This window comes from Bacillus rossius (genome assembly GCF_032445375.1).
Source record: "Bacillus rossius redtenbacheri isolate Brsri chromosome 9 unlocalized genomic scaffold, Brsri_v3 Brsri_v3_scf9_2, whole genome shotgun sequence".
NCBI lineage: Eukaryota > Metazoa > Arthropoda > Insecta > Phasmatodea > Bacillidae > Bacillus > Bacillus rossius.
Window position 1 is genome coordinate 9,902,297 of NW_026962013.1, and position 1,153,433 is coordinate 11,055,729.

General features: G+C 40.2%; 15 protein-coding genes and 13 non-coding genes across 40 annotated transcripts in view; 13 read left to right on the forward strand and 15 right to left on the reverse strand.

Annotated features, from left to right (window-relative positions):
- The window catches only part of LOC134543252 (growth/differentiation factor 2-like), a 16,181-nt gene extending 15,251 nt beyond the window's left edge, over nucleotides 1–930 (reverse strand). Inside the window, exon 1 of the mRNA XM_063388159.1 lies at nucleotides 765–930. Within this exon, the coding sequence (XP_063244229.1) occupies nucleotides 765–930 (166 nt within the window). The remainder of the gene's footprint in view (nucleotides 1–764) is intronic.
- Nucleotides 931–11,599: 10,669 nt separating this feature from the next.
- On the reverse strand, nucleotides 11,600–57,728 carry LOC134543341 (microsomal triacylglycerol transfer protein). 2 transcript variants are annotated; one of them, XM_063388302.1, is made up of 16 exons: nucleotides 57,582–57,728; nucleotides 45,379–45,402; nucleotides 35,423–35,610; nucleotides 31,965–32,168; nucleotides 27,948–28,097; nucleotides 27,045–27,210; nucleotides 26,456–26,601; nucleotides 25,196–25,356; nucleotides 23,668–23,828; nucleotides 22,766–22,911; nucleotides 19,891–20,136; nucleotides 17,499–17,909; nucleotides 16,550–16,762; nucleotides 15,655–15,809; nucleotides 13,760–13,927; nucleotides 11,600–12,564 (listed from the first exon to the last, which is right to left on the reverse strand). In XM_063388302.1, exons 1-16 carry the CDS (start codon nucleotides 57,631–57,633, stop codon nucleotides 12,420–12,422), a joined length of 2,736 nt encoding a protein of 911 aa, XP_063244372.1. In that variant the 5' UTR covers nucleotides 57,634–57,728; the 3' UTR covers nucleotides 11,600–12,419. The 2 variants fall into 2 exon arrangements, with proteins under 2 accessions (XP_063244372.1, XP_063244373.1); XM_063388303.1 differs by lacking the exon at nucleotides 45,379–45,402.
- Nucleotides 57,729–58,217: 489 nt separating this feature from the next.
- Nucleotides 58,218–146,986, forward strand: LOC134542998 (chromosome transmission fidelity protein 18 homolog). Of its 4 annotated transcripts, none has more exons than XM_063387653.1 (21): nucleotides 58,218–58,266; nucleotides 60,530–60,662; nucleotides 61,187–61,317; nucleotides 63,287–63,500; nucleotides 65,091–65,223; nucleotides 66,616–66,733; nucleotides 68,075–68,158; nucleotides 69,600–69,761; nucleotides 70,721–70,826; nucleotides 72,024–72,167; nucleotides 74,129–74,280; nucleotides 76,273–76,466; nucleotides 80,491–80,739; nucleotides 81,584–81,685; nucleotides 81,828–81,939; nucleotides 82,636–82,806; nucleotides 95,194–95,343; nucleotides 97,461–97,591; nucleotides 98,812–99,073; nucleotides 138,626–138,683; nucleotides 144,890–146,986. In XM_063387653.1, the coding sequence occupies exons 2-21, from the start codon at nucleotides 60,584–60,586 to the stop codon at nucleotides 145,180–145,182; spliced, it is 3,045 nt and encodes a 1,014-aa protein (XP_063243723.1). In that variant the 5' UTR covers nucleotides 58,218–58,266; nucleotides 60,530–60,583; the 3' UTR covers nucleotides 145,183–146,986. The 4 variants fall into 4 exon arrangements, with proteins under 4 accessions (XP_063243723.1, XP_063243724.1, XP_063243726.1 ...); XM_063387654.1 differs by lacking the exon at nucleotides 58,218–58,266 and adding an exon at nucleotides 58,363–58,444; XM_063387656.1 differs by lacking the exon at nucleotides 58,218–58,266 and adding an exon at nucleotides 58,366–58,502 and having other exon boundaries at nucleotides 138,629–138,683; nucleotides 144,843–145,041.
- Trnaa-agc (transfer RNA alanine (anticodon AGC)) lies at nucleotides 89,389–89,461 on the forward strand. Its single transcript has one exon. It is a non-coding gene; the product is annotated as a tRNA-Ala (tRNA).
- Nucleotides 90,632–90,704, reverse strand: Trnaa-agc (transfer RNA alanine (anticodon AGC)). The gene has a single exon. It is a non-coding gene; the product is annotated as a tRNA-Ala (tRNA).
- On the reverse strand, nucleotides 109,558–109,630 carry Trnaa-agc (transfer RNA alanine (anticodon AGC)). The gene has a single exon. It is a non-coding gene; the product is annotated as a tRNA-Ala (tRNA).
- Trnaa-agc (transfer RNA alanine (anticodon AGC)) lies at nucleotides 115,709–115,781 on the forward strand. The gene has a single exon. It is a non-coding gene; the product is annotated as a tRNA-Ala (tRNA).
- Trnaa-agc (transfer RNA alanine (anticodon AGC)) lies at nucleotides 136,154–136,226 on the forward strand. Its single transcript has one exon. It is a non-coding gene; the product is annotated as a tRNA-Ala (tRNA).
- Nucleotides 146,987–164,662: 17,676 nt separating the features above from the next.
- Trnaa-agc (transfer RNA alanine (anticodon AGC)) lies at nucleotides 164,663–164,735 on the reverse strand. Its single transcript has one exon. It is a non-coding gene; the product is annotated as a tRNA-Ala (tRNA).
- Nucleotides 164,736–172,213: 7,478 nt separating this feature from the next.
- Trnaa-agc (transfer RNA alanine (anticodon AGC)) lies at nucleotides 172,214–172,286 on the reverse strand. The gene has a single exon. It is a non-coding gene; the product is annotated as a tRNA-Ala (tRNA).
- A 15,838-nt stretch (nucleotides 172,287–188,124) lies between these two features.
- Nucleotides 188,125–188,197, forward strand: Trnaa-agc (transfer RNA alanine (anticodon AGC)). Its single transcript has one exon. It is a non-coding gene; the product is annotated as a tRNA-Ala (tRNA).
- Nucleotides 188,198–353,907: 165,710 nt separating this feature from the next.
- Trnat-agu (transfer RNA threonine (anticodon AGU)) lies at nucleotides 353,908–353,981 on the forward strand. Its single transcript has one exon. It is a non-coding gene; the product is annotated as a tRNA-Thr (tRNA).
- A 57,670-nt stretch (nucleotides 353,982–411,651) lies between these two features.
- Nucleotides 411,652–411,723, forward strand: Trnac-gca (transfer RNA cysteine (anticodon GCA)). The gene has a single exon. It is a non-coding gene; the product is annotated as a tRNA-Cys (tRNA).
- A 4,783-nt stretch (nucleotides 411,724–416,506) lies between these two features.
- Trnae-cuc (transfer RNA glutamic acid (anticodon CUC)) lies at nucleotides 416,507–416,578 on the forward strand. Its single transcript has one exon. It is a non-coding gene; the product is annotated as a tRNA-Glu (tRNA).
- A 6,428-nt stretch (nucleotides 416,579–423,006) lies between these two features.
- Nucleotides 423,007–696,919, forward strand: LOC134543019 (cGMP-dependent protein kinase 1-like). Its single transcript, XM_063387698.1, has 2 exons — nucleotides 423,007–423,704; nucleotides 694,114–696,919. Exons 1-2 carry the CDS (start codon nucleotides 423,244–423,246, stop codon nucleotides 694,115–694,117), a joined length of 465 nt encoding a protein of 154 aa, XP_063243768.1. The 5' UTR covers nucleotides 423,007–423,243; the 3' UTR covers nucleotides 694,118–696,919.
- On the forward strand, nucleotides 520,677–523,514 carry LOC134542875 (uncharacterized). Its single transcript, XM_063387455.1, has 3 exons — nucleotides 520,677–520,856; nucleotides 521,223–521,385; nucleotides 521,578–523,514. Exons 2-3 carry the CDS (start codon nucleotides 521,223–521,225, stop codon nucleotides 523,200–523,202), a joined length of 1,788 nt encoding a protein of 595 aa, XP_063243525.1. The 5' UTR covers nucleotides 520,677–520,856; the 3' UTR covers nucleotides 523,203–523,514.
- Nucleotides 642,127–907,343, forward strand: LOC134543014 (cGMP-dependent protein kinase, isozyme 2 forms cD4/T1/T3A/T3B). Of its 2 annotated transcripts, XM_063387688.1 has the most exons (16): nucleotides 642,127–642,268; nucleotides 673,403–673,835; nucleotides 760,895–761,061; nucleotides 853,847–853,960; nucleotides 867,817–867,922; nucleotides 870,044–870,107; nucleotides 871,650–871,727; nucleotides 872,400–872,494; nucleotides 873,294–873,440; nucleotides 877,657–877,807; nucleotides 880,599–880,762; nucleotides 893,632–893,809; nucleotides 894,175–894,304; nucleotides 899,634–899,760; nucleotides 901,897–901,959; nucleotides 904,920–907,343. In XM_063387688.1, exons 2-16 carry the CDS (start codon nucleotides 673,525–673,527, stop codon nucleotides 905,083–905,085), a joined length of 2,061 nt encoding a protein of 686 aa, XP_063243758.1. In that variant the 5' UTR covers nucleotides 642,127–642,268; nucleotides 673,403–673,524; the 3' UTR covers nucleotides 905,086–907,343. The 2 variants fall into 2 exon arrangements, with proteins under 2 accessions (XP_063243758.1, XP_063243757.1); XM_063387687.1 differs by lacking the exons at nucleotides 642,127–642,268; nucleotides 673,403–673,835; nucleotides 760,895–761,061 and adding an exon at nucleotides 782,949–784,455.
- Nucleotides 696,981–699,647, reverse strand: LOC134543018 (uncharacterized). The gene is made up of 2 exons (XM_063387697.1): nucleotides 699,310–699,647; nucleotides 696,981–697,819 (listed from the first exon to the last, which is right to left on the reverse strand). Exons 1-2 carry the CDS (start codon nucleotides 699,452–699,454, stop codon nucleotides 696,981–696,983), a joined length of 984 nt encoding a protein of 327 aa, XP_063243767.1. The 5' UTR covers nucleotides 699,455–699,647.
- On the reverse strand, nucleotides 721,754–721,826 carry Trnar-ucu (transfer RNA arginine (anticodon UCU)). The gene has a single exon. It is a non-coding gene; the product is annotated as a tRNA-Arg (tRNA).
- LOC134543017 (uncharacterized) lies at nucleotides 722,747–724,745 on the reverse strand. Its single transcript, XM_063387696.1, has one exon. The coding sequence runs from the start codon at nucleotides 723,918–723,920 to the stop codon at nucleotides 722,784–722,786; it is 1,137 nt and encodes a 378-aa protein (XP_063243766.1). The 5' UTR covers nucleotides 723,921–724,745; the 3' UTR covers nucleotides 722,747–722,783.
- On the reverse strand, nucleotides 727,947–728,019 carry Trnar-ucu (transfer RNA arginine (anticodon UCU)). The gene has a single exon. It is a non-coding gene; the product is annotated as a tRNA-Arg (tRNA).
- On the forward strand, nucleotides 887,719–893,625 carry LOC134543016 (uncharacterized). The gene is made up of 2 exons (XM_063387695.1): nucleotides 887,719–889,335; nucleotides 889,851–893,625. The coding sequence occupies exon 2, from the start codon at nucleotides 889,857–889,859 to the stop codon at nucleotides 891,378–891,380; it is 1,524 nt and encodes a 507-aa protein (XP_063243765.1). The 5' UTR covers nucleotides 887,719–889,335; nucleotides 889,851–889,856; the 3' UTR covers nucleotides 891,381–893,625.
- Nucleotides 907,344–908,852: 1,509 nt separating the features above from the next.
- Nucleotides 908,853–944,330, reverse strand: LOC134543015 (uncharacterized). Of its 5 annotated transcripts, XM_063387689.1 has the most exons (7): nucleotides 943,812–944,330; nucleotides 940,938–941,451; nucleotides 940,645–940,815; nucleotides 923,272–923,418; nucleotides 921,331–921,558; nucleotides 914,682–915,628; nucleotides 908,853–911,814 (listed from the first exon to the last, which is right to left on the reverse strand). In XM_063387689.1, the coding sequence occupies exons 1-7, from the start codon at nucleotides 944,054–944,056 to the stop codon at nucleotides 911,511–911,513; spliced, it is 2,556 nt and encodes an 851-aa protein (XP_063243759.1). In that variant the 5' UTR covers nucleotides 944,057–944,330; the 3' UTR covers nucleotides 908,853–911,510. The 5 variants fall into 5 exon arrangements, with proteins under 5 accessions (XP_063243759.1, XP_063243762.1, XP_063243763.1 ...); XM_063387692.1 differs by having other exon boundaries at nucleotides 940,645–941,451; XM_063387693.1 differs by lacking the exons at nucleotides 940,645–940,815; nucleotides 940,938–941,451; nucleotides 943,812–944,330 and adding an exon at nucleotides 928,383–928,616.
- Nucleotides 944,331–954,682: 10,352 nt separating this feature from the next.
- LOC134542853 (frizzled-4-like) lies at nucleotides 954,683–1,043,026 on the reverse strand. Its single transcript, XM_063387423.1, has 3 exons — nucleotides 1,042,040–1,043,026; nucleotides 989,353–989,519; nucleotides 954,683–959,052 (listed from the first exon to the last, which is right to left on the reverse strand). Exons 1-3 carry the CDS (start codon nucleotides 1,042,954–1,042,956, stop codon nucleotides 958,535–958,537), a joined length of 1,602 nt encoding a protein of 533 aa, XP_063243493.1. The 5' UTR covers nucleotides 1,042,957–1,043,026; the 3' UTR covers nucleotides 954,683–958,534.
- Nucleotides 1,043,027–1,057,238: 14,212 nt separating this feature from the next.
- Nucleotides 1,057,239–1,083,390, reverse strand: LOC134542911 (ralBP1-associated Eps domain-containing protein 1). Its single transcript, XM_063387497.1, has 15 exons — nucleotides 1,083,000–1,083,390; nucleotides 1,079,382–1,079,553; nucleotides 1,076,857–1,076,939; nucleotides 1,076,604–1,076,775; nucleotides 1,074,460–1,074,688; nucleotides 1,073,328–1,073,568; nucleotides 1,071,238–1,071,330; nucleotides 1,070,645–1,070,888; nucleotides 1,069,802–1,069,883; nucleotides 1,066,071–1,066,189; nucleotides 1,065,912–1,065,976; nucleotides 1,063,003–1,063,180; nucleotides 1,061,288–1,061,366; nucleotides 1,060,675–1,060,813; nucleotides 1,057,239–1,059,328 (listed from the first exon to the last, which is right to left on the reverse strand). Exons 1-15 carry the CDS (start codon nucleotides 1,083,147–1,083,149, stop codon nucleotides 1,059,296–1,059,298), a joined length of 2,079 nt encoding a protein of 692 aa, XP_063243567.1. The 5' UTR covers nucleotides 1,083,150–1,083,390; the 3' UTR covers nucleotides 1,057,239–1,059,295.
- A 2,975-nt stretch (nucleotides 1,083,391–1,086,365) lies between these two features.
- On the forward strand, nucleotides 1,086,366–1,100,193 carry LOC134542942 (pre-mRNA-splicing regulator female-lethal(2)D). Of its 2 annotated transcripts, XM_063387556.1 has the most exons (7): nucleotides 1,086,385–1,086,472; nucleotides 1,088,551–1,088,701; nucleotides 1,090,270–1,090,470; nucleotides 1,093,307–1,093,431; nucleotides 1,095,580–1,095,758; nucleotides 1,098,617–1,098,771; nucleotides 1,099,288–1,100,193. In XM_063387556.1, the coding sequence occupies exons 3-7, from the start codon at nucleotides 1,090,284–1,090,286 to the stop codon at nucleotides 1,099,782–1,099,784; spliced, it is 1,143 nt and encodes a 380-aa protein (XP_063243626.1). In that variant the 5' UTR covers nucleotides 1,086,385–1,086,472; nucleotides 1,088,551–1,088,701; nucleotides 1,090,270–1,090,283; the 3' UTR covers nucleotides 1,099,785–1,100,193. The 2 variants fall into 2 exon arrangements, with proteins under 2 accessions (XP_063243625.1, XP_063243626.1); XM_063387555.1 differs by lacking the exon at nucleotides 1,088,551–1,088,701 and having other exon boundaries at nucleotides 1,086,366–1,086,472.
- Nucleotides 1,100,194–1,100,654: 461 nt separating this feature from the next.
- Nucleotides 1,100,655–1,130,459, reverse strand: LOC134542941 (SET domain-containing protein SmydA-8-like). The gene is made up of 7 exons (XM_063387554.1): nucleotides 1,130,347–1,130,459; nucleotides 1,127,321–1,127,509; nucleotides 1,118,944–1,119,169; nucleotides 1,113,776–1,114,057; nucleotides 1,111,963–1,112,236; nucleotides 1,108,078–1,108,290; nucleotides 1,100,655–1,102,672 (listed from the first exon to the last, which is right to left on the reverse strand). The coding sequence occupies exons 1-7, from the start codon at nucleotides 1,130,400–1,130,402 to the stop codon at nucleotides 1,102,362–1,102,364; spliced, it is 1,551 nt and encodes a 516-aa protein (XP_063243624.1). The 5' UTR covers nucleotides 1,130,403–1,130,459; the 3' UTR covers nucleotides 1,100,655–1,102,361.
- Nucleotides 1,130,460–1,132,822: 2,363 nt separating this feature from the next.
- Nucleotides 1,132,823–1,149,841, reverse strand: LOC134543095 (SET domain-containing protein SmydA-8). Of its 3 annotated transcripts, none has more exons than XM_063387883.1 (8): nucleotides 1,149,751–1,149,841; nucleotides 1,146,073–1,146,212; nucleotides 1,145,378–1,145,624; nucleotides 1,144,324–1,144,526; nucleotides 1,142,216–1,142,362; nucleotides 1,141,297–1,141,523; nucleotides 1,137,785–1,138,061; nucleotides 1,132,823–1,135,805 (listed from the first exon to the last, which is right to left on the reverse strand). In XM_063387883.1, the coding sequence occupies exons 1-8, from the start codon at nucleotides 1,149,811–1,149,813 to the stop codon at nucleotides 1,135,328–1,135,330; spliced, it is 1,782 nt and encodes a 593-aa protein (XP_063243953.1). In that variant the 5' UTR covers nucleotides 1,149,814–1,149,841; the 3' UTR covers nucleotides 1,132,823–1,135,327. The 3 variants fall into 3 exon arrangements, with proteins under 3 accessions (XP_063243953.1, XP_063243952.1, XP_063243954.1); XM_063387882.1 differs by having other exon boundaries at nucleotides 1,142,216–1,142,386; XM_063387884.1 differs by having other exon boundaries at nucleotides 1,135,454–1,135,805; nucleotides 1,137,785–1,138,135; nucleotides 1,142,216–1,142,386.
- Between the last annotated feature and the right edge of the window lie 3,592 nt (nucleotides 1,149,842–1,153,433).

Genomic DNA, 1,153,433 nt, shown 5'->3' on the forward strand with positions numbered 1-1,153,433 from the left:
GTATAGCGCAACATCAGGGAGTGGTGAATTCGATTCCAAGAGGAAACAAAATGGGCAGCCGGGGTTCGAGGTCGTCCAAGATGGCCACCGGGGTCCTAGGTAGTCCAAGATGGCCGCCAGGGTCCTAGGTCGTCCAAGATGGCCGCCGGGGTCCGAGGTCGTCCAAGATGGCCGCCGGGGTCCAAGGTCGTCCAAGATGGCCGCCAGGGTCCGAGGTCGTCCAAGATGGCCGCCGGGGTCCGAGGTCGTCCAAGATGGCCGCCAGGGTCCGAGGTCGTCCAAGATGGCCGCCAGGGTCCGAGGTCGTCCAAGATGGCCGCCGGGGTCCGATATCGTCCAAGATGGCCGCCAGGGTCCGAGGTCGTCCAAGATGGCCGCCGGGGTCCTAGGTCGTCCAAGATGACCGCCAGGGTCCGAGGTCGTCCAAGATGGCCGCCGGGGTCCGAGGTCGTCCAAGATGGCCGCCAGGGTCCGAGGTCGTCCAAGATGGCCGCCGGGGTCCGAGGTCGTCCAAGATGGCCGCCGGGGTCCGAGGTCGTCCAAGATGGCCGCCGGGGTCCTAGGTCGTCCAAGATGGCCGCCAGGGTCCGAGGTCGTCCAAGATGGCCGCCGGGGTCCTAGGTCGTCCAAGATGGCCGCCGGGGTCCGAGGTCGTCCAAGATGGCCGCCAGGGTCCGAGGTCGTCCAAGATGGCCGCCAGGGTCCGAGGTCGTCCAAGATGGCCGCCGGGGTGCGAGGTGGTCCAAGATGGCGGACACACGTACCGGAGGTGTTGCTGGGGTGGAGGCTCCTGACGACGTCCCCCGGGGCGCGCGCCGCCCGCCGGTACAGGTCCATCATGTGGCGCGGCACGTGGTGGCTCCACGGACACGCCCGGCCCCAGCACAGCAGCAGCGCCGCCAGCAGCGGCCAGCAGCGGGCCGCCCACATGCCGCGACTCCCGCGACCCGGCGGACACTCATCGCCCGTCCCGGGGGCTCGCCTTTCCGCGCACGACTTCACTCCGACCGCGTGCAAGCCGCGACGACGAGCACGACTACCGGTGCATCGGCGATGTGGCGGCGTGTTCCGGGGAGCACTCGAGGCGTTCCAAAACCCTCCTGCCCCCTCCGTTGGCCGGCGGGCGGGGGGGGGGGGCTCCCGGAATACCTGCCGTATCGGCGGGCAATAACTAGCACTCTCCTCTTCAGACTGAAGGCACGGCTCGCCTCTGTTAAGGCCCCCCGACACACGCAACCAGTCGCTAGACTGATCGTGTGTGTGTGGGGGGGGGGGGGGGGGGCCTTAACACTCGTGGGCGTGGAATCGCGACGCAGTCCACCGACATGGGGCAGGGGAGCTGAAAACCAGGGTCGGTACGCGGAACAAATAATATCTCCCAACACATTTTCTCAGGAATTCCAGAACTAAGGAGGTAAAATGGGTGCGCTCGCTTTCACGAAGAAAGGTTTCCTTCGAATCTTAATAGAGCGAGACAGGTATCTAACAGTGGGATGATTTTGGTTAGGTTACAAAAACAAACCCATACCTCTGAAGGAGATAATGTGAGAGTTAATAAACGCAACTAAAATAACGTTGACAGTAGCATAATTTTATTTTTACATTTTTTTTTTGTAATTTAAATACTAAGGGTGAGAATTGAGGTAGGTTTAGTTTCAAAGTGAAGACACACACACACACACACACACACACACACACACACACACACACACATATATATATATATATATATATATATATATATATATTCGAAGAGAAGGGTTGTAAAGGGCTTTGTTTGGATTTATAAAAACAAAATTCTTTCGTCCAGTCTTTTTAAACGAGAGGTAAGAAAATGTGTAAGACTAACATAACATATACCATTTCTCTATCTCATTCTTTTTTTTTATTTAAAATCTTAGTGAGGTTTTAAACAAATGAAACATTTATAAAATTAGTTAAAACAATTATTTTATGCATAGGTATATATTGTCTCTGGTCGGATGCACACCGGCTTACGGTGCGAAGAGTCCTGGGTTCGAGTTCCGGTAAGGCATGGGTGTACACAGGGCCGCAACTAGGGGGGCGCAAGTGGGGCATACGCCCCGGGCGCAAAGCTGTGGGGGCGCCGAAATCGCCGGCTTGCATTGTAATTCCTACTACAACTGATAGTGGGTTCATACATGGAAGTTACAGTAGCACAGAAACTGTTACATGTAGGTATGGAAAATGCTTAAATAACACAATTTTTCCGTGGGAGGGCCCCCGTACCCCCCGCTTTATTGGTGTGGTATGTGCAAAAAAATAGGGGGGGGGGGGGGGGCGCATGAATCCATTCATGCCCCGGGTGCCAGAGACTCTAGTTGCGGCCCTGGGTGTACACTTTGAATGCAGATATTTGATTGATAACGATATGGATATTAGATTCGAATAAGGAAAAATCGATATATGGACGTTGGCGCTAGCTGTAGGTCACAACGCGCATAAAAAGGAGGGGGGGGGGGGGGGTGTGTGGCTGTGTCATGGACACGGCCGTGTGTTGTTCATGAACAAATGTACGTAACAGGTAAAATTTTCTTTACAAAATATAAAATGAACTATTTTTTTTTAACACCATATATATTCACTGTAAATATTTTACACAAATATTTAATACATGCAATCGATAGATTTTGACGAGAGCTGACGATTGAAACCCAAACGAACCTCGTAGCTTTTCCGAGTCAAAAGTCATACTAATTGGAAATCTCGAAACGCAGCAAAATGACCTCAAAATGGCGGCGCTTCCCCCTCCACCGCGCGCGATGCGTCACAGTACTCACTTAGCGTAACGAATTCTTTGAACCGTTAGCTATCCAGTGGTGTAATTAAATTTTGGATGGAGATGATAGATATGTAGCTGCAACACCAAACTGTATCCCCCGATTTGGTTATCATTCGTTTTTTGAATTGCCTTCCACTATGGAAGTAATTTTAAAGACGTATTCACGTCAAAAATTATAGTTTACTGACAATAGTTTAACGTGACGTCATAACAAAACATTGATGAAATGATTGCATACTTTTATGAATAAAATTGAATCATTTTTATTGAATTATCACTATTTTGTATGGATATAAAGGAGGAGTGAAATGAAATCTACAATTTAATTGATAAATTTACTTTTATTTGAACTCATTCATTCAAATATGTTGATTACTTTAACGAAGAGATTATTTTAACTATAACTTTAATACATGTTTGCTATTTAACTTCTTCCAATCTGTGTTATTCTGTTAAGGATATGACGATGATAGGAAAAGTAGGAAACCAATGGGAGTGTTTCAAGGATGATGTGAAGGAAAATGGCTTACCCAATACCAAGATGCAGTCAAAAATAATATATTTGCGCCACGGACTCTGCAGCAATGGTAGGAGGAACGGGTTAGCAAAGAGCAATGAAAATGTTACATTGAAATGCATGAAAACAGAATAATTACGCCACGGACTCGGTCGCAATGCTAGGAGGTTCAGGTTAGCAAAGAGCAATATAAAATGAGCGTAACGGGACACAGCGAAACGGGACAATGTGCGTAACGGCACACTTTTTCGTGCGTGTAGCCGGCTTTCATCGATTTATTAGACATTGTCACGTCAAAAATTGTAAATTGCTCGGCGGCCTGACGGGCTATTGTAATTATCCCTGTTTAGCACGAACCATTTTACACGCACTTGTCTGCCTCTCCTCACTAGCCAATGTTAACAAGAAGCAAGCCTACGGACTGACAAGTCTCCACGGGCCCGTATACTACACTCTTGCACCGACTGCTTGTTCCTGTATCTATTTTACTGCCTCAACAGCCCGCCCTATCGCGCGCATTCCAGCCGCCAGACCTTACCCCAGCTGATTCACAGTTCCTATTCTTGTTTCACGTTCGGCTGGGTTTGTAAACACTCCAGGCTATTTCCACGCGGCATCAACATGATGCCATGTAGCTGAACAAACGGTCGGGGAAGTCTTAAATAAATCCACAATGTCTACGACAGAATGATATTTACAAAATTCGTTTAAAGATTTTGTGATGATATTTTTTTTAGCCTGCAAAACACGTTTGTAATCCAGAATGCCAAGATCAAATTTCTCTGACATTTCCAGGTTTTTCACAAAAAAATAAAAATTTTGAAACAAAATCAGCAACGTAATCACTATTTTTGAATACAAAATTGTCATAATGTTTGTTTACTCATCTGCAGTTAGTCACAAACAAAAGTATTCATCCACTGACCATTGACAATGAATTCCGTGAATGCTACAACGAAGGCCTTTTGGTATAACGCTTGGAAATACAGGAGTGGTACAGTTTTACTAAACATTTCTATCCTGGAAATTCTGTTTTGTGATTACTGTGTGCGAAACAAAAAAATTGAGCAATTAGTTATTAATATACTTAATTGCTAAAAATGTAATTACAAAAGGTTTTCTTTAAATGTTTAAACATTTTAGTTCTCTGCATACGGAATTTGGTAGGAGTAATATCATGAAAATAAAAAAAAAGAAGTCGATGAAAGGAAATGTGTTACAAATAAATTACGTAAATACTGACTGAGCCATTGTAATGTATGCCAGGCATTAGCTAGATAACTAAAAAAAAATTGGATGTCTGTAAAGTCGGTTTACGGACGATAGTTTAACGTGATGTCATTACAAAACATTGATGAAATGATTGCATACTTTTATGAATAAAATTGAATCATTTTTATTGAATGATTATCACTATTTTGTATGGATAAAAAGGAGGAGTGAAATGAAATCTACAATTTAATTAAAAATATACTTTTATATGGATTCATTAATTCAAATATGTTTATTACTTGAACGAACATATTATTTTAACTATAATTTTTATACATGTTTGCTATTTAACTTCTTCCAATCAATGTGCCTCGAAAAAGTAAAATCGATTGTTGTTCCAATCGAGTGGAAGAGAGATTGATGCGGCGCAAGCGTACAAGGAGCGTAACGGGACACAGCGTAACGGGGCAATGTGCGTAATGGGACACTTTTTTGTGCGTGCAGCCGGCGTTCATCGATTTATTAGACGTTGTCACGTCAAAATAATTATTACAATAGAGTATATAGTTAAATATTGTTTTTAAAATATTTTTTTAAAGAACATAAAAATATATTTAAATGAATTTGTAAACCAGAGATTTGATACTATAAAGTGTTATTCTCAGTGGTTTCAGTTTAAACAAATAAGTACCCTTTTCTTTTTATATTCACACTTCCATAATGGAAATGACAAAATGATCACTGCACTAATTATTATTAATTGCAAAAATATATTTGCATTAAAAATTAACACACCTAAAATATTTTGGTATACATGGGAACACCACGATTTAAATCACCCAAATCTTTGATCCGACCGATTCACATGTGTAACGTTTCAATTCTTACAAGTATATTATGTGCCCAATGTCTCCGAGCAACGTCACAAGGGGGAGGGGTGTGACCAGCGACCTTGCCTGGGAAGGGCGAAATGTCACACCCGAGGGACTGACAGCATGTCCGTCTGTTTGAATAACGGGGAAACATCCACGTAACTGGTTTACGTTTATTCTTGTGCACACATTCTTAGTTACTTTTTTCAAGACAGTATTTAGATGTTTTAGTGTTGACAAATCAATTTAATGAAAGATGGACTGTGTTTCCTTTGCCCCATACTGGGCTTACTACTTGGGTTATAAACATTTTTTAAATAATCATAATAATAAGTGACAGAAAATCATGAGTGCATTAAAAATATTAGACCACTATGGTTTTACAAACTACCTTTGTACGACAACAATAGGCGTTCTTTGGTTCTACTTGTGTATGTGTTGTAGTGTAGTCATGAAGTTGGTGCCACTGTAAGACAGTTGTGATGATGGTGTCATGGAGCTAGGATAAACACGGAGTGGTAACAGATAATAAATAGAATAGAAGCAGTGTATGTGATATTATTATATGTCTGCCCTTACCCTGAATGGGCACTAAAACATGGCGCAGTCGGTAGGATCAATAGTAAAAGACCATTGTATCAAGAAGAATAAATAACACAGTGCCGAATAAATGGAAAGTGCGGGAGGAAACAAAATAAATGAACTCGTGAACCTAAAGTAACAGCACGGATTAATATGTCGATAAGACAAGAACAAGAAAAAAACAATCCATAAAAAGTGAACACCAGGCTACTGCAAACGTCACATAACCTCAACATGGCGGGAACTGTTAATTTGCCAGCTGCATTGATACTTTCAGGAAACGTGGCAGCACACTGGAAAACCTTCAAACAAAACTTTGAGATTTATATTATTGCCAGTGGAAACGATAACAAACCTGATAATATCAAAATAGCTCTGTTGCTAAACATTATAGGTCAAGAAGGTGTTGATCTGTACAACACATTCAATCTTAACAATGAAGAGAAAACAAAGTATGATAAGGTGATACAAGCATTTGAACAACACACAACCCCCAAAAAAAATGAAGCATTTGAACGATACATTTTTAATCAGCGGTGCCAAGCTGAAGGTGAAACTATTGACCATTTTGTCACTGATCTGAAAAGACTGGCTAAATCATGTTCATTTGGGGACCTCGAAGAATCCCTGATTCGTGACAGAATTATTGTGGGAATAAGTAGTACCACGCTGAGGGAGAGTCTCCTGAGAATAGAAGATTCAACACTTCAGCAAGTAGTCAACCATTGTCAGGCATCAGAGAGAAGTCGGGAACAAGCAACACAGATGCAACAGGGCCAAGGTAGGACCAAACAAACTGGTGGAGAAGAAACAACCTCAATTCCAGTTGATGCCGTTGCTCGAGGAAAATATAACCCTAAAAGAACAATTAGGACAACTATGCAACAAGACAGTCAAAAACAACACGTACATGAACGTGCGAGATACTATGAACAACCAAAACATCTTCAAAGCATTTCAAATTGCTCATATTGTGGCAGAAAACATCCTCCAAGACAATGTCCAGCTTATGGCAAAAAATGCTCTGCATGCCAGAAATATAATCATTTTGCGGCTATGTGCCGAACAGAACAACAAATCCACGAAATTAGTACAAATGAACATTATAGTGAGAAAAATAATGACAGTGAAGAAGACGTTGCATTTATGTATGGAATTGTGGCTAAACAAGAAAAAGAAATTGACTCATTGAGGGCGAAACCAACAAAAGAATGGAGACAGGATGTATGGGTAGAAAACAGAAAAATCAATTTTAAACTGGACACAGGAGCAGCTGTTAACACTATACCAAGCGAGATATTAGATCAAATAAGACCAGAAGTGAAAATTAAGCAGACAAACATAACACTGGAAGCATTTGGTGGATCTACAATTAAACCAGAAGGAACTGTCACACTCAAATGTGAAGTGAAGGGAAGAAAGGTAGATTTGAAATTTGTTGTGGTAAATTTACAGACAACGCCACTACTAGGTTTAGAAGGATGTGAACAGCTTGAACTAGTGAAGAAGGTACAGTCAATTGTGGCAGAGCCTACAGACAGCATTACGAGAGAGTTTGTGAAAAACAATTCTAAAATATTTCAAGGCTTAGGTAAGTTTCCTGGCACATACACAATTAAGATAAGAAAAGAGGCTAAACTAATTAATGAGCCCCCGCACAGGATTCCAAGTTCAATGAAGCCAACTTTCAAAAGAACTCTTGAAACAATGGAAAAGAGAAAAGTGATTGAAAGAGTAGAAAATCCAACACTGGAACATTGCATTAATCAGTTAGTAACTGTAGAGAAACCAAATGGGGAACTAAGGTTCTGCCTAGATCCACAAGAGCTAAACAAAATCATTGTCACAGAACATCATCTAATTCCAACCGTGTCAGAAGTTGCTGAAACATTGGCTTTTAATGAGTATTTTACGGTGTTGGACTTAAAAGATGGGTATCATCAAATTGAGCTGGATGAAAAATCAAGTAATTTGTGTAGCTTCTCAACTCCGTATGGAGTATACAAGTTCAAAAGACTTCCTTTCGGCCTTATCTGTGCTAGCGAAACTTTTCAAAAACAAATGGAAGGCAACTTCAATGATATTCCCAATGTGATGGCATATCAGGATGATCTCATTGTGTATGCAAAATCAGCAGAAGAGCATGATAAAGCCTTGCAACAAGTACTTCTTAGGGCTGAAGAGAGAAATATCAAGTTTAACGCAAGGAAAGTGCAGTATAGAAAAAATGAAGTTACATATATAGGCTTCAAATTTAGCAAGCAAGGAATGAGTATGGACCAAGATCGAGTAAGAGCATTAGTCGACCTCAAAGCTCCAGCTTCGAAAAAAGAGCTCCAACGATGTATGGGAATGTTTAACTATGTTCGACAATTCATTCCGCATATGTCTACCATAACAGCACCCTTGCGGCAACTTTTATCAGACAATGTATGCTATCAGTGGCTACCTACACATGAAAATGCTTTTAATGAAATTAAAACGTTGATATCCAATGCACCAGTATTGGCAAACTTTACACCATGCAAAAAGATAGTGATTCAATGTGATGCCAGCAAGGATGGATTAGGGTGTGTGTTACTGCAGGACCAACAACCTGTAGCCTTTGCATCGTCAAGCATGACACAAGCCGAACAAAACTATTCACAGTCAGAGAAAGAGATGAGAGCCATTGAGTTTAGCCTGAAAAAATTTCACAATTATGTGTATGGGTATAAGGTCACAATCATGACGGAACACAAACCACTTGTTGCCACAATGAACAAGCCTGTACACAAAATAGGTTCATCAGTTCTACGCAGACTGAGGCTAAAAATACTAAAATACAACATAGAGGTAAAATACTTACCTGGACCTCAAATGTACATTGCAGATCTACTGTCCCGGTCATATCTCTTAGGTCCTACTGAAGAGGACCCAGAAATGAAAGAACTAGTTCATGAACTAGTTAGGCACTTACCCATGTCTGAGTCAAAGAAAGAACTCTTTATCAAGACCACAGAAACAGATAATGAACTTTCAGCTCTCAAGGACATGTATGGCAAGGGTTGGCCTGAACATAAAAAACAAGTGCCAGAGTGCATTAGGTGGGCATGGCCTATGAGAAATGACATTTATGTGGACAATCAGTTGCTCTTTTACAATGACAAACTCATTGTACCTCAAGCACTGAAGAATCTTATTTTGAACCTGTTGCATGAAGGTCACAATGGAAGGGACAAGACTATAGCCAAAGCCAAAACTGTGTACTACTGGAAAAATATGTATTCAGACATTACAAGATGGGTGAGTGGATGCCATATATGTGAGAAATATCAATCAATGAAGAAGAAATCACCAATGATTGCACAAGAGATTCCACAACTCCCTTTTGAGCAGGTTTCAGTGGACATTCTGGATAATGCAGGCAAGAACTACTTGATTGTTGTTGACATATTCTCAAAGTGGCTGGAAATAATACCAATAAATCATAAGACAGCAGAAAATGTTTGTGATAAACTGAGGGATGTGTTCTGCACGCATGGCATTCCAAGAGTAATTAGAGCAGACAATATGCCCTTTCTATCGCAAACGTTTGCGAGGTTTGCACGGACCTATGACATTGAATTGAGAACATGTAGTCCGCACTATCACAGAAGTAATAGCCTGGCAGAAAAGGGATGTCACACAGCAAGGAAAATACTAAAGAAAAGTATGGAGCAGCAAAAAGATTTTAGAGATCTGCTAAGAGAGTACAGAAACACGCCACTGTCAAGCTTAAACATTTCACCGTGCCAACTACTAATGAGCCGCCAGATAAGAACATTACTACCAGTGACAAGTCAAATGCTTCAACCCAAAGTTGAAAAAGACGCACATAAAAAAATGATATTAAATCAAGAACGGTGCAAACAACAGTATGATAAGACAGCCTTGAAACAGGCTAGCGAGTTTAGAGAAGGAGACAAGGTGGTGATAAAAACAAATAAGAATGCACAGTGGGAACCTGCTACAGTTGTAAGGATACACGACGCTCCACGATCCTACGTTGTAAGGAACCAGAATGGAAGAGAAGTGAGAAGAAATGAAACACACATAAAAGCGTCTTCAAAAACAGAAGAAAGTGAAAGACATCAAGAAGTCATATTGCCAATAAACAGCGAAGAAAAGGAAGGAAGAAGTAAAGAACATCACAGGAGAGCTCAGGAAACATCAGACGGTGTAACAAATGGTTTTGCAGGCTTCGAAGTGAATACTTATAAAGACCATGTAGTGAATGATGAAAATGGTAGTGCAAATAGACAATCATATAAATTTAGTTTAATGGAAGCTGACAGGAGTGTAGGGTGCACTAGAATGCAAGATACTTCTATCAAACCAGCTGGTGTTAACAGAACAACAGTAACAAGATCAGGGAGAGTTATAAATCCTCCCAAGAGGTTGAACATGTAATGTATGTACAGTGTATTTGACAAACAACTTTGAAAGGGGAGATGTTGTAGTGTAGTCATGAAGTTGGTGCCACTGTAAGACAGTTGTGATGATGGTGTCATGGAGCTAGGATAAACACGGAGTGGTAACAGATAATAAATAGAATAGAAGCAGTGTATGTGATATTATTATATGTCTGCCCTTACCCTGAATGGGCACTAAAACAGTATGCATGGTAATTTACTGGGATAACTTCATTGTATAAACACATATTGATTTTTCTAGCTTACCTGAGGAGAATCAGATACTTTTTTTTCTTCTTTTCTTCCACGTCAATTTGATGTTTGCAATAAGTGCGACAGACTGAGGAAGTCTGCCTGCACACGTATAGACTACTTGGAAACAAATATAACAGTTGTTTTTGAGTATAAGCAATATTGGGAAGAAATATTCACATTATAGTAGACCAGTAAGGATGACAATAATCCTTTGAAACTAATCTCTTTGAAATCTTAAGTAATCAAAGTTACAGTTTATTATTATATCTGTATAAAAATAGCTTATTCACAAGAAAAATATTGATACCTACATAAAGTTGGAGGTATAGTATTCCACGCCAATAAAGTTGGGAAAGGGGGGGGACATTCCCTCCCCCCCTAGATTCTAAGCCCATGGATGTATGGACTTAAAATTATTGTAACATTAACTAGCATTTCAAAGGGTTGAGTCAGAAGTGATTGGTCTACTTCAACGTAGCAAAGGCCAGTATGTAAGTACTAGTGTGAGTGGTTTGGTCATAAATACTCTAAATAATTTGCCAAAAACTCCTCGGGACAAAACATCCGCGAAAGCGATAGTATCGGCCACTACATTGTCGGCTCCTCGAACATTTGCAACATTCTACTATTATTGTACTGTAATTGATGAGTATGTTGTGACAACCCAAGATTACAGTCTTCCACATGCAATCCAGTAAGAATAATTAGTCATATTTCAGGTTAGATGTAAAGTTTTTCCTTTTAGAATGTTTGCACATGATCACATTTCAGTTAATTATAATTACTACGCCTACAGAGCTGATCTTCACAAAATTTCATCAATATAACACAATTTTTAAAAATGCTAAGAACTATGAAAGTATGGCCCCAAAAGTATCCTATAGTAACATTTACCACACTGCAACCGAGTGTTTATTTGTACCAGCTGAAAGAGAGGCCTTACCATCAATGGTGACAGGGTACCTACTGTGATATAAAACACAAGGGTTATAAAATATATGCTTTGAGATGTGGATGTGGAAGCAAGTAAAATAATAAACGACACTGTACGGAAATTAAAAATTAATATTATACATTTTTTTTTTTCACTTTCAACAAAGCTACAATCCATCTATGTTTTGATTGAAAAAAGTTTGCTACTCAGTCAAAAATATATCAGATTCATATAATATGTAACAATTGACATTAGGAACAATATGCGGTACAAGTTTCTTCCATATTTACACTCGATACACATGCGTACTAAACATACCTATTTAAAATAAAATAATATGCTGTTTCTGACACAGAAAATTATAGAAATGAATACAAACTTGATGATAGCTGATTGCAATAAACAAATCTAAATTTTACTAGCTAACCACTTATAAGACAAAACAATTTTGATACATTGCAGCATCTTTCTAATTTCAACCAAGTAATTCTATTTGTTAAAATTTTAATTTTAAAATAAAGCATACAGTTCTTTAATAAAGTAATTATTATAACATTTTTTTGCATATATCATGTCTTTCTTTCAATTACTTGATAGGAGATTATATCCACACACTGTTTTTATTAATGATCACAGGCACACTGGAATGACTTATATGTATTTTTAAAATTTAAGATTCATCTGCTGCCATTAATTCCGAAAACATCCTCATGGTAACAATGGATCAGTTTGCACGGTTTGCACGGACAAAATCCACGAACGTGCAGCTGCGACCAAGGACCCTCTGCGGGCACACGCGCGGTCGCCCTCCTCACGTCGAGTGTATCACGCCGCACATCTCGTTGTTCTTCTGGTTCAGGGCGTAAGTCCTGCCGGCCACCTGGATCACTTTGTACTTGGACTTGCGCAGCCTGTGCTTGCTGCCCGGGATGCGCTCCACCTTGTACACGTTGTGCCTGCGCAGACAAACAGATTCCTTCACTCTGCGTCCGCACGGGCGAACAGGAAAACAAGGCCCCTTGCCCCCAACCCCTTCCCTCGAATCAATTCACTAAACACTAGCTAAATGAAAGTTAGTTGAAGAAAGGCTTTACACAAAAGGTCCGTCGTCATACTGCCTTCTCTGAGCAGAGCCTGTTTCCAGAGTACCGCTCACTAGCCGGTCGGCATACCGGAACGAACCCCATGCAGCGAAAACACTCCTGTGCATCTTGTCCTATCCCAGTTACATAAAAAAAAAAAAAAGCTCAAGTGATATGAATGTAGACTAAATGAATAATACCTTCAAAATTTTGGAGTTACTCCCATTTGTGTTTTATTTCTGACATAAAAGTGCACCCTTACCATGTCCTCATATTTAAATCATCTAACTAAACAGGTACGACAAAAAAATCCGGTCGGCATACGGGAACGAACCCCGTGCAGCGAAAACGTGCATCTTGTCCTATCCCAGTTACATAAAAAAAAAAAAAAAATCTCAAGTGATATGAATGTAGACTACATGAATAATACCTTCAAGATTTTGGAGTTACTCCCAAATGTGATTTATTTCGGACATTAAAGTGCACCCTTACCATGTTCTCATATTTAAATCGTCCAACTGAACAGGTACGACAAAAAACCTAGCGGCCTTCTGGCTAGATTTTCTGTGCGCTGTTCGTGTGAACGGGTAGGAGGGGCCCTTAAAAGAAGCGACAGAGGGATAGTGAAACGTAAATATCTCGCGATCCAGATCCGTTATTCGTTAGCATATTCACGTTTCCATGTCACTCAGGGGCGCAACAACAGGGGGGGAGGGGGGGGGGGGGGCAAGGGTATTTTACTCCCCCTCTGAAACCTTGAAGTGGGGGCAAACGGGGGTAAAGAAAGTGCTGTGTAATCAATTTTTAGATGATAAAACTGCTTAAATAGCACCATTTTCCACCTTGAAATACAAATTTTCCCGGGGGAACCCAGACCCCCCCCCCCCCCCCCCCCCCGCTAAAAATAGGGGGGGGGGGGGGATCGACGATTCTTTATAAAAAGGTATACTGCCCCCCCTTCCTCTTGGGAAATTTAGTTGTTGCGCCCCTGATGTCACTGTGAAGTGGGCCCGCCCTTGACGACGGCAACAGGGAGGGGGCAGGCCGGACGAAAATGTGCACAGCTCACCTGATGACGGAGTCGGGCTGCTTCAGCTGCATGCACATGGCGACCTTGTCGGAGAAGGACACGTCCGACTCAAGGTTCAGCTTCGCCTCCGTGGCGAGCGTGAACTCAGCCTGGCTGCGCACGAACGACGAGTCCACCTTCGCCAGGCCTTGCAGGAAGATGCCCGCGCTGCACACGCGCAAACCACCAGGTAATTAAGAAAGACGTACAAACATGTTTCTGCATGAATTTCAAAAATTGTCAACAGGACACACGTAAGAGTCGACTTAAAAAAAATAAAGGCTTCAACGGAACCTGCGAGTATGCAGTTGCATTAGAATCAATTACGTGGTGACTGTGCTTGCAAAAAAAATACAAGTATCGTTCCTCAGCATCACAAACATGAATTGCTGACACTATTTTATCCTAAAGCTAACATTCAACAGTGCAGTAAAGCATTATTCCTATGCAGTAACATGCTTATTAGAGGGGTACAGGCATGGATTTGACACATAACAATTCCTAAAGTGGAACTCAAACCAATGAAGTCCCAAATGGTGGTAGACATTTCTTGGAAACCATGAGCTAATGTAACTTACCCGACTTAAAAGTGAAACAGTTTTCCTCTCATAAAGGCAAGTCAAGTTCTGAGTGGATGTGATCGCTATCACGTCATAATCAAGTAGCAAACAATTTAAAGTCCTGAGTTGGCAATGTATATAGTTCAGAGACCTCTAAAATCTTAGAAGACCTAAATACTTCCACCTTTGTACATGACCATTAGCAATAAACTCCCTAAATTTATTTTTATTAAGAGGAGTTGGGGAAGTATTCAATTTAATTCTGCAGTTATGAAATGTGGTGGATGTTGCAATGCGCTGGTTGATTTTCCTCAGGGTACTCCTATATTCCCACCTCATGCTCTCGTTCTCATGGCTAGCTGGAAGCTACAGGCTATACTTTTCATCAACCTTTTCTCATATCATCAACATGCTGAACTCTCGCTTCATGGTCAATGCATGGTTTCTTTTCAAGGAGAAGAGAGAGGAACCAAAATACACGCATATTGGATGCAACAGCTTTTATGCCATAACAATTTTTTTTTTAAACATTTAATATTGAGAATTTTCCTTAATTAAGGCAGAGATCACACATATAAAGATTTTCAAAGACCATAACAATGACAGTGTTATTACACTTGTCATTTCTAAAAACTGAATCCAATACTGAACACTGATGATTTCATGGGGAAAATTACTTCTAACAGCCTGTCACTATTGACTTCGAGCATACCACAAAAAAAGTAAAGAGGTAAAAAGTAAAAAGGAAGCTTGGCTTGTATGTTTGTATTAGAAAATTTTGAATCTTATCACGTTTGTAACAAGTTTGATCTGTGTACTGACAATCAAGAGTTGAGCTGGTTGTTTAACCACCCACATCAGCTAGGTAAGTCGGGAAGATGGATTCTTCATCTTTCTCGTTTTCGTTTCAAGATGCATCACGTGAAGGGAAGCGCGATCTCAGAGTCGAAACACCTGATCGGCATGGTGACAACCTCCACTGCCACAACTGCGGCCATCACCGCGCCAATCTCCGCTCCACTCGCCTCTACTCCCAGTTAACCACTCACTCTCTTCATCGTCGCCATCCTCAAATAAAATTTCTACAATCCCTTCACCTGACTTTCGCCACCCGTATTTTCATCTTGGAACTAAGAGCCCCACTCCTGAACGTTGCACTTTTCGTTATGGTTGCATTCTGACCTTTGACACTGACCTTTTACCTTGACGTTATGGGCCAGATTTAAAAAAAATTAAGCAGCAGTGAACTGTTATGGCCCAAAAACTGTCGGAATCAAGACGGCATATTTCGGTTCCAATCTGTCGCCCTCAACCCTCCAGAGTAACCGTCCTTACTTCTTCTCGACCAGGGAGTGGGCGGTCTTGTACCACAGGCTGAGCTGTATCTGGCCGGACAGGTCGAACGAGACGGCCCCCACGAGACTCAGCTCCGCCACGAAGCCCGTCTGCAGGGGGATGTACTCCAGGTGGTCCTGGAGCAGGGCTATCATCTGCAAGCACGACCACGCCTCGCTGAGACGACGCTGTCCCTTACACATTCCCCTGCCCGAGGCACACCAGCTCCGAAATTAATTACTTTGTGTTCAGAACGTAACTCTTAATCGTTAGGGGACAAGGTTTTATGGTTTTATTTTTAGGTCAATTTTGTTTTTAGAACAGAAGATTTCAGTGTTATTGTTTTTATTTTTTTTATGAACTCTCTTTTTTCATAAATAAAGCTTATTACTAAAAAAAATATGATTTTTAAAAGTTTTATAATACATAATGCTTTTTTACTATATAACATATGACATTTCCCCCTTAAATTACTACCACTCAGGAATTTGCGTGACTTTTCCAGATTTTAAAATAAATTCCCTGTCTTTCCCCAACCAACTTTCAACTTCCCTGACTTTCCAGAATGTGGTCACCCGAAACATGCACACTTCAATGATGAAAACAGAAAGCTCAGTGAATTGCGTGCATAATGTATAATGTCGCAGTCTGTGTTGGGCTGCCCGTTCTTATTTTCAGGGTATTTAGCGCCGGGTTCGGACCCACTCGTGTGTTTCTGCGTGCAGTGGTAAATGAATGTTTGGTGACCTAGATCTGGTCCTCCAGCATCGCGTAACGAATCACCTCTCTCCCCAACACTGTTTCGAGCGCTTGTCGCCAAGGCAAGGCTTGTTTCCGCGCCAGGAACCGATCCCGGGAGTCAAAGCGTGAGCGTCGCGAAGCGCGGCTCGCCCACCTGGAACGCCGGGGTCTTCTCCGACGCCGTGCCGGACCACACGTGCCCCATGAGGTCGCCCTGCCCGCTGAAGAACACGAACGGCCGCACCTGGACGCCCAGGGCCACCACCTCCATGCCCGCGTTGGCGGGCTCCTCCGGCTCGTCGTCCCCCGCGGGCTCGTCGTCGTCCGACGAGATGAACGACCCCATGCCGCCGGCAAACAGCCCCAGCTGCGACAATCACCACCAACCTCAAACACTCGCGTATCAGAAAAATTCTGTGTTACAATTGAACGGTATCAGGGGCGCAACAACAGGAGGGGGGGGGGGGGGGGGAAAGGTATTTTGCCCCCCCCCCCCCTCTGAAACCTTGAAGTGGGGGCAAACGGGGGCAAAGAAAGTGCTGTGTAATCAATTTTAAGATGATAAAACTGCTTAAATAGCACCATTTTCCACCTTGAAATCCAAATTTTCCGGGAGAACCCCCCGGACCCCTCCGCTTCAATAGGGGGGGGATCGATGATTCTTTATGAAAAGGTAAATTGCCCCCCCCCCCCCCCCCCCCAAAACGGAAATTTAGTTGTTGCGTCCTTGAACGGTATTATTCTAGTATGCATCTCATAGCATGTAAATTAAATTGTGAAAGACTTTTTAAGTATGTTGTATTGTCTTGTCTTGTCTTGTCTTTGTTTTGTCCTACTATTTTTGTGTTCTTATAATTGTTTTGTTCTAGTTTTTGGTTCTGTTACTGTATTTGTTTTGTACTTGTCCTACATGTTGTGCCCACCATTGGAGCCTTGTGCTGTTGGTGTGGCATGTTACAAATAAATAAATAAATAAATAAATAAATAAATAAAATAATTACAGGAATTTCATTGGTGGATAGAAATCTTTCTTAACTCAAATTGAATGTAAGTGACCAGCTTGTGGGAGAGAGCGAACCAGCCACTGCTGCAGTTTGGCTCACCGAGAACATCTCCTGGGCCGTGCCGTGTCGCTCCAGGACGATGTCGACGACTCCCCTCTTGAGCAGGCCTCCGGACACCTCCTGGACGGTGAGGAGGCTGCCGTTGGCGCTGGGGTGGCGGAGGAAGGGGCGGGTGAACGCCGTGGACAGCCCCCGCTGGGCCAGCGCGTGGTAGTTGCGCAGCAGCGCCCCCTCGTCTCGCTCCAGCTCGCGGAGGGCGTCGGCCAGGCCGCCTCCTCGCTCCCCGAGCTGCCTCAGCCGCTGGAGCAAGTACTGCTTCACCTCGTAGGCCGGCTCCCGGTGCTGCGTCAGCCAGCGCAGGAGGTCCCTCAGCAGCTCCTTGCGGGGCTCAGACTCCAGCAGGACGTCCAAGGACAGCGTCCTGGAACTGGAGTCATACTTCCGACCCACCTGCAAGTAGAGCGCACACACCGCTGCACGTTTTGCGGCATTCCCAACGGCCAGCATGCTTGGCAAGCCTGATCCCAGTATCAGTTATCACCAATTCAACAACTATTTACGCACTAAATATATCCAAGAAAGATATCCTGAGTTTCTGAAGCACTCATTTTTCATTTTGGTATTCTATGGTTGTTACAAAATCTAGTTGGAAATCCTGACAATTTTTTTTATGAATAGTAAATCAATCAAATGTGCATTTATATTTGTTTGACCACTCTAAATTAATTTCAACAAAAAAACTTACTTTTACTGCAAACAAGAAAAAAATATTTTCCCAGTAAACCATTGCTGCATATAAGGACTCCGGAGGTAAAGGACACATGTCACCAAATTGTAATTTTTCAGGAGAGCAAGTTTCAATTTATTTCAACTTTATTTCCAGGTTCCTTCGCTAGGATGTGAAAGTGAGTTATGACACTCAATAAAATTATTCTTGTTTTTTTTTATTTTACTATAATACTTTTTTTTTTAAGACAATGGTTAGATGTTTTAATTGTAATAACTCAACTTCATAAAATAATGGATTTGGTGTCCTTTACGTTTGTGGTCGAGATATATTCTTAATGAGTACCGGTACTTAAAATCTTTCGTGTAACTACTTAAGTCTCTGTGCCAGTTACTTTTAACATAATTCGTTGAGACAAGATTTAATCAATTAATTTTTTGCTCTTTTTTGTTTTTAAAATGAATTATTTTGGTGTCATTGTGATCATTTTTATAAAGGCTGTTATTGAAAATTTAATAATATACTAAATTAAAGATGATAAAATTTTGTTTAATACTATTTTCGTTTAAGTAGCATCATTTTAAATCAGGTGTTTTTTTTTACAATAATGTTTAATACAATGAAAGATCTTAAATCCAGTATGTTCTGAACCATAGTCATGCCAGAATAGCAGTTTTGTCAAATTACTGAACATCCATTTAATTAATGTCAGAATGTTAAATGTGAAATGTAACATTAGTGAACAGAAAACACTGTAGAAAAATGAAAAGTAACAGTAAATATAAACTAAGAGAACTAAAAACTCATGCGGGTATCTACCTGAAGAAATCTGAACTAAAATGGCTCACTTGGTGCAAGAGTTCAGAACGTGATGAACCATAGAAAGCCAGATTGAAGATCTTTCACTTTATGAATGTAGAATGAAGATTTAACAGAACAGTATTTAACTAACCAGAATCAATAAAATTAAAAATTATTAAATAATAACTAGACACACATGATCAATATGATAACAATAAAGTTATTATTTACACCACATTCTTCATCCATATGGTTTTAAACTGCAAACTAAAAAATAATTATATTCATTAATTTTGTTTTAATGGTTTTAATTTAATGAATTATTTGTATTATGTTGGTACACATTCAACCAGCTCACTTTTCGGTGTGGTTTTGTTTTATGGCAGAAATCACACCATAAAATCTTGCTCCTAATAATCTACAATAGAATACGTTACTTTAGCGCCATTTAGATCATTATTTTTTTTACATATGCCATTGCTAGTTTGCACTGTATGTTAAAGAGAAAATCCCAAAAAAAAAAAAATGGACAAAGAAAGATGAATGCTACTGTGTTCATCTGGGCTGTTGTGTTGTCAGAATACTTGCTTATTTTCATCGCTAGGTTTGTCTTTGTTGTGATATTGTTCCGACAAATTCCTTACACGTAATTCTCTGTGCTGTCTCATACATTTAACATTTAACATCGGCTGATTTTCGCTCATTTTCGGAGTGTTTGTGTATTCACTTCCGTTGCTTGTTCTTCAGGTTTTCTCTACGCCGCAGACAGTAAACCAGCAATGCCGTATGTACGAAATAATGACGTGCATCAACCTTCCAAACTGCAAGAATCATTCAAAGTCCCATCAGTGCAGCACTGCCAAAAGCCAACAGGCATGTGGAAAAAAAAAAAAAGGCACAAACCTGGAAGAATATCTGCTCGGCCGCCTTCTTGACGTGGTCGCTCCAGCTGGCCGGCGGGAACGACCGGACGGCCTTCATGGCCGCGACGCTGGTCTTCTGGGCGCCGTCGAGGGCGTGGCGGAGCAGGGTCGGGATGGTGGCCTCGTGCCGGAGGTTCCTGAGGGCGCGGAGGTGCCTCTGCCTGCACGCTTGGCCCTTGCAGTCCGCCAGCCCCGCCTCCAGGAAGCTCTTCACGTCTCCCACGAGCTGCGGGGAAACAACCAGCTGGGAACTGCCTCAATCGTTTGCATCACATTTACAATTTTAATACAGGAATTCTCATTATTGAAGTAGCTGGCTTCTGGGTTGAAGCCGTGTTAACTGCTCCCTGGTGGCTACTGCAATGTCGACCGAAACGTCGGTGAATTATTCGCCAAGGACATACGGCTACAACTCAGAAGTCGAGCTACACCAGACAATGGCCGTGAAAGCCTGCGAACATTATTAATTCTCATTTTTACATGTAAGTATGCTGCATGGTTGGACATTAGAATTTATTTTTTATTAGTCATTATTTACAAAATACATCTCAGGTTTAGTCTGCAATCTTATTCGATGCGAGCAAACATATTTAAGAAAAAAGGAAAAGTTGTTTGCCCGTATTGCCCACAAATTGCCAACTGACAAAACTAAAATGCTGTGCTCGTACCACGTACAAGAATAAAACCCAAAAGTACTAAGACTGCTCTTTCAGCTACCCAGACCCATCCAGCCAGGAGGAAATCATTTTACATCTTGCAGTGTTAACATCTCGCCACGGAAGGCAGAGTTAACGAGAAAGGGACTGTGAGTTGATCAGGCACACTCTTAAGTTGGCGGGAGAAGAGGTAAAGTACAAGTACAAAACCGATTCTGAATATAAAAAATATAGTCATAATGCAATGTAATTTTCTAACGGACAAAAATTTCCTTCCGCATTGCCATCGAGCTTGAAAACCTCCCCTCGCCATTCGCTCAACTTTAGATAGGTATTCTGGGTGTAGCTTGGCCTCATATGATTGCAGAAATTTTTATCAGGTAGTTAGGATCACAAAGGGCAAATGCAAAGTTTTGTTGACTTATGAAGCAAATTGAGTCAATGAAACACAAATTTTTTACAATCAATAATTCTTAAATTGCTTAACGTTCACAACCACTAAATATTTTAATTGTTAATATTGTAATCTGGCAGAATAACATGTTGGAAAAAAAAATTGGTGTGTGAATTAAATATTATTGAAATCAGCTTTAAAAAGATAATTCTACTGCATTTTATGCTATTATGGATGCTAAATTTAAAAATATGTTAAATTTATGAGCCAGTGCAACACAGTGCTAAAAAAAAAAAGAAAAAAAGAAACAAACCACTAAGCATAATAAATCGAACAAATGATAAGAATTTTGATTTTGTTTGTTTTTTTATTCTAGAATTTTAATGTATTTAATTAATACAATAGTTTCTCAAGAGAAAAAAGTGTATAGGGTGCGAATTCTTAACAGAATCTTGGAACTTCAGATTGAAAATTCACTCACTAGTACTACCTATTTCCCAATGGTTACTAAAAAAAAATAGGCGAGATGTGGCGAAGTTAAATTGAAACAGTAGGGCCAGTCCCTACAAATGAAAATCAGCCCCAGGATGCCTGGGGAAATAAGTTTAAGGAAAGGGTTTGGAGAGACTAATCGATACACCAAAGTTGAAGTTTTCCTACGGCACGATGTGTCTGCCTCGGACCTGCACTAGACTGCTGTTAGGGTCTGATGTGCAAGAGAGTATACTCGCAAGCCAAAAGCAACTCAGAAAAAATAAAAGTTAAATGTAAATATGTTAATTTTAAAAAATAAATACATGGCACTTCCTTAAATAAAACAGGGTTTCTGTAAAAAATGGCTAAAGGTCCAAATCATGTCATGAAGATAAAATAATACCTAATTAAAAAAAAAAAAACATGAATCAAGTGAATGACTGTTTGTTAATTTTATATTTATTCAATTTTGTAGAAACTTGATTGTATTTTAAATTGGTAACATGATTGGCACTGTGAATTAATTAAGGCTCATTACCCGCAAAGAAAATTAACAGGGTTCATTAAAACATGGTGCCCTTAGAGAGCCAACACAAATGTTCCAAGATGCAAATTTTCTTGTGAGAAAAACTCTGGCGATATTAAATAACTGGGTGTCCACGTGAATACTTAAGAACTGACTCCTGACTCTACAGAGTGGTCGCACAAAACACAGCGGTATGTTGCTTGCATGTCACAATGGGTTTTGCTTTTGACTCGGGTCGCCTTGCGAGCGGGTGCGTTACGCCAGCCGGGATCGCTACTGATGGGGTGGCGACAGGGCTTTACTGTCATGGGAGGTACATCATCACGTCATCAGTTGAATTTAGGTGATACAAGGTGAGCTGTAACAACACCTGTAACTGTCCAAACCCTTCATTGTTGACTTTTTTTGAATAAAAAAATTTCTTTTTTTAACCCCCTCTTGAAATAAATTTTTGTGAATTCCTCACTGTTATCTCCATTAAAAAAATAATAAAAAATCTCAAAAGAGTTTTGGATAACTTTTTTTAAGTTCATTTTTTAAGATAAATTAATTTTAAAGTCTTGTTATTTCAAGTGAAACTTGATATGGTTATCATGTGAAAACTTCATTAAATTATTTACTTTAATAGTTTTGCACCTTTAAAGCCTAATTTACAGAGAAATTACAATTTTCATGATAAAGTTATAGATTATAGTACAAAAATACTGAGAAAAAAACATTAAAATATTTGTTAAAAAGAAATTTCTTATGATGGGTACAAAAGTTAAATCTCAGTTTTCCGTTCGCCTGAAGTTCTCAATCTGACCTTGTGGTCCTCGTTCCCCGGCAGCCGGGCGAATCTGTTTGCCATCGCGGCCACCGTGAGCAGCAGCGTCTCTGCCAGCTTAGAGCCCGGGCCATCATCCGCTGCTTCCAGCGCTTCCGAGTGCTTCCTGCACGCAGTCAGCACGTCTGAAATAAAAAAAAAACAACCCAATTTTAATATGCAAATACATATTCACGAAGACGCACGTGATTGGAGAGACCCGGGCACGTTTTGCGAGTCCGATCATCTGCCCTGCTTAGCCTAATTTTTTTTTTTTTAACAGTAGTTACAATATTTATCTAACTACAGCTCCTTACTCCTTAATTTGTTTTATTTCCACATCCGAAGAGGAAATTGTCACATTTAGCCAATGCATACTAAAAAATGCAAATTTGATAAAATTTATGCCAAACACTAAACTCTAAAAAATAATTTTTACACTTATACAGTGATGAGTTGATCCTACTATTAAATAGTTTGAAAATTACACAGGGTTGAAAAGAACTTAACATTTGAAATATATGTATATAAGTATAATGATTTATATTCTATGTTAAGTACTTCAAATAAGATCTACCATCTAAGCACTGCATGCTTGGATTCTTTAATCTCTTTGGGTGAAAATCTGTTTTTATAGCACACTTAATAGATTGGACTGCGTCCAACCAAACTGAATTTCGCCAAAATTATCACATCATATACACACAGCCGACTTGCAATATGCGAGAGATCGACGTGGTCAAGTTTCTCTGTCTCTGTAACCACTCCGTCATTCAGAAAATAAACGCATGGAACCAGGGGCGCAACAACTAAATTTCGAAAAGGTGGGGGGGGGGGGGGGGGGGAAGCAATATAACAGCAACGCTCGGCAGCATCGCGGCACCGGCGGGAGCGAGGCCTACCCCTGATGACGTCCTGGTGCGGGTGGGAGCCGAGCGACAGCGACCACAGGTACCGCTCGCTCCTGTCCAGAGAGTCGTCCGAGCCGAGCTGCAGGGTGCTCATCGCCGCCTGGTGAGCGGCGGCCGTCTGCGTCGCGCCCACCAGGTCGCTCAGTTGCTGTCTGCGGGCAGGCACGCTGAGAGTTGGCGACCCTGCGCCGGCACATGCCTCTTGCACTCAGGCGAGTTCTCACTACAAGGGGGACCAGTGGCGTAGCCAGGATTTGTGTATGGGGAGTGTTAAGAAGCATGGGGTACCCCCCCCCCCCCCCCCCCGTATTAAAGCGGCGGGGGGTCCGGGGGTCCTGCCCTGGGAAAATTTTGGATTTTAAGGTGTAAAATAGTGCTATTTTAGTAGTTTTCGGTACTTAAATTTAAATATTGTAATGGTAAAAATTTTATTAATTTTAATTTGAAATTTGTTTGAGTGATGAATAAGAAATTAACTAAAGATTTGGTGCTAAGGGGGGGGGGGGGGGGTTTGAACCCCTAACCCACCCCCCCCCCTCCTCCCCTGGCTACGCCCCTGAGGCGGACCACACCCCCCGCTTAGAATCTTGGGAGAGTGTTGGGTGGCGTGGAATACCTTACAATTTAACAATGTATGCAGGCTTTCAACGGCCATTGTCTGAAGTAGCTCGGCTTCTGGGTTGCAGCCGCGTCCCTAGGGTGAATAATTCACCGACGTTTCGGTCGACACTGCAGTCGTCGTCATCAGGGAGCAGTTACCTTAGTAGGTCAGTAGGTAGTAGTCAGTAGGTAACTGCTCCCTGATGATGGCGACTGAAATGTCGACCGAAACGTCGGTGAATTATTCGCCTAGGATGCGGCTACAACCCAGAAGCCAAGCTACTTCATACTTTACAGTTTGGTCAAAATTTTGAAAACCAGCCTCATCAAAAAGCATTTCTCACCTCTTTAAAATTCATAATCAGAGATTTTAAGTAGATTATCTGAAAAATCCCATAGTTTTAGTTCTTAAAAATGAAAGTACTTTTTTACTGAACTGCTATTAAACATAAAACATCTTGTAGGGAGTCTAAAGTATATATTTTCAAAGAGAGATACTTGCATCATGAAGTTTCACTGTAGTAACAGTAGGCTCAGCTCCCGATAAATTTTTTCAGGGGAGAGTGGGATTGAAAGGGGGGCTATATTCCCCTCCGAAATCCTATCATTCCCACCAACAAAATGAAAGAATTTGAAAGCAAACAGTGACCAAAGTGGTTCTGCGTATGCTCTTACCCAAACTTCATTACGATTAAAAAAAAAACAAGATTATTTAAGTCTTTAAAAATAAATTACTTTCATCATAATGTAACTCTCTAATTCAAATCGACGGAAAGTGCTGCATTACAGGGCTGGAAGGTAGATGTTCCAACTATAAAACTACAAAGAAATAATAATCCTTAAGTTTTTACTCCCCAGCAGCCAACAAACGAACACAAACACTCAAGTTCAGACCGCCCACTAATAATTTGTGTCTTACACAATCTCTCCATTTTTGGAGCTCTTCAAGACCTTTTTAATTTCCTCCTTGGTCGCCTGGCGCGCGACCCCCAATAGCCTGATGAACGCAGCGGCCGAGCGAGACGTGCCCAGGTGGTCGGCAAGGAGGTGCCCGCGATTCTCCTTCACCAGTTTCGCCAACTGCAACCACGTTACGTTCAAACAAACCTGCACGCAGTCAAACACGCGCTCAGTTTTAATTATTCAAAAGAATGGCGCTAAACGCACAAAGCAATAAGTAATTCTTCATATTTTGAGTCACAAGACTATTTTTTAGTTAAGTTCAAAGCAATCAGCAAACATTTTTCTCATAAAGAGTTTTGTTTTCCAAGACTTTTAGCAAAAAATATTAAACTACAGTGCTTTAATTCTAAAATATATGACAAATATTTATCTAGATATATAAAGCCTTTAAATTTTTATATTTGTTTTAATTAATAGATCTATTAAGTTTATTGTAATTTAGTACACAACATAATCACTACAAGTTGTTTAACACATTGCAGACATCCCCTTTATCGTCATTAAACAAATGTCCACAAAAGAATGTCCGAATTTCAATGGTATATTTTATAAGTTTAATTTAGACTACCGGTATTTACAACAAATCATACCTCAAACTGAAGGTAAACTAACCTAGTTTTTTTTTAATCGGCAGAATGTAGACACACAGTTTTATAAAGCCTCAAAATAAAAAAAAATTGCATGGTGAACGTGGAGGCCAGCGAAAAAGGAGCTCTGTCGTCTCAAACAATACGACCAAACCAATGATCAGGGACTTTGATGTTCAACCACTCCCGTAAAAAGAGATTACAATGGGGAGGGGCCTCCATCCTGTTGCCAAACAAAATGTAGAGGGTTCACCCTCTACTAATTGGGGAAAGAGCCATTTTTTCGCGCTACAAGCAAGGGAAAAAAACAACACAGTACTCATGCAGGCACTTATTTAACACGGTTTAAGTTACTCATTAATTGTGATCTTGAACCAACAACACTCTACAACGCTTACTTACAGTTGATACTATTAAAATTTATAACTGGGACATTCTTTTATGAACATACTGTATTTATCTGTTATGAGACTACATAAAGGCATTATATGAATAGTGTGCCTTACTAAATTGGAAATTTGGATGCGGTTGAAACTAAGTAATACTATTTGTCACGAGAAGGGGTGAATATGGAATGCCTCCACAAATAAGTAATCAAAAAGGGGAACAGACGGTGAGCAGCGACGCACCGAGGGGCAGTCTTCCTGACACGTCGCTGCCTCCCTGTCCAGGACCAGCGACTGCTTCTGGTACGTCCTCCCCGAGGTGGCCTCCAGCTCTCTGACCGCCTCGTCCACCGTGTCGCCAGACACCGGCAGCATCGTCACTGCGCTGTCTGCGAGACAAGAGATCCACCCGGCGTCAATATTGTAGAGTTCAGACATTAGCAGTCCTAGATTTTGCAGGGGCCTCATATTTTTGGAAAAGGGCTTCCCCCTGGTGCTTGAGGGGAAATGATTAGCCATCCTCCTCCAAAAGGTTAGAAAATTCAACTCTTAAAACAACCATTCTAAGCAAACGTGGAACTTATAAATTCTGAGAATGGCTTTACTAATTCATCTCAAGAATTTGTTATAATTTTTTCAAGTAGTTTATTCTTGGGTTGGTTTAATTAATTATAATGATCAAATTCCAGTCAAAACTTGTCATTTTAAGAGGCAACAGCAATTTTGAAATTTTTTTTAGTAAGAAATCATGAAAATTGAATTTTAAAGGGTATTGACCAGCAGTTTACATTAAATGCTAAAAACAAGTCACCTGTGATGTTCCATGCCTCACCTGTGAGCACAATCTCCTGCCTCGCCCACACCACGTTCCCCGCCTCCTCCCTCAGCACGGCTGTCATCTCGTGGCTCTCCTCCATGACCGCCGACTGGAGCGCGGACATGTCTGGGGTCAGCACGTACCGCGCCTCCCGCCTCGACCTCACCGCGGCGCCCATCAGCTGTAATGTCCCGCGGCTGCTAGTCCCGTGGCCAGTTCAACACAACTTGCCACAACATGCTCCAGTCATCCCAGAGCAATCCAGGCTTCTGATCATCATACGACACTTTTATTCAACTTCCATGCAAAATCATCTCATTTCCATTTAGAATGAAGATCCGTTGCCACTATTTAAGCCTTCTAACAGACCTAACTGCGAAGACATACCCTCATAGATCCAACCATGAGCATAGTCAGAATTTGTAGAAGAGGGGAGCCAAAAGAAGCTATGAGAATTAATATTCTAGGGGGGAGGGGGATTGTCTGGAAAGATGGGTATTAAAGAGTACAAAATCTTTTCCAGGATAGTTTCGCTATCATAAAGTTTCATTTTCCACACCAACATGCTTGGTACGTCCTTCGATGATCACAAAAATGACTATATATGAGTTAATAGTGCCAGACGTGGGTCTGACATCTGGACGAAATCAACAAAATAGTGAGCTCTGCGCATGCGTGGAATTTGGGCAACGAACAGAAAACCAAAATCTGCTCCCAAAAATAAGGGGCTGGCCATAAAATATCGTGCACTAGGAGTACAGTTAGAGCACAGGTGTAGCATATTAAACCCTTAATTTTATGTCTTGGAATACTGGCCTACAGTCCGAAAGTATAACTACAGCAAGGCTCAAAAAAAGTGTGAAGCCTCTGTGGACAGGTTGGTTGATACACTACACACACAGCAGTTACATATCTTACCTGGTCAGGGTGAAGAATGTACGGCATTTTCTTCCCAGAGACACAGCTGGTTTTGGTTTTCTCAAACGTGTACTTGTCTATAGTCTTGTAGGTCACCTCACACTTGCCGGACGCATCTTTCTCCGTCAACTCGGTGTCCTGAGTCTGAAACTAGGAACAGGAAGCGTATGTCCTCATGTCATCTTGAAAACCACCACAGACCAAAATTTAATGAAAAAAAAAAATGGAATGGAACTACCAAGACTTCCGAAATGATTATTTGGACCTTGTTGCAAGCATGCGTAGATAATGGATGGTTAAGTGGTTGGGAGTGCCGGGTTCGATTGCCTTCCAAAATTTGGATCATATAAACATTATAAAAACATTTATTCATCATTACCAAAAGTAAAGCTTTTCATACTAAAAAAAAAAAAGTATAAAATGTTGCATCTCGGTTGGATGAAGAAGAAAGCACAAATAATGTGAAAGAATTTTTTGTGTCAAGTCTGAAGCAAATTATTTATGTTAATTATACACATTCACAGAATATAAATGTGATGTGTTTTGTCTGATATTTTAAACGGCTACACTCACAACAGAGACTGTAGCTGTATTACATATTGAGGAAGACAATAATAAATATTTGATTTGTTTAATTCATTGTCGGTGTAACGTATCACTGCAGTTTTTTACAACACCGCTCACACAATGAGCAAACGTGTACGGGATGAAAATATTCAGCGGAGATGCAATGAACTGAACTAAAGGCACGATGCACCGCGCGCCCTGAGGCCTGTCTTCGTCGCCGAAGGCCGTCATGTGCTGACACGCGCCCGGGCTGGATCCACCACGTGCGGAGACTCGTCAGCGCCCTGCTTGCGTCAGCACCACGGGCGAAGGTGAACTGGCCGGAGCTGATTCTCTCTCTCACTTCCCCACCCCCCAAACCCACAAGCTGACGCAGTTGAATGACGCAGTCAAGTCTCGCAGTTTGTATCCACGCGCCTGAAGCCAATCAACTTATTCAGAACCTAGCCACACCTTACACCCCTGTTCGTTTCAGTCACGTAGAATTCCGGGTGTAGTTAACATTCACAACCACCGGCAATAGTCTGAAAGCCTTACAAAAAAAATATGTTTATGCTTAAACCTGACATTTCAGTATCCTTCCACCACGTGTCTTAATAACATTGCCAAAGGTCTACAGAATTAAATTCCTGCTACAGGTTTGGATAAATAAATTCCTGCTACAGGTTTGAAGAAATAAATTCCTGTTACGGGGTTGGAGAAATAAATTTTCTGCTACAGGTTTGGATAAATAAATTCCTGCTACGGGTTTGGAGACTTGAATTCCTGCTACGGGTTTGGAGACTTGAAATCCTGCTACGGGTTTGGAGACTTGAAATCCTGCTACGGGCTTGAAGAATTGAAAGCTTGCCACGGACTTGGAGACTTTAATGCTTGACACCAAACAAGGTGAAAAACTTTAACGAACCAATTTTGGTGGCTAACAGTTTATTGCCACTCCTGTTTAAATAACACGCTAAGTTATCGTAATCACACGGGCTGCTAACTTAACTAAGTCAAAGTATCAAGGACTCAATCAGAGACGGACTCGTACAAGGAACACATTGCATGAAAATCGCGGAAGGATTCTGCCGTCGCCTGAAGTTAAAAACCATTCAAGCATTTCCATGGGTGTGATTTCGGGAAGCCGTGGATAACCAGGATGCCTAGGCCAGGACTCGAACCCGGATCCCCTAGAAAGCGTGTCCACTGTCCTGTATCATCGCAGCGACCTCTCGAATGGTTTGAGCTGTTACTGGAAGAGGGGGAGAGGAAGTTAGCAGGCCAAGAGTATTAACTAACTAGCTGTGAGACGTCGTACAGTTGGAGCAGTCTCAGAGCGAGGCGGGCTAACAATAAGGTGTGCAACCTGAAGTAACCATGTACCTTTTCAGTAGTGGCATGTCTTTTTTTTTTTTTTTTTTTTTTGCGAAACAATCTGATCGCTAAGTTATGCCCGCACTAGAGATTGTTACTTTGTAATTGGCAGCCGTCTGCAAGAAAAGTCATTATCCTAATTTTGCCGCGGGCCATCCAGGACGCGTTTGTTTCAGCACTGGATGGCTAGGGCTAAGACATGTAGAAATGAGCCTGAAATAAACGCAGTCAACCACGAAACACAGACAATTCTAACAAATTTTAACACATATCTGGCCTAGAAATTTTTTTCACGAAAAGTACATGGCCCTACTTATTAAAATAAGAATATATTTCTTTATAACTATCAAGCTAAATTTCATCTAAATCATTTATGATAGTTAAGCGTAATTCTGCAGTAAATTAACACAAGCACACACACAAAAATGTTCAAAAATAGTTGTTTTGGGATCCGTATCACTTATTATTAACTAACCTGACCATAAACTCTATGTACAGACTGTTTTTACATTTTTACCGTAGTTTCCATTAGTTCAAAAAAAATTTTTTGAAGGGAAACTTCTTCACTACCTGTAAAGAGCGATGTCATCAGAACATAAAGGAATGCGTAAAGCTCAGAGGGGAACGCAAAGCGTAACGAACAGGGATGGGGTGCTCCACGGCAGAGGGGAAGTGGAAGTGGCTCAGTAGTTGGGCACTTGATGGCATGCTTTCATTATAGCACACTCGCTCAATCGCCTAGCTGCTCACTCGCATAACTACACGCTTTCTTACACAATCTCATGGCTGTATCTTTGAAGTGGCGGCCACGCACTACGAATGCGTGATGCCACGCACGGAACACAACTGCTGCGATCGAGAAGCAAGGTGCGGCTCCAGCGTGACTTCTCGGGAGGGGCTGGCAGTACGAAGGAAGGAAGGACGCGCAGTTGCAACACACGGCGTCGAACAAGACAGAGCCTGGTCACGGAATATTTTACAAATTCGTGGTCAAGTTCTAAACCTTAAAGTAGTTTCATTTAACTTTCGATGAAAGAAAAGTTTAAATACATAAAAGCCAGGGCGAAAATCTGCAGGATTCCCGAGGAGGGGGAAAAAAAGGGGGTAAAGGGAGCACCTCATTCTCATTTCACAGTTACGATTTTGCAAACTCCGTTGCCCCCCCCCCCCCCTTTTTTTCCATCCCCTGGGATCTACGCCAAATAATGTCAGTGTTTAAGTAAACATAAATGCAGAGTTGCTTGGCCTCTGGGTTGTAGCCGCGTCGAGGGCGAAGATATATCACCGACGTTTCGGTCGCCATCGTCATGACACTCGCCCTTCGACGCGGCTACAGCCCATAAGCCTGCGACCTCTATGGTGGCGGGGTCCAAACTGAAGACCCGGGGCTCGGGGCCGAGAATGGGGAGAGGGGAGAGGGGAGAGGGGAGAGGGGAGAGGGGAGAGGGGAGAGGGGAGAGGGGAGACGGGAGAGGGAAGAGGGAAGAGGGAAGAGGGGAGAATGGGGAGAATGGGGAGAGAGGGGAGAGAAGGGGGAGAAAGAGAGGAGAGGAGAGAGAGAGGGGAGAGGGAGGGGAGAGAGGGGAGAGAGGGGGAGAGGGGGGAGAAAGAGAGGAGAGAGAGAGGGGAGAGAGAGAAGAGAGAGGAGAGAGAGGGGAGAGAGGGAAGAGATTAGAACTGTCATAACTTAGAAAACTTGGAAAAATCCATGTAACTTAGAAACACACAACTTAGAAACACAACTTAGAAAGATCATAACTTAGAAACACACAACTTAGAAACACACAACTTAGAAACACACAACTTAGAAACACACAACTTAGAAACACACAACTTAGAAACACACAACGTAGAAACGTCGTAACGTAGAACTGCCGTAACTTAGAACTGCCGTAACTTAGAACTGCCGTAACTTAGAACTGCCGTAACTTAGAACTGCCGTAACATAGAACTGCCGTAACATAGAAACACGCAACTTAGAAACACGCAACGCAGAACCACACAACTTAGAAACGTCGTAACGTAGAAAGTCATAACTTATAAAATTCTAAGTTGTGTGTTTGTAAGTTATGACGGCACCCCGGGACAGCCCACCTGGAAGAGGCCGGCGACGCCCTTCTTGAGGTTGGCGAGCGAGGGCGGCTCGCCCTGCGCCAGGTACACGTGCTCCAGGCGGCCGCCGCGCCAGTGCGCGAGGAAGACCCCGCCGTCCAGGCCGTCCAGCGCCGAGGAGTGCGCCACGAAGCCCTCGGGCGCCGGCGCCTTGCGCGACTTGATGTGCAGCTGCGGCTCCGTCAGCTGCCGCCCATAAACACACTTGTTTTTTTTTTTGTTTTTTTTCCTAACCTAAGTTAAAACTATGTGTGTAAGCTTTGAATATATATACTGTATAGAAGTCGCCAGCCCAGGTTAAAATTTCTAATACGGTTTTGAGGTAGTTGGTTAATTCACCGCTGCAATCGCCACCATCTCTAGGGCATCGACTTGTGGTGGTCCCTAACGGACAAGTGTCGAACTCTTCAAACACCCCTTCCCCCTCATGTTGAACGACCTTGAGCTGCAGTGAATGATGGGTGGGGGGTGCGGGGAATGACAGCGGGCGACAGCGCTGCGCTCTAACGTGTAAATAACAACTAAGACGATACAGGGCGTTACGACAGCGCACTGCAGCGGTGAAGTTCCCCAGCTGCTCATCATACGCTTCTGAAAAACGTAGAGTAAATCCTATCCACTCGCGACTTCTATACAGTATATATATTCAAAGGTGTAAGGGAGGGGTCTAGGTAGGGAAGACTCTTAAGTTAGTCTCAGGGCAAGCCCTATACGCTCTAAACATGCGGGTTTTTAACCATGCTGAGAAGGTCACGTGCATCATGTGCTAGGAGGGGGATTGGCCAGCCATGGCAGACGTTTTCGCCATGACTAACTCCCCTCACTCTTAATTCTAGGCTAAAACTAGATAAGTTGGGCCCAGGTAAAACCTCCATAGACAGAGGGAAAACCCTGGGCACATACATGCTACACCCTCCGGGAAGCCTTTATTTCACAGACGAGACAGCCACGCCCGGAAGTTCCCCGAAGTTCATGCTCGCCTTTTTTTTTCTTTCCCCCGTTCTATCTCATTGTAAAAAACAGGCGTGGCATTAAATTTTGCGGTCGATCAGGATATAGGTTAGCTACATTATAAATACTTTAAAACATTGTGGATGGTTTGTTATATTAGATAAGTATAGCTAGGCCTACATTAAACATGCTGTAAAATCATTTTATGGTTGCTTAGCAAATAACTTTTTTAATATGTAGCTATCCAGGGCTAGGAAACCGTTTTACATGATTTCACAGTATCTTTAATGTAGCCATCCTAACCAAATCAAACGTCCACAATGTTTTAAAGTATTTATAATGTAGCTAACCTAACCTAATTGACCATTAGTTATCATGAGTTACAATGAACAAAAAAAACTAAACGAAGATGCACGATCGGAGGTTTGGCTCTCTCGTCTGTGAAAAGAAGAATTCCCTTCACCCTCCACGTCCGACATTTGCATTACGAAACTCACTGAGGACATTTTTTTTTATGTGATAACGTCTTATAAATAGGGAACCGGAAAAATTCGCGGATTCAATGACCTCTAGGATAGCCTCCATTATCCTCTGCACTTCTCAAGTAAACACGCGTGTTCATTGGTTACTAAACTGTGAGGCGTCTCCACTGGGTAGCTTGTGATTCGACGCTTCTTTGGTCGATAGTCTCTCGTTGGCCCAGAGAGCTCCAGTTAAACCGCGAGCCAATAGCAGAACCAGCAGAATTATACACATATTTGAATTTCAGCCTACCACGAAATGAATCCGCGAATTTTTCCGGTCTCTACTTATAAATCGATGAACGCCGGTTGCACACACGAAAAATTGTCACGTTCCGCCTGAGCCGAGCGTGCAAGAACCGGCCAACCACCGCGCGAGAAAATCATCTATTAATATCAAACAGGTTAAGGCGGTCTTTTCAACTAATTGTTCGTGATTATATGTAAACAAATTATTTAAATTAAATTTACAAAAAACTGTAAATAATATTTGAAAATTAAAAAGTATGCTATTTTTTATCAATGTTTTCTTGTGACGTTATCACCTAAAATTATCGTCCGTAAACCGACTTTACAGACAAACCCACCCCCTTTTTTTATTTATTAAAAATTATGGCGTGCCCACCGACAGTCGATAGACTTGGATGGTGGGCACAATAATTATACATGGACAATCATAAAGTTATCACCGCAAATATATGGACTCCCTCCTCGGCAGTGCCGTAGCAGGTAAGTACAACACATGGCCAACACACGAAGGAAGAGTACCACATATTGGCGGTGATAAACACACAAACACAACCACAGACACGACAAATACAACACTACAATAAACACATTATGGATATGTTATTTTTGTTGATACGTAATATTAGTTTATTAGTTACATATAATATTGTTAGTTTACTTAAAATTTAAGAAGGTCTCGTTGATTTTTATGGAAAAAATAAACTATCGTGCAAGTGTGATTACTCGCAAATGACTATTGTGTGACATCATATAATTACTTTGTTACATTGTTCCGACCTACGGCCGGCATTCTCACGTTCCCCTCCCACACATGAGCCCTAATAGATAGGGACACCTGTATTTCGCGAATACATTTCGTGTCAAGGTATTTCACAAAATACTGCAGCTTTTCTCCTACTGTGGTTATTGGCTGAGGTCGGTGAGAGGTGTCGTCCCGCTCTTGACGGGGCCAATGAGAATGTGGTCACCGTACTGCTGCACCCTCACAATTTGCCATGACTCTTAGGAAAAGCTACAGATATTTTGTGAAATACCTTGACACGAAATGTATTCGCGAAATACAGGTGTCCCTACTAATAGGGTAGGGTGGGAGAAGCATTCCAGTTCGCTTTTCATAAATATTCCAGAGCTTTTATTATTATTTTTTTGTTAAAAACAGAACTGTTAGGGATCGCTCCCGGTTGTTTGATTGGGAGGGAGGGTGTTAGAGCTTGTGCGATGACCAGCGGCTAGGGCCACCGTCCCAGCACAGATTATTCCGACCTCACGGCCGGCATTCTCACGTTCCCCTCCCACATATGCGCCCTAATAGGGTAGGGTGGGAGTAGCATTCCAGTTCGCTTTTTCATAAACATTCCAGAGATTTTATTTTTGTTTAAAAACAGAACTGTTAGGGACAGGGGCGCAACAACTGAATTTCCAAAAAAAAGGGGGGGGGGCAATATACCTTTTTATAAAGAATCATCGATCCCCCCTCCCCCCCCCCCTAATTGAAGCGAGGGGGGGTCCGGGTGTCTTCCCCCGGGAAAATTTGTATTTCAAGGTGGAAAATGGTGCTATTCGAGCAGTATTTTTTTAAATCTAAAAATTGATTACGCAGCACTTTCTTTGCCCCCGTTTGTCCCCACTTCAAGGTTTCAGAGGGTGGGGTGGAGTGGGGTGGGGGGAAATACCCTTGATGGTTAGGGATCGCTCCAGGAGGGTGTGCCCGGGACTGACCTCGAGGCGCAGCAACTTGTCCCCTGCGCCCTGCCACACGCAGCCCGCCGTCACCACGCCAGTCACCCGGAAGCCCACGTCCCTGCCGCCGCGGGCGTCGTTCAGCAGCACGGTGGTCTCCAGGCGGTAGGCGCGGCCCTCGCCCGCCTCCCACAGCTGGCCGCGTCCGGAGCCGCCGCCCGCCGCCGCTGCATGGGGGGGACACACGCACACACCTTTGAATATATATACTGTATAGAAGTCGCGAGTGGATAGGATTTACCCTACGTTTTTCAGGAGCGTATGATGAGCAGCTTGGGAACCTCACCGCTGCAGTGCGCTGTCCGTAACGCCCTGTATCGTCTTGGGTTGTTATTTACACGTTAGAGCGCAGCACTGTCGCCCGCTGTCATTCCCCGCACCCCCCATCAATCATTCACTGCAGCTCAAGGTCGTTCAACAGGAGGGGGAAGGGGTGTTTGAAGAGTTCGACACTTGTCCGCTAGGGACCACCACAAGTCGATGCCCTAGAGATGGTGGCGATTGCGGCGGTGAATTAACCAACTACCTCAAAACCGCATTAGAAATTTTTAACCTGGGCTGGCGACTTCTATACAGTATATTTATTCAAAGCACACACGCTAGGGCCGGGCGTCACGGCCTGTATCCTTGCGCGCTCGTCGCGCACCTCGGAATGTGACGGATAACGACAATCAATCTAATATAAGGTACGCGCACACTAGGGCGTCGCGGCAATGACGGACGGACGGACGGACGGACGGACGGTCGGTACGGACGGAAATTGTTTCGGGCGGTACAGTGTCGCCCGAGCCGCTGCAATGGACAGTGACGAAGAACTTGTAGTTGTTAGTACAATATAAATGGAAGTGGAAGAGAAACGTAAACGGCGAAGAAAGCGTAAATTCTGGATCCATAACATAAACATTCATGATGGAACCTATTTCTTCCCAGCAGTTATCTCGCCTAGTAATGTTAAAATATTGTGCATGCCGCATGTTATATAGCTCTTCATAATTTTCAACCAACATCATTAACTTTGAGACATCCATTTCGCACAATGTGTATAACAACTCAAATGGCGGTACCGGCCGCCCTGTCCTGTCCTGCATGTGCGACTGCTAAGAATTGCCGATGCCTCATCGGGACGGACGGTACGGCACGCACCGCACTGACTTTTAATTCCCTCTCGTGAACTTTCTGTCGGACGGCCGAAGCTACCGATCGTCCGTTCCCGGCCGTCCCGCCGTGGTGCGCGCACTTCTGTTACTCTACACGTTATACATTTTTGTATTTTTCTGTGACGGCCGTCTGTCCTTGCCGTGACGCCCTAGTGCGCGCGTACCTATAGGTGGAGACCCGGAAAATTCGCGGGTTCAATGACCTCCGAGGATAGACTCCAATATCCTCTACACACTCGGGCAAATGCCAACCGTTCATTGGCTGCTGACTTGTGAGTCGTTCTCGACTGGGTGGCCCTGTGATTCGACACTTCTATGAGTGAGGGTCTCTAATTGGCCCTCAGTCCTCCAGATTAACAGTGAACCAATGACAGAAGCAGCACTGAGGTATAATTATTTTTGAATTTTAGCATAGCACGAAATGAACCCGCGAATTTTCCGGGTCTCTAGTCTACACAACATTTTTATTAAATGTTCAATCTATTTCAATATTGTGCAAATGAAAATTATTTCATATACATATACATATAAATAAGCATCTGTTGCTAAAATTAAAAAAAAAACTTTCTGGCAAAAATACCAACGGCTTTTTTTTTACATAAAATTATGACTCAAAGATATCAGCATATTAAAAAAAAGATTTTTTCAAAGGGCATAAGTACAAAATTCAAAGTATCATCAAAATATACCCAGTGACGCTAACTTCGATTTACAAAAAAAGGAGAAAAAATTTCACGGTTTTTCGTTTGAAGCTAAACTTTATGAGTAACTCAGTAATTATAAGCATAGTTACTCGCGAGGTGCCTATTTATGAATACTTTTTCCACTTAACGTAGCTGTATTTCAAATGTTACTTATTTTGTGTTACTCTTTCACTATCTATTTTATACACTTCTCTATGGAGTAGGCTAATTAATATTTGTGCTTCATGATACGCCTATCTCCAAGGTATACATATCTCTTTGGCGTTACAGAATCAGTGAGTCAGTGATGAGCGAACTGTATGTAGGAATTAATTAAGGCAGGGAAGTAGTGAGGTCCAGACACCTCCCTTCCAGGTTTTTTTTTTTTTAAAAGAAGAAGCAAAGACAGAATAAGAAAATTACAACAACTTAGCTACATGAATTTACAGAGAAACTGTTTTTGAAGGATTATTGTAATTTTTAGTGGACTACAATAAATGTATTTTCTCCCCAATACAACCAGACATGCCTCATACTCATACATGAAAGCAGCAGTAGGAATTGTGTTTCCAAGACAAGTGGTCTATATTTAATGCCAGATATATATTATGTATTAATGCCTTGTTTTAACTAAATCATCAAATAATTGACTTATAAAACAAATTAAATCAATGTTCAGTTTTCTTTTCTCAAGTGAAATCGTTACTTCTATTTCGATGTGTGAACTTTGGAGTCCTACTAGTACATCAGATTTTAGTGTGACAAAAAAAACTTTAATAATTCAGTCATGAAGAAAACTTACACACAAAAAAGATATAGTGGTTACAATTTACCCCCTCCTTCACAATATCCTTGGTACGGCTATTTCTACCCGGCGATAGGTGTGCAGAACTTCAGGAAAAACAACGCGATTTTAAAACTACTGAATATATCCGAGTGGAGTGTTTGCGAAGAGCATTTAAGAATTCACCGAGCGCCGAAAGTAGTTTTGTCTCCGGATTAAGTTTTAAAACTGTATTTTTAGAAGGATTAAAAATGGCTAAAAGGCATGTTTTCAGAGTAATATTTTTTAAGCATAAAACAACCGGTACAAATTCTTGAAAGCACTTAAAGGGACTTGCATTACACCTTTATCTTCATTTCTCCGCCATGTAATGTTACGGTCACCGCTCAAATTTCATAGTTGTGTCTACGCACAACAAGAAGACTGCGCTAGAGGCGACACCGCGCTAGAAGCACCAGCGAGCGTCGCACTTATCATCCCGCCTCACCCCTGAGAAGGCGGGCCCCTTGAGTACTTAAATCCGTGTTGAAACTTTTCTTTCACAAAAAATTGCATGAAACCAGTAAGGTAGAGTATTACGAAGGCAGAGTTTTTGAAACCACCAATTTGTTAGTTATTCCAAGGCCAATCCCTGACTTATTTAACGTCGTGTTTTCCAGCTTCATCTTTACTTTGTACGACAGCCCGTATTGTTAAGTCTTCGTGGAACCGCCCCTGTAGGACCATTCTTCAGGACACGTTCTGCTCGCTGACCTTCTAGCGCTACAAGGGACAATGTTCAGGGAAGATCAACGAAGCGGCAAAGCCGTGGACATCCCTGGCGGAGATGCACGACTTACTATACGATGGAAATCTTAATTTGGTAACCAAAACTTTGGACTGGATAATAATAGAAAGTCGACGACGCATTGCTTGGCGTTCGGCGAGCAACAGCAGGGTGCGTGTATTTATGTACGCGCGTTAGAAGTTATGCTTACTTGGCGTAATAAAAAAAACCTTTTAATATTGCGTGCAAAAAATTAATAGTAATAAAATAATAAAGACTAGAGTGATATTATACTTAGGTTGGTAAAGAATAAATTCAAACAATTGAAAAAAATTACTCGGTTTTCAATATTAAAATAAGTACGTGTATAAAATTTACTATTTAATTTATTATTATTTAGTATTTAATTTAGTATTATTTAATAAATAATAATGTAATAACTTCTAATTTACAATGCAAATAAATTATACATACAGGTACATAACCTCACTTATATAAATAAACTCGAAAAAGTTTAAAAACATAATTTTTATTACCAATATTCACGAAAAAATTAAAAAATATTATATTGGCCAGTATTCAATATCAATTACTGAAGTATAAAATTAAAAGCGCATATATAATTTTTATTTGTATGTAGCCTTCTTGTCATCCTGTGTAAATTTCATTGCAAGGTGCGCGCGGATCGTAAAAATTAGCTCTCGTCATTTTTCATGAAGCGCCTAAAGAAGTATAGCTTCAAAAGCTCCCGGTCCGGAAATCCTGATCTCAGTTTCCTAAAGTTTCCAAAGACACTCCCGGTTCCTTACGTGTAACCGCCTCCAATGACCTTGCAGTAGTGCAGACATTAACCACAAGTAAAACAAACAAGAGTGAATGCTGAGGAATGGCCTAGGAACCTATTACTGCAGCTGCAAAACAAATTGTACACTGGTGAATGAACTGATCACTGTCAATGAAACGGTTCTTTACGTGTTCCTGAAAGTGGCGGATACAGAACTTTTTTTCTCAGGAGAAAAGGGGGGGGGGGGGGGGGGTTATAGTTGCAGGTGATAAAAATGTCACCTTGCATCACCTAGATAGGCTTTCGAGTGAGATGGGCCAAATATTAAATGAACAGATTCTCTCTCTCTCTCTCTTTTTTTTTTTTTTTAGAGCCGCAACATGTAGTTTCTCTTGTATCTACATGGGATTCCAAGACGATAAAACACGGACACACAAGTCATGCAGACAATGATGCGAAGTTCTAACACACGTATCAGTTGTGGAAATGTTTTCGCTCAAACTGCATGGCCCTTGCCTATAATGAACACGAATGCTGAACAAATTATGCCTCGTACGTTGGGTGTTGGGTGACGCCAATCGCAAGTGTCCAAGTGTCCTCCCCGGGCGAAGGAAGCAGGGATCAGACCACGTGACCAGGGAGGACTCGGCGGAGTGCGGGCAGCCGGAGCGCAACAATGAAGTCAGGTCGCGGGTTCGAAGGGAAGGCGGTCAACGGTACTCGGCGCGCCCCGCTATCCGCTTCCGCGGCGGCCCCGTGGCGTCGCTTCCAGCGACCTTCGAGCCACAGGGCAGTCGCTCAACGGAGCATTCCCTGGGCTCATGGCCCCCCACGTTCGATTACGGCCTCTGGACCCAGGATCGAAGACGCCCTCCCCTCCTCATAATTTTACAGTCACGTGCTACATCATAATTGCATGGTTATTTCTTACCTACACTCTTTTCAGAATGTTATTTTAACCTGAAAATACACAGGGTAAAATTAAAGTTACTATTTTATAAGTCCAAACTAAGCTTCATTTATAAAATTATTTGACTTTAAAATAACCACAGCGAGTATGTATGTTTAATTTCGCACACTGAGATAAAAATAAACGGGCCTGGACCCAGGGGTCCACCCAGCCCCACCCTTGCGGGGGCCATGCCTGGGCTACCACCACAGCTGCTGCGGCTCCAGATGCCATGCCAGGCTGGGGCATCGAAACGCGCGGAGTTCCCCATTAAAGCTGGCTTTTTGATGGTTTCGTGCTGAAGGATAGTCGGGCCGCTAATTTTTATTTTCCGACGTCTCAGCCCCGTGGCACGAGCCTATGAGGCTTTACGTATATAGAGAGTGAGGGAGTTTTATCATCTTGTATTTGCCAGCCGACACCGCAGAATACTCGGCCGTGAAAATGGAATGTCGCGTTCCTTTGACGCACGCGTAACCGGTCGTCCTATTTGGCAGGGGTGTGGCCGCGGGAACGGCCTCTGCGTGCTGATTGGTCGCTCCCCGCCGGGGAAGAGCTAGCACTGGCCCGGGCCGCCTCGCTCCCAGGGGAATTTTGTTTTTCTCTCTCTCTTCTTTGTTGGCCTACGGCGTTAACCAGCAGTCATGGTTCAAAGCAGCGTTAACTACTATATTATAATAAGGTATCTACATGAAGGATAACGGTACGGAGGCCTAGTCTTCTCGGCAGAGGCCTATCTACCACAGGATTTGAAGGCCATGGATGAGAATTACGTGGCACCTCATTTCATGTCATATCCCGCTACCCCCCATTCACCACATCGCAATCGGGCTGTACTCTCTTTTCGTCTTCGCACAGACAATCATAATAGTTCACCAGCCCATCTTTAAAAACTGGGGATTGTTGACACAACTTGTTTGTGCTTGTTGGAGAACCTAATGGCGACATGAAACATATACTACTCGAATGTATGTACTCAGTACGTAGGTAGACAACAGATGTTACAAGAATTGATGAAATTAGGATTGTCGTTCCCCTTGTCGTACCTTCCGATGTTATACGAACACACACACACGAAGTACGCAAGATATTAGTAGATTTCATCATACATAATAATATTCTGATACAACCCATGTTTAGTAAATATTCCGTGGTGGCCGGTTACTAATCCCATCCTAATACTCCCAGGGGGGATGACTGGCGGATTCGCGTTCCGCCGCATTGCTATAGCCAGGCGCACCATTTCTGGCGGCGCGCGCATTTCGTTGTTCGCGACGAACACGGTGCATTGTCAGCAAAATTTTCACCTCAAATTTATGAAGAACGCTGGTTCCCCCCCCCCCCCCCCCCCCCCCACACACATACACACACAATTTTTATCTGTTGAGTTTCATCGTTGGGTTATTCTGTTTGCCGTTGTGCACCGTAAATTTTATTTGTGAATGGAACAGAAATATTCATATAAACTTAAGATATTTGTTAATTTGTACATTTACATTTAAATTACTGCATCACTACAAAATAATGTTTCCATTTTTTATGTTTTGTGATGCCACAGTACCTCCAATATTTAAAAGTTATATGTAAACCATTGTTTGAATAGCTTTCCAGTATTAACTGCGCATAATAAGCACGGTAAAACTAAAGAAAGCCAATTTTTTTTTTAATATTTGATCGAATATCTTTTCCATGGTTAAAAAAAAATTGCCGAATGTACACCTCAATTGAAGTATAATATAATTAGCCAAATTTATGTAAGACATACTCAGTTATAACTCGATAAACCGTATTTCAGATGTGCAAAAATAACCGAAGCTATGTGGTGTACAAAGTTATAATATATTTCTTTTAGTATTGCAAACTATTCCTTGTCAACTGTTTTCCAATATAATATTTTGTAAAAGTACTGAAAAATCAATTCTGTGAGTTGTCCAAAGTATTTGTCGTCTTTATTTGCTGTTCTTGTTGCTAGTGTCCCATCGTTGTTAGGCCACTGTGTCCGTCTCTGCTGAAATAATGTTTTTTACCAATTCTTTCTACGTCATTTTCTATCTATTAATTTAATGTTTTGATGTTCCCTGAGTTTCGCTTGTTTTCTGTATAAATATACATCTTACATATATATCTTTCTTGTCTATTGAGGTTTCTTATGACATACTTTATAATCATCAATGGTGTATGTCCTAAATTATATATATATATAATCAATCTCCCCAATTGCAAGAACCATTAAAAAATTAAAGTATTATTTTGGCATACGTTTGCAAAAAAAATGTATTTAAAATAAAATTATATATTATTTCGTAATAATCTCAATATCAAGTGTAGTAAGTATGGAGAATTTAATTTCATAACGAAATTATTTTATCCGTTTAAGATGTTGAACTGAAGGAAAGGTTCTAACATAATAATTTAAAACAACAAAATTGTAAGAAAAATGAAATCTCTTGTTGCAGGATATTTTTTTTTACAACATATATTTTTTGGACGAAAATAAACACACACAACCATTAAATGAACTTTTGATACTGTAACAGTTAAATCACCATACATGTTTTATACTATTACACATAGAAATATTACGCATCCGAAATAATAACACCGAATTCCAATTTTTGTTACAATTAAAATTACAAATAATTAAATAGCGATGTCACTGCGATGTGCACAAATATTAAATAAAAACTTTCTGTAGTTGTGTACTCAAAGAAGTTCATGTTTAATAATCCCGATGATAAATTAAGTTTGAGGGTTTCATTATATGAAATAAATCATTTATGCTCCTGCTTAACCCTGGAGTACTGTAAGTTCCAATAAAATATAGTTGTATTCAAATAATGTGAATAAGTAAGCAAATCTCAAAAAACTAGTGTCATCTAAATTCTTAGACTTCAGAAACTGATCGATTAAGGTCAGTACTATCATTACCTAAAATTCCGGCAATGTCAGTATGAAATTTATCTTTTAATTTAACATCTCCAACACTATCATTGATTTAGTACTTAATTTAAGATTTTGAAAATGCCTATTTGCAAACAGTTGTTTGAATAGCTTTCCAGTATTAGCTGCGCATATTAAGCACGGTAAAACAAAAAAAAAAAAAAAAAAAAAAAGAAGCCAAAAGTGAAATAACAAGGTTAACTTTTCTGTGGTTTTAAAACCAAATAAATAAAATGTTATACAATAAATTCATGCTTGTAATCTTGTAAGCACACACATATTTTAAGTAAACACACTTTTAATATATAACATTTATTTCAAAATAACTTTACCATCGACATATATATTTAATAGTCTATAGTTCTATATAATTATTGTACAGCGGGACTGTCAGTTTTTTTTGCAGAAAATCAACTAAAAAATTGCCAGACTAGTTATACAAATTAAATTTCACTTTTATGAAATTACATAATTCTTGCTGAACGAACAACATAAGAATACACAAATTTGTTCGTTACCGAGGTTAGATGTTACTACACGTACTGCACGTGTTATTGACACACGAAACTACAGTAAACTCGTGGAATAACGTCTTGTCAGTGTTAAGAAGACTGCAGATCGTCGCTCTACCACTCTGGTTCTGGGGTAGAGCGCCTGCCTTGTGACTTGTAGGACCCGGGTTCGCGCCCCGGCTCCTCCAAGGCGGATTGCCCAGAGAGAATGGAGGCATTTTCTCTGGTAGGAATACAATCCCTTGTAACAAGTCAGGCTACCAAAGAAACGGTGGGTGGAACAGAAAAAAACCTTCCAGGTGGCTTCCAAATGGGGAGCCCGTTTCTTTTCTTAGGGCTCCCCATGCGGTAGCCATTCCGGGGGTTTCTCCGGGGGAACGGAGTTTTGCAAAAATATATTCTAGCCTATCGCGAAATTTCTCCGTGAATTTTCCCGGTTCCTACTTATGATACTTATGATATCTGCCGGATGGTCACAAATAAACAGGTGCACATTAACGCCCTGGAAGGCTTTGAATCCAAGTCAAACCTGCAAAACATTATCCCGCTATGCCTCTCGGTCAAATTCAAGAATCCGAACATAGCATGAATGACTTTGTTGCAACACTCGACCTTACTAATTTACATGAGAAACAAATGTTCAAACATTTATTCGAGGTCGAGGGAAATTTGCAGCTCCTACATGGCATAGCAAAGTCACGACACCCACAGATACCAAACGTTTTTTTTTTTTTTACAACGAACATGTTAATCACGGATGTGATACAGAAGTAAAATTCGTCAGGACTTCAAACTCAAATAGGTTGAAACCATTGATGCGTTAATAGATTATTATGTGTGAATTTATTTGAAAAATCACCTCGGCTTTTAAGAAACTATTTTCAGTCCACAATACATTTACAAGAACTTTGTTTCAATAAAACAAAATGTATTTACAGTATTACTTTGTAGTTCGCAATCCTCCGAAATTTTTAGAGTACTTATCTGGATTTGTACGAGCGCGGATCATGTTTATTTGTAAAACCTTAAATGCTCGTATTTCGTATAGGCAACATTCATGCACAATGCTTATTTGTGATTAAAAGCACACGCTTTTTTTTGCAATAAAACTAAAAGTATTACTACACTAAATTGTTTTTACAACTGAACATGCACGTAATATTTTAAGTCTAGGAAACCATTATAAAATGCAATTAGCAGACTAATAATAATATTAAAAGCCAAGAAAGTAAAGCAATTATCACAACACAAGTGGAAAGAAAAGTGGTATTAGCGTAAGCAAAAATAAAAGAACCCCGTGCCAAAGCGCAATAAGCAGTTAGTTTGCAGTTAGAAGTTTAGTGCTAAATAAATTCCTTACCTGGTGCCATTTGACAATATGAACCTAAAAAGAAAAGAGAAAGGAAGCATAAGATTTGTGCATTACTTTTGCTTTATAGAAACAGAAGCCAAACACCTTGCACCAAAAGATACTACACTACAGAAAACCTTGCCATATTAAGGGAGATTTTTAATTTGCATTGTTCGAAAAATATGTCACATGAGACTATAACAGATAAGTTAAAATCTTCTCTTATTCACAAAAAATTCCTAAACCATTTTTAGGCCTACAAACTGAAGTTATTCTACGTGTGTAATGTACTATAAATCATTGGCTTAGAACTTCAGGTGAAATAAATGGCAAGGTTTCGCTACATGAGCGAAAGTCCAAGTTAGGCGTAAGCATTAAAAAAACATGTACATAAATAATATAAAGTATAATACCTTCCCTGGATTATTCGGTCGAAAAAGAGTATAAAATGGTCTAAATTAAGGAAAACTTTAAATAATTTTCAAAGTTGAAGATTCTTAGAAACTTCCAAATCGGAAGATATAGAATAAAAAAAGTCAATTGATATAATTTTAAATTAATAGGTTTACACGTGAGTGTCATACAATATAAAATGTACAGAGGAATTTCTTGATCATCTATCCAGTCATGTCAAAAATTTGAAATAATAATAAACAACACAAAGAAAGTTATTTAAAAATTCAAATTTCTTAGCCTCATACATAACATAATTTTCTTTGATACCCGTGAAAAAACTACACGTCATGACTGTTATCTTGTAAAAGACAAAGACCAAAAACCAGCTATTGCATAAAAGAAACAGTCCGGTCTATAAAAAAAAAATTAAATTAAATTAAAACTACCCCAAAAATATTCCAGATAGATATTTTTTTTTTCAAAAAAAAAAAAGAAAGAAACACACATAGCAAAATAAAATAAAAAGCTAACTCCAAAAGTACGACTAAAAACACCATACATTAAGACAATAACTATTAAGTAATTATCAGCGCTTGTGCATCTTAGTTGTTACGATGGAAAAAAAAGACAAATGGTTATGAAATATTAAAATCACAATCCTAAAACGATAAAAAAAAAGTGATAAAGTTACTCAAAGAAATCTTCAATAAGATGACTTTGTAATGCAAGCATTTACTTCCTAGGACTTTGAGAGAAGTTTAATCAAACGCAGAGTTATAACTGAAAACAAATTTTTTTGATTTATCGATTCCTTCTCGCTGCTTTCTGTCGCACAAGAAGGTAATGGTTTTTTTTTATACCTATTTTGAACAATTGGAGAATTTCTCTCCCATCGTGCCATTACCGTAAGACTAAGTTTCATGACATATCACTTTGTAATTTGAAAACTGACTTGCGAAATTATTCACGTAGGACCAACTTGAAGAACGCGGTGTCCGAACAATATATACTAAAAATTAGAATGGAAACTACCTCCTGAGAATTAAATCTTTGAATGATTTTCACAATGGAGGAGATTTATTTAAATCATTATTTTAGAAGTACGACTTTGCTAGTTTGCAACATAAGAGTCATAAAGAAAACCTAAAGAACGGAAAAAAAGAAGAATGAACACACAAATTCACAGAACGCGAGCCAAACCAGGCTGATGTCAAATGTTAAAACGTATACACAGGTACAGAGAATTTCGTTGAAAGAATTAGTCAGAACAATATCAGAGTACACAAAAACACATTAGCTGACAACGATGAGACAGTTGCAACAAAAATAGTTAAGTACAGACAAACAACAACCTTAGACAACAGAGCGACAGACAGAAGAACCCAACGATGACACTAAACATATATTCTGGACAATACACCGACAATACAGCGACGCACATGCGAATCCAGCTTTGAAATTAAAAAAAGGTATACTGACAAAACGACAGCACAGATGAACACAGAAAGCTTCATAAGACAAAAACAGTTGCGACGTTACGGGAACGGGAGATCTCTTCCAAGTCATCAGGCTCAAACAGACTGCGAAACAAAAATCGTTTCTTTGTCCGCTCTTCGGGTATTCTCTATGACATGCTGCAAACTAGCAACTGTGGGGAAGCCTTCTTTTCACAGACGAGAGAGCCAAAACCCGAAGTTCCCCGAAGTTCATGCTTTATTTTCCGTATCTTTAATGTAGCTATCCTAACCAAATCAACCGTTCACAATGTTTTAAAGTATTTATAATGTAGCTAACCTAACCTAATTGACCATTAGTATCCTTTTATCATCAACACCGCCATATTTATTTACAATGAACCAAAAAAAAAACCGAAGATGCACGATCGAGCGTTTGGATCTCTCGTCTGTGACAAGAAGGCTTCCCTGGGGTAGTCTTGTAAGGTGCCACAAGCCTTACAGCGGCGCTCGCGAACGAGGTCCTAGGTTCGACCTCTAAGGGCAGAGTAGAGACTGCAGCACGCGGAGACGACGAATAAACAGGGAAGGTCCTTGGAAATACCTTTCCGTGTATTAATTGAAGGACCTACTGACTAACTCCTGAGAAACCTTACAAGCAGGGGGACAAGTGCGAAGATCGCGAACCCAGCGCCCTCCTCTCTCCCCCTCACCCATCCGTACAACCCACTATAGTCCAGTTTAACACTGGTGGTATGAGAACTTTCGTTACTCTACACTTGGACGTAAGAACATTGCGACCCTTTACATTTTGTGCTAACTAATGGAATGCCTGAAGTAATGACAAATAGTTTATCCAGTGAAGTTATGGGATTTTTTTATTTTAATTCATTTTTGAGAAGGACTACAACTGTAATAGCGTCAATAGACAATTTGTTCAGGTCTTTAAAAACCTTTTAATGTGTGATGTATGTCGTAACGACGGGAGATTGTATATACTAAACATTAAAAAAAGTTGTTATGGCATAAAAACTGTTGAAACCAATATGGTGTCTTTAGGTTTCCAACTCTACCCCATTCCAGCCCATTGTAATTTTACCTTACTGCAGTGTAAAGGTGGGTCTACACTATATAACAAAAACATGTTATATTTGTAACATGTTATATAACAAGTTACAAAACAAGTTAAATAATAAGTTATATAACAAGTAATACAACTTGTTTCATAACATGTTACATGTTTTTAAACATGCATACCAGTGTGGACAAACGGCCAACATGTTATAAAACAAGTTATTTAACTTCCTTTGATCTTTACCGACACTGCATGGGAAACATATAACTTGTTTTATAACACTTATTTTGCTATAAAACATGGTGTTATATAACATTTTTCTTCATGTTTTCATAACAAGTTATATAACTTTGTTGTATAACTTGTAATATAATTTTCATTCTTTTCATTTTGTAACATGTTGTATAACTTTGTGATATAACATTTTATAACTTGTTTTGTTATACAGTGTAGACCCACCTTAACAATTCAATACTAGCCGTAATAATAGTAACATTCGTAATTCAGAACAAAAAATATGAACGAGTCTTTCAGTACTCGCCAGAGATGTGCAACATCTATAACCTCGGTAACAAGCAAATTCACGTGTTCTCGAGTTGTAAACACACTTATAATTCGAAACTCGGAAACGAATTAGAAAGTCGAATTCTTTAAAATAATGTCAAGCGTGATAAATATACCCAAAACGTCTTTTCAACTACATTTCCTGTCGCGGATCTCACGCTGTTTCCGCAACTGCCACTAGAATTCGCTGCCTGAGCAGCTACGTCAACTATTGCATCATTTTATTGGCAGACCCGAAATTTTTAAACTATATAATGAAACGGCTCCGATGATAGCGAAACAGACTTGAAAAAAAAAACCCGCCTTTGGACCTGATTTTCGACAGTAAACTTTATTGAATCATTGCCCATCTTGTTAAAATTAAATAAACCGTTAATATATTTTAATTTTTTATTTATTCTGTTTTTTATCTGTAGATCCCATATGGAGGTAAGGACTCCGGGATATAGAACAAGTCAATTAATACAAATATATACATATATACAATCCTACTGTACAAAATATTACAGAGTACGTTTACATTTAAAAAGTAAGAAAGAGAGAAGAAAAAAAACATGGGTACATAAGAAATGGTATAATCTCAAGTCTATACTATAAAGTTTAACTTGGGCTTCGTGAACTTTGGTTCGCACCATCCGCCACAGATGGCAGCACTGTGGTCACGCATTTCCGTTCCATGCGACTTCGGTCGCATTCCACGAAATTACTCACACCAAAAATTGCCGTATTCCGAGAGCTGAGACGTTACACATTTAAAAATGTTACATAGGTGATTTATATGTGACGGGCCGAAAGTTTCGTCAACTCCAGTTGAACTGCAGGAAAGCAGGGCGGACGCTGGGGGTATCCGGGGACCACGGCCGCACAATGGCCCCCGACAACGGGAGCAAGGATCGGCGCGCTATCAGCTCTGCCCAGAGGTCAGACAGGCTCGGCAAACACAGGCCCGCGGCCCTCCTCGGCGACTGCTGCCCGGGCCCAGGACTGCAGGTCCACGTGCGAGAAGCCTGAGATGTACATCGAGTTCTGTCCCTGCCCGAACACGCCCGAATATTCACCTTCGGCCAACCTCGGGTTTATTTATATATATTTATATTTCTCTGTTTATTTTAATGTAGCTATACTAACCTAACCAACCGTCCATAGTGTTTTAAAGTGTTTTTTAATGTAGCTAACCTAACTGACCACTTTTAATATTTGAATTCATTTTTCCCTGCGCAAAAATAAAACAAATCCCGAGGTTGGCCGAAGGTGAATATTCGGGCGTGTTCGGGCAGGGACGGAACTTGATGTACATCTTAGGCTTCTCACCACTACAGATCCGTGATTGCTTCGCGGATCCCACTCGCTCCGGGAGAGACTTCACTCGTCTATAAGCACTGGGTCTATAAAGACCGCTAGGGGCTTACAAGTACTGTAGATAGCTGCAGATACTGCTAGATAGCTTTGGTAGAAAGATCGAAGTATAGATCTTGAACTCTAGGAGTTTTTGAAGTTATACTTCTGTAGACGCGTTATGAAAAACAAAACAAAAAAAATATATTAGAATGAACTTTATAATGCGCACGCAGCATGCAGCAAAAAATATATTTTAAAACATTTACTATGAATATTAGTTATAGAAATGGTGTATTTATATAACTGAGGTTGTTCCCGTATGTATAATTTATTTGCATTAGAAACAATTACATTAAAATTTAATAAATTATTAAAACTGATAAACAAGAACAAATATTCAGCATATTTATCAAATTAAAATTTATGTATAATATTTTACTAAATTTAATAATTAATTTTATAAACGTGTTTATATTAATACTGAATAATGAGTATTTAATACATTTTTGATTTGATTGAATTTATACTTTATCAACCGTATTTATAATATCACTCCAGTACTTTTATTATTTTATTTATATTAATCATTTAAGTTAGTTTTTTTTTTAATCAAGCCACAGAACATGCGGTGGTTTTCATCAAAGGTTTTCGGTCGGAGCTCGAACCGACTTTCATAACATGACATCTCGAAGGGACTCGGTAGGTACCAAAATTCCAAGTTACGAACAGTTTTAAAATCACAACATAACGAAGTAAACAACGCTCGGAACTTGCAACATCCGGGCTCGCGATGCTTGCTCAGTTGTCCCTCAGCCAAGACGTCACTGGTGGACCAGAAATAGCCAGCTGGACTCGGGCCAGCAGAGATGAAAGTGTCGGCGCAAATCATCTCGCCGAGTTATCTCAGCAGACCGCGATCTCTTCCGGTAGCTACACTGCGTCCCCCGCGAACTGCGCGCTTCGAACAGAGTCTTGGCGGTCAGCGCAGTCCGCGACTGTCTTGTCTCTCAGCAGTTCCAACTGTGTTAGCATTAAACTACTCAAGTTTTCAAGGATTTAATAAACATTTAAAGACACGCCGGAATGCGTCATAACGCTGTCGACGGCAGCGTCAGGCCGCCCTAAGCACGAAGAAAATTATTCATTCCTCTTTTCATTTCCGGCAATAGAAAAGAAAGCGACCTGTATCACAATATTTATATTTACGTATGTTCTGGATCGTTCATCTTGGAAAAAAAAAAAAAAAAAAAAGACTTTTTGTTTGAAAATTTTCAAGACTAAAATTGCGTTGTTCCCCCCCCCCCCCCACCCTTTTTTTTAAAGTATTCATCCAAGTTTTATTGATGATATTTTGAGGACCTAGCTACAAGAAAAACAAAACTGACCATCTAAATGAATTTTTACAATTTAAAAGTTAGTGGTACTGCATGCTTTATCACATATATAAATTCATTTATATATTACTGTATCAAATTTCTTTTAAAAAAAAAGTACATTAAAATAAATTTAGTCCAATTTGTGGCAATACTCAGTGAACACCCAGCCGGCTGACAAGTGGTTTTAAGTCCATCACCATCTTGATCGATATGTACGTCGTAATCGGTATTTATCATGCCTTTTCGTGGTGCGTACAAACCGCGTTCAACCTTCCTGGCAACATGACAGCCCCGGGGGCGCAAATATGTAGGATTCGCAAAATGGGGGGGGGGGGAGGCCAAACGTGGGCGTGGGTTTCAACTGACAAGTCAACCTCTGGATACCGTGCTCGCATGTTGTACACTGCCTATATTTGTAAGCCCACATGCGTGCAATAAGCAGAAAACTTCAAAACTTACTGAAAGTTTTCCATAAAACATAAGTTTTGACTTATACGTTTATCAACCCAGTTTCACAGTCACGATTTAGGAAGCGTAAGTAGACCCCCTCAGTGCAGTGGCGGATCCAGAGGTTCACCTCGGAGGGGGCACTCTAGGATTTCAGAATAGCCAGAGAAAAAATGTCTTAAAATTACTAAATTTGTATTTAATCTACTCACACTACACATAACATCCAACCACCAGATTTTATGATTCTACAAGAAATTCATCAATTACTTATCTCAAAATATTTTATTGGTTTCATAAACAATCATTTTTGTCGGCAATATTAATGTACTTAGCAGACAACTGGTTTTTGGAGGGGGAGGGGGGGGAGGAGGAATTGTCCCTGGTGCCCCCCCCCCCCCTTGGATCCGCCACTGCCTCAGTGAGAGGCTTCTTAATTCCTGTGCAGCCCCCTCCCCCCCACGGATCTACGCTCATGTAGAGCCCCCCCCCCCTACCAACCCACCCCTTTTTTTTCAAACCCTTCCACACCCTGTTGCGTGCACAGATGTAGCTAATAATATAATCAACCGGACGTAACGCTTTCTGACGGGAACCTCCAGCTGAAGGACAACGTATTATTTGAATGTTTTAGAACATAGTGGCTGTGCGCGTTTTACACGGCTCCTGAACACAATGCCCGACTTCAAACAAACGAAGGACGAACGAAGGACGAATGGACAGAAGAACGGTAGGCTGATTGCAACATATTCCGACTATAAAAATTGAAGTCAGTTCGAAAAGAAAAATAAGCCTTTATTTTATCAACTGTTTTTTTTTTTCCACGCTTTTAACTACGCGAACTCAAGAGGCACTTTTGCAACAAACAAGAGACGCTCGAAGTGCTTCTGTAGCCTTAACGTAAAATTCAACTCGCAAATGCAAACGACGGAAACAACCAACCACTTGGAACCAGGGTGTCCACAAGGAAAAAATATTTCGTACCAACTTTGGTGAGAAAAAAGTACTAGATTTGAAAAAAAAAGTAGGTACTAAATTATAATTTGTTATGGTTTTAACAATTTAGGAAGTTATTATGAAATTGCAATGCTCCAACTTAAATATCACACCACACACACATACAATTCCATAATTTTTAAAATTAATTATGCTTAATAATAAAACATATTGGAGTTACTGTAATATTATTATATTAAAGAAAAAAGTACTTTATCTGAGCGTAAATGTACTAGACCACTAAAAAAACTTATAAAATACTAGATCTAGTATGAAAGTAGTAACTGCGGACACCTTGCTTGGAACACGGTCACAGTATTTCACTCCAAGACTACTTCCAATAATAAAATAAAAGTAGCACATAAAACCCGCCGAACAAACACCCTGTTTGCCAGTCAGCCATTATGGCGGTGCAGGGGTCGCCGGGTTATCAGCCACGGTCGTAAGCAAGGCGGGCTGCGACGGACGAGATAACCGACAGGACAGTTCAAGGCTCACGATCGGTCAAGATGTCTGCTCGTTTCACGCTGACGATGGTGAAGTGTCGCACAAAAATCACTAAAAAATAAAATAATTACCAACTTAGAAGTACTTACGTCGACGCAATTCAGAGATTTATCAAGAGTGTTGGCAATGGTTACAGTGAATACGGTGGATTTCTAAAAATACCTTTATCACTCACTCAAAACAATCCCCCCCCCCCCCCTTTTTTTTTCGCTTAGGATAGACACTTCAGTGGATACTTAGTATGACAATGTTTACAAAGTGGCTGTACTTCTTCAGTAGAAATGTTGCAAGATAGCGGATTTTAAATTAGATAGGTATTTATTGTCCTACATCGCTCGATCAAAGTAAAAGTACATAGGCCTATTGTTGGAACACGAAGTTCCTGGCCTGGCCTGCTGGGCAGTAAACGATAAGTTGGTATCGTAGTCTCTTATTTTATTCCCTACGCCAGTGATGGAGACGTCACTCTTTTAGAGAGCCAGATATTATTATTATTGAAACTTATTTGAAGGCCTGGCACATATGAAAGATATGAACTTTCTTATAATAATACATACAAAGTGTCCATAAATGAATGTCCCAGTTTCAGTGGTATATTATACCAGTTTCATTTAGACTATTTATAAGAAATCATACATAAAATTGACGGTCACCTATCCAAATATGTCTTTCAAATGTGCACATTTAGTTATACGGCACACATTCATCCTTAAGTCCAATTCTTCCCACACTTTGGTTAAAAAAAATCCGGAGTAATGGAAGCAATAGCCTCTTCATTTCTATGTCTCAACTCTGGCAAATCATTAGGTAGCGGCGGAACGTAGACACGATCTTTTATAAAGCTACAAAAAGAAAAGAAAAAAAAACCGCTTTGTGTTATGTCAGATGAACGCGTAGGTCAGCGAAAAAGAGCTTTTTCGTCTCGAACATTACAACCAATCCAAACAGTCAGGGACCTTGACAATAAACCTATAAACGAAACGCACGTTGAACTGAAATTACAGATTCACCCTTAGCAAATTGCAGAACACAAAAAAAAAACGCTTTACTCTCAGGATTCACACAATTTTGCGTAGGTGGCGCAGCAAGCGAGAAAACAACAAAGCATCAGTACTCGCGATCGGTTTTTTTTTGTCATTCCCGAAATTAAATTCTGCGTTTTCTCCGGACGGCAGCAACAAGTTTTTCAATGGTTGTAGAATATGTTTAATTTTATAAAAAATCCAGGAAAAAAAAAGAGTGTTCAGCTCCATCTTCAAAAGCGTATACTAGCCTTAAGAAGGACTTTTATACCATAAGTAGGTATGTGTATGTTTTCAATTTTTTTTTTTTACGTGATGAGGAACCTGCAGCCGAAGAATGGCGGTCGAATTCAGGCCCACCAGTACGGGAAGCCTTCTTTTCACAGGCGAGAGAGCCAAACGAACGATCGTGCATCTACGGTTGTTTATTTTTTATTTTGGACAATTCATGATAACTAATGGTCAATTAGGTTAGGTTAGCTACATTACAAATACTTTAAAACATTGTGGGCGGTTGATTTGGTTAGGATAGCTACATTAAAGATACTGTGAAATCATGTAAACGGTTTCCTAGCCCTGGATAACTACACATTAAAAAGTTATTTGCTAAGCAACCTTCGGGGAACTTCGGGCGTGGCTCTCTCGTCCGTGAAATGAAGGCTTCCCCACCTGTACAGCACCTCGCACCTTCGTCATCGCGATCAAAACTTGTTGGCGAGTCGCGCGGGCGCCTCCGACGGCGGAGACTCCAATGCAGCGCAATTGGTTCCAATTGAGGCGTCCCTCCGTCGGTCCCTTCCTGCCCTGCGCGCGGCCCTTGACCCGCGCCTTTCGGAGGTCGGAGGTATGCCCTCGCGGCGTCGAGCAGAGCTCCGGGACACCGCCCCACGTCTACAGACCGCTCAGCATTACTAGGAACAGCAAATTAGTGCCAATGCACTTGCCCATACAAGTTACGTTCCACGGTTTATTCTTTTAAAGTGTTATTTTGTAAAGGAGAAAAAGGCAAAAAAAAAAAAAGAATTATTAATTCAGCCCATTATAAAACATGAAAAATATAGTTCAAAGTATTGTATGATAGGTATAACCGGCAGGGGCGCAACAACAGAGGGGGAGGGGCAAGGGTATTTTGCCCCCCCCCCCCTTCTAAAACCTTGAAGTGGGGGCAAACGGGGGCAAAGAAAGTGCTGTGTAATCAATTTTTAGATAATAAAACTGCTTAAATAGCACCATTTTCCACCTTGAAATACAAATTTTCCCGAGGGAGGACCCCTGGACCCCCCGCTTCAATGGGGGGGATCGGTTTTTTTTTTTATAAAAAGGTATATTGCCTCCCCCTTGGAAATTTAGTTGTTGCGCTCCTGTATGCAGGGAGACTTTGTCTTCAATATTTCACCTTGAAATAATTGAGTTAACGATTGAAAGTTCCATAGGGTGCGTTATCGACGCCGAGGTCTGCATACCAGTTCGACGCCTAGGGCGTGGAACCGTGCAATGCGCGATCCAGTGTCGCACTTAGAGCCTGTTTATAAACTCCACGCAGTTCGCAACGTCTCAACAACTCAACATGCAACCAACACAAGGTTTTTTAATTTTTCTTTATTAATTTCTGGTGGCTTACAGCAGTGCGCCAACGGCCATAGGGTCACTTTTGTTCTTATTCGAAGCCTTTTTTATAATCATATCATCGATCAAATTGCCGTACGTATACTACCACCCATGCCTTACCCGGGACTCGAACCCTGAACCTCTCGCACCGTACGCCGGTGTCCATCCGACTACGCTACGGAGGTCGGCTAACGCAAGTAAATAAATCATGGTAGTACATAATTACGGAAATAGCAAGACGTCACCAATCCTACAACACTTGAAATTGTATAACACTGGAAAATAAATATCTTCTTTTTTATTTGCTACTTCAAATTTTATTATGAAAAAAAAAATGAAATGGTCAACAATTTGATTTAAAAATATTACTTATTTTCATCCACTGTGCGAAATTTAAAAAGTGAAACATGATGTATGAAGTAAAAAAAAAACACAGGTCCCTTCTATACACATAACGTCTGCGTCTTGAAAAGTTTTCGGAACACACACACAAAATGAAAGACAAGAAGATGTAAATTGACCGTTGCTTGCGTGGTGTTTTTTCGCCGCATGCACTTTATAAACTGGTATTAGAAAACGTTAAACTTTTTTGCGTTCTTGCGTAAACCCTGCATTAGCACTGCACTGGTGGGGAAAGCTGGTTTACTCCGAGAAAACTCACTGCACCACTTTTCCCACTTGCAGATAATACCGGTCTGACACTGCAGGGAGTTGAACCAGAATGCCTAGTTGGGAAATTAATTTGGAGACACTCATTTAAGCTACTTTCAACCGTTCACTCTCTCGCTCTCTCTCGGAAGAACAGAACTAGGTACTCTTCTGACATTACATTATTTTCGATGACAGAAATCATGCAGATGAAAAATATTTTTATTTTGCAGTTTTTAAATCGCACGCGTTCTGAAGCTCTGCACATCGTCGGCTACTGAACATCTCTCAAAACTCATGCAGCTTCACAAAAAAAAAAGTTAAATAACACGTGTAATAGTCAATGCAGACCTTAATACATTGAATTGTGTTACTGATAGGTACATTATATATATCTTTTTAAGATGAAATACGTTTCATTATAAAAAAGAAGAAAATCTGACCATAATTGCTTTAATATAAAATTATATAATATTAGTATTACGAGTTCAATTCGTGTTTTCAATCTAATATTCGAATGGGTTTAAACTGTAAATTGGTAGACTTAAAATATTTTTATTTCAAATGCATTGGTAAATTATGCCAAAATCAAATGAGGAATTTTAAACGTTCCTTAAAGCATTGTTATTAAGCATTTATTTATAAGTGAAACATGAAAGTAAAGACCGTTACCTGACAGGAAAAGAAAAAAAAATATTAACTTGACGGCGTATAATAGTTTCGTTTAAACGAGCACAGCCTTACAGCAAAACATGCAGCCAAGAGTGAAGAGTGATCTCACCGAAAAGTGCAAGCAGCCAGAAAATGCTGACGATCCCAGCCCTGTCCAGCATTGTTGCTTGAATCACTTGAATGGACTAACGAATTCTTCCTTGCAGTTACACGCCTGACAACCACTGCCACACACTGTCACAAACTGGCGGGTTAGTCTGGCTTCTACGCAAGCAAAGAGTATGGAGAAAAATGTAGTCTCACAAGATTTGAAGCAGCGATACGAACTTATCGATTATTAAGGTCTCGACTTTTCAAGGCCTCTATTTTATTATATTTATTTATTTATTTTTTGCTATCTGAAGTTTACTCATGAGAGGTTTTTACATCCCGTGTTAAGGGCCCACTGATAAATAAAGCTTTAGGTGTCTGGAATAGAAGTTATCACTTCCTACTGGAGTGCGAAGTATCTGACAGTCTTAGTAGAAATAAACGAAATTCCTAACACAGTTATAATGGCGAGCATAAATAGTTCTTGATATTTTTCTGGTTATTAAAACTTTCATATCATACAATAGAATTAACTTTTATTTGAAATTATTCTTAAACAAGTAGACGATGTGGTAAAATATGTTTCGGAACAGACTTTATAAAAAAACATTAACACCAACGTAACAGAGTAAATTTAATGTTTGTAAATAAAGTTTTTATTTTGTTTTATTGTTTTAGTGGCGGGAAAAGGAATTTACACATTGGTAATTTCTTCATTCATGTAAATGTAATACATAATGAAATGATTTTTGAATGAGTGATTTCATCAATCACAGTAGTGTGTTCATACGTTAACAATGATACTGTTGATGTGATGTATTTTGCATTACCAAATTCTTTGTTGGGTTTTGGGATATTTGATTAAATATTGATGTAAAACGGGTAAAAAAAATCTTTTGAATTTTTTGTTTAATTAAAGGTTATCTATCATCATTGCACGGTAATATTCTTGATTATGTGATGATCTAAAAAAAAAATTAATAAAATTCTGAAAATGGTTTTTGAGTTCCTCTCATATTTTATGATTATCTAAATAACAGTTAGTTTACTGGTATATTACCGTTTTGAACAGTTGGTTAGGTTATTGTAGATACGTTAAAAAAAAAAAACTCTAAAATTATTTTAACAGCTGGTTAGGACAGTTTAGCTACATTTTAATTACTGTTGTTAAACAAATGTGGATAGGAGACATTTTTCAGGATTCAACATCCTTCCTGGCGAAAGAAGATCTTTTAACTTCTCACAGTTCATACAGTGTACCCATTTCGAAATTAATCTTCAATTTATTTTTTTAAATACCAACAATCACACATTTAATAAATTTTGCAGCTGCCCACATTTTCCTCCTCCTTTACCCTTGAGTTACCTTCATTTAAAATACTGTAAAATGATGTGAATGGCTGGTTAAGTTACTTACATTTAAAACACTGTACTTTTGTGAGATAGGTTGAATAAGTTAGGTAAGTTGTGTTTAAAATACTTAATTACATTTTACAGGGTAAATAGTACTCAAATGTAGCATTCTCAATTTATTTTTCAGAAGAGCACCTTTTCTAGGAAATTACCCATTATAATTAATCTCAGACTGCTTGACACAAAATGCATAACATTTTTTAGGGTGGTGAAAGCACTGAAAGATGACTGAAAAGATAAGTTGATCAAGAACAATAATTTAATGTATAATCAGTGGTGGATTTACAAATTTTCAAGGTATAGGCTGTAAAGTTTTTGCTGCCCTTGCCTCTTCAATTTTCATGGCCTAGATTATTTTTACAATCCAACAATTTTTGCGTATATTTTTGAGCTAATCAAAACTCAATAATGTACGATTAATAAGGTGGGGTAATACATGCTACTTACACAATAATGTACATTTTGTAAACGTGAATAAATAATCTTTATTGCGGTTATAAACAGTTAAAAAAATAATCAACTCAGTTGAGTTATAAAAGTTCATTACAATACCTTTTTGCGCGATTTTTTGTTGGCAAAATCATTGATGATATCGCAGTAAGTAATCTTGTTCATTGTATACAAACCATCCAGTTCACAGACTCCAACCAGCAGTAGGACTGGCATGTTTAATGGTTGATAGTGGGAAGAGAGAAATACATTTTCTATAATTTCGCTCTTTACTTTCATTCTAAGTGTGGGCAGATGGCGCAGAGGCCGGTTACAGGTTGGGGGGGGGGGAAGGGGGGGACGGCAAACTAGCTGTTTTACTCTAGAATATGGAAGTTTGCTACACGTATTCACGGAACGTACAATGACAAGGGAGAGGGGAAAGTCATCAGCAAAATTTGTTGCAACTTCTATCTGTAAAACATCTGTAACAGAAAACAGTCATGCAGAATTCTTTTTGATTTATATGAGGTAGCAAAAAAAAAAAAATCTGTCCCCAAATTTGCCGCCCCAAAAATCTGCCGCCCTAGGCTCAAGCCTACTCAGCCTGCTGGTAAATCCGCCACTGTGTGTAATGCCAGCTAGAATTAAGATATTCTCTCATGAAAAAGATCCCAGCAAAAGTCACGTAGGTCTATATTTTGTGTAGGTACATAACATATTTTCATTTGATGACTGTTTAGAAAGTGTTTTGAGTAAAAATCTGTAATTTCTCACAGTTATAAAAGACCTGCTTGGCATGATTCATTGGTTTTTTGATCTACACTTTTGTAATTTTAGTTGTAAGTATACAGTTTTGATTCAAAGGAGAAAGTGATTCAGGAAAATAAGCTACATTCCAGGTAAATTAGTCTTTAGTTATTGTTTTTTTACAAGGATTTACATTAATTTATCAGTTATCTTAATTAATTTGGCACACTTTTTATATATTGCCATTCATTGACCAATGGGAACAAAGTCTCTATACGTACAGTGATATATTTTTCCTTATGTATGTTAATATCATTCTGTTAATATTGTAAATAATGTTGGTGTAATTCATTATTATCTGTTTTATTGTTGTAGACACTTGAGCAGAAGGTACCATTACTACTTCTGTCGCCCAGTAAAATTGCCATCATGGGCGACTTTCCAGATCCGGATGAAGAGTTTGAAATGATGTATGCTGAAGAGATGGAAGTGATGCAGGAAATGGAAGGTACTCGAAGTTAATTACATTAGATTTTATAATAGCTTTTGTCAAGGGTCAATATGCCTTTTTAACAACCATTAGGGTAGAATGTTTGGTCTGGACTGCTCACATTTTGAGCCTAACAAATTTTTTTGCATCCAAATGCCACACTAAAATGTATTATCATTTTTAGCTTCTTTGTAGGCATTATTTTTATCAAATTTTTATTATCGACCTGAAGAATAAAATCCTTAGAATAAATTAAGTTGCGCAATTTGTCTGTTGTATTATTGCAACTATTAATTTTAATAATTTTATGAAGGAACTATAAAGTTTCAAGTTGCATATCAAACATTTTAATTTGTAGTTTTCTTGTTGATAAAATGTAAGAATGTTACATACTTAAATTTAAAAAACAAGTAATAAAAAATTTGCAGCCGTATGTAGATTTATTTTTTGAGGGGGGAAAAAAAGAGGTGATTTTGAGAATGAGATGAAATAACGAAGTTAATGTATCTGAGCACTGCTTTAATATTTTTGTATTTTTGCAGATCATTATGAACCACCTCGATCATCTAAAAGAAGCTTGGATTTCTTCAGCGAGAACTCGGTAACAGCCACTGAACTGGTGGCTCCGGAAACGGCCAGAGCTTCCGGTCTGAATGACAGCCTGCAGGAGGAGGTGAGACTGCCGGACAGTGCTGACTCTTCCATCAAACTAAACTTTATATCCTCAGACCTGTCCTATAACTAGGGACCGGAAAAATTCGCGGTTTCAACAGCCTTCAGGATAGACTGCACATTCCCCTGTACACTCGGGGCAAATAACACCAGTTCATTGGCTGCCGACTGATGAGTCGTCTCAGCTGGTTTGTCTGCGATTCGATCCTTCTTTGGTTGAGGGTTTATAATTGGTTGAGATTCGTACAGATGAACAGTAAGCCAATAGCAAAATCATCTAGCCTAGCCTATCGCCGAATGAATCTGCGAATTTTTCCGGTCTCTACCCATAACTAAAGATTACCATAAATTTGGATATTGTGTTTTTTTTTCCCCTCATCACGCATTATGTAGTATCCTAGTTTTTTATTTGCTCTGCAGTACCTGTATTCTTGGACCTAAACAAACTGTGTCCAGGGCATACACAATGTAGGATAGGAAGGGGTGGGATATCTCTCCCCCTTTTTTTTCTCAAATCTTAAAAAAATTTATTATTCCCTCCAACAAATGGAAAGAATGTGAAACAAACAGCAAGGAAAGTGATTCTAGCCCCCCCCCCCCCCCCCCCCCCCCCCACCCTTGAAAATAAAACTCTGCGTATTCTCGTGACTGTATTGTCTTATTCATCCCTGAAGTGACTGGTTTTGAAAACAGCTCTGAACATTTACGAAATTTTGAAGCTAGTCGATGCTAGCAACATTATGTAAGTAATCAATTTTTAATTTTGTGGGTAACTTTTTCAAAGAAAAAGTACCAGTATTATTTTTAAGGTTATTGGCTCAAAAATTGATAAAACCATAGCCATATTGCCACTAAATACTATTTTTCAGAAACAATTTGTTGTGTTTTTTTTTTCCCCCTCTGTATAAAGGAGGTGTCCATTTTCATGATTGCAAGTCATGTTAATTCTTGTACAAAAATAGGGTTGGTATAAGTTTAAACTTTTGGTATCTTCCTTTTCTTGAAGTACATCTGTTCGATATTAATGAAAAAATAGAAGGACCTAAATTAAAATAAAATGTTGCTAAATCAACAAGCATTCAAATGGGTGCATACAATTCATTAAATAATTATTATTTGGCATTATTGTATTGTAATAGAAGGCAAGGCAACAAAATGAAAATATCATTTTAACTTTTCAACTTTATGGCGTTCACAAAATATTGTAAAAGTTCTGTATCACGCATCCAAATCCATCCCTTGATCCTGATTGGATAATCCTGTATTATATACATTGATCCTGTGGTACACGAGGCTTACCATTTTAATTCAGTATGTCGAAGGATTCTGGACATAAAAACTTGTTGTGATATAACAATGAATTATGATTGTAAGTTGAATACAAAAGAAAAAATTTATTTCTGTTGTGATACAAGTTTTGGTATGTCCAAGATCTTTCGACGCACAAAATTATAACAGCCAGCATTGTGTCCCACAGGACTAATATATACACGATCATGTCATCAGGATCAAAGCAAAAAAAAAAAAAAAAAAAAAAAAAAAGGAACAGTTACCAAAAATAATGTAGGCGTCAGATACAAACACACATTTTAATTTACTATAAAGTATTTATTTTACAAACAAATTAATGAATGAAAGTGATGTGTTGAAATGATGAATATGTTTCACTAATTTCATTAGTGATGATGGTACGTATTACCATTTTACCTATTAACTCAAAAACTTTGTAGATGTTTCTAAAATCTGACACTGGCACGTAGGACTCTAGTATTTTTTTTCCATTGGTTTGAATTGCTATGTAAATGCTAATACCTGCAGACCTTCCTTGCTCTTTCCTTTCAATTTGACTTGAAAATTATATACAAATTTTGAGTACGCCTAGTTATTGTAAAGTCACAAAATTTTGTTGTCATCAGGTTTGTATATTATTGAGGTTTGACGTAACCTGTATTGTGTTTGAAATGTGCTAGCAGGCCCTGGTGAGGATAGACTCTCTAGTGGATGGCGTGACGCCCTTGGGATCGCGCAGTGGGGTTGGCAGCAGTGCCGCGGTTCCTCCGGCCGCAGCGAGCCCACCCCAGGCTGTCCCCGGCGAGTGCGAGCCAGACAGCAGGAAGAGGACCGTGGAGGACTTGTTCGGCGACATCACAGACTTGGATGCAGAGGAGATTGATGCTGTTTTTGGTGAGGATGATTTACCTATTATTAGTTAATTATATAGGGTCGGCTGAATTAAACCACAATGGTTTAAACCATGTTTTAAATGGATTGGTTTTTTATAAAACAAACAATTTTTTTTTAATAATGTAATTTTAAATATTACCTTATTTTTGTTTTTTAATGAAAGCTCTGATTCCACTCTTAATAAAAACAAAAGTTCGCTCATTTATGTTTCTTGTGATGTACAGGAACAAAAAATTATATATTATTCAATATCTTATCATTTAAATTATCTGAATAAGTTGTAAATTTTACTCAGCTAAACACTCCTCTAAAATAAAATAAAAATATTAAATAATTAAATAGTTAATTCCTATTCTGTGGAAAATTCCAGACTTCATACTGAAAAATTCCCATTCTTTGAGAAACACTCACTCTGTGGAGAATCCTTCTCCTGTGGGGAAATAACCTTTCTGTGGTTATGTCCCAGTCAGATGAGCAGATTTGCGGGACTTCAGTTCTTTGATGTTTTAACTTTTCTGGTTCAACATGAGTGGCATAAAGCGGGATGTTGAATGGCTTTCATTTGAACATGCTGAGAACCAAAATGTGTAACTAATGTAATAATTATGCTTGTTTTAACAAAAAAAAAAAATATTTTATCCAAAAAACCCTGGGTTTTCCTCCTAAAAAAAGTTTTTTTTTTTTCAACCCTGTCTTTTACCCTCCATCCTATTCCTTGGAGGGTCCTGCCAAACACCATCTACCTTTCCTCCCCTTGCTTACCATCCATTGCAACTATTTTGCCCATTCCAGGTGGTTCTGCCATTCTACCCCCAGGTACTTGGAGTCCTCTTGCCCCCCGTGATAAACAACCTTCGAAAACTTCCTCTTCTTCGCGAACCTGACCACCTTCATTTGTTGAAGTGTTCTGTCCAGCTAATGAGGTCTCTGCTTTGAGTCCTGGGAAGATTAAATTGCCATTTTTTAGTTGTTTATAGGTTACCTTATCATGTAACCTTTCCTTTTTCACATAAAGCAGGGGAATTAAAATAAACCTAATAAAAATAATATCGAAACAGACATAAAAAGAGATTGAACATAAAAAATAATATTCTTGAAAAAAAAGAAACCTTCAACATTATACAGCAGTACTAACGCATTCTCCTGTCTGGAAAAACTTAGATTGATGTGCTCTGTGAAAAGACATTTTTGACAACTCTTCTTCAGTTGTTTTAATTTCTAATCCAGAAGATGAAGAATTATGTTTGTATGTATATGATTTTTTATACTTTGGAGACAAATGCAAACCAAAATAGAACATACTTCTGCATTGGCTTTGCTTCGGCATCACCTTCAAACTGCTGGATTTTGGATTCAAACACTTTGTAAACTTGTGCACTTGATTGCTGGATTTAGATGTAGGTTATTTGAGTGAGAAACCATCTCTTGATTAGCCTTCTGGCATAAAACAAAAAAAAATATTAGTAATTCTTACTTTTAAGTCGATTTGGAACATTTAGATTTCAACCCTGACAAACACTAAGCCCACGCTACATAGGTATGTGCATTGCTTAATGATTTTACTTTATTTTTTTTTTATTTTTTTACCAGTGAAGAGAAGGAAGCCTTGTCCAGAAAAAGACACGGACGAAGACCTAATAAATAAAATAGTTGCTGGCAGAAAAGAGGCACATGACAGGATGAATGCTAAAAGAATTTTCAGTAACTCCCAACCTGTGAGCAGGTAAGAATTTTTTTCTTTACGTTCCCAGTACAGTACTTATTGTATGTCTATGTTTAGTGTTAACTACCCGCTACAGAATTTTTCGTATCAGTAAAGCTGCTTATAACTAGTGCATTAATGTTGGCTTATTGGATGGAGCCGTTCTTTGTTTCAACTGTATATTCAAAGTTTTAAATGTATATGTTTGATTCGTAAATTAAATTTTCTTGAATCTACATTAGAAAGAGACTGTATTTTTGTCTGTAACCTGCTAGGAAACAGGAATTATTGTACTCAAACGAAAACTGACAGTAATGATAAACTCTCAGGGAACTAAAACGTTCTGCAGCACCACCATCTGCACTGGCAGGCAAGGTTAACTGTTGGAATACACCCAAATAAATCTGAATGCGAGCAGCTCTATTGGTGATAGAGTCAGGGTGTCCACAAGGAAAAAATATTTCGTACCAACTTAGGCGAGAAAAAAGTACTAGATTTAAAAAAAAAGTACTAAATCATAATTTGTTATGGTTTTTAACAATTTAGGAAGTTATTATGACATTGCAATGCTCGAACTTAAATATCACACCACACAAACAAACATTCCATAGTTTTTAAAAATAATTACGCTTAATAATAAAACATATTGGAGTTACTATAATATTATATTAAATAAAAATGTACTAGATCTGTACTAGACCACTAAAAAAGTTATAAAAGTACTAGATATAGTATGAAAGTACTAACTGTGGACACTCTGGATAGAGTGCAGAATGTGTAAGACCATAGAAGGCCAGCTGAAAGACCTTGAGGGGCTCACTTATTTAGGAGTGTATTAGTGTTAGTGAGGCTGGATGATAAGTGTGATGCTCGCTGGTGCTTCTAGCGGGGTGTCGCCTCTAAGTGCAAGGCTGTGGACTGAGGCGCTGTGGTTTCGTCGTGCACAAGGCAGTTATGTGATTCGAGCAGTAACCTTAACATTTTATGGTCGAGAAATGACGGTAATGGTGTAGTGGAACCCCCTGGAGTGCTTCCAAGAATCTATACCGGGTCTTTCATGCCTAAAAAAAAAAAAAGTAATTTTCACTCTCCTAAAAGTACAGTTTGAAAATGAAATACGGAAATAGAATTACTCATTCACCTTCAGTGTATTCCAGAATGCTTTTGGTGAACAGACACCCCACTCGGATATCTTGAGCAGTTTTCAAATTGCGTGTTTTTTTTTTGTTTTTTTTCTGAAGCTAGGCACACCATACGTGTGCTCAGGTAGGCTCGAACTGTAGTTCGGGCAAATAAAACATTTTGTAATTGGTTGCTGATGTAATTTTAAAATATGGAGTGCCAAACCCAAAATTATTGTCACTCCAAGGTTTTCGTCGGTGGTTGTTTTACTTGACTGTGCATTCTTCTCAGCGCGGCGGGCTGTGGCATCTCGCGCAGAGTTCCCGCTTGGCCGTTCGTGGCCATCGTGGGTGGCGATGGCGACCGCTGGTACGCGCGGCTGCGTTCCGAGGAGCAAGTGGACAAGGAGGTGACAGTTCTACCTGTTGTTGATCCGATCCTGTAAAATAAACCAGAAACCCTCCCACATTTTGCAATAAACTGTATGTGTCGCCCCCCGATCATCTCCAAAATATTTTTGGACTATTTTAAAATGTTTTTCTTCATCAACAGTTAAAACTGAACTTTGTACTAACATTACATCCAAGCGAAAACTGCCTTGCACCACGCAGTTACCTTCCTCTACAAAGTTAGAAACAAAGGAGGTGACAATTCTACCTGTTGTTGATCCGATCCTGTAAAATAAACCAAAAACCCTCCCACATTTTGCAATGAACTGTATAGGTGTCGTCCTCCGATCATCTCCAAAATATTTTGGGACTATTTTAAAATGTAATTACTTCATCAACAGTTAAAACTGAACTTTGTATGTTACTACTAACATTACATCCGAGCGACACAACTGCCTTGCACCACGCAGTTACCTTCCTTTTCAAAGTTAGAAACAAAGGGAGGCAACCCCGTGGGCCGACTGACCAACCACAGGACAGTATTCAGTACCTGACCATCTAGGGAAATTGCATTGCTGAAAATTATTCTCTGAAAGTCTGGGGATTCACGTCACCCTACATTGTGGTTCCTCCCGATTGGCTGGCTGAAAAAGTACCCAGCGAACCTTCTGGGCTATTGCTGCGCAGTCATGCGCCCACGTGATGGGTTTCCCAGTGACTCATTACGTAGATACAAAAAAAAAAATTACTTCAGGGTGCCATGTGTTCCATTACTGTCTTTCTTTCTTTCAAACCTTCTGGAATGTTCTAGAATGTTACAGTCTTACTGTCCTGAGTGTGCTTTATAATTGTAAAAATGTAAATAATAGACATATTAATTTTAGCTGAGTGAAAGAGTGAAAGAATAGTAATAATAATAAAATATTACATTCAGCTTTATGTAAAACCTAACCTGAAATAATAATATTTATCTTAGCACAATCAAAATACTTGAAATGCCTTTGCAAAATAAAAGAAACATAACTATGAATTGTGAACAACCAAAAAAAAAAAATTATTATGCAAATTAGTAGATGGCATAAGTTGTGCTATGTTCCACGTTTGAGAAATACTTCATGAAACATAATGGATTATGTAGCAACAAGCAATTTTTTTTTTCTATTTTTGACTGACGTGTGTTATAAATGTACAAGTGAAGTTTTACCCCATCGTTCCTTAGCTCTGGGCAGGTCATAGGTCTCTATAATTTTGGTTTTGTGTTTTAAATGTGTTTTTTTGTGTGTGTGGAAGGTATTATTATTATTATTATTATTATTATTATTATTATTATTATTATTATTATTATTATTTGTGTTTTTCAGATAAAAGAAGTTGGGGTTCAGGGTAAAACGATAGGTCTGCTCACCGTCTCCTACGAGACAATCTGGAATGCAGCTCAGCAGATTGTAAGTTAATGAGTTAGTAAGTTTATGATTTGTGAGTTCATCCAGCTTATCAGTGTATCACAGTTTACGCCTTGGTGTGCAAATTATGCAGTTTTATGAGATGAAGTTGTAAACTAAGAAACTTTTTATGTCAGTTACACAGAGGATTATTTATTAAATGATTAAAAATCATTATAATTTAAATTTTGGAAAGTTCCATTTAAAACTGTGTGTGATTTATTTCTGTATGATTTGATTATTTTTTTTTCCTTTACATTAATTTTTGAACTTGAGTCAAATAAATAAAAAAAAATATCAATAAAACTGTAAAACATGTAAAGTATCTCACTTCATCATATTCAGATAACCACAACATTGTGTGAAACACTGGTCCCTTATCTACAGAATGAGAGAGCTCCACAGACTACTGTGACTGTTCTGCACTGTTTATCTTAACCCCTGGAAATTGTGCCTATATGTAGCTAAGACTTTCTGCCAAGTGGTAATTACTGTGATTGCGTGGTCACCACCCACTGAGGTGATTGCAGACTTGACAGTACCCGGATTTTTTTCGTATGTGTGAAACATGATTTCTTGGGGTACTCTCGTTTCCCCTACCCATTCAGTTTGTTAATGTTCCATTCACATCTCATCAGTTCATCAGTCTTCATCAGCTCCAACTGGCCTTGATTTCATTGAGACCTTAAGCCCATTCGTTTTATTTACTCTGCCAAGTAGGACATGGCATATAGAATGCTATGTTACGTACCTATCCCTCCCCCTTTTTGTCATCTTCCCATTCGACTGCTAGTGCATGCCTTGGGAGTGACGTTGCCGCTGATGCACTCTCCTCTACCGGTTCCCCACCACGTACCTAACTGTTCCCCTCATGCGATCGTAATTTTCGTAACGCTTGAAAATTGTAACCCCCTCAGCAAAGAAGTTTCTTTTCAAAAAAATATTAGATACTAGCTGCAGTACCCATCGTTGCCCGGGCTAAACACATGGAGCTTTATTGTCTGCGAGTTAAAGCAAACTGGATAGCGCTATATGACAGTGTGTTGGACATAGAGAAATGTCACACAATTACTGTTTGTATGTCTGTCACCTATGATTTTTTTGTTTACCCATTGCGATCGGTTATTTATTATTTATTAATATTAATTATAAATTATTAAGACCATTAATCGAAATGAAAACTATCCTATCTCTCAGGTTGGAAAAAATTACACATAAATGCCAATTTTCATCGAAATTGGTTGACTTGGTGAAGAGTTCACTGGAAACAAACATCAGGACACTGGATTTATATATATTAAAGATTTGTGAGTAATTTGATATCCAATTGAAATTTTTGAAACAGGTTTTGCAGAAGCACAGAACAGTGCTAAGCTGGTTCGGAACACGTATGCTGTGGTCGGTAGACGCACTGAGCGTGACGGTAGGCGTGTGTTGACGGCAGCTGGAGAAGAGACTGGACCGGGAGCAGGTGGAAGCGGACGCCCGGCTGGCCCGGGACTCGGGCCGCGAGGCGGCGAGCGGGGCGGAGGCCCAGGAGGAGACGGCCGACCTGTGGGTGGTCAAGTACAAGCCCCGCAGCTACGTGGACCTGCTCAGCGAAGAGGTCGGTCGCGCGGCGACGCGGACATTTTTTTGGTCCGATGGCTCACCAAAGTCACCCAGTCCCCAGAAATACCAGTTTTAGAACACATCACACGAAAGTGACTGAAAGCTCAAGAATTTTTAACATATTTTTTTTTTTTTTGGCCAAATCACCAAAATGTTCTCCTGGTTGAAATTTCTTGATCATCTCACAATAACAAATGGTTCGAACGTTAAATTGTTTATACTACACTACACATTTTAAAATAGGCTTAGGGTAAGAGACCCGATAATTTTTCTCAAGGGGACAAGATAAAAATCAGTTGTAGATACTTTTTTTTTTTTTTCCAGTTTACAGAGATAATGGAAAATTCTGATAAGTTTGAAAAATAAATTTTACAAATTTTTATTTTGTCAGCTCAGGTGAATTGCAGGATCGGCTGGCATTGCACATATTTTGAGTCATATTATGTACCAATGTATTTTTTTGCTTGTATTTTCAAAATAACAGATATGTACATACCAGTTTAAAATAAACATAGCATCATTATTCAAAGGAAATGCAGTAGGTAATTCATAATTGGTAGGTTAAATTTAAAAACAATTGTAAAATAGTTACAAAATTTGTAAAAAAATTTGTTATTAGAAAGGGTACAGTTTTGGTATGGTTATTGCATTGGGTACTGTTTGATATTTAGCGTTCCATTTGTATAAAGTATTAACGTGAATAGAAACTAGCTTAAGAAATCAGGATGTTTTAGTGTGTTTATTTCATAGAATTTTAAGTTTGCTAGATGCAGTTTCTTTGATGATAATCTTATCAGTCATAGGATTTCAATTTTTTTTCTGTTACTTCCTACCTTTACTTCACAGCTATAATTTATTCAACTTTAAACTTCATATATTTAACAGTAAATATATATAATTTTTTTATGTTGTTGCATCTATGGTTTCTTAATTGAAGCTTACTTACTTCCTCAGGTAACGAATCGAACACTCTTGCACTGGTTGAAACTATGGGACAAAGTGGTGTTCAACCGTGAGAGGAAAGTGAAGCAGAAACACAAAGAGGAGCCTGTGAAGCGAGGTCAGTGATTGTTATAAGTTGTAAGGATTGGGATCACATTCTGTGCACTTTTTTCCTTGACCTATTTTTTGATGCTGCATTGGCCTAAGTCTCCTTTTGAAAAATATAATATAGCCCTTTTAGAATGTTTCTAAGAGAAAAAGAGAAAACAATGTAAGCAAGAACAAAATTTTCTGGTTATCCTATGTTTTTCAATTTTTCAGCATTTCTCTCAATTTTCAATAGTCTTCATGTAAAGCTTGTAAATAGATACCTGCATCTATTAGAGCATAATTTCTAGGGTATAATAAAAAATTATATTTTTAAAATCCCTTCTTGAATTAATTTTTCTGTTTTGATACAAATCAGTATGTAACTACTTAGTTTGATGACAATCACTAAGCAAAAGTAACAAATACATTAGAGCTTTGATTGACCGAGGTTTCACATTATCCAAGCCAACCTAAAGCACAAATACCAGCAAAGACTGTTGAAACATTTGCCCGAGGCCTAGAAAATGATCTAACTGTCGTAGTCAAAAGCCTAAAGAAAATTAACCTCAAAGATGACATTTACTGGTTGGGCAAATCATGGGGTGACGTGAGAGAATCTACACAGAAGAAAAGTTGGAAAAAAAGATACCATCGGGCCAACCGAAAACCCAGGCTGTTTTCTTATTCTGTCAGTGTTAGCCGAGATTTAGCTTTTTCGAGGAGTGCCGCTGTCTACATTATCATTTTAGAGCTTGAAGTATGAAATATTGAAAAATGAAATGGCGTTCACTACAGGGTGTCCACAGTTAGTACTTTTGTACTAGATCTAGTACTTTTATAAGTTTTTTAGTGGTCAAGTACAGATCTAGTACTTTTTTCTTTAATATAATATTATTACAGTAACTCCAATGTGTTTTATTTTTAAGTGTAATTATTTTTAAAAACTATGGAATGTATGTGTGTGTTTGGTGTGATATATTTAAGTTAGAGCATTGCAATGTCATAATAACTTCCTAAATTGTTAAAACCATAACAAATTATAATTTAGTACATTTTTTTTTCTTTCAAATCTAGTACTTTTTTCTCGCCTAAGTCGGTACGAAATATTGTTTCCTTGTGGACACCCTGGTTCGGTAAAGGGAATTCTGGGACTGTGAAACGACGACGTGGTCGCGGAGGGTTGCGCGTGTGTGGGGTGACCCGGCGAGGGCTGTTTGCCGTGCAGATGGGCGGTTCCAGCGGAAGCCCCAGGCGGTGGTCAACGAGGAGCTGGACGAGCACGGCTGCCCCCAGCAGAAGATGGCCCTGCTGTGCGGCCCGCCCGGGCTCGGCAAGACCACGCTGGCCCACATGATCGCCACCGTCGCAGGTGACGTGTCTTAGTCGGGGCGTGTGTGTGTGTGTGTGTGTCAGCAAGGGCGCAACAACACCCCACGTCTACGGACCACTCAACATTACTAGGAACAGCAAATTAGTGCCAATACACTTGCCTATACAAGTTACGTTCCACGGTTTAGTCTTTTAAAGTGTTATTTTGTAACGGAGAAAAAGGCAAAAAAAAAAGTATTAATTCAGCCCTTTATAAAACATGAAAAATATAGTTCAAAGTATTGTATGATAGGTATATGCAGGCAGGGGCGCAACAACAGGGGGGGGAAGGGTATTTTGCCCCCCCTCTGAAACCTTGAAGTGGGGGCAAACAGGGGCAAAGAAAGTGCTGTGTAATCAAATTTTAGATAACAAAACTGCTTAAATAGCACCATTTTCCACTTTGAAATACAAATTTTCCCGGTGGAGGACCCCCGGACCCCCCGCTTCAATTGGGGGGGATCGATGATTCTTTATAAAAAGGTATATTTTCCCCCCTCTTTGGAAGTTTAGTTGTTGCGCCCCTGTGTGTCAGCGAGGCGCTGTTGCTTCTAGCGCAGTGTCGCCCCTAAAGCGCAAAACTGTGAACTGGCGCGCAGTCTTCTCGTCGACCATAGGACAATCGTGCAAATTTTGAGCGGTGATGTAACATTCTATGGCATAGAAATGAAGGTAAAGGTGTAATGCAAGTCTCTTTATGTGCTTTCAAGAATCTGTACCGGTTTTTTATGCCTAAAAAATTATTCTGAAAACAAGCCATTTTAACCAACCTAAAAATACTGTTTAAAAACTTAATCTGAGATCTAAAGTACTTTTTGGCCCTCAGCAAATTCTTGAATAATTTTTTTTTTGTAAACAGACCCCACTCGGATATCTTGAGTAGTTTTAAAATCACGTTTTTCCAGAAGCTCTGCGCACCATGTGTGTGCCTAGGAAGATGGGGCCCTTAAATATTAAATTAATCATTTTTTTTTGTATATTGTTCAGTGTTGTTATATTGTCTAGTATCATGTCCTTGTTTTGTATTTGCCTCTGCATAATTCGTATTATTGCTGTTTATTAGTGTTTGTGTATGGTGTGTACCATTTGAGACATTTCAGCTGTTGGTAGACCTCTAAATTCAATTCCTACACATATTGTTCAGAGTGTCCACATTCAGCAAAGGGAAAATCAGGAAAAAGTCAGAGAAGGTAAAGGAATTTACTTGAAATCCTGGGAAAGTCATTTAAATTCCCCAGTAGTAATTAGAGGGGGAAATGTCAGCTCCAATCTGCAGTCAACCAGACTGTGAAAGCATGCAAGGTTTTTTATAAAGAAAGTGGAGAGAGAAGTAAGCCGGCTGTAGGGATGGTGGAGGCTATGCCTGTGCTAATACTAGTTTTTTTGTATGAGAAGCAAATATCCAAAAAAATGTTTAAAATGTTTTCGAAGTCGAAATGAATTGCGAATATTGTTCTCGGCAACGGTGTATTACACTTTGTTATTTATTTATTTATTTATTTTATAAAATGACTGGCTTGAAGTAAAAAAAAGAAATTATCATTTAAAATTGTTATATTTGATCTGATTGAGTGATTAACCAATTGGGCAATACATATAAACTCATTCAGTACAAAGTTTAACATAACCATGCATAATATTAATATTGAGCATTCACAAAAGAAAAAAGAGAGTCTTTTTTTTTTTTTTAATTAAACACCTTTATTCAAGCAAATTTTCTTAGTCGAACTTTCGCACGTGCCTAGTGGAGGCTGGATTTTCTTTATTTATTTATTTATTTAATTTTTTCGTAACATTGCAAAACAGGTAAATTGTTTAATAAAAATAATTAGTTCAGGAAGTTTCAAATTTTGTTCACGGAGAGTCGGGGAAAAGTCACATATTTGTGTGGATGCCCTTCTGTTTCTCATCTCACGGATGTCCTCGCCCAGCCTCCTGCACTGTGTTTTTCTGTCTCGCCAGGATACAAGCCGGTGGAGATGAACGCGAGCGACGACCGCAGCCCGGAGGCGTTCCGCCTGCAGCTGGAGTCGGCCACGCAGATGCGCTCGGTGATGGGGGAGCAGCCGAGGCCCAACTGCCTCATACTGGACGAGATCGACGGCACTCCGGCGGTGAGGCCAGCGGCGCAGGAACCGGGGTTGATGGGGGGCTGGGGGGGGCAGGGGGAACTTTCTAGACCGTGATATTTTTATTTTATAATATTATTCCGGCCCAACTTTATTTGTAATTTCTTCACTCATCAAATTTTATCTTAAGGAAACAATAATAATTTTAACATCGATGTATCCAATGGTTAGATACAAAAACTGCTCAAAAAGTGCTATTTTGCACTTTTAAAATCAAAATTTTCCGGTGGAGGACCCCCGGAAACCCCCGTCTTAGTAGGAGGGGAATGGGTTTACATGACATCAAAATCATTATTTGTCCCCCCCCCAACTTTATGAACACAGCTACGCCAATGGGTGAGGCGTCTGGGTCATGTCATTTCAGGTCATGATTTTATCTTATATCTTTAAACGAGCAATCCTTGTATATACATATAATCTGAATCTCGGAAACGGCTCCAACGATTTTCATGAAATTTAGTATGCAAGGGGTTTCGGGGGCGATAAATTGATTTAGCTAGGATTCATTTCTAGAAAATGACGTTTTATCCGTGTTTTCAATAATCAACTTAAACATAAATGACTCTTCCTGACATCTATTGGCAATTAATAATACCATTTTTTTTTTTAATCGGGAGCAACTAACTGCTTTAACAACACAACAACACTAAAGCTACTCCAGTAGATGGCGTTTTTAAGCAACACTAAGCCAATGAGTGTTTGGTTTGAGGTTAAACCAAGAAAATCATTTGTTCACTTACATTATTTGTGTCTTTTTAACTCATTTGTTCACTTTAAAATGCCTAAATGATCTTTGAAAAAAAAAAACGCTTATTATTATGTCGGTAAGATCTAAAAATATTATTCATATTTCATCACTATGTAATTTGTATTTCAATATAATTTCTAAAAAAACACAATTTACCAAAAAAAAATATAGAGCAAAGCTCGGTCATCCAGGTACTGTTTATATTTATTACAGATTAACTTTAAGACTTTTTCAATTGTTTAACTTTCACGAAATGAAAAAAATATATATACAGCGCATACTTTTTGCATAATTAGCTGCCAAAGTTACATTTTTAACGTTTTTGGGTTGTACAAATAAGGAGAATTTAATTTACTGCAGAAACTGAAACTTTTTTATGTTTAACTGCAGTGCAACTGGCTACTTTATGATATGGTTTCATTTCTATCACAAAAACTCATTTCATGTTTCTTGGCTGTCAAAATCTTAACATATTTAAGAATTTTGAAATGCCAGGTAAAACTAATTAATAGTTTCTGAAAGAAATTCAAACCATTTTGTGAAAGTTAAACAATTGAAAAAGTCTACAAGTTTAACTGTAATTACTGTAAATATAAAATCTTGACCTGAAATGGGGAGGCACCCTCTTACGGGAGAGGGATAGGAAATGAACGACGCCAAGTTGGTTTCACCAGCATTTATTAGTGGTATGGTGATATGGCAAATGTTCACAAAGCCAAAAGTAAACTGTATATCATTGACTGTTTAATGAATTTTAACAAGTTGGGCAGTACATATTTAATCAAATTCCTTGCAGAAAATCAGGTCCGAAGTGAGAATTTAGTAATTTTTTCAAGTCTTTTTTCGCTTTTATCGGAGCTGTTTCATTAGATTGTTTTACCTTTCGCTCTGCAGATCGAATGATATGATAGTTAACATAGCCTCTCCGGCAGCGAATTACAGCGGTGGTTGCGTGAAACCACGTGTGATTCGCGTCAATAAATGAAGTTGAAAACACAATTTTTGTATATTTATCATGGTGTGCGTTATTTTAAAGAATTCTAAGTTAAATTTCATGCCTGAGTTTCGTATCATAAGAGTATTTGCAACGTGAGAACGCATGAATTTGCTCGCTACCGAGGTTAGATGCTGCACATCTCTGTCGAGTACTGAAAGACTGGCTCACATGTTTTTTTTTTCTTCTTCTTTGTTCTTGCAGCGAGTACACTTGTGACCTTGTCGTTCCCCAGGCTGCGATCGAGGTGCTGGTGAAGTTCGCCACGGGCAAGGACGTGGGGAAGGGCCGCGGGAAGAAGAAGGCCGCAGGCGCAGGCGTCCTGAAACGCCCCATCATCTGCATCTGCAACGACGTGTACGTGCCGGCCCTGCGACCGCTGAGGCAGCTGGCGTTGGTCGTCAACTTCCCCCCAACTGCGTCTGCCAGGTGAGGACTTGAAAGTCGGCCGGCAGACGCAGTTTTCAAACTACCTTTTGCAATGACTCGGTACAAAATATACTGTTAGAAGGTAACACCACAGTGTTTTACTACTAGGTAGTGGCCGAAAAAAATGTACATTTTGCAATAGATACAATTTTTGTTCTGAATACATCAAATTTGATACTAAGTTTCTGCTCGTTTTTATTACTTGAATGCTAATTTTCAAAATAAATTGTTATTATTGGCAAAAATATGTTAAAATGAAGTTCATTTTAAAAATAAATATTCATGAATTACCACAAAAAAGGCTTCCAGAACGTTTCCAAATATTCCCTTTTCCATCCTCCAGGTTTTTTCAACTTGTGACCACGGCACACCAATACGCCATTATCATTATTCTCTAGAGGTGTAAAAGTAACGAAAAAAAGCATCCCCGTATGTAATCGTTACTATTAACAATTAGTACTCGTTACTATCGTATCACGTTACATTACTCGTTACTTCTGATACCACATAACATGCTATGTTATGTTGCAGCAACGAATCGAGTCGTTATGCGTACGCGTACAGTATGACGTCGCGTAAATAATAATAAATAGAATATAAACAATTAACAATATTTGATAATTAACAGTTTTTGTTAACCAAGAAACAATTAAATCTCATTAGAGCGGCTTTTTTATACTATCTCTTTTAAGATAAGAACAAAAAAACGTGAAAATACGCGATAATAAAAAACATATTTCTAATTTGTAAACAATACTTTCTTACGTTGTATCTGTTCCAATCTCAAACTTTGTCTACACACACAATACCTTTAATAAACAGTAAAAAACTTTGACGACGAATTTCCAAATTATACTTTACTTAATAAACAAACATCGTTCTTTGTAACGCAAATTCATCGAATATGGGCGCACATGCGTAAAACATACGAAAAATGCGAGTAACGAGATGCAGCCGTGTGTAACGTTTCGTTACTCGTTACTAGATGGCGCACCTGTTACTCAGTACCGAATACATACGGTTTGCTACAGCTCTTTTATTCTCAGTAAGAGCTTTGTGCGCGGTGTTTTAGTTTTTGGAATACGTTTTTTATAAGTGCTGCGCAGCTCAGCGAACAAAGAGAGTCAGCCGGCGGCTACGCCGCGCTGTAACAGCAGCTGACCGAGTACAATGACCTTTCTCCGCGTACGGCGCGCTATTGACGGAAATTTTCCATGAATTTGCGGCCATTTTTTTATTTTTTATTTTTTACTGTGACGCAATGTGTATGTAGCTCGTATTTGTTATAAACGCTGCAGGTTGCGACTGTATTTTAATAAACTTTAACGTATTTCTTACACTTTACATATTTTTAAACTTTTTTTTATTTTATGCCTCATTTTTCACGGTTTCTGAAAATCTGTATGTACGACCGAGGTGTACTTACGAACCGGGGGCCGTACGAGCGAGATTAAAAGACGTTGAAGATGTAAAGTTGACGAAGTCTGAGATAGCACGGCAGCACAAGATATCAGCGTCGACCCTGTCTACGATATGGAAACGTAGGGACGCGATTATGAGTGCGGGGGTCATTGAAAATCGGTAAATCAGATTTAACGAAACATCGATTTAGAGTAAACATTTTCGGTAACCATAGCACTTCGTTAAATCGGGGTTCTACTGTATAGTATGCAGTACAGAGCACATGCCCGCCACTGATTCCAGATTGTAACTACCCTGCTGGTTAAAATTAATTTTTTTTTTGATAATATCTTTAATTAGAATATAGAAAAAAACTAACCTTTTTACACATTGAAGGTGTAAACTATTGGTTTTATTTATAACAGGGTCTGTAGGCTATATTCAGTTAGCGTTTTGATAGTGATTCAAAAATTATCATGAAATACTATGTACAGTGTGTACTTTAGTGTCACTATTTCCTGTTAGTCGAGCTTAATAGGGGAAATCCGCAAGAAAAAAGTTATGCTGGCTACTTGACTCGAAAAAAACTAAGTTTTTTGATCTATTGGACTCAACATTAAAACATGCTACTCATGCACCTCTAGCCAAACGAGAATCAACAAGTGTTAAAAAATGAAAAAAATACAGCAAAACCCCTTATTTGCACTTTTCATGGGGACAAAGTAAAAAAGTGTAAAAAGCGGGAAAGTGTAAATAAAGGGAAAAGTAAGAAATACTTTAAAGTTAATTAAAATACAGTCGCATCTTGCAGCTTTCATAACAAATACGGGCGACATTACACATACGCATTGCACCACAGTAAAAAAGTTTAAAAAAAGGGCCGCAAATTGTAAATTTACCGTCAATAGCGCGCAGTGCGCGAATAAAGGTCATTGTACTCAATCAGCTGTTGTTATGGCACGGCGTAGCCGCCGGCTGGCTCTCTGTTCTCTGAGCTGCGCATGCGCAGTATAACTCACTCAACGCTCCGCCCAGACTCGTGACCTTCCATCAGCAGCCAGCCAATAAAAGCGAGCGTAGCGGAAAAAAATATAAGCTCCACCTCCCGTGTACCAGTTTTTTCCAGTTATAATACCAGTTTATTGGTATACGCACCAGTTTTCTCGCTGCCTTGATGTGTTCAAGTTTACGTTCATCTTGATGTCTTGATACCAATAATTAATTATTTACAATTCCCAGATATAAATGGTTAGTTCAAAAAATATGCGTCAACTGTACTATACTTCCGAAATTATAAAATACGTATAAAAGAGTTACCAAGACTCCGCTCATTTTATCTTGTTTAGTTTATGTCTCGTACCAGTACTTCAGCTAAGTTGTGACATAAATACAGTATCGGCAGCCATGTAATATTCCCGACAATCCCGGTACGTTTATACATTCATGAGTTACATTTTAGATTGTCTCCTGCTATAATTACTCGGACTTTTAAGGCCCGTCTACAATAGCAATGTCCTAAACTGTGTCCGAAGGACACTCGTCGCTGATTGGTCCATGTGACCCTCTGAGGTCATGCGTCAAGTGGGCGAAGGTCCGAACCTACCTGGTCCGAAGACATTCGTCAATTTGAACTTTTTGTCCCAACCTGTGTACTTCGGACACAGAAAAAAGAACAGAACACTCACGATATTTGAATTTCCGGTTCCCGTTTGAAACGTGGTGTTTGTTTTTTTTTATTGAAGGAAAGGGAAGGTGTTGTAATTCAAGAAGGGCAAGACGACATTTAAATTAGTGCTGTTCGATTGCTGTGATATGAGTTCATTTTTTAGCATTTACATTTGCCACTTTGCCTTACTGAATAAATATATAAAATTGAACTCCCACAACTTTCAAAAGTTCAGTCTCAAACTACACAGCATCAAAACAATAAACAAAAACATTTGGTTCGGCACATTTACTGCGCTCTGGTAACAACTTTAGATATCAATACATTCGGACATCGGACATCGCATCGGACAGGGCAGTTTTCGGTGAGACAATGTGACATCACTCACATTCGGATAAGGACACGGACCACTCACAGGTTCGGACTATTGTAGACGGGCCTTTACACGCCTAGGCTTAAATTGTTATATGTTTAGAAATAAAAGCAACTTTTCATGTTATAAAATATGTATATTTTGCTATTTAAAATGTTCATTGCCGACTATAAACGTTACGTTTTTCACTATGTTTTTAGGCCTACTATGGTTGTTACATGACGTAAATAGCGGTATGGTTTCGATTTTTGAGACGTAATTCGCGTGAAAGTATTGTATTGGACTAAACGGGAACTAAACGGGACCTGAAGAATATAGTGTAAATAACGGGAAAACGTAAATAACAGTAACGTAAATAAGGGGTTTCACTGTATATATATTTAAGTTGTAATTATTAATTGTATATAAAATAATTTTATTTATTTATTTATTTATTTATTTATTTATTTATATATTGTTATATGCTTACCTGCGGCAGGAACGCCTTAGATGGTAGGCCCAAAACAGATATACAAATGAATGTCAAGAATCTGGCAACAGCGCACTGCGACCGCAGGCACGTGAATGAAGACTGACCCCTGCAGGCTGGCGCAGCGCCTCATGGAGATAGCGCGGAGCGAGCGCGTCCGGACGGACCTCACCGCGCTGCTGGCGCTCGCGGACAAGGCCCACAACGACATCCGCACCTGCTTGGGCGTGCTGCAGTTCTTCAAGACGCGCGGCGGGGAGATGAAGGCGTGCGACGTGCGACGCTCGGCCGTCGGCCAGAAGGACATGCAGAAGGGCCTGTTCGCCGTGTGGCAGGAGATCTTCCAGATACAGCAGCCCAGGCAGTGAGTATCGCTGTGTCAGCACTCCTGTGGAGATGCTCTGATCTGATTGTCACTCGTCGAGGTTTTACCTCTAAGGTCGGGCACACGCAGAATTTAACAGCACGACACAACACAACAGTTTTTATCTGGTAGTAGTTGACTTCCATGTATTTATATACGAGCAATGCGCACACGATCAGACACGGCGTGACGCTACAAAAATATCGCAAAGTGATTGGCCAGAATTGTCTCGGAAGAGTGTTTGACACGTACAGAAGTTTTGTGCATATTCCGAAATCAATTATAATTTGGACATGGTCAATCTAACACTTTTGAAACCTAGGTTATATCTTTGGCCTAGTTTCTTTCAGGCATGTGCCAAAATAAACTCACTAAAAATAAATTATTTTGGAGGCAAATACTCTATATATATGGTATTATATTACTATATATATATATATTATATATATATATTTTTAAATTTTACTGTCCCAAAATTTTGAAATTAGTTGTTGAACGAAAGAAAATTTTGAAAGTAATGTGTTGGCTGGAATAATATATATTATTATTTATTTGTGACTCATCATATAGTGATTAGTATTAGTAATTTTTAATAATTAGTTTCACATATAAAAGTATTCATCAGAAGTGCTACATTGAGAAGATATCACTGTTTGATGGTAAACCAGCTATTAATTACTGCTGCTTCAACTCAATATTCAGTAGGTAACCTGACTAGGAAACTTAGCTCACACTCCTATACACCGAATTTGTATTGTTTATTTATTATTTTGTCTGTTACCGGCGGGTGCTCATTGTTGTCACAGCATCTCAGTTCAATGATTGCAATATTGTTTATTTCCAGGAAGCCGTCAGGAAGACAACTCCCCAGCATTGGTGCGTTGCAGCAAATGGCAGGCCACGATTACGCGGATGTGATGCATGGCGACCTATCATTCGCTTCGAGGTAGGCACTCTGGTTTTTATGATCAGTTTTTAATATTGTAAATTTACTGGAAAAAAATAATTCATGACTGTGTAGGTAATGGAATGAATTTTAATGATTGCTGTTTGTTTGTTACATGGTAATTTTTTTTTTTTTCCCCCAGAATGAACAACATACTCAAGACTGTGCAGGGTTACGGTGACTACGAGCGTTTGATGCAGGGTGTGTACGAAAACTTCTTGTCGTTGAACGTTAAGGACAGCACTTTGAGATCTGTGAGTTTAAACAAGAACGTGGTTGCTTAAACACATACTACTTGACTCCTTTTCTTTGTCAGATCATGACTTCTGTAGCATCTGTAGCACAGTTGGGATGATAAGAAAGATTTTAAGATAAATTTGTCTTGGTTTTTGTCAAATGGGTTATTTTGATGAATTGATTAAAAAGAGAAGAATTGAGTTCAAAAAATATATATGTACTCAAAATAAATATCCATAGTTCACTTAAACACATGTTCAGTGGACAGCAGAATGACTTAAGTTCAGGTAACAGAACAATCAGCAATTTGTAAACTTTATGACAAATTGCAAACAAGTTGACAATAATTATTTTGGTAACACTACAAACAAAAAAAAAAAAAAACCTTAAAGCCCAAAATATTTTTTTTCGTAGATATCATGAGTAATTTAAAACCATTTACATGCATGACATATTCAATGTCATACAAGTTATTGTCAAAAATTTGACTTTTTTTTTATGGCATTCTAGTATTTTCGGTCTTAGCTATTTGATATTCAGATTCAAAAATATTTTGGTATTAGTAATTGAATGTGATTCAAACTTAAAGTTAAAATCTTATATTTGCACATGCCTAGTTTTCATACACCAGCATTAAAGAACAAATATCCTGTGATTAGTGTATCTAATGTATGCATACCGGCAATTTATGTTTGTGACTTTTTTTCTCTCAGGTGTGCATAGCTCTGGATTGGTTCCAATACTTTGACGAACTGAACAGGCAAATAAACACCTCACAGAGCTACTTCCTAATGCCGTACATTCCCTTCTGCTTCGTCGCGTGGCACTTACTGTTTGCCAGTTTTGCGTGGCCGAAAATTACGTACCCGAGCGTTGGCTATGAGGTGAGTCAGTCTGCATGTTGCGTTTACCGTAGTTATTGTTTGGTGCTCGTGTGATGAGCACATGTTTTGGAATTATATAGAATAGCCGAACCATATAGTAAACTTTTTTTTTTAATCACAGTAAAATAAATGCTGTGCTGAAAAGTTTTTGATTAATGTTCATGCTCTATATGAATTTCAAGGTAGACTTTGTTTGAAATTTAATTAGTACTGTAATATTCAATATTCAGCAAATTATGTGATTTTGCATGCCTTCGATTTAAGTTTGTCGTGGTTGTGGCGTACATGTGTCTCCTCTATTTTTGTATGAAAAAAAAATTAGGGTGCATGACTGCATGGTAGTATATATATGCATATGAGAAAATGTTTCACATCACTATATGTATATGTGTTGTAATCAAGTAATTTGTCCAGTCTTACAAAATCCTCACATCTACATTCTTCCCAACTTCTATTTTAACATTTTTATAAAATGTTTTAATTTATTTTATTTAACACTTGTGACATGCCTATGTACAGTTTATAACCTCAGTTGTTGGCACAACAATAATTGTTAGCAACACAACAACAATATACACAGACTATACATCTAGTATTGCAAATCTACTATCATCTAATTTTCTAATTTTCTCTGTTTATTATAGTTTTGTAAGTTTTAAAATGTACAGAAATGTTAGCTATTTATATTATATTGTACTACAAATACCTATACATTGCTACTATAACAAAAATCTGCAAATAAATGCAGTGGTGTTTCCAAAAGGTTGGATTTCCCCTTCCCCTCACTCCCCATCCCAGAAACATAGCAAATTATATAGATAAAATGGCTTTTTTTTTTTTTAACTGGAAAAATAAACATTAAGTCCTGACACAAATAAGCTGCACAAATATGAATTTTGCAAACCTAGAGCTCTTATACAAATATTTAACTTAAGTTTGAGGAAAATTCCTGAGTGGATAAAGGAAGTGTTTGTTATACCCTTGTGGGAAAAGGGGGGGGGGGGGGGGGGGTGAAACTATCTCAATATTAGTAACATCTCCAAAATTTTAGCAAAATGTGTTAAAAAAATATTTACATCACTTAAAGATGACAACAAAATTCTGTCTGTAAATTTATATGGGTTTAGAAAAGGTTTCAGTAAAATTTATGCTTTAATAAAAATAACAAACTTTGAGCACAAAGCCATATAACAAGATAAAAAATAGGTTGGTGTAATGTTGGATCTTGCTAAGGCTTTTGATACAATCTAATATACAAAACTTCTAGATAAATTTGATAAATTTGTAATAATATGAAATTTGGGAAACACTTGGTTTAAAAGTTATTTGGAGGTTAGTTCTCAGAGAGTGAAAGTAAACAATAAATTTAAATATAAATGTAAATATAAATATAGGAGTTCCACAGGGCATTATTTTTTGGCCAGTTTTGTTTTTGATATATATATATATGTGTGTGTGTGTGTGTGTGTGTGTGTGTATATATACACACACATATATATATATATATATATATATAAATATATATATATATATATATATATATATATATATATATATATATATATATATATATATATATATATATATATAAGTTGTAGTAGGAATTACAATGCAAGCGATTTCGGCGCCCCCACAGCTTTGCGCCCGGGGCGTATGCCCCGCTTGCCCCCCCTTAGTTGCGGCCCTGTATATATTTATATACATATAGCGCCGAAATCGCTTGCATTGTAATTCCTACTACAACTGGTAACTGGTAAAAAGTTTTTTAACTTGCATGCCAGGAATGTCTAATCTGATATTTACAATATAACGTCTCAACATATTTAATGAACAAGTCAAGTGATTATACGGACTACTTTATGGACATAGTGGGTTCATGCATGGAAGTTACAGTAGCACAGAAACTGTTACATGTAGGTGTGGAAAATGCTTAAATAGCTCCATTTTTCCGGGGGAGGGCCCCCGGACTCCCCGCTTTATTGGTGTGGTATGTGCAAAAAAAGAGGGGGGGGGGGGGGCGCATGAATCCATTCATGCCCCGGGCGCCAGAGACTCTAGTTGTGGCCCTGTGTATGTATATATATATATATATATATATATATATATATATATATTTATATATATATATATATATATATATATATATATATATAAATTATTTATGTAACATCGACATAGAGGGGCAGATAGTTTATTTTGCAGATGATACTGCAATTTTATTTTTTAAAATTGGCCTTCTGTATTTGAAACTGTTTTTAATGAACTTAAAAAAAATTAAGATGTATTAGATGATAGCTTCCTTTCTCTGAATGTAAATAAAACCAAATACCGGTATATTACTTTCACTACTGACATTTCTGGTCAGCCTAGCAAACATGAACTTAAATTCCATGCATGTAATGAAACAAGCGTTAACTGCGAAAAATATAGTGTCATAGAATGAGTACAGGATATAAAATTCTTGTGTATAGTGCTCGACTCTCCTCTAAAATGTGACAAATATGTTTCTCATTGTACAAACAAAAATTCGAAAAATTGTGTATACATTTGTTGAACCAAGTTGTATATTATATCTTGAAGGAATTAGAATTGTTTACTGTTCTGCAGTATGGCAGGGAGGAATGATTATAACTTCAATGAAACCACTTTTTACACGCTTAATATTAGCTTCACCTGTATGTTTGTTTGTATGTTTGTTTGTATGTTTGTAACCGACTCCTTTGGGTGCGATTTTGACCCACTTTAAAAGGCCAGATTTCATTCAAACTTTGTAGATTTATCGAGGACCGGTGACAATACACTAATGTGATAAGATTATTCCAATATTAAATTTGCAAAATAAGATTTTTGTCAATTTATATAATTTCACAAGAAAAGAGTTCGCACGTGACCGAAATGGTTTTCTTTACATTGTGCGAACTGTTTTCTTTCAGTTTGTCTTTGGCGCGATACAGACAAAGCCTACTAAATATTGTGACATTGAATTAAATGAAAAGTGAGAGTGGGTTATGATTATTGTGAACAATATACTTTCTTGAAGAGAATATTATCTATATTTGTAAAAATATGAAGAAAAAAAAACCTGAAATAAGGGCTTTAAATGTTGTTTCTTTCGTTAAATAGAGAAATACAATTACGTCTTTGTTTCATTTTACCAATTAACCAAGAGTGAAACATTATTATAAAACAACATTTTCTGCAAATATTTTACAAAACATGGAAAAATTGAGGTTTGATTTTGCTGTGAAACCAACAGCAGATGGGAAATCAAACACCATATGCATAACCTTATTAGCTACACCTGATGGGCAGATTTTTGAAATTCCACTCGAACACCAACCTGCAAATCTACACCAAGCAGTTACAAATACTCCAAACTATGCCAAGGTCAGTAAATCATTAAATAAAAGACATCAAACATGGAAAATATGGATAAGTTTGACAGATGATATATCAAAAACATATTTGGATAGAGAGCAAAACTTACAGTTTAAGGATTTTTACCTGGAAGAAATTGAGGAAAAAAAAGTGCTGAATCTATAGCTAGTGGATAAAATAAAAAATTGGAAAAACTGTTAGAAAAATTTCTTGAAAAAAAAAACTATATCTGAAACTCAAAAGTTAGGCAAAATTGCAAAAGATTTCATGATTGAGAAATTCACGGGCAGAAACTCAAATTCTAACCAGTGGATTAAAGATTTCAACAAAGAATGTGAACGTTTCCTAATCAAAGAAGACAAAAAGAAAATAGAAATTTTAAAACATTTCTTAGAATACTCCAGTGTAGTTTGGTACAACTGCATGCAAATGAAACTTACAGTGGAATCGGACTGGAACAAATGGGAGAAAATATTTAGTGAGACATTTGCAAACAAAGGATGGTCACCCATCAGATATGCTGAATTAGAATAAACATCAATCACTTTCCGAATATATTGATTTTCATAGCAGGATATTGAAATTATTGAGTACTGTAGTTCTTCAACACGCTATATTGGATATAGGTATATTTTAGAAGCAGCCAATATCTACTCAAATTCACTTTAATAGCAAAGTCATGTAATAAATAAAAAAATTGAGCCACATCTAGAGACACTTCTGAGATAAAACAATATTTATTGATTTTATTTTAACTGCAGCCAATATCTATTCAAAACCTACTTTAGTAGTAAATTGATGTAATAACTATAAAGTTTTTTTACATTGTTATAAAATTTCTTCATACGTTGATAAAGAAGTATCACTTTAAATTATAAATAAACCAAACTAAAAAGTAGAAAATAAATAATAGTTTAAAAAACTAAAAAAAACATGCTTTATATAGAAAACCAAACTAAAAAATAGAAAATAAATTTTAATAAATTTGAATTAAGAATAGTGTAAAAATTTTTAATAAACATAAATTAATAATAGTGTATATAAGAAAAAAAATATTTTATTTAAAAAAAAGCATGGGGTGCATGGTGTCAATAGTTATAAATATTTCATTGGCATATATGAGTAGAAGGATTATCATTTCGATAATATCTTAAGAACTAATTTTGTGGTTGGGCCTTATTATTTTAAAGTTCACAATTCATGCCCTAAAAACACCGTTTATGTTGGTGTTCCTTCCACGTCACCGCATGTTGAGGTACAGTCCACTCAAGGTCTTCACTCTCGACTGAGGTGGTGGTAGTTTCTGTTTCCGCCGCCAGGAGCGTCGCGTACCCTCAAGGAAATGAGCGGTGAATTAGTGAAGTCTGATATTCCTTCCCCGGCGCTGCTCGCAGGGCGGAAATTAGCTCCCATTTAAACCTTCGCGTTCTCTCTGCCTAGCCTCGCCTTCCTGTCGGTTTTCAAGTTTTAATAACGCTCGTTGACCTCTCTTAGGCGCTTTGTTATCATGTTATTTTGGCCGCGTCGGGGGAAAGGGGGTGGGGGGAAAGCAGGCCTCGCGCCATTAAAAGGATGAAGCTGTTATTACTATTTTCGGCCTCGCCGGCAGCGGAAATTGTTTTAGCGTCGTATCCAGGTATTACGCGGTATCTTCTCCCCCCCCCCCCCCCCCTCTACCACCCCTCCCTCCTGCTGTACGCCGTCCGTTGCTTCTCGTTAGCTATAGGGCGTACCGCGTAAAAAGGTCGTTACTTCGTGTGCTTAATGCATGGAGAGGCGCAGGTGGTTCGGTACCAACCTTTCAAAATCTTGCTACAGATATCACCGTTATAACATCTCTCTCTCTCCCCCTCCCCTTGTCACCCCCCATTCGCGCCTAACTGAACACTTAACAAATCATCCTTATAAATAAAATGTAAGCGAGGCTTTCAGTATTCGCCTTCTAACCTCGGTGATTAGCAAATTAATGTGTTATCATGTTGCAAATACACTTAAAATATGAAAGTCGATCATGAAATCGAACGTGGAGTTCTTTAAAATAATGCCGAGCGTGATACATATACGAAAATTGTGTTTTTCAACTTCATTTATTGACGCGAATCACACGTAGTTTCCGCACCCGCCGCTGTAATTCGCTGCCGGAGCAGTTACGTCGAATATTGTATAATTTCGATTTGCAGAGCGGAAGGTTAAACAATATGATGAAACTGCTCCGATGAAAGCGAAAAAGACTTGAGGAAAAAAAACAACTAAACCTCGGCTTTTGAACTGATATTCTACAAGTAATTTTATTGAAATACTGCCTTTCTTGTTAAAATTCATTAAAAAGTTGAGACTATAAAGTTTCCGTTTGTCTTTGTGAAATTTGGTTCGCGCCATTCGCCACAGATGGCAGCACCGTGGTTACGCATTCCCGTTCCATGCGACTTCCGTTGCTGTGAATTTATTGTTCCTGCGAGCTGTTGCAATAGTTTTGTTCGATGTTTCTACCTCGAACATTCGAGAATTCGAAGTAGTTGAATGGCACTCTCATCAACTCAATGTTCTTCAGCAGTCAACTGGAATGTTCGGCGCTGTTGGGAAACGCATACAACGCTTTGCCCTGAGCTAATACTATACCATTTATATTGCGTCCAGTATATGGGCAGAAAACAAAAAAAATAAAATAAAATTTTGGAAATAAAAAAAATTTGAGAAAAAAAAAAATCTCCATTATTGTCAATACCAAACTGCTCGGTTCTTGTAATTTAAAATTATAACTCTGATTGGCGTAAGGAGCTTTCTTGTCTCATCGGTAGGGACCGGAAAAATTCGCGGGTTCAATTACCTCTAGGATGAACTTTATAGTTCTACGTACACTCGGTCAAATGTCACCCTCTCATTGGCTGCTGTCTTGTGAAGGTGTCACAAATGTAGCGGCCTGTGATTCGACACAGCTTCGGTTGAGTGTTTCCCACCGGCCCAGAGTCGTCCAGGTGAGTTGTGAGCCAATAGCAGAGGCACCACTGAGGTATAACTATATGAATTTTAGGCTGTCGTGAAATGAATCCGCGATTTTTTTTTTTCCGGTCTCTGCTCATCGGCGAATCGATTGAAACCATGTGAACCGGTTCCGGCTGTTTGATCGCTGGACCCCCCACTGGCGCTGAAGAGAAAGCGCCGAAGGAAAGAAACTACGAGAGGCATGAGTTAATGTGTAACAATGGGGGCGTAGCTCAGATGGTAGAGCGCCCGCTTAGCATGTGAGAGGTACCGGGATCGATACCCGGCGCCTCCAGCCCATATTTTATGTTTACAGCACGATATCTTATTAAGTATGGGTATGAATGAGAGCATAGTGTAGATTTTGAAAATATTTTTACAAGTAGACTATAAATTCTTACAATCTCTGCTAGTGAGATACTTGGGCGAACCTCATATTTTAAATGATGGCTTACATATCATGTGTGCTGATAACCTTGACGTCAAGAGCAATTTCAAGTTTAATCAATTTAAGAATAGTTACATAAGATTATTATCAGTGCCAGTTACATAATCCCCGATAGTAGTATAGGAATAGCTGTCTTGCTACAGGATGCCATCTTGGACTAAAAATTCCTCAAAAAAAAAACTTAATATTCCTAGAAATGTTTTTATTTTCTAGGGAAATATTCCCGAAAAAACGGGAATTTTTCCCTAGAAAATAAAAACATTTCTAGGAATATTGAGTTTTTTTTGGAGGAATTTTTAGTATAAAAAAATTTTTACTTCAAATGTTTAGTTACTCAATTAATTCCGGTTCTCGGTTAGATTCCCAGCGAGAATAAACATGTAATTTATTAATAAAAAATTTCTAAATTACAATTTAAATAAAGTTTTAATAAAAAGTCCTTAAGTCACACCCACCATCTTGAATTCTAGAAATGTTGCCTTTTCGTTACGCCGCCATCTTGAAAATCCGTAAATTTTATACTAGAAATTCGGGAAAATTTTTAAAATTCATAAAAAAAATTAATTCAACAAAATTGTAATAATGACTTCCGCTGGGTATCAACTACTGTCATATATAATATATAGTCTTAGATGTAAACATTGCGTACTTGCAACTTGTAAAGATCACAATTTACTTAATAATTGTAAATTTTATTTTCCTACTATCAGCTTAAACACAAGCATAAAAAAAGTATCGAAACTCAAACCCACCCACCCCTTTTTTTTTTGTTCTCAGACCCCGGGATTTTGCTCTCTCTGGTCTCCCCTTCCCCCCCCCCCCCTTTGTTTTTGTTCTCGGACCACGGGATTTTGCTCTCTCTGCCCCCCCCCCCCCCCCCCTCCGCGGTATTTTCAACGGCCCTGATAATTTTATACATTGATAAAAAAATTAAATAAAATTACAAATACTCTATGCAGTCATTCTATGGCCGGTTTCCCATGCCAGTGTGTAAATGGTAAAAAAATTAAAAAGGACTGGAGGCGCCGGGTATCGATCCCGGTACCTCTCACATGCTAAGCGAGCGCTCTACCATCTGAGCTACGCCCCCCTGCGGTACTCGAGTGGCTGACCGGCCGTGTGATCCAGTTACCGCCCGCTTTCTCTTGGCGCTGGCGGGTCGAGCGGCCTCCCCCTTCCACACACCCCCCCCCCCCCCCCCCCCCGCCATGGACTCTTCGCGGCTGCGGTCCGCGTGTCGTCGCCTGGCAGTGGTGCCCGCAAGGGGTCGTGGAGGGGGGAATTAAGGAAGATTCGTAACCCCCCTCCCCCTCCCCCAACCTCAACCACAATCCCAACCATAGGTTATGTAAAAAAAAAATTGTGGTATTTCGGAAATTGACTTCTGGAAGGGGCTAGCTCCGGAAGTCTTAATACTCAGTAAAATCGGGGAAACGAGAATTAATATCTGTTTTATAATAACTTAGTCTATATATTATCAGATCCAGACTAAGTTATTAATAATGATACATGTGAATTGGTAAGTATAAATATAAAACAAGCCCCCGAATTTTCTTTTACCATTCTCAGGAGTGGTGCTTCTTTCATTTACCCCGCCCCTCCCCCCTCTTTTTTTTTCTTTATCTGGATCCGCCTTTGTATTTCGGTGAAGGCGTTATGTTATTTTTTTTTTTTTTGTGATGCGGAGTGTGTTGTCACTACAAGCTATAAATTGATAGTGCAACGTCATTGGTAATGTTCGGTCAACAATGTTAGTAAACAAACATCGTATTTTGATCCCCTCACACCGAGGTGTTTCTTTGGATTTTTAATGCCAGTAATGAAAACTGTAAATAATTATGAAAGTCGCTGCTTATTGCAACTAAGTGGGATAAATTAACGAAATAAATTTTATCATTATCCAGGCCTAATGCCGGTTTATTTTTCTCAAGTGGGGCAGTAAAAGTTTTTTTTTTTTCAGAGATCTTCTTTAAAGACGCGGGTTATGGGAATTAAGGCGAATAGTAACTGAAGTGAAAGGTTGGTGGTTTTTTTATATATATATTTTTTTTACATATTTTTGGCCAAAAAGGTTTATGGGAACACTGGTAGAAAATAGAAACTCGACCTTACATGCACGAGGAATAGCGAGACTAACGTACTTCAGGAACCAACACCAGAAACAAAGATGGCGACATCCATCGGATGAAATCAAGATGACTGTCTCCGCTAAACAAAAACCAGATAGCTTCATCCAGCAGATGCTGGTGGTGCCGGCATAACGAAAAGTGCAACGAACGTATTGGTATTGAATATATATAATGTATATATTCAATGGTATTGGTGTACTGGATGATGATGTCATCATAACGATGACTTTGTAACTGACATAACCTAACCAACCTTTCACTTTAGTTATCTACTAGTCGTTTGGGACCATCAAACTGCAAACTGCCCTCTGTTTCGACCTAATAAGTAGAGGCATTTATTATTGGCTGGAAAAAAAAAATATCTGTCCTCTCATTAAACTGCAATAGGGTATGTTTCCTTGTAATTATTTTGGCGTCTGCTGGAGAAGCAATTGCTCTGTTTGGCCGGGCCATTCAGGACGCGTTTGCTTCCGAGCCGAATGGCTGTGATTGGTGTGCTGACGGCAGCATGTTTCCGAAATAAACCTAGTAAAGGCAGACAACGCTACGAAGTTTTAACGCACAGATGGTCTGGAATTCTTTTTCGCGAAAAACGCATGGCCCTACCACTTAGCATACCTCCACACTTGTCATCCTGTATGCCAGCACGTGAGCTGTTTGCTGTTGACGTTTGCAGGCAGAACTTTTATCGCTACCTCGCATTCCGAGCTTGTATTGACCAATCACAAAAAAATTATTTGAGTAAACAAAGCACAAGTGTACGCAAGTATTACTGCCATTTCATGATGAATAGGTAGGGACAATATTGATTATATATGGTGAATTGCGATAAAGCCGAAATAACACTGAAATTCAAGCTAATAAACACAAAGCACCCAAATGCAATAAAAATCATGAAACTGGCCAGCATTTTAAATCAAAACTTAACTGTAATGACAAATATGTAATCTTTTAAATAGTAAATTCAATGAAATTAATTTATTTTTATGAAGTTCGTACCACATTTTATGCAAAATAAATTGAATTTTTTTTTTACTTCTTTTTAATCTTGCAACTGTTAATAGTTACTAATTTTTACATTACGACTTTACATTACATTTTTCAAACACAAAAATACTTACTGATTTAATATTTTGTTCCAATTTGTTAAGACGTGCTAATTTATTACAAATAATTCTATTGTTGAAGTGCATCATGTATCAGTCAAAATGACACTGTTTTAGAAAAATTAGTATTACGTAACATTTAAATGTCATATTGTTCAGTAATTTGCTATCTCTTTTAATAAACATATTAAAAAAAATAAAACCAATAGCTAACACCGAATTTTATTTTAAAAAAATAATTATATCACTGAAAATAAAACCATAAAATCTTGTATCTATTAATAGGTTATGTCTTCTGGTTATTTTTTATTTATTATATAAGCAAATTATTTATGTATTTTAAGATTGGTTTCAATTAAATGCATAATACCTACGACAGTAAATCAGAACATTCAGTTACGGTTTTACAGTAGGCCTACTAGCCATCAACCAAGTGACAATAATTACGAACACACTCGCGACTTTTTACACCCATTATATTACACTTGGTGACTATCTGTTGAAAACGTGAGTAACATAGCAACAAATGCAAATGTGATATCGTGTTAAAAATTTTAGAACTTCGCCCCTAAATAATAGTAAAGGAAAAAGAATCAAAATGGCGTAGGATACGAGCCTTAATGCGGGAATGTAAACGACTTCGTGAAAGCCCGAAAAGTTTTTTAGCGTGGTCTGTGATGTATTTTATCATCGCGGGAAGTTTCTGTGATGAACGTTTTGCTTTCGTTGCCGTTGCTCTCCACGTAAATCTTAGAGAATTTTTTTTTTGTTTTGTTAGCGTCTTTTATGATTCAGTAGTTGGTACCCGTCCTGCGGAACGTGCGCGGTGTTCCGACCGGCTGCCGTGAGGCGTCGCGGCGGATGTGCAAACCGCGTTAGAAATGATGCACTCCGATTCCTCGGGCAAACTTTCTGCTGCGCTCCCGCGGTTAGCGGCAACTTTCAAGTTCCCCCCGCTACCGTCCTCTTTATAATTCCCGTGCTTGCCTCCCCGTCCCAAGGCAGCCAACTTCTCGCCGCCACGGTAAAATAACAGTTGAACGATGACGTTCACCCCCCCCCCCCCCCTCAACACCACCAGACGCCGCGCCTCTTGTTTTCCCAAGCAGGACGGGATGCAATTATTTGCGTACTTTTGTCGTTGCAGTAATTATAGGAAAGCCTTTTAAGAAATGAAGACTTTTTTTCTTCCCCCCCCCCCCCCCCTCCTTCCCGGTTCGTCCGCCGCCGAGCTTTGGAAATGAGATGCTTGAGTGCGAAACTCTTCTTTGCCCGCGCGCGCTTCTTTTTTTACCCCCTTCTTTCTTCCTCCGTCTTCCTATTTAACGGATGTGTTTGTTTCTAGTTAATGAGGCGATGAATTATGTAGCCCTCATCTGCGCACGCGGCATAACTCCTTGAAAGAGAAGGATGGGTGGAGGGAGGGGAGAGGGGTTAACTGCCCCCGAGGTAGCGGAGGTATTTTATTTCCTCCTGCAGGGGTTGGAGGAGTGGTTCGCTCGGAGGATCCTGGTGCCCGTGGTGTTGCAAGGGGCGCGCTCAGAAATGGTCCTCGTAGGGTATCTGGAGTGAAGAATTCACAAGTTATTTCACTTGTCGTCTGGTGCACCACGTATTCTACCGTTCGCCCTAGTGATCAGAATGCGTGTCTGGTTTGTGATTTCATATATGGGTGGAGGACAACAATTTTACAATTTAAAACTTTTTATTGGTCACAATATTTGCACTTTACATCGTTTGGTACATGGTGTAGGAGACACTCCAGCACACTGTGCTCTTTTGTCTAGTTATAAAATTATTTAAAGGTTTACATGTTATTTACATTATTCATATGTTTGAATTTATTTACAGAAGGAAAAAATTTAAAAACCTCCAGTCTTGGACAAAGTATTATATTTTGTATTTCTCTTTCTCCTTCATATAGCCGTGGACTTCCATAAATATTAATTTATTAATTTATTTATTTTTTGGACGGAACTAGTTGGTATGACATCACATAGTTATTATTTATTTTTAAAAAAAACTATACGAATTTCCAAAAATCCTGAGTAATTTGACAGCAAAATAAAATTATACAAATTTAGGTAAGTCGTGAAGTAGACAGGGGTATGGTCATTAAACTTGGAAAATTTGTTCGCATCCTTTAATCCATAGATATTTGTGCTTATTTGGGTCGGCAAGCAGGTCTTTAAAAATGAAATTTTAAAAAGCTAACTACGCAAAAAGAAAATTGCAACAATTAACTTCTCGGAGAAGTGGAGCAGTATATCGCGTGGACACGGAACGAGCGAGCGTGGCGGACACAGGCAGGTACGGCAGGAGGTGAGTCGCCGCCGTGTTGCAGATGTCGGTGAAGGACGGCCGCAGGAGGCAGTCCCTGGCCGAGCTCATGCGCGGCATGTGCCCCTCCATCAGGTCCTGCTTGCAGGGGGACCAACTGCTGCTCGACACGCTGCCCATGATGCTGCACGTGCTGGTGCCGAACCTCAGGCCGGTGCGTACCATCATCGCCACTGGATAGCTCTGATTTGTTGCGCTGACATCGGACATGTTTCCGAAATAGACCCACGAAAGACAGACAATGCCACGAAGTTTGAAACGCATAGCTGGTCTGGAATTCTTTTTCGCGAAAAAAAAAAACGCATGGCCCTACCTCTAAGCATACCTCCACACTTGTCGCCCTCTCTGCCAGCACGTGAGCTGTTTGCTGTTGACGTTTGCTTTGCATGTGTGAAGGTTCTTTAGGCAGAACTTCTATCGCCACCTTGCATTACGAGCTTGTGTTGACCAATCACAAAAAAATGTATATATATATATTCGAGTAAACGAAGCACAAGTGTACAAGTATTCCTGCCGTTTCATAATTAATAGGTAGGGACAAGATTATATTGTCAATTGCGATAAAGCCGAAATAACACAGAAATTCAAGTTAATAAACCACAAAGCACCGAAATGCAATCAAAATCATGAAATTGACCAGCATTTTCAATCAAAACTTATCTTTAATGTCAAATACGTAATCTTTTAAATAGTAAATTCAATGAAAATTTTTTTTTTGGAAGTTTGTACCACATTTTATGCACCGCACCATAATTCAGGGACCGCGTGCTATGATAATCGGATGTACCATAAAAGTTGGAGGGGTGAGACCCTCTTGATCCACTTATTTGTACACTGAGAGGAATGAAGAGAAAAAAATAATTATGGTACAGCAAAGTGTATGTCAACAATAATAAGGTGTAAATAAATGCGGCATGTTATCATTTCTCCTCTCTCTCCTGCTGATAACGCATTTGATAGATGTCCCCTCCACCACTCTTCCGTTCTCTGCAGGAGTTGGTGTCTGCGTAAGTCATTAAGGGGATGTGACATCACCGCTTGCATGACCCTGGTTACCCAACCCAGGCCTCATGGTCCAAGCTCCATGACCCTTGCATGGTGAATCTCTTCTGCCTGTCCAGCTCTTCTATTGGACCATCCTCTTGTCCTGTATTTATCCTGCTTGCTTTGATGCATGTCATACTGCAGCCCGTATCACAAGCTCAGTTTTACCCTGTGTCTAAAAACGTTTTACGTGTGTCCTGTGTCCATTCTAGCTAGCATAAGTATAGAATTAATATATGTTAGTTGATCATGGCGGGAATGGCTGCTCAAGACAAAAATAAAACAGAATTGCTTGAGAACCATCGAATGGATGAAACCCAGAATTTTTAAGGGAATAGGTTTAGATATGAGACACACTAAGGTCTCTCCCTAACCTGGACCACTCCTAAACATGTTACATTTTATCTTTCAGTTTGGTAAAATAAAATTAAATTTTAAATTTTGGGAAGCCCTGCTGAAGATATTTTTTTTTCTATCCTTCCACCATTCACCTAAATAGTATTTCCATGAACCTAACTGTCTATATGCTAATGTGGAGCGAGGTGAATTTGATACACTGATGGACATAAAAATTATTTTATCACTGAATCTTATTTTAGTGTATACATAAACAAAAAGAAAAACAATTCAGAGCTAGCAATTTAAAATGTAGAATATTTTACAATATTTTTTAGTAAAGGAACTACGTTTCTTGATACACTGCTACCATAAGTTGGTGTATACCAGAGCATGAACACATTCTTCCTTTCCCAGTTTATAAGCAGTGATTTATTTAAATGGTTGATTTTAAAGTGTTCAGATAAGCGTCTGTGTGGTGTCTGAGAAGTTTCACGAAGTAGACCAGTGGTGGAATTCACCGTGCGTCCAGTGGCAAATTTCGCGTAGGCCTGAAAGCATATTCCTTGGATTTTGAGCACACGATTGACCATAACCAAACAACTGTAGCACAACAGTCAACTAGTGCAGAGTTTTTTGTGAATCTCAAAGGTTCCTGTTAACCTTTGGTGCAGGATTTTTCAGACATGAATAACACTACAGAGTTCACTGTCGTGCTGCCGAAGCTGTTTTACCTAAGGGCCTGTAATATTTTGCATAGTTCATACAACTATACAACACACAACATACTGACAAGCGAATACAGACTTTTTGGTGGTGAAAAAATTAAAAAGTTGGAAACTGAAGAATAAGGTAGAAGCATATTTCTGGAACGTTTATTTTTAATTGCAGGTGAACATCCAGCTATACAGTGCCCGCGAGAAGGCAGAGCTGAGCCAGGTGGTGGGCATTATGGTTGAGTACAACCTCAGCTACATACAGGAGAAGACACCAGAAGGCAGCTATGTCTACAAACTGGAACCGTAAGTACATATCAAGCAATTAATTAATTCCTAAAAAATTTTTTTACCATAGCTTCATTCACAATGAAATACTTTCTGCTCCTCAAAATGATAATTTGACTACCAGATGGAGATTGACCTTGAACTTAGCCTCATTCTAGTGGCCAAATCTTCCTGATTTAATGTCTGAGTCAGGATTTCTTGTTGGTTTAATAATTGCGCAGTAACCTCAAACATAGCCTCTCTCTCATTAATCTAACCCATTGCCTAACTGGGATTCAGCCCCCATCTCAACGATCTTGTTACGTGAGTGTCGTGAATTGATGATTAGCATCCACCCAGTGGTGCCTAGGAAGGAGGCAGGCCCTACATGGAGAAGTGATCGAATTGGAAATGCAAGAATGTTCATGGCCTTCACAGTGCGAAACAGGATTGCAGCGAGTTTTCCCACATAGTCTATATTTAATGCCGATTTGCACAGGTGTTAACGTAAGCATGTCTTTCATACAAACCGGACATTTGTGTTTTATGTTTTTTTAATAACATTAATAATATATGTACCTATTTATTATTTGTTTCAACACAACAATCAGATATGTAACTGGAGAAACAAATATTGAGAATAATTAAATATAAAATGTTTTGTTTTCCTTTTTTTTTTTTTTTTTTTCAAGAAAAATCATTACTTAAATTTCTATGTGTGAACATTGGAGTTCTAAAAGGATACTATTCCCTGTGATTTTACTATATAGTCAATGTTCCTTTACAATTCAATTATGAAAAAGAAATTATATGATGGCTATATTGGACCACCTCCTTCCAGTGGCGTAGCCAGGATTTGTGTATTGGGGGGGGGGGGTGTTAAGAATGGTGCCCCCCCTTCCCCCCCCGTATTTATCGGAGGGTCCGGGGGGTCCTCCCCCGGGAAAAATTGGATTTTAAGGTGTAAGATAGTGCTATTCTACCAGTTTTCGGTTCTTAAATTTAAATGTTGTAATGGTAAAAATTTTTTATTAATTTTTAATATGAAATTTGTTTGAGTGATGAATAAGAAATTGATTAAAGGTTTTGGTGCTAAGGGGTTGGGGGGGGGGGGGTTTTGAACCCCTAACACCCCCCCCCCCCCCCCCCCTGCTCGCTCCTGCGGCTCCTTCACGAAACCCTGGCTACGGCACTGCATGGGGGAGTCAGGCATGGGACATCAGCAAGTGTGGTGACTGCCCGGGTGTGTGTGCGTCCAGGAACGTCGAGGAGCTGTGCTCGTTCCCGGGGCTCCGGCCGGGCCGCGCGCTCTCCTACGCCAACAAGCAGATGCTGTCCCGCGAGGCGGAGCTGGAGAGGATGAGGCGAGCCGAGGAGAAGCTGGCGGCCATGAGCATCCGCGAGGGCCCCGCAGAGGGGGCCCAATCTGGACCCACCACCCGCCTAGGCGAGGAGGGCCGGCGGCTCCCGAACCACCTGCAGTGCCTCGTGCCCAAGTCGGTGGCCCCGCCCAGGACCGTGGTGAGTGGGCATGCGGTGACGCGCGGCGCACTCCCCGGCAACCACGGGAAACAATAGTTCAGTATGGCCAGCCCAGGATTCGAATCGGGATCTCAGGAATGTGAATCTAGTTGTGTTATTACCAGGGGCGCAACAACTAAATTTCCAAAGGGGGGACAATATACCTTTTTATAAAGAATCATTGATCCCCCTATTGAAACGGGGGGTCCGGGGGTCCTCCCCCGGGAAAATTTGTATTTCAATGTGGAAAATGGTGCTATTTAAGCAGTTTTATTATCTAAAAATTGATTACACGGCACTTTTTTTGCCCCCGTTTGCCCCCACTTCAAGGTTTCAGAGGGGGGGAGGGGGGGGGGGGAAATACCCTTTCCCCCCTCCCCCCCCCCCCCCGTTGTTGCGCCCCTGGTTATTACCACTGTACTACCTCGTTCCCAAAAGAAAAGTTAAGGTGGGATTGAGTGTTGCATGATTATGCACGAAATTCTTCATATTAACTATCGAATATCTTATGCGCTCCCCCCTGATTTTACATTTTCCTTTATTTTACACCTTGGTTGTGTCAAAGGCGACTGCTGCAGGAAGAATTCTCGGAAGGGGCTGTCGTACAAAAAAATAAGGCATTTGCAAAAAAACGATACGTTAAATAATTCAGAGGTTTGCCGTGGAATATTAATAAAATCCACTGCCTCAAATACTCAACTTTAACAGTCCCACACAACTTTTGATGGAAAATAAAAGGTTTAACACAAGAATTTGAGTATTTAAGTAAACATAAATATTTATAATGCGTGGTTTCTGTAGTAGTTATATTAGTTTGTTATAAATTTTTTCTTCTTTTCACTCATTTTGTAAGTATCTTTTTCCTGGTCTTTTGAAAAGTACAAATAAGGGGTATCATTGTTTGGGTTTCGGAACAGCGCTATGGATTGGGATTAAACCATAGACACGCTTTGCTTCTTAACATGCTTGAGTTGATTTGCTACTTGTACTTGTTGCCTCAATCGACAGACTAATGACTAATGCAAGACAGCGATTTCAGGTAATGATTACTTGATGTTCAAAATGTAAGAAATGAAACAAGTTCAGTTTTTTTAGGATACGGTTACGATCACTATTAATAGAACAGACTAATAAAATTTTTTCTGATTTTTTAAAGTTTTGTATAAAATTTTGTAACAGTTATTCAATAGTAAATATGTCAGTAAAGAATTATAGAAAAACAGTCTTACAATATTCAATAAATTTATTTATTTTTCTTAGCAAAAAATTTTATTTTAAGTTGGTGATACATATTGCAATATTTAAAAATTGTATTATTGAGGATTATATTCTATTGTAATGGTACAATTGTTATAGATGTAATTTTTTTGCATTGCAAAATGCTTTTAAAAAAATATGTGTTGCAACCATTTAAAATGCCAACCAATAGAAAGTTTGTTTATCTTTAAGTTTGATTTTTATAACAGTTACAAAAATTATGATATGCAATATAACACTGTTTTTAGCTGTTATGATAGCTAAAAAAAAAATGTTTTGAATAGATATCTTTAACAGAATTTGTTTTAATAAAGTGTTTGAAAATAACTTTTGATTTGGTCTCCCTAATATTCATGTTATTGATACTCCAATCATCCATCATTAGAAAATTTAATTTTTTGTCAGTGTCAGAATTTTTTAAATTCTTTCATTCATAAAAGGCAACCTGTCATAATTCTAGAAATTTATATAGCAAATGCTAAATACTAGGAACATAACTTATTACACAAAAAAAAATTATTTATATAGTTACGGCATTTGATTTTTTTGCTCTCTGTGTCTTAATTTGATTAAAGGAGGTTGGCTGTAATTTTAATTAAAAAAGGGTAAAATACAAAAATTGTTGTTGATATTTTTTTTATAAAACTCTGGAGTTTTTATCCTAAGTGTTTTTGTTGTGTTGTGAACATGGAATAATCTTATAATATTAGCAGAAGCATATTTCTTGTACAAATATGTGTAAATCAACATTTATTGTATTTTTTAAATTTTTTATAAATGCATATCAGCCCAGCAAAACATCTTCTGTGCTGCAGTAACTTTAGAGTTTTTGTGTTGCTAAACAGCAAGCCATGCACGCAAATTGTGTTTTCTTCACCGGAGCAACTTGAGATGGAAGTAATTCCGTACTCTGATAATCCCTGCATGGGACATAGCATGCTGTGAAAAGAACCTAATAAATAATTGCTTCTTTTTTTCCCCCCAAGTAAGAGCCGACAAGGAGGCCATGCATATCATAGCATGGTTGTTCAACACTTGAGTTTCAGTTTCGGAAGCAATTAAGGCAGAGAATATGCCAAACATGATCTTTTATACTGATGTTACATCTTTTCTTGTGGAAATGAGTACTCATCTCTGGCTTCCTTGTTGTGAACCTCATCAAAGCCTGACAGAAATTTTTTTTTTTGTGCATTGAACATTCATCATCATTAAAATTAATGGCATAATATTATAGATGTGTGTACATGACCACTCAAAAGGAACTGTATAGTTACTCAGTTTTATTTTTCAAAATTTTCTACAGCATTTATTTAAAAGAATTTTCAAAAATACTGTTTTCCTACTTATTCTCTACTTAATTGCAAACCACTGCACTCTCATGATTTTAATGTATATATAAGGTCTTTGGTTTTTTTTATGCCCAATAGTTTGACAGGAACAGACTTCAGGTTTCATCTGTCATCATGAAACATAAGCATATGCAAGTGAAATTTTATAAATAATTATTTGTATTTGATTTAAAAAAAGTACATGGGTGAATATTGTTCTTAATGGTAAAACTATATTGTTTATTATTTAAAGAACAATTATATCTTATTTATCTAAATACTATTCAGACATTGATCTAAAACCCTACAAAGTCTAATTCCTTTTAGTCGTGAGTTTACCTTGGCTGGTTTGTATTAGAACTTGGCAGCATTCATACATTGTAACTTTCAATACAGCAATAGTATGAATAACACTTTTAATTTTTAGTTTTTCTATTTGGAACTGTTTTGGTAAAGTTTTAACTATTGAAGTTATATATAAGTCATTAAAGTCTGGGTGATAGTAAACACTTTTTGAGAGAACCATAAAAAAAAGTGAATCTAATGTGTTGCTTCCATAAAATATTTTTCCTCGTAAAATCCGTAGAAGCAACATAAGACTGCTATAACTCTTTACGTGAAAGAAGATACAGGGATGGACATCACCATAAATTGTTTTTCCGATACCCCGGAATTCTCTTTTCAGGAACGTGGATACATTTTCCTCGGTTGCGCGAACCCTGAGTGGGCTGCAGAGATTTATAACTTAAGTTGAAGGCAAGAGGGTACTTAAAGCTTTTATGTATTTTTTTCATGTGTTAAAAGGGAATCACTCTATTATGCGGATGATGAGGGAGGGAGAGAGGGGGTGGTGGTTAAGAGATTCTTTTCTGGCGAGGCTAACAGACCGAATCCAAGGATGAGATTGTATAAAAGATGCAAGTGTGTGTGTGGGTAGGGAGCTGAAGTAGAGATTCATTTATCACTGAGTGGAGGAAGGGGTGTTGTTGTAACTGATCCATTGTTTGGTGGGAAAGGGGGGGATGCTACCCACAAGTGGGTAATAAGCAAGAACAAAGGGAAATGGGCAAGATGAGTGAATTTCTCGAGTACATCCTTTCAGCAGCCTGGTGTTTGCTTTTTTTTTTGCACCCGTTTATTGATACGGGAGGAGGGGCTGATGCAATTTTGTCATTTTGTCCCATGTGGTTAGAATGAAAGTGATTCATGTCACAACTTTAGGATTCCTGGTAGTTTTCAGGGTGTTATGAAGACTTCTTCGATCTTCTCCTTTTTGATTTTTTAAGTGGTTATCCTCTACATGAATTTGTTTTTGCTTTTATAGTTTTCATTATACATACTATAGTGCTGACCATTTTTCACAAAAATGTTGTATAGGAAAAAGTATTTATTCATTAAAATTTCAGACCTCTAATTTGCAGTTGGTTTGAAGCACCAGGGTATGAGAGGTTTTGAGTAATAATCCTGGATAATGCATGGATGCATGTAGCTTTTTTTAACAGTTATGTTAGGGGTAGTTTTTAAGCTACACTCTATATACTCTGTGGAATAAAACCACGAGTGTTAATGGGCCTATTAAGATTAATTAATGATTTTTTTTTAAAATATAAATCATACATTACAATTTTTTTAAAGTGGTTTATAATTATTTAATTGTAATTTTATAATGCTGTGGGCTCAGCCCACGAAGTATGGTTGACGTATATTTTCATAGTTGGTGGAGGGGGGGGGGGGTGAATACCTAGGAAGTGTTTTACACAACACTCGGTGCTTGACTTGGCGCGGTTGCGACAGAGATGCGCCCTGTTTCCTTTCGGTATTATAAATGGGATTTTTTTTTTTTCATCGGGTCTTGAGAAATAAGACAAGCCCTGGAGCGTTCGACGTTTTCCTTCCTTGTCGTCGGCGGGACAGCGGCGTGGACGGAAGCGGTTATGGAAGCAGGGGTTTGGGGAGGGTGCGAGCCACCCCGGGCCTCGTGACGTCACGAAGCCAGCATGGTTGCCATTGGTATGGTAATGTTCCTCGTGGCAAGGGAGGGGGGGAGGAGAGGGGATAAATGCACATCCTCCTTGAAGAAATGGCGCAAGATGATGCGAGTGCTTGAACGTCGTCCGCGCGCGCGAGCGGGCTGTTCGCCCTTTTGGAAGGGGGGGGAGGAGGAGGTATATTCGTGACCCCCCCCCTCTTTTCCCCTCCTCACCCGGGGTTAGGGAGAACGAACGCAAAGCTTACAAAGCATTATTTTTGATGTTTCTCACCCGCCCGCCCACCCACTAAATTTGCCTGCATGTGCCGAAAGTTAAACTGGAGGGGCCCTGACGTGAATTTTGAGTATTTTTTTGCGATGGGGAGCATTTTGTTTGTTGCAAAAAAAATTCTTCGAGCATGCAATCATTCTGTTTATATGATTTTTGGTCCTCGTTTGTCCGTTCATTTTTTTTTTTTTTTTTTATGCCAGTTGGCGTGATTCCTTCTGCAGAATTTTCTTTTTGAGTAGTTGTACTTTTTTTCTTCTCAGCAGCTAATCTCTGTTTAGACCATGAGAGATTCCTCCTCCCCGATGAGAGATTAAGCCCAGCTTAAAAAAAAAAAAAAAAAAAAAAAAAAAACTAATCAAAGAAGAGATTTTCAATGAGAATTTTGTTTTATGTTGCTGAATGCATTGATTTGTTAAGAAATCGAGTTCTAACTCAGCGACGGCAGGCACAACAGCTTGTGTAAAAATACTTTTAATTGTGTGCTTTTACATTTTTCACCACGCTTTTATTAGCTTCACTTGTAACTAACGGACTGTATAAACAAATCTTATAATTATAACTGTCGTATCGATTTGCAAGTAAGTGTAATCCGGATGACAATACAATTATTTGGTACCAAACTGATCTGATGGAGTCAGGAGGTGGATAGTGGAACTCTTCAATGGCTACTAGAAAAAAAAAACTTACATTTTAGTTCGTTACTGACAAAAGCGCGTATTTTAAAATTATAATTTATGAAATTTTTATTGCGTTACTGATAAAATATTTTTTTTTAATATAGTACTTTTATTTAAATATGTATTGATAATAATTGATAAGCAGTTCACGTTCACCAACCGTAAATTCTTTCACATTGAAAATAAATAGTCATACTAAGTGCTGTGCAATCCATCACTCAAAACCACGTCGGCAAGCAAGCCGCTGCCCCCCCCCCCCCCCTCGCTTGTAGAAGCCTGTCCGACATGCGAGCAGCTATCTATAGTCAACTGCAGCTAGTCTGGCCTGCATCAGCGCAGTCATCAACATCCACGCATCTTGTATACGCCTGCTCTTGCTTACAACATATTAGATCAGTTATTATTTCTGAGTAATTTTAATTCCTCCTAGACTGAAAGGCAACACGTAATAAGTAGGAACCGGAAAAATTCACGGGTTCTATGACCTCTAGGATAAACTCCATAGTTATACGTACACTCGGTTAAATGTCACCCATTCATTGGCTGCTGCCTTGTGAGACGTCCCAGCGTAGCAGCCTGTGATTCGATAAAGCTTTGGTCTTGTGTTTCTCATTGGCCCAGGGTCATAAAGGTGCGTTGTGAGCCAATAGCAGAGGCAGCGCTGAGGTATAACTATTTGTATTTTAGCCTATCGCGAAATGAATTCGCGAATTTTTCCGGTCTCTAGTAATAAGCATTAAAAACTGTTCAATTTAGCTTTTATGCATTACATAGCTTTGTTCTGTTGGCTGTATGCCTCCGTGTAACAACCGGTCAAAAACCCTTAGAAGGAAACGCCTTGCTTTTCGGAAGGGAAAAACAGATAAAAAAAGGAGTGGAATCTCTAACTTCCCCACCCCTTCCTTCCCCCCCCCCCCCCCCCCCGCTTCTGGAAATGTCTTCCTGCGTGAGGACTTAGGTGGAGGAGGGGGGACATCTTCCCCCACACATCTCGACGGGGCGCCAACTGCGTTTTCATGCGATTACGGGCGTTAAACTCGGTGGCAGTAAGTTCCGAAACGCCTTGCTTCAATTGTAGTCGCCGGTAGTTTTTGTCGCGTGTTGAGAATAGAAGGGGGATGGGGGGGGGAGGCATTCGGTGCTCTTGGAAGTTCGTGCGAGCGGAATGGAAGAGGGGGGGGGGGGGTGTTGGAAGCGAGAGGCGAGAGCTCGGTGTACGGAAAAGGACCACAATAAAAAAAAGAAATAGCCGAATGGAGGGTGAATAAAAAGGAATGATTTCTATTCTACACGCGCGCGCGAGCGGGTGCGAAAGTTATTTTAAAAACGGGGAATTGCGGAAGTAATTTGGCGCTGTGTGAGTTTTATCTTGCCGTTCCCTCCCCCCTATTTTTCACCCCTCCTACAATATATATCCCTTCTTCCTCTCAATTACCCCTTATTGGCCGAGAGGAGAGAAACTCGTGAAGTTTTTTTTTTTTTTATTCGTTCGGCGGACCCGTGCACCCTACGCGACAGAAGCGAAGGGTTATGTGTTGCCAGCTCGGTGCTCAGTTGACTGAAGCCCTGTCGAATAATATCTGTAGCCCTTTGTCTTCATATGTAGTATTAAAGGTTCTGATAGTCCCACTAATCGACTAATTCGTAAATCAACACCGACGAGAATCCTGTTACACGCGCCGATCGCGCAAAACTGTTTAATATTGTTGGAAACACAACAATTGTGTAATTGTGAGGTCCTGTTATTATTTTGATAAATTATAAAACCAGGTCACGAAGAGTTTGAGTGAACTTCAGATCAAAATTTTCTCCCAACGGGGATTATTCTTTACAATTTACTATTTAACATTGTAGAGGTATTTTGTGATATTGCAGATTTGTACCTCTTGATAGTGGTGAAGGCGGTGAAGTTAAGAACTCTTTAATTTTTGATTGCACGAGAGGGCGCGGAACATGCTTCAAACATCGTGCCCCCCTAGCGACGGACAAATGAGTAGAGACCGGAAAAATTCGCGGTTTCGATGGCCTTCAGGATAGACTGCACATTCCCCTGTACACTCGGGCAAATAACGCAAGTTCATTGGCTGCCGACTTGTAAGTCGTCTCAGCTGGTTCGTCTGTGTTTCGATCCTTCTTTGGTTGAGGGTTTTTAATTGGTTGTGATTCGTCCAGATGAACAGTAAGCCAATATCAAAATCATCTAAGAGGTACATGTATTTGAATTCTAGCCTATCGCCGAATGAATCCGCGGAATTTTCCGGTCTCTACAAATGAGTGTTCGGAAGGACAGCGGGACGTGTGTCGTGTTCCCCGGTCGGCGCTGAGTGGTCGAGGGACAGCATCATCGGTAATGGTCAATCGTTAGGGCCGCGGATGGTTCTTGCGACGACGCGAGGCCTTAATGTTTCCTGATTGCTCTCCCCTCCTCCTCCCCCCTGTCGCCGGCGTGATGGATGACTGGCCGGGAGTCTTCCCTCTCGTGGGGCGTCGTCGTGGCCGTCCTTCCTGCCGCCGCGACGACCGCCCTCTGGAGCTGGACTCGCGTCGATCCGTCTCGTGCTAGCCCGCCATCTGTCCGACACTAGCCCCGTCACTGGTCCGTCCGTCACTCGTGAAAACCAGTAAAAGAATAAAGAATAAAAGGGAAAAGAATAAGAGGACAATAGAAATAAAGAAAATAATAATAAAGGGAAAAAATAAAAGGGGAAAACGGAAGAATAAAAGGGGGGGAAACATAAGAATAAAAGGGGGGAAAACAGAAGAATAAAAAAGGGGAAAACAGAAGAATAAAAAGGGGGGGAAATGAATAAAAGGGGGGGAAACATATGAATAAAAGGGGGTGGGGGAAACATGAATAAAAGGGGGGAAACATATGAATAAAAGGGGGGAAACATATGAATAAAAGGGGGGAAACATATGAATAAAAGGGGGAAACATATGAATAAAAGGGGGAAACATATGAATAAAAGGGGGAAACATATGAATTAAAGGGGGGGGGAACATATGAATTAAAGGGGGGGAAACATATGAATTAAAGGGGGAAAACATATGAATAAAGGGGGGGAACATATGAATAAAGGGGGGGAACATATGAATTAAAGGGGGGGGGACATATGAATTAAAGGGGGGGGAACATATGAATTAAAGGGGGGGAAACATATTAATAAAAAGGGGGGAAACATATTAATAAAAAGGGGGGAAACATATGAATAAAAAGGGGGGAAACATATGAATAAAAGGGGGGAAACATATGAATAAAAGGGGGGAAACATATGAATTAAAGGGGGGGAAACATATGAATTAAAGGGGGAAAACATATGAATAAAGGGGGGGAACATATGAATTAAAGGGGGGGGGACATATGAATTAAAGGGGGGGGAACATATGAATTAAAGGGGGGGAAACATATTAATAAAAAGGGGGGAAACATATTAATAAAAAGGGGGGAAACATATGAATAAAAAGGGGGGAAACATATGAATAAAAGGGGGGAAACATATGAATAAAAGGGGGGAAACATATGAATAAAAGGGGGGAAACATATGAATAAAAGGGGGAAACATATGAATAAAAGGGGGAAACATATGAATAAATGGGAAACATATGAATTAAAGGGGGGGGAACATATGAATTAAAGGGGGGGAAACATATGAATTAAAGGGGGAAAACATATGAATAAAGGGGGGGAACATATGAATTAAAGGGGGGGGATATGAATAAAGGGGGGGAACATATGAATTAAAGGGGGGGAACATATGAATTAAAGGGGGGAAACATATGAATTAAAGGGGGGAAACATATTAATAAAAAGGGGGGAAACATATTAATAAAAAGGGGGGAAACATATTAATAAAAAGGGGGGAAACATATTAATAAAAAGGGGGGAAACATATTAATAAAAAGGGGGGAAACATATGAATAAAAGGAGGGAAACATATGAATAAAAGGAGGGGAAACATATGAATAAAAGGGGGGGAAACATATGAATAAAAGGGGGGGAAACATATGAATAAAAGGGGGGGAAACATATGAATAAAAGGGGGGGAAACATATGAATAAAAGGGGGGGAAACATATGAATAAAAGGGGGGGAAACATATGAATAAAAGGGGGGGGAACATATGAATAAAAGGGGGGGAACATATGAATAAAAGGGGGGGAAACATATGAATAAAAGGGGGGGAAACATATGAATAAAAGGGGGGGAAACATATGAATAAAAGGGGGGGAAACATATGAATAAAAGGGGGGGAAACATATGAATAAAAGGGGGGGAAACATATGAATAAAAGGGGGGGAAACATATGAATAAAAGGGGGGGAAACATATGAATAAAAGGGGGGGAAACATATGAATAAAAGGGGGGGAAACATATGAATAAAAGGGGGGGAAACATATGAATAAAAGGGGGGAAACATATGAATAAAAGGGGGGGAAACATATGAATAAAGGGGGGGGGAAACATATGAATAAAAGGGGGGGAAACATATGAATAAAAGGGGGGGAAACATATGAATAAAAGGGGGGGGGAAACATATGAATAAAAAGGGGGGGAAACATATGAATAAAAAGGGGGGGGGAAACATATGAATAAAAGGGGGGGAAACATATGAAAAAAGGGGGGGAAACATATGAAAAAAGGGGGGGGGAAACATATGAATAAAAGGGGGGGGAAACATATGAATAAAAGGGGGGGGGAAACATATGAATAAAAGGGGGGGGGAAACATATGAATAAAAGGGGGGGGGAAAATAGAACAAGACTAGGAAGGAACAATACTTAAAAAAAGAAAAATTATAAAGGAAGAAGAAGAAGAAGAAGAAGAAGAAGAAGAAGAAGAAGAAGAAGAAGAAGAAATAATAATAATAATAATAATAATAATAATGTCGGTATGTTTTGTTACTGATAATTCTGCTATTACACACAATTCAGTGCGTTCGAATTTTCATAAAAATATCTCTTTGGAGGCGCCGGGTATCGATCCCGGTACCTCTCACATGCTAAGCGAGCGCTCTACCATCTGAGCTACGCCCCCTGAGATATCTAGAGTGCGGTCAATGTGCGCTCTTACTATTATACACTTTCTCTACCGGTCAAACTGGGTGGCGTGGAAGAACGAGGAAGCCTGCGATTCACTGACCCCCGATCAGTGTCGAACATATCTGAAATTTTCCGCTCACTTGGGCAACTTCGCGGTTGGAATAGCGAATTCGCACATTTTCAGTATTTTAAATTTCGCTGACCGAACATAACGTACCTTCAATTTCAGTTACCATCACCTAAATGGGCGAAAACCTAACCTCACGGGGAAAACACAGCTATTTTTCTCTAATAATTTTATTTATGTAACAGGTCTGTCCAACCACTTACTTTGCTACGATGTTTTAACTCTCAGCTATGCATGTCCCTAATCATTGAAACACCATAGTATTTGCCTGGAAGTATTTCCAGGAAGCCACAGCCGCACTGGGATTAGAACTCTGGAATGCGAGTCCAGTATGTTACAACTGCGCCACTACACTCAAGTTTATAGGTATGCTTAAAAGTTCCATTTCGGACCAGCAGATCACTACCAATAAAAAAATTATTTTATCTTAACGAGATCATGCATTTGGTTTTAGTTATCGTCTCCCTGCAAATAAATATGTGTATGTATGTATGTTTCTTTAATTTTATTTGGTTTTTTTTTTCCTTTTATACTTTTTTCCCTTTTATTCTTTTTTCCCTTCTACTTAAAAAAATAAATAATCCTTAACAGTGCAAATAAACTATAATAAAAAAATTAATACTACAAATAAAAATAAAACCAAATTAAAAATAACAAAAATAAATAAATATGATAAAAAACTAATGATTGCTGTATATATTTCCCCTAGAAACAAACAATTACACTCCCGACCGTGTCAACAATAAATTTTTTGACGTATTCACAGGCCTGCGTGTCCACATAATCAGAGCTGGCCGCCCGTGCATTGTGTTTGCATGCCTACCGAGTCATTTCCGATTCCAATTAACGTACCGCACACTGAGATCACGCTTCGAGCTCGGGATCGCCATTTGAAGTTGGTTTGTTCAGGGTAACGGCGCGTCGCTCGCTCACTGAACTTCGCGGTCGTGCGATTTAGTGTCTATAGAACACTATTTTTAAATAAATTTTGCCGTTTGTCGAAACGAGGAAACAGTATACGGTCGCCGGGACCTGTATTTACCTAGCTTGTGCACACTGAACTTCATAGTGCTGTATTGTCGTGTTTTAATGTCAAGGCACGATGCCCCTTCCTTTTTTTTCCCCCCTACTGTCCATCTGTTTCTTTTTACAGTATACCTACGTGTATTTGCAAATGTTGTGTTGTGGGCGTCTTTGTTTGTCAGCTCGAGTGTCGCAGGTAAAGGTAAAAGGAATGGCTATTGATGATAGTTCCACAGTTGTGGTCTTTCTTCGAAATGAATTTACTCCAATGAGTTGTTTGCAGACGATCGCTGTCAACTTTAGACATTCCTTAAAATCACAAAATAGTATACATTAATGAGGCCAAACTTTTAATATTTTCATGCCGTAAATCAATTTTTAAAAAAAAATTGAATCCAAGATGTCCTCATTCTCACATGGGGGATCACAATTAAACGTTAAACGAAACACACGTTGAACTGAAATTACAGATTCACTCTTAGCAAATTGCAGAAAATAAAAGGCTTTACGCTCAGGAGTCGCCATTTTGCGTAGGTGGCGCTGCAAGCGAGAAAACAATTCAGTACTTGCGCATGCGCTTTTCCAAAACAGTTTGAGTTACTCCATAATTATGACCTTGAACCATACCTCTACAACGCCTACAGTTTGATACTAAAAAATTTATAACTGGGATATTCTTTTATGGACATCTTGTATTTCTTCATAAAAATTCTGCAGTTAGGGAAAGAAACAAAAATTCGACAAGACGTCACTAGTCGAGTTGGTTATTTCATTGTCTTGGAATCACTATTAATTAAAATGTTTTTTTCTTCTGAAAATTAATTTGGACAGCCCTCTTGCCTGTCCAAGCACGGGAAGCCTTCTTTTCACAGACGAGAGAGCCATAACCCGAAGTTCCCCGAAGTTCATGTTTTTTTTCCGTATCTTTTATGTAGCTATCCTAACCAAATCAACCGTCCACAATGTTTTAAAGTATTTATAATGTAGCTAACCTAACCTTTTACAATGAACAAAAAAAGAAACCGAAGATGCACGATCGGGCGTTTGGCTCTCTCGTCTGTGAAAAGAAGGCTTCCCGACCAGGGGTGCTGACGGGGGGGGGGGGGGGGGGGGGGTTAGGGGTCAACCCCCCCCCCCCCCCCCTAGCACCAAATCTTTTATTAATTTCTTATTCATCACTCAAACAAATTTCATATTAAAATTAATAAATTTAAATATTGTAATGGTAAAAATTTTAAGTACCGAAAACTGCTAAAATAGCACTGTTTTACACCTTAAAATCCAAATTTTCCCGGGGGAGGACCACCGGACCCCCCGCTTTAATACGTGGGAGGGGGGCCATGCTTCTTAACACCCCCCCATACACAAATCCTGGCTACGCCACTGTTCCCGACGTGAACCGACTGTCGGGTCGGCTCGTGGCGACGACCTGGAATCGACACTGCGCCAGAAGACGTGCCCGGCATCTTCACGGACTTTATGCCTGGGAATTTTAATCAGACGTAAATATTACAGAATTATTTCAAACAAATTGCACGCATCAACACTATTACTTAATCTAGTAGTACAATCTCTTCTCGCGCGAAATACCAATATTTTGAATGTATAAAATGCTTGTTATTTTAATTTTAATGTTGAAATATTTTATTTCTCATGATAAAGTTCATGTCAAATAAAAGTTTTTTTTTTGTTTTTTAAGTCAAAACATATTCATATTTCCGACTTTCGTTTTGTATTAAATTTTAAATACCAGTATGGGTTTTCAGTTATTAAAATTCAAAAGATAAGGTAGCGACCATGTGTGCTGTTATCTTGTGGCAATCGCATCAACCATTTTTTTTTTTTTTTCGCCGAGTCACAATCAATTGTGGCGACTATTGTTCGAACTCACCATCAGAAATGCACCTGATAATTCTTAAACACTGCTGCTACCTGTTGTCGTATATTGGAAATGTACGAATCATAGTTCACGCAAGTCCCGCTGTGTCGGCGCAACGTTTATAAAAATGATCTTTTATAGCGTTCTTGGCAAGCGCGGCTCCAGAGGAAGGGCGCAGGGGGCGATAGCCCCTTCCGAGCCCAAATTTTACTTCTTATCTCTTTGTAGGGAATATTAATGTTAACTTAAATACTTTCGTTAATGTGCTAAACTCTTCTTTCAATCAAAATTTGTACGAAAATACTAAATTTCAGTTTTTGAGACCATATATTTTGTGAATATCCCCTCTGGCAATGTCATGATTATTAACTGCATCCTCCTGTGTGTGAGAGCCCTGCCCGAGAGGTCTTTCTGGAGCCGCCATTGGTTCTTGGGCTGACATCGTCAGATCGCAGATCGAAGAGGAGAATGGTGCAACTGGCCAATAGCGACTCGGTGCGCGCGCGAGTGAGTAGCGGGGACATCGGTGTGCGGACAAGAAGGACTAGAAGCGTCTGCAGTGAGACAAATTAATTGTTACAAGTCTGCAGGGAGGAATAGCTGTAAATTATTTTAGTATAATAAATAATCATAACCCACTCTCACTTTTCATTTAAGTAAATGTCACAATATTTAGTAGGCTTTGTTTATATCGCGCCAAAGACAAACTGAAAGAAAAGAGTTCGCACATGAGCGAAATGGTTTTCTTTACAATGTGCGAACTCTTTTCTTTCAGTTTTTCTTTGGCGCGGTATAAACAAAGCCTACCTACTAAATGTGAAATTATATAAATTGACAAAAATCTTATTTTGCAAATTGAATAATGGAATAATATTATCAAATTAGTATAATTGTCATCGGTCCTCGATAAATCTACAAAGTTTGAATGAAATCTGGCCGTTTAAAGTGGGTCAAAATCGCACCCAAAGGAGTCGGTTACAAACATACAAAAAAACAAACATACAGGTGAAGCTAATATAAAGCGTGTAATAAAGAGAGATATCCTTTCGAATCTCGTTTCCCCCAGTTCGTAACAGCATGAACGCTTTACCGCTGTCTGACAACATAGAAACTTTGAGACGAAACATGAAATGCAAGGAAGCTATCGTGGTGGATCTGCAGGAAGAGCTCCCGGTAGTAGTAGAGAAGTAGCCAATCAGCACGGCGTGTGTCAGCAGGGAGTGGCGGCTCGGAAGTGGGGTGGAGGGGGAACCGGAAACAAAAGACGAACCGTCTCGTGGAAATGACGTGTAGATGGTCGCGGAGAGCGCAGGAGGACGCAGCGGACCGCGGGGTGTCGGGCGAAGCCCACGGCGCAATAAGGGCGCAAATGGCACGATCGGGCTTGCGTCTTCTCAAAGGACGTATCAAGCAATAAAATTCTGGGTTCGACTCTAATTTAATTCTCAACGAATCCAAGCCCTTGACCAATGACCGCATTTTACCTAATTGTGATCATCATGTTCCGATTCCTATCAAAGATTTTAATTTTGTGCGAGTGTATCGATGGGTTATTTGAAAACTTTTTTTCTTGAAAATAACCTGGAACAGAAATTTTTTTTCACAAGTTTAGATATTAAAACAATACCCGCTTGAACAGTACTTGCCAACTTTTCCCGATAACCCCTGCGATATTTTCTTTGAGTTTAAATTTATAGTCATGGCGCTTTCATGCAGTTGTGGATTCAGCTAAAGGATTAGCTTACACTGAATAAATTTACATTCTGTATGGAAAAAAAGTTATGTTAGTTTCTAAACACTTCCCTTTCCACCCCCTTACCCAACCTGTTTTGACATGAATACGTCTTTAAAATTGCTTCAATAGTGGGAGGGAATTAAAAAAAACGAAAGATAACAATATCGGGGGGATACAGTTTGGTTTCTCAGCTAGATATCTATCATCTCCATCCAAAATTTAACTACACCACTGGATAGCTAAATGATCAAAGAATTCGTTACGCTAAGTGAGGAATATGACGCATCGCGCGTGGTGGAGGGGGAAGCGTAGCCATTTTGAGGTCATTTTGTTGCGGTTCGAGATTTCTATTTAGTATAACTTTTGTCTCGGAGAAGCTACGACGTTCGTTTGAGTTTCAATCGTCAGCTCTCGTCAAAATCTATCGATTGCATGTATGAAACATTAGTGTAAAATAGTTACAGTGAATATATATATATATGGTGCTAAAATTAAAAAAAAAAAAAAAACATGTGTATTTTATATTTTGTGTAGAAATATATTTCATGTTACGTGCGTGTATTCACGTACAAAACACGGCCGTGTCCATGACACAGCCACACCTCTTTTTCGTTTTTTTTCGTGCGCTTATAGATGCTCCTCTTCTAACGTGACTTAGCTCTTCAGCTGATTGGTGGGACGGGGCGACTGAAATGCTGCCCCTTGGAAGGGCAGCCGTTCAGGATTTTTCTGGCAATGGTTTGTTTGTACAGCGACTGGAAGGGCAGCCCATCCAATTTCTAAAAACATGTTTCTTTAAGTGTTTAAATAATCCTGAAAAAAACTTGCCCCTTGGAAGGGCAGTCCATCATGATTTTTTCTGACAGTAGTGTTTTTTAAAGGTTGTCTGAATTGTTGTCCCTTGGATGGGCAGCCCTTCAGGATTTTTCTGACAGTGGTTATTTTGTAAAGCGACTGGAAGGGGGCAACAATTCAGACAACCTTTCAAAAACACGACTGTCAGAAAAATCCTGATGGGCTGCCCTTCCAAGGGGCAAGTTTTTTTCAGGATTATTTAAACACTTAAAGAAACATGTTTTTAGAAATTGGATGGGCTGCCCTTCCAGTCGCTGTACAAACAAACCATTGCCAGAAAAATCCTGAAGGGCTGTCCTTCCAAGGGGCAACAATTCAGCTCCCCCGGTGGGGCGGGCGGCGTGCGTGCTCAGGCCGGCTTGCGCAACCAGACCCGGGGAGAGAGCTAGAAGCCGGGCAACCGCCGCGTGCCCTACTAACTTAGTTGCAGAGACTGCCGTGGTCTTTCGTGTCTGGGGGCGTAGCTCAGATGGTAGAGCGCTCGCTTAGCATGTGAGAGGTACCGGGATCGATACCCGGCGCCTCCAGTCCTTTTTTTTTTAATTTTTTCTTCTATTTATTACTTAAATTTTTCATTAGTTTTTTTTTTTTTCCTCGTTGAGACTATAGGAAGCACAACAGAACGTTAACTTAACCATGATCATCATCATCCCTGGGGGGGAACAAATATATTTGCTTTTCGCTGCTTGTAAAGTCTCTCGTTCCCAAGTGTCAAATTTTGAGAGTTCTTAGTTGTAGCACCGGCGGTCTACATATCCTGATGCATGTTATGTTATGTTAACGGTGTATATTAAGAATGAATTTTTTATTTGACGTGGCATCGTCTAATTAATCGATGAACGCCGGCTGCACGCACGAAGAATTGTCCCGTTACGCTCATTGTACGCTTGCGCCGCATCTATCTCTCTTCCACTCGATTGGAACAACCATCGATTTGACTTTTTCGAGGCACATTAAACTTGAAACACTCCCATTCGTTTCCTACTTTTCCTATCATCGTCCTATCCTTAACAGAATAACACAGATTGTAAGAAGTTAAATAGCAAGCATGTATAAAAGTTGCAGTTAAAATCATCTCTTCGTTAAAGTAATAAACATATTTGAATTAATGAGTGCAAATAAGAGTAAATTTATCAATTAAATTGTAGATTTCATTTCACTCATTTGTATCCATACAAAAATAGTGATAATTCAATAAAAATTATTCAATTTTATTCATGAAAGTATGCAATCGTGTCATCAATGTTTTGTTATGACGTTGTCACGTTAAACTATCGTCCGTGAACCGACTTTGCAGACAACCAATTTTTTTTTTTTTTTAATGTGCAGTAACACGAAATATGATAATTTAGTTCACTATACCGCCGCTGGGTCGGAACGTCTCTGCTTTGCTGTCGCCGTCGACGTGCCGGCCCTCGCCGAGTCCTGTCTGCGTCCCCCCCCCCCCCCCCCACCGGCGACTCCGTGGGGTCCGAGCTCCCCTGCGGCAGTGTTGGCAGCCCTGCGCCGCCCCGCAGCGGCAGGATGGCCATCACGCGCGCCTTATCGCTTCCGGCTTTTCGCGCGCCATTTGCCGTCCGCCCCCACGACTCACCCTTAATTCAGAGGGCCGTATGTTGTCCCCTCACCCCCTCCCCCTCTCCCTGCGACAGCTCAGGGTCCGCTGCCTCCCGCGCTATTATCTCGCCACCCCGCCGCGAAGCGCTTTGTTTGTCGTGGCGTTGGGTCGGGCGGAGACCAGCCCACGGAGGCATCTGGCAACACATACTTAGTTCTTCTTCGTCGTTTCTATTAATAAACATTCTACCTTATTATCGCACACCTCAGTAATTGAATGGCATGCGTAAGGTATTGCGTGCTTTCAAGCGAAAATTTTTATCTTGCGTGGATAACATAAGTTTTTAAATAGTGTTCGCAGGCTTTCACGGCCGTTGTCTGAAGTAAGCTTGGCTTCTGCAATGTCGACCGAAACGTCGGTGAATTATTCGCCAAGGACGCGGTTACAACCCAGAAGCCAAGCTATTTCCAACGTAAGCCGTAAGTCTACAGTTTGGACGTTAGGATGCCCAATTTAATGTCCGTTTCATCGCACAGTATGGGTATTGCTTTCACTTTCCATTATTTAACCCTCAGATAAATGTACTGTTGTGTAAAGAGTTTATATGTACACGCACGACACTTCCACCCCTATACCCCCCTTATATTTTCTTGCCTTTCTTTTGGATTGTAGTTGCTTTGTCGCAGATCCGCGAGAGAAAGAAAATAATAGTCCCGGGAAAAAAAAAAATAAGGTTGAGAACATCTCGAATGATGCTCTCAATTTCTCTTTGCTACATCTCACTTTCCCCCTTTTCCCCTTCGTCCTACCTATCTATTGACCTTTGCCAATGACCCACGTACAGGTAGGTGACATGCAATTACATTCCTTTTTCCACTTTCCGACTTCACGAAGATCTCGCGTGACAACACACAGATAGAGAGAGAGGGAGAACCGAGTTAAAAAAAAAAAAAAATCGTTCTTGATATCGGCACGGGCTGTATGCGAAAGGAAGGGTCAAAAAACCAAAGCAGTTGGCAGGCGTGTTTTTTTTTTTTAATTTTTTTTTTGAGAGGCTTTGTCGTTCGTTGTATCGGAAAGCTCTCCGCCCCACTGAGCCGGTGGGCTCGGGGGGGGGGGGGGGGTGTGGCGCTGATACGGAAGGCGGGGTAGAGAGACGTCACCGCTGGTTAAGGCTCATCTCCAGCGCGGGACTGATCCTTCGAGACGCGACCGGCTGTATCCTCCGTCAGGACCTGTTGCCGAGAGGCGCTGCGTCCTCCGTCCTCCCTCAAGTCCGAGCAGGAGGACGTTCGAGCCTGTGCCCTGGATAATACCCCCTCACCCCTCTAACCTTTGCCGTGCCGGCGCAGCCTTCATCGTCGACGCTTCGTCCCTGCAGGTGAGCATTAAAAAAAAAAAAAAAAAAAAAAGGAAAGGTCGGCACAAACAGTTTACCTCTCGCCTTTTTTTTTTCCAGCGCGGAGGTGAAAATAATAAAAAAAAAAGAAGGAAAAACTCCGTAGTTTTTAATGATTCACACGCGGGCACTCTGTTTTATGAAGTGGCCCCCCGCTTCTACCTAATCAGCTAATCGCTAATCGCGTTTATTTCTTCCGTTCTTCCTCTGCGTCCTTCCTCCCTCCCCTTTCCTGCTCTTCACGCAGTTTCCTCTGTCCCGGATTAGCACGCCGTGTCATCTTCATCGCGTCCGGACCCACCTGTCCCCTCCCCCCCTTTTTCAACCTCTTCCCCCCCCCCCCCCCGTCCGAATGTTTTATAACCTCGCACACTCGCCTTCCAGCCCCCAAACACGCACGTAACAAAATCTGAAATGACGTTTTAAAAGGGTCGCACTTCCCATTTGAAGGGAAGGAAAAAAAAAAAAGCTGACGGTGATAAAACACAAAGGCAAATTCGATGAAAGAGAATTAACGAATAATTAGTTGATGGACATCCAATGCGATAACAAGGGAAAGAGTTGTCCAGTGAAAAAAAAGAAAAAATAACACGAGCTCGCGCCGTGTGTGTATAGTGATAGGTACGTGTGCAGCCTTTACTTTTGTGCGTTTTTTTTTCCCGACGTGAGTATTATGAAATATTAAGTATGCGTACGGTTATGTAATACATGTTCCACGCGCACCTCGGTGTGGAGGGGGTATTTCATTTGGCGACGACGTCGGGGGCGTAAATGACGGGAAGTGTCTTTTGTCGCCTCGCGTCCCGACGCAGTTGTGCTCATCGATACGGCAGTCGCCGTCGCCGCTACTGACCGCAGCGTTTGGGACGATGCGAACAGCAGAAAATTTCCGTGGGATGTCAACGGAAATTCCTGCGCAAATTATGTCGCCGAATTTACAAATACCCCGGGGGTGCAAGAACGTGAACAGAACGCCTAAAGACACCAAAAGCGCGCCAAGTATGGACAGAATGATGATTTAAAAAAATTGGTTGTCTGTAAAGTCGGTTTACGGACGATAGTTTAACGTGAAAACGTCATAACAAAACATTGATGAAATGATTGCATACTTTTATGAATAAAATTGATTAATTTTTTATTGAATTATCACTATTTCGTATGGATACAAAGAAGGAGTGAAATGAAATCTACAATTTAATTGATTAATTTACTTGTATTTGCACTCATTAATTCAAATATGTTTATTACTTTAACGAAGAGATTAATTTAACTATAACTTTTATACATGTTTGCTATTTAACTTCTTCCAATCTGTGTTATTCTGTTAAGGATAGGACGTTGATAGGAAAAGTAGGAAACGAATGGGAGTGTTTCAAGTTTAATGTGCCTCGAATAAGTCAAATCGATGCTTGTTCCAATCGAGTGGAAGAGAGATAGATGCGGCGCAAGCGTACAATGAGCGTAACGTGACACATCGTAACGGACAATGTGCGTTACGGGACACTTTTTCGTGCGTGCAGCCGGCGTTCATCGATTTATTAGACGTTGTCACGTCAAAAATAAAAACCTATATTCTGGCGGTTCATAGGGAACAGAGTTGTGAGCAATATGAGTTTGATATAAAATTAATTTTTTCGAGGGCTCTATTTATGTCCTTTCGAAAGATGACTCTAAATGCGGCCAATAAGTAACTGGCACGGACATTGGAGTGATAATGTTAATAAATATATTAAATATCAAAAGGAAATACAGCTATTACTTTGACTAAAATTCCGCGAAGAAATCTAAAATCATCATGCTTTTTACGTAAACCCCTACAGCTCGGGGACAACTGAGCTTCTCCAATGTTTGGTCATAATTTCTATTTTAAATCTAGATCATAAATGGCATAAGCCTGAAATATCATTGGAAGAATTATAATTTGATTCTACATTTATTTATCCAAATAATTTGAATAACATAGTGAAAATAAAATATTGCAAATCTAATTTAAGTATTTTATAGTCCGGTATTGATTCATTCGTTATTGAGAGGTCACAGCATGAAAACGCCGGGAGCAAATAACGAATTATGACATACAATGCATAAAACCAAAATATAATTTGTTTGCATATTTTTGCTCGCATAATTAACTATCTAAGCAAAAAATGTAAGATTTTGGGGACCTATTCTTTACGCGATCTGAAAAATGTCCACAATTGAAAATGCTACTGGCTACATTCAAGACTTAATTAAAAGGTATTTAAGATAAACGCATTTAACTTCAGCGTTGTTTCAAAATTGTTGCGACTGCAGTTTAAGTGTAGGTGCCAATAATGTTGACTTCGACAAGTGTCCATATAGCTAGGTCATGTGATATTTTGAGCTAACTGACGAATGATATTTTAAAAAAAAATGGCGGGATATAGCTACTTTTTGAGCGACCTGACTTTTTTTTTTTCCTTCGTTCGTGTAACATTTTCTTTTTGTGGAATCTATATTTTTTCGACGAAAAAACCATTTCAAATTTTCCAATTTATCATTTCATGACATTAAGTTTAGCTCGCACATTTAGCCTATATATCAAAGTTTTTTTCTAATAATAAAAGAATTTTGGCACAATAATAAAGTTACAGGCGTTTATCTTGAGCAAATCTTAATAAGTCTTGAACGTAGCCAGCAGCATTGACTTTTATATTTGGCTTTTTTTTTTTTCAGTTGCAGAATTTTCCATCTCTCGTAATGGATAGGTCACCAAAATCTTGAACCTTATACATTTGACATTTAGACATCTAGACATCTAGACAGTTTTGTTCATTTCGCGTGCTTTCTTCTTTGATCAGGCTGTTAATTTACTATAAATTTCTAGCAGTGTGGTAGAGGTTTGGGAAATACTTCGTCCCGATCGGCTTCCAACCGTTGATTATTCTACCTCTACAAACTGTGCTCCGTCCAAGTGTTGCCTGCAAGCTGCGAGGTGTGTCGATGTGAACCTGCCCTGATCCACGCCGGGATTCCAAACGCGGGGGTTGCGTGACGCAGCAAGTGGGAGACTTCAACGTACAATGAAGCGAGGAACCTCTGGGGATTTCACCTCTCTTCCCTCCTCACGAGGAAGACTTGCCAGAATCAGTGGGGGGGGGGGGGGGGGGGGAAACAAAAAAAACCTGGAAAACCTAGATTTTCAAGCGAACATATGAATTTCTGGAGAGAAAAAACCGACAAAATTCAGGGAAATATATACGTCATATCAGAGAATTTAATTGATAAATAAAGATAAAGCCAATCCTGTGCCCCTAATCCATTGGCTGTCATTTGATATGGTAGATATTTTGGGACTTGCTGTAACGCTGGTGTGATTTTTTTTTTTTTTTTTTTTTTTTTGCAAATGAGACTGAAGTCCGTCTGAGGTGGGCTGGGAGAGAGACGTAAGAAACATCATTTTGTGCATAGTCACTAGGATATTATTGTTACTGTGTAAGCAATTTTTGTCACGACGTTGAAGAATCCGTAATTAGGCCTACGTTTTGAATAAGTCTATGTTAAAAAAAAAAATTACTGGGGTTGTTTTCCATGGAAATATTTCGTTATTTTGGTCAGTGAAAAATCATGTCAGGGAATTTTCAGGAAATTCCCGTTCGTGTTCGTTTTTTTTTTTCTGAACGTCCTACGTACGCCCGAAGCACGGATCCGCTCTCGGTTATTTTAATGACATCGGGGGAGAAGGCAGAAAAAAAATGGGGGGGGGGGGGGTGGACCGAGCACGTGCGGGGTGGAAAACAAAACCGAATTGAGATTGGAACCACCCGCAACCCCTCCTCTTCCCCCCTCCATGGTCCTTCTCTCCTCGTCTCCGGCAATTACGCCGGTCGCACGGTTCGCGTCATTTTTCCCGAATCACGTTCCGCCGAGTGGGCGGGCGCTGGCTTCGTCGGAAGAGGGGTGGTGGGGGTTGGGGTATGTGTATTTAAATAAAACTTGCCATCTACATCCACGTACCTCGTTTGAACCGCCTGCGGCAACCGCGGCGAACAATGGAAGTTCGTACGCCTACTCTCTTTTATTTTTTTTAAATATTTTTTTTTTGCTCCGTCGTATTCAAGAGACGCGAAACAAAATAACCCTTGAAGTTGGTGGGAATAGGTGGGGGGGGGGGGGGGAATGTTGTAGGTGTACGCGTGTGCAGGCATTTTTTCCCCCTTCTTTCCTTGCGCAAAACCCGCGAAATTTCTTTCGGTGGGGGCTCCCCCATACCTGCTGCGCGTACCACTGAACAAACCCCATTTTCGTGTCGGCTCGGGCGGATTCCCGAGATCCGCGGGAACGGCCTGCGTCTGTGTGACTATGTCGACCCCGGTGGGTAGAGGAGGGGGGGGGGAGGGAGGGGCCGGGTGGAGGAGCAGCGCGGGAGGGACGGATGCCAATTTCCCGAGCGCCTGCCCCCCGCTGCTGTGGGCCGAGCGCGGTCTGTGGGGTAGCGCCTTTGAATATATATACTGTACAGAAGTCGCCAGCCCAGGTTAAAATTTCTAATACGGTTCTGAGGTAGTTGGTTAATTCACCGCCGCAATCGCCACCATCTCTAGGGCATCGACTTGTGGTGGTCCCTAGCGGACAAGTGTCAAACTCTTCAAACACCCCTTCCCCCTCCTGTTGAACGACATTGAGCTGCAGTGAATGATAGCTGGGGGGTGCGGGGAATGACAGCGGGCGACAGTGCTGCGCTCTAACGTGTAAATAACAACTAAGACGATACAGGGCGTTACGGCAGCGCACTGCAGCGGTGAAGTTCCCAAGCTGCTCATCCTACGCTTCTGAAAAACGTAGAGTAAATCCTATCCACTCGCGACTTCTATACAGTATATATATTCAAAGGTAGCGCCCAACGTCTCGCTCGCGGAATACACTCCCCCTACCCCTTCCCCCTGCACGACCTGTCCTGGGCGCCGGGCCTCGCCATCTTGCGGTCACAAACATTCGGACACCGCTTCCGTGCTCAAATATGTTTGGTTTGATACGGCACAGAAATTAATTATAAGTATCTTTGGCTACTTGTTTGAAGTCAACACTTGTGAACTGGTGTTTTACCGTGATAGTTGTAGTCATGGGCCTAGATCCCCCTCCCCCCCCCCCCCGTCTAGAATTAAGAAGCCCCTCGCTGAGGGAGCCCGCTTGAAAATGCAAAATCGTGACTGTGAATCGGGATTGATAAACAACTATGTTTTATGGGAAACTTTTTTTTTTTTTTGCTTATTGCATGCATATATGCAGTATACAACATTCAAGCACTCTATCCAGAGATGCCTTGTATCTATTAAACCCCACGCGCAAAGTTTTCGAACTTCTCCCCCCCCCTCCCACCCAGTACTTTAAAAAGTCTTTGTGTTTTGGAGTACTGCCGTCTTTTAAGACCCCCCCCCCCCCCCCGCCTACCTGGACAACCTAGGTGTGCAGGGCTTCACAAAAAAATAAAAACGTTTTATTTGAAAACTACTCGTGTATCAGAATTGTGTCTGTTTTCGAAAAGCACTTGAAAATGCGCCGAGAGCGGTGTTGCCGTATTTCGTTTTAAATTGCATTCGTAAGAGATATGAAAATGGCAAAAAAAAAAAAAAAAAAGTGTTAGTTTTCACGTTTACAGATTCTTGGAAGCATTCAAGGGACTTGCTTTACACTTTCATCTCCATTTCTCCGCCATATAATGGTTATAGTCACCGCTCGAATCTCATAGTTTCTCTGTGCACGACGAGGAAAATGCGCGGTAGTTTCAGAGCCTTGCGCTTAGAGGCGATACCGCGCTAGAAACCGCGCCTCACTAACAACAAACTCCTGACTAGGCGGGCCCCTAAATGTCCTCGCTTTTGTAACTAGTCGACTGAAAATAAGACATAAATATATTCCATGTTTTAAAACTTGAGATAATTACTAACAATTGACTTAAAGTGCATCGTAAAGGCTGTAAAATGGTAAAAAAAAAAGTTTTAACCTTCTTTTTTTTTAAGCATCAAGCACTCTGCCAAAAAGTTTATCTAATACGAAATATAGCTCCAGCTAGAATGTTCCTTGAAACCAACAGAACGTCATTAAAATATATTTTCGAGATTAGACCTTATTTGCCTGTAATTAGAGTTTAAGACTTAAAAAACGTTGAAAACTATATAATGGATTTTAGTAAGACGGAATTCTTTCTAAATTGTGAACATCTGTTTTTTTTTTATATAGTTAAATTTTACGAGAGAGTAGATGTGAATGAATGAAGTATGGGGTTAAATTCCCCTTCTATTATATAGTTTGTTCAGTGCTGTTAACTAATATCTGAATTGTAACATCCATTACATCACCGAAACACAAACTTCGCCCTAATATGGAGAAAATTGTTTGGACACAACTGCGACCCAGATATTTATCATAAGCTTACATCCTGCCGTCGTATTATATATCTCCATTGCAGGAGATGACTGTAGTGCTGCCCTTCTGCGTAAGTTGTCGTATCAGTCCACTCCAGATAATCTGAGCACACCTTTTTTACTTTATGGTAATTTTTTTTAGCTCGTATTCTTTGAAATTACTTTTAATATGCATGTTATATTTGTAATAATTTTTGTTCTATATTTCTGTACTCTGTAAACATTTGTGTGGTTAATTGGTTACGTCTTAACTTCACCACATGAACTAAGTCTTTAATATAAATCGGGGATGTAAGACACGCTACGGTTTAGTTTGATGTTGAGCCGTTTCAAGCTCTAGTATGTTCAGGTTAACGTCTTGGTTCGTCGGGAAAGGGTTTGAGGTCCTGAGACCTTCACTCCTTCCCCGAGAGAGATAGAGAGAGATAGATAAGTGGTAGGGGAGGGGGAAGTTTGATCCGACGCGCGTCACAGGAACCCTCGTGATTGGTCGGCACGCCACGGGACTTGGAGTGGAAGTGGGGGAGGGGGGGTGGAATTGGTGTGGTGGGGAGGGGAGAAGGTAGTTTAAGGTGTCAGGCTCTCGCACACAGTGTTTTAATTACCTTAATGGCCTCCCAAATCTGTGCGGCTGACGCCTGCGCGCGTCCCACAAACGGAATCCTCTCTCTTCCCCCCCCCCCCCCCCGACTCCACACACACACACACCATCCTCCTGCTCCTCTCTTACGGCTGCGAGTAATAACAATTAGCAGCCCAGCCATCTTCATCGCGAAGGAGGGAGGGAGGGGGTGGAAAGGAAAGGGAGGGAGGGGGGTTGTTAATGAATTACCATCGCGCTGTCTGCTCTCCCAGGCGCAGCAGCTGTAGCGCTCCCTCGCGGATTATTCCGTGGGGAGGAGGGGGGAGGGTACGTCTTCCAGCCTCCGGGGACAAACAGCTAACCGCGACTTCTCGGCGGGTCTTCGATCCTGATGTTCCCTTCGCGGTCCTGCGCCCCGACTGCAGTAGCTGCGCCGTCTCTTGTCGGGAGGCAGGGCCGGCGCGTCCACACAGGCGAACTAGGCGACCGCCCAGGGCGCCAAGTAGCTGGGGGCGGCGCAGCACGACACACAACAGCTCATATAACATGTTTAACGATCATTGAAACTAGATGAAAATGGATTTTTTTTGTAACAGTTTGGAATGTTTATATTGGATATAAGTAATTATTTAAAGTCCACGGTGACCTGTTCATGATTTGTAATAAGTAAAGAAGTAAGAAAAAAAACACAAGCCTGCTTACATTTGATTGTTGACAAAAATCTTAGGCTTACGTGATGTATTTTGAGGCAAGCTAAAAAAAATTTTTTTGTGGTGTCCGGGGGGGGGGGGGGGGAGGGGGGCGGGCATTAAGGTTTTTCGCCTAGGGCGCAAATTTACCTTGCACCGGCCCTGGTCTGGAGCGAGCACGGGTAGGGTCTGCGAGACCTCCCCGCGTCACACGGGCCACCGGGGTCGGCGACCCGAGCACGTGGCATTGACCCAATACATAGGGATAGGAAAAATTCGCGGGTTCAATGACCTGCAGGATGAACTCCATAGTTCTACGTACACTCGGTCAAATGCCACCCACCCATTGGCTGCCGTCTTGTGAAACGTCCCAACGTAGCAGCCTGTGATTCGATAAAGCTTTGTTCGGGCGTTTCTAATTGGCCCAGAGTCATCCAGGTGAGTTGTGAGCCAATAGCAGAGGCAGCACTGAGGTGTAACTATTTGTATTTTAGCCTGTCGCGAAATGAACCCGCGAATTTTTCCTATCCCTACCAATACAACTTCAGCATCGTGCTTGAAATCTGTGCTGGGTTGGTGGCCCCCAGCCGCTGGTCAACGCCGGAGCTATAATACTCTCCCGATCACTAGCAGTTCTGCTTAACATTTATTGCTCTGGAATGTATAAGCGAACTGAAAAATTTCTCCCCCACCCTTCCCTGATAAAGGGCGCATACGTGGGAGGCAAGCGCGGCTACAGAAGGGGGGGGGGGGGGCGGTGGGGGCGATAGCCCCTCCCGAGACCAATTTTATTGACTAGTGTATATTTATGTTTACTGAAATATTTAATTTCATATGTTGAACTATTATCTCATCAAAAGTTGCATGGAGTTACTTAGGTTCTGTATTTGAAACCTGTAATCTGTAATATTCCAAGGCCAATATCTGACCACTTTCATTTATTTTTTTTGCAACTACGACCTTTCTTTGTGCGATAGCCCCTCCCGAAAAGTCATCCTGAAGCCGCCATTGGTTGGAGGGGACCGTGAGAATGCCGGCCGTAAGGTCTGAATAATCTGCTTTAAATCAAAATAGGGACATATATCTGTACCCTGGAGGCAATAGTCATTCCTATATTTTTAAAAATATAATTGGAGAGCACTATTAACATTTGAAACTATAACCGAGAAAATATTTATTTTTTTCTAATATATAATACTAAGAATAATTTGTTTTAAGTTTCACTAAGCACACCCTATTACTAGTGGAGAAACGTGAAAATTAAATTAAAACTCATCCAATACTGTTCTTATTAAGAAAAAATAAACAATACATGTTGTGACTACGTGTTATTTATATCCAGAGTACAGATTTGGCTTACAAATGAGATCTAAGGATAGAAGTAGATATATGAAGTGAGTAAAAAAAATGCATGGATGTTTCGGGTTTCGAAAGATTTAAATACGTATCATGAAAAAATTTTTTTTTTGTTGTTTATGGTAGTCCTCGGTGGCCATTCACGTTGAGGCATCACACTCGAGTGCGAGAGCATAAACATATTCTGGAAAGTCAGTGAAAGTGAGGGAAGTAATAATTGGTCAGGGAATGTCAGGAGATTTACTTGAAATCTGGAAAGGTCATGGAAAAACCACAGTGATAATTTGAGGGATAAATGTCACGCTCCAGTCTGCCATCACCCGGGGTGAAAGCTTTTTTTTTTTCAGAGGGTGTTTTATTGCATAGTACACACTATAAAATGGTATTTGCGTGGTTTGGTTTGAAATAGGCCAGCTTTGGGGAAAATGAAGGATGGATGTACTTTAATTAGTTCAGAAAATTTCAAAATAGGTTAATTGGTTTAAAAAATAAAGTATGGCAGGGAAATTTTAAATTTTGGTCAGTGAAAAGGAAGGGTGAGTTCATAAATTTAGAAATAATAGGCGAGTACACAGCAGGCCATCCTTACGACTGTGCACACGACGTGTGCGAAATCGGTCCACAATTATAATATCACTGTTAATTTTAGCCAACAAATTTTTTCGACGTTTCCGACATATGTTGGTACTATTAGTTAAATAACTATATTAACTACCAAATTAGTATTCCGTGCGTGACATATGACCAGCAGTTTGTGAAAACAGTGTTTCAACATATAATTTTTCTCATGTTATATTTCTAGCTAACATATCTAATCACGATACTTGTATTAATTTTTAATCTATCGCTAGTGACTTTTTCTAAGAAATTGCAATAACTTATTTTGTAGATAAGGAATTACCTTATAATTGTAATATCCAGACAATTTGTTTTGCCACGATATGATTGATAAATATAAACATTTCTGAAGTCCGGCCAAAATGGCACCCTACTTTTCTCTCATTGGCTCTTGCGCCATGCGTCCGAAACATAAATAAAATATAGGTATTCATTTCCCTCCCATGCACACGACCGACCTATACGCTGTTGTGAAGCAGTGGGTTGGAAACACGGTGGTCAGATAGTGTACAAACTACCTACTGATACAGTTCTTAAGCCGGTATTCCAAGACACAAAAATAAGAGTTTAGGTGTTGAATATGCTACATGCTACACCTGTGCCCTAACCGTATTCCTAGTGCACGATAGGACACGGCTAGTCTCTTATTTTTAGGGAAAGGATTTCGGCGTCATATCCGTTGCCCAAATTACGCGCATGCGCAGAACTCACTTTTTCTTTGATATCGTCCAGATGGCGGATCCGCGTCTGGCGCCATTAACTCGAATGTAATTCGTTGTATTGGAGTGTCAAATGAAACTTCGTGTCAGTGAAACTATTATGGAATACATTTAGCACACTTTAATGGTCATAACAAGAAATAATCGCAACATAAAAAAGTACTATTTTTTGAGAAAATTAGAATAACAACATTAAATTCGTGCGACGGTGCTGCTATCACTAGAATTTTTGCCGTGACAAGTCCATCGACGGTTGCCGAACGTCCGCTAAAATGCGGTGGAGACAAGTTTCTTGCCCCGCGCAGGGCGCCGTTTATTTAAACGGTTGTCGGATTTTTTTTTCCGTTCCTCGCTGCGATTCTGTCTGGATGGACTCGTTCCGGAATACGGCCGTGCGAGTTAGGTTACGGTTGTGCCCCGAACGTGGATTGTGAACCCGGGCCCAAGACGGTGTGTTCGCCGTGACTGCTGTTCTGGGGCGGACTGTACGCTCCCGCAGGAGCTGATAAACTGGCCGGGGCGGGCCCGGAAGGCGGGAATGGCCGGCCGCCTTCGAGTGGGCTTCCCCCCCCCCCCCCCCCTCAGCACCTCCTCCCGGCGCAATTCTCAATCTTCATGTCTCGAGGGGTATCACCCCCCCTCCCCCCTCCCCTCTCCCCCGACCGTCTTCGCCGCGGCGAGATGTCGGGGGAGCAAAGCGATGGCCATTTCCTTCCGACCACTGGAAGAGAGGGATAAAAAAAAAAGAGCGGAGGGGGGCGTGGCCTGTCCGTACACTCCGCGCCGCAAGTGGCTTCCCACCTGATGAATCCCCGCCGCCCGCTGTTCTGTTTAACTGCGTTTGCGTGCTCTTCGTCTCTCTCTCACTCTCTCTTTCTCTCCCTCCCCCTTCTCTTTCTCCTTCCCCCTACCGCTACCCGGATGACAGTTCCGCTTCACCCGTGGCTCTGCATCGAGCGGAGATGACTGTACGAAATAACGATATGTTGTAGACAATTCACTAAGTGTTCACTTTAATGTAGTTAGCCAAGACTGTACAACTAACAGAATTGTTTCAAATGCTGCTATGTCAGTGGTTGAATTCTGGAGATATTATTTTGGACATACGCAGTTGCTATGTCATAAGAAAAAAAAACCAAGAGAAGTACAAAGAAAGATGAATACACAAACGTACAGAAAACAAGTCAAAATCAGCCGGTGTCAAATGTATAGACAGCACAGATAATTCCGTGAAGGGAAATAGCCAGAATGATATCACAGCATAGACGAACACAGCGGGTTGACGACGACGAGAATTGCAACAACAACAGTAAATACAGAAAGATAACTACCGTGGACAACACAGCGACAGACAGAGGAATCCCGCAGCGGCACTGAACATATATTTTGGCAACATGACGGCGCAGTTACGACGTTTCATGGACAGAAATTGATTCCCGTCATCAGGCACAAGCAGACTGATATGTCTTGATTTTTTTTTGACGTGGCAACGTCTAATAAATCGATGAACGCCGGCTGCACGCACGAAAAAGTGTCCCGTTACGCTCGTTGTACGCTTGCGCCGCATCTATCTCTCTTCCACTCGATTGGATCAACCATCGATTTGACTTTTTCGAGGCACATTAAACTTGAAACACTCCAATTCGTTTCCTACTTTTCCTATCATCGTCCTATCCTTAACAGAATAACACAGATTGAAAGAAGTTAAATAGCGAACATGTATAAAAGTTATAGTTCAAATAATCTCTTCGTTAAAGTAATAAAACATATTTGAATTAATGAGTGCAAATAAAAGTAAATTTATCAATTAAATTGCAGAATTCATTTTACTCCTTCTTTGTATCCATACAAAATAGTGGTAATTCAATAAAAATGATTCAATTTTATTCATAAAAGTATGTAATCATTTCATTAATGTGTTGTTAGGATGTTGTCACGTTAAACTATCGTCCGTAAACCGACTTTACAGACAACCAATTTTTTTTAAAAGCTCATCTGTGTTCAATTGTTCGATTGCAAATATAAGTAACTGAGTTTTGTATTTTTTTTTTTTAGAGGGGGAGGAGTCTTCCTTGAAGTTTGTACAATTGACTAAGTTTCACTGCTGCAATACGCCTTGGCTCGTAGTAATAAATGTCGAGGTAATTCCTGCAGGTATCCTTAGTATGTTCATTGACGATAATGCTACATATTAAAATGATAAGTTTCTCTATAGCCTAGGTTTGGGCCCAATATCCAAACTAGACATTTCTCGATCGTCCTCTCCGAATTTTAACGTACGTTGCAGCATAGTTCAAAAGCTTGCCAGTTTCTAGCTTTAATAGACATTTGTTCAGTCAGAGATAAAATAACCCTCTGTGGTGTTGCTTAATTCCGTGGAAAATTGTTTTGAGTACTGCTTGTTTTCTGCACTATGTCCATCCAAGTTGTCTTCTTTTTTTATTGGTATAGAAGTATTCAGTGGGTGTTTTATTATTTTTTTATACTGGAACATCTGTACCATCCTTTTTTTCTCTTCTATTAATTATCGTCACACCCACAAAAGAAAAAACAGTCCCGTCTCATGTCACACTTGACACATATCATTAAGTTAGTTTTCAGTGTCCAGGTGTAATGTAACTTATTTAACAGACATTAAGTTGGGATACATGAGGTGGGTAGACAACCGGTGTAGGATAGTTACCGGCAGGGCTGCGTACAACACAGGAGTAGCTACGGTTTCAAACAAAACGTGATACATTGTGGATGTATTTTACTGTCTACTACCCCCTCTCTTTTCTGTTCCCACGTCTCAATATTGTAAGATCTTCATGATAATGTAATGATTGTCACAAAATTTAGGTTCGTTAAAACTTAATCTGAACTGATGTATACTACCGTAATGTAAATTATTATTTTCTTTGAGCTGGAATCGCCCGATAGTTTCAAATCAATTTTTTTTTAATTGTGTGTTGCATTTCAATGCTTTAAAATGTATTTAATTCAAGACCGCGCCTTTGGCTAAATGCTGAGAGAAACCAACGTTCGTAATGTAAAGTTTTACGTTAATCAACATTTCGTCTTTCTGGAGGGCGAAGCACATGTGGAAAGTTACAATTCACCCAAATCCATTGAATCGATATTTTTAGCTGTATAAAAATCCTACAAACTGTTTTGTTCCCAAAAAAAAGTGCATGTACATAAAATAAAGAAAAACTAGCAAGAGGAATGTGATCTTTTCGTAAGTGGAAAATTGGTTCTCGTTAATTAAGCTTGCAGAGGTTAAAGAAGCATTTCTTTAACAATAACGTAGAGTCACCTTAGTGCTGTAAGAGAAGAATACTGAGCTAGGCGCGTATGACGCTGGCCTCACTGCTCGAACTGGAAGTCATGACATTATTTCAGAGCCGGTATTTTGAGTCTTCGCCTGCAGCATTCTTAAGTTTGCTTCTTTTCAAATTTTATTTTTCATGACAGAAGAGTGTTTTCGCATGTACCATTTTTTTTTTTCTTTTGGTGTAGTTAACATAGGATATTTCATGTTTCCTATATCATACTTAATCCCTATAGATAGTCCTGGAAGATGACATAACCTACTTGAATATCTGAGAGTAGATTGAACGTATGTCGGTAAGATGTTTATATTTCGACAGCTCACTATTTGAAACAGCTCGTGAAATTATCGGGAAAGGCTCAGTGCAACGCCTGGCGTATATGCAACTTGGTAACTTGCCTAGTCTGTTCATCGCTGGAGCACAATTTTAACCAAGTAACCTGGTGAACAAACTACGTTAAAGAAACCGTGGTCTAAAATAACAATATTTCCTTGACGTATTTCTTAAGAAGTGTGGAATCATATCGTTATGATACATCATCGGTGTTTTTAGTTTTTTAAATTTGTGGTTTTGTTAGAACATTTAAATATGAATGATAAAATATCAACTCGTAAAAGATGTATTTTATAAATAGTGCGTTGAGGATTTTTTTAACCTTGAGTTGCGTGTAAAGTTGCTGCGCCATGCCTTGCCTAAGGTTCGGGCCCGGGACATTCTCCCTGTTAGCCGCACGATCGGCCGACGGCAGAAGGCGGCCGCACTTTTGCGTGCGACTGTACCGCCGTGCAGTCGGTTTGTTTTCGGAAGGGCCGCCGCGACCTCGCTGCTCGGTGCCATTACATCAGCAAATCCCGTGGTCGGCGGACGTTAAGGGCACGAAATAAACCCTACTTAGATAGAAGTTAACGATGTTGCGAGGACCCTGGAAATAAAAGAAGTTCTTTTTTTTTCCTCCCCGGGCTAAATGGAATCGCACGAGCTCAGGAAGAGCAGAAGGAGGAAGAAAAATACGAAGCTTCTTATTTTTCTCTTTGCCCCCACACCCTTCTCTTCACGGATTGGGTCTCTCGCGGGCCGGGAAGAGTTGAGCGAGGGTGGAAGTGGAGGAGAGAGAGAGAGAGAGAGAGACGGAGAGATACCGGAACGTGAAAGTGGGAGGAATCAGGGGAACAAAAGATAAAGCTTGTTGCTCCGGGAAGCGGAGTGGAATGGATGGGAGACCGTCTCCGCTTTCTCTTTCTCTCTCTCTCTCTCTGGCCCCATTTATCCTCGCGTGTTTTTCCACATCTTGAAGACCAGTTCCTGATCTCTATTGCATTTCTGTATCAAGAGTCGGTGATCTCGGGACGAGCCAGGACTGCCGGCTTCTGCCCAGCCTCCGATCACCTCCGAGATCTTGAAAGCTTTGGCCGGCCTGTCGTGTGCCCGATGACCTCCCCTCGCCCCCTTCTCCTCATGCGCTCCCTGCGACAGTCGACCAGACCGACACGCGTCGTTTCCTAACGGACACTTGAACACGAAAAAAATAAACTCTTGTGAGATGCTCCCCCCCCCCCCCCCCAGGCATGGCCCCCGCAAGGGGCCCTGGGTCTAGGACCAGGGCTCAGCCTAATTTAATTTTTCTTTAACTATTTTCATTCTTATATCAGTGTGAAATAAATATACATACTCGCTGTGGTTATTTTAAAGTAAAATGATTTTATAAATAAAGCTTAGTTTGGACTTATAAAATAGTAACCATAATTATAACCTGCATTTTCATGTTAAATAACATTCTGAAAAGAGTGTAGGTAAGAAATAACCATCTATAATATAAAAATGAATCGCAAAATGTGTTGGTAAGCGCATAACTCAACAACGCCTGGACCAATTTGGCCAATTTTTTTTTAAATGTTCGTTGAAGTTCAAAGATGGTTTTTACGGCGAGAAAAATTCGAATAATTGCCGGAAAAACCTTAAAACCAGCCCTTTTCTTTTCCCCATACAAACTTTTTCTAACTAAAACGAGCATTCGTTCTTTAAACAATGTAGGTATGTTCCTAACGTCAAAGAGTCAATTTGCACTTTATTACCTCTGTACAAAGTTCAATCATATCTATCAAAACAATGTGCGTTGGAGCACAGATAAAAAAAAAAACCGAAATCGAATAGTTCAATTTGGTCGGCTTCGCAATATTATTTCATTTGTTTTACTTTAAAATGCATCAGTTTTCAAGTCATTACATCAGTCAAACAAAACCAGCGTTACCAAAAGTATTTCATAAGTTTAAGTTTTTATTATTTCATTTCCCTATTTTAAATACGGCTTGAAGGATTTGACTCCAAATCATATCAAATTTAAAAAAAGTTGAAACAACAACAAACTGTCAATGTCAGTGCGTGTTTTTTTTATTATTATTATTTTTAGGTTACCTACCCTAATGAGTTTGCTTTTGTCAACTTATACACGAAACAAATTCTTACCTATATAGTGTTTTGTGCAGTGTTTATTTACCTATGAGCGCTAATTATTGCATGTGACAAAATAATCTATAATATAGATATGCCTCCTATTAGACGAATCAATTTAGGTAGAAGAACCCGAAATGCTACAAACCAAGCTAATTACCGATCTAATCATGCACTACAATGAAAATAAAAATTATGTTTCACATGATTAACAATAAAGAGATAACTTATTTTTTTATTTATCTTTTTATTTATATGTTTTATTTAATTATATTTCTTACTCACAACACCCTATCACCAGGGTGACGGTTCTGTTCAGGAGAATTTTTTGCCCCGACTATAAAATGTGTAGGAACAAAAAAATGTCACATTACAAATCATTTTGACAGGACTTTATTGCAATTTAATTAGGCAGTACGAAGTCTGCCGGGTCAGCTAGTGTAATTATAAATTAGCACGTGACTGTAAAATTGTGTTTGGGGGGGGGGGGGGGGCGCGTCTCCGATCCTGGGTCCAGGGCCCGTAATCGAATGTGGGGGCCATGCCCCTGAGTATTGAAATTCACTCCTTCCATATGTGTACATGAATGTCGTGTGCGAAAAAAAAATGTGTAAAAAGGAAAAGTTATGTTTCTATAACTTAAAAAAAAAATCACTCAACATTTATTTCCTTATGTAGCGAATATTATTGTGAGTATAATTAATAAATATTTTTGCATGAATAGCTTAAGTAAAATAAAATTTAATCCAGCACTGTGCTGAACTATTTAATTTCAAAATTGAATTTAAAATCAGAAAGTTTGGAATACCTCTGACCAAAAATAAACTTTGATAGTGTGACATGTTTTAAAAACATATTTGATTTTATCTGTCAAATACATTTTATGGAGAAGATTGGAACCAATTTTGCGACCAATACCATCCCTCTAAATCTGTTGTCAAATGTTTGGATACAGATATGTGACAAATTATTAAGGTCTACAACCTTGCACACACATACTCCTTCGGCGTCTAATCCCGTGAGGGCATAGTCCGAAAAAAAGAAGATAAGTGGATCTTTTACATGTCCGGATTCGGAGAACCAAATACATTGGGAATGGGGTTCCGGGAACCGGGAAATAGATACCTACGCCTTTTTCAATCGCGGCGTGGATTCCAACAGCTGAACAGCTGAGGTGGAGAGGTTGAGGAGACCCCTCCCAACTTCGGCGCCTCCGAACAGCTGTTAGCCCGCCGTCAGCACTGTCGGGGTAACCTGAGGTAGACAGGGTCGTTACCACAACGCCGAAATACCATAACGCCGAATGTCAAAATTGACCACAACGCCGACAGCTAGAAAACTGCTGTGTACCGCAACGCCGAAATAACAACTGAACGGATTTGTGCGTTTTTCTTAAATGTAACTTAACGCCGAAATACCACAATCAAACCTAACCTAGCGTAATCTAACCTAACTTAACCTAGCCTAACCTAGTCTAACCTAACCTAGTCTAACCTAACCTAACCTTTGTGGCAGTCCTGCAATGGCATTTTTCGGCGTTGTGGTACACAGCAGTTTTCTAGCTGTCGGCGTTGTGGTCAATTTGGCATTTCGGCGTTGTGGTGCGTCTGCAGGTAGATATTCGACGGTGTGACGGGGGCTTGAGGAATCCCCAGTGAGGACCGTGCACTGGGCCACTCGGAGGTCGACCCTGAGTTCTGCCAGTGGTACTGCCGAGCGATACGAGGTGGTTGCACACGCCTAGTCGCTTTCACCGCGCCGCGCAGGTCTGCCCCGAGGCAGGTCGGCAGGCGGCTGAACTAGATCGTGACCCGCTACACTAACCACCAGGGGGCGTAGCTCAGATGGTAGAGCGCTCGCTTAGCATGTGAGAGGCACCGGGATCGATACCCGGCGCCTCCAGTCCTTTTTAATTTTTTTCTTTTAGCCTATAAGACTTGTTTTAACTACATCCCGTGAACAACCAAATTAATTATTTTTTAAACTTTTTTTTCCCTTTAAATATATTCAATATATTATTTGACGTGATAGCGTCTTATAAATCGATGAACGCCGGCTGCACGCACGAAAAAGCATGACTCATTGTCACGTTCCGTCTGAGCCGAGCGTGCGAGAACCGGCCAACCACCGTGCGAGAAAATCTTCTATTATATCAGACAGGTTAAGGCGGGCTTTTTAAAAGCAGCAATTAGAAAAAAATTTGATTTATTTGTCCGATTTCATTTCAAATTAACAATATAATTGACATGGATTTGATTTCAGTTTATTTATGTAACTAATTGTTCGTGATTATATTTAAAGAATTTATTTAAATTATATTTGCAAAAACTGTAAATAATATTTGAAAATTAAAAAGTATGCAAATTTTCATCAATGTTTTCTTATGACGGACGTTATCACGTAAAATTATCTTCCGTAAGCCGACATTACAGACAACCCTCTTTTTTTTTTTTTTTAATTAGTTCAAATGAGTGGTGTGCTTGAAAATGGATCCCTTTGAGGTAAGAGAGAGAGAGAGAGAGAGAGAGAAAAAACAAGTGTCTTAAACTTTAAAAAACACCTATCCGAAAAAGGCATTTTCTACAGTCATTAAATTGGGCAGTTAAGACGTTGCTTTTAGGGAAGTGCAAGGAAATTAATCTGTAATATTCCTCCAGGGCCACCGATCACGGTCCTTTAGAGGCTGTGAGGCGTGCGCCGCGCGAGCCAGTGTCGCCCTTAGCGACCCCGCGCTTCTAGAGCTCGTGCGGGGGTTAGTATCCTTAATTACAATACTGCTATTAATACGTTAGTACTTTAACCACTTTTATTTGTTCATAAAAAAAAGCTTTTTCTAGTAAACAACCCCTTATTGAAGGTTTTTATGAATTAAAGGAGATCAAATTTCTATGTCAGTCCTAGCATGTACTGAAAGCATGACATCATTTGGTAAACAGTTATGGATTAACTTTTCGTAAGTAACCTTCGTCTTGAAATTCTTTATTTTTAGTATATTATTCATTAATCAACAAAAATTAGGTTATCCCAAAACCCTGAAAAAAAAATTACAGCTTTTGTACTGTTTTGCTTAAACCTTATTGTCATTGACTTAATGATTGATGTACTAAAAAATAATTAGTTTAGGAACGATCAATTCAAAACTGTGTAATACCTACATGGAATCATGCTTTCAAGTACATGATAAGTCCGACATAAAAAAAATTGGCATTAAATTTTGTAATGGCTTGTTTGGTTTGAAAAAAAAACCTTCTATAAATAATTTTAAAAAAAAGTTTATATTGTGAATTCATTACTACCCTCTTAACTTTAGGTTATCGGCTGCAATTGGGTAGGATTCGACTTCCCCCCCCCCCCCCCCCCCTACCAAATCAACCAATTTCTCTACAAGGTGCACCTCCGTCGCGCCCGAGAGTGGGAGGGGCTGTTCGCTGCTCGGGCCAATCACCAGCCTCTTCCGGACGACGGGCCGCCGTACGTAAGGAGGTTGCGGACGGGCGCTGCTGCCCGCGCTGGGCTGTTGTAACCCCTTCCCAAGCCTCCACGCCCGCAGCGCAAACAGCCGGTCGGAAAGTATCAATCCGCGGGGTTTGTTTTGCGCCCGGGACTCGCCAAATATTTATCGGCCGGGATAATAGGCTGCGACGCGCGGCAAATATTTGCGAGGTCGTGATTGTGGCCGCGTCGCCCGCCGGAGGTTTTCCTGCTCGTTTCTGGCGCCGTTGTTTGTTGTCGCCACCGCCTTTCACTCTTAGGCCCCTGTTTCACGCGCCATGGTTGTCGTTTATTTCCCTTGTCGTTCTTCTTACACAATATAATATCTTCTTGCGTTTGTATTGGACCACAAACTTTCTCACCACATATCCTACTTACCGAAAGTTATTTTCGAGCTGTATTAAATCCGCGAAAGTGATCATAATTTAATACGAACAATCATGTGACTTTTTTTTACCGTTATCAGATAATATTTTTTTACGAAGGAGGGAAGTTATAGGCCCGGAAAGGATAGCCCAAATTTAACTAACCATGGTTTATTTACTAACTAATGATTGCAATATTTCCTAAATGAATTGCAATGATCTGAATGACAGTCCACAAACTAATCGCAATCTTAATGAGTCCACTGGAGTTTGGCTCGACATTGGCTCTCTCTCTCTCTCTACTGGTCATCATTGCCATTACCTAAGTACCAACACACTGCTTCGCACTACTCACGAAGGTGGTGCTCGCAAGTGGTGCCGGTGTGCCAGGTGGTGCTCACAAGTGGTGCCAGGTGGCTCGACGCCGATGTTCTTTTGTTGCAGCAGTGCACGGACTTCTTCGGCCGCGTGGTGGAGCGCGCCGGCGCCGGCGACTCTGCGGGTGAGTGGTCTCGGCCCTGGCTGTCTCCAGGGTTGCCAGCGATGTATCGATATTTCATGTTCAATATGTCGAGAATTCGATATCGATATTTTTTCTATCGAATTTTCTTTCAATAAAATCGAGTTTGAATGAAATACTATTTTTCAAGCAAAATAATATTTGTAAATAAATATGGGCAGAAATAATAATAAAATGGTGGACAGAAGACTTCGGGGAGAACAAAATATTATTTAAAAGGAAAGGAAAAAAGGGGAAATATTGAAGTACACTAAAATAATAATTTTATAATACGTAAAACATGGTTAAAAGTGTTTATGTAATAGTAGACCGAAATATCGAATACATCGATATTAGCAGGCCAATATTTTATCGGTATAGATATATCGAAGAACCGATACATCGATGTGTTGAGAAGTTTTGCCATCCCAAGCTGTGTCCCGCCGGTCCTGGGATACGTTCCCGCGTCTTTTCATCTGCTCCCAGCACAGCGCGGGTTCGAGCCCCGACTGCACCCAGTCTCTGGACATGCTTTGTTCTGGGCGGTCGGACCACGGCTGATACGACGGCGATACATTTTGCGCACCCACCCTCAGTCGCAGTGTTTTGTCGACTAACCAAAATTGCCTGGCCAGCGACTTTGTGCACTAGAACCCTGTTAAAACTACTACAGTGCAATCGCTGAAATGGTGTCACTAAATTCCGCTTATTCAAGGCTCGGTATAACTTACGATGTTGGTTATTTATTTTTTATATTTAAGGGCTGTTCCTGTGAATTTATTAGGGTAGCATATTGTATTTTATGTTTCGTTTCAAGATTATTCACTGGATATTTTTCACTAAGTATTGCTTAATAGCGATAAAATGTTACGTAAATCTTTATCGTGTGACGTTTTACAGCTCTCTAACAAAATTTCCAACCAAACATCAAATACAAAAGAGCTATAATGTTAAATTAACAGGAATGGTCCTTAAAAAAACATTTAAGACAAATAAATTAAATTACCACCATTTTGTGTGATATTGAGTCTGTTAAGAGTGAGAATCGCGTGCTAGTCAATTTACAGTTTGAACCAGTTTTATTAGATGATGGTGATGCTGTATTAGGGCTTAGCGTCTCGTGAGAATCTATGTATGTGTTTTAAAACGATGAGGGGTGACGAGATATGAATGGAGCATTGATGGAATTAATGTACGGATTAAAGGGAAGTACGCCGAGAAAACTCACAGGCCACGGCAACGTCCGCCACGTTTCCCGCTTGAGGGAAATTGCGGATTTGACCCCGCAGGCAATAAAACCTCCTTGGTGCGAGGCGACTGAACTGATCTTCCAACCACTGTGGCCCCTTAAAAAAACAGTTATAAATTGTAATGTTACAGTTAGTCTATTGCATGTGGAATGAGATTTAAGGAATATTAGGCCCCGCCATCTTGGGATTTTTCGATATTTATGCTATAATTCTAATTTATAACCATTGATCCCAATTTTTGGCATATCAAGGCATGAATAATATCTCCCAGACCTTCAACACCAACTGTTGTGGTGATCACAGCAGGTCACAAGTGACCTGGTTCAAGCCAAAACATTAATCACGGAAACTTCATTGTAAGCAGTATCAAAATATTTGAAACTGCAAGATGGGGAGGCCTAATACCCCTTTAATAAAGCTTTCTAAGGTGTACATTCTCAAAAATATTGTCTGTCTTGGCTTTCGAGTGTAAATGTTGTTACGGCGTTGTTGTGATTCGCCGACGTTTTCGCTGCACGAAAGCTTTCGTCAAAGAAGACGAGTAATTTTTATTGATAAAAATTACATTGGACAGTTTCCCTTGTATGAACACTCCAGCAACTATCTTACATAATTATAAAAAATGGTGATTACCTTGGCCTCTATAATGCTATAAAAAAATCATGATTGGTCCAAATTTTATCAATCGTCTGATGTGAACTACCTAGTTGAACAGTTAACTTCTTGTTTATGTGACAATATCGTGGGCTTAGTGGAAAAAGTCGGTAAGTCCAATTTCTGGAAAAAGACTGTTAGTTCACTTACCAAGTTTTGCTTGCCTAGAATAGCGTTATAATGGACTTGCCGTAAAAAAGCTAGAAGAAAACTTCCACAATCATTCATTATTTGGACTTCCAAACGTTTTCTTGGCGAAGATATTGCCCTTACAACTTAATCTGTGAAGTTAACTCATTTTCACAAAAAAAGTGGACTTACCAACTTTTTCCACTAAGCCCACGATATCGATGTTTTCATTCCAGTTATTACTGAGTAAATCGGAGGACGGAGTTGGAGGTGGCACCTTCTTTTCAGCTGATCAGAGCAGGCTTTGTTCGTTTCAGTGGCCCTTGTGACGGCCGAGTGCTCTCGTGTTCGTTGTGTACTTGGCTGTCCCCAGCGTACGGCCTCTGGTTTTGGCCTTTTTGAAAGTTCCTTGATCCAGCTGTGTGTTGCTCTTGCATTGACTGATCGGAAAAAAATTTCCAAATGTTGCATCACTTCGAGCAAGCTGACCGTGAGACATGGCGAGATTCGGAGACCAAGAAATCATCTTTCTTAAAATAACTATTATCAGTTGTCGTAAACTTTATAAAAAGGGCTTTTTTTTTCATGCCAGACACAGAAATCAGGATAATATATCCTGAAATGGACGATGGCGTGCTTTGGACCATATCAATTCAGTTTTGTAAGTTGATGAAAGCCCGTACACTGTCAAAGTTTTGTCTCCGACTATATTTGACAATAGAGTGGAAAGGTAAAAATAGACTAAAAGTGGCTTCTTACTGCTCCATCAAATAAAATTGTACAGATAACCTCAAATACTATTAAAGTTTTTTTTTGTCAGCTATCTCAAAATTTTCACTATTAATTTTTTTTTAATTTAATAATCTATCACAGTGCTGAATCTAATTTTTGAACCTTTTATTATTTTTGGCAATTATTTTAACTTTTAAAGAATTATGAAGTCAACTCACAATAATAATGGTTTCATAACATTAATTTTCGGTTTTGAAGGATACCTACCTCATTTGCTTTTTACATATAAAATTATTTTGCATACTACATTAACTATATGGCCATTATTTTAGTTAGTTATTTCACTTTTATAACTTCTTTAATCGCCCCTGTGTTGCTCGCCATTTTGAAGATTCGTTGTGACGGAAACGTACGCCATTTCCGTTTTTTTTTGCAGTGAACGATTTTGATTAACTGATAACACCCGACATATTTTATTACTAGTCCTACCTACAAAATACAAGTCATCCAACTAACCTTACTGCGCTAGTGACGTCACTTCACTCTACGTCATGTGACCAAACTCTGCCTGGAGGTGTTGGAAGCGAAAGTTTGGCAGCGTTGCAGGGGGCCTTGGTTCCACTCAGGATATACGACACACGAGACTTTGGCGACTAGTTTACCCACAGTTAAGGTGTTATATTTTTTTTTATAAAACTATTGTGTTTTAACGAGTGTGAAATGACCTGTTATCCATTCCTCGGAGCTGACTTCGCAAGTCTGTGACCTTCCCCTGACGACCCTCGACCCCCCACCCCTCCCGCGCCGAGACTCGCTATGACGACTGTTTGCTCCCGGTTGTTTGCGCACGTGATGAGCTCCCCAAGTGGGCCCCCGGTGGAGGGGGGGAGGGGGGCTACCTCCCCCCCCCCCCCCCACTCCGCATGTCGTACTGCGCGCCCCGCTGATGGGATTGTCACGGAGAATCGCACAAGCTAATTACTCTGTTAGCCGCCCGCTCGCCGCCGAAGGGGTAGCTCCTCCCCCCGGGGGGTGGGGGTTACCCCCTCTCTCGTCCTACCCTACCCCTCTTCCCGGCCAACCTGGAAGAGCGTCAAGACGTCTCGTTGCTTCTGTCGAGCGCCGATAGCACCACCGGTCCGTCAAACAAACCAGCAAAAAAAATCTTAATTTTTTTTCAATTTTCAGGTGTGCCAAAATCAGATGCTCTAAACTTTCTGGTTTAGTTGTGGTGATCATTGCAAACAATTTTAAAATATAAATTAGTGTGCATCCTAATCGATGACACTAGCACAGTTCGGAAGCAACCTATAACTTAAATATTTCAAATTTAATACTATGAAGTGAATCTTCCTTGGAAATTCAAACTTCGACTCGTAAGTATATTGTAAGGGGTAAAAAGGCAGAGAGAGCGAAAGAGAGAGAGAGAGAGAGAGAGAGAGAGAGAGAGAAATTAAAAATAAAAAACAGGGCTTTTTTTTTTAACTTTATTTTTTCAAGAAAACTTTGCATTAAAATTCGGCCTTGAAATTTGTACTCCCATCGCGCCCATTAAAGTTTCACTTGAAAAAAAAAGCATTGAAACGAGTTATCGGTTACGAGTGAGTGCTCGATGCAGTAATTGTTAACGACCTTCACCAGCGTCAGTACAATACTTGGTGCATAACGCGATAATGAAGTTAAAGGACTTGATGTGTATGTGTATACATCCGTAGATATTGACTTTGTTGTCTTTAAATGTTTGTTAGCACTGGTACCAACCCAGACGCGCACAAGCACCAATAGCTCCCGACCCCAGCATGGTTGGAACGGGTCGTTACCACAACGCCGAAATACCACAACGCCGAATGTCAAAATTGAACACAACGCCGACAGCTAGAAAACTGCTGTGTACCACAACGCCGAAATAACAACTGAATGAATTTGTGTGTGTTTCTTAAATGTACCTTAACGCCGAAATACCACAATCAAACCTAACCTTACCTTACCTATCCTAGCCTAGTCTAACCTAACCTAGTCTAACCTAACCTAACCTTTGTGGCAGTCCTGCAATGACATTTTTCGGCTTTAGTGTATTTCGGCGTTGTGGTACACAGCAGTTTTCTAGCTGTCGGCGTTGTGGTCAATTTGGTATTTCGGTGTTGTGGTGCATCCCCGGTTGGAACTCTCTGCCCCGACCGACTCTTCTTCCTGGACCATCCTCCTTGCCCTGAACTGGACCTGCCTGCTTGATGCTTGCAATACTTCACCCCGCATGCACGAGCCCAGGGTTTTACCTGGGCCCAACAATACTAGTTATAGTCTAGAGTTTAAGATAGGGGAGTTGGTCACGGCATCAATTGCTGCCATGGCTGGCCAATCCCCGAATATTTAACATTATGCATGCTACCCTTTCTGCGTGGCTGAAACCCATCATGATTTGGCGTATAGCCATCATCCCTAACCCTTTCTGCGTCTTCCCTAACCCAGACTTCTTCCAAACAAATACACTTAGTTTAAGTTAGGTTAGGAAAAACATTTATTAGAGATAGATATGTTCGTACTGTTGTACCTTTACCTCTCCCACACACACTTTTGTTTTATTTTGTTGTTGTTAATCGTACCTCTTAAGGGAAGCCTTCTTTTCACAGACGAGAGAGCCACACCCGAAGTTCCCCGAAGTTCATGCTCGCTTTTTTCCCCCCCGTTCTATCTCATTGTATAAACCGGTGTGGGATTAAATTTTGCGGTCGATTAGGATAGGTTAGCTGCATTATAAATACTTTATAACATTGTGGATGGTTGGTTGTATTAGGTAGGTAAGTATAACTACATTAAAAATACTGTAAAATCATTTTGTGGTTGCTTAGCAAATAACTTCTTAATTTGTAGCTATCCAGGGCTAGGAAACCGTTTACATGATTTCACAGTATCTTTAATGTAGCTATCCTAACCAAATCAACCGTCCACAATGTTTTAAAGTATTTATAATGTAGCTAACCTAACCTTTTACAATGAACAAAAAAAAAAACCGAAGATGGACGATCGTTCGTTTGGCTCTCTCGTCTGTCAAAAGGCTTCCCACCTCTTAAAATAGTTTTGGGTTAGTTACATTCCTAGACTTGCATTGCATGTTTACGAATGTTAGCAGTAAATGTGTTCTGAAGTAGCTTGGCTTCCGGGTTGTAGCCGTGTCCTTGGCGGATGATTCACCGACGTTTCAGTCGACATCGCAGTCGCCATCATCAGGGGGAGCAGTCACCTATACCTGATGACGGCGACCGAAACTTCGGTGAATTATTCTCGCCAAAGGACGCGGCTGCAACCCCAGAAGCCAAGCTACTTGAGACAATGGCCGTGAAAGCCTGCGAACGCTACTTGGAAATGTGTTTGTTCTGTTTTGATTTGTGGTGGGCAGCGCACTTGGACGAGATAGTGAAGAGCGACGTGTGGTTCCACTTCAAGGAGGGCTTCAGCAACGCCGTGCGTCGGACCGTCAAGATGCGGGACCTGGTGTGAGAGACCTGCGCGGAGTGATACTTGCTCGGAGCCCTCCTCGCCCTACTTCCTGGCACGACTGGCGCCAGGCCCGGGCCTTCTTTATCACCGACACACACCTGCAGCCCCCAGTGTTAAATATTTGTTTTGAAATTGTAATCTCTTTGCTCTTTATATATCAAATTAACGTAATTTATTATAATTTTAATAACGTTGAAATCATATTTATTGTTCCTGTCATTCATTTGTTATATGTTTAAAGTATAGATAAAATAGAAAAAAAAAATTTTTTTTTTTTCCAAATATTAGTTCCTGGTTGTCGGCAAGGATCTTCTCCAAAATGTTAGGTCTTCTCAAAAGTCAAGGACGCCACTGTTTTCAAGAAACGTTTAGCGGGCTTGACCGATGAACACAATGTTAGTTTATCTCAATAGCTGCATAGCACTTATCTTTAGAGGTTTTTTTTTTTTTTCGCGAAAAGATTTTGAGACTAGCTGAGAGCTGAAAAAACTGTAGCGTCGTCTGCGTTTTGTGAATGGTTGAGTTTTTCTTTCAGCCATTTAGTAGGCAAGCAAACGCATTCTGAATGGCCAACCGAGTGGTTTTTATAAAATACCAATTTTTTTAAATAATGTATTTTTTAATAGAATCTCGTAATTGTTTTAATGAAAGGTCTAATTCCTTTCTAAAAGGCACAAAAGTTTGGTAATTAATGTTCCTTGTGATTTACAGGATTAATAAGTTATATCTACACTAATCAAGATATTGTAATTTAAATTATCTGAATAAGTTGTAAATAATGCCCAGCTAAATACTCCTCAAAAATTAAAAATATAAATAGTTGATTCCTATTCTGTGGGCAATCCTAGACTTTACTGTAAATACCCTTTCTGGGTTTAAGTCCCAGTCAGATGAGCAGATTTATGGGACTTCAGATCTTTGATGTTATAACTTCTCTGGTTCAACATGAGTGGCAGAAAGCGAGATGTTGAATGGCTTTCATTTGAACATGCTGATAACTAAAATAATAAAAAAAGAATTATGGTTTGAACCAAAAAAAACCCTGATTAAACAAAAAATATATAGTTTTTTTTTTAAACCTGGTTTTTCTTCAACCCTGGTTTACGGCCAAAGGCCTCTGGGAAAGTTCCACTGTTTGCAATGCTCTTTGGTTTCTCGTCTCTTGGAGTATTTGCCCCCCCCCCCCCCCCCCCCACCCCTCACCCTCTCGTCACTCCGCGTCACTTTGCGTCACTCTGCGTCACTCTGCGTCAAGTCAAACGCAGTCTCGTGTTCGTGCAGCGCTGGTGTTCAGGTCACTCACTCTCAGTGCGACCCGACCTCCAGGACTGAACAAGACCCACATTCGAACTCCGTGAGTCCTCGGCTTGCTGGGAAAGAAACCTTGAGGCAGGCAGGCCTCTATAAACGATTTCCGTAGTTTTTTTTAATATATAAAAGAGGAATGCTGCTATAGGAAACTAGTTCCCATACCCATAAGTAAAATTTGTTCGTATTAACAACACATTACTGTTAAAATTATAAAAGTCAGTTCTGTACCCTCATGTTTATGTCACTTATTCGAAACAAGCTTTTCTTTTTTTAAATATATTTCAAAGAAAATTGCTGCTGTAAGTGATTCGGTGGCTAGTTTCTGAAGAATTAATAATTTATTGTAAAAGAGCTAATAAAGGTTTGTTGTGTGTACAGAAATATTCAGAAACAGTACAAGAGTGATTTTAGAGATTGTTAAAGAAGAGGGCACACACGCACACTGAATAGACACATGTACTCTTGTTTTGCTGGGTCTACCAATACTTACTATACTACTACTGTTCATGTTTGTACCTGCTTGTATACACAATTTTGACCTGTAAACGAATTGATTTGGCGTGGAGCTTTGTTATACCAAAATTAATTTGGAACTCTGTGTTTTATTTCCTGTTGCATATATTTTGGTGAAAACTGTTACACTGTGATTTTAAACACATTTTTAAAATTTGTAAATCAGCTTTTGTATGTTATATATTGTACATTCATAAATATACATTTTTTTTTACTTTATTTTTGCTTCGAGTGTCTTATTTTTAGCAAAGGAACCGATGTTGTGTTTATTGCTAGACTTATAAATGTAGAATTTCCCGATTCATATTTGAATACATAGTGCAAATTATCGCTTTAGAAATTAATAATGCCAATTTTTTATGAATACCGTTTTGTGGAAACTATTCTTATATGACAATTGAAAAGCGACCAAGTCGCAGTGATTATGTCAGCAAAATCTTATTGTCTTGTCATGAATCCTTAAAATTTATGTAAATAATGAAATATTTTTTACTAGCGCAGTGTAATTTGTTACATTTTTGTAGTCTTTGTTGAAGAGAGCTTTGTTTTTAAATCTTTAATAAGATTTTAGTCTTATTTTTTAACTAACCTTTTTTTTTTATTTGAAGAATGTTGCAATTGGACACAAGTTAATCATGTTTGTTGGTTCATTATTTTTTTTTCGTTACGTATTGTTGACAGCTAACTCATCAGAGGAACAGGACACAAGTCAATAATTCAGGAAATAGGGGTGAAGGTAGAAACACTACATGAAGAAGTCGTCAACCTTGTCGTTTGGTAAAGACCCAAATCACTGTCAAACTTTCACTCCCAACACCTTCCATTAAAATTGGTCAAACAATGTTGGAGGCCTATGTCGACACTGAAAAAACTACTAGTTTGACCAAGTTGGATTGCTTCAGTTTCTAGAAAAGATTTTGTGTATAGGATTGGTTCTAAAATGATGGTTATTTGACGAATCAGCCAATCAGAATCGTGGCCAGCAAAAACAGAACTGGTTTGCGTTTCCATCTCAGTGAATTTTTAAAATGACAAGACACCCGCTGCAGATTAAAGAGGTTATGAAAGTGAGATAACTAAAATAATGTTAATATTAATGTTGTATCTAAAGTAATTTATGTGCAAATAGCAATTGATTTGTCTATAACTTTTAAAAGTTGCAGAACCTTTCCTTTTTATCGAGCAGATGATATTTATGTGAATACAAATGACATATTTAAAAGGAGAAATGCATTAAAATTGCAGCAATTTAAAATGTTGTAGTTTAGTATTTTAATTTTAAAATGAGATAAAAATTGAAAATTCGGAGCGATCTCATTCCAATAACAAACTGTGACAGTGAGTCAGGATGTAAAAGATGTTCAAATTTATCCGTCCAACTTCTTTTCTTGGGTTAGATTAAAAACTTTATTTTGTATGAGTTCACCCCACATACTTTGTTGTCATATAAAATTGGAGACGACATTTTTGACAGGGTAGCAGGGCCTCAAGGAATCCAGCTTTTCAGTAGTAGCCATTTTTAGTTTTCATGCTGGTATCTTATAATTTATAACCCACGTAAAATTCGTACTCGTATACTTTTAAACAACTAATTTAAAGTTACAAAATTTTCACTGCTACCGCTTCTCGAGGCAAATTGTGTTTTTTTTTTTAATTCCTTGTCCCCTTGACGAATGGCTCTTCCCCGGTCGTGTTTCGCCCCGGTGTTTTCAAATAACGCTAATTCGCCTTCGGCGGACGAATAGTTGGCGTAACTCGCGAGACGATATATCGGGCTAACTCAATAACGCCGCCGGCAGCGCAAACCCGGTTTCGTCGGCAGGAAGTTATCATTTTATTACGGAATTTAGCGACGATGCCCGAGTGCCTGCCCGCTGGGCTCCCCCCACCCACCTACCTTTTTCCGACCCGACATCAACCAGCAAGTTTATAATTCGCTTCCCTTCAACTTCCAGAGGACGCTAACTACGTTCCATGGGTTTCTTTTCGCGGACGCCGGTGACTCGTTTCCCCTCCCTCACCCCTCCCTCACGCTCTTTTCATCCCCTCCGTTCCTTCGAAATGTTTTCCGCCGTGCTATAATGCCGGCGACGCAGGGTAAATATTCGTCTTTATTAACCCGCCGGGTACGGAGCGGGGGGGGAGGGGGTGGTTGAAGCTCGTGATGGCGTCCCTCGCCGCGGGGAAACAAGATGGCGGCCGGACATACAGCGCGCCTGGCGGCCGGGAAGTGAGTTAGGCCCCGGCCCGCCTTGTGCACACGTGTTTTCTCGGGACGAGAAATCCGCGGCCCGTAGCTACCGACCGACCAAACCCAGTTATAAAGAGGGATCGGTGCGGCGAGTGTTGCCGAAGTTTTCCAGCGGCGGGAGGGGGGGTGGAGGTGGTAACTTCGGCCCCTACGAGCTTGGTCATGTTTCGCATCTAATTCTCTTTCCCCTCCTCTGTCCAGGTCTTGCATAAGTACATAGCCCGTGCTGGCAGTCTAGTCCGAAACATCGCCCTTTTTCTGGGCACACGTTACGGAGAATTATATTTGGAAAAGTATTTATGTACTTCCCATGGAGTAGAATTAACTTTTTAAGATTAATGATGAAATGAAAAAAATGTGTACGTTTTGTTCAAATGCTGGATTATATAATCAGGGCTTCTCTGTGTACGACTGTACATGTTATCAGACCATGCGGTTGGCATTACTTAGAGCCTATTTGTAATGTGCAGAATGGAGTTGGTATCTCTTATCTAAGGCAAAACACAACTACCAATTTCCTTCTCCCCCAATGCCTCCTTATGTTACAAATGGCAGTAAATATTAACGCTTAGGCAATCATAATAATAATAATTGATAGTTCAGTTAATAATTTAGGAAAAAATTAATAAGTTTATTACAGTGGTGTTTGCTAATCAGTTTGTTAAAGGTCATATAGAGGTATTTGAGAAGCCCTCAATAGAAATGAATTTTATGTTTATTATTTTACTTCTTACCTCTATGACTTTGTCTTAGTCCTGTTATGAATTATATTTACCAGTATTGTATCTCTATGGTCAGGTCAATTTGGTTTTACTCTTTAAGTATTTTCATGTTTTATCTAAGTAATAATTTTATGAAATGTCTTTGCAAACATTTGTTAAACGGCGACGAATAGGAAATAAGCTTACACCTTTTAATATTGTTTTTGGGTCATTACTGAGGAAAGAGTATATGTGATTGGACGCTCGACTGCGCATATATTTTATTTAAAGAATTTAGTATTTCCAGTGTGATTTCGGAGAGTGTTCAATAGAGAAAGCTTTGACTGTTTGAAACAAATTGGAACTTGAGTTTCTGTTCTACTATCATGGGAGAAGGATTAGAGAGAAAGAGCTCCGTGATTTAGTCATAAATGAATGTAAGAATATCACGTAAAACATTGGTACGACGACTGAATAGCTAGAATCTACGTGAAATTGATGATTTTATAATAAATACCGGAACTACACAATGAAGAAGAGGTAGTTACCGATGTTCGAGGCTCTACTAAAGAATCGACGACGACGATAAGTTTTGACTAACAGCATAAATAGAACTGGATCAACGACGAATTAAGAAGAAAAGAAGAAAAGGACTATCAATCTTCGAGATGGAAGGAGTTCGACAGCGGTAGACGGCATCGTAGACGGTGTACCGGAGGACATCATCCTTCTAGACGACTCCAGGTGACCGACGCCAGTCCTGCTGGAGTACCAGCAGCACGAGAGGAGGTGCATCGATACGGAGACCCAACCAGCGACATCGGAGGAGAGTGAGATCTAACCAGCAACATCGGAGGAGAGACAGGGGTTTGGAGAGGTTTTCCACAGCCTCTTGGTATTGTAACGACGCGACGAGGTTTGTTTGCCCCATCCCCGAATTAACAAGAACAGCGAGAAGTTACCTGTCCTATTTTAATGGCAAGATATCTTAAACTATGATGTTTACGATCAAGACCTAATTTGAAACTCGCAAAAACAACTTAATACTACTTAACTACGTAAAGACTTGTAGCTTGTACATACTGGACCTGGTTAACTGACATTGATCAGTAATATGTACGATATCAAAGTTAAAATCTGTTAAAGTCATTAATTGTCTTGAATGTTTAAAGAATAGCCCCAGGTCCAGAAGTCTTGAGACAGTTTGATCTACCGAAAGAGACTGAGCTAGTAAAAACAAAGAAAAGACTAATTTGCCAGTTAAAATGTGTTTCAATAATATTTAAAATATTGACTGATAACCAAACTATTATTCAGTGATACAATTACGTAAAACGTAATTAGTTCTGAAAGACATTTAAGTATAACGGATATTGAAATTTTGTTTAATGAAAAACCTATTTAAACATGAATAATTGTCTCAAAGGTATTTGTATGTTGCTTGCTAATCATTGACTCTGTCACTTTTCATGTTACAGTTGGATATGTTGCAAAAGAGTATTGTCACCCATACAACCATGATTTTGACCCTAGTAAAAAGTTAAATTTTCATTATATTTTATTTTTCCGATTGATAACCATACTTACATATCATGTGTATGTTAAACCAGATAGACAGAAATATTTAGCTTGGATTGTCTTGAAAGAATAATTAGTTTTTATTACACTGAGATCAGCAGTCATAGAGAAGTTAATGCTTTTAAACACACTACTTATATTTGTTGATTTTAAGGTCAGAATAATTACACCAAAGAGAAGGAGACATACTGCTAAGGAATTATACGACATTTTATTGTTTGGTATTCACACTGAGTCAAACTACACCAGTAAATACAACTTGAGAATAATTTATTTTCACTATCAACATAACAAGACATATTTTAGTTAATATTCTGTAGAGGTTAGTAGTTGTGCTACATACACAATCACAGCACTAGTACTTTATAGAGTTTTCACGGCGCCCAACTAGACCACATTTTACATTATAGATATTGGCATTTTAGGAAATATACTCCATAGAGTAATTCTGAAAATACTTATAGAATTTTTGATCACCCAACGGTGGCACACCCTTTTTAAATTTTGGTCGCTCATCCTTGGAGCTGTCTGAAAAATAACAGAAGAAAAGGGAAAATTCTGAAAACACTTCAGAATTTTTGGCGCACAACGTGTAAGCCAACGTTAGGGACTATTTTATGATTTTTTTTTGAACAACTCAAGACACTTTGAAAAATACAGACAGTAATTTTATTTTGTCAAGATGACAGACACAGGTAGGAAGTCATATTTTTTGAGAGGTAGCAATGACACTTCTGACTCTAGTCCTGAACGAGAACCTAGAGAAGTAGTACCAGAACAGCACATCGAGACTACTGGTATGGAGTCACAGCAGGAAATGGAGTTGGGTCATTCGCCGCCGACACCAACTGTTACCCTAGATGCACTGTTCCAGTTCATGAATAAGGAGAAATTAGAACGGGAGCGTAAAGAACAGGAGGAGAAACTAGAACGGGAGCGTAAAGAACAGGAGGAGAAACTAGAACGGGAACGGGAGAAACAAGAACGGGAGCGTAAAGAACAGGAGGAGAAACTAGAACGGGAACGGGAGAAACAAGAACGGGAGCGTATAGAACAGGAGGAGAAGTTAGAAAGGGAACAAAAGGAGCGAGAAAACGCCGAAAGACTAGACAATTTAGTGCAAGTCTTAAATAACACTTTAGGCAGGATTGCAGATGAAACAGCAGAAATCAGGCATGACTTAACTGAAACACAGCACGAGATGCAACAGAAGTTTTCCAGTGTACACACTCGTATTGAAGGTGTAGAAATATTCAGTAAACGCACTGACGATAAAGTAGTACACTTAAGCGAGCGTCTAACAGGAAGGTTAGATATGGTAGAGGCGAAAATAGGGGAAATAGAAAGAGAATCCAGACACATCGCAACATTCTCGCCCCAACTAACGACTCACCACACTAGCGAATGTAATACCGACAAGGAAGACACGCCGGTAAACAAATCGATAACGATAGAAGCCGAGCGAAATCCCGCGAATATTAGTACTGCAATTATGTCAGCAGATCCGGTACTTACACTACACCACCCTTCTAAGAAATGGTTGGATGACGTTCCAACATATTCAGGGAAAAGTAATGAAAACCCTCGAAGATTCTTAAATCAGTTTGGAGAATATTGCCACACATTTAAGTTAACAGACGCAGAAAAATTGAAATGCGTTAGCCACTGCTTGAAAAACACGGCATATTATTGGTGGGAGTTGGCGAAAGATTCGGTACACGCATACGAATCGTTTCAGAAAGCTTTCATATCCCAATTTTGGAATACTCGTATCCAAAGCAATTTGCGAATACAGTTGCATTCTGAAAAATTCGAAAATCGTAAATTTCAAAATTTAGAGGCGCATATCAGCGATATGTACGAGAGAACTCGTTATCTTGATTGCCGTATGGAAGACGAAGAGTTTATTGCCATGATAATTTCGCAATTACCACTCAATTATCAATTACAACTTAGTGGACGGCAATACAGTAATATTGTAGATTTCAAGGAACAACTGTTAACGTATGAACGACTCGTTAAGCTCGATAAAACGGTAACGCACAAAGAAACTAACGAGCGCAAGAACACGAACCAACAGACACCGTTATACAATAACTGGCGTAACCGAAATGAAGGGCAGAACAGCGGACACAAACAACCTCAAATTCACACACTGAACGTTGAAAACTGCGGAAGTAATTGGTATCACAATAGATATCGAGGTCAGCGATATGGTAACGGATTTTATAAACCACAGTACTATCGTCGTAGAAACGAGAAGCGACAAGACAGACGCGAAAATGAATCACAGTGGGAGAATAAACGTCAGGAGGGGACAGTTAATTTCAGAGAGAATTCAGGCGAAAATCGAACAACGAAAGAACGATCGGCAAATTACAATAATCATTCCGGAGGTCAGTACAGCATAAATGCACAAACGTTTGTACCGTCTGAAAAAGGGAACAGCTTTAGCACCACCATTCACGACGCGCGACAAGGAGAAAGAAATTCATATTCTATAGCGCCAAGTCACGAGCAAAGCAACACGGAATGGCCGCGCATGCAATCTAGCAGAAGCTCAGATACAAACCAAGGAGGTAATAACACATTTTTGATTTCACCGAATGCAAATAATGGATTTGCTAATTTGTCACAAGAGCAAATTAGAGGATTTAAGGACAGTGCGGTAAACTAATTAGGGATGGCGAAAACCCGCTCCGCACGTCAGTCCCTAATTGTAAGTTAGACGGGGCTAGTATAAAATTGGATCCCGACGCAAATGACAAGAATAATTGTCGAAGCATACACACCATTATGTTCAAAGAAAACGAGCGTGAATTTTTACTCAGCGAGCCCACAGAAACCGAAGTTCAAGCGAAACAAGCACTATGTCCGGAGATATCGTTAACTTTAAACGGAGTTAAAGTGCCTGTACTATTAGACAGCGGCGCAGAGATATCCTGCATCAGCGAAGACTGCGTAGCCATGATAGAGAGCACCGGAATATCATTACCGAGAATGCCAGTACCGAGTTTAAAGATTCTAGGGGTTACATCAAGGGCTAGTCCCATCATTAATCGTCAGACCTTATTGGAAGTAGAAGGTTTAGGTAGCACCAAGTACATTAATGTATTAATCGTAAAAGGATTGGCTAAACCAGTAATTTTCGGTGTAGACTTTCTAACTAGCCATAAAATAATTTTGAATTTTGCAGGTTGGATGGTAACTGCTATGGATGACACAGAAAATACGAAAACTACTGAAAATTGGGAAGTTTCGGAAAAATGCATTGCAATCATTCATAAGGAAACTTCGTGTATTAATAGTGACATAAATTTGATGGCGACCGGAGCTGATTTAATAGAAGCTGTAAAGGGAATTACCATGGTAAACGAAACCGGTAGAAATAATCTTCTTCGTGTCTTAAGAAATTTTCAAAATATATTTTCCGAAAAACCTGGGTTAAACAAATTATATACAGCTAGTATTCAGGTCATACCCGGTGAACCATTCCATAAAAAGTCGTATCCCATCCCGGCGAAATATTTGAAAGAGGCTGAAGAATATCTAGACTTAATGTTGGAATGGAATGTAATAAAGCGAGCGCCTAGCCCATTCACGAATGCGATACTCTGTGTGCGAAAGAAAGACGGAACAGTACGTTTATGCCTTGACGCGAGGGAGATCAACAAAATTACTGTTCGAGATCGGGAAAGTCCGAGACCAACGAATGATATTCTGCGATTATATCAGGGTGTCAAGTTTCTAACCACACTTGATTTGTCGGCAGGGTACTGGCAAATACCCTTAGAAGAAAGATCTAGACAGTACACATCATTCCTATTCAAGAACTCGCAGTATGTGTTCCAAGTCATGCCGTTCGGCTTATGTAATGCTGTAGCCGAGTTTACTCGTTGTCTGGACGAAACGCTAGGATCTGAGTGCAAAGGATTCGCGCGAGCATATGTCGACGACATTTTGATTACATCGTCATCATTTGAAGAACACCTGGAGCATATCGGCATTGTCCTAACGAAACTACGTGACGCAGGAATGACGGTGAAGCTGCGAAAATCCGTATTTTGCCGACAAGAGTTACCATTTCTAGGGCATATTCTGACACCGACCGGAATTCATACCGAGCCTGAAAAATTGAACAGTATTACCAACTTCCCTACACCGAAGAATGTTAAACAACTACGTACATTCCTGGGAGTTATCGGGTTTTACCGAAATTACAGCGACAAGATAGCCAAAATCGCAGTCCCATTGTTTGATCTACTCAAGAAGGACAAGCTGTGGAAATGGGAAGCAGAACAGCGGGAAGCTTTTGAAGAACTCAAGAAGGTCTTTCTCGAAGAACGAGTCATCTATCATCCCATGTTAGGTCGGGAATTTCTACTATACACAGACGCATCTGATTATGCCTTAGGGGCGAAGCTAGCGCAAATGGACGATGAGGGAGTAGAACGTACCGTAGCGATGGCGAGTAGAACATTGAATTCGGCAGAGCGAAATTACACGGTCACGGAGAAAGAGACACTAGCAATAATATGGGCTCTGCAGAAGTTTCGAGACCTGCTTCTGGGAGAACATATAAAGCTAATGACTGACCATCAAGCCCTGATGTGTCTAAAAGCAGGCAAAATTTTTGGTAGCAGGCTGACACGATGGTGCTTGCTGATGCAAGAGTTTGACTTGGAAATATGCCACATTAAAGGGAAAGAGAATGTAGTCGCCGATTACCTAAGTCGAATACCCGATGTATTGAATGATGAATTGACACCGAGGAAGAACTCCAAGGAATTTTTGGTAGCTAATCTTGTGACACAACAACTTAAAGATAACGCAACAATCAAGAATGTTTTTGACCAGATAGCTCAACTGCAACAGGAAGATGAATTCTGCAAGGTCATAATAGATAAATTGAAGGGTTCAGAGGTTCCAACTAGGTTAGAGGAGAGATACTGCATGTCGGAGGGAGTATTGTTCAATCATAGCAAGGGAAAAGCCAGATTTGAAGAGCCATGGAAGCCGGTAATACCGAAGCGAAACATCAACTCGATTATTTGGGAGGTTCATAGGAATTGCGGGCATATTGGTTCAAAGAAGCTGACACAGTCATTGATTAGGCAGCTATACTCTCCGAATCTGCACAAGTCAGTCGCCGCCATTACTCGATCGTGCGACTTGTGTCAGAAAGCGAAACATGCCCAACAAAATCTCGAAGGTGAGTTTAAACCTATCCTTCCGGAGAGACCACTGCAGTTGGTATCAGTGGATGTATTGGGACCATTACCTAGATCAACCGCCGGGGTGAAATATGTGTTCGTGATGGTAGATTTATTTACAAAATACACCAAATTGTATCCCATAGTCAATGCCACCAGCAAGATAGTATTCCAGAAAGTTAAACAGTTTATCGCGGAAGTGGGTCGACCGGAGAAAATTATTTCAGATCATGCCACACAATTCATGAGTCAAGTTTGGCAAGAAGGACTCAGAAAACTGCAAATCGTACCCACCACGTCTTCGGTGAGACACCCGCAGAGTAATCCTGTGGAGAGACAAATGCGCACACTTGGTAATATGTTGCGGACATTCTGCCACGATACACAGCAGAACTGGATGAGTAAATTAACGTTCATTGAATGCATTTTGAATAATACTGTACACAGTTCTACCAGTGTTACTCCATATGAAGCGTTAACAGGAAAAAGATCATTGATAATACCGTCATCGTTACTACCGAGACATCACGATGAAGCTCTGGCCGCAGAAGATAAAGAATTAGTCGAGATACAGAAGGAAACTGAAGAGTTGGTCGCAGCCAAGTTGACATCCACGGCGGATCTTCGGAGAAAATACCAGAAAGATTCCAGCAAGATGAGTTTTAATTGTGGAGATTTAGTACTCAAGAGAACGAATCCAGTAAGCCAATTTTGGAAGTACGTTACTAAGAAGCTATTTCTACTCTTCGATGGACCATATATGATCACGAAGATTATTAGAAGTAACTGTTACGAACTGTCTGACATTAAAACGAAACAAGTAATAGGACACTATAATATAACGCAGTTGAGGAAATATTACACTCCTGTAGAATAGTATACACTGTTACACATATGTCCGTTTGAAGACATATATCGGTGACAATACTCTATGTTTGCAAGTAAGTATGTAAATAAGGTCAATAATATGAAATGTAAATTTTCTGCAAATAATTAGAATATAGATGAGATGTTTGTATGATGAGAAATGGTCCTAAGACCTATATCAGAGTATAGTTCGTTAGTCACATTTCTGAAGGGGACTATTCTATAGAGGTATTTGAGAAGCCCTCAATAGAAATGAATTTTATGTTTATTATTTTACTTCTTACCTCTATGACTTTGTCTTAGTCCTGTTATGAATTATATTTACCAGTATTGTATCTCTATGGTCAGGTCAATTTGGTTTTACTCTTTAAGTATTTTCATGTTTTATCTAAGTAATAATTTTATGAAATGTCTTTGCAAACATTTGTTAAACGGCGACGAATAGGAAATAAGCTTACACCTTTTAATATTGTTTTTGGGTCATTACTGAGGAAAGAGTATATGTGATTGGACGCTCGACTGCGCATATATTTTATTTAAAGAATTTAGTATTTCCAGTGTGATTTCGGAGAGTGTTCAATAGAGAAAGCTTTGACTGTTTGAAACAAATTGGAACGGGAGTTTCTGTTCTACTATCATGGGAGAATGATTAGAGAGAGAGAGCTCCGTGATTTAGTCATAAATGAATGTAAGAATATCACGTAAAACATTGGTACGACGACTGAATAGCTAGAATCTACGTGAAATTGATGATTTTATAATAAATACCGGAACTACACAATGAAGAAGAGGTAGTTACCGATGTTCGAAGCTCTACTAAAGAATCGACGACGACGATAAGTTTTGACTAACAGCATAAATAGAACTGGATCAACGACGAATTAAGAAGAAAAGAAGAAAAGGACTATCAATCTTCGAGATGGAAGGAGTTCGACAGCGGTAGACGGCATCGTAGACGGTGTACCGGAGGACATCATCCTTCTAGACGACTCCAGGTGACCGACGCCAGTCCTGCTGGAGTACAAGCAGCACGAGAGGAGGTGCATCGAGACGGAGACCCAACCAGCGACATCGGAGGAGAGTGAGATCTAACCAGCAACATCGGAGGAGAGACAGGGGTTTGGAGAGGTTTTCCACAGCCTCTTGGTATTGTAACGACGCGACGAGGTTTGTTTGCCCCATCCCCGAATTAACAAGAACAGCGAGAAGTTACCTGTCCTATTTTAATGGCAAGATATCTTAAACTATGATGTTTACGATCAAGACCTAATTTGAAACTCGCAAAAACAACTTAATACTACTTAACTACGTAAAGACTTGTAGCTTGTACATACTGGACCTGGTTAACTGACATTGATCAGTAATATGTACGATATCAAAGTTAAAATCTGTTAAAGTCATTAATTGTCTTGAATGTTTAAAGAATAGCCCCAGGTCCAGAAGTCTTGAGACAGTTTGATCTACCGAAAGAGACTGAGCTAGTAAAAACAAAGAAAAGACTAATTTGCCAGTTAAAATGTGTTTCAATAATATTTAAAATATTGACTGATAACCAAACTATTATTCAGTGATACAATTACGTAAAACGTAATTAGTTCTGAAAGACATTTAAGTATAACGGATATTGAAATTTTGTTTAATGAAAAACCTATTTAAACATGAATAATTGTCTCAAAGGTATTTGTATGTTGCTTGCTAATCATTGACTCTGTCACTTTTCATGTTACAGTTGGATATGTTGCAAAAGAGTATTGTCACCCATACAACCATGATTTTGACCCTAGTAAAAAGTTAAATTTTCATTATATTTTATTTTTCCGATTGATAACCATACTTACATATCATGTGTATGTTAAACCAGATAGACAGAAATATTTAGCTTGGATTGTCTTGAAAGAATAATTAGTTTTTATTACACTGAGATCAGCAGTCATAGAGAAGTTAATGCTTTTAAACACACTACTTATATTTGTTGATTTTAAGGTCAGAATAATTACACCAAAGAGAAGGAGACATACTGCTAAGGAATTATACGACATTTTATTGTTTGGTATTCACACTGAGTCAAACTACACCAGTAAATACAACTTGAGAATAATTTATTTTCACTATCAACATAACAAGACATATTTTAGTTAATATTCTGTAGAGGTTAGTAGTTGTGCTACATACACAATCACAGCACTAGTACTTTATAGAGTTTTCACGGCGCCCAACTAGACCACATTTTACATTATAGATATTGGCATTTTAGGAAATATACTCCATAGAGTAATTCTGAAAATACTTATAGAATTTTTGATCACCCAACGGTGGCACACCCTTTTTAAATTTTGGTCGCTCATCCTTGGAGCTGTCTGAAAAATAACAGAAGAAAAGGGAAAATTCTGAAAACACTTCAGTCATATTGGTTTTTGTGGATGAAAAAGGGAAAATAACTATTGAAATTACTCTCTTTCAAATATTGGTAGTGATACACTCTTTTATATCTCGTTACTCCAGTAATTTAAATGTAATTAACGTTTATGTTAGACTGTTTGAACAACTAAATGACTTGAACTAATAATCATAATACATTTTTGGTGTGACAAATATATCTCCACACACACACACTGTGACTCACAGTGGCACTTGGCAATAGATAAATGGATCCTGCATATCATTATTGCCCCACGACCAACTAAATATCTTACAGCACGTCTCACATTCCTTATTAACACGCCATGTATCTTCATGACGGTTCCCGCTATACTTCTCGTGGAAACTTTTTTTTTACGTAGTTAATGTCGTTCCGCACCCGAAAAAGATAAAAGAAAAAACCAACGCGCCAGACCTGCTGTCACTGCCCTTTCGTTAAACCTCCTCTGCGACCAGTTGCCACGAACACATACAAGTTAAACAAACAAACAAACAAACAAACATCGCCCTCACTTCCGTAACTCGGCCGAAGTAGAAGGATTACATGCGCCCACGACTCAGAGCGACCCTTACCCCCTCTCCTTCCCAAATACACCCCTCCATCCCTCTATCTTGTTTTGTAAAACGGGGGGGGGGGGGGGGGGGGGAGGGGCATTCAGGAAATTCCATTGGGAACCCTGCATAGTGTAACGTATTCGCGGAAAGTGTTGCTATTTGTGCAGCACCTTACATTGTACAGTCCGTCCACAGTATATACGTACCATTTTTTTTTATATATATATAAAACCTTAGGAAAATCACGCTGTCCGTTACTTACCATAGTTTCCTAAATTTAATTATTTTTTACTGGCTTATTTTATATGGCGAAGCTAACCTTAATAAAAACTAAAGTCAAGTAAAACTAAATGTACTTACAAACACAATAAAATACAAACTAAATTAACAAATCACTATCAAGAATAAAATAATAGCACATAAGATACTTGACATTATTTAACTTAAAGTATATTTAAAAATGGAATTCCAAAAGGTTGTTAAAAAATATGCCCAAAGCTATAACTTTAAAGATGGTAAAAATATTTTGTGACTTACTCATTCGTTGCGTACATCAATATTTATATTATATGCAGTTTAGGAAAGGTTGTTAGAAACAGTTTAGTTGCAAAACATTAAACTGAGGTCTGGCACATTGTTTTTATATTTTTTATGTATTCATAACAGTCGTTTGAGCCTTTTTTTATGGTAGATACCATGAGGCTATGGAACAAGTCAGTTTAACATTGAACCATAGTGGTATTACAAAATAAAATAGAAAAAAAACCTTAGTTAAGAGTGAGATATTAAGAAACTAAGATAAACATTTGAAGCAAAAATATTAAGGCCTACATGCAATTTTTTACATTATTTTTGTTCAATTTTGTTAAATATTTTGTGATATACGTTGTAGCCTATGTTTATAATTTACTGTTTGGGTGGTTTATAATACAAAGTAGATAGTCATAAAACTAAAACAATTGAGATATCCTAACAACTACGTTAGGAATTAGGACTTTGTTTCTATGGTTCCTTACAATGTATAATAGCGGAATCCCTGACGTGTACGTATAGTGTTCGTACGGCTCTGATGACCTCGTTGCCTTCGCGTGAACAAATTATATAAATAATATTTAAGACTCGGTCTCACACGCATAATTGAGGTTTTTTTCCTGTCTTATGATTCCTATTAATATAAAGGATAGGTAATCCTGTAACTTTATCACCTTCAGAAGCGTTCTCAGAGTTTCATTTGGGGGGGGGGGGGGAGCGGAATAGAACCTGTTTGCGTGCTGTTTGATTTCAAAATCTTTCCTTTTGTTGATGGGAATGATAGGTTTATTCGTAAGATTTCGAAAGGGGGAGTGTTTTTTAACTTCCCTCCCCCATCTCCCCCCCCCCCCCTTTTGTGCGCCCGCTGATCACGATAGCTTTCTTGCATTTGATGTTGCGTCACTAATATTCTCGCCAGATATTTACTAAAATATATTTCAGTTACTACTGTAAAATGTCACGTTAGTGATCGTAAATATGTGTGATTTTTGGCCACTATTAGATTATATTGTTACAATACACAATACAAGTGGAAAACAGTTCCGAAAGGATAGCCCAATTAATTAGATACATTTTTTATTTAATTAAGAATACTTACACTATTAATTAGATTATAAATACTTGACTGTCTGTCCGCAATTTAGTATGTCTTCCGTTAAGTACACAGTTCACTCTCCCCACTGGAGCTAGGCTCCACAGTGGCTCTCCCTACTGCTCGTCTATTACCGCTCACCTCCGTCCCAGCAGACCGCCTCGCGCCGCTCACTCGTCGCCCGCTATCGCTCGCCAACGGGTCATCTCGCTGCCCTCGCAGGTCAACCACGCCGTTTGTACGCCTCTCAGCGTTCGTTTGTCATTTTGTGTGGTGGCCTAATATTAAGTATTACATGTTTATTACTAGAAATTATCGTGTTTACCGCTATAAGATATATAAGAATAAGCTGTTAAGACCGTCGAGACTTTAAAATACATGTTCACATGCCTATTTTCACGATCATTCTTAATAGGTTTCTAACTGGAAATCTGGTTTACTTCTTGCAGAGAATAGATTAGGCAGGAATTTCTTAGTTTTAATTTGTGAGTTATGAATAATTATTAACAATACTATTAAATGTAATAATTATTAGGACAATCTATAATAATGTTAAAAGTGCAATTTATTTTACAGTGTCAAGAACTTCAAGAAAAAGTTCCGAAAGGAGGTCAAGGTCTCGCGGTCCTTGGGAGTGTCGCGTCATCAGGTTCGACTCGACACCCGAAGCTCCGAGAACGATGGCGTCCTAGTTACGCCACTCCGAGTAGACGGGGCTCTGGGACCGTGTCGTGGTTGACGGGCGCCGAGCCTCGGTGCCTCGCTTCCAGGATCCTCGTAAACACTATTTTTGTGAATACCTGTTGAGGAAAATTGGATACGAAACGTAAAATCCGAGACAGCTACCATGATTAAATGTACAGGAGGAACTCCTCAATAGTAACGACAACCTAGCGTGCGTGAGCGAGCTAGCCTCAACTGTGGCGTAACAACGCGTGGAGGGAACCAGGACTTCCGCGGTTGTTTTCAGGAAAAGTGTGAAGATACCGCGAGTGAACTGTATGTAGCAAGCCAAGGTAAGGGGCTCCGAGTGCCTCCAAACCCCCAACCCCCTCACTTTTTCATGAAACCCCTCCACGGGAAAGGGGGTTACCTCTCCCCCTCCCCTTCTCGCCCACGCGACTGCCACGCGCGATGCGATTGTGACAAGAAAGAGAATGCCTAATGACGGGGGGGGAGCCCCCTAGCCGCCGGCAGGTCTTGATGTCGCGTCACTTGATGTGAGGATCGCTTCGGGTTCGTAAGGGTTTGGCCCGGGGGGGGGGGGGGGTAAATTTTATTTTTTTTTTCCCCTCGCGTTGGGGTAGAAGGGGGAATCTCATTTTCCGAACACCCATCCTTCTGCTCCCTACCAGCCCGTTACATCCACTCATCCCCCCCCCCCTCCACACACTCCCGTGTCTCCCCTCCCGCGACGCACGCCGCGGCGGGTCTGCAACAGCGAAGCTGCGAGACGCGGCAACTTGTTTTTCTCCCCAGTTTGCGTTAGCTCTCATTTTCGGGTCTCAGCGTGACGCCGTGAAAGTATTTGCATATCGGAGTTGGTTTCAGCGGAGGCTGTTTGTTGGATTTGGGTTGAGGAGGATGGGTAGGGGGGGAGCACGGCGAAACGACTTTATCGTGTGGACGAGCGTTTTCGTGCGTTGGGGGTTGGGGAGAGGCTTGTCGCGTTAGCGCGCCGTTTCTCTGAAGTGAACAGGGGTGTTGCTACCGTAGCAAGCATGGATCTGTTTTCTGGGATTATTTAATTTGTTTATACTTATACATATATGCATATATAGAACATCTCTCTGTCACCAGTCACCAGAAAACTATGGAATAATTATAAAGATAAAAATAACTATGTTCCCGGTTCGCCAAGTCAAGCTCTAGTCATGCAGAAATAAAGAAGTTTGCCAATTATAATCATAGCAACTTACTGGTGCATCTACCCTATTCGACATGTTGCTGGCCAATATTTTTCGAAGAACTAAATTTTTATTTTTGAGATAAATATTAATATAATAACTTTCATCGTGTCGTATTCGTTATTGAGTGTAATGAAATCTAAGATACTGTATTTGCGCTCATTGAGTTATGACGTTCAAAGAAATTTCTGCGGAATAGAATTTGTGTATGTTTTCGGTGTGTGCTGTGAAGATAAATATAAATTATATATTAATGTACCGCGGAGAAGTTAAAAGAACTTTAAGTAGTTCCTCACTTATATACTCAACTACTTTCTACCCAAAATAATTACAATTTTTTTTTACATATCTAATATCTTAGTATTGCATGCCACTAGGAAGAAAGTAAGTAAGTAAGTAAGTAAGTAAGTAAGTAAGTCAGTCAGTCAGTCAGTCAGTCAGTCAGTCAGTCAGTCAGTCAGTCAGTCAGTCAGTCAGTCAGTCAGTCAGTCAGTCAGTCAGTCAGTCAGTCAGTCAGTCAGTCAGTCAGTCAGTCAGTCAGTCAGTCAAGACGGTGGTCACGTATGTGGTTAAGAATGCATTTTACCCAAAAGTAGACTTAATGTCTTAGGCCTCAAAGGTATGGATATAAACACTATTTTTTAATGATATATTTAAAGAATTTAATAAAACTTGTGATGTCAAAAGATAATCTTTGAAAAAAAAAACAAAAAAAAAACACGTATTGCAAAATTTAAACGGTGCAAGTCGAGTCCCTGAAAATCGCAGTCGACAAAAATAATGGAGGCGCCGGGTATCGATCCCGGTACCTCTCACATGCTAAGCGAGCGCTCTACCATCTGAGCTACGCCCCCTGGTGCCGTAGTGTCGGGGAAGTGGAGCGTGTTGCTGTTGCGTCGTGACGTGATCCCCCCCCCTCCCCGCGGTAACCGGAGCAGTGGGGACCGGTCCTGTTGCGGAGCCCCCCGGAGGCGGGTGAACCCTGGCGCCCCGCCCCGTCGGCGCACCAGAGTGCGTGGTCCGGCCGCCAGGTAGCGACACTAGCCGAGGTGATACCCTGCAACGAGAAGCCTGAGATGTACATCAAGTCCTGTCCCTGTCCGAACACGCCCGGATATTCACCTTCGGCCAACCTCGGGATTTTTTTTTTATTTTTGCGCAGTAATAAGTCCTAGATACTTAGTAATAGATTTGAATATATATACTGTATAGAAGTCGCCAGCCCAGGTTAAAATTTCTAATACGGTTTTGAGGTAGTTGGTTAATTCACCGCCGCAATCGCCACCATCTCTAGGGCATCGACTTGTGGTGGTCCCTAGCGGACAAGTCTCGAACTCTTCAAACACCCCTTCCCCCTCCTGTTGAACGACGTTGAGCTGCAGTGATGATGGATGAGGGGAGCGGGGAATGACAGCGGGCGACAGTTCTGCGCTCTAACGTGTAAATAACAACTAAGACGATACAGGGCGTTACGGCAGCGCACTGCAGCGGTGAAGTTCCCAAGCTGCTCATCATACGCTCCTGAAAAACGTAGAGTAAATCCTATCCACTCGCGACTTCTATACAGTATATATATTCAAAGGTAATAGTCATCAAAAATATATATTTCTAAAATAATAATAAAAAATCTAAAAAAAAATAAAAAAAAATATTTTTAGTTCTTATTTTAGTTTTATCTTAAGCACTGCACGTCCATCCCTGAGTTGGGTGTTTGCAAATTTCGTAACGAAATGCCTAGTTTGCAAGTCATTTATCTTTTTTCTGTTTTAGTTTCTTAGTTTTTTAGGTGCTGACTGGCGGCGGAGTGAGTGGTCAGTGCAACCACTCACCACCAGGGGCGCTTGCGTCCCTGGTCACTAAATCCAGTACTGGACAACTGGAAAAGCGGACCACGAGTCCAAGTGCCCAACCCCCGCATGGTAAACTCTTTTCTACTCTGTCCAACACTTCATCCAGACCATCCTCTGTCTCCTGTAAATGCCTACACGTAATGCATGCCAATTTGCATCCCGCATGAATGTGCCCAGGGTTTTCCCTGTGTCTATCCAGGTTTTACCTGGGCCCAACCTATCTCTAGTTATAGTCTAGATTTAAGAGTGAGAGGAGTTAGTCATGGCGCCAATCGCTGCCATGGCTGGCCAATCCCCTCCTAGCACATGATGCATGCGACCCTCTCCTTGCATGGCTAATCCCAGCATGACTAGGCGTATAGGCTTCGGCCTGAGACGCACCTAGGTCCCTCCCTAACCCGGACCCCTCCAAAATACACTTAGTTTTAGTTAGGTTAGGAAAAAATAATAAAAAAAAATCGCGCAGGAAAAATTAATTCAAATATTAAAAGTGGTCGGTTATGTTAGTTACATTAAAACACTTTTAAAAAAAACACCATGGACGGTTAGTTAGGTTAGTGTAGCTACATTAAAATAAGCAGAGAAATATAAATATATATAAATAAACCCGAGGTTGTCCGATGGTGAATATTCGGGCGTGTTCAGGCAGGGACAGAACTTGATGGACATCTTAGGCTTCCCCCCCTGCAACGAAGCAACATGCACATTACATTTCTACAGTCTTCTCAGCAGCGAAGCGAGTCCTTTGCACGCGAGAACGAATCCAGAATGATGGTCCTCACCAGGGACGTCGGAACAGGGGGGGGGGGGCAGCAGGGGCGAGTCGCCCCCGTGCTGTTATGCATGGGGGGGGGGGGCGAGAGTAGCATTTCGCCCCCCTCCTTTTCCCAGAATAAATGTTTGGTCCTAGTAGTATTTTTCTCAACCAGTAGTTACAAAAGTTGCATTGGTGATCACATTGATTAGAAAATCATATTTATGATTGTCAATATACTGTAAAATGATTGCAATTTCCTAGATGGTATTTTATTTAAATTGTACTACATCTACTGTCAGAGTAGTATTTAATACATACTAAGTCATCAAATTCTTGGAATGGTATATTTAATATTTTGGTTCGGAAACACATTAAATAGCACAATTTTGCATCTAAAATCACAAATTTTTTCGGGGAAGGGTCCCCGATCCCCCCGCTCTAGGACTGAGGTAAGTGTGATACATCTTTTCGCCCCCCCCCCCCCCCCCCACTCATGAAAACGTTCCGACGTCCCTGGTCCTCACCCAGCACCCAGCCGCAGGACAGACATTTATATACTACTGAGGCAGATAATTGGACACGCCGGATATCGATCCAGGCACCTCTCGCATGCTAAACGAGCACTCTACCATCATGCCTCTTTTTTTTTTTTTTAATTATTTCCTCGTAATTTTTTTTTCATTACCAACCAGCCAGCCATCCGCCTATGACGACCAATCACTGTCAAGTTAATTTTTTTTCCCCCTTCCATTTCAACAATTTGAGTGAAGGTGACAAGGTGACCAATGTACGCCCATGCCTTCCTCGGGACTCGAGGCTACGACCCCTCGGCTCCGTCTGAGTTTACGCCCCCCTGATTGCAATGTATAGTAGTTCTTTGCGCGCGGACTACTTTGACATTGAAAAAGGTAGGCGCGTTGCGATCGTCGACGGATAGTTAAAGGGCACTGTAGCCTAGATCTTTAGAAATAATGTCCGTCTGTTAGTAGAAAACTTGGTAAACATTCTGGTGTCGAGTCTGGCTTCTAAAAACATTTAAGAAATGGTGCATGTAGATATATTTTGTACGCGTTATTCCATTTATTTGTCTCTTCGTTTAGATTGCTGAAACTGGTTATATGTTGCATGTTTTTGGGTAAGAAAATCCAGATTGTTTTAGCGAATTGATATTGCAAACCTTTATCGTTAGAAGACTACGCGCCAGTCGGTGCCTTAGGTGTAGAGGCGATGTGCTGTCTGATGCACGGGCCAGTGTCGTCCTTATGGATCCCTGGCTCCTAGGCTTCAAACAGTTCCAGGTTTAATGAAAATGGGATTATCTGTACTTCGTATTTCGTGCACCAATTGGAGAGCGATCTACCCCTTGTATTGTAAATTTGCGTCACGTTCGGTTTATATATATATATATATATATATATTTGCGTTATGTCCGCACACTGTAAAGTTACATTTCCTGTTTTTTTTTTTTTTTAATAAATGGATACAGACGACTAAAGTCCACTGTCTTAAATACAACATATAAAATATTTTAAAAATTTAAAAATTGTGTTTAATGTCGGCCTTGACCGCATGACCAAACACATTCAGTGTGGTGGGAGTATGAAATTTCACCCTTTACTCTTTAATGTTAAATTAATTTGCGTGTAACAAGTTTCGTACCCGAGTGCAGATTTTTTTTACTAGTACATTCTCACATAAAAACAATCATGCGTAGCGACAGTACGTCCTTCTATTTATTTTTTCCATATGCGTTAGTTTCTCTTTTTTTTTTTTTTCGTAATTAAGTTTGATGGGGGAAAAAAGTAATTTGAAAACAAACACATTTTCCAGATTCAGTCGCAAACCCGGGTAAATCTTTTGATCTGTTTTATTTCGGCCGAATATATATATATTTTTTTTCTCCCATCTCTCTCGTCATAACTGATTTTGTTGTCGGTGGCTGCAGCCTCTCTGCCCCCTCCTCTCGTAGCTTTTTTTCGGCTAACTCGTTACCGGTAACGTCGTTACGGGACGCTGCAGCGACGCCATTTAGCGCGCGCGCAACAAAAACGCGAGGTCGTGGTGGTGGGGGGGGGGGGGGGGGAACTCGGTTAGCCGCGCGCGCGCGCCAAATGAAGTGCGTGTTACGTCTGCGAGGTTGGCACCGGCAGTGCGGGGCAGCGCCGGCAGCGCTAGCAGCGGCGCGTCATCTAATTACAAACTTCGCCCGTGCACCGCGCATGCGCGTGGTCGTGTGTTGCGTGCTCGCTCCCGGGCCGCTCGGATGGAGGGGGGGAGGTCCGCGGCTTCCCTTCCCCCCTTCCAGTCCGTTCGCCACCCTCTTCAACCACTCTGTATAAAGTGATATTTCGCGAATAAAGCGTAATGATAATTTATGGAGTTGGCGCGGGAAACCCCTGTGTGTTGGCGGCGGATGAAGAGCGTGGGGGGGAGAGGGGAGGATGTATCCACTGCGGCGTGATGGTTAACTTTGTGTGCGCGCGCCTCTCGGTATTGTACGCATTCATGTTCCTACTGCACCAACTGCGCAGCGGCCGTGCGCATGTCATCCCCTCCCCCCAACACCACCCCCACTACTCCTACCTCCCTCCCTCCTTTCAACCATCAGTTCACGCACCTCCCGCGACGACGGGGTAGCAGAGAACCAACCAAACACGGCAAGAGCCAAAAATGTTATTTGAAAGTGAAACTTCTTCACAGCCGGTGGGGTGAGTACGAAGCGATGACATCATCACAGCGTAACGAAAAAAAGGTGTTACATTTAGAGGGTAACGAAAAGGGCAACGCTAGATCATGCATCATATTATGCTATCAAATTATTCACAGTTAGAGGCATTATAATGTGTGCAAGTATGCAAGTTTGAAACTGCGCACACGTGCGAGTGTGCTATACAGCAAATAAATATTCGCCATCGAGGATCCCATTTCTAAAGTTTGCGTTTCCCCCCCCCCCCCCCCCCCCGCCCACGCTCTGATGGCATCATCGCTTTTACGTACCCTACCAGCTGTGAAAAAGTTACACTTCAATAATTTTTTTTTTTTTCGTTTTATTTTTCGATATGTATCGATTGACCACGCGTTAATGCTAATGTTACCAGCTCGTTGGGCACTCCGCGCAAACACCGCGACGCCGACTGCCAGCCACACGACGGGGACCCCCCCCCCCCCATCCCCTCCTTCCCATTCCGGAGGCAGGGAAAACTAAAGTGGCGATTATTCCACGTAATGCGCCGGCGTCTGCCTTTTCCTCCCGCAGTTCCGCGAGCACTCGCGTCGCGGCGCTAGCGTCGCCGCGCTGCCGTCACGTGTCGCCGAACGCTTTGACGCTAATTAATTTCGCCTCGCGGAGAAATTCCCCTCCCTCCCTCCCCCCCCCCCCCCCATCCCCTCCCTCCCCCACCACCGCGCGTCACCGGCGGGCCGCCAGCTCCACCTGCCCTCATTATTCAACAACGCGGTTAAGTAAAAGCTCGTCTTCGGAAAGCCATTTGCTTAATTTGCGCGTCTTCTGAGGCGGGAGAAGTTTCCCGAGCGCGCTGAATGAGTTCGTGGGCTTGTTGGCAGGGGGAGGGGAGGTTAACGAGCGTCGTCTTCGACCCTCCAACCCCCCCCCCCCCCTACTCCCCCTCCACAGACGCGAGTCCATCGTCCCGGCGTGAACTTCGCTCCCGCGACAGCCGCGACAGCCGCGACAGCCGCGCTACAAGGGTGTCTGGCTGCCGCGCGCTATAGTCTACTGGGACCCTACCTCGCAGCTAACTCCTTCTAATTACATCAGCGTTCCAGGTCAATGCCTGCAAGTTAGCATTCACGAGTGGGCAAACACTTGCAGCAGTTGTACCACACGCACCTCTCTGAACAGGGGCGCAACAACAGGGGGGGGGAAGGGTATTTTACCCCCCCCCCCTTCTGAAACCTTGAAGTGGGGGCAAACGGGGGCAAAGAAAGTACTGTGTAATCAATTTTTAGATAATAAAACTGCTTAAATAGCACCATTTTCCACCTTGAAATACAAATTTTCCCGGGGGAGGGACCCCCGGACCCCCCACTTCAATAGGGGGGATCGATGATTCTTTATAAATAGGTATATTGCCCCCCCCTTTGGAAATTTAGTTGTTGCGCCCCTGTCTCTGAAGACGGCTAGTCTTTGCGGGGGCCCCGATATCTTGGAGAGTGAGTTGCTTTACCAGGGGAGCCTGTGATAAGGCGGGGGTTATGGGATAGCGTTATGGGATAGAAAGGAGGTTTCAAAGGCCTTCCTCCGTAATATCTGAACAAAACAACTCTTTAAAACAACGTTTTCAAGCCAACTGGAACCTGAATTTCGACGGTGGTTTTGCTAATTTATCTCAGTAATTTTGATATTCTTTCTTGATTAAAAAGCCTACTATATATATATATATATATATATATATATATATATATATATATGTGTGTGTGTGTGTGTGTGTGTGTGTGTGTGTGTGTGTATAAAATAAAAGATAGGAAGTGTAACAATAGAGTAACATTTGAAAGACAGCTACATAAGTGGAACACGCCTGAGTTATTAAATAAAAGTGTTTTTGTTATATTAATAATTTTTTCAATGGGCACTATGCTTATAATTAATAAAAAAGGCTTATATCTCAGAAAATTCAGCTCTAAACAAAAAAAAATGATGAAATTTGTTTTTCCTTTCTGAAAATGTAAATTTGCATCAATGGGAATCTTTTGATGATATTTTGAATTTTGTACGTATGCCCTTTCGGAAATCTTTGTTTATATTTTTTTTTAATATGCTTATATCTTTGAAGTTTGTAAATCTATTAAAATTCCGTTAGAATATTTTGTATTTTATGTATAAATGTTTGTATGCCCGAAAGTTTTTTGGCAGATTTTTTTTTACGCCCTTTTGAATTTTTGTATTATATTTTTCTTTTGTGGTAACTTTATTTCTTGCTGCTAAATTTATAGGTAAATAACACAGATGCACTTTATATTCCCTGAGATTTTAGTGGGACGAACAATTTCTTTATAAAATTTAAAAAAAAAAATACATTATAAAGTATACTTACTCCTAAAAAATTATACAATGATTATACTCCCCCCCCCTCCCCACTCCTTTCCAAGACCCTGTCCGCCTGCAGCGGCTTGAGTGATAATTGTTGATGTAGTGTCTGGTAAATAATGTCCTTCATCCATCTCCATGTACAATAAACTGTTCATTGGAATAGGACCCACATTTAGCCTATGTTAACATATCTGCTCCAAATGATGTCAGGAAAAATCTGTTTGAGTGGCGGTAATGTAGGAACGCAGGAATGTATTGCAAAATATACGCTGTTTCATTTATTTGTATGTACAAGAAAATTATTTGGAATCTTTATTCTAAATAATTTCTTGTATAAACACGTCAACAAAAAAAAAAACATTAGTGTGTTGAACACATGAATTGAACAGAGTGGCCCTCTGCTTCAACCTCATTGATTGTGTTTTTTTTTTCAACATGACTATGACTAGTTACAGAAAAGGTTTAGTTAGTGACGCATGACGTCATCCCCAAGTTCCTCAGATTATGTTACAGTAAAACCTTAATAAAATTTATAGTTGCAGTTGTTCAATTGTGCTAATGTCCAGTAAGTGTGATTTAATGCAATTGATATCATTATAAAACTCTGAAATGAACAGTTAAGTATGTAAAAAAAAAAACAAGCATTTCGACTTTATTTTTATTTTTTAAAAATTCTGGAGGCGCCGGGTATCGATCCCGGTACCTCTCACATGCTAAGCGAGCGCTCTACCATCTGAGCTACGCCCCCTGGTGGTTGTGTTTCGCAATGAACTGTGTTTGTCGCAGATTCGACCAGCACAGCTGCTTTCACCAGCGACGCACGTGTCGGGTCAGCGCCGACTACATACAGGTCGTGCCACGCAGCTTTGCCGCGGGTCCTACATGTACAGCTCGTCAGGACCAACAAGTGGCACCGGCCGTAGCTGGAGGCACGATCGTGTCTCGGAATCGTTCGTTGGCAAAGTTGAACTTCAAGCAAATCCGCTCTGCTTTGACGATCGGACCACAGATGTCTCTACACGCCCCTGGAAGACCCAGTCATCTGCAACGAGGTCCACAGCCTTAAGGGACCCGCCTAGTCAGGGGGGTGTCTGTGTCAGCTTTGAATATATATACTGTATAGAAGTCGCCAGCCCAGGTTAAAATTTCTAATACGGTTTTGAGGTAGTTGGTTAATTCACCGCCGCAATCGCCACCATCTCTAGGGCATCGACTTGTGGTGGTCCCTAGCGGATAAGTGTCGAACTCTTCAAACACCCCTTCCCCCTCCTGTGGAACGACGTTGAGCTGCAGTGAATGATGGATGAGGGGTGCGGGGAATGACAGCGGGCGACAGCGCTGCGCTCTAACGTGTAAATAACAACTAAGACGATACAGGGCATTACGGCAGCGCACTGCAGCGGTGAAGTTCCCAAGCTGCTCATCATACGCTTCTGAAAGACGTAGAGTAAATCCTATCCACTCGCGACTTCTATACAGTATATATATTCAAAGGTGTCAGTGAGGCGGGATGATAAGTGCGACGCTCGCTGGTGCTTCTAGCGCGGTATCGCCTCTCTGGACCGGCGCGCGGTCTTCTCGTCTTGCATAGAGTAACAACGAGATGGGTGTTAACGTTAACATTATATGGCGGAGAAATGAAGATAATGGTGTAATGCAAGTTCCTTTAAGTACTTTCAAGAATCCGTACCGGTTGTTTTATGTCAAAGAAGTACGTACTCTGAAAACACGTCTTTATAAACCATTTTAACAGTTGTAAAAACACAGCTTAAAAAAAATTAGTCCTAAAACAAAACTAATGCGTCTGAGCCCTCGACGGATATAATCATGACTGTACTTGTTTGTCGTGCAGTATTTCTTTTTGCCTGTGACGTCATCGTACCAGTGTTGGCGCGTGCGCTTGCTTGTTACGAATTAGCTTCGTGTGAAGTTATAAATTGGTGTAGCGTGGAAACGAGTTTGGCTAGGAAATTGACTCGGGTGACCACTGAGAAGAGTTTGCGCAGTACTACCTTTGAACATATATACTGTATAGAAGTCGCCAGCCCAGGTTAACATTTATAATACGGTTTGAGGTAGTTGGTTAATTCACCGCCGCAATCGCCACCACCTCTAGGGCATCGACTTGTGGTGGTCCCTAGCTGATGACAAGTGTCGAACTCTTCAAACACCCCTTCCCCCTCCCCTTGAACGACCTTGAGCTGCAGTGAATGATATATGGGGGGTGCGGGAATGACAGCGGGCGACAGTGCTGCGCTCTAACGTGTAAATAACAACCTAAGACGATACAGGGCGTTACGGCAGCGCCCTGCAGCGGTGAAGTTCCCAAGCTGCTCATCATACGCTCTTGAAAAACGTAGAGTAAATCCTATCCACTCGCGACTTTTATACAGTATATATATTCAAAGGTACTACTAGGACTTAAAGTGGGACACTATAAATATTCGCAGGAATACAAGTGAAAATTGGTATTAAATTGGAAATTACAATATAATCGAAGATGTCGTCTTGTAAATATGCACCGGAATTATAGAGAACACAAGTCAGTGGAAAGCTCGCGTCGAAAGGAATAAAAAAAAAACCCTAAAAAGTCCAGTGCCGAGCGAATGCGAGAGCTAAAGCAGCGTCGAAAATGAAATGATAAAACGACGCAAACGATTACGTAGCTGGCCCATCGGGCATACAACGTCTACGTATCATGAAACCATTGTAAAGTATTAAATATTTTGATAATTAAATCACATATTAATAAGAAACACTTGTTATGATTTTATCCCGACGTTTTCTGTTTGTTTGTTGTTTTCTTTGTCAGTCAGAGAACTTGAAAAAAAAATTTTTTCATACAATATCAGTTGTCTATGTTAGATGTCGTTTCCAAGAACCTAAGCAGGACGAGTGACGACATTCAATATACAAAATAGTGTGTCACAATCATTAATATACCCACATTAATATACGTGCCGATCATGCCAAAGAGCCACTGGAATAATCGCTCGGGCACTTGTGTGTTATGCCGTTTCAACCGCGGAAGAATCTCAATTTGTTTCTATTTTATGATGTGTAACTACGGAGCTAGGCGGTGCGGTGACGGCCTCCGTAGCACACTGCGGGGGCTCTGGGTTTGAATCCCGGGTAAGACATGGATATAATGTGTGTTGTCTCAATACACCAACAATCACAACTACAATTTCACAATGACTCGGGGTGACATAAAAAAAATACAACATTAAGGGGGTGAGATGATTGGCACACTGGTGACTGTTAAAACTTGCCAGTGTACCACCCATCTTTAAAAAAAAAAAATCTAAAAAGTGGCAAAACACTGGATTCACATTTGATTTCACCCAGGTTCGAATTAACTTACAACCAGGCCGTTTTGATTTATTTTTTCCATGGTTTCCCTTGATTAATCCAGACGAGTGACGACTTGGTCTGTTACCAAAGATCCTGGTTCGCGTTTTATTGTATTTTTATTTAAAATAACTTGTGAAGCATCTTTGTGCAACTTGTTTACCAGCACACAAAATGGCCTAATGGATGCAATAACCTAATTTCCTATGTTTTAAGGATGTCCATGTTCTGAAAAGTCAGGGAACTTGAAATTTTTCAGAAAAAGTTAGGGAATTTACTTGAAGACCTTGAAAAAGTCATTGAATTTCCGCAGTGATAGTAATTTGAGGGGGAAATGTCACGCTCCAATCTGCCCTCATACATACTATTTTTAGATTGTGTTTCAGTGAGATAATTAGGCCAGCTATGGGGATGATGGATGCTGGAATTTCTTTACTTCTTTCAGAAAGTTGCAAAATAGGTATTTTATTTTGTTAAAAATAGGCAGGAAAGCTTGAATTTTTGGTCAGGGAAAAATTCGAGGTAATTTCATGACAGATGTGTGTGGACTCCTGGAGTTGAATTTCTCCGTATATAATGACGCAATGTACACACAAAGTAAATAAATAGTGTGTGTGCTTGGTTGGAGATCAGGGGTAGAAGGAGATACTAATCAACACTTTTCAAATTTTGACGTATATACTTTTATTCATCTTTATGCAAATCAACGTAAACATTAAATCGTGGTGATCTTAATATTACTAATCATGCAGTTTGATTTTCATAATTTTATTTAAATGTTTACACAATATAGTGAACTTAAATACGCTTCTAAACATTCAATATCTTACAGACGTAATCGCTGGATTCTACAACAAAGTTAAGTCAATGTTAAAAATATCACATTGTGCTCACAAACATCTCCTAATAATAATAATAATAATAATGTTCACTAAAAATTTTTCTTCTGTAGCTTTTGCAAATACATCTAGCTATATAGAGTCGATAATAAATAACATAAGTAGCTGTCAAGGTGGATGGCACTCTACTTTACAGCTGAAAGTTTTGTGCCGTCTTCATGTTGGCTATAAATATGCTAGCCCTTCCTCATTACCTCCACTTGTTTGGATTACTAGCTTCAAATGGCAACTCCCCCACAAGGTAACAACTATTATTATTGTCTGCAGTGGTCAGCGTTAGCCGATATATGATAACTTATGTACACGTAATGACTATTCTGTAAAGCAATACGAGTATAGTATATGTAATAATGAAGTACATGCGAAGGTAACACAGAGGAGAAAAATCTAGTATTTTTTAAATCGCATATTCGTTAAAAATGGTATGTTCACCGAGAAGTATCAGGAACTATTTATACTTATTTATCTCCCATTTTTGTGCCATTCATAAGTGCCATATACTGTGTAAGGATGGGTTGTATATTTTATGTAAGCTACATTTAATCGGTAACAACAATATTACAGTACATAAAAATATTAAAAACCATGATATTTATGTAGTTATAAATGGTGTCGTTACGAGCTCCAGTTATGCCTTGCAGATATTCTGAACACTTTTAAATAGTTTTAGAGTTTTTTTAAGTTAAAACACGTTAGAATAATAAACTAATATTCATATAATGTTGTCCGTTGGAAAGTATTAAATACAGTCCATGATGAAATTTGAATTTGTGTAAGTAGTTGAAATGAATGACATAGCCTAGTAGTTGAATTCAAAATGTTCGTTTTACCTGGAACGCATAATATTTCACATTCACATTATGTGCTAACGTAAAATAAATTACTTTCCTCAAACTGAGTAAGAATTAACACCATTACATACTTTTTTCAAATAGGTACATTACGTAATAGTTTTATTACAGCCATTGAAATTAATGAACTTCACATGTTGAAAACTTTAAGTAGCATAATTCTAATCTAACATGTAATCATACTCTCTTATATTATTGCCAAAGTATTTTTTGTTCATTCATTAACAACTTTTCTGAGTGTGTTTCGCTATGTCTGTCTTTTTTGGTTACATGGAGGTAAAATCTAATAAATTATCAAGTAAAACAATACACAAATTTGAAGCAGTTAGTCTCATCAGAAAAAAGTTATACTTTATATATGTCAGTGTTCTATAGTTAGTCATGAATTTATATTTAGCTTTTTTTCAACATGACCAACCACTGGAAACGTATTTATTACATACATATATAAGCATGCGAAGGAAATAAACATACTTACACATTTGTATTTTGAGGCAGCGATATATTCTCAATTTCATTATTTAGCATGAATACTTTAAACGTTAAAAAAATCCGAACCCATAAAACAAAAACAGAAGTCTTCTTTTTTTGCATTTATTTGTTTTTATTTATGTTTCTGAGCCTGTAAATGTAATATATAAACAAAAGCATTTAAATCAATGTTTAGCTTAGTATGTATAATTAATTGTATTATAAAATATAATCATGTGCATTTGAATTATTTAATTAAAACAAATAAATATTTTGCATATTTAAATAAAACGTTCAACTTGTGTGAATAATAATGAGTTATTTTTAATGTACTGTACAGCAAAATCTCTTATGTAATAGTAAGTTTGGATTCAATACGTTTTTTTTTTCATTTCGTAGAGGCATCTGATTTGATTTTATAGTTCATCTCTTAATTCCGAATGCAACATTTATGTAGTTACGATTTTTCACGATGTATGAATTCATTATCCTTAATTATGTTACATGAAATAATTATAATAATACGATAGATTAAATTTTCTTAGTGCATAAAACACAATCAGGAGAATTTAATGAAGAATAAATTCCGAAATCTTTGCACTCGAACTCAGAGGATTATGTTATACGAAGTAGTACTTTAACCCTACTACGAAGTTATGGGCACGATTAATTAATCTTTCAAAACATATTCGCGTTACTGTTTATGAGTATTTTAACTAGCCAATCGGCATCAAAGCCGTTATTCTGATCTACTTACTTACCGCAGGAAAATTAATCTGGTGTATTAAAAAAAATTGGTTAATCAAAAATACAGAATCTTTTAGAAATTATGCACAATTTAAACGTCATTCAGTCTGATAAAATTATGTAGTTTCCTGGCTACATGCTTTCTTAGTGTGGCGATAAGTTTAATTTTCACAAATAACGATAACCAAAGAAAAAGACGTGCTATGTTGTCGGACTTTCTAATGTACACAAATAATAACCACAGCAGTAGCAGCGGCGGCTGCAGCGGAAATGGTCATGTCGGTCTTCCTTCCTCTGCAGTGTTACCAGGTTCCTTCTGCAGTGTTGCCATGTTTCTTCTATGGCAGCGTTGCTGATACCAGGGCAATGCACAGCACAGCTGACGAGCAAGCAGGCGTGCAAGGTAAGAGTTTTAAGTCCCTTAAAAATTTGCAGAGTGATAAAATTGACTGGTTGGGAGGTCGGTTCAGAACAATCGACGTCCACTCCTCGCTGAATTGGTAGGTTTTTTATTCACGCCATCGCTACTGGAGACTGCTGAGTTGTTGGATCAGACGTCAAAATATCTATAGAGTTTTGCCAGATCTTTCTCGCAGTTGCAGCACTCCCGTAGGTCGCAGAGCAGCCGAACTCAGTCGGCAGGTAGTGGGTTTGCAGGAGAACGCAGCACGTATCGAAAGAGGCGGGAGTTCGCTCTCAGAAGTTTTGTCGCTTTTTTTTTTTTTTTTTTTTAGTATATTTGCAACACTACATAACGCTGCAGAGTGGCTAACGACCTAGCTGGCAGAGAAGATGGGTCGACTTCCTGGAATACATGTCCAGCACGAGTAGGGCTGGCACGATCATCCCTCGCGACGTGGCCATGATCCCTTCCGGGCTGGACAGTGTTGCCAAGTCTCCCTACCGTCGGCCCAGGGTCTCGGGCGGGAGAGGTACCAGGCGGCGGCGAAGCGGGCGCGGCGTTGTCGGACTTCTTGGTGAACAGCTGCAGGATCGTCCCTTCGCGACGTTGCCACGCTTCCCTGCTGGGCTGGACAGTGTTGCCAAGTCTCTCTACGACTGTCCTGAGTCCCAGGCGGGGCGGGGAACCAGGCGGTAGCGATGCGGGCGCGGTGTTGTCGGACTTCTTGGTGAACAGCTGCAGGATCGTCCCTTCGCGACGTTGCCACGCTTCCCTGCTGGGCTGGACAGTGTTGCCAAGTCTCTCTACGACTGTCCTGAGTCCCAGGCGGGGCGGGGAACCAGGCGGTAGCGATGCGGGCGCGGTGTTGTCGGACTTCTTGGTGAACAGCTGCAGGATCGTCCCTTCGCGACGTTGCCACGCTTCCCTGCCGGGCCGGACAGTGTTGCCAAGTCTCTCTACGACTGTCCTGAGTCCCAGGCGGGGCGGGGAACCAGGCGGTAGCGATGCGGGCGCGGTGTTGTCGGACTTCTTGGTGAACAGCTGCAGGATCGTCCCTTCGCGACGTTGCCACGCTTCCCTGCCGGGCCGGACAGCGTTGCCCGAACCTCCCTACGACTGCCCCGGCTCGCGGGCGGGCGGGGAACCGGGCGGCGGCGGCGGCGGCGGCGACGCGGGCGCGGTGTTGTCGGACTTCCTGGCGAAGGCGTGCAGGGTGGAGAGCGGCGGCAGGCTGAGGCCCAGGCTGACGGGCAGCTGCAGCGCCGCGGCGTGCTGCTGGAAGCTGGCCACGTGCTGCAGCGACTGCAGCAGCGCCGCGGAGTGCTCCTGGGCCTTGCGGCGCAGCTCGGCAACGCTGGAGGAACGCTGGTCGGCGCCCGGCGGCTCCCACGAGCCCAGGCTCGCCATCGGCTTGATGGGGCAGCACGAGCACAGCCCGGGGAAGGCTGCAACACCGCCATTCACGGGATCATTCACCTCGCGGTATCCGCTGTTTGCAGGGGCGCAACAACAAGGGCGGGCAAGGGTATTTTGCCCCCCCCCCCCCCCCCTTCTCTGAAACTTTGAAGTGGGGGCAATCGGAGGCATTGAAAGTGCTGTGTAATCAATTTTTAGATAATAAAACTGCTTAAATAGCACCATTTTCCACCTTGAAATACAAATTTTCCCGGGTCCTGCTTCAATAGGGGGGATAGATGATTCTTTATAAATAGGTATATTTAGAATATTAGTTGTTGCGCCCCTGGCTGTAACTATGTGTATCAGAGACAGTGAGTGAGGTAGAGACCTGAAAAATTCGCGGTTTCGATGGCCTTCAGGATAGACTGCACATACCCCTGTACACTTGGGGCAAATAACGCAAGTTCATTAGGTTGCCGACTTGTAAGTCGTCTCAGCTGGTCTGTCTGTGATTCGATCCTTCTTTGGTTGAGGGTTTATAACTGGTTGAAGATTCGTCCAGATGAACAGTAAGCCAATATCAAAATTATCTAAGAGGTATATGTGTGTTTGAATTCTAGCCTATAACCGAATGAATCCGCGAATTTTGCAGGTCTCTTAGAGTGAGGGCATGTATTTTTCACGAAAACTTTTTCGTGACTAGCTGAGAGTCAAAACACAGAAGTTTCGTTCTGTGTGTCTTGAGTTTATTTCAGGTGAATGTTAACTGTTGGTACACGAATTACAGCCATTTAGCGTCAAAGCAAACGCTTCCTAAATGGCCCGGTCAAAAAAGACAATTGCTGCTCTTGCATACGGTCGCCAATCACAAGGAAGAAACCGCTGTTGCAGGCATACCTTATTGCAGTCTAACGAGTGTTCGGTTTTTTTATCGTGATAAATACATGCCTCTAGTAATGAGTGTTTTATTAATTAGTTTACGCTCAGATAAGTGGGTAATAAGTTTTGTTAATTTAATTTCGTGATGTTTTTTATAGAGATAACTTATTGCGTAAGGTTTTTGCAACAAGTTTGTTTGTAATACAAGGTAACTTCTTCATACTCTATAATCGGATTTTTTTTCGTTAACTTCATTAGTCATATTCAGGCGAATCACATGCGTTTTATTACACGACAGCTGCGTTCTCATTGGCCAGATAAGTGCGGAACGAGTTACTGTCACTGATAAGAACCAGTACCTACGGAATGAAAAGCTTCGAACTTTAACGTAGTGTTTTGAAATCTAACAAATAGTTTAATTTTTCCAAGTCCCCATATCGACTTAGTTGAAGTAATTTCTTTTTATTTGTCTATTTAAATTTATGTTTTATTTTATACTAACCACAATCATAAATAGCACTGGCTACTACCAACATTATAAATTATATATGATGAATAAAAATGTTCATAGAAATAAAATACAATAATCAAAAGTTATCAATAGTTTTTTTAAATTTTATTTCGTTTACGTTGCTTAAATTACACGGAGACTCAATAGCTGTTATTCTGTAGGCACTTCTAAAAATCCCGAACACACAAAATAAATTGATCAGGTATGCTTATTCATACCGTGTTAAGGGAATAGTACCCTAAATTATCATGCTTCTATAAATTCGATTTTTTGCTCATGATTTTAAATAAATTCTCAAAATTACTATTTACAAATAGGTAGACATTTCGTAAATTAATAAAACTTACATCTCCCAAAAATCTTAGGAACTTTAAATTTTTAAGATCTTGGGGAAACAGAAATTTTAGTTATTCGAGAGTGGTACCCTAGAAATTAAGAAAATTTTTTTTGAAGTGATAAAATCATGTATGAAATATAAACCAAAGTTATATTAATGAATCTATATAGCCTAAAGTAATTATGTGTGAAAAATAATTATATATTATATGCTAGAAGAAGTAAACCTAGGTTTACCTGGGTTAATTTGGAATGATAAATTAAATTTCAATTCGGCGTGTACCCGTGTACACCTGGGTCTACACAAAGCTGACTGGGCAATGTTAGAAAAAACCAAACGATTTATAACTTTAGCTTCATTGATATCCTAACTAACTAGCTAACTTAACCTATAACATGCTCAAAAATTACGCATCACCTAACATTACCCAGCCAGCGTTGGGTCGAACTACGTGTACACGGGTGGTCGCCAATGATTATCCGGGAGTTTATCCCTTCAAGGTTGGACAATGCTGAGTTGACCAGGGTAAGCCTGATGGGTTTCACTTCTTCTAGCGTCGCCCGTGTAGCGTGCACGGGAGATCTGCTGGTGCTGCTAGTGCTGCTAGTGCTGCTAGTGTTGAGCTGAGCTGGACTCACCCTTGAGGCCGGGGAAGAGCGGCGGCGCGAACTGCGACGTGAGGTGGCTGGTGAGGTGCGGCGGGAAGAAGAGGGGCGGGCCCGTCCTGGGGGCGGCGGAGGCGGCGTCCAGCACCGGCCGGAACCCGCCGCTGCAACCACAACCCCGCCCCCGCCGAGCTACAGCGACAGTGCTGCGCTCTGCCGCCACGCTTGGGACTACAAGGGGCGAGCACGGTTCCAGAGGAAGGGCCGCAGGGGGCGATAGCCCCTTCCGAACCCCAAATTTTACTTCTTATTTCTTTGCAGGGAATATTAATGTTAACTTAAATACTTTCGTTAATGTGCCAAACTCTTCTTTCAATCAAAATTTGCACGAAAATACTAGATTTCAGTACCTATTTGAGACCATATATTTTGTGAATATCCCCTCTGGCAATGTCATGATTACTAACTGCATCCTCCTGTGTGTGAGAGCCCTGCCCGAGAGGTCTTCCTGGTGCCGCCATTGACAAGGGGGGGGGGGGGGGGGGGCTGAATTGTGTCCCCTCGGAAAGGGCACCTTTCATACTTTTGGTGGCGGTTTAGTGCAGCTGGGAAGACACTGTAAATGTACCCTTTCCCATTTCTTAAAATGCTTCGGTTTTAATGAAAATACGCACTGGAAAGGTATCCCCTTCGGAAAAAGGTACCTTTCAGGAATTTGCTCTTTCATAGTTCCAATCAAAGTCATAACTTAAGACTTAAGAATTTTTTTTTTTTTTACATTTCATTTGAAGTAGTTTTGAATCATGTCGTTAGTAACGATTCATAGGTAGAGATCGGAAAAATTCGCGGATTCATTTCGTAATAGGCTGAAATTCAAACATGTGTATAATTCTGCTGGTTCTGCTATTGGCTCGCGGTTAAACTGGAGCTCTCTGGGCCAATGAGAGACTGTCGACCAAAGAAGCGTCGAATCACAAGCTACCCAGTGGAGACAACTCACAATTTAGTAACCAATGAACACGCGTGTTTACTTGAAAAGTGCAGAGGCTAATGGAGGCTATCCTAGAGGTCATTGAATCCGCGAATTTTTCCGGTCCCTATTCATAGGTTAAGATGATAAGCAATATATAAAAAAATTACTTTAAAACATTGTGGACGGTTGGTTGGTATTAGTATAGCTACATGAAAAATACTATGAAATCATGTTATACCTTTCCAGTGCACATTTGCATTTAAAACCGAAACATTTTAAGAAATCGGAAAGGGTACCTTTCCAGTTTCCACCCAGCTACACTACCCCCACCAAAAGCATGAAAAGTACCCTTTCAAAGGGTATACAATTCCATCGTCCCGACGCCAGGCTCCATTTACTAACCGCTCCAGATTCGCGGAAGCTGTCTCACTAAGAATAGCATTTATTACACTTTCCAAGGACATTTTCATGGTTTCGTTTTTAATTTGTAATTTTTTTGGACAGCGAAAAAGGATAAATTTTTTTTTCACTGAAGTTTGTAGGTAAGGAAGAATTGGTATAAATTATTGTAAACGGTATAAGAACTTGCAATGAGCCTTCACCACAAAATGGGGTCACCGCCTAAAGTCCCTAAGGCCGGTATTCCAAAACAAAACTAAGGGTGTAGGTGTTGAATATGCTACGGCTGTGCCCTAACCGCATTCCTAGCGCACGATAGGACACCGGACAGTCCCTTATTTTTAGGGAACGGATTGGTTAAATCATCTTCTTGGCATTACTATCACTAAAGAATATTTCTGTAAATTTATTCCAATTGATTTCGCTCACCAGATACTTATGTACTAAACGTAATTTTTTGAAGAGATCACGATTATGAAAACTCGCGTGACTTTTTTTTCTTCCGCTATTTAATAATTTTAAGTAAATATCTGTCAAGAAAAATTTTTGACGAAATATAACATGCGAGAGAGTTATCACTCGTCAACATCACTAAATTCCTGTGCCTCCGACTATATCTGCTGTTAGTGTATGGGTAGGGACCGGAAAAATTCGCGGATTCAGTGACCTCTAGGATAGCCTTCATTATCCTCTGCACTTCTCAAGTAAACACGCGTGTTCATTGGTTACTAAATTGTGAGTCGTCTCCACTGGGTAGCTTGTGATTCGACGCTTCTTTGGTCGATAGTCTCTCATTGGCCCAGAGAGCTCAAGTTAAACCGCGAGCCAATAGCAGAACCAGCAAAATTATACAAATGTTTGAATTTTAGCCTATCACGAAATGAATCCGTGAACTTTTCCGGTATCTATGTATGGGGAAAATTTTGTTCTATTAATTCATTGCTAGAGACCTGCAAAATTCGCGGATTCATTCGGTGATAGGCTAGAATTCAAACTCATATACCTCTTAGATAATTTTGCTTTTGGCTTACTGTTCATCTGGACGAATCTCAACCAGTTATAAACCCTCAACCAAAGAAGGATCGAATCACAGACAAACCAGCTGAGACGACTTACAAGTAAGGCAGCCAATGAACTTGCGTTATTTGCCCGAGTGTACAGGGGTATGTGCAGTCTATCCCGAAGGCCATCGAAACCGCGAATTTTTGCAGGTCCCTAGTCTTTGCACTCTATCATCGTGTGCACACAACATCTGACCAAGGACACCCTTCCTCCGCCCAGGCCGAAGAAGGTTTGTCTCGCAAACTGGCTTATCGGTCGTGGAAGGACCCTGTTACGTGGTGGCTGCTGGTTTTGGAAAAGTAATAGTTGTGGATTGGGGGAGGGGGGGGTTAAGGATGTAAACCACCTTGACGCGTCGTTTTTGCTTTCATTCGATTTCCTCCTGCCGGCCAGCGAAGCCCGAAGTCCCCCCTCCCTCGCCGAAAGACCCCCCCCTCCCCCCAGGGTTGGTGGTGGGGGTGGAAACGGGGCAAGAACACTCTCGCTCGTTCTTGTTCCCAGAAGACACGCCGCCATGTTATCAGCTTACTGCCAAGACGCGCGGTAGGGGGGTGGCGGTCAGAGGGTGGGGAGCTCGAGTCGTTTCTTTTTTCAACTCCCTACTCCCCCTTCCCCCCTTCGAGACAACCCCCATCCACCTCCGGCTTTGATAAGTTTAGGCCCGCAATTTACTTGACTTTCGCCATACTTTACAATCCCTGCCGGAGTACGAACCCGTCCGTGAAGGAGGGAGTTAGGGGGGGGGGGAGAAGAGAGACACTTTTTTTTTGTTTTTACTTTCGCCCCCCCCCCCCCCCTTAACTCACGACCCTGCATAGCTACTCACCGCAGAGAAAACATTAGCTTCGTTGGCAAGGATTGCGCGATTCATAACGGCTCAGTTTTTTGATGGTGGTGGCGTGTTTCTCGAACACTCGGATTCATTTCCAGTCGCGTGACTTCGGCGAATGCGTGAATTTAATCCAAACCCAACAAAGCCACGGGAAAGGCCAGGGGCGCAACAACTAAATTTCTAAAGGGGGGACAATATACCTTTTTATAAAGAATCATCGATCCCCCCCTATTGAAGCGGGTGGTCCGGGGGTCCTCCCCCGGGAAAATTTGTATTTCAAGGTGGAAAATGGTGCTATTTAAGCAGTTTTATTATCTAAAAATTGATTACACAGGACTTTCTTTGCCCCCGTTTGCCCCCACTTCAAGGTTTCAGAAGGGGGGGGGGGCAAAATACCCTTGCCCCCCCTCTGAAACCTTGAAGTGGGGGCAAACGGGGGCAAAGACCCTTGCCCCTCCCCCCCCCCTGTTGATGCGCCCCTGGGAAAGGCAATCATCGCAGATGCAACAGTATTTGCAGTCCTGTTTTTATTTATTTATTAATTTTACTTTCAGCAGAGTTAAGGCTGTGTTCTCAATGAAATGACATAAGCGAGTGCACAGCAGGCCGTGCGCCCGACCTGTGCAAACTCGGTTTACAGTTAAATTCTTATGCGTTAATTTTAGCCAATGAAATTAAAAGTACGGTACTTTATTTGTAATTATCTTGCGACAGCTCACCATAAACCTATAAACACTGATTTTCGCATCACCTAAATTATATTTGTTTATGATAGGCTTGGCTTAAGTTTTATGAACAATGTTTAATGAACCTAAAACACTTACCTAAATAAACTATGGTTTATTTTCAAAGAAAGAAATTTCCTGATCAAATTTTTTATTTCGATAAATTTATACCATAATAGGATGAATACATATAATGTTTAACGTATTCAACTACTTAAATATATTAATGCGAAAAGATAAAAATTTTCGGAAAAAAATATATGGTTATATTTTTTGAGAAAATCTTCTGGAAACATATATATATATATATATATATATATATATATATATATATATATATATTCGCCCTCACTTCTTTAAAAGTTGCCCAGCTCGTGTGTCGCAGTTCCGTCGACGCGTGAAAAGCCTTCGCAGACGCCGCACAGACCTCGCGCCATGGCGGTGGTACGAGGGTGTGGGGGGGGGGGGGGGGAGGGGGGTTGTCGTGTCCGACTGCGAGTCTACGAGTTTCCTCCAGCGTCGAGAAGCGACAGAAAAATAAAAAATACTCCGGTGCGTAAAAGGAGGTTGGAAATGTTTTCGGGCCGGGTAATGCAATCCATTTAACCTGGCCGCGCAAAGAGGGATGAACGTCAGTCAGCCGCCTCAATCCCCCTGCGAACCTCTTCCTGCTTCTCCTTCCGCGGCGTCTCAAAAACATGTTCCTTCGCTTATTACATTTTTCATGGCGAGTTCTGCGCCGTGTTTTTTTTTTCCCTCCTCCTTCACCCTACCGCTTCTCCCGGCGAACGGAGTTTGACATGCGTGCATCAAATTATATCAGAAGGGAGTGAAGGGCGGGGAAGAGGAACGGGGTGGCCGTGTGAGGGGAAGGGGAAAGCGGCATTAAGGGTTTGGGGGGGGGGGATTACGGAGGAGGGATCAGAAATCTTTTAAAATGGTTTACATAATTCCGAGTCCCTCGGGCGAATGGGAAGTCCGAAAACCGGAGACTGCGACCCTGCTTTTCCTAACCCCATCTGGTGCCGAGCGCAGGGATATGTCCCCCCCCCCCCCTTCCTTTTCTCTCTCTCCCCCCCCTCGCTCGCCCTCAAAAATCGAGAACACGCGAGACTTGATGCTGGGACGACGTAGATCAATACTGAAGAGCAAAATAAATAAACAGAAGTACAACCACAACCAACTCTCTGATTTTTACGATTCAATCTAGAAAATTTTCCAATCTGGAATATTATTATTATTATTATTATTTTAATCAGTGGTTTTTTTTTTTTTTTTTCGCATAGTGTTTCTCCCGCGAGGCAATAGGAAACGTCTATTTCAAGGGCTTATGTGATACCTTTCTGCTCATTGCTCTACATTACATTGTTCACTTCGATGAAATATTGCAATTGATAAACATTGCCATTAACACACAGCTCATGTGTGGTTCGAATGTTTCATTGAACTCTTTCGTCAAGCTTACTAAATTAAAGCACTTGATAGGATAAAGTAGAGACATCTAAACGCAATTTTCTGTCCTCAATTGATAACAGTTATTCACAAACTACAAAATGTTAACGTATCATGCCGGTACTTTCATTCCAGTAAGTGCTTAGAATTTCACTTGTTTCAGTTTTTTTTTTTTTGCCCCGCATAAATTAAAGATAGCTAGTGGGATAGGTTGAATTCAGAAAAGATCAGATTAGAACTGAAAACGTTCTATTTAGGGCCATTTCGGGGCAGAAATTCGCAGTGCACGTGGCAGCTGTTCTCTCGTCTTGACTGTCCATTTATGAATACGAGCGTGGTTCATTGCCGTCCGCGTTATACGCCGCCGATTCATCACATTACCATCCGGGGCAGTAAGCGTGGGCGAGGGCAGAAACCGAAGTTTCTATAACTCGCCAAGTGCACAGTAGTTCAGGTGCACCCCACACTGGTGAAGAATCATTTGAATCGACGTCGGGGGTGCGTGTCTTGTGGGATAGGTTTGGCACACGGGCCTGTGTGTGCGCTGGTAGGTTGTGTGATCGCGTTATACTTTCTCTCTCTCCCCCCCCCCCCTGTATCCCCCTCCCATCCACCAACCACATACTCGGAGAAAGCGCGTTCCTTAACTCTGGTACTCTTTTTACATAACGTGTACCAGTGTCTACCACCAGGGGGCGTAGCTCAGATGGTAGAGCGCTCGCTTAGCATGTGAGAGGTACCGGGATCGATACCCGGCGCCTCCAGTTATTTTTAATTTTATTTTTCATTCTAATAAAGGAAAAAATAACTACTTAAAACTGCAGGCTGTTGGTGGAACGTAAAATAGATTCGCGGTTAAATTATCACGTACTTATTGATAGGGACCGGAAAAATTCGCGAGTTCAAAGACCTGTAGGATGAACTCCATAGTTCTACGTATACTCGGTCAAATGCCACCCACTCATTGGCTGCTGTCTTGTGAGACGTTCCAGCGTAGCAGCCCGTGATTCGATAAAGCTTTGGTTGGGTGTTTCTCATTGGCCCAAAGTCATCCAGGTGAGTTTTGAACCAATAGCAGAGGCAGCACTGAGGTATAACGATTTGTATCTTAGCCTATCGCGAAATGAATTCGCAAATTTTTCCGGTCTCTACTTATTGATGTCGACATTCGTAGACTGGTGTAACATTTGTGGAAGTTGTAGCTGTTCCCGTGAGATGACTTTTCCCCATGCGGTTATTAACTATCAGGGAGCACGTGTTTGGGAATGAACTGTTTATACCCTGCCGTGGTATAAATTTGGATGTATGAGTAATAATCAAAATATAAAGCAAAACATAATAATAATGCAGGGCCTTAAAGTGCGTTTTTCATTTTAAATTTATATATATTATATTTAGCTTATTTTATTTCTTTAATTTCTTGTTTTTGAGTAACTTCATAAAAAAACCATAATTAATTGGGTAAAGCAGGTTTTGTCCATTAATAAGTCTTTACTTTAAGTTTTTTTTAGGAAAATTATAGGCTAATTAATATTTCAATACTAGCGTGTTTTACATTTTTAAACTAATTGTTCGTATGTGCCCTTTGTCGTAAGTATAATAATTTTTGTATATTATAATTGAAAAAATGAAACTGAACATTTATATTTCTGTTTTTATTTAATTGTTTTCAATAAATTTTTCTTAAGCCGATTGGTTGATGTTTTCGTTAAAACAAGTCATATTAGTCAATGTTATTTAATACATGAAACACATATCTCAAGTTTGTATGAAGACATGCTTACAACTAACACACGTGCAAACCGGCATTAAATGTAGACTTATTGCAAACACAATTCCTGTTGCTTCTGTGTATGAGGCATGTTGGGCTAGATGTGGGATAATGTGCATTTATTGTAGGCCCCTATAAGGATTGCAATAATCCTTCCAAATAAAGCTCTCTGCAACCTTATGTAGCAAGTTGCTGTAATTTTCGTATTCTGTCTTCACTTAGTTTTTTTTTTCATTTTAAATCCTGGAAGAGACAGCTCCGGACCTACCCCCCCCCCCTCCCTCCTTTTAACCCGGTCTACGTAACTGTTGTGGAAATGTTTTAAAACGTAAAATCTTCAAACATCAGTATTGCCAGACTTAAAAGAAAAAAAATAAATAACGTAAATAAGTATATCCATTAGGGGGTTTTGCAGCCACTGTTTTCATTCCTTGCGATGGTGCTAAATTTGCTGAAATCTGTGCCGCCGCGAGTGAAGAACCGGGGGGTAAAAAGTAATCCTCTTTGAAAAATGCTCGGATTACAGGAACAGGTGGAAAAGCAAACATTGAACGTACTAAACAGTTTTTAACCAGCTTAGACCCCGCCACTGCGTTAATTAACAGAGCCAATGTTGAACACAAACACGTAATTCCATTTGCCAAGAGAATTCCTCTTTTTTTAAATATCTTTTATGAAAGTTGTTTGTTTGTGTGGCGTCCGGTGGGAGGAATGATTATTCTTCCTTTTTTTTTTTTGTTTTAGCTTTGACGGGTAAATATTTAGCACCAAAATGAATAAGAGCGTGATTTGCTTTAGAGGATTTCAGCGTTTTTACTCCTGGCCTTAGCCTATGAGCTTTTAGAATCCGCCACTATATGCCACTCCGGATTTGGTTTTCGATTAAATTCTTTAGACAACCTCCAGCACAATATTCAGATTTATTTTCACGAAATTGTAATTTTAACAAGAAAAAAAACTGTCACGTTGCGTTGGGGAAAACGAAAGCCACACAGCACATTGGGGGGAAAAAATGCACGAATGTTTACAGTTTACGCTTTCATCTCGAAAATTACGAGTTTAGTCATTATAAATAATTTTGTGGACGTTACGTACATTTCCAATCTCCTTTTCCAAGTGCAATTTTCTGAAAGAAGTAAAGAAATTCCAGAATCCCTCATCCCCATAGTTGGCCTAGTTACCTCACTGAAACACAATATAAAAATATTATGTGTGAGGGCAGATCGGAGCGTGACATTTTCCCCTCAGATTACTATAATTGCGGAATTTCCATGACTTTTTCAAGGTCTTCAAGTAAATTCCCTAACTTTTTCTGAAAATTTTCAAGTTCCTCGACTTTTCAGAACGTGGACACCCTTAAAACAGAAAATTATTGAGATTGCGAGATGAAAACTCGAATGCTGCGACTATAGGTGTTGTCCACGAGATAAGTTCGTGTGAAAACACGTCACACTTTAGGAAGTGCTATCTTGAATTAACGTTCCTATCGAGAAAGTATTGTGAAAAAAAAAAAAGTTTCTGTGGCGATGCGAGTGCGTACATTTTGAGAGCTAAGAAGAAGAAATTTAAAAAAAAGAGGAGCATTTCAAGTGATTACCGCAAGTGCGTTTACAAACAGAGTTACATTTTGGAACGCTGGTAAGCTTCTAATATTTTTTAGTCTCTTTTTTTTTTTTCCAACTCTTCCCATGTTTCTCCCTCTCATTTGTCGTCTTGTACTTTTTTAAACTCATCAGGCAAATCGCTATAATTAGCATAATGTTAAAACCGGAGTTAAGTCGAGGAGGAAGTGAGTAAATTTGTACACCAGTCGGCGGAATAAAAGAATCATAATGGAACGCGAAGTTTTTTTTTTTCAGCGGCGTTTCTGTGTCATTAAAAATGGAAGAAGTTGGGGAGGTCCCCCAGCGATCTCCACTCGCACCTTCTCTCTCGCGCAGTTTTGCATTTAATAGCCTTAAAAAAACAAGAGAAGGCTTTCCGAAAACATTAATTTGTTAAGAGGATCTCGTTTTCTTTTCTACCCACAAGCATTTTCATTTCTTTGTCCGAGATGTGACTTCAGCTTGCGGATTAAAATATAAACATTTGTGAAAATACAAAAAAAAAAATATTAAGATTTTTATTATTAAAACAGTATTTTCTTCAGCAGTATGGATTTTATTAATAGAAAAGCATTAGTTCTTTATTTTATAGGATACATCTAACAGGTGTGCGAGCAATAGAAATGAGAAGCTCGTATTGGTTAGAAGTCAAGGCAGTACTCGTCACATTATACTAAGCTGCTGCATTTCTGACTCGAGACCTGTTGTTCCCTACTTACAGTATTTTAAAATAATTTACCATTGGAAATCTGCTATAAATACTGTATTTGAATCTTTAAAGCTTATACGGATTATTTTGGTGATAGATATTTACTGATCTACCAGTCAGAGAAAAATTTCTAACTCCACTGATTCAAATCAGTTGTTCAGGTATGGCTTGGTGATAAGTTTCTGAGCAGCTTACAGGAGGTGCTTCGTTTAGAGACGTATATGCTATACACAAGTTGTTTATTGGCAAAATAAAATTTTATCTTCATATGTCGTAATAAGCGTTCGTTTTATTATTTTCCGGTCGATCCGAACTTTAAAATTCAAATGCTAGTCAAACAAAGCCAAATTAATAAAGCTTTGGTAAATATTAATTACATCTCCTGACAAATAAGGAATGAATTTATTCAGTAGACTATTTTTCAGTCTATGTTTATGTTCCGTTTTGTTTTATTTAGGCTATTTATCGCAATGTTAATGGATTGAATCTGTAATTTCATTTCAACGAGCATTCTCCGTTGGAATATCTTTGTACGAGAGTGGTTGGACGTCAAAGTCCCTGACCGTTGGATTGGTCGTAATGGTCGAAACGACAGAGCTCTTTTTCGCTGGCCTCCACGTTCACTTGACATAACGCCATGCGATTTTTTCTTTGGGGCTTTAACACGCGCGACAAACCAAGGGACACACACACGTCGTAGCACCCTGTCAAGGCAGAATCATGCAGGTGAACTGGCAGAGGGAGCTACCCCAGCCCTCGCTGGGGATCCGGGCCGAGAGGCATGCATGCCTGTCAGGGCAGGGCTCTGGGGGCATGTACAGTAGTTTTAAGTCTATATTTAATTAATATATATATAAACAAAAAAGTCTGGACGAGGGCATTTCTCCGCCCAAATAATAAAACAGGACGACCTTCAATTGAAAATAAAATTCACTAACCCCACTCTCTATTTTTCAAGTTTTAGAAGACAACAGCCTGGGTGTTAGCTACAGCAATACTGGCTTAGCCTAACTTTGACCGAGCTATGTCGGAACGCAATGAACTACCTGTTACATGCACTAATGGGCTAATTACCCTTGCATGTTATGTGTTCCCAGGGGTTCGCTGGAGCGGCTCGCACAGCTTTACACTACACGCCACACCCGAGTTTAACTAGGTCACTTGAAATTACAGCACACTGACAAGCCTCTATTGCACACCAACATGACACTACATCACGCCAGTTAGCCGATCTAACTGGTGGGGAGCTTCACTCCCCCGCCGAATTAGGTACACGTAACTTCTCTAGCATTACACAACCTACCAGCGCACACACAGGCCCGTGTGCCAAACCTATCCCACAAGACACGCACCCCCGCCGTCGATTCAAATGATTCTTCACCAGTGTGGGGTGCACCTGAATTACTATGCACTTAGCGAACTATAGAAACTTCGGTTTCTGGCCTCGCCCACGCTTACTGCCCCGGGTGGCAATGTGATGAATCGGCGGTTTGGGGCTTTATAAAGGATCGTGTCTGCATTCAGCCGCTACCTAATGATTTGTCAGAGTTGAGACACAGAATTGAAGGGAGGAAGCCAGTACTGCCCGCAAGGGGGGGAAACCAGTACTGCATGAAGGGTGTTGCCGTGGGCCAGTGTGTTTCCTCGGGGTACTCCACCGCCCCCCCCCCCCCCCTCAATTGATTCCACTGATGCTCCATCCTCGTCCTTATTTCAAGTTCGGAGTGCAGGTATCCGAAGAGCAGAGGCGTGGTCATCACTGAGGGAGTAACAAAATAAAAGATAATTAAGAAAATTGGGCTTACGCTCTTTTCCAAATGGTTTTATTTAAAACTTGATCACTAAACAATTTTGACGATTAACTAAAAAGTAGTTTTTTATTTAGCTTTTTAGAGTTTTTTTTTTTGGTTGAATATGAATGAACCTTCTGATATTTTACCAAATCTGTCTTCAGCCTTAAGATTCTTGTTAACGCTGTGAGTTTTACTAGCATCGCGTGAGAGAAGGGTTTTTTTTTTTTTCAAAATAAAATTAAGAATTATCTTTGGTTCATTATGAGTCAAGCTCGACTCTCTGGCTTGGCCATCTTGTAAAATTGAAAATGAATTAGCGAAAGGAATTGAATTCGATGATGCGATTACCAATTCGCAGAGAACAAAAAAAAAAATATTTGGAGGGGAGGGGGGGACGGAAAGGGGCGGAGTTTTAAAATTTTCATGTCCTTACAGTGTTGAATAATAATTAAAACCAGAAAATAACACATGTCACTGTACGTGGGTTATTTTTAATTTTTTTTTTAATAACTTAATTTCGGCGAAAAAGGGGCGGTGGTGCCACTGCCGAAGACGACCTGATTCGATTCCAAAGTTGTTCTGGTCCCGACGGTGATTCGCGAACATTCCCCGCCCACCGCGCGGCTACCCCGCAGCCAATTACGGTCCTCGATGGCCGTGATGAAGGGTAGGAGGGGGGGGGGGTGAGTGTTGAAGGAGCGGGAAGGGGGAGGGGGGCCACAAAGTGGAATACGTAATACGCCGCATCGAAATTAGCACTCAGGTTCCCGGGACACTTTATTTGCCCGCGTAAGCCCGCTTTATGACTGACCGTCGTCGGGGAAACTGTTAAGTACTTAATGGCCGCCGCGGCGGGAGGCGGGCCGTGAACAGATGATGACGTGGCAGCAGGACTCCGCGGGGGGGCGGGAGGCAGCAGGACTCCGCGGGGGGGCGGGAGGCGGCGCGGGAAAGAAGGCTTGTTTTCGCGCCGAGGGGCGGAGGGGGGGGGGGGGGGGGGGGGGGCGTGTTCTTACCGCTTGGACATCCCTCGTCAAATATTCACCACTCCCGAGGGCGTAACTGGCAAACTGTCGGTTCGTCGCGGCACTGAGCCGGCCTCGTCCCAGTACAGAGCTGGTCTTGGACTGTTTTTTTTTTTCAAGGCATCCGCTAAATAAAAAGTTTAAAAATAATTTATACTGCAGACGCCAAGGTGACCTTAAATCTGGTAAAAAAAAAACAAAAAAAAAAAATGTGGGTTTTCTTTAGATGCAAATCTCCAAAATTTTCTTCGATACATGTGCTCTTTTTTATTTGAAACATAGTCCTTTAATATATCGTCCCCATCTGAAAATAAGCTGGAATCGCTTTGCAAAATTCCTACTTCCTGAGGAAGTAGCAAAACTAGTATATAAAGGTACCTATGTCCGGGTACTGGGTTCTGGGCGAGGAGCCGGGAGACAACCGCCATCTTGGATTGCGACGTCACGGTGCCATCTTGGATGACCTTGACCTTCAAAATTGTCCTAATATTGCCAAAAAAAATTACCTGAAATTTGCCAAACATTTGCAAAAACTCGCCAAAAATTCCAGGTTAAAAAAATTTGGCCAAAAATTTCAAAAAAAATCGGAAAAATACAAATTTCCCTATTCAGAAGGAAAAAAAATTCTCGTTTTAGTCCTCAAAACTACCAGTGGCTTGAAATGTCCTAAAAACAGCTTAGGAATCCTAAAACCCAGTGATCATCGTAAGCTTTATCAGAATATTTTTTTTTGTCTCGATGTTTCCATCGTTTTGGTCTCAGGGCTTTATCACAGTCTTCAATATTGTCAGCTGTAGGTGTTTTATTACAGTGTTTAGTCTCGTCACCAGCTTCAGAGTCACTGTCGTCATTATCTAAGAAGCCAGCGTCTTCACCTGGATTACTGTAAGAATTTGAAATAATTGATGTCGAAGCTTCGTCATCGTCTAAAAGCTTCCTTTTTAAGTGCCCACCATTTCCCCAAAGTATGTAGGATCTACTTGAGATGAGCTTGAACGTATTCCAACTGTTCACAGTGATGATACTTTCCATTGGTTTCATTCTCCTTTAAACCATCAGCATTTATCAATTTAAGTTCTTTGTCGAAATCAGGAGAGCCATGAACATATTCACATTCAAGACCAGTAAAATTATTTACATCATGTGGCACACATCTTCCTTAGTGTAGTGGCTTTATCGATGTCATCTATCTCGTGAGTGGACAAAGAACTTAAATGATGGATGCTAACGGTTTGAACGAAAATTAGAAAGGCGGTTCATTATTTGTGCGTTGGTGCTGCCATCCCTAGCCTCGCGCAGGGCGCGGTTTATTAAAACGGGTTGCCGATCTGTTACCTCACTGGGATTCGGTTTTGGTCACGTTCTGGAATACGGTCCACGACTTTAGGTTACGTTTTTATCCCAACAAGACAGTGCTCATTCGCAACCTTACCCGAACGTCTTGGAATATCGCCCTAAGTACATATAATAAACAGATTGATTGTCCTTCGGAATTCAGGTGAGTATGTAAACAGCAGCTTGCCACGCGCTGATCCGACGGAGAGCGAAGCGGGTTTTATTGTCTCCGATCAGAAACGCGGCTAGACGTCGATAAAGATCGCTGAACACCAACAAGCAGTTGCGAGCGAGCTTACCTACTGAGCATCCAGAACATGTCGCGGCAAAGAGTATTCAGCGACGTGCGACATTCCTCCTCCCCCTTTTCAACCCACGAAAGGATGATGAAGAAGGGCGCGAAACAAACAAAACAACCCCCTGAAGCCCTGCGAAACTTCACCCTCCCCCCCCCCCCCCCCCCCACTCTCCGTCTTCAACTGCTCCATCCTGCACCTCCGCGCCGTCTGCACACAGCGATGGTGGCCAATGAATAAATGATGGACGTATTTATGACGTTGAAGGGGCTGTTTTAAATAAATTACCCTCGATGTCGCGCCGAGAAAGGAATTGGCGAGGGGGGGGGGGGGGGGTTCGCGCTGAGACACAGTCTCTCTCCCCACGCCTGGAACATGGCGGTCTCGAAGGGCCACCCAGTCAGAGGTGTATTTGGAATAGCGCGACGCTCGCTGGTGCTTCTAGCGCGGTGTCGCCTCTGAACTAGCGCGCAGTCTTCTCGTACAGGACACAACTATGAGATTTTGGGCGGTAACCACAAAGCCACATGGCGGATGAAATGAAGATAAAGGTGTGATGCAAGTCCCTTGAGTGCTTTCGAGAATCTTTACCGGACGTTTCATGCCTAAAAATTACTCTGAAACAAAAACACGCGTTTGGGCCATTTTAACTTTTCTAAAAGTACAGTTGAAAAGCAAAATAAGGAAACAGAGTGCTACTCATCCGGCATCACCGTATTCTTGAGTGCTAGTTTCGTAAACAGACACCACTTTGACATATTGATCAGTTTTCCAATCGCTGGTTTCTTATGAAGCTCTGCGCACCGTGTGGACAGGTAGGCGGGCCTCTTAAGGTGGTTTCTGTCCAAGGTTAGTGGTTGTTCAACACGTTGTCACGTTGTACTGACCTACAACCACGGATAGGAGCGGACAGGGAGGTGTGCCGAGCCGGGGCTGCAAGTGACGTCATGCGCAGAACGATGCGCAGGCCCTCCCCCAGGAAAAAAAAAGTAGCCAAGTAAACTTTTTCAACAACATTTTCAAAAATTCTTAATCTTCAATTTCAACAATGGTTTCTGTAACTTATCTTCAAAATTATTGAACACTTATTAATTTCCGGTTCTTTTTTTATGAATTCTTCCGATAAAATAAATGGTAAATTCGCGTTTATAGGAGGCAATATATATATATTTTTTTTTTAAATTTTCCTAATGCGATAAAATGAATTTAAATAATTATTGATCAGCTCTTTAAATGATACATGCTAATAACAATTTAATTTTTTTGTTCCCATTTATGTCTAGTTTTTTTTTTTTAACAGAACAGTAGAAAAACAGGGGATTTAAAAATGAAATTGGCCGACTTTGCCGGCCCTGGGGGCGAGTATATCAGCCAATGGCAGAGAGATGCTCGCGCCAGAAGACTGACTCCAGACAGTCACTGTGAAGATCTCGTCTCAAGTTAGTCCCCGTGCTATCACCAACCTTGAAACAAAGCATTAACCCGTATTAATCAAAGGTATGCTTTGTATTCGAGTGATAATAATTGTTTTCCGATAGCCCTAAAAATCTTTCTTCTGCATCTTTCAATATTTAACTGTTATAAAGCTATTTAATTTTACTGTATAAGAATCATCAGCTATTCGAAAGTGCGGTCAAACTGTTACACTTGATTTTTGGTTTGGTGACAATTTTTTTTATCGTCTTGATCGTGTGTATCTTTTCGTGTCTTTTTTTTTTTGTAGATAACTTAAAAATTCTACTTTAATTCGTTTTGAAAATCTAAAATGGAACGGTACAGATTTTGGGTGCGAGTTATAAACAAATGTCTAATTGCTTAGTAGAAGGCATTTACCGTGCAAAAAAAACTCAATACTGGTTTGTAATAAAAAAAAGTATGTTGTGGCTACCGAAACTAAACGAATTCATTTTTCACTGGTTTGTTTGCCTAATAAAAACTTATGCATTTTTTTCCTTCACACGATCACTGCAACCATGTTAGTAATATATTATGACAGCTACTATCTAGCGGACAGGCTCGGAACTACTTGAAAAAAAAAAGGGGGGGTTTGTCTGTGAAGTCGATTTACGGACAATAATTTTACGTGATAACGTCATAAGAAAACATTGATGAGAAATTTCATACTTTTTTTAATTTTCAAATATTATTTACAGTTTTTTTTTTTCAAATTTAATTTAAATAATTTGTTTGAATATAATCACGAATAAATTAGTTAAAAAGCCCGCCTTAACCCGTTTGATATTATTATATAGAAGATTTTCTCGCACGGTGGTCGGCCGGTTCTTGAACGCTCGGCTCATACGCGGAACGTGACGATGAGTCATGCTTTTTTCGTGCGTGCAAGCCGGCGTTCATCGATTTATAAGACGTTATCACGTCTGGGTGTCAAGTCTCGGCAATTTAGAGTTTCTCCCCCCTTTGCAGTTGTCTTACTCCACTGACGGGTGACGTCAGCCTGCCGACGCGACTAACGCCCCTGCGGGGAGATACGGAACAGGTCCCACGCTGCACGGTGTGCCGCGAGGTGGTGTCGGAACAGGCCCCGTCAGGCCGCCTCTCAGGGACTCCCGGTCTGCCCGGATGCGATGCCTAATCATTTCTCGCCCGCGCCACCGCCGCAGTGCAAATATTTTAAGTGCGGTCGGGACGGTGTTGGGTTGGCCCGGGGAGGGGTGTAAACCATGTGGGGGAGGGGGGGGGGGAGGCAAGTTGGTTGATCTCTCTCTCTCTCTCTCTCTCTCTCGTGGAAAGGGTTGGCGGTCTAATAAGGGGAAGGAGGGGGGTCCGGATGAATTATTAGTCGGGGCCCTCTCCCAGTTGTGCTACTTCTATTAGCATCATTAATGCACACACCACCACCACCACCCCTTCTCCCCCCTCCACTCCTTACCCCGTCTCCCTCTCGTGCCCGCGCTGATATTTAGAGCTAATAGGCTTACCGCCGGGCCGGTCGCGCGACACTACAAAGCAAGCGCTGCGAGCAAAGCATCGGCCAATAGCTCGCAAATTAGATTGGAAACTTGCTGGCGTGTCAGACGGTCGCGAGGGGCGTGGCGTTCGGTTTTATGGGGGGGGGGGGGGGGGGAGGAGGTTTCAGGAATTGGAAACAGGAGCACGTTATTAGAAAACCTAAAATAAAATTAAAAATTAAAAAAAAGATGATGAATTCCTGAAGCAGCCGATGGTGATAGGGCCCGAGAAAAAAAAAACAATAAACGGTAGCGAGAAGAAGGAAGTAGAAGAAATTAATGAAACCAATATCTTCAGTTGTTTTTCACAAACTTTATATATTTGAGAAACTATTAACATATATATACTATATATGTTAATGTTGTTTTATTTATATACATATGTTACGCTTTAATAACATTCAAGCTTTTTTTTAAAAAAAATACTATAATTTTATACAAGCTAATTTAATCAAAATAAACATAATTGAAAACAAATTTTGTTTGTTTTGTTTAATGTAATGTAATGCACATATAAACATATTTCGAATGATTATATAAAATCCCAGTAATTTCACTCTGAATTGCCGAAGTATTGTGCGACGTGTCAAGCAAATCATGTTGTAGACGGATAGACAAGCTAATATTTTCCCGAGACACGACAGCCTCTCTTCGTTCCAACTTCGAAGCAGTATTCAGGGAGAACGCGGACATGACAGGCACGATACCCGTCGCGACTCTTGTCAGGACCACAGTAGTGTCTCTCGGAGCTCGGCCGTCAGACCCGGACACGCGGCCTCGTCGGGGACGCACCACAACGCCGAAATACCACAACGCCGAATTACCACAACGCCGAAACATGTAATGGCACAAGGGTTAGGTTAGGTAAGGTTAGCACAAAAAATTCATTTAGTTGTTTTTCATTTTGCTCCTGTGTCCCCCCCACCCCCCCCCCCCCCCCCCCCACCCCGCAGCAACATTTTTCGGCGTTACTGTGTTTCGGCGTTGTGGTAACGACCCGCCTCGTCGAGTGGCGCGCGACACAGGATCGGAGCAGCAGCGCCCAGGAACACACGGGGCTGGGCGAACGGGAGCGAGCGCTCCGAAAGAGCTTCCCCTGCAATGGGCCTCCGGGGTCGCGGGTTCGAGTCCAACCTCTCTGACGGCTTGTGTCCGACGGTCGGTTGGGCGACATGCTGTTTAGGCATGTTTACCTGGTAACTCTACGTAGAGTAGTTGCCCGGGACGTAGGAATTTATTTCTAATAGATCGACGCGGCTAAAAGAAGAAGGGGGGGGGGGGGGGGGGACAGAAATCCAAGTGAGTTCAGTAAAACGCCGCAAAACCCTGACAGATTCTACTCACCTACAAGATATTTTGTGGCGGTCGTAATAATGATTTTTTTCTCTCTCTCTTCATGGTCGGTTGGAGACCTGGGGGTCGGGCAATCGCCGCTCTAGACGTGCTTCGCGTGGCTAGTGCCACCACTCTACGCTAGAGGCGCAGGCGTCGCGGCTGTTCCAGGGCCATCCACGCTGGATAAGATGACGTTTCCTCGGGGATAACAACTGTAAACATGTGGGTAAGGCGGGGGGGGGGGAGGATGTTAGTCCCCGAAACCGATGCCTTAGGGACCGGAAAAATTCGCGGGTTCAATTAACTTTAATATGAACTCCGTACTTCTACGTACACTCGGTAAAATGCCACCCACTCATTGGCTGCTGTCTTGTGAAGGTGTCCCAACGTAGCAGCCTGTGATTCTATAAAGTTTTGGTCGGGCGTTTCTCATTGGCCCAGAGTCATCCAGGTGAGTTTTGAGCCAATGGCAGAGGCAGCACTGAGGTGTGTATATATATATATATATATATATATATATATATATGTATTTTAGCCTATAGCGAAATGAATTCGCGAATTTTTTCCCGGTCACTACCGATGCCCCTTCCTCCAGAAGGCCCGCGCCGCTGCGCCACACGCCGCGTCTAACCCGCGCGTCGCGTGTTCCGAGGCCGCCGGGCGAAATCGCGGTTCGCTAAACTGTGCAATCTAATTAGTACGTCCCTTCCTGCGAAGGCGAGAGCGCGCGCGCATCCGGGCTTCACACCTCCGCGCGCGGGGGACAAACCCCTTCCCTCCCCCCTCACCTTCCAGGCGCCATCTTCTCTCCGAGAGCCGGGAGGGCGGTTTATCCACGAGACTTGTCTCCTGCTTTGAGCATCTCTTTCCTCCCTTGGGATCCCCCCCTCCCTTGCTGTAGGCTCCCGCAGGGGTAAACTTGGACGGTTAAAGAGGGGGGGGGGGGGGGGGTAGGAAGCGGCCTGAAACTCCATGTAACCAATTAGCTAGTAGTGGCTTTAATCGTCCTTCCGTACCTACACACAGCGCCAAGAGCCAGCCGCAGCGGCGTCCTGGGACGACAAGGGCTCAAGTCCACTCCAGGAGTGGCAGACCCTCTCCGTATGTAGTCACGACCCGTTTCCAAATACCAAATCAATAAACGATTATTATTATTTTTAAATTGAGGCCACCACCATGTAGATTTTTTTTGTCAATACAGGCTGGACGTTCGCAAAATTGCTGGGCGTAAATTTAATGTGCGGCAGGGAATACTGTAAAGAGAGTATTAATTTTTTTTAAGGATCACGCGAAGGGAAACAAAACCCTGCACTATCACGGGCGCGAACAGCGGTGCAATGTTGTGTGGCGTTCCAATGTTCCGCGGGCAGCAGGCCACGACCCGGTCGTGAGACGACTGCCGATGACGTATGTAGCTGTTACACCAGGGCGAGATTGTTTGGCTTCAACAAGAGCCGAGCCCCCGAAAAAAAAAAAAAAAATTGGTTGTCTGTAAAGTCGGTTTACGGAAGATAGTTTAACGTGACAACAAAACATTGATGAAATGATTGCATGCTTTTATGAATAAAATTGAATCATTTTTATTGAATTATCACTATTTTGTATGGATACAAAGAAGGAGTGAAATTAAATCTACAATTTAATTGATAAATTTACTTGTATTTGCACTCATTAATTCAAATATGTTTATTACTTTAACGAAGAGATTATTTTAACTATAACTATTATACATGTTTGCTAAATAACTTCTTCCAATCTGTGTTATTCTGTTTAAGATAAGGACGATGACAGGAAAAGTAGGAAACTAATGGGAGTGTTTCAAGTTTAATGTGTCTCGAAAAAGTCAAATCGATGGTTGTTCCAATCGAGTGGAAGAGAGATAGATTCGGCGCAAGCGTACAATGAGCGTAACGGGACACCGCGTAACGGGACGAGGTCGATTCCAGCGCCACCGTCTTCAGCGCCACCAACTAGCGATGCTTAGAGACTGGAAAAATTCGCGGATTCATTCGTGACTGGCTGAAATTTAAACTTGTGTACATTTCTGCTGGTTCTGCTATTGGCTCGCAGTTTAACTGGAGCTCTCTGGGCCAATGAGAGACTATCGACCAAAGAAGCGTCGAATCACTAGCTACCCCAGTGGAGACGAGTCACAATTTAGTAACCAAATGAACACGCGTGTTTACTTGAGATGTGCAGAGGATAATGGAGGCTATCCTAGAGGTCATTGAATCCGCGAATTTGTCCGGTCCCTAGCGATGCTGGACTCGCTCCTGTCACCACTGGGGCCCGCCTAGCCATGGGCATCACCAACAATGCATCATAAAACAGCACTGTAAGTACTAATGTAGGAAGTTTTTTATTTACGTTACGTTAGCGTCCTCAGCGGCAGTAGTTGCTGTCACGTCGCGCTCATTTGCCATTCGTCTTGGGCTTTGATTCCAACACCTCGGCGAGTATCAAATCTATGGGTACCGGAGTTTCGGAACACAGACGAAGTGTGACGTAAAAATCTAGAATCAGTTTAAATTCAAGACCAACATTTTTTAAAAAATATAGTGTATTTATATGTATTGGTTAAAATCTCAAACAGGGGATGAAAAAGTGTGTTTTTATGATCTAGATGTGCACAGACACTAAAATAATGTTCTTTATTATAAAATGTAATAAAATATTTGTTTTATGTTACGTATTATAAAATGAAGAAAAAAAAGTAAGTGCACATTGCGGCTACATGTTATAATCCAGCATGTCAAAGATTGATCTATCTCGATAGATGCCGCGAAAGCTCGAGTTGAGTGTTCGCTCGCGCCGGTGTCTGCGACTTGTGCCCTCCTAGCACGGAACCCCGCATTCTCGCTCCTCGAGCATCACACACATTAAATAAACAAGACGGTAAGCGCGACTAATTACAGGCAATTACAATGTTAATGAAATTACAAGCTGTAATAATTAATCAGCCGACGGCGGAGAGGAGCGACGCCCGCCTGCCCGCCCGCCCCTGCTGCGTAAGACGTCAAACGTCACACTTGCGCGCTATCGACTTGGCTCCGCCTCTTCCTCCCCCTTATGCAAAACCCTCCTCCTTCCTTCATGGTTCCCATCTCGCTCTTCCAGCGGTGCCTTGGCGTGCGTGGACTGTGCCACGTCTAGCCTCCAGCCGTGGTGCAAGAACACGAGGGTGTGGGAGTGTGCCTAGCCTCCAGCCGTGGTGCAAGAACACGAGGGTGTGGGAGTGTGCCTAGCCTCCAGCCGTGGTGCAAGAACACGAGGGTGTGGGAGTGTGCCTAGCCTCCAGCCGTGGTGCAAGAACACGAGGGTGTGGGAGTGTGCCTAGCCTCCAGCCGTGGTGCAAGAACACGAGGGTGTGGGAGTGTGCCTAGCCCCCAGCCGTGGTGCAAGAACACGAGGGTGTGGCAGTGTGTCTAGCCCCCAGCCGTGGTGCAAGAACACGAGGGTGTGGGAGTGTGCCTAGCCCCCAGCCGTGGTGCAAGAACACGAGGGTGTGGCAGTGTGTCTAGCCCCCAGCCGTGGTGCAAGAACACGAGGGTGTGGGAGTTTGCCTAGCCTCCAGCCGTGGTGCAAGAACACGAGGGTGTGGGAGTGTGCCTAGCCTCCAGCCGTGGTGCAAGAACACGAGGGTGTGGGAGTGTGCCTAGCCTCCAGCCGTGGTGCAAGAACACGAGGGTGTGGCAGTGTGTCTAGCCCCCAGCCGTGGTGCAAGAACACGAGGGTGTGGGAGTTTGCCTAGCCTCCAGCCGTGGTGCAAGAACACGAGGGTGTGGGAGTGTGCCTAGCCTCCAGCCGTGGTGCAAGAACACGAGGGTGTGGGAGTGTGCCTAGCCCCCAGCCGTGGTGCAAGAACACGAGGGTGTGGGAGTGTGCCTAGCCCCCAGCCGTGGTGCAAGAACACGAGGATGTGGGAGTGTGCCTAGCCTCCAGCCGTGGTGCAAGAACACGAGGGTGTGGGAGTGTGCCTAGCCTCCAGCCGTGGTGCAAGAAAACGAGGGTGTGGGAGTGTGCCTAGCCCCCAGCCGTGGTGCAAGAACACGAGGGTGTGGCAGTATGTCTAGCCCCCAGCCGTGGTGCAAGAACACGAGGGTGTGGGTGTGTGCCTAGCCTCCAGCCGTGGTGCAAGAACACGAGGGTGTGGGAGTGTGCCTAGCCTCCAGCCGTGGTGCAAGAACACGAGGTTGTGGGAGTGTGCCTAGCCTCCAGCCGTGGTGCAAGAACACGAGGGTGTGGCAGTATGTCTAGCCCCCAGCCGTGGTGCAAGAACACGAGGGTGTGGGTGTGTGCCTAGCCTCCAGCCGTGGTGCAAGAACACGAGGGTGTGGGAGTGTGCCTAGCCCCCAGCCGTGGTGCAAGAACACGAGGGTGTGGCAGTATGTCTAGCCCCCAGCCGTGGTGCAAGAACACGAGGGTGTGGGTGTGTGCCTAGCCTCCAGCCGTGGTGCAAGAACACGAGGGTGTGGGTGTGTGCCTAGCCTCCAGCCGTGGTGCAAGAACACGAGGGTGTGGGAGTGTGCCTAGCCTCCAGCCGTGGTGCAAGAACACGAGGGTGTGGGAGTGTGCCTAGCCCCCAGCCGTGGTGCAAGAACACGAGGGTGTGGCAGTATGTCTAGCCCCCAGCCGTGGTGCAAGAAAACGAGGGTGTGGGAGTGTGCCTAGCCCCCAGCCGTGGTGCAAGAACACGAGGGTGTGGCAGTATGTCTAGCCCCCAGCCGTGGTGCAAGAACACGAGGGTGTGGGTGTGTGCCTAGCCTCCAGCCGTGGTGCAAGAACACGAGGGTGTGGGAGTGTGCCTAGCCTCCAGCCATGGTGCAAGAACATGAGGGTGTGGGAGTGTGCCTAGCCTCCAGCCGTGGTGCAAGAACACGAGGTTGTGGGAGTGTGCCTAGCCTCCAGCCGTGGTGCAAGAACACGAGGGTGTGGGAGTGTGCCTAGCCTCCAGCCGTGGTGCAAGAACAAGAGGGTGTGGGAGTGTGCCTAGCCGTCAGCCGTGGTGCAAGAACACGGGGGTGTGGGAGTTTGCCTAGCCTCCAGCCGTGGTGCAAGAACACGAGTGTGTGGGAGTGTGCCTAGCCTCCAGCCGTGGTGCAAGAACACGAGAGTGTGGGAGTGTGTCGAGCCCCCAGCCGTGGTGCAAGAACACGGTGGCGTGGTAGTGTGCAAAACCACCAGTCTATAGAAGTAGCTGTTACAATACAATAACTGTGGACGAGAGGGTGGAGAATTCATTGGACGAAATTGCAAGTTTAAAAAATAAAGTTAACGTTTTCTAAACCTTTTTAGTATTAAAATTTTGGTACATAATTCCTGCTAAATACTCGTAAATTACATTTAGGAATTTACTGTATTAAAATATTAGTCTTTTTTTTGTGATTTTAGTTATTTTTTGGTTGTAAATGCTGATAAATTTCATGATTTTAGTTTCATTTCGGTTTTTCGTGGTGTATTAACTTGCATTTCGTTGTTTATATGGTGCATTACACTCTTTTCAGTGTTATTTCGGTTTTATTGCAATTCACCATGTAATCTTTTGCTTACTAATAACGTGTGTATTAAAATAATGACTCTCTTCACGATTAAAAGAGGGTGAACCTGTAAACTTTACTGGGCAACAGGATGGAGCCCCTCCCCATTGGAATCTCTTCGTACGAGAGTGGTTGAACGTCGAAGTCTCTGACCGTTGGATTGGTCGTAATGGTCGAGACGACAGTGCTCTTTTTCGCTGGCCTCCACGTTCACCTGAAATATCGCCATGCTATTTTTTTTTTTCCTTTGGGACTTTATAAGAGATCGTGTCTACGTTCCGCTGCCACCTAATGTGATTTGCCAGAGTTGAGACACAGAACTGAAGAGGCTATTTCTTCCAATACTCCGGACTTGTTAACCAAAGTGTGGGACGAATTGGACTTTAGGTTGGATGTGTGCCGTATAACTAAAGCTGCACATATTGAACATACGTAAGGAAAAACTAGGTTAGTTTATCTTAAATTTGATGAATGAATTGTTGTAAATACCTAGTCTAAATTAAAATGTTATAGTATACCATTGAAACTGAAACATTCTTTTTTGGTGTGTATATATACATATGTATATATATTTATATATGTATATACGTATGTATGTATATATGTATATATACATACACGCTTTTTTCACGAGTAGGTTATCACTTATTTAAGGTTAAGGTCACCCTCGCCTGAATGAGGATGGCATATTTGATGTAAAAATACTAATATAGCAACCGAAAGAGGCCATATTGACAAAAGTGTTCACGCCATAACAATATTTTATCTGTTGATGGGATATTTTCCCTCGTTAAAGCAGATATCACACATTACGAGACCGATACAACCATCTACACCTTGTATATTGTCAGTATTATTACACTTGCTGTCATTCTCACAAATGAACTAAAAATTCAGTGACTGCACAGGATAAACTGTTTGTAGCAACTAGTCACTATTAACTTATTTCCTTCCATATATACATATAAAAAGTTTTAAACTTAATGCTCTTTTTTCATTACTATTAGTCAAGGTTTATTTCTGTAAATTTACACTCTACCTCTCTTACATTTGTGATTGTCATAAAAATGTTAAAATGATATACACTTAGTATAATATAATTGTTATAAAATATTGCGCAAGTGGTTGTAATTATTATCACTTGCACGACCTTTTTATACCCAACATATTTGGAGTAGTTAGTAGTACAAAATCCTTAGAAAATATCAGTTACAGAACTGTAAAAGCAAGAGAGGTAGAGAGTCAAATTGCCAGAAATAACCTCATAATAATATAAATCACAAGAAAACGGAACAAAAAATAAAATTTGGCGTGTGAAAACAACCCCTATCAAGCCGAATCTATAATGCGGAACTAAAGGAGGTGGTCGTTGCGAAAAAAATATCGGAAAACAAGATGGCGTGTCTCGGCAGGGAAGCCTTATTTTCACAGACGAGAGAGCCAAACTCCCGATCGTGCATCTTCGGTTTCTTTTGTTCATTGTAAAAGGTTAGGTTAGCTACATTATAAATGCTTTAAAACATTGTGTACGGTTTTTTTTGGTTAGGATAGCTACATTAAAGATACTGTGAAATCATGTAAACGGTTTCCTAGCCCTGGATAGCTACATACTAAAAAGTTATTTGCTAAGTAACCATAAAATGATTTTACAGTATTTTTAATGTAGCTATACTTACCTAATATAACCAACCATCCACAATGTTTTAAAGTATTTATAATGTAGCTAACCTATCCTAATCGACCGCAAAATTTAATGCCACACCGGTTTATACAATGAGATAGAACCTTGGGGGGGGGGGGGGGGGGAAACGAGCGTGTACTTCGGGGAACTTCGGGTGTGGCTCTCTCGTCTGTGAAACGAAGGCTTCCCGTCTTCGGCAGCCTCTGCGGTCCTCGCGTCGCGGGAGGCGACTGTACCGCGCGTGACGCAGCGGGCAAAGTGATTGCGCCTCCGCGCCGTCGCGTGATGATTATGACGTTGTTAATTACCCGCGCAGCGCCGACAGCCGCCCTGGGGAGGGGGGCCTTTGTGCGGGACCCGGGATTCCCGGGGCTTTCCGGTTCCTGTCGCCACCCCCCTCCCACCTCCCCTCAGGAGGGACAGCGGCGCGACAGCCGACGAGGGCTTCCGGTACGCTCCGTGCCACTCGCCGGCTGATCGCGAGCACGCGCCTTGCCCACGGGACTGGAAGTCAGCAGGAACCACTCTCGCGCCGACAAAGAACTTCACGAAAATAAGAGATAGTGTGGTAAACTCTTAGATTATGGGACAAAATAGGTATGTTTTCTTCATTGGGGTTTCACTAGCAGCACATCACAGAACCTTAAAGACTAGGCGATAATTGTGTTATAATAAAGGATGCTACAGAGTTTAGTAGCTTGTGCGAAATTAATGTTTTAAAAAAAAGTTATATTTAAGAATTGGAAATGTGGTAGTTGGCGCGTGTGGTTTGTTTGCTACGTAGTCGCGCTGCGGGAAGGCAAGGCTGGTCAACCAGCTGCCCCGCTTCTTCTCGCTTCTTCACGCTTCTTCTCGCTTCTTCCCGCTTCCTCCCGCCGGCCGCGGCGGCGCCACTTCAAACGGCAAGATTTCAATTACGGACTAATTAATGGTAATGGATTTAAATGATGACGCAGGAGCGGCTGGTTAATCATCCCCCCCTTCGAGGGTAAAAAGAAAAAAGGGGGGGGGGGGTCGGTCAGTCGGTCGATTAGCCGCCGTCATCTCGGGGGACAATTGCCGGGGTCCGACCGCTGGAATGTCTGTCCTCTTCGCGACGGCTTCCGGTTCTCGCCGTGGCTTGTCTTCGCGAGTCTTCTGAAGACGAGACCCCGTGGCACGTGCGTGGAAGCGATGTCCGCATTACAGTGCGAAAAAACAACCTACCTACATCTTTAACGAAAGATTCCTTTGGAAACCAGTTGCCAAAAAAAAGTAATACTACAAGAAAACTACTGTGAATTTTTACAACACATTGCTAGGGGCATGCATATTTCGCGAACAGATTCCGAGACTAGATGAAAGTTAAAACACTGTAGCATTGTCTGTGTTTAGTGATTGGGTGAGTTTCTTTCAGGTGCATGTCTGCTGTTAGAACACTAATCACAGTAATTCAGTTCGGAAGTAAACGCGTCCTGAGTGGCTCGGTCAAATAAGGCAACGTCTTCTCTCGCAGACGACCGCCAATCAAAAGAAAGAAACACCTGACGTGGATATACATTGTTGCAGTCTAATAGGTATTCAGTTTTTTTCGCGAAAAATGCCTGCCCCTACACATTGCTAAGGTTATATTTGCATAAATGACATTTTTTGGAAACATTAGTGCATATTTCTTGTCGTGGTGCATAATTTTACATTTTTATAATGTCTTGTCAAAGCATTTATTATTTTTTAAACCACGGAAAATGCAATCGAATATTTAGGTTTTGGACTTTGTTTTGTTTGATCATTCCTATGTATTTGTGCCGTTCATACTGGAAAGCTATTCAGGGAACAGTTTAGAAATAATTTTTTAACTAATGTAGACAAGGCATAAATGCCTGGGCAAGATTCCGAACCCAGTAGTGATGCGAAAATTTTTTTCTTCCTGTAGCGATCAAGTTGATTTCATGTAAAAGGACAAATTTACAAATATCTATAATTTTTACGTGATAATTTCGGTTACGTCTACAAAAAAAACTTTTAAACAGTACCGCATTCACCCAATTGCAATCACTCATTCACATGTATCACGGGGGCCCACTTTCAAAACACTCATTCTGCATCGTGTGTCACGACAAAACAAAACTGCGTTACTCTTCATTGAGCACCACCATCAAGCAATATATATTATTATTATTTTTTACAATGACATCTTACATATTTGTGTCTCACGCAACATCGCACAACTAAAAACTACATAGAGAAAAAGTTTTTTTTTGAATCAAACAAATATTTGTTTATATATGGCGAAACAAATATTTACTTGGTGGAACAAAATATTTTGTTAGTTTAACCAAACTCGGTAAGTAACAAAAATAATTTGTTACACCTTAACCAAATATACATTTGAGTTGACAAAATCATTTTGTTGGGTCAACAGAACCTCTCCTACTACAAAACATTTGTTTGAATTAACAAAATATATTTATTTCGAGATATATAAACAAATATTTTGTTGAGGCAAACAAACCTTTCTCTCAGTGTAGGTCTGTGCGTAAGGACAAATATTTTTAAGTGCACTTCACTGGCGCTAAAGGCCCCCGCCCACCCAGGGCACACACGCGATGTGTGCACAGCTTCAGAGAGAGAGAGAGAGAAAAGTCACGTGATTAAAAAATCTGTTTACGATACACGTTTAGGAATACGCCGGCTGGTGAGGGGGGGGGGGGGAGCGAAATGTGCAGTTCTACTTCCGTGTTTCGTTTGCGCAAGCTGTATTGTATTGTTGGAAGAGTGAAAATGGCTATTAGAACGCGTGTTAGGCCGCGGACACCCGGTAAAGAGGTTCTTGAAAGCGCCCCAAGGGTACGTACGACGTCCCCCACAGTTGCGCATGCGCGCGCCGGGAAGTCTGCGCGCCGGTCCAGACTGGAAGCAGCGCAGACGCGCCCCTCCAGGCGGCCTGGCCACGGGATTGGCGGGTTGCCGTCGGGCTGTAATTGTTAACAATTTGCTGGCGCGCGATGTGGGTAATTACCAGTCAGCGCAGCTGCTGCTTCTACTGTGGACTATTGGATAAGAGGGGGGGGGGGGGGGGGACAGGGACATAGCGACAGCCTCTGTACGCGGGAACACCATATTTATTGCTAGGGACCGGAAAAAAATTCGCGGGTTCAATGACCTCCAGGATGAACTCCACAGTTCTACGTACACTCGGTCAAAAGTCACCCACTCATTGGCTGCTGTCTTGTGAGACTTCCCAACGTAGCAGCCTGTGATTCGATAAAGCTTTGGTCGGGTGTTTCTCATTGGCCAAGAGTCATCCAGGTGAGTTGTGAGCCAATAGCAGAGGCAACACTGAGGTATGACTATTTGTATTTTTAGCCTATCGCGAGATGAATTCGCGAATTTTTCCGGTCTCTATATTATTGCCTTTGCCTTCACCTGAATATGTGCGCCACACCCTTCCCCCTTCCCCCTTCACACCCTCAATATAAACACCTCCCAACCTCCACCCCGGCTCAGAGAATAATTGTCCGGTTTTTTCCCCCCACGCGAACGCCTACACTTGTAAACCAATATCGTTGGTGACGACGAGTCCCGATAGCTCAATTCTGAGCAATGTTTTTACGCTTATGTTGATGGCTTACCGCAGCATTTCGCGTTTATGGAGGCTGGGGAACTACACGTCACTCAGTCCTGAACTCGGGAACGAATGATATCTAGGGACACCTGTATTTCGCGAATACATTTCGTGTCTAGGTACATTGCTAAACACCGTAGTTTTTTTCTTGCTGTTATTGGCTGTGGTCGGCGAGAGGTGTTTTCCCGCACTTGACGGGGCCAATGGGAATGTGGATACCGTACTGCTGCACGCACACGATTCGCCATTACTCTAAGAAAAAGCTACAGTGTTTTGTGACATACCTTGACACGAAATGTATTCGCGAAATACAGGTGTCCCTAAAGATATCCGAAAGAATTGTCCCTGTCAATGTTTTTTACGGTAAAAAAAACCCTGCATATTTGTAAGTAACAATTTGTATCCACTAACTATTTGCGGAAAGCACGGCACAGTTTTTTGTGTTTGAATATATATATATATATATATATATATATATATATATATATATATTTACATACGACATTGCTGGTTCAGAGGATAGGAAAAGTCACATCGTGCATGAATGACCGAAATATACAAGACAATAATAAATATTTTCATTACGGATACCTGAATTTACAGAAAAATTCAATACAGTACCTATTTATTTTTAAAAAAATTGTAAACGGGTTTTTATTAAATAAATACTTGAAACAAAAAAAAATATGAAAAAAGTTGCTGTAAATTATTATAATTTCCTTAAAAAACCTCTATAGTAACAAAATCTTAGAGTGAAATGATTTCAATGATTTTTCATTTAATATTGCATAGTAAAATGTTAAAATATGTTACAATTACCTAAAAATTGTAATTTTTCGTTCTAAAAATTTATTATTGAGGTATTTCTTATGTGATTTTAATAATTTTACAGTTAAATATTTTTCATATTTTTTCATTTTATTTTGGTTTCAAACCCTTATTTTATGAAATATTGTTTTTTTTTTTTTTTTTTTTTTTTTACTTTACACTGTATTGACTATTTCTGTACATTCATGTCTCCGTAATGAAAATATCCAGCCGATAAAACCAACCCCATCGAAGTCATTAAGATTCCATTATTGTTTTATATTCTCGCCATTCATGCACGGTGCGACCATTCATATCCTTTTACACGGTATGTCATAAGAAACCTAAATAACGGACTAATTTGCATTTTTAACTTATTTGTCCGTTTTTTTTTTTTTTAGTCTTTTATATGACACACAGTTAATCAGCAATGGTGTTTGTAACTTATTGTTAGGGGTATGCATATTTCGCGAAAAGATTTCGAGACTAGCTGAAAGTTAAAACAATGTAGCATCGTTTGTGTGTCATGATTGTGGTTGGGTATCTTTAAAGGTACGTGTCGATTGCTAAACCACCAATCACAGCTATTCAGTGCGGAAGCAAACGCGTCATGAGTGGCTCGGCCAAACGAGGCAACGACTTCTCTCGCCGACGGCCGCCAATCACAATGAGGAAACAGCTGGTGCGGGTACACCTTGTTGCAGTCTAACAGGCGTTCAGATTTATTCGTGAAAAATGCCTGCCCCCTACTTATCGTGCTAGTGTAAACTGTCGGGCTGCTATCTGGAAGACGCTGCGAGGACATCGCATCCACGAGTAATTGTGTGGGCGAGTTTGCATCAGGTGCGCACCCAAAACCTTGTAAGTCCGTATTCGGACACCATCCAGTTGATTTATGGCCCGTCTACAATAGCGATGTCCTAAACTGTGTCCGAAGGACACTCGTCGCTGATCGGTCCACGTGACCCTCTGACGTCATGCGTCAAGTGGGCGAAGGTCCTGAACCTACCTGGTCCGAAGACATTCGTCAATTTGAACTTTTTGTCCCAACCTGTGTACTTCGGACACAGAAAAAGAACAGAACACTCACGATATTTGAACTAACGGTTCCCGTTTGAAAACCTGGTGTTTGTTTTTGTTAAATATCTGAATAAATATATAATATTGAACTCCCACAACTTTCATTAAGTTCAATCTCAAACCACAAAGCATCAAAACAATAAACAAAAACATTTGATTTGGCACATTTACTGCGCTCTGGTGACAACTTTAGAAATCAATAAATACATTCGGACATCGGACATCGCAATTGTGGACAGGGCAGTTTTCGGTGAGACAATGTGACGTCACTCACATTCGGATAAGGACACGGACCACGCACAGGTCCGGACTATTGTAGACGGGCTCTTGCAGTCGTCGCCTTGCTTGTTTCGACAGGTCTGTACGTCTCGGAACGAGTAGTTGTGTTTGCTTCTTCGCGCTGCGTCGCGGCTTCCAGGAACGCGAACTGCGGAGCGCACGCGCGGGTTCCCCCGGAGGCGGGGCCCGGGGGCGGCTGGCCGGCCCCTCACCCCCCCCCCCCCCTCTACAAGAGGCGGCGGCGGCGGCGGCGGCGCGCAGCCAGTCAAAATACCACGCGCTAACGAGGCGAAACGAGCCGGCCGTTTAAGACCGCAATTACACTCGAAATTGCCACTTAGCGAGTTAGCCGAGTTGAAGGCGACCAGCGCCGTCTTCCTCCGCGTTCCCGGAAAGCACGGAGAGGCGGCGGTCCTGAGACGTCGTCGGACCCGGCGGGTCGCGGGTAGGAACACACCACTCTCCCGTCGACTCCGACTGTCGGTGACATGTTCCCCGGGTCGCTTGGAGCAGGCTCCGAGGGTTCCCCAGCTCCGACGCGGAGTCGACGCGGTGTGAGCGACGACACAGGTCGTTACCACAACGCCGGACGTACAATAACGCCGAATGCCAAATCGACCGCAACGCCGACAGCTAGAAAACTGCTGTGTACCACAACGCCGAAATACAGTAACGCCCGAAAAATGTTGCTTTGGTGAGGGGGGGAGGGGGCGGCACAGGAGCAAAATGAAAAACAACTGAATGAATCTGTGTACCTAACCTAACCTAGGCTAACCTAACCTAGCCTAACCTAACCTAACCTTACCTAACCTAACCTTTGTGGCAGTCCTGAAATGACATTTTTCGGCGTTAATGTATTTCGGCGTTGTGGTGCGTCCCCCTCCGGTACTAGCCCGGACAGCTACCGGACCACGGGTTCACTGGGTGTTTTGAGGGGTTCCGGTGTGATATGGGAGATCGGGGTATAGGTGCCAGCAGTGCTGATGAAGTCTTAGGGCTCAGGACACAGCCAACTGTCTGGTCAGCTGAGTGTGGTGCAGTGCTGAGGTGGTGAACTATGCTGGGTTGGTGGCCCCAGCCGCTTGTCATTGCCGAAGCTCTAATACCTTCCCGATCAAACAAGAGGGTGCGATCCCTAACAGTTATGTTTTAATTATGCTCTGGAATAACTGGAAGTTTCTCCCAACCTGATAGGGCGCATATGTGAGAATGCCGGCCGTAAGTCGGAATAATCTGTTGATGACGTTCTGATCACGGAGATATTAGTCTGAAGTTGACAGAATAGAAAAAAAAATGCTGTATGAAGACTTGGCCGCTATAAACTTTAGTGAAGCGACGCTTCAGAGCTAATTTTTTTTTTTTCGTTACGCTATTTCGTTGCGACACAGCCCGCTGGGAACACGACGACAACCACTCTCAGGCCGTCTTCCAGCTAAATATGTTGTAGACATGATTTCTTTTTTACGTAAACAGTATTGAATATAAGTACATGATGAGTCAGAACTAGACCACAAACTACTTTCTGCAGGTTCATCATGAAAAATAAAATAATTTGAAAAATTGTTATGACTTATGGTTTCATGTGTTTCTAAAAAAAAAAATAACTTTTAAGTTGGAGCTGATCAATTTATTGAAGTGAAACTTCTTTGGACGCGATGGGATTAATATTTCAAGGCCTAATTTTAATGCAACTTTTTCGTGAAACATTGATTTTTTTTCCATGCCTAAGTTCATCTAAATGTGTGCGGGAGTGTTCCAGGATTGGGGAGGTGTTAAGTATGTGATTTTTATTTTTTTCCTAACCTAACTAAAAACTAAATGTGTTTGGGAGGGGTCTGGGTTAGGGAGGGACCTAGGTGTGTCTCAGGCCGAAGCCTATACGCCTGGTCATGATGGGTTAAAGCCATACAGGACAGGTAGCATGCATCATGTGCTAGGAGGGGATTGGCATGCCATGGCTGCGATTGGCGCCACGACTAACTCTTCTCACTTCTTAATTCTGCACTAAAAAATAGATAAGTTGGACACGGGTAAAACCTGCACAGACACAGGGAAAACCCTGGGCACTTACATGCGGGATGCAAAATTTCATGCATTAATTACAAGCAGGTTGGTTATGGGAAACAGTAGGATGGTTCAGGAAGAAGAGTTGGACAGAGTAGAAAGAGTCTACCATGCGGGGGTTGGGCGCTTGGACTTAATGTCCGTATTGATTTTGGGGGACGACTTTATGTCGTTTCCCACCAGGCCGCCAGACAACCTATACTAAATTAGAAAGGGAAAGGTATCTGTGCACGCCTATACATTAGTTTATATAAATATAAATAAAAATTCAAATTAAAAAAAATGTATTTGGTTTCATTAATAAATCGCGAGCCACGAGTTATTTAATTAATATATTTGTCGTGAGTGCGTCGGGCTACACATGTTTGTGGAAAGAGCTTCAGGTTGACCGAGGTCGGTTAGAGAAATTATCCAGTCCGTCGCGTAAGTGTATTTTTTTTTCCTAGCCTAAGTTAATTTAAATGTGTAAAAGGGGGGGGGGGATCCAGGTTAGGGGAGGACCTAAGTGTGCCTCAGGCCGAAGCCTATACACTCTACCATGCGGGGTATTAACCATGCAGAAAAAGGGCGCGTGCATAATGTGCTTATTGGTGGGCAGCCATGTTGAGAAACTTATTTCCAACGCTGAAAGGTTGCGGACGGAGCAGAGAACTTTGGCGGACCCAGGGCTCCACGTGGTGGCGTACTGCTCAGGTTTCAACCCGCCATGCTACAGGGATAGGCGGGTAGCGCCGGTTGGAGCCCGCCTGCGCCGGTCGCCACACGTCTTGGGCAGAAGGCAGCACAGCGGGGTTGTGAGGTTATTGTAGTGCACAGTGCCACTGGACATCTTCGCAAGAAGATGGTGTTATTTTACGTACGTATTATTTTAACTACTTGTGGAAATCAGTATTGTTAAACAGTGTTACATGAGTATTGTTTTAGCCGTGTAACTAAATATTTTTTGCTGGTATAATTCTTTTCACGCGTTAGTTTGACAGGGTAATTATTTGTCACGTATTATTATTTGACTAACTAAATCACACACCGCGTTATTATTATGAGCCCACGAGCATGTAAATTTGTAGAGTCCAACTAAGAATAAGCTAGTTTTAAAAACGTTTAACAAATCCCGTGCGTAGAATATTAATTGTTTTTATTTTCACTTGTGGCAATATGGTTATAATGTAAATATTTACCGTGAGGAAGGTCCGTGCCGTTTAGTTTTCGCGTCGCGGAGCGGCGGACATTGTTGTCATTGTTCATTCATTCGACGGCAGAACATTATCAATGCCTATGAATACATTGCAGTATGTCTACGTATGTAGCTTACTGGTAAAATCTGTTGCACTATCACTCATTGATAAGGTAGTACCTATTTGCAGAACAATAAAATCAGTCTAGAAAAATGCTCGATCTAATCTAATCTATACATAATATTAAAATTAAATTAAATAACTAAATTATTATAATCAATTCCTGCTTTGATATTTACTAAAAAAAATTATGGTTTTAGTATTTTAACACTGAAAATTATTTTTGTTAATTAATAATATTGATCAATAATTATTAATATTATGACCTGTTAATTTTGAAGTGGTTAATAATTTTGTGAATTAGTGTTTATTCATTTCTATTTGAAACAAATTAATAATAATTACAGAAAAGTTATTATTCTTAAATACTTGAAAAAGAAATGAAAGCCAAAATTCCCGCGCTGTGTTATCTTGTTATTAAAATGGTTTTGCTGAGTAACACTAAGTTATATTATAAATTTGGTTGAGAATACTATTTATCGAAGTTGAGTTAGGTACTTCTTAAAATGTGTATAAATTGTAGTTAGAATTGTTTTCTTACTATACTTGGGGTCCTGAAAAAAATTAATATAACATTTTATGATGTGATTATTTTAACAATAAGTAATATTTATTGTTAGTTAATCAATGTTGTTTAATCGATAATTATTGATATCCTGTGCAGTTATTTTGAAATGAGTAATAATTTTGTTAATTCATGTTTGTTTAGCAAAATTTTCATTCTCTCTCTTTCTCTCGCTGCCGTTTTACCCCTTACGATGTACTTAGGCCTTCTAGCACGTGTACTGAGTTACATGCGCTGTTTTTTTAATTGAAAACAATAAAGTATTTCAGTTCGACCACTAAGCATTTGGATAGTGTTTAATTAAATAAAGTTCTACAAAACCACAGGAAAATTATCGCTTCTGTGACAGGATTCCATTGTAATAGTTGCGGGTATCGCTATTATATTACATATATCACTATTATATTCCACACGTCACTATTATATTTCACACGTCACTATTATATTTCACACATCACTACTACATTCATAAATTTTTCTGATGTGTTGCTACCCTTAATTATTTAATATACATCATTTTACAACAGCGACAGGTTTTGCGATGGTTGTAGAAATGTATTCAATTAAACATTATCCAGACAGTCAGTGTTCCATCTGAAATATTTTCGATATTATTTTCAATAAAAATGTTGCCCAGCTTCACATTCAAAGTCGCATAGCAAGCTTGGAATGCACTTAAGTTCACAATGGTTTCAAATTACTTTTACGTGATGAACTTACAGACAACGTTTGACGGGCGTTTTCTCTTAACTCAGCCTGTATTTACTAAGGATAGTGAATAAGCGGGAAAAAAAAGTATATTTAATCGGTAATAAAAATATTACCTGATTTATTCAAACTAAAAAATAAAATACTGACAATTACTCGAAGTATTATTATACATATTTAGAGCACACGTCCACATATTTTTTGGGATTTCCTCTAAACATACAATACATTGTTAGGCAATTGACGAAATTAAAAAGTTAAATGGTATGCAAGGACGACTTTATGGTACACTGCAAATAAAATGGCAGTACAAGTACCGTAATTATGGTAGAACGCTTCATCATGCTCTAGATTACTCTCGTTTGTTCCCCTCATCTTCTCACCCCTCCCTCTCCTCTTGCAAAAAAAAAACAGCACCTCGCAGCTGCTAACTGATCTGTCGTCCGCTAGGCGTGCTGCCGTCGCCTTCGTAAAACAAAACTGCGTGTCTTAAACGAGCGCGCTGTAGCACGCCCTTTGCTTCCCGTGCGTGACGTCACCTGCAATTCTTTTTTCTTGTTCCTCCCTCTCTCTTCCTCTTCCTCCTTCTTCTGATGCGTGGGTTGAGATCTCGTGTATTTCCGCGACCGTTGCTTGCCAACGTACTGAACCTACTCCTAGTTGTTGATGTGTGCTTACGTCGTCGTTTCTTTCTCGCGTCTCTCTGGGCTACTTTTCAGTAGTTTTTATCTCCCGGATAAAAATGAGCGAGATTTAGATTTCTTTACCGACAACCGATCAAGACTGTTAGCGTGTGTACAATGATCAGCCGAGTTGGAATTTGCGTTAATAGGGGCAGGTATTTTTCGCGAATAAATCAGAACGCCTGTTAGACTGCAACAAGGTGTACCCTCACCAGCTGTTTATTCCTTGTGATTGGCCGGCCGTCGGCGAGAGAAGTCGTTGCCTTATTTGGCCGAGCCGCTCAGGACGTGTTTGCTTCCGCACTGAATAGCTGTGATTGGTGGTTTAACAATCGACATGTACCTGAAAGAAACTCATCCAGTCATGGCACACAAACGATGATACATGGTTTTAACTTTCAGCTAGTCTCTGAATCTTTTCGCGAAATATGCATGTCCGTAATCCATGGCTCTAGAGATAAAATGACATCGTCTCGTTTTGAAAGCGTTCAGAAGTATTGTCGGGCACGTTCGAATATCGGACTGCTGTTTCGTTTCGTTTTACATTTGCTCTTGTTACCCTAGCAAATGTTCTTTTTTTTAATTTGAATACGTGACTGTCTCATGCTTTCTGCCGGATATTCTTGTAATTGCGATTTACGACCGTGGCCGGGTGGTCTCGCAGTGACGTCAGAACTGCCGCAGCCTTCTAATCAAGATAATCGCTTCGACCACCACCGTCGCCAGCCAGTTTTATAATAAATATTTTTTTTTGTGGGATAAAAAAACGCATTAGGAGGCTCTTAGCAGGTTTGGAATAAACTCCGGGACGTTAAACGGCAATAGGCGTGGTCGAAATGTGGGAGGTGGAGACTCCTCTTTGCTGAAGGAGGGGGGGGGGGAGGGGGGGTTCGGTCGCGAAATGTCCACGAGTAGGAGAAATGCGAAGCCTCGAATTGGCGAGACACGGGTCCATGATTTGTATAGCTATTTCAATCGACTCCCCGTATAACTCGCTGAAGGAGGCCGAGAAGGGGAGGGGGGGGGGGGGGGGAAGGGTTGAAATTGTATTTGAGAATGGACTTCCTCCATTACAGGAATGAATACTTCTGGAACGCTGATAATCCGCTGTTCTGTTATCTAGATTACAAAGCGCGCGTGGTTTATTTTTTTTCCCCCTCCTCCGTGAAAAGTGTATTGCCGTAGATCAATGTTAATTTACCCCCCCCCCCCCTCAAACAAAAGTTGATTTTACCGTAGAACGCGAAAAACGTCGTTGTGTGTAGCTCATAAACATTAACACCGCTATTCGCAGGAACAGGGGCCATTAATTTCGTATGGTTACAGCCTCACACTCCACACCAAGAAATATAAAAGTAAAACCTCCCAAGTTCTGTCCTAAAAAATAAATTCAGTTACTATACATCATTACCAATGTGTAGCACTAATTTTACGTGGCATTTACTTGCAAGATTATAAATACCGGTTAGCTTACTTCAGTAACAAAACTTAATATTTTATTTGTTTTACTCGGTGCAACGAAATAATAGGGACTAGAATTTACTTATCATTTTTTATTATTTTTCACACTTATAGACTTATTTTATATTACGTTATCCATAGCTGGAAGGGGGGCTAAAATCTTCGCGTTGGTAAATTAAAATATCATCACCTGTACCACCTCTATAATTACACAGAACGGACACAAAAATGGACAAGGCTTAATTAGTAGCCGAAAACAGTGTAGTCTGACAGCTCCACAGTGAGAAAAGGGTGTTTTACTAACTTACATCGAAATTACGAATTTTAAAGATATTTGTTCCATTTGTTTATAAGAAAAATGTGCTGTATTTGTGTAGTATATTTTACAAACAAAATTTAGGTTAATAACTTCCATTTAATGTTAAGGACGTTTTTTGTACAGTGGTGCTTTGTTGAAGGGGGTGAACCTTATTCCATAAAGCTAATTTCATTGCTTTTTTTTTTTTTGGAGCAGGTGCTTTTCATTTCAGGATTCCCGTTATCCTCTCTGTAATAATATCGGTTGTATTATTAGTTGACGAGAATAACCTTAACGGGTGCGATGAGAATACGACATACGAGCCACCCTCGTAAGGTGGGGTATGCGCATGCGCCGTGAAGGCGAACAGTTGCTCGATGCCAAAGGTGTTGAAAGTAAGGAGGAAAAAAAATACATTTTTTTTCTTAACGTAACTAAAACTAGGTGTATATATACAACCAACATAGATTTACATAATATAAGATTAGGTTTATAAAAGTTACACAATAATGTATTCTCTGCAGATGGGTAGGTACTGCGTTAACAAAAATTTATTTATTTTTTGTTCCTATCAGTTGGTAGAGGGTAGCATGGGTACTACCCAACTGATGTCAAATGAGCCATTACGTTATAAATAAATACCAAATGCTTGTTTTATTTGGCTCTGTTTGTGTATATATATATATATATATATATATATATATATATATATTTATTTATTTATTTCTTGTGTGCGTGTGTATGCCACTGAACTCCTCCTAGACGGCTGGACCGATTTTGATGCAATTTTTTGTGCGAGTTCACGGGGATTCGAGGATGGTTTAGATTCACAATTGGATATTTTATCTCGATTCTGAGTTAAGAAAAAACTAAAAAAACACGCTTTAAAAGCAAAAAAACTAAGCATTGTTGATAATTAGCCTCCATGGCAACGGGCTTTTGCATTGTTGTTGCCTTCTGCGTAACCATGGGAAAGGTTTTTGGTAACGGCAGTGGCGTGCCCAAGAGGAGGGGTATGTATAATGAGAAGATACAAAATGTCCAGCGTAGAAATACTTACCGCCATATCCATATCTCACAAAAAGTACATTTGGGCAGGACAATGTCTGTAGGGTCCGCTAGAAAGATATATAGAGATATATATGTAGCAAGATATATAAAGAGATAGAGATATAAATAGAAAGATAGAGAGAGTTATAGAGACATACATAGAGAGATAGAGAATTAGAGAGATAAAGAGAGATGCTTAGTATAAGTTTAAAAAATTATTTATTTATATATATATTTATATATAAATGTTGATTGTTCCTGTGAAAGTGTAGCTCGATGGAAAAAAATTTACTGTAAATTACCGGAAAATTTTTCCCAAGTAGGTCTATACTTTTTTTCTTCCGCAAGACGAGTGCCGAAGCCAGCAACACGACGTCCTGGGCTCGGCACCCGGCGAGAGCGCCAGTGCGCATGCGCAGTGAGGGACTGAGTGTCCTGGGGAGGGGGAGGGGGAAGGTAGGCGTGGTTCGCGGCCCGGCCGCAGCGCTGCAGTCGTGCCCGCGGCTTTGATTCCGTCGCGAACACACGGCTTGATCAGGCGAGGTCTCATGGCGGGCGTCGTCCTCCCCCCCATCCTGTTTCAACCCCTCTCCGAGTGACGCGCGGGGGGGGAGGGAGGGCATCATATAATAATAGTTAGCTCAATTGGCCGGGAATTCAGCAGCGCTTCATTACTATTAAATTGGCGGCACAAAATGGAATTAATGGCCGCCGTGAATCAACCCTCCCTCCTACCCTCCCTTTTCCTGCCCCTCTTCTCTCTCTCTCTTGCTCCCGTCCGCCACCCACTCGCTCTGCCCGCCTGCGCTCAATTACATCACCGGAGGGTGCGTGTGTGCGATATGTGGAGCGGTACAGTCCGTGGCAGAACCTCGCACCGCGGCCACCGAGGGCGCTGCGGCGGGTGGTTGGGGGGGGGGGGGGGGGGCAGACGGGGCTTGTGCCCCGGGCGCCGCACTTGGGGAGGCGCTGAACTGGTGGAGAATCCTTTATTTACTTGAACGAGTTAGAACACACAAAAAAAAAAATTGGAGGGCAGATGAATTGAAATATTTGCATTGAACGATACAAACATATGCTATAGAGACTGGAAAAATTCGCGCTTTCAATGACCTCTAGGATATACTGCGCAACCCCTTACATACTCAGGCAAATGCCGCCTGCTCATTGGCTGTCGACTCGTGACACCTGTCAACTGAGACGCTTGCGATTTCGATACTTTTTTTTGGTTGGAGGTTTTCCATTGGCTCAAAGTCCTTCAGGCAAACTGTAAACCAATCACAGAAGCAATATGAAGGTACAGTTGTTTGGATTCTTGCATAACGCAAAATGAATCCGCGTATTTTTCCGGTCTCTACGATATGCGTCTTCAGATATTTTAAAAAACACGTGTTTTCCATTTGCTATTAAAAAAAATGAAATGACTGCAAATAAATATATTTATTTACCATCTAAGTTGAATTTAAAAAAAAAATATTTGTAATTGTGGAATTAATATATGTGGTGGCGATATGAGGCGATGTCGGGAAAGTTATTTTTTTTTGTTTGGAGGGGGAAAAATGGAAAAGGGGGGAGCCAAGATGAGTTCTTGCCCCGGGTGGGAAACTAGTTCCAGTCGCGTCCCTGGTCTGACGTCACGTTCCAAACCGGAACCGGAACCGGAAACACTCGCCCCTGCCGCGGCTGTACTCTCGGTCGAGTTTTCAGGCGGTTGTGATCACAGTGCGATTGAATGGACGGACATATGGATGAATTAATTAATCAACCACAGCCAAACGTCTCTTCGACGTCGGGGGTTGTCAGGGGGACGAGAAGGCTGACGAGGTTGGAGCATTGACGTCACGATCCTGGTTGGGGGGTGTTGGGGGGGTTGAACGGGAGCACCCCGATTAAACCCCCACGTTTACATGGCACCACCCGGGGAACGAAGCCCGACCCGGCGAATAGACCACCCTACCACGCTGTAGGAGTAGACCAAGGACAACGTCAGTTGTACGAACGATAGAACGTAAATATGCAAATATGTGCATAGCCGATAGAAGCGGAAAATGAAACTTTAAGCAGTGTCACAACATCCAATTCAGCATAATATTGAATTTGAATCATGAGCTTACAACCAGATTCCCCCTCTTCTCCCCCCCCAAATTTGGACTGAAAACATTTTTGGGCTAAACAATAAAACCGCAGTATCGCTTTAGTGAAAATTACGTACGAACCACCATAATATATGCATTTTCTTGTGAAAAAAAAAATTGTTTTCAGGCCTTTCGCTCTCGGAAAACTTTACGGCTGTGGTCTTAAAAAACAAAGCCGATAACTGTATTTGTCAAGTATTTGATTTGCGTCTCACGAACTACTAGTCAAATGTCGGAAATGGGTTTTTCCTCGACACGTTGTAACACGTTTAAAAAAGCGGCGACTGTTGCGATGGCCCGAACGGCGGTGTCAAGTGTCCAGCCGGCGGGAGTGGACTGCTGTGACTTACGAACACACCCTCGACCACCAGCGCGAGTGACGGGAGTGCTCGCAGGGAAGTGTTGCGTCCGGCGAGGAGCACCTCTGGACTGAGTCCGTGACCTTGCAGAGACGCACGGACAAACGCGCACCCCTCTATGCACATAACATTTTTTTTTATTATTCAAATGCCGTGGGTTTGTTACCAAAAGACGCATTGACTAAGAACAAAGCTTTTTTTTTTTTACCCTCCGCCACAAAATATGTTTGCCCAACTAAATAAGTATTTTGTGTTGACTAAACAAATATATATATATATTTTTCAATATCTAAGTGCGTACGCAAAATATCCTTCCAAAAAAAATTTTTTTTGGGGGGGGGGGGCCTTATAGAACCACTTTTCTCACCGTTTGCTTATAAATTCTTTCCATTTGTGGTTAGGAATGAAAGATTTTTTTTTCCGGATCTCTGTATTGGGGTGGGTACAAGTCCCCCCCTCCCCCCCCTCTTCAAAACTTACGCCACAGTTAACGACGTTTCTTAAAAGTGGCATTAAGTAAAACCTTGTTTCTTGAGACTATTTTTTTTCCTCATAAAATATTCGGTAGTCTATATTGACAAAAAATAACTTTTTTTTTTGCTGCCATAATTTTTTTTTTCAGTGTATAGGTCTATTATTTATTTATTTTTAACTTACAGACGGTTCTTTTTTTTTTATTGTATTCCCTCCCTCCTTCCTTTTTAATTCCCCCCTCTCCCGCGACTGCGTAACTTTTCGTTGTGACTTCCGCGCGCGCGGTTTCGGGACATCAGAGTCGATATCACAAACGCCGATCGCCGTAATTACCGCTGTCCCCGCTAATCGGGCGCGAGGGATAATTGCCGCCGCTGCCAAACATTGATTCGTTGCGGCTATCAGATCCCCCCCTCCCCTCTACCCCCCTTGCGCAATACCCTTCTCTCTCTCTTTCTCTCTCTCCCCCCCCCCCCCCCCCCCCCCGCATCATTCACGGCTCTGCAGAGCGAACGTCCAGCCGTGTCGAGCCGGAAGCAAACCGAATCAGCGGTCCGACGGGCCTGAAAAACGCGCGCCGCTCACTCGTTTAGCGTGATGACGCCATGATTCCTGCGAGGTTAGTATGTGAGGGGTGGACACAATATATGTATATAAATAAATATGCAAATGTTCGTTCGCTCGAAATCTTACATCTCCGGAAGTTCTTCACCGTTTTGCTTTGAAATTTTGACACGACTTTACATTATAATACGCGCGTGTTATTATATACCTGTGTCACACCTGTGACAGGTAAAAAGATAGGTAAAAATATATATATTTCTGTATATACATATAAATGTTTGTGTGTTCGTCTTCTGTTTTGTAAAGATTAAGATATAGATAGGAATATATATATATAGGTATACAGAGATAGAGAAAATGAGATATACAGATGTAGAGAGAGATAGAGCGAGGGATATATAGACATATATATAGGCATATATATATAAGGAAATAGGTTGAGGTATAAATAGAAACCTAGATACATAGATATATATAGAGAGAGAGAGTTATATGGAGAGATATGTATATACATAGAGAGAGATATATAGGTTTATATATAATGGGATTTATAGAGGGGGTATATTAATATATATGGAGAGAGAGAGATAGAGAGAGATATTGAGAGATGCTTTGTCTATGTGGACTTATGTCAAACAAATTACAAAGAAATTGAAAGAGGCATAGTCACGCATTCCGGGCATTAGCTATTAATATGTATGAGTTACCGCTTGTTAAATTATTTATTTTTAATACACCTACAGTTTGGTAGTTCTTGATGAAAACTTTCACTAATGCAGAGTTGATGCTTTATTCATCTCCAAGCAACGGCTAATGCATTGTTAATGCTTTATTCCCTTTCGGATCTTAATGTTGTGATATATATAATATGCTATATATGTATTATAATATATGATATACCAAAAGTAACCTTCTCACTATGCGTTAAGACCGGGTACTTCAGCTAGTGTATATGCTACACTGAAATACAATGTCCGAAATCTTACCGTATGAACGTGATTTAGATATTACATGTGATACATAATTTATGAAGGTTTAAAATTTACCGAAATCCTGCTTTAAGGTGATGGGGAAGGAGGACGGGGATGTTTTTGCATTCTTGAATCTCTTTCCATGACAAACAGTGCCAAGCTGGTGTGGCGTATGTCCAAATAATTGTATTAAATCAAAATTCCTCATTGCATAAATCACTTAAAGAACGTACTTTTCTTGTGTTGCTGTAAATGAGGAACAATATTTGCTGTCAATCAGTGTTATAACCTGTAAAATAAATTAGGCACCATTTTTCTTGATGAGCTGAAGTTTCAGGTGAGAAAACCAGGTCGTAATAAGCAATTTAAATATATGTCATAGGTTCTTAGTAACAGAATTAAAAATTATTCGGACATCTGTAAGTGCTTAAAAATTGAATGTGAAAATTCCATTACATACATACATAGATACATAGGCTACATACAGGTTGAGCTAATGAAATTGCGTTAAAAAAGTCGTCAATCTGAAGTGACATTCTCATACATAATAAGATTTTATTTTTGTCTGAAGCCATGGATTTCAGTAAAATTACTGCTTTCGCAATAATCTAGTAATTTTTATGATAGGTTAAATGTAAACGAAACGTATTTCCTACAGTTTAATTTTTACTTATACAAAACTTGGTTTGAACTCAGTAAAGTTGACAAAAATGACAATAAAGAAGTTTAAGTACAAAGGGTGTATTGATTGGTTGGCAAATTAATTCAGCAGCTACTTCTGGTAAATTAATTAACTTGGTTGGTGTAGCCTAGAAATTTTAAAATTTTTACAACTTCACACTTTTTAGCAATCGACAAACGGAAACAAGTCAATAATGCCTGTGAATTCTAATTTGGTTGAATGATTCAAAATACGCAGGAAAAGGAACACTGTAATATCTGTATGTGATTTCAAATGTAAATTTAAAATAACATAAACTACAGCTTTTACGTCGCATTATCACGTATGACTATAATAGCCACATAAAGACCATTGTGAGAAAATTAACAGTGCAAAATGCCCAAACAAATTTATTTGAAAAAATATCGATAATTTTACTGTAGAATATAAATAAACAGTACACTCACATGTGAGAGAAATATTCATCAAATTGAAAAAAGGGATAAACATTTTTAAAAAAATTAATAATTCAGTCAATTTTCTTGTGTGATAATTTTTTTGTTCTGAAACTAGTGCAATTTGCTCCTCATTTGAGTTTATTTCTTATTTTATATATATTATGAAATAAAAAATTTAACTAGTTTTACAACACATTTACGCCAAGGAAAACCTAAAGCACCAGGACAGTTGAAGAAAGCCTTAATACGCAACGCACTGGATTCTAAATACTTGCCATTTATATTCCGTAAAATTAATGGCAAAAATTGTAAAACTCACCTCAAAAAATAAAAGTAAATAAAATGTAATGAAAAGCTGGCAAAAAATTAAAAAAAAAAAAAAGAAATCACTATATGGGGACGCTGTTTTGCTAATTAAATTTCTTTCTCGCAAGGATAATATTTCCCTAAGTGGCAGGAATTTTTTTTTCCTAGCTGCGAGCGTAATGGGTTGCTAAAGGCATTTGGGGAGAAAAATTTTCTCATGTTCCGAGCGCGTGTAAAAAATTTATGGAAACGTTATTTTCCATCAACTCGCGGAAAAAGAGGCTTAAGTTAATTAAACATCAGCGTACTGCGAGGGACTGAAAAAAATTGCTCGGTAAAGAAATCCACAAGAAATTCTTAATTTTTTTTTTCCTTCCTTGGCGTGTAGATATGAAAGAGAAAAATTCTGGAAGAAGGGGAGAAAAAAGTTTAAATGCTGTTCGGCCGGCAGGGGAGAGGGGGCAGGCAAGAAAAATTCATAAAACGAGTTTTGGAAAAAAAAAGAAAGTATTGCGTTGAACTTTTGAAAGTCTTTCCGTCGTCTCGTCTCGTAACGCTGTAATGGCATAGTATGGAGGGCTGGATCAGACTTCTCGGCGGAAGAGTCGTCCAAGCGCCGGTTACATCGCCGCTGCGGTTCCACGCGAGATTCCGGAACACATCATCCACCCTGCTTGCTTTCACCGATTGAAATATCACTACTTTTTAAATAAGATAAATTTTTAATAAATAATTTTATTTATTTGTTACCTGTTGTTTGTTGGCTATTAAGAATATATAAGCCTTTATCGTTAGCGACCACATAAATGTTTTTTTGGTCTAGGATTTTTTTTTCTGTAAGGATTAACAATATTTACGTTGCAGTCACTATAATCACATATAAATATATATATATATATATGTCAAAATAATAAAAAAATATATATGAAATACTTTGTTGTTAATAAAATTCGTTTTTATTATAGTAATTTTTTTTTATGTGGGTAAAAATTACACAGCACATAGCAAAACTGAAAATAATAAAAATACTTACAGGGATTACCTACACTTTAATCAGTCTCATTCTGATTAAAGCATGATTGAAAAATTACATCAGAAAGACTGGGAAATTCTTCTTGCAAGCAATTTCATGCAAAACAGGTGCATTTGCGAAACAGGTGCATTTTATATTTAGATTATTAATATTGGGAACGTGCAAATGTTTTTTTTTTCAATGAAATGAGTACTAAAAAAAATCATAGATACCAAGTATAATGTTTGATTGGAATTTTTTTTACGTCATGAAATTTACTAAATAATAATTGCCACACTTGGTTTTTGAAAACCCCCCACTGTTTTATAAACTTTTAATCTTAAAAAAAAAAAAAAAAAAAAAGCAGGCTGTTTTGCAATTTTGGCATATTCGCCCGAATTAACGTGTTCGTTTCCAAAGTGAAACTTCTCCACAAGCCGGTGCGGTATGTCGTGGCGATGACTTATCATAGCGTAACAATAAGTGCGATGCTCAGAAGTGAGGCGTCGATGGCATGTGAAGGGACGTTACCCCCCCCCCCCCCCGCCCCCCCCCTCTCCTTGTGACGGCCGTTTCTCGCGGACACAGCCCCCGTATATTCCAGCTGCTCAGTCTCCATACATGTTGGTGTTTAGTATGTGCCTGAAAGACCCGTTGAAAAATTTTAAATTTAAAATACACTAAATTTTTAATTAAAAATTCAATTTATTTTAATATTGTGCAAATTAAAATTATTTCTCATATAATTATGTATGTATATAAAATTGTAAAAAAATATTTGACGGAAATTATAATTATATATAGTTGTATACTGATAATTATAGCAAAAAATAAATTAAGTGATCACAAAAGAAGACTACAACAAAAAAAATTCAAAAGGGCGTAACTACAAAAAAAGCATATCTGCCAAAACGAAATTCGGGCATACAAAATGTATACACAAAAGACAAAAATGCCCACGGTTTTTCTTAATAAAATTATAAACTTAAAAAAAATAAGCATATGAAATAACCGTGATTTATGTACAGAATTCAAAATATCACCTAAAGATTCCCATTGATGCAAACTTACATTTCCAGAAAGGGGAAAAAAAATCACAGGTTTTTCGTTTCGAGCTGAACTTTCTGAGATATAAACCTTTTTAGTAGGCTAATTATAAGCATAGTTATTCGTAAGGCGTCTAAGGCGCCCATTGAAAAATTATGAATAAGTACAACAAACACTTTTATTTAATAACTAAGGCGTGTTTGACTCATGTAGCTGTCTTTCAAATGTTACTCTCTATTTACACAACTCCATTTTATATGTTATACACATCTCTATGGAGTAGGCTAATATTTGTGCTTCATGATAAGCCTGTCTCCAAGGTATACATATCTCTCTGACGTTACAGAATCAGTGAGTCAGTGATGAGAGTAACTATATGTAGGATTATTATATAGTTTTATCGTTCAAGCGGATTATCAAAGTTTGAAGTTCCACCTTACAACCACGAGCGTACGAAGAATATATATATTTTTTTTGCTTTCAATTTATTCCTCTTTGTTGGTGGGGATGATCAACATTTTTATTTTTTATTTTTCCTATGTCTTCGGGGGGAGGGGGGTTACATATGTTCCACCTTTCCCCTCCACCCGCGTACGTCACTGCTTATAACGCGTGAGATGGCCGCACACTCAATATATATATTTTTTCATCATGCGATTTTCGGGTACGAAATAAGTTTCGTGACGGTTTCGGGAACGAAGTAAGGTACATAGTTGGCGAACGCGGTTTTTTGGACTTGGCCGATTCTCGCACGCAGTCCGCGGGCCCCAGGCACCCGCGCCATTGGGCGAAATTTAATTTGATATTCTTGGACGCGGGGCGTTTGTGCCGCCCCTTTCCCGCCACGGTGTGCGGAGTTGTAGGAGAGGGGAGGGGAAATAGAGCCCGGAGTTTTCAGAAAGTTGGTTGAGGGAGGGGCGCGGAAAAGCGGGCGAAAATGAAAAAAAAAAAAATTAATAATCATTTGAGGAAATAATTCGCAAAAATTACATTTCTCCGTTTCCCAACTTCCTTAATTTGCCAAAAGCCATCTCCCCCCCCTCCCCCCTTTTCGCTTCCCTCGAAGGAACGCGAGCCAGGGCTGAGCGAGAGAGAGAGAGAGAGAGAGAGAAAGATAGAGAGCAAGTGATAGAAAAGGGGCACCGGCGTAATTAATTTATGAAATATTCCTTAACTAGCGACTCGCCCGCGCTGCCAATTTGTGCGCCGTCCCTTCTTTTTTTTTTCCCCCCACTCCGCAGCGTATCGGCTTGCGTCCGACGCCGAACGACAAAGACATCCTTTGACGACCGTTCAGAGGACTTAGCCGTCTCACGTCACAGCCACGTCGCGATGATGAACCTTCGAGAGACAACGTGGATGAGAATGCAAACGAGCGAACAGTAATTAAAATAAAAAAAATAAAAAAAAATGAAACATCTGTCGTTTTCAGTTTTCCAGGCAGGGCGGGGGAGCGTACGGAGAAAAAGGTCTCTGCGTGTAGTTCAGTCGAAATGTTCTTTCACGTTCGCCATCTTGTTTGTTGCGAGCAGTTAGGAAATGTGACCGCGTGCAGTCTGCCCTCAAGTTTCCACGCTCCTGTGGTCGGTCGATAGTTTTGTAGTCGATCTTGGCCGCGACACGGAAGTCACGCACACCAAGTTTACCTTCACTGTGCAGTGGGGAGGGATATAAATCAAAATACACCATCTTGGTTTCAGATTTTTTGACGTGACAACGTCTAATTAATCGATGAACGCCGGCTGCACGCACGAAAAAGTGTCCCGTTACGCTCATTGTTCCGTTACGCTGTGTTCCGTTACGCTGTCGGCGAGTGCAGTAATAAAAGGTTATTTTACAATTGACTAAAAAATTATGGTGATTCATATAATTGATGATAGATATTTGATTACAGTTTATTTATATGAAAACTTGTTCATAATTTTATTTAAACTTTATAGCTAAACGACAGTTTTTAAAATTAATTACAAGTCATCTACACGTGAACTGTTTCGTCGACTGTTTATAAAGTGAAGTGAAAAGTTAATGTGGTTTTCATTGCTTATGACAACAACAATTTCGGAAATAAAGGTTAATTATTCTTGCATTTGAAAAATCTGTTTACTAGTATAATTTCTAGTAAGGTAAAAGCACCTATTATGAGACCTTTCCTAATATGGGACCCTAGACTTTCTCAGCCGGGAGCTCCTCAACTCTAGCGGACAATACACTAACTCGGTGTAGGGAACGTTTTCTTGCGTGTGTATTGTTTTCATTAGCGAGCGAATGTGCAGACAAGCGTGGTTACCGATTTTGTGTTTTACGAGCTATCGAGTTTTCCACCGAGATAACAGAAACGGCTTACATATAAATCAAGGTAAGGTTACTTGTTATAACATTCATACATGCTGATTGCTATATAGTTGAGTGGTTATGTGCATGCTAGTTAGATTGTGTTTCGTGCACTTTTTGTATCTGCAACACAATCACTTTTGTTCCGTATTGATGGCTCCTATTATGAGACCTACAGAGTACCCTTTTATGGGATACTATCTCATATTAGGAACCGGGTCTCATATTAAGAGCTTCCTGCTAAATAAAGTGTTATGCATTTAAACATGAGAGTATCAATTAACTATCGCCTTGTTACAACACAATGATGATTTATTATGTTATAATGTACTTAAATTGCTTTATATCTAATGTATAGCAATATAATTCTCGTTATTAACAAACTGTAATGACATATTTCATAAGTAATGCTGGACTTAGGATATTAATTCATAGGCATAGATTAACAGTTTTATTTGCCTAAAATGACATTGATTTGAACTTTATTATTACCTTTCATATTAATGTTTTGCTTTTAGAGGGATCCTAGCCGAAATCCGAAAAGGAAGAAATGGACAAGGAGCAGATGATCCTAGCTGTCAAAGCTGTACAAACAGGTACTATGGGTTACAAGTCAGCAGCGAAACATTTTGGTGTATCAAAAAGCACAGTGGAAAGTTATATGAAAAATACTGAATTGCGTACTGATGATTTGGTAAATGTGCCATTAGGAAGAAGGCCTACATTAAGCTGTAAACTAGAAAATGAACTCGTACCGTACTGCATTGAGATGGATAAAAGGTTTTATGGGTTGAGGAAATGTGATATTAAAAGGATGGCCTTCCAACTAGCCATTGCTAATGGTATCAAACACCCATTCTCAGAAAAAATAAATCAGCTGGTAAGAAGTGAATGGGGTCTTTCTTAAAGCGTCATCCACAGTTGTCATTAAGAGTTCCCCAAGGCATTTCTCACGCCAGAGTAAAAGGTTTCAGTTCTGAAAATGTGAAAACATTTTTTGGGCTCTATGTAACTGAATTTGACAAAATTAAAGGCCGTCCTCACAGGTTGTACAATGTTGACGCGACTGGGGTAACTGTGGTACAGCACAGAGCTGAGAAGGTAATATCCCTGAAAGGAAAACGAGAAGTAGCTGCACTGACATCAGCTGAGAGAGGGTCACTCATAACAGTCGTTACTTGCATGAATGCAGTTGGTTCTTTTGTCCCTCCATTGATAGTGTGGCCAAGGAAAAATATGAAAATAGAACTCATGGATGGGGCACCAGCTGGTTCTATTTGGGGGTGCCACCCTTCTGGATGGATTCAGGGGGATTTGTTCACAAAGTGGTTTGATCATTTTTTGAATATACATAGCCATCACTTGAAGACCCTGTTCTTCTTGTTCTCGATGGCCACTACTCACACACCAGAAATGTTGATGTGATACGATTGGCTAGAGAGAACCACGTATCATTCATTTTTATCCCTCCTCACAGTTCACACAAAATGCAGCCACTGGATGTAGGCTTCATGAAACCACTGAAAACCTATTATGCCTCAGAAATACAGGCTTCTTTAAGAAACAACCCTAACCGTATTGTAACACCACTCTTGGTTGCAAAGTTGTTCAGTTCAGCATATCAACGAGCTGCAACAATGGAAATAGCAGTCAATGCATTCCGCTAAACAGGATTTTACCCATTCAACAGTGATGCGTTTCGTGATTGTGACTTTGTAATTCACAGTTGTCACGAAATTCCTGATAGAGATGTTCATACCAGAGCAACTATCATCGCCACTTCAAATGACACATCAACTGGTGCAGGACCATCTAATTCTCAGCCTGTTCTGCCTATGGATTGCCCACATTTTTCTGGCACAGGGCCTTCTGATGCTAGTCCTGCTTAAACTATGGACATCACACCTATCTCTCCTAAAGACATTAAGCCACTTCCTAGTCTTTCAGCAAATTTATAAACCCGAAGATGTGGCAAAGCATCTGTAATAACCTCATCGCCTTACAAATCCGATCTCCTGAAGAGTTTGGAAAGAGCTACAACAGCAAAAAATAAAAAAAGAAGCTGCAGGGAAATGTCATAAAACCCTGACAAAAACCTTCTGCCAACACACAAAAGTCAAGATCACGATGTTGTACAAGAAAAATAATGGAACAATCCAGCAACGACGAGTCGGATGATGATTTCGACATCTTATCAGATAGCTCTGGTGAAGAAGACAACGATGCTGAATGCCTCTTTTGTGGATGCATATTTTCAGATGAAATACATGGCGAACAGTGGATACAGTGTACTGTCTGCTGTCGTTGGGCTCATGAACATTGTGGTGCCACTGACAGTCACTTTGTGTGTCCTCATTGCCAAAAGAGGATAAAGAAATAATGTGTCCCATATTAGGAAACCTTTTTTTTCCTTTGGAAAAGTGCAGTGTCTTCCGTTTTTTGCAGAGGACATAAATTTATTATTTTAAAACAATATGTATGTATTGCATTTTATAGTTAAACATATCAAGTGATTTATTATGCGTGAAATGTTAATTTATGTTCACTTAATAAAAATATATGAATTTTATTTAAAAGGGGTCCCATAATAGGTGCCTTTACCTTACTTATTCTTTTATTATTAAAATAAAAATGATTCAATTTTATTCATAAAAGTATGCAATCAGTTCATCAATGTTTTGTTATGACGTCACGTTAAAATATCGTCCGTAAACCGACTTTACGACAACCAATTTTTTTTAAATAACAATCATTTTACACAATGCCTCGGAAACACGCCAAATCGATAAGAGAATGATTTTCGAAATTGCCGAAATTTTGAGGGTTTACCGCTAGAGGGGGAGAAAGGGCAGTCGACTCCCGGGAAAAATTTCCCACCATGCCCCGGCCTCATGAACAGACAAAAAGCATAGTTATTGCCCACAGCTGAAAATTGTGGATTTTTGCCCAACCATAGATCGAAAGTAGTGTTTTTTTTTTTGCCCATGTGAACCTCCCCCCTCTATATTCAGGTCATTTTTATGAAATTATTGTATTGTCATTCGTATTCCACATAGTTGCAAAACCAAAAACTTTTCAAATGTACTCTTCTTTCGTTCACGCGTGTGTTCATCTTGTTTTAAATGAAATGTATAACAAGTAAGATCTTTAAATGATTTATGCAATTGGGAATTTATATCTTTTTTGAACTTACACCATACAAGTTTTTCACTGTTTGTCATGGGAATAAAATTCAAGAACACAAATTAAGAATTAAAAACGAAAACATAAAACCACATATATATTTGCCGCCTTGTCCAGGTTTTGTTATCTACCTGCATTTACTTTTATTGTTGAAACTGTCTCCTCGTTGTTATCCCATTGTGTTCGTCTGTGCTGTTTCTATTTTCATGACCAAATTCCTTCCAAGGAATTCTTGTGCTGTTTGATGTTTAATTTTTAATGTCTTCGTCTGTTCTGTCGTCATTGTGTTGGCCATAATAACGGTTCAGGTCCATCGTTGGGTGTTCATCTGTTTGACGTCAGCTGATTTAAACTTGTTCTCTGTGAGTTTATGTTTTCATTTTTATTTCTTTATTTGCGATTTTGTAAAAAAAAAAAATTCCCGTGAAGAACAGTGCAAAACTGCAATGGCGTATGTCCAAGAAGCTGTGTTATTAAACATGGCTAGTAAGTCCGAATACGGAAAAAGTTTCTACGGAGGTCCAGATATATTCAAGGTTAGTTCTTCGTTGAGAAGTAGGGGCAGGCCTTTTTTTCGCGAATAAATCAGAATGCCGTTTAGACTTCAACGAGGTATATCCGCACCGACGGTTCCTTCCTTGTGATTGGCGGCCGTCAGGCGAGAGAAGTCGTTACCTCATTTGGCCGAGCCACTCAGGACGTGTTTGCTTACGCCCTGAACTTCTGTGATTTGGTGGTTTAACAATCGACATGCACCTGAAAGAAACTCATGCAATCATGACATACAAACAATGATTAGAGACCCGTGAATTTCGCGGATTCATTTCGTGTTATACTAAAATTCAAATAATTATACCTTAGTGCTGCTTCTGTCATTGGTTCTCTGTTAATCTGGAGGACTGAGGGCCAATTAGAGACCCTCACTCATAGAAATGTCGAATCACAGGCCACCCAGTCGAGACGACTCACAAGTCAACAGCCAATGAACAGTTGGCATTTGCCCGAGTGTGTAGAGGATATTGGAGTCTATCCTGGAGGTCACTGAATCCGCGAAATTCACGGGTCTCTAACGATGATACATTGTTTTAACTTTCAGCTAGTCTCAAAATCTTTTCGCGAAATATGCATGCCCCTATTGAGAAGTCCGTAAAATTGGCTGTGATTTCCAAAAGGCGCGCACCTCCGGCAAGCTGGCCGCAGCCGAGCACGACTTGGCCGCGTGGCCGCGTGGCCGCGTGGCCGCGACGCCGCTGCGTCCAATCAGCTCTCATTGGGAATCGTTGCCGGGGTCGGGCGCCGGTCGCGCGTCTCTGTTTAGACTCCCCCCCCCCCCCCCCCCTTCTCTTTCCTCAACACGCGCTATGCAGGCCGACATGTAACAGAGATCAGTAAAGGATACAGATGGAACACTAGCCGTCAGACGTGAAGCCGTTTTGTTCCCCCCCACCACCACCACCACCACCAAAAAAAAAAAAAAAAAACAATTTTTGACAATTTTCAATTTTCTCGTGCCAATATGGCGGACGTTTTATTTTTTTTTAATATTTGTAACTGCTGTTCTAGCCTGCTTTTATTGACTGTAGTTTAGTTCTTCGGAAAAGAAATAAAAAAAATAGATCAAAATATTGCTGGTTGAAATGTTTTTACATTTACATTAAAAGCCCGAAACGAATCTTCACAGTGTAATAAGTTGACGATTTTTTTTTGTTTCTACAATTTAACCTCCAATGCAGGTACAGCTGATATACATATTTGTAAACAAACATGCCGCCATATTGGTACCCGAACATTTCCGAAGTTTACCGAAGTTCGCCGTTCTCTCGGAGAAGACGTCGAGGTCGTATCTCATACACTACAGTCACGGAGGGGTTAGATAATTGTCAGGCTGCATTAAAAATACTTGAAAATAGCTTGGACGGTTGGTTAGGTTAGGATAGATAAAATAAAAATATACTGTGAAATCGTCTGAACAATTGGCTAGGTTACATTTGCTACATTACAAATACTATAAAATAGGCAATTTATTACGTTAAGTTAGCTAAATTGCAAATGGCAATTTCTAACCACAGTATTTTTAATGTAACTAACCTAACATAACCAACCGTCTACTCTTTCAAAGTGTGAACAATATTGAACTACATTTATTAGAAAGAATAACAAATTAGGGTGGAAAATAATTCTTGGCCCCGGCCTTAACATACTGACATTAAACATCCCTGTATTTTTGAAAACAGTATTTAAAATGTGGCTACCCTAACATATCCACCCGTCCACAATATTAAATGTATTTATAATGTAAGTAACTTGACCTAACCTACCATTCTCACGATATCACAAATTTGTAATATTTACACATAGCTTCGCCACTCATTAAAATTTAAGTAGAATGTAAAATAATAATTTAAAATAAACCCAAGCGTGATGAATACACGCAAATACTGTTTTCAAATACATTTCTGGACGCGAATCACACGTAGTTTCTGCACCCGCCGCTAGAATTCGCTGCCGGAGTAGCTACGTCAATAATTTAATAATGTGATTAGCACACCGAAGACAATCTGCTATATAATGAAACGGCTCCGATAAAAGGGAAAAAAACCTTGAAAAAAGTACTTCATCCCGTCTTTGGACCTGATCATCGACAATGAATTTTGCTAATATACTGCCCATATTGTTAAAAATTCACTGAAAAGTTAATACTACAACGTTTCTCTCTTTGTCTTTGTGAACTTGGTTCACGTCATCCGCCACGTATCACAGCCCCGTGGCTACTCATTTCCGTTCCGTACTCTCGAAATGACTCCTACCAAACGTCGTATACCGAGAGCTAAGCATCAATAAAACGCGTATAGGTATTTATTGCAGCAAGGTGTTTGCAAGTATGTACAGTGGGGGACACGTAAAAGGAACCCGAAGCCAGGGCCGGATTTAGGGGAGGGCAACTGGGGCGAAAGCCCCGGGGCCTCCACAAACGGAGGGCCCCCACAATAGAGACTTCGGAAAAAAAAATCTTTCAAATTCCGACAAGTAAACACTAGTAAACATATTTTCCTTTGATATTCTTTTTTCGCTGTTTTACCTTTACCTACAGTACTTTGTACATACATGATTATATTATTGTTAAATATTAACAGAAATATTTATTAACACTAAAATTTAATTTTATATAATTTAATTCTTGTCTCCGATTATATTTATTTTTTTTACCACTCGGCTCTTATTACTTTCGAGGTTCTGTTAACGTTATTTTATTTCCCTAATTGTTAAATTCATGATAGGTTTTTTTTCTTCCCCATTGTTGGTTAGGTTAGGTCATAGCCATTTGAAGGCTAAAAATTTTTAAAAAATGATTTCGCGAAAATAAAATCCCAGTACTTACCTATTGATCGCGCGGGTAATCGAACACGGGTCGCCTTTGGTGGGAGTTTAGTTTTCGAGAAATGCCAAATATTCACGGGCAGGTGTTTGTGTGTATCTTTATATTTTCTAATCTTGATTTCAAAATCACAAAAGATAACCGCTGAACGTTGTCTTCGCGCACCGGAAGTGCTTGCCTTCCGCGGCACAACAAACAGAAAAGCTTTGGGAAGACGGCGCGGCAGGAGCAGGCGGAAGCCTTGGCGACCAATCAGCTTCCGACCTCCTCGAGACGCTGTTGCCACGTCTCGCGCACGCGGGAAGGGGGGGGGGGGCGGCGCAAGACCCGGCAACGCCGCTGAACCCTACCGCCGCCCCAGTAACTCGGTTACGAACTACGTCCAATGGAAAGTGTTAACAATGACTTTATCCATTTGACCCTATTCATTACGTAAATAACTCCCAGTTTTTTTTTGTTTGACCCTGTTTAACACGCGGCATTCTCGGCACCGGGGACCCCAACGAGGCTCCGACCCGGAGTCAGGGACGAGTCTGATTGGCCGCGGCTCGCCGCCGGGTTCATGAGTCACGGCAGCCACACATTCCAGTTCGTGGACGGTGATCGGCGCAGATGCCGCGACAGAGCCGGGAGGAAGACAAACAAGTGTCGACTCTTACAGGGGGGAATTGAAACCATGCTTTTACACGACAAACGACGCTATCTGTTGGGGTGGGCCCATAACTACTAGCAACAAAACTCCGATGGGAGTTTCAAATCTAAAGTTTTAGGTTTATAATGTTCAATTAACTACTTGAGTACTAATTGCTTAGTAACAGAGATTTAAACTGTGCAAGAAATTCTAAATGCTATTTTGTGAAAAAAAAAAAAAGCTTTTTCTATATAAACTAGTAGGAGATGCAAAAATTTTGGTATGCCACACCTAAAAAAAAAAAAAAAAAAAAAAAAAAAGTGGTTACCAAAATAAAGTGAATTAATTTTCACTGGTTTGTTTGCGTGATAAAAGCTGGTGCATTACTTCTCACAATCAATGTAGCTATGCTAGTAATATATTTTGAAAGCTACGATCTGCGGTTGGGCCCAAAACTACTTCAAAAAAGTAGGCCTCAGTCTCTATACTTAAGAGCTTCTCCCCCGTGGATGCCACGAGGTCACAGAGCAAACAGAAGCTGGTACAGAGGTGGGCAGGGCAGGCTGTGGAGGGACTGTTCCAGAGGTGGGCCGGAGATGCTGTGGAGGGGCTGATCCAGAGGTGGGCCGGAGATGCTGTGGGACTGGTCCAGAGGTGGGTCGGGGAAGCTGTGGAGGGGCTGATCCAGAGGTGGGCCGGAGATGCTGTGGAGGGACTGGTCCAGAGGTGGGCCGGAGATGCTGTGGGACTGGTCCAGAGGTGGGTCGGGGAAGCTGTGGAGGGCTGATCCAGAGATGGGCCGGAGATGCTGTGGAGGGACTGGTCCAGAGGTGGGCCGGAGATGCTGTGGGACTGGTCCAGAGGTGGGTCGGGGAAGCTGTGGAGGGACTGGTCCAGAGGTGGGCCGGAGATGCTGTGGAGGGGCTGATCCAGAGGTGGGCCGGAGATGCTGTGGGACTGGTCCAGAGGTGGGTCGGGGAAGCTGTGGAGGGACTGGTCCAGAGGTTGGCTAGAGATGCTGTGGAGGGGCTGATCCAGAGGTGGGCCGGAGATGCTGTGGAGGGGCTGATCCAGAGGTGGGCCGGAGATGCTGTGGGACTGGTCCAGAGGTGGGTCGGGGAAGCTGTGGAGGGGCTGATCCAGAGGTGGGCCGGAGATGCTGTGGAGGGACTGGTCCAGAGGTGGGCCGGAGATGCTGTGGGACTGGTCCAGAGGTGGGTCGGGGAAGCTGTGGAGGGCTGATCCAGAGGTGGGCCGGAGATGCTGTGGAGGGACTGGTCCAGAGGTGGGCCGGAGATGCTGTGGGACTGGTCCAGAGGTGGGTCGGGGAAGCTGTGGAGGGACTGGTCCAGAGGTGGGCCGGAGATGCTGTGGAGGGGCTGATCCAGAGGTGGGCCGGAGATGCTGTGGAGGGGCTGATCCAGAGGTGGGCCGCAGATGCTGTGGGACTGGTCCAGAGGTGGGTCGGGGAAGCTGTGGAGGGACTGGTCCAGAGGTGGGCCGGAGATGCTGTGGAGGGGCTGATCCAGAGGTGGGCCGGAGATGCTGTGGAGGGGCTGATCCAGAGGTGGGCCGGAGATGCTGTGGGACTGGTCCAGAGGTGGGTCGGGGAAGCTGTGGAGGGGCTGATCCAGAGGTGGGCCGGAGATGCTGTGGGACTGGTCCAGAGGTGGGTCGGGGAAGCTGTGGAGGGGCTGATCCAGAGGTGGGCCGGAGTTGCTGTGGAGGGACTGGTCCAGAGGTGGGCCGGAGATGCTGTGGGACTGGTCCAGAGGTGGGTCGGGGAAGCTGTGGAGGGGCTGATCCAGAGGTAGGCCGGAGATGCTGTGGAGGGACTGGTCCAGAGGTGGGCCGGAGATGCTGTGGGACTGGTCCAGAGGTGGGTCGGGGAAGCTGTGGAGGGACTGGTCCAGAGGTTGGCTAGAGATGCTGTGGAGGGGCTGATCCAGAGGTGGGCCGGAGATGCTGTGGAGGGACTGGTCCAGAGGTGGGCCGGAGATGCTGTGGGACTGGTCCAGAGGTGGGTCGGGGAAGCTGTGGAGGGGCTGATCCAGAGGTGGGCCGGAGATGCTGTGGAGGGACTGGTCCAGAGGTGGGCCGGAGATGCTGTGGGACTGGTCCAGAGGTGGGTCGGGGAAGCTGTGGAGGGACTGGTCCAGAGGTGGGTCGGGGAAGCTGTGGAGGGGCTGATCCAGAGGTGGGCCGGAGATGCTGTGGGACTGGTCCAGAGGTGGGTCGGGGAAGCTGTGGAGGGGCTGATCCAGAGGTGGGCCGGAGATGCTGTGGAGGGGCTGATCCAGAGGTGGGCCGGAGATGTTGTGGAGGGGCTGATCCAGAGGTGGGCCGGAGATGCTGTGGAGGGGCTGATCCAGAGGTGGGCCGGAGATGCTGTGGGACTGGTCCAGAGGTGGGTCGGGGAAGCTGTGGAGGGGCTGATCCAGAGGTGGGCCGGAGATGCTGTGGAGGGACTGGTCCAGAGGTGGGCCGGAGATGCTGTGGAGGGGCTGATCCAGAGGTGGGCCGGAGATGCTGTGGGACTGGTCCAGAGGTGGGTCGGGGAAGCTGTGGAGGGGCTGATCCAGAGGTGGGCCGGAGATGCTGTGGAGGGACTGGTCCAGAGGTGGGCCGGAGATGCTGTGGAGGGGCTGATCCAGAGGTGGGCCGGAGATGCTGTGGAGGGGCTGATCCAGAGGTGGGCCGGAGATGTTGTGGAGGGGCTGATCCAGAGGTGGGCCGGAGATGCTGTGGAGGGGCTGATCCAGAGGTGGGCCGGAGATGCTGTGGGACTGGTCCAGAGGTGGGTCGGGGAAGCTGTGGAGGGGCTGATCCAGAGGTGGGCCGGAGATGCTGTGGAGGGAAAGTCCAGAGGTGGGCCGGAGATGCTGTGGAGGGGCTGATCCAGAGGTGGGCCGGAGATGCTGTGGGACTGGTCCAGAGGTGGGTCGGGGAAGCTGTGGAGGGGCTGATCCAGAGGTGGGCCGGAGATGCTGTGGAGGGACTGGTCCAGAGGTGGGCCGGAGATGCTGTGGAGGGGCTGATCCAGAGGTGGGCCGGAGATGCTGTGGGACTGGTCCAGAGGTGGGTCGGGGAAGCTGTGGAGGGGCTGATCCAGAGGTGGGCCGGAGATGCTGTGGAGGGGCTGATCCAGAGGTGGGCCGGAGATGCTGTGGGACTGGTCCAGAGGTGGGTCGGGGAAGCTGTGGAGGGGCTGATCCAGAGGTGGGCCGGAGATGCTGTGGAGGGACTGGTCCAGAGGTGGGCCGGAGATGCTGTGGGACTGGTCCAGAGGTGGGTCGGGGAAGCTGTGGAGGGACTGGTCCAGAGGTTGGCTAGAGATGCTGTGGAGGGGCTGATCCAGAGGTGGGCCGGAGATGCTGTGGAGGGGCTGATCCAGAGGTGGGCCGGAGATGCTGTGGGACTGGTTCAGAGGTGGGTCAGGGAAGCTGTGGAGGGACTGGTCCAGAGGTTGGCTAGAGATGCTGTGGAGGGACTGGTCCAGAGGTGGGCCGGAGATGCTGTGGGACTGGTCCAGAGGTGGGTCGGGGAAGCTGTGGAGGGACTGGTCCAGAGGTTGGCTAGAGATGCTGTGGAGGGGCTGATCCAGAGGTGGGCCGGAGATGCTGTGGGACTGGTCCAGAGGTGGGTCGGGGAAGCTGTGGAGGGACTGGTCCAGAGGTGGGTCGGGGAAGCTGTGGAGGGGCTGATCCAGAGGTGGGCCGGAGATGCTGTGGGACTGGTCCAGAGGTGGGTCGGGGAAGCTGTGGAGGGACTGGTCCAGAGGTTGGCTAGAGATGCTGTGGAGGGGCTGATCCAGAGGTGGGCCGGAGATGCTGTGGAGGGGCAGATCCAGAGGTGGGCCGGAGATGCTGTGGAGGGGCTGATCCAGAGGTGGGCCGGAGATGCTGTGGGACTGGTCCAGAGGTAGGTCGGGGAAGCTGTGGAGGGACTGGTCCAGAGGTTGGCTAGAGATGCTGTGGAGGGGCTGATCCAGAGGTGGGCCGGAGATGCTGAGGGACTGGTCCAGAGGTGGGTCGGGGAAGCTGTGGAGGGACTGGTCCAGAGGTTGGCTAGAGATGCTGTGGAGGGGCTGATCCAGAGGTGGGCCGGAGATGCTGTGGAGGGGCTGATCCAGACGTGGGCCGGAGATGCTGTGGGACTGGTCCAGAGGTGGGTCGGGGAAGCTGTGGAGGGACTGGTCCAGAGGTTGGCTAGAGATGCTGTGGAGGTGCTGATCCAGAGGTGGGCCGGAGATGCTGTGGAGGGGCTGATCCAGAGGTGGGCCGGAGATGCTGTGGGACTGGTCCAGAGGTGGGTCGGGGAAGCTGTGGAGGGACTGGTCCAGAGGTGGGCCGGAGATGCTGTGGAGGGGCTGATCCAGAGGTGGGCCGGAGATGCTGTGGGACTGGTCCAGAGGTGGGTCGGGGAAGCTGTGGAGGGACTGGTCCAGAGGTTGGCTAGAGATGCTGTGGAGGGGCTGATCCAGAGGTGGGCCGGAGATGCTGTGGAGGGGCTGATCCAGAGGTGGGCCGGAGATGCTGTGGGACTGGTCCAGAGGTGGGTCGGGGAAGCTTTGGAGGGACTGGTCCAGAGGTTGGCTAGAGATGCTGTGGAGGGGCTGATCCAGAGGTGGGCCGGAGATGCTGTGGGACTGGTCCAGAGGTGGGTCGGGGAAGCTGTGGAGGGACTGGTCCAGAGGTTGGCTAGAGATGCTGTGGAGGGGCTGATCCAGAGGTGGGCCGGAGATGCTGTGGGACTGGTCCAGAGGTGGGTCGGGGAAGCTGTGGAGGGACTGGTCCAGAGGTTGGCTAGAGATGCTGTGGAGGGGCTGATCCAGAGGTGGGCCGGAGATGCTGTGGAGGGGCTGATCCAGAGGTGGGCCGGAGATGCTGTGGGACTGGTCCAGAGGTGGGTCGGGGAAGCTGTGGAGGGACTGGTCCAGAGGTTGGCTAGAGATGCTGTGGAGGGGCTGATCCAGAGGTGGGCCGGAGATGCTGTGGGACTGGTCCAGAGGTGGGTCGGGGAAACTGTGGAGGGACTGGTCCAGAGGTTGGCTAGAGATGCTGTGGAGGGGCTGATCCAGAGGTGGGCCGGAGATGCTGTGGAGGGGCTGATCCAGAGGTGGGCCGGAGATGCTGTGGGACTTGTCCAGAGGTGGGTCGGGGAAGCTGTGGAGGGACTGGTCCAGAGGTTGGCTAGAGATGCTGTGGAGGGGCTGATCCAGAGGTGGGCCGGAGATGCTGTGGAGGGGCTGATCCAGAGGTGGGCCGGAGATGCTGTGGGACTGGTCCAGAGGTGGGTCGTGGAAGCTGTGGAGGGACTGGTCCAGAGGTTGGCTAGAGATGCTGTGGAGGGGCTTATCCAGAGGTGGGCCGGAGATGCTGTGGGACTGGTCCAGAGGTGGGTCGGGGAAGCTGTGGAGGGACTGGTCCAGAGGTTGGCTAGAGATGCTGTGGAGGGGCTGATCCAGAGGTGGGCCGGAGATGCTGTGGAGGGGCTGATCCAGAGGTGGGCCGGAGATGCTGTGGGACTGGTCCAGAGGTGGGTCGGGGAAGCTGTGGAGGGACTGGTCCAGAGGTGGGCTGGAGATGCTGTGGAGGGACTGATCCAGAGGTGGGCCGGGGATGCTGTGCAGTTACTGTTCACCACTCACCCCTCGGCGAAGCTGGGGAACAGCGGGTGCGGGAAGGGCGCGGGGGCGGCGCGCAGGGGCGCCGGGGGCTCCGCCGCCAGCGAGGACGGCGTCGACGAGGCCGACGAGGTGGCGGGCGTGGCGGGGGCGGCTCCGGCGGCGGCCGGGGGCGGCGAGGCGGGCCCAGACGCGCTGCCACAGAGCGAGCACACACACACTTACCTCAGCTTCCCAGTGTTACCTGGACGCCGTGCAGCTTAGACACAACCAACATTTTTTTATAATACATCTGAAACATTATAACTTGTCAAGTAAAATTTGGAATGATAATTTTGGTCAATACGTTTTCTTGTTGTTTTTCATCAAGTGTATCATCCGATAATATTCAATTAGGTATAAGTATTACGAAGATAGACTACCTGTTGTAACCGGAATATTTTTACACAGTTTTTCGTTTCTTGGTTCATAGACCCCAAAACCATCGTCAAATATGCATACATAATTAATAGGATTTTTTTTTGTTAATTTTGATTTAACTCATATTTTAACACCAACGCAGTCGACTTGTATTTACGAATAATCATGTGAATAAATTGCGTTCCGTTTGCCACAAGTAGGTGGAGTGTGCCACTGACAATTATGGCATGCCGTACTGTAATTTCCTCCCGATCCTCATTTGACCCAACATAAATTAGCCACGTGCGTACCATAGTTATGGTACTGCGTACCATAATTACCGCACGTATCCGAAAAAAACACCCCCTCTCGCCACACAATGTTCCAGTCTGCACATTCTGAACCGCAGGGTTGAGTGATTGAAGCACTGACGTCGCGATGGGGGGGGGGGGGGGCGCTCACCTGGGGCTGTAGGGCGCGCGCGGTCCCGCGCCGTGTCCGTCGCCGGCGTCCGTGTCCATGTCCGGCTCTGTGTCCGTGGTGGCCGGGCAGCTGGCTGGAGTGCTGCTCGCCTCGCGCCCCGCCCCCGGCGGCGGCTCGGCCGCCTCCAGCTCCGCCTCCTCGGGCCCGCTGGCCCCCGCCGCCTCGCCGCCCTGCGACACAGGGCAGGTCCCACCCTGAGGCGCGCGCGACTGAATGGCCACCGAACCTTTCAAAGAGTCCGGTATGTTACATACCGGATCATTGGCGTAGCTGTGTTCATAAAGTTGGGGGGGGGGGGGGGGGGACAAATAATGATTTTGATGTCATGTAAACCGATTCCCCTCTTACTAAGACGGGGGGGTCAGGGGGTCCTCCACCGGAAAATTTTGATTTTAAAAGTGCAAAATAGCGCTTTTTAAGCAGTTTCTGTATCTAACCATTGGATACATCGATGTTAAAATTATTATTGTTTCCTTAAGTTAAATTTGAGCGTAAAGAAATTACAAATAAAGTTGGGCAGAATAATATTATAAAATAAAAATATCACGGTCTAGAAAAGTTGGCGGGGGGGGGGGAAGGGGACAGTCCCCTCCACCCAAAAAGTTCAGGGGGAGACGTCCCCCCTGTCCCCCCCCCCCCCGGTTCCTACGCCCCTGGCGTATGTTACTAGTTTCCTGGGGAGTTTCTGCGTGTGGAATCCGCACAAATGTTTATAGAAATAGGCCCTCCGAAATCTACCTACGCCTGTAGGCTGTGCCGAAAGGGACATTTTATTTTATGTAGTTATAGCAGCGTCTGTAAATTATCGAGCACATGCAGGGAACCATTATAAATTTTCGTGTTGGCAGTGACTGGAGTAATATGAGCGATGGCTTAACACGTAGACATAGACAAACAAAATGCAAAAAAACCCAAATCATGTGAAAGTACATATGTGTGTAATATAAATATAGCCAACTGTTACTTTTTTTGTTTTTGTAATCACATGATTTTGCGTATTTTTTGTTTTATAAATTTATTATTTGTGTTTAAATCTGTGCTTTTTATCATTAAATCACACAAAAATAAAAAGAATGTTTTTTTAAACTCTCTTTTTAGCAAACACCTGGACAATCTGAAACAAAACAGGGAAAATCTAGAAAAAAAAATCTGGAAATATGTATCTCGAATCGAGTTTCCAACCTACATGTGGCGTTTATAATCGATATGATTTAGCCAGGAAAAATTAAACTTTGCCAATATAGACCCTTTAAAACATTTTAAGTCCAACTACCAAATTAATTTGACTTGTGGATATTATCCGCGACGAATGTTAAGGATTCACTAACTTTTCGGTCAACATTGTGGTCGCCATTTTGTACGAAACTACTACCCTGAACATGGCGACTGTAATGTCGACCGAAACGTCAACGAATCCTTCTTCCGTCGACGCGACTAGAACCCTTTAAACCAAGCACCTTCAAACAATGGCCACGAAAGTCTACGATTCTTCGTCAAAAAAAAAAAAATCATTTTTTTGGTTACTTTGGTTGGCTTTACAAGTTTTCTGATTATTTTGTTGTCAGCACAAGATACATATATTGGGCAAGGCATTATTGACAAAAATATTTTCTCGTTGCCTTAAAAGTTTGTTTTTTTTCCGGTGAAGTTGCAGTTTATTTTGTAAGCTACCCCCTGATCCCTTACCTCTGTATTATCAGGAGGCTGTGTTAATCCTAATAGGTAATGCTAATACAATCATCAACTGCCAGCGATTAACGTTTTATCTACGTCTGCGCCTTACACCGGGTGGTAACTGATATGTTAACTGATTAGTAGCTATTTTCCAGTTAACTGAAAAAAGTGCAAATATGTGTGTGTTTATTTTTGATTTTCAACTGCACTTTTATAATAAATCGATTATTTATAGAGTAATACTATTTTTTACTTGTCTTCAGATGATGGTATGAACAAAAAGGCATTAGAGCTTTTTCCCTCTCGCGAGTGTGCTAAAGGAACTCCGGTAACGTACACTGTGGCAGATACGTTAGATAAACAGCTTCATGTAGTAGCTTGTCGTCGTGAATAAAACAAAAGGCGTATTTTTCGAGCAAGAACTGAGGATTCTAGTTGTGTTCCTCAAGCGCCCGGGCCGTACATCAAAACCCACGTCTGCTTCTTAACTTTCCTGCGAGAGAAAGTTTTTCCCTCCCTCCCCTTTCCCCCTAACCAGACTGGAGGGGTGTACTCGCGGGGGTGGTGGGTTATCGTTGGAAGGGTGGGAGAGAAAGGGGTTGGAAGGGGGGTGCGCATGACGGACGAGGCATCAGGTGCGTCGCCGATACAACATGCCTTACCCCCTCTCCCACTCGATTTCCCCCCCGCGCGGCCCGACCATAAGTTATCGCATTAGCGACGGCTGTTCTTGCCGGGAGATTTGTGCGCGCACGATAAATACCTATTATCATCGCGAGATAACCACGCGCGCGCGATTGTCGCCGGTGGAAAGGGGGGGGGGGGGTGAGGGGCGGTGCGTCTCCCGGGCTCTCCAATTACCCCACCCCTGCCTTTCCCGCACCACGAAGTTTGGCCACGGGGGGGGGTTAGCGGCGTGGGGGGAAGGGGGTTGTGGCGTCGCGACGCACACCTGCCTGGCGCCACAAATCAGGCGCGCGGCCGACGGATTTATGTCCGCTCCTCTCTCTCACGGAAGTTCGCGTTTGTTGTCGCCGGCGGGGAAGGGGGGGAGGGAGGATGTAGAACTGAGTCTCCCCTCGTCCTTCACAGGCACCTACTTAGGCCCTTGTGCGCGAAACTAGATAACATTGCATTTCCCGTTATTCTTGTGTGTCGAAACATGAAATGGGGGAAAAACATTTTTCGAATGTCCAACTTTGGGTCAATTTTGTACTCTTTGGTAGAATTAAAGAAAAAATAAAGTATGCTTACAGGCAAACTGATAATTTTCTTCTTGAAGAGATTGGTGTGTTAAAAACCTGTAGTCATCGCTTCCAATTTCATAACTCAACTATGTATGTGTGTCGACTTCCAGACTGAGGGGTTCATACTTTAAATGACTACGTTATCTGCTGTTCTCCACCTTTTTCACACAGATGAATGCTCAGTTGCGTTCTCATTGGCCAAGACAAGCGCGGAGCGGACTTCATTGACCTATCAGAGTCCGTGAGGAAAGAAATGCTGCAGAGAGTGTTGAGGACTAACCAAAAGTTATATTTATCCGCGATGTTATTTCGTAACTGTAGCGTGGCAGATTTGGGGAAGGGAAGGGGGGGTAAATAGCGCGTGTAACTCAGTACACCTGATAGAAGTGACGCTTCTTTGGAAATTAAAACCTTTACTCGTAAGTATACCGTAAGGGGTAAAAAGGCAGAGAGAGAGAGAGAGAGAGAGAGAGAGAGAGAGAGAGAGAGAGAGAAAATCACAATTATCTATATAAATATTATACCCTCCTTTATAAATACACCATAAAGAAAACCTGTGTGTTTTACTGTTTCTTCAAACATTAAGCCTTTTGGAACACGTCAAAACTCTGAACTAAATATGAAATTCATAACAGGTAGCGCTATCTATTTGGGAAATGCAGGGACTGTCTCAGAAGTGCTTTATGCGCTGCTGGTTGAATGAAGAGAAACGCGAGCGCGCTGGTTGCAACTGTATAGGACTGTATAGTATACCTATATCTATTTTCTGAAACAAGTGCACGCGCACACTTTTTTTTGGTCTTATTCTGTCATTCATCTATCCATCTCGGTTTTTTTTTAATTTTAGTTGGGGGACGAATTATTGGTCAAAGATGAGAACGAAAACGAGCCCAGAAACGTATTTATATATCTTTGGCCAAGTACCTATTCTCTGTCATTTTCGCGTTAGATACATTTCACAAAATGTTTATCGAAAATTCGGCCTTGAAATGTTACTCTTGTCACGCCCAAAGAAGTTTCACTTCAAAAACACCGTGCCTTCACACACTCGTTACGTGGCCGAGAGCTTATTAAGGGCAGGCATATTAAGCGGGGGGAAAAAAAAAATCTGAACGCCCATTAGACTGCAATATGGTATTTCCGCTCCAGCTGCTTCTTCCTCGTGATTGGCGGCCGTCTGCGAGAGAAGCCGTCGCCCTCATTGGCCGGGGCATTCAGGACGCGTTTTGCTTGATGACTGATTAGCGTGCTTGGTAGTAGACGTGAGCCTGAAGTAATCCCAGTCAAACCACGAGAAACACAGACAGTCTGCGAACACTCTAAAAATTTTTTTTTGTACTTTTAGAAGGGAAATTCTTGGAAACCCTGTTGCCAAGGATATTTCTTGCAAAACTACAATGCAGAGCCTTGCGAAATCGCACGTGGTACAAAGCTCTGCCTTGTAGTTTTACAAGTAATATCCTTGGCAAACAGGGTTTCCAAGGATTTTCCTTGTAAAATATACAAAAATTTCTTTCAGTGAAGTTTCAACACACAGTCCGGTCTGGAAATATTTTCGCGGAAAGGTACAATACCCCCCCTACCTAGAGCTCGGAAACGGGGGAAAATATTCAAGGAAACAGCAAACACCGTGTGAGGACCTACTTAGTTTTCGTGACGACGCGACGGTCTGGACGTATGAAAACTGGATCGTAAATATCGCATGCAGTACGGCTCATTGCACGACGCTGCCTCGTGAAGACGTCCGGCTAGCGCTGCACGCCTCGCAACTGCTGTGTCTCCTTGTCGTTTTACGAGCGTTTTACGAGCTGTGAAGTGGCACCTACTGCTCTGTGCCGACGCGGGGAGAGGGTCGGGGTGCAAGTGCCGCCATTGTGATTTCCAGCAGTCGAATGGGCAGTGCCTCGCGCGAAGCCAAGTGGACACTAACCACACTGTACATTTTCTGTTTTGTTAATGGGGATAAAGAAATATCCGTGTAAAAAATTACAGAATTTGTACATAAAAAGATACAACTGGATCACTACAAATACAGTGTTCGCAATAATATTGTGTTCGGATTCTAACCCAGGCATTTATGCTGAGTGTTGTTCCAGTACCTCGAACAGTTAAAGTTATTTTCATACCGTTCCCTGAATAGACATTTTAGCATTAACTGAGCACATTAATAAGCGTGATAAAACAAGGTTAAATAAAATGACTGAATATTCGGATATCCTTTTTATGGTTTAAAAAAAAATTTTATTGAATGAAAAATCTATTAAAATATATAATTATGTGCCAATATAATCGAATATTCAGTAATTGGGCTTTATTTGGTTTTACGTTGCTTATTTATGTACGCAGTTAATACTGGAAAGTTATTCCGGGAACGGTTTACAAACAACTGAAACTATTAGAGGTACTGAAACAAAATAATGCATAAATGCCCGGGTAGGAATCCGTAAACGCAGTATTACTGCGGACGCAATTTTGTAGTGGCACAGTTGTTTTTCATGTAAACGTAATTACATATTCACGAATATATGTAATTTTACATGAATACTTTTGTTCCATTTACAAAAAAAATACAGTGTATGGCGGAGTAATGAAGATAAAGGTGTGCTGCAAGGCCATTGGGTTGCTATGTAACATATGTATTTATTGAAACATGAATAACAAGAGTAATAATTATAGTATTATTAATAATAACAGCTTTTATAGGATATGTACTACCATGAGGTCCAATATCATTCTGAGGTGATAAATAAATTATTGATTTACTATCAGCAATACCATGTTTAAGACAATATTCGGTACAATGAGTATGAGGCGGTTTTGCAGTAGATAACGCAAATAATCTTAACCGGGCGTTTCATGTCTAGAAATGATTCTGAAAACACCCTTTTCACTCGCCTAGCTGTACAGTTTCGAAACGAAACACGGAAAAAGAAGCACTATTGAATGTTATTTTTCGCGAACCAGACCCGACTGTGATATTCTCGAGGAGCTCAGCGCTCTGTGTGTTTGTCACTCTGGCCGTGAAGAGCGCGTGTCGGCCGGAGGGTAGCAGCGCGGCCAGGGGTCGCCGATGGGTCGTTACCACAACGCCGAAATACCACAACACCGAACGTACAATAACGCAGAATACCATAACGCCGAATGCCAAGTTGACCGCAACGCCGACAGCTAGAAAACTGCTGTGTACCACAACGCCGAAATACACTAACGCCGAAAAATGTTGCTGCGGAGGTTGGGGGGGGGGGGGGGGGGGGCGCACAGGAGCAAAATGAAAAACAACTGAATGAATTTGTGTGTGTTTCTTAAATGTATCTTAACGCCGAAATACCACAACCTAACCTAACCTAACCTAACCTAACCTAACCTTACCTAACCTAACCTTTGTGGCAGTCCTGCAATGACATTTTTCGGCGTTAATGTATTTCGGCGTTGTGGTATTTCGGCGTTGTGGTGCGTCCCCGTCGCCGATGACTTCGTGTCCTCTGCTGCTCGCACTGTGTTGTTCGGTGCTTCCGCCCTCCTACATCTCCTTCCTTCCTTCCCTCCCTTCTCGCTCGCTAAGTGACATTACTCCTCCTTTTATCGGCGCGAATACGGCTGCGCTCGTCATCGCAAGACATAACCTTTACGGCCGGGCTCTGAGACGGTGCGCACGCGAGTATAAATAAATTCCTCTTCTCTATAACTTACATGGAAACTCGTTTTTTTCCTTCATAAATCATAAAAATAGAAAAATAATAAAAAAAAAGCAGGAGCCGCCGTGGCGCAAAGGGAAAGAGAGGAGAAAGGGACGAGGAAAATAAGGAAGGGGAGAGACTGGCGCTGCGTGTATCCAAATAATCCGCCCCCCCCCCCTCCCCGCCCGGGAAGTCGGGGCCCAGCATGGAAATGCGGAAGAGAGTTGGGGGTGTACGTATGTATGTTTCGGACGTGAGTTCCTCGGGTCTCGGGCCCGAGGCATCCATTATGCGGAAACACAACTGGAGTGTCCGACTCGCGTGATAAACACGGCGCTCCTTGATTTATCCGGCGGGCAAAACTCGCAACAACGCGCGCCCCTGGAAACGGAACAAGACGACGAACGTTCTGCAGCATTTCAAATTGCTGGCGGTGACTCCAGAGTCACCCACGCACACGGCGTATCACGGCCAGTAGTTGAAATAAGAGAATAAGAGACGTGTGCAGCGATTTGTCTGAAGTGACTTTCCATGACTTTATACGTAGAAAATTTTTTATAAATACGTAAAAATAATTATACGTTCCAATTTTTTTTTCTTCTCGAGAAGTAACGCTGAACGTTAATTCTCTCTTTTTTTTTCTCTCTCGCCTTGAGGAATTTCACTCTTAGATTGCTCACGCGGAACTAAAAACACGTTTATGCTGTACGTAAGCTCAAAATCGTCTAACGCGCGCAAAATTTTGAGTGTGAGACTCTGTGTTTCATTATTTTAATTATATGCTAAGAAATGCACCGAGAGTAGCGTAAAATTAGGTTCCTTTACTTCTCAGGGAATCGCTTTACATCTGCTCTCAGTGAAATGGAAGGAAAGCAGTCCTATGGACGAGTGCCACTTTCGACCCTGCCTGAGGAAGCGAATCCAATGCCGGAAAACCAATTTCTCCGAGAGAAAAAAAAAAGAGCACCATAGCGAAATGCCACCAAAAAAACTATCATCAATAAAATGTGTAGGCCTTTTTGTTGCCCTCGAAGCTTTTTTTTTTTAACGCAGTGCACAACATAAATAAATAAACTAAAACTTGAAATGACAAAACGAAGTTGACTTACCATCGGTGGCAACTATTTTGTTTCTAAGTTTTGTTTCTAAGCTGTTTTGGGACTCATTTCCTGTCATGCTCTCTAACCAACGAAGTTTGACTGAATTGCTGTTAAAATTGCTCCGTTTTTACACAGTTTGGAGCAGTTTTCACATTTTGCATTTCATCCGCCCTAGTTTAAATAGTGTAGTTTTTAACAGATTGAAGACAAATTTTAAAACGCTTATTTTTAACGTTGCGACTTGAGAAAGTCATTCATAAACCATTTTTCATAGTAATGTAACACCCGAAACATTTCAATTATTTTTATTTGCTTATAATGTAGGTGTTGTAGCGGAATTCGTCTGTGCCGTACACACTAGATTTTTTATAGACTAAACTGCTCCAAATTAGTTCAGTTTGATTGGAAATCTTTTGAACTGCTTTACTGAATCTTCGAATTTCTAAGATAATTATAGTGACTAAAGTATCGGTGATCAGCACTGATTTCACAATGGATTTGCCCTAGCTTAAACGCGGATTTCCAGTGAATTTCACTGATCTGCCAGTCAGCGTCAGTTCGTTATCAGAATGTTCAGTTACTGTAACTCTACTGATCCAAATCACGCATTCGGGTTACGAGCATACTCTTAAAAAAACAGTGTTTTGGCCACCACAGAATATTTCGAATATAGATCCTAACAGAAAAAATTTTTTATGCAGACAAGCAAAATAATTTTGAAGTCTCAACGGAAAACTATATTTGAAGTAGCTTGGCTTCAGATTTGTAGCCGTGTCTTTGACGTTTCAGTCGACATTGCAGTCGCCATCATCAGGGAGCAGGGAGCAGTAGGTAACTGCTCCCTGATGATGGGGACTGCAATGTCGACCGAAACGTCGGTGATTTTATTCGCCAAAGACACGGCTACAACCCAGAAGCCAAGTTACTCCAGACAATGGCCGCGAAAGCCTTGCGGAACATTGAAAAAACTACATTTGTCAGCGAAAACCAATTTTTTTTTTTATCCGTCGCTGATGAATTTAATCCAGTGCAGGGCACGCAGACGGGTTGTCATAAGGGCACCTGATGGATTCAACTCTTGGTGTCGGTTGTTCGGGTCTCTCACCTTGTCCGTGTCTCCGGGCTTGCTGCAGTCGGCGTCCCTCTTGCCCCTGTCCTGCTCCTCCCTCTTCCTCTGCTCCTCCTTCAGTCTCTCCGCCTTGCGCCACTTGGCCCGGCGGTTCTGGAACCACACCTGCGGAGGGAGACAACAACCCCGCTGTAACGTCTCGCCGGCTCGGCGCTTGTCCGTCCTGTGGCCTCGGGGCGCCGCGAGTGGGGGACGCACCACTGCGCCGAAATACCACAACGCCGGAAACCATAACGCCGAAATGCCAAATTGACCACAACGCCGACAGCTAGAAAACTTCTGTGTACCACAACGCCGAATTACCACAACGCCGAAAACCATAACGCCGAAATGCCAAATTGACCACAACGCCGACAGCTAGAAAACTGCTGTGTACCACAACGCCGAAATACATTAACCCCGAAAAATTGTCATTGCAGGACTGCCACAAAGGTTCATTCAGATGTTTTTCATTTTGCTCCTGTGCCTCCCCACCCCCCTCCTTCCCCGCAGCAACATTTTTCGGCTTTACTGTATTTCGGCGTTGTGGTAACGACCCCACGAGTGTAAGCGACTCCATGGTTTTCACAAGTGACTCAAGTAAAAGACTGTCATACTATGTTTACGAACTCGCATTAACACGGAATAAATGTATTTTTTTTTTAAATCAATAGCCATGTTCATTTATTCTGTTACTGAAATTTGCCCTGTTTATATATTTTTAAAAAATTTTAAGGTTTCGGATAAATGATTAAAATGTCATTACTGTGACAGTTACTTATTGGCACTGTTTGTATGTTATTAATTTCATTATCATATTGTAAACAAGCCACCCGTTTATGCTGTTTTTTTCCAACGCAAGTGATTATCAATTATTAGTGGTTTTACAAAAATAATCAAGGCATAAATAAATCTCTCTCTCTCCCTCCCCTCTTTATCACCAAAATTTATTTTCATCTATACAGGTTCACTTCAGTAAGGGCACATTTTTTTTTATTTGTGGTACATATTGCTCTATATTTCTCTAAAAAAAAAAACTTTATTTTCAATCTAAATGAATTTTAAGAGTGCTTATACTTTTTAAAATAAATTGAAAATTAATTTTCGTGAGAGAAGTGACCATAAAGTACATGAGATGAGGTGAAAGATGGCCCTGAAACCAGGCGATCAACATACAGGACTCGGGCGCTACGGGCAGTAGGATCAGAGGAAGTCAAGCATAGCAGTTGAGTTGTGTGATTGGTCAACCAGGCACCGGCCAGCAAGCGGCAGCGCCTGACAGTGGACAGGCAGGCAGGCGGCGTGTGTGTATGACGGGAGGTCGACGACCCGTGAAGGTTGCCCGGAACCCCCACGAGCAAGTGTACTTCTCCGAGAGCGCGCGCCGTAGCCGCAGCGACCGAGGGTACTCGGCGGCAGCTCGTTAGCGCCGGGACGTCTAATGACGTTGTTCGCGACCTCGCGAGCTCGTTCACGGGCCGAAGGCGGACACCTAGTGACGGCGCCGACGAGGTTTTACCCTGGGGCGGCTCCCTGAAGAGGCCTGTTCAGTCTCGGCTTCATCCCATTTCAGTTTTTTTTTTAAAACTAATTCCCGGTTTTCATGATGAAATATTTCGAACATGTGACCACAGAATTTTTTTTTTGGACGCTCTTTGTCCCTGGTTACACTTTATGTCATAAGAAACCTCAAATACGAACAGAAAGGACGAGTATGAAAACGCACAGAAAACAAATCAAATTTATGCGATATCAAAAGTTAAAACATAGCAATTAAAATGCCGTGGAATGAATTAGAAAAAAACATCACAGCACAGACAGGCACAGTGGCCTGACGATGACGAGACAGTTGCAGCAAGAACATTAAATAAAGACAAAAAAAAAAGACCTTTGACAACGCAGCAACTAACCCGACGAACCCAAAGATTATAAGTAGAGACCGGAAAAATTCGCTGATTCATTTCGTGATAGGCATAAATTCAAACGTGTGTATAATCCTGCTGGTTCTGCTTTTGGATCGCGGTTTAACTGGAGCTCTCTGGGCCAATGAGAGACTATCGACCAGAGAAGCGTCGTATTAATAAGCTACCCAGTGGAGACGACTCACGCGTGTTCACTTGAGAAGTGCAGAGGATAATGGAGGCTATCCTAGAGTTCATTGAATCCGCGAATTTTTCCGGTCCCTAATTATAAGTATTGAACAGATTAGTATGGGCGTCACAAAGAAAACACAGACACGCACAGGCATAAAACAAGAGGCTTCCTCAGACAAAACAGTCACGGCGTTTCGGGAACTGGGGATCTGCTCCCGTCCTCAGGTTGTTTGCGCCGGCCAGCTGTTGAGACGCAGGAAGTGGATTTTTAATGTTTGACCCCGAGGGCCTGCTTAATGATTTGTTTTGAAAAAAAAATGGCGTTTCTGATAGCCAATACTATAGAGACCTGCGAAATTCGCGGATTCATTGACCTCTAGGATAGACTCCACAGTCCTTTAAATACTCGCGGAAATGACACCAGTTCATTGGCTGCTGACGCGTGAGACGTCTCAACTAGGCTGTCCGTAATTCGGCACTTTCTTGGTTTAGTTTTTCCCATTGGCTCACAGTTCCCCAGATAAAATGTGGGCCAATCGCAGAAGCGGTACGAAGGTATAGTTGTTTTGATGCTAGCGTATCGCGAAATGAATCCGCGAATTTTGCATGTGTCTACGCAATACATTTAAAACACTACGCAAATCGGTCCCTTAATAAAGACCAATAAGGCTTAAGTTTCGAAAGCCTACGAAAGATATTTCGTTTCATAACAAAAAGGTTTTTTTTATAATTTATAACTGTAATAAGTAAGAACATTAATAATTTAGTAGCACTATTTAGAACTATAATAAAGTAGAAACATTGTAACTTGGAAAAATCCAACTTTGAACCGGCAAAAATGTGAAAATATCTCTAGTAAGAGCTTCATAACTTAGAAAATTTGTAGTGTGTATTTCTAAGTTAATATTTATTAGTTATGTGTTTCTAAGCTATTTGTTTATAAGTATCATGTTTCTATGTTGTGGATTTCTAAGTCTGTGTGATTATGAGATTTTCTAAGTTTTTTCCATAATAGGTGTTCTAAGTTAGGTATACACCGACGAAAGTTATTTCGTTTCGTAACTAAGCACTTCTTTGTTTCCTCTCCTCGCGTCGGTATTTCTGGAAGGAAAAAAATGAAACGAGAAAAAAGGCATAGGATGTAGCAAATCTGCCCTTCTCTCTCTCTCTTTTTTTTTTACATCCAGCGATCTCCGCGCCATTGTGTAATACACTGGACCGCGCCGAAGACGCTTTCACTTAAGAAAGACGGCAGAAACAGCGAACAAAAGCAGATAAGTGCATAAAACGGCTCTATTCTTTCAGACTATTTTTTTTTGTAGCCGCAAGTGATGCCATCGCAAACAAAGAAATTCTGTTTTGCTTGAAAAAAAAAAAAAACCTTCCCTTTATTCTGCAGAACGTATTACGGAGACGGTATTTATTTTTCCTCTCGGTGCTTAATCCTCTCTGAAAGCCAACAAGCTCGGCAAATATTGGGGTTGGAATATTGCTTGTTACGTTGTGGCTGAGCCCGGAGACCTCAGTCGGTTAAATATTGGACCTTGACTCCGGCGACAAGGAGGGGTGTGTGCTGAGACGCACCCCTCTCTGCTTTCTCCTTCAACCCCTTCCCCCCAACCCCACTTTCCACCCCCTCTCCAACCCTACCCCAGACCGCGGACGAACCCCCGCGAGCAAACACGGCAGCCTGCTCGGGCGACAGGCTGTTGTTGCCGGCCATAATGGCAGTTATTACCCTCCGCAAACAGCCGGGTATTTAACCAGGGATTACGAGCTTTATATTTTTTACCCCTAAGCCAATTTGTTATGAAAAGATGGGTTCGGGCTCTTTCGTTGGGGAGGGGAGGGGGGCGAAGAAGAGGGGGAGGATTTTATCATGCGCTAGAAGTCCGTTCGAATTTCACGGCGACTCTTCAGTACGTCGATTTTAAATTTTTCATGCTTGCTTGAGGGATGGTGTAAGGGGGTGGGGGGATATGGACTTCGCATGGGGAAATTAAAGGGGCATCTCTCTCCTGCCTAATCCTTCGCTTTTAAGCTAATGGCTTTACGCCACTGATTTCTCCGTGTAACAAATTATGTAAGTGGGTTAATTTTTACCTCGAGTACCTACGCACACAAAGAATAACGTTTAATAATAATTACAGCATGGAAAGAAAAAATTTTGGCTTTAATCGGCGAAAATGATTTAAAATCTGCTCATCGAATTATTTATCATATATTTTGCTTGAAAAATCTAACAAAATATTGTGTAATTTATTGATTCACACCTTCATTTCAAATGATTTGTTTTTTCTACCATGTAACGAAATTACTCATTACCAAATCACTTCTGAAGTAGAATCAGCAAAGGAATGCGCACCGGAAACTGTCTTTTTTTTTCTGGCGAACAAATGTAGGGTCTTAGTGATTTCTATGTGTTTACTTGTTTTGAAATTAATACCGCTGATAAAAAAAATTCTACAGTAGGTACTATTGAAGTAAATTACAAATGATAATTATAGTTAAATTATCAATATTGCTATGTATACACCTTAGTTTTTCGACTTGTATGTATGCTCGTTCTGTGAATGTTTATTGTGATTTCCGAGTTGTGTAAATGCTGTAGTTTGTTTATTCCTGTGTGTTGTATTTTTTTTTGTTGGACATTCTTAGCATTCAATTTAAACTCAACCAGTACGATGTAGAATGATAGTTTCGCGTTGTGAAATTAAAAACCTCTCCAGGCAAACCTTCGGCTGTGCGGCCTGCCACATTGTTCGCAAGCAAGCGACATAATCGGTTCGCCGTATAGGGGGTCGCGCCGCTAGTGAGGCGCAGGGCCGCGGACCGAGTATAGGCGAGCTGCGCTGACGAAGGTCGGTTTTGGTGAGTGGTAGAGGGGGGTGGGGCATGTATGCACTACCCCCCCCTCCCTTCCCACACACACACACACAGCCCCGAGGGGGCTGGAACCCGCGCGGTGTGGAGACGGGGTGTGTATTTCACCCCTCGCTGCACTCGTTACACGCGCCATTGGCCGCCGTCGGTACTCAAGGGGTTGTGTCGCGGCCCACACGCACGTACACACACACGACGCACCGCTGAACCGCACCCCCTCCAACCCCTCCCCCCTCCACCCCCCCCCCCCCCAGGGCTGTGTCCACATGCAAATGAGCGCCTGTACACAGCCTCGCGGTCCGACCACATGTTTTAGGTCCGGTTCGCCCCGCGGCGAAATCAGCGGGGCCCACTCGATAATCACTTGTTTGCTGCGGTTAAAAAAAAAATTATATTTTTCGCGATCAAACCATCCCCTGAGATGGGGTCGAACCAGATGCTTGATTGAAACCGAACAGATTGCGCTGTAAATTTAACAAGTATAGGTCCTCGGAAACTCGGTTGCAAACGACGTCACTTGTAAAATTGCAAGGCTAAACTTTGTACCATTTTAAATTTTCACTTTTACTAGTGATATTCTTGGCATCTTAGTTTCTAAAGATTCCTCTGTAAAATGTACAAATATTTTTTTTTACAGTGTATTGTTTAAATGACCGAACAACATATTTTTGTGCTGACGAAGTATGAACCGATAAAAAAAAATATCCGGTAAGTTCATTAATTTTTTTAGCAAATATTTTCACACCGGGACACTTATGTAGTTACTGAGACAATCACTGAGCTATTTATTTTTTGTATATCAAAAGGACTTTTTTTTTATGTAAATCGAGAGTCACTTTACGCTGTTTTGGAAGAAGAAATTCCGAGACGCATTGATGGATCCGCCCAGCCATAAGTGCGTTTGTGTAGTTGAGGCGGGATATAAGTGCGACGCTCGCTGGTTCTTCTAGTGCGGTGTTGCCTCTAAGAACAAGGCTATGAAAACTCTGGCACGCAGTCTTGTTGTCGTGTGCAGTGAACAACTATTTTGGTGTGAAAATCAGCATAGAGGAGTAAATATTACATCAATACAATAAACAGGATTTAAGCTACTTTAACGACACCAAAAATAACTGTTTACAAACAAAATTCTAAAACAGAACTACCATTTAGACTTCAATATTTTCTTAAGTTCTCTTCGCGAAGAACACAATTATTAAATCGCGTGGTTTTTCAGAAGCTCTGCACACGTGTTGGATGACCCAAGTACACGTGGCCATTAATTTATATTACACATATCTGTACCTCGGCGGCATAACACACTATATCCACTTTTGGAAAAAAATCCACTCTCAACTGCAAACTTCACCGCCGTTTTTATTGACAGTTTTAGTTTACTACATATCTACTTCACATTTTAACATAATCGCCATTCTGATAAACTTTTCGCAACACTCTGCCAGTTTCTTTAACCTCTTCTGCATAGAAGTTCGCCGACTAGGGGGTGGATCGGATGCCTTCGCCATAGACATCATGCACTTAGAATGCGCATGGCGTGTAGCCTAAGTGCAGGCCCCTAATAAACATCTTGCAAAAACGTTTGAGCAATCTCCGTACTCGAGTCGAAAAAAATGATGACTACAGTTGTATTTTTTTAGGACCAATAGGGCATCATTTTGGTTGATTTACTGAAACCTGGGGTCAACAAATGCAGCAAAAAAAAAATTACGATTGTCAACTGGTTTTAATTTCCAGGCGGCAAAATTACATGCAGAGGGGTTAAAGAAACCGGTACAGCAGCGTCGAGAAAAAAAGTGCTTGGGAACTGAATGGCAATTATGCGAAAATTTTGGAGGTAGCTCTGTAGTGAACTAAAGGATGCAAATTAAAAAAAAAAAGTTTACTCTCGCGAGTTTATTTTTGAGTGACCAAGTGGAGTTTACGTTACGAATTCCCCTCTCACAACTCCAGCGACATTGCCACTCATTGGCTTCCCTGCCACTCACTCGTGCGCGCGCGCAGACTCCATACGTCTCTGACGTGAGACGTCTGATGGCGGCCTCCGGGCTCGCTCCTTTCCTCCCCCGCCCGCCCCCACCCACCACCATCACAGTGGTTTTTAAGAAGCCCGCGCTCGAAGGGGCGGTTCACCAATCCCTCACCTCACCTCTCCCCTAGCTCCCCTAAAGCACACAGTCCATGTTTCAGTGTTGCGGATAACCAGCTTATAAACCACCCTCCCCTGCTCCCTGCCTCTGATCCGACCCCTCTGGGAGCCCAGCACCGAACATCCCCCCCCCCCTTATCCCCGGGGTTCACCGCGCTTCAAGGAGCCGGGCTGAAAAATTATTGACATTATTTGAGATTAAATTGCGATTGAAAAAAAAAAATTGGAGAGTGTGTGGCCGCGGGCGGAGACGAGGGGTGTGCGCCCTCTGTTAGGCCCCCGCTGCGGTCCCATGGGAGCATCCCGCCAATCCGCGCGGCCCTTCCTACCGAGACGGTGCCTGGGCTGGGGTCGGTACCACAACGCCGAAATACCACAACGCCGAACGTACAACAACGCCAAATACCATAACGCCGGATGCCAAATTGACTGCAACGCCGACAGCTAGAAAACTTCTGTGTACCACAAGCCTACATCAAGACAACGCCGAAATACAGTAACGCCGAAAAATGTTGCTGCGGGGAGGGGAGGCCACAGGAGCAAAATTAAAAACAACTGAATGAATTTATGTGTGTGTTTCTTAAATGTATCTTAACGCCGAAATACCACAAACTAACCTAACCTAGGCTAGCCTAACCTAGCATAACCTAACCTAACCTAACCTAACCTAACCTTTGTGGCAGTCCTGCAATGACATTTTTCGGCGTTAATGTATTTCGGCGTTGTGGTAATTCGGCGTTGTGGTACACAGCAGTTTTCTAGCTGTCGGCGTTGTAGTCAATTTGGCATTTCGGCGTTATGGTTTTCGGCGTTATTGTACGTTCGGCGTTGTGGTGCGTCCCCCCCCCCCCCCCCCCCCTGGGCTGGCCGTCTCCTGCACGTGTGTGTCCTAGCTTCAAGCGGCAAGACATTTCTTTTTCGCGTCAATTCAGATCTATGTTTCACGTAGAATATTTTCCGTCTTTGCCTAAAATGTTTGGTCCACTAAGCTTAACATTTTGTCGTTACAAATAATAATTAAATAAAGAATATTCTATTTAAAAACCATCGTGTTTAAAATGTATTAAATATTAAAAAAAAAGTTTTTCCCTGGCCCAGTAAAGATTGTCCTGAAAATTTGTGATTGGTGATTTTCAACAACCACGAATTAACTAGTAAGATTTGAAAACGAAAAAAAAAAAAGTGGTGCGCATGCGGTCGATAGTAGCAAGAAATGTAGGGAGTAGCTGACGCTGAGAAAACTCAACACAACAGTGCATATCATTTGAGTTGCGATAAAACTGTTAGTGAACTATAAATGTATGAAATGTCTATTTCATGCGCTACAATTTTTTTTGTTTGTTTTAAATCTTACAAGTTATTAAAAAAAAACTTTTTAAAAAAGTTCTATTTTTATTGTTGAACACATTTTTGATCAGCGACACATTTTTTTTTCTATATTAACTGTACGTTGTTAACATGAAACTGTTACAAACTACTGCATTTCAAAGTAATTCCACTGAAGAAAATAAAACTTGTTAAAATTGCTCCATACAGATTCTAAATGAAGCAGTTTCAACAGTTTCCCAGTTCAATTCCACTGATTTTCAATGGTTTTTAACAGTTCATATCTAGAGTGTACACAGTATGTTTTTTTTTGTTGGAAAAATACAGTAAAATATTTTTAGAGACATGATGTCAAACAATTTGCTGGGTCATTACGTGTAAATTGTTGTTTTACTAAAGTACAGGATTTGTGATATTAAACAATCGTTTTTTATGTTTTATATGTACTGCCGCAGCTTTGGTAAAGAATACTTGAAAAACTTGTTCAATGCAGTCATTAAATTACCCCTTGGAAATCATTGACTTAGGTCACAGCAGTAGAAAAATATGTCAGCTCCATTCTCAACTTTGCTTCCGAGGATTCATAACACCTTTATTCTCCACACATGTTGACCCCTCCACCCCCACCACCATTTACTTCAATGAAATAATTTCGCGAAAATGACAAAATTCACGGTGGTTGTAGGACTTCATTCAATTAATACTCTTAAGAACTTTCTCTATGATTTACAATAAAAAAATGTATTTCAGCTCCAAAATCCAAAGTTCTCGGAAAGCACTTCAAGACCACAAGTTGTACGGATGATTCCAACTTATTTTGTCGTGACGAAACTGCAGTCGAAGTTTTGACGGTCGCATTCAGACTCATCCTGTATAGGCAATTGTACATATTGTAATCCAGCCTGGAGTAAAATGGATCTGCGAAATAACCCTATAGTATGGGCCAAAATTTCGTATAAGAAAATAACTTGAGTACCATCTCGGAAAAAACGTATTTTATTTATGCAAAATTTAGCCGTGTGTTGCACAAAGTAAATGTGTACTACCAAAGGAATCTTTTGTAAAATAAGAGAATTTTTTTTCCCGCCTGTGTGCGGAGGGAGTTAGCGGAGTGTGGACTCGAGGCCCCTCAGGGTTGTGAAGGGGCGGGGGTAAGGGAGGAGTGTTGGGGGGGAGGGGGGGTCGCGCGAGTTCCGCACGTGACTAAACCCGCGGCCGGGGCGCCAATTACAGCGAGCCTCGCGGCGGGGCGGGGCTGAAGAGCCTAACATGTACATCAAGTTCTGTCCCTGCCCGAACACGCCCCGAATATTCACCTTCGGCCAACCTCGGGATTTGTATTTTTTATTTTTTTTTTTTGCGCAGGAGAAATGAATCCAAATATTAAAACTGGTCGGTTAGGTTAACTACATTAGTAACACTTTAAAACACTATGGACGGTTAGTTAGGTTAGTAAGTATAGCTACATTAAAATAAACAGAGAAATATAAATATATATAAATTAACCCGAGGTTGGCCGAAGATGAATATTCGGGCGTGTTCGGGCAGGGACAGAACTTGATGCCTACATCTTAGGCTTCCCGGCGGGGCTAGACTCTGGGGGGGGGGGGGGGATCCGCCGCCGCTTGAGACCAGGACGTGATTCGAGTAACCAAAACCCCCCCCCACCCCTCGTGGGGTATATATATATATATATATATATATATATATATATGCTTGAATGATACATCAATTAATATAAAAAAAATTTGCTCCAATTTTTCGTAGGAAGTGCTCAGTGTTATCTCTATAAACCTACTTAATATGTGTTAAAAAAAATTACCCTTAGCTATTTATTGGCAATGGGTTTCCAAAGGCGTTCATTCTCGACGGAGCCTCTGTTAGCTATATGGAGACGGTGCTCGACCGCTCCGACCATGAGCGTGGTGTCGCCTCTAGAACTGGCGCGCACGTCTCCTCGTTGTTCACGGGACAGCTGCGAGCTTTCAGATAAAAAGGCGTACAGTTCAAGAATCTGCACCTCCTGTTCTGCGCCTTGGAAATTATTCTAGAAATACAGTTTAAACACGAAGTCTGACCTCAGCGTAGGTATCCCTGAATTCTTTTTTTTTTTTTTTTTTTTTTCGCAAGCAGACATCAGGCGGGACGGTTTCTCATCGAGCCGTTTCCGAAATCGCGCGGTGGTTTTTTTTTTCTTTCTGAAGCTCTGCACGCCGTTTGTGTGTGCCCGGGTAGACGGCTGGGCTTAAAACAGTCACCGCCACATGAAATTCAGCCCTGTAAAACTTCCATGGTAGCTCCTTCGTGTCAAAAAAAAATCATATACTTAGTGTTATAATATGTGTTTTAAAATGTTTCATGTTAATTTTGTTTTAATGCATGTATTGGACTGCAGCTCTTTAGTTTGAAAACTACTGAAATGACAGCGCCGCGTTCGTAATACTTTAGAGAATAAGCAAAATGTTAAATATATTTGACGCCATGTTTGCTCCAACACAATTTTCCTTTACTAATAAAATATAGGTATTTTCAAATTTGGGTTGTATCTTGTTATGACTATTCCAGTTTACAAAATGTATTCCAGGATAGTTTTACTACCAATAACGTTTATTTTGGCACACCAGTACGCTTAGTACCTACATCCCCCAATGTTCACGAAAGTTAATATGTACGGGTGCATGTTGCCACATCTTGACTTCTTCGGCTCGTGGCTATAGCAGTTTCTGCAAGCACATTGAACTTTTAAACCTGTTTAATTTTCGTTGTGTAATGCACGCTTATTTCGTTGCATTTCTGGTGCATCCTAAAATTTCACCCTCAGCGCGCCTAATGAAGTATAACTTCAAAAACGCAGACAATGATACCTAATTCTGCTCTAGATGGAAATAGCACGGGTGAGGAATTTATATGTGACGCGTTTGGTACTCCTTTAGTTCGGCTAGCCCTGAGGAATCAATAGTACAATCCTGTTAAACAGAATTATAGCTAGGGTTTTAAAAACGGGATAATGTTTTACCGTTTTTCCCTAAATTGATTATTGTTCGTATAGTTATCACGCTCGGCATTATTTTTAAAAATGCTACGTTATATTTTGTATTCATGTTTCGTATTGAACATGTAGGCTAGACATTACCGAGGTTAGATATTTACACATCACTGGCGACTACTGAAATAATCACCCACATGTTTGTTGTCCTTCGACCCTTGTTATTTTGCAACTCTTGCAGTAATAGTTGGTTGCATTAAAAAATTTTTTAGAAATTAATTGTTTTACCTATATCGTATGTATAATTTTTTAAAATAAATAAGAACGGATTCGGCAGTGTACATGCACAGAATTTATGTATTTTTTTTTATTTCAACCCCTGTTTTTTTTTTGCAGTGTTCATCTTATCAAGAATTGTGTCAGATTAAAAGCTTTAGAAAGTATGTAGAAGATTTAACAGTAAATTGTAGCAGATTCTACAGTGTATCTAATAAGTGGGTTGTGAACTTTTTTTTTGTCATCTTAACCCTTTTTTTTTTTGCCACTCTTTTTCAGCAATGATTGGTAGTATCGAAATATTTTTCACATGCCTAACTTTAGGGAAAGAAAACTATCATCTTATATATATATATAAAGTTTTTTTATTTGTCGTTTTAAATGCAGAATGCCAAGTGGATTATTATTGGAGAGTGAAGATTCACTTAAAAAAAAAAAAAACACGAGTGAAAGAAATATCCCCCAACCCCCTCCCCCCTTCGGCAAACAGCAAAAACGAACAAGTAGTGACGGACGCAGAAGTCGCCCCGGCTCGACAGCTGTCAGGTCCCCACAAGAGGCGACACGCGCGGAAGTCGACGTCGACGTCGACGCCGCTGTGACGCGGAGGCAGCGCGTGTGGCCCGTCGCCCGCGCGACAGGAGAGACCGCCGTCCTTCTGTCTCCGCGACGACGACGTCGGCGTCCTAATGACCCTCTCCGCGGGGACGCGCTCCTAATTAAAAATTAATCCCTCCCGTCCGCGCGTCGCAAGGTTTTTTTTTTTTTTTTTTTTTTTGTGGTGAGGGGTTGGGGGAGACGCGACAGCCTCCGGATGTTAGCGGTAAACAACGGCTGGGGCTAGGGCGGGCGCGCCTGCTTTTCCGCCACCCTCGTCGGCGTATCTCTTCCCTTTTCTTATTGTGTTTCCCTAATTGGGAGTCGTAATTCAAGTGGCTGCCGCGGAGAAAGACGTAGTTACGTTTCGGTGCGTCCCCGCCCTGTAGACTGCGTTCGCTGTAGACGTTCCTCTCCCCCCCCCCCCTTCCACTCCTCCTTCACCTACCCCTGCTGCGTCGCCCGTTTGTGAATCTGTGCGCGCGCCAGGGGTGGTTGGGGGGATGGCGGGTTGCGCCCCCTCCCCTCCTCACGGGTAATTGCGTTTCCTTCAGCTTCGTTTCGCGTTCGCTCGCTGCTGTTTGTCACTTTTTTTTTATATATACACACACACTCACACATACACAAACGCGCGCGCGCTGCCTCCCCCCCCCGCCCCCTTCTTCAACGATGCATTGTGAAGGCCACTCACGTCGAGTGGAGGGGTGGCTGTGCAAGAGGACCTCTGTGCTCTTCTGTTCCCCTCGCAGCCGCCCCCAATTGTGCCGGGCTGATTGTCGACGGGTGTGGGGGCGACAACAACATCTAACCTCTCTCCTCTCCTCCCCAATCCGGTCCTGCCCCTCCCACACTCTCCTTCCACACCTACCGAGGTTGACACAACATCGTCGACGACGGCACTCCAAGGGCTCGCCCGGCTCAGGAATTAAATCCTCCAATTAGAAAACATGTGACAAGCACCTTCTACCTCTTCCCCTCTCCCCCCTCTTTACACCTCTTCACGGAGAGCCTGCTTGTTTCGTATCGCGACGCGGGATGAATTAACAATGCGACGTGCTTTGCAGTCCCTGGAGGCTTGAGAGAAAAAAAAAAATGAAATAATGATAAAATGGCGGATTTTCTTTGTGACGTGTTTGACGCCGCCACAGGACACGTGGAATGACTTTGTATGCGATGCGCAGTGCACGGTTCACATTGCCAGCTCAAGTGGTCGTCTTTTGTAATGGATAAAAATTCATAATCATTTGCATTCCCGGTTTTAGGTAGATTATTAAAAAAAAAAAATACCTATTGTAGCCGTTACCATGGTGTGACGTGAAACAATTTTTTTTTGATATTACAAACCATTACTGCAAGGGGTTGAAAAAACCTGGGGTTTAATAATAAAATAAATAATATAACCATATCTTGTAGGTACTCTATCGAATTAATGTTTATGTTTGTTTAACCTTTTATATATTGTTGAAATATCATTATTTTAAATAAATATACACAATAACTATATTATAATTTGATATTATAACGATATTTAATAGTCTATAAAAGGTTTTCTATGTTCAAAAAAGCCTTTTTTTTTGAACTTAAAAGTAAATGTTAATGTAATTCCAAGTAATAACTGAAAACTAGGGCCAACTATTTTTCGCTTAAACTTTTCGAGACAAGCTGTGTGTTAAAACACTGTTATCATCGCATGTGTTTGGTGATTGGTTCAGTTTATTTCGGGTGCATTCCCATTGTCAGCACACGAATGACAGCAATTCAGTACGTAAGCAAACATGTTCTAAATGGCCTGGCCCGAATAAGGCAATGGCTTCTCTGGCAAACGGCAACCAACCGAAAAGCTGATGTTACTGACGCAGAAATATTGTATTGCAGTCTAATGAGCGAACAGAATGTTTCGCGAAAAATCACTGTCTCTACTGAAAGCATGCAATCATGTGGTATAACAGTTTTGGATTAAACTTTCGTATGTTGCCTTCGTCTCAAAATTGTCTATCTTTAGTGTAAATAAAAATTGGGTTTTCCCAAAACCATAGTAACCCGAGTTATTCAGAATTTTATTGAAACATAGTTTTTTTTAAATCCATTTCTTAATATTATACTAAACAAAATAGTTTTAAAACAAAACTATACACGAACAGTTAATCCATAAATGTAGGTATACCAATTTTTTTCATCCCATTAAATAAGATGTTAATAATGTTCGCAAGCTTTCACGGCCATTGTCTGAAGTAGCTTGGCTTCTGGGTTGTAGCCGTGTCCTTGGCGAATAATTCACCGACGTTTCGATCGACGTTGCAATCGCCATCATCAAGGAGAAGTTACCTACTGTTACCTACATTAGGTAACTGCTCCCTGATGATGGCGACTGCGTTGTCGACCGAATCGTCGGTGAATTATTCGCCTAGGACACGGCTACAACCCAGAAGCCAAGCTACTTTAAATAAGATGTTTATTATATTTAAAAAAAAAACACTTTTATAAACAATTAAATATTATTTTGTTTTAAGTTTATTTGTAAACACGTGCATAAATAAGTGATAGTACCAGAGTAGTAAGATGGCCGCCGTGACGTCACAATCCAAGATGGCAGCTCGGCACCAGGCAACACATCCTGAATCCTGTTTCAGGACCGTCATTCACATACTACTTACCAGGCGCAGGATAATGAAACTCGTGTCTCCCGGTGCTGCAGAACCGCGACACAGACACCGCTCCAACGCATCAGGAGGGAGTCACACAACATGACGAGCGACTAGCGGAGGGCCCGCTCCCCTCTACGTCGAATTGTCACGTGAGTGAAAAACGTCTCGGGGAGATCTCCGCCCGGTGCTTCATTTTTTAAAGCTTATTGCCGGTGGCAGGTTCGGCGGAGGGGTATTAAGTCCGCCCCCACCCACCCACACCCCGTGTTGGGGAGGGGGGTAGGGGTGTGTCTCGCGAGACACCCCGGTTGAAGGGACTAGCAACCCCCCGCAACCGAGCAGACTCCCCTGCGGTCTTTTTCCGCCCCTTTTCCTCGAGGGTTTGAAAAGTGGAAAGTGACCTTAATGTGACGCGGGATAAGAAAACGATAGCCTCCCGGGAGGGACCTGCTAGCGTCGCTTCAGGGTCGGAGGGCGGAGCCAATCAGGGCCTCACATTCCCGCGTTGTGGAGTGGGGAGTTGGGGCTGGCCGAGGGGGGGGGGGGGAGGGGCTGGAGCCTTATCGACTCCTGCGTCGACCGGACTACCGCATGAGGCGCGCGGCGCGGCCACCAGTTTAAACACGGACGTGATCTGCCGGAGGGGACCACTGGGGGCTCCGCGCTTTTCCGTCAAAGTTTCTTTCCCTTCAGGAGGGTTCTCGGGAAAACTCTCTATAGACTGCAGCAAGGCACGCCTGCTCTCTAACGATCGTTTCCTCGCGTCTGGCGGCCGTCTGCATGACGAGCCATCGCTCGGCGTGGTTCTAGATCATTCAAGACGCGTTCGCTTCTTCGCTGGATGACTGTGACTGGTGCGCCGACAGCAGACGTGCACTTGAAGTAAACCCAGCCAACCACGAAATACGGACAATGCTATAATTAGGGGCAGGTGTTTTTCGCGAATAAATCTGATCGCTCCTTAGACTGCGAAAAGTTATGTCCGCGTTAGCGATTGTTTCCTTGCGATTGGCTGCCGTCTGCGAGAGAAGCCATCGCCCTGTTTGGCCGGGCCAGTCAGAACGTGTTGGCTTCCGCAATGAACGACTGTGATTTGTGGGCCGACAGTAAACATGCAACGGAAAGAAACACAACCAATCACGGAACACAGACGATGTTACAGTGTTTTAACACAAAGCTGGTCTATAAATCCTTTCGCGAAAACTACATGGCCCTAGCTATAAGGTTTTTAACAGACAAATGGTCTGAAGGTTTTTTTTTTCACGACAAACAAATGACCCTAGTAATTATTTAATTTTTAATCTGCAGGAAATAAACGATTAAATTTTCACAATAGGCCCCAATTTTCACTTGCGAAGATAAACAGAAAAGAAAATCCTAATTATAAATATTACAAGCAAAATAAAATATTTAAGGAAGCATACCTAAATTATTAACTTATATTAAGTTATATGTTTAACTTCATGAATGAATTATTCAATTAACTGAAAAAACAAGAACATTGTTAACAAACTTATCAAGATAAAAAAAATTGGTTGTCTGTAAAGTGGGTTTACGGATTGATAGTTCAACGTGACAACGTCATAACAAAACATTGATGAAATGATTGCATACTTTTATGATTACAATTGAATCATTTTTATTGAATTATCACTATTTTGTATGGATACAAAGAAGGAGTAAAATTAAATCTACAATTTAATTGATAAATTTACTTTTATTTGCACTCATTAATTCAAATATGTTTATTACTTTAACGAAGAGATTATTTTAACTATAACTATTATACATGTTTGCTATTTAACTTCTTCCAATCTGTGTTATTCTGTTAAGGATAGGACAATGATAGGAAAAGTAGGAAACGAATGGGAGTGTTTCAAGTTTAATGTGCCTCGAAAAAGTCAAATCGATGGTTGTTCCAATCGAGTGGAAGAGAGATAGATGCGGCGCAAGCGTACAAAGAGCGTAACGGGACACAGCGTAACGGGACAATGTGCGTAACGGGACACTTTTTCGTGCGTTCAGCCTGCATTCATCTATTTATTAGACGTTGTCACGTCAAAATATAATTAATGAACTAATATTGAACGTTGATCAAGACGTAGGTTTCGGCCGTTTCTGGTATAGATATGGTCCTCGCATATTCTCATAACCACCAGTCTGTACGCATTGCATACGTCAAAGCTGCTCAACTTATAAAAAATACTTACATGAATTATGAATTGTAACCTGAGTTGCCAACTCAGCGATTTTTTTTTTCACTTTAATCTAGTAGCTTTTCAATGCGTTTTGCGACAAAACGTGTCGTTTAGAGATTTAAATAATTTGGATTGTCTAATTTCAAAGGAAAAAAAATATATTTTTCGATTAAACTGAGTTAATTTTTTTAAGGATTGGTTTTATGTTTAATGTTGTATGAAGTTCATACGAGCTCCCAGAAAATGTGTAAGAATTATTGAAATTTCATCGTATTATTCCTTCAAACCTTCAACGGTTGCACAGGTATTAAGAATAATGTTTTACGATGTATATGAATCATGTTTATGACTACAATAATTAGGATAAATCATTAGAAAAAAATTACGTCAATCGTTTTGTAAATGTGATGTGTGATGTACACGAACAATTCATAGCTATTTAAATAAATATCACTTTGTTTTGGTTGGTGAAATTTTTTAACGCATTTAAAAACGAATTTTTCGGAATGCGCCTAGTGACTTTTTGGCAGTCTCTGTAGTATACAACCCTGACTGCAACACGTGTAGCCTATTCTTTTCTCGTGGATATGAGTTACATTGGCCTTCACCGATACACACACACACACATATATATATATTCCAAATTGATATCCAGTGTTGGACGCGGCCAGTGCGTCTCGTGTCATTGCCCCAGGATCAGCCTGCGTGCGTAGGTACCGCTGTTGAATTCGGGGGGGGGGGGGGGGGGCTGAACACCCACGCGGGGACCCTTGGAGGCGAGGCAGCACTCGTCGGCGGGTCAGGTGGCCCTAATTGGCCCCGCTTCACGCATCCCCTTCCCCTTCCCCAGCCAATTCCTTTTCCTGACCAACGAGTGCGAGCCGCGGAGGAACAACGTCAAGGAAGAGTCGGCGAGGGGCAGAGGGGGGTTAGGTATTTGATTACCCTCCGCCGTAGTCGTAACTCCATTTGCCCCGACGCCGAGACTTTGCGAGAGGGGGGGAGGCTCTTGGCTCCTGAGGCGGGAGGCTGCGGGGGTGATCTCGCTCGCTTTGTACCCGGGCATCTACCCCCCCCCCCCCCCCACACTCCCCCCTCCCTCTCCAGCGCACCGCGGAACATCACACGAGCCAGTGCTCGATTCGATTCAAGACAAGAGGAGATTCGTAATTGGGTTTACCTTCGTTTCGTCCCCCATTCCGTCTCTCTCTCTCTCTCTCTCTCTCTGTCTGCAGGTTCGCCGCGGTCGCGGTATTTTTTTTTGCCCCCCCCCCCCTTTTTTTCCCCTTTTTTCCCTCCCACCCGGAACTTTCTTTTCGTATTTCCGTCTGGAGCACTACGGTAGCTTTTTTGATTATGTTTGCTCGCCGGTGTATTTTTTTTCTGGAACCTGGCAAGTTAACCCTTCTTTTTTTTACCATGCCATTGCAGAGCTGTTGGCGTAGTGCGTAAAAAAAAAAGCTTTCTCTTGATTGTGTTATGAATTCCGCACAGAATGGTTTAATTTAATGTAAATGCTCGTTAGCTCCTGTGAATTGGAAAAAAAAAAAATTAAGTAGCCTACTAAGAGGTGTTGGGGACATATCTTTATCACAACACGTTACAAATGCGTACAGTGGTCTGATAACCTCAGTAATAATCAGGGGTGGTTTTTTTTTCAGCCAGTTTTTTTTCTTCCCATATTCATGCGGTTATTAAGTAGCAATAATTGTATCATTAGGGGCAGGCATTTTTCGCGAATAAATCTGAACGCCTGTTAGACTGCAACAAGGTATACCCGCACCAGCTGTTTCCTCATTGTGATTGGCGGCCGTCGGCGAGAGAAGTCGTTGCCTTACTTGGCCGAGCCTCTCAGGACGCGTTTGCTTCCGCACTGAACAGCTGTGAATTGGTGGTTTAATAATCGACATGTACCTGAAAGAAACCCACCCAATCATGACGTACAAAACGATGGTACATTGTTTTAACTTTCAGCTAGTCTCAGAATCTTTTCGCGAAATGTGCATGCCCCTATGTAGGCCCATCATGTGTGACTCTAGCTTCTCATTACTTATGCAACCCGGTGATCACAGAAGCGCGGCGGGGTGGTATACACACGCCCAAGGCAAACTCCTTGGCACCAAAGAGTTCCGGGGTTTATTTATTCACTAACTTCTTAAGGTGACTTTACTAAAGTTGAGGTCAGTAGCCATGCTACTGTTGTTCAGTATTTTTGTAATTATTTCAATTTTTTTTTAGTACACCCATGTTATTTTTTATTGTATCACATGCGAAATATCAATAATATATTTATTATATTAATATTTTTTTAGTTTTAAGATATGTATGTGTAAGTAATATAATTTATTTTAACAATAATTACTTTCATAGCTTATGAACAGAAAGGTGCCTTTGAAGTAAACGCAAAAATATTTATTAAGTTTTGCACATAACCTATGTACTAGCATGTGTAAAAAAAATTTAATATTTGAATTGCAGTGTTTCAAAACAGTAATAGTTTTTATTAAGTGAAAAAAAACAATAAAGGAAAAATTGTGGCACAGAATAAAGAAAATAATCTGTTACTTCGTTGATAAATGAATTTTTAATAATATTAATGCTGTTTTGATACAAACTTTAGGTGTCAGTGAAGCCAAAATTCTGTGTTGCTAACTTTTATTTCTTTAACAACCGCGCTAAGAAAATACCAAGTTATGGGTAGTGTTTTAAAGAAAACATGAAGTTAAGCCGTCTCCATAGCGCAGTCTAAGTTTATAATGCTTGATTTTAGTGTATGCATACCCTAAAAATTACGCAATAAGGGTGTTCTATTGAAAATTAAGGCAAGCTTGAGTGTCGTTTCATATGATACTCCCTCTCGGTTGGCTAAGAAGTGCTGAAACAGTAACATTCAAACATAATTATTATAAACACATAACACCAGTCAGCTGCTCACTTATCGATTGCCATGGGATTAGCAAAGAGTTTCTAAAATGTTGTGCGATGGATTTCACTAAACAAGTAAAGCGAATTTCCAGGGCGTTGCACACGAACAGTAGACTTCAGTGATGTCTGGCGGGGAAATGAAGGAACCAGGTCGATGTTTTCAATAGGAAAAAGCGTTTCGATCTATCTTAACATGCAGGAGGGATTAAAAGGGAGACTTTTTTTTAAAAAATTCCGCTATAAATTGTTTACATTCGCCATTAGATGGGCATTTGCACGTCGCAGAAAAACGACAGACAAATAAAATATATATGAAACGCGGAAAACATGCCAAAGTTAGTTGTTTTGGAGAAAAAAAAAAGTAAACGCAATGGAAACCTAAAGAAAGACGTGTACAAAAATTACAAACAAAGAAAACTTAGAAATAAAAAATAAAATTGTTTATAAGTATAAAATTTCCGATGACCACGGTGGGGGTGTAATCCAAGACAAGAGAAAGAGAGAGAGCGAGAGAGAGAGAGAGAGAGAGAGAGAGAGCTGTTCTATCCTGGCCACTACACCACCGATCTCAATTGGCTGGAAGCTCTAAGACGCTAACGCGCGGTATCTGCCGGGCAAACAGCAAAGCTCCTGTTCTTTTCAAACCGCCAACCATCTCTCCACCACACACACTTCTTCCTTCTCTTGTTTCCTCTCGCCGCGCGGGCGCGCGCCGGGAACGCGCCGGGAACGCACTTACATAACCCTCCCCTCTCCCCCTCCTCCGCCACACTCAACGACACAGTTTATCGCTACGCGGTGTGTCCGAGCGGAATCTCCCCTCCCCTTCCTTTTTTTTCCCCCTCCCTTTTGCTGTTCCACCTTCCCCTCCTCACCCCCCTCTTCGAACGCGGCGCGCGCCATCACGGCCAATCGCGTCGCGGCTTGGCGCCGCGTTGCCAGGGCGACGCGCGGCGCCCAATGGCGCCGTCGTCGGTCGCGCGCGACGCGTAGTCGAGGAAGAGGGAGGTGTGACGTGGTGGCGGGGGGGGGGGGGGGGCGGTCGCGAAGATAACTGCCCGGAAGGGGAGATGTGCCACTGTTGCCACAGTGCCGAGAGTCGTCACGGAGTACTTTTGTACGTTTACAAGGAAAATTATTGAAAACTCAGATTTCAACGCTATCACTTGTAGAACTATAAGATTTTCTTTGTAAAGGTACAAAAACCTTTTTCTTTTTACAATGTAGGGGAAGGTATTTTTCTCGTAAAAAAACTTGATAGTTCATTAGATTGCAATAAGGTATGCCTTGTAATTGTCGGCCGTCTGCAAGAGAAGTCATTGCTAGAGACCGGAAAAATTCTTGAATTCATTACGCGATATGCTGAAATGCAAATAATTGTACCTTTATGCAACTTCTGCTATTGGTTCACTGTTAACATGGAGGACTGTGGGCCAATTATAGACCCTCAGTCAAAGCAGTATCGAATCACGAGTCTCCCAATTGAGACGCCTCACGAGTCAGCAGCCAATGAACAGGTGACGTTTGCCCGAGTATGCACAGGATCGTGGAGTCTATCCTGGATGCCATTGAATACGCGAATTTGTCCGGTCCCTAGTCATTGCCCTCCTGTTTGGACGTGCCAGTCAGGACGTGTTTGCTTCCTCACTGTGTGACGTCAGTAGACATGTACCTGAAATAAACTCGACCAATTAGGAAACACAGAAAATGCTACAGTGATTTAACACACAGCTGGTCACGAGATCTTTTCGTGAAAAATTCATGGTCCTTCTGACAGCTGAATACTCCGGAAAAATTACGCGAATGGCTCCTGCAACATTATAAACCCCAATTATTTGTATTTTGTGAACGACTTCTCCGAGTGTACCACGTGTGTCACACGTCCTTTTGAAGTCAGAGCCATTTGCAAACCTGCTACGAGATTCGGGGCCGTATCACTAGAGACCGGAAAAATTTGCCCTTTGGATGACCTCTAGGATACACTCCACAATCCCCTACACACTCAGGCAAATTCCACCTGCTCATTGGCTATTGACTCGCGACATCTGTCAACTGGGACGCTTGCGATTTCGATACTTTTTTGGTTGAAGGTTTTTCATTGGCTCAAAGTCCTTCAGATAAACTGTGAGCCAATCAGAGAAGCAATATAAAGGTACAGTTGTTTGGATTATAGCATATCATGAAATGAATCCGCGAATTTTTCCGGTCTCTACGTATATCATGCATAACTATTAGTAGGGGCATGCATATTTCGCGAAAAGATTCTGAGACTAGCTGAGAGTTAAAACAATGTAGCATCATTTTGTGTGTCATGATTGGGTGGGTATCTTTAAAAGTAGCCTACATGTCGATTGCTAAACCACCAATCACAGCTATTCAGTGCGGAAGCAAACGCGTCCTGAGTGGCTCGGCCAAACGAGGCAACGACATCTCTCGCCGACGGCCGCCAATCACAATGAGGAAACAGCTGGTGCGGGTATACCTTGTTGCAGTCTAACAGGCGTTCAGATTTATTCGCGAAAAATGCCTGCCCCTACGCATAACTTAGGGACTAGAAAATTTGCGTTTTCAATTACCTCTAGGATATACTCCACAGTCCTCTACATATTGGGGCAAATGTTACGTGTGTATTGGCTGCCTAATGGTGCTACATCACGCCCGAGTAGGCTTTGATTCGACTCCTCTTCTGTTCAGTGTTTCTCATTGGCCCAGAGATCTCCTTACAAACTGTGAGCTAATAGAAGAAACACCACAAAGGTATAGATAGGTAGCCTGTTTCGAAATGAATACACGAAATTTTATCATCCCTACGTATAAGTTCTTCAAATAGGGGAGACCGGGGCACGTTGGCCATAGTTTCAATTTTTGATTTTTGTAAATTTTTTAAACACATTTAAATCTATGAAATTATTATTAAATTTTAGAACAGTTCTCCTGAATTTGAATGACAAAAATTAAACTTAACAATATAACCCTAAAATTAATATATAAATATATTACTGGATATATGCCAAGTGGGCCAACCTACCCCTACACCGGGGTAAGTTGGCCCAGAGACTGGGGCACGTTGACCCATATGTTATATTTTGAAAAGTTGAACTAGTATAAATTTGGAAATTCTAAATAAAACAAATATTTATGAAGAAACACACACTTTATTGTACATAAAAGCAAGTTTTAGGTTAATCACTGTCCAATTCCAAAGGATCAGCACAATTGCAGCATTCATAAAAGAGTCCATGAATTTCATTTTTTACACATGTCTGATGAGCCCAATGCTTACAGCTTGTGCACTGGATCCACTCTACCCCAGGTTGACTTTTTGAAAAAGGCTTCAGATACCGCAAGCATAGTGAGTCTTCATCTTCTTCTTCGTCATCATCGTCATCGGCATCGTCATATTGCCATGGTTTCTTCTTGCGTTTCAGGCCTGCTGCAGTTGATTTTGATTATTTTGTGCTTAAAGTCCTCTATTTCGGTCCATAAAAGCGTAAAATGTCACAAATATTACCAAATAAATATTTTTTGTATGTTTGTGTGTGTAGTGAACGGGAGAAAGAGGGACACAAAATCAGTACAGTGCACTACACGACATAGAGATGGGATAACAATGGCAGGGATAAAGAAAACTATTATAAATTCAAAAATAGCTTTGAAAACGTAAAAATTGATAAAAATATAATTCATACCTGAAATCTCTTATCATAGCCGAACTTATACCAAGGCTTCTTGCCAGTATTACATATTTTTGGGACACCTCCAGGCTGAGGGATTTCGTCCAATGCAATGGGTTGAGGACTTTGAGGTTCAGTTTCAGTTTGCTGAGTGTGCCGACATGAGGTCTTGAACTTAGCACATTACCTCCCCAACGTTTTTCTCGAAATCCCAAATTCTTCGCTAACAGCCCTTACGGATCTTTCCTTTTCTTTCACCTCCAAAACTGCTTTTAGCATCGTTTCTTCAGAAACCATCCCTCTTTCACTTATTATTTTATAGTTTCGGACCATTTTTATGTTCCTGCAAATAAAATAAAGGTTTAAACAAAGGCTGTAACACAGATGTTCAAAAAATAAGAACTGGACCACTCAGATCTCTATACAAGATTATAAACAATTAATTTTGGAAGCTCGTCTATTCTTTTGAATCGCTTTTCATCTCGTGATTATAATCAAACTAGTTTTTCTTCGAAAATTATTTTAATAATTAAATAAAGTGATTGAATTATAAATAGTATTAGCATTACAATCGACAAACCTTTCATCGAATTTCAAAAAATAAATACGATGGGGCATGTTGGCCCGGGTGGTCAACTTGCCCCGTCGTCTCTGGGCCAACCTGCCCCATCGCCATGTTTAAAATAAATTATATCCGTTACCAAACCCAATGAAGCAATTTAGATTGTATGCCATATAGAAATAATCCTCAAACTACAGCCTTTAATTATATTACTCACCTGTTGCGCCTGAAGAAAGCAGAAATTAGATAATACACTTTTAATCGACACGTAGAATTTTACTTAAACACGCACAAAAATGATTAATCACTAAAACCTTTCCAAAACTCCTCCGGCAGCCATATTGGTTCTGTGAAAGAAGGAGGACAGTGTTACCAACCTGTGTATTGACTCATAGAACGATCTAGTGTTTATTGTATTAACTAACTCGACTGGGAATCCTGCCCCTATGGCCAACGTGCCCCGGTCTCCCCTACTCCTCAGCAAGTTTTATTTTACGTAATAAACATGGTAAACACACACATGGAAGAAACAAGTAGTTTTTTTTTGCAAAAGGATTAACATGTTTTTGTATGTATTGCTTATAAATTAATATTGTTCTTGTGGATTCATGTTCGAAGTAAGTTTACGAAGACGACGTAACGTAGGTACATATACTAATATCTCTGGATAATTTGAAACCAGAGTTCCTCGTAAATTTAATTTGAAAACTTTTTTTTCTCGGGGTTATGAATAGGAGCAGGCATTTTTCGCGAATAAATCTGAATGCCTGTTAGACTGCAACGAGGTATACCCGCACCAGCGGTTTCCTCATTGTGATTGGCGGCCGTCGGCGAGAGAAATCGTTGCCTCGTTTGGCCGAGCCGCTCAGGACGCGTTTGCTTACGCACTGAACAGCTGTGATTGGTGGTTTAACAATCGACAAGTATACCTGAAAGAAACCCACCCAATCATGACACACAAACGATAGTAGGCCTACATTGTTTTAACTTCAGCTAGTCTCGGAATCTTTTCGCGAAATGTGCATGCCCCTAGTTATGAGTACCGAAATTGGGTTCCCACAACCGTAACTCTGCCTCCCCCCCCCCCTCACCGTCGGCCCACGTGACGTAGATCCCCCGGGAAAGTCCGGCCTAGCGCCGAGACGCGCGGACGCCTGGGCTGGGAAGGCGTCCGTTAATGGCCGAGTCGCGACTTCTGTAGGCGTCTGCGCAGGGGTTTTTGGGGAGGGAGGGGATTTTGGGAGGGTGGGAAGCAGAAAGTTCCGCCGGGGTCCCCGCGGGTATTCCCGGGGTAAGTTGTTTCCCGTCGAGTGATGGGATTACGCGCGCGGTCGAGTCCTCGGGCGCGGCGACCTTCAGGAACCCTCCCGACGACTACGACGACGAAGACGACGTTCGATGACGACGCCGCGTTACGCGATTACTGACGCCAAGTGCGCGTGGTCCTCCGTGGCGGAGTCCCCCTCCAGGTACACGGGTTCGCTGGGTTGTGTTGAGTAGGGACCGGAAAAATTCGCGGATTCAATGACCTCTAGGATAGCCTCCGTTATCCTCTGCACTTCTCAAGTAAACACGCGTGTTCATTGGGTTACTAAATTGTGAGGCGTCTCCACTGGGTAGCTTGTGATTCGAACGCTTCTTTGATCGATAGTCTCTCATCGGCCCATGAGAGCTCCAGTTAAACTGCGAGCCAACAGCAGAACCAGCAGAATTGTACACCATGTTTGAATCTCAGCCCATCACGAAATGAATCCGCGAATTTTTCCGGTCTCTAGCTGTTGAGTGGTCCCAACGTGATGTGGGAGAACGTGGTAGGCGCCAACAGTGCTGATGAAGGACACAGCCAACTGTCTGGTCAGCCTAGTGGGGCAGGAGGGGGCTGAGGTGATGACTTCGGTGAAGATGGGACCCCAACACCTTCCTGGTCATATGGGGGAGTAATCCCTTTGACAGCTCTGTCGTAATTTTGCCTTGCTCTGGAATCAATAAAAGGATCTCTGAGCCACTCGCCATTCTACCCGTAAGGACGCAGATATGTGAGGACTGGTAGGGGATGCCGACCTAAAGGTTGGAACAAAGCTTCAGGAGGCCCGCGGCGAGGTGAGTCCGGCGCCGACGTCACTCTCACAACGCGTGCCTGACGAGGAGTCACACGTCTTCAGGTACGCTGTGGAAAAAATTATGAGAGTGCATTTTTACTATGCAACGAAAATTGACAGAATGAGATAAAAATGCTACATAAAAATGAAAATTACATTATTGCTTTTAAATCATATAAGTTCTTTAGTGATTGATATTGAATACCGGTCCATACAATTAAAAAAAAAAACATTTATTTATTTGTATAGATTTTGACATGTAAATTGGCAAATCTATTGTCCAAAAATTTAAGTTCCTGGTTGACTTAAAAAAAAGTTGTTTTAATGAGTGAACTTTTGAAATATCCCCCGTGTTAAGGCTACTCTACAAAATATTAGGGCCCCGTGAAGTCTACAACCGCCACTGAGAGACGTAAATATTAGAGAATGATTTTATAAATTACAGATACAACATCATACACGTAATAAAAATTCTGCTTCATCAAGTTTCACAATCTCAATTTCACGTGAAATAGGTAACCATTTTTTAAGCGTTTTAAATGCTGGTTATTTTAGTTTTATGCTTTAATAAGGCATATTAGTTGTCATAATTACATTTCATATTAAATAAAAGCATTTTCGAGGACAAAACATATTCATATATTAGACTGTTTTTTTTTGTAATAACTTTTAGGTACCATTATGTGTTTTTTATTCGTTATAAAAAAACAAGAGAAATAGGGCAGCGGCTGTATGAGCTGCTATCTCGTGGCGACCGCATCAATCATTTACTCACTGAGTCACAATCGACTGTAGCAATTTCATATCATTCCAGCTCACCAGTGTAAATGCGCGTAACGTTTATTCGACACTGTTGCCGCCTGTTGCCGTAGATTTTAAAATGTATGAAATTCGATTCATTAGCGAAGATAGTCTAGTCCCAGAATGTGTTGGCGCAACGGTTAGAGGAATGATCCCTAGATCAATCTAGGGTAAAGATCATGGGATAGTGGATCGAATAAGAATAATGGCACGACTGGCCACAATATATCGTAATTCTTAACACCATAATTCTTCTTAAATTTACTGTAACAATTTTTCAAACCTTACTTTTGTTGAGCTGGGAAAGTTCACTGAGAAACATTTTTTGGTGTTGGGAACCGAATTTCGGTACCCACAATCCTTGCAGGCGTTTAAGAAGTAGTTTCTAGCTTATCCAACATGAACAGGCTGGCAGAACTTCGGATAAGCGAAATGTCGGATAATAAGGAGGTGTTACGAAATTTAAAAAAAAAGCCTATTGAACATCAAACTACGTTAAGATTTTTACACATTATGAATCTAATAAGCATGCTTTAACAGAAAAAAATAGTCTGGGTAACTAATTAGCTGCGGTAGAGACGGGAGAAAACAAGAAAATTGGCAGCACTTACGTTCGCAGTTTTCAGTTCCTGTTGCCAATTAATGTGGTTTATTTTTTTTTTTTTTTTTTAGGTGGGACGTCGATTAATATGGAATGTCGGCTAAGCGAAGGTCGGATGGCTATCTGGGTGGGTTGTGAGGGGGTGCAGAAGTTTGGTCACGGGTAGATTGTGAACGTGTCACAGAGCTGGTCTGCTGTTCTTATTTCGCGGAGCGACGCTTCGACCGCGCAGCGAGCGAGCCAACCACGCCAGTCGGGCAGGAGGACGCGGGAGCTCCTTCTTGACGGAGGGTTAAGCCCTCCTCCCAGCCTCCCTGGTCCACTCTCTCCGCTAGGCGACAGATGCTGCTTACCGCTCGCCTCGGCGCGGGAGGACGGGAGTGTGTTGTCCCATTGATTTCCTGCAGTCCCTCGCGACGGCCCTCCTACCAGCTTCTTCCGTCTCCACTGCACGGAACTGTTGTTTGTATCATCATTAGAGTCCCGGAAATTTCGCGGATTCCTCTGGCCTCAGGATAGAATTCAAAGTTATAGGTGTGCTCGACCCATGTTTACTTTCCCATCGGTTGATTTCTTAGCGAGAACATTTTTATCCTTGTTATTTGGCACTACCTGACTCGCTTACTTCTCTCCTAGCTGGGGCATCGTTGGCTCACGGTCGTAGAGGGGCGTGTCCAAACAACTGCAGTCCAATCATGAACACAGTGCGACAGTGTGGAGGTTTGCATTCTAGCTTGCGACTAAATGAATCCGCGAAAATTCCGTGGCTCTAATCATCATCATCATCATCGTCACCATCATTCGCCGAGGAAAGCACCAAGTGGTTCCTTGGAGATCTCGTCAACCTTTGGACCTTCACACATCACTTCGGTTATTTCGTTTTCTCGTCATCACTAGAGACCGGAACAATTTCGCAGATTCATTTCGTGATAGTCTATAATCAAAAAAATGTTTGCCCTTTTGCTGCATCAGTGATTGGGCCACAGTTTATCTGAATGATACTCGGTCAATGAAAAACCTTTAACGAAAGAAGTATCGAATCACTAGCGTCCCAATTAACAGGTGTCACGAGTCAGTAGCCAAAATGTGCAAATGTAATTTTCCCGCGTGCATAGAGGATCATGCAGTATATCCTACAGGTAATTGAAATCGCGAATTTTTTCCGGTCTCTAGTCATCACTAAGTACTTTTCCTGTGATTTCATCACGATAGCTTTCTTGCATATTATGGTTCCGTCTCCATTTTTTTTTTTTTCTATTTTTGCGCATGCGCGAGGACTATGAGGAGGCGGCAAACATTCTTGTGTCGCTGTGAGCAGATGTCCGGAAGGCACCAGGAGTCGAATCACGGTAGTAAATGAACGCTGACACGGAACCACCCCCCCCCCCCCCCTTGTCAATTTTTGAATTGCCCTGTTTTTTTATGCACCGAGTGATTACGGCCTTTCTCCAGACACCTGATACACGGTGTCTCGCTGACGCAATTGGTTCGACGATGACAATGCAATTCTTTCATTCCCAAGCGGCATTTTTTTTCAGGACTAACACTGACGAGCCCGTTGCAACAAGGACAGTCGTTGCAGTTGCAACAAGGACAGTCGTTGCAGTTGCAACAAGGACAGTCGTTGCAGTTGCAACAAGGACAGTCGTTGCAGTTGCAACAAGGACAGTCGTTGCAGTTGCAACAAGGACAGTCGTTGCAGTTGCAACAAGGACAGTCGTTGCAGTTGCAACACGGACAGTCGTTGCAGTTGCAACAAGGACAGTCGTTGCAGTTGCAACAAGGACAGTCGTTGCAGTTGCAACAAGGACGGTCGTTGCAGTTGCAACACGGACAGTCGTTGCAGTTGCAACAAGGACAGTCGTTGCAGTTGCAACAAGGACAGTCGTTGCAGTTGCAACAAGGACAGTCGTTGCAGTTGCAACACGGACAGTCGTTGCAGTTGCAACAAGGACAGTCGTTGCAGTTGCAACAAGGACAGTCGTTGCAGTTGCAACACGGACAGTCGTTGCAGTTGCAACAAGGACAGTCGTTGCAGTTGCAACACGGACAGTCGTTGCAGTTGCAACAAGGACAGTCGTTGCAGTTGCAACAAGGACAGTCGTTGCAGTTGCAACACGGACAGTCGTTGCAGTTGCAACAAGGACAGTCGTTGCAGTTGCAACACGGACAGTCGTTGCAGTTGCAACAAGGACAGTCGTTGCAGTTGCAACACGGACAGTCGTTGCAGTTGCAACAAGGACAGTCGTTGCAGTTGCAACACGGACAGTCGTTGCAGTTGCAACAAGGACAGTCGTTGCAGTTGCAACACGGACAGTCGTTGCAGTTGCAACAAGGACAGTCGTTGCAGTTGCAACACGGACAGTCGTTGCAGTTGCAACAAGGACAGTCGTTGCAGTTGCAACAAGGACAGTCGTTGCAGTTGCAACAAGGATAGTCGTTGCAGTTGCAACAAGGACAGTCGTTGCAGTTGCAACAAGGACAGTCGTTGCAGTTGCAACAAGGACAGTAAGTTGAAAGTCCACTGTTTCCGTCTGCGCTGCGATACCTTTTCTAATTCCTTCCAAAGGAATTTTATGTGCTGTCAATGTTTCTAATTTTTCAAAATAGGCTGATTTTTAAATTGTTTTCTGTGTGTTTGCAGATTAATCTGTTTTGTATGTTATGAGGTTTGTTAAGACATGCCGTGCAACCAGCAATGGCGTTACGACCGAAAAAAAAAATCCTTAAATTTAAGCAGTGTAGGCTATAGTAACATTTATGTAAGTACAATTGTTAATCGATCTCCTTCGTATTCAAAGGCGGGTGGAGAACCAGGCCGAGAGGAAGGTTTAAGAAAAAAAAAATGTCGAGCCTGATAAATATAAGTACACGCAAATTGTGTTTTCAACTACATTTCTTGACGTGATTAACACGTAGTTTCCGCACCCACCGCTAGAATTCGCTGTCGGAGATGCTACGTCAACTATCGAATCATTTGATTAGCAGACCTAAATGTTAAACAATGTAATAAAACGGATCCGGTAAAAAAAAATCTGAAAAAAAAATATTATACCACGTCTTTGGACTTGATTTTCGACAAGAAATTTTTATTAAAATACGGCTCATCTTGTTATAAACTGCATTCAACAGTTAATGCAATAAAGTTTCCCTTTGGCTTTGTGAACTTTGGCTCGCGTCATCCGCCACAGATGGCAGCACCGTGGTCACCCATTTCCGTTCCACGCGACTTCCGTTCATTCACGAAATTACTCCTACCAAATGCCGTTTACCGAGAGCTGGGGTGTTACACACTAAAAAAAAAAATACGATGGCAGAAATACGTTGCTAGTCCTCCGACCGGGCCACTGCCGCAACCGCTTCAGACTCGTACCTTTATGGTCGGAACCTCCACATCATTTAGAAACACACAACTTAGATTTCTCGAGGAAAAAATCCACACAGCTTAGAACTGTCATAAGTTAGAACGATCATCACTTAGAAACACACAACTTAATAATACATAACGCAGAAAACACACTTATTATAAACTTATTAATTTAGAAACCCATAACTTAGAACTATCATAATTTAGAAACGCTCGACTTAGATATGTCGCAACTTAGAAACACGTAACTTAGAACAGATATATAGAAAATACTATATCGTGTGTTTCTTAGTTGCGTGCTTCCAAGTTATGACAGCTACCCCCTCTGGTGGATGTCGAGGAGGATTCTGGTGGTCAGGAGGAGTGGGGGCTGCTCCGCGGACCTGAGCCCCGCCTGACTGTACAGCACCCATCAAAAGTTTGCGACCACCACGAAACTACAGAATCGTACGAAACGTTCCTGTCCTTAAAAATTTGGTGCAATCTTTTAAACACATTTTTTCCAACGTCGTTTTCATAAAAAATTGTTCTTGTTTTTGACGTGACAACGTCTAATAAATAGATGAACGCCGGCTGAACGCACGAAAAAGTATCCCGTTACGCACGTTGTTCCGTTACGCTGTGTCCCGTTACGCTCATTGTACACTTGCGCCGCATCTATCTCTCTTCCACTCGACTGTTTATTAAGTGAAGTGATATGTTAATGTGGTTTTCATTGCTTATTACAACAACAATTTCGGCAATAAAGGTTAATTATTCTTGCATTTTAAAAATCTGATTACTAGTATAATTTCGAAGTATTTATTCATTTATTATTAAAATAAAAATGATTCAATTTTATTCATAAAAGTATGCAATCATTTCATCAATGTATTGTTATGACGTTCTCACGTTAAACTATCGTCCGTAAACCGACTTTACAGACAACCAATTTTTTTTATTTTAAAAATCGGTTTATTAGAGTACCTACATGTTATGAAATTTAAAAAGTTTTATAAGAGTCAAGTTCGATGGCAAGTTGTGGGCACTCGGCGGTTGGGTCCGACGTGGCTGGGGCGACAGCCCAGGGGCAGCCGTGAAGACTCACCTGCACGCGCGCCTCCGTCAGGTTGATCTTCATGGCCAGGTCCTCCCTCGTGAAGACGTCCGGGTAGTGCGTCTGCGCGAAGGCGCTCTCCAGCTCCTCCAGCTGCGGGCATGAGCACACCCTCGGGTTCTTGCACTCGGCCGGCCCGCCCGCCTAACACGGTGCTTTTACTAGTTTCCCAGTGCTTCTGCTCATCATATCTAGATAAATGGACATGTAAATGTTCGTCCGTTCTAAACCTAAAGTCTCAGACAGTTCTTCTAGATTGCTTTGGAATTTTAACACAACGTTGCATTCGAATACATGCGTGTTTTTATATATGTACCCATGTCACACTTTTGACAGGTAAAAAGATAGATTAAAATTATAGATAGGTAAAATTATGAATATTTGTGTGTTCGTATTCTGTTTCATAAAGATAAATATATAGATAGGAAGACGTAGATGTATAGATAGATATGATGACATAGATATATAGAGATAAAGATATATAGAGAGATAGAGAGGGAGATAAACAGATATATAGAAATACAGAGCGAGAGATATATAGATATTTAGATGTAGAGAGATAAAGATAGGGAGATAGACTGAGATATAGATAGAAACATAGAGAGATATAGAGATATAGAGTGATATGGAGATATATGGATACCTATATATATGTAGGTATAGAGATAAAGTTATAGAGAGATATAGAAAGATTTATATACATAGCAAAATATAGTGAGATTTATAGGGGGACATGTATGAAGATATAGAGAGATGCTTAGATGCTTTGTATATGTGTACCTACTTCAAACAAATTACAAAAAAAATGATATAGGCATAAACGTATACCGGGAATGATCTAGTTTTATATAAATTCACAAATTAACAATTGTTAAATGTTTATAAAGTGTTTTATATTGTTATGATATAAATATTAATAGTGTTTCAAACTTAAAGACTAACGTTCATGTCAACACTAGCATGAACTCGAGTTGCATACAGTTTTTAATTAATCGTTTGCGTGTATCTTTGACATGCATTACTTTTTTTTATAAATTTTTAATTATTCAATACAAAATTTTGGATTTTCCAAAACCCTGAAAAACTCAGGTTGCCAGGGGTGTGAGTCAGTGAGGCGGGATGGTAAGTGCGACGTTCGCTCGTGCTTCTAGCGTGGTATCGCCTCTAAGCGCAAGGATCTGGACTGCCGCGCAGTCTTCTCATCGCGCATAGGGCAACTATGGGATTTGAGCGGTCACAATAACATCATATGGCAGAGAAATGAAGATGAAGGGTACAATGAAAGTCCTCTGGGTGCTTTCAAGAATCTGTACCGGCTGTTTCATGCCATTTTCACTCTTCTAATAATACAGTTTATAAACGAAATACGGAAACATTTGTACTCATACGCCCACAGCGTGTTCTTAAATGATTTTATTAACAGACCACAGTCAGATATCTCAAGCAGTTTTCAAATATCTTGGTTTCTTATGAAGCTCTGCGCACCGTGTGTGTGCCGAAGTAGGCGGGGACCTTAACACCTACTTTGTTCCAAATATTTGTCGGCAAAAACAATTCTGTTGTCCTGTTTTGAAATTTGGCTTCGTTAAAGCGTAGTATAAGTATAGGCTAATCAAACGGAATGCACGAAGTTAATAACTGGCTGTTTGTTTGATCCTGTGACGCCAAGAGCGTTTAAAAACTTCTTTTTTTAAATGTCTACAACGGTAATAATACAGTCATTCATTATTTTATGCCATTTGACAATATCTTTAAGTACGGTCTTTTCTTTAATGAAGGTAAATTTTTAGTATTAAATTACAAAAAAAAATTATGGCATAAAAACTGTTGAAACCAAAAATATAGCAGCCTTTGGTTTTAATCTATTCCTCTTAAAAATTCTTTCAACAAAGAAATATTAGCAGGTATAGGCTATTGTGTATTATCCTTCTCTGTTTGCGTTCATAGCCTATAGAATAATTTATCAGCAGAGGGTGTTCCTACAAATATTAAAAAAAAAAAATTATTAGGCCTATTTGTACAATGTATATATTGTATCATTGTAATCATTCTTAAATTTAAAATTTTTTATTATTTTTTTACAAATACTCTTTTTAAAGATTATTATTTATCTTTAATTCATCACAAGCCTCATACCTAGGGGCAAGAAGAAAAATGCGCGGATTCATTTCGCGATATGATACCGTTCGAATATGTAGGTATACCTCTGAGCTAACTCTGCTATTAGCGCGCGGTTTATACGGAAATCCCCTCAACTAGAAAATTACCGAATCACAGGCTACCAAGTTGAGACATCTCACCTGTCGGTAGCCAATGAACGGGTGACGTTTGCCAGAGCATTCAGAGGAGTGTAATTTTTTTATTTTAATTTTTGTGTTTTTGTCCTAAACAACACGACAGTGGACTCTTGGGCGTCGGGACTTAACGCCCGACGAATACTTAGCGTCTGACCCGCGCACTAAATCCTCCCCGATTTCCGCATCGGATGTGAGGGGGGAAAAAATGGGCGGAAAAAGGGAATATTTTTCATGTTTTTAGCATGATTCCCCGGTCCTGCGTCAACCCTGATCATTTACCGCGGTTTTGACCGGGCCGCGCGACACCAAACGGAATTTAAAAATAAATCCTAGTTGTTATTGTATTGGTCGGGATAACGTGTGGCCGCACTTTTTCCCTCCACCCCTTTTTTTTAATATTTTTTTTTTTCAGGGCACCGCAATGCCTATTTTTACCAACCCCTCCCGGTTCATAGTGAATTAGGTACCAGTTCGGCGCGCGGGTCGCTAGCTGGATGGGCAGAGGGCGTGCGTGCGCTCACACAGAATACTTGATAAAACAAACAAAAAAATGTTATATATCGCAATCATTTCAATCATTCGCGTGTTTTTTTTAGTTTTCCTAATGGCGTCGCCCGAGCCGAGGATTTCAGCGTTTTGCGTGTTTTTTTTTTTTTTTTTTTTTAGGTAATCATCGTGAGTTGGCAGGCCTGTGCTGACTTAATAATTTACGTGCCTACTTGGGAAACAAAAAAAATATATAGGCCTTTAGCACAATACCGTCATCAACCCATTAAAATGCATTTTAAAAAAAATGAGCAAGCGTTTGACCGGCGAAATAAGTTTAATCACTTTATGTGTCCTTTTTTTTTGTAGCCAATTTTTTTAACTGTAAAAAATATCGAGAGTTAAGACTTTTATAACTAAACCGATATAAGTAGTAATGTGCTCTCGATGCTGCCCCAATTACGTGCTGCTTTTTGAAGAACGAAAATGGAGGATAACGCCAGTAAATTTCTGAAGGTCCCTTATGTAGGAATAGCCTTGTTAACTCTGTACCTCGGATCTTCTCCGAAAGGAAACGAAGGATTTTGTTGATGTCCGTACAATTCAAAATTGTCCGTTCAAAATCATCTATGTTCCGTTATTTGTTTGAGTTTCTTTCACATGCATTTCTACTGTTGGCAGATGAATCACATAAATTTTGGCCTGGCCAAATAAGGAAACGGCTTCTGTTGCAGAAGAAGAAAAACCGCCGGCTAGGTTATACTTTATTGCAGTCTAACAAGCGGTCTTCACGCATCTTGGGGCAGACATCAGAACTGCTGGCCAATAAAGACGTTTACCGTCTTCGCCAGGGTGGCAGATTGCTCGCGAGATTTCTCTGTGCAAATTTACTGCACGCCATTCATGATCTATCGCTGGACCAGTGTACACTCTCCGTTAAGGGGTGTGCTGAATCGGCGTGATCAGCTGGCAATGTGACATGGATACGCCAACTATCGCGACACGGAGGTGCTAGGCGAAGAGCTACAACGAGAGGCTGGAGCAACCCATCCCTATAGACGGGAAAGACTCGCGATTTCAGTGACCTATATAGCATATACTCCATGATCCTCTATTCACTCGGGCAAATTGCATCTGCTCATTGGCTACTGAATCGTGACTGAGATGCTCGTGATCCGGTACTTCTTTTTGTTGAAGGTTTTTCACTGCCACAGAGTCATCCAGATAAACTGTGGCCCAATCACTGAAGCAGCTTATAGAGGATCATGGAGTATAGGTATCCTATAGTTCACTGAGAGCGCGAATTTTTCCCATATCTATGGGTACACAGTTTTCACAGGTTTCAATGGTTCTGGGAAAAACTTTATCTATTTATCTAATGAATGCTGGACTAATAATAAAGTATTTGAAAACGAAGTCTACAAACGATCGGTTAACCGATATTGTATATCACATGATTTAATTTTTTTTAAGTCCAAGCTAGGACTGACAAAAAGTTTGCCATAAAGTTCGTAAAAACCATTAAATAAGGGACTGTATAGTAAAAAAAAAACCTTTTGTGAACAATTAAATAAGGTTGTCTTGTGAAATATCTTTAAAATCCTGTGCAGAAACTCGATGTATCAGAAGCAAAGTAATTTAATATTCCACCTATACTCGCTTTAAACGTCCCGCCTTACCCGGGCACACACACATACGTAGGGGCAGGTATTTTTCGCAAAAAAGATCTGAACCGCTTATTAGACTGCAACAAGTTATACCCGCACCTGTGGTTTCTTCCTCGAGATTGGCGGCCGTCTGCGAGAGAAGTCGTTGCCTTATCTGACCGAGCCGCCACTCAGGACGCGTTTGCTTCCGCACTGAATCGCTGTGAATTTGGTGTTGTTACAACCGATACCTGTGTACCTGGGAGAAACTCACCCAATCACGAAATACAGACGATGCCGTAGTGTTTTTAACCTTCATCTAGTCTCGAAATCTTTTCGCGAAATCTGGATTCCCCCTACGACATGCGGTGTGCGGAGCTGAAGCAACCGGTACAGATTCATGGAAGCACTGAAGGGACTCGCATTACACCTGCATCGTCGTTTCCCAACCACACGATGTCACGTATCTTCGTTTCCCAACCACACGACGTCACGATCACCCGCTCAGACGTCGCAGTCGTGCCGCGCGCCGACTAGGAGGAGACGCCCCGCCGACGCCGGGCGTCGCGGCGCCGCGCTCTCACCTGCTGCAGCGTGAAGGTGGTCCTGTTGCGCCGCTGCTTGCGCCTGACGAACGTGTCGTCATGGATGGCCGGGTGGTAGGAGTAGCTGGTGTCTGCGGGGCAAATCAGCGAACAACCCTGTGTCACACTCCCGGTCACACTCCGAGTAGCGCTCGCCACGTGTCCCGTCACAGGTCGTCAGCTCACATCTACGTTCAACACAGTTAAGCTCGTTGAATTAACGAGTGGCCGAACTTTTTTTTTTTTTTTTTAAAAAAAAGGGTAAAGTCGGTTTACGGACGATAATTTTACGTGATCTTAATATATATAAATCCAGTGTCCTGATGTTTGTTTCCAGTGAACTCTTCACCAAGTCAACCGATTTCGATGAAAAATGGGCATTTATGTGTAATTTTTTTTAAAACTTGAGAGATAGGATGGTTTTTATTTCGATTAACAGTCTTAATAATTTATAATTAATAATAAACTGATTATCAATGTTGATTGGTGTTTAAGCCCGGGAAACAGTGGGTACTTCGTCTCCATGACAACGTTGCGTGCTCGAGAGTCGGGAAACCATCGGTGCTATTCGTTTTTTCTTCGGTACATTACAAAGCATTGTATAAAGTTTTTGTCAAAATTAATTAATTTTCATTTTATTTCATTTATTATAACTGGTCTCATTCCCCCCCCCCCCCCCCCCCCCAATTAATACAACCGTGCGAAGCCGGGTCGGGCAGCTAGTAACGTCATAAGAAAACATGATGAAAAACTGCATACTTTTTAATTTTCAAATATTATTTACAGTTTTTTTGCAAATTTAATTTAAATAATTTGTTTGAATATAATCACGAACAATTAGTTGAAACCCGCCTTAACCTGCTTGATATTACAGGTAGAAGATTTTCTCGCACTGTGGTTGGCCAGTGACAATTTTTCGTGCGTGCAGCCGGCGTTCATCGATTTATAAGACGTTATCAAGTCAAAAAAAATGAAAAATAATATATATATGTAGTGCATACTTTTTGCATAATCAGCTGGAAAAATTGAATTTTAACATTTTTGGGCAGTATGGATAAGGAAAACCAAATTAAATAAATAACTGAAAATTTTTGTTTAAGGGCTCTCTATGCATGTTATGATTTAAATTAATTTTAAAAAAATATTTCATTTTATCTAGCCTTTTAATTCATAAAAATTCTGAGAATTCTAAAAATGTAGGGGAAATTAAATATATTTTTTTTACGAAATCAAACCATATCACATAGCAGCCAGTAAAATTAATTTTAAACCTAAAAAGGTCCAGTTTTATCCCATTCAATTTTCAAATTTTCACCATCAATTCTGCATTAAAAATGCTACAAATCCAATTTTGCTAACTAATTATGCGAAAAGTATGCGATATATATATTTTTTCATCTTGTGAAAGATCAGCCACTCAAAAAGTCAGCAAAAGTTTAACCGTGTGGAAAATAAATATAAAATAATTACCTGGAATGGGACATACAACCTTAAGATAAGCAAACATGTATTTACATATTGCTAGAGCCACACAATTATCCAGCGGCTTTCCTATCTCCCTAGGCTAGACTCTAGCTTGCATACATATTACATACATAATCAACCACTATCAAGAGCGCCGACGTCCAATCATCAACGTGAAGCGGTCTGTATGCTTCAAATGTTTCCCCCCCCCCCCTCCCCAAATGAATCTGCGAAATATTAGTGTCGCTGAATATTGCTTATATTTAAGTAAGTGTTTTATTTCACTGTCATTACGAGCGTTTTCAAACCACGTGATGTGAAGCAAGAACCTGTAGTTGAAAGTCAATTATGGGGGGGGGGGGGAAGGAAATATATACATTATAATATCTAAAAACTTTAATGTACCAATACTAATTTAAACATAATAATTATTGAATAATATAGTAAAATAATATTATTTTAATTCTATTATAGTGTGCCCAATTGTCACATACGGAGCAAAGACTTTAAACTGTAGATAAGATAGATGCTGGGTAGATCAGAGCAATAGGTGTGACGTTTATACGGAGTACATATGTTGGTAATATTACGAGGCGAGACAGGATCAGGAATGATATGGTGCATTTCAAGAGCAGGAGTACAGGACTTGAATGTGATCATGGAAAAATAATTTGATGGTATTTCCAGAGAACGGGAAAAGAGAGGCCTCCTAGGAAAGTGAAGATGGCCCCAAGGAAGACTAAGGAGAAGGTGGGAAGAGTGCAGGGGAGAGGAGAAAAAATGGAACAAAGCGAAGAATGAGGGTTGGTTGAGGGTCAGAGGAAGATAAAGGTATTTTACTTGGAAGAAAAATACATAATAAGGATGTGTAAAAAAATGTGTTAAAATAAATAAAATTCGAACAAATGTTTAAAATAAATTATTACAGTAATTTATGGTCTAAGTGCAGTATTAAATTTTTTTTTGGGAAAACCTAATTTTTAATTGATTTATGAATGCGTTAGGTACTAAAAATTTAATAGTTTTAAAACTAAGTCTTTAAACAAACTGTTAATTCAGAACTGTATACCATATTATCTCATGCTTTCTGTACGTGCTGGAAGTGACGTGAAAATTTGCCTTTTAAGTACGCAATAACCAATAAATGAGGACTTGTTTCGTAGAAGGGGGAAGAAACATTTTTAATAAACACATAATGCGGTTAAATTTCGAATTTATTCGCAAGAATGTGCAGTTACAAGAAATATTAGGTACACGTGAAATAATTGAGGATTGCACGGCCTTACGTGTGTGTTCGCGAACCAGTCCTCGGGGAAGCTGGAGTCCCGGTAGCCGACACCTCCCGCCGGGGGTTGGGTCGCTGGAGGGGTGGGGGTAGTGTAAGGGGTGGGGGTAGTGTAAGGGGAGGGGGGATGTTTTGAATGCACAAGCGGCAAGGGTGGCTGGTTCAGTGCCTGAGAGGGTAGGGGCAGCAGGACAGGTGGGGGGGCTGCCGGCCGGATTACGTATCAAGGCCAGGGACCCCAAAGGGTTGAAGAGGGACCGGGGCCCGTAACAACATTAACAGTCGCGTGCGAGGAAGGAGGAGGGGGGGTTGTGTGTGTTTGCACTCGATACGTGCTGTCTGTGACGCCACTATGGGTGTAGAGGCGGGAAGGGAGGGGGGGGGGGGGGTTGAGTGGAAAGGCAGAGCGTTCATACTGAGCCAAGCACTTTTTGAAATCAACTTAAAAAATAACTAACCCATCTCTGACCGAATTTGCATAGGAGTTAATTAACTCAAGGATCGGTCTGACGCGCCATGTTGGCTCAGTGGCGGAAACAGCTTCGAAATTAAGGCGAGGGGATTGTCCACCAGGGGGTTTCTGGTGTTACGGAATACTGTCCAGTTAAGTGGGAAGTCCGAAAATAAAAAAGAAGTAGTTCTTAAATTGTTATTTTAACGCGTTGCTGATACATTGAATGTCTTTGTCAAAACTTCGGTTTTATCTTATTTTTTTTAATAATAATTTTTTTTAATTATACCAGTTCATTAAAACCAACAAATATAAAATAACACATTTTTTTAAATCAACCGTTCTGCAGTAAATTATTATTTTCTTGCTAACGCTATTTTTTTTAATTTAATTAGGATTATAGGTTGGGCTATCACAACCATCGCTCTCCCATTGAGACAGCTCTCTTCTGCCATTTACGTTTCATTCCAAATTTCAACTCCAGAAATTTACTTAGTGTTATGTAATTATGGTTAAAAGTCACGCTATTGTTTATGGTCATACATTCTCGTGGAATTTTACTCTCGCAAAACAGCGTTTACTAAGTAGGAGCTGACCCTCCCTTGTTTCGCACGGATGCGATATACTAATGTGGCGTAATTTAGATTTAATAAGTAAGTACTTACAAGTGTAAAGTTCTCGTAGGTGTCTGGTGTATTCAACATTATGTACCTTCTGACACGTACAGCCCATAACTGAAGAATTACTTTGTAAACAATGTTGACAGTTTTTTTTCTCATGATACAGCATAATATATACTTTTTTTAGAAGTCACATGCAACGAAGTTGACTAATGTCAATCTGGACGCTACAGATAAACCAACAAAAGTAATTAGGTAGCTACCTATTAAATAATATCGCACTAAAAGCACGGTTTGATGGATTGCATAAGATATGGTGTAAATGTAAATTTTATCCAAATTAAATGTCTAAGATACATTACAAATTTAATTGGATAAGGATTAATACTATGTTGGTCAAAATAGCTTCGAAAATAACTCATTATTTTTCAACCAACTTTAAAAGATAAACATTTGCTATCGCAGACTTTTCTGTAGGCCTTTTTTTCTGTAGTACAATAAATATATGCATCAGTGTTAAGTCATAATGTAAGCCCCCTAAAGGTTGTTTACAAAACATCGAGATTTCTCCTATATCTTTATATTTATTTCAAACTATTTTGTCGGGTTAGCCAAATTTTTCATACAGCAAAATATTTTAATCAACCGTATACATTTATGTGGCCATATAGCAAACAAATATTTGGTTGAGACAAACACGCCTTTTTTTTTCAGTGTTGTTAAGGAAATTAGAAATATTTATTACCTGATATTGTAACACAAGCTAATAAATAGGAGCAGGCATTTTCGAAAAACAACTGAACACCCATTATACTGCAAAAAGGTATGCCCATACCAGTGATGATTTCCTTGTGATTGGCGGCCGTCTGCGAGAGAGGCCTTTGCCTTCTTTTGACCGAGCAACTCATGACGCTTTTGCTTCCGCGCTGGATTAATGTGATTGGTGTTATAACAGCGTACAATGCAGCTGAAAGAAACACAGCCAAATCGCGAAACACAGAGGAGGATGCTGCAGTTTTTTTTTTTTTTTTTAACTTCCAGACTGTCTCGAAATCTTTTCGCGCGAAATGCGTGTCCCCACGTCAGGGGTGTATGTGTGTTGGTGAGGCGGGACGATAAGCTCGACGCTCGATGGTATTTCTAGCGCGGTATAGCCTCTAAGCGCAAGGCTCTGAACTGGCGCGCAGTCTTCTCGTCGTGCACAGGACAACTGTGAAAATTTGAGCGGCGACCGTAACATTATATGGCCGAGAAATGAAGATAAAGGTGTAATGCACGTCCCTTAAGTGCTTTCAAGAATCTGTACTGGTTTTTTTTACGCCTAAAAAAATTACTCTGAAAAATGCGTTTTAGCCATTTTTAACTCTCCTTAAAATACAGTTTTTAAAACTTAATCCGAAATCAGAAGCACTTTACGGCCCTAAGTGAATCTTAAATGCTTTTCGTAAGCAGACCCCACTCGGATATCTTGAGTAGTTTTGAAATCGCGTTGTTTTTCCTGAAGCTCTGCGCACCGTGTGTGTGCCCGGGTAGGCGGGGGCCTTAATAGCCTGGCGCTCTGCAAGCGCCTAGGCGCTGCGTCTCGGCTCCAAGGGTCGGAGTAAGCGCGCAGTGCTGCTAATTGCGGATAGGCACGTTTTAATTACCGGTGTTTGAGGAACGGCAGGAAGCCAGCGGTGGCTTTTTTTTAATCGCCACTTCTTTTTTTTTCTTTTTTTCAAAACCCCAGACGCTTAATTTTTCATGACGAGGAAATTAATTTGGCGGCGTCGCGTCGGGATTTACCGCACGTTGTTTCTGTTTTTTTTTTTTTTTTTTTTTCCACTCACGTGAGCGAGGTTTTTTTTATATGTATTTTTATACGATATTTTGCGGGATCCTATCACTCCCCTACCCCTACATTTTTTTTTTCTCCCAACCAATCCCAACCTCCACAAACTCCTATCGCCTCTACCAACCTCCGCGCATATCCGCCCTTCTGGCCCATTTAAAAATAAAACCCGCTGTTCGTCCTCTATCCTCTCCCAACTCCAGCGCTTCGCCATTTTTATTTTTAAAAACAATTCGCAAAAAAAAAACGAGGAATCGAATTTTATGTTCCGCCTTTTAATGAACGAATTAAGTTATAATATTTTGTGTTATTTTTTAAACAGTAACCGCTGCGCGAACGGGGATATAAAAAAATGTTTCGGAGCCGGCAATTAAAAAACAGGAAATTTAAAAACTCCGCTGGCGGAAAGCAATCAAGTATGTAATTACGGAATACGTTTTGATCCCGAGTTGAGTACCGAGAGCTTTATTTTGTTGTTTTTTTTTACGTTAGGTTTCGCGGTCATAGTTTTTATCAATGTTTCCGATGAATCAGAACTTTGCATCGAGGAATTTCTCCTTTTGCGAATGTTCATGTCTCTTACGTGAGTTCTGTGTATGTAACGTTTTTAAGAGGGGTAGAGGGTGTGAAGAGATATGTTTTAACGAACCTTCCATCAAGTCCATAAAGTTAAGTATACTTTTTCAAAAAAATCAATTCAGATAATACAGTTCTCTTTGTTTGACGATGTTTAGTTCATTTGTATTCCCTAAAATGGTGTTAAGTTAACGTCAGAAAATGCCGTCTATAAAGTTCACAGTTTTCCGTTGCTGCTGCTGCCTGAATAATTTCGGTCAGTGTTTGGGGTTTAGCCGCATCGACGTTGAAGAACATTTATCCGGCGTTGAGGTGGACATTGCAGTCGCCATCTTCAAGGCAGCAGTAACCAACAACGAGGGTAGTTGTTGTGACTGGACGGAGCGTCATGAGTAGAGACACGAAAAATTCGCGGGTTCAATGACCTCCAGGATAGACTCCAATACTACACACTCGGGCAAATTCCAACTGTTCATTGGCTGCTGACTTGTGAGTCGTCTCGACTGGGTGGCCTGTGATTCGACAATTCTATGAGTGAGGGTCTCTAATTGGCCCTCAGTCCTCTAGATTAACAGTGAACCAATGACAGAAGCAGCACTAAGGTATTATTATTTGAATTTTAGCATAACACGAAATGAACCCGCGAATTTCCCGGGTCTCTAGCCATGAGTAGAGACCTGCAAAATTCGTGGTTTCGATGGCCTTCATGATAGACTGCACATACCCCTGTACACTCGGGCAAATAACGCAAGTTCATTGGCTGCCGACTTGTAAGTTGTCTCAGCTGGTTTGTCTGTGACTCGATCCTTCTTTGGTTGGGGGTTTATAACTGGTTGAGATTCGTCCAGATGAACATTAAGCCAATAGCAACATTATCTAAGAGGTATGTGTGTTTGAATTCTAGCCTATCACCTAATGAATCCGCGAATTTTGCAGGTATCTAGTCATGACATACTACTTCGCCATTTTTTTTAAAGTTGTGATTTTTTTAAAAAAAATTGTATCTGGCCTGAAGTTTAGTTGAAATCGAGGTCGTCAGAAGCGGGAAATACAAAACGACTCAGACAAGGGATATTTAGACACGAATCAGCCGTGCAGTATAGAGAGGAACATCTCAGCCATTAGGCTAGGGTCAGTAGCGGTTTCGAATGTTTACGGGTGGGGGAGGGGGGGGAGGGCTTGAAGGGTTGAAGCTACCACTTTTATTTTGTTTTATTTTACGCTCATTTGACTTTTGGCATTCAGACGACGTTACCGAATTTGCAACGCGTGCGCCTTGCGCGGGGCTCGAACCCGGGGACCTTCTGCAACCGCGGGGCCAGAGCTGCGGAAGTCGGCAGGCCGGCGGAGTCAACAGAACACATACCTTGTCGTGCTCGTCTGTGCCGGTCGCAGAGATCTCCCGTGGCTTGTCGCCAGTACCGGAGAACAAGCACCACGACACGCGCCGCGGACAGGGGGAACCCGACAACACTCGCGCCTGCCTCCTGCTCTCTCAGTGCGCGCTCAGGCGCAACCACGCTACGACGAGTGGCGTCGTTCGTTCGTCTCGTTCTTCTCGACTTTCCCGTTCGGCTCGTTCGAATCGTCATAAAGACCACACAGTATCGTAGTGTGAACGAATCGAAAAGTTTGAAAGAGATTTTTTTCAAGAAATAGCTGTTTGAATCCCAATAAAACGGCAATTTCCGTTAAAGTATCGCGTTTTTTTGACGTGACAACGTCTAATAAATCGATTAACGCCGGCTGCACGCACGAAAAAGTGTCCCATTGTTCCGTTACGTTGTGTCCCGTTACGCTTATTGTTCCGTTACGCTGTGTCCCGTTGCGCTCATTGTTCCGTTACGCTGTTGACGAGTGCAGTAATAATAGGTTATGTTACAATTGAGTAAAAAATTATGGTGATTCATATAATTGATGATAGATATTTGATTACAGTTTATTTTTATGAAAACTTGTTCATAATTATATTTAAACTTTATATCTAAATGCCTGTTTTTAAAATTAATTACAAGTCATCTACACGTGAACTGTTTCGTCGACTGTTTATAAAGTGAAGTGAAAAGTTAATGTGGTTTTCATTGCTTATTACAACAACAATTTCGGCAATAAAGGTTAATTATTCTTGCGTTTTAAAAATCTGGCTACTAGTATAATTTCAAGTATTTATTCTTTTATTATTAAAATAAAAATGATTCAGTTTTATTCATAAAAGTATGCAATCATTTCATCAATGTTTTGTTATGACGTTGTCACGTTTAACTATCGTCCGTAAACCTACTTAACAGACAACCAATTTTTTAGCTTGTTTTTATAAGCACTGTCCCTCGAAATCCCACAACGATATCCGGGCGTGGTACATTTCTATGAGCTTGAAAGTGTTTTCGTCACTCCACCGCATTATTTAATTCGGAACAACCACTTGAAACGGAGCACTGCACTGCGCGATTTTCAGGCGCGGACCGAGAGAATAAAACGTGACTGGACAGGAGTCAAACACGCCCCAGACGAGGCAAAAAAAAACCCAATTCGATTTCGTCTTTCAACCCCCGGAATCCATTCCATTCGGCTCGGATTCGTCTCCGTTCGATTCGACTTTTATCCTTGCGAGCGACTCGTTCGTCATGTGTCCGGACTGGGGCGACTTTCTATTCGACGACTCGAGTCGGACGACGCGATTCGCTTTCGATTCGTCACGGTGTTGGCTGCGCCCTTTTGGGAATCGGGGGCCCTGGACGGACACCGCGCCGGGGCAGAGTGTCAGAGCCTTTGGAGGGGGGGGGGGGTTAGGTGGTAGGGGGAGGGAGCAGCCCGCCGGATAACGCAATTACGCCAAGGCGGCCGCGCGACACCTGGTGTCCTGAAGAGTGTTCGCCCGCTTCCCGGCAGTCCTGATTCATTATTCACGCGCGCGCCTCCGAGAGGGTCGCGAAAGAAGGAGAGAGAAAGAGAGGGAGACATACACGCAACAGACAGAGAGAGAGAGAGAGAGAGAGATAAAGGGAGAAAAAAAAATTAATGTTGATAAATGAAGCGCCGTAACCTCATCAATAAGGCGCGTTACGCGAAGGAGGCGGCTGATTTCGTGAGCGGATTACGTTAGCGAAGGCGTCTCCCGAGTGCAGGCATCTTGTCGTCTCTGTAGCGCGGATGCAGGAAACATCCTGGCTTCTGTTCGGTTTTCTTTTAGAGCTTCATAAAGCAGCCCCCACCCTTTCCAAACCACAATAATCAGCAAACCCTCCTTACGCCACTTCTAAATCCTGCCCAACATAGAAGACATCGCGGATTCCCGTCGACTTTAATGTAATTTTTTTAATGGAACATAAAAAATCATGTAAAATTACAGATATCTGTAAAATTGTACGTTCACATTAAAACAACTGCATCACTACAAAATAGTGTGCGCAGTAATACTGGGTTTTAAAAAAATTAAGCCTTCTAGTCAGTTGGCAGCATCGAGTGGAAAAATATGATAGCGGACATGGGGAATTGTTGTGAATCACTCAGCTTGATCACGAACTGACGAAATCATTGAGAGTCCATCGTGTTCGTTCGAGGTACGTTCTTCGTTGAGTTATCTGCGAGCTGATTTGTAATTTGTAACAGCGTAGAGCTGGGAGGAGTGGAGAAGGGGTTTGTGCGCGTGTAGGGGGAAAGGGGTGATGAGACCAGGGATTGAAGGGGGGGAGGGAGGCGGGCGGGCCGAGGGACCGCAGATGCATGCACATGCCCGAGCATGGAGGCCGGGTAACGAACTCAATTACATAATTACTGTTTACTTTCCGCAGCTGCCGCTCGGCGGGCGATGTCGCCGGAGCGCCGACTCTTGCTAGCTCGCTGCGCGCACTCACTAGCCGCCTCTGGGGACTCACCACAACGCCGAAATGCCAAATTGACCACAACGCCGACAGCTAGAAAACTGCTGTGTACCACAACGCCGAATTACCACAACGCCGAAATACACTAACGCCGAAAATTGTCATTGCAGGACTGCCACAAAGGTTAGGCTAGGTTAGACTAGGTTAGGTTAGACTAGGTTAGGTTAGACTAGGTTAGGTTAGGCTAGGCTAGGATAGGCTAGGTTAAGTTAGGTTAGGTTATATTACGCTAGGATAGGTTAGGTTTGATTGTGGTATTTCGGCGTTAAGGTACATTTAAGAAACACACTCAAATTCATTCAGTTGTTATTTCGGCGTTGTGGTACACAGCAGTTTTCTAGCCGTCTGCGTTGTGGTCAATTTTGACATTCGGCGTTATGGTATTTCGGCGTTGTGGTAACGACCCGGCGCCTCTCCGACACATTTCCGCTAGTGTAGGCTCTAGGAACTCTTTACACTTTTAGTGACTTACATCACACTGTTTAACCAACGCATGCCTTTTTTTTCCTTATTCAACATTGAATTCACACAGTAGATTCTTAATGATTTGGATTTTTTCTAAGTTAACAAAAAACATTAAAACAAGATTCGTTCTTTAAATTAATTTTTTTAATTGGGAAGATTCATCTACGTCATCGCTATTTTACACCGTATGTCATAGAGAAGACATAAAGAACGGACAAACAAAGATAAATATAAAAACACTTGAAGAAGAAAAGCCAAAATCAGCCAATTTTAAATGGCCCAGAGAATGCCATGGAAGGAATTATTTCAATTCTTTCCATAGAATTATCTGTGATGTCGGGGTGTTTTTGTGTTCGTTTCTGTTTCTCCGTTCTTCAGGATTTCTCTAGAAATGGCATGTGTTCAAAATAATGTTTTCAATACAACAAGATTCACTATAAAAAGGACAAAGCATTAAAAAAAAATAAGAGAATTTTTTTTTCAGTACATGCCAGTGATGTGTAACATCCAACATCGGTAACGAGCATATTCTTGTGTTCTCGTGTTGTAATACACTCAAGATACGAATCTCGGGTACGAAATTTAACGTAAAATTCTTTAAAATAAAGCCGAGTGTGATAAATAAATATATATGTATGCAAATTGTGTTTTCAACTAAATTTCTGGACGCTAACCACAAGTATTTACCGTACCCTCCGCTAGGATTTACTGCCGGAGCAGTTACTTCGACTATTTCATTCCATTTTCAGACAGAAAATTACAAAAAAAAATATATATAATATTAAATTAAACGGCTCCGATAAAAGCGGGAAGAGACTTGAAAAAAAAATTCTAAACCCCGGCTTCGGACCTGATTTTCGGTGAATAAATTTTGCAAACTTTGATTCGTGGCTTCAGCCACAGCGGACTGTTACACGCTTCCGTTCCTCGACTTCCATCGCGGTCACGAAATTACTTCTACCAAACGCCGTGTGCCGAGAGATAAGATGTCAAACGTCAAACGCAGAAAATTTTCTTATAATTAACTATCTTGGCTTCCGTGTTTTGAAGTGCGTCGAAGTGATGGATGGAACCGACGTTTCGGTCTTGTTACTGCAGCGAGAATCTTCAGTGTTGGGAAATCAACGGGTGGCCGCGAAAGACGTGCATTATAATTAGAGAGACAGAATTTTCGCGCATTCATTTAGTCGCAAGCTAGAATGCAAACCTCCACACTCTCGCACTGTGTTCATGATTGGACCGCAGTTATCTGGACACGCCCCTCCACGACCGTGAGCCAACGATGTTCAGCTAGGAGAGAAGTAAGCGAATCAGGTAGTGCCAAATAACAAGAATAAAAATGTTCTCGCTAAGAAATTATCACCCAATGGGAAAGTAAACATGGGTTCGAGCACACCTATAACTTTGAATTCTATCCTGAGGCCAGAGGAATCCGCCAAATTTCCGGGTCTCTAATTATTAGGGACCGGAAATATGCGCGGATTCAATTACCTCTAGGACAGCCTTAATTATCCTCTGCACTTCTCAAGTATACACGCGTGTTCATTGGTTGCTAAGTTGTGAGTCGTCTCCTCTGGGGTAGCTTGTGATTCGACGCTTCTTTGGTCGATGGTCTCTCATTGGCCCAGAGAGCTCCAGTTAAACCGCGAGCCAATAGCAGAACCAGCAGAATTATACACATGTTTGAATTTCAGCCGATCATGAAGTGAATCGGCGAATTTTTCCGGGTCTCTACTAATTATAATTCACGTGGTGGTGAACGCGTGACCGCAGATTTTTTTTTTCTTCCCCCGTCGGTGATTGATCGCGGGATATTCGCGAGAGGTGCGCCGCGGGGTGTGGTGTGTCCGTCGGCGGGATCGAGTCCAGACGTGTCCGGACACGAGAGAGACACGGACACGGCCGGCAGATGCGCGCCCGTCACGCCCCGCCTAACCCAATAACGCCGCGCTGCGATGACATCACGACCGTAATCCCACCAGCTAGGGCCCTCGCGGAGCAGGGGGGGAGGGTTAACATGTTTTAATGTAGCCTCATAACGTCTGCAGGGACGGGGAGGTGGGAGGGTGTCTGAAGTGGGGGAGACGGGCCCCCCGTAATAAGCCTAGGAGGGAGTCTCTGGGGGCCCGCTGCCCCCCCCCCTAACAACCCCCCCCCCCCCACCGCTCCTCCGACACCACCACACTTCGCCGGCACGCCCGGAGGTGGACCGAGTCACAACTTCCACAGAATATTCCTCTGGGAACCAGTTGCCAAGAAGTATGTTCCAACTTAGTACGACACGTGGCTATTCTTGCACGTTTTTGAAGTGGAACATTTTTTGGGCGCGATGAGAGTAACATTATCAAGGCCGAATTTTATTGCAACGTCTTCGGGAAGCATTGAAAGGACAGAGAATAGGTTCTTGGCCAAAGATATACAAAGAGAGCACTATGATATGTACGTCGCTGGGCACGTATTAATTATCCTCTTTGTATAATGAATCGTCCACCACGCAAAAAAAAAAATATTATATAACCGAGAGAGATAGATGTGCGAAAGAATTAGACACAGGGAGTGTTTCAGAAAAATATTCAGCTGTGAATGCCTTGAATTTTATATTTGTTACCAACCAGCGGGCTCACGTTCCTCCTTGCTCGACCAGCAGCGTAGAGAGCGCTGTTGAGACAGTACCTGCATTTCCCGCATAGATAGCGCTACCTGTTATTGATTTCATGTTTCGTTCAGAGATTTGGCGTGTTTTTAAATTAATCATTATTGTTTGATCAATAATTTATTATTGATATCCTGAGCAGTTATTTTGAAGTGAGTAATAATTGTATTAATTAATTGTAATTAATTATTTATTTTAATCAAATTTCTAATAAATGAAAAAATATAAGAATGCTTAAATTCTTGAAAACGAAATGAAAGCCAAAAAAATTCCGCGTTGTGTTGTTTTTAGAATACAGATTTTTATAATACTGTGTATATCTTACGAAAATTGGCGTAAAATGTTATATTTTAATTGATCGGTCCGGTACTCACAGGGGTGTGTGGGCGTGAAGGGGTAGTCCAGCGACGGCAGCCGCGGCGCGCTGGACGGGTGGAGGGACGGGGGGCAGTGGTAGCAGAACATCCCCCGGTGGCCCGATATCTGCAACAACAAACACACACTCTCCTCACGTTCCCTGTTCAGCCCGCCGAAATCCGCGGACTTTCAATACTTTTAGCATCCCTACTAACATTGTAAATGCGAAAGTGTGTTTGCCTGTTTTCCTTCTTTCACGCAGCAACGAGCAACGGATTGACGTGATTTTTTGACGTGAATACGTCTTTAAAATTGCTTCCATAGCGGGAGGCAATTCAAAAAAACGAATGATAACCAAATCCGGGGGGATAGAGTTTGGTGTTGCAACTACACATCTATCATCTCCATCCAAAATTTAATTACACCACTGGATAGCTGAAGGATCAAAGAATTCGTTACGCTAAGTGAGGACTGTGACGCATCCCGCGCGGTGGAGGGGGAAGCGCCGCCATTTTGATGTAATTTTGCTGCGTTTCGAGATTTCCATTTAGTAAAACTTTTGACACGGAGAAGCTACGACGTTCGTTTGGGTTTCAATCGTCAGCTCTCGTCAAAATCTATCGATTTCATATATAAAACATTAGTGTAAACTAGTTACAGTGTATATACCTATGGTGTTAAAATAAATAAAATAGCGTATTTTATATTTTGTACAGAAAATATTACCTGTTACGTACAAGTATTCACGTACATTCCATGACACAGCCACACCACATTTATTTTGAATATAGATAGTTAAGGGGCCTGAGAGTGACATAGACTAAATATAATTAGCAAATTTCATCCCTAAGGGAGTGAAAAGGGGGTAAATTCAGTTTTATAATAGAAAATCATAGGATGTAGGTCGTAGACACACAAACAGAGAGTTTGTGTCATTTCTCTATGTCCGCCACACGGTCATATAGTAAGGTCTGGCAACTTCCTATCATTCTCCTTGGCGAAACCCATCCGCTTAGTTAAGCTGGCGGTTGCTAGCGAACTAAAGGCGCTAACAACAGTTTAGTTTAGGACTTCGTTTAAAGATGGCGTTGCATTGAATTTGTAACGCGCTATCGTTTGGTGCGTCCGTCACGTCTTGCCTAGGAGTTGTCTGTCTTCCTACAAAATGAAGCTGAAGATCGGCGTCTCGGTTTTTCTGATGCGTATCCTTGATGCACCGAGATTGTGGAATTAATGCGACTTTAAAATTAAAATTTCCCGTTTTTCTAAGTGTAACTCGGTAGTGATGTTCCTTATAGTATGATGTGTTTAGCGCGGGCAACAACGGATACTTCAGCTAGTCTTAATATATTATATAAATCCAGTGTACTGATGTTTGTTTCCAGTGAACTCTTCACCAAGTCAACCGATTTCTATGAAAATTGGCATTTATGTGTAATTTTTTCCAACTTGAGAGACAGGATAGTTTTTATTTCGATTAATGGTCTTAATAATTTATAGTAAATAATAAACTGATTATCAATGTTGATTGGTGTTTAAGCCCGGGAAACAGTGGGTACTTCGTCTCCATGACAACGTTGCGTGCTCGAAAGTCGGAAAACCATCGGTGCTATTCGTTTTTTCTTCGGTACATTACAAAGCATTGTATTAATTTTTTGTCAAAATTAATTAATTTTAATTTTATTTCATTTATTATAACTGTAAATAAGAGATTTGGTCTCATTCCCCCCCCCCCCCTCCCTAATTAATACAACCGTGCGAAGCCGGGTCGGGCAGCTAGTAAACCATATAAAATTATGTACTAAACATAATTATATCAAAATATAACGTAACACTAACCTAAAACATATTAATAAGTTATTTAATAAAAAAATTTAAACTTTAATTAAAATTTAGTATTATACTGTCTTTTTCTCACACATATTCAATTAAACGTGCACGCATGCTTACTTATACTTGTTAATACACTTTAATAAGTTCATTTCATGAAGTAAAAGTGTGAACTTTAAAGAAAATTAAGTGGTTTTTATTTTTAAAGTGAAAGTACTGGTTTTCCGGTCATCCTGTGTTGCACTCTCTCATTAAGTAACGGAACAACATTCGTGGGGGGTGCGGATCCCTTCCACGCGCTGGGGGAAAACATCGCAGATGAGTTTTTTTTTAAATTTTTATTTAATTTTGCCAGCCAAATTTCGAAATTGTTATTCTGAACACAGTATTTCGTTTGCTCAGCTATTTGGATCGGATAGTTTTCAGAACAGTAACAAACAGTGTTTCAGAGAGATAATTGAGAAGATTGGGTGAGGGGGAGGTGGGTGTTCAGTGCTAAAACACTGGACTCAAATTCCGAAAGTTCTAGGTTGTCATCCCGGTGTAGCCATCTTGATTCCTTGCTTCTCGCCTTTTGCCTAAGTCGCTCAAGACAAATTCCATGGAGGTACCTTTGTCAAATATCCTGGCAGATTCCTACAGCTTTGGCCTTAATTCTTTGGTTTGCATAACCGTCTCTGAGCACTTGTTGACGTCGGTGAGTTTAAACACGTATATATAAAAATATAAATTGAATAGTATGACAATTTATTTTCAATGGTCAGGTTTTGTTCAGGTTTTTTTAAAAAAAATATATTGTTTTGTGTCAGTTCAAGCAAGCGTTTTATTGGTTCAGTCGTTTCTGTGAGAGGTTGTTTTGGTTGGTGCGCCGTAAAGGATAAACTAGTGGCAGGACGGTGGTTGCAATCGCCCAACGCAAATACGTCCAGTTTCCATCGACGCCGAAGGGGGCAAGGCGTGTGTATATCTATGTATTTTCTACATGCTGGAGCGGAAGCCGAATTAATATTTTAATTTCGTACGATCCAATCAGGCCCGCGACGTTATGGCGTCATATTTACCAGTATTTAATTAATTTTTTTTTCAACAACCCCCAACTCTCTCCTCCTGGTCGTCAACCCGAAAAGGGATAAAATATGAGTGGGTACGGAGGGGGGGGAGGGGGGGATACAAAATCGCCATATAGACCCAGCGTGTGTTACCGATCACGGACGCAAATGAAGTTGTCATATGAAGGGCCTTGTACCGGTGTGATCCCTCAAACAAACCTTCTCTCTCTCTCTCTCTCTCTCTCTCTCTCTCTCTCTCTGCGCTACGCCTCGAACCAAATCATAGCCCACGCAACTCACCTCCTACCCACCCCTACCGCGAGTAGTGTACGTAATCAATTCGTTTAATTCGACCCCCGGGCCGCGCTATTTACTTGCCTCGATGATCAGTTGCGGTGATTCGATTTGCCACCGCGGGATTCGCCACCCCCGCTTCTGACCCGCGCTGCCCGCGCTTCCCCTTTCCCCCCTCACCCCTTCTTGACGCGCCCAGCAGGTGATCCCTTTGATGTGCCGCCACGTGTGAGAGGGACTGCAAACCACCCCCCCCCCCCCATCCGGCTTGCCCACCCTCCCCTATCACGCTCCAGGGTGGACTCTACCGTTGAATACATGCAACAATGTATGGAAGTCGCGAGGGGATACGATTTATTCTGCCCGTTTTCTTGACTTTACAACGTCTAATAAATCGATGAACGCCTGCTGCACGTACAAAAAAATGTGTCCCGTTACGCACATTGTCCCGTTGCGCTGTGTCCCGTTACGCTCATTGTACGCTAGCGCCGCATCTGTCTCTCATCCACTCGATTGGAACAACCATCGATTTGACTTTTTCGAGGCACATTAAACTTCAAACACTCCCATTCGTTTCCTACTTTTCCTATCATCGTCCCATCCTTAACAGAATAACGCAGATTGGAAGAAGTTAAATAGCAAACATGTATAAAAGTTATAGTTAAAATGATCTCTTCGTTAAAGTAATAAACATATTTGAATTAATGAGTGCAAATAAAAGTAAATTTATCAATTAAATTGTAAGATTTCATTTCACTCCTTTGTATCCATACAAAATAGTAATAATTGAATAAAAAATGATTCAATTTTATTCATAAAAGTATGCAATCATTTCACATCAAAGTTTTGTTATGACGTTGTCACGTTGTTCTATCGTCCGTAAACCGACTTCACAGACAACCAATATTTTTTTTTTTGGAACCAAAACTTGAGGTAATTGCAAGCTCTCCCCCGGTTGGACGGCTCTTCTTTAGAAAAGAAAGAAGGTACTAGTGGTTCCATGGGCTGGGGGGGGGGGGGGGGTTGATTTTGAAACACCTGGAGAGAGAGAGAGAGAGCGAGAAAGAGAAAGAGAGAGAGAGCGAAATTGTTGGCAGCAGCAAATTAACACACACGACGTCGACTCCATTGTGCACACTCTCGCGAGGTCTGACCCGGCAGCGGGACAATACGGAAGCTTCGCAGGTCCGTGTGGGTCGACGTTCCGTGGGTGGGGGGGGGGGGGGGGGTCAGCTCCCGCGCGCGTGACGTCACCACTCCTCGCGACGAGGCCATGCGCATGCGCGCGTTGACGGATGTGCTCGCATCCCCTTCCTTCCTCCCCGGCGACCCTCGACACTGCGACCCTCTCGACGACCCACTGGTCGTGAACCAGGGGGAGGGGAGGTTGTTGTTTGGGTGGTTGATGAGGGGGGGGGGAAAAGCAGGGTCGTCGACGACATACAAACAGCTCTGCCTGGTGTTCGAAGCCGGCGCCCCGTGCTCCAGGAAGACCGCCACGCGGCGCGCGGTCAAACGGCGCGTCGCTGATCGCGTTTCACGGCGCCGCGGGCCCCAATGCTGCCTCCCCCCCCCCCACCCCCCCCCCCGACGAGGCTGCCTTTCCCGCGCGTTTCCCCGGACGCATTCGCCGCCGCAGCGGACCGCACACCCGGAGGATTCTCGTTCACTCCCGGAGGCGTGCGACTCCAGCGGGGAAACAAGGTTTCGAGACACACGTTATATATAGACCGGAAAAAGTTCGTGGGTTCAATGACCTCCAGGATATACTCCACTACACTCTACACACTCGGGCAAATGCGCACCTGATCATTGGTTACTAAATTGTGAGTCGTCTCCACTGGGTAGCTTATGATTCGACGCTTCTTTGGTCGATAGTCTCTCATTGGCCCAGAGAGCTCCAGTTAAACTGCAAGCCAATAGCAGAACCAGCAGAATTGTACACATGTTTGAATTTCCGCCTATCACGAAATGAATCCGCGAATTTTTCCGGTCTCTATGAGTGAGGGTCTCTAATTGGCCCTCATTGCTCCAGACTAACAGTGAACCAGTGGTAGAAGCAGCACTAAGGTGTAATTATTTGAATTGTAGCATATCACGAAAAGAATCCGCGAATTATTCAGGTCTCTAGTTATGTAACACTACACTGTTTCTTGACTGGTTGAGTTCCGTTCTGGTGGTGACACCTCTGCAGTCAAGAAGCCTGGAAGTGCAAGGCATATTCCTCATATTTGTTTTAGTCGTTAAACATTCTTGTGGCAAGGATAAGTTCATCTCGTCGTTGACGGAGAAATTCGTGTACATTTTTATTTTTTTGAATGATTGTTTTAACTGGGAAGTTTAAATTTACTCCAGTTTTAGTTTATACACTGTACGGCACAGAGAAACCTCAATAACAGACAAACAGACAAAAAAAACTAACCAAATTCAGCGGATCTTTGAATATATATACTGTATAGAAGTCGCGAGTGGATAGGATTTACTCTACGTTTTTCAGATGCGTATGATGAGCAGCTTGGGAACTTCGCCGCTGCAGTGCGCTGCCGTAACGCCCTGTATCGTCTTAGTTGTTATTTACACGTTAGAGCGCAGCTCTGTTGCCCGCTGTCATTCCCCGCACCCCTCATCCATCATTCACTGCAGCTCACGGTCGTTCAACGGGAGGGGGAAGGGGTGTTTGAAGAGTTCGAGACTTGTCCGCTAGGGACCACCACAAGTCGATGCCCTAGAGATGGTGGCGATTGCGGCGGTGAATTAACCAACTACCTCAAAACCATATTAGAAATTTTAACCTGGGCTGGCGACTTCTATACAGTATACATATTCAAAGGCGGATGTCAAAAGTTTAAATGCATAGCTTGCACAGAGCATCAATCACAACCATTCTGCTCATCTATTTCTAACAATTTGCGAATATTGCTGTAGTTTGATTTTCCCATAATCAGTATTTACTGTGATGGAGGCGCCGTACTATATAGTACACACAACAAAACAAACGTAATTATATCGGGACCGTATTAAACTTGTTGTCTATTTTTTTATCGTCTGGGGAGGGGGGGGGTAACATATGCCCCCGTGACCCCCACCCCCCTCCAAATTCGCCGCTTTACTATTCCATAAATTCTGAACTAAGACTGTTTGAAAAAATTACTTTTTTTTTTTTAATTTAAGGTACCTACCTACTGTGTTTGAGAAAATTCAATGTTGTCCTAATTTTTTAAATTTAATTTTTGATGTTGGTATTGGTCAACCGCACCGCCACATTGCGCCTATGCAGTTGCACCCCATGCATCGCTGGATTGCCGGCCAGGGGTTCTCTCGCCCAGGCTGCGATGTGTTCGCGTAGTCGCGGGGTGGTGGGGTGAAGGTGGGGGAGACGCACCGATCTCGACTCGGGGCCGCTCGGGTGTTCCCGTGACCCGGGGCGAAGGGGGAGGGGAAGGGCGGTGCGCGCGCACGCGCCCGAGAGCAGGCGTCGCGACGCTGCGCCGACGTCTGTCCGCCATGGAGGCGCGCCGTGCGACCCGCAGGCTAGGGAAGCATTTAGCCGTCCGAGGTCAGAACCACTCACTTCTGTCGTTCGCACACGTTAATATGGCCGTTGTTTGTCTGCCTCTGCTTCAGCTATTCTTGCCTGTTTTTATCAACTAACGTGGTTTTATGTTCCTCGCAGGTCAATTGGAACATCGTGGTGTTACAGGTAAAATTTGATAACAAACATAAACAGTTGATTGATTTATTTTTATTTTGGCATACACCATTATTTTTTGCACTTGGTATCACAGAGAAACCCCAGTAACGGACCAAAAAAACAAACAAAAAAACATGGATACTCAAATACACAGAATGTAATTTCATTGCACGGAATTCTCTGTGCGATCTATGCATTTAAATTTTGACGTCCGCTGATTTTGGTTAGTTTTCCGTCTGTCTGTCCATTATTGACGTTTCTCTATGCCATACATTGTAAACTAACATTGGGGTGAATAATTCTTCCCAGTTACAACAGTCATCCCAAGAACTAAAAAAAAAAAAAAAAAAAAAAAAAGTACAAGAATTTCGCTGTCAACGATGAGATGAACTTGCCTCAAAAATTTTCAAGACTTCTTGCTTACACAGGAACCGTTTCGACTGGTACTTGAAAAAAACCACCAGATTTCAGGAACTGGGATTTCCAATAACCTCACGATTTCTTTTTTTTTTTTTTCTTCTTTTCAAAATCTTATTTTCACGATGACGCTCGTGGGTTTCCGTCGTGGGACCCGGAGCACGCGGACGTCTCTGCAGACGCGAGCCGCCATGACCGTCGGCGCTAGGGCTCCCACTCGCCGAGTGTTGCTGGCGCGCGCCGCTCTTGCCCGCCGCTGTACACTGTCGGCACGCGCCGCTCTTGCCCGCGACTGTACACTGTCGGCGCGCGCCCCAGGTCCCCGGTCGCCGCTCCAGAGTCACGCACGTCGAGACCGTCCAGGAGACAGTCAGCAGAGACCGGAAAAATTCCGCGGATTCATTTCGCGACAGGCTGAAATTCAAACATGTGTACAATTCTGATGGTTCTGCTATTGGCTCGCGGTTTAACTGGAGCTCTCTGGGCCAATGAGAGACTATCGACCAAAGAAGCGTTTCGAATCACAAGCTACCCAGTGGAGACGACTCACAATTTAGTAACCAATGAACACGCGTGTTTACTTGAGAAGTGCAGAGGATAATGGAGGCTATCCTAGAGGTCATTGAATCCGCGAATTTTTCCGGTCCCTAACAGTCAGTGAACCGGATTCATTTCTACGCGCTCTGAAACACCAACAGCTGCCTAACAACCAGAGAACGTTAACCTTATTAATAAACTGTATAAAAATGAATTACGGTCCACGAGGACGAAAGGTGTACGTAGATAAAGCCTAAAATATTTAATAATGAACTTACTCTCAAAACCAATATTTTTTTAATATTATTTGATGGACGGAGTCGCGGGCGAATGGTAGTGTTTTAATAAAACTCAAACTCTTTGTGCCATTTAATAACTTTGTCCGTTATAGTCTGAGCGGTTAAATTTCTTCATGCGTCCAAGAATATTCTGTCTGGGTTCTACGGACGAGAAAATAGTTTTGTGCAGAGGGGGGTGTTTTTTTTTTTAGACTGAGTTAAAATTGAAAAATCATCCACTTAATGGATAGGGGCGCGTTAACAAGCCATAATTTGTAAATTACTCAGTTAAGAGAGTGTGTCCTGCGCGAATTGAGCCCTCGGTATATGGGTACGTGTTTTTTTTGACTATAGGTAATAGAAAACTCATTTATTTTATAACAGTTTTAATGTGAATTAGCCTGAAGAGAGCTTACCAACCATGACGCTAGGGATCCGAGCTTCGAAACAACCAACACAAAATACGGATCATTAATTATCTGAATAAAACAACAAACATAATTATCTCAAAATAGCACCTGAAGACTCTGTGTAGTGTCTTTCCACATATATGATTGTCAGTATGTTGAAAGTTGAACAATAGTACAGCGATATTTTTCACTGACTTAAAAAACCTATCATCCATCAAGAACTAACGTGGACAGTAAAAAAAAAATTATTTACCCTCTAACGACTGGCTAATATATTTATTTTGAGCATCAGCGGTGAGTGCCTTGAATTTTGTGTATGCTACCTGCGCACTCGCGTTCGTCCTTGTTCGACCAGCAGCGTAGAGAGCGCTGTTGAGACAGTCCCTGCATTTACCGTATAGATAGCGCTACTTGTTCTGAATGTCACATTTCGTTCAGAGATTTGGCTTCTTACAAATTGCAGAAATGTTTGAAGAAACAGGAACAAGCACATATTTTTTTTTTCCTTTATGGTGTGAGTATTTTAACAGTGGGTAGTATTTATTGTTAATTAATCATTATTGATTGTGATTGATCGATAATTATTGATATCGTGAGCAGTCATTTCGGATTGAGTAATGATTTTGTTGATTCGTGTTTATTTAGAAAATTATCTTCTTTTCTCTCTCTCTCTCTCTCTCTCTCTCTCTCTCTCTCTCTCTCTCTCTGCCGTTTTACCCCTTACGATATACTTGCGAATCGAGGTTTGAATTGCCAAAGAAGTTCAACTGCTATCGAGTGTGCTTGAGTTACACGCGCTCTTTTTTTTCTTGTGTTTTCCATCCTCCATGAAGCCGGTAAGAAGGCAAGGTTCGCTTCGCCTCTGCCAATCAGCGAGCGACAGCCACAGGCGGACGGCCAATCATCGCCAGTCCGGCATCAGCGACGAGTTCCCTCCCCCCCTTCCATAACCGACGGTCGTCGCGCGGAAATCAAAAATTCTCGGGATTGGTCGAAACACATTTCGGGGTAATAAAAGCTGGGTGTGGGGGAGTGGGGAGCGTGGGGATCGACCGCCGAACATGTACGTCGTTTCGTGTGACGTGTTGGCTCACTCCAATCCGTCCTTCACGGGAGTGCTCGAGGTGTACAGGGGTTTTGGGAGGGGATTTCAGGTTGGATCAGCTCCGTTCCTTGGCAAATTACATTTGATTGAAAGAACGACACGATTCCCCCCCCCCATCACCATTTCCCCCCGAGGGGGGGATGCCCTATCATTCCCAGTCCCTCCCCTCCCGCCACCTACCCCTCAACCAACCAACCAACCCCTTCCCTATCCGGCCTCATCAGGCATGCATGAAGTCTGTTTTCGTTCCCCTACCCCCCGCTGATTAAAACTGCGGAATCCTTCATCCACCCCCCTCTCTCTCTCTCTCTCTCTCTCTCTCCAACAGCCCCTGCCGGGATCTCTTACGGGACTTTATTGTGGATGTCCGGAGGTAATTACCGCGCGGAACACGGGACACTCGCGGTTAAGAGTGCGGCGTGGTCGACCTAACCGCGGGCTTAACGCCGCCGGACAACTACCCCCCGCGGAAACACCACGCGTAATGAATTCGCTTACGAGAGGTCATTGTCCCCCTTCCCCCCTCCAGGAGGATGGGGGTAGTGAGGGGTATCGTATAATCAGCGTTGCGCCGAGAGTAATCCGACCAGGCATTTTGATTTGCGAGTGGTTGGACGTATGTACAGAGCCTCCGTCCGGTGCAGTGTTCTGGATTTGCTGCGCGTCGCGGCGCCCGCTGTCTATATGATGTCGCCGTGTCAGAGCAGACTGCTCCGGCGGCCGTTGGGAATACCTCGTCAAACGTTGGCGTGAAATTACGTCTTTTACTTCGAGTTGCGTTATTTCGAAAGGATGGTTATCGCGGTGTCTTCTCTTGTTTTAAAATGCAGCACGTTATATATTTTTTTTAAATAATCGGTAGGTTAATGTCGTTGCAAAAGCGTATTTTGTTGATCAGAAAAATATATATATATACTAGCTGCCCGACCCGGCTTCGCACGGCTATACTAATGGAAAAAGAATTATGCCACATCTCCCATTTACAGTAATGGTAAATAATAAAAAATTCCGTGAAAATTTATTACAATGCTGTATAATGTACCGGAGAGAAAATGAATAGCACCGATGGTTACCCGACTCGTGCACGCAACGTACAACTGATGTACCCGTACTTCGCTACGGCAGTCTACAGGCAGATCACTCTTGCGCCGCTCATAATACATGCCCCTCGTTGTGGGTACGCCACTGCCGCGCGATGCCTGTTGCCATGGAGACGCAGAAGGCATGAACAATGCAAAATACTGTTCTCATGCAGACAAAGTACCCACTGTTGCCTGGTTTTAACCACCTATGCTATGGGATCTAATTTTCGGAAAATGTCATCCTGCGTAACATAAGGAACATTACTGTGAAGTTTCAAGTCTGTAAAATATATATACCTGAAAAAAAAAAGGGCAATTTTTGATATTTAAAGTACTTGCAAAATTTCAACGGTGATGAGGACTGCACTAACAATGAAATAGCCGTTGCCATAGAGACGAATGAAGCATCAACAAAGCAACAGCCGTTGCCATGGTGATTTCCTACCAAAAACTGGAAATAAAAAAAAAAATTAGGGGTGGACTACCCCTAACATTTAGGGGGATGAAAAATGCCGATTCTCATAGATACCGGATAAGCACAAAAAATTTCATCAAAATCGGTCAAGCCGTTTCGGAGGAGTATGGCAACGAAAACTGTGACACGAGAATTTTATATATTAGATATATATTTTTTGCAAAACCTTAAGCGTAAATGTCACCGTCAACAACAGCTAGTGAGTTTAGCGTACAGAACGAATACAAATGGTGAAAGCGATGATTAACGTTTACGTTTATCGTACACAAATGGTATCATTCATACGAGCTACAGTCGCAGGATATGTTCCTCGCGTCTATACCGTCCGTGTCGAAACGCAATGAAAATCGCTCTAACCAAGTTTTGCGATCGATTGACAATCCGCTCCCACCATTTGTATGGATACTTGTAACTCACTTGTATACAGAATGTCCCAAAACTCAACCTCAAGCCGAGAAACAGTTGATTGGCCAATTAATCACGGTTCTGAATTTAAAAAAATAAAACCAAAATTCAAAAAGTGTCTCATTTTTCGAGTTATAGACATTTTTTTTCAATCGTTTTTAAATCCTCACCCCTCACCAATTTTTTTTTTTTTTAGATCCTGTGTGACTAAACATATTCGCTACGCAATCATAAATAACTGTAGTCTACTAATGATAACCATTCTAAATAAAATCAAACGTATACTTTTAGGCGCAAAATTATTTGGAAGACTTATGGGGCAAATGTTTTTTTTTTAATCGGGTAAATTAGATATCACTAGATAAAAAAACGTAATTATACTCGTGGTGCCTATCATTGGCAAATAATGCTGATAAATTCTACTAGCGTTACAGATAAAAGTATCTGATATATATATATATATATATATATATATATATATATATATATATACATACATACATTTCTGATACATACTAAAGAATTAATCGAAAATAAGGAAAGTAACTTAACAAATGAGCCAAGCCTTAACACAGTATTGAAATCAATCAATCATCAAAGAAACTGTAAGCACAAAGATTAATACATTAACACGCTCATGCATATGAATAGATATATAAATAAACTGTACGTCCGACCTGGGAATAGTACATAGTTTCCTAAACTATAACTCGAAAAGGGCGGACACTTTGAATTTTGATTTTTTTTTTTTTAATTCAGAACCGTGATTAATTGGTCCTGTCGACTGTTCTCGGCTTGACGTGGAATTACGGGGCACCCTGCACGTATAATAAATGTATGTATCTTGATCACGAGCTCGGCGCACGGAAAAAAATTGCTAGCCGCGTGTATTTTTCTTTTCTCTCGTCAGGTCGTGCGCTCCCTGCAAGAGCGGCACAAGGCGCGCCGCCTGGGCGACGGCGGCGGCGTGCAAATTGGCTGCGAGCTGGAAAATTAGAATTTTCGCGGCGTGGCCCGCGGGGGTGGAATTATTTCATCAGGGCGGCGGCAGCGGCTGAGCTGGCTTCGAGCGGCGAACAGCGGAGGGAAGTGGGGGGTGGTGTTGCTGAATAAAGTTACTTACACGCGGCGCGGCGGGGGGAAGTAATCTACCACCGGGGCGAAGAGATGGCAGCTCTGGGGAGGAATGATCGAGCAGTAATTCGGTTCCGTTCCCGGTATGAATTCATCTGCGAAGAACTGACTGCTAATTCAGGTGAGGGACAGAGCGGAGGACGTCGCAGCATCGGTTTAAAAGTGGCTCAAGTTGCCTGGACTGAGCAGCGTGCAGGGGTCGTTACCACAACGCCGAAGTACGATAACGCCGAATGCCAAATTGACCGCAACGACGACAGCTAGAAAACTGCTGTGTATACCACAACGCTGAAATACAGTAACGCCGAAAAATGTTGTTGCGGGGGGGGGGGGGGGGGGGGGAGGCACAGGAGTAAAATGAAAAACCAACTGAATGAATTTTTTGTGCTAACCTTACCTAACCTAACCTTTGTGGCAGTCCTGCAATGACATTTTTTCGGCGTTAATGTATTTCGGCGTTGTGGTACACAGCAGTTTTCTAGCTGTCGGCGTTGTAGTCAATTTGGCATTCGGCGTTATGGTTTTCGGCGTTATTGTACGTTCGGCGTTGTGGTGCGTCCCCAGCGTGCAATATTTTCAACTACTTTTAAACTTACAGTTTGGTTATCTCATTATTTTATTTTGCTGTTGATGAGGGTATAATAATGGATGTAAATAATAATGTGATTTTGCTACACATTTTGCGATTTGTTTTTCGAATGTCGCGTCAGGCATGCATGTACACACAAAGCTTAATCTCAAATATATCTAGCAAATCAGTTCGTTTGTCTGAAGCTGGGCCTTATATTCTAATACACTCAAATTATTTTTAATATGATTAATTTAATTTTTATTCTTGAGTATAAAGCGAACTCTTTTAATTGTTTTTTTCCCTTTTAAATAAAGTTTTTTTTTGGCACTAGTTGAAGAGATTTTAATACTATAAAAAACTTTTGAAATTGTATGAGTATATAGCATATATATAGTATGTAGTATTTTAGTGTGACGAAATACTTTTACGGTGTGATTCCAAAAGTTTTTAAATTTTGTATGTGTGCATTTTTCTGCAAAACAAGTTGCCAAAGTGTGGTGTGTTGGGCGCATAAATGCCAGCGTTTCGACTTTCTTCAGCCGGAAGTTAGTCAAAGTTGTTAGTTTGTGAAGTTGTGTCGTCGCCGCACGTCGCGTGGAAACGTAGCGAATGAGAATTGCCAGAGCGTGTTAAGATAAAGAGTGAGCTCTTTCGAAAGTAATGGCCGGTGTACTGCAACTCCTGCGACTGCAAGCCATAAATATTTTATATCGTTTGCCGAATCCTGCTGTTTCCCTCGAGCTCATTCGTGCAACTTCGACTACAGAAAATCCCTCCGCGTCGAGAATAATAAGTTAACGTAAGGAAGTGGCTAGGTACGTGAAACTCCCCCCCCCCCCCCCCCCTACTTTTATATAAATGTATACGTCACGTCTTCTGGTTATATTCGTTTTTCTAACAAAGATAGCTGAATCTCAATATACGTATTCCAAATGAGTATTATCAACCTAATAAATCTTGAAGTTCAAGTAAGTAGCAACATCTGCATTTTAAAACTTTATACGGTAAACAACATGTGTCCTTGCAGAAAAGTAAGGAGAATAGTTGCCAAAACGTGTGAGTGTGAGTTTACAAACTGAAAATTTATATGGTGGCAGTTAATGTTATATTACAGCAGTAATAACGAACTAAAAATATAAAAACTGGCATTTTCAAGTCCGATAATATTCTTGGTGCTTTATAAATTAAGTAAAAAAAAAAATATTTGTATCTAATCAGATTCTGGCATGAGTTTACTGAAGTTGGGATTTTCTGCGGCGTTCTTTTTGTATCCATAGCAATACAACTACTTCTTGGCTTTTGGCAACGTCCAAGAAAATGATGTGTCCGTTTCGGTATGCCTTGTTGCAAGCATCCTCAAGGGTGAGTAACAACTGGAGGTCTGGTGTTCTGGCGCGTTCGAGGTCACAGCAATACAGTTCTGCTCTCACATGTGTACAAACGTGAAATGTTTAATGCAATATTTTTGTTAGTTCATTACATTCAATTAACCCAAAAAAACTGCTGGCAAACGGTATTTATTTGATTTTTATCTATATAAGTTACTGTTGAATCAGAAAAAATTATTTTAAAAATGTTTTTTTAAACAATGTATGAATTGAAATAAAGTAACCTGGACTGATTCGCAGTCAATGTTCGCTGGATTGGAACTTGTTTTTTTCTTTACGAACAGAATCAGATAACTGCCTGACGAACATGTGCGATGTGTAGTGGAAGTATGGTATTGGAGGGGGAACTCATTCTGACTATGCATCAATGTAATTATATCAACTGATAATTATGCTAACTATGTGCTAGTGACTGATTCATCAGTGGCCTTCAATGATAATTCGTTCTTCAGAAGAAAAAAAAAGATAATAAGCCAAATTATTAGCGAACCTTATTGAAACATCGTGCTGAACTCACTGATAAACTTCAGTGAGCGCCAGTCATTTTAATAAACTTTAGACATTCATCCATTTTAATGGAATGGTTCTGACTGATCTGTAATAAGAAATTCGCTGTTTTGGAGCAGCGTTGAATATTTAATGTCTAGCGTGGACGGCCAGAGCGACCAATAGGTAGGGACAGGCATTTTTCGTGAAAACAAAATCTGAACGCCTATTAAACTGCGCCAGCTGTTTTTTTCCCTGTGATTGGCTGCAGTCTGCAAGAGAAGCCATCGCTTTATTTTGATGGGCCATTCAGGACGCGTATTTTTTTCCCGCACCGAATTACTGTGAGTGTTGTTCAAGCAGTAGACATGTGCCTGAAATCAACTCACGAAACATAGCCGATGCTGCGGTGTTCTAACTCTTAGCTAGCCTCGAAATCTTTTTCGCGAAAAAAAAAAAAATTGGTTGTCTGTAAAGTCGGTTTACGGACGATAGTTTAACGTGACAACGTCATAACAAAACATTGATGAAATGATTGCATACTTTTATGAATAAAATTGAATCATTTTTATTGAATTATCACTATTTTGTATGGATACAAAGAAGGAGTGAAAATACATCTACCATTTATTTGATAAATTTACTTTTATTTGCACTCATTAATTCAAATATGTTTATTACTTTAACGAAGAGATTATTTTAACTATAACTTTTATACATGTTTGCTGTTTAACTTCTTCCAATCTGTGTTATTCTGCTAAGGATATGACGATGATAGGAAAAGTAGGAAACGAATGGGAGTGTTTCAAGTTTGATGTGCCTCGAAAAAGTCAAATCGATGGTTGTTCCAATCGAGTGGAAGAGAGATAGATGCGGCGCAAGCGTACAATGAGCGTAACGGGACAATGTGCGTAACGGGACAATGATTCATCCTTTTTCGCGCGTGCAGCCGGCGTTCATCTATTTATTAGACGTTGTCACGTCAATATGTCCCTGCCAATAGAGAAGCCCAAAAGAGCCCGCGAGCAAACAAACATCCAGCGTGTGATTCCGCAAAGGAAGGCCGACGAGAAGTGACGTCATCCGAGGTTACCGTTGGACGGAGGCACAAACACCCGACGATCTCAAAAAATAAAAACTCAATTTCCGGCGCCTGTGTTGTTGGGCTCTCATGTCAGAACAGACTTCTGAAATGTGTTTTATTGGAATAACGTCCAAACTTTATACCTAACTATGTAAACCAGCCTGAGACAATTCAAATTACTGTAAATTATTCCAAATTAAACTTTACTAGATACATTTTTTAATAATTTTCACCTTAAATTCACCAATAACATTGGTTCCAAAATATCCCAGGATCTTCCGTGAATTTTCGGATGTAATATTCGGATGCTCGGGTTACTTTATTTGGACACAAACTTAAAACAATCACATTGGAGAATGAGAAAAAAAATCTTTAAAAATAGTATGTTAAATATAAAACAAAAAAATTCTACTTCTTTCGCGAGCGTGTTACCCGGTCACAGCGAAACAGAACTAGCAATTCGAAACTGTGTATTTTTTGTGGAGATTTGGTTATCAGGGACCAAGAACCCTTCTCGTATATTTCCCGTGCATCCATCGTTGTAATTTACATAAAGTTAATAATTTCAAATAATGTAGAGTTCTAAAATTAAAACTTTTATAATTTTCTGCGTATCGTTTGCTAGCGTTAGGCGTGTACTTATAGAAAAATATTTTCTGTACTTATACAAAAACCTTTGCAAACCAGCTGCCAAGAAAAAGTTTGTAACACTACAAAAAAGATATTGTAACTTTGTACAACACATGAATATAGTTATTTTTGAATTTATGAAATACTTTTTATATTTTTTCGAAATAATTAATACTAATTATTTCTTACGAAAATTGGCGCATAATTTTATATTTTATTTTAATTTTCATTCGAGCATTTTGTTTTTTTAAAAGCACAGAAATGATAATCGAATATTACAATTGGACATTATTTTGTTGTATCGTGCTTATTAATGTGCGCAACTAATGAATTTTTTTTTCAAATAACTTTAACTATTGGAGGTACTGGGACAACACAAAGCATAAATGCCCGGGTAAGAATCCGAACCCAGTATAACTGCTGACACTAATTTGTAGTGATACGGTTGTTTTCATGTAATGTACAAATTTAAAAATATCTGTAATTTTGCTATATATATATATATATATATATATATATATATATATATATATATATTACAGTTTGATATTTTATCACGATGCTGTACCTGGGGAGTTTCGTAACTCGTCCTTCCTATGTCACTAGATTAATTCCTTCTGTCAGACAGTTCACGGACTGAATGAATGGACGTCAAGCAGCATAACAACGGGGGAACCACACATAACTTAGAAACACACAACTTATAACAGTCACAACTTAGAAACCTCGAAAAAATCCACGTAACTTAGAACTGTCATAAGTTAAAGGATCATAACTTAGAAACACGCAACTTAGAAACACGCAACTTAGAAACACGCAACGCAGACCCACACAACTTAGAAACGTCGTAACGTAGAAATTCATAACTTAGAACTATCACAACATAGAAACTCACAACTTATAACTGTCATTACTTAGAAACACGCAAGTTAGAAACATACAACGCCGAACCACATAACTGTCATTAATTAGAAACACACAACTTAGAACAGGCATAACTTAGAAGATTCTATCTTGTGTGTTTCTAAGTTATGACAGCACCCCCCAACAACGGCACTCCCATTGAACGGCTGTCGCCGCGTCCGCGGCTTAAATCGTTGTTGGGCCGACGAGCCCGTTGTTCGTGAATCAGCGGGGCCGCTTTCAACGACGCACATCTCGTCTCGTCCCCTTTTTTTGTTTGGTCGGTTGGCTGTCCTGGGCTGCGCCCGTCCGCTCGCTTTCGAGAGCACTGCTAAGTCTGCTTCCGACGCCCATGGTTTGCCGTACAGCGCCATTTTGTGTGCAAAATGTGATTTTACATTAAACATAAGATAAAATCTCTGCAACATAACGCGTCTAAAATTTTTGACGAGATAACGTCTTATAAAATCGATGAACGCCGGCTGCACGCAACGAAAAATTGTCACGTTCCGCCTGAGCCGAGCGTGCAAGAACCGGCCAACCACCGTGCGAGAAAATCTTCTATAATATCAAACAGGTTAAGGCGGGCTTTTCAACTAATTGTTCGTGGTTGTATTTAAACAAATTATTTCAATTAAATTAGCAAAAACTTTAAATAATATTTGAAAATTAAAAAGTATGCAATTTTTCATCAATGTTTTTCTTATGACGTTATCACGTAACATTATCGTCCGTAAACCCCCTTTTTTTTACATTTATAATAATTATTGCCACTGGTAGATATTTACCAAATGTCACTTGCAAAAAAAAAATACATGATGTGTTTTTTTACGAACGCAATCACAAGGGAAAAAAAAGCTGGTGTGGGTGTACCTTGTTGAAGTCTAACAGGCGTTCTGATTTATTCGCGAAAAAAATGCGCCTGCCCCTAGCTATCACTGTCGAAATGATGATCGAAATGAGAGGTATGTGATGTGTGCAGGAGTGCAGTTGGAATAGCATCGCGCGGTGAGGAGGCGATACATCCTCCCGATGCTGGGGTCTGATCAAATATGACAATCTGACATTTGCATCCGTCAACGTTCCCTACCGTGCTCGTGCTGAGTGTTTGCAACAGGATGGGCCAAAAAAAAAAAAATCTTAATTTTGACGAGACAACGTCTAATAAATCAATGAACGCCGGCTGCACGCACGAAAAAGTGTCCCGTTACGCACATTGTTCCATTACGCTGTGTCCCGTTACGCTCATTGTTCCGTTACGCTGTGTTCCGTTACACTGTCGGCGAGTGCATTAATAATAGGTTATGTTACAATTGACGAAACAATTATGGTGATTCATATAATTGATGATAGATATTTGATTACAGTTTATTTACATGAAAACTTGTACATAATTATATTTAAACTTTATAGCTAAACGCCAGTTATTAAAATTAATTACAAGTCATCTACACGTGAACTGTTTCGTCGACTGTTTATAAAGTGAAGTGAAAAGTTAATGTGGATTTCATTGCTTATTACAACAACAATTACGGCAATAAAGGTTAATTATTCTTGCATTTTAAAAATCTGATTACTAGTATAATTCAAGTATTTATTATTTTATTATTAGAATAAAAATGATTCAATTTTATTCATAAATGTATTCAATCATTTCATCAATGTTTTGTTATGACGTTGTCACGTTAAACTATCGTCCGTAAACCGACTTTACAGACAACAAATTTTTTTAGAACCACTAAAAAGCGTAAACATTGAATCTTATAATTATAAGAAAACCGAAAAATATTAATGATTGGTCAACAGCTTACGTTCGCGGATTGTAAAACTTTTTTTTTTTTTTAAATTTACGAGTTAAATTATTTTTTTTTATATAGAGTGTGCTCATGCGCTTGTTTCAGAATATAGATACAGTAATCCTATACAGTCAGCTGTGAATGCCTTGTTCAACCAGCAGCGTAGAGAGCGCTGTTGTGACAGCACCTGCTTTTTCCCGCGCGCTATTCATTTGATATTTCTGTTCAGAGATTTGGCGTGTTCCAAAATATTGTTTGAAGAACAGTAAATGCGCACGTTTTTTTCCCCCTTTATGGTGTATTTCAACAGTGAGTAATATTTTTTTAGAAAATTGTCTTCTTTCTCTCTTTCTCTCACTATCTCTCTCTTTCGTTTTACCCTTTACGATATACTTACGAGTCGAGGTTTGAATTGCCAAAGAAGTTTCACTTATGTCACGTGTACTGAGTTACACGAGCTCTTTTTTTTCTTCTTCGCGCTTCACCAATGCTAATTGGCCAGTGTTTCCAATATTGTCCTATCACGATAATTGCTTTTATTCCTAGAGCCCGCAATCCGCAAGCAGGGTTGCCAACACTTGTTTTATCAAATACACTAGAACACCGGACAACTCTATACTAACAACACTAGCATGTCGGTGACGCGAACCCATAAGTTTTGCCCCTACCAAAAATCGCTCAACGGGGCTAAAGAAGTTTTAATTTTAAAAAAAACAGCAGCAGTAGGTCGTGCACACAAGATTTGGCCACGATAATGTTCGTGGTTTGTTTGTGTTTTTTTTCCCTCGAAAAGGAATTATTCTCAGTGACCGCAGCTCTTTGGTCTCAGCTGCAGCGCCGGAGAAGCTGCGCGCATCTGCAGCTGTGCTGCATCTGCTGCTGGACGCGAGGCCGACCCGGGCCGGGACTGGCCGGGCGTGGTCGGGTGTAATGGCCCGCATCCTGCCGCGAGGCATCGCGGCATAATTGTGTTAACAGCGTCGTTCCCCCCCTCCCTCCGCCCCACATACACACCCCCCCTTGCCACGACATCCGTCCTGCGCGCGAGCGAACCGCGCCTTTGATTTTACGAGGCCGTCGCGGAGGGGGAAGCCTTCTTTTCACAGACGAGAGAGACAAACCCGAAGTTAGTTCCCCGAAGTTCATGCTCGCTTCTTTTTTCCAGTTCTATCTCATTGTATAAACAGGCGTGGCATTAAATTTTGCGGTCGATTAGGATAGGTTAGCTACATTATAAATATTTTAAAACATTGTGGAAGGTTGGTTATATTAGGTAAGTATAGCTACATTAAAAATACTGCAAAATCATTTTATGGTTGCTTAGCAAATAACTTTTTTTAATATGTAGCTATCCAGGGCTAGGAAACCGTTTACATGATTTCACATCAGTAACTTTTAATGTAGGTATCCTAGCCAAATCAACCGTCCAAAAAATGTTTTAAAGTATTTATAATGTAGCTAACCTAACCTAATTGACCATTAGTTATCATGAGTTACAATGAACAAAAAAAAAAAAAAACCGAAGATGCACGATCGGGAGTTTGGCTCTCTCGTCTGTGAAAAGAAGTATTCCCGTTGCAGAGCGCGTCCAAAGTCCTCCACCCCCCCCCCCCTGCTCACCCCCACCCGCCCCCTTCGGACAGCGCCTCACCATGATCTCGGACATTCTCTACCAGCTGTGGTGTCAGGCCTGGTCTACAATTTTTTTAAATAATAATAAATTTTAAAAAAAAATTGGTTGTCTGTAAAGTCGGTTTACGGACGATAGTTTAACGTGACAACGTCATAACAAAACATCGATGAAATTATTGCATACTTTTATGAATAAAATTGAATCATTTTTATTTTAATATTAAAAGAATAAATACTTCAAATTAATCTAGTAATCAGATTTTTAAAATGCAAGAATAATTAACCTTTATTGCCGAAATTGTTGTTGTAATAAGCAATGAAAACCACATTAACTTTTCACTTCACTTTATAAACAGTCGACGAAACAGTTCACGTGTAGATGACTTGTAATTAATTTTAAAAACTGGTGTTTTTATCTATAAAGTTTAAATATAATTATGAACAAGAGTTCATATAAATAAACTGTAATCAAATATCTATCATCAATTATATGATTCACCATATTTTTTTAGTCAATTGTAACATAACCTATTATTACTGCACTCGCCGACAGCGTAACGGAACACAGCGTAACGGAACAATGAGCGTAACGGGACACAGCGTAACGGGACACCTTTTCGTGCGTGCAGCCGGCGTTCATCGATTTATTAGACGTCACGTCAAAAAGTGCGTGGCAAGCCATGCGCACACGATCTGTGCGAAGCCGGTTCACAATTGAAATCTTACTTGCTAGTTTCAGCCCATGTAATTTCACGATATATCCGAAATTTGTTGGCATGTGTTAGTAAGCAACTGATTATATTATCTACCAAATGGTTATCCCGTGACATCTGGCCAGCAGTTTGTGAGCACCGTTTTCCAAACATATAAATAAATAAGGGTTACGTAAAAAATTGTTAGCTAACCTTATAACCACGACACATTTTTTTACTATTTTTTTGTTAGTAACTCGTAAGTAATAGCATTAATGATTTTTTAAAAGCAGGAATTAAGCCCGAGCATTGTAACATCTCGACAAATTATTGCTACAGTATGACTGAAAAATATTAACAGTTCTCTTCCTACTCTGTTCTCATTGGTTGTTGCACCATGCGTCCGTTACGAAAATAAAATAAATTTTAATTTCCGTTATATTCGCACGACCGTCCTATGCGCTGTTACTGTTTTTTTTTTAAGTGAAAACTTCTTTAGCCGTCTTGACTAACACCGGACAGCTCTATACTAACACAGGCGAGAGAGTGAGAAATAACCTAGCGGCAATAGATGAAACCACACAATATTTTATAGATAAATAGTTAAATTATACCTATATTATATTATCTGGTGTCAAACGATAAATAAAAACATCTGTATCATATTTAAATAAGTTTTTATAAGAGATAAGACAGTTATTTTCGTTGTCATAATGTTGGTATTACATGTATTAAACAGCTACATTGTTCAAACTGGGCATACCGTCGGTCACGTTGTCTCGTCAAAAAGTGCCATTCAACACTGTGGTATCCGGAAGCGCTCAAACGCTGCACATCTTTAACTGCCAGCGGATTCCGGTTCACAAAACTGCAGCGTTTGTATCGTTTGAGTCAACCACTGGTTACCTGAACGGGTTAAGGGAGCATGGGTGGCAAAGATGCTGAGATGGTAACCTCAGCCTCCACTGTAGCTCTTCCCTAGACACCTCGGAGTCACAATGGAATGGCGTATCTACTGCCCCGATGTCTTCAGGAGGCCACGCCAAAACAGTTATGCCCTTGCAAAGGGAGTGTGTGCTGGTCCCGCAAGGGATTAATTGGCGTTTAATAAATTAGCTCGTTGTGTGTGAATTATCAGTCTGGCAGTTGTTAAGATGGCCTAGCAAGTTTTAAAAATATTTTAGGGTATTTTTATAAAATATATAAGCATGTTGGTTCTCCTTGCTCACAGCTCAAGAAGGGCTTTGAATTATTTATTTGTAATAATTTTAAATATAGATATTCACCACCGAAAAAAAAAATTCACCGAGCGATCCTACATCGTGTAGTTTGCGAGGGGCATTATCTATGTTTAATATGTGACAGTTATAGATTTATATATTCTAAAAATAGGCTACCAATGGACTTAAAAAAATAACTCACTAGGCAATACGCCACTTTGTCTTGCAATTAAATGTAAATCGAAGAACTCACCGAAAGCTGTTTCGAATTCAATTAATTTATAAAATAAGCTAGCTTTATTATCAGATCTCGTTTTCCTTACAAAGTATTCTTGTGCAGTCAGGTACTTATTAGTTTAATACTTAAGGTGTACATTTATCATAGTATAATTATTTACAGTGACATGGCATAGTTTTAGGCAAAAATTAAACATTTAAAATTTTTCACGAGCCTTGATAATTTCATTTTACTAAATATAATTTATTACATTGAATATTTTTATGAAAAGTCAGGCTCTAAACTTTATGTTTACACGCACAACATTTATTTAACTACCACAAAACTGTTGGTTAGTGACAACAACATTTTTACATCGTACCGCAAATTTATATCGTCTTCACGTAGCCTTTAGTACGTCCATAGAATTGTTAAACTGGTCAACAGTTATTTCAGGAATAATTTAAACAAAATAAACTTAAGTTTCAACGTGCATGTGTGTAGGCCAACCAGTAGGCCTACATCTTACTTTTTTTTAAGCAAAATTATTGTGAGCATGCGCTATGTGTTGCCATTAAGTATTAATATTTTTCTTCTAAACTTTAAGTATTAACGCCTGCAATCTGTAAATAGTTTTATTTTAAATACACTGTATGCTTATTCTTTGATTATTTTTTTATGTTCAAGAATTTGTTCACGTGTGAACTATTTCTGAGGGTTTAGCGAACGACAATGTTGTGTCCTCAACTTCGTCACGATACAAAAAAAAAGTAGTTTTACAAGATGGTCCCGTGCCGAAGAAAAAAGTTGAAAAATAAGTTGGAGTCTGGCACTTAAACTAGTTTTCCAGAGCCTCCGGAAATGTTATTATTCCCTACGCGCGTTTCCAGGAATTCGCTGTTGCTAAATGTTGCTGTCTCGGCACTGGCTTGCTCTACAGCCGCCGGAAATAACCAGCCCTGGAGCAAGATTGCAGAGGTTTCCTCACAAACAAGCAAGCACTCTCTGAGACTTAAATTAGCAACGCACTGTCAACTGATGAATCAGTGGAAACCACCAAGAACCAGTTGTGGTGAAGTTAACGCTTTCGTCTTCTCGTGAGTATGGTTCAAGTTTAAATTAGTTTGATTCAGCTCATAATCGATAAAATATTGTGATTGAAATTATTCTGAATAAAGTAAAACAATTCAATTGTTCTAAAAAAATGTTTCTTTCTCAAGGAGCCCCTAACTAGTAGGCCTAACTGATTTTTTTCACCGACCGCCAAGTTAATGTTTTACTTATTTTATCTCATTCGCAAGTTAGGCCACAGATCGGTGGTGCATAAAGGGAAGGACGTTGGACTTAAATTCGGAAGGAATCGTATTCGAATCCTGGTAAAACCATGTTGATATCGGTTTATCGAGCTAGCCCGAACTTACAGCCATGGTTTTCTTCTGCAAATCCAAATGGTCCACAACATTAACTTACCTCATTTTTACTAGGAATATGTTAGGTTGTGAAATTAAATTTGAGTGTGAATTTGTCATTTTTTTTTAAGTGTACATGTTTAACTTTATATTCGTGAAATGTACCTAATGTAAATTATTAAATCTGTTAATTATATCCAATTTTTTGTATGTAATTTTTTTCTCATTGAAAAATTAATAATTGCGTAACTCTGAAACGTTTTTATCTATTATATACCAATGACCAAAGTGTAAAAATCATTAGTACAAGTTAGTTTCCGAAACATTATTTTAAACATTAGCCTGTGGTTTCCTAGAAATTTCAAGAACTGAAAGCCGGAAAATGTACTTTCTTCTCAGGATATTGCTCAGAGAGCTACTAGAAATATGTTGAAAAAATATATTTCTAAGACCAACTAAATGACTCAAACCCATATAGTAACACAGAAAAATCTTCTTTTTTTTCAGTAAAAAATTTACAAATTGCATTTTTATTGTTATTTCAAAAGTAAAAATATTTATTATGGATTAATTACAGAAATATCAACACTTAATTAATTTTTTGAGTTGCTTTTTAAAGTGAAGAATAAAAACATGTCAATTATATTTTCAATAATATATTTTTTTTCATAAATCAAGTATTTTTTTGCAAAAAATTGGGATTGTGTATTTATATCCTTGAGATGCATGCCTTAAGGACGCTAAAATTACTTAAGTGTAGTTAAATTCACCATACTTATGATAGGATGATGTTTTACTTTTTAATAGTCCACAAAGTTTTAAGTTGGTTTTCTATACACTATGCATTATTTCCACAATGGTTATAAGAATTCTGCTGGAAATTATGTAGCTAAATTGTATTTCAAAACTAATGAAGAAGTAGATCATTGCATAAGTTGGCTTTAAAAATTAATGAAAATAGATTACGGCTGAAACAATAAATTTATTATTCGCAAAACTTAATAAAAATAAGCGAAATATTTGTTTCATTAGTCTTATTTTTTCATGTTTATTGTAAACCTATTCATGTATGTGTATTTTTTTTTTCATTTTATATGACTGATTTTCTCACCTATAAACAAGCTTTTTTAAAACAACGTAAGCTGTTTTTAGTCAGAAATTTTCGTTTTAGATTTGTTTACCTTTCTATTTCTAATTTAATGTGGACTTTCGTTATATATTTTGTAGTATTTCCAAAAAAAAATATGTGCTTAGTATTAAACTTCGAATTTATTTAATTTTACTGAATTATTCAGCATCTTGTTTCTTCTCTCTTTCAAATTATGTTACTCAAAGGAATTTCTTCAGTTCTAAAGTGCTTCGGTCACTATTATATGACAATTTGACAGGGTTAAGTTCAAGTTCACAAATTTTTCTTTTCATTAATCCATTGATTAACAATACATTTTTTAATCTCAATCATGAATTTATATTTAAATTATTGACAAAATTTACAAAAAGGATATCTTTCTTGCTTGGTATTTTTTCAAGGTAACCTTATAATTATTTGAATTAATTGTGAATTAGATACAATAATATAAATTTAACTTTGACATTTACTTAAACGCAACATGGTAGTCAAAAAAGTTTAAATTAAGAAGTTCTTGTTTACTTTCAGGCCTAAAGTTTCCGTACTGATTGTAAAGATTACCAAACCTAAATTTTTCTTTGTTTGTTTCATATTATGAAATAATTGGTGATTAACCTCAACTTTAAAAATTATATCTTCAAGTTCAAAAAACTATGTTTGCCTAGCTTTTGAAAACTATTTAGTTTGCTAAAGCCATGTCTCAAGTTATCACTGTTAGAAAGTACCTACAGTAAATTTACGGAATTTTTTTAAACGAAGAATCAACCTCAAATAAACGAAAAGTTCTTCGTAATTTCAAATAACTGAATCTTCTTAGAAACTAGGCCCTATTTTGATTTCAGAGTTGCGTGTTTCGTTCTAAACAAAGATAAACATGTCCACCAGAAAAAGAGTGTTCTTAATAATTAATTATTTTTGAAAATTTTGTTAATATACCAAGAATATTCTTATGGATTCATGTTCAAGAAAGTGAACTCAGTGTACGTAAATTTACGAAGATAGCCGTAAATTTACGAAGATCCCTGGATAACATGTAACCAGCGTTTTTTCGTAAATTGAAGGTGAAAATGTTAATAGCGCAGTTCATATCCAAATACTGGGGAGTTAAAAAAAATTATTCTCAATTTGGTTTTTGCCGAACAAAGTTAGATGGGTATCAACATTGTGTAACTTTTTATTTGTATTTTGTGTAACTATTTACACATTCAAAGAACCGAAACCAATAGAGTATATATTATTAAAAATTATGTAATTTTTGAAATGCGTATAAACTTCCGCAATTTACAATTAAATGTATTGACCGCAACAAAATTTAATTAGACTCTTCCCGTCTTTCAGCTGCATGCGATTTGTAATTGAACCAACGAAATTTTTTTCATACATGTAAATTATATCTTTCCGTTGTTTTTTTAATTTAATAAACGAAATTTTTTGTTACATATAAATTATATCTTGCCTTGTTGGTAATGAAATATTTTTATAGATGAAAAGAAATTCGTTTAGATCTCATTGAATTAATTTATTTTTAATCACTGAAGTAGAACACTTTACAAAATGTAAATAGACTCTGTTAATTGACGGAGTTATAACCAATTTAATCAGAGTGAATATTTTAATGTTTCTGTTTACACAAAATATAAGACATTTTGGCAATAAATTTTAACTCCTTTTCCCGTATATTTTCGTAATAACAGCGAATTTGCGTTGAAATGTAGCAAAAACTCTTCTGAAATAACAGGCCTACGGTATGTATACATAGATATCGAATATGTACTTATCCATGTTATTTGCAGATTAAAATTATTTCTAACAACCAAATGTATAACCAAATATTGTTTTCAAGTACTTAAATAAAGAGCGCGTGTTTTTTAGGGTTTTAAGCTCAATATATTAATAAACAGCAAAATTGTTTTGATTTCTGTGATGCAATTATGCTTTCGTTTCCTCTGTCACATAACCATGCATGTGATTCACACAAAATATATCTTACAGTATATAAGCTAATTAAATATAAATATTTAACTAAGAAAAATACATTTAACCTAAAATGTAAATAAACTAAAAATAACAACTAACCTACGTAAGGAAATTTTATAAATTATATATACCTAAAACATGAGAGCGTAAAATTAATAACAGTGGTGCGTATGTTTTATTTAATAAAACATAAAGACATTGGAATATTTGTATAAAGTTATTCGTCAGTTAGGTTTTCTTTTTAGTTTTAACTTTCATTCCAATCATTTACTACCTATTTACATCCATTAACTTGATTGGTATTCACGTTACTGTCTCGAAATATGATATATATTTATAATATGATGCGTCCGATTGTTTTGGCAAAATTTTACCCTCGTTAAAGTTTTCATTAAAAAATTATTTTCGTAGAAAACTAAATTCCAAAAAAAAAAAAACATGCAAGATAAATTATGTAAGACCCAATAAAAAATATTTTTTGAATAATCAATGTGTAGTTAAAAACTATTAAAATTATTATTTTGATGTCATTTAGTCTGAAAATCTGTAAGTTATATTTAAACTGTAAAAACATTCGTACACAAATACAATTCTTATTTTCTAAAGAGATTGTATTTAAGATAAACGTTTTTGCGAGTCGCAAGTGTGCACAAACAGCAATCCAATGAAAATATACCATATTCATTTAAAATTGATTCATATTTTGTATTCATAAACAAGGAATTCAAACGTTCAAAAACATATCGTTGATATTTAGCCTATGTAAAATGTAAAATTCCAGTTGGATTAGAAATTTCATTTGTTGTTTTTTCCTGAATAAGTTTTTCAAGACTCTTTTTTATTAGCAGATGTTAATTAATTATTTTATCAATAAACCTATATTCCCAATAATGCTATCGGAAAATGTTAAACAGTGTTAGGTAGTTAAGTCACTTTATCTGCAACGTATTTAGTTTTATTAATATTAATTATAATTTTATTGAAACACAATAATGTAAGCTTATTACACTAACATTTATATAAAAAATTAATCACTTTGAGAATAAACATTTTAAGTAAAATTTTTGGTTAAAAATGACTGGAAATGTGATCTGTTTTTATATATGTACATTAGATTAACATTTAGCAACGCCAAAGGGCATAATGTAGTTTCAAGATTTTGTTATGTTGTTATTAGTGGAGAGTTTTGTTACTTTTTACAAATACTGGTAGATATTACACAAAATTTAAGTCAAAATAGCGAGATCAACTTGCTATCAAAGGCGTAATTTATTTTTTTTAGATTATGAGATTGTTTCGGATTATTAGGTTTCACATAAAATTCCTATACAAAGTAATAAAAGGTGGGTCCATTCGAAACATTACTCCAAAACCAATAAACTCTACGCCGTAAGTAAAGTAAGTTTTCTCTTGCGTGAAACATAAGAACATGACTTGAAATTTTAAATTATACATTTTGGACCTACTCAGTAATTTCACCACATTGAGCTGCACTACAGCACTAAATTTTAATTTGTTTGATCTTTTTTTTTATTATGTGCTCATGAGATAATTCCCTTGAAAATTTTAATTAGATATCTATGATATTTGGTAATTAATTTTAGTATAAATTTTGACTCATTCGGTGAATTTGACACTCGTTAATAATCTTGTTTTAATATGGAACGAAGACTTGTGTTACAACTGCAAGTAACGATGGGGAGGAGGGGGTAACCTTGTATACATATTAGTTTTAGACCACATTTTAATACACTCGGTCGAATAAGACATTGATAGGGACCGGAAAAATTCGCGGGTTCAATGACCTGCACAGGATGAACTCCACAGTTCTACGTACACTCGGTCAAATGTCACCCACTCATTGGCTGCTGTCTTGCGAGACATCCCAACGTAGTAGCCTGTGATTCGACAAAGCTTTGGTCGGGCGTATCTCATTGGCCCAGAGTCATCCAGGTGAGTTGTGAGCCAATAGCAGAGGCAGCACTGAGGTATAACTATAGTTGTATTTTAGCCTATCGCGAAATTAATTCGCGAATTTTTCCGGTCTCTAAGTCATTGAGAATGCTGAGAAAAATTACTTCCTATATTTACCACAGCTCCGAAAGCTTCCTGCCCTAGAGTCGGTTGATTATACGCATTATTAGACTTGGACTCGGGTTTTTTTTTATTGTTTGCAATTCTTTTGAGTTGTCGGAACAGCGGTAGGTGTTGGTTAATGCGTGAGTTGCCACGTGCTCACCTTGAGGCCGTGTGTTTGACAGCGCACCGCGGTGGAGGACCACCACTGCAGGACTCCCCCGCCCTTTACGCTCCCGCGGACGACGCCACCCGGCGAGGAGAGAGTGGAGGGTGGTCGCGACGCCGGGCGTCGGTCGCTGCGTGCACGAGTGTCGCCCTGACTGAGCGGGGAAGGCACGGCGCGCCGCCTCTCCTCCACCCCCCTGCGCGAGCTCTCTGCTGCGCATGCGCGTGACGTCACCCTCTCGACCCTCCCCTCCACCTCCTCCGGCGCCCTGTAGGGGAGGGGCCAAGCGCCGTGGAGCCCCTTGCTGATTATGCCAGCCTTTTGGCGTGCGCGGCGGGCTGCGTCTCTCCGGGAAGTGGAGGGGTAAATGGAGGGAGGGTGGTTGCCTGCACGCGGCGGGGAGAGGGGGGGTAACGTCGTAAACCACGTGGTTATCGCGGCCAGATAGAGCGAGATGGTCTCAAGGAAAAGAACGGGCCGGTGTAGGGGGGATAAGACGTGGACCGAGGAATGAGATCAAACGAAACAGCGGTGCAACGGCCGTGTTTACTGCGGAAGTGGTCTGAGAAATCGACGTCTTGCGGGACAAAACAAGTTGCACGACCTTTTTTTTTGATGAGATGAGAGTGAAATTTTAAGATGCACGCGCATCACTATAACAAAATTAACAGGTTGAAGCTGCGCGCGCACCATGTGACGACGAAGATGGCGGAATCACGTGTATGAACATAAACCCACATTAGGGGACATACCAAACGTATTGGTGTGCCAAATGAAACTTTATGATACTGAAATTACCATGGAATTTATTTTGGTAAACTAAAATAGTCATAGTAAAGAGTAAATTCCAAGGTTTAAAAAAATACACATTATTTTGGTAACACGTCAAATATAATACACATTTTCCTCGTAACCTTCTGTCAGTGATATACCCTTCTGCCTAACATTGTCTGTTATGTGACTGTACCAGCACCAAACTTGTCAATAAACAATAATAAAGAAAGTGCAGTGGTTATACTGCGCGGTCAATATGCTGAAGGGCCGTGGTTCAAAACTTGGCGGTAGGTTTTTTTTACTTTTTTTGAAGTTTTACTTCTTTAGGCGCGTTATGAAAAAATGATGAGAGTGAAATTTTAAGATACGCGCGCATCACTGTAACACAAAATTAACAGGTTGAAGCTGCCCACTAAACCGCTCATTAAGTCTCGAAAAAAAGCTATCAACAAAATAGAAATAGAACCTCTATTAATCGCGCATGTTGGCACGCTCGTCGCCTCTGATCACTGTTTTCATATTTATAATATTTATTCACATGTTTCTAGTTTCTACATTAACAACACGTGTTTTAGTTTCATACAAGTGCGAATTATATATGTGCTAATAAATTTTATTCAGTAGTGATTTAAATTGAATATTTTGATTAATATTATTTAGGTACTATTCGTAAATATTATTGAAAAATAATTGTGCCTTTATACTTTTTCAAGTGCTACAATATAATTGAGGTTAACTATCGTATGTATTATTTATTGATATAAATGAAAATATTATTATTTAATACTAGCTGCAGTACCCGGCTTTGCCCGGGCTGAACACCGGGTGATATATTGTCCGCGAGATACAGCAAAATGGATAGCGATATGTCCAGTGTGGTGGGCATTAAGAAATGACACATAATTACTGTTTGTGTATCTGTGACCTATGGTTTTCTGTTTACCCATGGCGATCGGTTGAAAGGTTAAGAAGGTGATGCGCTACAGCGCTATCTAGCGGCGAGTTACAAAAAAATGGTTAGTATAAAAATCTTCTCCATGATAAAAACACTTCGATGTGCCAACTTTCACGGCGATCGGTCAAACGGTGTAAGAGTTTATCGACGTCATACATGTCAACATCCAATTATATATATTCTTATATTTCGAAATTTTGGGGCTTTCACTTTCGCGGAAAGTGGATGTTCAGGACCTCGAATGGTTTGCAACACTCCATCTCGAAAGAATAGATATTTGAAATTCCTGAAATTGTCGAAATTTTGGGGCTTTGTTCCCAGAGGGGGGCGGGGGGGTTCGAGGACCCTGAATGGCTCGAAAACACTTAAAATCGAAAGAGAGAGATTTTTAAAAATTTTTAAACTTTCGAAATTTTGGGGCTTTAACCACCTGGGGGGGGGGGGGGGGTGATGTTGAGGACCCCGAATGGCTCGGAAACACTCCAAATCGAAAGAGATATAAAGGAATATAAGAATGTAGGCATTTACTGTACTCCTATCTACCATAATAACAATATTGACAAATAGAAAGCTTATTACCTACCTATGAATAATTATCTAAATAAATTAATAAATAACTGTTGGTTAAGAATTTACGTACATACATAATATTAAACTTCAAACTATACACACCAAAAAAAAAACTAAGGATGTTTGTGAAACTATTTTTTATTTGTCATAATGTTTAAAACATTTGTAGGATTTGTTTATATGTAAAACTGTGGTGGCAATATTCCGCTTATCCAAAGGAGTATAGAAATTAATAGAGATATAACTCCCTGTACACACCACAAATCTTTTAATTAAGTAAAAAAAAAAAAACATAGTCCAAAATGAAACAAAAAGTATAAATAACAACTAATTTGACAAAAAAATTTATAAAACTGGAATGACAATGTTAACATCCGCCTGAAATGTAATAGAAGTAGGTAGGTAAGAATATATATAAGAAATTAAATGAAATTAAAGCATACATAAATAAAATTATCTCACACTCAACCAAACATAATGTTTAATATGAAATAAAGGAAGATGGCAATTACACGTAACTATTCTAATTAATAAAAAAAATCAACTTTACTGAAATAGTAAAATTCAAATTTTTCAACAATACATTACATAATTGATAAATATTTCTGGTCTTCGGTCTCAGCAGCCCTAAGACTCTTGACGCTCAGCAGATAAATTATAAACACTAAACCAAACTCCTTGCAAATAAGTAGGTACTGTAAAAAAAATAACAATATTGACAAATATAATGAATAAATTTCGAAGAAATTTATAAGTTTAAGAATTTATGTACCTACATTATATTAAACTTGAAACTATCAACACAATAAAAACCTAAGAATGTTAGTGAAACTATTTTTTTTATTTGTCATAATACCTAAAATACGTATGTTTCCAAAATGAAACAAAGTATAAATAATGACCAATTTGACCAAAAAAAATTGTACAACTCGAATGACATTGAAAACATACACGTGAAATTTAAAAGAATTATGAGTGCCCTAGGTAGGGAGAAAATATATATATAGAAGAAATTAAATAAAAAAAATGGGTGCGTGTACTTAGGTACGCGCATGAGAAGTTATACTTCTTTGGCATCATTAAAAAATAGTTTTTAATTGCATGCAAAAATATTGCGTGGAGTCCCTCCGCGTGGAAGAAGTGAAACTTCGTAATGTGGAAATGAAAATAGGAATGGGTAGAAATTGATTTTTAGTGAAATCATATTGTATCAAATCAAACTAAAAAAATAAAGGAAATAAATTTGTAACGATTCATAGATTGATCTTCAGAGAGAGCGAGACACCTATTGAATGTCTGTAAAACTAACTTTTTTATGAGAGCAGATTTTCATGAAATAAATCATGAAACCATTCAACGATAAAAGCTGTTTATTTAATTAAGCGGACGGGTTCGCCCCAAGGAGAAAATTGACGCGGCGAGTCCTCGTGGACATAGAGAAATGACACACACTCACTATTTATGTGTCTATGAAACATTATTTTTTTCTGCAATTCAAATTGTAATATACAAAAACGGTATTGAAAATGGAAACAAATATGGCGACACTACAAACTGTCAAGATCTTTATTTTTTTCTTACTCTCTACTTAGTTCCTTACAATAGCAAAACGTAACGCAATGGCTTGAAAGCTATTGCTTGGCAGACATAGAGGAATGACACTTACAGTTTGTATATCTATGACACACATTACATAAAATTAAGATATAATTTTTTTAACCCGTTTAAAATTTATAATTTTAGACAAAATATAGCCTATGTCCATCCCCAGGATATAATCTATCTCCTTACCAAATTTCATTACGATCAGTTCAGCCGTTCAGTCGGGAAAAGGTAACAAACAGACAGACAGACAGAGTTACTTTCGCATTTATAATATTAGTAAGGTTAATTAATTCTTTACATGATTAAATTATTAATATTAAATATTTATTTTTGGTTATTTAATATTTACTAAATAAATAAATTTAATAAAACATTTAATAAAAAATTGTGATAAAAATTAAAATCGAACATCACATTAAAATATTTTTATTTTTGATATTTATGATTAAATTGAATAAATAATGAACAAATTTAATGAAAACTTTTTGATAAAAATTAAAAGTGAATATTAAATTAAGAAAACAATAAATATTTAAAAAATGAATAAACATAAATTAAATTTTTGAATTTATTATTAAATGTATTTATTTTCTATTTAAATATTAGATAATCAATAATAAATATTTAAAATTAAGAATCTTATAATATTTAGTACAAATTGTCATATATATTTATTATTCTCTAAATTTTATTTATTTAATTTTTCAAATTTATACTGAACTGTATTGACTGTGTTGACTATCTTTTTCCAGACCATTTATTATTTTATTGTAATTAATTATTTGCATGCAATTAGAAAGTATTTTCTAATGATGCCAAAGAAGTATAACTTCTCACGCGCGTACATAAGTACACGCATCCATTTTTTTTTGTACAGGAAGGGGCGAAATTTGTTTAAATTATTTCTTAATTAATATTTTATTATCTTGTATGAGAATATTTTCACATACAGTGATTAATAATTTCTCTTTTTTTCTAAAAAAAAAAAAAAAAAAAGGAACCGAAGAACTTACTACGAATTTTTCGAATTTTGGCTGACGTATTCAATGTAAATATACTCATAAATATTTTATTTTAAAACCACGTAATACAATTTTTATATCCATCCAGCTCATATGCTGCAGAAATTTGAGGGTCATTTACTCACTTATTCGTGCATTTTCTTAGCTTTCTCGGAATTTCTTTAGTTGAAATGTTTGCTAAAGTTATATAACCAGACCCTTTTAAGCCAATTTGCCATTCGCGAAGACAGTAATGTCAGTCAATCCTTTACACAACTGTTTATTTTTCTTAACGCTTTTAAAACTAAAAACGAGTCGGCTAGTGATCATGTGTAAGATGCAAGAAACAACGTACGAAACTCAAATATCCAACATTTCTAAAATTCCCTCGATTCTCCTAAGATTAACACTTCTAAATATTGAATAATATTTTTTGCACACCTAATTTATGTTTTAAGTGTTTCGTGGTGAAATTAGTTCGTGGAGAACTTTCCTGCTCAACCTTGCAACGAAATTTCTAACTGTAACTTTCCTAACTGGTTATGAACATGCCGACAAACCTTGGTGGTTGCTAGATCCTTTTGAGAGAAAAAAATCCACCGCGTAGCGGTTCGTAAGTATAATTTTCGGTCCAACGTATGCCAAACGTTTGGAAGTGGCCAGAATATGTCAAATTTTAATATGTTTAACACGCAGTCCTGAGAAAATCGGTTACATTCATTTTTTTTTTTAGATAATATTTAGAAACGTATGACATGTTGGTTTCAAAAAAATTTCCCGCCTCTAAAATCTTAAGAATTATGGCAGCTGAAACATTTTAGTTGAATTGAGTCACTATAATTAAATACGGCTTTTAAATACTGAAAAAATGGTCTATTTCTTATAATTGGTGAGTAGCTTACATTAAAAAATTAAACTGTATTAATTGCAATTTTGAAACCAAAACCTCCTTCATGTCCTGAAACCTCATTCGCGGTTTTTTTTTTTTTTTTTTATAATTCTGCCTTGGTTGCTTTATCTGGCATTCTTTATCCTCCACATGAAAAATGTATGACTGTATGGGACAAAATCGCAAACTAACGAGGCTGAAAATGCCCTTGCCTACGGTGTGACTCAAGCCCATGAACCCATTCACGTGTGGCATCTAAACCACCGCAGCCGTCTCCCTAGTAGATTAATTAGAAGCAAACAGACATACAAAGGAGGCTTCAACTGCTGTAAATGCGATTTACGAACCACACACGATCACCTTGTAAGGCATTATGTGGTAATAAAACACACCGTACTCTAATCCTCCGCCTTAAGGCCCCTACAAACGATCACTCCAAACAGTCAGTTCGGACTTACCAGTTGGAATTTAACAGTAAGAACTGCCGTGTGTGTAAACAGCGTCTCGCCAGTCCGTCAGCTGAGTGTTGTGGCAGACATATTTGTTTATACTCTTTGGTCGCTTTTCTATTCTGTTTTTTTCCCTTTTTTCTAACCAAAAGTGAAACTGCAATTGCAACATCCATAGTTTCTTCCATGTTCTACGATGAAACGATGCGTCCAAACGCAACCGCACGCAACCACAAGACTGATCGTGTGTGTGTGTGGGGGGGGGGGGGACGACTTCAGTTCAGTCCAAACTGTCAGTTCGGACTGCTCGGTCCGAACTGAACACCTGACTGATCGTGCGTGCACAGGGCCTCAGTTCAGTCCAAACTGTAGCTGGACTGATCGTGTGTTGGGCCCTTAAGGGGCCCGACTCGTCAGGGATGTATGAGTGTTAGTGAGGCGGGATGATAAGCGCGACGCTCGCTGGTGCTTCTAGCGCGGTGTCGCCTCTAGCGCAGTCGTCTTGTTGTGCGTAGATACAACTATGAAATCTGAGCGGTGACCGTAACATTATATGGCGGAGAAATGAAGATAAAGGTGTAATGCAAGTCCCTTAAGTGCTTTTAATGATCTGTACTGGTTGTTTTACGCCAAAAAAATACTCTGAAAACATGTGTTTTAGCCATTTTAACTCTTCTAAAAATACGGTTTAAAAACTTAATCCGAAATCAAAAGTACTTTTCGGCCCTCAGTGAACTCTTAAATGCTTTTCGTAAGCAGACCCCACTCGGATATCTTGAGTAGTTTTGAAATCGCGTTGTTTTTCCTGAGGCTCTGCGCACCGTATGAGTGTCCGGGTAGGCGGGGGCCTTAAGTGGGTCGTTGTCGTGATTCAGTTTGCTCTACCGTGCTCTACCACGCTCCATCACAAGGACAATATATGTATGTAGGCTGGCCAGTTGCTAACTGCTGTTGCGGGTGGTTTCGGCTGTGTAGAGGAATATAAGGCGAGCGAACCGCGTTCACGAGAGCTCCCCCCCCCCTCCCCCCGACCGCTTAACACTGACGCTGCTTCCGAATACCTCCTTACGATGGGGATCTCACACGCCGAGTTAATTTTTTTTCCCCTTAATTTTCTCGTCATTGCCATTAGTCAAGGTATATTTCTGTAAATTTAACACGATACCTCTTTGTTGTTCTACCACAAATATTTTCAACCGATATTTACTTAGTGTGATATAATTGCTGCAAAAATTCGCGCAAATGATAATATTTACAAACACATACGCGACTTCTTACACCCATTATATAACCATATCTGTTGTAAATATTTGTGATAGAACAACAGAAGCGAGAAATGTTTATCGTTAAATTTACATAAATAACCCTTAATTAATAGCACAGACGTGTAAATTAAAAAAAACAATCAAAATGGCGAGTAAGATCCCACCTCAAGACATCTCTTTAGCTAAAATATCCTCAAAAAAGGAATATAAGACAATTTTGGCCTTGTTTTTACCTTCGGAATAGTTGGGAGGATGCTTAAGGCGATTGGTGCATGGAAAATATTACGACAAAACTAATTTAACTGTACATATTTATTTTTGATGCTTCTTTTTAAGACATAATATACCTAGAATATTTTTAATAAACTTTTTTTTACTGAGTTATGTCATTTTAAATGCATTAATTTTTATTCCAAGCCAGAATTATTTAGAAAACACATAATTATGTTAAACTTAAGTATAGTTCAAGAAACGAGTGTACGAATAGGTTTCTGCACATATAAAAGTAAGAAAAAAAAATTTCATCATCAAAATTACAGTTTAATATTGACAATTTCCATTGATCACTGTTGGACTACTTCAGGAGCGATTTAAAGAATAAATTTAAATGATAATGAAAACATAATTGGCAGAACACTATTGAGTTATGTATATATTTTCATATCCTTTTGTTTTTGATACGATCCGACTCAAAACACGCCCTCTGGAGTGACAGTTCTAGTGCTGCGTGTAAAACTCTCTCCGCCGTGAAGAATGTCCCCGCGACGTGGCGCTGAGGGGCGGCGCTTGTCGGAACCAGGTAGTCAGGCGGAGCTCCGGCCGGCTGGCCCTGCCTGCGGGAGGGGAGGGGGAAGAATGGGGTGTAGAGGGAGGACGAGAGAGGAGGCCGAAAAAACAAAGGGTCTGTCAAGGTCGCGCTTCATAGTGGAGTCTATCTTCGCTCAAGCAAGGGAATTGTCTCTGTACAGAAAAATTTGTACAGCGAAATTCTTTTTAGCGGTTATTTTTGACTTGAAGTTGAATATTGACACTGTGATTATTCTTTGTGGTGGTTGTTTACACATATGAATAAATTTTTACCCTCCAGATTAATATGTTTTGACAGCATAGAACATCAGTTGTGTATTCCGGTTAGTTAGGGTATGCTATATGCACACTAGAATGACAGATCTAAATTTAACCAAAAAAATAGATTTTATATTTATTAAAATTTATTTAGAACATCAAATCAACACTAGGCTATTCCAGTTATATGAAATAAAAAAAAAATGTAAATGTTAGCTAGCGATGCCAGAATGTCGGGCACACTAATTACAAATGTCCTTTTGTAATATTACATTGCACAGAACACTGAAACCCTAACACTTCAAGTTTTTGTTTACAGTTTTATTATTCTGTGCTACGTTATTTAAATTTATATGTTTAATTTATTTTGGGTTTTGAACTAAATTTCTGACATTGTTACAGACGTTTGGGCTTTTCTCTATGTAATTATTAAGTAATTGCGGCTTTTGGAATTACGTTTTTCACGGCCAGAAATTGCCCGAGGTTTCGGCGGAACTTTCAAAAAGTGCCTCGAGCCTATTGTTGTAAAAGTTACGCTACTAAAAAGAAGCTTGGTTTTGGGCCGTTTTGGTGCGTGCAGCTCCGCGTCAGGATGTTCCTGACGCGGGCCTACCATAAGTTATGTTACGTGTGCGGTAATAATAGTATGTATAAAAAGGTTATCATCAGACTGCTGATTGTATGTTAAGTTGCGAACGGGAATACGCGATTTTAAAGTTATTAACGTCAGAAGATATCATTAGTCCAGGTATGGCCATTTTGTTATTACTCTATCACTAACACTGTACTGACGCCCTGCAACTTTTTAACATTGCCGATTGATATTATGACTTTGTTGATGTTGCTGGGATAAACTAAAACCAGCCGCTATTAAATATTATATTTACTAAATTAGTATTATTAATGGCACGATCATATGAACATACAAAGCACAACTATCTTAGTGGTCTTGAGTCTATAGGTCTTATGTTTTATCGGACAATTGATTTAATTTATGAGTTAGTGAATTTTTCGAACCGTAAATCCATTTTTTAACTCTACGTGAAACATTGACATTTGCGAAGTCTTGCCCATGTACCTGGCAACGATAGTTAAAAAAAGTCGGAGTGATATTTTGGTCAAATGGAATTACTGTATTGAGGGATACGTGGTATTTGTTTATTCGTGTGTAAGTAATAAATCAGTCTTAAAATCAGTTAATTATTTTGTCTTCCTATTACGTATTCTAATTGAGATAAATATCAGATAAGCATGTGTTACTTGTATCACGACATCAAGGTATTAGTTATCAGTAATTAATATTTTATTTTATTTTATTGTTAACTAATGTGCATATGGCAGTGCACTAGACATCACTACCTGTGTGTAGTGTTGCGTTACACTTTTTAACGCATTAGAGTTCACATAAAATGATAAATCCAAAATTTCGTTTAAAAGTATAAATATCAGCGATCAATTTAATTAATGTCCAGTATAACTCAGTCAGTAAAACACTCGGAAATATGTATAGGACCTGTTAACCTAAATATTTGTTAACAGTTAAACTGAACTAAGATGTGTTAGAGTGGTTTTTTTCCCCCGTATATTAGAGGTATGGGACATCAAAATAAGCATCTGTCGCCCATTTACTTTAAATACAGAATTATAAACTACATATTGTGAAAACATTCTGCAGCAGTTTTTGCTGAACGGAAAAACACGGATGAGAAGACAGAGGAAATGTGTTTGGTAAGTGGTTTTTCGTCAAATGAAATGGAACAGGACAGTGCTTATCAGAATGAAAGTACAGAACTACTTTTGTGCAAGGAAATGTATTTTACAAAGACATTTCAAGAGAAATCACCTTTAAATGAAATAGATCTTGCTGACATGGAAGAAATAGACTTAGATTTAGAGGCCAGGCCCCTTTCAAGTGACGAAATTTCTCTTGAAGGGCTGAAATATGTTTCTGGCTATATAGCTCACCGTTTCAGAAATAAATATCCTGACCTTGGCACTACGGATTTCAATTCGGAGGACGATAGCTGGATACATGTACAATCAAAGGGTAACTTAAAATGTCCCACTAATAAATTTTTTGAATTAATAAAGATCGCTGAAATGTGTTTTGATAATGTTCATGGCAACAATTTGTGCAAAAAAGAGCGGATTTTTGAATCACTGACTAAAATTATTTGCGGAACTACTGAAAATAAATATCCAGAAGAAGTTATATACTGTTTTGTCAGGACAAGAACGTATATGCGTATCAAGTATTTGAACATGAAATATTTTAACGAACAAGACCAAAAACGCAAAGAAAGAAATAATATGAGGAAAACTGCCCTCTAAGATTTTTCAGTATGATAGTGTCCACTTATTTTCACCATAATATGTATGTTCATAGTTTATTTACGATGTTTTTTAACTACTATATTTAAGAAAAGCATTTATTATGAATATCGCAGCAATTATGTAGGGCTTAAGGTATTTATTGTATTCCAAATATTGAGTATGTCATTTTTATTGCCTTTATTAAAAATAATATATACGTTAACAATGTAACAAAATTGCGATATTTTTGTATTGCTATTGCAATTTCGTTTCTTGTAAACATTATTGTAGACTTTTTCATATTGAAATTAAATTTGCTATAGGGTTGATTGTATTTTAATTTTACAGTTATAAGATTTTTTATATGTTGTTTACTGTTTACAAACATTTGAAAAATATTTCCTTAACCATATTTCCATTTTCATGGCAATAGTTTTGTTAGCTTTTCGGGTAACTCTTCTACATGGATGATAAGATGGTGCGACATCTAAAACATATCACACCACCTTTACACAACTATTAAACTAAGATGTGTTTTCTTTACATAATATTAAAGCACAATGTTTCCTTGTGGCGTAGGTGATTTAGAATTTCCATTTATCTAGAAAAAATCGCTTTCAGAATGTTTTTTAACACACAGTGTTTCGGAAGGTTTTTGAAGAAAAAAATTGACTTCACATTTTATTTTTTTGCAGCTGAATTCGGGCATGTGCACGAAATATAATTAATCCGTAGGAAGCGCAATGGTTTAAAGTATTGATGTTGAAGATTTGAAAAGATTTATTGAAATAGTGTGAGAGAACGAGCGAGTTGAGTGAGAAGATGTGTGGGAGTGGCAGAGGTTAGCTCTCAGCCACATGTGCGCAGTTACGGACATAAAAATAATCCATTCCGCCTCTCCATGGCGAAGGATGAGTGAAAGAGAAACCTGCTAAACCTTCCCCTTCTCCGGGCACGATAGAACCGTATTTGCTGTGTGTTAGAGGGAGAGTGAGATACAATTTCGAGGTTCTGTTAGTTACCGCTAGATGGCAGGCCGCAGAGCGACCACCAACAACACCCTTCCCGTCTGAAGGCCATCTCGCCACTGACGAGCTGGAACTAAGCTCCTGACCTCCCTACATAGTAACTGTCACCCAAATAGGCATCTAGACTCTTTAGTGGTCATATGATACAAAATTCATTGTTTTCGGGCCTGTGACCGTTTTTTACCGTGCACCAATCGCCTTAAAGAATCGCCGATGCAATCTTATGTGAAAGGATGAGTTGCTCTCGTCCTTTCGTGATTCCTTGTGTTCTTCGAGGGGTTTGTGGCGCTATTTTTTTTTAGAAAAATATGATGCAAATGTCTATTGGTTAGCCAGCCAACTGCTGTCTCCTCCATTTTATGTTTATTTATTTCTGTCAAATTTTAGATTGCAAATTGCTTGAAAATAGAGCGCGCACACAACAGGCTGTTGTTGGCGACGACACAAATAATGTTATTATATTAGTTTTCTAAACATATTTTTATTTAATTTTCTCTCCAGTGAAGTAACAGTGAGTATTATAATTTTTTCACATCTATTTATCACCTATTTATTTATTCTGTTCGTTAATAATACTAGCTGATGCATCGAGCTTCGCGTCAGAAGTCTACAATCTGAGAAATCATAACGAAACAGTCAAAATATGATTTCAAAAAAGCAATTAATGAGAAATAGTGCATCGTTGGTAGAACAACTAAAGAATAGAGAATTTATTTTATAATAAGTAGCAGAGTCAAAAGGACTGCCATGAGAATGGAAATACAATGAGAAAAATGGGGGGAGGGGGACCGGGGGACCCCTGCCCCAACAGCCCAGGGGCCCATTAATTCTCTACTTCCCTTCCTTGGATGGACTCCTACGCCGCGCGGCGAAATTGGAACTCAGACGCCGGTTGAAGAAACCGACGTCGGCCAATCCCCGAGCCTGATGTCTCCTCCCGAACACGGCATTCAGATTTTCCTTGCTTCTCTCCCCGCGGCGCCTTCTTCTGTTTAATCTAGTTCCATGGCCTCCCCCCTCCCCTCCATCGGTCGCAGGAGCGCGTAATGACGTCCTCGCGCGGATCCCATAGTTCCCCCCCCCCCCCCCCCCCACCTGGAGCGAGCGTAATCGTGTTTTCTTTCCAGGATTCCATCTCTGGTTCGTTACCGCGAGGAGGCAGGCCTTGGTCCGCCGCGGCGTGAAGCGCTTTAAGTTTCCGCGTAATTATCTGCTCTCGGATCTCGTTTGCGAGCTCGGTTCCCCAGGAATTGGAGAGACGCTGATCCCTCTTGGCAGTGTTTTCCTTCCGACTGGCGAAACTGAACAACGGACGAAGCAATCATCATTCGTCGGACGTGAGAAACAACGTGTTAAGTTATTTTCCAAAAAAAGGAGCGGGATTAGCTGTTTTGCAGTCAAGTTCAACTGATGATGCAGCAAGTTTTACTTTAATTTTTTATTTTTAATATTTCTAGTTCACGTAACTTAACAATGAGCAATTTTTGTTTTATCACGCCAAGTAACTTTTTTTTTTCCCCCTGGTAGTGGTGTTTTCAATGAACGAAGGCTACAGTTTTTTTTTTTTATTTAAGTGAAAACTTCTTTAGCCGCGTTGAGCGAATTTTTGGTAGGGGCCAAACTTATGGGTTCGCGTCACCGACATGCTAGTGACGTGTTGAGCCAGACTGGCGAATCACAGCGGCCTGTGTACATGTCTACGCATATATACACTAATACATTGTATATACTCGACTGTATCATGTGCGTGTTGGACTCTTTTTTGGATGGGTAAAAACTTGTGAGTTAGCATCACCGACATCCTGTAGTAGCAGTAAGTGAAGTTAATTTGACAACGTGAATACATGACCTAGGTCTACATCAATGGTAAGTCATATGTAGGTAATGAATTTTTACGTAATTTTTACATACCACTGACATCTGTTGTGAGTGACTAAAAAATGATGCAAGGATAAATTATATCATGCTGACATCGTACTTATATAATACCAAAATAAATTTCTTACGTACATTTGACGTATGTAGAAATGATGTAATATTACACATTTAAAAACAAAGTTTTAAGTTTTCACTTCTGTTGACAGTCCCCATGGCTGACTTTTTTTTTTTTTACAATTTACTTATATCATTGTTTTATATATATACACATACAAATATGGAATAATTAGAATGAAATAAGGTACACAATATTAGTGAAGGATATATAAGGAGTTATGGTGAAGGTGTGTGGTCCCCGGGTGGCGGGTGGTGAGGGGGGGGGGGGGGTTTGTTATGGAGAGGCATGTCGTGTGGGTTTTATATATAAATCTGGATCCTATTATAACGCGTGGTTAATTTATGTAACATCGATTTTAGTGATAATATTCGAAATTGGTATTGAATCTTATATATTGTCGGATTTTAAGGTTCAGTCTACGTTTCTAATAAAATACATTTTATGTTTTAGTCGAAATTCGGCATTTATTTGTTATATTTCTTAAATATTAATATTTTATTATTTGACTAAAATTAAACCTTTTTTCTGGCGCCCAGAAAATAAATACTCATAGGTAACTACTATAAGAATTATTTTAAAGCTTAGTATTATCTGAGAATACGTATTCAAAGAATTGCACGCCCATATTGGGTTTCACATGATTAACATAAAGAATCTATCGCCATTCAATGCTATCATTGAATATATATATATATATATATGTAGATGTGTATATTCAATGCTATCGCCGAAACGTGGCGCATAAACACACATTTCTTTAAAGAACAGTTGGAAGAAATCTTTAACTCGCAAAACCTTTAACACTTATTTTAATACAGATATGCTAAATAACAGTTCAGTACAAATCATTGGTAAGATGTTCTGTTTAAATGTATCATATGGTCCATCAAATATGAGCAAGACTTAAAACACACATCGTGAAAGTGCCTCTTACAATTTACCAAACTGTTTGTGACTTAACAGGGAAAGTTATATATATATATATATATATATATATATATATATATATGTGTGGGGGGGGGAAGCCTACAAGAATAAAAGGCTACGAGGCTACGACTCTATAAGGCTCCAACTGGTTACGAGGCTAAAAGGCTACGAGTCTACAAGACTCCAACTGGCTACAAGGCCACAAGTCATAAACTGGCTACAAAGCTACAAGGCTATGAGGCTACAAGTCTTCAACTGGCTATGAAGCTACAAGGCTACGATCTGCAATGCTCCAACTGGCTATGAGTCTATATGGCTACGAGTCTATAAGGCTCCAACTGGCTACGAGGCTAAAAGGCTACGAGTCTACAAGACTCCAACTGGCTATAAGGCTACAAGTCATGAACTGGCTACAAGGCTACAAGGCTAAGAGGCTAAAAGTCTTCAACTGGCTATGAAGCTACAAGGCTACGATCTGCAATGCTCCAACTGGCTATGAGTCTATATGGCTACGAGGCTACAAGGCTCCAACTGGCTACGAGACTGCATGGCTACAAGGCTACTTGGCTACGAAGCTACATGGCTATGAGGCTACATGGCTACGAGGCTACGAGGCTACGAGTCTACAATACTCCAACACGGTAAAATAGCTCCATTCAGCAGCGAGAGTTAATTTATCTCATGCAAAAAAAAATTTGTTGCAAGTAGTTACGATTCTTGCCAACAGTTGGCACCACATGCTGTGTTGTACAGGCAGTCGCTCTTTAATGTAGGATGCGCGATGGTTACTCAGGATCGCAAGAGAAGGAGGGATTCGCTAGACTTCAAGGTATTAGTGGTGGGAGATCAATCTGTCAGTGGCCTCCGTAGAGGAATAATCCGTCGTCATTTTTATTTTCTCCTCGCCGGGTTCGAACCGAGGACTCCATGACGTAAGTGCGTTTGTTAGTTAAAATTTTATGAAAGATTTTTAATAAAGTTTTTAACAAATTTAAAATCTTTCCATGTTCTAGCATAATGATAACGGATTTTCAAGATGGTGAACGTGACGTCAAAAATTCAAAATGGGGGGATGTTTTATTATTTTTACTATATATGATTTTTTTATAAATTTTAAATTTTTCCTGAATTTCTAGCTTAATATTTGCGGATTTTCAAGATGGCGGCCGTAACAAAAATTGCAACGATGTCATCACAATTCAAAATCGTGATCCCCAACAGACTACAAGATGGCAGACATGACCTCGGCTGCTCAGGGCGGCTAAAAGACGGGAAATTTAAGCCGCTATGAGGAATTTTCGTTTATTCAAGGCAAAAAGGTTTTTCGAAGCATTCCGAATTCCGAATTTTTGAATTTTTTTACGGGTTTCTTCCCTCTAAAAAATAATTTTTTTGAATTATCAATTATATTTTTAAAGATTTTTATGTGGAATTTTGTTTGTAAAATGGAAATTTTGAAGGTCAAGGTCATCCAATATGTCCTCCGTGACGCCACAATCCAAGATGGTGTACACACAATCCCAATCCTCACTCCGACTCCAGTAGCAGGAAATACTTTTTTATTCTACTGTACTCCATAAAACTTAATTGAATAAAAAATCATGATGTACAAAGAAACAAAGGAAAATCAAATACATGGGTGTATGGCCTTCGGTGTGACAGAGTTTATTCGCATACCAGCTAATGCTCCTGCGTTTCGTTATGGCAGTCTACAGGCATAACACTCTCGCACTACTCGTTAGGTCCTATACATTCCCCATCTCGTGGGGAAATTGTGTTTCTGGACGCGAATCGCACTTAGTTTCCGCACTCGCCGCTGGAATTCGCTGCCGCAGCAACTTCGTCCACTATCAAATCATTTTATTTGCAGAACGAAAGGACTTGAAAAAAAATTCTAAACCCCTGCTTTGGGCCTAATTTTAAAGTTTCCCCTATGTCTTTGTGCGAAATTTTGTTCTTGCTATCCGCCACAGTTGGCAGCACCGTGTTAAGACATATCCGTTTCATGTGACTTCCGTCACGGAATCACTCCTACCAAATGCCGTATACCGAGAGCTTAGATGTTACAACATCAAGAAATAAAAAAAACATGCTGTTTCAGTGTTGATTCACAAGGCAGAAAAAACAATGGTTCCTTTACGTACCATGACTGTTTCATCCTGGTGCTCAAGGCTGAATAAAGTTACACACTTAACCATGATGATGGCATGCCTAATAAACGCGGTGCCGTAACGTAAAAAATACACAAGACGGAATGTACCTAAGTTGTGACCATTCTAAGGTATGTGGTTCGTCGTGTGATTCTAAGTTGTGACAAATTTTGTTAGCAACAAACGCCGCTCAACATATTATGCTAAACGCGTGCACCTGGTACACGGTAAAGGCAACCCCTTCGCCTACGCCCGTTCATGCAGTGACACGGAAACGAAGTCGGTTCACGTAAGCGGGGACGGATCTAACGTTCTTGAATCTAATACATCGTAAATAAATATATCACCAGCACGGTAAAGTTATATAAGAAAAAAAAAACTTGATTTATTTAGAGAATGGCTGCCACTACAAATAGCAGAAATCACAAACTGGTTTACCTGCAACGAAATGTTCATAATAATTGTTTTAAAATAAAAGTTTTCTAATAATAATCTAGGAACTGTGTAATTTTTAGTTTATTTAAATGAGTCAATGTGTGGCTATGTAAATTGGGTTGAATTGTTTATAATCCAAAATCTTAATATATATAAATCCAGTGTCCTGATGTTTGTTTCCAGTGAACTCTTCACCAAGTCAACCGATTTCGATGAAAATTGTCATTTAAGTGTAATTGTTTCCAACTTGAGAGATAGGATAGTTTTTATTTCGATTAATGGTCTTAATAATTTATAATTAATAATAAACTGATTATCAATGTTGATTGGTGTTTAAGCCCGGGAAACAGTGGGTACTTCGTCTCCATGACAACGTTGCGTGCTCGAGAGTCGGGAAACCATCGGTGCTATTCGTTTTTTCTTCGGTACATTACAAAGCATTGTATTAAGTTTTTGTCAAAATTTATTAATTTTAATTTTATTTCATTTATTATAACTGTAAATAAGAGATGTGGTCTTTTTTTTTCCCCCATTAATACAACCGTGCGAAGCCGGGTCGGGCAGCTAGTAAATTATATTTTGTACAGTGGCACGCATGCGGACACGAATCAGTACGGATCAGCTCGGCTATGCTCGGCTCTTCCGTTTGCGATAGGCTGAGTTAGATAAGTTACCAGTAACAGTAACAGCAGGTTTTCCCGCAAGATTTGGCCAGCGTGTTCTCGAACCAACTGCTCAAGAATATCTAGTATTATATCATTATTTTTGACTGATTGTAAATATATACATGTGTGAGATATATTTTGATTATTATATTCGTTTTGTTCCAACCTCTCATTTTTTTTAAATCAATTGATTTTTCGTATCCATTAAGTTAAATCTCATTGTTCGCCGTTTGTTACGTTCCCGTGCATCGTTTCCGTGTCAATGTAAAACGGGTCTTACGAAATCGCACGAAGCGACCACGTTGACAAAAAAAGTCTGCTAATTTGGAGTGCTGCCTCGACCCTTTTGATTTCCGTATTGTTCGTGCGCGCATAACGGAACGGAACGCCAAGAAAAATTTTTTTTTCAATGCGTGCCACTGCCACACGTGCAGAGAAGTGAAGTACGATTTGAGATAACATTTTTGTTTTATATCAACTCAGATACCATCATTTAAGCACTCATTAGAACTTTGGTGGTGACGTACGTGTAAAAGTGTCTGTAATTTGGGGCTAATTAATTTTATTGACTAAGTATTATAAAAAGTTAATTACAATAAAAATATAGAATCCGTGAAAGTATACCTAATATACCTCTTTAAAGGCATTGCATCTTCGTCGGCGCCGTGGCTTAGTTGGTTAAAGCGCCTGTCTAGTAAACAGGAGATCGAGGGTTCGAATCCCTCCGGTGCCTTGGGTGGTAAAATTTTACATGGTGTCAAAATAATCTTCGTGTAATACATTTTAAATAACTTTACTTTAAAATTTGAAATTCGATATCGTTTCCTTAAAATTAATAGATTCATACCAGATATTTTTTAATATCAGATTACGTTTAAGATACCAAACATCTCTGCATGTCTTAGTGTTGTTTTAAAAAAATAAACTGCCATCTTAAATGTATTGTAACGATGTTTTTTTCCCCCCACCCTTATTTAAAAGAATTTTCGGAACGGCTGATTTAATAACAGCCGTGATTCAAGAGAGATATGTACGTCGAACTAACTAGTTACAGACCTTTGGTTTGTGGGCTTTTTTTTTTAGCATGTAGTAAGGATTGGGTTTTTCACCGTTATAAACTTATAGTTAAAAAAGAAAAAACAATTTTATCGTTGAATTACCTAAAAATTAAAAAAAAAAAAAACATTTAAAAAACGTTTTGGTCCAACATCCAAATAATGCACAATTCTGTATAACTAAAAACGTGGGGTCCTTGATATCATTTGTCTTGAATTTTCTATCAGTAATAACAATATGATTTGTAATAGATGTTCTATCAATACGCTTAAGATGTAGTCAATACCAAATTTTATGATCTAGTCATTACGAAAATGAATATTTAAAATTAATAACAATTATGAACTTAAAAAAAATTATTAATGGTTTTCTTCAGGGCCGCAAATCGCAATGGGTCCCGCGGGGGGGGGGGGGGGCTGCCTCCACTTGCAAAAAATCGTGACAGTGAAACGGGTTTGATGTCAAAATTGTGTCTGGAAAACTTTCTATGTATATTTAAGTTTTCTGCTTATTCCAAGCATGTAGGCCAAAGTATGGGCAGTATACAACATAAAGGCACGGTATCCGGAGGTGACTTGTGTCGGGTAACCCCCCTACCTTCCCCCCCCCCCTTGAAAATTACGCGGGCCCACCCTTGCGAATCCTACAGATTTTAGCCCCTGCCTATACGATGATCACACACCTCCAGTAGACACTAAATTTTAAAATTAAGTCCTCATGTCTGTAGCATTACTGGTTTGTGTTAGCCTCGACTCGTTCCCCCCGTGTATTGCCTCTCTGGAGTTGGGGAGGGGGGGGGGAGGAGGAGTTTGGAGAGCGAAGGGCGACTCTTAATCGACGCTCTTGTGTCTGAACCAGGGTAATTCTAGGGTAAATTTTTTTTTGTCTGGTAGCCATCCCTCTGAGCGACTGAAAAAAAAAAAAAGCTGTGGTCGGGAGACAGGAGGTTCGAAGGGAGAGAAAAAAAAAGCCAGAGCGAAAATTGGGCCGGTGGGTCGTAGCCCGGGGCAGGACAAGGAAGGGGGGGGGGGAGGTTTGTTCAACTCCCGGAGTCGGATTTCAAGTCGACGTGCGGCCAAAGAAGGTAAGCTGGTGGGAAAGGTAGCAAGGGGCGAACCTTTGGTGGGAAGGGGGGGGGGGATTGGAGGGGGTTCGGTAGGACCGCCCCAACATAACTGCGTTAAGACCACACTGACTCAATTAAAAGCTACTCATAATGCTAGTGTAAATTGTGTTAGATCGTAATTGGGCCGGAGGAGGGATAATGGCGTTATGCCGAGTCCGTCGAGTTCCATCAACTTGAAGCAGTTCCACCGGTGGGGGGTGTGTGGGGGATGGATTGGGGGGGGGAGGAGAGGAGGTGTAACGGCAACTGTTGACCTCGCGGGGTGACCGGCTACCAGCAGCAAAAGGGCACAAGTGCCCTCACATTTAGAAAGGGCGAGTTGGTTCGCTCTTGAAGATTGTCCTGGGTGGTTCTCGTTCCATGTATAGCTTTCCACAATACAGAATGCGTTTACACAGAGCAATTCTCGCATTCCGGCCTGTGGTTATCCAGCCTCGCCTATTTGGGGAGGGTGGGGGGGGGGGGGGGTTTCCCGTTTTATCGACATTACTTTTATTTAAGGGCTATTTCAAAAATTTTAACTCGTCATATCTTCCTTGCGTTTGTTGTTTCAAAACATATTCACATAGTATAATATCATTTGTTGTTAAAAGATGCCCAAGTCTTCGTAATCATCATAACTTGTGCGACATTGAACACCCATAATGTTACAAAACGTTAACACGTGTTGAAAATATTTGTGGAATACAACAAATGAAAGGGAAGTATCGAGTTGTAATTATTGAAATAACCCTTTAAAAAAATAATGACGAAAAAACGAGAGCGAAAAAAAACACGGCACGATAGGGTAGGTGCCTCCCTCCTATACTGTCAACAATTAGCGTCAAGCTCTGGGCAAACAGTTACTTACTGTCTTCCACCTTCACATTGAAACTTTGTGTGTGAACCCGCATGCTACGCATAAGGGTCCCGTCTACCCGGGCAAATACGGCGTACAAAGCTTTGGGGAAAAAAAACTATTTGAAAACGGTTCCAGATATCCGAGTGGAGTCTGTTTACGAAAAGCATCTAAGAATACGCCGAAGCCTATGTTGTATTTTTTAAAGAGTTAAAATGACTAAAAAAAAACCTTGTTTTCAAAGTAATTTTTAGACATGAAACATCAGTACTGATTTTTGAAAGCACTCAACGGACATCTTTATTTTCATTTCGCTATGGTCACCGCTGAAATATCACAATATAGATAATGAATGATAGAATGGAACACTCTATCACACCAATGGAGAAGTGTCAGGTTTACAATACAGAAAATAATTAACAGGATTTTTTTCTGTAATTTTTTAATCGTACCAAAATAAATTATGGTTAATTTATTACAACCGAAAAAGATAAAAATATATAATTTTTGAAATCATACCTGTCTGACGGCAATACAAATTAATAACTCGAAAGCTAACGCAGATATTTCGACGGTGTAGGCTCCGATAATGTTCACTCTGACACGAATACAACACCAATAAAAAAAAAAAATGTAAACTCACTACTATGCAACACTAAAGATGCTCAGGTTAAGGTTTTTCATATATTTCACGGAAGAACCATCCAGAAAATTAAAGAACTCATTGAAATTAATATTTTTTTCTGATTTACCACATTTATTGAGTATATTAAATATTTTCTATTTTGTAACTGAATTAACGAACAGCCATGAAAACAAATATTGGATTGCTGATGTGCCGTAACAGGTAAATACAATATTGTAACATGCACTACGGATTAATTTTAACATTTACAAAAATTAATTGACATAAAAGTAAAAATGTTCGAAACAGTTGTTTTTTTTTTTTTCGCCTAGTTAGGTGCGTCCCATGTCGCGCGTGTGGAAACGGAGTAAATACTTTATATTTCCAGCTGTGTTTGCGTAAAGAGATTGTCGTCTAGTCAGGGGTGTGTCTGGGTTAGTGAAGCGAGATGATAAGGGCGACGCTCGCTGGTGCTTCTAGTGCGGTGTCGCCTCTAAGTACAAGGCTCTGAAATTGCGAGCAGTCTTCTCGACGTGGCCGGGTAAACTATGAGATTTGAGCGGTAACTATTACATTATATGGGGGAGGGGGGGGAAACGTTTTAGTCAGGGGGTGCGGAAGACTGTCATACTGGAAAACTACCATAATGATAGTAGGAAAAGTACCATAAACGGAAACTGCCATAACGAAACGGAATTCTGCCATATTTTCTTAGACACTCCATGGAACGAGTACAGTAGCATTGCTCTCTAAGTAGTGTATAGAATACTCGGTAAATAGCGCTGTCAACCCTCTAGATGTTTCTCAAGTTGACTTTAAAGCCTACAGATAATGCTTATGACTGTCATAGTGGCAATCACAAATCACCGCATAGATCGCGCAATCCAAAAATGTGTTAGGCCTATAGGGAGCAGCACTGTATTCTTTTTATAATGATTTTAAAAAAAATGTAGTTTTCCATTATGGCACTTTTCCTCCTGTTTTGTCGGAAAACTGCCATAACAAAAATGCACGAAGCAGAATTCTGCCAAAATTTATTATACATTCTACGGAATGAGGAAAACGGCCTTACTCGTAAAATTTATATTTGTGCACACTGGAATAATTTACGTAATTGTTGATCATTATTTAACGAGTGCAATTCCAACGCAAATATTCAAAGGTTTTCCTATGTAATGTTTTCATTATTACGGTGATAGAACACACAAAATACTTAGATATTAAGGTTTTTAATGTCTATATTAAATTATTTAAAGTCTACAAAATGTATTTTTAAGATGCTGACATTCCATTTTTGTGTAGTGTAGTTTTTTTGGCACAGATCAAGCAGCATAGGCGCTCTAGAGGAGACATAGGCTCGTACATTTCGAATGTTGATGGGCTTTGCACAGGCTTGCAGTCTTTCAAAAATAAACTCTGCTGAAATTGGAGTATTTTTTTATATTATAAAATAAAAAATAAAAATATTACTATGCGTAGCATATTATCCTGCTTCATTAAAACTGTCAGATCCAATTGAAATTCAGTTTTTGTGCCTTACAGCACCTATAAACGAATTATGACATAAAATGACACAACATCAATGTGACAAAACACGAAACAACACAACACACAGATAGATAAAGATTGATAAAGTTCATGTTAACTAATTTGTTACTTTGGTTTTCACAAAAATCTTAAACAGAAACTAATATGGTGTATACAAAATAAATATGTAGATTACAGAAGTTAAAAATTACTTTTTGTTTACGTTTTTCACCAATGAATGTTTTTAGATTATTCAAAATGGTTATAATTTTTTTTACACATTTTATAGTTACTAATAGTTTTGAAGGTGTCACTAATTCTGTAATTGCAAGTTGTAATTCTTAATACGAACCGAGATATTACGCGTGAACCAACAAAAATTGTAATAAAAAGTTCGTCACTGATTGAACGTCTAATAAATAGAAAATGCAAATATTTTAAAAGCCTGTTTCTGCATACTTTCAATTCTAATTCTAATTAAAATTAGTTGTTCCAGAGAAGGTTATAAATTTAATAATACCTAAAGATATTAATGTGTTGCCAATAGTATTATCTACATGTTGGTGAAAAAAATCTTGGCATCCAATATAACTCGAATGTCTTAAAAGAGGACACCGCGTTACTATGTGATAATTCTGATTAATTTAATTATTTTTTTACTAAATGTTATACAATAAAAGCTATTGTAATTCAGAGACGTTAGTTAACTTGAAAATCACATCTGGACAGCTGAAATATCTTGCTGAATAGTTTCACAAACATATTTCCCAATTATTTTTTTTTTCATCGGCATCTTTTCTTGATCAATTCTGATTACAGTTGGAATATCATTTATTAAATATTAAAGATTATTTGAGATGAACTACTACTTTGCGGAACACCTAATACCATGAAATTGCATTTGCAAATTTGATTGAAAAGCGTCTATTTGTAAGATAACTAAAACATGTATACACCACGCATTGCTTGACGAGGCCTAAAATTGAATTGAAAATTCATATTGTTTTTTAATCATAAGATTGTGTTGGAAAGTATGAAAAGCTTGGCTCATTTCGAAAAAAAAATATTTTATTTATATCTGGATATATATATATATATATATTTATATATATATATATATATATATATATATAACGTTAAAACGATCTTCCTGATTGAAAACTATGTTTTTTTTGGAAATAATATTATAAGTAAATATGCCTATAAATATTTTTTCGTAGAAAACTTCTAAAATACTACATAACAAAGGTATTGGTTAATAGTTTGCGAATAAAATTTAACTATCAATAATCCTTCAAGAAAATATATATCGATAAATAGTTGAACATCGGTATACAACCACTCACTGACTGATACACACTTAATTCAAATATTTTATGTACAAAAGCAAAAATGTTTAAAATGTTTTTTTGATAATGCTACAGTTACTTAAAACTAAAAAGCTACAAAACTAAAAAAAATTGTTTTTGCAAAACTCCGTTCCCCCGGAGAAACCCCCGGAATGGCCACCGCATGGGGAGCCCAATAAAAGAAACGGGCTCCCCATTTGGAAGCCACCTGGAAGGTTTTTTTCTGTTCCACCCACCGTTTCTTTGGTAGCCTGACTTGTTACAAGGGATTGTATTCCTACCAGAGAAAATGCCACCATTTTGTCTGGGCAATCCGCCTTGGAGGAGCCGGGGCGCGAACCCGGGTCCTACAAGTCACAAGGCAGGCGCTCTACCCCAGAACCAGAGTGGTAGAGCGGATACTGGCAGTCTTCTTAACACTGACATGATGTTATTCCACGAGTTTACTGTAGTTTCGTGTGTCCTTAACACGTGCAGTACGTGCTGTAAAATCTAACCTCGGTAACATGTGTTCTTATGTTGTTCGTTCAACATGAATTATGTGATTTCATAACAGTGAATTTGTATAACTAGTCGCAATGTTTTAGTTGATTTCCTGCAAACCAACTTACAGTCCCACTGTACAATAATTATATAGAAACTAGCAAACCCGGCGAACTCCGTTTCGCCACCAGATGGGTTCGTTTTATGTAACATTTCGTTTGGTGATTAAAAGATGAAGAAAAATTTTTTTTTGTTTTATATTTGAAAAGGAAAATTTTTTATTTCATTTCACAACAGTAATGAATTCATTTCGATTACAAAAATGAAGTGTTATTCAGTTGAACTTCTCTAAGTAAATGAAAGTGAATCCAAACTAAATACTGAATCGAAGCGTTATACGTGTCCGCAAATTATCCGTTTCATTGAAGTGCTCTTTTGTAAACCACATTTTTTGTTTTTTGGTCTGACGTTAACACAAACAAAGCGGATGGTTTCCCAACTCGTGAACACGCAACGTATAACTGCCCATGTGAAAAACGACTTTGACATACATGTCGACAGCGAATTGCTGGAATAGCCGACGGCACTTCAGAATGACATTCTCCTCATGTGTACGAATCATCATACGATACGCATAGTAATTCATTGCGCTTAGATTTTTATTCGTTGATACGCCTGAAAATGCAAAATTAAATGAATTGTTAATGGAAACCAATAATAGCAATATTATATAATATGTAATGTGTGAATATTGTACCTGTAATTGGATCGACCATCTTCAACGTGATGTCGTATCCGTCTTGCCCTTGCCAATAAATGATTGGATATTGTAACGCATCGTACAAACGATGTGTCTCGTTTACACGATGCATGATATTGCTTCTTCGCTGAACGACAATGTCTCGTGATTTAGTTGGATCGCCAACAATAATTGCAGCAACATCATTAACGGTGGGTGCATTGAATCTTCGCACATGTTCACCTGTTGGGGTACAATCCGCTCTTATGACAAATTTGTGCGTATCCGATGGCATTCGTTCCAATGCTGTTTTGAACATATTAACCACAGCATTATTAGCGTGAAAAAATGCTTGCAACTGTTCAATATTTCGTCTCTTTAACTGTTGTGTTCCCTGTATATTGCACCGCACATTCAGCTGATCCACCATCGACGAAATGAAATATATTTGCAGAAATTGATGCGGTTCATCTGGTGTTGGCACCATTGAACCATGCAAATGATATATTTGTCCTTGTATCTGTAATTGAAAACAATCATTTGTTTAAGAATACGGTGTAACTTCTGATCGTGTGATGGTGTAGTGTGTGGTGTATATGTAGTTGTTATGTATTGCAATTCATTGTGTTGGTGTGAGTGATACTTTACCTTGCAAGTCGGCATGAAACCGCCTTCTCGAATGATATTAGCTCCAAAGGAATTCATGCGAAAGCAGTTATTGTATTCAAGGATGTGTTGAATAAAATGGCTGGAATCGGGATCACTTCCATCGAACAATGGTTTCAGTGGCTGTGGTGGTGTAAGTAATGGATCCAGTTTGACTTTTACACTTGCGCAGCACAATCCAGCCGTTTCTCTTTTGAACTTTAACGCATTGCAATATCGGCATATAGTCGTCATTGGTCCAATATCTAAATTTTCATCATCACTGTAGTTCGCAGTGGGATCATATTGGAATGCCAAGCGATTGTATGATGCCAATGATCTTCGTGTGCTCACGCGTTGTCTCAATCGGGCATTTTCTCTTATTATATTTTGTCTTTCTTCGCTTAAGTTCTGTGAATACACTTGTTGCTGGCTTGCATGTCTTGTGCGGCGGCCGATGTTGGCACGTCGTCCTCTAGGCATTTTGGGCTATGGACAGTGGTGAATTTAACCTCAAATGCACGATCCACATAATTTACACAGTTCAACTTACGACCTTAAAGACAAATGCCTGCTGTTTAAATTGAATAAAAAATTGCACAATATACGTTATATGTTTTTTTTAAATTTTTTTTCACAATTTCTCAGTAAACACAATACCGGTTTGTCACATGAAATTAACTGAGCAGAGAACAATGAGTAGTTGATTTGATGGTTTCCAATTGAAATGTTAGGAAACGAATACTTTTTTTTTTCTTTTTTTTCACAATTTCACAGTAAACACAATACCGGTTTGTCACATGAAATTAACTGAGCAGAGAACAATGAGTAGTTGATTTGATGGTTTCCAATTGAAATGTTAGGAAACGAATAACTTATTTTTTTAAATTTTTTTTTTTCACAATTTCACAGTGAACACAATACCGGTTTGTCACATGAAATTAACTGAGCAGAGAACAATGAGTAGCTGTCAAACAATGTATCACGCACCGGCGCCATCTACTTAAAATGTTGGTTTGTCCTGAATTTTTCCTGAATTTTCTTTGCTATAAACCTCACGGAGCCCGAGACCTTTCCAACGACTGCAAAACCGTGGAAATCGGTTCGTGCGTTCTGGAGTTATAGCGTCAGGAAGGAAAACCCGACTTATTTTTATATAGTAGATATAGGCTAGTAAATAAATATGTAAGAGCTTGCACTGTCGATAGTAAAGTTATTTTGAAATAAATGTTAGATATTAAAAGAGTGTGCTTAGTTTAAAATATGTGTGTGCTTACAAGCATGAAGTTATTGTATAAACATTTTATTTATTTGGCTTTATTTTATGTTACCGTGCTTTATATGCGCAGATAATACTGGAAATCTATTCAAACAACTGTTTGCAAATAGGTGTTTTCAAAATCTTAGATTAAGTACTAAATCTATGATAGTGTTGGAGATGTCAAATTAAAAGATACATTTTCATACTGACATCGCCGGAATTTCAGGTAATGATAGTACTAACTATAAATCGATCAGTTTGTGAAGACTAAGAATTTAGATGTCACTAGTTTTGAGAGATTTGCTTACTTATTTAGAAATATTCACATTATTTAAATACAGCTATATTTTATTGTAACTTGCAGTACTCCTGAGTACAGAATTCTTGGTAATAGCTTACCTCAGGGTTAAGCAGGAGCATAAATAAGAGTTTAGCGGGAGCATAAATGTTTTATTTCATACACTGAAACCCTCATAAACTTAATCATATTATCGTGATTATTAAACATGAACTTCTTTGCGTACAAAACCACAGAATTTTTTTTAAATATTTGTGCACATTTGTAATTATAATGGTAAAAAAGGTTGGAATACGGTGTTTTAAATGTTTTGTTTTAAATTTACAGTATGAAAAGTTCATTTAATGATTGTGTATGTTTATTTTTGTCCAAAAAAATATTTAAACTTTTTTTTAATTAATCGCGAAAAGTTTTTATATTGAAGAGAAAAAAAGGAGTGAACTCTGAGAGACTGGATTATATAACCATTATTTGTTTATATTGTTCAAAACTTATCACAAACTGTTATCTCACGCAGATATTTGGTTTCATATTGAATTTAATGCACGAACAAAAATTAAGTTAATAACTTAACTCTTTATTTAATGTGCTAAACAAAATTAATTTTTCTGATCAGATATAGTTCAGTTATTATTAAAACATTTGCTAACCTAAAAAAATGCATTTTTTGGCGATTTTTTATACACAAACATTTAGTTGACTCAAAAATTATTTTCTCTTAGTGCGAAACATAGCATATAATATGTACTTATTTGCCTATTAAAAAAGGGGGTTGTCTGTAAAGTCGGTTTACGGACGATATTTTTACGTGCTAACGTCATAAGAAATCATTGATGAAAAATTGCATACTTTTTATTTTTCAAATATATTATTTACAATTTTTGCTAATTTAATTTAAATAATTTGTTTAAATATAATCACGAACAATTAGTTTAAAAGCTCGCCTTAACCTGTTTGATATTATAGAAGATTTTCTCGCACGGTGGTTGGCCGGTTCTTGCAAGCTCGGCTCAGACGGAATGTGACAATTTTTCGTGCGTGCAGCTGGCGTTCATAGATTTATAAGACGTTCCCACGTCAAAAATTTTAGATGAGTTTTCAGCGACCGCTCTATAGGTTATAACAAAAATTGGTTCCATTTTTTTTGTGTAACAGGGTGAATGTTTTGTCCAAAACCATCATTTCAATCAGTGAAACGCCGTGCTTGCTTAAAGTTCATTTGAAAAGTCGCCATTCACAAGTGAGCCAAGGAACTTTCTACGAAACAAAACTCAGACAAAAGTATTAAGAACAGAGAGAAATTCTGTGACTGATTTAATCAGCAAGCTTTAATCGTTTCAAAATGTACCTGTTGCTGTTGTTTGCCAGTCCAACTTGTGAAATAATCAATTTTTAAATTTATGACTTAAACAAAAACTAAATCCAAAATTAGCCAAAGCTTTAACAAGAAGCCTTAAAAAAATAATAATAATTAAAGGCGCGTGGTATTTTATGGTTTCGCACATCTCAAGCAGTTGAAATGGAAAATGAAACGCTCGTGTGCATTTTGCTTTCCAAAAAAAAAAAACAGTCCGAATTTCTTACGTATTCTGGTTTCGGCTTTCGGCTTCCGGGTCCGAAGTGTTAAAATTACAACTCGTGCGCTGTTCTTGTCGAATTGTAAAAGCACCCTTATAAAAAATTTATTTTCTTTTTCTTTCTCTCTAACTCGATAAAATAAGAGATCATTTAAACAGCACGGGTAGTATAGAAAGAACGACGATGGTTGGGGGGTGGGGGTGGGGGAGGGGTGGTAAAAGTGAGGGTGAAAAGGGACGGAAGAAAAGGACGAGCGGCCGCTGATAAGCGAAAATTGGCAAAGTATACCAGTGAAGATGCTTATTTCATTACGCTCGGAGCCTTTTGATTTAAAATGCAGCTGCATGATTGCGTTAGGTATTGACGGCAAGGATCGCTGGAGCTCTCTGGAGGAGGGGGGGGGGGGGGTTCGCCAGTAAGGGGTGGGGGGTGGTGGGAGTGAGTGGTAAGGGGTGTCGAGGGAGGGAGGGGTGCAGAGGGTGGAGTGGGAAAGGGTTTGCCATGGAAGCATCGCAGCTCCTCTTTGCGCATGTTCGCGCGATTTCATGCGATTTTGTCAAGTATTTTATTTTTCTTTCTCTGCAGTGGCGTATGCCAAAAAGGAAACAACATTTAATTCAGTTGCCCCTATTTTAAAAAAAATCGTTTAGAAAATTTAAGTGTACACATAATCAGTAGTAAATTAAAAAAAAAACAACCTAAATTTCAATGTACGGCCTGTATAAATATGTATATGTGTGTATGTTTTTTTTTAAAAACATAATAATACAATTTTGTTTCAAGCTTAATGAAATTTTGCACGTGAGATTTCAAAAAAAACAACCTCCAGCCTCTTAAAGCATAACTTTGGTACTTATTCATGAAATTTCGCACACTGGGCGTTAAAAATAAGAGTAAAATTATTGTCTACAGCTGTGTGCACTCCGAATATACAAACGGAAAACATCGTTTGCCCCTCAAGCTTTGTGATAAATATGTTGTGTATGTGTGTGTGTTTGTGTATGAATTTTTAGTTGTTTTCTATCAAAATAAAATCTACATTTTTTTTCCTCGAATTAAAATAAGAAAAATGAAATGTCCACCTGGGTTTTTTTAAACCCCCACATCCCAGCCCACTGAATGAGACCTCTTCAGTCTTCGCCCTGCATGAAGCCAGGGCAACTCCGGGTCCTTCCTCTAGCATTTAATACTCAAGGCTCGGCATCGCCCACCTTCTATATCATTGCATTTTCATTTCAATGACTTGATGTGAGCTTTTGGACATGCGCCATTGCTAAGCACATGTATGTCTGTAGAAGAAAAACCAAAAGACAAAAAACACAAATTAAGCAAAAATTGCTGTTGTCAACAGGATATATACACCACATAATATTCCATAACAGGAATATGCTCAAAAAAACAAGAAAAGTGGACTAAGAGAACGATAAAAAAACCCACAAATTATGAATTGAACAAAGAAAAACAGTTGAAACGAGCCAAAAACACAACAAAACGAAAAGATGAAACAAACACAATAGTTTTCCAAAACAGAAACAAGCCAGCACAACAGTTGAAACGGGTTTTTTTTCGTTCTCTTAGTCCATTTTTCTTTATTTTTCTTTGTTTGTTGACCATATTCCTGTTATGGAATATTATGTGGTGTATATATCCTGTTGACAACAGCAATTTTTGCTTAATTTGTGTTTTTTGTCTTTTGGTTTTTTTTTGTAGTTTTATTCTACAGACATACATGTCTTAGCAATGGCGTATGTCCAAAAGCTTACATCAAGTCATGCACTCCCATTGCACAAATCTTTCAAAGATAATTTCATTTCAATGTTTTCTTTTTAAGGCAATTTTGTGAGTGTTTGATTTGTGGTCCCAGACTAGAAGTTCCCTCAGCTTGACGGATGCATTTAACTTACGCGAGGCTTTGCGAATTTTTAAGGGTGCGAACTCGCGAAGTACAATTTTTTAGAGTCAGCAGTTTAACTTTTCACTTTTGTCGCAACCCTGGGCGCACTCTTCAACTCTGAAACAAATTTCCCTGTGTATAAGAGGTGAAGTCGACTCCTGTAAGTTACAGGATACGTAACTACAGTTTATATACCATGTTTAAAGAAAATCTATCAAGTTTTTTTCCTTAACGTTCTTAACTCCTAATATTATATAGCCTCTTACAAAATATTTCTTTATGAAAAACCAGAATTAGAGAATATTTAAATCCAACGTGGCACTTAAAAAGAGTCAAAAAATGTTCGACAATGCCTGGAACTGCAAAAATACTAACGAAACTTCAACTTAAACCTGCATTTTATATGTAATCTAAAACTTTAAGCAAATTTTGTGATCTAAATCATAAGACGCATACAACAGTTTTTTTTCCACAATATCTCGAGAAACACATACCAGGGTGCCAACACAAATCTGTGATAAAATTTTCCTGTCTTTTCCCTGACTTTCTCTGGCCGAATTTACAAATTTCCATGGCCATGTTTCTTAAAATATTTTGCCCATTTTACGATTTTATGAAAGAAATAAAGAAAGTATAGCCTCCAGAATTCTGATATCCAATCTAGAATTATATAAAAAAAATCTGAAGCACCAACTGGGATTTTCCATGCCTTTTTCAGGATTGCAAGTAAATCCGCTGACTTCTCTTGACCCATTATAACTTCCCTGACTTTCCAGGATGTGGACAACCTGCGTACTTAGACTTCTAGGGCATAAACAACCCTTGCAGCAGGCGGCTGGGACAGCCCACGACCTTTTTCGGAATGAAAGTCAAAGTATCGTACGTCTCGCATGGATATGATAGTTTGGTGTTTTTGCACTGTTGCGTGCAAACGTTGTCTCCCAGGACGATCAGATCAAAGTCTCCTATTGCTTAAAACGAACCTATCTTGAAAATAGTTGCAGCGATTCTCACTCCTGAGCTCCGAGGCTTCCTGACTCCACACTCGGTCGTCGCCGTAGCGTGTGATCCGATCACCGAATTCCTTCTCTTTCCATCTTCCCCATCGACAAACAAATTTATTTTCTCTCCTTCCTGTCAGCTCTGATATAGATGTGTTTTCCTCGGCCCGCGAATACTTTTCCCTTCGCTTTTATTTCCCCTCCTCTTTTTTTTTCCTTCCTGGTTTCCGTAGACACGGAAAGTTGGCCGATCACCTCCCCCCCATAGCCCCATCTCTCCCTTCACCCCTCTTCCTTCCCAATCCATCTTCTCTTGCCGTGTTTCCGTCCGGGATTTCATATTGATGGATGCAGCAGCGCGCGGCGGACGAGATATTCTTCTCTGTGATCAAAATCAATTTCTTTTCTTTGATTCCATTTCTACTCTGAATCACCCTACTCCTCTCTGTCGTTCCACAACTCCCCACCCCCTTCCCCCTTTCCTCCTCCTTCCGTGTCATCACACCGACAACAGCCGGTTACAATGCATGAGCTGCGAAATTGGGTTTCGGGTCGCAGATCTTTCCTCCTCCTCTCCGGCGAGATCGGCCGAGTGGACCGTCCGTTGCCTTCTGTCTGCTTCTGTCTGCTTCTGTCTGCTTCTGTCTGCTTCTGGGCGTCTTCGGTCGTCCGCTCGCCCGGCGACGGACACTGACTTGCGATGGTTCACAGACCCCGGGTCGGTGTGGCAGGCAGGAGATCGGAAGACCGCCGAAAGAAGCTACACAGATTACTAATAAGTAGATACCTGCATAATTCGCGATTTCAATTACCCATAGGATAGACTTCATAATATTCTATGCACTCGGGCAAATTACGCCTTCTCATTGGCTACTGACGTGTAAGTCCTGTTAACTGGGATGTTCCGTGATTCGATACTTCTCTATCGGTGAAGGTTTTTCATTGGCTCAGAGTCCTTCAGGTAAACCGTGGCCCAATCGCTGGAACAGCAAAAGGTGCAAACGTATTTGGATTCTAGTCTATCGCAAAATGAATCCGCGAATTTTGCAGGTGTCTACTAATAAGATACCAAAGAAAAAAATAATATTTTTTATTGAAGTATTGATAGAGACCTGTAAAATTCGCTATTTCAAATCCCTAAAGGATAGACTCCATGATCCTCTACGCACTCGTGCAAATTACATCTGCTGATTGGTTACCGACTCGTAACACCTGTTGACTGGAATGATCGTGATTCGCTAATTCTTCTGTTAAAGATTTTTCATTGGCCCAGAGTCCTTCAGATAAACTGTGGCCCAATCACTGAAGCAAAATAATGTCAAAAGTATTTGGACTCTATCCTATCGCGAAATGAATCCGCGAATTTTACAGGTCTCTAAGTATTGAATGTGACCGGAGTATCTTGTCCATAGCTTAGTGCCTTACTTATCATTACACTGTAAACATAGTTTGTACTTTTACGAGGAAAGTCCTTGGAAACTCAGTTGCCAATGATAAGAACTTGTAAAACTGCAAGGCAGAGAGCTTAGTAAATAGCTCAGCCTGGCAGTGATGTATTTGGCAACCTCCAAGGACTTTCCTCGTAAAAGTACAATAATATTTTAACAGTATAAGATTCGTTTGTAGAAAATCTCTTTTGTAGGTAAGTATAGGCTTATATTACACAATGAGAAGTCACATGAAGTTTGAGAGTAGTTATAAAGGATGTTTCAGTTATGTGTGGCCAAACTTTGGAAATCAATCTCAAAGTTCAAAAGCAACAAAATATGTCCTTAAGTAACTTTTTTGAAAATACTTCATTAAGGAGATATTTCACACTTTGTATTTTTCCAACTTTTCACTGCCTTAACGTATAAAAACGCTAGTAATTACATAAATATTTAAGATACAACAAATATAGTTCATCTATTTGAAAGAGCGTTAAATTTCTCGTCGTTTAAAATGGTTAACAAATTTCAGAGTTAATTTAAAAGTTGGCCTACATAACATTAAATCGGTTATACGTAGCATAGTTAATCGATAAAGACTTAAACCTATTTTTATAGTGGCATTTAAAGCAAATATACGGAAGAGTGTAAATATAGACCACTGTGTCAACACAATTAGCAGACTTAGCTCTGAGTAGGTCATGATCTTATTTGATGAACGACCTGTGTAAACGAACACACTCTTGAGATTATTTCATGACATAGGTAGTCTACTGTGATATTTAGCAATTAGCAGCACGATTCTTTAATGACTTCGACATAAAGATTTTCGGGATTTATTTCTTGACATGGCTGTACAAATCACCTGAGAATACAGTTTTGGAACAAAATACTTGAACGTATATTTCTATATAAATGAAAACTTTTTCTGTTTCCTACTTTACATGAGTCGATTTTCTAACCTCCAACATCTAGATTTTATTAATTTTTAATGTATTAATGTTTCCTGATATTAGTTTTGTTTCTCCTATCATTTCCATTTTTGTAGTTTTGAGGATGTTTGTTTTTGAAAAGTCTAAAATGAGAACCGTCACTGTTCGAAACCCGGTGCGTTTGATATATAGGTATGTAAAAAGTTTTCCAGTGCTGCATAGTCCATTTTTTCATTTATCTAGCTGACTTAGTTGACTGTCGTAGGGACAAACGTTATGCTTTTTTCTCATGCATTACGTACGATATGTATCCAGTTAAGTAAACATCTGTCATTCGCTGAGCGATCATTGACAAATGGATTTATTTAGAGTTACATTTAATCCAAAATAATGCAAAAAAAAAAAAAGAACAGTTTTGCTCTTATCTGTGATAAAGTGATTAATATTTTTTTTTTTCATTCAATCGCAAGGAACTTTTCCGAAATTTTGCGCACGGAGTATCTATGCGCGTTAATGTGGAAAGGCACTTTGGGGCAGGTAGAGAAGAAGAAAAAGAAGAAAAAAAGTGTGTGACTCTCACGTCCTTATTTAAAAGTTAACCCTGCCATCTAGCGGAGCGAAGCAAAAAAGAAAAAACATCTGCTAATCTGCATTATCGGATTAGACGCAACACTCGGGCGCACGTGTGATTCCGGAAAGCAGCCCCCGGCGGCCGGCAGGTAGCCTGGCTCCGCGCTAAGTGCCCGGGGCATGCATAATGCAGCGCCGGGCCGAGCGGGCCGTGTGATTCCCGCGACGGACGCCGGCGGATCCGGGTCCTCGTTGGGCGGATAAGGACATGCCCTCGCGCGGGAGGACGCAAAAAAAAAAAAAAAAAGCTAACCGTTTGCCAGCGGCAATTATTTTTCTCTGCGTTTTGGAAGCGAGGCGGGTGCCGCAGCCACGTAAAGTTGGAAGGTCGTGTTGCGAGGTGCAAATGGAATCCCCCGCAGTTCCCATGCACCGCAAGTCCTCATGCACCACACGTCTTCATGCACAGTTCCCATGCACCACACGTCCTCATGCATACTTCGAGAAACTGAGTGATGTCATCTCGCAAAAAAAAAAAAAAAAAAAAAAAAAAAAGGAAAAAAAAATAAAGTATACCTAATTTTGGTGAAGTTAACTTTGAACGTAAAGGACCCACCAGTCAGGGGCGTATATCTGTGTTAGTCGAGGCGGAATACGTGTAATAGGACATTTAATGCAGTTTTTTTTGGACACACGCCATAGTTCGAAATTAGATTTTTTTTGACCCTCTGAACTCCCCCCCCCCCCCCCCCTCAACTTTCCCTTAACACTAAGGTCTTAAGTTATAAATAATATTGTATTGTCAGAGGCTCTTTATATGTATGCAAAATTTCAACACATTCGGACGTCTAAAAGTGAGTGAAAATTGAATGAAAGATTAGTGTATTTGGGGTAAATTCAATGATTGTTTGTATTTGTAAATTCCTTTAATTCTGTCACTGACGTAAACTTACGAAAATACTTATGTCACTGATGTAGAAAAAAAATAACAGCTCTATCTATTGGTCCTTTGGTGTACTACGCCGTGATGATCGTGTCACTGAGGTAAACATCCGAAAACTTCTGAAAGCCGCTTCTAAAAATCTACGAACTGTACTAAGCTGTAAAGACTCCCAAAACTTATTAAGATATATTTTTTTACTTGAGCCGATTTTTATCAAACAAAGCCCGAAGGTAGCTCAAGTTACCTGCGAAAACCCCACGAAAATTCGTCTAGTAGTTTTTGGAGATTAGCGTGTTCAAACAGACAGACAGACGGACAACGTTTTTAAAGATTTAGTTTTAATGTATTCTGTTTTCGGCAATTTTTTTTTTCAATGTACAGACACGATGGTTTTTTTAGTTACACTATAGTAACAGAAGATGTGCATCTTCACTTCACTGAAGCTTGCCAGAGAGTGAGAAGTGGGGAGCCCTGGCCATCGAGTGCCCCACTCCTGAGAGTCGCGCTGTTCGCAGTGCTGTGGTGAGTCAGCCGTCGCCTCGGCTCCACTGCAGGGGCGCATGCGCGCTCGGAGGCGACTCCCAGCGGGTGTCCCCCCCCCCCTCCCCCCCCTCCCCCCCCCCCCTCGCTGGGCGCCGGATATATGCCCCTGCTTCCCGGCGCCCGACACCCGCATCCATCCTTATGCAAAATGCGGGTGACTCGGGGCTCCGCCGAGCGGGGGAGGGGCATACGGGAGGAGGGGGGAAATAAAAGAGGTGGTTTTTATTTCATCTGCCTTTGCCCGTCCAACCCCCTTCCTTCCAACGAAATACCACGCCATTTCTTTTTTTTTTTTTTTCCACCTCCTTCCGCCAAAGAGCGATGGCCTTGGTCGGCATGCATTATTCCCGCCGGTCTGTTTAATTGATGGTATTATTCCCGTCGGATGGTTTTATTTGATGGCATTATTCCCGCCAGATTGTTTAATTGATGGTATTATTCCCGCCGGGTTGTTTAATTGATGGCATTATTCCTGCCAGGTTGTTTAATTGATGGCACTATTCCCGCCAGATTGTTTATTGAAGGCATTAGTCCCGCCAGGCTGGTTAATTGATGGCATTATTCTTGCCAGATTGTTTAATTGATGGCATTATTATCGCTAGATTGTTTAATTGATGTAATTATTTCCGCCAGATTGCTTAATTGATGACAGTATTCCCACTAGATTGTTTAATTAATGGCATTATTTCGGCCAGATTGCTTAATTGATGGCAGTATTCACGCTAGATTGTTTAATTGATGGCATTGCCCGCAGCGGTTTGGAAGACTAAGTGAGTTTACTTGGCTCGGGAAGAACTCCTTGTGGATCAGACATTCGAGCATTATCCCTGTTAGTTGAGAAAAAAACTCAATTCCAATGTGCGTATATTGCTTACAGGATATAGTACCTCATTTCATGATTCACACACTTACACCTTTACACACTGAGGAAAGCATCAATATCCTTACCTTTCTTGATTTACAGTAAGAAATATATGCATTTATTTGTGTTTTTATCTACCAGGATATTTAAGTTCCTGCCTCATGGTAGGGCTTACCTTCCGAATCACTTAATCCTAATTACACCTGTGCTTGAGTTGGGAACTCGATTTAACCACCGCCTGAGCCTGCCTGCCTTCACGATGTTTTAACTATTTACCAAACACGAAATAGCCTATTTTTATCTGATATTAAATCAATAGCGTATGACTAGGGGCATGCAGATTTTGAGAAAAGATTCCGAGACCAGCTGAAAGTTAAAACACTGTAGCACCGTCTGTGTTTCGTGATTGGGCGAGTTTCTCCCAGGTACACATCGATTGTAACAACACCAATTTACAGTGATTCATTGCGGAAGCAAACGCGTCCTGAGTGGCTCGGTCAAATAAGGCATCGACTTTCCTCGCAGACGGCTGCCAATCACAAGGAAGAAACAGCTGGTGCGGATATACCTTTTTGCAGTCTAATAAGTGTTCAGATCTTTTCGCGAAAAATGCCTGCCCCTACGTATGACTCGTGTTCCTTCACGGACTCCAAACGTGTCCTGGGTGTACTTTATTCTTGAAGTCGTCGTCGTCGTCGTTGTGTTAAAATGGCTCCGCGCACGGCCTGCCGGGGTGGAAACACCTTCGCCTCGAAGGCCACCCTAGGACTCCACACCAGGGGGACGCACCACAACGCCGAACGTACAATAACGCCGAAAACCATAACGCCGAATGCCAAATTGACTATAATGCCGACAGCTAGAAAACTGCTGTGTACCAAAACGCCGAATTACCACAACGCCGAAATACATTAACGCCGCTAAAATGTCATTGCAGGACTGCCACAATTCGTTCAGTTGTTTTTCATTTTGCTCCCGTGCCCCCCCCCCCCCCCTCTTCCGCGCAGCAACATTTTTCGGCGTTACTGTAATTCGGCGTTGTGGTACACATCAGTTTTTCTAGCTGTCGGCGTTGCGGTCAATTTGGCATTCGGCGTTATGGTATGTACGTTCGGCGTTGTGGTAACGACCCCTCCACCAGGTCCGCAGGTCCGTCTTGCGGCGTGAGCGTAGCCCCCAAATCCCTCGCTACCCCCAGCAGCCTGAAATGTAGCGGGGGAAAGATGGAGACGAAGCGGGTAGAATTGGGGGGGGGGGGGAGTAACAAGTCCCCCCCGAATCCAATTTTTATAAAGATTAAACTTAACATTTTTATTCCCCCATTTTATCTCGGAGGCCGCTCCCATGCGCCGCAAGGTAGGAAGGGGAGGGAGGTATCGCACACGCACGCACACACACACCCCTCCTCCGGGAACCTTCTTACTCAACCAGCACGCCCTCCATATTTTATGAATCCCCCAGCGCCGGCAAGAAAAATAACGCGCTTCGTCTCCATCCTACAAGTAAAATAACTCCCCCCCCCCCCACCCCCCCCTTCCCAGCGAGGCCAGGCCCCGGGTAAACAACATTTCACGCAGCCCCTGGCACCGCCGCAACCCCGCGTACCTGCGCGCCGGATACCGTTTTTTATTATTAATTCATTATTACCTTCCCCGGGTACGTCTTCCCACGCGGCGCTGCGAATAACGAGGCCCGTTTATTAGATGTAAGCCCCCGGAATGTGATGAGGTATTTTTTTTTGTGAGTAAAGAAAAAAAAATATTTTTTTTCGCTCTCCTTTCCGCGATGTGCGGCGTTGAGTTGGAAAAGGAGGGGGGGGAGGGAATTTCAAGTTCGAGACATGGCGACGAACAGTCGATTGGGGTACGAAATATCGAAATCCTTGTATCGACTCAGAATTACTAAAGGAAAAAGAAAAAAAAAATTATTTTTATAATTTTTTTCTGCAGATTATATAAGTATCAAACTAGTTAGTGGTCAGACGTAAAAAATTATATTTTACCCTATGACCGGGTTTTAAAAATACGCAAGAAATGCAAGACGCGAAAAAAAAAGTTCGACAACGACGTTTACGAACTACGCAAGACGCGAAAAAAAATTTGAAAGAAATACTTGGGCAACTTTAAACTTCTTGCTTTTCTACTTGCGGTTTTTGAGTTCCATTCTTGAAGGGAAGTGTTCAGAAAACTTTTAAACACGCAGAACGTTGTGTGCGTAGAAGTCTTACGGTATATATATATTTTTTTTTACTATATTCAACACGTTTTAACACAGTGAAAGAAAATAACAATTATAAATCAAATTATTGACAATTCCATACAGTTTCATAAAAAAAACATGAATTATCAGACGAATACCGGGGAAGAATTTTTTAAATGTAAACATCTTAGCTCTCGGTATTCGGCATTTGGTAAAAAAGAAAATGGAACGGAAATTGATGAACGGAAATGTGTCGCAAAGATGGCGGACTCAACGTGTAGAAACATAAACCCGTATATAGTCACTTCCGTAGAGGACATAGGTACCAAACGTACTGGTGTGCCAAATGGAACTTCATAACAGTGAAACTATCCTGTGATATATTTGGTAAACTAAAATAGTCAGAGTAAAAAGGCATCACAAGTTTTAAAATATCTAAGGAAAACGGGCAATACATTCATTATGATACATTTTTTTTCCTCCTAATTTCCCATGGGATTATGTATGTAGTCACAGCGCCAGAGCGCGCGCTTTTTGAACTCAAGGAGCGAGTCTGAAAACTCGTCACTCAATTTGCTTATAATTTATTTAAATAGTCACTGGGAATTTTTATTACTATTTATAATAATATTATAATGCTTTTGAATCCACTCAATAAGTTGAAGGTTTGTTTGTGGTAAATATTTTTACTGACTAATTTCAGTCGTTTAATCATAAAAAACACTAACATACACTTACCTATTGTTATAATATGTGTTTTAAAATGTTTCGGGTTAATATTTTAGTATTTCCATACAATTATACCATCTAATGTGTGTGGAATATTTATAGTATTAACTGTTTAGAGAATTTTAACAAGTTGGGGAGTATTTTAATAAAATTTCTTTTCGAACATCATCCAAAGCCCGAATTTTATCGCAGCCGTTTCTAATATTTTAAAATTTCCGAGTATTTCATACTGCTAATTGATATCTTCTTTTGATGGTGGCAAGCAACGTATGTGTGTGATTCACATACAAAAATGTTATCATTTTAAAAACGACTAATTTTTATTTATCACGCTCGGCATTATTTTAAAGTATTCTACGTTAAATTTTGTGCCCGAGTTTCGTATTCTGCGTATGGCCGGAACAAACAAACAATAGAAACTGACCAATATTTTAAAACATGTGGTTTATGAATATTGTAAATAACAGTCTTATTTTTTTTTTAGTTCGTAATATTTGACCTTGCACTATTTTAGCATTAGTATAGATTAGTTTTTTTTATTTTATTTTGTATCTGGTTTTCAAGTTCATGTGTGTACATCTTTAAACCTGGTCTCGATTGTGATATAATGACTATTTAACTTATTGGCACGTAACGGCACTTTGCAGCCGCACAGAATGGGTTGCTTAGTTATTATTAATTTTAATTCAGTCCAAAATTTAATACTTTGGGGGGGGGGGGGGGGGGCTTTGCCTCGGAACGAATGAAGCTTCCCTAGTCAGAGGAGCGTTATCGAGTTAGTGCTGATAAAGCTGATTAGAAACTCGATACCGCGGAGAACAGGCCGCTGCAGCGATGATTGCGAGCCGGAATATCTTAACTAGGTAACGTCGGTAATCGAATATCGTGACGTATATTGGCAAAGTGGGGCGGGCGGGCCGGAGGAGTGGGGCGTCCTCTGTGTTGTACTACACAATAAACTGACGGCCATGGTTTTATGTACCTCAAGAATAATGCCGTCACGTGCACGTCAATTCAAAATTTAAGGGGTGGTAGCCTGTTGTGGGGGGGGGGGGAGGTTGGGCGCGGTAAAGGAGGGAGGGGGGGGGGTCGACCGTTTTGGTGTCAAGTTACACTTGCAGCATACTGGGGGGGAAAAACTTCTTAAGTGCCATCGGTTCATATTTTTCGACTGTAGGCATCGACGAAAAAAACATTAAACACGCTTTAGCAACATTTGTGTAATTAATGAGATGTGTATTTCAGTAATATGCTACCCCCCAGAGTATTTTACTTATTATCTACAAAATCAATGTCGTATCAGTGATTTTCTCTGTGAATAAGAACCCAGAGTGGTGAAGTTCACCACCGTAGATTAGTGTGAAAATATGTGTTGAATCTGCGATTGTGATGATGAGCGGTGTGTAATTACAGCTGAGTAATTTTCATTGGATGCAGCACAATTTAAACTAAATTTAATGGTTCAATTTTTAAAAAATAAAGTTAAAAATACAGCTGACAACTGCATACCATTGGAAGATGTGTGATCATGAGTGTTCGAAAACTCCAGTGTTCCCAAAATATTTATATCACTTCCCGAATAATTATTATCTACAACTTTCGTCTGAAATAATTGTTTATACGACCAACCATTACTGCAAGGGGTGGAATAAACAGGGATTGACTGGAAAATTCATTCCCCCTTTAATAGGCACACTATCAAATCCGTTCAAATTGTTTGTAAACCTTACAAATATAATCTAAAAATTTTGTCTGAAACAATTTTACATACAACTAACCAATTCTGCAAAGGGTGGATATATAAGGGTAAAAAAATATAAATTTATTAATAATTACCTCGGGCCGCACACCATCGAATCCATTCGCATTGTGTGTAAATTTTATAATTGTTATTTAAAGTTTTTCTGAAAACAATATTTTGATAATACAAACCAACACTGCAAGGAGTTCAAAACCCCTGGGGTTGAAATAAGAAAATGAATAAAAATACCCTACCATGTACTATTTCAAATCAATTTTTTTTTTGTTTTACTTTGTCTAAAGTTTTATGTAACAAACCATTACTGCAAGGGGTGTAAATGACAAGAGTAGAAAGACAATAAAATCATAAATTTTTTAATAGATGTACTATCAAATCCGTTATAATTTATTGTAAATCTTCTAAACTGTGGCTAAAACTTTTATCGCTAATATTTACAGTAAATAAATGTTTTTAATGATATGGGCCAATATTCAATACCAATCACTAAAGTATAAGATCTAGAAGCACATATATATAATTTTTATTTGTATAGAGCTTTTTTTATACGTGACATTTTTTTTTCATATAGTGAATATATCGTTGCATGGTGCGCGCGCATCTTGAAAATTCACTCTCATTTTTCATAACGCGCCTAAAGAAGTATAACTTTAAAAAAAGTATGCAGTCTCCTTAAAAATTATTACGTAAGACTCAGAAGTGACGCACTTCGTTCGGAGATTTTAATGGGCTTGGATATCCCGTAGCTCCATTCGTATCTTCGCTCAACTGCGAAAACTTGCCGTAAGCTAACAATTATAAATATGTAGGTCTTGTGTCGCGTTGTTACGGCACGGGAACTCGAGAGCATGTGGACCGCTCGTGAAGGGATGTCGTCCCTGCCCGCCCTCCCCCCGCCCTTCGGAGGTCCCTCAGGGGACGTCGTGTCGACTGGTGGCTCGTCAAGGGCTCGCCCCCTCCCCTACACTGGCCCTTTGGCTCGTCAACACGCGCGCCCCTATCCCGGGCGCCACACGGCTACTTACATAATCCAATCCAGGGGGTGCGACCCGCCTCCTCCCCCCCACCCCCCCCCCCTAACACACCCCACCATCCTTCCTTCCGTTCCCAAGCCTTCCTCGTGTCGCTCGCGAGAGACCACAAGTGCGAAAAATTTAAAGAACTCTACAGCTCAGACTTGTTGCTTAATCAGGCAACACCGCCGCAGGGTCAGCTGCAACTGTGCTGTCATCACAGCCATTGCGGGCCTCGAGGTCCGAGTGCAAGATCCGGGCATCGAACCACAGACCCCCGGGTGGAGTTCCAGACCACCCACTACCTCTAGTTGTGAAAATAGATATTAGGTTTTTAATGGTGATGTAGATAACGGATGTTTGGTGACCCTGAGAACTCTACAGGACGACCAGTTACCAGGAAAACTTCAAAAGCGACTTGAAAAAAAAAACTCGGCCCATCGTTCACAGACGCTGGCTCAACTGACTCTCCATATCTCAACAACAGATTCATCAGAGAGCCATATCATCCTCGTCCATCACCAAAACAATTTTCTGCAATTTCCCCGTCGGGCGATTCCTCTTGTATTATCTTTCTTTTCCTACAACACAACCTGTTTTTCGCTTGGGCATTTTGCGATTAATTGGCTCCCTAAACGAAAGTTGTTAACTTTATAGTTATTCCACTCAACTAAGCACAACTAAAGTGCTCACTCACGAGCAACTTCGAAAGTTTAAATCAAGCAAATCGGTCTACTACTTTCGGAGTTGCATCTGTCGCTGACTTCCAATTCGACGCTTCCCACCAACGCTCAATTTCGCCATCAGCCGCAAATAACCGGATGAGTGTTACGTAACAACCACGAGCTAAGTCTGCTCTACTTCATATAATATACCATATGTACTTCAACTCTGTAGCTTTCGTAGTTTACGCTGAGGTGCCCACCCCCCCAAACACTTTGACTCACCCCCCCCCCCCCCCAACCTAATGTTGCACCCCCACCCCCGGAAATTTTTTATGCCATTTTCTCAATGATTTACTCAATTATTTTATAATATTATACTTTTTTAGTATTATATTTTATCACATTTTGCATTAATTAAAACTGATTTTCTAATAATAATTTTGGTCATATCCGGTAATATTTCCATCCTGAACCGACAGATGCCAAACTGCTTTTGTTGAGGAAAGTGCGGGGTTGCCAATTTGATTTACAAGATCTCTTTCAATTATAAAAGCACCAGAAACGTATTTTCACATTAGAAGCTATAATTATGTAAATAATATATACATTTTTCTCGTCTTTTAACCACCCCCCCCCCCTGAAATTTTAATGACGCAGTCTGCGTCGTTACCCCCCCTTGTGGGCACCCCTGCCTTTGCGAGTTTTAAGCGGTGTATAATCCTCAGCTGAAGTGACACCTAACACAATATTATGGACATTAATATTCCTGTGGGAAATTCATGTCAAAAAAAATATATTTTGACGTGAAAACGTCTATTCGGTCGTTGCAGTAAAAGTCGGCGCTAAGCTTGTTATGGTAGGAAATTCCTACCTAATGAGAATTCCCTAAAAAGCAGGACAACAGCAATAAACGGGAGTCTAAGAGGTCGCATAACTCCTAGGCCCCAGGAAACCCGGGATTCACAGGCAGAGGCGACCCGAGTCTGTGAAATGAAGACTTCCCCGTCGTGTCCGTCTCGAGTTCGGCCAACGTCGGGCAATTCCGCGCGAGACCGCTGCCTTCCCCCCCCCCCCCCCCCCCACCTTCCCGGGTCACCCGCGAGGAAAGAAAGACGGAAACGGAACGGGGCCGTCGGCCGAAGCGGGGAAGAAGGTAAGAGGGGGGAGAGTAGGGGAAGGATCTCCCGTGGGGCGCCAGGCGGGACGCGTTTTTCAATTATTGAGTAAAACAGCGGACGAAAAGCGAACCGGAAAGGGAAGAGCTCCGCCGAGGGGGGGGGGGGGGAGAAGGGAGTGTCGGATACAATCGGCGCGAGTCCTGTAAACGATACCTGAAGTCTCGCGACGGAGTCCATGAAGGGTGAAGAGGAGGGGGGTGTGGTTAAGAGGTGACAGACGGGATAACCCCGGGAATTGAGCCAGGCCGCGAGGAGGTGAAGATGAAGAGACGGCGGAAGAAGAAATGGATTCTCTCTTCCTTCCTTCACACCCCTTTCCCAACCTCTTCCCTTATTCCACCCCTATGGACCCTAGGCGCCGCGAGATCCCCAGATCAGGGACAAAGATTTGCCAGATAAATGAGAAATATTAACGCGGCGAAATGAGACGACGCGGAGAGAGGTCCTGCGAGGAAGGAGAAGGGTCGTTATCGACGCCAGGGGTGGCCAGGCCGCGACAGTGGCGCGCTCATGAGCTACTGCGCGGGAAGCCTAAGATGCACATAAAGTTCTGCCATTCCCGATTACACCCGAACAATTCACCTTCGGCCAACCTCGGGTTTATTTATATATATATATGTTTATTTTAATGTAGCTATACTAACCTAACTAACCGTCCATAGTGTTTTTAAAGTGTTTTAATGTAGCTAACCTAACCGACCACTTTTACGTAATATTTGAATTCATTTTTCCTGCGCAAAAATAAAAATAAAAAAATCCCGAAGTTGGCCGAAGGTGAATTGTACGGATGTAATCGGAAATGGCAGAACTTCATGTGCATCTTAGGTCTCCCCTATACTGCGCGGGAGGGGCTGGCATCCACGTGTGTCCGCTCAACGACCAACAATCAATAAGCACTAACGAATTAAACTCAGGGATTATTTTCACCAGCTGAACTAACTCCAACTAACACTGTTAAAAAATACAGTAAATTTACTATTTTTTTAAACGAAGAAATTACCTGAAATAAGCGGAGAGTTCTTTGTAATTTCAGATGACTGAATCCGTAAAAAAAAAACTACTGCGCATTCAATATTAGAAGTTACGTGTTCCGTTGTAAACAGGGTAAACAGGCGAGTGTGAGGAAGAAGGGCGTTCTTGTTGTTGAATTAACAAGTTTCTGAAGGTTTTTTTGTTGGTATCATACCAAGTTTTATTCTCGTGGATTCATGCGTGATGCAAGTGAAATAATTACCAGTTATTTTTCGAAAATTAAGACGAATTTTTTTTTAACAGTGTTCATTACTAATGCGCCTGAAATTATAGTAATGTAAATACACTAACTACCTTAATCATTGTTCAATTTTCAGTAGAAAGATTTCAGAAATTATCTAGCCAAGACTTTCAGGTTTCGAATGAATTTTTCGTTTGATGATATTTATATTGTTAGACCCCTTTCACACTGCACACACTGTTAGAAATTACAGTAAATTTACTGACATTTCAACGAAGAATTTAACTTCAATAAACTAAGAGTTCTTCGTAATTTAAGATAACTGAATCTTCGTAGAAACCACGGCATATTAAGACTTCCGATTTGTGTGTTTCTTTAAAAAAATTATTACAAAATAACCCTTCTTTTATATTCTAACAAATCCTATTTTCACCACTTCAAAAAGTTTAACTACCCGAAGTAGGCCTATACAAACATTTCCTATTTCCAACCAGAATCCGTAGAATTATATTGCGCAAATCATTCTTCAGGCGCCTTGTTTGATGCAACTCTCTTTGCGTTCTTATGTTGTGATAATCTTTCCATTTCTGCGCAAATAGCACGTCATTCACACTTTCTAGCCTGTTTTAGGCCTGTAATTATTAGGCTACCTTTCATCCACTGCTTGTTTAACTAGATCCATGGATCTTTGTCTTTCTATCATCAAACAGACTCCTGCCTTCGCTGACACGTCCTAGTAGTACTTTCTTTTTTCGTTCGTCACCTGGTTGATTTCCAGACTGTGCCAGCCTGGACTTCTTTGGCGCGTAGCGGTGGATGTTTCGCCCTGCAGCTACACCAAGGGCGGTATTCCAAGAATTCCCGTTAAGTTAGCGAACACGCACTGCCTTGTTGATACACAGCCTTAACCTAACACGCGGGCCGTAATCCAGAACGTGTCCGGAACGAATCGCAGTAGGGAAACAGATCGGCAACCGTCTTAATAAACGGCGCCCTGCGCGAGGCTATAATATGGTTCCAACGCATTCTAGCGGACGTTTCGCAATCATCAATATAATTGTTACGATAAAAAAAATTGTTGTCTGTAAAGTCGGTTTACGGACGATAGTTTAACGTGACAACGTCATAACAAAACATTGATGAAATGATTGCATACTTTTATGAATAAAATTGAATCATTTTGATTGAATTGTCACTATTTTGTATGGATACAAAGGAGTGAAATGAAATCTACAATTTCATTGATAAATTTACTTTTATTTGCACTCATGAATTCAAATATGTTTATTACTTTAACGAAGATATTATTTTAACTATAACTTTTATACATGTTTGCTATTTAACTTCTTCCAATCTGTGTTATTCTGTTAAGGATAGGACGATGATAGGAAAAGTAGGAAACGAATGGGAGTGTTTCAAGTTTAATGTGCCTCGAAAAAATCAAATCGATGGTTGTTCCAATCGAGTGGAAGAGAGATAGATGCGGCGCAAGCGTACAATGAGCATAACGGGACACAGCGTAACGGGACAATGTGCGTAACGGGACCCTTTTTCGTGCGTGTAGCCAGCGTTCATCGATTTATTAGACGTTATCACGTCAAAAATCCTAGAAATAGCAGCACCGCGTTAATCTTTCTCATGTACTTTTTATGTTGCGATGTTTAATTTTAATGACCATTAAAGTGTACAAAATGTATTCCAGGATAGATCCGCTATTATAAAGTTTCATTTGGCACACCAATACGTCCAGCGTGTTCCTCCATGCTCATGAAATTGAATTTATGCGAGTTAATAGCGCCAGACATGCGCCCGACGAAATCCACGAAAAAATGAGCTCTGCGCATGCGCGAAATTATCGCAACAGATATAGGTCATGAATAGGAGACCGAAATATCTTCCCTATAAACAAGGGACTGGCCGTGATCTATCGTGCTCTAGGCATACATTTAGATTACATGTGTAGCATATTCAACAGCTAATTTTTTTTTTTTTGTGTCTTGCAATACCGGCCCGAATATCAACATTTGCTCTATCAGTCTCCATGTTCTCTCTTACCGTGGATCGCATCTTAAGTTTTCTGCATCCTTTACAACTTAAATCACCAATCCCTCAATCAGCTACCCTGAATATGTACCAATTTTTTTTTTTTAACTTTAAGCTAAGACAGAACTGGAAGAAATGTAAGAACTGTCTTATGTCTATTTTCTAAAACACTTAAGCATGCGTATTTATTAGCTACTCGATTTTTAATGTAGAGAGATAAATAAATTCAGTTCTTTTTAGGAAAGTCTCAAGTCTATAATTTCTTTACTGATTGGCTGTAACAGGAATTTTTGTGTATTAAATATCGTAGGCACAACTGCACAAGCCTTCAATTTCAAAGTGTAATTACAATTTATTATGATGTAATATGTACTACTATTTGTAAATTTAAATAGACTTTTCCATTGCTGACATTAATCAATAAAAAATAACATACTAAATGACAATACATTGCAATTTTTAAAAAAAAAACTTGTTTATTTCGGTGTGTTTTCTTGATTTTTATTGTGATCCGTTTGCTATTTAATTTTTCCTGTTTTTTAATTTGTTTGTCAATCGTTTATTATTATTATTATTATTATTATTACCATGAGAATCATTTGCTGGGTAGCTATTTGTCTTCTTTCATTGCTATTTCATTGACAAGGAATTATTGTCCTAATTCATATTTATAATTAAGTTGGTTTTTGTGATTTGATGTTCGTTTCAGCCGTTTGTTACGCGTTTTTTTTGTCTACTGGAGTATCTGTCGAAATTATAGGTTCCTGTTGTTTTTTTATTGTCCCGTGTGCTTTTAATTCAATTGTGTTGTCCTGTCGTTTGTTTGAATTGTTGACTCATGTTGAATCAATTTAAAATTCGAACAGCAGATGCGCAAGTATTGGAGAGACCACAAGTGATGTAATATTTCCCGTATCATGTTATTACAATTTTCGTGATGTGTATTTACGGAACAATTATAAAGTTTTAAGGCATATATTCCTATTGTAAACTATGAGGGTCAATGCTAGGAGATTTAACCGTGGGAGCGACTCCCTGTGACTTAAAAAATTACAAAACTATTTTTTGTAACTCTGCAAAATATTTCCTGCAGACATTTCACCTAGCGGCGAACTGGACAGTTCATTTCGAATTACATGTTCCACTTTCCCCAGTTCCTAAGTGATAACCGTTTCTGAAACCATGTAAACAGCCTTTGTGGATATGCGACATTTTCTTTGTATTTTCCCATTAAGAATGGTGTAAAATTTAAAGCTTTTATTTTGTGCTTTTACAAAAAAAAATATTTTTTTTCGCGAGTCTTTCACTTCTCGTCAGAGATGTGTAACAACTAACCTCAGTAACAAGCAAACCCACGTGTTCTCATGTTGCAAATACACTTATAATACTATATTAACGCAGAATTCTTTAAAGTGTTGCCGAGCGTGAAAAAAATACGTACGAAAATTGCGTTTTCAACTTCATTTCCTAACGCGAATCACACGTAGTTTCCGCACTCGCCGCTGGAGCAGCTACGCCGACTATCGAATCGTTCTATTTGCAAAGCGAAATTTTTAAACTATGTAATGAAACGGCTCCGATAAAAACGAAAAAAAGACTTTTAAAAAAATATACCAATCCCTGGATTTGGACCTGATTTTTGACCAGGAAATTTATTTATTTTTTAAAAAAAAAAAAAAATCCTGTTCAATTACATCAAAAATGTAATACTTTAAAGTTTGTTTTTGTCTTTACGAACTTCGGTTCGCCCCATCCGCCACAGACGGCAGCACCGTGGTTGTTACACGTGTCCGTTCCTTGACTTCCGTCGCATTCGCGGAATTTTACTCCCACCAAATAATGCCGTATAACCGAGAACTAAGATGTTACTCATCAGAAAGAAAAAGAAGAAGAAAAAAGAATTGTAACGTTGTAATTTTTTCTTATTATTATTATTTGTAGTGCTGTACCCGCCCAGATCACGTGACGGACTAATTCAGAGGATCCGCATGTCACGAGCAATGTCCTGCGTCCCCTGACTGGAGCAATCCCCTCCCCCTGCCCTGCCACCCCCCCCCCCCCCCAAGCCTCTTGGAGTCCCCCCGGGAGTCCGGGAGGAGGCGTAATCATGTGACGATCTGCTCAATCAAGGTGCGGCCGTCGCGTCGGGCCGTGGATGTGGAGGGGGGGGGGAGGTGTGGGGTGGAAGGGGAGAATAAGACAGGGAAGGGAAGAGGAGTGGCTGGCTGATGACAACCACCTCCTTCTTTCCCCCCTTCGCTAATACGTGGTTGCTGCTGGCGTGAATTAAGGGCGGTGGGCATAGCCGGGGCTGACCAGACAGGGTAAGTCTTCGCCCCGAGAACTCTCTTGGGCTGCCGGGGAAACAAGCTTTTTTTTTATTTTTTATTTATTTTATTTTTAGGAGCGTCGCGCTTATCATCCCGCCTCGCAAACACACGTACTCCCCGATCAGATGGCGCAAAACCTTTTGGACGGCATGTCCCCCGCCCCCCCACACACACACACATTTTTTTACCCTGTGAATCTACAGTATGAGACACACGGTCTCTCTCCCAGAACTGGAAGTCAGTGAACACAGAAGTCTCTTCTTATATGGTAGTTTCAAATGTCGTTTTTTCTCTGTGATTGGTTCTCCATTATGGTAAAGCACAATGAAATTTTTTTTTTCCTGTGGCATGCCAATCGCAATGAATCTCGCCTTATTGTTTGTTAAGGGGGAGGTTTTCCCCTACAATTTTTTATGTTGCTGTATCCTTTCGTAAATCGCTTAACACGTAAAAAAAAATAGTTTATGCTTGATAGTGAATAATACACAGGAACTGCAATAATCCAATATGAAAGGTGAAGCCATGCCTTAAGAGCATTCTCTCTCTCTCTCTCTCTCTCTCTCATTCTGACTCTTTCTCTCCCTCTCTCGCTCAAGTTTAACCAACCGTCTTGAAACGAAAGGCTTTAGAAAACACGAAACTGGGTAGACTTACTGCAGAAAAAACTGCAGAAACCATGATGTCCGATATGTTTTCTGCAGAGGTGTGCCACATGCACTTGTCCTATCCATCTGGTTCACGTGATACTTCACAGAGGGCAGCTCGGTGGATTGCTTGGCTTAACTCGGGAGCTTTATACACTATAAATATTAATGAAACGTATATTAATGGAATCTAGATACTGTTTTTTTTTATTTTTAATTAAGAGTTTAATTATATTTGAGCCAAATCGTTTTTTATGCCTGCACACGTTTATCATATCATTTAAATTGTCGGGTACTTCGTTTTTTTTTTCTTGTTTCTAAGCAACTTAACGAAAAACAACAAAAAAAAATACAACCTTATGGTGCCCAAGATGAAAAATGTATAAATACCAACAACTAAAACTTTTTATTTCGAAATTATTATTTTCCGGCGATTTCAAATTTTGTCTGTACACGTCACGCTTGTAACATAATATCTATTGTTCATGACGTCAGATGCAGATGGCGCGGTCTGACCTCGGAAGTTGGAGTTGGCCAGCTCCGGTCGGACAGATCCGCCCCTCACGACCGCGCGGGAGAAAATAAGATGCACATCAAGTTATGCCATTCCCGATAACAACCGAACAATTCACCTTCGGCCAACTTCGGGATTTGTTTTATTTTTGCGCAGGAAAAAATGAATTCGAATATTAAAAGTGGTCGTTTAGGTTAGCTACATTAAAACACTTTTAAACATTAAAATAAACAGAGAAATATAAACCCGAGGTTGGCCGAAGGTGAACTGTTCGGGTGTAATCGGGCAGGGACAGAACTTGATGGACATCTTAGGCTTCCCCGACCGCTTCGTCAAACACCTCTGACGTCACGGGGCACGCGAGCCAATCAAACGCCACACCCGCATCTGCACCACCAGGCAGGAGACGGGACTGCTGGCACGTGGCAGTGCCTTTAAGGGTGCAGTTCTGATCTCCAGGTATGCATCGGCCGCCCTAAAGGTGCGCGATTGGGGGAACTGCCCGAGCAAGAGGTGTCTCTCGATACAGAAAGGAGCATGCAGCAGTAACAGAAAGAATACTTCTACTACTAACCCCCCCTCCCCCTTTCCTTCCCAAACCCTCCAACTCCAACACCGAAGCTACAACTCCAGGAAGCTCGCACTGTATCTCCACATCCAAATGCTTTTGATCTCTGGACCGCTCTTCTCTTACTGATGCAAATTGCATTTCGTCTACCCCTCTCCCTCTCTCTACACCCCTCCCCTTCCCCCTTCTCGTTTCCCACCAGCGACGTTCCTCGTGCCTTCAAAAATATGAACTAAACGATAACTTTATTTATTATTCATAGACCGCGCATCGGGCAACATTAGATTTGAAGACGAGGCATGCACAAAGCACTTTAAGGTTCCCACAGACAACTTTTTTTCCACCTCCTCCTCCTCTCTCATTCTCTCTCTCTCTCTCTCTCTCTCTGTCCTTCGACGCTACTTCTACTCGCGCTCTGGCCCGCTAGTTGGAGAGAGCGGGAGAGAGAAAGAGAGAGAGAGAGAGAGAGAGAGAGAGAGGTGGAGATGGCGTGGAAGAGGCACCAGCAACGACGGAGAGTCGCGGAAAGCTTTTCGTGGTCGGCCTGGATTCCACCCGCGCTCTTCACTTGTTTTAATTATCACTTCTTTTTTTTTCCTAAACGAAAGATTAAAATGCTGTAGAGTGTGGAGTAATTGAAGTAAAGTAGGTACCTTAATGAGCAAAAAGGATTTATATTTTTTTAAAGTCCCGGGTATTACTTTCAGAGCTTTTTAGATGCAAATTGGTATTCATAATGTGGTATTAAATATTTTGATTGCGTCCCTCGCAAAAAAAAACTTTTAACGGAAAAGTTACCGTGGAGGCAAAATATGTAACTACGTCTAAAGTACGCACAATTTAATGAGTTTTAAACACGAAATACAATGCAAATTTTGGTATCTTATATATTTTTATAATTAAAAAAACATATAACCAAAACGTAAACAAAGAAACGAAAACGCTACTAATTTATAAGTATAATACGTAGTAAAGGTAAGAACTCTGAACAATTATTGCTCCAAGTAAATATTTTAAGCATTTATGTTGTATTTACTATAAAGGCAAGCACTGCGATGTTAATTAATAAAAAAAACACTAATTCATAAACAATAATATTCGCTTCTATGTATAAATTACTTTTCTTGAAGCAATAATCATTTATAAATATACATAGTAACAATAACCGATAAATATATTTATCAATAATATCATTAATTTTCAACAATATCTCAAATATTGACCAAAAATGTTCCCTGTGAAAGGAAGTATAGATTTTTTTCACACATATTTTCTTGGGCCCTAAAGTATTCACACCCTTCAAGATCATGTATTGTGTTAGAAATAATGTGCCAATCTGTACTGACCAAATCTTATCGTTGTACTTGTGCCACATAATGGCCAATAAATTTAAATCCAAAAACGTATTTGACATGAATACACATAGCACGAAGAATTGGTACTTACGGACAAGGATTGAAATCATGGGCTTGAAGAAGAAGAAGAAGAAGAAGAAGAAGAAGAAGAAGAGAAGACACAATATGAAAAGACACAGAACATAAACTTACAAAAAAAATACATAAACACGTTTCTCATTTCGTAACTGTGTTTTTGGCGTAGAATCGAATTTACGATCCTCGTCTGTTTGAAAAGCCTTCTTCTGCGTTTTTTTGTTAGGCTTAAGAATTATTTTGATTTATATGTCCACGGTGTTTTATTGAAAAATAAAGTTTTTAAAAACTGTAAGTATTCTGAAATTAGTTTCTATGATTTTGCAGCAACATTTGAAAATATTATCACTTAGCTAGGTTCTCCGTTGGATTTGATGGTGAATAGCCTTCCAATAAGTAAAAAAAAAAAAAAAAAAAACTAAGCGGAGTTGGGATTTACGGAGGGAGTATGGTTGTGAAAATTGTTAATTTTCGGTGGTCGCCCAACCTTCCATGCAGGGCCGGATTTAGGGGAGGGCAACCGGGGCGAAAGCCCCGAGGCCCCCACAAACGGAGGGCCCCCACAATAGAGACTTCAAAAAAAATCTTTCAAATTCCGACAAGTAAACACTAGTAAACATATTTTCCTTTGATATTCTTTTTTCTCTTTTTACCTTTACCTACAGTACTTTGTACATACATGATTATATTATTGTTAAATATTAACAGAAATATTCATTAACACTAAAATTTAATTTCATATAATTCTTGTCTCCGATTATATTTATGTATGTTTTTTAAATACTAAGAGAATCTACTTGATTTCACAATAAATTATTTATTGGAAAACTCGACTGAAAAAAATTGTTCATTTTATTTGTAAAATAATTTGTGGCCAGGGGGCCTCCGCTCCTCTGTTGCCCCGAGGCCTCCAGACCTCTACATCCGGCCCTGCTTCCATGGCGCGACGAGGAGAAACCGTAACGTAGTTAGCGATGTGTCCCGTGGCCGAGGTATTGTCGGGCTCCATTTTGATCCGTTGTTTCGAAACGCTTCATTACGGTCGTCCTGCAGGAAAAAAAAAAGGGGGGGGGGGGCAGGGGAAGGAACCAGGGTGACGTAAGTAATGCGGCAGGAGGGCTAAAGAGAATTTCAAATAAAGAGCGTAAAAGCTGTTGAAATATGTGAAGCGTGGAAGACGGTAGCAAGGGGAAATATTTAAAAAAGACGGGAGGTGGGTGGGAGCCCGGGCCGGCAAAAGAGTGTGAAAGAATTCCTTTTACAAAGTTGGGACTGCAGAAACAAGCGAAATGTAGTTTGCATGTCACAGTGAAGGTGTTAGGTGTTCCTGGGCCTTTTTCGCGCCTTTTCCTTCGGAAACCATGGCGGATTCCCTCCCCCCCCCCCCCCCCCCCACTCCCCCTCCTGCTGACGCGCGCCCTTCGGCGTCCCTAGTCCTGACGCGAGGACAAAGAGCGCGCCACTTACGTCTCGCACCACGGCACCACTCACATCCGCAAGTGTTTTTTTTTTGTTATTATGATCCTAACCCAACTAAAACTGAGTGCATATGTGTGGGAGTGGTGTGGGATTTTTAATATTAAAGCTCGTCTTGGGGCCGAAGCCTTTACGCCTAATCACGCTGGGTTTCAGCCATGCAGGAAGGGTAGCATGCATCGGGTGCTTTGTTCGGGGATTGGCCAGGAATGACAGCCATTGATGCCCCATCTTAACTCTAGACCAGTGGTTCCCAAACTTTCAGCTGGCGACCCACCTTTCCTTATAGGAATAACTCCACGGTCTATCGGTCCATGGTGGAGTAAAAAACCTTATTTGTATCGTATTTCTTCCTTATATATATATATATATATAATTTCCCATCAAATATATGTGTTTTTTTTAAGATACCGATTGATTATTGATGAACAGTTTGTGTTCTGATTTGAAAGTGGTTGACAAAATATAAGCACTTTGTAGCAAAACAGTTATTTATTTAACAATAGATATGTGTTTGTACACAATTCGATTTGCATCGATTTTTCTTATTTTTTTCTGATGCTTTATTCGATGGTTTCTGGTAGTTTTAGGATCGAGTCGCGACCCACCGTTTGGGAACCGCTGCTCTAGACTATTACTAGTATTGTTGGGCCCAGGTAAAAACCTGCGTGGACACTGGGAAAAACCCTGGGCTCGTTCATGCGGGGTTGAATATTGCAAGCCTCAAGCAGGCAGGTTCACTGCAGGACAAGGAGGATGGTCCAGGAAGAAGAGTCGGTCGGGGCGGGAAGCCTTCTGTTCACAGACGAGAGAGCCAAAACCCGAAGTTCCCCGAAGTTCATGTTTTTTTTTTTTCCGTATCTTTAATGTAGCTATCCTAACCAAATCAACCGTCCACAATGTTTTAAAGTATTTATAATGTCGCTAACCTTACCTAATTGACCATTATTATCCTTTTATCAACACCGCCATATTTATTTACAATGAACCAAAAAAAAGAAAAACCCGAAGATGCACGATCGGTCGTTTGGATCTCTCGTCTGTGAAAAGAAGGCTTCCCGGTCGGGACAGATAGTTCCAACCATGCTGGGGTCGGGAGCCTATTGTTGCTTGCGCGCGCCTGGCGGTGAGCGACCTCATTCGTCACCCAACGGCTGCCGGTCAGCGCGTGCGCTTATGCTATGGAAAGGAAGACGGCGTTGAGCACATACTAATAATAATTATTGTAAGTTAAATTGCATAAATCGATCGCGAACTGGCGCGCTTAGCTCTCGGCATGCGATATTTTTTGGTAGGAGCAATTTCGTGAATGGAACTGAAGTCGCGGTGGAACGGAAATGTGCAAACCGCGGTGCTGCCATCTTTGGCGGATGGCACGAACCAAAGTTCTTATAGACTAAGGTAAACGTTACGGTATCAACTTTTTAGTGAATTTTAACACGATGGGCAGTATTTTAATAAAAATTTAGTGTCGAAAAATCAACCCCAAAGCCGGGGTTTCGTATTTTTTTCAAGACGTTTTCGCTTTTATCGGTGCCGTTTCCATAATATGGTTTAACCTTTCTCTCTGCAAATCGAATGATTCTGTAGGCGATGTAGCTGCTCCGGCAGCGAATTCTAGTGGTGCGTGAAGGAACTACGTGTGATTCGCGTCAAGAACTGTAGCTGAAAACACAATTTGCGCGCGTTTGTGTGTGGTGTGTATGTGTGTATGTTGTTGTGTGTATATATATACATACATACGCACACACTATTGCGCAGTATAAGTCTCTCGTCTGGCCAAATATTTAATCACTTGCAGGCACTCTGAGATGACATTCCGGAATACCACGTCGCATTTATTTAAAGTGAATTTTTTTTCGTATTTCTTCTACTTTTTTATACCTATTTATTATACCAATTTCCTGTAAAGCTGCAAAAAAGGAAATATTGGCTAATTGACAATGCAGAGTATAAAATGTCCACGGTCCCCCCCTTTTTGGACACAGTTACAGGAAGTTTTTCGAATTTCGAGTGGGACCACACGAATCGTGAGTCGATTATTGATGATCGATCATTCGAATCGCGCGGTCTGGACCGTCAACCGAGTGAAGTCCTACAATCCGGCAGAGATCTTCGGAAACGCCGACGGAAACCCCGCAGTGCGACACGCGCGACGGTCAGAAACCATCAGACACGATTGTCCGACGCGGCGCGGAAGGATTCCCTTTCACCCTTTGCGCTCTTTTTTATCCCCCACAACGCTCCGTGTGTGTGTGTGCGCGCGCGCTTATGGTTTCGCGTTTCGTACACCCTTCGTTCTCTCTCCAGGGAACCCTTCTTCCGTTCTGCCGCGTTTACCACCCGATATTCTCCGGCCGAACAAAAAAATATATCGTACGTATATATATAGCACTAACGTATATAACAGTTTACTCCCTCTGTATTATTTTTCATCCGGACGGCATCCGGGGTGTAAAAACTTTCTCCGAGTGGGATGTGGAAATTGTTTCCTGTGTTCGGTGGCTAAGCGCGGAGAAAAGGCACTGAGGGTTGACTGTTACAAAGGGGGTGGTTTTCGAGACCCAACCCTCTCTACGTTGACGTCGCTTTGTGGTACCGGCAGCAACTCCTAATACTAAAAAAAAAAAAAAAAAAAAAAAAAAAAGCCTTTTTAAGCACGTACATTTTAACTCATTAAGACATCTTAAACCTAGCAAAAATGTTCACGGTATTAATGAACATAACTTCTGCCTGTTAATAGTATTAATTCTTTAGGCCTGGATTTCTTTTAGCGGGAAGCTCTGGGCATAAAAAAACAGGGAGCTAATCTTATGTTTTTTTGTTTTGTTTTTTACAAATTCCAGGCTAAGTTTGCCATGCTTCAAAATCCAGTTCGCATGACCACAGTTTCTAATTTAAATTTACAACTAATTGATGAGAGTAAAATTTTTTAATTTGTTTTAATTTGTTACTTATTTACGGCCATATTTGTGAGATAGTTTGAATATGCTTCGATGGATGGATGGTTGTTGAATGTCATTCTGTGGCTTAATGCGAACCCATGCTTTTTTATAAAAATAAAATAAAAAGGCGTTGATTAAGTGAGTGGTTGGAGCACACTTAACTTTAAACGGTCTTTACGTGTCGTCAGCACCCTGCCTTTCATTGAGTGGCTCTTGCAACGAGAAAGGTTGCTTTCAGAATTTTTGTTTTGGATGTACGCCATTTATGGTTACATTGTGGGCAGCCTCTTCTTTTCACAGACGAGAGAGCCGAAACCCGAAGTTCCCCGAAGTTCATGTTTTTTTTCCCCCGTATCTTTAATGTAGCTATCCTAACCAAATCAACCGTCCACAATGTTTTTTAAAATATTTATAATGTAGCTAACCTAACCTAATTGACAATTAGTAGAGTATCATTTTATCAACACCGCCATATTTATTTACAATGAAACAAAAAAAAACGAAGATGCACGATCGGGCTTTTTAGCTCTCTCGTCTGTGAAAAGAAGGCTGCCCCTACATTGTAGGCCTATGTCATAGGAAACATCAAAACTGACAAAAAAAAAGACAGATGAATGTGGAAACGCAGGGGGAAAACAAGCAAGAAAATCAGCGCGGAAAAAAAAAGCCGCGGAAGGAATGCTCGGCGGCCTGTGGCCTATTGATTGCATCAAGGCCGGCGGGGGCCCCTCCCCATCGCTCGCTCGCGTCACGCCACTGCGCGCCTCTCCTGCCCCCGGAAGCCGGCGGGAACGGCGGGCCGCGGAGAGAGAAGCGTGCACGGGGGGGGGGGGGGGGGGGTAGAGGGAGGATGCCACTACCCCCCCCCCCCCTGCGCGTGCCGCCTTATTGTGGCGGCACAATGACCCCTCCGGCTGATCGCGGTGACCTCTGAACCCGCCACCGGCGTGACTCAGTGCGCGATAACGCCGGCTCTTCATCGCTGCCCGGGGCGGGGTGCCCCCGACGCGTGTCAAGTTGGCGACCACACATTGGAATATCAAGGTCAAAATTTTGTCAAAAATTAGTGCCCAATTTGTGCTAATTTGTGCCGTAGAAAACAGAATTTGTGCTGCATTACGTAAAAAGTTATAGCATATAGTAAGTAAATATCAATTTTTTGAACTGAATTTCATGTCACGAATTAGTGCTCAATTTGTGCTGCTTTCTTGTTATTTAAAAAAAAAAAAAAAAAAAACGTGGGGTGCTTTTTAAGATATTATCAAAATGATAATCCTTCTACTCATATATGTCAATAAAATAAATATAACTATTGACAGCATGCACCCCACGCTTGTTTTAAATAATATACATTTTTTTTATTTTACACTATTTTTAATTCAAATTTATTAAAATTTATTTTCTATTTTTTAGTTGAATTTTCTATAAAAGAGTGTTTTTTTTAGTTTTTTAACTATTATTTATTTTTTATTTATAGTGTTGATTCTGCAGTAAAACGCAAGAATTTTGTTAATACTACCCAATAAACATACCGCGAGGTTATATGAGAAGAAAAAAAAGCTGTTAAGTTCAGTTTATTTCAGTCTGGTATTTTAAAATATCTTAAAGTGAATGTAATTTTTTTTTGCCTGGACACATTTCTTATGGATATTTAAAATCAGTATAAAAAAATTTTTCATGTGCAATTGTGTCTCATTGTTGGTAAAAAAAAAAATTATTGTGCCTAATTATGCATCTTTATTTCGGTAACCCCACGATGCATTAGAAATAAAATTGCCTCTCTAGGAACCCTTATTAACCGCAGTCTAAGTCCTTCCCTCTTCTCCCCCCTCCCTAAGAGACGGCCGTTCAGTTAAGCGAAAAGGGAAGGGGGGTGAGATGCTCGGCCCTTGCTTTTATTACAAACTTTAAAATTACCAGGCAGCAATAACACAGGGGCAGGCAAGTCGCACGCCAAAGAAGAATCCCGGTGTAGATCACGTCTGAATAGGAACTGTATTGATATCTTAGTTGCGAGTTAGGCGGGAATCACAATGGCCCATCGCCTCTGTACGTCCGTCATCAGTCTTTCGATCACGCGAACTGCACCCGATCGGATATCCCGGGGAAAAAAATTGGTTGTCTGTAAAGTCGGTTTACGGACGATAGTTTAACGTGACAACGTCATAACAAAACATTGATGAAATAATTGCATACTTTATGAATAAATTTGAATCATTTTTATTTTAATAATAAAAGAATAGATACTTGAAATTATACTGGTAATCAGATTTTTAAAATGCAAGAATAATTAACCTTTATTGCCGAAATTGTTGTTGTAATAAGCAATGAAAACCACATTAACTTTTCACTTCACTTTATAAACAGTCGAGTGGAAGAGAGATAGATGCGGCGCAAACGTGCAATGAGCGTAACGGGACACAGCGTAACGGAACAATGTGCGTAACGGGACACATTTTCGTGCGTGCAGCCGGCGTTCATCGATTTATTAGACGTTGTCACGTCAAAAAAAATCCGTCCTTTCGTCAAAAGCTCGGCGAGCTCATATTTTCCACGGACGGACGGATTATATCTGTGGGTTTGTCGCGCCAGTCAATTGTCTTAAGAATACAAGTCTGTGGACAGGTCGTTAAGATGTTCTGCATAATAGCATTGCAGTTGTTAAAACACTCCATGGTAAAAAAATTCACGTCCAAACAATTCAACCACGACTCTGAATTTTTCCGAGGATATATTGCTAGTACAATACGTACAGGAACACTACATAAACAGCAAACACATCCGATATAAATCTCTGAGAGAGAGAAAAAAAAATTGATTGTTGGCACACTTAATCGGGAAAATATTCTGACGGACGACTTCTTGTAGTCATGTGTGATCGCTTGGCCAGCTGTAGTGGCGTTGACGGACCAAATAAGTGACGGACAGACTCTCTATTGTAATTCCGGCTTTAGGTATATGTGTGTGATGCATAGCGAGTTGAGTGACTCTTCTTCTTGCTCTTTTTTTTTTGGGGAGCTAATAACTCATGAAAATACGCAGTTCATCATCACTTGCCGTTTACATTAAGAAACCAAACCGGGAACCAGGCAATAACTCAAAATGTTTATGGGCGTTTGATGATAATCACAAGACCCGCGAGAAAGGCTTCCGCTGAGTCAATCGTAGGGAGCACGTCATCACTAGAGTGCATAGGCGTACCCGGGGGGGGGGGGGGTGTTTTGGGGTTTCAACCCCCCCCCCCCCCCCCAAATAAAGGCAAGAATATTATGAACACTCATGTCATTCGAAACTCATTTTCTGAAGTTTCACACCGAGCGACGAGAGAGAACGTCACCAAGCAGTTAACGTAAACAAAATTTGAATTACAGTGGTTGGTTCATGAATGTCCACTACAACATCCACATCGACCCGGAGAATGTGGCTACTGAATTTGCCAAAATACATAGAAGAATTCTTCTATAAAAAGTTTGTAAGCTTAAAAAGTGTATTAATAAACAATTATTTTCTGGTGTTTATGTAATTTTTCTTAAAAATCAGAAGGGCCGCCCCCCCCCCCCGCCCCCCTGAAAAATATCTGGAAGAACCCCTTCCCTCCCTCCCCCCGAAAAAAATCCTGGGTACGCATATGCTAGAGTGGCTTGTGTTTGCCATGGATCGCTTACCCCATGACATGAAGGCGTGGAGTTAGGAATTTGTCAGGACACGGCATACTGTGACGTACTTGAAGTCACCATTTTTTTTTACCTCACCTTCGCCATATTGTAGTGCCCCAAAACATTTGATAGTTGATAACGTCTGATGATGGTTATTAAGTATGAATTAGAATATCCCTTCGTTAAACACGGTCACATCCATAAAACACTGTCATTTTAAACTGTGTCCGCGATGCAAAACACTACACTTCAGCCATTGTTTTTGGGCGTCTAAACAACATAGCGTAGACCATGAGGTGAAAAAAAAAAAAACTTCACCCTTTTACCATGTAATATGCAGACTTGGCCAGCCCCTGCATACAGGATAAAACATATTCCATTATCGTTGCCTGTGATGAGCTAGTGTGTTTTTTTTATACCATAGATTCAACAAGAACATTGCTAACAATTTAATATTTGTTTAATTGGTAGGCCACTCTCCTCACAAAAAAAGCAATGACGCTACCCACGTTTGTGATTTGCACAGGAATGGTTTATGTGGTTAGTAGTAAAAGATAATTTGACACTAGTAAAATAATCAAATACTCTTTTTTATATATTCCAAATCTCTTTAATTATTCAGCTGTTCGGAATTACTTTTGTCAGTATTTTTCTTCATCAAATTTCAAATTGAACTAACTGTTTTTTTTTTTTTGCGTGTACGTAATAGAAAAGGAATGATTCTGGGGGAATGGAAATCTTGGAAGTCACGCGTATGGGAGGAGAAAAAAAATATATATATGCATGCATGTACACAACAATTCCACATCATACGAGCACATGGTCCGGGCATATTCCCTCGCCAGACCATTCTTCAGCATGTCGTCCCGTTGATAAACTGTTATGTTCTCGGCACAGAAAGCGAAACAAGCGTGAGACTGCGTGACACATTTATTCTTGCAGCGTAATGCGTTTTTCATGAACCCGCCTATGCAAATCTCCTAGGTTCCCCCCCCCCCTCCTCCTCCCCGAGTACATTTTCACGTCTGTTAGGGGCGCGGCCCTAGCACACCCCGCAGCCCCGCGCCGGGCGATTTGTTCCGAGCCATTATGCGACTCGAGGGGCTATTTGAATAACACTGGCTGGTTGCCGGCGCACGGGAGGGGGGGGAGGGTGTGTGAGGGGTGGGTTGGGGGAGGAGGGTAACAGCTTTGTTTGCCACCCGCGGCGCTGCGCTGCCGTCGCCCGAACAACCACTGCGTGCCTCGGAGGGCGTCGGGAGGGACAGATCAATTACGGCGAATTTTCCATACATCAGACAGTCCGCTGCACCCCCCATTCCCTCCCCACAATCAACCTTATCGCGGGGTGAACCCGAGAAAAAAAAAATATATATATATATATATCGTCTTCTGCCGGGTTGTTTCGACAGCTCTGCACTCCGAATTTAAAAAAAAAAAAAATCTTTGAGCGCAAACATCGTTTGTCAATTCCTAATATGTGCTTAATTTTAAGTTTTTTTTTCTGACAGTAACTTAACCTTTTTTATAATTTTTTTGTGTGGTTAAAATGTTATACTATAATTATAATATTAATGTATGATTATTTTATAATATAATTAATGAAAGTTAAATTTATTTATTTCATAGCCATTATATTAAGTATGGTGTTCACTAGAATATAGGTTCATCTAACACACAATCACTGAGATGCAAATGGTCCACTTCAGTGGACGAATACACTGAAAGGGTTTTAAAAAAAAAAGTGGCCGCCTGGGACCTTCCCCCTCCCCCCCCCCCCTTTTTTTTAGGTTTATTGGGTTGACAAGAGTAAAGGGGGTAGCACGGTGGTGGTGTGGTCATAACAATCTGTGTCCGATTACCAGTGGGGTAACGTGGCGAAAAGTGTTGGACATTGCCGTGAGCCGGTGTTTTTGACGTGACAACGTCTAATAAATCGATGAACGCCGGCTGCACGCACGGAAAAGTGTCCCGTTACGCTGTGTCCCGTTATGCACATTGTTCCGTTACGCTGTGTCCCGTTACGCTCATTGTACGCTTGCGCCACATCTATCTCTCTTCCACTCGACTGTTTATAAAGTAAGTGAAAAGTTAATGTGGTTTTCATTGTTTATTACAACAATAATTTCGGCAATAAAGGTTAATTATTCTTGCATTTTAAAAATCTGATTACTAGTACAATTTCAAGTATTTATTCTTTTATTATTAAAATAAAAATGATTCAGTTTTATTCATAAAGTATGCAATCATTTCATCAATGTTTTGTTATGACGTTGTCACGTTAAACTATCGTCCGTAAATCGACTTACAGACAACCAATTTTTTTTCAAACAACCCCTTTCTTCCCTCCTCGAAAAAATCCCCGTGTCCGCCACTGTATATTTCTGTGTGTATACTTATGATGGTGGTATAACCTCGGGGGCTGGATTGCACGCCTGCGAGGAATCGAACCCAGGACAGTTCGAACGTATATTTCGCAGTGTTGGAGACTGAATGTGAATCTTCGATCACAGACACATGGGTACTTAGGGCAGCGCACAAAACGTCAGGTGACTGAGTGATAACAAAATCGTCTATGAACCGCAGAAGATCGCGTGGGTGCTATTTGGGAGTGTATCACTTCGTGATTAAATAAACATTTAAATGGATACGCAGTTTAACAGATCCTCGGTGTCTAATGATACGGAATAGTTGAAAACGGAAACGGATCATGGAACCGCAAGATATTTACATGTCACTGTCAATCTGGTACTTCCACGATGCTCGGAAATGTAACAAATGGCAACCAATGAAATCTAATATCACGGTCGTTTACGAAATGGTAATTTAATTTTAAAAATTTTTAGATACGTTAACATGAGCTTGTTTGGTATTTACATATAATAATAATAAACCACAAAGTAATAATAGAACACTAGATATTCTTGTACCCGAAACAATATTTTACGTATTTAAACATGAGTGCCATTGTAGACACGAGATCCGTCTACGTTTACATGATTCAGTGTTACTGTAGAACTGGCCCAAACAGGTAGATACATAGGTATAATAAATATATTGGCAATCCGTTTTCGCGCGAAAAGAAGAAAAAAAATCTTGCAACTTTTCGGGATGCCTGCTTTCAAGACACTTGTCGTATCGTATATATTTATTCTAAGCACTACGGCGTGGCCAGAATGGGTGTTTTCTCCTCTGTTGTGTCTTGAAATCTCCCAACTGTTCCCAGTATGGATGTTGGTTAGTATTTGGGATTTTACATGGGCTGAAAGTCAGGGGCGCAACAACTAAATTTCCAAAGGGGGGGGGGCAATATACCTTTCTATTAAGAATCATCGATCCCCCCTATTGAAGCGGGCGGTCGGGGGGTCCTCCCCCGGGAAAATTTGTATTTCAAGGTGGAAAATGGTGCTATTTAAGCAGTTTTATTATCTAAAAATTGATTACACAGCACTGTCTTTGCCCCCGTTTGCCCCCACTTCAAGGTTTCAGAGGGGGGGCAACAAAATACCCTTGCCCCCCCCCCCTGTTGTTGCGCCCCTGCTGAAAGTTACTGTCGCGCAAGCGTAAAGACGTGGAAGTAAAGGCTCCTGCTTATACGCGGCCTATGTCTCTGCCTCCTGTTACGAGTCGACGGGTAGGTAGCACTGCCAGAAAAGCCCTTCAATTGTGTAAATTACTGATTAGGTTGGTGATAACGTGCGAGATAACAGCAGTGAACACACACTTAATTCGAAAATAAAAGTTGGCGGATCGCGGAAAGACGCCGCAGTTTGATTGTGCGCTGAACTTTGCTGTACACTTGTTACCGATAGATAACATTTATAGGGGGGTCCGTAGGGGTGACTAGGCGCTTGATGAGCACGCAGGAATCGCCCTACGCGCTTCCTTGTTTCTGCCCGAATAAAAATTATTTAAGGGCAGACATAAACTGTGCAGAGATTCAGAAGAAACCGCGCCATTTTAAAACTGTTCTAGATGTCCGCGTGAGGTCTGCTTACAAAAAAAAATTGGTTGTCTGTAAAGTCGGTTTACGGACGATAGTTTAACGTGACAACGTCATAACAAAACATTGATGAAATGATCGCATACTTTATGAATAAAATTGAATCATTTTTATTGAATTATCACTATTTTGTATGGATACAAAGGAGTGAAATGAAATCTACAATTTCATTGATAAATTTACTTTTATTTGCACTCATTAATTCAAATATGTTTATTACTTTAACTAAGAGGTTATTTTAACTGTGATTTTTATACATGTTTGCTATTTAACTTCTTCCAATCTGTGTTATTCTGTTAAGGATAGGACGATGATAGGAAAAGTAGGAAACGAAAGGGAGTGTTTCAAGTTGAATGTGCCTCGAAAAAGTAAAATCGATGGTTGTTCCAGTCGAGTGGAAGAGAGATAGATGCGGCGCAAGCGTACAATGAGCGTAACGGGACACAGCATAGGGGGAAATGTGCGTAACGGTTCAATGAGTCATCCTTTTTCGTGCGTGCAGCCGACGTTCATCGATTTAGCAGACGTTGTCACGTCAATAACATTTAAGAATACGCAGAGGGTGGCTGAGTAGTTCTGATTCCGTGTTTCGTTTACAAGCTGTATTTTTAAGAGAGTCAAAATGGCTAAAATGCTTATTTTCAGAATCAGTTTCTTGAAAGCACTCAGTATAGCTTGCCTTACACCTTTCTCTTCATTCCTCCGTCATATAATGGTATGGTCACCGCTAATATCTCCTGGTTGTCACGACGAGAAGACTGCGCGCCAGAAGCGCTATAAGCACTTATCATCCCGCCTCACCGACACAGATACGCCCCTGACTAGGCGTGCCCCTTAAAACGACAAGATACCCAACGTTGCAGAGGATCCCAAACGCACTACATAACGAAGGCGCGGATAGGAAGGAAAGCGGACCATGTTATCTACACGCGGGTTGTAACATGGCATAAATCAGCGGCGAATCCGTCCCTTTTGTGGTGAGGTGGCGTGGTGGGGTGGGGGAGTGGGGGAGTGGGTGGTTCTGTTCGCCATCTGGCGGCAGCGCCAAGCAATTAAGGGTAATGCGATTCCCACTGCCGGCGACCGGCAAATTGGGCGCTTCGGGGCGGGTTACAAATACTCGCTACCTTTGTAGCCGGCCAGCGGATGGGAGCTTGGTTTTCCGGGAAGAGAAAACGGGGAAGGGGAGGGGTCGATAGTGGTATTTGGGAATTAACAGTGTTGAAATTACTTTTAAGCATAATATGCGTATCCGCGGTAATCCCATAACACCCCTCCCTCCACCCCCCCCCTTGCTGCGCGGGGAGGAGGGAGTGGATCACGGTAACTTTTGTTATTTTCCACTGGACACGTAATTTTCTCCTCCCACCCTTAACTTTTTTTTTTTTTTTTTTTCGCAATCTCATCGCAGTCCATTAACGGTGCACAGATTCGATAGCTGCACCGCATCTCTTTGATCGCGTGAGGTAAAGTCGTTAACATGGCCGCCGCTTCTGTGTTTGATGTTATGTTTTTTTCCTTTTTTTTCCCCCCCCTCGGTGTGGCAACAGTAATGGGGAGACCGAGAGCGGCCAATCAGTGCGCTCCGTCCGGCTTGCGGGGTTGAGGGGAGGGGGGAAGTGCAAAGAGGGAGGGGAATTTACTCTCCACCCCCCACCCCCTACAACAGTTGCTCCGCCCACAATTCCGTTTGATGAGATTATCGCACAGTAATGATCTCGGTCGCCAGGCCGACTGTGCTAATGCCATCATTGAAATTTGTCCAAATGAATAGCTGGACGGCGCTGGGTGAAAGGGGGAAGGGAGGGAGGCAGCATGATGCCTCGAGCAAAGCTATCGACAGGCTCATGAATACGTTTGTGGGCGCTCATACTCAGTCGGGAGCGCTGCTTAGTAACGTATGCGCTGCGTGTAGCGAAGCACACTCGCACGGGATAGGCTGGAAGATTTCTGATCCATTGCTCCTTCGTTCCACTTTGATGACAGCCATTTTTTATTATTAATTTATTTACCCATGTCGAACCCATCAGCACGTAGCTACACCAGTGCACCTTCCGACACGACCTAAAGCAACGTTCTTCATTTCCAGCGGAAGAAATGTGGACAACTATTTTTTAGCCGAACGAACTTCTTTTAAAAGCCCAGTTCTGAAGTCACTGTCCACTGATTCAAGCCCCGTCATTGCGTTGCGTGAGTGTGGCTGTTTTTTGGTTTTGATATTTTTTTTTTCAATGCCAACTCATTGCTATAATATTCGTTCCATACTCCCGAGGATTTCAACTTTTCTCTTCTTCACAGATGATCTTCATTCTGACACGTAATTATTTTAACATGTTTTCTTTCATCATGGCTGTCTACCTCTGTTGACAGACTGATTAATTAATTAGGAATCCATTTAAAGATGTTCAAAAAAAGACTTGATAGACTTTGTATTATCTTTGAAAGATTTGTGCAATGGGAGTGCATGACTTGATGTATGTAAGCTTTTGGACATACGCCATTGCTAAGTCGCACCTGTGTTTTTGTACCATGTGCGTCTCTGCCTGAGGACGAGAGCAGATAGCAGTTCCCGAAACGTCGCTTGTTTCTGTTTTGGAAAACTATTGTGTTTGTTTTCGTATTTTCGTTTTGTTGTGTTTTTGTCTCGTTTCAACTGTTGTGCTGAATTTTTTTGGGGTTCAATTCATAATTTTTGGTTTTTTTTTCTTCTCTTAGTCCATTTTTTTTTGTTTTTCTTTGTTTGTTGACCATATTCCTGTTATGGAATATTATGTGGTGTATATATCCTTTTTACAACAGCAATTTTTGCTTAATTGGTGTTTTTTGTCTTTTGGTTTTTTGTAGTTTTCTTCTACAGACATACATGCTTATCAATGGCGTATGTCCAAAAGCTTACATCAAGTCATAGATTTTGTACACTCACTTTGGTGGCCTGGATCTATATTTTGATTACGTGCCGCAAAACTTTTATTCTGTTTGTTTTTATTTTACGTTAATTCTCATGTACCACTGCAATGTATGTAAAAAAATCTTATGTTTTACTGAACCACGTGCCTTTATGTACCAACACGTGGTATCAGTACCAGCTAAGGTGTACGGGATGCCTGGGAGAGCTCTAATAGTGTATTTCAATTAAAATCTAATAGTGTGCCCGACATTCGGAGCAGGCCGGAGCTTTTGTGGTGGTGCAGAAAAGGTTTTTGACGTGACGTCTAATAAATCGATGAATACCGGCTGCACGCACGAAAAAGTGTCCCGTTACTCATATTGTCCCGTTACGCTCATTGTACGCTTGCGCCGCATTTATCTCTCTTCCACTCGATTTGAACAACCATATATTTGACTTTTTCGAGGCACATTAAACTTGAAACACTCCCATTCGTTTCCTACTTTTCCTATCATCGTCCTATCCTTAACAGAATAACACAGTTTGGAAGAAGTTAAATAGCAAACATGTATAAAAGTTATAGTTAAAATAATCTGTTCGTTAAAGTAATAAACATATTTGAATTAATGAGTGCAAATAAAAGTAAATTTATCAATCAAATTGTAGATTTCATTTCACTCCTTCTTTGTATCCATACAAAATAGTGATAATTCAATAAAAATGATTCAATTTTATTCATGAAAGTATGCAATCATTTCATTAATGTTTTGTTATGACGTTGTCACGTTAAACTATCGTCCGTAAACCGACTTTACAGACAACCAATTTTTTTCGGGCATCATCCCCAAAAAAAAGGCGATGTTGTGTTGCCCCGAGCGATAATCTCCGCCGGATCCAGGTGGCCTGTCACGTGGCGGTGCCCTTTGCATTGATACTGACGTCACTTGGAACAGAATTTACTAAATACTTCTGTCAATCAAACGGATTTTAAATAACACTCCAAGTGCAATTTTAAAAAAAAATATTGTTTTATATTATATAGTGATAAAATAATTATTCATTTAAATAGGGCATCCGAGGTGTTTCATGGAAGCTAGCGTTATAATTTATTCATATGCCTGCCACAAAACAAAACAAAAAAAAAATTACAAAGTACTGAGGATGTTATGAATACGTTAGTTCTATATGGCATTGTAGAGACAGAAAAAAAGAGAGTGAGATGAGGTTAAGTTATTCACAGTAACTGTATGAAAAAAGAAATGTAATGTTTATAACAACCAATATGTACCAGAAAATCCATACTTCAATTAATACTGCATATATATATATATATATATATATATATATATACTTTTATTATGTTAAATATTTCTAGTAAATACTCTTTTATATTACTTCAATGTACATTTTTATTTAACATTAAATTAAGCAAAAAATAATGAAAAATGCATCACAAAGAGTGTGTGGTGTTTCAATAATATTGCACCTTCATAAATTAATTCTCAAAAATATATTTAATATTACAAGAAGTAACAAAATAACTATAACAATGATGTTTAAAAAGAAACCTTATTGCAGAGTTTATGAACTTTTGAAAATTGTTATTTTAAAAATTGAGAAAACAGTACTTTGGGATTCTATTAATTTTGGTTTATTATTCAGGAAATGCATGTTCATGTAATGTGGTTTCCCAAGTTATTTTATTTCATACCTGCTCATCTCTGCTTCCCCGGAGCGGACACAAAGGGCACACTACCTGCCTGCAACATTTTATCTATTAACAACAAACACTACAGATGGATAGACTGTTTTCTAGCAAAAGTGATTTAATTGCTATAAATGTAACTATGAAAATGTTGTTAAGTCCACTTACCTTAATAATTTATCTCTGGCATCTCTAAATTTTAAATATTCTGACTCGAATGCACTCATTTGCTACCACACCCTCCAAAAACCTGTCTTTAAGAATTCTGTAAGCTGTGCTATCACGAACATGTGTCAGATCTTCACAAACAATATAAAATAATCACAATATAGATATATAGCTTTCAATAACTTTTGTGTATGTGAGAATGAGAATACCCACGTTCTTAGGTACAATGATTGCAGTCCATCCTGACAGACCACTTACTTGGGACTAGAAACTCCACACCTTCGGAACAAAATTACACATATATTCTTTTAATAGTGATCGTACAACTTTTTTTTATCTACTTTTTTACTTGAGTCTGCATGCTGTGTATTTGTTTACCTTATACTAGATAAATTTGGGTGTTTAACGCTATTTAGTAGGGACCGGAAAAATTCGCGGATTCAATGACCTCTAGGATAGCCTCCATTATCCTCTGCACTTCTCAAGTAAACACGCGTGTTCATTGGTTGCTAAATTGTGAGTCGTCTCCACTGGGTAGCTTGTGATACGACGCTTCTTTGGTCGATAGTCACTCATTGGCCCAGAGAGCTCCAGTTAAACCGCAAGCCAATAGCATAACCAGCAGAATTATACACATGTTTGAATTTCAGCCTATCACGAAATGAATTCGCGAATTTTTCCGGTCTCTACTAATTAGCTGGTTTTTCGGCATAAATATTTTTTTTTTTGCTGTTAATTAAGGACATTTAAATTAACCCGGGATATACATTTCTCAAGGGCTACATTTAAAGAATGTTGTTTTTGAAGTGGACTTTAAATTATTGTGTTCACTGCTGATGGTGCCTAGGCCACGGCTCGCTTTCCAGCGCTGGCCTGACCTGGCTTCCCTCTCGGCGCCTTAACCAGGCTGAGCTGGCAGCGCCTCGCATCGCAGAGTCCGGCAAACTTGCGCCCGTCGTCACGCAACTGGTGACACCGCCGCTGCATTCCGAGACGTTTACGTGACGTGCGCTGCGCCGACGCACACGCAGTCACCTCCGTTCCCAGTGAATGCATGCATGCCCCACACCTTTTTACATGTTTTTCTAAGAACTTGGTGCTGTGCTTTTTTTAGGCAAGCATCCTGCTGCTTAAACCCACCCCCCTCCCCACCCACCCTCCTTCTTCCTAGGGATGTCCCAAGATTAAACGCATACTCGTCGCACTTCCTCTGCGCGACATCTGGTGGTCATTTTTGAACTAGCTTCTCCAGCCCTATGCCTACTGGGCGCCATCTACTGGCTACTTTCTCGACAACTAAATTTTTTTGAGCCCCCTCTAGTTCCTGCGTTCGCCATGCAGCACCGCTTTACCGGCTGTTTGCAAACTTTATCCCTTCCCCCTCCTTTTCAGGTTCACCCAGGGCACCCCCAATTTCAGCTTTAGTGTCTCCATCTTGTTTATTTTTTTCGTACAGCCCCGAAGTGCCCCATTTAACTGTGCGTGGAGACAATCCCTCCGAGATCTTTGTCTTCTGGTGTGCTAGCTCGAACTGATCTGACTCTCCTTTGTCTCGTGGCTTCTTTCGTCGAACGTCTGGCCAGGAACGGTCTGTGCGGCATGTAGTCGCGTCATACTCTTTCTCTCTCTCTCTCTCTCCTTGTTTTTAAACATATAGTGTGTTAGATAATTCTGTTCTTCAAGTTTGTCTGGTTTTGTTTCAGGTGTTGGTGTTCAACGCAGCCTCGTTTTTTACGTTGAAGTCAGTGCTACTCACCGCAAATGGTGAGTCATTCCAGTTTCCTTATTTTGCCATTTTTGAACCTTTGTCTTCTTTTTATTCACTACGCATGATTATTTTCTGCGCGTAATGTGGGTTCAACTTTATACCCCCTTTCCACCTTCTCGAATGTACCTGCTACAATATTCTCCGCTTTGGATGTGGGTTCCTGTAGCCCATACTTTCTAGGACTTTTTTTTCTTTGGGTTCGCTTTCCATGTCCCATCACAGCATAATGGTCTTCTCCTCAGAACTGGCGGGGAAATAAGTCTCTACTAGCATGTAACACAATTTGCAAAGTCATAACTTTCTCGTGCTCGCAATTACCTAATGTGAGTCAACCTAGTGCTTCAAAATAATCATCAAGAAAATCACTGAGTACAAGTTAAGTTTGTACGATTTCTATTTGTTTATGTATCAATTTAATTTTATAAGCTGAGTCAATTCAAAGTAAGAAAGTAACTGTACCACGGCTGGCCGGCTGTTTTTTTTAAATATCTTTAATGGATTTCAGCTAGTAAGCCTAATTTATTTAAAAAATATATTTTAAAATGTACTTATGCCACTCGTTTATCTTGAAAATGAATCACCAGTAATAAACAACAGACAAACTGGAAATTCCTGTATGCACTTATTTATTTGTTTTCAATGGGGTGGCTCTTTCATAAAGCCAAATCTAAAATCAATACTTTTTTTATATAAAAAGGAAATTTTTTTATGGTTTTGGATGTTACTAATCCTCTTAACTACGATCCACATTAACAATACAACATAAGTTTCTGTTTAGCTAAATTTAATTAAAAGGTGTGTTGCTAGCAACAAAACAGCCCGGATCACACTGATTAGGAGCTGGTACGGCCGTAACAATACCAAGTCCTGAGGTACTGATATCCTTTGATTAAGAACCTGCACGGAATAAAATATACCATTGACATTATCAAGAGGCCCATGTCATAAAGGGACATGATCTTTAAAATAAAATTATAAAAAAATTAGTTCAGTGATAAACAAAATGAATTTCGCATCTATTGTTGACCAACAAAAACCAGCCAAAAAATGAATTTTTAGTCAATTGTTCATCAGGACTATACAAATATATTGGTTTTTATAAATAGAATGGAAGAGAACCAACATAGTTGCTAACATTCACACCAATAATATACTATACTGCTTATTTATTTTATTGTGTATTTATTATTATAGCACAGCACACCAAAAAACAATATTTTATATGCAGAAATATCAGTAAAAAATAGATGTGTGTACTTCCCCCCCCCCCCCTATATTTCCATCCATGCATGCTAATTTAATTAAATTTGCACACACACTTTGCACTAGCAAGCATCTCTCTGCCGAGTTGAGCCTGCTCAAAATGTGTAATCATTAGGGGCAAGATTATATGGTAAATTATGACAAAACCAAAATAACACTGCAAAGCATGTCACTAAAATATATAACACAGTCCTCCAAGTTAATACACCCATTTAGCACCAAAATAAAGATATTAAATCAATAAGCAATTGGACTAACTTTAACTCAAAAAATAAATAAAAAATTCATCTTTTATTATGGTAAATTCACTGCACCTACCAAAATTAATTGTAAAAAATAATTATATAGTGTGATATTGCAGCTCTTATTACTAAATGTTTTTTACATTTTTTTCAAACACACAAAAATTTGCCAATCCTGTTCTAGACATGCTTATTTCCAATGGTTTAAATGCATAAGTGCATCATGCATCAGTCTAAGTGAGACTATTTTGGTGAAATAAGTATTAAGAAATATTTTAGTTTTATATTTGTTAAATAATAAACTACTTTTATGAAGAAAAAAAAAACAATATACAATAATAATACCACTGAAATCTCCTGTTTTAGAAATGAAATTGACCTAAAATATAAAACCATTAAAAACCTTGTCCCAAGTTAGGTATCTCCAAACATATGAGTGCTGCGGTTTGATCAACATACATTTCTTGTGGCATGGCTCCAGGGGGGCTTCAAAGTTTGTCTAGTTTTCTGTGAAAAATATGGACATTACCCAGAAAAGGATAATAATTAATTCCTTATTTGAATGTAATTTTAATTGAGTTTATCATGATTTTGTATTAATTTTTTTTCTTCAGAGAATTGATTGTCCAATAGTGTAATGCGATTTCACTGGAATAATTTATTTGGAAAGCATATCAAAATGTCCTAAGATAAATTAGCAAAACCTCGTCGAGATTATGAGTTCCAGGTTGGCTTTAAAACATGTTTTGAAAATTATTTTTTTCTTTTTCCAAAATTTTTGGAGGCCCCGAACCCCTTTTTTTTCTGGTGGTTATTCCATACTCCCTTCCAACAGTCCACTTGGTAAGACCCCTATCCAAAATATTAGTGCCCTGCAAAGTCAAGACGGTCGCTGCATGGCCAGATAGTACAACCACTTCTTACTCTAAGAATCACTTACTTTCACACACAATCACTAGTTTGCTGCAAGAAGGTGTGGCCTATAGTCAGATTATAGCACATATTCTATCATTCTGAGGATTTTCTCTCAGATATCCCAAGTGACATAGGCAGGCTGCAAGGGTAAATAAAGCATGAATATTGCAACCTGTGATAACGGCTTGAAATGTTCTTGCAGTCTTTAAAACATTAAATTTGGACAGTATTTATTAAATAACAGACAAATTAACCTTTTTTTAAAGTGCCTATCATTTAGTTTGAGACTTTAAATACTCTTGCATTTGTGGACACAATAACTGTTGCAATTTTTCTGAAATCACTTCCATACTGATACATAAAATATAGTTGTAGAAAATCTCGGTCGAATTAGTTAATTAGTTCAGTAGTTATAGGTTCAAAAAAGGTGGGTCCTTCGATTAAATGCCGAGTTAATGAAACTTGGGATGGTGGTTTGGTATGGTACAGTAGTCCCCCACCCAATTTATCCAACAAAAAATCCTTGTGGAAACTTTTGGGGGGGCCGAAAACCCCCAATTTTTGGGCACTTTTTTCAGTTTTTTGCCTGTAACATTTTCTTTTGCCTCATACGACTTAGACTATTCTATTCGATTTTGTAGAGCGTTACATTTCCTACAATTTTCACTATTCAAACATATTTTTTGACTTCATACTTCCCGAGATACAGGATTTCAAAAATGTGCGAAGTATCCCAAATTGGCAAAATATGGCAAAAAAAACTGGTTTTTGCTGTATATGTTTCATATTACAACATATCCAATGGTATCATCCACTACTAATTAGTTGAAATACCTACCTATCACAACGCTCTCTTCAGAGAATAGTTGTAAAATATGTCAAAAATACTAAACAGCGTTTTTCGGGACAAGTGGTACTGCATAACTACTATTCCGACACATAAATGTTATTTTACGAAAAACAATTTTATTAATTGCCATACAAACTGTACTCTACTGCAACTCCTATCTGTTTCACTCTTTCAACGACCAGATCCAAACCAAACCATTTTTTAGAACAACAATCTGGGGAAAATTAACTTTTTCCTACTTAATTTTCGTATTGCAAATTTGAAGTGCTATTCAGAAACAGAACATTTATAACGTAACTGTAGGCAAATTCTGTTAACTCATTTTTAACAGCCTACACATTTCAAATACTCGTACCAAGGTCGCTCGTACAACCTGAAACACAGCAGCCCAAACACTTTAGGCACACAAAACACAAAAAATAAGTTCGGATTCGCATACATTTGTCACGTTTAATTTCCAACTATTTTACGGTTTCAATTCTCTACTCGTTATAAGTATATACAATACATATATATAATGTATTTTACTTATTTCTATCAATTGGGGGTATAGCTCAGTGGTAGAGCATTCGACTGCAGATCGAGAGGTCCCCGGTTCAAACCCGGGTGCCCCCTCATTTTACAATTTTTAGAAAAACTCTTTTTTTAATTTTTTTTAAAACTCCTCTTTTTATTATTTCTTAAAACTGCTATCTAATTAACTGAACATTAACTTTTTAATTCGTGGATGCAACTTGCAATTTTAACTACGCAATCCAAATTATTATTATTCTTTTACTCCTTTATTCAGTTATTTTATAATTTATGATCACGCCTTTTTCATTACTAAAAAAAAAAAAAAAACATTTAAACTAATTGAATTTTATAATTATTTTTGTTGACTGTTGATGAAATGCTATTTATGTTGGAATTTTTTTTAAGTTGTTGTTGTTGTTTAATAGTTGCAAATGTTATTATGTATTGTAACAGAGAACTGAGGTAATAACAGAGAGAAGCAAGAAATCCTGTTTTAGCTGGCAAGATAATCGATGCAAAATTAACCGTTCGTAACCTTATTTGAAGCCAACGCTCTCAGTTTATATGGTTGAATAACTATGTAATAGGTAGCGCATAAATCGTTTCATATATTTTCTATGCAAATTGTTAGATGGTTAGATGGAATTGCAATTTCTGCGTCATTCAATTGTACGATCTGTTAATATTTTAAATAGTGGTGCTGTTGTCAGCATAAACGGATATAATAACAGAAGCGAAAAATATACGATTATAAACACGTTTTTCTGTCCAATGCAACTGCAAACATAAAATCAAGAAACAGAAAGGGTACGTTAGCGCTATCTAGTAACTGAAAACAAACTACGATTCTTCGCTACTCCCTTTCGATACATCGATCGTGCGAGTATAATCGATATGAGCGAATACGACGGTGCAATGATACAGATATATATCCACTCTACGAACAGGGAATCGTATCATAACACGTTTGGCTACGTAATTGGACGCATATAAATTATAGAAACGATCACGTACGGATGCACGCATTCGTATGTAGTAATAGTATTAAAATTTAAATATTAAAATATTAATATTAATAGTATTAATAAATTTTTAGATTGCAAAAAAAAAGCCATACGTATTATTTGTTTAGCTGATACAAGAGCCTCATGTAAACCTTTATCTACTGAGTTGAATATATTCCCTTTTTTTTTCGGAATATATTTATAGGTTGCTCGTATTTGTAAAAGTTAATATAAATAATTTTGTAGAATCTGAACATACTGGACCATAAATCACAAGATATAACTATAAACTGAAACCAAAATTCCTCAACACAACTTTATTTTCAAAATGAGTACAACATAGAGGTATAACACTATTTAATAAACTACCTAAAGAAATTATATTACTACAAAATTTTAATGAATTCATAAAAGTTGTTAGAGAATACATCAAAGGAAAAAACTATTTATTTAGCTGGTGAAATAAACTCATTGTAATGACTATGTAAACAATATGTAATTTGCTATATAATTAATAGGACACCCTATAAATGATTCAGAGTATATTAAATGATAAATATGTACTGTTTGTTGAATTGTGTAAATTGTGAAAATTGTAGAATTTGTAAATTTTGTGATTATTTGTTGAGAGTGTAAATTAGCAAAATTAATTATAATTGTAAACTTGTTTTTTTTTATCGCAATTTTAATTATGTTTAATTTTTGTTTATAATGTGACAAGGCCTATATCCCTTGAGCTGTTGGCTCATGTGGGGATCTGCAGGTGGATTAAAAAAATAAAAATAAATAAAAAATACTCAAATACGTGTGACCAACATGAGCTCAGTAGGCGTATTATTTGGCTGTGGCGTTAGCCACGTATGTTTATCTATATTTGTAATACATAAAAATGTGTTAAAAACAGTAAAAAAGTTACTTGTGTTATATCAGTATGTTGTAGATTAATTTTTTTATGGTACTTATCAAATTTAGGTAAGTTTTTCGTTTCTCAAAAAATTACGATTATATTCACGTCATAATGTATTCGCGAATTACACACGCAATTATCTTGGTTATGGTTGCGTTCATTACAAAGATTGTATTTGGTCTCCGTCAGGAAATAATGCTACCAAATCCTAAACCAAAAAAAAATTCATTCCCACCAACAAAAAAGATAGAATTTGAAAGCAAACAGTGGCCTATTTCATAAAACTACAAGTCTACAAGTTACAAGTAACTTTGCTAGTAACTTGTAAAAAAAAGCTGGCAAAGTTGTTCTGTGCCCCACCCCTCAACTGAAATTTTGCGTACGCTCTTGGTCTCCATTAATTACGTTTTCGTACATTGTAAATTACGGATGGACGGCGAAACTTGAAAAGCTTGTGATTCTGTAATGCGTGTCCGTGTGAAATTTATTTATTTCCTAGCCTAACTAAAACTAAGTGTATTTGTTTTGGAGAGGTCTGAATTAAGGAAGACTCCCAGGCCCAAAGCCTTTACGCCTAATCATGCTGGGTTTCAGCCATGCAGAAAGAGTAGCATGCATCGGGCGCTTTGTTCGGGGATTGGCCAGCAATTGATACCATGGCTAACTCCCCTATCTTAGATCTAGACTCTAACTAGTAGTTGGTAGTTAAATATTGCATGAATTAAGCAGACAGGTTCAGTACAGCTCAAGATTAGCGTATTGCGTCATTGGAGAACCTGCCTAGTCATTACTGCAAATCTTAATATTAGCAGTTTTCTGTCGCGTGGGTTACTTTAAGCACATTCGTGTATGAGCGGTGGTTAGTACCATGTTTTTATGGCGAATTCACGATCATAGTGTACGTACATGCCTGTGTGTGCATAGCTTCTTTGGCGCATTCGTGCAATATCGAGGCTTTGTTTGCGTGGGCTGTACATATGCAACTACTGCACCCAAAAGGTGTACTGGGTGTAACTACTGTAACTACTACCCGAACGCATTTTGGGTGATCAAGGTGACCTGCATTTTCAACTGTGTAGGAAGCTGCGTTCCCTACGGTTACTACTTGTCAGTGTGATAGTTCAGCAGCCATGTAATTTTTTTCAAAAATTGAAGTTTTCTCTCTACCTTTTTTTTTTTCAATTCCCCACCCCCAAAACAATTCCTGGATCCACCATTGGTTTGAAACATATGAATACCAAATTTTTTTTTTCTCTACGTTACGGAAGGTATTTGTGGACTTACTGCACATTTACGTAACGTTAAGCATTGCCAACGGTATAATTCAAGCCCAGCCTTCACCATGAACAATAGCCATAATTATAACCACCGAGTCGATAACCAGGTGGTTTGGAGACAACCGCGCGACCTTAGCCCCGCGCTTTTACTTTCTACCTTCAACTGTTGTTGCCTGGGTATCGGAAATGTGTACCTATATCTGGCGCGATTGCATCGCTGAACAACGGGACGAATGTCAGTGCCAGGCGTTTAGATTTATTTACTTTTTATTGGCCGATTTTCCAGGTCACGACTGTTGATACGGGTGGGAGGAATAAAAAATGGAAATGATTTAGAGGTGAATGACGCCATAAGACATTTCAGAAGAGGAAAATAAATGCCGCAATCTCGCGCGGTATCGCCGACACGCAGCAAGGTAACCCGCGCGGCTGAAGTGGGGCGCTGGTTACAGTTCACAGGGATGAAATACACAACCCGAACAGTTCCGAAGATTACCGAAGTAAAAGGTTAGGTAAGGTTAGGTCATTGAAATAAATAATAGTTTTTTCCCGGGAGGGTTGCTTAGGTTAGGTTGCTGAAACTAAAATGAAATTTTGGTTAGGTTAGCGTTATTTAAAATACTCTATGACTGTAAAATATATACATTCTTGCAATATGCATTTTTTTTTCAATGAGCGATCGGCAAACTTCGGATATCTTCGGAACTGTTCGGGTGTGGTGGCCCTCATCCGTGCCCTTGTCCTGCATGGTTAAAAACCCGCATGGTAGAGTGTATAGGCTTCGGCCTGAGACACACTTAGGTCCTCCCCTAACCTGGACCCTCCCCTACACACTTAGAATTAACTTAGGCTAGGAAAAAAAAAATCCGTGTGAACTGTAGGCTTCCCGATGCGATCACGTGTGTCGGGCTGAGGGTCGCGACCAAGGAGGTTATAAACCGCAAGCCTGTATCATATCTCCTTGGTAGTGACGGCTTCTCTCTCTCTCTCTCTCTCTCTCTCTCCCTCACGGACAAAGTCCTCCAGGGTCAGATCGACCGCCCGCGTCAGCTGGTCAGCAGTCACCACTAGAAGAACATTCCTAATGGCTTACGCCCCTAGTGGGTTTCACCCACAAACTTTAAAGTTTTGGGACCTTTTGGAATTTTCGCCCTCAAAATTCACCTCGAAAGGACTAAGTGGTGGCTCCGCCTCCGTTGGGGGCTTCACCTGCCGATGGGGGCTTCACCCCTAAACCTCTAAACTGACACATAGATGAATAAGTTTCTTTGAAGGAATTGGGGTTCCGCCAAAAGAAAAGGCGATTATATGGTTCCCTGGCTGAAAAAAATATTTGGGAACCGCTGCTCTAAGCAACTCTGTAGTCCTATCCTTTATGGCATTTCTCCACTTTGGAGGTGGGTCGCAATTAAGATTTTTTTTTCTGGGGCAGAAAATGATAAATTTTATTATTTTTTTTTTTTTAATTTGCCGTCCTTTCGGGCCGAGAGCTAAGAGCTGTCCCAAATTTCACATATATAGCTCGCGTAATGCGCCTCGAAAGAAAATGGACCAGGTGCAGTGTACCAAGATCGAACCCGCGACCTCATTTATGAGAGACGTGGAGGCCACCACTGACAATAATAATTGATTTGTGGGAAGCTAACAGCAGAGACAAAATATACTTAAGCGTATAGTAATTGTAGATCCTCAACTCCGGTATGGTCTAGTGGTTAGGATACCTGGCTCTCACCCAGGAGGCTCGGGTTCGATTCCCGGTACCGGAAGAAGTTTTTTTTTGCCCCGATTAAATGTTCCTGATTCTTCTTTTACTCTACTGAATTTTATTTTTTTTTGTGATGGAACGGAAATATTCATATAAAATTACCAATATTTGTAAATTATTTTACACGAAAACAACCGTATCACTACTGGATTTGGATTCGTACCCGAGCATTTATGCTTTGTGTTGTCCCAGTACCTCCAATAGTTAAAGTTATTTTTAAAACATTCCCTGAATAGCTCTCCAGTAATAACTGCGCACATTAATAAGCGTAATAACACAAAATATAATTATTGAATATTCGATTATCTTTCAATGGTTTTAAAAAAAAATTATTCTTGAATGAAACAGCAATTAAAATATAAAATCACGCGCCGGATTTTCGTAAGAAATACTCAGCATTATTTCGAAAAACGTATTTAATTTATACAAAAATAACCATAGCCATGTGTTGTACAAAGTTACAATATCTTTCTTGTGGTGCTCAAAGTACTAAGTAACAGTCATATCACCTTCCTGTCTTTTTATGAAAAGCCTTCTAGTTGATTGTTGGTTCTAATCATCTGAAGGAATCAGTTGTCCGTGGCGGAGTTTCTACCACTTGTAAAACTGAGTGTTTTTGGGTGGAAAGGCTAACTCATAGCAAAACAGGTAATTTACACCAGTCTTTTATTAGGTTTAATTTTCCTTCGTATCGAATGAAAATTCAGAGAATCAAAGATACCTTTAAAAAAACACTTAAATTCATAATGTTCAGTTAGACAATGGATAGAGGTTCAGAACTTTTCGATTTGCCTTACGTAAATAACTACTGCAACCATATCCAACAGAAAAATTTTCCCTGTAATCACCTGATTACTACTACATCCTTTTTCCTGTAGTTGACCCCATAAACATCGTCCTCGCACCGTTTGTCACATCCTGTGTGGCAATGATATTCTATAAATAGATTTCTCCCTCCATTAAGCGTCCGGTTGTATCCCAGAGTGTTTTAAAATGAGTGTTCTTTTTTTTTTTTTTTTTAATAATACCATCGTGTAATCACGTGACCATCATTTCAAAGCACAATAAATTAAAGTACTAAGACATCTTGCTCATCCCATACATGATTATGAAGCCTAACGTAATAGCGAGACTTTTGTTTTCAGTCGTACTGTATGTTTTAACCGTAAGCACACGTGTTTGAAAGTCCGTTAACGGTTAGTTAAGCAAATTCGAATCTGCTGTTGTCTAAACACCTTTTCCGAACCAAACAGCTTGGAGGATATCCGCTTAGAGCCTGCGTTCTGCATGTCCGAACGCACGATAGTTATTCAAAATCGACACCCTCTTATGGGATACGCAGGAAGCCAACTCCGAAGAGAAAATGACAATACCATTGAATATAATTACTTTATTATTTTTTAAATTGTATATTTTATATAACACTAGCTCAAGTACCTAGCTTTGCCGGGCTGAACATATGGTGAATGTGATATATGTATATTATTTTAATTTGATGTAAGTATACAGTAATTGTTATTTTGAACGTCAAATGTGCAAACTTTAATCTAGTAGTAACATTTTTTTTTTCCTTTAAGGCATGACAAAAGCGGATAAGCTGATTTGTCTAAATCTCACGTAACAGTTAGGCCTACCAACATTTTCTAAATAAGATGTAGACAGTAATTTTCCTCATAAAGTTTTAACGTTGCGTTCAAAATTTCATTATATGGTACCAAAATTATTCTTTGCATCTTGTAAAAGGGGAATGGCATAGTTTTATTAAAATCAGGTGTAGACAATCATTTGTAAATTATTTTTAATTTTAATGTTACGTGTGCACAATTTTATCAAAAACTGCTTTAAGGATTGCTAAAGTGATGAGTGTGGTTTTTTTTTTTTTAATGTCATGTAGATTGAAGTTTGGTGACATATATATTTTAAATACGATATAGACAGTAATTTTCCTTTTATTTTGAATGTAAAGTTTGTAAATATCAAGAAGTACCAACATTCTACTATAAGGGTCGGTCAAGAAAAATGGGCGTTTTTTTAATATCATTTAGACAGAACAAAGGATTTCCCCCCCCCCCCCCCCAGTTTTTTCCCCCCGAAATAAGATTGAAACCGTAGATGTACAAAATTGCACCGAAAATTTGTACCAGAATTCTACATGATGAGGTGGGAAAAGCCAGTGAGGGGGTTGGAATATTATTATTTAATTTCCAAATAAACCATATGTAGACAGAAAATGTATTTTAGTTTGAAACGTCAAATAGGCAAAATTTCATCAAGAAGTGCCTAAATTCTGATTTAAGAGGTAAAAAGGGAGTTTGGGGGAGATGAAATAGTTGTTTATAAATCTCTTTTATTCAATTTTTTTTTTAAAAAATAAGATCTACTTAGCAGTGGTCTTATTTTCAGGGTTGTTCTTTTTTTTTTAATTTCGTTGTATAATATAAGTTCTTTGTTAATTTAATCAGCTGGCAAAGCTGTGACCTTGTTAACTTACATGGCCAGAGGCAGAGAATGTACTTTTTGCCTTGACTGCGCCCATGGTAAAAAAAAAGAGACCTTAAATAAATCAACAGACTAAAACCGCCGAGCCGGGAACGTTAACGAGACACAACTGAACGATGACTCGCGCAGCAAACACGCTGGCCCCTCCCCAGACCACGTGACCCAGATCAGTCGGCCAATGGGCGGCCGGCGGCAGGCCCCGCGGGGGTCAGAGGCCGCGTCGACCAGAGCCATTGATAAACACTCAACAGGGCGCTAACGCCGACCTTCATCGTTACCACAACGCCGAAGTACCATAACGCCGAATGTCAAAATTGACCACAACGCCGACAGCTAGAAAACTGCTGTGTACCACAACGCCGAAATAACAACTGAATGAATTTGTGTGTGTTTCTTAAATGTACCTTAACGCCGAAATACCACAATCAAACCTAACCTTACCTAACCTAAGCTAACCTAGCGTAATATAACCTAACTTAACCTAGCCTAGCCTATCCTAAACTAACCTATTCTAACCTAACCTAGTCTAACCTAACCTAGTCTAACCTAACCTAACCTAACCTAACCTTTGTGGCAGTCCTGCAATGACATTTTTCGGCGTTAGTGTATTTCGGCGTTGTGGTACACAGCAGTTTTCCAGCTGCCGGCGTTGTGGTCAATTCGGCATTTCGGTGTTGTGGTATTTCGGCGTTTGTGGTGCGTCCCCTGAGGTAACTACTCGGGTCGGTATTCACAGTCGCGACTTGAGGCAGAGCAGAAGAGGTACCTACTTCACACGTGCTTCCTGGTTCTTCACTTGACTCAGAAGCCGTCCTCTGGCCGTTTCGGAGTCAGCCTGAAGCACGGGATGTGATGATCCCTGAAGAGGGGTTGGGGGGGGGGTCTCCCCCCTTCTGGAATTAAGAAGCCCCTCACTGAAAGGCTTGCGCTCGCGCTTGCAAAATCGTGACCGTCAAACGGGGTTGATAAAAGTAAAAGTTGAAACTGTGTTTCATGCAAAACTTTCTGTCTATGTTAAAAGTTTTCAGCTTATTGCATGCAACATAATGGGTAGTATACATCAGAGACGACTCGAGTCGGTTAAAACCCGAGCGCAAATGCACCCCTGGCCTGAAGCACATACTTACCCCGTACTTGTGCCCCGAAGTGAAGTCACCATGGCTGTCCGAAACGGGAGAGGCACTGTGCACCTCTCGAGTGCTTCCAGGTGAAAAAAAGTCACCATTTTGAAAAGCGTTTTGTGGTTACATTTGACAGAACATTAAAGTAATTCAAAGACTGGGATTAACAATCAAACATGCTTATAAGGAAGTTTCAACAAATTCATCAAATTCGTAGATACTGATAGTAACTTACGAAACAAAGGCAGAATCTCAAATAGTAGGTCACCGTGAATTCGTGTTTCACTAAATAAGAGTGCAAAATTACTAATTTCAGCTTAAAGTTTTTATTGGAATGAAATTGGTCTATCGGCAAAAAAAATTAATGGAAATAACTTGTTTGATTGGCACATACAAATATTATATATATATATATATATATATATATATATATGGATTTCTCCAGTACATCACAGAAGCAATAAAGCATGCGGTGTCGCAAGCATATGGCTGTGTGCTTGAATTCAAACACGGCAAAATGTTCAGCAAACTACATTATAGTGTACCTGTTTATAAACTAAACGAGGCGCAATAACGCAAAGCAAGTATTGTTCAACTTCCAACTTTTTTTTTTGCGTTTTCTGATTGCGTTTCCGACGGCCATATTGGAAAATAATTTCTCCAGAACACGTCGTCCGCGAATGGCATAGGACCCGCCCAAGCTGACTGGCACGTGACATTCTGACAGGTAGAGGAACCACCACCTAGCTAGGCATGTTGTGTGTGTTTGTGAGGTGAGACGGAAAGTGTGACGCTACGAGGCGCAAATCTAAGCTAAAACGCTCTGAACTGGCAACGCGCAAATATGGGGTACTAAGAGGTGACGTCACATCGCTCGCCTACCATCCGGTTTGTCCACCAAAAAAAAATGTTTTTAATAAATCTTCCACATTGCAAGAATCATTCAAAGAACGCGTAGAAAGATAATCAATATTTCAAAGAATATTTACTAGTTTTTATTATTTTTTTAATGCGAAAACAAAATTTCTTCACTACATTTACAACATACGAGTATTTCTATAAAAAAGGACCATTTTGTCTTTAACTTAAAATGGCACTAGGCTTCGAGTCCGTCCCAGGAGAAACTTCAAGTACATGGTGAGTCTACTGAAAAAAAAGTGAACTAGTGTGTGTGTGACGCGAAGTGAACTAGTGTATTAGCCGTGAACAGGGGGGGGGGGGGGGGGAGGCATGGATGGGGGAGATGGGAGGATATATCCCCCCCCCCCTCCAGAAGTTATGAAAACTTTTTCAAAATATCAGTGAAGTCAGTATGTTACTGTATGAAGCCACCTAAAATATATACATCTAATTACATCTAATAAAATGTTGTACTAGCGTAGAGAGATAAATTAAACATCTAACCAACCTACACTAGTACAATCACGCACTAAACTTCTATTAATATAAGAATCGTTATAAAATATTTTACATGATGTGGGTTCGAACCATCAAAATACCCGAACAGTGTTACTTATCAGTGGTGGTTTTCGCTGAATACATTGCGTGAATATTTATAGCTCGAATAAATGGTATTAAATCACAAGAAAGTTATTTCCATTTGCGTAAATTAAAATTATTTGTTTTTCAGACTTAAGATATACTCGTGTTTGAACGATCAGTTACTCTATAATGTAAGTATAAAACGAGATACTAACACGGAGCGAAGAGGCACAGTGGTAAGACACTGTACACGCATATCGAGTTTGATTCGGTTCGGCCATCTTGATTTCGATTTTCCTTTGTTTTCATTAAATCACTATCCATGCAAATGTTGTGATTGTTCTTCAGTCGGCCATAGCCGAATCCTTTCCCCAGTATCCCTGGAGTGGCATTTGTCAATAATAGCCTCGTATTTGAGACGTTAATCCACATTTGGATATTATAAAAATTCCAAAAGATACAATCATTATAAAAATTACATTCGGAAAGAAATAGTGTTTGTTTTCAAATGACTGATTGTTAAATTTTTAACTTCGTTCCATTCGTCGTTTGGCGCATCAGTGGTTATATTTTGAAATGCCTCAACATTCAAGAGTGTACGCGTCATAAAAATTCTCAGCGTTGGCTCGCCTGGTTCACAAAACAATGAAGAAAAAAAAAGTATGCGCTATAAATAGACTGGTATTATGGCCGTTCTTTTTATCTGAACCCTGCTGTACTTCCAAGGTCGTCGGGTTCTTTTTTATTTCCGTGCCGCGTTTTATTGCCTCGTAGTTCGGCCTGCGCGCCGCTAGATGGCTCTGGCGGCGCTGTCGTTCGGCCGGTTCTGCGCATGCGCTCGCCGTGTTTTTTTCCGTCCCGTCCCCGTGCCACCGGACGGCAAGGCTAAACCGAGCACGAGGCTGAATAGTGTAGTTGTATTACTGTGTTTGTGTGTGTTCGTGTGAGTCGTTTCGGTACGGATATCGTTATTTTTAAAATCTAAAAAAACAAGCGGACGGCAGGAGTGTGTGGGCGCGGAACGATCGTCGTGAAGAGTTGCCAACCGTAGCAGTCGGCGGCCGAGCGCGAAGCGAGGAGAAGTAAACTGTCGTTTGGCAGGTTGGCACTTGTTTCCGCGTCGCGCCGTCAACCTTGCGTTTTTTTTTTCCTTCTCTTCTCGAGGTTAGTAGAATTGGAAAACAAAACAGTATCGCTTCGCGGTAAAGGCCCCCACGTGTAGTTGGGCGCGGGAGTAGGGGAAAACGTTCGTTGGAATGAAGAGTGGGGGGGTGGGGGGAGAATGAATTCTCGTTGATAGGTCAGAAGAAGATCGGTGGTGGGGAATTTTAGGGGGGAGGGAAAGGACGAAGCTTAGTGTGTTTGTGGGATCGCGCGCATGTGTGTGTGTGTTCGTCGGTGAAGTGAGCGACATTGCCAAAGATAGCGGGGCCCGTCGCAGTCGGCGTCAGTCGCGTTACCTGGTCGGTCGAAGGCGGTTTGTCACATCGGTTCGTCCGGGCGAGGGACTATCTTCCACCTCGGTGCTCGATGCTCGTTTCCCTCGTCGTCCCGGCCTGCTTAAATGCGCGTGTGCTTCGAGAACCTGTGCTTCTCGTCGCAGCGTCTCGCTGAGGACGAGGGCGGGTCGTCGCTGCGCCTGGCGACCGCCGAGGCGACGACGACGGCGGCTACGACGACGACGACGCACCACCTCAACAACAACGCCGCCGTCGCCGTGGTCGTCGAGAAGATGGGCAGCCTGCAGGAGCTGCAGGGCCTGCTCGAGTCCAAGGACTCGCGCATCCGGCAGCTGGAGGACCTGCTGAGGTCCCGCGAGCAGGAGATCCTGGAGCTGAGGTCGCACCTCGACAAGTTCCAGAGCGTGTTCGTGTCTCCGGTGCACAAGAACCACGCGACCAACCACCGGCGGCAGCTGCGGCCGCGCAAGCAGAGGGCGCAGGGCATATCTGCGGAGCCGCAGACCCTGCAGACAATCCAGGAGCTGAGTCAGCAGACCTTCCCGACCTACCCCAAGAACGACAGGTGAGCAACCCCTCAACAATTGCTTCAACAATGTCGTTGTGATGAGCTCAGTGGCGTAGCCAGGATTTGTGTATGGGGGGGGGGGGGGGTGTTAAGAAGCATGGGCCCCCCGATATTAAAGCGGGGGGTTTGGGGGTCCTCCCCCGGTAAAACTTGGATTTTAAGGTGTAGAATAGTGCTGTTTTAGCAGTTTTCGGTTCTTAAATTTAAATATTGTAATGGTAAAAATTTTATTAATTTTAATATGAAATTTGTTTGAGTGATGAATAAGAAATTAATTAAAGATTTGGTGTTAAGGAGGGGGGGGGGTTGAACTCCTAACCCCCCCCCCCCCCCTCCTCTTGGCTTCGCCCATGGATGAGCTTCAGCCGGTCAGATCTTTGGCACATGTGATTTCAGTTTAGTTGACAAATGCATGTCACTATCACTTTCCAAATATACCTAATTTATATATATTTAAAAAAAAAGTTACGCGAGTCTTGTAGTGTCGTATTTTTGTGAAAACTTTCAAGGTTTCAGCGAGAAAATAGACGGTTTTCTCGTCGACACTTTAGCGTACCGTTATGGAAGCACGCAAAAAAAAAAAAAAAAAAATTGCATACGATAGCATGCGTCAAACACACACTTTTCATTGTGTTAGTCATAAATCTAGGTTGCGTAATGCAAGTCCTTTGTTTGCGGTACGTGTTGTGTAGTTAGTCGGCTTTATGTTTAATTATTTACTTGTTTTATCATACGAGTGTTTCAATTGTTAGTAACAGTGACGCCGCGCCGTTCTTGGGTAATTGTTCCATATCACGTGTCCAAGTTCATCCGTTTGATCCCGGTGGTACATGATGCTTGTTGTTTTAGTTTAGTACGTGGAATGATTGTGGCCAAACAAAAACTTGAATATCACAATACAATCAAATTATGTCAGATGTTATGGAATATTATTTCTTCGTATTCGTAACTCATTGTTGTATCACTAGTTGGTGTGTCAAGCATCTTTCGACGTAGTAAATTAAAACAGCTATCATCATGTACCACAGAATCAATGTATACAGGATCAATGGATACGTGATATGGAACTTTTACCGCGTAGAAATGTTGATTTGGCTTCAGGTGGCTGGCAAACGAATGTTTCAGAGAACATTTTTCCGTCGCGATAAGCCGGTATTCGCGCGCAGTGTTTTGAGTTTCAGTTTTGAGATCGACAGAAAAGAGAGAATCGTGTCTGTATTCGAAAAAAAAAGATTATTTGACAATTTGGTAATTAGGTAGCCGTGACAATGGTTTCGTGCATAATAAATGTAGTAGGTACTTTTACAATTTGTGTATAGTTCTTAACTCACGCACAGGAAAGAAGAAAAAAACGCACACATTTTTTATGATCATACTTAAAGATTTTTTTAAATAAAAAAAAATATTTGTATAAGTCGACACTCGGGAGTGGAGCCTCCATGTTGGGCGAGAGGAAAAAGGAATAACGAATAAAGTAGTCATATAACTGTAAGTTGTCAGATATCTCTTTGCAAGTTTTATTCGTCGCAATGATTGTTACAATTGTGAACCTTCAGTGTACATTTTATCGAAGAACGAATTTATTTATCATCATTTTCAGCCATCAAATTACTGGCAGAAAAAAAATAGATGGCATGTTTGCGTTATAGCACACTTTACGCTTGTATCAGGGCTATGGCCAGGATCTTGCGAAGGAGGGGGAACAAGTAAAACCATTATATCTTATTTTACGAGTAAATATTCTTTATAATGGGATTTTAAAAGGAAATTGTTTGTCACACTAAAATTTCAGGGATTAGTAGACTTTTAGCACTCCAACATTTACTCATAAAATTTTTTATAAGTGATGATTTTGCTCGAGAAAAGAAAACTGGATGGACATCTTATATTTTATTTTTATGTTTTTTAAAACTTTGTTAGTTCATTTTTTTTTCATGATTTAGTTAAGACAAAAGTATAAATACAATAAGTATATTAATATTAATAAATACATGGCATGAAATATAGTCTGTAATCGGAGACACAAAGCCTACCGCTTTTGTGTGGGAGGGCTGTACTGTGTGGAGGAAATATACCATTGTTGCCCACCGTGGATTACAATAATATTTACAAAGTTGTATCTTTGTAACAGCTAAATTGCTTTTTTTAACGTTCGCAGGCTTTGTCTGAAGTAGCTTGGGCTTCTGGGTTGTAGCCGCGTCCTTTACGAATAATTCACCGACGTTTCGGTCGGCATTGCAGTCGCCATCATCAGGGAACAGTTAACTACAATTTTTTTTTTTTTTAAATCCCCGAAGGGAGTATGGTTCCGGGCCCCAGGACCCTCCTGTGTACTTGCACACTCGTGTACGCCGCAAGCAGGTTTCACTTGTTGACGCGCGTGTGAAGCCGTGGCGGTCACGCACGGCTCCCCCTCTCCTGGGAACCCGACAGGTCGGTGCGTGCAGATGTCAGCGCTGTTGCCGGGTCCAAGGTCTGCGTGCGGCTGACCGCGGCGGCCAGAGTCGCCAGATCGTCGCCTGAGAATTGGAGTGTTCTATGTCCATTGAAGTCGGAACTGAGATATAAGCATTTGAAAGTTCAAACAACTATGAATATCATGACACAGAACAAAATAATATTGGTCTTAAATTAAGAACAAACATTTTTATGTGCGTAGACGTGTGTGGATATAGTACAAATGAATACTAATATTAATATTGTGTCCATATCCATAGCATAAAAAACCTAAAAAGTGGACATAGAACACTGCAATACTCAGGCGGCGAGATGTGGGCGAGCGACCTCTGCGGCCGGCGCCGTCCTGAAACCAGAGGTAACACCCGGTGTGCTCAGTGGCGGATTCAGAATTTTTTTTTTTTTCGGAGGGGAAGGGGATTTCGAAAAGGAATAAAAAAAACACACGTAGATAAAAAAAAAAACTTGATGTAAGCTTTCGGACATACGCCATTGCCAAGCAAATGTATGTCCGTAGAAGAAAAAACTACAAAATATTATGGAACATTATGTGGCGTTTATATCCTGTTGACAACAGCAATTTATTTTTTTGCTTAATTTGTGTTTTTGTCTTTTGTGTTTTTTTTTTTTTTTAGTTTTCTTCTACAGACATAATACATTTGCTTTGCAATGGCGCACGTCCGAAAGCTTACATCTAGTCATGCACTCCCATCGCACAAATCTTTCAAAGATAATAGATTTAAAAAAAAAAATCTTACATTACTATTAACGCTAACACACTTGCGTGTAGTAAGTAGTAGCCGTAGGCTATTTCAGATCGCGTTACCGCAACAATACCTGATGTCAACAATATGGCGTCGCATACGTCATTACCACCCCTACTTTCTCTCTATATGGCGTTACCGTAACAATACCGATGTCACCAATATGGCGTCGCATACGTCATTACCACCCCCTGCTTTCTTTATAGATCGCGTTACCATAGCAATACATGATGTCAACAATATGGCGTCGCATACGTCATTACCACACTTACTTTCTCACGGTACAAGGGCGGGAATATGGAGGTTTTGAGCGACGAACAAAAAACATGCTCTTTTTTCACGCATTTCATTTTTAAAATATATTTTTCCAGTCTCGTAAACTAGAATATAATCCCCTCCCCGCGGTTCTATTATATTATCAATAAAATTCTGAGTGTAGACATTATGGCGTTATCGGGAAAATTAGCATCTTGCCTTGTTCATTATAAAAATTAATTTTACTGGAAAATAAAAGTTGCGTGAAATGTGGTAAATTATGAGGAATACAATAAAGGTATCGCAAAATAGAGTTTACCGGATGGGACTGTATTCTACTTCACAATACTGATTAAAATACAATCTATCATTTTAATTTAGGTAATTATTTAAATCTAGGTATCGCAAAATAGACTTGACCGGGTGGGACTATTTTATATTTCACGATACCACAAAATTTTAATCACGAAAATTCTTATTTTACACAAATGAAACCCCGCTGTCGCAAAACAAACTAGACCTTGTATAATATTAGTCGCCTTTACGATACCTTCCACCTATAATTGTTAGTTTACTAAAAATAAAATACACTAAAGTTTTTTTTTTTTTTTACTAGCCGACATACTCTTACCAAACCTTTCGCTTTGTTTTTATCACTGCAACTATTGCACAACTATCCTACAGGAAAACGAGCCATTTTTTCATTACCTAATAACTTTTATGATTCACCTAACCAAAGCAACTATTTCACCTAACATCGCAAATTAAACACACAAAACACCTCTCACGTAACTCATCAAACGAAATACACATAAAACTACAAATCACAAACATTTAAAAGCCATAAACACATTTACATTTCTTAGCACTATAGCAATAATCGTTTTCTGTCAATGTTTCTCTTGTAGATAATAAATTTGAATAAAAAAAATTTGTTTTTGAAATCCCACCTTTTAATTTATTTAATATCGTAAAACACGAACCGTCACTTTTCTAGTCACTACTGCAATTACAAGCACACATATTCTCTCTACAGTGTACCGTTATAGTGATTCAATATAAATAAACACAACCTTCCTATTCTCTCGGCACTATTAAACTCATGACCCCATATAGCCAACAAATTTCTTATTACTTACTCAATGCTTATTTCGTACTTATGGTTTTTTTTTTCAATTTATAATGATATTCAAATCAACGTATTAATTCACTCTTCGTAAAAATAAAATAAAAAATACTGCAACTATCGTTCCAAAACTCGCACTTTCATTAGTTTTTTTTTTTTTTTTTCACGGTGATATTTTGTCTTTCACTATTGCCAATACTACATCAATATTTCCCTTCGTTCCACCATTCAATTTATTATCATTGGCCAACGTCCCATGACGTCATTCTTTTTCCCTACTATTTTTTTGCCGGCGTAATAAGGCTTCCGTACTTGGCCGGTATCGCGATATAGAGCTACTAAAATATATATTTCACTATTTAAAAAAAAAAACTTTGTAATACTGAAAAGCCTATAAGTGTCTCAATCATTTCAGATACAATTAATATTCAGTTTAAAACAATTTAAAAATCATGTTAAAACATATCTGTAAAACCAAATCACCTCCTGGGAAGATTTTCATTTGTAAACTAACCTTAGGGTCCAATTATGAGCACAAAAATTGTTCTACTTTATTTAACAATGCTTCCTTGACTTAAACTCTATAAAATTGCAAGATTTTTACACGGATATCTCACACAAACTTGTGTTAACTTTAATGCAAGTTTTCTTTTGTAACTACAGTAGGCTATATTTCACTAAGAGTCTCTCACCATGCTGCAGTAATACTTGCAGTCAAACAGCTCACAAAAAACATTGTTTTTCCGAAACAAAACTCACTACCTCAGCCCTGCTGCTTGTTTACTTTTACAGCGCGCGAAACTATCTAGAACACTACAGTTACCAAGCAGTGTTGCCAACTTCATATTGAGAAATTCCTCGAAAAAAAGTATAAATTTCTCATTAATGATACAAAACTTATTTCCGGTCTATCATTTGACAACTCTATTCGTGTTGATATGAATAAACAGCGTTCCATTTTTTTTCCTGCAAGGTTCGGCTCTTTGGGGTGGGGAATTTCCCCCCCCCCCCCCCCCGGGCTCCTTTTTACCTCCTTTTAAACCCGTCCCTGATGCGTACTAGGTACACGGCGTAGAAACTAATATTTATTATGCTTACAGCATTTATTTGTTTGGTTATTTGATTCTAGACCATTTGAATACACTATTGTCATCGCAATGTGGTATCTTACACGTCAAAACGTCAGTTACGGCATTTGTTACCAAAACGAATATACAGACGTAGGGGCTTAAGGGCCCCCGTCTGCCCGGGCACACACACGGTGCGCAGAGCTCCAGGAAAAACAACGCGATTTCAAAACTACTCAAGATATCCGAGTGGGGTCTGCTTACGGAAAACATTTAAGAATTCTCTGAGGGTTGTAAAGTACTTTTGATTTCGGATTAAGTTTTTAAACTGTATTTTTACAAATGTTAAAATAGCTAAAAAAGTATGTTTTCAGGGTAATTTTAAGGCGTAAAACAACCGGTACAGATTCTTAAAGGCACTTAAGGGACTTGCATTACACCTTTATCTTCATTTCTCCGCCATATAATGTTACATCATCGCTCAAATTTCGTATTTGTCCTGTGACGACGAGAAGACTGCGCGCCAGTTCAGAGCCTTGTGCTTAGAGGCGGTATCGTAATGGTCTTCAACCTTTTGACGGGTTCTGTACATGGAAACTCCATGAAACCACATTTATCCATCGAATGGTTACCGGATACCCAAAACATGAGTAAAAATTGTAAGAAAATACTGTATTTTATTAAAGTGACTTTATTTGACGACGGAAATGGAAATTCCAATTAATCTTGTAAACCTTGATCAGGCTTGGTCAGCATCATTTACGCGATGTTTTGGGCGTTGCAATATAGCGATGGTTTGGTAGGAAGTGACTTCAACTACGCCACAGCATGTCATCTGACAGTTCCTTACTCCATGCTACACACTGTACGAAGTTGGGAAATATTGTATGTTGTGAAATACCAAAGCGCTTATTCGGTGCACATAAAACAACTTGGGCGATGTGTGGTTCGCGAATACCTCATAAAGTTGTTCACCGCGTCCAATTATAATCCAAGATTTAAAACTGTAACCTATTTTCAGAGAAATAATTATAATTGGATAACTACTGCGGTAAATATATATACCACAAAATTACTTTCTTTAGAATACACTGATTTTAAATGGGTGAACACATGTATCAAAATCATATATATTCTATGTACATCATTCTTTATTTTATCACACGATCGAAAGTCTTTTTCTAGCTGGTAGTTAAACTGGAATTGCAGGCGTTTGTTTGTATTTTATCATGAATGTTACTTTATTCGCCAGTGCATTCTTTGAATCTTTTATGAAACCAGAGAGAATAAAAACATTTTTTTTTCTTCATAAATTTTTTTTTCCCGATGCATCCTACTTAGTCTCGAGACGAAACTTTGTATGACAGGGCCACAAAAAATGTTTTTGCCTGCAGAAAAATTTCACTAAAAATGCTTGCGAATTTGAAAACGTTTTTAATTGGTCTTTTAAATCACCTTTTGAAATTTGGAAAATAGTTTTATATGTTCGTGGCTTAATGGATTCCAAATGCTAGCACACGAACCCTACAAATTACGAAAAAGAAATTCCATGTAATGTCATATACAGATAGTAATTTTTTTTTGTAGGCCTATACGAGATTGCTTTGCCCTTGGAGCAAAACAAAAAGACTTTAGAAGCTTTTAAAACTTTAATCAATCCCCATTTATTTTTGTAGAATAATGTAAGTTCGAGTTTATAAATGTTGAATTGTGTTTAAAACTAGACGGCACTCGGTAAATTGAGGTTAGAGAAAAGTCAGTCTGCTCAAACCTGTTCAAGGTATGCGACTAAAAATACGAATTTGGCAAGGGGGAAATTAAACATTTTAAAAAGCTGCAATTATTAACAGCTTTTTTTTTTCCACTTTGTCTCGTCGACAGCAAGGTCAAGCCAATGTCATTTTAGAATGAATCGGCCACGGTAAGCAACATTGAAGTATTACACCCACCATTTTCCTGGAGTGATTTCTCGGTAATCTTTACCATTGAACACCGTAATGTGTATGGCTAAGCCGGGATGTGCCATTGCGTTCCTTTTTTTGTGCAGCATCACTACAGCCCGTAGGCTAATTCGATGTTATGACATCAGAGAGTAACGAAAAATGCAACGATCAGGAGTGGCGCACGATATGACTTGAATACTATCACCATTGCATACTTACACCCTCGCATACTTACACCCTCGCATACTTACACCCTCGCATACTTACACCCTCGCATACTTACACCATCGCATATTTACACCCTCGCATACTTAACCCTTCGCATATTTACACCCTCGCATACTTACATCCTCGTATACTTACATCCTCGCATACTTACACCCTCGCATATTTACACCCTCGCATACTTACACCCTCGCATATTTACACCCTCGCATACTTACATCCTCGTATACTTACATCCTCGCATACTTACACCCTCGCATAATTACACCCTCGCATACTTACATCCTCGCATACTTACACCCTCGCATACTTACACACTCGCATTCTTACGCACTCGCATACTTGCACATTTTCATTCTTTCACACATTCTTAAACATCTATCTGTAAAGTTACACCTCAAACGCTGTTTTTATTTTATCTTTCCTCAACATAACAAATTGATTATTCTGCGTGCTTGTGTATTGATTCTTTGAGTAGTGGAAACTTAAAAATGGTTAGGGAATAAGTGTTGGTGTGAATGGAATATCTTTTGAATGTGACGGGCTTATCCTTGAGGGAAACTAGTTCGACAGCAGTTGGTACGAGGGTTATTATTATTTTTTATTCTATCGTGGCGCCAGTGAAGGTTATCGTAGCAATTTGTGCCTAGTTTAGATTCGCCGCAGGATCGAAAGGCGTACAGCTTAAGTGTTCGGCGCGCGGATAAAACAAAACCGGACAGAGTTATTCGAAACTGACCACTCCTTACTCTTTTTTTAAATGCGAGAGATAGGAACAGAGAAAAGCCATATTGATTTCAATGTTTTTTAGGCCATAACTAATTTACATCGTTTAGTTATCAAAATGTCTTTGCCAAAACATAGCATATAATTTAGTGGAATGCCTGAAGTTTATAGAAACTGGTTGCTACGAATAGTTTATTTTTGCTATGAAGTCCTTTGTGTTAGAATTGAATTAATGTTTGGGAATGACTACAACTGTGATATTGTCGTCAATATACAGTATATGTTATAGCCATCGACGATCACTTTGTGTGTGACATTTGGCATAATTGAAACAAAAATGCAATATTAAACAATATAGAAATGTTATGGCATAAAATCTGTTGAAAACAATGTTACGTTTTTCTGTTCCTGTATCTCCCTCACCCCCCCTAATTGTGAGGGTTTTATGAGATTTTTAGTAGTAGACGCGCACTTGCAGAGCTATAATATTGTGAGATAATTTAGTATAAGTTTAAATGTCGTTCAGCTATGTATATATTGTATTTATGAAGTGAAGTGATAGGATCTACCTATTCTGTCACACACAGAGACACACAGACACACACAGACATTCACACACATACACATACATACACACACACCCCTTATGACTCAATGATGGTGACGTCATAAATAATTCCTACCTTTGCATAGTTTTCACAAATTAAGCCACATCTTGAAATGTGTAACCCTTGTATTACATACAATTTACGTCTCTCCAATTGTAGAAGTTAGGGTTTTTGGGCAGTTAAAAACTATTATTAGACCTTTCTTGCAGCAACAATAATAAAGTATAGAGTAACATGAGGAAATATCTAGGGGAGATATTATAATACAATGACATGTCAATTATCTGGATAAATAAGTGTAATATTCAAATACACGCAAAATCGCGAGAAGTTAGGCGTCGTTTAGATATTTAACTTTTCCTGAAATGAATGAACGTGGCGAACAAATCATGTCTAAACATTTTGATTTTAACTTTCTTTCTTGTTTTTTTTTTTTTTTTTTTCAACGTGTATTTTGGATGTGGCATGCCGAATTTAATTTAAATTGTTTAACGAGCATTTATCGGGGGAAATATTTCCTTGCATATATCCGTCACACTTATTTCCCATTCACTCAAGCACAGTTATAAAATTGGCAACTCCCTAGATTTACGGAATTTAACTCGTATCATCCTCTACGTTCTTTGAATTAGCCTTGCGATGGGGAAGCTTGTTTCACAAGATTTTCGTGAACATACGCCATTACAATGGCGTAATTGTACCTTTGTAAATGTTGTAAATCGTGCATGATCCTGTCTTGCGGGGGTTTTAACCCCTCCTGGGAAATAAACGTTGCTGGCGAACAAGGTGCTATTGCCAGCATAACAGCTTGGCAGTCTGGCCGAGTGCAGGAGCAGATGAAATGAAACGCTACTCGGGGGGCAACGTAAATATGTGGACCGGCGGCTAAAATTAAAACAGCTGTTTGGTGGCGCCCACCTCGCATTCCGCGGCGCCGCCAAGTGCCGAGATTAGAGAGCTTCGTCCCGTCGTCCCAGTTGAGCAACGGGGACTTGAACCCAGCCCTTCCCTCCCCCCCTCCTGCTCCTCTCAAGAGCCAGAGTCCCACGGAGCAGGAGCGAAGCCAGCGGGGAGGTCCTGACCTCTTCCTTCCAGGTTAAAAAAAAAAATTAAAAAAAAAAAAAATTGGTTGTCTGTAAAGTCGGTTTACGGACGATATTGTTTAACTTGACAACGTCATGACAAAACATTGATGAAATGATTGCATACTATTATGAATAAAATTGAATCGTTTTTTATTGAATTATCACTATTTTGCATGGATACAAAGAAGGAGTGAAATGAAATCTACAATTTAATTGATGAATTTACTTTTATTTGCACTCATTAATTCAAATATGTTTATTACTTTAACGAAGAGATTATTTTAATATGACTTTTATACATGTTTGCTATTTAACTTCTTCCAATCTGTGTTATTCTGTTTAGGATAGGACGATGGTAGGAAAAGAATGGGAGTGTTTCATGTTTAATGTGCCTCGAAAAAGTCAAAACGATGGTTGTTCCAATCGAGTGGAAGAGAGATGCGGCGCAAGCGTACAATGAGCGTAACGGGACACATCGTAACGGGACAATGTGCGTAAAGGGACACTTTTTCGTGCGTGCAGCCGGCGTTCATCGATTTATTAGGCGTTGTCACGTCAAAAAAACTAACAAACGAAGACATCAGTAATAAAAATTACAGCAACTCAGCTACGCAAGGTTACAAAGGGATTATTTTGGAAGGAATTATGGAATCATTCGTGGGCTGCAGAAATGTGGTTCCTCCGCATCATAGCCCGATATGCCTCGTACATACAGAAGCGGCAAGAATTGTATTTCCAGGTAGTCTGCATTCAATGCTGCTTTGCATATATACTTTAGACCTGTTGAAGCGATATCATCAAGAAAGTATGGAAGATAATCAAATAAAGACCAGAATATAAAATGTTCAGTTTTCTTTTATCAGGCAAAACCTTTACTTTAATTTCTACGTGTAAACGTTCGTGTACTGAAAGACTACTGGTCTCAGAGATTTTAGTTTAAAAATTAATTTTCAACTAGTAAGAAAATTTATACTAAATCCCCGACCTCACAATATCCTAGCTACGGCCCTGCATGGAGGCAAGTTGAAATTGGTTCTCAGTCCAGAGAACTTCCGAAAGTAGTGTAACCATGCTGATACGAGTCAAATTTATTTCTCACGCGACAATAGTTTGATGACTTGCGCTCGTGGATACAACCACAGCATTTTTAATGCTTACAAGAGAGTGTGCTATCGTATGACAGTGCACCAGATTAGGCTATGTTTAAGTTGATTATTGATTAGTTGTTGACAGTTTTTCATAATTTGATTTCAAAACGTTCAGTTCAACTTGAACGAAGCTACTATACTAGCGAGGTAGAAGGCGATGGATCGATCTCTTCATTCGAGTACGACAAATTATATGAGTAAAATGGCCCTGTAAGTACCGTACAATCATGGAGATACCGTCTTTTCTCATGCGTAACTGTTCGAAGTAAAATCGTGCCTTTACGTTTTTCGTAGCGTACGTGTTCAGGTCTTCGACTTGTGTATATTTAATACGCTTGTATGTGTTCTTGTCGGACTGCTATCATTTTTTTTTTTTTTTAAACACGACTCAAGGTTGTCTGACCGAAATCGCGATGGTTATGTAACACTTGACGACCAGAAAGAATTTATAGCGTCGATTAGTCGACCCTACCTGTAGTTGAACTGAACTGTTTTGTTACCAACTTGATTAATTTGCATCAAAGTATTGCCCCAAATAAGTAATAATTGTGATTACGCTTGAAACTAATACGAATTCGCCATGTTGGATTTAACAGCTATAGTAAAAAAAAATCTTGTTTACGTTGTTCATTCATTTTTATTTAATTAATTAGGCGTGGTGTTCAAAATAAATATTATAAATTGCTGTTAGCCTCAGTACTTGGATAATTTATTCTTACGAATATTTAAATGAAAATTATTACTCAAACATTTTTTTTGCGAAAAACCAGTGAATAATAAATTAATACGAATTGAAATGTATCAAATCACAGAATTACGAATAGATCAATTCGAACATGGCCTAAACAAAAACATTGCAGGTTCAATCACATGGAGTAATAATACCATTCTTCTGCTCCTAGTCACGATGTGCTAGTCGACCTGAAGTTCACCTTACCTCCCCTTGTGATACAATCACAAATTGATAATGCACACAGCAATTATGTGCGTGAATTGCGTTCGTGTTTGGAAGATTAATGGAAGTTTTATGCGGTAAGACGGCTGACAAAGGAGATAGCAGTGTTTATCTGTAGGCTACATACAGCCTTTCTAAATTTGGCAACAAAAAAAAACCTACAGTTTCACTGCAGCTTTCAGTTTGATTTTATAATACACTCAAATAATATAGGTAGGCCTATAAGTTGTAATTAATAAATATTGTTTTTTTTATCAATTTTGTTCGTTTGATTAGCGTCTTGAAAGAGTAATAGTTTCGTAAAAACGGAGATGGATTTGTTGGGGAGGGGAGTGGAAGGGTGGCCTATAACTTTTATTTGCAAGTAACCAAGGACTCTTTAATCCGGCAATTTCGGTTATATAAATTTTGTAATCCGGCACCGATCTCGATCCTCTTGAATTCGTGTTTTTTTTTAAATGTAATATCGGGCTTTTTTTTTCACTAACGAGGGATCCAAATCACGGACTCAAGGTGTTATCAGAGCCTTTTTCAAACAGAAACGCTCATTTGTATTTTTCTCTTGCCATATAGCATGGGGAGGCGGAATGGATTATTTTTTCGTCCGCAACTGCGCACGACGTCATGTGGCTGAGAGCTAACCTGTGCCACGCCCGCAGCCAGACAGCACTCCCGCACAACTTCTCACTCAACTCGCTCGTTCTCTCACACTATTTCAATCAATCTTTTCAAATCTTCAACATCAATACTTTAAACCATTGCGCTTCCTACGGATTAATTATATTTCATGCACGTGCCCTAATTCAGCTGCAAAAAAAATAAAACGCGTAGACAATTTTTTTCTTCAAAAACCTTCCGAAACACTGTGTGTTAAAAAACATTCTGAAAGCGCATTTTTCTAAATAAATGGAAATTATAAATCACCTACGCCACAAGGAAACATACTTTAATATTATGCAAATAAAACACCTCTTAGTTTAATAGTTATGTAAAGGTGGTGTGTTATGTTTTATATGTCGCACCGTCTTATCATCCATGTAGAAGAGTTACCCGAAAAGCTAACAAGACTATTGCCATGGAAATGGAAATATGGTTAAGGAAATATTTTTCAAATGTTTGTAAACAGTAAACAAAATATATAAACATCTTATAACTGTATAATTAAAATACAAACAACCCTATAGCAAATTTAATTTCAATATGAAAAAGTCTACAATAATGTTTACAAGAAACGAAATTGCAATAGCAATACAAAAATTTCGCAATTTTGTTACATTGTTAACATATATATTATTTTTAATAAAGGCAATAAAATGACATACTCAATATCTGGAATACAATAAATACCTTAAGCCCTACATAATTGCTGGAATATTCACAATAAATGCTTTTCTTAAATATAGTAGTTAAAAAACATCGTAAATAAATTATGAACATGTATATTATGGTGAAGGAAAGTGGACACTATCACACTGAAAAATCTTAGAGGGTAGTTTTCCTCATCTTATTTCTTTCTTTGCATTTTTCGTCTTGTTCGTTAACATATTTCATGTTCAAATACCTGATACGCATATACGTTCTTGTCCTGACAAAACAGTTTATAACTTCTTCTGGATATTTATTTTCAGTAGTTCCGCAAATCATTTTAGTCAGTCATTAAAAAAATCCGCTCTTTTTTGCACAAATTGTTGCCATGAACATTATCAAAACACATTTCAGCGATCTTTATTAATTCAAAAAATTCATTAGTGGGACATTTTAAGTTACCCTTTATGTATCCTGCTATCGTCCTCCGAATTGAAATCAGTAGTGCCCAGGTCAGGATATTTATTTCTGAAACGGTGAGCTATATAGCCAGCAACATATTTCAGCCCTTCAAGAAAAATTTCCTCACTTGAAAGGGGCCTGTCCTCTAAATCTAAGTCTATTTCTTCTATGTCAGCAGGATCTATTTCATTTAAAGGTGATTTCTCCTGAAATGTCTTTGTAAAATGCATTTCCTTGCACAAAAGTAGTTCTGTACTTTCATTCTGATAAGCACTGCCCTGTTCCATTTAATTTGACGAAAAATCACTTACCAAACACATTTCGCCTGTCTTCTCATCCGTGTTTTTCCGTTCAGAAAAAAACTGCTGCAGAATGTTTTCTTTTTAAGGACTATGTGTTTAATGTAAACCTACACATTTGATTGGTACAGAATGATATAGGCTACTTACCATTTTTTACATTAATTTTGTCGCTTCTACGGCAGCAATGTATCTATTCTTGTTGAAGATCCTCATGTTTTGGAAAGCGGAAAAACTTTATCCCATCACTGTTTCTGCTACTGTTTTTACAACTGTAAACAGCACAGTATGACATTTGAACGAAATTCGTACACCGTAGACAGCTTCACTGCGAACGAAAGAATGACAAGACGTACAGAGCTACTGTAGCGCAACAACCATGGCAAGAAGCACAGTAGGTGGTGGTGAGTCAACGCTCTGTAGTTGCTGGTGTTGGGTGAGCTATCAGCCACGTGACGTCAGCAGCTGCGTGGCGAGGGGAGGCGATGCGCGCGCGCGTACCTGTAGTCTTAGTACCATGGCCATATAGCAGCAGATTATTATAACTTGTTTTAAACATCACTACTCGTATGTATTAACTTTTATTTATTACCGTTAAAACTACATTGCCGTTCGCAGATCCGGAAAAATTCCAAATACAGCATGACCGTGATACACATAGAAACACACAACTTAAAATAGTCATAACTTGGCAACAGGTAGCGTAGAAACACACAACCACGAATCACATAACTTAGAAAATCGTAACTTATAACTACCACAACTTAGGTCTAGTACAACTTAGAACTAAAACAGTTTAAAACTAACACAGTTTAGAACTAACACAATTCAGAACTGTCATAACTGAGAAAAACACAACTTATAACAGTCATAACTTAGAAACAGGTAACTTATAAACACATAACTTAGATAAACACAACGCCGAACCACACAACTCAGAAGTTAGAAACACGTATCTTAGAAACACGTAACACCGAACCACACAAATTAGAATTGCCATAACTTACAACAGGCATGACTTTGAAAATTCTATCTTGTGTTATTCTAAGTTTTGACAGCGACCCACCGTGGTCCAGAAACGTGCCGGATTAAAGACCTTTCGCGTTGAGCAGCGGCTGTTGGCCACCTTATCGTGGCAGGTGGGCGCGCTATCTAGCTTATCTACCCACGTGGTAGAGAGAGAGAGTCATGGTCGAGCTGCGCCAGAGCCGGCCGGGCTCATGAGCGCGACAAGCACAAGACAGACAGCTCAGGATTCACATTGTAGAGTACCGGTTTACAAACTGCACAAGGCGTAATAGCGTAACGCAATTATTGTGAAACTTGCTACTTACGTGCGTTTTCTACGGCCATATCTGAAGAGAAGTGTTTCGAAAACTTTTAAAGACGCTGACGATATTAGTCACAGATGCTCACGATGTTCGTTTTACATCGTGTTTACACTTGTTAAACGTTCACAAAGTAAAATAAAAAATATATATATATATAAAATAGCCTGACATGGGGACCGTCAACAGAAGTGAAAACTGAAAACTTTGTTTTTAAATGTGTAATATGACATCATTTCTACGTCAAATGTACGTAAGAAAATGAGTTTGGTATTATATCAGTACGATGTCAGCATGATATCATTTATCCTTACATCATTTTTTAGTCACAACAGATGTAAGTGGTATGTCAAAATTACGTAAAAATTCATTACCTATCTATGACTTACCAGTGATTTCAGACCTAGGTCATGTATTCACGTGGTCAAATTAACTTCACTTACTGCTGCTACAGCATGTCGGTGATGCGAACTCACAAGATTTTACCCATCCAAAAAAGAGTCCAACACGCACATGATACAGTCAAGTATATACAATGTACACAGGCCGCTGCGATTCGCCAGTCTGGCGCAACACGTCACTAGCATAAGTTTTGCCCCTACCAAAAATCGCTCAACGCGGCTAAAGAAGTTTTCACTTCAAAAACACTTAAAATTCAAATTACTGACATTTTCTTTTGTTTTCGTGATAATACGAATTATCAAAGGTATCCAGGGGTGAAATATGTTTATATGGTTGTACATTTTAAGTTGTAGGTTTGGTGACTTCTTGCTACTCGCGTGCTTTATAAACGACAGGTAAATTTTAACTTTGTTTAAGTGAATGGAAAATTAGTGGGACTGGATATATTGAAAGTTAACGTAAAACCAGTATAGTTTCAAAATGCTAAAATTCCACGCTCATCGTGACTAAATAAGCACAACTTCAAAATATTTTGCGATATTTCGGCGAGGACAGTATGTTGGTGATTTCAATGTGAGTTATTCCAATACCTGTATCTGCAAACTAAAACAGGAAGTGGCGCATGTTGTTTAATGTAACCGTCTGAGCCCTGTCTCCCTATCTTTTAAACCCCAGATCCTTCCGGGGGAAAAAAAAATTCCCGTGGTCACCACTGAACTCAACTGATTCGCGGGCACAGCGAGTCCAGAATAAACTGCGGAGATAATTTTTACCCGCCCGAGCGTGTTAATTAGCCCGCTAATCGATTCAGTGCAACTTCAGCTCAAGGATTAAAAAAAAAACTAACCTAAACAAGTAAAGAATCAGGACAGTGTGGCCACAAACTTGTCGCAGCCTGTGGGACATGGAACCTATAGACATCGAGGGCAGTAATGTTACTGATTTATCGCCAGGAATTGCCTCTGTGGTTATTACTTTCCATGGAAAATAAGTCTTGTGCAAGTCAAACTCTGTATAAGGCTGAGAGGCCGTGTGAACAGGTTTTAAAAGCACACGAGCAAAATTCACGTTTTAATGATGTAAAAAATATACGTTTATGCGGTTTAAAACGGTCAATTTTTTAAAAATATTTTTTGGAGTATTGGAGATTATAAAATTAATTGGTCAGTTATTTCCGTCGTCGTATTTAGCAAGTTGGTGAGCGCTTTATCAGGCTTCAAAATGTAAACATGCGCACTTGAATTATGAGGAAAGTAAACCATTACCATTTGTAATCCAGAGCATTCCATCCCAATGGTAACGCACCTTAGAAATTATTGGGAGACCCACGTGGCGGTAAGCGCAGACTTCAGCGCAGGTTTTAGACCTCGAATTTACGTTGGAGCAGGGCACTGAAGGGTTGTGTCGTTAACTCTTAAAAGTGTTTTTTTCCCCCTTGTAATAGTTGATTCGCCAAATTAGATTTAAAAAAAATTGGTTGTCTGTAAAGTCGGTTTACGGACGATAGTTTAACGTGACAAAGTCATAACAAAACATTGATGAAATGATTGCATACTTTATGAATAAAATTGAATCATTTTTATTTTAATAATAAAAGAATAAATACTTGAAATGATTCTAGTAATCAGATTTTAAAAATGCAAGAATAATTAACCTTTATTGCCGAAATTGTTGTTGTAATAAGCAATGAAAACCACATTAACTTTTCACTTCACTTTATAAACAGTCGAGTGGAAGAGAGATAGATGCGGCGCAAGCGTACAATGAGCGCAACGGGACACAGCGCAACGGAACAATGTGCGTAACGGGACACAGCGTTACGGAACAATGTGCGTAACGGGACAATTTTTCGTGCGTGCAGCCGGGTTTCATCGATTTATTAGACGTTGTCACGTCAAAAATAACTTATACAGTGTTAGAGACATTCTTTTGGTGTTTATACACATCAGTATAATTCGATACGTGCATCAAGTAAATTCTAAGGTTCGGGTGGTGATTCTCCATGACAGTTGTGTGTTCGCGCGTTGCCTGTCTCTGGCTACACGCTGCAGGCAAGCCCGTGATAAGTCTCGGTCGACTGGTGCTGCTTATCGATAGCTCGAAACTTGGCAACAAGCGGAGAGCAGTGCCGGGCTGTAGTTCTGCATGCGCCCGATATGCGACCTTGGGAAGGGCACTCAGTTCTGGGTAGGGTTGCTGCGATATCGCTATAGTTCCGGTATTCGTAATCGATACCATTATCAATTTTTTGGTATCGCGATAATCCAATAAATTCGATATCCTAAATGTTGAACGATATCGGTATTTTAAGGAAATGGGTCATCAAATATAAATGTTAAAATATATTTTATACTCTTTCAAAGTATTCTTTAGCTCTAATAAATACTTCAGAGACAGGAGAAATTAAGTTGAGCTCGGTTTGGGAACTTCGCGTAACAATGTTTACATTAGTACAGCTAGCTGTATTTGACGATGTAGACGGATATAGCAACTTTAATATTATTTTTTTCCTTTCAGATTTGCGCTGGTAAATGTTTCATAAACTGAAAGACGTTTTCTTTTCCCTTCCCAAGTGTAAGGCTAAATTAGTGGTGTTCCCACTATACTTCACATCCTTCAAACAATGTTTGCAAGTAGCGATTATCCGATCTTGTTTTTCCTAAAAAGGTTCCAAAGCTTGTTTACTGTTGGAGCTATTGCTTTGTTGGTCGTTGATTAATGGAGCGTTTCATTGCACTAAAAGTAAACATATTTGGCATAACGAACTTCATTAAAACATCAAAACTAACCACATTACACATAACCTTCTTCACAGAAGTTAGTTTGTTATCGTTTGTTCCAAGGAGGTTCAACAGTATACCACTATGCAACCTCCTTGGTTGGTTGTACGACTCAGTACAGCAGCGTGGCGATTTTTTACTTTACAAGTAGTAAGAACAAGATGATAATAATGTAACTTTTCGAAACCCGATATTTGTATGTTTCTCCCGATATCACTATAATATCGTATCCCGTGAATTACATATAAAATAGCAAATATCTGAACTAAAATATCGTCGCAGTGTCCCTAGTTCTGGGGAACACCCGACAGTGCACAGACATTCTTTCCAGTTCACGTCCTTAAAAGTTTTATCGGAAGAGTGACGGCGTGATGAAACCGGCGGGGTTAAATATAGCCCCAAGGAAAACAGACTCGAGTTCAAGGTCAGGCGGGACAACTGATAAACACGGCGTCGTCGCGTCGTTGTCGGCCCGTTCCGGACGACGAAGCTCCTGGGCCGAAGCGACGAGCCGTCCTGACAGACAGGCCGTGGGTTCGAGCCATCGACACTGCAGACCGTCGACCTCGCCAGTCACCGAACACACGCCCGCTTCCGGACTTCAGTTGTATTAACATGAACTCAGGCCGATATTTCAAGACAAAAAAATAAGGGGTTTAGGTGTTGTACATGCTACACAACATGTAGCGTGTACCGTAACCGTATTCCTAGTGCACGATAGGACACGGCCAGTCCTCTCTCTCTCTCTCCTCTCTCTCTCTCTCTCTCTCTCTCTCTATATATATATATATATATATATATATATATATATATATTAGGGAACGGATTTTGGTTTTCATAACCATGGCCCGTTTCTGTTGTCCAAATTCCGCGCATGCTCAGAGCTCACTTTTTCGTTGATTTGGTCCATATGGCGGAACCGCGTCTGGCGCCATCAACTCGTACATAGTCACCGGAAGGCGTTCCAAGCTTGTTGGTGTGCCAAATGAAACTTTGTGATAGCGAAACTATCCTGGAATACATTCTTAAAATGGTCGCAACAAGAAATAACCGCTTGAAGAGTACTTGGAGATTTTAGAAAGGCCGTTCTATTTTTGTGCGATGATGATGTTATCTCTAGTTTTTTTTTTTTGCCCGTAACAATTGTCTCGATGGTTGCGAAACATCCGATAGAAGGCGTTGGAACCAGTTTCTAGCCTTTCTGTTCCCTTAATGGAATTCTGTTTGGACCCGTTTTGGAATACGGCCTGCGAGTTAGGTTACGGTTTATCCCAACTAGGCAGTGCTTATACGCTACCTTACCCGAACGTCTTGGAATACCGCCATAAACACGCTGCGGCAGAGAGATATGAACATAATACGCCATCTTGGTTTCAACAGTTTTCAGGCCCGTACAAATATTTTTCGTCGTTTAATGTTCAAATTTTGGCTTCGTTAAAGCGTAGTATAAAATGTTATGAAATGCATGAAGTTAATAGTGACCAGCTGCAATAAAATATTTTTTTTCCTGTAACTTATTGGAATTTATCTTTGGGGATGACAAAGGGAACTTATCATTATTAAAAGTTAAAAAATATTTTAGAATAGGTGAATAATTTATTTGTTTTATACATAATTTTTTTATACCTGTATATGCACCGTGGTAATTTTATACGCGTGTTTCAATGTTTTAAAACGGGGAATAGTGTAATTCATACGTTCTGAAGCACTTTTTATATAATCTCGGCGCAGTTATAACTTTTTTAGCTACGCCGTAAATTATACTCGGTCCGTCAAAGTTTCTTTAGCCACGCCTTTGGAAGTTCGATTAAATGTGTGTATATATATATATATATATATATATATATATATAATATGTTTGTATACGCGGTTTGTACACCTGGTTGAAAAAAAAGTGATTTTCAATAAATAATTACCATTCTAAAACTAAACTAATATAAAAAAATAACTTTACGTTATGAGGGACGTAGAACTGCTTGGATTGACCCATGTATTACGGCATTGCTGCTCGTGTAAGACGGACTCTAAACGCACAGTTTAGGCCGGACACCCCCTCCTGCCAGTGAGTCGAGAGGGGAAGGCGGTTGATAACGCAAAGTGGAATCCGAGAAGGCTCTCTTACTTCTAATCAGATTACCCGCCTCGTCTACCAACCACGATGTTTCTGTTTTACTTCTGTGGTTTCGAACCTGGATTGTCACATAAGGGAAATGCGCCTATTATTTTGGCCTCACGTGGAAAGGTTTTTTTTTTTTTTTTGGGGGGGGGGGGGGGGGTTGGGGAGAAGGGAGGCAGGCTGCTGATGGTCAGATAGGTGGTTTACTTTAATTTTTGTATTGATTTTACAGATGAACTGTGACAGTTGTTTTAGCAGTCGTACGAGGGTGATTTATGAAAATGCGAATGAAGTACCTTACGTTTCTGCAGATTTTTTCTTCAACAGAAATACATTTTCTCCGTCGGATAGGAAGCTTTTTTTTTATCACTTCATGAAAAATACATGAGATGGTTGGCCGCAGTAGCCAGTCGCGCGCGCACACTGTTCGACCTCAGCGTCGCGTCTGCTTCACATCTTTCCTCGCCTTACATGCCTCCTTCAGTTGAACCTCCCACTAGCTCACGTCACGGCCTGGATGTTGTCTTCACTGTCGCCGGTCGCCGGATGCCGTTCATGGCTTTGATTTCCCACTTTCTATTACGACCATGTCGAAATTTCTGGGCCCCTATAGAACACTTGGGGTCTACCCAGAGTAGCATCGCCCAACTGTGCTTGGAGTCTCCCTTTTAAACATTTCTCTCTATTCCGCAGCTTCGTTGGCGAGGAAACGATTAGTAACGCCGCGCCGGTGCCGTCACAGCGACACCTTAGGGTAGAAACACACATACAGCGGCGCGGCGCGGCGCGACGCGGCGCGACGCGGGGCGGGGCGGGGCGCAGCGACGGCGCTACACACAGACAGCGTTCCGCAGCGAAGCGGCAAGCAGCGCTAGTGTTCCAGACAGAACAGACCACAGCGGAGTGCAATCACACACCTATTCATTGGTATCATAATGTCGCTGTCGAAGGTGCGTCGCCGTATGTTTCTCGTTGAAAATACTGTTTTGAAGTACAATGTATTAACACAAAAAAGGAGACGATTGTGGATACATGAAATATGTGAAAGTAGATGTTATAATGGTGAATATCATCACCTTTTCGCGGTAGTGAAAAGACATCCGGACAGATTTTTCCAGTACATGAGAATGTCGCTGGAAACTTTTATGTACATACTTGATCAAGTCGGTTCCACTATTACGAAACAAGAAACAAACTGGAGGAGACCTATATGTGCTGAAGAAAGATTGGTGGTAACTATAAGGTGATTAAGACGTTATTTTTACTTTAACTATTAAGTGTTATCTCACAAATTTTCAATAGGTTCAAATTATTCGTATGGCACAGTTCTTGCTTTTCTTTGTTAAATAAATGTTATTTGAAACAATTAACGTTGTTACTCATGTGGAGTGACAAGAAATGAATCATTATGTAGGGACAGAACGACAAAAAAAAAATTATATGCCTTAACAAAGTAAATCAAGTTTTACTACTTACGTTTAAAAGAAAATCAAACGTGAAATACCATTACATAGATACCTACATACCACAATTGCGTTGTCATATTATAACCAGGAATTCACAAAGAAATATTAAATATAGTCATTAGTTATAAATATAAAAACACTGCTTGATATTTAAAACAAATAAAAAATTGTTGTACACTGCAACCATGCTAAAAACTTCAACAACTTAAATATGAGAAGGTCCTGGGAGGTATGACTGGTTGTTGTGAATTGGTAATTGTGTATAGTGACCGTCCTCCCCGTACACGTATCCTGTTAGCCCACCTTGATTAGTCTGTGTGCCTTCTATTTTATCTAACTCTTCAATAATCACACTTTGAATTCTGTTACGCACACGCAATTTTTGTCGCGAGGTGAAGTTATTCATATGTGGAATAATGCTCATACAAAAATGGTAGTCATCATTTTTCTCTTGCTCGTTTTCCTTTCGTAGGAATTCCAGTTTTTTCTCCTCTATTTGTAAGAGCTTCTGCGTGGCCACGTCCTGTGAATTGTCTCTTTTCCTTTTTCGAACAAGCTCATGAGTATCTGGTGTCCGAACTAACGTGTTTGGAGGTGTTTGCGGTCGATCTACTGTTCTTTCACTTGCAAACCGTACTTGTGTCTCCTGTCCTCCCTCATCATCACTGTTTCCTGCTGTATCATGGATTTCAGAAGCTGTCATTTCTTGCAAATTACCGCTCATCTGTGCTGGAGTCATCTGATCCCGTAAGAAGTGCAACAATGGAAAAAATGGCCAGTCACTTTCCTGTTGGGTAGCCCCATCAGCACCTGACTTCTTATCTCTTATTTTTCTCAGCTCCTTCCTGAATCGGTCTTTCAAATTCTTCCATTTCTTACGCAATTCTTCTGCTGTAACCAAAAAAAAAGAAAGTATGAGACGAATAAATATATTTCTGTTGCAATAATTTTCACATTTACATTACATGCAGCCAAAACATATAGTTGAGATAATTTATTTTTCAATGGCAGTGCATATGATAAGCATAATCTGTAACAATGTAAAATGTCAAAATTGTCTAAAATGGTTGATTTCTTACAGGTTCTTAGCAACCGGCGCTTCTTTCAGATCACTCGGATTTTCATTTCGAATGGGAGCCTCAACAGTAAGATGTATAGTTATAGACACATGCAAAGCTATCTGGCTTCAGTTGTTTCCGATTCACATGCCTGTACCCACACAAGAACGATTGAATGCCAGCAAAAGAGCTTTTTGGAACCGCTGGAATTTTCCTAATTGTGTAGCTGCAATTGACGGTAAGCATTGTATGGTGAAATGTCCACCACATAGTGGTTCACTTTATTACAACTACAAACATTTTTTTTCAATTGTACTGCAAGGATTAGCTGATGCAGACTACAGATTCATATCTATTGAAGTAGGAGGAAGAGGAAATCAAAGCGACGGGGGTACATTTTCAGGATCAGCATTGTACCAGCGCCTGGAAAGCAATACATTCAACATGCCTCCCGATGAAGAACTTCCAAACTCAAATGTGAAACTGCCTGTGGTTTTGATTGGAGATGAAGCGTACCCTCTAAAACCCTACCTTTTACGCCCATTTCCCCGAACTCATCTTGGCCCTGCTGAAAATATGTTTAATTATCGTCTGTCTCGAGCGAGAAGATGTGTTGAGTGTGCGTTTGGCTTATTGTATGCCAAATGGAGAGTGTTAAGTAAGGCAATCGAAACGAACGTAGAAACAGCTATTGACATTATTAAGTGTATTTGTGTACTTCACAATGTTGTGAGAGAAAGAGACGGCGAAAATGATCCTACTTTCAAGGAAGTTAGTCAATTTTCAATCCAGGAAGAAGATAACGGAAGAGAGAGAAGAAACAGAAGAAATAACAGAGCAACCCGACGTTCACTTTACATTCGCGAAGTGTTTAAAGATTACATCATGTCACATAGGCTCTTATAAAATAATTCAACAAAGTACAATGTACAGTGCACGAATCATTCGTTATATTTATCTGGAATGTCATAAAATGCCCTGTATACTCGAGGTATCTATATACAATATATAATACGTAGGTTGACTATAGGTAGCCTACATACACCTAGATTAATATTTGTGTCGAAATATGCTAGGCAATTACAAAAAATATGCTGTTAACAAACAATGTTAAAAAGTGTTGTAAACAATCTACATAGGGGTATGCTAACTAATAACTCATTGAATAACATTTAATGTTTTTTTATTAACATATTTTTTTCCACTTGGAAAACTTTTCATGTACGTTTACGCAGCCATTAGTACATAAATAAGAAGGAATTGCTGTCTTGCCTACAACTAAATGTATGCAACCATGTATCTTATATGTTAACTCAGTGTAATGCTTAAAGGCAAACATTTAGAATATATTCAGTCAAAAAAGGCAAAAATACTTTTAATTTACTCGTGGAAAATGGCAATGGTTTGCACACAAACGTATGCGTTTCACTCACTGCACAATAATGAATTGTTGCGGAAGAGTAAAATCTTTTTGACATAATTTTTATCTAAGCAGTGCATTTATAATGTGAACGTACTTACATATGCCTAATATTAACTAATTACAAAGAAACCGTTTATTTATTATGTAATGTTTAGTGCAGATAGGTATACATAAAAAATTATTCAAATATTACGACTTTCAAGCTTACACAAAATATGATTGCAGTGTACTTACTATCAGACTCCAAAGCTGATGCAACTTCTCCCCACAATTTATCTATCACACCTCGATTGTGATGCTGGCAATTTTTCACTTGCCACAAAGGCTTTCTGGCGAACACTTCAACAATTAGCTGCTCTACATCCATCGCTCTGCCGCTCCTGCCGCTCGCAAGAAACAAAATGATTTGTTTCTTCAACTGCCGCTACGCACCGCTCCGCTCCGCGCCGCCACGCTCCGCTGCCTGTATGATAATACTCATGCTAATACGACAGTTTGTTTTCAAAGCGGCAGTCGCTCCGCGTCGCGCCGCGCCGCGCCGCTGTATGTGTGTTTCTACCCTTACACTGACATGGTCGCGAGTGTGAGGGCCGTGTGCATGTCTGTCCCATCTCCATTCTCCATCCGCCAATTCCCCCGCTCATCTCACTACTTGAGTCGAGGAAACAAAATTTCTGTTTACGTTAACGGGTCGTTACCACAACGCCGAAATACCATAACGCCGAATGTCAAAATTGTCCACAACGCCGACAGCTAGAAAACTGCTGTGTACCACAACGCCGAAATCACAACTGAATGAATTTGTGTGTGTTTCTTAAATGTACTTTAACGCCGAAATACCACAATCAAACCTAACCTTGCCTAACTTAACCTAACCTAACCTAGCGTAATATAACCTAACCTAACTTACCCTAGCCTATCCTAGCCTAGCCTAACCCAACCTAGCCTACCTAACCTAGCCTACCTAACCAGCCTACCTAACCTAGTCCAACCTAACCTAGTCTAACCTAACCTAACCTAACCTTTGTGGCAGTCCTGCAATGACATATTAGTGTATTTCGGCGTTGTGGTAATTCGGCGTTGTGGTACACAGCAGTTTTCTAGCTGTCGGCGTTGTGGTCAATTTTGACATTCGGCTTTATGGTATTTCGGCGTTGTGGTGCGTCCCCTACGTCGTTTAACGACCCTCGCATCACCCAATGACACTTGTTTACCAAATGTTATTTTTAAAAGCATAACGTGCTGTTTGTTTAATGACACTGGCAACCACATGAAGTTGTTGTTTACAAGCACTGTTGACACAGCAACAGTGCCAGAAGGAGACACAGACCACTCGTACTGTTTCTGAGAACTGTCAATTTGAGGCACCCCCCGGTTGTACAAATCATTCCTCAGGCCTCTTGAGAACGCAACATTTTTAAAGCGGCGCGGAAGGAATGCAATCCTTCGCGGAAAGACGAACCCTGGAATTTTTTTTTTTTTTTACTTACTAGCCCCGCCTACCTAAGCTTGTCTGGCAAGTAATCAAGGAAGCGACTATGACAAACACCGGCATGAGCTTCCGGTCTCCTGTGGTGCGCTGGGGATGATTTAGTGTGTGTCCTTAAGCATAAGTCACTCAGGTTAGCATTTGGTAAGCGTTAAACTTCATAATAACAAAACAAAACACAAAGGTTTAATTGTCAATATAGGAAAGAGGTGTTCTGGGTCGTGCTCAATTTGACTTCAATTATTAAAGTGACAAAGATTGCCCACTCGCCCTGACTTCTTACCTCCATTGTCCTAACTTCGTACTGCTTGAAGCTGTACATGTTGCTGAGCCGTGACTATGATTTCACTCTGCGGCGAACAGACGAACATAGGTTTTGCTTGCTGTACGTGTAATACATCTCTTAATGTTTTAAATTTTAATTTTTAATCTAGAATTTTTTTTTAATTTCTGCTCTTTAACTTATACAAAAAATACATTTCGACGAGCTGTGTAGAAGCTAAAATATGCGTACCTATTTGTTAAGTGGAAAAGGCCCCCCCCCCCCCCCCCGGGGGGGGGGGGGGGAATCCCCGGGATTTTTTAAATTTTGAATTAACCCCGATAGGACGAAAATTATGAATCTATTGTAGATACAGTTTTGAGTTATGGCTACAGAAAGTTTTACAAACAATTGAGGGGGAGTTTAAAGGTTGTACATTAAATAATGAGGAGGGGTGCCGACAATTTATTTATTTTTGCTCCCTGTCCCTTTCTTTCTCTCGAAGGCTCTGCGTGTAATGCTTTTAATATGCTGTTTGGAAGACAAACTCCACAGACGAATGATTTGTACCCTCAGCAATGGACGGTTATTTACATCCCCCCACTCACATTTTCCGCGCGAAGAATTCACAGTCGACCTGTGCCAAAACGGGCAGCTTCAGTGCTAACTTGCATGTCCGTGCCGGCGTGTGTCAGTACAGAAACAAGAGGCTTGCTTTTTCAAGGCCGTCGACTCTTGTAAGTCACGACAATGTTCGCCTTGTCGTGGCTGCCATCATTGTTCCCGAGATTAATCTGTAACTCTGAGTCAAACGAGCCTAAGTGTAATTTGGCGATTTTTTGACCGATATTTTTCTAATATACAACCATAACAGAAAATAGCTTAAACACTTACCGAAATTTTTAGAGATTAAGTCTGGAGCTTTATTTCAGCTAAGCAAAAGTCAGTAAAGCTACAATATTATGTACCTATGGCTGTTGCAGTAGATTAATCACAAGTTCTTTACTCTCTTGTAAAACCAGCCAAATTAGCATAGTACATTTTTTCCCGGAATGAGTGGTCAATGTTATCAGATTAAAAAAAATATGCTTAATAAGTAGTTCATAGATGTAAAGCGTGTTGGATTTTATTTTGAATTATCACTATTAATGTTATTCAAGATTCTATAGAAAATATAATAGTATAATTTGGATGCTTGTAGTCACTGTGTCCAGTAGTTCGGTTCTGGATGAGGTTTTTTTTTATTTTTGAAAAAAAAACTGTAACTTGAACGACGACATTTTTTTAAAACTGAAACCTTCATTTATTGGCCTATCAGCAGTTCTCGGCTTGACATTGAGTTCTAGGGCAACCTGTGTATTTAAAGATCGTGAGCCAGAAGCGTCCTGCGTAGAAGCAGAAAAACCGCCTGCCCTTGTCTTCAGTCCATAGTTGCGTCGGTAAGAGGCTGCGTCGTTTGTCATCGTCGGACACGGATGTTTTCTGTCACTGGGAACCATGTCGCTACATCCTACTCTCCCCACACCTAGCTCATCTTTGGAGTCCCTCGTTGCCTCATTCGACCAATCTGTCCGCGTGACCTTTCTTTTTCGGAACCGTTCTGGTTTTTTGAAGCGGATTTCCCCCCCGCTGCATCTGTTGCATTGCGTCACGTTGTGCGACCTTACATGCCAAGGCGCCAAGATAACTTGGCTTCTTCGTCTCGGCGTTACAGTACTTGTATTACCCTTTGTATTTTGTGTTTAAAACATTATTACTATAATTATTATTATAGAATCAGTATTATCAAAATCAATTTAATGAAATATGGCAGTTTGAGAATGACCGCGCACAAAACCTGATGGTAAGATAATCAAGAACCTATGGAAGAAAGAGAACAAAAAAAAAAAATCTGGAACCCCCAAATCCCTGCAGGGTGTCAACATTTTTGAAAGTCAGGGATAAATCAGGGAAATTGGACTTTGTCAAGGAAAATCAGGAAATTTTTATGAAATCCTGGAAAAAACATGGAAATACCCCATCGATAGAAATTTGAGGGGGGAATTTTGTGCTCCAGCTTCGGTATGCCATCACCCATACGGTGATTTAAGTGTGTAGTCATACAGTCTGTAAAATGGCATATGCAACGTTCTGTTTAAATTAGGCCAGTCGTGGTGATAGAGGAGGCTGGATTTTATTTCTTTTTTAAAATTGCAAATTTAGGTGAATTATTTTAATAAAATAAGTCAGGTAAGATTATAATTTTTTGTCAAGGAAAGTCAGGGAAATTATAAAGGTTGTCCAACAATAATGTCCCAGTTTCAATGGTATATAATAACAGTTTAATTTTGACTATTTACAACAAATAATACATCAAATTGAAGGTAAACTAACCTAGTTTTTCCTACAAATGTTCAATATGTGCACCTTTGTTCCACGGCACACATCCAACCGTAAGTTCAATTCTCCCCGCACTTTGGTTAACAAGTCAGGAGTAATGGAAGCAATAGCCTCTTCAAGTTGGTGTCTCAACTCTGGTAGTAAATCATTAGGTAGCGACGGAAGGTAGACACCTTTTATAAAGGCCCAAAGGAAAAACATAGCATGGCGTTATGTCAGGTGATCGCGGAGGCCAGCGAAAAAAAAAAAAAAAAAAAAAGCTCTTTTGTTATCGCGACCATCAACTGATGTTTTGGCCACATGGGGGAAGGATCACAATTAAAATTTGAACGAAACGAACATTGAACTGAAAATACAGATTCACTCTTAGCAAATAGGGTGAACATCTAGGAGAAGTTGATACACATTTCAAGAGATTGGAACTATCGGGAAGGATGGCGGTCCCGTCCGTGCAAAGTCGCGAGAAGTGAAAGTCTGTCAAAACAATACAAACAAATTTTCGTGTCTGGTTACTCTGAACATTTTCTTTCTTTCATTCTTTCTTTCTTTCTTTCATTCTTTAGTTATGCTAATTACGTTTTCTTCGTAAAGCTATCCATTGGATAAATGGTTGGCTTAATTGGAAGGGTGCTCTGTTTGCAGTTCATCCGAGGACGTTGGAGTGCGTTTGGTTTCATGTATCTCGCGCATGTGCTCCTGATTCACATTACAGACTGAATCAACCAGCCATCACGTCACTTCCTTTAGTGACCGTGCAAAGTATAACAACTCGACAACGGCATGTGTGTGGTCTCGCGATTTCTTATTGTTATTTTCCTTTCTTTTCATATTCACATTAAGTTTTTTCAGGAAAATTAACACTCACAAAAGCAAGCCTGTGTGTGACGGCTACTATAGAGTGTCTCACTGGCAGTTCGCAGTGCAGAATAAATGACGACCACTGTTACCAGATTGATGCTATCCTGCTTGTTAACATTAAAAATATTGTTTTGTCGTTAATTATAATAGGTTTATATTTTTTTCTTCTAATTGTTGGTTTTTCTAAGACCCCAAAAATGTGTCTGTCGACAGTATTAAGTATTAGATTGTAGTAATTCTGAAAGAAAAAAAATGCTAAACACCAATTATTAGTTTACAGGAGAAACATTATTAAACTATGTGAGTCAAAATGTTTAATTTTTAAGGATATAAATGATTTGTTGAAAAAACTTGTATAAACCAAGATTTCAGTTGTCTTATAAAAAATAAAAATTTAATATAAAATAATTCTTATGATGAAATAATACAAGAAAATGTATTTCTGAAATTGTCATCCCAAATTTTCTCGTACAAAATAGGTACAACTGTCTGATATATCGAAAAAAAAAAATTCATTACATTATAAAGTTCTATCTATAACTTGAGCGCTCTATGGCTTATATCTGGCTGCAGAGCAAATCGAAACAAGGACAGCACTAATATGGAAGAAGAAATCGTGGTCTGAGATGAGACACACTATAGTCTCTTCGTGCCAAGAGCGGTATTTTAACTTTACCAACTATATTATCAAGGAAAAAGTGACAAAAACACAAAACAAAGTTTTTTGAAGCTGAGAATAAAAAAAAAGAGAGGAGGAATGTTTGTGGTGGGTTCAAATAATTTTTTTTGGGGGGGGGGGGGGAGAGAGAGAGAGAGAGAAAGTAGTGACTTACCTGTAGTGGAACTGTGCAAAGATTCTAACAAAGCATATACTCGACAACTCGATTACATAAACCCTTCAGCGCTGAAGGAATTGCAGAAAGTTAATTTGGGATTTTTCAATTTAAAACGCTCCCTTTTCACCAAAGGCTTCAAGCGACCTGGAGCAACATAAAAAAATTAAATACTGGTTATGATTATCTGAAGAGGTTCGTACGTTCGTTCGTTCGTTCATTCATTCAGCTTGCTCGAGGTCGCGGAAATGCTTTAATAGGCCCTGACCTCGGACTGCTCGCCGGCCAATTAGTTCCGCCAGAGGAGCGCTCGGGACGCTCAGCGGAGTCGCTTTTTTCCGCGGGACCCCTCGCCCTGGAGTCCAGATGCTAATGATACTGGTCGATACAATCCAGTCGTACTGGAAGTGCTTGTCGAGATGAAAGCTCGAAAACGGCTAAACCTTGTTTTCATTTATTTTTATTTATTCTGGATTTAAAAAAAAAAAAAAAAATATTACGCCTTGCTTCACTATGGACGTTCATCAGACTGTGAAATGAGAGTTGAAGAATTTCGGCCTCGCCACGCGAATAATTCTGTTTTGCCTTTTTTTGTTCGCGCGTGAAGAATAAATTGGCGGAGATACGTTCTCGTCAACGCACTCAAACTTGGGAGCCGATCGATGAAGAGCCAGTGTGGTCGAAAGCCCCGGGGGCGCTAAGGGCGACACCGGCCCTCTTATCTCATGCCTCATCGCCTCTACGCGCCAGGCGCCTAACTGCCGTGCAGTCCTCGCGGCAGCCCACGGGACTTCAAGCCGTGACCTATAGTTTTATACCGGAATTATAAAATTAAAGTTCCCTACACTTCCCTACACCATATTCTTATATCTGCAAAGTTTATAAATTTATTAAAAAAAAATGGTTGTCTGTAAAGTTGGGTTACAGACGATAGTTTAACGTGACAACGTCATAACAAAACATTGATGAAATGATTGCATACTTTATGAATAAAATTGAATCATTTTTATTTTAATAATAAAAGAATAAATACTTGAAATTATACTAGTTATCATATTTTTAAAATGCAAGAATAATTAACATTTATTGCCGAAATTGTTGTAATAAGCAATGAAAACCACATTAACTTTTCACTTCACTTTATAAACAGTCGAGTGGAAGAGAGATAGATGCGGCGCAAGCGTACAATGAGCGTAACGGGACACAGCGTAACGGAACAATGTGCGTAAAGGGACACTTTTTCGTGCGTGCATCCGGCGTTCATCGATTTATTAGACATTGTCACGTCAAAAGTGTTTGTTAAATCATAATTTTTCAATGGTCACCTTACAGTCTTTTTAGTTTACAATTCTGTGTTTATAAATGTTAATAACTAAAAACTTCCGTGAAAACAACCCTTTTTTTCTCATATTTCACTGTCCAAGACGAACCCATGAACAAAACTTACAAGTGCAATTGTTCTTGAACGCTATTCGCAATGAGACAGTTCCAGGAAATCTTGAGCAGTTTTGTAAACGAGGGTAGCTCCGCTCGCCGCTTGCGCGACACAGCCAGTCGGTCAAGTGATCCTCGTCCCCCAGAGGACGCGGGTTCGAATCCTCGGGTCCTGCCCATCCTCGACTTCAGGTTTCCCCACGATGCCCTTCGAAATCACCCCAGGCGAATGCCGGGTGTGGTTCGTCACTGAATGCAAGTGGATGGATTCCCCTTCCCCTGTTTCAGACTTGTTGCTTAAGCCCGCCGCACACGGTACAATATTCCTTACAATATTGTAAGCTAGGAGTCGTACTGGCTCTACTACTAGTTTCTTCACTCGAATTCAAGCTGGATACTAGTAGCTGTACTAGCTGGGCTACTGGTTTTGCGTAATAGACTGCGTCCTATTTTCGTTGCTTGCTGTGTTCCAATATTTAAGGAGTGGCCAATCAGAACTCACGAAAACAGCACGAGGGGTTGTTTACACTTTTAAGCGCGCATGTCGTGATAAACATGGACGGAAAGAAGTGGAATAGTGACCAACTCCTCGTTTTAATAAATGCATACAAAGAAGAGCCTTGTTTGTATGCAGTAAAAAATGTGAATTATCAGAATAAAAATTTGTTGTGGAGAATATTCTCTTAACAAAACTAGTAAGGCAGCTAGAATCGTGTGCAGCAGAAACTTGTAGCGCACCTAGTGTTTCAGCTTGTAGCCTACACAGTACAGAAACCAGTAAGCATTCTAGTAAGCAAACTAGTAGAAAATATTGTACCGTGTGCGGTGGGCTTTAGTCAGGCTTCGACTGTACTGTCCGTGACCGATGCGAAGATCCATGCCAGGAATGCGGCCGCGAAGAGGAAGCACTGACGTCACGAGGGGAGTGTGTGATACTGTGCAAAGTGAAAACATTGACGACTCGACTCGACGAATACAACACAATGTTGTTGCTTTAGCTCCAGATGTATAGAATAAATCCGAAAAAGTATTCACTACGTGTGTTCACCTAACAAATGACTTGATGTAAGTTTTTGGACATACGCCATTGCTAAGAACTTTTTCTGTTGAAGAAAAACTAAAAACTAAAAATAAAGAAATAAATAAAAAAAAACCAAAAAAAAAGAAGAAAAAACACAAAATTAAGCAAAAAAATTGCTGTAGTCAGCAAGGATATAAACACCACAAAATATTCCTTAACAGGAATATGGTCAACAAACAAAGAAAAACAAAGAAAATGTACTAAGAGAACTAACAGTCGCACCTGTGTTTCCGTACCATGTGCGTCTCTGCCTGAGGACGGGAGCAGATAGCAGTTCCCGAAACGTCGCTTGTTTCTGTTTTGGTAAAACTATTGTGTTCGTTTCGTCTTTTCGTTTTGTCGTGTTTTTGGTTCGTTTCAACTGTTGTGCTGAATTATTTTGGATTCAATATTTTTGTGTTGTCATCATTTGTGAGGTTTTTTATTGTTATATTCTGTTTTGGAAAACTATTGTGTTTGTTTCGTCTTTTCGTTTTGTCGTGTTTTTGTTTCTTTTCAACCGTTGTGCTGAATTTTTTGGTTCAATATTTCTGTGTGTCATCATTTGTGTTTTTTTTTTTCGTTCTCTTAGTACATTTTCTTTGTTTTTCTTTGTTTGTTGACCATATTCCTGTTACGGAATATTTTGAGGGGTTTATATCCTTGTTGACTACAGCAATTTTTTGCTTAATTTTGTGTTTTTTTTGTCTTCTTTTGGGTATTTTCATTTATTTATATTTAGTTTTTAGTTTTTCTTCAACAGAAAAAGTTCTTAGCAATGGCGTATGTCCAAAAACTTACATCAAGTCATGCACTCCCATTGCACAAATATTTCAAAGATAACACCTAACAAATAATTCCTAGTCACTTCCACAAAGCGATAACACAAAAAATAAGGCATGCTTCGATACTTTTCACCGTCACCACAGCCATTGCGGGCCTTGAGGTCCTACTGCGAGACCCGGGCATCGAACGGCGGGCCCGCGGATTGACGCCCGCTGCCTCTGGTTGTCGAAATAAGCTATTAGGTTCCAATGGCGGTGTGAATAACGGATGCTTGTTGACCCCTGAGGCGTGTGAGAGTTGGATACTTGGAAGGGGTTTGCAATCAGGACTCAAACCCGCGCTGTGCTGAGGGTAATTGGACGGTGTTATGTAAAATGGTTCAACCCACAATAATTTTCAACTGAGTAAATTGAGCTCAAAGTTGAACACACAATAACCGGTATTGTGGCAGTGCATTGATTGTTTGGTCGCAAGATGGCTTAGTAGCAAGGAATGTCGGTTAAAATTTTTTAGCTCAATTAAAAGTATCATTTTACCTACACAATAATTTCAATAACTTTTTTTCCCTTTTGTTGGTTAACTCATTTGTGCATAACACCATCCATATTACAAAAGCATGATGGGGGGATATATGTGACTGTGATTCGGGTTTTTCGTGTTCGAATCCCAGTGGAAGCAGTTTAAGCGGAGCCGACCAGCCCTGCGCTCTTGTGTGCCAGATGCGTGGGTTTTTCTCTGGCTGCGGTATCTAGTCTGCTTCGCGTGTCTCAAATGTGCTGGCGTGAATGACCTGTTGGGTGAGTCGTCAGATGACGGAGATTGATGGTGACTGCGAAATTTGTAGAACATGTGAGATGTTGTATGAGATGACACACACACATCTTTCCTAACATCCGGGGTATGTTTTGTTTTTTGTCATCTCGTCTCCAATGACTCGCAGTGCGACGAGGCCGGAGTGACGCGTGATCCTTGCATAGTACATTTTTTCCAGGAATGAGTGGTCAAAGTTATCAGATTAAAAAAAAATTATGCTGAATAAGTAGTTCATAGATATAAAGCGTGTTGGATTTTATTTTGAATTATCACTATTAATGTTATTCAGGATTTCATAGAAAAAATATTAGTATAATTTGGATGCTTGTAGTCACTGCTTGTAGTCCAATAGTTCGGTTCTGGATGAGGATTTTTTTTTGAGAAAAAAAAACAAACTAACTAACTTGAACGACGACACTTTTTTTTTAAAAACTGAAACCTTCATTGCATTACTTGCAGCGGATAGGATGACTATAAGGTCGACTTTATATCTTTCACTGAGCGCACCTTCGCCGTTGGTGACTGGCGCGCGCGGACCTGCAAGCCCTTTCGCGAAAACTTTTGAAAACGATCTCTGTAGATAGAATTTTTCATGCGTGCATTTCATTGCAATAAAGTAAATCAAGGGCTGTGTCGGTTAAGATTTAATAGTTAATGCTTTTCTTTTTCCGCGATGTTCTGAAGTTATTTTTTAAAACCCCACATTTTAAATGTTTTAAATGAAAAAAAAAATGTATTTCTTTTGAATGTGGACCAACCACCAGGCATTAGGTCGGTAGCGCCGTATCATGGTTCGGGGCGATAGTAATAATATTGTACTGGCACAAAATAATGAAGGAAAAAAATGGTTTTATTACTATGCTGGGTCTATAGCCTTGTTAATTACGATTCCCAAACAAACTAGTTTACACAGTCAACATTAAGTTTTAATTTCATCTTATTCGCTGCTTAAGCGATGTCAAAACAATTAAAATTTTGCAAAAAAATTTACAATGAACCATTTCCCATGGTTTACAATTATTTAGTCATTCATTTTTTTTTCGTTGACTTCAAGTAATGATACCCACAAGGGTTTCATCGTGGCTCATGGCACAAAATGCACGTTATATGGTAATTAAAAGTACATGATAATGGTGCATGGGCCATGATAATGGTACATGTTACAACCCTGGAAATCACGCTCGTGTGGCTTTAACTATAGTCTGTCTCACGCTTAGATTGCAGAGCAGTTGTCAGATTGCAACCACTCAGCTTGTTAACATTAAATTTTCTGTTTATAATCTTTATTAAGTCAGTTTGACAAAAAATAACTCAATGCTGAACATCATTATTATACTGGATAAACCATCTGTAGCATAACAAAGCATTCCATAAAATCATGTGAATCGCTCAAAAAATAAGACATTTTAATATTAATGTTAGGAAAAAAAAATTGTTGACAAATACAATCAAACCAAGATGACGTCTTTAAATTACGACTCCTTAGAAATTAAAATTATATATATATATAATCAGATAGTTCTGTTGATAAAATACAAAAGGAAAATGTACTTGAAAAATTTTCATTACAAATATTATTTTACAAAATGCGACGTTGTATCTAAAATTTTTTTTGCTCACTGGTGTAATATCTGGCAACAGGGCACACCGGGACGCGGTATGTGCTAATGGCATAAATCGTGCATTGGAAAGAGAAGGTGAATGCGCCCTGCAATCCGATGAGAAGATGCGCAGCGACGGAACAGAGTCCTCCGGGGCCCGAGATAAGGCCGCAGTTATCCGTATCTGTGTCCGGCTCCCGGAATAGTTGCATGCAGCCCCCCCCCCCCCCCCCCCCGGGTGGTCGGGTTGTCGACCCCTTCTACCATTGGTTTGCTTCACTGAGTGCTCGGGTGGCCGGTCTCTAAATGGCAGTTACAACGGGCCATTGTGCATATTTTATAATAAACCCCTCCCCTTTCCTTCCCCGTACACACACACACACACCTACACAAACTCCTAAACACACCTACACAAACACCTAAACACACATACACACACACACCTAAACATCACCTACACTCACATACGCGCACACACCTACACACAACATACTGCACACACACACACACGCATACACCTACGCACACCTACACAAACAGGAACATCAGGAATTTTACGTAAGTGCGGGATAATCGTGTTTTTTTTCTTAGACAAAAGAGTTCAAAATTAACGCATATTTTAAAAAGGTGAATTGTTTTATCATTTTAATGTATCCTACCCTAAAGCTAAAAATGTGTTAAAACAGAATGTAATTTCTAATTATTTAAAGTAAAACATTTTAGTCACACTAAAGGCAAGTTTTTAAAAACCGAAATAAAAATAGTCAATTATGACTAAAATATTAAAATTTATATGCCTGTAGAAATATGTAGAAATACATTACAATTTTGATTTTTTTGCCAGGCTGAATTCCATGCAGTGAGTTTTGTCGAAAAAAGGGGGTGAGGCGAAATTTTAGTTAATGGATCTACCGCTGTTGGGCTGTCGCTGGCCCCTTTTCCACTCCCTTAACATCGTGTACGTAAAATTAAAACTCTCATTTAGAGCAGTGTAATTTACAAATGTTAATATGTTTATTTTTTTTTCTGGGAGGGTGGTTAATTGGTATGTGTTTGAGTTTATTTCGCAGTTGACCATTTATTTTCTGTTAGTGTGATGGGCCACTTTCCAAACATTGGCGGGCCCGAAAAAAAAGGCAACTGATAAGCATGTTGTCTAGTGGCGGAAAAACATGGAAATCCAAAATCAGGGTGTTCCGGATCACGATTAGAACCGGGACGTCGCGTTGTCTGAATCTTCCCTGTGCTGGTCATCACCACGTGACCTGCGACGCCCTTTGCAGACTCAGCAGTGGAGTCTCAAGATCCGGGAACACCACATATTCACATAACTTAGAAAGTCACAACTTAGAACAGTCATAACTTTATAAAACTTGGAAAAATCCACGTAACTTAGAAACACACAACTTAGAACTGTCATAACTTAGAAACACGTAACTTAGAAACACGCAACGCAGAACCACACAACTTAGAAACGTCATAACTTAGAACTGTCATAACTTAGAAAATTCTAAGTTATGTGTTTCTAAGTTGTGTGTTTCTAAGTTATGACAGCACCCCTCAAGATCCGAGCAGTGGGGCTGCATGTCCTGAGACGATCTCTCTCTCTGCATGTGGTTGGGCATATTGGAGTGCAGAGTACACCACATCTTCTCTTCTGCAGACAACTGGATGACACAATATCTTTTTCCTTCTCTTCAGCTATTGAAAAGGCCATTCAGCTCTATAAATTTCGGGTCTCTCGTTGCTTTGTATAAGGTCTGGTGGTGAAAATCGAAGGAAAATTAATTTTTTCTGAATTATTTTCAAACTGTGTAAATTTTTACTATTATTAATATTTTTATAGTAGGAGAACCCATTAATTTTTTTAACTAACCTTTTTTTTAAATGTAATATTAATCACACAAACACATAAAAATAAAAATTACCTCCAATTTACCCTAAGTTGGTGTAAACCCTATTTTGATAAATTTCAAAAAGTTGTATTGTAGTGATGCTCAAAACCGTAATGTTTGTACAAAAATACACCTTCTCTGTAAAAATGATAAAAAAAAAATAACAACAAAAATAATTTATAGTAAAAAACCGCCTTGAAAATGATATTTGGAAAAAATTAATAAAAACTGTACCTCAGATATCCCCACCACTGTATTACCCCCATCTTAAGAAGTGTATATATATGTGTGTGTTTTGTGTGTTATATATATATATATATATATATATAAAGTTGTGGCTACGTAACTATAAATAACAACACACGGCTTGCTCTTCGGGGAGAAGTCCTTCAGACTAACGGCTGTTCATTTATAACCGCCAACTCGGCTCGTTTGTGAAGAGGAGAATCTCGGGTCGAGGTCGAAGGAGCTCCTGGCGGGTTGTGCAAGCCGCGCCTTGAGTGTGTTAGCGGCCTGGTGGAAGACACGAGACGAGAAGGAGAGAGAGAGAGACGGAAAAGAGCAAGAAAGAGGAAGAGAGAGAGATAGGAAACGATAAAGACAAAGAGAGAGAGAGTGAACGAGAGAAAAAAAGGGGGAAAAGAAAGAAAGAAAGAGGAGAGGAAGAGAACGAAAAGGACAAAGAGAGAGTGAAAGACAGTAAAAGAGCGAGGAATAAAGAAAGAAGCGAGGAAGAGAAAGAAAGAGGAGGAGGTTGCGAGGAGAAAGAGCGGGAGAGATATTTGTGAGAAGTTTAGTTCGTTGATCGTCCGGAGGTGGTAGCGACTCTTTACCACACGAACCTAGCGTCCCGGCTTTGAATATATATATACTGTATATAAGTCGCGAGTGGATAGGATTTACTCTACGTTTTTCAGAAGCGTATGATGAGCAGCTTGGGAACTTCACCGCTGCAGTGCGCTGCCGTAACGCCCTGTATCGTCTTAGTTGTTATTTACACGTTAGAGCGCAGCCCTGTCGCCCGCTGTCATTCCCCGCACCCCCCTCCTATCATTCACTGCAGCTCAAGGTCGTTCAACGGGAGGGGGAAGGGGTGTTTGAAGAGTTCGACACTTGTCCGCTAGGGACCACCACAAGTCGATGCCCTAGAGATGGTGGCGATTGCGGCGGTGAATTAACCAACTACCTCAAAACCGTATTAGAAATTTTAACCTGGGCTGGCGACTTCTATACAGTATATATATTAAAAGGGCCCGGGTCCCGGCGAGTAGCGCGGGCCAGAGCTGCGGACCCCGAGGGGCGAGTGCCAAACAAGGGCATCGAACCCCGTAGCCCGGAGTCCGGAGTCCGGAGCCCGGAGCCCGGAGCCCGCCGTGAGCACCCCGCCACAGAACCTCCAGCTTTGAAGTTAAAAAAGGGATTGGGCTGTAAGAGGGTTTTATTATTAAAGGACTTAAAAAAACTTTAATTCAAAACTTTGTAGTGGGTGTTGGATCATAGTGGTAAATTTGAAGGTGTTATCAAGAATTAGAAAATTTAACATCGCAAGAATTTAGATTTAGTAGGCTGGGGAATAGATTGGAATATTATCTGTGCTGCAGCAGTGTTTGAATTCATCATTAAGTTTGGAAGGCCTGGCACCGTCCAGGTGCCAAGTTATACCCATTTCGGTATACAAACACTTATTAATGATAGTTTTAACATTACATTTTGTTTTTAAAATTTTCATTAACTATAATTACTGCTTAGTTTTGCCCAGAGTTACTGTACAGATTATCGTCTCATTCATTTTGTTCTCTGATTGTGTGATTAGCTGGTGCAGTTCATGACTTGTGTGTTCAGATTTTGTTTTTATTTGAAAGGAATAGATATAATAACGAACACATAATTTTTTGACGTTTTTTTAACTTTTGTAATTACACTCACGCGTCCTTATGATATAGTGTTGAGTGTTAAGGAATTAGCGTATTGTGAATATTATCGTGTAACTTTTCTTTGTATGTATGTGAACTTGGTGACACAACACATTACACCATTTATTTCTTAAATACTTATTTTATTTCAGTGCCAAAGTATACTTGACACCGCATATTAACGTGTGTCCGAATTAATTCTAAATTATATAAAAATTAGCGTCCGATAAATCACTATATACTTCGAGTTTTTTTCCTGAAACTAACTTTATAGAATAATATTTGGCAGAGAGTTTAATTTCTCCGCGTGTAACATATTTCGAAAAATTTTGTCTAGTCACGAGAAGACGTGGTTAAAAGAAAAAAAAAACAGTTTATGAACGTAATGAGATTAAGTTTAAATAAATTACTTGCAGCAATATCAGCTAATAACACATGAAACGATTTCTTATAAATACGTAACACATCGGGCCAGTCTCCCCTCCCCCTTCCATTCCCCTCATCGCCAAACCCAGCTGCCTGCAATACTGATTGAATCCGCGGGCCGATTGGACGTTTGTTTACGCGGAGCACTCAACACAAGCACGGGCGACGTGCTCGTAAGGGTCGTGTCAAAGGGAGGCTGAGATTAAAGCTCGCCCCTCCAAGCAGGTTGTTAGTGTTAATGCGTTCTCCCCCGCCTTACTCCTTGAGACATTTTTTTTTTTTTTCACCGCTGCCCCCTCATTTTTGACCGTTGGCCCAGTTAGTCAGGCCGCATCCCAAAGGGAAAGCTTTTTTCGCCCGTCAGGATCTCTAGTTTTTTCGGTGTTTACTGCCGGGGCGATGGGGTCCCGGACTGTAAACACTCCGCCCCTCTGTCGCGCGAGATTGTTTACGTCCTCGCAGCTCCAGGCCGGGGGCGGCTGCAGCCCATGGACGGACCTGAGAACCGATGGCAGCATTTTCCTTGAGGGGCCGTGTTCTTTTGACGCGAATACGTCTTTAAAACTGCTTCCACAGTGGGAGGCAATATAAATACGAATGATAACAAAATCGGGGCATACAGTTTGGTATTGCAGCTACATATCTATCATATCCATTCAAAATTTAATTACACCACTCAAAGAATTCGTTACGCTAAGTTAGGACTGTGATGCATCGCGCGCGGGGAGTTTAGAAACCCAGCCTAACACGAAGGCGTTAATTTGCGACGTGCACATACGCATGATGATTATTTTAATAATTACTGTTTAAATTACGAGTACGTTTACACAACACAGCCAAACTAGTTTAAGTGCATATGTTTAGATGACCATGTTTGAAAAAAAAAAACTCTGTTGAGAAGAAAGTGCTTGTCAGATTACACGGGAAAAGATTTTTTTTCAGAGGGGTAAAGGGCTTATGTGAGTACCTTTAACTGACAACTAAAATACTTTATAAGCGCGTTAGAAGCTATACTTAGTAAAAAAACTTTAATTTTGAATGCAGTTCATTAATATAAATAAAATAATAAAAATGGAGTGATATAAATACGATTGGTTAAATATAAATTCAATCAAATTAAGAAATAAATAAACACTTAGTATTCAATATTAATGTAAACGCGTGTTTAAAATTAACTGGTTAATTTATTACAGTAATCTAGATAAATATTAATTGAAAATCAATAAATTTACTGAATGATTATTTTAATTTATTAATTTTAGTGATTTATTAAACAAAAATGTTATAATTTATAATGCTAATAAATTATACATACGGGAACATAACCTCAATTATGTAAATAAACTTGAAAAAGTTTGTAAACACAATTTCTATCACTAATATTCACAATAAATAAATGTTTTTAATGCCATGAACCAGAATTCAATATCGTTCTCTAAAGTATAAGATTTAAAAGCAGGTGTATAATTTTTATTTGTATGTAACTTTTTTTCATCCTTTGAAAATTTCGTTGCATGGTGCGCGTGCATCGTAAAAATTCATAACGTTCCTAAAGAACATCCCTAAGTTCTTTTTCCTACTGGATAATTGCTCTATAAGATAAACAGAACTTCCTTGATTCACCACCAAGTGCAATCCTTTGTGTTTAACGGATTGCAAGAAGCAATATAGTAGAAATGATAACCTACTTGATTGTGACTTGGAATAAATGCAATAAGACTTGATGGTATCGATATTAGCAAGATACTAATTATTAGTGCTATCCTTAGGGACCGGAAAAAATCGTGGGTTCAATGACCTGCAGGATGAACTCCATAGTTCTACGTACACTCGGTCAAATGTCACCCACTCATTGGCTGGTGTCTTGTGAGACGTCCCATCGTAGCAGCCTGTGATTCGATAAAGATTTGGTCGGGTGTTTCTCATTGGCCCAGAGTCATCCAGGTGAGTTTGTGAGCCAATAGCAGAGGCAGCACTGAGGTATAACTATTTGTAATTTAGCCTACCGCGAAATGGATTCGCGAATTTTTCCGGTCTCTAGCTATCCTTTTTCCATATATGTCACCAATAACTTGAAATATCTCAGCCAACATTTTTCAAAAGTTTGTAAATTATTATCGGTAAGGGCTGTCGGGCAGCTTTAGAAAGCTTAATTAAAATATGTTGTACTGGAAGAGCCGTGCCGTAAATTTGCCAGCCAAATCGAGGGACACTGAATCAAGGGTTGGGGAACCGGTGCTGTGCGCGTTGACCCATGCAGGTTGGTCCGAGTTGTGGGCGGGCAGGTTGGTGTTCCCTCCGCCAGAGGTCAGCACCCTCTGCCCGCGGGGGTAATTATAGAGCCGCCGCCTCTCTCGGCCAATTGCTTTCTGCTCCCTCCCCCCTGCTCTGTTCCTCTGCCCGACGTGCTTGGCAAATGCTCCAAGATAAGTGTTTTTTTTTTCCTCCTCTGCAAAAAATAGTGTTCTTCTTCTTCTTCCCCAAAAGTACAGTATGGCTCATTTGTAGGGGCAGGCATTTTTCGCGAATAAATCAGAACGCCTGTTAGACTTCAACAAGGTATTTCCGCACCGACGGTTTCTTCCCTTGTGATTGGCGGCCGTCTGCGAGAGAAGTCGTTGCCTCATTTGGCCGAGCCACTCAGGACGTGTTTGCTTCCGCACTGAATAGCTGTGATTGGTGGTTTAACAATCGACGTGCACCTGAAAGAAACTCATCGAATCGTGACACACAAAACGATGGTACATTGTTTTAACTTTCAGCTAGTCTCAGAATCTTTTCGCGAAATATGCACGCCCCTACTCATTTGGCTTCATTTCGCGATGTGTTCAAGTTTTGCTTTGTTAACATTCTTATGTTTAATACTTTTTTTTTTACATTTCATAGTAATTAACAAACTATGTATATAGTTTTGAACTTGGAGGGCCTTGAAAATACACCTTGATCTGCATTTCTCCGCCTTATAATGCTATTTTTTACCGAATGAATCTCATGATTGTCGTATGCACGACGAGAAGACTGCGCGCCAGTTCAGAGAGGAGACCATCTTGCGTCGCACTTCTCTTCCCTCGTCACTAACACTAACACTAACACTAACACTAATACTAGTACTAATACACAACTGAATAGGCGGGCCCCTTAGATATTCAGTCAAGTATTTATTCACGGACACATTGGCACGCCCCCAGATTGGCTAGCGCTTTGATATGATTTTCCGTGCAAAGAACAGGAACTCTCAAATGAAAATGCTTAAGTGAGTAATTATTTAAATTTAAAAAAAAATTTACTTTAGTGGATGAAACCTATTCTGTAGAATTCGTAGTTTGACTCCTCAGCTATAACGACGCTAAACTCTTTTTAAGGTTTTCATCACATCGAATGTGAAGCAGTTCACAATCGTATTAAGTCAGCCCCACGTCAAATAGCACGTTTGATGATTTGTCCCACAACTTGAACTTTATATATATATATATCTTTCTTTATATATATTTCTTGTGTGCGTGTGTATGTCACTGAACTCCTCCTAGACGGCTGGACCGATTTTGATGAAATTTTTTGTGTGAGTTCACGGGGATTCGAGGATGGTTTAGATTCACAATTGGATATTTTATCTCGATTCTGAGTTAAGAAAAAACTAAAAAAACACGCTTTAAAAGCAAAAAAACTAAGCATTGTTGATAATTAGCCTCCATGGCAACGGGCTTTTGCATTGTTGTTGCCTTCTGCGTAACCATGGGAAAGGTTTTTGGTAACGGCAGTGGCGTGCCCAAGAGGAGGGGTATGTATAATGAGAAGATACAAAATGTCCAGCGTAGAAATACTTACCGCCATATCCATATCTCACAAAAAGTACATTTGGGCAGGACAATGTCTGTCGGGTCCGCTAGAAAGATATATAGAGAGATAGAGATATAAATAGAAAGATAGAGAGAGTTATAGAGATATACATAGAGAGATAGAGAGATAAAGAGAGATGCTTAGTATACGTTTAAAAAATTACAAAAAAATTGGCATTATCTAGTGTGTATATATATTATATATATATATATATGTGTTTAAAAGCAGCGGCATTTGGTGAGGTGTTTGAACCTCGTACTCGTGATTGGTATCACAATCGACTGGATTTTTATCAATCGGTTTGTTTTCCTCGTCGAACGCACGTTTTCCACGAAAGTAGCAGCAGTAGCTCGAGATAACACGCGCGGCCTGTCCGAGTGGTATCTCCCTGTATCAGCCAGCCGTAGCATTGAATATATATAACTTATAGAAGTCGCGAGGGGATAGGATTTATTATTCCAATTTTCGGATCCAAAACTGTGGTAGTTGTTAGCTCCGCCGCTAGATAGCTCTTCTTTCCACAAGAGGGTACTCGTAGTTACCAGCTTCCACGCCAGAGCGCTGTAGCGTCGCTTTTTTCAAGGTCATGCGCGCAATTCTCTGTCTCACTCTATCGAGAGGCGGTGCCTTTTGTTGAAATCCGAGCGCTTAGATACGGGCGGGCGCAACTGAATTGGAGGAGTACGGCCACCGAAAAAAAAAGTGCGGTTAAAAGATGCCAACATCAAAATTTAAGTTTTAATTATAAGAAAACTACAGAAATTTCTTAAACGTAATAACGTAAAAAAAAATACTGACATTCGTAGTTCAGAATTTATTAAATGTTGTGTTAACGGAGTGGCGCATACAGTAAAATGGCAAAACATAATTTGGAATAATTCTTGACAACGTTGAATGATTTTGGTAGCTATGAAACAACTATGGCTGCGATGACTGTTCAAACGCGTGCACGTAATGTTATTAGTAACTGAAACTAATGGTATGATGTCATACTTTGTGGCTATGCAGTTTATAATATTTTTTAACATAAGATGAAGCATTTTTACATAATGTTTTGGTTGTTTCGTAATTCAAAATAAATAATCTTAAACGTTATATGGTGAATATTCCCAGTAACGAATGACCACTAAAAAAATCAATTTTGCCAACATAGATCTGAAAAGTTAACGATTTACCATATTAAGTTGCTTATAAATAACGCACTTTCCCGGATCTCCAAAGAAAATAAGAGTTTTTGTTATAGCATTGAGTTGCCACTCTTTATATTCCTTGCTTTGAGGTTAGATACACAAGTTATGCTCGTAAAAACGATGCGCAAGTATTTCGAATACAAATATATTTTCTTTTAATAACCGAAAGGTAAATATTATTTTCATGAAATATAATACAATTATTTAAACACAGACAACATATAAGAGCTATTTTTTGTTTATTATTCCATCTGGCGTGATAAATATTATATTTTAAAAACAAATTGTGGATTTTTAATATAAAATAAATATTTATTTATGACATCAATTTAAGTTGTTCAAAAAATTCACTTTGGAATGAATTCAACCAAATTCATGTTATTCAGGGCAGAAAATTAGAAACTACCAAAAAAGATTATCTACATTGCTGTTTTGTGTAAATCTGTGCACGGACTTAGTAAGTGATATATTTATAATTCCTCATTTTAGCAACCCATTTTAACACAAGAGAAAAAGGATTTTAAACTAAAAATTATTATGTTAAACCATTAATTAGCAGGAAACATGTATGAATAATCTATTTAAATTTGCATTTGAACAGTGAATATTATTTTGCAATAATAAATATTTTTTATCATCGTATATTACGGATGAAAAGTTTGTATTTCCATCTAATCAGAAGAATTATGACACAGTTAGTTAAATTGCTTTACAAGTTTTTATTCACATGAAAATCATTAACAATTGGTTGGGAAGTTATATAAATATACAAAAACAAATCATTATACATACAATTTTATTATCTTAGTGGATTTAAATTAATGGTGTCCCAGTGACTACTGTGAAGAAAAAAATCTTGCGAAAGGTTTCCTCGTAATTGAAATTCGCCAAAAAAAAAATCTATCTCTCATTTTTGGTGACATTTCTGACAAGTGGTACGATGAAATTTGAGACTGGCAAATGAATGTTGTGAAGCAATAAACAAAATATCACATTCGTGAACTACAAATGTATAGTTGTTTTTATTTTATAGTAAAAGTATATCTAATAACCCGTGGCTTTGCTCACGTAATTTCCGGGTATTGCTGATATTCTACCATTTTAAGAAAAGTATGTATTGAATTCCAAAGATTTTTGAAGAATTATACACAAAGAACTGTCAAGTATAGAACATATTTAATAAATAAAAATATTTTCACGACTTATTTTTAATTGGTTTAGCGTAAGCCTATTTTAACTTTTATTTAAAATTAAGTACCTACCTTATTTTCTATCTCCCGGTTTAGTGACTTTGAGAATATATTTTTCCTTGATAAATCTTAACTCTTTTCCATCTGACGAAGAAGCCAATTAAAATATAAACTAAGACTCGCGCACTTATTGTATGTTAAGACTGCCATCGTTTTAATTACTGTCATTTTTTTAGTTATAGTCATGCTTAGGATAATAACATAATATGCCTTATTACGCATACATTTCAGTATTCATGAAACCAATACATTTTTATTTGAAATGTAGAGCAGTTACCAAATTTCTTATCTCGCATATTGATTTTTTTGGTATGGCTAGTATTACTTAAAATAATTTTTTGAATTTTCACTGATGTACTCTTTTCCCTTTTCTATGTGATTTAGAAAATATAGCAATATACGTAAACCAATTAAACCAAAATCATCCTGAATTTTTATTACCGAAAAAACTTAAATACAAAAATTTTTAATATGCGTATTTTATTATTGAATTTATATATATATCTTGCCAATACTGATTTAGTGGGTTCCATTTTTTTTTTTTAAATAATATCTACCCCTTTTACTACTTAATAGATAACGCTGAATAAGAGAAGGTTGTTTAAGGTATGTTGATTTTCCTTGCCAATATCTAAAAGTAAATTTGTACAAACGCGAAATATAGTTTAAATAAGTATTTTACTTTTAAAATAAAACCATATTTTGAACGGAACACTGACTATTGGCCCAATACAAAGTTTTAATAGCTAATTTTCACTTCACTCGGGTACAGAATCCCATCATTCAGTGATTTCCGTGGCTAGCTTCTTTTGGGATTTCATCATTCTCTAACGACGGTAAAGGAAGCTCCTCTTCAAGGTCGCCTAACGATGCTGATAAGACCTGCCGGGTAATTTGAATCGTTGGTCTTGGATTTTCGAAGGGTGGATGGGGTGGGGGGGGGGGGGGGAAGTGTGAAGGATGATGTTACGACTGGGCTGGTTAATCAAGTTCTGCCAAATACCACCAGGGGCGTATACGGCCGATACCCAGCGATGAAAGCGATCGCAGCGGCGGAGCTTGGAACTACAACAATTCTTCTGGGAAACCGGACAGAAAATTTAACCTGGGCTCGCGACTTCTATACATTATATATATTCAATGGCCGTAGCGACTTGCCGGCGCCTTCACTCCGTCACCAGCTGATAATAGAGAAAAACAATTTTGAAGTTATACTTCTAATGCGACTTCCCACAAGGTTGCGTTAAACGTTTAACGCTCCTGGGGAGGGGGAATAAAAAGAGACAGCGAGAGTGAATGCGTTTTGCTATTGTAAGGAACTAAGTAGAGAGTAAGAAAAAAATTAAGATCGTGACAGTTTGTAGTGTCGCCATATTTTTGAAGTTATACTTCTAATGCGACTTCCAACAATGTTGCGTTAAACGTTTAACGCTCCTGGGGAGGGGGAATAGTAAGAGAGAGAGTAAGGAACTAAGTAGAGTGTAAGAAAAAAATAAAGATCCTGACAGCTTGTAGTGTCGCCATATTTGTTTCAATTTTCAATACCCTTTTTTGTATATTACAATTTAAATTGCAGAAAAAAAATCATGTTTCATAGACACATAAATAGTGAGTGTGTGTCATTTCTCTATGTCCACGAGGACTCGCCGCGTCAATTTTCTCCTTGGGGCGAACCCGTCCGCTTAATTAAATAAACAGCTTTTATCGTTGAATGATTTCATGATTTATTTTTATAGTTTGATTTGATACAATATGATTTCACTAAAAATCAATTTCTACCCCTTCCTATTTTCATTTCCACATTACGAAGTTTCACTTCTTCCGCACGGAGGGACTCCACGCACTATTTTTGCATGCAATTAAAACTATTTTTTAATGATGCCAAAGAAGTATAACTTCTCACGCACCCATTTTTTTTTAAATTGAGTTAAAAGTAATGAATTCAGTTATCAAAACATTCACAGGAAGATTATTTACTTAGCTTTTTTTTTAATGAAACTTATTTGTGGATGGTAGGATGATCAAAAAGGTGTGGGAGATGGGAATATTGAACGCTGCGTTCTCTGATCTCGGGCAAGCGTTAGTGAAGCGACGCTACGGTGCTGTTTCCCATTCCCCCCCCCCCTTTTTTTTTCACAACCGGTTACACTGGAAACAACAAAAGAGGGTTATATTTAAAAATTGAATTCAGTTGGTGTTGTAAAAAAAAATTGTATGTACTTTTTTTTTCAATAGCGTTAATGTGCTTTTAGTATGTTATGTACTTTTTTTATTAAAAAAAAAAGTTTCATAAAATTAAGATGCATCTGATTTTTTAAAAGAACTTTCTCGTGGACACAGCCCGCTGGAAACATTGGGAAAAGGGGGGGAGGTTATTGTTCGATAACAGTCACAAAGGTCTTATTCATTAACTTATTAATATATATATATATATATCGAAGAACATTCACAAAGCAAGGGAAATGAATCCACCCGTGAAGGCTAATTATGTACTAGCTTCTCGAGACCAGACTCCTTGACAGGATTCACGTCAGCAGCTGTAAAACAAAAGCTGGGCACGATTAACGACTGGCAGAGATTCCGTCAGACATTGTAAAGAAAATGCTTCATGGGTAGAGACCGGAAAAATTCGCGAAATCATTTCGCGACAGGCTAAAATGCAAATTCGTTATACCTCAGTGCTGCCTCTGCTGTTGGTGCGCAACTCACCTGGATGACTCTGGGCCAACGAGAAACACCCGACCAAAGCTTTATCGAATCGCAGGCTGCTGCTACGCTGGGACGTCTCAACAAGACAGCAGCCAATGAGTGGGTGGCATTTGACCGAGTGTACGTAGGACTATGGAGTTCATCCTACAGGTCATCGAACCCGCGAATTTTTCCGGTCCCTACTCATGGGAGAACTGAAGTCTCCCGGCTTGTTGAAACCTTTGAATTTACATACTGTATAGAAGTCGCGAGTGGATAGGATTTACTCTACGTTTTTCAGAAGCGTATGATGAGCAGCTTGGGAACTTCACCGCTGCAGTGCGCTGCCGTAACGCCCTGTATCGTCTTGGTTGTTATTTACACGTTAGAGCGCAGCGCTGTCGCCCGCTGTCATTCCCCGCACCCCCCACCCATCATTCACTGCAGCTCAAGGTCGTTCAACATGAGGGGGAAGGGGTGTTTGAAGAGTTCGACACTTGTCCGTTAGGGACCACCACAAGTCGATGCCCTAGAGATGGTGGCGATTGCAGCGGTGAATTAACCAACTACCTCAAAACCGTATTAGAAATTTTAACCTGGTCTGGCGACTTCTATACAGTATATGTGTTCAAAGTTGAAACGAACGCGGCTGCGCTGGCGAGTTCGACTTCGCGTCGCACAGGTCTTCCTAGCGTGCCGGGGGCGTGCGGGTCTCGAGACGTCAACAAGATCTCTTAGTGAAACTCAGTAAGAATTATGGAGAGTGACGTTTCGGCACTGACGGGGTCTTCGCGCCGCTCCCTCGTGAACGTACCGCCCGCGACGTAACGATCGTTTGCTTTCTGTGGCTGCGGACGCTGAGGTTGTTTTTTGGAGTCTTCGTCTCGAGAGCGCAAGTTGGTGGGGGTTCGGTGTGGTAATCTCTACTCCTCTTCTCAGTAGTTACGGTACGGGCTTTTTTTTTTTTTTTTTTTTTTGTACATTTTCAACGGTAGTTTTAATAACGTATTGGTCGGATGCCAGCGAGGGACTGGTTCTAAAAGTTTTTTTTTTTCCTCCCCTCTCCTCCTGTGTGCCTAAACGTGGAAAGGTGAGGTAGAGGGTGGCGGAGATAAACGGAGGTGGGGGAAAAATAAAAAAAAAGGGGTGTGGGTAAGGGGAGGACAGAGGAGTGAAGTTTGACAGGTTGTTGCTCTTCTTTTTTTTTTTTTTACACTTACCGCAGGTTCGGTGAACTGTGGAGCAGGCGCCATTGCGGCAGCGTCGAGGAGAGATTTGTCTACTTCCGTCCCACACCAAACTGGCGGCAATAGGCAGGAATAGATAACATTGATGTTGGCTGGTTACACAGAAAACATTTTTTTTTTGTACTTTTACAAAAGATTCCTTTGGAAGAAAACAAGTTTCCAAGAAAACTACTAGAATTTTTTTATACAAAACGTTACTACGGTTATTATTATTTTTTGCATGAATGAAAAACGCTTTTTTTTTGGAAACAATACTGAATATATGCAGGCATTGTCGCGCTTATGAAAAATTGTTTGAATATTGATCGATGTTTGATACAATCATAATTTTTTTTTAAGCCACGGGAAAATTGTTCGAATATCAACAATTGATCCTTATTTTATCATCGTGCTTATTAATATGCGCAGTTAATACTGGAAAACTATTCAAGGAACGGTTTGCGAAAAAAAACAACTGGAAATGGGACAACACAAGTATAAATTCACGGGAAAGAATCCGAAACCAGTAGAAATACGATCTGAAATTTTACGCGATAATTTCAATTCCATTTACAAAAAAAAAAAAATACAGTGTGGACACTTAGAATTTTGATTGGGTGAGAAAGTTTCAGTTAGAGATATATATAGTCCCCCCTTCCTTTCCTAGAGAAAAAGTGCAAACTTTAGGGCGCACTTTTAAAATCTTAAAATTTATGTGTGACAATATTTTAATTTTAAGCGTTTGTAAAGGACTAATTGAAATATTTAAAGGACTAATTAAAATATTTCTAGAAATTTCAAATGAAACGTGGCAATTTATGACATTTATTTATATATACTTTTTTTTTCGTTCGCATAGTGTCCAACTACATCTGCTGTATAAATTATATTTAGTAGAATGAAGTTCTCATTTTAATAACACTTGTAATTATATTTTTCAAAATTTGCACTAATTAATTTTATCGTACTTATAGTTCGGAATAACCTGCACTGAATTTGAAATATTTTTATTCAGTTGTTGAATGTTAATGATTTAAAACATTTTTATGGTCATACGCCATTGCTTGTTTTCACTGTAGGCCATAGAGAAATCAGAAGAATGAAGAAAAAAAATTAATACACAAACACACAGAAAAACAAGCCCAGAATCAGCCGATGTCAAATGTTGAAATGAATGGACAGCACAGAGAATTCCGTTGAAGGTAGGCCTATGAGAGAGGAAATATATATATATATATATATATATATATATATATATATATATCACGGCACGGATGAACACGACGTTTTGGAACTGACATGTGTTCCTGCCATCAGACACAAAATAATTGCCTTCGTTGAAATTCGGAACCGACAAAAAAGAAGAAAAAAAAGTCCTACATGAAGCATGGGCGCAATGCTTTTGTTTTCGAATGTCGTTTAAACTGGTACTTTGGTAGTAAAGATTATTATCTGCAAGGTTTGAATTACTAATTTCGTTTAAAAATTCGTTACGATTAAAAATATTAAATTTCGTTCAAACAATTTTTTTTTCTCAAACAGGCTCGTTTTTTTTTTGACAAACGTGTTTGTAAACATTGATGGATTGATGTGTACGAATTGCGGATGTAGTAACTTTCTTTTTATGTGTCTGGTTGTCTTGTGTGTTTCTGTTTAGCTCGCTGTTTTAAAAAAAAAAAATTGGATGTCTGTAAAGTCGGTTTACGGACGATAGTTTAACGTGACAACGTCATAACAAAACATTGATGACATGATTGCATACTTTTAAGAATAAAACTGAATCATTTTTATTGAATTATCACTATTTTGTATGGATACAAAGAAGGAGTGAAATGAAATCTACAATTTAATTGATAAATTTACTTTTATTTGCACTCATTAATTCAAATATGTTTATTACTTTAACGAAGAGATTATTTTAACAATAACTTTTATACATGTTTGCTATTTAACTTCTTCCAATCTGTGTTATTCTGTTAAGGATAGGACGATGATAGGAAAAGTAGGAAACGAACGGGAGTGTTTCAAGTTTAATGTGCCTAGAAAAAGTCAAATCGATGGTTGTTCCAATTGAGTGGAAGAGAGATGGATGCGGCGCAAGCGTACAATGTGCGTAACGGGACACAGCGTAACGGGACAATGTGCGTTAAGGGACACTTTTTCGTGCGTGCAGCCGGCGTTCATCGATTTATTAGACGTTGTCACGTCAAAAATGGAATGTTCACAACAAAGCGATATTCGCAGTAGAATCGCGTCTGCCGCGCCGTTGTGATTACAGCGTGATGTGCGAGGGCTGATGTCGTCCTTCGAAAATATCTGTCAACTCAACCGAGCCCCCGGGGGATTTGGGCTGCTCCCCTCCCCCTCTTCCTAGACGGCCCTGGTCAGGACTCTCAAGGTCCCGGGTTCGATTCCCCGGGGCTTAGGACCCGTCATCATTAGAGACCGGAAAAGTTCGCGGGTTCAATGACCTCTAGGATAGACTCCAATATCCTCTCCACACTCGGGCAAATGGCTACCTGTTCATTGGCTGTTGACTTGCGAGTCGTCTCGACTGGGTGGCCTGTGATTCGACACTTCTACGAGTGAGGGTCTCTAATTGGCCCTCAGTACTCCAGATTAACAGTGGACCAATGGCAGAAGCAGCACTAAGGTATAATTATTTGAATTTTAGCATAACACGAAATGAATCCGTGAAATTTTTCAGGTCTCTAGCTCATCATCAACTACGGGGCTGTCTGTCGCATTTGGGAGGTTTTGAAAAAGGGGGAGTTAGTTGAGTGCGGGGATCCTGACCGGACGGTAGTTAGAGTGAACCACTCGCGGTTGTGCTCCAAAAAACATCGTCGCCGTCACGTGGGGATGTGGTCTACCTCTGCTTCCCCCCCCCCCCACCCTCGTTCACTTCCCTGGAGACAACCGACTATAAATAAGCTCCCGCGAGAAGGTTCGGAGGTTAGCACGGACTTCCTTGTTCCGCCTGGCGAGAGAGAGAGAGAGAGAGAGAGAGAGAGAGAGAGAGAGAGAGAGAGAGAGAGAGAGAGAAGAACTTGTTTCCTGCCACGCACGACCTCCTGGGCCGACGACGCCACGACACGAGACTGCGTGGTTCTGCACAGAGAAAAATGTTTGTTTGAATCAAACAAATATTTGTTTATATATGGCGAAACAAATATTGACTTGGTGGAACAAAATATTTTGTTAGTTTAACAAAACTCGGTAAGTAAAAAAAAAATAATTTGTTGCACCTAACCAAATATACATTTGAGTTGACAAAATCATTTTGTTGGGTCAACAGAATCTCTCATACTACAAAATATTTGTTTGAATTAACAAAATATATTTATTTAGCCATATATAAACAAATATTTTGTTGAGGCAAACAAACCTTTCTCTCAGTGATGAAGTCAGCTGGTTGCTACGTTCAGGGCCGACCAGTCAAGGCGAGGCGGTTGTTCTAACGGGATACATCTCGTCGTGCGTGCGACAACTATGAGATTTGGGTGGTAAACCCGTAGCATTGTGTGGCGGAGAAATGAAGATCGAAGTTGTAATTAGAGACTGGAAAAATTCGCGCTTTCGGTGACCTCTAATATAAACTCCACAATCCCCTACCTACTCAGGCGAATGCCACCTGCTCATTGGCTATTGACTCGTGACACCTGCCTACTGGGACGATTGCAATTCAATACTTTTTTTGGATGAAGGTTTTTCATTGGCTCAAAGTCCTTCAGATAAACTGTAAGCCAATCACAGAAGCAATATAAAGATACAGTTTTTTGGATTCTAGCATATCGTGAAATCAATCGGCGAATTTTTCCGGTCTCTAGTTGTAATGCAAGGCCTTTGAGTGCTTTAAAGAATCTCTGCCGGCTGTTGTTTCATGCCTATATAAAATTTTGAAAATTCGCGTTTTTTTAAAACCCATTTCCGCTCTACGAAAAAATACAGTTTAAAAACAAAATATGGAATCACCGCTACTCATTCGCTTTCAACGTATTCTTGAATGCTTTTCGTGTACACAGACCATTCTGATATCTTGAATTTTTAGACCGCCTGTTTTTTTTTCCCTGAAGCTCTGCACGCTAATGTGTGACGATGTGGTTACACACGGGGTCGAAACGAGAGCGAGCCCCCCCCCCCCCCCCCCCCCCCCATCCTTCACTCATCAATACAGCAGCTGACGACGTCCCAGAACATGCACCTTGAATATCTCAACGCTTTATTTACCAAAAATAAGTCACCAAGAACGGATCCGAAAGGCGACATGCCAGCTGGAATGTCCTGTACTGCGATGATCTAGGCCTGAACGGCAGTTCAGCTTCCACGCTTGTTTTTCCACTCTATAGCGCGTCTCATCCTTAGATATCAGTGTGCTTTTAAATGGGCATTCGCTCTCTCTTTCCATTGCACGATTCATGCCATTGGCTCTGTCCTTGCTTCGGTGTGCTCTGTTGCCAGAGACACACCAGTGAGCAAAAAAATGTTCTAGACACAACTTTGTATTGCAATAAAAATGTATTAAAATGTAACATTTTATTTTGTAAAGTATAAATAGGAATGATAAATTTTGATATATATTTTCTTGTTATATTTCGTCTAGAGCATTGTCTGATATTTTTTTTGTTGTAATTTATAGATATTGTATAACATTTAATATTAAATGTTATAGACCACGAGTTCGTTCACCGACGCGGTCAAAACAAATTAATGTTTAATGTTTAACACTTGAAAAACGAACGTGGTAAAACGTTGCCGTGACAGCAGTGGGTTTCCTCGTAGTCGTACCGTTTTTTTTTGTGTAACATCTTTGTTCTCGGTGTACGGCATTTGGTAGGAGTAATTTCGTGAATAGAACGGAAAAAAGTAACAACCACTGTGCTGCCGTCTGTGGTGGATGACGCGAACCAAAGTTCACAAAGCCAAAGGGAAACTTTATAGCATCAACTGTTAAAAGAATTTTAATAAAATTGTTAGTATTTGAATAAAATTCCCTGTCAAAGCCAGGGTTTAGTAAATTTTTTTCCAACTGTTTTTAGCTTTTATGGGAACCGTTTCATGTAGTTAAAATTTCTGTCTGCTTATCAAATGATTAAATATTCGACGTAGATGCTCCGGCAACGAATTCTGGCGGTGGGTGCGGAAACTACTTGGGTTTCGCGTCAATAAATGTTGTTGAAAACACAATTACCTTATATATGTATCACGCTCCGCATTATGTTAAAGAAGTCTATGTTGTATTTCGTGTCCTAGTTTCGTGTTTATAAGTGTATTTGCAACATGAGAACACGTGAATTGACCTGTTAACCGAGGTTAGAGGTTACTCATCTCTGGCGAGTAGGTACTGAAAGACTCGTTCACGCGTGTTTTTTTTTTAAAACAGTAAATTTTGTAGCTGCTTTGTGCCTTTTCCACATCCCACAGACCACCTCACGCATCAACTACAGGTATGTCCCTTGGTAACAGGATATCCGGTTCCAGTGACCGTCATGCCCCTCCCCTCTCATCACTGTTGACCCAGCTTCAGTGGGAAACTACGCGTGTATATTCATTTTCACTTAAGTTAAAACTATTCGATATTAATATGAACACGTGCATACAATTAATTATATACTCCAGTAAAACAATAAATATAAATTTTAATTAATAATTAAAATCAATAAATATGCTGAATGAAGTAGGCCTTTACGTAGAGGCAAGATTACAACGTGAATATGTATTAAATCGTACGTATTTTATTGTAAATTTATAAAAAAAACTAAAATAAAGTTATTAATCAAACAATTTATTCGTTATTATTTTTTTAATATTAAAATTTTTCGCATGACGACAATAACAGGTAGTCAAGTTTTCTAAATTGTTCATGAAAATTCTGTCTGGACGGGAAAAAAAAATTTCCCTACGATGTCGTCACCTTGCTAAACAGGCTTTGCGTCACTATGGCGAGATGTCTGCACGAGATAAAAAATGTTACCTTTGAACTCGTTAACAAACAGAATAACACGCAGTTACTCGAATGTGCTTCGGCTCTTGACTGCTCGTACCATGTTCTCAAGATGAATTAATTAAACGATTCTCTGGGGTCTCGTTAAACTGATTTTTCACATATTTAGTTAGCATGTATACCATATCGTTAGAGCCAAGATTTTATGGTCTTAGAAAATAAAGCTAATTTTTTCGTTAAAAATAGTGGATTTCCTTATCGTCATAAAATATTGAAACACACGTAATAAACATGTACATACCAAGCACAGTTTCGTTAATTAACTGCTTCAACAATATGTGGTACGTACAACACTTAAAATGTGTAAGATACTTAAAACAATACTTAAAGCCACGTTGATTACTTTTTGTCGTTTTTTAACCATAACTTTTATTTTAGGGCTATTTATAAAATTTTATTTCTATACCTCCATTGCATTTGTTGTTCTGCAACAAATATTTTCAAAATGTATTTACACAGTGTAATATCATTTGTTGTTAAAAGGCGCCCAAGTCTTCGTAATTGTCGTGATTTGCCCGATATTTGACACCTATGATATTTATCATACTAAGTGTTTTAAAGTATTTGTGACAGAAAAAAAATGCAAGAGAGGTATCGAGTTAGAATTGTAGAACTATACCTTAAATAAAATTGATAACGAAAAAATGAAATGAAATATCAAGGCATGTGAGACCGACCCATAAACCAATAAATTGTATAGTTTCATATTTTAAGCAATTCTGCAGGGAGAATTTAAGTTTTCTTTGATATGTTTTTTTTATGAATGTTGTTCATATGGTACTAGTATCGTGCATAAATATATAAAAATACTTAGATTATGGCCTATCACATTTTATGTCTCAAAACAAGAAACTATGTTTTTGAAACTACCAATCCTACGTAACTTAAATAGCAGCGGGGAAAAAAGTAATATTAAATTTTTTGCGTATTTTAATAATTTATTTTTGATGCCGACTTAGTTTCAAATTATGATTTTTTTGTTACTGTCTCAATATTGCAATACTTATAATTAGTATAAAAAATTAATGTTTTATCCCATATACCTTATGCTTATACATTTCCTTGTGATGTTTCCCTGTTGGCCTTTAGCCACGTTTGTATGGTGTCAGGTATTTTTTCTTAACTGCTAATTAGATAAGTTTTAGTAGGGCCTACAACGTTTTTATTTCCTTATGTCTCAATTTACTTAATATGCACAGAAAACAAATAAATAAAATTTTAAAAGCAACATATAGTTTTATTTTTTAATTAAACATTTAACTAATGATTTATGAATTGAAATTTACCTTTTGAGAGACAAAATTAGGTAATAAAGGAGAAATGTGTTGCATTAATATCCATTCCGGATTTCGTTTATCGTTTTATTGCTATTCACGTTGTAATCTTGCCTCTACGTAAAGGCCTACTTCATTCAGCATATTTATTGATTTTCATTATTAATTTAAATTTATCTTTTTGTTATACTAGATTATATAATTATTTTTATGCACTTGTTAACGTTAATGTTGAATAATTAGTATTTATTAATTTTTTTTATTGATTGAATGTATACCTTAGCAAACATTTATCATATAGCTCCCTTTCTTTTATTATTTTGTATCTAATAATTATTTGCATGCAAAATTAAAGTTTGTTTCAACGCCAAGTAAGCATAACATGTTACTAATAGTTATGCTGACAAGACAGGCTTATCAAAGAGTTTTAATTATGCCAAAAATATCAGTAATCCAACACCGGCGAGCTTACCTTTTCAGAACCTGACCAGCCGCTTCGCGCTAAATACATATTCACGAGCGTGTCGGAAAAAAAAAATCTCGGAACATGTTTGGAATTTCACAACTGCTCCGTTTAGCCGATGTTAAGGCCTGGTGTCCCTCGTAGGGTTGGCTATCTAAGTTTAATTCATTGCTATTATTTGAGCGCTTTTCCTGTAAACTTATTCCGATCTCTCTTGCCTGTTTTTTCGTCTCAGATATTCTCAAAGGATATTCACTAAATATTTATGTGTTGTATAATAGCGATAAAAAGCCAAGTTAAATTTTAATGGTTTTGATCATTTGCGTGACTTTTTAAAACTTGAAAATTGCGTTTAGTGATATTTTTTTTTTTACTAATCTTGTTAAAATTTTCTCACCTTAAATTTACTGAGAACGTTAGTTACAAAAAAAGCTTCGTAGATTTACGGTTATCTTTGTAAGTTTACGGACGTTTAGCTCACTTTCTGTGAACGTGAATCAGCGCGGTAATAAACGTATTTTATTAACAAAACATTAAAAAAAATTGTTACGTCAAGACCAGAAATATTTTTTTCCCTTCCGTGTGTGTTTTTGCCGTGTTTCCAGCGGAAGAAGTAATTCCGAAGTCGGAATCCGGCGTGGCTCGTATGAATATAATAATTTCTGGGTTTACGAAGAACTCTTCGTTTATTTTTGGGTAGAATCTTCTTTTGAAAAGTCCGTAAATTTACTGTAGTTTGTATTTGTATCAACTAAGCAACAGACGCAAGAGATACGTCGGGTAAGTTATTAGATGGTGGGAATGGCAAGAGGCTTAATTAAGTACGCGCGGTCGGGAGGCTTGGAAAAATATCGACAGGTTCGGAGACGTGGGGTTCGATTTCACTTCATTAGCTGCCGGATCGGGGAGCCTGGAGTTCTGGACCGTGGCCAAGTCTGCGTCGTAAAGGAGGGGTGGGGGTGGGGGTGGGAGGGGCGGTCATGGCGTCTTGTCGCGCCGCTACCTCGCGCGCTCTTTCCCGGAGCCCGAGGACTGCTTCCGGGTGAGCGCTCGCCAACTGCGTGTGCCGGCATTCCATGAGGGTCTGTAAGGGCGACGCTGGCTCGCGCGTCACACGCGTATTCGCCCTTGCGCGCCAGGCGCGGAACTGACGTGAATTCTTCGCGTAGGTAGCGCGCCTCTGAGATACTTGTGGCGGTGACCCTATCACATCGTGCCGGGATATTGAAGATAAAGGTTCCCCTGCTCGTCCCGTTACCACTTAACAATGTCCGTTTGCCTTTTTTTCACTTAAAAAAAAGTTTCAGACGAAACGTTTGTAGAAACATGCGTTGGCTCTTAACGGGGCCCGTCTGGTCGGGTCTGTACGTGTGTCGGCGAGGCGGGATGATAGGCGCGACGCTCGCTGGTGCTTCTAGCGCGGTGTCGCCTCTGGACCGGCGCGCAGTCTTCTCGTCGTGCACATGAGCGGTGACCGTAACATTATACGGCAGAGAAATGAAGGTGAACGTGTAATGCAAGTCCCTTTTAAGTGATTTTAAGAATCTGTTCCGATTGTTTTACGCCTGAAAACATGCCTTTTTAGATAATTTTTACTCTTTTAAAATCACAGTTTAAAAACTTAATCCGAAATGATAAGTACTGTTGGGCCCTCAGCGAATTTTTTTTTTTTTCGTTATCAGTTCCCACTCGGATATCTTGAGTGGTTTTCAAATCGCGTTGTTTTTTTCCTGAAACCCTGCGCACCGAGTGTGTGTGCCCGGTGCACACACGGGGGCCCTTGACTGCTAATCGTGATCACACACTTTTAATAAATCTGTGGCGGTCTGTGAATGGCGCCAAAGTGGGACGTGAAACTCGTCAGGCGAACCGAAGAAACCACGGTGACCCGGGGGTCGGATCTCCGGTCGACGCACGCCGTCGCCGAGGCCCCGGCGACCGTGATCCGACGAGGCGCCGAGAGCCTAATTGATCACTTGGATCATCCGTCCCGAGGCTTCGTCGTCGTCGGAGCGGGGGACGCACCACAACGCCGAAATACACTAACGCCGAAAAATGTCATTGCAGGACTGCCACAAAGGTTAGGTTAGGTTAGACTAGGTTACGTTAGACTAGGTTACGTTAGACTAGGTTACGTTAGACTAGGTTAGGTTAGACTATGTTAGGCTAGGATAGGCTAGGTTAAGTTAGGTTAGGCTATATTACGCTAGGTTAGGTTAGGTTAGGTAAGGTTAGCTTTGATTGTGGTATTTCGGCGTTAAGGTACATTTAAGAAACACACAAATTCATTCAGTTGTTATTTCGGCGTTGTGGTACACAGCAGTTTTCTAGCTGTCGGCGTTGTGGTCAATTTCGACATTCGGCGTTATGGTATTTCGGCGTTGTGGTAACGACCCGTCGCGTCGGAGCGGCCCTCGTTCACCGAGTCGCTGCGCCAGATAAGGTGGGGTTGACGGATTGCGGCGCGACCCGAACGGAAAAGAAAAGAAAAAGAGAAGCGGTGGACTTTGTGACGGTCGTGTGACGGCCGCGTGACGGACGCGTGTGACGACCGCCGCGGCGGTCCAAGTTGTCCGGCGCGCGAGGACAGCCGTTGCTCTCTGACATTCGGGCGTCCGGGTATCCGGGCCGAACTCAGGAAGAATGTAAACTACCCGCGCGCCCGGGTCCTGTTCACTCGACAGCTGTTCCACCGCGGCGCGGGGTCGAACGATGCCACTGCTTGTCTTCACGTCAACGTGGCGCCTTGCAGCACTGCAAGGGGCTTAAGGCGATTGGTGCACGGTAAAAAACGGTCACAGGCCCGAAAACAATGAATTTTGTATCATATGACCACTAAAGAGTCTAGATGCCTATGTGGGTGACCGTTACTATGTAGGGAGGTCAGGAGCTTAGTTCCAGCTCGTCAGTGGCGAGATGGCCTTCATACGGGAAGGGTGTCGCTGGTGGTCGCTCTGCGGCCTGCCATCTAGCGGGAACTAACAAAACCTCGAAGGTTGTATCTCGCTCTCCCTCTAACACACAGCCGATAAGGTTATATCGTGCCCGGAGGAGGGGAATGTTTATCAGGTTTCTCTTTCACTCATTCTTCGCCATGGGGAGGCGGAATGGATTATTTTTTGTCCGCAACTGCGCAGACGTCATGTGGCCACTCCCGCACTCTTCTCACTCAACTCGCTCATTCTCTCACACTATTTCAATAAATCTTTTCAAATCTTCAACATCAATACTTTAAACCATTGCGCTTCCTACGGATTAATTATATTTCATGCAAGTGCCCGAATTCAGCTGCAAAAAAATAAAACGCGTAGTCAATTTTTTTCTTCAAAAACCTTCCCAAACACTGTGTGTTAAAAAACATTCTGAAAGCCCATTTTTCTAGATAAATGGAAATTCTGAATCACCTACGCCACAAGGAAACATTGTGCTTTAATATTATGTAAAGAAAACACCTCTTAGTTTTATAGTTATGTAAAGGTGGTGTGATATGTTTTAGATGTCGCACCATCTTATCATCCATGTAGAAGAGTTACCCGAAAAGCTAACAAGACTATTGCCATGGAAATGGAAATATGGTTAAGGAAATATTTTTCAAATGTTTGTAAACAGTAAACAACATATAAAAAATCTTATAACTGTAAAATTAAAATACAAACAACCCTATAGCAAATTTAATTTCAATATGAAAAAGTCTACAATAATGTTTACAAGAAACGAAATTGCAATAGCAATACAAACATATCGCAATTTTGTTACATTGTTAATATATATATTATTTTTAATAAAGGCAATAAAAATGACATACTCAATATTTGGAATACAATAAATACCTTAAGCCCTACATAATTGCTGCGATATTCACAATAAATGCTTTTCTTAAATATAGTAATTAAAAAACATCGTAAATAAATTATGAACATACATATTATGGTGAAGGAAAGTGGACACTATCACACTGAAAAATCTTAGAGGGTAGTTTTCCTCATCTTATTTCTTTCTTTGCGTTTTTGGTCTTGTTCGTTAAAATATTTCATGTTCAAATACTTGATACGCATATACGTTCTTGTCCTGACAAAACAGTATATAACTTCTTCTGGATATTTATTTTCAGTAGTTCCGCAAATAATTTTAGTCAGTGATTCAAAAATCCGCTCTTTTTTGCACAAATTGTTGCCATGAATATTATTAAAACACATTTCAGCGATCTTTATTAATTCAAAAAATTCATTAGTGGGACATTTTAAGTTACCCTTTGATTGTACATGTATCCAGCTATCGTCCTCCGAATTGAAATCCGTAGTGCCAAGGTCAGGATATTTATTTCTGAAACGGTGAGCTATATAGCCAGAAACATATTTCAGCCCTTCAAGAGAAATTTCGTCACTTGAAAGGGGCCTGGCCTCTAAATCCAAGTCTATTTCTTCCATGTCAGCAAGATCTATTTTATTTAAAGGTGATTTCTCTTGAAATGTCTTTGTAAAATACATTTTCTTGCACAAAAGTAGTTCTGTAATGTCATTCTGATAAGCACTGTCCTGTTCCATTTCATTTGACGAAAAATCACTTACCAAACACATTTCGTCTGTCTTCTCATCCGTGTTTTTCCGTTCAGCAAAAACTGCTGCAGAATGTTTTCACAATATGTAGTTTATAATTCTGTATTTAAAGTAAATGGGCGACAGATGCGTATTTTATTACATGCTTTATATTAGCTTCACCTGTATGTTTGTTTGTCTGTCCGTCTGTAACTCTTTCGACTAAGAGTGAGTGTATCATCACTGTAAAATGTCCCACAAATTTCATCACGTTCGTTATCCGAGCGGACAGTCCGCCCCGTGCTCGCGTGGTGAGCGGACGTGTGCGACGCGACGTGTCTCGTGCGCTGTTACTCTCCTGGTTTAGTGCGAGAGCGAGTTAAGTGTCGTGCGGCTTACACGTAACGTATTCTAAAGGCTTCTTACTGACTTTCGCAGGACCATCATGGCGACTTGCCAACCGACCCCACGAGTGAATACCCTTCGCGTGAAGTGTCAAACCAAACCGCTCGCGTTGGACTTACTCCGATGGCTCGACGAGACCCTTGGGCTGCAGGATGACGAAGTGATTGCTGTACAGGTCGACGGACGCCAACGGTGCATCTTTGTGAAGTTGACATCACTACTACACTGCGAGAGGATCATCCGAGAGACCGGCGGAACGTCTCAGATACACGCAGCGAGCGGTGAGTCACTACAAGTAGACATAGAACTGGCGCTAGACAACCTGAAAACCGTCAGGGTCGTAAACATTCCCGTGGAAGTACCAAATGAACGGATTGTTTACTCGCTCACTCCGTACGGAAAGATACACACGTGCGTGGACGAAATGTGGGGGGTGTATCGCAAGTTCAAAGCCAAGACAGGGGTACGAATAGTGAAAATGGAACTCAATCAAAATATTCCCTCACAGCTGGTAGTCGATGGGCATCACGGGTTCGTAGTGTATGACGGACAACTCCAGACCTGCAGTCACTGCTCGCAGGCGGGACACCACCGCGCGGCCTGCCCCACTCTTCCGCGCGAGCGGTCGGGCGCGCCGCGCACGTGGGCGCAGACACTGCAGAGTGGCGCGCAGAGCAGTCGCTCGACAGAACCGCACGAAGTGCGGGACCGGCCCACCACCTCTGGGGTGAGCTTACATCCGCCGGCACAAACTCTGACGTCAGAAGACAGGGAGGAGAGGCCTTATGAGGCGGTCCCACTCAAAACTCTGCTGTCCACCATTACCGCATCACCTCTTGCTCCGACTCAACAGGACATGCCCGCCCCGGATATACGACTCGATACGCCCATTGACATGGAGGATGACGGAATGTCCGAATGCTCACAGGAGGCGCACTCCACCAACCCCCGCTCAGGCAAAAAGTCCGGTGGGCGTGAACGGCCCCCGAGCGGGCGCAAGGACAAAAAGGCCCGTCATGCGAGTCGCAGTCCAAGTCGCGACACCGCCCTACCGGACAGCCCGCGTTCACAACGTAAATATTCACTCCGCATTGCCCAGCATGCGATCGAGCAAATCAAGGGGGGCGCGATCAGCATAACGGAACAGAGTGGGGGAGGGAATGACGTAGCTAGTAGCAAAGACGTAGCGGATGACTAGAGTTTTAACAATTGCCACTGTCAACATTTGTGCAATTGAAGCTCCTTTCAAATTTCATGCTTTACACAGCATTGTACGTGCGCACGCTATCGACGTACTATTTTTACCAGAGTGTGCGCTAGAGCGGCTACCATATTTTGACCAATATAATGTGTACCCCAACATCGGCCCTCAAGGGAGAGGAACCATTGTTGTCACAAAGAACCATCTTGAACTCACGCACATCAGAGCGCACGCATCTGGGAGAATAATCTCTGGCACACTCATAGCGCTCAATCCCTCCAGCGCTACTGGCAGGAGCATCATCGGACAATGTGTGAATGTCTATGCCCCCTCTGGCTCTCAGCGTCGAACAGAACGCCAGGAATTTTTTCGCCAGGAAATCCTTCCATTTATAAGGAATGATGGCACGGGTCTTATTCTAGGTGGAGATTTCAATTGTATAATTACACCCAGTGATCACGTTGGTGGACACTACCCCATTAACACGGCACTGCATGAGCTCGTTACTGCCATTGATGTGGAGGACATGGTCGACATTCTTCAAGTACCCACACCACATTACACCTTTCATGCCTATTCATCTAGTTCGCGCCTAGACAGGTTTTATATGTCCCGCACGCATCGACACAACGCGCGATCATATGATGTGGTGCCAGTGGCTGTCACAGATCATTACATGGTCGTTTGTACTGTGGCTGCTCCGGAGGTTTCACCCACACCTGGGCGTAACTACTGGAGACTACAAACACGCTTGTTGGGTCAAACTGAAGTGGACAATGATTTTCATCGGCGCTGGTCTCATTGGTTGCGATGTAAACAGAGGTACGCGGACACAGCGGATTGGTGGGATGGCTGCGTCAAACCAGGTCTGGCCAAATTATTTAAGCACCATGGCGGGCGTTGTAGACGGGAGCAGGACTCCCTTCTCTATTTGCACGAGAGGGCCCTGCGGGAATTAAGTACGCATCCAACCGCAGTTACCAATCCGAGGGATCAAGCCCGTCGCCTTAAGGAACGGATCATCGCCATACACCGAGCGAACATGGAAAGTCGCATTGTATTCAATAACACCAAGAGTGCGCTACAGCAAGAAAGGCTTAGCATTCACTCCCTCATGCGAGATCGGAAGAGGCGTACACGAAGGCACATCAGCTCGGTTGTGGACGCGAATGGCACGGTCGTAAGGGATTCCACAACCATCCTCGCAGCATTTACAAGTAGTTACGAGGAACTCTATGCGGACCACGACGTTGACTATGATGAAGGGACGTCATTCCTCGATGTGTATGACAGCAGCCTTGACGACATAGCACAGCACCATCTGGAGGCCGACCCAACTGACGAAGAGATCACACACATCGTTCGGAGGGCCCCAAAAACCAAATCCCCTGGTGTGGACGGTATCCCCTACGAATTCTACCAGCACTATTGGCCAACGATTCGAGAGGAATTTTGCGAAATGGCGCGCACGGTCATTCGACGAGGGCGTCTGTGCAGCACGCAAACAGAGGGAATCATTGTGCTCATACCCAAGGTACCACAGCCACGTGAAGTAGCCCACTATAGGCCTATCACGCTTCTGTGTGCTGACTACAAAATCATCGCACGGGTGTATGCCAATCGTATTAAATCAGCGCTGTCTGATGTCATCGGGCCGGACCAACATTGTATTGTGCAGGGGACGTCCATCACACATGGCACTTCTGCGCTCCGCGATGTGCAGCTCCTGGCGCGCACAACGCCGGGCGCTGTCGCCCTCCTGAACATTGATCTTGAGAAGGCTTTTGACCGGGTGCAATGGAGCTTCCTCGACAGGGTGCTCGAGCACCTTTGCTTCCCTCCGACAGTTCGAGCTGTCCTACGCACGTTCCGTGAGAACCTAACCTCGAAGATGTCCATCAATGGTTGTTTTGGTGACAAATTTCCGATTCGCTCCTCTGTCCGACAAGGGTGCCCGCTCTCGATGGTACTTTTCGTCCTTTATATTGAGCCCCTTATAAGGAAATTTAACTCTACTCTCTCAGGACTGAGTATTCAAGGGAATCCTTTAACGTGCATTGGGTATGCAGATGATGTTACGGTCATTGTGCGTAGTGACCATGAACTCACGGCCGCTCATGCTATTCTTGAGGCCTTCCACAAGGCAACGCATGCAAAATGCAACTTCGCGAAAACCAAAGTGTTGAATCTGAAAGCAGCGCCAGATGTGATTGTGCCACAGCATTCATTCGTGTCTACGGATGCGATCAGGACACTTGGAATACTTTTCACGGGTGACATCGGTCATACCATTCAAGAGAACTGGGACGGAGTGGTGCGGAATGTTCGTGGTAGCCTGCTTGAGTCACACCTTAGAAACCTCAACATCATCCAACGTGTATATATCGTTAACATGTACTCCCTTTCACAACTCTGGTACATGGCACAGGTGTTCCCCATGCCAGCTGCGATTGCAGCTCAAATCAGGCAATACATTGGATGGTTTATCTGGAAAGGATTCCTCTTCAAGGTCAGCCGCGATCAGCTGACGATGCCTGTCAGTAAAGGTGGTCTCGGACTCATTGAGCATGAGCAAAAAGCACGAGCCTTGTTCCAGAAATGCGTCATACAACGTGTCTTACAGGGTGGTTGCTCCTCGGCTTTGTACACAGCCGCATGGGGCGCCAGGGAGCGCCTACCCCGACACTACAAGTCCGCCGCCGATCACCTTCGCACGACGATTTCCGAACTTCCCGAAGGTACGCATGTCTCCACAAGACAACTGTATGGTTTCCAGCGACGAGCAACACCCTCTGTGCCGAATATTCAGAATAAGATCCTTTCTTTGCGTTGGCTGAACATATGGAAAAACGTTTCTGATCCTGAATTACCTACTCATCTCCGTGCCGAAGCTTTCACATTTGTCAACGACCTGACACCCACCCTTTATCGCAAGAAACGCATTGCGTTATCCCAGGATGACCACTGCGAACTCTGTGGCTACCGTGACACCGCCCTCCATCGCATATGTGCTTGCTCATTCTCGCGCCCCTTGTGGGAGTGGTGTAAAACCAAACTTTCCAGACTGCTCTGCCTACCTCCACGGGACGTGTGCGCGGACCGCATGTGCTACCTCGACATCACGGCCTTCCCTACCGTGAAGAGGCGGGCGGCTGTGTGGCTGATGGCGAATTTGATAGCTTTTGTGCTCAAAACTCAAGTGCCATACTTCTTGCGGGACTTCATATCCCAGCTACGACGTGACAGATGGTCTATGGTTAAAAACAATACGTTAAGAAGGAGGTTTGGACATTACCTTTTCATGTTTTGAAATTTGTACAGATGGTGTGGGACTGTGTTAATCCGCAGGGGCGAGGTATCAGTATCGTGTAACCCATTTGTGCTGACTGTAATCTGATGTGAGCTGTAATGTTATGTACATGCACATGATATCACAATAAACTAATAAACTAATAAACTAAAAAAAAAAAAAAAAAGCGGTCTAAGGCGCGCGAATTCCGAGACGTTAGCTTACGGATTCAGCGATCGTGGGTTCTACTCCCGGCCACGCCGGAAAAAAAGAATGTTTTTTTTTTTCTGGTTAATTCTAAGATTATATCCATACATCTAACTGTAAATGATTCGGAGAGACTTTACCATTTCTTTGTGACGTTTCAACTCCAAATAGTTATCTCAGATGGTAATAGGTAGTATCGCTAACTCATTTCCCTATGATAATAATACATAAATATAGTTTAAAAAACTAAAAAAAAAACATGCTTTTAAAGAATATCAAACTAAAAAGTTAAAAATAAATATAGTTTAAAAAACTAAAGAAACATGCTTTTAAAGATTATCAAACTAAAAAGTTAAAAATAATTTTAAAATTTAATTTATGACAATAGTATATAAGCAATACTAGTATAAATGAGAAAAAAGCATGGGGCGCTTAATATATAAAAAATATGGCACAAAGCGCCTCAAGCTTTTTTTCTCATTTATACTAGTATTGCTTATTTACTATTGTCATAAATTAAATTTTAAAATTATTTTTAACTTTTTAGTTTGATAATCTTTAAAAGCATGTTTCTTTAGTTTTTTAAACTATATTTGTTGATGTTCCATACCTCTAATATACGGACAGAGAAAAAACCACTCTAACACATCTTAGTTCAGTTTAACTGTTAACAAATATTTAGGTTAACAGGTCCTATACATATTTCCGAATGTTTTACTGACTGAGTTATACTGGACAGTAATTAAATTGATCGCTGATATTTATACTTTTAAACGAAATTTTGAATTTATCATTTTATGTAAACTCTAATGCGTTAAAAAGTGTAACGCAACACTACACACAGGTAGTGATGTCTAGTGCACTGCCCTATGCACATTAGTTAACAAAAAAATAAAATGAAATATTAATTACTGATAAATAATACCTTGATGTCGTGATACAAGTAACACATGCTTATCTGATATTTATCTCAATTAGAATACGAAATAGGAAGATAAAATAATTAACTGATTTTAAGACTGATTTACTACTTACACAGTACAGTGCATTTTGAAGACAAATGGGTCTTAAGTAGCGAAAATCGTACTCCATTAAAGGATGGTATGGTGTTCGGTATATTAAGGTTTCCCTCAAAGTAACGGTTTCAGAATGCTTTTAAGATATTAGTTACATCCCAACATAAATTTAAAACATTTCTCTTAAGAGTGTGCTTCGTAGCATTAAAAAATGTGCCTTAATTATTTTGCAAATTTATCATTGTTATGGTGACGATGTCAGGGGTTTTCGTAATTTTTTTTTTTAGAAATATAGTACAGTATTAGCAACTACGTTAAGAACTGTTATTTTATTCACACAGAGAAAAGAAATACAAAATGCTAAAATTTGGCGTTTGTCTTTTTATATACTATATAGGTTTGTTATTATATGTGTGTTGTAACATGTATAAAAATGTTAAATATATTCAACAATATTTGGTAATTATATATATTAAAAAACTTTTATGTACGCGACTTGAAACTACGTGAAAGGTTTTCAGTCTACAAAGGCCTATTCTATGATTTTTTTTTAAATTATTAATTCTTATGCAAACAATTAATAAAATTGGAAGTTTCTTACATTGTCAGTATATGCATAGCATTACAGTTATTCCAAACAATTCTCTACCAGTGTTTACCTAAGGTTTGCATGTTACGTTGGTTCTTCTACTAATACACGTATATTACAAGAGGTTTGTAATAGATTAAATGAGGTAAGTAAGAATTCGTTTTTATAAACGTTGTGTATGAAATTATAAATTTTGATATGTATAATAACAAAAAGAAGTGCGTTCCGAAGACATATGTCGGTAGTGTTACCCACTGAAACATTATTCCCACTTCAACTCTCTGTAAAAATAAAAGTATGGGGTTGAATGCGTGAAAAGGGGTATATAAATAAAATTTGAGGCTTCTTCCTTATTTCATACGCTAGTGTCCCCCACTTACAATTGCAAACAAAAATTTTTCCTCGATGTTGTAATTTACTCTGCGTAATCACAAAAAATTTTGGCAGTAAATAAGTATTTAATTTTTAAAAATGAAAGCATTCATGTTTCGAAAAAAAATATTAAAGCGATGTGGGGAAAAATGTTTATAGATACTCCAGTAAAATTTTCAGTTTGATTGTTTTGATAGTTTCGGAGCTGTTGCGAGTTTAGTTTGGAGGATTCTCGGCCGCGCGAGGCGAGTTTGGCTCTTTTTCATTTTCTTCCAGCGTAGGAAGCCGATACCCGGCTTCACCTCGCATTCTCTGCTGGCCTTCCCTTGTCCTCTCCAGATCTATTACTGTATATTAGCTCCATGAGCGCGACCTTGACAGTCCCTTCGTTTCTTCGGTCTCCTCTCCGTCATCCCTCTACACCCCATTCTTCCCCCTCCCCACCCGCAGGCTGCGGCCCGCCAGCCGGAGCTCCGCCGGACTACCTGGTTGCGACAAGCGCCGCCCTCAGCGCCACGTCGCGGGGACATTCTTCCCGGCGGCGAGAGTTTTACACGCAGCACTAGAACTGTCACTCCAGAGGGCATGTTTTGAGTCGGATCGTATCAAAAACAAAAGGATATGAAAATATATACATAACTCAATAGTGTTCTGCCAATTATTTTTCATTTTCATTTAAATTTATTCTTTAAAACGCTCCTGAAGTAGTCCAGCAGTGATCAATGGAAATTGTCAATATTAAACTGTAATTTTGACGATGAAAATTTTTTCTTCTTACTTTTATATGTGCAGAAACCTATTCGTACACTCGTTTCTTGAACTATACTTAAGTTTAACATAATTATGTGTTTTCTAAATAATTCTGGCTTGGAATAAAAATAAATGCATTTAAAATGACATAACTCAGTAAAAAAAAGTTTATTAAAAATATCCTAGGTATATTATGTCTTAAAAAGAAGCATCAAAAATAAATATGTACAGTTAAATTAGTTTTGTCGTAATATTTTCCATGCACCAATCGCCTTAAGTGAAGTAACACTGATTTTTCCGGTACGTTCGGTATTCGGGTTCATAAATTCTTTTTATTCGCGGGAATGACAACGCATATTGTAAGGGTGTATTATGGTGGTGTGCCATTACTATACAGTATCTATTTAAATTTACTATTACATAATTATTATTTATTTATATGATATATACATATATTGAGTTTTATTACGGGTCTGTCAAATATGTAAATAGTAAAGGTGATTGGTATATATTACTGTTTTGGAATGCCCAATACACAAATCATGTACCTAATATAAGGAACCAAACACATGTTTTAAATTATATTTTGTAGGTATACTAGCAGGAAGTTATGTGGGGTCCAGCTTTTATCAAAAGTCCAGATCTAATCGAATATTATTGTTTATGATAATTATTAAGAACAATTTGAACTAGAAATATTCTCGTATATCAATGTTGCCTCGACTTCAGTTCGGTAGATTCAGATATTCGTAAAGTCTAGAAGACTCCTGGTTTTAACACAAGTTATGGTAAGGAAAAAATATTGAATATTGATGATTCTTTCCATAGCGTCAATTTCTGTGGTCATCCAATATATTCAGTCAAACCGATATTCGGAAATAGTGAAGATAATCAGCTCACATCAGTTCTAGTTTTATGCACCTCAATTTACTCATAATAAGCATTATATTCTTCACAAATATCATTGCAATCATTTAATTCCATCTTGATGTCTTAATTCAGTATTACATATTCTGATTGACATGATTCCAAACCTTTTCAACAATTCAAATCATACTGGTCAAGCAAATTTTTCTATGGCCTGAGGTCATAGTTACCATCAAGCTTAAAATAAGGAGAAACACTTATAACTAAATATATACTAAATACAATGGTAATATTAAAACAGTTAACATGTGCATTGAGAAAAGAATATGAAATTGCATATAAAACTATGTGAATTAAAGTTAAAATAATAGTCTTTGCAGGCTGTTTGTATTACTGCTGCTATGAAATGGTCCCAAAGCTTTATAACTAGGTATCACAATGTCATTGAATTAACTTACTTCAGTCTTTAACACATGTTTACATTGTTTTATACATATAAAATTATTTGTATATTATTTTTGTTTATTCTGAGAGGTCATTACCCGCTCAATATGGCGGCGAAGCCAAGAAATATACACACAATAAACTATTATTACACACCAGCTGCAATACCAGACCTTCATTGTCCCTTCCTGCAGTTCATGAAACGGTTACAATACAGAGTGATAACAGACCATACAGAACAAACAGTACACGACAAGAGAATATATATATATATATATAAGCATAGGGAAAATTAGGTAAAAAAAACTATTTCGGTACGTTCGTTACACCTTTGTGTACAATAAACAATTTTTTTTTTGCCATTTTTGCGCAGTGTTGCAGTATTCACGTCTCGGTGATGTTAAAACTGCCAGTAAGTCCGATTAAAATTAATCGTGTGAAACATTTACAAATATATCATGATTCTGGGGAAAGGAATATATATTTGATGTTTTTTTTTTAAATACCATACTATTATAACACTGTACTAATACATAATAGCGTACTTGCAAACTACCTTGCCCGGACTCTAAGCATAATGAAAGGCTTCTTTTAGTAGGAGAGCGTTTTTTTTTCTCGAAATTTTGTGTAGACATTAGATATTATTCAGTTAAAAAACAAACAAACAAAGATATATAAGGGGGTAAACAATGTTTTTAATTTGTCCATTTAGAACGTACAAACTACCCAGCATGCCTTGATAAACATGGCTTGTCCGAGTTAAAACCTCGAGTTAACACCTGCCACACAAAGTGGTTGTCGCTGTGACTTGTTGATGCAGCGAATGCAAGTCGCATGGGACTGCCCTCGCTTGAGATCCAAGGACCAATGCACTGGGCATTTCCAGGAGAACGAAAAAAAAAAAAAAAGCATTATCGATGCAACGGCCGTTGCCAGGAGACTTAGAAGGCATCAATAGTGCAATAGACGTTGCCGTGGATACGAAGAGAGCATCAGTGATGCAGTAGTGAAATTTCACCAAGAAGTATCACAATTCTGGTTTAAGGGGTGGTTTTCATCAAAGTCTCACGTGGTAAATGACATCCCTCGTGTTTCGAAGGTCAAGATTGTTATATTTCATCCAGATCGGTGTAAAACTATACCACGTGGTATATATGTATGTATAAGGAACGAAAAAACGGAAACTATTATTTACTAGTTAGTTGTAAGGCTCTCGTTGAAAAAAGATGAATACAACAAACAATTTAGTATACACAAAATATTTATTAAAATTTATTTTGTTTTTACGTTTAGTGTTACGTCTCGCGACGAGGTAATTGGAGTCGAACTTACGCAATCAAGTGAAATTGGAGCAAAATCTCCATGGCTAAAAAAAAGAAGCTTAATTGTGTGTTGTATGCAGGGCACAGAATCTCAATAAGATGTGCGAATTTTACGTTCTAGAAAGCTGATGCAGGTGCTTCATTGAGATCGGTTGCCATTCTCATCAGGCACGCTCAGAAGAATAGGTTTATTTATATTACAATACGTGTTTATAAATGGCGAAATAGATTATAAATTTATTTGAACAAAATTTCCTACATGGAAAAGTTTGTTGACAGCACAAAGCTGTATGGTTTTGTGTTTGTATACATACACGTATCGTAATAAAATCGATTGATCAAACAGAATAGTCTGTCACAGCTACGTGATATTTTTTGAGCTATATAGAAACGAATAGCAAACAAACCTATTTTTCTCAATGAACTTTATTATGCACTGAGTGATGGCGAGTGATAAATAAGAGGCGTAAGAAATGTTTATTGTGAGTCCTTCAAGATTGATAAGAATACCCAGTTATTGCACAAAATAGCTTAGTTATTGCATGATGATGGCTCATTCATATTAGGGAGGAAAAAAAAGAGTGATGAGGGGTGATTGTAGATGATAAAAAGACTTCACAAGATATCAACTGTCCCGTTAAATGTTAAAAAAAATGGGATGTGGCTGTGTCATGGACACGGCCGTGTGTTGTACGTGAATACGTTATATACAAAATATAAAATACGTTATTTCTAGTATGTTATAATCATGTTTTTTTTTTATCTTAACAACATTTAATTCACTGTAACAATTTTACATTAATGTTTTATATATGCAATCGATAGATTTTGACAATAGCTGACGATTGAAACTCAAAACGAACGTCGTAGCTTGTCCGAGTCACAAGTTATACTAAATGGAAAATCTCGAAACGCAGCAAAACGACCTCAAAATGGCGGCGCTTCCCCCTCCACCGCGCGCGACGCGTCACAGTCCTCACTTAGCGTAACGAAATATTTGATCCTTTAACTATCAAGTGGTGTAACTAAATTTTGGATGGAGATGGTACAAAAATGTAGCTGCAACACCAAACTGTATCCCCCGATTTTGTTATGATTCGTTTTTTTTATTGCCTCCCATTATGGAAGCAATTTTAAAGACGTTATTTACGTCAAAAAAAAATATTTTTTTTTTCCCTACTGGCCTTCATGATTCAAAGGTTGGAAAACACTGCTCCAGATGTTATCCTTGGAACGGACCGTCAGAAGAAAGAGTAAAGCTAGGCGGGACGGGCTGTAACAAGCGCGCGGTGCGGATTCGGACGGCCTTGGGAAGGAGGCACAGACGCGGCTCGACACACTGGAATTTACGACTCGCTAACGAAGTGCCGTCTGCACGCGGCATCTCGGCACGACCTCTCCCGAGCACGCGCCGACCGCTCGCCTGCACGTGCGCTGCACGTAGCTCGGATACATGCATGTTTCAAGAATCATTAAAAAAAAAATTGGTTGTCTGTAAAGTCGGTTTACGGACGATAGTTTAACGTGACAACGTCATAACAAAACAATGATGAAATGATTGCATACTTTTATGAATAAAATTGAATCATTTTTATTCAATTATCACTATTTTGTATGGATACAAAGAAGGAGTGAAATGAAATCTACAATTTAATTGATAAATTTACTTTTATTTGCACTCATTAATTCAAAATGTGTTTATTACTTTAACGAAGATATTATTTTAACTATAACTTTTATACATGTTTGCTATTTAACTTCTTCCAATCTGTGTTATTCTGTTAAGGATAGGACGATGATAGGAAAAGTAGGAAACGAATGGGAGTGTTTCAAGTTTAATGTGCCTCGAAAAAGTCAAATCGATGGTTGTTCCAATCGAGTGGAAGAGAGATAGATGCGGCGCAAGCGCACAATAAGCGTAACGGGACAAATCGTAACGGGACAATGTGCGTAACGGAACACTTTTTCGTGCGTGCAGCCGGCGTTCATCGTTTTATTAGACGTCACGTCAAAAATTATCTTAATTAAAGTCAATTTATAACTAATAGTTCTTTCGTACTTGACTTTCAAATTCAAATCTATTTATGTAACCAATACACTGTTAACGTGATGGCAAAGAAAGACTGGATTGAGACACGAAGATTATTGAATTAAAAAAACTCAAGTCACTTAGAGGTGCATATGGACCACACACACCCTTCCCCCCTCCCCTCCTTGGTTTCCCGTAAGCGTATATATGTACCAAATTTCACGGCTCGTAGGCCTTTCCGTTCCGCGCTACGCGAACGACAGAGACAGACAAGCTATATTACTGTTATAGTTGCTTCGGTTAACGTAGTGCGCTTTCACTTGTCTTACAGAAAACCACCACTCACATTGGATATCAGAGCAGTGCGTGAACCTAGACTTAACACTCGAAATAATAAAAAAAAAAATACCATATATAACCTTGGTGCGCAGTAAACGAAGTACCATAACAATTTTGTAAACATTGTAACGTGAACAAGATTAAAAAAAAAAAAAAAAGTGTCACACAATTTTCTGACTACAGCGAGCGTTTTGTTGAGTTTAGGGGCAACTCTAGTTGAGTGGTCAGAATCGCTTGCTTCCCACCAAGGGGATTCGTGTTCGTATCTCGGCGGGGCAAAAGACAGGATTTTTTTTTCGCAAGTGGGAAAGCTGGCTGATGTTTGCCGTAAACGATGTATTTGATCGTGATAGTTGTTTTTATTCACCCCCCCCCCCCCCCCCAAAATCGTCAGTGCTCCATTATAATATCACTAGGGACCGGAAAAATTCGTGGGTTTAATTACCTGTAGGATGAACTCCATAGTTCTACGTATACTCGGTCAAATGTCACCCACTCATTGGCTGCTGTCTTGTGAGACGTCCCAACGTAGCAGCCTGTGATTCGATACAGCTTTGGTTGGGTATTTCTAATTGGCTCAGAGTCATCTAGGTGAGTTGTGAGCCAATAGCAGAGGCAGCACTGAGATATAACTATATGTATTTTAGCCTATCGCGAAATGAACTTTCCGGTCTCTACTCATCACATGACTATAGTCTCTAATGACCTTGAATTCGACGAGACTTTAGGTCTTAACTGTGTACAAAGGGAAAAATGGGTAGAGCAGTGTGTGATCTGGCCCAGGACCGACTGAATCCAACTACTTGGTCGCCACACCCGCGGGCGGGCACTGTGCAGCAGCTACCCCGTCGCACGGTGGCACAGAGAGACGTCGCAGAACGGTTCTTTCCGGCGTCGTCTTGTTGGCGCGTCCTCTTCTCCGAGGCGCGCTAACCACGGCGGCGTCGCGGCGCCGGAGCAGAGCGTCCTCGCGGCGTCTGTAGCCGGGTTGACCTGCAGGACACTCGTCATCACTGTCGATCAAGGACTCTTCGCGTGGATTCATTCCAGTAGCCCTCTCGCACACGTTGTCGGGTCACAAATATTCACACCAGCCGCAGCCCCAGGGGCGCAGATCTGTAGGATTCGCGAAGGTTGCGCGAGATTTCTTCTGCTCTTGGGGTCATGATATACAGAACGTTTCCCATGAGACACAGTTTTGGCATCAAACCCATTTCACGTTCACGTTTTTGCGAAAGCAGGCCGGCCCCGCTCCCCCTCAGTGAGGGGGGATTCTTAATTCCGAGGTGGAGGGTTTGTCTCCCGCCCTCCCCTCCTGAATATACGCCAATGCATCAGATATTTACTAAACCTTATTTCGCACACTTGCGTTCCTTTTTACCACTATAAAATAATATTTAATAAATATATGTTTGAAAAATTTTAAAAAAATGGACAAAACGTAACATGCAAGTGTGCTATTTTGATAAATTCGCGATAAAAGTGCTGAAATAATAATTAAAAGAAAATAAAAAACTAGCATAGCGCGTGAGAACGAGCCTTAAGGCGACGGGATCTGTAACATCACAATGGACCATGTCACACTTGGATATCGAATCGGTGCTCATCAGAGACGTATCTTTTTTTTTGGGGGGGGGGGGGAAGGGAGTGGGGGAATCGAAACCATGACTTCCGCCGCACGAGAACGACGCGTTATCTATCACTTGGTGGCACTTGGACGCGCATTGCAGTCGGAGATATGTATCAAATCACTGCTCGGTGACATTACTTGGAACTTGAAATATGTCCCATATCCTCGCCTTTTTTTACTTTTCAGTGGGAAGCTATATAGTTGTAAAACTTTCTCGGGATATATGGCCGAACGTCAGTCGAAAATTCTGGTGTTGTTAGAGAACTTTTTTTTTCCTCGGTAGTAAAGATAATGTTACAATCATAATTTCAATTTGGTTTTTTCAAAATTTCCTCTTAATAATTTTGTTTATGAAATCATAAAGTGATGGAATGGGAGACTTTTTTTTTTAAATAATTTTTGTTATAAAACTAGACAGAATGAAAGTGGCTCATCGGAGCAATTTATTTACGTATCTGTCCCTCTAGTGAGGCAAATACAGCGAAAACTTTACAGTATTATATTACTGGTGTGGGACTTACGCCTCCTGGCATATTACACTACCTTATCAGTGCTATTATCTTTGAAAGATTTGTGCAATGGGAGTGTATGACTTGATGTAAGCTTTTGGACATACGCCATTGCTAAGCACATGTATGTCTGTAGAAGAAAACTACAAAAAACCCAAAAAAACAAAAACACAAATTAAGCAAAAAATTGCTGTTGTCAACAGGATATAAACACCACATAATATTCCATAACAGGAATATGGTCAACAAACAAAGAAAAATGGACTAAGAGACGAAATAAAAACCCTACAAATTATGACAGCACAAAAATTTTGAACCCAAAAAAGTTCAGCACAACAGTTTAAGACAAAAATACGACAAAATTATCAGTGCTACTGGATAATCCTTTTGAAATTTGCGAATCTCCAGACTCTCCGTAGATAAAGTTTTCTTAGATTACTTTCATGCTTTCCAGAATTTCAGTCCACTTGGTTGTAAAGATTTTGATTATTTTTTACGGATGTAAAAAAAAAGAATTTTGAAAATGGAATCTTGATCTTCAATTAAAATTGAATCTTTATCTGCATCAATCTGCTTTGAGAAAATTCGTATTAAATATATCTAATTATATATACATATACACACACACATATATATATATATATATATATATATATATATATATATACTTTTTCTTGACCTATGATGATTCCCGCAAATAGTTGATAAAGCTGTTACCAACCAGTGTTGGATCGCTCAAGATGGTGACTGCGGCGTCGGCTGAAACGTCAGGTGCACGCATAGCCGTACACAAGACTTTAGTAGTTGGGTGCCTAAAAAATCTGAGCAAAAATTTACGTGCAGTTTGTTTTGTTAATTTTTTTTATCTGTATTTTTTTGTTGTTTCTGTAGTTCTCGTATCTTTTTTTTTTACTTTTTTCTGCAGTTGTGCTATTATAAAAATACAAAATGTAAATACTGTATGTACTTAAATAAAAAAAAACTTTTGCTAGTAATACTGGTAGCAAAAAGAAAGGAAATTCGGGCAGCTATGGCAAGCTTCATAGGTGCGCCTGGCTGTAACCTGGTGGTGGGAACTCTGCATGATTACATGGTAAGTGTGTGAAGCAGTTTTTTTTCCCCCCCTTCAGTTTATTGTTACGCCATATTGGTTATACGCCCAAGACAATAGCTGAAGCGAATGCTTTGCATTGTGTGTGGAAACACGTGGAAACTGTTTTAAATGACTTTTTTTTTTTGTGAAAGTGGCTCTTTTTTTTTAACGTAGGAGATTTTAATCAATACACGCTAACCATCATTAGATGATATCAAACATCATTTCTGCATTTTTTTTTTTTTTTTGCTGAACAATATGGTGTTGTCGAGGTTAAGGTGGCCCGTTTAGTCTGGTGTGTACACGTGTGTCGGTGAGGCGGGATGATAAGCGCGACGCTCGCTGGTTCTTCTAGCGCGGTATCGCCTCTAAGCCCGTAAGTGCTTTCAAGAGTCTGTACCGTTGTTTTACGCCTACAAACTACTCTGAAAACACGCCTTTTTAGCCATTTTTAACTCTTCTTAAAATTACAATTTAAAAAAAAATACTTTGTCCGGAATCAAAACTACTTTTCCGCCCCTTAGCGATTTCTTAAAGTTTTTTTTTGTAAACAGAACAAATTCAGATATCTTGAGTGGTTTTGAAATCGCGTTGTTTTTTCCTGAAGCTGTGCACACTGTGTGTGTGTGTGCCCTGGTCACACACAGCATGCCTTCTCCTGACGGTTCATGACTCCTTGGCTACAACCCAGAAGCTCTCTGCTGCGACGGCGACAACGACGTACGACGACGACGGCGGGGGTCGAGCTGACTGACCCCGGGGGGTCGCGACTCGACGCAGGTCAGGGAGCGCCTCTATGCCCCCCCCCCTCCTTCCCGCTCTTTCTCCCTCTCTCTGACCCGTGATGCGTCGACCGCGGCCCCAGGCATTCCTCCCCTCCAGCCCGCGCGACCGCTACTGGAGTCACGTGGCTACCCCAAGGTCTTAATTTTTAAAAATGAAAATATTCATGTTTCGAAAAAAAAATATATTAAAACTGTGTGGGGAAAAAATGTTTACAGATAATCCAGTAAAATTTTCAGTTTGATTGTTTTGATGGTTTCGGAGCTGTTGCGAGTTTAGTTCGGAGGATTTTTCGGCCGCGCGAGGCAAGTTTGGCTCGTTTTCGTTTTCTTCCCGCGTAGGAAGCAGGGAACAAACGCCGATACCCGGCTTCACCTCGCATCCTCTGCTGGCCTCCCCTTGTCCTCTCCAGATGTTATTACTGTATATTAGCTCCATGGGCTACCACCGACCTTCCCTCGGGCTGGAGGTCTTGCCCTATAAGGGCCCGCTCGCACCATCAGCCCGGACTTGTAACAGATTCTACAAGACCACGGGCCTGCGGTCATCGGAACTCCCCTCGGTTTCTAAATCCCGTTAGGGCATACCCGAGCTGGAGATGTGCACTCGTCAACTGAGTCGGGACTCCTCTGAGTGTACTCCAAGCTTAGAGTCGTAACCACTGGATCACCAGTCGGAACTGATGGCTTCCCATCAGATCGGACTTCCGTTCGTGGGAACGGCGTCTTGCCAGTCCAAACTGTCAGTCGGAACTATCAGTCCATCAGCTGAGTGTAGTGGTAGACATATATTTGTTTATACCCTTTGGTTGATTTTTTTGAGTGATAACTTCTTTTGGCGCACCGCACACACATTTTTTTCGCAGGCAGTAAGTTAGGCTGATCCGTCACGCTCTGAGGTGAAAGGCTGGATCGGGTGAACTCGGGACCGCCGAGTGTACCCGAGCGAGAGAGATACAGTCAGCTGCTCTTCGCTGTTGTGTCGCTGTGTTTAGTATATTCAATTAATACGTAATAGTCATTATTAATTTAATAGTTATTATTGGTACCTAATAATAATTATTTTAACAATTATTTGGTTTACATTGATTGCGGTCTTAAGCAAATATATCAGAAGAGAAATGTGTAATACCCGGCCGATGCATTTACATGCAATGCTTATATTATAGTAATTTAGGAGTTATTTTACTACCGCGATAAAACAAATTTGTCATGCGATAATATTTTTTCGTAAAAATTGCAAATAAGTCTCTGATTTTCATTAAAAAATATTTTCTTATGTTACACAATTATATTTTACAAAGTTAGTATTTCTTATTTCAAATTATGTTTGTATTTTCTTAATTCTATTATGAATATTAATAAAAGTTACTTTGATTTACAAGTTTTAATTTAAGATCAAACAATTAATTTGTATGTCCAAAAATAACAACTGTTTGTTCATAGTTTTAAGTTTTCACTTCTGTCGGCAGTCCTCATAACTGCTTTGAAATTTTTTTTCTCCTCTTTTTTCTAACCGAAAGTGAAACTGCAACATCCGAAGTTTTCTGCCATGTTCTACACTGAAACGATACAGCCAACAAAAGAAACACCAAAGCTGTAACATAATGCATAAGCATGCGTCCATAGCACACACACGTATCTACGTCCCTTAGTAAATGCAGCCACAATGTAAAGGATGCATTTATAATAGATGCATAGTATCCGAGTATTTTAACTGCTAGCACCGCCTTTTGACAGTTGGTCGTATTAATGTGCACGTAGCCATTTTGAGTCATGATATCTACGAATATTCAGCTAAACCTAAATAACAACAACCAATTAAAAAAAAAATTAATGTAGCGTGAATGTTATACATGTGAGTGATCAAAATGAAACAAATTGTTATGAAACTCAAAATATTAAAAATACTTATAATGAACATTAAATACTCCTATAAGTTTAAGTTCGCTTTTCCATAATTTTATTAACTTGTTTATTTGTCTCTATTTGAGTTACCACTTAGATTTTAATTTTTTAAGCAACTTTTTTGGGTCTTTATTTCCTTGCGTTCGTGCTTTAATTTTTTTTGCTGAGATAATAAAATATTGCGAATTAAAGAAAGAGAGAGAAAAAATTGAGAAATGAGAAATAGAAAGAGAAAGAGAGAAATAGATCGACGGAGAGAATTAGAAAGAGAGAGAGTGAAAGAGTGAGAAAGAGGGAGAGAGCGTTAAAAAGAAAAGGAAATAGAGAAAAAGAGAGAAAAAAATTTGAGAAAATAGAAGTAGAGAGTTATAGAGAAAGAGAGAAATAGGGATTATATATATATATATATATATATATATATATATATATATAGAGCAATGGAGAGAATTTTAGAGAGAGAGAAAGAAAAGGAAAGAGAGAGAAATATAAAAAAAAGTATGGGTGAGAAAGAGGGTGAGAGTGTTAGAAAGAGAGAGAGAGTGAAGAGGGAAAGAGAGGGAGATAGAAAGCTATACTGCGTGCTGGCGCGCCGTCGCCGAGTGGGAGGCGAGAGCTGGTCGGGTGGGCGTCGGTCGGCGGAAGAGTGGAAGAGTCGACGCAGGCGAGGTTAGGATCCGCGGGCGGCCGGCCTTGGCGGCGAGCCGCGCTAACGAGCGGCCGGCCCGGACACAGGGCGTTCCCCGCCTTCCCGCAGCAACAGCCCGCCTCACAGGGTCGTCGCGCGCGGGAAGCCTTCATTTCACAGACGAGGGAGCCACGCCCGAAGTCCCCCCAAGTTCATGCCCGCCTTTTTTTTTTTTCCTTCCGTTCCATCTCATTGTACAAACCGGTGTGGCATTGAATTTTTGCTGTCGATTAGTAAAGGTTAGCTACATTATAAATACTTTAAAACATTGTGTGGATGGTAGGTTATATTAGTCTAGTATAGCTGCATTAAAAAAATACTGTAAAATCATGTTATGGTTGCTTATCAAATTAACTTTTTTTTAATATGTAGCTATCAAGGGCTAGGAAACACGTTTACATGTTTTCACAGTATCTTTAATGTAGCTATCCTAACCAAATCAACCGTCCACAATGTTTTAAAGTATTTATAATGTAGCCAACCTAACCTAATTGACCATTAGTTATCATGAGTTACAAAGAACAAAAAAAAACGAAGATGCACGATCGGATTGTTTGGTTCTCTCGTCTGTGAAAACAAGGCTTCCCGTCGCGCTCGAGTGAAAGCTGTTACTTAGGAGACTTCAGGGTGGAAATTAAGATATACACAACTTAGCACGTGGTTTGTTTTCAATCAAATAAAAACCGTCTCATGTAACAAACAAATTATAATATTTTTCTTCTTTATGCTGAAACCAGTGAACACAGTATCTGCAATTCAGGTTTTCTTCATGTTTGCTTCTGATTTGTGAGCAGAAAATATTATATGACAGAACGTGCATAGTGTCAATGATATTTTTAATTTTAGTTAGTTTTCTTTGATATGACGAAAGCTGAGCTACTTCTTCATTTTGATTTTAACCATTTGCTTTATTTAATCGTGCCGAAGAAGTATACGGACAAGCATTTTTTTTTTTTTTTTTTTTTTTTTTTTTTTTTTTTTTTTTTTTTTTAAGGTACTGCACACTTGGTTGTTTTCATCATTTTCACTTTTGGCTTCAGGGAAACCATAGTGGGGTCAGAAATCAGGTAGACCGGATCGGAATTTGAAACGCCAGGTCTTTCAGGGATTCAAATCCTGTGACTTTAACCACTACGCCACGTGTCTCCACTGTGTAGCAGTCTTCACTGTTCGAAACTTTCGAGCTCATAACGCGACTGGCCTAGCTTCAATTCCTTTCGGCAGAGTTGGGAAGAAGAAGAAGGGGGGGGGGGAACTTTCGTCTTGGAGACGGCCATTGCACCGTAGACATTCCGCTGGGAAATTAAAAAAAAAAGAAGTAATGTCGTTATTCTTGGCCGGTTGAGAGAGAGAGGGGAGAAAAAAAATCCGGGGTTGGCGGAGGCCAGAGATGAAAGCGAGAGGAGTTATCCGCAACACGACATCTGTCTTCATTTCTCCTACCCTACATCGCAAGCTCTCGTCTCCCGCCCACCAGATACACGGATCTGCTCTCCCGGTCCGCCGGTAATGGGGGGCTGTAGCCGCGCGCGGGGTACACGGACTCGCCCGTCGCAGCTCACCAATCAGCTGACGTCAAGCCCTCCCCCCCCCCCCTAATGCCCTCCTGCCAAGCCTGTCTGCAGTCTAACCGCGACCCGGACAGGGCTGAGAACTAGCGCGCAGCTGTCGAGTGTTCGGCCGCGTTCAGATCCAGATCATTCAATTAATTATTTGGCTTCCAATGTTTCGTGTTTTGGAACACAATGTAAAATAAATCCATAATGTAACCGTATTAATTTATGACGTGACAACGTCTCATAAATCGATGAACGCCGGCTGAGCGCACGAAAAAGGATGACTCATTGTCCCGTTACGCTCATTGTACGCTTGCGCCGCATCTATCTCTCTTGCACTCGATTGGAACAACCATCGATTTGACTTTTTCGAGGCACATTAAACTCGAAACACTCCCATTCGATTCCTACTTTTCCTATCATCGTCCTATCCTTAACAGAATAACTCAGATTGAAAGAAGTTAAATAGCAAACATGTATAAAAGTTATATTTAAAATATACTGTTCGTTAAAGTAATAAACATATTTGAATTAATGAGTGCAAATAAAAGTAAATTTATCAATTAAATTGTAGATTTTATTTCACTACTTCTTTTTATCCATACAAAATAGTGATAATTCAATAAAAATGATTCAATTTTATTCATAAAAGTATGAAATAATTTCATCAATGTTTTGTTATGACGTTGTCACGTTAAACTATCGTCCGTAAACCGACTTAACAGACAACCAATTTTTTTTTTCCAGTTCCAGAATGTACTGAAAGCATGCAGTCGTGTGGTTATACATTTTTGTAATAACCGTTCGTATGTAACCTTTGTCCTTACTTTTTTTTTAGTACAATTCTAAATTACCACAGAAATTAGTTTTTCAGGGTTTTATCGATTTATGAAACATATACTAAAAATATAAAATTTTAAGGTGAAGGGTATATTATATGCCATACGATTACACGCTATGACATACAAATTTGCTATTCTGTTAAAAAAATTAAATAAATACTTTTAGTTAGAAAAAGTTTAAATAAATAATTGCCGTTAAAAATTTATTTATCTAAAAACGCGTGCAAAAACACGAAATATTGACATCAAAATAAATTAAGATACTACCGTCTTAAGGGTGTGCGTAACGTTTATCCCATTATTTGCCGAGTAGGTATATATTTTATATTTACCTGGTGACTTCATTTTCTTGATATAAAAATATATTACTTTGTTTGTGCGTAATTATCTTACAAATTCACAGTTTTAACCATTTGTGTGACGTATCAATGAACAAAATTAGTAGATCACAGGGCTAAAACTTCTCAGGTTTAAATTCAGTGTCATTGACTACTTAAAGATGCTGTTTATATTTTTTTACGTTTTATTTAAGTAAAATGTGTGGGTTTTGTTTATATAACTAGTGTCCAGTTCTACTAAATTTTCACTGACGAACATTTTGACAGAGAATGTCAGGAATTAGGGATGAGAAATATAAATTCCGCCGATTGCATGAAACAAAATAAATGTTAGTGTTAGTTAATCATTTGTTAGGATAGTCAAATAACAAATATTCTTTTTATGGAGAAATTTGTTTACACTTTGTAAAGATCAGTAATGATAACTTACGTGTGGATGATATGGAAATAATCAACACGTTCACGAAATCATTCCCGTCTAGCACATCACTATATAAAAAGTCATTTTACGAAGAAATGTTTTCGAAATAAATAAACAAAATTTTTACTTGTAAATCCATAAACATAAAAGTGCAAATTGTAGATTGCATACATAAACAAAACTACTGGTTTATCTAAATAATCAAGCATTGAAATCTCCCAAATCAGTAAACATTTGCCCTAGCTAAATGCTGATCATATGTCCCGTACAGCAATGTTATAGAAAATGTGTAATATCTTTCTTGTCACATTACGCCAAAATATTTTGGCATCCAAAGTGCAAAGTTTTTTTTTGTAAAAAAATCTTTTTTTTTTCCTGTGTATAATCTTATTCCTTTTTTTTTATAAATTGGTTGGCAGAAGAACGAGAAGACTGCGCGCCAGTTCCAGAGAGGCAACACCGCGCTAGAAGCACCAGCGAGCGTCGCGCTTATCGTCCCGCCTCGCCGACGCAGATACGCCCCCCTGACTAGGCGGGCCTCGGGAAAGAACTGCTCGCGTCGCGAAACGACGATGTTGCGTTCTGTTATCACTCCTCGCCGCGACACACGGCGCGCCTTTTAAAACTGTTTTTACTGCGTCACGTTAACGACCGACTCGGAAATTAAAATTTTTTATTTCTTTTTAAGAATGCGAATCCCGTAAACTGCCGGAGTTTACGCTGCTAATTTGCGACACCCAAGAACACGTGTGAAATACATCCAGTTATAAATTTAAAAAAAAAAAATTACTTTGGAGTTGTTAAAAATAACTGTGAGCTAAAGGCGCCATTTTTTTTCTCGGTTGAAACGGTTTTATCGTCCACCCCTGGAAGCGTACTCTTTTTGGCGGGAAAGACGGGAACGTAAATTCTCGTTTCCTTGCGCCCGTCCGAATGTCGCAGTAATTCTTGAACAGTCGATCAAGAGGAAACGCACAAACGGTCCTCGATAGCTTGATAACACGCAGCTCGGAATGGCTGTTACTTTAACATCATGCTTTAAAAGGAAAAGTTTCACGAACTATAACTGTTGCGGAAGGTGCAAACTCACCTGCAGTTGCCGTTAAGAAAATTTTTAATGCCAAATGCACGCAACACTTGCATTTTCCCTTTGCCAAATTAAATACGAAGGTAAATAAAGTTAAGTACCTCCAGTAAATTCATATTAAATTGTGTGGTTAAAATACGTAAGGATCGTAAATTGTCCAACTTATTTTAGCACGTGTATCTCAGCACCACCTCTGAGTGAAGATAGCAAGTAAAAAAAATGGAGCGTAAATCCACAGTAAATCGTGTATAACAACCTTACTGACTTTATTTTTTGTAGTTGAATACTTATTACAGATTTATGGATGCCTTGTTTAAGATGACAACTTTTAAACTGAATTTCAATTATATAGTACCAACGACTCTTTAAAAAAATGGAACAGGTTTGCAGCATATTTATGATATTTTTGTATGTCTCTCATTTTCCAGTCCATCCGCAAGCAGGTTCTGCCTTTAGCGGACATTAATCTTATTGTTGCGTTGTCCGGTTTTTCAGGAAGCCTGATGGTTTTTGCTGTGACTGTATTAGTTCAGCATGCCAGGAAAAGTAACGAGGCATAGCGAAATCATAAAATCAACCTGTTTCTTGTTTCCTGCGTGACTTACAGAACAGAGTCTGTAGATGTCACTGCTGTCTGTGCGCTAATCACACAGTGCCTGGAAAAATAAAAGGAGGGGGGGGGGAGAATGACGATTGCCGGTGGATAAGATAATTAAAAATTTGGCCATAATTTGGAAAATAAAGTCATATCTTTTTTTTTTTTTTTTCCGTGATACGTGCGGAGTTTCGTTTTACAACTGATGATATATCTTAACAGTTAAGATACTCCATGCAAGCAAGGAAGCGTTGAAAATCGGTGTAGTTGAGGAGGCAATGTAATTAAGCGATGGCTCCTGAGGTTTCAAGGTGAAAATAACACGAATTTTAAACATCAATGCTAAGTGTAGCTGAATACATGCACAGTGTGTGTGTTACGACAAACCATTTCAGAAACACGTAGACTTATCATTATGTGTATACATTACACACATACACATAAAACTTAATGTGTGTCATTACCATGGGCCAAGTCATTCATCACAGCTTAACATACATAATTTTAGCCAGTGCAATCGTTTAAATGGAGTGTAGTATTAATAAATTACATATCAAATAAATTAAAGACATTTGAAACAGTACTAATTACAGAGACAGTCATCAAACTAATCTCGCATCCTAAAATAATACAATTATTTAAAAAAAAAGGGTGCTTATACTTATGTACGCACGTTAACGGTGGCGTAATTTAAAAAAAAAATATATTGCTTGCAAATAATAATGAGAAATAAAAAATAAAATGACTATTAGTAAACTATAAATTCAATCAACAAAACTTTACATAAATACTTAGTATTCAATATTAACATAAATGTGTATAAATTTTAATTAATATTGAAAATCAAAAAGTATGCCAAAGGTAAATCCTAATATTTATTATAATTATTTATTACATAATAATGCAATAATTTATAATGCAAATGAATTATACAAACACTCCCATGAAAACAGCCAGGACACCACTAAACCCTTCACAGACAATGCGACAATGGAAGCTTACAAGCAACCGGACATCGTTGTACATACGGGAACAAAACCTCACAGATAAAAATATACTTTACAAAGTTTATAAACACAATGTATATCTTTAATATTCACAATAAATATATTTTTTTAATTATATGGATCAGTATTCAATATGAATCACAAAATTATAAGATTTAAAACATGTATATAATAATTATTGTTAAGTAGTCTTTTTTCATGCTGTCAATTTTTGATGTGTAATGGAAACGTGACATTTGAAGCGGATGGCAAGGGAATATTTTTAGAATTAACTGTTTAATTTAAATAAATTAATTTAAATAGAATTTACTGTCGAAAATCAGGATCATAGCCGGGGTCTCTAACGCTTTTATCGGAGCGATTTTATTATATATTTTAAAATTTATCTTTGCAAATGGAATAATTTGATTGTCGATGTAGCTGCTCCGGCAGTGAATTCTAGCGGCGGGTGCGGAAACTACATATGTTTCGCGTCCAGAATGTATTATTTCAAAGAATTTTGTATTACATTTCGTGTCCGAGTTTCGTATTATTAGTAGTGTATTTGTTACTTGAGAACATATAACATATGTTAACACATCACTGGCGAGTAATAAAACACTCGCTCACGTGTTTTATTTTAAATATCCTACATAGATACATCTTTGCTTCCCAAATCAACTGCCGAAATGAGCACGTGTCAATAACTACAGTAAACTCGTGGAATAACATCATGTCAGTGTTAAGAAGACTGTTAGTATCCGCTCTACCACTCTGGTTCTGGGGTAGAGCGCCTGCCTTGTGACTTGTAGGACCCGGGTTCGCGCCCCGGCTCCTCCAAGGCGGATTGCCCAGACAAAATGGTGGCATTTTCTCTGGTAGGAATACAATCCCTTGTAACAAGTCAGGCTACCAAAGAAACGGTGGGTGGAACAGAAAAAAACCTTCCAGGTGGCTTCCAAATGGGGAGCCCGTTTCTTTTCTTGGGCTCCCTATGCGGTGGCCATTCCGGGGGTTTCTCCGGGGGAACGGAGTTTTGCAAAAATATTTTCTATCATTTTTATTTTTTATTGTAACAAAAATAAGAATAATTTAATTCTTTTATTTAATAGTAAATATTATAAATGTTATTCTAATTCATTAATTGATAAAAAAATATTGCTAAACAAAAAAAAATTCATACGGGAACCTCACTTATATAAATACACTTCAATATGATTACAAACACAATTTCTAACAATAATATTCACATTAAATGTAATAAACACAATAAAACAAAAAAAACGTAAATTAAGTAATGGACTGAGTTAAGTATTTAATAATATTGAAGCAAAATGATGAAAAAATTAAAATTACTAGCTTAAACCGCATTTTGAATGTTCAGTAATCTACTATGTAAAATATTTTTTACTACAGAGTTATGAACCACGTTCCTATAGCTTATTAACCACACGTTATAACCACTACGTTACAAAGCCTCACGGAAAATTATTAGGTAAAAAAAAAAAAAATTAATATCTCTTCACTATGACTATTTTAGTTTACCAGATATATTCCATATTAGTTTCACTATCATAATGTTTCATTTGGCACACCAATACTTTTTGGTTCACTGTTCATATACGTGGATACGCCATCTTCCTACGAAAATTTCCTTGCATGTTGCGTGCGCACCGTACAAGTTCACTCTCATTTTTCCATAACGCACCTAAAGAAACATAACTACAAAAAAAATTAACGAACAAACAGCTGTTCGTATTATACTTGAAATAATTATACGCTTTCATTCTAATACTAATAATATGCGAGTTATTTCTGTGAAGTAGACAGCTTTGCACCCAGCTTAAACTGAGTTAAAATAGTGGCATTATTTTTTTTATTTGTACACATTTTTGTTACAGTGCCGTATATTTTATATAGGTTGTTATGTGGGTTGTATTAATGTCTAGAATTCCAAGAATCCAAACATAATTGTGGTAGTTGTTGCTCATTGAGATAAATTAATAATGTTGCATTGTTTTGAGGGTAAGCGTACTGGTTTCTCGTCCCACTCTTCGCAAGTCAGCGGCTGGGCTTGTGCCGAGGTAACTCGCCTTGAGCGAGCCGCATCAGTCACGGCCGTCAAGTAGCCTGCGTTAATTAAAAGATTTTAAAATGGAAATCATGGTGCGTTAAAATACTAAATTTATCTAAAGACATAATTGCTACATAAATGCTGCGGCGCATATATATTAAAATTTTGAAGGTTATTGTTCAGTTATGAATCCCGCACATAAAAACAGATACTCATTCCTGTCACGGTGAAGTTGCAGAGATGACTTAACATGATGTTCTGTAAATAAGTGCATGCATATATACAAACAGACACATACCCGACCCCCTCGGTCATCTCCCTTCCCTCTCCTCCTCAAGGCGCGGCCTACAAGAGCGAAGTTCAGGCACGCGTCGGCGAGTCAATCTAGGGTTTGGAAATATTCTCCACGTGTAAGCGAGGGCCATGGTTCCTCCCCCGGGAAATTTCTATAAAACTAGAATTTAATTGTTAAGTTTTTTTTAAAGCTTTTTCAGACTATAACTGCCAACATTTTATATTTACCCTCAAATATTCATCGCTAGTCTTTTTAATTAAAAGCCACGCCACTCAAGAGTACACTTTTTTTTAAATTGATGGAGTGTTCTGCCTAATCTTTTATCGTTTAAGTTTATAAATTATTGATTTTTTCCCCCTCCAAAAAGGGGTGGCTAAATACTGGGTTTGCCAACCCCTTGCCACCCTCTAATTATGCCCTTGCCTAAGCAGCACCGTCACCTGGGCCCCCCGCTGACTGACGTGGTCACATTCGCGCGGCGGAGGAGGGGGGTAGTGGTGGGGAAGCCTAAGATGCACATAAAGTTCTCCCATTCCCCATTACACCCGAACAATTCACCTTCGGCAAACTTCGGAGTTTTGTTTTTGTAAATTCAAAATAAAAACACGGGCATTGCTTATTAATATTTGGAGTGTAAAAATGGCACGTAAACTTGGTGTGAACACGTGAACTTAGATAAAAGGAAAGACCATAAACAAGGCAACGGTATTTGTTTGTACGCCGCCATATTTTTTCGTTTGCCGTGCGTCCGTGAATGTTTATTTTGGAAAACCCATGATAACTAATGGTCAATTAGGTTAGGTTAGCTACATTATAAATAATTTAAAACTTCGTGGACGGTTGATTTGGTTAGGATAGCTACATTAAAGATACTGTGAAATCATGTAAACGGTTTCCCTAGCGCTGGATAGCTACATATTAAAAAGTTATTTGCTAAGCAACCATAAATTGATTTTACAGTATTTTTAATGTAGCTATACTTACCTAATATAACCAACCATCCACAATGTTTGAACGTATTTATAATGTAGCTAACGAAAATATAAAACTTGCCTAATTTCATAACCAAACTACTTTCAAACACAGAAAACGTATCGTAATAAAATTCATTAAACTAACGACTGAAAATAGCACATTGGATAACGGCCAATATTAATAAACAATGCCCGTGTTTTTATTTTGAAATTACAAAAAAAAAAAAAAAAACTCCGAAGTTTGCCGAAGGAGAATTGTTTAGGGTGTAATCGGGAATGGCAGAACTTTGTGTGCATCTTTTATGGCTTCCCGGTAGAGGTGTGGGGTTTGGGTTGGGGGGGGGGGGGGGGGGCAGGTCGTCCCCTATGACGTAACCGCTGCGCCCCGCGTCTTCGCGTGAGGGCGCGGCTAGCGCCTCAACCGCCCGACTCTTGCGCGCGGGCCGCGCCGACCTTGGCCGGTGGGCGGCTCTCTTCCCCCTCCCTTCCTCCCTCACTACAACCAGCCCTGCGCGCACCTCCCGGCAAGCACCGCGAAGTGTGTCGCGGGGTTGCATAACGTCGCGGGTTGCAGGCGCGCGCGAGCGCGTGATTGGCACGCTGCCTCGCGGCGGTACAGCACTTGTTGGAACCACACGCGCTCCCGGACTTTCAATATGGCTTCCGGGAGGCTCACTCCACGACACACCCTCTGACACGGATCGTCGAGTCGGCCACAGATGCTTTCAATGCCCGGGAACACATGATGGGCGTGTTCCTTGATGTTGAAAAGGCATTTGACAAAGTCTGGCATGAGGGGCTCATTTACAAGCTCATATCACTGCATTTTCCACCCCGCTACATCCTCCTCGTGTCCAGCTTTCTGGCTGGCAGGACCTTCCGTGTCAAGGTGGAGGGCAAGCTGTCCAGGCCACGACTAATCTCCAGTGGAGTGCCGCAAGGGGCGCGGCTAAGTCCTTTCCTCTACAGCCTGTATGTCGCCGACATCCCCACAGCACCAGACGTGCACGTCCAGCTCTTCGCTGATGACACTGCGTTGTGGGCCACAGGCCCGGACATCAACCAGGTTCAACAGCACTTGCAGGAATACCTGCGACTCTTCGAATGGTGGCTTGAGAGATGGCGAATTAAGGCCAACGCCGAGAAATCTCAAGCCATCATCTTCACTCGTCGCAGGCCGGAACCGCCACTACCTCTTGAGCTATTTGAAACACACATTCCCCTAGCCCCCACTGCTAAATATCTGGGTCTTAATCTAGATTCCCGCCTGACCTGGCAGCACCATGTGGCCAGTAGAGTGGCGGAGTGCAAGAAGAGAATAGGAGCACTCTACCCACTACTGAAGGGCCGAGTGCTGCCGGACAGACTTAAAGTACGCATATACAAAGCAGTTGTCCTGCCCGCAATGCTCTATGCCATCGAGGTGTGGGGTTATGCAGCCACCCGCACCATCCAGCGACTCCAGGTCGCACAAAACCAAGCCCTGCGACTCATCACGGGCATGAATCGATACACACGCATTCGAACTCTGCACAGACTTACAAACATGCACCTCATCTCACAGATGGTTCTCAATAGGAACATAAAATTCTACAACACTGCCAGGGCGCACAGAAACGCCCTAGTTCGGGAACTGGGGAGCTACGACCCGGAGGAGGTCGTTAGCTACAAACGCCCACGTCTCGCAGCACCCTGAGCGCACCACGGAGACTGGCGGGACTCGTGCGCTGGCTGCTCGCGGCTCCCGGCCGTGGGGACTCGGTGCGGGGGTCGAGCCACGCACCACAGACTCCGGGACCAACCCCGCACTCACGCCTGAAAGAGAGGGAAGGGGATACGCAACACCACCGACCCACAGATCGTTCCACAGCCAATAGACTCAGTGCACGCTGCCCGAGGAGCTCCGCACTGCGGGTCAAAAGTGTGCGGCCACAGGAGGTCGACAAAGGCAAATCTAAGAGGACGCAGTCGTTAAAGGTGCCTCGAAGAGCGAGCAGGGCAGGCGGGCGCGGCGTTCAACACGCCGCGGCTGTACTGGCGCCCGCGCGCGCCCGCGGTGCGACAGTCGCGAGTTCTCTCGGGGGCTCCAAGCCGGTAGTGCAAGGCGAGACAGGAACAGCTGGGGTCACCGGTGTGCGAACCCTCGACTCTGGCATTGACCGCAACGAGTGCAGGGGGAGGCGGGACGGTGGTGCCTACTCTAACCTCTCGTATCGGGAAACCCGGCCGCGAGTCTGTGCGCTACAGCGGCGAGCCAGAGCACTGGCTGTGCTACCACATGGCCGGCGGTCTCCTGGAGCGTGCGAGGGACTCGAGTGGCGGCCTGTCGCGGGGAGAGCTCCCAGGGGTCGTATTGGGCGGGGCTGTCGCCCTGTGCAGTGTGTCACTTCACTCATCTCCACAATAATTCACATCAGTAGCGGGAAGCATACCTGGAAGCAGGGGCTGGGCCTTTCACTCCCGCGCGCCGAAACCGATCATCAACATCATCACCACATTCTGAGAGCCCAGAAATGAAAGACTCAAAAGTAAAAGAAAAAGAAAAGAGGAAGGAAGGGAGAGGGAAGGGGAAAGGGAGTGGAGGAGGAGGGAAAGAAAAGAAAAAATCTAAAATGACAAAACTACACAATCTTTCAACGCTGACACACATACACGCTCTCTGCATATCCAGGCTGTTAACTCTGGCAACTAGAGCACCGGGCAGGCAGTATGACTGAAACTGCTCACATTGGGACTCGAACCCGTTTCTAAAGCTCATTCCTTTTTTTTTTTTTTTTTTTTTTTTTTTCCCCTCTTCCCACTTTCTTATCCACAAATAGCCCCCAGCAGGGGGTAGGTTTTTAAAGCCCCGACCGCCCCCACCAAAGGATACAAGTTAAACAACACTATAGAAGTAACTCAGCATCATATTTTCACAGACATCCACACATAAACTCTATTTTAAAACAAGAGGTAGTGGGCGGCAATCCGCGGCCTGGAACTCTTCGCGGGCCCTTGGTTCGATGCTTTGTTCTGGCATACGGACCACGAGGCCCGCAACTGCTATGATGACAATACAGTTTGCGGCACACTGTGTCGCAGTGTTGTCTGATAAGCAAACAGTCTGAGCAGGAACCACACGCGTGCGTCGCCGGCCCGGGCGCCTCGGGTAAAGACACCGTTAGAATATTTTGCAGTGGATTTCCATAAAATTGTATTCAAACATTTTTGACGTGACAACGTCTAATAAATCGATGAACGCCGGCTGCACGCATAAAACAGTGTCCCGTTGCTCACATTTTTCCGTTACTCTGTGTCCCGTTACGCTCATTGTTCCGTTCCGTTGTGTCCCGTTACGCTCATTGTACGCTTGCGCCGCACCGACAGAAGTGTAAACTTAAAACTTTGTTTATAAATGTGTAATATGAAATAATTTCTACGTCAAAAATACGTAAGAAAATGAATCTGATTACTAGTATAATTTCAAGTATTTCTTCTTTTATTATTAAAAAAAAGTAGCATCTGTCGGCGAGTGCAGTAATAATAGGTTATGTTAGATATTTGATTACAGTTTATTTATATGAAAACTTGTTCATAATTATATTTAAACTTTATAGCTAAACGCCAGTTTTTAAAATTAATTTCAAGTCATCTACACGTGAACTGTTTCTTCGACTGTTTATAAAGTGTAGTGAAAAGTTAATGTGGTTATCATTGCTTATTACAACAACAATTTCGGCAAAAAAGGTTCATTATTCTTGCATTTTAAAAATCTGATTACTAGTATAATTTCAAGTATTCTTTTATTACTAAAATAAAAATGGTTCAATTATATTCATAAAAGAATGCAATCATTTCATCAATGTTTTGTTATGACGTTTTCACGTTAAACTATCGACCGTAAACCGACTTTACAGACAACCAATTTTTTTTTTTTTGGAAAATCTTAGCGAAAATATTTTTAAAAATTATAAAAAAGTAGAATTTGTTTGTTTTCGTGCCGTAAAACGTAAAATTGCAAAAAAAAAAAAAAAAAAATCGTATTTCGTGGTGAAGTTGGTGTATTTTACATAACGAAAATAAACGTTAGCGGAAATTTTAAATGGTTCGGATTTGAGGTCTAACAGAAAAATAAAAATATAACCCTTGTTTTTAAATAGTTTCGTTACGACTCTCACCAACGGTAAGAAATGGGAAGTTGTATATTTATATATTTTTGTTTAACAGAAAATTCCTGGAAGTAAGTAGTTGATGTAGAGTAATGATCCTCCAGGGGTCGACTGTTTCTAACTTCGCTGGGATTGAACCTGCACCCACAATGCTGTTTCTGAGGATCTGTCAAAAATCCACCACGCTCTCGTAACATCGTTCTGTATGCCTGTCTGTTATTTGCTTCTGGCAATCTTGTCGCTTGATTTGGAGAATGGCTGTACATTATCTTTGCAAGCTCGCCTGCTACGCAGCGTTGCTTGGTCGTTATCGCTCAGATTTTCACGACCTGTAATTTCAGTGTGTGTGTGTGGGGGGGGGGGGGGGGTTTAAATCTCTCAACAACTGGCGCGGTGTAATTTCGCGAAATCGTGCGTGCGTGAGTGCGTGCGTTGTTGCGTTACGACCCGCACGACCTTCGGAAACCCAAGGGTCATTACTGTGCGCGGCCCAGTTACTCCCGTGCGAAGGCTCGGCCGAAAAAAAAAAAATAGAAGTCTGCTTTTATTATGGTGTGGCCTGCTTTCGCAAGTTGGAGACCTCGTTCCCATCCTGGCTGATCCAAGTTGATCCAGGTTGATCCACTGTACGGTTGAATATAGCTTTGGTGCCGTTTAAGAAGTGCATCCCAGCAGACATGACGTAAGAGGGTTATTTCCTTAATTAGTTTCCTTCTATTTTTATTCCCCTTTTTGATTTAAACTTAATTAATTATATAAACTGTGAATCGATATTTATACATCATTTTATCATGTCGATATGGGTTTATTTAAAGGTTTTAAAAAATTTTAAATCCTGATTATATTTCAACGGTAGTGTAAATGTATTCATGTAATACACAGTTTTGAATTATCCGTTTTTTTTGTGTTTCCTTTTTCATAACACTGTTAATTTTCAGCTTTCTGTAAAACCTAAATTTTCAATAAAAGGGTAAAATTTAAACTGTACGTTATAGGGGAGACCGGGGCTGGTTGTAACAGGGGCAGGTTGTAACAGGGCGAATAGTTCCACGACCAGCCACAAGAGCGTATCATCGTTTCAGCCATCAAGGCACATTATGATGCCTTCAGTGCGAGTGGTAACACTGTGGCAGTCGGACGATTTCACTGGCGACAAGAAGGAAAAATTTGTTTTTGGACGAGGTAAGTAAATATTGTTTGTTTGACTGACATTCGTATTGTACGTAATGTATAGGGAGTTTAGAAAATGTCTTCGGGGCAAAATAATCTCCTAAGCTTTAGGTTCTGATATGTTTTGTTGGCATTGGAAACAAATACAAACTATATGGTAAAATTAAATGTTTTCTATAATGATGTCACATGGGGTAGGTTGTAACAGCGAAATTAATCTGTTACAACCTGCCCCACGTACTGTTACAACCTACCCCGTGACCACGTTTTCCTAATTTATTGTTCCTTTTAAGTCTTTTATGAAAGAAAAAAAATACATTTTAAACGGTTTTATCTTGTAGATGTAATTAATAACTTCCAGTCAAATTTTAATTTCAGATGCGTAACTACAAAAGAAAAACCGACAAAGGAAAATATTCTATTGACATGTTGGAGAAAGCAGCTGAAGTTGTAAGAGAAGGAAGATCTGTTAGGCATGCTGCGAAAACGTACAACATCTGCCATGTGACACTTGGGAGGTACATAAAAAAGAAAAACAAACGTAAGTTGCATTCATTAATGAATTTTCTTAATTACATCTGCTTGATTTCTAACATAAATACGTCTCAACAATGGGTTGTAAACGTTTTTTATTGTATTAGTACAAAAATATGGTTTTGCGTAGTTTAGATTTTCTTATGTGAAAACAGGAGCAAAATTAACATAGGCCTGTATGGTTTTTCTATTGTTTCAGGTTTAAATGCAGTCGATATTAATTTTCGAGAGGAGTGGAAACCTTTGGCTGGTTATTATGGGAACAGACAGGTATTTACACCTTTGCAAGAGATCGCTCTTGTTTCCTACATAAAAACATGTTCTGACATATATTTTGGACTCACTCCACGTGATGTACGTCATCTTGCATTCTTATGTGGGAAGAAGTATAATGTTCCCATGCCAAACACATGGAGTGACAAAGAACTAGCAGGTGCAGATTGGCTCTCTTCCTTTTTAAAGCGCCACCCAGACCTTTCCATTCGGACTCCAGAGGCAACTAGTTTGGGAAGGGCTTCTAGTTTTAATCGTGCCAACGTTTCAAAATTTTTTGACAAACTCTCTGAAGTTTATGATCGCCATTCTTTCACAGCTAATGACATTTGGAATGTAGATGAGACCGGGGTCACTACTGTCCAGAATCCTTCAAAAATCGTAGCAAGAAAGGGGGTAAAACAAATTGGAGCAATGACATCATCTGAACGAGGGCAGTTAGTTACTCTAACTGTAGCAGTAAATGCTGCTGGAAATGCTATCCCTCCTATGTTTATTTTTCCTAGGGTAAGGTATTATGATCACTTCATCAGAGATGGTCCAACTGGATGTATAGGTGCTGCAAATAAGTCTGGCTGGACTACGGAGGTAGAGTTCTTGCTTTTTCTTAAGCATTTTGTTTCTTGTATTCGTTCGAGCCCAGAGAAACCTATCCTCCTCCTTCTAGACAATCATCAGTCGCATTTAGCTCCTGACTGTTTAGATTTTGCCAAAGAAAATGGCATTGTAATGCTATCGTTCCCACCTCACTGCACTCATCGCCTTCAGCCACTTGATCGAAGTGCTTTTGCCCCACTCAAAAAACAGATCAATACGGCAATGGATGCATGGTTGAGGAACAACAAAACACCAGAGAGCACAGTTAAGCCTATGTCAATCTATGATATTCCCTCAATCTTAAAGATAGCTTTTCCCACTGCCACAACGCCAAGAAATATCCAACAAGGATTTGAGAAATGTGGAATACATCCTTATAATAGGGAAATATTTCAGGATGCCGATTTCGCTCCTTCGTTTGTGACAGACAGGCCTGATCCAGACTTAGCACCAAGTTGTTCACAAGATGTGTCCAGGGATTCACAAGGAACACCAGTTCAATCATTTTCTAACTGTTCCCACACACCAGAGAAGTTTTCTCCAGAAGTGGTTCTACCTCTTCCTAAAGTCGCTCCAAGGAAAAGGAAAGGAGGAAGAAAGACCAGGAAAAGTGCCATTTTGACGGATACTCCAGAGAAGAAAGCCATTGAAGAAGAATTTGCGAAACGAGGAACACCAGGCTTGATTAAGATAAAAGGGAATGTATCACAAACGCGCATGCCTGCAAAATCCACGCCCAAACGTTCTCTAAAACGAAGATCAGCAGAGTGCAGCTCATCAGAGGAAGAAAGCGAGTGCTTTTGTTTAGTGTGTTTGGAATCATTCTCTACAAGCAAACCAGGAGAGGAGTGGGTTCGTTGTCTAAACTGCCAGTTATGGTCGCATTTTTCTTGTGCAAAAAAATCTAAAATGTATATTAGTCATAATTGCCAATCAGATGAAATCTCTGAGTGAGGACCACTGTTCATTTAATATTTGACAAACTGAAGTTAAACAAGTGAAAAAATAATAATTTTTGTTGAAATATATTGTATAAGTAGTAATTTGTTATAAGTAATCCCAGTAAAAATTATATTTTACCTTGTAGTAATGTTGTTACAACCTACCCCAATGTGTGTTACAACCAGCCCCGCCTCGGGGCAGGTTGTAACACTTTACACCTCCGAGGTTTTAGATTTGTACAGAAAAATATGCTAGAGGAAAATTTATGTAAAAATTGTTTTGTAAAAGTAGAATAACTACTGAATAAGTTAGCTCAGTCAGAAGTGCCGTTTATATTATCCATGATCAGATAAAAAATAAAATAGCGAAACTGTTACAACCAGCCCCGGTCTCCCCTACGTGTTAAAATTGTTCTTTAATGTTTGGATAAAATTTAAAAGAACACATTGACTTTACTAAATAATTTATAAACATCCAGATATAGTCATAACACAAGTAAAAAATTAAAACACACCGTCGTCACGAAAAACAAAGAGAAAATAACAAACCAAAAATAGCGAAGAAACCAACTATACCTCCTTGACTCCTCGGCTAGTATACGGGGAAAAAAAGTCCTTCTGCGTTATTTCCCGACAACTAAGAATGATTGGAAGGATTAATAATGGATCGAGATACGTGAATATAAGGGTGATGAAATGAGAATGTAGCATTGACGGAATTAAATTTTCGGGATGAGGTTATTGGGGGAAGAGGGGAAGTACCCTGGAAAAAAAAAATATATATATTTTTAAATGGCAACGACCGGAACGTTTTTCATTTGAGAACTACCGCGGGTCTGACTCGGGCTTCTCCGCGCAGAGCGATGACGGAATCAGGGCCGGCGCGTCCGTACAGGCTTTGAATATATATACTGTATAGAAGTCGCGAGTGGATAGGATTTACTCTACGTTTTTTCACAAGCGTATGATGAGCAGCTTGGGAACTTCACCGCTGCAGTGCGCTGCCGTAACGCCCTGTATCGTCTTAGTTGTTATTTACACGTTAGAGCGCAGCACTGTCGCCCGCTGTCATACCCCGCACCCCCCCCACCTATCATTCACTGCAGCTCAAAGTCGTTCAACGGGAGGGGGAAGGGGTGTTTGAAGAGTTCGGACACTTGTCCGCTAGGGACCACCACAAGTCGATGCCCTAGAGATGGTGGCGATTGCGGCGGTGAATTAACCAACTACCTCAAAACCGTATAATAAATTTTAACCTGGGCTGGCGACTACTATACAGTATATATATTCAAAGGTACAGGCGAACTAGGCAACCGCCTAGGGCGCCGAGTAGCTGGGGGCGGCGCAGCACGACACATAACAGCTGATATAACATGTTTAACGATTATTGAAACTATATGGAAATGGATTTTTTTGTAACAGTTTGGAATGTTTATATTGATTATAAGTAATCATTTAAAGTCCACGGTGACCTGTTTATGATTTGTAATAAGTAAAAAATGTAAAAAAAAAAAAAACACAAGCCTGCTTACATTTGATTGTTGACAAAATCTTAGGCTTACGTGATATATTTTGAGGCAAGGAAAATTTTTTTGGGGTGTCCGGCCCCGGGGGGGGGGGGGGGGCATTAAGGTTTTTCGCCTAGGGCGCCAATTTACCTTGCACCGGCCCTGGACGGTGGCCTCGTAGAACCAGGAGCACGGCTTCCTGAATGCAACCTGCGGTAAGAAAGATTGCTTTAATATGATTTTATAGACACACGCCGTATTACACGTTGAAAGTACAATACCATTTGGGAGTGGTTCCAGGCATGGCCCCCCCACCACTCGATTACGGGTCCTGGACCCAGGATCGGTGACGCCCCCCCCCCCCCTCCGCCTTTTCCCAAATTGTACAGTCTCGTGCTACATTATAATTGCATGGTTATTTCTTACCTACAATTTTTTTTAGAATGTTATTTAACCTGGAAATACAGAGTAAAATTATGGTTGCTATTTTTATAAGTCCAAACTAAGCTTTATTTATAAAATATTCAATATGATTTTCTCGTTTGTAAAAAATTATAATAGTTAGAAACATTTAAAAATAAACGGGGCTGGGCCCTGGACCCAGGGGTCTACCCAGCCCCACCCTGGCGGGGGGCCATTGTTACAGGATATGTTTGAAAAAAATTGACCTATTAAACTTCAGAGAACATCAGTGTTAAATTTTTAACATAATCTTTATTTCTTTTAATATTTTTCTTCAAATATTTTTCTTCGGCACTATTTTTTCGAATATTGAATTCTTTGAATATTAAGTATGTGATGGTATTTGAGGATTTGGTTGGCCAATCCTTAATCATAAAACTATTGTGGTTTAAACCACCGACTGAATCACTCTTTTGACTGGCGTTTTATAGACACACTTGTGGAGGTTCACGATGTGGACATGATGATTCGTTCACTGGGGAAGATCGATTTAAAACTTTTTTTTTTTTGGACATACGCCTTGCTGGTTTTTCACTGTACGTCATAGAGAAATCACGAGAATGAAAAATGAAGATGAGTACACAAACATACAGAGAAAACAGGCAAAAAATCAGCCGATGTCAAATGTTGTAAATGTAAAGACAGCACAGAGAATTCAGTAGAAGGAATTAGAAAATGTATCACGGCAGAGACGAACTGAGTGGGCATTCTTTTAATCGATTACGTCAAGTTTTCGACTATTAAACTGTCGAACTATGAAAAATTATCATTCTTTTAAATAAAATTGAACACTATTTCGTGAAAAAAAAAAAAAAACCTTTAAGAAAAGAAGCCATACGAAGAAAAAGTTGTACAGTTTCAAAGTCGTGTGGATGGTGACGTCATGCGACTTACGTGCAGTAAGTAGTTTTCTTTTGTTTATTTGCGTGACGCGGCGTCATTGCGCCTTTTGAGTTTCTCGCGAAGTTTATAGACCGAGCCGTTATTCTCTATGAACATTTTTTTTTCACTGATGGAAGAGAGACAGGGATAAACTCCGCACGGCAGAGATTAAGTGAAGGAGGATTGCTTTCGCGGGTGTTTACTTGCCGAGGTTTATAAACAGAGCGCGAACCTTTGCGCGCGCGCGCGCCTTCTCTTTGGGCGGAAGCCAACACAATCGCGTTAAGCGGTATGTTTATCGTCTGTCCGTTTTGCAAGAGCTGAACCGGGTTGGACTAGTTCGGTTCTTTCGCGTCTTTCACCTTTGGAAAATGTCCGTCTTGATTTTCATTCAACATCTCTGTCCCAAGCATTGTCTAGACGCACGAGTTGTTGGTCGTGAAGTTTATGCAGAAAAAAATTTGCAGAAAAACGTTAAAGGATTGTAGGTAGTCATTCAAAAATATCAGCGGATCGCATGTTCACCTGTGATTTCTAAGTGTCTCTCCCCCCCTCCCCCCATAAAAGAATCACGATAACTCTAGCATCATAAATAAGCCTTTGAGACGATAAAACTCGGGTGTGGAAATGTCGCCCAGGTGTGCTGGTCCCGCCAAGATCGCCGCAGCGAAGTGAAATAAGATTTATTAGCGAGACAAGTCCGGAAAGCACTAGCTAGACCTTTTAACTCGAGTGCAAGTTTCAAGCAAAGTTATGTAGACAAGTGTAAAAAAACGCCAAACGCAAAAAAAAAAAAAAAAAAAAGCTGAAATATTCATCCGCTGACGATATTCAAGCGTACATGCTCCAACGATTAATAATCGTACTTGCCCTTGAATCACTGTCGTTGCACATCATGATTTCGGTTTTTCGTGGTTTTCTTAAGTCCCCCCAGTCTTTTTCTGCGATTACATTACAATTGGCCATTACTAGAGACCTGTAAAATTCGCGGATTCATTTCGCGATAGGATAGAGTCCAAATACTTTTGACATTATTTTGCTTCAGTGATTGGGCCACAGTTTATCTGAAGGACTCTGGACCAATGAAAAATCTTTAACAGAAGAATTAGCGAATCACGACCATTCCAGTCAACAGGTGTTAACGAGTCGGTAACCAATCAGCAGATGTAATTTGCACGAGTGCATAGAGGATCATGGAGTCCATCCTTTAGGGATTTGAAATCGCGAATTTTACAGGTCTCTAGCCATTACCTTTTCCTTTCCCAGGATCTCTGACCAGTATGATGCATGCCCGTAACAAATGGACTCGTTTTTTTTTTGCCGTATCGTAAAACAAACATTATTATAACAATAAACACGTGAGCGAGTCTTTTCAGAACTCGCCAGAGATGTGTAACAACAACTGATCTCGCTGACGAGCAAATTCACGTGTCCTCATGTTGCAAAAAACACCCACAATACGAAAGCTCGCACACGAAATTTAACGTAGAATTCTTTAAAATAATGCCGAGCGTGAAAAATACACGCAAATTGTGTTTTCAACTACTTTTCTTGATGTTAATCCAACGTAGTTTCTGCACCCGATCGCTAGAATTCGTTGCTGAAGCAGCTACGTCGACTAACGAATAAATTCTATGTGCAGAGCAAAATTTTGAACTATATAATGAAACTGGTCCGATAAAAGCGAAAAAAGGCTTGAAAAAAAACATCACTAACCCCGATTTGGACCTGTTTTTTTCGAAAAAGAATTTTATTAAAATACTGCCATTCTTGTTCAAATATATTAAACTATTAATACTATAAAGTTTCGCTTTAGCTTTGTGAACTTTGGTTTGTGATACGACATAACAGTGTATGTGATGCTTGTATTAAATAAGACAGCAATATTTAATTTTTATAATTGTTTTTGACGTGACGTCTAATAAATCGATGAAAGCCGACTGCACGCAAGAAAAAGTGTCCCGTTACGCACATTGTTCCGTTACGCTGTGTCCCGTTACGCTCATTGTACGCTTGCGCCGCATCTATCTCTCTTCCACTCGATTGGCCTATACGTCCGAGGAGAAGAAAGACAGCGGCAGCACACAACTTACATCTACACGTGAACTGTTTCGTCGACTGTTTATAAAGTGAAGTGAAAAGTTAATGTGATTTTCATTGATTATTACAACAACAATTTTTGGCAAGAAAGGTTAATTAATATGATTTCAAGTATTTATTCTTTTATTATTAAAATAAAAATGATTCAATTTTATTCATAAGTAGTATGCAATCATTTCATCAATGTTTTGTTATGACGTTGTCACGTTAAACTATCGTCCGTAAACCGACTTTGCAGACAACCAATTTTTTTTCGTGTGTAGGGCTACGTACGGGAGTGAGGACTGAACTGAGGACGTCTTGTGCCCGAAAGTGCCTGACCGTGGACGTGAATGTCCCCTGGTTGTGGTCATAGGCGTGCCTACAGGGGGGGCCAGGTGGGCCATGGCCCCCCCTAATGTAATCACTCAGATCGGCATTTTCTCTAATGCGTTCGTTAATATTCCTATATTCCTGGCACTGTCACACTCAAACTGTTTTTCAGTGTTGCAGCGTGATAATTAACAATATTTTTAAACATTTTATCGTTCTGGAAATACAGCCGCCTTTGTTTATTTAAAACACGAGGTCCCTTAAAATGGCCAAGCAAAAAAAAAATTAAGAGGTTTGTTAAAGTTCTGTTGTCTGAATTGCTGTGTTTGCATTCACTAAAAAGAAGTTCATTTCAAGGTAGATCTGGACCAAGCTATTGGAAAATTCGAGAGGGAAAAATGTGTAAGTACCCTTTAAACATTGTCTATGAAAAAAAAAACATATTTTCAAGTTTGTTAAAATTATACGTATATAAATATTAACTAGTAAACATATCTCGTTGATACTGCACAAAAATATAAACACGGCAATGAGTGAATGTATTTAGGCTATTTAACATTCTAAATTCAGCTTCTGATTTAAAAATGTAGCAGGGCCCCCCTAATGGAAATGTCTGGGCACGCCTATGGTTTTGGTGTGCTGTGTCTGGCAGCGGTCGGAGCGCCGCTTGTTCGGGGAAAGCACGCGCGCTGACCCCGTCCGCCAGAGGTCGCCGCGACGGCAAACAAGGGGCAGGGGCCCGACCCGACAAGCCGTCCCGCCGCGCCGCCGCAGGAAATTTTGGGCGAATTCCTGGACAAATTTCCAAGGTCAAAGGTCAAGGTCATCCGAGATGGCCCGCTTTGACGTCACGAATCCGAGGCCGTCGAGCGGTGCACAGTCTCGTGATCCTCGAGCAGTTAGTTGTGTCACGTGTCTCCCACCCGGAGCCGGGCGGCCGGTAGCGGCGAGACGACGAGGGGTCGTTACCACAACGCCGAAATACCATAATGTCGAATGTCAAAATTGACCACAACGCCGAAATACCATAACGCCGAATGTCAAAATTGACCACATCGCCGACAGATAGAAAACTGCTGTGTACCACAACGCCGAAATAACAACTGAATGAATTTGTGTGTGTGTTTCTTAAATGTACCTTAACGCCGAAATACCACAATCAAACCTAACCTCACCTAACCTAACCTAACCTAGCGTAATATAACCTAACTTAACTTAGCCTATCCTAGCCTAGCCTAACCTAACCTAGTCTAACCTAACCTAGTCTAACCTAACCTAACCTTACCTTTGTGGCAGTCCTGCAATGACATTTTTCGGCGTTGTGTTATTTCGGCGTTGTGGTATTTCGGCGTTGTGGCATTTCGGCGTTGTGGTATTTCGGCGTTGTGGCATTTCGGCGTTGTGGTATTTCGGCGTTGTGGTAATTCGGCGTTGTGGCATTTCGGCGTTGTGGCATTTCGGCGTTGTGGTATTTCGGCGTTGTGGCATTTCGGCGTTGTGGCATTTCGGCGTTGTGGTATTTCCGCGTTGTGGCATTTCGGCGTTGTGGCATTTCGGCGTTGTGGTGCGTCCCCGACGACGAGCACCACGCTCGCGGGTGTCGCCTCTGGACTCTTCTCGTCATAGGACGACTGTGAGCTTCGAGCGGTGACCGTAACTTTGAACACCGGAGTGATCCGAGCGCTCTCAAGAATATGTACCGGGAAGTTTCATGCCTGAAAAATGATTCTGAAAACACGTGTTAGGCTCATTTTCACTCTCCTTAAATTATGGTTAAAAAAAAAAAAACTAAAATCCGGAAACTGAACTACTAAACCGACCTCAGCGTATTTTTAAATGTGTTGGAACGGTTTTAAAATGGATTGGGATTTTTTTTTTTTTTTTCAATCTCTGCACGCCGTATTGTGTGCTCCCAGGTAGGCGGGGGCCTTAAAGTCACCCGAGCTCGCAGTTTTTATTTCGGATGCTAACCGAATGGTTTTTCTGGAGTATTTTCCGTGAACCACGGAAAACCTATGCATCAGATTAGCCGGACAAGGTATGAGAGTGTAGTGTCCTATCCACTGCACCACCTCGCTGCCGTGACTCGCAATCCAGGGTGTCTGGGGTTCGAATCCCGGCGTCTGGCCGTCCTGATTTCAGTTACCTCAGTTTCCCCGAGATATCTATCCGAGTGGCTCCTCCTTTCTGTGTAAAATGACCGACTTCTTCCTGTGTAATATAGCCGGGCTTCTTCAACATGGCCGAATCCTCTCTGTATGACATGGCTGACTCCTTATTTGTTATTTTGTTCTGCCATGTGTTTCCTTCTCTAACTACCTCAGGCGCCCCCCCCCCCCCCCACATCATTCTGTGGGCCCCGTTGCTAGAGGTCATGATGATTTCCCCCCCCCCCCCATTTTTTTTACTAAAAGGATCTTAAAAATTTTTTTGGCTTCCATGTATATTGTTTTAGTTATATTAATTCTTAACCTTAATCACAATTATTTTTAAAACACACATTGAAACTAGTTTTAAGTCAGTGTTTAGATTGTCAAAGTAAATTTATGTTGAATAATGACAAATAAATGAGTGTAACATGGTGTCACGTCGGATGTTGGTGGTTTTGTTACTCACCAGTTGTAGATTCAGACACGTTCTGTACGCACAGCATATTCCGAATTATATTACTCTGGTGTGATATTTCGTTGGTAACTATAAAATTAGGCCTGATTGTTTAATTGTTTTCTATGATTTATTTTAAAATTATCTACTTTTTTTGTTTTAATTTGTTTCTTATTTCCTTCGCGGGGCCCCTAGACTCACGAACACTCCCCCCCCCCCTCCCCCTAGACTCGCGGGCCCCGTTGCCGTAGCACCGGTAGCACCGGCCATGTGGGGGCCCTGAACTACCTCACCATCGACTTCACGCAACATTCCTTCCCGTGGCCGATCGTTTACAGAAGCTAGTGCCACGTCCTCCTTCCTTGAACCCCTTTTCTTAGTTCGGGGGTCAAGCGAACAACTTATTAACGAAATGAAACGTAACTGACCACTACACTGTTGATTTTTCTCCCTAATTTATTAGTTCTGGTTAAATTTCTCGACATAGCCTTGTTAAATAACTAGGAATTGTGCGGTTTAGGTGTGGTGTGTTACTGTGAAAAATTAACGTGTTGTAACTTTCGTTTTACTTAGACGTGTTAGACAGTGGAAAAACATACCATCAAAATTTCTATCATAATGTTTTTTATAAACCCTGCCATCATAATTACGACAAAAATTGATTTACGATAAATATTACACAGTATGTTTGGAAATTGAGGGGGCAGAGAATACCAAAACAAGCTATTTTTACTAAGGGTCATAAAACTGTGAACAAACAAGAAACGTTACAGGCGTGAACAGTAGTGCGCAAATTTGAATTTGGCGCGCATAAGTACACAGCTCCATTGGCTGAGAGGGCGCGCGATCGCAGCGCAGTGACGTCATACGCCCCGCGGGGGGAGCAGGCGACGAGACGAGCTCAGACGTAGAGTCAGCAACCAGCAGTATAGTGTGCAGCACACTGGTTGGCTGGTTGTGGTGTTCACACGCCTTGGCTCGGGCGATTAGTGCGGCGTGCACTGCTGCGGTTACATGTTCCACAAACAGTAGTAACACGGCCAGGGCCGGATTTAGGGGAGGGCAACCGGGGCGAAAGCCCCGGGGCCTCCATAAACGGAGGGCCCCCCCACAATAGAGACTTCGGAAAAAAAATCTTTCAAATTCCGACAAGTAAACACTAGTAAACATATTTTCCTTTGATATTCTTTTTTCGCTGTTTTACCTTTACCTACAGTACTTTGTACATACATTATTATATTATTGTTAAATATTAACAGAAATATTCATTAACACTAAAATTTAATTTAATATAATTCTTGTCTCCGATTATATTTATGTATGTTTTTTTTAAATACTAAGATAATCTACTTGATTTCACAATAAATTATTTATTGGAAAACTCTACTGAAAAAAAAAATTGTTCATTTTATTTGTTGCCCCGAGGCCTCCAGAACTCTAAATCCGGCCCTGAGCACGGCGGACTGCTGCATCCGCAGAGATGGTTTGCGGGCAGGCGAAACATATGTGCTCTCACAACAGAAGTGCATCGAACAGGAAGACCTACCTCCCTTCGTACAGCTTCGCCAGCGATTGCCTGAAACAGGGAGATTCATACTATCAAAAGGGCGATGTACTCGTTCGTTATGGCTAGAGACCCGGAAAATTCGCGGGTTCATTTCGTGTTATGCTAAAATTCAAATAATTATACCTTAGTGCTGCTTCTGTCATTGGTACACTGTTAATCTGGAGGACTGAGGGCCAATTAGAGACCCTCACTCATAGAAGTGTCGAATCACAGGCCACCCAGTCGAGACGACTCACAAGTCAGCAGCCAATGAACAGTTGGCATTTTCCCGAGTGTGTAGAGGATATTGGAGTCTATCCTGGAGGTCATTGAACCCGCGAATTTTCCGGGTCTCTAGCTATGGCTAACTCTAAACAGTTTTCTGCGGAGAATTTGAACGCCATGCGATCGCGCATCTTCTCTCACAATGGAATAGTCTCCTTATGCGCGCGAAAATTCAAATTTGCGCGCTACTTTTCGCGCATGTATTTTTTTCAGGGTTGAGTTTCCTTAAATACGTTCCGTAACAACAACAAAAAAAATAGCTAGTGTTGGCATTCCTTTCCACCAAATGTATTTTATGCTCAACACATTCCGAACGTTCTTACAGCAGGCATTTTCTAAATTTGCTTCACTTTTTTTATTAATGGAAACTGGGGTTAAAAGGTTGAGCAAAATATATTAATTTGTTACTCCTGCAATAGTTCCAGTAGACACCCTGTTGGAACGGATCGGAGTATACAGAGAATAATTTCCCCACAGAAAGTTTACATTTCCTAACCGAGTGGACAGGATTCTTTCAACATAATTCGCGTTATCGCCCCCTAGATCTGTAGGCAACCGGTGTGTCGAGGAGCGGGGGAAGCGGAGCCGGCCGGTAGTCGATGTTCGCTGTCCGGAGTGAGGCGTGTCGTAAATCTGCCGCCGCTCGCTACACCCCGTCCTGCAAACATGCGCGTGTCGGATCGACACGCAGATACTGCGTGCGACACGTGCAGGAACAGTCCAACAACTTCCAAGTGAAACACGACAGAACGAAAATAAATGGGTCCTAGAGGATTTACTAAAATTATCAAAATTATATAGGTTAAACGTTCTAAAAAAAAATTGGTTGTCTGTAAAGTCGGTTGTCTGTAAAGTCGGTTTACGGACGATAGTTTAACGTGACGTCATAACAAAACATTGATGAAATGATTGCATACTTTTATGAATAAAATTGAATCATTTTTATTGAATTATCACTATTTTGTATGGATACAAAGAAGGAGTGAAATTAAATCTACAATTTAATTGATAAATTGACTTTTATTTGCACTCATTAACTTCTTCCAATCTGCGTTATTCTGTTAAGGATAGGACGATGATAGGAAAAGTAGGAAACGAATGGGAGTGTTTCAAGTTTAATGTTCCTCGAAAATGTCAAATCGATGGTTGTTCCAATCGAGTTGAAGAGAGATAGATGCGGCGCAAGCGTAGGCCTACAATGAGCGTAACGGGACAATGTGCGTTACGGGACACTTTAATTGTACGTGTCCAATACTGCCGTGTATAGTTTTTTTTGTGACTTAAGTACTTTGAAACTTTGTCAATATTATAAATTAAACGCTAAGATTATATGTGTATTGAATCAATACAGTTCAAGTCAGATTTACGACTGACTGTGAGATTATAAATTGAAGTTAGTGAAAACTGTACGATAATTTATTATTCGTTTAAAATCTACATTTAGAATTTGAATAACTGTGATAGTTGGTCGGGATATCGAATGCGAAATGCATGCCGCTCTTCCATTGCGTTATTTCGAAACTCGTATACCAGTGATGTGATACGCGCAGAAGAGGAATATCAGTCTGCCTCATCTTCAATGTTCCCTTAAGTCTGTAAACTATTTCCGTGGACCTACGTCGCCAGGTAAGAAACGTGTCCAGAATAGCTCCGAAGCGTGATGCGAGTTCGTAAGTAAAGGCACTTACGTAATGCTTGTTTCGTAAGCGTGCAGCAGATACGGACAAGGGCATGTGTTGAACCAGGCTGTTTTTGTTCCAGCGTGGCTTCAGTAGGTACTCGAGTTGGGAGTTGTTTAACGTCTAACACATCTGGGACCGGTTTTGTAAGTTAACAGCTACTCGAATTACATCGCATGTAGTCGAGTGAACAACAAATCTTTTTTTTTCCCCTTTATTATTCTTCTGTTTCTTTATACCCCATATCCTCTGCAACGTGTGAAAATAATAACGAACTGGTCAGGAGGGAGTGTGTGAGACGAACTACATACGTTGTGAGTCCCAGCGTAAGATTAGCTCGTTTAATGTTTGGCTGTATGGCTCTGCTAACCAGAACTTATGACGACATAACGTATTTAGGAGTAAGCGTTTGTTTGGAATCGCTCGCTGTCGAGGACATTCTTGACTTAACTACGATTCTAGTCACTACGCTGCACCTATCTCCCCAGACCTGAATTCGCATTGGGGCCCATTGCACTGTGCTGCGACTCCTAGAAATGTCTCTAGCGAGAGCGACAGTTGCACAGAGGCAAAGTTGCACACTTCACCTTCCGATATCGCTGAAATGTCAGGTCGGCCCCCTCCATACTGAGATTAACAATAACTAAGTAAAGCGTTGTGAAAGAGCTGTGCTGGAACTCAAGTATGGGATGAAGTAAACGAGAGCACCCCGAGAAAACCTGACGGCTTGGGGCAGCTTCTTTCGCGATTCCTATTGGTCGGGAGTTCCTTTTACGAGGAAGCCGGCCCAATCGCGGCCCCCCTCTCACGAACGTGTGCTGTGCACGCGATGATTCGCCCGTTATACTGATCAGTGGGGGCATTTACTCCTCTCATTGGACTGCAATAAGCTATTGTTCCCTTGTGACTGGCGGCCGTCTGCAAGAGAAGCCATTGCCCTATTTGGCCATGTTTTCTTCCGCGCTGGAAGGCTGTGACTGATGTGCTGACAGAAATGTACCAGCCAACCGCGAAAACACGGACAATGTTATAAAAGTTTTAATGCACAGCTGGTGTGGAAATCGTTTCGCGAAAAAAAATACATGGATAGGGGCAGGCATTTTTCGCGAATAAATCTGAATGCCTGTTAGACTGCAACAAGGTATATCCGCACCGGTGATTGGCGGCCGTCGGCGAGAGAAGTCGTTGCCTCGTTTGGCCGAGCCACTCAGGACGCGTTTGCTTACGCACTGAACAGCTGCGATTGGTGGTTTAACAATCAACATGCACCTGAAAGAAACCCACCCAATCATGACACACAAACAATAGTACATTGTTTTAACTTTCAGCTAGTCTCAGAAACTTTTCGCGAAATGTGCATGCCCCTATACATGGACCTTCCGATCATGCGAAGGAGCGTGTCGCAACCCGGTCAACTATCGCGACGAGGGATTATCCACATTCCGTCCGCCGGCGGCGAGGTTGTCAGACGTGTTTTGTTATCCCGCAAGGAAAGATTGCGCGCCTCGGCATCGAGGCTCTGTCTCGCCACGGAAGTGTGACTCTGCGTGTTTGAACAGGAATCACCGGAGAACCTCAGAATACATGCACTTGCAGTCGGTGTGTCTACGTTTCACCTCGAGGCAGGATTGTATGTGATTGGACCATTTGAATTCTGTTATTTTGTTGTTGGTTTATCGTCCGCACTCATGTGAACTCTGCGGAAACTACAGGCGCGTTTCACATTGCTGCGTTTTGCGCATCATCTTAACTCCATTCGTATTTATAACACCTCGTGTTGATGTAACTTTTTTTTTTTACTCCAAATAACATCAGCCATCAATTGCTTCTTGAAGAGGTTTTAAATCGCGTGTTTTTTTTTCTTCTTCAAAAGCTTAACACTTGGTTTAGGCGCTTGTTTGTTTCTCACTATCGCTGTTTATATTTGTCTGTGTTTGTGTGACAGAGCGGGCTGTGTAATAAGACGTTATGTACGCACGTGCGGTAGAGCAGGACGCGGAGTCATGCGAAGAAGGATCAAGGCGGATTGGGGGGGGGGGAGGGAAGAGAAAGTGTTGTGGAGCTTGCCACACGTTCCTGGGCTCGACCCCGAGGGGGACCTTCAATCATTGGCTACCATTAGCATTCCGCCACGCCCCCTTCCCAGCGCGGGCTGGGGCAACGCGCCTCGCGTTGTTGCGGGCCCGAGGAACTTGGCCCCCTTCCCCTTTCCCCCTTCCCCATTCCCCATTCAACCTTATACCATTCCCCTACCCGCAGGGCGGGAATAAACTCAAGACGTAAGATTCTGCGTGTAGCGCAGGACTTGCACGCTTTGTAGTGAGCTCCTAAATGCCCTGTTACGCTGTCAAACTTTCGCTTCCAACACCTTCCAATAACGTCGGAGGTGTTATGACGTCGTCGAAAAACTTCAGTAGCGCAGCATTGTTTGTTTGACGAGTTTGGATGACTTGAGTTTCCATCAAATATTTGGATGTTGAATGCAACCCGGTCAATCAAAAATCGTTAATGTTAAATATTTTAACAGCTGAATTTTCGAAACAGTTGTACTTTTAATAATTCCTATCTATTCGTGTGTTCTAATTGATAATAAAACAGTTTGTGCAAGGAAAATAAATTTATGTTAACTTATGTTTGATGTGAAAATCAACAAGAAAGGCTGCTACAAATAATTCCCCAACAAAAATAGTTATGAATAATAGCTGGCGGTTTGATTGTGTTGGAAAGGTGGAAAAAAAAAAAACTCGTTCTACCGCCATTAAATTCATTAAGAAGGAGCTGCCGTTTATGTTGAAGTGCCTCTCTGATGAAAGATTCTTTTCTGCTGATGAGTGTTCATTGAGCGTGGCGTACACACGACTCGCCTTTTCTAAAGAGAAGTTTGCGCTTAGCGGAAATTAAGTAACTGCGAGTTTCAAAGCGCGGCTTGAGCGAGATAAATTTAACAAGCTCACACGTCGTAAATCAGCATTCAGCTCCCGCGTTCAACAAATATCCCGCCGCTCGCTGTTTTACATATAAATTCGCCATTTTTTTAATGCTCTCCTCGCTTAGGTATGTGCGCACACAGCCACCCGCACAGGTATTGTTACATAGGCATACATATGATCCGCACACATTACCGCTGATCGTATCACCCGTAGAGATTTAAAACCAGATCAGCTCCATTCGACTGCAAACTATAATAATTGAGAAAAAAGGTAATGGTAAAAAAATACTATTTAAGGCCTACTTATAGACACCAAACTTTATTACCTGATTTAATTTTAACTCAATAATTTGCACCAGTTGCAAGAATATTAAAAAAAAAAAAATGTATGAGTTTTCTACAGTTTGTCTTTTTGTAGGCCCTGATATCAAGTTTATTTTCAGTGTCATTTAAAAAAAAAAAAAAAAAATTGGGGAAATTTGTAGTTGCTGTATGTAACTCTCACGGAGGAAGGGAAATAATACTGTTGCTGGTTTTTGGAACGGACGTGTGTTGTTTTTTTCTTTGTGCCGTGTTTGTGCCATTTGGTATCCGGCTGGTCGCCCGGATTACAGTCATTACTTCCGGCGAGCGGAAGTGGACAGTTCTGTGCACTATTCTCAGGCTCGCTGGCCAGTGAGACCACGTGTTTCAAACTTTTTTTTGAATGGACGATTGGCCGCTGTGTTTGCATGAGTGCGGGCGTTGTGTTGCAAACAGCCTTCGGGCGGCGGGCTAGCCTAAGTTATGATAGTTCTAAGTTACATGGTTCGGCGTTGTGTATTTCTAAGTGACGTGTTTCTAAGTTATGACAGTTCTAAGTTGTGGTAGTTCTAAGTTATGCGGATGTTGCTCCGAGGATCGACGGAAGGGGGTCCATAGACCACTCCATTCTCAAAGCGTTCGAAAAATTTTCACAACGGGAACACATCTCCAAATGTTGTAATACCAAGTCGCTGTCCGCATCTGTCTGTCTGCTTGCTTACTTCTCCTAAACTACTCGATGGATTTTCACACCGTGGTTTGGAGAACTTTAGAGAAATCTCGATGTTTTTAAATCAAGGCGTAAAAAGACGTTTTCAGGGCGCTTACGTGGTGGCTTACGCTGACTCAAACATGACTGATACGTCAAATTAATGTGCTACAGAATTGTAGGTCTTAAAAAAAGGAATATGTTTTGAGTATTGAGTGTTTTTCACATGGGTATCTATGTATATGTAGCCCTTTCGCGTGTGAGTTCTTAACAAACCCCGTTTTGTGTTGTCTAATGTGTAAAAAGCTGTAAACATTGTTTACAAGAAAATTATTTAGTTATGGGCAGAACGTGTTAGTATAATTTTTAAAAACATTAGAGCATTAGAGAGAGCCAATGCCGAGTCGAGCTCCAGTGGAGAGCGTAAACTGTGGACTAAATGAGAGAGTGATAATTTGTGGCAGACATTTAAGTGTTATAATTTAATTAATATTGTAAGTAGTAGATAATAAATTAAAATGAAACCGTATTTATTTAATTGGGCTATTATTTTCGAACCGGTTTTTTTCCTTTCGTAACATTGTTATAAGGCAGCGAGGCGGCGCCGCGGGTCTCTGGCGTTTCCGAGGATCTGGGCTGTCGCGGCTCGGCCATTCTGACGTCATATTTCCATGGTTTTATTTTTTCTATATCACTCCAGGTTGACGTTGGGATGTGCCTTGCTATATATGCTATATATATCGTGTCTCTGGCCTGTGCCATTTGTATGTTCACGTTTGTAATTACTTCGCGGTCGACGAACAGTTAAGCATATATATATATATATATATATATATATATGTGTGTGTGTGTGTGTGTGTGTGTGTGTGTGTGTGTGTGTAATACGAAGCATAATTTCTATATTCAAAAATGACTAAAAAAACTATCTGGAGGTTGACCCTTTAATATGTATTTTGCAGTGAATGTAAGTATGTACAAGCTTGATTGTATATCCAAAAAAAAGTGCTGATTTTTAAAATCTCCATTGGAAAAATTCTGAAGCAGTTAGTTATAATTATATATATTCTGTAGAATTTTTTTTACGTTTGTATTTTGTTATACTTTTCTTAAAGAACGCCCTTTTTTTACAACTATTTGCTAGAAGTATTGCAACCAGAAATACTGAAGTAGTGAAAATGGCCGTGCTAAGAAATGTTCGACTGCAGCTCTATTGGCCAGCACAGGAGACTTTTGCTTTGACGCGACAACTCGTGGGATCTCGCTGCAATAATAATGTTTTTTAGCAAATATTTTTATTTGCAGTATTTAACGGATCATGACATTTCGAATTGCATAGTTTATGATTACGCTTTGGAAATGTTAAAATTGCCCTCTTTGTGCATTAATAAACGTTCAATAATTAATTCAGAATTAATTTAGATTTAGCGGAAATATTTTATTATAATTCCCCCCCCCAAAAAAAAAATCCAGACAAATGCGATGTTTGAATAACAATCGTTTTAGTTTCATAAGCGGCAGAGGTCTGTATCGTAAGCTCCCGCTTACTGGATTGAAAACTCATCTTCATTCACTGTGCGCGACGGGTTATGTCGGCCCCGCCACCGACCATCTGTGTCACGGGGATATTTATTTTCCCTCCTCCTCCTCCTCCTCCTCCGGCTGTGTCGTCACACTCGCAGTTGGCAGCCCTGTCGCCGCGTGCCTCAAAGGGACGTTGGTTCGCCAAGTCAGGTAGCGGCGGAACTCTCTCGGGGGCGGGTCGCGAGCTGCGAAACACCCTGTCGTCCACACGATTCTGCACACGGACTTGAACAAGGATGCGGCTGGACTGTCACGTAATCGCGGGGGGGGGGGGGGGGGGGGGGGGGCATAGGTGGGCAGTTAACTCCTGTCCGTTACTTATTTTTTTTTTTTGGAGTTTGAAAATCTGGCCGCACTTGGGCGCGTAGACAGAAAAAAAAAAATGTTTGTCTGTAAAGTCGGTTTACGGACGATAGTTTAACGTGACAACGTCATAACAAAACATTGATGAAATGATTGCATACTTTTATGAATAAAATTGAATCATTTTTATTGAATTATCACTATTTTGTATGGATACAAAGAAGTAATGAAATGAAATCTACAATTTAATTGATAGATTTACTTTTATTTGCACTCATTAATTCAAATATGTTTGCTATTTAACCTCTTCCAATCTGTGTTATTCTGTTAAGGATAGGACGATGATAGGAAAAGTAGGAAACGAACGGGAGTGTTTCATGTTTAATGTGCCTCGAAAAAGTCAAATCGATGGTTGTTCCAATCGAGTGGAAGAGAGATAGATGCGGCCCAAGCGTACAATGACCGTAACGGGACACAGCATACCGGGAAAATGTACGTAATGGGACACTGTCGATCATCGATTTATTAGACGTCACGTCAAAAAAATTTTTTTGTACTTTCACAAATGATTCCTTTGGAAACCAGTTGCCAAGAAATAGTATTTAATACTACAATGACGATATTGTAACTTTGTACAGCATATGGCCGTGCTTATTTGTGCATATATAGCGCTTAAACGTATATTTGAATTTATCGTTTCATTCAAGCTTGCAATTTTTTTGAAACCATGGGAAAGATAATCGAATATTCAATAATTGAACTTTAATTTGGTTTTATTATGCTTATTAATGTGCGCATTAAAAATTGGAGAGCTATTCAGGAAACTGTTTACAAATAACTTTTACTATTGGAGGTATTGTGACAACATAAAACATAATTGAAGTAGCTTGGCTTCTGGGTTGTAGCCGCGTCTAAGGCGAATATATCACCAACGTTTCGTTCTACGCAGTGGCCATCATCAGGATAGAGTTAGTTACCTATTACAAGTTCTTCTGCCTTTAATACTTTCGCCTGAAAGGAGTTTTTCCCGATTGACTACAGGTGTGGGCCAATCACAGCCTTCCTTTCGTCTAGTTAGCCTGTTGGTTTGGCCAATCGGAGATGGGCATCTGTGATTGGCTGGGGGTGCTGGAAAATCAGTGGCATATTCTCTTCTGATTGGCTGAGCTGATTGACCAACCAGAGGCGACATAATTGTCCGGGTAAGAATCCGAACTCAGTACTACTGCGAACACTATTTTTGTGTTGAATTAATTGCTCATACTAACTCGCTTTAGTTTACTCTCACTCTGCTTAGTTATTTTTCCCGGCACACACTCTATTACTTGAATCTTCTTCCCTTAATAATAGCAATTTTTTTTTTCTTTCAAAATATCGCAGCCTTTTTTTTTTTTGGGGGGGGGGGGGGGGGGCGCCTCATCTTGAATCTACCAATCTTAACATTCGACGTACGTTCTTCAAAGGTTTCATTGTCTTTTCTGTTTCTAAAACATTGTAATTTTTTGCCTAGTTTTATTCTCTTAGCAATATTTTCTATTTTTTTTTTTCAGTTGAGAGACTTAATAATTACTTATATCCAATATAAACATTCCAAACTGTTACAAAAATCCATTTTCATCTAGTTTCAATAATCGTTAAACATGTTATATGAGCTGTTATGTGTCGTGCTGCGCCGCCCCCAGCTACTTGGCACCCTAGGCGGTTGCCTAGTGCGCCTGTATGGACGCGCCGGCCCTGCTGTTCGCGCTCATCCAGAGGACACGGCAGTAGCAGCAGGTCTTCATTACCTGGACCAGGAAGGCATTGCCTATGTCCTGAAGAGCCAAACGAGGTCTACGATCCTTTACTTTTTCTCTCCACAATATTATAACTTTTCGCTGCTTAATTAAGTATAAGATAAATATCAAGATTGTAATAGCCAAATCTGAACATCAGATAACCCAAGGAAGAAGCGGGCAGCTTATTCCGTGGTATTGTTTTCTAATGATTAACATTCTGGATGATTAATTTTTCTGTTCAACGCATAACGAGGCTACGTATTACTATGCCATCTCGCGTCAGGTAATACGACTAGCATTCTAACTGATTATTGCTTGTCGACATCTATAAGCATATTGTATATTCATTGGTCAAACTAAGCTCCGGATTTACACCTCCCACAACTTTATAAAGGTTATGCTAATGTTTTCCCATTCTCTGTTCTTTAAATAGTGAAATTTCAAATACTGTTGACATTTGGTTCACAGTCTCAACAGCTCATTTTTCTTTCTTCTTTTGATACTTTTCATGTTCCTTTAACTTTTTTGTTGTTCGTATTTGTCGGGGTCATTTCTGAAGTGAAACTTATTTCCTGAGAGGTTAACAATTTTAGAGTAGTGTTACGAAAAATTCCGATCGTATGAGGGGAAAATAGCTAGGTATGTGGTGGGGGTGAACCGGGAGAGGAGGGAACTAGATCACGTTCACTCATTTACAACTGCGCCCGCAGAGAGACGTCACCGAAACGATAGACGGAATGCTTCGCGGCTAGCTTGCTGCTAACTCTACGTCCAGTGAATTGTGTTCAAGGTCACCACTCCCCGCGACAAAGTAAACAAACCCCGTTTTTTTTAAAGGAATACCAAAAGCCAGGGGACGAAACGCGAAATATGTGGGATAAATGTAGACGTAAATATTTTTTATGAATAAAAATTATTACGTTATGTTACTTGTTATATTACAATAATTAGAGAACAGGAAAATTCGCGAATTCTTCTGGCCTCAGGATAGAATTCAAAGTTATAGGTGTGCTCGACCCATGTTTACTTTCCCATTGGTTGATTTCTTAGCGAGAACATTTTTATCCTTGTTATTTGGCACTACCTGATTCGCTTACTTCTCTCCTAGCTGGGAATCGTTGGCTCGCGGTCGTAGAGGGGCGTGTCCAGATAACTGCGGTCCAATCATGAACATAGTGCGAGAGTGTGAAGGTTTGCATTCTAGCTTACGACTAAATGAATCCGCGAAATTTCCGGGTCTCTAACAATAATTTATTCATCCAATTTTTTTTAAATGAACGATTTTGATATTTAATTAGATTTATATGTATTTAAAATTACTGATACACGAACAGAATAGATTAAGGGACAGACCAGTGATGATATGTTTTTCATGTTTGAGGTACTATTGTGAATAAATTAAGTACATTTAAGTAATGACGTAGAGACCTGCAAAATTCGCGGATTCATTGACCTCTAGGATAGACTCCACAGTCCTTTAAATACTCGCGGAAATGACACCTGTCCATTGGCTACTGACGCGTGAGACGTCTCAATTAGGCTGTCCGTAATTCGGCACTTTCTTGGTTTAGTGTTTCCCATTATCTCACAGTTCCCCGGATAAAATGTGGGCCAATCGCAGAAGCGGTACGAAGGTATAGTTGTTTTGATGATAGCCTATCGCGAAATGAATCCGCGAATTTTGCATGTCTCTAGTAATGAGTGTAAGTGGCCTTAAAGAAGATGGTTAGTTTTGAGTATAATAACGTTATTTCCAACCAATTTTCGACAAAAATATTATTTTATATCATGGACGTCGAAAGTACCTCTTAAATTAGAATGACCCATTCAAAGCATCTCTAGCTCTATATATATATGTCCCTCTATAAATCTCATACTATTTATCTATATAAAAATCTCTATAGATCTATCTCTCGATATATATCTGTATCACTCGATATCACTCTGTCCCTATACTATGCATCTACGTTTCTATCTATATCTCAGTCTATAGCCCTAACTATGTCTCTACATATCTCTATATCTATATACATATCACGCTCTGTCTCTATCTATATATCTAACTCTCTCTATACCTCTCTATATCAGAAGAACAGCAGCGTGAGCTTATTTCATTCAATTGCGTACTTGAATAGTCTTGTTTTATTCAGTTATATCCGCTATAACTAACGCTCGTCAAATTCGGTACTTACCCGCATACTAGATCGAAATAACCTCCCCGGCGCGGCGTCGTAAAACAAATTATTTTTATCGCCTTGATGCGCCAGTGAAATTACGCCCTCGTAATAACGGGTTGGTTTCAACTGCATTTTACGATTGGGAGAGCCGTGATGGGTCTGGCTTGTCGCAGGTCGTAAAGAGAAAAATCGCAATCTTGGATCTTAACGTTTCAGCATTTCCCCGAGTCGAGTGCCGTTCTTAACCGTCGTACTCGTTTCTGTTTATGGGACGTCGTTCAGAGGAATTTCAACTTCGTTCCTAATGTTTTGATCGCCAAGTTAAGTTATTTAAAATATATATGGTCCCTAAAAGAGGCTCTCAGGTAATGAGGCCAAACAGTTTTGCAGTTTATAAACAACTGCGGTAAAATCTTTAACAAGAAGGTATATCGGGCCTCTTACCCCCTCGAAAAAAAAAATCGTGTATAAATATTTCTTTTTCATTTTCTGTCGTTTATTTATATTTTATATTTATATATTTATTTTTAAGTTCACGTCGATGCTCCTCTTCCTCTAAGGATCAATACCCTGTGTCTTAGCTCCCGGTGTTTCGGAAAACTCGACATTCCATAAAGTCATAATTAAAACTGCTTCCCAGAAACTTTGTGTTCCTCATTAAACTGGCGAGGCAACTTTAGATGCTCAGCCAAATAGAATGCTGATTTCATAAATTCTCTCCTACTTAGAGGCATGAATCTGTCGTACTGATCTTGCATACAAAAAAATTAGCCAATCAGAAGGGTTAGATTCGCGGTTTCGCCATGTTTAATGGCTCTCAGTCCATCTCCTGACGTAGATTTTGGAACAGAAAACTACTCGGCAGCATGACGTTGTGTCGTTTTGTGCGAAACAACGTCTTGCGTTGCCGATCTCATATCGTCCTCTTTCCATTTTCCTTTCTTTCTATTTTTCATTTTCAGAAATTTTTCTCTGAAAAGAGAAAACAAAAATAGATTTAATGTGTTTATTTTGTTGACATATTTATTGGTCGGTACTGGACGTCAATTGGGTGGTCGGTACCGTACGACAGCAACGTGATAACATTAATGCGAGATACACATTTATCTCAAGTACTATCATGAATTCAATACCATGTAATTTGACCTTACACTCAAGAGATTAAGTGGATGCTAAAAAAAAAGAAAAACTTACCCCGGAAAGGATATACGCCTTCGCCAAAACAACGTATCGCGCACGAAATGTAAGCTAACACCTTCACTGGCTCACGGTTCCCACAACTCTGAACAAAGACGTCAGTCCCCAAAGAATATGAACTATGAAGGTAAAAGTTATTCACGAAAGCCTGCAAAGTGCTGCTGCCTGGTGTCAGAAGCGAGAGATAGGAATGGTCGGTACTGTAAGACCTTCCCTAGTACTGATGTGTCAAAAAAAAAGGAGTGGCATATCCGCAGGGACAGGAAAAATTTGCGGATTCAGTGACCTCTAGGATAGCCTCCATTATCCTCTGCACTTCTCAAGTCAACACGCGTGTTCATTGGTTACTAAATTGTGAGTCGTCTCCACTGGGTAGCTTATGATTCGACGCTTCTTTGGTCGATAGTCTCTCATTGGCCCAGAGAGCTCCAGTTAAACCGCGAGCCAATGGCAGAACCTGCAGAATTATACACATGTTTGAATTTCAGCCTATCATGAAATGAATCCGCAAATTTTTCCTGTCTCTACATATCCGTAATGAAATTGTAATAACAGAGTAACTTATTTATTTTTAAATCTTTACACAGGACGCACCTAGAGTCATACCAGGGCGCACGAAAGAACCCTGTCGCACACATTAAAAAACCACTGTAACTGGTTAGGATTCAAACCCGGAACTTTCGTCGCACCCAGAAGCTATGACCACTTTAGTTTTTTTTTTTTTGTAATTGTAATTGTAACGGGGCTTGACAAGGTAAACTTTCATTTTGACAGTTTTAGTGGTGACTAGGTTTTTAGACTTATTCAGAAAATAACAAACGTCCATCCATGCCAGGGACTCAACAAGACACTTGTGTAAACATGGCCGGGTAGAGCTAAGCCAATAAGCGAACGTGTCAGCGCTTATCAAACCACTTCTCTCAGCTCTGTTACTGTTGACTGGCATCAGCTGATTGTGCCGACGCATACATCATCAGCGGCGGAAAGATACGTTCTGCTTTTTTTTATTTTTTTATTTTTTAAGCGGACGGCTTCTGTGTTATCTGGAGTGGAGGAGTTAACTGGTCGCAGATATTACGTCGCGGTAGCATGTGGAGGACCAGCTGGGGCCATTCCTCTGCAAACTTAAAAGAACAAGAAACTTACCAAGCTCAAAAAAAAATTAGATTCAATTAACTAGATTTCGCAAGTGATGAAGAAAAGTAATTAAATCGTGTCTTAGCCACCGCCATTTTCATTGTTGCGAATGTTTAATTATGAAATAGAGTAACTTGTTCCAGTATTTAGGCCTGTATTAAATTACGGTAAATTGTTGGTCAAGTAAAAAAAAAAGTAAGTTAATGATGTAACGTGTGGCAATATTTTCGCGGCCTGAATTACCCGTTAACAGTTAACAACAAGAAGTAATTTCAGCTTTCCCTGAGTTTATGTTCGGACGCGAATTTTAGAAGTGGGCTGTTACCTCCACCCCCCCCCCTCCCCATTTTTTTTGCAAAGTTAGAGTGTCTATAGTGTATCGGTGCCAAGTTTTCCCCCCCCGCAGTTTTGGACACCCCTGTGCGCTGAAACGAAAAGGTGGAGGTTGGGTGCGTGTAATTACCTCTCGCCGAACCCGCCCGACGGTAATTTGGCTTGCGGAGGGCCATGTTTGGGCACATCCCGCCCGATGGCCTTGACCGGAATGTGAACGTTTATAAAGGCGGGCCGCGAGGAAAAAAGGAACGGGACCACGCCTCTAAAGTCTGTGCAGAGTTTCAAATTTCGTCGATTCTCAGAAGTGGTGCCGTTTGGTTTCGCGTTTCCCAACAGTAACTCGCAGAGCAACCATCACGCTTGTTCAAGAACGCTGACAACCACATGAAAATTGTTTACGCACGCTGACAACCACATGAAAGTTGTTTACGAACGCTGAAAACCACACGAAAGTTGTTTACTAACGCAGAAAACCACATGAAAGTTATTTACGAGCTCTGATAACCACTTGAAAGTTGTTTACGAACTCTGAAAACCACATGAAAGTGGTTTTCGAACTCTGAAAACCACATGAAAGTGGTTTTCGAACTCTGAAAACCACATGAAAGTTATTTACGAGCTCTGATAACCACTTGAAAGTTGTTTACGAACTCTGAAAACCACATGAAAGTGGTTTTCGAACTCTGAAAACCACATGAAAGTTTTTTACGAACGCTGACAACCACACGAAAGTTTATTACGAACGCTGACAACCACATGAAAGTATTTTACGAACGCTATTGACAGATAAACTGTGGCGAAAGGATACGAAGAACATTGGCACTACTTTTTTGAACTGTTAAATTCGAGACAAGTTAAACGACGCAGGCTATACGCGATACGTTCGAGCGATTTTGCTTGAAAGCGCTCGTAACTAAAGATGGGCCAGATATACAAGTGGCGTGAGCAGCTAGTACATAGGCGAGGGTTATAAAATGTTTTGGCTAGAGAACGAACGCATTCGCGGAATCATTTCGCGATAAATTATAGCTATTGCACTATTGTTGTTGCAGTTTACTATTCGCCACCATTATTATCGGCGTGGCTTATTCTACAACAAAAACATCAACTGTCAGCATTCATCCCAGTCGATTATTTTTTAAAGAGGTTTTAATTTCGTGTCCCCAGCGAGGACATTAAATATAGTCCCACACAGAACTGTAATATTTGGGGGGGGGGGGGGATTTCAACCATGGAGTATACACTGTTTAAATTTTTACCATATTTTATCGGTATCTTCGTAAATTTACAGGTGCAAATTCCATGTGATTTGAAAATTAACCCCCCCGCCCCCCCCCCCCCCGTGAATCTTCTGAATTTAATTATTATTTCAAAAATGTCTGTATTATTTTACTCAAATAAATAATTTATTGTATACACGTGTTTATGCTTATATTTAGAGACTGGAAAAATTGGCGGTTTCAATGACCTGTAGGATTGACTCCACGATCCTCTATGTACTAGGACAAATTGCACCTGCTCATTGGATAATGACTCGTGACTCGCGTTACCTGGGATGCTTGTGATTTGATTCTTCTTTTGTTGAAGGTTTTTCACTGGCTTAGATACCTTCAGGTATACGGTGGTCCAATCACTGACTCAGAATGAAGGTGAACGAGTTTGGAGTCTAGTCTACCGCGAAATGAATCCGCGAATTTTTCCGGTCTCTACTTATATTGTAGGTATACTCATTTTTTTTAATTTGATTGAAATTATAGTATTCCAATCGTATTTATTAAATTACTCCAGTCCTTTTATTATTTTATTCCTATTAATTATTTGCAGCTTTATTAATTTATATAATTTATTAATTTAATAATTAATTGGAGCTTTGGTAGCCCTGAAGGACTAGAAGCCAATGAAAAACACGTAGCTGAACATCTGCCGTAGAGAAGGTGAAATGTGGCCACATTCAACTTAACACACGATACCTAGGGACTGGAATAGTTCGCGGGTTCAACGACCTCCAGGATAGAATCTACAGTCCTCTTCGTCCTCTTCACTCTTTGGCAGATTTCATTCCTTCGGGTAAACCGTGCGCCAATCGGCAGCATAAATGTACAGTGTTTGGAATTATAACCTAGCTTAAAATGAATCCGGGATTTTTTTCCGGGCTCTATATCGATACCAACTTGATTACACACACGTTTGTGAATTCTAGCCTGGCAGGTCTCTCCAATGAGCAGACAAAAAAAAAGGCTCGAGAACGCGTAAGGATTTTGGAACCTACCCTGGCAGTGCAATGACTCCCGCGAATTTGTCCAGTTACTACAGCACAGAAAAATATTTTCAATATTTTCTCTACTTTTACTAAAGATTCCTTTGGTTACCAGTTGCCAAGAAATAGTTTGCGATACTACAAGAAAGGCATTTTATATTTGTACAACACATGGTTAAGGTTATTTTTGCATATATGAAATTCGCTTTTAAAGATACTTCTGAGTATTTCTTACAAAATTTTTAATTGATGTTTCATTCAATTATAATTTTTTTAAACTATGGAAGAGATAATGGAACATTCAATAATTTGACCTTATTTAGTTTATTATGCTAAATAATGCGCGCAGTTAATACTGGAAAGCTGTTTAGGGAGAGATTCACAAATGACTTTCACTAATGTAGGAACTGGGGCAACACGAAGCATAAATTGCCCCGGTTAAGAATCCGAACCCAGTATTACTGCAAACAATTTTTTTTGTTAGTAATACAGTTGATTTTATGTAAATGAACATATTTAGATGTATTGTAGAGACCTGCGAAATTCGCGTATTCATTCGGCGATAGGCTAGAATTCAAAAACATATACCTATTAGATAATTTTGCTATTGGCTTATTTTTCATCTGGACGAATCTCAACCAGTTATAAACCCTCAACCAAAGAAGGATCGAAATCACAGACAAACCAGCTGAGACGACTTACAAGTCGGCAGCCAATGAACTTGCGTTATTTGCCCGAGTGTACAGGGGTATGTGACATACCAATAGCAATAGCCAAATTATCTAAGAGGTATATGTGTTTGAATTCTAGCCTATCGCCGAATGAATCCGCGAATTTTGCAGGTCTCTATACATTAGTAAATTCTGCGTTATTATTTCAGTTCCATTTACAAAATAAAAAAAATTACCGTTGACGCCTACTGCAAAGAAAATTCGGCGACGTAACGCGAAAAGTTTTCGGGATTGGAAGGGGAAGGCTTTCCGCGGCACTCGCTACGACCTTCGCCTCGCCGCATGGGCGTCACTGCCCGCATCGCATTGGCCGTGCGAAACTGGAGCATAACCCCCCCCCCCCTCCCTCACCGTACACTCGCACTGCCCGGGCTTGTTCGTCTAGAATGTGTCAACCGCCAACCTTCCTCGCGTCAGGTAAGGTGACTGCCAGTTTCGCCAACGTAATTTGCACCTGCGGCGTGTTGAAACAAAAAATAATCCTGTAATCGTGTGCTCTACATTCATTCCGTTAATTACACCACGCTCCAAAAACAAGGTTTTCAACCCACAGAAATATATTTTTTTTTCCTTTTCCTCGGGAGGAAGGAAAACATTGGATAACTTCTAAACTTTTAAAACTTTAACGTAACGTCCCAGCCTATCCAGGCACACATACAGTGTGCATAAATTCAGGACAAAATCATGCATTAAAAAAAATTCTCAAGATAAAAGAATTGTGTCTCTTTACAAAAAAATAATTAAGAATACACCGAGGTCGGATGGGGAGTGAAAATGTCTAAAAACTTGTGTTTTCACTATTAACAACTTTTTTTCCCCATGCAAAAAAAAAACAGCTTTCGTTAAAATTAGTGCTACGGCCTTATCCTGGATAGCTATTAAAATAACATCCGAGTCCGTCCGAAGTGAGTTTTTTTTTAAATAATTTTTTATGGAAAAATAAAATAGTTCACATTATTATTCCTTTTGAAGTACCATTTCCAAAATCTTTAATAACCAGTTTTTAAAACACGTATGCTTGGAATGCACGTTGACTTAGCCTTGTACAACACGCTTTATTATTTAATTTCGATCACCGACGCGGGCAGCAAGGCAGTGATAGTGATATAAGGCAACAGCGTGCCAAAAAAAGGATTTAGGTTTGCTTCAGATACATTTCGCAATTCCAAGTGCAAACGAAATAATAACCTAGTATAGCCTATACCTGCCCGAAGTGTATTTTAAATACACCGTTATTGAAAAAAACTAGCGGTTACAACACCGTTTTTTGTGTCGCAAAAGGGTTATCCTGAACATATATTTTTTTAATAAGTGATAATGTTCGCAGGCTTTCGTGGCCGTTGTCTAAAGTAGCTTGGCTTCTGGGTTGTAGCCGCGTCCTTGCCGAATAATTCACCGACGTTTCGGTCGATATTGCAGTCGCCATCATCAGGAAGCAGTTACCTACTGAGGTTCCTACAAGTTATCCTGCCTTTATATACTCTCGCCTGAGGGGAAGGTGCGTTTTGATTGGCTTCAGCCTTGGGCTAATCAGAGCCTTCCTTTCTTCTGGTTGGCTGGCTGATTTTATGGATGATTATGCTTCATTTTATGGATGATAAGTAGAGACCTGAAATATTCGCGGGTTCATTTCGTGTTATGCTAAAATTCAAATAATTATACCTTAGTGCTGCTTCTGCCATTGGTCCACTGTTAATCTGGAATACTGAGGGCCAGTTAGAGACCCTCACTCATTGAAGTGTCGAATCACAGGCCATTCAGTCGAGACGACTCACAAGTCAGCAGCCAATGAACAGTTGGCATTTGCCCGAGTGTGTAGAGGATATTGGAGACTATCCTGGAGGTCTTTGAACCCGCGATTTTTTCCGGTCTCTAATGATAAGTAATCTGCATTTCAAAGATAAAAAAACGTTTTAGTGGCTCCACCAGTTTTTTTTTAAATAAAGTCTTTAGTTAAAAGGTTTTGTAGGTTTTTACTACGCCATTGATTATCATGTTGCACTGCTAATGTGGCCATACGAACTTTTCTTGATCATGCAACGCGAAAATCACGAAAGGTGCATGTTGTATTTTGATTTAAAAATTAAAAAAAACTTTCCTGTTGTTTATTTATACGTGTGTGTGTTTCCTCTGCTTTAAGCAAGTGTGAACCAGATTCCTAAGATGAGATTATGTTTCTGTTGCAGGTAATTATGTCGCCCTCGCTGGCATCTTACCTACTATTATCCAAGGTATGATTTTCATATTATGTTATTTTATTCTATTATCTTGCATGGCAGATATTTATATGAGCCTTTCAGATACCTTCCACTATTTGTGAAACTAAAATTAATATTTTAATATCTGGTCGAATTGTCGCACCATTCTTTTTTTTTTTTTTTACAAAACTCATTTTCTTTCTGTAAACTTAGTGTATTAATTACCTTGATCCTTGATTTTTTTAAAAGTGAACTTAATAACTTAGAATCGTTTGAACTATTCAAAAAGATCAAAGTCGACGTTGAAGGTAGCTCAGCTTGCTGAGAAATGTAGACTGAAATTATTTATTTTTTAAAATTATTTTTAAGTAGGTTGTGTTTTATTAAAAAGATTTAAATATAGTAAGTTATTTGACTACAGGTAGTATTTATATATTATATTTTATCAAACTGCATATGGGTTTAACATACTTTGTTTGGTACGTTCTTGTAATGATGAAGAATGATATTATTTTGGACATACGTAGGGACAGGCATTTTTCGCGAATAAATCTGAATGCCTGTTAGACTGCAACAAGGTATACCCGCACCAGCGGTTTCTTCCTTGTGATTGGCGGCCGTCGGCGAGAGAAGTCGTTGCCTCGTTTGGCCGAGCCTCTCAGGACGCGTTTGCTTCCGCGCTGAATAGCTGTGATTGGTGGTTTAAAGAAACCCACCCAATCATGACACACAAACGATAGTACATTGATTTAACTTTCAGCTAGTCTCAGAATCTTTTCGCGAAATGTGCATGCCCCTAGACATACGCCATTGCTAGATTGAACTTTATGTCATAGAGAAAACCTGAAGATCGAATAAGGAAAGATAAATAAACAAACACACAGAAAACAAGACAAAATCAGCCGATGTTAACATTTGAACGTAAAAACAGCACAGAGCATTCCGTGGCAGGAATTAATCAGTACTATACCACAACACAGACGAACACAGTGGAAAACCTTCTGTGTTCAACTGCGCTGTGGTCGTTGTGTAGTCAGAATAACGTGTTTATAATTTCACCGCTGTATTTGTCTAGATTAGCTGTTTATCATCATTGGGTTCCTCTGTGTGTCGTTTTGTTGTCCACAGTTGTTGTTTGTCTTTATTTACAGTTTTTTTTTTCTGCAATTGTCTCGACGTTTTCGACCCACTTGTGTTCGTCTGAGCTGTACTATTGTTCTAATTCCTTCCACGGAATTCAGTTTTTAGATTTAAAGTTTGACATCAGTTGATTTATGCTTGTTTTTTTTTGTGTTTGTGTGTTCGTCTTTCTCCGTACGTTCTTCGGGTTTTTCTCCGTGACACACAGTTAACTAGCAATGAGTAGAGACCGGAAAAATTCGCGGATTCATTTCACGACAGCCTAAAATTCAAATAGTTACACCTCAGTGCTGCCTTCTGCTATTGGCTCACAACTCACCCGGATGACTCTGGCCCAGTGAGAAACACTCAACCGAAGCTTTATCGAATCACAGGCCGCTACAATGGGACACCTTCGCAAGACAGCAGCCAATGAGAGGGTGACATTTGACCGAGTGCTAGAGTCCTAGATGTCATTGAACCCGCGAATTTTTCCGGTCCCTAGCAATGAGGTATGTCCAAAAGAATGATGTAAAACATATTTTGGATCACACGTCAAGTGGCATAAGTTGCCGTGTACACGTCAAAGAAAAGGAAAAAAAATTGTTCGCTGGTTGAACCTAGCGTGACACCATCAACATAATTACAAGCCTTGTTAGTGGCTCGACGTGGCGGAAAAAAAAATTGTAATCCTCAGCCCGTGCTGCTCATAAATATTTTCCCATTGCAAGCGGACACGTCACTGTGAGGATTGCAACAGCGTCTTAAAAGAATCCCCGCCAATCCTGACTTGAGCTCATGAAACTAGCAAACATCAGGTCAACTTCACGCTTATTGTGATGACCATTACTGCCAGACAGCAGATGAACTCGTGCAGAAACGTTCACAGCAGACACAGTCAGTTACTTGTGTCGGTGAGGCGGGACGATAAGTGCGACGCCCGCTGGTGCTTCTAGCGCGGTGTCGCCTCTAAGCTCACGGCTGTGGACCGGCGCGTACGTAGTCAATCTAGTCGTGCACGGATAGGGTTACCAGACGTCCGGCAAAAGGAGGACATGTCCTCCTTTTTATGTATTTTTTTGCGTCCGGCCGGATTTTCCTTAATGCTCCAAAATGTCCGGCTTTTTTATAAAGTGAGATAATTCCTGCAGTTCCACTCTGAGTAAAGCGCGCGCTGTCCGCAGAGTCACCCCACTAGTAAGTAGTTCTATGACAGCTTGACAGGTAGCAGCACATGCAGAAGCACGTGTTTTTAATATGCTGTATATGCGTAGTTTGTTTGATTATTTATACTGAAACTGTATTAAATGCCAAAACATTGTAAAATATCGTACTCCATTGTAATTAATTCATGGCTTTTTAAAAAAATATATTGTCATCCTTTTTAGTGAAATGTCCTCCTTTTTCGAGGTGAATGTCCTCCTTTTTTGTTATCAGTGTCTGGTAACCCTATGCACGGAGCAACCAAAGGGGATTCGAGCGGGTAACCTTGACATTGTGCGGCAGAGTGATTAAATCAACGGCGTAATGCAAACACCTTCGAGTGCTTTTCAAGAATCTTGTACTGGGTGTTTCATGACTGTAAATGATCCTTAAACCGCGCGTATTAGACTTCCACTTTTTTTTCTTCTGAAAATGCAGTTTAAAAACGAAATACGGAAACAGTTGCACCTGTGTTTCCGTACCATGTGCGTCTCTGCCTGAGGACGGGAGCAGATAGCAGTTCCCGAAACGTCGCTTGTTTCTGTTTTAGAAAACTGTTGTGTTTGTTTCGTCTATTCGTTTTGTCGTGGTTTTTGTCTCTTTTGACTGTTGTGCTATTTTTGTGCTGTCATCATTTGTAGGGTTTTTTTCGTTCTTTTCTGTTTTTGGAAAACTATTGTGTTTGTTTCGTCTTTTCGTTTTGCTGTGTTTTTGTCTTGTTTCAACTGTTGTGCTGAATTTTTTGGGTTCGGTATTTTTGTGCTGTCATCATTTGTGGGTTTTTTTCCCGTTCGTTCTGTTAGTCCATTTTTCTTTGTTTGTTGACCATCTTCCTGTTGTGGAGTATTGTGTGTTGTTTATATCCTGACAACAGCAATTTTTTTGCTTAATTTGTGTTTTTGTCATTTGTGTTTTTTGTAGTTTTCTTCTACAGACATACATGTGCATAGCAATGGCGTATGTCCAAAAGTTTACATCAAGTCACGGAAACAGAACTACCCATCCGCCTTCAGCGTATTCTTAAATGCTTTTCGTGACAGGCGTCACTTTGGTATCTTGAGCAGTTAGTTTTTAAATTGCGTGGTTTTGTTCCGGAGTTCTGCACACCTTGTGTGTGTGCCCGGGTAGACGGGGGGGTTTATGGAGGATTAAAAGCCATATTTTTGGTCGGTGCTCAGGAAGGGGATGACCACGCGAGAGCCACCCAAGTTAATTAGCAGCATATTAATCCTTACTCAATAAGTAAAGTATTTACAGCTGGGTCGCATCGAACAACAATTTAAACGAGCGACTGATGATCCGTGCCTGAAGCGGAAGTCATCACTGTATACATATAAATCGTACTTGTCTCGGAAACTCATTACGTTTTTCAAATCATCATAAGTAGGGACACCTGTATTTCGCGAATACATTTCGTGTCGTATTTCGCGAATACATTTCGTGTCAAGGTATTTCACAAAATACTGTAGCTTTTCTCCTGTGGTTATTGGCTGAGGTCGGTGAGAGGTGTCGTCCCGCTCTTGACGGGGCCAATGAGAATGTGGTCACCGTACTGCTGCACCCTCACAATTTGCCATGACTCTTAGAAAAAGCTACAGTGTTTTGTGAAATACCTTGACATGAAATGAAATCGCGAAATACAGGCCCCCAATCATAAGTCCACGAACCCGTACCCAAACTGATTTGCAACCACTTACCTGCACTGTGAGAAATCACAGTAAATTTACTAGACTTTTCAACGAAAAATTACCCGTTCAAATAAACGAAGAGTTGTTCGTAGATTCAGAATAAAGCGATCTTCGTAGAAACTAAGCCTGATTTCGCCTTCCGAGTTAGTGTTTCGTTGTAAAAAAAAAGTAAACACACGCTTTGAAAGATAACATTAAAAAAAAAAGAATATTTTTGTTAGTATCGTAAGATTATGAGTAGAGCCACGGAATTTTCGCGCATTCATTTAGTCGCAAGCTAGAATGCAAACCTCCACACTGTCGCACTGGGTTCGTGATTGGACCGCAGTTATCTGGACACGCCCCTCTACGACCGTGAGCCAACGATGTCCAGCTAGGAGAGAAGTAAGCGAATCAGGTAGTGCCAAATAAGAAGGATAAAAATGTTCTCGCTAATAAATCAACCAATGGGAAAGTAAACATAGGTCCAGCACACCTATAACTTTGAATTCTATCCTGAGGCCAGAGGAATCCAGAAAATTCCGGGACTCTAATTATGAGTGTTGATTTATGCTAAAAAATAAGTTAAATCGTTACCGTAAATTTACTAAGATCCCTGGATAATTTGTAATCAGCGTTCTTTGTAATTTTTAAACAGCGTGTTGTGGCAATATCATCGTCATTCACAACAAATGTTTCCGCTCGTGAGAGGAAAACTTACGTTACGTTGCCGCGATGGTTTCTTTGCCCCCCTGGTAACTTAATGGAACACCAAAGATACATTTTAATGTTTTATTGTTGTGAAGCGCTGGCCTTGTCCGAGCCCCGAAATTAATTTTTTTTTATGTTCTTTCTTTTTGCACGCCCTCTCGCTGGCACGACGCCATCCGATCGTATCTCGGGCGCGATTAGAAACGATAAATTTCATTAGCGCGCGCGCTCTCTCGCAATTACCGACCAGCGCTTGGTTACGTGTTCATACCAGTTCCCCGGCGCGGCGGCCCGACCATCTGATACGTACTCGAATTCACGCCGTCGGCTCGTTCTCCGAAGGTCGCTGTCGCGTGCTGAGCGGGCGATTAAAACATTCCATCACTGACACGTCTTTTCTTTTCGGCATTAAATCTTATGCCAACATTTTCGGACACTGCCCTCGTAAAAAAACAAAAATTAATTGTAGTAGCCTATGTGGCGCAACGCTAAATTTGCGTAAATATTTAGAGAGAGAGAGATAGAGAGAGAGAGTTGAATAAAATGTTACAGGGCACATTTACTTCTTTCCGGAATCTATGCACAAATTGCAATGCGCTAAACTATAAAAAAAATTGTGGAAATAAAAAAAATAGGATTCAAATGAAAATAATATAAAAATACTTTTTTTTTTAAAATCTTAATTGACAACTTATGTTGTACAGTCCCGGGCTTGAAAGTACAAAGACGTTTTAATTTGCAAACATTTTCCGTGCTAACATGTTTGTGAAAAGACTGTAGCGTATTCTTTGTGCGCTGCTGTTTGGAACAGTTCTGTTTGTTAGAACGTGGTCGACGTCACAGCAACAGCTCTCTCATTGGCTCAGACGCTCAGACACCGGCGGGACGAGGCGAGCTACTTACGCCTGCTGTCGTCGATCGAAGCCAAATGTATGGACAGGAAGTAATATTCCGCTGGAGCCACTGTGTGTTTGAATGTTCGGATCACTGGCTTCTCACAAAGTCGGTATCGACTCTGGATTTTTTTTTTTTCGCAAGTTGGGTAAACCAGACGGACGTAAGGTTTCCCCCCACTTCCATCCCAGCGACTATAATGACCTTTATGTTCACGAGGCAAAACTATGTAACCGTCGGGCTGTATCTGTGGATGAATCCAGGCTATTGAGAAAGCCTCGGCCAAGTGTTCGAATTACCGGCTGTCCAGTTGAGACTGGAATCACAATAGCCCGTCACGTCCGTCTGTAGCTCCGTCCGTCCGTAGACCCGTCCGTTCGTAGTTCTGTCCGTAGTCCCATTCGCCCGTAGCCCCATCCGTCCGTAGACCCGTCCGTAGCCCCATCCGTCCGTAGACCCGTCCGTAGCCCCATCCGTCCGTAGTCCCATCCGCCCGTAGACCCATCCGTCCGTAGACCCATCCGTCCGTAGACACATCCGTCCGTAGACCCATCCGTCCGTAGACTCATCCGTCCGTAGATTCATCCGTCCGTAGCCCCGGTGTCCGTAGACCCATCCGTCCGTTGACCCATCCGTTCGTAGTCCCATCCGTCCGTAGCCCCTTCCGTCCGTAGACCCATCCGTCCGTATACCCATCCGTCCGTAGACCCATCCGTCCGTAGACCCATCCGTCCGTAGACCCATCCGTCCGTAGACCCATCCGTCCGTAGACCCATCTGTCCGTAGACCCATCAGTCCGTAATCTCATCCGTCCGTAATCTCATCCGTCCGTAATCTCATCCGTCCGTAGACGCATCCGTCCGTAGCCCCATCCGTCCGTAGCACCGTCTGTCCGTAGCCCCGTTCTTCCGTCAGCCGCCAAGCGATTGACGACACTCCGCTCGCCCATTTCATCGCTGATAACCTATGTTTTGGAGGAAATTTCTCTTGTTTAATTAGATTAGTTTGATAATCATGTAAATTTATGCTCTAATAAGAACAGACACCCACTAAATAGATTTTATACAGAGTGAATCTGAATTCGATCAAAAAACTTCGGCTGATGGCTCATTAAGAGAAAATAAAAATTGAAAACAATACAACTTATGGTCTAAAATGCTTTCCAATGCTGGTATACGTCTTTGAAGTGGAGGATGAACAAAATTTGTATTGTAAATAATAGCCAGAGTATTAAATATGGAGTACTGAGCGTCAGGATTATGTTTAATCGAATGCAATTCTACAACAACCACAAATTTTTGTCGCTTACGCAAAATTATTTTGTTAAAACGATGGGGGCGGTAACACGCCACAAAAATATTTGGAAAATAAGGCGTTACTCTCAATTATTTTCAAAGAAATCATTTTTCTACAGTGACAATATTGACTGTTTTTGTTGTAGAAAACCATTTAGCTAAACATCATAAATCTGTTGGTGCTCCATCTTTAATACTTTTATTTTTTTTACATAAAAAATATTGTTCAGCTCCAACTTAAAAGTTTTGGGAAGCTTTTTAGGTAGTAAGTGGCAGCAGCGTAATTATGTCTGATTCACAGGTAGGGAAAGAGTTTTAATCTCTGGTTAAGGCGCTTGTATATTGTATAGGTATACTACCCTGATGCACTGATATTTAAGATACTAAAATTTTTTATGTGAGTGTGGTAAACCTAGTAATATGATTCCATATTTTTAGGTTTAAAAGAAAAAAAAATATTAAAGTTTTGAGCAAGTGTTTTTCTAAGATATTATTTGCAACCGGGAGTAACCTTTGTGTCATTTTTTTTAAGTTTAGTGTTACAAATGTGTGTATGCTGTATATTTTTTATATGCATAGAATTTTTAATATATCAAAAAGAGTTTTCCGTAAAATGTGGTTTTGACATTGCAGTGTTTATCAGCCATATTTGCAGGTGCAAGCGCAAGCGGGCAGCGGGCCCCCACAGTAGTGAGGGAATTCTTAATTCCGCAGGAATGGGGGAGGGACCCGGGCCGACCTGTATAACTAGAGACCGGAAAAATTCGCGGGTTCAATGACCTCCAGGATAGACTCCAATATCCTCTACACACTCGGGCAAATGCCAACTGTTCATTGGCTGCTAACTTGTGAATAGTCTCGACTGGGTGGCCTGTGATTCGACACTTCTATGAGTGAGGGTCTCTAATTGGCCCTCAGTCCTCCAGATTAACAGTGTACCAATGACAGAAGCAGCACTAAGGTATAATTATTTGAATTTTAGCATAACACGAAATAAACCCGCGAATTTTTCAGGTCTTTATGTATAACACTTCCACTGGGCGCAGGACGAGTGACGGTCGTCGCGGACTGTAGTTTCAGCGCGTGCCGCTCGCGGCGCTGCCGAGGTGACGTGTTCGCGAGCGGAACTATAAATAGCCCTCGAGTGTCAAGGACGCACGTGGCCAGTGTTGCCAGGCGTAGCACACAAAATTCGGGTACACTTACCTCAAAATTCGAGTACTTACGGGTACGAGAATTTCTTATTTCGGGTATCATTCCGGTACACACAAAAAAAAAAGGATTAAAACATAAATAGCTATCTTCTTAAACAAAAAAAGTCATATATGACACAATCTCATAGCAAAAACTTTTATAGTTTCAAGGTCCGTGTGAAGAATATTAAAATGTGTGGTTTTCGCAGAACGAGGTGGAAGGGATAGATTAGGTCTCAAATTAAAAAAATATATATAATTTAGAGGTCAGGAACAAATAACTTCGCTAGTATTATAGTTTTTAGTTAACAGCTCAATTATATTATATGATTAAAAGTAAATCAAAATGAATATAAGATCTTCAAAAGCATTATATATATAACTTTTCCTGGTACAGTGCAGAGTGTTTCACACCCAACTACACCTCTTTTTTTAAACAATACCAGACCCTCTTAACGCATGGCTATGCTACTGCTTCTTTTTATGAGTATTACTGGTGAACAAATGGGCATATTATAGTTTTTTAAGATTGGTTTGTAATATCAGTTGATACTATTTTTGAGAATACTTTACCTATGTATCAAGCTTTCCGAATGATTGAATGCTTTGTGAGAGAATAGTACAGTCCATTTTTGTAGTATTAAGACTGCTCTATCACTTACCTTACCTCTGTGTAGTTCTTGACCGTGTGTCTACACTCCGTAATTTTGTAGCATAAACAGGATAAAATTTTGTTTTTAAAGTGTGTGTGTTTTCTTGTAGTTGACCTCGCTTTAAACACCAAATTTTTTATTGGGGTTAAATTGTAATTATGTACATAACTGTTTCTATATACTGATATTTTTTTCTTGCTAAGTGTTACACTCGTAAATCGTGGTTTTAGAAGTGTGACAGACTTTCGCAAAAAAAATTACACAAATTTTTATATGTTACGTGTGTTTAACAATTTATAGAAAGTTCAGGAAATATTTGTGGGACGTTCAGTCACCAAAAGAGAAATCGTCTTCAGCAGTGACATGTAGTTGGTTTGATGTTTGTGGTTGCAGGTCTGCATAAACATTTGCATTTGTCATTCGATTAAGTGACATAAATATAAATAGCCAAATAACTCGGACGTTACATACGTTTACCAGGCAATTTCAATTAAAAAAAAAAAAACAAATTGAATAATTTCATTCGTGTAAACCATGCACAATTAAAAACGCAGGAGTAGTAATACATAAAAACAAGTAACTCAAGCAAGTGGTTCTACACACGAAAATATTTCATATTTGCTATTCGTTTACCTGTAAATCCCCAATATATTCCAAGTATGTTGGGTCAAACCTAACTCTAGAGTTATCTCCCTAATATTAACTAATAAAGTTACTGTTATAAAACAGAAATATTTTATTAAAATAATAAAGTTGAGAATTCTTTACTATTGATTTTTTCGTTTTCTAAAATTTGGGTACATTTGCGTACCCGAGCAAGTCTTCTCGGGTACCAGGTACAGACACAGTAATTCGGGTATGCGTACCCGAATTCGGGTACGTCTGGCAACACTGCACGTGGCGGCATTGCAGGACCCCCGCTCGGCCAGGGGGGAAGGGGGAAGTGAGGCATAATGAGCGTCACGCTTTAAGGCGTTCCAAGTCAGCGCCTTCCAACCCGCCGCGCCGTTTAGGCCCTCGTCGGAAGTGATTCATTCATTATCTTGTAATTTGCGGCTCGGCGCCTTTCAATCCCACCGCGTCGAAGTCTCCGCCCACCCGCACCCATGGTGTAAGGATGGTGAGGTGAAACCGTGCGCAGATTTTCCCCCACCACGCGCTCCCTTGCTACGTCACCTTGGGGATCGTCCATTAATCACGTGAGGCTCGAAAAGGCGGGTGGGGGGTCCGGGAAAAATCACGAAATATCACAAGGGTGTGAGGAGGGGTGTAGAGAGATATCACGTGTATTTATTTTTCCGCCCGATTTCTACTAAACCGAAAAGCGATGCGTGACCTTGACTCGCCGTAGCCAGGCAACAATATCCCCGCCCGCCGCACCATGAACCACCCGGCTCGGCTTGCCAGTCGCCAAGTAGACTGTGATTTTGGCGCCGAATACATGCTGTGCCTAATTTTCCAGAATTAAATTAGATTATACCTATATTTAAAGATAATATTCTGAAATTTTTAAAAATATTTTATACCAAAAAAATTACACGTGATTTTTTTTTTGGGGGGGGGGGGTAGTCTAAAACCTCACCACAAATCACTAGGGGGTAAGGGGGGGGGGTAAAAATTTGCTTAAAAAACATGTGATTAATAGACAACCCTTTGGTTGTAGCCAGCGCTCTTCTTCCAGGCGCTTCCCATCCATTTCATCTGCGTCTCGTGCGAACCTTTGTTATTGTTAGTGCTTACATAATCCTGAGTGCTTTTATGTAGCTGTGCAGTGTTCGGATTTCACAATCATTTCAAAAAGACTCGAGATTCTGGCATAAAATATTTTTCTTTCCTTACACCATGCCCGCACCTACCTCTGCGCTCTTGTTTGTTTGTTTACGGGTCGTGACGTCACAGGGTTGTGTACGAAGGCACGCGCCAAACACACTAGAAGACTAACACCGGACAGCTCTATACTGACAACACAGGAGATAGTGTGAAAAATAACGTAGCGGCAAGAGGTATGACTACTAAAAATTTTTTTTATAGATAAATCGTTAAGTTATACATTATATTTTCTGGTATCAAACTATTTACTTCTTTTTTTTTTTTTTTAATAAATTTTAAGCTTCGGAAGGTTTAGTTTCCCCACATAAATATGTGTAACTTTTAAATAAGTTTCTTTCTGAGAGTTAATAAAGTTTATTTCTTTGTCGCAATGTTGGTACCACATGTATTAAACAGCTGCAGTGTTCATACGGAGCATACCGTCTGCCATCTATCGGGACTGACGTGAGAACAACGCCAGGTTTTCGCACAATCTTGGAGCTGTCCCGGTAACAGTCTCCAGCGTATTAGCATATACGATGTGCAGAGCTTCGGGAGAAGAAGAAAAAATTCATTACATCACACAATTGTGTTTAAAAAAAAATTGGGTGTCTGTAAAGTCGGTTTACGGACGATAGTTTAACGTGACAACGTCAAAACAAAACATTGATGAAATAATTGCATGCTTTTATGAATAAAATTGAATCGTTTTTATTGAATTATCACTATTTTGTATGGATACAAAGAAGGAGTGAAATAAAATCTACAATTTAATTGATAAATTTACTTTTATTTACACTCATCAATTCAAATATGTTTATTACTTTAACGAACAGATTATTTTAACTATAACTTTTATACATGTTTGCTATTTAACTTCTTCCAATCTGTGTTATTCTGTTAAGGATAGGACGATAATAGGAAAAGTAAGAAACGAATGGGAGTGTTTCAAGTTTAATGTGTCTCGAAAAAGTCAAATCGATGGTTGTTCCAATCGAGTGGAAGAGAGATAGATGCGGCGCAAGCGTACAATGAGCGTAACGGGACACATAGTAACGGGACATTGTGCGCAACGGGACTTTTTTTCGTGCGTGCAGCTGGGGTTCATCGATTTATTAGACGTTGTCACGTCAAAATCACCCGATTTGAAAACGGAAGAACGAAAGATACATCTCCGAAGTAGAAATATAGTTTTGTTTCTACGAATATTCAGTTACTTGAAATTATGGAGAGCTCTTCGTTTATTCCAGTTAAATCATTCGTTTTATTTTTAAGTCCGCAAATTTACTGTAATTTCTAACGGTGTAAGGATTCATCGTGCCTGTAGCTACTCCTGTCACCCTATCGCAAGAGACCGGAAATATTCGCGAATTCATTTCGCGATAGGCTAAAATACAAATCGTTATACCTCAGTGCTGCCTCTGCTATTGGTTCACAACACACCTGGATGACTCTCGGCCAATGAGAAACACCCGACCAAAGCTTTATCGAATCACAGGCTGCTACGCTGGAACGTCTCACAAGACAGCAGCCAATGAGTGGGTGAGGTGACATTTGACCGAGTGTACGTAGAACTATGGAGTTCATCCCACAGGTCATTGAACCCGTGAATTTTTCCGGTCCCTAGCTATCGCAAGAGACTGGAATCACTGGTTTTCACTCTTCACGATAGGCCGAATGCGCCTTTCGCCTGCGGGACGCGCTTATTTCGATTGGCCGTCCACGAGATGGCTTCTGCGCCAACGACGGACCTCCTACTGGAGGAAGTGACGAATCACGAGCGACCAGCCTGCGGACGTGAGGACATCGGCCCGAGAGTTCAGATGACCTGTGACGTCCACCCCGCAGGTAATCGAAGCCTCTTCTGTTCCCCCGAGTCCCTGGAGCTGCGGTCACAAGCAGCCCGACAGACGCGACACCGATACCACAAGCAACAGAAACAAAACCACAAGGTGTTGAACGCTTCTTGCCGTAACGTTCCCACTACATGCACGACAGCCATCGATGTTTTGACAGTTGTTGTTTTTTACGTTCTTTGAATTGTTTTTGGACATGCGCCATTGCTAGAGACCTGTAAAATTCGCGGATTCATTTCGCGATAGGATAGAGTCCAAATACTTTTGACATTATTTTGCTTCAGTGATTGGGCCACAGTTTATCTGAAGGACTCTGGGCCAATGAAAAATCTTTAACAGAAGAATTAGCGAATAACGATCATTCCAGTCAACAGGTGTTACGAGTCGGTAACCAATCAGCAGATGTGATTTGCACGAGTGCATAGAGGATCATGGAGTCTATCCTATAGGGATTTGAAATCGCGAATTTCACAGGTCTCTAGCCATTGCTGATTTAACACCGTATGTCATGGAGAGAACCTGAATAACGGTCAAAGAAAGACGAGCACACAAACACACAGCAAGTGAACAAACCAAAAAATAAAAAATAAATGAGCCGATGTCAATCAAATGTTAATCCGAATGCAATACGCAGTCCGTGGGATGAACTATCTGAACCAGCATTACAGTACAGACATACACAGTTGCAACAAGAAAATTTAGTATGTACATTACCGTCAATATTATTTTTTCCCCCGGGTGGGTCGTTACCACAGCGCCGAACGTACAATAACGCCGAATGCCATAACGCCGAATGCCAAATTGACCGCAAAGCCGACAGCTAGAAAACTGCTGTGTACCACAACGCCGAAATACAGAAACGCCGAAAAATGTTGCTGCGGGGAGTGGGGCCCACAGGAACAAAATGAAAAACGGAATGAATTTGTGTGTGTTAACCTAACCTAACCTAACCTTTGTGGCGGTCCTGCAATGATATTTTTCGGCGTTAATGTATTTCGGCGTTGTGGTACACAGCAGTTTTCTAGCTGTCGGCGTTGTAGTCAATTTGGCATTCGGCGTTAGTATTTTCGGCGTTGTGGTATTTCGGCGTTGTGGTGTATCCCCCCCCCCCCCCGGGACTTTGTGGTTTCCGTCACTGGGGCCCGCACGCACGGAGACTCCAGGGAGACTTGGGTCGCTGTTGCGCGCGACCGGGCCTCATTCATCACAAGACGTCCCGACATGGTCGTAGCTCCCGGTTCCAGGCGGCACAATGCAGACTCGGCGGAGGGACGGAGGAGAGTTATGGCTCGTGCCTGTGTGGGGACGGCGCCCGGGTCTCGAACCACCTACCCACCTTCTCCGCGGCGGGCTGACACTGTGTGCGTAGGGGGCAGGCATTTTTCGCGAATAAATCAGAACGCCAGTTAGACTGCAACAAGGTATACCCGCCACCAGCGGTTTCTTCCTTGTGATTGGCCGGCCGTCGGCGAGAGAAGTCGTTGCCTCGTTTGGCCGAGCCACTCAGGACGCGTTTGCTTACGCACTGAACAGATGTGATTGGTGGTTTAACAATCGACATGTACCTGAAAGAAACCCACCCAATCATGACACACAAACGATAGTACATTGTTTTAACTTTCAGCTAGTCTCAGAATATTTTCGCGAAATGTGCATGCCCCTAGTGTGCGACATGCCAGATTTAAGACTCGGTCCCACACGCCGTGTTGTATTTTCGTTTTTCCATATATATATATATATATATATATATATATATATATATATATATATATATATAAGAGCTACTTCTAGAATTACTACTTGCTACCACCCTTGCATTGGATATCCTGCCACAAATATTTTCAACAGATATTCATATAAGTACTGTAATATATTGGGCGTTAAAAAAAAGTCGCGTAATTGATGATAATTATGAAAGCTTCGCGTCTTTTTACACCCATGCTAATTGTTCCTTCTAGATTTGGATGGTTTCAGATCCAATAGGTCGTAGCAAGGTGTGAAATGGTGCCCGGGTGTTTGACCCCCCCCCCCTCCTTTTTTTTTCTCTTCTTTCCCCCCCGATTTTTCGAAATTCAGGAAAATGAAGTCATTCTGACGTGTTCCACCTATGAGCCCTCGAGGGGGCGGGGGGGGGGGGGGAATAAATTTTCTCCGAAATTTTCGGGACTCTGAAAATTGATTTTGCTGTGCAATTCGAGAAGTGTTACGAAGTGGGACGTCGATGGGTCAAAGAATAATGATTAGTCCATGGGTAACGGCATGATCATTGTAATTTGTAGTAAATATCCATGTTTCTGATGATAAATTGATCCTGTGGTGCATTTTGAGGAATTTATAAAAAAAAAATTAAATAAGTACTAATAATTAAAAATAATCTTTAAATGTAAGTGATTTATTCAAAAGTGAAAGAATGAACTACAAATCTGTATAACGTAATTTTTCAAATAAGCTTATAATCAGAATCAGGTAATAAACAAAACAATTAATTTTAATGTAAAAAAAAAGCTTGCGATGCTTGATATCAGTTGCATTAACTGTTCTAACACTAATGTCTGTTCGTTGGGATAGAGTCATTAAGAAAATGAAAGAAGAGAGCAACGCACGCTTCATATCATATGTCCTAAATTTTCTACCACAAATGGCAACATCCGTAATCCCGCCACTACTATGTAGGTTGTGTGTAACCGCGTAGCTCTGCTATGATCACACTGATAACTTTATCATGTGAGGGAAAAGTCCTTGTAGAGGCTACGTAAATGTGGACTAATGGCTCGGGCAGGTGAGTGGAATCTTATCTGTGGGCATTTGGTTATCTTCCATCGCAATTTATTTCCCGCTTTGCTCCATTTATACCTCGCCTTTAAAACGAATAGAAAATACACTCCCCCCTAATCCTTAGATTTATACAGTCGATGTTACAAGAGGCGGAGACACTAATACGAGCCCACGTAAGCCCACCTTATTGCAGCTGCCAGTTTTTGTTTTCACGGGCAGAGGGGTGGTGGGGAAGGGGACATCAGGTGTGCGACTCATCAATAGAGACCTGCAAAATTCGCGGATTCAATGACCTCCAGGATAGACTCTACTACACTCTACACACTCGGGAAAATGCCACCTGTTCATTGGCTGCTGACTTGTGAGTCGTCTCGAACGAGTGTCTGTGATTCGACACTTCTTTGAGTGAGGGTCTCTAATTGGCCCTCATTACTCCAGATTAACAGTGAACCAATTGCAGAAGCAGCGCTAAGGTATAATTATTTGAATTGTAGCATATCACGAAATGAATCCGCGAATTTTGCAGGTCTCTACTCATCAATCACGATTTGAAGATTTCCAACAGCTTCGACGCTGAACCTGATAGTATTGAAAAAAGGGCGCTTTTCAAGCCGGGCTAATGGAGCGCTCGAAGATGTCCCCGTGCGATATACAGTGCCTTAAAAGTTTGTGCCGAGCCGTCATTGAGATTTGCATTTCATTAAAGGTGTTCTCGTTCGGTGGCCGAATTCAGTTAAAGCGACTCCACGCCAAGCGAGAAGTTGAGAAAGTTGAAAGCTGGCTCGTGATTGCATTAAGTTTTTGCTTCTGTTTGTGTGGTTTGTGAACGGGATTCTGAAAACGTAATTTTATAGGGGTAGGCATTTTTTTCGCGAATAAATCAGAACGCTTGTTAGACTTCAACAAGGTATACCCGCACCAGCGGTTTCTTCCTTGTGATTGGCGGCCGTCTTCGGCGAAACAAGTTTGTTGCCTCATTTGGCCGAGCCGCTCATGACGCGTTTGATTCCGCACTGCATAGCTGTGATTGGTGGTTCAGCAATCGACATGCACCTGGAAGAAACTCGTCTAATAATAATAATAATAATGAACACACAAACGATGATTAGAGTCCCGGAAATTTCGCGGATTCCTCTGGCCTCAGGATAGAATGCAAAGTCATAGGTGTGCTCGACCCATGTTTACTTTCCTATTGGTTGATTTCTTAGCGAGAACATTTTTATCCTTGTTATATGGCACTACCTGATTCGCTTACTTCTCTCCTAGCTGAACATCGTTGGCTCACGGTCGTAGAGGGGCGTGTCCAGATAACTGCGGTCCAATCATGAACACAGTGCGACAGTGTGGAGGTTTGCATTCTAGCTTGCGACTAAATGAATCCGCGAAATTTCCGTGGCTCTAACGATGATACATGGTTTTAACTTTCAGCTAGTCTCGGAATCTTTTTCGCGAAATGTGCACGGCCGCTAGTCATTATAGCTTTGTGCGTTTCTTGCGCAGTTTATTAAACCCGGCCCGGGCAAGTGTTGGGCTTGGAGTCGCGGTGCGATGCGCTGCTGTTGGCCGCGGCATGAGCGGTGCTCGGCTCTGATTGGCTGTGCGTGGGCGGACATGGTTGTGTCGGCGAATGGGGATGTCTAAGTGGGTTGTGAAGTTGGGTATTGGTTTGTGGAGGGGGGGGGGACACAAGGGAAGTCCATATCGCTGCGACGTCTCGGTGAGCACGTGTGAGGAAGGAGTAGGATGATGATGAGGAGAGACGAACTAATCGGTTATTATTAGCGTCGCCGGTCTCTTTGCCGCGTGGGCGTTCCCCAGAAGAAATCCCGTGTAGATTTTCTGTAATGGGTTCTTTCCTCTTTGGAGGAGCGGCTCTTGACTTCCCCGGTGACGGAGGCCCCCCCCCCCCCCCCAGCTGCTAGGACGAGCAAGACAAGTGAGCATCAGGGGTGCGGTTCCTGGTGTTCTCTGGTCACTAGCGACGAGCCACGGGCGCTATCTACGACCAGTGCGTCATTTTGTACGAGCTCCCCAGGTGCGAGGCTATGCCCATTAATAGAGACCGGAAAAATTCGCGGATTCATTTCGCGATATGCTGAAATGCAAATAATTGTACCTTTATGCGACTTCTGCTATTGGTTCACTGTTAACCTGGAGGACTGTGGGCAAATTATAGACCCTCAGTCGAAGCAGTATCGAATCACGAGTCTCCCAATTGAGACGCCTCACAGGTCAGCAGCCAATGAACAGGTGACGTTTGCCCGAGTATGCACAGGATCGTGGGAGTCTATCCTGGAGGTCACTGAACGCGCGAATTTTTCAGGTCCCTACCCATTAATGGCTTGAGACCGGAAAAATTCGCGGATTCCTTTCGAGACAGGCTGGAATCCAAACGCGTTTAGCTTAATGCTGCGTCAGTGATTGGACCGCAATTTACCTGAAGGAATCTGAGCCAAAGGCAAACATTCAACAAAAGAAGTATCGAATCATTAGAATCGCAGTAAGCAGGTGTCCCGAGTCGGTAGCCAATGACCAGGTGATAGTTGCCCGAGTACATAAGAGAATCGTGGATTCTATCCTAGTGGTAATTGAAACCGCGAATTTTTCCAGTCCCCATTAATGGCAGCGCCTGCGGTCTGACTGGTTCATTCAATTGGCGTCGTGCGCGGGATCTTGGAAATTGACGATCTGTTTTGGTCGAACCCCCGCCTGTGGCTTGTCGTTAGTATTTGAGAATACCACAATGAGGCCATATGTATATATAGTCATAGCAAGGACAATGAATAATCACAACTTGAATGTGGCATCATGAACTACACACAATCTCGCTATAACCTATTTTACGCTTCTTCAGCGCAGAGACAGAGCGTGCGCATCAAAATAAATCAGTAGAGTAGTTATTTTTTTTATTTGGTTCTAATCGTGTCACTGGAAAATTCTCTTCGCGTCGTTTTTATATAAATGGATATTGCAGTATGCAAATTGTACTTTAAACAAATATGTTTTATTATTTTTTTGTGTGTGTATCTGATTGCTGTAATAACTTTCAATACATGACTTTGTTACTTTATGCTACGTAGCCTTTATTTGTTACTTACAGTGAAAATGAATAATATGAGCACGATAACCGTGAACAAAAAAATTAACTCTATAATTAAACACGCCTACTTTTGTTAGTAAATAAACTTCAAAAGAAGTATAGAAAATAAATTTGTACTTTTAAATTAGTTTCGTCAATATTTTCTATGCACCAATCGCCTTAATTGGCTGTGTTCTTACGGAGTAACTTCTTCGAGCTGGGTTAACTTGATTCGATCACATTACTACTGGTCGAAAGATTTTTAGTCGAACCATCAAGGCAACGTAAATGTTTATATGTTGGCATATTACTTCAGGAACGAAAAAAAAAAAAAAAAAGAATCCGTGAAAAATTCTCTAAATATTCGGAACGAGTGTCGCCGATTAGTGCCGTAATGATTTGTACACTCAGGTTTGTAGACCATGGTTTCTCCACCCTGGTAGGCCTACCCTGGTACTCCCGCCCTGGTTTTTCCGCCCTTGTTTCACCCACCGTGATTTGCTCACCCTGTTTCCCCCACCCTATTTAACCGCCCAGGATCTCCACTCAAGTTCTTTCAACCTTTGATTCTCCAACCGAGATTTTTCCACCCTGATTAGTCCATTAAGCTTTGCCCACCCAGGTTTGCCCACCCTGATTTCTACAGCCTGGAGTCTTCGCCCTTGTTTGTTCTCCCAGGTTTGCCTACCTAAGTTTGTCCACATTCGTTTCCCCCCCCCCCCCCCCCCCCGATGGTTCCTCCTCCCTGGTTTACCCGTCGTGGTTTCTTCGCCCTGTTTTTTTCCTCACTGGTTTGCCCACCCTGGCGTATCCAACCCTGGTTTGCCCACCCCTGGCCGCGGGTCTAATCACGCAGATGCGTCTCTCACCGCGCGCAAGTGGGCGTCTCATCGCGCTCCGAACGCAGCCAATTGCGCGCCGTCGCGGTCACAATTGTAAGCAATCTGCAGCTGCGGTTGGTGGACCGGCCCGGCGCGGTGTTGCCAGGTCGAGGGATCGACTCCTCGGCGTGGCGATTCTTCCGGAAAAAGAGGGGATCGGAGGAAGACTTCAGAGCTGGTCGGATCCCTAGCTCGCGAAGAAAAGATGGAAACAGAGCGCTTCAAAGGCGGCCAAAATAAGTAAAGAAAAATTGGTAGCGGTTGTAGGGGTTAGATGATGGGAGGGGGAAGTAGGGGAGGGGGGATAATCTTGCAAACACATGCCATTGCAAAAAAAAAAAATTATTAACCTATCGATAGGGACCGGAAAAATTCGCGGGTTCAATGACGTGCAGGATGAACTCCATAGTTCTACATACACTCGGTCAAATGCCACCCACTCATTGGCTGTTGTCTTGTGAGACGTCCCAGCGTAGCAGCCTGTGATTCGATAAAGCTTTGGTTGGGTGTTTCTCACAGGCCCAGCGTCATCCAGGTGAGTTGTGGCAGCACTGAGGTATAACTATTTGTATTTTAGCCTATCGCGAAATGAATTCGCGAAATTTTCCGGTCTCTACCTATCGAAATGCATGGGAAATTTATTACGAATTCATGATATCTCTCCTAAATTAGTTTAGGGAATAATTAATGCTAATGAAATGTATAAAGTAGCTTATGCTTGGGTGTATATCGGTTTCAATTTCCTTTGTAGAAGCGTGGTTTGAAGGGGGGGGGGAAAGGGGGGGGGGGCTGAAAACCACTTTGCCCGCTGTTTTCTTTAAATTATTTCAGTTTGTTGGTGAAATTTTTTTTTTTTGGGAGGTGGGTGTAGGGGATATGCCCGTCCGTCCCTGAGTACACTTTTTGGTTTCGAACATCTGGCAACACTGTTCTGGGAACTCGTCCGGCCATGCAGGCGCCCACCAGGGTCTGCACGATCCATCATAGCTCACGTCCCGCGCGACAAGTTTGAACTGATAACGTGAAACCGATCGTGTGTGCGAAACTGGACTGGAGCGAGCGAACAGACGGGAGTCCACGCATTCATCTGGGGGAAGACATCCGTGAACTGTGGCCGACCGGACGCAGCGTCCGTTCCGCTCTTGGCCACTCTTGTCTTGCACTCTCGGCATTGCCTTACAGTCTGCTTCACGGTAACTTGTCTCAAAATCATCATTTCTGACGTGACAACGTCTGATAAATCGATGAACGCCGGCTGCACGCACGAAAAAGGATGACTCATTGTCCCGTTACGCTCATTGTACGCTTGCGCCGCATCTATCTCTCTTCCACTCGATTGGAACGACCATCGATTTGACTTTTTTCGAGGCACATTAAACTTGAAACACTCCCATTCGTTTCCTACTTTTCCTATCATCGTCCTGTCCTTAACAGAACAACACAGATTGGAAGAAGTTAAACATCAAACATGTATAAAAGTTATGGTTAAAATAATCTGTTCGTTAAAGTAATAAACACATTTGAATTAATGAGTGCAAATAAAAGTAAATTTATCAATTAAATTGTAGATTTAATTTCACTCCTTTGTATCCGTACAAAATAGTGATAATTCTATAAAAATTATTAAATTTTATTCATAAAAGTATGCAATCATTTCATTAATGTTTTGTTATGACGTCACGTTAAACTATCGTCCGTAAACCAACTTTACAGACAACAAATTTTCAGGTAGTGCCAGTGGTAGCCATTTCCGAAATGTCATTTGCAATAGAAGCAAATGTTTTTTTTTTCATCAACTTTGTTTGAAAAAAAACAAACATATGTAGCAGAGAAATAAATGTGTAGGCTATTTATAGAACTTTCGGAAAATGTCAAATTTAGGAACACTTACACATCACGACTAAATCTTTCGAACGCTAAAGCTCAGCCAGTATATAAAAAAATTATTTTTATTTTTTTCATTTTTTTAACACGCTTTTATAAGCTTTACTTGTAACTATGTACCTAATCAAATCTTGGAGATTGATTTCAACTTACTTCTAATAGTCTTATCGATTTGAAACTTTGCAAGTAAATGCAATCCGGGTGACAATACAATAGTTTAATGATTATAATCCGAAGAGTGGTTGAGGGAGGGTCATGGGGTCAATACTAATTTAAAAGTAAAATATAAAATTATATTTTAAAAAAATTAAATAATGCTTTTTTTGTATGAGCCTTTTAGTAAATTAAGTTTAAATTTGAGTAATTTGTTCAGCAGCGATATAATGAACTGGAACTTTTTGTAACGTAATTTTTTTATTAAGCTTCAAATAAGAACCAATTAATAAACGCAACAAATAATTTTAATGAAATAAAGAACGTGGGTTGCTCTTTTCTTTCATTTTCATAATGACTCTATCCTAAATAATAGTCATTAGAATGGGCAGGCAATTTTCGCGAAAAGATCTGAACGCCTATTAGACTGCAACAAGGTATACCCGCACCTGTGGTTTCTTCCTTGTGATTGGCGGCCGTCTACAAGATAAGTCGTTGCCTTATTTGACCGAGCCACTCAGGACGTGTTTACTTCCGCACTGAATCACTGTGAGTGGTATTGTTACAGTCGATTTGTACCTCGGAGAAACTCCACCCAGCCACGAAACACAGACTGTGCTACAGTGTTTTAACTTTCATCCAGTCTCGAAATCTTTTCGCGAAATATGCATGCCCCTAGTCATTAGTGATATAAAAACTAAGACAACTGTTATCAAGCATATACATTTAATAATCCACCATAAAATTATAGTGTCGCCGCTTGAAGTCCCATAGAGGCGCGATGCCCGAAGCGAATACTGCACGTCAGGTCGGTGCCTGGCGCGTAAGAGGCTGTGAGGCGTGAGATGCGCGAGCCAATGTCGCCCTTATCGCTCTCCGTGCTTCCAGAGCTCGTGCGTCCGACCAGGCGGCCGTCTTTACGGGCGACAACCTTTTAAACTGTCTGCCCCAGCTCGGCCAACCTTGGGGAGAAGACAAATCCGGTGACCCAAAGCTCTGGTTTAACACCTGTCATGTTGTCAGGCTTTTTTTTTTCACGCCAAACAGCTTAGCATATATTTGCATTGCTTTTAGGGTCAATATTTTAAATCTTACTTCGAAACACAGTTAAATATTGAGATTTTAAGTGGCTCAACTTACCTTAAATGCATGAGTCAGAATTTGACGGACTATCTTCGACTGCAGACTATTAACGAAAAAATAAGTTAAAAACACCTATAGTCGTAACAGTTTTATTTTTTTCATACGCGTTGTTACCCCACATTATTATATAAATTTATGTTTGTATATATGACGTTGATAAACTCAGACACCATTTGACCGATCGCCATGAAAATTGGTACATTCGAAGTGTTTTTTTCATGGAGAAGAATTTTATGCTATCAAAATTGCTATAACTCGCCACTAGATGGCGCTGCAGCGTATCAACTTATGTACCGTTCAACCGATCGCCATGAAAAGTGGTACACACATAGATATTTGAACGCGGAGAATATTTTACAAAAATGTTGTTTGTCCACTTGTGTTACGCTAGATATTAGTATTAGTTTGAGTTATTTTAAGTTAATTAGATTATATAACGATTGGAATAGTCAAAATATTGTTCATTCACGTAAATTATTAATAAAAAAATGTATGTAATTTATTATCAATTTATACCATTATAAATAATATAATCTTATCAATGTGAGTAAACTCTCATTTTTCCAATTTTTTCTAAAACACTTTATAGATTCTAGATTCCACACAAACCTTCTATTATATATATATATATATAGAGAGAGAGAGAGAGGGGGGGGGGGTAAATAAATAAACATCGGTAGGGCAACGTCTACCGGGTTCTGCTAGTTTTATACAAATCTTTTACGACAGTGAGAATTTTTGTAGTGGTTATAGAACTGTGGCCAGTTTAACTTTATCCAGACGATAAGTGTTCCATCTTAAATACTTTCTCTATTATTTACAATGAAATTGTTGTCCAACTTCAACTTCAAAGGCATATGCCAGCCTTGAAGCACTGTAGTCTCACAAAAATCAAGAAATGGTATAATCAAAAATATGTATTAAAACCTATTATTATTAACGATGGTATACAAAATAATACTTTTAAATTTTAACAACACGGGTGAGTATGAATGTGGCAACAGTGTTCGCTAGTTACTATGTAGGTATACTGCATTCTAAGTGTGAGACAGTCTATACACTCTATACCTACCAGAGTGTATGTGAACCAGACACCGAAGGGTGGAGATAACCGGAAGATACCATATTCTATTAACAATTTTTATGACAACAATTATTATTTATCGTTTAATATTGAAACTTTGCCTTCGTTAGAAGCGGAGATCGCGTATCTAGAGATGTGCAAAGCCCATTAAATAGTGTCCATCATCATAATTATTAAAATTTGAATCATTATAATTTTTTTTTTAATTTTTCAAAGTTAAACGATTTGTAGCAGTCAGTTGTCATTGAACTTTTGGCATTTCATTAAATTATATACTATTCTTTAACGAAGACATAATTTCGAGAATCAAACGATAGAAATTTTTAGCCAGAATGGTGTCTTTCGGATCCTATCGCTCCCCTTTAATCGTCTAGAGTGTACGCCCAGTGATTTTTATGAGTTTTTGTAAGTAGTATGTACTATATAGTCTGAATACCCAATACGAATTTCTTTCTAAATGTTTCGTACCGTCATTCAGGCACGGAAGAGGCATATACATCTGAACGATTGACAGATGTGTTGCCAGGTAACCTATAGCTTGCGAACGTCTGCATGAGTCAAATTTACGTGAAGCAGGCTGTCAGTACGGTCGTAGTGTGGGAGGGTGTATGTCTTCTCCCCGTCCTTGAAATTGGGAAAAATTGTTTAAATATCAGTGAAGGCGGTATGTTACATTGGGTATGCAAGGTGAGTAATTTCAACAGTGTAAGAAGCCACGTCGCTTATGTCTAGTACCGTAGGCTCGTATGTCAGTGTGTTAAGAGTTAAAATAGTGTAATGTTTTGAGTACGCGTATTCAAACGAATTTTTTTTTATTTTTTGTCTCTTTTCTTCAAAATTTACATCTTTCTCCTCCCTCGCTCGAAAAACCTCATGTCCCCCCAACTGCAGACTGTGAACGGTCTAGTCTTGGAACTAACAAGTCGCCGCCTGAGTGTTGGAGTGTTGTATGTCCACTTTTTAGGTTTTTTATGCTATGGACACGAAATTAATATTAGTATTCATTTGTACTATATCCACACACGTCTACGCACATAAAAATGTTTGTTCTTAATTTAAGACCAATATTATTTTGTTCTATGTCATGATATTCATATTTATTTGAACTTTCAAATGCTTATATCTCAGTTCCGACTTCAATGGACATAGAACACTCCAATTCTCAGGCGACGAAGTGTCTACTCGCTGTCTGTTGCGGTTGGTACTGTATGTTAACGGTACCTGGCGCCGTTCAGTACTCGTTACTGACGGGCTGTCCCTATTGACGAGGCACGCCAACTGCCAGCTACAGGTTGCGACACCAGTTCGTGATTTGCAATTCGCCACAACCAGGTCGTTCAGGTTTTTTTTTATACGTAGCCCACCTCCCGCGGGGTCCCAGGCGGCCTTGCGCGCCCGTCGAGGCAACAGTCCGCGGTTCGACCCCGGCTTCAGGCGCGTCTGACCAGATCATCGTCACTCACCCCTTATCAGTACACCGCAACTCTTCCCTAGGGGCATGCACATTTCGCGAAAAGATTCTGAGACTAGCTGAAAAATTAAGCCAATGTATCATCGTTTGTGTGTCATGATTGGATGAGTTTCTTTCAGGTACATGTCGATTGTTAAGCCACCAATCACAGATATTCAGTGTGGAAGCAAACGCCTCCTAATTGGCTCGGCTAAATGAGCTGACGACTTCTCTCGCCGACGGCCGCCAATCACGAGGAAGAAACCGTTGGTGCGGGTATACCTTGTTGAAGTCTAACAAGCGTCCTGATTTATTCGCGAAAAATGCCTGTCCCTACTCATCCCTGGTCAATACACCGTAATTCACCCCTAATCAGTACATCTTAACTCACCCCTATTCAATACATCGTAATCCCGCTTGGTAAGGATCGTCCGCGGGGTGGAGCCGCATGGTTCGATGCCCGGATAAAATTCCCTAGGTCTGCTAAAAAAAATCGGCTAGACCAAAAAAAAGTTTCGAATCGTAACTTCTAACCTAATCTGAACTATAGCGTTTTCTTGGGTGGAATCTAGGGGGGGGGGGGGGAGAGTCTAAAATTTGGCCGCAATCGGCAGTATCATAAAATGACATCTTCTTGGTCATAACTAGAGACCTGCAAAATTCGCGGATTCATTTCGTGATATGCTACAATTCAAATAATTATACCTTAGTGCTGCTTCTGCCATTGGTTCACTGTTAATCTGCAGCAATGAGGGCCAATTAGAGACCCTCACTCAAAGAAGTGTCGAATCACAGACACTCGGTCGAGACGACTCACAAATCAGCAGCCAATGAACAGGTGGCATTTGCCCGAGTGTGTAGAGTGTAGTAGAGTCTATCCTGGAGGTCATTGAATTCGCGAATTTTGCAGGTCTCTAGTCATAACGGTTAGCCTAAATGCAATATTCTACTTTTTAGTAGAAACAAACACCAAGTGGTGTAGTTTTTAAGGTCCTTTCTTCTTAACCATTTCTTTAAATAGTCTTGAGACCTGAAGCGGTTGGTTTGAACAAAAATTAATCTCTAAAATAAACGTGCATAATCTTTACAAGCTGTAACTTCGTACTGTTTTATTGAATTCTAGAAAAATAAATGTTTCGTAAAAGGTGCCAGAAGTTAGAAAATGCTGAATGATTTTTTTTTCTCATATCGCTTGATAATTACAGTTACATTTGTTTGTAAGTGGACAGAAGATGAAGATACCTTGTCTAAAGAGCAGGAGTGAAACAGAGCTCAGCGGGTACAAAGAAGGTTTCCACTCCCACACAGCAAGGTTTCCGAGAAAGTCTTGTCTGTTGTTCGCGGTGTATGTGGTGTGCTTGCCTGAGTGTGAGACGGATGCATGAATATGTATGGATCAGCGAGCGTAATACAGAGAGAGAGAGAGAGAGAGAGAGAGAGAGAGAGAGAGAGAGAGAGAGAGAGAGTAAGAGTAAGAGTAAGAGAGAGAGAGAACGCGTAAATACTGGCACTGAATCTCTGTGGTGCCTGCTTCAGCCACAAAGCTGCGTACTCGTCTCCATTCTCGGCAGCGTTGAGTCAAACACGTCTTCAGAGCTCTCGGAATTCGCCTGCTCAGCAAATTGACTTCAGTGATGTTTTACAAATAATATCCCCCCCCCCCTTTTATCCTCAACTCCTTTCCTGCGTCAACCACGTCAATCTATCCTAAATTTGCTTTATCCTTTCGATAATGTAAAATGTAAATATTGCAAATCTGGATCGTCACAATGTAATATTTGCGAATTTATTCTTTTCCTTCAAACTTAAATAGTAGTCTCTTAGGTAAACCGTTGATTTAGTTGTAGTTTGTGTGGAAGTATAATGAATAGAGACCGGAAAAATTCGCGGATTCATTACGTGATAGGCTGAAATTCTATCATGTGTATAATTCTGCTGTTTCTGCTATTGGCTCGCGGTTTAACTGGAGCTCTCTGGGACAATGAGAGACTATCGACCAAAGAAGCGTCGAATCACAAGCTACCCCAGTGGAGACGCCTCACAACTTAGCAACCAATGAACACGCGTGTTTACTTGAGAAGTACAGAGGATAATGGAGGCTATCCTAGAGGTCATTGAATCCACGAATTTTTCCGGTCCCTAATAATGAAACACGACCATCGCCATTTTGAGAAATATTCTTATTATTATTATTATTATTGTTGCCAACATATTTTGGTTGAAGTGTGATGAATCGCGAATGCGCCATGACACCCTCCCGTCACGGCGTTGTGTTGTAAATCTCTGCGGCGGGTTTGGCCGCGCCGGCGACGGGCGATTATGCTCGCGTGTTCGCCCGCGGCGCTGTCGTGGGGGGGGGGGGAGGAGGGGGAGGGAGGAGGGGATAAAGTGTTGGTATTAAAAGGGGAGGGGAGAGAGCTGGTTTAACTGGACGATGGAGAGATCGTATCAAGCGCTGTGTGTGTTGGCGGCGAGTGTTGCTCTAATGGAAGCTGCACCGTCTCGTGTGTTTGTGTGTGTGTGTGTGTTGGGAGTTATTTTTGGAACAGGATTGCTGCACGTAACTAACCCCCCCCCCTTTTTTTTCTCTCCATCATACCCCTAACGCCATTCTTCCCATTTAACCCCCCCGCCACACAACAACGGGATCATTTTCCTGCACGTTTTCCTCAAACAACTCACGGTGTTGTGCTGGACTCGCAATAGCTGGACTGAGCGACGGGGAAATACATTGAACATGAAACATGCGACACAAACAAACAACTGTGCATAGTCTTGCTCACGCTGAGATTGCAGTGCAGAGCACATAAGTCCGGCACCCACCGTTGCCGGGTTGCTAACATTATTCCTATTTTGTAATAACATCGATAGTCATGACAAAGTTTTACTTGTATTTCCATGATTTAACTGCACACTGCAATCTAAGGATGAGACGCGCTATAGATATCAAATATATCTTGCCATTACAACACGCGACTTATGTATGACAGCCATCAATACTTACAATTCTGTCTAATATTACCATTTTTTTTTCTGAGACAGTACAATAGTGTGTTTTGATGGTCGCATTACAGTTGTATTGGTACATTATGAATTAAAATAATACAAAATTATTATTTTAACAGTCGATCACTTTTAGTAACAAGGCAATCAGTTAGTTATATCCTGCGGTCAGACAGAGCCAAAAATTATAATATTAAAAATTTAAAAAAAAAATTTATCTACAAAAATGATGGAAACAAAGATGGCGTCTTTCTGTTACGTTGCTTTAGGAAATAGAATGAACATTATCATATGTTGCCATTGACTGAATACAACAAAAACTGTATTTTGTAAAAATTTTATTGCAAATTTTCGTCTTGAAAATAATTTCTAAGTATATTTTTTAAAAAATTTCTATAAATTATAAAGTTGTGTCTAAAACTTTTGTGCTCTTTGCGTATATCTGGCAACACAGCACACCCAAACAAGTACAGCACTGATAGCAGATATCTTTCACTGGAAAGAGAGAGTAAATAAATGCATTTTTAAATCATGGAGGGAAGAAATAAGGGAGTTAATTGGTGTGTACAATCTTTGGCATGTTAATACTCACGACAAAGTCATAACGAGAACATTTCCCCACCCGTTTTTACTATCGGCATAGCAAAACAATTTTTGGTTTTAATGAAGTTAAACGCTGATTTCTTGCAGATGTGTTGGTATTATGTTTGTTTAGCAATATACACTACACGATGAAATATTTACGATTCTGCAATATAAGAATGAGTCACGTTAAAATATATAAAAAAATATAGGTAAAAAGATATATTTTTAATATTTTCATTGCTAAAGAGTGACATAGAGAGAAATATATAGATATAGGTATGTAGAGGAGAGAGATCTTTAGAGGGATGATGCGCTGTCAAATTAATGGCGATAGTAATGCGATAACTAAAGGAACGTGAAAGTTATTCAAGTTAAAAATGGCGCGAGCAGTTTTTATGTCTCATCTCCCGCTGAGCGTGATGAAGTGTCGTGATTTGTCTCTGGAGGAAGGTCTCTCCAGGTGTTTATTTTTTTAAATATTTTCCAAAGGATAAAAAAACACACGATATATTCGCGAGTGTTGAAAACGCATTGAATAAACGATGGTTTCCTTCCAACAAGGTCATCGATCTGAAAATGGCGTGCAGAAACTTCAACGGTTGTACGTGCCTCTTTTTTTTTTCCGTTGTAAACATAGCTGTTGCACACTCGCCGAGAAAATTAATTTATAGATAAAACACTCCACGTACAGGAGGGCACTAAGCAGGATCAGTTTTCTTACCGTTGCGTGGAAAAAAAAGCAAAAATGAAAAAGTGGGAGGGGAAGAGAGAGAGAGGGGCTCATAATTGATGTTTCAAGGAATCCTAAGAATGAATAAAAGCTGTAATAAAACACTGGTCGACTGGTAATGGCGGAAAACTCCACCTTAGGAAAGATGACCCGTGGCCAGCGGCGGGTGAGGGGGGGGGGGGGGTAATGGGTCCAGACCCGTCTCGAACAAAACAGTGTGTGGCACTGTCCGTTAGTACGTAATCTACTTATATATTATCATTAATTAGTAGCGTGAATAGTGTATATCATACATAAATTCACATTGCTTGTATACAACCCACCTTATCTTCAGACTCTCCAATGCTCCTCCACTCTGTCGTTCTGCGTTAGTCGCGACTTTTGGACTTGGAATCGGCGACCTTGCAGATTTTATTTTTTATTTTTTGCACACGACGTACGATAAGATAAAAAGCTACTGTTTACGCTCTTCAAACGTTTTGTAAAGTTCTGGATTTTTAATTTTTTTTTTGCCTACACTGTAAATATGTTTTTTGTAAATGGAACACAAAATATCCATGTAAACTTACATATTATTTGTAATTTTGTACATTTACACTAAAACTACAGTATCACTACAAAATAGTGTTCGCAGTTATACTGGGTTCGGTATTCTTACCCAGGCATTTATGCCTCTTGTTGTCCCAGTACCTCCAATAGCTAGAGATAGGAAAAATTCGCGGATTAATTTCGTGATAGGCTGAAATTCAAACATGTGTATAATTCTGCTGGTTCTGCTATTGGATCGCGGTTTAACTGGAGCTCTCTGGGCCAATGAGAGACTATCGACCAAAGAAGCGTCGAATCACAAGCTTCCCAGACTCACAATTTAGTACCCAATGAACACGCGTGTTTACTTGAGAAGTGCAGAGGATAATGGAGGCTGTCCTTGAGGTCATTGAATCCGCGAATTTTTCCGGTCCCTACCAATAGCTAAAGTTATTTGAAAAAATGTTCCCTGAATAGCTCTCCACTATTAAGTGCAATTATTGAATATTTAATTATCTTTTCCACCGATTGAAAAAAATTGCTTGAATGAAACAGTAATTAAAATATTTTTCGTGAGAAATACTCAGTATTATCTCTAAAAATGTATTTCATATATGCACAAAAAAAAACACAGCCATGAGTTGTACAAAGTTAAAATATCTATCGTGTAGGTAGTATTTCAAAACATTTATAAGCAACTGAATTTCAAAAGAATCTATTGTAAAAGTACAGGTATTTTTTTTTTTTTTTTTTTGCTGTGAAGAAACCACTTCAAAATGCACTAACACTCGCGCTGATACACTGTGTAGCCTGTTCCGAAACCAGAACTTTCAGTAACTCTGAAATGACTGCTGGATTGTTAAAAATCAGCCTCGCACGTCATGTGGTTTTTTTTTAATGCAGATCTGTGTATGTTAAGTGATAAGTCAAGACCTGCAAAATTCGCGAATTCATTTCGTGATATGCTACAATTCAAATAATTATACCTTAGCGCTGCTTCTGCAATTGGTTCACTGTTAATCTGGAGTAATGGGGGCCAATTAGAGACCCTCACTCATAGAAGTGTCGAATCACAGACACTCGGTCGAGACTACTCACAAGTCAGCAGCCAATGAACAGGTGGCATTTGCCCGAGTGTGTAGAGTGTATCCTGGAGGTCATTGAATCCGCGAATTTTGCAGGTCTCTAGTGATAAGTGTTAACCAGATGGGGCCTGGAGGGGGGGGGGGAGGCCTTAGAAAGAAAGTTTTTTCTTATAATTATTAATGCAATTGGGAATATTGTTTTAATACAATTTCTTGGAAATTTACGTCATTGCAGTTTTATACAGTTTGTCATGGAAAAAATTATATTTCCATCACAAAACAGTGCAAAACGGCAATGGCGTATTTACAAGAAAGTGTATTAAATTAGAAAGAAAGTACTTTTAATGAGTAACCAATATGAAACTATGTAAGTCAGGCGCAATATTTTGATTGCCTTTTGTTGATAATATACAAATATCGTGTATGTGGTAATTAAGTGACAAGCAATGCATCATGCGCAATTTTTTTTACCTTGTATTGTTAAGTATCCGTGGGAATTTATCTTTAAAAAAAGCATGAAAACTATATGTATTTATGTAGACCATGTATGATAGACAGTACATACTAATGATTAGGAAAATTTCACGAACCAATTCTATAGAATCATCCACAGTGGCAGATACAAAAAAAAAAATTCGGGAGGTGGGGGCGTTTGGAAAAAAAATAGAAAATTTAGAGTCTTGTGTTTTGCTGGAATCACTACACTACTATTAATACCATAATTTCCCCCTGACCACATACCGCGTACCATATTGTTCCCCGAATCCCCTTGGGAGCACCATAATTTCGCTGACGAAGGAAAGGAGAACATCTGTTCTATGTCTTGATGATATCTCCTCTAACAAGGGGCGCGGTGGGTGCCGTCTATTTACATCTCCTCTTATTGGTATACACCTGCAAAATTCGCGGATTCATTTTGCGGTAGGCTAGAATCCAAATACGTTTGCACCTTCTGCTGTTTCATTGATTGGGCCACGGTTTACCTGAAGGACTCTGAGCCAATGCAAAACCTTCACCGATAGAAGAATCGAATCACGGAACATCCCAGTTAACAGGACTTATACGTCAGTAGCCGATGAGAAGGCGTAATTTGCCCGAGTGCATGGAATAAATATTATGGAGTCTATCCTGTAGGTCATTGAAATCGCGAATTTTGCAGGTATCTACTTATTGGACCATAAAGATGATATGTAGAGACCCCGTGAATTTCGTGGATTCAATTACCTCCAGGATGGACTCCAATATCATCTACACACTCGGGCAAATGCCAACTGTTTGTTCATTGGCTGTTGACTTGCGAGTCGTCTCGACTGGGTGGCCTGTGATTCGACACTTCAATGAGTGAGGGTCTCTAACTGGCCCTCAGTATTCCAGATTAACAGAGAACCAATGACAGAAGCAGCGCTAAGGTATAATTATTTGAATTTTAGCATAACACGATATGAATCCGCGAAATTCACGGGTCTCTAATGATTAGAGACCGGAAAAATTCACGGATTCATTTCGTGATAGGCTGAAATTCAAACATGTGTATAATTCTGCTGGTTCTGCTATTGGCTCGCGGTTTAACTGGAACTCTCTGGGCCAATGAGAGACTATCGACCAAAGAAGCGTCGAATCACAAGCGACCTAGTGGAGACGACTCACAATTTAGTAACCAATGAACACACGTGTTTACTTGAGAAGTGCAGAGGATAATGGAGGCTATCCTAGAGGTCATTGAATCCGCGAATTTTTCCGGTCCCTACTAATGATATGCTTTTGTTTGTGCACCTTTTTTTTTTTTTTTGCTATCGCCACCCTCGTACCCACAGTTCTGCCCTCGGGCGCACCGCCCACGATGACGGCGGACGACCGGGTTATCGGCTGCAGGCGCGCCCGTGGTGACTGATCACAGGCAGGTCCACGCCTGTCGCGCCGAAGTGTCGGGAGATGCCATCTCGGCCATTAGTCCTGGCCTCGGCCGCACGCCGTCGACCAATCACATTCACAACTTACCGAGCACGCGCGCTGATCTTCGCGCACCCACGTGCATTGACGGGCACCAAGTTTGCTTACTGCCAGGGGGCACGATGCACATCTCGCGAAAAAGATTCCGAGACATGGCTGAAAGTAGTTAAAAACAATGTACCATCGTTTTGCGTGTCATGATCGGATGAGTTTCTTCCAGAGGTGCATGTCGATTGTTAAACCCACCAATCACAGCTGTTCAGGGCGTAAGCAAACGCGTCCTGAGTGGCTCGGCCAAACGAGGCAACGACTTCTCTCGCCGACGGCCGGCCAATCACAAGGAAGAAAACGTCGGTGCGGGTATACCTTGTTGAAGTCCAACAGGCGTTCTGATTTATTCGCGGAAAATGCCTGCCCCTACTTACTACAAACGTAAAACCACAAAAAAAAAAAAATCAAAGCAGTCATGAGGACGGCTGACAGAAGTGAAAACTTAAAACATATAAACAAACAATTGTTATATTTGGATATCCAAATTAATTTTTGATAAAAATCAGAGACATTTTCGCAATTTTTACGAAAACAATATCACACAACAAATTTGTTTTATCACGTTAGTAAAATAACTATTAAATTACCATAAAATACGCATTGCATAGTGATTGTAGGTATTAAAAAATTCTTGATGTTCTTAATTTATAGGTTATATTGATACAAAGACTCAGTTTTCTTCGTTATTCCCACTATATATCTATATGAGAATATTAATATACTTAAAACTCACTTTTTACTGCATACAAACATTCGATTCACATATGCACAGCACTGATGTACAGTGACTGAATACACTTATTAATAAGATATGTATTGGTATATGTCGTGTGCATTACTTGTCGGCTTGTGTTATGTGTACTGGCTGCGCACGCACCACAGAGTATGTGTGTGTGTGTGTGTGTGTATGTATATATATATACATATACATACATACATTCACAGCTGACGTCACGTGACCATGTCGATGACGACCTACATGAATTTACACCCTACCCAAACCTTCCTACATAAGTTTTCACTTCAAAAAAATCTTTGAGTGTTAACTAAATTTACGTGCATGTTTATCCTTTTTAAATCGGGAAACAGAACTGGAAGCCAGAACCCAGCGAACATCAAGTTAGCAGGTCCGTATATTTAACTGTAATTTCTTGCGGTGTGGGTCTAGCCGTTGTGGTTAAGGAAGATGGCGGCCGGGAAATAACCCCTTTGGCGATCTGACACCTTGTCATCCGGACGAGGCTCATGCTGATCCGCGCGTGGGTGACCAAAAAAAAAAAAGGTTGGAAAGGGGAAGGGAAAGATTTTTTTTTTCCGCTCTATTCTTTGACGCGTGTCTGTTCGGCACCGACAACTGCACTAGATAGCACTTGGTAGAAAAAAGAAACCCTGACTGACGTAATAACAGAATCCCGTGTTGGAGGTATGTTCGCTAAACGCGCTCGAATATTCACCGTGATGTAAACTGTGTGACCCCGCGGCGGAACGTGGCGCGGAACGTAAGACTCGCGGAGGGAGCGGCGACGGAACGCCTGGTCGAGTCGAGAAGGGAGCACCCCGAAGAAAACCACAATGACTGCTGGTGATTCTTTGAGCGAGTAACTTGAATGATTTCATTTTTGTGACATTAACTCACGTTGCTGTTCATTGTTTCATTGTACTTAACTTTACCGTTTAAAAAAAAAGTAGTGTTATTGCCGGGGTCTCTAGGTGGATGAGCCACATTTTTTGTGGCAAAAAACACCCCCCCCCCAAATCCATTTTTAAAGCTTTTATAGAGAGTTAATTTATATATATTAATAATTTTGCTGCAATAAAAATATATTTTATTAAATAAATCAGAAGTCATTGACATATAAGTACATGCTATATAATGATTATAATGATGTGAATGCCTACAGAAATTTTTTTTTTTTTCCTGAATGTGCTATGGCAGTGACATCTCCCGCTTGTACACATGCACTTTAGGTTCACACCTCGTATTCATCAATACTCCCCCCAGGCATATAATCCCGTTAGGGTGTTATCCTGGTTAGGAGAAAGATGGGTCTTTTACATGCCTGACACTGTTGCCAATGCCCAACATGGGTTACGAGAACCGGGAAATAGATTCGCCATTTCCAATCGCGGAATGTTACTGGAGAGCGCACGGCTAGGTCGAGAGGTTGAGGCCCGCGTGTACACAATGTGACGCTCCGTGTATCCGCCGGCTGTCGGCGCGCCTGTGTGAGGAGGCTCGCGGCGACAAACATTAGCGCGCCGCTAACACGCGCCGAGTAAACAGCCTGTCCGGCCAGACGTGCGCGAGCGAGAAGCTCACTCGCCGCGTAATTAAATTGGCGAAACTACTGTAGTTACTGTACTGGGAAGCCGTTGATACTGCGGCAAACTGCTTTTTACGAGTTTTTTTATTGAGTCATTTTTCGTCACGGGTTGGAATTAATAATTTTTATTGCCATAGGCGTACCAGCCAGATTTTTGTTGTTGTTGTTGTTGCGTAACATCTTAGCTCTCGGTATGCGGCATTTGGTTCGTGAGTGTAACGGAAGTCGCGTGGAACGTAAATGTGTGACCACGGTGCTGCCACCTGTGGCGGATGGCACTAAACACATTTCAAAGGGAAACTTTATATATTTTTTTTAACTAATTAGTGAATTTGAACAAGATGGGCAGTGTTTTAATAAAATTCCTCGTCGAAAATTATGTCCCAATTCGGTGTTTTTTTATGTTTGTTTTTTTTCGCTTTTTTAGGAGCTGTTTCATTTAATAGTTTAACTTTTCGCTCTGCAAATCGAATGATTCAGTAGTCGACGTAGCTGATGCTCCGGCAACGAATTCTAGCGGCGGGTGCGGAAACTATGTGTAATTCGCGTCCAGGAATGTAATTTGAAAACACAATTTGCATGTAGGTATTGCTCGGCGCTATTTTAAAGAATTCTACCTTAAATTTTGTGTCCGAGTTCCGTATCATAAGTGTATTTGCAACATGATAATACACAGTTTTGCTCGTTACCGAGGTTAGTTAGATGTTATTATGTCTTCGGCGAGTACCCACTGAAAAGCTCGCTCACTTTTTTTTTTTTTTAATAACGCATTACGTGCACTTATCGACGCACGTAAGTGTGCACTGAAATAAAATTTGTGGTCTCCGATATATGTCTATTAGTATGGACCTTACCAAACATTTGGTGTTAACTAACTGCATAATTAGTTTTTTTTTTTTTTTTTTTTTTTACTATCCAAAGGGGAAATTGTTGGGTAGTCGGAGGGGAGGGAATTGTGTTCTTATCTTTGAAAGATTTGTGCAATGGGAGTGCATGACTTGATGTAAGTTTTTGGACATACGCCATTGCTAAGCACTTTTTCTGTAGAAGAAAACAAAATAATAATACCCAAAGACAAAAAACACAAATTAAGCAAAAAATTGCTGTTGTAGTGTTTATATCCTGTTAACAACAGCAATTTTTTGCTTAATTTGTGTTTTTTGTCTTTGTGTATTTTTATTTATTATTATTTTTCTTCTACAGAAAAAGTGCTTATCAATGGCGTACCTATGTCCAAAAACTTACATCAAGTCAATTTGGTTCTCATATTGACACCAACCATTACCATGGTAGAGACTGCACTCAGCAGTCTCCACGTGCCACGGGCCCTGTAGCCCCGGCGCTGGCGACGGTTGGCGGCACTGCAGGAAGCAGCCCATCAACAACCACCTCCACCTCGGAGAGGTCCCCCCGCTGGACCTGCTCTGCAGCTCTATTTGTAGCCCGCTCTGTCCGAGATGAGCTGTCACTTTTTGACAGCTGCTACTCTTCGCGTTTTCACACCTTGACAACCTAGCTGAGCATGGATTTTTTTTTTTTGCATTCTAGAGACCTGTAAAATTCGCGATTTCAAATCCCTAAAGGATAGACTCCATGATCCTCTATGCACTCGTGCAAATTACATCTGCTGATTGGTTACCGACTCGTAACACCTGTTGACTGGAATGATCGTGATTCGCTAATTCTTCTGTTAAAGATTTTTCATTGGTCCAGAGTCCTACAGATAAACTGTGGCCCAATCACTGAAGCAAAATAATGTCAAAAGTATTTGGACTCTATCCTATCGCGAAATGAACCCGCGAATTTTACAGGTCTCTATGCATTACTTATTAAGTGATATTTAAGGACTCTCTTTCTGTAATTTCCGCACGATTACACCATTACATTTGTTGTTCTAACTCAAATATTTTCAACAGATGTTCTATTCAAGTGACAATTATCACTTGCGCGTCTATGTTACACGTATTGAATATCTGTTAAAATATTTGATACAGATGGAGGAATCGTGTTAAAATTGTCCTTTAACTAGAGACGGGAAAAATTCGCGGATTCCTTTCGCGATAGGCTAGAATCCAAAAACGTTTGCCTTTTTACCGCATCAGTGATTGGGCAACAGTTTATCTGAATGACACTCGGCCAATGAAAAACCTTTAACAAAAGAAGTATCGAATCACTAGCGTCCCAGTTAACAGGTATCACGAGTCAGTAAGTAGCCAAAGACCAGATGTCATTTTCCCGCATGCATAGAGGATCATGGAGTCTATCCTACAGGTCATTGAATTCGCGAATTTTTTCGGTCTCTACCTTTAACTAATTGTAATGACGAGAAAATGGAAGAAAAATCAACATGGCGTGTTAGACGGAACCTTAAAGGGCAATTAAGAATGTCATAATATTCGTGTGAAAAAAAAAATATACTCCTATATTCACTTGCTCAATCGGTCTGACCCCAATCAGTCAGAACACCTTCCGACTGCATGGCAACACTGCAGGAAAGCCGTTAGTCCGGTGTCTCACCATGCTGTTTAACCGGCGCTGTTGCCAGTTTCCACTCGGTGGTTTCTTTCAGATCGATTGTTTACATGTTCGATTTAGATTGGTGTACTTGGTGCGTTCTTGGGAGAGCTGCATTGTGCTCTCTAGGAATGAAATAGGGGCGTATCTTCTATTTCAAGAGCTGAGACTAGATGAAGAGAAATTTGAATCCTTTTAAATCTTTTGTAGAGTTTTATCCCACAAAACAGATCTTTCTTGAACTGAACAGATTAACCCGTCGACATCAGTTTCAAGTTCACTCGTATTTTATACAACTCTGGAACAACACTTCACTCGGATTGAAGTTCGCCGGACGAACTGCCCGGTAAGCCCCAATACTGAGCAGTATTCTACTTGGCATAATCCGGTCTGTTTCGCCGTTCGGCAATAATCATACGATTGTAGCGGCAGTCTTATCAGGCAACCGGTCGATTGTAGTTACTCTTCCTGAAAAATTAAAAAAGAAAGAATTATTTTCAAATAAAAATATGTAAATTTTTGGCTGCTTTGCCAAATGAAGAGATTTCTTTAATATTTAAGTAAGGTTTTATGTACGGTTGTAACTTATGCACGTGTACGTTTTTCCGTTAATAATTAATCTTTCACTATAGGTACAGGTGTATGTATGTATATGTGTGTGTGTGTGTGTATATATATATATATATATATATATATATATATACACATACACACACACTCCCTAAACGTTATACTTCTTTATCTTTTATTTAAATTAATTGCTCTTTTTAACTTAAAAGTTTGTATAAGCTAATGTTAGATTTCTTAAGTTAACTTTATTTATTTGACAATTGTTGAATTTTTTTTTAAATGTTTGCATTAGTCTAAATACCTCGCGTATATTTAAGTGACTAACTGCACTCACGTACACAAGCGGAGTGGTAAATTTTTCCTGTTTAAATGTATAGTGGATTTTGGTCAAAGTGTGTATTTTGGCGGCCGTCTGCAAGAGAAGCTATTATTGATTGCCCTGTTTGGCCGGGCCATTCAGGACGCGTTCGCTTCCGCGCTGGACGGCTGTGATTGGTGCGCGTGGCGGCGGACAGTACGCCGGTGCGTGCGCACGAAACAAAACCCAGCCGACCACGGAACACAGGCAGTGCTACAAATAGGGACCGTAAAAATTTGCGGGTTCAATGACCTGTAGGATGAACTCCATAGTTCTCCGTACACTCGGTCAAATGTCACTCACTCATTGGCTGCTGTCTTGTCCCCAACGTAGCAGCCTGTGATTCGATAAAGCTTTGGTTGGGTGTTTCTCATTGGCCCAGAGTCATCCAGGTGAGTTGTGAGCCAATAGCAGAGGCTGCACTGAGGTATAACTTTTTGTATTTTAGCCTAACGAGAAATGAATTCGCGAATTTTTCCGGTCTCTAGCACTACAAAGATTGAACACACGTGCGTGGCCCAAGTTAAACCGAGTTGTAGCCGCTGACGTCCGGGCAATCACGACCACGGAGACGGCTCATGATGGCAAGGGGGGGGGAAGAGAGAATAAGGGAGTGTGTGATTGGACGCCGCGCGGGGTCGCCCCGCCAGTTGACTGCGGTAATGAATTCCACGTCGCCGCCGCCGCCGATCGCCGCCGCATCTTCCCCGGCGCCGGCGGCGGCCTTGCGGAGGCAGACGTCGTCGTCGTCGTCCTCTGCGTCGTCCGTCCCGCTCCCTCGACGTCTGTCCCCCCCCCCCCCCCCTCGCCGGCTCCCGACACGGTGGACGAGTCCAGAAACTCCCCGCTCGCGCTCAGACGAGAGTTACACCTTTGAATATATATACTGTATAGAAGTCGCGAGTGGATAGGATTTACTCTACGTTTTTCAGGAGCGTATGATGAGCAGCTTGGGAACTTCACCGCTGCAGTGCGCTGCCGTAACGCCCTGTATCGTCTTAGTTGTTAATTACACGTTAGAGCACAGCCCTGTCGCCCGCTGTCATTCCCCCGCACCGTCCATCCAACATTCACTGCAGCTCAAGGTCGTTCAACGGGAGGGGGAAGGGGTGTTTGAAGAGTTCGACACTTGTCCGCCAGGGACCACCACGAGTCGATGCCCTAGAGATGTGTGGCGATTGCGGCGGTGAATTAACCAACTACCTCAGAACCGTATTAGAAATTTTAACCTGGGCTGGCGACTTCTATACAGTATATAAATTCAAAGGTTATACAAAGAATGTCTTAGTTATAAATAGGGGCCTGCGGATTTCGCGAAAAGATTTCGAGACTAGATGAAAGTTAAAAACACTATATAGCATCGTCTGTATTTCGTGATGGGTAGAGAGACCTGCAAAATTCGCGGTTTTTGATGGCCTTTAGGATAGACTGCACATACCCCTGTACACTCGGGCAAATAACGCAAGTTCATTGGCTGCCGACTTGTAAGTCGTCTCAGCTGGTTTGTCTGTGATTTCGATCCTTCTTTGGTTGAGGGTTTATAACTGGTTGAGATTCGTCCAGATGAAAAATAAGCCAATAGCAAAATTATCTAATAGGTATATGTGCTTGAATTCTAGCCTATCACCGAATGAATCCGCGAATTTTGCAGGTCTCTAGTGATGGGTAGAGACCGGAAAAATTCGCGGATTCATTTCGCGATAGACTAGAATCCAAATACGTCTGCCTTTTTTGCTGCTTGACTGATTGGGCCACAGTTTTCTGGGCCAATTAAAAACCTTTAAAAAAAATAAGTAACGAATCACGAGCATCCCAGTTAACAGGTGTCACGAGCCAGCAGCCTATGAGCATGTGTAATTTTCCCGAGTGCATAGAGGCCCATGGAGTCTATCCTATATGTAATTCAAATCGCGAATTGTTCCGGTCCCTAGTAATGGTTGAGTTTCTCCCAGGTACATATCGATTGTAACAACACTAATCACAGTGATTCAGTGCGGTAGCAAACGCGTCCTGAGTGGCTCGGTCAAATAAAGGCAACGATTTCTCTCGTAGAAGGCCGCCAATCACAAGGAAGAAACCACAGGTGCGGGTTTACCTTGTTGCAAAACGAATAAGTGTTCAGATTTTTTCGCGAAAAATGCCTGCCTCTAGTTATAAATTTTAATAGTATCAACTGCAAGCGTTGTAGATGGTTGGTTCAGAATCACATAAAGTGTAACTCAAACAGTTTTAGATAAACACATGCGCATCTTCTGGAGCTGGCCTGATGTACTTGTTTAGGTATTCAGAATGAACTTCTATAAATAATTTATACCCCTACAGGCTCAAGAATTTATGGATTTTTTTCGATAATATAATTTTTTTTTTTTTTTACACGCATGAGTTCCTTGGTAAATGGCTTTGGTCTAGTTGGTAAAATGAACAGTGTAACATATTTTTTTTTAAAAATTTTGTTCCTGTATCCATTTTGATTGGTATTTGTTTTTTTGTTTCAGGTTAGTCATGGTGTCTTGATTTCACGGATGGCAGAGTGAGGTAAACTACTACATCATGTGACTCAGTATTATGATAGTGTAAACTAGTAAGTTAGAAAAATATTAACGTTGAAAGAAAATTCAAAATCCGCGGTTCACAACGTTCATTATAACATAGCTCCGATTTTAGTCCGATGGAATATTGTGTTTTACGAATTCGGAATACATGATGGTGTCAGAATTCAACAAACTTCGGTTACAGATTCCATAACGAAAATATGAATTGAAAACATATTTCTACTGCAGACTGTAAATAATGGAGAACGTATTTAAGATAATTTATAATGTTTAATTGAACAAAGAAGCTGTACATATAACTACCACGAACCGTGTCGTTGTCGAAAAATTATTTCTTTAAAATAATTGGAGGAATCAATACACCAGAAGGGGAAAAGAAAATATGCGCGGAAAGCTTGTGGTGTTTGCTCCAATCCTTTCAACGGAAGTCATTTCATGAAAACGACAAGTTTTTGCGGTGGTTACAGAAATTTTTAACCAGCTGAGAAAATTCTCCAGATGGTTTAAGTGTGTCACATCTTCTTAAAATACCTACTTCTCTCTCTCTCTCTCTCTCTCTCTCTCTCTCTCTTATTTTCAATAAACAATTAGACCAGCTCCGACTCCAAAAGCGTATATACCGCAAATATGTAGACCGCGTGTATGTTTTTAAATTATATTTTCGAAATGAACCTGCAGACGAAATTTTGTCGTTCGGCTGCTGACCCGTCGTGTGCAGACCGTTAATGATGGTGTATTTATATATGTGTATGTATATATATGTATGTTTATATATATCTACGTATATATGTATATAAGTATGTGCATGCATCATTGGCGTAGCTGTGTTCATAATGTTGGGGGGGGGGACAAATAATGATTTTGATGCCATGTAAACCCATTCCCCTCTTACTAAGACGGGGGGTTTTTGATTTTAAAAGTGCAAAATAGCGCTTTTTAAACAGTTTTTGTATCTAACCATTGGATACATCGATGTTAAAAATTATTATTGTTTCCTTAAGATATAAAGTTGGGCAGAATAATATAATAAAATAAAAATATCACTGTCTAGAAAGTTGGGGGGGACAGTCCCCTCCACCCAAAAAGTTCAGGGGGACACGTCCCCCCTGTCCCTACGCCCCTGGCATGCATATATATGTATGTGTAGGTATATATGTATGTATATATATATGCATATATGTATGTGTATGTATATATGTATGTGTGTATATATATTTAATAATAATTTAATGCGTACAACTGCTTGTTTTGTCCTGATATGGCACTGACTGGAGTTGAGTGTAAGTTGTTCCGAGTCCCAGACGGGGAAGGGGGGTGAGTTACGCCCCTCGGCGTGGGTAGGGACTACCCGGGACTCCCCGCCGGGCCGCGCGGCGAGACAGCTGTACCGGGGACCGGCCCCGACCTGACAAATGCCGGTCGTTCCTCTGATGGCTGCGTTTAGTCCCGGGTGCTGAAGTAACCGACACCCTCCGTTGTAAATCAACGGAGCCGTTTACCAGATGGAAATAATAATAACAATAATGATAATACGTAGTCTACACCACTTCATTTTTTGTAGCCTGGTTTCCCTCCCCTCCCCCCCCCCTTTTTACTTCTGAAGCAACTTCGGCGCGACTGTACCGGCGTATTTTATGACTCTTGTCACGTCCCCCCCCCCTGAAGTTATGAAAAAGAAAAAAAATTGCGAGGTCTTTGATGAAGGCATTATGTTATTTTGTAAGATGCGAGGTGGACAGTTACAACACCTGGAATCACAAACCAACATAAAGGCAAGTTGTGCATGTTAATCATGGTAATTTTAACTGTACAAATACCCCTTTTGATGAAGTCATTAATTTAAATACAAGAAATCGTACCATATTTTTTTCCCTCCAGATCTCTTCTCGAAATAGATTCCGTTGTAAAGGTCCACATTGGTTGTTGAGTGGCTCGATCACTTGCCTTTCACTAAGGGTACACACACACACACCGACACACACCAACACACACACACACATACATATATATGTTTTACTTTGAAAATGCGTACTCGTTAAGTGTTTTTAATCCGTACGGAGAAAGGTTTAGATTTTATTCAAGATAGGTACTTAAAAAACATAGACCCCGTAGAAGGAAAAAAAAAATGCCAATAATTATATAGGCCTAGTAACGAGGCTGAAACACAATGAATTGCAACCAAACAAATGGAACAGCGAGGTTAGTATTTAACATTAACCGAACACCGACAAACTGAGGTAGATTATTTTACGGAAAGAATGAAAAAAAAAAAAGACGGAAATTTTGGCACACTATCCCTCACCATGGTTATCACGAAGGGACTTGTTCGCTTGAGATTCGATATTTGGAATTGCTTACTCAGCAAAAAAAAAAGTGTAACGAAGTTGGTACGCCTTAAAAAAATAGATTGATAATTTGTATGAAACAAATTAATGTTACCGCGTTTTAAGAAAGCAAGGACGCGATAGCTTTCCGTATTGCGAGTTTGTGAACTGTTGTAATATAATATAATATAATAATAATATATATATAGTTCGTGGAGGTTTGCAAAGAGAAACAAATCATCAGCATTTCCGTTGTAGACGTTCACAGGTTGAAACCACAGCCGTCAATAATAATAATAATAATAATAATGTAGGCCGTCGTGGGAATGGCTCCTGGTCGGACTCATAAAGTAGACGCGAGACAGTTATTAGTAGGTGTTATCGTCAGGAAGTCGATCGATGCCTCGATGGAGGACGTCATGCGTTGCTCCTACAACATGCTTGCTATAAGCTCATTTTATACACCTCCTTTCAAATATATTACTATAGTATTTTAGAGGTGAATTTTACAACTCTAATAATTCCTGTGGTTGAGATTAAAAACAATCTTTGGAATATCACGTGCGTGTCTTCATTAACAAGCCGTAAAGATACTGGATCGCAGCATCAACTCCCAAGGTGAAATGTTTTTGCTCCTCTTTATGGTTGCCAGTGATTTCTAAGCGCGTTGTGATGATGCAATCACGGGTTTTTACACTCGTGAATATCTTTCTTGTCAGCCTTTACTCGTCAGTTACAGAAGCTCCTCAATAGAATTACAAGAATTATATTATTTAATTGGGTAGTAAATCCTCGTACACTGGAAGAAAAAGAAAACTCTAACGGAGCATCTGAACTTTTTCATAAGCAGCCTGTCTCTACTTCGAAAGTGATCACTATACTAAATTTTAACAAATGATTGTTTTCTCGTACACTAAGTAAGGAAATACCAAGAAAAAGAATGCATGGGGCATATTGACGCATGAGCAGGCGGTGTTTGTCTTTAATTTTCTAATTTTACCTGAATAATTCTCGGTTGGTTTGCATTGTCGAAACCAAGAATAAATCGGTATTTTTGAGACAAAATAAAGTATGTCTGTCTGCCTTTTACAACAACAAAACAATCCGAAGATGTACGAATGCTTATTATTAGGGTGACGCAATTGTGGGCGGGGGGGGGGGGGTTCAGTGAATAAATACTATGTATGTGTTCCCGTGCCAACAGTTTTCGACACATCTGGCGGTGTCTCTGGCCCCGCGAATTTGCGCATGCGCGTCGGAGCTTTTACACGCGCGAATTGTATAGCAACTGTCTCTGTCCTTTCTCTCTCTCCCCCTCCTTCTATCTTCCCACAAGTTATCTCTCTCTCTCCCCTCCTCCTCCTACCTTCTCACAGGTTATCTCTCTCCCCCTCCTTCTATCTTCCCACAAGTTATCTCTCTCTCCCCTCCTCCTACTACCTTTTCACACATTATCTCTATCCCCTCCTTCTTCTACCTTCCCACAAGTTATCTCTCTCACTTCCCCTCCTCCTTCTTCTCCCCCTCCTCCTTTTACCTTCCCACAAGTTATCTCTCTCACTTCCCCTCCTCCTTCTTCTCCCCCTCCTCCTTTTACCTTCCCACAAGTTATCTCTCTCACTTCCCTTCCTCCTTCTACCATTCCACAAGTTATCTCTTTCTCTATCCGCCCATTTGATGGCACATTGCAGATTTCCATCTGGACGAGTCCAATCGCAGGAGCGGCGCCGAACAGCAATAAGCGTCTTCGGCAGCAAGGGGAATGCGAGAAATAAAAATAGCGTAAGAGAGCAGGAAAATGACACCATCGGATTTTCCACATAATATTTAGTATTTCTTGCGAAAATTGGTGCATAAGTTTACTTATATTTTAATAGATGTTTCATTCAAGCATTTTTTAAACTATGAAAAACTTATTTGAATATTTAACGACTTGTCTTTATCTTGTTTTACTGTGCTATTTAATTTACGCAGTTAATACTGGAAAGCTATTCAGGGAACGGTATAAAAATTACTTTTAACTATTGGAGGTATTGGGACAACACCAAATATAAATGCCCGGGTAACAATCCGATTCCAGTATTATTGCCGCAGTATTTTGTAGTGGTACAATTGTTTCCATGTAAATTTACAAATCTACAAACATCTGTAATTTTTGACGTGACAACGTTTAATAAATCGATGAACGCCGGCTGCACGCACGAAAAAGTGTCCCGTTACGCACATTGTCCCTTTACGCTGTGTCCCGTTACGCTCATTGTACGCTTGCGCCGCATCTATCTCTCTTCCACTCGATTGAAAAAACCATCGATTTTAATTTTTCGAGGCACATTAAACTTGAAACACTCCCATTCGTTTCCTACTTTTCCTATCATCGTCCTATCCTTAACAGAAAAACACAGATTGGAAGAAGTTAAATAGCAAGCATGTATAAAAGTTATAGTTAAAATAATCTGTTCGTTAAAGTAATAAACATATTTGAATTAATGAGTGTAAATAAAAGTAAATTTATCAATTAAATTGTAGATTTCATTTCACTCCTTCTTTGTATCCATACAAAATAGTGATAATTGAATAAAAATAATTCAATTTTATTCATAAAAGTATGCAATCATTTAATCAATGTTTTTTTTATGATGTCACGTTAAACCGACTTTACAGACAACCAATTTTAAAAAAATATATATTTTGTTGTTTCATTTACACGGGTCATTGCTTCACGCACGAATGATATCTGTAAAGGGTGTTGTTATCCCGCGGAGGACTGTCCGACACAATGGTCTTATCGGCCGGGTGACGAGATATCGAACGTCCCGTCATCGCAAGGGGGCCGTGTTTACTAGCGACCCGAGCGGCGCTGATCGAGTCGGCGACTTGGGAGCGATCGGCAAGGGGAGAGCGACAGTTTTCATGCCGTTTAACAGTTTGTTAACGTCTCGTATCTGAAAATCTCATTCAGTTAAGGCCTCCGCCCACAGAGTTTCAGATGAAACCACGTGATTTGAAAACTACTCAAGATATCCGAGCGGGGTCTGTTTACGAAAAAGCATTTAATAATACTCTTGAGGGCGAATGAGTTGATCTGTTTGCGTATTCCGCTTTTAAACTGTATTTCTGGAAGAGTGTAATGGACTAAAACGCGTGTATCCAGAGCAAAATTTTTGAGACATGAAACCGCCCATCACAAAATCAAACTTAGCTAATAATGTATCCGGAAATCACTTTTGATAAAAGTGGTCCGGATAAGTTGTATTTATCATCATACGTTTAAATACTAATGAAATGAACCACCAAGGGCCATAACAAGGTACTTACTAGAAATATTCAGTGTTACCCGCAGATGAGAGCGATTCATGCGGAGTAATGACGGCTGCGTTCAAGCTGAATGCGTGCCGAACACTCCCAGCTTATAGTGGCATAACGTGAATAGAAAAATAAATATAGCAGCTTAGGAGATTTTGACCAAATAGTTAAAATTCACAAGGTTTTGTGGCATTAATATTAATTATTTTCCTGTTAAAAAATATATTTACGAAGTTCGCATCTAAAGAATAGCTTTACATAATACCACTTTCAGTCTTGATAACTTTAATTTTCCGCAACTTAAAACATACATTCACATGTTTCACCATTAAAACCTAACACTTTGAGGATGTAAAATTACTTTAAAAAAGATAGCTAGATTAAGGTTTTTTTTTTTTTAACTTTTCTCGTTTGCCAGTGAAACCTTTAAAGGGTTTCTGCAGCTGATCATTTTTCGGCGCTCCCGTATCTCACTCTCAATTGTTCGAAGCTGGACTTGATCCACCCTCTTTTGGCTTGCCGTTTGCTTCGGGTCTGAATGTGTTTTCATCGCATGTACGCCTAAACTGCGTATTTTACCAATTTTTAATTTTATCTCTAGGGGCATGCATATTTCGCGAAAAGATTCTGAGACTAGCTGAAAGTTAAAACAATGTACTATCGTTTGTATGTCATGATTGGATGAGTTTCTTTCAGGTGCATGTCGATTGTTAAACCACCAATCACAGCTGTTCAGTGCGGAAGCAAACGCGTCCTGAGCGGCTCGGCCAAACGAGGCGACGACTTCTCTCGCCGACGGCCGCCAATCACAATGAGGAAACAGCTGGTGCGGGTATACCTTGTTGAAGTTTAACAGGCGTTCAGATTTATTCGCGAAAAATGCCTGCCCCTATTTATCTCGGTTCTTGCTTGTCCAAGCCAATATCGCTACAGGTTCAAGTGGAAGCACTTGAGGGCTTACCGCGACACGAGTGGAGTGGTAGCTTCGTGCGGTCGCGACAGAGACCCCATGAAAAAGGCGTGCGCGCCGCTACATCTCCGCCCTTTTCCCCTTCACCAATACGGGTCAATTACCACTAACACCTCCTTACAATCTTACAAGCATGCTCTAGTTGTATTTAACCGATTTAAAACATAGTTTATGACATTGGCGCCATTGCTGCTTGACACTGATTGTCATAGCTAGAGACAGGAAAAATTTGCGGATTCATTTCGTGATAGGCTGAAATTCAAACTTGTGTACATTTCTGCTGGTTCTGCTATTGGATCGCGGTTTAACTGGAACTCTCTGGGCCAATGAGAGACTATCGACCAAAGAAGCGTCGAATCACAAGCTACCCAGTGGAGACGCCTCACAATTCACAATTTAGTACCCAATGAACACGCGTGTTCACTTGAGAAGTGCAGAGGATAACGGAGGCTATCCTAGAGGTAATTGATTCCGCGAATTTTTCCGCTCCCTAATCATAGCAGACATTTTTCGCGAATAAATCAGAACGACTTTAACAAGGTATACCCGCACCTGCATTTCTTCCTTGTGGTTGGCGGCCGTCGGCGAGAGAAGTCGTAGCCTCATTTGGCCGAGCCACTCAGGACGCGTTTGCTTCCGCGCTGAACAGCTGTGATTGGTGGTTCAACAATCGACATGTAGCTGAAAGAAACTCGTCCAATCATGAAACACAAATGATGCTGCATTGTTTTAACTTTTTAGCTAGTCTCGGAATCTTTTCGCGAAATATGCATGCTCCCTAATCATAGCCTACTGTGTACCGACCGCGCTGTTGCACGTTGTGCTGTAAGAATATACGTGTTTAGTTTCTCTGCTGTATCGTCGGTGTGTTGTCGAGGTGATCTGTTCAATATTAATCGTTGGGTTCCTCTGTCCAGGACTTGGAGGTGTTCAGCCCGATGTTGCGTTGTGAGTAGAGACCGGAAAAAATTCGCGAATTCATCTCGCGATAGGCTAAAATACAAATAGTTGTACCTCAGTGTTTGCCTCTGCCATTGGCTCACAACTCACCTGGATGACTCTGGGCCAATGAGAAACACGCGACCAAAAGCTTTATACGAATCACCAGGCTGCTACTTGGAACGTCTCACAAGACAGCAGCCAATGAGTGGGTGGCATTTGACCGAGTGTACGTAGAACTGTGGAGTTCATCCTGGAGGTCATTGAACCCGCGAATTTTTCCGGTCCCTAGTTATGAGTCGTGGCGCCTGGAGGTGGAAGGGTCTGTTGGGGAGTGTGAAGGGGGAGGGGGAAGTGTTGTCGACGGGCAGTTGACGGCGATGCTGGCGTCGTGCGCGGCGACTTGGTCGCGGATCCGCGGCGCGCCAGCGATCTGCATGCCCGTCCCTCCTCTCCAGGAGGAAGAAGGGAGCGGAGGGAGCTGGAACAAGTGGCGCCACCAGTCCCCGCCCCCTCCTCCTGCCCATCCTTGCTTCTATCTTGGTCACAGTCGCTGCCTCTGTGTCCGTCACGCCCGAGCCGCGGAACAGACTCCCGCATTCACGACGCGGCCGCAGAAACCGTGTGCTCGGCGGCCGGACTGTCGCCGATAAACGAAACCCCTTTTCTTTCCTTAAATATATATATATATATTTTAATCTTATCATTAGAGACCCGGAAAATTCGCGGGTTCAATGATCTCTAGGATAGACTCCAATATCCTCTACACACTCGGGCAAATGCCAACTGTTCAATGGCTGCTGACTTGTGAGTCGTCTTGACTGGGTGGCCTGTGATTCTATGAGTGAGGGTCTCTAATTGGCCCTCAGTCCTCCAGATTAACAGTGAACTAATGACCTAAGTAGCACTAAGGTATAATTAATTGAATTTTAGCATAACACGAAATGAACCCGCGATTTTTTCGGGTCTCTACTTATCATTCGTAGGGGCATGCATATCTCGCTAAAAGATTCTGAGACTAGCTTAAAGTAAAAAAAAACGATGTATCATCGTTTGTGTCATGATTGGATGAGTTTCTTTAAGGTACATGTCGATTGTTAAACCACCAATCACAGCTGTTCAGTGCGGAAGCAAACGCGTCCTGAGTGGCTCGGCCAAATGAGGCAACGACTTCTCTCGCCGACGGCCGCCAATCACAATGAGGAAACCGTCGGTGCGGGTATACCTTGTTGCAGTCTAACAGGCGTTCTGATTTATTTGCGAAAAATGCCTGCCCCTAGCTAATTACTCGTAAGAAATATTAGGTTCATTTCTGTTGGTGGGTAGGAACGATATGAAGTCGTTACGGTCGACTGTGACAAGGCAAGCAAATATTTGATGTGGTCGCTGCCTCGTCTAAAAAAATACATTCAGTAGTATTTAAAAACTATCGCAAAATTCAACAGCCTGAGTATGAACAGGGAAGTTTTTATGTGGAGGTGAGTGTAAAGCTAGAAAAAAAATATAAACATACATTTAGTGTAATGGTATGTGTTTTAAAATATTTCAGGTTAATATTTTCGTAATGCCATAGAAGTATAACTTCTGACGTGTGTGGAAACAGTTTAGTGAATTTTAACAAGATGGGCAGTATTTTAATAAAATGCCTTGTTGAAAACCAGGTTCAAAGCCGGTCTTTTAAGGAAGCTGTTTCTAATAATATCTAATATTAGAAACTAATTAATATTATCTAATATATAATTTCCTGTTTCGTGCTGCTATTTGCGTTTGATGGTGGCAAGCGACGTTCACGATTCAGGCAGCGAATTCTAGCGGCGGGCGCAGGAAGTATGTGTGTGATTCGCGTACAGAAATTTTGGTGCTTGAAAAGCAACTACTTTATTTATCACGCTCTGCATTTTTTTTTTTTTTTTTTTAAGAGTTCTATGTTAAATTTCGTGTACGAGGTTCGTATTACAATGTTTATTTCCTACATGCTGGACATTGAGAACACGTGAATTTGCTCGTTACCGGGGTTAGATGCATGCACAGCACTGGCGAGTACTGAAAAACTCGCTAAAAATGTATTTTAATATCCTACATAGGTACATGATTACTTCCCAAATCAACTGCCAGAAGTAACCACGATAAACTCGTGGAATAACGTCTTGTCAGTGTTACGGAGACTGCAGATCGTCGCTCTACCACTCTGGTTCTGGGGTAGAGCGCCTGCCTTGTGACTTGTAGGACCCGGGTTCGCGCCCCGGCTCCTCCAAGGCGGATTGCCCAGAGAGAATGGCGGCATTTTCTCTGGTAGGAATACAATCCCTTGTAACAAGTCAGGCTACCAAAGAAACGGTGGGTGGAACAGAAAAAAATCTTCCAGGTGGCTTCCAAATGGGGAGCCCGTTTCTTTTATTGGGCTCCCCATGCGGTGGCCATTCCGGGGGTTTCTCCGGGGGAACGGAGTTTTGCAAAAAAAAAAATCATTCCATTTATTATTATTTTTATTTTTTGTATTTATATTTTATATATTTATATTGTATATGAATTCATAAATATATATTTATTATTGTCTCAAAATATGTATAAATTAAATATATGATTTAGTATTTATTTTAAAAAAATTCATACGGAAATCTCAATTATATAAATATACTTTCATAAGATTTATATGGATTTGTCTGGGCAGTGTGTGTGTGTGCGGGGGAGGACATATATACAAATTATTTAATTTTAACTAAACATTATAAATGCATATGTGTTGACTTAATTATTCGAGTTTAACTTGCATGCAAACGCAGATTAATTAGGAAGTCTCTAACAGTTGTCAATGATAGTGACTGGTGTATCGGAAGTGAAATGAGCATAAACTGACGGAAAATGATTACATTCTATCTTTTTTGAAAGTGAAATGGAAGTAAAATTTTAAGCCGAATTTTAATGCATTGATCTATAATTATTGATATCCTGACCTGTTATTTTGAAGTGAGTAATAATTTTGTTAATATATGTTTATTTAGTAAAATTGTTTTCTTTATTTTTCCTTTACTGCTGTTTTACCCCTCACAATATACTTACGAGTCAAGGTTCAAAATATTTCCTCTACGTTATATTTTTTTTTACATTGTTAAACACAATATCATTGATTTTATTATAAAATTATATTTTTTTTAAATGTTCTTTAAAACTAACATCATTTAAAGCAATTATTACGAACATAGGTACTGATAAGTAAATACGAAAATTATTTATTAATTATAGCTTCCTGTGAATTTAATAAATTTATCGAAGGTCTGTGTGCATACACAATATCGACATTCTCTTTAACACTTTAACCAGGAGTATCTACTCAATAAGGGATCAGCAGAAATCAGTAAATTAATATACCTACAATAAATAAACGTGACACGTGATTGCTACCATTTTGTTTGATTTTCATAGTTTAGTTATGGCTGCCCAAACATTTTTGTATATCCATATAATTGTCACTTGAAACCTGTAAGTCCTAACGCATATATTTTGACTACTCATGGTACAATATCGTATTCTCTACCGAAATCTATCGTATTCTCTTGTGAAATACGACGGAAAGTTAGAACTCTCAGCTCGTAGATTACTGGTTTATTGGCGTAGGAGATTGATATATTACAAGATTTTGCTTAAAATACCTTGTTTGAACTTTATATTTGAAAGATTTGTGCAATGGGAGTGCATGCCTTGATGTAAGCTTTTGGACATACGCCATTGCTAAGCACATGTATGTCTGTAGAAGAAAACTACAAAAAACCCAAAAGACAAAAACACAAAATTTATTCATTTATTTATTTTGTTTATATCCTGCTGACAACAGCAATTTTTTTCTTAATTTGTGATTTTGTCTTTTGGGTTTTTTGTAGTTTTCTTCTACAGACATACATGTGCTTAGCAATGGCGTATGTCCAAAAGCTTACATCAAGTCACCTTGTTAGAAACGCGATGTTGAAAATGGCTTACGTGAATCATGCACTCGTCAGCTGAATTTTAAAAATACTCCTAGCTATTGTGGTGTATGTGGGTGGGTTACGTAACATACGTAGTTATGTAGTTGAGTCATTGGCTGAAGACAAATTGTATCAACGTGACGGACGTGCCAAGGCTACGCGATTTTCATGTGAGGTAGCGCAGCGCCATCTCTCAGCGATTTCGTGAACTGAAACAGCAATGTAAATAGTTCCCTCTGACGACGAGAGATAGCAGCACAGGTTTGGGCGTCGTAGAACCGAATCCGTACTATGTGTAGTCAAGAGAAAGCTTGAAGAATAAATAGAACTGGAATTATCACATGTATTTATACATGGATAGTTATTGCAATAAGCACATTTATTGTGGTTGTTTTGGCTTATGAGAAATATAGCCTGTACGGCCGTAGCCAGAATTTTTGTGGGGTCCAGTATAACCATAAATCATTTTTCACAAGTAAATATATTTTATAATGAAATTTTTGGAATTTTTAAAAAGAACATTGTTGTCACATTTACAAATAGAAATTTTTAGTAATGATTTTGCTTGCGAAAAACTGGACATATTATATTTTGGTAATATTTATTTGTTTCCAAGCTTTGTTCCTATTACAAGTCTAAAATTCATATATATTAATGCAGAATTAATTCCATCAATAAATCTTATTTTTAAAATTATTTTATTTACCATACCAAGTTTTTTTAATTTTTTTTTTATTTAAAGATTTAGGCTACGTAGTTTTATGTAAATGGGCACGTACGCGCTTTAAAAAAAGAGGTCGTGAATCCACTTAAGACTTACTGTTCCCGAATTCGTTAAATGTGTGTCTTAAAGGACGTCAGCCATTTTTGTTGACCTCCGAAATAGTTGAAAGTATTCTTACACAATCGCTGACGCAGCCATAAATATAAAATATACATATGCATATATCCCTGTGACCTTTCAGGTTTATTTGGGGCGCTATCTTTTGAGTAAAATGTAACGATATTCCTTTGCATAGTCAGCTAACTGCTGACTTAATTTATTTTGTGTATTTATTATTGTGAAGGTATCAAATTGGAACAATTACAAAATATAAAAATTTTCCTAAATAGATCGCGACGAATCTAAAACACCATCAAATTACCGCCGAAAATATATACACATCAGGTTGCGTTAGCGTAGAGCCTTTAATGACCATAGCTTCTATATTAAATAAGGATCCTGTAGTTAGGTTACATCAATGAAGGTTGCATCTTTACTATTCGGAAACAACCTGTATAGTATCCCCTTCCAGTGAAACAGTGTGTGCCTCTTGCCTGGGTCTGGGTGGGTAGTTTATTTTAATTGATCTACAAAACTCATATATTTGATCAATTTTCTATTTTGAAAAAAAAAAGTTTATTATTAAACTAGACAATTTAACCAAACAGTATTTAGAGGTTAAGGAATTAAGTGACACCAAAACCAATGAAAATAATCGAAAATTTCTAAATGCTGACACAACTCATATATCAGCTTTCCACATAAGAGTTTAGTTCGGCGCAATTAATCCACACAAAACAACTGGACACTACGTCGACACGTATTTTAAGAATATAAGAAGAACCACATCGCAGTATAATTTTTTTTTTTTTCGTGTCGTGTGGTGCGGGCCCATAGGCTACAGCCTAGATAGCCTGTGCGTAAATACGGCCCTGATCCTTCCATCATGATTTCTTTCCAAGTTCACGAAGATCTCGACACGCTGAAACTGGTCTACTCTACCCGCTGAATTGGAAGGGCCTCTGTCTTCAGCTGGAAGACTGTTTTGAGTGCTGCACAGAAGCTCAGAATGTTTGACACGCTATTGTAACTTCTATTGCGGATTAACTATCGACTGATAATACGATATCAGACCAAGCTGCGGGGGGGGGGGGAATCATGACCACAACATTGAATGGCAAATTTCAGTGGCGCACTCATAAGGGGTGATTTGGAGCGAAGGATATAAACCCCTGAAGTTATGGGGGGGGGGGAACCCCGTAAGATACTGGTGAAGACAGTGTGTTATATAGGATGATTCAAGGTGAGCTGTTACTACACCTGGATCATAAAACTACAAAGTCAGTTATTGCATGTTGAGTAGAATGCGGTTACTACACCTGGATACAAAAAAATATATTACAAAGGCAGTTGTTGCATTTTGAGAATGATGATGTATGTAGTCTAAACCTCGTGTTGTTGGTGTAAATTATTTGAACACCCAGATTGTAATTTTATTTGGTTTTTAGATTTTCCCCTCACCCCCCACCCTGAAATTTATTACTAACCATTGGCTAATTTGTCAATATAACTGTCAATGTGTCATAGTTGGTTTATCGATGAGGATCCCGCCTTGCATTTTCGTGTACCACTTATAAATAAACGCATCTGTTAGTTGTAAAATAAATTAAAAATATTAAAATTTTCTGCCGTAGAAAATAAAACCCCGCTTATTAGATAAATATAATCATTATTGATACATTTTTATTTGATAATAATTTTTTTTTGGTATTTATTTTTATGTTAGCATGTTTCCCTATTTTCTTATGCAGTACCAGGCGGATTGAAATTTATAGGTCGGATGATATTTATTCGCATCATCCAATGAGCGATGTAAGCGATGCTGTTAATTAGAAAGTGGCCGGGTGGAAGGGAAAACTAATTTTTTTTTTTTTTGACGCCAGGAATGTGTGGTTAAACAGGCGCGGCATATGCAGGGCGGGTCGACCGCTGCCTACGGAACATCTACAAATTAATTGCGGCTAGGAAACAATGAGCATTGTGTGCTCGCGAGGGGGGGGGGGGGGTGTTGGTGAGGCGTGTGGAGGGGGAACGAACCCCGGGCCGCGAAGGAATCTTGAGAGAGTTGTGTGGTCCAGGTTGGGGACGCACCACAACGCCTAACGTACAATAACGCCGAATGCCAAATTGACTACAACGCCGACAGCTAGAAAACTGTTGTGTACCACAACGCCGAATTACCACCACGCCGAAATACATTAACGCCGAAAAATGTCATTGCAGGACTGCCACAAAGGTTAGGTTAGGTTAGGCTAGGCTAGCCTAGGTTAGGTTAGGTTGTGGTATTTCGGCGTTAAGATACATTTAAGAAACACACACAAATTCATTCAGTTGTTTTTCATTTTGCTGCTGTGGCCTCCCCTCACCGCAGCAACATTTTTCGGCGTTACTGTATTTCGGCGTTGTGGTACACAGCTGTCGGCGTCGCGGTCAATTTGGCATTCGGCGTTATTGTACGTTCGGCGTTGTGGCAACGACCCGTCCGAGTTCGTTGTCCATCTTCCCGAGGTCCAGTCGCCCCAAGGTCTTCCAGCCAACGAACCTTGGGAGTTGCTTTGTCATCTATGGCTTTTTACACGCGTCGATGGCGAAGATTCTCCGACGTTTCGGTCGACCTTGCAGTCGACATCATCAGGGGTAGCACTCAACTGAAACGTAACGTAACGTAGGTGAAATATTTCGCGTAAGCCTGTGATTTATTATCGATGAACCTTGGTTTGATATATACAATTTTAACTTATTTAACCATTCTATTATGCAATTGTAAAATAAAATCATTGAAATATATTAATTCTAAAATTTTGTTATTATAGATATTTTTACTATGTTTTTTTTGTTTCAAACCCTTATTTTATGATAAAAACTGTTTGCAATTTTTTTAAATCTATACATTGTATTGACTATTTCTTTACATTAAGGTCTCCGTAGTAAAAATTCCTAGTCGACAAAACAAACCCCGTCGAATTCTGTGGTAGTCGTTCAGATGATCTTTATTCTTGTCATGTCCGATCCTCCCAACACCGGAGCAGGGTGTCCACAGTTAGTACTTTCGTACTAGATCTAGTACTTTTATAATTTTTTTAGTGGTCTAGTACATTTACGCTCAGATCTAGTACTTTTTTCTTTAATATAATAATATTACAGTAACTCCAATATGTTTTATTATCAAGCGTAATTATTTTTAAAAACTATGGAATGTATGTGTGTGTGGTGTGATGTTTAAGTTCAAGCATTGCAATGTTATAATAACTTCCTAAATTGTTAAGACCATAACAAATTATAATTTAGTACTTTTTGTTCAAATCTAGTACTTTTTTCTCGCCTAAGTTGGTACGAAATATATTTTTCCTTGTGGACACCCTGCACTGGACAGAAGCGAGGGAGGTGTTTTTTATTTTACTCAGGACACCGTGAAGCACTGGGAACCAGCTCCTGGCTTGTTCGCGTGGTCGAAGCTTCTGCCCTGGGCGACAGAACAGAAAAAGGAGGGAGATACTCGTACAGTGGAAATTGAGACCATTTTTGCGCGACGCGTGACTATCTAGCATAATATATCTCGGGGTGGGAGGTTCAGATGCACAAATATAATGATAATTTAACTACTTGACTAATTGCTTAGTCGAATAAATTTAAAATATGTAAAACTTAATACTGTTCCGTAATAAAAAAAAATGTTATGTTCTACATAAATGAGTTGGAGGTGCAGTTTTTCTGGTATGCCACGCCACAATACATTATGAGGGGGTTAGAATGAAAGTGAAGTAAGTCACAATTGCTAAGTTTTCCAGAGTAAATTGTTTTGCGTAGGAGCTTGTAAAAAATTAGAATTATTTTTAAACCATTCAAATTATTAATCATATTGTTAAAAAATACATTTAAATTTAATATTCTGAACCTAACGGACATTAATTTTATGTTTATAAGCAGAAATTACTCTTTCATTTATTTTATCTTGAAAAATAATGTTTTTTTTGACTTACGCTACTGTCACTCCAAACAATCTTGTTTTGGATGTCAGTTGAAAACATCTTAAATGTCAGTTGAAAACATCTTAAATGTCATACTAGTATAAAATAATGTCAACATAACAGATGAAAAACATTTAAAATATAAACAAAACGTTTTTAATAACCATCCTGTTTAGCTATCGTTCTTGATAATATTTTTATACAGAGGCTATTTTCTTTCTTATTATTGCTGACTCGATGTTTTGAGAGCAGTCTTGTTTTGTATGTCATTATGAAAAATATTATTTATTTAAAAAAAGAAATTGTCAGCAAAATACATGAAGAACACAGTAAAAATACAAACAAATATAGTTTTATAGCCACTTGTTGAGCATTGATTCTAGTATCTGTACACTTACCTTTGATCTTCGAAAAGCACTACCGTTCCCAAAACTTTCTTTTTCCGAAGCTAACTACAGGCGGAATACATGGTCGACTCGCGTACCACCGCTCTTTGGCAAGGCAGCCCCCAACCTGCCCGCTCGGTGGAGGCTTTGAATATATATACTGTATAGAAGTCGCGAGTGGATAGGATTTACTCTACGTTTTTCAGATGCGTATGAAGAGCAGCTTGGGAACTTCACCGCTGCAGTGCGCTGCCGTAACGCCCTGTATCGTCTTAGTTGTTATTTACACGTTAGAGCGCAGCGCTGTCGCCCGCTGTCATTCCCCGCACCCCTCATCATCATTCACTGCAGCTCAAGGTCGTTCAACGGGAGGGGGAAGGGGTGTTTGAAGAGTTCCGACACTTGTCCGCTAGGGACCACCACAAGTCGATGCCCTAGAGATGGTGGCGATTGCGGCGGTGAATTAACCAACTACCTCAAAACCGTATTAGAAATTTTAACCTGAGCTGGCGACTTCTATACAGTATATATATTCAAAGGTGGAGGGTAGATGCGTGGCTCTCTATGAGGACTTGATGTGTGGTCTCGTTTCGCCTCGAGGCTCTCGCAGCACAGCCCGTTCGATCGCCCCGACTTGTCGACTTTCCCTTCTCGCAAACCCGCCTGCAATCAAGATTAAGCGTGTTTCGGCCAATAATCATCGCTCACAAATTCTCCCCCCCCCCCCCCCAACCACCCCCGACAGGAACTCTGATCGAGCGGCTGGAATCTTGTTTTACATGCGTTCCTTTACTCACTGGCATTGCCTGATATAAAATAAACTGCAAGTACGAGTCGCTTTGGATCTGCTTAAGGCCGGTCCACACACGCAACGTTTTCAGCAACGATTTACCTGCGCAGGTCACGTCGCTGTAGACAAGACGTAGCGTGTGGACAGGAAAACTGCGCAGTTTTGTGAAACTGCGCGGAGACGGGAACACGGAGAAGGAAAACTGCGGCCAAGAGCATTTTATGTCCGCGCGGTTTAGTCGACCTGCACAGACTTGTCGTAGTGTGTGGACACTTCCTCCGTCTTCTCCGTACACGGGGCTCAGTTCTCCCTCGGTATTTGTGCAGGAACAATGTAATGTGTTCAACGATGACCGATTTGCGACAGTGTTCACGTGTATTTCTAACAGAGTTCATTGGTCTGTACAAGTTCTTTCCGTGTTTGTGGCGGGTCAAATCAAAAGAATATAGCGAGAAGGACAAAAAAATCAAGCGTATGAAGCACTTGTGCAAAAATACAAAGAGGTTGACATCGCGGCTAACAAAGATAAAAAAAAATAAAAAAAACATTATAATTCTTTGAGGTTCGTATATCGGAAAGAATTGGCCAAAGTAAGGAATTCTCGCAACTGATAGGATAAAACTTGGCTGCAAACTGTGGACATGGCTAAACTGCAACCTTTTGTTTGCACAGTTTTGCCTGCGCAGTCAAAACTGTACAAAATGTTGCGTGTGGACTGGCCTTTACTCAAATAGAAAAGACAAAAAATACAGCCAAAGTCTACTTGGCTGGCTGTAAACAACTCTTGATGGGAGTAATTTCGTGAATGGAACGGAAGTCACACGGAACAGAAATGTGTGGCAACGGTGCTGCCATCTTTGGGAAAATTTGTAGTAAAAACTTTTTGATGAATTTTAATACAATTCCTTGTCGGAGGGTGGCGTCTTGGGTGTTCTGCGAATGGAGAAATTGGACCTCGCGCAAGACCAGGTCCTTGGCGACTCCTACCTGGTAGGGAAATTCGAGCCTAGCGGAGTTAAAAATCTAAGCACCGCGCAAGCTCCTGCGTGGTCCCATAATTCAGCCGAAACAAAAGGCGAGCACGAATAAAGAAAGAAACCCCGCCCACAAGGCGCAGTTAAGTGGAATAATGTTTTGCTAATCGGACGTGTAGCCACGAGCCATTCGCGTACGCAAACTGAAAAAAAAAAAATTGTGTTCACGGGCGATTTCGCACGCGTTGATTTAAAACAACGATAAAGAAGAAAAGAAAAAAAAAACAAGTGACGCGCGATTCAGGGCCGAATATTATAGGCGGTCCCGTCGCGCCGCGCCGCGCCGCTACTAGTTCCCAGGCGCAGGCCCGATCGAACAAACACGAATTCCCTGAAGCATAGAGATCACACAAGACCGTAAATTAAATATCCCCGACCCCACTTTGACTAATGCTGCATTGTTTTCGCGTCGTTGGGAGCAATGTGGAGGAAACTTAAGAAGGAAAAAAAAGTTACTGTAAAAATTAATACTACTGTAGAGCTTCCAAATCTTAGATCGCACTGTGGAAGTAAATGGGCGCGTGTCTCTCTCTCTCTCTCTCTCTCTCTCTCTCTCTCTTTCTGACAGCCGCCACTGCCGTAAGCGATGTCCTTGTTTCTGCGCGCGCTGTTGCCAAACATCATACTTTTTTTTTTTTAATTGAAGGGATGTGATCATATCGATTTATTTATCAAGTTTAAATTACAATTTTCGTATGAATTTTTGTATCAATGGATGTGTGTGAATTAGTTCTTGTTTTAAAGTTTTCAAAAAGAGGCGATTTATAACAGATTTATAAGCGTGATAGAGAAAAAAATCATAATTTACTATTTGTGTTTTGACGTGACAACGTCTAATAAATCGATGAACGTCGGCTGCACGCACGAAAAAGTGTCCCGTTAAGCACATTTTCCCGTTACTCTGTGTCCCGTTACGCTCATTGTACGCTTGCGCCGCATCTATCTCTCTTCCACTCGATTGGAACAACCATCGATTTGACTTTTTCGAGGCACATTAAACTTGAAACACTCCCATTCGTTTTCTACTTTTCCTAGCATCGTCCAATCCTTAACAGAATAACGCAGATTGGAAGAAGTTAAATAGCAAACATGTATAAAAATTATAGTTAAAATAATCTCTTCGTTAAAGTAATAAACATATTTGAATTGATGAGTGCAAGTAAAAGTAAATTTATCCATTAAATTGTAGATTTCATTTCACTCCTTCTTTGTATCCATACAAAATAGTGATAATTCAATTAAAATGATTTAATTTTATTCATAAAAGTATGCAATAATTTCATCAATGTTTTGTTATGCGTTGTCAAGTTAAACTATCGTCCGTAAACCGACTTTACAGACAACCAATTTTTTAAAATGCTGCTCGTGGACTCGCAATTCCGAAGAAGCACTTCGCCTGAACTTCTTCGTAGCGTGTTAGAGATTTGGCAACAGCGCGCGTAATCAGCCGTGTTCGGCAATCTTAGCGTGAGACGATCGATAACAACATAAGGTTTCTTAAAAAAAAATTAATTAAGGCGTCAAAGCGTTTTCATGAGAAATGCGATGCTGAAATACAATTTACATTAAAAAAATTAAAATCAAAAAACTTTAAAAAAATATATATTTTTAGTGATCTTAATTTCAATTTTTTTGTCCTCGGTACATGCTACATACAGTCTAATAGTTTTTTCAATGCTAAACTTGGGAAAATTGTTACGAAAAGAAAAGTTGAAACCAATATGGCGTCTTGCCGTTCTCGTGTATCTCCGTCTCTAGTGCAACACTGCAGCCATTGAATATATATAACTTATAGAAGTCGCGAGGGGATAGGATTTATTATTCCAATTTTCGGATCCAAAACTGAGGTAGTTGTTAGCTCCGCCGCTAGACAGCTCTTCTTTCCACAAGAGGGTACTCGTAGTTACCAGCTTCCACGCCAGAGCGCTGTAGCGTCGCTTTTTTCAAGGTCGTGCGCGTAATTCTCTGTTTCACTCTATCGAGAGGCGGTGCCTTTTGTTGAAATCCGAGCGCTTAGATATCGGCGGGCGCAACTGAATTGGAGGAGTACGGCCACCGAAAAAAAAAAAAAAAAAAGTGCGGTTAAAAGATGCCAACATCAAAAATTAAGTTTTAATAATAAGAAAACTACAGAAATTTCTTAAAGCGTATCAGATTGGAATGTACAGTATAGTGTACATTCCCACTGACATTCGTGGTTCAGAATTTATAAAATGTTGTGTTAACGGAGTGGCGCATTGAGTAAAATGGCAAAACATAATTTGGAATAATTCTTGACAACGTTGAATGATTTTGGTAGCTATGAAACAACTATGGCTGCGATGACTGTTCAAACGCGTGCACGTGTTGTTATTAGTAACAGAAACTAATGGTATGATGTCATACTTTGTGGCTATGCAGTTTATAATTTTTTTAACATAAGATGAAGCATTTTTACATAATGTTTTGGTTGTTTCGTTATTCAAAATAACTAATCTTAAACGTTATATGGTGAATATTCCCAGTAGCGAATGACCACAAAAAAAATCAATTTTGCCAACATAGATCTGAAAAGTTAACGATTTACTATGTTAAGTTGCTTATAAATAAAGCACATTTCCCGGATCTCCAAAGAAAATAAGAGTGTTTGTTATAGCATTGAGTTCCCACTCTTTATATTCCTTGCTTTGAGGTTAGATACACAAGTTAAGCCCGGGCTACATTCGCAATAGCAAGCAAACAGCACAGACGCACAGAAGTTCAACATACACTATTAGATATGAGCTGCCACATTGGCAAATAGCACGCGCACAGAAAAATAGCACAGGATCGGCGCACAGAAAGTTCATTAACTTTTAACTTTTAGGTTATTTTCTGTGCGCGACCATGATGGTAGCCAATCAGCAAACAGTTTAAGTACTACTCGAGTGGGCTTATAAAAGAACAATTGTCACGAAAGTATTGGTGCTCTTGACTTGAGTAGTTTGTTATTGTTTTCAAACACGCGATAACATAAAAATGGAAGGCACATTTGATAGCTTTTTGATAGCTGTAATAGGAAGTAAAAATATTTTGTATGACAGGGGATCCGCAGGATACAAAAATGAAGAAGCTAAATTAAATGCTTGGAAGTCTGTGTCTGAATGTGTTAAAGAAGCCGGATTTGAAATAAACAGTGATATATATTTTTGAATGCTCATTGTGTTTTGTACGTAAACTTTGAAATATTTAAAATATTTCTGGGTTTAACGAAAACCGTACCACAATAACAACACACGAATCTAAACAAACGTCACGTATGCCAACTTCAGTGACCAAAATTGTGAACGGGAGTTTTACATTTAAAAAACTTTTTTGAATGCTTCCGGTATTATTTTGTGTTGTGTTGTGCGTGAATGTAGCATCAAGCTCTGTGCTATCTCTGTGCGTGTGTGCTATCTGTGTGCTGTTTGCGTGCTATTGCGAATGTATCCCGGCCTTTATGCTCGTAAAAACAATGCGCAAGTATTTTGAATACAAATATATTTTCTTTTAATAACCGAAAGGTAAATATTATTTCCATGAAATATAATACAATTCTTTAAACACAGACAACATATAAGAGCTATTTTTTGTTTATTATTCCATCTGGCGTGATAAATATTATATTTTAAAAACTGTTTGTGGATTTTTAATATAAAATAAATATTTGTTTATGACATCAATTTAAGTTGTTCAAAAAATTCACTTTGGTATGAATTAAACCAAATTCATGTTATCCAGGGCACAAAATTAGAAACTACCAAAAAAGATTATTTACATTGCTGTTTTGTGTAAATCTGTGCACGGACTTAGTAAGTGACATATTTATAATTCCTCATTTTAGCAACCCATTTTAACACAAGAGAAAAATGATTTTATATTAAAAAATTATTATTTTAAACCATTAATTAGCAGGAAACATGTATGAATAATCTATTTAAATTTGCATTTGAACAGTGAATATTATTTTACAATAATAAATATTTTTATCATCGTATATTACTGATGAAAAGTTTGTATTTCCATCTAATCAGAAGTATTATGACACAGTTAATTAAATTGCTTTACAAGTTTTTATTCACATGAAAATCATTAAAAATTGGTTGGAAAGTTATATAAATATACAAAAACAAATCATTATACATACAATTTTATTATCTTAGTGGATTTAAATTAATGGTGTCCCAGTGACTACTGCGAAGAAAAAAGTCTTGCGAAAGGTTTCCTCGTAATTGAAATTCGTCAAAAAAAACTATCTCTCATTTTTGGTGACATTTCTGACAAGTGGTACAATGAAATTTGAGACTGGCAAATGAATGTTGTGAAGCAATAAACAAAATATCACATTCGTGAACTACAAATGCATAATTGTTTTTATTTTATAATAAAAGTGTATCTAATAACCCGTGGCTTTGCTCACGTAATTTCCGGGTATTGCTGATATTCTACCATTTTAAGAAAATATGTATTAAATTTCAAATATTTTTGAAGAATTATACACAAAGAACTGTCAAGTATAGAACATATTTAATAAATAAAAATATTTTTACGACTTATTTTTAATTGGTTTAGCGTAAGTCTATTTTAACTTTTATTTAAAATTAAGTACCTACCTTATTTTCTATCTCCCGGTTTAGTGACTTTGAGAATATATTTTTCCTTGATGAAATCTTAACTCTTTTCCATCTGACGAAGAAGCCAATTAAAAAATAAACTAAGACTCGCGCACTTATTGTATGTTAAGAATGCCATCGTTTTAAATTACTGTAATTTTTTTAGTTATAGTCATGCTTAGTATAATAACATAATATGCCTTATTACGCATACATTTCAGTATTCATGAAACCAGTGCATTTTTATTTGAAATGTAGAGCAGTTACCAAATTTCTTATCTCGCATATTGATCTTTTGGTATGGCTAGTATTACTTAAACTAAATTTTTGAATTTTCACTGATGCACTGTTTTCCCTTTTCTATGTGATTTAGAAAATATAGCAATATACGTAAACCAATTAAACCAAAATCATCCTGAATTTTTATTACAGAAAAAAGTTAATTACAAAAATTTTTTATGTGCGTATTTTAATATTGAATTTATATATATCTTGCCAATACTGATTTAGTGGGTTATATAATTTTTTTTTATTTTTAAAAATAATATCTACCCCTTTTACTACTTAATAGATAACGTTGAATAAGAGAAGGTTGTTTAAGGTATGTTGATTTTCCTTGCCAATATCTAAAAGTAAATTTGCACAAACGCGAAATATAGTTTAAATAAGTATTTTACTTTTAAAATAAAACCATATTTTGAACATAACACTGACTATTGGCCCAATACAAAGTTTTAATAGCTAATTTTCACTTCACTCGGGTACAGAATCCCATCATTCAGTGATTTCCGTGGCTAGCTTCTTTTGGGATTTCATCATTCTCAAACGACGGTAAGGGAAGCTCCTCTTCAAGGTCGCCTAACGATGTTGATAAGACCTGCCGGGTAATTTGAATCGTTGGTCTGGGATTTTCAAGGGGGGGGGGGGTGAAGGATGATGTCACGACTGGGCTGGTTAACCTAGTTCTGCCAAATACCGCCAGGGGCGTATACAGCCGATACCCAGCGATGAAAGCGATCACAGCGGCGGAGCTTGGAACTACAACAATTCTTCTAAGAAACCGGACAGAAAATTTAACCTGGGCTCGCGACTTCTATACATTATATATATTCAATGCTGCAGCGCAGAAAAAGACAAGGTCTTCGATCACAGCTTGACTCCGCGCTCCACACCGGAAAATTGTTTTTGTAAATGGAACAGAAATATTAATGTAAAATTACAGATATTTGTAAATTTTTTAATACATTTACATGAAGAAAAAAACTGTATCACTACAAAATAGTGTTCGCAATAATTCCGAGTTCGGATTCTTACCCGGTCATTTATGCTAAACCTTTCCTGGAATAGCTTTCCTGTAGCAACTGCACACATTAAATAAATCATAATGAAACAAAATAAAGTCAAATTATTGAAACTTTTTTTATCTTTTTCATGGTTTGAAATAATAATGCTTGAATGAAACATCAATTAAAATATAAATTTATGCGCCGATTTTCGTAATAAATGCTCAGTATTATCTCGAAAAACGCATTTCATACATACAAAAATAACCATGTGTTGTACAAAGTTACAATATATTTCTTGTAGTATTACGAACTATTTATATGCAACTGGTTTGCAAAGGAACCTTCTGTAAAGCCCCGTGTCACACGATGGAAGTTTCCTTGGAAGGTCTTCCATGGCAGCACGTATGGATGGTTCTGTGGAAAATATAGCAGAGAACTGGCCGTTTTCATGGACATTTTTTGTAATCGGGTCGTGTTCGAATTTCTGTGGAAGGTTTCGTAGAAGGTGGAAATTTGAACCAATCAGAATGAAGTGGTGGTGTGCCCCTAGTGTAGGGTGACCAAACGTCCCGTAAAAACGGGATTGTCCCGTTTTTTAACGATTGTACACGGGGTCCCGAAAAAGTCTCCCGGGACGCCTAAATGTCCCGTATTTAGGTTGGGTTGATGATACACTGTTGTCGCGCCTCTCCTCAGGCCGTCTTCCCCTCTCCACGACAGTTGAACTTTTACAGATATTCTACAATTTAAAAATGGACTGTTCTAGTTTTTACAACTTTATATTGGAAAATAAAGAGGTTTTAAAATTGTCTGGAACGAAAGAAAAATATCCCCAATTTAAATCCTAAAGATTTTTAACATAACTTTGACTAACAATTTTAGTTATCTTGTTATATTATGTTTTGAAGTATGTCATAATACTTATAATAAATAAGTATTCACTAAATAATTGTTGTTTTCATTATACGCCTCACAATTTAAATTCAATTACATATTCATAGGTAAATTGAAAAAGATTTATAGGTCTCAAATTAGCAAAAAAGAGCATGTTTCAATGATTACGTCTCCATGGAGCCCCCTCGGACCCCCCTTTAGCTGGAGGGTATCGCCCCCAAACCCTCCTTGGATGTGTCCCGTTTTTTCAAGTTTATGATTTGGTCACCCTACCCTAGTGTTAAAAAAAATACAATAGGTAATTTATTTAGGAGGGATTGAGGTTTTCTTGATTATTAATTGGAAAAGCTGTGGAAATGTGATCTGTTGAAGCAGTTACAGTATTGTGCGACAATTATGAAAAACATTGTTTAAACAATACAAAAAAAAGTATCTATTAACTATCATAACAAGCCATTCGCACGAGCTAGGCCTACATGTCACAATTCTAAGTGCGATAAGTGTCTTGGACAGAAACATCCATACCTGCCGCCGCGGCGGTTTGGAAGCTTCTGGCGGAGACTACGTGGAACCTCCCATCGTGTGACACGGGCTTCAAGAAGCACAGGGAATGTTATTCTGCGCGGTTCCCTGGGAAGCCGCGGCTCTGCTTCTTGACGATTCCAGACAGCTGCCGCCACGTCATGTCAGGCGCTGGCTTATCTGCGGGAAATCTCTGGAGGACAGATGCGGACAGGAGACCAAATGGTTTTATTTTATTTTTTATTTTCTGCGAAGGCGAACCCAACAGGCCGCGGGGAGATAGTGTCTGCGTCACGTACGTTACCTCAAATTAAGCCCCCCCCCCCCCCCCAAATCCTTTTTCACCGACTTCTCCTGGCACGCACGCAGTGTGGAGAGCTTCAGCGGAACACACGCGATTTGAAAAAAAAAAAACTGCTCGGCTGCTATACACGAATGGCTGATTAAAAAACTGTAGGCCATTACCACGAAAAATTCGTGCTCTCAAGATCATGCCTGCATTGAAATAAAAAAAATTGATTTTAAAGTTCTAATTGATACTTATGTTTATTAATTTCTTAAAAAAGATAATCATGTGAAAATTTACAAAATAATAGATGAAGCGAAATCATTTAGGGTTGTTTTTTTTTTTTCCTCTCAAAGAAGACTGCGTGTGCACTTTTAGAAATTACAATAAATTTACGGACTTTTCAACGAAGAATTCAACTCAATTAAACGAAGAGTTATTCGTAATTTCAAATAACCGAATATTCGTAGAAACTACGCCGTAATTTCGACTTCTGATTTTTATGTTCTTTCCGTGGACTAACCAGTTATTTTAATTTAAGTTTTGTTAATATATTTTGGGCTATGTTAAAATGTCAGTGAAGTTACGAGGAAAGCCGTAAAGTTACGGAGATCCCTGAATAATTTGTAACCAGCGTTCTTCGTTAATTAAAGGTGAAACTATATTTAACAGAGTTTCGAGAGTGTATGGACGGAAATCAGTGGCGGATCCAGGATTTTGGTTTGGGAGGGGCTTGGCCGAGCTGAGGCTAGGCAAACACTAAAACAATAGTGGACCCAGATGCTTTTGGAGGGGGCTTGAGCCCCTTAGCCCCTCCTCTGGATCCGCTACTGACGGAAATGTATAGGAGGGCTTATCTTCGAAGAGCTTCGAGGTTCGGTAAAACGTTGCGTGGGCGGGGCAGATCACAGACGTTTTTGGCGAGGTATCGATTTGCGATCAGGTCGTGAAATGGTGCGGAAACGAGGACGAGGAGGGGGGGGGGGGGGGGAAGGGTTTACATTATCATAAGCGTATACAGGCACGTCGTGGGCGCCGGCCGCTTTGGAAGAGAAGTCATCTCGCCCAGGCGGGTCCGTACCCCGCACGTAACAGGCCGTCGGCCGAACGAGAAAGGGGCCTAATGACGGGGCAAAGACTCCCGAGCCGGCGAGCGTGGGTGACCGCCCGCGACCACACACGACCACACACGCGCGCGCTATCTCTCTGCTGAGAGACCAGACCAGCACGGGTCGTTACCACAACGCCGAAATACCAAAACGCCGTATGTCAAAATTGACCACAACGCCGACAGCTAGAAAACTGCTGTGTACCACAACGCCGAAATAACAACTGAATGAATTTCTGTGTGTTTCTTAAATGTACCTTAACGCCGAAATACCACAATCTAACCTAACCTTACCTAACCTTACCTAGTGCAATATAACCTAACCTAACTTAACCTAGCCTATCCTAGCCTAGCCTAACCTAACCTAGCCTAACCTAGAGGTGGGTTGTACAGCAATTTTTGGTATCAGTTCCAACCAGTTAGGCCCCTACTGATACAGTAATGTAATGGTTACAAGTAGCCGATACTTATGTATCAGCTAGAGCAGTAGCGGTCCCAGGAAGCAACAAGGTATCAGCAAATTCGTTACAGTTTACACATCCTCCGTCCCGTCATCACCAGCCTAAAAAGGTATCAGTTTTCTCTTTCCACGTTCTTCGTAAAAAGGTATCAGTTTTCTCATTCTACATTCTTCGTAGTCGTAAAAAGGTATCAGTTTTCTCATTCTACATTCTTCGTAGTCGAAAAAAGGTATCGGTGTTCTCTTTCTACGCCTTTCGTAATCGGAGTCTTCAATCTTTGCATTGAATATATATAACTTATAGAAGTCGCGAGGGGATAGGATTTATTATTCCAATTTTCGGATCCAAAACTGTGGTAGTTGTTAGCTCCGCCGCTAGACAGCTCTTCTTTCCACAAGAGGGTACTCGTAGTTACCAGCTTCCACGCCAGAGCGCTGTAGCGTCACTTTTTTCAAGGTCATGCGCGTAATTCTCTGTCTCACTCTATCGAGAGGCGGTGCCTTTTGTTGAAATCCGAGCGCTTAGATACGGACGGGCGCAACTGAATTGGAGGAGTACGGCCACCGAAAAAAAAGTGCGGTTAAAAGATGCCAACATCAAAATTTAAGTTTTAATTATAAGAAAACTACAGAAATTTCTTAAACGTAATAACGTAAAAAAAAAAAAAATACTGACATTCGTAGTTCAGAATTTATAAAATGTTGTGTTAACGGAGTGGCGCATTGAGTAAAATGGCTAAACATAATTTGGAATAATTCTTGACAACGTTGAATGATTTTGGTAGCTATGAAACAACTATGGCTGCGATGACTGTTCAAACGCGTGCACGTAATGTTATTAGTAACTGAAACTAATGGTATGATGTCATACTTTGTGGCTATGCAGTTTATAATTTTTTTAACATAAGATGAAGCATTTTTACATAATGTTTTGGTTGTTTCGTAATTCAAAATAAATAATCTTAAACGTTATAAGGTGAATATTCCCAGTAACGAATGACCACTAAAAAAATCAATTTTGCCAACATAGATCTGAAAAGTTAACGATTTACTATGTTAAGTTGCTTATAAATAACGCACATTTCCCGGATCTCCAAAGAAAATAAGAGTTTTTGTTATAGCATTTAGTTGCCACTCTTTATATTCCTTGTTTTGAGGTTAGATACACAAGTTATGCTCGTAAAAACGATGCGCAAGTATTTTGAATACAAATATATTTTCTTTTAATAACCGAAAGGTTAATATTATTTCCATGAAATATAATACAATTATTTAAACACAGACAACATATAAGAGCTATTTTTTGTTTATTATTCCATCTGGCGTGATAAATATTATATTTTAAAAACAGTTTGTGGATTTTTAATATAAAATAAATATTTATTTATGACATCAATTTAAGTTGTTCAAAAAATTCACTTTGGTATGAATTTAACCAAATTCATGTTATTCAGGGCAGAAAATTAGAAACTACCAAAAAAGATTATCTACATTGCTGTTTTGTGTAAATCTGTGCACGGACTTAGTAGGTGATATATTTATAATTCCTCATTTTAGCAACCCATTTTAACACAAGAGAAAAAGGATTTTATACTAACAATTATTATGTTAAACCATTAATTAGCAGGAAACATGTATGAATAATCTATTTAAATTTGCATTTGAACAGTGAATATTATTTTGCAATAATAAATATATTTTATCATCGTATATTACGGATGAAAAGTTTGTATTTCCATCTAATCAGAATAATTATGACACAGTTAATTAAATTGCTTTACAAGTTTTTATTCACATGAAAATCATTAAAAATTGGTTGGGAAGTTATATAAATATACAAAAACAAATCATTATACATACAATTTTATTATCTTAGTGGATTTAAATTAATGGTGTCCCAGTGACTACTGCGAAGAAAAAAATCTTGCGAAAGGTTTCCTCGTAATTGAAATTCGTCAAAAAAAAATCTCTCATTTTTGGTGACATTTCTGACAAGTGGTACGATGAAATTTCAGACTGGCAAATGAATGTTGTGAAGCAATAAACAAAATATCACATTCGTGAACTATAAATGTATAGTTGTTTTTATTTTATAGTAAAAGTATATCTAATAACCCGTGGCTTTGCTCACGTAATTTCCGGGTATTGCTGATATTCTACCATTTTAAGAAAAGTATGTATTAAATTCCAAAGATTTTTGAAGAATTATACACAAAGAACTGTCAAGTATAGAACATATTTAATAAATAAAAATATTTTTACTATTTATTTTTAGTTGGTTTAGCGCAAGCCTATTTTAACTTTTATTTAAAATTAAGTACCTACCTTATTTTCTATCTCCCGGTTTAGTGACTTTGAGAATATATTTTTCCTTGATGAAATCTTAACTCTTTTCCATCTGACGAAGAAGCCAATTAAAATATAAACTAAGAATCGCGCACTTATTGTATGTTAAGACTGCCATCGTTTTAAATTACTGTAATTTGTTTAGTTATAGTCATGCTTAGGATAATAACATAATATGCTTTATTACGCATACATTTCAGTATTCATGAAACCAATGCATTTTTATTTGAAATGTAGAGCAGTTACCAAATTTCTTATCTCGCATATTGATTTTTTGGTATGGCTAGTATTACTTAAACTAAATTTTTGAATTTTCACTGATGTACTCTTTTCCCTTTTCTATGTGATTTAGAAAATATAGCAATATACGTAAACCAATTAAACCAAAATCATCCTTAATTTTTATTTCCGAAAAAAGTTAAATACAAAAAAATTTAATATGCGTATTTTATTATTGAATTTATATATATCTTGCCACTGACTTAGTGGGTTCCATTTTTTTATTTTTAAAAATAATATCTACCCCTTTTACTACTTAATAGATAACGTTGAATAAGAGAAGGTTGTTTAAGGTATGTTGATTTTCCTTGCCAATATCTAAAAGTAAATTTGTACAAACGCGAAATATAGTTTAAATAAGTATTTTACTTTTAAAATAAAACCATATTTTGAACGGAACACTGACTATTGGCCCAATACAGTTTTAATAGCTAATTTTCACTTCACTCGGGTACAGAATCCCATCATTCAGTGATTTCCGTGGCTAGCTTCTTTTGGGATTTCATCATTCTCAAACGACGGTAAGGGAAGCTCCTCTTCAAGGTCGCCTAACGATACTGATAAGACCTGCCGGGTAATTTGAATCGTTGGTCTTGGATTTTCGAAGGGGGTTTGGGGGGGGGGGGTGGGTGAAGGATGATGTCACGACTGGGCTGGTTAACCTAGTTCTGCCAAATACCACCAGGGGCGTATACGGCCGATACCCAGCGATGAAAGCGATCGCAGCGGCGGAGCTTGGAACTACAACAATTCTTCTGAGAAACCGGACAGAAAATTTAACCTGGGCTCGCGACTTCTATACATTATATATATTCAATGATCTTTGCAAGGAGCACGCACTGCGCACTGAGCGTACTTTGATGAGAAGCCTAAGATGTACATGAAGCTCTGTTCCTGCCCGAACACGCCCGAATATTCACCTTCGGCCAACCTCGGGATTTGTTTTATTTTTGCGCAGGAAAAATGAATTCAAATATTAAAAGTGGTCGGTTAGGTTAGCTACATTAAAACACTTTAGAACACTATGGATGGTTAGTTAGGTTAGTATAGCTACATTAAAATAAACAGAGAAGTATAAATATATAGGTATAAATAAACCCGAGGTTGGCCGAAGGTGAATATTCGGGCGTGTTCGGGCAGGGCAGAACTTGATGTACATTTTAGGCTTCCCCTCCCCTACATTCTTTCCCTTCTTTATCCCTTCTTCGTCAAGCCGCTCCCTCCCCTTTCACAAGCTCCGCCCAAGTGACCGTCATCTGCGATCGGGTTCTGCGCACATTGGCCGTGGTATTGTTCCAGGTGAATTCTAAACTGATACTAAAGTACTTGATACTTGAATAGTGTACTCGTTTGCAGTACTTGATACAGGCGTGTATCAGTTACAAAGTAGCAGATTGATACTCTGCAACCCACCTCTAGCCTAACCTAACCTAGTCTAACCTAACCTAGTCTAACCTAACCTAACCTTTGTGGCAGTCCTGCAATGACATTTTTCGGCGTTAGTGTATTTCGGCGTTGTGGTATTTCGGCGTAGTGGTACACAGCAGTTTTCTGGCTGTCGGCGTTGTGGTCAATTTGGCATTTCGGCGTTGTGGTGCAAGTTAACTTCGCGAACGGAACGGAAGTCGCATGAAACGGAAAAAAAAAATGTAACGACCATGTATATCGTGTTACCATCCGTGGCGGACGGCGCGAACCGAAGTTCACAAAGAAAATGGGAAACCTTAATGTACTAACTGTTCGATGAATTTTAACGAGATGGGGCAGTATTTCAATAAAATTTATACTTATCGAAAATCCGGTTCAAAGCCTGGTTTTTTCCCAATTATGTTTCGATTTTTATCGGAGCCGTTTCATTATACATCAGTTTAGTAATTCGGTCTGCAAATCGAATGATTTCGATAGTCGATGTACCTACTCTTGAAGCGAATTCTAGCGGCTGGTGCGGAATCTACGTTATTTTAAAGAATTCTACGTTAATTTATGTGTCCGAGTTTCGTATCATAAGTGCATTTGCAAAATGAAAACACACGAATTTGATCGTTTCTGAAGTTAGATGAGTACTGAAAGGCTCGCTCACATTTTTTTTAAAATTGAACATAAATATCCGTGCAAAATTACAGAAAATTGTACATTTGGATGAAATCTACAAAATACTACAAACGCTAAAAAAATTTTTTTACCCGGGCATTTATGCTCTGTGTTGTCCCGGTACCTCCAGTAGTTAATTGGTGAATTATTGTTTCCTGAATAGCGCACATTAATGAGCAAAGTAAAACAAAATGAAGTCAATTTTTTGAATATTCAATTGCAAAAAATAATAATAACCATGGCCACGTGTTAAAAAATTTACAGTATATTTCTTGTAGCATAAAAAACCTATATCTCGGTGACTGTTTTTCCCAAGGGATCCTTTTGTAGAAGCACGGCAGATAGTTCTGTGTGGTCCAAGACGCATCACACCCCCGTGTAGGCGCAGGCATTTTTCGCGAATAAATCAGAATGCCTGTTAGATTTCAACAAGGTATACCCGCACCGACGGTTTCTTCCTTGTGATTGGCGGCCGTCGGCGAGAGAAGTCGTTGCCTCGTTTGGCCGAGCCTCTCAGGACGCGTTTGCTTCCGCACTGAACAGCTGTGATTGGTGGTTTAACAATCGACATGCAGCTGAAAGAATCTCATCCAATCATTAGGCGGATTCAATGACCTCTAGGATAGCCTCCATTAGCCTCTGCACTTCTCAAGTAAACACGCGTGTTCATTGGTTACTAAATTGTGAGTCGTCTCCACTGGGTAGCTTGTGATTCGACGCTTCTTTGGTCGATAGTCTCTCGTTGGCCCAGAGAGCTCCAGTTAAACCGCGAGCCAATAGCAGAACCAGCAGAATTAGACACATGTTTGAATTTCAGCCTATCACGAAATGAATCCGAGAATTTTTCCGGTCTCTACCAATCATGACACACAAAACGATGGTACATTTTTTTTTATCTTTCAGCTAGTCTCAGAATTCTTTTCGCGAAAGGTGCATGCCCCTACCCCCGGGTTTCCCAACTGCCGCGCTCTTGGGGTCTGATCGCTGGCCGGTGGGGCGAGCGGGCTCTGTATGGCGGTCATGGGTCGAATGGGTCGAATGGGTGATGACCAGGTGAAGTTCCTGGTCGGCGGGCACACGCCCACAGGCGCTGTCCACATTTCTTCTCCCCCCGTCATTATGTGGATCACTTCAGACCATGTCCCTGGAGGACAACTCTCTTGGGGAATCTGGCCACGGTAATCCCGTTACTCGAGATTGGTCTGCCCTTTTCACCTCCACTGGCCACTGGGAGTGAAAAAATAAATAAAGTATATACATATTGATACTATACCACCAAGTATTTTGTGTTGGAAAAAATAATTCTGTAATGCCCACAAAGTGCTAATTGGTGACAGCAGAAATTTGTCGTCACCGAAAAAAAAATCTGGTAGTTGCCACTAATTTGTTTTATTTGTTTCAGTGTAAAGACGTGGGGAAAAGGTACTATTATAGTGACACAAATTTCTGTAAAGAAATTGTGGGGAAAGATAGGCTACCTAATGGAAGGTTTGGTACCATATTAATATTGCCAAATATAGAAGGTAATAGCTACGGATCTGTCTGGTTTGGTTTGTTACAGAACACAAGGGTTGTTGTTAAGCGGAAATTTATTGCGCTCGACGATAATCTAGGTAACATTTACTGAGCGGCGTAATGCTCGCATATTTTTATCGAAGTGAAACTTCTGTAGAGCCGGTAAGGTAATCCGACACGATGACTCTTCAGAGCGAAACGAAGGACGCCAGTGGCTGGTCCAGAGGGTGATGCGAAGGGGGAGGGGAGTAGAGAGTTGGGAAACTGTAAGCCCGGTATTCCAAGACACAAAAATAAGGGTTTAGGTGGAATATGCTGCATCTGCACATGGCCAGTCCATTAGTTTTAGGGAACTAATTTCGGTGTCCTATCCGTGGCATACCTGTCGCCGAAATTCCGCGCATACGAGCTCAATTTTTCGTTGATTTCGTCCAGATGGTGCACCTGCGTCTGGCGCCATTAACACGTATATAGTCACTTTCGTGACGTATTGCTGTGTCGAATGAAACTTTTGGCAGTGAAGCTATCCTGAAACACATTTCGAACACTTTAAAGGTGGTAAAAAATATAATCGAAACTTAAAAATTACTTGAGAAAATTAGAGAGACAGTTCAAAATTTTGTGCAATGGTGCTACTATCTCTTAAGATTTTTGCCGTGACAATTTTATTGATGGATCTGAAACGTCCTCTGGAATGCGTTAAAACCAGTTTCTAGCCTCTCTTGGAATACGGATTTTTTTTTTTTTTTTTAATGGTTGCCTTTCTGTTCCCTTACTGCGATTCCGTTTGGTCCTCGTTCTGGAATACGGCCGGCGAGTTAAGGTCACGGTTGTATCCTAACAAGGCAGTGCTTAATTCACTACATTAAACCGAACGTCTTAGAATACTGCCCCCCAAATCTCTCTAGTTTATTGTAATGTTTTGCAAACAACAGCATCCTTACAGCCCCTCCCGAAGGGAAAGCCTTCTTTTCACAGACGAGAGAACCAAAACCCGAAATTCCCCGAAGTTTATGTTGTTTTTTTCGTATCTTTAATGTAGCTATCCTAACCAAATCAATAGAGACCGGAAAAATTCGCGGATTCATTTCGTGATAGGCTGAAATTCAAACATGTGTACAATTCCGCTGGTTCTGCTATTGGCTCGCAGTTTAACTGGAGCTCTCTGGGCCAATGAGAGACTATCTACCAAAGAAGCGTCGAATCACTAGCTACCCAGTGGAGACGACTCACAATTTAGTACCCAATGAACACGCGTGTTTACTTGAGAAATGCTGAGGATAATGGAGGCTATCCTAGGGGCCATTTAATCCGCGAATTTTTCCTGTCCCTACAAATCAAGCGTCCAAAATGTTTTAAAGTATTTATAATGTAGTTAAGCTAACCTAATTGATAGAGACATGCAAAATTCGCGGATTCATTTCGCGATAGACTAGCATCAAAACAACTATACCTTCGTACCGCTTCTGCGATTGGCCCACATTTTATCCGGGGAACTGCGAGCCAACGGGAAACACTAAACCAAGAAAGTGCCGAATTACGGACAGCCTAGTTGAGACGTCTCACGCGTCAGTAGCCAATGAACTGGTGTCATTTCCGCGAGTATTTAAAGGACTGTGTAGTCTATCCTAGAGGTAAATGAATCCGCGAATTTTGCAGGTCTTTACTAATTGACAATTAGTAGAGACCGGAAAAATTCGCGGATTCATTTCGTGATAGGCTAAACTTCAAACATGTGAGCAATTCTCCTAGTTCTGCTATTGACTCGCAGTTTAACTGGAGCTCTCTGGGCCAATGGCAGACTATCGACCAAAGAAGCGTCGAATCACAAGCTACCCCAGTGGAAACGCCTCACAAGTTAGCACCCAATGAACACGCGTGTTTGCTCGAGAAATGCAGACGATAATGGAAGCTATACTAGAGGTCAATGAATCCGCGAATATTTCAGGTCTCTAACAATTAGTATCCTTTTTATCAACACCGCCATATTTATTTACAAAGAACAAAAAACAAAACAAAAAATCGGGCGTTTGGCTCTCTCGTCTGTGACAAGAAGGGTTCCCCTCCTGAGGCGTGCTCCTGGGGTGCAGCGAATGTTCTCGGTCCGGGGAGTAGCGGACCTGGCCCGCCGCCCGCGTCAAGTGTCTCGGCCGAGTCATTACCTACCCGACCGTAAATAAAAGTGGGGCGCGAGCGCTATGCCCCGCCCCGCGCCTTTTTCTTTACGAGCGGGAAAAGTTGCCGCCGTGCCGTCCCCCCTACCATTATCCTTTCCTCTCCTTCACCCCCCCCCCCCCAACCCAAAAAAAAAACTACGCACCGCGGAGTTGTCGCAACCGCGCGCGCGACGCCCCCGTATGGAACGTCACGCCAAGTCGCAGGGCAGCCACACAGACAAAAAAAAAATTCTGTACTTGTACAGAAGGTTCCTTTTGGAAACCAATTCAATTGCGAAGAGATAGTTGGTCATACTTTTAAGAACGATATTGTAAGAAGTAGCTTGGCTTCTGGGTTGTAGCCGCGTCCTTGGCGAGCTATTCAGTGAACGGTTTACAAATAACTTAAAACTATTGGAGGCACTGGGACAACACAAAGCATAAATGCCCGGATAAGAATCAGAATCCAGTATTACTGCGAACACTATTGTGTAGTTTGCGTCACTGGGAATATTTTTATGATATTTTGAATGTTGTACTCATGCCCTTTCGAAGATCTTTTTTTTTTTTTTAAATATACTTATATATTTGAATGCTTATAATTTTATTTTTAAAAACCCGCTGTCTTTTGATCTTTTATGTATACAAAATATTTTTGTATACCTGAAAGATTTATTGGCAGATTTGTTTTATTTTAGCTACGCCCATTTCGTTTTTTATTTTACTTTCTTCTTTTGTGGTCACTTAATTTCTTTCTGCTAAAATTATCGGTAACTATCACAGATCCATATATATATATATATATATATGTGTGTGTGTGTGTGTGTGGGGGGGGGGGGAGGTTGTTAGTCCGTTAACGTCTATAGTAGTTTTTTATGTTGTAATTTTTTTTTTCAAATCATTGTCCCGATAATCTCGATGGCAACGGCTATTGCATTGTTTATGTTTCTTTATCTCCTGGCCACATATATTAGTTTATGGTGATGATTGATTAACTTTCGGACTTTAATCCAAACTTTCCGTAGTTATCTTTGCCACCATATTGGCACGAATGAGTTAAATAAATTTTTAATTTAAAGGCTTTTAAAAACTGTTTTACCAACAGTTAACACTATCTAGTTCAAACGATTTTTTCATAATTTAATTTTCAAAATTAGATATTTTTTTTTTCGTTCGAGGAAAAGCAGTGGCGTACCTACGAGGAGGGGCATACATGACGAGCAGTGTGAGAGAGTTATGCGCGTAGACTGATAGTAATGGCATATACAAATATGCATACTTTTAATCACAGAAGGAACAAAAAATTAGGTACAAATACATTCCAAACTTTGACACTAATTAGTCTTGAACTGCATGCGAAGAGAGATGACACGGAGTAGATTAACATTTTGGTAGAGCGAAGCGGCGCAGCGGTCAAGACATTGGACTGGCATTCTTTAGAAACCGGGTTTGAATACTGGATTATATGTTCTCCAGGGCTTCCGGGAATAGCTAGCTCCAGGCATGGTATTCGTATATTCTCTAAGTTTCCTGTCTTTATCCAACTCTGATGGAGAGTTGCACCATTGTTTTTGAGCGCCGAACGAAGATCATCGGGAACTGCGAGATGAACCGACATTCTTGGCTATTCGTGACGATGACCTTGGATAAACACAGTGCGATCAGACACCTACGGAATTTTTACGAACTTAATGCGGGTTTTTATTTTATAGAATGGTTTATAAAATTTCAAAAATGCTGATTTTTTTTTCAAGTCTTATAACCACTTAATACATACAATGCTCATATTTTTTAAGTGTTTGAAATGCTCGTTATTTTAGTTTTAAGCTATTATAAGGCTTTTAATTTAATCGAAATTACTTACCAGATAAAATAGAGGCCTTTTCTTAAACAACGCGTAATAATATTTCAGATTGCTTCGTTTTGTAATACCTTTTAAGTAACTGGAAATATTTTTTTTCTTAAGAAAATATTACAAATAAGCAAATACGAAACAGCGGCCGCATGAGCTGCTATCTCGTGGCAAACTGCATTAACCATTTTCTTGCCGTGTCACAATCGGCTGTAGCGACTTCATATCGTTTCAGCCCACCAATAGAAATGCGCCCAAAAGTTCTTGGACTTTGTTGCTGCACGGTTGCAGCAGATTGGAAAGCCCCAAATGTATGAACTTCGATTCAACGCGAGTGAAGGTCGCGTTGCCCCAGTATGTGTGCGGGCGCAAAGTTTAGGGGAATGATCCAAAGTTCATTCTTGGGCTCAGATCATTGGATCGTGGATCGAAGAGCAGAATGGTGCAACTGGTCATAAGTCGATGAGGACGTTAAGGAGGACTAGGCACCGCCATCTTGTATTTTTCCATATTTTTGCTATAATTCTAATTTCGAACTATTGATACTTTTTTTTTTGGCATGTAATGGCATAAATCTTATCTTCAAGACTTTCTACACCTTGTAACCACACTGAGAGAAAGGTTTGTTTGCCTCAACAAAATATTTGTTTGTAGGCCTATATGGCGAAATAAATATATTTTGTTAATTCAAACAAATATTTTGTAGTAAGAAAGATTCTGTTGACTCAACTAAATGATTTTGTCAACTGAACTGTATATTTGGTTAGGTGTAACAAATCAATTTTGTTACTTACCAAGTTTGGTTAAGCTAACAAAATATTTTGTTACAGCAAGTAAATATTTGTTTCGCTATATATAAACAAATATTTGTTTGATTCAAACAAACCTTTTTCTCTGTGCACATCTAGTCTGTAAGCACCGCGAGAAAACAACTTGTTATTTAACGTGAGCGACTGCAACTATCACGATGTCCACACAAGTTCACAAGTGTTTACTTCAACAATCAGCCGAAGCTAAGTCCTATGCCATGCCGACACAAACAATTCAGCACGGAAACTTTATTGCAAGCTGTACCAAAATATTTTAATTTGCAAGAAGGCGAGGCCTAACGCCACTTTAAGCCCAACAAAGTGGAGTGCAGGTCACCCCCCCCCCCCCCCCGCGCATTTAGGTCTGGGTTCTATCCCTGGTGCCCGGGCACTTCGCGAGTGGTGGACGACGTGGCGGACGTTTCTCCCTTGCAACAAGCGCAGTCCGTCTCGGTCATCTCGCCGCCAATCCGAGTTCTTGTGACCTCTGTGTTGCCGAGACATCATCGGGAAGCCTGAAGTTCACAGGGATGAGAGCCGCGCCCGAACAGTTCCGAAGTTCTCCGTAGTTTTCCGATCGCTCGTGAAAACAAGGATTTATGTATTTTATGGTCATGGAGTATTTTAAATAACGCTAACCTAGCCTAACCAACCTTTCATTTTAGTTACGATAAGCTATCCTAACCTACCCTCCCGAAAGAAAAAAAAAATATTATTTATTACACTGGCCAAACATAACCTTACCGTTCACTTCGGTAAACTTCGAAACTGTTTGGGTTGTGAATTGTAGGCTATCTGAAATGCACTAGCTCTCCTTTAATTTGTTCTTCTTGGCAACCGGGTTAGTATCTGAGTGATTCAAAGCCCACCACCGTTAGTTTTTTTTTTTTGTTCATGGCCAAATTGCTCCTTTGGCGGTTTAAAAACTGAAAATTGGTACGTGGAATAATATTTGCACTATGAATACAGAACTGTGTCAGAATAAATAGTAAAACATTAAATATATGGTTAAATACCTACATACTAATGTGAATCAGTTAAAACATTAAGTAAAAATTTTGCAGAACAGAACTTTTACATTTCTTTTAATTAAACTGGTTTTGCAGTGGGGCAGAAGGAAGAATTTACGTGTGAAGTTTTGGTACTTCAAACGAGTTTTATAGTGCTTTTTTTTTTTTCAGGCATTGTGCATAGGCCGAACTGTGTTTTGCAGAACCCTATAAATACCATCTTTTTTTTTCTTGGCGACTGTGTACTCAATCTTGCGGTGCACGCAAAAAAGTAGAAGTTATGCTGTTACTGCTTACTTTATCCATCTTGTGGTTTCCACTCATTCGTCTCTTTCCAGTGCCAATCCATTGGGTTGTAGAAATTCGCGTGGACAGACTTCACACGTCCCTACGCTTCCGGGCAAATGCTACCTGTTCATTGGCTGTTTGCAGACTTGCGAGACGACCCAACTGGGCTCTACGTGATTGGACACTTCAGTCGTTGTGGGGGTTTGTCTTTGGCTCGCAGTCTTTCCGACGAACTGAAGGCCAATCGCAGATGCAGCACGACAGTAAAAAAAAAATTTTTTAATATAATTTTTTGCTTATTACGTAATGAGTATGCGGTTTTCTTTTTCAATTCTTTATTAATCCGCTAGAACGCCAATCCCTTCCCCTTTATTCCTCTCCCCCCCCCCCCCTAAAAAAAAAAAACGTTCGGCCAGCCTCGTAATTGTGATTTCTGGGAAGCATAAATATTTTTCGTATTTTTAATGTAACTGTACTAACCTAAACAACCCTTCATTTTATATTTTAGTTACGATCTTTCAGATATTATCTTTAAAAGATTTGTGCGATGGGAGTGCATGACTTGATGTAAGCTTTTGGACATACGCCATTGCTAAGCACATGTATGTCTGTAGATATGTCTGTTCAATATATTTTTGTGCTGTCATAATTTGTGGGGGGTTTTTTCGTTCTCTTCTGTTTTGGAAAACTATTGTGTTTTTTTCGTCTTTTCGTTTTGTCGTGTTTTTGTCTCGTTTCAACTGTCGTGCTGAATTTTTTTGGGTTCAATATTTTTGTGCTGTCATCATTTGTGGGTTTTTTTTTGTTCTGTTGGTCCATTTTTCTTTGTTTTTCTTTGTTTGTTGACCATATTCCTGTTATGGAATATTATGTGGTGTTTATATCCTGTTGACAACAGCAATTTTTTGCTTAATTTGTGTTTTTGTCTTTTGGTTTTTTTTTTGTATTTTTCTTCTACAGACATACATTTGCTTAGCAATGGCGTATGTCCAAAAGCTTACATCAAGATCATTCAGACTTGCGAACAAAAAAAAAGGTACGATTTCAAAAGGTCACATTTGGGGCGGTTCACTCGAGAACACGTGGATGTTTAGGCCATCCCTGTGTCTCGATGAGTCACAGACGACGAGGCCTCGACGCAAAGGGCGCAGCGGGTTGCTCGCCGACCTCGCCTCGAGACAATGAGGCTCCCTGGGGCGCCCCGCGGGGTGCGGGGGAGTCGTCAACGACTCTCGCCTCGCGCCTCGCTGCGATGACGAACCCTTCCAGTTATGTGCGGTCGTGAGGTCACCCGGCTCCTACACCCGCGACCCGCAGCGGAGTCCATCTCATTCGATCAGTTCCACCCGACGACATTCGCCAAGGAACACATTGGTCCTGCAGAGAGCTCAGTAACGGCGCACATCCACCTAGACATGTTTGGAACTCTACGCGGCACCTCAGCTACAAGAGTTTCAAGCCTTGGGTTGTGCTCCAAAAAGGATGGTGCACCACCACATCGTGGAATGAATGTCCGTGAAATTCCTTATTAATGAAACATTCCCGGACCGTTGGATTGGACGCGATGGACCAACATCCTGGCCACCGAGATCACCCGATGTTACCCCCCCTCCCCTCGACATTTTTTTATTTGGGGTATTTGTTAATGATGAAGTGTGTGCAACACGTGTGCCTGATTTTAGAACACTGGTTCAACGGATGACAAGAGGCAGTCGCTTTCTGTTTCAGACGAAATGTTGAAGAAAATGTGGCAAGAAATCGAATATCGCCTTGATGTTCTGCGGGTCACCAACGGTGCACATGTAGAAGTTGTCTAGTCTGTTCTGGCAAATAAACTTTATGAGTTACACAAAAGGTTCGTCCAAACCGCAGTTTGCTAGCATTTGCAGTTTTCATGTTATTAATGTTTGTGATCAGGGAAAGACTTCATGGACACCCTGTATTTAAGAATGGTAGCTTGGCTTCTGGGTTGTAGCCGTGTCCTTGGCGAATAATTCATCGACGTTTCGGTCGACATTGCAGTCGCCATCATCAGGGAGCAGTCAGTAGGCAACTGCTCCCTGATGATGGCGACTGCAATATCGACCGAAACGTTGTTGAATTATTCGCCAAGGACGCGGCTACAACTCAGAAGCCAAGCTATTTCAGACAATGGCCGTGAAAGCTTGCGAACATTATATTTTAGAATAGTATTTAATTATATTTAAATATATTTTTTTATATTTAATACTTTATGTTATATGGTTTATGTTTAGTTGGTAGATGATACATCATTAATTGCTGTAATTCGTTAGTATGTAATTTCACGTTTGATTCCAATCATACGTTGTTTATGTCTCATGGTTCAGTGTTAAGAGAAGGCGTACACGCCTTAAGAGGCCGTGTCAGTAAATGTTTATTTCCAATATTCTGCTCTAGAAGTTCTCTCTTTTAACAGTGAGATTTAGTGGCTTTTTCAACCGAAGGAACTGTAGCCGCAGCGCGTGATAAAGCTACTATACCCTTATCACAGGATTAGTGGGAAGGTTGACAGCTCGAGTTTACTCGACGAAAAATGTATCTGGTTCCTCGACAATCTGAGAGGATGACAATCTGACCGGCGGCTCACTAGGAAATTGCAGATGCAGGGATTCAGAATCAAGAAACCTCACTTTAACAAATGTAGTATGAGTCGTATCTAAAACTAAAACTAAAAATTTTAATACTTTAAACGTATCGGAATACAATTAATCTTCAAACATGTGGTAATTATTCTTTATCTGGATGTAATAGTCCGTGAAAAATAATGTTAGTTGACATTAAAAAGTATACGAAATTCATCATGTAACGTTTTAAAAGGATAATAACATAAATGCATATGCTTAGATATTGCATATGCATCACACACAATCTAAATACAATCTCACTTAAGTCAGACTACCTAATTTTTTACAATGCACCATCATACAGTTTAACAGAGGTAGGTGAACCTCTTATCGACGTTGTTTCAAAGAATTTAAATTTACAAATATTACTATTTATCTTAATACGATATGTAGCCTACCTTTATGAATACGAACATACAAAAAAAAATATTGAATTTATCACATTACACAAGACTAAAACACTAACAAAACTTAATTTTATACATTGCTGTAGCATATTAGAAGACGAAATAACTCACAAGACTAACATTAAGAGGGCTGCATTACAAATTTACTTTACAGAGAAGAAAATATCCTTTCAGGATATTTCATTACCTCATTGATTACATAATACTGCCGTTGATGTGATCGTAGATATAAAGTATTTAAAAAATATATTCCATTATGTTTATGTAAATATTTTGAAAACGTTATTGCTTAAAGATGCTCATTATTTAAATAATAACGAATCTTTTACTTTTATGTACTGAACAAACAAAATACTTATAAGTTAATAAGAATAAGCTTAGTTGAGTAACATCTTCAATTTGTATTGAATTCAATGTACATATCGAAAATCATGTACAATGAATGCAACAGATTGAATTCAATAAATATTTGATCTTGTGAAACGGCCATAATATTGATGTAGATTAGGGACCGGAAAAATTCGCGGTTTCGACGGCCTTCAGGATAGACTGCACATTCCCCTGTACACTCGGGCAAATAACGGCAGTTCATTTGCTGCTGACTTGTTAGTCGTCTCAGCTTGTTTGTCTGTGATTCGATCCTTCTTTGGTTGGTGTTTTATAATTGGTTGAGATTCGTCCAGATGAACAGTAAGCCAATAGCAAAATCATCTAAAAGGTATATGTATTTGACTTCTAGCCTATCGCCGAATGAATCCGCGAATTTTTCCGGTCTCTATTAATTATAGATGCTCACATGCATCGTGAGAGTCCGTATAAAGCCTATTACAATTCTATAAGTATACATTAAAATGCTTTTAAAATATACATGTGTAATATAATTAAAACTTGTTTAAGTAAGATCATCACAAAAAAAAATGAAAATCCTTCAACAGTAAGTGATGTTTTATAAGATTTTAACAAAACACATCTTACAATAAGAGAATACTAATCATACCACATAATTCAACACAAAATATACATTCCAGTAGGCGCTACGTAAAAACAACTTCTATTTTTATGCTGATTACTCTGCATTGTTTTATATATATATCATTATTTCTTACTTTTAATATTCTCTACACATTAACTGAAATTACTTATTTACAGAGTCTTAGCTAATGTTGGTCTGTACCACATACAGTTCGTACGATATCTCTACGCAAAACACATACAGTTCATTATTAGTAATATCAATTATATTTCATGAACATAATGAAATTAGTATAGGCCCTAGGTTGTTCACTGTTAATTGAGTACTTCTGAAGTATTTTCATTGTGAGTTAACATACATACCAAATGCCATTCTTCCAGTAAAGTTACAAAGAAGACAACAAGATAATATAAATATGTATGTAGTACCATATTTTAAACTCCTATTAAATGAATAATAACTCAATCTCTATTCTGGACTATTAAGTAATAATTTTTATTACTGTTATTTATAACTTAAATAAAATGACAACTAACAAATTAGTAAAAAATAGAATTACGTGCGATATAGTGTGACATTTGTACTTGGACGGCAAACGAATATAATAAAATGTCTATGACAATGTTAACTTTACTCATTATTATGGAAAGAAACAAAATGGGCAGATAAGCATATTCTACGCTGACATTTAAAAATGCTCAATTCAAAATGAACATTCCCTAGCAAGAAAATTTATTTTATATCACCACAAAAAATCAAACTGCGGCGTCATTTTCCCGATGACAAACAAAAAAGTTGTATGGTCGCGAATAATACATTCGTATAGCGTCACATCAGCGGAATATTCCCTTGGCATAAATGTGTGAAGTCTGTGGCACTTATGGAGAAGTAAACCTTCGCTCGAACACAAAAACAAATGAACGAACAGCTTTTTTTTTTTGATAAGATGTGCAATCGGAGACCCCTGGGGTGGTTGAAGAGTGTCAGGTCCGTCGCCAGACCAGATAGTAAAAGCTCAGGGGCTGAGGATAGAAAAGGCATATCTCCAAATTATTAAGTATAAATGTTGTCATGTAATTGTTAAAGACTTGATTACACCCAGGTTTATAAACCCATCATGATCATGAAGACACTGATCGGAAGGTAATGTGCAATACATTTCAATGGCGTTTTCAGTTTTTGCTAAATAATTATAAATATAAGCAAAATTTCAATGTATCTGGACAAATCAAAATATTGATAATATTATTTTCATCACAGAAATAATATATGATATGATAACTAAATTTGAAAAAAGCGGTTATGTTAAATGTATTGTATACTTTCAGTAGGCAAAATTTCCGGCCCCTACCTCTTATAGACTTTGAGAAAAACTGCCTTTTAAAATAACATTGATATAGATAGGAGCGCAAATTTGTGACACGGCCTCTTAACTGCACCAAACAAACGTCGAGTAAATAAATAAAAATTTGTTGGATTTCCCCGTAAAGGAATTTGGGAGGCTTTTCCACACTCGGCATTCCCGCATGATTTAATTGTAACTTTATCACGATTCCTGATAGTGTTTCACTAAATACGTATTGCGTGTTACATTTTATAACAGAGCTTCAGGAAAAAAAAACACGATTTGAAAACTGCTCACGCTATCCGAGTGGTGTCTGTTCACGGAAAACATTTTATGAATACTCTTGAGGGCGGATGATTAGTTCTGTTTTCGTATTTCGTTTTTAAACAGTATATTTATTATAGTCTTAATGACTAAAACGCGTGTTTTCAGAATATATTTTTTTTTTTTTTGGAAATGAAATACCCGGTACAGTTTCTTAAAAAGCACCTTCATATTTATTTCTCCGCCATGTTGGTTACCGCTCAGATCTCATAGGGGTCGTTACCACAACGCCGAAATACCATAACGCCGAATGTCAAAATTGACCACAACGCCGACAACTATAAAACTGCTGTATACCACATCGCCGAAATAACAACTGAATGAATTTGTGTGTGTTTCTTAAATGTACCTTAACGCCGAAATACCACAATCAAACCTAACCTTACCTAACCTAACCTAGCGTAATATAACCTAACTTAACCTATCCACCCTAGCCTAGCCTAACCTAGCCTAGCCTAACCTAACCTAATATAACCTAATCTAGTCTAACCTAACCTAACCTTTGTGGCAGTCCTGCAATGACATTTTTCGGCGTTAGTGTATTTCGGCGTTGTGGTATTTCGGCGTTGTGGTGCGTCCCCATCTCATAGTTGCCGCAGTCTTGCGCTTAGAGGCGATACCGCGCTAGGATCACCAAGGAGCGTCGCACTTATCGTCCCGCCTCACCAACACAAATAATGCGCTCCTGACTGGGCTCCTCTGTCGGGGTCCGTCCCGCCGAACAGGGCCGAGAGAGACGCGGCCGGCGAAGTCGTGCCCCCCCCCTCCCCCCCCCCCGCCACTTGGGGGGCCGTAAAGCCGGACAGCTCGCTCGGCGCCTCCCAGCCGCTGCAACAAGTGCCTCATCATCCTCCTTTTTTTTTTTTATTTACGGCTGCCGAGCGCAAACACAAGCTTTTACGACGCCATATTTCCAAATTCACTGTTCGTCCGAGAGAGTCGTCGGACTCCGGACTCTACTCGCACCTGCTGGTACCAGGCCCGGCCGGCGGTGTCTCCGAGCTTCTTGGTTGTTGCGGACTGTGCTGCTGACTCCGCAAACTTATACTCCAAAATCTCAATTTTTTTTTCTCCTAACCTAAACTTAAACTTAATTATATTTTTGGGGGGGGGGGGGGGGGGGGGGGTAAGGGGGGAGAAGGGTCTGGGTTAGACAAGACTCAAGGTGCGTACCAAGACGAAGTCTTTACGTCTAATCTCGCCGGGTTTTAGAGCCACGCAGAAAGGGTTTCATGCATCATGCTAAATGTTTGGGGATTAACCTAACCAGCCATGGCAGCAGTTGATGCCATGACTAACTCGCCTATGTTAAACTATAGACTATCACTAGTAAATTTGGGCCCATAGGTAAAATCTGGATGGACTTATGGGAAAACCCTGGGCTCTTTCATGCGGAGTGAAGTATTGCAAGCATCAAGCAGGCAGGAAAGTAAAAAACATTTTCTTTAGAGCGGTAATTAATTCATCATGATTAGGGACTGGAAAAATTCGCGGTTTCAGTGACCTCTAGGATAGACTCCATAATTCCGTACATGCCCGGGCAAATGCCACCTGCTCATTGGCTACTGACTTGTGAGACCTGTCAACTGGGATGCTTGCGGTTCGATACTTCTGTGGTTGAAGGTTTTTCGTTGGCTCAGATTCCTTCAGATAAACTGTGAGCCAATCACAGAAGCGATATGAAAGTAAATGCGTTTGAATTCTAGCATAACAGGAAATGAATCCGCGAATTTTTCCGGTCTCTAATCATGATTTATGATTCTCCCATTTGCTCACAGCAAATACTTATGTCCCGTTGACAGAACAACCGCGCACCTAGCGGCCGAAAATTTCTCTGTGCCAAACTTGCACTTTTTGCTGTCCTGTTAAACAATCGCTGGGCGCTGGTTTTTTTTTACTTATTATAAAACTTTTCCTAGCATTATTAATGTATGTGTGGTATTTTATAGTGTTTGATGTTTTTGTAATAGTTAGCCGTATGTAAGCGTGTAACTGTGTTCCACCGGCAGTTCGGGTGTAGGCCTATATGTATGTTTGAAAGTGATGGGGAAAAAAAAAAAAAAAAACGTCGTCTCCGCGTGGGGCGGTCATCCCGCGGGGAAGCCTTCTTTTCACAGACGAGAGAGCCCAAACCCCCGATCTTGCATCTTCGGGGTATTTTTTTGTTCATTGTAACTCATGATAACTAATGGTCAATTTGGTTAGGATAGCTACATTAAAGATACTGTGAAATCATGTAAACGGTTTCCTAGCCCTGGATAGCTACATATTAAAAAGTTATTTGCTAAGCAACCATAAAATGATTTTACAGTATTTTTAATGTAGCTATACTTACCTAATATAACCAACCAACCACAATGTTTTAAAGTATTTATAATGTAGCTAACCTATCCTAATCGACAGCAAAATTTAATGCCACATCGGTTTATACAATGAGATGGAACGGAAATAATTGGTTGTCCGTGAATTCGCTTTACGGACGATATTTTAACGTTACAACGTCATAACAAAACATTGATGAAATGATTGCATACTTTTATGAATAAAATTGAATCATTTTTATTGAATTAACACTATTCTGTATGGATACAAAGAAGGAGTGAAATGAAATCTACAATTTAATTGATAAATTTACTTTTATTTGCACTCATTAATTCAAATATGTTTATTACTTTAACGAAGAGATTATTTTAACTATAACTTTTATACGTGTTTGCTATTTTACTTCTTCCAATCTGTGTTATTCTGTTAAGGATAGGACGATGATAGGGAAAGTAGGAAACGAACGGGAGTGTTTTCAAGTTTAATGTGCCTCGAAAAAGTCAAATCGATGGTTGTTCCAATCGAGTGGAAGAGAGATAGATGCGGCGCAAGCGTACAATGAACGTAACGGGACAATGTGCGTTACGGGACACTTTTTCGTGCGTGCAGCCGGCGTTCATCGATTTATTAGACGTTGTCACGTCAAAAAAAAAAAACGTCGACTCCGCGTGGGGCGGTCATCCCGCGGACAGGAAGCAGCGCGCAGGGCCGCCAACCCCGCGGCGCAGGAACCCCCCGCGGGCGCGCTACTTGAATGGCGCGCGGAGCTGCGGGCCAGCCAGTCGGCCGGTCGCCGTCGTAGCGAGAGCATCTCTCACACCGCGCGCTCCGTCCGCGAACCCGTCAAACAAACAACAACACACACGAAGTGCGAGCGGTGTTGTGTCTGCGTGTGCTACCCGGGGGAATCTGGAATCCGTCGGTTCGACACCTCCGGTAAAAAAAAAAAAAACAGTGCCTGCCGGTGTATTCGCTTTTTCTCTGATACGCAGCGGGTGTTTCTACTTTTTTTTTGTTACTGTGGCTCTTGGGGTGATGTAGCTGGTTTTTGTTTACGTATCTACTATTTCTAACACGTCGCTCTTTTTTTTTTTTTTTTTGCTTGGGACATGGGGATCTTTATTTCAGTTTTCGTGGAAATTCGTGGGATTGCGCGCGAATAACAAATTACCTACTCAAAAAAGAAAATAAATATTTTCTTACAATAATAAGAAAGTTTTTAGTGGCAGAAACCTTGCCGTGTACTTTTCTTATTTTGTTTTGTGAATGCGAAATTATTTATTCAGTAATGTTGAAAACTCTTCGAACCTAAACGAACAGGTTGATTCATTCCTTTAATTGTGTGGCCATCACACGCAATAGCTTGGCGGGCGTGTTTCCACATTATAGGTACGCTTTTACGGTCTCAGAGCTGTGTCTGGAAAACTACGCCAGTTCGGTCATCTGTTTCCTAGAACCTCGCATTTTCTTTTGTGTGTGTAACGTCTTAGCTCTCGGTATGCGGGCGGGAGTAATCTCATTAATGGAACGGAAGTCGCATGGGACGGAAATGAATAATCGCCATCTGTGTGGCAGATAACGCGAACCAAAGTTCACAAAAGCAATGGGAAACTTTATAGTTCTAACTATTTAACGAATTTTTTTTTTTTAACAAGATGTGCCAAATACCTTGTCAGAAATCTGGTGCAAGGCCCAGGTTTAGTTTTTTTTTTTCAAGTCTATTTCTCTTTTATCCGAACCATTTCGTTATATAGTTTAAAATTTCGATCTGCTAATCGATAATCGACGTAGCTCTCCAGCAGCGAATTCTAGCGGTAGGGGCGGAAACTACATGTGATACTTGTCAAGAAATGTAGTTGAAAACACGTTTTGCTTATATTTATCACGCTCGGCATTATTTTATAATTTCGTGTCCGAGTTTCTTATGTAAGTGTATTTGGAACATGATAACGCATAAATTTTCTCGTGACCAAGGTTAGATGTTCCACATGTCTGCCGAGTACTAACAGCCTCGCTGACATTTTTTTTTAATTCTAGGCTTCTCTGTAGAAGCCAGGCTTTTATTAACTATGTGGAACTTAAGTTAAACATAATTTTTGCTTTACACTGGTTATTTGTGTTTTAGTCGGATTTAGAAGCATGTAAAACTCTTGGAAAGATTTTTTATAGTGACTGTGAACAGCCTTACGTAAAATAAATTTGTAAGTTTTCCAGACTCATGCGTTTTACACCAGAGCAAAAAAAAACACGTAATTTTTGATAGTGATTCATTTGTGGCCACGAATTTTCTCCTGGTGCAACAATTTCTTAGCGGCTGCTGATGGTTAGGTAGTTTCGTTTGTCTTGTATGTGAGTGGTGGTCGTAGGCTCGACGAATCCCGTTCTAAGTCCATCCACCGATTGATACATTTCTGGTTTTCAGTCCTCACATTACTGATAAGCTTCTTCTGTGTCGGCAAACGTCAAATCCATACGCGCAGACGCAAATTTAAAAAAAAAAATGTTTACTAATATTTTATAACAAATGGTAATATTTAGTTCTTGACCAGTCATATAATATTCATATAGCTGAAATATCCGGCGTTGCCCCCGGCTAAAAATATCGTGAAGAGGCTTATTTTATTGCGAGGGAGATATTTTTTTCGAAATCTCATGAGACGGTATATATTAATTAATGTCTTCAGAAATTATTCTTTAAGGGGTGCGGGAATAGAGCATGGGGATAGGTTTCTGAAAGTCTCACAAAGACATTGACTTCATTCATGTTTCGAATGTCGACTGTGCAAAATATCGTCGAGATCGAAGTAAAACGGTAAATTTTTATAAGAAACAAACGGAAACTTTTTTTTTAAATTCATACATTAGGCACCCGCATCTTCCCCTCCCCTTTTTCTCACTCTTGGGAGTTGATTTTCGCAAAACCTTGTTCGCAGTTGATGTATTTTTAATGTGAGGAACTTCCTTGCCTGGTTCCGAATCTGTAGGACATATAGGTCTACGCTATAAACGGGAATTTTGATATTTAATGCTCCCTTTGGGAGCTGATATTTCGTAAAATCCATTCTTGACAGATGCCTATTTATCAAAAGGAATACACGTGCTAGATTTCAAGTCTTTTGGGCCTGTGGTTCTTTAGGATTCCTGTTAAGTGAGTCAGTGAGTGGTATTTCGCTTTGTTATTTTTGTATATATCGATATATACTATGTATTTATAAAATTGCAGGATTTATGGATCTACTTGCCTTCTGCCTTACACGTCCTTGTCGGGTTAAATTTCTATCCTGTTTCAAAGAGTTTTCATGACTCAATCGTACAGGAAGTTAGTTTTCATAATCTTAACATTTATGAAAAAATAACAGACTACCGTAATATCTGGAAATAACTGAAGGTTTAATTAAATTAAAACTAACATTAAAGAATTTAAAACTATATTCTACCTTTCTCATGTCTAACGGCAATGACTTGTTTTATTATTATTTATAATAAGTTTCTTTATGACTAATGATTATTCGTGTAAATAGCTGCAAAGGTTATTTTTATGTTTCTTTCAAAGATGCTATATCTGACTTGTTTTTTTTTTAAATATAAAATATTTTTTAGTAAATTATTTGAGGATCGTGTAAAAAATTCAGTTGAATCTTTGTTGTAATTATGACTTGATGTAAAATTAGTCGTGCGGAAACTGATAAGTTTTTAGTAAAGTGTTAAAGTTAACCAGGCACTGTATATATTAATTAGTGTCCTAACCTAGGGTTTTGACCTGCAGTAACAAAAGCGATACTGTAAAGAAACAACCAAAATATTCTCAAGCGGACCAGAATTAAATAAGTGATCTATTATCACACGCCCGATAAAAAAAAAGTAAGATATGTGCGATTCCTTGGAGGGTTGCAAAAAAAAAGTATATTGGCTAACCTGATTATTTACATGTTAAATTAATTGAACTGGATTTTCCAGTTTCATCACACTCGTCTCTGCTATCGTGGTATTGTGTGCTCAAAATGTCAGTAACTAAATTGCTTTAATTTAAGTTAGTAATTCCACTCGTAGCACATGGAATTTAATTTAGAAATTAAGTATATTTGGGGACGTGTGGTGTAGACCATCTTGCACGATTTCGTTTAGCGATGTTTAAAACGCAGTTTCTATAGTTATAGCCAAGATTTTATGGTGTTATAAAAAAATGCAATTTTCTTCATTAAAATTAGTGGATTTCGTCTTTATCGTAATTGAAGATTAAACATGTGTAAAGTTCATATTAAGCACAATAACATTGATCAACTGCTACAGAACTTAGTGGTAAACATTTAAAATGTGTACATAGAACAATGCTATACTTATTGATAAGAAGAAAAATTGCAATCAAAACATTTAATATTTTTGTGAAATTTTTTTCAGTTCACGAGGAAGTTTAACAAATTTTAAATTTAAATTTTACTATTTGTCACTGTCTTATTATTTCAATGTTAAAAACAGAAAATCAAATTTTTTGTAGGCCTTTAGCCATGTCTGTAGGTATCAGCTATACACTGCTTCAAATACACTTTACTTGAAATAAACCAGCAGTATTTGAATTAATCTCGAGGTGAAGAAATTCCTCAAATAAGACTCAAAATGACGACAAATCCCCCAAATTTCGAGGGAAAAATTCCCGTTTTAGGAGAACTTTCCCGTTTTTTATTCCAGAAGAATTAAAAAAAAAAAAATCGAAATATCTTCCATTTGAAAACACACAACTTACAACACATAACTTGTAGTTGTATCATATTGTAGCGTACCGAAAAAACAACAGCATCGCTTACTGCAGCGCCCCGTTATTGAGCTGACGTATCACTACAACCAGTCAGTGCAATTTCACTTCTGACGTGCTCGGCATGGAATTCCTCCCCCCCCTCCTCCCCCCCCCCCTCGCCAGGAGCACTCCTGATGGTGCCACAAACCAGAGCGCGTTAGGTCGAGGGTCGCGGCGTCTCTTATTCCCCAGCGGGCGGCGTGAGGTCTCGCGCGGTCCTAGTGCGTGGGAGGGATTCTGTGTCAACACAGGGTTCAGCAATGTTCCTAACCGCATGTCAGGGAACATCTGGAAAAAAACAGGGATTTGAAAATAATGTGCTATCACAACCTGGAAAACACGCAGGGAAATAAACAACACTTAGGTTAGTTTGTTCCTTTAACATCTTAAAATCAGTTTGTATTTTAATCACAAATTTGTCCGTCACTTCATTAACATTTAAAAGAAGCAACCAATGAATCAACCGTGGATTGGGTTAATGATTTAAAACACGATAAAATGTCTATAGCCATTCATCGGGTCACAATCAATGATGAGTCGTCGTTGCTAAATTTGATCGGATAAAATGGATTTTATATCTCAGACTAGTAGCATTTTGTTGCTTAGAGTTGATGGGTTCAAAGTGTGTAGTGTGTGGGAAAACATTTTATAGTCAGTTTGAAATGTTATGTGGTTGAAATGAGGTTTTTATCAGTACTTGCATGCAGTTAAATATGTTTATTCTTCTAATATTGATTGATGGTTCAGGGGAAACCATTGAACACTCTGAAGTCTAGAGTAAGAACTTGGGAACCTTGAAGGTATTATTTATTATTAATAATTAGTTAATAATCATTAATTAATTATTAATTATGCGAAGAAAGTTAATGGTGAATTACACGCACACTGTTGAAGATTAAGGTGTACTTCTTGCAGGGGCGTAGGAACCGGGGGGGGGGACAGGGGGGACGTGTCCCCCTGAACTTTTTGGGTGGAGGCGACTGTCTCCCCACCCCCCCCCCCCAACTTTCTAGACCGTGATATTTTTATTTTATAATATTATTATGCCCAACTGTATTTGTAATTTCTTCACTCATCAAATTTTATCTTAAGGAAACAATAATAATTTTAACATCGATGTATCCAATGGTTAGATACAAAATCTGCTTAAAAAGCGCTATTTTGCACTTTTAAAATCAAAATTTTCCGGTGGAGGACCCCCGGACCCCCCGTCTTAGTAAGAGGGGAATGGGTTTTCATGACATCAAAATCATTATTTGTCCCCCCCCCCAACTTTATGAACACAGCTACGCCAATGACTTCTTGACAGGTGCGTCAGCGAACATTCAGACTTTGACAACTAAATATTCTAATAAAATTAACCACGTAGTTATTGTATTGTTTTATGACCAAATAGTCTCCTGTTAAAGGAATCTGCGTCAGTAGTATATAATAGTAGATCCGAGGACATGATTCGCCAGGAGTGGCCGGTCGCAATATTATTTTGTGACGTCACAGCCGCCATGCGAAAACAGAACTACCCATCCGCCCCCCAGCGCATTTTCAAATGTTTTTTTCGTAAACAGACCCCACTCTCATGTCCCGAGCAATTTTCCAAAAGGGCGGGGCTCTGCGCTTTGTTTGTGTGCCCGGGTAGGCAGGGTCTTTAAGAAGTGCGTGGTTGTCCTATACCTGCTCCGTGAAGATGTAAGACGATGGGATTACTGTGGGGCTGCGAAGCACCTGATTACCGATCAGGTGCTCATAAACATGAGTCATGCCAGGGTGTGTGGGCATAGAACCCGCGACCCTCGTCACACAAAACCATCTCCCCCCCCCCCCCTCTTTTCCCACCACATTGCGAAGGTGATATGAGATAAAATGCGTGCCTATCAGCTCCTTATTTAATGTTTACACGAAACACTGTTGTACTTTTAGACTTTTAAAGCGAAGTGATTACTATGATACTAAAAATAACTGTGCCGTACATAATTTTGCGTAGTTATGTGTAGATATAAGTTTTTTTTTCTGGGGACATACCCTTCAAGAGAACAAAATGGCTTAGGTAACTGGAATTTAAAAACTTTAAAGTTCAATGCTACTGGTTACCTCTTAACACTTTAAAATAAAGTGGATTGGAATTCGATTACTTTCACATATAAAATAAAATAAATTAAAGTCACAAAAAAATAATTTCTGTAATTGAATAATATGCATCTGCCCTTAACTAATGTTTTAAGTTATGCCTTTTTTTACAGTTAATTTGGCGAAACAAGTGCCACAGATTTTTGTTTTATTTCGTAGAAATGTTTCGTTTTCAAAATTTAAAATTGAAGTCTGCATCACATATAGGTATAGAATCATACTCATTATTCAAGGACGAAAGTTTCACTCGTAATTCGAACTCCCCCTCTATTCGAAAGTGCCCATGGGCCAGATTGTATTAAAGCTCTGTGAAAGCCTCTACACCCACAAGTAGGAAAGGAAGGGCTTAATTCTCGCAGCCCATAGGTATTGTGAACTGTGCTTAGTTTCGGTGCGTGTCTTATACGGCACAGCAAGCACAGTATACCTTTTAAGATTCCCCTGCGCACCGTGTTCCGCCTGGTTATTTTATTATAAATCTGATGTGTGCAGAACAGGATTAAAGGATGTAAATCTTTTTTCTCTCAAAACATTTGTTCTCTTCTTTTTATGTCCACAGATTGGTAACTGAGATGAGACCAGATGTTACAGTTTGACTAATGCTCAGTTTACAAAAAAAAAGTTTCCCCTCCTAAGAATCCAACCAGTCATCTCGGAGTGGTCTTTTTTACCGCTAACGGCTTACGCAATCGCAGATGGATGGCTTGACTTCCACGCAAGTGCGTCTGATTCCCTGCGTCATCATTCCAACCTCATTAGCCAAGGAAGAATGACAAAAAAAAAATCTGGATCGGCGTATTTAATTTCGGGTTTTGAAACGAAGTGTTCCGCGGACGACGGGTAATCAGAACGTCTGGCGTGCATCCTTATTTTGTCTTCGCTTGGGGGCGAAATTATGCTCAGTTAAGGGCCCCCCGTCTGCCCGGGCACACACACGGTGCGCAGAGCTTCAGGAAAAACGACGCAATTTCAAAACTACTCAAGATATCCTAGTGAGGTCTGTTTACAAAATAATTTTAAGATTTCTCTGAGGGCCGAAAAGTACTTTTGATTTCGTATTAAGTGTTTAAACTGTGTTTTTGGAAGAGTCGAAATGGCTAAAAGGCGTGTTTTCGGAGTAATTAATTTTTTAGGCGTAAAACAACTGGTTAAGATTCCTGAAAGCACTCAAGGGACTTGCTTTATACCTTTATCTTCATTTCCATGCCATATAATGTTACGGTCACCGCTCAAATTTCACAGTTATCCTGTGACGACGAGAAGACTGCGCGCCAGTTCAGAGACTTGCGCTTAGAGGCGATACCGCGCTGGAAGCACCAGCGAGCCGTTAGGTTAAAAGATTGTCTTAGTTGGCCAACATTAACGCTTATTTTGTATTGCCATAATTGTCAGTGTTTGTAAAGAGGGACACGTGAACTTAGCGTTCAAGCGTTTCCTAACCCATCTACGCAAGAATAAAAAAAGTCTGTCATTTATTGAAAAAATTTCAGATCGTTTCACTTTAGAGTTTGCTTTAAAAACTGCACTACAGATGACTTTTAAATATCTATTTGGGGAAAGAAAAGGCATATCGCTACATTTTAGGCCTACCGAGAGAGAGAGAGAGAGAGAGAGAGAGAGAGAGAGGGGGGGGGGGGAGGGAGAGAGAGTACTCATAACTTGCATCTCAAATGTTTCTGAAATAAAAGGCGCTATTGATGTGATGATTTTCCATAATTGAAGTTTAGACTAAGGCTCATAATTGGAGCTTGTATACAGATTTTAATATTTATTAGAATGTGTATTTCTTGAAAAAGTTTTATTTTGGAAATGGAACGACTATTGATATTGAGAAAATAAAGGTGGATTTTGCAAGATTTTTTCAAGATTATATTGCAAGTACCTAGTTTAGTTTACGAGTTTCAAAATATGCATATTTTACACACATAGATTTTAACTGCTTATTTAGTGTAATATGATTTTTTGTGTTATTTTAATTCTGAATTAGCAAGTGAACTCACGTTACATTTTGCAAGTTTCAACATTATCTTCAATACAATAAAACATTTCTGTTAATACTGAAGAATATATAGAAAACTGGCACAACAAAACCTTACAAATAGCTTCAAAATCTAACAAATAAGCCGTTAGACAGGCAGACAACTAAAGGTGCGTAAAATATTCATATTTCGATAACTCGTTAACTACTTACACTAGAATCCCACAAAATAATACCACTGACATTCAAATTTATTCTAGCTTTAATTTTACGACTTGAAAAATATATTTTTTTTCAAGCAAGACATACACATCTAATAATTATTTAAATCTGTATGCAAGCTGCTGTTAAGCGCCTTGTCTAAAATTCAATTATGTGAAAACATCACATCAATAGCACCTTTAATTTCAGAAATATGGGCTATGGTAATGTTATGCGAGTCAACCCGATACGTGCGCACGTAAGGCAAATACGTATCTGTTGGGTCTTCCACCGCTCACACAGCTGTCTTCAACTGCGGTGCTTTCGCGCTAACAAAACCGGCCGAACGTGACTTGTTCTGTATCGAGCGTAAGGCCAAGAACACAGGCAGAGCTTCCATCGTTCAGAAACACGGGCGTCCGGTTACTATTTCAACTAGTTTTTTTTTCTGTTCGAATAATTTCCGATCCTTTACAAAACCAGTTTTTATCGATTTATGCTCGTAAGTAGGTAGCTGTTCGGAACGGATTCGGTATCAGTAGAAAACATTTTTTTTAAAATATGCGTATAAGACTGGAATATTTCACTATAGTTTTAAGGCTGGGTCTCTTACGCACCATGTTATTATTATTTTTTTTTTAGTTGTTTCGTCATTACTTTCTTAAGGGTTTATTTCTAAAATTGTAATTTGATTCTTACCTACCTTACATTTGTTGTTTTTTCAACAGATATTCTCATTCAGCGTAATATATATCATGTGTGTTAAACGTGGCGCATTTGAAACAAATGCAAAAAATGCAAGGTAGGTATCCAGATTAAAATTTTAGAAATATGCCTTAAAACAATGACGAAAAAACTAAAAAAAAAAATATTAACCTGGCGTGTAAGACCGAGTCGTAACGTTTAACTGATCACAGATGACTTAAGTGCAGTTTCGCTATAAATGAATTGTTAGTAAAATGTACGCCTTATCCGAAAGAGCAGTTCAAGGTTCGCGTGATCGACATGAAATTTCCACGATAAAGAAGGAGAAAAGTGACTCTATCGTACAGTACCGGTGAGTTTTGGCAACACAAAATTTTTGATGGAAATTTGTAATTTTAAACATTGTTAAGTCTTCCGTACAGTGGCGGCGTTAGACTTTGGGGGGCCGTAATTAATATCTTGGAGAGGAACCTTAGCGGTATACCTGATTGGGAAGAGAAGGGGGGGGGGGGATTAACTCCCCGGTAGACTTTGAAAATTAAACCCTTCAAAACAAAGTTTTACAACCTGAAACTAAAATTTCGACCGTGCTTTCGCGAAATTTTTCTTGAGGAATGTTTGATATTCTTTTTCTAGTTAGTTACACTCGGGTTAGATTTTATAAATGCTAACGATAAAAAAATAATTCCTGTTTTATCGCCATTGCGTGAGGCTATAAATTATAAGAACTTTTTTATTTTCTAACATGATATCATTAAACACTCAATTAAAAATTGTAATGTATTGACCAGCACGTTAAAATTACGTGCTAACTACAATTAAAATATTCTTTTTTTTTCATTAATGTATGTGTATATTAAAAAAAATTGACAAAAATGGAAAGGGCCGGCGCGGTCGAAATCTTTCCCTGACTTGCCAGTAGTTAGCGGATAGTCACACCTTTCAGTAGGGACTGGAAAAAATTCGCGGTTTCAGTGACCTCTAGGATGGACTCCACAATCCCTTGCATACTCGGACAAATGCCACATGCTCATTGGGTACTGACTTGCGAAACCTGTCAACTGGGATGCTTGCGGTGTGATACTTCTGTGGTTGAAGGTTTCTCGTTGGCTCAGATTCCTCCATATAAACTGTGAGCCAATCACAGAAGCAACGTGAAAGTAAATGCGTTTGAATTCTAGCATAACAAGAAATGAATCCGCGAATTTTTCCGGTCTCTACCTTTCAGTGTCGAGGTACCCGGGAGAGAAAGAGAGAGATAGAGAGAGAGAGAGAGAGAGAGAGAGAGACTTCTGACGTGGACCACACGGTGTTGGAGTCTAACCTGACCTCGGGGGTCGCTCTTTGAGCACGGACGGCTCCGCGAAGAAAGGGAGCAAGCGACGTAGGAACTTCAATTTTTTTTTTTTTTTGTTTTTTCCCTAACCTAACTAAAAACTAAGTGTGTTTTGGAGGGGTCCGGGTTAGGGAGGGACCTAGGTGCGTCTCAGGCCGAAGCCTATACGCCTGGTCATGCTGGGATTAGCCATGCAGGGAGAGGGTCGCATGCATCATGTGCTAGGAGGGGATTGGCCAGCCATGGCAGCGATTGGCGCCATGACTAACTCCCCTCACTCTTTATCTCTAGTCTAAACTACTAGTTAAGTTGTGCCCAGGTAAAAACCTGCATAGACACAAGGGAAATCCTGGGCACTTTCATGCGGGATGCAAGTTGGCATGCATTAAATGTAGGAGAGTACAGGAGACAGAGGATGGTCAGGATGAAGTGTTGGACAGAGTAGAAAAGAGTCTACCATGCGGGGGGTTGGGTACTTGGACTCAAGGTTCGAGGAACTTCAGGCGCTGCGAACGTATATTTTACTCTTTTTTTTTTCTTCCTTCCTTTTGAAAATGACGGGGATAGTTATTTTCGCGCCCCGGCGGGAGACAGGGCGCGAAAATAAACGTTGCGTGGAGCCTAGGGAGACAGGCCAGGTGCCGCGGGTGTTAGCCGTGGGTGGAGAGGAGGGAGGGGTAACTCCAGGTGCGCGGTGAACACGTGATGGCCGTAGTGACCCGGGGATCAGGGGACCTTCTTTTCACAGTCGAGAGAGCCAAAACCCGAAGTTCATGCTTTTTTTCTCTTCCGTATCTTTAATGTAGCTATCCTAACCAAATCAACGGTCCACAATGTTTTAAAGTACCTATTTATAATGTAGCTAACCTAACCTAATTGACCATTAGTATCAATTTATCAACACCGCCATATTTATTTACAAAGAACAAAAAAAAAAACGAAGATGCACGATCGGTATAGACCGGAAAAATTCGCGGATTCATTTCGTGACAGGCTGAAATTCAAACATGCGTATAATTCTGCTGGTTCTGCTGTTGGATCGCGGTTTAACTGGAGCTCTCTGGGCCAATGAGAGACTATCGACTAAAGAAGCGTCGAATCACAAGCTACCCAGTGGAGACGACTCACAATTTAGTAACCAATGAACACGCGTGTTTACTTGAGAAGTGCAGAGGATAATGGAGGCTGTCCTAGAGGTCATTGAATCCGCGAATTTTTCCGGTCCCTAACGTTCGGGCGTTTGGCTCTCTCGTCTGTGAATAGAAGGATTCCCGGTTGTCAGCCCGTCGGTCGTCGCTCTGAGGCCGGAGCACCAGGCGATACTGGATACTCGCGTTCCTTCAAGTCATCGCTACTTCTTTAGGCGCGTTATGATGAAAAAAAAAAAGTGAATTTTTACGATGCGCGCGCACCATGCAACGAAATTTTTACAGGATAAGAGAAAAATATATGCATACAAATAAAAAATATATACATAATGTGCTTTTAAAATCTTAAACTTAGTGATTGATACTGAATACTGGTCCATATCATTATAAAACATTTATTTATTGGTAGGGACCGCGAAAAAAATTCGCGGATTCATGACATTTAGGATAGCCTCCATTATCCTCTGCACTTCTTAAGTAAACAAGCGGGTTCATTGGTTACTAAATTGTGAGTCGTCTCCACTTGGTAGCTTGTGATTCGACGCTTCTTTGTTCGATAGTCTCTCATTGGCCCAGAGAGCTCCAGTTAAACCGCGAGCCAATAACAGAACCAGCAGAATTATACGCATGTTTGAATTTCAGCCTATCACGAAATGAATACCGCGAATTTTTCCGGTCTCTATTTATTGGACATATTAGTGATAGAAACTGTGTTATCAAACGTTGTTCACGAGTGCCTTAAATCGCACTTCTTTGATTTTAAAGGTCTGTTCGTTTGTTGTCGAGCATGTCGTGCCGCTCCAAAAGAAACAACGTCTGGTGTTTGTGACCTCTTGATTCCGCCTCTGACAGTAGACATCTTGTGTCAACCCACTCGGATTCGAGGATGCAGACACTGAGTGCGCCGCGAGAAGAAACTCCAGTGACGCAACAGCTGTTCGTTCTTTATCTGTATTGCCTCTAAGTATAACTCGCGCGGTCGTATTTCACCAGCAGCCGTCTCCACCGCTGCAGGCTAGCAAGGACCATCGGGAGAAACTAAAGGGCCTGGAGGGGAAATTATTTTTGTCTCGGGGGGGGCCCCATTATTTTGACTGTAAAGCTTTTCGAACCCTTACAAATTTGAACTTAAAAAAAAATAGACGGCAAACGTAACCGTGGCTATAACTGTAAACGTCATTATTTTTGCGCGAATCGCGGTAAATTGTGAAGTTTCCAATTCATTCTTTTAACGATAGATTTGTCTTTCGGGGGAAGGGAAGGGGGAATTTCACCCTTTCCTCCCCCCCGCTCCCGGATGCCCGTGTAGAAAGTCAGTCTCAGGGGGTAGCTGATGACTTGCTACGGAGCGATTGGAATAGCGGTTAACACACTGGACTGGCGTTTTCCAGGAAACCCGGTTTTGAATCACGTACTCTGTATTTTTTTTTTTTGTAAATGAAACAGAAATAGTCACGTAAGATTACAGTTACCTATTTGTAAATTTGCACATTCACATGAAAACATCTGTATCACTACAATATAGCGTTCGCACAGTAATACTGGATTCGGATTCTTACCCGGGCTTTTGTGCTTTTGTGTTGCCCCAGTGCCTCCGACAGTTGAAGTTATTCGTAAACCGTTCCCTGGATAGCTTTCCAGTATTAACTGCGCGCATTAATAAGCACTTAAAAATGAAATAAACTCTAATAATTATTGAAAATTTTATAATCTTTTCCGTGGTTTAAAAAATGTCCTGCTCGAATGAAACATCAATTAAGATATAAAATTATGCCTTGATGTAAGTTTTTGGACATACGCCATTGCTAAGTACATGTATGTCTGTAGAATAAAACTACAAAAAAAACACAAATGACAAAAACACAAATGAAGCAAAAAATTGCTGTTTTGCTTAATTTGTGTTTTTTTTTTTGTAGTTTTCTTCTACAGACAGACATACATGTGCTTAGCAGTGGCGTATGTCCAAAAGCTTACATTAAGTCATGCACTCCCATTGCACAAATCTTTCAAAGATAATATAAAATTATGCGCCAATCTTCGTAAGAAATACTCTGTATATTATGTCGAAAAAATGTATTTCGTGTATGCTAAAACAAACCATAGCCATGTGTTACAATATCTTTCTTGTAGTATTACAAACTGTTTCTTGGCGGCTGGTTTCCGAGGGAATTTCTTGTGAAAGTACAGAAATGTAGTAAGTTCAGCTAAACAACTCTCCGACTGGCTGTAGCTACTTGGCGCGTCGGTCGAACTGTCAGCTGTTAAAAATGTGTTATAATTGAATATTATATTTAGAGTTTCCCGTCGCACGCTCTTGCACAGAAACGTTGAATGTTTTCACCGGCAGCAATTATCATTTCGAAACAGGTTTTGCGTGAAAAAAAGAATTTACGTTTTAACAGTGATTTATCTCGAAATACACCAGCAATCTACGGAACTGGTTTGAAAGATTGGAAAATGAAGGGTTTATTCCTGTTTCACGCTTAGCTTGCACTGCAGAGTACTTGGCGAACACTGTTGCCAGATTTATACCACCTGGGTTGTTAAAATTAAGTCTTATTCTGCATACCATCGTTAATCATTATAAATTAATAATTATAAATGTCAATATATATTTTTAATTATACTATCTTTTGATTTTTTTTTTAAGTATATAAAATAATGCCTACTGACAGTATTATTACAGTTGTAGTCATTTGGACAGAAAAAAAATTAAGCGCTAAACATCAATTATTATTTCAAAAGGGAAACTATTTGTAACAATCACCCAGTATTAATAAGAAGGAATTCCACGATGCTGAAAAGAGAAAAATGTCTTAAATTAAATCATGTAAACAAAATGTTAACAAAAACGGCTGAAACAAAGATGGTGTCTTTCAATTATATCTCCTGAAAAAATATAAAAATTATCAGATGATGATGCTCTTGATGAAATTTTCCACAATTCCCATACCAATTTTTTTTCTTACAAAATACAATTATCCTGATACGGTAAACAAATTTTCGTTATATTACAAAGTTATGTCTGAAACATTTGCGTTCTATGGCGTGCATATGGCAACAGAGCACGCCGAAACCAGGACAGTGCCAATGGCATAAATCGTGCATTGGAAAGAAATGCAAATGCAAATTCCCATTTAAATGTACACTGAGATGAGACGCGCTATGGTCTCGCTCCCTACTCACTCTTTCCTTCCAAGAATAGTTATTACGTAGACCGTCTTTGCTATGAGCTGAACGCATCCGAGCAGTCGTATAGTAGACGTAGTGAAAATTAAAAATTTTAAATTAAAAGGAAACATAATGAATATGCGGGTAGGATAATACATTCCGTGTGTTCATTTTTTTCTAAGAGCAGCAGAAGAAGGGATATACGAAACAAGTCATTTGCGAGAAAACTGGGTGGGGGGGGGGGGGGAATTGTCGTTTACATGTTTGAGTTCACATTCGGAACATGTTTCTTCTTCTTTTTACAGGCTGTTGTGATTTATTTCAACTTTTTGAAAACTGGGAAGGTTGGCGATGTTTTAATTGGGGTATATTCTTGCTTGTCACCATTATTTCATTACCCTTTCCCCGTTAATTCAAATTTTAAAAGTTACGTTCATTTTTTTCCTCCTGTCGTTAACCGCGCGGCAGAGCAGTCCGGATTCCAGGAGCTGTCTAAATATAGTGATGAGGTACCGCGGTGCGGTTGCAGAGGCCGTGGTGCAGTCGGGTTTGCTCGGGTTCTTTTTCTATTATATATTTTATTGCCCCTCCCCCTCTACCCCCTTACCCCCACCACCACCTCTCCCGCTCCCGCCGGTCGCGAATAAGTTGCCTTATTTGGCGACGACCCTCGGGCTGTCGCGGACTGCGCCGTCGAGCCGTGTCCTTGAACCAGGTCGCGGTGGTTCGGCCAATCACCGCCCGAGTCGTGGCTGGACCTGCAGGCCTGTCTCACACGAAATTACACACACACAAGTTGGGGGTGGACAAATAATGATTTTGATGTCATGTAAATTTCCCTCTTACTAAGACGGGGGGTCCGGGGGTCCTTCACCGGAAAATTTTGATTTTAAAAGTGCAAAATAGCGCTTTTTAAGCAATTTTTGTTTCTAACCATTGGATACGTCGATGTTAAAATTATTAGTGTTTCCTTAAGATAAAATTTGATGATTGAAGAAATTACAAGTAAAGTTGGGCAGAATAATATTATAAAATAAAAATATCACGGCCTAGAAAGTTGGGGGGGGGGACAGTCCCCTCCACCCATAAAGTTCAGGGGGACACGTCCCCCCTGTCCCCCCCGGTTCCTACGCCCTTGTATATAGTTTAAAAAAAACTTAATGCTAGTCGGATGTCTCGGGACGAATGCGAAACAGAAAACCGAGACATCACTTAGGGGCATGCACATTTCGAGAAAAGATTCCGAGACTTAGCTGAAAGTTAAAACAATGTACTATCGTTTTGTGTGTCATGATTGGGTGGGTTTCTTTCAGGTGCTTGTCCATTGTTAAACCACCAATCACAGCTGTTCAGTGCGGAAACAAACGCGTCCTGAGTGGCTCGGCCAAATGAGGCAACGACTTCTCTCGCCGACGGCCGCCAATCACAATGAGGAAACAGCTGGTGCGGGTATACCTTGTTGCAGTCTAACAGGCGTTCTGATTTATTAGCGAAAAATGCCTGCCCCTAGACGTCAGACAAACAACGTAACTAACTGTGTAAATAAATCTTGGAAGACGATTTTTAAACCTATTTCTAAGTATTGTCGTATTGATTTTGAAACTTTTTAAGTGTATGTGATCCGGATGACGCTCGTCACTCGGTTAGAACAAAAGCCAAATGAGGCCAAACTCGAAGGGTTCTCTAGTAGCCATTGAAGAGTTTCACTATCCACCTCCTGGCTCCATCATCAGATCAGTTCGACGGTACAAAAATGTTGTATTGTTATCCGGATTACGTGTACTTGCAAAGTTTAATATCGATACGACAATTAGAAGTAGGTTAAAATCGACTTCCAAGATTTGTTAGTACAAGTGAAGCTTGTAAAAGCGTGTTCATAAAAATAAGGATTAGCCTTTGATATTCGTGTTTTGTCGCGGTAACTCGGGTAACACAACAATTGTTAATCTAGAAAAGGAGAGAAGGACTTAATTTAACACTAGAAGGACGAAATCTCCGCTAACTGTTCTGATCGCTCATTATACTGAAATAAGGCAAGCCCCCACGCTAGGCGATTGTTCCCTTGTAAGTGGCGGCATGGGAAGCCATTGCCCTATTTGGATGAGCCAGTAAGGACGCGTTTTCCCCCTGGCTGGATGGCTATGATTGGTGTGCCTGATAGTAGACATGCACCTGAAATTATGTATAGAGGCATGTGTTTATCGCGAAATAATCTGATCTCTCATTAGTAGAGACCTGTAAAATGTGCGATTTCAAATCCCTAAAGGATAGACTCCATGATCCTCTATGCACTCGTGCAAATTACATCTGCTGATTGGTTACCGACACGTAACACCTGTTGACTGGAATGATCGTGATTCGCTAATTCTTCTGTTAAAGATTTTTCATTGGCCCAGAGTCCTTCAGATAAACTGTGGCCCAATCATTGAAGCAAAATAATGTCAAAAGTATTTGGACTATCCTATTGCGAAATGAATCCGCGAATTTTACAGGTCTCTGCGTCATTAGGCTGCAATAAGGTACTTCCTAGCGATTGTTGGAAGAGAAGCCATCGCCCTATTTGGACGCGCCATTCAGGACGCATTTGCTTTCGCGCTGGATGGCTGTGATTGGTGCGCCTGAAATAAACTCACAAGGGGAGGGCAGGACTTCGGAAAGGCATTGTCGGGCGCGCGAGTTCTAGCAGCAGCTCCTTGGTTATCCGTGGTGGAGGGGGGGGGGATAGCTAACCTGTGGCAGCAGCCAATCAGAGCACTCTCTTCTCCCTCCCTTCCATCTTTACCTCCCGACATGTAAGGGAACCTCATTCCCGCCGCGTGAAAAAAAAAAAAAAAAACGAACGGGGATTGAAACGATTGCATGGTTGTATAGTCTGTCTCTGTATAGTTTGTTTCGAATTTTGACAGGTTCTCAAAAGTATAAGTACCAACTGTATACGTTTACTTACGTCAGTGTTTGTAAACATACATCGTGTAATGCTTTGAAAGTTCTCGTTTGGGAAAATGTGTAATCTTTGGTATCTATCTACTTTTTGAGATCTGCCAAATTTGAGACAAGTTACGTGACACAGACTGCAGGTACTTTCGGCGATGTTCGTCCTTTACCTCTGTACCTACAAGTGTGTTCATTTCTTGTCACTCTTTTAATTTTTTTTTATAAATATGTTGGTACATATAAAATGACTTTAATTGCTAGTTTTTTAAGCCTAGAAAAAAAACATCTTTAATATTTATTTCAAAGTTCTGCCGTTTAAGATTTAATATTAATGATAACTCAGTTTTTTTTGTAAAACTTTTTCGTATCTGCAAAATGGGTTTGGCTTGGAAATGATTCTAGTAACTTGTTTTGGAGAACTGCCTACTAGTTGAAATAAATCGATTGTGTTTCCCGGGATTGCCGCCCAGAGCGCGGTGAAGCCGGTGCAAGCCCAAGGCACCGCGCAAGAAGGACACGAAGTCTCGTATTTGTTAACAGAATAAAAGCGGAGTCCCGTGCCTGCCTGTGACGGTGTGGTGTGTCTCTTGACGGGCCTCGAACCCGCGACCCGCAGCGGGGGCGAGGTAGGGGCATGGTAGGGGTGGGACTGGGAGCAGGGGTGTGGAAGGGGTGTCGTCGCACATGTGTGGGGCGCGCAGGCAGTTATTAATAACACCGCGGTGACTGTACCGCCCCTGGCTCGCCGCGCCCGGCCGCAGAACAGGCAAGCCTGCAGAAGCGCAGGCGGCGCTCGTCGGTTCCTTAGGCCGCTCTTATCCGCCGCAGCTTCACCCCTACTGCCCCTTCATTTCGCTTCTGCTTGCGCGAACTCCATTGGCAGCTGTGGTACATGTAATTTTCTTTAAATCATAATTTTAATTTTTTTTTATACTTTGTGCAGGTTTAAAAATAGGTAAGGATTTTTTTTGTTTGGTACATTTTTTTTAAACATTAGATAATTTTTTTTTGTTAAAAATGCTAATGATTTTAAATAAACTCCAAATATAACCACGTTTAATTGTTTATAATAGGGTTTTCTATTTAAAAAATTCGTTCTTTAATGTCTACTGAAATGTTTTTCACATTTTCAGTACATGCTAGGTCTGACATATAAATATTTGCCTTTTAAGTTTAAAAAGTCTTTTATAAACAGTTACATATGGTTATGTTATGAATTAATTTAATTTAACGTGCAAAATTACGAAATGTTAAGAGGCAGGATAATTTAGGACACCGGCTCCTTGATACCTCTCCCCCCCCCCCCCACCACGCTATGATGTGATGTGACCTCGCTGCGTTGTCGTCTAGCCGCTGCAGTTCTCGAACAAGGCAGAGCCGCGGGGGTCCGGCTCAGCAGGCGCGCGACCACACGTGACCCGGTGGGCGTGACCGAGCTCCGGGTGGGGGGTGGGGGGAGGTCCAGTTGTGACGGCCAACCCGCCGGCGAGAGCCCCTCCTTATCCGACATGTCTCTGTCCAGACGGTCAAGCGCGCAGGTGTTGTGTTGTCCGTCACAGCCACCCGAGGGGCCCCGTACACACACTAACAATTTTACGTTCACCAAGAATTTTTGACGTGACAACGTCTATTAAATCTATGAACGCCGGCTGCACGCACGAAAAAGGATGACTCATTGTCCCGTTACGCACATTATCCCGTTACGCTCATTGTACGCTTGCGCCGCATCTATCTCTCTTCCACTCGATTGGAACAACCATCGATTTGACTTTTTCGAGGCACATTAAACTTGAAACACTCCCATTCGTTTCCTACTTTTCCTATCATCGTCCTATCCTTATTTATATACTCTTTTTTTAATATTCTCGAAGTAAGAATTAATTTTTATTATGTTTGTTTGATAATTGAACTCGCAATGTCTCATTGTAGGTATGTACCTATGTGTATATATGTGTGTATGCACATACACACACCTAGTTAATTTTTCTGCTGAAAATTAAATTAATGTTATATTCTACATTTCAAATACATATATATTTTTTTCATCGCAGTTTAACAAGAACTGTAATTACCGTTTTAAAGTGTTACTACTTTTTTTTATTATTCTCAAATACGTAACTTCCTTAAGCATGACTGATTCATCTGTCCAAATAAAGCAAAGAAACTAGTAAGGATACATCGTGTGTGTCATTTGGTACGGTATCCTTATTTATTGCTTGCATTAAAGGCGCGTCAGATTGAGTTATTTTTCACCTCTCAGTGTGCGTGTTGTTCTTCTCGTGTCGTTTACTTTGGTCGCGCGTGAAAAACTGCTAAAAAAAAATTTAATTCCTTTAAGTCATTTCTTTTATGTTGTGTTATTCTGTTAAAATTATAAATTGTTTGCTGTTTGAAATACCTCTCATGGTTCGGTCATTACCACGCGAATGGTTTGTAGAAACGTTAACTCGAAAGAGTAATGGGAATATTTTTTTTCCTCCCCATCCAGTAGACTGTTTGTTTGCGTGCCGAATACAGCTGACATTTCGCGAGGAGAGAGATTGCAAAGACCCATTAGCTGGCTGTGTGGAGGCGCGAGAGGTGTGGCCGATAATGACTTGCGCTCTTCTTGATTTGACAGCTTACAAGGTGGCTCGGATCACCATTAACACCTCCTCGTCACCGACACAAAAATAAATACTGCATTATAACAAGCTTTCTGCAATCGCTAGAGAATACTTTGTTAACCCCCCACAGACCCACTCTATACTTCATCTTTCTTCACGAGCGTATCACAGTAAAAAAAAAAAAAACTTTCTAACGTTACAGATTTTTTTTTGATAACCAGTAGCCAATACCTTTTTTTGTAAAAGTACAAGAAAAATTCTGTAAATTCTACAGCACATTATTGGGGAGAATACGAAGAAAATGCTGCATTTCTACAAAGGTGTTTTTATGGTTTCAGCAGGGGTGCCCACAAGGGGGGGGGGGGGGGTAACGACGCAGACTGCGTCATTAAAATTTCAGGGGGGGGGGTTGGTTAAAAGACGAGAAAAATGTATATATTATTTACATAATTATAGCTTCTAATGTGAAAATACGTTTCTGGTGCTTTGATAATTGAAAGGTATCTTGTAAATCAAATTGGCAACCCCGCACTTTCCTCAACAAAAGCAGTTTGGCATCTGTCGGTTCAGGATGGAAATATTACCTGATATGACCAAAATTATTATTAGAAAATCAGTTTTAATTAATGCAAAATGTGATAAAATATAATACTAAAAAGTATAATATTATAAAATAATTGAGTAAATCATTGAGAAAATGGCATAAAAATTTCGGGGGGGGGGGCATCATTAGGTTGGGGGGGGGGTGAGTCATAGTGTTTGGGGGGGGGGGGGGCACCTCTGGTTTCAGTAACTGTTATCACTTACGGACTGGGACAGTAGAACAAGTTATTATAAATCGAAATCAACTTCACCACACCGGTAGTATGTAAAATCTGCAATGTATAAATAATATAAAAATTCACGGTTTTTTTTTACCTCTCTCTCCTAGGAACGACTCACTTAATGAAATTCAAATTAATTGCTTGTCATTGACAATTATTTATTTCTGAGTTTGCCATGAAACTTAACATTTGTTTGGTACGTACATATTAAGAAAATTGTGATTAATTACAACTATTCGGGAAATACTACATCACTTGGAAATTACACCTACTAAGTAAAATAACACGCATTGTTTGGCTGGTAGCAAGCACAAAAATTACAATACTATTGTTTGGATCGTATTTGACATTAAGTGCCATCTATCGGCAGTCGGTGCAACTTCCCGAGTCAATTGATCATGGTATGGGCGTTCATAGACGTTCTGTTTTAGTACAGAAAATGATTTTTGTAATACCTACTAATGTTCTCCTGTCATTGTACAAAAGTCACTAGTTTACAAAAATAGTTTTGTGACTTTACAAACATTTGTTCTTTTACAAAAAAAAAATACAAAGTTCCAGTTTACAATATTATTTACCGTGTATACTTTTTTTTTTAGCTCTTCGCTGTGATGACAGTGTAGATTTCATCCAATACGGGTTCAGTTTATCGACATAAGAGAACATTCACTTTCTCGACATCAAAGGAATAGTCCGACCAGGCTGCATCAGCCGGCTTGCACTTCGCTGGCGAACGCGAATGGAATGTAATTTTATGCTTGCTTGAAGCTCGTCCATTCAGACCTTGTTTCCCGTTTACTGCTCAAAGCGGCTTGGCTCTTCGCTGTCGGAACGCAATCGGGTTCTCTTCCCCCCCCCCCTCCTCTAAGATCTCGTCGTTCCTTCTCGAAGATGCACCACGTGTGTACGAGTCTTTATGTTCGAACGGGAGCTCTGGAAAGCTGGCGCGGGGAAAAATAAGGGGGGGGGGGGTGTGTTGACCCAACTCTTGGAACAAATGCTGTTGTTACAATTATTTCGGCTTCACACGTACAATTTACTATAATTAATAGGTATGTTTGCATCATTTACACTAATACTTAGTTTGGTAGGAAATATAACACTCCCACATACTACTACTGCTACTATAGATGTGGGTAAGGTAAAATAATAAGTGATTTGTAATACCTACTTAATGTTACAAATAAAGTTAAAATTAATTTGCATAGGCTAGCAGAGTGTTTTAATAATAATTTTGAATGTTCAATATTAAAAAAAAGTTACTTTATTTAAATATCTTGTAATGAAGACAGCAGCAGTTTAGACGCATTTCAGTGTGTTCCTATAAAAAAATACAAATAAGTTTAGTGTCGTTACTATATACTTTGATTCAGCATTGTTGAAAAAAAAAACTAGTTTATGTGTAAGGCAACCCTTTTTATATGCATTCTAAAAATATTTACTCGAAAGCAGTTGGTTCCTAACATTTCGGGGCGGAACCAAGACATTAGAACCAAATTCCGGACTTAAGGCTGTAGATGTTTTCGTTTTTTTTGTCATTACTTTTAATTAACGGGTTTTTGTTGTTTTGTCACAAATATTTTCATTATATATAGCCTACATTCAATTAGTTTTATATTTTAGGCGTAAAACTTCTTGCAATTAATGATAGTCACGAAGACATATTACACTCGACGATTATCTGTTGAAAATATTTGTATCACAGAACAACAAATGCAATGGAAGTATCGAGTTAAATATTTGTATCGATAGTACTACATAAAAAAAAAAGTAGTGACGTAAGAACCTCTGCTGGAGCCGTTTTTGCACGATCGGGGCGCGCGTGCTTCGACCGAGGTCTCCACAACTCTCGAGGTTTGTGGGGTTCGTGTGGTCGTCCTTTTCTGTCGGAGGTCGCGGCCTTTCCTGGATGTCGACAGCTCGGAAAATAAGTAGAGACTGGAAAAATTCGCGCTTTAGATGACCTCTAGGATAGACTCCACAACCCTCTACATACTCAGGCAAATGCCACTTGCTCATTGGCTATTGACTCGTGACACTTGTCAATCGGGACGCTTGCGATTCGATACTTTTTTGGTTGAAGGTTTCCCATTGGCTAAAAGTCCTTGAGATAAACTGTAAGCCAATCACAGAAGCAATATAAATGTACAGTTGTTTGGATTCTAGCATATCGTGAAATGAATCCGCGAATTTTTCCGGTCTCTAAAAATAAGTCCTTCTCTCTCTCTCTCTCTCTCTCTCTCTCTCTCTCTCTCTCTCTCTCTCTCTCTCTCTTTCGCTCGCTCCCCCCCATGACAGAGCCGTCGACGGCCGGAGCCGGGACATCGAGTCGCCGCTGGTGGCTCGTCGCCAGCCTAAATGCGCGCGCGCGCACTTTACAATGAGCACGTTCATTCGTGCCCGGTTTTACGGGCTGTGGAACCTTTTATTCCTCTCTCTTTCCCACCAGAGGTTGTTTTCCTGGGCGCGAATGGACTGTGGACTTGAATGCATTCAGGGGGCATTCAGGGTGCCGACCTCCTTATCGCAGTCGGTTGCGAGGGGTCCTGGTATGCGAGAGTCCTCGGGTAAGGCTATGGTGTCACGCCGTAAATTCTGTTGCCAGTTTCTACTCCGGTATTATTTAACGAGTATTCGTGTAAGTTAAATTCACAGATATTTTTTAAAATTAAAAAAAAAATGCTCAAAATTATAACCAGTTCAAAAAAATTCCATCCAGATCTGAGAGGTATTATTTAATTTCCGAATGAGATTAAAATTAAAAATTTAAAGAGAGCTAGGATCAAAAATTATCTTTTGATGGTGTGACGACATTTAAAACATATTTGATGGAACAAATTTAGAAGCCATCTTCATCCAATATTATCTCTCCATAATAGAGTGTCCCAGTTATAAATTTTAACAGTATCAACTTTAAGTGTTGGTTAAAGATCACAATTAGTTAGTAACTCAAACAGTTTTAGATAAGCGCATGCGCCATTAGGCCTGCTAGTTGGTTGTTTTCTCACTTGCAGCGCCACCTACGTAAAATGATAACTCCATGAGTATAAAGCATTTTGTGTTCTGCAATTTGCTGAGAATGAATCCGTGATTTCAGTTCAACGTGCATTTCGTTTAATGTTTAATTATGATCCATCATGTGACAAAAACATTCTCCGATTGTATAAGGCAATTGAAAAACTACCGGATGTACTTGTAAAGGGATAAGCACGGAACGACCAAAAGTGTGTATTCAGCATGTTGACCGTGTCAGAGCATCTTTCCTGCGTAGTCCTAAGAATTACGTTCGAATCGAGACATTGAATTGAAGAGGCTATCGCTTTCATAACTCCGGATTTTTTTTTTTAAACCAAAGTGTGGGAAGAATTGGACTTAAGGTTAGATGTGTGCCGTGTAACTAAAGGTTGAACATTTGTAAGTAAAACTAGATTATAGTTTACCTTCAATTTGAAGTATATGATTTGTTGTAAATAGTCAGTAAATTAAACTGTTATAATGTACCGTTGGAACTGGGATATTCTTTTACGGACATGTAGTTGGGGAGACAAATTTGACAGTGACGGGGGCCCTTCAGGAACCTGCAGTTGAAGTTTGTCGGTATTAATTCAGACTCGGGCTGTGCGCGCAAGTGTGATCGTAAAGCCCGACAGTAGCGCTGACCCCCGCGCGCAGACCCCCTGGTGCAGTGGCGTAGCCAGGATTTGTATATGGGGGGTGTTAAGAAGCATGCCCCCCCCCCGTATTAAAGCGGGTGTCCGGGGGTCCTCCCCCGGGAAAAATTTGGATTTTAAGGTGTAAAATAGTGCTATTTTAGCAGTTTTCGGTACTTAAATTTAAATATTGTAATGGTAAAATTTTTATTAACTTTTAATATGAAATTTGTTTGAGTGATGAATAAGAAATTTAATTTAAAGATTTGGAGCTAAGGGGGGGGGGAGGAGGTGTTGAACCCCTAACCCTCCCCCCCCCCCCCCCCCTGGCTACGCCCCTGCCCTGGTGTCTGTGGCCAGCGCTCCTCCAGGTGGTAGGGCGACATCTGGCGCTCGCCGGAGCGTGGTTAGCCCCTGGAGGCCCCACCGGCTGCGACGGGTGTTCGTTGCTCAAGAGCCATTGTGCGGCTGCGGTGTTCCCCCTTGCGCCCCGCGCGGCAATTAGCTGCTTGCGATCTCGTGTTTTTGTTCCCCCCCTTCCCCTCCTTCACCTCCTCACCAGCTCCACGAACTCCATCACCCCTCGAGCTGTTGAAACATTCATGCAGACACCTGCAAGGGGCGCGCCGCCGCCGTCGGAGGTGGTCCAACAGTCTGGCGGTTGTGCTCTCTTGACAGCCACAGGTTTTTGCCCGCCGCTCCACGCCATAGACTCGTGATCACGCAGACCTGTTCCTCCCCCCATCCTCTTTCTTCTTCGGAGCGCGTTCGCGTCGCGTCCTTTCGAGGCGCCCGTGGATTATCTTAAACGAAGCACGTGTCGTAGGCCCGTTCTACAACTGCATGGAAACTGTGCGGGGGGAGGGGGGGGGGCGGATCCCCCCGGGACACGATCGCGCTATCGCGTCTGCTGATTCCACAATGCACGGAAACTTAACAAATGACACACAAACAAACATTTCAAGGTTACGAAATATTATTATAAATTTTAAATAAAATATTGTTCTTCGAAATCATAGTTCGGACAGAATTTGCATAACTAATAAAAATAAACGACAAAGTATATTTAGATCATAAACATGGCCAAGTACTTCGCTTCCATTGGTCGCACGAATCAACGTTAACGTATGAGCTCCTCAGCGTTGCCGCGCTAATTCGAACCGAACCGTCTTCGTCTGCGTGCTGTTGTAGAAACTCTGTTCCGCGGTATCCGTCTCAGTTTACTGTATCATTGTAGAATGGACATTAAGACAATAAATATGAACAAAAAGACGCCATCTTGGCTTGAACAGTTTTTAGGGCATAACAAAGTTTTGTTTTTTTAATTTTCAAAATTTGGCTTTGTTTAAGCAAATCACAGTGATGATAATTGCGAAGACTTGCGTGCTTTTTTTTACACCCATGATAATATACCAAGTGAATATGTATCTGTTGAAAGTATTTGTGGTAGAACAGCAAATGAAAATTGATGTTATAGAATTAAAAGTTCATTAATAATCCTTAAAATTGACAAAAAAAATTATGTTCGAGACAAAGACTGAAGTTTTCTCCGTATGCTTCGCTTCCTAAAAAAGCGAGTCGCTGTGCGGGTTAGGAATGGTAGAAGTTACCTGTGGGGGAAGGGAGGGAGGAGATGGTAGTTAACATCGGCATCTTTGCTATACGTATCCCTTCGTTTCTTTCAGCACTACTTCTTGTTTAGCCAACTTGTATTCCTTCTCGTTCAAGAGTTGTGCGATTTGCATTACTTTTAATCAATTATTGATGAACTGCTTTATAAAAGCAGGTTCAGGCCGTTTTATAGTTATTCTGCATGTAAGGATTGTGCTCGAACATTCATTCTGATAAAACATGACCATAGTGTTACTATCAAAGATAACATTTGTCGCTTTTCTTCCAACGTCACTGTGGAAAGTTAGCTGCATGTAAATACACCACATGCGGTTCAAGCACATAGCATAGGTAACCCCGACACGATTTTAACTTATGACCACCGCATCGGCATTCAAGTGGATCAAAAGCCCACTATGAAGTTCCGTCATAATTTACATCACTCTGTTTGGTGTCGTGTAAAACCATGCGAAGTGAAGTGAGAGATTTGCCAGAAATCAAGATAAAGATGTAATGCAAGTCCCATGAGTGCTTTCAACAAATTTTACCGGGTTTTTTCATGTCCAAAAATTATACCGTTAAGACTCGTTTTATCATTTTTCACCCTTGAAAAAAAAAACACAGATAAAAAACGAAATACTATTTAGCGTATTCTTATTGCTTTTCGTAAACAGAGAACACTGTTATATATTGAACAGGTTTTTTTAAAAAAAATGGCGTAGTTATGACTTGATGTAAGCTTTTGGACATACGCCATTGCTAAGAAATTTTTCTGTAGAAGAAAACTAAAAAAATACCCAAAAAACAAAAACACAAATTAAGCAAAAAATTGCTGTTGTCAACAGGATATAAACACCACATAATATTCCATAACAGGAATATGGTCAACAAAAAAAAATGGACTAAGAGAACGAAAAAAAAACCCCACAAATGATGACAGCACAAAAATATTGAACCCAAAAACATTCAGCACAACAGTTGAAATGAGACAAAAACACACGAAAAGACGAAACAAACACAATAGTTTTCCAAAACAGAAGAGAACGAAAAAAAAAAAAAAAAAACTCACAATTTATGACAGCAGAAAAATATTGAACCCAAAAAAATTCAGCACAACAGTTGAAACGAGACAAAAACATGACAAAACGAAAAGACGGAACAAACACAATGGTTTTCCAAAACAGAAACAAGCGACGTTTCGGGAACTGCTATTTGCTCCCGTCCTCAGGCAGAGACGCACATGGTACGAAAACACAGGTGCGACTCTTTTGTTTGTTTGTTGACCATATTCCTGTTATGGAATATTATGTGGTGTTTATATCCTGTTGACAACAGCAATTTTTTTGCTTAATTTGTGATTTTGTCTTTTGGGTATTTTTTTAGTTTTATTCTATAGATAAAAGTGCTTAGCAATGGCGTATGTCCAAAAGGTTACATCAAGTCATGCACTCCCATGGCACAAATCTTTCAAAGATAATATGGCGTAGTTATCTTGTGGAGCTCTGCACGCCGTGTGTGTGCTCGGGTAGGCGGCAATGTTTTCTAGCGCGGGACTAGTTTTGGCTTGCCTCTGCTGCTTCGGCATTGGCCAAGCCACGGAGCGTACCGTGACGCGACGGCCCCCTGACGGCTGGACGAGTTCCTAATACACGCCTGGTGACGAACAAGGCGCTATTGTGGGCGACGAAGATTACGGCAATCATCTAGAAGTGAGGCAGGTGTTTGAAAGGGGAGTTGAGCGAGTTGTTTGGAGGTCGTTCGGCGAAGTATGCAGTATAGCTTTCTACTCAGTTCTATTTTTTAGTATTCTAGTTTATACAGGATCCTGTTCAGAGATCTATCTTATATGACTTTAAAAAAAAATTGTAAAAATTATATTTATATGTGAAAACTTGGACACGAAGTTGACATTACGGGAGAAAAAGTTAGAATAATTTTAAGAAACTAAATAAATGTAAATATATTTCTAAGAGGATAATATCTCACTCAGGAGCGCATGTCAGGAGCGGGTGAAGGGGAAGGTTAGATCCGCATTGCCTGTGCCCGCTGTTTGCTTTCAGTTTTTTTTTCTTTTGTTGGAGGGAATATAATTTTTTTAGGATTTAGAGGGGGAGTTCACCCCCTTCTTTGTACGCCCAAAATGTCTCTTGAATTGTTAATAATAGTTTCAAAATGAAACTAAATTTATCATCCAGGACATTTATTTGAGATCTTTCACAATAATGCTAATAAATTTAACCCCCCCCCCCCCAATCCTGTGTCGAGATTGGTACACGCAGGTTTTCCTGAGAGTTCGTGGAAGGCGGAGTCTCTTTGCTGAGACTCCCATTGTTCTTTGACAGTAGAAATTAGAAGAAAAAAGGGGAGGGGAGGATGCGTATATGATCGCTACGGGCTTTATAAGATAAACTCATCACTTATATAATTCAATTGAATGGTAAAACATTATATTAAAAATTACTATAACGATAAAACGAAAAAAATAATACAACAATAAAAAATAAAAATAAAAAAACCATGTCTAGGATGTGAACAGCTGGGAGACTGTCCGGGTGTTTCCAATGGGCTGTGTCTACTAAGAGCGGCGGTCTGTAGGTAGAGTGTGTCAGCACTTAGCAGCAGTGTAGCGTCGATTCACTGACACTTCCCCGAGATAGGAATGGAGCGCGCAAGTAAACCCTTTCCCCCCTTGCACTTTTAGTTACGCTTTAATTAGTCATCGCCCCGATATACCGTACCGGCTGATAATAAGTTTCACTTTAAAAAAAATATCCTTCTTCCATAGAGTTCAGCGAGCTTAATCTTAATGGTGACGTTCGCTTCCTGCTTGTTGTTTTGGTTTGTGGCGTTTCTTCCGCTTCGCTGTCTATTTATAGTATAAAAGAATTTCCCCTCTATTTTTTTTCCTCCTGTGGTGGTTTCGTTTCCTTTGCCAGGAAAAAAAAATCTCTGATAACAGTCAGGGACCTTGAACGCGGTATGATTGTTTTCGGGGTCAGCAGCCTCTTGTTGCGAGGCTGAAGGAGACGGTTCGCTCGCAGCCTGAGACATAGCCTATCTTGTTTTACTTTATGAACAACGGATCGTTCACCGATATGGTTTGCAGCCCAATTTCACCTGTCTTGAAAATCTGCCTGTACCCTCTATGTCCAAACTGTGAGATGCAGTTGTCTAGGAAGCGATCTCATGGACCCCACTGCAAACCTCTAAATAAACACTTAAATAGATAGCGACTTGATATTTCACACTGCAAAATAATAAGTTTATTTATGACAATTATATATATGTTTAACTATTCTAGAAAAGCCTTGGACTACAGTTAAAAACACGCACTGTTATTTTAAGGTCTGATGTCTAGTAAGTGGCGCTGTTCGATGAGATCATGAGACAGACGACACGGGCGAAACATAAAGAGAGTCGTAGATGTTGGCATCATTGAGGCCTAACGTTGTAGGTGGTGTCTGCAGACGTAAAAGGTCGTTCGTTTTGTAGGATATGTCACGTGATGAGGGAGGGCATGAGAGAGATGGCAGGATGCGAGGGGACGGATCTGTCAGAGGAAGACGGGCGGGTGTTATTCTTCCAGGAGGCGCGGGTTGCGTTGAGGGAGGTGTTGGCATGTTGGTCGTGTGATGAGATGGCATGATGCGAGGATATGGATCTGTCAGAGGAAGAAGGCCGGGGGTTTTATTCTTCCAGGAGGCGCATGGTTGCGTTGAGGGAGGTGTCGGCATGTTGGTCGTGTGATGCGAGGTGACGGATCTGTCAGAGGAAGACGGGCGGGGTTATTCTTCCAGGAGGCGCAGGTTGCGTTGAGGGAGGTGTTGGCATGTTGGTCGTGTGATGAGATGGCAGGATGCGAGGGGACGGATCTGTCAGAGGAAGAAGGCCGGGGGTTATTCTTCCAGGAGGCGCATGGTTGCGTTGAGGGAGGTGTCGGCATGTTGGTCGTGTGATGCGAGGTGACGGATCTGTCAGAGGAAGACGGGCGGGGTTATTCTTCCAGGAGGCGCGGGTTGCGTTGAGGGAGGTGTTGGCATGTTGGTCGTGTGATGAGATGGCATGATGCGAGGATATGGATCTGTCAGAGGAAGAAGGCCGGGGGTTTTATTCTTCCAGGAGGCGCATGGTTGCGTTGAGGGAGGTGTCGGCATGTTGGTCGTGTGATGCGAGGTGACGGATCTGTCAGAGGAAGACGGGCGGGGTTATTCTTCCAGGAGGCGCAGGTTGCGTTGAGGGAGGTGTTGGCATGTTGGTCGTGTGATGAGATGGCAGGATGCGAGGGGACGGATCTGTCAGAGGAAGAAGGCCGGGGGTTATTCTTCCAGGAGGCGCATGGTTGCGTTGAGGGAGGTGTCGGCATGTTGGTCGTGTGATGAGATGGCAGGATGCGAGGGGTCGGATCTGTCAGAGGAAGACGGGCGGGGGTTATTCTTCCAGGAGGCGCATGGTTGCGTTGAGGGAGGTGTCGGCATGTTGGTCGTGTGATGAGATGGCATGATGCGAGGATATGGATCTGTCAGAGGAAGAAGGCCGGGGGTTTTATTCTTCCAGGAGGCGCATGGTTGCGTTGAGGGAGGTGTCGGCATGTTGGTCGTGTGATGAGATGGCATGATGCGAGGATATGGATCTGTCAGAGGAAGAAGGCCGGGGGTTTTATTCTTCCAGGAGGCGCATGGTTGTGTTGAGGGAGGTGTCGGCATGTTGGTCGTGTGATGCGAGGTGACGGATCTGTCAGAGGAAGACGGGCGGGGTTATTCTTCTAGGAGGCACAGGGTTGCGTTGAGGGAGGTGTCGGCATGTTGGTCGCGTGATGAGATGGCAGGATGCGAGGTGATGGATCTGTCAGAGGAAGATGGGCGGGGGTTATTCTTCCAGGAGGCGCAGGGTTGTGTTGAGGGAGGTGTCGGCATGTTGGTCGCGTGATGAGATGGCAGGATGCGAGGTGATGGATCTGTCAGAGGAAGACGGGCGGGGGTTATTCTTCCAGGAGGCGCGGGGTTGCATTGTGGGAAGGCTGCGACACGCGTGCGATGAGGAGGTGAGCAACCCGGAGGACGTTTGAGGGACCACGAGCGCGCGCGGAACACGGGACACAGGACACAAGGAGCGATGGCGAGCGTGCACGAGCTGCGGCAGCTGCTGCTGGAGCGCGCCGACGAGCTGGGCAGGCGGGACCGGGCCATCGAGCACCTGGAGCGCGAGCTGGACCGCCGCGACGCCCTGATCCGCCACCTGCGCAACGAGATCGACAAGTTCCGCCAGGTGGTGCGCCCCATCACGCAGCAGATCGTGGGCTCGGGCGACTGGCTGCTGGACGGCGTGGGCGCCGTCGTCCCGTCGCGCACCAAGCGCCAGGCCATCTCCGCCGAGCCCTTGGTCGTCGAGGACCGCAACATCGTCAAGATCCCCAAGTCGCCCAGGTGACCGCCCCACCCCTGCGCCGCTTACTAACAAGCCGCGTCACGTGACCAAACACTCTCACAGGCCCGCCTCTGCCCCGCTTACTAACAGGCCGCGTCACGTGACCAAACACTCCAACACGCCATCTTGATTTTTTTTTATCATCTCATCTTTTACAATTATATTTCACAGTATTTTCTTTTGTAATCTAACCGAAATATTCATGTAAAATCTATACTATAATATTATAAAGCTGAAGAGTTTGTTTGTTTGAACGCACTAATCTCAGGAACCACTGGTCCGATTTGAAAAATTCTTTTAGTGTTGGATAGTACATTTATCGAGGAAGGCTATAGGCTATATTATATTATCAATAACATTAGGGATCACTACTAAAAGTCAAATTTAGAATCAAATGCGTTGGAGGGGTTTAGATACAACATGCAGTACACGTACGAAGTGTGTGTTTTTAAATGTTGCAGGCGCTAGAAGTTTATTTCCTACTAGCTGACCCGGCAGACTTCGTACTACCTAATTAAATTGCAATAAAGTCCTGTCAAAATGATTTGTAATGTGACATTTTTTTGTTTCTACATATTTTATAGTCGGGGCAAAAAATTCTGAACAGAACCGTCACCCTGGTGATAGGGTGTTGTGAATAAGAAATATAATTAAATAAAAAATAAATAAAAAAAATAAGTAATCTCTTTATTGTTAATCATGTGAAACATAATAATTTTTATTTTCATTGTAGTGCATGATTAGATCGGTAATTAGCTTGGTTTGTAGCATTTCGGGTTCTTCTACCTAAATTGATTCGTCTAATAGGAGGCATATCTATATTATAGATTATTTTGTCACATGCAATAATTAACGATCATAGGTAAATAAACACTGCACAAAACACTATATAGGTAAGAATTTGTTTCGTGTATGAGTTGACAAAAGCAAACTCATTAGGGTAGGTAACCTAAAATCCAAAAAAAAAAAAAACACTGACATTGACAGTTTGTTGTTGTTTCAACTTTTTTTTAATTTGATATGAACTGGAGTCAAATCCTTCAAGCCGTATTTAAAATAAGGAAAAGAAATAATAAAAACTTAAACTTATGAAATACTTTTGGTAACGCTGGTTTTGTTTGACTGATGTAATGACTTGAAAACTGATGCATTTTAAAGTAAAACAAATGAAATAATATCGCGAAGCCGACCAAATTGAACCATTCGATTTCGGTTTTTTTTTTTATCTGTGCTCCAACGCACACTGTTTTGATAGATATGATTGAACTTTGTACAGAGGTAATAAAGTGTAAATTGACTCTTTGACGTTGAGGAACATACCTACATTGTTTAAACAACAATGAGTGCTCGTTTTAGTTAGAAAACGTTTGTATGGGAAAAAGAAAAGGGCTGGTTTTAGGGTTTTTCCGGCAGTTATTCGAATTTTTCTCGCCGTAAAAACCATCTTCGAACATCAACGAACATTTAAAAAAAAAATTGGCCAAATTGGTCCAGGCGTTGTTGAGTTATGCGCTTACCAACACATTTTGCGATTCATTTTTATATTATAGATTGCCTATTAACATTGTTGCCACGCACTAGATGCCTTATCATTCTTAATTTTCCCATACAAGTAAAAAACACCCGCGTGATATTAACGAAGTAATCAGTACCCTCATAAGAGTTCAATTAGTATTTAAATACTTTTTATCACTTTAAATCGCAAACCTAAACTATTGTTTTTTTCCTCTCTCTGTTTTTAATTTGTTTTTTATTGCCCTTTTTTTCAAGTATATATATATTTTACAGACTTGAAACTTCACAGTAATGTTCCTTATGTTACACAGGATGACATTTTCCGAAAATTAGATCCCATGGGTGGTTAAAACCAGGCAACAGTGGGTACTTTGTCTGCATGAGAACAGGATTTTGCATTGTTCATGCCTTCTGCGTCTCCATGGCAACGGGCATCGCGCGGCATTGGCGTACCCCCAATGAGCGGCGCAAGAGTGATCTGCCTGTAGACTGCCGTAGCGAAGTACGGGTACATCAGTTGTACGTTGCGTGCACGAGTAGGGAAAACATCGGTGCTATTCATTTTCTCTCCGGTACATTATACAGCATTGTAATAAATTTTCACTGAATTTTTTTATTAACCATTACTGTAAATGGGAGATGTGGCTTAATTTTTTTCCATTAGTATAGCCGTGCGAAGCCGGGTCGGGCAGCTAGTTACATATATTTGTAAATTTGTACACTTACATGGAAACAAAACTGTCACAGCAAAATAGTGTTCGCAGTAATACTTGGTTCGGATTCTTGGCTTTGTGTTGTCCCAGTACCTCCAATAATTCAAGTTATTTGTAAACCGTTCCCTGAATAACTTTCCAGTGTTAGCTGCGCACATAATGATATGTACCAAAAAATGAAGTCAAATTGTTGAATATTTTACGATGTATTTTCGTGGTGTATAAAAAATTATTTAATGAAACATCTAATAAAAGATACAATTATGCCCCAATTATCGTAAGAAAAATGTATTTTAGTATGTAAAAATAACCGTAGCAATGTGGGTATAGCAATTTACAATTTTTTTGTAGTATTACAAACTATTTCTTGGGAACTGGTTTCCAAAGGAATATTTTGTAAAAGTGCAGAAATTGATTTTGTGTACTATAGGCCTAATGGGTAAAATGTAGTGCAGGTGATAATAATAATAATAATAATAATAATAATAATAATAGTAATACTAATAATGAACACTTGCTCGATTTATTACGCCCATTTTATCACACGTAGCGATGATCCGTTGAAAATATTTATGACATAAAAAATTCAAAATATGTATCGTATTGAAATTTACAGAAATAGCCCTTTATAATTATTAATAATGAGAAAATAAAAAAATCTACATGGCGTGTTTTCCAGTTCTTATGATTCTTATTTAAAAGCCATGTAGTAGTTATTTCTACTATACGTGCATACTTTAATCATTGATGTTTATAATTAGTGTACTTATGCGGTGTTAACAAATGCTTCTTGTGTGGTAACGTTCCTGTAGCTTTTGCTAATATGAGTTTCAGATCATCTTTGATTCAACCATATAGTTGAATATCTACCTGTCCAAAATCATGTATGCCAATCTAACACTCCATTTCCCAATTTTAAATTATTTCATTTTATATTTTTATTTACTAATATATTTAGTTGTATTCGTTAATTTTATTTTCTACTGATCTCATTGGCATGTTTATTGTTTCCAGTATTACTTCCAAATTCTAGGTTTATTCCTCCTCGTTTAAGTTTTTATTAAATAATGTTTGCGCCCTATTCGAATTCTGTTTAATAAAGCCAGATTTGTTGCAAACTTGGTGTTATTCCCGTTGTAAGCACAAATATCAGTGTTAAAAAAACTCTATATCCAAATAGTGTTAAACATACACAGTTTTAAAAGTGTTAGTCCTACTAGGTTTGTCATGAAAGGTTGCCATCACAGTCGGCAATCTAATTTAATTTATTTAATTATATATTAATACATTGAGGGGAGGCGTTTCAACCGCACCGGTTATCATGGTGTTGATTCCGGTTCCGCGCTATGTATATAGCCTTTTCGTGTGCTGGGGTTTTCCTTCCTCGAGCAAAGCTGATAAGAGGGTCATGTATATTTAGCGAAAAGATTTCCAGACAAGCTGTGTGTCCAAAACTCTGTAGCATTGCCGCGGTTCGCTGGATTTATTTCAGGTTCGTGTCTACTGTAGGCACACCAATCACAGCCATCCAGTTACGGAAGCAAAAGCATCCTGAATGGCTCGGCCAATCAGGGCGATGGCTTCTCTTGCAGACGGCCGCCAATAACAAGAGAACAATCGCGCATACATTCCAATGAACGATTTTTTTCTCTCCTAAAAATACATGCATCTACTGATAAACATTTTCAGGTTGGTTTCGTAATATGTTCTAAAGAATATATTTTTTGAAGCGAAACTTCTTTGCTGAGGGGGGCTACAATTTTCGAGCGTTACGAAAATTCCGATAGCATAAGGGGAATAGTTAGGTGCGTAGTGGGGGAACCGGTAGAGGAGGAGAGTGCGTCAGCGGCGACGCCACTCCAACGCATGAAAAAAATCTCTGGCATCAGACTTTATGCAGCTACGGTGTGTTTTGGTATACAACTGTTAAGGGCGTGTAGTTTTCGCGTAAAATTTCTGAAGTGGGCTGAGAGTTAAAACACGGTAGCATCGTCTGTTTTTTTTTTTTTTTCCTTATTGGGTGAGTTTCTCTCATGTCGAGTGTCACAAGTCAGCTGGATGAGGAAACAAACCTTTCCTAAATGTCCCGCTCAGACGGCCTCCAAGTACATGGAAGAAACCTCAGACGCCGGTATGCCGTATTGGAGTTTAACGGGCTTTAATTTTTTTTCTCACAAAAAAGATAGCCTGCCCCTACCAATTGTTGACCCTAGTGACTTCAACTTTAGAACAGACACCTCCAAGATTTCCAAGCCCCCAACCCCCCGCATGGCAGACTCTTTTCTACTCTGTCCAACTCTTCTTCCAGATCCATCCTTCTGTTTCCCGTAAGCATCCTCCTCGATATTAATGCATGAAACTTTTGCATCCCGCATGTCAGAGCCCAGGGTTTTCCCTGTGTCTATGCAGGTTTTACCTGGGCTCAACTTATCTAGTTTTTTATTCTAGAATAGTCGGTGAGGGGAGTTAGTAATGGCGCCAATCGCTGCCACGGCTGGCCAATCCCCCTCCTAGCACACGATGCATGCTACCCCTCCTGCATGGCTAACATCCTGCATGCTTAGAGCGTATGGGCTTCGGCCTTAGGCGCGCTTAGTCTCCCTCCCTAACCCGGAACCCTTCCCAACACACTTACTTTTTAGTTAGGTTAAAAAAAAAAATACACCTCCAAAGGGTTTGGGGAGACCCTTTTGTAGCTGAAACAACCACCCGGCGTTTACCAGCTGTTAACTCGTACGTCCTGACGCAGTGCGGAGACACGGGCGTGTGTTTGTGTCTTCCGCGAGGGCATTGTTCGTGCCCGTTAACGCCGCTAATTAGCGAACAATGAACCGCCATTAATTATGCCGCAGTGGAAATAGCCGAGCTTCGCGCGTCGTTCAGCTGTTCAGCTTTCCCGCGCGTTGGTTGCGGGGCGCGGCGAGTTAGTTGTGTCCGTTCCCTTTTTCACTTAGACTCGGTCTCGCTCGCGTTTGTGTACACATCTTATCTCTCGGTAGGAGCAGTTTCGTGAACGGAACGGGAGTCGCACGGAACAGAAATGTGCACCAACGGTGCTTGCTGCCATCTGTGACGCATGGTGCGAACTAAAAGTTCACAAAGACAAATGGCAACGTTACAGTATTAACAGTTTGGTGAATTTCAACAAGATGGACAGTATTTAATTGAAATTTCTTGTCGAAAATCAGTTCCAAAGCAGGGATTTTGTAATTTTTTTTTAAATATTTTTTTTTTCGCCTTAATTATAATATAGTTAAACATTTTGGTCTGTTAACCAAATTCAATGGTCGACGTAGCTGCTCGGGCAGCGTCTAGTGGATAGGTGCGGAAACTATCATGTTTTTTCGCGTCTGGAAATTGTAGTTGTTGACGCAATTTGCGTATTTTCATCACGCTCGGGATTATTTTTAAGAATTCTACGTTAAATTTCGTGTCCGAGTTTGGTATTATAAGTGTAATTGCAACACGAGAACACAAAAATTAGCTAATTACCGAGTTTAGATGGTACACATCTCTAGTGAGTATTGAAAGACTCGCTCAATTTTTTTTTTTTAGGTCATTTTCTGCAAATGTATCTCGATAGCACGCTTGTTCTTTATGTTTCTTGTCTCTGCAGATGTTTACTAAACATAATCTAATTAGGGGTAAAAAGGCACGCAAGTGTACGTACTTGTGATTACTTGCATTTAGTAAATATGTGGGGAGAAAAAGTGAGACAAATATTAAGATGCATTTGAGCTGTCGGAATAAGTTTAGGCTACATGTAAATAAATCCCTCAGTGGCGTGGGATACCGGGCGTCAAGTTTTGTTTTATTCCTGCGTTTTCCTATTGCTAGAAGGGAAAAAAAATGCGAATTCTCATTGGACTACAGTAAGGTTTCTTCCTTGTGATTGGTGACCGTCTGCAAGAGAAGCCATTGCCTTATTTGACGAAAAACATAAGATGTACATCAAGTTCTGTTCCTGCCCGAACACGCCCGAATATTCACCTTCGGCCAACCTCGGTATTTGTTTTATTTTTGCGTAGGAAAAATAAATTCAAATATTAAAAGTGGTCGGTTAGGTTAGCTACATTAAAACACTTTAAAACACAATGGACGGTTAGTTAGGTTAGTATAGCTACATTAAAATAAACAGAGAAATATAAATATATATAAATAAACCCGAAGTTGGCCGAAAGTGAATATTCGGTCGTGTTCGGGCAGGGGCAGAACTCGATGTACATCTTAGGCTTCCCTTAAATGGGCGGGTCATTCAGGACGCGTTTGCTTCCGCGCTGGATGGCTGTGAGTGTTTTTATAACAGTAAACATGTACATGAAAGAAACTAGACCAATATCGAAACGCATAAGATGCTACGTGTTTTAACTCTCGGCTGTTATCAAAACCTTATCGCGAAAAATGCATGCACTTACCTATTGCACTTCCACGGTACTATTAGATAATGTTTGCAAATCTTTCGAATGTTTCACTTCTTTTTCTTGTTAATGTTTTGTGATCGATATTAAACAAATTATTTTTTACTGGAAAAAAAAAAGCAAATTAAATATGTAAAATGAATGAAATTTTTGCTAGAGTAATTTTTAACGTCTATGGTCACTCACTAGAAGCTAATTTTCTGTGTTCCCAGAGCTCAGCGGTTCTTACAAATTTACTTCTCTAGTCTCGTTTCCAAAACATTTCTTTACAAAAATCTGTAAAATAGCAAAAAATTCTAATTTGATGGAAGATACTTTTTTTGTTTGCTCGGAAGGGGGAAGGTTCTAGTAAAGCTTCCATCGTTTGTTCGGACGATAACATATCGCGTAAAGAAGATTATGAATCCGTATTACTCGAGTTGAGCTTGGCGATCCAAATTAGATGTGTGTTTGAAGCTGCGATATTTCTGGAGTTTTCGTGCCAGGGTTATTTTGCGGTGGTTTGCCAATGCCTTTTCTGCAGTGGAGATGAAATTACTATATAGCACCGAGTTGCTGTCATAACTGAAAAACTTATAACTTAAAAACACGCACAATAGAATATCATAAGATATGTCTATTAAGTTGTGTGGTTCGGTGTTGTTTTTTATTTTTTTCCCTAAGTTACGATAGTTCTAAGTTGTGTGTTTCTAAGATACTAAAGTGTTAAGTTGTGATTTTCTAAGCAATGGTGTATCTAAGTTGTGTGGTTCGACGTTGATTGGTTCTGTTACGTGTTTCTAAGTTATTGCAGTTCTAAGTTGTGTGTTTCTGAATTGTGGTAATTCTAAGTTATTTAATTTTTAAGTATCGACATTTCTAAGGTGTGATAGTTCTAAGTTGTGATAGTTCTAAGTTGTGATAGTTCTAAGTTATGATAGTTCCAAGTTGTGCTACTAAGTTGTGTTTTTCTAAGTTATTTGTGAATCCCCATAGCACTCAGTCCTGGAGTGACAAATCCGCGACCTAACCAGGTGCTCTAACCACTGGACCAAAGATCTGACTATGCGCCATACACCTCGTGCGAAGTCTTCTGTTGCTAGTTAATGCGTTCTGGATCCAACTTGCCGATTAATTTTGTTTTTAATCTCTGTTAGTTTTTGTCACGATTATGATTGTAGCTAAGTTATTTATTCTTCTTGAAAACTTAAAATATTATTCCTTGAGCTGGTTCATTAATTTTTTTCTTTTTGATTATACTGATACATATTTGCGGACTTCGAACGGCAGCGTTTGATTAATCCAGTTTTAATTATTTTTAACGCATAGTGCAGTTTGAGTTCGGTATTTGTTTTTGCTATTATCAAAAATTTCATTGGAAAGAAAAGATAGTTCCAGAGAATTTGTTTAGATCTAGTTGCATTATCAATTTCTTAACGCAACGCCACAAGGTACATGGTCATAAAATAACGAAATAAAACTCGTGTTTTATTCGCACTGACATTCGAAAACGTGTGAGTGATTTTTTTTTTCTTTACAATTTACTGACATTTATTTTTTGGTCTGTTACTTAGTGTTTGGGTGTTTCATTGCATTATTGCGCTCGATCTAAAAAATTTAACTAGAACTTTTAACAAAATTAATTTTAGTGCTTGCTAAAGTACTTAATGTTCATGTCTCTTTTTGGTCAGTATTATTATTGTAGCTATATTTCATATCATACTGTACCATAGTTATTAGATTGAATGAACTGCGTTGCATGACTAGTGTTTTATTTTACTGTCGCCGCGACTGTGTTAGAGCGTTTTATGAAATGCCCCGGCGTGCAGCGAGCCTCCGGTTAATCAATCATGACAGAGAGACCAAATCGCGTGTTAGCCGTTCAGCAGAGGCGCTGCGAGTCGTGACGTAAATGCCATTGAACCCGCGAGGTTCTTACAGCTCCTGGCGATAGTAATAATTGTTACGTGTTCCCGCACCGCCCTGGGGCGAGGTGGAGGTTGAATGGGACTCCTCCCCTCCTCTGCCTTCTTTCACCTTTCGCACGATTGTACTCGTTCCTTGGCCGGAGTGTCGGCGGTCATGTCTGCGCGATGACGTCATCGCTGCGGTGTTCTCCCCCCTCCCCCACCACCAGTCTACAGGACTGCCAACCTCGCCGCCAACAGCCCCAGGGGGCAGGTTGGCCAACAACTCCCGGTACAACCTCTCAAGAGTTTCTTGCCGCGCGCGGACCAGGTGGTCCGCGCGGCGGGGGTCTGGGTGCAAGAACCAGGTCGCCGGGTGCCTCCCGGCGGAAGAACCAGTAAGGTGACGCGCGGGAAGAAATTCGCGACGCCGCCTTCGACAGGTCGTAAGCTCCGTGAGATATTGGCGCCCCTGGGGGCTTCGTGCTGTTTTCGGAGATTAGGTGCGTGGGGAGTGTATAGTGGTGATGGTGAGTTTCAGACTGCGAGAGTTTGATGAATCACATAATAAGTACCTAGGTAGAAGCTCAAGGCATACTCAACGAAAAAAAAATAAATGAAGAACGTATTTTTCCCAATCTTGACCATTTAATTCCTAACTTAAGTAGTGCAAGCACGCTACACATTGATTTTATTTCGAAAGGTATAAATTCTCCATCATCGCAAATTACAGAAAATTGTTCAGTAAGTTACGATTTTATGTGGAACGTTCGTATGAAAATTAGATCTTTTTTTTTTAAATACATATATCTGTTCAAGTAAAACAACTACTTGTAACCACGTTCTTCCGAACCCTGCTAGTCCGAAAACCCGGATAATCCAAACCAAAACCTGCAATAATTAAAAATTTCAAATGTGCTGAAATGAGTAAATATGTATGACAAACTCAGCGACAGTTTTTTTTTAAATACGTAGTATATTTGATAAATAATTGAAGAATAGCTATTTGAATGATAACCAGTTGACTTAAACTTCAGAACAGACACGCAGACTAAGGGCGCGGTCACACGGGACTCTGAACTACTTCAGGTAAACATGTTCAACTTTAGCGTACGGTTACACACAGTCTGAAGATGTTTCGGTCGAGGCAATTTCTCATTCGACAGGTTGTCAAAGTAGTTCAGAACGACATATCTTCTACATAAGCCTCTGATTAGCTGTTGAGTGTTGAGAGTATAAACATTCCTTCGCGGAAAACGCAAGATGGGAGAGTGTTCTTGACACAAGTTAGTGTAATATTTTACCGACTGCAACAACAAAAAAATAAACAGGTAAAATATTTTATTTTTTTAAAATTTATGCTGACAAAGGCACGCTTGCTTAAATAAATAGGATCCGCAAAAAATTCATTCGATGACAGCAGACAAGTCGGTTTTTGAGGGGTTGAACGCACTTTATACCAACTTGCCCGTGCAAACGTAGACTTTCGCGTTTGTAACATGTTCACCCGAATGTTCGCAGGCTTTCACGGCCATTGTCTGAAGTAGCTTGGCTTCTGGGTTTGCAGCCGTGTCCTCGGCGAATAATTCACCCGACGTTTCGGTCGACGTTGCAGTCGCCATCACCGGGGAGAGCAGTTAACCTGATGATGGCGACTGCAACGTCGACCGAAAACGCCGAGGACACGGCTGCAACCCATAAGCCGAGCTACTTCTGTTCACCCGAAGTGGTTCGGCGTTCCGTATAACCCTCCAATGGTGTTGCGCTTCTGTTACGCTGGTTTATTCTGCGATGCAGGCGTCGCTGATTCCTCCCGAGTGTAATGACGCGGTACGGACGAGCCTTGAGATGGACGGCCCAAGAAGGAGGAGCAAGGAAGGAGGGAGGGAGGGAGGGGAGAAATCACTCTTCTGCTCTGCGAGTGCTTCCCCTCGGGAGATGGGACGGTGGGTGAGGGGGGAGGGGAGGGAGAGCATGTCCTATCGCCGACCATCGTCGCCTCGCGAAGCGTAAATTCATTCGCCGCGCAGGCGGGGAGTCCTTTCAACCGCGGGCCCGCTAGCATTTGTCTCTCTCGCGCGGGCTGTCTGGGCGAAGATGGCGCCCCGCGATAGGCGAAGACAAAACGCGGGTAAAGGAAGCCGGGGCCGATGGTCAGTGTCGATAGGCCGTGATGAGATGCAGTTTACCGGACTATTAAGATCCTCCGGAGACGCCGCGCGAGTTGAAAAGGGGGTGTGGAGAGACGAACCTGAAAAGACGACATCTTGGTTTCAAACAGCTCTCTCGGTGTTACGGCATTCGGTAGGAGTAGTTACGTGAATGGAACAGAAATGTGTAACCATTACCGTGCTGCCATCTATGCCGGATGGAGCAAACCAAAGTTCAAAAACCCAAAAAGAAAACTTTATAGTATTAACTCATTACAGCGTTTTAACAAGATGGACGGTATTTTAATGAAATTCCTTGTCGAAAATCAGGTCCAAAGCTGACGTTTAGTTTTTTTGACGTGACGTCTAATAAATCGATGAACGCCGGCTGCACGCACGAAAAAGGACGACTCATTGTCCCGTTACACACATTGTCCCATTACGCTCATTGTACGCTTGCGCCGCATCTATCTCTCTTCCACTCGATTGGAACAACCATCGATTTGACTTTTTCGAGGCACATTACTCCCATTCGTTTCCTACTTTTCCTATCATCGTCCTATCTTTAACAGAATAACACAGATTGGAAGAAGTTAAATAGCAAACATGTATAAAAGTTATAGTTAAAATAATCTGTTCGTTAAAGTAATAAACATATTTGAATTAATGAGTGCAAATAAAAGTAAATTTATCAATTAAATTGTAGATTTCATTTCACTCCTTTGTATCCATACAAAATAGTGATAATTCAATAAAACTGATTAAATTTTATTCATAAAAGTATGCAATCATTTCATAAATATTTTATTATGACGTCACGTTAAACTATCGTCCGTAAACCGACTTCACGGACAATCAATTTCCCCCCCCCCCCCCCAGTCTTTTTCGCTTTTATCGGAACAGTTTCATTATATAGTTTAGAATTTCGGTCTGAAAATGGAATGATTCGAAAGCCGACGTAGCTGCTCCGGCAGCGAATTCTAGCGGCGGGTGCGGAAACTACCTGTACTTAATTCGCGTACACAGATGTAGTGAAAACACAATATTTGCGCTTTTAAAGGGTTCTACGATACGTTTCGTGTTCGAGTTTCGTATTTTAAGTGTGTTTGCAACATGTGAACACATGAATTTGCTCGTTACCAAGGTTGGATGTTACACATCTCGGTCGAGTACTGAAAGACTTGTTCACATTTTCTTTTTATGCCATAGCTGATTTCAGTCGTTTAATTTTTCAAAACTTGGCTTCATTAAAGAATAGAATATTATTTCATGGAATGCCTGAAGCCATAAAGGACTATTCATTATCAGTCGGTCTGCAAAAGAAATATCTGAAGACTTCCAGGCTTTTACAGAGCTTAGAGACGATAAAGTTGAAATTTAATATTCCAAATACATGTTCCAGACAGTCTTCCCGAATAAAGTGGCAAATCAAGATGCTGTTGGAACAAAATATGTTTACAAGTCCTGCAATCCAATAGTTTACTTGGAACTAAAATGGATATAACAGAGTTCAACATAGGAAGTATCACTTACCCGAAATTGTAACAAACTATTAGACATTAATGTGGTTGACATTATTTACTTACATATTGTCAATTTTAGCACAAAAACCAAGAATTCCTGTAATTCTGATTATTCCAATTCACATAAAACATCACCAGGCTGTCAAAATTCAATATATAATTGACTCAAATAATAAATATTTTGAATTATCGTTGATGACTTAAAGCTCTCTGATAGACTTACATATTCACATTCGATCAGCCATACTAGAATCATTCTAATAATTTTCAATAATTAAAATTAAAATAAAGTTTTGTTTGTAAATACATCCTGGTAACCATAGCAGCCTTGAAATAGTACCTCACAAAGAAGCTATCATTTAGGGTTTTCTGTTACTTGATATCATGAAAGCCACATTACATTTTAAAATACAATATTACACTATCACTGAACAGAAAGCCATTAAATAAAGTTCTTAGTAGCCATAAGTTCAAGTAAAACAATTTAAACACAGTCTCAGTGTTAATGTACTTAGCTTTGCAAGGAGATGGTTTTTAAAAAGAGGAATAACATTTAACAGTTCAGGTCTTATTAAGTTTATATGTCATGCATACTAGTGATAAACTGCAGAAATAAATAAACTATTCTGTGTGCCTGTAAACTTACACCGTTGTTATTATTATTATTTACTAAATTTTATTATCCAAGTATGTAAAACTATTTGTATATTGCAAGTGTAGTCTCGTATTCAATATTTTGCTTTTGTTATTATGCCTTTATTTCTAGTATATTTGCTCTTGGGAAAATCTTATCCTTTTTTTCCAAAGTACTAATTAAATTCTATGTATTTTGAGAAAATACGTTTGTTGATAGTAAATTTAATATATGCGATAGTAAAACAAAACTTTTTAAATCTATGTTTTTCATCCATTTGCTTGTGTTTATTTAATGTGATCAAAATAACTGCTAGTGTGATGTAATCTATTCGTAAGAAATAGTTTATAAGTTCAAGTCTCACAGGAATCAGTCATGTGTTCATTTGTTGTTTGCTAATTTGCTTTGAAAGCTGTGCCATGTACCTGACTTTTAATTGGCCTGCTTCTTTTGCAGTGATATTTTCGATGCACCACTTAACTTTACACGACCAACTTGGCTTCTTACCCAAACCTGCTTTTCCACCCCGAGACTGCAGGTTTTTCACGACGCGGTGATGAAGTTAACCAAACATATTTAAATCTAAAAGTGACATAAATTGCTGGGTCAGTTAAATTAAAAACATCGGAAATACAGTCCTGTCATTTGTAAACACAATAATTTCAACCAAACGAGTCAAAATACTAACGCTTAGTTACTTAAAACCTTTTTTTAAACACCGTTTCGAGTGAAGAAATTATTTGAAATAGGCCCTTGCTTTTAGGAACGTTTCGGCGATGGTGGTGGTGGTGGCATAGTAGTAAAAAAAACTTGATCAAGTAATTGAAATGTGAATCTCGTTTGACTGCGTGTCTGTATGTGTGTATGTGTGTGTATGCTGTAAAGTGTTTGTAATTTAAACACGATCCTTAATTTAAAATTAAAGTTACGTGTTACTTTACCCAATTGTTGACTTATTCAGTTTGCGTGGCGTACAGTAATCAGATTTCTACTTAAAATATTTTTTTCTCATTTAAATAGTGATGGACCAAATCCCAATATTCTCGAATCCAAATCTCGAATTTGAATCCGAATTTCGAATTCGAATCCGAATATCGAATCCTAATCCGAATGTAGAATTCGATTCCCAAAGAGTATCTCGATATAGCCTACCCTTAGACTATGAATCTAGGACTCAAGGGTAAATATATATATAATAAATAAAAATGTTAATTTTTGCGTTGAAACATTCAAACATTAAAATGTTTGTTTCACAAACCAAGTTTCCAGAATCAGTACATATTTTAATTTTATTTATATAATTACATGTTAAAAGCACAATATCTTGGGGGATGGTAACAGGATAGGTATGGAAAAAAAAATTACCTAGTAAACTTCAGAGGTTATCAGTGTTTGATTTACTTAATTTTCGCTAATATTTTTTCGAATGTTTTTCCTCGAATAACGAATCATTCGAATACTAAGGATTTGATGTCGTTTGAGGATTTGAGTATTTTATTAGTCCATTGTGGAAGCATTGACCATACATGGGCAGTGCTTACAGATAAATTATGATTCTTATAATTAACTGCTTAGGACGTCAGTTGATGATAAATTGTATCTGTGTTATATGTTAAATCACGTAAATCTTTTCCTATTTATGAAACTCATTTTCTTAAAAAAAAATTCCAAAATTTTCCAAAAATAATTACTGCTGTTTAAGCTAACAATATATTACATGTTGTAGTTGTGGTCTACATAATGATTGGCATTTTTCATTTAACAAAATACACATTTGCATACTGAATCTTTTGTTGAGTTACGTATACTTCCTTTGGAATCTGAATCCATAAAAGGGGCGTCCAGAAAAAAAATTAGGTTTTTATTTCGGGCACACAGGCGTTTATGGATGTCTATAAACGTGACGTCTTAGAATAATTGTGATGTTGGCGATTCAACTGCTGCCCAATGGCTACACTGCCCGGCAGAGAGCTTATTCGGTTTACGAGATCGAGTAATTGGAAGTTTTATAATCTGATAAAGAAATCGCTGGTGGTCACGCAAAACGAAGTGGAACGGGCTTTGAATTTATGCGGTTGTGTCTTCATTGTACAGTCTGTTCACGTGTGTGTAGGCAGCTTGTTAATCGTATCTTTTTTTAATTTTTTTTTAAACTGTCCCGCGGACTTATCGTTCGTGTTTGCAAATAACTCATGCGAATTATGACCGGAAATCTCTCATATTAATTGCTGCTGATGTATTCTGCTGTCAGAAATAGTAATTTACGGCAGTGCTCTTTGTTGGAGCTTTGGTTTCAGGATCTAGGTAACACGTGAGCATACCGGGACATTTGCAACTTTATTGCTGCAGGTGGCTAGAGACTAGAGTTATTAATCCAGGGTGCTTTCCTAAGAATCGTATGTTATAGCCGTAACATTGGAGCTTTCAAGTCGCTTTTATTTTTTTCCAGCGTCACTTTTTGATAAGTAGGGGCATGTATTTATCGCGAAAAGATTTTCAGACGAGCCACGCATTCCCCCAGTGTCTGCATTGTGTAGAGCTCTACTCACCTACCAGGAAATGTAGGTCATACCATATATAGTAGCTGGCGTTTTCAACAGGATAACCTTGAATAACGAAAACAGGTGGATAAGCGGCATAGTCACGTAATGGCCATATTAGGAACACAGTTTGCGAGGGTTAAATCAAGAGACGCATGGACATTTTCATGGAGTATATCACATCACATTGTTAGGGGCGAAACGTACATGGGTTTATTACTCTGTACATAGGTTAATTTTAAAATCCCTGATTACCTCGTGACAGTATTTCGTACACCTGAGTTCTGTTACAGTCAGGAGAAGTTTATCTCTAAACAACTCTAAAATGTTGTAACAGTTTTATAATATTATCTCATATTGTAACTAAAAAATAATAATTTCAGACATGGTCTGGTGTTTTAAATATTAAGAAAGATATTAAGAGATCTGAAGCATATGAAATCACTTACTTTTCCTGGAAAAAAAAAAACCCTGATCGGTGCGGCGACATCAGACATGCACCTGAGATAAACCCAGCCAATCACGAAACACAGACAATGCTACAGCTGGTCTGAAAATCTTTTTTAGCGAAAATTACATGGCCCGGCACAAGATCCTACTGGCGACTTCGATATTCGACCAAAAGAATATAGAGGCTAATTGAACAGATTCTAAGACGTACAGAGTGTTACATATTTTTGATTAAGGGAAAAGAAGGGGGTAAACTGCATCCCCGCCGACTAGAACAGAAGAGGCTACTGGTCGACCAGCAGCTCCAACCAATCACAGAATCTCATCAATGTTTACCCAAACCACCCAGGTAACCAGAAGGGGGGTAAAAAAAGCCTCTGATTGGCCCATAGCCTCAACCAATTAGGAAACACCTTTCAAGCGAGATTAACTAAAGGCAAAATTGCCAACACTCTCATCAATATATTGATACTCTGAAGATGGTGTCGGCAATGTTGACCGAAACGTCTGCGAACCCTTCCTCTTCGACGCGGCTGGAGCCCACACGTAAAGCAACCTTATACATTGGCTGCGAAAACCTGTTCTCCTTTTAGAACTGTAGCGGTATACTATCGCTTAGCATATGTGAACCAGATGGTAATGAAGTTACGATGTGCTAGTTACGTGGAACTTAAAAGGAAATGCGTTGATAGGAGGACATTGAGAGTTGCATCAAACCATTCTGGAGACGTACCGTTCTGATTCTGCAAACTGCAAAAAAAACCTTGTCCGTGCTCATTATTTATTTATATAGAAGAGTTTTGTGATTTAAAAAACTTTCTCGCTTTTTCACTTGTAGCGGGATGTGTTTCCGACAGAGGAAAGACCACGACGCGAAGCAAAGAAGAAGGGTGAAAGAGATGCAGGCTCATAGTTGCTGTGATGTTGATGATGCTGAACGTGACTTCACACAGTGAAACTAAACTGCTCGCTCGCTACCACCTCAGCTGAAGAGGTTTTTTTTTTTTTTTTTTTTGCATGCTGTCAGGCCCCCGCCAGACCTGTGATCGAGCGATTCGCGAGCGACAGAGTGGCCTCACTGTAAGCGATATTTATCACCGTCAGTCTGCAAGATGGCGTATAGGAGGCGTCTTCTCGTGCTGTTCGGTGAACGACGAAGATGAGTGTGCGCAGTTTTAAGAAGAAAGCAACTTTGGCGTCAATCCCATCACAAACGCGAGGCGCAGACTTTATGATCATTGCACCGTCTGTAGCCTCAACTGATGCGATGTCCTGAGGTTTTGGTTTCTTTTCGAATATACTTGTGGATGTAGGTAACAAGTTTTGATTTAATTTTGCAAAGAATTTATGGTCGGATGACAAGAAGTGTCTTTGTCTCGACACTGGACGTCCGTTTTGTACCTGATGAAGGGAAATGATGTCAGTTCCCGAGACGTCGCAACTGTTTGTCTTGGGAAGCCTACTATGTGCCGTTGTAGTTGTGCTGTCCAGAATATATCGTGGGCTTAGTGGAAAAAGTCGGTAAGTCCAATTTATGGAAAAAGACTGTTAGGTCACTTACCAAGTTTTGCTTGCATAGAATGGCGTTATAATGGACTTTCCGAAATAAAGCTAGAAGAAAATGTCCACAGTCATTCATTATTTGGACTTGTTTTCTTGGCGAAGATATTGCCCTTACAACTTCATCTGTGAAGTTAACTCATTTTCACAAAAAAAAGTGGACTTACCAACTTTTTTCCACTAAGCCCACGATATGGTTAGTTTCATCACTGTGTTGGCCTTTGCGTCGCTGAGTCGTCGTGCTCTTGTTCAGATTATCTGTTTTTGTGTCATCGTTGGATTCGTCTATTTTGTCGTGTTGCCCAAGGTTGGTGGTTTTCTGTATTTTCTGTTTTCCTTTCGTCTGTCATGTTATGTTCGTCTGAGCTGTGATATTGCATGACTAATTCCTTCCACGGAATTCTCTTTGTTGGTTATAAATTTAACATTTTACATCGGCTGATTTTCGGCTTTTGTTTCTGTGTGTTTGTGTATCCATCGTTCTTATCCATTGTTGAAGTTCGCCTGTCACCTGCATTGAAAACCAGCAGTGCCGTATGTTTATAAAAATGTTACAAATCAGTGAACTGCGTTAATCAGTAGTACCTACTTTGGCCAACGCGGAGTAGCTACACATGCACTTGCATCACTGTGCGACCAGCGCTCAAGTATCCAATTATTTTGTTCGTAAGCGGTGCACTTTATATTTTTAAAATGTAATCGGAAGAGAATGTTCATGCGAAATCACATATATTTGTACATTTGTGCATTTACACGAAAACAACTGTTATCATTGTAAAACAGTGTTGGACTTGGTTCGGATTCTTACCCGGACATTTATGTCCCAGTACCTCCAATAGTTAAAAGTTACTGTAAACCGTTCCCTGAATAGCTTCCCAGTATCAAATGCGCAAAATAAAACCCAATTACTGAATATTCTATTGTTCCATGAAAAAAAAAAAAAAAAAAAAAAACCGCTTTCATGAAACATCAGTGACAAAATAATTATGCACCAATTTTCGTAATAAACACTCAGTAATTTCTTGAAAAACCTATTTCACATATGCAGAAATAACCATAGCTATGAATTTGAAAAAGTTACAATATCTTTCTTGTAGTACTGCTTTCATGGACTCGGCACCTGATTACTGGTTTACAAAAGAATCTTTTGTAAAAGTACAGAATTTTTTTTATCTGTGTGCTGCGCACGTGTTTCCACTCTGACGAACGTACGTTAGAATGATTTTTTGTTAGAGATCGCTTAATCGCTCACAAGTCTGGCCAAAGGCTTAGTTTTAGGGGGGGGGAAGGGGGAAGGGGTGACTGGGTGTCGATAGAAACGTAACAGAATGGCATGAAAACGGCAGAAAATCAAAATTCAGGTCGTGTAGCGTCTTGTATGATGGCTCAGTAATAACCTGAAGAGTCCGCAGATATCAGGCGCACAAGTTGAGTTACGTACGCCGCCTACCCGGGCAGAGCTTCAGGGAATAACCACACGCTTTTTGAAAACTGCTCAAGATATTAGAGTGGGGTATGTTCACGAAAAGCATTTAAGAATGCACTGAAGGGTGGATGAGAAGTTTCGTTTCCTAATTTCGTTTTCAAACTGTATAATTAGAAGAGTTTTTCGCAGAGTAATTTTCAGGCATGAAACATCCGGTACAGATTTTTTTTTTTTTTTTTTTTTTTTTTTAAAGCATTCAAGGGACTTGCCTTATACTTTTATCTCCTTCATTTCTTCGCCATATAGTGTTTAACATATACGTTCAAATCTCACGATTGCCACAGCCTTGCGCCTAGAGGTGATACCGCGCTATAAGCGCCGCCTCAATATCTACACCCCTGACTAAGTGAGCCCCTTAATAACTTGATTCAACCGCGCTAGAATCAGTTTGGAAGATCTTCGCCTCTCTGTGGGCAACGTGTCCCATTTGTCAGGGATTTCCAAAACAACTTGTCTATATTGTACGAGTGTCAAGGTACAACTGAATGAAAATCTTGCGCAGGATTGTAACTTACTTAAAATGTCAACGCAAAGTAAGGAATGTTGGGCCATTTTTTTTTATCGTCGTCCGTTGGTGTGTTCTGCTACTCTTGAGCGCTGTCAGAAGTAGCATTGGCACATGTTTGGTGTGTGTGTGTGTGTGTTTGGGAAGGGGTGGGGGGAGATACTAGAGCTTTGGGAATTCGTTGTTGGCGAAACTGGTTTCTGTCGGAGCGGGACGAGTATTTTAGCCGTGCAATATTTTACGCGGTTAGCGGCAAAAAAAAAAAAAACCCCGAGAGAGATAGAGATAAATGAAGAAGTCTGAAACCCGTGGCAGATACAAGTCCGCGCAGAAACAGATTACAGGTTACGTGTTTTACTTCTTCGGGCCCAAGAAAATAAGCCGAGTTGTTCACGAAAGCAGGCCGGTACAGTCTGTGCAGATTAAAAATCTGCAGGCAGTGGAATCGTCTGTGCGGTATTCTTTATCCCCTTTACATAATAAACCAAAAAACTATTAGTTAATATATTTATGTTGAGTAACTCGTATGAATTTTTTTTATATATTTTAATTACAACTTCGGAAATTAAAAAAAAATAACAGATCACTGTGTAAAACTATTTTCAAGAAGAATTATACGTTAGAATATCGAGAAAACGTCATATAAGACGTAGCAACGCATATTTTTCTTTCAGATATGCAGTTATAAAGATTGCAATTTCTTAAACTCCATGAATTTAAAATAAAAAATATTTTATTTTTTGTATACCTATATAATAGTAAACCTAAATAAATAGTTATGTATTTTTTTCTTAGATCGCGTGGAACGTTGGTGTTTTACTATTACTTCAATTTTTAGTCATGTTTAAATTTATTGCTAAATGCACAAGTCACGAATTTTTTTCTCTTTCTTTTCAGGTAAGATGCGCGTTGGAGCTGCGGTCGGTCTTCTGTGTACTCAGTACAGCGAGTTAAAAAGAGGCCTTAAGATGGTAAGTGTTATTCATGCATTAAAATTAATTATTATCTAAACAAACTTATTTCATAATACCACGTATCTGTATCAAAAATAGTAATGATGGGAATAAAATACATGGCGTGTGCGACAGAGCCTTAATTCCTGCATAACCGTTGTGAAACCTGAGTCTTTTCAAGAATAAATACTGGTAAATTAGAAGGTATCTCCTTGTCCTTATCTGGTGGTGGTTTAGTAGATCAGCGAGTTTCCAGACATATACAAGACGTAACTAGGGAAAGGGGGGGGGGAGATTGGGCTTATGCCCCGGGTGCCGCATTTAGAAGGAGGAAGGGGGGCGGGCACATAACTGCCAGAGTAATATTTAGTAAGGATATTTAAAGGAATATCGTAGTGCTAAAACACACAAAAAATGGAGGACATGATCTGGATTTCTTGTATCGAAAGATACATACATGTATAACTTCATATATTTAAAAACTGGTATTTTTCGCGTACTATCCAGCTTGCAATGTATTAAAAATGAAATTACTGCAAATAAATATGTTTATTTACCATCTAAGTTCATTCAGAAATGTATTTATAATAGTGTAGTGGAATTAACATGTGGTGGCGATATGAGGTGTTGTCGGAAAAGGTTTTGGTTTGGTTGGTTTGAAAAAAATAGAAGATGAGTTCTTGCATCGGGTGGAAACTAGTGTAGTTACGTCCCTGACCACGACTACTGTGAGTGTATGTGCCCACGTAAGTGCTACGGATAATGTGCGAAGGTGTCTTGGGAGAGCCCAAGTTTTATGCCAGCTGCTTTTCGCACGGGTGCGTTTTGACGCACGGGAGTTGTTCTTCGGGTGACGTTGGCACCCCTTTTCTCGCGCGGCGCTGTCGTGTAATTGGACGCGGCGAGTAGGAGCTCCCTCCTACCGTGTTGTAGCGGCGGCGCGGGGCTACCTTCTCCGTCCGGATTTACGACCGCCACCTCGGATTTACGACTGCCTCCTCCTCGGATCCGCCGTCCGTCGCGGGCGAGGTACGACCGCGAAGAAAGGGAAGTCGTCTTTTTTTTCTCTCTCTCTTTCTGGATGTTGGACGATCCTCCTGTTTAGCTCTCTCCCAGGAGCACTGGACATACATTTCGTTCGTTTTACTAAGTGTAGTACCTATCTCACGCCTGCCCGTTGCGATTTTCTTTTCGCGGCACAATCCACTTTGGTGTGAAACTTGTTCTGGTCAAAGCTTTCAAAAGTATTTTTTTTTTTAATCTGGCTGCAGATACTATTGAATATTTGTTCTTTGTTTACAGGTAGGCTCCGTTCATCTACTTTGAATTAACCCAGGGACCAGGAGCGCAAATCTGTATGATTCGAAAGAGAAAAAAAAGAAGGGGGGTTGCGACCTGAGAGGTTTGGCACGTGGGTTTTAACCGACACAAATCATCTCTGGATAGGGTGCTCGTATATGTTGGCCTATATGCAAGCAATAAGCAGAAAACTAAACAGTTTTCCATAAAACATAAATCTTGACGTTTATGTTTATCAACACCATTTCACAGTCACGATTTTGCAAGCTCAAGCGGGCCCCCTTAGTGAGGGGCTTCTTAAATCCAGAAGGGTTGCCCCCCCCCCCCTCCCCTCCGCGAGATCCACGCCCATGCTCGAGACGATTTCATGGCAAGATAAGCCTACTGGCCTATTTAGTCCCTGATCGTCAATACTTTAAAATTCATTTCCCTTAATTTGCTGAGCAGTAATATAATGTCAAGATGTTGGCCAGTACATCCACACTAGGCGAGTCGTAGGCCCTCCTCACACGGGGATACTGAAGTTGCCTACAAAACGATCGCTGGTAGCCTGGAGACTAGGCAACTGTGTGACTGGGTGACTCTAGTCGCCCGTTATCTTCACACGACGCTACTAAAATATCAGAGACTGGGAGGAAAAAATGCATCGTGAGTACAGCCCGAGTATCTTGTGGAACCGTGAAGTGCCTATATATTGTATGTAATGTCCAGTGATAACAGCAGTGACGATAGTGATATTGTTATCCAATATTATCAACATTATAGAAAACGAAGTAGGAAAAGATTGTGGGTTCATCCATATATAGAAAGGAACATTAATTGTAGATTATTTGTCGCGGCCAAAGAATTGCAAGAGACAGACTCAAAATTCATCGCTTTCTACAGAATGACGAAGGAGACTTACCAAATGTTAACGGAAATTGTTACACCTGCGATGTATTATAGGGATACCACTATGAGGGAATGCGTGAGCCCCGGTGAACGATTGCTGATAACTTTGAGGTAAGTAAGTTAAGAAATACAAATTATTACGAATTTTTGTTAAGGCACTTCTAAATGTTTCCCTTCAACACAAATCTATTTCTTTCCAAGTATTTTAACGTATATACTGATGCTTGGCGAATAAAAACAATGTATGCATTTTAACTTGAGGCCGCAATTACTTATTTTATCTGTGGAAAATGGCTGTTGTATGGATCTTAAGAATGTGCACTTTAACGTTAACAGGTTAAATAATCTAAAGTTATTTATACCCAAGTATTCCAGTCAACTGAAAGGTGAAAGTATAAACATATCTTATGCATAAATTCATTCCAATGTTTAATTCAAATATACCTAAGAAATACACATTCAAATAATGTACTGCAAAAGAAAAAATGTATATATATAAACTATTTAAAGAATACCCATTACACAAACATTCAAATCATGACTGTAAACACAAAAATAAACAACATAATAGAGATAAAAACACGTACACCAAAGTTATATGTTTACACACCCAACAAAACATCACATCACATTATGTTCCTGCTCATATTGTAAAGTCTCTTGGATGACTTCAAAATACTGTTGCGTTTCAGTATCTTGTACTTTCTGTGGAATAGTTTGATTTCCAGGCGACGAACAAATTGAAGCATTATCTGTAGCCAACGATGAATGCGTGGAAACACTGTAGGAGTAAGTTGGGGTCTGTTGGTAAGCTGGTACGTGTTGGTGCATGTCTTTTGGATTCGTGATGTCATCAATAAGCTGCAGAACCCTACGTCGGAATGATTTCATTTGTGCATCTGTCAAAGGTTCGATTTCTGGTAAAAGGCTTAGAAGAAACGACTTTTTTACTTGCCTATCATCGTTTGAATTCGATTCAAGTTTCCTTTTCTTTGCATTCATGTATTCCATAAAGGACTTGTCCACTTCCGTCACTGTTTGCTTTTTACGCTTTGATAAATTATCTTTTGGGTTGGAAAAGGGATCATGAGTCATTTGTTGGGAATGATGAGCATGTTCTTGCGAGAAGTCAGTATTTGGCAGCATAGGTGAAGGAAGGGAAAGTTGTGGTGTTGTAGTTAGTATTGCGTTATCTGAGATATATTCCTCCTCTTCAGCCGCAACGTCTTCCGTATTTTGTGTTGGGTCAGATGAACTGTGTTCCAGGTTTTGTTCATTGATGACTTCTGGCAAATTCCCCGATGGTGTACCAAGCGTTTTTATGAATGGTAGGGTAAATTTCATTGCCTCCGATAGATAATATGGTTTCTTATTTTTGGAACTTGAACCACTTGGAGGTGGCTTTATGTGACGGACAAAAACTGAACGGAGATTTTTCCATTTTTCTTTGCATTCGTTAACTGAAAACAAACAACATTGTTCACATAAATATAAATCGTTGCAATGGATGAATTCCTAACTAATTTACAGTAAACAAAAAACAAATACAAAAGTGAAGTAGTATTAAGTATAATCCAGATATATACAACATATGTTTATTATTTGAAGAAAAAATATATAAATGGTACATGGGGAATGTATTATGAAGTAAAATTTAATTTAACTTTGTTGCAGGTATTTGGCAACAGGAGGTACATTTGTATCGCTGTCGATGTACTTTGCTAGAGGAGAAAGCACAGTTATCAACATCATACGAGAAACTACCAAATTAATTTGGGAATCGTTGAAAGAGTCCTACATGCCTGTCCCAGGAGAAGAAAAGTGGAGAATGATAGCACAGCGTTTCTATTCACTGTGGAATTTACCCAATTGCTTGGGTTCATTGGACGGTAAGCATATTCGAATAGAAAAATTACCTGGAACTGGCTCAAGTAACTTTAATTACAAAATGTATCACTCAATAGTGCTGCTGGCTAGCAGTGATGCAGATGGTTTCTTCACTCTTATTGAAACTGGCTATGCAGGTAGAAACAGCGATGGAGGAGTGTTTCGCGCATCAGCTGTCAAACACTGGATTGCAAATGGAGGACTAGACATACCACCGCCTTCACGATTACCAGATGACGACAATGAGATTGACTTTCCTTTTTACTTTGTTGGAGATGAGGCCTTTCCATTGTCACAATATTTGCTGCGTCCTTACCCTCAGAGAACACTTGATGATGTTAAAAGAATATTCAATTACAGATTGAGCAGAGGACGGAAAACAGTGGAGTGCGCTTTCGGAATGATGGCAGAAAAGTTCCAAGTGTTGAACACTGCTATTCGCTGCCGAACTACGGAAAGAGTGGTTGATGTAATAAAATCTGTCTGCATTCTTCACAACTTCATTCGGAAAAGTGAAGGTATTAAATATTTTGCTGGTGAACCATTTGGCAACTCAGAAACGCCCAACATCAATCCACAGCCACTAGAAGACCTAACGTTACATGATCGGTCTACTGCTCATGAAGTGCGGAATTACTTGGCAAACTATTTTCTAACACCCCGGGCTTCTGTTCCATGGCAGTGGAAATACTGTTACAATAACTAATTAGGTATTAAAGTATTTCATGTGTTTTTGTAGGTTACTGTGAGTATGACAACAACTTTGAACATGTGGTAAGTTTTATCGAAGTTCGTAAAAACCATGCGTAATTCCCTTGGGAACCAAGAAAAGATATCAATAGAAAGTAATTTTTATACGTTACAAACGTTTTAGAATAAGGTATTTCTTCGAAGGACGAATAACCATTGTATAAAAACTATATTTCTTTTACTAATAATGTATTTGTGAGATACTAAATATAAAACATGCTGTTTACATATACATTTTGGTTTTTCACAAGTTAGTTTATTATGATAGATATTTTATATCTAATTATTGTTGTTTAAGATATTGTCAACTTACCTGTGAGTTGCACTTCTTTTGCGACATCATTCCATGCTTTGTCAGTCACATCCTTTTTTGAATACCCTTTCAACTTGTAGTTATAGAGTTCTGGGTGTTTCTCAACTTCGTTTACAAATTTGATATTAAACGCCTGCTCGCCCATTGTTCGCTACAATACAGTATCGCGCCGCGTAGGCTACTGGAGTAGCGTGGAGACCAGCATGCTGAGTCGCCGGGATTTACGTTGCTTACGACTTCCAGTCTCCGCCACTCCAGTATCGCCGTCTGAGTGACGCCATGCCTATCTACATGACGAGTCGCTCGGTCGCCGAGTCTCGCGGTATCTAAGCAACTTCAGTATCCCCGTGTGAGGAGGGCCGTAGCCATGCAGTCTGTCTCTGCGCCGAAGCAAAGCGCTTGCTCCGAAGCTCGCCCGAAGACGAACCACTTCACACACCCTGCGGCTGGCCGCGTCAAAGCACGTCAGGCCGCACGCCAAGACACGGAGAACTCTCTCGCGATCGACAGGAAAACTACCATAAAAACTTGCACACGTTCACGTGGCTCTCCGCGTCGCAGTCAGCTCCAGCGGACATTTGTAAGAACCACGGTGCTGCCATCTGTGGCGGATGGCACGAACCGAAGTTCACAAACACAAACGGAAACTTTACAGTATTAACTGTTTAGCGAATTTTAACAAGATGGGCAGTATTTTAATAAAATTGCTCGTCGAAATACAGATCCTAAGCCGGGGTTTAGTTGTTTTTTTTTTTCAAGTCTTTTTCGCTTTTATCGAAGCCATTTCATTATACAGTTAACCTTTCGCATCTGCAAATCGAATGATTCTATGGTTGGCGTAACTGCTCCGGCAGCGAATTCTAACGGCGGGTGCGGGAACTACGTGTGATTCGCGTCAAGAAATGTACCTAGTAGATGAAAAAAAAAATAAAAAAAATTTTGCGTATATTTATCACTCTCGGCATTATTTTAAATAATTCTACGTTATATATCGTTTACTTATAAGTGAATTTGCAACACGAGAACTCACGAATTTGTTCGTTACCGAGGTTATAATGTTGCACATTTTTGGTGAGTAGGGCCTACTGGAAGACTCAATCACATTTTTTTTTTAAATTTGAAGTGAGATTTGCTACTACGAAATTGACGATTTCATCGTCGTGGGCAACGAAAGCCTCGATATGCGTGCGATCATAAAAGTTGATGTTCGTGTCCAGGGCAGTGCGCGCGGGATGGTGAAAGTTGTCTCGGGGGGGGGGGGGAAATCGTGATTATAGTCATCGGAACTCTGAGTAGAGTGCGTTCCTAGGGTGAAGGGAGGGGAAAGGTAGTGATTCGCAATTCCATGCCGGAGGTGCTGAGAGCTACCGAGAGAGCAGCTCGGACGGATTTTGTCCGGCACCTTGTGGCACGGCGGTCAAGCACTTTCTCGTCTGATGCGGCTCGAAAAAAAAAAAAAAAAAAAAAATACATGACTTGGCCATTTCGGATTATTTTCGATATTAGTATTTTAATTTATATTTTTTGATTGCACGTGGAAAAAAATAAACTGATGAACATTTTGTCTTCCATGACCTTAAATGGCGATATTAGAAATTTTTTCCTCAAATGTACGTGTTACTCTGGTTACAAAAAAGAAATATTCAGGGGTATTTATAAATATTAGAATATCTTCGTAAATGTTTCATTTCAACATCAACTTACAAGATTAGGTATTGAATTATTAATAAATCTTCAAAAATTCAATAAATACATACTCTCACACTTTTATACACACTTGCCACGAACACGTTTCTCTTAACTGTCGCTGCAGCAGAAACGTGCTGATGACAGACGACATATTGTAGAGCATTACTAACAAAGGAATATTAATTTTCGGCCGACATAAATACAAATATGCATCGGATTGACGTCAAAATTTATAAGTAGGGGCATGCATATTTCGCGAAAAGATTCTGAGACTAGCTGAAAGTTAAAACCATGTATCATTGTTTGTGTGTCATGATTAGATGGGTTTCTTTCAGGTGCATGTCGATTGTTAAACCACCAATCGCAGCTGTTCAGGGCGTAAGCAAAACACGTCCTGAGAGGCTCGGCCAAACGAGGCGACGACTTCTCTCGCCGACGGGCACCAATCACAAGGAAGAAACCTTCGGTGCGGGTACACCTTGTTGAAGTCTAACAGGCGTTCAGATTTATTCGCGAAAAATACCTGCCCCTATTTATAAGAGACCGTAGAAATGAAATCATTTCACTCCTGACGTGCGTAGCGGCCACGCGCCCATATGCCAGGGTGACCATCATCATGTCTGACCAGCCTGTTCGTGCCTGAGGACGGGATCGGATCTCAGTTCCCGAAACGTCGCAACTGTTTTGTCTTAGGAAGCCTCCTGTGTTCCTCCGTGCTGTCGTGGTGTCCATTATTGTGTGCTTTGTCACGTCTCTGGGTTTCGCTGTGCGTCTCTTGTGTTGTTCAAAGTCGGTCTCGTCTTTATTAACTGTCCTTGTTGCTGCTGTTTCGTCTTTGTTAGGCCGCTGCGTCCGTCTGTGCTGTTGTAATTTTTTTGGCTGATTTCTTCTATGAAATTTTCTGTGCTGTTTTCTGTTTTTAATATTTTGACATCGGATTGATTTTAGCTTGTTTTCTGTGTGTTTGCATTATCGTGTTTTTTTTTTGTATATTCAACTTTTTTTGTCCATTATTCAGGTTTCTTATGACATACAGTGTAACCAGCAATGTTTAATTTTATTTTGAATTGTTAATAATTGTAGGGTTATATATGATTGCGGAGCGAAAATTTTTAGTTACAGTAATTAATAATTTTGTGCAGGATTGGGATTTTAAAATTTTTTATAAAATGCATATCACTCGAAAACTACGACACTTTTTGAATTTTTAAAATTTATAACCGTGATTAATTGGCCTATTTACTGCTCTTGGCCTGACGTTGAGTTAAGGGACATTCTCTGTAGTAACTGTGCAATGGCATATAGTATTTTGGTTGAATCCTCTTTTGTTCATATGCTGGTGTGCCAAGTATTTTTTTTAGCAGAATAATATTTTTTTCGGTATGTAAGGCTTAGTTACGTCAGTGAATGTGCTTTGGAGGGTAATGGAAGGAACTTTTTTTGCCTCTGTGAAAACTTTTTGTCACGAATTTGAAGAGTCCTAAGTATATCGGGGCTTTGACAGTATTAAAAAGAAGTTTGAAAATTTTGATTAATTAATTTTTATAGAGATATAACATGTTTTGGACATGAAGTACCTAGTCATGAAATCTGGTTAGAAGGTTTTGTTGGTTATCCTGTATGTATTGAGAATAGTGAGCAGAGACAGAACGTCAGAGTGGTTCTGTAATATGCGTGTAAAGCAGTAGTTAACCAAACTTCTGTACCTATAAACATAATTATTTGTGTAAATGATATACTAAATCATAGTGTATTTATTTTAATGACTTATTTTAAGTGGCGAAGTAAAGGCGTCTCTTCCACTTAACCACAATAATTATTTATAAGGTACATGCATATTGATTACAAAGCAAAATGTATATAACTAAGTTAACTTAAAACAAGAAGCAATAACCAAGAACATGAAAACAAACTTACAAATACAATACAAACTGAATAAGCAAAATACTTGCAGGTATAAGAAATAAGTAAAAATTAAAACACATATGTAATATTTTAAAAAGTTGAATTAACGTAGCCTATGAAATATTAAAAACGAAATTAAATAAATTGGCATTATTATAACTAAGATTAATGAAACGAACAAATGTAAAAAATCTTAATAATACTATAATTTTTAACTATAGTATAACATTTCATGAAACTAACCAAAGATATAAACTGTCCTAAAAATACTACTAATAATTTTTCTAATAATAATAGTTTGCGCGTATTCAAACTCACGCATAGGCTACTTGAAACCACACGTAAACCTGAGTATGGGTGTTGTAAGTTCCTAGATAATGTTTTATTAATCATCGAAAAGGAATTTTTGAAGTCTAATTGACCCGTGTAGTTCAGTACTGGTGTGTGCAGTAACAACAGAAAAAAATATTTTGAGTATGTAACTGTCTCGTGCGACGAGCGAAGAACAAATACTCTTAGAGCGTATGTGTATACCATGTCGGGAACCGAGGTATTGTAACTTGCAGGTAAAGATAGGCTGAGGACTGTGTCGTTAATGTTTTCTGAAGCAGTAAAAGGCAATTGGAAAGTAACTAATTCCACTTTGTTGCAGAAACTGTTCGACGGTATACTCCAACAGCCTCTTACATACAGCCGGTGTCAAGTAACTCGCTTCATAATTGCTCAGTTCTCACAAGTAGTATCCCGATAACTCCTACTGGGTCACATCAACGTCCGCTGTGTTTCTAACTTGCGAAATATACGAGAATCGAACCCGGAACCCCGTGGCGGGAGGCGAGTGATTTGACCACTTGGCTACTGTGGTTCCGAATGAAGGTTTCTCAAGAAAATTAAGAAGAACCGTATCAACTGAAGCGGTAGATTGTGTTCATTTGCGCTCGAATAGTGATCTAGAGAACGAGACAAACAAAAAGTGTGTAGTAGCTTATCTGATGAACTTAACGGAATCAATTTGTTCGTGTCTGCAAATTAAATTTCGGCATATTATCGTTCTTAAACTGTTTTCGATAGAGAATAATTGGACACTTATTACACGTTACCGTGTTCAGCTTAACTCTGTAGACAATTCCAGACTAATCTTACGCAAGAGAGACGGGTTGAGGGGAAATTGCTCCCCTTTTATGGGCGGAGTTAATGTACTACAGCGAGCACAAAAAAAAATTTGCTGTCTCAAATATATTTTCTAATTTTGTAGTGCCATACAAAACTGTGTAGGCTATTATGTACAGCGAAAATAACTGTATATTGATTAGTCTCAAGCAGACATTTTTGTTCAGATTCGTTTTGACCGCCTTTCAGTGAAAAGCTTTTAACTATACCAACTCATTTTTTATTAACTTGCCTTTATCTTCATTTTTATGCCATATAATGTTACGGTCACCGCTCAAATTTCACAGTTATCCTGTGACGACGAGAAGACTGCGCGCCAGTTCGGAGCCTTGCGCTTAGAGGCGATACCGCGCTAGAAGCACCAGCGAGCGTCGCACTTATCATCCCGTCTCACCAACACACTTACACCCCGACCAGATGACGCCCTTAAGAGGATTGGAAAGATCCCATCGTGCATGAATGACGAGCTATAAAAACGATAGAATCTGAAAAACTTAACAGAATTATATGGGATTGATTTTGTCGGGTAGCTAATTTAATTGCGAAACCTGAATGTACAGAAATAGATAATATGGTTTAAAATAAATTTGCAAACTGTTTTTCATAAATTAAGGTCTAGAAACCAAAAATTAAAAAAAAAATATGAAAAACGTTTTGACTGTAAAATTATTAAAATCACATAAGAAAAAATATATTACAATGTTAAGCTAAATTTAACTTATTAAAACATTATATTATGCAATTGTAAAATATAGAAATGGTTATTATAGAGGTTTTTTTAAAGGTGATTTTAATAATTTTACAGCCAAAACATTCATATCCGTGGAAAAATGGCGCGTTATTCACACTTAACCATCTTTTATGGTACTAATGCGATTGGTGAAATTAAATATTGGGGTGGGTAAAATCATACTTACAAAGGCCGCTCTGCAACATAACTGTTTATCATGGCACAAAATACATACACACGTTGTCATCAAATGATTACACTATATGGGCCCCTACCTACATATAATGTTGTTTTACTTGAATTAATTAAGTTTAATACATTATGGATCTTATAAATTAATGGCAACACCTGATGTTTCGGGATGGAATGTGTTTTTTTTGAAGTGACAACGTCTAATAAATCGATGAACGCCGGCTGCACGCACGAAAAAGTGTCCCGTTACGCAATTTTTCCGTTACGCAATTTTTCCGTTACGCTGTGTCCCGTTACGCTCATTGTTCCGTTACGCTGTGTCCCGTTACGATCATTGTTCCGTTACGCTGTCGGCGAGTGCAGTAATGATAGGTTATGTTACAATTGACTAAAAAATTATGGTGATTCATATAATTGATGATAGATATTTGATTTCAGTTTATTTATATGAAAACTTGTTTGGAATTATATTTAAACTTTATATCCAAACGCCAGTTTTTAAAATTAATTACAAGTCATCTACACGTGAACTGTTTCGTCCACTGTTTATAAAGTGAAGTGAAAAGTTAATGTGGTTTTCATTGCTTATTACAACAACAATTTCGGCAAAAAAAGGTTAATTATTCTTGCATTTTAAAAATTATGATTACTAGTACAATTTCAAGTATTTATTCTTTTATTATTAAAATAAATATGATTCAATTTTATTCATGAAAGAATGCAATCGTTTCATCAATGATTTGTTATGACGTTGTCACGTTATCCTATCGTCCGTAAACCGACTTTACAGACAACCAATTTTTTTTTGGTGGGGGGGGGAGAGGAGGGGGTTTAATTTGTCCCTGGGGCCCGCCTTTGGACCCGTCATTTCATTCCCCCCTCCGCCTCGTATAGCGTGGTGTGTGGGCGAGCTTGGTCAGGACCCGTCTGTCGACGCGTGACGGCCTGTTTGACGGCGACCGCAGGGGTGGGGGGTGGTAGTGGGGTGGAGGTAGACGTCGGCGGCCCCGCGGTCCTTCACCCAGCCGCCTCTGGACGCCCCGGGAACCGGTCCACGCGCAGGGAGGCTGCGCCTGATCTCGCGCAACGCGCGCCCCGCTGGGCAAGGGACGCCTTCTGCCGGCTCCCCCATCATCCGAGCTGACCCGCTGCCCCTCCCCTGGCGCGGTTCAAGGCGTGCGGCCTTCGAGACAGTTTCCCCCCCTCTACCCGCACAGCAAGTGTTAGGCTGGGTTCACAATTTAAAAAAAAAAAAAATTAAGCTAGTGCATAGCGAGCCGTGCACACGACCTGTGCGAACTGCGAAATCGGTTCACGATTGAATTCTTACTGTTAATTTCAGCCAATGAAATTTCGCGAACTATGCGACATATGTCAGCAGTGTTAGTAAATAAACATATTAACTTTCAAAATAACGATTATACTATTATTATCTCGACATTTTCTTACCACAACATGGTTAGTAATTATAAACATATTTCTAGTCCCGCCAAAAAAAGCACCCTGCTGTTCTCTCATTGGCTGTTGTGCCATGCGTACGCGACCGAAATAAAATATATTCATTTCACTCCTATGCGCACGACCTCGCTCCCATGCACACGACCAACTCTCTGCTATTGTGAATCGTTAGGTTGGGAAACATGGCGTTCATATCCTATGCACACGACCTACTGTTACTGTTACTGTTATTTTTTCAATTGTGAATCCAGCATTAGGTCGACTGCGTTGTCCTCCCACCTGAGACGAGTTGTACGAATGTTTGCGATTGATCGAATCTGATATCTCGACTTTTATAACTCGCGTTCGCGAGACCGCAATTGAGAATTCCTCTTCATACTCCACTGTCTCGGTTTTTACCTCGGTTTCCTAGACTCACACCTGGCAAAAGCTGGGATTGTGCCCCTCACTGTAGACCCGTGTCCCATTCCTTACTCTAAATTTAAAAAAAAAGTTACAAAAATGATATCAGTGTCTTCAACATCGTTGACTGAACATCAACTGAATTAGTGGGCGGGGAAAAAATGGAGTATTCTCAAGAAAAAAAAGTTCACGGCCCACGAAAAGTTGCGAGAAAATGGGGATCGGCCGTCGGATAAAAAAAAATCTAATGTGGGCGCCTTGTGCAAGGTAGCCCACCTCTTCTACCTGCACTGCCCTCTGTTGTTCGGGGTGTATGTGTGTTAGTGAGGCGGGATGATAAGCGCGACGCTAGCTGGTGCTTCCAGCGCGGTATAGCCTCTAAGCTAGAGGCTCTGAACTGACGCGCAGTCTTCTCGTCGTCACGGGATAGCTGTGAAATTTGAGCGGTGACCGTAACATTACATGGCATAGAAATGAAGATAAAGGTGTAATGCAAGTTCGTTAAGAGCTTTCAAGAATCTGTACTGATTGTTTTTACGCCTAAAAATTACTCCGAAAACACGCCCCTTTTAAAATTCATTTTCGCTGTTCGAAAAAAAAAACACAGTTTAAAAATTTAATCCGAAATGAAAAGTACTTTTCGGCCCTCAGCGAATTTTTTTTTATTGATTTACAAAATTTATTTTAAAAAAAGAAAAGAGTTTTTCGACATACTAAGTTACACACAAACGGGTAATTTAAAACTGTTTACAAATGCTCTTACACACTCTAGATTTGAAGTATAAATTGGCCACTACGATTCTCGAAACAGTTAAATAAATACTTATTAAAGTTGTAAAACTATTTTTTTTAGTACTTGAGCAAAAAACTCGAATTTATAGAAGCAAACAACTTGAGATACTACCCCCTCAAGTGTATGTGTATAACCTACTTGAAACTACGAGCGAAACTAATACCACTTGCTGGCGTGCCGTGTGTGTGGGTTGGAGTAGTACTAACAAGGCTGCGGCCATATTTCACCTCCCCCCCCCCCCTTTTCCCTAAACACCTCTTCTTCTTGGACTCAGCGGTTGTATCGGTTCCTTGTCGTCTGAAAGGAAAGCTAACGAGGTGCTAATGGTCTGATTCCAAGAATGTTGGCGTGTTTACATTTGCAAAGCACGCCGTAGTCATCAGAGTAATCGCGTAAGAGCCTTCTTGGACGCAAACTGTGACAGTGAATAAGCGTTGTTAAGATTTTAGTTTTCGGCTCTGATGTTAAAAAAAAAATTTGAAACCCTTATAAGCCGTCTAGCTCATTATCCATATTTACATTGTAATTTAAACTGCTATTTGTGTTTGTCACGCGGTTAACATAACACTGAATGAAATATCTGGTTAACGTACCGTATTTAGTAATCACACGGTTGTAAATTTTGTATTTATTTACAATGAATCTGAAACATCATTTATAGCAAAATTAATAATAATTTCGCTCAGGGTGGTTACTGATTTAAAACTTTTTCGTGTACATACGTCATTGCTGGATCACACAGGATGAAATAGGAAAACTCCAAAAAAGATTGGACAACAAAAAACGAAAGTATAAACGAACGTACAAGTCAAATTCGGTTAGCTCTGATGATTCCTTGGAAGGAATTTATTCAGAAAAAAAAACATTGTTGGTTTCTTTACTTTTTTGGTAATGAAAACCTGTAGCAAGGCAATACACATATTCCAATTAACATAAAAATTGTTAGATTTTCAATAAAGTGAAAATTAAGCTTTGTTGTTATTTTTACTGCAACTCACTGGAATCCACATGTACTCAGTGCCTCATAATCCAAATTGTATGATTTGCTTTAATAATAATGAAATCGTGTGAAATGTAGTCACTAAAGTAAGCAAAAAAAAAGGGGGGGGATGAACGATAGTTGCATGGGAGAAATTTTCTCAAATTTTCATTTGAACATCATGTATTTTCTGCATTGGTGACTCATAATGTTTGAGAGCAAATGTAACGGGTGCAGACTACACGGCAGCATGTAGCCCGCCCCCATTTTTTTTTTTTTTCACCAAGCCTAGTTTTACGTATTTCAGAGTCACGTGTCCTCCGGCTATGGTGGTGTGAGACCAAAGCTCCCCTTTGCCCTGATATTCGTGCGCGAGTCCGCAAATATGTAAACATACCATCGAGTGCCTCACTCCTTATTGTTTCACGTTGTGTTTCCCCTCTGATCGTTACGCTTTGACGTCCATCGCCTTGACTTACTGTAGCCGGCTGTAAATAAGTTTCTTTTAAAAAGCAACTTGTTATTAATATCGTTTCTCTGACGTGATATGAAGATTTTCAGTTTTTGAAGAGTAAAAAGAGGCTGTGTGTGTTGGGGCTAAAGGGGGGAGGGAGGTTTGAAAGATCTAGTGTAAGACGGAGGAATAGACCAAGGTGTTAACTGGTTAGTGTACAACACGGTTGGCTGATTTAAACCCCCAAATGGCGTAAAATACGGTTTCAACAGAATTGTTTTTATGAAAAACCAAAAGTTTGTTTTTAAATTAATATTTAAATATAATTTCTTAATTAATGTTTAATGAAAGGTCTATATCCACACTAATAAAAACAAAATGTTTCGTCATTAATATTTATTGTGATTTATAGGAACAAAAAATGAGATACTAATCAATTTTTTTTATTATTTAAACTCTCTGAATAAGTTGTAAATCATCCCCAGTTAAAAAAAATCCTAGTTAAAATTGAAAAAAAAAATATTAAATTAAATAGTTAGTTCCTATTCTGTGGAAAATCCCCGACTGTGAAGTGAATCTCCATTATGTGGGAAACTACCCCTTCTTCCTGAGGGGGAAATACCCCTTCTGTGGCTTTTAATCCCCAGTCAGATGTGCAGATTTGCGGAACTTCAGTTCTGTGATGTTGCAACTTTTCTGGTTCGACGTGAGTGACAGAAAGCTGGATGTTGTACGGCTTTTATTTGAACAATTGTTGGAACCAAAATAACTAACTTAATATAAAAACCTGGTTCAAACAAAAAAAAACTGTTTTTGGTTTTAAAAAAAAGTATTTTTGAAGTGAAAACTTCTATAAAAAGGTTTGAATAGGGAGTAAATTCATGTAGGTCGTCATCGACATGGTCACGTGACGTCAGCTGTGAATCTGTGTGTGTGTGTGTGTGTGTATATATATATATATACACACACACACACACACACACACACACACACACACACACACACACACGCACGCACTCAGTGGTGCGCGCGCAGCCAGTACACATAACACAGGTCGACAAGTAATGCACATGACATATACCAATACATATCTTATTAATACGCGTCTTCAGTCCCTGTACATCAGTGCTGTGCATATGTGAATCGAATGTGTGTATGTAGTAAAATGTGAGTATAAAATATATTAATATTCTCATATAGATATATAGTTTGAATAACGAAGAAAACGGAGTCTTCGTAGCAATATAACCTAAAAATTAAGAACATCGTTATTTATTTTTTAATACCTACAATTACTATGCAATGCGTATTTTATTGTGATTTAGGAGTTATTTTACTAACGTGATAAAACAAATTTGTTCTGCGATGATATTTTTTTCCGTAAAAATTGCGAAAAAGTCTCTAATTTATATCAAAAATTAATTTGGATATCCAAAAATAAAAACTGTTTGTTTATGATTTTAAGTTTTCACTTATGTCGGCAGTCCTCATGACTGATTGGAAATTTTTGACGTGACAACGTCTAATAAATCGATGAACGCCGGCTGCACGCACGAAAAAGGATGACTCATTGTCCCGTTGCACACATTGTCCCGTTACGCTTTGTCCCGTTACACTCATTGTACGCTTGCGCCGCATCTATCTCTCTTCCAATCGATTGGAACAACCATCGATTTTACTTTTTCGAGGCACATTAAACTTGAAACACTCCCATTCGTTTCCTACTTAGATTGGAAGAAGTTAAATAGCAAACATGTATAAAAGTTATAGTTAAAATAATCTCTTCGTTGAAGTAATAAACATATTTGAATTAATGAGTGCGAATAAAAGTAAATTTATCAATTAAATTGTACATTTCATTTCACTCCTTTGTATCCATACAAAATAGTGATAATGCAATAAAAATGATTCAATTTTATTCATAAAAGTATGCAATCATTTAATCAATGTTTTGTTATGACGTTGTCACGTTAAACTATCGTCCGTAAAACGATTTTAACAGCCAACCAATTTTTTTTTCCCTTCAACCCTGGAAACCTGTCCGCGGGTTGTTCCATAAGGAAAGCACGCAGTCAACCACAACCTCGCGACCGAGTTCTCGGCCTTTCGGGGGGACGTGATGGACGAGTCCCAATGAAACAGCCGGCGACTCTCTCGAACCTATCATTCGCCCGCGAGACTTCCCCCCCCCCCCCACACACACACACACACACACAGAAATGTAAATCAGTCCGACGGCGGCGCGGCGGCAAGTGTTACAAGGACAGGAAATTGCGATTCGGCGCGCGGGCACTTAAAATCCGCGGATAGATGGCGGCTGTGTGTTCGCAACACCTCCGCCCCTTGCAGAAACTTGGGCAACACTCTTTTCTCTCTCGTCGAAGGACGGGAAAAGAGGGGGGGGGGGGGTTGCATTGGACTCGCCGATCGACGACACAGTCGGGCCTCGTAAATACCGCGAGAGAGAGAAAAAAAATCTCATATATATTTTCCTTTTTTTCTGACGTGATAACGTTTTATATATAGATGAACGCCGGAGCTGCACGCACGAAAAATTGTCACGTTCCGCCTGAGCCGAGCGTGCAAGAACCGGCCAACCACCGCTGTGCGAGAAAATATTCTATAATATCAAACCGGTTAAGGCGGGCTTTTAACTAATTGTTCGGGATTATACTTAAAAAAAATTATTTAAATTAAATTTGCAAAAACTGTAATTAATATTTGGAAATTAAAAAGTATGCACTTGTTCATCAATGTTTTCTTATTACGTTATCACGCAAAATTATCTTCCGCAAACCGACTTTACAGACAACCCCCCCCCCCCCCTTTTTTTTCTAAGTTATACTTCTTTGGGTGCGCTGAGGGTAAACTGTCAGTACGCAACGGGAATTAAATTCCGCCCACGTCAGACAGGATAAAATTTAAAATGTTGGAAATTCCAGTGCGCGTGCGCGTTTTGAGCTACAGCCACGAGCCGATGTGCACCCGTATGTATTAGCTTTCGCGAGCATCGGGGCGGTGGGGAGATGTATTAGGCGTATTGGTGTGTCAGATGACACTTTACGGCGGTGAAAACTATCCTGAAATACTCTTTAGCAGGACATAATCGCAACAAAAAAATGCTTTAATTTATTAGCTTCGAAAAATTGTGTTCGAACAAACATGACGTTAAAGAAATTTAACATTTTGGTTGGTTTTCTACAGCATTACGAATGGAACACCCACATAACTTAGAAAGTCACAACTTAGAAAACTTGGAAAAATCCATGTAACTTAGAAACACACAATTAGAAAGATCATAACTTAGAAACACACAACTTAGAAACACACAAAGAAGAATCACACATCTTAGAAACATCATAACGTAGAAAGCCACAACTTAGAACTAATACAACTTAGAAACACACGACTTAGAACTGTCATAACTTAGAAACACGTAACTTAGAAACACGCAAAGCAGAAACCACTCAACTTAGAAACTTCATAACGTAGAAAGTCACAAATTAGAACTATCACAACTTAGTAACACACAACTTAGAACTGTCATAACTTAGAAACACGTAACTTAGAAACACACAGCGCAGAACCACACAACTTAGAAACGTCATAACGTAGAAAATCATAACTTAGAACTGTCATAACTTAGAAAATTCTAAGTTATGTGTTTCTAAGTTGTGTGTTTCTAAGTTATGACAGCACCCCCATTGCGAATTTTACGTTATATTATATACACGTGCATACACAAACTAAGAGTTGCGGTCCAAAAAAAAAAAACAACTTTTAACGCGTGTACATGTTTTTTTTTTCTTCTCTACAGCCTGGAAGGGTGGCGAATTTTTCCGCGTCTGGCGCCGATTCGCGAGTTTCGTCCGCGAATAAGTAGTGGCCGCTGGCGAAGTATCGGCCGGAAACTCTCTCCGCGGAACAGGCTCTCGGGGTTCGCAAACCGAGGGGGGGGGGGGGGAAATAATAATTCGCGCCTGCAACATGTTTTAACGCCCAATTATGCCGCGAGCAGCTTATGTTTTTCGCGGTCACTTCTTCGTGTGCGCGCGCGCCCGGGCGAACATGCCGTCTCTCCTACGGGGCGGCCGTGCGTGCGATCGTTATTTAAATCCTGGTTCTGCCGGCTCTAATATCACCTCTCGGCGCTCCACGACACACACTTGTTTATTCGCCTTCGCGCGCATGCGCTTCGTTCAGGACAAAGTAAATGAAAGGTGGTTGTCTGTAAAGTCGGTTTACCCACGATAATTTTACGTGATAACGTCATAAGAGTCATATATGTGCGTCTCTGCCTGAAGACGGGAAGCAGATAGCAGTTCCCGAAACGTCGTTCGTTTCTGTTTTGGAATACTATTGTGTTTGTTTTTCGTCTTTTCGTTTTGTCGTGTTTTTGTCTCGTTTCATCTGTTGTTCCGATTTTTTTTTTGGTTTCAACATTTTTGTGCTGTCATCATTTGTGGTTTTTTTTTTTCGTTCCCTTAGTCAATTTTTTTTTTGTTTTTCCTTTGTTTGTTGACCATATTCCTGTTATGGAATATTATGTGGTGTTTATATCATGTTGACAACAGCAATTTTTTGCTTAATTTGTGTTTTTGTCTTTTGGGTATATTTAGTTTTCTTCTACAGACATACATGTTCTTAGCAATGGCGTATGTCCAAAAGCTTATATCAAGTCGTCTTAAGAAAACATTGATGAAAAATTGCATACTTTTTAATTTTCAAATATTATTTACGATTTTTGCAAATTTAATTTAAATAATTTGTTTAAACACAATCACGAACAATAAGTCATAGAAATAAAACTGAAATCAAATCATTGTCAATAAAATGTTAATTTGAAATGATGAAATTAGACAAATAAATCAAATTTTTTAAATTTCTGCTTTTAAAAAGCCCGCTTTAACCTGTTTGATATTATAGAACATTTTCTCGCACTGTGGTTGGCCGGTTCTTGCACGCTCGGCTCAGGCGGAACGTGACAATGAGTCATGCTTTTTCGTGCGTGCAGCCGGCGTTCATCGATTTATAAGACGTTATCACGTCAATAAGTAATTTATAAACTACTGCTGTTAATCTTTCTCGGTGGAAGGAACCATGAAACAAGTGGACGTTTCATATTCAGCAGTAGCGAATGCAAGCCCCTGCTTCAAGTAGAGCGATGTGGGATGAATTGTGTTGCGCGCAACTACGGAAATGTTAATGCTCTTTCGCTCCATCTTTTAAACATTTACAGTCCCTGCCGAAAGTTGAAGACCGCCAGATTTTCCAGTAGTTTCCTTGTTTTAAGTTACGGTAGTAATTTTGTCTCCAATATTTTTTAAATAGTGTAGACTATGTAGCTATTACTACAGAACCGTGCTACATGAAATCTAGGTTTTTTTAAATCATGAATTTAAACTTTTGTGCCATTTTTTGTACAAATCCTACATTTATAACCGAGGAATATTTTATGGGTAGGCCTACTTCATTATTTTTTCTCTCAGCATTGTGAGAGTCCTAACATCATTTTGTATTAACGAAACAAAAAGTTTTTGTATCCCAAAATTTAAAAAAAAGTAAGCCCTTCACACCCGAAAGTAACATCGCTATAGCAGATTTTTGTTTTTAATAAATTTTTGGTTTCTCTTAATGGTAATCACACTAGAACCGTTTATGCTCTGTAATTTTTTATAAAGAAGCAAGCGTTTTTACAATAACATAAAAATTGTAAAAATTTTACGGATTTATACGTATAAGAAAGGTAAATTTTTATAATGTTTATGCATATTGTCATTTGATTATTCCGAGCCATTTATATTTTTGCTTGTTGAACCATAGCATAGGTTGTATAGATTTAACAGCAATATGTTGTAAAATTTTCACTGCTTTATTTGTGGTTCTTTAAATGCGTTCTTTAAATTATTCATGCAATGGGGAATTTAATTTAGTACAGGGTCTTGGACATAGCAGTTTTGCACTGTTTGTCAAGGGGGAAAATTCATAAATGCCAAAATAAGAAATAAGCCCACAGAAAATAAGCCTAAATCTGCTGATGACAAACAGATAAGCCCAGCGATGAACCTAAACAGGTATTATGGACCACACAACGACGACAGCACAGACGAACTCATTCAAACTTAAATATCAGACAACACAAGAATTCTGTGCAAGGAATTTATATATATATATATATAAATAAAATAATAACAGCGCAGACGAACACGGCGGGTTAACAACGAAACATTCTCAACAAGATCAGTAAATGCAGACTGACAACGAAAACACCTGGACAACGCAGCAAATATACGAACACAAACTATGAAGATAAATAGATATTATGGCAAAACAGTGTTACAGTTTCGTTTGTAGTGTTATGAATAGAGACCTGCAAAATTCGCGGTTTCGATGGCCTTCAGGATGGACTGCACATACCCCTGTACACTCGGGCAAATAACGCAAGTTCATTGGCTGCCGACTTGTAAGTCGTCTCAGCTGGTTTGTCTGTGATTCGATCCTTCTTTGGTTGAGGGTTTATAACTGGTTGAGATTCGTCCAGATGAACAGTAAGCCAATAGCAAAATTATCTAAGAGTTATATGTGTTTGAATTCTAGCCTATCACCGAACGAATCCGCGAATTTTGCAGGTCTCTAGTTATGAATAAATATTTTGGCATGTATAGTCTTCCAAGAATCCCCCCCCCCCGGGTCTCTCAGGGATGTTAACTATGACTAGAGACCCGTAAAATTCGCGGGTTCAATTACCTCCAGGATAGACTCCAATATCCTCTACACACTCGGGCAAATGCCAACTGTTCATTGGCTGCTGACTTGTGAGTCGTCTCGACTGGGTGGCCTGTGATTCGACACTTCTACGAGTGAGGGTCTCTAATTGGCCCTCAGGCCTCCAGATTAACAGTGAACCAATGACAGAAGCAGCACTAAGGTATGATTATTTGAATTTTATCATAACACGAAATGAACCCGCGAATTTTACGGGTCTCTAACTATGACTGAGAGGCGGGTCGCGCGCAGGGATATTTCGCCCGACGCCCCGCGCTACGTTGGCAGCCGTGCAGGGGGGCGTCGCCGTGTCAGAAGCCGGCGTCCCGCGGGAAACATTGCAATTAAGGACGGCAGTCGGCCTCGACACGACGGAAGGCAACGCACGTGCCCGGTGAAAGCTGACTCGCCGTATCTTGGTCAGAGCACTTTTACGAAATATGCCCCCGCTCGGATCCATAACGTCTTCTGATTCCTCAGGGGAAATAACTCGTACACACACACACGTAAATGCTATTTGGTATAACTTTCATGCTCATAAATGGCTTATCATTAGAGACCTGTAAAATTCGCGGATTCATTTCGCGATAGGATAGAGTCCAAATACTTTTGACATTATTTTGCTTCAGTGATTGGGCCACAGTTTATCTGAAGGACTCTGGGCCAATGAAAAATCTTTAACAGAAGAATTAGCGAATCACGATCATTCCAATCAACAGGTGTTACGTGTCGGTAACCAATCAGCAGATGTAATTTGCACGAGTGCATAGAGGATCATGGAGTATATAACCTTTAGGATTTGAAATCGCTAATTTTACAGGTCTCTACTTATCATCAAAGGTAAAAAAAACAATCAGGATCTTTTTTTTAAATAATAAAAACTTAAGCTAACTGATAAATCGCTACTACGCTCCAAATCTGAATGGGTGAAATGTTAGAAACCGAAAGTTCTGCTCCTATATGGTTACCGGCTGATTACTCAGTGTCTTTCACTGAGAACCTGAGTTTTAAGAGTGGGACTCGCTGGAAAATTATTGAAATCCTCAGGTAAAAACTGGTCACATTCAGTCACAGAAACAAACTTTAGGAATGAAAGTTCATAGATACTAAGGTAAACACTATAGTAATAACGGTTTGGTTAATTTTAACAAGATGGGCAGTATTTTGGTAATTTTCCTTGTCGAAAATCAGATCCAAAATCGAGGGTAGTATTTTTTTCAAGTCTTTTTGGCTTTTATCGCAGCCGTTTCATTATAAAATTAACCCTTTCGTTCTGCAAATCGAATGATTCTATGGTTGACGCAGCTGCTCCGGCAGCGAATTCTAGCGGCGGGTGCGGAAACTACGTGTGATTCGCGTCAAGAAATATAGTTGAAAACATTTTTTTTTGCATGTATTTATCACGCTCCGCATTATTTTAAAGAATTTTACGTTAAGTTTCGTATTCGAGTTTCGTATTATAAGTGTATTTGCAACACGAAAACACGTGGATTTTCTCGTTACCGAGGTTAGATGTTACACATCACTGGCCTAAAGATATGTCGTAACTAAATTTATGAACTGGAAATTTATTTAAAAATAATGATTACCACTAATGTCGAAGTTGGTAAAAAAAAACATGTAGTATTAGTGGCATGTTAGCTCAGACTTTCCCCCCCCCCCCCTTAGATGGATTCAGTTTGATCCCGTGCTTCCAGCCTGAGAAGAACATTTCTTGATGAAAGGCTGCCATGTTGTGGTGCTCCACATTTTTATTCCTTCGGTTCTCGACCTACAATCTTTACGTTTACAAGTTCCTCCCTAGCAGAAATAAAATCAGGTTTTGTGGTAGTTCAGAGAAAGAAATTCTGGGGTTGGGTATTGCTCGCGACGGAAAAAACTAATTTAACATCGACCGCAAAACTTTTTTTTTTTTTTTTTTTTTTTACAAAACTTTATCGTCACCAACCCTACAACCCTGTCGGCTGTTGAGAAAAGAAGTTTTCACTGAACAAGCACAACACAGGCCTCGTTTCACTCACATCGCTGACCTCGTCTGGGACGGAAACGACGCGCGGGGAGGTTCGTGGTACGCGTGACGTCATCGGCGATGCAGATCGCTTAGCAGCTTCAACTAGGCCAGGCCGCGCGCTCTAGTGATGGCCACCGTTGGAGCAAGGAGGGAGAGATATGCAGTATGCAGCATGTCCATAGGAAGAATGCCCCAGTTTACAAAACGTTATAGGGTCATCAACACTGTGAGCGTTGTAGCTTTGAATATATATACTGTATAGAAGTCGCGAGTGGATAGGATTTACTCTACGTTTTTCAGAAGCGTATAATGAGCAGCTTGGGAACTTCACCGCTGCAGTGCGCTGCCGTAACGCCCTGTATCGTCTTAGTTGTTATTTACACGTTAGAGGGCAGCACTGTCGCCCGCTGTCATTCCCCGCACCCCCATCCATCAATCACTGCAGCTCAAGTTCGTTCAACAGGAGGGGGAAGGGGTGTTTGAAGAGTTCGACACTTGTCCGCTAGGGACCACCACAAGTCGATGCCCTAGAGATGGTGGCGATTGCGGCGGTGAATTAACCAACTACCTCAAAACCGTATTAGAAATTTTAACCTGGGCTGGCGACTTCTATACAGTATATATATTCAAAGGTTGTAGTGTGTTGGTTCAAGGTCACAAATCGTCGGCTTACTTCTAAAACCTCGTAACTCCATTTCAGTCAATTTTACAGGAGAACTAATGAGCTTTTGGAGCACGGTTTCGACTGACAAAAGATACGAGGTTTTATCAGCATATGCACTTATGAAAAAAATGAAAAAAAAAAAATACACCAAACACATCCGGAATATAAAACTGGAAAAATCTGGACTTACGAGGTTTTAGAAGTAAGCCGACGAAATAAAGAGTAACCCAAACAGTTTTAGATAAGCACATGCGCGAATACCGCTTTTGTTGTTTTCTCGCTTGTAGCGCGAAAGAATGGCTCTTTCCCCAATTATTAAATGTTGAACCAGTAAACTTTGCTTGGCAACAAGATATAGAGCCCCTCCCCATTGGAATCTCTAGATTTTTTTTACGAGAGTGATTGAACGTCGAAGTCCCTGATCGTCGGTATGGTCGTATATGGTCGAGACGACAGAGCTCTTCTTCGCTGGCCTCCACGTTCACCTGACTATTAAAAAATCGTTTCTACGTTCCGCCAGAGTTGAGACACAGAATTGAAGAGGCTATTGCTTCCATTACTCCGGACTTGTTAACCAAAGTGTGGGATTAAAATTGGACTTTAGGTTGGATGTGTGTCACATAACTAAAGGTGCACATGTTGAAAATTGGTAAGAAAACTAGATAGATATTCTACAGAATATAGAATATTCTATATTCTATATGAAGTAGCTACAGTCGGTTTTTACTCGGCGATCAAATTTGGTTGATACGATCGCCACAAGATAGCATCACATATAGTCAGTGCCTCATCTTTTGAATTTTTATAACGACTGAAAACATATACAAAGTTAATACAAAACGAAGACGTTGAAAATGAATTCAGAGTAGAAGACTGCATAATGTAGGCAGGGCCTCGCGACAACAATCTCCGTTTTTTTTTTCCGTACTTGTCCAGGTTTTTTGAGAAAAATATCGACATTTATGGGAAAAGACCAAAACCATTTTTATTTCAATTTATTTATTTTTTTTTCATTATTTCGTACTAAAAAAACTTTCAAAGAGTTTAATGTCTCGTAAAAGGGCGCACTTACACAGCAATATTATCTTTAGCATATTTTATTAGTATTTAGAATATTTTATTAGTAAATAAAAAAGTAAGATAAATTATTAGTAAACCATCGTCGGAATATATTTCCTTATATTCATTGGCTTAATTTTTTTTAAAATAAGTTTATTTTTTCAATTTTCCCGTGGAAGGACCCCGAACCCCCTCTTATCTGGTAGTTATTTCATGTTTATCTCCCCCCCCCCCCCTTTTTTTTTTTTTTTTTACCCAATGAACAATGGTTTGGCCCCTTCCCAAAATATTTAGAGCCCCGCAAAATCTAGGACCGCCGCTGGTGAAAGGAATCGTACTGAAACTAAAGATATTACGCGGGGCTTCCAGAAATGTTTATTAAAATACGATCCAGCTGTTAAATTTACTTACACTAATGCGACTGTGCCTCTAATGTTTCTAATTGCTTAAACTTTAATACGAGTAATTAGTGTACCAATCAGATACCTGCTCCGGAAGTGGACTCTGATTTAAATTAAATAGTTTTTTAGACTCGAGTCATGGAACTACGTAATTTACTTAAGCTTCGAGCTTGACTTTTGTGACAGCTTCCAGTCACTCGTAGAGATATATAGCGTTCTTATAAACGTTGTTTGCGCACTTTAGGAACCTTTGGTTTAAAGTTAAGTGAGTACGCTTACAAAAATTGGAATCGAGTTTTTTTTCTTTTCTTTTTATCAGTCCAGTTGGACCTTTGCGTTTTTAGTATTACATTTTAGTTGATGGAACATTGATGCAGTTGAACGCCTGGATTAAATTGTGTGTGGTATCGGAAGCCGTCAAAATATTTCTCGTTGCTCGGAGTCTGGACTTATTCTCTCATCTTAGATCTTAACCCCCTTCCTTTTTTTTTCCTTCCATCCTCTCCCAACCACCTAACCGCTTCCAGCCACATTACGTGTTGCAGTGCCGAAGAGCACGCATTTCGAAGCTGCGCCCGTAGTTAGGTGAAGGAGGGACGTAGGAGACATGAAGCGAGAACGATCTACCCCTCCCCATGTCCATCATGTAGTCGAAGTTGGTTTCATGTGCAATTTCTGTGATTGTGGCCTGCCGATACTGCGTCGTGTGACCCCGGGGTAGTTGCTGTCTGCGACGGTGAGAAGGTCTATCAGTCTGATGACTGCGTGTGTTCTGTGACCACCCGGCATCCTCCTCTCTCTCACACCCTCTTCATCCCCTTCCACAGCCGACCATTAAAGTGGTGCCTCCCATTTCAGGTCATGATTTTGTGCTTATATTAATCACTGATCAACTTTTAGACTTTTTCAATTGTTTAACTTTCACGAAATGAAAAAATATATATATATATACAGCGCATACTTTTTGCATAATTAGCTGCCAAAGTTACATTTTTAACGTTTTTAGGTTGTACAAATAAGGGGAATTTAATTTATTGCAGAACTGAAACTTTTTAGGTTTAACTTCAATGCCACTGGCTACTTCATGATGTGGTTTGCATTTCTTTCACAAAAACTCATTTCATGTTTCTTGGCTGTCAAAATAGTAACAAATTTGAGAATTTTGAAATGCCAGGTACAATTAATTAATATTTTCTGAAAGAAATTCAAACCATTTCTTGAAGTAGCCAGTAGCATTGCAGTTAAACCTAAAAAAATTCAGTTCTGCAATAAATTAAATTCTCCTTATTTGTACAACCCAAAAACGTTTAAAAAATAACTTTGGCAGCTAATTATGCAAAAAGTATGTGCTGTATATATTTTTAATTTCCGGAAAGTTAAACAATTGAAAAAGTCTACAAGTTTATCTGTAATTACTGTAAATATATGTAAAATCTTGACCTGAAATGGGAGGCACCCCCTTAATATTGCATAGACCGGTTGACATAAAAGTAAACATAGTCATGTTTATTAGGTCATCATCCACATTATATAATAGTTTTCATATACGATAAATCACACAATGTAAACAATTTTTTTTTTTAATATCAAACTGTTAATTGTAATCTGGCGGCTGGTGAAGCTTCACAAACAAAAATCCGATTTTTTTGATGATTGATTTTATGTTTTAATTTGTACGTGATTTTTTTAAAACTGTGGCGTACGAGTTTAGTCTACATATTGATTCTGTTGTCGTATGTTTTAGTTATTAGAGATTTTTTAAAAATTTGTTCCATCCCTTGTGGGGATCGAACCCACGACCTTTGGATTAGAAGTCCAACGCGCTATCCTCTGCGCCAAAGGGACGCTGATGAAACTGATTATCACTTAGTTATCTCGTTCATATCAATCGTCTTAATTATGAGAGATACAAGGGTGTTTTAATTAGGTTCGTTACTCTTAAAGGGAAGTTATGTACCGTATAATCATTATTTATTCTGCATTCTTAATTTTTTTTTAATTTGTAAGGATTAAATCATTTCAATATTTTAATAAAAATCTCTAAAGGTGATGATAAAACTGTTGAATTTAAGATTACTTTTTTTTTCCTTTCAGCACCCACCTTTTTGCAATGCAGGTCGGAATCGAACATATGACCTCCCGAGTGCTAGTAGGCGCTGCCTTGCGCTTGTTTATACCACTGTCGGCGAATTCGCTCTCACGAACCAACTGCATACACGCGAACTATGAAGCAAATTACATATAATGTTATGGTGATACACATATGCATAAAAGTAATTATTATACATCTTACATACTGTATACTAGATTATGGTGAATCTTTATTTTCCTTTGTGATACATCTCATCTCGTATAACCAAGAAATTCGCAGAGGAATTTTTTTAAATTATAATTTTTTATTATTTAGTCAAGAAATATTTAATTTTTTTAATGGCTTTAAGGTAGCTTAAATATATAGCTACAATAATTAAGTCTATATGCCTGCTCACTATAACATGTGCCCTTATATTATAAACATTTCAAATAATAGTAATTTTCATATGTAATAGCGGGAAATATTCTCTATAAATATGTGAACGGATCCATTAAGATGTTATCAAGATCTATATAATTCAAAAATACAGTTTATATATTTATATGATCACGCAACATACTAACACACAGACATGTATTTATTTAATATATACATACAAATATTGCTAAATTATTAACAAATAACACTAACACTATTCAAACACGATATAAAACACTAACCACATAATAATCTAAAGCTAACAATTTACTGTGTGATCAACTACTTTTTTAAGCAGTGTTCTGAAGCAACAGGACTATGTAAGAGATAACAGCACCTATAAATCCACACATAAAACTGGAATCGAGAGTGAAGCACTTGAACACTCTGAATACAACTCGACGGTTGTAAACTTCACGAAGAAAAATGTTCAGTTGTTGGACTTCCAGTTGATCCTCGTTGCCACTCAGGAGGACCTTCAGAACAAAGAAGTCCGTCCCATGCGCCTCTGAGCTGGTCATTTCGCAAGCGGACGTGAGTAGCAACAGCTGAAGAAAATCGAACGCCAAGAAAACGTAATATGCAGCACGAATTTCTGTGTATTCGACGGTCACGTTTGGTCGAATCAACTGACAAGAAAATGTAACGAACCTGACGAATTGGGCCGTTATGTGCAGCATAAGCGGGAAACCATACACGGAGTTCAGCGATGAAACCATCTCAGCTAAAGCAAAGTGCATTTTTCTGAGCAAAATTATTATTTGAGCCCGACGGGTTCTTCTTGTAAATAAATTTTCCATTCTAGGGATAGTGAAAATTAATGATTCGTCTTTGTCGGCAAAACTTTCGATGATTTGGTTGATGGCTCTAAACCGATGCCGCAAACACAGTGCAAGAAGAGTAAAATGAATTGTGCTCAATACGTTGATCGTGGTGATACTGGTGAATAAAATAGTTTTAAAAGGAAACGTGGTGTCTGCTCGAGTAGAAGTAGAAACAAATAAGTAGCACAAACCGGCAACGAATGCGATCGAAAGAGGCATCACGATCATTTGGATGATAGTAGTTTTCTGGTAACAATCCATTGGATCTTCCAGCAACATTTGATCCATCTCGGTTATCTTAGAGGACATTCTTTTAAAAACTTCGGTGCCACGGAACTGCCAGATGAGGAAGGAAGTCGCAGTTAAGCAGTTCACTATCCACCCCGAAAGGTATACTGAGATGTACAACAAATCGGGATGGTTAGAGAAGACTGTTTTCATGGCTTCGTTCACGGACTCCACTGTAATGAATGACCCCATGAGGATGGTGCAGATGACCGACGGTATGCTTCTTCGTGTCGTGATTCCAAAGACGGCCAGGATCCACACAGATGGCCGCATGGATGACGCCATGTCTTCTGGAGATAACCAACTGCACTTCATCCTGAGGATGGAATATAGTTTGTTAGTTTGGTGTTAATATGATTAGCATTTGTTTAAGGCGATTCTCACAAATTAATATGATCAGACGTATTCATTTACACGTTTTCAAACATTTTGAAAATTGATAATCGCTTTCGAAGTTTTTTTTACGTACGGGAAATAAAGCTCGCCTTGCCAAGAAATACAGACTTTTATCTACTGTCCGTCCAGTATATTGCCTTTTAGTAATCTGAAAGTTGGCCGGAACATTCTTTCATTCATCTGAAATATGTACATTATCTTCACAAAGTTAAATTAATCTATTCCTATTTTGTTAATACCCTTAATAATTCTTAATAATTAATAAATAACTTAATAATTTGCTATGGGCGAATGAGTAGTCTTATTCTCGTATTTCGTTTTTAAACGGTATGTTTAGAAAAGTGAAAAATTCTAAAACGCATGTTTTCAGAATAATTTTTAGGCATAAAACATCTGGTAGAGATTCTTGAAAGCAAGCACTCAAGGGAAATTATACCTTCATCTTCATTGCTGCGCATATAATGTTAACGTAACCGCTCATATCTCATAATCGCCCTATGCACGACGAGAATATTGCGCGCCAGTTCACAGCCTTGAGCCTAGAAGCACCAGTGAGCGTCGCACTTATCATCACTAACACGAATACTCCTCTGACTAGGCGGATCCCTTAATTTATTTTGAAATTCGTTTATAAATTAATAATTTGTGTGTTGTTTCCACTTGCCTGGTTTAAGCAACCTCCTTTCGCAACGATGTCCCGAGGCTGAATAATAAACTCGTTGCTACAACAAAACAGAAAAAAAAAAAAAATAGCGTCAGCCAGAACATTAACTTGATTGACAATGACGCTACGTTGGTGATAAATTTTTTTCCCCCCGACCTTTATTACATTCAAATTATGTGTTTGCTCATTCTGGAACCGTTTATTTACCAGCGTGTGAAAAATCCATTCGGCCCGAATCGTGATTTTAACGTACTTAATCACTGTCGTAAGAAGTTGTCGAACTTAAAACAGGTTAACGAGCTTTTTTCAGCCTTGGCGTTTTTATTTTCCTAATCTTAGACTTTTTTTTTTTAATTTCGTGGGGCAGTTTTATTTTTGATGTGTAAATATCTTGGCTCCCGGTATACGGCATTTGGTAGGAGTAATTTCATGAAAGGAACGGAAGTTGATTGGAACGGAAATGTGTAAACACTGTGCTGCCATCTGTGGAAGTCTCAGAAATTACAAAAAGTTGGCGCACCCGCGTGATTCATCTGTATGTATTCACTTTCGCGAACATTGGGTGATGTACTAAGCGTATTGGTGTGCCAAACTAAACTTTATAACAGTACATGTATCATTTAATGATTTATGTTATAAATTACAGTCTTAAAAATGATTAACTACTATAAAATATGCATTGCAAATTTGACAATCTTTAGTTAACATTAAAATGTATAGATGACGCAGCGTTCGCCTAACTGTATAGACACAAGACATTTTTAGCCTACATATATTCGACGCCATTTTGAATACAATAATTACTTGATAAAATGTTTACTGTTAAATCTTAAACGTTAAACCAGCTCAGTAAGGTTAAGGTTTGTTTGTAGAAAGTATTTAACGTTTTAATATGTTTCAGGATAATTTCCTTTAATTTATCTATTGGACTGTAAATTTGTGTTTGAAATATTCTTAAAAGATAGCGCCGCGTTTGTAATACTTTAAAGTACCAATAAAATCTTAAATAACTTTGATGCCATGCAGGTGAAAACAAGATGTCGCACATGATGTCCGAATCGGAAAAAAAATGACTGAGAAATCAGATCCAAGATGACGGACATGTTATTAGAATTCAATATGGCAACCATAACGAAAATTGCAACGTTATATAATCCAATATGGCGGCCGTAACGAAAATTGCAACGATTATGTTATACACATCTGGGGTCAAGGTCAAAGGTCAATGTCATCCAAGATGGCTGCTGTGACGTCACAATCCAAGATGGCAGACGGCTCCCGGCTTCATAGCCTGGAGCCTGGCGCAGAAGCCCCATTTACATACTACTTGCAGTACATGCATTTTACCATCACAAGCCTATATCACACAATAGCTTGTAATTTGAAATGGTTACTAGAGCACCTAATAATAAATCATTTTGGCTTTGGATTTTTGTATTAAATATTGCACATTCATTTTGAAATATGCTGAGTCGTAAGGCAACATTTCTTAACCATGTAGGTTAGGTCTGTATTAAGCCCGAGAGAGTTAAAAGAATTTCACTAACGTGTCTGTATGTATGTGTGTGTGTGTGTGTGTGTGTGTGTATATATATATATATATATATATATATATATATATATATAGCGTTCTTATAAACGATGGTTGGATACATACTGAATAATTTTTCACAGTTGCAAAATTTTTGAATTGTGATTTTTTTTTTATCAGCTTCTAATGTGTTTTCAACTGGAAAAGTTTTACGCCATGCTTAGTTTTAAATTTAAAATTTTATTCTTATGTGGGTGGGAATTACTTTCAGATTAACTGCAATGTGTTAATCGTATTAAGCCAATTTGTGCATAACTTTGCGCCGTATGGTTCGGCCTTTATGTTTTCAGTTTCGATGAAACTGTGTGTTGCGCCAGAAGCATTCAAAAATATTACGTCGTTTTTCATAGTTTGACTTCTTAAACTCCCCCCTTCCGTTTTTTTATGCATCCACTTTCCCTTACCGTTTCCAGGGTCGCATTACGTGGTGCAGTGGTGTAACGCACGCAATATAAGGCGGCGCTGGTAATTTGGATTTGAGAGGGACATAGAAGGGGCGATGTCGGAAGAAAGAGCTTATATTCTACAACCCCCCTCCGCTCTTTGTCTCTCTCCACCCCCTCCACGAGCTCTTAAACCAACTGAAGTCCCTCACAAATCCAGTTAGTTTCAGATGCAGCGGCTGTAATTGGGTGCGTATCCCCGGGGTAATTGCGGTCTCTGATGGTGAACAAGTCAACCAACCAGGCGGTGGCTCCAGGGTTGCGCTAACTCCAGGTTTCTCTGTCTCCTCTCTCCCCTCTCCCCCTTCCTCTCTCCTCTCTCCTCCTCTCTCCGTCCTCTCTACCTCCCCTCTCCCTCCTCTACCACTACCCCTATCTCCCCCTCTCTCTTCCCCCTCCTCCTCTCCTCCTCTCTCCCTACTCCTCTCCTCCTCTCCTCCGCCTCTCTCCCTCCTCTCCCCCTCCTCCCCCTCCTACTTTTCCCCCACTCCCCCTCCTATCTCCATCTCCTCTCTCACCCCTCCTCACTCCACTCCCCCCTCCTCTCTTCCCCTCCCCCCTCCTCTCCCCCCTCCTCTCCCCCTCCTCTCTCCCTCCCCCTCATATTCCGCCTCCTCTCCCCCTCCATTCTCCCCTCCATTCTCCCCTCCATTCTCCCCCTCCTCTCCCCCTCATCTTTCCCCTTTCCTCTCTCCCCACTCCCTCTCTCCCATCCTCTCTCCCCCCTCCTCAAACACCCCCCTCCTCAAACACCCCCCCTCCTCAAACACCCCCCTCCACAAACACCCCCCTCCACAAACACCCCCCTCCACAAACACCCCCCTCCACAAACACCCCCCTCCACAAACACCCCCCTCCACAAACACCCCCCTCCACAAACACCCCCCCTCCACAAACATCCCCCCCTCCACAAACACCCCCCCCCCTCCACAAACACCACTCCCCCCTCCACAAACACCCCCCTACATTTTTTCTATTTCTCTTCAAGACATGTGGTCATGTCTTGAAAAAGTAAAATTGATCAAATGGATCATGCTTTAGATAAAAAGCATCGCAGGGAATATCTACTTTTCATGTTAAAAAATATATAATAATAGAATGTAAATATAATACAGCGATAAATTCAAGCTAGACGTTTTTAATTATTTTAAAATTCAGACATTATTGGTGTGAATTTTGGCTAGATGAATTTTATTTGCAGTGGGTATTGCGGTATTTGTTTTTTTTAGTGTTTCTTAAAAATATTCCATCCCTTGTGGGGATCGAACCCACGACCTTTGGATTAGAAGTCCAACGCGCTATCCTCTGCGCCAAAGGGACTGTTGTATACCGTTATTTTGCTTAGGTATAAAGTAACAACCCTCGTTGTTATGAGAGTTAACAGGATTGTGTTGTCATTGCGGAAATAACTCTGATCTTTTATTTAAACTTCAAGGTTATTTGACTGTCCTATATGAAATATTTATTCTGTTTTTAAATTCCAATTTAAAAAAAAATTTTTTTGTGCTATTGTATAGAATTGACGATTTAAATAATTTCAAGATTGTAGTAACAATCTCTATAAGATTGTTGTGATCTAAGAACAGTTGAATTCAAGATGACTTTTTTTCTTCAGCAGCCTCCTTTTTGGAGTGCAGGACGGAATCGAACATATGACCTCCCGAGTGCTAGTAGGCGCTGCCTTGCGCTTGTTTATACCACTGTCGGCGAATTCGCTCTCACGAACCAACTGCATACACGCGAACTTTAAAGTAAATTATAATGTTAAGGTGATACACATATGGATAAAAGTAATAATTATCCATTTTACACGCTGTATACTATATTATGGGGAATCTTTATTTTAATTTGTGATACTTCTGAGCTTGTTTATACAAGAAATCTGTCCAGGAAATTTTCTACTAGTATTATATATATATATATATATATATATATATATATATATATTCAAGTAATGTCTAATATTTTGATTAATATTATTGTGAGACAGTTTAAATACATAATTACATTCTTTCATTTTAGTCTGTATTTGAGGAGCCAATTTTCAAATCTTGACATGTCCATTTAATCCTATTGATTATCTATTAATGTGAAAAACTCATATATTCTGATACTTAAGAAATATAAATAGAATATTTTACATGTAATTATATATTTTTATTTATTATTTTATTTATTTTTTATTTATTATTATTATTTGAGTGCCTACCAACAGTCAAAGCCTTTAACAGGTAGGCACTTAACAAATATTACATAAAGAAACACAATAACATACACAAAACACAGTGATAAACACAACAATAAAAATGGGACAACACAAACATAAACACATGACAAAGGACCCTTATAAGATTAAGTAGCTAAATTTGTCAAATTTAAATTAATTATTATCAATGATATAACAATAAAACATTATTTACATCAGAAGTTATCTTAACTGCAAGAAAATTAAGAATTCAAAATATCTTTCATAGAGAATTTCGCCCTTTGGAAAGGGTCTAAATCTTTCAACATATCATTACAATTATCAGTACACCGTTTTGATAGCTCATTTTTTATGTGATACGTTCGAAAGGGTCGCATTGTTCTATGATTGAATGAAGGAACTCGAAGACCAATTTTGTTTAATATTTCAGTGCTGTGGTAAACATTTATAAAACAATTTATTACAAAAACAGTATCAGAAACTTTCCTTCTAAACTGCAGTGTATGCGTGTTCAGGGTTTCAAGGATTAGATCGTAGTTAAAATTCTCTGAATTATAATCTATTAAATGTTTGTTATAAATGTATCTGAACAATTTCTTTTGTATATTTTCAAGTCTATTTGAGTCAGTGGTAGTTATAGAGTTCCAGATGACAGAGCCATACTCTAATCTCGATCTTACTAAGGTAAAATAAAGACTAATTACAGAATCAAGAGAGCTAGCCAAATAAGTTAAATATTTTATAAGCCCAATTATTTTGTTTGCACTTGCAATTAAATTATCCACGTGGTGATGAAAGTAAAATTTTGAATCTAAGAGAATACCTAGATCACGCATACAATAAGTTCTCTGTATCATGTTGTTGTTTATTACATAGTTAAAATTTTCTGTATATGTTTTCCTAGAATATGATATTATTTTAATCTTCTTAAGATTTAATTTCATTCCGTTATTTTGACACCACTTAGTTACATTATTTATATCTTCTTGCAACAATAAACAATCACTTGGTGTTCTAATGGTACTATATATTTTTAGATCATCCGCATAGAGCAAAGCTCTCGAATGCTGAATAACATTAACTATGTCGTTTATAAAAATTACAAATAAGTAAGGTGATAAGGTTCCACCCTGAGGAACACCAGACGGTGCATTAAAAGATGAAGATAAAGTGCTACAAATACGAACAGCAAAGGATCTTTCATTTAGATAGTTACAGAACCAATTAGTGTAGGAGGCATTCAAACCAAAACTAGTTAATTTATCTACAATTAGAGAGTGCTTGCATGTATCAAATGCTTTACTTAAATCGAAATATATAGCATCCACTTGTTTGCGGGATAAAATTTCGCCGTACGTATAATTAACAAACGCAAATAAATTTGTGATCGTAGTTTTACCAGGTACAAAACCGTGTTGACTATCCGCTATTAAATGGGAAGTATGAAAAGAAATATGTTTATGTATAATTTTTTCAAAAACTTTAGAAAAGCCACATAAAAGTGATATCGGTCTATAATTAGTAACTAATTGTCTATCACCTTTTTTTAATACTGGGACAACAATAGCTTGTTTCCATAATTTTGGATAGATTCCAGAACTCAGACTTTTATTGAAAATGTGAGCTAATATAGGTGCTAATATCTCCTTGCAGCCTTTAATAATAAAGTTGGGAATACCATCTACTCCTGCTGATTTGGTTGATTTTAGACATTTAATAGCCCAAAGAACGCGGCTGATTGTAATGATAGGTGGCATTAAGTTAGTTTCATACTTATGCGTTTGTGGTTGGAACTGCACATCACGTGGCTGATCATAAACTTCAGCAAAATGTTTACCAAAGGAATTGGCAACAGCAGCTGGATCACTTAATAGTACGTTATTTTCGATAACTTCAAGAGACTGTTTGTAACCTTCCTTATATATATATATATATATATATATATATATATATATATATATACTAGCTGCCCGACCCGGCTTCGCACGGCTATAGGTACTAATGGAAAAAAATTAAGCCACATCTCCCATTTATAGTAATGGTAAATAAAAAAAAAATTCAGTGAAAATTTATTACAATGCTGTATAATGTACCGATGGTTTCCCGACTCGTGCACGCAACGTACAACTGATGTACCCGTACTTCGCTACGGCAGTCTACAGGCAGATCACTCTTGCGCCGCTCATAATACATGCCCCTCGTTGTGGGTACGCCACTGCCGCGCGATGCCCGTTGCCATGGAGACGCAGAAGGCATGAACAATGCAAAATACTGTTCTCATGCAGACAAAGTACCCACTGTTGCCTGGTTTTAACCACCCATTAGATCTAATTTTCGGAAAATGTCATCCTGCGTAACATAAGGAACATTAGGGGCAGGCATATTTCGCGAAAAAATCTGCTCGGCGTCGGCGGTCCCTCTCCCACCCTCCCCCTACCCCTGCCCGCTACCGCCACACCTCCCCTTCCCCTGCCCGCCACACCTCCCCTTCCCACTCCCGCCACACCTCCCCTTCCCAATACCACCACACCTCCCCCTCCACCCCCCACTACCACCACACCTCCCCTCCCACTCCCGCCACACCTCCCCTTCCCACTACCACCACACCTCCCCCTCCACCCCCCACTACCACCACACCTCCCCCTCCCACTACCACCACACCTCCCCCTCCCACTACCACTTGCAAAATTTCAACGGTGATGAGGACTGCACTAACAATGAAATAGCCGTTGCCATAGAGACGAATGAAGCATCAACAAAGCAACAGCCGTTGCCATGGTGATTTCCTACCAAAAACTGGAAATAAAAAAAAAATTTAGGGGTGGACTACCCCTAACATTTAGGGGGATGAAAAATAGATGTTGGCCGATTCTCATAGATACCGGATAAGCACAAAAAATTTCATCAAAATCGGTTAAGCCGTTTCGGAGGAGTATGGCAACGAAAACTGTGACACGAGAATTTTATATATAAGATATATATATATATATATATATATATATAATATACATTCAGAACTGGAGTTGAGAGTGAGGTACCTGAAGACCCTGAATACATGAAGTTTGAACACTTTACGAGGTAAAAGTGTCAGTTTTTTTGCCTCCAGTTGATTTTGGGAGTCATTAAAGATGACTTTCATGATGAAGAATTTTGTTCTTTGCGCCCCAGAGCTTGTCATTACGCAAGTGAACGTGCGTAGGAACATTAAAAAACGTACATTTATAACGCGAATTATGCAGCATAATGTTACTTGATAATAAAAACTGATTATCCTTACTAATGTAGACTTTGTGCGCAGTACAAACGAAAATAAACATACACGAAGTTCAGTGAAAAAACAATTTCAGCTAAAGCCTGAGTGCATTTTACTGTGTTGGTTAATATTTTAAATATTTATCTGCTCACTCTACCTTTCCTCCATTATAGATTTAAGGTATTTGATATGAAATAACTAGAATCCTGCTCTGTAAAAATGTGCACGAAATCTTGAACTATTAAGTATTAAGTCTTGTCTTGTCCTACAACTGTTCAGATGTTTTTCGATAATTACAACATTTTGTGTACATCGCACTTTACACAAACTTGTTTACAAGTTTTTTTTACAATATTATAGAAATATTATATTTTCACATCAATGCTAACATAGTGATTGTTTAAATCTTCGAAAAGATAACACTTTTTTAAAATGTCAGTAAACACCACTTAATAATGTAATATCTCTTTAAGAAGAGCTCTGGAACAAGATTATTAAGTAAGAGATAACAGCACTGAAAAATCCGCACATAAAACGGGAATCAAGAATAAAACATTTGAAGGCCCTGATAACAACTCTACTGTTGAACACTTCTCGGAGAAATATTTTCAGTTGTTTGGCTTCTAGTTGGTAATCAACGCCACTCAGGATGGCCTTCAGAACGAATAAGTCCGTCCCATGCACCTCTGAGCTGGTAATTTCGCAAGCGTACGTGAGTAGGAACATCTGAATCAAGATAGCGAAATACGCAATACAGTGGTCTGTATTTTTGTCGGCTATACTCTGTCGAATCATCTGACAAGAAAAATTTACGATTCTTACGAACGTCGCCATTGTGTGCAGCAGAAGTGGACAACCATACACGGAGTTCAGTGATGAAACCATCTCAGCTAAAGCAAAGTGCATTTTCCGGAGCAGAAATAGTATTTGTGCCCGAATGGTTCTTCTTGCAAAGAGATTTGGTAATTATAGTGAAAATTGGCGATTCCTCCTTATCAGTAAAACGTTCGATGACTTTGTTGAGGGCTCGAAACCGATGCCTCAAACACAGGACAAGAAGAATAAAATGCAATATGCTCAAGAAGGTAATCATGAGACAGAAAAGGCTCAAAGCATTAACATAAAGAAATTGTGTGATTGTTTGGTTGTACAGAGAGAACATGTAGTAGCAAACGGTGACATGAAATGCGGTCGAAAGGGGCATCACGATGAGTTGGATGATTGTAGTGTTGCGAAAGCAAACCGAAGGCCGGTCCAGCAACATCTGGTCCATCTCGGTGATCTCCGAGTACATTCTGTTAAAAAAACTCCCGTGCCGCAGAAACTGGCAGATGAGGAAGGAAGCTGCAGCCAAAACACAAAACTATCCACCCCGAAAGGTGTGCGGAGAGCAACAATAAATCAACATTGTAAGAAACAACGATGTTCTTCACTTCGAACACGGCCATGAATGCAATGCACTACCCCATGAGACTGGTGCAGATGACTGATGGTATGCTTCTCCGTTTCGTGATCCTAAACACGGACAGGAACCACACTGAGGGCCGCAACGAGGCTTCCATGTCGTCTGGAGATAACCAGCTGAACTTCATCCTGAGGTTGGAAACTCTTCAATTAGTTTTGTTTCTTTTAAGTAGTACTTAATTAGGTAATACTTAATGCCAGGGCCGCAAATCTGTAGGATTCTCGAAAGGGGGCCCGTGCTGTCCGAGATTTTGCGCGTGGGTTTTAACATACACAAGTCATTTCTGCATAGTTTTTTTTGTTTTTAATTTTGTATGCTGCACATATTTTGACCTATAAGCATACACTAAGCAGAAACCTTTGAAATATACTGAAAGTGTTCCATAAAACATAGTTTTGACGTTTAAAGTTTGTCAACCCCGTTCCATGGTCACGATTTTGCAAGCGCAAGCGGGCCCCCTCAGTAAGGGGCTTCTTAATTCTAGGGGGTCTCGGGTACCCCTGCCCCCCCCCCCCCTCATACATCATTCGCCCGTGCTGATAATCAGTTGCACAGTTAAAACCCTTAAATTGACAGTGTATCCTGTAAGATACACCTCAAATGAAATAAATCATGTTCCTACAAGATAGCTTCATTCGTCTTCCTTTATGCACTATTGTGTGCCTTTAAGTGTGTAGTGTGGTTTGTGATTAGTGCTGCCATCTAGCGAGTGTTACTGTAACTTGAAGAGCCTGCAGTGTCAACATGGCCACTAGGAGCTTTGTTGTTAGTGAAAATAAGGTAAGAAATCTAGCTGTTTTGTTATGAAAAAAAAATTATATTATTTTTTAACATCACCTGATGATAGAGTGCACCCATTACAGTAGTAAAAATTTTTTTTTCCATAACATTTTTTTTCCTTGCCCATTTAAGGGTTAACATCCATCAGGTGAGCGCGTCTCTTGAATTGTAAGTTGGAAACATATTGGGCCTAAAGGTGACAGGACATTAGACCTTTATTTAACCTGTCGTAATTTGTCTTAACCCGAGAGTCTTTAATGCCGTTTGAGCTTTAAATTAAAAACGCGGCTTCCACTAATGGAGCAGATTTGTCTGGTAGCCAATGAAATTGTTTGGATTTCAAAGAAACACGAGAACTTATAATTTGTACATATATTTTGTTTCAGAGCGCATTGTTTATTTGATTAGCGTTTAAAATATGAAAATCGAAGGATTTTAACAATTAAGAAATAATCCTTTTTCGTTTCTACCTGCCTGGTTTAAACTGCAGGGAATAAAAACCCCCTTTCACGACGATGTCTCGAATGTGATAAATAAACTCGTTGCTACAACAAAACAAAAACAAAATAATCGCGTCAGCCAGAATGTTAAAATGATTGACGACGGTGCTATGACGGAGTTGAAAATTTTTATCATTCGTGTTTAAAGTCATTACATTCATATACTGTGTTTGTTCATTCGGGAACAGTTTGTTTTACCAGCTTGTGATTAATTACATTCGGCCGGGATCGTGATTTTAATGTTCTTAATCACTGTCGTATTGAGTCGTCTAATTAAAACAGATTAGTGAGCTATCGTCAGCCTATAAGCCTTTTGATTTTCCCATTACCTATATCCTTGGATACTTTTATTTCATAGGCAGTTAGATTGATTTTTGGACTTCGACCCACTTTGTTAATGTTTTGCTCTGTTGAACACCCCCCCCCCCTTCTCCTTGATACCTAATATTCTTCATAAAACCAGTTAGTTTCAAATGCAGAAAGTTTAATTGTGGAATGTAACAGGTCAAGGCTGGTGACACGTGGTGTTTTATGACATCCCGGTTATTTTCATGCACCACTTACAATTTCTCACCTTCTCTGCTTCGCTTCAGCTCTTAGATCATCAAATTCATTCCTCTCTATTCCTCCCATACAAAGTATCATCGCCCTTTTTACAAACATTCCTTGTCATTTAATTAGAGTAGAAATAATAGGGCAGCCCAAGAATGCTTATTTTTTTACCAGATAAGTACAACAAGGGCGAAAATTAATAATTCCTGAAGTCATATAAACCTCAAAAATAATAATTGCTGTAGTGGTTGAGAATACATTTTTAAGTGACTGGAAAATCAGATAAAGCTTAACAAAAAAAATAGTATTGTGTATAAGAGTATTATAGCATGTAAGTAAGGCAGGTATGCGAATAATTCTTAAATTGTTTAGTAAGAGAAACTATTTTATATGGTACGATCTGTCAAAAAATTGCAGAACATATTTTCAGGTCAGAAATGTTTTTAACATTCAGTTTTAATGGGGTCTTTATCAGTGCAGGCATATTTAAAGTATTTTTAAAATTATTACTTCCGTTTTAGGTATCTGAACCATGAGTTTTAATTACCAGTCAGTGCGCTTTTTTTTTTCCTGTTTCCAGAAGATTTCGTGTGACTTATTAGTAGGTAGTTGCTGAGCAATAACAATACTGTATCAGCTGTTGTGTTTGAGGGTTACGGGGGAAGTTATAATTTCTGTGCTCTCTAAAACTCAAAGCCATTGCATGAAATCATTCGATATTTCTGCTTATTTTGAAGGTATTCACTTACTAAAGGCAATTAAAAAAATAAAAAATTATAATTTTATATATTATTACAAATTTTAATCATTGTAATTTTCGGTAACAAAATTACAAATGAACGTTATGATAAAGAACTGTTGATCCACGATGCCACCTTCCTTAGCTTCCACCTGATCGGCAGGCTGGTCAGACTCGAACCCGCGACCTCCCGAGTGCTAGTCAGGTAAGCTGCTGCTTGATCAAACTGTTGTCGGCATTTCGCTTTCTCGAGCCTTCAACACAATTACTCTGAAGCAAACGAATTCGTTCATATAATACCTACACATTTTTATGAAAATAATAAATCCATCTTAAACATATACTAGATTGTGGTGTCTATATATTTTTTTCATATTTGTGATACAGCTGGTGTCGTAAATTTAATAACTCTGTACAGATAAAAATTGCTACAAGTATAACAATGTACTGAGAAAAAAAAGACAGATAAAGAAAAACATACTGATCTGTAACACACGTGTAAGGTCGTAGTACTCACAGAGTTGCACCATCATAAGAAAAAAGGAATATTTACAACATTTAACACATAAATTATAACAGTTCCAAGTGAAACGTCACGAAAATTGGACACCAAAGTTCGGCACTTAACAAACATTTTCTCAGTGCCATTCGTATGAAGTATTTAGCTAATATTCGATCCTATTTAAATTAATGTATGAGCCAAATTCGATCATTTCAGTTAAGTCTGTTTGTTTAGAACCATTTTTTTACATCTGCTCAACATATATTTTCTCCATTATAGATTCCAGATATTTTATATGATATAGCATGAAACCGTTCTATAAAAATGTGGACGAAATACAAAAAAAATCTCAAACCTTAATGTTTAAACTTGTTCATAAACATTGAAAAATTTTACGATATCCACAATATTTATGTATACTATCTCATTCTACACAACATTATGTTTACATTTGTTACTACATTTTTTTTTTTACAATTTTTTACACAATTGGATGCCATATTTGGAATTCAACAAAAACTTTTACTTATATTATAATCCTTGGAAAGAAATCATTTAAAGTACGTAAACAATTTTCTTAACATAAAAAAACGCGTAATTCACTATCTCTTAAGCAGTGTTCTGAAGCAAGACGATAATGTAAGAGATAACGGCACCTATAAATCCACACAGAAAACGTAAGTCAAGAGTGAAGCACTTCAAGGCTGTGAATACAACTCGACGGTTGAACACTTCACGAAGAAAATTTTTCAGTTGTTTGGCTTCTAGTTCGTCTTCATTGCCAATCAGGATGGCCTTTAGAACGAAGAAGTCCGTCACATGCGCCTCTGAGCTGGTCATTTCGCAAACGGACGTGAGTAGCAACAACTGAAGAAAATCAAATACTATTAAAGTGAAACTTGCAGCACGAATTTCTGTGTGCTTGAAGTTTACGTTTGGTCGAACTATCTGAAAAGAAAAACAGAGGAATCTGATGAAAGTAGCAGTTATGTGCATTAGAAGTGGAAAACCATACAATGCATTCAATGATGAAACCATCTCGGCTAAAGCAAAGTGCATTTTTCTGAGCAGAAATAGTATTTGAGCTCTTCCGGTTCTATTTGCAAAAAGATTTCCAACTGTAAGAACTGTGAAAGTAGTTGATTCTTCCTTATCTGCAATACGTTTCATGATTTTGTTGATGGCTTGAAACCGATGCCGCAAACACGTGGCAAGGAGTGTTAACTGCAGTATGCTCAACGAGTTAATCGTGACACTGCAAAATATTACAGCGTGCTGAATAGTTAATGTGCCATGTTCTTGTGCAGAAACGAATACATAGTAATACGTAACGGCGGCTAAAAATGCTACCGAAAGAGGCATCACGATCAGTTATTGGATGATTGTAGTTTTGCGATAGCAAACCGAAGGCTGTTCCAGCAACATCTGGTCCATCTCCGTGATGTCTGAGTACAGTCTGTGGAACACCCTGGTGCCGCGAAGCTGGCAGATGAGGAAGGAAACTGCGGTGGAACTGCACGCCAACCATCCCGCGATGAATACGGAGATCACCAGCAAATCATCATTGAAAAAATGAAGGTGTTTCTTCGTTTCATGTATGGACCCCACCAAGATAAATGACCCCATGAGGATGGTGCTGATGACCGACGGTATGGTTCTTCGTGTCGTGATTCCAAAGACGGCCAGGATCCACACAGATGGCTTCATGGATGACGCCATGTCTTCTGGAGATAACCAGCTGAACTTCATCCTGAGGGTGGAATATCGTCAGTTAGTGTTTTGAAATAAGCTGTCACTTGTTGGAGTTGATGTGACGGATTACTTTGACGTCTTGAAATCTCTCGGATATTTATATCGCTTTGGATAGGTATTTGCGTACGCATAACATCATAGCTAACCTTACCTATATATACAGGTTTTCTCTTAAGTTTTCCAAGTTTTAGTACTTTGCAATTAGGCCGAAACGGTCTCTTTACAACATATGTAATCATTTATATTTTTTTATCTCCTTTCCATTGCAAATTACGTATTTTAGTTTGAAATTAGTACCCAACATTTTGCTGTCTTAAATGTATTATAAAGTTTGTATCTAAAAAAAATTAAATTTTTGGAATATTGAGGTAGGCTAAAATGATGCCTTAATAACAATTTGCTTGAGCACAGGATTTGTGTTCGATACTAAAAGGAAATCAGAGTTTAATTTATTGTTTAAAAAAATTATTATAATCAGTTAAAATCTTTGGGTTAAAATTTTGAGGTGATGGGATCCTAATCACGAAAAACTCAGATTTTTAATTATTGTTAAAAAAATTTAATGTATTTATATTAATGTTGATATTTTTATTGTTCCTTTTGCTCAAACTGATTTTATGCCATGCAGTTTTACGTTTTTGTATTTTACTTTAGATATAGGTGCTTACTATGTTTACGAAAAAATTCTTTTTTTTTATAATTTTTTGGTAGTTTACAAACATTTTTGGGAAATATCACATCCATATGAATGTATTATAACTCGGTATAATACCAATACCAAAATCTTTTGTCTGAAATTTTTTTTTGATACGACCGACCATAATTGCAAGGGGTGGAAAAAAAACATGATTGATGGGTAAAAAATTCACAACTCCCTTCCTTGGCCATCCATCGAATACGTTCAAAGTGTTTGTAAATCTTATAATTTCTTATTTAGAACTTTTGTCTGTAACGTTTTTTTTGTAATACAAACCATAATTGCAACCTGGAGTAAGAATATGAAAATAAATAATAACTCCCTACAATGGTAAATATCGAATCAATTCTTATTTTTGTTTAACTTCTTAAATATTGTCTAAAACTTTGTGAAAGTAATTTTTTATGTAAACAACAATAACTGCAAGAGTGGAAATACCAAAGTTTTAAAGTAAAAAAAAATTCATTACTTTTTTTTAATAGATATACTATATAATCCGTTATAATTTCTTGTATAAATCCTACCTTTATCTAAATTTCTGGCTGAAATCGTTTTTTGTGAAACGATATATTACCGTAATAACACGGGTACAAATTAAAGAAAAATTCAAAACTTATATAGTATCAAATTCGTTTGAATTTATTTTAAATCTCTAATATTATCTTAAACCACTTTGCAAAGCAATTTTTTTACAACTTTATTAGTTCAAAAGATGACGAATAATGTTATAATGTAAAAAAAAAATAACTACCTTAGTTGGCATAATATAAATTTGGTTCTAAACTTTTCAAATGCTGGACGCATTGAGTTAGAAAATCCAGAATATTTTCGCTGCATGTAAAATGAGAAAATGGTTAATCGATTATGTTTTTTTAACATTGGAAAACATAATGATGTTATATACATCAAGTTCTTAAAATGTTCCAGAAGTTTGCGGAAGTTTCCAAAATATTTGCAGTACCTATTTAGTACTCGAAATCTTCCTACGTATGTAGGCTGTGCCGAAAGGGATTTTTTGACATATAGGTTTACTTTTTTGCCTTAAAAGTCTCGATATTATGCAGTTAGTTAATAAATTAAATTCTTCGTTATTTAGGTTATGCTTGCCTGGTTTGAGCGGTGGGGAAGTAGCCTCTTGCCTCGACGGTATCTCTAGTGAGAGTAGCTCGTTGCCACAACAAAACAGAAAAATTCGCTTCTGCTGGTTCGTTAAAGTGATTGACGGCGACGTTATGACGGTGATTAAGTTTTCATTCCTTTCCTCAGCGTCTATTCGGTCGTATACCGTATTTACTTAGTGGAAACTATTTTTTTTAAAAGACTTGTTAAAAAAAACTATGGGACTTGTACCATGATTTAAAGATACTTAACGACTACAGTATAAAGTTTTAAAATATATAACACGTTAATGGTCCTCAGCCTTGGTCTTTTTATTTCCAATTACATATTTACAATCTTTTTTCGTAGGCATAATGAAATAAAATCAATTTCTCCCCCTCTATTTTTTTTTTACCATATTTAAAGTTTTTTTATTTTATAAATGTCATGTCCAGCATTCTTCAGAATTGTGTTTTGTTGGATTTAAAGCACGTCAAAATATTCCACTGTTTATTTTTGAATTTATTGCGAAATTTCATTTGTTATTAGTCTGCCAAATGCTTCTTTTTTTCTAAAACACTTAGCAGTGGCTAGGGTTTGTATCCCAAGTAACAATTTCCTAATTTATAATATTTATGTCTATCTGAGATAATTTAAAAGCTTATTCTTAATTATAACCAAAAACATTGAGATGCTCTTCTTTACGAAAACGTGCGTACAGCCCATATAATGGTATTTGGTTGATGAGTAAATATAAATTAATTTTAGTGCCCAGTCCGTTTTAACACAACTTAACTACGCTTTTCTTTTAACTGGCACATCTTAGATATGAATAGTAAAAAAAAAATGCTAGCTAGTCTTCCAGTATCTCCAGTGATGTGTAAACATCTTACCTCGGTAACGAGGAGGTTAATGTGTTCTCATACTGCAAAGAAACTTATAATACGAAACTCGGACACAAAATTCAACGTAGAATCATTATTTAAAAATAATTCCGAGCGTGATAAATATAGGAAAAACGTCCATTTTATGGAAAAAGGTAAATATTTTTTTTTCCCCTTTCTAAAACCTTACTATAATACTGTTTATCAAGTTGGTGTTATCTCAACCGCACCTGTGGTCATACTATCCAGTGTATAAAAATAATTGAGCTATCCTTACGAACCCGTTTTCCCCACTCGTTACTATATATATATATATATATATATATATATGTGTGTGTGTGTGTGTGTGTGTGTGTGTGTGTGTGTAGGTGTGTGTGTAGGTGTGTGTGTGTAAGTTACTACACACACAAACATACTAATGAAACATGAGAGACTGCTATTTTTTCGAGGTTTCTGTGATTTCACCATAGACGCAGCACCCTGGTTACGCATTTCCGTTTCATATTCACGAAATTGCTTCTACCAAACGTCGTATACCGAGAGCTAATATGTTTACGTGTCAAAAAATATTGGTGCGTGGCCTCTATGCATGTTAGATATGAAACTTCACAGACAGAGTTATAGCAAATATTGTAGTATTACAGTATGAGAAAGTTGTCGTAAAAACGGGAGGCACATTACGTGGCGCATTCTAGTGTCAGCGCCTGATCCTACGGCGTTAGCCCATTTATGATAAGGTTATTTCGGCTATTCTGAAATTTCGTTTTTTCCCAGTTTTATGTAGTTGTAATTATTTATTATGGCAGGCAAAGTTCGTTTAATGCTTGGGTGCAACAATTACGATGTTGAGAACGGCTTGAAGTTGTTATTGTAGTTCAATTTCTTTAAGTGCGTTTGTGTCGAAGTTTTTTGCGTGTGTACAATAACCTATATTATTGTCTCTCTTACATAAACACCGGGGGACAAATAAAGCGTTTCGATGTGCCAAATAAATTTTATTTGTGATATCAAAAATATTGTGGAATCAATTTTATAGACTTAAACAGTCACGCAGTGAAATAGTAACAAAAAAGTTACTATATTCTTCTTGGCAACAGGTTTTTAAAGGAATATTTTCTTAAAAGTATAGATATTTTTTTTTTAAATTATTTTTCTTTAAGCACGTAATGATTAAAATTATGAGAATGAATATTTTTACGATGCGTGCGCACCATGGAACGAATTTTTCACAGGATGAAAAAAATTATAAAATATAAAAATATAAAATTATAAATCATATATTTGCTTCTAAATCGTATACTTTAATATTATTTGATATTTAATACTGACCCATATAATAAAAAAAAACATTTATTTATTGTGAATATTAGTGATAGAAATTGTGTTTATAAACTTTTTCATGTATATTTGTGAAGTTACGTTCCTGTATGTATAATTTATTTTCATTAAATATACATTATTACATTATTATTTAATAAATAATTAGAATAATAAATTAGAATAAACATTCTGTTTTTTTTGGTATTAATTATAAAATACATCTCGATTATGTTACTAAATTAAATAATATATTTCATACTCGTGTTTATATTAATATTGAATAATTTTTAATTTGAATATGTTTATACCTTACCAATCATATAAATAATATCACTTTAGTCCTTTTATTTGCATGCAAAATTAAAGTTAATTTTTTTTTTGTAACTTCTAACGCATGTTCATATAAGTTCACGCGCTCATTTTTTTTCTTCTGTGTGTGTCTCTCCTTACCAATTTGAACAGACAGACAAGCGAGCCAGGAACACTGGCTCGGCGATGATTGGCTCGCGGCGGGCGGGACGTTAAGGTGTGTATTAAGGTGCGGGTTCCATTAGGCCGCACCTCCGCCGAGCCTCTTCGCGCCGACTAGCGATCCGAGAACGGTGCGGTTCGAATCTCGGGGGTGGCGCCCTTATACGCGGAGCACACAGCTCATGGCGTGGGCGGCGGGTCATTGGCGCGCGGATAAGAGCTGTCGGCGAATCACGTCGGCCCTCCCGCGGTGGGGGGGGGGGGGGGGGGGGAAAGAAGAAAAAAATTTGATTTAGTGTTGCCCTCCCCTCCCCCCAACCTTCCACCTTCTCGCCATCGGCGGCCCCGATCAAAGCGGCCAACTTCTCTCGGACTACTTTCTAGAGCTGTTAGCTTTTATTTCTGCCGCCTCGGGGGGAGTAAAAAATAAAAAATATTGCGCGGTTGCCGGTGTGATTCCTTCCTGTATGCGTACAGTCGGCAATGTGCTCAATAAAAGTACATTGTTTTTTTTTTCTTTCGCAAGTGGAACAGAAAATATTCATGTAAAATTACAACTTTAAGTTCGCAGTAATACTGGTTTCGAATTGGTTCGCGGTTCTTACCCGGGTATTTTATGCTTTGTGTTGCTAGTACCTACCTCCAGTAGTTAAAGTTATTTGTAAAGAGTTCCCTTAATATCTTTGCAGTTGCGCACTTTAATAAGCATAATAAAAAATATACTAGTAGAATTACTGAAAAATGTATTATCTCTTCCATGGTTTAAAATACTCGATGTCATCTCGAAAAACGTATTTGAAAACGTATTATATGCAAAAATAACCTCAGCCATTTGTTGTACAAAGTTACAATATCTTTCCTGTAGTCTTTCAAACAGTTTTCTTGGCTACTGGTTTTCAAAGTTATATTTTGTGAAAGTACAGATTTTTATAGTTATACTTCTTTAGGCGCGTTATGAAAAAATGATGAGAGTGAAATTTTAAGATGCGCGCGCATCACTGTAACACAAAATTAACAGGTTGAAGCTGCGCGCGCACCATGTGACGACATTTTCACAGGAAGATGGCGGACCCACGTGTATGAACATAAACCCACATTAGGGGACATACCAAACGTATTGGTGTGCCAAATGAAAATTTATGATAGTGAAATTACCATGGAATTTATTTTGGTAAACTAAAATAGTCACAGTAAAGAGTAAATTCCAAGGTTTATAAAAGCCACATTATTTTGGTATTTCATCAAATATAATACACATTTTCCTCGTAACATTCTGTCAGAGCAGTGGTTATACTGCGCGGTCAATATGCTGAAGGGCCGTGGTACAAAACTCGGCGGTAGGTTTTTTTTTTTTTTTTTTTTTACTTTTTCTGAAGTTATACTTCTTTAGGCGCGTTATTTTTTTCTTAGTTATTTCCCCTCTTCTCCGCCATCGAGCGCTCCATCCGTGTGTTGCACTTTTCGTTACGCTCTGATGTTATCACCTGGTCTTACCCTACCGGCTTTAAAGAATTTACACCGATATTTGTTCATACTATAACCGGGAATTTTAAGTGTACGAATTTTATTTTGATATGATTTTAATACGTGACAATATAAGGTATATTCAAAATGTCGAGTCACGTGTAATGACTAGGGACAATATTATATGGTTAATTTCTATAAAGCTGAAATAACACCAACAAGTTAATACGCCATAAAGCACCGAAATGCAACAAAAAAAAATCATGAAATTAATCCGCATATTTTATCTAAACTCAACTCAGTTTACAAAAACATAATCACGTGATATATTAAATTCAATGAATGTTAATTATTTAGCATGGAGTTTTTACCTAAATGTATGTACTAAATAGATTGGAAACATTTTTGCCCTTTTTTTATATTGGAACTGTTATTGCTGTTATTAGTAACTAATAACTAGGGGCATGCACATTTCGCGAAAAGATTCTGAGACTAGCTGAAAGTTAAAACAATGTACCGTCGTTTTGTGTGTCATGATTGGGTGGGTTTCTTTCAGGTACATGTCGATTGTTAAACCACCAATCACAGCTATTCAGTGCGGAAACGCGTCCTGAGTGGCTCGGCCAAATGAGGCAACGACTTCTCTCGCCGACGGCCGCAAATCACAATGAGGAAACAACTAGTGCGGGTATACCTTGTTGCAGTCTAACAGGCATTCAGATTTATTCGCGAAAAATGCCTGCTCCTACTAATACCTAGGTATCATTGAACAAATAAGTGTCGTATTTGTTGAAAATGGTGCTATCTTTATGAATAAACAGAGTCATAAAATATGGAAACAATAACACCGAAATCTCTTGTTTTAAAAACAAAATTTGCCTAAAAAAATTAAAACCATAAAATTGTTGTCTCTATTAACAACGAACTTGTATGATCGTAGGGTCGTTATTCCAGTGACTTGCAGTGCCGTGGAGCCGCGAGAGGTTTTGTTAGCGCCTTGTGTCCAGCTCAAGTTGCCATGGTTTATGAAATAGGCCTACCTCGCAGCTGGTGAGTGGCTTGCTTGTCTGCTGTCCTTCCTTGTTAACATTATTTTAATCAAAGGATGGTTTCTATTACGCCCATCTAAGGTCGTGACCCCCCCTAATGCGAATAAATCCTATTAATTTTTTTCTTCCTTACGTCGTGTTTAATAAATTACTGTAATACTACCGCTATCGTATTTCATCTTGACTACCCAAGAGGTCCGCACGCCATGAATATTAATAAGAATCTTTGCTTCGTTTCTTATGCTGTCCAGACAGCTGAGCTAAGAAGGCTTTCGCCGATTTATGCAGTTATGCAAATGATAATTAATATTCATGACCTGGAAAATTAATTTTGTTTATAAAGCGAGGTACTGAAAGTTGAGTGTGAATATGGATTTTCCAACAGTTTCTTCTAACGTGTGCGGTAATTGTATATTATTAACTGTTTAGTGACTTTTAACAAGATGGGCAGAAATTTAATAAAATTCATTGTCGAAAATCGGGTACAAATCCGGGGGTTAGGATTTTTTTTTTTCCAAATCTTATTTTGCTTTTATCGGAGTAGATTCAAATAGTTTAAAATTTCCGTCTGTTTCATGCTGATATCTGCGCGTGATGGTGGCAAGCAATGTTCACGATTCAGTCAACGAATTCTAGCGGCGGGTTGCTGAAAGTAGGTGTGTGATCCACATCCAGAAATTTTGGTATATTTAAAGCTTATCAGTTCATTTATCACGCTGGGATTTATTTAAAATAATTCTACGTTATATTTCGTGTTCGAGTTTCGTATTACAAGTGTATTTGCAACATGGGAACACCTCAAATGGCTCGTTATCACATCTCTGGTGAGTACCGAAAGAATAGCTCGTATATTTTTTAACGGCTTGCCTCTAAAATAATTGACAGTTGGATGTAATGATATTCATAACGGGTAGAAATTCTAACCATACTATTAATGATATCAGTCGCACGCAGACAATACAAACTTGCAAAACTTTAAAACCATATATTTTGTTACAAAAAAAAATGGCGAAAGAACAATTAGCCATTCGCTCAATGTAACTTGTCTCAAATTCGACAGTTCTGAGCAGTATAACCAATTGTTTACATATCCTTCTGCCAACATTGTTTGTAAACAACTTCGTTTGTTTATGAGTTCGTAAAAAAAAAAACATCGTTTTTCGCTTTGCAAGGGAAGTTTTGGGAATTGGGTACCGCTGGTACAGGTGTTTGGAGAAATTTTAAATTTGAGACACTTCGAAAGATTAGGTGTGTAGGCTTGTGCCTGAGATGCACCTAGATTCCCGTCTGGTCAGGTGTGTATCTGTGTCAGTGAGGCGGGATGATAAGCGCGACGCTCGCTGGTGCTTCTAGCGCGGTATAGCTTCTAAGCGCAAGACTCTGAGCTGGCGCGCAGTCTTTCAATAGTGCATAGGACAACTATGAGCGGTCACCATAACATTATATGGCGGAGAAATGAAGATAAAAGCTGCAATGCAAGTCCCGCGAGTGGTTCCAAGAATCTCTACCCGGTGTTAACCACGCCTCAACATCATTCTGATAACACGCGTTTCGGCCTTTTTTCGGCTCTTCTAAAAATACCGTTTTCAAAACGAACGTCTTGAGCAGGTTTCAGACCACGTGGTTTCTTCCGGAGCCAGGCAGGCGGGGTCCTTTGACCCGTATCCCTGCCCAACATCGCCGCGCTACAGTTTTAAATTGGACCAGGACGTTGCGACGGTTTAGGGCAGCAGAGTGACTCACCGGCCATTTTCGTATTCGCGAGGCTTGATTGGTTTATTCATGCGCTGGTCCTGAGCAGCGCTGTTCTAATCGGGCGGCGTCGGCCTGGCTCGGCCGGGGCACATGATGCATGGTTAAAAACCCGCATGGTAGAGTGTACAGGCTTCGGCCTGAGACACACTTAGGTCCTCCCCTAACCTGGACCCTCCCCTTACACACTTAGAATAATTTAGGCTAGGAAAATAAATCGGGGGAACACGAGACGTCGTTAAACTTCCAAATTTTTTCTACCCTGTCCAACACTTCATCCAGACCATCCTCTGTCTCCTGTGAATTCCCACACGTAATGCATGCCAATTTTGCATCCTGCATGTATGTGCCCAGGGTTTTTCCCTGTGTCTGTGCAGGTTTTTACCTGGGCCCAACCTATCTCTAGTTATAGTCTAGATTTAAGAGTGATGTGAGTTAGTCATGGCGCCAATCGCTGCCATGGCTGGCCAATCCCCTCCTAGCACATGATGCATGCGACCCTCTCCCTGCACGGCTAATCCCAGCATGACTAGGCGTATAGGCTTCGGCCTGATACGCACCTAGGTCCCTCCCTAACCCGGACCCCTCCAAAATACACTTAGTTTTAGTTAGGCTAGAAATCGAGACGTCGTTAAACTTCCTAACCTCCTCCGTACGCATTGTTTATGCACAAGATAGAAAAAATATATATATATAAGTTCTTCCGAACGATAAATGACGTCGTTAGTCGTCGCGTAGTTATAGTCCGTGCCTGCAGGTCCTTACGTGGAGCATCGGAGTTGCGTGTGTGTGCTTACGACTAACGGCGATGCTTTTGTTTACGAGGAGAATAAGTACGTCGTGAATTCTGGTCTTTTAAGTGTCGTTCGTGATCCCGTAAGGAATGGGAGTACCTCGGCATGCGCTGTAATAACTGGTTACGGGTGTAATTTATGCCGTGCTTTTAACGTTTCGTACCATTGTCGTGTAACACTTGGTAATTGCCTTGTTCCCATCACTCGCGTTTATATGGCGCAACCGTAGTGATCTTGACGGGTCGAAAATCAAGCTGTGAAACATATCGCCGCTCATATACTTCATTTGATTCAAATTGAATGTTACCTACCCGGTGTTATACTCGGCGGGTTGGTAGCGAATCACATAAACAAATCTGCCTTGTCTCAGAGACGTATTGAAAGTGTAGCGTGTGAAACCGTTTTCTTTCTCTTTGTTTTATTTTTATGTGGACAGGAAACATGAATCAACGTAATACATTATTAGCCTAACTTAAACGGTAAAATGTTAAGGCAATATTTTTCTGGTTTCTCGTTTATACACACAAACTTGCTTGAACTACAGTTCAAGCGTTGCTACTCACAAATTTAAGTTACTTTTTTTTATGAACTTATTGTATGTGACGAAGTTAAGGCGCGCATTGTCTTACACTTAACCACATAAACGTGTACATAGTAGGTACATGTAAATTTATAATAAAACAAAACATATAACACTAAATTAACCTTAATAATAACAATAGCCAAGAAAATTAAAACAACCCACAAATACAATACAAACAAAATAAATTACTAGCAAGTTTAAAAGTTAATACAATAAAATACTAAATAAAATAAATAAGACACTAAACATAATTTAACGTATAAAATATTTAAAAATTGACATTATTACAACCAGTTAAAAATATACCTTATGTTATAATCTTAGCCGCAGTAAAAATGTTACGTGAGAAAACATTTTATAATAAATAACCAAGATATAACCATAGTTTGAATACAAATACATTTTATAATGATAATTCACACACATTTACGCATATTCATTCACGCATTACTGATACCACGAGAGTTTATTAAGTAGGTACCTGAATGTTTTCTTAAACATCGAAAGTGAATAATTAAATTAATCTTGAAAATTCAAACTCTTTAGGTTAAACCTAAAAAAGAAAAAAAAAGTAAACAAATGAACGGAATTATCTGTATTTCCTTGCCTTCAGGCAAGTCTTGACTATAAAATATTCAGTATTGTAATTAATGCGTTCACTACTTAAGAATATAGGTACATATATTTTCTTTTCCTTATCATGCATTTACGAGTTTCGTTAATCATTGCTTAAATAGTTTGTTTTAAAATTAGTTATTTTTTATACGATCGGCCTTTAGACCATTCCCCGCAGAAACACGAAAGTGGGGAAAGGTGTTTATGGCTCTGATAGTGACACATTTTAAGCACTCGTAAAAGCGACTGCAATTAAATCCAGCGGAATTTGTCGAACAAGCTACGCAACGTCGTAAAATTCCGTGATGTTTTGTTTACGATTCTCACAGCTCTTTTACGTTGTATAAATGGTTGGGCTAAGTTTCCGCGCGAGGATCGCATGCATGAAATGGCGACTTTGCACTAATTACCAGCCATCTACACTACACTATACTATACTATACTAGATAAACACGTGGATTAATTTAAGGGGAAGGGACAGGGGACGAAAGACGCTCTTTTGGTAGTGACGGCCCTAGATTTGGCGGGTGCCAGGGCCGGATTTAGAGGTCTGGAGGCCTCGGGGCAACAGAGGAGCGGAGGCCTAGCCCCAAATTATTTTCCAAATAAAATGAACAATTTTTTTCAGTCGAGTTTTCCAATAAATAATTTATTGTGAAACCAAGTAGATTATCTTAGTATTTAAAAAAAACATACATAAATATAATCGGATACAAGAATTATATGAAATTAAATTTTAGTGTTAATGAATATTTCTGTTAATATTTAACAATAATATAATCATGTAGGTATGTACAAAGTACTGTAGGTAAAGGTAAAACAGCCAAAAAATAATATCAAAGAAAAAGATGCTTACTAGTGTTTACTTGTCGGAATTTGAAAGATTTTTTTCCGAAGTCTCTATTGTAGGGGCCCTCCGTTTGTGGAGGCCCCGGGGCTTTCGCCCCGGTTGCCCTCCCCTAAATCCGGCCCTGGGCGTGTCCCTCGGACATTTACTTTTTCAGAGCCCTAATATTTTGTAGAGGAGTTTTGGGGAAGGGGTATGTACAGAATAGCCTCCTAATGAAAGGGGCAGGAAAATTTTAAATGTAAACTCTGGAAATTCGTGTTTCATCTTAATATTTTTGATGTTCTTTCTTGAAAAATCATACTCGGGCTAGTTTTATAATGATAACCATCAGATTCCGGTGAAATCGCGTCATTATATGAGGCAATGAAATCTTTGAAATGTAATGGGGAGTTCTCATTTAAAACAATTTCTTTTACATACAACATTGCAGTTTTGCACTGCTTGCCGTGAGAAAAATTCACAAAAGAAAAAAAATGGAAACATAATACCACTCCGTTTGACAGCTAATTTAGGCTTGTTTTCTGTGGGTTTATGTTTTAATTTTTTTTCTTATTTAGCATTTACGAATTTTTCCCATGATAAACAGTGCAAAACTGCAGTGGCTTATGTAAAAAAAATATTCAAAGCAGTCGTGAAGATTCACGACAAGTGAAAACATTTTCGCAATTTTTACGAAAAAATATTATCACACAAAAATTTGTTTTATTACGTTAGTGAAATAACTCCTAAATTACTATAAATTACGCATTGCATAGTATTTGTAGGTATTAAAAAAATAAATAATGATGTTCTTAATTCTTAGGTTACGTTGCTACAAAGACTCCGTTTACTTCGTTATTCAAACTATATATATATATATATATATATATATATGAGAATATTAATATATTTTATACTTTTACTGCACAGTAATCGTATACTTAAGATTTAAAATAAAAATTGAACAAAAACACAATTTGAACACTGTATACACACACATTCTATTCAAAATATGCACAGCACTGATGTACAGGGACTGAAGACGCGTACTGGTGGCTGCGCGCTCACCTTCACCAGTTAGTAACGTACTGCTCGCCCAAGAATCATATATATATATATATATATGTATATATATATTCACCCAGCCGTTGTTTGTTTGCGGACATTCTGAACTAATGTCTTTAATACAGCACATCGGACATTGAAAGTAGTAAGTACATTGCATGTATGCGTGTGTATATATACACATACATACATACATACATACATACATACATGCAGTCACGTCACGTGACCATGTCGATGACGGACTACACGAATTTACTCCCTATCCAAACCTTCCGATAGAAGTTTTCACTTAAAAAAAAAAAAAAAACTGCTTTAAAATTATGCATCTTTCACTGGCAGTATGGGAAATGGTAAGTTGAGATGGCTTGAGCTGAAATGCGGACAGCACTGTGAGTGGTCCAGGTGAATGCCCGGCGAGTGGAAGCTGGCGTGCGCGCCTCCAGCCTCTTCACCTTCTGTCGTCTGTCAATAGCCTCTTCACCTTCTGTCGTCTGTCAGTAGCCTCTCCTCGAGGACTCCAGGTTCGGTCGGCAGCAGCCAGAGGCCGCCTTTCCCGGCCCCCACCACGCTCTCCCGGTCTTTCGAAATCCTCCCGTTCAAGAGTTCTTTGTGAGGGTGTGTTGTGAAGCGCTCCACGAGAAGGAACACGATGGTAACAACAACCACCGTAGAGCCGAACCATCAAAGTCACATGTCGCAGGGGTGCCCACAAGGGGGGGGGGTAACGACGCAGACTGCGTCATTAAAATTTCAGGGGGGGGGGGTGGTTAAAAGACGAGAAAAATGTATATATTATTTACATAATTATAGCTTCTAATGTGAAAATACGTTTCTGGTGCTTTGATAATTGAAAGGGATCTTGTATATCAAATTGGCAACCCCGCACTTTCCTCAACAAAAGCAGTTTGGCATCTGTCGGTTCAGGATGGAAATATTACCTGATATGACCAAAATTATTATTAGAAAATCAGTTTTAATTAATGCAAAATGTGATTAAATATAATACTAAAAAAGTATAATATAATTAAAATCATTGAGTAAATCATTGAGAAAATGGCATAAAAAATTTCGGGGGGGGGGGGGGGTTGCGCATCATTAGGTTAGGGGGGGGGAGTCATAGTGTTTGGGGGGGGGCACCTCTGCATATCTAGGGTCATGCATATTTCGCGAAAAGATTCTGAGACTTGCTGAAAGTTAAAACAATGTATATCATCGTTTTGTGTGTCATGATTGGATGAGTTTCTTCCAGGTACATGTCGATTGTTAAACGCCACCAATCACAGCTATTCAGTGCGGAAGCAAACGCGTCCTGAGTGGCTCGGCCGAATGAGATCTTTTCGCCGACGGCCGCCAATCACAATGAGGAAACAGCTGGTGCGGGTATACCTTGTTGAAGTCTTAACAGGCGTTCTGATTTATTCGCGAAGAATGCCTGCCCCTACACATGTCTGAATATTTTCATTGCATGACGGATATAAGCATGGTTGTATAGGCATGGGCGTAAATCCTGCCCCCCCTTCCCCCTGGAATTAAGAAGCGCCCATCGCAGAGGGGGCTCGCTTACGCTAGCTTGCAAAAGCGTGGCCTTGAAACCAAACGTAAAATCTATTTTTTCTGTATATTTTAAAGATTTCTCCTTGTTGCATGCGTGTGGGCCAAAATATGGACAGTGTTCAACATGCAAGCATCCTATCAAGAGATAACTTTTGTCGGTTAAAACCACGCGCAAAACTCTCTCTCTCTCTCTCTCTCTCTCTCTCTCTCTCTCTCTCTCTCTCTCTCTCCACACACACCCTCCTCCCTCGTCTACCCGTTCATTCCGTCAATGCTCCATTTTCATCACATCACATCTTCTCACTCTTTCACTTCCTATCGATCCCGATGACTCCAAATGTTGAAGTCCTAATAAATCAGTATCGTCGTTGTCGTCATCACCACCACCACTACCACCAACATACAATCCACCACCGCTACTTTTAGTAGTGGATATAGAATTTTTATTTCGATAAGGGATTTGAAAAAAAATAGAATAAGAACTTTTGTATTAAAATTTTTTTCCGCCATCAACAACATCCATCATCGCCATTGTGGTTTGTGATTTCAGCTGTTTTAACAACTCACATTTCATCACCCAAATTAACACACTTCCTTTATTTAGACATCGTATATTTTTTCATACTTCCTGGGGGGGGGGGGGTGTTTATGCCCACCTCCATCCCCACCCCAGCCTTGTTTCAACCTCTGACCACCATCACCGAGCCCCATGGAGTGAGTGCAGTGTGTTACCGCTACGCCACCTGCTCCATGAATTACCCGTGTACCGTTTCATACATTTTTGTTTTGGAAAATGTTTTGTCCTGTTGTATGTTGTTTGGTAGCAATAAGTGGCGGGATACAAATTGTTTAGTTTTTGCAGTGTTTCAGTTCTGTAGACTGTGTTACAGTTTCGTGGTCGACATTGCAAATTTGGTTCTGTGGTATAAGTGTTGGTGCGAATTAAATACGAAATATAAGGTAAATATAGAGCTAGCCAAGAGCAGTAATGTTGTATTAAGAAAGCTATGCAGGATCCAAAAGACGTTACATCGATTACAACATTGTTTCGGCCATAATTTTAAATATTTTGATATTCAAAAATTGACTTCGTTGAAGCATTTTAATATGTTAATGGAGTGTTTGAAGTTAATAGAGAATAGCTGCTAGGAATAGTTACTGAATGACAAAAATCAACGTAAATAAAATGTGGACCATACTTACCTCTCCTCTACCTGGACATAGGTATATGCTCAAGATATCAGAGGTGTGTGTGTTTACGAAAAGCATTTAAGTATACACTTAGGGCGTATTGGTAGTTTATTTCCGTATTTCGTTATTAAACTCCATTTTTAGAAGAGTGAAAATGACTAAATTGCGTGTTTTCAGAATAATTTTTTGGGCATAAACCACCCTTCACAAATTATTGAAAACAATCAGGGAACTTGCTATACATCTTAATTTCTCAGACTTATAATTTTATGATTAACGCTCGAACTTCATAGTTCTCTATGCACGACGAGAAGACTGCGCGCCAGTTCAGAGCCTTGCGCTTAGAGGCGATACCGCCCTAGAAACACGCACTTATCATTCCGCCTCACTAACATTAACTAGGCGGGCCCATTAAGGTGTGGTCTCTGCCTTAACCAAGGTCAATTTCCAATATCAAAAGATAAAAAAAAGTCTTGAAACCAATATGGCGTCTTACGTTTCCTACAACTTCCCCTTAGAATATATATATATTTTTTTCTATATATTAAGTTGTAGACATACGGGATTGCAGTGATGTACAAAGAGTAAATAAAGTATGTAGCGATCAGAACACGCGTGGTACCAAAAGTCAAAAAAATTAGGCGCACGCGCGATAATTTTGGTTGTGCTGGCAACACTGGATATTTCCGGCCTCTGGAAGCTGTCTGGACCACCGCATCTGACACCCAGCGCTGGCTTGTTTACAAACCAGAAATATTCCCAACTGCCATTTCCCCTTCATCTCGTGTCTTCAGTCGCTGGGCGCGCGAGCTCCAGAAGTTTTTGGGTTGGGGGAAGGGGGGGGGGGAGTTATTTTTGGTCAACTTGTTTACACTTGGGCCGCGTCTGGTAAAAGGGGGGGTGGGAAGAAAAAATATAACATAGTGTTAAATTATGGTTCTCGGGCGCGTGTAAATGGCTCTGGGAATATGTTGATGAGGCACCCACCAGGCTGTGTAGTATTGCTATTTATAGTTATGTTGCCGGCGAGCCTTCATCGCCGGTGTTAACAGCTCTGGGAGTTCTCTAAATAGCTCTAAACTCGCGCTTTATAGTTATGACTCAATAAAAAATGGCAATTAGTGACTCCATGGCTTAAGTCGATAATAATTAGCTTGCAAAATTTTTAACATTTAGCTTGGGATTTTACTACATACGCTATTAGTAGGGACAGGAAAAATTCGCAGGTTCAATGACCTGTAGGATGAACTCCATAGTTATACGTACACTCGGTCAAATGCCACCCACTCATTGGCTGCTGTCTTGTGATGCGTCCTAACGTAACAGCCTGTGATTCAATAAAGCTTTGCTCGGGTGTTTCTCATTGGCCCAGAGTCATCCAGGTGAGTTGTAAGCCAATAGCAGAGGCAGCACTGAGGTATAACTATTTGTATTTTAGCCTATCGCGAAATGAATTCGCGAATTTTTCCGGTCTCTAGCTATTAGATATGCAAGGAATTAAGAGGCCCGCCTAGTCAGGGGTGTGTCTGTGTTAGTGAGGCGGGATGATAAGTGGTGTTACTTTTGAGTATCAGTGAATTCTGTTCCAGTGAAATAAAAGTTTCTGTGAAATTTAGCATTGAAAAAAAAACAACAGTGAACTGTGAAATCACTATCGATTAGTGCTCGTATCTGCTTCCTTGCACCGATGAATGGTGAAATGAAGGGGTTCGGTGAAATCACTGTCGACTAGACCTTACCTCAGCGCTTCAGAACTCAAAATTCGCGTGGTATAACGCCTATACATGTCGCGAGAATCTCACGATTAACATAAACATTGCTATTGGTAAGCATCAACGTAACATTGCGGCTACATAAGGAACTACATGAAAGAGCTTCAGCTTTTGGCCGCTAGATCGCAGTGGCTGTCCATACCAGTGAATTCATCTACTTCATGAATATACTGCTAGACTTTTATTCGGTGAACGGTGATTTTTTTTCACCGTTAGGTGGTATAACTGTTGGTAGCCGATTTCACCGAATTTCACTGCTACCTGTTGAAACTGGTCGCAGATATACCTGTGAAATTTTGATATCGGTGAAAAGTAACAGGTATGGGTTTCACTGGCCGTCACTAATGATAAGTGCAACGCTCGCTGGTGCTTCTAGCGCGGTATCTTCTGTGAACTGGCGCGCAGTCTTCTCGTCGTGCGTGGGGCAGCTATCCATAACATTACATGGCGGAGAAATGAAGATCAAGATGTAATGCAAGTGATTTGAGTGCTTCCAAGAATTTGTCCCGATTGTTTTATGCCTAAAAATTACTCTGGCAACACGCGTTTTAGCCATTTTCACCCTTATAAAAATACAGTTCAAACACTAAATACGAAAACAGGACTTCTTATTCACCCTCAGCGTATTCTTAAATGGTGTTCGTAAACAGACACCACTCAGATCTCTGGCTTCTTCTGAAGCTCTGCACACCGTGTATGAGCCTAGGTAGGCAGGACCCTTGGATTTGTTTACCTTCATCGTAGAGGTTTTCATTTTTTTCCCCCTCATTTTTCTACTGTCCTGTTTCGTCTGCTAGTTATAACTTTCGTCATTATCTTGCTTCCGCTCCACTTACTTTTTTACTCTCGTAGTATCATCTCTCATCTCTCCCTTTTTTTTGTTTGTATTCTTCCTGTTCACTCTTTCTTTTTTTGTTACTTCTCTTTTTTTTGGCTCTTTCGCCTTTTCCTCCATTTGCCTGTCACTTCCAACTCCTAAATTATTTTTCAACTTTCTGATATTTTATTATTCTCTAACTCTTTCGGAGTCTCTTCCTGCACCACGATTATTCCCTTTACTATATTTTCCCCTTTACCGCGTTTCATATTTTTGTCCTGATCTATCTGAACTGTCATGAACTACCTGATGGACTAGGCTTCTAGGTGGCCGTGGTCGCTAAGGCATTGACGCTAGTGTGTCGAAGCAGGGCTCATGATTCGATCGCATTCACAGGCACACCTCATTTCATGAGCACTGAAACAGTACCCAAGTGAATCGTAGTTCATTAGGTCTCTGTGTTGTTAAGGACAGACTCAATTTATTTTGCTGTAAGAGAACGGTTATTTAGATTCGATGGCTCTTAACGAAAAACATATTGCAATATCATATATTGTTATTCTACCCTGTGCAACCACAGGGACAAGTGGCGTTTTACAATGTTTTACAGAATGAAATCCATGTGGTGAGAGGATCTGAAATATGTTTTAAGCCCTGGGCTTTGTGGTTCCACTTTACGCGCCATGTTAAAGTTTCTGTTTTTTTTGTTTATTTTGCTAATTATAAATTTTTATGAGTAAATATTTTGTAAAGGAGATTATAAAGTATGTAATTTGTAGGTATACGTTACAAAGCCAGGGAACTTAGCCAATGAAATTATAATTGGTGACGCGGACACACTTTGTCCGGTAAACAATTTTAATTATGGATATTTATCTGATATTTTTGAGTCACAGAAAACTAGTAGCACATTTCCTGCGATAAAATTTGCTGCAAAACACCAAATGCTATGTTTATAGCTGAGCATCCATAGGCAGTGTCCTAAGTAAAAATAACTTGGCATGGAAATGCAATAACCCAACATGGTCGAGGGCGTACTCAAGGGGGGGGGGGGAGATAGGGTAACATGCCATCCCCTCCTCCCATATCCTAAAAATCTATCATTCTCATCAACAAATGAATATAAATTGAAAGCAAACAGCGGGAAAAGTGGTTCCCTCTCCCTCTCTCTCTCTCTCTCTCTCTCTCTCTCTCTCCCCCCCCCTTTTATTTTCATTAAAAGAAATTCTGCGTACGCTTCTGAACACAGCGGGCGGAGACGAGACTTGAGCAAAGTTATAAAACTGTGATTAAAAGTGAAAGCTTGTACTGTATGTCTCAGTGGTTAGAGTTCCTGGCTCGTGAACCAAAGGTTTTTTTTTTTTTTTTTTTGGGTTCGATTCACAGTCGGGTCTTGAATTTCAACGAATCTTTCCTTGGTTCAGGACCGACAGATGTGTTGTTCATCCACCGGGATACACCGTAGTATCTTCCTGCAGTGAGGACGGTTTGGTTTCCACACCGTGGTGTTATTCTAGTGTCACGAACCGTTATAATATATACGTTATAATATACGCATTATAATATAATGTATTCAGGCTGTTGTACAGTTTAAAAGTAGCAGAAAATGCCGTTAAGTAACTTTTAGAATAATTTTTTTTCCCCAGGATTTCCTATCTTTACATTACCTTACCACACAAAAACTAATAATTTCAGAAATACTTAAGCTATAACAAATCCAAGCACACCATTTGAAAGATCGTAAGAATTATACTCAGAATATTTTCTTTTCAAATGGTTTCGAATGCAGTTCCCCTCTTAAAACAGAAAGCGTACTATTTATATATATTTTTTAATATATTCACTTAAAAAAATATTAAGAAGAACCATTTTGTTTTTAATGAGAACCTTTCGTATTTGATTTTTGTGAAATAAAAACGCCCTTCTTTAATTTGAACAACTAACGAGTTGTTATTCATTCCCTTAAAAAACTTAATTTTCAACCATGTTGTCTAACTTTCAATCATTTTCTAACTCTACTGCAACGATATTATCATATAAAATATATATACCGCTGTAAAGTCCATTAGATAAAGAAAATTGTATGAAGTTGGACGAGTTATAGATTAATTTTATCCAATAAGAGTACAAAATATTTCATAATTACATTGTTTCAAATATCAAATTGTTTCAACTGATATTTAAAAATCTTTAAGTGACTATGAAAAATAGAGCTAAGATATTATTTTTCAAAAAGTTACTAAATTACATTTGAACTTTAGGCCTACATTTGATTACCAGAGTTTTACCATATGGAACATAGAGACATCGTTTATGTATGTGACTATGTATTTGACTGTGTGTGTACGGTATGTGTGAGTGTGTAAAGCGAAATACCACTTGCTGATTCATCAACATTTCTGTGGAACGATAAGAACTAAATACTTGAAAATTTACGGGTATGTTCAATGAGCATCGATCAAGAACTGATTTTACGGAAATGAACTCCAAACAATGGTGAAGGGGGGGGGTTAGAGAATTTAAAAACATATGTTTTAACTATAGATTTATTTAATGAGCATTGCGGGTGTTTGGCCTGCAGACTCCCGTAGCGAAGCGCGGTTGCATCAGCTAGTGAACAATCTGTACCTTGGAGGCATACGACACTATGTCCACTTTTAACCATAAACTTGAACACAGTTCGACTTTTTTTTTTGATTGGCAAGCAACGCTAAGATTTACTATATGTCAAAAAAATTTGCATATTTGGGGTATAAAATAGTTGAGTATATAATTGAGGCAGTATTCAAAATTATTTAAACTGCTCTTTTTGAAAAAATATTGGGTTTTTGTGACATGGTGTCTTATGCCTGATGATGGTGTCGAAGTACACGGGAAGAAGACCCCGAGGAATACCAAGAAGGGAATGGGAAGAGGAGATGGTTGAAGGAGCGCAGGAAGAGAAGTCTGGAATGGAGTGAAGGATGAGGAATGGTGGAGGGATATAGGACCAGAAGCCAAGAAATGTTACGTGGTTCTAGACACGAAAGCCAACTGCATGGGTATACAATTTCGCTAAAAAGCATTTTTTTTTTAAATTTGAAACTGTCATTATATGTAGGGCCTATTAAGATACTAAAGGAAGCAAACGAATACGTTATGCATCAAAAATATAATATATTTTCAACCATCATAGAGTTTACTTCAAAAGGTTTAGCTTAGTGATTGCGTAGTTAATTGGAATTTTTTTTATGTTAACATAGGTTACGAGCATTTTTTTTTCTCTCAGTGCTAAAATATATTGAGAGGGGAAGGAAATGCAAGTTGGAAATATAACAGAGTTTGCACAATCGCACACGCGAGTCTTAATTTCCCCCCTGCCCTCAAAATGGAAGGACTCTAAAACAATATTTTACACAAGGTGTTATTATGTGGACATGTTACTTTGCCGACACGGGGGCCGCAGCGCAGGCTGGGAGCAGTTGATGATGGTGACCAGGGTCCCCGCATGGCCGGTGCTACCGTTGCTATGGCAACGGGGCCCATGGGTCTAGGGGGCCCTCCGAAGGAAAGAAAAAAAAACTTAAAACAAAAAAGTAGACAATTGTAAATAAATCATAGAAAAAAAACCAATTAAACAGCAAGGCCTAAATTTAGTTACCGATGAAATATGACACCGGAGTAATATTATTCGGAACACGCTGTGCGTACAGAACGTGTCTGAATCTACGACTGCGAGTAACAAAACCACCGCCAATTTGACGTGACACCATGTTGACGGTGCAGAACACTTACTCTCATTTATTTGCCATTATTCAAAATAAATTTACGTTGGGGCAATCGAAAAAACTGACTTAAAACTAGTTTTGATGTGTTTTAAAAATAATTGTGAAAATGTTAAAAAAAAAACTAAAACAATGTACATAAAGGAATCTCTGTTAAAATAGGGGGGGGGGGGGGGGGGGCAACATGACTTCTAGCAATGGGGCCCACAGAATTATGTGGGGGGGGGGGGGGGTCTGACCTTTGAATATATATACTGTATAGAAGTCGCGAGTGGATAGGATTTACTCTACGTTTTTCAGGAGCGTATGATGAGCAGCTTGGGAACTTCACCGCTGCAGGGCGCTGCCGTAACGCCCTGTATCGTCTTAGGTCGTTATTTACACGTTAGAGAGCAGCACTGTCGCCCGTCATTCCCCCGCACCACCCATCCATCATTCACTGCAGCTCAATGTCGTTCAACAGGAGGGGGAAGGGGTGTGTGAAGAGTTCGACACTTGTCCGCTAGGGACCACCACAAGTCGATGCCCTAGAGATGGTGGCGATTGCGGCGGTGAATTAACGAACTACCTCAAAACCGTATTAGAAATTTTAACCTGGGCTGGCGACTTCTATACAGTATATATATATATTCAAAGGTCTGACGGTGACTATGATGATGACGTTGTCTTGTGCCCCCCGGAGGTGCAGGTGTGTGTAAACCAGGCGTGCGGGGGTTGCCGGCAGGTCGCGGGAGCTGATCAAGGCGGCCATCCTAGACAACGACTTCATGAAGAACCTGGAGCTGACGCAGATCCGGGAGATCGTGGACTGCATGTACCCGGTGGAGTACAAGGCCGGCAGCCTCATCATCAAGGAGGGCGATGTGGGCAGCATCGTCTACGTCATGGAGGGTGAGTGCACACGTGCTCCTTCGGCCGCTGTCCGCGTCTCCAAACATAACAGGGGAGCTGAATTGTTACCCCTTGGATGGGCAGCCCATCAGGATTTTTCTGACAGTAGTTAGTTTAGGTTAGATTAGGTTAGGTTAGATTAGGTTAGGTTAGGTTAGGCCACTTTACAAACTAACCACTGTCAGAAAAATCCTGAAGGGCTGCCCATCCAAGGGGCAACAATTCAAACAAGCTTTCAGAATCACCACTGTCAAAAAAATCCTGAAGGGCTGCCCTTCCAATGGGCAACAATTCAGTCGCCCCAATATAACAGCAGGGGGAATCAATGCTACAACAGTACCTTCACGTGTGTGCATGGGGGAATCGATGCTAAAACAGTACCTTTACGTGTGTGCATGGGGGAATCAGTGTCACAACAGTACCTTCACGTGTGTGCATGGGGGAATCGATGCTAAAACAGTACCTTTACGTGTGTGCATGGGGGAATCGATGCTAAAACAGTACCTTTACGTGTGTGCATGGGGGAATCAGTGCCACAACAGTACCTTTACGTGTGTGCATGGGGGAATCAGTGCTACAACACTACCTTTACGTGTGTGCATGGCTTTGGTTGGAGACTAGGGATGGTGACGGTATACCGATATGTCGGAAATAAAGATACCTTAGGTTCAAAATATTTATAAACTGGTATGGATATTTCAGTGCTGATGTTATCTTACTATCGATATTTTGTCCGAAGATTTAGAAATTGGATAAAATATAATTTTTAAAGTAAAAAAATATATAATTAAAATAATGTAAATAAATTGGAAGAAAAAAATTATTTTTAATACCTATAGTTTTTTTTTTATTTTTTCATTATTCTCTTCTACATGTTTGTTGACTTATTTTTCGCCTAACATCTTCAGAATAAACTATTCATAAAAATTACTTATAAATGAAAACATATAGAGGAGGAAATAAAAAGTAATAAAAAATGGGGAATAATAAAATAGTTGTGATAATTTTTGCTAGAAACAGCTAAACTTGTGTGAGGTAATTCTTTTATTAGATGTATCAAGAACCAAACACAAATATATTTAAATAATATTTTTATAGTAAGTAAAGCATTAATAAAAGTTTGTATATTAAAATTGACCGATGTATCTAAAATATCGATATTTCCAGGCCGACATTTGATCAGTATCGATATAGTTAGAGCGATATATCGAAAGACCGACACATCGATGCATTGAGAAGTGTTTTCCCATTGCTGGCTGGAGACTGGTGCCTGGCGAGGGAAGCCTACAACTCACATAGTTTCGGTTCCCTGCAAGAATTTCCGAAGATTTCCGACGTTTTACGTTTTGGTATTAACGCCACTTCAGCCGCTAAATCAGAAGTTCAAGCATGTTGTGACTGACCTAACCTAACCTAACCTAACCCTTAGATTTTTTTTTTAATTTCAATTTTTGAGAGAAATCCGAAGTTGCACGAACGTGGTAGGGAACCGAAACTATGTGAGTTGTAGGCTACTGGCCTGGCGACGCGACGCCGCAGGGCTGCCAACAGTGCCTGGAATGTCGGAAACTTCCGCCCGGCCGTGTTTCCAGGAAGGTACCCGCCCTGCGCCGTGTCGGAGCGAAGGCCAGTCTCAAGCGATCACGAGATTACACATGGTTCGTGCCACGTAACTTGAGCTCGGAAGTAGTGGTCTGCCGCTGCCGTTCTGTGGACTTCGCAGGGTTCACCACTGAAGCAGGGGAAATATGGACAACCCAGGGTACTGAAAAGGTGTTAAAACAATGATGTGAGCGAGTTTTTCAGTACTCCCGCTAGTGATGTGTAACATATAATCTCGGTAACGAGCAAATTCATGTTTTCTCATGTTGCACGCGCGCGCGCGCGCACACACACACACACACACACACACACACACACACACACACAGAGAGAGAGAGAGAGAGAGACAGACAGACAGACAGACAGACAGATAGACAAACAGAATGACAGTGCATCTTCGGTTTTTTTTTTGTTCATTGTAAATAAATATGGCGGTGTTGATAAAAGGATACTAATGGTCAATTAGGTTAGGTTAGCTACATTATAAATACTTAAAAATATTGTGGACGGTTGATTTGGTTAGGATAGCTACATAAAAGATACGGAAAAAAACCATGAACTTCGGGATTTGGCTCTCTCGTCTGTGAAAAGAAGGCTGCCCGACACAGACATAGATATACATAATAGGATGTTAGTATGTATGTATGTATGTATGACGTTTGATAAACTCCGACACCGTTTGACCGATCTCCATGTAAATCGGTATGTTTAGACATTTGAACATCGGAGAATATTTTCGCGGTATACATTTTGCTATAACTCGCCACGAGATGGCGCTGCAGCGCATGAACTTCTAAACCGTGGGCAGCCTTCTTTTCACAGACGAGAGAGCCAAAACCCGAAGTTCCCCGAAGTTCGTGTTTTTTTCCCCGTATATTTAATGTAGCTATCCTAACCAAATCAACCGTCCACAATGTTTTAAAGTGTTTATAATGTAGCTAACCTAACCTAATTGACCATTAGTATCCTTTTATCAACACCGCCATATGTATTTACAATGAACAAACAAAAACCGAAGATGCACGATCGGGCGTTTGGCTCTCTCGTCTGTGAAAAGAAGGCTGCCCCTAAACCTTTCAGCCGATCGCCATGGGTAAACAGAATCTTGGTCATAGACATACAAACAGCAATTGTGTCATTTCTCTATGTGCTTCACACTGTCATACAGCGCTATCTATCCGCTTGCGGGTAATACATCGCCCTGTGTTCAGCCCGGGCAACGCTGGGTACTGCAGCTAGTACAGTATATACGAAATTCGGACACGGGATATAATGTAGAATTCGTTAAAATAATGCCGGGAGTGATAAATGTACGGGAAAAAAAAGAGGAGTAACAACCCTGAATTTTTTAAGGGTCTTGGTTAAATTTTTATGAAGCGCATATCGCGATGAAATATTGAAGTAAAGCAACTAAATGGTGTAGATTTTTTTAAATTCTTGTATTTGCAACACAGTATAATTGAAATTCAAAAAATTTTTAACAGAATTCCGACTGCTGTTTTACTTTTCCCCCGTCAATGTTTTTCTAAGCCTATACACAACGACTGGAAATAACTTTTTCACAATGCTTTTTCATGTTTGTCGAATTTTGCGATTTTGTATTTTTACTGCACCGGTCTAGGGTTCAATAGCATTAAGCTGAGATCACAACTTAAAAACAAAAAATAGCGAGTGCACAGCTTGCTATGCACTCGACCTGTGCGAAATTGGTTCACAATTGAATTCTTGTGCATAAATTTTGGCCAATTAAATTTTTCCAATCTTTCTGACATATGTTGGTTGTGTTTTTTTATATATATTAAATATCTGGTATTGAAAATGTTGTGACATTTTAACAACAGGCTCTGAAAACTGTTTTTTACATATAATATATTATATAATATATAATATAATATATTTTACATATAATATTAGGTTATGCTTGGTTATATTTTTTTAAATTAACTGTATTAACCTCTAAACGTTTTTAGCATAGATTTTTACGAACTTTTGTTGCTGGGCAATTATCTAGATTGCAAAGATTTATTTTTAAAGCAGAAATACCTGAGAATGTAATATATTATAGTATGAAATTAATTTTCACCCTGATATACTAATATAAACATACCTACTCTTCCGCCAAAAATGCCACCCTACACTGCTCTCCCACTTCGACATTAATAATGGCATTGTAATTGAGGAGTTATGCTATAAAGGGCTCAATTTCACTGTGAGATACTACTTGACCAAGCTAGTAGTATGTATTTATTTGTCTTCATCAGTAATCTCGGCTTTATTGGACAAATTTATGAAAAAATAATGTCTTGATAGCTTAGCTTTACACTAGCTTTATGCTGGTGGAAATGTTGGTTGTGTTCAGAAAAAAAAAGGGGGGGGAAGGGAATTAAGCATAATACCTAAAGAAAGGTTTTACTTAAGTTTCGCAAGGAAGATTTTTTGGTAAGTTAACGTTTTAACTAAATGCCTTTTAGAAATTTCTTTATTTTACTTTTAGTCACACTACAGTGCAAATGAGTATCCAGGTATTTTGTAAGGGCTGGAAAGGTGGCAAGGGTTGAAAAAAGGGGTTGGGGAAGCAAAAGCTCCCTAAGTAGGAAAAATGTTTGTGTTTTTCCTTTTTATTGTGTATTAAAACATGGTTAAGAAGCAATATTGGTAAGCGTGCGTGTGTGTGTGTGTATAATGTTATTCCATGTGTTGTTTATTAATTATTATGTATGACACCTTAGCAATTCCTCCCCCATTTATTTGAATTACAAAATAAATCTCTCCTCCTCCCCCGCCTTTTTTTTTCTTTTTCCGTTTTGACCTGTATTAGTATACAATTTGCGCCGGGCCCGCCTCGTCAGGGGTGTATGTGTGTTAGTGAGGCGGGATGATAAGCGCGACGCTCGCTGGTGCTTCCAGCGCGGTATCGCCTCTAAGCGCAAGTCTCTGAACTGGCGCGCATTCGTCTCGTCGTCACAGGATAACTGTGAAATTTGAGCGGTGACCGTAACATTATATGGCGGAGAAATGAAGATAAAGATGTTATGCAAGCCCCTTAAGTGCTTTCAAGAATCTGTACTGATTGTTTTATGCTTAAAAATTACTCTGAAAACACGCGTTTTAGGCATTTCAACGCTTCTAAAAATACAGTTTAAAAACTTAATCTGAAATTAAAAGTACTTTTCGGCCCTCAGCGAACTCTTAAATGCTATTCGTAAGCAGACCCCACTCTGATATCTTGAGTAGTTTTGAAATCGCGTTGTTTTTCCTGAAGCTCTGCACACCATGTGTGTGCCCAGGTAGGCGGGCCCCTTAAGCCGTCCATTATAGTATAATATTAATTTATTATTCGGTATTTCAAGGTCTTTTTATGTCTAAAATTACCGACACTATTATTTTTATAAGATTATTTTGTGCACAATTTTGTTTATATATAAGTAGCATTGCGGGCACTAAAGTAAAAATATAAGTCTTCGTATCAACGATATTGTGTAAATTTTGTAGTTCTCCATGTAATGTCGGTAGGGAGTATATGTTTATGCTTATAAGTTCGTGGTTGTGATAGATTTAAAACAAATCAGTTCGACATTTTTGTACATTTTACGTATATGTTTGAATCTGAGCCCTCGAGTTTATTTAAACTTGGTAATAATTGGTAATGTTACAATGAAAGCCTCAGTGTGTGTTAATTGAAAACGCTTTTGAACAACAATGTTCCTCATTTGAAAATTATTTATTTACATTTTTTCTGACCTTAATTAAAACTATAGTGTAATCATCTTCGGGAGGTGTCAGGGGTGAGAGATTATTATAAAAAAGTTATCACAACTCAGCAATTGCCGTTCCGGTTTTGAAAAGTTTATTTCAGTGTCAACGTTTTAGTGATGGTAAGTAAAATAAGAAAAAAAATAATTTTAGTATAATATTACTAACGTTTAAAAGACATTTATTACTTAAAATTGTTTTTCCTGCATTCGCGTGAATTATCACTCAATTTCATCTCTTCAATGTAATACATTGTATACTAATGCTACCTAGCGGATATTTTGAAACCTGCCTGCCGTGTGTCACTTGGAAGTTGTTTTGTGTACCGCTACTTCCAAACAGTTGTACGAGAAGCTGCCAGAATGCGCTAGACGCGCTGCGGACAGAATACGCTGCTATCTCGCGGAAAAGTTTTGTACTACTTGCTAAAGTGTTGGCTGTTCGCGTAAGTCAGCTGGTGTTATATTTTAAGGCATTTGCATCTCATGCACCTTTTTCTATAACGGAACAAATAAAGCTACGGAATAATTATAACATGGTAGGAGTAATATAAAAAAATCACAAATATTTAATAACAATTCAAAATACATATTCACAACAAAAATAAATTATCACCTTTTAACGTTCTTTGAATGATCTATCGATGGGGAAGATAGATTTAAATCATTTTGGGCATACACAATTGCTAGATTATACTGGATGTAATTGCTAGATTACACTGTGTCCGTTTTTGGGTTTTCTCTATGACATACAGTGCAAACTAGCAATGGCGTATAGCCAAAAGATTTTTTTAAACTATTATTTTTATGAAAATAATTAATTTACCTGGAGTCCATGTACGACTGGAATACTAATCGTTTGCACTAGATCTAAAATAATTACAATGAGTATTGGTCACTGCGATTTTGGATTTATTATTTTTATATCCATGTCATGCAAAATGCAGTTTTATTTTATGACAATATTAGGTAGCCATGACATATTATTTTACAGTTATATATAAGGTGTATACATATTCAATATAATCCTGCACATAATTTATGGTTATTATGGCAAATAAGCCGTTTAGTCTTAAGATCACTAATCTGTCGTTGCACATGGTCAAAGTGGGTTTAGAATTTAAAAACTTAAAAACTAAAAAAAAAAAAAAAAAAAAAAACTTAACCTATACGCCTACGAGCACATGGTTTCAGTAATATCCAGTATATTATTGAATTAGTGATCGCCAATAAAAACGGGCGGGTAAGAAGACATGTTATTTAAGTAGAATTTTGGTATTTGTGGGTATCGTCTGCATTTTGAAGTGCATTTAGTTTTGAAATCGTTGCTAATCGATAATTTGTTTAATGTAAATTTTTTATCCATTGTGAAATTCGTTATGTACCTACTTGAAATACCGGACACATGACTACGATTGAAACACAAAATTGCATTTCCAACATTTCTGCTCGTTATCTAGAATCCGACACAAATCAGGATCGAATATAATTTAACATTAACCTAATGTGCACGATGTATCATTTTTGATGCAATGAATAAAAAACTTTTTTCTTTTCTTTGAATTCACTCTTATGCAAGTAAAACTGAGGTACAATCTATTCATTCACGTAGTTCCCTCATCACCAATAGATAATAGCACTAGTATTGTAGAGAGCTTCAAGAAAATTTGGTGTCGGCAAAAACCTTCCCAAAGTTAATGTTATTTTATTATACATATTTTTAACTCTCGCTGTGTAAAATAAATTTTATTACATTAAAAATATATTAGTAGTTTATTTAATTTTATATATTTAATTAATCAGCTAATATACTTCATAAAAACAAAGTAATTTGTATCAGAGGTGATACAGTTTGAATATCTTCATGTTTGCTACTCTTTCGACATTTTCCTTGTTATTTACTAGATTGTGTTTGTTTTAAAATACGAGAAGTGATCTAAAGTTATTAACATACTTTGCTTTGATTTTATTTAAATAGTGTAATATGTTCTTTGATAAATATATGCCAATATGTTCTTATATTACGTAGTTAAACGTGTAAGGAAGAAGATTACTAATGAAAAGCTACTTCAACTCGTAACTAATTTCTCCTCTGACAGTGAAGATGAATTAAATACAGATGAAGTTAAAAATGTTCAAAATGACAGTATTTCAAAGAATTTGATTTTGACTTTACATTCGACATCATCTGCCAGTCCAGTGCTAAAAAAATCTACATCTTCAAATACAATAATCGTAGCAGAAGGCATATCAGAATCGTAATCAGCAACAGTGGTAACTAACAACTTACGTGACAAATTGCCAATACACATTGTTGAGGTTTTGGAACTAAACGTACTTGTTGTAGATGCCATCATATTTTCTGACCGCCTTGTTGACAATAACTCTGAAGGAAGGCAGACACTGTCCACTGTGAGTGCAGTAACTATAGAGAAAGTTGTTACTCAAGAATCAGCAAAAATTAACGGTGGACAATGTGTTAGACTAACACGAACAAACCCGAGTGGCCGATCTCAAAAAACAGTGATAAAAAAGATTTGATTGAAAACAAAAATAATTTTCTTTGCCCACTAAACAATACTGTAGTTGTTTTTAGGTAATGATACCTTTGCCATCAAACATAAATGATCTTGATACGCCTTAACCAATTTTTCAAAATTTCTGGACTGATGACTTTGTCGACAGAACTGTGTTCGTAACAAATTTGTACATTGCGACGAAAAAATATGAACCAACCAATGAACGTTACAAGAGAGGACGTATCTATATGGCTTGGTATTGTCCTGCTAACATCGGTGGTTTCGTTACCAAATGTTAGAATGTATTCGAATGACACAGTCGGGGTTCAAACAATGATTTCGAACGAATTTGAAGAGAAAAAAAGATCCGTTCAAATCTTCATTTCATAAGTAACGTAAGTCAAGTTACAGATCACCAGGCAGAGGGTCACGACAGCTTGCATAAAATAAGGCCAGATATTGATAAAACGGAAGAGAGATTTCTGACTTCCATTTGAGGAGAGCTTGTCAGTTTGGTGAACGAATAAGTGCAGACGGATTTGATCGTGTGCCTACTAAGGGTGTAATTTTGTTGTTCTCCAACCCGTTTTTTTATATTTATTCTTTGAAGTTAGTTTCATCGTTTAGAAAATTTATTTCGAAAAAGTTTTTGGTATTACCTTAACGAAACATATTAATTTCATGCGGATGCGATATTTGTTTACATTTCATATTTCATTTTTGCATGTCCCCTCCTCCCCTCAAAAAACCCACCATTAATTTATTTTTGCATCAGTGTGGAAGTGATGTGTTCAAAATTACGGCAGTTATTGTTCTTAAAAATGTGATACAAATACTTATTTTGTGGACCATGAAATGAAAAAACTATGTAAAATCATTTCCTGAAGTCGTACCCTGGTAACAGCTACAATTGGTACATAGTCTTTCTTTCTATTATACCAAAAAAATACCGTTCAGTGAAGCACTAAAAAAAAAAAGGGGGGGGGGAGGGAAGGGGGGACAGTTTTGAGGGGGGCCCCCTCATTATTTAATGTACAGTTTTAAAACACCACACCACAGTTGTGTTTTTTTAACAAGCTATGAATTGTTTTAACAATATAGACTTGTAATTTTCTTACTGTGAGGGTAAACCCTAAGCGTTGAAAGAAACCTCGGAAGATCAACCGGAGCCCATCTGGTGCCTGGGCTCTTGGAGTTGTGACTGAACCCCACCTCCCCCCCCCCCCCCCCCCCCCACAACTGCTAGACTGCACTGCAGGAGGGGGAGAGGAGGCTGTCGCAGAAAACACGAGGCGAGAGGCAATTTGTTTTCTGCGTCGTGTCACAAGAATAAGTGCCGGCTCCGGCGATGGTAAGTTTCGCCACGGCCGGGACGCGGATGAAAAGTGCAGCGCTGACGCAACCAGACCGCGCGCGGTGAAAGCAGTCGCCGGGATCTGCCTGCAGGTGCAGCGACGTGCAACGACGTGCTGCTGCGGGGAAGTGCAAGTGCACACCGTTGCAAGCATAACATTTCATCTTCACTAAAAAAAAAAAAAATTGGTTGTCTGTAAAGTTGGTTTACGGACGATAGTTGAACGTTACAACGTCATAAAAAAACATTGATGAAATGATTGCATACTTTTATGAATAAAATTTAATCATTTTATTGTATTATCACTATTTTGTATGGATGCAAAGAAGGAGTGAAATGAAATCTACAATTTAATTGGTAAATTTACTTTTATTTGCACTCATTAATTCAAATATGTTTATTACTTTGACGAACAGATTATTTTAACTATAACTTTTATACATGTTTGCTATTTAACTTCTTCCAATCTGTGTTATTCTGTTAAGGATAGGACGATGATAGGAAAAGTAGGAAACGAATGGGAGTGTTTCAAGTTTAATGTGCCTCGAAAAAGTAAAATCGATGGTTGTTCCAATCGAGTGGAAGAGAGATAGATGCGGCGCAAGCGTACAATGAGCGTAACGGGACAATGCGCGTAACGGGACACTTTTTCGTGCGTGCAGCCGACGTTCATCGATTTATTAGACGTTGTCACGTCAAAAATTATTCATTTGTTCGTATGTTTGTTTGGTGCGCCATCCAACAGCAAGGAAGCCATTAACAGTATGACACGCATGAATCAAAGACATAAAACATAACAGTCACGTGACACACACAGTCAGGATTGGCGCACGCAGAGGGTGTTTAGGGGGTATGTCTCTGTGGTGTCCGGACGCACTCGACACACAATTCTTTATCAGTGAAAAGCACTATTTCGGATGGTTTCACTGTGGTAGTTTGCCGATTTTGTGTTAAAATGAACTCGGATACTCTACACAGTTATCGCATGATGCCGTAACAGCTTAAGGAGTCCACATATTTTCCCAATTTAATCAAAACAGTATAAAATGTAACTACCGCTGCTGATACCACCTGATTGGCTTAAAAACCGAACCTTCCGTGGATAATTTGCACAAAACATTCCTTCAGAACGCCCGGAGGTCTGCTAAAACTTGCACGACAGCTTGAAGCGCCAGTTCTCGCAAAGAAACTCCCGTGGAATCATCTTCCGTGATGTGATGGTGTGGTAGCCTACAACTCACGTAGTTTTGGTTCCCTACCACGTTCGTGCAACTTCGGATTTCTCTAAAAAATTGAAATTTAAAAAATCGAACGGTTAGGTTATGTTAGGTCAGTCACAACATGCTTGTTTTCATTGGAAACTTCTGATTTAGCGGCTGAAGTGGCGTTAATACCAAAACGCAAAACTTCGGAAATCTTCGGAAATTCTTGCAGGGAACCGAAACTACGTGAGTTGTAGGCTTCCCGTGATGGGGCCTTTTAGTTCCGGCCCACACTGCGCCGTGCGGCGGGTGCGAGGGAGGGACATTCGACGCGGGTACGTTGGCAGCTGGCTGGCGCGGCGCGGGGGGGCCGGGCCGGCTGGCACGCCTGCAGCCGAACCGACTTGCAGGCGTGCCAACCGCCGCGCCGCGCCGAGCGGGCGCCGCAGATGCTGCAGCTGGTCTGCTGCGGCTGCGCGTGGCTGCTCTCTCTGTTGGCACTGCTGTACCTGCTGTTCGCGCCGCCCGCCCAGCCCGGCCCGCGACCCGGCGGCGACCATGGTGAGCTCTGCCCGGCGTCCATCTTGTCGACCGGTTCCTCCACAACTCACGTAGTTTCGGTTCCCTGCAAGAATTTCCGAAGATTTCCCAAGTTTTGCGTTTTGGTACTAACGCCACTTCAGCCGCTAAATCAGAAGTTTCCAATGAAAACAAGATTGTTGTGACTGACCTAACCTAACCTAACCCTTCGATATATTTTTTTTAATTTCAATTTTTGAGAGAAATCCGAAGTTGCACGAACGTGGTAGGGAACCGAAACTATGTGAGTTGTAGGCTTCCCCCTCCGCGCCGTCTCCGCAGCCGCGGCGGAGTGTCGAGCGCCGCCATTTTGCCCCACGCGGTCTATTTTGGAAATTCGGTGTCGCGGCAAGAAGCTTCCCGCCACCTCTTATTTTCCTTATTCTCTTTTACTCCGGTCTCCGTGCCTGGCTCCTGTACGGACAGCCTTCTTTTCACAGACGAGAGAGCCAAACACCCGATGGTGCATCTTCAGTTTTTTTTTGTTCATTGTAAATAAATATGGCGGTGTTGATAAAAGGATACTAATGCTCAATTAGGTTAGGTTAGCTACATTAAAGATACGGGGGGAAAAAAGGAAAAAAAAAAAAAACAGGAACTTCGGGGAACTTCGGGTTTTTCTCTCTCTCGTCTGTGAAAAGATGTTTGCCCCTTCTCTACCTCTCGGAAATGAAACAACCGTTGCCAACTTCCTCGCGAGAACAGTTCTTGCGACGGCGAGAAAGTTTTTTTGGGCTGGATTTCAATTTTGTCAGCTTGTCGCTCCGTTTAGCGTATACGTGTGAAATTTTTATTGTTAAAAGGCACGACGTAGCAGTCGTTATTGATACCAGGCTGGCTATAGTGAAAGGGGGCGCCAAACACGATAGGACGCCATTTGCCTCTCACTAAGATGGCGCCATTTCATCACAAGTTCTCGGTGAGCGAGGCAAAAAAAATGCCTTAGTTGCTAATGTTTAGTAAGTTTCACTTTTAATCAATATTGAAACATGTATATAAACCCTGTCGTTAAACATTTAAAACATTTAAAATAAAAACAGATCGTAAATTAATTATATATTTTGCTTTAACATCCTGGATGGATGATTTTATGTGATAGGATCTGGATGTGTACAGTCTTGAATTTAGAAAGCACCATAAATGTTTTACCGATTTTGATATACGTAGTAGCTTAATGTAGTGGTGGGACAAACAAAATATATTTTATGTTCGTTCAGCGTAAACACAGCAGTCAGAAAACTTGTCTATAACCTTGCGAAGAAAATTGGTAACATGTAATTTAGTACAGACATGTTATCACGCATGCATAAAAATCGGGAAGAGATAAGTTTTTATTGACCTGCAGTGCAGAGCATACGCGTGAGTGTATACATGTAGCGCTTCCGCCTGAATGTCCGCCACCCGTTGGACCGACCTGAGCGACGAGCAGCCTACCTATCAGGCGCTCCCTCTGCAAGGAGCCTGCCTGCCGTTGTATAATCTGTCTCACGCTTAGATTGAAGTACATTGTAAATTGCGTCCACTGTTTTTTTCATATCTTGCACTAATAACGTGGTCGTATAAAAATTTCATTTGCACCAAAGTTTAAGATAATATTATGATAGTTGAAAATATTTTCAAACGACATTGATACTAAGAAAGTTTTGAATTTTTTTTTTTAATTTTCAACCCATGTTTTTACGGTTCAAAAAAGTTTCATAAACAAACTGTTTCAGCCAAAGTTTTAGATGAAGTTTAGGATTCATACAATAAAACTACAAAGCCCGAAGCTCTGCATGCAGTTTGGGGTTGACTGAATCATCATTTGATTAGTGTTTTCAGGATCCGTTCTCTGCATTACTTTGTCCGCCCGGCAGACAAACATCGAGGACCTAGCCATCACGCCGCCTGATGACGTCATCATTTGGAAATACGTCTCAACGCAATTTTAAGACATTGGTCGTAAACAGCGATAACCGTCTAAAGAATGAAATTCCCGTTTCGTGTGTCGTTCTCGGAGATTTTATACGTCTGTGCCTCGGAGGCACAACACGCTTATGTCCAATTTTTGGGCAAAATGCACTTTTAACCACAAACTTTACCACCGTTTGACGTTCTTTTCTGTTGGCATGCGACACTAATATATATGTTATGTCAAAACAAAATTCACATATTATTGGTAGAATAACTGCTCTCTTGAAAAAAAAAAAAAAGTTTGTTTGACAAAGTGTCTTATGCTTTCGAGGTACAGATTTTCTGAATGGTGTAATAATAATAAGGAAGAAACAAGAATGAAAGCTCCATAAAAAAAATTGTGTTAAACATTAACTTCATCGTGGAAACAATTCACAAGCATGTTGGTTATCGCTGTTCACACCCGAGGTCATATCGAATATGGCCGTGGAAGTGGAATGTGCAGGCCACGGAAAGTGTAAGCAGCGAGATGTGAGGTGCGAGCAGCGAGGGGTCTAAGGAAAGTTAACCGCGCAGCAGGAAGTGACGGGCCGCGACGGGCGAGCGGAGCCGGTCCTCCGGGTGACGTAACACCTCCCAGCACCGCACGGACTGAGCCCGTGAATGTGCAGTGACTTACGCGTGTGCAAGTAGTTCGCAATTTAATGAAGATAATTATTTCCAAAAATCATATACTATAAAAGAATGTAACATGTAAATCGTTCAGTTTTTACTTTTTTTTAAAATTCCGATTACTTTATTTTCTGCAAGTTGTCAAATTTGCGCTAATGTAAACCTTTTTACTAATTAATTTTGCTTATTAATAACAAACATTAACCGCATTCTGACAACTGGGATCGGTCATTATACCTTTCCTCAATGATGTGTAAAAATCTCATTCATCTTCATTAACTGGTTTGACCTCTACTTGCCGTCGCATTGACCACTATAACAGCTCTAAATGAAGCCCTTTATCGCCCTCTTAAGTCCCTCTCCCAGTTCGGACTTCTCAGTCCCGAACTGGAGCCTTTACCCCACACGCGACCAGTCTTATGGTTGCTGTTGGACATATCCTCTCATCAGAATAAGGAAGATAACTTACAAAATAGTAACTTGATGTAAGTTTTTGGACATACGCCATTGCTAAGCATTTTTCTGTAGAAGAAAAACTAAAAACTAAAAAATAAAAATAAATAAAAATACCCAAAAGACAAAAAAAACACAAATTAAGCAAAAATTTGCTGTTGTCAACAGGATATAAACACCACAAAATATTCCGTATTATATTTGTGGTGTTTATACACTGTTGACAACAGCAATTTTTTGCTTAATTTGTGTTTTTTTTTTACTTTTGGGTATTTTTATTTATTTATTTTTTAGTTTTTAGTTTTTCTCCTACAGAAAAAGTGCTTAGCAATGGGCGTATGTCCAAAAACTTACATCAAGTCATGCACTCCCATTGTACAAAACTTTCAAAGATATTACCAAAGAGAATTTTTTTTTTTAAATATGTCTGCCAATACACTCAGCTGATGGACTGACAGTTTGGACTGACGAGGACGCTGTTCCCACACACGGCAGTTCGGCCTGAGTGCTGTCGAGCCCACAGTCCGAACTGACGAGAAGTCATCAGTTCGTCATACCATCAGTTCCGACCGATCAGTCCACCGTCCTTGCAGGGGGAGCTGAATTGTTGCCCCTTGGAAGGGCAGCCCTTCAGGATATCTTTAACAGTGGTGTTTTTGAAAGGTTGTCTGAATTGTTGCCCAATTGAAAGGGCAGCCCATCAGGATTTTTCTGACAGTGGTTAGTTTAGGTTAGGTTAGGTTAGGTTAGGTCAGGTTAGGTCACTTTACAAACTAACCACTGTCAGAAAAATCCTGAAGGGCTGCCCTTCCAAGGGGCAGCATTTCAGTCGCTTCTCCTTGCATACACACGGCAGTTCCGACTGGTCAGTTCGGACTGATCGTGTATGGGTGTCTTTACTCATATACGCCCATATCGAAGAAAGAAACCATGTTATTGGTCCGTACTACTAAACCTACATTTCTTTAATAGCAATACGTAGAAAAAAAATTTTATTCGTTGTGTGTGTGGTTTTAATCCCTTTCGGATGCTGAAATAGTTTCAAATTTAAATTCCATATTATGTTACTGCCTTTTGCAAAATTTAAAATTAGTAAAAAAATTTACGCAGGGTCGGAAACCCAATTTGCTTGTGCTTATACTTGTGATGTCTCTGTGGACGCCTTTAGACATGTCTTTATGGTGCCATACACTTCTTTTATTTACTTAACTATTAATTTTTTGAACTAGAACCATTAATTTATAATGTTTTACTTTTCTAGTTTACCGAGGACAAAAAAAACTATTTGCTAGAAGCTAAATAAAATATTTGTACATTTATGCACATTTGTATGTATTGGAGAAAAGGAAAATTTTACAGAAAAATACGCGGTTACATTTTTTCCAACATTTTTCCGAAGGAAATTTTCTCACTTACTCTCTGCTTAGCGGGGTTGCCCAAAATTCAATTCTTCTTGTTGAAGGTTTTTCATTATTTCAGATTCCTTCCTGTGAACTTTGGACCAATCATCGAAGTATTCCAATATAAAAAAAAAAATTGGTTGTCTGTAAAGTCGGTTTACGGACGATAGTTTAACGTGACGTCATAACAAAACATTGATGAAATGATTGCATACTTTTATGAATAAAATTGAATCATTTTTATTGAATTATCACTATTTTGTATGGATACAAAGAAGGAGTGAAATGAAATCTACAATGTAATTGATACATTTACTTTTATTTGCACTCATTAATTCAAATATGTTTATTTATTTAACGAAGAGATTATTTTAACTATAAATTTTATACATGTTTGCTATTTAACTTCAAGATCGTCGAGAATGTTTTACGCTTTTTCGCAATTACATATTTAACGACGAAGTTTGTTCGTCGTGAAATTAAACGTAGAATTTAATAAAAATGCCCTTGCAGTTAATAAATAAGTATTAGTAAGTTTAAAAAAAGAATTTCGGCTTTAATATCCAACCCAGACGCTCGTGGTGCGCTGGGGCCGAGATTAAAATTCGTCGAGAATATTTTACGTTTTTATGTCTTCCAGTGCTCAAAATGATATGCAATTATTGTGGTCCCGGGCACGAAATTTTATTTATAATTCATTAATAATAACGCCCCTCGCGATAAACAAAGGAAAATATGTATTAACGAGTGCCTGGTTGCCGCGGAAGCAGCTAGATAGCCCGATTCGTTCGGTTCGCGTCCGTCACCGTAGAAGACAGCACCAAAGGGGAATAATATTATTTCGTTTTTATAATACGATTTTATAACAAATACGCATCCCAAATACACCAAACTTATTTATAATGTGTTACAATATTTTTTAAAACATTGTGCAAAAGATCCTGGGTGTAATTTGAATTATTATGTGTAACTGTAAAACACCATTGTTCGTACAAAAATGTATTTGAAAATTCAACATTACTTTTAAATAACCGTACCGATTGTGCTGAAAATCGGTGGACGTTCGTTAATTTTCATAATATTAATAATTCAAACCACGAAAACATGATTGAAAAGTCAAATCGATGGTTGTTCTAATCGAGTGGAAGAGAGCTGCGGCGCAAGCGTAAATTGAGCGTAACGGAACACATCGTAGTGGAACAATGTGCGTTACGGGACACTTTTTCGTGCGTGCAGCCGGCGTTCATCGATTTATTAGACGTTGTCACGTCAAAAAGTGTTTGTGAAGACCATGCGCGACAGAAGTGCAACTTCTTGCTTGTTAGGTATACATTGATAGAGATAAATTATTAGTATTTTTTTTATTGAACAATATATAATAATTGAGAATAGTAAGGATGCGGGTATGATCTCAAATGAAAAATCCCTTTCGGCACAGTCTACAGGCGTAGATAGATTTCGAAGTACCTATTTATTCTGGAAATATTTTAGAAACGCCTATAAACTTCAAGAAAATTTTAAGAACTTAATGTAGTTAACATTCTCTGAAAGTGCAACCTGTTAGCCAAGTTTTCAGTTTTTTGCAGTAATTTTTTTTTTTCCGTCTAAAAATTATTATTCCAGGGAAACTGACGTCTCATGCGTGTGTTTATTTCCAGACGTTGTGTTGTCGGGTTGTGTGCAGTGGTTGAAAGGCTTGGGAGAGAGAGGGGGGGGGGGAGGCTGGCCGTCAGCCAGCGCTGCTGGGGGTGGTGGAGGGTGAGAGGGAGGGAGGGAGGGAGGGGTCGCTGGCCCGCCGTCAGCTGGCCGCGACGGGGACCAGGAACCAGAGCGGACCACGCCCCCTCGTCTCGTAGCGCCCCTGAATGCAGAGCGGGCACCGGCCTAGAACACTTTGCCCCAGGCGTGGCGTGGGGTCACTAACCTCCCTTCTTGGTCCCGACAACTTCCCCGCGGTGTTCAAACTTCGTCAACGAGTGTTTTATATTTTATAATAAGGGATGCGTATTTATCCGAGAAAAATAATCTGATCTGCAATAACATAACACCTGCGCTAGTGATTCTTCCTTGTAATTAGCGACATATAAATATTTTTTTTTTCCGAAACCATTTCTGCAGAAAACACGAAGATGACCTACGGGTTATGCTTGCAGAGAAACACACGAATGAATGATACGTAGTTATTTTGTCTTTCTTTGCCATTTAACGGGCTCACTTATACATTTGAGAATAGGGTAGGAGGAATGATAGATACCCTCTACCGGTTGATAGGAACGGAAAATTGTTGTTTGAAAGGTAAGCACCAATCAGCAGAACATAAAATTTTTTTTACAACACATATCAACGTATCTTAAATTATATAAATGTAGGTTGGTATAGGAGGGTTAGGGGGAACAGATAAATGTTTCCTGGAAAATATGTGGTTATAATTTTCTATAATATTTTACCCAAATAGAAAATTGTATCATTGACCTCGCATAATGAATGTTGAAAAAAAAAAAATTATTTTCCCTTTGCTAATAAATAGAATGACTATTTTTAATTTTAATTTACAGCTAAAAATTTCCAACATCAAGGTGGCGTGTTATTTTCTTCTTTCATGGCTGTAGCTACATCATCTCATTATGGACTGACGTTTGAAGTGAGGGTACATCATTGAGGTATTAATAAATTAGTCTGTGGGTTGGAGATGTGTTCTAAAGTTAGTGATTGGTTAGCAAAACAAACCGTGACTATTTTAGAGGCGAATTTTAGAAGTTTGTTTAATAATTTGAAAGAGACTCAATGGGAGGATGCCACCATGAAATGAATATTGTTAAACAAAGAAGTTAAAATCACGCCAGCAAATAATTAGCGTTAAGACTTCAATGCAACCAAATATGTTTTTTTTATCTTTATTGTTTTGACTTTAATTATTAACATGGAAAACATATTAAACAATTTTTTATGGACATACGCCTGCAATGGCGTATGTCCATAATTTATATTTTAAATAAATATTTCAAATTGTAAGAATCATTCAAAGAACATAGCAAAGATTGCATAAGTCCATTTTCAACTTCTTACCTTCGTTGAACAAACGGCTTTACGTCACTCGGTCGGTAATTCGCAGGAAGGTTAAAGAAAACCACGTACCTGGCTGCTAAAATAAAGTGCTGAACTTAATACAGAACATCAATAAACTCATTTCACGGCCCCTGTTGTAGTTTCCTTTCTCGTTTCGTCCGAGTATGAGAATTCACTTGCACCTCATTTAAGGTTTCCTAGGTCATAGTGACATACGTTATCATTTATCCTCACAATATGAAATGATACGCTGTTATTCATTTATCACCCCTTCCCCTATCTACGTCATCTTAAACGAGTGCATATTATTGCCTTAATTTCACTTCGCAGGTGCTGTTATGAAGCAGTTAATTCTTTCTCGTTTCATGTAGGTAGCTAATCGTATACATGATATTTAATGCACGTACGAGACTTTTTCGTGTAGCTGTTCGTCAGGATGGAAAACTGAGCGAAGAGGTTTTTTTTTTGAACGGAAAGTCAGGAAACATTGCTTGTTGACAGTAAATTCTCCGAATCTGTGCACGTATTTGGTAGGTCTAAACTTGTAACGACGATTACTTAGACAACTGTTATCTTATCTGATGCGATTAGTTTGACAGGCCGATCTTTTATGCTCTACAGCTCTCTTTGTTATGAAGTTTTTTAATATACAGATTGATTTCAAACTCGATCGTTTGCGTATACAGTATTGTCAAACGTTGATGGGTGACAGAGCGCTACTAGATAAGCACAAACAGTACGCCCGGAGTTGTGAAAAGCTAGAGGGGCGTGCTGTGTTTTGAGATGATGATGTGTCAATTAAGTTAGGGACAATGCATCATTCGACAAATTCGAACCACACAAATCCCACACGTCAACAAATGTTTATAATTGCGGCTGACGACAGCGACGCAGGCTTCGACGATTCCTGTGAACCGTTCGTTTATATCGTTTGCTGGAAAGCGCCCTCCAGTTCTGAGCATACATCTCATGGTGACTTGTGATGGTCTATAGACCGTCTCACGCTTAGATTGCAGTGCATGGCTTATGGTGCGCTGTTGCCAGATCTCTTAACACGTTACGAAGAAGTTCATGGGGATGTACTCCTTTGGAATTCCGAGTGGACGAGGAGAATTTTAAGAATCAATTTTTAGTAATTTGTAAGGTTTTTAGGCACATACCTACTACCACGCGCATAAATCTGTAATAAATCGCCTTTTTTTTTTTTAACTTAAACCATGAAACAATTCACACACATTCATTGATCCAAATTCATGCCAAAATTTTAATACTCACTTTGATAGATAAATAAACAATATCTAATACCTTCAATTTTTAATACTTATTATATTTGACAACAGCGTGCGGAGAAAAAAGGACAGCGCTTACGGCAATCTGCGTGTGTTAGAGAGAGAAAGCGCCCATTTACGTCCACACTTCACACTTCCTTACGTAAACACCACGATTTTTGAAAAGAAAAAAAAAGGGGGGGGGGGGCTGTTTATTTTCAGGAACGAACAAAACGAATTTCCTTTTAGAAATTGTTCTAAATTCGGGTGTCCTTTTTTAAAAAAAACACATTGTTACATTTTTAAAACATATGATTATGTATTTTAAATAGCAAACCTATGAATAAAGTCTTCAGAAAGGCTTGTTGCATTATTGCCCATTCATGAGGTAACAAATTATGAATCCATGTTTCTTTTATTGTAGATATTTTTTTTTTTTACCGTAGGCTTTAGAGTTTTAAATGTAAAAGTCTTGTTGCCGAGTTCCTCGATGAATGTCGGCGAGAGTGGGCAAGATGAAGTACAAGGTTCGGGACTCGAACCCTGAACCCTCGCGTCGCTGGATGCTTGGTCCCAGACACGTTCGTTGCGCGGATTGAAGACCTTGCCAGGCCGTGTAGCCGCGAGCCATCATCCGCCCTGTAGAGCAGGTTCCTGTGGACTGTCGGACCTTCCCCGCCAGCCACCACGCCAGTCGGCGAGCAGGACTGGTGCGGTTCCGTACCGCCCTGCGTGAACATCAGTGAACATCAGTGAACATCAGTGAACATCAGTGAACATCAGTGAACATCAGAGAATCGCGAGACGCCCAACCTGTGTCCCTGATTGTTTTCTCCGTTACAATTCAGTCTCTTATTTTCATGATGAATAGTTAAAATATAAAAAAAAAAAATCTGCTTGATGTTAGTGTAACCCCCCCCCCCCTTTTATATATATATAATTTTTAAAAATATCATTAATTGAAACTTGGAGAAAGCACTTTTCATAATTAATTCATGAACATTAGTTGGACTGGGACGTTAAACTTATTTGATGTTCCCACGATAGTGGGGAAATAATTTACTTGAATGATTTTGTATTTTTTTTTTTTTTTTAAATCGAACTCTAAAGATCAGAAACAGTTTAATTTTCTGTTCTATTTACTAACGAAAGTTTCCTATTTCTCCGTCTGGAATATTTTGTCATCGGACGTAGCCTATAGTTTTAGTGCAAAATTCTGTACGACCTTTTATAATTGTACTTAATTTATATTGAAAAGTATTTTAATTTTGATTTTTTTAACATCAATACTCCTTATCATAGATCCACAATATTTGGAGAGAAAAATATTTTGAATGCTTTTAAGTTTATGTAGTTGGTCGGCAGTTAATTTAACTTTCTTATTAACTACTTATAAGTTACATAACATTTTCTGAGACTAGCATGAAGTAGTCAGTTACATTGAAACCAGTAAAGTCTTAAGTTTATTTCTCGTTTTATGCAGGTCGTCAAAATCATATAAAATGAGATGAGAGATTTTTTTTTAATTAAAGAAAATTTACAAGATGGTCAATGTTTGACATTGTGTAATCGTGAACGCAACTAAAATACAAGAAAGTTTTAATTTAAAGCATTAATTTGGACATATGCCATTGCTAGTTTAAACTGTATGTCGTAGAGAAAACCCGAAGAAAACGGACAAAGATGAAAACTTAAAACACACGGAAAAAGAAGCCGTATGTCAAATATTAAATGTTTTATTTTGGCTGGTGTGTACATCTTCGTCCGTTCTTTAGTTGTTTTTTTCTCTCTGTGACATAACAGTGCAAGATTCGTTTAAAGAATGGGGAAATCGTATTACTTGCATTGGGCAAAATGTGCAAGAGAATGACATTTAAAGGAAACGCGACGGGTAGCATTGCGAGAACGAGCTGATGTGGGGCGATCGCCGCGCACTGGTTGGAATCTCGGCGCTCCAACAGACCCGGAGTCGTGCGGGCAGGGAGGGCGTCGCAATTACTCCATTACTGCAGCAGCGGTCGTGCAGCAGCGTCTCTCCCCTCCCCTCCTCCCCGCTGCTGCTGGGGGCTCCCTCCCCTCTCTTCCCCCTCCACACCGGCCGCCGGCGGGACAACAGCTGAGGCCAGCCAGCCAGTCAGTCCACGGCGGCCGCCGGCGCAGCGCAGTCCGCGAGGCGTGCTGCTCGACGTCGCAGCGGGCGAAGTGAAAGTGATCTCGGGTCGCGGAAGGTAAGGCGCCGGACGGGCGACCCACATCCCCGGCGCGGGTCAGGGGAGGAAGTGTGTCGCCGGGGAACAGGAGCGGGCAGCATGGCGTGACGGCGGGCGGGGAGCCATGAGGATCAGGCACTACCCCGGCCGCGCCGTCGTGCACGGCGGCGAAGACGACGACCTGCGCCCCGACAGCGACCCCGGCCGCGAGGTGATGGCGCTGCTGTACGAGGCGAGCTGGAGGGAGTGTCTGCACGAGTCCGGCAAGGACCCGGGGGACGGGCGCCCCTCCAAGTCCAGGAGCTTCCGCGACGGCGACCGGCCGGCGCGGCGGGGCAAGACAGGCCTCGCCAAGGCCAGGAGCCTGCGCGTCGACCGGCCGAGGGCGAGGAGCGCGCAGGAGAAGGACACGCCGAGCTGGGAGTCGAAGACGGACCGCCCGGCGCGCAACCACGACGACTGCCCCGGGCGGAGGGCGAAGGTTAACGGCCACCCGTCGGACTGGGAGCCGGACGGAGACCTCGACGGCGAGAACAGCATCCCCAGGGCGCGGGTGAGGCTCAAGGACAAGGTGATGGACCCCGGGTGGGATGCGGACTGCGAGGACGTGTGGGAACACAGGCAGGGCGTCGGCTGGACGAGGAGGTACCGGCAGAACGGCGGAGTCGCCGACGAAGCTGAAAAAACCTCCGGGAAGCACGGGGAGCCGTCGACGAGGCATCCCCGCAGCTTCAGGCATCGCACGGACGACGAGAAGTGCACGATGACGGAATCTCCGCTCGGGTCGTCCCTCGAAGGGAACCTCGACCACCACAAGAAGCTGCCGAAGCCCGCGCCCAGGAGGAGCCGCGGGGAAACTCCGAGGAACCTGAGGAACGGCCACCACGCCAAGCCGCCGACGCGGCGCGCGGCGAGGGAAGACGTCCTCGCGGAGTCGTCGACCTACCGGAACGGCGGCTGGGAGCGGGTGTACCAGAACATCCCGCCGCCGGGTGAACCACCGGACGCGGGCGCGGACTTCAGCGCCGACAGGGAGGGCGGCTGCGACCTGTACGACCGGCCTAGGGGCTTCCCGGGAGATGAGCCCTACCAGAACCTGCCGTGCCCCGGGACCCTGCTGCAGCTGTCCAGCTCGTACCGCGACGAGCGCGCCGCCTACGACCGGCCGCGGCGCGCGGAGTCGCCGGCGGACGAGGACGGCTACTACTCGGTGCCGTGCTCCGAGGCCGGCGGGCTGTACGCCGAGTGCGACCCGGGATTCGCCATCCCGCGGCCCAAGCTCATCGTGCCCGTGCACACGTACGGCGTGCGCAAGCGCCGCACGGGCAACACGCGGCACCACGCGCGCCGCGGCAGCGCCGCCGGCTCGGAGGCGGGCGGGGGCGGCGACGGAGCGGCCAAGAAGCACCACACCTCGTGTCCAGGTACACCCCCCTTGCAGGGCCGGCGCGTCCATACAGGCGAACTAGGCAACCGCCCAGGGAGCCAAGTAGCTGGGGGCGGCGCAGCACGACACATAACAAGCTGATATAATATGTTTAACGATTATTGAAACTAGATGAAAATGGATTTTTGTAACAGTTTGGAATGTTTATATTGATATAAGTAATTATTTAAAGTCCACGGTGACCTGTTTATGATATGCAATAGTAATAAGTAAAAAAGTAAAAAAAAAAAAAAAACACAAGCCTGCTTACATTTGATTGTTGACAAAATCTTAGGCTTACGTGATGTATTTTGAGGCAAGGAAAATTTTTTTTGGGGTGTCCGGTGGGGGGAGGGGGATATTAAGGTTTTTCGCCTAGGGCGCCAATTTACCTTGCACCGGCCCTGCTTGCTCCGAGCCGGCGATGTCCGGCCGTTATACTTGTAGATTTTATACTAATATTTTTCAAATGATATTTTTTAAAAAAAATTACTTATATATATTAAAATTTAGGTCCTAATAAAGTTACTTCAAGTCAGTTACAAGTTGAATTTTATTATGTATTTTAAAATTGTAACCGTCTGAAGTTACGTTCGCCGTGCAGAACAGAAAAAAATTATGTTAAGTTTAGGTCATAGGCCTGTGTTAAGAAAACCCATGGTAGCTGGTATCGATCAATTCAAATGGGGAAACGGCTTACCTACATAAAATAAAATGTATTCCATTATTTCTTATTTTTCACTGGTAATCGGATAGATTGGGTGTAATTCAGTATGTGTTACAGCCAGGGGCGCAACAACTAAATTTTTAAAGGGGGGGGGGCAACATACGTTTTATAAAGAATCATCGATCCCCCCCCCTATTGAAGCGGAAGGTCCCCCAGGAAAATTTGTATTTCAAGGTGGAAAATGGTGCTATTTAAGCAGTTTTATTATCTAAAAATTGATTACACAGCACTTTCAATGCTCCCGTTTGCCCCCACTTCAAGGTTTCAGAGAGGGGGGGGGGGGGCAAAATACCCTTACCCCCCCCCCCCCCCCCTTGTTGTTGCGCCCCTGGTTACAGCATATTTCAGCCTGTTGCCAAGTGAACGTGGTTCTTTGTCCGGTCTCCGCTTATGATGAACATACACTCGTGGCCGTCTAAAAGTTGGCGGGCTTTTTATGCTTTGTTTTGTCCCAGTACCTACATTAGCTAATATTTCTAAACCGTTCCCTGAATAGCACTCCAGTTATAACTGCGCACATTGGTAAGCATAATTAAACAAAATAAAAGTCCAGTTGAATATTTCATCGTCTTTCCCATGATTTAAGAAATGTATGATCCAATATAACTTCAATAAAAATTTACAATTATCCGCTATTTTTTGTAAGTGCGAGTATAACTATCCAGTGTTGTTGTCAACAAAAAAAAGGAATTTCACATATATAAGAATAACAATGGTAAATTTGTAGTACAAATTTACAGTATTTTTTCTTGTAGTATTACAAACTAATTCTTGGCAGCTGGTTTCCAAAGGAATCCCTTGTAAAAGTACCAAAAAAAAAAATCTGGGTATGGGAGTGAATACACTTGGTTGCCATGTTGAATAAAGCCAAGATTATCTCACCTATTCATTGGGAAGCGAAGTATACTTGAAGCACATACTTCACGTTCATGAATGGACCACAGTATTTTTAACACGGTTTTGTCGACCATGAGACATACATAAACAAGGAGCATTAGTTCCCAAATCACGTTTTGTGACCCAGTTATCAACCAGTAAACACTCTAAAAATAATTTATTACTTACAGCCGATTTTAGTCTAGCCTGGAGTGAAATGAATCTTCAATATAATTAACCGTGGCTCTACAATCGAACAGTTATTGTTTACATTCTGCAGTTACTAAAGGGTCGAAGTATGTAATTCTAAAGTGTATCTCGCGTGTGGAAGACAATTGGAGTGTGGGCTGGGGTAACAATTAAATGCGTTGTTTCACGGCATATCAGGCTATCGCCAAAACAAGATAACCACCATTATTTTCAAGTCAATCTCTGGTCGACTCTTGTTCTGGTTTACATTATTAGATTGATAACATGACCAAATGTTTTGTTTTCTAGCCCTGTGTGTGGTCATGGCTGAAATGCTACCCTAAGAATTTGGGACACTGCCCATTATATCGAATTGTATCTTTTTCGCTACTAAAGAGGGAAAGATAGGAACCGAAAAAAAGTGCCATTTCGGTTTAAATGTGTTTTTTTGACGTGACAACGTCTAATAAATCGAAGAACGCCGGCTGCACGCACGAAAAAGTGTCCCATTACGCACATTGTTCAGTTACGCTGTGTCCCGTTACGCTCATTGTACGCTTGCGCCGCATCTATCTCTCTTCCACTCGACTGTTTATAAAGTGAAGTGAAAAGTGAATGTGGTTTTCATTGCATATTACAACAACAATTTCGGCAATAAAGGTTAATTATCCTTGCATTTTAAAAATATAATTACTAGTATAATTTCAAGTATTTATTCTTTTATGATTAAAATAAAAATGATTCAATTTGATTCATAAAAGTATGCTATCATTTCATCAATGTTTTGTTATGACGTGGTCACGTTAAACTATCGTCCGTAAACCGACTTTACAGACAACTCTTTTTTTTTTTTTTTTGACGCAAGATTTCACAATTTGTTGGGTTATTTTATTGTTGCTACCCTCACATGTGGTCTGTGATGAACGCAAGCCCGACGGTTGAGCGACGCTGTCGGCGCAAGACGCATTGATCGAGGCTCCGATTTGTCTGAAGCGCCTCGTGCTGTTGTGAAATACGCTTAAAATGTATGTAATTCAAGATCCGTGTTTTGCAAGTCGCACCGGAAAAAGTAAAAAAAAAAAAAAAAAAGAAAGAAAGCGCCGACGCGTGAAATCAAGAGACGAACCGTGATGGATGGAGAGCTTTTCGTTGATGGAAGATGTTTCTCTCTTTAACGGATTTCTTTCACGACTTTCTCCTTGTCCATATGACTCCTTCGCTTTCGTTTCTCTTTCTCGCAGCAACGAACGGCTGTTGGGCGCGCGGTCCAGCGAGGACTGCAGGAGTTCGCGTCCGTTGACCTCCCGACCCGCTCATGTCGCGGTCGCCAGGGCTGTCCGCGGTCTTCAACTCGCGGCGCCCAGCCAGGGGTGGGTCTTAGGGCACCCGCCTACCCGGGCACACACGCGGTGCGCAGAGCTTCAGGGGAAAAACAACGCGATTTCAAAACTACTCAACACATCCCAGTGGAATCTGCTTACGAAAAGCATTCGCTTAGGGCCGAAAAAGTACTTTTGATTACGGATGAAGTTTTCAAACTGTATTTTTAGAAGAGTTAAAAATGGCTGAAACGCATGTTTTCGTTAGTAATTTTTAGGCGTAAAAACAACCAGTACAGATTCTTGAAAGCACTTAATGGACTTGAATTACACGTTTATCTTCATTTCTCCGCAATGTAATGTTACGGTCACCGCTCAACATTTCACAGTTTTCCTGTGACGACGAGAAGACTGCGCGCCGGTCCAGAGGAGACACCGCGCTAGAAGCACCAGCGAGCGTCGCGCTTATCATCCCGCCTCACTAACACATGCACTCAGGCTTGGTTACACCAGTCGAGTGCCCTAGTCATTTGATACACTTGCCGTGTGTGAACAGAACTATTTATTCGGGTGGTTTAGTGAAACCAGTTTGCGTAGCCCGGGGGGGGGGGGGGGAATGTACATGTAGTTCGGATCCCTCCATTTTTTTTCTTCATAAAATAAAAAAAATCAATATTTTGTATGTGGCGTACGCAGAGCAGAACGAGAGTGTTCTGCCTGAAGACAGCCGTAGCGAAGCACTGGTGCATCAGCCTGTAGTATGCATTGTAAACCATCAAGTTCAAAGTCCCTATGCATTCTTGGCCTGTATGCAAGAAATAAGCGGGAATCTTTAACTCTTGAAATGTTTTCCTTGAAACTTTTTTTTTACTTTGTTGTTACGTTCATCGGCCCCTGTTTCACAATTGTTTTTTTTTGCAAGCGCTACCAACAGTGAGGGGCTAGTTACGGCCCTTTAACACTGTCAAAATATTTGTCTCAAACTATATTTGACAATACATTTGGAGGGGTGGTAATGAACGGAAAATGGCCTCCAATTTTCTCCATGAAATAAATTTGGACAGATAACTTCACCTTGTTTTAAATCATGTCAGACTATCAAAATTTATTTTAGGTCTGAGCTGTATTAAACTTTTCAATTGTAACATCGTTTTGAAATTAATTAAATCATCACAGTGCTGGATGAAATTTTTTAACTTGTTATGTTATTTGTGCAATTTTTTTATTTTTATATATGTATGAATTTCACTCACAATAAAATTCATTACATAATAGAAATACATTTTTCTTTTAACGCATTTTTTTTTCGCATACGACATTCATATTAACATTAGTTAATTAGTTCATTTTTAAAACCTCTTTAATGACCCATGTTGTTCTTCGCCATCTTAAAGATTCGTCGTGACGGAAACGCATGTCATTTCCGTTCCCGCCAGGCACGATTTTGATTGGCTGATTGCGTCCAACGTCCAAACATATTTTAAAACCCGCCCTATGTGTGAAAAATATTTTACGGAAACTCAAGTCAGCCAACTTGCCCAACAAACGCGGCTGCGCTGATGACGGTTTTTCGATGACGTAACAACCCTCGCAACTTTGTTTGACGCGGCATATTGGGAAGGTGTGTCGGAAGCGAATGTTTCTGACGGCGTGTGACCCCGGCGACTTCTGGCGGGCCCCGGGGTCTTCGGGAAGCCTTTCATTTCACAGACGAGAGAGCCACACCCGAAGTTCCCCGAAGGTTGCTTAGCAAATAACTTTTTTAATATGTAGCTATACAGGGCTAGGAAACCGTTTACTTGATTTCACATCAGTATCTCTAATGTAGCTATCCTAACCAAATCAACCGTCCACAATGTTTTAAAGTATTTATAATGTAGCTAACCTAACCTAATTGACCGTTAGTTATCATGAGTTACGATTTTTTTTCCTAACCTAACTAAAACTAAGTGTATTTTGGAGGGGTCCGGGTTAGGGAGGGACCTAGGTGCGTCTCAGGCCGAAGCCTATACGCCTAGTCATGCTGGGATTAGCCATGCAGGGAGAGGGTCGCATGCATCATGTGCTAGGAGGGTGATTGGCCAGCCATGGCAGCGATTGGCGCCATGACTAACTCCGCTCACTCTTAAATCTAGACTATAACTAGAGATAGGTTGGGCCCAGGTAAAACCTGCATAGACACAGGGAAAACACTGGGCACATTCATGCGGGATGCAATTTGGCATGCATTACGTGTAGGAATTTACAGGAGACAGAGGATGGTCTGGATGAAGTGTTGGACAGAGTAGAAAAGAGTCTACCATGCGGGGGTTGGGCACTTGGACTCGTGGTCCGCTTTGCTTTTTATCCAGGACTGGATTTAGTGACCAGGGACGCAAGCGCCCCTGGTGGTGAGTGGTTACACTGACCACTCACTCCGCCGCCAGTCAGCACCTAAAAAACTAAGAAACGAAGACAAAAAAAGATAAATGACTTACAAACTAGGCATTTCGTTACGAAATATGCAAACACCCAACTCAGGGATGGACTTGCAGTGCTTAAGATAAAACTAAAATAATAACTATAAATATTATTTTTTTATTTTCATTTTATTATTTTTTTTATTTTTTATTATAATTTTTGAAATATATATATTTTGATGACTATTACTTAGTATCTAGGACTTATTACTAATTTACAAATCTCTAATATCTACTGCTATACTACTAGTTAAATATAGAGGAACTGTCGGTGTATAAAGTTTCAGGTGAATTTAGTCAATGTTACAATGAACAAAAAAAAAAACCGAAGATGCACGATCGGGAGTTTGGGTCTCTCGTCTGTGAAAAGAAGGCTTTCCGAGGACTTCGCCCCTCGCTTCGAGGAAGCGCGCCGCGTCGGAACGCCTGGTTGCCTCGTCGGGGTTGATAATTGCTGGCATAACCGGCGCTGCCTCGTAGACTGCGGAGCAGGGCGAGGGGTGGGGGAGAGGGCGTGGTCTTGCAGCGACGTCAGGCGTGTATGCCCAGAAGCGAGGTTCAGCAAAGGACTGCCATCAATCCAATACTGTTTTTAAATGTGGGTGTAATATTCCACAGCATTTTTTTTTTTCATAGTTCAAGGTAATTTTTTTTAACACCGAACTGTATATATAAAGTCACTTATTTTTTTCTATTTTTTTAATATTACTAATTGTAACTAACTGGAAAATATAGCATTATTATACTTTTAAAAAATTTAATGGTCTCTTAGAAAATTAAAAAAAAGAAATATGCTTTTGTTTCTTGCTGCAGATGTAGTATGGTTCAGCTGACGTGATGTTTTTTTTCATGAAGCAGACATTCTTGGCAAAAAAAAATGCGCACTCTTCTTGTTTTTTTTTTTTTTTGAGAACTTTGCTTTGTCAGCTGTGCTGAGCTCGTACGTTTTTTTTTCTTTCTTGGCCTTGCCTCGGCAGAAGATATCAGGGGCTTGTGAAATGTTTGTAAACAGAGTTATGATTGCACTTTTCCCTCCTACTTTGTATGCGCTTGCACCGCTGAGGGGAAAGTTTTTTTTCTTCTTTTTTTTCTGTGGCGTTCTGCTGTTCTGAACAGAAAATGCTGAAAAGTCGTCTTTCTTCGCTCTCTAGAAACATTTCTCGTGTAATGAGTTTCAGAAACTTGAGGAGCAGTCAAAGCACTCGCTTGCTCGTCAAATACTTCACCGCCTCTTCGTGCAAGGTGCATTCTTTTTGTCGTAAACTCGAGCCTCTGCGTGACTCGAAGCCAATAACAGCGTTATTTCATGGCTAAAATAGGCATGTGCTCGAGATGTAAGTTCTCCGCGGCTTCCTGTGCCGCACTTGACATACATATTTCCTGTGCCAAAGTTTCACATTTTTCGTTCCTGAAAACGACCGAGAAAGCATCCACCAAATCGATTAGTTTTTTCTGGCGATTTTCTAAGATCGAAAAAGAAAACCTATGCTAAAGAAAACTTAGAATATATACTAAAATCATAACCTTTAGGTTTGAATTGAAAATATTTATTCTGTTTTAATAACATATTTTATTCTTGTTGTTAGATTAGGATTAATATAATTTTCCCCCGACCCCCCCCCCCCTTTTTCCATATTTTGGTGTCTTAGTAACTGGGGGATATACTAAAAACAATTCGGTTTATTTGTGGTTACTTGAAATCCACAAAAATAAGCAAATGTCCTTATAACCTAACCTACTGTAAGGGGTGCTGAACATAACATGCTATCTACTTTCCCGTTAAGCTGATCTCAACTGAATTAGGGTACGTCTGGCAACACTGGTGCGCCCGACCGGATGGCCGCCTTGAAGCTAGACTCGGACGATCCGCCGCGTTCATCCGTCATCCGTCCGTCATCCGTCCGTCCGTCCGTCCGTCCGTCAGCAATCCGAGCGATTCACGACATCTGCACGTCCCCCAAATACCATTTCACTGTGATGCTGCTACCAGACTGGAAGGCTTAAATAATGGGGGGGGGGGGGGATTTTATCTTGTACGTGTATATTAGATTGTCTATCATAAAGTTAAGCACTAAATAAATACTTCAACACTTTTGCTCTGATGTTTATTAAAACATTTTATAAAAGCAGCTGAACAAATAAACATACTTAAAAACCTTTTAAGATAGTAAAGGTTGCCGGCAATCTGTATCTTGCTAACATTTTGGAGGTTATTTCATCCGTCGAAGGTTGGTAAGGATTTAACGGACGGACGGACGGACGGACGGACGCAATCTTCCGGGCCGTCTGATTGGCTGCTGGTCACGTGACTGACGGATCGTTGCGAGCCCGGTTGGTGTTGGAGCGCAGCCGCTTGCGACGAGCTCCCGGCAGTAGCGGGAAGGCTTGTGACGTCACGGGCGCTAATTGGGCTCGGACTGGGGGGGGGGGAGGGGGGGCCTCGCGCTGCCCGGGTCGTGACGTGCGTTTCGTGCGAAGGGACGATAGAATTGTATCCCCTTGGAAAGGGTACCTTTCAGTATTTCCTGTACAACGACACAGCAGAAAATACACTGGAAAGGTACCCTTTCCGATTTCTTAAAATGCATATTATTTTCTGCTTTAAAATCCTGCAGGTTATCGCCTCTGGAAACATATCCCAAAATGGCTGCCAGACAAGTAATCCTGAAAGGATTTTCTGTACAAAATACACTGTAAAGGTACCTACCCTTTCCGAAGGGGATATACCTTTCCAGTGCATATTTGCATTAAAACCGAAGCATTTTAAGAAATTGGAAAGGGTACATTTCCAGTGTCTTCCCAGCTACACTACCGCCACCAAAAGTATGAAAGGTACCCTTTCCAATGGGGATACAATTCAGTCCCCTACCCCCTTCCCCGTGCGAATCCGTCAGCTGTCGAGTCGCGTCGGGACCCCGAGGTGAATCTTTGCAGTTGTCGGCTCTCTGCAGGCTGCTGTAAGCGAACCAATATATATATTTTTTTATTTGTTCGCCTGCAAAATTTACCTCGAAACGTTGGGCACGGTGAGTGTTAGCAAAGTGTTTTCGCGACGGCGAGTACGTAACCTCGGACGTTCCTAGCGCAGTTTCGGACTTGTATCAATTTTGGCGTCCGCAAAATGGTGTTAGCCAGCTGAACAAGTTGTTAATATCTATTGGTTCTAATACAGTTTAATTTAATCTGGGCAGACATTTTTTTAGCTGAAAATAATACATTTCTGTGTAACACCACAAAAAAAAAAAACAGAATTTAAGGCAATCCAGCCTTTGTTTCATAAATTACGATCGTTGTGTGCAACTTTTCGTTGAAGATTCCTTATAAGCCTGTTTAAATATTTATTGCTCCATTTTATATGGTAATCTTGGTAATTAATAAAGTGTAAATTTATTTTACGAGTCCTGTGATTCCTAAATTGCTCTGACGCATATAACCTACAAAACGCTTTTCAAAATGGCGACGTTTCTTTACCTGAAAGTACGCGAAAAGTACACAGGTTAGTTCACTTGCATATCTGCATACTTCAACTCCCAGTTCTGACAGTCCTCGTGACGTCACTCTGGGGACAATTTGCTTGTAAGTAGATACTTCAAGCGAATTCTGCCACAGCCTCAATCTCCGTCCGCGTGGACGCGAGCTGTGCTGCCAATGCAACCACATTGCAAGCTCGGCGTATCCCCGCTAATCCGGACACTTTGGAACTCTTGCTAGGGGTTCTATTTCAATGCAGAAGGCTTTGAGGACATGAAATTGCTTGTCCCAATATACAGTCGTTTGGAAAATATGAAAGACTTATCGACCGAGCGAAGCGAGGTCTTAGTAACCATAGAAAAACTATAGCTTTCGGCGTTTGTAAGTGTGTGACTTTGTCGATGATTAGATTTTCATTAAATTTGGTGGGTAAGCAGGTGTGGCCGATGGAATTTTTAATTTCGTGTATGAGCAAGAACGATCGAGGTTTTTTTAAATATATATTTAATAAATAAACATGCAACTTTCAAAATCAAACGTATTACTTAAATATTTTGGCTGGGAATCAAAAGAGGATAGTGGCCATAGAGTTTATGATATTGCAGCCTCTAAGTGAACTAAAGATAATAACAAGCAAATGCAACAGAATTGTATCTGATACTTATGTAAGAATGTACTCGTTGCGTTAACTTAAAAACAAATTGCACAGTTATCTACGTTGCGAATTATTTAATTATGTTGTTGATTATAATGCAGATACTAGTTATTAGTTATGGTCACTCAAAAAGGAACATTGCGAGGTCTCAGTTCGGGGCGAACGTCTAGTTATGTTTCAGTTGTATTTTGTGTCACTTGTTCAACCTGATGTCTATTCCAAAACAATTTAGATCAGCCAGAATGGAATGTTGGATCATTTAATTTTTTTTAATACATGGGTACAGTAAATAATATGCCAGGCCTATTTTAAAGGTAACATGTTAAAAACATTTTTCAAGGAGCGATTTCGTGAAGTACTAGAAAGAAAGAAATCAGGTTGACTCGATTTATCCAGGCCAATATTTTATCGTTGCGCCACCCATGTATAGTGGTCATTTGATGAACCTGTACCACTTTTAGAGTTTTTAAAAATGGTACGGAAAGCCCTTTTTTTTTGTCGATTTTACTTACTAACGTATTTTTTTTGTTAATCTAACTTAATTACTGTTGCATAAGAAATATCTCTCTTCGGCATCTTATTTTAAGGTAGCGTCTACTAGAAAGATTAGCCATTCATACACGGTTCCTCAGATTTTTACAAGTTTAAAATTAAACGCAAGCCTTAATTTCGAGCCCATTTTGTTGTTATCATTTGGTGCTCTTGCCAGCTCGGAGTTGGCAGCACTGGGGAGCGAAGGCGCGGCGATTCTCTTGTGACGGGACTCTCAATTGGCAATTGGGGCGACCCCCTTTGCCGGCGCGACTGGTTATCTGCGTCATTGCCGAGTGTATCGCGCTCCAGGGGGTGGCGTGCGAAACTACAGCGGATCTATTGTGTCGTGTTTTTGCACACGATTTCAAATAAATTCATAATATAACCATTTTTAATTGTTTATACAATCTTTTTTTTCTACCAAAAAAGTCCTTATTTAATTGTTTAAATGCAAATTCTTGCCAGTCCTATCATTTACTGAAAACTTAAAACCATGTGGTGCACAGTTTTTGGATTCACAGTTTGTATGTACCTTTTAATGAAATTTAGGTTTTTCCACAACTCTGAAAAACTCAGGTTTATATGGTTTTGGTGAAAAGAAAAAAAAATATTTTTATTTATTTAATGATATATAGACTACATATAAATAATTTTTTAGATTAAGACTACATGTGAACGGTTAATTTCATGCTTTTAGTACATTCTAAAATTTACTTAAAATTTTGCCTTGAACTTAATAAAATAAAAAACCTTTTTAGTAGAAAAAGTCTTTTGTAAAAAATAAATATTTTTACATTGGGAATTTATTTAAAATCATGTGCATAAACACATAATATGAGGAACCAAATAATTTGGAACACTACCCCCTTAATGTTCGCGAGAAAAAAAAAGTCAATACTATAGTTGCATGCTGTTGACTCGGTGGCCACCACACCTGGCTCTGGCAAAACAAAAGATTCCAGGTTCTCTTCTCTGCAAGGTCAGGAATTAGGGTTTTAAAACAGTCTGCAGTGTACAGAAGAAACCACGTGATTTGAAAACTGCTCCAGGATATCAGAGTCTAGGAATACGTATTTTTAGAATAGTGAAAATCGTTAAAACGCGTGTTTTCAGAGTAATTTTTAGGCATGAAACATCCTGTAGAGGTTCTTGAAAGCACTCAAAAAGACTTGAATTACACCTTAATATTCATTTCTCCGCACATAATAATGGTTAAGATCACCTCCCAAATCTCGTAATTTATTGTCCTATGCACAACGAGAAGACTGCGAGCCACCTTAGAGCCGTACGCCTAGAGGCTATAACGCAATAGAAGAACCGGTGAGCGTAGACCTTATTCCGCCTCACTAACACAAATGCACCCCTGACTAGGCGGGTCCCTTGAATGTGTATGTGTCGGATGGTAACGGAAGGCCATCGCAGACTCACGTGGCTTATCTCGTTGTTGAGCGACACGTGTCACACAACCATCGACGAAGTAAACAATGCACAGATATGCACAGATATGCACCGGTTTATGTGGCGAAGCAATGTCAAACTCGTTTCGTCTAGCACATAGAAACAGTTCGATTTTATTTCACTAACAAACTCTTCTGTCACTATGAAATATTTTTCTGTTACCTCTTCATATTTTCTTGCGACAATGAAACTTATCATTATCATCATCGATGCAATTATCATATGACATCTAGCAAGGATTTTTTTTATCCTTGCATCAATGATGATGATGATGATGATGATGATGATGATGATGATGATGATGAAAATGTTTCATTGTCCAAGAAAAATTACATTTGTCAATGATTTTTCTGAATTAAATATCATTTAATATTAACTATTTATAAATTCAAAATCAAATGAGTTATTCATATTAATTACAAATAAAATAAATATAAATAGATAAAAAATAATTTTATATTAAATAACATTAACTTGTGGTACAATACATAAATTCTATTCGTAAATGGACCGAATATATAGCGTGTACAAGTTATAAATCAGAAATATTAGTTATTCTGTTGTTGAAAACAAAAACTCTAGTATTGGTGTTAGCTGCGACATAATTTACTTTTTTTTTTGCCTTCCTCGCTACAAGAAACCAGTGTACGTGCTAGAAAGCCTGGTCCAAAAGAAATACGAACAATGGAATGTCACCAACAACAATACACTGCAGGATAATGGCGAATGGTTGCTGCACTCCTAACGAAGTAGGTCGCTACGGGATGTAGGCATGCAGTTTCGCCACCACCGTTGGAAAGAAAGTCTTGTCGGCGCATTAACGCAAGACGCTTTTGCAAGCCAGACTTTGTGAGGAGCTTTAGCAGAAAACTTTATAAAACATATTAAGTGCCCAAATGTTTTGAATGATTTTGGGATGCGAAGATCATTTAAGAAACTGTCTGTCATAATTTATACTGAATGTTTTTTCCTTGTTGATTTTTTTTAAAGGAAGATACTTAAATACTTAAATCCTCAAATACCATCAAATCTTTACTATTCGAAAGATTTTATTTTTTAAAATTAATTTTAATAGGTTGAATATTTCTTCAAAACTTTTTTTCTGATATATTATTTTATTTTTGATTCTCAGATCTAGAATCGGATACGACGGAACTAATTTAAGTATTGAATTCCCGATTTGGATTTCACATAAATTTGATTCAAACCATCAAAAGTTTTTTTTTTTTTTTTTTTTTTTTGCTAAATAACTAATTTGTTTTAAACTTATCACTTGTTTTGTGTGGCTATAATACTGATGCCTCCAATTGCTAGGTTGTAATGTAAATCTGTCTCTCGGCTACAGCTGTCGGATATTTACCGTCAGAAAGTTTACGATCTTTCTTCGCATGCAGCTTTGAATAGGTATATATACTGTACGTATACAGTAGGCCTATATATATTCAAAGCATGCAGTTAATTGCTCACGCCAAGAAAATGATGTCTTTAACGCTAGACATAAAGTCTCTAGAGAATGCAGAAGATATTGGTAATAAAATGTAAGATTTGAGACAAGTTTTTCCATTTTTGTTCGCTCGTAACGTGTATTGATATATTAACCAAGTACTTTTATCATGCTGATGCGTATTTATTAATATATATTTTTTTCAAGTGAAGACATCTTGGACTTGTGCAATGCCTGAAATTAGTAGTAACAGGCTGCTACAACAATTTTCCCTGCAGGGACAAAACTAGAAAAAGGAGGGGGGGAGGCACACGGCTCTTATGCCCCGGGCGCCGCATTTGGGGTGGGGAGGGGGGCTAAACTGGCAGAGTAATTTTTACTATAGATATTTACTTGACTTTCGAACTGGTAGACCACAAAAAGATGTTGGAGTGTAGATGAACTGAATTATTTGTATTGAAAGGTACACTCATGAACATCATCGAATATTTAGAAACTTGTATTTTTTGCCTACTATCCAACTTGCAATGTATTAAAAATGAAATGACTGCAATTAAATATATTTATTTACCATATATGTTGAATCAAAAATATTTGGAACCGTGGAATTAATATGTGGGTGGTGGCGATATGAGGTGTTGTCGGAAAAGGTTTTGTCGGAAAAGGTTTTGGTTTGGTTGGTTAAAAAAATAAATAAATAAAAAACGCCAAGATGTGTGTAGTAACGTCTATGTTCCCTGTGAATTCGTTGGCGCTCAGTATTGAATTAATTTTCGAGAATGACTGTAGCTGTAATAATGCTGTCAGTACACACCATGTTATGTTCTTTGAAAGTCTGCTCAACGAAAACAAGTTTTCAAATTTTAATATTAAAAACTATGAAGCATTTTTTTTATAAAGCGTTTGCTTTTTGCAGAGTAAGAAAGTAACAAAAAAATTTTATCTAGAAAGTCTCACAGTTTCAATAAAAACAGTTACGACATGAAACACAGTACAATAATTTTATTTTCTTTAAACACATATATAACTTCCGTTAGAAATGCGTGTTTTTTTGCCTTCAACTTTCACCAGCGCTCAGGCCTTGTCATCATGTCGGTTGTTGGCTCGTCACGTGATGGGCGACCGCTGTCCCGGAGGTGTTTCGCCGAGGGAACCACACATAACTTAGAAACACACAACTTAGAACAGTCATAATTCAGAACCATCACAACTTAGAAACACACAGCTTAGAACTGTCATAACTTAGAAACACGTAACTTAGAAACACGCAACGCAGAACCACACGACTTAGAAACGTCATAACTTAGAAACACACAACTTAGAACAGGCATAACTTAGAAGATTCTATCTTGTGTGTTTCTAAGTTGTATCTTTGAATATATATACTGTATAGAAGTCGCCAGCCCAGGCTAAAATTTCTAATACGGTTTTGAGGTAGTTGGTTAATTCACCGCCCGCAATCGCCACCATCTCTAGGGCATCGACTTGTGGTGGTCCCTAGCGGACAAGTGTCGAACTCTTCAAACACCCCTTCCCCCTCCAGTTGAACGACCTCGAGCTGCAGTGAATGATGGCTGGGGGGTGCGGGGAATGACAGCGGGCGACTAGTGCGGCGCTCTAACGTGTAAATAACAACCTAAGACGATACAGGGCGTTACGGCAGCGCACTGCAGCGGTGAAGTTCCCAAGCTGCTCATCATAAGCTTCTGAAAAACGTAGAGTAAATCCTATCCACTCGCGACTTCTATACAGTATATATATTCAAAGGCCGAGCGAACAAAGAGCCTCTGAGCCGTGGCGAGGCCGGACATGTCTCCCCGCGAGGGACAGACCGTCTCCCGCGCGGATTCGGGACGCCGACACGGGTCGGCCATTTCCTGCCTCGCGACCTCCCGCCGGGTCACACACCTCCTGCGGCTCTCCGAGTTCACTTCGCGGTGATGCCGGTGCGAGGGTCCGGGGAGGGGCCGAATTAAAATTATTATCTAATGCAATTTTCGTACATTTAGAAATTTAAATATTTAGTTGGTTTCATTTGTAGTTTAAAAAAAAGTCCTGTTATATCTACAGCACTGCAGTATAATAACACTCTGGTAAGTTTGGAGAAACTATGGTAAAGAATTAAAAGAAAATTATATATATATATTCCTGGTTCAGGGGAGGGCCATGCTCTATTCCCCCCCCCCTCCCCCCTCCCTCCTGGATCCGACAGTGTTCTGGTGGCAGAGGTGCGATAAACTAATTCCTAGTTGCCTGCGGCAATAGTTGAGTGTAGTATGCACGCGAATTTTTTTAAAGTTATTTATTGGGCATATTTTTTCCCCCCAAACCTGGAAGATTCATGTTTGCCAGCCACCCTTTATTATTTATTATTATCACTTACCTTATATATTTTTACTATTATCTGTTTCCAGATATATATATTCATTAGATAACACTTACCAAAGTTGTGCAATTCGTCCCTCTCTCCCGGAGTAAGGTAAACCCACAATTAGTGAGTGTTCGCAGTAGTTTCGGTCGTAAACCGGCGAGCATCTGCACGGGGTGTGGCAACAGCGCACAGGAGCCACGGACAATGCAGAGACTCCGCAACCGCCGGTGTTGTCGGCGGCGGAAGGCGTAACTCCAGCTGCACGCGGCGTCTCGGCGCTACTATAGTGCTGTCACGTGTTCGGTCCTTCCAGAAACACGGCCCGTGCCGTTCCGCTCGCGGGGCTGCGATCGTTTTACAGCGTTGCCGCTTTTCACCTCGGGTATTCCCGAGGTCCTTTAGCAACATTCACGCCTCTGTTGTGTTTGTGCAGACCAGAGTCATACCAGGCAGTGGCGCAACAACAGGGGGGGGGGGGCAAGGGTATTTTGACATCCCCCCCCCTCTAAAACCTTGAAGTGGGAGCAAACGGGGGCAAAGAAAGTGCTGTGTAATCAATTTTTAGATAATAAAACTGCTTAACTAGCACCATTTTCCACCTTGAAATACAAATTTTCCCGGGGGAGGACCCCCCTGACCCCCCGCTTCAATAGGGGGGATCGATGATTCTTTATAAAAAGGTATATTGCCCCCCCCCCCCCTTTTGGAAATTTAGCTGTTGCGCCCCTGATACCAGGATAAGTTACCGTGGGTTTTGGGAGCGCACAGTAAAATAAACTGTTGAATTACCTACTCAACCGATATCAATGAGAGAATTCGTTTACCTGATTTCGCTCATTAAAATAACGAAGATAACGAACGATGCCTGATTTTTTTTTTTATATGGATTGTGACGTTCTCAGACACTCCACGCAGTAGGATCCTTTCTGCTGGATACTCAGCGGTATGTATTTTATTGTTATGCTACAGGTGGGTCCGGTAAAAAAAGGGGGTGGGGGGTGTAATAAATACAGTGTTGACTGGCGAATCACGTGGCTATAAACTAACGTATTCGTGTACACACGTGGTAATGATCGCCCAGAGAAGTGAATCATTTTTTTGTGATTATGTTTTAACACCTTGAACTAATAATACCTAACAATTTTTTTTATTGAATGAGTAGTATTAAACACATGTCTTATGTACAGATTTTAATTTCGTCCACACGAGCAAGGCTGTAGCCAGGATTTTGTGAAGGACCCCTCCGTGCAGTATAGCCTTGATATAATTTTTTATGAGTAATAATTTAATCTTAAAATAGTGTCACGGTAAAATCTCAGGGAGAAGTATAATTTTAGAAGTTCAACGTTTACACGTAGAAATTGAAGTAAATATGTTGCTTAAAAGAAAACTGAACATATTATATTTTGGTTTTTTGTTTATTTTTTTGAAAATAATTTGTTATCGCCAGTCAATTGTTTTATGATTTCGTAAGAACAGGCCATACATATATTAATGTTGTTAAAAAAACAACAACATGGATTACACGTGTCAAGTTTGTACGGAAGATATGCTCACGGTAACAAGCGTGCAAACCTGCGTTAAATATAGAGGCTGCTTAGAAATACAATTCCAGCTTGTAATGGGGAGGGAAAAAAAAATACAGCATAAGTAGCCCACTTTTGGATTACGATACTTATAGAATAATGTCTCGTGATGTGTTATGCAGCTCAAGTTCTGTGGTTTCCTTACCGTGTCTTCGCTTGTTGTGAAGGGGGTGGGGGGTTCCGGACCCCACGCAGCCCCCCTGGGTCAGTGAACTCGCCGCTGTGCGCATGCGCGCGGCGTGAGATATGCTCGGCGACGACAGTTGGACGCTGACCGCGGCGCGACCTTCTCCCGGTTCTCGCTTGGTGTGGGGGGGGGGGGGGGGTGTTTGGGTCGCCCCGGGGGTACGCGAGGCCGCATGGTTCAGTTCAATTCAATAGAAAATATATATTTTCATTGTTTGTGTGAGATTTTTTGCTCAATGTATTTTTAGCGTTTTTTTTTTGGCGGTATTCATGCATTTACATTAAGAAAAAACAGCCATGCTTGCACTTTATTCACTATTTTACTTTTGCGACGCTACGGTTGGTGTGCCTTATTTCCGTTGCACTGGCACTGTGGCTGGTGTTCATTTCTGGCGTTTTTTTTTCTTTTACTGCCCGGTCAGGGTGGCCTGCCGGTGACACTTCACGTTTGTCACGCGCCTGACGATAAGGGCGTGTCCGACCCAGAACCCGGGGGGGACAGAGATCCTTACTGCCGTACAATAATAAACAACAACGAAAAACGTTTTAGTTTACGATGATTAAGTACACATTTTCTCTTAACTATTTTCTCTACAGCTCCTTGGTCTTGATTTATTAATTTTTAACATCTGTAAAAGCAATTTTTGTCGCATTCTGCACGCGCATCGTAAAAATTCATTCATTTTTTTTTTCATAACGCGCCTAATGAAGTATAACTTGAAAAAAAAAATTGGTTGTCTGTAAAGTCGGTTTACGGACGATAGTTTAACGTGACGTCATAACAAAACATTTATGAAATGATTGGCTACTTTTATGAATAAAATTGAATAATTTTTATTTAATTATCACTATTTTGTATGGATACAAAGAAGGAGTGAAATGAAATCTACAATTTAATTGATAAATCTACTTTTATTTGCACTCATTAATTCAAATATGTTTATATTCCGTTAAGGATAGGACGATGATAGGAAAAGTAGGAAACGAATGGGAGTGTTTTCAAGTTTAATGTGCCTCGAAAAAGTCAAATCGACGGTTGTTCCAATCGAGTGGAAGAGAGATAGATACTGCGCAAGCGTATAATGAGCGTAACGAGACGCAGCGTAACGGGACGCAGCGTAACGGGACGCAGCGTAACGGGACGCAGCGTAACGGGACACTTTTCCGTGCGTGCAGCCGGCGTTCATCGATTTATTAGACGTTATCACGTCAAAAAATCCCCACGGCTTGCGCACCGGACCGCCAGTCAGTCTGCCGGCACGAGTGAGCGAGCTGTTCGCCCGCGTGATATACCCTCAGCGCCTTGCGGCTGTGCGGCCCAGACGTGGAGGCCAGTGGAGGTTTATCGCCGCGCGGCGGTGACTCGCTGACCTCTGGTCGAGGCGCGTGCTGGCTCAGCGTCCTCTGCCGCCGGCGTGGTGCTGTCACAACTTACAAACACACCACTTTGAATATTATAGGTTTATGACTGTTCTAAGTTATGACAGTTCTAAGTTATGATGGTTCTACGTTATGTGGTTCGGCGTTGTGTGTTTCTAAGTTACGTGTTTCAAAAGTTATGACAGTTCTAAGTTGTGAGTTCCTAAGTTGTGATAGTTGTAAGTTATGACTTTCTACATTGCGACGTTTCTAAGTTGTGTGATTCTGCGTTGTGTGTTTCTAAGTTTGATCGTTCTAACTTATGACAGTTCTAAGTTACGTGGATTTTTTTTGAGGTTTCTAAGTTATTACTGTTCTAAGTTGTGTGTTTCTAAGTTAGGTGTGGTTCCCGTCGAGCCTTTGCCGAGAAACAACCCCCCCCCCCTTCCTCCTCCTCCCAACTCTCCCCCCCCCCCTTACTCGTTCCCGACCAGCCACTGAGAACCCACTCACCCGCCACAGTTGCGGTCAGCCCGATATGTACTCAACTAGTGTTTAAAATCGACACGATAGATGCTGCTCCTAAAACCTAGCCAGTTATTTAGTAAATTCATTGAGAGCGTTAGTTCTTATTAAAAAAAAATAAATTTAAATGTTTATGACACACTTAAATAACAGTGAAAAAACTTAAAATTAATATCTATGATAAAGTCTATAATGTAAACTAGTTTTAGTTTTCTGAAACAGGGAAAAGAAAAGGAAGCAGATGGAGCATTAGTCGTCAAGACGTAAAACAGTCCACCTTCCCCCCATTTTCAGTGAGTTTCACACACCAACATGGCGGACTTTTTTTTACATTTGTACTAGCTGTTCTAGCCTGATTTTACTAACGATTGTAATGATTATGTTCGGAAGAAAATTAAATATTTATATTTTTAATACTATTTTTTAATTTTTAACTGTTTTAATATATTTAATTTCTGTTAAAATCGTATTATTTAATAGAAAAATGGAAAAATGCAATGTTTCTTCTGATAAATCAAAAGCAGAGTAGATAATTACTTGCTAGAATTTTCGTAAATGTTTATTTTATTCAGAATCTCACCTGATTATGTAATTTAACTGTTTAAACATGTTTAATTTCTCTAATCAAAAGTTTAATTTTGCGAGCAATATTAAAATGAAAATAAAATTTTCCTAGCGGTATCGATCCCGAGCCCGCAGATTTTCAGCTCGTTCATTTTACCACTACACCACGTCGCTGATCTAGCAACAGAAGAAAAAATGATCGTTTAAATAGTGGCTTTGTTAGATTAAAACTTTGACAATTACGGCAAAGTTACAAGTTATTGTATTCAAACCCTGCCAAGCGACCAAATAAATTAGAACCCCTAAACTTTACCCGATGTTTAAAGGGAAACAGTATTTTTTAAATGTACCTACTTTTGTATGAAACTCCCATTTAACACAATGTTAATGATGGGTTCAACGACTACTAGCGCTGTTAGTTGCAACACTTATCTATATGACCGTGGTCTTTGGTTACGGTACGTTCCGGTGCAATCGTACCATAGTTCACACACTAGCACGGAAATGAAACTGTCGGCGTTTAAGAAGTGAATCCGAACCCAGAACATATTAAATGTAAATTACAAAGCTATGTGCGTAAAATAAAAAATAAATAAAATAAAATGAAGTGCTCCAGAAAATTTAGGGAAACGTTGAGGTTGGAGCCTCGCCTCAGTTTTAAGGATTTTACATAATAATGAAAGAAGACGTCATCGTATATATATCGTCTTAAAACATTAACTTGTATACTTTTAGTACTAACCGGACGTAAGCTAGCTCTTAACAATTAAGTTTGATTTACTAGAGTAGATCGATTTTAAGTAATCTGCACGGTGAAATACAGGTTTATTAATCGAAGTAATATGCACAGTTGATCGAAATTAAATTTGGTTAAGCGAAGTCCAATTCCCTCTCTTTTCTATGAATGCTTGTTAGAAACAAACATTGCAGTTTTCATGGGGTAATAAATTGCCAGGAGACGGCATGCTGTGACGTATTTGAAGTCATTTTTTTTTACCTCGCCATCGCCATATTGTGACGCCCAAAACATTGCGGAAATTTGATCGTCGGAGGATGGATAGTAAGTTTTGAATTAGAATCCCCGTCGTTCAACTCAGTCACTTTCATGAAACGCATCCATTTTAAACTGTCCCACAGTGCAAACGCTACACTTCAGCCGATGTTTTGGGCGTCTAACCTACATGGCGCAGATCATGATGTAATAAAAAAAACGGCTTCGCCCTGTTACCACGTAATATTACTGTCGTGGTCACCCCTGGGTATTTATAGCCTTCGGTCGTCGAGACTAAACAAGTTAGTTATTGGATGCGAAGGTCACTGTTATCTATGACAGTACAGTATGTTTGCGTCTGTTATTCTTTGTCTTAGCAGCAGAATTATTGCTTTTAAAATTTGTCGCTAAGACTAAACTTTGCTAATCCTTAAAAAAATTTATTCTTCCCCCCCCCCCCCGTAGAAACAGTGTCATTTTATTAGTTCCTGTTATGCAATATGAAACACTATTCTGATGGAGTGTTTAGGAACACTCGTTATTTTGATATATTATTTTGCAGTTTACAGAAATAAAAATAAAATTTGTCGTGGTGAATCAATAATATAACACTGTTATGCAAGTTGAGTCCTTTGGTGTTTTCAGGGGGTGGCCAAGTCTGCATGTTTACATGTTGTGTGAAGCCTTTTTTTCCCTTCAGCTAATTGTTCCGCAATGTTAGACGCCCAAAACATTGGCTGAAGTGTAGTGTTTTCATCGTGAAAGCAGTTTTAAGTAACTTTTTTTAAAATGAAAGTTACTGTTTTTAACTATGGAGATTGTAATCAGCATTTACTAACCATCTTCTGACGTTATCAAGCAACATTTTCGCAATGTTTTGGGCATATGGTGGTGGCGGTGAGGTTATCAAGTGACTTAAACTACGCCACAGCAAGCCGTTTCCTGACAATTTTTAACTCCGTGGGTGTTTTTCTTCATTTTCAGATTACTTAACTTTGTGGTATACTCAGCGAAAACTCTGCTCGTGTAAGAAGGGCCATGTAAACACGATATGGAATCAAAATACGCTTTGTTGGTTTCAAAGGCCGTATGCCATAAAATTGTTTTATCGTTAGGACAGCGTGTCTATTACAAGTAATATTTAAGTTGCAGTTATCCTCAAAAACGAATTCAATACTAAAACTCCTGTGAATTATCGGGAGAAACTATTTATAGTAGCCATACACAATTAACGTAACGCATTTCACTAATACTATGTTTTAAGTACACTAATTTTTTTATGTGGAAAATAATTATTGTGGCCTAAAACCTGTTGAAATAGGTATGACGTCTTTTTGTACCTATATCTTCTAATTAAAATAAATCCGTTGAAAAAAAATAGACTCATGCATATCAGCGAATAAGTGTTGAATTGCATGCACACTACTGCACGTTACCCCGTAACGTACAAATAGGGAACCACATAATTAAATTTATTCCAAGGAAGGGGGGAAAAAAATCTTACACACTTTCTCAATACGTTACATGCTTTTCTCTCTTGCGCGTATATGTGGTACGGCATAGACAAGATTCAAGAGAAACTCGACTTTCAGAAAATGTTCTCACCTGAACTGTGGATGAGATCACTCAAGCTACGATAGTGCACGGTCACTAACTTAGCGGGTCTAGTAATTTAGTGGAGTGACTGAACGATGTCTTGTTGCCTGAAATAAAAGAAATGGAAGAGATTCAGCTTGTAGTTCTATTCATAAGTGAAAGAGAAAGTACGGGGTTTAATTTTGTTTTACAATGCTGGTATGAAGGGTCAGGAGAGGGGAGGGGGAAACTGTCTGGACGGGACGACGGACGATGACGCAGCTGAACGGTGATTGGACGCACGTGACGCCGCGGAAAGTGCTGGCGTCGTTACACTGTAATTTTTGTTTGTAAATGGAACAGAAATATTCGTGTAAAATACTATACTTGGGTTCGGATTCTTACCCGGATTTTTAATGCTTCGTGTTGCCCCAGTACCTACACTATTCAAAATTATTTGTAAACCGTTCCCAGAATAGATTTTCCAGTATTAACTGCGCACATTAATAATTAATTATTGAATATCCTATTTTATTTTCCATGGTTTAAAATATATATATGCGATAGAAATACTCAGTATTATCTGGAGTAAAAAAAAATTATTTGATAAATGCAAAAATAACCCTAGCCTTGAGTTGTACAACGTTACAATATCTTTCAACTGGTTTAGAAAGGAGTCTTTTGTAAATGTACATACTTTTTGACGTGACAACGTCTAATAAATCGATGAACGCCGGCTGCACGCACGAAAACGTGTCCCGTAACGCACATTGTCCCGTTACGCTATGTCCTATCATCGTCCTATCCTTAACAGAATAACACAGATTGGAAGATGTTAAATAGCAAACATGTATAAAAGTTATAGTTAAAATAATCTCTTCGTTAAAGTAATAAACATATTTGAATTAATGAGTGCAAATAAAAATAAATTTATCAATTAAATTGTAGATTTAATTTCACACCTTCTTTGTATCCATACAAAATAGTGATAATTCAATAAAAATGATTCAATTTTATTCATAAAAGTATGCAATCATTTCATCAATGTTTTGTTATGACGTTGTCACGTTAAACTATCGTCCGTAAACCAACTTTACAGACAAACAATTTTTTTTTTACCGTGCACGCCTGGTTCAGGTGCACAACGACTGCAGCTGCGCTCATCATTCATGACTTTTTTTTTCCTAACTTAACTAAAAACTAAGTGTATTTGGGAGGGGTCCGGGTTAGGAGGGAGACTTAAATGCGTCTCAGGCCGAAGCCTTTACGCTCTATTCATCATGGTGGGTTGAAACAATGCAGAAAGAAGGTAAAATGCACCGTGTGCTAGTAGGGGGATTGGCCAGCCATGACTAAATCCCCTGACTTCTTAACTCTAGACTAAAAACCTAGATAAGTTGGGTCCGGGTGAAACCTGCATAGACACGGGGAAAATCCCTGGGCACTCTTATGCGGGATGTCAAAGTTTCATGCATTAACTTCAAGCAGGTTGGTTACGGGAAACACTGTTTTCTGGCCCGAAGGCCGGCTGGCCCGCCACCTCCTCTCCTATGTCTGCGCCCTTTCATGGTGGAATAGGTGTCGTGTTACAGATCTGACTGATCCAGAGCCCAACATCTGAACTAGACTCGGAAGACAGGTCCCCTCCGCTCTGTCCGACTAGCGGACCGCCAACTGCCTGCGCAAGTCAGTGGACAGAGTTTCACAAGTAGTTAGCCCAGCAGGCCAAGACCCCACCAGTACGTACTGACTTCGGAAACTGGTAACCACCAAGGTCTGCCACCAGACATGCTTCAACCAACTAACTTGTCAATCCGGGCAGGAAAACCAGAACCGTGCCCGAGAGATGAATGACACTACACACCCCTTCCGAGTACACCATTTAGACATGGGAAACACGTTTTCACAAGATCTATGAGCTGCGCGCACCTGGGCTCAGTACCTACTTCCTAAAGGACAGAATCTGAGTTTGCTCCGTATGGTGGATCTTTTTTTTACATGGCAGGTGTGGGCTTTTAACACCCATCCTTACCATGGGTCTCACGGGACCTGGAATATTTACGTTATTCAGACGCGGCACAGTTTTGAAGGCCAACGGCTGCGCACAGAGGTTGAGGAGACACGGGAAACATGTACATTAGGTTCACACCTCATATTCATCAATACTCCCCCAGGCATATAATCCCATTAGGGTGTGGTCCTGGTTGGGAGAAAGATGGGTCTTTCACATGCCTGACACTGTTGCCAGTGCCAAACATGGGTTCCGAGAACCGGGAAATAGATTCGCCATTTCCAATCGCGGCATGTTACTGGTGAGCGCACGGCTAGGTCGAGAGGTTGAGGAGACCCATCCCAACTTCGGCCCCGCCGACCCGCCGTAAACCCCCAGACCACCTGCAGAGCTAGTCCCCTCTGTGGAATCTGAGTAGAACCGTCACAGAACCATACCTCTTACATCCCTGGGACCCCTCGGTCGCCCAGTTGCTCGTGATCCAGCTGAGGCCTATCCGACCTCTACTAGCTCAGCAGGCTAGTACCCGAGCTTGAGTAGCTCAACACTTCCACTCGTCAGCAGGGCGGGGACCCCTCGGAGCATAGGAGACACGGGAAACATGTTTTCGGAGGCCCGAAGGCCAACGCACCCTCCTTCCACCCCTCCCAAATGTGCGCCCTTTAAGGGTAGATTGGGAGTCTGCTTGCAGATCTGTATAGTCCAGAGCCCCGCCTTACTGAAGCTACCAGATCCAGAAAACATGTCCCCTCCACCACTACAGCACCCGCTGGGCTAGAAGAGTGGCTTCACAGGAACCTGGAGACTGAAATCCCCAGGTGGAGCTACGTCCGGGTAAGGGTTCAAGTCAGGTGCTTCCACAGCCCAGCAGATCTAATTGCCATTCTATATATATGTACTTGCCATGCAATATATATATAATCCACTATATGTCCATTATATGTCCACTATATGTCCACTATATGTCCATTATACTTGATCTTGCCAGACATGTTCAGCTCGCTGCTACCCATCAGTCAATCCAGGTATATCACAATAGGGGACTGACTACTGGGGCCAGGTCCTGTTAAGGTCCTGATTAGCCAGGAGTCAGTCAAGTTGTTCCTGGTGAAACGGGAAACAAGTTTTGAGGATCTCTCCTCCTATTTGATAACCCAGCCTTCATGCCCAACATAATTTTAAGGCTGGGGCCCCCATGGGCATGGATGCGGACACGCCGCATACGCAACCAGGAGGGCGTTAGAGCCGTTAGCTATACACAGAGGCTGAGGCTACCCATCCCAGCTTATGCACCACCTCCAGCCCCCTACCCCACGGGAAACAGTGGGATGGTTCAGGAAGAGGAGTTGGACAGAGTACAAAGAGTCCACCGTGCGGGGGTGGGGCGCTCGCTCATGACTTTGTTCCCGCTGCGGTATTTATAGTCCGGTCGCCGGGTAGAAACCGGCCCGCCCTTGGGCGGGGCCTCGCGCGCTTGTCTGCGCGGCGCGGTGCACACACATGCACACACATGCACACACATGCACACACACCACTCGCACCGCGGTGACTGGGCACTCGAGTGGTGTGCAGGGACACACGTGATTTAAAAACTGTTCAAGATCTGTGGGCGGACGAGTAGCTTTGTTTCCGTATTCCTTACTGTTAGAAGCGCGAAAAAGGCTAAAAATACGTGTTTTCAGACTATTTTTTGTTGACATGAAACTCCAGGTAAAAAAAAAAAATCATTGGAAGCTAGCATTACACCTTTATCTTCATATCTCCGCCACATGTAATTTTATGGTTACCAATAAGATCTATCTCATAGCGGCCGTATGCACGAATAGAAGACTGCGCGCCAGTCCAGAGGCTATACCGCGCTAGAAGCACCAGCGAGCGTCGCACTTATCATCCCGCCTCAATTTTTTTTGTAATGCTTTTTGAAGTAGGTACAAATGTACAAAGCATCTCTCTATCTCTCTCTAATTCTCTCTCTGCGTATTTCCATAAGGTCCGGTGAGTTTTGAGAATTTTATTTTTTAATGCCCTGATAGTAGGACGAAAATATCCGTGGCGATGCGTGCAGATCAGGTTTACAGTTATGGCGTCGGTAACGTTTACGGTATTTTTATTTTTACTGTTGTGGGTTTTTGAAAAGTTTGACATTATGTAATGGGGATGGGGGCCCGTCCCTTGGTTTCTCTCGAAGGCCTTGTTCACTGGTCGCTGTATGCGAAGAGAAGGATGTGACAAATGCAGCATCAAATAAATTTGCCTGTTCTCCACGTTATCGTAATCAGTTTCGATTTTTTTTTTACCTAATACCGTACAAAAATGGATGAGTAAACTGTCGACTAGCAATTTTATCCATTTGAAACATCTTACAATTGAAGTAAATGAAGTGGTCTTATTTTTTCCACTACACTGTAAATTTTCTTTCTAAATGGAACAGAAATATTCGTGTGAAATTAAAAAAAATATATATATATTTGTAAGTCTGTACATTTACGTGGGAAAAAACCTGCATCACTACAAAATAGTGTTCGCAGTAATACTGGATTCGGATTCTTACCCCGGAATTAATGCTTTGTGTTATCCCAGTACCTAAATTAGTTAAAATGTTTTGTAAACCGTTTCCTGGAATAGCTTTCCAGTATTCACTGCGCACATAATAAGCGTGATGAAACAAAAATAAACGTCAAATTATTGAACATTTGACTAATTTTTCCATGGTTTAAAAATTACAGTTCAATGAAACATTAATTAAATGTAAATTTATGCGCCAATTTTAGTAAGAAATACTCAGTGTTATTTCGTAAAACGTAAATAATACGTGCAAGAATAACCATAGCAATGTTTTGTACACAGTTACAGTATCTTTCTTGTAGTATTGCAGACTATTTATTGGAAACTGGTTTCCGAAGGAATCATGTTATTTTTCTGTGTAGACTCTGCAGTTCTGTGTTCTCACGAGGCAGCCGGACGTGTCTGGCTGGAGGCAACCGACCTTTGAGATGCTACGGGACCGGTTCCCCCCTTCCCCCCTTTCGTACCCCTCCTTTTCCCCTCTACGTAACCCTTCCATTTTCCCCGCCGACAAGTTCTTCCTGCGAAATGAGTTGTTTCCCTCGCCCGCGACTTCTGCTGCTTCCAAACTCTTTGTCTGGTGCTTCCAAACTCTGTGTCTGGTTTCGTCTCAACCGGGCTTAGTTTTATCTTTGAATATATATACTGTATAGAAGTCGCGAGTGGATAGGATTTACTCTACGTTTTTCAGGAGCGCACGATGAGCAGCTTGGGAACTTCACCGCTGCAGTGCGCTGCCATAACGCCCTGTATCGTCTTAGTTGTTATTTACACGTTAGAGCGCAGCAGTGTCGCCCGCTGTCATTCCCCTCACCCCCACCCATCATTCACTGCAGCTCAAAGTCGTTCAACGGGAGGGGGAAGGGGTGTTTGAAGAGTTCGACACTTGTCCACTAGGGACCACCACAAGTCGATGCCCTAGAGATGGTGGCGATTGCGGCGGTGAATTAACCAACTACCTCAAACCGTATTAGAAATTTTAACCTGGGTTGGCGACTTCTATACAGTATATATATTCAAAGGTTTTATAGTTTTGTGTGTGTGCTGGTAACAGCTTTACTGTGACGTTATTTTGCAGCACTTATGCATAGTGACTGAAAAAAAAAAATGCGTGTGTACTTTTGTACGCGCTTTAGAAGTTTTACTTCTTTTTGATTTAGGATACTGATCTATTTTGAAATTTACTTAACAAAAAAATTATTCTCATTATTCAATATTAATATAAACATGTGAATAAAATTAATTATTTCATTTGGTAAAAAAATCGAGATAAATTTTATTTAATAATGCAAATTAATTATACGTACAGGAACATAATGTTACTTACATTAATACACTTGAAAGAGTTTATGATCACAATTTCCATCACTAATATTCACAATAAAACTTTAATTAATTATATGGGCCAGTATTAAATATCAATCACTAAATGTCTGAACGCGACTCGCACGTTGAATTCGCTACTGGAGTAGCTACGTCGACTATCGAATTATTAAACTATATAATGAAAAGTCTCCAATGAAAACGGAAAAAAAACTCAAAAATACTAAACCCCGGCTTGGACCTGATTTTGGACTGAGAATTTTATTAAAATACTGCCCACTTAATTAAAATTCATGAAAGGTACCGCATACTTTAGATGACTACAACTTATTAAGTATTAACTGATAGTTTTCCAACTAGGTATATGGTTTTATTTATTATTACCTATGCGAATTCATGTAACTTCCTTTTCTAACAAACGTAATTAATTTAATATCATGTTAAGTAAAAATATAAGATATAGGCCTACCGAAATTTAAATAATACAATGGACTGAGCTATGTATTTAATAATATCATAGCAATGCTAAAAACAAATAAATGTATTCATATATGTTTTCTTAAAGCACAATGAGTAGAATCCAGTTATCTGTAATAAAAAAAACTAAAAGCATTTTCCATTGCCGAGTTTTGAACCACAGTCATTCAGCTTAGCCTTAGCACTGAGCTATTCAAGCGTGACAGAAGATAAGGAAAATAGATATTATAATTGTTGTTGTTTCCTCTTTTACGGAGCCGTTTCTAATAGTTTTAAATTTCCGTTTGTTTCGTGCTGATATCTGCGCGTGATGATGACAAGCAAAGTTCACGACTCAGTCAGCGAATTCTAACGGTGGGCCAGAAAGTTATGTGTGTGATTCGCATACAGAAATTTTTAAATTTTGAAAAGCGAAAATTTTATTTATCAGTACCTATATTTGTTAAGCTCGGCATTATTTAAAAAAATAAAATAAAATTCTACGTTAATTTTCGCGTCCCGAGTTTTATATCATAAGTTAACTTGAAACTTGAACAACATACGAAGACATGCATTTGCTCGTTACCGAGGTTCGATGTTTACACATCACTGAAAGGTTCCTTTTTTTTTTTTTTTTTTTTTTTTCCGGAAGGTCGCATTTTTAGTTCGCTCAGCGAGTTTATCGTTACTATCGGTTTTCATTTCAGTACTTTTTTTTTTAGCGGGTTACGTTTCATATCTGGTATTAGCGTTGAAGTTATATTGACGTCTGAATCGGTCATGGCCGTGATACCAGACCCGTATTAAAGACCTTTCACTATAACGTGCGCAGAGAGAGGCGAAGGGGGACGCACCACAACGCCGAAATGCCAAATTGACCACAACGCCGACAGCTAGAAAACTGCTGTGTACCACAACGCCGAATTACCACAACGCCGAAATACACTAACGCCGAAAAATGTCATTGCAGGACTGCCACAAAAGTTAGGTTAGGTTAGACTAGGTTAGGCTAGGTTAGGTTAGGCTAGGTTAAGTTAAGTTAGGTTAGTTTATATTACGCTAGGTTAGGTTAGGTAAGGTTAGGTTTGATTGTGGTATTTCGGCGTTAAGGTACATTTAAGAAACACACACAAATTCATTCAGTTGTTATTTCGGCGTTGTGGTACACAGCAGTTTTCTAGCTGTCGGCGTTGTAGTCAATTTGGCATTTCGGCGTTGTGGTAACGACCCGAGGCGAAGAAGCTTCGGTTGTCGGTAAGGAACACATGGCAGTGCGATGGATCGGCGGCGGTCGGGCCCAGGAGGTTGTGGCATAGAGGGAGGGAGGGAGGGGACGCGTGTTGGTCTCCGCCGAGCTGCGACCGACTGGTCCAGGCAGCCTCCTACGCGGGCCGCCGCGCGCAACCGGTCTCGCGAGAGCAGGACGTCTTCCCCCCCCCCTCCTAACCTGGGGCCCACATCCCGCGCTGCCTTCTGGGTCAGGCGGCCGGCCGCACCATCAGCTGTCCCCAGCGCCCCTTTGTTTCCATCACGAAGCTGTCATGGAGTCCTGTGCGCTTCGTCGGCAAGAACCACGGTCAGGAACCCATCACACAAGATTCATATATACTCTGTTTAAAAAAAAAATTGTCTGTAAAGCCGGTTTACGGACGATAGTTTAACATGACAACGTCATAACAAAACATTGATGGAATGATAGTTTAGTTAAAGTACTAAATTTAAAAGCTACTTTTGAAAAGCCTTTTTAACCTATTTAATATAATAGTAGATTCATAGGCCAATCGAGTGGAAGAGATATAGATGCGGTGCAAGCGTACAATGAGCGTAACGGGACACAACGTAACGGGACAATGTGCGTAACGGGACACCATTTCGTGCGTGCAGCCGGCGTTCATCGATTTATTAGACGTCACGTCAAAAATTACCTTCGATTTACAAAGAACACTGGTTACAAATGATCCAGCGATCTTCGGGAATACCTTCGTTAGTCTACGGACACTGAGATCTCTTTCTTTAAATGTAGATCCAAAAACGTTCTAAGTACTCTCTCTTTTTTTGTCCACGTGTTAGTTTATCTTTGTTTAGAACGTAATATTACAACACGGAAATCAAAACACGGCCGTAGTTTCTAAGAAGATTCAGTTATTTGAAAATACGAAGATCTCTAGTTTTATTTGAGGTTAATTCTTCGGTGAAAAGTCCGAGTTCACTGTAATTTCTAACAGTGTAGTTGGAATGAACCTCTACAACTTTCTGGTAGTCACCCACGATTATGGAAAGTGTTTAAGTGTTTAAATTTAAAATAATTTCATGGACATACAACATTTCTGGTGTACACTGGTTACCGTAGTAACTACTCAATAGGATTGTGGTTTTTATTTTCTATGACAACCAGCAGTGGTGTACGTTCAAGAGGTTGTTTTAAATCGGTCTTACCCTTTTGCGAAAATCATTCAAAGAACTGTTGTGTGCTGCTCGCGAGACTAGCCTTATATAAGTACTGTTCTATGGTCTGGAGACCTTCAAATGTCGTGCAACCAAGTCGGCAGGGTAAAATGGCATCCCTTGCTGATGTTGATTAAGAAAAATATTCTGTGTTTATACATGCAAATCAAATTCTAAATAACATTTATAGTTCAAAACATAAATAATAAGCATCTCAGACAAGCTTTTTCGGCAAGTTGTTATTCGCGAGAGAGAAAAGAAACGTAATGAAAGAAACTTAATTGTTCTTTTCGTTCAAAATTGGTCACCGATTACTTTGAAATTTTGGCACACTGTTGCATTTGAATACACGCGTGTGTTTAAATTTATGTGTGTTAATGTTATGTTGGACTTCTACTGTTCGCTGAGATTTTAGTGAAAATTTTCTTTTAAAACTAAAGAAAACTTACTCATAAAAAAATATATAATGGTTGTACTGGATCCCTCTCCTTCACAAAATCCTGGCTACAGCCCTAATTAACAGTATAACCACTACAATTGTTGTAGTCATTCCCAGAGATAAATTAAATACTAAACGCCGATTACTTCACAGGGTTAAAGTGTTTGCAACAGCTAATCATCATTAAACGCAGTCTTTTCGTTACGTCATACTATGCTTTGACAAAGCTAAATTTTAGAAAACAAGATGGCGTCTTTCGGTTCCTATCCTTCCCAAGTCAAAGTTTACATTATGCTTACATGTTAAATGTATTTTAGTAACGTTTCATCAGACGTTTGGGTAAATTATAAGTACAGTTATTTCCAGGCTAAGCTTTTAGTGGGATGCTCTCTGGTGGTGATTACGTGTGCTACTTGTTGATTCTTTTTTTTTTTTTGTGCCGCTTGGCGGGAAAAAGCGTCTGTCGGAAATGATGCATGGCCGATTACGGAACGAGAAGTCCGGATGAGGGACATTCCTGAACGCGGACTGCGTCTCGCTGGGAGAGACGAGCTGAGATATGGGTCTGTGTGCTCAGCCCGCTCTCCTCGTTACCAGCATGGGCGTCGCAAGGATATATTTTTTTGGGGGGGGACTTCAATTGATTTAGTTGTTGAGGAATATCCATCCCCTGGATGAAAAAAAAGCGGGGGATCCGGGGGTCGTCCCCCGGGAGAATTTGGGGTTTGAAGGTGCAAAAAGGTGGTTTTTAGGCATTTTTCTTTCCTAAATATTCTAACTATAGTTGGTTGCAATATATAATTTATTTTTTGTAAAAAATATTTTCAGAGAACAAATTTGTAAAAAAACAGTGAACATATCTTCTGGTGCTATATCCACACAAAGTCATTAATTTAAACATCAGGAGAAACCTGAATGTTACGCTTAAATGCCGCAGCAGTATTAAGAATATTTCGCACATGTACACAAACATAAGTAATAAAATGATTATATTCACTATTTTTTTAGTATCTCTCCTGATTTATTTTACACGAAGATCAAATTAAAAAGTGCTCACATTACCACGATTGGACTAAATGCACCATGCGCAACATATGGGTTGTATCACAGAAATAATATTTTTAATGTAACTACGAAACTAAATATATTATTGGAGGGGACTAAATTGAAGAATTTTAATATTGGGGGGGGGGGGCGTGTCCCCCCCGTCCCCCCCGGTTGCGACTCCCATGGTTACCAGCAAGGCCTCGCTAACATTACTCCACGCGTCTCCACGGACGCCTCTCACTCGACCATCTGCATTACTAGTTAGTCCAGCTCTAGCGCAAATTTGAAAGAAGAAGAAGAAAAAAATCGTTCGTGCTCAAGGTGGGGGAAAGTTTTGTTTACCAACCAATCGTAGGACTGAAACCAACTGCCTGTGTGGTTTACGACCGGCGGTGTGTGCTCTTCCCTATATATAGCAGGAAGGGTTTGAGCTGAGGGCACATCTTGAAGATGTTTGCTTGCTTTATGAGTGGCTGGATGTGTGCTCGCTCCTTCTAAAAAGGGAGTAACGTCCTCTGGTTCGGAAAGTCTCCTCCACGGGGGGGGGGGGGGGCTGCGGTTGGAAAAAAAAGGAGGGGGGAAGGGGTCGCAATGAAAGAACACACGCGCTTCTATCTCCCGAATGTAAACAAGCGGTCCATACAGGCTACGTTTTTTTTTTTATATTTTTTTATGGTCGTCACGTGGAACAAGGATAGCTCTCTCTCTCTCTCTCTCTCTCTCTCTCTCTCTGGTTGTGGTCGTTAATCTTCGTGGGTTCTTGCGTTCCGCATCCAAGAACTACATGCACCCAGCTGCGCTGATTTTTTTTTATTGGTTCGTTTATTTTTTTGACAAGTCACTATTCTTAGGAACAGGAACTTATTGTGGAACCGGAACTAAGTATTTTAAGTTCATCTTCAAGGGATTACTGAGCATTCTACAAACCCTCACTTATAGTTGCTCTCATGCCTTTCATTCCGCCACATTTCTAAACTACAAGGCTTATGTCTGCTGTCTGCTTCAATCGCGAAAAACTTGGTGTTCTAAACGCCAATTCTTTTTTTTTTTTCGCATTAAAACAAAAAAACCGATTTGGTTGTTTACAAACTTAAATGTTACGTCATTTGTAGAACGTTTGCGCAAGAAGTGTAAACTCCACTGGTTTTAATACTTAACTTTTTTTTCTGACGTTAAATTGAGCTTTAAATGGGAAATGTTGTCCAAAGTTTGGCTTCTATAGAAAGAAACTAACGCCTTGCAGCAGTGTTGCCGTTGCAAGCGTGAGAAACACCATTTTGTATTTTGAAACTTCGTGTAACATCGGTGATGGTTTTTGGGTAGTATATGGGTTTCGTGCTAGAGTCATAAAGAAAGAGCAATACAATTATTTAAACCACTTGAAGAATTTTACACATTCAACGAATGCGCCAAGTTTTTGTTATAGATTTGCTGTAGAATCAGTGAAGTCTGTTAGTTATCGTAGTATCTGTCTATATGAAATCTCTGGTAAGGGGCGAAAAAAATAATTAATAATTAAAATGATTTTATGCAAAAAAAAGTGGTTAAACTAAAGAAACTTATGGTTGGTTTCTGTATTGAGGTCTGTTTTGTGCGTCAGACGATCGGCTTACTTAGTTGTAGCAATCTTCAAAGGCGATTTATCGTGTGTATGGCACTTTAAGATCGTAAACTAAGAAGTAGTTTAGTGATTCTGTCCACGAAAGTCTACGATCTAGATTTCAGTTAAATGCAATAACTTAATAAGGAATAATTCTGTGTTTATTAGTAAAATACGTTACTTCTATGTAGAGTCACGATTGTTTAACGTATTTATTTCACTCCAGGCTAGACCCATTTTGTTTATACACATATTTAAGTTTTTGTTTAGAAAGCTAATTATTGGGTGATAACAGTGACACATCTTTCGGGGTTATGGTGATCGGATAACCACTTTTTTCTCCTTGGGGTCGAAAGTGGCGTGTCAATGGCACTGTAGTCCAATCATCAAACTTCAAGTGCTTCGACTTCACTTTGCTACTCAGTGAATCCGCGGAATAGTCTTGGGTGTTTATTTTTAAGATTCGTAAACGAAATAAATCAGCTAATATTGTGGGGTGTAGCACCGTGTAATTTTTTTTATGTGTAACATTTTGTCCTCTTTTTTTCGCTTTTACCGGAGCTGTTTCCATTATAAAGATCAAAATTTCGCTCTGCCAATCGAATGATTCGATAGTCGAAGTAGCTGCTCCGGCAGCGAATTCCAGCGGCGGGTGCAGAAACTACACGTGTTTGGCGTCCAGAAACGTAGTTGAAAACACAATTTGTGTACACATCACGCTCGGCATTATTTATAAGAATCCTACGTTAAATTTCGTGTCCGAGTTGCGTATTATAAGTGTATTTGCAGCATCAGAACGCATGGGGGTTTGATGTTACACACCGAGTACTAAAAAACTCGTTCACACTCACACACACATATATATATGCTCACCAAAGCGCCGATACCAGGAGTTGTGAGCGTTTTGAACTTATTGGCATATTATGTATGGTCTAAAGTGCTTCCTAAGGGTGGTATATGACTTGTGGTCTAAATTGCTTACTTAAGGGTGGTACATGACTTGTGGTCTAAAGATTTTCCCAAAGCTTGGATCTGACTTGTTGTCTAAAGAGCTTCCCGACCATGAACTTTGAACTTGAACGCCTGTACGGGTTCTGTCCGCTGCCCGCTCAGGACTGCCGCCTAACACCGGACACCTCTGTACTATCTTTGAATATATATATATACTGTATAGAAGTCGCCAGCCCAGGTTAAAATTTCTAATACGGTTTTGAGGTAGTTGGTTAATTCACCGCCGCAATGCCACCATCTCTAGGGCATCGACTTGTGGTGGTCCCTAGCGGACAAGTGTCGAACTCTTCAAACACCCCTTCCCCCTCCTGTTGAACGACCTCGAGCTGAAGTAAATGATGGGTTGGGGGGGGGGGGGAATGACAGCGGACGACAGTGCTGCGCTCTAACGTGTAAATAACTAAGACGATACAGGGCGTTACGGCAGCGCACTGCAGCGGTGAAGTTCCCAAGCTGCTCATCATACGCTTCTGAAAAACGTAGAGTAAATCCTATCCACTCGCGACTTCTATACAGTATATATATTCAAAGGTACTATCAACACACAAGCGAGAGTGTGACACACAACCATCGGCAAGAGGCATAACTACTCATATGTTTCACAGATGTAATATTATCTGGTGTCAACCATTATTATCTTCTTTTTTTTTTTAACTTTAAGAAAATGTTTATATCTCCCACAAATCTGTGTAATGATTTTAACAAAATGTTTTGGTACCGTTTGTATTAAAACAACTGCAGTGTTTATACTGGGCATACCTTCTGCCATCTATCGGACTGGCGTGACAAACAACGCCAGGTTTTCGCACGGAATTTATTGTAGCTGTCCGGTGTTAGTCAGTGGTGTATTTGGGGAACCACACACACAACTTAAAAACAGTCATAACTTAGAAACCTCGAAAAAAATCCACGTAACTTAGAACTATCACAACTTATAAGTCATAACTTAGAAACACGTAACTTAGAAACACGCAACGCAGAATCACACAACTTAGAAATGTCGGAAGGTAGAAAGTCTTAGAACTATCTTAGAACTTAGAACTATCACAACTTATAACTGTCATAACTTAGAAACACGTAACTTAGAAACACGCAACGCAGAATCACACAACTTAGAAACGTCGTAAGGTAGAAAGTCTTAGAACTATCTTAGAAGTTAGAACTATCACAACTTAGAAACACACAACTTATAACTGTCATAACTTAGAAACACACAACTTAGAACAGGCATAACTTAGAAGATCCTATTATGTGTGTTTCTAAGTTGTGACATGACAGCACCCCTTGTACTTGCTGCCGCTGTCCCGTGTCGGAACAGCAGCGAGAGTGCCGGCCGCTACGTACGACCTTGGGGGTGGCTGTGTGTTGGGTGACGCGCCTCAAGGCGAGACAGCACAGGCGTTCCCGTTACCAAGGCTGGCGCCTGTCCCGTGGGGGGGCCAGCCGCGCCCTCATTGGCCAACACTGTGGGTTCATTCAGGACTGTATTCCACTTCGCCGCTACCCTACTGCTTGAATCTGTGTGTGAATGTGCGAGTGACTGATTTTAATGTAGTAGCACTTTTTTTTCCTCCCGGTTTTGATACTATTTGCTGTATGTTTAATTACTTTCCTTTTTATGTATGTCTATGCTTAGTTTTTAATTACTTAAAATTAGTTAAGGTTGAATCTTTTGTAATAGTTAATATTTGGACATTAAGCTAAAATTTTAATTTGTTCTTTTAATATTTAGTCAACATCTGCTTATATCATTCTTAATTTTTAATATTCAACTCTTTGATGTAATTGCAGAAAAGTGGTTAAGTGTAAGAAAAGGCGTAGCGCCTTAACTTCGCCACCAATAAAGACGATAAATAAATAAAAATAAATAAATAAATTGGGTGGCATGGTAGACTTGATACAATCTTTGAAAGATTTGTGCAATGGTAGTGCATGACTTGATGTAAGCTTTTGGACATACGCCATTGCTAAGCACTTTTTCTGTAGAAGAAAACTAAAAAATACCCAAAAGACATAAACACAAATTAAGCAAAAAATTGCTGTTGTCAAAAGGATATAAACACCACATAATATTCCATAACAGGAATATGGTCAACAAACAAAGAAAAACAAAGAAAAATGGACTAAGAGAACGAAAAAAAAAAAAAAAAAAAAAATTAATGACAGCACAAAAATATTGAAACCCCAAAAAAATTCAGCACAACAGTTGAAACGAGACAAAAACACGACAAAACGAAAATACGAAACAAACACAATAGTTTTCCAAAACAGAAGAGAACGAAAGAAAAAAAAACCACAAATGATGTATTTAGGGTATTTTTTTAGTTTTCTTCTACAGAAAAAGTGCTTAGCAATGGCGTATGTCCAAAAGCTTACATCAAGTTAGACTTGATACACTTACACACACGTATTTACGTTGGTGATCGCCAGAGTTACGGAAATTTCGCGCATTCATTTAGTCGCTAGTTGGAAGGCAGACCTTTCACATTCTCTCGCAACCGCGTTCGTGATTGGACCGCAGTTATCCGGTACACGCCCCTCTGAGACCTTGAGCAAACGACGCCCAGCTAGGAGAGAAGTAAGCGAATCACGCAGTGCCACTAAAAAAAATTATAAATATACTCTCGCTATTAAATCAACCAATGGGGAAGCAGACGTGGGTTGAGCACACCTATGACTTTTGAATTCTACCCCTAGGGTTGGAACGAATCCGCGGAATTCCGGGTCTCTAGTGGTCGCGAAAAAAAAACTTTGTAGCATTTTCTGTGTTTCGTGGTTGGCTGTGTTTTAGTTTCAGTCACGTGTCTACTGTCAACACACCGATCACAGCCATCCAGTGCGGAAGCAAACGTGTCCTGGTATGGCCCGGCAAACAGGGCGATGTCTTCTCTTGACCATCGCCATCCACAAGAAAACAATCGCTAGCGCGAGCATACCTTAGAGCTTAGAGCACACTAATGAGCGATAAGATTTTTCGTGAAAAAGACGTGCCTCCACCAATAAGCACTCTTAAAATACTTTATTAACAGACGAGTTGAGACTAGCCAGGAATGAAATAATTCCCCGAAAAATCTTGGATCTACAAACTAATTATTTAAGTACTTCTTCGATCGCAGCTAATAGACAAAGAAGCTCTTCCAATATTTCTTCGATCGTAGCCAATAAAAAAAGAAGCTATGCTAAATTGAACAAATTGTTTGAAATTCTAGCTAGCATTGAAATATTGTTGTGAGATAACACTCTTAAGGTTATGCCACAAACCAGAATACCGTAATAAAATTTTTGGCTTTCCTACACTTGCTTAGCTTGTTATTTTTGTGTTTGCATTTTTCTTTTATTGCTCTGGGGAAATTGCGTTTGATATTGTGTGTTGATAATATCTGTTTTTAAATTTTATTTTTTAGAATTGCTCTGGTTATGTTCGAACATACTTCACTTTCTTCAGTTTCTAATTTTAAGCGAAGAATTGCCATGTCCGCACAGAGAGAAATTTTTTTCGGGTGGCATTTTCGCGAGCCGGATCCAAGGCATCCGCTACGTGAAAGCCGCTTCATTGCCGGAGGGGAGGGGCGTGGGGTACTAGAAGCTAGGGGGGAGGGGTACTAGGGCAGGGGAGGGAACCGGAAGTGAAAGCACCGCGGTCGGAACGCCCTCCCGACTCAGTGTCGTTCGGGACAAGGAGGCGCAACTGTGCGGGCGGAATATAGTCACTAAAAAAAAGCTGCGCGGTTGGGAAATACCAACATCAATAAATTAAGTTTTAAATATAAAACATAGAATTTTATTAGACATAATAATTTCACAAACATTAATGGTTCAGAATTTATAGAATGCGAAACATGCATGACCCTACATGGTGAAATTTGGTTTTATAGTAATATCGCCTTTTCAAGTTATTGACGCATAGGTGTAAGACATTAAACCTTAGACCGTTTTAATTTCGCGTGTGTGTTTGTGAATCATGGTTATCCATCAAAGTACCAACTACGCTCGGTGGTGCTTAGCTTTTATAATTATCCTAACAATAACATACGCCTTTCCCGCTCATCCACCGCGAACTTAATGGAAATTGATAGTTTTATAAACATTTATAGCCTATATAAAGTAAGAATATCTCTGAAACAAATAAAAATCTTACACGAGTCCTTTAACTTTACTTTTTATTCTTTTTAGTCACTCTGCATACATTAGTCACTCTGCATACATCAGCGCACGAACTGCATTATAACTGTTCCGAAACTACCCGAAGCGCATCAAATGCACATAATTTGAGAAAAATTATAGAAAATAAAAAATATATCCTAACCTAATCTAGTTTGGTTTGGGTTCGGTTCGGTTAGGTTATTACCATCTTGTTAAACAGAATTATAGTTAGGTTTTAAAAAGGGGAAAATTTGTTACCTTTATTCTCTAAAAAGGAATTAGGTACTTTTCTTATATTTATCTCGCTCGGCATTAATTTTAAGAGGCCTGCGTTAAATTTCGTGTCCGAATTTCTTATTAAGCTTATTTGCAACATGAGAACACATTACTCTCTTCGTTAACGAGTTTAGATGTTGACATATCACTGGCGAATCGTGAAAGACTCACAATTAATATTTTCATTGATATCTGTTATGACCTGTTGTTTTATTTTAATTAGCTTTAGAACTCGTTTGCTTCAAATCCATTACTAGAACCATATTTACTTAACGTTGCCGCCTGTGTTTGATGTGTAACATCTTAGCTGTCGGTATACGGCATTTGGTAGGAGTAAGTTCGTGAGTGGAACGGAAGTCGCATGGAACGGAAATGTGTATCCACGGTTGTTGCATCTGAGGCGGATGGTGTTAACCAAAGTTCACAAAGTCAAAGGGTAAAATTTATATTCATAACTATTTAATGAATTTTAATAAAATGGGTAGTATCTTAATAAAATTTCTTATCCAAAATCAGGTACAAAAGGGCGAGGTTTAATATTTTTTCAAGTCTTTTTCGCTTTTATCGGAGCCGTTTGGTGTAAAATTTCGCTCTGCAAATAGAATTTTTCTATAATCGACGTAGCTGCTCCGGTAACGAATTCTAGCGGCGGGTGCTGAAACTACGCGTGATTCGCGTAGAGAAATGTAGTTGAAAACACAGTTTGCGTATACGTATCACGTTCGGATTTTTTTTTTTCAAAGAATTTTACTTTCAATTTCGTGCCCGTGTTTCGTATCACAAGTTTATTTTCAACATGAGAACACATGAACTGCTCGTTACCGAGGTTAGATGTTTTCATTTCACTGGCGAGTATTGAACGAAGTGAAAACTTCTTAAGCCGTGTTGAGCGATTTTTGGTAGGGGCCAAACTTAAGGGTTCGCGTCACCGACATGCTAGTGACGTGTTGCGCCATACTGGCGACGCGCACCGGCCTGTGTACATGTATACGCATATATACACTAATACATTGTATATACTCGACTGTATCATGTGCGTGTTGGACTCTTTTTTTTGGATGGGTAAAATCTTGTGAGTTCGCATCACCGACACGCTGTAGTAGCAGTAAGTGAAGTTAATTTGACCACGTGAATACATGACCTAGGTCTGACAACACTGGTAAGTCATAGCTAGGTAATGAATTTTTACTTAATTCTGACATACCACTGACATCTGTTGTGACTAAAAAAAATGATGTAAGGATAAATTATATCATGCTGACATCGTACTGATATATAATACCAAAATAATTTTCTTACGTACATTTGATGTAGAAATGATTTCATATTACACATTAAAAAAAATTGGTTGTCTGTAAAGTCGGTTTACGGACGATAGTTTAACGTGACGTCATAACAAAAAATTGATGAAATGATTGCATACTTTATGAATAAAATGGAATCATTTTTATTTTAATAATAAAATAATAAATACTTGAAATTATACTAGTAATCATATTTATAAAATGCAAGAATAATTAACCTTTATTGCCGAAATTGTTGTTGTAATAAGCAATGAAAACCACATTAACTTTTCACTTCACTTTATAAACAGTCGAGTGGAAGAGAGATAGATGCGGCGCAAGCGTACAATGAGCGTAACGGGACACAGCGCAACGGAACAACATGCGTAACGGGACACAGCGTAACGGAACAATGTGAGTAACGGGGCACTGTTTCGTGCGTGCAGCCGGCGTTCATCGATTTATTAGACGTTGTCACGTCAAAAAAGTTTTAAGTTTTCTCTTCTGTTGACAGTCCCCATGACTGGCTTTTTTTTTTCTTGTCGTGTGCATCCCGGCGCGGTGTCCTTGGCACAGCACGCCCGGAGCTACAAGGCACAGCCACGGGTCTCGAAATACAACGCCCGCGACGTGCCCTGTAAATGATTTGCTTTGCTGACGTGTCTGAGAGGAGACCCGGGAAAGGGGGGGGGGGGGATGGTTGAGGGTTGGCGATAGAGCACTCTCAAGTATCTGCGAGTGACGCTAACATGCAACGAGAATGCTACGCGAGACAGTTTAAACGACGCTCTACGTGAGATAAACCCCACGACGTGACAGACGTTTCCTCACGAAGGTTTTGCTATTTAGCCGGACGCATATACTAACAACAGTTGTGATTCCTGCGTCACTGGTTAAGTTTGTTTAGTTATATGAACTGGCGTTCAGTTTTATTCAGAAAATTAAATAGAGGGGATAGGTGCACTTACAAAGTAATTAACGCCGCGAGAAAAAAAAAAAAAAAAATATATATATATATATATATATATATATATATATTAGGCGTTGGGCAGAACTGATAATTCAGCCCTGGTCTTCTGCGCACAGGCAGTTGGAAACCCGCTGTGTCTTGCATGATCGTAGTAGTCATAGTCCTGACCGCGCAACTCTAGCCCGTCTCCACTTGTGTGGTGGTTCCACCCCTCCTTTCAGTCCCCTTGTCACGACCTGCAGTGGAGCCACGCAGACAGACCAAGGCGACCCGGGTCCATCACGCTTGAGAAACGCGGCGGACGTTGCCCATGAGCTGGTGGGTTTTCTCAGGGTACTCCAGTTCCCCCCCCCCTCCCCCCAAACTCAAATTCATTTAATCACTACTCGTCCACACTACTACTTCATCTTTCCGACCTCTGACGAGCTCGAAGTCGACGATACGTTATGCGCCCCCCCCCCCCCCCCCCGGTTAATCCGTTATATACTGCCAGCAGTAGGACTTGTTGGAAGCAGCATGGGACACGCCTAGTCAGGGGCGTATCTGTGTCGGCGAGGCGGGATGCTGAGTGCTTACTGGCGCTGCTGGCGCGCAGTCTTCTCGTCGTGCACAGGACAACTGCGAGATTTGAGCGGAGACCGTAACATCATTATGGCGGAGAGATGAAAATGAAAGGTGTTATGCAAGTCCCTCGAGTGCTTTCAAGAATCTGCACCGGTTGTTTCATATCTAAAAAAAAAAAAAAAAAAATAGTTTTAGCCGTTGTCACTTTTGAGAAATTAAAAAAAAAAAAAAAAAAAAAACGAGGTTTCTTCCGAAGCTCTGCACACTCTTGTGTGAGATGTGCATGCGAACAAGAAAGAGGTTTTATACTGTAAATGATAATTTTTTTTGTAGTAAAATATTTTATGATTAAAAGTTACTCCTTCGAACGACAATTTTCATCATCCCCTCCCTTTTATCTCTCTCCCTTTTCTCTCTCTCTCTCTTTCTCTCTGTCTTTCTCTCTGTCTTTCTCTCTCTTTATCTCTTTCTCTCTGTCTTTATCTTTTTTTATCTCTCTCTCTCTATCTCTCTCTCTCTCTCTCTCTCTCTCTCTCTCTCTCTCTCTCTCTCTCTCTCTCTCTCTCTCTCTCTCCAGAAAGAGCGTCAACACCGCGTGGCAACAGCGACCAGTGCAAGCTTGTCGCTTCAGGTCTGCGAAACATGGGAAAGTCGGGTAATTCCCGGGATGCCGACATTGTGGCGACCGTGGGGGGTTGGACGCCTGTTGTACATCGGGCGCTCGCTCGCCGAGTCGGAGTCGGAGAAGCAGAGGAATGCTTCAACTTCGCGCTGCTGGAAGGCGCTTGTTCCCCGACTTGTTCCTTTGTCCGGATGCTCCATGGGGCGCGCGCTCTGTCGCCTCCCGCGCTGTTTCCCAGAGGCCGTGTCACGCCTGGCCTGGCATCTCGCCTTCTGTATCCTGCACTTCAGCTGGTGATCAGGATCATTTTCTTTTAGAGAAGAATAAAAACAATATATATATGTTTTAGGATATAATTTTGTTTTTCCATTCGGAAACTTAACCTAGAAATTTAACGGCCCAACATTTTAAATTTTCTAAGCGTCTTTCCGATACAATATATCAGTAGTTGGCTGCAAGTGTTATTTTCGGACTTGATGCTTTCGGACTGTCCTGCCGGGCCAGTCTGAAATTAACGTATATAAATACCGAAATGAGATTTCAAAAAAAAAAAAAAAAATGTTTGAGATAGCGTGGATTAATATCTATTTAAATATTCGTTATTTCAAAATCTTGAATCTCCGAAAAATTCTTCACCGATTGCATTCGAATACGCGCGTGTTTTTTTTTTATGTACCTATATCACACCTGTGACAGGCAAATAGATAAAAATCGAGGAAAACATAGATTTTATATTTGCATTGCTATAGAGTGACAGATATAAAGATACAGACATACAGGTATATTGAAGGGATATATAGATATATAGATTTAAGAGAGTTAGAGAGATATGTATATGTGTACCTACTTCAAACAAATTACAAAAAAAAATTGATTGAGGCATTGCAACGCATGCCGGGGCATTAGCATTAAATGTATTTGCAGACTAAATTTTGACACTGTGGCGGGGTCTTTGGGACTCGAACCCGCGGCCCTGCTGGCTGCGGAAGGCACGGGCGATCCCTCGCGGGATCACGCGGCCCCGAGGAGCCGTTGACACGTCGCCGACGCTCCCGATCACGAGTCGTCGTCACGGGGGACGCACCACAACGCCGAAATACCACAACGCCGAAATACCACAACGCCGAACTTACAATAACGCCGAATGCCAAATTGACTACAATGCCGACAGCTAGAAAACTGCTGTGTACCACAACGCCGACAGCTAGAAAACTGCTGTGTACCACAACGCCGAAATACATTAACGCCGAAAAATGTCATTGCAGGACTGCCACAAAGGTTAGGTTATGTAAGGTTAGGTTAGCTTAGGCTAGGTTAGGTTGTGGTATTTCGGCGTTAAGATACATTTAAGAAACACACACAAATTCATTCAGTTGTTTTTCATTTTGCTCCTGTGCCCCCCCCCCCCCCCCCCCAACTCCCCGCAGCAACATTTTTCGGCGTTACTGTATTTCGGCGTTGTGGTACACAGCAGTTTTCTAGCTGTCGGCGTTGCGGTCAATTTGGCATTCGGCGTTATCGTACGTTCGGCGTTGTGGTAACGACCCGTCGTCACACAACGTTAACACGAGATAAAAATAGACTTTTAATGTATGCGTGTTGTTTCTTTTTTTTTTTAATTCCCCCCTATTCTTGCCCAAATGCGCGTCGGGCGAGTTGCTGGGTAACCGTATATACCCCCGAGGTTACGCGAGCGATTCGCTGGAAACCCGTTTCTTTTTTTCTTTTCTTTTTTCGACGGGCGGAGGCCAACCAGCTTCTGGTTGGACACGAACCATGCCTCGCCGTGTTGGCCTTTCCCTCTCGCTTTCCGCAGCCCGGGTGCTGTGCCTGTGCTTGTGTCTGTGCTGTGCTTGTGTCTGTGCTGTGCTTGTGGCTGTGCAACGGCTCCAAGGCCTCCGCCATACTGCGTCAGAACTTTCGCTTCCAAAAACCTTCCAGTGTTTTTTCGTGTCAAATGAAATTGGGAGGATTTGTGACGTCGCAGTTTAAACGTCAACTAGCGCAACCATGTTTTTTTTTGACAAGTTGGATTATTTGAATACCGTAAAATATTTTTTTGCACGTAGGACGGGTTGCGAAATATATGTTGGATTTTGGATGCAATCAGCCAATCAAAATCGTGCCCAGTGAAAACGAATATCACGCGGGCGATTTAAGATGTTGTAAAGGTGAAATAACTCAAGGAAAAGTTGATTTTAGAAAAAAATAACATGTGTAAAAAGATAGTTATGTGTCTTCAACTTTAAAATATCACATTTATTTCATTATGTAACGAATATATATTATTGTGACTTAAAGTTAAAAAGGGTTTTGAAGTTTAAAAATGTACAAAAAATTATAACTAGTTAAAAAAATCAATTTACCACTGTGATGCATTATTTAATTTTTAGTTGAAATTGAAGAGTTTGAGATAGCGACGCTATGAATTCTAAAATTGTAAGAACTGCCGCAAATAAGCAAAGGTTGACTGCGAAAATATTTTTGATTGCTCCACTTGAATCAGTGGTCTTGTGCACTTTATTTCAGTGGCTTAAACTCGTTTAATTGCCAGTGGCTTTCGCTAATAATGCAGTGAATAATTGCCTTTGAAGTTTTGAGCGTGGATCTACAGTGTAACAAAATACTATAGAACTCAATACCGGATTCTCGGCCTGTTTAGCCTCGCAATTTTATGAAGGTATCATTAAATTTACAAAGGGAGCCATGGATAATTCGTAAAACTGTATTATTCGTCCATGTGGACTATTTAAACGGCGTAAAAAAAAGGGGGGGGAAAAATGGTTGTGTGGCATTTACACGCTTTAGAAGTGAAATTTGAAAGACAACGGGATAGGTAATTTGGAGGACGCACAATTATTTGAAACACGTGTTACACGTGCACAAGTATACAAGTGCGCAGGCGAGTAGGCATGTATAAATATACGAGTGTGTGAGTATGTGTGCTAACTATCCAAGTGGGGGAAGTATTGTAACGTCCATCATCATTATTATTATTTTTTTTTAATACTGAAGTGGATGCCACTTCAAACCGCGCGCCGCCTAGCGCCTCCGCTCCCCTCCCCTTATCAATCTGCCTCCACCTTCCCCTTCCTTTCTTCCCCTTCGCCTATTCCCGTGACGTCACTGGGATTATAAATTGGTAGGCCCCCTGTGGCCTGGGGTACACTCCCCCGCCGACTTAGGTGCACGTAACTTTTATAGGATTACACAACCTACCAGCGCACACACAGGCCCGTGTGCCAAACCTATCCCACAAGTCACGCACCCCCGCCGTCGATTCAAATGATTCTTCACCAGCGTGGGATGCACCTGAATTACTATGCACTTAGCGAACTATAGAAACTTCGGTTTCTGGCCTCGCCCACGCTTACTGCCCCGGGTGGCAATGTGATGAATCGGCGGCGGCCTGGGGTCTGTTCCGGTCCAAAGGTGTCGCGACATGGTTTTGGTATGTATGCTCAAGCGACACACCCAGATTTAACATTCTCATTCTTATCACAGCCTTAAGTATTGATTACCATGACCGGCCGTGCTTGTACAAGAACGTACTTACTTTTTTTTTTTATGCATTGCTGTTGGCCCGTAAATAGTTGCTCTGTTTTATTACCTGGCTATGGCCGTTGGATCGGACAGACCATGAGCACGAGCACCCTGTTTGAATCTCCTCGCGAGGAGCAGTTAGCTTGACCTGCTCGGTTCCTGTGTAATAAATCGTGTAGTTTCTATGTGTCAAGTTTGTTAAATTAGGTTTGCTTTTGTAAAGCGGTTTGAAGTGGCATCCACTTCAACCAGGGGCGCAACAACTAAATTTCCAAAGAGGGGGGGGGGGCGGCAATATACCTTTTTATAAAGAATCATCGATCCCCCCCCCCCCCCTATTGAAGCGGGTGGTCCGGGGGTCCTCCCCCGGGAAAATGTGTATTTCAAGGTGGAAAATGGTGCTATTTAAACAGTTTTATTATCTAAACATTGATTACATAGCACTTTCTTTGCCCCCGTTTGCCCCCACTTCAAGGTTTCATAAGGGGGGGGGGGAAATAACCTTGCCCCCCCCCGCCCCCCGTTGTAGCGCCCCTGACTTCAATACAAAAGAAATGGATGCGTACTGGAAAAAACACTTGCTATTAGCATAAATCAGAGGCTGAGAGGGCTGCGTTGCTCCTGAAAGTGCGTGCGCTCTGCGGCGGGGCGTCTAACCACAGCTAGAGCGGTGACTAGTGAACGGAGGGGAGGATCGAGTTTTCTCCGGTCTTCCGGTGACGTCACTTCCCGCCCTGCCGCGCGTCACGCCCTCTTGCGGCGCTTGTAATTGGCTGTCCGCCGCAGCGGGGGCGCGGTTACGCCGTGCGAGCAGTCAGCAGTCTCAAGAGTTCACAAAGGAATGTGCAGTTGCTTGCGCGGGTTACTGAACGTGAAGCCCAGGGTTGCCATCAGGTACAGAAAACAGGGAAAAGTCAGTGAATCAGGGAATTTTGGAATTAAAAGCTTGTAATAACCCTGGAATCATGAGTTTAATATGTTCAATTGTTATAATCCGTTGCTGAACCTAAGTACCTAAATGAAATCATTCATTTTAACCATTTTCACTGTCATTATATTTAATTCTTTGCAAACTTTCTATTGGCCATTGAGTAGGGCAATGTATTTTTTTCCCGTTAAGATTTCCAGACCAGCTGCGTGTTAAAACTTTATGTAGTATTGTCTGTGTTTCGTGGTTGGCAAGGTTTATTTCAGGCACATGTCTACTCCGTCGGTGCGCCAATCACAGCCATCCAGTCCGGAAGCAAACGCGTCCTGACCAAATATGTATAAGTATATGTATATAAGTAATTTTAAATTGGTCTCGAAGCCCTAAGGGAATTACTCCCGCCCCCTTCCCTATTTTTTTTTATCTTCCTTCCTCATATTTTCCCCCCTTGTCCACTTCTCCCGTGGGCCCTGCAAATTACGTCTTTCTTTCCACCAACGTGGACCACACTCTGGAGAGTGGTAACACTAGGACAACACCAGTCTTGGAGTACGCGCGCCGCCTAGCAAGCAGAGTCCCCGCTGGGGAGGGGGGGGGTATACTGGTAGGAATAGCGGTCGCATGTCTTGTTTCCCCTCCCCCCCCCCCCTATCATTCCCGCCACGGCTCTGACAGCCGAGACACTCCATTGTTCCCGCCCATGTGTCGAGGTCGAGTCTATTCGCAGAGTCGCCGGCCGCCTTAGCGCCGAGCTGCTAAAATACGTCTGTTGCTCGGGGACGCACCACAACGCCGAATTACCACAACGCCGAATTACCACAACGCCGAAATACACAAACACCGAAAAATGTCATTGCAGGACTGTCACAAAGGTTAGGTTAGGTTAGACTAGGTTAGGATAGGCTAGGATAGGCTAGGTTAAGTTAGGTTAGGTTATATTACGCTAGGTTAGGTTAGGTTAGGTTATGTTTGATTGTGGTATTTCGGCGTTAATGTACATTTAAGAAACACACACAAATTCATTCAGTTGTTATTTCGGCGTTGTGGTACACAGCAGTTTTCTAGCTGTCGGCGTTGTGGTCAATTTTGACATTCGGCGTTATGGTAACGACCCGTATGTACGTACCGCGTCCTGGCCATCGACTTCGCCCTCTCCTCCAGGCGGGTCACCGGTTTATTTTCCTAACCTAACCTAACCTAACCTAACTGCGGGCCTGGGTTAGAGAAGACTGTAGGTGCGTCCTAAGCCGAAGCCTTTACGCCTAGTCATGCCGGGTTTCAGCCATGCAGAAAGAGGAGCATGCATCGTGATTGGTCCAGCCATGGCAGCGGTCGATGCCGTGACTAACTAGATCTAAACTATAACTAGTTAAGTTGGGCCCTGCTAGACACAGCGGAAGACCTTGAGCACATTTATACAGAGCGTTAAGTATTGCAGGCAGGTTCAGTACAGGACAGAAGAGTCGGTCGGGTCAGATTAAGTTTCAACCATGCCGGGGTTCGGGAGCTTGGACCTTGTGATCCGCGTTGGTAGTTTGTGCGCGCCTGGATTGTGACCGGTGGCGCATGCGCCCCTGGCGGCGGACGGCAGTATTATCTGTCGCCCTCCGCAGGCTGGCCGGGTCACCATTTCTCCTCTCAGAATTACTAAAAAAAATTTGTAGTCGGTAAAGTCGGAATGAAATCTACAATTTAATTGATAAATTTACTTTTATTTGCACTCATTAATTAAAATATGTTTATTACTTTAACGAAGAGATTATTTTAACTATAACTTTTATACATGTTTGCTATTTAACTTCTTCCAATCTGTGTTATTCTGTTAAGGATAGGACGATGATAGGAAAAGTAGGAAACGAATGGGAGTGTTTCAAGTTTAATGTGCCTCGAAAAAGTCAAATCGATGGTTGTTCCAATCGAGTGGAAGAGAGATAAATGCGGCGGCGCAAGCGTACAATGAGCGTAACGGGAGACATCGTAACGGGACAATGTGCGTAACGGGACACTTTCGTGCGTGCAGCCGGCGTTCAACGATTTATTAGACGTTGTCACGTCAAAAACCTCAAAACACGTCCATCACCTCCATTGTCCAGTCGCTATCTTCCTCCTCGCCAGCAAAAAAAAAAAAAAAAAAAGTCGCACGCAACGCCAACCTCTACAAATCCACGCCCGACTCTGCCGCGCCTCACCAAACCAACCAGTCCTGCCCTAGCGACCGTCGTACTGAGTCCCCTCCCCCCCGACTTCGACCACACTTTCCTACACAACGATTGCAACGTCGCAACACGCAACCCATGCAAGAAAATCAGTCATTTATAAAGCTGGAAAGTCGCAATACGTTACCAACCATTAACTTGAAATTGTAAAACAGTAGAAAACTAATTACTACCCTGAACTACTCTTAATAATTCATAATTATCTTGAAATTGTCAATAAGTTATTTTAAAAGTGTCCTATTTCATTGTATGTAAGTATAAAAAGTATAAACGTTACGAGTATTAATATATAGAACATCACAGGCTTCATGCACGAAAAAGAAATCTGCGTTTTCGAGACAGTACTCTTTGCAGAGTGAAGGATGAGGGGTGGTGGAGTGACAGAGGAAGATTGGAGGTATTTTGCTTTCGTGGGCCGGTCTAGGGCTGAAAGCAGATGATGATGATGATGATGATGATGATGATGATGAATTAACATCAAACAGTTCTGTAACTGTAAGTAAATGTTTTTTTTTTTTTTTTAGTTTTTTTTCCCTTACTATTTTGTTGTGGAGAACGATTATAAGATTTCGTATTGTGTAAAATTATAACATAGTTTGATGTTTTGGTAGTATTTTTCTTACACGTCCCTAGTCTTCGACAATTTCGCTATCCGACATTCTGCCGGCCCGTTTATGTCGGATAAGAGAGGCTATATAGTATAGTACTTGTATCTAGATACTAGGCTTTCATGGCCTGTCACTCTTGCTACTTCTTTGGCATCTGGGTGGAGTTCACACATCCTTGGGCATATATGCATTTCCATGGGCGTGGCCTTTACAAGTAGATGTTTTACTTGTGAAACTCTTCCTCTGTTAAAAAAATTCGCATTATCTGAAATTTGAGCAGATACTTTGTAGATAATTTAAGCCTATAAAATTTTAATTCCGTAACTATTCAATAAATTATAATTTTTTTTCTCTGCTATATCCTTGCTTTTCTATAGTATTGTAAAAAAAAATAATATTGATCACTTGTCTTTATATTATATTATTATATAAAACTTTTTTGTCTGTATTTTAAGGAAAACAAGCTTATTTCCGAACGAATTCCATGCGTGCAACTAAGTTTAGAGTTTTTCCGGCATATCGCGTATAGAGTAGTTTTCGTTCGCCGATTATCTTCTGTAAAGCGGTTGTTTTGTGTTGGTGACCGTTAAAAAGCGTGAGTTCCGCCACTTTAGTTAATGTGTCGATAGCTTCTTTCTCCCCGTGTTATCTCTCTCGGCATGAAGGCCGATATGCTGTCGCGTCAGGGCGAGACGGTAGGGGAAATAATCCTGGTAGAGCTGTCCCAATATTCACCCAGGCCCGATGTGGACTGCACGTTGGTGATGGCTGAAGGAAACCATATGCAGTTGAATATTGGTATAGAAACTATTACCGTGAAAACAGGATTTGAAACTTAAAAAAATAAAAAAATAAAACTTTCTTAGTATCAAATTCTTTGAAAGATTTGTGCAATGGGAGTGCATGACTTGATGTAAGCTTTTGGACATACGCCATTGCTATGTACATGTATGTCTATAGAAGAAAACTACAAAAAATACAAACGACAAAAAAAAAAAAAAAGCAAAAAATTGCTGTTGTCAGGATATAAACACCACACAATACTCCACAACAGGAATATGGTCAACAAACAAAGAAAAACATAGAAAAATGGACTAACAAAACGAAAAAATCCCCACAAATGATGACAGCACAAAAATGCCGAACCCGAAAAATTCAGCAGAACAGTTGAAACCAGACAAAAACACAGCAAAACGAAAAGACGAAACAAACACAATATTTTTCCAAAAACAGAAGATAACGAAAAAAAACCCACAAATGATGACAGCACAAAAATATTGAACCTAAAAAATTCAGCACAACAGTCAAAACGAGACAAAAACACGACAAAACGAAAAGACGAAACAAACACAACAGTTTTCTAAAACAGAAACAAGCGACGTTTCGGGAACTGCTATCTGCTCCCGTCCTCAGGCAAATGGCGTATGTCCAAAGCTTACATCAAGTCAGTATCAAATTCGTCGGAATTTATTAATAACCATCTTAATGTAACAAAACCTTTGTCCAAAAAAAATTATACGCCCATGTGTTAGTGCAAGGGATGGAAATAGTGTTTCAAGATCAGAAATAATTGCTCAACTATCTTAGTATGCATAATATAAAATTTGTTAAGAAATTTCATGCTGGATGAATTAAGTTAAAAAACATTCCAAATATTTTCGCTGCATGTAATACGAGAAAAATGTTAAATCGATTTTTTTTTTTAAAACATTGACGAACATTATAGAAGTTTCAAAAATATTTCCAGAAGAAATAAGTACTTCGAAAGGGTTTTTTTTTTTTTAGTTCGTTTGCTCTGGGTGGAGAGTTTAAACTCGGCCGAATCATATTGAAACGCGGTCTACTTGTCAGACGTGATAAAATTGGTCAAATCAGAAATGCATATTATTGGTAATTTTCCAGATAAGACTCGTCTCACCAAAGCCAAAGCGGTGGCGATTCTTCTTCTTCCGGGAATTCCAAGAACGCTAATGAATAGACAATGAATTATCGTAAATTCCCCCCCCCCTCCCTCCACCACCTCCCCAGAGAACACTTATTTTTACCACCGGAAGAAACAGCATTGCATGATTTTGCTCTACCGAATCACGAATGTTTGGTTATTTTGTAAGTTTGACTTCTGTTGCTATGGCAACGCTGACCACGCCGGAGGCAGACAGATGTAAGACTTCTCCAAGCGAAGTTGCGTTGTGGTGTAAGGAGCGAAACACTCAAATTTGCATACAAATGAGTATGTTGTTTGCATTTGCATAAATACTCCTATACCTTTGCATTCATTTGCATGCACAATGTCTATTAGGGCTCATCTTTACTTGTCAACCAGTATGGTGTATCACATTAAAAAAAAATACAAGTTATTTTATTTTAAAAAAATCTTACACTTTCGATACTATTCACGAATTCGTGGTATTGATATAGATATCTCCTACAATTGTTTAGGAATAAGTTAAATGCGTAGGAAATGTACCGTATCTGTTTGGGAAATTTCCCATACGACTCATCGGTTCCATCGCATATCTAGGAAGGTCAAAAAATATTGTTATTTACGGCGTACCCTTGCCAGAAAATTGCACGTAATTTAACCCCAAATTCTGTCACGTCTAAAGCTTAACCATACAGCGGCAAATCATAACGAGTACAGTATAGCCTAGCTACGTATCGAAGCATTATTTAAGTGATATACGTAGTTTCGAGTCTTGACCTCTTGTTAATAATGTTTTTTTTTATTTCTCAACAATTAACTATTTGGCACAAGCACACAATTATCAAGGTTAATGACAGTGAAGTTTGAATGTATGGTGGAAGGATTCTGAAGCTATAGAATCCAGGCAGAGGGGTCCAAAAGTGTTCACTTGAACTTGAACAACTATTTTTTTTTCAAGCCCTGTGTAGTTTCTTTTTTCCAAACGATTTATACCATTCCGCCGCTTGGCAAAATTACTTTTTTTGTTTTGGTTCTAGTTAATCCTCCGCCATCACGTGATTCATTGTGTATTCATTAAAAATTACAAATGACCTGCTATTGCACCAACGCTCATTCATTCTAACGAATACCATATATAAATATGTGTGTGTATGTGTGTGTGTATATATATATAATGGTGGCTGCCTTTTCAAAAATTACCGTGTACCAGGCGGCATGGCAGTCAAGAGGAGGCCCAGTTGAGTTTCGAGTTTTTTTGTTTTTAATTTTTGGATTTACCCTGATTGGACGAAAATCACAAGCATTTTGCCAACAGAATTCATTTGAAACCTAACAAATTATGCGATACGCACATTTAACGTTTACGATTATGAGTACGGTAACGTTCATAGTCTTAAGATTTTTTTTTAAATATGGTATTTGAAAATTTGTACATTAAATAATATGAAGGAGGTCCGACAAAATTGTTTGCCCCCGTGCCCTTAATTTCTCTTGATGGCCCTGCCAATGCAGTGTAAGATGAAAATCTCATAATCGCGAGGAGGCATGACTCCCCAAAGATTTGATTTAGAATTTTTTTATTTTCGGTGTCATCGCGAACCAAGTGTTGGCGGTCGGTAGTGAGCTCATTCTTGCTTTCTTCGTCCGCAGCTGGTTGCGTGACGTCAGCGGGCTTTTTTATTTTGCTTGCTTCTTGCTAGCGACCAGTCATCGCCCGTGCGGGCTCACTCCAGAAGTGCAGTGCAAACGAAATGAATAGCCCACAGCTCTCAGGGACGAGAGCCACAACCGCAACCCGAACAGTTCCGGAGTTTACCGAAGTAAAAGGTTAGGTTAGGTTAGGAACGGCCAGTGTAATAAATAGTAGTTTTTTTTTCCCCCGGCTAGGTAGGTTAGGTTAGGTCATCGTAACTTAAATGAAAGGTAAGTCATGTTATGTTATTGTTGTTTAAAGTACTTTAAGACCGTAACATTTATAAATCCTTGTAGTACGGTGTTTTTTTTTTTTTTTTTTTTTTTTTCACGAGCGATCGGCCAACTTCTGAGGACTTCGGAACTGTTCGGGCGTGGTTCTCGTCACTGTGAACTGTGTAATAATACCCCACATTTAAAACGACATTTTCGAAATAAAATTAAAAAAAAAAACAACTTTCTTTGAGCGAGTCTTTTAGTACTAGCCAGTGACGTGTGATCATATAACCTCGGCAGCTAGCAAATTCACATTGTTCAAGGCGAGAGTGATCACGTACCAACACGATACCGGAAATCTGCGCCGTTCTAATGTCCACAAAAAAAATTTGGTTGTCTGTAAAGTCGGTTTACGGACGATAGTTTAACGTGTCAACGTCATAACAAAACATGATGAAATGATTGCATACTTTTATGAATAAAATTGAATCATTTTTATTGAATTATCACTATTTTGTATGGATACAAATGAGGAGTGAAATGAAATCTACAATTTAATTGATGAATTTACTTTTATTTGCACTCATTAATTCAAATATGTTTATTACTTTAACGAAGAGATTATTTTAACTATAACTTTTATACATGTTTGCTATTTAACTTCTTCCAATCTGTGTTATTCTGTTAAGGATGGGACGATGGTAGGTAAAGTAGGAAACGAATGGGAGTGTTTCAAGTTTAATGTGCCTCGACAAAGTCAAATCGATGGTTGTTCCAATCGAGTGGAAGAGAGATAGATGCGGCGCAAGCGTACAATGAGCGTAACGGGACAATGGGCGTAACGGGACAATGGGCGTAAATTGACAATGGGCGTAACGGACACTTTTTCGTGCGTGCAGCCGGCGTTCATCGATTTATTAGACGTTGTCATGTCAAAAACAAAACTTTTTGTTCTTTTACAGAGGAGTCCTTTGTAAACCAGTTTCCAAGAAAAAGCTTTAATACTACAATAAAGAAATTGTAGCTTTGCACAACTATGTTTATTTTTTGCATCTATGATACACATTTTTCGAGATAATGCTGAGTATTTCTTACAAATATTTGTGCATATTTTTATATGTTTTACTGATGTTACATTCAAGCATGATTGGAAGATATAATTGGACTTTATTTTGATTTATTATTCATTTTTTATGTGCGCAGCTAATACTGGAAAGCTATTCAGAGAACGGTTTACAAAGAACTTAAAATATTGGAGATAATGGGACAACACATAGCATAAGTGCCCGGGTAAAAAAAAAGAAATCTGAGCTGTTTTGATTTTAATGTACAAATTTTAAAAAAAGGTAATTTTACATTAATATTTCTGCTAAATTTACAAAAAAAAATACGTGCAGGCTGGATTTTTAAATTACACCGGTAATTTTCAACTGAATCAGCGGACGAACCTACTGCGGCACAATCTTCTAACTCCACTCCTCGATACCTCCTGAACACAGACTCACAGACCCACAAAGAATGAAATTAATTCATTATTTGGACATGCACCATTGCTAATTTGCACCTTAAAGTCGCAGAGAAAACCCGAAGAGCTGGCAAAGCGAGATGAGTACACAGGAAATAATCCAAATCCAAAATCAGCTGATGTAAAGACAGCACAGAGAATTCCCGTGGAAAGAATTAATTAGTCAGAACAATATCACAGCACAGACGAACACAAGGGGCTGACGACGACGATGAGCCAGTTGCAACAAAAAAACAACAACAGCAAATAACAGACAAACGGCAACACAACGACGCACAGATGATGCTAAACAGGTATCCGGGACAGTACAGCGGTGACAGAGCATTTGCGACGGTTTTCGGGAAACTGAGAATTTTTTTTTTTTTTTTTCCCGTATCGTCAAACAAAAACAAGACTGGCGATGGCGTGTGCCCGAAAAAAAAAATGGTGATTCAAATAAATCTTCCCCGTCGTAAGAATCGTATACAAAGAACGTAACACAACAGCAAAGTTGTGGTCTCCACCCATTCCTCGTGCGTCCTCGGACGGAATTCCTCCCCCCTCCCCCTTGTACGTCGGCGAACCACGACAGACGTAGCACGCATCACTCGGGACTCGAGAGGCGCGCTTCCGGGACAGTACCGCTACCTCAGCGACGTGCTGCGACTCCAGAACACAACAGTAACCTACAGCGCGGCTCATGTTCACATCTGGCCGCTCATGTTTATCAAGCCACCGCTGTGAAATATATATATATATATATTTACGTAAGAAAGAATGCGAAAGAATGAAGCCTTCTGGTTATGTTAGTAGTTACCTACAAGATATCCATTCGTTGTTCGTTTCCCTAAAAATGTCGCTTTACGACATATATCACATAATCGTGTATCGAATTTCTGTCGTGGTGTATATCGTCTGTGTGTGTTTGTGTATTTGCTGCCTCAAACTTGATTCTTGACACACATTTCTGACATTGATTCCATAGAGGGAGGCAATTAAAAAAAAACTAATGATAACCAAATCCGGGGGGGATACAGTTTGGTGTTGCAGCTACATATTTACCATCTCCATCCAAATTTTAATTACGCCACCGGATAGCTAAAGGATCAAAGAATTCGTTACGCCAAGTGAGAACTTGACGCATCGCGCGCGGTTGGAGGGGGAAGCGCCGCCATTTAGAGTCATTTTGCTGCGTTTCGAGATTTCCAATTGGTATAACTTTTGACTCGGAGAAGCTACGACGTTCGTTTGAGTTTCAAACGTCAGCTCTCGTCAAAATCTATCGACAAAATCAATTTTTGTATAGAAAATATTACCTGTTACGTACACGCATTCACGCACAGCCACGCCCCATTTATTTTTGTAAATGGAACAGAAATACGTAAAATTACTGATATTTGCACATTTACAGATAACAACTGAATCATTACAAAATAGTGTTCGCAGTAATACTGCGTTCGTATTCTTACCTGGGCATGTACTTATGCTTTGTGTTGTCCCAGTATCTACAATAGTTAAACCGTTCCATGCATAGCTTTGCAGTATTAACTGCGCAAGTTAATAAAAATGATGTCTAATTATTGAATATTCGATTATATTTTACTGTTGAAAAAAATTATGCTTGAATGAAAAATAAATTCAAGTATAAAATTATGCGCCGATTTTCGCAAGGAATAACCAATATTATCTAGAAGGAAAAAAAATAATTTATTGGCAACTGGTTTCCAAGGGAATCTGTTATAAAAATACAGAAAAAAATTTCTGTGTACTGATTCACAACGACGCATTGGACATCCTGTTACGGACGCATGATGCAACAGCCAATGAGAGCACAGTTCAGTGGCATTTTAACGGGAGCTGTGAACCTCCTTATATTTAACTGCATTTGGGGGCATTCGCCGTTTTAAAAAAATATTTTCATAATTATCTATACAGGTGACTCGCGATAAATGTACATGAAAAGTACTAAAAATCAATTTTTATATTCCTTAAATGTTGTTAACTAAATATATTTCCCGTGACTTAATTTAATTTGTAAGTTGAATCATGTTTGCTGGCTGCCGACCAGACGTTGCGGGCGAATCATACTTAAAAATACTATTTTAAGTTGCGCTCAGGTGTGGGCTGCTTGTCGTTTATGTTTCGGGGTCGTTAGGCAGCGCGTCGCCTAGGGAGCGTGTTCTCGTGACGTCAGAGAGTGAGCTACCTCGCTGTCCGAACTCCAGGGCGAGGCGGCGTTCTCTCGCTGCACCTTCGTCGAGACTTCTTGGTAACTTTCTCAGTTTTGTTTCGGTTTATTTATTTATTTATCGTCTATTGGTGGCGAAGTTAAGGCGGTACGCCTTTTCTTACACTTAACCACTTTTCTGCAATTACATCAAATAGTGGAATATTAAAAATTAAGCATGACATAAGCAGATGTTGACTAAATATTAAGAGAACAAATTAAAATTTTAGCTTAATGTTCAAATATTAACTATTACAAAATATTCAACCATAACTAATTTAAAGTAATTAAAAATTAAGCATAGACATACATAAAAAGGAAAGTAATTAAACATACAGCAAATAGTATCAAAACCGGAAGAAAAAAAATAGGTGCTACTACATTAAAACCAGTCACTCGCACATTCACACACAGATTCAAGCAGTAGGGTAGCTGTAGGAAAAATTGGAACTTAAATTGTAAGAAAACAAATTCTTTATCGATTACTTTTTTTTTTCATTTACTACTTCAGAATGCATCACGTATAACATGAAGTTTTCTATTTATCCTACAAGAATGCTTTAACATCCAATTAGCCGAGGGTACAACCTAGGGTAGTGTTCCGAACTCACTGGAGAGTGAACCAGTGTGCTAGAAGGAGAATGAACCAGTGTGCTAGAAGGAGAATGAACCAGTGTGCTAGAAGGAGAGTGAACTAGCGTTCCAGAAGGAGTGTGAACCATCTATAAGGAGAGTGAACCAGCGTGTTAGAAGGAGAGTGAACCAGTTTGTTAAAAGGAGAGTGCAGAGAGTAAGCGAGCACGGGCACACTTCAACTCCCGTCAGTAATCCAATCCGGTTCGCGGATGGTCTGACCACAAACTATCGTGGGCCATGTGCGTTGGGGTGCAGTAAGTTGGACAGTACAAAAAAATTGTTCATGTGTACAATGCTTAACACGGGTACGTTCTTTGAATGGTTCTTCAGGATGTTATTTTGGATGTACGCCATTGCTGATTACCAGTAAGTTGTACAATAAAGATTGAAATTACAAAAACGATGGAACATGCAAAAACACAGGAAACAGCCATAATCAGCCGATGTCAAAACGTCGGAAAACGTAAGCAGTACCGAAAACTACATGGAAGGAATTATTCAAAAAATTATCACAGCCAGACGGACACAGTGTGGCCTTCCTAAGATAATAGTTGCGACGTTTCGGGAACTGAGATCTGCTCCCGTCCTCAGGCGCAAACAGACATGAGTAGTTGCGTAACATGAGATTTGCTTCAACACTATAAATATCAAACTGTAAAAACTACTAAAAATAGTTGATATCTGACTGGAAAACTGTTCAAACTGCTTCATTGGGAGCAGTTCGTTACCCCATCAGAATTGCACGTATCTGTATTTATTTTCACAGTATAAAGACTTAGCTGTTTTCCAGTATTTTTTTCACTCTGTGACAAGAGGAAAAATGATTAATTCCCTTGCATACGTAATGAAAACGCTGAATTTTTCCCCTCAGATGTCATGGCTGTAAAACATTTGCGGTCCAGATGTACAGAGCGTGTTTAGTGTCGGTGGTTTCTCGTTAAATTATCTGGATTTTTAATTAGTAAGGCACGAAATATTAAGCACCACGCCATAATCACGGGCTCTGCTCGTGTTTTATCGCTTGCAGATATTTTGAAACTGTCGCTGAACCAAAAATTAGCTCTCAGCTAAGTTTTTTTTTTTTTTCTCCCAGCGATTTCGATGTTTAGCGAAAGTTAGTCGATTGTGAAACTCAACCGACTATAGACTTGGCGCAATCTTGTACCTGAGATTTTTTTCCCCCCTCGCGATAGTGTAGTTGTTTTTCTTAGTTCATTTTAAGTCAGTTAATCACATTTACAAACATAGATTGCAATTTCAAACACAGATAATTTAAAAAAAAAACTTTTTTTTAATTTGCGTGCCGCTATAATATTTTTGTGATACTTTATTTTATTTCCTTAACTTAAGTGTATTTTCTTTTCCCGCTTTAACTCTTTAATCACATGCAATTAATTGCCATCGCCATAAATTCTTTGAATGTGTCAGTGTCCACAGTAAACGTCGTGAAGAAAAGCTTTCATTATCGTTTGCTTATTGATGTACAATTATTAAAGTGTTTTAAGTATTTCAAGCTCAGTACAAAAGATTATTGAAGTGGCTGTTGAGGACATTTTGCACAATCATTAAAAAAATACTTTAAAATGGGGTATCGTTAGACTACGTTCTATTTCAGTTATAATCTGAACGATTTTGAACTATCGGTGTTTTCTATCAGTAAGGAATGCATTGAAATATTAAACTACTTTCTGTTCATGATAAGATGTCTTTTTTTTACGGTCCCATCAGAAAACATGCTAATTTTGTCAGCCAGATATTATTATAAAATTAAAAAAAAAAGTATTTTATACATAATCATATAATGTATTGCTTCGTGATGTTAATTTTTTATTACGTAGGTATATTGAGCTGTCAAAGTGTGAATGTTTGCTAATGCACCTGTCAGAAGAGTGACACTTTGTCGTGGCTAGAGTGCGCGTGTTCTAATATGTTTTATTGTATCAAGTGTTTGACACGAATGCAGTGCAGTTGTTGACAGTAATGAATGGGTGTCGGAAGTCTAATCCAGAATGTTCAGTTTGGCCGGACCACCAGTGTAGCATAATGGGCCAGGCTGCGAGTAGTTTCCTAGGGACTGTCGGACGGGCTGATTCTAAGCACTTATTTTGCGTTATAAACACGGTAAAATAACGAATGTCGTGGAGATAACCTCAACGCGAGTGCGAACACTACATTTTTCAATCAACTCTGACAATTGACAACATTGTGACGGTATATGCCGTAACCTTTGACCACGAACACACATTTTGGACGGTATTTATAACACTGGTGTCATTTTGAACGGTATTTATAGCACTGATCCACGTTATATTCCACGTGTGTATGAATCGTTTAAAAAGTTAGGATTGTAATGTAACTATAATAAGCATAAACAGTGTGAAATTTCAGTGTTATAATTTTACGTTACTGTGTGTTTTAGAAATCTATACTTATGAAAAATTGAAGTTTAAACGAAAAAATTAATCGAATTTAGGAACTGTTACAATTCGTAGTGTGTGTTATTTTGTCAATCTATTGTTTCATGTTTGTTATGGCAATGCACACAGTTTTGCAACATTGGCGACACAGTTTTTTTTTACTGCATCATTAAATAACATAATCTCGAAATTTTAAATGCTCGAGAAAAAGATAAGTAAACTAAAAATAAAAATGAATGTTTCTGTTGTGAAACAAAACAACCACGATTGAGTGATCGCTGGCACTTTTACGTCTTGATTTGTGCGTTGACTCTCAAGTCTCACGGATTATAACGAAACTCGTGTTGGTTCAGTGGAGCGTGGACAATAAATTTCCGCGACTGTTCATAATCAGCCCGCTCATGTCTTAAGCAGTGGTGGTCTTGGTGGTCTTATGGTAGGGGTGAAAAAGGCGATTTATCCCTTCCATCCACCCCTCAAGTGACCACCCCTGGAATAAAAAAAACTTTAGTGATAATAATAATGTACTCTGTAGTTTTGATAATGACTCTTCAAGACATCATAAATGCGTTTAAACGGTCTTTTTAAGGAGCTATTATTAGGGGCATGTTTTTTTTTGTGAAAAATCTGTGTTCCGTGATTGGTTGAGTTGCCTTCACGTACATGTTAGTTGTTGGTGCACGAATCACAGCCATTCGGTAGAGGAAGCAAGCGCGTTCTGAATGCCCTGGACAAATAAAGGCAATTGCTTCTTGCAGACGGTTACCAATTTTAAGGAACGAACACGTGGCGCGGGCATATACCTTATTGGTTATTGCTTTATAATAAGCGTTCATAATTTTTTTCCTCGCCAAATAGGGGCATGCATATTTCGCGAAAAGATTCTGAGACTAGCTGAAAGTTAAAACAACGTATCATCGTTTGTGTGTCACGATTGGACGAGTTTCTTCCAGGTACATGTCGATTGTTAAACCCACCAATCACAGCTCTATTCAGCGCGGAAGCAAACTCGTCCTGAGTGGCTCGGCCGAATAAAGGCAACGACTTCTCTCGCCGACGGCCGCCAATCACAAGGAAGAAACCGCTGGTGCGGGTATGCCTTGTTGATTCTGATTTATTCGCGAAAAATGCCTGCCCCTAGCTATTATGTTTTCAAAAATTTCGGGCTTACGGAAACTTCCCCGGCGGGCACTCCACCTCCCCTGCCGGATTGGAATCTGGGTGCCCCTGGGTCTTCTGGGGTTCCGGTCGATGACCTGCGATGACGCTGAAGGCATCGGCTGCTTCCTGCCCGCCCGGTGGCTGGCTGGCTGGCTGGCTGGCTGGCTTTCTAGCCAACCGACTTTCGCACGGGTGTCGGGTCGGCCCTCCCCCCTCACTTCCTCCCCTCGCGGCGGTCAACCGTCCTCGACAAACTTCCTGCTCTTCGGCGCCCCCCGGGTGTTGGTGGCCACGGCGTGAGAACTGCCTCCTCCTCCTGCCAGGAGTTACACTGCACAGCTCCTCACTGGCTTTGAATATATATACTGTATAGAAGTCGCGAGTGGATAGGATTTACTCTACGTTTTTCAGGGGAGTAGGATGAGCAGCTTGGGAACTTCACCGCTGCAGTGCGCTGCCGTAACGCCCTGTATCGTCTTAGTTGTTATTTACACGTTAGAGCGCAGCACTGTCGCCCGCTGTCATTCCCCGCACCCCCCCCCCTCCCATAATCATTCACTGCAGCTCAAGGTCGTTCAACGGGAGGGGGAAGGGGTGTTTGAAGAGTTCGACACTTGTCCGCTAGGGACCACCACAAGTCGATGCCCTAGAGATGGTGGCGATTGCGGCGGTGAATTAACCAACTACTTCAAACCGTATTATAAATTTTAACCTGGGCTGGCGACTTCTATACAGTATATATATTCAAAGTCACTGGCTCCTGGCTCGAGTCCTCCGCCTACCCAGGCACGCATACGGTGCGCAGAACTTCAGGAAAAAAACGCGTGATTAAGGGCACGGGGGGCATATAATTTTGTCGAACCTCTTCCATATGATTTGATGTACAAATTTTAAAATCTCATTTTTTTTTTTAAATCTTAAGTGCGCAGAGCTTCAGGAAAAGCAACGCGATTTCAAAACTACTCAAGATATTCGAGTGGGGTCTGTTTATGAAAAGCATTTAAGAGTTCGCTGAGGGCCGAAAAAGTACTTTTGATGTCGGATTAAGTAATTTGAACTGTAGTTTTAGAAGAGTTAAAATGGCTAAAACTCATATTTTCAGAGTAATTTCTAGGCGTAAAACAACCGGCACAGATTCTTGAAAGCACTTAAGGGACTTGCATTACACCTTTATCGTCTTTTCTCGACCATATAATGTTACGCTCACCGTTCAAATTTCAAAGTTATCCTGTGCACGACGAGAAGACTGCGCGTCAGTTCAGAGCCTTGCGCTTAGAGGCGATGCCGCGCTAGAAATGCCAGCGAGCGTCGCGCTTATCGTCCCGCCTCACTAACACACATACTCCCCTGACGAGGCGGGCCGTGTGTCAGCAACGAACTGATGGCTTCCCATCCGATCGGAGCCCTCAGTCCGAACTGCCGTTTGTGGGAACAGCGTCTCCGCCAGTCCAAACTGTCAGTCCATTAGTCCATCAGCCGTGTGTCGTGGCAAACATCTTTGTTTACACTCCTTGGATACTTTGCTGTTTTTTTCCCCCCATCCTTTTTTCTAACTAAAAGTGGAACTGCAACTGCAACTGCAACTTCCAAAGTTTCTTCCGCAGTCTACATACGATGAAACGATACATCCAGCAGCAACATCAACCACAAGGACTGAGCGTGTGTTGGGAAGGCCTCAACTAAATCCCAAACTGTTTTAAAAACTGTTCAGCATATCCGAGTGGAGTCTTGTTTTTCGAAACGCATCTAAGAATACGCTGACGGCGGATGAGTAATTCTGTTTTCGGATTTGGTTTTTTAATTATTTTTTTAAAGTTTTTATTTTATTTTTATAAAAGTGAAATGTTTTTAGTTTTGCTCATGTAAAAACTAAAATTCTTTGGACTGATAATTAATGATATTACTACTATGCTAAATATTATTTTAGCGAAGAGAACACTTAACTAAGCGAATGATTTTTGTTTGATTGAAGAAAAAATAACAAGATGAAAAAAAAATAATGCAAGAAGGTTAGGCCATAGTTTTTTTTTTAAAACCAAACCATAACACTAACGGTACATTCCATTATGTTCAGCATTCAATTATGTTCAGTTTCCAGAAAAACGTTTTTTTTTTTTTTTTTTTTTTTTAAGTTTCGCAGCCGATACGTTGTTTTGTTACTTTTGACTCTCCAAAAGTCGTTTACCTTGAAACCTTTAAAACAACATTCTTGACGATCGGATCGCGGTCCTCTTGACATGTCCTGGACGATCGTGAGCCAGTAATGAGCAAGGAGAAGCAGTTAGGCCCAATCGCGTGCCACCCAGTCTGAAGGATGACGAGCCTCTGGCCTTGGTATCGGCCAGTGCACTGTTAGAAAAAAAAGTGTGTATGAAAGGCTTTTAAAGGCCGTGTAAAAGTATGAGTGAAGGGGGTGCCTCCCATTTCAGGTAAATATTTTATATTTACAATAATTACAGATAAACTTGTTGAATTTTTCAATTGTTTAACTTTCACGAAATGAAAAATATATACAGCGCATACTTTTTGCATAATTAGATGCCAAAGTTACATTTTTAACGTTTTGGGGTTGTACAAATAAGGAGAATTTAATTTATTGCAGAACTGAAACTTTTTAGGTTTAACTGCAATGCCACTGGTTACTTCAAGAAATGGTTTGAATGTATTTAAGATATTATTAATTAATTTTACCTGACATTTCAAAATTCTCAAATATGTTACGATTTGACAGCCAAGAAACATGAAATGAGTTTTCGTGATAGAAATGCAAACCATATCATGAAGTAGCCAGTGGCATTGCAGTTAAACCTAAAAAGATTCAGTTCTGCAATAAATTAAATTTCCTTATTTGTACAACCCCAAAACGTTAAAAATGTAACTTTGGCAGCTAATTATGCAAAACATATACGCTGTATCTATTTTTTCATTTCGTGAAAGTTAAACAAGTGAAAAAGTCTAAAAGTTGATCAGTGATTAATATAAATATAAAATCATGACCTGAAATGGGAGGCACCCCCCTAAAGGCTGTGTAAAAGTATGTGATAAGTGTGTGTGAAAATTTTTGCCGTACCGTCTCCTCTCCCGGTTAACCCCACCACATACCTAGCTATTTCCCTTCATGCGATCGGAATTTTCGTAACGTTCGGAAATTTTTACCCCCTGAGAAAAGAAGTTTCACTTCAAAAAGAAAAAAAAAACTTTAATTTACGAAGATCGCTGCACTGTTAATTTTTTTTGTAAAAGGAATTATAATATTAATTTTAAATGACAGATATTTGTATTATTTTTACATTTACTCGAACCGAGGGCTATACCTCTATTTACCATGACAACTTCGCGACTTAACCTACTACTTGACTCTAGTGTGAATGTGCGAGAGACTGTTTTTAATTTAACTACATGCTTATTACCTTGTTTTAGCAACGCGGGATTCTTTAAGGATCAGTTACTTTCCAGCACGTGTATGACTATGCTTAATTTTTACTTTACCTACCTGTAATTTAGATTTTTGGTTCAATTTTGTATTGATCACCTCTCACATTTAGTTAAAGCTTAATTCTGCTTTCTTATTACTTATTTTATCATCTAGTAGGTATGCTTATGTTGAACTTATTTTTGCAAAATTTGGTTGCATGATGCAATAGATAAAATGTGGTTAAGTGTAAGGAAAGGCATACGCCTTAACTTCGCCATCAATAAAGATAATAATAATAATAATAATCAGTCATTGAAACAAACTTCTTATGCAATTCTAAACCAATGGATCTTACCATATATCTGGTTAATAGACTGCATGGCTACACACGTACAGCTTTGTTGATCGTATATATGTTTTGTGCAGCTTTAGAAATAGTAATTTGTAGGTAGTATTTTTTTTTTAATCATTTAATTGCTTGGTTTCCCATTGTCGTTTTCGTCTTGCGTAACAGTGGATGCGGAAAGTTTCGCGAGTTCGGTGTTTTTTTTTTATACTTGTCCTTTCAGTCTTTTTGTTCGTTCGCTCGGAGAGCGGTTTTTACTGGCTGGTCGGACGCTGTTGTAGTTTTATAGAAGTGTTTCACGCCTGGCTTGGCTCCACGTCACCATGCCTGTTCCGCCACGGATTTGTTGTCGGTCCAAGAGGTGCGCGGGGGGCGTGGCAGGCGGTCTGGACCATCCACAGCGGGAGCGACGCGCGAGGCATAGTGGAATGTCTGACGTCAACAGTGGCTGGCTGCTACGAGTAGTCTACCCTACGAAGTCATTGGCCTTAAACATTGAACTCATTTTTTTTGCAAATGACCACCCTGTAATATACTGTCAGTTGACATATATGTAAATATCTCTGCCATAACAAAGGAAAATTTTTCAATATTCAAACGATTTGTATGGCATAAAAATGGTGGGAGGAAACCACTACGTCTTCTTTCTATGCCTATCTGCCCCCCTCTTAACGTTGAATTTAGTCGAGGTAGACTAATTTTCGTCTTCTGCATACGTCACTAATATGAGCAATGTTGAACTTACAAAGGCGCTTTTAGGTAGGTAAGCGAGATCTAAACAAGAACTTTGCCTCAAGTCACGGCTGTGCAAGTCAGACTATAATCTATTGCCGTAAGCAACGTTTACTTCTGATAATATTATTTTGGTATTCCAGCAGCCATGCACGTTTGTAATTGTAAGGGGTTTGCAAGTCTTAATATAATATCCCGTGGTTTAGCCTATGTATGTTTTTAAGACCACTTGTTTAAAATTGCAATATTAAATTGTGTAGTAAATTATGCAACACCTTTTTTTTTTATTCGCCAACGTTGAAACTCCGCCCTAAGGAAAATTCCGCGCTGTTGAGAGTTCTGCTGGGCGAACAAGTAGTTCAGTTTCGGAACAAACTTAAACGAGTTTAAGCGCAGATGGTGTGCGCACTCTGTGGCTACCTCTTTGGCTGGCGTGGGTCGACCAGTAGCAGTCCCGTCACGTTCGTCCGGGGTTATTAACTCGGGCGTCTGTACGAGCCTTTAAAGCTCTCGCTTTGGGAACCTTCCTCCTACCTTCTTCGTTCCTAACGGCCGCCCTTTCAGTGCGCCGTCGAACCATCGCCCGCTGAATACTGATGCGAACCGCCACACGCGCCGACTCCCAACACCCGCCCAGTTACCTCTCGAGATAACCTGGCCCATTAGACGACATTCTCCTCCCGTCCTCTTGGCCTAATCAATCTATCCAGCCTCTTTTTATTCTCTCTCTCTCTCTCTCTCTCTCTCTCTTCCGAAATTCGTCAAGAGTTCCTGTAGGAGAATTTTTTTTTCCCTGCGTACGTCGCCATTCGTCTGTGTCATTCCTCCATGTTCGAAAAGGGCAAAACGCGCACATGAATGACTCGCGTACGAATATTTATGAGCACCGAGTTGTTTACTAAAGTAGTTCCAAGCTCCCATCAATTAGTCTTTCTGCAATGGACCGGTTCGATTTCCTGTCAAGATTTTTTTAAAATCTGTCTTGTTTACATACATATTTAAACTTACCAGTGGGTATGCTCAAATGAAAAAAAAATTGTTAGGTCGAAACAAACATTTTATTTATCTGTTAGGCTACTTTTTTTTTTCGGGGACAATTATTTCTCCGACCACCAGCCCCTGCCTTGCATGGATGTGTGTATGTTTACATAATTTGCTCAGGCTGGAAACATTGACTGTTAACATCTACAATTATATTCTAAAGTATAGTCGATGTTGGTATGCGAAACAAATGCATGCTTCTAAGTAAGTGACTTGTGTGTTAAAAAAATTATACGTGTTCGTATGTGTGTGTATGTATGTGTGTATGTATATAATATTTGTATTTTTATAGACACTTAAACTGTTTGATGGTTTATTTCCTTTGCGATGCATGAGTTTAGTTTTTTTTAATACTCCAATTTGCTCAGGCCATACAATAAAAGGTAGTAATTCTGGTGCGTTTGGGACCGCGGTCGTACCGGATGAGTGATTTTACATGATTATATTTTACATGATTATCGACTTAAATACAGTTTGAAATGGAATACCAAAGAGAGATTAATATGCAGTGAAATGTTATTTAAAACAAGTTAGTAAGCTGTTCTATAAAAATAAAGATACAGATCAGTGTTATTGTTTAAAAATGTCTCTAGTGTCACGTTGCTTCCGTGATTAATATTTCTTCTTTTAAAAAATAAATTACGGAATGTATCCGTGAAAAGTGAAATTTAACTTGTTTGCAAAAGGCAGAAATGAAAACCGACAGCAATGATTAACTCTGAGCGAATAAAAACGCCGGCACTCAGAAAAAACTGTACTTTTATTCCTTTGGAAACCAGTTGCCAATAAATAGTTTGTAACACTACAAGAAATACATTAAAACTTTGTACATCTGGCTATGGTTATTTTGGCGTATATGAAATACGTTTTAACGACACAATGCTGAGTATTTCTTACGAAAATTGGCGCATAATTTTATATTTTAAGTGATGTTTTATTCGATCATTTTTTTTAATCCATGGGAAATATAATCTAATATTCAGTAAATGTACATGATTCTGTTTTATCATGCTTATTAAAAGATCATATTTTATTTTAAAACAATGGAAAAGATAATCTAGTATTCAGTAAATGGACTTTATTTTGTTTTGCCGTGCTTACTAAAGTGTGCATTTAATACAGGAAAGTTATTCAGGGAACGGTTTGCAAATAACTACTTCAACTATTGGAGGTACTGGGACAACACTAGGCTTAAATGCCCGGGAAAGAATCTGAACCCAGTAATTACCGCGAAACACTGTTTTTTAGTGATGCAGTTGTTTTGATGCAGGCCTACATGAAAATATACAAGGTCCTGGAAAACTCGAGCGGCTCATTGCTAGGGGCAGGCATTTTTCGCGAATAAATTATGAACGCCTGTTAGACTTCAACAAGGTATACCCGCACCGACGGTTTCTTCCTTGTGATTGGCGGCCGTCGGCGAGAGAAGTCGTCGCCTCATTTTGCCGAGCCACTCAGGACGTGTTTGCTTACGCCCTGAACAGCTGTGATTGGTTGATAGTTTAACAATCGACATGCACCTGAAAGAAACTCATCCAATCATGACATACAAACGATGATACATTGTTTTAACTTTCAGCTAGTCTCAGAATCTTTTCGCGAAATATGCATGCCCCTACTCATTGGTGTCGGGTTACAAGCAAGTGCTTGGCTTCTAAGACGTGTGCACGTGTGTCCCGGCCGCCCTCCTGAAGGGCCCACGGACCGACCTCTGACCTCCGCCCTCGCCCTTGTTGCAGAGGGCCGCGTGGAGGTGTCGCGCGAGAGCAAGTACCTCAGCACCCTGGCCCCGGGCAAGGTGTTCGGCGAGCTGGCCATTCTCTACAACTGCAAGAGGACGGCCACCATCAAAGGTACGTCCACCTCCTGGCCGCGCGACCGTGTGCCTCTCCGCCTATACTCCCCGGTTGTCTGGCGTCCGAGCCTGTGTCTCATCCATCTTCAAGGGCAGGGGCGCAACAACAGGGGGAACCTTGAAGTGGGGGGGTAAACGGGGGCAAACAAAGTGCTGTGTAATCAATTTTTAGATAGTAAAACTGCTTAAATAGCACAATTTTCCACCTTGAAATACAAATTTTCCCGGCTTCAATAGGGGGGGATCGATGATTCTTTATAAAAAGGTATATTTCCCCCCCCCCCCCCTTTGGAAATTTAGTTGTTGCGCCCCTGTTCAAGGGCAATGAACCACACTCAATGCCTGATTTCGCCCCCCTCAATTAAAACCAAAATGTGTTTGTAGGAGGGTCCGGGTAGGGATTGGACAGGCCCTAGTCATTCTGAGGATATTTCTGTGTCGTCATCATTTGTGGTTTTTTTTTTCGTTCTCTTAGTACATTTTTCTTTGTTTTTCTTTGTTTGTTGACCATATTCCTGCTACGGAATATTTTGTGGTGTTTATATCCTTGTTGACAACAGCAATTTTTTTGCTTAATTTGTGTTTTTTTTTTTGGCCTTTTTTTGGGTATTTTTTTTTTTTTTTTTTTTTTAGTTTTTAGTTTTTCTTCAACAGAAAAAGTTCTTAGCAATGGCGTATGTCCAAAACCTTACATCAAGTCATTCTGAGGATCAGCCATGCAGGGAGAGGGTAGCCTGCTTCGCGTGCTTCGTGCGGGGGATTGGCCAGCCACGGCAGCAATATTGATGCCGTTATAAAGTACCCCATCTTAAATCTAGACTAGAACTGTGTTAAGTTGGGCGGGCTCAGGCAAAAAAAAAAAAAAAACCTGCGTACACACACACGCGCGGAGAACCCTGGACGCAGAAATGCAAGATGCAATGGACATGTCATTAAGTGTGCATTATTAAGGCCCCCGCCTACAGAGCTTCAGGAAAAACAACGCGATTTCAAAACTACTCAAAATATCGGGGTGGGGTCTGTTTACGAAAAGCATTTAAGAGTTCGCTGAGGACCGAAAAGTTCTTTTGATTTCGGATTGAGTTTTTAAACTGTATTTTTAGAAGAGTTAAAATGGCTACAACGCATGTTTTCAGAGTAATTTTTAAGCGTAAAACTACCAGTTCAGATTCTTGAAAGCACTTAAGGGACTTGCATTATACCTTTATCTTCATTTCTAGGCCATATAATGTTACGGTCACCGCTCAAATTTCACAGTTATCCTGTGACGACGAGAAGACTGCGCGCCAGTTCAGAGCCTTACGCTTAGAGGCGATACCGCGCTGTAAATACCAGCGAGCGTCGCGCTTAACATCTCGCCTCACTAACACACATACACCCCTGAAGAGGTGGGCCCCTTTAAATAAGGTGTGGTGTTCTGGCAAATTGTTTGTGCAGGGCCATTCTGAGCCGAGCTGTAATTGGCCCCTTGTGAGCGGCCGTGATTGGCTGATGATGTTTTAGGCAGCCTGGATTCAGTTTACCCGGTGATCTGGAATCTTGAAAAGTGTCTCTTCTCCGTGTGCAGAACATTTTTAAGATATAAAACGCGTAGCTGTGGTTTTATTTCTTCCTCGTGTGCCATCTTCTCTAGAAAGGTTGACAAACCTTAATTTTCATCCGGGCTGGAACCAAAGACATGATGATTTTTTCCTGAGGTTCTTTAATGCAGTGGTTTTCCTGTTGCCTTGTGCATCCTATGCCGTTGATTATCGAGCTGTTGATCCGTCTTGTGGGGGAGGAGCTCACTCCAAGGACAAGAGGCCGCCCCGTGCTACCTCCAAGAGGCCGCCCCGTGCTACCTCCAAGAGGCCGCCCCGTGCTACCTCCAAGAGGCCGCCGGCTCTTGGCAGAGGAGACTCATCCGGGAGTCGCTCGGCCTGCTGATGGCAGCTTCACAGGCGCTACACAGGGGGAAACAGTAACAAAAAAAAAAATTGGTTGTCTGTAAAGTCGGTTTACGGACGATAGTTTAACGTGACAACGTCGTAACAAAACATTGACGAAATAATTGCATTCTTTTATGAATAAAATTGAATCATTTTTTATTTTAATAATAAAATAATAAATACTTGAAATTATACTATTAATCAGATTTTTTATAATGCAAGAATAATTAACCTTTATTGCCGAAATTGTTGTCTTAATAAGCAATGAAAACCACATTAACTTTTCACTTCACTTTATAAACAGTCGAGTGGAAGAGAGATAGATGCGGCGCAAGCGTACATTGAGCGTAACGGGACACAGCGTAACGTAACAATGTGCGTAACGGGACACTTTTTTCGTGCGTGCAGCCGGCGTTCATCGATTTATTAGACGTCACGTCAAAAAAATTCTATTTTCAGGGACTATTGAACTCCCGAAGGGAAATAAATGAGGGGCTAGTCAGGTGAGTGAGTATGTAAATGAAATGGTGGGGGCAAAGGGGCTGGTTTTCGAGGGAGATGGTGCAGAAGCGAGACGTTAAGACTCGTCCTGGGGAGGACCCGGTTTGGAATGCCGGTTCAACCATTCCCTCCTTCCTGATTTCCTGATTTATTTCCACGAATAAATCACAGGAGGGGGTGCCTTTCAATGGGCCCTCGCTGACTTCTGCAGTGTTTTGTTACTTCTGATTACTTCGTTTTCGACCACGTCGAACCTAATTAAATAAATAAAACGAAGGCTCATGCTCTAACTGGGGCGCACATAAAACAACGTGATTTTGGAAACTGCTCAAGATATCAGAGTTGAGTCTGTTAACGAAAAGTGTTTTAAGAATACGCTAAAGGCGGATGAGTAGTTCAGTTACCGTATTCAGTTTTTAAACCGTCTTTTTAGAAGAGTGAAAATTGCTACAACTTGTGTTTTTTATATTATTTTTTTAGGCATGAGACATTCGGTACAGATTACGCCTTTATATTCTTTTCTCCGTCATACATACCGCTCGTAACTCATGCACAAGGAGACTGCTTGCCTTGCGCTTAGAGGCGACACTATACGCTAGAAGCACCAGCGAGCGCCGCACTTATCGTCCTGCCTCGCTAACACGAGGCGGGCGCCTTAATTGGACCCGTGCATATTCCGTTTGGGCTCAGTCTCGATTGTGTTGCAATGCTGTTGTGCCAAGTATTTTTGAACAGAGTCGTATTTTACGTCGCGTGAGCGTGAAGTCCGCCTTGTACGATGTCTCGGGAGTGCGACGTGACGTCATTTAGGACATACTTTCCCAGTTTCCAAGGTTTTGTTACTGTGCGAACTTTTTTCTCTCGCGACTTTGAAGAATCCGTTAGTCAAAGCTATGCCATTGTTATCAAGTAGTAGCTCAAAAAATTATTTTGGTTTGTTTCTATGTACAAATTAAATATTTCATTGAGGTAAATTATTATGAGAGACAGGAAAATTCAGGGAATTCTCTTTATGAGTTTTGCTGGAAAACCTACTTTATTTTAAAGGAAAATTTTATGACTTCTTGCGATGATTTTGTTTGATAAATTTACTAAAAAATTGTTATTAATTAGGTATCTAAAATTCTACTAAGTAACAGTTTAGACTTGCAGGGATTTACTTTCCTCTCATAATTTTACGTGTTTTAGCGATCGGTCAAAGTGCCGAAAGAAACCATAGGAGTCCAATGACAAAATTGAGTAACGTGAGGTCGAATAGCGAAATCCTGGAGACGCCAACAGTAGCGACAGTCAGGGAATAAGCTACAGTTTCACTACAGTGCCAGAGCCTGTGAGGACTATAGGTCGTTGGAGAGGTATCTAGGCTGTGGCGATGGATAGGTAGGTAGCTAGGCTGTGTCGATGGAGAAGTAGCTATGCTGTGGCGACGGAGAGGTATCTAGGCTGTGTTGACGGAGAGGTAGCTAGGCTGTGTCGATGTAGACGTAGCTAGGCTGTGGCGATGGAGAGGTAGCTAGACTGTGGAGTTGGAGAGGTAGCTAGACTGTGGAGATGGAGAGGTAGCTAGGCTGTGGCGATGGAGAGGTAGCTAGACTGTGGAGATGGAGAGGTAGCTAGGCTGTGGCGATGGAGAGGTAGCTAGGCTGTGGCGATGGAGAGGTAGCTAGGCTGTGGCGATGGAGAGGTAGCTAGACTGTGGAGATGGAGAGGTAGCTAGGCTGTGGCGATGGAGAGGTAGCTAGACTGTGGAGATGGAGAGGTAGCTAGGCTGTGGCGATGGAGAGGTAGCTAGACTGTGGAGATGGAGAGGTAGCTAGGCTGTGGCGATGGAGAGGTAGCTAGGCTGTGGCGATGGAGAGGTAGCTAGGCTGTGGCGATGGAGAGGTAGCTAGACTGTGGAGATGGAGAGGTAGCTAGGCTGTGGCGATGGAGAGGTAGCTAGACTGTGGAGATGGAGAGGTAGCTAGGCTGTGGCGATGGAGAGGTAGCTAGACTGTGGAGATGGAGAGGTAGCTAGGCTGTAGCGATAGAGAGGTAGATAGACTGTGGAGATGGAGAGGTAGCTAGGCTGTGGCGATGTAGAGGTAGCTAGACTGTGGAGATGGAGAGATAGCTAGGCTGTGGCGATGGAGAGGTTCCTAGACTGTGGCGATGTAGAGGTAGCTAGGCTGTGGAGATGGAGAGGTAGCTAGACTGTGGAGATGGAGAGGTAGCTAGGCTGTGGCGATGGAGAGGTAGCTAGACTGTGGAGATGGAGAGGTAGCTAGGCTATGGCGATGTAGAGGTAGCTAGGCTGTGGCGATGTAGAGGTAGCTAGACTGTGGAGATGGAGAGGTAGCTAGGCTGTGGCGATGTAGAGGTAGCTAGACTGTGGAGATGGAGAGGTAGCTAGGCTGTGGCGATGTAGAGGTAGCTAGGCTGTGGCGATGGAGAGGTAGCTAGACTGTGGAGATGGAGAGGTAGCTAGGCTGTGGCGATGGAGAGGTAGCTAGACTGTGGAGATGGAGAGGTAGCTAGGCTGTGGCGATGGAGAGGTAGCTAGACTGTGGAGATGGAGAGGTAGCTAGGCTGTGGCGATGTAGAGGTAGCTAGGCTGTGGCGATGTAGAGGTAGCTAGGCTGTGGCGATGGAGAGGTAGCTAGACTGTGGAGATGGAGAGGTCGCTAGGCTGTGGCGATGTAGAGGTCGCTAGGCTGTGGCGATGTAGAGGTAGCTAGGCTGTGGCGATGGAGAGGTAGCTAGACTGTGGAGATGGAGAGGTAGCTAGGCTGTGGCGATGGAGAGGTAGCTAGGCTGTGGAGATGGAGAGGTAGCTAGGCTGTGGCGATGGAGAGGTAGCTAGGCTGTGGCGATGGAGAGGTAGCTAGACTGTGGAGATGGAGAGGTAGCTAGGCTGTGGCGATGGAGAGGTAGCTAGGCTGTGGCGATGTAGAGGTAGCTAGACTGTGGAGATGGTGAGGTAGCTAGGTTGTGGCGATGTAGAGGTAGCTAGGCTGTGGCGATGGAGAGGTAGCTAGACTGTGGATATGGAGAGGTAGCTAGGCTGTGGCGATGGAGAGGTAGCTAGACTGTGGAGATGGAGAGGTAGCTAGGCTGTGGCGATGGAGAGGTAGCTAGACTGTGGAGATGGAGTGGTAGCTAGGCTGTGGCGATGGAGAGGTAGCTAGACTGTGGAGATGGAGAGGTAGCTAGGCTGTGGCGATGTAGAGGTAGCTTGACTGTGGAGATGGAGAGATAGCTAGGCTGTGGCGATGGAGAGGTTCCTAGACTGTGGCGATGTAGAGGTAGCTAGGCTGTGGAGATGGAGAGGTAGCTAGACAGTGGAGATGGAGAGGTATCTAGGCTGTGGCGATGGAGAGGTAGCTAGGCTGTGGAGATGGAGAGGTAGCTAGGCTGTGGCGATGGAGAGGTAGCTAGACTGTGGCGATGTAGAGGTAGCTAGGCTGTGGCGATGTAGAGGTAGCTAGACTGTGGAGATGGAGAGGTAGCTAGGCTGTGGCGATGTAGAGGTAGCTAGGCTGTGGCGATGTAGAGGTAGCTAGGCTGTGGCGATGGAGAGGTAGCTAGACTGTGGAGATGGAGAGGTAGCTAGGCTGTGGCGATGGAGAGGTAGCTTGACTGTGGCGATGTAGAGGTAGCTAGGCTGTGGCGATGTAGAGGTAGCTAGGCTGTGGCAATGGAGAGGTAGCTAGGCTGTGGAGATGGAGAGGTAGCTAGGCTGTGGCGATGTAGAGGTAGCTAGGCTGTGGCGATGGAGAGGTAGCTAGGCTGTGGAGATGGAGAGGTAGCTAGGCTGTGGCGATGTAGAGGTAGCTAGGCTGTGGAGATGGAGAGGTAGCTAGACTGTGGAGATGGAGAGGTAGCTAGGCTGTGGCGATGTAGAGGTAGCTAGGCTGTGGCGATGTAGAGGTAGCTAGACTGTGGAGATGGAGAGGTAGCTAGGCTGTGGCGATGGAGAGGTTCCTAGACTGTGGCGATGTAGAGGTAGCTAGGCTGTGGAGATGGAGAGGTAGCTAGGCTGTGGCGATGGAGAGGTAGCTAGACTGTGGAGATGGAGAGGTAGCTAGACTGTGGAGATGGAGAGGTAGCTAGACTGTGGAGATGGAGAGGTAGCTAGGCTGTGGCGATGTAGAGGTAGCTAGGCTGTGGCGATGGAGAGGTAGCTAGACTGTGGAGATGGAGAGGTAGCTAGGCTGTGGCGATGGAGAGGTAGCTAGACTGTGGAGAAGGAGAGGTAGCTAGGCTGTGGCGATGGAGAGGTTCCTAGACTGTGGCGATGTAGAGGTAGCTAGGCTGTGGAGATGGAGAGGTAGCTAGGCTGTGGCGATGGAGAGGTAGCTAGGCTGTGGCGATGGAGAGGTAGCTAGGCTGTGGCGATGTAGAGGTAGCTAGGCTGTGGCGATGTAGAGGTAGTTAGACTCGGGAGATGGAGAGGTAGCTAGGCTGTGGCGATGTAGAGGTAGCTAGACTGTGGAGATGGAGAGGTAGCTAGGCTGTGGCGATGTAGAGGTAGCTAGGCTGTGGCGATGGAGAGGTAGCTAGACTGTGGAGATGGAGAGGTAGCTAGGCTGTGGCGATGGAGAGGTAGCTAGACTGTGGAGATGGAGAGGTAGCTAGGCTGTGGCGATGGAGAGGTAGCTAGACTGTGGAGATGGAGAGGTAGCTAGGCTGTGGCGATGTAGAGGTAGCTAGGCTGTGGCGATGTAGAGGTAGCTAGGCTGTGGCGATGGAGAGGTAGCTAGACTGTGGAGATGGAGAGGTCGCTAGGCTGTGGCGATGTAGAGGTCGCTAGGCTGTGGCGATGTAGAGGTAGCTAGGCTGTGGCGATGGAGAGGTAGCTAGACTGTGGAGATGGAGAGGTAGCTAGGCTGTGGCGATGGAGAGGTAGCTAGGCTGTGGAGATGGAGAGGTAGCTAGGCTGTGGCGATGGAGAGGTAGCTAGGCTGTGGCGATGGAGAGGTAGCTAGACTGTGGAGATGGAGAGGTAGCTAGGCTGTGGCGATGGAGAGGTAGCTAGGCTGTGGCGATGTAGAGGTAGCTAGACTGTGGAGATGGTGAGGTAGCTAGGTTGTGGCGATGTAGAGGTAGCTAGGCTGTGGCGATGGAGAGGTAGCTAGACTGTGGATATGGAGAGGTAGCTAGACTGTGGATATGGAGAGGTAGCTAGGCTCTGGCGATGGAGAGGTAGCTAGACTGTGGAGATGGAGAGGTAGCTAGGCTGTGGCGATGGAGAGGTAGCTAGACTGTGGAGATGGAGTGGTAGCTAGGCTGTGGCGATGGAGAGGTAGCTAGGCTGTGGAGATGGAGAGGTAGCTAGGCTGTGGCGATGTAGAGGTAGCTAGACTGTGGAGATGGAGAGATAGCTAGGCTGTGGCGATGGAGAGGTTCCTAGACTGTGGCGATGTAGAGGTAGCTAGGCTGTGGAGATGGAGAGGTAGCTAGACAGTGGAGATGGAGAGGTATCTAGGCTGTGGCGATGGAGAGGTAGCTAGGCTGTGGAGATGGAGAGGTAGCTAGGCTGTGGCGATGGAGAGGTAGCTAGACTGTGGCGATGTAGAGGTAGCTAGGCTGTGGCGATGTAGAGGTAGCTAGACTGTGGAGATGGAGAGGTAGCTAGGCTGTGGCGATGTAGAGGTAGCTAGGCTGTGGCGATGTAGAGGTAGCTAGGCTGTGGCGATGGAGAGGTAGCTAGACTGTGGAGATGGAGAGGTAGCTAGGCTGTGGCGATGGAGAGGTAGCTTGACTGTGGCGATGTAGAGGTAGCTAGGCTGTGGCGATGTAGAGGTAGCTAGGCTGTGGCGATGTAGAGGTAGCTAGGCTGTGGCAATGGAGAGGTAGCTAGGCTGTGGAGATGGAGAGGTAGCTAGGCTGTGGCGATGTAGAGGTAGCTAGGCTGTGGCGATGGAGAGGTAGCTAGGCTGTGGAGATGGAGAGGTAGCTAGGCTGTGGCGATGTAGAGGTAGCTAGGCTGTGGAGATGGAGAGGTAGCTAGACTGTGGAGATGGAGAGGTAGCTAGGCTGTGGCGATGTAGAGGTAGCTAGGCTGTGGCGATGTAGAGGTAGCTAGACTGTGGAGATGGAGAGGTAGCTAGGCTGTGGCGATGGAGAGGTTCCTAGACTGTGGCGATGTAGAGGTAGCTAGGCTGTGGAGATGGAGAGGTAGCTAGGCTGTGGCGATGGAGAGGTAGCTAGACTGTGGAGATGGAGAGGTAGCTAGACTGTGGAGATGGAGAGGTAGCTAGGCTGTGGCGATGTAGAGGTAGCTAGGCTGTGGCGATGGAGAGGTAGCTAGACTGTGGAGATGGAGAGGTAGCTAGGCTGTGGCGATGGAGAGGTAGCTAGACTGTGGAGAAGGAGAGGTAGCTAGGCTGTGGCGAAGGAGAGGTTCCTAGACTGTGGCGATGTAGAGGTAGCTAGGCTGTGGAGATGGAGAGGTAGCTAGGCTGTGGCGATGGAGAGGTAGCTAGGCTGTGGAGATGGAGAGGTAGCTAGGCTGTGGAGATGGAGAGGTAGCTAGACTGTGGCGATGTAGAGGTAGCTTGACTGTGGCGATGGAGAGGTAGCTTGACTGTGGAGATGTAGAGGTAGCTAGGCTGTGGCGATGTAGAGGTAGCTAGGCTGTGGCGATGTAGAGGTAGCTAGGCTGTGGCGATGGAGAGGTAGCTAGACTGTGGAGATGGAGAGGTCGCTAGGCTGTGGAGATGGAGAGGTAGCTAGGCTGTGTCGACGGAGATACAGCTAGGCTGTGTCGATGCGCGGCCGAGACTGCATGCCCCTGGCGAGCCACGTAGCTGGACGCAAATGGACCCGCGGGGGGGGGGGGGGGGGGGAATTCACGCCCGCATGACAGGGTCGAGGCAGGCTACCACCGCCGGGACCTGACCTAGTTCTGTGCGACCACCGCAGGCGCAGGGCTTCCAGAGAACAGAATACTGTGGGGTCTTAACTGTAAAACGTGATATGTATCATATTATCGTAAGAATTCCTGTGAATTCTTTTAACAATACACTTGTAATTTAGTTCTAGCAGGGTAAACACAAGCATCAAAAAAATTGGTTGTCTGTAAATTCGGTTTACGGACGATAGTTTAACGTGACAACGTCATAACAAATCATTGATGAATTGATTGCATACTTTATGAATAAAATTGAATTAATTTTTTTTTAATAATTAAAGAATAAATATTTGAAATTATACTAGTAATAAGATTTTTAAAATGCAAGAATTATTAACCTTTATTGCCGAAATTGTTGTCGTAATAAGCAATGAAAACCACATTAACTTTTCACTTCACTTTATAAACAGTCGAGTGGAAGAGAGATAGATGCGGCGCAAGCGTACAATGAGCATAACGGGACACAGCGTAACGGAACAATGCGCGTAACGGGACACTTTTTCGTGCGTGCAGCCGGAATTCATCGATTTATTAGACGTTGTCACGTCAAAAAATATATGAGTGAGTCTTTCAGTAATCGCCAGTGATGTGATACGTGTATAACCTCCGTAACAACCAAATGCATGTGTTCTCATATCGCAAATACACTTATAATACGAAACTCGGGCCTCGGGCACGAAATTTAACGTAGAATTCTTTAAAAAAAATTAACGCCGATTGTGTTAAATATATGCAAATTGTGTTTTCAACTACATTTCTGGATGCGAATCCCTCGTAGTTTCCGTATCCACCTCTGATGGATGTTTTCACGGAAAATGAATTTTGGAAACAAAAAAATATTGAAGCCAAAATAGCATCAAATCTTATTTTATAAAGTAAAAAAAAAAAAAACTTTTTATTTTTAAATTTTTAAATGACTGAATCTTTGCGAGACGTTACTTCAAAACATTAAAGTTAAACCCCCCTTCGTAATATGACAGCGCTTCGCTGCCAGAACGTGTTGGCTTGTACCCGCCTCCTGGTTTGAAACTGTTTCGAACGCGGTGTGCAGTGTTGCTCGAACGGTCGCAGCGCGGGCGCGCGGGGCGGGGCAGTCGGCCGCTGGAACAAGTCCTTGGGCGGGTGAAAGTACCGTTGGGCAAGGTCGCGTTGGCACAATACCTCCCCAAGGGGGGGGGGGGGACAACAGCAGTCCGCGTCGTGGGGAACCACACATAACTTAGAAAGTCACAACTTAGAACTGTCATAACTTAGAAAACTTGGAAAAATCCACGTAACTTAGAAACACACAACTTAGAAAGATCATAACTTAGAAACACACAACTTAGAAACACGCAACGCAGAACCACACAACTTAAAAACGTCGTAACGTAGAAAGACACAACTTAGAACTATCACAATTTAGAAACACACAACTTAGAACTGTCATAACTTAGAATCACGTAACTTAGAAACACGCAACGCAGAACCACACAACTTAGAAACTTCATAACGTAGAAAGTCACAACTTAGAACTATCACAAGTTAGAAACACACTACTTAGAACTGTCATAACTTAGAAACACGTAACGTAGAAACACGCAACGCAGAACCACACAACTTAGAAACGTCATAACGTAGAAAGTCATAACTTAGAACTGTCATAACTTAGAAATTTCTAAGTTATGTGTTTCTAAGTTGCGTGTTTCTAAGTTGTGTGTTTCTAAGTTATGACAGCACCCCCGCGTCGTGGCCCAGCGGCGAGCCGAGAGGACCAGGTCGCTTTGTGCCGCGCTGATACCCCGGGATGATTCGTTCTAGACATGATTTTTGGACATACGCCCATCGCAGGTTCACTCAGTTTTTCATAGAGAAGGTAAAAAAAAAAAAATAAAGAGCGCGTGTAACTCAGTACTCTTGCTTGAAGTGAAACTTCTTTGGCAGTTCAAACCTCGACTCGTATATCGTAAGGGGGTAAAAGGCAGAGAGAGAGAGAGAGAGGACAAATTTCTAATAGAGAGTAATTAACAATAAATATTATCACTGTTGAAATACGCCACAAAGAATTAAAACTGTGCTTGTTGCTGTTTCTTCAAACAGTTCTGCAAAAGTGGAACACGCCAAATCTCGACACAGTGCTGGAAGTATTCAAGAGAGTCTTCCTTCCTTGAGTGTGTTACTACCAGTACAGTGACCAGGCGGCGCTAAGGGCGACGCCTGCTCGCGCATCAAATGCCCGGTCACCTCTACGCGCAATGCAGTGAGCGGGCGTGCATTTGTGATAGTACAATAATTGAAGAACCTAGTAAGAGGTGTATCTGTGTCGGTGAGGCGGGATGAATAGCGCGAAGCTCGCTGGTGCTTCTAGCGCAGTGTCGTCAGTATTCACGTCACGCACAGGACAACTATGAGATTTGGGTGGAAACATTAACATTATGTGGCGGAGAAATGAAGACGAAGGTGTAATGCAAGTTCCTTTCATGCCTAAAAAATTACTCCGAAAACACGCCTTTTAGCCATTTTCACTCTTGTTGAAAATACAGATTAGAAAAGGAAATCCGGAAACAGGATTCAAAGTTTCGCAAACAGTCACCACTCTGGTATCTTGAGCAATTTTCAAATCGCATGCTTTTTTTTTCTGGAGCTCTGAGCACTGTATGTGTGCCTTGGTAAAAAAAAAATTAAAGGTAGTTAAATAGATAAGACATAGGTTTTTTTTTTATTATTGTAGCAGTGTGAAACAGACTTTTGAGGATGTGTTTGTTTCAACATGAAGTTAATCCGGCCTTAGAATGTTTTGAAAGTTGGCTTCCCGGAACAGACATGAAGCTTGTTTTCTTTTCGAGCAGATGAAATTCATAAATAATCTTGAGCGTGAAGCTGCGCCAGAGGCAGGTGTTTCACCAAGGAAGAGAAATGTATGTGAAGTGCTGTACAACGTTGAACCCACGAGTCTTTGCTGTGGTTATAGACGACGCAATTTTTTTTCCTAACCTAAATTAAAACTAAGTGTATTTGGGAGGGGTCTGGGTTAGGGAGAGACTCTAAGTGCGTCTCAGGCCGAAGCCTGTATATACGCTCTAATCATGCAGGGTTTAAGCCATGCGGGAGAGGGAGCAAGCATCGTGTGCTAGGAGGGTGATTGGCCAGCCATGGCAGCAATTGGCGCCATGACTAACTCCCCTCACTGACTATTCTAGACTATAAACTAGGTAAGTTGGGCCCAGGTAAAACCTGCACAGACGCAGGGAAAACCCTGGGCACTTACATGCGGGAATGCGAAAGTTCATGCATTATCGGCAAGCAGGTTTATTACAGGAAACAGAAGGATGGTTCCGGAAGAAGAGTTGGACAGAGTAGAAAAAGAGTCTACCATGCTTGCACATTGCTGTGCGCAGACTGCATGCAGCCATTCACGGGGTAGACGACCAGGCCGTTCAGGAGGCAGTTGTGTGGACCGGCTCTTTCTCACGACCTTCCTGCCCTCCCGTCGAGAGGAGGCTGGAGGGATGACGTCACCGTGCCGGCGGGCCCCCCACTGTGTGTCACTGTCCCGCTCCATTGTCGTGTCCTCTGTGACGGGAACAATCAGATCCTTGGCCCCTGGCGCCCAGGCAACGCGCGCAGCAGCGAGTGCGGCGGGTTGCGTGCCGCTGAGGAGGCAGGGGTTCTGTTACCACGTGCGAGCTCCAGAAGCTTAAGGGCGACGCTTGCTTCCGCATCACACGCCTCTTCGCCTCTATGCGCCAGGCTTCGAACTGGTGTGCTGTTTTTTTTTGCGCAGGTAACGCGCCTCTGCGGCAGTCCATTCGGTGGCCCTGTAATTTTTTGCTTGAATGTTAAACAATACTGTGTTAATAATTTTTCATACCTCTAATCTTTGCGGGGCCCTGGGCCAATTACTTTTGTTGCGGAGCCCTTATATTTTAATGAGGGTCCTTATCGGTTGGGGGGGGGGGGGGGGTTAAGAGAGATTTTGAAACAGCTCCAGTAACAGTTTCTTAAATTCTGTCTCAACTCTGGCTAATCATTAGGTAGCTGCGGAACGTAGACACGATCTTTTACAGAGCCCCAAAGAAAGAAAACGCATGGCATTATGTCAAGTGAACGCGGAGGCCAGCGAAGAAAAGCTCTGTCGTCTGGACCAATAGGACCAATCCAACGGTCAGGGACTTAGACGTTCAACCACTCTCGTACAAAGAGATTACAATGGGGAGGGGTTCTATCCTGTTGCCAAATAAAGTTTACAGTTTCACCGTCTACCATTATTTCGACGTAGGTGGCGCTGTAAGCGAGAAAACGAGAAGGCAGTACTCGCGCTTAAAACTGTTTTGAGTTACTCTAAAGACTATTCTCGCCCTCCGCCTTCGATTGTTGCAGTTTTAGTGTTCCACTTACGTTTCGCTCTGATGACGTCATCGCCTAGACTTAACCCGTAACAGGTGATGTGTGTGTGTTTTTTAAAGTCAAAAACCATTGTACGATTCACGCCGAGGCGTCGAGAAGCGTGTTGCGATGTTTGGTGGTGATGTCTGTGTGTGTGTGTTGCAGCTGCCAGCGACTGCAAGCTGTGGGCGATAGAGCGACAATGCTTCCAGACGATCATGATGAGGACCGGCCTGATCCGGCAGGCAGAGTACACGGACTTCCTCAAGAGGTGAGGGGTCCGCCGTCCCGCCCTGCTGGCCCGGGGACCGCCGTGACTCCTTGCCTTGAGCCGGCCTGGCCCGGGGACCGCCGTGACTCCTTGCCTTGAGCCGGCCTGGCCTGGGTGTTCCCACTCGCCCTCGCCCCTTCCTTCCTTCAGCCCTTGAATATATATACTGTATAGAAGTCGCCAGCCCAGGTTAAAATTTCTAATACGGTTTTGAGGTAGTTGGTTAATTCACCGCCGCAATCGCCACCATCTCTAGGGCATCGACTTGTGGTGGTCCCTAGCGGACAAGTGTCCGAACTCTTCAAACACCCCTTCCCCCTCCCGTTGAACGACCTTGAGCTGCAGTGAATGATGGGTGGGGGGGGGGGGGGTGCGGGGAATGACAGCGGGCGACAGTTCTGCACTCTAACGTGTAAATAACAACCTAAGACGATACAGGGCGTTACGGCAGCGCACTGCAGCGGTGAAGTTCCCAAGCTGCTCATCATACGCTTCTGAAAAACGTAGAGTAAATCCTATCCACTCGCGACTTCTATACAGTAAATATATATATATATATATATATATATATATATATATATATATATATATATATATATATATATATATATATATATATTCAAAGCCCTCGGGAAGCCTTCTTTTCACAGACGAGAGAGCCAAACCCCCGATCAGGCATCTTCGAGTTTTTTTTTAATTTTTTTTTTTTTTTGATAACTCATGATAACTAATGGTCAATTATGTTAGGTTAGCTAAATTATAAATATTTTAAAACATTGTGAACGGTTGTTTTGGTCAGGATAGCTACATTAAAAAAAATACTGTGAAATCATGTAAAACAGTTTCCTAGGCCCTGGATAGCTACATATTAAAAATGTTATTTGCCGAGCAACCTTCGGGGAACTTCGGTGTGGCTCTCTCGTCTGTGAGATGAAGGCTTCCCTATCCCCCCTTCTCTGCTTGCGCCCCAGAGAGTTGCAGCAGAAGTGTACACTTCACGAACCCCTGGGCACTGGGTGTATGTATGTGTGTGTGTTGGAAAATAAATTTCACAACTTTCCAGAGATAAAAAATATGACTGAACAAAAACTTACTTTGCAAGTTTTTTTTTTAATGGACTAACGGATATATATATACACACACACACACACACACACACACACACACACACACACACACACACACACACACACACACACATCCTAAAATCAAGAAAAGAAAGTAGCTGTCTGTAAACTTGCACAGACCCAAATATTTTTCTTTTCTTTTCCTCGTCGGTCTAATCGCATTTTGGTTATTCGTACCTTCAGAAATGCAATACCCTGAGGTGGTTTACGTGTGAAACAACGGGACTCTCTTTATAAGGCACTTAGATAAACAAGGATGTATGTACCATTTGGGATTTAAGTCTTTCTCATCTCCCAGGGCAACACAAAAAGGAAAGATGTCTGGTCACCGAAACCTGGAAAATATGTTGCGAGCAACGTATGAATCAATTTATGATTGCTTTTCATAGCCCCTATAATCTTGGAGGTTATCCGTTATTTCTCACGTGAGATGAAGTTAGTAGAAAAAGTAATTAATAATTTTGATTATGGTTGCAAATGAAACAGAAAAAAACTGCAATTAATTTAAATAAATTCCAAAATTGTGTGTGTGTGCATGCATGTGTGTCTCTCTATGTCTGTGTGTGTGTGTGTGTATGTCTGCATCAGTCTATATAGTGAAACAGAAAATACTTCTTTCATCGATGTTTAAGCTATGTTTAATATCAAGAAATTCAATTGATTTTCCTTTTTTTTTCATGAATTTTCGGGTTTTTTTTACTGTAAAATGTAGTTGATCAATAAAAAAAGTATTTATGCATGTTTACATACAAGTTCGATTGTCTTTACTCATCAGTTTCTGGTAAAACTATAGTAATTGTTTACAAATACATATTTTGATCTCAAACTGCGATAATGTTACTATGCTGCTATTTATTTTGATGGGCCTATATCATCAGTAATCCAATACTGAATTTATTTCCAGTAGTTCTGGAGTAACTTCTAAAGTTAATTAAATTTCTTTTCAAATAAAAATTATAAGAAATGTAAAAAAATATTGTGTGCTTGTTTTCAGCGTACCTATTTTCAAGGACCTTCCTGAAGAAACTCTTATAAAGATCTCTGATGTTTTAGAAGAGGTGAGTGCATTTGAGAAATTCAACTCTTAAACATGATTCAGCTTACTTTTATAAGTTTCAAAATTAAAAAAGAAAAAAACAGTGGCTATTATTTACCATATAAAACTGTTTGATTGTATGTGTCGATTTGAGTTTTTAGTTTTTTTGATTTTTCATGAACATTGTTTTTCTGAGGAAACAGCATCAGTTAGTATTAACTAAGCAAACAACTGTTTTAGGGAGGTTTTGTTCAAAATTCTCAGTGAACTTTTGTCTTGTACTCAGAGCAGTTGAGAAGGGAGGCCAAATTCCTGGTTGAGTTTCAATATTTTTTTTTTATTCCTCTTGTTTACCCTGAGATAATTGACAAAATTACAAATCTCTTGCTGGTAGAATTCACTGGAAACCTTTTAAGTTATGTAATACGCACAGGTCATATGTACAGATGGCCCACAGTAACATTTACAGTCTTAAGATATTTTTTTTCCAATTGTGGGGTTTGAAAAATTGTACATTCAAAAAAAAATTTTTTTTGCGGGGTGGGGGGGGGACGACGACAAAATTATTGTTTCTCTCGATGGCTTTGCTTGATGATCTTTGAACTGGGCTAGCATTTGCAATGTTTGTTACGTACCCATCGAAGAGAATTAAAATTTAACATTAAATTTTTGACGTTATACTTTTTAGGTGCGTTATGAAAAAAAATTATGAGAGTGAATTTTTACGATGTGCGCACATCATGCAACAAAATTTTCACATAATAAATAAAAGGCCACATACAAAAAAAAGCTACATAAATATTAAATATAATATACGTGCCTTTAAATCTTATACTTTAGTGATTGATATTGAATACTGGTCCATACCATTAAAAACATATATTTATTGTGAATATTAGTGATAGAAATTGTGTTTATAAACTTTTTCAAATGTGTTTTCAAGTGTATTTATATAAGTGAGATTAGGTTATACTTCTTTAGGGGCATTATGAAAAATTGATGAAAATGAATTTTTACGATGCGTGTGTAGCATGCAGCAAAAATTGACAGGATCAAAAAGGCCACAAACAAATAAAAATTACATATGTGCTTTTAATCATGTACTTTAGTGATTGGTATTGAATATGGTCCATATAATTAAAACCATTATTTAATAAATAATTAAAACTAAATTAGAATAAATATTCAGCATATTTATTGATTTTCATTATTAATTAAAATTTATTTTAATTATTTTACTAAATTAAATAATTTTATACTCATTTTTAATTAATATTAAAACTAAGTATTTATTTAAATTTTTTATTTCAATTGAATTTATACTCTACCTATCAAACATATAAATATCATTTATATTAATTATTTTTATGCAAAATTAAAATTAAAGTTAGTTATTTTTAATCATGTTGTCAAAAATCAGACATATTAACTTACTCTTTCAGGTGTCCAACATCAGATTGGTGCTATAAGTGGATATATGATTTTATAACAATAAATTATTATTGTTCGGAGTAAAAGAAATTTAAAAGTGATATGTTAAACAACTTGTTGGTCGATGTTGCAGACTTTCTACAATGAGGGCGACTACATCGTCCGCCAAGGAGCCAGGGGCGATACTTTCTTCATAATTAGCAAAGGAAAGGTGAGTTATCTCGAAGTAGTTTGTTTTTATTCAGCTATTTATGATTTTAAATGTATACAGAACTTTTAACAAAAATATTAGTGCACACGTGAATAAGATTCAGGCATTTGACATACTGAATGGAGCGCAGCTTTCTTCATCACAGCTTTCTCATAATTTCCATTGTGTAATTCTTGGCATGTAAAACACTTCAGTGCTCTGGATGAATTTAGAATCTCAAAACAATGTTTTTTTAAATTATATTTTCATGAAATATCACTATGTATATAATATAGTTATAAAAATAAAAATATTCATAATAAATATCAAAATGGATACGTTTCTGTGCCTGAAAGTACTACAATTACACAGATATGTTTACTACTTGCATTCCTCATATTTCACTTCCAGTTTGGATAGCCCTCTTGGTAGTCACTTACAGGACAAGTGCATGCAATCATTTACTGCAGGTGACTGGACACTTTCTACATACTTTTACAAACACTTATGAAAAAATTTCATGATTTTATCATTAACCAAAATTGAATTTGTACATCTATCATTTGCCTTTAAATTAATTTGGGCAAATTTTTTTTATTTGCTGACTATTTTTAGGATTGTAAATACTGTATGCAGTGTGTAGTATACCCATATTTATTTTCAATAAACATGTTATTGTATTTTTTTTTTTAGGTAAAAGTAACAATAAAACAACCCAACACTGTTGAAGAAAAATACATCCGTACACTTCAGAAAGGAGACTTCTTTGGCGAGAAAGCTCTGCAGGGGTAGGTTTTTATGATTTATATTTTTGTTTAATATTGTAAAATGAATTTTATTTTCATTTAATCTGTTAATGTTTTGCAAATTTTAAATGGGATGATTTAAAATTCTTTGTATATAAATAATAATAATTCAAAACAAATTCATGAGCTTTTCAGTAATAAATTGAATCAATAACTGCATCCAAAATGTAACCTGATAGATCCCTTAGCTAAAGAATCCAGTAAAAGTGCATCGCATCCCTACATGCGTCCACTAAAATCTAGGTTTATGTGACATTCGCATCCACTGATGCATCCCTATGTTCATTAGCTTCGGAATTGTGTTTATTTTGCTTTTATAAAATATTACTTCAGATTTTCGGCATAAGATTTGTTTATTTAAAACATTAAAAGCATAAGTGATAACTCAAATAGAGACAAATTAAAATATTAATGAAAATTACCAAAGGTGAACTTTAACTTATAGGGGTATTTAATGCTCATTATAAGTTTTTTAATATATTGAGATTCCTAACAAAAATATTTGTTTTGATCAATAACATTCATAACATCCATGCTAGATCTATTTTTTTTAAATTTGTCATTCTTTATGAATTTTGCTAAATGTTCTAAGATATTACGACTACAAATTGCTACATGTACATTAGTATAGCCAACTTATAACAGGTGGTACTAGCATTCTTTACATTGTGACTGTATTTGGTAAATGTTGTAGGTATGTTGTATTGTGATACAGCCAGTATATCTAGGGTTCAGGTACAAGCGAAAGGTTTCCCTTGTTAAAGCAAGCATTTGTTTGCAGAGACGACTTGAGAACGGCAAACATCATAGCAGACGACCCGGAAGGTGTCTCTTGCTTGGTGATTGATCGCGAGACGTTCAACCAGCTGATCTCCAGCCTGGACGAGATTAGAACCAGATACAAGGATGAAGGCATCGAGAGGAGAAGGTGAGTAAAAAGCACCCAAGACTGATAGCCTTCAAAACGTCAACTCTGTTAGTACGCTTGATTAATAATGTTTTTTTATGTAACTGGCCAAATTACTCTTGCTATATTTTTATTTATTTACAAAAGCTTAGAATTTTTAAAACATTATTTTACATATATTTTTCTTAAGATCCACAATGGCAAAAAAAAGTGAAAAATTAGTTTTTTTTAAATTAATGGGCTAAAATAGGTTTTTAGCTATAAAAAAATGCAATGAACTTGTCTTAGAGCTATTAACATGCAATAAAAAAAACTTAGATAAAATATTATTCTTGGCCAATTTCCATGCAATCACACGGGATAATATAGCCTGGTAAGTTATCTTTGAACCTTTCATTTTTAATATGTGCATGACTGTTGTAGCTGCCCTTTCTGTTGTCTTTAAATACTAATACAAAAATCACCTAGGTTACAGTCTACGTCTGATTTTACAAGGATTCACAAGAAACTAGCATACTTTAGATAACGAAACATTGTGTGAAGCCATAAACTTAATCCTGTAATTTTTAATGGTATAATGGTGTACGAACATTTTGTGCTGAAGTATACAGGGTGTCTACCAGATCTAGTAAATGAAATTCCCTGATTTTTCCAGGTTTTCCAGGTCTAAAACTGAATTTTTCCAGGTTTTCTTTAACACAATTACGACATTCCACAAAACTGAAAAAACTGCATAACAATACATTGATGGGTTTCAAAGTATTTCAACTTACTTAAATTAGTAAAAATATTATCTTCTTCTAGACGTGGCCAAAGTGACTCAATTGATGGCAAATAAAACATGCTGCTACAAATATTTCACACACAAAAAACATTAGTAAAAGGAAGCTCCCGTCAATTTCGCAGTGACTCAACTTTTGCGTCTATTGCACTTGCTTCAGAACAAGCCAAATCCAACACTCGAGCCTTCTTAAACTGCAATGCCTTGATCTCCTCTTCAACTCTTCTTTTTTCTGCCTTCTTGTCTGTAGCTTCCTTTCTTTTTGTTTTGTTTGCAGGGCTTCCTTACGCCTACAACTAGCATTTCTTACATATTGTAACATGGACTTGATGATATCAACATGCTCTACACCTCCAGAACATTGAACAAAGTCATACACTTGTCTTTGTGCAATCAGTGTTTCATCCTGCAAGTTTTCAGTCAGCAGATTAGAATTCACTGAAAATCCTCTTTCCAATTATGCATTTCCATCATCATCCTCACAAACTTTAGAAGGCCTGTTTTGGCAACTACTGTATGTGCCTTAATAATGAGCATCCACAGTGCTTCAGAATCTTGCGAGGAACATACCAACTGATATGATCACTCAATGTTATCAGCTTCTTGTCCTGATAGCCACCTGTTTCGAAGACAAGATTCTAAACTGTACTTCACATGCTGTTTCCTCACACCCGAATTTAAATCCATAGACGGACATAAGCAGGAAATTCCTTTGGTAAGTTTGTACTTCAGGGGACTTTTGTCTTGAAGTTTTTTTACCATAACCTTTGGACAAGTCCTAACATCATTTTTCAATAACAGGACAGACTTTTCTGGTACTTTTTCTTTCTTGATGGCATGGCGTACTGCATAACCCAACTTGATATTGTTAGCAGTAAATAAATTTTCCTGGTTATCTACATCCAATCGAGATACATTGTGTTTTTCCCTAAAGCTCTTCAGTACCTCTGGTTTCACAAACTTTCCTGCCAAAGCCAATAAAATGTCTACCAGTGAATCATACAGAAAAGGTGCCATGGGTGCTTCACTTTGGAACATTGTAAGAAACAAGATGCCAAAGAGTGGAAGAATGTAAATTTTACTTCTAGAAGATTATCTTCAAGAGCATTTTTCACTACATTGAAAGACAGATGAAATAGAAACTTCACTAACAAATTTCTTTAGGTGGGGTAACGTTTTCATGGCACGCTCAGCAACTGCAGTATTTTCTGACCATCTGATTGCACAAAATTTCTTGGGAAAAAGCTCTGATCCAGTTATTCTAATGTAATCTGCCCTCCTTGCAGGTACATGCTTAAACAAAAAGTAACTGTGCCTCAAAAACTAACATCGTCCCATTGTGTAGCAGAAATTCCAGTTTTGAAAGCACCATGGACCGTATGAAGCCCACAGCTACCAATTTCTAGCAACGATGGCGAATCTTCACCAAAAGTGTCTGTGATATGTATTTTCAAAGCTAACGAAAATGCCCAGTTTACGTTGGGGGCATCCATAATTACTTAAAATTAAATGTACCTGTCGGTGTAATCAGAACGTGGGAAGCACATGCTGCAGTACGTACGTCAGCAGGATAACAGACCAGCTTGAACCAGTTTGTATCATGTGATTTAACGCCACTTCCGAATCCGATGGTAAATAAAAGAAAATGGATGTGGGAACTGTTCGTTATTTGCCATTCAAAAATAAAAATGGGAGGGGATACACTTGATGCTACGTCAATGCAAGCTGATCAATAAACAAAAAAGTATTGCCAACTACAACCTAACAAAAAAAATCCCTGATTTTTGAAAAAATTCCCTGATTTTTCCCTGATTACAATATTCCCTGATTTTTCCAGGTTTTCCAGGGTCAGTAGACACCCTGAGTATAGCACTCATAACAAAATTCTCACCCTTAAAAAATCAACATATTTACGTCTGAGCCAGACGTTTTGGCAGCTAGCTACCCTATTTGTACAACTGTCGAAACAACATTGCAAATCGTTTTTCACATTTTTGACAGCTCAGGTGTTTAAAGAGAGTTACCCAAATTCCGACTAAAAATTGCCTTGAAAATTTCCTGCAATGGTTCCTGAATTTTCGCTAGCCAAGACGTTTGGTGTGGACAGTAGTGACACCCTCCCAGCAAGAAGGTAGCTTCCAATGAAGAATGGAGTTGATAGCTATGCGTCCCTCTTTGTGCGAGACCGCCAACGCTTCCATTAAAGTGTTTCCTATTGCGCTGACGTGTTACTGCATCTCGCTGCATTATTTTCCTGGTCTGGAATAGCATACTGTTTTTTTATTATTATTATCTATGTTGTCTTGTCTCTTTGCAGTATTGATGTGTTGTGTTTCCATGTCAAAGAGTAATTTTTTAAGGCTTGGTGTCGCATATCATATTTTTTTGTCATGCCTATTATTAGAGGATTTATCCTGTAATTTTATCATATCACACTTGCATATTAGGTTTCATTTAAATTTTCTCAACAGATATTTAGTAAAGATTACCTAAAGCTGTAAAAATTTTCACAAGTATTAATATTACTCATAAGTTGTGCAACTTTTTACAGGTCAAAAATAACATTGTGAATATTTAGTGATCCAGTAACAAGCACAAGAGAGCTATTAAGGATTAATTTACAGGAAAATCTCTCAAATTAGAGTACCTATTGTCAAAAAAATTAAAATAACTAGCTCTGCATGCGAGACTCAGCTTTAAGGCTTGGTCCTACACACTGTGGGTTTTTTTTTTTTTTTCCTTTTTGTCATCAATACTATTATTTAAGAGAGATTTCTGTACGTTATGTTTGTTGTTCATGGCAAATATTTAAAAAATACATTCACTGAGTGTAATATAATGGATGTGAAAAGTTGCGCAAGTGTTCATAATTTATTATTTTCACTTGCGCAACTTTTCACACCTGTTAAATTATACTTAGTTAATACTTGTTGAAAATGTTTGTAATGGAACTCCAAATGCAGGAGAGTTATTAAGGTAGAAATTTATGGAAAATAGCTCTCGGAGCAAAGTAATGCAAACAGATTTTAAAATCGCCAAATTTCCATGTGAGACAGGGCCTTAATGTATACGTTTCAATTGTATGAATAAATTAATATAAGTAAATTAGTCCATGAACATTTATACCGGCTTGCACGGTTCAGTGGCGTAGCCAGGATTTGTGTATGGGGGGGGTGTTAAGAAGCATGGCCCCCCCCGTATTAAAAGGAGGGGGGGGGGGGTCCAGAAAAATCTGGATTTTAAGGTGTAAAATAGTGCTATTTTAGCAGTTTTCAGTTCTTGAAGTTAAATATTGTAATTGTAAAATTTTTTATTAATTTTAATAAGAAATTTGTTTGAGTGATGAATCCCCCCCTGGCTACGCCCCTGGCTCGGTCGACCGTCGCAGCACTCGCTCAGTTTTCCGGGGCAGGCAGTCTCACGTGTGTGTTGTGTGCGGCGCGGCGGCGCGAGCAGCAGGATCAACGAGGAGTACCGGGAGGTGAAGCTGACGGACCTGCGCATCCTGGCGACCCTGGGCGTGGGTGGCTTCGGGCGGGTGGAGCTGGTGCAGCTAGCCGGCGACCCGCTGCGCTCCTTCGCGCTCAAGCAGATGAAGAAGAGCCAGGTGAGAGGCGTGGGCGTCGCAAAGGATGTGTTTCTTGGGGACGACGACGACTTCAATCGATTCAGTTGTTTGAGGAATAATCCATCCCCTGGAGAGAGAAAAAAAAGCGGGGTGTCTGGGGGGGTCCTCCCCCCCCCCCCGGGGAAAATTTTGGGGGTTCGAAGGTGTAAAAAAGATGGGTTTTTTTAGGCATTTTTCTTTTTTCCTAAATATTCTAATCATGGTTGGTTGCAATGTATAATTTATTTTTTTTCTAAAAAAAAATATTTTTTCAAAGAACAAATTTGTAAAAAACACAAGTTAACATAATATCTGCATTCGGTATCGGACCGGTTTTTGATTTTACACGGAGATCGAATTGAAAAGTGCTCTCGCATTACCACGATTGGACTAAATGCACCATGCGCAACATATGGGTTGTATCACAGAAATCATATTTTTAATATAACTACGAAACTAAATATATGATTGGAGGGGACGAAATTGAAGACTTTTATTATTGGGGGGGGACGTGTCCCCCCGGTTGCGACGCCCATGGAGAGGCGGTGCAAAACATTACCTGGGAGACTGTTATTTCAACGTTTTAAAATAATTTTGTATCAAACATGCCAATAAAATGTCTTAAAAATTTTTTCAATTAAATTATTTTCAAAAATGTGTACAGGATGAGTTTGAATTTAACCGACGAAACTTGGCTGCGTATTCATAATGACTTATGATCTAAAGTAAGTGCTTCCCGGGCTGGTATACACCTTTGGAGTTGCGAGCCGAACAAAAATATTTTTTAGTAAAACATTGAGAAACTATTTAAGATAAAACACACTAAAGTATCTGGATAGTGTTTGATTGGACAAATTTATAGAACAACATCAAAACTTGTCGCTGTTGTGAAATGATTTCAGTTAAATCATTGCAAGACAGTGACAGAATTCACGTTGTTTGTAGAACTTCACTCAGTTAAATATAATACAGATGCTCAGAGTTCCATCTTAAATAATTTTTATATTATTAATAATAAAAAATTTTTGCTTCAACTTCAAAGACTTACACTACCATAAGTCACATAGATTGTTTCAACTTAGTTTGTCGGTCAAATTTAGACACTCTGTTTACACATAGTAAATTTATTTCAGTAATAAACTATGATCTGCATGTTTCCCAATATAGCTACAGCATTAAATAAATCTGCAATAGATCAATACTAAGTTTTTGAAATGCATTGTAACAGGGTGGTGTTATTTGATGGATAATAATATATTGCTAAAGTAATAACACTTGCATTAATTTTTTTAATAGCTTCAACAATGGAAATGGATAACTGGTAAGTTGAGTAACAATGCCTGAAATCTTTATTTAAAAATTATAGCTAGCCAAATTATTAGTGGAGACATGATTTTATTGCTTTAATTTTTATGCACAATTTTATTTTTTAAATTGAATATTTAAGGGTTTTAGGGTTTTTTTTTTTTTTTTTTTTGCAAATGTTTATTTTTGAATATAGTGCAATGTACAACATTGTATAAGACCCTTATTACTTGTTTTTTGATACGGTTTTCTCCAAATTAAAGTAATTTTTATTTGTAATAGAAGCTTTATTTTTAAAGTCAGTAATTTAAAACATGATGTCTCCTGTTGATTTACTCAGGACAAAGCATGTAGGAGAAATATGTATATTTTATTGTGTCAGAGGTGGTAATGTAAAAAAGAGGTAATAATTGATGAATTGTCAATCTGGGAATGCAATTAATTTGTACAGCCTGCTTGATCTAAACTTTTTTTATGATCATCATACTAAAATTAAAACTTTCATTGAATTTGAAGTGTTAAAGAATAATATGTTAGTGATTTATTTCAAGTTGTGTTTAAATTTGCTTTGTTTCAAGTAAATTATTAATTAAAACTTTTAACATGTTAAACTTCACAAATGCGATAATTATTGGAGTAGTTAGGTTTTTAAAACTTTTTTTGTTGGCATTTATTGAAATTTGTAAAGCAAACATTTAAACAGGAAATGCACTATTCATGAAACATTATATGCAGAAAATAAATACATTGTCCTCATGGGGTAAATGTTGGAACTTTAAAAATATTACGTTATAAGCAGGAATCATTATGACAGGGTTCTACTGTAGTCAAATAAATTACATAAATGCAATCATTTCTTATCTCGTATTTGATTTATTATTAGTATTTCTATTCAAAATCTAACTTGTAAACATAAAAATTTAAAATCCATTTGTGGAAATACTTTTTTTTAAGTATGTATGTGTCATGGGTAATTAAATATGTTGGAGCAAGCTTAGTACTATTGGTCACACCATGAAATAAAAATTGATGTGAGGGATAGGCCGGAAAAATCCTCAAACCTTTGAATACCGTTGAATGGTGAGTATTAGAAAGATTTAAAATTAAGGCAAAACTATTGTAAGAAATTTAGTAAATCTGAAAATTAAAAACTGACAACTCTGATTTTCTAGCCCAATTTGTTTATGTCCTATATTACATTTCCCAATAATATTTATGTAACTATGCAAATAAAACTTGATATGTATTGATTCGGGAAATTTAGTTTGCGAAACAAACATTTAAGCAGGTGAATGCTTTAGCATCATGATTATTTATTTTTTATTTCTCTTAAACGTTACTTTTTTTTGCCCTTAAAATTTAGATTTGGAAACAAGGGGGTAAGATACCAGGTACTCTTTGTTGTTCGAATCGAAGGAAAACTGGTGCCTTGCCAGGACGAAAGCGCGTCGCGGCTACGAAGGGGTACGTGCTGTGCTGCTTGCAGATCGTGGAGACGCGGCAGCAACAGCACATCATGTCCGAGAAGGAGATCATGGGCGAGGCGAACTGCGAGTTCATAGTGAAGCTGTACAAGACGTTCAAGGACCGCAAGTACCTCTACATGCTGATGGAGTCCTGCCTCGGAGGCGAGCTGTGGACCATTCTGAGGTGGGCTTCGTACTCCCAACTCACGAGTATCCGATATTTTTTGCAAATCAGATTTAAACGTACAGTGAAACTTTGTAACACTGTAAAAGTCCCAGAAAAATTTATGCATAATCTTAATATATATGAATCCAGTGTCCTGATGTTTGTTTCCAGTGAACTCTTCACCAATTCAACAGATTTCGATGAAAATTGACATTTATGTGTAATTTTTTCCAACTTGAGAGATAGGATAGTTTTTATTTCGATTAATGGTCTTAATAATTTATAACTAATAATAAATAACCGATCGCCATGGGTACACAAAAAATCATAGATCATAAACATACAAACAGTAATTGTGTGACATTTCTCTATGTCCAACCCACTGTCATATAGCGCTATCCAGTTTGCTTTAACTCGCAGACAATAAAGCTCCATGTGTTTAACCCTGGCAACGCCGGTTACTGCAGCTAGTACATAATAAAATCTATATATATAAAATTCTCGTGTCACAGTTTTCGTTGCCATACTCCTCCAAAACGGCTTGACCGATTTTGATGAAATTTTTTGTGCTTATCCGGTATCTATGAGAATCGGCCAACATCTATTTTTCATCCCCCTAAATGTTAGGGGTAGTCCACCCCTAAATTTTTTTTTTATTTCCAGTTTTTGGTAGGAAATCACCATGGCAACGGCTGTTGCTTTGTTGATGCTTCATTCGTCTCTATGGCAACGGCTATTTCATTGTTAGTGCAGTCCTCATCACCGTTGAAATTTTGAAAGTACTTTAAATATCAAAAATTGCCCTTTTTTTTTCAAGTATATATATTTTACAGACTTGAAACTTCACAGTAATGTTCCTTATGTTACGCAGGATGACATTTTCCGAAAATTAGATCCCATGAGTGGTTAAAACCAGGCAACAGTGGGTACTTTGTCTGCATGAGAACAGGATTTTCAATTGTTCATGCCTTCTGCGTCTCCATGGCAACGGGCATCGCGCGGCAGTGGCGTACCCACAAGGAGGGGCATGTATAATGAGCGGCGCAAGAGTGATCTGCCTGTAGACTGCCGTAGCGAAGTACGGGTACATCAGTTTTATGTTGCGTGCACGAGTCGGGAAACCATCGGTACATTATACAGCATTGTAATAAATTTTCACTGAATTTTTTTAATTTACCATTACTGTAAATGGGATATGTGGCTTAATTTTTTTTCCATTAGTATAGCCGTGCGAAGCCGAGTCGGGCAGCTAGTAAACTATAATAGTGTGGTTGAAATTTGGGGGGGGGGGGGGGGAAACAACTGGCAAATAATTTTCTTAAACAAGTAAAGTGTTAGATAAACATTTATAGAGAATATTTAATAGTTTTTAATCACAAACACAGATTATTTGTTACCTATAGATGCATTTGTGTACAATGTTTCAGAAAAAAAATAATTTGTGACAGTGAGGGATTATGGTGAGAATTAACGGACTACTCTGCGCCCAATAAATTTCTTTAGACTTTTTGCTTTAATAATTTAAAAAAATTATTTTTAATTTGAAATGTTAAGTCTAATATTTAATTATTCAATTTGAATGCAAAATTCTAGAAAACTTAGACTCTTATTCATAATTTTTTCATAACTTCAATTTTTTTAATTTTTTTCCAAAATTTTCCCACATTCATTTCTATCCAATAATCACATCTTGTATTAAGGCGATTGGTGCATGGAAAATATTACGACAAAACTAATTTAACTGTGCATATTTATTTTTGATGCTTCTTTTTAAGACATAATATACCTAGGATATTTTTAATAAACTTTTTTTTACTGAGTTATGTCATTTTAAATGCATTTATTTTTATTCCAAGCCAGAATTATTTAGAAAACACATAATGATGTTAAACTTAAGTATAGTTCAAGAAACGAGTGTACGAATAGGTTTCTGCACCTATAAAAGTAAGAAAAAAAAAATTTCATCGTCAAAATTACAGTTTAATATTGACAATTTCCATTGATCACTGCTGGACTACTTCAGGAGCGATTTAAAGAATAACTTTAAATGAAAATGAAAACATAATTGGCAGAACACTATTGAGTTATGTATATATTTTCATATCCTTTTGTTTTGGATACGATCCGACTCAAAACACGCCCTCTGGAGTGACAGTTCTAGTGCTGCGTATAAAACTCTCACCGCCGGGAAGAATGTCCCCGCGACGTGGCGCTGAGGGCGGCGCTTGTCGGAACCAGGTAGTCCGGCGGAGCTCGGGCCGGCTGGCCGCAGCCTGCGGGTGGGGAGGGATGATGAGAGAGGAGGCCGAAGAAACGAAGGGTCTGTCAAGGTCGCGCTCATGGAACTAATATACAGTAATACATCTGGAGAGGACAAGGGAAGGCCAGCAGAGGATGCGAGGTGAAGCCGGGTATCGGCTTTTGTTCCCTGCTTCCTACGCTGGAAGAAAACGAAAAAGAACCAAAATTGCCTCGCGCGGCCGAAAAATCCTCCAAACTAAACTCGCAACAGCTCCGAAACTATCAAAACAATCAAACTGAAAATTTTACCAGGAGTATCTGTAAACATTTTTCCCCACATCGCTTTAATATTTTTTTCGAAACATGAATGCTTTCATTTTTAAAAATTAAATACATATTTACTGCCAAAAAATTTTGTGAATACGCAGAGTAAATTACAACATCGAGGAAAAATTTTTGTTTGCAATTATAAGTGGGGGGACACCAGCGTATGAAATAAGGAAGAAGCCTCAAATTTAATTTATATACCCCTTTTGACGCATTCAACCCCATACTTTTATTTTTACAGAGAGTTGAAGTGGGAATAATGTTTCAGTGGGTAACACTACCGACATATGTCTTCGGAACGCACTTCTTTTTGTTATTATACGTCTCAAAATTTATAATTTCATACACAACGTTTATAAAAACGAATTCTTACTTACCTCATTTAATCTATTACAAACCTCTTGTAATATACGTGTATTAGTAGAAGAACCAACGTAACATGCAAACCTTAGGTAAACACTGGTAGAGAATTGTTTGGAATAACTGTAATGCTATGCATATACTGACAATGTAAGAAACTTTCAATTTTATAATTGTTTGCATAAGAATTAATAATTTTAAAAAAATCATAGAATAGGCCTTTATAGACTGAAAACCTTTCACGTAGTTTCAAGTCGCATACATAAAAGTTTTTTAATATATATAATTACCAATTATTGTTGAATATATTTAACATTTTTATTAGAGCTGGGCCGATCACCTATTTTGCCGATCATGCCAATGCCGATCATCTGCTGCTGATCTTGCCGATCTTCTGAGCCGATTAGAGCCTTTCAAGTACCTCTGATTACACGTTGCTTTTGACGGATCACTATAAACGGTGAAATATTCCCAGACAAAACTACTTTTCATTGACATGATTACTTATAAATCACCACACACACGTACACAATATTAACTGCATTAAAATGTAATAAGGTCAAACCAAATCTTCAACCTAATCACAACTCCGTCATTCTGTGATTCGTGTGTGCCGGTAGACGTCAGCGATGATAATTTTATTCCCCCCAGTGCTGCCAACAAACTTTCAATAATTCCCGATTGTAAGTTAATTTGTGAATACGAAATACAGTAGAACCTCGTTAATTCGTAATGGTCGGGACCAAGATAATCACGGATTACCGAATTTCACGGACTAGCGATTATAAGCCCGGAAGGTCTTGTCAAGCTTCTTAGACAGCAGCGTGCAGCTGGGTTAAGGTCAAGGTCATGTGATGTAACATCTCCCGAGGCTTACTGCGCCTTGGCAGCAGATGGATAAAAATAGTAAACTCCCCATTATTCATGTTAATTGGGACCCGCCGATGCCCGGATAATTGAAATTCTGTAAAAAAAATAATACTAATAATAAACCCGGATAATCCGTTCACGGTAAGGGTCGTCTTCGAATTAGTGTCTCGGCTTAAAAAAATACGGCACTGCCTAGCCATTAGTTCACTGTCATTTACAACAGCCGAAGAGAGAAAGATAAGATCGTGCTGACCTTGCACACATAAATATTGGGTAGCCCCCCACCCCCCTCCCTTCATTCGACCAGCCGAATGCCAGCCAGACACGTCACTCGCCAGGCGCCTGCTGTGCGTTGGCGGGCGGAAAGTAACTCAGCAGCACGTGAAACAACATTCAAACAAACGGGAGACGGGAAGCAGAAGTCAGGACATCCCCTTAAGTTTAAAGAGTGACAAATGTGACAGCTGAAAGGGGGGCGACACAAAGGGTCGGTACAAACAGCGTAGCAGAGTTTGACGGCCCACGCGATGGCTTGCAGTGTTTGCCGGCCACCGGCCCGCGTGACGTAAATTTTAAGCTCTGACAATTTTAGATTCTCTTTTTTTTCTGCACTTTTAAATCGTCCCGGATTATCCGATTCCCGAATTAGCGCGTCACGGATTAACAAGGTTCTACTGTACCACTAAATGGGGAACAAAACTCTTCATCAACCAGATTTTTATACAAAAGAAAAATAAGCTCTATTTCCCGCTAAACAGGGTAAGAATATTAATTTCGCTAAACAAAACTTTAAATAGGCCATATTTAGCGAGAAAAAACTAAATAGATGAATTCCCGAAGAGGTAGACTAACCACAAGACTACTAGCGCTATTAATCTGTACGATTTCCGTCGCGCGACGCGCGTCACTCTAATCTCTGGCGTCACATAACCAACCTAAACAACAGTCGCCATTCGCCATTGCGGTAATATTAACCGTAAATGGTAAACAAATACATAGTTTTCAGTTCGTAAATGATAAATAACTTTGCAAATAGTATAATGGAAAATTATTTTACCGAAAGTACCGTAAATATACGTGGAAATTGATACTTAGGTAGGTAACTGTTCAATGTTTATAAAACATACACTATTTGTTTACTTTATTGGTATATTTTTTTCGTGTGCGGTTAGTTTTAAATTATTAAATCCTATTATTTTTCGATGAATAATTGAATTTTCTTCCCGAAAAGTACCGTAAACAAACATGGAAATTTGTTAGATATAGGTAATTATTCAATGTTATAAGTTTGCAGTAGGAGACCAATGATCGGCTCAAATAATCGGCTACGTTTTGCCGATCATTATGATCGGCAAAATTAACCAAATCGGCCGATTATTACGATCGGGGATCGGCATCGGCCCAGCTCTAATTTTTATACATGTTACAACACACATATAATAACAAACCTATATAGTATATTAAAAGACAAACGTCAAATTTTAGCATTTTGTATTTCTTTTCTCTGTGTGAATAAAATAACAGTTCTTAACGTAGTTGCTAATACTGTACTATATTTTTAAAAAAAATTACGAAAACCCCTGACATCGTCATCATAACAATGATAAATTTGCAAAATAATTAAGGCACATCTTTTAATGCTACGAAGCACACTCTTAAGAAAAATGTTTTAAACTTATGTTGGGATGTAACTAATATCTTAAAAGCATTCTGAAACCGTTACTTTGAGGGAAACCTTAATATACCGAACACCATACCATCCTTTAATCGAGTACGATTTTCGCTTCTTAAGACCCATTTGTCTTCAAAATGCACTGTACTGTGTAAGTAATAAATCAGTCTTAAAATCAGTTAATTATTTTGTCTTCCTATTTCGTATTCTAATTGAGATAAATATTAGATAAGCATGTGTTACTTGTATCACGACATCAAGGTATTATTTATCAGTAATTAATATTTCATTTTATTTTTTTGTTAACTAATGTGCATAGGGCAGTGCACTAGACATCACTACCTGTGTGTAGTGTTGCGTTACACTTTTTAACGCATTAGAGTTTACATAAAATGATAAATCCAAACTTTCGTTTAAAAGTATAAATATCAGCGATCAATTTAATTAATGTCCAGTATAACTCAGTCAGTAAAACATTCGAAAATATGTATAGGACCTGTTAACCTAAATATTTGTTAACAGTTAAACTGAACTAAGATGTGTTAGAGTGGTTTTTTCTAGGGTTCTGCGAATATTCGAAATTTCCGAATTCGAGTTCGAATTTTTTGATATTTGATTCGTCAATTCGAATCAAATTCATTTTACAATAATTCGACTTGCAAAATCTGGCCCGGATACACTAATATAAGACATCCCCCCCGCCCCCAATATTTTAAAGTAATGTAAATGGACGATTATATCTTTCACTTACAAAAATTATACAGCGAAACCCCTTATTTACGTTACCGTTATTTACGTTTTCCTCTTATTTAAACCATTTTATTTCTGTACCGTTTTAACCTCATTTGATGTAATGCAATAAATTCCCGTTGTTTACAACGCGCCTATTGCTTTACGCAGTTTACGCCGTTCGTTCTGATAAAACTGCATACCAACTTAATTAATCCTATTACAAAGTAATCTGATGTGTAAATCGTGTTTTAAAAACGTTTTTAAAAGTTATAAACTTCATCTTTAACGATTCGGGAGTCGCTTTATACCGCTTATAAAACGTAAGCAGCGCCAGTTTGGTTGTGTTGATTCCTGTATTCCCGTATAGAGTGCGCGCACGTAGTCGAAGATCGATATCGATAGCTCGCAGACTGCATGCACGCGCACGCTCTGTCAGGAACGATCGTTATGCGTATAGTTACAAATCACGTTCTTGTTACGGGTTTCTTTTTTTTTACGTTGAATAAAATGGTTTTATTGAATCACTCATTAATTTAGCCTAAATTATTTGGCATGCTCTCGCAAAGTCTACTTTTTATTTTTTAAATAAACGTACTTTCCATGAATAAGTTTTGTTTTTATGGATTACTTTCCAAATGTTTTTTTTTTTTTTTTTGCATAATAGTAGCACCCACGTTCTCACATCTAATTTTCAAACTTGATTTTAGAATAAAATGTGCGATGCTTAAGTGATAAAAACGGTAAATTTTTTATTTTTTTTGTACAACTTCCTTATGCTGTGATATTTTTGTTAATATTTTTATCCTGGAAAGTCAAACATGCTAAATATGGTAAACTGTGATACTTTTTATGGTCTTCCCTTTATTTTCACTTTCCCACTTTTTTAATTCTTTTTTTTTTTTTTTCAATTTTCTTTTTATATTCTCAAATTCGATTAGAAAAAAATTCGAAACTCGTGAATTTTTTTTGAATTCGATTCGAAAGGAAAAATCACAATTCGCAGATGTCTAGTTTTTTCTCTCTCCGTATATTAGAGGTATGGGACATCAAAATACGCATCTGTCGCCCATTGACTTTAGATACAGAATTATAAACTACATATTGTGAAAACATTCTGCAGCAGTTTTTGCTGAACGGAAAAACACGGATGAGAAGACAGACGAAATGTGTTTGGTAAGTGATTTTTCGTCAAATGAAATGGAACAGGACAGTGCTTATCAGAATGAAATTACAGAACTACTTTTGTGCAAGGAAATGTATTTTACAAAGACATTTCAAGAGAAATCACCTTTAAATGAAATAGATCTTGCTGACATGGATGAAATAGACTTAGATTTAGAGGCCAGGTCCCTTTCAAGTGACGAAATTTCTCTTGAAGGGCTGAAATATGTTTCTGGCTATATAGCTCATCGTTTCAGAAATAAATATCCTGACCTTGGCACTACGGATTTCAATTCGGAGGACGATAGCTGGATACATGTACAATCAAAGGGTAACTTAAAATGTCCCACTTATGAATTTTTTGAATTAATAAAGATCGCTGAAATGTGTTTTGATAATGTTCATGGCAACAATTTGTGCAAAAAAGAGCGGATTTTTGAATCACTGACTAAAATTATTTGCGGAACTACTGAAAATAAATATCCAGAAGAAGTTATATACTGTTTTGTCAGGACAAGAATGTATATGCTTATCAAGTATTTGAACATGAAATATTTTAACGAACAAGACCAAAAACGCAAAGAAAGAAATAAGATGAGGAAAATTACCCTCTAAGATTTTTCAGTGTGATAGTGTCCACTTTCCTTCACCATAATATGTATGTTCATAATTTATTTACGATGTTTTTTAATTACTATATGTATTTAAGAAAAGCATTTATTGTGAATATCGCAGCAATTATGTAGGGCTTAAGGTATTTATTGTATTCCAAATATTGAGTATGCCATTTTTATTGCCTTTATTAAAAATAATATATATGTTAACAATGTAACAAAATTGCGATATTTTTGTATTGCTATTGCAATTTAGTTTCTTGTAAACATTATTGTAGACTTTTTCATATTGAAATTAAATAGGGTTGTTTGTATTTTAATTTTACAGTTATAAGATTTTTTATATGTTGTTTACAGTCATTCAGGGTAACTTTGAACCATTGGGGTTAACTTTGCACCACCCTTCAAATTTCATTCCCTTTGTGTAACACAAAATATACATTTACTATTATTTCTCTTTGGTGGTTGTATACTGAAGCTTGGTTCTTGTTCTATTATTAAAAATGTAAGTTGGTTAGACTGGAGTCTAAATATTTTTTCAGTCACTTGTTATCTATGGTATTGTTTTGGTGTGTCTTTTAGAGTTCTATTTTCAAGTTGATGATAAAGATTAGGTAAGTGTAATTTATTATTGTTTGCATGTTTATTCTCAACATTGTTGATTAATAATTGTGCACTAAGAATCTTTAACTTTTTTTTTAATTTAAGTTATTGAAATTAACAATAGACATTCACATAACCTCTTAACCACACATTTAGGGTAACTTTGAACCGGCTCAAAGTTAGACAGTAGTGTTACTGCACTGATAATAAACACAAAAACTGCCAAGTTTTGAGTTAAATAACTTACCTGACATAGGCTATTAGGCCTACATAAAAATTAATCTGTTCACTTAATTACATATGTTCACTTAATTATATACAAGGGTGGAATATAGTGCTTTAGAAAAAATTTCATTCTGTAGACTTTGGGAATTGTTTTGGCAGACAAAACTTTGTTTAGGGCTAACTTAAATCTTTATAATACTGTACCAGTTTATTATGTAATCATTTAATGATTACATAGTTTTGAAAAACCTACCATATAATCATTTGAAACATTAATAAATGTTAATTCTGTTTGTTGTAGGCCAAAATGCCAAAAGTGAAACCTGGTGGTTCAGTCAGCCCAGGAGTACGACGATATGGAACCAAGAGTCGCTACACAACAGAGGAACTGGAGAGGATCCTCAGTGACATAAAATGTGGCAAAATCAGTCAACGAGAAGCATCAAAGTTGTACAACATCCCAAGAAACACATTGAGGAATAAACTATTAGGACAACACAACAAGAAAGTAGGAAGACCAACAATATTCTCAAAGGAGGAAGAACTGTTTTTCATTCAACACATTCTGTACCTTAGTGATGAAGGCATTCCAATATCTCTGTTTGATGTTCGGTGTGTTGTAAAATGCTATCTGGATACCCAAAACAGAAAAGTGCAACAATTCAAGGGGAATATGCCGGGTTGGGACTGGAGTCAGTCATTTTTGGAACGACACAAAGCTGCTCTGAAACAGAGACTCGAAACAAATATCAGCAGAAGACGGGCACAAGTGAATGAAGAGACATTAAATGAATTCTTCAACAATTTTGAAGGTGAAGTTAGTGAAGTTTCAGCATGTAATATTTACAATTATGATGAAACTGGCTTCCACGATAACCCCAGTAGAAGAAAACTTCTGTTTCGCAGAAGCTGTCGTCACCCAGAAAGAATACGCAATTCTACGAAGAGTTGCTACACTGTTGTATTTTGTGGAAGTGCTGATGGCAATTTCATTCCACCTTATGTCATAATGAAAGGTACTCAGAAATGGTCTGACTGGGTGTATGGTGCACCGGAAGGAACACGTCTGAACACATCAAAATCAGGTTGGATCGACAACAAAGTTTTTGATGATTGGTTTGAATACCATTTCCTTCCTATTGCAAAGACAAAACCTGGAAAAATTATACTTATTGGTGATAACATGTCTGCACATCTGTCCATTTACACACTCAAACTTGCAGCAGAAAATGATGTCAGGCTATTGTTTTTTCCACCAAATTCCACTCACTTACTGCAGCCACTTGACGTAGCATACTTCTCTAGTCTGAAAACATACTGGCGTCAAGTTCTATCTAGTTGGAGAGAAACTAAAGGTGGGAAAAAAGTGGTGGCATTACCAAAAGCAGTCTTCTGCCAGCTATTGAAGGCTACACTTGAAAAGGGGCAAGAAACAGGATGTAACAACTTGAGGAAAGGATTCGAGTGTTCAGGACTAAACCCGGTAAACAGAGACAAAGTTCTACAGAAACTTCCAATGTATGCCCGAACTACTGACGAAGTACGAGAAGATGTTGGAAATGAGTTCAGAAAATACATCGAGTCAGTAAGAACAAATGATTTAAGCGCTGTTCACAGAGCTAGAAAGTTTTGCTTGCCAGTGAGAGCTGGCAAGAGTGTTTCTGTAGAGGAAGTTGAAGCCTACTATGCAAACAAAGAAACGGAGGAAAAACAGAAAATGACTAGCAAAGGAAGAGGTGGAGCAAGAACTCGAGGAGGCAGATTAAAGTCATCTTCAGTTAGAACACAAGGAGGACGTTTGCAGAGTAGAAATGACTCTTGTTCATTATAAATTTCAGACGGAAATCCATCTAATGCTCCTGTTACTTCTGCGCAGGTAAGCACAGAAGTAATGTTGGACCACAGTGATGTAGTAGCAGAAGTGGAGAACACCAGTCAACTGGCATATGCGATTAATGAACCATCAACTTCTATTGCCACAATAGTAATTGAGCATCAGGCAGTAGGTGAAAATATTTCTCACACAGAACTTGCAAGTGTTGCGAGTTTACCTTCTAACATATACAGTGTTGAAGACTATGTTGTTGTCCATTATGAGGGGGTACTTTATCCAGGGCAGATTATTAAATTAGAGAACAATTTGTGCATGGTTCGATGCATGGAGAAGTCTGGCATCAATTGGAAATGGCCTAAAAATAATGATGATTTGTGGTATGAAAAAACTGATGTTTTTAAAAAATTGTCCCCACAGTGTATAACACCTGCAAGTAATCGTGGAGTTTTTCAGGTTACTGATCCCTTGCTTTGTGCTAAAGTGCTTTTTTAACCAAAAAACTTAACTGAAAAAATGTTTGTTTTTTTAGTTATACTTCTGTAGTAGAGCACTTAGTTATAGTCATTTCAAATGTTAAATTAAATGCTACATTTAGTATTCTATCAAAACATTTTTGTTAATTTATTCAGGTAATATTATTTATGTATTTATTTTATCAATGTGGTCTGTGTTATGTAGAAACGTTTGAAGATTGTTTTTTTTAATCACTTTTCAGTGTTTTTCCGTACAAAAAATTACACTTTAATACTTAAACTTTATTATTTCTCTTTCTCATCATTGCCCATTATAATACATCAACATCTAATTTTAAAAGTGCATTATATTAATTGTTGGAAACTGTTGGCCTAGATTTTTAGTGTATGTTGTTTGTTTCTTCCAGTGGTGCAAAGTTAACCAGACTTCTAACTTCCACAAAATAATGCATTTCTCATGGGAAAATGTTCCCTGGTTCAAAGTTACCCTGATTGTCAGTGTAACTTTGCACCACGATAAAATTGAAATTTTTGCTATATAATTAATAACTTATTGCATTCTTAGCAACATGTAACTATTATTTAGGAGTACTACTTCCATTTTATACCTTTTACCATACGAATACCAAAACAACACAAGTTAGACAACTGTTTATAGACAGAATGTGGTTCAAAGTTACCCTGAATGACTGTACTGTTTACAAACATTTGAAAAATATTTCCTTAACCATATTTCCATTTCCATGGCAATAGTCTTGTTAGCTTTTCGGGTAACTCTTCTACATGGATGATAAGATGGTGCGACATCTAAAACATATCACACCACCTTTACATAACTATAAAACTAAGAGGTGTTTTCTTTACATAATATTAAAGCACAATGTTTCCTTGTGGCGTAGGTGATTTAGAATTTCCATTTATCTAGAAAAATGGGCTTTCAGAATGTTTTTTAACACACAGTGTTTGGGAAGGTTTTTGAAGAAAAAAATTGACTACGCGTTTTATTTTTTTGCAGCTGAATTCGTCGGGCACTTGCATGAAATATAATTAATCCGTAGGAAGCGCAATGGTTTAAAGTATTGATGTTGAAGATTTGAAAAGATTTATTGAAATAGTGTGAGAGAATGAGCGAGTTGAGTGAGAAGAGTGCGGGAGTGGCCACATGACGCCTGCGCAGTTGCGGACAAAAAATAATCCATTCCGCCTCCCCATGGCAAAGGATGAGTGAAAGAGAAACCTGATAAACCTTCCCCTCCTCTGGGCACGATAGAACCTTATCGGCTGTGTGTTAGAGGGACAGCGAGATACAACCTTAGAGGTTTTGTTAGTTCCCGCTAGATGGCAGGCCTCAGAGCGACCACCAGCGACACCCTTCCCGTATGAAGGCCATCTCGCCACTGACGAGCTGGAACTAAGCTCCTGACCTCCCTACATAGTAACGGTCACCCACATAGGCATCTAGACTCTTTAGTGGTCATATGATACAAAATTCATTGTTTTCGGGCCTGTGACCGTTTTTTACCGTGCACCAATCGCCTTAAGCTTGAATATTAACTTGTTTTGAACAGACTGTCATATTGCTGTTAGTTTACATACTAGTATTAATTTCTTGAATGTGGTGTTAGTATAGCTAATGCTCATTGTTTTTGTCAACATTTATTTACTCCCCAAGTTTATTCCTCTGAGAACTTGGCTATAAAATTTAAGCTTATGTGATGAATTTAGCAGTGTCCTGCTTATATTTTAAATTTGAGTTATGTTCTTTTTTTTCTCAGGGACAAAGGTCATTTTGATGACAGTACAACACGATTCTACACAGCTTGTGTGGTGGAAGCCTTCGACTATTTACATAGTCGTAACATAATTTATCGAGACCTGAAGCCAGAAAACTTACTCCTCGATAACACAGGTTATGTCAAACTGGTGGATTTTGGTTTCGCCAAAAAATTGCAGGTAACTTATTAGCTTTACCAAATTATACTTACTTTTTTTCACTTTTCACTATTGAGGAATTAATATTATTAATAATATAGATCAAATATTGATAGCAATGAAATTACAGTATCACATGTGTTTGAGGCAAGAGAACAAACTGCCCCTTACCTTGAATCTCTCATTGTTTTATTGAATTGTTCATTCATAGTTGTACGTCATAAATGTATTTTGTAGATGCCATATCTACTTCCTTTACATTCTAGGTAAAAAAAAAAAAAAGAAATGGGTTGCAATGTTGCAAGAACTTCATTTGTGTCTTTTGCGGTCTGTGCTTTTTTAAGTTTCCCGCAGCAACTACAAATGTGAGGTGTTTGGTTTCGCAGCACGGCCGCAAGACGTGGACGTTTTGTGGGACGCCCGAGTACGTGGCGCCTGAAGTCATTCTGAACCGGGGCCACGACATCAGTGCAGACTACTGGTCCCTGGGAGTGCTGATGTTCGAGCTGCTGACAGGTTGTTATTTACAGCCTTTGATTATTAGAAGAAAGTGGAAATATAATACCGAGTTAACCTTCACTATTTAAATTACCTAATAAACAAATTGGACGGTCTCCGGGTAAAAGGTAACAAGTCAAGAATTGACTTTTTGCAGGAGAAACAAAAAACTCTTAGATAAAAATTGAATTTAAAAACTTAAATTTTTCTTGCATTATTCTTTTATTTACCAACATATTTACCAACATAGTTGCCAATGATAAAAATGCATTACATATTCTAAGTATACTTAAGAGTTTATTGCTGGAATAAACTAAAAATCACCAAAATGTGACTTGTTACCTTTTACCCGGAGACCGTCCAATTTGTTTGTTAGGTTATTTAAATAGTGAAAACATTGCCAACTCTGGGGAAGTAAGATGCCACTCGTCTGCAGAATCACCAACATATTTAATATACTCCTTTAAAAATAGTATTAAACCTAGATGCGTATAAAATTGGTTTCTTTAATTTATCCCACGTAGTACCAATGAGGAACTACTTTCAACATACACCAAATTGTATTTTGACACATTCTAATATGCTCCTTATAAAAAAAAACTTCTGCAACTACTTGAGCTCATTAGGATATTTAAGGACTATACTGAAAAAATTATCAAGACTTGCCTCCACTCAGAACATACAGTCTCGGCAATCTCTTATCTTAATTAGTTTTACTATAAATGTATGTGACAATGGAGTATGCTTCCAAAAAAAAATTATGGAAGTGTAACTTTAAGAACAAGAAGCTACAGTAAAAAAAACCCTTAAGAAGTTCCCGCATAATTAATTTTCCTGTTTATAATGTGTAAATAATTATTCCCTTGATCACTTCCATATATTCCTACCTATGTTATTTTTTTTCCATTCAAAATGTTTGCGTTTATAGATGCTTCCCGCACATAACTTTAATCATTTCAGGAATAAAATAATGTAATCAAGTTTATCTTTGCACTATTAAAATTTATTTATAGTCAAACTTTTAGATAATTGTTTCAAAACAATAACAAACATTAAAACCTTTGCCGCACGCAGAACGCTGTTACGAAATATATTTCGACCAATCATCTGTTTGCATTCGTATCCTTTGTGAGGCTGTTCCATCTGTTCACCATTTCCCTAATATTGGCATAATAACATCGATGAATACACAACATAAACCACTAGTCATTCGTTGACCCGATTTTGTGGCATGTGATGCAATTGGTACAGCAAAATAGTAGCTAATTCAGTTTCATTGTTTGTTGAGCACTGTGGTAATTATTTTATATGGTGGATGTAATGATCAACATTTTAGTTTAAGCGTCTTGCAATTTTTGGTAAATATGTAGTTTAGCGGTATTTGCGAAAAAAATGTTAAAAATCCGAAAATACCTTTATTATATGCGCTTTAACTTCCTCTTTTCATTAAACCCGGCAGAGATAATAAATTCCAAATACTTTAGGAGATATCACATTTTTTAATCTTCATCACAATACCTGTGCATTCATGCGGCTTTCAACATTGTTTCTTGTTTATGAGTATGAATTTTTTTTTTTTCGCGACGTAGGTGAACGACTACATCATTTTCTACTAATAGCAAAGCAATTGTACCCGCTTCTAACTTAGGTGAGTTTTTAACGTTTCAAATTTTAATGTTTTGTTATTTGGATATTGTTGCGCAAGCAATAAGAAGAAAAAAAATACGTGAGTTCCTACTGTTCATCTTTTGTCCCGGTTTGTTTGGTCAGGTCAGTTACATTATAAATACTTTAAAACTAAACATTCATTAAAATTAATTCTAATTTATTTTTAATGTCCGCTTAGTTTGAAAGTATTTATAATGTAACTGACCTGACCTAATGAACCATTTTAATTAATTAGGCATTCACGAACACACGGCAAATTAAAAAAAATTCTACTGTCGAATGATTGCACAGGTGTTGTATTGCAAAATAAGAACGGCGATATCTCCTAAAGTATTTGGAATTTCTTATCTCCGCCGGGTTTAATGAAAAGAGAAAGTTAAAGAGCATATAATAAAAGTATTTTCGGATTTTTAACATTTTTTTTCGCAAATACCACTAAACTACAAATTTATCCAATTTTTTTCGAGTTTGGCCGGACTTATACCGTATTTACCCATAAATTGTGCACAATTTTTCGTAAAAACAGATTATGAAAAATCATGGTACGAGGCTTATTCAAAACTTGACAACGCCGCATGGCAACGCTGCACTTTGCACAGGTTCCTTCAAGCTGCAAGGTTGGTTAACCTGCTACTGCTTAAAGGAACAATGGACATCTTGCATGTGGATTGTGTTTTGTGATTTTGTTTTTCTGTAAGAAGACGTTGCAATGATTGCCGAAGGTTTAAGGTAACGCCTGCTGAAAAAAACTCAAAATGATTTTAAATAGCTCAGGATATGGAAACTTGTGCCTTGGATAGAAAAAAAACGTCGCGGAAAATTGTATACTCGTTTGTGGATTGGGTGGGGGGAAATCGGTTTTGAGTGATGGTGTTAATTGCAATAAGAAGTTTATTTAAAAGGTGAGAATTTGTAGTGTGTATATATTTTGTGGATAGTCTGGTAAATATGTAGTTGAGCGGTATTCGCGAAAAAAAATGTTAAAAATCAGAAAATACCTTTTATTAGATGCTCTTCAACTTCCTCTTTTCATTAGGAGGTAAGAAATTCCAAATACTTTAGGAGATATCAAATTTTTTAATTTCATCATATGTAGTTGAGCGGTATTTGCGAAAATAAATGTTAAAAATCCGAAAATACCTTTATTAGATGCTCTTCAACTTCCTCTTTTCATTAAAAGCGGCGGAGGTAAGAAATTCCAAATACTTTAGGAGATCTCGCCGTTCTTATTTTGCTATACAAGACCTGTGTAATCAATCGACCTTGGCCATTTTTTTATTGTCATGTGTTTGTGAATGCCTAATTAATGAAAATGGTCGATTAGGTCAGGTCAGTTACATTATAAATACTTTGAAAATAAGCGTACATTAAAAATAATATGAATTAATTTCAATGGTTCTTTAGTTTTAAAGTATTTGTAATGTAACTGACCTGACCTAACAAACCGGGACAAAGGATGAACAGTAAAAACTCACGTAAAATTTTTTGTTACTTATTACTTGCGCAACAATAACAAATAAGACTTTAAAATTAGAAACGTTAAAAACTCGCCAAGTTGGAGGCGGTAATTAAACACTGTTTTAAACAATAAATGAACTAAATAATCACGTATTGGTTCATTTGAATTCTGGCCTATCACAAACAATCACGTGACATCATTATCCAATAAAAAAATAGATACTCGTAAACAAGAAACAATGGCAAAAGCCACATGAATGACCTGGTATAATTGTGATGAAATTTAAAAATTCGATATTTCCTAAAGTATTTGGAATTTCTTACCTCCGCCGCTTTTAATGAAAAGAGGAAGTTAAAGAGCATAGAATAAAAGTATTTTCGGATTTTTAACATTTTTTTTCCGCAAATACCGCCCAACTACATATTTACCCTAATAGGAATAAAAAATAAAATTAGAGAGGCAAACACTGTACAAGTTGCACCAGGGCCTCTGAGGGTCTCGAATGTGTGGTTTTCATGGTAAATTAAAAGGTAATTCAATATTTTGAATAATTACTTAATTTCATAATAAACATTTAAAAGTAATGCAAGGCTTTTAACCAATAACAAATATTTGTGGTAATGGAATTCCCACAAATGGTCAAATTTAAAAAAGAGAAAGCTGAACGTACAGCGCATAACCTAAGTATGTCATTTTAATGATTTTTTTTATGTAGCAACTGATCTGTACTATTTTCCTTTGAAGAAATTTTCCCTGTGACTAAATTTTGAGCAATTCTTACACTTGTATAGTTTGTAAACATTTACACTTCACAGTGCCAATGTTAAGCATAAGTGAAAAATTGTAAATTGAAGTTAGTATTAGATAGTTATGGTAGGTTGTGTATTAATCAAAGCGCTAATCTTATAACAAAATTGACTTATATAGAAGTAATAATTTTATACAGTACAAGTTTTGAAATATGTGGCTGTCATAAAAAAATTTGTTGGGCGAACACCAAAAGCTATGAGTTTTGCTAATATGCAATTGGACTGCATGCTCGGTGGCATTCAGGCAAGCCATGTCTGGCAAATCTGGTGGGTACTAAATCATAGTTATCGCTGAGTAATTTTTACAATTATTATTTATGAGAAAATAATTAAAAAATATAAAGGTATGACCACAGCATTGAATTTTAACAAATTAGGCTCATTTAAATATCTTTCACGTGGTGAGGGTCACGGTATTATTGCAAAACCTCGATCATATCTCAATGAGCACCTAGTTTTTACTTAATTGGTACTTGGTACTGAGCTTACTATGATCTTTGAGGTCCAACTGTCTTAGAAGTAAACCTTAGACTGTTAATTTTTAGATAATTAATAATTAATATTAATTAATACAGTGTTTTTTCGCATAATCTTCACACATTTTATTCTAAAATCAAGTTTGAAAAGTAGGGGTGCGACGATTATGCGGAAAAACAAAATTGTTAGGTAAAGTTATTCATAATAACAAAACCAGTTCATGGAAAGTACGTTTAATTAAAAAAAAAAGTGGAGTATACAAGAGCATGCCAAACAATTTATATTAGTAATTCATTACCTAAATAAAAACCTTTCTTCAACTTTAAATAGAAAAAACCAAACTGTAACGTGAACGCAAGCCACTAGAATCTGTGACGTGAACCAACGCGTAACTATTGCCATAGTACACATTTACCACAAAAGAATGCGGGCTATCAAATGTAGTTTGTTCGGCTCTCGACAGAGAGCACGCATTGCATGCACTCGGCGAGATATCGATTTTCGACTACGTGCGCGCGCTCTATACGGGAAGCAACTTAACCAAACAAGAATGATGCCAACTAGCACTGGCTACATGTTCATAAGCGGTACACCAAGGCGACGCAGACGTTTAGGTAAAGGAAATAACATTTAAAAATGTCTTTAAAAGAAAATTTACACGTCAGACAACTTCGTATTTCCGTTAATTAAATAAGTAGGTAAGCTGTAATTTCCGAATAAATATTAGATTTCTACTTTAAAAGACATTGTTTTATACGAAAAAGATACCTACACAAAGCACTCTGCATCTAATAGCGGAACCAAAAACATCATTCAAAGTTTATCCCACTTTTGACGGCCAAAAATATAGGTGCGACAATTACGCGATAAAAGAGGGTAGTTTTATTATGTACATAAGTTTACAAATAAATTTATACATGCTTTCTTTGAACAGGCACACCCCCGTTTACTGGGGCAGACCCCATGAAGACTTACAACATCATACTGAAGGGCATCGATGCCATTGAGTTCCCTCGCAACATCACCAGGAACGCCATGGCGCTCATCAAGAAGTTGTGTCGGTGAGTTTCCTGTCTGCCGGGGGGAGGTGTGCCGTCACACCAAGTGTTTCCTGCATTTTCGTGGCAGTGCAGTCGGTCGGAAATGTCAGTACTAGATAATGTACTGATGTTTCCACCTTTCCCGTCATAAAGTTTTTTTAAATACCAGTTACAGCTTGCAGTGATTTAATTCATATTGTGGGTTTGGATCGGTTTTTAAGTCAAAATTTGTGACCTAGTGTAACTGTTACGACGGACCGGAGAGCTCACTTGGAAAATTAATATTGGTTCGTACCTCTTTGTGCAATCAAAAATTAAGGATTTTATAAGAACCCCATTACTTCATCTCCTTCACCAAATCCAAGAGGTAGAAAACCACTTGTAATTTCACAAAACCTTTCAATTAGATAACAATGTTAAAGAGTTAAAGCATAAAAAATAATTACATTAGTTATTTTATTTTTTACTGATAAGACCCTATTCTCAAATATTATCTCTGGAACACACATTCTAACCCTTATCTGTAATTTATAGTCCTAACATTTAATCACTCTTTATGTTTATATTGTAAGTTCAAAGTAAGACAGTGAAACATACATTTTTAGTTTAATGGTAGATACAAAATATGAAAAACTAATTTAAAAGGTTTTTTTTTTTTTTTTTACAAAATCTAATTAGTATGTGGCCCGAAATTCGCCAATTCTGCTGTGTATGTACACAACATTGTTTGCTGCCAAATCAGTAAAATACTCACTTTATCCATTATTTGCATACTATCAGTCTTTATGGAGTTTTTAAGGATTGTTAGTGAAATTTAAGAACTTTTAAAGAGCACTTACTCAATTAAAGACAAATTAATAAGGCCTTCTTAAGGATATTTAGGAGGCGTACAGACCCTTTAAATGGTTATATGTTGGACTTGTTCATTAATGTAAGAGTAATAATATAAAAAAAGTTGAAAACTATAATGTATGCCTGGTTGAGCCATAATAAGAAGATGGATATTTCAAAACAGGAATAACAGCAAAACATTTGCCAAACCAAGAACTAACTCTTAGTTTCAGCAGATTTTCAATATCATGGTTTCATAAACAGTACTGTATTCACTCGAATGCAAAACAAGGGATACATTTTACTCTTTAATCAGGAGAAAATTATTTTTGAGTCTCAGGGTGTATGTGAATTTGATGAAATATTTATGTAGTATTTGTATTTTTTTTTTGTTAACATACAAAGTGTGAAAATACAAAAAAAATAAAACAGTAACTTTTTAGCAGAAACCACGGTAATTGAAATTATTTGTGTTGGGGAATTTTGATTTAATAATATTCTTTGGGCATGTACCATTGCATTTTATCATGGCAAAACTTTGAGTGCAAAATAAAAATGAAAACTTAAACCCACAAAGAACAAGCCTAAATCAACTTATGTCAAACTTCAAATATCAAACAGCGCAGAAAACACATAAATTATCTTTAGTATATGAAAGATTAGAAAAAATAAAACTGAAATGTTTATGAACAACAAGTTGGCCAGCCTGCTTTAAATTATTTACTTCAAAATGGCATGATTGCGATGTTGGAAGTGAAAGATATTATGTACATATATTGAAATGAGGTTACAATGTATATGTGATTGCGGTTGTGTTCTAATCTTCAAATAATATACCACGTCTTGTATATTGATGCTATGCAAGTTGCACAGAAATTGCCAGCTTATTGGCTGGTAAATATGACAATTGTGGCAAGAATAACTTAATTGATGTGAATCTATGTTACATTCAAATTATTAACAGTTCTTATACTTATGATTTACCATTCTAATATGATATGATTCCTTACAGATGACACACATCTATATTTTTGTTCCCTCGTCCCCCCCCCCCCCCCACCCTTCAAAGAGTTGAAATATGTACAACTAACCTATTTATCATTAATATTTAATAATTTTTTTGTATCCCTGCTGATTGGTCAGTCAACTACCATTATCTTTGTTTTTATTTTTTTTTATTTTGGGGGGGGATTGTGTTTATATTCCTCTCTTCTAAGATACATCCTTGAATCCATGTCTGATAGGCTCATTGTCAAAAAACAGAAAACCAAACTAAAATAAAAAAGGTTCCTAGGAAAATGATTATGTCGGGTTTATTCTTTTCAGAGACAATCCTGCAGAGCGCTTGGGCTATCAGAAGGGAGGTATCAGCGAGATTCAGAAGCACAAGTATGTATGCCAATATTAAAAATTACCTACTATCAACATTCTAACTTTATCAGAATGACGAACTGAGTAAATGCTTAAAATAAACATAACAGTTTATAACTGCCTTATTTGTACAGGTTTACACCAATAGATTTAATGCAGCAAACTGAACGAATAACAAAGCTACAAATTGTGGTTCAATTGCCAGACAGGGATACATTATTACATATCCATACTGGACCTGCAAGGCAGTCTGATAGTACCTAACAAATAAACCAAACATTTGAAACAAACGGAGGTACTACCATTGAAAAGAATTCTAGAAGTAAAGTACAATACCAACTCTAAGAAACAATGAAATAGAGAATAAAAATGAAAAGAAAAAAAACTAAACATTAAAGTTTTAATAACCTATTCAACAAATGAAATTAATAATTAACTAAAACTTTTTTTTCTATAAACAAGATATCAGATGAAACAGTAATTATCAACATCAATCCTTTAATTTCTGTACAAGCCCAGTAGCATAAAGTGTTTATATATTGTTTGTCATATAAAGGGGCAAAGGTTATTTAATGGTACAGATTAAAGGGCCTATTTATGTAGCCTTTAGACTTACTAATAGAGGTGCACCGATATGAGTTGACCGATTACAGATTCAATTACCAATTATGAGAGCAATAATCGGCAGATACCGATTCAGTTACCAATTATAATGAACAAATTTTTTTAAGTGTAAATATGCACACAAAATTTTTTATTCCCATGTGAGTTTAATAACAAGATTAGGTACATCTTCGAAATTACGGTACTTGTGAAGTGTTTTCTTGAAGAGATGTTATACCTAGGAACTGTTTTGGCCATGAGGTGTCTGAAACCATTATTATCGACTATCGCATAAGGCTGCATATCACAAATCATTTCAGCTATTAACTGTGTCAGTTCTAATGCTCTTATGTCATTCACATCATATAGTATTTTCTTTTCAATGATGGCTGTTATTTTTGTTTGAGCTAATTTCATTGCCCCATCTGTATTACAATCATCTGTGGTTAAATTAGCACACTTCTCCACTAATTTATCAGGATGCATTCGTTTGATGTGGTTTCATAGGTTAGTAGTAGTGTATCCCTGCTGATTGGTCAGTCCACTACCACCACCACCACCACCACCACCACGAGAAATTACTGTTTTAAAATGTAAAGATGTTGCTTTATTTTGTTCACTTAAGTTTATAGAAAAATGTTTCCACGCTTCATTTTTTTTCTCCCGACTCGCCATCTCACTATAATATTATAAAAACGACACAAAACCAATTCTAGCACATGTGATTTTATTTATGTTGACTTAATATATAAAATTATAAATACTTTTTCACCCAACACAACATATAATGTTGCCAAAGACGCTCATAACGAGTTGGTAAAACGCAGTGATAAAACTCTTGAAGGTGTCGGGACCATGATTTTGAACCGTTACTACGACTCGAAAAGATCAATTGTCAACTGCAACTGCTTGTATTTCAATTGCGTGCCATCTATTTTACGTACCGGGCTGTATGAAATGTACAAGGCCACTAAAACAAGAGAGAACAAAAGACGCAACATAAATAAACGTGCAGGAAAAATTTATATTTTATTATTCGAGGCAATGAGATTTATTAAACTTTATGATGAATCTGTATCAAGATCTGCCGGAGTTAAAAGAATTTTGTAATAATAATAAACATCAATATTACCGTATATCATCCTAAAATGTCTAACAAAATATTACACGGTAAAAACCTACTTAATTACGCCGGGCTGGGTATTGGTAACACTTTGCACAAATGCGGTATGTATCGTATTATTAAAAACGTTTCACTTCATTCCAAATAAATTAACTTAACAGCAAAAAATGGTATCATAATATCCTTTTTAGTAAATACTTAAAATTAAATGAAACACGTAGATAATCAGCAAAGTAATCGTTAAGATAATCGCCGATTACGATTAATCGGAAAGTACCCATAATCTCTGATTATGATTCATCGGTATCCGTATCGGTGCACCACTACTTACTAAGTTACTAGAACATGGAACGTGCTTTGCATGGGTGTATAAATTAATGTGTAGACATTATCATGGGTGTTTATAAAACACAAGTTGCTTAAGGGCAGTTGATAGATAAAGCACGGCGACATGGACCAAAATAGCGATAGGAATAGGGAGTAGCCTACTGTCTATTTTTAAAAATTTCAATACACAATTTGTTAGCATTAATGTATGGTTAGTAGCTTTTTTTCACTAAGTGTCTCTTTTTGACCTTTTAACTCTTGGGGCACCCTTGCACATTTTACTTGTTGGAATCAGTGTGGTGGATGACTGATTTACTCTGGGGGGAGGGGGGAGATTCAGATCACCCAGGTGCCCTCCATGTTGGTTTTAGTGCGATCATCTACTTTTGTGCTGTTCGTAATGTTCAGTGTATTATTTTTTTAGGACAACTTATGTATCATGTTACAATAGACAATAATTACTATCGATTGTATATTTAAATATATCATGATATTTTGAGTAAAGTATTTTTGTTAACATGTGTTTATAGTTTATTTAATTACTACAGGTTATGAGGAGTATATTTGTATTCATGATCTATGTTGAAACACATACGACATACTTTCTTTTAAGTTCTCATCATTTGTGGCTTGATATTATGTATTGCATAAGCAGTAGTTTCACCATCTGAAAAATCTTTATTCGCAATTGTATTTTTCAAGAGTTCAGCCTTTGTGCCATGTAAAGAAAAAAAAAATCCTCAGTTCATTCTCGTAGCCTATATGAGAGTTACTGACTGTTCTTGACCTCATGTTAACTTGCTCCCAAATTTTTCAACTCCCGAAGGAACTCGGGAGATGGCGAATAAAAAAAACCTTATAACCTTATATTTTTATGGTAAAATTGTGGCTAGACGTTGTGCGAGTGAGTGCGTGGTGGCCACAGGTGGTTCGACGGCTTCAACTGGGAGGGCCTGACGAACCACACGCTCACGCCGCCCATCATCCCGCAAGTGCGGAGTGTCACGGACACCACCAACTTCGACGACTACCCTCCGGACGGGGAGGGCCCTCCCCCGGACGACCTGTCCGGCTGGGACTCGGAGTTCTGATCCCGGAGGCCGGCTGCGTTCCGGAGGAGCGCGGATCACTGTGCCCGAGTAGGTCTCTGGCACGGGCGTCTGCGAGGCAAGCCATGCTGCGGTAGGCACTGAAGATAAACTCCCGTACTTTCCAGTTTCATCGCAGATCCATAGCGTAACAAATGTGTTTTAACATCGTGAGAAATGAGACGAGAATGTCTTAGTTTTTTATATCTTGATTGTCTATAACACAAATTCCCCCGTTGATTATTCTTGACAACAGTTCTTTTTTAATTTCATTAACAAAACCAATTGTAAGCTGTACGTTGCAGTTTTATTTCATTTGCTGCATTCTAAATACGACATGCCAACATCCCTGGTAATTTTGGACTTAGCTTAGTTAAAAGGATAATTTGGTCTTAATAATAGTTCTAGTAATTTAATCATTCAGAATCTTGGCATTATATAGAATGGTAATCCTAAGATACAGCGTCAAGTAGTGAAAGAGTCAATCAAGTTACAGAAAATAATATTTACAAATGATATAGATAATTTGTATAGATTTGAGTTCCCTCCACCACCCCTATTCTCATACAGTATTTATCTAGCAAATATTTTTGTAGGCATAAAATTTTTTACTTTGAAATAATATTTATTCCTGTTGTAGATTTATAATACCATTAAGTCAGTCCTAAATAACTATTATGCCTTAGCATGACGTTGCTTGCCCGATGTGAAAGACTAGTTTTGAGCAGACATACAGTGATCTTGTGCTACCTTTGTGCATAACTTAATGATAATTTTTGTTGAACTAATTTATGATACTACTCATTTTTATTTGTCTTACTACTTTGATGGTTTTCTGATTCGTGCCATGATAAAATGTAATATTCTTGTCAAGTTGAAGGTGCTGATTTTTGTTGTCAACCTGTGTATGCTGGATTCAAGGGGCAGAAGTATGAAGTACAGTAGAACCCCAATTTTACATTATCCTATTACTTGCCCCATTACCTCATTTGACATAGTGCAAAAAATTTCAGTTGATTACAACGCGCTTACAATCTGCTTACTGCAATTTATGCTGTTTGCTTATGCTATACCTACACAAATTAGTTATTCCTGTGTTTGTCACATACAGCAAATATCCATTAAAAATAATGTGGTTGGTACCAAATTTTTATCTGTACATTTTTTATCGAGATGGAAAACATTTTCAACTGATAAAAAAAATAAACATTTTAAAGTGTGAGGATGAGCACAAAGGTACTCATGAGAGGTTAGGCATGCCTAATTCAACTCTGAAAAATCGTGAAATCACTGAAGGAAATTAAGCCCAGTGTGGTGATAAAGTACTGTATTTTTATTAATATTTTTAACATGAAATTACAATAAATTGCAAATTAAATTAGTACATATTTACATGTACCTGTATGTATGCTTTTTATGTATACAGAATGTAAATATAGGACTTTAATGTTATTTATTCTATTTAATTATGCTTCATACACTTATAATCCATAATCATGTTTATATCAGAGTATGGTAGGCCAATGTTAAAGGATGTGAATCACTGTTCCCCGAGGGGAAAAAAATTCATTCATTTTACAACATTTACAGACATCTTCTTGAATTGTGTAAAAAAGGGGTTCTACTGTATACTGTTAGCTAGCCTAATGTTGCTGCATGTAGCAGGCTGGTTGTTTCTGGACAGGTCAAAGTCATCACTGTTAATAAGAGAGAGAAAAAGTGTCTTCAAGTCCTTCATGGGAGAATCGTAATGCAATAATGTGGACGACTTGTAAAAGAAACAATGTGCAAAATTTTGAGTGTCTTTAGTAACATGGTTTCCAGAATTTAAAGAAATACATTTTAACCTCTTAGAAGAAAGTGTAAATACTTTACCTATGTTAGATTGTTAGCAAGCTTGCGGGTTTCTTGCCAACACTAAACCATCACGGAGTTTATTGCTGTTAAACGTCATAAGTTAATGGAATTGTTTTCATATTATGTTCCTGTACAATTTTATTTTTCTGGCATACAAGAAATTAAGAGACATAGAATGCTTACCAGTCTGAGGCATTCTTTTTGTGTTTGAAGCAAAAGTTTTGAAAAGAAGTTTGTATGCCAGAATATATTGTACAAGTAAATTGTAAATACAAGAAATTCATTAATATTAAAATTTGGCTATTGAAGATATTTGTGAAGAGCTGCTGTAAACTATAGAAATATATTTTCTTGTTCAATGTTTTTTTTTTGTAAAAATGCAAATAAAATTTTATATTGCTCAATTATATTTTTATTTAATGAACAATTTTTTTGAACATATAGCATTATTCCAATGAAACCACCCCCTCCCCAAGGAGGGGGGGGGAGAGACTTTTATTAATATTAATTTATTATTATTATATATATATTTATTATTTATATCTTATAAAATTTTAGTTAATAGTTATTTATCTCAAGAATTAAAGTGCTTTCCTTGAATTCTTCTAAAATTTTCTCCTAGAACAGGGCATAAATTTTTTTTTAACTGTTATCAAAAAGAATTGTATTTCAAATAACTTCATACAAAAACATATGCTACACGTTAATGATATTTGTTCTCAACTAGTAAACTAAGCAACTGTTATCAGTCCAACAGATCAATACTGCAATTCACAATAAGACTCCATATGGATACAGACCAACAGTAGAAATGTCTTTGGTCCATCACTAAACAGATTAGTTGCCAAGAGAACTTTCAAAAAATAATATGTCATATAAGGTGCTCTGATGTTATGAAACCTGGCAACAGTTCTACCATATTCACACCCCAACAAGCCTCACCCACCCAATATTTAGACAAAAATCAAAAATATTTATTGTTTAGAAAAAGCCTCGCACCAAAGTTTAAAAACAGAAAATGTAACCAACTTTTAAGTTTATACTAATGTTTATTCTAACATCCGGTAATTATTTTAATTTATAAATTGCCTTGGTAATAAATATTTTACTTACAGATTAACTGTGAATGAAAACATTGTTTGCTAAGATGGAAGGTAAAACATGTCAATAATGTAAAATGCCTGCTGCTGCTGTTTGTTCACTGCAGTGAAAAGCTATTAACATCTTGGGCATTATTGTTGAAATAAAAAATTTATTTTAAAAAAGATAATTTGTTGCATGTGCTTCCTCCGCAATTTCCCAAATTAATTTAGTTCAAAATCTTTGTACAAATACAACCATCACTCAAATGCAAATAAAATCTATTTTTTTTTTCCTGCAGTCACATATACAGTAAAACCTCATTATAACGTACCTCACTTTAAAGTAAGCATTTTTAGGTACAAACAATATGTTTTAAATTTAATAACATTTCAGTATAAAGTACTTTCATTATTAAGTACCAAAAAAAGTTAGGTTACCTTACGGTATGTTGTAGTGAGATTTCACTGTAGACACAAACACAAATTACGTGCAAGCTGTCCGTTGTCCATTAAGCAACAGCAGGTTAACCAAGTGTGACTAGAATTGTGCTATGGAGTTTTGCCATGTTTCAAATAAGCCATGCACTATTTTTTTGACATAAAATTTGAAGAAAAACTGTACGCAGCTTATTTGGCTAAATACGGAAAGTATCAATGCAGATAGTATTTCATACTTCATTAATGATGAATTTGCATTGAATTACTACTTTGAACAATCTCTAACAAATTTTTTAAGTGTTCTTTGTTAAAAAAAAAAAAACATACTAACTAACCCACTATCCCCTTGCCCTTATATTCACCAAAGGCAAACCCCTAATTCATTAAAGAAAATTTGAGTTTTAAACTGTATAAACCATAGAGTGTGTACAGAAGTAGAACACTGGAAACATTATGCAGCAGTAAATGTCTACTGTACCTACAAACACGTTCACTTGATCAGTATGCATTGAGGAAGGATAACAAAAATTATAATACGACTCGACCAGTATGCATCGAGGAAGGATAACGGAAATTATAATACGAACATAGCAACACAATTAAAATCGTTAATGATTTGTGACCTTTCATCATATATTTACCTTTTATCACAATGAATTATGCCTGCAAATATAAACATCTACAAAACGAGTGTCACTAATCTGCAAAATACCTTAATTCCTTAGACACTAATCCCTCACTTAGCACATCTTCAAATTGCGCGAATTCATTCACCACAATGTTAATTTTACTGTACCAGTCTTGAAAAGCGTGTATATAAAATTCAGTCAGCACGAAATCACCAGAGGCAAAAAAAAAACCCAAGTCGGGCATGACATCACGAGGTCTGCTTCAACACGGTGTACTGTTGCTTACAGTTACCCGAGGGAGTGAAGGGGGGGAAGACATGCATGCGCAGGTCAGACTATGATATCGGTTCTACAAACACCAGCTGTGGCTAGGGAGTGTAAAGGACTAAATGTTTTTAGGTCCACCCGTGTACCGTTGTCACCCGGCCAGTAACTGTACGTGCGAAAGCACCTGCAGTTGGAATCATGGCTTCCATGCAAGAGCGTAGTGCATAGTGTTCAAGTAGTGTTAAAAAAAAAATCTTAAGACAAAACTAAACTATTACGGCAAACAGAATGTCACAATTGTACAAAATAAGGACTCTATCAAATATTCGTGTAAGTCTTATGCTGTCAGTTGTACTAGCGAGAATATATTTTATATTAGAAACCGGAACAGAAATGAATAGATTCACATAATAAGGTTGTTAAATTAATGGTGCAATGAAAAAAATGACAGGCTTGATAGGATTGGTGTGAACCAAGCAATGGTATGCAAAAAAGCATTTGCAATTTTTGAAAAAAAAATAAGTGTAAATATCTGAACAGTAATATCAATTTCACTGCCAGTAAAGTATAGGTTGGAAAGTTATGCAGCATGTGCTGAAAGTCATGCCCGGGTGGGCAAGCCAACCAGCTTTCTGGCAATAAGTAAGTACCGTATTGGTCCGAAAATATGCCGACCCCTTCTACAGCATACTCAAAATCAGGGAAAAATAAATTTTAACTAACTAAAATGATTATCAGCAGCATATTACCACAGTAACACTTCAACTAAGTTAGTATTTATTGAACTGACAAAATGTGTTATTCTTACCTACCAAAATATATAAATATATATATAAGCTGTGTTTACGTTTATTTTCACATTCTTTTGTAGTGGTGCCATCATTTTATACGGTAATGGCTACATTTTCTAAGTTCATAGAAATTGTGACGTAAAAACATTTACCGGTACGTTTAATTTTGACGTAAAAAACCCAAAATGGTTTCATGTAAAACGTGTATGAATCAACCATAAAACAGCCAATATTGCCAATAGGTTTTATTGTTCTTGTTACTGTTGGTATGTACCGGTAGTTGTTTATTCGTGTCACAACTACAAGTTGCCAACACTGGTGCCATTTTGATTTTCCTGTGGTAGAAGAGTAAATAAAGCATACTACGGTAAATAACCTTACGGCAAAATTGCCGTTTTTACTAATTGTTTACTGTAAATACCACATTTTACAAGAAAATAAAATTACCGCAGCCTGTTAAATACAGTTCAAAAATAAACAGACCGAGCTTTTAAAAACTATGTGCTACAAGTGACCACATCAGTGTACTTAACTTAAAATATGATACGTTATTGGGGTTAAGTGTGTTTACTAAATTTCTAAGTTGGAAAAATTACTAAGTCCATGTAAGTACGGCGTAATTTTAGGTCAATGAATTGTATATCTGATAACATTTTTATGCCATAAGTGATTCTCCTTGAAATGTATGTGTTTAATTATACTATTTTGGCTAGTGCCCCATTATAGGCTGACTCTAGATTTCAAGGTTGACAAAACTTGCAAAAAAGGTCGGCCTATTTTCGGACCAATACGGTAACCACCTATCTCCTGTTAACGCAGTGTTGTATTTGCCATATAAAGTATTCAGTCATAGGCTTCAAAAAATAAATATTTATATAGTATATATATTTATAGTTGAGTGTTATTCCATGCATTTATAATATGTAAATAATATTTTTCTATACATTTCGGAACACATTAACTAAAATAGCCTGATATTTTTCGGATACTAATGCTTCAGAATACGCAATTTCAAAAAACACGAACATTTTTAAGACCGCATTTGTCGTGCTAAGAGATCTCTCTATAGGAGAAAGGGGAAAAAAAAAAATTTCTCCATCGACAAATATGAACAAATTGAAAATTGAGACTTAACGTCTCGACAGTCATTGCGGGTGAGGGGGAACCCATTAGCTCACTGCAATGTCCACCACAATTCCCACACGAGACTAAACTTTGGGTTCAACTTCCCCAGAGACCTGAACTCCCTCTATATTCACTCTACAGCACAAAAGATGGCACAAAACTCAGGACAGCATGAAATCTCGGAGGAGTTCAAATCGAAAGGGGTTGTGAGATTCGCTTGCGCGGTAAAAGAACAACGGCTAGACTACTTCCCCGGGGCACTTGTGCGCCTCCAGCGCCTTCTCGGAGGAGTAGTTCCGGCCGCAGTCCAGGCACGAGAAGAAGCTCTGGCGGAAGTGGAGCTTGATGTGGTGGAAGATGATGTCCGCACGGAACTCCCTGTGGCAGTGGGGACACATCTCCATGGAGGCGGGGTTCGACTTCCTCTTGCGCTGCGCCTTCTTCTTGGACCGCACCGGGCTCGAGAGAGCGAACGGCTTCACGTTGTCGCCCGCGTCGGGAACATCCGGGCCGGGCTCTGCGTCCATGTTGTCGTCGGAGTTGCTGCAAGAAACAACAGTTCCAAAGAGGTTACGTTGCTCTCCGCGCAGCATACTCCTGATCATACGGGAAAATCTAGGGCGAATAATGCCGCAGATGATTCAAAATTGTGGATAAATACACTAATTGAACGAACACGCAATAAAGCATTTAAATTTACACTGCTAAGTGACTCTCTATAAAAAATATTATGGTTTGTAAAAGAAACTTTGATTACTGTAGATAGTGAATGTCTTCTAAACAAGTTGATTCTTTAAAAAGGAAATATTCAACATCTCTCGTCACCAAAGGACGAAAACTTTTATCAGGTTGCTAACACAAATTTAACTGTCTGTTCCAAGAAGAACTATTGATTTTATTGAAGTACTATTAATTCATTAGTTTCTTACATTATTCACTTTCATACAAACAAAATTATACCAATAAACTGTCACAAAAAAAATTAAATCAGCACAGAGTGATAAATGAGTTTTAGAGAGATGTGAGTGAAATGTCCAGAACCTCCAAGCTCTGTTGTATTGAAAAACCATATCTAAACATCAGAGTTCACTCAACCTTCCAAAAAAGTGTGAAAAAAATAATCAATTTTGAATAATTTTATGAAAATGCACACACAGACATTAACATTTAGTAAAAATTACATTGTACTAAAATAAATGAAGTTAAAAATTATAAAATTTCACAGCTTTCATGAAAATTCTTTACAAGTGTACATACAAACAAAAAAAACTTACAAACTCATATTTATTCTGTGAAATATATACTTACAAACTAAATGTGGTCTAGTAAAAGTACGTCTCAAATAATAATTACCAGGTCAGATCACATAGTGATCATTAAATATTGCACTAAATAACACCATGAACCCTGATGCACAACTGCCATTCCTAACATGTGTCATAAGGATAGAGAACGCTGATTCTCATGAACCTCACATCATAGTACACAGTACAGTCAAGTTAACCTGAACACTTTTCATCCATCCTGATTCAGATTGTGCCTCTAGAATAATATTTAAATCAATATTCTACATAAGCATCCATCCTTTCTGGTAAAATGTTTTGGCATGTGTCATTTTATTTATAATGCATTACTTCAAAAACCACAGACTTTTTTATTAATTTGATAAAATAAATAAATTACCAAGCCTTGCAAGGACAGGTATGAACTTTTGAAGTGGCAAAAATAAAGCTTAAAACAGGAACTGCACATTTAGCAAGCAGGCATTTTCAGTGACGTCCACACAAATTGTGTAAATATATAGTGATCTGCCAATTACTGCAGTTTATGATCAGCGTGAAGTCATAAAAACAGAAGTTGAAAATGCTGAACTACACGATAACGCAGGTGCACAGAATGTGTTTCTCGGGGAGTTTAAATCAGTAATCACATAAACACAGTTAAAGCTGTACATTTCAACCCCTTCACTTTAAAGGAAACGCACTCACTGGATGATGTAATGAATAAAAAAGTGGTAACGGGCAGTGAACATCATGCAACAGAGAGAATGATTCTGCGAACAGAAAATTCACCTCGGCTAGCAAGAGGAATGAAGGGGCCTGTGTCCGAACTAAAAAACACATTGTACGCAATGTCACTCGCTAAAGTGTCTCACAAGATGGATGGGCAGCCACATAAGTTGTGATACCAAAAACAAGTTTCTGATTCGTCATTGAACGCACATTCATCATCATGGGCACCAATTAAGGGGAAAACTAAAGCATATCAATTAAGGATAGTGCCAATACAAACCTCTATATTAATTGCTGTCAGCTAGCAAAATAATGTTCAATTCATTTTAATTCATATTTTGTCCATTTAAACAGGGATTTCTAGAGAAAAAAATATAGTATGTAAAACTATAGGTGCTGTGGTTAAGTCACAAAGCAGATATCAAGAGTTACCTGTATATAACTTATACACAAAAGTTGTTCAATGTTCTTTGATATTGCGACAAGTTTTGTGACATGCCATTCTTCTGAAAATCATTGAGCTCGAATTGACCTGTTACACAAAACTAAAATATTTAGTTAGAATACTGATATCATTTAAATCATTAATAAAGTGTGTTAAAAGTATTTTGAAAATAACATTCTAAAGTTCACAACATGTTTTACAAAACTGTAGACAAGGTATCATCTAACATATATATGTATATATTACGCTTGAGTAAACAAACTTTCAGATCACTGAGGCTTTTGGAAAAGTCCACACAAGGTATGTATGCCTGGGACATCAAGAAATACTAAGGGTCTGGAGACAAATAATTTTTAGTTGGACTCCTCCCCATTATTTAATATGTATAAAATTTTTCAAACCCCAGGATTAAATCTAAAGACTAAATTGATGGGTCTTAACTTAAACATGATCTGCATGTATCACACAGATTTAAGGTTTTCAATAAATTATATTACCAATAGATTTATAATTTTCGTACTATATGAGAATAAAATCACACTTCAAAAAACTCACCGGGCCCCGGGGATTTTGCTCCCTCTAATGACAGTTTTGTGTATGATCCTTCATAAGATTTTTCTAATGTTTTAAAACCTATCAAAACAAACCTAAATGTACCAAAACTATTAAACTTTACATTAACAACATTTACATCAATCAGACTCTTACAAAAATTATTTGCATGTACTTATGATATGTGTTTACTCAGGAAAATCCTTACTTGTCCAACAACGCATCTAACCGAATTCTTAGTGATTGTGGACTTCAGACTCAAATTTGTGGGACTGTGGAAAAACTTTATATAATCACGTGTTTTGTACTAACGAGATGCAACTATTGTTAGCATCAAACCAAGCTACAGTAACTCCCTGGACTTAAATCAAGATTTAACTTGATGAAAAAAATGAAATTACCTCAGATCATAATGTGAGGACGCCTGATCAGGTGGAACCAGGCCAGCGGCTTGAACACCAGAAGTCACCTGCGTGATCACCGGCTGCAACGACTCAGCAGCAGATACGTGCTCTTGAAGCGCTATCTCTGCATTCGCGTACGGCGCCGTCCTCAGAGTGGGCACGGGAGCGTTTTGAGAGCCACCCAGCGACTGGGCGGTGTCGACAGACTTGTTCGCAATGTTCTGCTTGTTCGCCCATAGCGACACCGTCTGCTGCATGAAGTTATTCATGTTTAGCTGCTGCTGCTGCTGCTGCCGTTGTTTCTGTTGCTGTAGCTGTTGTTGCTGCTGCAGCTGCTGTTGTTGCTGCTGCAGCTGCTGTTGTTGCTGTTGCTGCAGTTGCTGTAGCTGCTGCTGTTGCCGGAGGGCGTCACCGGCAGTGGACATGACAGGAGGGGAGGGGATGTAGTCGAACATGGCGGGCGAGTGGGTAGTCGCGGGAACGCCGGAGCGGATGGGAGCCATGGCCGGTGGTTCGCCGGACAGCCTCCTCGCGTAAGGCGAGTTGTTGCTCGACGCCGTTTGCGCCTGACCCTCGCGAGCCAAGGCCTGCGAGAACGGCGTCCCGCTCTGGGGCACGGGAGACGGCTGGGGCTGGAAGATGGTGGAAGCCGGAACGTAGTGTGCGGGAGGTCTGCCCGGCTGCACCTGCAGCGAGGAAGGCAAGCTGTTCTGGGCGGGATAGTGGGGCTGGTTCAAGGACATGCCCATCCGGGGGGAGGAGTCAGGGACGCGGACCGTCACGCGAGCGGGCGCGGGAGTCCCGGAGCCGGCAAGGGGCAGCACGTACGTCTGGCCCTGGAGGTTGCCCGTCATGGCATTCATGGCGTTCGTTCCGTCCAGCTGAGCCCTGAGCAGCTGGTCGTTACCAGACGAGTTCACCTGAGCTGGCACGTTGTTCACGTACTGAAAAATCAAACAGCATCATTACTGCAAACAATCATCTCAAATAAAATAAAACAATAAAATAATGTCGCTGGTATTTTACGAGACTATCTTTTACATACTGTAGGCTTTCTGGCACAGTGTAAGTGCTTGTGTAACAACATTTACATACTAAAGTTATTACACAATATATGGCCTCAGTTATCATACAAACGTGCATGTAGGTGTAGATGTATGAGTCAGCATGTATTTAATGAGCATAAAAAAAGCTGATACTTAAATTTTTGACCATAAACGATACTAACTAAATAAAAAAATTTAAAAAATAAAAATGCTTTCTAGCAATGAATGCTTGTTAGAAGTAAAAACTATTACAAAACAAAATTTTCTGGTAATAAATTTTGCATTACATTCTCACAAACACAAAAATAATGTTTTCCCAATGAACTATTACAAAAAAAAAAAAAAAAAAAAAAAGCCATGAAATATCCTCATGCAAAGGCCAAATATTAAAACATAGTATCTAGATATTTCTCAGATTAGAAAAATTTCAACATACCAATTTAGATTAAATAAAACTGAATTACCTGACTACCTCAATCCACAAAGGAGGAAGGTTGTCACATGCCCCCCACAACCAACCACAGACAATCTTTAAACATACTTTATAAGATCAGCCTAGCAACGCAAAAGTTACAATACATGAAAAAAATTGTAGGCAAGTGTTTCAGTACTTGCCAGTGATGTATAAATATCTAACATGGGTAACAAGCAAATGCATGTGTTCTCACATTGCAAATATACTTACAATACAAAACTCAGACACGAAATTTAACATAGAATGCTTAAAAATAATGCCAAGCGAGATAAACATACAAAAAAATTTCATTTTAGGGAAAATCTGTAAACACATTTTCCTTTCGGTGCGACTTTCGGAAATTTTTTTTTAGTTTTTTGTTTCATGGTCCAAAGACCAAAACCAAATCAATTCCAAATTGATAAATTAAATCCAGTAGTGAAATAATCTTGGTTGAGTTAGTTAATGGGCAATATCCAACCAAAAGGGTGAAATTGGGGAAGTTTTTTTAAAAAAAACAGAAAAATTCACTGTGACTCCCATAACATTGAAAATATCACATCCGTTTTAATGTATTATAATTCATAGGAGTAGTACCAAAATTTTTGTCTGAAACAATTTTTTATAATACAAACCATTACTGCCAGGGGTGGAAATAATCAGCAGGAAACACCACTTCCTATGTCTTTCTCATATTTCAGGGCATCACCTGTCGCTTAGCGACAACTCTTGCACATAACTAATGTTGACACTCACATCAATTATTGAATAAAATACAACTAAAAAATTTGAAAATTATATTTGGTTATCTTAACCTAATCTACATGCTAAAATGGGTAAAAGAATCTTAAGGGCTTGTATCAAAATATGTAAACAAATTAGTAATGCATGTAGATATCAATAAAAATAACATAATGTTAGTGAATCAGTCCTCAGTGACTTCAAACACATTTACATACAAACTTCATGTATCATATACCTATCAAATCTAAAAACTAGGGATCCAATATCCAATATCTGCCGAATCCGCCGAATCCGCCGAATCCTAGGGATTCGAAGGTTCGGCGGGTCTGATATAGGATTCGTCAAAGGATTCGGTTTTTACTATTTACGGGAAAAAAATACAGTAAAACTCGCTTACGAGGTCCCGCATGGTAGGTTTTTCCGTATAAAGCGTTTAAATTGCCCGAGGTCTCGTCATTTACGCCATTAAATGTGTGATATAATGTCCGTTAAAATTTTTTCTGAAACTTCTTGTCTCAAATAATGGCACACGTAAATATGAAGAAAAGACAAATGAACAACAACATACGAAGAAATATGGATGACGTACCATAACTACAGTACAAACCCAATAGTTATTTTAAGATAATTACCATAAAAAGAACTGAAGATTCTTTGTAGAATACCATAATTACTACAGAAGCATGATAGCTACCATATTTGCACTATAGTTATCGTAACAACTGAGATGTATATTTACCGTGATAGTAATGTATTATTTATTTATGACATATTAAATTAAAGAACATTGTTAAAAAAAAAAAAAGGATGTTAAACTTTGATATGTACGGTTCGCACATGTTGCTAAGAAATAATGCGATCTGAAAGAATGCAGTACTACTACGAAAAGTGAAAATGGTACTCGTGGATTTTTAGGTTATGGCAGTCTCTTTCGTTTTTCAGTAATATCGGCCGAAAATTAACGAGCGTACTGTATCGGAAGTCGGCAGAAATGCCGATTCAACTAAATATTGGCAAAATCGGCTTCTTCAATACAGCTCTACATTTAATGACATGAGTAAATATATTTCAGACTTCAGGATATTGAAAAAGACTTAATTTTCCATGTAGGTTTATTGTGTGTATGTTTTTTTTGCAAGTGTAAATGGAATGAAGTAAAATGTTTTTATTTTTATTACTTTCAATTGATTAAACTTTAATGACCAGTTACAGATATTTATGACACTAATTTTGAGGTTAAGCAATTTTACTAAAGCATTCCAGCCAAGCAGGTTGCCAGCGAGAGACGCTTCTCTTTTGCTGGAAACACTATCTCCAATCGTAGAGCTAATTTAACTCCTGAACGTGCAAAACAAATTATTGTTCTGAATGATAGATTAAAGAACAGAATTTAATACTCTGTGACAATCTCTCTCAGAATTATTGTGCTGAAAAGTGGAAATGTTGAAACAACATGATTTTTGGTGCTAAGTTTATTGAAGCTCAGTAAGGACTCCAGAAAAATTGACAAGGGTGAAATTTTTCCAAAGATATGTTACATTTACACAAACATATACTTGGTTATGTTAGTTGGATGATATCAGTTACTAATGAACCAATGGAAACAAGTAAGATTCAATGAAAAAAAATGTTATTTTTATTCTAGCAGTGCAAAATGTAAACACACTCTGTAAATAGTTACCCAAAATTAATAAGCCCACTTCATTTTAATACTTTATTCAAACATGATATTAAGTTTAAATAAAAATAATTTCCCAAAAGTGTAACTGTACCACAAAAGCTCGAGCTCGGCTCGAAGTAAAATTCTTAGGCTCGCAGACCTCTAGCTTATTTATAGAAAAAATCCTAACCGCTAATCTGTACTAAAAAAGAAATTTCTCAAGAAAAAATTGTTGTCTTTATATACACTTATACCAGAAATGTACCAATCTACATGTGATAAAGTCAAGGGACTTTTAGTGCAAGCAGAATACATCTCACTTACATTAGATATGTGGACATCATCTATTAAAAGATTCGGGTTTGGGTTCGAGATTCGGCAATTCCAGTCGAGGATTCGAGTTAGGATTCGGATTCGAGGAAATCAGGATTCGCCCCATCCCTACTAAAAACGCAATAAATAATATATATTCCAAAAATATGTCTGAGGTGTAGCCCTTTGCAACACCACAAGGTGATGCAGGAGCTTCAAAATAAATGATTGGGTAGCAAAATTAACACCATTTTGGATTGTTATACATATTTGTAAACAATTAGTACAGACTACCTTCAAACTATTAAATGCAGGCTATCAAAATACATTTTTTCCCCCTTATTGAACACAGATATTGTGGTAAAAAGCTTGCAATTTTACGAAAAATAAAAAAGGAAAATCAACAAAATTTATTAAAAATTTTAAATTTTACCATTTTGAGAGGTACCTTGTCTGCAAAAGCTTTATGTTCCGTTCCACTTTTGTTATCAATAAATTTTCAATTTTTTTTGTGGTATCCCTAGGCCTGTGCGAAGTGTACTTTTTCAGTTCGAATCAAATTCGAAGCGAATATTGTAAATATTCGCGAATTGGAATCGAAGTTCGAATAATTTTTTAAGATGTGTTGAATACTGCTCCCACATGACATACAGCACAATTATTTTCATGTTGTACTGTCACCCCCCTTAAAAAGTTTGTTTCTAATCTTACATCTCACACAAGGCACTTAAAACATAATATTGAAACCTTAAACTATTAATACTTGCACAATTTATTGCTGATATTTGAAGTTCCTGTCATATTTCCCTTTTTTATGTGGCTCTTACTGTTGCCCCAAATTCCTTTATTCAGAAATGGGCCTGACAAATATCCTGTAGCCTGAATCCCCACCATTTTACATCCTGTTAACAACAGTTTGTGCTAACTACTAAATTCACAAAATGATTTGAGTTAATTAAAATGCATAACAAAATATTCTGTGCTAGATATGCTAATTTGTGGACTGTGAAAGTGACAAAAACCATCGGGAACACATTTTTATGCTCCCTAATATTTTCTATAATCACAAATAAACGTACCTAGTAAGCCTACACATTTTTTGTTTATATAACCTTCAAATAACACATTTCACGCAACATCTTATGCACTTTTCGCTTTTAACAGCGACTCACTTACTAAATAATAAAGAGAACTGCTTAGCTGTTGGAATTTTGTATTCCTTTTTGCATTTATTGCAGCTTGCAACTTTTCCGTCACTCAATTTTGTAAAATAATTCCACACTTCACTGCGAGATCTCTTAGCAGTTTCCTTCGATTCCATTGCAGGTTTAGTTTACAAATATACGTCAGAAAAAATATAAAACGGTGCCACCTTCTATTAAAACAATTAAAGTATAACGTAATTACATTTTTTACCATTCAAATTTTACAGTGCACGCTTATAGAACTCAACCAACGTGGTGAACAAGTAAACAAAAAACGTGACGTCGAAGCATAGAAAAGAGAGAGTATAAATGAGTGCAGTTAATACAGCGAAGACCATTTTCAGGCTACTTGGCTACCACCAAGCCAATATCATTCTGTGAAATGTAATGGTTGGCAACCATGGCACTTTCCTTTCCGAACTAGAATATTAAGTAAAACGTGCAGCGTATATCTGAAAAACTAAGATACATATTTCTATTAAAATTATTTCCGTGATCATGTTAATACACAACTGTGTGTGCATTGTGTAACTGACTGGCGTAGTTCGGCTAGTTGGCAGCATCTGGCCGCAAAATGGCGGAAATATTGTCGTGGTAAACAAACATTAGAAAACGTAAATTAAATTTTAAGCATAACGTGGTGTTTTTTTATGTCTTGTGGATGGAAATGCATAAATAAAGATTTTGTAATGAATATCTGCACTAGTAATAGTCATGGCGTTCATATTTGCTATGGTACCTAATATTTCTGTATGACGGAATTGTACAAGTACGCCGTCGGTATGTTTAACCTCAACGTAAGTATACGAATCCTTAACCAATTTCCCTGAAGTTTTTAGCAGAAATTATGCACATTTTAATAATTGGCTCTACTAAATAGCAAGTTAAAGAAGACTAATTTATATTCGTTTGCCTTCGAAGCTTCGAAAATTTACAAATATTATTTTTTTGAACGAATCAAATACGAATCCTAAAAATATTCGCTTCGGATTCGAAAATTTCGAAGCATCGCATGTCCCCAGTATCCCTGACTTTTTCCAATATTCTACAACAATTCTAATTTCCCTGACCTTTTCCAGATTTCGTGAATATCTTACCTACAGCAATCTTGTCTTAGTATAATAGTGTTCTGTTTCCGTTAAATGACCTCAAAATGTCACATCTTCATGCTGCACACAGTACTAAGCTTTAGGCGTTACAATGATCGCTGCAAAATGAAACTCACTGGCGCAGAGTCGTGACCAAACTGTAGGCTGGGTGGCTGTGCCATGGCCTTCTGGGTTTTCTGCATGCTCTCTTCCGCCAACCTCTTCTGCTCGATGCCAACGAAGCTCGAAAACGTGCGCTGCAGACCCAGTACGTTCCGCAGCGAGTTATCGACCGCTGCGTTCCCGACAGGAACACCGCTGCCTTCGGACAGAAACCCCGACTGAAGTCCTCCATTGCTAATTGCCTGCACAGAAAAATGAGAAAGGGGGGTTCAATTGGCTGGAAACTTTTAAAAAATGGGTGTTCACATTATGTACCAATATAGGATAAAAACAACCTTCCTGGAAAATATGATCTAATCTTGTAGTTGTACAGTGAAAGGGCTTTAAACTGACTTTCTGTTATTTGGCTCAAATTGAACGTTCATGCTGAGATTTTTTCAGATGGATTCCAGACCCCATTATTACACTGCTAGCATTTATCTTTTGCTCAAAGTTTATTGTTACTGTTGGTTTTTAATTCATGACAGTGTTTCCTGTTTTCTAGTGGGTAACATTTCACAGGTACATATCCTTAATGATTTTTTTTGTAGATGAAATCTGAATCACGGATGCAACGTGATATCGGCAACTCATCTGAACAGTAACGTCGGTATTTTTTTCTTTCTATAATATAAGCTAATTACAAATTTTTTACCAGTTAAATTAACAAAGGAAATAAATTTATTCAAATTAAAATAGTTTTTACATGGCTAACTCAATGTAACAGATTACATTTACAAACAGGACTACTGATATTTCTGGCATTAGCTCTAAAGAGGTAAAACAGTATACAGCCCAACCATTGAATGTTGAAAATTGACAATTTTAGATTGATGAAAAAATGAGCAATGAGTCTCTCATTTATAAAAATCTATAATATAATAAAACTGTAGAGCCATGATGTCTGTGCAATGAAAATATTTTCAAAAACTTTGTCTGACTGTTTGTCTATTTGTACATGCTAATCTCCAAAAATACTACACACATTTTCATGGGGTTTTCACAGGTTACTTGAGCGTGGCTTGGGGCAACATATATAGGCTTTATTTCATCAAAATCGGGTTGACAGAAAAAAATATCTTAATTTATTAACATTTTAGGAGTCTTCTCAGCTTAGTAAAGTTCATAGAAAAATCAAAAGATGGAGCTTCATAAGTTGAGTTTTATAAGACCTCACAGAAGTTTACCTTTGTGACACAATCATATCACGGCGTAGTCCACCAAAGAACCAACAGACAAAACTGTTCGTTTTTTTACCTCAGTGACAGAAGTACTTTGGTAAGTTTACGTTAGTGGCAGAATTACGCTAATTTACGAATACAAACTAACATTGAATTTAATTGGCTAGGATATACAGCTTTACTAATTTTGCTTTGTGTTTTGGATATTAAAAACTTAACGAAATTGTTTTGCTTCTTTCGACAGGTTTTACTTACATTTGATTTCTTGGCTACAAAAACAATTTTATTGAGTTTACTTTCATTTCGTTTACAAAGAAAAATGCCTAAAAAATAGTTGAGTCTTTCTCAATATACTAAAATGGCTAATTTCAAATAAAGATACTATTGTACCAAACATCATAAAATAATGGAAATATTTGTAATAAGGTGAAATGATTTAACTATTCTAAGCATAGCCTAACCATAAGAAATAAAAGTGTTAGTGTAAAAGATTGCGTAAATTCAATTAAATTGAAAAAGGGGACGTTAAGTAATTTTTTAATTGTTTACCTCATGAAATGAAAATGAGGTAAGTTTGATTTAATCAACATAAAATTCATCTGCCCTGCAACTGTTAAGGGTCACCGCCCAAGGACAGCAGGGAGCAACTGGGGGGCAGTGCGTAGCTGGCTCAGCAGGAGTACTAGCTACGTGAAGCTGCATGCGAGAGGGGGAGAGGAAGTGGAAAGTAGGTACCACAGGCAGCGGTCCGCGCTGGAGGCCCAGCTTCTCTCGGATGAACAGCTGGGCCTCGATGCACCCCGTGTACAGATCGAACGCAGCATCCAGCTTGTTGAGGCAGTCCAGACACACCTGCCTGGGCAGCGCGTCGTCCACAGTCACCTGCAGCCAAGAACACAACGCTACCTTCACCAAGCCCGTTTCATTTTGGCTTGAACCCCCAGGGTCAGATCTTAGAATTGGAGGGGGATTGGGGGGGGGGAGGGGAGAGAGACATGCCCTGGGCTCTGGGTTAGAGGGAGCACAGGTTGGGCCAACAAATTTTTGTTGACAAAAAAAAAGTTTGAAATAAAAGGTGAATACAAAAAATTACCAAACAATTATCTGCAACTATTTTGTTTTTATGTGCTCACTAGCTAAAGTACACGGTGTTGCCCAGCTAATAAACACATCACAATATAAGGAACATCATTACCGAGTTTCAAGTCTGTATGACATACACTTGAAAAACGGGAAATTTTGATTTTGAAGTCCCATTCTGATTGCACAATCTTGATACATCACGGCTACGCATCAGCAAAACCGGGACACTAATCTTCAGCTTCATTTTGTGGGAAGGCAGGTAATACCTAGGCAAGACGTGTCGGACACAAAACGATAGCGCGTTACAAATTCAAGGCAACGCCATCTACTAACTGAACTGTTACTAGCGCTTTTAGTTCACTAACAGCTGTGAGCTTCATAAGAAAATGGGTTTCACAAGGAGAAGGACAGGAAGTTGCCAGAACTTACTATATGACCATGTGACGGACACAGAGAAATGACACAAACTCACTGTTTGTGTGTCTACGACCTACCTGCTAAGAGTTTCTATTACAAAACCGAATTTACCCCATTTTCACTCCCTTAGAGATGGAATTTCCTAATTATATGCAGTCTACGTCCCTCTCCAGCTCATAAACTATCTACTTTCAAAAATACATGTCGGTTATTCCGTTGCTGCATGAAAGAAAGACAAACAGACAAACACATTTCGCATTTTAACATAAGTAAGGAAGTATGGATTATAAATGATCATGTTTTCAGTGCAGATATTTGTTGCTCATTTTCTAGTGAGTGCGCGGCATGCTTACGCAGAGGCCGTGGAGGACACAGGAATGCTGGCGAGGGAGCACAAGTGGGGGAGACGCAGGCTCAGCCTGACAGTGTGGTGATACGCTATTTAGAGTTCGCACATCAAACTCCACACAACTGTGTGTGTTGCTAGAGTTGCTACTCAGAATTCAATCTGATTTTTAACTTGGTTTTATTATCATCGGTTTGTCAAAAAAATTCAGTCAGGAGCTGAAACCTGGAAGAAAGCTCGAGCAAGGAAAAAAAAATCTTAGCAAATATTGCTGTTATGTAACATATAATGGACACGGATGCAAAACAAATTAGGCCTGGTATATTTATTACTGTTGGGAAAGGGAAAGGGGAGGGGCTTATTACAATTTCTGCCCCAAGTAACATAAAGCCTAGATCTGTCTCTGTAAATGACCTGTCATTGAGGAAAAACATAATGAAGACACACCAGGGATATTGGGAGAGAAATGAGCCATGGCCAATAGTGAGGATCCATCTCACGGCAGAAAACCATAGAAATCCAAAATCAGGTTGGTCTGACCGAGATTCAAACCTAGGTTTTTTTGGAATTTAAGTCCAGTGTCTTACAACTGTGCCACCTTGCCCCATTACTACAACTGTGCACAAAGCTCAATTATACAGGATGTCCACATGTTGGCCATCAGGCGGCTACTGCGATCTCCACAAATTACGCCCCCACCCCCTTGATATCTTCTTCTGGGTTCACGTTAAAGAAATTGTGTTTTATCTACAATAAACAATGTTGATGTAGTTCAGCTCAGCATAAAAACTGTGAATTCAATAAACTATATCGCCCCAGACACACTGCACAACACATGGAATGATATTGAGAATCGCTTAGATATCCTGAGAGTTACAAAGGGGACTCACGTAAAAGTACACTGAGGGTAAAAAATAAAAAAAAACACACAATTGCCCAACAAAAAAAACCAAAAACTGTGTTGTTCTATCTCAAATACCTATCACGTGGCAAAGTGTACATAGGACAAACTGGTAGACGAATCATCACTAGGGTTAAAGAACATATCAGCGACACATGAAAACCTATGATCAGCCATAGCATAATACTCCATGGAAACCAGCCAGAGAATGAATTCAACCAATTCAACACCATAGCCAACATCCCCCAATACAAGAAAAAAATACACTTAAGAAGAGGAATATCAAAACACCCATCACACATAATCAAGATCGATATAAATTAAGCAGAATATGGGAACTACTCATCGGAAAGCCTCAAAAACTATCTCTGCAGCCAACAAAAGACAGATTGCCTCTAACTGGCCAAACAGCCCAGCTAATCAGAAGAGGAGAGGCCACTGATTGGCCAGCAACCCCAGCCAATCACAAAAGCCCAGCTCCGATTGGCCAAACCAACCAGCCAACCGGAAGGAAGGTTCTGGCTGATCCAAAGCTGCAGGCAATCAGGAAACACTCTCCTCTCAGGCGAGAGTATGTGAAGGCAAGAGAATTTCCTAGGTAACTGCTACCCTAATGATGGTGACCCTAAGTGCAACTGAAACGTCGGTGAAATCTTTGCCTTCGATGTGGCTACAACCCAGAAACCAAGAAACTTCCTACTTTTTTCATAGTTGCGATTTTTGATCAGGGACTTAAGCAAGTTCTGTACACTCGCAAACATCATCAATATTCATTTTATCTTCATTTTCACAGGTTCTTTGTCAAGAAAACACATGAAAAAATTAAGTGATTAGCATCTTTTTGACCACTGATAATTATTCATAACATTAAAGCCATTAAGTTAGATATAATATTACTTAAAACTGCATATACCATTGAATATTGGAATATTTATAAACTTATACTATACATAATGGTGTGTAATTACTATAACTAAAAATCTAGAAAACAAAATGAGGATCGACATTCAAAGAAACAAAATAATCTCATGACAACATATCGTAGAATTACTTCATCATCCCAGGTAAGTAACGATTGACTGACATTACAGTAAAACTTTGTTAGTACAAACTCTGATTAATACAAAGTATTTTCACAGTCCCTAGAAATTACATTTGTTATAATGGTAAGAAGTTTGTTTCATACAAAATATGGTTATTATTTGACACAAATTTGTTTTTGTCCCACAGACAGCCTTTACGTATATTAATGCAATCATCACAGAATGAATGATGAAAGTAATAAAAAGTGAAATTTTCAACTAAAATAAGGTAAATATTTACAATCGCGGTAGATGCCAAAAAAAATGCTAAAAATCTGAAAATACTTTTATTCTGTGCCCTTTCACTTCCTCTTTTCAAAACAACCGGCGGAGGTAAGAAATTCCAAATACTTTAGGAGATATCGAATTTTTTAATTTCATCATATGTAGAGTCGCGGTATATGCCAAAAAAAATGCTAAACATCTGAAAATACCTTTATTATATGCTCTTCAACTTCCTCTTTTCATTAAAAGCGGCGGAGATTAGAAATTCCAAATACTTTAGGAGATATCGAATTTTTAAATTTCAGCACAAAACCAGCGCATTCCTGTGGCGTGCGTGCACCATTGTTTCTTGTTTACGTACAAGTATCTATTTTTTTATTGGATAATGATGTCACGTGATTGTTCGTGATAGGCCAGAATTCAAATGAACTAATACGTGATTATTTAGTTCAATTATTGTTTAAAACGGTGTTTAATTACCGCCTCCAACTTACGTGAGTTTTTAACGTTTCTAATTTTAAAGTCTTATTTGTTATTTTGATATTGTTGCGCAAGTAATAAGTAACAAAAAAAATTACGTGAGTTGTTACTGTACATCCTTTGTTACGGGTTTGTTAGGTAAGGTCAGTTACATTATAAATAATTTAAAACTAAAGAATAATTAAAATTAATTCACATTATTTTTAATATCACCTTAGTTTTAAAGTATTTATAATGTAACTGACCTGACCTAATCGACCATTTTAGTTTACTGTTCACCCTCTGTCCGGGTTTGTTTGATCAGGTCAGTTACATTATAAATATTTTAAAACTAAACAGCCATTAAAATTAATTCACAAAATAATTTTTAATGTCGGCTTAGTTTGAAAGTATTAATAATGTAACTGACCTGACCTAATCAACCATTTTATTAATTACGCATTCACGATTCACGTATTCACGAACACGGCAAAATAACAAAAATGGCGCCGCTTGAATGGTTCCACAGGTCTTGTATTGCAAAATTTAAAAATTCGATATCTCCTAAAGTATTTGGAATTTCTTATCTCCGCCGCTTTTAATGAAAAGAGGAAGTTGAAGAGCATATGATAAAGGTATTTTAGGATTTTTTACATTTTTTTTGGCATCTACCGCGACTCTACATATCATGAAACTAAAAAATTCGATATCTCCTAAAGTATTTGGAATTTATTATCTCCGCCGGTTGATTTGAAAAGAGGAAGTGAAAGTGCATAGAATAAAAGTATTTTCGGATTTTTAGCATTATTTTTGGCATCTACCGCGATTGTAAATATTTACCTAAAATAATACTTTAGTGTAGGATGGTGAATGTGCGATATTCGTGGTTTTTTGACAGATATGAAAATTATGCATTTGATGTTATTAGAGCCTCTGGTGCAACCTGTACGATGGTTCACACTCTAGTATTAATTTTTGTTGATAGTACACACATGTATGAAGGTCGCTATGCACCTGCTGTATTATTTTCTTCGCACATTTTGTTGTAAAAATAAAAATAAAAATAAAAATCCGCCGGAATTTGCCGTAGTTGCGTGGAATGACTAAGGCTTTTGTTGTACCAAGTTAAATGTTTCGGGCGGCCGGATAGAACCGGCGAATAGAGCTAACTTCAGCTCAGTAAATTTTATGGGGTGAAATTAACTGTGAAAACATTTAGCATATATTCAGTTTGCGCAGTCAAGTTCAACGCCTACTATGCACTCAAGTATGCTTCTTTTTATTTTATACCTAGCTTTACAATCTAAAATAAACATTATTCATAGCTACATACAGTAATAGGTAAGCAAAGTCGAATTTTCTTTTCCAAGTCTTGTTTTCTTCCGTCATCGCTGAAGATATCAATCAAATATTTTTCTTCTTTCCCGCACAGCCTACAAATAAGACCAAGGTGGCTGGCTGTCTTCATAACTTAATTTACTTATTAAAATAATACGCACATCAAACTAAAATAAACAGCCGCGCCATATTCTAATGAAATTGTAAACATAACCCTATATTCGTTTCTCTGATCAGTGTAGTGTAGGGCAATGTAGTGTAGGGTAGTGTAGTGTAGGACAGTGTAGTGTAGGGGAGTGTAGTGTAGGGTAGTGTATTGTAGGGCAGTGTAGCTTAAAACTATTTATTTTCATTAAAATTTAACCACAAAATTTTTTAGGCCTTCAGCCACCTAATTCATCGTTATATTTTTTATTCAAGGGATTTGTGAAGTGTTTATTGTAACACCTTATGTGTGTTGTCCAGAGAGACCACACTTGGTGGCGACACTCTAATTATGTGATGTAACCTTTTTATATTGGTAGTTGATACTGGGCGCCACTCCTACGTATACATTTACTTTGTTTTCAAAGAAAACAAGTGAAATAAAATACAGAAGAGAAAAACAATATTTCAAATCTAATGTTTAGGTAGAGTGGAAAAACACGGAGAAATTAGGATTACTGAAAATACACAATATTAAATAATAACAAAATAAAATATGATTAAACAGAGTCTTTAATAAAATAAATATATATAATTTTTGGCTTGGCAAGTGGTATTTATTTATATGTATTTATAACAAACAGGAAATATGTTGCACACATGAATCTCCAACAAAAGTTCATTAATTCAATTTATTAAGTCCGTTCTCACTCGAAGAATATATAAAATATAGTTTATTATCATTAAAGTTTAATTTAATAAAAATATACCTCGGCTTAGTTCAGTATGTTGGGTGGGTAGAACAACATGAGATTCCAGTCTCATTTCACCTCTGGGTGTGAAGTGTGATATGTAAGTAGAATATTAATTGGACTAAAAATGTTTGTCTTTGGAGAGCTTTACTTAGTTTTGAAATATAATCAATGTTTTTATGCGTAATTAACAGGATAGAATTACATTCTGTGCAGGAAACAGTCTCTTACGACGGAGAATAAGGAGTCAGTTTTTACTCACGTCAGGATACACTCCTAATTACACATCAGTGCTGATGTGCCCTATATTAATTACATACATTTAATTGCACGACGATTTAAACATCCTTACACCTGGATGATCTAACTTAGCTTCGCAGATTGTCTGGTATATTTGGGATTGAAACCCGCGCGATTTCACCAACGCCGCACCATTCCATAACTTTTCCTTAATTCAGTTCTAAAAACTCTTAACTTAAGTAACTCGGCCTCTCATTGGCCGGAGCACAAAAATCGTTGACGTAAATTTACATTTCAAAACAAATACTGACTTACAACAATACATCTGAAAATATCAAAATGTAAAAAATTTAAATATTAATTTCCAACAATGAATATCCTTTTATATAAAATACGTGGGAAAAGTTTCTTTTGCCGTTAAAGTCAATAGTGCCCTAGAGGGGTATTGTCAATTGTTGTCTACATGTCAGCTCGGGCTATGGCATAGAGTGTAGCACACGTAGATACGTCCAACTACAAACATAGAGTAATTAACACAGGAAAATAAACAAATAACAATAAATATACTAAAATGTTATTAAAATTAAAATAATTCACTTTCTGTGCCTGGGATGGTCATGTAACAGCATGTAGTGTAGGGTAGTGTAGTGTAGGGAAGTGTAGTGTAGGGTAGTGTATTGTAGGGCAGTGTAGCTTAGAACTATTTATTTACATTAAAATTTAACTACAAATTTTTTAGGCCTGCAGCCACCTAATCCATCGTTATATTTTTTTATTCAAGGGATTTGTGAAGTGTTTATTTATTAAGTTTCACATAAAATTAGTTTTAGTTTAGTATTCATCAGGCTGCATTCCGAGGTGGATGTATCATCCCGCAGGGAGCCAGCACTGTTGTTTCATTGATTGCAGTACTTCTGATAATTATTAAAATTTAAACTTAAACCTTTAAGCTTATTTCCCCACGCGTGTCTCCGGATTATTTACGGTACAGAGCATAACCCGGCCAGCATTAGCTTCACCCGTCATGTGACCCTTCCGCCACGTGGTTTCGAACATACAGCACTGGTCGACTCCAGAACAAAACTTTGCTTTATTCGCCGCGCATATGTCTGCCTGCTTTTCAAGTAATATTGTTTTAGCCAATTTAATGTAGATTCCCGGCGCCCAATGCAGAACCCGAGCTCGTTTCTTAGAAAATACTGCCACGAGGACTAAGCATCGCATTCTACTATTGAAAACTTAAGTTCAGTGTATTGTTTTTGTAAGTATATTGTAGTTTGCCCATGCAAATTATAAATCTGTAAGCCAAGTCACGTGTGAATAAACACATGTTTTCCAAATGCTTCTATCATTCAGAGACCCTTTTCAGCTTAACCTGCCATGCGAGTATCTGGTGTATATTGGGCTTCTAATTAAACCTCAGCCTCCGAGTCTAATGGGCCATGCTGAGGCCAACGACCCACATGACATCATCGGTTAGCTGCAAGAGCTTGTCTGACGCCCTCCCAGAGCAAAGTCAAACCTCATTAATGCTAGCCCTCCTTAGGCACACTACGGGTCTCAAACACAAGACTGCGGGTGATGGCATTTGATGCCCCTGCATGTGGCAAAAATCACCAAATTCTAATTATTTTAATTAGTTCTGATGACGCCTGTCAGTGCTCCCTCTGGTCGCACAGGCAGTTGTGTGTCCTCAACACCTGACTAGGACGTGTGCAACGAACACGCCCGCACGTGCCATGTAGGGTGAGTTAGGGCAGTGCGCCGAACGTCGTGACACTAGTCATGGCCGGCTGTGTTGTGCGAAGCGCCCAGCCAGGTGTGGCGTTGCGCCATCAAAACATAGTTCACATGTAATTTTATTTCAGAGGAAAACTAAAACTATTTATTTCCTTAAAAACTCTAACTAATTAATTCATGTTGATCCAGGTGCTTTTTTGTTACAACGCTGGCCGTCACCATCTTCCCGCGCTCCGTGACTTTCCGCGGGAGGTCGAACCCTCCCTGGCCGATTGCCAGGGGGCTGAGGGAGTCGTGATCGTTGACTCATCAGGGTCGGAGGCCTGCGCGCGGGCAGCCAGCCGTTTCGCGCCGAAACCGTGATGTACCAGTTTAGTGTCAATTCATCCGCTCCGAATCGCTGCGTCACAGCAAGAGAGGAACTATTGTAAATATTCTCTGCCCATCCTGAACTATAATTCTTCAGTTTATTCACCCTGTTAATCTCAAGACGCCTCCACGTCGGTCTTTAGTTGTGCAATAGTAATTCTAGTGTTAGTGTTGGTCATCAGCCGCGTGCTTTGTTCGCCAATGCCAGGGGCGTGTTAAGGGCGCTGGAAGGCTAATGCAGTCGCCCGAATTCCGCTAGGTAGCAGATGCTGCTCTATCCGCGGTGGCGGCTGGAAGCGCGCCTTATCTCAGTTACAATCTGCGGTTGCCCTCTCTCTCGCACCCGGGCCGTGCCGAGCCGCGCTGGGCGACAGGCAGGGATCAGCTTACCAGCGTTGTCAACTCCACGGGCTATCCTCGGGTGACATCACACCCGAGAGCCTTTATCAGCGAGTCCTGTCCTTGAAGGAACACATGGCTCTTGCCGATGAGTAGGGCCTACTCGGCTTTCTGAAGCGAGTGGTTGCCATATGACCTACCCGAGTTAAATATAGACAAATTTGTATGATAAAATATTCTATAATGTATATTCCTAAACTTATGTACGTGCATATAACTGATAATGTATTTTGTGTTCCGATATTTTGTATACATTAGCTATATGTGAAATTGGAAATCTAAAAACTACAACGCCGAGAATTACGATTTATGTAATTATTTTCTTTTAAATAAACACATATACGAATATAGCGTGTAATAAAAATTATATTCTAAAAGGAATGGTGTCGCTTACGTATCACTAATGAGCCATGGGTCGTGGGTTCTATCACAACCCTTTTTGTCTTAGTTTATCAAAAGTGAGTTGTTACCACAGTGATTGCATGTGTAATTTTTGCAGTCTAATTTGCACATTATTACATCGTTTATTATAAGATGTTACTAAATTATTTATGTTTTACTACACATAAAAAAGTTATTTAAAAGGAAATCAAAAAACGTGATTTTCAAGTTATATCTCAAACAGTTATATTTAAAATTCTACGTGATCTAAATTTCATACGTAACAGTTTGCTTAGTACATAAGAAATGGCGCATGGCTTGAGCGTTGAATCTTGATGACTTAAGTAAAAAATGCGTACTCATTTTTAATGATAAAACAGCCCTAGCATTAAAACCCTCTGTAGACGGGAACACACAGTTTAAAATTTTAAAAATCGAAAAAAAAAAAAAAGAAAAAAAAAAGGAATATACTTTATAACAAACCAAAAACTTTCATCAAGAAATATACTGCTTACTAACAACTTGTTTGGGATCCCAGTTTTTCTGTGTTTTTTTATGAAGACTTTTATTAGTGATTAACTACCTACCTTGTTTATTGCCATACAAAGCTTTGTAGTTGTATTACAGATACTACATATTGTTTCAATATCGCCAAACATATCTAAATGCATACTTGATTTATTTATAGTAGACCATAATATATTCTTTTATATACATACATCAATTACCATTTTGGGATTGTGTCATTATTGAGTATTACAGTCTATGGAAGTCTCCAAACAGCGTTTTATATTTTTATATACTGTATACATATTTACGTATAAAAACGTTACGGCACGATATTTAGCGAGATGCTTTTGTTCAGGAATCACTAACATTATTTTAATTAAAAATTTATAACTGGCAATCACCAACAGCAAGGCCCTTCCTCAATTAAATATTAATGTAACAAGAAATTTGTAAAACTGTTTGTCTATTGCCTCACAGAAAGCAACTGGAGGGAATTATTTTTATTTAAATATTAAATTCAAACAGCTAATATATTAACACGCACAACGTGATTGACCAAATATGGTCAATAGTTTGATTTATTTTTTGGCAAACATTTTGTACAAAAGCAAACAGGCAATGTTATAAGATGTAATATCTCATATTAATTAACTATTCAGGCAAATACCATTAGAATATTTTTACTGTAATTTTTGTTTTGATACTTTAAATATATTTACAACACAAAAAGTAGAAACACATTAACAGTCATCTGAATTTAAATTTAAACACAAGTTCTATTGTCTACCAACAAAACACCAAATTACAAAAGCATTAACCCACAGAACGAATCGGTGGATGATAAGTTAATTTAATACAGTGTACACAAAACTCTGACGTTAATATTCAATACAATTTACATAAAAAAAACCGAATATCAAGTCAAATAATTATTAGGAAAAATGTTTACAAAGAAGTGACTATTCACGGTATCAGAATTAATCCCGGTAACATTTATATACATTTTATATTGGCTACTAATAAAACTAATAATAACAAAAACATATTAACTCACAAAAAATGGCAAATGCCTAACAGAGAAAACAAATGCCGATAGTAAAAATACTTAAAAAATAGTATCATGCTATTTAGCATTTACAATGTAGGTATAGTGATTATTTGAGCTTCATAATAATTTTTGATGACATACATATCTTGTATTGCCTACCAATAAAACTTGTTATTGCAAAAAACATGACAACATACAGAATTGCATGACAGATGCTTAGAAAAACATTTCACTACACTATTCACAAAATCAATAATTATTTGTTTGGCCTAAATATATCAATTATAGCATATCCGAAATAGTTATTACATACACAAGCAATAATTTAAAAAGCAGCGAAGCACTTTTAAGGGATATATCCTTTTTCAGGCCATAAATATAGATTTACGTTAAATGTTATCAACGTGAGGATTTTTATTGTTTTTATCTTCACAAAGTGAAAAAAAAAAAAAACACTTCAGCACAGCCTATAGGCGTAGGTAGATTTCAAAGTACTTACTTCTTTTAGAAATATCATTAAAACGTCTATAAACTTCTAGAAAATTTTTGGAACTTAATGTACGTAACATCTTTATGTTCTCCAATATAACAAAATTATAGATTACATAAATGTTCTCATTGTCCATGCAGCGGTATTATTATGAATGTTTTTAACTGAATCCAGTATTGTATTGTATTCAGTATTGAATAGCTAAGAACAACTTTTATATTTTGTCAACTAAAGTAGGTATTACATATTTTTTTGACCTTCGAACCCTTTTTATCCATTGCACCAATAATGTGGTCTTATAAAATGTTGATTGGTACCAAGGTTTAACATAATATTAAGATGTTTTAAAATAAATACTGATAAATTTGATGCTAAAGTAGTTTAGAATTTCTTTTTTTTTTAATTTCAAACCTATTTTTTACGGTAATAATTCGTTTAATCAGAAATGGTTTTAGCCTAAGTTTTAGATAAAGTTTAGGATATATTCAATAAGTTATTACCGATTTGATAGTAGGCTTTAATTCTGTTAAAATGTAATTAACCCTTGTTATTTACTTTTAACCCTTGTTATTACACTCCTTTGTAATAATGGTTGGTAACATAAAAAATGTTTTTAACAACAGTTTTAGAGAATATATAGAAAGTTAATCAAAAATAAGTAAGGATGCGATGATGTACACGGTAGGAAAGTTTTATTTGCTTTCTTATTCCAACCCCAGGTTTTTTTAACTTTTTGCTTCAGACAAAAGTTTTAGATAAAAATGATAAGATTTACAAACAATTTGAACAGATCTGATGTAGTGCCTACTAACGAAGTTATAAATTCCTTTTTTGTATTTTAACCCCTCTAGCCACCCTTTGCAATTGGTTGGTTGTATCAGAAATTATTTCAGACAAAATTTTAGATAATATTTGTAGGGCTTACAAAAAATTGATCGGATTTGATAGTGTACGTAGTAAGGGACATATTAATTTTTTTGTCCTCCAACCTTGGTTTTTTCCACTCCTTTCAGTAATGGCTGGTCGTATCAAAATTGTTATTTAGACAAATGTTTTTGGTATAACTACTACAAGTTATAGGTAATACGTACGTACAAACATATTTGATATTCGTCGTATTGTAGGAGTTATAGCGATTTTTCTTGTTTTTTTAATGACTTCCCCATTTCTGCCCCTTTGTTTGGATGTTGCCCGTTAACGAATTGGACAGAGATTTTCCATTACTATATTTTATGTATTTGTTTGGTAGTGATATGTGCAAAATTAATTAATTAACGTTTCTATGAAAATGATACCTAGTATATATATATATATATATATATATATATACACACATATATATGAGTTGACGATGGTTTTGGGGTCTACAGACCACGAAAAGTATGTAAAAAAAAAATTCGGAAGTAGCACGATGGTATAGGCGACTAAAGCCGGTATTTCTACGAAATCTAGCTAATATATTGGGCATATTTTACAGTTACCTTTCAAAAGAACTTTTTCAACATTTTTTGAGCATTAAAAATGAGAAATATATAAAGATTACAGAACTGAAACGTCTTTAATTTTAAAAGCAATTGTAACTGGTTACTTAATTATACGATTTTAATGTAGCCGAGAAAAAATTTATAATTTTTACATGTCTTTCAAAATTATTTAATTCTTGAGGTTTCTGACAGCCATGATAAATAAAATAGCTGGTTCTGAAAGAAATTTAAACCATGTAGGCCAGTAACATTGCCTTTATACCTTATCAGCTTCAGTTCAATAATCAGTTTCATTCTCCTTATTTGTACTACCCAAAATTGTAAATCATGTAATTTTGGCAGTTAACTATGCAAAAATTATGCATTATATTTATGTTTTAGTTTTGTGAAAATGAAACCACTGAATTTTCTACAAGTTTGACAGATTAGTTAACGTAAATATAATTTTATAACATGTTATAATATCAACGACATTGGTAGGAACCGTACAGTTTCCTTATTTTGAATTGATTTTCTTTTTATAGTGTCGCGTTTGTGCTTCAGTTATGTACAATGGTTCACGAACCGGCAAACCGCGAGGAATACGGGGGTCAGCGATTTCCGGCAGAATGCAGTCCATGTAAAACTGAGATAATTTTGGCAGCATTTTTTCTTGCCAAAGAATTTTGTCCCTGACAATACATTCTACTATTATTTTTCCTCCCGCATATACAACAAAGTCACAATACTCCCTATCACAAATATTCAACTGACCTTGAATTTGGAAATAATAGCTATGATTTCTTCGCAATTGCAGCTGCCCATTTACACTCTCAATGCACAATTTTTTCCCCTTCAAAGTCACTGCTTCTTCCAAAACCTTATCTTTGAGTGAATACAAACATTTAACTTCCAGCAACTTATCCGTTCCTACAAGCCCGTCTGGGCTGGCACCGAGGTATGGATGCTCACTATCCACGAACAGACCACATTTCTGAACCTCGGCACTTTGCTGTTGCTCGTAAAGGTTAATTGCTACCGATTCGTTTAACCTCCCATACTGAATTGCAGGTGTGTGAAGATCTTTTCTGTACAAAAAGGATTTCACTAAATTATGACACGATGTCTTCTCACGCCTGCACATTACCGAACCAAACATAGATGCAGTGAGGCGGTTCATTCGATGTTCGCGCCACTTGCTGTTAATGTGTTGTCCAATTGTATCGCGTTCTAGAGTTTCCTTTTGTTCGGAAGTTTCCACATCAGATTTCAAGTTTGCCAATACATCTAACTTTTTTCTCTCCAGTGTATGTTCATCAATGTCAGGCTGAGCAGCATCCGGTCCATATTCTCGGTCAGCATCACCTCCGCGTTTCTTTTTTTTTGTAAACTTTCGCATTTGCTTCTGCTGATAGACGCAGGCGACGAGCAATTTCTTTTTTCTTTCTTGAGATGCACATGTTCTTGAACACCTTCCCTGGGCTTCTCCCTGACATGCGCTTCCAAGGACTGAGATGCCAACTGGCTCCAAGGGTGTGCGCCAGGCCAGCGCCATGGCAACGTCTGTGATAAGACCCCTGCAGAGTGTAGTTAACACGTTTCCCTCCAGTGAATTTAGCTACTAAAGCCATATATCTGAAAATACCAATATACATTATTACATGCAATATTATGATTACAAAGAAAGTAATATAAATTTAGTCTTATCATGTGAACAAAACTCTTACCTTTCAGCTTCATTTGTAGTTTCGTTGAATGCAACTCGATCAGCCTTCCTAACGACATTATCGATGCATTTAAAAACTTGCTGCAAGACTCCTCCTTCCTCAACCTTTCCTACTTTGTCTTCTTCCTCTTTCTTCTTGCAGAATGCTTCACGGCAGTTGCTGTGTCTTCCCAAGGCGTGGTAAGGGTTGTTGAGCAAGTCTTTACGCAGTCGTTCAACAGAAGCTTGGCTGAAGTCCGTACCTGATTCTTTTATTGCAGCCCTCACGCCAATCACCATACGATCAATGCATGTCACGCCATTAATTTTGTCTTTCAAAACTCTACGTACATGGAGTGGATATGATGTGTTTGCAGCAAGCTTATGTAGGTTCTCGCTGAATGCACGTGTTACATGGTTAGCACATTCTATTTTGACAGTTTGCCTTCCATAGGAAACTCCTTCCTGTATCCTACAAAAAGTACTGGAGTCACCATCCCCTATGTAGTACTTGTACATAACGCCATGTTGCTGTATACTGTGTCTGAAACCTTCAACTATGGCGCACTGCTCCATGCCAGTTGAAGGGCCACAATAATTCTTAAAGCATTCATGCTGTTGGATTTCAGTTTGGTCTTTTTTGGCTCTGGCACATACAGAACAGAATGCATTTTTGATGGAAAGAAACAAAACCTTTTTAGTAGCAGCGCCAATCAAAACACCCTGCAACAGCAAGAAATGATTATGTAAATATTCAACTGATTTTCACTAACGAAACAAAAATTATAAAAATATGTCCCCAACACATTTTATCCTCCTAAAGCAATGCAGATAAAATGTCAGTTTTTTTTCCCTTCAAAATTTTCTCGTGTTACATCCCCTTGTTGTCTGAAAAGTATATTTCACTTTTTAATTACAACGAAATGAATTGCATACAGTTACGTTTGGTGCTCCAAAATTTTTTTACTAAATTTGTTATTTCTTTTCGTATTGGAGTATGCTGTTGTATGAGTTTGAATAATGACAAGTCAACGAAATAAAAAAATAATAAAATTAAATAGAAATTATTGATATTTTAAAAAAAATTACAAAACCTATAATGATCCACAGATTAATAAAAAAAAAAACCTTAGCAGTCCATATCAAACAAATGGCTGGAACGAAAACAGAAAACAAAATCATTTAAAATATATGAAATATTTATATTTTTGTATTTTGAATTTGTTTTCGGCGTTCGTTCCTATGCATTTCATATTTTAGTCCTGCATAAGTGTTGGGTGCGTGTATTTGTCAGTACACACTTGGTTGGCATAAAAGGCACTTGTTCAGTTGTGATAGAAATGCTGGCATCCTGTGTGACAAATAGTATGTAGAGGAGGTGTTATAATTTTAACGCAGATATGTGAACAATGAATTAACGTGATGAAATGGGTGCTTTGAAAATAAATAAATGTGGATTTTTTATTTAGTCGAATGAACTCAATTGTGGCTGATGACTGTTAATATTATTTCTATATTAATATCTTGGTGAAAACTATAACTCATATTGTTACCAAACTTATCAACTTAGGTACTGAAATAAGATATAACTTGTTCAACATGCACAGTAACCAAAATTTAATTTAATTTAAAATGGTTGATCTTAAATTATTATAATTTCCAAAACAATACGCTAGAGAGCAACCCAACCATAGCATGTACCCTCGTGCTAGAATATTAGTCCTGTAGGTTTCGGGAACAAAAAATAGGAATGTTAAAAATTTTCAATACAGGTCATTCACACAAACATTACTACAGATAGTTATGCCATTAGTCGTCTCGGAAGCTCACAGTCGTATAACAGAGATGGTAATCGTTCTGGACCACTGGATGCTTCGTCTCAGCACACAGGCGTGTGAGGCTATCGAAAGGAACTACCTATTCTATTGACGTTCTGGAACCATGGTTTAGAAGACTGCACCTCCTTCGGCAACTGAAAAGTTTCCTTATACATCAATCTCACTGATGAAGATCAAGATTTAACAGCTCGATAGGACAGCAACGGCGTCCCCTAAGGCTCTCCGTTGACTATAGTCGGTATATGACCGTTGTACTCCCTAATTTTATGACGATATATATAACATATTTCCCAGAACTAAACACCACTAGTTACACAACGCGGAAGAAGTAACTGTTGTTGGTTACCGTACTGGGTCTCAAAGGGTTCCAGACCGCCTCTTACACAGAAGCCGTCTTGCCTCGCTGACAGCTAGAGTTCCAATCCCTTTATTGTAACATTTCTCCAAATTTAAACCTGCTAAGCCACCAAGGGGCACTGATATAAATAGGATTTTTTCAATCACTATTTACACCTGGAAGCTATTGCAAAGCAGTAAAATCAACAATAGAAATGTATTTCGTGCTGTCACATACAAAAAGTAATGAAACTAATGCAATATTATAGTCTGAATATAATTCATTTTAGAACAACGACGAAACTGAGAGAAATATAGCTACAGTTTGGCTGGATTACTAACTCAATACATTTGCATATACTAGAACAAAATTTACATTTAGCACGATAATTAACAGACGAGAAAATGTAACTAAACAAGTAACATAAATATGTAATCATTCCAGTGCAAAAGTTGATCCTTCAACAAAATAAAATGTCAGTGCAGTTTAAAATAATGTTTATGCCTATACCATGAAAACACGAATCATATTCTGACTCATAGTAAATAATTTTCTACAAATATTTTATGTGTTTATATTTATTCACAAAACACTGTATACTAAATTAAGTGAAAGCTACATATATACGGCATATAAAACATTAAGAGTAATTTAAAGTATAATAAATCTACATATACCGTTGAGAACATATATTTAAATTATAGTGGTATCATTTCTGATACTATATTTTGCTTGTTTTACTAATACTAGGTCTAACACCTGATGTAACTTAGGATATTGTACTGCCCACTCGAAAACGTGTATACGATAACGTAAAAGAAATCTCAATTATCGAACTCACCACACCAGAAGCAGAATTGTAGCCATGGCCATAGCTCCTCTTTGCCCAACCGCCATCTCCAATAACTGTTATGTATGGTACACCATCTACAATATGACCTTTTTGTATAGCTATTTTTCTTTCTTCCTCTCCAGCCATTTTCATTTTTAGTGCCAAGTGCTCCTCCCACACCTAACACAAAATTAATCGTTGAAGGTAATTAGGATGAATTAAAGAGATTTCGAGCAGAAAACTTAAAATTTACATTTTGAGGACTTAAATTTAAACAATAAAAATTGTCAGCAAAATCTTACCTTTCCAATTTCTTTTTCATTTTGCCTAAAACAAGAGGAAGACATAACTGGCACGTCCAACACACCCATAACCTCTTGAATTTGAGTAAATCCTAAACCAGATGATAACGTTCCCCAAACCAAGAGCGTATTTATTTCAGGTTTGTTCTGTACTGTTTTTTCATCTGTCGTGACGTATTGGATTTTCCCACATACTTCGCAGTAATATTCCCACACACAGTGAAGGCCTCTCCTCGATTCATTTCGCAACCGGAGACACCCAGTTGTACATGAAAGGGAATGTTTTCCCACTGCTTCAAGTTGAGGAAGAAGAAAGCTTGGATTGACAATCCGACGTCCTTGAATAACAGAGTCTAAACTTCTTTTTGTGGTATCATTTTCAACAATTAGTGGCGGAAACTCATCGTCGTCTATTTCCACGCCAACCCAATCTAAGGCTGGATTATAATCAACGCCACTACTATTAATAGAATTCGTAGGCGATGAAGGCAGGTCTTGGAGAATGATGTCAGCACTGAAAACACATTAAAAAAAAAGTAGATATTGTTCAATAAAAATGTACGCAATGAGTTACATACATTGGCTCATTCCAACATAAAGGTTTCTAGTAATTTAATAAATATAGGCTATTATATCTGAACCAGATTTGTATGGGAAATATACGTGTGGTAGAATATTTCTGAATCATTTTTTTGAGGTAAACCTTTTAGTAATTTATCAAATATATTAGAAAATATGACATTTTTGATAGAAAGTATACGTGGATAAGATTATTATTATTTTTTATTGCGGAAGATCCAAATGAAACTACTGCACTGCATCTCCATGATCCAGGACCGTCTAAAGAAACTTAAGGGCCCGGGGGCGAAAACATTTACCGAGCCCCCTCCCCATTACTTAATAGACAACTTTTCAAACCCCAAAATTTAAAAAAAAAAAAAATACTCCAAAGACTGTAAACGTTACTGTCGCCATAATTGTAAACGCAATCTGTGCATATCGCATTACTTGTAAAGGTTTTATATGGATTATATTAACAATAGACTTGTAATTATTGTCCTATAACAACAAAAAATATTGAAACTCAACCAAGGCCCTTGTAGCCTGAACCTCGATAATTCAACTCCCCCCCCCCCTCCTAACCCTTACTCAACCCTCTCGACGGCCATGTGTATCTCATGTCATAAGGTAATGTTGAGACATGCAGTCGCATGCGAACCAAAGAATTAACTGTCAGAATATTATTTTTGATTCGGATTATTTTACAGCTTTGAAAAATAGCAAAATTAATTCCCTTCAAATATGCAGTCAGTCAGCAAAATTTGACTGTTATTGAAACATTTCTGCGCATTACCAGTAGGTTTCATTTTAATCTGCAGAATTACACCAATATGGAAGCTATAACTAAATTTAGATATGAATGTTTCGTTAGAAATAATATGGCAATTTCCCCTACAAACGTAGACTATATTATTTAAATGGATACATTCGTACTAACAAACATATGTATATATGTGTGTGTGTGTATTTATTGCTGCCACAATGTTTTATAATACACATACATAAAACAAAACATGGAAAATCGCATCAATATTTTTATCTTACATTTAACAATGGATGGCTGGCACCTAAAATAAACTTGTGTTCTCAACAGTCATACAAAATTAAAAACTAGTGGGAAATATACACACATATGATAACTTAAGACATAAGAGAGATGATTATTTAAATAAAAACATTAATATACAACTTTTTAAAACGGACTAAAAAGTATAAAATAATTTATCCTAGTCTCATACAGATTTATAATCCCATACAGATTCCTAACTCCACACAGATTGTCCTGTAATATTGTGATTATGAAATTTTAAAATCTATGAAAATACTTGTATGTCATGCCTGTCCACATAAAAATGAAAACAAATTACATTAATTTAATTTAATTAGTTAAAACAACTAAACACGTACTTCTAATGTAAAAATGCTTCTGGGCACATGAATAAACCTAGTCATTTTTAATATGACCCACACTACCATGGGCGCCGTTAGCGAGGGGCAGGAATTGTCCCTCCCCCTAATATTTTAAAAATTGTGCCCCATGTTTATTCCATATTCTCCCACTCCCCAGATTAGGTTGGTCCCCCTAATTAATTTTTCCTAACGACGCTGGTGTCCACTACTATGGAGGCACAGTTTGTTATGGTCTATAGCATAGGCGGATTTATGGGGTGTACCCTAGAAGGGTAAAATATGCAATGGATAATACGACATGCAGTAATACATAGGTACTATTATACTAGATACAGAATACCCGTGGACCCCCCCCCCCCCAACACAAAGGTCATTCCGATAGACCCCCCCCCCCCCCCCCCCCCACAAAGAAGGAATTCCTGGATCCGTCCCTGGTCTATAGTAAGGAACCATCCCGGCGTTTGCCTGGAGTTATTTCAGAAAATATTGTGGAACGGGCCTTAAAAAAAAACACCGTAGCACCACGTGCCTAGTAAAAGGCAATAGGATTTACACATCAAGGTAGTCTAATTGATTTCAAACTTCAACAGCGTGGACAAAATGGAAAATGGTTTCTATTAAGTACATTCTAATTATCACACTAGCCAGGAGCGAATATTAAAAAGAAAGGGGCAAAATATTTGACTAAAGTAAGTTAGTACTGAAAGTCAATAGGTAAGAAAACTATGTTGATCCTAATTCCGTAATCGTTACAATTTCCTTATATTGCTGTCAGTAATAAAATATAGTAATTACAACCAACTCTATTTTAAATGAAGCATATATTTTTTTTATTTACCCTAAGATAAAATTTAAAGAAAGTAACTGACAAACCATTTTACATTATTTTGTGTAATCACTTACCGCTTATCTGCACATTCTTGGTACATTTCACATTCACCGGAAGTAGATGCTGTAGAAACAGTTAATTGCACGCATTCGGAAGTAGATGCGGTAGGTGCGCACAATTTTGAATCCGAACCTTCACATTGTTGTGAAATATAATTTTTCAATTTTCGCTCTGCGTGAAATTTCTTTTTAATCCTAGCTTTCTTGTTGTTTTTTGTTTTCCTATAAGGCCGCCCATTCACAAATTTTTGTGGGGCCATTTGGAAACAAAATAAATTAAAATCTACTGAAACGCGGGAAAAAAAAACCACTAGTTTGTGTTGCACACTGAGCGATGCTAGCCGCACGAGTGGAGCTACGGGCTGCTGCCCGGCTGGCAGCGCGGCAACAGCGCGCGCCACGAGGCCAGGCCGTGCCGAGCTGCGCTGGCTCCAGACGCGATAACACCAGACACCGCGGCGCCTCCAGTGCTGCGGGCTGCATCCGATATATTCTCAGAATGCCAGGCGCAAAAAATACATGCACTGCTTGCATGTTACAAATCTGCTAAAATTTTATTACAATCCAGAATTGTGAAACATTAATAATAAAATTAAATCCAAACGCATTTCGTGCATGTTCTCATTTTCTTATAAGTATTACCATGACGTTTATATAGTCTAATGAAAAATGACTTAATTACATGCCTGCACACTTTTTTCGTAACAATTTATGAGCTATTTCATTAAATCCCTTCAATAGATTACTTAACATACTTCAGTTATACCAAATTTCATTGGCATATCTTATCCCGTTTTCAAGATTTGTATAATGCAAAATTGAAAAAAACCAAACTTTGATAGCGATTTATTTAAAAACTATTTGCCTAAATAATATAAAATTTGGTACAATCTATGCTCTTCGCAGGATGAATAAATGTTACAAAGAAAAACAGAAAAATTATTTTGCGAGCAGCCCCCTTAAGTGCGGAAACGTCCACCACGTGCAATTTTGTGATATCATGATTCTTTAGGGTAGCCTGTATGTATTCAACCATTTTTGTATTGTGTGTTTAATCTCACCGCCATTCGGCGAATTCTTAACATTAGTATCCCGACGGGCCACGTGTTGCCATCTTTCGTACTAGTAGTTTCAGGATAGCTTGCACGCCTTGTTGGGTATTACGCTACTTTCCGCAAGACGTTAATCAGTGCTGCCATTCGAGGGCTGCATGTGCGGAGATTAAAAGGTAGACGATGATACAGCCAGTTGCGTGACAGCGCCATGTACCATATGACGTGTTAATAAATTCAGTTATACACAAGTGTTTCCGATTAATCGTCACGGCATCCTGGGTTGTCTAAACAGCCCGGGGGGGGGGGGGGGGAGCCCTTTGTCGACGCGTCCCTGCCTGCAGCCACGAGGCAAAGAACTCCGCCCTCGAATTAAAATTCCACATCTTAAATTCATTAATTCAGGAATCAGGCCGCGGGGATGGCGTCAGTTCCAATCAACGAAAAATACAATGCGCACGAAACTGCCATTTTGGGACATTGCAAGCTGCTTCATCCCCCCCCCCCTTCCTTTGATACCATTGTACGAGATTCGATCCAGACGACACCTTACTTCTGTTCAAAGTGTCACATTTAATCTTATTCATTGGCTGTACGTAAATTTTAAGGTGGAGAAAGGGGGCCCGAAAAAAAGCCCTATTGGTTTCAGCAGTTTATAGACTATAACAATTTTTTATTGCCAAATGGCTTTCGTTGATGCAAAGATCCCACAACAAAATATCTTCAAGGCCAAAACATAGTGTCTATGACACCATGTAATAAATTATTCTCAAAAGTAAATTCAAAACTAAATGCCAAAGAATTTACAGTAGAAAATATTTGTAGCAGACAGTCACTATTAACTTGAGCATTTGCACTTGCCATCGCCCGGGTTCTTGTGTTCGAGACTCGGCGGCGTTCCTAGCGGGAAGGCTGTTCTCTTGCAGGGAAACGTGTCCGGGAGGGCGCCAGGCTAACGCGGTGGTTAGCCACGAGGTGGGTCGTGAGGTCCGAAGCCCCTGCGTGGCCCACTAGGAACGGCGGCGGTGGTGATGATGGTGTTAGGGATCCCTAATGCTTGTTTCCCCACTGGCCCTGAACAGCATAGGACGCTGATCCCTTTGGTGAGGTTCAGAAATAATGTACACGGTTTTGCACTGTCGTTTACACGTCGCGCACAGAGTGTGCCGAGTGGACGTTTAATTACGATGGCAAATTACACTGCACTTACAATCACACGAATTCCCTAACATAAAGTACATTGTCAATTACACACTAGGCGCTCTGACGCGCCGTCACTAACGTTATGTCCTCACGCCAGTCGCAGTTGAGGGAGAGTGTTTGATTAGAGTCTGCTAATCCCGTAATTGGTGAACGGTGATGTGCGGGCCCACCTGTGTGGACCGTGGTTCGCAATTAAATTTAGAAACGTTTACGATTAGCTGTAGCCAGTGCCTGTGCACTTGGCGATTAATTAAAAGTCTGTGGTGGCGGGAGTCAGCCCGTACCGTATATTGCATGGCCCCACGTAATGCGTTGTGTGGAGCGTGTTAAGTTGACGCGGCTGGGTTAGGCCCTACACCGGAAAAGGACCGGGCGCACACGGGGAGTATTTAAAAAATGTTTCGGGGTCTGACTATAATTACCAGATTGAAGTTCGATGAAGACAAAGAGATGATGGCTCCCCGTGGGATGTGCGTCCGTCCCGGTCTGCGAGTCGCGCTGTACTGGCATCTGGCCCTGGCGCGAGGGGAGGGGTGAGCTCCCTGTCGTGCCAGAGTTTCTAAAGTTCCGTTATTCGTAAAAAATTATATTAATAACAAAATGTAAGTGGCTCTAAATTCACACAATAAAACTTAATGATTAACTTTATATATATATATATATATATATATATATATATATATATATATATATATGTTTTAGAAATGACATGTAATAAGTTTGTATAAAATAAGTTTGAATTATCAGAGTCACACTGGAGACTGTTCGTTGCTTGATAACTGCTCCAGTGGCGAATGATAAATGCTAATTTGGGGCGGTTTTAGTTAAGTCACATATTACACTATTGAATTCAGGCTGAATGCCGCAAGGGGAGCACTCACAGCTGTTTTAGTAAAAAAAACTACACGTGAGTGACCCGGGCACTCCTACATCGCACTTGTGTTGCACGGTGTTGTTAATTCAAAGTGGCGTATTCATTAAAGTGTAGTGAATTTACCGTGTACATGACTCGGTTTGTCTTGCCGATAAAGTTAATGGCGTTGATAATACCTAAGTTCCGCGGCGCTCGCCTGACTCGGGTGAGCCATGGCTAGGGGCGCGTTCCATTAGCGGGGTCGGATACTGGCGGTTGCAGGTCGGGCTTTAGGGTGGCCTTCGGCCGGACGACGTCACACTTACTTCTACACTATTGTTATGGGTGCAGTTGTAGTGCATGCAATGTTCTCATTTGTGATCCCGGATTTGACTTTAAGTGTAGCCTCTTGGCAAACCAACCACAACTTTGCGAATTTCACTGCAGTATCCCATCGGCATTCCTGAAAGGTTAGACTTCACCGCCTCGCTCCATGTCACTCCGATGTGGCCACTTAAGTATGTATCGTTTGTAGTCCAGCTAATGTGAATACTTTTTGCATTTTTGCTGTGTTTTTTCTTTTACTAAAAAAATCTTATATTAAACTTCTCGATTTTATAATAGTATTTTTTAGCCTACTATATTTCTTATGAGTCTATGGCTTGAGGCTTGCCATTCGTAAGGATTCGGTCATGTTCGGATGTGTCCTTCACACGTTGCTTATGATTGACAGCTCGTCGACCATGATCAAACACCTTCACCTTCTGCATTCGCATTACTGTCCGATTTTTCGTTGGTTGTAAGCCATGTTTATGTTATTATTTGTAAATACTTAGTGCAAACCCACTTTTTTTTAGTTGAATTTTGTGTAATTGTTGGCAGGGATGACTATCAGAAGTCAGTAATAAACAATGTGAGTGAGTATTTCAGTAGGCTACTCGCTAGAGATGTGTAATAAGATCTAACCTCGGCAACGAGAAATTCCACGTGTTCTAATGCTGCAAATACTCTCGTAATACGAAATTTTGACCTCGGACACGAAATTTAACGTAGAATACTTAAAAATATTGCGTGATAAACATGCGCATGTCACATTTTCAACTACATATCTGGACTCGAATCACCCGTATTTTCCGCAACCGCCACTGGCTACACCGACTATCGAATCATTCGATTTGCAGACCGAAATTTTAAACTTTATAATGAAAAGTCTCCGATAAAGGCGCAAAAGACTTGCAAAACATACTAAATCCCGGCCTTGGATCTATCTCGTTAAAACTCACTAAACATTTAATACTATAGAGTTTCCCTTTGGTCTTTGTGGATAGGTAGCAGCACCGTCTGTTATACGTTTCCGTTCATTTACTTGTGGCGCATTCACGAAATTACTCCAGTAAAACGCGAGACATCAAGTTCTGTCCCTGCCCGAACACGCCCGAATATTCACCTTCGGCCAACCTTGGGATTTGTTTTATTTTTGCGCAGGAAAAATGAATTCAAATATTAAAAGTGGTCGGTTAGGTTAGCTACATTAAAACACTTTAAAACACTATAGACGGTTAGATAGGTTAGTATAGCTACATTAAAATAAACAGAGAAATATATATATATATTTTTCCTAACCTAACTAAAACTAAGTGTATTTTGGAGGGGTCCGGGTTAGGGAGGGACCTAGGTGCGTCTCAGGCCGAAGCCTATACGCCTAGTCATGCTGGGATTAGCCATGCAAGGAGAGGGTTGCATGCATCATGTGCTAGGAGGGGATTGGCCAGCCATGGCAGCGATTGGCGCCATGACTAACTCCCCTCACTCTTAAATCTAGACTATAACTAGAGATAGGTTGGGCCCAGGTAAAACCTGCATAGACACAGGGAAAACCCTGGGCACATTCATGCGGGATGCAAATTGGCATGCATTACGTGTAGGAATTTACAGGAGACAGAGAGAAATATATATATATATATATATATATATATAAACCGAGGTTGGCCGAAGGTGAATATTCGGGCGTGTTCGGGCAGGGACAGGGCTTGATGTACATCTTAGGCTTCCCGTTAAACGCCGTGCACCGAGAGCTGAGATGTTGTGCAACAAAAATGTTGAGGTTATGTGGAGCGGACTGTAGTCGCCGGAGATCCGTGCAGTTCGGGAGGTCGTCGCGGGGCGGCGCGGCTCCGGTTACGTCCCGCTGCGCCGCTGCCCTCTCACGACCACGCGCGGGAATCAGCGTCCAATTTGGCTGCGGCCGGCTCCGTCGTGGACTCTCCTCGACGCAAGGTACTTATTCCAACTGGCTGTCTCGGAGCCGACCTGCGCACGAGAGCAGGGAGATGCGCCTCTCCCCCGTTGGTGTGTGTTCAGCGGCGAGTCGTGCATCCGTGCCACTGCACGAGGGCGAAGCCAGCGGAACCATTGAGTTTTTTTTTTTTTTGGGGGGGGGGGGGGTAGAGAGAGAGGGGTCGGAATTCAACCGCTTTCAAGATTGAAGAGCGTCAATGGTCCCATGCAATAATAAAACAAATACAAAGAGACGAGCATCATTTAATTAAAATAAAAAAAAATTGGTTGTCTGTAAAGTCGGTTTACGGACGATAGTTTAACGTGACAACGTCATAACAAAACATCGATGAAATGATTGCATAGTTTTATGAATAAAATTGAATAATTTTGATTGATTTATCACTATTTTGTATGGATACAAAGAAGGAGTAAAATGAAATCTACAATTTAATTGATAAATTTACTTTTATTTGCTCCCCTTTTTTTTCAAATATGTTTATTACTTTAACGAACAGATTATTTTAACTATAACTTTTATACATGTTTGCTATTTAACTTCTTCCAATCCATGTTATTCTGTTAAGGATAGGACGATGATAGGAAAAGTAGGAAACGAATGGGAGTGTTTCAAGGATGATGTGAAGGAAAATGTCTTACCCAACACCAAGATGCAGTCAAAAATAATGTATTTGCGCCACGGACTCTGCAGCAATGCTAGGAGGAACGGGTTAGCAAAGAGCAATGAAAATGTTACATTTAAATGCATGAAAACAGAATTACGCCATGGACTCGTTCGCAATGCTAGGAGGTTCAGGTTAGCAAAGAGCAATATAAGATGAGCGTAACGGGACAATGTGCGTAACGGGACACTTTTCCGCGCGTGCAGCCGGCGTTCATCGATTTATTAGACGTCACGTCAAAAAAATATAACAATAGTTTGTGAGGAATAATTACATATTTTCAAACTACAGCTTTAATATTTCTCATTGTGTTTTTTTTTTCACTTCGGAAAAGAATGGAGTTGGAGGAATATCTGTCTGTGCTGACGTATGGCATGCCATGAGTGCCTGGCCGGATTACACGTGTCCTCGCTACCCCCCTCCCCAATGGTCCTTGGAAAGCTGTAGGCCTACACGAAGCTAAAGGGAAGGGGGCCAGGCAAAATGATTTTGGCTCTGGACTCGCAAGTTTCTCTCGACGACCCTGCAGTGTTTCCTTGAGTCAGTCAGCTTAGAAACACACAAGATATTCCAATTTCTGAATTACGTGTTTGTAAATCGTGATAGTTCTGAGCAAGACCGTACGCAGAATTGTTTTTTAGTTGGGATAGAATCACTTTGCCTGCCGTTTCTTTTAAAATTCTTTACTTTTGTTAGTGGGAATGATACATTTTCTTGTATTTCTAAGGGGGGGGGGGGGGAATATATATCCACCATCTCCTTCCACTGCGTACGCCACTGATACTGAGTAATTTATTTATAACTTGTGCTAGTGCTACGCTGTGAATTTCTACGCTATAGTAGAAGTTTTAAGTTGTGTGTTTCTAAGCATGACAGTTTTAAATTCAAAGTTGTGGCTGTTCTAAGTGGTGTCTCTCCAAGTTATGCGTGGATCTTCGTTCAAACCAGCTCTTAGCAGTCGTAGCAAGCTCAGCTGTGCGCATGCGTGGCTGTCGAGGTGTCGACAAGGGGGCGGACAAAAATAAACCCGTTCTCCACCGCACCCCGGCGTGTATGCGCCATTGTTGTACTGGCCTATGGCAAGTTCCCTACACCACTGCATCGCAGCTTACTGCAGTTTCATGGAGGATCCCCCCCCCCCCCCCGGAAATTCCACAGATGTTACTCGTAAACAGACAAATCTTACACATTTCTTTCATGCCACATTCGCGTAGTCGTCTGTCCGATGTGTCAGATCTGATGGTGCAGATGCGGATGTGACAACTGGATTTGTTCATGGGACCTGTGACGTCAGCTGCTGTTGGTACAGTTCTACAGTTCAGCGGAGCGGATCTGTCCGAACTTGAACATCCGATGTCAGACAGGTCAGACAGTACCATCTGCATATGACGTCATGAACAATATTCGCCAATGAGAAGCATGGTGAGTATAAACAAACCTCGCTCGAAAATATTTATTTCTAAACAAATTGCAGGTTTTTTTTAATACCATTTCGTTTCAGACACCGTTTTGTCTGTTGTATTTGTTATCCGTTAAGTTTTCTACTGTTTTACAATTTCAAGTTTTGTGGTTGGTACTTGGTAATGTCTTGCAACTTTCGTGTTTTATAAACGACCGTGGCTTCCTTGCATTGGTAGCGTGTTGCGTTGCTGCGTTTATAAAGCCGGCCTAACCATCTGCAAAAAAAAAAAATTAATAGTGACCACGACAAAAAAAAGTAGGTACGAGCTCTGTTTAATTACATGAGAGTTCATTGCGTTGTACATATGTACTAGTATTTGATTTTCTGGCGTGCCCTAAGCTAGTGCCTGTCGATGGTTTACACAATGCGTACTATGACATACAAGAGCAAATTTCCTTATTTATTTACGGTTGCATTTTTTTTTAACTTTTTTTTATTCTTTCCTTAAAGGTAGAAGGCGTTGTTAAAATTCGCTTCATAATTTGCCATAAATGTACAACAACTCAATGAACAAACCACAACAGATAAATTGCACGATCACATAAGCTCGCTATGCGCAAAAAAAATGTTGGTATTTGATGAAACTAACAAACACCATGCTTATTGCTCATGTCAAAAATTATACTTGCCATGCACATGCTCCCGACGATATGTCATTCGAACTCTCTTACCATTATGTTTAAATCCATTATAACGAAGACATCAGATTTTTTTTTTTTTTTAGTTTTCCGGAGTACAGAAGAGTAAACAAAAAGTGAACATAGTTCATTTCTGCTGTCATTGATTGATTCTGCGTCACTGGAGGGGACGGGGGAAAAAATATAAGGCCCAGTCTAGCTGATTATCATCATACGTGGCAGCTGCGTTTACAAGGAAGGGGAGGGAAAAAAACGAACACACACACACACACACACACACACACACGTGTGGCGAGGTTTATTTCTCAAACATTTTTTTTTTCTTCCTTCTTCGGTGTCGTGGAACGTGAAATGTTCCATGTGGCCTCTTTATCAATCAGTTAGTTTCCCCCCTTCCCCCGCCCCAGACCCCACAATTACATGCTCCACCATTGCCCCTCCCTCCCTCTTCAACGGACGCGTTTTCGGAAAGCGCTCTCCGGCCCAGCGTCGCGCCAGCGGTGTGACATGTTTATCTTGGTCGCTGTCAACCTGGTGTTTGTTTAGTCAGGCCAGAAACCCATGGCTCCGAGCGAACACAAGGAGCAGGGACGAGGGTCGTGTTGGGTTAGGGAGCGTCTGGGGGAGGAGAAGGGGGGGGGGAACCACTCTTGGGGTTACACAGCCAGCCTCCCCTCCTACAAAGCATTCCTCGGGAGTGTGGATGGGACCTTCTTCACGCCGTCGAAGAAGGGGCGGCCACAAGAACATCACCCGGGCATTCCAACACGAGCGTGTGTACAAAAAAAATTATTTAATATTCATAATTACACACGCCGTGAGTAACAACCGGAATAATTTTCTGTTAAAAAGTCAGTCCGTCCATAGTTATGCAGTACCTACTCATCTTTGAAAACATTTCACGTGGGATTGTGTTTATTGGCGGTGAAAATTAAGGCGATACGTCTTTTCTAACACTTAACATTTTCTGCTATTACATAATACATTGAAATTTTAAAAAAAAATAACATAGGTCATAAGAAAGAAAGTAGAATTAAGCTTTTAGTTAAATGTTCAAAGATATAAGCAAACCACCACAAAATTTAACCACAAAACTAAAAAAAATAAGCATAGACATACACATGCTGGAGATTAAACAGCGATGTGATCATGGTAATAAGTATAAGTAGGTGTTCCAAAGATTTTTTTTTCAGCCCGTTTTTTTAAATTAGCTAGGTTTTTGGATTGCCTTGTCGCCTGATCTACTTTGTTTCCAGAGCCTGCAATGTACAGTCCTACATTCTGCGGCAGGGTTAACTTGCCACAAAATTTAACATTTTTCGGAATTAGTTACAAGGGTCTACCAAGAGCGTACCAGAATTTTGTTTCACGGTAAGTAGGAGAGGGGAAGGATGATATATGTACAACCACTTTTCACGCAGTTTGCTTTCAAATTTGTTAGTGGGAACGATTAATTAGGATTTAGGGAGGCGTTGGTGCCCCTGGGGTCAACACATCCTTCTACCAGTATTGTTCTGTAAACAGAATATTTTTTTAACAACTTTATATGGTTCGTATGACGCTTTGAAAGTGGGAGTTTGGAAATGGGTGCCCTGGTACTACTTTAAGACAAGTTACATGAGACATACAGTAGTTGCCCGTATATAATGGACTCGAGATGGAATGAGGCGGACCCTTCAATGGCGGATACAAAATTTTATTTTGGAAGATATTTAAAAAAAAAAACATAAGAATTTTGGTATTACAAAAAAACCTTACGTCAACAACAAAGTCTGTCTGTGCATCATGACGGGAACAGATGCCAGTACCCGAAACGTCGCAACTGTTTTGTCATAGGAAACCTACTCAGTTCGTCGGTGTAGTCGCCGTGTTGACCAAAATATCTGTTTATCTTCATCTCTTGTGCTCGTATATTTGCTGCGTTGTCCAGGTTTGGTTGTCGAGAAGCCTAAGATGTCCATCAAGTTTTGACCCTGCCCGAACACGCCCGAATATTCACCTTCGGCCAACCTCGGGATTTGTTTTATTTTTGCGCAGGAAAAATGAATTCAAATATTAAAAGTGGTCGGTTAGGTGAGCTACATTAAAACACTTTTAAAACACTATGGACTGTTAGGTTAGTATAGCTACATTAAAATAAAACAGATTATATATATATATATATATATATATATATATATATATATATATTATAAACCGGAGGTTGGCCGAAGGTGAATATTCGGGCGTGTTCGGGCAGGGACAGAACTTGATGTACATCTTAGGCTTCCCTTTGTTGTCTGCCTGCATTTACTGCTGTTGAAACTGTCTTGTCATTGTTAGCCCCACTGTGTTGGACATAGCTAATTTAGGATTGTTCTTTGTGTTTTTTTCTTCATTTTTTTTTATTAATTTATGTTCTTGATTTTTTTCCCATGACAAACCGTGCAAAACTGCAACGTATGTCCAATAAAATTGTATCAAATGAAAATTCTCCACTGCATGAATAATTTAAAGAACGTAAAGAACAACTAGGGGTTTTGAAAGTTACACTTATCATTCATACGGCCTGCCAGTAGGTTACGGTTGTATCCCAACTGGGCAGTCCTTTTTCGCTACCTTACCCGAAATTCTTGGAATATACCGCCATTTTGTAGTGTGTTCGGAGATTCCTGCGATTAATTAGTACAGAAAGCATGGAGTGCAACACCAAGCCTGTTTACATCCTGACGTCAAAGAAAACATGCAAGAATGCTGTGCCGTCACTGAGATTTATTGTGACTACTGGAACCCTTACTCTCTATTAGGATCACATGGTAATTGAAACTTCTTTTTAATAATGTACAAATTTAATTATAAAACTAGCGACTTAGCACTATTTACAAAAATAACAACTACATGACTACATTTATTGCAAAATCTACAATGAATGAAACAATGTACACTTTGAGCAAGGGTGAAAAGTAATGGACACTCAACATTTATATACAGACTAATGGTGACATTCAAAATAATTTACACAATTTATTTCAAAGAATATTTTAAAATGGACACTGACTACCCGAGCAAAAAAAAAAAAAATGTTTTTATCTATTGTTGACAATACAAACATTTCATTTTCTTTTAAATTTGCACTGCTTTCTCACTATAAATATCTATCCAGTCACTATAGATTTTATAAAATACTACATATTTTATCAAGCTGTTCATATTTTTCTTCTATTCGTTTGTACAAAATCATTTCGTTAACTGAGGTAATTTTGTTATTTACACAAGCAGTGCTGTATAGTCTCGATTGCAAAATTAATTAATAAACTTATTAGTGCAAGAGAATGTCTTCACATTAAAACATATAATACCTTATCTTATGACTAAAAAAAGATAATCAAGCTAATTAATCACATAAAAAATAGCTATAAGTTCAACTGCAACACTCACATCTTCCTTGAACTGACTCCTTCAAAAATAACGTAAGAATTGTATCATTACTGGACGGCATACACCGAATAAAACAAGAATCACAGACAATGCCCTGATGAAATAAATGATTTGTTCTCTTGCAAGTTTGATCATCTCTATTGTATAATGCAAACACTTCAAAGTTGCATGAGAATTGAAAATGTGTGAAAGTACAATGAAAGTTACAAAACATTTTTAAAACCATAGTCACCCGTCAAAACAATTAAAACGACTGCAGTAACAAACTACTAATAGACTCAAATAAATTAAAAATGGAAGATACATGTCATGGTTGGACACTTAACAAAAATATAAACTTTTAAAAGAACTGGGAGCAAAATTAAAGTGACAAATGCTGGTTTTAAATAAGAAAATTGCAAAAACAGAGACTAAAAAAATTCTGAGAATTTTTTTTGTTGCATCTTACTAAAAACAAATCCTGTCATGTGAATGTAGGGTAGGTGCTTTTACACTCAACTGCAAAGTCTCCTTGTGATGAGAATTAATTTTCCATGGTTATCAACAAGTGTTTGAGAACAGGCTCCGAAAATATTTAACAACAAATGCATGACTACTGACCTTCAATTTCGAAGTAAGGTCACATTAAAAAGTTAGTGAATAAAATTCTGTAATTTTCTTGTCATGGTTTTTGTTTACTGCATCACTCTGTGGGGTCTTTTCACTAAAATTTTATAGCGACCTTACCTCAAAGTTAATGTCAACAGCCATGCTACAGTGTTATAATATTTACAGAGGGATTCATCCTGGGTGGATTGGAAATGTGACAACTCAATATTGATATTAACTATCAAGAAAAATGACAGACTTATAACATAAAATGTACAATAACACTATTAAATAAGACATGAAATACAAATAAAAATGATATCAAAACAGCTTTAAAGAGTTAATTATATTATTCAAATAAGACTGAATTTTAAAACAAATGTTTCAGTCGAGTGTAAAATCACAATAATAGTTGTATCTACATTAAATTATATACTCATTTATAGTGCACCATGGTTATATTTTATTGTACCTGATGAGAAAAGTCACTGAAATATTAATTTTGTTTTTGTGCTTATGTTTAAGCGATATGTAAGTTTTAAAATAGCTTTTCATTAGGATTGTTTCATATCCTGTGTGACAAATGTAGCCCGCATTCCTCACATTGTACAAAAGAACTAGAAGGTAACTGTAAAATCTAATACTTAACTTTTTTTTTTTGCAAAACATTACGAAAGTTTATATCAGTGGAGAATTTTAAAGTTTTACTCATTGCTTAGTGAACACATTTTAAAATGTTTTATTAGTTTACTTGCAATGGTTATAAACAGTAGTTTTTACTGAGCTACGGACAAAATCAATGCGGAAAATAAAATATGCCCCAGAATAAATAAAAAAAATTACTTCTTTGATACCCGAACATTTTTACAACCTTTGGCTGTTTCATTAAAATGTTATTACTCAACCAAGTCCTCTCACCTTGTTAAGAGAAGCGGAAATATAAGGCCATGGTTGTTAAGTTGCTAAGTTAGTGAAAAGTCAGACAGGAAGAAAATACTTTAGGTATGGTAAGAATATTTTACCAGTAATAATGAACATCATGTTTCTCCATAAACTCCACTGAAGTAGTATATCACATTGACCAAAAATGTGAATCTTTAGTACCACCATGTAAGGTACATTATACAGTCTCTCAACAGGTGTGTAAATAGAAAATAAATGTAATGTGTGGCAAAACCACATATAAACTGGCCGAGATGGCAACTACACCACTGGACTTTCTCTTGCCCTGCATCTAGGGGCAATACTATGATTCTAAGACGATCCCAGGGCCGATGTAATCGTTACAGACCCTTCCAAGCAACGAATATACCAACAGCAGATCAATATGCCCGCTGCTATAGACCTGGTTGAAGACGATGACTTTTGTGCATCATTTAAATAGTGGCAGCTCATGATTTGTTGACTAGTACAACTATAGTATGCACACATACTTGACAGTATGTGTTCCAAGAGCAGTGCTAGAGTCGGAGTGACGATTCACCTGAAAGATCTGAAGGATTCATCATGGGCTTTTGTTTAACACTGCAATTATAATTGATTGTAGGGCTGATCCAAGCATTATTACGCTAGCATGTAAATGCTTGCCAGGAGCAGTGTTAGTTTGGTTAGCTAGAACACTCAATGTACCTGTGAACAGCCGAGTGCAAGTTCAAAATGGGCAAAAAAAGAGCCAGGAACATAATAAAATAAATCGATAACCTGAAGATAACAAAAGATCGCATACTGTTGTCTCTCTGTGACCTTGAGGTGCTTCCTGCACAGCATGCTTTGCCAAGGACAGTGTGTCAGGTTTGTCATTTGACCAGCACATGAACACCCGGTGGTCTTTGGACTATCTTGAATCAAAGACAATTTGCAAGTCCAAAACGGGCACGAAACTTGTTAGGGTCATGATAAGAAAAAAAATAGATAACTGAAGATAATCAGGATATCGCATATTGTTGTGTCTGCCGTGTTCTTGAGGTGCTTCTAGCGCAGCATGCCTGCCAAGAGCCGTGTGTCAAGTTTGTCATTCAGCCAGAGCACTAGACGAACATGTGAACACTTGGTGATCTTTGGATTAGAGTTGAAGACAATGTGCGAGTCCAAAATGGGCCCGTAAACTGGTTAGAATCACGATTTAAAAACATAGAAGACTCGACGATGACCCCAAGATCGCACGCACATTGTTGTCCGTCTGCCAATGTTCTTGAGGTGCTTCTGGCATGCTTGCCAAGAGCAGCGTGTCAAGTTTTGTCATTCGGCCAGAGCACTAGACGGACCTGTGAACACCCGGTGGTCTTTGGATTACCTTGAGTTGAAGACAACGTGCGAGTCCAAAATGGGCCCGTAAACTGGTTAGAATCACGATTTAAAAAACACAGAGGACTCTACGATGGCCCAAGATCGCACACTGTTGCCAGAACACTAGACGGACCTGTGAACACCCGGTGGTCTTTGGATTATCTCGAGTTGAAGACAATGTACGAGTACAAAATGGGCCGCTAACTGGTTATAATCATGACACGCTTGCCATAGCGCAGCGTGATCCAGCCAGAGCACTAGATGGACCTGCGGAGGACGTCACACGGTCGTCTCGCTGCCGTGCTTGCTGCGGCGCTTCTTCCTGCGCGCGCGCGGCAGCGGCAGCGGCTGCGGCGGGTAGTACTGGATGGGCAGGCACTTGACGGGCGCCGGGCGGTACGGCCCGAAGCTGCGCAGCGCGACCCGCCACGCGCGCAGCGTCTTGGGCGACCACACCCACACGAGCGCCGTCACGCCGGCCACCATGGACATGAAGAGGCGCAGCAGGAAGACCCAGAGGCGCGGCCGGCCGTCGCCCCGCAGCCACGAGTCGCGCAGCCACAGCTCGTAGGCGAGGCTGGCGACGACGCAGGAGGCCGGCAGCGAGTAGAGCGCCGCGAGCACGCCGAGGCGCGTGGTGGCCGCCGCCGCGTCCTGGGGGCGGCGCTGCGGCGAGGGGCGGTGGCGCGCCGCCCCCGCCACCAGCACGGCGCAGCCCGCCGCCAGGTAGCAGCACTGCGGCAGCAGCACCAGCAGCAGCAGCGAGCGGGAGTTCTGGCGCCCCACCGAGCACGCCCCTGCACGACAAACATACAACATACAACATCCACACCGTGACCATATTCTTTATTACTGTGCGAACTGTACACTTTTAGAAATCCAACGTTTCCACTTGATGTAAGCTTTTGGACATACGCCATTGCTATACACATGTATGTAAGTCTGTAGAAGAAAACTACAAAAAACACAAATGACAAAAACGCGAATTACGCAAATTAAGCGTTTATGTCATTTGTGTTTTTTTGTAGTTTTCTTCTACAGACATACATGTGCATAGCAATGGCGTATGTCCAAAAGCTTACATCAAGTCATGCACTCCCATTGCACAAATCTTTCAAAGGTAATGCCAACGTTTCCACATAGAAATTTAAGTAATGAATTTCCTTCAGAAAATAAATGGAATATTTTATGTATTTTTTTATTTAAATGTTTTAATACCTACTTTTTCTTAAGTCGATTGTTCGATGATTTAGTTTAAAAAATCGTATTTATTAATGTTATATAATACACGAAGCACTCATTTCAAGTAACTAATACGCAAAAACACATATTTGGAAACACAATTCCTGCTGCTTGTGTTTATGAGGCATGTTGGGCTGGATGGGAAAGCAGTCACGTCATTGCAGCCCACTAAGAATAACAATAATCTTTCAAAATTAATATCTCATTGACCTTACGTAGTTAAGTTGCTATTAAGTTCTTGTTCTGTCTTCACTATTTTTTTTTCCTGGAAGGGAGGGGTCCATACCTCCACAGGCCTCCCCGCCTGGCTACGTCCCTGTGCTTACAAACATTGAAAATTATACGATACATTATATATGTTACTAATGATAACAGTGGTAATGGGACATGGGCCGTGGGAAGTGTTTGATGACTTAAACATGTTCACGGAAGCTGCTCTCAAGTGAAACTTTTTTTATGTATAAATTACTTAAACGATAATTCGATAGCACTATATGCTTATACACTTATTTATTTTGTGTTTATTTTTTCTTCCACCCAATTAAATTCACCAAAAAAAAATTAGTTTTTATTAATAAAAAAAAATTTGTTTATCTACACAGAAAATATTCCTGTGTACAGTTGCAATTTTCCACGTGCAGCAAAGGCTTCTGATGCATGTCTGTAACATTTCATTGAGTTACCTAGTATTAAAAGTTCTGAACGCATCTGAAACATTGTGTGCTGTATGCAATATGTTTCGAGTTTCTTTTAATTTGCACAATAACATCAGCGCTTGCAGGCGCTTACAAGCAGGATTAAATTTATTTGTAACTCTGAGAACAAAAGAAAAAATGAGCTTTAAGTACTTCTCAGTACATATGCTATTATGTATTATCCTCCTGAAATATAGGCATGGGGTTAAAGTAGTCAATGAACATGGCATAGATACACCAATATAGAGCAAATGCGTTAGCAAAAAATTTAAGTGATTATATTTTACTTTTCTGTTTTGAGTTACTTTTATTAATACAGTAAAAACTACTTGAAATAAATACTACAATAAAATATTTCGGGGCGGTATTCAGTAATACCTTTTGACTAATAATAGTCACGAGATATTTTCATTATCCTATAATTGTAGGGTTCGAAACCAGTCTGAGACACATGAGCTCTATGATGCCTGATATTTTACGTGACATTATTAGCTCTTCGTATTTGGCGTCAGACTGGCGTGAAGACGATTGACGGGGGAGAGATAGCCGGATAAAAATACAATGGATCCCTATTTCAACGAACCGGTTTGTTTAATGTTTGTTTGAAATATCTCGACAGGCCGGGAGCTGTCAGTAGGCCAAGTGCTAAGGGGACAAAAAAAATTGGCACGCGACAGAACAATGAAGAGCATTGTTAGATGTTGCGTCTGCTGCTCTTTTTATGGAAGCAGCTCTTGGGACGAGATGGGGAGTTTAGTTCCACGCTCCACAGCTAGATGGCACGCGCTGCCTGTTCGGTCGCCAGCATCTCCGATGTGACGGAGAGGAAAAAACAGACATTGTTTTTGGCAGAAAACCAAGGCAGTAAACATACATATTGTAATAGGGACAATATGGGGAACTCTTAAAAAATACGCGATACATTTGATGTCAGCGAATCTGGTGACGTGGAGTGTACCTACGTTTTTGAACAATGTGTTTTAAGTGCGTGAGAATAATTACAGCAGTGGCATCTAGCGGCGTGAAGTGGAAAATAGCTAGAAAGTAATACAATTAATTGTCTCGCGCTTCGCCAAAGCTAAATGGCCAGACTTTCTCATATTGTCATATTACGACATTTGATGAAAGACAATTAATGACTTGGCGTTAGCGTGCTACTGGAAAACTTTAAGTGACCCGCTATGCAGTTTTATTGATTCGATCACAGATTATGTAACGCATCACTACGTAGCACAGCGGCCAAGGTACAAAGGACATAAACTTAAACCAGATCCTATGTTTACTTTGGTTTAAGCCTTCGCAAAATTAATGTTAAAGTAGGTGGTAGAGTGTGATTATAAGAAAAAATCAAATCCATAGATATTGCACAAGTAAATGCAGAAATAAATCAATTCTTCATCAAACTAAACGGTGATGTAGGTATGTTTCTGTTAAAAAAATGTACTACAAATTGTTTCATGCACTAAAACGAAAAAAAAAAAAAAAAACTAACACAGAAATGGTAACCAGCTCGATAAAAAGCCTGAATTATTATGACGCGAACTATCGTCGAAGTTGACTATCCGTTTATTTTTATGGCTGTAATTGGGAAAAATCGATACTTAAGAATTTGACAATCATATCCATTATAAAACATCTACTATATTTCAACCACAAATACGCAGAACTTTAACCGTCTCCGCTTCCGTGTCATTGTATAACGTATCTAAAAAGTTAAGCGTTTCTGCCTTATGACGTTAAAACTTGTGCTTCAAGATGCGGTTGAAACAAGACAAGCAAAAACAAGCAAAATGACGATAGGTATAATTGCATCGAAGCTCTTGATTTAGTTACGGAACTCCTACTTCTTCCACTCGGTGCACGAGTACACGTACGGAAACACTGCTCTTACAGTGATGCCAGCATGCCCGGAGGCGCCGCCGTGTTTAATTTTGTCCGAATCCAAAGCTGGCGTCGTTTGTTAACGCCAGCTAAATGACTATCTCATTTAACCTCGTTGACTTGTGACTGACAGGCAGCAGTCGCTGCAAGAAGCCCGCTTCCACCGGTTCCTCTATTTTTCCTTGTTTTTTTCTTTCCTTCTTCCCCTCTCACTGTCTCTGTCTCTCTTTCTCTTCCAGTGCGCTTGGCCAGAGAAAACAAATATCCCCGTTCCAACACTTTATGAAGTTGGTACCCATGAAGCTAAAGCGTTTCAACTGGTGGTACGCGTACCACACGCGGTACTCAAGTGTTGCCAGAACTACGGACATTTCTGTGGATATACCAACATCGAGTATTATTGCGTTTTTTTTTTAGCTGGTGTAGTGAGTGTGGCATTAAATCGTGATGTTTATCAATGAATGAAGACTTTTATATTGTGAAGTGTAGACCATATTTGTATAGTTAAAAAAAATATATATTTATCGCAAAGTTATCAGACCTACCGAACTGATTTGATTTCAGAAAGGCCGATAAATGTTATTTTATTGAAGTCTTGTACGTCCTTTACAAGATACATTTACTTAAGAACTCGAGACCTGCATAATATCACGTTCTCTCCGGGTGGCGCGTTTTTCACTCCGAAAACCGTGAGCCAATGAAAATGGTAATTCAGGTGAACAATCATTTGCGATATAGACTGTCTCCGAAAAAAATAACACTAATTTTGGAAGTCCCTGATTAACACGGCAAATCACCGTAAATTGCCCATACTTCATTCAGACTCTTCAACACGTATTTGGACGAGTGGTAGAATTTGTGGCTAACATTTTTAAGGTCACTGGTTTGACTAATTAACATTTAACTTAAAAAATATTAATGGCTACAACTGTGGTGGCACGAATTTTTTTCCTATTTGCTTCTTTTTTTTTCAGTTACTCATTACCTTGAAAAATTCCTTTCGTATTACGTGAGTTAGAAAGTATGCGAAGAGCAAATTTCTGTTTGGGTGTTCATGTTTCTGTTCTTGGTTATTTGCGCTAATGGACGTCGTAATGCAAAATTAAAACATTTTATGTCAAGGTACATCTCACAACCTTGTAGCTTTTCTTTTTTTACTGTTATCGTCATGGACATTCAGAGGCACAGTAACTGGATTATCATTGGTCGAGTCAAGACCGGAAAAAAAAACCTCATAATACAAAATACTGTAGAAGCGAAACAGACAATCGAATTTACCGCAAAAAAAAAAAAAACAACAGAGTATTTAGTTATAGACCAGAATTGACATGCATTTTGATTTTAGAATCTACGTTGGGAGGTGCAAATTCATGTGTGTGTATGTACCTCAAATTCACCTCCCCCTCTCCAACCCATGGAGAGAGAGAGAAAAAAAAAAGGACATTTCGGTCAGGAAGAAGTCAGGCCGGCTCTGGAAATTATCGACACAGCGCAGCTACAAGCGAAAGAGGATGGGTACGTCGACTTTCCCCCCCCTTCCCACCCTAAACCATCTGTTCCATGACAAAGCGACGCGCTTCCGGTGTGCTCCCTATCGGGCCACTTCCTGCTTCCCTCTCACTTCCCCCCCCCCCCCCCATCCTTTCCATGGTCCCACATACTGTCACCAGTGTCGTGCCCTACAAACCCCCCCCCCCCCCCCAATCAGGGGACCATTTGCTGGCTTCCGTGTCGCGTCCTGTTCATCCGTCAAGCGGCGAGTGTGTGTCTATCGGCCTCGCGACTGGTGGACGACGGGGTGCTGTCAGCCACCCCCCCCCCCCCTTCTAAACACCGCACACACCCCTCACCATCACCATCCCGCCCGATAAGCTGTCGATAAGATAAAAAAAAAACTTGCCCTCCGCCAGAAAAATCACGCACTCCCCGAAACACACATTCCCTGGCAGCAACTTCCCATCGGCACGGGGTCTTCCTCGTCGACACAGCGAGGGGCAAGGGTGTCCACAGTTAGTACTTTCCTCCTAGATCTAGTTCTTTTATAACTTTTTTTTGCGGTCTAGTACATTTACGCTCAGATCTAGTACTTTTTTGAAGTGACAACGTCTGATAAATCGATGAACGTCGGCTGCACGCAAGAAAAAAAGTGTCCCGTTACGCACATTGTCCCGTTACGCTGTGTCCCGTTACGCTCATTGTACGCTTGCGCCGCATCTATCTCTCTTCCACTCGATTGGAACAACCATCGATTTGACTTTTTTTCCGAGGCACATTAAACTTGAAGCACTCCCATTCGTTTCCTTCCTTTTTCTATCATCGTCCTATCCTTAACAGAATAACACATATTGGAAGAAGTTAAATGGCAAACATGTATAAAAGTTATAGTCAAAATAATCTGTTCGTTAAAGTAATAAACATATTTGAATTAATGAGTGCAAATGAAAGTAAATTTATCAATTATTAAATTGTAGATTTCATTTCACTTCTTCTTTGTATCCATACAAAATAGTGATAGTTAAATAAAAATGATTCAATTTTATTCATAAAAGTATGCAATCATTTCATCAATGTTTTGTTATGACGTTGTCACGTTAAACTATCGTCCGTAAACCGACTTTACAGACAACCAATTTTTCTTTAATATAATAATACTATAGTAACTCCAATATGTTTTATTATTAAGCGTAATTATTTTTAAAAACTATGGAATGTATGTGTGTGTGGTGTGTGATATTTACGTTCGAGCATTGCAATGTTATAATAACTTCCTAAATTGTTAAAAAAAACCATAACAAATTATAATTTAGTACTTTTTTTTTCTTCAAATATAGTACTTTTTTCTCGCCTAAGTTGGTACGAAATATTTTTTTTCCTTTGTGGACACCCTGACCGAGGGCCTGGCCGGGGCGGCAGGCAACCTAACAGATAGGATTGTTTCGTTTACGGAAGTGACCTTGAAATCTCGCCAATTATTTTTGGTCCACGAGGTACGCTGCAAGCATTTACACAGTTGCTCTGCTTTCCCCTTCGACGCTCGCTGGTGCTTCTGGAACTGTACCGCCACTGAGCGCAAGGCTGTGGCAGTAACATTATGCAACGGAGAAAATTTAAGATACATAGGAGTAATGCAAGTCCCTTGAATGTTTTCAAATATCTCTACCAGAATTTTCACGCCCTAATAATTATTCCGAAAAAAACACGTTTCAGCCATTTTCACTCTTCCAAAACTACAGTTTAAAAACGAAGTACGGAAACAGAAACAAACTCATTCGCCCTCGGCGTATTCCTAAATGCTTTCCGTAAACATACAAATTCGAATTCAACAAGCTTTTTATTATGTCTTTTTCATACATTAGCACTTTTACATGATACACTTGACATGCCAGCACTCTGTGCTCTTTTGCCAAAAATTATATACAATTTAAAAGGTGAACACTGGTTTTACATGTTATATACAGATGAACAGAAGTTTCAATTGATTGTCTTTGAAGGAAAAAGTTTAAAAACCTTCATTATATGTCTGGAGCCTTTGGCTAAATGTTTGTGGTATTTAGATGATGTTTGAAAGGACATGGTTTTTACACTGAATTTTTATATATACATCATTTATCTATATTTACACTTTCACTTTTATTGTCACTATAGTTGGCGTTCATTTGGTTCAGACCCCCACTTGGATATATCGAGCAGTTTTTTCAAATACCGTGGTTTATCTTTATGAAGCCCTGCACACCGAGGGTGCGAGTGGGTAGGTGTGGTGGGGAAACACGACGACCCACTCAAACATACGGCCAGGTTTCGCAGGAATGAAACCATCCATTAGGCTCGCAAATATGGGTAGATAAGAGCATGCTGGAGGCGGGGCCACGTGGCAGTGGGCCTTCTGCCCCCCCCCCCCCAGATGGGGTGCGGTACATTAGAGCGATATTAGATACTTCTTCGTCGCCAACCCTCTCCCCCCCCCCCTTCCCCGGCGCTTTGTCACTGAACTCTCAGTCCCTCTGGAGGAATCTTCCAAAGACAGTATCAATCGCTACAGGGACCTGGGTACATAGACTTGGTGTGCGCCCACTCAGCACACAGGGAAACAGATCTGCCCCGATTAGCACGTCAACAGGCCCAGGCTGTGCATAGTGAGGGTCAGTTAGTTGCAAATGGGAAAGATGATCCCATGAATGACGGTTCAGTTTGTGTTGTAGGCGGCGAGCCGGTGATCTGAGACAAAATGAAGGCAGTGAGTGACAATCGCGGACCCTCCTGACCAACTGACCAGTCCCGGAGGCCGCCGCGCGGAGTGGCGTGGCTGGGACGCCAGTGTTCTGGGAGCTTCGGGTGTCAAGGCTCGACCCTGATGACGCGACACTTTGTAAGGGTGGCGAGAACATTCCAGAAGGGCGCTGAGGGGTGTACAGGCGGCGACGCCAGCCTCCGGGACAGTGGAATGGTGAGGGCGCGAGACCCCTTGACGAGCGAACGCGGACCACAAGCAGTGGCGGATCCAAGAGGGGGGGGGGGGCACCAGGGGCAAGTGACCCCCCCCCCGCCCCGAAAAACCAGTTGTCTGCTACATTAATATTACCGACAAAATTTATTGTTTCTGAAACCAATAAAATATTTTAATATAATTAATGAATTTCTTGTAGAATCATAAAATCTGGTTGGATGTTATGTGTAGTGTGAGTAGATTAAATACAAATTAGTAATTTTAAGACATTTTTTTCTCCGGCTATTCTGAAATCCTAGAGTGCCCCCTCCGAGGTGAACATCTGGATCCGCCACTGGTTCCACAAGCGACAAGCTTCGTCGCGGAGGCTGGTGAGAGAGCAGAGTCGAGCTCCAGTGGGGATAGTAAAATGTGGACTAAATGAAAGAGCGATTCATTTGTGGGCAGACATTTTAAGTGTTGTAATTTACTTGATATAGCAAACAGCAGTTAATAAATAAAATTTTATTTACATAATAATGCATTAAGGTATGCTCGCGCTAGCGATTGTTCCCTTGTGATTGGAGGCCGTCTACAAGATAAGCCATTGCCCTATTTGACCGGGCCAGTCAGGACATGTTTGCTTCCGTAACTGGATGGCTGTGATTGGTGTGCTGACAGTAGACGTGTGCCTGAAATGGAACTGAACTGTATATCTTTTCGCATAAAATCGATGCCCCTACTTATCCACAGTTGTGAATTACCCAACATTGCATTGGATATTCAATATAAACAATTTAACATTTGATAGATAGAGTTTAATATATTATAAAGTAGGTAATAAGCTAGAATAAAAATAATCGCTAGATTAGTGCCCAAAAACAAGAGTTAAGCACAACAGAATCTAACAAAAAACCATTAATTAAGTAGTAGACAGGCATACGCATGCTGAAGTTTAATCAGGGTAAAACATCACGCGTTGCCAATTTGAGAGTAAAAGAACGGAAATGAAAAATGTAATGTCTAGATAAGGAAATAATATATGTAGAATAAAAATGCATTAAAACCACATAGTTGGTCAGACAGAGAATTTAAGGGGGGAAAATAATTTTTTTTTCTCCCTCACTGTGGGATTATTCATTATAACGTTTAAATCTCCTGCCAATGTGTGTGTGTGTAAGGGGGGGGGGGGGACATGTGGAGTGGAGCCTGTGTGTCAGTGGAAAAGCAACATGGCGGCACGACTAGGCTAAGAAGCAGCTTTACCCCGTACACAGAAAAAAATTTCTGATCTTTTACAAAAATATTACTTTGGAAACCAGTTGCCAAGACATAGTTCGTTATACTACAAGAAAGATACTGTGATTTAGTTCAACACATGGCTGTGCTTATTTGTGCATACATGAAATACGTTTTTCAAGATAATGCCTACTATTTCTTACGAAAATTGGCGAACGATTCACAAATAACTTCAGCAAACGGGACAACGCAAAGCATAAATGCCCACGTAATAATCCGAACCCAGTATTACTGCAACCACATTTTTTTTAGTGGTAGTTTTCACGTAAATACACAAAATTAAAAATATATGTAATATTACATGAAAATTTTTCTGTTCCGTTTACAAAAAAAAATTGGTTGTGTAAAGTCGGTTTACGGACGATAGTTTAACGTGACAACGTCATAACAAAACATTGATGAAATGATTGCATACTTTTATGAATAAAATTGAATCATTTTTATTTTAGTAATAAAAGAATAAATACTTGAAATTATACTAGTAATCAGATTTTAAAAATGCAAGAATAATTAACCTTTATTGCCGAAATTGTTGTTGTAATAAGCAATGAAAACCACTTCACTATATAATCAGTCGACGAAACAGTTCACGTATAGATGTAAGTTGTGTGCTGCCGCTGTCTTTCTTCTCCTCGGACGCATAGGCCAATCGAATGGGAGAGAGATTGATGCGGCGCAAGCGTACAATGAGTGTAACGGGACACAGCGTAACGGAACAATGTGCGTAACGGGACACTTTGCGTGCAGCCGGCGTTCATCGATTTATTAGACGTCGTCACGTCAAAAGTGACAAGTGTACGGCGTTGGGACGTGGTGAGAGGTGGTCTTCTATCGTGCACAATTATTAACTGCTGTGGAACTTTCAAACAAAGCAGCGAGTCGCAAACGAAACACCCCTCTACCCCCTCCGTGAACGATGATCGAGGATCGCCGGGGTTGTTTGCGCCCATAAAAGACTCCCGGGGCATTACAAGAGCCGACGAGGAACGCAACACGACGCAAAGTAAACAAGCCGGCGCCGGGTGGGGTCGCGCGGTCCCGGGAGGAGGTTACAGAAGTAACGCCCCCGAAACTCGCCGACGCAAATCTCCGCTCACTTGTAATTACGCGGGCAAATATTTACCCGCTTTCGGCGCCTTTCGCGGTGGAAACCTTCTCTTGCAGGGCTGCCGACCTCAACCCTCTCCCCCACCCCCCTCCCCGCCCAGAGAGTAGCTCCAGTGCCGGCGGCGGCGAGCGAAAATCCCCTACCCCCCCCCCCCACCAACCAAGGTAAGGCTATTTGCCCGCGCGTTTCGGCTGCGACCCGAACTATCTCAAAACAAACACGATAACCAGCCAGCGGTCGTTAAAAAAAAAAAAAAAAAACCTGCGCGTTTGCACATCCTCGGTCGCGTGTTAAAATGTTCTGGTTTACTGGCAAGTGTCGTGGTGGGGGGATGGTGAGAGGATGAAGAGGGGAGGGGGGAAAGGGGTCGAAAAGTTTACAAGTCGTAATCGGCGCGGACATATATAGAGCGCCGATTTATTTGGCCAGGCACCGCAAACGCGGTGAATCAGGAAAGGAAAAAAAAAAATTCCCAACCCGCGGTTAAAAAAACAAACATCGAACGACATTAATACTCCCTCCGGGAAAACCTGGTTTGTTTACACAACCCCCTGCGAGTAGTGTGAAGAAGGTTGTACACTGGTAGGAAAGGGTGGTAGAGGGAGACGGGCAGGGTTTGCCGCAATCAAAACTTTGCCCGGGGATCGTACTCCTCCGGAGCGCGAGGCAATAAAACAAACAAGATGGCAGCCCGGGGAGGAAGTCGAATGTAAATTGTGAACATAATCACCCAGCGCGCTCGGTAGGAAGGCAGAGACGAAGAGGAAAAAAGTGGGGGGGGGGGGGAGGAGGGGAGGGCCAGAAATTATGCAGGCTGTTAAACAAACATGGCAGACTGGTTGGGTCCTACCAGCTTATTTGCATGATTTAAAATTTGAAGGCAGGTTGGATTTTTTTCCTTTTTTCAAAAAAAAATAAAAGCGGGCACGCTGCACTGGTTTGTCAGTCCGTCCCCTTTGCCGCCGAGACGAGACGGGAGTCAAGCGCACGCATGCGCAGCGACCCGAAGCAGTATTCCGTTTTTACTGTCCGATGCGCAACATACTGCTGTTTCTTTTCTGTTTCCAACACAAAAACCCAGACTTTTTTTTTGTCATAACTTTCGTTACTTTTCCTTACATGTTCGTTGCCAGCCCAAATTTTATTGATGGGTACCGGACAAAGAACACTTCATTCCAACACTCGTAAGATATTTTTAGTAGATTACGGAGTTTACGACGAATAATTTACTTCAAATGAACCAAAAGTTCTTCGTAATTTCAGATAGCTGGATCTTCGTAATAAAAAAAAACTACGTCGTATTTCGACTTCAGAGTTTTTTTTAAGAACACAAGTAGAAGTAAGAGTGGTTTCGTAGGAGTCCTAACCAGTTTTTTTTTATGTTTTGCTATTATATCAAGATTTTTTTTTTTTGTGGATTCATGTTCCAAGTTAAGTAAACATAATACCCGAAATTTGACGATGATAGCCGGAAAATTTAAGCAGATCCGTGGATAATTTGCAAGTAACGATCTCCGTAAATTCAAGGTGAAACATTTTAACAACGTAGTTTAAGGGCAGTTAATTTTTTCCCCCCAGCCTTTCCTTAAGTGTTTAGTTTAGTATAGTATAAATCCACGTCCGGCCCATCTTGTGCATGCGCACTTAGTTGGCCATTTCATTCCCTTTTCATCACGAATATTCCAAGGATTTTCCTGTGAATTTATTCCGATAACTCTCTGCAGATTTATTACTGAACGTCATTTTCGAAAACTTACGTGGTCTTCTACCGCTATAAGATAATATTTGGTAAAATATCTGTCAAGGAAATTTTGAGATGAAACAATGCAAGACAGCCAACGTGATACATTCACAGGAAAAGCTGTCAAGTAGCAGAAATGACGAGAGAACATTTATTGTAATATGGGGTTGGTTTTATTTTTTCTCGATCTTTCTTGTACAGGCCTGTGCAAACAAGAAGAAAATTTTTCGTAGCAGTTAGAATTTAATATTTAAGATTTGTTTCCACGTGCATATTAAGAGTCAGTCCATTTTAAAATATACGTAAATAAAATTTGACAACTAAGATTTAGGATTAGTACAACATTTAAAATCCAGCCGGAAATAACGAGTTCATAAAGTTGTACCGTGTGTGCTGTCCTCTACCCTTCGTGCTCGCGGAAGAGAGGACCGTGTGCACCGGGCTTCTCGCACGCGGGTGGCGCAACGAACGCACGTGGATTTTTCGCTTTGATGTCGCCTCTGCGCCAGGTTGGCGTGGCGGCGGCGGCGCGAACGAAAATCCTTCCAAGATCAACGTCGCGCGTTCGCCGCCTTTGTCGCCCGATAAACAACAGCCGGGACCTTGTTTACACGCGGAGAAGCCTTCCCGCGGCTCAAAGGTAAGTCTGCTAGGCTTGCGCGCGAACTGCGGCGGCACGCCTTAGAAACAACGTTGCCAACTTGCCGCGAACAACCCGCGCCTTCATCACCATTACAAGCTGTTTGGAACTCGCTTCAGACATTCGATGAGAGAAAGCAAGCGTCTCCTAGCATAAAAAAAAAGAAGTTATTGACAGGAGTGTCTCAGCGATATCGGTTTTAATAACATAATACAAACTTATGTTTACACATATGTATGATTTCCCACACTTGTCACAAATTACTCTTATCTTAATTAGACGATGCGAACCAAACGTGCAGAGACTTTTTTTCCCCTTCTGTATGTGAAATCGTTAATTATGCCATTTTATTTTTATACAAAAACGTGAGTTAAGTCAATGAAAATTGAAGTACGATTTCAAAGAATAATAAGAAAAATTATATATTTGCTGAAGATAATTTATAACATAAGATAGGCGTGAGGATATGATTCGTGAAGATTTAATTTTTATTAGTTTTCTTGAATATGTGTATAGCTATTTATTATTTATTTAGAAGTATTTATGGTAAAACCCAATTTACTTAAATTAAACCACACAAAATTTCAGGCGAAAGAATCGGCGGGGCTGTGTTGCCAGATGTACTAGAATTCCGGTACGCGTGGCATAACATAATTTTGAATACCGATGTCATGGCACCAAGATGAATTAATTCATTAGGGCAAGTATGGGTCCCCTTAAATGATCCGTACATTTTTTTTTTTTTACAAAACAAGACAACCTTCAAAATTTCAAAGAGAAAACCAGAACCTTGCATGCGTCATGGGTGATGGCAGACTGTAGCACATTAGCCCCTCAAAAATTGGTATCACTGGAAAAATTCCCATGACTTTTCCAGGATTTAAAATAAACTCTCCCCGACTTTTCCTGACCAATTCCCAGAACGTTGGGCAGCCTGCAGGACTTCCGCCTGATCGAACGGCCTAACCATTACGCCACAACTTCTTTGACTTTTTTTTTTTTTGCGTGTGCCAGGATTTAAGTGTAACTGACGTGCCTGGTACCAGAAATGTCGGAAATGTCGTCGTCGCCAAGTGGCATCTAGTGAGGGGATGTTTAAAAAAAATTGGTTGTCTGTAAAGTCGGTTTACGGACGATAGTTTAACGTGACAACGTCATAACAAAACATTGATCAAATGATTGCATACTTTTATGAATTAAATTGAATCATTTTTATTGAATTATAGCTATTTTGTATGGATACAAAGGAGTGAAATGAAATCTACAATTTAATTGATAAATTTACTTTTTTTTTGCACTCATTAATTCAAATGTATTTATTACTTTAACGAAGAGATTATTTTAACTATAACTTTTATACATGTTTGTTATTTAACTTCTTCCAATCTGTGTTATTCTGTCAAGGATAGGACGATGATAGGAAAAGTAGGAAACGAATGGGAGTGTTTCAAGTTTAATGTGCCTCGAAAAAGTCAAATCGATGGTTGTTCCAATCGAGTGGAAGAGAGATAGATGCGGCGCAAGCGTACAATGAGCGTAACGGGACACTTTTTCGTGCGTGCAGCCGGCGTTCATCGATTTATTATACGTTGCCACGTCAAAAAGCAGGCCCAGGTGCAAGTAACCTCCCCCCCCCCTTCCCATCTCGGAGTCTTCCTCGTCGGCGACAAATTAGGATGTACCGGGTGTGAAATGCCGATTCTCAACGGTCCCCTCTCCCCTCTTCGCCAACCCTCCAACCACGGCTGAAGCATCTTCACGGCTGGAGCATCTTCACGGTTTGCCGAGCTTCACGGTTAGCAGCGCCGCGACGCGGACATCGTGAGCACTAATCAGAAGCCCGAGCGCGTAATAAGGGGGGGAAAGCGAAATCATCTGCAGGATAACCAACAGCCGCCAGCAGCGAACTCCCCGCAAGGCTGCCAACCTTCACAAGAACTATCTCCCGTCATGCTGACCGCAACCTAGGAGGAGACGAAAGTAAAAAAAAAAAAAAAAAAAAAAAAAAAAAAAAAAAAAAAAAAAAAACTGAAAGACGAAAAGCAATCATAAACGCACAAACGTTTCCACTGCCTTTTATTTTTACATTTAAAAAAAAATCTTATTGCGGGACTCTAAATGTTGGCTCAGAGGGCAGTCATCATGACTATTCCAACATTTGAAGTGCCCGCAAAGAAAGTTAGATTCCCCTCCCCCTCCTCCCCTTTTCAACCACACACACTTTTCTGTTAAATTTGCTCGTATGGGGTCGCATAATTTTTCTTCGGGTTAACATTTCTGCTGATTTTTTTTTTCTTTTGAGGTAGTTTCTTATTTTAGAGATATTTTTCACCAACTAGCGGTGAAACAGTAATCAAATCGTGGGTTTGAAGTCCGCCTAGGGCATGGATGAGTTTGAGCATTAGCTTGTTGAGCCATTTTCTAGCCAATGTTTTTTTTGCAAATAGCGCCACTTATAAACCAATATGCACCAGTTAATGGATGTTTTTAAACTACTGCGTGAATCTGTGTGTGACTGGTATTAATGTAATGTCTTTGCTTTATTTCTTTTTCTCTTAGATAGGCCAGAGTGTGTGTATATATTTAGACTAATATATTAATTAGACGTTGATAGGATTTTGTAATGTTAGTTCTTTTTTTTTACATTTACCAAGCGCTTAAGTTTGTTTTATTTTGAATAGCTACTTACAAATACGTTAAATAAAATAAATGATGGTTTTAAAAAACTAAAAAAACGCTCTTTTATAGAAAATCCAACTAAAAAATAGAAAATAAATTTTAATAAATTTGAATTATGATTAGTGTAAATAAGAAAAAATGTATTTTATTGTAAAAAAAAAAAGCGTGTAGATTTTCCATGTTGGTATTTCTCCCAGATAGGTTAAAATTTACAAAAATTGATATTCAAATAAACTCAAATAAATTTCTCTGCAAAAAAATTTCGAACTGTATCATGAAGAAGCCATCAAATTCACAAGTTTCATTTCTGTACTCCATTAAGTTTAACATGATGTTTGACCCAAAAACGTTAAACAATATGACTGTGAGATAATTAAGTGGGATAAAGACGTAGTGGATTTTTATAATTCCATGCAAGTTAAAACGGCCACGATTTTTTTTACAATGAGCTGACAATCTACAGCCCTAAATTAAACAGCAGCGTTTAGAATAAGGTGAGGTTAGTTTACATCTAGGCCAAACCTCTTCTTATCATTAACATATCGAAAAAGAAATGGAAAGAAATATGCCAATATTAAAAAAGAGAACTTTTTTTTTTTGGATAACTCATATGGAAACCCTCATTTCTCCGCTGTGATTACGTTACGGCCAATAATGATTCTCCCAAATGTATTCCGCCTACATGGCCATCTCTCAAACGCGTTCACGCACACACTAACACACTCTCCTTAACTAATTTCACGTTACAATTTACAGGACAATGGGAATCAAAAAGCTTTTATGATATGACGGGACCTCGATTTTTTGCCACGTCATAAGCAGGCCATGGTGCCAGCAACAAACGTTTAACTTTGAAAATTCTAACGATAACCTTGCCTCCCTCCCCCCCCCCCCCCCCCACCACCACCAAACACCTTTCCCCACATCTATTTTCCTTCAAAGGTCCAGATAACTATTCAAGATAATAAATTTACCTTTACCCCACTGTTGGCTCCTTCGCATTTCTTTAGGTTTGTGTTTTGAAAAAATGTTATTCTGAGAACACGTTCGAATCCATCGTGGCCATTTAAAGTCTCTAAACATATCTCAGATTTGGGTCTGAAAAAAAAATGTGGAAGGTCTTGATAAAACTTTCAAAAACAGCTTCAGTAATGTCGTCTACTGTTTATTTCGCCAGTGTATTTACAGTTTTAGGTGAATGTTCCCCAATTAAGGTTGAAGTGATTTATTATATATCTATGTGCTTTCATGTTGGTGGATACATAATTCACGTATATAAATATTTAAAATTTCAGTAGACCAATTAAGCATTCCAATATGTGTGCATTCAATTCAGAGTGTTTAAACGTTCGATCCGCTGGTAAGGACGATTTACTTGAGTGATGAATTCTCGGGTTGTATTTTCCCCGGGGCTAATCGGCTAGGCTTAGCGGTCACTTCAGGCCCCCGCCTACCCGGGCACACACAGGATGCGCAGATCTTCAGGTGAAACCAAGAGATTTAAAAACTAAAAGACATCCGAGTGGGGTCTGTTCACGAAAAGCATTTTAAGAATTCGCTGAGGGCTTATAGCTACTTTTTTCTTTCTTTCAGGATTACGTTTTTAAACTGTATTTTTAGAAGAGTTAAAAATTGCTAATGATTTTTTTTCAGAATAATTTTTAGGCATAAAACAGCCGGTACAGATTCTTTTAAACACTAAAGGGACTTGCATCTTTATCCGTTTCATTTCTCCGTCATGTAATGTTACGGTCACCGCTCAAATTTCATAGTTGTGTCTATGTACGACGAGAAGCCTGCGCGCCAGTTCAGATCCTCGCGCTTAGAGGCGATACCGCTCTAGAACTACCAGCGAGAGTCGCGCTAATGCACCATATATACGACCCCCCCCCCCCCCCAAACCCCAGCACAGCAAAAAGGCAAACGAAAACCCATCAACTTCCCTGTGATAAAAACTCACGTCGTCGTCACCTGGAGGAGGAGTCCGGATTCTTTGAACATCCTGTGTTATGGGAGTGATGACTCTTATATAATCCCGGTAATTATAACCGGCACCATAAAAAAAAAAGGAGGGGGTCGGAAAAATTTAATTATTAGCGCGTCTGACGGATAACAAGTTTCAAACATCAACGGCAATTACCGAGAAACGAGCTGCTAATATTCTTCTCTCTCTCTCTCTCTCTCTCTCTCTCTCTCTCTCTCTCTCTCTCTCTCCTCCTTCCCCTTTTTCCCCTAGCCATCGGAAAACACTTTCTACGGCGTGATGGATGATTTCGACACGACGACGAAGACGACGACGGGGAGAGAGGCGGGCGGCGGGCGGCGGTGCGGCGGGTCTCCCCGCGGACAGACCGCTCCAGCTGCCGGCCCGTGAACTGGTCCACGGGGCTGGTCCACTGGTCCACGCGGGGTCCACACACAGCTTTCGGAGCCGTCTGGCCGGCGCGGCGGTCGTTACGGGTCGGGGAGGGGAAAAAAAATAAACAAAAAAGGGAGAAAAACAAAATAACCCCCTCTGATTTAACCCACCTGTAAACCAGCGCTCGTTTTTAGAGACACGGCTTTCCGTACACTGCCCCCGGGAAGGTTTCATCATGACCGCATCGCGAGCTGTGTGCACTGTTAAAAATGTAAGGGCGTATTTCCCGTCACAGACCATTATTGACGTGACGTCTAATAAATCGATGAACGCCGGCTGCACGCACGAAAAAGTGTCCCGTACCGCACAATTGTCCCACTACGATGTGTCCCGTTACGCTCATTGTACGCATGCGCCACATCTCTCTTCCACTCGATTGAACAACCATCGATTTGACTTTTCAATCATGTTTTCGTCGTTTGAATTATTAATATTATGTAATTTAAAGATCGTCCACCGATTTTCAGCGCAATCGGTACGGTTATTTAAAAGTAATGTTGAATTTTCAAATACGTTTTTAACGAACAATTGTGTTTTACAGTTACACATAATAATTCAAATTACACCCGGGATCTTTTGCACAATGTTTAAAAAAATATTGTAACACATTACAAATAATTTTGGTGTATTTGGGATGCGTATTTGTTATAAAATCGTATTATAAAAACGAAATAATATTATTCCCTTACGGTGCTGCCGTCTACGGTGACGGACGCGAACCGAACGAATCCTGATATTAGCTGGCGCGGGAACCAGGCACTCGTTAACACATATTTTCCTTTGTTTATCGCGAGGGGCGTTATTATTAATGAATTATAAATAAAATTTCATGCCCAGGGCCACAATTGCATATCATTTTGAGCACTGGAAGACATAACAACGTAAAATATTCTCGACGAATTTTAATCTGTGGTTTTCATTGCTTATTACAACTACAATTTCAGTAATAAAGGTTAATTATTCTTGCATTTTAAAAATATGATCTTAGTATAATTTCAAGTATTTATTCTTTTATTATTAAAATAAAAATGATTCAATTTTATTCATAAAAGTATGCAATCATTTCATCAATGTTTTGTTATGACGTCACGTTTAACTATCGTCCGTAAACCGACTTTACAAAAAAACATTTTTTTTATTCTATTTACGTTCCACACGGTTTAAATTTCAGAACTCTTTAAGTGGACGAACTTTCACAACATGAAAAATAAATACATATGTCGCATACTTTATAAATGATTGGATGGCAAATTTGCATTTTTAACGTTTTTGTGCAGTATGGATAAAGACAATTAAATGGAATATGACGCTGGCTTAAAGTCAATTTTATTGGCTACTTTGTGATATTTTTTCTAAATAAATTTAACCATATTATTATTATATTTTACTAGGCCTTTTTAAAACATCAGAATTGTTGCATTACTAAAAGGCTCAATAAAATTAAATAAATTTAATTAAATTTAAAAAGTAAACATTTTGTCTCTCTACACTGGAAATTATTTTTGTAAATGTTCATGTAAAATTACAGACATTTGTGAATTTGTACATTTACACGAAAACAACTGTTATCACTACAAAATAGGTGTTTCGCAGCAATACTGCATTCGGATTCTTACTCGGGAGATTAATGCTTTGAGTTACCCCTGATACCTAGTTATTTGTAAACTGTTCCAATGAATAAACTTTCCAATATTAACTGCGCACATCAACAAGCGTAACAAAACAAAATAACAAGTGCGATTATGGAATAAGTATTCTATATTTTTTTCATTGTTTAAAAAATATTATACATGCTTGGATGAAACATAAAGCGCCAATTTTCGTAAGAAATAATCTTGTGCTACCGCTATAAAAAAAAAAAAAAAAACCTACTTGCTTCAAGTTGCACAAAGTTACGATTATCTTGTTGTTTTTGGCCACCGGACTCTCGTGACGGTACAGGAAAAGGCAAATGGCGAGCCGATGCACGCACGCCCCCCCCCCCCCCCGGGGCGCGGGGACCAATCAATGATCGACCTGCAGCGCGCGTCGCACTCCGCCGGACGGACGGACGGACGTCGGTCGGGACGCGCGGCGCGAGGCGTCGCGACGCCGCAGTTCAATAATTCAGCGCGCGTCGCCCGCTAGAGGACGCCGATCGAAGGACGTCTTCCCGCCTAAAAGGCGCTGGTCAGGGCCGCCGAGATATGCCAAGGGGCCCGGGGAAAAAATGGGATTATAACATTTGAGTTGCAATCAAAAAGTATTGTACTATACAATTATTCGCAAATAAGCATATTTATGCATTTAGTTTCGACCTAAAAAAATATATATAAAATAATCCTTATTTATTAATTGAAACCAAAATAGAGGTAGCCTATATCACTGTTGATGATAAAGCTGAATAATATTCCAATCAAGGAAATATGAAGATCAAATAACAGCTGCTAACTAATTATCATAACTGAAAATTCCGTTTATATTTCTATTTATATAGTTTAAGAAAAAAAAACATTACATTTTCATTGTAAAATCAAAATACAATTTTTATAAATATTTATAAGAAAAAATTTCTTCTTTTTACCAAATTTCCTAGTGTAAGATTCTTCAAAACGTGACCCGAGCATATTTCTGTAGCTTGTAGGTTTTCAATTATTTCTATCAGCAATATACTTGTCGAACTCCGTCATACTCTCAGGGTAAATTCGTGCATTGAAAAAAAAAAAATTGAAACTCGATCTCTCCAAGGCCCTGGTGCTGGTCGTTTGAGCGGGCCTGGTAACACGTCACTCAGACACAAGCAGTAGTGGCACGAAGGTTAATGATGGTGAACCCTACAAATGCAAAAAAAAAGTTTGTAAATTCACGCACTCTGTTTTTTTTTTTTTTGTATTTTCACAAATTACTTTACATTACCTACTACTACATCGTGTAATTTTACACCTAATGTGGGTTTACACTCCAAAACCACACTTGTCGCGTAAACTAACGATTCTTTTGAAAGTTTTTACACCTATTCAAAAATGCTACAAGTCTCGCTTGTATGGAATACGATCATTTATTTTTTAATTTGCTGTTTAAAAAAAAATAGTGAATTGAAAAAATTCTAACATGATGAACGAAACTATGGACCGTCTCACGCTTATATTGCAGTACACGGCTTATGGCACGCGCTGTTGCCAGATCTCTTAAAACGATACGAAGATGTTCAGAGGGATGTGATCCTTTTTGGCATTCGGAGTGCGTGAAAAGCATTTTAAGAATCAATTTTAGTTGTCGGAGCAGACACGTCAACTATTTGTAATCATTTCATTATCAGACAGAAATTTTAAACTACAGCCTATAATCAAACGGCTTCGATAAAAGCCAAAAAGCCTCGGTAAAAACACTGAACCCCGAATTTGGCTCTGAATTTAGACAAAATTTTTTTATTAAAATACGGCTCGTAATATTAAGATTCATTAAACAGATTCCTTTTGGCTTTGTGAACTTTGGTTCACGCCATCCGCCACAGATGGCAGCACCGTGGTTACACATTTCCGTTCCGTGCCACTTCTGTTCCATTCACGAAATTATTCCCACCAAATGCCTCATACGGAGAACTTAGATTTTCACACACACATAAAAAAAATTGATTGTCTGTAAAGTCGGTTTACGGACAATAGTTTAACGTGACGTCATAACAAAACATTGATGAAATGATTGCATAATTTTATGAATAAAATTGATTCATTTTTTTTAATTATCACTATTTTGTATGGATACAAAGGAGGAGTGAAATTAAAACAATTTAACTGATAAATTTACTTTTATTTGCACTCATTAATTCAGATATGTTAATTACTTTAACGAAGAGATTATTTAACTTAGAGGTGGGTTGGGACAGCAATTTTCGGTATCAGTCCCAACCTGATACTGATACAGTAATGTACCTAGGTACAAGTCTCTGATACTTCTGTATCAGACGGTCCCAGGAGGAAATAAAGCTCCGCGTACGCAGACCGTGCGACCGGAAGGAGAATCTGATACATTATTTATCACGCCTGGTAATTCTCTACCTCTGATACTCTCATGCCCGCCTGATACAACCAGTATCAATCAGTTCAACATTCACTGCAGTTCGTCCTGGCCGTGTATCACCATGTTGCGGGCTGTCATGCTTTGTAGTTAGTATTTTTATAGTGAAATAAGGAATGGATAAGTGCACGAAAAAGACTTCATTTGTGTGGAATTTTTTGACGGAAAATAATGAGTTTGCTAATTGTAATTTGTGTAAACAAAAACTGAGTTATAAATCATCGACTAATCTGAAGAAACATTTGAAACGTAAACACTGATATAGTATGCTCACTAATGTACCTATCTGTTTTTTTATTTTTTTATTTTTGATAAAATCGTGAATTTTTAATGTATAAAAACACTAGTTACTAATTGTTATCGAAAAAAAAGTCCATATGTTGATTACATCTGTTATTAGTGTCAACTGAGAATTTATTTGCATTTTCATAGCTGTTAGGTGCACAAATATAAATATTATATCTTGTATTAATGTACTTTTTAATATTAAAATTTCATTAGTTTTATTATTGAACGAGACGGTGCACGCACTGCGCACTGAGTGTACTAAAGTAGGACAATAAACAAAACGACTTGTAACCAGGGCTGCCACTCTGATATTCATGAAAAACCTAGATAACCTAAAAAAAAAACCCAGACACATGGGTAAAAAACCCAGATGCGTCTAAAATGCTATCGTTGAAAATGTTTGCGTACTAATTCAAAAATATAAACATAACTGGTTTTAATATAAAACAATTAATTACCTTACAAGACTGAAAACTGTTAAATACAACCAATACAAGAAAATTACACTGCAGCAAAATGGCTGTATAAGTAATTCTTGGACCAGCACATATCATAAAAAAAACCTACAAATATATACATGACAAAACAAACACCATCACTGCATACTTTAAACCGGTAAATGTTTTTATAAAACTGCATCATGTACGTTAGTCTTTATTCAGAGTCTGATTCTACAAGATTGGTTTGAAGGTTAATTGTTGCATTGGTTTTGTGTTCTGCAAGCCTCTTTGAAGAATGTGTCTAATTTAATATTCGACTTAGCTTCTTGAAAACTAGTTTTGGGTTTATATGTATTTTTGTGTGTGAAACACATAGACTTGTTTGCATTTATCAAACAGATATTGCAACAGATACAGTAGCTACTACCTTTATTATTGTTTTAGGTATAAAAATAATTAAAATTATAAAAAACCTAGAATTGTTGGAATTCATTATTTAAAAACCCAGAAACCCAAACACCATTGGAAAAACCCAGATCTGGGTGGAAAAACCCATGAGTGGCAGCCCTGCTTGTAACAATATCGCTTTGCGCCTCTCCTTCAAGGCTTCAACGCCTTCCCCTGCGCTTCCTCCCCTACATTCTTTCCCTTCTTTATCCCTTATTCGTCGTTCCTGCTCCCTCCCCTTTCACAAGCTCCGCCCAAGTGACAGTCATCTGCGATCGGGTACTGCGCTCATTGGCCGTGGTGTTGTTCCAGGTGAATTCTGAACTGATACTAAAGTCTCTGATACTTTTCAAGTGTACTCGTTTGCCGATCCTGATACAGGCGCGTATCAGTGACAAAGTATCAGGTTGATACTTTTCGACCCACCTCTAATTTAACTATAACTTTTATACATGTTTGCTATTTAACTTCTTCCAATCTGTGTTATTCTGCTAAGGATAGGACGATGATAGGAAAAGTGGGAAACGAATGGGAGTGTTTCAAGTTTAATGTGCCTCGAAAAAGTCAAATCGATGGTTGTTCCAATCGAGTGGAAGAGAGATAGATGCGGCGCAAGCGTACAAAGAGCCTAACGGGACAATGTGCGTAACGGGACAATGAGTCATCCTTTTTCGTGCGTGCAGCCGGTGTTCATCGATTTATTAGACGTTGTCACGTCAAAAACCCATGAAACCCAGCCTTAACGGCTATCCTTCGAACCCGATATTCTCCACTGTAACAGCATCATCTTGCGTTGATTATTAACCTCAAAATTCCAAAGGGATTTTCAGCAGAAACCTTACCGGCCAGCTCACGCGTATTCAAATTTACTCTCCGCTTTCAGCAACTCGATCCTCTCCTCACCTGGTAACTCGACCAGGGCAACGTCGACCCAACCGTAAACTCAACACCATCCCGCCCGGCTACGTCCAACCGCAGGGTAAGCCGATCGTCGAATGACGCCCGCTTTAATGCGTCGGCAGACCCGAGCTTAAATCTCTACTTCGGAATCAAACGAGCCTAAGGTCGAAATTCAGCTAGTGTTCGTTTTATATAGTAACTCGCTCGAACAAAAAAAAAAAATTCGAAGTTATTCGATCTCGAATCGAGGTCGCAAGCAATATATCTCCGACCAATCTAGTGCGATACGATTGTATCGATACAGTTTACAACCTATTGACACGAAAACGTACAAGGTATAAAAAAAATTACGAAAAATCGTGAGGAAGGGATGTTCAATCGTGAGGGCGTGACATATACCTACAAATAGTGGGCCTCACGCCAAAATCGTGATAGTTGGAAGCTATGTAGGCTTGCACTTTTTTTCTCTATAGAAAATATATACAAGTATCCTATACAGTCAGCTGTGAATGTCTTGAATTTTATATTTGCTACCAGCGCACTTGTGTTCCTCGTTCAACCAGCGGCGTAGAGAGCGCTTTTGAGGCAGTTCCTGCATTTCCCGCATAGATAGCGTTATGAATTTTATATTTTGTTTAGAAATTTAGCGTGCTTCAAATGGCAGAAACGTGTGAAGAAACAGTAACACGCACAGTTTTTTTTTTCTTTATGGCGTGAGTATTTCAACAATGAGTAATATTTATAAAGACGGAAACGCAAGACGAAAAACGTAATAATTTGAAATCTGCCTATAGTTGTGCTGCCTTTTTTTTTTTTACGTAATTTGTAAAAGGGTATTTGAAAACGTCTTAATTTTATTTTTTGTTCTTGCAGTTGCGTTTCTTGCTTACTTAACAACCAAAAAATCAAAGTGTGAGTACAGTCGTTCGGGGAATTCATCAGCGCGCTACACACGTCTCCTTTTCCTCCTCATCTCTCTCTCTCTCTCTCTCTCTCTCTCTCTCTCTCTCTCTTCTCCGCGGCTTCCGGCGTCCGGGCTACGTTCCTGGGAGCGCCTTCGCCTTCGCCGTCGTGGCGCCCGGTAAATCACGTGATGGGTCGAGGGTGGGGGTGGTGGGGGTGGGGGGAGCTGTATTGTCCGAGGAAACACGCTCTCTCCATCACCCCTGGACGCTGCGAGGGTCGAGCTGTCGCCACGTCGAAGCCCCGTGCCTCACGCCCCGAGTGTCTCCCCGAGGCGCGCCGCGTGGACTGGCGATGAGATCTGGGCTGGACCGCGCGCGCGAGCTGCAAGAGGGTCGCTACCACAACGCCGAAATACCGTAACGACGAATTGTCAAAATTGACCAAAACGCCGACAGCTAGAAAACTGCTGTGTACCACAACGCTGAAATAACAACTTAATGAATTTGTGTTTTTTCTTTAATGTACCTTAACGCCGAAATACCACAATCGAACCTAACCTTACCTAACCTAACTTAGCGTAATATAACCTAGTCTAACCCAACCTAGTCTAACCCAACCTAGTCTAACCCAACCTAGTCTAACCCAACCTAGTCTAACCCAACCTAGTCTAACCCAACCTAGTCTAACCCAACCTAGTCTAACCCAACCTAGTCTAACCCAACCTAGTCTAACCCAACCTAGTCTAACCCAACCTACTCTAACCCAACCTACTCTAACCCAACCTACTCTAACCCAACCTACTCTAACCCAACCTACTCTAACCCAACCTACTCTAACCCAACCTACTCTAACCCAACCTACTCTAACCCAACCTACTCTAACCCAACCTACTCTAACCCAACCTACTCTAACCCAACCTACTCTAACCCAACCTACTCTAACCCAACCTACTCTAACCCAACCTACTCTAACCCAACCTACTCTAACCCAACCTACTCTAACCCAACCTACTCTAACCCAACCTACTCTAACCCAACCTACTCTAACCCAACCTACTCTAACCCAACCTACTCTAACCCAACCTACTCTAACCCAACCTACTCTAACCCAACCTACTCTAACCCAACCTAGTCTAACCTTAACCTAGTCTAACCTAACCTAACCTTTGTGGCAGTCCTGCAATTACATTTTGCGGCGTTAGTGTATTTCGGCGTTGTGGTAATTCGGCGTTGTGGTAATTCGGCGTTGTGGTAATTCGGCGTTGTGGTAATTCGGCGTTGTGGTACACAGCAGTTTTCTAGCTGTCGGCGTTGTGGTCAATTTGGCATTTCGGCGTTGTGGTATTTCGGCGTTGTGGTATTTCGGCGTTGTGGTATTTCGGCGTTGTGGTACACAGCAATTTTTCTAGCTGTCGGCGTTGTGGTCAATTTGGCATTTCGGTGTTGTGGTGCGTCCCCGCTACAAGATACCTCCAGGACCCTGTCGCGTCCGGCACCTTCCAATATGCAGTGTCAAGTAACGTTACGAGGACTACGTCGTCACCGAAAACCGTCTCCGGCGCAGCCGTGTTGGTTGACTTGATTATCCATCAAACATTTCGCACATTTCTAAAAATACGTTGTATGCAACCGGCCAATCAAAATAGTGCCCAACGAAAATGGAAATGACATCCGTTATCCGTCACAACGAATCTTCAAAATGGCGAAGAACACAGGTCTAACATTAAATTGCACGTACTTCTGGTCATTTAATTACATTTTACGAGTTGATATTTGAAATCTACGTAAAAAATTCTGAGTAAGTGCGGTGAATTTCACGATTCTACATTATAATAACTGTTATTACAAATGTTAGTTGAAGCAAGACGTGTCACTCTACTTTGGTTGCGTATTAAAAAAAAAAAAATCCACCAGAGGGAAACTTTGAATGGTTTGAAATTCCAAACTGGACCCAATATTACAAAAAAAAAAAAAAAATACTGGTTCTTATATTTGAAGATACCATGCACCAAATTTCATCCAAATCTGAGATGGCGGGGTGGAAAATGTGTATCTTGGCTGGATAATCTGGCATGGAACGACCCTGAATATTTGCTCTAATTAAACTAACAATAAAAAATACTCTTTAACAAATCAACTTTAAACACACTACGGCATGTCTTTGATGACAATTTTTTTTTCCTAACTCGCGCATCAGCCATCAGACGAAGTTGGAGCAGTCATTCGATGTCGTCGCCTCGTGTCAGATCGCGACAAGGTTTTTGTGGCGTGCCGCGTTTGGAATGTGTGTGCATTGCCTGCTATGTAAATACAAGGAAGTCACCTACTTTCTGGAAGAAAAAATATGGGGTGTGGCTGCGTCATGGACACGGCCGTGTGTTGTACGTGAATACGTGTACGTAACAGGTATTTATTTTCTATACAAAAAATAAAATACGCTATTTTTTTTTATTTTAACACCATATATATTCACTGTAACTATTTTACAATAATGTTTTATACATGTAATCGATATATTTTGACGAGAGCTGACGATTGTAACCCAAACGAACGTCGTAGCTTCTCCGAGTCAAAAGTTATACCAAATGAAAATCTCGAAAAGCAGCAAAATGACTCAAAATGGCGGCGCTTCCCCCCTCCACCGCGCGCGATGCGTCACAGTCCTCACTTGGCGTAAATAATTCTTTGATCCTTCATATCCAGTGGTGTGATTAAATTCTGGATGGAGATGACAGATGTGTAGCTGCGATACCAAACTGTATCCCCCCGATTTTGTTATCATTCTTTTTTTTTTAATTGCCTCCCACTATGGGATAAATTTTGAAGACGTGTTCACGTCAAAATGTCGCCCCGTGTCTGGGCGTGCCCCCGGCCTTGGCGATCAAGACCACCGAGTGGTGCCGCGGCGTCGGGACGGACCGAGCGAGTGGCGAGCTCGTCCGGCGAGCTGGCGTCTCGACGGGGACGGGACGGGACGGGACGGGACGGGACGGCGCCCGTCGGACGCCGCACTCTCTGGACGAGGGCCAACGGCGCGGCAGGCGTTCCTCCTCGGCGCGGCTCTTCCGGATCCCTTTCCCCTGGTGAGACCCGTTCTTTTTAGAGACGGTTCCCCGACGCCGCCAAGCACTACGAACCTCCCGCAATTACGGGGGAGCTGAATTGTTGCCCCTTGGATGGGCAGCCCTTCAGGATTTTCCTGACAGTAATTAGTTTAGGTTAGGTTAGGTCACTTTACAAACTAACCACTGTCAGAAAAATCCTGAAGGGCTGCCCATCCAAGGGGCAACAATTCAGACAACCTTTCCAAAAACACTACTGTTAGAAAAATCCTGATGGGCTGCCCATCCAAGGGGCAAGTTTTCAGGATTATTTAAACTCTTAAAGGATCGTGTTTTCAGAAATTGGATGGGCTGCCCTTCCAGTCTCTGTACAAGTAAACCACTGTCAGAAAAATCCTGAAGGTCTGCCCTTCCAATGGGCAACAATTCAGTCGCCCCGCAATTACCACCGATACAGACGTCGAGTACGGAACCACGGAGTCTTCATTTATCTATTGCGAAAGCAGACAAAAGTTCACGACACGTTTGAAATATTGTACATATGTATCGGCATTTTATCTCGCTCAAAAACAGCCCATGTAGCAAATGTAATAAAAAGATTAAAAAAGTAGCTTGGCTTCCGGGTTGTAGCCGCGTCCTTGGCGAATAATTCACCGACGTTTCGGTCGAAATTCCAGTCGCCATCATCAGGGAGCAATTACCTACTGAAGCCAAGCTACTTCAGACAATGGCCGTGAATACCTGCGAACATTATTAAGAAGATAAAAAGTTTTGTCAAATGCTCAAAATAAATATAAATCCTGCAACCTTTATTTTGCTTTTTAAAACCTATATAAATTTTAAAATACTTAACGGATGAGTTCAGTTCGTTATCGTAAAGGAGTGAGGACCAATCATCTTGTAAAGTCTTAGTATTTGGCGTAAAACTTTATACCGCGTTCGTTTTACGTGTTTTACTGCGTGCATAAATGTTTTTTTTACTGATGGATTTTCTTGGAAGTTGGCAGAAATGCGAGAAGGGAGGGGTTCTTTGGTGGCGGTGACTGCCAAGGCCGGGCACACGCAGAACGAGGCACGACAAGGCACGACGAGGCACGACAAGGCACGTCGTGACATCTTGTCTGATACACGAAAGCAACGCGCAACAATCAGAAGCGGCTCGACGCCACAAAACTGTCGCCATCACAACCGAGGCGACAACATCGAATGACTTCCTCCAAGGGAAGCCTAAGATGTACATCAAGCTCTGTCCCTGCCCGAACACGCCCGAATATTCACCTTCGGCCAACCTCGGGTTTATTTATCTATATTTATATTTCTCTGTTTATTTTAATGTAGCTATACTAACCTAACTAACCGTCCATAGTAGTGTTTTAAAGTGTTTTAATGTAGCTAACCAAACAGACCACTTTTAATATTTGAATTCATTTTTCCTGCGCAAAAATAAAACAAATCCCGAGGTTGGCCGAAGGTGAATATTCGGGCGTGTTCGGGCAGGGACAGAACTTGATGTACTTCTTAGGCTTCCCTGCCGTAGAGTGCATACCGTTGTTTACTTTATGGTAGTGTGTTTATAGCCGACTGGTTAAATACTGTTTTTCCATCGTTTAATTACAGTAAATATTCGCTCGTAAAGTATTTTATTTTTTATTATTTTCTTACATGCAGCTGGATGCAGATCGATTATTATGTTTAGTGCAATAAAGATCCATTTGATATAATCCAACTTTGAAGGAGTATCACGACAAAAATTTGTTTTTAAAAACATGGGAAGAAATTAACGTAACGGAAATAAATAAATTTGTCACACAACCACATACTTATAATTGTATATCACACGTTTCTTCTAAAAATGTTAGTTTTTTTTAAATTTATGTAAGTCTATAATCTATATTTAGTATAGCATTCAATAAGCAATAATTATGATTTTTCAAGCGTTCTTATTTATTTATGGAATTAAATAAGTACTAAAAATAAAGAGTTTGAATGCGTAAGTCTACATACAAATGGTTAATCCAAAATTGCAAGCCACATCATTTCAAGCTTTCAAGTACGTGCAAAAACTGATATATTTCTTTAATTTCATATTATAAACATTAAAAAATAATTTTATGATGGATTTATTTAAAAGCATGAGCAAAAATACGCGAAATACAATCAGAATGTGTAAACGATTCGTGCCCCTTGCCTCACAGACGAAGTGGTGCAGGGTGTATAGCAGGGGCGGTGCAGGGGCGGTGAAGGGGCGGTGCAGGGGCGGTGCAGGGTGTGGTGCAGGGGCGGTGCAGGGGCGGTGCAGGGTGGTGCAGGGTGGTGCAAGGGCGGTACAGGGGCCGTGCAGGGGCCGTGCAGGAGGGGTGGTTTAGGGGGTGGTGCAGGGGCGGTGCAGGGGGCGGTGCAGGGGCGGTGCAGGGGCGGTGCAGGGGCGGTGCAGGGGCTGTACAGGGGCGGTACAGGGGCGGTGCAGGGGCGGTTCAGGGGCGGTTCAGGGGTGGTACAGGGGCGGTACAGGGGCGGTGCAGGGGCGGTACAGGGGCGGTACAGGGGCGGTACAGGGGCGGAGCAGGGGCGGAGCAGGGGCGGTGCAGGGGCGGTGCAGGGGCGGTGCAGGGGCGGTGCAGGGGCGGTACAGGGGCGGTACAGGGGCGGTACAGGGGCGGTGCAGGGGCGGTACAGGGGCGGTACAGGGGCGGTGCAGGGGTGGTACAGGGGCGGTACAGGGGTGGTACAGGGGCGGTGCAGGGGCGGTGCAGGGGTGGTACAGGGGCGGTACAGGGGCGGTACAGGGGCGGTACAGGGGCGGTGCAGGGGCTGTACAGGGGCGGTACAGGGGTGGTACAGGGGCGGTACAGGGGCAGTACAGGGGCAGTACCTGTGAGCTCGTCGGCGTCCACGTCGCGCAGCACGAGCACGGCGACAGTCTGCACGGCGGGCAGCCCCCAGCCGGCCAGGTGCAGCAGCGTGGAGTGCCTCTGGGCCCGCTCGTGGCTCCAGCGCAGCCCCGCCGCCAGCATCCAGCTCAGGCACACCAGCACCCACCTGCGGGCAGCACCGGGGGGTCCAGTCACTCTCCCACGTAGTTCCTGCACCCGCCGCTAGAACCCGCTGCCCCAATAAGAGCTAAATGTTCAATGAATTGCCTCTTGTATATTATTACTAGCAGACCCGGCCACGCGTTGCTGTTTATTATTAATTATAAATTATTAAGACCATTAATCGGAAAAAAAATATCCTATTCTTCAAGTTGGAAAAAATTACACATAAATGCCAATTTTCATCGAAATCGGTTGACTCGGTGAAGATTTCACTGGAAACAAACATCAGGACACTGGATTTATATATATTAAGATGTACCAAGATTATTACGATGGATACATGTTCGAATAAAGTAAACTCTACGCCCGTAAATTTAAGAAGATGACTTATTTACGAAAAAAATTTTGTAACCAGCGTTCTTAGAAAAAATAATCTGAAAATTTTTAATAGTTTAGGAGCACCCTGGTTGAATTTCGAGATTTTTACAATGTTTGGGTTTACCCTCATAGGACAAAAAATATAAAATTTATTGCTAATATAATTCATTGAAGGAAAAAAATCCTTACGAGGTATATGGTACCCACGGATTACGTAAACAGTTACGCCATTAAACGTTTACAGTTTTTTTTTTAATTGTGGGGTTTGAAAAGTTGTACGTTATATCAGCGGTTCCCAATTATTATTTTTTTCGGCCAGGGAACAAACAATATGATACAACTTTTCTTTTGGCGGAACCCCAACTCCTTCGAAGAAGGTTATTTGACAATAATTGTGCTTTCTTTATACGACACATTCGTCCTGCCTCATGTAACCCCTGTGACCCTGCCACGGAACACCAGGGTTCCGCGGAACACTTCTTTTTTTTTTTTTTTTTTTTTTTTTTTTTTTTTTTTTTTTTGAGAACCGCTGCGTAAGATAATGGGGCCCTTTCGTTTCTCTCGACGGCCCTGAAGACGCTAACAGACACCGGACGCTCGAAAATGTTTCGTCCAGCGACGCACCGCACTCCCGGTACTCCAAGGAGATGATAAACGGAACAAGGGGGGATACAGAATAAAAATTAAAAAAAAAAAAAAAAACTGCAAGAGCACGCGGGGATAGCGTAATTGGTAAACAACGCCTCGGATGTCGACAGCCAGCGCGTACCCGCGCTTCGACACGCTGCATAACTCGCAGGCGGAGGCGATAATTATTACCCGGAGCGGCCGTGATTTACTGCGTAATTGCAGTGCACGCTTCAACGCCCCGGTGCCCCGCGGACACACCTGCCGCTTTTTTCCTCCGTGATTAGTTCCAGCGATGAGATGCCTGCTTGACAGCCTGATCGGGACGCTACAAGAACTTATCGTCGGTTATTCTTCTTAAAATGTCCACAGTGAGCCGTCAAATATCCCCCCCACTTGCAACACTTCATTACCAAAGACTTGGAGACCGGGGAATTTCGCTGTTCCTTTTATGGTCGCCAGTTACGACTTAAAAAACATCCGTACCTTAGCATTGCTGTGGTAATTGGTTAAACAATACTCCAACACTCCCCTCTTCAATATTGTGGGCCGGTAGAGAGAGGGGCCGATTAACGACCCACTCCAGAGAAGGAGAGGTTCTGCATGATATATCAGCCAGTGAAGAAAATTGTGAGGGCGGAGTATACAAAAGGACTGCGAATCTTTATCCTGGCACAGATGAATCCGCGAAAAATTTCCCGGGCCAGTTCCATTTCGTGGTACAGTAACCAAACCCACCCCCGGCATTCCACCTGCAATTCGCAAAACGAGCCCCTTTTGCAGAGATGTTGGCGTGATCACTGAAAAAAAAAAAATGCACGCGACTCGGAAAACGTTCTCGGTAGAATCCACCACACTGAACAAAAACATCTGTATTAATAAAGAAGAGAGAGAAAGAGAGAGAGAGAGAGAGAGAGAGAAAGAGAGAGAGAGAGAGATAGAGAGTTTGTTTGGCTGCAGCTGTTGGCTTAAGTTAAAAGTTTCGACTCCGAATACAAGAAATTCCAGTCAATCCCAGCACGAATTCGTCACTCAAAACATTCACTTCGCAGTTAAAAGAGTCATGGCTCTAGGTCGATGCTAACGCGAGGCGGAAGGATACAGACCTCGAATAAAAGGAAAAATCCCTTCGGATGATTTTGAAGTGAAAAAAAAAATTCTTTATTGAGGGGGCTACAATTTTCGAGCGTTACGAAAATTCCGATCGCATGAGGGGAATAGGACTTTGGGAGGGGGGAAATGCTATGTGCTAGTTGTAACGGCTGGAAGTAGAGATGGCAGGGGAGAGGTAGAAATGACGCAGCAGTGATGCTGCGGAATTCTCGTAACGCTGCTTGTGTTTCGTCTACTCCTCAGTTTTCGTAACGGCTAACGGTTGACGCTACTATATTTATTTTATTTTATTTAAAGTTCCCAAAATTTATGTATGAAAAAATTTATTAGTATGTGCAATTAACTCTGTAAGTATCATTAATTTTTATGTGAGTAGTGTGATTGAAAATGTTGAAAAGACGCATAAACTCAAGAGGTTAGCTTCGTAAGCGTAATTTATTTTTGGTATGTGGACACTGTGATATGAAATGTTAAAAAGGTTTTGAAGACTGGTGGGATTGACTTTATGAGTGTAATTTTTGTTATTGGAGTATTTTTTTCTTCATTATTTCATTTTATTCAGCTGGAGATCGTGATTTAACATCATGCCTAAAAATAATTAAAAGGCAGGATAAGATAAGAGGTATTATCAAAGGCACCGTGGGAATTAACCCCCGAAAGAGGCGCCAAAAGGTACTAGTGAACGGATGCGAGTGTACATGGCGCAGAAAAAAGATTTTTTTCCCGTAAGATTATATCGTATTCTTAGTATTCTCAATTATTATCTCTTGTTCAATAAAAAAAATACTAATAATTTATCCATATCTATACCTAATAAGTAGGGGCAGGCATTTTTCACGAAAAGATCTGGAAACCTATTAAACTGCAACAAGGTATAACCGCGCCAACAGTTTCTTCCTTGTGATTGGCGGCCGTCTGCAAGAGAAGTCGATGCCTTATTTCACCGAGCCATTCAGGACGCGTTTGCTTCCGCACTGGATTACTGCGATTGGTGCTGTAACAATTGACACGTAACATCATCCAATCACAGTATACGGACAATGCTGTGCAGTGTTTTAACGTTCAGCTAGCCTTGGTTTCTTTTCGCGAAATATGCATGGCCCTACTAACAAGCAAGAAGTTTCACTTCTGTCGCGCGCTGACTCCACGCACTTATTTATTCTTCACTGTTCCAACAGCTGAAGAAACCCTATGGCGCCCGACAGCGGCCAGAGAGGCAGCGAAGTCAGCGGGAGACGACTCCGTGGTGTCGCAGCAACCTTTACCTGGAGAGACCCCAGGAAACCAGATGAAACCAGGGGGTGGAGGAGGGAAGGCGAGATGTGACAAGGCGATTTATTTGTACGGCGGGGGCCTGGTCGAGTCCATGTCGCCGGGAAGGGGGGGTGGTGGGTGGTGGGTCGCATGGTCTCCAGTCTGGTGTGGAGGAGGAGGGCAGAAGCCCCCTCTGACAGGGTTCCACGAGTCATGCAGACAAGGTTTGTACACGGAAAGGGAGGACTCCAAGGCACACAAGCTGGAACCAAAAAAAAAAAAAAGAGAGAGGGGGAAGAAGTCCTGGTAAGGCGCGCCCAGCATCTTCAACAACCCCAAGGGAGAACAGGGAATGTGGTGGGGGGTTGGGCAGGGGGGGAAAGAGACGAAGGAAAAGAGGATGGCATGTTTTCATAACCCTCCTTCCACCCTCCTCCTCCCCCCACCGCCACCTAAAAACCAACCCCCACCCTAAACCACTCGCCAGGCGACCGCGACCAAACCAGCGTTCCTTCTCTTGTCGCGTCGTTCGTTACCCACAATTTTACACTCCGGCACCGAGGCGTTCAAAACGTGTTTATAAACCTTCCTTCCCCCCCTCAACCCACCCCTCCACCATCAAACACGTGGTCTTATCAACCAACACATTCCCCCCTGCCCCGTGAAGGCCCGACAATAAACATTCACGAGAGAGAGAGAGCGAGAGAGAGAGCGAGCGAGAGAGCGCGAGAGAGCGCGAGAGCGCGAGAGCGAGAGAGCGAGAGAGCGAGAGAGAGCGAGAGAGAGCGAGAGAGCGCGAGAGAGCGCGAGAGAGCGCGAGAGAGCGCGAGAGAGAGCGAAAGAGAGCGAAAGAGCGCGAGAGAGCGCGAGAGAGCGCGAGAGAGCGCGAGAGAGAGCGAGAGAGCGCGAGAGAGCGAGAGCGCGAGAGAGCGCGAGAGAGCGCGAGAGAGCGCGAGAGAGAGCGAAAGAGAGCGAAAGAGAGCGAAAGAGCGCGAGAGAGCGCGAGAGAGCGCGAGAGAGAGCGAGAGAGCGAGAGAGAGCGAGAGCGCGAGAGAGCGCGAGAGAGCGCGAGAGAGAGCGAAAGAGAGCGAAAGAGAGCGAAAGAGCGCGAGAGAGCGCGAGAGAGAGCGAGAGAGCGCGAGAGAGCGAGAGCGCGAGAGAGCGCGAGAGAGCGCGAGAGAGAGCGAAAGAGAGCGAAAGAGCGCGAGAGAGCGCGAGAGAGCGCGAGAGAGAGCGAGAGAGAGCGAGAGAGCGCGAGAGAGCGCGAGAGAGAGCGAAAGAGAGCGAAAGAGCGCGAGAGAGCGCGAGAGAGCGCGAGAGAGAGCGAGAGAGAGCGAGAGAGAGCGAGAGAGAGCGAGAGAGCGCGAGAGAGCGCGAGAGAGCGCGAGAGAGAGCGAAAGAGAGCGAAAGAGCGCGAGAGAGCGCGAGAGAGCGCGAGAGAGAGCGAGAGAGAGCGAGAGAGCGCGAGAGAGCGAGAGCGCGAGAGAGCGCGAGAGAGCGCGAGAGCGAGAGAGAGCGAGAGAGAGAGCGAGAGCGAGAGAGCGCGAGAGAGCGCGAGAGAGAGCGAGAGAGCGCGAGAGCGAGAGAGAGAGCGAGAGCGAGCGAGCGAGAGAGAGCGAGAGAGAGAGAGCGAGAGAGAGCGAGAGAGAGAGAGACAGAGAGAGCCAACTCTCATTAACAGTCCCGGCCCCGACATCAGACATCACGAGTTCCTTCTACTCCGGCCTTCGGGAGCCGTCGAAACGTCGAAAATAATCCACTCGCAGTCACAATAGGCGGGGCTTTTTTTTTTCTATCTCCCCCTTCGTCGGGCCGTGTTTACCGCCCGCGTTGGAACGCCCGGTGGTTTACGTGATCCAAGTGTTGGGGTGTAGGAGGAGAAAGGGAGGGGGCAGGGGGGAGGAGCAATTAAAAATAACTACGATGGCTATTTCGAGAGGGCGCTGAAGCGGGTCAGTTTACACGATCACCGCTAGACCTGTGCCCGCACCGCAACGGCCGCAGAATCACGGGCGTGTCTTCGTCCGGACGTGACTCGAGACGAAGTGGAGATATTCTTCCATTTGATTAACCTGCCAAGTTTTTTTTTTCTCGGACTTGACTCACCCGACTCTGTAAACCGGCCCTAAGACACGCGTGCACACACGTTCATTAACTCGAGGCGAATTCTTACACGGCCTTTGTGCGTAATACTCTCTCCTGTATAATTTCTCCTACTTAACACACACTGGAATCCCACCTGTGAAAAAATATTTTATTTTTATATTTATATATATATATTTAATTTACCTTTTTTTTTTTGGAGAGTAATAGGTGCCCCAGGAGTTGGCCTTTCGCAGTACAGTGCACATGTGGTACGGTGTGGTCAGCGTCTTGTAACATTTCTCAAATTTTTTAAAGTCATCAAAAGTGGTACCAGTGGAACCCGTTTCCCAACTGTCACTTGCAAACAGGGTTTACCAGACTTATATACCACAATGGTTTCAAACAAAGCTTTAGACCACTGTTTTAAATAATGTATTTTTTAAAAAGCATGTCTTAATTTTTTTTTAAATTAAAGGTCTAATTCTCTCTAATAACAACAAAAGGCTTGGTCATCAATGTTTCTTGTGGTTTACAGGAAGAAAAAAATTTACATACTAATCAAGATTTTACATTTAAATCAACGGAATAAGTTGTAAATCATAACAAGCAAAATAGTCCTCTAAAATTAAAAAAAAATATTAGTTAATTCCTATTCTGTGGAAAATCCCCGACTGTGCTTTGAATTCTCATTCTGCTAGCTTCGATTCACCCATTTTATGGAGAATCCTCCTCCTGTGGGGAAACACTCTTTCTATGGTTAAGTCCCAGTCAGATAGGCAGATTTGCTGGACTTCAGTTCTTTGATATTATAACTTTTCTGGTTCAACATGAGTGGCAGAAAGCTGGATGTTGTGTGGCTTTCGTTTGAACATGCCGAGAACCAAAATAACTAACGTAATAAAAAAACCTGGTTTAAGTATTTTTTTTAAACGGGTTTCTTTCCAACCCTGCTTGCAAAGCTACACTGTGAAAACTTTTCACCTTAAATTTACGTGAAACACTGGTTACAAATTATCCAGGAATCTTCATAAATTATATCGTTATCTTCGTAAGTTTACGGGTAATAAGTTCACTTATTTTAGAACTTAGAAACACATTAATAACCTTGGTAAATGAAAAAAACTTTAAAAACCTCAATTATTTTTTTTCCAGGCGAAAAATAAAAAAAAAGCTAGGAAGTTGAAATACGCGTTGTTTATACGAAGATACAGTTTAACGTTTTTTATGCAGATTGGATAAGGAGAATGAAATGGAATATAAAACGTGAACTTTTTAGGTTTAACGTAAATCAGAGAACCATTAACAAGACAATTAATAACGCCCCTGAAAAAATTAATAAAAAAAATGGTGTCTTATTTTCTGAGCTATGGGTATTTTTTTTTTTTTCAAAAGTTTTAAAATTACTTCCCTGCACCAACTATTTTTTTTTATTCTTTTCGCAATCACGAATAACCCTACCATTGATACAATTTAAAAAGGAAGGGGGGGGGGGGGGAGCAGATTATTTGGAAGACTTAGCGGCAAAATTTCTTATTTGGGTAGCATATTCGATGTTTTGAATTGTTATCAATAAATAGTAAGGTTATTTATGATTGCGTAGTAAAAAATTTTAGTCACATCATCTAATAATTTGGTGCGGAGTAGAGATTTAACAACGGTTAAAATATATTTATATATATATACTAGCTGCCCGACCCGGCTTCGCACGGCTATACTAATGGAAAAAGAATTATGCCACATCTCCCATTTACAGTAATGGTAAATAATAAAAAATTCCGTGAAAATTTATTACAATGCTGTATAATGTGCCGATGGTTTCCCGACTCGTGCACGCAACATAAAACTGATGTACCCGTACTTCGCTACGGCAGTCTACAGGCAGATCACTCTTGCGCCGCTCATAATACATGCCCCTCGTTGTGGGTACGCCACTGCCGCGCGATGCCTGTTGCCATGGAGACGCAGAAGGCACGAACAATGCAAAATACTGTTCTCATGCAGACAAAGTACCCACTGTTGCCTGGTTTTAACCACCTATGTTATGGGATCTAATTTTCGGAAAATGTCATCCTGCGTAACATAAGGAACATTACTGTGAAGTTTCAAGTCTGTAAAATATATATACTTGAAAAAAAGGGGCAATTTTTGATATTTAAAGTACTTGCAAAATTTCAACGGTGATGAGGACTGCACTAACAATGAAATAGCCGTTGCCATAGAGACGAATGAAGCATCAACAAAGCAACAGCCGTTGCCATGGTGATTTCCTACCAAAAACTGGAAATAAAAAAAAATTAGGGGTGGACTACCCCTAACATTTAGGGGGATGAAAAATAGATGTTGGCCGATTCTCATAGATACCGGATAAGCACAAAAAATTTCATCAAAATCGGTCAAGCCGTTTCGGAGGAGTATGGCAACGAAAACTGTGACACGAGAATTTTATATATATAGATATAACTTTAATACTACGACATATTTAGAATTTTTTCCAATTCAGAACCTTGATTAATTGGTCTATCGACTGCACTCGGTTTGACGTTGAGTTATAGTTATAGGTCATCCTACACACACACACACACACATAAGCCATAAGACGTGACCGGTAAGCTTAAGGTTTACGTAACTCCCCAAGCAGCTCTGAAGCTCACAGCAACAAGCGGCCGGAAAGCTGCGATGAGCTGTCAGTTCGCTTCTCGTTATCAGTGTCAACCGGCTACGAGCTTTGATCCGGGCAGGAATGCAGAGTTCTGGATCAAGACCGAACCCCCCTTCCCCCTCCAAACCAACCGCGTCATGGGAACTGGCTTGTTTTCTTTTGGGTCGAGACCGCCTTACACGGCCAGAACTCACAAAAAAAAAAAAAACTGAAACGAACTTCAGCCAAGCAACAGTCCACACACGCCAATCCTATATTTTTTTTTTTACGTGTAAACCTCTCGGTATGCGGCATTTAGTAGGAGTAATTTCGTGAGAATGACACGGGATTCGATGGACGGACCCGCGTGTAGCAACATAAATCCGTATTTTTGTGCGTATTCCCGATTATTCTTGTCAATATTATGATAGTTTTCTCCGTGTGCTCCCGATTATTCTTGTCAATATTTTGATGGTTTTCTCCAACATTCCAAGCGTATTCCCAACAGGGCTTAGTAGCACGGAATGGGCGCTCGCTTGCTGACCTCGAGGGTCGTCGTGCTTCAAATTTCGTTACTGGATTTTTTTTTTTACTTATTAATATTATAATAAGTTATAATAAGGTATAATAAGTTATAATAAGGTATAATAATGTTGAATCAACTCAATAAGGTTTGTTGGTCTGAAGTACTTACAGACTTATTTCAGTCGTATAAAAAAACAAATATATAAACATATACTTAATGTTATAATAAGTGTTTCAATACATATACTTAGTGTTATAATAAGTGTTTCAATACATATACTTAGTGTTATAATAAGTGTTTCAATACATATACTTAATGTTATAATAAGTGTTTTAATTCATACACTTAGTGGATATATGTCGGTAATATTGGTGAAAAAACAACAAATGCAAGAAATGTATCGCGTTTAAATTTCATAAAAGGCCTTAAACAATAGTAATGACAAAAAAAAAATTCAAAAAATCCACATGGGGTGTGAGACCTAGCCTTGAATGTTTCCTTTCAGCGAATAAGACTTTACAATATATAAACCTCTCGTCCCAATATGCTGTACATTGGTATAGTCATGAGCCTGGTTCTGTGTAGTTATGGACTAGGATGTTTGTCATATGTTGGTTTTAAGTGGTGACAAGCTGGAACGTACTATACATATGTGTAGTGTATATCAGTTAATTTCGATACTCAGCGCCGAAACCAAGAAAGTGGTTAAGCACTTGCTAAAGAATTGTCATGTAACGTCTCATTAGAAGTACCAGTGGTAAACATTCCCCAACTATCACTCGCAAAGCAACACATTTATGTTTACCAACACTGACTACCATATGAAGTTGTTTACAAACACTATTGACAGAACAACAGTGGAGGAAGATTACGTAGACTTTTGGTACTACTTTTAAGAACTGACAAATCTGAGACAAACTTTTATGAGACAGATTATATTAAGCCTTAAACAAATAAATAAAAATACCCACCCACCCACCCACCCATTCTTGTCTGCTACATTAATTGGAATATTGTAAGGAAAATGCCAATTTTTCAATATTTTACTTTTCATTTGCCACAGACGAGACCTCAGTTGTTTGAACTGACGTTCTATTGCAAATGGCATAAAATCAGATGACAAGTTAGAGACGGTGTTAGTCCTTCATTTCGAAAATACAGTACAAATTACTAATTTTATTCAGCCTTCATTTAAAGTTGGCAACCCTTGTTCTAGTTGTAATTTTTTTCTTTAGCTCTTATGCTTCTTTGGTGACCAACTGAATATTTTAGTCTTTTAGAAATTATACTTGGGATTTGTACCACTCAGACGTAACAAAAAATCTGCAATGTTGAAACATTTCGTTGTGCAAGCGTCTACGACATCAACTAAGTTTACGCACTTTTAGAGCGATGAAAGTGCGTGCTCTGTGAAACAATAATGACTCCTGTAAATATAAGTTGTGTACGACAGCGACGAGGAAAAAAATATATAATCAATGAGAAAATCATAAGTCCGACAGCATTGTTTATCTAATCAAAACCACTCAAAAGGTACGATAAGATATCGCACATCAAAAGTTCAAAGACGTCCTTGGGGGAAAAAAAAGGTTCGTAAATATGAATAAATAAAGTTGCATTCATTAAAACGGAAAAATATAGAGCCATTCAAATAATTTTCCATCAAGATTTCCCACTATTCGTCTCCCACGAACAGCCATCGAAGGTTGGATTCGAGAGTGGGTGTAAATAAAGAGACTACATACTTTGCATTACACATGTATATGTACTTTTACGTAACGACATAGAAAAAATTGGAAAATCAGAGTTTTTTTTGAGGAATAAATATGCACTGTTTTAGGCTCACGCACTGAACACTGTATCAATAACTTCCCATCAATTATATCATAAAGTTCACCACCAGCAGTTCCATTGTCACTCATCAGTTAAGGGACCCGCCTAGTCAGGGGTGTGTATTGTGTTAGTGAGGCGGGATGATAAGGTCGATGCTCGCAAGTACTTCTAGCTAGGTATCGCCTTTAAAGCGCAAGACTAAACTGGCGCGCAGTCTTCTCGTCGTGCACGGGGAAACTATTGAGATCTAAAAGGTGAACGTAACATTATATGGTGGAGAAATTAAGATTAAGGTATAATGCAAATCCCTTGGGTGCTTTCGTGAATCTGTACCGGGTGTTTTATACACCTAAAAATTATAATGAAAACACGATGCAATTAATGATTTCGCTTAATCCGTAAATTCGTTCATACGAAAAAGGTTTGGTCCCAATCATTTCGGATTATCGGAACTCCACTGTACTATTATTTAACAAAGCCAAAATAGAAAATCGAACGATAGAAAATTTGACTATACCCTTAAAAAAACCGTTCAAAACCAAGAAGCATATTTTTGTTCCGAACTCTCCCCCCTTCTGTGATCGACACGTGTTAAAAGTTTCTGCTGTGTTCTTGACGTCTGACCAGTTATTGTGAAGTAATGTGACGCGTTCAACAAAATTACCCGTCTCTGTAACCCTCCCCCCTTCCCCCTGAGTAGTAAATAAGGGAGCATTTTCGTCAGAGGGACCAACCCCCGACCCAGCCCCTAACGCCCCCTTGCCGTTAAAACTTTAAAAAGGTGGTAGCTAGCTACCCCCACTGAGTAGGTGTAAGATGAGCTGCTAGAATACAATTCACGCTAGTCTGGACATTTATGATGCCAACTGCTGAAAAAAAACACAACTCAAATGCCTGTTTCTAGCTGATAAATGAACGTCTTAACGCTATTGAAATAAATGTTTTCATTTTGTAAAAACAGATTTAAAATATTTATTTACATACTTATATTTCTAGCAAATTTCATAGTTTCACATGGAGTTTTATTAACAAGGATTTGGTAAAAAAAAATACTTTTTTTTTTAAAAGAATGTGACTACAAAGGCTACATACAAAGAGTTAATTCTAAACTGTATAAGTATTACACAATTTCATGCGTTAAATTCAGGACATTATTGAAATAAAAACCTTATTAAGTTTCTCAAAACCATTGAACAGCATACTATATACAACTCATGTTTAATTACGGTTGTTGTAACAGCCGTATAAAACTGCAAAACAACCATTTATTGCATTTAAATAAGAAAAAAGACAAAAAGGCCTAAGTCTTTTGAAAAACCTTAGCATTTAGTGGCATAATGTGCTGTTTTAAAATTGATAATAAGCAAGCTTGAATTTGTGGAATTTGTAAAATGTTATAATTTTTGGAAGGAACTGGAAATGCTAAAGATGATAGGTAATCATATTTATGCATACAATAAAACACGAGTCGAATAAACGCGATATAAAGTTCACGCCAATACTAAGACTGTACAAATTAAATATCACTCCTCCAAGGCCTACTACTAATCCATTCATGACGTAATTAAAAAAGGAAAAAAAAAACTTAATATTTAAAAATTTAAAATAAGTTTCCGGGGTGTTGTTACTGTTTGGCAGTTAACGAAAGCTTATTTCAAAAGCCGCGCGAGCTGTATTTATCGTACAAAACGCTGTTACGATATTTCAGACGTGTCATATGGTTTCGCTGTTCTTTTTTTTTTTCCCGGTGACACAAATGAATAACGATGCGTGGTTCCGAGACACTGTCGCGGTGGGGAAGCCTACGATTCACTCGTCCTTCTGGACATACCCGAATACTCACGTTGGCAAACCTTCTTTCAACAGACGAGAGAGCCAAACGTCCGATCGTGCATCTTCGGTTTTTTTTTTTGTTCATTGTAAATAAATATACAACTCATGATAACTAATGGTCAATTAGGTTAGGTTAGCTAAATTATAAATACTTTAAAACATTGTGGACGGTTGATTTGGTTAGGATGGCTACATTAAAGATACTGTGAAATCATGTAAACGGTTTCCTAGCCCTGGATAGCTACATATTAAAAAAATTATTTGCTAAGCAACCATAAAATGATTTTTCAGTATTTTTAATGTAGCTATACTTACCTAATATAACCAGCCATCCACAACGTTTTAAAGTATTTATAATGTAGCTAACCTATCCTAATCGACCGCAAAATTTAATGCCACACCGGTTTATACAATGGGATAGAACGGAAAAAAAAGCGAGCATGAACTTCGGGGAACTTCGGGAGTGGCTCTCTCGTCTGTGAAAATAAGGCTTGCCAACGTGAGTATTCGGGTATGTCCAGAAGGACGAGTGAATCGTAGGCTTCCCGCCGCCCGGTGATGTGATGTGTCTGGCCGAGCGAACGGGACCCGGGCGTCTGCTGGGACGGTCGGAGGCTGCGCCCTCGCTATCTCGGCGCAGATAAGGCGCGGCGGGCGCTACCAGCCGCCACCGGCAAGCGTCCGTTAGGACCTGACGAGTGCCGGTGATGACGCAAGACTGTTCCTCCCAGCCTCCGCTGCAGCTTGCACGCGGTTACCCGTGGGGGGGGGGGGGGGGGGGAAACGGGGACGCACCACAACGCCGAACGTACAATAACGCCGAAAACACCATATCGCCGAATGCCAAGTTGACTGCAACGCCGACAGCTAGAAAACTGCTGTGTACCACAACGCCGAAATACATTAACGCCGAAAAATGTCATTGCAGGACAGCCACAAAGGTTAGGTTAGGTAAGATTAGCACACAAATTCATTCAGTTGTTTTTCATTTTGCTCCTGTGTCCCCCCCCCCCTCCTTTTCCCCCCAAGCAACATTTTTCGGCGTTGTGGTACACAGCAGTTTTATAGCTGTCGGCGTTGCGGTCAATTTGGCATTCGGCGTTATTGTACGTTCGGCGTTGTGGTAACGACCCGAGGGAAACCCTGGCAGGTGGCAACCCTGGAAGCATAAACCTCCTCCGCTGTTCCAACCCGCTCGCGCCCGCAGCATCGCGACTGTGAAACGGAAATTATAAAACGTTACTTCCCCCCCCCCCCCCAAATATTTAAATGTTATATTTTTGTTTGCAAAGATATATTAAAAGTCCCCGTCTTATGTCAGTGGGGTAAAATGGCCATGGTCGTGGGTTCGAATCTAATTCCACCCTCCCCCCCCCCCTCCTTCTACCACAATAACTCAATTTACGAACATATACGGCTGGTATCCTCGAGATTCGATGCCAGCTATTATCTCAAGGGGTACCCCATCACAGTTTGATGTAAAACCCTACCATTATTTCCCCTTATATCCCCGCTTCCTGCTCTTCAAAAATACCCCCACAAAACGAGCGTAAAATAAACAATATATATATATATTTTTTTTCCGGGTCGTTTCTTGGAATAAGTTGCCGCGATGGCTGTCGCAGATGGGCGGGGGGTTTTACATGGACGAGTAGGAGTTTAGGGAGAGGGAAGGGGGAAATGGAGAATCGACGGGAGGGGCAGAATGTTGTGCTCGTTAGGTTGGCAGCGGCGCGATGGCTATCAATGATGGACGAGCCTGTCAACTATTCCCCTCCTCCCTACGAGGACCCCGGACCGCGCCCCACTGACGCGGGGGGGCTCCTACACGCCTCTCTCTCGATACCCGGGGGACCGCGCGCCGGCGACCAGCGGAGGACCCAGGTAGTAGAGAAGCCTGAGATGTACATCAAGTCCTGTCCCTGCCCGAACACGCCCGAATATTCACCTTCGGCCAACCTCGGGGATTTGTTTTATTTTTTGCGCAGGAAAAAAAATGAATTCAAATATTAAAAGTGGTCGGTTAGGTTAGCTGCTACATTAAAACATTTTAAAACACTATGGACGGTTAGTTAGGTTAGTATAGCTACATTAAAATAAACAGAAAATATAAATATATATATATAAATAAACCCGAGGTTGGCCGAAGGTGAATATTCGGGCGTGTTCGGGCAGGGAAAGAACTTGATGTACAGCCAATCAATACGGCCTTTAAAATTCCATCCGCCAGTCCGTGCGTCAAAAGCTTGATAAAGGTGGACTCACAAAGATCCGTCAGTCCGTCAAGCAAGCCGAGCTATACACAACCATCCGCCAGTCCGTGCGTCAAAAGCTTGATAAAGGTGGACTCACAAAGATCCGTCAGTCCGTCAAGCAAGCCGAGCTATACACAACCATCCGCCAGTCCGTGCGTCAAAAGCTTGATAAAGGTGGACTCACAAAGATCCGTCAGTCCGTCAAGCAAGCCGAGCTATACACAACCATCCGCCAGTCCGTGCGTCAAAAGCTTGATAAAGGTGGACTCACAAAGATCAGTCAGTCCGTCAAGCAAGCCGAGCTATACACAACCATCCGCACGTCCGCACGTCAAAAGCTTGATAAAGGTGGACTCACAAAGATCCGTCGGTCCGTCAAGCAAGCCGAGCTATACACAACCATCCGCACGTCCGCACGTCAAAAGCTTGATAAAGGTGGACTCACAAAGATCCGTCGGTCCGTCAAGCAAGCCGAGCTATACACAACCATCCGCACGTCCATAAGTCAAAAGCTTGATAAAGGTGGACTCACAAAGATCCGTCGGTCCGTCAAGCAAGCCGAGCTATACACAACCATCCGCACGTCCGCACGTCAAAAGATTGATAAAGGTGGACTCACAAAGATCCGTCGGTCCGTCAAGCAAGCCGAGCTATACACAACCATCCGCACGTCCGCACGTCAAAAGCTTGATAAAGGTGGACTCACAATGATCCGTCGGTCCGTCAAGCAAGCCGAGCTATACACAACCATCCGCACGTCCGTACGTCAAAAGCTTGATAAAGGTGGACTCACAAAGATCCGTCGGTCCGTCAAGCAAGCCGAGCTATACACAACCATCCGCACGTCCGTACGTCAAAAGCTTGATAAAGGTGGACTCACAAAGATCCGTCGGTCCGTCAAGCAAGCCGAGCTATACACAACCATCCGCACGTCCGCACGTCAAAAGCTTGATAAAGGTGGACTCACAAAGATCCGTCGGTCCGTCAAGCAAGCCGAGCTATACACAACCATCCGCACGTCCGCACGTCAAAAGCTTGATAAAGGTGGACTCACAAAGATCCGTCGGTCCGTCAAGCAAGCCGAGCTATACACAACCATCCGCACGTCCGTACGTCAAAAGCTTGATAAAGGTGGACTCACAAAGATCCGTCGGTCCGTCAAGCAAGCCGAGCTATACACAACCATCCGCACGTCCGTACGTCAAAAGCTTGATAAAGGTGGACTCACAAAGATCCGTCGGTCCGTCAAGCAAGCCGAGCTATACACAACCATCCGCACGTCCGCACGTCAAAAGCTTGATAAAGGTGGACTCACAAAGATCCGTCGGTCCGTCAGGCAAGCCGAGCTATACACAACCATCCGCACGTCCGCACGTCAAAAGCTTGATAAAGGTGGACTCACAAAGATCCGTCGGTCCGTCAAGCAAGCCGAGCTATACACAACCATCCGCACGTCCGCACGTCAAAAGCTTGATAAAGGTGGACTCACAAAGATCCGTCGGTCCGTCAAGCAAGCCGAGCTATACACAACCATCCGCACGTCCGTACGTCAAAAGCTTGATAAAGGTGGACTCACAAAGATCCGTCGGTCCGTCAAGCAAGCCGAGCTATACACAACCATCCGCACGTCCGTACGTCAAAAGCTTGATAACGGTGGACTCACAAAGATCCGTCGGTCCGTCAAGCAAGCCGAGCTATACACAACCATCCGCACGTCCGCACGTCAAAAGCTTGATAAAGGTGGACTCACAAAGATCCGTCGGTCCGTCAAGCAAGCCGAGCTATACACAACCATCCGCACGTCCGCACGTCAAAAGCTTGATAAAGGTGGACTCACAAAGATCCGTCGGTCCGTCAAGCAAGCCGAGCTATACACAACCATCCGCACGTCCGCACGTCAAAAGCTTGATAAAGGTGGACTCACAAAGATCCGTCGGTCCGTCAAGCAAGCCGAGCTATACACAACCATCCGCATGTCCGCACGTCAAAAGCTTGATAAAGGTGGACTCACAAAGATCCGTCGGTCCGTCAAGCAAGCCGAGCTATACACAACCATCCGCACGTCCGTACGTCAAAAGCTTGATAAAGGTGGACTCACAAAGATCTGTTAGTCCGTCAAGCAAGCCGAGCTATACACAACCATCCGCACGTCCGTACGTCAAAAGCTTGATAAAGGTGGACTCACAAAGATCTGTTAGTCCGTCAAGCAAGCCGAGCTATACTGAATACATAACCATCCGCACGCCCGTACGTCAAAAGCTTGATAAAGGTGGACTCGCAAAGATCCGTCGGTCCGTCAAGCAAGCCGAGCTATACATAACCATCCGCACGTCCGACGTTATATATTTTTTATAATTGTATGCTGCCAACAAAATAATATTAACGCTTATACTTCTGAGAAAAATTCATCTCGTGAAGGTTTACCACGTTGACGATCACGTACGCTAATCACTTATAAATGATAAAATAATACTCTAAATTATATATATATGTGTGTGTATGTATATATATATTCGAGTTACTGTTGATCAATTTCGTGTCCCCACTCGTAACAGTAACTAATATAACACAGTAACTAATAAAACAGAGCCTTTATTGAATATTAAGACACACCTACACAATATTTTATCAAAAACGCGTGGAACTCTTGTGAAATACCTAGGTTCCTGATATCGTTCGGGGAAAAACCTACATTCCTTTAGTTTTATGGTGTGTGGCTGGGCGTGTACGAATCGTTCAAGACCCATTTTCAAAGGGGGGAAAAAAAATTTTTGGATTTAATCTGGGAGTGAAATCTCTGTTTACTTTTATACTCCTTGCGCCTTATGAGGAACTGAACAAACAGTGAGAGCGGGGGAGAGAGGGAGGAGGGAGAGGAAGAGAGAGTAAGAAAGAGAGAGAAGAGAGAAAGAGAGAGAGAGAGAGAGAGGTGGGGTTTTGCCGGCATCAAATATCTAACGATGCCGTAGTCGACAACCCAGAATTACGGGCTCCGATACATAATAGCCGACTGGTATTAGGACCACCCATTCTTTCCTCCACGAGAAGTTGTGCGCGGGGAGACACACGTATCACGGGATCGAGCGGCGCAATGGATTACCGTTGCCTTCTCGGGAGGAACTGGTTCTGGACTGTAGGAATGGCGCCGAGAAAGTGACTACCAGCTCTGGTCTGCAATTATGCATATCTGATGGGCGTTTCTCTACTCGTTTCGTTGGCAATACTGTGCCACAATATTTACGTACATACACGCCTATAAACACAGAGGATGCAAACTCTGTCATAGGAAAATTGCGTTATTTTCGTCCCTAAGCACTCGCTCGTTTTCAGTATCTCTTAAAACTCAATGTGAGCTTACGTATACAAGATGCTCAATGCCTGGAAAGAATTCAAAACAATTACACGACGTTAGTATATATTACAAAAATACGAAAATATATGCATGTCGCATACCAGAACTGTTGTTTTAATTACTATAATACCACTGATCTCACGGCGATTCCCGTAGTTTTGTAGCAGTTTCCACTTTTTATCCAGTTGTTTTTATGATATTGGTAGCGGTCGAAAGGCCAAATATAACTTAGAAGCAAACGAGCTTAAGTCACAATTGGGAAAACTTACAAGAGAAAAAAAACTGTTCTGTTTCCATCAACATCCACGTACGTGTGCTCGAAAAAAAAATAACGTATGATTAACTTCGTTCAAATGATGGGACTCTTTCCAACAACACCAAGTAGGGTACCTACATGACATTATTAACTGGCATTGTGTTTATCTGGCTCAACCAAATCTTTCTGATTATTTTTCTGACTAAGTTACAATCTTGCAATGTTATGTTTGATAGAAAACAAACTTTTAAGAAAAACTCCAATAAAACAAAATTCACCAATTTTAAGCTCGTTTGGCTCGGATGTAAAGATATAAAAAATAATTAGCGTTAAAGGGGGATTAGGCCGCACAATCTTGCAATTTCAATCTATAGCTTACATTACAGTATAACTAGTCTAATTAAAAAAAAAGAGAAATTTTCTCCAAATTTCAGGTTTTCTCAACAGTTGGCAGCATGTGTAAAAGAAAATATTATGACGGACGGACGGACGGACGGATTGTTGTAAATCGCTCGGCGGCCGACGAGACGAACGGATGTTAGTCTGTGTCTTACTCGTCTCTAATGACCGCGTTGGAAACGTGACGTTAAGCACAGATTAAAAAAAATAACACTTATCCCAATAATGACTCCTGAAGCCACACATTCATTGACATGTAAATCAACACACCAGTCCACAAAAGCATGGCCACGCTGAACGGTGGGTTAATAACACGCGCAGAGAACACGGAACGGTGTACTCTACACGGGAAGTGTTAACACGCATTAACATAACAAACAGCCTCCTGATGTCAGGGCCTCTTATTATTATGAGTGACACTTTCCACTCATACGTTATTCAAAACACGCGTTCGAAGAAGCGAATGACGAGCTAACTACGAGCGGAACAAAAGGCTGAAGAGGAACGAGGACAAAAGAACTGGTGACAAAGCAGAACCCGCTGCCAACTTGCTCCAACCTCTCTTTTAGGCCAACTTTCATTCAACTACGGCTTGCCTTTCAGCCTTACATTTTTGAAGTGAAGGGTCTGGAAAACTCTTAAAGATTTTTTTTTTTTTCACACACATCACGTCTTCGCTTATTAAACAATCGCACTGTGAAGCAATTTTTTTTTCAATTTATTATTTTTTCGTGAGAGAGAGAGAGTAAAAAAAATCTGTAGTAACGAAAGGGCGCCACGTTGATGGAAATATATTTTTTTTTTCCCTAATAGTTCCACAGTTTCAAGTTGTAATATTAGTGACGTCTGGGGATTATATAGTGTTTTATAAACAACCGTAGTTCTCTTTGCGTTTGTTTCGTGTTACGTCTTTGGGCTCTTGCGTTGCCTGCGAAGTTTATAAACCCGGCCTGGACACGCTGCGAGCGAGGTGACTCTAGCCACAAGGAAACACTCCTCGAGAAGACGAAGAGAGAAAAAAAAACTTAGCTTCATTACGTAACGCAAAGAGACGACTAACTCTCGAAGCCGTCTGTCACAATATGCTGATGTCCAGAGATGAATTGACGCGTGTCGCCATACGACGTCTGGGAGTGTCACATACAAACGAAAAACTTTTGATGAATGATAATCTTCATAATTTATGGTTGCGACTGCGTCAATGGCAATTGGGCACTTTAAACAACCCCGTGTGTTTTATTATCGCGTGTTCGAAACACTCAGGCGCACATTATCCATCGTTCACGCAACATTAAAAATAAAATACAAAATTAATATATTACAATTAGCCAGTTTTTATTTCAGTGTGCACTATAAACAGATTCGTGTTTAAAACTTCAACATTATATCTTTACAAAGACATTAACACATTATATTTAAAAATGTGTATCAGGAAATACCTGTTTAACTATCGATTTATTTAAATTTAAATATTTAGTGGGAAGTTGAAGGTTAAACGCTTTTCATTACACTAAATCATATTAAAAAAAAGTACATATAAACATTAAATCATTTCCTAAACAAACTAAATGTTAGAACAATAAAATAAACATGAAAATTAACGAAAATCTTAAAATTATTTATAGTACATATTATTTATTTATTGATAAAAAACAATAACTGTGCTATTACAATACTAGACAGACTACGTAATTCCACACACATTAAATGTTATTTTGGCATCAGGCTTACACTAAAATATAAGAGTGATGAATAAAAATAAATTTATTTATTTTACCGACTTTAGAGCGAAGTTATGGGATTTCAGCCGAAATACGTAATACAAATATAAACATTCAGGAAAACATACAATCCATATGTAACATTTTTGCTGGAGCACGTAACATGTAAAGAAAGGTTATTGTACGCAAAATATCTCAATGATGTTTTTGATGGTATGCAGAAATTATAGTGGCTTTTTTGAAAAAAATGATGAGTCCCGTTACCCCTTACTGGGTGCCAATGATGATAGCCGTTACGTCCCAATGCTTGTCAAGGTAGCATGATACCACAGTGGTTTACCATTGTCTTCCGCAGGATGAAGGTGAAAGGGTCATCACAAACACCCAGAAGTTTGAAAAATTCCCTCCCCGGCCGGGAATATATCCCGTGACCCTTAGCCCTACATCCACTTGACCAAGTGAGAGGAACTTTCAGGTAACTACTTTTTAAAATAAATAACAAATTACCTTTGGTTACTTTACTTTTCATTCCCTTAAATTACAAACATTCTTCGTATCGGAATCTTACTTTTTTTTATTTGTCAGGTACAATAAAACCATCGGATTCCGAAAGTTTGTATTTTGCGAGGGCAAAGAAATTTATTCTTTTCGAATCGGTAATGCATTCCCATTCCAATTTCGGCGGTACGAGCAAAATATCACACAGCCAATGCATTTTTCCGAAAGTTTTGTATGGCTATGCATGTGTTTTTGGCTGTAGCTCAACTGGTTAGGTGTAGGAAGATAAATGCAACTAATTAATTCAAATTGCAAGTCGAAATACAATATTCTGAAAAGGAAAAAAAAAACAATGCGATAAGCATACCAGGCTTCGATCAAAGCAGCTCACATACCACGGGGCCTCGCTATTATGCATAAGGCTATAATCGCCCTGTCAGCTTATTTACTTCCTAACGAGTTAAAAAAAAGAAGTAATAAGCAAGCAACTTCGATACAGGATAACGACCTCGCCATACAAGAGCGGGCCGTAATTAAAAAAACAAAACACACACACACACACGGACATGAGAACACGGGGCGTGGGTTGGTCGTTGCAACAACAGTGCTCTGGGAGCGACGATAAACGCTGGAGGGCAGGTGTGAATTGTAATACACTCTTGTCGGAGAGTGTGTTTTTCGGGATGCTTCATCCGGCCGACGGATTCGGAGGAAGGGGCGAAGTTTTTTTTTTGAAACGCGCCGGTATTGTGTACAGGTGATGGCGGGGCCGTTTCAATTAACCCTGGGACCCGGGCGCACCGTAAATCATGACCAACTTAACAACACGATAAATCTCTTGCGCCTCCCTGGGTCTCCCCCTCCCTTCCCCATTCCCAGTACCTCAAGCTTCTTTCCGGACATGTGGCAACGCTGCGGGGACCCCAGAACGATCCCCCCTCTCCCTCGCCCCTTCGCCGATACTTCCATATCAGCATCTCGAACCGGCGCGGCCCCAGCGCTGTAGGGGCTCTGGGGCGGGCCCTTCTTTACAAAAACCAAATCCTTTCTGACAAGCTGGTGGTTTGACTTGGCCCCTTCTCCTCTTCTTCCTCCTCCACGCCCCTTCCTCTCTACCCACTCCTTCGTTCCACCTTCCTTCCTTTTATCCACGCGGCGCGGTACAAGAAGAAGGGAGCGCGGCGTAGACAACTACCCAGCAACCCCCCGGCGGCAGAAGACGTCGCAGCCCAAGGTCGAGCGGGATTTTATTCCTAGCGCCGACGATTCATTCCTTCCCACCGTGTGTGTGTGACGCGCGGGAGGGGGGGATAGGAGGAGGTGATAACTTTTTCTTTTAAAAAACCACGCCACGTTTTCCCCTCTCCTTATCCACAAACACACTGCTACATCACAAACCCCGCATAACTCACGGCCGACTTGATGTTCCCCCACGAGATGTGACCACGCAGTATATACCGGGCGTCTTTCCCCGTCCTCAAGAGTCGAACGCGGCTGCTGGCTACCTGCTGCGTCGCGTTCATCCTTTATTATTCCAGTCCCGTGTTCCCCCCCCCCCCATACCACCCGGGGAAAGAGGGGAGGTATTTATTATTCCCCCTTCCCCCCAGAAAATTTACGAGATGTTACGCAACTTAACAGCTTCCTAAGTTTTGCGGCGAAGTGATTGCGTCGGGCGGAATGAAGAGAGCTTTGTGCTTATTTGAGAATCAAGAGAGAAGAAAAAAAGTGTTGCTACATCTTGAGGACTCTGCGACCCAGTGCCTGTCAACCAGGGAGGGGGGGAGGGGGAGGTTGTCTCCTCCACCCCCGCCCCAAACCCTTCTGGACCGAGCACTCCGGGGGCTTTCTGGCCACCAGCTCAGGGACGAAGACGCGGACTGCAGCTGACAGTTGGAGGTCGCCTGGCCCGGATCGTGGCATCAAATCGGTACATGATTTTGAATAAATTAAATGTTTTATCCAAAAAAAAAAAATAGTAAAGTATTTTTTTATTTACTATTGTTATTTTTTTAAGAGCTTGTACTTCCAGCCACACTTTGACAATGCCTAAGATATACTTTTTTTTTACTTTTTTTTTTCGTGTGTGGTAACAATCTCACGCTATAATATAACATTAAAATAATTATTTACGTCACAGCTATAAAGTATGATGACCTATACCGTAACCCACACATTCAAGGTTTAATTAACTCCATGTAGCATTGAGATATTAAACTGTCCACTTCAGTGGAATAGTAGACTAAGAGATTTAACGCAATTTTTTTTTAAATTATATTGATACCTAGTTAAAAAATACCGCACGTAGTAGAAAGAGAAGCTTGCTTTCGAGTATGTTAAATTTCCCGACTGTGAATGATGTAAAAAAAAAAAAAAAGGAAATGAGTAATAGTGATAAATAGAAACCGGAAAAATTCGCGAGTTCATTTCGCGATAGACAAAATACAAATAGTTATGCCTCAATGCAGCCTCTGCTATTGGCCCACAACTCACCTGGATGACGCTGGGCCAATGAGAAACACCCAACCAAAGCTGTATCGAATCACAGGCTGCTACGTTGGGACGTCTCACAAGACAGCAGCCAATGAGTGGGTGACATTTGACCGAGTGTACGTAGAACTGTGGAGTTCATCCTACAGGTCATTGAACCCGCGAATTATTTCCTGTCCCTAGTGATAATGACGACAGCGGCGGCAGACTCGCGGAGTGCACGCCTCCATCCCTGCACCACGGGACAGCAACCCGCAGCTGGACCACGTGACCCGGGCGCGAACCCGCAAGCGTCCCGTCACCTCGGGGCGGCCCCCGAGGGAAACACGAACACGACAGAAGATTGATGAGGGGAGGCGGTGTGCACGCGGCGACTATTCTTAGCTGCGGGCAGCCAAGCCAGCTTCCAGCTTCCCCCCACAACACTTACCCCTTACGACCCCCCCCCCCCCACCACCCTTTTCACGACCAATATTCCTAACCTAGCTAAAACCAGTGTATTTGTTTGGCAGGGGTCGGGGTTAGGGGAGACTCCCAGTACGTCTCAGGAACAAGCCTACACGTGCTTGATTTCAGCCACGCAGGGAAGGGCAGCATGCAACGAGGATTGGCCAGCCATGGAAGCGATTTATGCCACGAATAACTATAACTATACCAGTTACAGTCGCATCCAGGTTAAAGCCTGCCCAGACACAGACACCTGTACGTACCCATCCCCTCATTGTATATTATATTTTCTACTGGTAATTTTAATTAATTCAAGTAATTAAGGGCGTAATTCGCTTTCTGTATTTACTCTTAATCTTAATTTTGTTTGTTACCCACGATTAAGACTTTTAGCAGGACACGATTAAAAACTTTTCCTGGTACGCACAACCATAGCATCCGTGTTTCGCGCGCCATGTTTGTGCGACGGGTCGTGCCGGTTAACTTTCGTCGGGGTCGTTACCACAACGCCGACAGCTAGAAAACTGCTGTGTAACACAAACGCCGAAATAACAACTGAATTAATTTGTGTGTGTTTCTTAAATGTACCTTAACGCCGAAATACCACGATTAACCCTAACCTTATCTAACCTAGCCTATCCTAGTCTAGCCTATCCTATCCTAGTCTAGCCTATCCTATCCTAGTCTAGCCTATCCTATCCTAGTCTAGCCTATCCTAGCCTATCCTATCCTAGTCTAGCCTATCCTAGCCTATCCTAACCTAGTCTAGCCTATCCTATCCTAGCCTAACCTAGTCTAGCCTAACCTAGTCTAGCCTAACCTAGTCTAGCCTAACCTAGTCTAGCCTAACCTAGTCTAGCCTAACCTAGTCTAGCCTAACCTAGTCTAGCCTAACCTAGTCTAGCCTAACCTAGTCTAGCCTAACCTAGTCTAACCTAACCTTTGTGGCAGTCCTGCAATGACATTTTTCAGTGTTAGTGTATTTCGGCGTTGTGGTATTTCGGCTTTGAGGTGCGTCCACCTTACGTCGTTTCGTTGTTGGTACGCGGCCTGGCCGCTGCGCAGCGCGGCGGTCGGCGGCGGCCATCTTTGCTGCCTGTTGGACCGGAGCTGCTGACCGCTCCCGTGCGCCAGGACTCGTCCGTTTCTACACGGACTGAGTCAACTACGCACGAGTCATTCATCAACAACACGCCCTGGCCACGGACACAAGAAGGATAGGTGCACGGGTTACAGTCAGCCAGACATCGGGCTCGTAATTTCCGTTAGTACTTGCCGCATTAAGACTAGTGGTGTTGGACTTGGTAGGTAGTACGAACGGTGATTGCTTGAACAATTTTCGCCGAACCCAGTCTTTCGCTTCGGTAAACGCAGCTTGGGGTTTGGCTGTGCTTAACGACACATTTTGCTAAAGCAATTTGCATCATGAAATTAACTGCAGAAAAGACAAGTGTGGAAACTTTCCCTGGTATCGAGACAGCAGCGTTTGGCATGTTTAAGCGGCTACCAAGTAGCAGGGGAAGTTTTGTGGTGTCTAGAATCGGATTACATATTCCCTAGCTTTGAAAATTTCAAACGACTTAATTGTTTGGGTTTAATCACTATCTCACGGTGTTTTTTTCTTTTCCTTACAGATTTGTGAAACCTATTTTTATGTTGGTGCTTGTAGATAACTTTTCATTGTGAATAAGTGAGATATAATAATGAGTTCTGAAGCAGGCTTGACGTGCGAGTCAAGTTGTATTGCAAGGGTTGTGTTTGCATTAAGGAAGGAAAAAAAAAGTCGCGTTTCCCGCCGTTTTTCTGTTCCGGTCCTTGATGCCGTGTGATCAAGTTAATATGTCACGTGTTTGTAGGCGCGCTAGATGTTGGTGCATCCCCGGTCTGACTCATACCTTCTGCGGCCCAAACAGTTCCAAGAAGACATTTGACCGACGACTGACTAACAAACAAAACAGGCTCGTTCGAAATTAAATTACAGCCGAAGAATATGTTAAAAGTAGCTTGGGGAGATTCATTTGTGAACCAAAGTACCGGACTGGCAACCCTTACATGTTTTTTTTAGAGGGGGGAACAGTTGTCGAGACTGCCTACCAGTCCTCCTCCATTAAGGTGGGTTTACGATTTAAGAACCAAGAATTATAAACTTAAACCTGTACGCCGACGAGCGCATGGTTTAAGTAATATCCAGTTTATGACTGAATTTAGTAGTCGTTAATTTCAGTCAATGAAAACGGGCCATGAAAAGCAGCCATGTTAGTTAAGTTGAATTTTTGTATTCATAGGTATCTTTTACATTTTGAAGTGGATTTCTGTTTGTAATCTTTGTCGATTCGATAATTTAACATAACATTTATATCAATGGTGAAATTGGTTATGTACCTACTTGAAAAAAATAGACATGACTACGACTGAACTTAAAAATTGCAATATTACAGACGTTACCTATAATCCATACATAATTTAGATCCAAGGTATTCAACTTCAATATATAAATACTAAGTTATATAATGCTAATATCATCCATTCCAAGCAACCCAAGGTGGCTTTACAGTACAAATTTATCTACTAGTATAATAGGACAAATTAACCAGAAACACATTTGAACAATCTACTCATATCTGTAAATAAAATAATTGTAACTATTGACAGCATGCACCCCACGCTTTTTTTTAAATAAAATACATTTTTTTTATTTACACTAATTTTAATTCAAATTTATTAAAATTTATTTTCTATTTTTTAGTTCAATTTTCTATAAAAGCGTGTTTTTTTTTAGTTTTATTAAACTATTATTTATTTTTTTCGTGCAAAGTTCTTCTAAGTAATGTCACGAACGCAGACTGGACCGCGATGCGCGCCAGGTTGGGGAGATGGCTGGCGGCCCCGCACAGCCACTGAAGTCACTCGCACGCCACGCACGTCTGGCCGGATTACAAGGTTTCCTCGCTACCCCCCTCCCCCTACTGCACCCTTCGCACCGTCCTGGTCTCGGGGCCATTGTCAATGGGCCCTTTCCGCGGCCGCGCGGAGTGGCGCGAATATTCACCGTCTTTCTGGACTTTTCGGGTGTGTCGGGTCGGCCCAAGGTGACGCGACTCTTCCAAACCTCCCCGGTCGGTTCCAGAAGGTCTGCCGAGAGTATAAAAGCAGCGACGCCGGCCTCCGCGAGAGTTCCGAGCGAAGAGCGAAGAGCGAAGTGAGTCTCCCCCCTCGGGGAGTGATACTGGCGATACCCGTGCGACCAGCGAGAGGCGAATAAGGCAAGTGGCCCTTGCTGAGCGAACCGGACCTATCAGGAGGAGATACCTACGAGTGAAGGCCTGGCGAGACAGTCGGGTGCGACGAGCGATAGTTGAGGACTATACCGCGGCGCGGCGTGGCTGAGTGTGCGAAGGAAGCGGACAGAAGAGCGAGAGCCACTGGAAAGTGTTAAATGTTTCAATGAACCAGTATAAGTATAATTTTGTGGACAGAGATTAAATTTATGGTGTAGACATTAGTAAAAAAAAATAAAAGTGAACCAATTAATTGAGCTATACCTTACGAATCCCAATTTCTCCCCACATTATACTCATAACGGTGTTTAATATTTATTAACATGATGCTAGTAATTCCGTATTTCCTATTCCTTTCGTATTACAATATAACCCGCTTTCTCAACGAAATATTATTTCGCGCCAACAACACTTTCTACTGTGCTCTGATTGACGCTTCCCTTAATTCTTAAGGAAAAATATAAAATATAACCATTTCTGTCAAGTCTTGAGACATAATATGGTTCGCACACGACACGTCAAAATTCCTACACGACAATAATTTAAACCATTCCACTAGAATACGTGGTCATGTGTTACGTACAACAGTAATTCTTAATTCATAATTCTTATTTTTTTTTTATCGTAAACCCGCCTTAACAAGGGATGTGGCCCTAAACGCGCGGTGTTTGTTTTCCGTAGTGACGCAGGGGTAGGCGCGAGAGAACAGGTAGGCTCGTCGGAATACCCCCCCCCCCCCCCTTCCCAACAACTCCTCCAGCCAACCGAACCCTTTGGGGGCGCGGAATGCGCGCAGGGTTGCCACTCAAAACCAAGTGGGTGTTGTGCCACCCTGACGGGAGGTAAAGAAAGATTCGGTGCCGTTGAAAGCTCCTCTCTCTCTCTCTCTCTCTCTCTCTCTCTCTCTCTCACTCACTTTTTATTTGAAATATTCTACCAAACGCCATCTTGGTTTTTAAAAACATTAGGTAAGCCACATTTTATAACCACACGGCCTAACAAGAAAGACACCCCCCCCCCCTTTATTGGCGAGCTGCGTGTATGTGTGTGCGCGTGTGTGTGTGTTTTTTTGTGTGTGGACAGGCGTGAGGTAAGGGGCGAACCACTGTCGAGCCTAGCTCCAGTGAGGAGTGCGAACTGAGAACTTGACATATACTTAGCGATTTGTGAAAATAAATTTTTAAGTGCGAATGATTTGTGAAGAGACATTAAGTGTGGTGATTTAATTAGTATTGTGAATATTATTAGCAAATAAAACCGTATAAAAATTAATTGGACTATCTTAACGAACCCGTTTTCTCCACTCTTAACGATAAAAATTTAGTTGCAACTTAGAATAAAAATTCGGGAAGATATTATTTATGCCTTACCGTGGCAAACATTTGGATAAATAACATTTTAAAGAAAATTAATCGCACTCCCCACCCCGGATACTTGTAATAACTAGATGTTATTGAATTTCAATATTCTTACAAAAAAAATTCGAAAATAAGTGCATGTTTTATGACAAATATTACATACACAGAACTGCTCCAACTGTCGTTTCAACGAATTAAAGCTTACATAAAATTTTCATAAAACAAGTTTCAAACAAAGATCAATGCTATTATTCAAATTAAAAAACTTAATTAAGTTTTTTTATACTTAAATGTTTTCAACATTTTACAAGTTTTTATGTGATTGCCCCTTTTTGAAACCTTAATAAGATCCATGCTACAACCAACCATTCTTCTTAGGTCACAACCATTCTTCTGAGGTCGATGAACTATGTGAACAATGAACGATGACTGTACGTGCGTTTACTTCAAGACACTTTTGATTCGAATGTCCATGCAAGAAGAGCATGTTGTACAAAAGCCAAACGAGGAAACTAATTATTTCTCCGACACTGCACAACAGAACATTTTACAGCGAAAATTTATATGGGCTCCTCTCTGAGCCTGTTTGGATTTTCATGAACAGTTGTGTTGTATAAACACAGAGCAATGCGAGTCATAATTCTTTCAACTTGACAGACCGAACAAGAGGGTGCGCGCACCGGACACGAAAATCGTGACCCGAACGGAAGAGTAAGGAGGAGGATAAGAAGAATAAAAAGAAGGAAAGGAAATTCGTTGAAAGCAAGCTTCAAGCTAAATGATGCCATGTGAACTCATCGGGGGAATGCGGGGTTCGTGAAGTTGGTAATTTCACGAGCGGCGTTTCGGAACGGCGATTTGAGCCGAATGGAAGGAGAGGGGGGACGGCGGACGAAGAAGGGGGGAAGAACGGAAGAAACGAGGCACGGGGAAAGCAGGCAATTATGCGATGGTAATCATTTGGGCCGTGCGCTGGTGCTGCCCCGGACGAGAGACGAAACGAACTTACAAAGTCAAACAACGGGCGGGGGATCACGGCTTGTTAGACTAACCACATCTCCGGGCGACAGGGCGGCGTTGCCAAGTTGCGCGCGGCCGCTCCGAGAACGTCCCAAACGGTCCAGGCTGGTACCGCGCGTTCGAAAAACATTCGGCTATGCTTTCGTCCGAAGGCACGGTGGCCGTATCCGAATGCCATTTTACTTGCGACCTCCGCATACTTGCCCTTGTGGTGTTCTAGAGCAATTTAGTCTTGTACAATTTAAGGCCTCCACAGACTTTAATAGCCAGATAACCAGATTGTTAATTTTTTTATAAATAAATTTCATTCCAACAAAAAAATAGTGATTTAGTGCACTCACTTACCGACACGAATTTAAGACAACCTACTTTAAAATTATACTTTTGTTTCGCAAGTTATGATCAGTCTACACATATACGCATGCATTTGTTGAACCATCTTTAATTATATATATATATATATATATATATATATATATATATACATACACACACATATATATAACTTAATTTATTAATCCAAGTAAAAGATAAAGTGAACATGTTTCCACGATTCATTAAATTACTTAAATAATGATTTAACAAAGATAATCTACACAACGCTTTTCCAAATTGCGAAGTTTATTTATCTGAAAGTAGCTACGCAAGAAGTACACAGATTTTAGGCAGATTTCAAAGAAATACTACCTATTATAGTCGTTGAATTGATGCGTTTTTTTTCCCGAAATTTTTTATATACCGTATTTTTTTCGTTTCATGGTCCATAGACCCCAAAACCCTCATTAACTCAAACGCGTGTGTGTGTATATATATATATATATGTGTGTATGTGTGTGTATATATATATGTATGTGTGTGTATGTGTGTGTGTGTGTGTGTGTGTATAACTACATTTTTATGGACACGTTAGCTGCCGTAATGTTTTTCGCAAATTACTTCGGAACTTATACATAAAATATAATTATGGAAAATCTCGGCCCAGTTCGTTAATGGGCAATATCCGACCAAAGTGGTAGACATGGGGAATGTTTTTTGAAAAACAGAAATATCGCTGTAACTCTCATAATATGACAAATATCGCATCCGTTTGAACGTAGGAATAATACTAAGAAATTTTTGTTTGATTGCATTCTTGATGCGACAAACCATAACTGCAAGGGGTGGGGAAAAAACAAGGGTGGAGGGAAAAAAAATTCCTAACTCCCTTAGTAGACAGGCGCACCACCAAATCTGTTTAAATTGTTTGAAAATCTTGTAATTTTTATCTAAAACTTTAGTCAGAAACAATTTTTGATAATACAACCCCATTACTGCAAGGAATAAAAAAACTCGTGGTTGAAAAAGTAAAAGAAAACTTCCTTACCATGTACACTATCAAATTCATTCTTATTTTTGGCCAACTATTTAAATATTGTCTAAATTAAAATTTTACCTTACAAACCATTACTGCAAGGGGTGGAACTATGAGTTGAAAAACAAACATTTTTTAATACGTTAAATTTATTTTAAAAATCCCTTAACTTTATCTAAAACCTTTGGCTGAAACAATTTTTTATGAAAAGAACTTAAACAGGGGTTCAAACTAAAAAAAATCTTAAAATTCCTTAAATTCAAATTTGTTCGAATTTATTTTAAACCATCTTAGTATTATGTTAAACCTTGGCCCAGAGAAAATTTTTAAACTACCACATATTAATGCAAGGGATGAAAAATAGTGTTTGCAGGTCAAATATTTTGCATAACTACCGGCTATTCAATGCTAGATGCATTGAATTAAAAATACAAATATTTTTGCTGCATGGAATGAGAAAATGTTTAACCGATCATTTTGGGATATTGGAGACCATATCGGATGTTATGCAAATTAAGTACTCAAAATGTTCCAGGAATTTATAGAAGTTTACAAAACATTTCCAGGAGAAAAAGGTTCTTCGAAATCTACTTACGCCTGTAGGCTGTGCCGAAAGGGATTTTCTTACTTGGCATACCTGCGTACTTCACTTTTAATTCTAACAGCCCTCGTGATTTCACTTCCGGAACAAATACGTATAATCATATACTTCAGGTGAATTCAAACCAAATATAATTTATGATTAGAGTTGGGAACATAACATAATGTGGCGGAGAAATTAAGATAAAGGTGAAATTCAAGTCCCTTCGAGTGTTTTCAAGAATCTGTACCGAATGTTTCACGCCTAAAAACCGTTTTTGGAAACAAGCGTTTTATATATTTTCAATGTCCTAAAAATTCTCGGTGTATTCTGAAAAGTTTTTCGTAAAAGAACACCACTTGATATCTTGAGCAGTTGTCAAATCACGTGGTTTCTTACATTGTGTGTGTTCCCTGGTAGGCGGGGCCCTTAAAGCAGTCAAGAGTGAACGCCATCGATATGTTACGGCCTGTCTACAATTGCAATGTCCAAAACAGTGTCCGATGGACACTGACCCCTGATTGGTCCACGTGACCCTCTGACGTCATGGGGGTCAGTCATAAAAACAACAGGCAGAAAACCCGAGGGGGTCAATCATACACCTGTGTACTTCGCACTATTTTGAATCAGCACTATGGGTTTCGGGCACACGGAGTAATGTTGATTCCCGCCCTCTACGCTGTTGTGGGACAGAGAACCTGCCGCGCCTTGACGCCAGAGGGTTCTGTGCTTCCGTCTCCGTGTCGGCGCCGGAGGGGGAAAAAAGGCCGGCTTGATTGGCAGGTCCATTAGCCCCTGACAGCCGTGACAACCGAAAAAGGGCCTTACAGGAGAAGGGGGGAGGAGAGGGGAGCTCTATCCGGCTTGTTTGGCTGCGCCCGCGAGAAGCCATCTCAACAAGCCTCGCTGAGCTGCAAGGAACAAGTATTAAATAACCTCGCTCCCCCCTTCTCACCCTATCCTACCCCTGGCCACAGGACCAGGGCGTTATCAGATAATGTCTACTCTGCGGTCAGAGGCCGTTTCATTTAAGCCCGACAGCTTCGGAACAGTAAATAGCGCCAGCGACGGCAGATAAGTTGCTGTTATTAATAATGCCACAATATCCCAACCCCCAGCTTTTTACAAGACCGCCAGAAAAAAAAAATTCCTTTAGGATTTTTCTTTCCGAACAAAGTTACCTTGAGTGAGCAAAACAAAGAAAAACAAAACTTTATGATTTAAGATGTTTGGTCATACGCCATTGCTTGGTTACACTGAATAACAAACCTCAATAAAGGACAAAAAAATATAGATGAATATACAAAAACACAGTGCTTGAGGGCGGGAACAGATCTCAGTTCCCAAAACGTCGCAACTGTTTTGTCTTAGGAAGCTACTTCTATGTTCGTCTGTGCTGTTGTTGTGGTGTCCGAATTATCTGTTAATTATCATCGTTGGGTTCGTACTTTGTTGCTGTATTTTCCAAGGTTGTTTTTTTGTCTTGTTTTGTCTTGCAACCGTCTCGTCGTTGTCGGCCCTGTGTGTCCGTCTTTGCTGTAATATTTTTCTGCCTAATTTCTTCCACGGAATTTTCTTTGCTGTCTATTTTTTTTCTATTTCACATGGGTTGATTTTGGCCTGTTTTCTGTATGTTGCGTATTAATCTTTTCTGTTCTTTACTGAGGTTTTATATGACTTACGAGTGTAGCCATCAATTGCGTATTCAAAAAATTACCAGCTTAATCTTCCCAATTGCAATTATCATTCAAATAACGAATTACAATAGATACATATATCCTGGCATCGCAGTGGTGGTGTGCACAGACGTTTCGGTCAGAATTGCAGCAGGCATCTTCAGAGTTCAAGGTTGAGTTTATTCTTAACTCTGACGATGGCCTGCTGCGACAAAAACGCTCGCATGGCAACCCATGTCACGCACGGATGCCAAAACGTTATTTAACAATAGCGGAAGGGATGCGCGCGCCAGCCACTAAAGGCGAATATGCGCCAAGTGATAGCGAGAGGATCGACCTTCTGGCCATCCTTCCCAGGCACAATGCCACGCGGAACCTCCGACGATGTAAAAACATTGTGACGTAGAATTATAACTTTCAACTTGAACGCAAAGCGCGATTAAGAATTGTTGTGTTCAGATCTGTTTTAAGTTTAAATATACACACTGTAAACAAATTGTGTAATTTTACACACACATGTTGAAGCAGAAACACCAATAACGTTAGTGTTCTTATTTTAAAATCTGCGTCAAGTAAAATACTAAGAAAATTATAAACTTACATATGCAGTAGTTTTTTTTTTTTTTAATTTGGTAAACATGCCATGGCCTTTGGTTAACTACTACTCCATGGTAAATAAAATTACATAAGCAATGCATATGCGATATTTTCACAAAGGCCAGTTAATTTTATTACAGTATTAAGTAAACTTATTAACTATGAATATGTAAAATTGTATGTGCAGGCGAGGCGGAATGATAAATGCGATGCGCGCTGGTGCTTCTAGCGCGATATCGCCTCTAAGAGCAATAAGGCTCAACAAGCGCATGTCTTCTCGTCGTGCACAGGGCAACTATTACATCCGAGTGGCGAACATATATTGCAGAGAAATGAAGATAAAAAAATGCAAATACCTAGAAGTGATTTTCAAGAAAATGTACCGAATGTTTCATGCCTAAAAGTTACTCTGAAAAAAAAAACACACGTTTTTAGCAACGTTTTCACTCTTCTAAAAATAAAAGAGTTTTTAAAAAACGAAAATGTTCATCTTCTGCGTTTTTTTTAATGCTTTTTCGTAATCAACACACCACTCGGATATCTCTAGCCAGTTTTCACGTCTCACGGGGTTTCTACTGAGGCTCTGCACAACCGTGTACGATGTGTAGGTTACTTGGGAACTGGCGGAGGGAGGAACGTCGCACTAACGAGCCGGGCAGAAACACCCACAAGGAAGGGGGGGGGGGTTGTTCGCGTGGGTGGAGGCCCCCCCCCCCCCTCCTATTTCCCCCACCCCTTTTCTCATTTCTCCTGGGGGAGAAGGGGGGGGGGGGGGGACTGGCTGGCTTCCAGGACCCAGACTGCCGCGGCACGCAGGCACCGCGCGCCGCGGCTGGCTTCCAGGACCCAGACTGCCGCGGCACGCAGGCACCGCGCGCCAGCCTCAAAGTGGGTTTACGATTGGAAAGAAAAAAAAAATAACCTTTATAATCATTGTAAACTTAACCTGTACGCCGATGAGAACGTGGTTTACGTAACACGGCTGATTTCTGAGTTCATGGCTGAATTGGTGGTCCATTAATTAATTCAAACCAAAGAAAACGGGCGAGAATGCAGCCATGTTTTTTTATAAGCCGATTTTTTTTACTATATATGTAAGTATCGTCTGCAATTTGAATCGGATGTAATTATTTTTTTATCCTTGGTGATATTGGTTATGTGCCTACTTGTAATACCAGAAGTATGGCTACGATTTAAAACCTTCAAAATTTCAGATCGTAACCCAGAATGTGTACAGTTCTAATTTATACTCACAAAAATTTACTCAAGGCTCGGTCTCGCATAAGAACAAATGCCACAAAGCTATACACAACAATAAAAAAAAACCGACATGACAGTTGACACACAAACAAAACAAAAGTAGAATGGCGGTGCCAGTCCACGGAGGAATGTCCTCATGAAAGCAGCTGGTACTACTTTACCCCTCCCCCCTCCCACCACCCAAACTCAACAGCGCCATCTTGCCTTTGGGAAAAACAACACGTGTGAGGTTGGGGGGTTACGTGTGAAAGCAGTCTCGCTGGAAGTGTCTGGTCCGTCGCCTCGGTGGAAGTCGCGACCACGCGGCAAAGGGAAGGGGGAGGTAGGTATTCAGTAAGGAGGGGGGAAGTGAGAAGAGGGGAGAAAAAGGGGAGAAAAAAAATTATAAATCGTTTTTCAAAGACATGACCACAGGCGCGGGCGCGTGTGGAATGCCGCACAGAAGTAATATAGAGCTGCGAAGAGGATAGAGAGATAGAGAGAGAAAGAGAGAATTCCTGACTGTCACGGATCGAGAGACTGCAAAAGAGGATAATGATAAACCGAGCGGGGGGGGGGGGGGCAGGAGGGAATAAAGTCGCGCGGGACCTAGACTTGTCTCTCGGACACATCTCTATCTCTGGTGATCCTTCCTGCGGTGTGCTGGAATCTCTACCCTCGCCGAGGAACCAGTTCGAGGTGTCTGATCGAATTCCTGATGCCTCGGCTCGGGCGGGCCATGCTAATTCTTTCATTAAACCACAAATTAACTGTAGAATCCGTCGAGACATTAGGACAAGAAAAAAAAAGGTAGGTGGTGAGAATTTCCCTTTCACAACCTACCTGTGGTCGACATTTGGATGGATCAAGTGTCAATAATCTTAATGCTTTTGCTTTTGAAATTTCGTTTTTTTTATTCATGATTTTAAATAAGATAACAATATTATTAATAGTTTTTTTTTTTTACAATTTTTGATTGTGCAAAAAGTGGTCCATTTAAAATTATTATTTTTGTTTAAACTGAAAAAAGGCGAATCTTAAATTCAAACTTAGCATGAACTTAGAAAATGAAATTGTGTTAGTGTACAGTATTGAAGTAACAGTACGTATAAAAACTTTGTCGTAAAACTATTCATATTGTTATATAATTCACAAATAGGAAGAATCCTCTCTTTTTCCATATTCCTTAGTAACCTGAGTTTGAGGTAAAAGGGGGGGGGGGAGGGGGAGAATACCAAATGCGTATTGATGTTTTAAATGATATAATACAATTAAAAGAGTTTCAAAACAAAGGCCACATGCGAACAGTTAATTCCAAACAATAGCCTATGCCACACGATTTCATAATCTCAAATCATGTTTTGATTTAAATTTGAATTTGTAGGGGTATGCAGATTTCGAGACTAGATGAAGGTTAAAACACTATAGCATCGTCTGTGTTTTGTGATTGGGCGAGTTTTTTCCAGGTACATGTAGATTGTTAGATCACCAGTTACAGTGATTCAGTGCGGAAGCAAACGCGTCCCGAGTGGCTCGGTCAAACAAGGCAACGACTTGTCTCGCAGACGGCCGCCAATCACAAGGAAGAAACCACAGGTGCGGGTATACCTTGTTGCAGTCTAATAAGTGTTCAGATCTTTTCGCGAAAAATGCATGCCCTTATGAATTTGCCTTTCAGCAGTGGTAAGAGGGGGGGGGTATATCCCCCCCCCCAACCTCAAATTCGGACATCATTGGCGCACACTGCTGGACCTCTTCAACTGGCTGAGCATGCCCTAGCGTGCGAGCACAACGCCAGATCCCACTCCCAATTCCACGCCCGGGCGAACAAACACAACAATGGCGGAAGTGTGACGTGGCAGCTGCAGACGCGGTCCGTGACACGCGGTAGCGGCGCTGCTGGCGTCTGGCGGCCGACGCACGAAGCTCTGAGCTCCCGGGCGCTCGTATGGGAAGCCTAAGATGTACATCAAGTTCTGTCCCTGCCCGAACACGCCCGAATATTCAATTTCAGCCAACCTCGGGTTTATTTATATATATTTATATTTCTCTGTTTATTTTAATGTAGCTATACTAACCTAACTAACAGTAACCTAACCGACCTCTTAATATTTGAATTCATTTTTCCTGCGCAAAAATAAAACAAATCCCGTGGTTGGCCGAAGGTGAATATTCGGGCAGGAACAGAGCTTGATGTACATCCTAGGTTTCCCCGCTCGTACCATGGGAGCTAACAAGCGAGAGAATGTAAACCATGGAAGGTAACAAGCGAGAGAACTAACTGGTGTGTAATCTTTTGCCATGTAAATCCTTCACGTCAGAATGAGAACGTTTCCCTCGCCCTCCTTTTCCATCCTGGATAGCAAAACAGTTTTCTTGCAGATGTGCTGGTATTGTGCTTGTTTAGTAATACACTCTACATGATGGCATCTCTACGATTCCTCCTAGCGAGTTTCATTTTCAAGCTATTAAACAAAATTTATAGCATATTAGCCTTTATACAACTACGATTATTTTTATTATTTTTTTGACGTGACAACGTCTAATAAATCGATGAACGCCGGCTGCACGCACGAAAAAGGGTCCCGTTACGCACATTGTCCCGTTACGCTGTGCCCCGTTACGCTTTGTCCCGTTACGCTCATTGTACGCTTGCGCCGCATCTGTCTCTCTTCCACTCGATTGGAACAACCATCGATTTGACTTTTTCGAGGCATATTAAACTTCAAACACTCCCATTCGTTTCCTACTTTTCCTATCATCGTCCTATCCGTAACAGAATAACACAGATTGGAAGATGTTAAATAGCAAACATGTATAAAGGTTATAGTTAAAATAATCTCTTCGTTAAAGTAATAAACATATTTGAATTAATGAGTGCAAATAAAAGTAAATTTATCAATTAAATTGTAGATTTCATTTCACTCCTTCTTTGTATCCCTACAAAATAGTGATAATTCAATAAAAATGATTCAATTTTATTCATAAAAGTATGCAATAATTTCATCAATGTTTTGTTATGACGTTGTCACGTTAAACTATCGTCCGTAAACCGACTTGACAACCAATTTTTTTTTTTGCTATCCAATTGCTAACCAGGCGACTTCAACTTCAGATCAGACACCCACCCATTCCATAGACCTCCACGAGTCAAATCGTCGCATTCGATAAACCAAATCCCCCTCCCCTCCCTTTTTTTTTTACATTTCGATCGAATAAATGTATGGCTACATAAAACAACACTACAGAATATGGGCGACAATGAATTTTTTCCTAAACGAAAGATACGCCATGTAGGCCTGAGAATTTTGTTAACACCTACTTGAGGAGATTGTGGTATCCAGTGTACAGAATATTGTTACTGTTTTATTTAAAAAATATACCAGTAATTCTTAAATATAGTTATCAGTATTTCTATGAAAGAATAGGTATTTATGTTCTTTCGCATCGCACTTGGATCTCTTAATTGGTTTCAACAGTATTTTTCACCATACCAGTTTTCTATGTTTTGGTTTCGTTAAAGAAAAGTTTATAATTCAATGAAATGCCTTAAATTAACAGTGCTGTTGCCACAAAGTTTTCTTCAAGCAGTCATTGGCTTTGGTTTTAGAACTAACATTTTTGGAATGACTACCACTAAAATAATACTGCCAATGGCTATTCCATGATTTTTGAGAATCTCTTTATGATTTTTATTGCATAAGAACTGTTGAAACCAACATGGCGTCTCTTTCTGTTCTATATCTCCTCCTTTAGTTGGGAATGCATACAGTTTGCTCATTTTGGAACGCAGCCCACTATTGTATTTAACAGCTCGTTGGACCGACAAAGATCAGGAATTGTGTAAAAAGGCGCAGGAGGGAGGAGGGTTTAGAAGGGGGGGGGGGGGGGGGGGTCCCCGCGACACTGTCTCGCATAGTTACGTCCGTCTTCAAGTTTTCCAGTCACGTCGCACATCAGAAGATGCGCTCCGCCGGCGATGTCAAATCGTCCCACAAAGATCGGCGTGATTCTTTTGAAGAGCTCGCAGTTTCGTCCAACGCGTGTCAAAGAGAGTGAGAAGTGGGCTGTCGCTTCGAACAAACATTCGCCACAAAAACCGATTTTTGTCCATCAGCAATGTCAAAACAGGATGTTGAAATAGTGACGCGGGTGTTTTTCTCTTTTTCTTCTTTCACAAATGAATTTGTTGGAATCATCGAATGTTCAGTAGTAACGCGACGCCAAATTACTTAAAATTCTCTATAGACAGTCTCACGCTTAGAGTGCAGTACACGGCTTATGGCACGCGCTGTTGCCAGATCTCTCAACACGTTACGAATAAGTTCAGTGGAATGTAATCCTAGTGCACGAGAAGCATTTTGAGAATCCATTTTGGTAATTTGTAAATTTTTACGCCTATTCCTACGATCACGTTCATAAATCTGAAAAGAAAAAAAAATCACTTATTTTAACTTACAACATGAAACAATTTTCACACGTTCGTTTATACGAATTCATATGAAAATTGCAATGACAACTTGATAAATAAATATACAATATCTAATACCTTCAATTCCAAGCACCTATTATATTTGGCAGCAGTGTGCAGAAAAAAGGACAGCGTTTGATAGTTTACCAGGTACCAAAATGCAACCCCAATACTGGTACTTCATTTAACTCAGGAACACTTATATTAATATTGCAGTAATAAACGGGTTTTACGTCGCATGTTTATTCGAAAATACTCGCTAAGTCCTTCGTGAGAAGAGTAATTATTATCATTATTACGTTTTGGCATAGCTCAATTGTTAACTAAATGGACAAATAAATTTTTAAAAATCCGTTCAAAACACGCCGTGAGAGTAAAACTACAAATAAGTTAAAAACAGTTTTCCAGTATGTCGAAGATGAAAAAATTAGAGTGTTAAACTATACCAGACTCATCTTTCTCTTACACTGCATTGGAAAAAGTACAAAGAATACTAGGAGGGAAGGTAGAAAATGGTTCTACGATTTCTCTCATCTACCAACACTTTCATGCCAGATTGAGTAGAAGAAGATAAAAGAGAGGAAAAAATTGTGTGAAAGAAAAGTTTAAACCTGACCGGGTTGAAGGTGTAAGGAGGGGGGACGCGACAGTTGGTAACAAGGGCCCAGCCATTTCGAGCAGGAAAAGGAAGGGGAGGAAAGCAGGGCTTGAAGGAGGAAAGTCGGGGGAGGGAACTCGAACCCTCTCGGAGGTGAGATGAATAGGAGCGTTCACAAAGGGGCCAGGTGTCGGCCAGAACGACTCTCGCCCCCCCCCCCCCCCCCCCAGCCGCTGTTGTGACGACGCTGAAAAGAAAATCCGAGAAATCTTTTTAACCCCGAGCTCCTAAGCTCGTTCCAGGACCCGGAGGAACACACTTGGGGTTCCTAAACCGTGGCTCGTTCCCGCGCGCGTCTGAAGCCCAAAGCACACGGTAAAACTGGCCGTGTTCCTAAACCGTGGCTCGTTATGCGCCCGCGCGCGTCTGAAACCCGAAGCACACGGTAAAACTGGCCGTGTTCCTAAATCGTGGCTCGTGCGCCCGAGCGTCTGAAGCCAGAAGCACACGGTACAACCGGCCGTGTTCCTAAACCGTCGCTCGTTGTGCGCCCGCGCGCGTCTGAAGCACGAAGCACACGGTAAAACTGGCCGTGTTCCTAAATCGTGACCCGTTGTGCGCCCGCGCGCGCCTGAAGCCCGAAGCACACGGTAAAACTGGCCGTGCTCCTAAATCGTGGCACAGAAATGAATATGCTGTTTTTCACTATTGCCTTCCGTTGTACAGAAGCGAAAGGACAACGCAACTACCAGTCCTGAGTCCTTACGCGAAATACCAGCCACCAATCCGGGAATCGAACCCGGCATCCTTGGCTCTCAAATAAGGAGCTCTCCCATTGAGACAACAGGTAAGATTTTACGGTAGACTACAAATATAGCTATTGTCGCGCTAGTTAACGAATGTTGTTTGGAAGAAGTGCTCCAAGCAATCAAATTTTCCATGTCGATCTGGAAAATTTTACAGCATAGTTGTGATTAAATATTTTAATATTCTAAAAATCATGGAAATCAACCCTCTCCCCTTCCTTTCTCTAACACAACTAGCGCAGGCGTAGTTTTATTGCCAAAACTATTACGCTAAAAAAAACTGAATAATTGCCATTAACTCACTCACTGTTCTTAGACAATTTAAGAACTGTGAATGTAAGTAATCTTAGTAATTTCGTAGCAAGTACAGGTAAGTAATTTCAAATTTTTTTTTCTTAGTACATTCTGGTTAAGGGACTCGCCTGGTCAGGCGTAGAAATGAAGATAAAGGTGAAATGTAAGTCCCTTCGAGTATTTTCAAGAATCTGTACAGAATATTTCACGCCTAAAAACTGTTTTGGAAACAAGCGTTTTAGCTATTTTCAATGTCCTGAAAATTCTCGGCGTATTCTGAAAACGTTTTTCGTAAAAGAACACCTCTTGATATCTTGAGCAGTTGTCAAAATCACGTGGTTTCTTACATCGTGTGTATTCCCTGGTAGGCGGGGTGTTTAAAGCAGCCAAGAGTGAACGCCATCGATATGTTACGGCCCATCTACAATTATTGCAATGTCCAGAATTGTGTCCCGACGGACACTGACCGCTGATTGGTCCACGTGACCCTCTGACGTCATGGGTGGTGTGGGCGATGGTCCGAATCTCCCTGGTCCGAATACATTCGCGTCAACTTGAACGTTTTTGTCCCAGTCTGTGTCCTTTGGTAGGAATATAACAACGCTCGTGATATTTATGAGCATTTACTTTCCCCCAATTTATCTAATTATTCAAAACTTAGCTGCGTACAAATTTTACAGAGCATGAAAATTTGTAAACAGAAACTCCTTATCTTCCCAGCTCTATGTTCACTACGCTGTTGTGACTACTTTAGAAATCGGTACACTCGGACATCGGAAATCGCAATTGTAGGCCACGCTGTTTAACCGTGCGACAATGTGACGTCATTCGCATTAGGATTAGAGACACTGACCCGTTCGGATTGGGGGGGAGCTGAATTGTTGCCCCTTGGAAGGGCAGCCCTTCAGGAATATTTCTGGCAATGGTTTTGTTTGTACAGCGACTGGAAGGGCAGCCCATCCAATTTCTGAAAACATGTTTCTTTAAGCGTTTAAATAATCCTGAAAACTTGCCCCTTGGAAGGGCAGCCCATCAGGATTTTTCTGACAGTAGTGTTTTTGAAAGGTTGTCTGAATTGTTGCCCCTTGGATGGGCAGCCCTTCAGGATTTTTCTGACAGTGGTTAGTTTGTAAAGTGATCTAACCTAACCTAAACTAACCACTGTCAGAAAAATCCTGATGGGCTGCCCTGCCAAGGGGCAGCATTTCAGTCGCCCCTCGGACTGTCGTGGGCGGGCCTTTACCGTCCTCGAGAGACCTCGCAAGTGGTCACGAAAAGCGACGTCTCACGGACCACGACGGGCTGTCCGTCTCACCTTTGAATATATATACTGTACAGAAGTCGCCAGCCCAGGTTAAAATTTCTAATACGGTTTTGAGGTAGTTGGTTAATTCACCGCCGCAATCGCCACCATCTCTAGGGCATCGACTTGTGGTGGTCCCTAGCGGACAAGTGTCGAACTCTTCAAACACCCCTTTCTCCTCCCGTTGAACGACGTTGAGCTGCAGTGAATGATAGGTGGGGGGTGCGGGGAATGACAGCGGGCGACAGTGCTGCGCTCTAACGTGTAAATAACAACCTAAGACGATACAGGGCGTTACGGCAGCGCACTGCAGCGGTGAAGTTCCCAAGCTGCTCATCATACGCTTCTGAAAAACGTAGAGTAAATCCTATCCACTCGCGACTTCTATACAGTATATATATTTTCAAAGGTCTCACGGACCACGGGCTGTCCATCTCACGGACCGCGGGCTGTCCATCTCACGGACCGCGAGGCGGGATTCCTCGCCGTGCCGGAGTGTTGAAAGGCGCTACAGACGCGGCACGTCTCTTCGCGGGAGATAATCACGGGGACAGGCGTTCGTGACCGGTTCGGAGAGAAATACTACCCAGCCATAAAACATACGCTATGATTACCGAAGATACGTGGAATAAAATACACGGTGCACGACCCTCCGCGGGTCCGATGCAGCAAGTAGGGCGATGTTGCCATGTACGTGAACGCGAGTCTGTTCTCTCTAGACTCCAGAGAGTACATAAATTTTAATCTGATTCAACGCGCAGAGAGCTAGCTTGCCATCAACGTCGTCGCCTACTATCCAAGAAAGGTCCAGGATCAAAGAAATTGCTTTCATTAACACTATAAGTACCCGCAGCTGACATTTTAAAATTGCGTTATATGATAAATAATATATATTTTTTTAATTAATGCCTAACATTAAAATTAATCCTTTTTTTTTTTTCTTTTAAGCGTTTATCAAAAACTTGACGCCAATCGGTTTCGCGGTAGGACAGAATCCAAAATCGTTCACCTTCATACTGCTCCTGGGATTGAACTACAGTTTACTTGAAGGACTCTGGGCCAGTGAAAAAAACCTCAACAAAAGTAGTACTGAATCACAATGAGCAGGTGTAATTTTCCCGAGTATATGTAGGATCGTGGAGTCTATCCTAGAGGTAATTGAAACCGCAAATTTTTCCAGTCCCTACTCATAGGTAAAGCCACGATTTTCTAGCGAATTCAATTACCTCCAAGATGGGACTCAAAATGCTTATATATAGACAATAATTTTTATAATGATCACTGGTCTATAACAAAGGTCCTGTCCTTTCGCGGCTGACATGTGATTGGTTAACCACTTCTTCTCTTTGTTATAATTCGTCAAGAGCGTGTCAAGAGCACTGCAGTCCAATCGTCAACGTGAAGTTTATTTATTTATTTATTTATTTATTTATTTATTTATTTATTTATTTATTTATTTATAGTCTTTATTGGTGGCGAAGTTAAGGCGGTACGCCTTTTCTTACACTTAACCACTTTTCTGCAATTACATCAAATAGTGGAATATTAAAAATTAAGCATGATATAAGCAGATGTTGATTAAATATTTAGAGAACAAATTAAAATTTTAACTTAATGTTCAAATATTAACTGTTACAAAAGATTCAACCATAACTAGTTTAAAGTAATAAAAAATTAAGCATAGACATTCATAAAAAGGAAAGTGATTAAACATACAGCAAATAGTATATAAAAACATAGGTGCTACTACATTAAAACCAGTCACTCGCGCATTCACACACAGATTAAAGCAATAGGTGTATATGGGCTTGAAGTCTACTTTGATATCACGATCAGAGGGTTCAAACACCTCCAGGATAGACTCCGCAGTCCTCTGCACTCTTGAGGCAAACGCCACTTGTTCACTGGATCCTGATTTATGAGATGTGTGAACTTGGTTGTCGTGGGATCGTTATTTCTTCGACTATTAACTTCTCACTGGCGCACGGACCTCCCAGGCAAACTGTGTGCCAATCGCAGTAGCAGCGAAAAATGTACAATGGTTGGAATTCTAACTTATCACGAAATGAATTCGCGAAATTTTTCCCAGTCTCTCCACTGATAAAGTGAAGACCTCCAAATTTAGCGTTTTTATTTGCACAGAGGTTGGAATGCATACCACATACAATTAAACTACGCATGTTCTCATTGGACTATTCACTGTTATAAATTCCAGTAAATTTACAGACATTTCAACGAATATGCTGAGATAACCGGATTTTCGTAGAAACTATACCTGACTCCGACTTCTGTTTTAGTGTTTCGTTATAAACAGGGTTAACACAAGTGTGGAAGTAAAAAAAAAAGTTTTATTGCATATTCAACAATATTTATAATGTATTGTTAATAAAATTAGATTATTATTGTTGAATTATGTTTATAAAAAAAAGGAAACTCAGCTCTGTAATTTTTTTTTCTTCAGATAAACTATAAATTAAAGGATATTCCTGGCTAATTTGTAACTAGCATTCTTCTTCAATTTAAGGTTAAAAATTTGAGTGAAGTTAGTTTACGCCCCGAAGAGAACAAGAAATCAATAGTAACATTACAAAAAAAATTCAAATGACACAATTACATGTAAAAACGTCCGGAAGGTAAAATGGGGCAGAAGCTAATTGACAAGCGACATAAGACTTGTGTACAACAGTGTGTTGTTCATTCAGGTACCGGGAATTCTACAAGTATTTCGATTGATTATAAACTGAGGACCAGTATTTGTTCCCCTACCAACTGTACCAGCGTTCACCTGGCAGAAAACCACCCAAAATTGCATCCGGTCGTGATAAAATTGAAGTAGGCCTACATGATAATGGAGTCAAAAATGTGAAGATTACGTATACTAGATATCAGTGGCAGCTCTAAGACATTACGAAGCCCTGGGCTATTTACTTTTGCAGGACCTATGTTTTGAAGAGTGTGTTTATCTAGGAGAAAGGAGGTGGGGGGAACCATGGGGGTTAGAATAGCTCCCAGAGAAAATGGGGCTTCTGGAAAATTTTGAAAAATAAACTATTTAACTTAACATTTTGACACCAACATGGAACTTAAATTTCGACGATTGTTTTGCTAATTTATATATTTTGGAAGAAGAAAAAAATTTTAATTTATTAAAATCCAAATAAATTATATTTATGAAACATATTGAATATTGTCCTAAAATTTATTGTTATGTTATTATTACTTAACCTGCAATTGGGCTTTCACCCGGTGGCAAGAACTCCCACTCACTCCCCTCTCCCCCCCCCCTCCATCAGCTTTCTCCTCAGCTCCCTCCCATCCCTGACCTCCACCATTTCCTCCCCCAGCCCATTCCACTCCCTCCCCGTCCTCACCAGGAAGGTGTTCCGCCCTCTCTCTGTCCGCCTCCACACCCTCTGGAGCTTACATCTGTGGTCTCTTCGTCCTCTGTACTCCCCTCTATGTACTTTGCTTCCCAATTGCCCCCATCCCCCTTCCCCCTTCAGCACCTTGAACATCCTGACCAACCTTTCCACTCTTCTTCTCCTCTGTAACGTTTCCCACCCCAACTCCTTAATCATTTCCGTTGGGCTATGCAGTTTCCCATCCTGCCCCTCCCTCCTTCTCCACATTCCCATCACCCACCTAGCCGCTCTGCGCTGCACCCCTTCCAGCTCCTTCACCTCAGTCACCAGGTAGGGGTCCCAGACCGCCGCCGCATACTCCAACATTGGCCTGACCAATGTGGAGTATGCCTTCTCCTTTGTCCTCCTCCCAGCTCCCTGCAGGGTCCTACCAAGCAACCCCAGCGCCTGCCTTCCCCTCCTGACCACCCCCTCTATGTGCTCCGCCCATCCTAGGTCATTTTTCAGTGTCACCCCCAGGTACTTATATCCTGCTGCCTCTCTTATCTCCTGCCCCTTCCAGTAATATACATTTCGTGTGACTTTCCTCCTCTTTGTAAATCTGACAACTTTTGTCTTACCAACATTCAAGGACATTCCATTTTTCTCCGTCCATTGCTCCAACCTTATCAAGTCCTCTGTTAAACATCCCCCTTCCCCCACAACCTCATACACTACACAGTCATCTGCAAATAGCCTCCATCTGGCTTTCATGCCCTCCCCCAGATCGTTTATCATAATTGTGAACAACAGAGGCCCCAGCACACTCCCCTGTGGCACCCCCGACGTCACTTCCCCCTCCTCGGAGCTTTCCTCACCCACTCTCACTCTTTGTCTTCTATTCCTCAGGAAATCACCCACCCAGTTTACCACCCTTCCATCCCTCACCAGCAACTCAACCTTTTCCATTAACCTCCTATGGGGGACCTTATCAAACGCCTTTTCAAAATCTATAAAGATTGCATCTATCTGCTTCCCCCCGTCCACCGCTTCCACCAGGTCTTCCAACAGCCCAGCCATCTGGGTCTCGCATGAGAACCCCATCCTGAATCCATGCTGCCTGTTATCCACCCACCCCAGATCTTCCATTTCCCCCTTTACGTACCTTCCTACCAACCTCTCCATCACTTTTCCTACACAGGACGTCAAACTGACCGGCCTGTAACTTCCTGGCTCCGCCTTATCATTTCCCCCCTTGTAGATGGGAACTACCACTGCCTCCTTCCATTCCATTGGTAGTTTCCCCTCCTCCAGAGACTGCTTGAAAACCTCCAACAGGTACTTCCCAATCTCCCTATCACCCAACTTCAAATGACTATTCCCTATACCATCTGGCCCAGCTGCCTTTCTCCCTTTCAACCTCCTGATCACCTTAATTACATCTGTCAGTCGCAGCTCAAAGGCCTTCCTGCCCATTAAACTGTCGTCCTCTTTACCCTCCCATGCCTCCCCCTTTGTAAATACTGCCAGATATTGCTCCTGCAGTAAGTCTGCCTTTTCCCTGTCCTCTGTATATTCCTGCCCCCCTCCTCCTCTGAGAACCCCTATTCCCTCCTCACCCTTCACTCTTCTTATGTATCTGTAGAGCTCCGCCCCATTTACCGTCCCCCCTTCCCCCATCAGCTGTTCCATGTAAGCATCCCTTGCTTCCCGCGATTTCCTCCCTAGTTCCTTCCCAAGCGCCTTCATTTCCGCCTCTATCTCCTCTCCCCCAAGCTTCCTTGCCCTCGCATGCAGCCTCCTACATTTCCTTTTCAACACTTTCAACTCCCTTCCATAGTAGGGAGGGTCACCTCCTTGGCCTACCCTCCTCTGAGGTACAAAACGTGTAGCCATCTGCAGCAGAATATTTCTTAAGGCAGCCCATCTACCTTCGAGGTCCTCTATATCTACCCATCTACTGTATTCCCCCTTCAGGAATGCCTCTGCCCCCACTCTATCAGCCTTACCCCAACAGTTTACCACGTTTCCCCTCCTTACCCTTTTCTCCCTCCAGCCCACGTCTAACTCCACTACTGGGATCCTGTGATCACTGATGCCCTCCATTACCACACTTCCCCTGACCGCCTCCATTGGTCTCACAAGTACCACATCCAACAGGTTCCCGTCATCCTGCTCTCCTCTCCTGGCACCTTTTCTGGTGCTTTCAGTCACCACCTGCTCCAGTCCTCTGTTTGCCAGTTGAGATGCCCATCTCTGTTCCCTTGACCCCATCCCCTCCGGCCCCTTTTCCCATGCCACCCCTGGCATGTTCAGATCCCCCGCCACTATCACCCACTTGCCTTCCCCTAGCATGTCCAACCTGTCCTGCACCTCCCGTATGGCTTCATCCCCTTGCCCTGGTGGCCGGTACACCGCAATCAGCCGTACATTTTTCTCTCCTACCTGGAACTGCATCTCCAATAACTCCGCTCTCCCCCCAACCCATACAACCCTACCACAGAGTCCCTCTCGCATGCACACCATTACCCCTCCTCCATTCCTGTTCCTGTCCCTTCTAAATATTTCAAAGTGTGCTCTCTTCAGTTCCCCATCTCTAATTTCCTCGTCCAACCATGTCTCCACCGCTACAATGATATCCGCCCCATAGGCTTCCACCCTGCCCCAGAACTCCTCCACCTTCTTATATATACTTCTACAGTTTATAACTGCGACTTTTACATATTGGCATTTTCCCTTTGCGCCTCTGTCCCTTCCGCCCTGATACGAGTGCCCCTTCCCCTTAGAACCCCGATTTCCAGCACTCTTGCAGCCCTATCCAACTCCACCCCCCTCTTTCCTCCTTCCTCGCTCCCCGTCCAACCAATCTGAGTTTTGTTGACTTTAGCTGTCACCTCCTCCCTAGCATTGCTATCGGCTCTATATTCACAATCACCCCCCTTCTCTCCACCTTCCTCACTATCTAGTTGCTATCTTCTTCCCTGCTGCTCAAACCTTGCCCTTTCCAAATGGCCAGAAGTCTCCCTTCCTAGCAGGTCCCCTAGCATCCATTTTCCCCTCTCTGTTAGGTGAACCTGATCCCTGCCCACACAGTCCTGCCCCACCCATTTCCTGCTATCTACCAACATGGCTCCCAAGTCCCTACACACCCTCTCATACACCTCGCTGACCGCCGCAGCCTTGACATAGTTTATACCCCTCCTTACTAGTACCCCACTGACCACAACTCTGGCTACAGGGAACTTCTCCTTCACCTTGCCCACTAGCCCCCTCATATCCTCCTCTACTTCCCTCCCCACCACTCTACCAGCCACATCATTTCCCCCTACATGAACAACCACCACCTTAACTTTACTGCTTCCTTTCATGCAGCCTACCCTCTCCCCCAAGTTCCTAATCTTTGCACCTCCAAACGCAGCTTTATATATACTTCCTTTCCCCACCCCCTGCAATTCTACCCCCTTCACAATAGAGCTGCCCAGGAAAATCACTTCGGGCTCCTGTCTAACTATTGTACCCCTTTTCGTATCCCTGCCCTCTTCATGCCTGTTCACATCTACGTTGCTTGTACCCACAGCCTTACTGCCGGCCTCCTCCCGCACCCTCCTTGCTACCCCTTCATTCTGCAACCTGACACCTGTTTCCTGAACTTCCCCAGTACATGCCTCTGCATATGTGGCCTTAACAGCTTGAGTCCTTACTTTCTCCCTCCCTTCCAGCTCCTCCACCCTCCTGCGCAGCCTATCTACCTCCACATCAGCCTCCTTTCTCATCTGCCTTTCCTTCTCAACTTCCTCCTTTGTCCTCTTCAGCTCGCACTCCAGCCTTTCGACCCTTACTAACACACTTCTCAACCCATCCTCCCTTTTTACTTCTTCCTCTACCCTCTCTAATCTATGTTTTATTTCCATCTCCTTCCTGTACAACACCTCACCTAATCCTTCTTTCAAATCGACTTCCCTCCTTGTCCCACTCAGACCCTCAACAATCTTTCCTCCCAGAATATCACCAATGAAATTGAGTGCCCAGTCCTTACCCACATCTACATTCCCTCCTTCCCTCTGAGTTCCTGACACCCCACCTACCAGCTCCTGGCTACCACTGCTTCCTGCCATTGCCACTACACTTCCTGAACCCTTGTTATCCTTGTCACAATCCTTACACATCCACTCCTGCCCCAGACTACCCAGCTCCCCCTCCTCTAGTCCTGCACACTCCGTATGGACCCAGCCTTCGCATTTGTCACACCGTACACCACTCTCTCCATCTTTCCACACCTTTTTACAACCCACACATTTAAGCTTCGACTTACATTTCACCCTACCCATTTAATTACAATCATTTTACTGTACAGGTACGTCTGTATTGAAGGGTTGGGCAGGGCCGTAGCCATAATTGTGTCACAGTGGGTATCCAGTATAAACATTCAATCATTTTTTATGAAAAAGTTTTTTTTTACTTTAAAAATAAAATTGTCACACTAAAATATCAGGGAAATGTATATTTTTACAAGTCCAGCGTTTTAAACATACAAATTTAAGTATGATTTTGCTTGAGAAATGAAGACTGAACATTATAAATTTTATTCTTTTTTTGTTTAATTGGTTTGATACTTTTTTTTTCCTTGGCTGAAATGTTTGGTGCTTTAATACAATTCATAACTACACATACATGTATTAACATTATATAATACATGAAACACACATGTCAAGTTCGTATGAAAGGCATGCATAAAATAACATATGTGCAAACCGGCATTAAATACAGACCTCTTGCAAATACAATAATTCCTGCCGCTTCTGTGTATGAGGCATGTTGGGCTAGATGTGGGATAATGTGCATTTATTGTAGGCCACTGTAAAATTACAATAATCCTTCCAAATAAAGCACCCTGTGACTTTATGAAGCAAAGTTCCTGTAATTATCTTAGTCTGTCTTCACTTTTTGTTTTCATTTAAACCCGGGAGGGGTCCCAAAACCACGGACCGCTTCCCCCCCCCCCCCCCCCCAGAGGGTTAGTTAGTGTAGTTAGTGAGTTATACACCGTTTTTGTTTAAAATATGCATGTTATATTTACTGGCTTCACTGCATTCCAACAAACTATTTTAATGGCACCGTGCACACAGGTAACGCAAAGAAAATGTTTTTTTTTCTTTCAATCGGCCCCATTTTACTCCTCATTCTACGGGCATAGAACACCCTACCCTAATCACGGAGTAAAACAAGCAAAACCGGTATAGTTAGGGGAGTGTACAAAAATACCGCTTTTATGTCACGCACCATTATTTGCTGGTCGTGTAAAGTGGTCGCCAGTTGAAGCAGGCGGCTAATGGAAGGGGGCGGAAGGATGGTGCGTGAATCGCTGTACTAGCCGTTCGGAAAAAGGTCGTCTCGGCGTTATTTCAAAAGCTTCCGACACGACCAAAGAGAAGTAAAACAAGGAAAAAAAAAGAAGAAAATTTGTACGCCGGGTAGGACACAACCGCACTGGAGAAAACAGTCGAAGGTAATTGGCAGCTCCGCTGGATCCGCGATACTACCAGTTCCGAAAACATTTACACGTGCTTGGTTTTCGCCTGCGCACCAATAATGTTTCCTCGCGATTATTTCCTCAAGCTTTACGAAACTGATGCATTCCTTTCTGTGGATTTATTGCTTTAGCTACCTTTTTATTAGCTCGTAAAATTTTTTTACGACCATTTGAGCTCACGAACACGTGCGAACGGCCATTCTCAACAGTCCCTGGGATTTTAACTGCCATTGTTGGAGAAAAACGAAATTCGTGTTTTTTTTCTGATACGAAGTTAAGACTCCAAAATTGTGTGCATGATCAAGTATATGTAATTTGCTGCTACCACATTCGACCTTTCAATTATATATATACAAAATAAAAATAATATAGTGTAACGTAGGCTTTTATTCTTTCGAGGAGTTTCCAACAAACTTTGACCAATGACAAATGCCATTCTACAAATATTTACAGCCTAGACCGCCGCTTAATTATAACACGAATTTTACGGCCCCCTAAGTTAGAGTTTCCCGCCAAATGGTTTATAACCTTTCATCTCAGTAGCCGACACATGAGCCGTCTCGCAATATTCAACCCACCCATTGGGTTAATTTTAATTTCTATATCCTCCTGCGTGAGAAACTTGTAGGCATATGAAGGGGGTTAAAATATACAAAAAAAAAAACCATTTCGTTTAGTGTTCGGCGCGGCTGGCTGGCGTAGCCAGATTTAGTTCACGGTCGTATCAAAAACTTCGCTCTTTTTGAAAAATTCAATCCCCTTACCAGTTTCAAGACACGTATTTTAAACTAGCCTTCTTTGGAGATTGATCACCAAATAACGTGAAAAATTCGTCTTGAACGCAGCAACAATAATAGGTTTATGCTTCAAATTAAATACCTAGTTATAGTGCAATAGTAGTCTCTGTCAGACTGTAACAATACATTTAATGCTTATGTGTTTAGACAGGTAGTATTAAATGTGTTCCAATGAAGCAATATCGTACTTACCTTGAAATATATTTACGAATAAAGCTAACCTGAGAACTTTCAAAACCCTTATTTGTAATGCCTCGCAATCAGTAAGATGTTGACATAATCGCACTGTCAAAGTAATAGAGCCATATCTCAAAAAAAATGTGAAATTGAGTTAAGATCGCCAATGGAAACATCTGCCAATCTTACCAATGTAATAAGGCCGTACCTGAATTTTGAAAAATAACGGTCAAAAAACACGACGTTGCGATGGACGCAAGTCTGAAATTTAACCATGTTATTGCAACAATATATAGCCTCTTGTTTAGTTGTGTTAAAAGTTTCTACTTTTGACATGTGGCCGTGTTGCTTTGACAGTGCGATATGACCCGGGCGACACGAGACGGCAGTGCAGGGCGCTCACCAGACAGACGCGGCCGTGCCGAAGTAGTAGAGCAGCAGGAAGACGACGGCGCAGTTGGCGTTGCTGAGGCCGTCCTGCGCCAGCAGCCAGCGGCCGGGGGCGGCGGGGTCGGGGGCGCAGGCCACGGAGGAGCGGCCGGCGGCGGCTCGCAGCCCCCAGCCGGCGCTGCACAGCGCGTGGCACAGCGCGAGGAAGGCCAAGGGCCGCTCCGGGTAGCGCCGCCGGGACCCGTCCACGGCGAAGCTCAGCACGGCCAGCGCCGACGAGACGAAGCACGCGCCCGCCCACACGGACAGCCACACCTCGGCCAGCCGCTTGTCGCCGGGCCCGAACAGCACGTGCGCCTCGCACAGCTGCGCGCAGCGGCCAGAGCGGTTGTCGAACACGTAGAGCGCGGGGCGCGCGAACTGCGAGCAGGGGGCGCGCGGGCCCAGCTGCGGAGGGGCGGCGGCCGCCACGGCGGGCAAGACCCCGGGACCTCGCCCCGCGCCGCCCTCCCCGGGACCCTCCATGCACATGTGGCGGTGGTTGTTCTCCGCGGGGAACTTGGAGCAGTTGAGCGCCGCCGGCCAGGCGAACCCGAACCCTTGCAGCACCGGGTAGCAGCGCGCGCGCACCGCCTCGCACAGGCCGCGGCACGGCCCGATCGGCGTGGGCACCTTCTCCGTGCACATGGGCACGTACACCGAGCACAGGAACACGTGAAGCTGCGCCGAGCAGCCGTACTGCACCAGCGGCGAGAAGGTCTGCAGCGTGAAGTCGGCGTCCGCCTGCAGCTCGTGGCCCGCCAGGTTGGGCATGCCCGTCACGTTGTAGCCCAGGTCGCGGCACATCTCCACGCGGATGGGCTCGCACGCGCGGCTGGCCTGGCCCGCCGCCGCCGAGCACAGCGCGAGCAGCAGCACCAGCGACCGCATGACTCGCCCGCTCGCACACTCCGCTCCGCAGCTCCGCCGGCCGCGGACTGAGCCGGAGCCAGACCGCCAGACCTCCCCTCCACCGCACCCCAGGGAGGGAGCAGCGGAGGGGGGAGGAGCAGCGCGAAGGCAGGGTTACCAACCCACGCGCCGCTCGCGCCGCCGCCACGGCTGACAGTAGTCGTCAAGAACACAAACTGTTTGCTCTCTCCTCCCTCCATCGTCAGTCTCTCTCTCTCTCTCTCTCTCTCTCTCTCTCTTTCTATCCTTGTCGCCTTGTCTCGTCCCTCGCTCCCCGGGGCCTTTTCACGCCACTTCCTATCTCGGGGCGACAACGCGACGGCGGCTAACTACGCGCGTCCGTCCGGCGCGGAGCAGTTCATCGCTGCCACGGCATCGTTACCCCAATTTTTTTTTTTAAGAGAGTGGGGGGGAGGGGGGGTGGCAGTAACAGTGTACATGGGTCGTGTCCACAAGATTTGACCGTCATGTTTTGGGAAGCCTATGTTGTATTGTAACAGACCCGAACAAGCCCGAATATCTACCTTCGGCCAATTCCTAAACAACCATTAAAATCATTTGAAAGTATTTTTAATGTAGCTATACTAACCTAACATAACCAACCATCCACAATTTTGTAAAGTAATAAAAAATTATCCCGTAGTTGGCCGAAGGTAGATATTCGGGCTTGTTCGGGTCTGTGCAATGCAGAATGTACATCATAGGCTTCTCTCATGTTTTTCGATCCTGATTCACAACAAGGCATAATGGCGGTCCCGTGCGAGAAGGTCGTGTCCATCGTAGGAGGGAAATCAATATGTTTCTACAGGTATGCTGGGGGTTCGGAAAAATTGTAGCTTGAAATCATATTGAGCTATCTACACACGGTCTTTTGTAGATCAGAAGAAATCTCTTGAGTTCGTGAGCTCCCTTGGCAGCATGGTAATTTTAGATGATATTCTACCTCTTGGCCAGTGTTAAATATTAGTTTCCACACATTCCAAATCATCTATAAAAGTTTACATGGTAATGTTTTTTCCTCTATAAATTATAAAATTTTTGTGTTGTATATTTCGTTATTTTCAAGGTTTTGTTTTGTTTCTTTTGAATAGTTGATTACATGTTTTAAATCTGTGATTTTATGGAAGTGATAAAAAATAATTTACAACTATGTGTTAATTAAAGAAAACTGTTGAAGCAAAGCATACATTAAGATTATCTTATGTTTGATGTGAGCATTCTAGAAAAAGAACAGTCTGCATGGAACCATCATTAAATCAAGAAGATTTTCTGCTATTATGAATAATTTAGTATAAAGTTATTAAAGGATGTGTGATTGGTTGATAAAATATTCTGGACTAGATTGAAGTGTCTACAGTTGGCAGTAATGAAGATTAGTATTAATTATAATCGACTGATTTTAAGTCATTTTCGGAAGAAGAAAAACCGTCGATAGAAAGGTTCTACAAGATAACTAGAATATTCGTCAATGTTGGAAATGATCGATTACGATCGAAGAGTACAACAAATCTACATTCAAATAGGAATAAAAACGGGAAGCCAGTTAAACTTAGCTGTACAGTTCTGAAAAGGCCGCGATTTCAAGACAATGGGTTCACGAGTTTCGAACGAGTCCAGGACCTAGAAAAAGGGAAGGAAAGAGGAACGTCGGTTGGTGTGATCGTCCCAATAATCCGCCAGCCCAGCTGTATGCAACGTTGGACCACTACCTCGTCCTAAGATTGGATTCCAGGATTAAGCAGATGGATCGTGGAGTTATGTGGAGAGCTGTTTAACACGTGGATGTAGGCAAGGGAATATCAAATAAGGCTGTGATTGAATATATACTATAATTTTCCTGAGATTTACTGTCTATTTAACAGGGAGTATTGTGTATCACTGTCCGAGATTCAAACCAAAATTCATTTCAGAATATTGTTCTCATAATCACCACGCTGTTTTATTTTTGGTCAGTAAAATAAAAGTTGTTATAGCCACCAAACAAATATTTGGCAGGGTAAGTTTGAAGATGATTTCGTTTTGACCTTGTGTTATCTTCCCCTGGCCTTTCTTTCCTTTGAATCCTTCCTTTCGCAATTAGTTACCGTCCCCTATACTAGTTGGTCCGCTTTCCCCTCGTTGCTTTGAGTGCTTCTCTCTGTTTGTGAGAAACATCCCGTAGCAAAAGCGCACGCCTTCTCTTGTCCAAGACAATGCGTCTCCAAGGTTCTTTTCAAAATGATGGATGGTCGCTATCTGCTGGCCAGTGACCATTCACCGGATGATGGCAACACCTCACGGCCGCTATGGCCTCTTTGCCCGTCTCTCCGCTACACAACAGATGTCCACCCCCCTCCATCCCAGGAGGTCCAAAATTGTAACAAACATGGCGACGGAACTCTTGCGAAGAGTCTGACAATCTCCTGAGAGTTGCAATTTTTCTTTACGCTCCGATGAGTCTCAGCCTAGGCCTTACCCTTCCGACTTCTGCTTCAAAAATGGCAGTTGACACAACATTTAACGCGCGTGATTAATCACGCAGGGTGTGCGAGGTTTGAATCAACAGGTTCGTGTGAACCCGGAATGCTTTCTGGTCGGTTCTCCTGAAATACGCTCGGTCGCTGGTAGATGCCATGCCCCGTGAATAGACGCACCGTGCAGTAGATGCGCGACCTCGGGTGTATTCTGGAGGCCGAGACGGGAGCGCCACGAGGAGAAAATAAACCGGCAGAGGTTGGCTAACTCGCTAACTACCTTTCCCCCCCCCCTCGATCTAAATCCCTTTCCCCCTCCTTCTCCAACTCCTTTTCACCGCTAAACGAAGATGGATGGGCAGTAAACCAGCCCGAATTGCGTGTTTCTTAATAACGCCGTTCGGCCCGCCTTACCCTTTCTTCCTAGTCGGAACTCATTTGCATTTTACTGCGACGGACGACGTTAACCTGTCCGACTATCCCAACCTGTCTCCCAGCAGCCATTAAACATGCAGCTCACGTCATCTTTCTCACCCCCCCCCCCCCCCTCCCCGGTCTTGCCGTAGGTACTTCACAGAATCCCACAAATTCACTGCATCTCTGCTCACAAGCGAAATAACGATGGCTATAATTAAACGCGACGAGAGCCATAGACAGCGTCCTCATCAGCAGCATAATTAATTTTAACGGCTCGTTTTGTTAATTAGCCATCTCTTAGCTGGATGAGCCACGAAGCAGTTTCACAAAGCAGCGAAATATTACTATTTTATATGTACAACAAAACTTTAACTATCAAACAATAATTTTCTGTCACTGAATTTTTAGTAAGCTTGCAGTAATTCTCAAGTCCGTTAGAGATTTTTAAATTAGTAGCGCCAGTGAAACCTATGGTTTGTCTCGTAGACTCTCGTCTACAGAATGTGGCCGTTGTTAATGGCTTCCGTGCACCAAGGTAACGATATAAATGCCGACCGACCACCCACGGCTAATCACCGCGCTCGTTAGTGTCCCGGACGGTTGGTTGGCAGCCCTGCGCGCTCTCGCCGCCGCGCATCTTCAGGACTCATTCCGTTTCCCTCCCGAACCTGCTGTGTTTACCTCGCATTGCCCGCGCCTAAACACTACACGTGTCTCCTCCGATTCCCGGGCAGCCCCTTCCCTGTCGGGTTGTTTGACGACTGCTTGCGACCGCGGACGAGAAAAGCAAACAGAAAAATCCCCCAATGAGCTAACTCGCAAAAGAAGTATCGTAATCCTCTCCTGATAATTATCTGTCAGACTCAAGGGCGCAACAACTAAATTTCCAAAGGGGGGCAATATACCTTTTTATAAAGAATCATCGATCCCCCCCTATTGAAGCGGGCGGTCCGGGTGTCCTCCCCCGGAAAAATTTGTATTTCAAGGTGGAAAATGGTCCTATTTAAACAGTTTTATTATCTAAAAATTGATTACACATCACTTTCTTTGCCCCTTTTTGACCCCACTTCAAAGTTTCAGAAAAGGGGGGGGGGAAATACCCTTGCCCCCCCCCCCCTGTTGTTGCGCCCCTCAGACCTCACGTGTATACCCACAAACGCCAAGTAAAAAACAGTTTCAGACACATACTTTGTAATGTTGCTAGAACGTTCATTGTTCCAGTGAGTTGATATGAAAATTTTTTAACATGTATCTAAAACGCGTGCTTGAGTTAAAAATTCAGGAAGTGGGCAACAATCAACAAGAAGGACGTACGCAGGGGTATCAACCACCGTTCCCTTTTTTCCCCCTTAAACCTAAAAATTAAAAAAAAAAAATCATACCACCACCAAGAGGAAAGAATTTGAAAGCAAACAGCAAGTTAAAGAGATTCCACCCCACACCCCCTTTTTTTTCTCCTCTCCCGAAATGAAATTCTTCGCACGCTCCTGTACGGACAACGTGGGGGACGATTGACAGACGTCACCCCTAGCACGTCAGTAACAACCGGCGCTACGTCAGGCTGATGCCAGACGAGATCACGTCGCGCAGCACCAACTGCAAAAGGGAACCCCCTGGAAGTTGCAGGGACGTAACTACAGGGGGCAGGCGGGGCTTATGCCCCGGGCACTTCTTCTTTAGGGGGGCGCTAAACTGATAAGAATTGTGTTTACTATGGATATGTATTCGGTTACCACAGTGTCAGAACACACAAAAAAATTTTGGAGGGCAGATGAACTGAATTATTTGCATTGAAAGATACATACTCTATTTATCGTCAAATATTTTTAAACTGGTATTTTTCGAGCACTATTCAACTTGCGATGTATTAAAAATGAAATGACTGAAAATAAATCTATTAATTTACCATCTAAGTTGAATTTCAAAAAAAAAAAAAAAAAATATTCTGAATAGTGGAACTAATACCTGGTGGCGATATGAGGTGTAGTCGAAAAAGATTTGGTTTAGTTGGTTTGAAAGGAAAAAAAAAGAGAGGGAGGGGGGGGGGCAAGATTAGTTTCTGCCCCGGGTGAAAAACTAAACTAGTTATGTTATTGGGAAGTTGTGAAGCAGGTCCAGTCTGTTATTCCTCAACTGAAATTCGGTGAACTTCCGAGGCTCTCCGTTTGCAAGACATCTATGCCACGAATGATGCGCGAAACGGTAGTTGCATTTCAGGCGAGAGAAGTCGAGTGTTGTGTTGCACGAATCGTGATATTCAGTGCGTGAGTCCAAGAGCAAAAGTGAATATTGTTGTACCGACAAACGACGCTCGTGCTAGAGCGCGTGTGTGCGTGTGTGCGTGTTGTGTGTGTACGTGTGTGTGCGCGTGTGTGTGTGTGTGTGTGTGCGCCCCTGGCGAACGAATTATCGCGAAGGCGCTTTTGCGAAGACTTGGAACAAAAACCATAAAAGTGGACACGAAGTTGCAGAGTTAAGATATTTCAGACTATTTGTCCATTTTGTAATTTTGGTTTAAAATATTTTTGATGATCTATTCATAACGGGCTACGTAATATGTTGAGTGAAACTGAAAATAGACATAAATCATTACAAATAATTTAATAAATTAATTTAAAATTAGTAAAAATTTTACGTATCCATTAGGTATTACCAACAAGAGTTCTAGTTGTTAAACTATAAATTTAAAAATATTTTAAAATTTATATAGTATTGGAAAAATTCCACACCAGCTTGTATTTATTGCAGTGATATTTATTTATCTTTCTATTGATTTTCTTTGCTAGTAGGTATGTATGCATAAATAAACACATTTAAGTAGTAAATTTACGCTACAATGCCGTACACGACAATAAGGTACCGGGAACTGTAAATAAATTACACATGTTTTCATCGGACGTAAAGTCTTATTTTTCATACGCCTGACTACAGAAAAGAAAGGGTAACGAATCACGCTTAAATTTTCGATCAAGCGAGTCAAGTTAGTTTTATCAAGTTGCCATTATCCCCTGAGAAATTTAATAACCACACAGTAGCTTCACAATTATTGGGCACGGCCTCTTCGAAACAAAGCAATGTAAATAATCCAAAGCCTTAAGTTTTTTTTTATTCTATAAATCCTTTAATAAAAATCATCACCCTTGAGCGCAGCAAACAAGACAGGCCCACTGATTGTCTTTTGTTGACACACAAATTATACGTTACGAGGAGACTAGCCCGACCCCCGCCCAGGGCAGCCCAGGTCTGCCTGCAGTGTTACCAACACACCGGCAGCGCGCAAACCACTGGAATGCGAAGGAGAAGGCCGGTTTACACGGTCACTCTCGCTCGCGCGCGCCCGTGCACGCACACACTCACACACACACACACACGCGCGCACGCAATGCCTGTTATTTGATCCATCTAAAAGTTGCGTTAAATGACGTAAGTAAATCTCGACTCATTATTATTAAGCATATATACATTTTTACATAACAATAATGACATTTAGAGTACGCAAATACAATGTGGAAAGCCACAAAACCATCTCCATTATTTGAAAATACCATTTGTTAAATATTAAGTTAAATAATCAACAAAATTCTTTTTAGTAATTTACGCCTGCAGGAGACAATTTTTTTTCCTCAGTAAAAGACGAACCAAAATGTGCGATAAAGCGTGTGAGGCTAGATGATAATCACAATGATGATGTTTTTACATGTTGAAAAATATTTAACAGGAAAAATACGAAATATTTAGGAGTAGGTACAGACATAACAAGGAAACAAAATTTGTTATGAAAAAAATATTATATGTAGCTATATATTTGAGAAAAAAGAATCCCATGACAATTCTCACGTTTCTGTTGATCTCAGCTTCAATACATTAAAAAATTTAAATACAAAGTTTCGATTTTAAATCTTTGCAGTGCATGGTTAAGGTATTATAATGAAAAAAATTTCATTGTAATGAACATGATCATATGCTACCTACGAATTCCATATAGCGTAGTTTTAACAGTTCTTTTAAATAACAAACAGTTAATTGCTATGACCTAAGAACAATAAACCAAAAATTAAAAAAAAAATAATAATAAGTTCGTCTTTCAGTACTCGGTAACGAACAAATTAATGTTTTCTCATGTTCCAAATAACCTTATAATACGAAACTCTGGCTCAAAATTTAACGCAGACTTCTTGAAAATAATGCTGTGAGATAAATATATGGATAAATAAAATTTTCGCTTTTCAAGCACCAACATTTCTGGACGCGAATCACACACGTACTTTCTGCGCCCGCCGCTAGAATTCGCCGCCTGAAGCGTAAACGTTACTTGCCCCCATTACGCGCAGATAGCAGCAAGAAACTTACCGAAATTTTAAACTTAAGAAACGGCTCCGATAAAAGCGAAAAAGACTTGGAAATGTCCTAAACCCCAGTTTTGGATCTGATTGGACAGTAAATTTTACTAAAAAAAAAAAAAAAAAAAACTCATCTTGTTAAAATTCACTAAACAGTTAATATTATAAAGTTTCCGCAAACGTTAAAAGTTGTACTTCTATGGAATTACTAAAATATTACCCTGTGACATTTAAAAACACATATTATAACACTAAGTATATGCTCGTATAATTTTTTTCTTCCTTAAATGACTGAAATCAGTTTGTAAGTACTTCCAACAAACAAACCTTAACCTTATTGATCTGATTCAACATTATTATGTTATTAAAAAAAAAGTTAAAATAAGGTTTTACCAGTGACAAGGTTTGAACCACGTCAAAAATGAGCCCATGCGTTTTACAAGCGCGCGATCTACTGCTGTGCTACTGAGCCTTATGTGAAATTGAAAGAATATGTATTATTATAATTGTAATGCCAGTTTTAAAACTTGTGATTACTTTATATTACGATTATTTTACTTAACCAAATATATACCAGGGCAGTTTCACTATAATAAAAATTTCATTTGGCACATCATTACGTTTGGTATGTTCCCTAATGTTTACGAAAGTGACTATATACGGGTTTATGTTGCTGCACGTAGGGTCCACCATATTGTCAACTTCGCCACCGTGGTGACACATTTTAGTTCATTTGGATTCCGTTCCATTCGCGAAATAAACAAAAAAAAATGCGTCCTAGAGTTTAAAATATATATATGCACAGAAACGCACTTTTTATTTACTTCAAAAATTTTAAACTAGTCTTTCCTAAAATGCACATTTTTTTAATAATAAAGAATAAAAATTAAATACTTTAAACATAAGCGTTTGATTTTTGTTGTTGAAAAATTACGCTCTTACTTATGAGCAACGAGTAGCTTTGCCGTGGTCACCTTTACAACGTTCGTGTCACTAGAACAATTTATTAGGCTCAAAAGCAGGGGGAAAAAAACTGACGTCGTAAATACCAACTCCGTGACGCCTCTCCCATACGCACATCTCTCTCTCTCTCTCCCCCCCCCCCCTCCAGGTGTATACGTGCCCGCTGCATTAAGCCGGGAGTTAAGTGGCTGGCCGACAGACCCCGGGTGTTTACTTTGCTCGTTATCTGCCAGTTCTCCCAAACATTTTCCTTCTCAGAGTGCGAGAGAGAGAGAGAGAGAGAGAGAGAGAGAGAGACCGTGACCACGATCTCCAGGTTGTGTGCGTCTGGCAGTACCAACTAACAAGACTTCCCTCATGCAGATAGCAACTGCCATTCCCTATCATTACTTAACCCTCGCCCCTTCCACAGACATTATTCGTTCGATCCAGCAATTATCAGCTGCAAGCCACAGACGTAACTCCGGTCTTTAAGCTAAATTATACGGCTGTCGGCTAACTCGCCAGTACATCAACTGCCCGAAGCCATGGCTGCATGGGGAAGCTATAATCACCCTGTAATTAAAAATCGAAAAACAAACTAGAACCAAGATTGATAAGAAAGTTCTAAAATCAACACATGATTTACCTAAATATGGTTACGGAGTAAGTGGGAGCCTTCACAGTACTATTTATACATATATATTTTTCCACATCAACAACAGACAGCGGTTGGGGTCGTAAAATGAGAATACACGAGCAAAGTTTTTAACCTTAGTAGTACGATCCAGATGGTTCGGGGACAATGACGTCACATCGTGTGTCAGTGTCGAGAGGAATAGCTTTACGCATAGTAGTTCAGGATGGCCATACATAACCTCATGTTGTTGTTTCAGGACCAGTTGTTTACGCAACTAAGTTGAGAGGGTGATATATCATATGTGCCCCCTCTCAGAAATACCGTGGAATACAGGTACTATTTTCTTTTGTGAATGCAATAAAACGTAAAGTAAAAAAAAAAAAAACGCAATTAGTTCCTGCCAAGATAAAAAAAAAACCTTACTAAAAAAATTAATGAAATATAATTTACATATATTTAGATTAATTTACACATGAAATCTCAGCTAACTTGGCTGTAACCAGTAACTCGCGTGAAATTCAGCTTCAACTAGAATAAACAGTTCGTTACGCGCTGTTGTCTTCAAGCACCGCTAAAAAATGTGCTAATTATTTTATATCACCTGTAACTAGCACACACACTTCACGTTATAATCTTTTTCACGCCCACATCTATTTATTATTATTTTTAATTTCTACACGTCTTACCTTCTATACTCCTAATTAGTAATTACTAACTCCACCTTAGGCAGCCATGCGCGATGATTGTCTGACAAGGGCCAAATGACTCGTCGCCAAAACATCATCAATAACTTGAGCCAAGGTTTTATGGTGTTAAAAAAACTGCAAGTTTCGTCGTTAAAAATAGAGGATTCCGTCTTTAAATCACATTTAATCGTAAGTACAGATCAAGCATTATAACTTTGATCAACAGCTTTAACAATTTGTTATAAGACCCTTAAAAATGTGCACATAAAACGTACTACATACGTATTTTGATGAGTAAGTTAAGCAAAAACTGCATCTATAACATTCAATATTCTTCTGTTATGTTCCTTAGTGTACTCTTAATATTTATCAATAATCAATATGCAATGTTAAAAACCCAAATCATTATACTTATAAATTTCCTTGTGATGTTTCTTTGTAGGCCTTTAGCCAATAATGTAGGGTGCCAGCTACATACCGCTATGCTTTACTTTGTAAAAAAAATATACATAGACACAAAATATTTTTTTTTACCTATTACATAATATTTTGGTTTTAAAATAAGGCCTAAATAAAAATATTTTTCTTGCATATTCATTATATATCTATACATCTAGTTATTATTCTCCTTCAGTATTAAAATGGGTGGGTGGCTGCTACTTTGTAAAATTAAATTTTATAACACTAACTGTAATTGATTTTTAGTGGAATGTTTTCAGCAAGTACATCAACTTAACAAAAAAAAAATCGAATTTATGGAAAATTTCGGGTAAGTCGTTTCTGCAAAATGTGTCAGCGCTAAATTTGAATAGCTTGACAAGTAGGCAACATTCACTACACACGATACGTTAGGGTGGTGGAATATGTAGGCGGGATCGCAGCAAATAAGTAGAAATACATTTAAAAGAAACTTCGTTATGTTCGAAGGTATTGCCAATGTTCTCAACAAGAATTTAGGGGCTTATGAAATCGACATGTTACCCACATCCCCATTCAACTGGTAAGATTGAACATGAACATGTGTCGTGGTTAGCGATTGCTTGCTTGGATCACACTTCCTAACCACAAGACTGGATGAGATAGCCTGTCTCATCCAGTCTTTGTGGTTATACACGTATAATACCACACGTATACCAAGCCTTTATCAGACGGGACCACACGAACTACTGGAAGACGCTCCCCGCCAGTATTCATTACAGTATGTGGCTGCAGCATGATGCTGGAATCACGTTATTGCAAACGCGTGTTTTTTACCCGCGCGACAAAAAAAAAAAAAGAATGATTATACTTAAAATGTCTCTTGCCAGTACATATTACATGTTAAGCTCACCGAAAAAAAAAAAAAACTGTAGTCACCCTAGTGCGCAAACACAGATGAATCGTTAAACCTGCACAGATGGCGCAACGAACGAGTACCATACGCGCACTGTATCTGCGAGCATAAGGCAGTAGCGATCAGTGATAGGGTACCTAGATAGTAGTATATAATAGTTCCTCCGGAGGCAGGGTTCAGGGTGCAGATACGGATTGTCAGCCGCCATCTTGGATTGTGACATCACAGTGGCCATATTGAACGACCTTTGACCCCCGTAAGCCATTTTAATGACGTCACGCCCACCATTTTGTTTTCCGCCATCTTGAATTATTACATCGTTGCACTTTTCATTAGTCGCCACCTTGGACATGTAAGACATCATCGATTTTACGGCCGCCATCTTGAAAATTCGAAATCTTTAAGCCAGAAATACTGCACTCTAACACAGGGCTGCCACTGGTATCTAACTTAAATCCAGCACTTAACAAAAAAAACATGGAAAATCCTGGAAACAAAGCAGAAATCATGAAAAAAAAAATCCTAGAAACATAACTGAAATCATGTAAAATCTTCACGATCTAAATAAAATAATCATACACCAAAATTTTAACCAATTAGCTTGCCAAAAAACTTACCTTTGTTACTAAAATATGGTAAACTGAAAATATCCCAATTAAAATACACAATATCTACATTTTATGATTTAAATTTTCAAATTTTTAAAACAAACTCTTCAAATACAAAAATATATTAAGTTATTTCTACCCAATAAATTGTTTGTGGTCATGTAGCTATCTGGCTTGTTTATGTTTTTGTTGCAGAGTAATACAACGGTGGTTGTGGCCTGCTTAACTTAGTTTAAATAAATGCTGCCTTTCACACACCAACTCAAATCTCTTTTTAAGATTTCTTGCTTTCTTCCTCATCTGAAGAATGGGCTTGAATTCACAGTTTTTTTTCCTAGCAGATACTTGCATCAAAGCATTTAGCATTTATTGGTGACTGCAAAGATACCCAATCTACTGTTTGGATGAGTTTTAATTGGCTGGATGCTCACTTTACACTCACATTACTCATGAGGGGTTATCAACATTGCTCTTGCCAACTTGCAGTATTGGAAAATGTGGTTTGCCATTTCTCTCACACTATCACTTTGTGCAAAAAAAAACAAAAACAAACCCAAGCGTGTCTATAGGCTGAATGATGCAGATAAATCCACAAGAAAGTAAGCAAAATACACAGCATTCTAGGAGCCATGTTCATCATTAGAAATTCAATTTGGGAGAACTTTGGTCAGATTTCCACCTTCACCTATTCTCAAGTTTTTTTTTTTTTTTTTTTGGCTGGGTTGGAAACATCCATGTTTCGAAGAACATGATCATATAGCAACACAGCTCTTAGGTCCCAGTTTCATAAAACTTCTTGATCTTGAAAAATTCCACTTGCTCCGATGAGGATATTCTGTTCTATGTTAGAAATGCACGAGTTGAATTACCAATAAATAGGGAAACATCAGACAGTTGGTTTTGTCATTCAAAATTGATCATTTTGTAATATTGTGTTTATCAACCAAAATGGCCACCGGCATCACGGTCAAAGGCCGAAGACATCCAATATGGTAACAGTGACATCACAATCCAAGATGGCGGTCGAATATCCCAATCCGCACCACGGTCATATAGATAGGTCGGGCAACTTACCTTCACTCTCCGTCTTAGTGAAGCTCACGGCGGCCTGCGAACTAACGGCGCTAGTAGTAGACGAGACCATCATTAACATTTTGTTAAATTATAATTTCGTATAAAATATATTGCTAATTCAGTCTCAAATTTTTGAAAATTTTTTCCCAGAGTATAGTATTTTTTAATTCATTTGGGTGCTTAGTAAATGCTTGAAATGTAGCCATGCCATACTTTTTTTCCCCCAAATTTGTTATTTGAGTTGAAGTGATGTTTAAGGAATGTGTTTTAAAGTATTGTCGAGACAGGAGCGTGGTGCTGTGGTCAAGCGCATGGCCGTACAGTCTGCCGGCTCAGGTTCAATACCCACTGCTATATTATTTTTTTTTTTTTTTACATTTTCATAACAATTCCCGTTTAAATATATACTTATTATATGCTTTCCCCATTCACTGCACATGGCCAGGGGTACCTGCTACAGGAAAAAGAGTACACTGTACACAGGCGCGTAGGAAGCAAATATTTAATTGGGGGGCAAAGGAGAGCATCATTGTAAGTGGTGGATTTAACAAAGGGGGTGTCCGGGGGCTCTCCCCCGGTAGAAAAAAAAATTGTATTCTAAGGAGCAAAATGGTGCTATTTAAGCATCTTTCGTACATAAAAATGCAACGAGCGGAAACATTTACTGGTCTTATATCCCACAATAATATTTCAGCTATCAGCACTGTGAAACGTGAATATTTAGAAGAAAACAAGAACAGTTGCCGCGTCATATTTATTGTGCCTGTACACTTATCCTAAAGTCTCAATTTTTTTTAAGAATAAAGTAACCCACAGACAAGAAAATCACACAAAACCACTTAGCATTGCAATGAAGACAATGGCAGTCGCCTGGGTCGCCCCCCCCAGTTCCTACGCGCCTGACCGTACAGCCAGTGACTCAACGTGGACAATAACCCAAATCCTTACAGGGTCCACGGGCTTCGGGGGGGAGACCCTGTAGCAGGAAATGCTACTGGAAACTCACCATGGTGGGAGGGTTAGCAGCTCCCATTACTGGCGTGAGGCAGAAGATTAATGACATCGGCAAGGCTCACAATCAGATAGTAGCAGGCATGCATGAGACATCTGTAATAACTGCTACACTGCTCAGACCACAGCCTCACCAACCTGGTATAGGACGCGACAGAAATTAAAAATTTACTCGAATGAATAAATTAAAAATGCCAGACTTAATGGGTAAATCCATTAAGGAAGACCTGTCTGCCTCAACTTTGTTGAGCCATGTGTAATAGTGACGCAAAGTCAAAATTTTAAATTTTACACATGAAATGAAAATTTCAATGTTTTGGAGTCTAAATATATACCTAACTAAAGTTGAAAAATTTTTGCCCCTCATACATGTCATAGCTCATGGTATTGGTGATAGCAAACACAGTCACGGAGATTCCTACATAAAATACACTGAAACAATGTAAAAAGAGTACAGCTAAGTTTTGTCTCATGTTTAGTGTGTTTAAAAGACAAGGGTACAATTTTATGTTACCCAATGATACTATTACTTAAGGCAACGGGACCAGAAATATTAGAGTGGGCTTCTAACCACTAGGGTACCAACTTACTGCTCAATGAGTAACCATGGGGACCTAGCATTGAGGAAAAATAGCAACCTACTCAATGAAACTTCATTACAATGTACCTGAAAAAATCAACTTTGTAGCTCTTAATAATGAAAGTACTTTGTATACCGAACTGTAAAAAAAACTTTTTGAGACTTGAAAAAACAATCTTTAAAGCGAGAAATCCTTTATATAATTAGGCACTTTATAATGAATGAGGTTTCACTGTACAGTTTTTATTGTGGACATACAACCAGGATGGCCAAAATGACTCTCACACACCTGAATTTATATTAATTGGCTGGTAAACAACTGGTGTTGCCAGCAGTCATGTTTTAAAAATGTAATTGTTTCTATCTTAAAAATCTCAGATGTTATATTTTCTTCTTGTTATACAGTTCCATTTTCTATGTTGCTAACATGTACACACATTTAGCACTAAAAATGCTCATAGTAATCCCCATCAAAATGAGCATTCTAAAATATATTTCAGGCACTGGACTACTATGCATACTAATGTGCTACATGGTTGTTTCACAACCACAATAACGAAAACTATGTACATCCAACGTACGATGTGGAGGTATCAAGATAGCTAAAATGTTGAAAGAAAATGAGCTGGGACAGTAGAAAGTTTTGTTTACTGTATTGCAACACACACACAATTTTATATTATAGCAGGTATGAGATAACTCGGAAACAAACACTTCAATCATAGTAACAAATAATCATGATAATTCTGCAAATATATGTATATAAATTGTCATATTTTAAATTTATGTGTGTACATATTGAGTGCTTTCCCAAAAGCAAAAACAAATAACTTCCACAAAGTAAAGGTAAAATAAAAAGTGAGCTTTTCAGCCTCTGTGAACCTACACAAAAAAGCCGCACACAATGTGAACATCCAAACAGTTGTTTATAAAATTTAAAATCCAAAACAACAAACGAAGAATGGAATGAATGTATCTTTTTTTTCTCTTTTTTAGTTTGCAATCTAGTTTACATTTTAGTGACACATAATTTACAATTTGTCTGATAATAACACTTTAACTTTATTTTTTGCTAACAAAATTTCAATCATAATCTCTTCAGACTAGAAACACATCTGGGACTGTGTAACTACAACATAAGAAGCACATTTGGCCAGCGACGACATTTTTGGATTTTATTTCCTTTTAACTGAAGCAGCAATAATTATAAGTGATGAAGTAGCTGCAGTTTGGCTTACACGTTCATAAAAATAAAAAATAAAAAAAAACCTTAGCGATTGATGAAAACTGCACCTGAATTAAAGAGTTGTGACTGCTCCGAACACTGTGCGTCGTACAACTCAAAATGCCATCGTACAAGCAGAAACTAGCAAGTCAGGAGAACGTCACTGCTTCCTCGGGAGAGGGAGACACAAAACAACGGCTATCTTACTATCCAGACAAACAGCAAGCTTCAGCAGATCTCGGGGATCCCAGGGCTACATCGTGGCAGCACATAAGCCCCTGCGCGGCGAGCGGAATATAATACATTTTTACAAGCTTAGTAACACTGAAAGACGTCGAGCTTAGTCTCTGACCAGCAGCACGGTAAGCTTCTCAATTATTATTGTTTCACAGCTCCCCGTAAACAGGAGGGGGGAAGAAAACACAACGAAACAATTGCTTTCTCCAACAAACAGTTTCCAGTTCTTTCCATTAACAATGTTAATTTGACATTTGTCCAACAACGGTATTCTAAAAATAAAATTATCTCTCATTGCCCTCACTGCGCCCACAAAAATGCAACAACAATCGGGATGGCTCCCGACATGCTTAAACTAGCAGCGCTCGTTTGCAACGAATGAAAAAGAAAACACGGCCGACTGAAAAACTATGGCACTTCAAACCAACATACCTCCGCACCAACTCCTTCAACACGATCAACTATTTCGGGAGCAATAGTTACCGTACGAGAGATTATCAAATACACTGTGCATGCCATTACGGAATGTCTTATACCTCTTAAGACAGTCACTACGTTCCGTGTAACAGAACCACGCTACAAATCAATAAGTAACTTAGAAAGTAACGAAATGAACGATGAAAGTTTTGAAACCCTCTCGAACAGCAACAACAAAGTTAACGTGTACATGACGACTGGTGGATGATGAGGGTAGAGCTGCACTTGGGACTGATTAATAAATACTCCGGTCGCCTCAAGCCACGACTTGCCGTTCGCACAGTGTCGCGCCTGGTCAGTCTTGGAGCTCCAATCTACCTCGATCGAGCTGAAAACAACCACCACAACAGTCCATAGAGACTGCCTACACACTGACTCCACTGCAGAATACTGCATTGGAAATAACAAACAGCTACAGTTAAAAGTCTTCAATCTGTCATTACACACACTGTCCATAAGAGAATGTCTCAGTTCCAATGGCATATTATAACAGTTTAATTTTCACTTTTTACTACAAATCATACATCAAATTGAAGGTAAATTAGCAAATTCATATGTTATCACATTGCAATTAAACTTATAAAAAGAAACTCTGACGTGGAATTTAACATAGAATTCTTTAAAATATTGCTGAGTGTGATTGATAAAGATAAAAAGTATTCATTTTAGGGGAAAAATTAAAAATATTCCCTCTTTTAAAAACCTAACTGTATAATTCTGTTTAACAAGATGGTACAACTGATTTCTCAGGGCTTGTCGAACAACAGGACTATAGGAACGTGTTGCCCTTTGACATCCCCCTGCCCCTGCATTTTTGAGGTTATACTTCTTCCGGCATGTTGAGTGTGAGATTTTAGTATGCGTCGGAAAAGCAATTAAATAAGAACGCACTACACAGCGGAAATTTTTACAGGTTGAAAGTCCAATGTGCAAGCACCCAGAAACTGCTGTAGCTACGGGCCGAAGTCATCAAGGTGGCAACACGCACCCGTAAATATTAACTTTACACAAACACTGGGGCAGAGGAGGGGAGGGGGAGATGTACTAAGCATATTGGTGTGCCAAAGTAAACTTTACGGGAGCAAAACTATCCTGGAATACATTTTTTTAAACTTATATAACCATAACAAGATATAATGGTAACTTTAAAAACACGTCTAATTTATTAGCCAGGGAAATTGTATCATGAAAGAGAAAAGAGTGTTTTGCAGAGAAAGAGAGGGAGAGAGAGAGAAAGGGGGAGAGAGAAAGAGAGGGAAAGAGAGAGAGGGAAAGAGAGAGAGAGGGAAATAGAGAGAGGGAAAGAGAGAGAGGGAAAGAGAGAGAGGGAAAGAGAGAGAGGGGAAGAGAGAGAGGGAAAGAGGGGGAGAGATAGATAGCGAGGGAAAGAGCGAGAGAAAGAGAGAGAGAAAGAGAGAGAGAGAGAAAGAGAGAAAGAGAGAGAAAGAGAGAGAAAGAGAGAGAAAGAGAAAGAGAGAGAGAGAAAGAGAGAGAGAGAGAGAGAGAAAGAGAGCGAGGGAAAGAGCGAGGGAAAGAGAGCGAGGGAAAGAGAGCGAGGGAAAGAGAGAGCGAGGGAAAGAGGGGGAGAGATAGAGAGCGAGGGAAAGAGTGAGGGAAAGAGTGAGAGAAAGAGAGAGAAAGAGAGAGAGAAAGAGAGAGAGAGAGAGCTGGTACCTGGGAGCGCAGCCGCTCCAGCTGCATCTCGAGGGCGGCGCGCTCCTCCCGCACCTCGGCCAGCTCGCGACTCAGCTCCTGGCACACCCGCGCCAGCAGGCAGTTCTGCTCCTGCAGCCTCAGCAGTGAGCCCTGCTCCCTGCAGCACACACCGCCGCCCACGTCGCACCATTGCACGGGGAAAGAAAACTCATCTCACCACACTTCAATCCACAATGATAAAATGCCACCAAATGCAACCTGCTTCACAAAGCAGGGTTGCAAAAAATGTTTCACGAGTTCGGAACACCACGTGCACTTCCGACAGCTAGTTACACTTCATTTACCATTCCAAGGTAAGTGCAGGCGCCCAAAAGGCTTACGTGCCGACGTAAATAAGAACGAGCGCGAGAAAGGGGTAACATAAATTGTGCCTTGCAGTTGTGGTAAAGGTTATAAAATTTCTTATGAAAAAACGGTGAATAACTTATTATCGGGACATAAGGAGGTTAAAAGGAGTTAATTAAAAAGAGTGTGGAACAGGAGATTAGAGGGTGCGAGGTTCAAAATGGGCCAGGGTAACAGGGTGGAGGAGAGAGTACTGGTCGAAGGGCCCAGCCACATGGTTTCGCACCTGCCGTTCCCCAGCTGCGTCTGCGGGTCCTCCGAGGGGCTGCCGGCGTTCCCCGCGGCCGGGTCTCCCCCTCCAGGCCCTGCAACACACCAGCCCCCTCTGTCCACGAGCCCGAGTCCCCATCCATGTGAGACACACATATAAGTAGGGACACCTGTATTTCACGATTTGATATCATGTCAAGGTATTTCACAAAACACTGTAGCTTTTTATAAGAGTCCTGGCAAATGGTGAGGGTGCAGCAGTACGGTGACCACATTCTCACTGGCCCCGTCAAGAGCGGGACGACACCTCTCACCGACCTCAGCCAATAACCACAGGAGAAAAGCTACAGTATTTTGCGGAATACCTTGACACGACATGTATTCGCGAAATACAGGTGTCCCTACTCATAAGGATAGCGGATGGAAAAAAGGATTAATGGAGAAAATAAGGTTACCTAAATTACATGATTGTGCACAGAAAGGCTTAACTAATACATCAATTACTGATAGGGTCAATGGAAAATGGCAAGTCAAATTGTCTGATTTGGGCGAATAAAATTAGTTGTCAGTAAAATATTTGGCGGATTTAGTTTTTCACGTTTCTAAAATCAAGCATTTATTTCAATGCACTAACCCCCATAAGCATTTATAGGACTAAGTACCACTATTTTTAACAGTTAATCATAAAAATAGATGTTACAAGACATAAATGTTCTTACTTAATGTCTTAGTGTGTAATTTTTAAAGTTACTTTTTAAATGTGAAATCCAGGCCTATTTTTTTTTAATTAGTACCTAATGCATGTCCAGAAAAGATGTCAAGTATAATTTAAAATAAGCTACCTGTTTGAGTTTTCAGAACATAAGTGGCACGTTTAACATTCTGCAGTTTGCTTTGTTGCTGGTAAAGAAATAAAAGATTCCACAATATTTTTCAGATGTATTCGTCTGTCACGTTTCAAAGTCTTAGAATTTGACTCTGCACCAATTTTTCCTGGTATACATTTATGATTATGAACTTCATTTACAAAATACAAATCTCAGATTTTTTAGGTTTTTAATTAACACAACAGAGGTTAGGCCTACCCAGGACTCTAGGGACAATGGCTGACTATACATAGATGAAGATTACGTCTGAATCTATGTACCGTGGCTGATTTTCATATATTTTTTTGTAATTAAAGACAATAATATGAAAGGTTCAGTTGGTAGCATTTTTTATACAGTAGCAAACTAAGTACAAATTTTCATCATAGAGACGACATGAAAGACGAAAGACTTTATTATTGTTGTTCTGTTCGGTTACCAAAATACCAAATGGTTAAAAAAAAGTAGTGCGAAAACAGGAAATAAATTTCATTGTATCTTCAAATAGCAGTGACAGACAAAACTTCGTAATCAAACAAATTTTTTTGCATAATTTTGTATACTATTTTTTAATAAGCGTACTTTCCATGAAACATGTTTTGCTGCCATAAAAAAAACTTTAATTCAACAAAAAAATGTTTTTTCTTGCATACAAGACACACTTCTACCGTTAAAAAAAATTGTTTTTAACATAAAATATGTTACGTACGTGCAATAAAACACGGTAATTCGTGTGTTACCTATCTGGCCCTTGGATTGGTTTCAAGAATGATATCTGACCCTCGAAATGGAAGAAGTCTGGGAAGGGGAGGGAAGCGGCAGATGTTCTCCAGTCGATGGACAGCTTAAGCTATACGTCACTCACAGGAGCCGCTGGGCTTGCGGTAGACCTCGAACGCCCCGTGCCTCCGCGGGGGCAGCCTGTCCGCCCCCGACTCCTCGTCCTGGCCGAACTGGGCGAAGTCGGCGAACCCCGACTGCTCCCCCGCCAGCGTGATGACGTCCCCTTCGCTGCGCTGGCCGACCAACTTCTTGGGCGACGTCTGAGAGAACACGACAGTCCGCAGCTGTCACAGCTTACAACGCAACTAGTAACACTCAACATAATTCACGACTATATTTATCATTTAGAAACACCGATATTGTTACAATCAACGGAACTAGTAACACTCAACATAATTCACAACAATATTTATCATTTAGGAACACCAATGTCGTTACAATCAACGGAACTAGTAACACTCAACATAATTCACAACAATATTTATCATTTAGGAACACCAATATCGTTACAATCAACAGAACTAGTAACACTCAACATAATTCACGACTATATCATTTAGAAACACCAATCTCGTTACAATCAACGGAACTAGTAACACTCAACATAATTCACAACAATATTTATCATTTAGGAACACCAATATCGTTACAATCAACGGAACTAGTAACACTCAACATAATTCACAACAATATTTATCATTTAGGAACACCAATATCGTTACAATCAACAGAACTAGTAACACTCAACATAATTCACGACTATATCATTTAAAAACACCAATCTCGTCACAATCAATGGAACTAGTAACACTCAACATAATTCACAACAATATTTATCATTTAGAAACACCAATATCGTTACAATCAACGGAACTAGTAACACTCAACATAATTCACGACTATATTTATTATTTAGAAACACACAATATCGTTACAATCAACGGAACTAATAACGCTCAACATAATTCACAACAATATTTATTATTTAGAAACACCCAATATCGTTACAATCAACGGAACTAGTAACACTCAAAATAATTCACAACTATATTTATCATTTAGAAACACCCAATATCGTTACAATCAACTGCCTCCAGCCTGCGGCTGGCTAAACAAAGTTAAATGGCTCCATCTTCCTCTGTAACTTCACCATTCCTTCTCCTTCGCTCTAATCCGTTCTTCTCCTCTCTTCTGCACCACTCCGCCTCCTTCTTTGTCTTCCTTGGGGCCTTCTTCCTGTGTACTTCGACTCACATTTCCCTAGGCAGCCTCTTCTCTGCTCATGCCTACATAATCTAAATTCTTGTTTTTTCCATGACCTCATGCAAGTCCTGTACTCTTGCTCTTGCTTGCAGCATCTCATTTCTGATCCTGTCTCGCCTTGTAACTGCCAACAAACTCCTCATAAACATGCTCTGATCTTCCCAGCATTTCTTTTATCTACAGTCCCAGTCTCTGCCCCGTAGGTGACTATGTACAGGGACATAGTAAGTAATGTACAACACTTGCTTGCATTTAAACGGCACATCTCTCTTCCATACCAAAACTCTCACACACCTGTGGAATGCATCTTATTCTTGTTCTCTCCTATTTTTTCTCCTTTATTTACAAAATTTTTTTTTAGCAAAACAGTTGCAAATCACAGACTTGATGAACATACAATTTTTTTTATCACCAACCCTTTTTTTCTTTAGTTGGAAATGTCAAATCAAAAAATCAAGAATTATTAACAGGTTAAACAATCTTTCTTTCTAATAATAGAAAAATGAAAGTTTATGCTTTTTTAAAACTAATTAGGACTGAAATATATCTACTACATTAATGACATTATTATTTTGTAACTCAGAAACGATGTTAGCATCTAGTTAGGAATTTTATTTATTCCCAAGCCCTATCATAAACCAAGGCATAAAGTGAATTTTTAAAATTTAATTTTATGTTGTTTAATATCTAAATGTTATTCAACATTCATTTAATCATGCTTTAAATGTATTTACAAATATATTAGTATTGTTAATTAATTTTAACAGGAGTAATGTTTGATTAAAATTGTAGTCAGCAAGCACACTTACCTGACTGGAAAAGTAATTAATTTGATTAATATATTCTCTTATGAAAAAAAAAAAAGTTTCCCTGGAACGAATAAGGGTCTTACTTTGAGGGACGGATGTAGTAATTTGAAAAATTAATTTAAAATTTATATTTTGTGTTAATTATTTCTTTTATCACTATTACCACATTAATCTGTTAAAACATAGGTTTGAATGGCTCAAATTAATTTGAAAGTAAGTACGAAGGCAATAAACCAACACGCTTCATGGCGTTTTACCGTTCTTTTGAAACGATGATCGGTACCGGTTATCGGCCAGATTGGCAAAAAAAGCTATCTGTATCGACATGATCGGCCCAGCTCTACTTGTAAACGGATACACGCTGGGAAATGGAAGGAACTTCAGGGGCAGCACGCACGCTGACGTAGACGTTATCGTCCATGTAAAATGCCGAAATATGTAAGAACACACAAACTAGCACCAGGCCTTAGCTCATTTCCCCATGGTCGACTATTACATTCTTTTTCCACTGTACGCGGCCATCTTTTCTTTAATATCCTTGTTGTGGCAACCCCAGGCGAAAAACAAAGAAGACAACACAGCAAAGAGAGCTATGTGGATTTGGTTATTATTTTGTCTATGACGTAATGCTTGGTTCATGAACTGTAACAAAACTGAACACCATCCCGAGGAAATGTGTAGATGATCAAATAGAAACAAGCCTAGGAGTTTGGATTAAAACATTAAATCAATAAGTGTATCCTGGCTCGTTAGAACTCACTCAAATTTAAATATCAACTAAATAATATGTACATAAAACACAAATAATAATAACATTAATAATATGACACAAATAATAACTGTAAATACTCTTGAGTGGTTACAACGTAAACACACACACACACACACACACACACACACACACACACTGAACACTCACGGTGCTTGGAGAGACACGCGGCGGGACAGTCGGAGGGGCCCCCAGCAGAAGGCTCCCTGTTTTACCTGAAAGCAGACCAGAGCACGTGAGGTTCGAGCTCGCACAGGGGCAGCCGACGTCTCGCCATCGAGGCGACCCCGGAAAACGGTTGCGCCTTACTTATTCTGTTGAGGTCCAGCGACGAGCTTCGGGCGTGGGTGCGGTAGGGTCGCGGGGGCGGGGGAGGAGGGGGCTCCTTCTTGGGCACCACGGGCAAACTGGTCGGGCCGGACTGGCTCCTGCAACCACAACACGTCACACATCCCTCGCCTTTTTGCCGCGTGATGCGTGTTCGCACGTGTAATTTTGACATTGATTTCACACGCACACCCACAGAGAACACTCTCGTCACATCTCGCCAGGGGCGTAGCGAGGATTTTATTTCAAGAAGGTGGAGGGTATTTTTCGAAGTTATACTTTCTTTAAGCGTGTTATGAAAAAATTATGATGGTGAATTTATACAATGCGTGGACACCATGGAATGAAATCTTCACAGCATGAAAAAAAGGCTACATACAAATAACATTTACATATGAACTTTTAAAAAAATATACTTTTCTGATTGATATTGAACACTGGTCCATATCTTTAAAAAAAATTTACTGTGAATATTAGTGATAGAAATATTGTGTTTATAAACTTTTTCAGTGTACTTATATTAAGTGATGTTACGTTTAGACATCTGCGAATTGTGATTTTTCAGTTCGAATTGAATTCGAATCGAATTTCAAAAAAATTCACGAGTTTCGAATTTTTTTCGAATCGAATTTGGGAATATTTATTAAAATAACATAGATCATAAAAAATTTCTAACATACCTCCTTTGAAAAACTTGTCACATAATTCACAGTTTAAATCAAGTAACTAAAATTAAAGTGAGACTATTTTGAAGAAGCCCAACCAGATTTTCAAAAATTAAAAAAAAAAATTAAAAATTATATGTCTTCGCAAATCATTTCAAATTGTCATGGAGAAAGGTGAGTTCATCGACATAGTGCGGCAACAACAATTCTCTGCGGCTGGTAACTATGTTGCCTACTGTAGAGAAAACTCTCTTCACTTGCCACCTTATTTAGCATGTTTGACTTTCAAGCATAAAAATATTAATAAAAATATCACAGCATAAGGAAGTGGTACAAAAGAAAAAAAAAATTGGTTGTCTGTAAAGTCGGTTTACGGACGATAGTTTAACGTAACGTCATAATGAAACATTGATGAAATTATTGCATACTTTTATGAATAAAATTTAATAATTTTTATTGAATTATCACAACTTTGTATGGATACAAAGAAGAAGTGAAATTAAATCTACAATTTAATTGATGAATTTACTTTTATTTGCACTCATTAATTCAAATATGTTTGTTACTTTAACGAAGAGATTATTTTAACTATAACTTTTATACACGTTTGCAATTTAACTTCTTCCAATCTGTGTTATTCTGTTAAGGATAGGACGATGATAGGAAAAGTAGTAAACGAATGGGAGTGTTTCAAGTTTAATGTGCCTCGAAAAAGTCAATTCGATGGTTGTTCCAATCGAGTGGAAGAGAGATAGATGTGGCGCAAGAGAACAATGAGCGTAACGGGACAATGTGCGTAACGGGACACTTTTTCGTGCGTGTAGCCGGCGTTCATCGATTTATTAGACGTTATCACGTCAAAAAAAAAAAAAAAAAAAATTTAACGTTTTTATCGCGTAAGCATTGCACATTTTATTCTAAAATCAAGTTTATAATTAGGGGTGAGACCGTGGGTTCACTCTTAGCTGAGTTTTGAAATAAACAAACACCGTCGCATCACTGCGCTGTGTCAGCAAGTGATAGGCTGAATTGTTCTTGCGCGCCAAGTACTAGTTGCAACACACACACTTCCGTACAGTCGGTGCTAATAAAATAACGGCGAAGTAATATAACAGGAAGCACCGTAGCACTTTGTTCAGCGTAGGTGGTTCATTTGCGAAGAAAAAACTATGCACTTTACGCCTAAAAGCCGTGTTCACAAAATCATCACAAGTTTTGATAACAGGATACTCAAGTTTCCTTTTCTTCAAAGGCTTTCCCGTTCTGTGCTTTACAAAACCTTGTCCGGCGTCAGCCACAACAAACCGTGCGCGCACGAATCCGAAATACAACTGCTGCGCCGGGTATCAACTGTAGACCGTACACACAGCGTCTGCTAACATAATTGTAAGTAAATACTTGCTGACACATTAAACTGTATTGGATATTAATGGTGAAACACTATAATGCTATATAACAACAATTGTTATAAAAAAGGCAGTGTAAAAATACTTACAAATAGTACGTAACCAAGGGACTATTTCTTGGGCACGAATAATGTGCGCGGCGGACGGCAGCCAATGCAAATGTTTGTTTACAAGAGGCTTTCCAAAATTCCGGTAGGAGCGAACGGAGAATACTATTATGCAAAAAAAAAAATGTAAAGTAATCCATAAAAACAAGACCTTTTCATGGAAAGTAAGTTTATTTAAAAAGTAGACTTTGTGAAAGCAAGCTTAATAATTTAAATTAATGAGTGATGCAATAAAAACCATTTTATTCAACGTAAAAAAAGAAAGAAAAGAAACCTGTAACAAGAACGTGATTTGTAACAATACGCATAACGATCGTGCGGGTTAACTTGGTTATTGACAGAGCGCGCACGTGCATGCAGTCTGCGAGCTATCGACATCAGTTTTCGACTACGTGCGCGCGCTCTATAATGGAATACAGGAATCAACACAACCAAACTGGTGCTGTTTACGTTTTTATAAGCGGTATAAAGCGACTCTCGAGACGTTTAACATGAAGTTTTTAACTTTTAAAAAAGTCTCTAAAACACGATTTACATATCAGATTACTTTGTAATATAATTAATTAAGTTAGTAAGCAATTTTATCAGAACGAACGGCGTAAACTGCGTAAAGCAATAGGCGCGTTGTAAACAACGGGAATTCATTGCATTACATCCAATGAGGTTAAAACGGGACAGAAATAAAATGGTTCAAATAACGTGAAAACGTAAATAAGGGGTTTCGATGTATAATTTTTTGTAAGTGGAAGATGTAATCGTCCATTTACATTTCTTTTAAAATTGGGGGAGGGGGATGTCAAGTCGAATTATTGTAAAATGAATTCAATTCAAATTTACGAATCGAATATCAAAAAATTCGAACTCGAATTTGGTAATTTCGAATATTCGCAGAACCCGTGTTACGTTCCCATACATTTAATTTATTTGCATTATAAATTTTTAATTAAAAAATAAATTAGAAAAAAAACATTCAGCATATTAATGTTAATGTTGAAAACTCAGTATTTATTTAAAATATTTAAATTGGTTGTATTTATAAAATACTAACCATATTTATAATATCACTCCAGTCCTTTTGTTTTATTTCTATTAAATATTTGCATGCAAAATTAAATTTTTACTATGCCAAGTAATTACAACTTTTAATGCACGCATAAATACAAAAACTCATTTTTTTTCTATATCAAAGCACAGAGAATCACTATTTTATGGAATTAATTTGGAAAGGTGGTGGAAGTGGGATATACCCTTATATCAACAAAATTTCACATTGCTTCTTGAAATAATACATAACTTTTTTAACAGATTTACCACAGAAATGACACTAAATATTTAATAGTATCTAATACACATCTTTTCACATATTCTACACGCTAAGGATTGTGGAATTTTTTAAAGCCATCAAATGTCTTCACAAAAGCAATGGTAGTTGTAACAAAAATTTAAATTTATGCAGGTCTAGTTTTACATCCAGCCTGCTGGATGCCACTGGACCCGGAACAGCCAGACGCAGACGTGGCCGAAGCGTCACTCACCCCGCTGCCTGGCCGACCGCTTCATCTGGCAGTGACCCCAGCAAGGGCTGCGGTGGTGGGGGGATAGCACCGGGACCAGGTGCTGAAACAAGGTGCTGCTTCTTGCAAACCGTCCAACTACGGCTACCAAACTATGCAAACAACTGGGCCTGTGCGAAAACTCAAATTTTCGAATATGAATACGAATGACAAACAATTAAATTCAACCTCAAATACCAACACTCCAAAATAACGAATGTTAATTGGCTTACGAATATTTGACATAGCGTACCTACCTTGTGAGTTTGTAACAAACCAAAGTTTACTGCTGAGATTTAAGTCAATTGTGCGATATAAATTCCTTTTTTTTTTAATATTTAATGGGACTTTTTATGCGTGCACACACACGTACACACATATGAACACACACATACTACTGGCTCGCTGTAGGAAAGGTTTTAATGGAGATTAAAAACCGACGGAAACTAGCTTCTACTGCGCAGCTTAGGTTCCACCCCTTCCTTCTTTGCGACAGGGAGGGGAGTGACGGAAATTCTCTGTCGCTAAGAAGAGAGGGGGAAATAAAAGCTGCGCAGTAGAAGCTAGTTTCCGTCAGTTTTTAAACTCCGTCAAAACCTTTCCTACAGCGAGCTAGTAGTATAAAGACACACACATATACATACACATGCACACACACAAAAAAAAAAGTCGTAGAAAGGCTCCTCAAAATTGAATAAAATTTGTATGACTTCAGGCGCTGTCCTGGTTTATTTCCGTTCTTTTCCGCCACTTTCACGACTTTCCGGGCCTGCAGACGCCTTGTGTGCACGCGGGCCTGAAGAGCTCGCGGGGAGGCGGAGGTACCTGCAGGTTTCTTGGGCTGCGGGCGCTGGATGGGGCGGATGTCGGAGGCCAGGCTGCTGGGGTTGCTGCCTCCACCGAGGTCCCGCTTGGGGCTGCCCGGCCGGTCGCTCGCCAGCTGCTCGTACGGGATCGGCTGCGGGTCCGTCAGCTTGCGGGGCGACTTCAGCGGCTCCTCGTCGGCCTGGGGCAGGCTCTGGGACTCCGGGGTCAGGCGCAGGGGCACAGGGTGGAGAATTTTCGGGTCCTGGCAAAGGAAAAGCACACAGTACGTTTCGTGAAAATAAAAACATGGCGATCTTTAAAAAAAATTTCCATACTTTCATCTACTGACTGAAATGGGTAATCGATATGACGACAGTGAAGGAGAGACAAGAGAATTATGGATATGAAACAGAGAGGAAAAAAAAAAAATACTAACATGAGTGTGGAAAAGTGTGGAAGAAACAGATGAAACTGATAAAGTGAAAAGGAAATAAGAATGGTGGGTAAAGAGAAGGTGTTGAGACTAATCCATAATATGGCATTTGGCTGGAAACTGTCCTAATGACAATCTTTTTTTTTTTTTTTTTTTTTTAATTTCTGCACGTCCTCACCTGCTCGACAGCTGACTTGTGGAAGTCAAAATTGACTGGTTTGGGGCCGGGCGATGAAACAGAACTAGTGGGAGAGTCCACGAACTTGGTCCACTGAAACAGAGCAACACCTATCATAACATTTTTTTTATATCAGAAGATAAACAACAACAAACTTTATGAGCAAAAATATCTTATAATGATTAATTACAAAAAAAATTGAATTAAAATTGAAATTATTTTATTTAACAAAATATTGAATTATTCATTTCTCAAGTATAGCAACACAAAATATGTTACATTATTAATACATTGCATACAATCTTGAAAATACTAAATGGAACGTGAATTCATTTTAATTGGCCATAATAGTTAAATTCGTAAAAAATCAGCATAAAAAAAAAAGGTTGGGCATTGATAAACTTACAACTATGTTAAATAAAATTGATATGAAACCATACATACGTTGGGTATGGGAACAAAATAGAAATAAAAATTTTTTTTGAGTGTTGATTTGATGCAAATAAAAAAATTTAAGTACATACTGAAATAAGAAATTACCTTTTCTTATTTAAGTACATACTGAAATAAGAAATTACCTTTTCTTAAACAGAATATTCAAATTTTAAATTTAAAATAAAATTCTTTCATTACTCTACACACTGAATGATATTATGTTCTAATTATGCTGGTTGCATCCGATCAACATAGACTATTGGTAAACAATCATTATTTGGATATATGTACATCCATAGTATTTTTCATCTAAAAGTAACTCCAATGAGGACATTACAGGAAAATAGGAACAAGTTACAAACCTTGACTACTTACTAATTCCAGTTTGTATTCACACAAAAATTCCAACAAAGTATGCTGGTAGGCTAAATCCTAATGTAAACTATTCCTTTTACAGTGAAATCTCATTATAAACATTGTACCCGAAGCAGCCCACTATGTATTGTGTATTATATGGAACTATAAATAAATGTACCTAAACCAAATTTTGGTGATCTGAAAATGCACGGTTTAAAGTGAAAATTTTTTGATACCCTCCTGATGACTGCTCCTCTACTCTGGAGTTCTCATACTTAAGAAAGGGTGAAACGAGGGATTGAGATGCTCTCGGAGTCTAACTGGCTATCTCACCACAATACAGCAGAGTTTCGAAAGACGCTGTGGTAGAAGTCTTCAGCACGCCTATATAAGGCATTTTGCAGGAGTCGCTACCACAGCTTTTCGAACAAATAAAATTTCACGTGCAAACACACAATGAAAAATACACAACAGAATAAAAAACGTTGAAAATACATTGGTTTCGTAAACGCATGTCCTTAAAACATCCTACAGTACATCTTTTATAAGTAACTTGTTATGCAGAAAAAAATCAATTTGGTAATAATTAACTTTTTTTTGCTTCTATTGAGTAAAAAAAAAAAATTACTGATTAACCGCACAGCCGTCATCACATGTCGCATAACCTCGCACTGCAATATGTTGTCAACATAATGATACACTACCCCATCATGCCGCGCAAAGCAACACACTTGCATGACAAAACATATTTGATATTTGCATTCTTTGATTATGATATTATTTGTATACATTAAAGTTAGTTTTCTATGATGAGAAAAAAAAAGTTGAAACATATGATAAAATAAAAGTTTGCTGACAAGCGCCTACAATTGTAAATTTTAAATTACATATTTCTCATTATGGACTGGGCGAGGGGTGAAGGGGGGGGGGGAAGAGAGAGAGAAATAATACCAATATGGACACATTCGTGACTTATCCGTGACCATGTGTTCAATACCATGACTTTTTCGTGACTAGTAAATTTTTACAGCAGCTGCACCCACAGGGTCCTAACAAAATACAGAGCAGAAGGGAGAACGAGAGAGAATTGACATCTGCTGGCAGATGCAGTGAACAGCACGCGTAATAAATAAATATTTTTTAAAGTGAGTTAGTTGGAGTGGCGTCACCGTCGACACACACTCCTCACTATACCCCTCGTGCGATCGGAGTCTTCGTAGCCCCTTCAACCAAAGACGTTTCACTACAAGAACGAAGGTTCCGAGAAGGGAGCCGGGAGCCGGGGAGACGGGGCAGACCTCTTTGCTCCGGTGCGGGGAGGAGTGCTCCTCGTTGGCCGGCGACAGGTTGGGGGGGCTGGCCTCCCGGCTGGAGGCGGCCGGCGGCGGCGGCGGCGGCGGGACTTGCCGGTGGGGGACCAGGCAGGGGGGCAGAGCGTCCGGCAGCTCTATGTTGTTCCTGCGCAGCACCACCAGGTGCATGGCCGTGTTGAACTCCTCCAGCGAGAGGGCGCCGTCCTTCGTCACGTCCGACAGCTGCCTGCGAGGACAAGCGCGCACACACACACACGCTTCAGGCGAGAGCCGACCGTGTCTTTAACAGCAACATCACGCTATCACTCGATTTATACCGACCGATCCGTGAACAAGAGGCACGGATGCGATGGGACAATGACCTCAAAACAAACACGTAATTAGGCCCGGGTTTATTTTGGGGACAGAGAGGTCATAAGTAGGGGACAAGATTTTATTGGTATTATTTTATGACAATTCCATTTTTTAAAACAAGGGGATTTCGGTGTTAGTTTTTGCTCATAAAAACAAGTGTATTATCCAACAAATATGAAAATAAAATATCTATTAACACTTATTTAACCAAAACGGTCTCACTTAGACCAACATACTGTGCATTGGCTAGTCAAATAATAAAAGTAGAAGAAAAATGAATAATATATTTTTAATTTGAACAAATAAATGGAATAATAATGTTGCACTTGTAACCAGGGGCACAACAACTAAATTTCCAAAAGGGGGGGGGGGGGGGGCAATATACCTTTTTATAAAGAATCATCGATCCCCCCTATTGAAGCGTGGGGGGGGGGGGGGTCCTGGGGTCCTCCCCCGGGAAAATTTGTTTTTCAAGGTGTAAAATGGTGCTATTTAAGCAGTTTTATTATATAAAAATTGATTACACAGCACTTTCTTTGCACCTGTTTGCCCACACTTCATGGTTTCAGAGGGGGGGCAAAATACCCTTGCCCCCCCCCCCCCTGTTGTTGCGCCCCTGCTTGTAACACAAATTTGTTTTAGCAAAATATGTTTTAAGGCCGCACTTGAAATTTTTGTATTACGAAGCAGTATCTCTTTTTCTGATTTGACGTCCTCATGCAAACAACTCGAGAAGGGAGAACTAGCAAAAGGACCGACGTACCAAATCTTGCGCAGCTCGTGCACCGGCAGGCGGGACTTCTCGAAGAAGGTGCGTGCCACGGGGCCGGCCAGCAGGCCGCGCGGGTCGGGCTGCAGGGAGCGGAACTGCGCGGCGTAGTACTCCCGCTGCTCCTCCGTCACCGTCCACACGTCGCCCGCGTCCTCGTCGCTGCTGTGCCGGTCCGAGGACTCCTCCTCCGTGCCCAGCAACTGGCGCTGCTCCTCGCACACTGTTCCCCCCGAGACCACCCCGGTTCACACTCGTCTGTCCCTCAGGGGTTTATATACACACACCCGCCCACACCCAACCACCCGCCCACACCCCCCCCCCCCTCCCACACACACACACAGATACGGTACATGCTGAAACTAGTGACTTCTGTGGAAATATGACGAATATTTTTTTTGTGAAAGATTCTGATGTTTTCCAGAAGAAAAAAAAAATTCAAACTGGTATTTTTTTTGGAGCACTACAGAAGTACATATCTTGAATTTCCTCAAAAGCAGTTTTTTTTTTTTGAAAATTTGCTTCTGGATTCAGAGAAACTAGGCAGTGGATAGGGCCATTAACTAGTTTCTAACTGACCCAGACACCGCCCGGGACCACCCCGATTCACACACTCATCGGTCCCTCAGGGGTTTACATACATACATACACACACACACACACATGGTATATGTTTAAACTAGCGACTTCTGTGGAAATAAGATGAATAATATTTTTTTTTGTGAAAGACTTGGACTTTTTCTTTGGAACTAGTATTTTTTGGAGCACTACACAAGTACCTTGAATTTCACAGAAAACAGTTTTGTAATTGCTCCTGGATTCAGAGAAACTAGGCAGTGGGGGGTAGGCCCATGAACTCGTTTTTTAACTTGCAAAATAACCCGTTTTTTTTCAGACTTGAACGCAGTCTTCCACTACCAAGTTTTCTATAATCCAGTTGGGGTAAAAAATAAATAAATATAAAGGACATTTTCAGGCAAGCAATTTAAATGTAGCTGACCTGAAATAACAAACTTTTCACTTTGTTTTTATTTTTATGGGCGGGAACCACATTTATCACTCTCAAAAAAATTCTGGCTTGACCTTGCCAATAATCAAACTCTGAGAGCCTTGATGGAGGGCGAGTCAGCTGACCACTCAACCACCATAGACCCCCATAAATATAGTAACCGAACACACTAATCCACCTATGGCAATGACAGGCTGATTAACCAAGCACTGCAACCTTGAGATGGATTCTGCTGCAGCCACGGGTTCTTGTGACGAGGCAATTCCGCAGTGGTAAGTCATAGTACGATAAGAGTTGGTGTAAGTCACAGTACGATAAGAGTTGGTGAAGTGTGAAAGTGAGTTACATACTTAATATTTAAAATTATTTATCCACATAATTAGCCCAAAAAATATTTTTATGTTGCTTCTTATGCTGTTAAAAGTATGGTGTTAATTAAACATACATGTAAAAGCCAGAAAAAAATACCTGATTATTTCATGAAGGTTGTAGCAGTTACACTCAAACAAAAATGTCAACATACTTGTGCCCAAAGCAAGGTCTTTTGTTTTGTAGATCATAAAATAAAAAAGTTAATCTGTACTACAAGCTACCACTATAATACAGTGTCACTATAATATATATTATAGTTTTTTTAAAATCAAAGATTGCTGTGATTAAACTTCCTTTAAGATGAAAGCTAACTAGTCAGTAGAGCAAGTGTTGGCCACTTATGCGGTAGACCAAGTGTTGGCCACTTCTACAGTAGACCAAGTGTTGGCCACTTCTACAGTAGACCAAGTGTTGGCCACTTATACAGTAGTAGACCAAGTGTTGGCCACTTATACAGTAGTAGACCAAGTGTTGGCCACTTATACAGTAGTAGACCAAGTGTTGGGCACTTATACAGTAGTAGACCAAGTGTTGGCCACTTCTACAGTAGTATACCAAGTGTTGGCAACTTCTACAGTAGACCAAGTGTGGGCAACTTCTACAGTAGACCAAGTGTTGGCCACTTCTACAGTAGACCAAGTGTTGGCCACTTCTATGGTAGACCAAGTTTGGTCACTTCTACAGTAGACTAAGTGAAGGCCACTTCTACGGTAGACAATGTGCTTGTCGCTTCATGGTAGACCAAGTGTTCACTCACCGACGCCGTGCCAGTGAGTGCCGGCCGCCCAGTTCCTCTCCTGGACACTGTTGGTTGGCGTGGGGGAGTCACTGGCAGTGCTCGAGGCCTCCGGGGAACACGTCAGGGGCGACGGACCGCCCCCGTTGGAGCGAGGGGGCTCCACTTCTCGGTTGTTTGTCACTACCTCCCGCTGTCATCCATCAGAAAACAATTAAATACCAGTGAACACTGGCAAACAGGTGAAAGAGGACGACAAAGGAACTGTACCTACCAGTGGTGTCGGATCTGAATCGCTCAACTGAATTAGGTCAGGACTCCCAGCATTGCGACCAACACTATGTGTCTCCCAATGATCTGAAAAGGAACAGTTAACATTACTGCTTATTAAAATTAACAAGAGCATAGCTTGCTACAAACAAATATCACACAATGTTCATGGCATGAAATCTCCATATAGATTAGATTAAAATATACACCTGCAATTAGGCTTTTACCTGGTGGCAAGGAGACCTTCTCCTATTTTACTCAACCATTTCTTTTAAGCTTTCTCCGTAGGTCCTTTGCACCTCTTACTTTCAATACATTTCCCTCAAGCACGTTCTAATCCCACCTTGTCCTCACCTGGAATAAGTGCTTCCCTCTTTCTGTTTGCCTCCACTCCCTCTTTATCTTACACTCATAGCCTCTCCTCCCTCTGTACAACTTATCCCCCAATCCCCTTCCCCCTTGATCACCTCTAACAGTCTTGCCATACTTTATACCTGCCTCCTCCGCTGTAGTGTTTCCCACTTGATCATAAATGATGGTCTATGAGTCTTCCCTTCACATACTCATTACCTATCTCGCCCTGTGCTGCACCTTCTCCAGTTCTCTTATCTCAGTCACCAGACACTGGTCCCAAATTGCCAGTCACATAGTACTTCATTGGCCGGCCTCACTAATGTGGACTACACCTTTGACTTTACCTTCCTTCCTGTTCCCTTCAACGTCCTGCCAATCAGCCCTGGCCCCCTCCTCCTATTCTTTACTACTCGCTATGCCTGATCGCCCGATCTTCAGGTTTTTCTGTAGGGTTACCCCTTGTAATACCCCTGTCTCTTGACAAAAAAAAAGTATCTACAGAGCAAAAACTGCAAAATATTTATAAAGACATATTCAACAGAGCTTCAAAATAATCAGGAAAATTTTATTATGTCACCGGTCCTAAAAAAACGAATTTTTAGGTAAGCAACTGTATGTTACTAGTGTAGGTGTTCTTAATGAAAATTACGAAAATTGTATTTTTAGAACTTACAAACTTTGTGAGGATATGTTAATATTTTCATTGTGAGAAACCAAGACTTTCGTTACTTTTTAAACATTTTAATTTTAAATTGTGTACCTATATGTTTGTGTCACGCTAAATTTCATGGAATTACGTTACAATTGCATCACGGGTAAAATTGGCTACAACTTGCATATTGAGTAGAAATTGTGCCAGCTACATTTGTGCCAACTGTGAGAGACGTATTTATTTATTAAAATTTTTTAAGTATTTTATGGTTGTTGCGTGTAAACATTATGACAGTGGGAGGTTTGTAAATTAGGTTACTTACATTACAATTTCAGGAACTTAATAAATTAATGTTTAACGATCAAGGTTCGGGAATGTTCATATCTGATCAGGATTTTGAATTTGAATTCATGTCAGTATCAAATGAATGACTATTATGTTCAATTTCATTTATTGTATTCTTCTGGTTCGTAACAGTTGTAGTTAGCTGTGAGCAGAATATTTTTGAGCATTCACAGTGGTTTTGACTTATTGCACTGTATTTCTGCAGTTTGAATGGCTTGTGTTTCTGGTAGTGATACAGCTATTCATGATAAATTATGCAGGTGTTTAAAATAGGTGAGTTTTTTAAAGGTATGAATTTTGTGTGTTCTTTAATTTGGGTAATACTATCAGCTGTGGTACCTGGTGTTTTGTTTGGTAGCAGTCATTTGATTGCTAATGTTCTGTAAGGAATTCAGGCAGTCACAATAATTTAAGATGAGCTGTTAGTTTTATCATTTAATAATGTAGCAGACTCTGTTTTCCACAAGATATTGTCCTGATACTGTTATCGCCACCATACTGTAGTTGATACTCACTCGAACTTGATCTTGTGGTTCTCTTGAAATCCTTACATCAGCATTGCCAAGACTGCTTTCAAAAAGACAGGGTTTTTAATGTTATGTCATACATGGCCATGGCAAGACTGTTTCCTGTCCTATTGGTTTCCCATTCCAAGTGAAAATTATTCAATATTCTTAGATATTCACTTGAAATGAAAAACCAATTAGGGTAGAAAACATTCTTGGCTGCAACTGTAACGTAACTGACATTAAAAATCCCTGTCTTTTTTTAAATCAATCTCGACCACCCTATACTCCTAGGGAGAACCACAGGATAAAGTTGCAGCTAGTTATCAAGAAATCAATACAGCAGCGTCAACAATCAGTGGAAAACAGTCTCAGCCATGTACGGCAGAGGCTACCTGCTTGAACCTATAAACGATAGTTTCTCAGAATCCAGTAGGAATTTTAAAATTATTTTTTTTCATTGTAAAGAGAGAGGAACAACAGAAGTGCTCAAAAATTTTTGAAATTCTATTTTTTTTTTACGGGAAAACAGACACAATTCACCAAATGGCTGTGCGAGTATAGCTTAGTGGGTTCCTTGCAAACACTCTGCGATACATTTTACGTCCTGTTAAAACACGGACGCCCTGGGACGGACACTGAAATACACACGGTCGGCTCGCAAGCACTAACCTAGAGAGTTGATGTGCCGCCCAAAGTGGGGGAGGGGAATGTCCTGGGACCCGTGGAACAGCTCCGGACGCAGCGGCAGGCCGGCTTGGAACGCCGCAATCAGCTTGAGGGCCAAGTAGAACTGCTTGCGCCCAAAGTGTGTCACTCGACTCCCACCGCACAAGTCTGTAATCTGAGGAAAGTAACACGCACTTACCCATCTGCATTATATGCTCTATCAGTAATGTTTCACACAGCGCGGCTTTTCCCGTGAAGTAATAGACATTTCCGATAATACTTTTTTTTTCGGACACTAGAGACGTTCTCATATTTACCCCGAAAACAGTGTTTCTATATTCCTACCGATATCAGAGAAATCACAGTTAATAGATTACATTACAATATCTGTGCATTGACGTGACCTTTCCCATGTGGGTCTGTGTGTGTGTATGTGTGTGTGTGTGTGTGTGTGTGTGTGTGTGAGTGAGTGAGTGAGTGAGTGAGTGAGTGATTCGGAGAACTTTAGCTAAATTGTGAAAATTGTAGATTATGTTAGGTTAGCCTCATTAAATATACTTTAAAATAATGTGGACGGTTGGTTGGGTTGGTATAGCTACATAAAAAAAAAACTGTGAAATCATGTGAACATTTGGTTAGGTCAGGATAGCTACTTCATAAATTAGTAATTCTCAAGCAACCATTCGTCCACAATGTTTTGAAGTATTTTTAATAAGCTAACCTAACTTAATCGACCATTCTCACTATATAACTCATACACCAACAGACCCAGATGGAAAAGCAAAAAATGAAGACAGCCATGTCAATGCACACGCAATGTTACATAAGTTATAAAATGTGATTTCTCAGAAACCAGTAGGAATTCAGAAATGCTGTTATCAGGGTGTATACAAGAATTTTTTTAATTTTTTGGAAAAAATTATTTTGGGAATTTAATTATTACTTCAAGGATAAACCTCGCTGTAAGTATATTACCGCTCCATCTGCATTATCTACTTCTGAGAGAGAGAGAGACAGAGTAAGAGGGTAATTCACTGAGCTTGTGTACCAAGGACCCAGGTTCTAATTCAAGACTATACATCCTGGTATTGGTTTTCGAAGGGTTCCTTAAATGTACACTCGCAAATGCTGGAATGGTTTATCCTAACAACAGACCACTGCTGATCAGTACCCGAAAATTTTCAGGTAATTGTTCCGTATCATGTATCCAAGCATGATCTTGTATATATTAATTTTGTGGCATGTGATGCTCAATGTTTCAATTTAAAATACCAAAAGATCAAAAACTAAACAAGATCCAAACAAAAACTCGATACCCTATTTGGTTTTTTATTTCAAGTGAATATCTAAGAATATTGAACCATTTTTACTTGGAATGGGAAACCAAATTATATCATGTTTTGTGGAAATGTTTTTTGAAGTTATACTTCTTACATGAGGTTCTAGAAATTTAAATAATGTATCACTTTCTAATGCTGCCAAGGAGGGGGGAAAGAAATAGAGAGAGATAGCCAGTGTCAGGATCTTTTCACGGACTAAATAAAAACAGCAAGCATCATGTAAGTTACTACAGGATCAATATATACAGGATCATGCCATCAGGATCAATGGATAAACTTGGATACGGAATACGGAACTATTAGTATTACCCAACTAAGAGAGTAAAAAAGTCAACATTATATGCAAAGGTACAAATACAAAATTATAAAAATTTAAAAAACCTAAATGCTAAAATTTGGAAACTTGCTAGGAAACCAACCTCTCACATTACATACAATTCTTACAAAAAAATACTAAAAATGGTAATTTCATAAAGAAGGCACACTTCTGAAAAAAAATTTTATACAGAAAATAGTGTTTTTGTTAACTAATTAATATTAGGTACGTTAAAAAATTAATGGAAATTGGTAATTTTGCTGGTTGCATTAGTCTAATATGTCAGCTGTCAAAAAGTTAAAGGTGTTTTGTAACATTGGCATTTTATTTAAGAAAATGGATGAGAATTTGCATTAAATTTTGTTAACAATGGAATAAAGTGTAGCAATGTTTTAGAAATGTTAAATATTGCTTTAGGTGAGTCTGCTGTGAGTAAAACAAGGGTTTATGAGTGGTATAAGCATTTCCAAGAAGGCAGTGAAGATGAAGATGACAAACTCTCTGGATTCCCCAGCACATCAATAATCGATGAAAACATGTAAAAAGTGAAAAGAAATGATTATAAAGGGTTGCCAAATCACAATTAGAGAAGTCGCTGATGATGTTGGCATATCAGTTTGCTAATGACAATAATTTTTTTTCAGGTGTTTTGGGTATGAAAAATGTGACAGCAAAATTTGTTCCAAAATGATTGAATTTCGAAAAAAAAACAGCTGTGAATGGAAGTTGCTCAGGAGTCGCTAAATAAAGTTGACAACGAAGCAACTACTGTCATAACAGGTGATGAAACATGAGTTTACAGATATGATGAACCTAAGGCTCAATCGTCCCAGTGGAGGATATTCTGGATCACCAAGATCGTAAAAAGCTCAAGTGCAATCGAAAGTGAAGTTTACACTTCCAGTGTTCTTTGATTTTAATGGGATAGTGTATCATTAGTTCTTGCCACAAGAAAAAAAACAATTGCCATTTGCGTGAAGTAATCCGAATTTGTGGTTAAACAATTCATGCCTTTTGCACCACTTCATTGCTTATTTGTAAATTTTTGGCCAAAAACAACATTGAAATGATGCCTCAGCTTCCCTATCCGCCAGACATGGCAGCGTGATACTTTTTCCTCTTCCCAAAAATAACGAGAACCTTAAAGGGCCATTGTTTTACAAGCATAGATGAGATTAAAAGCACATCACTGAAAGAGCTAAATGCTATCCCTAAGATAGAGTTCCAGAAGTGTTTCGAGGTTCGGAAGAAGAAGTGCTGGCATTAGTGTATAATATATAATGGACTGTTTTTAAGGGAAATACATTAATGTAGATGCTTTTGAAAAAACAAAAATTTCCGTTACTTATTGAACACACCTCGTAATGTTCTTGAAGTAACCCTAAAATTACATTTTTAAATTTCAAACTGGCCTGGCAAGTTGGTGCCAATTTTTGGCACACTTTTGAATACTTTCATTTGTGTAAGTCTGGTATTTTTTGGACTTCAGATGAAATTAACCTTTTTAAAGTTTGTCTAAGCAGCAACACGGGCACCGTTATGCACGAGTTCCTACTGTGATTGCCAACCGCTTGCCTCAATTATGACAGGAACCTTAAAATCGAAGCCTGTATATACGGACATGTAGGAATGAATTTCTAATTTGTACACTTACCCAGAATTTTTAACGCAACTAGGTATAACATAATTCCACAAAACATCGCCAATGAAACACAAACATGAACACGAAAAGAACATGAACAAGAAAAAATTAATGAGGTTCAAAATTATGGAAAGGCTTGGATTAATTCCAAGATGTTATTTAAGTATCATTAGAGTATATTTAAGCATTAAAAAGCAATACTTTAATTTTAAAATTTTTAATTCAGAAGAACGTCTACACTAGTGTATTACCCTAAAAATGGTTTTAAAAAAAATGTATCTATTTTTAGAAGTTTTACTAAAACAGAAATAAAGATAGCATACCTTACTCAAAGTGTCACTAGGCAGGTTAGCAGTCCTGAACAATTCTGATGCTTTGCACACAGGGACTTTTCCTGTGTTATCTACATCGCAACCTGTAAACAAATCTTCGAAATACCGAAGTTCTGCTTCGTTTAACTGTAAGTCTTCCATTATTAGTCTGCAAGCTGTTGCCAAAGCTAATGACTAACATACATACATACGAAACAGTAAATGCGTTAGTAAGTTAAACGATGACTACATTCCAAGTCCAGCAAGTATCTAACGTATTAACGGTTGTCTTGATAGCATATCTTCAAACGTCTAATAGGGTATTTATTAAATACCATCAAGCACTGCATTTGTCACAACAGTAAGGTCCGTCATTTTATCAAATGGTAAACAGAGCAGACAGAGCAGCCAACAAATGAAAATGTTTCCAACAAAAACTTAATAAAAAACAATAAACATTTGTAAAAAAAAATCTGTCACTATTTCTACATCTTTTACGCAAGTATACTTATTTTTAAAAACTAATATTAATACATAATTTATGGGACTGAGACTAAACTTATTAGCAATACGCAGAAAAAAAAACCATCAGCTCTAAACCTAAACTTTTAAAAATATGTTAATGGTCTACAAATTTTGCCAACAACTAGACCCCATGCAAACCATGTTTACCAATGAATTTGACCCTTGTTAATTCGTGTCCCACTCTAGTCTGTAAAAAGTCTTATAACTTATAGATTTCACACTTCTGTCCCAGAGCCCTGGTACATACACCATGGCCTAGTATAAGCCACACTGGGGCAGTCAACACACGACCCAACCCATCGGTTAGCTTTGGCACCTTATAAACAATCAATAACAGCTATATGACCATTAATTACACTTGTACCACCCCGAGTCACGAGCACGAGACCGAGGGTGGTGACCACTTATGTAACTGATGTGGGTCAGTCTCCACAGAGTCTGGAGATATGGTGGACTCGCTCGGGAATATTGCAGCAGCTGCTGCTGCTGATATGATGATGGTAGTATTGCTTAGTGCCAGCTCTCAAGAGAGCAACTTAATACTCTGAGGAAGGAGTAGACCAGTTCGGCCACAAACAAACATTAAACTCATTTAAAACCCATATCAATTGCTTCAGCACTTCATACAGGATTTATATAAGCTTAAAAATACGATGTTCACGAGAATCAGCCATTTTATACTATGCGATCTGAACAAGCAATTGCTTGAGACATGTCTGCAGTGGTCTTGTCAAAGACGATTTTATTCTTGTTCTTAAGCAAGGTCTCGGTGACTATGAAACATGCTTGTGCGACGGTGTTCTCAATCAACGATTATGATACAAAATAATGCCCTCTCAAAAATAAGAAAAATGTGACTATCATAAGACGATCTTCATCAAGACTGTCTGGTTTGCGATCACATGAGTCACTCAAGCAATGTCTAAATGACACCTTAATATTTAAATAAGAATGCATATGAGGTTCTTGTCGAAGGAATTGCTCAAGACATGAATATGAATACCACCTTTAATGTGTCGTCGTCCCTCCGAAGGCCATAAAGCCCGGCCTCCACCCGCCAGTATTAAACCCCGCTAACGGAACGCAACCCTAGCCCATGTCACGTGAGTCAAGCGAGCCGACGTCGTCGGTGAGTGTTTAAACAGATTACGCCCATATGCCAACACCACAAAACAGTTCTTATGCTTCATTAATTACTGTGAGTAATTAAGTGATTTTTAATTAACAAAACAACCCTTAAGAGTGAAAGTGCATCGTAGGGGTGCAGCGGTTTTCCCCGTGGGAAACCGCAATTAATAAACATTCGGAACATCCCTTGCGGCCTTCCGCCATTATTTAACCACAGCATATTAAATCAACCTAATTCACCTCCCTGTTTTCACCTGCAAATAGCCACTGGAGTAGTCAACAAATGACAGACAGTCTCCAGCTTGACTTTCTATTTTCAAATATTATTAATCTCAATTTTATTATGTATTATTATTATAGGCCTTCTGCCAACTAATTCAGACAGATGTCATTAAGTTACGAGGGTACTAGAAATAATGTCTAATTATAATTATAAATTTGGAATAACGGCACATTAGAAAGTTCGGCGTGTCATGACGCTTCTCCCCCCTCCCAAGCCGGCACAAAGCGGCAGTAGAGTTTTACTCACGGGCTGGGGCGGACATGTGATCCCGCGGGGAGACTTCAACTTTAGTACTCCTGATTCTTCATACTGGTAAATATCATAATTCATTAAAACCTCTTTTTCCTCTCCCTGCGTGCCCCCGTGCCCGTTTCTGGTGCAGGGCTTAACCCGGCCGCGTTAATTTTTGCTCGTCGCGCAACAACGGTTCGCGACACAGTCACTTTACGGTCCGGGCCGACTCCCGCGAACAGAAATTAATATAATTCGTTGAGCACACGCCTGCTGACTTCAAACTTAAAGACTTGTCTCTTAATATTACCTTCGTGGGCCCGCGACTCTCACAGGTGAGCCCGGGCACGAAGCTAGTTCCAGTTCATCACGGGTGTGGCCGATAACCCACTCAAACGCTTCGACGACCCTCAAACCCATGTAGGGATCTTATTTGCAAGTGCCGCAATGTAACACGTAATTAATTATTCAGTGCGAGTGTGTGTAGTGCCAGCGTATTTTGTCAAGTGTAATTGTGTAACTTGTGCCCATCCACACTTTGTGAGATGCGGAATTAAAAACCAGCACCTAAATACCGTTTTCTTTATTTCGCAGACGCCTCCTGAACAATTAGGTAACAGTCCTCTAAACTGTTTAGGGCCAGTGCGTATTAAAAGCAGGGACTTCCTCCCACCATTAACAGCCGCCGATCCTAGTGGAACACGCAGGGGCAAAAACCCACGACCACTTCGGTTAATCCTCGAATTAACCTGGCGCCCGCCGGAGATTTCCTATAGAGCCACTGAAAACCACTAGGACCACCCCGGGTCTCGATCACGAGACCGCGGGACCGCGGGTGACGGCAAATGTCACGACTAAATTCGTGACTTTGTACAGCTCGAAATATCATTTAGTAAATATCTCGGGGTAAAATTTTGTTATCAATCAAATTATACAAGACAGCTATAGGAATATATTTAAAGGAAAATTCGTTACATAAGCATTTGTAAAGAAAATACAAACAGATGACGGATGGACATGATGGTTCATTTAGAGTCAACCTTTACTATCTATCCATTTCATTATATACTATGCATTAAGGAAGCCAAATTTGAAAATAATTGATAGAAATTGTTTTTCTTAAAACCCCTTAAAACAAATATATGGCATCTTTCAGACTTTTATCCAGTACACATACTGAATTTTTGAAGATAACTGTGTAAAGATTATTGATTTAGTACTGATAGATTACGGAAAGCAACATAGTGTTTGTTTATTACATTTGTTTACATCAATAATGTTACTAAATTATATATTTTGAACGTGGTTTTCTTGTTAGGTAAGATAACTTAAGCAGGTTTTTGTTTTTGTATTTTAACATGCAGTTGAAAATATTTTCTATTAAGAATTACGTGGTAGGATCTTTTTAACTGCTAAGCAAAGTGTAAATAGGTACACATGTAATCTATTGTAATGTACCAAGGTCTGAAGTCTGGAATAAAGCACTCTCTCATTTATGTATGCAAAAGTGACTAAAGTGGTCTTAATAGCATGTGTAATTATTGCGTAGTTTTTTTGGGGTCTTTTGAAATGACTTTGTACCATCCATTGGGACTTGATTTGTCGGTAAATATTTACTTGGGCGGTATTTCCGAAAAAAAATGTTAAAAATCCGAAAATACCTTTATATAATGCTCTTCAACTTCCTCTTTTCATTAAAAGCGGCGGAGATTAGAAATTCCAAATACTTTAGGAGATATCGAATTTTTAAATTTCTTCATATGTAGTTGAGCGGTATTTGCGAAAAAAAAATGTTAAAAATCCGAAAATACCTTTATTATATGCTCTTCAACTTCCTCTTTTCATTAAAAGCGGCGGAGATTAGAAATTCCAAATACTTTAGGAGATATCGAATTTTTAAATTTCAGCACAAAACCAGCGCATTCCTGTGGCGTGCGTGGATAATTGTTACTTGTTTACGTACGAGTATTTTTTTTTATTGGATAATGATGTCACGTGATTGTTCGTGATAGGCCAGAATTCAAATTAACTAATACGTGATTATTTAGTTCAATTATTGTTTAAAACGGTGTTTAATTACCGCCTCCAACTTAGGTGAGTTTTTAACGTTTCTAATTTTAAAGTCTTATTTGTTATTTTGATATTGTTGCGCAAGTAATAAGTAACAAAAAAATTTACCTCAGTTGTTACTGTACATCCTTTGTTACGGGTTTGTTAGGTAAGGTCAGTTACATTATAAATAATTTAAAACTAAGGAATAATTAAAATTAATTCACATTATTTTTAATATCACCTTAGTTTAAAAGTATTTATAATGTAACTGACCTGACCTAATCGACCATTTTAGTTTACTGTTCACCCTTTGTCCGGGTTTGTTTGGTCAGGTCAGTTACATTATAAATATTTTAAAACTAAACAGCCATTAAAATTAATTCACAAAATAATTTTTAATGTCGGCTTAGTTTGAAAGTATTAATAATGTAACTGACCTGACCTAATCAACCATTTTATTAATTACGCATTCACGATTCACGTATTCACGTCTCACGAACACACGGCAAAATAACAAAAATGGCGCCGCTCGAATGGTTCCACATGTCTTGTATTGCAAAATTAAAAAATTCGATATCTCCTAAAGTATTTGGAATTTCTTATCTCCGCCGCTTTTAATGAAAAGAGGAAGTTGAAGAGCATATCATAAAGGTATTTTCGGATTCTTAACATTTTTTTTTTTGCAAATACCGCTCAACTCTAATGATGAAATTTAAAAATTCGATATCTCCTAACGTATTTGGAATTTCTTACCTCCGCCACTTTTAATGAAAAGAGGAAGTTGAAGAGCATAAAATAAAGGTATTTTCGGATTTTTAACATTTTTTTTCGGAAATACCGCCCAAGTAAATATTTACCGATTTGTCCTTCCAAATTTTAACATCTGCTCGGTGGCAAGGAAGTTTAACCCTAGTTACGTCTCAACGTCCTCCTTAACTCCTTCACCCCTTTCTACCTTTCTAAAGCTCTTATTACTGCTATCCAGACCACAAAAAATAATCTCTTTTTCTCTTTCTGTCCTCCAAAACATTTAAAGATTGTCCATGGCGTCTCTTCCTCCTGTTCATCCTCTGCGGGTCTGATTCCAAGCTCTCCCCATCCTCCATAATCCATAACTAGAGACTTGCAAAATTTGCGGTTTCGATGGCCTCAGGATTTACTGCACATACCCCTGTACACTTGGGCAAATAACGCAAGTTCATTGGCTGCCGACTTGTAAGTCGTCTCAGCTGGTTTGTATTTTATTTGATCCTTCTTTGGTTGAGGGTTTATAACTGGTTGAGATTCGTCCAGATGAACAGTAAGCCAATAGCCTATCACCGAATGAATCCGCAAATTTTTCAGGTCTCTATCCATAACCAACCTGCACAGCCTCACCAGCCTTTGGAACAGCATCTGTGTTCAAGAATTACCGAGTGGGCAGGATTGAGCTGCAGTGGCGCGAGAAAAGTTTTTAAACCACGCAGTGTAGTACCTGGGGCAGCTCTAGGGCCTGGTAAGCTGGGCAACCACCCAGGGTCCTGCACCAGGCTTTTTATCACGGTCACCTGTTTTGTCAAATGTTTGTCATCAAATTCATTAGTACGTAAACATAATTTGGTAAATATGTAGTGTACAGATTATTGTCAAAAAATTTTTTAAAAATCTGAAATAACTTTCAGTATATGCTCTTTTACGTCCTCTTTTCATTACAGCCTGCGGAGATAAGAAATTCCAATTACTTTTGGAGATATCGCCGTTCTTATTTTGCTATACAAGACCTATGTAATCATTTGACCGTCGCAATTTTATATTTTGCCATGTGTGCATGAATGCCTAAATAACAGAAATTTTCCATTAGGTAATGTTAGTTACATTATAAATACTTCAAAATAAACGGAAATTAAAAATAGTATCAATTAATTTTACTTGTATAGTTTTAAGTATTTATAATGTAACTGACCTGACCTAAAAAAATGGGACAAAGGGAGATTAGGTCAGGTCAGCTACATTATAAATACTTTGAAACTGAACGGACATTAAAAATAATAAAATTAATTTTAATGGTTGTTTAGTTTTAAAGTATTTATAATGTAGCTGACCTGACCTAACAAACCGGGACAAAGGATAAGCAGCAGGAACTCACGTAATTTTCTTTTTACTTATTACTTGCGCAACAAATAAAACATTAAAATTTGAAACGTTAAAAACTCACCTAAGTTAGAGGCGGGTACAATTCCTTTGCCATTAATAGAAAATAATGATGTTGTTCACCTACGTCGCGAAAAAAAAAAAATTTCATACTCGTAAACAAGCAACAATGTTGAATGCAGCATGAGTGCACAGGATGAAAATTAAAAAAATCAATATCTCCTAAAGTATTTGAAATTTCTTATCTCCGCCGGGTTTAATGTAAAGAGGAAGTTAAAGAGCACAGAATAAAAGTATTTTCAGAATTTTAAAATTTTTTTTAACAAATATCGCCCAAATATGAAAATTAAAAATTTGATATCTCCTAAAGTAATTGGAATTTCTTATCTCCGCAGGCTGTAATGAAAAGAGGACGTTAAAGAGCATATAATGAAAGTTATTTCAGATTTTTAAAAAAATTTTTTACGATAATCCGTACACTACATATTTACCCATAATTTAGTTTAATTATTATATAGGGCTAAAAATATATTTTTTTTGTTTTCATTATTCATTTATTTTACTTTAAAGATACAAAAAAAAATACAAATAATTAAGTTCCTGGTTGGCTTAAATACGTTGTCCTAAAAGAGTTTATTTTTCAATTGTTTTGGTGGAGAGACTCCTAACCCCCCCTCTTTTTTTATGGCTATTCCATAGCACCAGACTCCTCTGTAAGGGTCCTCTTCATAAAGTTAGGGCCGTTACTGCCTCTGCTTGTTTGTGTAGGTGCCGTTGATTGATAGTCAATCTAATTATTGACGTGATAAACCATGGCTGATCATATGGAGTATGAACATTGCATCTGCTTTTAATATTCAATGCAGGAATTTAGGAAAATGTGTATTTGAGCATGGATTGGCTTTAAAATGGTTGATTTTTTTTTTGTGTCAGGAAAGAATTAAAAGATGTCGGAGGATACCAATCCACCTGCGGAGAATGCTGCCGGTACTCCTCTGGCCGGCAAACAGCCCCGACGACAGAAGTTCACCGAGCAGCAGTTGGCAGCGCTTCCACACGAAGAGTTAGCGAAGAGCTGGCAAGACCTTGATATGTACGCTGACTATCTAGAAGCTCAGCTGTCTGCTCAGGAAGGTGATTCAATCTGGTTTCTAAGGTTCTTTGGATTAAAAAATAAAACACGCTTCTAAAACTTTGTTTGGTTTTACGTTGGTTTTGTTCACAATATATTTAAGTTTTTGGTAGTTAATTTAACCATTTGCTAAAATTGGGAAAATTCATAAACATCAGGTTTTAAGCAAGTTTTAAGCAACTTATAATAATGTAAAAAAATCATCAAAATAGTGTGTGTTTTTTGTACTTTTTATTTTTTGACTTTGGGTGAATCAAATATTGAAAAATTCTATATGGACTGGTTTTTTGGTGCAAATAGTTTGATTTAATGAAGTTCAGTTTTTTTATTTAAAAAGATCACAAGAAACTGTTGACAGACACTTAAATCTTTTCACTCTGTGTGGCAAGCCGCACATACTGTGATTAAAAATTAATGAAAAGTAAACATTAAAAAAGTCTTAATAAGAAACAAAACATCAAATAGATGTAGATACACTAGCTACATATCTACAGAGTGTTTGGAAATTGCAGGGTATAAAATAACAGGGGGCAGAGAATTCCCAAACAATAAATTTTTGTTACGGAATGTAAGTCCAGTGATGCAACTCTTCATAGTTTCAGGCACGAACAGTAGCGCACGTATTTGAATTTCACACCCATGTCGGAGCACCACTCCACTAGCTGAGAAGGGCGCATGATTGCAGCACAGTGATGTTCAAGTGTCCGCTGGAAGCAGGCAACGAGCCAGGCGCAAATATCAAGATTTAAGCCGGAAATTAAAATAGCGTGTCACGTCCACCCGTCCGTCGCTGGTCCGTCCATCATTCGTTCGCCCGTCAGTCGCTGAGCGATTTATAACACCGCTCGTCCGTCATATTATTTTTCCATTTCAATGCTGACAACTGTTGAGAAAACTTAAATTTTGGGAAAAAATTATCTTATGTAATTATATTAGTTGACAATCATGTAAGCAAATAATTATAACGTATTAAACTGAAATTTTTTTTCACCCTGGTATTTATTTTCATATTTCCAGAGTTAGCATTCATAAATAATGAATACACTTCTGAAACTCGAACCATTTTTGTTTCAAAAAACAGCTTTTTAAATGTGTTCAAACGGCTGAACAACTAAACAAATTTTAATATTGTCTAATATAATAAGATTTAACGTGCGCAAACCTAGCTGACATTTCGAGGTTATAATTTTACCTATCCGTCCCTCAAAAGTATGAAGTTACCAAAGTTACCAATTTGGTCTGAGGATTTTGGAAATACATTGTCTTGTTGTATTTCTTCTTCATCATCTGATAATTTTCAATTCTTACTTATAAGAAAAAAGTAACTAATAGATGCCATTTTGGTTTCAAACATTTTTGTCATCAATTTTTTTTTATATCATTTAATACTAAATATATATTGACTGTTTGAACATAGCACATAATTGATGAAATCCCTTGTTATTTATTGTGATCAACTGCTATGAATAGTTTCTCCTGTGAAATAATATTTGATGTTTCAAATTTGTATTTTTTCTTCAGAATGAATAAAACTTTAATAAAAGCCTACTGTCAAAATACACTATTTTATGTTTTAGAAATTTCAACAAATAGTGAAATAAATTTTTTTTATTGCTTGTAATGTTTCCTATGAATTCTATTAACAATCAACTTGCAATTGTTGTTGTATCAGTAGGGACAAGATTAGGTATATGGTGAAATGAAATAAAGCACTGAAATACAACAAAAAAATCATGAAATTAATCGGCATATTTAATCAACTCAGGTTACAAAAACTTTATCTTTTAATATATTAAATTCAATTACGTAATGTAAATTATTTAGCATTGAGTTAGTACAGATGTTGTTACGATTATAGATTTGAAAATTTGCTTTTTTTTAATTTGCAACTTTTATTAGTAACTAATTTTCACATTGCAACATTGGTACATTTTTCAAATGCACATAAAATCTTTTGATTTATTTTTATTGTTCCCAGTAGTTAGCTATGCTTGTTACAAATTATTATAGGCCTATTATAAAAGTGGATCATGTATCAGTCAAAATTACACTGTTTTGGTGAAGTAAGTAGTATTGAAACAATCTGCCACAGTGACACTGAAATCTCTTATTCAAAAAAAAAATGGAATTGGACTTAAAATAAAACTGTAAAATCTTTTCTCTACTCATCAGGGTGAAAGCAAGTTTTGAAAAAAAAAATTTCTTTTAAACTCACCCAGGGCTTCCTTTGTTCCCAAGCCGCAGGTATTTTGACCTCCCTGCCCCTCTGGACAGCCCTGGGTATACTAAAATCAGAATTGTAATGCTTAACCGCCCGGCAGTGTGACTCCAGCGACAGTGGGCGGGTGCAGTCCAAGCGTGCGAGAGAGAGGGAGACTGTGTGCTGCGCCTGACCTTTGAATATACATACTGTATAGAAGTCGCGAGTGGATAGGATTACTCTACGTTTTTTCATGAGCGTATGATGAGCAGCTTGGGAACTTCGCCGCTGCAGTGCGCTGCCGTAACGCCCTGTATCGTCTTAGTTCTTATTTACACGTTAGAGCGCAGCTCTGTTGCCCGCTGTCATTCCCCGCACCCCTCACCTATCATTCACTGCAGCTCACGGTCGTTCAGCGGGAGGGGGAAGGGGTGTTTGAAGAGTTTGACACTTGTCCGCTAGGGACCACCACAAGTCGATGCCCTAGAGATGGTGGCGATTGCGGCGGTGAATTAACCAACTACCTCAAAACTGTATTAGAAATTTTAACCTGGGCTGGCGACTTCTATACAGTATATATATTCAAAGGCCCGTCGGTGATGCGCGGGGGAAAGCAGGGGAGGTTGGTGGGCTTGCAGGGGAGACGGCGGCGGCGCGCGAGGCGGAGGAGCGAGTCCGGCAGCAGCACCTGGAGAGCGCGCACCGGGAGAAGGTCCTGGTGCGGAGACTGGCCACCAAGGAGCAGGAGACACAGGAGTACGTGGTGAGTGGGCCCCTCGCCGCCGCCGCTGCCCTGCGAGTGATAACGTGGAAATTTCAAAATTAAGGTTTCAAGGCAACTCTTACCCAGTGGCGGATCCGGAGGTTCACCTCGGACGGTGGCACTCTAGGATTTCAGAGTAGCCAGAGAAAAAAAAATGTCTTAAAATTACTAAATGTTTGTATTTAATCTACTCACACTGCACATAACATCCAACCACCAGATTTTATGATTCTACAAGAAATTCATTAATTACATTAAAATATTTTTTTTTTGGTTTCAGAAACAATCATTTTTGTCGGCAATGTTAATGTAGCAGACAACTGGTTTCTCGGGGGGTGGGGGAGGGGGGGGGGTACTTGCCCCTGGTGCCCCCCATTGGATCCGCCACTGCTCTTACCACGGGTCAAGAGAGCGGGCTGTGTAGGACAATATATATATATTTTTTTTGGCAGAAGTTGGGTATCCACTGACATCAGAGATGCTCGGTGTTGAATGTTAATAGATATTGCCATGCAAATGGTATCCCTCGCCAGTTTACTAAAGGATCTGTGGGCCGATATAGGTCGAACTTTTTTTATGGCAAGAAATTCTGTAACTAGGAAAAGGAAAGATCAGCCTAAGCTCAAAAGCTTGATAAGTTTTATATTTTTGGGGGGTATTTAAAAAAAAAAATAATTCTGAGAATAATTTCTTTAATTTTCCTGGCAAAATCTACAGCATGCACGAGAAAGATTGTAGGTTACAACGCTCTGTAGTTCGATGGATAAGTGTTGCTGGAAGGAACCGGCAGAGTCAAACAGTAGGCGGAGTCCAACGGAACCAGACAGCACCGACTGCACGGCCCAGTCACGTGTCGACTGTCTTCAAAACATCAATTTTCATTATGATGCTTTTGTGTGTACAGATCTGTGTTTCTCAAACTGGTGGAGAGTGTCTTTTTTTTAACGAGCTGATGCAATAGTTGGCCAGTTGCATAATAATATGAGAGAGAGACAGAGTTTGCAACCGCAATATTTTAATGCCCGTGTTTATTATGATTGGACGAAAATTACAAGTCATTAATAGAATTCTTAGTAAACTTTATAAGTAGGGACAATATTGTATGGTTTTATTTTTAGGACAATTTTGTTTTTTAAAAAAAAGATTACATTGTTATTGTTTTTATTTTACATATCTTTATTCATAAAAAAAATGCATTATTCAACAAATATGAACCTAAAAAAGTTCTTAGTACTTATTTCAACAAAATAGTCTTATTTTGATAAGACACATAATGCTCATATACAGTAAAATCATTAGTAATAGTAATAAGTATATGTCTAGAACAGAACTACTAAAAAAAAATAAAAACAGTATCTGCAAATTTTTGGTGTTGGAAACTTGTGCCGTCATTAATGTAAATTCCTTTTTACTAATGAAAGAGCTGCAAGACCAAACAATATAATATTAAATTCTTTCCAATCAATTTAGGTCATACATTCTGGTACAAAATGTAATTTAAGTTAAGTTTTGTCAAATTGTTGATTGATTCATTTTTATAGTTACATATTTTGGAGCTTAGTGGCGTGCTAACTTGCATTTTCGGTGTTGAATAATGTTGAATTGGTATGCTTTGCGGTGTTGTTTTGATTTTGTCTCGCAGTTCACCACATAGTCTCGTCCCTACTTGTAAGCAGTGGCGTAGCTAAGGTGACTGGCGCCCCTGGCCAGAACTGAAAATGGCACCCCCCCCTCTTGGATTGAAAAAGAGTTGGGGGGAGGGTTCTGAAACGCGAAACCGAACATCGTCCCCCCCCCCCCCCTTCCAATGCTCCGGCGCCCCTAGCGGGGGCCATCCCTGCCACCCGCTTGCTTCGCCACTGCTTATAAGTAATGTGATTTACTCAAATATCACTTTTACAGTTATTGGCCGCAGTGACATTTAAAGTCTTAAGAATTTTTTTTTTTTTTTAGTTCTGGGTTTTGTTGTATAATAAATGTTAGGGAGTGGGGAAGGGAAAAATTATTTTCGCGTGGGTCCTGGGTTTCTCTCGACGGCCCTGCTGCGTGGCAAAGGTTTCTCTCGACGGCCCTGCTGCGTGGCAAAGTGCTTCCTCCTGTGGGTCCCGGTGACGAGCGCTCGGACCCGTTGCCCCGTTTCCCCGACAGAGCCAGATCGCTGAGCTGAAGGCGGCGCAGGCCCCGGGGGCGGTGGCCCTGCGCTCCGCGCTCCTCGACCCGGCCGTGAACCTCTGCCTGCAGCGGCTGGCCCAGCAGCTCGCGGCGTCCCGCGCCAAGGTCGAGGAGACGCAGAACGAGCTGAGCGCCTGGAAGTTCACCCCCGACAGGTGAGGCGGTGCCCGCGTTCAAACACTCGTTACTCTGCCTGAACTTTGTTTGTAACATTGCTTCAAATGAAGTTGGACATACATAAGTACTGTAAATTAATTTTAACGGGAATAGAGTCTTGTTTAAAATGGTGGTCAACAGCACTTTTACCCATGGGCGTCGCAACCTAGGGGACGGGGGGGACATGTTCCCCCCAATAATAAAAGTCTTCAATTTCATCCCCTCCAATAGAATAATATATTTAGTTTCGTAGTTATATTAAAAATATGATTTCTGTGATATAACCCATATGTTGCTCATGGTGCATTTAGTCCAATCGTGGTAATGTGAGAACTGTGTTTTTACAAATTTGTTCTCTGAAAATATTTTTTATAAAAAATAAATTATATATTGCACCCAACTATAATTAGAATATTTAGGAAAGAAAATGCCTATATACCACCTTTTTGCACCTTTAAACCCCAAATTTTCCCGGGGAAGGACCCCCGGAGCCCCACTTTTTTTTTCCAGGGGATGGATATTCCTCAACAACTAAATAAATTGCAGTTCCCCCCCCCCCCCCCCCCCAAAAAATATATCCTTGCGACGCCCATGCTTTTACTTGATTGGAAAACTAATTATTTTTATTAAAATACTTTCTTAGGGAAAAAAGTGTTTGACTAGCGCTGTTTTGATTAGCGATCTGTTTTACTGAAATGGATTAGGGCGTTACTTCGAGGGGCGAGTGTTACAAGTGTTAATCTAGATATTTGGGATGGAAAAAATTTTAATCAGTTTTTTTTTACATTGGGGATCACCAAACGTTATGTGAAATGGGGATCGCAGGTTTTTGCGGCCATTGCCTGAACTTGCTCAGCTAGAACTTACAAGCCAAGCAATTTCAGCATGTAAAATTATGGGGCAATTGTAATTTTTGCGATATTGAAGCACCGAACATTAAAACTCATAATACATTAGACTCCTGATTATCTGGGATAATGACTCTTAAGGGGTCCACAGATAACTGAAAAAAACTGTTAAAGGAATGTAAAAAAAAAATTAAAATTTTTATCCCAAATATCTAGACACTGTAACACACCCCTCGAAGTAACACCCTAATTCATCCCAGTAAAACAGAGATCTAATCAAGACGGCGCTAGTCAAACACTTTTTCCCACAAGAGAGTATTTCAATCAAAATAATTAGTTTTTCAATCAGGTAAGAGTGCTTGCTGACCACTGTTTTAATCAAGACACTACTCCCGTTAAAATTAATTTACAGTACTTATATATGTCCATCTTTTTTTGAAGAACATTAAAATAAATGTTGAATAACATTTTAAAAATAACCAACTTAAAATAAAATATATAAAGTCATGTACCACCTTGTTTACATAATAAGGTATTTTGTATTTTGTAGATACATATTATTTACTGCCAATTTCGAATACTCAGTCAAATGGGTTCAACCCTAGTATGTATGTAAGTGTCAAGTTGAATACTATCACTTTTTCCTTGTATTTCTATAGTTGAGGCTCTTTGGTACGATGTTATATATGATTGCATAGAAGGTCTGAATAGTTGCCTTGATAATTAACATGGTTGACATTAACTTTGGGAAATTCTTCCAACAAAATATGTCTCAGTATAATATAAAATTGAGTAAAGATAAAAATAAAGAGAAAAATATACTTTATTGATGCGGCATGAGAATACAGTGATGGAGGTTTATGAGAGGCCATTAACAATTGGTAGGGACAAGATAATTTGGTGAATTGCGATAAAACCAAAATCAAAACGAAAGGCTTGTCAATACACCATGTAACACCGAAATTAAAGTTCAGACACCACAAAGCACCGAAATGCGATTGAAATCATGAAACTAATTAGCATTTTAAATCAAAACTTAATGATGAATACATAATATTTTAAATATTAAAATCGATGAAAGTAATTTATTTAGCATAAAATTTGTACCACATTTTATATTAAAAAAAAAAATATTGGAAAAAGTTAACTTCCTTTTAATTTTGGCAACTGTTATTAGTTACTAATTTTTTATACTATGATGTTAGTACATCATAGTAATCACAAAAATCACAAAAATACTTTACAAATTTATCTTATGTGTTCCAAATAGTAAAGACACTCTTATTACAAATTGTTATATTGTAAAAGTGCATCAAACTTAAAAAAAAAAAAAAAAAAAAAAAATCGAGAAATTAATATCATGGAACATTTAAGTGTCATATTTGTAACGCTATCTTTTTTAATCAACAGATTTCATAAAAAAAATATTGCGTGGAGTCCCTCTGTGCGGAAGAAGTGAAAATTCGTAATGTGGATGAAAATAGGAAGGAGTAGAAATTGATTTTTAGTGCAATCATATTGTATCAAACCAAACTAAAAAAAAAAACAAGTAAATGAAATAATGAATATTATAAATTAAAATAGAACAATAAAATAGAACAATCAGTACGTATTTCAGCTAATTTGACGACGCTCACACTGTTAACTTCGCTGCATAGCAAGAATACCACGCGCATGTGCTTGGAATATTGGACGCTACTCGTTGCTAACGCTCGCACTGGCCTGTAACAGGTACATATACTACGCGCATGCGTTCGAGTGCCACGCATTCACTCTCGCCCTCTCTCTTCCTATTCCCCCCTCCCCAGGAGCGTTGAACGTTTTAACGCAACAGTGCTTTCGTACCCCCCTCCATGGTAGCGTTGAACGTTTAACACAACCTTGTTTGGAAGTTGCATTAGAAGTTTCACTTCAAAAAAAATTATAACCATGATGAAATCTTGTCTCTACCAGTGTGTGAAGTGTGAGCTGCTGTGTGCAGTGCGTGACGTAGCGTGCGTTGTCCCCAGCAACACGGGCAAGCGGCTGATGGCGAAGTGCCGGCTGCTCTACCAAGAGAACGAGGACCTGGGCCGGATGGTGTCCAGCGGCCGCCTGGCCAAGCTCGAAGGAGAGCTCGCCCTGCAGAAGAGTTTCAGTGAGGAGGTCAAGAAGTCGCAGTCTGGTAATCACCGTAAAGATTTCGAAATATTCCATTTTGAACCTTTTCTGTCTCGTTTCCAAGCATCGTTTCTGAGCGACCACACATTTTTTTTTTCCAAAATTTCGAAGAAAGTATTTGATGTCGGCTTTGATGAATTCTCGTTGTTTACAGTTATGATACTTCCATTGAAGTTATGATACTTCCCAATTTTTGTTGACTAGTGCTGTCATATTCATGTTGAGGTCGGAAACTTTTCAGACAACCCTCGTAGTTGCCCTGAGCGTGACGAGAAGACTGCGCGCCAATTCAGAGCCTTGCGCTTGGAGGAGATGCCGCGCTAGAAGCACCAGCAGGCTTTGCACTTATATAATCTCACCTCACTGACACAAGTACGCTGCCGACTAGACGAACCTCTTGAGGAAACTTCCCGGTATTTTTCCTGGAATGATTTCGAGGAATCGGGACGGCCGGGCCGGGATTGTCTGTCTCACCGCCGCGTCGGTGTCGTGCATGTGTGTGCGTGCGTGTTGCCCGCAGAGCTGGACGAGTTCCTCCAGGAGCTGGACGAAGACGTGGAGGGCATGCAGGGCACCATCTACTACCTGCAGCAGGAGCTGCGTCGGTCCAAGGAGGCGGCGGCGGCGCTGCAGGCGGAGGTGGCGGCCCTGAAGGGCGCCGGGGCCTCGGTCCCTCCCCCCGAGGCTCCGCCCCCGCCGGCGGCGCCGCCCGTCGACGAGGACTCGAGCGGCTCGGCGGAGCTGATCCTCAAGGTGGCGGCGGACGAGCTGGGCGCGGACGGGGAGTTCGAGGCGGAGGCGGGGCCAGACCCGCCCGCGGACGGCGACGGCGAGCGGAAGAGGCCGCTGGTGGACTGCGGCGACAGCAGCGGCGACGACAGCGACAACGTGCCGCTCATCAAGAAGGTGCGCCGCGACTCGGAGATCTCGCTCCACTACGACGAGGACGAGGACGAGGACGAGGAGACCAGGCTGATGAGCTCCGGCCCCAATGACCAGGGCAACGCGCCGGAGTAGTGTGGTCCCACTTCACGCGTTCACTAGCTAGCTATGTACTGATCAGGGGCGCAACAACTAAATTTCCAAAAGAAGGGGGGGGGGGGGGGCAATATACCTTTTTATAAAGAATCAATAATCTGCCCTGTTGAAGCGCGGGGTCCGGGGGGTCCTCCCCCGGGAAAATTTGTATTTCAAGGTGGAAAATGGTGCTATTTAAGCAGTTTTACCATCTAAAAATGTATTACACAGCACTTTCTTTGCCCCTATTTGCCCCCACTTCAAGGTTTCAGAGGGGGGTGGGGGGGCAAAATTCCCTTGCCCCCCCCCCCCTCCCCCCCTGTTGTTGCGCCCCTGGTACTGATGGACTCTTTGTGTACAATATGTGGATTAGTGATGTCACAAATACATTTACAACTGCATTATTTCATTCTTTATGGTTGTTTTCTTTATTTTTTTTTATAATATCCCCATTTTATGTATGCAAATATTTGATGACAGTATAAAGTGGTTTGTAATGTCTAAACTATCCTAATTTTTTTTATATGGCCATTGGCAGTATTCTATTATTGAGCATGGAGTCAGTAATGTATCAACATGCCTGTAGTATACTTTGGTTAAGATTGAAGATATAATTGCTTAAACTATTAAATCAGGATTAAACCAGGTACAGTATTTATAAAACTATAAAATTAATTTTGTATCTATCTTATGAATATCAAAATTCATATTTGCCATATGAAAATTTTATATTATTATAAGTAGCTTGTCTTCGTTTAGTCAACCAGTTTGCTAAGTGTCAATATGGAGAAATGGTGTGATACAGGAAGCAAATGCTGGAATAGAATAAAGAGTGGTAAATGGCTTTAAATAAAATGGAGAAAGTTTCTGTAGAAACTTTCATTTTTATTAACTGGTTTATTATATTTCTGTTAAATCTCTATTGTCATTTATTATATTTTTTATGGTGTAATTACACATTACAATTTTCATTTTATTAATAAACTTTTAATGTGTTCACTTTGTTGAAAGCAGGTAATCTCAACTTTCAATCAACAAACAAATTCTATCACTAATATTTGAATAGACCTTTTCCATTGCAGAACATTATTCAGCAACAATGGACAATGACAGTGGAAAGAACAACACAAACAAATAGATGTCCACAGTACAAAATCAATTTTACAGACATAATAATCAACAGAAATTGTTGCAACAGACAAATGGGTAGGAAAAGCAGTACTGAAGAACACAAATGATAACACTGGGTGCACCTATATAAGCACAGATTAAGATGAAAAATCCTTGTCAATAAATAAAAAACTTAACTGTCAACAACTGTTCAAAAATTACAAACCAATAAAAAAAAATTTCTGTAACAGTGATATGAATCATTATCATACATACACAGTACACACAATAGACAGCAAGCGTTAACAAAGTTTACAGAGAAAACAACAAAGAATTCAATACTTCATACCATAGGAAATCCTTCAAAAGGTCAGGAAATGTTATTGGAACAGATTAAAGTCATCTGAGGAGGAAGCAGAATTAAACCATTAATTGCTTTCTTTTGTTTACCAAATTTTTCAATGATAAATATTCTGGACAAATACTTTTCAATTATCAGATTCAGAATTATGTTCATTTACTGGAAGTCTTTCAAAATTCTTAAAGTCAATTTTCATCTTGGAAGAGCTGGGTACTAAAACTTAATATGCGGCACTTTTTACACAATAAAGAAAACCACAATTGTAATCTTATTCAAATACATTTTTATTAACGTTTAGTAGTAGGAACTCGTTTATAATTTACAATTAAGAAGAATAGTTTCTACAAATAACCAGTTTCTTACCCATAACATTTTCACTGTACTGTATATTCACATTAATCTCTTTAAAAAAAAAAAAATTTAAGTTACATTTCATCAACAGTAGTATTGATTTAATTTGATAATACGTATAATAGTACAGTACATGTTTCGTGAGGTAAGGGTGGCGTTGAACCTTTCAGTTTTTATATTTAGTTTTCTTACATGGTGGAGCTAGTCTTAGGTTGCAAGACGACTTCACGGCTCAGATGTAAAACAGTGTCCAGAAGTACTGTATATTAACATTAATCTCTTAAAAAAAATTTGTAAGTTACATTGGATCAACAGTAGTGTTGAATTAATTTGATAGTATAACAGTACAGTAAATGTTTCGTGAGGTGAGGGTGGTGTTGAACCTTTTGGTTGTTATATTTAGTTTTCTTAAACGGTGGAGCTAGTCTTAAGTTGCAAGACGACCTCACGGGCTCGGATGTAAAAACGGGAAGCCTACAACTCGCGTAGTTCCGGTTCCCTACCAACGTTCGTGCAGCTTCGGATTTCTCTCGAAAAAATTTAAATTAAAAAAAAAAATCGAAGGGTTAGGTTGGGTTGGGTCAGGTCAGTTACAACATGCTTGTTTTCCATTGGAAACTCCTGATTTAGCGGCTGAAGTGTGGCGTTAATACCAGAACGCAAAACTTCGGAAAAATTCTTGCAGGGAACCGAAACTACGTGAGTTTGTTGGCTTCCCGACGTAGAACGGCGTGAAGGAGCACGGCACGGCAGCGCTACTTGTCGCGGCATCGGCGACGCGGGCGGGAGCGGCCCCCGACGGCCGCTAGGGCGGCGGCGTGCTCCTGAGCGTGCTCCACCTCTTGCGCGCTGGCGCGGAGCGCGCGGAGCTCGCTCATGGCCGCGCGGGCCAGGGCGCCCTCGGGGCTGGCATGCGGCTCGTACACCAGGTGGCCCAGCGCCTCGCGCAGCAACGCCTCGGCCTCGCGCAGCGTGGCCAGCAGTCCGTCGCTGTCCACGTCGCCGCCCTGGAACTGCTTGGTCGCGAGCCGCGCCAGCGGGCCCTGCAGCTCGTACAGCGTGATGCCTGCGCGCACGCGCACGCACGCATACACACACGTGTCAGGCGGGAGAGCCAGCACGACCAGGGGCGCAACAACAGGGGGGGGGGGGGCAAGGGTATTTTGCCCCCCCCCCCCCCCCCCCCCTTCCCTCTGAAACCTTGAAGTTGGCGGCAAACGGGGGCAAAGAAAATGCTGCGTAATCCATTGGCGTAGCTATGTTCATAAAGTTGGGGGGGGGGGGGGGGGACAAATAATGATTTTGATGTCATTTAAACCCATTCCCCTCTTACTAAGACGGGGGGTCCGGGGGTCCTCCACCAGAAAATTTTGGTTTTAAAAGTGCAAAATAGTGCTTTTTAAGCAGTTTTTGTATCTAACCATTGGATACATCGATGTTAAAATTATTATTGTTTCCTTAAGATAAAATTTGAGTGTGAAGAAATTACAAATAAAGTTGGGCAGAATAATATTATAAAATAAAAATATCAGTGTCTAGAAAGTTGGGGGGGGGGGGACAGTCCCCTCCACCCAAAAAGTTCAGGGGGACACGTCCTCCCTGTCCCCCTCCACCCCCCCCCCCCGGTTCCTACGCCCCTGGTGTAATCAATTTTTAGATAATAAAACTGCTTAAATAGCACCATTTTCCACCTTCAAATACAATTTTTCCCGGGGGAGGACCGGACCACCCACTTCAATAGGAGGGATCGATGATTCATTAAAAAAAGGATATTGCCCCCCCCCCTCCCCCCCGCACACCTTTGGAAATTTAGTTGTTGCGCCCCTGAGTACAACCATGACAGGGAAACAAACCTCATCGATAAAACCCCGGTAAATATGTAGTTGGGCGATATGTGTTAATTTTTTTTAAATCCGAAAATACTTTTATTCTGTGCTCTTTAACCTCATCTTTTCATTAAACCCAGCGGAGATAAGAAATTACAAATACTTTAGGAGATATCAAATTTTTTAATTTTCATCACAATACCTGTGCATTCATGCAGCATACACAATTGTTTCTTGTTTACTTGTACCCGCCTCTTAACTTAAGTGAGTTTTTAACGTTTCAAATTTTAATTTTTTATTTGTTGTTTGGCTATTGTTGCGTAGTAATAAGTAATTACGTGAGTTCCTACTGTTCATCCTTTGTCCCGGTTTGTTAGGTCAGGTCAGTTACATTATAAATACCTACTTTAAAACTAAACAACCATTATTTTTAATGTCTGCTTAGTTTAAAAGTATTTATAATGTAACTGACCTGACCTAGTTGACCTTTTTAATTAATTAGGCATTCACGAACACACGGCAAAATAAAAAATTGTAAATGTCGAATGATTGCACAGGTCTTGTATTGCAAAATAAGAACGGCGATATCTCCTAAAGTATTTGTAATTTCTTATCTCCGCCGGGTTTTATGAAAAGAGGAAGTTAAAAAGCATGGAATAAAAGTATTTTTGGAATTTAAAATTATTTTTTTTAACAAATATTGCCCAACTACATATTTACCAGAACCCCCGTTAATACAAAACTCTCATTATTACAAAACGTCCTCACGGTCCCTAGAAATTTGTTTACTGCAAAAGTATGGTTGTTATGTAATCCAAAGCTGTTTTTGTTCCAAAGCAAAAGAAAATTACTTGTAGTAAAGGATGGTTAGTACAAATATCCCATGATAATTTAAAGAAACAATTTTAAGTTTCAACTAAAATTAATACTTATGCCATTGCTTTGGTTCATTTTAGTTTGGGGGGGGGGGGGGGGGGAAAGCTTGGAAATGTTAATTCTTCTAAAATGATGGTAATTTTTTATTTTTGTAGGTAATAATCTAGACCTTTGCTTTATTTTTCAGTAGCGTATTAAATCCCTTTAAGTGTGATACAGGAGAAAATTATTTTTTGAGCTTCTCGTGGAAGCTGTAATAAATAGGTATGTATTTTACAATTCCCTAAAAAAAAAAAATAAAAAAAAAATAACTGTAGGCCTATACTATTATGAAATTATATAAAAATTGAAATTACATATTGTTATTGTTTGGGTAAGACAAACCGTGTTATTGAAAAGTGGCAAAATTATGGTCCCTTTATGTTTATTTTTTTGAAATTTTACTGTATATCATTCTTATGAGCAAGTTTTCTTTATAGTTGAATTTTAAAATAAACATTGCCACACTAAAATATCAGGGAATAGTAAACTTTTATAACTCCAACGTGATGATATTGTGTATTAAAACAAGTTTAATGGGTTCACCAAGCTGATCATTCACCGTCAAAGGGTTTTTGTAAACAAGGAGCAAAGAGCGCGGCAGTTAGAAAATTTGTAACAAATCTTCACAATCTGTTGTTTAGTAAAATTGTTTTTAATAATTTTTGTTATTCACTTTGTTATTGTTTGGTACCAGGGACCCTGCTCCTCAATGAAAGAGGTTGAATCCAGAAAAATGTTTCCCCTTCCATTTTGAGCTGGATATGTCTTTGACAACAGTTTTATTCTGGAATCACAATAGCCCGGCAGTGGCGGTGCGAAGATTACTAACCAATCATGTTTGACACAACTATAACGTCAGCGCCCCAAAAATGGCGAAAGCGACAGAACTATAGAAATATTTTCTATTTCCTTCCCGTTTACAGCATTACTGAAACAGGTGTCAGAATATTTTATTCAAAAGATGGTTAAACTGGTCAGATGACGACTCAATTATTATTGTATTTTTAAGGTGCTTTGCCAGCACAGGACCACTGTGAACAATGCGTTAAACGCTATTAACATTTAATATAGCCCGATGACTTTCGGGGCCCGTCTTTTTCAGTCCATCTGGCATTACTTAATTTAAGGCCCAGAGCCATATAGAATAATGTATTCATCATACGTAGTTCTTTGTCCACTCTTCAAGTGGTGATAGTGTTCTCGCAGGCATATGATTTAGGGTTTGTTTTTCACGTAGTGTCACTGGGGGATAGCCACTTCGTCGCGTGTCGTATGGGCTGAATTTGTGTAATCTTGTTTTGTTTGTACATAAATATTTCAATGCAGTGCGTCATTAGCACCTGTCCCGTTAATCATAGGACCTAAGGCCAGAGGGTGCTTAAGTATCCATCGACAGCATTAAGCTCGTCACCTTGTGGTCACTAATAAAAGGCCGCTTCGAGCCGTGGATCCAGTACTAGGATAGGCCACGTCTCAGGCAGCGCGTGCATGAGGGACATTTACAAATAAAAAACAATCACGTCAGGATTACCGTAATTACGATTCCGTAATTAGTGACCTTCATTAGAATAGCATCCCCCCCCCCCCCCCCGTGGACTTCCTCGGTCCGGCCAATACCATCTGTTTCCGATCACGTGGCGAACACCATAACTTGAGACGAGTCTCAGCTCTTCCAGCGGACTAAGCTCGCAAGATCGGCAATGGAAGGTAATTGGCGCCTACACTTACAACCCTCATCAATTGGCGGAAGACTGACAGGTCATCAGTTCAAAACATATAGATAAAAAAAAAAAAAAATTGGTTGTCTGTAAAGTCGGTTTACGGACGATAGTTTAAGGTGACAACGTCACAACAAAACATTGATGAAATGTTTGCATACTTTTATGAATAAAATTGAATCATTTTTATCGAATTATCATTATTTCGTATGGATACAAAGAAGGAGTGAAATGAAATCTACAATTTAATTGATAAATTTTTCGATTATTTGCACTCATTAATTCAAATATGTTTATTACTTTAACGAAGAGATTATTTTAACTATACATTTTATACATGTTTGCTATTTAACTTCTTCCAATCTGTGTTATTCTGTCGAGGATAGGATGACGATAGGAAAAGTAGGAAACGAACGGGAGTGTTTCAAGTTTAATGTGTCTCGAAACAGTCAAATCGATGGTTGTTCCAATCGAGGGGAAGAGAGATAGATGCGGCGCAAGCGTACAATGAGCGTAACGGGACACAGCGTAACGGGACAACGAGTGTTACGGGACACTTTTTCGTGCGTGCAGCCGGCGTTCATCGATTTATTAGACGTTGTCACGTCAAAAAAAAAAAAACTGGCAAGCATTGATGGCTGTCATACGTTTGGTGTGTATGTAACAGCAAGAATTATGTACAATAGGTAGAGACCCAGACATTTCTCGGATTCTTCTGGCCTCAGGATAGAATTCAAAGTTATAGATGTGCTCGACCCATGTTTACTTTCCCATTGGTTTATTTTATTAGCGAGAAAATTTTTATCCTTGTTATTCGGCACTACCTGATTCGTTTACTTCTATCCTAGCTGGACATCATTGGCTCACGGTCGTAGAGGGGCGTGTCCACACAACTGCGTGCTAATAACTAGAGACCCGGAAAATTCGCGGGTTCAATGACCTCCAGGATCGACTCCAATATCCTCTACACACTCGGGCAAATGCCAACTGTTCATTGGCTGCTGACTTGCGAGTCGTCTCGACTGGGTGGCCCTGTGATTCGACACTTCTACATATGAGTGATGGGTCTCTAATTGGCCCACACAGTCCTCCAGATTAACAGTGAACCAATGGCAGAAGCAGCACTAAGGTATAATTATTTGAATTTTAGCAAAACACGAAATGAACCCGCGAATTTTTCGGGTCTCTACTAATAACTAGGGACACCTGTATTTCGCGAATACATTTCGTGTCAAGGTATTTCACAAAATACTGCAGCTTTTCTCCTGTGGTTATTGGCTGAGGTCGGTGAGAGGTGTCGTCCCGCTCTTGACGGGGCCAACGAGAATGTGGTCACCGTACTGCTGCACCCTCACAATTTGCCATGACTCTTAGAAAAAGCTACAGTGTTTTGTGAAATACCTTGACATGAAATGAAATCGCGAAATACAGGTGTCCCTACTAATAACGAACACAGAGCGAGAGTGCGAAGGTTTGCGTTCTAGCTTGCGACTAAGTGAATGCGCGAAATTTCCGGGTCTCTGACAATAGGTAATTATTTATTGTTCGGGTTGCCGTGCGGGGGGTGTGAACCGCTAGTGCTCGCACCTTTGAATATATCTACTGTATAGAAGTCGCGAGTGGATAGGATTTACTCTACGTTTTTCAGGAGCGTATGATGAGCAGCTTGGGAACTTCACCGCTGCAGTGCGCTGCCGTAACGCCCTGTATCGTCTTAGTTGTTATTTACACGTTAGAGCGCAGCACTGTCGCCCGCTGTCATTCCCCGCACCCCCCCATCCATCATTCACTGCAGCTCGAGGTCGTTCAACGGGAGGGGGAAGGGGTGTTTGAAGAGTTCCGACACTTGTCCGCTAGGGACCACCACAAGTCGATGCCCTAGAGATGTGTGGCGAGTGCGGCGGTGAATTAACCAACTACCTCAAAACCGTATTGGAAATGTTAACCTGGGCTGGCGACTTCTATACAGTATATATATATATATTCAAAGCTCGCACGGACCCACCCACCGGCGAGGCGCGAGATGCCCGGCTCCAGCGCCTTGACGACGGGCAGCAGGTCGCGGCACAGCTCGACCTTCCTGGCGAGCGCCCTCCTGCCGGGGCTGGGGTCGTCGCGGTACGCGGCCACCAGGCTCTGCTTCAGCTCGAGCAGCGCGTGGTGGTGCGGCGCCAGGGAGCGCGACAGGCGCGCCAGCAGCGCCTCCATGTCCCGGGCGCTGCCTGCCGACACAGACACATCAGTGGAACCACACATCACTTAACAAGCCACGACTTAGAACTGTCATAACTTAGAAAACTTGAAAAAAAATCCACGTAACTTAGAAACAAACAACTCAGAAATGTCATAACTTAGAAAACTTGAAAAAAATCCGCGTAACTTAGAAACACAACTTAGAAATATCATAACTTAGAAACACACAACTCAGAACTGTCATAACTTAGAAAACTTGGAAAAAATCCACGTAACTTAGAAACACACAACTCAGAAAGATCATAACTTAGAAACACACAACTTAGAACTGTCATAACTTAGACAACTTGAAAAATCCACGTAACTTAGAAACACACAACTTAGAAAGATCATAACTTAGAAACACACAACTCAGAACTGTCATAACTCAGAAACACGCAACGCGGAACCACACAACTTAGAAACGTCATAACGTAGAAAGTCACAAATTAGAACTATCACAACTTAGAAACACACAACTTAGAACTGTCATAACTTAGAAACACGCAACGCATAACCACACAAATTAGAAACGTCATAACATAGAAAGTCATAACTTAGAAAATTCTAAGTTAGTTTCTAAGTTGTGTGTTTCTAAGTTATGACAGCACCCCCTGGCGGGCTACTAGCTGCCTGAACAATCTTGGAACAAAAAAAAAGGGGGGGGGGGGGGGGGGGTTGTCTATAAAGTCGGTTTACGGACGATAATTTTTACGTGATAACGTCATAAAAAAAACATTGATGAAAAATTGCATACTTTTTAACTTTGAAATATTATTTACAGTTTTTTTTGCAAATTTAATTTAAATAATTTGTTTAAATACAATCACGAACAATTAGTTATAGAAATAAACTGAAATCAAAACAATTTCAATAAATTGTTAATTTGAAATGACGAAATTGGACAAATGAAACTATTTTTTTTTTAATTGCTGCTTTTAAAAGACTGCCTTAACCTGTTTGATATTATAGAAGATTTTCTCGCACGGTGGTTGGCCGGTTCTTGCACGCTCGGCTCAGGCGTAATGTGACAATGAGTCATGCTTTTTCGTGCGTGCAGCCGGCGTTCATCGATTTATAAGACGTTATCACGTCAATATATATATATATATAAAATCAGCTATACTATCGTGTTTGCATGCATATAGAATATGAACGACAGCAGACAGTATCCTTATAGATATACCCCAAAATACTATTTCTGTTCATGACTCAATTAATTGTCCTGTGATAATTATTTTAAGTTTTTGTAGCAATTGCAAGAGAACTTAAGATTAGAGGATTTATTTCATAATACGTCTGTGAAGGCGTCGGAGTGTGTGTATTTCTTCGATGCAGCACCCAGGACGCTGCCCTTCAGCTCCCCTCCCCTTCCTCCTCCTGCCGCAGAGGACCGCCGCCTTGCATTTGAATTGCCTCGCACTGTGTGCGAGCATCGCACTGATAAAGTAGTTATGGTTCAGAAGAGTTCAGTAGGTATTTTAGAGTGGGTGATTGGGTTGTTTCGGGGTCGATGTTAGGGCAGGCCTTGGTAGTTACGCCGAGATTGGTATTTCATTGGTAAGAGACCACGGGAGTATGTAGAGTCCAGCATGCCACGAGCTTGGAAAGTTGCTTACTATTAGTGCGACAAGAAACAAAAGACCCTTTTCGTGTCTGCACAAGTTCTTTTGCTAGTTGTCGCATTATATAGGCCATGGACGATTCATTATTCCTGAATTGTGCTGTGTGTTTCCATCTCCAATGACCTTACTGTCAACAAGACTTTGAGATAGGAAAAAAGCAACTATATGGCCATGGTCTCGCACGTTCTGGTTATTTAATTTTCACTTCTGTTATTAATATTTTGTGCTACTTATCCTAATTGCTTGGTTGCAGTTTATGAATAGTAAATTTGTTAAATATCTAGTGACAAAAATCCTGACCAAACAAAAATACAAATGAGTTATATCGTGATAAAATTTGCAGGACGTGCCCTTAAACAATATACAAGTTGTAAAAAAACTCAGGGTCAAGCTGAAAACAGCCGACAGGCCAATTAATAGAGGTTATGTGTATGTGTGTGTGACTACACACAGATAAAGATATAGACACAGGCATTTTCCAAAATGTTCAAAAATCCTAAAAATCCTCACCCTGAATCAAATTATTAGATACTTTATTTGCTGTTTGGCTATCATAAATTTTGCTACACAATTCTGAATAGCCCTTCTAACATTTCAAAATAAAACAACCCATTCTACATTTTTGGGAACAAAAAATTCTTTGCATGATTTACGGGGCCAAATTTTAAAGCAGGTAACTTTGTGAGTAGGTATCTACCTGAAAATTTGTAATCACAGTATCTTATAATTTGGTGCAGGGTAAAGATTGTGATAGTTTTAGAAAACTCCTTGAAAACTACAACATTAGTGACTGATGGGTTTTGGTGGAATTTACCCCCTCCTTCTGCCCAGAGAAAGTCATGACAAAAAAAAATTGCGATATTTTGGTGAAGGCAGTAATTTTTTCTGTGAGGCAGGGTGAACTGTCACAACTCCTGGAACAACAAGCCACGCAGGAAGTGACTCATGTTGAGATTTATAATTGTTGTTGACGTTAATTTTTGAATACTTAAATTATAATTTTTTTCTATTTAAATTTTTTTTGCATATCTCCCTTGAAAAATGTTCCTGTATCCATCCCGAATCGACATTTTAATTTATTATTTTGACGTGACAACGTCTAATAAATCGATGATCGCCGGCTGCACGCATGAAAAAGTGTCCCGTTACGCACATAGTCCCGTTAAACACATTGTCCCGTTACGCACATTGTCCCGTTACACACATTGTCCCGTTACGCTCATTGTACGCTTGCGCCGCATCTATCTCTCTTCCACTCGATTGGAACAACCATCGATTTGACTTTTTCGAGGCACATCAAACTTGAAACACTCCCATTCGTTTCCTACTTTTCCTATCATCGTCCTATCCTTAACCGGATAACACAGATTGGAAGAAGTTAAATAGCAAACATGTACAAAAGTTGTAGTCAAAATAATCTGTTCTTTAAAGTTATAAACATATTTTAAATTAATGAGTGCAGATAAAAGTAAATTTATCAATTAAATTGTAAGATTTCATTTCACTCCTTCTTTGCATCCGTACGAAATAGTGATGATTCAATAAAAAAATGATTCAATTTTATTCATAAAAGTATGCAATCATTTCATCAATGTTTTGTCATGACGTCTCGTTAAACTATCGTCCGTAAACCGACTTTACAGATGACCAATTTTTTTATTCAATACCAGGGGCGCAACAACAAGGGGGGGGGAAGGGTATTTTGCCCCCCCGTCCCCCCTCTGAAACCTTGAAGTGGGGGCAAACGGGGGCAAAGAAAGTGCTGTGTGATAAATTTTTAGATAATAAAACTGCTTAAATAGCACCATTTTCCACCTTGAAATAACAAATTTTCCTTGGGGAGTACCCCCCGGACCCCCCCCCCCCCCGGTTAAATAGGGGGGGATCGATGATTCTTTATAAAAAGGGTATATTGCCCCCCTTTTGGAAATTTAGTTGTTGCGCCCCTGTTCAATACCGCAATCAATTGGGCAGTCAGCGCTCGGCTTGAGTTATCGGACGAGGCGGGGAACAGAGGCGGAAGGTGATCGCGGTCACCTCGGTCGACGTCCTCCACCAAGTCCACGGCGCGCGCGACGGCGGTCCTCACGAGCCCCGGGCGGTAGTCGGCCCCGCAGCGGCCGCAGCGCCAGTCGCCGTCGCGCTCCAAGGGGTCGACGGCCGTCACCATGCCCGCCTCCTCACCATGGGGGCAGCGGTGGCACAGCAGCGAGCTGAGGTGCGTGCCCAGCTCGGAGGGGTCGCGGCAGCGCGCGCAGCGGCACTCGAAGTACTTGCCCTCGCGTAGGTGCTCGCGTCGCTCGGCCGTGCCCTGCGTCGTGGGGTTCCGTACAAGCTTAGGAGGAGTGGTACCATCAATCAATTTGCTTCTAATAATTATGAATTTTTTATTGCACATGATTATATATATAATCTCACAACACATCCACTATTAACTGTTTATAAAATGATCCGTCTGCCAAAGAAGTCCTTAGTTAATGGTTTTTATTAACTAAGAGGCAACTTTTTCATGTCAGTTCTAGCATGTAGCCTACTGAAAGTGTACTAACTAATCGCACATAGCCTCATTCTTAAAAATCTAGATTTAGTATTTCAAAAGTATTGAAAAACCTATTAAATTAAAGGGATCTAAGATGCGGAATACATACGAACCGTTCATCCAAAACTGTATTGAGTAAATACCAGGAAAATTTACCTTCAAGTGTTGTTTAGAAGAATTTAAATATCTGCAAAAACAAGAAATATTATAAGAAAAATAATTTAAGCTCATTATGCAGTGTATAGGTATTTTTTTTTGCACACATGACCATCATTTTCCCTATGTTTCCCAATATAACTTTCAAAATCATCTCACGGAAACACTGACTTTTGAATTTGTTCACTTTTTATATTCCAGCTGACCCTGATTTTGGTCAAATTTTTTTGATTAAATGTTAATTTGTAAGTTCATGCAGTTCATACAACATATATTAATGGACAGTTGTGCATTGAAGAATTGTCAGCTTTGCAACTGCACATAACATGCATCATGGTAGATAATGATTGATGTAAAGGGGGGTCGCAAGGTGGTTGAGTGACAGGAAACAAGGTGGGACGTTTCCACGAGTCAGTTGGTTTTTCTTGGAGTACTTCCATCTACCCTACCCTTTCATTCCATCTAAGCTCCATACTCATCTGATCGCCATTTCATGCCTCAGATGACCCTGATGTTGACGAGACGGTAAGTCATTAATCGCTCATCAAATCATTGCACGCAGCTGGTAGAGAGCTATGTAGTCAGAACTACGACCTGCAATTATATTTATATTTTTTTCTGTTGTCGACAACAAAGTTGTTTTGAGATGAACACATGCCAGGGAAATTTGGGCAGTAAGGGCATCATCTTGTCACGAGAAAGCATAACAGATTGGTCTTGGAGTGATTTAGGGGAAACCAAGGTCAAAAAAAGTTCTTCAGTTCCTGTGGAACGCGAGTGGAGCGCAGCAGACGAAACTCGTTGACACGAGGGAAGGGGAATTTCTCCCTTGAACACATTCAGCATACAATCATTTTTAACCCAAAACTTTTCTTTGTGTAACATAATTTTGCCAAGAGCATACCATAATTATGATTTGACATACAATAACTATGGTTCCGCATACAGTAATTATGGTTCGGCATACCATAATTATGGTTCCGCACACAGTAACTATTGTTCCATATACCATAACTATGGTTCCGCATACCATAGTTATGGTTCGGCATACCATAATTATAGTTTGGCGTACCATAATTATGGTACAGCATTCGACAATTATGTGACGCACCGTAGGATTGTCTTGGGAACCTCTCGCTCCCCCTACTAACTGACCTGCAAGGTGGCGGCGTAGTTGAAGAAGAGCGGCGCGCCGCGGGGCACGGCCACGCTGGCGTGCACGGCGAGCGTGAAGCGGTCGTCGACGGCGAGGTGCGTGTTGGCCACGCAGTCGTGCGCCATGAGGGCGGCGCGCGGGTACACGGCGCGCAGGCGCAGCGCCTCCTGGGGCGCCGCCCCCGGGGAGCGCACCTCGAAGCAGTTCACGTCCAGCACCCCGCACAGCCGCTGCACCAGCTCGCCGTCGTCGGGGCCCGCGAACCCGGCGGCCTGCAGCGCCTGTCGCCACCACCCACTCGCAGTGGCGTAGCCAGGATTTGTGTATGGGGGGGGGGGGGTGTTAAGAAACATGCCCCCCCCCCTGTATTGGGGTCCTCCCCCGGGAAAATTTGGATTTTAAGGTGTAAAATAGTGCTATCTTAGCAGTTTTCGGTACTTTAATTTAAATATTGTAATATGAAATTTGTTTGTGTGATGAATAAGAAATTAATTAAAGATTTGGGGGGGGGGGGGGTTGAACCCCTAACCCCCCCCCCCCCTGGCTACGCCCCTGCGTCACTTCCTTCCTGCCTCCCTGCTGTCGAGGTCTATATCTGTGGGGAAGCCTTCTTTTCGCAGACGAGAGAGCCAAACGGCCGATCGTGCCTCTTCGGTTTTTTTTGTTCATTGTAAATAAATATGGCGGTGCTGATAAAAGGATACTAATGGTCAATTAGGTTAGGTTAGCTACATTATAAATACTTTTAAAACATTGTGGACGGTTGATTTGGTTAGGATAGCTACATTTAAGATACGGAAAAAAAAAAACATGAACTTCGGGTTTTGGCTCTCTAGTCTGTGAAAAGGCTTTCCACATCTGTGTAGGTGCGACGCTCGCCGGTGCTTCCTCTGGACTGGCGCGTGGTCTTCTATGCTTCCTACGCTATCTGAGCGGTGATCACAACATTATATGGCCAAAAATTGAAGGCTCAGTCCGGCGCACTCGAGGCCAAGTGGAGCTTATCTACAAGCGCCAATTAGGTAGTTGAGTGACTAATTTTTTTAAATCGATAGTTTTCTTTGTATGAATCAAGAATAAATGGAAAAAATTGCAGCAAGAAAGAAAAATAAAGTTACTCAAATAAAAAGCGTACTGGAGTCAAAAGCATGGGCGTCTGGCACATAAAGTTTAAGGGGGACACAAAATAAATTTATTTATTTATTTAAATGCTAGTAGGTACCTCCATCGAGTTAACTATAAAATGTCTGTTTACTTTGAAACTATGCTTGGTATGTAATTTTTATTTGACACCTGATCTAATACTTTGTCATCACTGTAAGTAGGCCTACATGTATTTTATAAACAGGAAAATAGTATAAATACTGGATGTACTTGAAAATATTGGACGTCCGTGGTCAAAAGCCAGTTTGTTTTGTAATACGTCATACAACAAACAGTTGCAGCTCATTATCCCGCGTAGTAAATTACCCACCAACCCCCCCCCCCCCTAATATACACAGTTGCATATGGAAAAGTTTATTTTAAATCTGTAGATTGGAACATAATTTTACATATAAACAGTAGTGTTTTCGTTAGGTTGTCAGTTTCCATTAAGTCCAAACAGATGAAATTTGTATGTTTATGATATTTAATACATCTATTACTTATTAGTTAAACTGACTTGGATGCGGAGCAAATAAACAGTTTGGCCCCTTACAGATGATGCATATAATGATCATGCAGTTTTCGTATTGAAATATAAAATTTTTATATCCTACAATTTTCGTATTGACTATATCCTAAAATTAGTAATATCAAATCTATTACAAATCATATTGTTTTTACTAATATACATTTTAAGACATTATATCAATCACCCCACACCCGGCACATTTTCCTGCATAACCCAATTTTGTAAACACTTTAAATCAAAAAAGAATGTATGTATTTTAAAAATGTTTCGAATTTTAAGGGCCTTAGGGCATACCCTGACCCTAGGGGCACAGTCGACCACGGGGAAAATTCCCACCATGCCCCGACATCATGGATACCCTCTGCCCCCCCCCCCAACTCACCCAGTGGTTATTTATATGTCGCATTATTAAATCAATAAATTATTAATTAATAAATTATAAATATCATGAAATTGCATATTTGACTGGAAAGCATCTATTTGTAAGATAATTAAAACACACACACACACACATATATATATATATATACACACACATGTGTGTTAAAGACGATCTTTATGATAGAAAACTACGTGGTTTTTCAGAAATAATATTTTTAAGAATAAAATTAATGAGCCTATAAATATATTTTTCGTCAAAAACGTCTAAAATACTACATAACAGAGGTATTGGTCAATAGTTTGTCACTAAAATTTAACTGTCAATAACACTTCAAGAAAATTATGTATACAACTCACTTACTGATACACACTTAATTAAAATATTTTATGTACACAAGCAAAATTATTTAATGCTTTAAATGTTTGTTTGAGCTTTGTTTATAACATGTTAGAATGATAACGCTACAGTTACTAAAAACTAAAACGCATACAAAACTAAAATAAAAAAAAAATATTTTTGCAAAACTCCGTTCCCCCGGAGAAACCCCCGGAATAGCCACCGCATGGGGAGCCCAAGAAAAGAAACGGGCTCCCCATTTGGAAGCCACCTGGTAGGTTTTTTTCTGTTCCACCCACCGTTTCTTTGGTAGCCTGACTTGTTACAAGGGATTGTATTCCTACCAGAGAAAATGCCGCCATTCTCTCTGGGCAATCCGCCTTGGAGGAGCCGGGGCGCGAACCCGGGTCCTACAAGTCACAAGGCAGGCGCTCTACCCCAGAACCAGAGTGGTAGAGCGGATACTTGCAGTCTTCTTAACACTGACATGATGTTATTCCACGAGTTTACTGTAGTTTGATTTATCATAAATACGTGCTTACTTTTGACAGTTTATTTAGGAATTAATCGTGTACGTATGTAGGATATTAAAAATAAAAAATATATATACGTGAGCAAGTCTTTCAGAAAGATCTAACCTAGGTTTCAAGCAAATTCATGTGTTATCATGTTGCAAATACAATTATAATATAAAAAATTGATTGCCTGTAAGGTCGGTTTACGGACGATAGTTTAACGTGACAACGCCATAACAAAACATTGATGAAATGATTGCATACTTTTATGAATAAAATTGAATCATTTTTATTTGAATAATAAAAGAATAAATACTTGAAATTATACTAGTAATCATATTTTTAAAATGCAAGAATAATTAACCTTTATTGCCGAATTTGTTGTTGTAATCAGCCATGAAAACCACATCAACTTTTCACTTCACTTTATAAACAGTTGACGAAACAGTTCACGTGTAGATGACTTTTAATTAATTTTAAAAACTGGCGTTTAGCTATAAAGTTTAAATATAATTATGAACAAGTTTTCATATAAATAACTGTAATCAAATATCTATCATCAATTATATGTATCACCATAATTTTTTAGTCAATTGTAACATAACCTATTATTACTGCACTCGCCGACAGATGCTACTTTTTTTTAATAGTAAAAGAATAAATACTTGAAATTATACTAGTAATCAGATTCATTTTCTTACGTACATTTGACGTAGAAATTATTTCATATTACACATTTATAAACAAAGTGTTAAGTTTTCACTTCTGTCGGTGCGGCGCAAGCGTACAATGAGCGTAACGAGACACAGCGTAACGGAACAATGAGTGTAACGGAAGAATGTGCGTAACGGGACACTTTTTCGTGCGTGCAGCCGGCGTTCATCGATTTATTAGACTTTGTCACGTCAAAATTATAAGATTTACAAACAATTCGAATGGATTTTATGGTGTGCTTACTAAGGGAGTTATGAATTTATTTTCGTATTTTAACCCCTATTTATCCACCATTTGCATGGTTGGTTGTACCAGAAAGTGTTTCAGACAAATGTTTTAGGTAACATTTGTAGGGTTTGCAAACAATTTGAACGGATTTGATAGTGTGCCTATACTAACGGAGTTATTAATTTCTGCCATTCAACCACTGTTTATTTATTATTTTTTTAGACGAAACGAATTTGATAGTGTACATGATACGAAAAATATGATATACAAACAATTTGAATGGATTTAATAATGTAATTACTAAGGGAGTTATTAATTTTTTTTTTGTCCTTCAACCACTGTTATTTTCTACTCCTTACAGTAAAAATTGGTCGTATAAAAAATTATTTTAGGCGAAAGTTATAGATAATATTTTGTGGTTCTACAATATATAAGAATGGATTAATGATATATTTTTAAATTATACCCACGTTTATTAAAATCCCTTTTGTGCAATGGTTCATTCTATAACAAATTATTTTAGATAAAAATTATATCATTTACAAATAATTTGATTGGATTCGATAGTGTGCCTACTAAGTCATTATCCTTGTTTTTTGTCTACGCCCTACGTCTTATCAAAAATTATTTCAGACCAAATTTTTAGATAAAAAATTATAAGATCAACAAACAAACTGTACGAATTCGATGTTGTGCCTACGAAGGGAGTTATTAACTTTTTTTTTGTGCTCCAACCCTTATTTTTTCAAGCCCATAGCAGTTATGGTGGGTTGTATAAAAAAATAATTCAGATTACTGCCACGATTTTTTCTATTTCTAAACCCCCCTCCCCCTTCCCCATTTCTACTGCCTTTGTTCGGATATTGCCCATTAACGAACTCGATCGAGATATTCCACTACTAGAAATTAGTGTATTAGTTTGGAAGTGATATACATATATGTACATATATATGTATATTCTTACAGCCACGTCACGATGTTTGGTAAATCCACATGTCCCTCCGCTCATGGACGCAAGGGACATCTGGCAGTAAATCAGTTAAAAAAAAATAGGGCGAAAGATTGTTCATCAGATCACATAGAAAGCAGTGTGTGTGTGTGTGTGTGTGTGCATCGTGGGCTCACGGTCGCAGAGAGGCGTATCTAAATAAACAGTGTTTCAATCATTGACACAGTTCAAGAGTTTGAAGATTTTCATTCCAGCTTAACAATCGAACGAATCCGCGAAATTTACATGTACGAGGGCTATTCTTAAAGGTGAAGCTCCGCTCGGTCATCAAACTTCCAAACTAATACCTGACGACGATGGTACCGCACCTTGTCGACGACGGCCTGGTGGCTCCTCCAGACGGCGGTGCCTCGCCGCCGCCCCAGGTGCGCCTCCATGCCCAGCAGGGCGTCCCACCTCCAGGCGTCCGGCGGCGGCGCCTGCCTCAGCAGCAGGCAGCGGAGCGGCAGCACGAGCTGGCTGCAGTCCAGCAGGCCTCTGGGCGCGCCGCGCGCCGCCAGCGCCGAGCACTCCGCCTCCGTGTGCCCGCCGCCCCTGTGGTTAACGGGTTTTGCCTGATTTTAGTCCGTTAGGCAAAACGCCGTTCGCCAAATAGGAGTTAGGCAAGACGCCGTTGGCCAAATAGGAGTTAGGCAAGACGCCGTTCACCAAATAGGAGTTAGGCAAAACGCCGTTCGCCAAATAGGAGTTAGGCCAAACGCCGTTCGCCAAATAGGAGTAAGGCAAGACGCCGTTGGCCAAATAGGAGTTAGGCAAGACGCCGTTCGCCAAATAGGAGTTAGGCCAAACGCCGTTCGCCAAATAGGTGTTAGGCAAGACGCCGTTGGCCAAATTGGAGTTAGGCAAGACGCCGTTGGCCAAATATGAGTTAGGCAAGACGCCGTTGGCCAAATAGGAGTTAGGCAAGACGCCGTTGGCCAAATAGGAGTTAGACAAGACGCCGTTGGCCAAATAGGAGTTAGGCAAGACGCCGTTCACCAAATAGGAGTTAGGCCAAACGCCGTTCACCAAATAGGAGGTAGGCAAAATGCCGTTTGCCAAATAGGAGTTAGGCAAGACGCCGTTGGCCAAATAGGTGTTAGGCAAGACGCCGTTCGCCAAATAGGAGTTAGGCAAGACGCCGTTCGCCAAATAGGAGTTAGGCCAAACGCCGTTCACCAAATAGGAGTTAGGCAAAACGCCGTTCGCCAAATAGGAGTGAGCAAGACGCCGTTGGCCAAATAGGAGTTAGGCAAGACGTCGTTGGCCAAATAGGAGTTTGGCAAGACGCCGTTGGCAAAATAGGAGTTAGGCAAGACGCCGTTGGCCAAATAGGAGTTAGGCAAGACGCCGTTCGCCAAATAGGAGTTAGGCCAAACGCCGTTCACCAAATAGGAGTTAGGCAAAACGCCGTTCGCCAAATAGGAGTGAGCAAGACGCCGTTGGCCAAATAGGAGTTAGGCAAGACGTCGTTGGCCAAATAGGAGTTTGGCAAGACGCCGTTGGCAAAATAGGAGTTAGGCAAGACGCCGTTGGCCAAATAGGAGTTAGGCAAGAAGCCGTTGGCCAAATAGGAGTTAGGCAACACGCCGTTGGCCAAATAGGAGTTAGGCAAGACGCCGTTGGCCAAATAGGAGTTAGGCAAGACGCCGTTAGGCAAATCGCCGTCAGGCAGAACTCTCTTAGGGAAAACGCCGTTAGGAAAATCGCCTTTAGGCAATTCGACGTTAGGTAAAACGCCTTTAGGCGAAATGACTTTAGGCAAATCGCTGTAACGAATTCATGCTTAGGCAAACCGCCTGTTATTCCGGTCAACCCCTCGTTTAAACCCCTTGAAGTAATGCTTTAATCGTTGACAATATTGTTGCGAACGTGAGCCGCGGGGTTTCCGGGGCGATAGTGTCGCGGGTGCGACGAGAGTCCCGAGCGAGGCGTCGAGGGGATCCTCGACGAAGGGGAAGTGCGACGGCTGCAGCGGAATCCCGCGAGGGGAGCTGCGGCACAGCAAAGTGAGTGACTGGGGAATAAATAGTTTTTTAGTGTAATTGATTATTTTGTAATTTTTAGAAGATTATTTGTTAGTGATGCAAATATTGGAAATCGATAGAACAGTGTAGTAAAATCTTCAATTGGGCTATCCATTTGCGAACCCAGTAGTTTTCCCACACTATGATTTATTATTTCATTTTAATAAATCGTAACAATATTTATAAATAAATAAAAAAAATTCATACAGCTAATGATCTTCAAAAACTATTCTTCATGCACTAATAACGTGGTCGTATATAAATTGGATTTATATAAAAAACGGATTTGATAGTATACTATCAAAACCTTGTTATTTACACCCCATGAAGTAATGACTAGTTAGATAAAAAATATATTTTAACAAAACAGGATTTCATAGTGTACATACCATACATTGTTGACAGTATTTATAAATAAATAAAAATAAGAATGGATTCAATAGCGTACACAGTTAAAGCAAAAAAAATTACAAACCCGCGATTGTCAACTGGTTGCAGTGTTGCGAAAAGTGCTTAGAACTGAATGACGATTATATGGAAAAAAACCTTTTTCTCACAAGTTTGGTTTTTTTTTTTTTTTAAACAAACGGAGCATACTTTATATTTGTCGTATCCCTCGTATCTCTACACATCAGCAAGGAATTAGCATTAAACATATTACAACAAAAAGAGCACATGTAACACAGTAAACGTCTTTGACATCACACAGAAACAAAGAACTTTTCCATACCGCCTTGCCTCAAAAAGTCCCCAACTACTGAACTTCGAGACGTACGTGCGCAGATACGAACTTGAGCTTGTGTCGCTTGGCGAAAAAGGAAGGGGGGTTTGGAAGGGGACGCGGAAGACTACCATACTGGAAGTATTCCGCTTGGCCTCTTTGAAAAAGGCGGAAAAGTACCATAACCATATTTTTGTGTAGTGTAGTTTGTTGGCACAGATCAAGCAGCACAGGCACTTTAGGGAAGACATAGGCTCGTACATTTCGAATGTTGATGGGCTTTCTTTCAAAAATAAACTATGCTGAAAGTTAAGTATTTTTTTCTATTAGGAAGTAAAAAAATTGTTACTATGCGTAGCTGTCAGATACAATTGAAATTCAGTTTTTCGTGCCTTACAACACTTATAGACGAATTATGACATACAAATTAAAAAAATAGGAACCATATAAGCACATAGAATAAGAACAAAAAACACATATAAATTTAATAAGACCTAAGATTTTCAAGTGCAACTAATGGTATTATCTACATGTTGGTGAAAAATAAAACCTTGCCATCCACTATAACTCGAAAGTATTAAAGTGGACACCACGATAATGTCATTTCTATCTATGTGATAATATTAATTAATTGTATTCGTTTTTATTTACTAAATGTTATACAATAAAAGCTGTCGTAATTCAGAGACGTTTGTTAACTTGAAAACCAGATCTGGACAGCTAGAATATTATGCTGAATAGTTTTCCAAACATACTTCCTTTTTTTTCCATCAGCAATTCCGATTACAGTTGGAATATAATTAATTAAATATTAAAGAGTAGTTGAGACAAACTACTACTTTGCGGATTGCAAAGCGTCTATTTGTAAGATAATTAAAACATATATACACACGCACATAATACTGCGTGTGTTAAAGACGATCTTACCGATAGAAAACTACGTGGTTTTTCAGAAATAATATTTTTAGGAATAAAATTCATGAGCCTATAAATATTTTTTTCATCAAAACAAGAAAATATATACCGATAAATGGTAGAACACACAACATTCAATATTCAAATATTTTATGTACAAATGCAAAAATGTTTTTAATGTTTGTTTGAGCTTTATTTATAACATGTTGGAATGGTAACGCTACAGTTACTAAAAGCTAAAACGCATACAAAACTAAAATATATATATATATATTTTTGCAAAACTCCGTTCCCCCGGAGAAACCCCCGGAATGGCCACCGCATGGGGAGCCCAGGAAAAGAAACGGGCTCCCCATTTGGAAGCCACCTGGAAGGTTTTTTTCTGTTCCACCCACCGTTTCTTTGGTAGCCTGACTTGTTACAAGGGATTGTATTCATACCAGAGAAAATGCCGCCATTCTCTCTGGGCAATCCGCCTTGGAGGAGCCGGGGCGCGAACCCGGGTCCTACAAGTCACAAGGCAGGCGCTCTACCCCAGAACCAGAGTGGTAGAGCGGATACTTGCAGTCTTCTTAACACTGACATGATGCTATTCCACGAGTTTACTGTAGTTTCGTGTGTCAATAACACGTGCAGTACGTGTTGTCACATTTAACCTCGGTAACGAACAAATTTATGATGCATTCTTATGTTCTTCGTTCAGCATGAATTGTGTTATTTCATAACAGTGAAATATAATTTGTATAACTAGTCTGGCAATTTTTTTAGTTAATATTCTGTAAAAAAAAACTTACAGTCCCGCTGTACAATAATTATATAAAATTATAGACTAGGAAAAAAAATATGTAAAGAGCTTGCACTGTCGATGGTAAAGTTATTTTGAAATATTGTGTGCGACGTAACAAGTCACAGCGGGATATTTAAAACTGTCAGCCCTATATTTTATTTATTATTTGTTTTCATATAATTTATTTATAATTCATTGATTTTTGGACATTACACTGCTCTCTTGACTGATAGACTCTATGATATTATAACAGGAACAATCAAAATCCCGCATTTTATTTTGGCACCTTTTTGAAATATTTGTTTGTAATTTTAGAAAAACTTCTGGTTTTTCCATATTAAAAAGGACATTTATTTTTTTTGGTGCGTATGTACATCGAGTGCAATCATTTTAAAAGTGTTATAAATAAGATTCGGACGACGGAACCTACGAAGAAGTGAGTAAGCCTGTTTTAATAACAGTAAATACACTTAAATCGGTAGTGCTTTACGTCCGTAAATACCGTGAATGAACAGCCACTTACGATTGCAAACTGAGATTAATAGCTAGTAAACGTACTTTTGATGCAGGCCATAACACTATTATTTTCCTATCTCCCCAGAGGTCTGAGAAACTAACAAGATATCAAATCTATCCTGAGCTAAGCCAAGTGAAAACAATTTAGGTTAAATAAAAAATTTAACGAAAATTTCACATTTTCTGTAATATTTTTTTTTTTCAAGCTGATAGAACTGTCCCTCGTGTGCATAAATAACATCTAGAACTTTTTCAAGCCATTATTTGTTGTGATAATCAGATACAGAACATTTGCAGTTAAATCTGCGCACGCCGTAATTTTCCGGCCGATTATCAAGTTAAGGCTAAACACAGTTTTGCATTTTATTTTTAAATAAAATTATTATTACTTTTTCTTTCTTAGATGTTTGTATATTTAAATAATATTAGTTATACTGTCAATCAATGCAGGTGTTATTTACATTACACACGTTTAAGGTATGAAATCTGTGAGTTTGATTTAAAAAATTGATAACAGTAAACGGTATCTAAGATACCTGGCGCCCTGGCAATATTAGAGAGAGAGTGTGTGACTGTGTGGTAGGTTATGTATACACGTCACAATTAAACCTACTACAAATCAGTCACGGAGTTAGTAATGTATGCATATGTATAGTAGTATATAACATAGTCGCGGCATGTGTTTAGTTAAAAGATGTGTGCTTACAAGCATGAAGTTATTGTATAACATATTATTTATTTGATTTTAAAGCCACAGAAAAGTTTACTTTGTTATTTCATTTTTGGCTTTTTTGTTTTTGTTTTACCGTGCTTAATATGCGCAGCTAATACTGGAAAACTATTCAAACAACTGTTTGCAAATAGGCATTTTCAAAATCTTAAATTAAGTACTAAATCAATGACAGTGTTGGAGATGTCAAATTAAAAGATACATTTCATACTGACATCGCCAGTATTTTAGGTAATGATAGTACTGACATTAAATCGATCAGCTTTGTGAGATTTGCTTACTTATTGAGAAATTTTATTGGAACTTACAGTACTTCTGAGTACAGAATTCTTGGTAATAGCTTACATCAGGGTTAAGTATGGCATAAATGTTTTATGTTAAATGAAACCCTCAGAAACTTAATTAAATCATCGGGATTATTAAACATGAACTTTTTGAGTTCACAAATACAGAAAGTTTCTATTTAATATTTGTGCACATCGCTATTTAATTATTTGTAATTTTAATTGTAACAAAAATTTGAATTAGGTGATTTTATTTTGGATGTATAATATTTCTACGTGTAATAGTATAAAACATGTATTATGTTTTAACTGTTACAGTATCAAAAGTTCATTTAATGGTTGTGTATGTAAATATTTTGTACAAAAAATATATCCTACAACAAAAGATTTCAGTTTGCTTATAATTTTGTTGTTTTAAATTATTATTATTAGAACATTTCCGTCAGTTCGACAACTTAAGTAGATATAATAACTTCTTTATGAAATTAAATTCTCAATACATACTACACTTGATATTTTGAGATTATTACGAATTAATATATAATTTAATTTTAAATAATTTTTTTTAAACGTACTGGTTTCACATGCCAAATAAATACTTTAATTTTTCTTTTTTTTAATGGTTCTTGCAATTGGGTAAATTGATTATATAATATAATTAAAAACATACACCATTGCTGATGACAATGCATGTCATAAGAAACATCAATAACAGACAAGAAAGATAAATGTACAAACATACAGAAAACAAGCGAAACTCGGGGAACATCAAATCATTAAATAAATAGATAGAAATAATCGGTAAAAAACATTATTTCAGCAGAGACGGACACAGTGAGCTAACAACGATGAGACACTAGCAACAAGAACAGCAAATACAGACGAAAAATACTTTGAACAACTCACAGAATTGATTTTTCAGTACTTTTACAAAAGATTCGATTGTAAAACAGTTGACAAGGAATAGTTTGCAATACTAAAAGAAAGATATTATAACTCTGTACACCACATAGCTTTGGTTATTTTTGCATATCTGAAATACGGTTTATCGAGGTATAACTGAGTATTTCTTACAAAAATTGGCTAATATTTTTATACTTCAATTGGTGTGTACATTCGGCAATTTTTTTTTAACCATGGAAAAGATGATCGATCAAATATTCAACAATTTGGCTTTCTTTTGTTTTACCGTGCTTAATATACCCAGTTAATACTGGAAAGCTATTCAAACAAGGGTTTACAAATAACTTTCGCACATTGGAGGTACTGAGGCAACACAAAACATAAATGGTAACACTATTTCGTAGTGATACAGTTATTTTCTTACATCAAGTCATCAACTCCCATTGCACAAATCTTTCAAAGATAATACACATATCTATATCTGTCCTTTCCGCGTCAGAACCGATCCTCAACGGTAATAAAGTTCGCAGGCCTTCACGGCCATTGTCTGCAGTAAGCTTGGCTTCTGGGTTGTAGCCGCGTCCTTGGCGAATAATTCACCGAAGTTTCGGTCGACATTGCAGTCGCCATCATCAGGGAGCAGTCACCTACTGGTAACTGTAGGTTAACTGCTCCTTGATGATGGCGACTGCAATGTGGACCGAAAACGTCGGTGAATTAAATCGCCAAGGACGCGGCTACAACCCAGAAGCCAAGCTAGTTCCTCAACGATGCGGCCTTGACATTCGACTCCAAACCCCTTGACGGATGTCCACCCAACGACGACAAGACGAGAGCAGGTGGACTCGTGCGTGTAGCGGCAGGACAGCAGGACGGCAGGACAGCGGGACAGCAGGACAGCAGGACAGCAGGACAGCAGGACAGCAGGACAGCAGGACAGCAGGACAGCGGGACAGCAGGACAGCAGGACAGCAGGACAGAAGAACAGCAGGACAGCGGGACAGCAGGACAGAAGGACAGCAGGACATCAGGACAGCAGGGACAGCAGGACAGCAGGGGCAGCGGGACAGCAGGACAGCAGGACAGCAGGACAGCAGGACAGCAGGACAGCAGGACGGCAGGACAGCGGGACAGCAGGACAGCAGGACAGCAGGACAGAAGAACAGCAGGACAGCGGGACAGCAGGACAGAAGGACAGCAGGACATCAGGACAGCAGGGACAGCAGGACAGCAGGGGCAGCGGGACAGCGGGACAGCAGGACAGAAGGACAGCAGGACATCAGGACAGCAGGGACAGCAGGACAGCAGGGGCAGCGGGACAGCGGGACAGCAGGACAGCAGGACAGCAGGGGCAGCGGGACAGCAGGACGGCAGGATGGCAGGACAGCAGGACAGCAGGACAGCAGGGACAGCAGGACAGCAGGGGCAGCGGGACAGCAGGACAGCAGGACAGCAGGGGCAGCGGGACAGCAGGACAGCAGGACAGCAGGACAGCGGGACAGCGGGACAGCGGGACAGCAGGACAGCAGGACAGCAGGGACAGCAGGACAGCAGGGACAGCGGGACAGCAGGACAGCAGGGACAGCGGGACAGCAGGACAGCGGGACAGCAGGACAGCAGGACAGCAGGGACAGCAGGACAGCAGGGACAGCAGGACAGCAGGGGCAGCGGGACAGCAGGACAGCAGGACAGCGGGACAGCGGGACAGCAGGACAGCAGGACAGCAGGGACAGCAGGACAGCAGGACAGCAGGACAGCAGGGACAGCGGGACAGCAGGACAGCGGGACAGCAGGACAGCAGGACAGCAGGGACAGCAGGCTACCTCTCGCAGCGGGCGTCGCAGAGCGGGACGACGCCGCACCGGGAGCAGCGCAGACGGTCGCCTCGCAGGGGCAGCGGCCGGTAGCAGGCGAGGCACACGGGCGCCGCGTCGGCGCGCGGTCCGACGGCGAGGGGCGCCTCCCTCAGCAGCAGCTCTCCGGCGGCCACGTCGCGGCTCGCCACCAGGTACCTGCGCCCCGCGCCCCGCGTCAGAGCCCCGCTACCCTGGCCCTCCTCCCCGCCGTCTGTCCCGCTGAGACGAGCAACTGGGTGACCGAGGGGTCCCAGGGATGTGAGAGGTATGGTTCCGTGTCGGTGCTGCTCAGATCCCGCAGAGGGGGCTGGCTCTGTTGGAGGTCTGGGGGTGAACGGCGGATCTGGGGGCGGATTCGGTGGTGCCGAAGTTGGGATGGGTCTCCTCAACCTCTCAACCCAGCCGTGCGCTCGCCAGTAACATGCCGCGATTGGAAATGGCGAATCTATTTCCCGGTTCTCGGAACCCATGTTGGGCACTGGTAACAGTGTCAGGCATGCAAAAGACCCATCTTTCTCCTAACCAGGATGACGCCCTAGCGGGATCATATGCCTGGGGGAGTATTGATGAATTTTATGAGGTGTGAACCTAAGTTACATGTCCCGCTGGGTCAACGATACCTAACAGTTCTGTATATTAAAAATGCTCTAGAGTGTTTTAAAAGAGAACTGGAAGATGCTCCCACACCACCCTTCAAGGGCGCGTATTGGGAAGGGAACGTGAGCACGCCGGCCGCAAGGTCGGAATATATCTGAGTCGACGTGGTGAGCGACGACACAGCTCCGGTACTGGCCCGGACAGCTAGGCCTCCACCGGACCACGGGTTCACTGGGTGTTTTGAGGGGTCCCAGTGTGATGTGGGAGCCCGGGGTAGGCGCCAGCAGTGCTGACAAGGTCTAAGGGCCAAGAACTTGAGGCCCAGCATGTAGCTCATGTGTATGTTAAGCTGGTTAATTTGGTAGGACAAGTTGGTGTTTTTTTTTATCAACGGCCAGCTCCGAATGATGTAAATGTCCACCCACATGTAAGCACTTTTGTGTGGTGTGTCAATAAAGGTATTTAAGTCCCTTAACTTCATAGCCAACTGTCTGGTTGGCTGAGTCTGATCGAAAGGGAGGGAGTTATCCCTAGACAGTTCTGTCTGAATTACTTGTTCTGGGATGTTTAAAAATCTATCTGTTTGCCGACTCCCAATCTACCCTTGAAGGGCGCTTGTTTGGGAGGACAGGCGAGGGTTTGGAATACGATGTCCCGCTGTTGCGCCGCGCGTCTCACCCTTAGGGACAGTATGTCGCGCGCACAACACCTGACCGCCATGTTTCACAACCTGCTGATTCACAACAGCGCATAGGACGGCCGTGCGCATATTTATGTTACGGACACATGGCGAAACGACCAATGACAGCAGAATTTGTATTTTTCAATCAGATCATGGCGATAAATTGTCAAGATATTACAATCATCAGGTGCAATTCCTGCTTTAAATACTTATTAATGTTGTTACTTATAAATTACTAGCAAAATTTGTAAATATAAAAATGTGTCGTGGTTAGAATGGTTAAATAAATATGTTAAATAAACTTTATTTTTTATATGTTGAAAAACTGTGGTCACAAAATTGCTGTCATGGGATGATAATCATTTGGTAGTTGATATAGTTACTTACTAACACTGCCAACATATGTGGGATACATCGCGAAATGTCACTGGTTGTGAACCGAATTCGCTCAGGTCGTGCGCAAGGCCTGCTGTGCACTCGCGAAAGGTTCACGCTAGCCAATGTATTCGGACCATCGTCCACACAACGCATGAAGTCAGAGGGTCACGTGGACCAATCAGCGATCAGTGTTCGTCGGACACTGTTTATGACATTATAATTGTAGACGGGCCTTCACATTTAAAGTATGTCTCATAAATAAAGTTTGCTACAAATAAATTCATGATATTTACTAAAAAATGAAAGAATATCTCTAACTCTGAAAAAAAAAAAAAAAGAAGTTTTTCTAGAAGTAATTCTTGCATAAAATATATTCATCTTAAATGTTTTTGCTGCCGAAAGAAAACATTGATTAAAAATACTGGGGAGGCCAAAGTTTTTAAAATGAATACGTCGTGTGAAAGAAAAGTTAAAAAAATGTTAGTGTATGTTGTTTTACGGTTGTCTACCACGCCTTACCTGCTCTACAACTCGCCATACGTCTGGGTCATGGAATAACATTTGTTATTTTCTTACTGGCTTCTCGTTCTTTGGCATGTGTCAGAGTACCCACAATACACCAGAAAACTTAAGTAAATTTGGTAAAACGGGCGTGTATCGTATATGTAGAGACAATTTTTCTGGCCAAATTTGTTTTTGAAACCTGAGACAGGACACTTACTTGTTCAATAATACCTACTTCACCCAAAACAGTGATGCATGATTCACTATTACAACACAAATATTTTTTAACAATTATGTCTAATTAGTGGGAACAATACAAATAAATCAGCAACTATATGCATGTTTGAAAAACATACAAATGTTTTAATGCAAAAACTATTTGAATTTGAAGTATTAAAATATTACTTTTTTGTAATCTGAGTAGAGTTTTAAATATGTGTGTTGATTAATTTCATGATGATTTTTTTTTGGCATTTCGGTGCTTTATGGTGTATTGACTCGCATTTTGGTGTTAATATGGTTTATTGACTCGCATTTTGGTGTTAATATGGTGTATTGACGCACATTTTGTAGTAATATGGTTTATTGACTCGCATTTTGGTGTTAATATGGTGTATTGACTCGCATTTCGGTGTTAACACGGTGCATTTACTCGCATTTCGGTGTTAACACGGTGCATTGACTCGCATTTCGGTGTTAACATGGTGTATAGACTCGCATGTCGGTGTAAGTATGGTGTATTGACTCGCATTTTGGTGTTAGTATGGTGTACTGACGTGCCGTATCGCAATTCACCATATAAACGTAGAGGCTGGCGTCACCAGCGCCTCACCTGCCCAGGACGTCCGACTCCTCGACGCTGCACGGCGGCTGCTTGTCGTCCTGCATGGTCCGGGGTCACGTGGGTCGCCGTCGACTCCCCTCCCGGGGCGGCCCGCGGCGAACTGTCCCCTCGCGCCGGCCAGCCCCCCAGCCCCCCTCCAGACACGCTCCCTCTCCCGCGCGGCCAGGTTTATATATAGCGCGGTCCGGCCGGCGCGGCGTCTTAAAAATACACCCCGCGCCTGGCGTCGCTACGCCGCGAGGTGGTCGGTGGCTTGCTACGTCACGCCAGCAAAGTCGGTTTACGGACATAATTTTACGTGATAACGTCATGAGAAAACATTGACGAAAAAATGCATACTTTTTAAATTTTATATTACTATTTACAGTTTTTTTTGCAAATTTAATATTTAAATAATGTGTTTACATATAATCACGAACAATTATTTATAGAAATAAACTGAAATCAAATCAATGTCAATAAATTTGTTAATTTCAAAATGACGACATTGGACAAATAAATAAAAAAATTTAAAATTGCTGCTTTTAAAAAGCCCGTCTTAACCTGTTTGATATCATAGAAGATTTTCTCGCACGGTGGTTTGCCCGGTTCTTGCACGCTCGGCTCAGGCGAAACGTGACAATGAGTCGTGCTTTTCCGTGCGTGCAGTCGGCGTTAATCCATTTATAAGACGTTATCACGTCAAAAAGGCCCCATTGCCCGATGGGGGATGTCAACAGTTTGTTTTCATTTGTATTTTTTTTCCTAGGGCCCGTTCTACAACGACACGGAGATGTACCACAAAACCCGAAGACTGATCAGCCCGGAACTTTTCATTATCGCATCTGCTGCTTCCACAACGCACTGAAACATCACCAATGGTAACCAATCAGAATGATATTATGCCTCGAGATCATAGTACGAGCGTGATTTACGTACGCAATAAAAATAATGAACCACAAAGTAATGATATAACACAGGATGTTTTTGTGCTTTAAAAAATATTTTAACGTATTTAAAACATAAACAAACATGGATGTCACCGCAGCCAAGTGTTCGGGTTTCTATTGGTCGCACAACGGAAGAGTTCAGCATTGCCGAGCTAATCCGTGCGGGTCCGTCTCCGTTTGCTTGTCATTGTAGAACGTGTCTTGATTTACAATTTTCTTTTTCTTTTGATTGAGATTTATTTATAACGTGGTGGAGTGAAATTTATATACCTATAGTATTGAACAAAGACAAATGAATTTTGTTTGAAAAATTTCTAATTTTCAATTAATCAGACCTTAACTGTAGGACCTATCAAACACTGATTTCACTATCTTATTGGTTCTGGCTAGGTCTACCATGTCGTTTCTGTCGTATCTCCATCGGTTATGCTTCAGATAAAGCCACGTTTTTTTTTAATCAAGGGGAAATTTTGCACTATTTTTCATCAGAATGAGCCAATTGCACAGTCGTCACAAGCGCTGGAGGTTTTTGGTTCAAAGCCAGATGAGAGCAGGAGAACCCAGTGACGTCACGTACTGTAAAGTGCTGATATGCAAATGAAATAAATATTAAGACTCGTGAAAAAAGAACAATCTTGAAGTAGTTCTTTAGCTGCACATCCTGACGGTATTGCACAAAAAAATTTTTTTTTCTGTACTTTTACAAAAAAAAAATTTTTTTTTGGAAACCAGTTACCAAGAAATAATTTATAATACTACACTAAATATATCGTAGCTCTGTACAACACATGGCTATGATTATTATTTTTTGCATCTATAAATACATTTTTCAAGATAATACTGAGCATTTCTTACGAAAATTGACGCATAATTTTATATTTTAATTGCTGTATCATTCGATAATATTTTCTTAAGCCATGAAAAATACAATAGATGATTCAATGATTGGATCTACTGTGTTTTATCATGCTTATTTATGTGCGCAGCTAATTCTGGAAAGCCATTCAGGGAACAGTTTACAAATAATCGGAGTTACTGGGATAACACAAATCATAAATGCCTGGGTAAGAATCTGAATCCAGTATTAATTCGAACACTATTTTGTAGTGATGCAATTGTTTTCGTGTAAAACGAATTTACAAATATCTGTAATTTTAAATGATTATTTCTGTTCCATCTACAGAAAAAAATTTACAGTGTGCCTAATACATATCTGAGCGAAGTCTCAGAATCACGCTCAAAGCTATCCATAATAAATGCCCTACCTACTCCCCTTATCATTCCTTAATCTCCTTTCTTTCCAGAGTTAACTATCGTGGTGTCAAAAAAAAAAGATCTTGGATTTTCGAATGTTGACTCACAGTGAGACTACAGGATCCCACTAAAGACTAAAATGTTACACCCACAAGTAAAGTAATAATTTTATCAGGAAATGTAAATAAAAAGACAAAATTTTAACTATATGTTTATATTTATTCAATTAAATATTTTAAACATAATATTTTTTTAAAAATTAAATAATTTTACAGCACAATTTTAATGTCACAATTCCAATAAATTAATTTCTTGTTACATACCGTGGAGAAAGATCAAACTAAACACAAACTATGAGTAAAAAGAAACAGACAATATTTACAAATCAAATACATAACTTATTTTATAATATCAACTTGGTATTTTAATGCGAGGACTAAAGCCACCTAAATCTATTAAGGAACTTTTTCAGTCAAACAATAATACGATGATATAATGTACTATTGAGTATTAAGATATCTTAAATGTACGATATGGTGCATTTTTTTGTTATTAAACATAGAACTAGTAGCTATATTTGTATTTTAAAAAATTACCATACATATTTTTTACTGATTGTGTTAAAACATAGTTTTGTGTAAACAAAATTTGGTCAATAAGACGATTGGGCCAGTTACAGATAATGGTACTGCAGAGGCATGTATATATTTGTTTTTATAAAAGTGGTTTTTTTCTAATTATGGAAAGTTTTTTTTTTGCCACGGTTAGTGGAAGTTCAGAAACATGACTAGATATGAGGCTTTCAATTTTTAAAAAAATAATTTAAACGTTACTAGAACTTCTTTCGAATGAAACTGAAAAAAAAAAAACAACTAAAATACATATTAATTTTAGCAAACGGGTGCAACCGTTGCAGAGTGTTTTTGATTTGTTTGCTTATTTTGTTTGCTCAACACGAAACTTGGGCTGAGGATACTGAATGCGGAAGTTGAAAAATAAAATAAAAATTCACAATTGTAAGCCTTTACTATAGGTAATAAAACCTTAATGTGTTCGTTGATTCTTGTTCTTGTGTAAAGGCCATATTCCAAAAAATAGCACACATGTGATTACAATCCACCTGTCGAGTGACTATCAGTGATGATTGCTTGCAAAATTACAGTAATATCGCTGGAGTTAATGAGCTAGTTCACCAGTGTCGGTAGAGTCATAATGACTTGATGTAAGTTTTTGGACATACGCCATTGCTAAGAACTTTTTCTGTTGAAGAAAAACTAATAAATAAAATAAATAAATAAAAATAAAAATAAAAATACTAAAAAAAATATACAAAAAACACACAAAATTAAGCAAACAATTGCTGTTGTCAACAAGGATATGAACACCACAAAATATTCCGAAACAGGAATATGGTCAGCAAACAAAGAAAAAACAAAGAAAAATGTACTAAGAGAACGAAAAAATCCCCACAAATGATGACAACACAAAAATATTGAAACCCAAAATAATTCAGCACAACAGTTGAAGCGAGACAAAAAACATGACAATAGTCATAATGCCACGGGATTAGAATTAATTTGACAGAATAATCTATAACATGCATAAAAGAGAAATTGTAAATATTTAAAAAGAAAAGTTATATGTAGCTTGCTATGATGTAACTTATCTATTTTATAGATTTTTTTAAAACTACGTATTCTGCAGATTTCCACACACTACGCATATAGTTCTATAATATGTCAAAACTCGTTTGTCAGTATCATCAGAATTTGAACGAAGTCATTTATATTGTCAAGGTATCAGTTGGTTTTAACCTACCACCGCGTGTAACCTGACATTTTGCCGAGACACATACACCATCATCCCACATTCTCCCCCACAGCCGGTTAATGGAAAGCTTTTGCGACAGTTTTGCTGAATTACTTCTTTTTTTCTCGTATGTTCTTCCACCAGGTGCTTCTAAGCAAACGGACTTGTTTTCGTACATTGATCGTATGAAAATGCGACATCCCTTGAAACATTAAAAATTTTTTGCCATCAATGAACGGGGCACAAATTTTTAATTTTAAGCGGTTATCAATCTAATTATTGGCGATTGTTGCTTAAGGCGGTGGGAAATGCTGCGCGCTTGAAGTCTCTGTGGCAAGTTGATACTGACGTATGGAGATCCAACAAGTTCTCCGAATACACGAAAGGAAATTTTCAAAAACTCGGGACCGGGAAATGGACCTGATGCCTTTGGATCTACCTTTGCCACATCTCCACTTTCGACTGCTAACTCCTTTTATACACGTGACTCGCTATGCACCCCTCACTCCCTGATGATCACTCCTAACATTTACTTTCTCACTCACCATGTTGATGAGTCTTTCGAGGAGAATTCGTAAGTACGCCCCGGAGTGTGACATGAAACGTTGATCTGAGATGGATTGTTGACGAAGTGCTTGGTGTGGGAAAACTGAAGAACCACCTATGATGTGTTCTACAAGGTGGACACCCGGGTGTGATCCCAAGCCACCTTGACTCCCCTGAGGCCTTTACAAGTGGCGGGGGCACAGCGGCACCGGTGGCCCGAGATGGAGTGCTAACTAAATGCTTGGTGTGGGAAAACTGAAGAACCCCCTATGATGTGTTCTACGAGGTGGACACCCGGGTGTGATCCCAAGCCACCATGACCCCCCTGAGGCCTTTACAAGTGGCGGGGGCACAGCGGCACCGGTGGCCCGAGATGGAGTGCTAACTAAATGCTTGGTGTGGGAAAACTGAAGAACCCCCTATGATGTGTTCTACGAGGTGGACACCCGGGTGTGATCCCAAGCCACCATGACCCCCCTGAGGCCTTTACAAGTGGCGGGGGCACAGCGGCACCGGTGGCCCGAGATGGAGTGCTGACTAAATGCTTGGTGTGGGAAAACTGAAGAACCCCTATGATGTGTTCTACGAGGTAGACACCCGGGTGTGATCCCAAGCCACTGTGACCCCCCCTGAGGCCTGCAGAAAGTGGCGGAGGTGCCGGCGGGCCCGCTCAGGCGGCGAGCGACGCGATGGAAGCGCGCAGCTGCTGCAGCGACTGCTCGGCTACGCGCCCGACTGCGCCCTCCGGGGTCAGGGGGTCCTCCAGAAGGAGTATGCGCACCGCCTCCTGCAAGATGGCCGCGGCCTCCTCCAGCTTGGCGCGGAACTCGGCCGCGCTGATCTCGCCATAGTCGTGGCGGTGCTTGGCGAACACCATCACCGGCGCGTGCAGCTCGTACAGCGTCATGCCTGTAGAGACATGGACCCCCAGCTTCTTCACTGAACAAGGTTTCAAAGCACCAGAAATGCGTTGCAATAAGACTTTTAAAAATTGCTGACTCATCTTTTGATGGCAGGTGTCACATATGCCCACCCAAAATTCTCCGATGATCCAACCTCCCCGAAATTCGAAGCTAGTTCTGCCACTTCCCTGATTAACGTGAAATAAATACTTTTCTGGAGGAAAGATACCTCCATCCGAATGGGAATACAATCAGGATTTCTGGATTAGAGGTCAGAAGTCCTGAACATTGGACCAACATGATGGATGTCACAAACCTCAAAGGTTTTTTCTACGCCGAGATAGAAAAAGATGATGCTGGGCGAGGCATTTTGAGTGTGGCATATCTCCCAATGTCCTTTTTAGGTCTATGGTATTTTATAACATTAACGATGTCACAACAACGTCTTTATCCAGCAATACCCACTGCATGGTATAATGGAGAAATGTGGGCCTGGGGGCGTCTGTCATTCCCTTAAGATACAGGAAGTCTCGAGGACAGAGTCTGAAATTATTTTGCAATGGGGTTCTATGATCTGGTAAAGTGTTGGGACAAATACCTCACATATGATGAATCTTACGCAGATAATTGGTACAGATTGCCTCTCCTCCGAATCAATGAGTTCATGACAATAAGTTAAATTAAATTTGTTATTAATTGTACCTAAACTGCTGATCGGTACATTACCCGAAGTGTGGTGAATTGTTTTATTTTATTTGTATTTTTGTAAAATGTTGTACTTTATGTAATTTTTCTTCTTTTTTATTATATGGACAATGTACTTAAAATACCTCTCGTAGCATAAATATACTAGTAGCACACACGCACTAGCTTTCTTTTGCGAGAGTTCAGTTTCCTGAAAACTTAGTGTGATTGTGTAAATAATGCAAAAAAAATGGGGCGTGGTTTTGTAATGGAAACGACCGTACGTGAACACATGTACGTAACAGGTAATAACACACAGCCACACCCCATTTTTATTTTAACACCATATATAGTCACTGTAAATGTTTTACACTAATGTTTTATATATGTAATCGATAGATTTTGACGAGAGCTTCCGATCGTAACTCAAGCGAACGTCGTAGCTTATCCGATTTTAAAGTTATACTAAATTTAAATCTCGAAACGCAGCATAATGACCTCAAGATGGCGGCGCTTCCCCCCTCCGCCACGCGCGATGCGTCACTGTCCTCACTTGGCGTAACGAATTCTTTGATCCTTTAGCTATCCAGTGGTGTAATTAAATTTCGGATGGAGATGATGGATGCGTAGCTGCAACACCAAACTGTATCCCCCCGATTTTGTTATCATTCGTTTTTTTTTTTAATTGCCTCCCACTATGGGAGCAACAATTTTAAAGACGTATTTACGTCAAAAGGGAAATAATAATGATAATGAATGGAGAAGGGGGAGGAGACATGGAAGTGAACCTGCAGTCTTCTAAAGTGAGGATGGAAGAACCTCTCTGGCATGGGCGTCGCAACCGGGGGGGACGGGGGGACACGTCCCCCCCAATAATAAGTCTTCAATTTCGTCCCCTCCAATAATATATTTAGTTTCGTAGTTTCGTAGTTTCTCCTGATGTTTAAATTAATGATTTTGTGTGGATATAGCACCAGAAGATATGTTAACTGTGTTTTTGCAAATTTGTTCTCTGAAAATATTTTTTATAAAAAATAAATTATATAGTGCAACCAACTATAATTAGAATATTTAGGAAAGAAAAATGCCTAAAAATTACCTTTTTGCACCTTCAAACCACAAATTTTCCCGGGGCAGGACCCCCGGACCCCCCGCTTTTTTTTCCAGGGGATGGATATTCCTCAAACAACTAAATCAATTGAAGTCCCCCCCAAAAAATATATCCTTGCGACGCCCATGCTCTCTGGGAACAATTCTCCTGCCGAGTGCAGGCGGCCAGGTTCTAGGTGAAGGTACACTGACCTCGCAGGCGGGTGAGCCCCGGCTCGACGACGTCGGCGACGGCCAGCAGGTCGCGGCAGATGTCCGCCTTGCGCTCCAGCAGGATGTCGGGCAGCTCGTCCAGGTGGTAGCCCTCGGCGCGGCCGTACAGCTGCGACAGCGCCAGCCTCGCGCCCGTGACGACGGAGTGCCGCGGGTGCAGCACGGAGCGGTACTTGCGCCACAGCTTCTCGCGGGCCTCCACCGCCTCCTCGCCCGGGGGCAACCAGTCCAGCGCCGCCGCCTCCTCGCGCACCACCTGCATCACCCGCGCCGCCGCCGCGCCGCTGGTGCTGAACTCACAGTGCGTGCAGCGCCACGCCGCCCCCGGGTCTGCCGGCAGCATCGCGCGTCTCTCCTCAGCCCACACGCTCCCTGCTCTTCACTCATTACTCCCTTTCATTCACTCCACTGTCCTCACTCCAGGCTCCTCGTACCTCTCTCGCCACCCCTGACTCTCTACTCCTCAACCCTGTTACATCACGCCGCACTCACGACTCTTCACTCCCGAGTCATTACTCAGTACTCCCTTTCATTCACTCCACTGTCCTCACTCCAGGCTCCACATAGCTCTCTCGCCACCCCTGTCTCAACCCTGCTACATCACTCCACGATCCCGACTCTTCACTCCTGAGTCATCACTCATTACCCCCTTCCATTCACTCCGCATTCTTTATTCCAGACCAATCAGTCGCCACCTCTAAATCTCTACTCCTCAAACCCTGTTACATCAATCGACGCTCCCGACCCCTCACTCCCTGCTCCCCACACCAGATACATCGCGTCACCCTCCCTACTCTTTATTCCCTATTCGTCACTCGTTACGACCTTTCATTCACTCCTCTATCCTCACTCCAGGCAGGCTCCTCGTACCTCTCTCGCCACCCCTGACTCCGTACTTCAAAAACCTGTTACATCACTCCACACTCCCGACTCTTCACTCTCGATCCATCACTTCTTAATCCCTATCGTTCGCTCCGCACTCCTCATGCCTCAATCCTCAATCTTGAGATCATATTCCTCGCTCCTCCACTTTACTTAAACTTGAAGTACTCCGCCTACCTATGAATTTATTTGTATGAAAGGTAAATGTTTCTTTCTATCTAAATGTTCGAATCATTTTCGGATGAAAATTGAACCTGCATTCACTCTCTGCAATATTCTATGAAGATATTTGAAAATGAGGTTTCACCATTCTCCACAATCCGGTTCCACAGGGGTTGGTATATGCAGTCAGCTCACGGATATTTGTAGCCTACCAACCAAACATTCTGGTACTCAATGTTACTATTTTCACTTTTCATGTTTTCAAAAAAATTTTCTGTGATATTAAGTAATAAAAGATAAAAGGGTACACAAAAAAATATTTGTAATTGTGTTTATGTTCGATCCTCAATACGGAATAAGTAGGTTACCGTAAGTTGTATTATACTTATTCCCCTAGCTTGAAATAATGATTCACTAGCCAACCAGTTTAACTGGACCATGTACTTCTTATTATAAATCAAACATCACGAAATAAGTACATTTTTTATATCTTAGGATTCCTTATTGTTCAATGCAATAATTATTTCAATTGTTCTCCAATGAGTTTGGATTTGCTGTAGACTTTTCTCGACAGTTTCTATGTAGAGACTTAAGCGATGGAAGGTTCCGCTGCTACCAACGGCATATCAACCGCGAAAGCAGCGGCACACTTAGCACCAATAAGTTTATTGAGTTAGGAGAGTCAAGAGCAAGGTGGATAAGTTCAGAAAGATGTAAATTCCCTTTGAACAGTTATTCGGTAACCTAGAACTTTGGCTCAGCTAGCTGCTGTGGTTGTCACAGTGGCGTTTTTTTCTTACCGTCACAAATGATATCAGGTAAGCACTCAAATATTCATCAGCACTGCCGAGTATGTGTGTCGCCGTGTATTCCCAAGAATTTTGTGATTTCGAATGTATAAAAAAATTATATAGTTTTTTATTTAACACAATTCAACCAGTATTATTTAATTACTCATTTAATTTACACACACAAATAATTTAATGTTTTTCTAAAATCTGGCGCATACTATAGCAAAATATTTTTTTCAAGGGTTCTTTAAAATGGTCTTAAAAAGTTGTACCTCTCCTAAATCAACTCGCTCACAGTTATGTTCCTATACATTTTCGTCTGACTCTGATTTCCGACTTCGTTAAGCCTTCCTTTCTGGTTTTAATCATGATGCCCTTTTGGTGCTTCAGTTCTGTCTAGGGGCTTTAATTTGGGTACAAGAAAGCTCGAGTTTATGAGGAGGATAATAACTCATTAATTGGCTAGAATCCAGCTTCTAAGACAGGGTAAGGTTCGATTATTGGAATAGCTAAGGTGTAACACTTTTGTAATGAGGGCCACAAATACACGACATGAATAATAACTTATGTTGAGCATTGAGTTCATTAGCCAATTGGTTTGGAGGCCACTATAATATTTGATTGTATCGTCGTGCAAAATCATGCAACACTACAAACATCAGTCAGTCATACATAACCATTAAAAATATAATATAACTTATCTCTCGTCACCAACATTGTCATTGTTTGAGACAGATAAAAGAGAGAATATACTGTCCATATCAGCTCATAAGAACACACTAAAACCATTGATAGATTTTTATTTTAATCAATAAAATAATAAAATATGAAATTTTTTTTTTCATTTTTATTTTGAGTAGCTAAGACAGTCTTGGTAGAAGTTTAATTTTGTATAGCTGGAGACAGTTATTGTTTGCACTGGCTTGACTTGTGCTTTTTTTTGCCGCATGGAGTTGGAGGAAACACACAGTTTCCAATGTTTTGGTCGACGCTGCATTCGCCATCTTCGGGGCAGCAGTCGCTCACCCAGGTGATGAAGCATGTGTTCCACCTCGAATCTGCAGGAGCTCGCGAGCCAAACCAGTACGTGGTTGTAGGGAGTTGGTTCCGAGCCAGTCTTCGGCTTCCTGTCTCAACTTTATGGTACGATCGTGATTATGGTACGCGGTAGAGGAATTATGGTTCGCTAAGTTCAACACTATGGTATGCTGACTGTGGCCAAGTGAGAATTTACCGTAACAATTATGGAACTCACTCCCCTTCTACCCCCACTCCTGTTAAGGGAGGGGGTAGGAGAGGATGTATACAAATTATGGAACTCACTTCCCTTCTACCACCACTCCTGTTAGTGGAGGGGGTAGGAGAGGATGTATACAAATTATGTAACTCCCTCCCTTTCTACCCCCACTCCTGTTAGGGGAGGGGGTAGGAGAGGTCGCATACCAATTTTGGAACTTCCTCCCCTTCTACCCCCACTCCTGTTAGTGGAGGGAGTAGGAGAGTATGTATACAAATTATGGAACTCCCTCCCCTTGTACCCCCACTCCTGTTAGGTGAGGGGTAGGAGAGGAGGCATACCATAACTGGTACGATACATTTCCACCGCTGTTCCTCCTAACCGAGTCATCTGCGAAGGAAGCGTGGAGCGAGGCTCACCCAGCGGGTCGGAGGCGAGGATGAGGCCTGGGTCGCACTTGTTGCACTTGAGCGAGCCCAGGTGGGTGCCCAGCTCCGTGGGGTCCCTGCAGCGCTCGCAGCGGCAGTCGAAGAACTTGCCGCTGCTGAGGTGCTGTCGCCGCACCATCGTCGGGTCCAGCGAGTACGTGTACGACGAGAACAGCTCGGCGTCCCTGGGCACCGCCACCGTTGCCCGCAGCGTCAGCCTGCAAGACGCCGTGCCACGTGACTACCACAACCCAGGGGCGTAGCCAGGGGGGGGTTTTAGGGGTTCAAACCCCCCCCTTAGCACCAAATCTATAGTTAATTTCTTATTCATCACTCAAACAAATTTCATATTAAAATTAATAAAATTTTTACCATTACAATATTTACATTTAAGTAAGCTAAAATAGCACTATTTTACACCTTAAAATCCAAATTTTCCCGGGGGAGGACCCCCCCGACCCCCCACTTTAATACGGGGGGGGGGGCAAGCTTCTTAACACCCCCCATACACAAATCCTGGCTACGCCACTGCCACAACCAGCACACAACTTTTCAAGATCATGAGGGCTGTCGAGAGAAACAAGGACCCAGGGGCAAATTATTACGTCGGGCACTCTCGCTATCACCTAATTTACAACTTTTAAAACCTCACTAAAAAAATTAGACTGTAAGCATGACCTGCATGTATCACTTTACTTGTAATGTCTCCAGTGAATTATTTTATACAATAGACTTGTAATTTTCGTGCAATCATAAAAAAAGAATATTGAAACACAACCAGGCCGCTCTAGTGCATGGGCTCCGAGAAATTTGCCCTCCCCCCTGAATCTTCTAGATGGCCCTGGTGACCTCTGTTATATGCCACTGAGAATCTATGGTCCTTGGCATAGGAGATTGACGATTGGCTTACCTGTAGTCCGACTGAGGAGTGATGGTGTGACTGGTGTTGGCCACGCAGTTGTGTGACAAGATGGCCGTCTGCGGGTACAGGCCCCTGATGGTGGTGCCAGCGACCATGCGGATCTCGAAGGCATTCACTTCTAGCAGGCCGCACGCCCTGTGGATCGACTGCTCGTCGAACCTGTGGCCCGAATACGACCCCTCTTCACCACTCCCGTGGGGCCACAATGGATGATGACAGATGATTTTGAAGAAAATTATTAAGATGATGACTGATTGATGATGATGTTACAAAAATGAAGAATGTTGATTGTTGAATGATGACAATCACGATGACAAAGAAGATGATGAATAAGAAGTGATGAATAACAATATGATAACTAAGAAGATGGTCAATAAGATGATAAATAAGAAGCTGTATAATGAGATCATGGTGTATAAGGAGATGAATAAGATGATGATGAAGATATGAAGATGATGAAAATAAATATAATGATTGATGATTTACGAATGATTACAATGATGATGACAATAAAATTGATGAATATAGTGATAATCAACATGAAGATTATTGATGATGATGACGAGAGCAATGAAGCTGAAGATGATGAAACTGAAGTTTATGATGAAGGTGATGAAGGTGAAGAAGGTAATGATGAATTAGATGATGATTGATGATGTATAAAGACAATGATGATGATGGTTTTAAGAGCCCAAAGGCTGGTTTGATGGCCATGTTGGCAGACTAGGCGAAGATGATTCACCTGTGGTTCGCCACTGGCTTTTGCATTATGGCAACGAAGAGGAGAGGTTTTCCAATTCCAGGTGGTGCTCTGGCCAATCACACTAGAGACTAATACCAGAGAGCTCTATACAAACAGCACAGACAAGAGAGTGGAAAATAACTTACAAAAATATCTTATTGATATATTGGTAATTAATGTATAATAATATCTTGCATAAAATAAGATAAACTTATTTTTAATAAATTAGAAGAAATGGACGTTTATTTTTTTCCCCTGTAGATCTGTATAACGATAGAGAAAAGTTTTTTTTAAGAGAAGATAAAGTTATTCTCGTTGTTATTATGTTGGTACCACATGTATTAAACAGATGCATTTATTCATACTAGGAATAGCATCTTGCCATCTAACGGACTGACATGACAACAAATCCAGGTTTTCACACAAAAATATTTGAGCTGTCCATTATTGGGCCTGTTATTCAATGACACAGAAACGGAGACCAATAATGTAAACGGAACAGAATTTCTGCAACAGCACGCAGATGTAGATGGATCCGTACGGATTAGCTCGGACAATCCTGAGAGTTCAGTGAGATCCATCTCTGTTTACTTTACTGGTCTCCGTTTCTGTGTCATTGAAGAACGGATCCAATACTGGATAGCTCCAAGATTTTTGTGTAAAAACCTGGAGTTGTCATGTCAGTCCGCTAGATGGCAGGCACTATGCCTAGTATGAGCAATGCATCTGTTTAATACATGTGGGACCAACATAATGACCATGAGCATAACTTTCTCTTCTTTTAGAAAAAAAAATTAATCGCAATGCAGATTTATGTGGAACAGGACTTAGCCTTTGGTGTATCTGCCCGGGAATCACCCAGGGGTTGTCCGTTCGCGGAAGACAAAGTAACAAGAGTCTATCGGCAGGAATGCAACTGGCAGCAAAAATCCGCGCTCATTGTTGTTCCATACAAAATAATGCCTAATAGAAATGTTGGCATGCCGTTTTGAACAACTCTGTTTCACATACCTGGAAAATATTTTCTTTTAAACATTTTGCTTCCATTTCACAAAAATCTTCGAAAGAAGAACACTCGAAATCTTTGGACTTCAACTCTAGCACTGTGTTCCGATTCCAGATGATCCGGGCCCAACCTATCTGTAGTTATAGTCTGGATTTACGAGTGAGGGATGTTGGTCATGGCATCAATCGCTGCCGTGGCTGGCCAATCCCCTCTCTAGCACGCGATGCACAGCTAATCCCAGCATGACTAGGCGTGTAGGCTTCGGCCTGAGACGCACCTGGGTCCCTCCCCTAACCCGGATACACTTAGTTTTTTTAGTTAGGGCTAGGAAAAGAAAGGCGGCTCCACCTGTCGGCCAGCCCGCAGCGGTCGCGGAGGAAGCCCACCACATTGACCTGCTCGGCGCGCCAGGCGTCCAGGTCGCGGCGTCGCTCGTCGTTGGACTGCATGGCGTCCACCTCGCGCGTCCAGCGACCCGGGCACTTCTCCCGAGAGAGCAGCAGTCGCAGCGGCGTCACGCACTCCATCTGGCAGCACGTCTCCGTCCAGTCCTGCTGGAGCCCAGCAACCCCCCCTTAGCTTCACCACTCTCCTCTTGTGGCGTTCCCTGGGTTCACACGTCACATCACTTATGATCAAAAACGAATATCAAACACAATCCAAACAGTTGACGAGATTGCACAAACAGCAAAACAGACTTGACTGACAGATCAGAAATGCTACAAGCTTTCGCGGCCATTGTCTGAAGTTTCTTGGCTTCTGGGTTGTAGCTGCATCCAAGGCGAACACACCACCGACGTTTCAGTCGAAGTTGAAGTCGCCATCATGAGGGTGTGTAGTTTACCTACTGAGGTCATTTCAAGTTCTATTGCCTTTTAATACTCTCGCCCTGAGAGGGGGAGTACTTCCCGATTGGCTGCAGCTGTTGGCCAATCACAGCCTTTCTTTCATCTGGTTGGCCAAACTAACAGTCCTCCTAGACATAAGGAAAGCCGTGATTGGCCTTCACCTGCAGCCAATTGGGAAACACTCCCCTCTCAGGCGAGAGAATTAAAAGGCAGGAGAACTTGTGCAGGTAAATCAAGCTCCGACTCTAGGGAGATGGCCTGTAGGGCAGCTCACTTAAAAGGTGTGTCAAATAGTGATCAGATCAATCTACTCTGAGTGGTTCGATTCCAGGTGGGAATTTTTGCAAGCGGGAAACATGTCGAAGGTTGCCGTGAACCGATGGATTTTCTCGGGGAACTCCCTGTATCCCCCATCTCTTTGACTCCGCCAACTCTCTCTTCTCATCGCACCAACCCTCATAATCCCAGATGACCTTGATATGGACGAGACGCAAGCCTTGTGATTAGTTCAGCACTCGGCGGATCTTCCCGTACTCCACCACTACGTCGGGCACCTGCGGCGGCTGGAAGGCGACGCCCGCGGCGCGGAACACCTCGCACTCGGCGGCCGCGTGGACGGGGCTGTCCTCGCAGCCGGGCCCGCACACGGGCCAGCCGCAGCGCGAGCAACTCGCCGAGCCGTCGACCAGCCCGTGGCAGCCCAGGCACAGCGGGCTTGAGTCCGCCTTGGGGCCCACCGCCACCGGCAGCTCCGAGAAGATGGACTCTCCCGCCGCCAGGTCCCTGGCCGCCACGGCGAACCTGCGCGTCACGTACACGTAACACAGCAAACGTAGCAGAGCGTAAAAATAACATAGAATTAACATTACATAGCATAAAAACCGCATAAACATAACAGTATAACAAAATGGCACTAACATAGCATAAACATAACATAAACATAACAGCACTAGCATAGCATAAACATAACATAAACATAACAGAACTGACATAGCAAAAACATAACATAAACATAACAGCACTGACATAGCATAAACATAACATAAACATGGCACAAAAGTATTATTGCACAAACATAGCATAGTAATAACACACCATAAAAATAGCATAAGCAAAAAAATATTAATGTAGCATACTATTGAAATGGCAAGGCGTAAACATAACATTGCATTGTCGCATCACCAAATCACAACATAATACATAAACGCTCAGACAAGCCGCCAAGACGTGAATCCATGTTTTAGCTTACCTCCCTACGGCGACATTAGTGAGCACTTTATATGCGGGGCATTTGGCGCGATGCTGTTCTTCGTGTTCTCCTGGACAGTATGCAACCAGCTGACAGGCGTCGCACTGCTGAGTGGCGGGTTGCGTGCACACGGCGCAGCTCTGTAACCAGAAGTAGAATTTTAGAATAATAATATATTATTTATTTATTTACAATTTGATTGCTTGTCAAGATTTGACAACTTTAAGAGACAGGCATTAAAAAACCAATACAGTTAAACTACACATAAATACTACACTTATAGACACAGTATAACGTAAACATAAAGCACACAAGGACAAAACCATGACACCAGGATATCAGTATAAAGCAATATAATACAGATATAATTAAATTAAATGTTATATTTTATTAGATATATTACAAAAAAACAGTGTAAATTTTATAATTTCACAACACAAATAAATTTATAATGCAAAAGAATTTATTAGGACTTGCACTGATATTTTTTGTCTAGTAAAAGTTTCCATTATTTAAAACATGTGTTGTCACATCATAACTTCTGAAATTTGTTTAAAATAACTGTGGTGTCCTGTGTTGGAGAAATTGAACTCCTAGTCTAATTTTAAAAAATTAGCGATATGGTAAACATAAAATAAAATATCTCATCAAATTCCATCTACCACTTTTATTCTTGACTGCAGCCTACGTGTGTCCAGGAAATCGAGGGTTTTGTCATAGTCGAATTTCTCAGAAGGGTTATTAAATATGTGTTTATTAACAAAGTATCTGAACAACGATTTTTTGATAATTTCATGTCTATTGTTATCAGTAGTGGTTATATAGTTTGAGATGACTGAGCCATATTCTAATTTAGATCTCACTAATGTTAAAAAGAGACTAAGTAGTGAGTCAGGAGAGTTCGTCAAATAAGTTAGTTATTTTGTCGGTCCTTAAGTTTTGTTTTCATTTGCAATAATTATATCAACATAATGATGAAAGTAAAGTTTAGAATCTAAAGCGACACCCAATTCACGTATACATTGAGTTCGCTATAGAATAGTGATTTTGATTGTACGGTTAATTTTTATTTTATCTGTCACAATAACAATACTAATTCCAGTTTCAGAAATATAAAATAATGGGTGCGCGTTAGAAATAAAATATAAAAGAATTAGGGTGATATAAATACGATTTGTAAAGTATAAAATAATAAAATCAAAAGTTTTAAACTAAAAATCAGTAATCGATATTAATATAAACATGTGTATAAAATTAATAATCTTTAGTACAATAATCAAGATAAATATTAATTAATGAAAATAAATAAATATGCTAAATGTTTATTATAATATATTAATTTCAATTATTTTTTAAAGAATGTAATAATTTATAATGCAAATAAATTATATGCACGGGAACCTAACCTCACTTATATAAATACACTTCTAAAAGTTTATAAATACAATTTATATCACTAGTTTTCACAATAAATAAATGTTTTAAATTATATGGATCTGTAAGTATATTATTTAAAAGCATACATATATAATATTTATTTGTATGTAGACCTTTTTTTTCATCCTGTGAAAATTTCGATGCGCACGCATCGTAAAAATTAACTCTCATCATTTTTCACAACGCGCCTAAAGAAAAAAAAATTTCTTCAACAGTAGTGATGTGGTATCCTTGTTATTTATTTGTGTTTTTGTAAACACAGCTGCACCATCCAAACAATAGTTTCAAATTAATGAAAACACGATATAACTTATGGATTACATCTCACGGCCACTTATCTGCGCCCCATGCCGCGAGGCCATGTTCCAAATGACTGCTGTTGATGACAAAACTGACATTCGATCAAGCTAAGTACAAGGTAATAAAAGAGTTAATTTTAAAACTATCTTTCAACATTACGCATTATACAATATAAAAATTATACACGTATTAAAAACAATATATCACCAAATTAGTGTCAAATAGGTTCCAAAATTAAAATCGTGTAACTGAAAGCCGTACAAATTAGTTTTGAAACATGATTATTTGTATAAGCTATGTAAAGATTTTTAAGTACTGTCGTAGTTTGAATAATATTAAATTTTGTCATTAAAACCTACAACGGCATTTATTCTCGGGTGTGCGAAAAAAAAAAAAAAAAAAACTACTTACTGCATCCGAACTGAAGCTCGCCAACCTGCGTATCACAGTCAAGGCCAGACAAGAAATTGACCTCCTGAAATAACGCCATGCGATTTTTTTTCCTTTGGGGCTTTATTAAAGATCGTGTGTACGTTCCGCCGCTACCTAATGATTTGCCAGAGTTGAGACACCGACTTGAAGAGGCTATTGCTTCAATTACTCCGGACGTGTTAACCAAAGAGTGGGAAGAATTATTGGACTTTAGGTTGGATGTGTGCCGCGTAACTAAAGGTGCACGTATTGAACATTTGTAAGAACAACCATTGTAACTGGGATATTCTTTTTATGGACATACTGTATGTTTGATGGTCGAAAATTTGAAGCCATTTTCCGTTCACCACTACCCCTCCAGCTATATTGTCAAACATGTTGAAGACAAATATTTGACAGTGTGACACGGCATTTCGAGGAACAGTCAGGTGTGAGCTGGCGATGTTCCAGTGCGGCGGACCCACTCTTTGTTTACACGCACAGTGAACAATGCAAAACGACGTAAAGCTACAGTCAGGTGTGTGTGTGTGTGTGTGTGTGTGTGTGTGTGTCAGCCATCATTATAAGACACTCCTACATCCGTACCAACACATGCAAAGGATTTCATTTTGAATCCGCGAACAGTATATGTAAGCTGAACAGTAATTACAATGTCGATAAGAACGTCGTCACGAAATCACACTTGCGCGACAGCAAAACATCGCATTACTGGTAACATGCGTAGTTTGTAAATACACTCGTGCTGCATATACGACAGCCATCTATGTTTACAATTTTTTTTTATTTAATGAACTTGTTCCAGAAAAAAAACGCTTAATCGAAATTTAATATTTATTCGGAAATTTTTTTTTGTACCTGAACTCTTTTTTCAAGATTTTACAGACGAACTTAAAAAAAACTTCCATAAAACACACGAATGAATTTTATCATTAGAAAACAAAATCCTGACGCTCAATCGCACCCGTGACGCGATGGGGAAAAAAAAATCTTTCCAATGGGGAAGTCTGTCGCGTGCGCGAATTTTGTCGCGCTGACGTCACAAATTCGTCGAACGCGTTTTTTTTTGTTTTTTTTTTTTTCCGCGTCGCATCAGTTGCGCACTTGTTGATTCCGGCGTCACTCGCAGGGCAAGCGGTTAGCTCGTTAGTGCGGCGTAGCTGAGTCTTTACGTTTGAACACAGGCCGTGAGTCACGCTTCGTTCTCCTCGGGCCAATGGCGGCTTCAGTATGACTTTTCGGGAGGGGCTATCGCAAAAAGAAATGCCGTAGTTGCAAAAAAAAATGAAAGTGGTCAGATATTGGCCTTAGAATATTATTTACAAATTACAGGTTTCAAATACAGAACCTTAGTAGCTCCATGCAACTTTTGATGAGATAAAAAGTTTAACGTATGAAATTAAATATTTAAGTAAACATAAATATACACCAATCAATGAAATTGGTCTCGGGAGGAGCTGCCGCCCCCACCGCCCCCCTTCTGGAGCCACGCTTGCCTCGGGCGCTACGTACCGTGAGGTCGTGGAGAGTCATGGCGGCAGCGACTAGCAAACCGCCGCCTGCCCCGGGGCGCATCTTTTATAACGGCTCGGAAACTTCTCGGCTCTCCGAGCGTCTATTCTCGTTCCGCGCCTTCCTCCCTACCACGCGGCAAACTCCTTTGTCTCTCCTAACCTCCTTCTCCCCCCCCCCCCTCTTCCGCCCTGCCCAGCGGGTCGTCCACGTGTTGGTAAACAGCCGCATTTAAAATAATCACGCCCCTCCACCAGCCACTGCATCGACCACTCGCTCCAACTGTTGATCCAACTGGCTGCTCCCCCTCCGACTACGTATCATCGTCGTAGAACATCCTAGACCGAAACGCAACGGTATAGTCTGTCTCGCGTAACTTGTCTCTCAAGTTTGACAGTTCTCAAAACTAATACCATTTCTCCAACTGTCACTTGCACAGCATCGCGTGCAAGTTTTTTTTTTTTTCTACGAAAACTGCCGACTACAACTACAAACAAGAAGTTCCTTACGAACACACGTTCTCCTTTTTTGTACAGAGTTATACGTCTCGTCGTCGACAGCGAGGAAATCAACGACGGAAACATAGAACAAATATTTTTAAAAAAAGTTATTGAGAAAAAATTTGCTTGCACTATATGGTAAATAATCATCCCAGGCAGAGAAGGTAAAAAAAAATCTATAATTCCCACCAACAATTTGAAAAAAAAAAAATAAATAAAGCAAAGTGAGGGAAAAACTATTATATCTTCCCCCCCCCCCCCCCCCCCCAAAAAAAAATCATCACGAACAAATTTTTACTAACAAAAATGAAATTTTTCACAAGCTCTTGATCCCACCATACAATGGTATGGAGGTTTTTTTTGGTGCATAATTGTGTGACGTAACAACCTGGTTCTACATTTTCATGTTTTTTTATTTTTTTATTTGGCGAGTATTGGAAGATTAACACACTTTTTTTTTGCACCGTACAACAATATTACTTAAAAAGAAAAAAAATAGTTTGACTGCCCCCAACAATACAACCGTCCAGTGAACAAATCGCGGCGATCGTCTCGTGCTGCGGCTCCTGGCTGGGGCCGCGACCGCCGGCAAGCCGTCACGCTCGCCTGGCGTGACGGCAGCGGTTCTCTTCCGGGGACACCGCGCAGTCCTGCTTCGAGGGGCCCTCCCAACCAGGGGCGTGTCTGTGTCGGCGCGACGCTCGCTGGTGTGTCGTCATCAGAGAAGCCTAAGACGTACAAGTTCTGTCCCTGCCCGAACACGCCCGAATATTCACCTTCGGCCAACCTCGGGATTTGTTTGATTTTTTTTTGCGCAGGGAAAAATGAATTCAAATATTAAAAGTGGTCGGTTAGGTTAGCTACGTTAAAACACTTTAAAACACTATGGACGGTTAGTTAGGTTAGTATGGCTACATTAAAATAAACAGAGAAATATAAATATATTATATAAATAAACCCGAGGTTGGCCGAAGGTGAATATTCGGGCGTGTTCGGGCAGGGACAGAACTTGATGTATATTTTAGGCTTCCCGTTGTCATCACAGCTACTGCGGGCCTCGCGGTCCGTGTGCCAGAGTCGAGCATCGAACCAAGGACCCGCGAAGAATTCCAGGCCGCGTGAACGCCGCCCACTACCTCTTAATGCGTGGATGTGTGTGAGAAGGATGATACTGGGTGGATAATCTTTGCTTCTAAGGTGGTGTTAAAATTGGTTTCTTTGGTGGTGTCTCCTCTAGCGCAGTGCATAGGCCAACAATGACAATTGAGCGGTAACCATGACTTTATTTGGCAGCTGAATGAAGGAAATGGTAAATGCAATGCAGATGGCTCTTGGGTGATTTCAATAATCTTAATCGGGCGTTTCGTGTCTAAACATTACTCTAAAACACGTGTTTGAACTCTTTTCACCCTTCTAAGAATAAAGTTTATTATTATTATTATTACTTAACCTGCAATTGGGCTTTCACCCGGTGGCAAGAACTCCCACTCACTCCCCTCTCCCCCCCCCCCCCTCCATCAGCTTTCTCCTCAGCTCCCTCCCATCCCTGACCTCCACCATTTCCTCCCCCAGCCCATTCCACTCCCTCCCCGTCCTCACCAGGAAGGTGTTCCGCCCTCTCTCTGTCCGCCTCCACACCCTCTGGAGCTTACATCTGTGGTCTCTTCGTCCTCTGTACTCCCCTCTATGTACTTTGCTTCCCAATTGCCCCCATCCCCCTTCCCCCTTCAGCACCTTGAACATCCTGACCAACCTTTCCACTCTTCTTCTCCTCTGTAACGTTTCCCACCCCAACTCCTTAATCATTTCCGTTGGGCTATGCAGTTTCCCATCCTGCCCCTCCCTCCTTCTCCACATTCCCATCACCCACCTAGCCGCTCTGCGCTGCACCCCTTCCAGCTCCTTCACCTCAGTCACCAGGTAGGGGTCCCAGACCGCCGCCGCATACTCCAACATTGGCCTGACCAATGTGGAGTATGCCTTCTCCTTTGTCCTCCTCCCAGCTCCCTGCAGGGTCCTACCAAGCAACCCCAGCGCCTGCCTTCCCCTCCTGACCACCCCCTCTATGTGCTCCGCCCATCCTAGGTCATTTTTCAGTGTCACCCCCAGGTACTTATATCCTGCTGCCTCTCTTATCTCCTGCCCCTTCCAGTAATATACATTTCGTGTGACTTTCCTCCTCTTTGTAAATCTGACAACTTTTGTCTTACCAACATTCAAGGACATTCCATTTTTCTCCGTCCATTGCTCCAACCTTATCAAGTCCTCTGCTAAACATCCCCCTTCCCCCACAACCTCATACACTACACAGTCATCTGCAAATAGCCTCCATCTGGCTTTCATGCCCTCCCCCAGATCGTTTATCATAATTGTGAACAACAGAGGCCCCAGCACACTCCCCTGTGGCACCCCCGACGTCACTTCCCCCTCCTCGGAGCTTTCCTCACCCACTCTCACTCTTTGTCTTCTATTCCTCAGGAAATCACCCACCCAGTTTACCACCCTTCCATCCCTCACCAGCAACTCAACCTTTTCCATTAACCTCCTATGGGGGACCTTATCAAACGCCTTTTCAAAATCTATAAAGATTGCATCTATCTGCTTCCCCCCGTCCACCGCTTCCACCAGGTCTTCCAACAGCCCAGCCATCTGGGTCTCGCATGAGAACCCCATCCTGAATCCATGCTGCCTGTTATCCACCCACCCCAGATCTTCCATTTCCCCCTTTACGTACCTTCCTACCAACCTCTCCATCACTTTTCCTACACAGGACGTCAAACTGACCGGCCTGTAACTTCCTGGCTCCGCCTTATCATTTCCCCCCTTGTAGATGGGAACTACCACTGCCTCCTTCCATTCCATTGGTAGTTTCCCCTCCTCCAGAGACTGCTTGAAAACCTCCAACAGGTACTTCCCAATCTCCCTATCACCCAACTTCAAATGACTATTCCCTATACCATCTGGCCCAGCTGCCTTTCTCCCTTTCAACCTCCTGATCACCTTAATTACATCTGTCAGTCGCAGCTCAAAGGCCTTCCTGCCCATTAAACTGTCGTCCTCTTTACCCTCCCATGCCTCCCCCTTTGTAAATACTGCCAGATATTGCTCCTGCAGTAAGTCTGCCTTTTCCCTGTCCTCTGTATATTCCTGCCCCCCTCCTCCTCGGAGAACCCCTATTCCCTC

Coding starts and splice junctions, on each gene's coding strand:
- LOC134543341 (XM_063388302.1), bottom strand. CDS start 57,633: ATGCTGGACAGGGCTGGGATCGTCAGCATTTTCTGGCTGCTTGCACTT. Junction 27,211..27,947: donor ACATTCTTCACCCTGACCAG/GTAAGATATGTA, acceptor GGGACATTACAG/CTGATGGGCGCCGCGGTGAG. Junction 20,137..22,765: donor CGGGGAACGAGGACCACAAG/GTCAGATTGAGA, acceptor GTTTCCCCGCAG/CTCGTGGGAGACGTGAAGAG.
- LOC134542998 (XM_063387653.1), top strand. CDS start 60,584: ATGGGCGACTTTCCAGATCCGGATGAAGAGTTTGAAATGATGTATGCT. Junction 69,762..70,720: donor TGGACCTGCTCAGCGAAGAG/GTCGGTCGCGCG, acceptor TTACTTCCTCAG/GTAACGAATCGAACACTCTT. Junction 81,686..81,827: donor GACCTATCATTCGCTTCGAG/GTAGGCACTCTG, acceptor TTTTTCCCCCAG/AATGAACAACATACTCAAGA.
- LOC134543019 (XM_063387698.1), top strand. CDS start 423,244: ATGCGCGTGTGCTTCGAGAACCTGTGCTTCTCGTCGCAGCGTCTCGCT.
- LOC134542875 (XM_063387455.1), top strand. CDS start 521,223: ATGCGTAACTACAAAAGAAAAACCGACAAAGGAAAATATTCTATTGAC. Junction 521,386..521,577: donor CATAAAAAAGAAAAACAAAC/GTAAGTTGCATT, acceptor CTATTGTTTCAG/GTTTAAATGCAGTCGATATT.
- LOC134543018 (XM_063387697.1), bottom strand. CDS start 699,454: ATGGGCGAGCAGGCGTTTAATATCAAATTTGTAAACGAAGTTGAGAAA. Junction 697,820..699,309: donor AAAAGAAGTGCAACTCACAG/GTAAGTTGACAA, acceptor GTTTGTTTTCAG/TTAACGAATGCAAAGAAAAA.
- LOC134543017 (XM_063387696.1), bottom strand. CDS start 723,920: ATGAAGTGCAGTTGGTTATCTCCAGAAGACATGGCGTCATCCATGCGG.
- LOC134543014 (XM_063387687.1), top strand. CDS start 783,156: ATGAGGATCAGGCACTACCCCGGCCGCGCCGTCGTGCACGGCGGCGAA. Junction 872,495..873,293: donor GGCGAGAAAGCTCTGCAGGG/GTAGGTTTTTAT, acceptor ATTTGTTTGCAG/AGACGACTTGAGAACGGCAA. Junction 877,808..880,598: donor AGCAGATGAAGAAGAGCCAG/GTGAGAGGCGTG, acceptor TGCTGCTTGCAG/ATCGTGGAGACGCGGCAGCA.
- LOC134543016 (XM_063387695.1), top strand. CDS start 889,857: ATGCCAAAAGTGAAACCTGGTGGTTCAGTCAGCCCAGGAGTACGACGA.
- LOC134543015 (XM_063387689.1), bottom strand. CDS start 944,056: ATGGCCCCACAAAAATTTGTGAATGGGCGGCCTTATAGGAAAACAAAA. Junction 923,419..940,644: donor ACAATTCTGCTTCTGGTGTG/GTGAGTTCGATA, acceptor TCTTGGCTGCAG/GTGACTGTGGACGACGCGCT. Junction 911,815..914,681: donor TCCTCACATTATGATCTGAG/GTAATTTCATTT, acceptor TGTTTCTTGCAG/CAACTCCGACGACAACATGG.
- LOC134542853 (XM_063387423.1), bottom strand. CDS start 1,042,956: ATGCGGTCGCTGGTGCTGCTGCTCGCGCTGTGCTCGGCGGCGGCGGGC. Junction 989,520..1,042,039: donor GGCACGGCCGCGTCTGTCTG/GTGAGCGCCCTG, acceptor TGCTGCCCGCAG/GTGGGTGCTGGTGTGCCTGA. Junction 959,053..989,352: donor GGACGCCGACGAGCTCACAG/GTACTGCCCCTG, acceptor TTTGTCGTGCAG/GGGCGTGCTCGGTGGGGCGC.
- LOC134542911 (XM_063387497.1), bottom strand. CDS start 1,083,149: ATGGAAGACTTACAGTTAAACGAAGCAGAACTTCGGTATTTCGAAGAT. Junction 1,076,776..1,076,856: donor ATTCAGATCCGACACCACTG/GTAGGTACAGTT, acceptor GATGGATGACAG/CGGGAGGTAGTGACAAACAA. Junction 1,063,181..1,065,911: donor CGCGTGTCTCTCCAAGCACC/GTGAGTGTTCAG, acceptor GTGTTCTCTCAG/ACGTCGCCCAAGAAGTTGGT.
- LOC134542942 (XM_063387555.1), top strand. CDS start 1,090,284: ATGTCGGAGGATACCAATCCACCTGCGGAGAATGCTGCCGGTACTCCT. Junction 1,093,432..1,095,579: donor AGGAGACACAGGAGTACGTG/GTGAGTGGGCCC, acceptor TTTCCCCGACAG/AGCCAGATCGCTGAGCTGAA. Junction 1,098,772..1,099,287: donor GGTCAAGAAGTCGCAGTCTG/GTAATCACCGTA, acceptor TGTTGCCCGCAG/AGCTGGACGAGTTCCTCCAG.
- LOC134542941 (XM_063387554.1), bottom strand. CDS start 1,130,402: ATGCAGGACGACAAGCAGCCGCCGTGCAGCGTCGAGGAGTCGGACGTC. Junction 1,112,237..1,113,775: donor ACTACGCCGCCACCTTGCAG/GTCAGTTAGTAG, acceptor CCCACGACGCAG/GGCACGGCCGAGCGACGCGA. Junction 1,102,673..1,108,077: donor GGGCATCTCGCGCCTCGCCG/GTGGGTGGGTCC, acceptor GCGTGCGCGCAG/GCATCACGCTGTACGAGCTG.
- LOC134543095 (XM_063387882.1), bottom strand. CDS start 1,149,813: ATGCGCCCCGGGGCAGGCGGCGGTTTGCTAGTCGCTGCCGCCATGACT. Junction 1,142,387..1,144,323: donor CGCTGCGGGCTGGCCGACAG/GTGGAGCCGCCT, acceptor TTCGGGCCACAG/GTTCGACGAGCAGTCGATCC. Junction 1,138,062..1,141,296: donor CCTCGCCTCCGACCCGCTGG/GTGAGCCTCGCT, acceptor CGGGTGATGCAG/GTGGTGCGCGAGGAGGCGGC.